This window comes from Vidua chalybeata, chromosome 1 (assembly GCF_026979565.1).
Source record: "Vidua chalybeata isolate OUT-0048 chromosome 1, bVidCha1 merged haplotype, whole genome shotgun sequence".
NCBI classification, from domain to species: domain Eukaryota; kingdom Metazoa; phylum Chordata; class Aves; order Passeriformes; family Viduidae; genus Vidua; species Vidua chalybeata.
In genome coordinates this window covers 88,150,610-89,304,042 of record NC_071530.1, presented here as the reverse complement: position 1 = coordinate 89,304,042, position 1,153,433 = coordinate 88,150,610, and the positions used below count along the sequence as shown (strand labels likewise).

The 1,153,433-nt window shown below is 39.0% G+C and overlaps 13 protein-coding genes across 36 annotated transcripts; 9 read left to right on the top strand and 4 right to left on the bottom strand.

Moving 5' to 3' along the window:
- Positions 1 to 50,026: 50,026 nt before the first annotated feature.
- Positions 50,027 to 108,844, top strand: LPCAT1 (lysophosphatidylcholine acyltransferase 1). Of its 2 annotated transcripts, XM_053949897.1 has the most exons (14): positions 50,027 to 50,204; positions 55,459 to 55,601; positions 57,105 to 57,319; positions 67,002 to 67,114; positions 68,493 to 68,553; positions 70,909 to 70,967; positions 75,720 to 75,754; positions 78,240 to 78,294; positions 82,092 to 82,174; positions 91,313 to 91,438; positions 96,997 to 97,150; positions 98,023 to 98,121; positions 102,046 to 102,184; positions 106,443 to 108,844. In XM_053949897.1, exons 1-14 carry the CDS (start codon positions 50,088 to 50,090, stop codon positions 106,625 to 106,627), a joined length of 1,584 nt encoding a protein of 527 aa, XP_053805872.1. In that variant the 5' UTR covers positions 50,027 to 50,087; the 3' UTR covers positions 106,628 to 108,844. The 2 variants fall into 2 exon arrangements, with proteins under 2 accessions (XP_053805872.1, XP_053805864.1); XM_053949889.1 differs by lacking the exons at positions 68,493 to 68,553; positions 70,909 to 70,967 and having other exon boundaries at positions 50,048 to 50,204.
- Positions 108,845 to 120,425: 11,581 nt separating this feature from the next.
- On the top strand, positions 120,426 to 146,708 carry CLPTM1L (CLPTM1 like). The gene is made up of 17 exons (XM_053945789.1): positions 120,426 to 120,673; positions 121,590 to 121,690; positions 123,019 to 123,208; positions 123,975 to 124,117; positions 126,022 to 126,100; positions 129,909 to 130,026; positions 131,413 to 131,507; positions 133,009 to 133,093; positions 134,430 to 134,533; positions 135,959 to 136,024; positions 137,069 to 137,119; positions 137,734 to 137,816; positions 139,625 to 139,659; positions 139,949 to 140,004; positions 140,087 to 140,131; positions 143,189 to 143,304; positions 144,494 to 146,708. The coding sequence occupies exons 1-17, from the start codon at positions 120,500 to 120,502 to the stop codon at positions 144,570 to 144,572; spliced, it is 1,620 nt and encodes a 539-aa protein (XP_053801764.1). The 5' UTR covers positions 120,426 to 120,499; the 3' UTR covers positions 144,573 to 146,708.
- A 7,511-nt stretch (positions 146,709 to 154,219) lies between these two features.
- TERT (telomerase reverse transcriptase) lies at positions 154,220 to 184,554 on the top strand. Of its 4 annotated transcripts, none has more exons than XM_053954862.1 (16): positions 154,220 to 154,637; positions 155,639 to 157,529; positions 160,490 to 160,685; positions 164,877 to 165,066; positions 166,375 to 166,557; positions 167,859 to 168,020; positions 168,416 to 168,511; positions 170,482 to 170,567; positions 172,404 to 172,517; positions 174,225 to 174,296; positions 176,087 to 176,272; positions 177,478 to 177,604; positions 177,896 to 177,957; positions 179,700 to 179,824; positions 180,178 to 180,312; positions 184,049 to 184,554. In XM_053954862.1, exons 1-16 carry the CDS (start codon positions 154,332 to 154,334, stop codon positions 184,150 to 184,152), a joined length of 4,035 nt encoding a protein of 1,344 aa, XP_053810837.1. In that variant the 5' UTR covers positions 154,220 to 154,331; the 3' UTR covers positions 184,153 to 184,554. The 4 variants fall into 4 exon arrangements, with proteins under 4 accessions (XP_053810837.1, XP_053810811.1, XP_053810815.1 ...); XM_053954836.1 differs by having other exon boundaries at positions 154,256 to 154,637; positions 179,733 to 179,824; XM_053954840.1 differs by lacking the exon at positions 168,416 to 168,511 and having other exon boundaries at positions 154,256 to 154,637.
- A 3,840-nt stretch (positions 184,555 to 188,394) lies between these two features.
- On the bottom strand, positions 188,395 to 210,383 carry LOC128789295 (sodium-dependent neutral amino acid transporter B(0)AT3-like). The gene is made up of 12 exons (XM_053945064.1): positions 210,227 to 210,383; positions 203,223 to 203,363; positions 201,491 to 201,628; positions 200,301 to 200,482; positions 199,786 to 199,896; positions 194,808 to 194,920; positions 194,358 to 194,486; positions 193,586 to 193,742; positions 192,105 to 192,309; positions 190,326 to 190,485; positions 189,691 to 189,853; positions 188,395 to 188,607 (listed from the first exon to the last, which is right to left on the bottom strand). The coding sequence occupies exons 1-12, from the start codon at positions 210,381 to 210,383 to the stop codon at positions 188,395 to 188,397; spliced, it is 1,869 nt and encodes a 622-aa protein (XP_053801039.1).
- A 2,822-nt stretch (positions 210,384 to 213,205) lies between these two features.
- Positions 213,206 to 233,710, bottom strand: SLC6A19 (solute carrier family 6 member 19). The gene is made up of 12 exons (XM_053947301.1): positions 233,509 to 233,710; positions 225,055 to 225,195; positions 223,567 to 223,704; positions 222,472 to 222,653; positions 221,601 to 221,711; positions 220,734 to 220,846; positions 218,363 to 218,491; positions 217,459 to 217,615; positions 217,117 to 217,321; positions 216,380 to 216,539; positions 213,972 to 214,134; positions 213,206 to 213,412 (listed from the first exon to the last, which is right to left on the bottom strand). The coding sequence occupies exons 1-12, from the start codon at positions 233,708 to 233,710 to the stop codon at positions 213,206 to 213,208; spliced, it is 1,908 nt and encodes a 635-aa protein (XP_053803276.1).
- Positions 233,711 to 242,455: 8,745 nt separating this feature from the next.
- Positions 242,456 to 247,561, bottom strand: CCDC127 (coiled-coil domain containing 127). Of its 2 annotated transcripts, XM_053937533.1 has the most exons (3): positions 247,084 to 247,561; positions 246,649 to 246,777; positions 242,456 to 245,998 (listed from the first exon to the last, which is right to left on the bottom strand). In XM_053937533.1, the coding sequence occupies exons 2-3, from the start codon at positions 246,767 to 246,769 to the stop codon at positions 245,325 to 245,327; spliced, it is 795 nt and encodes a 264-aa protein (XP_053793508.1). In that variant the 5' UTR covers positions 246,770 to 246,777; positions 247,084 to 247,561; the 3' UTR covers positions 242,456 to 245,324. The 2 variants fall into 2 exon arrangements, with proteins under 2 accessions (XP_053793508.1, XP_053793515.1); XM_053937540.1 differs by lacking the exons at positions 246,649 to 246,777; positions 247,084 to 247,561 and adding an exon at positions 246,407 to 246,627.
- Positions 247,562 to 247,635: 74 nt separating this feature from the next.
- On the top strand, positions 247,636 to 262,881 carry SDHA (succinate dehydrogenase complex flavoprotein subunit A). Its single transcript, XM_053937525.1, has 15 exons — positions 247,636 to 247,743; positions 250,367 to 250,453; positions 250,743 to 250,904; positions 251,681 to 251,824; positions 251,957 to 252,121; positions 253,224 to 253,372; positions 254,624 to 254,748; positions 257,049 to 257,217; positions 257,780 to 257,975; positions 258,785 to 258,956; positions 260,267 to 260,385; positions 260,754 to 260,865; positions 261,440 to 261,570; positions 262,095 to 262,208; positions 262,544 to 262,881. The coding sequence occupies exons 1-15, from the start codon at positions 247,678 to 247,680 to the stop codon at positions 262,628 to 262,630; spliced, it is 1,998 nt and encodes a 665-aa protein (XP_053793500.1). The 5' UTR covers positions 247,636 to 247,677; the 3' UTR covers positions 262,631 to 262,881.
- A 1,366-nt stretch (positions 262,882 to 264,247) lies between these two features.
- Positions 264,248 to 280,046, top strand: FH (fumarate hydratase). 2 transcript variants are annotated; one of them, XM_053950390.1, is made up of 10 exons: positions 264,248 to 264,415; positions 270,833 to 270,967; positions 271,721 to 271,831; positions 273,199 to 273,375; positions 274,173 to 274,355; positions 275,319 to 275,484; positions 277,112 to 277,315; positions 278,585 to 278,712; positions 279,153 to 279,306; positions 279,839 to 280,046. In XM_053950390.1, the coding sequence occupies exons 1-10, from the start codon at positions 264,287 to 264,289 to the stop codon at positions 279,979 to 279,981; spliced, it is 1,530 nt and encodes a 509-aa protein (XP_053806365.1). In that variant the 5' UTR covers positions 264,248 to 264,286; the 3' UTR covers positions 279,982 to 280,046. The 2 variants fall into 2 exon arrangements, with proteins under 2 accessions (XP_053806365.1, XP_053806372.1); XM_053950397.1 differs by lacking the exon at positions 264,248 to 264,415 and adding an exon at positions 264,433 to 265,196.
- A 1,216-nt stretch (positions 280,047 to 281,262) lies between these two features.
- CHMP5 (charged multivesicular body protein 5) lies at positions 281,263 to 290,697 on the top strand. Its single transcript, XM_053958106.1, has 8 exons — positions 281,263 to 281,465; positions 285,317 to 285,421; positions 286,169 to 286,215; positions 287,792 to 287,885; positions 287,969 to 288,040; positions 289,000 to 289,108; positions 289,479 to 289,591; positions 290,097 to 290,697. The coding sequence occupies exons 1-8, from the start codon at positions 281,397 to 281,399 to the stop codon at positions 290,145 to 290,147; spliced, it is 660 nt and encodes a 219-aa protein (XP_053814081.1). The 5' UTR covers positions 281,263 to 281,396; the 3' UTR covers positions 290,148 to 290,697.
- A 158-nt stretch (positions 290,698 to 290,855) lies between these two features.
- BAG1 (BAG cochaperone 1) lies at positions 290,856 to 308,485 on the top strand. 3 transcript variants are annotated; one of them, XM_053957322.1, is made up of 7 exons: positions 290,856 to 291,031; positions 294,869 to 294,997; positions 295,133 to 295,215; positions 295,925 to 296,038; positions 296,545 to 296,652; positions 302,657 to 302,719; positions 305,564 to 308,485. In XM_053957322.1, exons 1-7 carry the CDS (start codon positions 290,989 to 290,991, stop codon positions 305,630 to 305,632), a joined length of 609 nt encoding a protein of 202 aa, XP_053813297.1. In that variant the 5' UTR covers positions 290,856 to 290,988; the 3' UTR covers positions 305,633 to 308,485. The 3 variants fall into 3 exon arrangements, with proteins under 3 accessions (XP_053813297.1, XP_053813287.1, XP_053813305.1); XM_053957312.1 differs by having other exon boundaries at positions 305,140 to 308,485; XM_053957330.1 differs by lacking the exon at positions 295,925 to 296,038 and having other exon boundaries at positions 305,140 to 308,485.
- Positions 308,486 to 309,196: 711 nt separating this feature from the next.
- Positions 309,197 to 320,704, top strand: ZNF830 (zinc finger protein 830). Of its 2 annotated transcripts, XM_053934819.1 has the most exons (10): positions 309,197 to 309,336; positions 309,443 to 309,542; positions 310,550 to 310,670; positions 311,215 to 311,248; positions 312,438 to 312,649; positions 313,015 to 313,105; positions 313,772 to 313,835; positions 316,822 to 316,902; positions 318,225 to 318,301; positions 320,065 to 320,704. In XM_053934819.1, exons 1-10 carry the CDS (start codon positions 309,215 to 309,217, stop codon positions 320,246 to 320,248), a joined length of 1,086 nt encoding a protein of 361 aa, XP_053790794.1. In that variant the 5' UTR covers positions 309,197 to 309,214; the 3' UTR covers positions 320,249 to 320,704. The 2 variants fall into 2 exon arrangements, with proteins under 2 accessions (XP_053790794.1, XP_053790802.1); XM_053934827.1 differs by lacking the exons at positions 316,822 to 316,902; positions 318,225 to 318,301; positions 320,065 to 320,704 and adding an exon at positions 314,518 to 314,773.
- Positions 315,665 to 815,524, bottom strand: LOC128783698 (poly(rC)-binding protein 3-like). 15 transcript variants are annotated; one of them, XM_053934724.1, is made up of 17 exons: positions 815,098 to 815,518; positions 710,928 to 711,065; positions 616,152 to 616,208; positions 487,979 to 488,064; positions 414,238 to 414,330; positions 377,655 to 377,817; positions 364,033 to 364,056; positions 363,904 to 363,936; positions 361,036 to 361,152; positions 355,032 to 355,163; positions 352,218 to 352,346; positions 351,241 to 351,384; positions 346,379 to 346,435; positions 345,825 to 345,900; positions 343,977 to 344,029; positions 335,667 to 335,836; positions 332,920 to 334,395 (listed from the first exon to the last, which is right to left on the bottom strand). In XM_053934724.1, exons 6-17 carry the CDS (start codon positions 377,730 to 377,732, stop codon positions 334,299 to 334,301), a joined length of 1,110 nt encoding a protein of 369 aa, XP_053790699.1. In that variant the 5' UTR covers positions 377,733 to 377,817; positions 414,238 to 414,330; positions 487,979 to 488,064; positions 616,152 to 616,208; positions 710,928 to 711,065; positions 815,098 to 815,518; the 3' UTR covers positions 332,920 to 334,298. The 15 variants fall into 15 exon arrangements, with proteins under 15 accessions (XP_053790746.1, XP_053790777.1, XP_053790784.1 ...); XM_053934771.1 differs by lacking the exons at positions 332,920 to 334,395; positions 414,238 to 414,330 and adding an exon at positions 315,665 to 317,804 and having other exon boundaries at positions 815,098 to 815,514; XM_053934779.1 differs by lacking the exons at positions 332,920 to 334,395; positions 414,238 to 414,330 and adding an exon at positions 326,936 to 327,550.
- Positions 815,525 to 939,712: 124,188 nt separating this feature from the next.
- Positions 939,713 to 1,152,567, top strand: MOCOS (molybdenum cofactor sulfurase). Its single transcript, XM_053959573.1, has 15 exons — positions 939,713 to 939,895; positions 968,632 to 968,721; positions 971,305 to 971,371; positions 1,025,834 to 1,026,472; positions 1,064,736 to 1,064,812; positions 1,099,030 to 1,099,229; positions 1,114,626 to 1,114,742; positions 1,117,163 to 1,117,606; positions 1,124,491 to 1,124,653; positions 1,130,542 to 1,130,623; positions 1,134,742 to 1,134,866; positions 1,135,455 to 1,135,560; positions 1,139,273 to 1,139,399; positions 1,141,667 to 1,141,771; positions 1,148,897 to 1,152,567. Exons 1-15 carry the CDS (start codon positions 939,772 to 939,774, stop codon positions 1,149,041 to 1,149,043), a joined length of 2,613 nt encoding a protein of 870 aa, XP_053815548.1. The 5' UTR covers positions 939,713 to 939,771; the 3' UTR covers positions 1,149,044 to 1,152,567.
- The last annotated feature ends 866 nt before the right edge of the window (positions 1,152,568 to 1,153,433 follow it).

Genomic DNA, 1,153,433 nt, shown 5'->3' with positions numbered 1-1,153,433 from the left:
TATTAATATTTTTAGTTTAGTCTGCAATAATTTCTAGTTCAAAAGTGAAGAAAAGAGACTGTGACTATGTACAAACAGACAAGAATTATAATCAAAGTATGACAACATTTCTAAAATCCTGTGTGTTTTCAGAATGTTTGTAAATTCAGTGGATTTGATCCCATTTCGCAGATACTGAAGGTCATAGTGATCAGTCTTCCAGCTCATTCTGCATGAAAACAGATTTGATAGAAAGAGAAAAGGCACAGAGTATTGTGTGCCTTATAGCAAGTAACAAAGTAGTTACAGATACCACCTTTTTTTTATGCATGATATTTGACTACTGGGCCACTTTCTGGAAAACTGTGTGGTATGCCCAGAGTTGACCATTACATTAGGTGAAATATCAAAATTGCTAACACAATTTTATGCCTAATCCCTGCTGTGGGAAGTGAAATTGTGACAGATGGTTGCTGTACTCATTACCCCTTTATTCAAAATGAGTAATGATTCACCATTAAATTCCACTAAAAAGAATGTATCTATTCATGTAACAAGGTTTATTCAGTGTAAGCAAAGAATCTGGTCTTTATTTTGTCAAGAGCTTTACATTTCAAATCCATAAAGTTGAGCTAATAGTACTCATTTACCTTTGCTCCCAAAGCTGGGGACGACTTGAATACAAAACATTTTTTTCCTGTGGTAAACAGAATTGCCTGTGTTTTTAATAGAAGCTAAGTTTGGTGTTAGGCAGTGAAGATCTCTCTTCTAGGCCTGGGTCTAATGTTAATTTGTTATGAAATACGATAGAAGTTTCTAAATTTGACCTCAGTGAAAGAAAAAGGTGAACTTCTGTCTTATAGCTAAAAATGGCTGGGAAATTCTCATTCAAAAATACTCATTCAAAGACAGGAAGAATAAACATATTTCCATAAAAAATCCAGTTGATCATAGGGTTTCATGGCATGTTTGAATCAATGGATTGAAATGTTAATGAAGAAAAAAGCATTCTGTTTCTTTTTATATTGAGAAAAACCCATATTTTATAATATGTAAGGCACTTTTGGAACTTTCCAATTTTTTGTTTTGAGAATTGGCTAATAACTAATCCACATATAGCTCATGCTGTGTTGCCATAATATTTAATACTTCTATCAATTTTTTTTATCAATTGAAATATAGTGGGAAAGCAATTACTTTTGCTAGAGGGTTAAATTTTGATTTACAAGCAATAGCTACTTATAATTTTATGTCTTGCCATAAATATTTCAGTGTTTATTCTCAGTGGGTAAATATATAATCTTTTCCTAAACATACAGGCTTTGTTGCTACTTTATAAGGGCTGTTATTCATTTGGAACCGGGCTTGGTTAAATAATTGCTGTTAAAAAAGTTTGAGTCGAAAAATTTTCTTTCCAGAGACCAACTGAAAGCAGACACATCAAATCTTGAGAGGAGAGGAGAGGAGAGGAGAGGAGAGGAGAGGAGAGGAGAGGAGAGGAGAGGAGAGGAGAGGAGAGGAGAGGAGAGGAGAGGAGAGGAGAGGAGAGGAGAGGAGAGGAGAGGAGAGGAGAGGAGAGGAGAGGAGAGGAGAGGAGAGGAGAGGAGAGGAGAGGAGAGGAGAGGAGAGGAGAGGAGAGGAGAGGAGAGGAGAGGAGAGGAGAGGAGAGGAGAGGAGAGGAGAGGAGAGGAGAGGAGAGGAGAGGAGAGGAGAGGAGAGGAGAGGAGAGGAGAGGAGAGGAGAGGAGAGGAGAGGAGAGGAGAGGAGAGGAGAGGAGAGGAGAGGAGAGGAGAGGAGAGGAGAGGAGAGGAGAGGAGAGGAGAGGAGAGGAGAGGTTTTTAGGGTTAAGAGTATTAGTAAGTACCTGGTGGTTCCTTTTTTTTACTAGATATTTTCATTTGAAATTTAGTATCTACTTCGTAAACAAGTAGATCAATGAGTCACAGAAATTAAAAAAACAATCGCCTTCCTCCCACAAACTTGGTGTTGAAGAGAAGGTGTCAGTTCATTTATTCAGAAAAAGTAGTATTTCATGAGCCAAAGGAACAGATTGTGTAATTTCAATTTCAGAAATCAGATCAATATTCAATGTGTACAAAGAAGCGTATCTTCGTATTTTTCTATTCGAAAACAACACATTGTGGCTTGATTCACAAGGGCCCTTGGATGCTGAGTGCTGCAGCATTTAGCTTCCGGGCAGTTTTGCCTAGTGAAGCTCTCAGCTGTGAACTAGGCAGAAGCAGGTTCTTTGCAGAAAACAGAGGCAAACTAAAGAGTCTGGGAACGGGATTTGCAGAAACCAGCATGCCACACAAGGAGCTAGAGCTGCTGAGGGAGGCAATGCTGGTAGGAAGGCTGTAGGTTAAATCCTATTCCTCACAGAATTCTTGATGTTTATCTCCAGCTGGTGCTCGTAACCAAGACCTTTCTCCTGGAATTAGGCACTGAGGCTTTCTTCCAAGCATTGAGGGTGGTGTAGTCTTTTCTTTCCCAACAAAGAAGTGGCAGAGCTAATATTGCAGTATCTCTTTCTTCTCTGCTCCATTTCCCCTCCCTCTCCCTTGTCTATTCCAGTATACTTACAGTTAAATTATCTTCCATGACCAGTGTAAGCCAGGTTCAAGCCTCTCTTCACAGGGGTAAGTCCAAGTCCACGTTATTTCTGGTGATACAGAATCTGCTATTCTGCTAATCTGTTACCAAGCATGTAACGTGATTTTAATCCCCTACCTGTTTTTCACCATGAGCTCAGTTAACTCCAGTTTTCTTTAATCTACTTAAAGCTAAGTGCAGACAGGAATATTTATGGATATGTTTATGGATATTTGGCTAATGTGGTAATTTGGTCATGCTTTAAAGCAGTAAGTCCCAAGTCACTTGTTAATGAAAACAGTGTTTATTCTTATCTTCATGTTGTGGGTTAGAGGAGGGTGGTTGGCTTGCCACACTCAGTAGTCAAACACCATATCAATAAAATCCCAACTCTTTTACATATATATATATATATATATATATATATACCTTTTATTTTACCAAGTAATCATGTATTTGAGGTGTTTTGATTGAGAGCTCAACATTGTTAATTTTGAACGACTGGGACAACTGTATTTGCATCCTCTGGTGAGATGGACATTTCTACTTCTTAGTGTAAATAGAACACCTGCACCTTTCAACTACTTTTGAACAATTTTACACTGAAAGAAATAAATATTTATTTTCTAAAGTTTCTCCTTTTTAAGTTATACTATTTCCTTCAGGCTTGTCATGTTATGGCGGCTGTGTTGAATGATGATTTATTGATTAACACTTATGTCCAGCAACGCCTTGGGCACATGGTTACCTTGGAACACTTTTAGGAGGTCAACTGGAGTCAGCACGACTGCTTGCAGTCAGTAAAGTGACTGCAAATTTGGTGTGATTTGCAAATCTTTGTCTTCTTTCTGCTTTGGTCCTAATTTTTTCCTCCTGTAACTCCACTAATAATCCGTGTGAGAAATTGGTCTCATTTCACCAGTAATATGTAAAGCAGTCATAGAACTGGAGAACTGAAGAACTTAGCCCAACACATTTTTTTTTCATCATAGTAGCAAGTGAGCTTCTAAAAGAGTAAGTTTGAGTATCAGATTATTCAGCACATCATCTAAATCAAGATTTGGGAACAAAATATTAAGATGCTGCTTTTGAAAAAAAAATTAGATTAGTCTAACTAGCTTGGCTCATATAAACATTTTATACTATGAGGATACAGGAAAATGTGCACAAAGGCCTTACACTCCTAATACACTTAAGACTAGGATCTATCTCCTGTGATGATCAGTGAATCCTATTGCAATCTTCATTTTGTTATTTGAAATGTCTGTTGACAGATATTTCCCCCTACACAAACATCTCAGTCATGACTCAAATCTGGGAAACTCTAATATTTCCACCAATATTTAATTTTTGCATTGGATTTTTCCATGTTTTATAAGTAACCAGATTCTATATGCAGTGGGAGAGGCAATACTCTTCAAGCACATTAGGCCTCAATCCCTTTCCTGACAGTTGTTATACTGGTCCCAGTAGACAGTCTTTGAGATCCACACATTAATTTTGCTGATTTTTTTCTGATATTCTAAGGTCTATGAGAGGCAAACAGTGTAACACTGCTTAACACAGCCAAAAGTGGCAGATTCATGATACTAGTACTGAAAAGTTCAAATTAGGTGTTGAACACTTGCTACCTCTACTACCTTCCTCTTTCACTCATATATTTTTGGCAACGTCATGCTGCTTGGTATAGATCCCCCTCTTCCAACACACTCTGCAATTGTTTGGTTTTTTATCCAACAGGTGTCTAACATAAAACATATCAAAGGAAAAGCTAACAAATTCCAGGACTTCCTGCTTCCAGACAGATGTCCTAACTTACAGGGCATGAGATTCCTTCCTGCCATTCAACTTTACCTGCTGGGAGACACAACGTCCCAGCACCAAAGGGAGTGGATGACTGTGCTCTACAGACATATGGTCTGTAGAAGAAGGTCTGGGTACACTGCTGGCATGCAGAATTATAGTTAGACCAGGACATCATTTCAATCCTAGTCTGGTGCAAAAAGTAGTGATTTTTTTTCCCCCTGGGACCATGCTTGCACTTTGGTCCTTTGGTGATTCACTGTTTTTTGAATGTACTCAGATCAACATAGGACCATTACATCCAAATACCATCCAGGTGGTCAGGGATACAAGGCAGCTTCCATGTTTGCAGGACCACAGCAGGCACAATCATTCTCCTAGTCCCTGGAGCTATCTCCTCATCAAGCTTGTGCCTGCACAGCAGACCTTGGATTGCCAAAAGTGTTATCCCTGCTGGGGCCAGGTTCTGAGAATATGCCTTTCCTTCACCATGTGACTTCCCTACTTAAGACATTCAGCTGTCCCATCAAGCTCTTTGCTTAAGGCTCCCTTTCTTCTGGCTTTCTCTTGAACAACTTTCAGCAGCCAAGGTGAAGAAGCAATAAGGGTTTCTGCCAAGCCATGAAGTAGCAGCCTCTTTCTTGCAGGACAGCTCAATGACTGGTGCTGAAATAAGCTCCTTCTGCTCCCTAAAACCTTTCAGCTCCACATGACTCTGAGACAAGCACTGCACCCGCAGGTCTCTGTGCTATGTGACAGGGGGAGCACACCTGCTTGAGACAAAACAGAGAGAAGGAAAATTGAGTGATGGAGCCAGTGATGTAGCCCACTTGTTGTAGGGTCACATCTAGGGAAGAGAGAGAGAGCTTCCATTCCTTGCTCCGGAGTTTATACATGCCATTTATGAAAGGTAGATACAGATTAGACAGCTGATTCAGTGATTGTGGCCCAAATTAGAACCCAGTACTTGCTTTTATAAATGAATGTCGTATCATTCCTTTTCAGTCATATGTCTCCTGGCTCAGTTAAGTCCTGAAAAAGTCATACAATTATGGAACAGCCCTGGTTGGAAGGGACCTTCAAAGCTCATCTAGTCCAACCTTTCAGAGGAAAGGGAGCATAGAGGAGGTTTTCCTAGCACCCTGACCAACTGCATCTTGAAAACCCCCAACAATGGGGACTCAACCAAATCCCTCTGCTGAAGGCAAGTCACTTTAACAGGAACCAGTTAACAGTACAGAGCTGATAGGATGAGTGGGAGAACTAAATTCATGGAAGAGGGAGAAGGGTAAATGAGGGCTCCCCTGAGCTTCTGGATGCAAGCAGTATCTCCCCTACCAGTCATACTCCCAAAAGAAATGAGTTATCCAGCTTGAAGGACAGTGTCTGCTTTAATTTCTTGTTCTCAGTTTTTAAATTTTGTTTATTTATAAGAGCAGAGTCCCACTCACCCTCACACTAGCGCATTTTTCAGGGGGTGGAAGCTCTCATGCAGTGGGATGTGGCAGAGAGAAGAGGGGTAGGACTGATGCAGGAGCCAGCACAGCAGGGACTGAGAGGCTGGTGAAGGAAGCGGGATGCCAGCTAGGCATGTCCCAGAGGCAGCCCTTTCTAGGGTCTGGAAGGACCTGCTTGAAACTTTCTGCACTTCAGAAAGCTACCATGTTGACCAAAACAAAGACTGGAGACAGAGATTGCTGTTGCAAGGACTGGAAGTTCTTTCTCATCCTTGTATTTCTGTTCTACTTTAACAAAGGAGTAGAGAGGAGGTCCCCCTGTTGGTTGGTGTTTAAATTTAATTTCCCTCCTTGTGTAAAAAATCTATAATGCCTTGAATCATTGAAGCTTCCTAACATTTCTTGGCAATATTCTAATACTTATTAGAATTAGAGCAGAATCTATTACATAGACTTCTGTCAAGTACCTGAGTATTTAGACCTTAACAGGATTTGGGATCGTTGGACTTTGCATTGGGAAGAAACATGGAACCCATCTCCATTCATGATGATTTGAGAAGCAAGATCTTTTAATTTTATGCTGTGTTTCTTTTCCCATTTCTATGCTGATGATTTACATGATGGATTTATTAATCTAAAAATGCATTTATAAACAGCTTATATTAAAGTAAATCATACAGTATTTCTGAGATTGTGTTTCGTTTCAGATCTATGATGTTTTTATCTTCTGAAACTCATTCACATTTATTGGCCTACACTTCCAAGTCCATTTCTGACTGATGCAACTACAAATTTTCAAAAGCAGGATAACCATCAATTGATTCTGACAGTTCATTTCCTGATTCAATCCTGACTGTAATCATACTGATTTGATGCATCACTTGTTGGCAGGAACATGATTCAGTATTCAATCATAATGCAATGTTTTGATGAAAAGTTCTCCACACATATATAAAATATAATTGTAGTACAATGTATTTAACTGCCCATTGCTATTGCAAGCATATGTTGTCCTAGGATTTCTCCTAGGAACACTACCTAGACATACTGAATGATAATAACTGCCACCAAATCAGGACAGCATTAAAACATCACTGTCACTTAATGTGGATTAATTTAATGAATGCATGTAAAAAATAATTAACCAGAAGTTCAATATGTATAAAACTTATGTTTTAGCCTTTACAACAAATCAGTTAAATAAAGACAAATTCCATTGTTGTTCAATGGACCTCAGTGAAGAGTAAAAGATTTCTGAGGTTCACCTTACAAGGAGAGCCCATGCGCATCAGTCAAAAATTTTTTGTTCATCTTGGGAATGAAAACATTCTTGAGATTTTGTAACATTCTTTACTTGCATAGACAAATTCCTTGTCTTTTATTTTCCTTATCATTGAATATTTATTTGCAAGAGACCTTATGAGAAACAAGTAAAAAGCAGTGCTCTGGGATGTTGGTTACAAAGATGCAGTGTAGCTGAGAGTGTGAAAATAGGAAATATTACTTACACAGTTCTGTTTCTGAAAAATAGCCTGTACAATAACAATATCTTCAGCAATACAGTGTCAAAGTTTATACAGCCCATGCTGAACATTTTGATATTCCCTGGTTTTGAGGGTCTTAATTTACAGTAACATTTTTTCCAGCATAAAGAGCAAACACACTAGATATATGTACAAAGCTAGCTTATGTCTCCTCAGTATTGATATTGCATGTAGAAATTTTTTGCAATGTTGATACTGCATGTAGAAATCTTTTCCAACTAATCTCTTTGGCAGTGTAGGGGGCTGCATTTTCATCTGGAGCATGCTACCCACTTTGCTTCAGTGTAAGATCAAGCCCTACATATTTTATTTAGGAAAAAATTTATGAAGAGAATTATGTTAATAAATGTTGAAGAGACTAGAGGAAGATGTATCAGGGGTTGAAAAAGCAGAGCTAATGAAGTTTGACAGGTTAACTTTCGTGGAATTTGCCTAGGGTATCCCCTCAAGAAGTAGATGATTTCAAAATCAACATCCTTGAATGAGCTTTTGCATAAGCTTTACCTTTCTCCTCCTAAGTGTTACAGGGGGAAAAAAGTTAAGTGTCTGTAAAAGCAAATAAAGAGAAATTTTAAGGGAAGATAAAGAGATCCAACAGCACGATCCCAGGGGAGATGTGAAAGGAGAGCACAAATGAATCTTTCTGTAGGCAAATGGAAGAGAAATTTTGTCTGGTTTAACTAGCAGTGGGTATAGCTGGTACTCATAAGAATAGCATGGTGCCAGCTTGTCTATAGCTATCAGTACATATATACTGCAGTCAGTATGAATGTGACAGCCAGGGAATGCCCTGTGGTAGAAAGAAACCTAAGCCAGCCTCAAACTAGTTAGCTTGGTAGCAGCAGGCATCTATTGTGACAGAGCAGACATGGATGGAGTCTGCAAAACCAACATTGCAGGAAGGGAAAATTACCCTGAAATCTAAAATAACCATAGAAATTAAAGCTTAATAGAAATTTAAATGGAAATAGTGCCTGCTGTTAAGGAGAACTGAACAATTCAGGATTGCTGTTGGTCTCAAGCTTCTGTGGCCCCTAATAGCCTAGAAATGTTTTGGTGCTGGCCACCAGCTGTCAGCAGATGGATCTGGCTGAGAACTCTTACATGAGAAATACATGAAGATATTTGCAGAGATATTGGGCTGGCAAAAGTTGAACAGTTTTCAAATCTACTTGTTCTGCTTTGTAACACTGCAGTATCAGTTAACTTGCAGTAGGCAAGTTAACCAGCTGTGTCCCATCTCTCAATCATTTGCATCCATTGTAGGAAGTTAATATGCAATTGTAGGAAGTGAGTTAATATGCAGAATACTGCTAAAATAATTCATCAACCTGAAATCAAAAGCTCAACACAGTCTCAGAAATAATAAGATATACTTCAGTTTAATATAAATTCCACTTAGCTGCATTGAAAACTTCATAATCACCTAATTTAAAGCACAGCAACACAGGGGGAAAATCTTTCTAGACAGCTATTTAGACTGGTTTTCTCTGACATTAGCAGAGATGGAAACTGATGGAATGGATCTAAATGCTTCCTTCCAAGCCACTGACTCTAATGAACATCCCAAATCCACTTCCAACTAAGCACCTTCCAGTTATAATATTGAATTACATTTCAGTCATTTTTTATAAAAGATGAGAAATTTAATTGAGGCATTTATCACTACTATTGTGTAGATCATATCAATAGAAGTTATTAAAACCATAGTGCAGCCTACTCCAGTAGAAGATTTTGGAAAAATAAGAAATTTTGGAGCATCTGAAATCTGGAGGGCCCTTTGAGAGCGAGTTCTTCTCCAGCACAGTGTCTGCTGCTCCTAAGACCAGCCTGCAATTGCTACTTGGGAATTCTGCTGTAGCATTAGGTTTGCATATATAGGGGGGTTTAGCAAAAGGAAAGTATAAATTATTTCCAAACTGCTTTTGTGTATGAGACATGATTTAAAATCTTAGTCACAAATTCAGTTTAAGAGTGGCAGCATCATTCTGAATCTACCCACTTTTTTTAGAAAGGATTCAGCAGTAATTTTCATGTTGTACATTTGCCCACCCAGCTTTCTGGCAACGTCAGATCATTTTTTTTAAATCCTGTCACGACATTTATAGAATGTTTTTTCCCTCTTTGCTTCAGGAAACAGTCACAAAAGTAGCAATTAAAGTGCATTGATTGATAAAAAGTGTTTTGTGGCAAGTCAATTACAGGCCCAAACAAGTATATCTATTGCAGTCACCTTCAGAACAGCACTCAGGCTAAATCACCCAGGTAGTCACTTCCAGGGGTATACACTGTGTGCAAACTGTTATCTGACTGGCAAAGACTGCAGTGCTGTGAACCCTGAAGCCCCTTTAAAAATGAGCCCTTAAAAAATCCCCACACCTCTGTTCATGGCCTGCAGTAAGACTAAAGCACAAATTAAATGCTCCTTCAAATAGAATGGCTTTGCAGCAAGCTGTATTGGTAGATCCTTTAGGGTCTGAGAAGACACAATGCTAACACCCCTTCCATTGCTCTTGATGACAAATAATGGAGGAAGGCATTATTTGACAACAAGCAGTCACTCTGTCCTGAAGAAAAACAGAATGGCAGAGGAAGAAATGGAGGGGAAAGCTTTCCTGGCTGTCCAGCTTCAGTATAGCTGCTCCAAACTAAATTGTGCTGAAATACTTCATGCTGTTTGGCGTTTTCTTGCAAGTTGGAAGGCTGGATTTGAGGATGTGTGCAGTTTCTATTTTGTTTGGGGTTTCTGCTCTGTGGAACAATTTGCAGTCAATTTATCAAGCACATTATGCAACACAAAGGCTGGGATATTCTAGTTAATCTGCCACATAATTAGTGTCATACTAACTATTACATGGTGGTTTTCTATCCCAAGCATCACTTACAAGGATATGAAGGATATTTTGGCCCCAAATCTGTAAGACTGTTAGTAGCTGGGGTGGAACAAGCCAGTACTTGGGCTGTGACACTGCCAGTGTAACACAGGCTCGTGCTTTTACATATGTATTGCAATGACAGGGGGAAAAGGCTGATCTGGGATATTTTCCCACACCAGGAAGATGTAACTGGATATATATGTAAAGCTGAGCACACACATGTATTTCCCACAAATATATGTATTAACAACATTACGTTTAAACATAAAAAAATATCTCTAGCAGTTACATAAAAATTTATTGCCTATGTTCCAAAACATTTGTCTGTGTGGGACAAATTATTTTTTAACTTTTAGTCCAGTGATTGTGCGTCATTTGAAATGAAAAAAAAAAACAAACAAAAAACCAACATTATCTTTCTTAGAACATATATATGAGAAGTATCCAAATAAAGATTTGTACAAAAAGTAATTCTAGGAAATATATAAAATCTGGTTTGAATGATGGAAAATTCCCATTAAAGTTATTATTTATACAATTTTTTTTCTGATATAGTTTTGTAAAGTTCTAGTGAGTGATCTGAATTGTTGTGTTGAAAATATTGCAAAAAGTGCATTAGAAAATCTACAGCCATTTTTTTTACCTTCTAGGAATTCATACTAAAATATAAACCAGATATTTTTGTCTTTAAAAAATTAAAACTTTAATTGCTACACATAAACAGAATTCTTAAATAAAAAGAGTCAAATGAGCTACGTTTAACTCTTATTTTATGCTTCTTTCAGAAAATGAAGATTGTTGAATCACGAGCATCATTTAGCCACCATCTCCAAGGTAGCTGCTCTTAAAAAAAAAAAAAAAAAAATTAGTCTTTTTAGCTATAATGCATTTCTATTCTCCACTGGCATCCGTCTAACAGACAGAACTGGTCCTTCAGCAGTCCTGCAGTTTAGCACAGATAGGTGTCTTGCCAGCTCCTCTTTCTGCACCAGATTGGGAGCAGTGAAATGATCATCCCCATTTCTCAAAGCAAGAGCTCCACCATTTGTTGGCCAGCAGCAGTGCATCCTTCCACATGCTTCCAAGGGAGAGACCAGGAGAGGGAAGCCGAAGTTTGCCGAGCAGGGTGACATTTCAGAAGCAATGCACATCCTCTCTTCCCAGCGTTGCCTTTGCAATAAACAGAGAGCTGTAGAATTTCTGCTCCCAAGACGCTCTCACTGCAGGACAGTCTCATTTTTCACAGTGCTGAGGAATGGGGGTAGAAAAGCCTGAAGAAGACGAGAAGGGCACTGAGAGTTGTGCATGGCTAAGCAGCACATAGTTCAAGAAAGATTCAGCAGCGTTCTTGCCTGGCACCAAGTGGCTGGAACCGTGTTGTCAGACAGGGAGAGGCTGCTGGCACCGCCGTGCCTGAGGTACCATGGGACATGCATATACCAGTTACAATGGGAATTTCCCACTTTTATGGCATTTTGAAGTTTCCTGTTTTCAGCTAGGGTAGATTTAATTTCTTCTCAGTAGCTGTTACAGTGCTATTTAGGGTATTTGGAATGAGAATGGTGTTGATAGCACACTGATGTTTTGGTTTTTTGCTAAGTCATGTTTGTCCTAAGTCAAGGACTTTTTTCCTTGTCTCCTTGCCAGTAAGGAGATAAATAAAAATTAAAAAAAGAAAAAAAAACAAACACCCCCCCCAAAAAACAAAACAAAACAAAACAAAACAAAAAAAATAAAACAAAAACAAAGCAAAAAAAATCCCACAACCCTAACTGTGAGGGAGCATAGCTGGGACAGATGACCTGAAGTGACCCAATTTACTTTATTTTCAATCATTAAACTGTTCTTATCTCAACATACAAGTTTTGCTTCAATTTTCCTCCCCATGCCACCAGGGTTGGGGGGGAAGAAAGGGTGGGTTAAGCCAGTGGCTGTATGGTGTTTTGTCTCCTGTTGGGTTTGAAACCATGACAGTTCTTTTTGGCATCCAGTGTGGGGCCTGAAGGGTTGAGATAAGGACAGATCCAACAGGAGTGTGTTAAAAGAAAATTGTTATAAACATTCAGTCTATTGGTGTAACAGCTGCTACTTACAATTTGGACTTATTTGCTCTCATACTCACAGCATTTTGTCTGTATTATACCAGTTATATTCTATTTGCATTAAGTGTTGTCTGTGATGTATTTTGTAGGATGGGCTTATGATAGGACAGTGTCACTGATTGGGACACCAGTCTGGGGTATGTATTCAGTCTTGCAGGCGCCTTTGTGCTTTGGGAGTCATCTACTCAAAACAATTAATAATCACACCTTTGGTTTTTTCTCCTCAGAGGAACAACCTATGGGGGAGACAACTTCCTATTTTTTTCTCTTCTTCTTTTTTACTTCTTTGTCCTCCAGGCTGACTTCTGTAGTCAAGAAGTTTAAAGATTTCTAATATCTTTTGGCTACACTTGAAACCATACACGTTGTCCTTGAAACCAGAACAAGTGTCTACACAGAACAAAAATTAAAGGTCAGCAGATGTTTCTAATTTTTTTTCTTTACAAATTCCTTCGGACTTTAATAAAATGTCCAGATTGCAGAAACTGAAATCTATGAGGTTTTAAATAGAAATTAGTGCAAATATGGCATTGCACTGTTTCCAAGGAAGAGTGAACTCAGGATAGGATCATAAAATGGCTTGAGTTGGAAGGAACCTCAAAGATTATCTAGTTCCAGCCCTCCTGCATGAGCTTGGACACGTTTCACTAGACCAGTTTGCTCCAAGTCCCACACACCCTGGCCTTGAATGTTTTCAGGGTTGGGGCATCCACAGGTCCTCTGGACAACCTGCTGAGGCTTACCACCTCACAGTAAACAGAATCATATAATGCAAAATGTGTCTCCCTGGGGTAGTAAATCTGACTGAAAAATAACATGCAAATGCCAGGTTAGGCTTTGAGCAGTTTTCCAAAGCCCTGACAATTATTAAAATTACCGAACTACAGATTTTGTAAATGAAATGGTTGCTTTTGAAACATAAGGAAGAATTTCATTCCAGAATAGAGGACCCAAAGTGCACTTTCTGCCTTTCCACAATGTTTCCAGGCCTTGTGCATCTGTATTTCAGGACCCTACTTTTATGACTTCATATTTTCATCGAAGAGCAGGAGTTGCAGCTGTGATCTCCTCAGACACCTCCAGCACCAGGGAATGAAACCGTGATATTTACCAGGCCTGAGCCACACAACAGGAGTCACAGGTTTTTATTCCCTCAATAGCTTTTCCTGTTGTACACAAAACATACTCCTAACCATCTTATAAACTGTAGGTGTGCATACAGCTCTGTGCATATTACTATGTAAGGATGGATATCATAATCTATTTTTAGATCATGCCTTACCTCAGGTATTGCATGTTATATGCAACAGGGGATGTTATACAAGTCAATCTTCAAATAAAGAGCACAAGCAACTTGAGCCATGTTTGTTTATAAAGCCCTAGATGTATTTACAAGGATAAGGGGCTGCCTGAGCCCAGCAGCACTGGTGGCTGCTGCCCCCAGGCTCCAATTGCCTGTGGTGTGACTGAGATCATAGTGCCAAAGGACTACCCACTCTGGCCAGGATTGTGTCCTTTTCCAGGTGACATGAATAAATATTTAATGTATTCATTCTTCTTATGACATAATTGAAAGCATATCTGAAGCCCCATGAATCAGAGATTCAAAAAGAATATTTTCAAATTCAGAATAAAGCCCAAAAAAATGTGCTGCTTTTGGAAATCTGCTCCTCCTTCAGTGAGAAGCTGAAGAAACTCCAAATAATTGCACAAGCTTTTCAAAGAAAACTAATGACGAAACTCCTACTGAACTATCTGCTCCATAATTTAAAAAATTAGAAATGCTTTCTTTGGGCATTGAGTTATGAAACAAAATTAAAATATCCATATAATCACAAAAGATTGTAATACATTACTAATTCAGAAACTTTAATAATACTCTACAAAGGAGACAAGTGTGATTATCTTAAGAGTGCTTACAGATTTCTAAATTTTTAAAATAATAGTAATTCCTGTGATAAGAATGGAAAAAATCTCTTCATATTTTAAAGGCCTTGCCAAGACTTCCTGGAATCCTGGAAAGGCTTCTAGATGTCAACAACTTTTGAATATCTGTGTGGACACCTAAATTGTGTTACCATTCTGGTGCAGGAAATATATAGCAGTATCATCTCAGACTTCTCATTTGGACCTTCAAGCATAGCATTCTGCATTTTTTATACACGGTGAGGATTCAGAATTGTTCTCACAAGACTGGCAGGTCACTTAAACTTGCATAATATAATAACAGAACAATGCATTTATTACCATAACTTACTAATAAATAAATCAGAATATTTCTGGAGTCAAATTTTGTTATGCTTTTTTTTTTTCCTCTTGGGAGAAGGAGAAGGGTGGAATGTCACACTGTGTGACAAATGAAAATGACCTGAGCCCTTGTGCTTTTATGATCTGTCAATATCTTTCTGGTAATAAGATGCCCATAACTGAACACAGCATTGCAAGAGCATGTTTTGCATCCTAAAACCACATAAAGAAAGATTATTAGCTTCCTGCTCCAATACAGGATGATAGGGTGCCTGGTGGATGCAACCCAAAACCACACTGACCTTTCTTTCACAGGCACAACATATTGGAAGCTCATGTCTAATTTGTTACTTAATATCCCTTGGGATTTTTAAAATTGGACTGGAAAAGGTACAAGGAAAACTATGAGTCTCACTTCAGCAAATGGATGGAATTTTTATTTCAGAAAATAGTTTCCTTTCTGGTTTCTCTTATCTTTTATTCCTGTTTCAAAGCAACAATTTTACAAATACAAACCCACACTGAATAACTAATTATTCTATTTCCAGTGGATTACTTTATATGACCCAAATCCTGATTGCTTTGGTAATACAAGGTGAGCCTTAGAATCACTTACAAGTCCAGTGCATTGAGCATCCAGGAGCTGGCTGAAGACTGGCAATAAATACAGAGGTAAGATGTAATCAGTGAGTAAATAATATTTCAGTAATCACAATTTCTATTAAGTATGGAGGGTTTTTTTAATCAAAAATTAATTAAGGAGACAAGTAAGATAATTAAAGAGACTGTATTTTTTATACATTTAACCAGCTGAAAGCTTTTATTTAAATGAGTGTTCATCTCTATTAACTCCTCTTGCTGAACCCTGAGCATTCAAGGACACAAGACGGTCCCCTTGTTTAATGTTAGGGGAGCCTGGTGCCCTAACTTTGTATCCCTAAAGGCAGTGTGTAATGCAGCTGGAATGCTAATGGGTGACAAGTTGCAGGAAAAAGGAAGCAGGTTATCATATTCGAGACATTGACAACTCAAAGTGTTGGGTGATATTAAACAACAATAGTCACTTGACTAACATGATAGTATTAGAAAAGCCAAGTCCTGACCTGTAACTAAGATATGTCATGCTCAAAAAGTGGATTAAGTTCAAAATGAAATGTCCTGAATACAAAAGAAAACCTCCCAAACAACAAGATTCAGGGTAGGTATTATAAATATGGAATGAAGAACCAATCTTATCCCTGCGGTTACAAACACAGCTCTGCAATGGTCAGTCCATCTCCCTTCTTACTGGTGTTGTTGTCCATACCTTCCTCTCAGGAAACAAAATAAAAGACACAGTTCTACGAAGTACATAGAACTGTGAGGTGTTGGTTTTAAGCATTTGTGTATAGACAAAGTAGGAGAGCAGAAGCAGGGTAAGCCCCTGTGAGCAGCACCCAGCGTGGCAGGAGCGCGCTGGGACACAGACAGAGCAGCACAGAGCAGCTGGGAGAGCTCAGTGCCTGTGATCTCAGAGCTGCCACCTTCCCCGGGAGAGCAATTCCCCACTGAAGGGACTAAAGAAAGCTTCCTGCCTGTGGGAAGAAAATAGCTGCAGTGACCCATCTGCACTTCGTTGGATTTGGGGCTCTACCTTAGAGCTCTATGACCATCTTCTGAAGATATCACCAATGTACAAGAGTCTCCTAGACACACCTTAGATTTCAATTGGCTTTTTAATACTGATCATCCACAAAGAAACTGCACAAGCATTAGAACATAAAAGAATATTTACTTTAACAGAACAAAATTCCAGTTTGGGGGTTTGTGAGATTTTTGTCTCTCAGAGTCAGACTAGTGTCACTCAGTACATAATTGCTATAAGGAAAGGAGCAGGACACAGATAATATGACCAAAGCTCTATAAGGAACCTGTGATTTTGAGGTCTCTGCTAGTCTCATATTGCCTTAAGCTTTCATGTTTGAAAAGCTAGAACATGAGTATTTGATCATGCATTTCAGAAGAGCATTTTGAGGCTTAATCCATTGCATTCCCTAATATTTTGAGAAATATAAAATATACATATAGAAGCAATAATGCTCTAGGCTAATGTACTTTATATGTATAATATGGATACAGCAGTTCCTTTTTCATGAGACAGCAGTCCAGATTTTTAGTTGTTCTACAACAAAAGGTTTTACTTCATCATGGAACATGCACACTCCTTTTATGCTACCTATGCTAGCATCGATCCAGACTTCAACCACACTAGCACCTTCTTCACATGTCTGTCTCACAGAGCTGAAATGCACAGCTGCAGTGACTACTTTGTATAATGACTAATTATCATTAGACCTCAGCAGTCATTAATAGGAAAATAGTAAAACATATAATGTTTTCCCAGTAAAGTGAAAGAAGAATCACTGATTAGTGAATCACTATTAGTCTGATACTAATTAACATAGTCATATGCTTAAAAAAGAAAATCAACAATGACAAAACTTTGGTGACAGCTTGGCAGCATGATAGGTGATACTGAGGACCAGCCAGTTGCACAGTAATCCAGATTGCTTGGCAAGATTATAAAGCTCAGCACTGGCAAGATTTTCAAATTGCCTTCTAGCAGGTTCCCCATTCCTGAACCAAAATTAGGGATGCCTGTGTCACCTTCATAGAAGCTTGCATAGCCTAAATTTAAATACCTCCCAAGAGGGAGATTTACTGGCACACTAGGAGAATCTCTTCCCCAGTTTCACCATCCTTAGAGCACAGAAGCTTCTTCTGGTGTCTCAGCTGAGTCTACTGATGGACCATTGGAATGCTGATTCTTCTGCAGATGCTGATGCATCTGCTATCTTCCCTGTAGCCACCTTTATCTTATTTAAAAGCTGCTGGTCATTTTTATTGCAACATTCTCTACTTCAGGCTAGCCCTCTTTGTTCAAATTTCCTTCATTGAGGACTTTTTCCAGACCTATGATCATTTCCAGTTTCTTTCTTTAGTTTTTCATTGCCCTTATGATTTCAAACTGTGCCTGCCTTCATAGTCGTCTCCTCCTCATGCCTTCTTCCATGCCCACAGACATATTCTTTATCCCATACTCTAGGTCACTTGTAAAAATACTGAGCAGCTGTAGACACAAAGTGGACCCTGTCTGTTTTGGCAGCGCTATCAGTTGTAAAAAATCTTTGAGCATACTTTTCCAAAGAATTTCCAAACTGCAGTTTGTCCAGAATGCGCTTCCCTATCTCAGCTGTCAGTGTATGACATGAGGCAGCAACCAACGCCACCAACTGCTGCTCATCTGTGCAAGAGATTTGTCATCTTGCTGAAGAAATTTAGTAAATTGCCACAAATTCTTTCTGACAAATCTACACTGTTTGTAACTCATTTTATTGCTTTAATAGGGGAGTTCATAGGTATTGGTACCAATGCTTTTTTTTTTTTTCTGTAATTCATTGCCCTGGGCCAGGGCAGGGCTGTGGGGAGCTGGAGTCTGGCCTGGGCCCTGAACAGGCTGGGAGAGCTGCAGGGGGCTGAGCAGGGGCTGTCAGGGCTGGCTGTGCCCTCATGTCACTGACAGTTTCCTTACTTTGTTTGAGATCAGGGAAAGTCATAATTTGGCCACATCAGTCTTTTCTCCAAGGAAAGCAACAGGACAAGACAAAATGAACTCCAATTACATCAGAGGAGATTTACACTGTATATTAGGAAAATTTCTTCACTGAAAGATTTTCAAGAACTGAAGCAGGCTGCCCAGGGTTAAATCACCATGACTGGAAGTGCTCAAAAAGCATTTGGATGAGGCACATTTTAAGTGAATTCATAATGCAGCAAGTCACTCCAGAGCAGCTAAGTATGGGTAGTGAATAATTGTTTCTTTGGTGACTGCGGTAAACAGCCTTATGCCTAATAAATCTAAGATAACAGAAAAAGTCACAGTGCTCAGTTACAGTAAGAGATTAGCCCTGCACTCCAGAGGCACCACATCCTGCCCAGTCGCCCAGATCCAGCCCTGCTTCCAGCTCAGTCGTGCTGGACTCTGTCATTTGGTCATGATTTATTTACCCAGAGTGTTAAGTTGTCCTGGCATTTCCACAAGAACTTGTAATGGATATGTAGCTGGCAGAAGGCATGTGTACACAGCACAGAGCATTGTCAGAGATACCCATCTGGCTGGGAGGGAGCCAGAACACCTATGTGGAACAGCAGAACTCTCTGCAAAAATACAAACCTGAAATCCCTGGCCACATTCAAGCACAGAAGCGAATTAGCTCAGCTCAGCACTGCACATGCACAGCTTACATCTCCCAGCCAGGCAAGATCAGGGCCAGCAAAGAGATCTGTGTGTTGATCTCTGCCGTGCAAGGCTGGCATTGCCCACAGAGGTGGCTGTCCTGCCTTCTCCTCCTGGTGGCAAAACCAGCTCTTCCCTCAGCCTCTTCTCTACAGCAAATGCAGGAACACCATCTGCTCTTTCCTCCCCTTGTTCTTACTGAGCACTGGCTACAACCAAGATGACCTTTGTCAGCAAATACTTATCATACTATTTATGTCTTGAATTGTTGACATACCTTGTCAAACAATGGATTTACGTCCTGCCTAGCTGATGTATGAAGTCCAAACCTGATTTATAAGTCATGCCTCTTTGCAACTGCACTCATTTAAGGGTCACTGAGCTGATTTATGGCTTGAGATTTTGAATGATAAATCACAACTGCATTCTCATTTCCTGTAACTGATTTTTAATCCAGCACTTTTCACTTCCATTATAATCTTTGCTCTGCTAACTTGCCTGTACAAATAGCAAAAAGATGCCCTGTTTAACAAGCTGGAGCTCTAGGGAATACTTCACAATGCTCAGGCACCTTTAGCACCACCAGGCTCATCAGGCCAGGGAAAACTATTCTAGTCCCTGTATAACCACACCACACACAAACCCATGAACCATTCTACAGCCTAACTCAAACCAATACCTTTGAGGCTGGTGTGGTCCGAACCACAGTTTCCCTAGGTCTCTGCTTGTGTCTGACAATGCAAACAACCAGCATCCATTCATAACAGCTCAATACACCTACTTTCAGATTTGGGATTATACAACAAAAAGGCTGTGAAACCTCTCCTCCCCAGGAGAGCATGGGCTGGCAGGGCAGATTGGGCTGAGTGCTGAGAGAGAGTCCAGCAAAGGAGGTCTCACAGGGGAAGGCTACCAAGCCCAGCTGGGCGCAGGGAAAGAGTATTAACAGAATCCCAAAAAGATGGCAAGGTGCTAAATGCAGGAGTTTTCCACAAGAAGGGGGTCAGACAACTAATACTGCCTATACAGCACACTTCAAACATTAAAAGTGTGAATTAACATCTGCATATTTTGGCTGGTCCTTCTGTTATGAGTATCCCATGCTCTTAACAGAGATGGAATAGGTACTAAAGAGAAAATAGAAAAAGTAGTACTTGCAGCCAACTCAGGTGCAGTTATCTGCCCTAAATTTTCTATTTAAAACAGATGTAGAGTTCAGCATGTTACTGGAGGTGACAACCTTCCTTCATTTTTGATAGTAAAGTATCTCTTGGTAATGAGGATAGAAAACCCAGACATGTATTTGTATATGATTATTTGTATATTATTGCTATGTATATTAACAGAGATTTCTTCTGTTGTTGTACCATGAGTGTCTGTACTGGTCAGGTATGTTCTTTCAGGAAAAATAGCTTGTGTCATTAATTTGTGGCTTTGCCAACTATAATTCAGAAAAATACGGTAGATTTTAACACCTGCAGATTACAAAGTCCGGTTCAGCAACAACAACTCGTGTTCACAAAAAAGGAAACCTCTCTCACTGGTTCCAGTAACAACTGGGTGTTTCTTCATACAAAGCAACAAAAATGTAAACACAGATGAGAACTGCCAAAGTCCTACAGGTAGGTGCCTACGCCCTGTTCCCTTTGCTCCCTCTGTACCTGGGACATCACATGGCCCTCAGCTATCCTCTTACAGCAAGTGTTGTGACCCAACCCTGGGGATTGATCCAGCACAGTAAGCCAAGTCACAAAAAAGTCTTTAAAGAAGAATGTATATTCATCTCTTTCCTTGGATCCTGCGACTAAACCAGATGTAGGGGTACCAACCAAAAAATAAGAAGGGTCAAAGACTTCTGTTCCAAAAAGCAAAATGATTGCTGAAAAAACATTATTGTCACCACTTATGTTGTGACTGACATTTCCATTCCTGCTGGGCATTTCTGTGAATGTTTAATTCATGTGTTGAGTGTCGCAAGTTCGGAAATAAGACAAGTCGCGCGTGACACACAATAGCATTCTATATGTCTCTGTGATGCACATAAAAAATAAGAAAGTTGTTTTAAGAGCACTGCAGGACCAAAGGAAAAGCTGCAGAAGTTACTCGGGGCCATACTGAAGCTTTTCAGCAGAAACCAACCAATGCATTCGAAGGTGGACAGAGGATGCAAGGGACTTCAATACATAAAACCTATGTGTATGGCATGTTTGCATGAGGGAGTCTTCACCCAAGGCAAATATCTGTTTAACTTCTTTATGGATTATTTGGGCAGGGCAATTGAGTAAGTTCACAGGTCTGCTTGAAGGTAGAAGGTCTCCACAGATAGATCTTAACAAACTATGGATGGGCATGAAGGTCAATAAGGCAAAATGCCAGGCCCTGCACTTTGGTCACAACAACCCCTTGCAGTGCTACAGGCTGCAGGAAGAGTGGCTTGAGAACTGCTCAGCAGAAGGGGACTTGGGGGTGCTGGTTAACAGCCAGCTGGATACGTGCCAGATGGGCAGCCAAGAAGGCCAGTGGCATCCTGGCCTGTATCAAGAACAGTGTGGCCAGCAAGACTGAGGGGAGAGATTTTGCCCCTGTACGTGGCACTGATGAGGCCACACCTTGAGTACAGTGTCCACTTTTGGCCCCTCACGTCAGAAAGGACTGTGAGGTGCTGAATTGTGTTCACAGAAGGGCAATTGAGAGAGTGAAGGGTCTGGAAAACATGTCTTATGAGGGAACTGAGCTGAGGGAGCCAGGATTGTTTCGTCTGGAGAAAAGGAGGGTCACGGGAGACCTCACTGCCCTCTCGAACTACCTGAAAGGAGGCTGTAGTGAGGTGGGGGCCAGGTTCTTCTGGCATGTCTCAAAAGGAAGGATGAGAGAAAATGGCATTAAGTTCCACCAGCGGTGGTTCAGATTAGATATTAAAAAAAAACAACATTTCATGGACAGAGTGGTTAGGCATTGGAGTAGGTTGCCCAGGAAAGTGGTAGAATCACTGTCTTGGGAAGTATCCAAAAGGCATCTGGATGTGGCATTTGGGGATACAATTTATGGTGCTGCTATGCTGGGAGCTGGACGAGATGGTCTTGAAGATGTCTTCCAACCCTGATGATTCTGTGTTTCTGTAATTGCCAAGGAGGGGATTTCCAGACTCGAGGAAGAAGATATAAAGCAGAAGCACCACAGACTTGGGCAATTCCCTTGATTGCAGCAAACACAATATTTTATAGTTCTGTTTCTGCAACAGTGTTTGGGGATGGGTCTTGCTTTGGGAATGGGTCTTGCTGTGGGGACTTTTCTGGTAGGTATTGACAAAAGGCTGTGTGGTTTGAATGAGAAAAGGATTTTAAAGAAATGTTCCTCTCATTCATTTCTCAGCTACCATTTCAGATTTTTTTTTATTTAGGTGCAGATGGCAGTACTTGTAGGTGAGGAATGGTATTGACATCAGAGTAAGGGTTGTGAGAGGCTTGTAACTTACTGAAGCAGATGTTTATAGTCTTTTACGAGTAATTATTCTGTCAGAATAAATGTATTCTTTAATAATCACATTAATAAATGTTATTATCTACTCTCCATTCATACAAACACAGTTTGAGAAGTTCCAACTAGAACTTAAGGAGCCTGGGGACAATACATTTGCATGGATCTAAGATTTTTTAAAGAAACCACTATCCAACATGCTGTTTAGTTACCAATAGTGCTGAGAAGGTGCTTGTGGTTGAATAAATCCAGCTGCAAACAGGTTGCAAAACAACCTTTTTCTTCTTTGGGCAGCTACCTGCAAGGACTTTTTTTGGGTGTCACCCTGACACAGAGGGAAAAAAATAGAGTTTTAAGATAATTTCCTCTATCTCTAAAAATTCATCAGAGGAAAAGTAGGAAACAGATGTCTAAAACCCAATCAATTGCCGCCATTAATATTTTCAAAACCAAAACTCTTTGCATCTTCATGCAAAAACATGCATTTTCAAAACCAAAACTCTTTGCATCTATTCAGGGTTACTTGCAGTTGCTATGACCTACAGGCTGGTTAGCTCTTCTCTCAGATTTGCAACAACCAGCAGAGAGAAAATGGATCATCTCTATGCTCTGGCACAATTTTTTTCTGCTATATAGACATGCCTCAGAAATGAAACTGCTCGAGGTGTTCTGCTGAAGGTATTTCACTTTCAGTATCCAGAGACAATGACTGCTTGCATTACTGAATGTCACTGCATGGAATTGTAGGTGTTGGTTGCTAGAGCACAGAAATGGACACACATTCTGTAACAGTTCATTTCCTTGGCAAACCAAGGTTAGTGTCTTCATTTGGACATCCTTCATCCTCTTGTGTGAATCCAGAAGGATGCAAACTGTTGGCAGTTATATTCACACCAATCTCCAGGCTTGCTTTTGAGTTTTCTTGCCTGCCAAAGCTGGAACGTCTCAGTTAAAATATTTTTCTTCAGTGCTGGCTGACAAAATCACAGCAGCTTTTCTCTGCAGGTCCTGAGCTGTTTTCATTCACCTGTCCTACCCAGATGGGCAGTGTTGCTTTGCAGTTTCACCCAGTGCAGTCTGAGGTTGTTTGCCATGCTCAATACTGATGGTGGGACTGAATCAACCAAAGCCTTGAGGTAGAACTGCTCCACATAACTCTGAAGTGAGCAAACCAGAAGATACCATCTGCCTGCAGCATTTAAAGTGGTGTTTGTTAGAATTCAGCATATTAGTGCAGAGTAACTTGCCAGGTAGAGAAATCTTATTAAGTGAATGACGTAAATTCACAAATATTTAAACAGGTGTCTTGTTCCCTGAAGCATTGTAGGGAAGATCCCTCTCTCCACCCTGCTTCCTGCCTCACCCTGCCCCTCTGTCCACCTGCTCTGGCTCTCTGCCCTCAGGGCAGAAGCCATCTCCCCTCCTTGTTTAACAGAACCACCATGGGAAGCACAGGCTGCCCCAAACTGCCCCATACAGCAGCCGCACAAGCCAAACAAATGCTCTGAGAAGCAACATGGTCCTCATCTCTCAGTGACACCTTACTGTTAGCTGACATTTTTATAAATAAGACTTCTTCTGTCTTCTCTGGAACATAAATATTCCCAAGGCTGGATTCAAGGAGGACTGAAAACAACATTTCCAGCCTTGAACCTCTTCCTCCAGCAGTCCTATGAGTTCACCAGGGTCTTGCTTCAGCAAAATTAATCTGCCTCAGTGAAAGTCCAAGGTGCCAGCAGCAGGACAAGAAACCTCGAGGGCAGACCTGGCCAGCCTGCACAAACTCCTGAAGAAGCACATCTCCATGGGACTGCTCAGTGCCATACACATTTTTTTCCAATTAGATCAAAACGTTGCTTGGTTTTGCACCAAGCACAGCATCAGGCTGCTTTTCTAACTTCTCAGTAGACCACTAAAGGACATGTTCAGCACACTAAATTCTTTCATATATCAGATAGCTTATCTGCAGGTATCTCCTGTTCAGCTTCCAATTTCTTGCTCAGTGCCAGACTTAGATAAGCCTTTCCACTCATCATTATTGCTGTTAAAAGGTTAAGTCTTTAGCTCATATCAGTCTGCTGACTGCTTGCCATCTGACTTAACATGGCCACTGACACGGGGGCTTTAAATCCACAATGTGCCTGTAAACCAGTGGTTAAGCTGACATATTAGTCTTCCAACAACCAAGAATTCATTGGGAGGAAATTCCACTGTTATTTAGTATGTGTGCATAGCTGTAATGACAAGTTCTGCTTTAACAAGTAACAAATAACCCAATTTTTTTAAATGTACAAATCAGAAGGGTTGTGACAGCAACTCTGTACCAAAGAATAAGGCAATAGAGATGAGTCCTCCCAGAGACAAATAAACCAGATTTGCTATATGTGAGCATGTGCAACTTCTCCTGAATGACTTCCATGTCATGTACTTTACAGGTCAGAAGTGCAAGAGAGCTGAAAAGAAAACTAAACAGTAACTGTAAATTGGGCATTTTCCAACCTGTGCACAGAAAGCCAGAACTATACTTCTAATCATTTTGGCATGTGAATTTACTGATTTACCCTGACAACTTGCATTTCCCTGGGGAATGCAAGCTAGGAAAAATTGGTTTTGTACCACTTCATATCTCTGCCAAGTCTGAGTTCAATTTGGTAAGACAAAAAGAAAGCACCAAAGCTCATCAGCAGTGTAGAAGTTCTCAGCATGCATCTGTGCTCTGTCTGCATGAGTTTGTGGTCTCACAACTGCAAGGATTTAGACAGTGCTTGGGCATTTGTTCTGTGCTGGGAGTCTGAATGAGTAGGTGTGTGTGTGTTTATGTGTAGTGGCCATGTGGATGACCATTTAGGTCTGTCTGGGAAGGGAGGGACTTTTTAATAAGCTTTCTGATTAGCAAAAACCTGAGGGATGAGGTAGCTGTGTGCAAGTATCCTTGCAATGATTCAGGGTTTTCTGGGTACAGGAAGCTACATCAAAGCCTTGTTCATCCTGTGTGGGCATAACTGGGGATGAATGGGGAGAATTGGTCTTCTGTAAGAGTGGACAAAGTGTTGACAAAGAGGCATTGCCTCACTCCATGTTTGGCAGCAGATGGGCCTACATGGCTGGGTAGAGATGGGGCTGCTCCTACTCTAGCATGTATAATTTGCATTAGCCACCAAAGAACCAGTGCCCTGGAGCAAACCAAGTAGCAAACCATGCCAGTATAAGGAGCATTTGGTTGCTTGAGGAGCAACACACAGTTAGCAGGAATACAGCTTCACTGAGCTGTGGGTCAGGACCATGAAAACAACTCTAATGATTAAAAGAAGTGACACAGATAAAACCACCACAGTCTAGATGAAGAGATTTGGTTCTATCGCCCAGCCACAAGGCTGCAGAGTCTGTTTCATAAGAAAATATAAGACACCTCAGGCAGTAAGACTCTACCTGAAACACCTTGTTTTCTCTTTCAGGGTATGAAAGATCACATGTATATTTATGGATATGAAAGATCAGGTGTATCTTTCAAATATAAGTCCTTTCTGGGGTAGGGAAGCGTAGATTACAGATCACTCTTGAACTGTTTTTGGGTTTGGAAAAATAACCTTACCCAAGCAAAACAGGTCTCACAAGACAGCAAGTAAAGAAGGGGAGAAAAACGTAACGTCAAAAGGTGGTGTATGTGGTGTTGTAAAAGAAGAGGGGGAATGTGTGGATGTGAAGGGGTCTTAGAGAGTGACTCAAAAAAAATTCGTTTTCCTAGGAAAAGTAGGCACCATACAGAATTTATCTAGGAAAAGGATGTGTTTCTATCACTGCACTGGATAAACATCTGTCTTTGTTTATTACTGTTAAGTAGGGGAGAATGAACTGGCAACTAATAATGTATTCAGTGCCTGAAACTCGATCAAGCAACAGAGTTAATCCCAAATTAAAATTTAATAATAACTTTTTCCCCGAAAATCTGAACGAAAGTGCCTGATCAGACTCTGAGTATATGTAAGAGTGTATTTTCAAACAATTATTTGGAGATCTGGGAAGCTTGGTTGCCATGCTCTTAATGCAGAGAATATAGCAGATTCATAAGGAAACCCTGGAGCAAAACAGTTAATAATGTCGTGTAAACATTTTCCATGCAGAGGTCACATATAACTGACACACAGCACTGCCGATTTGATAAAACACTTTTGTAGACTAAAACAACACAAGCCAGCCTGTCATTCATTTGAGCCTTAGCCTCAAGGCTTATTTAAGATATAGAAATGAAAACGAAGTGTGCTTTTCTGATACTCTCTCCTGTTTCTCTTCCACTGGTGCTGGAAGGACCAGTAGGAGTTCAGTACATGTTGGAGGAAATTGTGGTACCTATTGGTGAATGACACTGCTATTTGTACTCTATGCCCTACATGACCCAATCAATTCTTTGTTGCAATAAACACCACTGCCTGGCTAAAAAAACTTAACCTCAGAAATACTGAACCCAAAACAAATGTCATTTGAACTAAATTGGCTTTTTTTGTTTGTTTGTTCATTTAAATTGTTCATAAGATTCCATTTCCTGAGGCAAACAAAGGGCAATAGAAGCAGAGATACTGCTAAACATAATACTTGATGATTTTATATTGAAACATCAGTGCTTGGCTACACCCATACATCTTAATTGTGCTGCTATACTCAAACATTCAAATTAACAATTACAACCAGGAATTCATAAATATCAAACTTTGCTAAAAAAGCCTACCTTCTATGTTTATCTTTATTGTATTGCTACCTTCAGGCAGTCAACACCAGCTCAGGATTTAGAAATCAAGAGTTTGCATCTGAACTTAAAATGTTGATTGATTTGAGAGCAGACTACTCCTGTCTCCTCATGTCTCTTGTAAAAAAGACCCGTTCCCAGAGGGAAATATTATGTTATCGAAGCTAGATATCTGACTAAAGAGTTTCTTTGCTGTGACTGTAACAATCAGCTTCTCAGGATACTTTTTCTGACTCAACATTATGACAGAGATAATAATAAAATATTACTAAACTTGAATGTGGCTGAAACTTAAACAAGAGTATTTTTCTTACTTTTTGATGTCATAGGAATCTAAAAAGGTTGAGAACTCTCCCCTTGATATCATCTTGCAGACTAACTGTCTAACCTACATCAGTGAAGAAAGCCACAGAGATGGCTGATTTATGAGCAAAATAAATATTTTGTCATCCTCCTCCAGCTGTCTGAGGGACTATGAGCCCAAAAGACAATGTCAGGTGTCAGTTCTAGAAGGCTAAAACAGTGCCAAAACCTTCCCTGGGAGAATAAAGCATATAATAAAAACTGTTAGAAAAATATAGCTGTATCTGGGTAATGCACAGAATCCATAATTCTGTGGGACTCATTCTGGAATAGCAGCAGTATTCCCAGGCACACAAGAGGGATGTGCAAGGGCTGTCTACACTAACACCACGAAGAGGAGAGCAATGCTTACACCAGATAAAGACTCGTATAATGTGCTATAAGTTGAGTCAACTCCCTCTCCAGATGACCACTCAGCAATATTTGTGTCAGTGAAGGAAATCCCATCATTGGACTGAAAGAAATACCCTGAACATTTGACAGCTAGTGAAAATATTAGATTACATTGATGCAGATGAAATAATCTCTGCACAGAGAGATGCCAAATGGCATGCACAAAGATTTTGGTTCTTTGGTGAAACCTTCTAGAGAAAGTGTCTTTATATTCTATATCAGGAGTCTATAAAATACAGTATTTTATAATTAGTTATTAAATCTGTGCTAATTACATCGTCATCTGTTGCATTACATCCTGAGGACTTTCATAATTTATTTAATGAAAATTAAGAGCAATGAGCAAGCGGGCTCCATTGTGGGACTCGGTGATTCTCAGAAAAAAACATCATTAAAAATTCTTGTAAAATGAGAAAATTGGTGCTAATGTATTTTGAAAAAGAGTACATTTGTCAATGAGGCCAGTTACTGAAAGACAAAGGCTAGATAAACAGCTTTTCTTTATAGACATAATATTTTATCTCAACACAGACATTATATTGCTGTTATGGTCAAAGGACATTAGAATGGCAAGATATGGTAATCATAATTCTTTACTAGACCAACTCATATTTGAAAAAAGTTCGGGTTTTGGGCACAGAGGCTATTGTGTACATAAAACCTTGTCTTTATTTCTTTATTTTCCATCGCTTGATATGACGAGGATATACACATTTTGAAAAACACAACAATGCAGTCTCTTCAACTTTAGGCTCTTTGAAATCTGAATATCAAAAGTCTCAGGCAAAAAAAAAAAAAAAAAAAAAAAAAAAAAGAGGAGGCTGCCGCTGTGCCCACCTGAAGCCCCCTGGCTTCACCCGCCCAGCAAAGGTACAGCTGACTGCGGGGGACACTGCCCTGTGTCTCAGGGAGATGCGGGGAGCGGCTAAGGCTGAGCGCTGCGCTGTCTGCCTTGTATGGAGGAGAGGCGGCATCCGAGGAGGTAAAGAAGGGGCTGACTCAAGGCTGGGAAAACAGTCTGAGGTTTAATCCAGGGCTCCCAGGAGCTCTGCACTCCAGGGAATCCAGCAGCCGAGAGCAAGCTCTGGACTCTCGCAACAGCTTAAATACAGAGGTGGTAACAGGGGGAAAGGATCACCCACTAACCAATGGGGGGATTTGGGGGAGTGAAAGGTGGAAGGACAGACAGATACATGAACCAACGGGGGAAGTTTAAGGGAGGGACTCCTGGCCCTCACCCAATCACTCAACACCCACGGTAGAAGATTCTGGAAGAGTGGGACGGGGAGCTGAGTGATGGACAAGGCACCAGGGAGGGGACAGGGGGATGACTAGGCACTTTTGGGGTGATCGACATTGAGGGAAGAAGTGGGAAAACTTGGGGTAAGCCATTGTGGGCAAGTGGGGAGTAAAGGGGCAAACTATTACAGAATATGTACAGAAAATGTAAAACGTAAAAACACAATACAACAGGAGGCCTTTTTTTTGCCATCCTTAACACTGTTACAAACATTGTGACTGACTCCAAGTTGTCAGTTCATTTTGATCTTGGGGGTAAATCCAAGTGAGTGGCCTGAATCCACTTTAGAAGAGGATTTGACATCATGTAAAAATTTGTCATGACTACGGATTAGTCTTCACTTTGACATGCGTGATGAAATCATATTTGTGTTGTGCATAGAGCAGTATGATTTTGAGTGGGGACTTCCTTACAAAAAGATAGAATCCCACACTCACAAATTTTATTTCTTGGTGACTCCCTCCAGAGTGAACAAATCCAATTTCCAGGACTGATGACTTTTTATGACAAAAAGGACAGAGAAATCAGCCTTAGACTGCTATTCAACTCATTGATCTTGTTCAATTTCAATCTGAATTGAATTTCATTATATTTTTATTAGTACTAGCATTAAGTATAGCTATAAAAACAAGCTTTGTCCCAGAAGATTTCTGTTTAGTAATGCTCATAATTTTAAGTAAAAAATCACTACAGAAATCATTATTCACATTAGACTGGTTTTAAAGTCATTAAATGATGGTTGTCCAAACATAATTCCTAATGAGGACTTGTTGATAATACGCGTTTTCCTAATAAACGCTCTCGGGGATCAGCTGTCAGGATAATGTTCCTCAATACTCCTATATCAGTTCTGAAGGAAAATACAGGCAGATTATAACTGGGCAGGGAGCTCAAAGATCAGTCAGCAGTGAAAAGGAGCAGTCATTTACACAGTGGGGACGATTGCTGGGTCAGAGGGTGGGACAAGGAGAGAAGGGCTATGTTTGAACAGGCAAGGTGTTTTCCAGCTCTGGATTTGTGTGTATCTTCTAGCCCTGATCACATACGTGGCTACTTGGAGCTCTCCCAAGCAGAAGGCCAGGAGAGACTTCTTGGCTTCCTCCTTCAGCTGGCACCATCATGGTGAGCCTGGAGGAATGGTGCAGGCAACAAGGGGAGGGGTGGTGGCTTTGAGAGTGGCCCTGGGTATGCACCAAAGGGATGGGCTGAAGGAAAAAAGCTGCTGCTGAGGATGTGAAACACTGATGCCTTTTTCCTTCTTTAGTGTCACTCCCATCTCAACCTCAAGGCCCCATATTTCTAAGAGGTCTAAAATTAGCAACACTTTTCCTTGCTGGTAGACTCAAATCTCAAAGGAGGATGTATAAAGAGGACAGAGACTGTTCCAGCACCCTCACAAGGGGAAGTGGAGGGGCAGGTGCTGATCTGTTCACTCTTGTGACCAGTGACAGGACTCAAAGGAACAGCATGAAATTGAGTCAGGGGAAGTGTAGTTTGGTTATCAGGAAAGGTTCTTCACCCAGAGGGTGTTTGGGCACTGGAACAGGCTCCCCAGGGGAGTAGTCACAGCACCAACCTGACAGAGTTCAAGAAGTGTTTGGACACTGCTCTCAGGCACATGGTGTGACTCTTGGGGTGTCCTGCACAGGGCCAGGAGTTGGACTCGATGAACCTGATGGGTCCCTTCCAACTCAGCATATTCTGTGATTTTAGTAAGATTTTAGGGCAGAGGAATCAGTAATGAAATTATGTCAACAGCAACACTCAAATGCACCTTGAAAGAATAATGAGCCTTTTAAATCCTTAGCTGGCAATATTATAGCATATTGTGGCTATATCACAGTGATTTAAAACATTGGAAATATATGTAATTATGCTATACAAGGTCAACTATATGTTCCTTAAAGTTAAAAAAAAACCAAACAAAACAAACAAGCAAAACCCACAAAAAGATTGCAATATTTTAAATAGGGGGTGTTTTAATGTAATTTTGTATGGTGTTTTGGGAAAAAATTAAAATTATTTTTACTCATATAAATAATGAAATTCTACAATGGTTTTCCAGAAAAAGAAACCTATAAACAAATAAAAGTTCAAAGGTAAAAGAAACAACAAATATTTTAAGGCAACAATTAAATTAGACACAGTATAATTTTTTTGTTAGTTGTTGATAATCATCAAAGATCTCCACTTTGCACAAAACCATTTGGTATCAGCGAATAGGGCTCTGAGGAGCAATTGAAATCAAGTATGCCTCACTAACAGCAATTAACAGCATGCAAGCTATAGTAGCTGCTGCAGTGAAACAGGGTTAAGCAAGATGAAGGAATGCACTGCATTACTTTGAGAAAATTCAACTTTCTCTCAAGGCTGATGTAAATTTGCAATCACTTCTGTCATTTTTGTAAAGTCACCATGGCCACTAAAGGCCAACATCTTTTATCAGAATTCACATCTCATGTATATTAACCTAATGCTCATTTTCAGAAATACTAATATCAAAATAAGCAGTAACTGACTGCATACAAGAAGGTTTTGTGCAGGTGACTGTTCCATGCATTGTTTTTCCCATGTATAAATGAAACCTAAAATCTACAGAAAGGGGGTCTTTTGCAGCTACTTATTTACATTTGTTAATAAATGTCTCCCAGTGCTAAAAAACTCTTTATATATGAGAAAACACAAGGTCGAATATCCAAAGGAAATATGTTTGCTAACAGACCACATGGAAGAGGCTAAACATTTAATTATGTAATTTTGAACCTCCAAGAGAATCAGCAAAGCTATAATTTGTCACGTTATTCTGGTTTTGTATACTTCACTCTAAACTGTCTGATTATATAAATGCATGTTGACTCTCATGTTAAAGGCATTTTTTCTTTTGAGCAAAAAAAGGACATATTTTCTCTCTAAACATTGGAGGGTGGAAATTTTTCTGTGGAACAAATATTGCTTTAGCAAAACCCAGCACTTTACAAAACACTGCAGGAGAGTCTACTGTGAACTAGTTTTGTTTGTCAAAAAGACTAAAATATTTCCATGTGCCTTCAGCCAGTGAGAATTTATCTTAGGAATTATTTTATAGGAGACTGAATTGGAAATGATAGAACTGTTTGCTAAGGAACATATAACCTATAATTGATTTTACACCCCTCAGTTTGAATAATACTTTCCTTTATCTAAAATGCATGAGCACATTTACATCTGTGGCTCATTTTGGCACAAAACTACATTAAATCTTCTCTTTGAAAATGAGCTGGAGTCTGCCCACATTGTTTACTGTCTTATCCTCCTTCTTCAAATATTAAATCAGTACCACAATCAATTTCACACTATTAAGTTATAGACTTTGGTATTCTTGATGGATTGTTAGGTCATCCTGCTCAAAAGTGACACACAAAACCAAAAAATACATAGACATGATAAGTAAATATGTCACAATATATTTATGCAAATATGCTGGTGGGAGATGTGCTCAGTTATCCATTTTCCATCGGCTTTTTCAAATTTGTAATCATGGCTGACATATACAAGTCATGTAAAACTCTAATGAAGACTATAATCCAAATTATATGTACTAATTGCTGGAATTTTTTTTAGCATTTTGGAATAATTACTGATCCAACATGTTTTTGAAGGTTCATATTTGACACATGAAAGACCTGACCTCACTATAATGAAGAAATTGTTTTTTTTTTTTTTAAAGGGAAATGTCCTAGTAAATGTCCTGTGTGCAATCCCCTTGAGTTCCCAGCCTTATCCAAAAAAGAAGATGCATGAAGTTCATTTGTGGAGAGAAGAATGATGTTACTGTGTCCTGTACTGCTTGTAGATTCTGTTCCTTACGTACTGTGCTCCTATATGCAGAAGATGATTTGGGCTACTCCAACAAAGAAATGAGGAATTACTACAAGTAAATAGAATGAGGGGAGTGGGGGAGAAGAAAAAACCAAATAAACCCACAAAAATAAACCCACCAAACCCCAAACACATGAGTTCAGTACTAAGGTTCTCAATTAAACATTACCTGTCTAGACTGAATGGTCCTGCTCAGAACTCTGAATGCACAAACACCATCACAGAGCAGTGGGTCCAATACAGCCATGAGATGCATCTGCAGCATGCATGGAAGTACTGGAGCTTGCAGAAAAGGTGACTTGTTTGTGCTGGTGCTGACAAAGATCAGGGAGATCTGTTACCTGTGAGCAAGAGACCACAAACCGAATTGAGAGCAGAAAACATTTTATAAGGTATTCTTAAAATGGATAGTAAAGAATCACAAGGACCATACTTCCTTCTAAACAAAGAAATGCAGTGAAAGTATGGCACTGTCATTTGTAGGGCATGTGCAGATGCTTCAAAAAGGTTCAAAAAATATTCACAAACTGCAAAAAAATGCCTCTAAGACTAGGAAGACTTTAAGACCTCAATCACCTTAACATAAAAAACCAGAAGACTGAGAGCCGATTACACAGTATAATCATCTCTATGAGGCTCAAGTACTAATACAAGAATTAAGAAGTTTTTGAAACCAGCAGTGTAAAATGCACCTTTCAACAACAAGATTGAAAGCTAAAAAATGTCATCCCCATTATTAAACAGGCAGAATATTTTAAAGTGGAGGGTAGTTTACCTCTGAAAAATGGTAATAGAGGAAGTAGCTGATTATCCATCTCTCATGGTCTTCAAATTAACTATTCAAATTAACCATATCTTGGGCTGCGTCAAAAGTTGCATGGCCAGCAGGTGAAGGGAGGTGATTTCCCCACTGTTCCCACCCCACAGGGATCCCACCTGAAGTACTGAGTCCAGCTCTGGGGAGCAAAGACATGCTCTGCTTAGCAGAGCAAAGACATGGACCTCTTGGAGTGAGTCCAGAGGAGGGTCATGAAGATGACCAGAGGGCTGGAAAACCACTGTTATGGAGTCAGGCTGAGAGTTGGGGCTATTCAGCCTGGAGAAGGGAAGGCTTTGGGGAGACCTTAGAGAATCTTTCAGTACCTAAAGGTGGCCTGCAAGAAAGCTGGAGACAGGGTTTTTACAAGGGCATGGACTGATAGAAGAAGGGATAGACTGAGGAACGGCTTTATACTGAAAAGTTAAAGATTAGATATTAGGAAAAAATTCTTTACTCTGAGGGTTGTGAGGCACTGGCACAGGTTGCCCAGAGAAGCTGTGGATGCCCCATCCCTGGAAGTGTCTGGTGTCAGGCTGGATGGATCTTTGAGCAATCTGTTGTCCCTGCCCAAGGCAGGGAGGTTGGAACTGAAAGACCTTTAAAGTCCCTTCTAATCCAAACCCTTCTACAGTTCTATCCTGCACTGAATCACAAAGGAAGTGCAGCTTCCTAATGAAGTAATTATAAGGAAAATGTTAACAGGTACAAAACAGGCTTCTTCTTGTAATATCACTCTGGGAAATGACCAGACTATTTCAGGTGAAAATCAAACATGCACAAACACAGAATCAGCTTGAAGCAGGCTCCTTAAAGGGAAAGTTTTGCAAGGCTGTAGACAAATTAAATTAAGCCTTAATTATAAGCAGTGGTAACATCTCATTCTTTTCAAACAACCTTTGGGTCTGCCTGGTCTTGTATGGAAGATTAGGCAAAAACAACCTTCATATCTCAGTACTAAGCAAAATTATTAAAAGTATCTAATCATTGCTAAAGTGATTGCTTTCAAATATACACAGAATTAGTATAGCTTCATAGTCATATTCAAACATATTTCTAATAGCCTTGATTAAATAAAAAAAAAAATTCAGATTAAAAAACCCCATTTTGTTCTTCATGAGGACACTAACCTTTTAAAAATGCCACATAGCATTAAGAAAACTATCTGCTATATTTCTTAGGCCAAAAGCAATCTGAAAGATAGTGTAATTACAGAGATTGAGAAGATATTTTTAAATAGTAAAAATACACTTGGTTTTGAGAGCTTGCAAGTTTTTGAAAACTTTTTTTTCAAAATTTTTTGATCAGTTTAGTATAGAGGTAAAGTGCACGGTAGCCTTTACCTATAAAATACAGAAATAGCTCTTAACCATGCCAAACATACCCACATGCAGTTAGAAATGTGCACTCATACACATGGATAACATGCAAGTAACAGAGTTTGGCTTCATGCTTGCAATTTGCATTTTTTTCTTCCCTTCCCTCCCCCAAAATTCAACTGTTGTAATGAAAACCTTATTAGATTTTCTACTTATTATTAACCTGGAGACCCTCCAGCCTCCTCCCTACTCTCTTTCTTATTCGTTTTTAAACTTCTGACCCGATGCAATCTGCCTGCAGGGGCAAATACAGTTATCTCCTTCTAAATTAAAATTGTAACTCATTTGGTACAGTTTACACAAGGCCTCAGCTTTGACACATGCAATTACTATGAACATAGGAGGAACATGATTGCTGAGAGCCACCAGAAATAGAGTTTAATCAGAAAACATGGAGTTGTTCCAACAGATTTGTAATTTCACCACTTGCTATTCTTTTATGTTCCTGAGTGTTCAGATAATTAGATACACTATTTTTTTGCTTCCCAAGAGGCCAGCGAAAGCAAAATTCCTTCTTTTACATTAACAAGATGAAATTATAATACACAAAATCTATAACTTTTCTGTTGAAATGACAAATTTATACAACATTAATTTTACTACTTACAAAATGTTACAAATTATTTGTTCTGTAGTATCAGTGTGTATCACAAAATGTAGACTTAGGTGAATTAATCACCCATTCAGATGGATTGCCCAGTCTATCAGCTTTTATTCACATAAGAGCCCCTAGGTTGCTCCCTTTGCCTATTTTAAAATGCAGAGTTTTTTAAAAGCTCTTTAAAATATAAGGTTCATATTTTGTTTCACTGTTAGGGAATAACCCTCTGGTATAGTGGATCAGACTGCAGATCCATTAAAAAAAAATTGAGATGTTAGCAAGCAGATTCATAGCTCCCCCTGAGCTCTGTGCCCCTAACTCCTCTCTGAAAAAGGGATTTTTAGTGTATTTGATCAAGTTTAGTGAAACATAGAGATGAATTAACAAAGAGACATCACTCACTGTAATTAGAAAGGAAGATTTGAACTATATGTTGCCCTGCATGATGGAACCATGTTCTTTCAAGAATAGGGCTGTTCATGACTCAATTGCTTTTACAAATAAAAGCATCTAAGCAGTAAATATAAATGAATAGACAAGTGCAACATTGCGGGGTTTTGCAGTCCTTTTACTGGGGTCTGAACACATTCATCTTAATTATACTTTAATATCAAGTTCCCCAGGCTGATGGATGGGCCTCTGGGAGAACTGTAGGTCAAGTAGGGAGTAAGGTTACAGAAAAGGACTACAAAAAATACTTCAGGTAAAGAAAATGCATGGCTGATGGTGTGCTCTGTAGTACAAATGTGGTCCTGCAGCTCTGGCTGTTTTTTCAAGAGGCCACCTGCTTTCTATTTCTCCTTTTATGTTAGCCATTAATTTTGCTGCCACAGGCACAATTCATACTTACAAGGTTGGAGGCTCAGACAAAAAAGCAGCTGCTGTTTCAAATAGCACTACTCCATTCCCAAGACAGCCAACTCAGCTGTAACAACATCAATGACGTGGATACACCAAATTCACCAAAAGATAGACTTTCCCATCTTTAACACACTCTTTTATGCTGCATACATAACAGCAAAGCAAACCCATAAGGCTGGAAGGAAACAAATTGCAGATAAGGCAAGTTTATGGAAAAAAAATAGTCTGGAAGAGCAACAGAGAAGCAAAGCAAAAGAAAAAAAAAAGAAAAAGAAAAAGAAGAAGAAGAAGAAGAAGAAAAGGATTTTACAAATATTTGTGATGAGGTTTCCAGCCTATCTCAAGCAAACTTCTTGGTCTAGAAGCTTTTCTTGGTTAGTGAAAACCTAACTTATTTGATAGTAGCAGTAGCAGATAGTAGCAATTTATAAAGAGATGGCAAAATAGAAAAATGTTGTATCATCCTTCTTGTTTAAGTGTGGGATGTCTGAGTCCACTGCAAAGGCAGATTTATTTTACTTGGCCCCAGGAACATGCTCTGAGCCATTGGGACACACTTTTTGCCTTTCTGCCATTCTGGCAGCCTGTGCACCCCCAGCCCTCTCCCCAGGACCCCACACTCAGCAGGCTCTGTGGGAGAAGGCAAAGCACCTGCAGAGTTCTCTCAGGTCTTAAAGAGTTTCTGGCCTGAGACACGGCCCTGAGCAACCTCTGCTTTTTTGTTTAAAGCCCATTTGGTTTCGTCTCAGCCCATTCTGAGAAAATCCAGCCCAGGGATCCCTGCACCACACTTCCAAAGCTGAAAATGTAAGTAATACAACTCAAAGCATCCCAATACCATCACAAGCACAGCTCTTGAATTGCATTGATGTTGATACAAGGAGGCAGGAACCTGTAGCCAGAAGCAGGATCAGGGAAGAAGAAGATGAGAGAAAAGGACCACAGTAGCCCAAGTAGTCTGCCTTATGTTACAGATAAGAAAACACCCCCTGAATCAGCAGGAATTGAATCATGCCCTTGTACACCAAGGAGAGTTAGAGTTTGGGAGCAGTTCTCCACTAACATGTGGGGATAACAAGGGCTCACAGTGAGTGGTTTTGCAATATCCTGAATGGAAAAGAGACTGATTGTTCCCTGTCTTGTCCAGTAGTGAAGCAAAAGCCAAAAAATTCATTTAGTAGCAGCCACGCTCAAAACAAACAAAAGGAAGTGGCTCACCACACAGCAGACAGAGAAACAAGAAACTCCTCAACTCAGAGGCTGAAGCTTCAAGAAGTGTGATGGGCCTCTAAGAGAGTCTGCAGGAGCACTTAAAAGGTCCTAAGTGTTGCAAAAGAGACCACAGCAGATTCAAGAAATACCCTCAGCTGGGAAAGTTTTAAAAGGGAAGTATTTTATAGATTTGTTTTTACTGTTCCCAAGCCATAGGCTTTTGGACACTATTGGAGACAGGATAATGGATTAGTTAGCCCGTGATCTGTACCAGTCCAGCCACTCCTCTGCTCTTAAGGCTTATATGTCCTACCAGCTTCCAGTTAGCAGCAGCTGGGATATTTCCAGGGCTGCAGCTAAACTGCTGAGTTTGACAGCCACATCAGGCTTATCCTCCAAAAGTATGCATAATCCCATTTTTTTAACCTGTTTCTGATCTCCATATTATCTTGCAACAATAATTCTAAACTGTGTTTAGAAACTGTGTATAAAGGCACTTCATCTTTGTTACTTTTAATAGGTCACTTGGCACCTTCATTGAAAGTGCTTTACTCACCACATTATGAGCAAACAGTGAAAAATCGGGGGATCTTTATCATATTCTTTACCATACATTCATGCAGCTCTTTTCTAGCCTGAAGCAGTTCATCTACTTATTTATATTTTATCCCTCAGTGCAAAATTATTCTTATAAAGTGTTAGTACATATTGTAGGAGGTAGCTTTGAGAGTTTAGTGTCAAAATTTACTACAGATAAAGCATAGGAATTTAAAGGACAACTGTTTATTTCTATAGATATTTTTCAATTCTTATTATGGTCTTCTATTGTGCTGATTTTTCATGGAATACACACTCTACTCTTGTACCAGCCTCTTCTGCACCCTTCTGTCACAGTTCAGATAGTTACAGGCACATAAGCTGACTCTGATGGAACTGTGAGGACACTGAGTACTGTAATATGAACATGAAAACACCAAATACTAAGTATAGCAATGGCAAATGCACAGCACTTAAAAAGAAAGGACTGTCTAAAGTGATACTATATTTTTATGATGGCCACTAAAATTGGTAGTAACAGTGGCTCAACAGGAATAAGGATAGAATAGAAACACTTTTGTAATTCATTTGATTTGTGATGTTAGACTTAAACTTCTCTCTTGTGCTTGTATATGGAGACAAAAGCAAGTGTATATACTTCAAATGTAAAGACAAATCTGTTGTCCTGTAAGAACAGGTTTATTTGCTGGACCAGCATAGCTTTCCGCTAGATGGTGCTCCTAGCCTTGGGAAAGCCATAAAGAGGTTAATACCTGCTGCATTGCGAGGGGAGGAACAACTTGTTTAATGAGCTGGTGAGCCAACAAATGCAAAGTGGCATCTTGCAGATCTCAATCCACATTTCTAGATCCCTAGGCTGCAGTAATTTTGTCATTTCCTCATACCTGCTAAGTACTCACAAGCATATTTTCCATTTCATTCTCATGTTCTAGTCTTCTCATCACAGAGACTGCCCCAGTCTTCACCCACAAAATTTCACAAAGCCTGTAAAGATGACTCTAAAACATTTTCTGCAAAGCAGCTTTGTGCAGAAACCACATTCTCAGAAAACTGATTTAGGAAAAAATATCTATATGCATATATTATGCAAGTTCTTTATCTTCATTCTTACTGCTATTCTTTTTATCTCCTCTACTATTTCCATAAGGGTTACCATCGTCTTCATTTTTGACAGGCAAAAGAAGAAAATAAAATCCTAAATACTGCTCTTGACAGACACTCACTTTTGCTATTCCATTGGCAGATATCACAGTATAGATCCACATCACCTCACCTCGCCCACTAAGAGGCATTAATTCTTTTGACTTGGGCAACACTTACTGATACCTTCTCCTGTATGCTCTTCCATCTGGTAGCAGAGCAGCTTTTTCATCAGCCCCCTCAGAATAGCAACATATGTAGAAGGATGTTGAAATACTGGAGACATTTCAGAGATGAGTTGCAGAAACGATCACAGAGAGGAAAAAAGTATCTCCCAGTGAGAGATTCAAAAAGCTCAAATCTTAAACACTTTAAAAGTGTTTAAGTACACTCATTTCCTAAGATAGGAAAGTTAAGAATTAGTAGAGAACCAAAAATACAGACCTAGTCCAGTCCAAGTTAGCACTGGTGTGCAGCAGAGTTGGATTCATATGAGTTATAAGATGGAAGAAGCTAAAACTGAGCAGACTATGAAGTCTTCCCAAAGAGACTTGTGGGTTGTTGTTGTTTTTGCTTTTTATTTGTTTGCTTTGGTTTTTTTCTCCTTGCAAGAACTGCCGATCTTTGGCTCAAAACAGCTTTCTCTGATGGGTGGAACAGCCCAGCAGCTGGCAGCACCTTCACAATTTTTGTGTCAGAAATGTACTGCCACAGTACATTAAAGTGAGATTTCTCTTCAGGATGTAAGATTTTTCTGTGACATCTAGAATATCACCATTTACAATTGCTGTCACTGGAACACTGCTGATAAACCAGTTGTTGTGGCAACAGTCCACACTGCCATCATGAAGGAGCAGTCCACAGTGCTGCAATGCATTTGGAAAGACCACATAGTCATGTGGGCTGCTGGTGAGATTCATGTATCCAATGTACTGAGTACACTCATGGAAATATGTCTCTGTTTTTTGATAGAGTTACAGACAAAGTCTAGTTACAGTAAGGCTGGTTTATCGCTCTTAATAGAGAAAGACAGATTGTTTTCCTCTCTAGGCTTTAAACCCCTTTAATAATTACTTTGCTAGAAGAGAGGAATGGCTGACCATGGCCCTAGGCTGATCAACAGGGAAATCTGTACTGACAGGCAAATGAGAAATATGAGGCTGAGTCTGACAGATCCTTTTAACCTACCCTGGGTGAGAAAGACATGGAGAAGAAAGAAAGAGACAGAGCTGCTGGAAGTTTGAACTGCAGATGTCCCTTTTATGAAACTCTGTGACTGATGGGGGAAGCCCACTTTGCCTTACCATTTAGAGCCTTGACTCCATGCTACAGACTGCACCTCTGCACCTGGTAATGATTCCTTAAAGGGAATCATCATTGACATTGAGTGCTCAGAACATTACCCAAAATAAAAATAGCTACACGTCCTCTCCCAGACTTATGGCCCTCACTACTAACTCCTCCTTTGCCTGTCTTTTCCCCTGCCCCATGCCCCAGTGCTACCTTGTAGAGCACCTGGTAGAGCAAGGAGAAGTGATAGCAGTGGTCAGAGTGCTCCTGATGTCCTTTCCAGCACGTGTTCCTCACAGAAACAGTTAGGCTGCATTCTCCTGTCCAACAGAACAGAAGAGGTATTGAAACCACTGCTACAGTGGCCTATTTCTGGTTGCAGAGATGGCAATAAAACACCTTTCATTGTGGCAAACAGGGGTGTCTTATGTTCACCTCTTTTCAAAGGGGTTTTGATACAACTTTGGTCTCTATTCCAGAGCAGAACTCCTTGGACTCATTCCATTACTTACAAAGGCATCAGGCTCTCTGATGTGTCCTCTTCCACCAGACATACATTTGTTGGATTGATTGACCCTGGTTTGAAAAGCTGTGACGAATATACGATGTAGGCCTACCATGCTTTCCTGAAGTTGAAAGTGCTCTCAAGGGCCTCTCAAGGCAGCCTCCCCCCATGACTACCAGATCAATGTAGATGGGTTTGCAGCCTCTTTGATGACTGCTGCCAGCTAACTGGAATTTGCAGTTACTTGAAACCCATCAAAGAAGGACAGACATGCACTGTGCTACCCTTTCTGTAATCTCCTCCTTTCAGGAGTTTCCACTTGCAGATGTAGAATTCAGCTCCTTCACTCATTGCTACAGAATAACACTGCCCCAACTTAAATGGTAAAAGATGAAAAAGAGTTTAGTTATCAAAAGATATCAACAGATTTAGTTATCAAAAGCTGCACACTCTATGACTTAAGATTAAACATGGCCTAATAGAAAGACTGGCTAAAAAAATTACCAATAAAATAAATGTACAATTTGTCAATGCATCTTTACTGCAAAATACGGCGAAGTTTACCCTCTTTGGATTCTTTTCTATGAGGAAAGAGCCTTAAGCAGCAGTCTTGAGTGAAGAAGAGTAACATGCCAGTGTAACAGAGGTTTGGGGGTTTCACAGAAGAATACAAGACATTGTGGGTTAATTGACCTGTATCTTTTGAAAGGAGAGATGAAACTATAGTTTTTGTATGTGGTCTGTAGCAACAAATTACCGGCATGCAACCAGTTCCTATATGGTAAATCATGTGAGACCAAGAACTGAAAGTATGGTGTATGCATCTGTGGGCATGAATATATATAAATGATTATTATCATTATTACTATTACTATTTAGTGTCTTTTTATAAATATGATGCAGTTACAAAGCTTCAAGCTTCTGCTGAACTGAGCAAGAGGATACTGAGCTATATTTCTTGCAAGTCATAGAATAAGCCAATAACTAAAAATTTGACATTGATCACAAGGGAGAGAGCCAAGTTAAGAGGATACTCATGGACTGTGGACTCTGGCATGGCTCAGTTTTGAAAAGCAGTATAAAAGATTCTCTTCATCATGTCAGACATCAGAAGGCAGTGAGTTTATGGTTCAAAGAGACACAAGCAGGCGCATAAACTTTACTCAAGCTTTCTGAAAAATCCCAAAGAGTAGTCAAAAAGGAGGAGAAAAAATGCTTTACACTATAGCAGCAGTGTATCTGAAGAGAAAGATGTTCTCTGAGAAACCTCCTTTTAAGTCATTGCCATTCCCTGATTTTCACAAACAGTTCATGTGACAAAAACAGTCCCACACATGCCACAGAGAGTGAACTTGATATTTTTAGGGCAGGTGGGCCTTGAAATATATTTCAGCTTGGCTACCTATCACACTTTGCTTTTTGTCTCTGATGCTGACTGCAACCATTGCCCAAGTCCCTGGCTGCTGGCAGATTTTCTGTGCAGGTCATTACTTTAACTCACAAGTCGAAGAGATTAAGTCCACCACTTCTGGAGCAATGGCGATTGCAATTTTGGCAATGGCCAAAAGCAGAATACCACATGACCACCTAAAGTGATCTCTGTAACTTCTGCCCACAAATCCCAGACAGCAACTTTTGCATGAATTTCTAATTCCATTAAGAAAGACTGAAAATATTTACTACAACAGCTAATGTGAAAAATGTAAGCATCTGAAAGGAAACCTTTGAATGTTTATTTTTTTCACTAGCCTTTTCCCAAATCTGCTCTGGAAAAACGATCTGATCCAGCCAGCAATAGCACAGTATGAATGAATCAAAAGTCACTAGCAGGGAGCTCCTGGAAACTGAAAACTGGGTACTTAGTGCCATCTTTTTCCACTTTACAAAACAGACATAAAAAATCAATTACCTTTTGGCAAAAGCCAATGAAAAGTGTTAAAACATAATCTATACAAGATTAGTATAGAACAGGACTATGCAATTTACAACTGAATCATTTCAAGTGACTATTACTACTTGACAGGGTTCAAAACTTTCACATCAAATTAATGCAGTCTGTATAGCCAACCTTACTGTTTGTCATCATGGCTCACTGTTGTAAAGTATTTCTTTTGAAATGTTACTAACACAAAATGTTCTATTCAGATAATCATCTTTTTATTGGCAAGATATTCTTGAATTTAAGAAAAGCTGTAGAAAAGTTAGGTAAAATCAGTCATATTAACTAACCACTCTGTTCTCCACACCAAGAAATAGTTCGTATCATGAAGAACAACTAAGTAATTCTGAGCTCACAAAAGAGCCTATCTAAATTTAACTGCTGTATCATGTTAATGAGAGATAAAATGCCCTGCATCCACAAACAGATGGTGCTAGCCCACATTAATAAACTCACTGGAGAACTTAATATGCTTAGATTTAGATAGGTTATTCCACTGGATGACGCAGTCCATGACGCATCCTGAGGCAATGTACCTGTATTTGGCAGTTCTTCATCATCTTACTTGGTTCTCCTGGCTACACCGTCTGCTGTCCCTGTGTCCTGTCTTGCCTCTGGACTATCCTGACTTGCATACAGGTGCAGCCCTTTGTGGTTCTCACTTGTGGAATCCAAAACCACTCACGTTGGCACAGTCATATTTTGTATTTTCACACAATCCCTGGATTTTACTGACCCCATGGAAGATTTGTGCATCCATCGGCATTTGGAGAGCAGTTAGTGTAGCCCTGCTCTCCCCAGCAACATCCACACACACACACTCCTTTCCTCAGCAGAGCGAAGGGAGTATACCAGTATGAAAGATATGGATGCCCATTTCTGCCTTGCCCTGCTCCATCTGAGGGCTGCAGCTGCCAGGGAGCTGGCAGGGGCAGGGGCATGAGCTGGGCATAAGGCTGCTGGCACCACTGTGACTCCCATATGGGCTTCTTCTGGCTTCAGGCTGTGATTTTGCCTCCCTAAAATCCAAGGCAACAGATTGAATCTGGACATTTTTGCCCAGGGATCTTTTGGCAGCTCATCCTATCTGCATTTCTAAAAGCATAAAATGTTTGTATATTATGCTTTGCATATTTAGCCAGTGTTATTAGCTTATAGTAAATAAATATTTCAAACATATTAAGTATCATACTATTTCAGAAAAATTAAATTAAGAATTCATGTGATTTGAAAACAGCATTGGATGCAATTGGATTGTGGTATTAATTTCATGAAGGCTGCTTCTGGTGATATAATTTATATGAATTTGATTCATTTTAACAGCAATCTCTATTACTATTTCTTATGTGAATAATGAACAAAGCTTCTGAAAATAAATCTTTGGATACCATTTTCCTCCTCTTCCTCATTATTCTTCTGAATAATGTTAAAGTAGCACTCCTTAAATAAAAGTTGCCTAACACAAAACCTCTGTAAATAAATACAATAACTTAGAAATGAGAAATCATAAGAAGTGGGTGGAAGAGAACAAGTGCAAACTATAGTTCAAATGTGCTAGAATTCAAAAGGTATTTTCGTAAGATATTGCAATATTTGCACAAAGACACAAGTGGAGTATTCAAAATCTTTAGATGTTCTTATCTACTTTATATAATGTGATCTGGAAGACGGGAAGTATTTACTCTGTGTCCTAACTTGCAGAAATTATCATGACAGTCATGGAGCTTTAGCTGCTATATACCTGTGCATAGGATTTACATGAGGGCAGAGAAATACTCCTTATTTTGGGCATAAGTGCATCTGTAGAATTTGGTGAGCATGTATAGTCTACTTGCAAATGACAGATGTACCTGAAAAGGCACAGGTAAGTCAAGGATTTCATTCCCTACCTTCCAAAATTATCTTGTGTCAGGGGCATACTGTTTCATTTCCTGAGTATTGCACTTTCCTGACAGAACTAGAAACATAAAATATTTTTAGCCAAGATGTTCAGAGAGAGAAGAGGGAGAAGGTATATGAACATGAGAAAGAAATGAACATATATATATAGAGGGCTACAATCATAGTGAAGCACTGAAAATATTTGCTACTTTATTTTGTACCTAGTTCCCATTATCTGGGCTCTGTTTTCAACTTCCTACACCTTGTGTGTGTAGCTATTTACAAGGATGTGGTTTTCCAAGTAGGAACTGAGAGAAGTTCAGTCTAGAGCTAAACCATTCCTAAGAACCAAATATTTCTAAATGTCTCTGAGATATTATCAGAACTAGTATAGACTCTTTTTATGTGTTTCAGTTTAAGAAAAACAAGAGATGAATCAAATACATGGGACAAACTGGGATACTATGGATCAATTGGTCAAGTATGAGGCAGATCTCAAATTGCACAGCAATTTGTTCCACTGTCTTAAATCAGCCTTTGAATGAGGTCAGCAAGGCTCCTGCTGACCAAGATTTCCTTAATGGGGAAAGGATGGAATCAGCACACACTGCACCTTAAATTCACTCACTCTCATAAGGCTGGGTATTTCCAGTAGTGTGCAGGGGCAGGGTTTGTGCACCAGGTGTGGAGAACCAGCACCTGGCAAAGTCTGTGACACCTAAAACATCAGCCTGCTCCTGCCCCACTACTGAGAGGCCATCATCGGGGGCATCTAAAGAGTTTCTTTGCAATGCTGAAGCCAAGGTCACATGTGAACTATAAGACTGTGAATCCTGAGGTAAAACATAGGTGTTAAGAGAACAATTATGTCTTGAAAATTCTGAATTATGTTATGCTATGTTTCCTAATAATTTCTGAATGAGGGTGGTCTCTTTCTCTTTTTTAACTATCAAAGCAAGAAACTGCTCTTCTTCCCATAGACCTGCCACTAACTCCAGCCATTCCTTTTCTGATTCAAAAAAGTCAGATGGATTCTGTGTTTCTTCACAAGTCAGAAGAAAAATGTTCATGCATTTTCATTGGAAAAATTTATACTACTACTAGTAATTCAACATGAATTTTTCCCTTCACAAAATACTTTTTTATCAAATATTTTTAAAACCTTTCCTAGTTTAAACATAAAATAGATTTACAATGAAAGCCATAAGGGAAAAAATAAAAAAAGAAAAGAAAAACACCCCTACAGAACATGTGAAATCAACTGTAGAAAAATTGTTTTAAGGGTAGAAGTGTACCAGAATCATGCTTGAATAGGTATCAGCTGATTCTACCAAATGGCCATCAAGGTCAAGGACCATCATAAAAATCAAAGCAAGGGCTTTTCCTAGGCAATAATTTTTTTTAAATTTTGAAATAAAGTTCAGGGCTGTGGTCAGTATATTTGCTTTTTATGAACACTTCTTTGATTTATTTTTGAGAAAACCACTCCAGTTTAGCTGTTAAATATTGAATACTCCTTTTCCTACTTTAAGGTTCACAGAAGCAGATTTCATAATATTTGTATGCTTTTTATGCATGAGTCCTCTTATTCATACAGCTCCTTATAAATCATATAAATGAATGACAGAAAGGACCAATTAGAGCTTTTTCAGGGTAGAATGGCTCTTAGATGGTTGTGCAGTCTCATTTTAATGGTTTCAGGTTCCACAGTTTCCCTGAGGAGATTATTTGAGAGCTTACTGCAATTTGTTCTCACGATAGTCAGCTTCAACATTTCCTTTTCCAATTGCATCACAATACACTTACATCCAACATAATGTATCACACCTCTTGTGCTGCAAGGTAGATTCCATAAATCCTGCCATAAATTCATCACCTCTCCTTATGTTCTTATAAGTCTGTATTAGCTGAGTTATGTAGCACATGCCAGCCTTGAAAGCAACATCACAGTTATGCCTCTAGTGATTTGCACAAAAAAGCAGCAATCAAACCCCAATACTACAGAAATACTCTATTCAAGTACCAAATTAATTCACAAAAATGATCCATGTCTTTTTAAATTCTATGGTTCTGTGTATTACAAGTATAAAATACTGCCCCTTCTTTGTGCATGCTGGCAGAGCCTTAACCCCATCTTCCTAGGGCTATATAATAAAATTCCAGGAGCAAGTTTTTATCATGTGTCTCTGGAAGGATTCAAATAAATTTTCCAGTTCACTACAAAAGAAGCAGTACTGCCGTGTGTGGCTGACTCTGCCCTGCCACGTAGGCTGGTCCCTTCACCCCTCTCTTTATCACATGCCAAACTGGTTTGCTTCCAGATTCCTAACCTGCCTTTCCCATTCAAGTCCTGCCATGGGATTGCCCCTGTTCCAGGGCTCATGCTCAGTTCCTTCACTGCGCAAATTTTATTACACAAGAAACAGTGCTTACATTCATCTTTTTACAATTTCAGATTAAAGGGACTACAGAGATAGGGAAACACATTCCTGCAAGTTTAAGACTGCTAGGTTGTACATTTTTAAAGTTATCTGTCTTCAGTTATACTGATCACAGCAGAATTTTGAAGAAAACAAATGAGAACCAGAAACTAGGAAAGCATCCCTTAACATCCTAGTAGTTCATGTATGTACATATTCCATGAATTGCAATTTAATACCCATCTCCTAGCTTGCTTTAGAGGCTATATTATCCCTACTGAACAAATGAGTTCTATAAAACTACAAAGTCTCCTGGAAACTGTCGGGTGCTAATGTGCTAATTAGAAAATAATTGACTAAACCCATGAAAGCAGTAATAAAAAGTTAGAATACTGCTTATTCACTCAGCAATACAGAACAAGTACTCTATTAGCAAAGGTTTAAGAGCCAAAGGACCGGGCAGGTGCCTAGTACTTCATTAGGTTTTATAACTGAGGAGGACATTACAAATACCAAAAGCTCTGGTGTGAATAATAAATTATTTTTGGAAGCTGGCTTTAGAAAACAAATAAAACACAACCAGCAGAAATAAAGAAGCCTCATTACATCTCACAGTTGAACCCATTCCAATACCCTCACTGTACCTTGTGTCCTACACCTACCAGATGGGGAAGGAGGGCGTGCGCTGGAGCACTCTGATGGGCCATGTGCTGGGTAGCCAGCGGCCACCTCGTCCTCCTTGCTGACCTGCAGGACAGCTTTTACTGGCTGAAGAGGCTGAAAGAACCCTGAGGGAAGCTGCAATGAACTCCCTGGCTACGTGGCATGTGGGCCCTGTTAGAGAGAGTCTCTCCTTCATTCTGCAAAAATCTGTCGTTCATTACTGAAATCAGCCCCGTATGGCTGAGCCAGCAACTGGCTTGAAGTCACTGGAGAGGGAAACAAGATGAGGGCAGCCAAATTGTTTGGAATGCAGCTAAAATACTTCGGAGAGTTTAAGGTTAAAAGGGATCATTAGATCACATACCCTGACCACAGGCCAGTAAGTCTTACTACCAGTCCCAAACTGAGCTAAAGGAGCTTGGTTTTGATTAAAACCACTACATTTGCATTACATTGTCTCAGCTCCTGACCACTGTTTTTGTTTTGTTTGGTTTGGGTTTTTTTGTGGTTTTTTTGGTTGTTCTCTTCTATCATTTTAAAAAGCTTTAGCACAGAAAATCTTGCAGATCTTTTTGACAAATTGATAATGGGTTCAGAACCTATCATTATAAGAGACTTTCTCCAGTACTACAATGTTCTGGCAGGTCTTTCTTGCACCACTTGATCTTTAATGTCAAGAGCCACACACCATTAGAAGTACATATGGTATTAACCAAAGGACTCAGAGACCATTTTGCAGTTCTAAGCCTACTAGATTACAAACAGAGCCAACGATGTTTCTACAGTTACTTGTATCAATTTACCTGTGTTACTGAATGAGGCTATCAAAATTGTTTTTTAAGTTGAGGTGATTAAGGATGTCTTACTTATTTCTTTATCAAACCTCTTTTATTTCTTTTTTTACTGTTTTGCCTGTGGTTTATGTTAAAACAGTAAAGAAGAGTACAGGACATCCAGCTTGGCCTTTTGAAAATGGACAGAACACGAATGATTTTCTTTATTTCTTAATAACATACTTTTCATTTAAAGATTCGTTAACCCCAAACTTAGCTACTTCCTCAGCCGACTCTGTCAAGATCCCACGGTGCAAATGAGCCAGACTTCATTAAAAACTGTCTCGGTTTGCTTGGAACAGAGCTTTCCCGATGGACCTCACCAATTCCAGCCACGTGGTACCAGCTCAACACCTGGCTTCTCCCAGGTACGGCGGCGATGCTCATCCAGCACCGCCTCGTTCCCCTTTTTCTCTAAATTCCCCTCCGCCGCCCTACGCCCAGCGGAATCCCCGTTCGGGGGTTAGACCGGGGTGCCGGCACCTGCGCGGCGGTGGCGGCAGGTCCCCGCGGCCACCCCCGCCACATTCCCCCTCCTGCCGCGGGGGACGCGGCGCCGGCGCGGCCCCCCAGAAGCGGCCGGGCGGCGCCCCTCATGCAGCCGGGCGGGGCCGCGCTCCCGGCATGCCCGAGGGGGACGCTCCGAGGGTGGGTAGGTGGGCGGAGGGAAGAAGGGCGGGAGGGTGCGCGCCCACCCCGCCGCCGCCGCCGCCGCCGCTGCCACTTCCCATTCCCAGGCGTTTCCCATTCCCACCCGACGCGGAAACCGGCGCGCAGCCGAGCCGCTGTAGCCGGCGCGCAGGGCGCATGCGCGGGCGGCCGGGAGGGCGGGGGCCGGCGTTCAGCGGGGAGCGCTCCGGCCGCCGGTGCCGCCCGCACTCCGCGCTCCCGCCCGGCGCCGCCGCTACCCGGGGCCGGCGGCCGCCGCGCAGAGCCCGCGCCCTCTCCCGCGCCGCGTCCTCCCGTTGTCTTGCCCCGCCATGAAGTTGAGCGGCCGCGGCCGGGGATGCTGCGCGGGCGGTAGCCGGGAGCGCGGGCCGCCGCCGCGGAGCCCCTTCGTGCACCAGCTGCGCTTCAGCCCCCTGGAGAAAGCCAAGGTAGGGGCGTGCGGCCGCCGGGCCGCCCTTCCTCGCCGCCGCCGCCTCCTTCCGCGCGTCCCCCGCGGCGCACCGGCTGCCGGGCCGCGTCCTGCGGCGGGCGGGGGCTCCGCGCCGCCGGTGCTTTGTGAGCCGGCGGAGCCGGGCAGCGGTGCTGGGCGTGTGCGAGGCGGCTGCCGGGGGCGGCCGTGCCCGGGCCGGGCGGGCGGGAGTCTGGGGGCGGCCGTGATGCTGTAGTGCAGGGAGTGCACCTCAACTTGTGCTCCGATGCCTTCTTCAAAGGAAAAAAAAAAAAAAAGAAACTGTTTTTTTTTTATTTTTTGCTTGTTTGTTTTGGGGTTTCCTTTATGGGTTTTCTCGGCACTTTGAGGTTTGGGAGTTTTTTCGGATTTTCTGGGTTTCGGGTTTTTTTTTTTTTGTGTTGTGGGTTTTTTTTTTAAATGGGGGACGGGGGAGCAGCCCTGCGGAGCCGCTCTTTTCCAGCGTCAAGTTAAGGTAGGTATTACCCTGGGCCGAGGCATCCCGGTGCGGCTGAAGTTTTGCCCCTGGGTAAATAGTCCCTGCGGCGTAATTTAGGTATGGTATTGTGCAGGTAGCGGTGAGACTACGAGAGGCGGTATTAAAATGCAGATTTGCAGTTGCTTGGCTTTTTATTTCATTGTTTGGTTTTAGGGGATTTTTTTCCCCCCCTCCTTGCCTCTGCCTTGCCTCGCACGGTGAGAAGTGGGTGAGTATTCAGAGGGCATGGCCTTTGTCTTAGGCTTTCGGTAAGATCTGGGTCACTAGCTGGAGGAAGAAATAGCATCAGAGGCTCACCTAGTGAAGGGCTGGCCATTTATGCTCCTTCCATCACTGTAATACTTCATAAAGCTGTTGTTTTGGGTGCCTGATAGCCTTCAGTGCCTGTTAACATTGGGAATTATGATTCACTAATATTAAACCTCTTGGATCAAGGCGCTTTAGATCCAGCTTTGATTTGCATTTGAATGAAGTTCGTTGTTGCGCTGCCCTGTTGCTGCTCAGATGCTTAACGCAAGATATGTATGGCCTGACTTGAAAAAAACATCGGAATGTGGCTCGTGTTATGTATCGGACAGCCCAGGAATTTATAGTACGCTCCGTTGAAAAGGTTTTCACTTTTTATTAAGTTGCTGAGTATGTATTTAGTGGTTGCTCATAAATTGTTGCTTGAGCTGGAAAAGGGAGAAAAGGTTTGTGTCATCTACTTAATTTAGTTTCTATCTAGAGCTTCCTCAATAAATTGCATTGTTGTAAAGATTTTTTTTCCATGTACCATACTTTGTTTCTGAAGTCGTGGTTAATGCAATTAATGAGGTAGAAGTCTTTCAGGGAGCAGAGAGAAGCAAAGATAGCACATGTTCATAGGGACTAGGATTGTCTCCAGTTATAACAACTAATGTTGCCTTCTGCTTGGTTATTTATAAAAAAAATTTTTAAATGCTGTTGGGAGAGGAGAGCAGACTCTGTTTTGCAGTTTTTGCAGTGTTGAGTCTCATAGGAGCTACTAGCATTGCTGATCTGATGTTAGTCCTGACAGATCTTGAGGTGCTTTGTCAGGGAGGTGACTGGTTGTAGAACACACCTGCTTTCTGCGTGGGCTGCCCTGTTCGTAGGTATGAGATGTGAGCTTTGCCAGTGGATTTCAAGGATTTGAAATCCTCAGTGGAGATGAGGAGATGTGTTTAAACCGCTGTAGTTTGTCACACTGCACAGGCCAAAGCAGCAGCCTCCTCACCAGAACGTGTCTCAGACTTGCTTTTTAAGCGAGCAGTCTTTCACTGATATACAGCAGCACAGAGTTCTTTAACCCAACCTCCCTTCAGTCTTACTGTTGCAGTTTTATGCAGGAAAAAGCCCATAAGCTGGCATACAGAACTGTGGTAGATTTTTTTTCTTTGCCTTAGTCATGCTTTTCCAGCCTCTTCACTGATTAAAAGTTGTGCTTGAGACAGAAGCTGTTAAAGCAGAGCTGTGGAACTGCTCCACTTGAGAAGAAATGCTCCCCAGGTGAATTACAGAAGTGTGCATTCTCCTCCAAACAGCCTCGGAGAGCTGCGGAGCGCTCGGTGTGAGCTATTGCAGCTGAACTCACTTCCTGTTCAGCTGTAGGCATGTATTGTGTCACAGGCTTTTCTGTCTGTCCTGTGAATCTAATGGGGGTTTCTGGCATTGCACAGGCTATCGAGGAAGGTTAGGAATGTAGCTACAAGAAGTAGGGAGCCCAGGGGACTGGGAGACAAGACTGCTTTGTCCGATGGTCTGGTGTCTGTTGCTGATGGTCTGCCAGATAGCCCCATTATCTTCGCTACAACCTGGTCCTGCAGTCTGCAAGAGGTTAGATTAGCTTTTGTATTCATTAATGCAGCTCAGAAGTAGACACTTTTTAGCATGTTCCAGACCGAGACAGTGGAAGTGAAAGAAAGGTAGAAAGTGAAAGGGTAAAACAACCACAAGGAGAAAGAACAACATTACGAAGAAATATTTTTGACTGTCAAGGGACTGTTCAAGTCATCTTTCATTGACTTTATAAAAACTGGGAGATTACAAGAGTGTAAAAGCAGTAAGACTGTTTCAGAACGGAGTCTCATCAGTAGAAATTATGGCTATTTTACTCTGATCTGAGGGTGACAGTAGGGGTCATTCTTGAAGCTACCTGTTTTATTTCAGTACTATCATAAAAAAATTCTTTCCGTGAGAAAGACATACATGATTTTATTAACGATGGATTTTGTTCATGCTAACATCTTCTGGGCACCTGTCATGTAAGTCCAAGCTCTTGATTCTTGTTACCACTGCAGAGCAGGCAGAAGCATTACTGGAGCTGTCAGCATCTGTAGCTTTTTTCCCTGCTGCTTCAAAACACAATACAATGCCATTTTCCTTTCTTCCAAGGTTTCTGGCCCTTTTATTTCACCAGTGCTGGTGTTCATTTGGTGCCTTGGTGAGCTCATTTGGCTCATTAAACGAGCATATCATTGTGTTTTTGTGTTCTGATTATTTTCTTTTGCTGGGATGGCTGTGTTTTTTCTCACTAATGAGCTATATTGGCTCATTGGTAGCTCACATAAGTGCTAGAGCTGACTCAGGGGGAGGATTGAGGAGAGAGTGAACAGGACCACTCTTTCACAGCAGTGATCTGTTAGATTGGCTTAGCTGCACAGGAAAATTTATCCTGCTGTATTTATCTCCATGAATGTGTCTGCTGGGGAACTTGCAGAGTGGGGAAGTGGGTAGTGAGAGAATTGTTGAGGGATTAATTCCTAGCTCCTGCACTGCCATCTTTGGTGAGTTGAGCTATAGGGGTGATAATAGTGAGGAAGTATAAGTGTGGGGTAAGATGTAATTTCTATCTGATATGTGTAAAAGAAAAATCAAAACCTCTACCATGTCAAATAGAATTCTCTTTCTCAGTATCATGACTGCTACTTTGTAACAAGTCATGGAAATTTTGTTGGGAATAAATTGTTTTTAGTGATGTTTTTTATGGTATTGATAATTTCCAAGTTGCATTTTTTTAGCTTCCACATGCATGAGAACTATGATACTGGTTTTCAAGATAGAAAAGAGACCTAAAGAAGTAGAAACAAGGGTACTCTGTGATTCTCTTGCTCAGCACTTAGATATGTAGGACCAGATATTTTGGAGAACTTGAAACTTGAGTTCATATTTTATACCTTCATTGTGAGGTCATACTTAAATCTGAATGCAATCTCTCTAAACAAGGGGAACATATGATACCTATTTAGTTTATGTGACTTGCCTTACATCAGATTTAAGCCCTTCTGATGGAAGACTGGAGATCAGTGTCCCAGGGCAGCCGTCCATTCCAAGCTGTCCATAGGTCTTTCACAGTAGACACTGCAGCTTCTGAAAAACTAAGTTGGATACTGTAGACCAGCAAATGGTAAATAAGCTGTAGTCAACCCCCTCTTGAGATTTCTTTGGTCGTGAGCTGAGCCCCTGAAAGTACAAGTCTGGATGGACCTTTAGAGGTTTTTACATGTATCTCAGAACACAGGTGTTTACATATCACTTATTGCTAAACAGAATTCAGAACAGGTGCTGAACTACTGCCTGCTAAAAAGTGGCTGGTGTCACAGCCAGCCCCTGTACATTTGATGCGTTTGCTTCTTGCTGGCCATTACTATCCTCACTGTCTCTGGAAGGCCAAGAGGCCTTTTCTGCACATTTATGCCATCTTTTACGGCATTATGAATGCAACATCTGTTTCCATTCTTTGACGTGGCACTAAAATGGTCTTTGGAACAGAGAGTCAAGGGATGGAATACCTCCCTACCAGTCACCCACCATTCAGCTTTGCCCTTAAGTAGGAGAAGACTTGGAGGAGTGGGAGGGAGGGAGGAGGTGTGAATCCTAAAGGTCTGTGTCCTTACCTGCACTTGTTTCACTCATTTCTTAGTGGCTGGTCCTTCTCATTTTAGAAACTTAGAAGGCAGGTGTTCTCATCTCCAGAATGCTCCTCTATTTACTGCCAGATGTGGTGGTCTTGTCTGTGGATGCAGAGTTGTCTGAATTGGTGTAACTTTGGTGCTCATCTGACCATTGTAGTGTGTGAAGTTTTACTGGTTCATCTGGGAAAGCAACCTGTCTAAGAAAAAAAAAAAAATCCTTTTTCTGTCAATTCTGCAACCTAAAGTAGAGTCTCCATAGGGACTGGAACCTGTTCTGGAGAGTGAGATTGTGGTTGTTACAAGATGATGGTGTCAGTCTGAACCAGCACTGTGAAATCCAGCTGCAGTGGGCTGGTAGCTTAGGGCTTGAATGTGGTATGTTGGGCTTTTTTCCTGCTGTGTGTTCCCTGCACCTACCCTAGATTTACAGATTTGTGCACCTACAGAGTGAGTTGGTTGTTGAGCTATTTTGAGAAGTGAGAGGAAGTGGTAAGTGAGCTCCATGATGACTAGATCTGCATTGGGGAAGAGAAGAATATGAATTAATTTTTCCACAGCAGCCTGGAGATGCATCAGATTAGGCACAACATGAGACAGCACCTTATGCGTTGTTACTCATCCTTGCCCAGCTATTGTGATATTGAAAAGTGTGCTTTTTTCTTAACTTTATCTGGCATATCAGGAATTGAACAGTATTCTGCTGTTTCTACCATTAGATATTTTTAAGTTAAGAAATGGTATCAGTTTCTAGCAATCACTGACATTTTCAGTCTGAAATGGTGTTGGAATAATGGTTTTTTATTATTATTTTTATTTTGCAGATTGCCTTCATGACCTTGACTCTGTTTCCTATCCGACTCTTTTTTGCTGCTTTTATGATGTTGCTGGCCTGGCCTTTTGCGTTCATTGCTTCAATGGGATCTGATGAGCAAGAGCTTGAAAAGCCCCTCTCCTGGTGGCGAAAGTGAGTCACTGATGTGGTGAAATACTGAGATAATCATTATAAAGTTCAGCAGTTTGAAATAGAGGAAATGGGAAATACCTTTTACCTGTCTCAGAGATCTACTTTTCTCTTCAGAAGAAAAATATAAAAATTATTAAACACTTTCCTCCGGTGGGAAACTAGAAACGCCTCAACTCTTTGATTTGCCAGGTGATCCAAAAATTACACTGGTAATCTCTGGCTTCTTATCTTTATTGAGGAGGTAGTGCAAAGCTTTGATGTGGCATCTTCCATTGCATTTATTCCTATAATGTCAACTTCTGGTTATGAAGATTGACTCTATGGAATGTGCCCAGATTTCATATTCTAAATTGTTTTAAACTGCTTCACCCCATTGTCTTCTGCCCTGTGATGAACTGACAAAACTTGTGTTGATTCCCCGAGGGCTTGCCCCATACTTTGGTGTTTATTGAAAGTCTGTGATTGCTTTGATATTACAATGCTAATTAAGGTAGAATTAAGGTAGACAGTGTCCTCCCATCCATGAAAACTGCCATTTGAGGAGCAGGAAAGGAGGGGTGTGTCATCTCTTCTATAGACAACTTAAAATTAGGAGCTGGCACTAGCATGAAGGAACGTGGTTGTGTTTTGCATCACAGGAGGGAAGGAGGTTGAGAACCCTAGAGGCATGTCACTTTATATTTCATTTGGAGTGATATCAATACAATAACTAATGGAATAATTGGCTACCTTCAGTCTTGCATACAGTTATTTTGAATCTTTTTTGATTCTCCCTCATTTATTCCAATTTTCAGGCTGCTCTCCAGCCTCCAATCTCTGTGTTACAATTTGTGGTGTTCGATTTTTTGTACTCTGTTGATTCAAAGTTTCTCTTTTCATGACTGTCAGACAGTTTAAAACGACAAACAAAACTCCTCAAAAAAAAACCTTCTCCACCCCACCAAAAAAAAACCATCCACAAGAAACAAAAATCCAAATCACTTTAGGAGAAGATGGGGAAAGGGAAGAAAGTAAAATATTTCCAGAGCTCTCATATGTATCATGTAGGCCTCCCTGTGTTTGAGAATTTCTGCCCTACATTTATCCCATTTTGTTTGGGTAAACTTGAAATCAAGAATCAGGGTAAGTGCATTCTGGCAATATCCTAATAGAATATTTCAGGGCTAAATTTATTAAAGCTTTTAGATGTTACTAGAAAACCTTATTAGGCATTGTGTAGAAGAAACTTAACAGTCATAGTCTGAATTAAAATTAATGTTAACTAAAGGACGGTCTTGGAGACTGGAATGAATTAGTGTTCAGGTATAAAATGAAGTTGAAGAGCATCTTACCTAAAAAGTGGTTTTAAATCAGCTGAGAAAGTGAAGAACAAAGTGTGTGCAGTGTTCCAGCTCTGTTTTAAGCATCATATCCTATCTGAACTTTTGTCATGCATGTAATTTTTCATTTTATTATTTTAAGGTGTTCCTGTGGCAACATAACTGTTTTCCCAACTCTTTACAGGATAGTGGATATTTTGCTGAAAGCAATAATGAGAATGATGTGGCTTGCTGGTGGATTCCACTGGATAAATGTAAAAGGCAGACGGGCATTGCCAGCAGAAGCAGCAATATTAACGGTGGCTCCCCATTCTTCCTACTTTGATGCCATTCCAGTAACTATGACCTTCGCCTCCATTGTGATGAAGGCAGAAAGCAAAGATATTCCTGTTTGGGGAAGTAAGTTGGTAGATACTTCATTTTTCAAGAACAATTTTAAAGAGATTGCTTAGGAAGTTCACTGGGTGTGTATGAGAAGGACTGAAACAGAAAGGAAATTTTGCTATAATATATGGTGAGAATTTTTTTTTCTGAATGTCAATAGAAAAAAATGGGGCAGGAAGGGGACAGGAATATCCTTTTTCCACTTTCTACGAAGTCGAATCCCTGTGTGAAGTCAAAGCAATCCTACAGAAGTCATGGTTCAATTTGCAGTGAACTTGTAACATTTTAAGACCTGCCAGATGGAAAAGAAGTTAGGATGGGGCTATAGAAGCAGACTGATGCTAGAGAGAAAGTCTACAAAGACTTGGTGCGAGTTGGGGTGCCCTCCCAGAAATGTGTTTTAGGAATGTGGTCTGTGCTGAACACTACCCTGCCTTGAGGGAGTGCTGCTAATCCTTCACACATCAATAACTTTGTTTCAGGCAGAATGTGAGAGATGAGCACAAGAGCAGGTTGATGTGCACTTGGGTTTAGTCATGAGAAAAGCTGATGAGCCTGAGACAGTAGTGCTTGAATACTGTCTTTGGAATTATTCATGTAAGTTCTCACAAATATTTGAGGGACACCTGTGATTTTTGGTGCAGTTGTGACAGGCAAAAAATTGTGTAAGCTTTTGGGCTTGTAGACTTCTAACCAAAGTCTGTGGGAAGCATTTTGGAGAAACCCACCATCTTGTGTCTAGCGACCAGCAAAGTTCAAAGAATATCCCTGTGTCTCATTGTGTAGATTTTTATGGGTAATATAATTAGTGACAAAAGATTTTACTTAGGCCGTGGGCAGGACTCTTAAATGTAAAAGTCTAAGCAAAAGCTTTGAGTTCCTTTGCAACTAAGTAGAATTAGGCTGTTGGTGCTCACATCCTTCTAAAATTTAATTAGACAATATGTTTTTAAGGTCACGTTCAAAATTGGAAGCTGAGACATGGCCACAAAGGGTGTGTGGTTAGCTATGGAAGTTTCATTTAAGGAGTCTTGTCATATAAGGGTCTGCCTGTATGAGGTAAAATTCAGGCCAGATCTGTAGTTGCATCTTAATTTCGTTGAATATCTTACTAATGGTGTTTAGAAATTTGTGGCAATGAGAAATCTATGTAAAAATGAATAGATGCTTTGAACCAAAAGAAAAAGGGCACAGGCAGGCATGTGTTTTTGAAAACAAGTGCATAACAAGCATAGTGTGAAAACAAAAAGAAATTGAACTCCCTTGTTCAGTACTGAAAGAAGATACTGTTGACAGTATGTTGGCAGTCCTGTACAGCACAGGTGTATCCAGGCCAACTTGGGCTTTAGGAGCAGTCCAGACATAGAAGCAGAGGCTGATTTATCTTCTCAGGTGACTCAGTTGACTGTTTAATAATTGCTGGCTCAGCAAAATAAAAGTAGTCTGTGTGGAACTCCCTTTGATTTGAAGGTGGTCTGTCTGGAGGACCCAAAATAAATGAGTTAACTCCAGTCTCTGTTGTGCTACTGCAATGTGATGAAATGGCAGAATGGCATTTGACAGTGCTATAATGGCTACTTAAGTATCCCACGTAGTAGATTCAGTGGGAACCAGGAGAATCTGTAGCGATAGGGAGATTGTAGTTCCCCTGAATGTAACACAAATAATGTGTATCAAGAAGATCAAATTATTTTCTAAATATCTAATCTAATTTTGAGGTGACTTTTTCAGGATTCTGTTGAAAGTCTGGACTTCCTACAGTACATTTTAAAAATTATTCACTTAATTTAGTTCATATATGAGTAAAACCAGTTACAGAAAAAGAGAACGTGTAGTGATTTGATGGAATATTACTGGAATGTATAGTGCAGTCAAATAAATGAATGTTTTGTCTTGCATAAAGCTGCATTTGCTTTATGCAAAAGTTATGTAGTCACTTGTGAAACGTTCACAAAAGTGCCACAGAAGTGAGGCATACCAAAGATTGCAAGTGGGATTGAGAGTTCAAAAACCATTTTTGTTTTTAGGGATGGACTTTTATATGAGCAACATTAATTATAGCAGTTTGTGTTCTTTGAGTAAAAGGACCTTAACAGAGAGGTAGTAATCACTGTATTGATTAGTTTGGCTTAAAAATTAGAGAGAACTTTCCAGTAAAACTAATTTTTTTATCTCTTTTACTGCTTTGAGAGAAGTTTTCTGTGAAGCAGATAGTGCTGACTATCCTCTCCTTTGTTGTAGTATTTTAATCCCAATGTTATTTACACCTCTCTACATGCACATACATAAAAAAATATGTTTCATGTTATTGGACCACTGATATTTCTCTTGTGCTTATGTGATAATGTGCTTATGTTTTTGTTGGATTGCCTGGTGAATTGTCAACACTCTAGATATTCGTCCAGAATTTATCCCAGAGAGGTCAGAATCACGTTGTGTGTTCTTCAGTTTTGTAAGTCCTGCAAGCTTGGTATACCATCTTCAGTCAGTGGAGCCAATCACTGATATTCTTAAACTTATTATCTCTTGAGTCTTGTGAATGGTTATTCTGAATCTTCTGGGAAGCTTTGAATAAAGTACATTCATTTAACTATCTGAGCAGACTTAAATATGTAAAAAATGAAGTGGAAGAGGAAATTCGAAGAAAATTTCCCAGGATGAGGACTTTGGGTGAAGAGTACATCCTCATCCTGTATATTCAAGTATGATATAAATAAATTGGCTTTTTGATGTAATGACAGTGTTTATTAAGACATTGTACATTGTATACCAGAGAGATCAGGTGCTCTAGCAGGCACAAAATGTTCTGATTGCTAAATGGTTACTAAGATTGGTTCTGCAAGCATTTTAATAGGTTTCTGGAACAGCTGCCTATATTATTGTACCCTTAGTTAGTCAGTCATGGAATATTAAGCTTCTGATCCACTTGAAAGTCCAGATAATTAAAAGCCTGTTCTTTATGGGATTGGAAGTACTCCACAACTGTATTTGTGTATGAGGGTTTTTATTGCTGTGTAACTTGAAGGCAGCTCTCCTGGTTTGCAAAGCCCAATTTCAGAAGCAGACTTAATGTCTCATGACTCTTACAGATATCTTCATCCTTTTTAGGAAAACAAAGAAAACCAGATTTAAAAATGCTCTTTGGTTTTGGGAGAAGAGTTATGAACTCTTCAGTCAGTGGTCAGTAGTGAAGAAAATTATCCATTTGGCACACACACAAGGTTAACAAACTCTGGGGAGGAACTGCTTGCCCAAATATAAACAGTATTTTTCAATGATCATTAAAAAAAATCAGTAGAGAATGCCAAACAGATGGAATATGTCATGATGCTGAAGGAAGATGTGTGTTTTTATACAATGACTTTCCAGAGTTTGGTAGATTGGAGATGTGAACTTTGCTGGACCACTTCCGTCTTACAATGGGAAAATGGCAATGTTGGATTCTGTTACACCTTACATGGTCCAAAGAAGTCAGATCAATTTGTCAGTACTTGTTTTGTCTACTGAATCCCACTTCAAGTTAGGAAAAGGCTTGTGTATAAATTCTGGATAGTTACACAGTCTTATTTTTGGCTGTTGGAGCAACCTGGATAAAAGTAGTTTTCATTGCTGCAATGATTGGTCCTGCTGCAGAAATGCTTCAGTAGGAAGAACAAGGAATTTATCAGTAAAATGAATTGAGGGGACTTTGGACCACTTTTATGATTTGAACATTTTCAGTGGTCTGAACTTTTAGAAACTAAATATAAGTGAAAAGTTAATTTAAACTTTAGGTAACTTCTCAATATCTCTAACACCACTCTCTGAAAAGGAGAGGGAGTTGCTACCTGTGAAATGTATGGAATGGTATGTTACCTTAAGTTTATAAAGGGGAAGGAGGTAATTTGTGTTTGGCAGAACACAGCAGACCTGCAGAGAAATGGAGAATCATACAGTGCTATAAAGCTATCAGTTCTGTTGTAGATGTTTTTTTCCACATCTAGTAAACTCGTGAATTTTTGTTCATTTCTTGAAAGTGCATTATAAGCTTTTCTCAAGCATCATGACTAAAATATGAGAATAAAAGTAATTCAGGTGAAAGTATTTATGCTTGGGTAGCTGGGTATGTTTTCATCTCAAAACTTAAAAGGTGCCAAATTACCCACCAGTCTGTTGTGCAACCTAATCCTTTCGTCCTTCATCCCAAGTGCCCCTCTGACACCTTCCAAACACAAGGAAGACAACTGTGGTAAGCCCATAGCTCTTCTGTGAGAATCTCACATTTAAACACTTACGAGATTGGCTAAAACAGTCCTTAAACTCCTTGTGGAAGAATCTGTTCTAAGGTATTAGAGATTTCTTCTAAGAAACAGATCTTCTAAGATCTGTTTTAAGGCATTACAGATTTCTTCTCTTTTATACACTGTAAATCAGGGGCTTGAACTCTGAGGTTACCAGGATGAATGCCAACCTCCTATGCTATGTTGTCATTGTAGCCTGCCTTGAGTACACACTTGAGCTCCCCATTTCTTCTGAGCAGCATCTTGAATTTGTTGCCAAGCTTATCCATTTCATCTTCTCCTTTAAAACCCTCTGTTTCAAAATTCAATGTTTCCTTCAGACTGTGGGCACCCAGATGGTCCTGCAAGATTTCAGTTTCACAGAAGCTCTCTCAGAAAGATTTAAAATACTTGCATTGTCACCTGTGTTATAGGTATGTGTTTATCACTTGGCTTGGAGTCCTGGAAAATTCTATAAAAATTACTTCTCATTTAAACTGCTACTGGAATGCTTTTAAGCCACCATCACTAGTTAATATCATTTATTGAAGTTACAAACTGCAGTATATAGGAAACCTTCAAACCAATGCTGCTGCCTTCCTTAAATACTTTTTAGATTGGCAGCAGAAAGCTAAAGCATAAAACCGTGTCCTCATACAGATATTGCAGGTGTCTCTGAGATAAAAAAGAAGTCTTTGTCCCTCAAGGAGTCCTTAAAGGAAATAGGTCATATTTTGAAAGACCAACCCAAATACCACAATTTGCTTCTGTTAAAGCTAAAGAGGACACTGATTATTTACTTCCCACTACTGACCTTTCCTTGTCCTGTAGGCTGCATTGTTTCCTGCCTTTCTCTTTGGAAGCAGGGAAGAGAACTTTACCAGTAATGCTGCCTCTATCCCATGAATACTTGGCATGCCTGCAGTCAGGTGATCCATCTGCTAAGCATTTAGTCAAGCTTGAAGAAGTTTTCTTGACATACCTTTATCTTCAGTAATTGATTCAGACTTGAGTCAAATAAGTATATATATTATATATGTCACATATATAAAATAAGATACTACCACAGTATATTATATAATATACTACCAAAATATAAGAGATCTACATACTCTTACAGCATATCATTGACTATAATAACACTTCTTTTGTAAGAACAATGTAATTCCAAGTGCAAAAGATCCTAATTTTGCTTGAATTGAGTTTTGTCCATTGATAAAATTTTGTGTATTTGTTGTGTGTATGTTTCTTGAGTTTTTCCATTTTTAAGGTCTCTGTGTCCATATACACAGGAAGTAATCGTATATAACTATAACTTTCAGAGTACTTTTGAGCCTCTTGTAGATTTCTTTTCTTCTTTTCTCTACAGAAAAGCGCTGTTTTCATATCAGATGTTATTTCATTAGAAAAGTTATGAGTTCAGAACTTTGTGAGCATGCACATTTGAGTAAGGCAACTCTTGAAAACTAAGCCCAAGACAGAGCTTTTCAACTTCTATCCTTCATGGGTTTTGTACCCTTCAATACAGAATGCACAACATGGTGACTGCTATTAGAAAAATAACTATTTTTTCTATACTGTGGACTAAATACTGTAAATGGATATCCCACTGCAGGCTACTTGTGCAGCTTACCTCCAATGTTAAAGGCAATCAGAGCCAGTTGTGCTACCTCTGTAGGATTCCCTTAGAGTGTCAGGGGAATGTAGTGATGGGGTTTTGTGTTGTTTGGGAGAGAGGCCAAGTGAAATCCTCAACTTCAGGATTCTCTGCTTTTGCAGCTGTCACTTTGTTGTTGATTCTACAGTGGTGAAAATGTAACTGCCTACTCAAAAATGCGTGTATGGATACATTTTAGAATTGTATGTGGTGCCCCGTGTCTGTTCCATGGCTTTTTGTGTTCTCAGGTGCCTTGTGGAACCAGCGGTGATGTTGCCAGTATAAATGGTTTGCTACAATACTTTTTGCTGTTGTGTGTTATACAGCACTTTGTGTCTTCAATTGAAACAAGGTTTCCTCACAGATACTTGCCTGCAAAGAGGGAGGGGAAATAATTTTTTCCTTGCTGTTGTCCTAAGAAGTTTAAAGACACCAGCTGTATGTGTTCAGCTGATCAGAAAAAAAAATGGGTTTTGTTTATGCATTGCACTGGTGCTGAAATTGATTGCATGGGAGTTTCGGTTCTGAAATCAGTTGGAGCTGCCACCCTACTAATAATTAAAGCAATACTTAATTTTTGCAGGCTCTCTTTAAATGGCTGTTTCAAGCAACTTTCAGTTAGTTAGAATGTCTGTGGCATTCTGGCTGCCCTGAGAGGCAGAGGTTTTAATGATTTACTGGCAGCACTATTTAAATTGCATATTAAATGCCTGCCTAAGAAGGTAGAATACAGTGTGTCAGCTGTCCTCAGGATTCCTTGTATGATCTGAAATTGGGAATGAGAGGGAGTAGATGAAATGGGACTGACACTGTTAGAGAAAAAGCTGGAATAATGACACTCACAAGATCAATTTTGTGAATTGACAGATACTCTGTCATTGCCCACTAGATTTGATAATTCAAAGATGGTTTTAATGGAGTGAGAGGAGCTAGGCAAGCACTTTTCTCAGAATCTCTGAACACTTGAGCTGTGGTCTTCACTATCTGGTTTCAGCCAGTCTTGGACAGTTAAATTGCTGAGCAGAGAAGGATATGATTATGTTCTGTTTATTGAACATGTTGCAGAGTTCTGCTTGTTTCCTTTAGTTGCTCAGTATGCCAGCTGTCTGAAGCATTTTATGCTTTCACTTCTGGCCTGACTTCACCCTAGTCCTGCCTATTCCTTGCATCACACATTACCTTAGGTACTGTCCCCCTGTGTTTCAACCTGACTTCTGACCACAGTCTCATCTTGGCTGCCTATTGGTATGGTTCTCAGCTTCTCTTTACAGAGCTTTGGCCCTGCTCCTGACTTTCTTGCTCAGATCGACTTGGTACAGCCTTTGAATTTTCAGATTTGTGTGTTTATTGAACATGAAAATATGTGGTGACAGTAAAGGTCTGTGTAGCCTTGTGCTCTGTTCTCAGAAGTGGTTAAGAAAAGTAAAATTTAGCCTTCCCCTGGTGTGGAAGCTTTTTACTGATGACTGAGAGTTTCAGGTTCACTTAGTGTTGGATCTAACCACTAAGGGCCTGGCAGCTGGCGTCTCTCAGGATCTTCACTTGCTGTTTAACATTAAAACAAGAATTCTGTCAGCTTTTTAGTCCAATGTCTAAGGAGGTAAGGCTTAACGTAACTACCCTAATAGGCTAATTCAACAGGCAGGACAAATCCATAGGAAGCTTTCAGTTTCCTCTGTCTTTCAGCATACCAGAGTAATTTTTCTTTGCACAGGGGTGTGTTGCTGTTTGTGGTGCTGGTCATTTGTAAGATAATTCACCTGGTGTTCCTCTGGAGCTTAGTAACATTACAGTAGCTTGCTTTTGGGAAGGTTGTAACAGTAAAGCTCCCAAGTTGGCACATCTTGCCTGTACAGTTCTCAGATACAGATGACATCAGTGTAGTCTGATGTTTTCTGTCACACTGCCCGAAGAAAAATCTGTCTGCTTGCTTAATTTCATGTGTGATAAATAAGACCCTGCTTGCAGCATGTCCTCAGAAAAGAGCCTGGGAGTTTTGGAATTATCTTATTCATTCCTTGGCCTGAAGTAATCCAAATCCTGTCATTTGGACCAAATGTAAAAGAAACTTCCAAGTGAAGGCTGGGAATGTTGGATCGTTTGCTTTCCTTTACTTTATAATGTTTTTGCTATGGAGTAGTAAATTGCAACAGTGGGGCAAACTCAGGAGTAGGATCACTAAGAAGAAAACAATTTGATACCAGGTATGGTTTCCCTTGTTATTTTTATTGCTTGTTCTGTGTTTGTGGTTTTTTTTTTCCCTATTCTTTGTGTTAGTCTTTTTGTGGTTTGTTTTGGGGCTTTTCTGTTTGTTTTTACCTCGCCTTGACAGTAACCCCAACTGGCCAAAGATGATCTTTGCTCCTTTGACAAGCATTGTTCTATAGATATTGTCTTAGAGCAGGCATGTAGGAAAAAGTACAAGAGTAAGGTAACTTTTCTGATACACTTATCTCCTGAGCTGTGGCAGCTTGTAGGATAAAAGTAATATTTCAGAGGCTGGCTGAATGTTTGGGAACCTGCTGTAAGGTTTGACAGATTATTTCTCAGAACCTTCATAATTGGAGAATTTTGGTGAGTTGATGGCTAAACTTCCAGTGGGATAACACCATAACCAGCAGCTTTTGCTGAGTACAGGGCTGTAATTCCTTAGACTGTTTTTTTCTTCACACTTTAAGCACTGGCTGATCCGTTAATGTAGCAAGTCTATCCTTGACAAAAGCAGATTATACAGTGCCAGTGAACTCTTCTCACAGTGGCTGGAAAAATGAAAACTGTATTTGAGACAAGTAGAATAGCTAATGTTTTAGTGACTCTTGAACCTTCAAGTAAGATTATATGACACAAAAATTATTAAAAGGTTTTGGAAGACAGTCTGCTTAAATAAAGGCATGAAGGACTATATTTGAAGGTGTGTCTCTTGTAGTGCTTTTGGACACTGCTAAAGAGCTGTATGGGCTTCTTATTATTTTGAAAGTTTTGAAAGTCTTTGGTGTCCTTGTGACAGACATGCATGGAGGAGAGTATCTTGTGGACTGATCTCTGATTTTTTGCTCATGTTCATTTTGTGTCTGGCTACATACAAGAGGTTTCCCACTGAGCCAGAACGAGGATGTCTGAGATCTAATTCATCTGGTATGAAGAACAGGCAAACAAGTGACAACTGAGAAAATGAGCATACCTTTTCTGTTGACACTGATTTTTCACAAAGAAATAACATCAGTGTATATAATATCTTTGGTGCTGCACCTTTAGGGGAGCTGAGCTGTCATAGAAGACAAAAGCTCTAAAGACAGAGACAATTTTGACTGACAGGATGTTTTTTGCAAGCACTTACATAGCAGGGAGATTCCCGCTGCTTTGCTGATTTGGGGGTGGCTATAGACTTTGTGATTTTTGTGGAAGGAGGAAATGGCCTATAGACAGCCACAGTTGCAGCTGCATTGTTGCAGAAAATTGCGTAATATGTACCATCCTGTTTTACATTATCTGTGTCATACGTATTGATCTATTAAAAACTGAAAAACTGCAAAATGCCAAAATTTTGAAAACTGTTTTCCTCACAGAAACTTATGAAAATATTTCAGTAAAGCGGCAGTAATTCAGCTGAGTATTCAATTTTGCGGTGTAATATGGTAAAGTAGTTATGTTCTTTTAACAAAAATTTTTGTCCAGAGGAGTAATTGTGGGAGGGTGGGGATGTATGGAGGGGGTAGGGGATCTTCTTCAAACAAAGCAAAAATAAAGGCTGGTCCTTGTTTTTGTTTTCCCTCCTCTTCAGCTCTGATCAAATATATCCGACCAGTATTTGTATCTCGGTCAGACCAGGATTCTCGCAGGAAAACTGTTGAAGAGATAAAGAGGCGTGCCCAGTCTGATGGTAAATGGCCACAGGTACTGTATTCTGCTACTCTGTAAGAGATGGTATTTGGCATTTCCAGGCTTTGGATATGCAGTTTGCTCTTTTCATTGTGGGTGGCTTTAGATAGTTTGGGGTTGTGTGTGTGTGAAATTTCCTCACCCCCTCTTTCTAGAAGATAAAATGTAAGATTCTCATCTGTCTCTCATTGCATTGTGTTTTGAGGAAAACTGGGTAAGTACATGGCTAGACAGCTCTTAAGTGGTACTAAATGGACAGACCACAGCAGGTGATGAAGTCCTCTGAGAAAAAAAATTAAGTGCTCAACAGAATACCTGGGAAAGTACTGTGTGTTCTCGCCCTTTGCAAGATTTTGGCATTGCCATTGTTGGAGATGTGATACTGGGCAAGGCAGCCCAAAAAATTTGCATGTTCCAATAACCAACTCTATTAAAACACGTGATGAAAACATGGATAAAACAAGTGGCTCAGGCCTTTTTTCTGCACATAAAATGTGGCTGTTTATACTGTGCCTTGAAAGAGAGCAATGGGAAGAAAAGGATGACTATAGAAGATCTCAGATTCCTAGAAGCGTGTGATTATTTTGCAAATTTGAAGCATTCCTGTGATTTTTTTGAGATTAAGGTACTGTATATTTTTTATGGGATTATTGATGCTAACAGTGGGCATACCTCTGCATACTGGACTGCAGAAATGTTATAAACAGCTATAAACAATGTGACAGGTGATATATAATGTTTGCATCATGACTTTCATCATTAGTTTTCAAAGCAAGTTAGGACAGAGCAGGCAATAAAGCTAGTAATGTTAGTTCTAGTCCATTGCTTTGTTTCCATATAATATGGATGGGGGGGTGTTTGTTTTTGTACAATCTACCCTCTTCTGCTGAATTGGTTCAACTTAAGTGGTTTTGCTCCATTTTTTAGAATTCTGTTCAGGTATTTTCAGTCTCTGTCATTTGGGCATCTGTGTACATGCCAAGTAATAGCAAGGAGAAAATTCCTGTCTTTTCTTAGCCTGTAAACAGGTATCTTGGGAACAGGAATTTTGTTCTGGTACACAACAGACTATGATACTTTTTCTAGCACCAAAATCTTCGGTGAAAATACTCATACTTAATAAGTCTTTCTGATCATTGTCAGTGTTCCAATAAATAGAATTATTATTGGAGGGCAAGAAAGAGGCAAAATCACAGATAAAGAAAAATATTTTTCCTATTAAGGTAGAACTTTACCTGACATCTTCAGCAACATTTCTTTTTACTTTAACTGAACTGTTTTTCCCTGAGAACATTTTTGCTGAAATCAATTAATAACAGCTTTGAAAAGATGTGTTTATAAATAAATTCACATTGAAATAGTTCTTAAAAGTCAACTTTTTTTTTACTTCAAGATAATGATATTCCCAGAGGGCACTTGCACAAACCGATCCTGTCTAATTACATTCAAACCTGGTAGGTATTATGCTCATTTCTCTGTTCTCTACAGAATGTCCTTGTATCTTCATTTTCTGAAATACCAGTTGCATTTTAATTTGCTTGCTGTTGCAGAAGTTGAGTTAAAAACCTTGCAATAGGGAATATAAATTTTGATGCTGCAGGAAGATTGTAATTCTACCATTGAACAAAACAGTTTCAATAATTCAGGGGTTTTTTTTGGCTTCTGAGATGCATATGAACTGGAGAGTAATGTTTCTTCTTGGGTTTTTGTTTGTGGTTGTGTCTTTCTGCTTTTTTTTTTCCTTGCCCCCTCCATTTCCTATTTTGGGTCTGTCATGCAGCATTTAGGTATTCGCTGCTACCTTAAGCTTTGTAGTGTATCTATTTCAGACTGCCCAGTGTTTGTTGCTGTGTTGTATCTGACTGATCCCTCTCTAACTCTTCTCACGAGTTGCATTCTGGTGAAGATGGCACGAAAATGTTTCCTGTGTAACGCTGTTACATAGGCTGCCATTTTTTGCCATTTTTACGTAACATACATGTTCTAAACTCTTTTCAGTAGTATCACCCTTTTTATCAGATTAGTAGAGGGTGTAATACCGAACATTGCTGCAGCTGGAAACTGCATTTCCAGTAGGGAGAAATGCCAGTAGTGCAGTAAACCACTAATCTTTAATGTAAACTTGCCTTTTTCATGTAGGTAGGGAGATGGTCAATGAAGAAACTTCAGTGAGCAAGGCAGTTCTGAATGTGTTTTTTGACTTCCTAGTTTCTAGACTTACTGTGTGTCTTGTGTTTTGTTTGGCTTGCAATTTAAATATCACTTTTAGAATATCATGCAGTGAGTCAGCACTGCGGTTCCTTGCCCTGATTCATTTGGCTGAAGGAATCTCAGGCTTTTCTCTCAGCTCTTACCTTTTTAGATGATGGAATGGTGATTAGGGAAACATCTACTTCTGTAGCTCTTTGCTCTCCTTCTCTCTCCACCTGAATACCATGCTTTGAAAGCTAGCCTGAATCCTTCATGTGAAGCCCTGATTTCCCTCCCTCTGTGCCATAGACATTCCAGGCACCATGTGTTTCATCCTTACATTCTCACTCTATCTTCCTCTGCTCTGGTCTAGTACATGCTGCTGTCTGCCTCTTGACTGTCTCACTTTTCCTACTGAAACCTGCATCTGTATCCATCCAGCCTTCCAGAAATCCTTTGCTTCAAAATTCCTCACTTATATCACATTACTTTAGGTCTGTATTCAAGTTATTTCTATCAGGATGCCTTTCCCCATTCTGCTAACATGGCCTATGCTCCTTGCTCTTTCTACACATTTTCTTGGTTTTATGTTTGTGTTTAAATGGTAGTGTTGTCATCTACTAGTCAGCTTTTGTCAGCTTCGGATTATTTCAAAAGTTGATTAGACTGTTCTTCGAGACTGAGCAGAAGGTACCACTGGCCTCCAAATCTCTTAAGGATTCTGTACAGACCACCTTCATTTAAAGATGTTTATACTCCATAAACAATTATTCCTTTTAAGTCTCGACAGTTATTTTGTAAAGCAAATGTTATGCTAGGAATACAGTGTACTTCTATTATTCAGTTCTTCATTTTAATTGGACTATTAGGGAGACCTTAGTAAATTGTCAAGAATAACATAATTTGAGTGAAACTCTTAATTTCTTCATGAGAGAAATAGGTGTTAAGAGAAGTCTTGGAACAAGATACTTATCATGCTTACCCAATCTTTGTATTAGAAACCAAGAAAATGCTTAGCAAATGACATAGAACTTGTGCTGCTTATTTATCAGAACTGTAATTTTCCCATGAAGTGAAGCAATGCTTCTGAATAATAGCTCTAGTTTAATTTGTAACTATTAGTTTTCCCATAGCTACAGGATAGAAGTGGCATTAATTCTGTTATTTCAGAGATGACAAATTGCCTATAAATTATTGTTTTTCAGATAAAAATAGAAAGCTTTTTTTATATAAGAAAGCCCAAGGTCTTTACCAAAAATATTGTTGACCACAGGGAATAAATTAATTTAAATTGTGCATGCTCATTTTTTAATACTCATTTATTGAGCTGAATTTGGTACTAAGCTTTGACTTGTAAATGACAATATGTATAAGTGGTAGAGGATAATTTAGATAATGTAAGCAAACATTTTTAATTAGCTGTCTGCTGAAAAGGAGGATATACATTGTCATTCTCCAGTGCTTGCTTTTTTGATTACTTTTGAGGCTACTTTCAGATCCTGTTTTTTCAACATCAACTACTTCCTATCAGTCTATTGTATAATTTTTTCTTGCTGCAGTAAATTTCTTCTCTACGAAAATGCACTATTAGTTAATTATGTATTGTGTGTGCCTTCTAGGAGCATTTATTCCTGGGGTTCCTGTACAGCCAGTGGTTTTACGTTATCCAAACAAACTGGTAAGTTCAGCTTGCAGTGTCCTTGGAAATTCAGGGCATTTTCCTTTAAGTGCATTGGCCCTTGTGTAACCTTTTAGGTTCAAAAATTAAAAAATCATTAGTAAGTTATTGTTAGTTAAGTATTCCTTAAGCCTCAAGCAATATAGGGAGTCTTAACCGAGACAGTTTAAATGTTTCTGCTCTGAAGTTGTTCGGGTTGTTACAAGAAGTACTCTACAAATGATGAGACAAATGGCAATTTCTGTCCAGGATCTGTGTTCTTCAGTGCTGCCTGTTCCTGCAGTGTTTGCTGGAGAGTTTTCTTTATGTCATTTATTGCTGGAAGATGTTTCTGCATCTCCTGCCTTTGGGGTGTTAGTCATGGATTACTGTGACTGGCTGAATGGTATGGGATAATGTGTTGAGGACTTCTGCACCTTTATAAAGTGTCATCTTGTCTGTTTTACATTCACCATGCCCTTGGCTAAGGAATTAGCTAATTTGGACTAGTCCTCCAATATAAATTATATTCAGGTAAAATGCAGATTATAGTGTTTATTTACAATATCTGAAGTTTCTGTCCCCTTCTGAAGTGGAAGTTACTTAGGGAGGGTGTGAAGAGTGTCAGAAATAAAATAAGGACCACGTGGTCTCTTTTACTGATGCATGTCACATCAGAAGCTCTCTCACTAGCCCATTAACAAGCCCTTGTTCTAACGAAGGATTTTGTTTCTCTTGGTACCCAAGTAGGTTACAAATACTTCCATCCACTGTTCTTTCTGTCATTTACAGGTTAATATAAAGCATATGCTTAATTTAAAAAAAGGATCCAAGCAAAGTTAAAGTTAATATACAAAAGCAAAGTTAATATACACAGACCACCATTTGCTCTTGGCTGCGTCAAGGTGTAATGGCAATCAAATAGTTTGCAGTAACAAACCCAGAAATTATCTTGGCAGATTCTGTGACAAGAATAGCAGCCCGATATGCTTACATAGTATCAAGTGCATTGTAGCTGCCCGGGACTTTTCATTACATAATAGTTACATTTTCAGGGAGAAAGATTCTTTTCTAAAAATAGCTTGAAGTTTCGATGGCACTGCCATTTAAAATGACAAACGTGCTCATGGCTTATGTCATATTAATATGCATTGTAACTTTTTGTTAATGTTAAGCCCATAACAATATAAAGCTATTACATGTTATTTTGTAAATATCTTCAAAATCCAGGTGCGTACTGAAATGTCATTATTGCTTGTAGTACATAATATGCAATGTTTGTAAACCAATAATAAATGTTCCTAACACTTTATTAACAGAAATTTGTGAGCTTCTAACATTGAAGTAAAACAATATAAATGTAAATGAAAATTTTCATAATTTTTATGTTACTGCAAAAATGTCATAAAATAAATTCTAGCTAGTTATATAAATATCCATTGTGAGCTGGCATGAGTTTGTGTATGGGACTTAACTTTTTCCTACTACTTTTACTTGCTGTAAAACACTTGGTTTTCAGTGCCTTACTGAGTCACTTAACCTCCTATGATCTAATTCCTAGAGACCTTCCAAAGGTCTAAGCATTAATGACAGAGGCGATAATTGCTATTACGGCTCTGTTTTATATTAGCTTGGGGGTTGCAGAAGAGTTGCATCAGAGTTAGAAGGAGGAGAGGCAGAAGGAATATGATGTGGTACACGAAAGTGAGGTTTCTTTTGGTTAGGATAGGGAGTTAGATTATTTTGTTTCAATTATTGAGCTATTCTTATCTCAACCTACAAGGCAAGGCTTACCTTTTCTTCCCAATTCTCCTGCCCACCCTGGGGGAGGAGGAGTGAGCAAGCAAGCAAGCAACTATGTGATGCTTAGTTGCCAGCTGGGATTAAACCACAACGCATGTAAGAACAGAGTAAGGAATGAGAATTGGTTTCCATACACTAAGATAACATTTTTAGCAAACTTTAAGTGTCTCTAGCTTTCTATTTGTTGTCTTGTTTGACTGATGCATATTATAATTTTAGGTTTAGAAAGGAACTTCTTAAGATCTTTGCTTAGCCAGTGAACTCCAAATATACATTGTGCGTAGTTACCCCACTGTGTTTTGCTTGAAGTGCCTTCTCTGATCTGTGTTAAGAGCTTTGAGTTCCACAGTATAGATTAGAATAGTCTTGGATTTGAGTGCACCTGTGGCTGTTTAGAGATGCTTTTTGAGATCAGAGCCTGGGGTGAATGTAGTAGGTGTCTTCACTCTGGCATGTTTATTTCATTGTAGTCTGTTCAAGAGCTAGGGAAAGCACTACTGTTCTGCAGTGGGCTGAAACATGGCAAAAGTGAAGAAGTAAATTCACGGGGTGTTTTTCTAGCAAATACATCTAGTTCTTATTGCTGTGAAGAGCTCTGTGTTTTATATTTTTTTTATAGTTAGGGTTGCTCCCTGAATAACAGTCATCTTGAGGCTTGTGAGTATTTGTATTATATGGCAACTCTGGTCCTGTATCAGTGCATTTTAGTAGTAATATTTTAGTATGTTTCTCTTATTGATGCATGAGCAGAAAGAAATTTTAAGGCTTAAAATGTTGTTTAGACCTGATATTCAAAATTTTGCTACTGGTTGTCTAGATTGGTAATATTTTAGGTATTGGATGCCTGAGAGCTATTACCTATATTCTAATTAGAATAAATGCTCTAATGTCTTCACCCATAGGTTCTCTACTGCAATCCTTTTTACAATTTTTTACTTATTTCCCTTGTTTCTTCATTTGAATTTTCTGTCAGAGTGCTGCTACTTAGGAAGTTATGAAAATATATAAACTACATACCTGTTTAAATATCACAGAGCTATTTAAAATGTATTCTATGTCCAAATGTCTTCCACAAGTAACTGTGCTATTTGATAAGAGTTTTGGTATATCAGGGTGAACTGAACCTGTAAAAACGCAGCTAATCCCCTGTTTGAAGGTTGCCGTATGAGTCTCAATATCTTCTTGTGTCAAATACAAACTCTGGGGAAGATGGCTCTTGTCCCTGTTTCCTCCTGTGCTGAGGGGATATAACAGAGGGGATAACATTCAAGGTCAGGTTGGATGGAGCTCTGGCCAACGGGATGTAGTTGAAGATGTCCCTGCTCATTGCAGGGGAGTTGGAATGGATAGCTTTAAAAGGTCCCTTCCAACCAAGCTATTGTATCATTTTATGTACTTCCACACAATTTAAAGTATTCATTACTTAGATACAATAGTTTCAAAGAATGCTGTCAAAGAGAATGTTGTCTGGAAGCGTAAGTAAGCTGGGAGCTGTGATAAATATAAAAGGTAACTTAGTTATGTGAGGAAAATCCTACTTCCCTTTGTGTGCTTGTTGTTTTTATCATAAAGATATTGGTCATGCTGGTAGGAGTCTCCTATAACAAAGATCTACCTCTTGCAGATCAGAATCCTGTTTTCCCCTAGATAGCATTTCTGGCCATTATCCCTCATGCATCCTGATGTTTTGATGAGAAAATGCGTGCCTGTCTACTATGGCATTCATGTTGGGAATTTCTTGAAGGATTGTTGATGGCTTACTTGAGTTTGACTTGCCAGCTAGCCAGCATGAGGCTGGATTCTGAAAATACCTGTGCTCTGTTCAATGACTCAAGACACTTTTGTGGAGGCCACATTTTTCTTTATCTCCCTCTGCATTGCAATTTAGAGAGCTGAGTTGGAGATGTGTAGTGCTTGCTGTTCTATAAGGCAGATCTAGTCTCTAGATTAGTTATCAGCTATCTACACTGGTTTCTCATGGTTTGTAATGAAAATTCCCTGTGGGAAGAAGACAAAACCCATAATCTGTTTACTTGCAGTGTTATCAGAGTCATCAAAATAGCCAGAAACTGTGTAACAGTAAAACTATCCACATTATAGTGCTAAAAGATCACTACATGGAGGTAGAGTTTTTTAATGCAGATAAATTGATTGCTACAAATAGACTCATCCTTTATCATATTTTGTTTGATTGAAAATAATTGTTAAATGTCAAGTTTTAAATTTTTAGTGGATCTTTATGACATACAGACCTTACTCTCCAAGCTGTTGTTCTATCATTAATTACATTTTCACCTTTTATGGATGGGTTTGCTTTCTTTTATTTTTGCTTTAGGTGGCCTTTTGCTCTAAATGGTAATTAAAACTTCAGTTTAACTTGTTTTTTCATGGTCATGGCACATGTGATCACGTGAAATCTCTAGAATGGATTTGGATGGTAGCATAGAACTGAACTGGAACATGTTCAGTAGGTTGAAAAAAAGTATCTTTCTGATCAGGTCTTTCAGAAAGCTGTATTTAAAGAGTCCTCTTATCTTTACACTAATGACTTGAACTCTTTCTCAGTTAGAACAGCACTAATTTCCAGGTGTTTTGATTCCTTTTTGTACACTTAAATCACACCTCCAAGTACTGCAGTTTTTTAGTATTAGTTAAAAATGCGATGATTTTTACTGTCATATTCCTACCTGTTATTTATTGCTTTACAGGTCTCTGTTCCCTTTTTGCTGTTTGCATCTTGTCCACTTCTCTTACTGCGATTTGCCCTTACTGTTTCACACAGTGTTCATTTTGGCCATATAGCTGTATAAAAGATGGGCTGATTCCTAACAGGGTTAAGAACTTCTGCAAAGAGAGCATAGAAGTTTCCATGAAAGCTTCTTAGTAATATATTGTCAGTATGTCAGTGTTTGCAATATAAAAAGGTGAATGCATAATAATTAATTGCAAATGTCACACTTCTTTCCTTAGGACACAATCACATGGACATGGCAAGGGCCAGGAGCGTAAGTGGTTAATGTTTTATTGCTTTTATAATTTCTTTCCTCAATTAGTTTTTATTTATATGACTTATATGCATATATAGTCAAACAGTTGCTGGTTATTTGATTATTTTTGGGGATTAATTTATTTTTTATCTGTTATTATCTAATTATACTAATAGCTATTAAGAGGAATCCAGGTGTAAACAATGTACTTCAGCTGCTATGATTCTGTTGGTTTGCAGAATGAATTTTAGGTTTTTGTTTCAAATTTATTTTTTTAGCCAAGTGCCTGAAGTAAAACAACTTGCTTCTGCTCTACATATTCTGTGGCCTGCAAGTTGATTTGGTATATTACTGTATAAAATCTAGGACTATTGTTTGAAATTGGTCTACTCTCACGAAAACAGTTGACCCACTCAAAGAATTTGGAGATACTGTTTCCATTATCTTTTCTGAATATAATTTCAACTTTTGTTTAAGCAAAATGTTATTCTAGAAGTTCTTCAGCAAATTCATGTAATATAAAATATTAAACAAAGCAGTTCTTGCTTGTTTAAAAAAATGTTAAGCATTATTTTCTCTTTGGGATTTGAATAGAAATTCCAAAATGTTTAGATCAAGGGGAAAACAAGAAATTTTGAACCCTATGTAAAGGAGAGCTGGCTTCTGTGGCTAATGCTTTGTATTGTTTTGAATGTCCCATGTGACATCCTATATTTCAGTAATAATGAGGAAACCATGGGGATTAGCCAAGATTCAAGTAATTTAGAATTTTGTCAATTAAGTTTTGCACTTAGGAACCAGGTCTAATTAAGGACATGATTTTGAGACTTGAGGAAATCATCAATCACTTGCAAAGGTTCAGCTTACAAATAATTGGACACTTTGGAAGCAGATGAGTCCATGGTTGTGTATAATGTAAACAGACACTGCAGCACTTGCTGCATAAAGGGATTTCTGTTCTCATGAGCTCCTACCTCTTCCCTTGCATTTGCACTGCAATTCATGTATAAAAGTAATTCAGCCACAGACAAGAAAGGTGAGCAGCTTACTTCCACCGTAGTATCCTAACTGAGGACTCAAGAACACAGAGGAAGACGGAAGAAACCTGTAGGTGTCTTGCCTCAGATCACTATAATGTCTAGAAAACCCTTATTCTGAAGTGTTGACCTCTGCTAATAAAGTTAAATTAAATTAAAGCTGGATCAGAATCTGCAGCAGTATGTGATGTTATACAAATTGACTGGGTCAGTTTAAATTACAGCTTTTCTTAATTAGGATTAATTCTCTTGGGTGACCTAAAATGTATTTGTGATGTCTCAGCAGAAAATGCTATTAAGACTGATAACAGGCCTCCTTTTCTCAGCAAACATATCTTTATGTTTTGATGAACACTAAAACAGAAATCTGGAAATGTTTCTGTATCTAGGAGTATTGCTTATTTAAAGGTGCTGTAGCCTGTCAGATGGATTGAAAACTTGTCACATGCAAACTTAAACACTCATTGAAAGTAATGTTTTTACTGCTTTGGCAGTATTCAGAGCAGATCAACTGAGTCTACCTTGAAAACAAAGAGTGACCATAGTTGAGTTAGATACAGATTCTATCAGTTTTACATTTTTATTTAAGTTCAGGGTTCAGTCTTTGAGGATTACAGAGATGGCAGAGAGAAAACTTTACTTGTAACTTATTGGGGGTTTTTAATGCTCTTGAGCAAGGACGTAGAAACCAGACTTAAGTGTTTCTGTCAGGAACATAAACTTCAAATTACAGGCTCCATTGTTGTTCCTGATTCATTTCTTTGCTTTGATGTGTTGGAAGCTCAATAACAAGGAAGAGGGGGGAAATGTTTTGCAGCCCTACATAGATGTCTAACAAAATGAGTAGAAATGAGGGACTGCATTTTATCTGTGTAAGAGGATTTTGGCCTGCCATCCCCTCACAAGTCACTACTGTAACTACCTAGATACTGTATGAAAATGTGGCTACTTGACACTGCTCCGTAATTTAGGTTTACTAAATCCTTTCCTGGATTTGAATCTTAATGCTTTCTAAGGTCAAGTTATCTTTTATCTTAGGCTATTAAAACACACATGCTGCATTTCATTAACAGACTTTGGGAGTATAATGAACTTTGATTCCAAACTGAGGTAATGATAAAATCTCAGTGGTTGCATAATGAATCTTGCCAACTCTATGCTGTATACAGCATTTTTCTGAAACAGACTTATTCTTCCTTTAGCATGTTATGTATATATTACCTTTCACTGTTTGTCTTCCTTTTTTTGACTATTTTTTAAGATGCCCATTCAGTGTAAACTACTTTTGTTCCACCTTACAGAATGGAATATGTAGAAGTACTTTCAAAGGCCTTTTCTGTTAATTTTTATCTGAATATGATTATACTACAAGTAGGATGCTATGTGAAGACTTTGGAGCATAATGTATTACAGTTTCACTACATATATTTTTTTCCTCCATCCTTCCCTATTTTTTCCCCTTTTAGGTTTGAAATTCTGTGGCTTACTTTATGTCAATTTCACAATTCTGTGGAAATCGAGGTCAGTAAAAAAAACTCCAGTGTATTCTGAGCAGTTGTTGAATACATAATATTGTACATAATTATGCAGTAAAAGTTTGTATTCATACCTTGTATGTATGCGTGTAAAAACAGGTTAAGATACCACTTTATATTTTAACAAATGGCTTCTGTATCTGAAAATACAGTCTAAAAATGGAATAGCAAAATACAGTTTTCCAGTTGGCATAAGACTTTTTTTAGTTATTTGAATTGAGTAGATAAATTTCTGGCTCACTTTAAAGAGTCTTTTGTGAACAAATTTCTTGTCTTCTAATGGCCTGACTGCTCTTTCAAGTAGTGTACCAACTTTGTATGTTAGACATTCAAGTGTGTGAATGCTGGTGTACAAGAGAAAAGCTGTAGGGGGTTTCTTATAGGCCATATAAGTTATTTAATGTCTGGCTAATTATTTTATTAGGCTGCACTGTTCAGAATGTGAAATTGGAAAACACAAAGAAAATCTATCTATATTCTTAACTTATTTTGAGGAAAATACTGTAATTTTAAGGCTGAAGACTATTGTAGTGAAAACATGGAAACAATTACAGCCTTCCCTTTCAACTTGTTGTCCTTATGCATTTTACACAAAGTAATTACATTTTTGTGGACAATTACAGTATTTGAAGTGTGTCATATAGGATATTTGACAGATGTTCTGCAATTCTTTTGCTTTTTGAATAATGAAGCAGCTATTTAGGTCTAACAGATGGAACTGATGGCAGGGTAAATCAGTAGGAAGAGCTATTGCATGTTTACATACACTGTGTTACAATAGTAACATATATTGCATGCTAATCACTGTACTTGCCATTGCTCTGTTTGCTTATTTTTGCAATCAGTTATTCTCAAAATTAATGAATGTGCACAATACCAGCCGCTCAATAGTTGTATGTGTTGTAGAAATTTGTGGTTTGTGTTATCAATTCAGTTGGATAAAAAACAAATGCGATTCCCAGAATAGTGGCCTGTGTTTTGCAGCAGGGCCAGGGAATGACTGCCTCACTCAGGGCTAAGACAAACTAGCTGGTTGGCAGGATTTCTACCCTTTCTCAGGAACATGGTTTTCCTGCCCTAGGCAAGTAAAATGGGTTCTTTCACACAGGAGTGAACACTGCTGATTTTTCTTGATTTTTGAGGCAGCAGCTGCTAGCAGATGTTGAGTTCCTGTAGCTCTTACTTAACAAGCTATGATCTTTGGTAGTTCTTGGGGGGAAAAAAAGTGAACTAACTAGTGACCTTCTGAAATACTCCATACTAAAGCAGGAGTTGGAAGATGAAAGAGGAGCAGACCTGTTTGCAAGGTTGCTCTCAAGTGTGAGGCAGAGTCATGCCTCAAGGCAAGTATGAGGCTGTGTTAATGTGAATGGGAAAACAAATGTGTTTGGATATCAAAATTTTGAAGTCAAAATGCAGATGGGAATGAAACAGAATGTTGATGCCTGGATGCCATGGATAGTACCTGGATAACTGTAGACCAATTAACAAATATAGTTAAAAATTATTTACTTCTAACCACTTCCAGATGCCAACTTCTTGTATCAGTTCTTTAGACTTTCCCAGTTTATTCATGCAGCTTTTGGTACAGGAGATTCCAGCTGAAATGCTGTCAGGGCTGTTCTGGAGCTGTAGCAGTTGAATCTGTTTTTGGAAGGAAGTGCAGCAAGGACTAGTAACATATAGGAAAAATCAGTTGGTTTGTGTTCAAATTCATATTTTTCCCCTGGTCTCTGAAGCTTGTTGGTTGATATTCCTGCTCTGTTCAATCATCACAGAGACACTGGCAAATACCTACCAGCCTGGATACCACAGTTAGTGCTGGTGATTCAATAACTCAGGAAGACATATGATTAAACAACACAACCTCAGAGTTTTTTGATTAAATGATAGTAAGATTTAACAGCCAGCAATTAGGATCCAGACTTTGCTAGTCTGGGTTTCTCTGCATATATGTCCTGGCATGTTGTGTGTGTCATCCAATGTGTGTATTGAGAAGCAAGCATATATGTAGGTTTTATAATAGGTTTCTGTAAATATTCGCCCATCCACCCATCCTGTACTTAGAACTGGCGTGCTGGCAATATTGTGAAGAAGAGAGGATGTATGATCATCTGCACATGTAGTTTGTTTTGGCTCATATATGTTTATTTAACTGACCTGTCAACTTTAATGCTTGTACATCCACAACAGTCTGCAGCAGCTGAGAGTTCTTCTCTTGGTTTTTTTAGTGATGTTGAAATGATTATGCTATTTATGTTGAGTTAGGCACAGGCATGTAGAACACCTCTGAAATCACCTCATATTCAAACTTCTCCCGTGTTTGGACAAATTACTTGATAGCCGTTTGCAACTCAAATAAATGGAATGAGGTTTGGAAGTTGAAGGAGCAGTCTTTCCAACTTTGTTAACTTCACAGTCTTTGTGGTTTTGTATATTACATGAGGCTGGTGTGCCTGCTTGTAATGTAAACCTAGAAGACAGGAGTCATGTGTTTTCAGCTGCAGTGGTGCACATAGGGAAAACTCCAGCAAAACTCAAAATAAATTCAATATTTGTCCTTTACAGGAAACAGATGAATGTCCAATGGCAGTGTTTGGGTACTGTTGATCGTACAGTTATGTACTTTTAAAAACACAGCTAGCTTCATGATTATTGAGAAGTGTTTGCTGAAATTATAAACTTTAAAATAGAGACTAACAACTTTACTCAGTTGTTAGTTTCTGTTTCAAAGACCGGTGTGAAATTTCTGGGTCATAATTCCCATTTTCACTACCCATAGGTAATTATATGTACTACAACTAAGATTCTTGCAGCTTTTTTTCTAATACAGAAGCTTTACACAGGATTGTGAAAATTTTGCTCACTTAGGGCATAAATTATCTCAGTGTGCTGCACTACTTAGACAGTTGTCTGTCTGGTACTGAGTAGGAGTGGTGATCAGAGTGATCCTCTCGTTCCTCCCATCTGAGAAGTTACTCACTTGGCAGAAGGAAATGTTTTAAAGGTTTTTATTGGTGAGACTGGCCATGATCTTGGGACTTAAATGATTTTTCAATGGGCACTTAAAAACAGCTTTAAATACTGGAAGATATTTTAATGTAGGCTGTGCTGTTCTGAAACTTTCTATTGTGGGTCTCCAGCAGTTCTGGTTTAATTTTCCACTTTCCAGCATCATCTGTTCTGTGATTCTCTGGTCATCTGCATTCATTTAGATTTTTTTCTTTCAATGGAGTGTTAATGGCTAATGTCCCATTAGAAGGAAAACAAAAATTTAAAATATCCAACAGTAGAAAATAAAAACATTTCTCGTGTGCATATTAGGCAGTCATACATGATTTCAAAATGTGCAGGGGTAACAGTAAATACCTGATGTCCTTAAAATTTGGATTCTTAATTTTTAAGTTGTAAAACAATATTCCTGCAGTATGTACTTTTTTTGGTTTTCTGAAAAGAGCTGAACAATACAGAAGGTAAGTGAGATTTATGCAAAAAAGTGCTAATACTTCTAAATTATTTTAAAATTCTGAGTCCCACTTAGGAAATGAAGATAAAACTCTGCTTGGGTTCCATGTGGTGAGAAATGAGCAGAGTCTGTGTTGCATGAATTTCTAGAAGTATGACATATACTTAAGGATTTAAGAGTTTAATTTTTAATATTTTCTGTAGTCTTAATATAATTTTTTGAGTAACAACAACCTGTATACAATTTTCACCGTAGTGCTGTAAGAGATTGTTTAAAATGTTAAATATTTTTGGTATAATTCAGTTCTCTGTATGCAGTTTCTACCCGTGTATGTTCCTTCAGAAGAAGAACGAAAAAATCCAGTGTTATATGCCAATAACGTCAGGCGTGTAATGGCAGAGTAAGTATGTTATAATTCTGCATAAAAATAGATGTGTGATTTTAAATTTAGACTGAAGAAAATATCATGAAATCAAGTCAGTGTGGTTGTCTGCCTACAAAGAACCTTGTAGTCTGCAGGAGTGTCTGCAAGACCTTTTACATAGCTGTTACTTTCCCCTCTGAGGAGGCCAGGGAGCCACAAATACAGCAAGAACTGTTGGAGTTGATGGGTTTGGAATATTTTTTTTTTTGGTTGGTTGTTTTGGGGGTTTTTAACATGCCTTCACATAACAAGCCAGTTTTGATTGCTCCAGTGGGCATTTAGTCTTTTGGGGGAAGGGTACAGTGGAATTTTAGGAAAGTTATGTAACTGAATTTTGTGCTATTGTGGTTGCATTTTAAGCTGTGACTGTTTTAATGAGGTTAAGAATAGTTTCATGTATTCATTGTTAGCCTGTAATACTTCAAACAGGAAAGCGCAGTGAAGCGTCTACTTCCATTGGAAAAGGAGGACTGATGCAGTGCAAATTAATTTAATATTAATGTGAAGACAGTTAAAACACTTGTCTATAGGGCATCATAAAGGCAACATTTAATACTTTCACTCTTTTGCTGCATTTTTGTTAATGTCTTTTTATTTCTCTTTTTGTTCTTTCACTAAATCTTCCATTAGTCAGTAGATAACTCTTTTCCATATTTACAGTGAACCCTCAGGCTTGTGATCACTAATAACTCTTGAGAGGTTTATGTATCTTCCTAATCCTGATTTTGAAAGAACTTGTGAAATCATAATTTCCTTTGTGTAACTTCTCTTCCATTTCCAATTTAAGCCAAAGGCCACTTTGTAGGTAGTAACTGAGAAGTCTTGTCAGCTTGAACCCAGGTCTGTGAGTTTCCTTAAGGATGTTGAGACAATAATATAACAATAGATCCATTGTACAAAAGGACATTCCTCACAAGAGAAAAGAACAAAAGGACCTGTTTGAATCATCCTGACTCAGAGTCAAAAATCTTTCAGGCACTGGCCTCAAAGACTTGTTGTTAATTAAAGACCATCACCTGGCAAGTGTTGTCCTCAGACTTTGTGTAGAAGGCCAGGTTACTAAATCTTCATTCTGAATTCTGCACCAATCAGATAACAGGAATTGTGTGCTATAAGGAAAACTTTTGAAAGCCAATAAAAGTTTACAACAACTGGCATGTCGCAAGCCGTCCCCTCTGAGTGTGCTTAGGAGGAAGAAGGTGATTGTTTCTTCCTCCCACCCTTGAAGAATTAAGCATTTGTGGTCACAGAAGAGGACTGGAGATCTTCGAATGCAAAACGGGAAGACTGTCACAATGAGAGATGTCAAAAGAGACTTTGGGATGAAGCAGGGGCTGTAGATGCTGTGTTAATGTGAATGGGAAAACAAATGTGTTTGGATATCAAAGTTTTGAAGTCAAAATGCAGATGGGAATGAAACAGAATGTTGATGCCTGGATACCACGGATAACTGTAGACCAATTAACATAAACATTGTTAAAAATTATTTACTTCTGACCACTTCCAGATGCCTTCTTCTTGTGTCAGTTCTCTAGACTTTACCTGTTTGTTTATGCAGCTTTTGGTACAGGAGATTCCAGCTCAAATGCTTTCAAGGCTGTTCTGGAACTGTAGGAGTTGCAGCTCAATACCTCGGGTGCTGTTTGGTGCTAGCATTGCACTCTGCGTTGCTGGATAAAGGACAATATTACTGCTTCAGCTAGATTTTCTTGAGGATTGAGTCAGTGGCAATGTAGCATCTTATTGTCAAGAGGTCCTTTTGGGATCTCTTTAGGTATCTTTGTACCCCTCCTCCCCATCATATTTCTTTGGCAGATGAGTCTAATTCTACTTGATATTTTACAGCATCAAAGGTGGCATTCCCAGGTAGTAAAGTATTTGTGAGTCTAGAACCAGTGTTGTGAAAACCTTGTGTCTTGCTCTTGACAGAGGGAGTTGATAGAAGTTGCTGAGTGCAGCAATAGATACAGTTTATGCTCTTGAAATAATTTGCCTTCAAAATATCTTGATTTTTGAACAGCTATTTAGCATTGAACAAAGAATTTGACAAGACATCTATATCTTACGCTGCTTCTGCTTGTTGACTGAAGAATTTTTGGTTTACCCATATTTGACTAGTTTTTCTATGGATGGCCACAGATGTGAGTGATGGTGGTCTCTAGATACTCAATTTATATATATATATATATATATATATATATTTAAGTGAACACGAACTATTTTGTCAAGAAGATGCTGTCATTCACAGATGTTTGTTTCTATAAGACATTAGTTTCTTGCACTTTACATGAATTTACTTGCCCAAAAAGTGAAATCCCAAGTGTGCTTGTGTTATCAGAACTGGAATTACTCATACAGGATAGCCACTGCCGCTGAACATACTTGCCATCTTTGGGTCATTTTCTTAACTTGCACAAAAAGTATGTGCAGAATAGATTAATCTGCTGTTTAAAATATGGTACCTATTTATACCTTAACAATATGCTTCACATTTGATTTTCTCATACAACCTATTTTTGAGTGAGTCTGTCTTGTTTAGTCTTTCTGGCCTTGTTCTGGCTCCTACTCAGTTCAGTCAATGCCTGTGTCACCCACCAAGTGCTATCAGGAGCTGTGTTTAGAGTCACTTCCAAATCACTTGATGGAAATCAGACACCTTTGCCCCTTTGTTTTTCAAAACTGTAAGCACCTCAGAACTGAAGTTCTTTCAGTACTCTTGATTTAAGCATTTTGTTTTCCTAGATATTTGAGTGTTAAACTCAGCACTGTAATAACATGTGTGACACCGTCTGGGAGTTCTGAAGTTTCAGTTTTGGTGAGCCCAGAAAGGCAGCCTTCCTGTAGAAATAGCAAAATATCATAGTCCAGTTTGCATTTTTCCAGTAATTTTGTTCTTCTTCCTCACAGAAACATTTAAAGACATGTTTTTGTATTTGCAGTAGATGCTGAAATTGATTAAAGTGCAGCATGTTAGACACGGAACTTGAAACATCTGCCTTGCTGATGTTTTCTGTCAAGTGTTTGCCAGGATCATCATCCCCATGTTGGAGCATGTCGTACAGTTAAAGCACTGACTTACCAGCTTGACATATGAGCATTACATTTTGCTTTTGAAAAATGAGTACTTTTATCCAGCATGCTGGTGAAGACAAAAAGCATTGCAGGTAGTCTTCTGTGTCCATTTTCCCTTTTGTCATCTTCTACACAGTCAAAATCAGGATTTGTTTTTTTTCTTGCAGGCTCTGACAGCATCAGAATGTGATCTTTGCCAATATATGAGATAGAGTAATGCTAGTTGCTGAAGAGTAGCCTTGAAGATGTGAGTTTACAGTAGCTTACTGGTCTGACTCATGGCTATTTGTTGTATTCAGTGGCCTGTTGAATCTAACTTTGGAAAAGCTGCTGTGTTCTGTGCCTGTGCTGTCTGAAATCCCTTGTGTGATTCTGCACAGGTACTGTTTGGATGCTCAGCATTCAACTTTGAAATCCAAAATGGTTTTTTGGCATTTTTATACCATCAAAGGCATAAGCATCAGTATAAGTGGAAATACTGTAGTGCTGGTGTTAACAAACATCCATTTGAACCATCAATGGTGAAGGGTCTAGAGAGTAAATCATGTGAGAAGTGGCTGAGGGAGCTGGGGCTGTTTGGCCTGGAGAGAAGAAGGCTCAGGGAGATCTTACTGCTCTCTATAACTGCCTGAAAGGAGGTTGTTCCAAGCTGTGGGTTGGCCTCTTGTCTGACACAGCCAGTTGATAGGATGAGAGGAAATGGCCTCAAGCTGCTCCAGGAAAGGTTCAGGTTGAACATCAGGAAGAATTTCTTCATGAAAGTGTTAAATATCAGATTGGGCTGCCCAGGGAGATGTTCAGGAAACAACTGGATATGAAACCATGGTTTAGTTGAAAAGACAGTGATCAGTCAAAGGTTGGATTTGACCTCATAGGTCTTACCCCACCTAAAAGATTTTGTGCATTGTTTGGGTTTCACACCATAAACAAAAATGGAGATGAGAGATACATTGTGCACTCTGTTCATTTCTGTGAATAATGTGAGTGTGGCAGGTGGAGAACATAGCCACAGAACAGGGTTAACTGTGCAGCTTCTTGCTACATTTATTTTCTCAAGGAAGAAATAATTTTTTAAAATGTTAAGTAATATTTTGCAACACTCTGGTTTGAACTGGTTTTTGAATGCTGACAACACAAGGAGAACCTTCTCTGTTTTTTACCCCTTGAAGATTTGTGATGTGCAAGTCTACAAGATCAACAATTACAGGACCCCATTTCAAGCAACACCAGGCAGAAATACAGTTGTTGGCAGCTTCTTTTTCTGTCTAAAAATTAAACCATTATGAGCTAATAGATTCCTTATGTGAACTTCAGACTCATGAGTAGACCTTCTTTTGCTTGGAGAATGTCACAAAGTAGTAGTCTGAGGAGAGAAAAGGGACTATCTACTCTGGCCTTCCAAAACAAAATAGTTGGCAGCACTTTAGCTTGGGAAAAAGAGAGTGGAGGGTTGTTTTGAAAGCCAGGAAAATCACCAGTGTTCTGAAAATGCATACTAAAGGAAGTCTTACTTTTCATAGCAGGTGAGATGGGAAGCACTCAACAGTAGATCAGCTAAGATTAAATGGAGTAAGTCTTTAAAATGTGCAAAATTGTGGCATTCATTACCAGATAGGTTAAATTACTTCGTCAGAGCTGAGATACTCTCTAAAAAACATGTGGTTAATAAGTAATTCTAAAACATAGCAGTACAAAAGGTCTCTGGTTCAGGAAGTTTGTGTACTACTGATGACTAGATTAGATGACTACTAATAATTGGAGTTATTTGTCCACTGCGTTTTGTATGTCTTTTTGCTGAACATCCAGTAATTAAGAAAAATACCAAATTAGATAGAATCCTAATGTTTTCAGCAGATACAGATTATAGTTGATTTAAAGGAGTTTTTCTGAGCAGCCTGCAGAATGTTCTCTTGATTCATTCACAGTTCTGGTTATGAAGAATGTAAAACATTTTGAGGATCTTTTTGTTGAAATGTAGATTCCAAATGTCACAATATTGCCTGTACTATTTTCTCTCACTTTACATAATATTCCAGCAGTCACATTCCATTTTATGTTTGGCATTTTGCATGCATAGTGGAATGGTATGCAGAAAATGAGGAAGTTAATAATTCATCTTATATTATGTCTCCACAAATGTTAGACATACGGAGCTGTTTGGTGTAAGACATCAGGATATAACAAGTATAACTGTTGTATTTATCAAATTGGGTTTGCAGGAAAGCTTTTGGGGCTTTATTTCATTTGAGTTTATTATTTTCAAGCAACTTGCTGACTTTGAATCTTCATGTAATGTGATGTCATGATGGGTAAACAGCCAGCATCTTGGGGAGGGCAGGGAAGGTAAAAGTCTCAAGGTATGTCAAGCGAGACATTCATGTCAGGCCATTTAAATCTGCTGGACTTTTTAAAAGGCCAGGCTCACATTAACTGAGTGTGAAAGTAAGAGGTAGTCTGAAGAAAAGAGAGGGGAAATACTTTTGAATGAAGATATGGGAAAAATTGTTTTATTTTTTAGTTTATTAAAAATATGGGATTGTACTTGTGATTTGCATCTCAAAATGAAATTATGGGGGATTTTTCCCAGTTAAAGTAGAAAAAAGATTGCCCTGGAGGATAAGGTACAGTACTCTGATAACTGGTTCTGTAGAAGATTCTGTGAGTTGCTGTCATGCCAAGGCCTTACAGTGAACTCTAATATGCCAGGCTTTATTCTAAGAAATTAAAAATTTCACAAATCGTAGCATTAATAATGAACATTATATGTTCCCCACCTTCAGTTTCTTTAACATTCTGAGCTGAAATCAAGGTTCTTTAAGCTGCTAGCTCTATACAGCTTGTGATTTGTCTTCTGAACTCAAGAGCCCCTTGAACTCTATCTGGCCTTGGCTGATTCTATGATTGAACTTTGCTTTGAGCAAAAGTGTTTCTTTCCTCCCTCACTTCTGATCTTTGTTGAAGTCTGCATGTATATCTACCCTGTTTAAGTTCATTTGTTTGGGTTTTTTTTTAAGTCCAGCAGCTTGAAAATTACAACAGGTGAACAAGATAAGCTTCTTTTGTCTTTCTGTATCCCATTTTGTGTTTGTGTTGACCTTGAACATACATGTAGGTATTAATTGTGGTGGGGATTTTTCTACACTGATAGCAGCAATATAATTCTGGCCCAACTACCACCTCTTCTAGAAGGGGAGCACAAAGCTATAAAAAGATGCAGGTTGTGTTTCCCCTTGTGGTTTGGCTGAGTCTGAAATGACCCTGGCTTTTGTTTGGAAATTATTTTCTAGCTTAAGTTTGGTTTTGATTTTTTTGTTGATTGTTTGCTTTGGGCTTTTTAAAAATTTCTCTTTGGCTAGGCTCCTTCAACATATTCGGGGACCATTGTTTAGCAGTTATTTAGATCTGGCACTGGTGCTGGGCTGGAAGTCAGTCAGGCTTCAACCCTTCCCCCAGGCTAAGTGCCCTGATCTTTCTTAGTCATCTTTCTTTTGATGTGTTGGAAAAGCATCTTGCTTTCGGTTTTAACAAGCTATTGTTTCTTGGTTTGGCTTGCCACCTTATGGTTATGTTTTAGCTTGTCCATCTTCTCTGTTTCCTTTGAGAGAATGCTTGAGTTTCTTCTGTTTCTTTAAAGTCTCTTTATTTTAATTGCCACCTTTAATCATTTTCAATGACAATAATTTTTTTTTGTCCTTTCAGAATTTAAGTGTCTTACCACTTCTCTAATTCCCTAATATGTCTAACAAAGAAACACTCTTTCAGTTTCCTAACTTATTTTTAACATGTTTCCCCTTTTGCATGTAGTTCCCCTGTGCCTCAGCTGATTGCCTGTAAGTTCCTGTATTTCTGTTACATGCTCTACCTAGCGTGGCCTGGAGAACTGATGAATTTTGGTGTAATGTGCTTGGCTGGGCTAGATCTTTGTTTCATTCTTTTATGGAACTGCTCTTGGTAGTACTGTCTGTAGCATGTTCTTGCTGGAGACAGTTGACATGGATGTCTAAGGGATGAGCGAGTGCACAGATGGTACAAAATATGAGAATAGGAAGTAATTTCAACTGTCTGGATAGACTCTGCTTCTTTCATCCACTCCTTTCTCTTCTTTTGAGGAAAATTAATTTTGTATTGTAAAATAGCAGTGATTTCATTTTGTATAATACAACACTATATGGAATACTATAAAACAGAAATCTTGACAAATTCACAATACCTGATCTCTAAGTCAGGTTGAACTTGGAAATGGATTTAAATCCTCACAGCATGAGGGAGTTCTTCATCTGTATTTTACCATAAGTCTGGGGGGGTGAGGTAAGGTACCACAAGAATCTTGTCCATTCCAGTGAGGTGGTTTACTGATTTACAAATACTGCTGGGACACTTCATAGGAGGACTGGACTGATGAAACAAGAACAGATCAAGCAGAGAAAATTTTAGAGTAACTGGATTTAATTGCTTAGATCACCATTATGAGGCAATCTAATCTTCAACACTCTGCTTGTAAGATGACTTTTCTATGTACCTAAATCATTTGGTTTAGTTGGCTTTGTCCTTTTGTTCCTTTCTCTTTGTTGCTTCTTCTTAGGAATGGGGAAGCTATTCAGCCAGGGTCACTACCTTCTAATTCCTTGTTTTGTGCATAAATAGCTTATAAATACTATCTATTTTTTTTTACCATATTTGGTACTCTGGAGCTTGAATATTTATTAGTGAGGTGTTCTTCCTAAATGTTTGACTTTCTCAGCCTTAAAGAGATGAGAGAAGCCCTGATCAGTACCTTTAAGGTTTTGTGCATGTCCTATATATATCAGAATTCCTGAAGTTTGATAATTAATCAGTGGATAGAAGAGAACTTGCTTATGTTATTTACCTTGGTATTCAATGGCCTTAGAATGAGATTCTCAGGAAGTGACTGACAGAAATAATTTGCATAAGAGGTAACTGCCATTACAGATCAAGCTACTTCTAGTAAATCATAGAATTGAATGTAGAGTTTTCATCAAAGCCAAAATTAGTGTGGCGGGCCTTAGGGTTTTACATCAATCTTGCCATTAATGTATATTAACTTCACACATGAAAAAGGTGGTTAGCAGTTAGGCAGACAAACTATAGATGAAAAGAATGAAGATAAGTAAACAAAAAAACTTGTGTGGATTTCGTCAAACTAGAAAACGCTCCATGAAGGAGATAATGCTCCTTACTACGATAAGTAAAATCAAGTATAATAAGAAATGTGGCAGATAAATAGGCAGCTAAGTGGCAGATATGGGGCTGTGTTGGGTTTCTAATTGCATCTTATGTTTGTATGCTGAATTCTTAAAGACCTCTTTCACACCACACTGTCTTTCTCTCAACTTTGCCACAGCAAATGCAGGGCAGCTACAATGTCAGGATTTCCATCGATTATTTTTTGGTGCTGCAGTTACTACAAAGCATCAAGTTAGAAGTGAAGCCCAAACCAGTACTGAATTGTTTGGTGTATAAAGGCTTGGGAGTACTTTTTTTCCTACCTTCCTTATGTCATACATTTAAAAATAACTTGTTTGCTTAGAGTTTAACTCTGCTTGTTTTTATATATTGTGTTCTAGCTGTTCTTTATAGAGAAATGTTGCCTTTTGTATAATATTAATATTAGCTGAAGGTAATAGCTGTTCTGCTCAAGTGATTGCACTAACACATTAATAAATAAATAATAAAAATACTGGTCACAGTGGTTAATAAATATATATTTGTGTTCTAGATTAAATATTTTGAAACCTTTGTTATTCACTTATGTGAAATTTATGTCTATGAAAGTCTATGCACTGCCTAATTTTTTGCTTTGTGTTCTTGCATATTTTCATGGACTCAGTGAAAGCAGATGCTCTGCAACACATCAAGTACCATATTTCTTTCTCTCTATGTAAATTTACTTTTATTGGCCCTTACTTACAGTTTTTCAGAATAGGGAGCATAATTGTTACAGGATTTCTTACTGTGAAAAAGTGCTTATTCTGCTCAGTTTTCTTAGTGTCTTGTTTACAGTGTTTCTTTGGTTTATTCAAGGGCATTGGGAGTTCCAGTGACGGACTACACATTTGAAGACTGTCAGCTGGCTTTGGCTGAGGGACAGCTTCGTCTGCCTTCAGATACGTGTCTTTTAGAATTTGCAAAGCTTGTGAGAAGCCTTGGGTGAGCATATACTATATTTATATGTAAGGCGCATCTATTATATATCTATAGTTTTCCCATCATGTAACAATATTGAATTTATGAGTATAAATGGAATGTTGTCATATAATCAGGGAAACACAGGTGTAAAATTAAAACACTGCTGTACTTCACTTGCAAGCAGCACCCCTGAATCCTAATGAGTAGGTTGTCAAATTCTTATTTTCCATCTGACAAGTGAGCAGCACGAGTCTGAAGCATTCATTCCTGAGCTAAAAGACAGTTTCTGAAGAGGATCAGGAATACCATGAGATTCCTAATACTTGATACAGTTGAGTCAATTGCCTTTTCCTGTGACATCTGCGGAGGGAAAACAAATGCTGCCAACAGCAATCTTGTGCCTGGATTAACCTTGTAATAGTAAGGACAGAGGGGTCACCGTTTCCCAAGAAGGACAAGGTGGTGGTTGATCTTTTGAGCAGGTCACTGCCAGATGGACTTTCTAATGCAGCTGTAGGTCAGTGCATGCTGTATAGGTCCTCTCTTCTTTCTTCCCATAGTGCCATTTTCTGCTGGCTTTACCTTTCAAAAAAGCCTCAGCAAACCTGAAATATTTACATAAACCAAATAGTAGAACTTCCTACTGTTTTCCAATTTTTCTTCTGCTTCTCCAGTGATCTTACTGAGCAACCATGAACTAAATGTACAACCTCATCCTATTGACTCTCAATATTCAAGCACCCTTTTTCATTTTCTTGTCTCATCACCTGAAAGTGCGTAGTTTAATGTTTCCATTGTGTATTTTATTTCCTTTCACTAATTTTTCCTTCATCTTCAGCTTGTGTACATAAATGAAAATAAAGAAGAAAAAGCTCCGTTGGAGAATAAGGAATGTAGGACAGCACACATCATGAATTTAGATGACAAGCATATATTAATCTATTGTCAGGGCTTCCATCTGAAAAACTTCCATTAGGATAGGAGAGACTTATAAGGGAAAATAAAGATTCTCACTGTGTTTAAAAGGCTCTGAATTTACAGTACTAAGGAAGAAAAACAAGTGAAACAAAACAAACCAACCACCCACGTCTCTTATTATGTAGTTGATAATCCCAGGATTCACTTTAATCCTCTTGTTAAGTTGTCTGGCTTCTGTCTGCTCAATTTGAAGCTGTTCTTTCAAATTATCCTTTTCTAGGGTTTTGTTTTGGCCTCTGAAACAGTTAGATGCATTTGTGAGTGAGATTCACTACAGCCCAGAAGTTCTCTCTCTGGTATGAGCAATTAATCCTTGGTGAAATATAATCCTCTCTGAATTTGGGCATGTGCCAATAAGAAGAATATTATGACGGTATTTTTCTGGCACAATTGGATGAAGATTGTAATATGACTTCATCTCTAATGCATGTTTGATAATAATGTAGTCATTTTGCTGTTTATTCAAAGGTTTTGAGGTCAGGCAGGCATTAAGATCATCCACTAGCATCCCTAAATAAGGAAGAGTAAATTTTATCCAATGGATTTTTCATCCAGTGTTAATACTTGTTTTTGAGCAATGACATACTTTCAAGGTAACGTCCAGTTTTAAGATCCCTATAGTAAGGCAAATTCAGAGTTCTTTTTGGTTTAGATTTTTTTGAAATCAACTTACACTTCTGTTTGCTCTACTGAAGAGTTATTTCTGTGCACATTGTGTCTACAGGATTCATTATTATTGTCTGTAAAACTTTCTTAGCCTGTTTTCAGCTGGATGGGATCCAGTCCATAATCCATGCAGGCACAGCAGTGAGTTCTAATGCTTCATCTAAGGAAGAGCTCGGGCTCTGTTAACAGACCTGTACAGCTGGCTTGTACCAAACTCTGTGATAAAATGACTGCTTTATCAATGAGATCAATTGATCTTAGACTTATCTTCTCAAATTGTGCATTCATTACTCCTCAAGGAATCGTGTGTCCCTTCAGTCTAGTAATTTATGTCTGCCAGCAAGCTAATTGCTAAACTATATCCAGTCTATAGCTTTCATTTTTTTTTCCTCATACATTGTAAATTCTCTGCTTCATTTGATGATTTATTCTGTAATTAATTGCCACAGTGTTGAAAGTGAATCTCTGTTTTTACTTGAACTGGATCTATTGCCATATTCTGGTCATTGAATCTTGTCTGGATTTTATGCCTTACTAAAGACCTCTTTAGATATCTTTTCCTTCAGGAAGTGTTAATACAGTTAATTAAGTCTAGTCTCTGTCCTTTTATGAGATACTTCTTATGAGCTGCTTTAGGGTAGTTGCCTGCTAGGAGATCCTTGAGTTCTGGTTTCAATTGATTTGCTCCTATTGTTTCAAGCTTTTCTTTGTTCTAATTCCCAATGATACCTAATCAAGTTGACCATGAGGATCCTTTTAGTCAATGCAGCTGTAAGCTACCAAGATCTGCAAGGACCTCAGGCCTGGTGCCTGTCTATTCTTGTTCAACAATCTCTGCCCTCCAGACTACGATGCAGACTTCTGCTCTCCATTTGTGTCTGAAATAGTCCAGACTGTAGGCAGAACTTTGTGTCCCCAGAGTAACAGCCCTCACAGCTAACTACCTGTGCTGTGACTTCAGAGTGATCAGAGGTCATCTATAACAAGGAAAAAAACCTCTGGAGGATGTTTACCATCTGCATTTGTGATAAAAGCAATGCTCTCTACACAGGCGGTGATCATGGATCAGACATGATAGCAGATACCAAGCATGGTAGCCCCTGCTTTTGTGGATCACGGCAGTGTATGCCAAGAGTATTCAAGAAGGTCAGTTTTGCAGTTTTTCAGTATATTTGCTCTATGATGGCAAGAAGTTGCACAGAAGTACATCAGCAGACATAAAACTGAATGTATTGTGCTTTTCTGGCTTAGGGCATGTTTCTCTGTGCTTGCAGTTTCCAGTAGCTAGCTACACGATCCAGCTGTTCTTCCAGCTTTCTGAAGGTTTCTGGCAGGTTCCCGGCATGCAAGAATAAGCTTGTTTTCAAATACTCAAATATAGCTAAAACTAGCTTACTTGCTAAAAATAGTGATAATTATACTGTAAAATATTCTACCTTCAGGGATCTGGTTTTCCTTGTGAAGTCTGCTGTGAAGAATTTAATGTTCAGAGCTGTTAATCTTGAAAAATGTCCTTTCCGTCTTCATGGACTCAGGAATACTTCTTGTTCTCTTTAGTGTGCAGTGACCTAAAAAATGAAGGAAAACACCACAACAGCAAATAATTTTATCTATCATAAAGCCTAGATCCTGCATGGAAACTATTAAGCCAACAAACATGATTTCATGAGGGAAGACATTTGCTGTGGGCTTTCTATAATTTATGGCCTCCATTGGGATAAAAGTAACAATTGTAAAGGAATTGGGACTTTCAAACCTTTTCACATTGGTTCAGAACCTATAAAGAGATTTGCACTTGGCATCTGAAGACTTCGGTTTAGCAGCTTATGGTCATCCACATATTAATGACTTCCTGGTTTTGAAGGGCTAGAGGGAAGTGAGCCCACGTTGGATTACCAGAAGTACAATGCTGTCATACTCAAGTTGAAGCAGTTTGCCCCACTGATCCACATACTGCTTTTGAGATTGCCTTACACCTCTTTCTATATTTCCAAAACATAAACCACAAGATGCCTGTAAGATTCTGGGTGAGCTGTATTACTTTCCATACAAGATTTTGCCTTCAAGCTTCTATAGATGTTCAGACTTACTTACTGGTGAAGAGGAGGTCTTACAAGTCTTGAGTGCTACTCATCAAATGAGTGCTCCCTCAGTTCTAGAAGGTGAATTTTGAGACAATTCATTGCAAACAAAATCTCTCTGATTTAGAGACAAATGTTACACTACATACCCTGCGTCAGTGGGGGCTTATCTCAAGGGAGGATTTAGAGGCCAGCTGTCCTTGTGCTACAGTTAAAATCCATTTCAGCCACTACTCTGGGATGTATTATCAGTGGACACTTCATGCATGTAATCCTGCATGTGAGAAGATGAGTTCTGTGTGCATCTCAAATCCTCTATAGATTTTTTTTTTGTTATTGTTCCTTCTGTTTTTTTACTTGATCATGGAAAATTAATGTTTGCAGAAGGGTGCCTCACTTTTTTCACTGTCTAGAACTAAATCTTAAGTTAGGTGCTTTAATGCTAGGATGGAGGATTTGTGAATGTTCTATAGGAGCCTTGGGTTTCTGGAAGAATTCTTGCATGTTCAAGTCTAATAATTCAGAAATACAGGTCTTGGCATGGTTTAGTTAGGATATATTGGTAAGTCAGTATAGGTCATGACAAAAAACATGGGAGTTGTATTTTTACTTAAAAGTTGTGATGTTTAGGAAGGGTCACTACAGCAAGCGATCGAATTCTGGAGCTGATGTATCAATCATCTTCCTAGCAGAAATGCTCTTATCTTTTTTCAGAAGCTCCTCAGAATGCTGATATTAAGCATTTTATTCATTCTTGTTACTGAGAGGAAGCTGCTGAGGAGTCCCAGCTGCAGTCTGGGAACAGTTCTGGTGTAAGCTTCTGAGTTATGTGAATAACTGCTTTTCCTTGCCTGCAGCAGCAAGCAGCAAAACAGGCAACTGCAGAAGGACATTGTAGGAGACTTTAGTAGCATCTTTTGTCTTCAGAGTGGAAAGATGCCCAAGTTACCCTAAATGAGTTCAGAGGAGACCTGATCCAGATTTGTTTGATGTTGTATTAGGGGGGAAAGCTGCTTTTCATTGCATCTTGCCAGCAGCACCGTTTATTTTATTCACAGTAAGATTATTTGGTAGGGCTTTTTTGTTGGGTTTTTTTGGGCTTGTTTTGTTGTTGGCTTTTTTGGTGGGGGGGAAAGCCAAAACAGGAATCTTGGCTTAGGCAAAAAACTAACCAACAACTACTAGTAGATATTTGTATAAGTATAAAGTTGTTCATTTATCAGTCAAAGTCTGGTTTTGCAATGGGGAAGGACTAAGGAAATTCTGTAGGTGTAAGAACTGAATTTTGTTCGGGTTACCTCATAATGGTGTCCAGCTCAAGACTGAATGCGAAAAATGAGGACTGATAAACAGGATTAACAGTATAATCACTATTACGTAATCCCTGGTTGGGTTTTTTTTTTAGGTAAGATGCATCATATCCTTCCTGTTCAGTGACATTAGTAAATTTGGAAACGTAATTGGTTTATGTTACTGTCCTACAATACAGCCATATTCAGGTGACCTAAATTCCACCTAGTTCTCCATGTTTGGGATTTATTAGCTAGTTCTAGACTGTGTTTCTTCCTGTTGAACTGCTTACACATATGGCTTGTAATCAAGGTAGACTGAAGGATATGAGTTTGTCCAGAATTCTAAAGCCCTTGCAGTAATTCCTGACACAGCTTGAGAACTAATGGGAGCTTTAAAACTACAGAAATACATTATGTGATAATAAAGTTGTGTAATAATTCTGAAACCAGACTTTGTAATGCTTTACACCATAATCATCCATTTTTTCATTTGATGTTTTGAAATACATATTATTAAAATTGGGTTGATTTTTAAAATGTGCAAAAATAATGTGCTTTATAGGCTGAAGCCGGAAACACTTGAAGATGATCTTAATAAATATGCTGCCAGTGCCATGAAAATGAAGAAAGAAAAGGTTGATCTCAAAGAATTTTCAGCCTACTTGGAATTTCCTGTTTCTCAGACATTAGAAAGTATGTTTGCACTTTTTGATGAGGTAAGAAACAACATAAAGTTTAAAAATTTTACTACTTTTGGTAAACTCCACTTTAGCCTACTTCTGTTTCAACTGAATTCACTGAGGTCTGATTTCTAAGCACTTCACCATAAAATTTGCTTACTGCACTTCTCTTTCAGCAAGGTAAGGGTACCTGTCATCAGCTAAATAAAGCATTCCTTCAGCTAGAACTTAAAAGGAATATCAGCTGGACAAAAACTTTCTCTTTTCTAGATACAAAATATGAAGGGGAAGAAAGGTAGGGTCAAGCTAGACCTCTGCTGCTGCTCATTGCAGATGAATGCAGTGTCTGTTAGCTGATATTTTGTTTACCTTGTAAATAAATGACTTGTACTTCTACGAGCCTGAAACCTGAAGGATCTTGGCAAATGAGCCAGTTTTTCATTCTTCTGGCAATCAGTCAGAACGGGGAAATGACTGTTATCTTTGTCTGGATGAGGTGCTGTCTGGACCAGGAGGTGGATATGTCCACAGTGTTCTCTCTTGGAGCAGATGTCATCTATTCAGGGCTTAAATTAGGGTGCATTGTCCTCTGGTTCTCTGGTTTTAATTTCAGCCCAGTGATTCAGATGGTTTAATGGAAAAATCTTAACTATTCGAGTAAAGGGTCACAGTAGCAGCACTGTATTCCAAGAATATTTAAACTCTGACTTTTGACTGAGACTGTGAAAAGAAACTGCAGGGCTTTCACCCAGGTTCTTGTCCTCATGTGATTTCATTTCAGTGAGACTAGTTTTTTTTGTCGTGGTGCATGTAACAATCTTTCTGAATATTCTGCATTTTTAGCAACTGTTATTTATGAAAATTCTCAGACAAATTGCACTATATTGATGGGAGGTTTTCCTTCACAGAATGAAGATGGTGTAATTGACATTCGGGAATTTGTCGTTGCTCTGTCAGTTGTCTGTAAGCCATCCAAAACTCTGGAAACAATTCAGCTGGCATTTCAGGTAAGCTGCATTTTCTTGCTGTATGTAGTTTACGTATTTTTAGAAATTACTAATACTGGCATTAGACTCAATAGAAGTTTCCACATTTCCTTTTAATACTTGATTACATTTTAAAACAATATTAATGGAAAGTTAGATTAAGGGTTCGTGTTAACAGGGAATGCATTGCAAGTGTAAGTTGTGTAGAATTATGGAAGCTTGCTGTTTGAAATTGTTCTCTGTAGAACTCTGGTAGAATCCTTTTTAGCAAATTGAGTTTCAAACCTCAAGTCCTTTGTACTGATTCCTCTAAACAAACAGTCTCTTGAGTTGTACTTATTACTCTTAGAATGTTTCAATCAAATCTAATTTTTCAAGTTAATAAAATTTTTTTTTAATTTCCTACATGTTAATAGAGATTTTGTTATCTCCTTTTATCTTCTTGTTAAAATTTTCTTCCCTCTTAATCTTACCATGTATGTGTGGTGGTCCTGCAGTCTTTGTCCAGACTTGATGCTTCCCAGAAGTGCTCCTGATCTTGCTCTAGCCTCAGTGGTTTGTTGTAGCATCACCATAGATTGTTAATGCAAGCTTTTTGGGAAAGTGACAGCAGCAATGCTTAACCAGTGGGTTTCTGACACCTTGATTTATTACTTTTCAATTAATTTCTTCCGTATTACTGTTTCAACATGTTAACTCTGTTGCATCCTGCATCATCTTTTCCCTTTGCCTTGAATTCCACATTTCCACTGAAACTGAGATGTGCTAAATCTTGATGCTGTCTTCACTAGTGAATGCATGGAGCTCAGAGCATTCAATTGCATGGTGCTACATTGCAGCCTTATTTTCTGTGTACTTGTATTCAGGTTCTTCAGCATGATGACTTTAAATACGTATTGCTGAAGAAATGAGGCTCCTGTGAATGCTTTGTGCTCACATGTATCATTCTTACCCTTCAGCCAGAATCCAATAAATTTGGCAAAGGAGGAAGGAGCAAAAATATTTATTTCCTAAAATATGTGGCAAATGTGCCATTAGTAGCTGCTGTTATTTATTGCTGCTTCTGAGGGAAAAGCAGAAAGAAAGGTCTCTGTCCTAACTCAGTCCATTTCAGCTATAAAATGGCATAGAAAAATAGGTGCTGTTTGGTCAGCTCTGTCTTCATACTGAAATGAACAAATTTGAAGTATATTTAAAGGGGACTTTGGGGAAATATGTTTTTTAATTTTAATTATTTTAATATTTTAATTTTTTAAATTTAGCTGTCATGCTTGATAATGTACAGATAATTTTATCATTTGAGAAGAAGAAAAGCTCAGATTGGATAGTTATTTTCCTTCTGGAAGCACTTGAATTTAATTAAACTGTTTCTTAGGAAAATTTCTGTTCTCCATTATCTGCTTCACTCCCCAACTTACAATACATAATTTTGAGTCACTTTGTTAACTACAAAATATAAAGTTATCTGTAAAACTGCAAAGAAGCTTTATGCGTGTATTAAGAAGGGGAAGTACTCAGCGAGGCAAAGCAGGTATGGCTCATTTTATCCTGCTAGTGATGATTAGAAGGGTTAAGAAAAGTCTCAAGCTTAGGAAATTTTACTTATTCTGGGATTAAAAAATAAGGAAAGAGAACCCTTTTTAATCCTTTCCTACCTCGTGTCCTGACTTCACCTACAATAAGATATTCACACAGCTTACCTGGAGCCATTGAAGGACCTCACTAGTTAATGAGTGTATGACTTTGAACAGGCTGTCCTCTGCCATGTGCTACTTCTTTCAGTAAAAGTACAACATTTCACATAGCTACAAGTTTTCAAAGTTAAAGTGTTTAGTGTATGACTGAAGAACTTGAAAAATAGTATCATTATATGAAGTTATTACAAAACTGGGGGGGAGTGGGAGATACATGAGAAGGCTGTGCTGCCATTCAATGAGACCTCCATAGGCTGGAGAGTTTGATGGGGAGAAACCTGATGAGGTTTAGCAAGGGCCAGTGCAGGGTCCTGCATGGGGGGAGGAAAAACCCCAGGTCCCAGCACAGGCTGGGGTGTGAGCCACTGGAGAGCAGCTCTGCAGAGAAGGACCTGGTGGATGATAAGCTGGCCATGAGCCAGCAGAGCCCTTGTGGCCAGGAGGGCCAGTGGGATCCTGGGGTGCTTTGGGAAGTGTGTGGCCAGCAGGTCAAGAGAGGTGATCCTGTCCCTCTACTTGGCATTAGTGAGGCACATCTGGAGTGCTGTGTCCAGTTCTGGGCTCCTCAGCACAAGAAAGACAAGGAGGTAGTGGAGAGGGTCCAGCAGAGGCCACAAAGATGATTTGGTGTCTGGAGCATCTCTCTTAGGAGGAGAGAATGAGGGAGCTGGGGATGTTTAGTTTGGACAAGACTGAGAGGGGATCTCATTAACACATGTACATAGCTCAGAGGTGGGTGTCAGGACAATGATGCCAAACTCTTTTCAGTGGTGCCCAATGACAGAATGAGGAGCAGTGGCCATAAACTAAATCACAAGAAGTTCCACCTGAAGATGAAGAACTGCTTTATTTTGAGAGTGGCAGAGCACTGAAACAGACTTCCCAGGGAGGTTGTGGAATCTCCCTTTCTGGGGACAGTCCAAACACACCTGGATGCACTCCAGTGCACCCTGCTCTAGGTGACCCTGCCTTGGCAGGGGGTTTGGACAAAGAGCAGCACTCTGGTGTAAGTGCTACACCTTCCCTTCCAAACTGCTAAAGAAACTAAAGGCTGTTGTAAATCTTGTCAATATTGTGTTTATATTGGCCACTCAATATTACCTGACTACTTGTTCTGTGAAAATGTAGCAGGTTTTATTAAAGAAATGTCTTGGTCTTTGCCCTAGTCCTGTGAAACAGTGTGCAGGTTAGGTGCCAGGGCTCAAAAGGCAAGATTCCTGAATTGAGTGTATGTTTTTTTCCATGGAACTTCAATATTTTTATTCCACTAAGGTGTGCTGTCTCATGGCAACTGCTTCTGCTTGTATGAAAAATACATACTTATGCCTGTTTTATTCAATCTCATCAGTTCCCACCTTCTCAATGATGTAGAGAAATTAAGAGGAAGTTTCCAAAATGACACTTTTTACATGGTTTGTTTTGTGTGTTGTCATGCTTGAAAAGGAAACAAATATTTCAAAACCCCTTTTCTCTCACTTCACATTGTAGAGGCAAATTGAGCTATTTTAAGGAAGCATAATGCAGCTGTATTTGGTACAGATGTTTTGAAGTATTCAGGTCCATTTCTCAGGGTAAAACACTACATATGTAAAAATGAGACTATGAGCAATTATTCATAGTTATCAATCTGTCAGTAGTAAAGCTAACTCTTTCTGAGGTAATTCTTTAGGATATAAGAGTATGCAATTTATTGTTTTCTAGAATAAATACTTGTAGAAAATTATATGCCCATATGTATCTGCCCCAAGTGTATGGGGTAGGATTCTCCTGATTAATATCATTTAGATACAGACATTTAATGCAAGCTTGCTTTTGGATTTTGGTCAAAGGAATCTTGAGTTTTACACCTGACTAAGTGGAAATGGTATCTGATTTAGGCTGACCTAAATATATCTCTGGATATTACAGACTGTGTTGGAGTTTAGACACCGTAGCTCAATGGACCAGATATTGTTCTCAGTTATATTTTTGCAAAACATATTTGACAGTCTTGTTGCTGAGTATCACAGTGATTCCTGTGGTTAGGACTTTTTTCTGATTATAGCAAGCTTTACTTTCTAAGTATACACAGGTGAACTGATGATGATATTTTTACCCAGACTAATCTGAAATCCTTAATATATCACATCAGTCTGAGAATGACTAGGTTTTCTAATACCAACTTTTTGTTTTGCTTTACTTCAGTGTAGTGCTGTTTATAGGAGTTGGCATTCAGCTTTGCAATGATTTATCTTGCTGTCTTGATTCATAGCTGTACCAGTCAGAAGGTGGAACTGTAACAGAAGAGGATTTAGGTCATATTCTGAAGACTGCCATGGGTGTGTCACAAATTGATGTTACACATCTTTTTAGAGCTGTAGATGAAGAGGAAAAAGGAAAGATTACATATGGTAAGTATTCTTAACTGCATCTGAACTGTCACAAAATGTCAAAGTTGCCAGCACTCATGTTGACAAATCAGTTACGTTTTTATTAAACTCTATCTTTTTTAGTTGGCTTGGTGACTTCAGTACTGATAACAGTGCTGCAGACAAAGTAAATTTACATTTAAAAAAATGAGCTTTACTTTGGTATCAAATGCCATGTTTGCATGTTTTCAGTTTTCCCTTCCTCATCAAGTGACATAATATGAGGATTAGCTCCTTCAATGTATTCTGTTCTATGACTTCCATGTATGTGAATATGTATTTTTAAAGAAACCTGCCTGAGCTCTGTCTTGTTTTGTATCTTGTGTCTGAGAGCAGAAAGTGAGGGGGTTAACCAGGCTGCCTACTCTATAGCCTGCAATGTAGGTGGAATGGGGGCGAGAAAGTTGCATTTGAAAAATTGAGACCTGGGTGAATAGATTGTGCTGGGAGTCAGAGTACTTATATGTTACTTCAGATTATTTATGTTTTATGCAGTAATGTTCTAAATTTAGTTGTATCATTTGAGTATGAACTGAGTTGTTGATAGCCAGCATTAAGTATCTCCAGTAGAGGTACTTATGACGTACCCTGTTGTAATTGTTTTCCCTCAGGATAATCAGTATGTATTTAATTGGTAAAAATCTTACAAAATAATACATTGGTGTTAGTGAATCATAGTTTCTACATTAGTAATTCCTCTGTTTCAAGCATACAATATGTATGTAAAGCTTCAAATACACAAATATTTTAGTTACTAAAATCAGTATCATTTCCACTGTCCTTTCCTTTTGCCTGACTACTGTCTTGTCAATTCCTGCTGTACTACCCCTTTCCTTTCTGTGCCTCTGTCTGTCGCATCCTCAGCATTTCCGCATCCGTCCTGCCCTTTGCCTTTTTCCTGCCTATCACTGTTGCTCCTTGCTTTCCAACTCATACTGTGCAGTGACTCAGCTCTTGCCCCACCTCCCAATCACCAGCTTCAGAAATACCAGCACAAATCTTAAGCTGGTAAGCATAACAGAATTTTAATTTTGGCACATTTCATTTTTTGAGAATAGCTAAATTTGTGGTCATGTACAAGCAAACTCAGACCAGGTCATGTGAGTTACCAAAGAATTCATATTTTAATATTCATCTGTAATTGTTGCATTTAATCTGCACTTTTTCCCTAAGTAGTCATCATATGTTCCCATCACAAGAAAATCTGGACCACCAAGCCACAGCAATGGCTACTGGTGCGATTGGCCCTCATTTTCACAATTTTATATCCTATAGTCAAGAATAGTCTTTTGTGATGGAACACAAAGTAGGTAGGAGGATGGTGTTTACATAATTTCTTTGGAACTTTCCTTAGCAGTTTTTCTGAGAGAAGTGCTCATTTTATAATAGAAACATGTCGTTTTAACATATCTGAAAGTTTAATTGTGGGAATAAATATCCAAGTTACTAGATTACAGCATTAGAAGTTGTAAATAAACTTTTGGTATTGCATTTCTGTCTTGAAAGTTCCTACCATAAATATTCATCCTCTTGCCTTTCTTGAGATTATGTGGAACTTCACACATGCTCAGTTTGTTGCACTTACTAGAAAGGAGAGGTGAAAAAACTTGCAGACCACACAGTTCAGAAGATACTGTCCAGACACATTCTGAGAAATCAAAGCATTGTATCTGGTGGAACTAATGTTACTTTGGATGCACACAGCAGAGGTCTACTGACAATCTCCTTTCTAGGGTGTTGGAATTTAAAGCAGGATTATTAAGTTGAGTCTTACTCGTGAGAACAAAAGATAAAATACCTAAAGTATCAGACCTAAATTGCTGCATGCACGGCAGAGTCCTTGAAGCCACAGATGCCATCTCAAAGGAAAAGCTTAGGTTGCAAGTAAACAGGATAATCAAGAGCAAAATCAGATTGTGAATCTGAGTCGTTGGGAATCTGAATTTTAGTTGCATGGTTGAAAGTACTCTGGTTGCCAAAGGTTTATGTATCAGTTCTCTTACACAGTGCGTAGTTGGCTTAGTTGTTCAGATGCACTTTGATTGCAAAGCTTTTCCTTTTAGTCTAATGTAGACAGAGGCAAGATTTATCAGTCTTAAGACATGATTCTGGAGAGTTTGAATAGATTCTCTAGGAGGGCATGTCAAATTCTAAGAAACTCTCCACCAGCTCTTGGTAGACAATTCAGACTGTGAAAGTGTTCTGAAGACTGCTTGGCTTGCTGTAGCCAGAAAAAAAAGGAGGAATTGGCCATATTTGGAGTATCTGTATGGATGAAGAATCAGGGAAGGAAGAATTATTTGCTTAAAATAATTATATATTAACCACAGAATTATAATATTATTTAGCTTAGTGGAAACAAAAACTAGAGAATATTAATAAACACAGAGCTTCCAGGAGAAGTATCAAGTAGTAGGAGGGTACTTCGAGGGTAGGAGAAAAACTTCTTGAAGTTCTTGTAGTACATATACATACTTAATGCAAAGATACAGACATGAATCTTAACTCCACTTCGGGTTCTTTCTTTGTCTCTTTGTTTTTAATGGAGGTGGGAAGCAAAATCACTTTTTTTCCTCAAGTTAATGACTGAGGTGATCTTTTCCTTCAGTCTGATGCTTCACAGTTGCTTTCAGTTTGAACTCCAAGATGAGGCCTGTGATTAGATACAGAAATAGTTGGTTCTTTCTACATGACCTTGTTTCACATTTCTGATAAATAAGGCAAATGGGATTCCAAGTACTTTCATTGCACTCTGCTGAGTACAACTTCAATAATTATTCCTCTAATACTTTCAGTACTTATTTCAGCAGGACCCAAAATGTCAGCTTACTGAGATCTATCCAAAATTTTACTCTGTTCAATTTGGATTTCCCTTTCCTCATGAAGACTTTATCATTTGTATGATCCATCAGCCTCTTGTACATAGAGTTTTTTTACATAGATGGTAATGTTGGTTTTCATGACCTGAACTTCATCAACTTTTGCTGAAGTTATAGGTCCAGAATGCTCTAGATCCATATAGAATGTGGATAAAGGATACCCACTTTTTTGTGAGTGGGAAGATAAAGTTATCTTCATTGCCTTCTCGTCGCCTATCCCTTTGCAACAGTTCAGAGGCAGGGTTGCCCTACAACTTCAGTGCCCCTGTGAGCCATATGGCATTCCCTTGCCCCCTTGCCCTTTGCAGTATTGAAAAATCATGTCATCTCAAAGAGTGCCAGAGAGGGAAAGAAGTGTTTCCCTTCTTCCATACCAGCCCAGCTGTAGGAGGAACTGAGCTTCAGTCCTTTGAAAGGCTTCTTCAGGTGTCATCTGCTCTGCACTCCAGGGAATTCACATCATCATCTGATCATGAGCTCTTCTGGGATAGCACAGTGAATTTGAGTGGGAGGTGTGTGATACACTGTAGGTGACTGAATTAGTGAAAACATTCACATCCAGATTTTTCTAGTGTCAGTTTACTTTATAAGAATAGCTTGTTATTGCTTGGTTCCTGTACAGTGTCTTGTGTTCAAATCATGTCTGAATAATGTCATATGGGCAAATTGAGACGAAGTTTCAGTGTCTGATTTTCAGCACAGATTTTTAAGGATGTTAAGTTCTTGAAGTTAAGGATTCCCCACTCCCCCAAGAACTAATCTGGCTTTTCTTATTACTGTGTTATTATCCAACAGTAAAATCAGGAGTTCTTTTCTGTGTTAAAATTTATCTCCTCAATATTATTCTCTTAAAATATTGGGACTTTTAAAATGCTGAAATCTTGAAAGCAGAAGGCAGCAATGACAGCTGCTGTTAGGTTGAAGCAAACTATGAGTGCAAAGCGTTAAGGGGCATGTATGCAAAAGAGATTTAAGAATTTAAGAAATGACTCCTCTTGATGTTCAGTTATCTTCAGCTGGAGGGCTTCTGTGCTTCCCCAGTGAATAGTGAGATGCTATGTCAGGGCATGTGGTGCTCATCATGCATTTCAATGCAAATCTGAGCCTGTTCACCCCTACATACAGCTAAGCTCTGGCTGGAAGTGTTTTCAGAGGGCTTAGATAACTCTTTGCAGTATCTCAGCTCTGCAGATGTGGTAAACTTAGGCTGAAAGCTAAAACAAGCACTGGGAATAGCATTATGTTAACTGCTGCTATTTTTCTCCAAAGAAATCATGTGATTATATATGTGTAAGTATTCAAATTTAGCATCCTTCTGTTTCAAAGAGCTGATTCTCTGCAACAACTATTTTTTTTTTTAGATGACTTCTACACATTTGCTGTGTTGCACCCACACTTTGCAGAAGAATATCTCTATGCTGATCAGGTGGGAGCTGATAGCGGCTTGGAGACTTCATCTCTTTCTGCTCCTAATGGTATCTGTACTGACTTCAGCCCTGACAACAGTGCAGATAGAAGGAAGCCCTTGCAGAAGAAACTGAATTAACACTACAACTGTTACCTTCCTCTCCTGGTGAGAGGGTTGTATTTTCTTGGGATTTTCATAAGTCACTCCAATTATACAGCGAATACCAGTTTTGTGTGTGAAAGTTCTACCTGAATACCATCCTTTGAATCATATGTGCTATGTTTAACAACATGTTCCAGGTTACTTTGGAAAGGTGTTTTTATTTTTTTTAAAGGTCTTTGAAAGGCAAAAATGTGAATGTGCTTCATTATTAATGTTCATATTTAAGAGGAAGCGGCACAACTTATTTATATTCCATTGGCTAGTTCCATGTACCAAGTGTCGCACAAACTGTGCATGTATAAAGAAACTGTAGCTACTATGGTGTAAAGTGCACTTTGGTGATTAGTGTTTTCCCTAGTTATGGGGATGTTTATTTGGGGCCAAACTTTGCTGTCCATATCTGAATAGTCAGTCTTGTTGATTTTTGGTGGGAATTATTCTCTTGAGCAAGGCAAGCATACTTTGGCCCTTTGTTTTGGTTTCAGTGAGCAGTTTGGAAACAGTAATACAAAAACTTGCTAAGGATTACTTCTTTTATTTTTATTGCTGAATGACAAAATTGTTTCTCTTTCCATGGTAGAATGAAAAGGAAAGGCTCCTTATCCCTCACCCCAACACTTTTCTACTGTAATCTTCCAGATGCAATTAAACATGAATTCTTTCCAAACTGGCATGCCACATACTGTTTGAAAATACATAACTGAACTGTTTGTGCTTTTCTCTCATAACCAATTCAATTTATGTCCACACAACATTTTATGGGAGATGTATAAAGAGCTATATTTGATTTAGATTTATCAGGAATCACAGGTTTCTTTTGCAGCAAGCCTGTACAGATAACATAGCATGGAATACATGATGAAAACTTTGGTGTATCAGCACAAGTTGGAAAAGGTTGCAGTCACTTCAGAGGCCAAGCCAGCAACAAGTTGCAGAACATCCTGGAAAAGTGCTAGTTAAATCTCTATAGCAACATTACATATACTTCATAGAACATATATGAAGCTTAGAATAGTTTAGAACTGTTTAAAAAACAACCATGCTTGTATTAGTAATACATGTGTTTCCTTTGGTAAAGCCTGATGCCTTAACTGCTGCTGGAGGTCTTGGAGAAAAATCTAGATTATTATAAAACTACAGATCTTCACTGATTAGGAAATGTGACAAAAGCCTCAAGGGGTAGGAGGGAGGACTCTGTCACAAAAGAACTGTGATGGCAACTCTGCTTCCAAACAAAAAAAATCTTTTAAATAATTTCTGACTGGTTTTGTAGGGTTTTGTGCATGGAAAACTATTGAGATTAGAGTTTTCCACTAAGGAATTTAAAACTAGATTTGAAAGGGAAGAATTTTAGCAAAGGATGTCTGTTTGTACCAAATGCTTTTATAACCATTTTTTAAATAGCAGGAGGTGTTTTAAAGCTCATTAGGGTATTGGAACATGTCCTTAGAAATCCCAAACTCTATGTGGCAGGTCTCCAAACTGGAACTGGCTTTAATAAAGAGGGTAGGAGGAAAAAATGTAAGAAAATATGCTTTATGGGGGTATGTGGCAGTAATCGTTTAATTTTTGATTTATCTAGGTAACAAAAGCCAAGCTCACAGGGCAGCAGCAGACTGGCTGGCAATATTTGAATTAAAACTGACCATGAAAAATAGGAGAAATTGACTGAAAAAATAAGACCTATGAGAAACTGCATTCAAGTAGGAATAGTCAGCTGCACAGAGGAGGGACTGAGTATTACTGTGCTATATCTTGAGGCAGAGATGGCACAGAATATGTCAAACTGAGCACTGTTCACTCTTTGCTGTAGAAAAGATGCTCATGATAGAGGGGTGCATCAGCATGTGGCCTGTAAGAAGCAGGGTGGTATTTCTTTGTTACCAAGGTGTGATAAGGTTTTATCTGTGGTACCTGTTCATACTGGGGCACCTGAGAGAGATGGGGTGCAACTGAATAAAGTCTGGTGGACAGAAAGTACTCAAAAAGAGATCAAAAGTATCCATTAATCCAAAGAAGAGGAGACTGAAGGAAGATGTGAACAAACTTTAAATATGGAAAAAGTTGCTATAGAGGAAATAGGAACACTCTTCTCCACGAGGATGGTAGATGCTAGCTATTAATTGAAAAGACAAGCATTAGGAAAAGTCTCTTACAATATGCCTTATTAAGCTAAGGTGAAGGGTTATTTCAGGTAGGGTGAATGGCCTGCCTTCTTTCACTGTTTTTGGAAACAGAGAGTTTTTGGAAACAGAGAAGACAGACAGCTCCAATAGAGACACTTCATTTTGCTGATCATGCCCCAGGGTTACAGGGAGATGTCCCTGAGGTCTGTTTTCTGTAATTACACAGTATGTAAGGGAAGGCAGGTGTAGTCTGGACATATAGTAGAGACATACATAGTCTCTACAAGACTATGTATGGCATGTAGCTCAAGCTGGCTTGAGCTACATGCCATATCTTTTGCTTTATATATGAGCTTGGGAATTTGAGAATTTCAGAATGCAGGGAATGAGAAAGAGTTCCCCAACACATGTCTGGAAAGAAGAAAGAGATAAACTCAGGATCCCATGGACAGCTCTGAAGTGAGAGAAGATCCAAAGAAGAGATACATTCACCATGTCTGTGAAAGAGCAAGGAAAGCTGATTGAAGTTGGCTAAATACAAGTGTATCTAATTTGCACGTATGGTGTGAGTGACTTGAGGGTCTGTTTTATGAAAGCCCATAGGTTCATTGACTTTTATGTTTTTATTTGTGAGGTGTTTTGTAATTGTGGTGAGTGTAATAGCTGTACTTGTGTGCACCTAAGCTGTACGGAGTGCATTGAAGGGCACTGCAGCCTGTAGTACATGAGCCCTTAGGCAGGCACCACATTGTGTGGGGAAGAGGCAATGAAAGTTCTGTGCACCAGTGAGCTCAGTCCAGAGCTGCTGATGGAGAAGGCTGGTGACCAACACAAGTCACAAGCAAGCACTCTTGGTAGATTAGATCATTAAAAAAAGCCATAAGACAAAACAACAGATTCTGGAAGGAAATGTGATTTTTCTCTTCTGAGAAATTACTGAATGAAATTAAGACATAATAAGAGGAATAATAGGATGAAGGATCAGCTTGCATGGAAACATTGTTAGATCACACAGCATGTCACAAAAGTTGAGATTAATTAATATAATTCCATTAATTTTAGCATTTGTAATATAGACTATTAGACTGCCTTGTAGTGAGAGAGAAGCCACATTACCACAGGGTGGTGCACTCGGGCTCTCGAGGGCAGAGGCCTGTAACACAGCACATTACTGCAGCCAACTCTCATTACAACTCATCCATCATACCCCAGCTGCAGACGTGTTTCAGTAGTTCCTGATGAGTAGCCTTTTTAGAGGCATCTGACTGTGGAGCAGCTGGATTGTTACAATCAAGTTTCAGTGACCTGATGCAAAGTCTGAGTAGAAGTGAAAACTTCCTTTTCCCATCACCAAACATTGACATGTAAATGCTTTCCATTAAAATATTACTGATTTTATAGGCAGATTGGTATCTTTTAACAGGTAGTATCAACATCCCCTAAATTTACAAGGTGGCATAAGCAGACTTAGCAACTATTTAACTTAAATAATCCTTACATAAAAAATGCAGGGATGTGAAGGCATTTGACATTTCTGATGAGCATTTTTGTACTCTTAGGTAACACTGCCATCCCTTGCCAGTAGAGGTCTTGCATCAACCTGAATTTTTACATATTGTAAAAGGTGCTGGGTATCTCTTCTCAGATGCCTGAACAAGTATTTAAAGTTACCTAGAAAACCACAAAATCCAAAATATCTGAAGTTTTGGGGAGTTTGTTTGGTTTTTTGTTGTTTAATTTATATTTTTTCAAACATAATGAAGCCCCACTAAAACCAAAAAAATGCTTGGTAAGTGCAAATCATGTTTTAAACCACTGTCTCTAGCATGGTATGGCAAGTGTTATTATTACAGATTTTTGGGGAGTCTGTTGCTGTAACAGATAAATTTAAGATGCTTCATAGGAAATGTATAAGGCTGATGGAGAAACTAGGCTGTACACTTAGTTTTATATTAATTAATTACACTATATGTTTTCAATACATTTATTGTAGCTAGAATGATCTAGGTGTGATAAATAGCAACCAGACGTGTGTGTGTTTGCTAATCCCATTTTCAAGGTATAAATCCTTAGGTCACAGGGATTGAAAAGGACACGTGTGCAGTAGGGAAGTGATGCAACCTCTTTAATGACACAGCTGCCAGAAGTAAATAGCTAAGTGTCACACAGAGCTCTTTATTAATATCTTCATGCAAGCTGAATAACTTTGTTAGCTAGTTCAGGCATTCTTAATATTTTTGTATTCACAAAATGCAGTAAACATTTTCCTGTAGAAGTCATTGTTGCACCCCAACATCTGATAAATTTATAAAGCAGGTTTTACATATTTATGAGTTCCATGATAAGTTCATCTTTGGTATTACCATTAAATTATTCTTCCTACTTTTATATTACCATGTGGTAACTATAGCTTCTGATATTAACTGTTTTAGTCACCTTCTGTGCTCTGCTCCTTCAAAAATAGCTTCCTCATTAAAGGACAAATAAAAAAGAAAAAAAAAAAACACAACCCCAAAAAAAAAAACCCACCAAAAAACCTGCCCTGTCTTAAAAAAATACTAGTTGCAGAACTCTAGTAGCACGTGCTGTAGATCCTGTGATCTCAGAAAAAAACCTGTAAGCAAAGCTTTGCATTTGTAACGGGACTAAACGAGGCTGGAGAGAAAACAAAATTCTGATTAAAAGTTCTGACCAACTAAGTTCAGTTTTTCTTTAGGTCAGAGTGTGGGTGATAAGACTTTCTGAAATGTTGCATTTTACTTAATGTGAACCCTCTGTTTTTTTCTCTAGCAGAGATTCCATGAGCGTTCTAGAAATAGGAAATGACAAATACACTGGCCAAGAGTTCTACATTAGCAAAATTCAAATTCAAAGCCATATTGAGGCAGAGAAGTTCCCCATGAACCAGGCACTTCAAATAGTTTACTACTTTTCAGGTATCTGAACTTCAGCTGATTAGGAAGACTTAAATTAATAAATTATTCTGAATAAATCACTACAAAAAAAAAAAAGGGAAGAATACAAAAAATACAAAATGAAAGTAAGAGTTGTCATCAGTGCCATTGATAATTAGTTACTAATTAATTAAATTATGAATTGATCAGTCCTGCAAAACTGCAAGATCTGTTTCACATATGAGCAGGAAGGCTAATGTGGTCATTCAGGTAATTTTGCTATCCTGACTAGGTAGGATTTAAGCCAGGTGGTCTTTACTCAGAGGATGATTTCTTGAAGGTACTGCTACATCCCAGTAATATCGTGGTCACTGGCAGTGTAGACAGTGGGATTTCACCTTTTCACCCTGCCTTTTTTTCTTTGATTTATGGCAAAATATTTAGATCCTACAGGGTTCCTGTCATGGTTTTCTTACAGGTAAAAACCCTCCAGCATCACCTCAGAGATACAAAGATGATAGTTCTTTGGAATAGTTATGGTGGTGAACTGGATATACAATGCTGGTCACCAACACCTTGTGGTCAAACCATGTATAAATGATAATACTGAGTTAAAACTACTGAGAGAACACAGCAGCAAACAGGGCATCCTTCAGATGTGTTCGGACTTGGGTCTGTGAGTATTTCCTGCATCTCATAGTGCTCAAGTTGAGACAGTTTCTTTCTCTGGGAAACATTTCAGGTTTATTTCAAGATACTAACTACTTTGACTTCTTCAAGTGGAAAAGTGATTTATTTTGTAGAAAGCAGCTTCTTTTTCCCCAGATGGTGTGATGTGCTTTATCATGTGTAATGTGATTAAACTGAAGTGGGTGATACCAAGAGAGCAGAGGATATAAGAGGCTTGTAAAATAGAGGGTTTATGTTTCTGTTAGATATACTGACACATTTCTGCACAGTAGTTGACATTACCTAGATTGTCTTGCAAGTTCATGATGCAAAATCATTTTGCTAGTTGTGTGGTGGCAGTGGCTGTTTATTCCACTTTCCTTAGCAGGGTGCCAGAGCAGAGTATTCCTATGCAGGCCAACTTTGGGGTATATATGTATTTGCAGTTTTAAAATGATCAGTGTCTGGGAACAGAAACAGTAGAATCACCTTAGCACTGATTGCACCTCAGTAAGTTATTCCTGTTATGTAACTTAGCTCTTTGGGGTATTTTTTTTATGAACACAGTTATCATGCTTTATTCTGAGCTAAGTTGAACAGAGCCATATGAAATCAGAGCTCACTTGAGATACCTTGGGGATCTCAAAAATGGTGCTGTATGATAATCTGTTGGTAGAGTGTTACATTTCAGTTTTTTTACTTTGACCAAAAATGTCAGAAGCAAGAGAAAAAAGTCATGACTTCTGTAATACTCTATTTTTATACTGTCAATGGGGTGTTATTTAAGAGTGCCAGTTCTGAGCCGAAGTCAGCTGAAGAAAAATCAGGCTGAACTTCTGATTCCGAACCAGCAAGTAGAAAATCCCATCCGTGCCCAGCATGGCAGCAGAGTCTTCACTCGGCAGCTGGCCTTTTACCACAGTAAAGAAGGATCTTTTCTGCCTCTGGGGCTGGTGAATTCAGTTAACTGTATTCCTAGTTCTTGCTTGTGCTGTCTGTTCTTTGTAGGTTTGTTGCAGCCAGAGGGAGACCCTGCTGCCTCTTAAACTGAAGTGACATTCAAGGACTTTTCTCCCTGAGCCAGAAGCAGCAGGTGAATATTTGAGTCCTGTTCTGGTAATGCTACCCAAAACTAAAAGCCTATGTAGTATTTTAGCTCGTGCCTGCCATTAGGTACAGAACTGCTTTTTCTTTTCATACACTTCAACCATTGCAGGTGTGTCCAGGTGACAGTAGGTCTGAAAGAGCTTATGAGATTGTCCTTGTTCCTGTGAGCAACAGGAAATTAAAGTTAGAAGTATTAGAAGTTTACAGTGAAACCTTAAATTGGATTGACTCCTGACATGCTATATATATATCACTTTCAGTGTGAGCCTGTTCACTTCCATGTTCCAAATGCAGGATCTATAAATGTGATTGCAAACAAGTCTCCTCATTGATACCGAAGAAATCTGATGCTCAGACACTTTTCATCCTACCATGGTACTGGAAATGAAATTCATCTGACAATAGGGTGTTTCTAAGTCTGTGAATGTATATGGGGAAAACCCAAATACATGTCTTTTATTCACTATCCAGCATGAAGACAATTTTGTATTTTAAATGCTAAAGAAATAAACTTTGAAAGATCTTTTATGGCCTAAGTATATATTTTTTTTGTCCTATGTTTTCTTTTATAATGAACTTCAAGCAAAATATTTCTTATATTTCAAAAAGGACATTTAGGTTAGCCAGTGCTGTATTTTCCAGACAACAAAAGCAGTTTTAAAGTCAACATCTAAAAATTAAATTGTATTTTTAAATATATGAATTAGAATTCCTTTAAGTTAAACATGTCTCCTTAGCAACTGTATATACTTAGACAAAAAGCAAACCCATTGCAGCTGCTTGTCTCTATAGTTGTTTGTGTTTGGCGATTTGTTTATATTTGCTTTTTCATATTGCTCTAAGGGTATTAAGAGTCCATGTAAATCAGCAATGTTAGAAATAGAAGTCAGAAGTAAATTTCTTTAAAAGTGATAGAATTTGTTTCCTGGAAGAGGACCCAGAGTAAGCATCAGCTAACCTTGTATTATGTACTATACTACTTAAATGTTGCAGCGTTGTGCTGGAAGTATTTGACATCTGTTCAATGGGACCACTTTCTAAACCTTTTTGTAATCCCCAGCATCTGTCCAGGTGTGTGAGACATTTCTAATTTGATAACAGATACCAGTTCATCTTTTTTGGAAAAATAAAACTGAGTAATTAGCAAGCTGAGAAATAACTCGGGAAAAAATAGTTTTGATCTCTGTTCTTGAACTTGCATTGAGGCTATCATTTTTATATTTTGGGGGGAAAAAAAAAATATTTCTATGGTTTTGAACACACTTGAAACTTTAAACGCAAAACTGAAAAAGTTAACACTGAAATGATCACATTTTGGAATTTTCTTGTACTTCTACTGAATCCAAGTTAGGCACTGCCATGAAAAGGATGCTTTTAGCTGGAAACCTATGTTGAGAGAGCAGTAAGCTTTTTTATAGGGACTCACTTGTGAGGTATCACATGGTTGTTCCATCAGTGGTACAACTTCTGTTGCTGACTTCAAGGTTGCTCAAACAGAGAGCTGCTGTGTTTAAAGAAAAAAGGTTTTTATTGTAAGAGCCCTTGGATGTGCAGTGTAAATCTGTAACAATATATAGTGCTACTGGATAAAAATTATCTAAATGCATATTTTCTGCTGTAAATTTCCCTCATGTGGCTCCAATGATACGTGTACATAGACTATTACCTTTGCACTGAACTGACTATATTTCATAAAATGAAGAGCAAAAACAAGTATTGTACTACAGATGACCATACCTTGTGGCTCCTATTGTGGAAATACTTTTGCAGAACAAAAGGTATAGCTTCAGTGTTATAAATTTGATTTTTATATTTTTATTAACATGCATGGAAGACTAAGGATAATATTTTTTAAAATGAACTTGGTTTTTGTACATTTTTTCAATGTTTAAAACTATATGATTTAACATTACCTCTGAATGCCAGTGATCAGTAAATTTTTAAAGGAAATACCTCAATTTGAGCATTCTTCTCTTGTTACTTGTCTGATAGGTTAAAATGGACTATAGGGTGTGATGAAGTGAGCATATGATATAGGTGCTTAAACTGTGCTATAGAAGGTGTATGATGATTTACTGAAAGGGACCTAAATGATACACTACAAGTGTTGAGTGCAGTTACACAATCATGGCTCATTCTGCCCAACTGGACATTTTCCTCATTAATGGCTTGTAAATTAAATTTTCAGCGTGAAGCCAAATTAAAAAATAAAACAAAAAATACTTGGTTTCCTCTGGATTTTTTTTCTTTTTTTTTTAACAACAGGGTTTACAGTAAGGGAAAGGACACAAACCATAATTGTGAGTAAGACTGAGTCCATATATGTTTAGGCATGCTTTGTTGATATGTGTTCTCTGTATCAGTGTGAGTAGGAAAACAGTGTTTGTTTTCCTGACAACTGGGAGGATGAAATGCAGGGGTTCAATGGGGGAGGGAGGGGTGAAAAAAAAATAGAAAAAACAATATCCCTCTGTGACAGCAATATTGTCTCCAGTTCTATTTTGTGTGCTTAAAGAAGAACATTGAAATATCAAAAAGTATTCAGAAAAGGCACTCCAGAATTCCAGGAGTAAGTCTGTCTAAATTAGACTGAATTAGCTCTGGCTACATTCAGGATGATACAAAGACTTCAAGGGAAGACTTGTTAGTGTTTCACTTGTTATTCTCATATTTCAAGTGATGGAATTGTTGTGGTTAACCTCAGCTGGCAGCTAAGTACCATGTATCTGCTTGCTCACTGTTCCCCCACCCCTAGGGAAGAGGAGGGAAGAGGAGAACTGGGGGGAAAAAAGGGGAAAAACCTGGGGATTGAGATAAGAACAGTTTAATAGTTGAAATAAAATAATAATGAAAAAGGTGACAACAAAGAGAGGGATAAAACCCAAGAGAAACAAGTTATGCACAACATAATAACTTACCACCCTCTGACCAATGCCCAGCCCCTCACTGAGCAGTGATCAGCCCCCCCAGTTTATATACTGGGCATGATGTTCTATGGTAAAGAATATCCTTCTGGACAGTTGTGGTCAGCTGCCCTGGACATGCTCCCTTCCAGCTAATTGTGCACCTCCTCAATGGCAGAGCCAATGAGGATGGAATGAGATGGAATTCATCCCACAAATAGGTTTGCCTTTGCCTGAGGCAGCAGTAACCCAGATTGCTTTCCCCAGCATATTTTTTACATGCCTTACAGGAACTTTATCACCTTCCACATGGAAGTACATAGAAGTTTTGATTGGGTAGGGCCAGCCAAATTGGCAGATCCCCTGGTCTTGATTAACCACGTGGCCTTTGCTAAATGTATATCACGATGCTGGAAGATCCCACCTTGTTCTGCCGCTTTCTCATGTTCTTGTGGTGACCTCACTTTGTTCTCCTTTACTAAACAAGGTGACTTTTGCATCCGTGTCTTCTCGTGTCTGGGGGCAGCCAATATCAGTGTGGGTTGGTTCTCAGGGCCAGGTGCAGTGCCTGTCACTGGGGTCGGAGTACCTGCAGTGCTTGTTCTCTTGTCATCAGATCCAGAGACCTTCTTCTCCCCTTGAGGGTAATGAATAAGGTTGAAGAGGACCCAGTAGGCCTGGGCCAGACCCCAGCATGTTGCAATCATCTGTGTCCCTCTGGAATAGCCAGGGCACTAGCATCCTTTTTCCAAATGTTCTACCAGTTTTTCCACCATCTGCACTTGTTGAAGGGTGAAGTTCCAATACACTGGAGGTGCCCACTGTCCTGGGCACCTGCCCATGCTGTCCCACTGTAGTGGGTTGGCCTGGATGGATTCCAGGCTCCCACCAAAGCTTTTCTCTCACTCCCCTCCACAACTGGACAGTAACAAAGGGTTCACGAATTGAGATAAGAACGGGAGAGATCACTCATGGAATACTGTCATGGACAAAACAGGCCAGAATTATAGATATTAATTAAATTTATCATTAACAAAGTCAGAGCAGTATAATAAGAGGTAAAATAAAACCTTAAAAACACCTTTCCCCCACCCCTCCCTCCCTTCCAGCTCCACCTCCTCCCCCAGTGGTGCAGGGAAACAGAATGAGCAGGATGGTCAGTTCAGCACCGATGTTTCTCCTGCTGCTCAGGGAGAGGAGCCCTTCCTTTGCTCTGCCATGGGGTCCCTCCCATGAGAGACAGTTCTCCATGAACTTCTCCAGCATGAAAAGTCCATCTCATGAGCAACAATCCTCCCAAAACTGCTGCAGCGTGGGTCACTCTTCTGCAGGGTGCAGTCCTTCCAGGACAGGCTGCTCCAGCATGGACTCCTCTCTTCATGGGCCTCCTCTCAGGCATCCATCTGCTCTGGTGTCAGACTTCTCCACGGGCTGCAGGTGGATCTCTGCCTCCCTGTGGATCTCCGTGGGCTACAGAGGCACAGCTGGCTCACCATGGTCTGCACCATGGGCTGCAGAGGAATCTCAGCTCTGGTGCTTGAAGCACCTCCTTCCCCTTCCTTCTCCACTGACCTTGGTGTCTGCAGAGTTGTTCTCACCCCACTCTTCTCTGGCTGCAATTAAAACTACCCAAAATCTCCTTTTTTTGGTTGTTTTTCTTAAATACGTTGTCATAGCGGCACTACCATTTCTACTTGGCCCTGCCTTGACCAGCAGCATGTCCAGCTTTGGGACTGCCAGGGAGTGACTCTGCTGGACATGGAGGGGCTTCTGGCAGCTTCTCACAGAAGCCACCCCTGCACCCCCCTCCTGCTACCAAAGCCTGGCCATGCAAATCCAATACATCCCCACACTCTGCCACGGAGGAAGTATCCAGTCCCAGGGCAGGACTCTGGCTAGGATTCTTAAATAGCTGTTTGACCTTAGACCAGACCTAGAATACATGCAGGAAATAACAGGAACTGGTTTGAACAAGCAATTCAAAATTTTCAAAAGGTGTCTCCGCCATGGATTGGTTCTCCAAGGAGAAAAGGTAAAAGGCATAATTATTAATAGTTGTCTGGAGATGCCTCCCAAAGTCCAGAGCTGACAGCAGTGCTGAGTACAAACACCAGGTTATTTCCATGGCCAGCCACTCCATCATATCATAAGCTGGAGTTGCAAAGTACAACAAAATTATAATCCTTGGCTCTGTCCCCATAGGTAATAAACAGCACAACAGGGATTATCTGGAATGGGAAATCCTGCAAGTAAGGTAACAAATAATGCAACTTTAAGAAAAAGCACACCAACTCTGAGAGCAAATAAATCAACATTGTGACCAGCAACTATGAAACTAATACAATGAATACTTGTATTTGTTCTAATGCAGTCTAGTCAGATTTGTCATTATTGCTGGGCCCCATATCAGATGCCAAAAAGAAGTGCTGTAAATTACCCCTAGCCAGTAACTAAGTACCATGCAGCCTTTCTTCTCCCCCAGTGGGATGGAGAGGAGAATCAGAAAAAGGGAAAACCTATGGAAATTAGCATAAGTTCTTTTATTATTATTATTGTAAAGAAAACTGATACAAGAAAAAGAGAGGAATAAAACCCAAGAAACACAGTTGATGCACGATACAGTTGCTCACCACATGCTGACTGATGCCAGACCCTGTTCCTGAGCACTGATCAGCCCCTCCCAGTAACCCCCCCAGTTTATATACTGGGCATGACATTGTGTGGTATGGAACATCCCTTTGGACAGTTTGGGTCAGCTGTCCCAGCTCTGCTACCTCCCAGCACCTCCTCACTGGCAGACCACAGGATGCTGAAAGTCCTTGCCTTGGGGTAAACATTGCTGAGCAACAACCAAATCATCAGTGTGCTACCAACATTATTCTCATGCTAAACCCAGAACACAGCTCTGTACCAGCTGCTAGCAAGAAAATTAACTCTATCCCAGCTGAAACCAGGACAGGCCTGAATGCCCTTCACCAACCCAAGTGTCTGCTTTCTCTCATCTGTGTTGCAGGGAAACTCCTGGTTGTGCCACTGTGCTGAGCTGCTGGGGCAATAAGCTCTAACTCGTGCTTCTGCCTCTTCTGCCCCTGCCTTCTGCCCAAGCCTCTCAGCTGAGGTGTACTTGAGGTACGCAACCGCATCACCACTTTCTTCTGGTTGATCCATACACAAGCAGACAAGCAAGGAGGACAAGAAATGTTCCTCTTTCAATCCAAGCACAGGGCCAGGAAGAGCCTTTCCAGCTCCCTTGACAGACAATGTTTGGTAGCTCAGGCCTACGAGAGCAGAGTGTGACTGACGTAATAATGGTGAAAATGATAACAATGATGGTTATCACAGAGTCATTCAGAATCCATTCAGTTGGAACAGGCCTCTGAGATCATCGAGTCCAACCTATGGCATCAGCTAGACCGTGGCACAAAGCACCACGTCCAGTCTTTCCTTAAACATCTCACAGGAATCCATCATCCAACTCCATCTCGCTGGGCAGCCCACTCCAACACCGAATCACCCTTTCTGTGAGGAAATTGCTCCTGAAGTACAACCCAAATTCCCACGTGCAGCTTAAGACTGTCTCCTCTCATCCTGTTACCTGGGAGAAGAGGCCGACCCCCACCTGGCTACAGCCTCCTTTCAGGGGGCTGTAGAGAGCGATAAGGTCCCCCCAAGGCCCCTTTTCTCCAGGCTGGACACCCCCAGCTCCCTCAGCTGCTCCACGTGGGACTTGTGCTCCTGACCCTTCCCGAGCTTCCCTGCCTTTCTCCGGACTGGCTCCAGCAGCGCGGTGTGCTTTGCCCGGGCCCGAGCGCGGCTCCCTCCGCTCCAAGCCCGGAGCGCTCCCGGCGGAGGGGCGCACACAGCGCCCCCTAGCGGCCGCCGCCTCTCCGCGGCGCGCGCGCCGGGGGGGCGGGGCGGGGCCGTTCCTCCGCGCGGGGCGCGCGCGGCTCCCGGCGCCGGCAGCCGGGCGGGAGAGGAGCGGGAGGAGGGGGCGGTGCCTCCCGCGGCCGCCGGAAGTGACGGACGGGCCGGTGGGGCGGGGCGGGGCGGGCGGCGCGTGGGGGATGCGCGAGCGGCGGCGGCGGATCCCGAGCGGGGCTGCGGCGGGGGGCGGAGGCGGCCGCCGCCATCGCCGTCGGCACTGTCACCATGCTGAGCCGCAGCTCCTTCACCAGCCTGGTGGTGGGCGTGTTCGCCGTGTACGTGGCGCACACCTGCTGGGTCATGTACGGCATCGTCTACACGCGGCCCTGCCCGGCGGCGGCGGACGGCGCGGCCGGGGGATGCGTCTGGCCCTACTTGGCTCGGAGGCCCAAGCTTCAGGTGAGCGGGGCGGGCACGGCCCGCGGCCCCTCGGCGCACCGCCCAAGTCTCCTCGGCACCGCCCCTGCCCCCTGACCCTGCCCGAGCCCTCGGACCCCGCTTCTGCGCCCTGTCCCTGCTCCCTCCCGGGCGAGCCGCTCCCACGCCCTCTCGGTAGAGCTGGGCCTTGTGGAGAGCTCCTTTGGCTTGGGTTTGGACTTGGGTTTGTGTTTTTTATTGATTTCCTGTCTCTGCTGTCACACACGTACTGCTTAGAGCAGCGTTGCGGAGGAAATGCTGGGCCTGTTTAGTCTCTGTTTAGACTGAGAAGTCTTCATTAATTCATATAAATATCTCAGAGGATGGGTGCCAAGGGGATGGTGCCAGACTTCTAAGTGGTGCCTGGCGACAGGATGAGGAGTAATGACCATAAACTGAAACACAAGAACTCCCACTTCAGTGTGAGGAAGAACTTCATTATGTTGAGGGTTGCAGAGCACTGGAACAGACTGTCCAGGGGGATGGTGGAGTCTCCCTGTCTGGAGACATTCCAAACCCATCTAAATGTGTTCCTGTGTTACCTACTCTAGGTCACCCTGCCGTGGCAGGGGCCTTGGACAAGGTGATCTCCAGAGGTCCTTTCCAGCCCTGACAGAGACCCTTTCCTTTACTGACAGTGTCTCTGGTTCTGTGAAATGGCTCCACTTCCTTCAGCTTCCAGAACAGGTCATCCCACTAAGATGTATTTAGTGGCTGTGTTTCTGCCCACAAAAGGAGCTGGAAGACCTTTTTTGAGTACACTATTTTCTTTCCCTGTGTATACAACCTTCCTGTAACTGGGAGAATTAGTGAAGCTGAAAGGCCTCTGCTCTAAATGTAGGGATGCATTAATTTATTTCCATACTCTTAGTTTCTGTGTGCTGTGTTTTGGTTTCAGTTAAGCGTGTACACTACCACACGGTCAAGCATTGGTGCTGAGAGTAATATAGATCTCGTTTTGAATGTGGAGGATTTTGATATTGAGTCCAAATTTGAAAGGTAAGGATCAGGACCAGTAGTATCCAAGGTATTGTTGTTCTTTGTTGAATTCTGAAGTGCACATCCTTACTAGGAGTTACATGGATGGAAGTATGCATGAAGCCAAGGTAGATTTCACTATTGGGTGGATCAGCGTGCTGTTCTCAGCCATATAGGCAAACATTTTGCAGAACTGTGCCTTGCTTATAACAGTAAAAATTACTTTCCATTGAGAAAATCTAAAGACAAATGTGCCTGAAAATGCTTGAGACTTGCCTCTAATCACATAGGTAGGACACTGGCTCCATGTTTTGTTCTTAATTGCTGTGGCTTCAGACCTGGAATAGGACTTAAATGTCAAATCATGTTCTCCTTTCGTGTGTTTTAGCAACATGCTCTTCCATAACTATTTCTCTGCTAAAAATCACATAAGAAAACCTTCTTTTCTAAGAGTCTAGGGTTTGGGGATCTTCTGAAGGGATATTGGTGCCAAGACTGTGCCCTTAGAGAAATTTTTTAGTAGAGTGCTGCACTCTGCATATGCCTCTGAACAATAAAAATGACTGGAACTACTTGTTTTGTTCTTCAGATTTGCTGTCTCACTTTTTGTTTGTTTGTTTGTTTGTTTGTTTAAAATAATTGCCCCATTCTTGACTCTCTTATCACAGTCTCCAAGGTTATTTCACTCCCTTCATTTTCTATGGCTAAAAAACTTGTTGGTTGCAGTTTAGGTCATATTGAACTTCATCTCTGACAGACCTTATAAGAATTGTTTTACTGACAGGGTCTGCTAAGCTATTGAAAGTATTCAGAGCAGAATAAGCTGAGCAAGACTACAGGAATAGAGGAGGCATTATGCAAGGGTGCAAGTAGGATGATTTCTTGGCTAGTAAAAGGGGAACGACTTCATGGTTTGGGGCTCCAGTTTAGAGTTCTGTGCTTGGCATGCCATAACTGAGAAGATATTTTATTAATGTAAAGTGCATGGCAAAACTTTGTGATTTTCTTTTTAACCTTTGTACCGCGTATATGATCTGTGATGCATCTTCAGCACATGAAGACTGGTTTTTCACAAGTGCTGTCATAATTTTGGCCCTGTGACCTATCAGTAGAGGAAAGCAACAAAAGAATTGATGATACAGTCCTAGGGCAATAAAGTAGGGAGTGGACAAGGGTTAAACTATCTTAATATAATAGTAAATCTTTGTAAATGCATATATTGTGATATGTATGAAAAATTACCCCATCCAGCCATGGAACATGTTAGCCAGAAGTAATTGTGTCTAGTAATAGCTAAATATTTCAGCATGTGCTATGCCATCTCATAATATATTTATTTTGTATTTTAGGACGGTGAATGTCTCTGTACCAAAGAAAACCCGAAATAATGGCACATTATATGCATTTGTATTTCTTCACCATGCTGGCATTTTGCCTTGGCATGATGGTAAGCAGGTGCATATAGTAAGCCCTCTGACCACGTACATGGTCCCCAAACCAGAAGAGATTAATTTGCTCACTGGTGAATCAGCCACACAGGTAGGTGTGTATTCCATCTATGGAAGAACATCTGCAAAATAAGTAATTTATTTTATAGACATTTCTGGTGTTAGTATCTGCTGTGCTTGCATCTTTAAACTAAGGATGATACAACAGAAAAAAAAAAGTCCAAATCCTCTTCTTAATTATCTCGTTAATAGCAGACCACTCAGCAGAGCAGAGGCAGAGCTCTTTAAAATGCTGGCTAGTTACTTAAGCACTTTCCTAGCTAACAGTAATTGCTTCAAGGATTCATTGCTTTTGGTAGAAATACTGTATTGCTCTGTAACGGCATGGTGCTGCTTTCTATAGTGAATTGAATTCATATGAAATAATATGCTTTGCTGTTGTAAAATAGCAGAATAAGATATGAAGACAAACAGATAATGTTTGGTTGATGATCCTTTTGACTGTTTTGAAGTAACATCTGATTACTGTATAGTCCTGATTTCAAAGTGATTTCTTCTTACTAGTATCCACAATCCTAAGGTATGAAGGTTAACTAGATGAATATTCCTTCTTGAGGAACAAGGCTGTGAATGGACACTGAAGTTTTTCAGTGTCAGATTGTGGTGGGCCTTTAAATTCCATTCTGTTGTATTTGAGCAAAATACTTGATCTGGTCAAAATTAAGGTAAATGGTTTCTTAGTGGACTTCTGGTTTATTATATAGTTAATGACTCCCTGGATTCTATGAGTTAGATTATTACCTTGTTCAAAGTTTTGTGTTGGTTAGCAGTATGTTTTTTTTTTTCTTTTTTTTAAGCAAATTGAAGCAGAAAAGCAGACCAATGCCCTGGATGAGCCCATCTCTCACTGGAGGTCAAGACTAACCTTAAATGTCATGGTGGAAGATTTTGTGTTTGATGGGTCATCTCTCCCTGCTGATGTTCACCGTTACATGAAAATGTAAGTTGATGACTTAATGTTGTCAGATATGTTATTTATAAACTTATGTCACATTTCTTCAAAAATCTTCCTTGACCTTCTTTAGTATTTTATGTTTAAATGGGCACCTAGAGACAAGAGCAGATGCTCTTAATGCTTGCATTTTGGCAGTGACAAATTGCTGCTAAGATACAGTGTACTAGAAAGCCTCATTGGAGATACCTGCTTCCTGGGCTGCTCAGAGTTTATAATGCTTTTTCTGTGTGTAGTTAACATAGTCAGGCAAAGCAGGACTACAATGACACAGGTAAAATGCTATAGCGGACCTCAAACCTATTTGTTCTCCAGTTGTCCTTCTGGCCTTCAGAGCAATTGTCATCCTTTGACCCTTTCCAGTTTTCCTTCACCTGTACAAACTGGAAGTGCTGAAGAGGTACAGCTGATCTCCTAGGATATCTTTTTTTCTCCCTTTATTATTTGCTTTATTTTAGTTTGACAGTGTGTGTTCCTATGTTATGTCATTTTCCTCAAGAAAATACTAACAAACAAGGACGGGTTTTTAGGCCTCTAGGTGCAGGCAGTAGCTTCTGCTCGCAGCTTGCTTCAATCGCTTCCAGTATCAAGCATGTAAGTAATGCTCTATAGGCTTGTGCTGCTGTGTGTTGATGCCTTTCTCTACAAGTACCCTCTTTAATCCAGAAGTAGGCGGTTAACCAGCAGACCCCAGGATTATGGGATAGATTTCCAGCCAGAATAGATAGACCCATAGCAAGAAGGGGTTGTTGGACTTGGGTTGGTGGATGAGGAAGTTTTTTCTGGTTGATTGGCATCTGGATGATTGCTGCTTTGTTATGGCATTATACAGGAGAAGAGTTTGGATATGAAATAACCTGCTGCAATTTCACTAACAATAGTTTTAGTCATAGTTATTACATAGAAATCTAAATCACTTCAGTTAAATAACCAAGCACTATTTCTGAACCTCAATTTCTGTGACCTTTTGTGTGTTACTGTTGCACATTGTGTGTTTAGTATGCAGTCTTTCTTAGCATGCAACAGGTTTCGTCAACAGCTAAAGTTCAACTTTCAGGCTTTAAAAATCTCCATGATGCTACTCCATAGTTTTTTGCCAAGAGCATCACAGTGTAGGTAACTGCCTTTCTGGTGAACACTTGAGGAATTTGTCTCTGTTAGGGTTAAATACTAGTGGGCTAAATACTTTTCCAAGGTGCTGACAAAGCAACTGCATGTAGATCATAATTTGCTAAACAACTTTACAGTAACCAATTTGATAGAGGGCTTGAAAGTTAGGAAGTTTCTATTGGATTCATGCAGGTTGGTGACGTAGTATAGCAATCCAAATGAGAGCTTCTGTAGATGGCAGAGAAGATTTCTGCTCCTTGTACAGTCCCTGTAGAAGTATCTGACCTTCTTATTTGTGCATCAGCCATCACATTCATGGTTCCATGTGGGCGAGAGCATGAGACTGATGTCCTGCCAGGCCGAGATGAGTGGAGGGGTATCATGGTCTCAGTAGGAGGGGGATATTTAAAACAAAGGATACAAATATACAGCAGTAAACTTCAGCATGTTTCTCTTCCACAGACTTTTACATTCCCCTTGGTCATGCAAAAGCTTCAGCATCATCACAACTAATTTAATTTGTTTTTTTATTTGCTTATTCTGTCTTTCTACAGAAGAATGAAAACAAACAAAATTTTTCAATACCTGTATCTTTCAATGAAAGATTGATTCTAGACTAGTGGCTAATTTCTTGCTATGTGTTAAAAGAAAATGTGCCTGAAAAGGTGGTGGGAAATTTCTACATGGGTAGATTTGAAAGTGATGAATGAGTGCTAATTTGAATAAAAGTAGTTTTCTTTTTAGATCACTACAGTTATAAAATCCATGTTTAAACATCCTAGGGTTCAGTTGGGGAAGACAGTGCATTACCTTCCAATATTATTTATTGATCAGCTAAGCAACAGAGTGAAAGATTTGATGGTGAGTAATAGAATACCTTTAATTACATTTAACGGTTTTAACAGTAATCTTAAATGATATTTTAATTAAGATTTTCTCATAGGTTGGTTGTTGTAATGAAGAAGTATAAATGCACAAAAGGACTCAATGACCATTTAACTTAATGTGACCTAATGTGGTAATTGTAGAAGCTGGATCTGGGTTTTGAGACTTCTCTCTGGCAGAAGTATCTGTCAGTCACTGTCTTCTATTCCACCGAAGATGTTTGGATTCCATTGCTTCTGCAATGGGTGGATATGGAGGACATCACTGTAGCAGCAGTAGTGGCAGGACCAGTCTCTTCAGTAGTTTGACTCCCTAATATGAAGTCGTGTTGCATCCCAGAGTAGATTCTCACACCTTCTAGGCATATTGACAATATCCACAGCTGATGGTGGAGCTACACTTGAGATAAATCAGTAGCTATTCTCTTATGTCCTCAAAATTCAAATGTGGGTAAATTTCTTGATGCTGCTGTCTGTCATGTTAGACTAACTTGAGCACCTGAAAGTTCGGTGTCACAATACATCCAATGATTTTGTGCACTCAAATAAATCAGTACTTTGAAACTTCAGTAATGGAATTACAGAAAGATGAAGTTGGATGAGATTTCTGGAGATTGCTAGTCCAATGTCTCTTCTCAGAGCAGGATCATGTGGAGTGAGTTTTTCAAGACCTTTTCCAGTTGAGATTTGGTTATATCCAAGAAAATGGAGAGCCCACAGCCTCTGTGGGCAACCTGCGTTAGTATTCAGTCACTCCAGAAATAAAAAAAAAAAAAAAAAAAAAAAAAAAAAAAAAAATTTTCTGTATTCAGTTTTTGCCCAACTCTTCTCTTATAGGAAATCATGCAGTTTTGCTACAGGTTGCACATGGTAGTCCCATGTATCTAAATCATGTTGCTCTTAGCAGCTCTTAGTTAAGCCTTGCAGTTCTTTTCAGTTGCACTGACTGGAATTTGGTAATTGGGGTTACTGAGAACAGCAGTCTTGGGGAATGTCTCAAAACTGTTAAATGAGCATGTCTGAATTATGCATTTTCTAGTTGGAAGCCTTTCTAGATGCAGACTTCCTGTAAACCTTCAAAATTGTCTCTCCAATTCATTACTTTGGCTCAGACAAAGGGTTTTGTTACTTAGTGTTCAGGAGAATCTTTACAAATTTGTGTCCCTTCCACCCTAGATTTGTACAGCAAAATAAACTCCTGAGCATTTATTACAAGTCTTGACAGCAGATTGTTTTTTCCAGTATTTTTTAAATATGTATTTGTAATGTCTGTATTAGTGGTTGTTGTCCTTTGTTTTAAATTTTATCACAGCTCATCCAGTCCAGTTCATTCATATGAACTTTTAACTGGTCAAGTCATGTAGCCTGTTTGCAAATAAATTCAGCATTCCCATGTTACTAATGACATTCCTGCAGTTGTCATGCATGCCACAGTTAATGTTGTAACTCACTGCCTTAGAAAGTCATTGAAGATGTTGGGAAATGCTGCAAAGACTATTCCACTAAAACCTGGGACCTTCCCCTTCAGCACTGGCTTATGTGATGTCTCAGTAGTGACTGGCCAAACTGCTTTCAAGCCCTGCAGAAAGAGTGGTCTTGTAGTAAACATTCTGTGAGAGACTAAGTGGTAAGAGCAGAGCAGGAAAGAATAAGGAGGGAAGGTGGTACAGATTTTGTGGAGCCAGGTTAATATTTGACTGTAAATAGGGGCACAGACAGTATCTGTTTTCTGTGCCTGACCTAAAATCATGGAGCTGAAGATGCATTTTTCCTGCTTGTGCTGGGCTGTATAGATTGTCAACTGACTCTCATTTTCATGAAGATGTAGGTCTTCTGTGGTAAGTACTGCAGTCTAGAGATGTTGTGTTCCTCATGTTCTTAAATGTGCTTAAATGCTGAGGGTTTGGGATTGCACAGAATTTAATAAAGAGATAATTTTAAAATTCATACCACTGAACTTATTTGCAGTGTTTGCACACTGTTTTGTAGTATTGATTAAGCAGAGTGCTAGAAGTAATGATGCTCTGATGCCATACTGCAAGAGTAAGTTGTATTGCAAGGATTTGGTCATTCCTAGCTTTCAAAGGCCTAGCAACCATCACACTCACATTACAATTGTGAGGCACCACTTGTGGGTTTTAAGCTTTTTGTTAAGAAAGAATTAATTCTTCTAATCTTTATTTTAGTTTGCTTTTGGTGTTGGAGAATTCCCATCTCTGTCTTCTATTGCAATCCAATTTCCTCCCTACAGTACCCCTAATTCCTCCATAGAAATTCTTTGTCTGTGGAGAGTGCATTTGCTACATGCTGCTTACCCAGGCATTTGAAACATTTTTGTTTCTTGTCCATCCTCCACAGATAAAATTTCTTTTCCCTTTCTGCGGTAAATGTTAATGCTGTCTTTGATAGACTGAGAAATTGAGGTGAGACTGATTGAATTATGGGAATCCTTTGAAAAGGAGAAGCAGTCTGGAAGATGTTTTTATAGTTTTTGGTAAACAGCTGTAGAACCTTGTCAGTGTTCTCTACAGTCAGCTGTAACCACACTTGATTTTTGTTCCATTCAGTTCAGAGATCCCTGACAATGTTCTAGTTTCTCAAGCTTTTCTCTCTTCTGTATTCATAAAACTTTCTCAGCTTCCCTTCTTCTCCCTCATGTGCCTGCATGTTCTGCCCCTGTCTGAAAAGCTTACAGAGTCTTTGGAATGTGGTGAAATTGAGATTTGTTTGTACTCACTGGAAGAAAGAGTGAATGGGAGAATGAACATAGCCCTCAGTTCACATCTGAGTGGTAGGTGGGGAGCCTAAAACCATGTTCTGTGTCACAAGAATCAGAAGAAGCCCATTCACCTCAGTTAGGTGTCAGCTAGCTAATTACTGTAGAAACAGATGCAGTGTAGAGTAGCAGGTCTGGGTTGGGAGTAATTAGGAGCCTGGAGCAGCAGATCTTGAACTCTTGCAATGAGTGCCTGCCAATCTGTTGTCCTGAGCTATCCTTGGAAATGTAAAACAGACTGCCTGAACTTGTTCTGAGGTATCTAACATTTTAGAGGACAAGGGGGTTTTTGTGGGTTTTTTTAAACCTATTTGAGAGATGGACATGGACAGCTGTCATGCAGAAGGAGTTGAGGCAATTTAAGATTTTTTTTTTTCCAACTAACATGTAGATGATACAGTAGGATTAGCAGAAATTTATTTTGTGGGGTGCAGGAAGAAAGTTTTTGTGACACTCCAGATCCCGAAGTTATCTTACTTAGCTTTAGCTGTGGTGATTTCATCAGTCTTAGCTAGTGGCATCATCTTGCTTCCCCACTCTTTCAATTTCTCTGAAAATCAGCCTCAATGAAGTAAATTTCTGACTGTGACCTTTGGGATACAATTTATTTGTTGGTTGGGTTTTTTGGGGTTTTTGTATAATATTCTAGTTTAGGTCATCTTAGCATATACATTCAGAGAAGAACTGTCAAAAGAGTTTTCTTAAGCACACGTTTCCCACTTTATGCTGCCATCTCAGAGGCATTTGTATACAGGAACAGTGAGGTTGCTGTAGTAACTTGAACAGAGCAAACTGCTAATTTAACATTTCCTGGGAAAAACACAAAGACTTCAAGCATGGTATAGAAGTCTAAGATCTTATTCCTTTTAAAAAACAAACTGAGTTCATAAAATTGTGTGATTAAATTACAGTGTGATGCGATCACTTTCTTTATTTAAAAAAAAATGTGAATGGAAGTAATTATTGCCATTTTCTGCTATTAAAAATGAAACATCTTTTTGAAATGCAGGTTATAAATCGTTCAACAACAGAGCTACCTCTTACAGTGTCGTATGACAAAATATCTCTTGGAAAACTCCGATTTTGGATTCACATGCAAGATGCTGTGTACTCCCTCCAGCAATTTGGTATGCTTACTTCTAATGACTTTAGGCCAAGAAACCACAACCAACCCCTTAATTTGTTTCTTTTATGCACATCGATGACACTTTTTTCTGGTAGCTGGTAAAGAGATGTAATGCTACAAATCTTGTGTTGATTCACCTTAAGTTAAAGATAAAAATATATGTTGACATGTGGTAGGGAACAAGAATACAGAGGTGAATTAACCATTTTTGAAATTATTTTATTTGGAGAGTACTCTGTAAAAGCATTGGAGGACATAATCAAGAAGAGCATTTTCACCATGGGTTTCCCCTATCATCCATGGAACAGAAAAGTTGGATCAGTGGTACATAGGCTTTGATATAAGGTATACACAGCTGCTCACTGTAGCCATATATCTGCCGTGAAATACAAGCAGCCATACTGAGTAAAATCCAACGGCTTCTCCTTAGCTCAGGCTAATCTATATTAAAGCTAGAAGTATGTCTGCTAAACATAACTGTCTTGAAAGAGTCAAGTAATTGCTTGCTCAGAGTTTGTGTGGGGCATTTGTCCACCATCACTTCTCCATAATTTTTTGTGAGCCTCCCCAGAATTGAAATTTTCATATTTCATGCCTTGGTTGTCGTGTGATAGACACAGATATCAAGACCCCTCATCCCGAGAGTACCTCCTCTGCCTGGTGAAAAAGCCTGTGTAAGATGCTGCTTGTTCCCTCGAAGTATGTAGATAGTGAAACATAAGGTTTGAAATTCTCCTATTGAAGTAATTCCTGGAGCAGTCAGATTAGTAGCAAAACTCCAAAATCACTTGAGAATGGCCACGTTCTTGCTGTGATTGCAAAGTAAGTTGGTGGTGAACTCAAGCACTATTGCCATAAACGCAGCATTGTGTATTTTCTGAGAACTGTGGACTTCAATCAGAGTGTTGCATCTATGGCCATGTTTCTCACTGACATTTGTTGTCCTTTACTGTGTAGTCCTTTCCTTATTTTTCAGCTTTTTATGTGAAGCTCACTCTTTCTGTGTATCAAGCTAAAGTTCAGAGGCCAGTTTGTAAAACCTTTTTTTTGACTTCCTGCCCAGGCCAAAATGATTTAATGTGTCTTCCTATTTGTCTGTCAGGTGGTCAGCTTAGGTTGTAATCACACAACATGTTAAAGGCACTTTACAAAACACATTGTAATTACATAAGTTAAAGGCTTGTAACTGATGGGTTTTGGTTTTGGGCAAGCTGAATAACTTGCCAAAATACAGGTGGATTAGGATTTTACCAGTAAAGCTTCCATCATGTTTTGGATTTATGATTCCTTAACAAAACTTGTGCAGGTGACATAAGAATCCATTCATACTGGACTTGAGCATAACTGCAATGGTACTTCTTGCACAGTGACTTGTTCTTTTTCGCAGGGTTTTCAGAAAAGGACGCAGATGAAGTAAAAGGAATTTTTGTTGATACAAACTTGTACTTTCTGGCTTTGACATTCTTTGTAGCAGCATTCCATGTAAGTGGTTTTAATTTTTAGGAAATACATAATATGAAAAAAGAAAACCTGGGGAGGTGTGTCTGACTTTCAGGTGTTTCATTTATTAAGAATTATTACTGAAAATAGTAATTTCAATAGAACAACGGAAGCATTATCTGGTACAAAAGTCAGCTATATTTCCAATACAGAGTTAATATAAAAACCTCAAATAAGGCAGAAATTTGAGAGAATGATACAGAAATTACCAGTCTTGACTGAAATATAAAACATTACCTTCATTATCACTTTTTTTACATTGTAGTTGAACCAAAGACCCTAGAATTCATATGCCTGTCAACATTGGTTTAAATTTTCTTGACTTTTCACAAGATTTATCACTGCAGTGGCATAACCTGGGCACCTGTACTGGGGTTTGAGTCTCTGACTTCTAATCCCTGGAGAAATTTAGATCAGCTGATGTAAATTTCTTCCAGAAATGTTCTGTAAAGTGTGGAGCGATCATGGTTAATTTTTTGTTGTTGTTTGTCCCTTTCTTAGCATTGGCTTAAATCTGAATCTTGATTGTAATGAACAACTTCTTCTAGACACTGGGAACATTTTTGTAATCTACAGTTATACTCAACACAGTTCTCATACTCTGGGAGAGATAAGAACTTGCCTGGGATGTTATGTTTCTTTATACTTGCACACAGTTGACTTGTTTGGAAAGCCTTAGACTTCCATGCCATATTAATTTAATTTTTCCAGTCTGTTTATCAGGTTGCAAAGTATCTGTAGACTGGGAGAAACTTTTCTGATAAATTTTTCTTTTGTCTGTCATTTTCCCAAATAATTAAAAAAAAAATCCCTCCCATAAAGAAACAAACTCCACAAAAACAACTGAAAATTTCCTCATTAAAATCCACTGACCTAAGAATTTCTGGAATCTGTGTTTTATTTTTTTTTAGACACTGAAGGCTTAAAGGAAATACCAAAACTATATTGAATGAAAATACTGAAGAAAATAAAAAAAGCTTCCTACAAGTGAATTGAATTCTAAAATGTCTTGGAAGTTTAGGTCAGCTTAGTGACAAAATACAGAGGAAACCTGGCTTTCTGTATTGTAGGATTTTTTTTTCTAAAGTTTTGATATTATCCAGATGTAAATTGACTGTCAATCCCATACAGAGCATTTTTAGTTTAATTTACTATGCTTTTCCCTGGTCTCTCGAGGTGTGTGGTTCCTCAGGGTCCTCATTCTTCACCCTCTATGATGAGTTACCCTGTATTGGGTCTCTGACTTTCTTTACAGGACACTTACTTGGTGGTGTTTGAAGTTCATCCTGTCATTTTGCACTGCTTTTAGAGCCTGGGCTTCTACAAAAACTTCTTTTTAGCTTTTATTTGTGAGTCTTAATTTTCATTTCTGAATCTTCTAAAATGGGTTTTTTTTAATACGCTGTTGAATGCATTGTTAACATTTTCAGTCTCTAATTAGTGTATGTTTCAAGCAATTGAGTATGTTTCTTCCTATTTGCAGCTTCTCTTTGATTTCCTTGCATTTAAAAATGACATCAGTTTTTGGAAGAAAAAGAGGAGCATGATTGGGATGTCTACAAAAGCAGGTATGGACTAGAATGCGAAATGTTGCCTATGTGCCATCTGTTTTATGGTGTGTGTTTTCAGTCTTGCTCTAAGTTGACGCTGTAGGTTTACAGAGATGGCAAAATGGTTTGTGTACAAAGAAGAGATGGCTAACAGTCTACACAAGATGGTTCTAACTTTGTTAGTTCTGTGCTCAGGTATCACTTGAGTTTAAGCACTTGTGTCACAACTGAGGTTTGACTGTCTTGGAATTGGGAATTAGATTGAGTCAGTTACCATGTTTTCCTTGCCGAAGGAACAGATAAGTACTCTGAGAAAAGAATGAAGACCAGAAAAACTTCTGTGGGTGGAGAGAACGTGCTTTCATGAGTAATGCTGTTCTGCAAGTCCCTTGTATTCCTTGTTAATAGCTACAGGTTCCAAAATATTTGTGGGTGGAAAGTGCTGTATTATAATGCTCTTGCTTGATTTGATGTAAACAGGAGCAATAGAGGTTCCTGGGGTGGGGGGAGGGAGAGAGCATGGGAGGATTGACTTCATTTGTGTGTAGGAAAGATGAGAGAAACATAGTGATCTGACATCCTGCCAAGCCTTCCTAGAAACAGATGAAGGTTTTTCCAATTGCTTTTTTTCCAACTTTGATTATGAAGCAAAATTGTAAACCTGGAGTCACTTGACCTCTGAGACTATCCCTAATTCTGTCCTATTTACAGATGTATTAAAACATGTAAGGAATATCAATACCACGGGGGGGGGAAGGAATTCTCATTTATGACGAACAACATATTTTTATCACGTGGAGAATCCATGTATCGTTTTTATGAGTGCATTTGTTTTTTTAAAGCAGTTGTACTGCTGTTGGCATGTGAATGCTAAAAATTTGTAAAATTTCAAATGGTCCCTGGAATTTCAGAAATAAGAGTCAATTGCCAGTTTCAAAACTCAGTAAAGTCAAATTCAAAAGACTTAACATTTACAAACAAGAAATGAGTTTCAAATACTGGCATTATATTTATTATCTCACAGCCTTTCAGCTTCCTGGAGACAAGAATCATGAATGTAGTGCCTAATTGTATTCACATATTGCTGAATTGCTTCAGTATAGAAGTCTTCATTAAATGTTCCAATTTTCTTTCATCTCCTGTGACAAGGATTGCATAAAATGTTCTTGTTCCTTATTTGCTCAGAGATCACTGGCTGTTTCTAGGACTACTAGATATATCAAGATGAACATAGAAGAAATTCATAGCTAAATTGTGTAAGACAGAATTGCACCAAATAGACCATCAGTCTTCTGTCATCTCAGCTGTTCATTTAAATATTAATCAGCCTTCCATTTTCATCTTTTCTGTCTAGTGCTTTGGCGGTGCTTTAGTACTGTGGTAATATTTCTTTTCCTTTTGGATGAACAAACAAGTTTATTGGTACTGATCCCAGCAGGCATTGGTGCAGTGATTGAGGTGAGTTCTTAAAGCTGCAGCTGCAACTAAACTTGTTTGCAACTGTCCTTAAAATAAATACTAGTATTTGCAGCAACATCCATAGTTCATAGTAGAAAAATAATGTTAAACTAGTTACTGGAAAACTACTGTAGCTTGTGTGTCCTTGGCTTTCAGTGACAGAGGAGATGGTGTCCCTCTTATCAAACTATAACTATCAACTATCAAACTATCAAACCAATAACTAAACTGGAAGTATCAGTTTTTTCTGGGATGATCCAGCTGATATTGTAGAAACCAAACACAGGGTGATGCTGAGGTTCCAGCTATCACATCACCTAATAGGCCTCACCCCTGGCCAAGCAAGTATAACCATGTCAACAAGCCTGCATGGAAGCATTGTCAAAGAGCAGGCTGTGTGCCCACAGACAGTGCCAGGACTGAGGTGACTGGGGAAGGAGGAAAAGGAGGAGACTGCTGCCTGTGTGCATGATTCCAAAAGTCTGCATCTAGTCAGTGGGTTGCAGGAAGCACAACTGTCTCAAAGTGACAGCAATCATATGGACAGTACATCTCAGAGGAATTTTTCTGCTAGGAAGAACTTTTTCACAGCTTGGATTTAACTCATGTTTCTCATGCAGTACTAATAGTGACATTGATTCTGTAAGAAATAATTTTCTCACTTGTATCAAAGATAACAGTAAGGGATCGTCTTTATGCTATTTCCCTTTTTTTGTCTGGAATATATGGTGGGTGAGAAGAGAATATTGGTGTATCTGAAGTTAAACAAATTAACCTTGTCCACAAAAAGCTTCAGGGAGTGCAGCTCTCCTGGGCAGCTGCATTGCCTAAGTTGTCAAATCTGTATAGCAGTGTGGGTACATGAGTAAATTTTCAGGTGAACTGAAACTTTGGTTTACATTAGGGTCAGACTGTTACAGCTGTACAGCAAGTAACCAAATAATTCAGCAGATTCACTGATTTTTGCTTGTAGTCCACTACTGAAATGTAATGACCATGTAAGTGCCAGCTTAATCACTGTTAGGAATTGAGGCCCCTTCATCGAAGGCACATAAAAACTTACTTGGCAGGTGACTACTGGAATTTTCTAAATGCTTGACCTGGAGTGCACGTTGGTGCTAACCCCACTTAGGCACTCCCATTCAGATATCCTGGAATGACTACATTACTTCACTTAAGTAATTCACATCATCTGATAAAGAGACTTAATAGTGCAGGCTCACAGCATTGTACTTGTTTGATGACATAGCATTTGCTTTGTGTAGACACAGGCAGCGTGTGCTGCAATCAGGCTGCTACTGCATTATGCAATGGGTGGTTAAAACAGGTATTCTGGAATCTTGATTTTAATTATCTAAATCCTTTGTAAGATGTTCCTTTGTGTAATAATGTTTTATGTGCATTTTTTGGTTTTGCTAATCACAGCTCTGGAAAGTGAAGAAGGCCTTGAAAATGACAATCAGGTGGCAAGGTTTGAAACCCAAATTTCAGGTATAGTAGACATTGCCCTGTTAATGATTGCACTCTTGAGTCATCCATCTGTTTCCAGGTTACTTGTGCATCTTGACTTCTAGTGAAATGAAGAATTTTTTTTTAATTATAAAACTTTTGTGTCTACATCTCTCTATGAATGGCTTACTCCAATAGCAGGATGAGCATTTTTAAACCTGTTTCTTTCTCTGAGTTCTTTAGAAGCAGCAGCTATTTGTATGTATTTATGGTGAAGAAACTTCAGAACTTCTCTGTCAGGCCTGCTAAATCTTTATAGGTGGGACTGTGCTACTGCCACTGTGTTGGAAAGGCACTCTTAAGTGACATCATGTTTTGAAATAAGAAACTGGCTTTTTCGTGAATCTGTAGGTGTAACTTCTCAGTTGTGGAACTAACAGAAGATGTGGCATGTTCTGGGGACAGTACACTCTTAGATGATTCTTCTGGGTGAAATGAAGTGCTGACATTGCAGAACATGCAGTGGCAAAGTGCATCTACACTGAAAGTTTATCTTGCTGGTAAAAGAAACAGTTGTCTAATATTCAGTGCTTCTTCACAAGAAGTGCTGGGGTTTTGTGCTGCTTAAAGTCTATGTGTCTAGAGTGACTGGTGGCTCTACTTGTTCCTGTGTCAAGGAACTGTGTTGAAGCAGGCAGAATTTGTGGACATGCAGAGATAATCCATAATCATGATAATCTATGACCTCTTCATGGTTATGGCTTTTCATAAATACTTCCTGTATCTGACAAATTTCTAGCTACTTGACTTGGCTTTTGCGTTGTGAATTCTGCTGTCTCAACAGCATTTCTTTAAGCAAAGAGAAGTTTGGTATAAAATACCAAACTTGGAAGTTTGGCATAAAATATGAGGTTAAAGGTTAATCTTTTTGCCTACCCTATATTTTGTAGGCTGCACAGGACAAATATATGACTCGCCTATACAGAAGCTTTTAGAAGCTTTGTTACCTGCTTAATGTAGGGAGTTGGACAGGAAATGCTTTCCCTCTCTGTTCTGATGTGATTATGGTTTTCATGTGTGTTGCAGTTTGGTGCATACAATGACTCTGAAAAGAAAACTGAGGAATATGATGCCCAGGTAAGAGGGAATCCTATGACTTCCAATCTGCATAGTCTGTATATGTCACATGTTGATGGACTTGTTTTGCTCTTTTTGTCTACAAGTGTATTTTCCACATCCTCACAGTTGTCAAGTGGATCATCATTGTGTAGATGATCAGATAGTGAAGATTCATTCTGATAATTTATGAAAGGAAACAATGAAATAGTTCTTTTGGTTGTTGAATCTGGTTGAGGCATTGCTCTGAGAAGCATTACCACTGACAAATTTGAAAGCTGATATTTGTACTTAATATTTTTACTGAAGGAAAGTTCACATGGTTCCTGATTTCTGAAAGGAGCTGAGCATAGGTGACAACATTGGTGTTAAGTAGGGAGCTACTTTTAGAGACTGATCTTTGTGCTGTCTCTTGGTGCCAATGCCCTGAGGTGATTGCTTGTCTGAACTGGACTTTGGAATTTTCACCACCACTGTTAGAAGTGGAAGCATAGTAGAAATAGCAGACATTTCGGAATAGGAAGAGATTTTCAGGAAAAAATTACATGGCTGTCTTCTTTTCATGGCTATTTAATGCCATAAAAAATATCTTCATATAGAATGTGAACTAACAAACTATTTTCCTTGTCCATTAGGCTATGAAATACTTGTCATATTTGCTCTATCCACTGTGTATTGGAGGTGCAGGTTACTCCTTGCTGAATGTCAAATACAAAAGGTACTGTAACTCTATAAATGATCTTATTTGGAATTGAAACATTCCCCATTTTTTCTTCATGGTTGTGGAAATTGGTTGTTAGCTTGATGCACAGGCCAGGAACTGGAAACTTCCTTGTCCTGTCTATCTAAAGCTGAAGAATATAGATTTTTTTTTTTAACATCCTGTAAGCAACAGGCTGTTGTATTTCACAAGTTACCTGATAATTACTTTAGCATAGAATTCAATAGCTTGCATGCTTGTCAATCAGAAGAGGAGGAAGAAAGCTGCCATTGATGTTCAGAGGGTCAGTTGGTGATAGGAGAGATGAAAGTAATTCAGTGGTTGAACTTGTCCAATAGCAAAAAGAAGCAAAAACCTTCACAAAATTATTTGGTTTGAACAACAGGCTTCTCTGTTCCTAGATATGATAGCTATGATGGCAAGCAAGCAAAAGCATTTTTTAGAAAGGGCTCTTTATTCCTTTAGAGCTGTGAACTTCCTGCAACATAGTAATACTTCAGCAAGAGCTGGACATTCAATATTTCATGAACAAATGAAACCCTTGTCACCTTTCACTCAAAATAGCTGCTTCATTTTGTGTTGGAGAGATGCAAGCAAGTGTGCAACCACGAGACTTTGTTGTAGGAAAATCTTGCAAACACAAGGATGATGTGGCCACATAGGCATTTTTAATAGTCCTTAGGCCCAGATGGGATGGGACAAAACAAGTAGTAGTTTTTCCTTATGTTATTTTAAGCTGTTGCTGCATACATGAGCTGTAACACTCATACTAGAAACTGGGGCAATTTCTGCGCTATTAGAAAAGCATTTTTTCAAAAAGTTCTTGTCTTAGTAAGCAGCTAACAAATATGCAGCATTTTAAAATTCTGCTTTTCTGACAAAATTCTTGAATTAGTTTAGTATTTCAAAATACTATATTTTAGATATTTTATGAGCTGCAGCTTAAGGAAGTGAAAGCAGTTCATATAATAGAATTCTTGCCATTGTTAAATCAGTAAGGAAATATGTCAGAACAAATAATCTTAGCAGTGGATTATCCTTTAAACTTGGAGGCATTTTCTGATTCATTCTTTATATGCTTGTGGATTACTGAAATGCTGCTACCACTGTAATGTTGCTCTTAATGTGTCAGTAACACAGCAGTGCAAGTTTTATTTTAAATGATGTAACCAGAGCATGACAGTTATTAGCTGTTCTCAAGATTGCAAGCACAAGTATGGGATTCTGTCATTGTCTGTAGCCCTACCATTATTTTGTCAGGATTGTGCTCCATTGAACATCTGGGAAAGTTACTAGATGTAAGGAGGGAAAAACCTAGATTCCTTGTATTTGCTTTTTTTTTTTTTTTTTAAGTACCTACTGTTGTGGTTTGCACTGAATGGTACTTGTTTGAAATTTGATATGTCCTTACTGTGCCATATGAAGTGACTCTTTGATATTTAGAATCCAGTGTTATCTTTGCAGGCTTTAATACAGTCAGGGTTCAGTGCACAGTATTACACGCACAGTGCACATATGTCAGTTATCTCATTATCAACACAGATGTCTTAAAATGGTCTGTAAAAGTATAAAAACAGGTGATAAACCTCTCAAAACTTCTTGTATAGACTGGTACGTATTGTTTGCTTAAGCTATCTTCTCTGGAGCCCCTCCTAATCCAAGGAAGATGTGAGGTATTTAATTCTTGCATGGAGTAATTTGTAACAGAGCTATTTCTTGGAGCAGTCATGTGGTGTACAGTGGTGTATAGGATGTGTTATAATTATGACTGAAGAGAAATATAACTGTACTCTCTTTCTTTGTAGCTGGTACTCCTGGTTGATTAACAGTTTTGTCAATGGTAAGTCCCTTCTTTTCTCTTTTCTATACATGTTTTTTCAGATGAAGGCCAGGACTCAAAAGTAGAATATTAACTACTGTCATTTGGATCAGTGTAATACAGATCAATAAGTTATTACTAAATTATCACAGTGATTGAAAAAGGGAAAAGAATCAACCCAAAGTGAGTAAAAGAATTAGATGCATCTTCACTCTTCAGAAAAAAAAATGAGTGAAAGTTACTAATTATGGAAGTACAGTTGTGTGATTAACATCTGTGCATTTGTTTGTTTTCCATATTTCATCTTCAGGAGTGTATGCTTTTGGATTCCTGTTTATGCTGCCCCAACTATTTGTAAACTACAAGGTAAGATTGAAAAGTGATGAAAGTCTACTTTTCTAGTCTCTTCTTCCAGACTTTATTACAATTTGATATTTTTTATTTCTAGATGAAATCTGTTGCACACTTACCATGGAAGGCTTTCACATACAAAGTAAGTAAAGCTCTAATTTGAAGTTAGGTGCAGTCATTTTGAAAATTATTTTCTGTAAGAAACAGCCTAATAATAAATAGCTTAAAGATGGCAATACTTTTTTTGTTTTAACAACTAAACTTGTTTGCAACTGTCCTTAAAATAAAAAACCACACTGATTTTCATTTTTCATAATGACTTCCATATGATGAGAATACTTGCATCCTAGTTTTTATGATAATACTGCTTTTTGTACTGTCAGCTGTCTTGCATGAGTGCAGATGTTGGTCTTGCAGATAAATTTATCAGTCTCAGTTAAATGTGTTATTTTAAGAAGGTGTAATGCATCACTGACAAGGGATATTTCTCAAGAAACAGTTAGGAATGCTAAAAGACCTTATTTTGGCAGGATCTAGGAGCTTCCAGAGGCTGAAGTAAGGTACACACTGTTCTGTGCCAGGGTGGTAACTGTAAGCTTCTGGGCAAATGCGAGGGAGATTGTTCCATGGGGGAAGAGGGGGCTGCACTGTGCTGTCCCCACTGCCCAGACTGCCCTGGTAAGGCAGTGCAGTGCTGCAGCCAAGCTCAATAGCAGACCTTGGAGGGGAAGGTGAGTTTATTTAAAACCAAAATCAGCTCACTAACCCTTTGATAGCTGTATATCCACAAGCACTCACTCGTGTGGCCAGGTGGTTTGTACAGTATTCAAAGACCAAGATGACAGACCAAAGTACCCCAGTCAGCTATCATATGTGCCGATATGGGTAACAAGGGACACCCGCTGTTGAGTTACCACGTCTCCTATGTTCTCCCTCAATTAGCAACTCTATACTAGTTTTGTTCTTGTACCCCTAAAGAGCTGATAGTGTTTTGACTATCATTGCCCACCAATCCTAGTCATTAGGGTTTTTGTACTGTGCTTAGTTTTCCTGATCTTTGTGTCCTGAGAAACCCTGGGTGGGTGTGCTGGGATCATCAAGGCCCTGATGCCATCACCATGTACCCTTTTTACTTGTGCTTCCACTTATAAATGCTTTCATTTTTCCTTTGTGCTGATATATTACAATTCTCCAGAACATCTGTACTTAAAAGGAACAGTGTTAAAAACTGCTCAAGAAATGGTGTCCAATTCTGAACAGAAGATATGGGACAAAAGGACTAAAACATATACATCTAAAGAGACTACAAAGGCTTTTCCATTTCTATGAGCCTATAGCAATTGTCCAACTTTCTGCTGCCTTACTGTTTTTAAGGAAACAGGGTGCATCTAGGAAAACAGATTGAAATTTAGCTGCTAGCAGAATAGCAACTAAGCAGTGTTTGATGTGGAAATTGAGACAAAAATAACAATAAACACAGTATTTCAGGCATATACTAGGCAAATCAGCATGTTTCTTAAGAGGAGGGAGCAAAATTAATGAAGCAATTTCACAATTTTACTTCACCAAAGAAAATGACTGAGCAGAATCATCAGCAGTTAAACAACAGAGGGAGGTTATTCAAGTAAATAACTTTTAAATCAGTACAACCTTGCTGAACAGCCTTTTCTTACAGAGCATCTATGGTTCCTGTTTAGATGCCATTGGCTACCCACAACAAAGGCTTGTGTGTGTGGAGAAAGAAGGCTATTTTTGTTTTCAATTATGTTTAATTTAGAGAGCTTTGGAGGGAGTATTTTACTTTTTTTAATGAGTATTTAGAGTTGCTTGCTCTCCTCTTCACTTGAAGTGGAAAGAAAAGTCTGAGGGCTCACTTGTGACCATTGTTTTAGAGAGCTTTGTTGGGTTTTTTCCTTAATTTGAACTCTGACTTTCCAGTTTCTGTGGGTTTTATGTTTTATTGTTAATAAAGACTACCTTCAAGTGCAGTAATCTCAAAAGAAAATTATCCAGTCTAAACACTATTGAATGGGCTGCCTTGGTGCATTCACTTGCAGTGTCTTATGAAGACTGCCTGTGTGCCTGAAGGATGGAGAATTTAGCTTTTTCTTCCCATTGTCATTATATGATCACTCACTTGGTTGTTGACTTGGAAAGGCTGTCTTTTCCAGCTTGCCGAGGTTTTTATGTTTGCTCCATGACAAACCTTTGCACAGGCTTGAGAAGTGCCAGCCATATTCCTCACTCACTTCAGATTGATGGGTTTGTTTTGACCTGACAGAAAGAGCTCTCCTGTTGTAACTAATCAGAACTCTCTCCTGTCCAACACCCCCATTTTCTGCTGATATTTTCTTCCATCATATAAACATTGGTTCATTGTGTAGAGTGAGTTTTGTGCTTACATCACTTGCCCTCTTCTTATGGTATGGATTAGCATACAGCTTGCTAAACTGAAAGGAGCCATGTTACTGACTCAGTGTGTTAACCTAACAATGAATATTCTTTGCTGGGTTTGTTTCCTGATTTTTTTAGTGAGTTGAAACAGTTTATTGCAACATGAGTACTAGAGCTGGTGCACTGTAGCCAAGAGCCAGATCCAGAGGAGTTGCCTTTTGGTTAAATTACTTTTCATTATTGCTGCAGAAATAGAGCCTATAGTACACCTAGTTGATTGGAAATGGTGTAGAAAATTACCCATCCCTTATTCAAGACATGGTTACTTCCAGGAAAGCACTGAAAATATTTTAAAATCTTTCCAAGGCTATTAAGTTACTCTTCTTAAAAGCAATAATTTAACAAATTTTTACGCAAATTTCTACAGAAAACGAAAGTGAAGTGACATTTTGTACAGATTGTCATTTCAGTAATGAATGAAGAAAAGTCTGGGGGTTTTTCCAGTTCCTTTTGAAGTTTTCTCTGAAATTGAGTCTGTGTTTTTCCCCTCCCATGACAATACTCTCACAGTCCTACTTCCTTTTTACTTATAACTTTTGGTCTGTAGTAGACAGTATGGTCTTCATTAAAATAAGGCATTTTAAAGTTTGCATTAATTAGTTTTGCAGCATAATCTTTAAGTGTTGTTATAAATGTGGAGGAAGTCTGTGTTCCCACAGAAAAATATAGGAAGCTTCTAACTTTGTGTGACTGATGACTTCCTTTCTTCACAGCCAACTGAAATATTCTTTTTTTTTATTTGTAGGCATTCAACACCTTTATTGATGATATATTTGCTTTTATCATCACTATGCCAACATCTCATAGGCTGGCATGCTTTAGAGATGATGTTGTGTTCTTGGTCTATCTCTACCAAAGATGGTATGACTTCCTTTAATATCATTACAGTTTTTACAATGCTATAGATCGTTGCAGTCTTGTTGCTATAAAGAGCTATAGATTGGTATAGACTTGGAGCAGAAGTTTTATACTATAATAATGTATAGTATAGTATGGTCTGGATAATGTTAGTTATGTATATGCCTAGGGAAGGGAATGGTGAGCAGGGCACCCTGTAAAGGAAATCTCAGTACAAATAAGAGGAACAAAAACATTTTCCCATAACTGACAATAATCCTGGACACGATACAGAGTAGTCAAAAAATTTCTCTTCTCACAGTACTCAGAATTTTTGTCAGTTACCCCTTTTCCCTCCCCACAACATCCTTCTTTTCAACAGATTTGGAAGTCACAAGTCCTCCTACCCCCCAAAAAAAAACAAAACAAAAGAAAAACCAAGCAAAAACTACAAAAATAAAAAACAGAAAAACAAAACAAAAAAACGCACAGATCAAATGTGAGACATAAATTCCTGAAGTTGGGGAAAGGAGAGAAATTCCTAAGCTTGTACTCACCTTAGCAGTTCTGGGCTTCTAACCCTTGCTGAGGGCCATACCTCCATATGCTCAGTGTCTGAGGCATGTTCTCCAAGGTGCTCTGCAGGGCAGTAGTGAAGGATGTTGTCTGATGGCAGACTGCTCTGCTTTGCCTTTCTTTTTATCTGGTTTGCAAAAACAAGTTATCAGGTTCTCTTTTAAGTTGAGTTTCAGATTCTTTGAGTAACTAAAATCAGATAAGGAAGAAAGCTATATGCACTACTTATAAAATGCTGTTCATAGTGATGTTACAGAAAGTGTATTTTTGTTCCCAAGAATAAACGGTTTTGTTTATTGTTATTTTTGTAGAAATTAAGTGGTCAGCAGCTTCTGATAGGGGCTGGACAATGGTTTCAAGTTTGAGAGGTGTCCTGCATTGCTTGAGAAAAGACTCCAGCCAAGCTTTAAGGAAGCTAATACATCTCTTAAGAGGTTCTAAGACCTCTGGTTGAGTCATATTGTGAAAAAGCTGATACATCTGTCCAAATCTTTAAAGATGCTGGGTTTTGCCACAAATGGGAATAGAGAATACGATGACAAATAAATTAACTTTTAAAATTAAGCATCACAGAACTACTTAATTCCTTCAGATAGGAGGCTGTAATGTAACTAAAGATTTGGTTTTTTTCTGCCAGGCTTTATCCTGTGGATAAGAGCAGAGTAAATGAGTACGGAGAATCTTATGATGAAAAGTTAAAAAAAAAAAGTTCATAGAGAATAACTAAGAACTGAAGAAGATTCTGACCCCTGGACTCTTCCTCGCTTTGTGTATTGCCTGGTCTTAAGGAAGGAAAAACTTATTTAATTAAAAGTATTTTTAAAGCTTATGACAGAACTACATAGACAATACATCTTCTATATTGCCAAAATCTAGTTTTGATACCCTCCTCTTTCAAGATCCTCTTCTGTCCTCACAAGGTCTGCAGTCTGCCAGATGACATTATATAAACTTCCTGCATTTCAGCTTCTCTTCAGTGAAAACCTAAGCATCCTGAACATTGTAATTAAGATCCAAATCTGTGTTTTTAAGACAACTCACGAACTGAAACTGTGGTACCTGTGCCACTAGGCTATGAAAACTGAAAAAACAATATACTGTGTTACAGCAGAATCAAGGATTATTGCCAAACCTGGGGCTGTCAAAAATAAAAGGTATAATATTGGATTATATTCTACTTAAAAATTCCTAGCTAAAAAAATAGATTGCTGGAAATATAGGATAAGGTACATGGCAGTGTTAAACTTCAAATTCTGCCATGTTCTTGGCCTACAATATGGCAGTGGGTTTCAGTTTTCTTAAAGTGAGTGAAGGTGTGGAAAAACTGTAACATGATTTCTTTCAATATGTATGTGAGTTTATAGAAATCCTTCTGCATTGTTGACAAACCTGATTTCTTGACATAGCAGGTATTCATGTAATGCAAATCATTGTTACATGCTGGGAAAGTCTCTTAACACTTCTTAAATTCTTCATCATTTGGTACTACAGTGACCTACTAGGCCAATTCTGTCATGTTTCAACGAGAATAATTCCTCAGTCCTTTCCCCTCTCCCTCCCTGCCCTATCCTGTTTTTTAGATGAAACACACATCATTCAAATGGAATTATTTTGCTCAAGTACAGGTTCAACAAAGTACACTAATACAGAGGAAAAAAAAACAGCCTGGCAAAGAACAATTCATACCTTTCAATTTAAAATCTGTATTCCATGGGAATTAAATTCATTAAGGGAGGTATTTTAACCTGTTTCTTTCAAATTTGTAAAAAATAATCAGGTTGAATTATTATTCCAAAATCCAAACTCCACAGCTATATCTAGAAACCACTTAAAAAAATGGTTAGAAAAATTTTAAATTTAAAATCTTCAACGATTCTTAAAAGAAAGTTTCTTAACACTAAGGGAAATACAGAGTGCATTCTGTTCAGCAGCAAATAAAATACAATTTAAAAAAATCCAAAAGACAGAATTCTAATTTTGCTTTGGCCAGTAAGTTTACAAATAAACCATAATGATTCTTAAGTTTATTAAATTGCATGCTGTTTGTGCAAGGCTGTTTAACCTCAATTTGTCAGGAATTGAAAATGTTCATCCTGTGGTCTGTTACTACTTTGTGAAGTGGATTTTATCCAGCCCTGGTACTGCAAAATCTGAACGTATAAATATTTTGGTCCTAAAAAGATAAAGAAGTTTGCCTGCCTATTGTGTTTTGCTACAGACTACAGTCTTTCCTGGACTGAAGTCCTCCTTACACACTGCTGGGAATGGAAAGGAGTCTTGAAGTGAATATTTATCTCATGTTAAAGTGTCTTTATGCTGTTAATTGTAACTACAGATTATTGACTTTAGCATTAAACACACCTAAGTAAGTCTATGCAAAAGTGGGGCTGCATTTGCTGTATCTTGTACCTGTTTTGAATTTGTTTGGAATGAGCTCTTTACTGCTAAGCAATCTAATATTTCACATTAAGTAAATTGTGTGTGGAAAGTTTTCCTGATATAAAGAATGCATATAGCACATTCCCTTTTTGTGCCATTTCAAAACAACCAAGTCATTGGTTCTTCTAGAGTAGCTTCTCAAAGTCCAGAATACCGTATTTGGGTATTTCTGATGTTTCATTGCTCATTTTTGTACAAGCTGTTGAAAAATTTCTCTTACACCTTTACTGTGAGTTTCCTAGTCTTCTGTCTTGCATTTCTTGACACTGACCTCATGATATCCTATACAATAGTCATAAAGCTTATAAAATTAGAACATTTTAAGTCTTTAAAATGAGCAAGACTTTCCTGTTCAATTCATTGTTTTATGCATTCCATTTCCAAATAAAAGACTTGGCATACAGGATAAAGAGTTACACTTTGTTACTGGAAAGGTGGTAAAAAAACTGTATGTAGTAACTTTGGAGATACTGGAATATGTTTTAACTTTCTAGTTGTGATAATGACATCAGCTAAAAATGTGGTTCTGTCTGTGAACCAGCTCATGCTGGATAATCAGTATCTTAGAATCTGTTCAAGTGTCCAAGAGTAACTTAAAAACTTCCTCACTTCTAATGGGATCTACTGTTGTAAGTAACTAGGTGATCATCTCACATTCTCATCTTCATTAGGCTTGTAAAGGCTTTGGAAATTTTAAGATTACTGTGATTTGGGGTTGGGGCTGGTTTAGAATTAATTGAGAAAAACATCCTATACTTCTGGAAGCTGCTCTTCCCCAGGATTTAGCACTGCAGTCCTGATTCTCTAAGGACATAAATGACAAATGGCAGCTGGCTGGACTCTGGCTGTAGATGGCCCTGAGTGCCTCTGAGCTGTGACAGAGACTGTGCTCCATTCCTGCACAGCTCTTCAGTTCCATACCCTGCTACTTCCTGCTCATCATTTCCTGCTGTTCTCCAGGAGGCGACCTTCCACCCTTTGGACTTTATTCCCCAGGAGCCACAGGACAAATGGATTTACAAAACAGCAACAGCACAGGCAGGCTTTTCTCACCAGCAGAGTTCAAGAAGTCTGCTCTGCTGTGCTTCTGTCCCTCTGGAGCAGGGACTATGGATGCTGCTAAGCTGCAGCCTCAGCACCAGTACATGTTCCCTTTTAACATGACACTCCAGTAACTCAGCTACAGCACCTACAGCTCAGCAACAGAAGCATTAAGACACAAAATGCTGTATTTTGTCTGCAAACACCACCACGCTTTCCAGTCTTTTTCTATCAGAAGATAAATCTCATCTTGAAGAAGAAAAATGTGTCAGTTTATTGGTAATACCCTTTACATTAGCTTTTCCTTATTGTACAATCTAAAAGAGGTGAGAAGGGACTTCAGGAGGCTGCCCACTACCAGCACAGCCTCTTACCCCTCTAAACACTAATTATGCTTTCCTGATAGTCCCATGTAAAGACCTTGAGTGAATAAATCTAACACTATGCATTGAGAAATGGAGCCAGAAAGTGCCCAGCCCTCCCAGATGCCCAATGACAGTCTCTGACTGTTCCCCATCTCCCACTAAGAGAAGTTTGGCCCTGTGTGAGGATCGATGCACTTTTCCAGTGGTTACAGAAATACAGAGAAAAGACATTAAGCTGTTAGAGAGTATCAAAGGAGAGGAACAAGGATGGTGAAAGGACTGTAGGGGACATTTTATGAGGAGCAGCTTGAGGTCACTTGGTCTGTTCAGTCTGGAGAAAAAGAGACAGGAGAGACTTTATTGCAGTCCAAAACTTCCTTTTGAAGAGGGGAAGCAAAGGGGAAGGTTCTGATCACTTCACTCTCATGACCACTGACAAGACTTGAGTAAACAGCATTAAGCTGAGTCAGGCGATTTGGATTGGTATTTTATTAGGAAAAAGTGTTTCACCCATAGCACGGCTGGGCAAGGGAACAGGCTCCCCAGGGAAATGGTCACAGCAGCAGCCTAACAGAGTTCAAGAGGTGTTTGGACAATGCCCTCAGGCACATGGTGTCAGTCTTAGGAATGGTGCTGGGTAGGGCCAGGAGTTGGATTTGATCATCCAGATGTGTCCCTTCCAACTCAACATATTCCATTTAAGAATTTTCTCTTAGTATAGAGGGAGAACTGTGATGTCTCTTTTTTTAAGGATATCTAGAGCAAATCAGTTTGCTTCAGCTATTTCTTTAAGCTATTCTATTTCTTACTGCTCCTTTTAATGGGTCTCTAAAAATCCTGGTTTGATTTGGGTTTTTTTAATTATTCTTTTTAGAACCGCCCCCTCCTTCATCAGAAGGAAGAAAATAGATTCAAAAGGCACTTTTAACACTGGGGCATTTTGGCTCATGCCTGCCTACATTTAGTTAAAAGAGTAGGATAGCTTCTCCCCTGGTGCCTCCTGCTTTCTGTTTAGTGATACTCTGTCCTTTTAGTCCTTGCCATATGGTACCCATAAAACATCTTGCAAGCTGTTTTGAGTCTGTGTATGTGTTTGGGTATAGTTGCCTCTCAGTTTCTGTCCCCTGAGGTTCTCTTTTTTCATCTCCAGCTCCACAATCTGTATTAAGAAAGAACTCTGATGGTTGCTTTTATAATGATTTGTCCTCCTCCTATTTCTTGCACACCTGCAAAGACTTGTGAACTATCTTTCTCTTATTTTGGACTTTTAAAAGTTGACTTTGAACATTTTTACCAGGCTTTATTTGCCTGTTGCAGTCTCTAGCCTGAAGTTAGTCTGTGTCAAGCAGCCTAAAGCCAGGTAGGCGTTTCATTGGTGTGGTTCATCTGTGTGCTTTGGTCCTGTTAATCACAAGCCAAATGTGATCAGGGAGCAACTGGGAATGAAAAATGCCAGTTTCCTCACTTATAAACTATTAGAGAAAAGGAGGTTAGAACTGGTTGCAGTAAATAAAATAATTTTTTTATTAAAAAAAAATTAATTTTTAAAAAAAAATTTAAATTAAAAAAAATAAAATGAGGAAAATAAAACCCAAAAAACGAAAAATTATGCAAATTTACACAATTACACCACCAACCAACTGATGCCCAGCCTCTCCCTGAGCACCTTCTCCCCCCGCCTCCCAGTCTCCCCTCAGTTTTTTATGCTGAGCATGACACCATATGGTATGGAATACCCCTTGGGTCAGTTGGGGTCTGCTTTCCCAGCTATGTCATCTCCCAGATTCCTGTGCACCTCCAGCCTCCTCACTGGTGGAGTGTTGAAGGGAGCAGAAAAGGCACTGACATGCTGTAAACATTGTTCAGCAGTAACAAAAACTTCTCTGTGTTATCAAGACTCTAGCACAAGCTCAAAACATAGCCCTGAAATAACTAGTATGAAGATATTTGACTCTACCCCAGTTAAAACTAACACATGGAAAATTAATTTCCCCTCAGACTCAATAATACTGAAAGGCAGCATGAAGCCTGAGGAAGAATATGTCTGAGGAAGAGAAAAGTGTGATGAACTTGGGTGTGGCTGGCTGCCAGCCAAGAGTCTGAGATAAGGGTCAAAGAGCTTGGGGAGGAAATACTGGGATTGATGTATGAAAAGCAGCACTGAGCATTTATTAAACAGAATAGAAAAGTTTGATAGGCACGAAGTATATCTGACGCAATTAAGACCTGACTTTGAGGAGGCAAATGTGGGAGGAAAGGAAGGGCTGAACATCTGTTTTAAGGAGTAATAGGCAAGTAGAGAGAAGCTGAATCAAACAGTAAGTCTGGGGCTAGTGTTAGAAGAGTGATGGCATTCAGGGACCATCACACAGTGTGAGACACACACAGTGGCCTGAAAAAAAGCATTTAGGAGGTGAAGGGACCACTGCAGCTCTGAGGGAAAGTTCCAGTCCAGAGGATTGCGGTGGACAGACATGGGGAGAGCCGGACCCATGTAAGTCCCGTAACTGTGATAATGGTGCTAGAAAGGGCTTGTTTCCCCACATCACATGCCCTCTGCACAGGGTGAGACAGAGAACCAAATCACATCTCCATTTATCAAGACCACTGTAAAGAAAACAAAGACTGCAGATTTAAGCCAACAGAGAAGAGAGCAAGTCGCTATCACAACAGGCTTCATTCCACAGCAGATAAAAGCCATGACACGTGATGGACACTCTAAAGAGGGATTACACTGAGCAGCTGGTTAGGCTGAAGGGATGTCCTTGATTAAAGGCACATTACTGTATGATCTGTCTCAAGCAATAGCCTCAGGTGAGACTGGCACCAAGGTCAGCCGCATTGGCTGAAGATGCCCTAGTCAGTGATGACTGATGGATGTGATGGGCCAAAAAGGGGTCTTACTCTGACAAATTGTACTGGGTCTGGCAAGGACAGAGTTACCTTTCTTCAAAGCAGTCTGTGTTCTTCTTTGGGTTTGTGACTAACAGACAGCACACCCAAGTCTTGATACTGCTAAGCAGTGCTTGGAACAGCATCAGGATTTCTTTTTTCCCACTCTGTCTCCAACATGAGCAGACTGGGGTGGGCAAGAAACTGGGAGACACAGCTGGGACAACTGACCAAAGGAATGTCCCCTTGTATCATATAATATCATCCTCAGCAAATGTAATGCTGACTCCTCCAATGTGCCATTCTCTACTACAGAGTTAGTCAACTTTCACAGCTGAGTCATCAGATTTACTTCTAGGTAGTCCCTATGATATCCTTTGGGATTCTTGATGTCAGGTTGCGTATTTCCATAGCCTGTGATACAGAAACTTTCTGTCTTGACATTGGTAATCCCTGAGTTCCTTTAAACTCACTGGTAATTACCATCTAATTTTAGAGACTCACTGGTTTTTGTATTTTTTTTTCCTCTTTCTTGAACAACATAATTCACAATACTCAACCTTGAGACTGTTCATGCTGTGTGCAAAGATTTCACACAGGACCCTCCCTCAAGTTTCTCAGTATTGCCATGATTGTCCTAAGTGTTCCTTCTCTATCTTTGCATTATAGACTTCCTGGCAAGCTGTTCCACTTCTGATGTTTCATGTTTCTTTCAACTTTGAGAAGTTATTAATCAAACTAATCTGATATTGTTTGATTTGTTTTTTCACTTTTCTATGTGAACACAGATTCAGCTTTTTGAAAGACATCTTACGTCTTCATCTTGTGACATTTCTTCTAAGAGTTTCCTTTAGCCTTCTCAAATGGAGCTTTGAAAACAGAGGCATATTTGCAGAAAGCTTGCCTCTTTAAATGGCCATTACTGAAGCTGGACCCAAACATAACATCTCATTTCCTTTCACTTTGTTGCTTGACCGTAAAAACAGCATTTAATTTTTAACATACCACTGTCATCATCCATTCCCAGGGTAACCCCCTTTCACAGAAACTGGTTGTAAAGCAGGATGTGGATAAGGTTAAGTATGCCTTGAAGCACAAATTTTGTTGAGAACTGACCCCATTATTTGTCCAGATCTGCATTCCCAGTAAAAGAGTGATATTGTAGTGAGCACAGAAAACTTTGCACCAGTGAGCACAGAAAGCATTCCACTAAGGGTCACTAAAGTGATTAGAGAGTGGGACCTATGAGGAGATGGTGAGGCAGCTGGAGGAAAGGTTCAGTGGGGATCACATCAAAGTGAATAAATACAAGATGGGTCCAAATTCTTCTCAGTGGTACCCAATATCAAGATAAGAGGCAGTGGGCACAAATTAAAATAGAAGAAATCCCATTTAAACATTACTTTTTTTTTTTTTTAAGTGTGATAAAGCACTGGAGCAGATTGTGCAGTGAGGTTGTAGAGTCTCCACCCTTGAGGGTATTAAAGCCTGATTTGACATGGCACTTGGCAGTCTGCTCTAAGTAACCCTGCTTTGAGCAGCAGAGTGGTCTAGATAACTCTACAGAGCTCTTTCAACCTCAGCTATTCTATGTCTCTGTGATTCTATTTTCCTTATTCATCCTGTCACCCCTCCAAAAAAAAAAAAAAAAACCCAAAAGCCAAAAAATCAACCTTACTCTTGTTCCATGTTACTTCATTCCCCCTCTCCCTCCTGAATTTTCTCCCCAGCCCAATGGTAGACACAGGAAAACACACAGTACCTGTGAAAAGAAAGAGGAGAGAGCCCCCCCTTAGCTCAGCTGCAGCAGCCCTCTCCCCCTCCACCACTGCTGTGGTTATTGCCACCAAGGAGGCATCAGGAAGAGGCACAGGCTGGGACCTGCCAGCAGCTGGTAGAGACTAATCCCTTTTTCTTCCTTTTCCTTTTACTTTCTTCCTGAACATGCTTGTCACAGGAAATGGTGAACCTTATGTTTGTCACAGGCAACATTCTACCCTAAGGGTGCTGTCACCTTTGAAGCAACAGAGATATGGGGGGAAATACATGTTAAATAGATCCTTCAGAGGTCAGACCAAGGGCATCAGCTTTATCACTACCCTAGGTGCAGATGCTGATGGATTCAGACTGTCTACAAATCCCCTGCCCTTCAGTATGCAGTGGTAGTGCAGTATTTCAGTTACAGCCTTGCTGAGGTGGCATGAAACCTGGTGTTATTGCTCTGCCTCCCTTGGGAATGCCAGCTGGTGCCTATCTCTGTTAAGGGCTAAAAGAGTCTGGCAAGCAGGCAGTGCTGAACTGGAAATGATGTAGGAATGCCTCAACTTGTAGGTCACAAGTTGCCAGGGAGTTGAATCCTCAGCCATGCTGATGTTAGGAGATGAGCTGCTTTGCTCCCAGGAAGAAATTAATTGTTTTAGTAGGAAAGGAGGCCAGTCCTCCATGAGCAGTGGGATGCTGACCTCACTCCCTAGTCTGTAAAGGCTTCACTTGAGGAAGGGAAGGTACACATTTCTCTGTCTCAGCAGACCCACAACTTTTACACATCTGTCCCTGCCACTGGTGAGAATTACTCACAGCATGGCACCACCACTACCAGAGACAAGACCACGGGGACACTAACATCTCCCTTCACCTAGTGACACTCCTGAAAAAATAATCTTCTCCATGATGGGATCTGTTGGATGATTCCTCTCAAAGATGAGGTACTCTCTAATCTTTGGGAAGGAGAGAAGTCTATTATATTTCTGCAGGATACTTACAGCAACCTAACTATGAAGTGTGGGTAGAAGACAGACAGTCACCTCACCCTCCATGGTAGGGTGAGGTAACTCCATCTTACCAAAACTTTTACAAAAAAGTCCTGGGTTTGTTGAATTTATGTGAAGTGTCATGCTACATTTTCTTGCAAAGGTTTTTGGAAATTCAAGTAGCATATATCAACCAGATGACCAGATAATTTTTCATGTCTTTCCAATACTTGACAGAACTCAAGGGCAGGACTCCTTATGGGAGCAATGTTGGCTGAGCAATTTGTATTTCTCCCAGCATCCCCTAATTCTGTTATTGCACAGATATTTCACATATATTGTCCTTGCCCATGGCAAGGGGGTTGGAACTAGGTGACCTTTGAAGTCCCTTCCAACCCAAACCATGCTATAATTCTAGGATTTCTACTAATCCACCTGGAACACCCATGGGGCCTAGAGACCTGCACTTCCCCAGGACTCTGCTGCAATCTCTTTCACAATCTGGCATCAAGTTTTCTGTCATGAACTCTTCAGATACCAAGGTAAATTTGGTGTAGGAGGTTATACACTACCGCAAGTGACGTGGCTTTTTCATTCATGAATTTGATGAAAAAAAAAGAAAAAAAACCAACAGGGTGAGCCACTTCGGTATTTGCAGGGTTTAGTATGTTCATCTCCACCATAATCTCTCCTACAGTTGCTCTTATTTCAGATAGATCCTCAATGGAATGCTGATCCTGAGAGAAACAAAGCGTTCCTCGAAGAGGAATCTCCCGGCTCCGTCCCCGCCGGCGGAGCTGGACAGCGGCCTCCGGCCCCGCCCCGCCCGGCCCCGCCCGCCGCCGCTCCGCGGCCACGCGGGGGGCAGCGGCGTGCGGCAGCCGCGCCGCAGCTTTAAAAGGATGCTTTGGCTGGTTTCTTTTTCTCCCGCCTCACCACTTAGTGCTTTTATTTACTCATTCATTCGTCGCTAAGCAGCTGCTCCGCGATGCCCGGCGGGCGAGCGGCGGGGTCGCAGGGGCGCCGCGGCTGCGCCAGGTGGACCCGTGCCCTCTTTGGCCGCAACATGGCGGGCAAGGAGCCCTTCACGGCCGTGCTGTCCGCCCTGCGCCGCTGCTACGCCGAGGCCGTCCCGCTGGAGACCTTTGTCCGGCGGCTGGGGGACGGCGGCGCCGGGGACGCCGAGGTGCTGCGGGCCGACGACGCCCCCGGCTACCGCAACTTCGTGGGGCAGTGCCTCGTGTGCGTCCCCCGCGGCGCCCGCGCCATCCCACGGCCCTTCACCTTCCAGCAGGTAGGAAGGGGCCCGGGAGCGAGAGCCCTGCCGGGGCTTCCCGGGGACAGCGCTTCCCGCGCTCCGTGCGTGCGCGGGGGCGGCGCGGCGGCCCTCGGCCCCTGGCGGCTGCTGCCGGGCGGGCCTGGCCGGCTCCCACAGCCGTCTTTCTCCGCTCCATCCTGGCCCCAGAGCCAGCGGGGAGCGGTGGGAATCAGCCCCTGCCTCTTCTTGGGGTGGGAGAGCAAGGCCCAGGTGCCGGCGTGGCGCGGGCGGATAGCGCTGCAGGTCTGCGTGCGTGGGGCTCCTGACTCCCTGCCTGCCCATATGGGTAGGGATGAGCAAGAGGAAAGTGGCCGGGGAGCGACGGGGGATGGAGAGTGCCCCAGTCTTGAGAGATTTAAGAAGAGGCGGGTAGAACGGGCTGCAGGTCAGTGTTTAAACAGAGGAGAAGCTTTTCAGGGAAGACCGCTTTTTTTCTAGCGCCATATGAGCAAAACTGTGCTGTGGTAGGAAGGAGATGCTGCAAACCCAGGACAACTTGTTAAATGGGTTTTGGAATTGTGTGCCGAGTCGTTTAGTTGAATTATCCTTTACATGAAAGGAAATGGAGGCCTCAAGAAAATTAGCGTTAGTTTCCTGGAGGTTGGAGCCTGCGCGAGCACGTATGCGTGCCTGCAAATGTGGATCTGCGAACACGGATTCACTGGAGGCAGTGAAGTCTGAGCTGCTTAAGGGGAATAGTGTAGGGCGTTTTCTGGGCATAAAAGCCAAGATCAAAAGGGCAGATGTTAAAAAGACTTCCTTCAAGTCGTTGGCTTATGTTGTTACATATGAACATCTTGCGTTATGCTTGGAAAATCTTAATTTTTGAGTGTGATGCTTGTGAATAATTAATACTGCTTTGAAAGCTGATGTCTAGGGCTGTGTATCTTTGCATGTGTTTTTATTTAAAGGGTATATTGTGGTTTATGGAGGAGTAAGTGAAAAAAGCTAATTATCTTTTTTCTTTGTTTCTTCAGTTATCTAGTCAGAGTGAGGTCACCGCAAGAGTCGTTCAGAGACTGTGTGAAAAAAAGAAGAAGAACGTCCTTGCATATGGATACTCCTTACCAGATGAAAACAGTTCTCAATTCCCAGTCATGCCACTTTCAAAGATACACAGCTACCTACCCAACACTGCCACAGAAACTCTTTGTATCAGCGGCTTCTGGGAGACACTGTTGAGCCGGATAGGGGATGATGTGATGATGTATTTATTGGAACACTGTGCAATCTTTATGCTGGTTCCCCCCAGTAATTGTTACCAAGTTTGTGGACAACCAGTTTATGAACTTATTTCACATAGTGTAGACTCATCCCTGGTATTTGTTAGACAAAGGTTCTCAAAGTATAAACGTACTAGCTTGCTTAAATATATGCGAAAAAGGCTTATGTTTCATAGAAATTATCTTTTAAAGTCATACAGACAAAGATATGAAGATAATATCTCCAAAATGAGAAATGAAAGAAAGAGCACGAGACAAAGCTTAGTGCCCACTGATCAGTGTTCTGCAAAAACTGTTTCTAAAGGAAGCAAACAGATCAGAATGGTTACTGAAGATCAGGAAAAACAGAGTAGCTCCAGTTCATGTGTTTCAGCCACAGCTCCATCTCTAAAAAGGAAGATTCATAGAGAACAATTTGAAATTCCAGCCAAGAGGGCAAAAATAGGGGAGAAAGAGAGAGAGGAAAAGGCTTGTAATCTTGTTCCTGATGTAAACCAAAGCAGTTCCGAGAGATCTGAAACTGGGTATGTAGCACCACGTTCTGAAAGAGTCATTAAAACCCCCTGTATTTCTGAAAGAAGTAACAGTGCTGTGTCTGGTCCTTCTTTAGTTCACACATCTTGTGGCAGGAGGAAGTTTGTGGCAGTCTCCCTTCTGCAGAGATTTCAGAGTAACGAACCTTTAGAGTCCAACACTGAAATGCAAGCAGAATCCCATAGGAAAAGAGTAGAGATTCATACATATGAATCTCATTTGGCTTCAGGACAAACCAAACCTGTGGAGGGTACTTCAAAATGCAGAGAGCAGGAAAGTCCCCAACCTCATTTATCAAAGAAGTTAACAAATAGACTCCTGAGTTCTGCAGCATACATTGAGAGAAAGTCTCTTCTGTATTCTTGCAGGAATTTCAAAGAATGTTTTCCTAAATCATTTGTATTGAATCGCTTGCAGGGCTCTCAGGCAGGTGGAAGATGGCTTGTAGAAGCTATATTCTTAAGACAGAATCAGGTGCATCAAAGGCATAACCAAAGTCTGCCAAAACACAAGCGGAGAAAGAAGACGTTGCCCAAGCGTTACCGGCAAATGAGGCATACATTTCAGAAACTGCTAAAGAACCATGGAAAATGTGCTTACTTAGCTCTCTTGAAAAAAAATTGCCCTGTTTGGATATCTGAAATCAGTATGACAAAAATCAAGCTGTCTTGTCAGGCAGCGTTGCCTGAGGAAGCAGAGGTTCAGAAGCAAGCAGAACAGTTTGGGAAAGAGCCTGCTAAGTGTGTGACAAGCAGCAGATGTGAATCTGGCCACACTGATTGTGTGCCAGACAACTTAGGTGCTTCCCTCACAGAACCTGTGCATGGGGAGTTGCCACGGAGTGAGGAGCAAAACCCACGAGAGGCATGCGATTCAGCCCTCAAGGAGCTCCTCAAGCAGCACAGCAGCCACTGGCAGGTGTACATGTTTGTGAGGGATTGCCTGGAGAAGGTCATTCCTGCTGAGCTTTGGGGTTCAAACCACAACAAGTGCCGGTTCCTAAAAAATGTCAAAGTGTTCATTTCCAGGGGGAGATTTGCTAAGGTTTCGTTGCAGGAGTTGATGTGGAGGATGAGAGTGAATGACTGCATGTGGCTTCGTCTAGGCAAAGGTACTTATATTAAAGAACTACATGGTGGGGCTGTCAGATGACTGGTGTTCATGTTTAAGGTGGGAAGGGGAGGATATTGAATCTGGACTCAGAATTGCTGAGTTCATTGGCAATAACCATAGCTGAGAGAGTAAACATAATAGTGTTTGTAACTGATGGTGGAAGGACACTTAAGCTTGTCTTCCATGCAATACTTTTTTGCATACATGCTATTTGTGTTTAATAGAATGATGTTTTCATAAACATGAATTCAGGACCTGGGCTAAATAAAACCAAAACTCTTTCCCATCCACTCCTACTATCCAAATTGTGGTAACTCTGAAAATCCATTGAAGTGTGACCTAAGCATGTAAGGAATAAACACTGTCTGCCTGTTTGTTACTGTAGGAGTTCAGAAAGAACTAAAATCAAGTCAAGACTCTCGCAGTAGCATGAGTTCCTCTGCTATGGGAGTGAAAAAAAGTTCTTTTTACTCCCTCACAGCAACCCTGTGAGAAAGATGTGAGTATGAGACCCATTCATACAGGGATTGCCTGCTGTAGAACCACAGAATGGTTTGAATTCTAAGTGACTTTAAAGATGTAGTTCTAACCTCTCTGCCATGCGCGTGAACATCTTCCGCTAGACCAGCTTGCTCAGAACCCCATTCAGCCTGTCCTTGAATCTTTCAGGGCTGGGACATGCACAACCACTCTGGGCAATTCGTTCCAGTGCCTTACCACCCTCACAGAAAAGAATTTCTTCCTAACATGTAATATTAACCTACTTTTTTTCAGTTTAAAACCTTTCCCCCTTCTCCTAATATTACATGGCTGTGTAAAAAGGGCTGTCATCATCTATCACCTTTTCTAGAGCCCTTCTCTAGGATCAAGAGAGCCTTACTGAGCCCTGCTTCAGCCTGGCTAATTGGTGGTGCAGAAGTCCCCAGGCTAAGCGGTCCTTGGCTAAAAAGCTCTCATGAGGGCAATAGCTGATTGCTCTAGATTGTGTATGAATCCATTTCTGTCCTCTTTTCAAATGATAGGTGAATCTTCCTTTTCTTGAGTTTGTTCTTCAGACTCTATCCCAGGATTTAAATGTAGACTGAAGTCATTGTTCTGGGGTTGACTGCTGTAGGATCTAGTGCATATTTTCATTTTTCTGTGCTTCTGTTCTTCATCTATAGTATATGGATTGTACTCCCTTACTGTATGCTTACAGTGTTTATTCTTACCTGGTATTGTACTTGGATCCTACAGTAATGTGAGCTGAAAATGGTGTTCTTTTGTTAAAAGTTGAAATAAGTTCTGAAACTGTTACAGGTTCTACAGGTGTAGAAGGAAAATCAAAAGTCTGATGTTTGAGAACTGATGTCAAAAGTAAGGGAGGTTACACTTTCGTAAGAAACTCTTAATTTTATGGAAGCAGTATTTATTTATTTATTCAGAAACTGTGGTTCAAAACCACACTTTCCAAAATACTGAGGAGTTAAAATATTTTAAAAGGCTTTATTGAAAAATATGTGTTTGATTCATAGTAATTTGGAACATCTGATCTTTGAAAAATGTAATGCCGTCTTCTCTGGCCATATTCCAGGCAAAGCAATATATAGGCTTATTTAAATTTTCATGGAAGTAGTCCCATGTGCTTGATGTTTAAACATGCTTTGAATTGCTTTGCTGCAATTCAAAGTGTTTCTTCCTCCAAAAGTAGTAGTGATTTCTTGACAATTTCCTGAATTGTAGTCATTGTTTACATCTGTTGTCAAGAACTTAGAATAGAAATAATCCATTTCCAGGGCAGCTACCTATCAGCATCCTGATTCAATTTGCATATTACAACTGCATATTGCAGCTCTTCAGTTAGAGATTTTTCCAGCAGTGAAATTTTTCCCTGATGTTAAATGGCTTCTGTTGAAGTAATACTGGTCTTTTTTTAAGTGTTGTAAATACATGAAAATGTCTCTGCCCTGGAGCATGCAAAAACTAAACAGAATAGAAAACTGAAAATTTATTTCCATTTTATAAATTTTACTGTCAGGTCTGTTGTATCAAAATTAAGCTTTTTTTTTTTTTTTTTTGACACATTCATGCCATAACCATGATTTGTGCTAAGTAGCTAAACTAATACATCTGTGTAGTTTCTTTAAGAATCCTCTTGCATTTGGGATAAATTCTACTCTTTAAACGTAATTAGAAAAATTATTTTGGAAGTTTGCCAAAGCATCAATAGTGTAGCCCAGGGTCTTACTCCCTGTTCATCTGTAGTTAGACATAATTACAGATCTATGTGACTTTAAATTCAATGGTAGTTAGGAATGCTCTGGGTTCATAATTGTTGTCCCATCTAAATGCTGGATGTACTGATAGACTTTGGGTGATTTGAATTTTTTCTTTGTCTTTTTTTGACTACAACAATAAGTTTTATATAGGATGTCTGAAATAAAGCCTAACCCTACAATTAACTAATCTTCATGTAATTGGGAAATCTAAATATCATTCTTATCCTCAAATCATCCCAGTTTACTTTTGTTAATTTTTACAGTATATCTATGTTATTTTCAGTCTTTTGCTTCCTTTTTTTTTTAACTTTTATATTGTAGTAGACTTGTTTCTTTTTAATTTACCTCTCCTTTCACAATAATCTTGCCTTTGCGCATTAAAGATCTTGCACAGTTGATGTTGGGGTAAGAAAGAAAGAAAGTCTTTGGGCTACTGTGGCATATATTTGTATCCTCTGTGTCAGTTTGTCACTGCAGATTAGTTCTGTGTTTATGCTTTAAGCTTGGGTCAGTTGCAGTATTTAATGCCCTGAAAATTTGGATTGTCATCTGTGTAATTGTTTGTACTTACCTTTTTTCTTTCTTATGACCTCAAGCTCGGGCAAGAATGTTATCCAAGTTTTTTGTTTGTGTGTTCTGTTTCTTTACTTGTGCTAAGAGTTGATAGTTACTATAACTACCTTTGAATTATTTATTGAAGGTGATCACTTTGTTCCTGCCGATGAACATTGTTTCCGTGAAGAACTTTTGGCCAAATTCCTATACTGGCTGATGGGTACCTATGTTGTTGAGTTGCTCAGATCATTTTTCTATATCACCGAGACCATGTTCCAGAAAAACATGCTCTTCTACTACCGAAAGTTTATTTGGGGCAAGTTACAGAACATTGGAATTAGGTAACACTAGAAAACTAATTAAACTTTAATGGATATGTAGAAATCATGTGTTTTGTAGTGTAAAGGTATATTTCTGCTTTAATTTATTGCCTATTTATCTTCATTTTATTTGCTTCATTTCCCAGAGGAAAATTCAACCTGTGATTGTAGCATGTACAGTTTGTAATTTCAGAAATATTTTATGTGAGACAACTAATTCAGATTTAGACATCTTTAATAGAAGAGAAATCTTTGCAATAATAAAAACCAGTATGAAGAGGATTTTGTTATGATATAAGTGCAGGTTTTATACCTTTTAACAATGAGTAAAGCATAGTGATAGAATCCCAAAGTAACCTTGTGAAAGTTCATTTTAAAAATACTCAATTTCCTTCAACTACTTTAATTTAGAAAAAGAAAAAACAAGGCTCTGCTGAAATGCTGATTTTTCATAAAAATCAGACAGTAGTCTAGTGGGTTTAGGTTTTTTTTTTTAAGGTTAAGGGTTTAGAAGCCACAGCTCCTTTTTTAGTATGGCTGTCATTCCATGCTGGATTTTTTGGTCTTAAAATTGCATGCATGTATTTAAGTTAGAGCATTATTTAAGATAAAATTTTAAACAATTAAGTGAGAAACTAGGAAAGGCAATTTTAATTAAGTGTTGTGCACCCACAACACTGCACCCACATCCTTAATTCACATTTTTCAGGTTTCATTATAAATTACTGGTGTCTAAGAGAGCTTTGGAACTGTGAAAAATTAGCGTAATTAATGTCTTGTGTTTTAGTGGCTATTTTGTAATGGTGAACCTTTTGCTTTTGCTCTGATCTTTTGGTCCGCAATGTTATATGTGTGATTTTTCCCCTCCTGCCCCATCACTCCCTGATTTCATCATTAATATCTCCAGTGCCACTCTTTGCATTTGTGTTTGCACTTAATGGGGTCTCAATCTTGTTTGCTGTCGTAGCACAGAAAATGCACTTTGAATAATAGTAGAATGTGATTTTTCAGTCCCACACATACATATTTGTCTTGTCTTCAAGACCAGCAGCTGTAGTGTTCCAATTAGTGTTTTATGCAGTTTCAGTTTACTTAGTCTATTTTTTGCCACAAAATATGATCGAGTACTGACTTTCACATAGTAGAGATACAATAAAAAATAATAGAAGTAGTCAATGATAGATTTTTTGTGGGGTTTGTGATTAAAAAAAATCAAATCACTTAGGACTTAGCTCTTTTGTTTGTGTTCCCAGTTTCCCAGAAAAACTCAATGTGTAAGGTGCTTTGAACTCAAAAGACTTTAATCTAGGGTCTTGTTTCTTCTGATTTCCTCCTCACATATTTCCTTACCATGCAGGAAGCCCCTTCTCACCTTTTGCTTGGAAGGTCTCTAAATTGCAGATTGTTGGAAGCTGGAGAAACATCCCAAGGAAATGCTGCTGCGTGCTTGCCCAAGGCGTGTTCTGAGAACAGGATGTTTGCTTTTAGCTGCAGGAATCATAGCTTACAAGGACTTTGAGTCTCATTCCAGCAGCTGCAGTTAAGCTTCACTGACCCAGGTTTCAGCACTGCTCTTTCAAGTGTGATTTGTTACACGAGGTCTGCCACGAGTCCAGTTTCCAGCATTCATACAGGTGGCCAGCTGCCAACTTCGCATAGGAGGAAAGACATTGGAATACAGGTCTCTAGAAATACGGGGGTACAGGTATTTAGGACAGCCTTGGCCATTCTGACGCTGTTCAAACACTGTCTGCTCTTAACCAGCCAGGCACTGCTGGTGAGGTAGTGCCAAAGGCTGTTGAGCTGCTTCCATCCTCTCTGGAGGAAGAGTGTCTGGTGACCTCAGTTGTTGCCCTAATGGATGTTCTGTAGTTGTTCTGGTTCTTCTCAGCTGGAGCTCCTCAAGGGAGTTGCCCTGAGTGGGTTTGCAGGAAGGCACTGGTAGCCACTGATACCTGTTGAGTTCTTCTGCATCCTCCTTTGGAGGAAGGAAATGGATGGAACAGGCTGGACTGAGTGGACCTGGATCTTACTTGTGAGCTTACTTTTGCATTGACTGCATTGTCATTAGGTAGTAAATCCTCATCTTGAAGGACTGTCCTTTTGAGAACATCATCCTGGGCAGAATCCCACTCAAGGATATGGAGCAGGGTTCTGAGAGGGGCCCTGGATCTGTATATTAGCCTTGCTGTACTGGTAGAGATCACTGTGCTGTCATTGTACACAGACAACTTTGTATTAATTTTTGAAGCTATATCAAACTTCAGTCCCCAAATTAACAACAGAATTTGCTAAGAAAAATTCAGTGTGTGTTAAAAATAATGAACACAGCGTTGTGGTGAGAACATCTGTTTTCCTAAAGCTCATGCTGTCCCTGCCCTTGCCACACACAGTGGCTGCTGAGGATTAAAAACACTGCAGAAATTCTGAATCTTCCCCATCAGATTGAAGTGAGATGTCAAAAGACAGCAGGACCATCTAGTCAAGTTCCTTCAAGTTTCAGTGCTTAACAGCGTTGTGAGGGCCAGTGAGAGCAGCATGCTTCAGTGGCTGCTAGATTAGTGCACATTCAAAATCGTTAGCACTGCTATAAATGCCATGAAATAAGCAGTGAATGTTGCTGCAGGCAAAATGTCATCCAGTTCTCCAGCTGGCCAGAGGGAGCAGCAAAGATCTGCCAATAACTGGCCTTTTCTTCACTTTCAAAGGAAGCCATATTTTTTAGTATAGTGATAGAGGTTCATTGGGCATTTTTTTCCTTCCCGTCTTGAATGTGAGCTGTAAAGGGATGGAAATTTGATCATTAAGTTTTTTCTGTTGAACTGGAGTTACTTGTTTTATCCTGGTTATCTATCTATTAGTATAGTAGATGTGTTCAGCAAAGAATATAATTCTATAAAGAGTAATGATCCCTCAATGTGGAAAAGCAGCCATTTCTGCTTTCCTTTGGGCAGCATCTGTACCAGGAATTTAATTTGAAAATTTGAATATTAATCCTCAAAACTCTCTTTTCAGTAGCTCAATTCACTGGCCCTGAATGCCACTGTACCTTCTAGGTGTCGTGCATTGTATCCCTCAGATGCCAAGAGTCTCAAGCAGCTGGATCATGAGCTTGTATTTGAGTTGTATAGGCATACAAAAGAAGTATTTGTGTGCCTCTCTTACCTTCATTCTTGGCTTCTCAGGTGTCTCCTAGAGCATCTTTACCAGGTTTCCACCATTCACACACTGCCTTTTGCGTGGCCTCCTTTTGCTAAACCAGCCTGTTGGATTGTGTGGGATGTAAAAAGTCTGCATGCAAATTTAGACTGATGTCCAGTCTTTTGTGAGGACTTGAATTGCCTCCCTTACTTCCCAGGGTAAGATCCTAACCATTAGTCTGTAGGGCACATTTTGTCCATCTGAACAATACAAGCAGTGCAGGAGATTTATCCATGTCTTTTATGTTACAGGTAGGGTACTTCAACTCTGCATCTTAAGTAAAAACAAGGCTTTTGCTCCACCACCATCTTCCCGATTCATTGTGTGGAAAAGTATTGATTTTGATTTTTTTCATGGAACTGTAAATTCTGAGGGGGGGGCTCTGAGAGGAAAACACATTTCCCATTAAGATGGACTTGGAAAGCCCAGAACCTGTGACTTGGGCACCTTCGGTTCTTTATTATTTTCTGCTGTTTGCTTCAACTGACACCTGCTCATCAGAGTCCTGGATACCTAAAGCCCTTATGTTGTCTGTGTATCCCAGCACCTAATAAGTGGTAGATCCCCTAACTCTTGGGGGTAGGACATCCATTACAGTTTGCATGTTATTCCCAGGAGCTCTCTTAGAGTAGTTTTCAGAAAGTTCTTTTTAACTTTGTTAATGCCTTTTAAACTTCTGAAACCATGAGCAATATCCAACTTCCTGTTTCCTACATAAAACATATTTCATAATGTTCATATGTATTCCATTAATCTGTGCTTAAATTTTAATTTGTATTAAGAGGGGTTCTTATTTGCATCAAGCAGAAATATGTTGTCTCTTATCATATTACATTGTCATTAAGATACTGTGATATTGTCCTGAAATTCAGAATTTCATGTCACTTTCTGTAGAGGTTAGTATTTGTATTATCTTAGAAAAATATTTGGCTTTAGTTATCATAAATACACTAAATGTTTTCATTTTCTCCCTTTCCTGTTGCTTACACTAAGTGTATATTTGTATTTTAGAAACCATTTTGTCAAAGTACAGCTACGGCCTCTGTCTTCAGAGGAGATTGAAACGATCCGTCAAAAAAAGTTTGTTCCTGTGGCATCAAAGCTCCGGTTTATTCCGAAACCAAATGGGTTGAGACCCATAGTAAAAGTGAGCGGTGTTGTTGAACCACAAGCACTCAGCAAGGAAAGCAGAGAAAAGAAGGTTTCTATTTACTTCATTGTTTTATGTGCATTTGATGTAGGTAACTAAAAGTGGAGTAAGGCTTTTTGTTACATAAAATTAGTTTTAACATGGTGAACTGTAACATTCTGATTAAAATGGCTGAATGGGTCTGTTGCAGCTTAGCTTCTCCCTTTCCAGTGCTTAATTACCACAAGCCTCCGGTTCCAGGATCACAAACTTCTCTTGGCAAATGTACCTTAAGCAAATGCAATGAGCCCAATAGAATAACATGGCTTGTAAAGTAATCCCGTTTTTTTTATATGGGTGAGTCTGGCCTGTTGGGGTTTGCCTGAATACTGATGGTGCATGTTGATCTGTGAAGTTGTCTGTGGAGCCAGTGAACAGTGGTGAGCTGGGTGTGTTACAGAAGAGGGTCTCAGGAAGGCAAGGAAGCTGGAGCAAGCACAGTAGAGACATAGAAAGGAAGCTGAGTAATTGCAGTGTGGGAACAGACAGAACACTCAGTGCAGGGAATAATCTATTTAACAGGGCAGTTAGCCAGAAGGAATAGTGGCAGCCTAGTTGCACTGTCTTTCAGGGCTGCATTAATGTTTTTCCTTAAGGCTGAGTCTCATTCACAAGATTGGATGTTCCCCAAATGGGTGAGGTGTCAACAGCTTCTTGGCACTAACTGTTCAGACCATGTGATCCCATACCAGGTGAAAAGAGCATCGGGCTAAAAGCTGTTCTGAGCTGTGGAGTGTTATTTCCATAATATTCCACATTATGGTGTTTACAGAGCTAATCAACCTGCATGACTTCAGTGCTGCTCTGATGTACTTGACTATCCCTACAGCTGTGTTAAGTCTTTGCTCAATTACTTGAATTAAGTACCTCAAGAGGCCCAGCTGATAGTGCAGCTGGAGTTAGCATAAAATCCCAGAGCACACCTTCTCTTTGCTGTTCTCGTTGCTGTCATGATCTCCAGCAAAAAGAATGAATGGTTATTTAAGGTTATTTTCAGATCAGTGGTGGTTTTGTTTGCTGGCATTCATCTATTTATCACTGTAACTATTACACCTTGATTTCCAAGGGTCAAGTATAGGAACAAAAACGTTTTCCATAGGATTTAACTGTACCCAAAAAAAAAAAAAACAGAGACTGTTTCGTCACTTTAAAGTAGTTACTGCAGTGATACTCAGGCTTTCTGAAACCTTCAGTTGAACAAAATAATATAGTAAATATATAATTTTAATCTCAAACTTAATTTAAATTTGTAATCTTTGTATTGCAAAGAATTTAATGTGTTTCAGCATAATTTAAGGTGATTCTCTTTGGTCTCTTTAGATGAATCATTACAACACTCAACTAAAAAATCTGTTTAGTGTGTTAAATTATGAACGGACTATAAACACCAGTTTTATAGGCTCTTCTGTGTTTGGGAAAGATGATATCTACAAGACATGGAAGCAGTTTGTTATAAAGATTCTTGAATCTGGTGGTGAAATTCCTCGTTTCTACTGTGTAAAGGTATGTATTTTTAATTACATATTCAAACCAGCTTTTCAAACCAGCTTGTGCAGATACTTTTATAGCTGTATTAGCTGTAACCTGACTGCATAATGATTTTTTTTCTAAATAAAATTTTGTGCATACCTTACAGACTCTGGTTAGTTTTTTGATGGGAGTGGTTGATTGCTTTTTGTGGATGGGTGTCCCTGCAGTAGAGCTTCCTTTACTTGGGTATTTTTCTGTCCATCTTTCTGTTGTGCAGGAGCTCCTGCTTCTACACATGCACTGAATTTTTTGCAGTTACATGTAGCTGGGTATAAAAGTGGGGGAAAGATAGAAGTTCAGATAGCCTTTTGAGCCATATGAAAACCAGAAAAAATGTTTTATGTGCATTTGAATAAATTAAGTGTCTCTTTAAAATTCTCTTCTATCTCAGTATCATTAGTTTTTGTTGAAAATGAACACATGACTTCTGGTTGGTGTCTTTCCAAGAAGTTTCTTCTCCCACTTGGAAAAAATCAGTGCTTGTTGTAGCCCATTATTTAAAAGAGTTTGTGCTTCATCTTCAGACTTTTGACAGTTCTGTCTAGCAGGCAACATTTTGTGTTTGGTTTCAATTCATAGCTTTGAATTGGGGCAATGTATACAAAAATACATAAATTACACAGATTTATGTGTATTGTAGGGGAGCTGTGTTCTCATCTCTCAAATGTTGCTTGTCATCCTGCTCTGAGATAACTTTTGTAATTTTGTCTTATGTTTCTAGCCAAAAGGTTGTGTTATTGACATAATTTCTGTTATAATCCCTAAGAATGTTGCTTCTACAGGAAGTTTTTTGTTTTTACTAGGACAAGGAAAAGCAGAGGTAGGTTTCCAAAATGGAAAGGAAGGGTAAAACATGTAGGTTTGCAGCTTTCCAAAAGTCTAAGATGTCATCTCCATGGCCATATGGTGAGGCAAGTTTCTTAAAATACTTAAATATGAAAATACCAGTTATTGACTTAAATGACTGGGGGTTTAGTGTTAGATTTAAGGTTGCATGTGGTGTAAGCTTCTGTTAATAATAAGAATTCTGTTAAAACTGACGATTTGGATATTCCTTTCTAAGGGAATACTTGGTGAGTGGGTAAAGGTCTTTCAGATAAGCAGTGAATTCTTATTTTGTCAGAAATTTGGCCTGAATGATGCAGTAATTTTACTCCCATGTGATCTATCCTTCAGCCTTGCTTACATACCTACAGCAGTACTTCTTCTATACTACCACAGTGTTTACAGCAATATTGCTGAATATGTAGTGGAAGATATTTCTTCTGTTTCAGGCTGATGTGTCCAGGGCTTATGATACCATTCCTCACAATAAACTTGTGGAAGTGATTTCGCGGGTCCTGAAGCCTGAGAAGAGAACTGTGTACTGCATACGGCGCTACGCTGTGATTATGATTACCCCAAGTGGAAGAGCCAAGAGGCTCTATAGGAGACATGTATGATTTCCTGTTTTCTTCTCTCTGCTGTTGTAAGCATATTTTGGTCCAAGGAAAGTTTTTCCTTTATAGCTTTCTTTAGCCACCATTTGAAGTGGATAAGTACTTAATAAACATTTTTTTTAAATGCTCTTAGATATTTTCCAGGGGTAGAAAAGCTTGTTTTTAGTCCATACCTTTTAAAGTTTTTACTCACTCGTAGTAGAAATAAAGATAAATGTGTTGTGGAAATAGAGATTTGTGGGTGAGACATTTTATTTTAATGGTAGAAGAGTTGTTGTATTAAAATAATGCAATAAGGCTGGTTCTTTGCCCTACACTGAACAGAAAAGTCGGTTATTGAATATTTTACTGCTTTTGTCATTTATTTCTTCACAATTTAAACAATTACACAGGTTTCTACTTTCAAGGACTTTATGCCAGACATGAAGCAGTTTGTGTCCCAGCTTCAGGAGAATGCCTCATTGCAAAATGCAATAGTAGTTGAACAGGTAAATATTGTGAGACTTCTTTTCAACTGAAAAAGAAAGCTACAGAAGAATTAGAGGAAGATGGGGATTTTTACTTGTATGTACATATTATGTGGTAACATTACTTCTCATCTAGTTAACCAGCACCTTCTTTCTTCTGGAAAGACTTTTGTCATCTCTTCTTTGATGTTTGTAACAGGCTCTGAGTGTTCAGTGGAGGAGTGTACCAGGCAAGAAATCTGACTAAAAGTCCTTCTAGACTTTTCCCAGATTTTCTCATTATTTTATCAAACTTTTGTTTTAAGCACTGTTTTCTTTTTATTTTCCTAATTTCATTGTTTCTTGCAACAGTCCTCGAGTGAAAAATTAACTATCTAGTAAAAGCAGATGACATCACTTCCTATCTCCAAAACATACAGAAATAGGGATGAGTAAAATGTATTTTAAGCCAAGTAGCTAGGGATGTGGCATCTTGACTTGCAAACTGCACAGCTTTTTTTGTTTTTTTGCTTTAAGATCTTTTTTTTTTTTTGCCTTATTAACAGTTTAAAAAGTTGATTTTAAGGATTGCCTGTCAAGTTTGATGAGAATGAATTCTTCTTTAGGGGGAGTTAAGTACAAAGCAAACAAGTTCAACTCTTTAAGTTTTTGTTTAAAGAGATTTCTTGCTTTCAGTGAATTAAAGTATGGTTAAAAATCACATGTATTTTAACTTTACTCCAACTGGTGCTTTGTTGCAAGAAGCAAGCATCCTTCTGTTTTCATTCTTGTGATACAAGTGTTTGTTCTCAAGACGTCCTTCTGTGCAAGCAGCATGACAAAGGTATAGAAGTAGGTGATAGGCTCAGACAGGTTCTTCATGCATTTCTTTGCTTGGAGTCATGGTGTTCCATAATAACAATCTACAAGATGTCCTGAGCATCCAATGAGCTGACAGGTATGTTCTTTCAGGCTAGTAATTCCTTTTCAAATTGTTCTTCTCTAAACCTGGCAGTGAAAAATGACAAGGTTGGCAAAAGGTGATTTCTAACATACAAGTGAAATGATCTTGTGTATCTGTGGACATGTGAGTAGAATATATGGTGTGGCTGGTGTACAATTCCAGGATCCTACAAACATAAGAGTCTAATGAGTACCTGGATGAAAATGGAAACTAGCTGGATCTCTGATGTCTAAGTACATTTTGTTATCTTTTTCAAACTGATTTAGAGAACTATGCTAGATATTGCATGAGCAGCAGCATTCTATTTAAAAATATTTTATGTTTGAGAACAATTGTCATTATCTTAAAAGAACAAAGTAGTTTGAGAAAAGTGGCATGTCAGGCTGGGCATCTGTACCACTGGTACATCACCTTATCTTTTCAATGCAAGTAATTGTGATCTTGCATGGCTCTGTCAAAAGCTGGGTGTGTTTGCCTGCTGTCTAATCTATGCAAGTAGGAAGTAATTTTATTTTAATTTCAATTAAGTCATTGTTAAGGGTATTTAAATTGTTGTAAATGGATTTTTTATCTTACAATTTTTAACAAAATATTTCATAAATATGGGGTGGACAGCAATGCATGGAAGTGTTTGTAATACCTGAAGAAGTGTGTGTTTTGCAGCAGAATGGGCAAGTGAATGTGTCAAGACTTTGGGAATCAGAAAGATTGGGACACACAGAAATTGTTCTACAGGATGGAAAGTGGCCAAAAGAGTAGGGTCTTATACCTTGTAATATTCCAGTATATTATGCCAGCACTTAAAGTGGGTTTAGATATTATATTTGATTTCTCCTAACACAAAAAAACCCCATCATCCAACAAAAATTAACTTGTTAGATGTGAGCAGATTTTTAGTATGTATGTTCAGATCTTGGGTGTAGGGTTTGTCTTTTCACTTACATAGGGATTTGAGCTGCTACAGTCTAGTATTTTAAAGATTTCTGTGTATCTTCAGAGTTAGTGTATTTTTAATTTCAGATCATGTTTTGTTTTGTCACATTTCTAGAGCTTAACTTTCTATGAGACAAGTTCCAGCCTGTTTAATTTTTTCCTTCAAATGATACATAACAGCATTCTGGAGATAAGAAACAGGTAAAAAAGAAATCAGTTATTCTTTTATAGTATGCTTTGTTTGTTTGTTTGTTTCCTGTTAAGAGGATACCTTTAATTGATGCTGGGGACTTTTGAAAAGCTGTCTTTTAAAGATTTTTTTAATTTCATGTTAGTGAGATATTTGTGTATCAGTTTAAGCTCCAAAAAAACATGAAGAGTTTGGAGTCAACTTTATATTGAATAAAATTTCTCTTCCCTACCTGGATGATGTTAACTATTTATAATGCATTATTCCATAGAATATGGAATAACCTTCATAATGTGTTTTATTCCATAGCATATGGAATAACCTTCATTTAAAACTGCAAGTGTAATTCAAAAGGAATATACTTTAAAATGGTGGGATCCATAGTGGTGAGTAAACACAGGAGTAACATCCAAGCAATCTTGCAAAAGCCTTGTTAGTAATTTCCCTGAAGTGCAATGGTTTTGCTCTTTGGCAAGTTGCAATAAAAATAAAAGGCAGTAGCAATATGAATTTAAATTATTGGCAACTCCAAAATTAAGAATCAGATGTTACAGAAAGTAGTAATGCAGATTTCTTCTTGTGTTGGTAGAGATACTGACTTGGTACTTATATTTTGCCTCTAGGTGGCAAATGTGTACCGTGTCTAAAAAATTAAGCACTTACATGATCATTATTTATAAATTCAGAGTGATTTATGTTAGAGTGAATAGCTTCTTGCTCTGGAAAAAATACCTTTGTTTTAGAATACTTTTTTAAGGTCTCACAGGATTGAGGGAGAGTGGGAAATGCTCTCAAGGAGTCACATAGAAGCATGTTTATATTTTTTTCTGGCATTGATGCTTCCGCTCCCTTTGGCAGGATCATAAGAATGCTCTTGTGGCATACTTTAATAATGACTAACCAATGTGAATATGTTTAATGGAATTTTAATGGCTTCAGAGAAAGCACACCCTGACAAAACCAGCTTCACACTTTCAATTTCAGTAGCAACTTGACTGAAAAAATACTGTTTGTCCTGAAATGAACTTAACCCTTTTAAGTAGCTTGTTCTTGTTTGTCCAAAAAAACCCCATATGTTTAGTAAATAAATAGACTCTCTTTCTCATAAAAAAATACAGTTAGTCAACATAAACTTGATGTTTTGAGAGAAATGCTAATCATTGACCTGGGGACCTCTAAGCAATCTTGTAATACCATTTGATACATGTAACAAGTCTGTAAGTAAATAAAATTACTGCCAGGAGTGTTTTCAGATGACTGAAAATACAGGTAGGATCAGTGCTCAAAAGTAGCACATGGTCTGAATTTATTCTCTTCAGCTTCACCAAGGCATTCATGTCATAGTGGTGAAGTGGACATTATAGTATCTCACTGCTTCAAAGAAGTGTTGTGAAAATACTTCTCTTGGGTTTTTTGAGCCATACCCATTTGGTTGATGCCAGCATAGAAAATTCTTCCAGTGCAGTGATTTTGTGTGTAAGAACACTTCTCTTGAAGCTGTCACACTAAGATGTAACAAAGAATTAAACTTCAATGAAGGATGTTTCTGCAGCAGAAGGAGGTGTTGTGGTTTGACATCAGTTATACAATTTCTTTCATTTAATGGCAGTTGTCTCCTGGAGTTTGTTAATATGAAAGGAGTATGTGTGTTAGTGGGGTTTTTTTCCACTGTTAAAGTTAAAACTTCTAGATCTCTACGTCGGTTCTTAGAAGAAGAACAAAAAAAATTAAGGCTAACTGGTAAACATATAGCATATTTCTTATGTTATACTTGGAAAAAATATTTAACAGCTATTGTGATCTTGTTACATGTTTTGATTTTTTTGTTTTCTTTTATTCTTTGACAGGTACTACTTACAGTGCTGTGGAATTCCACAGGGCTCCATTTTGTCAACCTTACTTTGCAGCTTATTCTATGGAGATATGGAAAACAAATGGCTCTCTGGAATAGAGCAGGATGGGTAGGGATGTTTTTCTCTGTGCTCTGTTACAGTAATTCATAATATGTAGTGTGTGTGTTAATCATTTTCTCTGACATTTAGTTTTGAATTTCAAGGATTTCCAACTTCATTAGGAGTGTGGTGCACACAAACATTTCTGCAGCTTCAGTGAAATTGTGGTTGTTTTTTGGGACAATTTCCTCACTGCAAGATTGAGAAGAAAATGCACAGAAGACTTTCCTGTATATTTGGTAGGAGATTTATTCTTAGAAAGGGCACCATATTTAGGGATGCTGTAAGGAGTCTTACAAGCTGCTCTTGTACTTCTGAGAAGTTTCTGCTTCACTCATTCCCACATCATCTGTGGTCTTCTCACCTCAGGCAAGATGAGATGTTTGCTACATACTTTCTGAACTGATACTCCAGGCTTCTGCCTAAGGGCTTTCCGATCTGCTGTCGGTAAATCTTAACATTTTATCAAGGTCAGAGCTGTATAGCAGATTTTTATGGGGTATGGTCGTTCTTGTTTGAAGCCCTGTGTGATTTTTGGTAAATCTTCTCAGTCTTTGTGCCCTGCATGTGCTTGCTCCTTAGGAGCTTGACAGAAAGCTAGCCTGATAAAAACTTTACCTCTTTATTAGCTGTTTACCTCCTTTTACCTTTGTATGAACAGATCCCCAACTGAATCCTGGATTAGGGTATTTAGTCATGAGCTGGACCCTGAAACTTGACATCTCCCTTCATTGCTGTGAATTCTTTCCCAGAAAAATGAAAAAAACTGTGGGAATACTCCAGATAAGTGCATCTGCCTGGTGTCTCTTCTTGGGAGGCTTGCTGGGTGTCAGAATTTTAAACATTTCCCAACAAAAGTAGTACTTACAGGCTTGAGGATGCTCTGATGTGAGTCTGAAAAGCTGTCTTGCTTTCAAAGGATATTTAGAAAATGGAAATTATGAAACTGATTCAGAAGAATGCACTCTTTAGTGTAGCAGCTGTTGTTATGTAGAAAAGATTTTAGGATGTTAAGTGTCTGTTGAACGATCTTGATAATTTAATTTGTTCTTTAAGTCAGAAGAATAAGGTGGTTATTGACTTAGCTGGGCCAAGGTGCAGCGATCTGTTCAACGTGATGGCAGTACTCTTGCTTTGAAGATGAGACTGTCCATCATTATATCCAGAGCTACTTCTCTGTGATCTGCTAGGCAGGATTTACCAGAAAAATATGGGCATGCTTGGGGTCTGAATTCTGTTAGAAAATTTCCGCCTTTGCAGTGGTAGATGGTATTCTGGTTTACATACAAGCTATAGCTTCATAAACAAGTTATTATGTGGTAAACGAAGAGAGAGTTGGAGCCCATCAAGAATCTTCTTGTGTACCTCATCTGGCGCCTCTTTCCCCTGTCCTGTCAAGAAAAATACTGCAAATTCTCCCTTGGAAAAATGTAATGCCCTACATCGAGGGAAGCCGCTGTGGAGTAGTTTGTGTGTTGTAAATTCCTTCATCTTGCCAGTCTCATTGCTTTTTTATTTTACTTAATTTTTTCATTTATGTTTAGGAAAGAAGCAAAATAGAATTTCTTCATGAGTCTCAATTTGGAGTTCATATCGGCCTCTACCATCTTGTGAATTAAAATAGGCAGGCACGTTGTTGCTCTGAAGTGAATGAAAAAGCTTTGAAATGATTATGTATTTAAAAAAAATCTAACATTGGTTTCTTCTTGATTACAGAGTCCTAATACGTCTCATTGATGATTTTTTACTGTTTACACCACATTTAATGAAGGCAAGAACTTTTCTAAGGTATGCTGTTAGAGACATAGTCCGCAAAGTAGTAAGCATTATTACCTTTTATATAATTCTTTTTCATCTTCATGCACATAGGTGTATTTATTTTATGAGTTAACACTCAAGGGCTATTTTGGAGTCCTTGGTAGGAGCCTGTGCTTGGGAAGAATCCTAAAACTGCATTCTTGATAGCCAGTTAACAATCTGTTGCGGTTCACATGGCGGGTAATTCCTGCTTAAGTTTGCATTAGGCACCTACCTACTCACCTTGGTGGAGCTTCAAGCAAAAACTAGTGCCTAACCAAAGCAGCTGACAATTATTTTTGAAAAACATTTTCCCTCAAAATTTTAAAGATGTTGTATTTACATTCTCAAAATGCTTTTAGTGGGAACTCGTGCTGCTGCATTCTGTTCCCTGAGAAAGAATGCAGCTCTGGTCTGATCCAATATTGATAAGAATTTTCTGGTCATTAACATTTCATGATGAGTATCTGAAGATACCAATAGCATGGTAGTATGCAGTTCACACTGAAGTTTTAAAACAGTAGTTCTTTACTGTGCTTCAGAACTACCTTTCCTTTAAAATTTGAATCCCAGAAGCTCCTGGTTACTGCAGATAAGAGTGTACAGTCAGTCCTAGGGGGTGTCTGCTGATGCCAAAATCAATTTAAAGGATCCAAAGGACATTGGAACTGACTACACTGCAGATGCCATTGTGCTTTTCAGTAGTCACAAAGATGCAGCTCTGTTGTGAGCTTGAAAGGTGATGGAGCAATCATTAGGTACAGTTTGAATTATAAATAGTATGAAATAGTGGTAGTGTATTTTGAAGACTTCATTTGTCCTCATTTCCTTATCAGAACAGAAGGAAATTCCTTTTTCTGTGGGATCTGTGGGTTTACAGATAAATCAAACTAACAGTGAGGGCTTCAAGCTATCTTTTCAGCACAATGTCACTTGAGTAGCAGTGCAGATATTGTCCTTCTTGCCCTTTGAAGTTGTCTGCATCTTTGTTCTATATCCACTTCTGTACCATCTGTGTTGATTTTCTGTAGAGAAGTAGCCTTTTCTGTGAGAGGTTTCCAGAACTGTTTACAGATCAGATCCTATGAGCTCTCTGCCACAAATGGAGTAGAACAAGTTTTTCCTAATGTAGCATTAGAACTGGGAGACTCAATAAATTAGTTTTGAGGAGACAGCATTAAGACTATGACTCCCCAAGTAGAAGAGCCTATGTCTTCATCTCTTCAAAAGGAGGCCTGCACATAAGCACATTGCCAAGTAAGACAAACTGCTTCTTGTCCATGACACTGCTGCTCCAGTATCTAGCAGGTAATCAGCAGGCAGTCTGGCAGAGAAAACATTCTTAGGGAAAATGTTCCCCTTCAAAACTTTTCATCAGATAAGTGAGGTTCCTGTTATGGAATGGATTCTCCTTGGTTTTGTTAACTTGCAAAAACAGTAACTTGTCATCTTTTTCCAGTGATTTTTATTTCAGAGGTTTCTGTGAGTGTGGTTCATACAGCTTGTCTCAAGTCTTGCATGGCTGATGTGCTTAATTTGCATTAATCTGTAAAATTTTTTCTCCATTATCCTCAAGTTTATTTATTTTATGTATTTATTTACCTTTAATGTCTTCTCTTTCTTTATTTCTATCTGTGTTCCTTAACATGGAGAGTTGGCTGTAGTTCCCTTCATTCTTTGATTTCTGCCCTTTTGCTCAAGATCTTCTGTCTTGCAGCATGGTGCCAGTTTTTGTCTGCTTTGCTGGGGGGGCTTAGCCTAACTGTTTATATCTGTTTTAGGACTCTAACAGCAGGTATTCCTGAGTACGGCCTTTTAATAAACCCAAATAAGACAGTGGTGAATTTTCCTGTTGATGATATCCCAGGATCTTCCAAATTTAAACAGCTGCCAGATTGTCGTTTGATCCCATGGTGTGGTTTGTTATTAGATATAAAAACACTTGAGGTTTACTGCGATTACTCCAGGTAAATAGAGTTGTGCACTCCAGTGTCAGCTTTACAATATCTTGTACATAGTGGGAGAAGCACAAGGGTGTGTTGGGAAGGGTGTAGTTGAATTAATTGCAAAATGGATGGGGATTAATTTGGTATAGACTAGAGGGACTAGCAATCCTTTCAACATCAGAGGTGTCCCCTCTGGTACAGTTAACATGGGAAAGAATGTGCGGAGAAGGGAGCTTCTCTTTAAACTAGCAACCTTGATCATTTACACAAAACAGTCTGAAGTGGCATAGAACTCCAGACAGGATAATGTATCCTACAGAAAAGTTCTGTAGACTCTGTACATGAACTTCGAGAGGTGGCATTAGATATTTGCTATAGATTGAAAATAAAGAACTGTTTAAACTCAAGGAGAATATAGCTTCATTAGCTTCATTATTGACCATTTTTAGTATAAACAGCCCTTAAGCATTTAAGTGGAAAATTAGGAGGAGGTTTTCCACCAATAGGGTAGTAAAGTTCCTCAGTAGTCTTCCTAAACAGAAAAGCTTTTTCACTTTAGGAAAGGAATTTATATGACATGGTTTCCAAACTCAACAGCACCAAACTCAACAGCCTTCTTGAAAGAAACAGTTCATGTTGAAAAGGGTTTTGATGCTACTGGTCTGGGAGACACTAGTCAGAATCATAAAATCATAGAATTGTTTATGTTGGAAAAGACCTTTAAGATCAAGTCTAACCATTAACCCAGCACTGCCAAGCCCACCACAGAGTTTGTTTCAAGGCTTTGCTTTTGATAAACTTGACTTAAGTAGCTTGATCGTCAGGGTTGTTCCAGTAGCTAGGGTGGCTTCAAGCCTAAGCTCCTGCATTGCATAGATCATATAGATAACATGATTGTCACTGGAGTAAATAATAATGTTCTGGCTAGACAATGTGTTTAACAAACATTTAGTTTGTTTTTAAGCTTATTGATTTAGCTTTTTTTAGCAGGCTGAATTTTTCAGCCCTGAGGTATTGAAGTCAGCCCTTAGCTAATACCCTTAATGCCACAGGGACTAGTCTCTTTCAACATTGAATTTAATTATGGTCATCTTTTAGCTACTGACTCATTGATTAGCAGGAAATCTCTGTAACATGGGAAGTTAAATGAGGCTTACTTTACAGAATTTAATTTAGTCTGTTAGCCCACAGAGGTTAACTGCTTTTTTTGCTTTTTTTTTTTCTAGTTACACCTGTACTTCTATCAGATCAAGTCTTTCCTTCAATTCAAGTGTAACAGCTGGGAAAAACATGAAATACAAACTGAGCGCAGTCCTCAAATTGAAATGTCATAGTTTATTTCTTGATTTACAGGTAGGAATATGAAAATGGATGTTTGCCGGTATTGTGATTAGTGATGAAGAGCATTAAAACTGCTTTGAGTTCTAACATAAAAGTTTATTTTGAGAGGAAATCCACATAATCTAGAAATGTTGACATCAAAGAAGATGTAGGGTTCCAGAAGTGATCCTTCACAACACTGTTAACTTAGCTGCATAAAAGAAGTCTTCTAAGTTTAGCATAAAATCTTTTTTGCCTAGATCTTCAAGAAGACCTATTATGACACTTAAATATTCTTATAGCTCTGTTTCTGTTCTGTTCTAGATCAACAGCCTTAGAACAGTTTTCATTAACATCTACAAGATATTTTTACTCCAGGCTTACAGGTGGGTTACTGTCTTCTGAAGTAAGTGTCAATATTTCATTACTCTTTCTTGACACATGGAGGAGCTATGAATCAGAAAAAGCGTGCCATGTAAGTGCGGGGTGTGTGCAGTAGTAAATGTCAGTAGTAGGTCAAGTTATTCTTGTTTCAACACTGTTCTGAAGTAATACTTTGGGTTTAGGATACAGAAATATATTTGATGTGTGTGTTTAAAGTGATACTTCACCAAATGGATTTTCAGTGTCTTGGTTTTGACAGCTGACCTCAAGATAACCAGTCTGTTTTGATTTGGAAATATGATAAGAAGCCTTATTAACCATTTTATATTTAGATCAGTTAAATATTAGGCAGTTTATATTTAGAACTTTGTATCTATTAAAGTCATATAGAACTTTGACCAGTATAACATTAGGTAAAGTGAGATTTCATTCTACCAGGTTAATTGTAGTTTGTTATTGCTGATAACGTTTTAGTTGCTCTTAGCTGGTAATATCTTGGCATTCGTGACTTTGTCATGACCGGTATAGGAAGTGAATGTTTTAAACAAAGATAAGGGAAAGAAATCAAAACTGATAAGCAAGTTGGAAGAAAATACTAAACTATGTACATTGAAAACTTGGAATGATTGGCATCATCAAGTAATTGGGTTTTTATTTATTGTAACACAAAAATGCGCAAGAAGTTCTTCACTGTTCACAGAAATCAGAGGTTGCTCTTTTGCTATGGTCACACTTGTTACAAAGGGACATTTTGGTTTTGTTATTAAATTCATCTTGGTCCACATTCAAGCTGTATTCTTTGTCCAAGAAGTGTAATTGGGTTTGTCTAGTACAGCACTGATGTGTCCAGCTCTTAAACTTTTGGCTTGTGGGTGATTTAAGGTTTTTCTCTGATAGATATGATCACTTCATTACTTCTGTTTGATTTTATGGTAACATTCTAACAGTGGCCTTTATATGTTATTTAAAAGACTGTCCACCATGGTAACTGTATGTCAGGTTAATTCAGCCAAAGACATGTAATGCAGCATGGTACTTAGGTCTATCCTTTATATATTGAAAATGTCACCATTTTTAAAGTGATTGTTGGGTTAATTTAATAAACAAGTATATACATTGTTGATTAATTAAAAATCAACATTGTAATTGGCTATATTTGGCATAAACAGGATTATAATGCCAGAGTCTGAAGGTAAAAAAAAGTCAGCAGTTTCAAAATATTTTCAAACAGATGTAAGGAAGCATACAATACAAATAGCATCTAAAGAGTTGGCTTCCAGATAGGCAAAGGAGTGAGTGTCCTGGTCTATGAAATAATTTGGAAGTCTGTTTTCCTGCATATCTGAACAAAATTTATTGTGGGATTTTGCTTTGTTTTTTCTTCCTCTCACACTCTTTCATGTGAGTGTTCTCTGGTGTCATAGTCTGTGATATGGAATTGGTGACAATGGGTAGTTTAGTTTTCCCTGCACATAACAGTTATGCAGTCCTCAGAGGAGAAGTCTGTTACCAAGGCAGACAGCTTCAAGATCTCCTTTCAGCATAAAATTTAGAAACAAGCATCATTTATGTCTGACATTCCAGGAATGTGTATATATGGGAGAGGTGTCATGCAGTAACAGTGTTGATACAGCTAAAGACTCTTGTGTGCATTTAAATGATGTAAAGTGCCTAAGCTATGTAGTCATAGATTCACTTGAAATTGCAAACCACTTTTTATTAAATAGGTTGTTTTTGTGAACAGGTTCCATGCCTGTGTTCTCCAATTTCCATTCAGCCAGCAAGTTAGAAAAAACCCTCATTTCTTCCTAAGGATTATCTCTCAGACTGCATCATGCTGCTATGCTATCCTGAAAACAATAAATGCAGGTATAGGATGTTAATGGCAATGGAGTAGTGGGCTTGGATTTGTTTGGGTTTTTTTAAGACAAATAGAACATCTTGAATGTGCAGTCTAATGGTGTAATTTTGGGATAAAGATCGGGAATTAATATTGTGAAGTGCATAATAAGAATCACAGTGCATTTTTCTTCTCAAACTCAGTTTTCTGAAGATTGTGTTTCAGACACTAGTTTCTTGTTTTTCTGCTGATGCATGAGACTTCACTGACTGCACAGGTTTCTAGTAAAAAATCCTGGGGTGATTTTATAGAAAGAGGAGAGACCAGATATTTCTTAATACTCATCATTTTCAGTTACATTATTTTCCTTTTCTTTCTCTAGGGATTGAAGGTAACAAAGGTTTATCTGGCATATTCCCTATTCAGGTAGCAGAATGGCTCTGCTACCATGCCTTCACTGTCAAACTGTTAAATCACAAAGCTGTTTACAAATGTCTGCTTACATCCTTAAAAGTCTGTAAGTATTCAGCTATTTTTACAGTTTTGTCTATGGTTCATTGTAATTAAACTTAGAAACTAATGGATTTTTAAAGGTTTCTAATCCTAAAATGTTGCTCTCAGATGTACATTAAAAATCTTTCTGATTTTATTCAAATTTACTAAGTAGACAGATTAAAATGTTTTCCAGCACTGCATTTTCTAGAGCCTTATTCTCACAGGACAGTTGATGCTTGGCACTCAGTAAGCTTGTACATTTCAGAAGGCTTAATAAGACTGTGTTAATCATGTAAGTATTGTCAGCAGGTTTAACTAAATGAAACACAAATGCTCAAGCTTCTATTTTAAAAAATGTAGATTAATTGGCAACTAAATAAGCTCCTCCCACAATTTAAACTTTTACCCAAAAAAGTGCCAGAGTCACTTGGAAACAGAAGCACTGGCTCCACTGCATGTATATTCCTGCAGAGTTGTGGTGTTGGCGTTTCTCTGACACTTCCATTTGGTGAAAGAAGCTGTCTGTGTCCCTGGCCCCTGGGAAGCTCTTTCCTTAAACATTTGTGCAGTCTGCCTCTAGACCAGCCCCAGAAATAATAGAATTTTCAGTTTTAAGATGCTAAAAGTGGACAACAAGAGGTTTTCCTGAAGCAGCCAGTACTGTTGATGGATTTAGCTGCGGTGATGGCCAGACTCTCGATGCTGACTCTGTAATTTGCACTCTGAATGAGTCATTGCTCGGGCAGTTTTGTTATACAAGACCTGGGTCTCATTCCAGAGTAACACCTATTTGATTTGAAATGTATCATATGCTTCTTTTGATAGCTGCACTGAGGTCCAGTGCCCCAGAAAGAAAGCAGCTCTTCTTTTGGAAGAAAACATTTCCTTCCTATTATCAAAAGCTTGCAGCAATGCCTGAGTGCACAGTCTGATTTTTGGTGGTGCAATGTGAATGTATCAAGACGACACTTATGCTTTTACAGGAAACAAACAGATGGTTGGGATTTTGCCAGCCACATTCTTGAGAGCTGTGGACTTCCTGTATGGAGCAGAGTTCTGGCAGCCTTTCCCAGAGGATCTCCTTCTCTGAGTTACTCACTGACACCAAAACCAGAGGAACCAAGTTTGCTCATTGCTGCTGAGAAACCAGGGCAGGGCTGCTTGCTTCAATTGGAGGGGACAGGGACTGTGGAACTAAGCAGACAATGCAGTAGACACAACCAATAGGACAGTGGCTTCTCTGGAAGCTGCCTCACTTCTCTAGGATCCATATAGGGCACATTTGAGTTTTCATCTCTAGTGCTGAAGGTTTTGCTCTTGGGATCTTTGACTGGGAGACCACAATCCAAGACAAAGCTCCTCTATCCTTCTCTGTGCATGCTTTGCTGTTTAATCTGGCAGTACTTCCAGGGTGGAAGCACAGCCCCAGGCAGCTTTACTGCTCAGCAAAATCTCACCTTCCATGGCTGTGTGCATCAGCCATAAAAGTGGTCTCTGCTGTCCACAAAGGCACACCACCACAGATGCCAGGGAATATTGGCTGGGAAGTAGAGGTGACGTTTTCCTAGTTTGAATAGTAATTGTCACTAGGTTCCTTCTGCTGTACCCAGAGAGCTGCCTAACTTGCCTAACTGCAATACTGACCTGAAACTTGCATGTGGTCCAGGCCTAACTGTGTGCACAGTTTCTTCCCCAGGAAGAGAAAGCTGACCACCTGTCAGTTGGCTTCTCTGGCGCTGAGAATTGCCCTTCAGAAAGGGAATAATCTTTCTTCCTAAGTTCCTGGGGAAGCCTATTAATGTTGTACTCCTGAGTATTGTGGAGGTGGAGCAGGAAAAGTCCAAAGGTCCATGGAAAATCAGTGGTGGTGTTCTCTTGAAAAGAGTGATTTTCAGCTACTCTTTCATAAATCTTACCTTCTCTGAGGCAGAATCTGTTCTTCACATCCACAGTGTTAAGACAATCCACTCTTCTTATCTACAGAGCCCAGTTTCTTTTGGAAATGTCTAAGACTTCAGGTACTCTACTGAAAGATCAAGGCTTCAGAAGTCTTCGATTAACAGCTGCCTGAACAATTAGCAGGCTGTGGCTTGTGACTTTACTATGAAACTTTTAAGATGGAAACTTTCACTGTGATTGGTTGACAAATCACTGAGGTCCAAGTAATTCAAATGCTATCTCTCTATTTGCTTATAGCCACCTGAAATCTTACCTGTACTTCCACTAGCCCTGTACCACCAGTGCAGCACAGGTTGATACAATAATTGATGGAGCTGTCCAAAGACATCTTGTGGTGACAAGTCGCATGCATACCCTTGGTGTGAACAGGCATCATTATCTCTGTATCCCCAAGGTCTCTGGTCATAGGTGAAGGCTGTTTTTCAGTCCCTGATTGTACATAGTGTTTATATTTGTATTTTCTTCTGAATTTACTACTAAGTGTCCTGATCCTTTGGGCATGCACTGAAATTCATTTACAGAGATATTGATAGTTTTCTATGCAGTTACAAGTTAGTTTCGTTTGCCCTGCACCAGACCTAGCCCTGGGCAATGTTACTGTAATCAGAACATCATCTCGTAGAGAAGATTACTCTGTTACTGAAGGTTACTGTAGAGAGCTAAGCGTTATGTAGAGATGTCAGAGCTAATTCTAAACATGGTATTTTAAGTTTTGTCTTCTAGAAATCAGGTAGCATGTGTGGATGTCAGTAGTCATGACAGGGAAGTCACTGACTTTCAGGTGGGATCCTGTGAAGTTTGCTCAGTATCTCTACATGCTGCAGTAATCTGTAGCATATAGATAAACAAGGCTGGTAAAAGCCCCTATGTTGGCTTAACAGCTGCGATTTCTGTTGTCATTTTGGAGTTTGTATTGGCTGTATAAAACCTATTACCTCTGTAAGATTATGTTATTGACAGGAATTGATATAAATGTGATTTTCTCTTGTGTCCCTGCACGTGCCTTTGTGTTACTCCCCGTGGGAATTGAAATCAAGCTCATAGGTTTTGGGAAGGAGGTTCTTCCCAGTCTTCCCAAACCTATTAAATATCAACATCAGGGGCATGTCATGAGTTGTCATCATTCTTCAGAGTTAAGTATTTAAAACACAGTTATTGTTTAACATCCCTCCTGTTATTACCAGCGGGGAAAGGAGCAAGAGTCTTTCCTTATCATGATAAGATATAAATACATCATCTGTCTCCTTTCCAGATACAGGGCAAATGTTTATTGAGTACTTCTGGCTTTCTGCATCATTTACAATTTTGCTGACTCTGTTTAGTGACAGACTTAAACTGTTGCTAGGATTTTACATGTTCTTCCTAATCTGTAAAAAGTCCTTTTTGCTGTCTGCATTTCTATCGATGGGACATTCCATCTTTCAAAGTAACTGGGGTTTAACAGAAGGCCTTATTTGGTGGGTAAAGTTGTTGAATAAATGGGCTTAGACTTTCAAAATTTAGTGAAGTTCTCAAATCCGAAAAAAAACCCACAAAAACAGAAAATCAAGGAGCAAATTTCTTCCACTTTCTTTCCACTTTCTTTGTTAATATTTTCACATACATTTTTGAACTTTATTTGTTAGCTTGATTTAACAATAGCATATTTTATTATACTTTTTTTGTCCCCATATTCCAGATGTTTCAGCTTTTTAGGTGGTTTTAGCTAGTATTGATTTCATTGCTTCATTAGCATTTTCCCTAGATCCGAATTAATAGTTACTTGCAGTTGTAATTAATTGTTTCTGATATTTTGGTAGGTAAGAGGAAGCTAATCAGGAAGATCCCAGAGGATACTGTGGCACTACTGCAGGCAGTGACAGAACCGTCTCTTTGTCAAGATTTCAAAGCTATCCTGGACTAACTGATTGAGGCTTATTTCATAATTTTCCCAGGTTTGAAAATAAATGCTATGTCTTTAGGTGACTTCTCTGTAGTTTATTTTGATAGAGTGGGCCAAAAGCAAGTTCACCCAGAAGTTTTATGTGTCTGTTTCTCAGATACTCTACAAGGACATAAAAAGAGCAGACAGTTTTGTTAATACCTTCCTGTTCAGGTTTTTGTTTGTGGGGATTTTTGTTTTGTAAATTCACAGGCTGTTTGATTATGTTCCGTGATTCTTAGCTTCTTGATGAAGGAATCATTAAACTCTGTTTTGTACAAAATTATTAACTTGTTTCAATGAGTTGTCTTGAAGAGCTGTTTTTTACTTCTCTGTGTTGCAGACTATTTTGTAATAAATTGGCTGGTTAATGGCAATAACACATATTTGTTTCCAAGGCCTTTATTTTATAGTAATCTTTAATATACTGGTTTATGACACAAAAAGCACAGGGCAAATGCATTTCATGGCAAGATGCAGAGGCTAGAAATTTTATGCTTTGCAGATCAGAAAAATATATGCCAAAATTTCACTGTCCAAGCTGATCATGTTTGGTGTATGTTTTCTTTATTTGAATACTTAGTGATATTTTTAATACAGTGTTGTACAGAATGATGCTGGTGCATCTATACAAAACAAAAGTTCTTGATTAGATATACCAAGTATATTGCTTTTCTATTTGCATATTTTTGGCTCTCCAAAACCAAATTTTTTACAAGGACATATAGTGGTAGAAAAAGGGAGAATGGCTTTAAATTGGGAGTTGGTTTATGTTCAGTATAAGGAAGAAATTCTTTACTTTGATGGTGCTGAGTTGCTGGAAGAGGTTGCCCAGAGAAGTCATGGTTGCCTCATCCCTGGCAAATCCCACCACACAGGGGCTGGTGGTTGAATTGCAGTTTTGCAGTCTGTCCATTAACATCATAGCTCAGTTCAAAATGTACAGTCAGTCATACAGGTTTGGGTTTTTTCTGTCTGCGAAGTGGCACTCTTAAAACACATTTTAAAGAAGTCACAGAGCAATTGTTCCTACTGGAGATGAAGACCAACACTCCTGCTCTCCAGCCAGCAGCTCAAACATTTAAACACCCCCATGCCCCTCAGTGGTCTGAGTGATGCTGGATGAGGGAGCACTATCAGGGACAACATTGCATAAGAGAGGCCTGGCAGTGCAGAAAGCCTTATTTTATGGGATCATGTGGCAGAAGAGACAGCAAGATGCTCCAACATGAAGAAAGGAGGGAATGTAAACTTTACCAATGGCTTGGATTAGCCCATCTTTCTCTGTGAGAATATAAACTTATGATGTGGTCTTAGCTGAAGGTGTTACTTTTTATAAAAATGATGACAGGGTAATGCTTGCAATTCTCCAAGCTGATGTTTGCCTTTCCCAACAATTACTGGCTGAGTCATCAGTTTTAAAGAGTAGCTGTTTGTAAACAGATACAAATACAGTGTAGAAATCACAAGAGAAAATTATTTCATTAAAAATATCCTTCCCCCAAAAAAGCAGGTGAAAGTAAAGTGAAACTGGTATGTGTTTTAGCAACTGGAGAATTTGGAGATTTGAAGAAGAGCTGGCAGTCTGTACTGGAAACTTGAAGTTGCTCCTGTGGCTTATGATAATTGGGAATAAAATACTATAAGTATATGTGTAAGGAATAGATTAACCATGGCAGGGACATACAATTTTTTCTCTAAAAATAGATGTTTATAATGTTGGGAAGGTAGAAATATTCCATAAAGCTATTCTGGCACAGAACTGTTCTAAAAGAAATAGTGTGATCCGTTGTGGTGGTAAAATATATTCTACTTAATTGGTAGCAAGGCAGTGTGTTAAACAGCAACTGCTGACAGAAAACATTTGGGTAGAGTGAATAACTTGAATCTAGAAATATTAAAGGAATTACCTGAGGAGTATTCTGAATCTGTAATGTGGATTTTCAACAATCATTGTACCGCTGGGAAAATTTCAAAATCTTTGAGAGCTGCGGTGAAGGTTAAGGTCTCAGTATTTAAGAGAAGGTAAGTAGAGGGATCAAGAGCTAAACCACTGAATGTAACTCCCTGCGCTGCAAGTGTTGCAAACCACTCAGGAAGTTGAGCTTGCTGGAGGGTTTAAATGAGGAAGGGGAGAAATAGGGCTTGACATTTGTTTTTAGTGTGTCTACAGAGCTGTAAGGAAGGAATTTGACAGAAGCCTCGCTACGGGAGATCACAGTATCTTGGATGCATCCATCAAACAAGTCCTTCTCTCCGCTGTTTCCTTTTGGGAAGGAAACATGGACTGGGAATCTCAGGTTGAGGTAGGTGTCAAATTTCACAATGCAGGAAACTGCCTGTGTTCCAGAAGGATTGTGCTTTTCTTTCTGCATCTGTTTTCAGTTAATTGCATTGTGTTAATTTGGATGTGTCCTTATTTATAGTGCTGTTCCACTGCTCCTTCTGAGGCTTTTTCCTTTAATAGGCAATTGATCTCCTTGTTTTAGGGCTGTGGATTCTGGTTAAGGCTGAACATCACCATGGCTGTGTTTGTGTCTTTTACTGATTTACCCCCAAAGAACCCAGGTGGTTCTTGCAGCCTGGACAATTCTAGGAAAGTCTTGTCTGTTGGAAAATTATGAGTTCACGGCAGGGTTTTAGAGCAAAGAAGATTTGATGGAATATGGAGATAAAAGATCAGGAAAAGACTGAGCAGAAAGTGTTTGCATACACGTGCTCCCTCAAGTAACACAGCTGAGCTGTTCTGGAGGAAAATGTACCTATTTTCTTATTCTTCATGAATAAGGAGAACTTTATTGGAATGAGGCTACAGTTTTGGTACAGGAATTTAGAGGTAACATTAGAAGTGGACAAGCAACAGATAAGCAGTGTTCATGAAAGGGTTGCTCAACACTTTTTTCTACGTGCCTACTTGAGCTAAATAGTAACTTCAGCTTGTGTTTCCCAGCCATCATTTGTAGTTACTGGAGCTGAAAATTGTCCTCTCCCAGAGTCCTGTCCTGGGTTGAACTGCATGTCTGGTGATCCATAAAGTCTCCCTTCTGATGAATGGAAGGGACAGCTCAAAAGTCAAGTCTGGATACCGTGACAGTAACTCAAGATGGATTCATAGATTTGAAAGTCTTTTAGATCTACTTTAATTATTTTCTCAGCTTCTCTTTCTATTAGTTGGATGTGTTTTTGTTTACCTGCTGCATATAGTTGCCTATAGGATTTTAATGAACATTTAGCTATCTGTAGTCAGAAATGTGAGTATAAAATGTATGCTTTAGTTAGTTAAAAATTCTTATTTATGTATTTACAGCTTTATAGCCTTAATCCTTTCTCTTCCTTGACTCAGTTACTCAGCCTGAAGGTGTTGTCATACTTTCCCCATATTTTTTCAGAGGCTGCTGGTTCCTCAAGTATCATGACAAGAGGAATCCTCATCTCCCAGCACTACAGAGTGGCCAGGATCTGGAGCCAAGTACAGGAAATCCTGTTTTGCAGTAAACATTAATTTCCTTGTCATGTCCTGTAAGGTTGCAGCTCACTGAAAGGCTACTATACATCTGCATTTTTGTTATGCTATTCAGCTATTGTGTTCAGTATGAGAAATAAAGGGGAAAAAATGGGGACTTTTTTTTTTCTTTTTACAGTATTTTCCACTAGAATAAATTCTGGAATCTGCTAAGATAAAATATTTGTGCAGAATTAAGTGCTCAAATTTACTTAACATTCTTTTTATCTGCTGATGCTTTATCTTTGCTCCTTGCAATGCTTGAGAATATGAAATAATCACAAAATGACTGCTGTTTAAGTGTATATAGAGATTTATAAAAATTAGAGTGTAGTGGAAAAGAGTAGTCCTTATCTTAGAGGGCTTCCGTTCTGCATCTCCTGGAGCAAGGAGACAGGGCAGTGAATGAAACTGTAGGTGCTGGTGTTCCAATTTATGTTGCTGATCCTTGGGAACTGATCAGTTTTATAAAAGTGAAGAAAGACAGAAGCAAGCAACAATACTTAATAGGCTTTCCAAGTTCAAATTCTGGCTGGAGAGGTACATGAAGCTGTAAAATTGGTTGAAGTTCAAGGAAACACAACAGCGTTGTTTACAGAGTTAGTGATTGCTGTAAACATAGGAACTGTGTATACCAGGGGGGTTGGATGATACTAAATGACAGCTAATAATGTCTAACAAAGGCTTTCTTATTTTTGCTTACAGACAAGTACAATTGATATTTATTCTTTTGGATGAGAGAAGTTGCTATTATCCCCCTGACAGGAGAAGACTTCTGGTGGTACAAAACTTGGGTTCTTGCTTCTGTGCTTTTGTTTGACCAGGTGGAAAAGCGCTACCAGAGGTACGCACACACAAGGAAGGGCAGCCAACAGCACACAAATGGCCTGTACCCAAGGTGGATAAACTTTCTCTTCTTTCATGGGAAAACCTTCCTGTGGAGATAAAGCAAGCAAAAGAAATAATTCATAGGTACACTTCGATTTTGCTATGACTTCTATTTTTGTTTTCTTTCACTGTTTTAGTAAGGATTTGTTTAAGCAAGTTCTACTCTGTCTACAGTAGCAGTCAGTGGCTGTGTCCTCTGCAAACCCTTCTTGTGGGTCTAGAGACAGCTCTAAATGCTTTACGCTTTCAAAGATGTATAGCTGGAATTGTGACACATTCCTAGGGATATGGGGATTGCCCAAAGTGTTATCAAATCTTCACCCTCTCTTGGTTCATTGTTCATTGTTGTTGTACTCAAAGCTTATCTGGTTTCAACAGTTACTGAGCATGTTCTTTGTCAGATAGGGAAGACGTATATCAGAGATTTTGAGGGAATGATGCTAAAACAATTTCTGCAAGTCTATTGCTGTGAATTTTATTTGGGGTGATAGATATTTGATGGCATTTGAGGGAGACACTGCTCCTGTGTAATCGTCATATAGTTTAAGAACAGAATTGATCTTCAAACCCCTATACAAGGGTGTATTTGAGAGGGGTCAAAGAAACTGCAATTCATGTGAGACAGTGACATTGAGATCAAATGTTCTCAGCATGGACATGTCTTTGTTGCTGAATTAACCAACACTGTACCCAGACCACTGTCTGCCTGTCTAAAGTACACGTTCATATATTCACCAGGGCCCCAGTCATATTGGCAGTTCTCACTGAGAAATGCCTTCATCCCTAACACCTGTTATGCAGCTCTAAAGCTCTGCTCAGGCATTTGTTCTACCTCTAAACTCCCTGTGGGTATGGAATGTCTGTGATGTGTTTCACTACAACACTTCTGAGCATTACACACATACATAAGAGGTATGGAGCATGGAATGAGCAGGACACCTCAAGAGGAGGCACGTTTTAGTATGTGTAACCTCTTTGCACACTGGAGCCTTCTCATTCTGAGCACTACATTGCTTCAAGCTATTTTCAATGGGTAAGCAGTAGATAATGATATTAAAGGATCTGGTAAGGGAGGAAAACAGATAATTCTTCCTTTTTATTAGAAGTTCTAAAAATATTTGAGCACATACATATTTAGGGTTCCAGGCTGTGTAGCTTGGTGGCTTCTGCATCTGAAGAGTAACAAAGGCCGTGAAGACAATTAGCAGGAGCAGAGGGCTAATAAACCTCCATGTGATCTGCCAGAAGAGACTGAGTTTTCGTCCGGTCATCCATTCCACATCTTCACTGAACCTTGTAAAAGAAGGCATGTTTATGATGATGTCAGATCTAGAGTGGTAACAGTTTCGCTTTTTTATAGCTTCCTGTGAGTTGGAAACACAGAGTACAGCACTGTAAATCTTTTCTATTCCACACCATTCTTCAATAACACACTACTTACTTGAGTAAATAATAATATCATTCAAGTAGGTCTTGATTGAGCCATACCAGAGATGAATGACCAATTTACATTGTCAGTTTAATTACCTGAGCACCTAGTGTAAGGTTTCTAAGCATAAATAAATGATGATTGTATTGCAGCAGTTCTGTAAACTATTCAGATATTTAAAATAAAAAGACAAAATTGCCAAGGGAACAAACATAGCATGCTAGGAAGATGTCTCAGTTACTAGCACCAAATCAAATCAGGTCAGGGTCAAAATTACTGCAACCTGAGCTGCATTTCTGTCTTACAAGAAATAAATTCTATCTCTTTCCAACATACCTTTTAATTTTATAGATGTACACAATTCCAATCACTTCAAAGAAAGCGATGACTAGAAGAGGTACTGAACCTGCATATCTGTCAAAAATGTCAATCCAGTAACTCCCTGAACGCAGTGTAAAACACAGAGCAATGAGGAAGCTAATTAGACATATTATACCTGAAGAAAAAAAGATACCTTTGTTACTGGAGTACTGAACTTGGTAGGTTTATTTTTGTTCTAAATTGCTTTGTTCTTATTCTAATAATCTTTATTCTCTCCATCTCTGTGGAGTTACAACAAGCTGTTTTCTCATTAGGGGAGCTAATACCACTTCCCAAACTCAATTTTCCCCTATGTGTTGGCCAAGAGCACTACTGTTGCAGGAGGAATGCATTCATGTGACTCAGAGCATCCTTCAGTTGTTCATACTTCCTTCCATCAGACAGCCTGGGCTGTGCTGTGACCCAGGGTTAATTTTTGAGTGCTGCAGTGAGTTTCAAGTCCTTCATTTCCATATAGCCATAGGCTTAAACTACAGGCAGGTAATTATACTTAGGCAGGTGTTACACTTCCACCTTGGAAGTGTAAGGACTCCCTGGATTTCTGCCTGCATTTCCTTAAAGAGCTCAGAGCTGCAAATGTGTGTGTCCCTTATGTTCCAGCATGTATCATTTGGGTTTCAGCACACTTCTGTATGGCCAGTTCCCCTTTAGCCAAGATTCAGATTTGGGGTAATTGAGAGAAAAAGTGGATGGAAAGGAGGGACTAAAGGTATTGCTGGACACAGACACAGGCTACAAATCAGTTTGTACATGTTTCTAATGTATTGCTAATTGCTTCTAACCCTGAGATTGTGGATATGAGATGGCCTTTGGTTCAATTCCTTAAACTGTTGGCTCCAGACTTTTTTAAGTTCATAATTGGCAAATCAATTTAAAAATAATATGGTTAACTCATCAAGTTGGGAATAAATTTGTTTCTACACAAAGAATTGTAAAATTAGGGATACAATTTAGATGCCAGAGGAAGACTCTACAAAAGGCATGACAGCAGTATTTCCCATAAAAATTTAAAAGGACATGTTGCAGAAATATTAATCCATTACTTGTAACTGCCATAGATTTTTCTGGACCAGTTTCATGGTAGACTCTCTCAGACTCTCATCAAGTCTGGTTCTTAAGGAGCAGTTTTTTTTCAATAACCGTGGCTGGTTGAAAAGATTCCAGTTTTGGTGCTGGAACAGGATCACACACATTCATTCCTCATTTTTCAAGTGGTAATTTTCTACTCTGACATGTTCACAGTAAATGTGAATCTGTAGCAGCATAGACCTGGGTGAAATAGGGGTGAATGTCCTCTCTTACAGTGGTAAATTCAAGTGCAGGTGGTTATGGCAGATGAGCTGATGTCACTGGGTGCCTTAAAGTGATTTGTATCAGTGCCAAAGGCTTAAGGGAAGGTAAGGCTCTTCCCGATGACTGGAACAGCTCAGAGTGGACTGGACTCCAATAATAGCAATTTAACAAGCTTTCTCAGACTGGAACAGCTGAACTTGCAAACTAAGAAAAGAACTGGCAAAGGCAATATGATGTTGTCACCTGACAGCTTCTGCCATAACTGCTACCTCATCTCTCTGCTTATCTTCTGTAAACACAATCTACTGCCCTTACTTACACTGTGACATTCAACTAAATTAATACTACTAATTATTAATTCCTCTGTGATATTAATTAAGGAGTTAGTAGTTTGTGCATCTATAAGGAAGTCACCTTCTTTGAACAAAGCAAATACCTTACCAGATAATAGCTCTTTAGGTGCTGATTTAGGTATAATTTGAAGCTCTAGAAGAGGAGTGAAGACACCCTCAATGTTTCCAAACATCGAAGAAAGGCCCAAGCTGAACAACATTATGAAAAACAGGATGGCCCAGGCTTGGGAGCCTGGCATGAGGATGATAGCTTGAGTGAAAACGATGAAAGCCAAACCAGTTCCTGAGACACTCTGCAGAATTCGCAAACAGATCAAAATACACATTACAATGTTATTTCTCATGCATAAAGTAATTATATCATAATGCTGTCCTTTTCTGTAGGCAAGGTTGCTGGTCACCCTGTGGCCTCTGTGGCAGCCAGCAGTTGACAAAATGTGCAGTGGGGAGTTTAATTTTAAGTGTTCTAGAGATGTCTAGACAATCACGGAGCATAATTTTAGCCTGCACAGAGAGATGGGTCCAGAGTAAAGCAGACTGGAGAGTTGTAATTGTAATAGAAATTGTTTTGCTAATACCATCTTAAATGTGCTTTTTAAAAATCTATGATGTAGCAGCTTCTGGAAAGAAAGAGGTGTAAATAAGGATATGATTCCTACTCTTAACACCAAGAGAATTGGTGAATCATTGGTGACAAAACCCCCTATAATGGCCAAGGCAGAAAAGACTAATAGGGAAAAAGCCAATTTCAACCAAATTTCTTTTGATTTAGTCTCCCAAGGACTAAAGGATATTGAAATCTAAGCATTGAAAAATGCTAATATTGTTATAACTTGGAAGTAAAATATTTCAAATTGTAAATGAGAAATGGATGCCATCAGAAGTGAGACAAAGGAAACTGACTTGTACTAGGGCTGGAATGTTGTCCTTGGACTTCTCCATCATGTGAGTAAAATAGCCTACTTTACCATTATTTTAGGTTAGGCTTGTCATACATTAGCACACACTGACTGTGCCAAACAGGATCCCTGGAGCAAGTGGAATGAGGTAGGACAAGAAAACAGAGAAGAAATGTCTGTGTTTAGTGGTAGGGAAAATGTTATAGGAAGGTTGGAAAATAAGGAGACACTCATGATGTACTTTGGTGGTGAACAGTGTACATTGTAATGGATTTTTTGATACTTTCCTAAATACAGATTTAGGAAATTCCCATTCGGCATCCTTTTTCTATAATCTTTCATCTAGATGTGATCCCCCATTATGTTTATTTCTGTAAACCAAACTAGGACTGAATCTAGTGTCCATGGTAGACTTCTGGTGGGAGCACCCTGGAAGATCAGTTTTGTGGTAATAACGTGTAGTTTTGTTTGCCATAACAGACAGCTATGCATTCAGACTATCCTACAGCAGTATTGTTATTCAAATGTTGAAAGATTGATTTGTTGCATGATTATGTGTAATATATCATTGCAGGTAGAACAGAGTACATGTCCTTATTAGAAAAAGGAAGATGCCAATCCTTCTACATGACTTTGTTTAAGGATTACCTGTTGAAAGCAGTTATGGTACCTGATCAAGAAATTCTTGAAGATCACAGCTTTTCAGTTTGAGTCCAGCAATTTTTTCTGGATATGATGAATTCAAAAAACGAATCCAGGATGTATAGTTCTGTCGCATGATGCTTTCTTCTGGAAGATCAAATTCATTGATGATATTGACAATGTTCCTGCCAGAGAAACCAACATGTTTAAACTTTAGTTTAAAAGTTTGCAGATGATGTGGCTGGAAATGCTGTGCTGTGTATTCAGATGATACTCCAAAGATGTGTTTACTTTCTGTGCTGCTATTTACAATAGAAAGGAAAATATTAATTGACAGCTTATATATAAAATAGTAGAAAATACTCAGACTATTTAATGTTGTCTCAGACAGAAACTCTGAGTACTTTATGCAGATTCCGTCTCTAAAACATTTTTTTATGGTCAGGTTTCCAGACCATTTCTACTACATGTGTTTAATAAGTTAGTGAAATAAATTTCTAGTGAAATAGAAAAAGGAGGGGATTTTTACTACTTCTAATGCTAGCCTGAGAGTAAGGTGCAAACCTTGATGTGCTACTTGAAATGGGTTGTTCTGTAATTTGTCTTGATTCTTACAAATTATCATCCTTGACTCAGTCCCATAGTACTTTATATTTTTACATTAAACTTCTCCATACAGATGCTTTTCCTTTCTAATGAAAATAAATTCTCTAAATACATGTCTTTCAAATAACAAATTATCACATTATCTATTTAGGCACTGAAACCACAGTATAACTTTGGGAACACAGCTTTCTCACCTGTCCAAGCAGTCCCAGTATGCTGTGGTTGCTTTAAACCCCAAAACAGAAAAGACTGGGATGGAAGCGTAGAGAGATGTCATGCTGTTCACTATTGCAACTGTCACAGCATCCTTTTCACAGTCATTTCTAGAGATAGCATTCAAACAAGTGAAGTGATTAAAAAAGGCAGGTTTTCTTACCTCTGATGCAGTTGTTTGTGCAAACTTCTTTTTTTTTAATTTCTTCCCTCCCTCCCTCCCTCCCTCCCTCCCTCCCTCCCTCCCTCCCTCCCTCCCTCCCTCCCTCCCCTTCCCCCTTCTGTTAGAAAATCTAGTGGGCGTTTTAGAAAGACAGATACTTTTCTGAAGATCCTTTAAAAAATTAAGGAAAACATTTTGAAAATTTAAAGAATTTGCACAAAACACAGCAAGAATTCTGCCAGCTAATAAAGGTTGTAGTTCTACTCACTTTGTTGGATTGTAGCTCGCGAATGCAATAAGCCCTCCAAAAGCCAAAGAGAGAGAGAAGAAAATCTGTGTAGCTGCATCAAGCCATACACGGGGATTTTTCAAAGTGTTCAGCTGAAATAATTGGAAGAAATGCATGTATTAGGCTTAAATTAAAATTTATTTTTCTCTTGCAGTTCTTGTAGCTCATCTGTTATTTCACTTCTGAAATTTTGAGCTGTTTTGCCATCTAAATACTACGAAAATGGGAATAGGTACTAAACAGGTTGGTAAAACAGGTGTTTTTAAGAGTTTCACTGAGGCTATTTAAATGTGTGCAACAATTACAGAATCATTGTACACTTCGTCTGTCTGATGATAAAAATGTGGTTCTAAGTGATAGACACTAGGAACACAATAGGAAAAATATTTTTTTCCTCAATTACTTTATTTTTTTAAAAATTCACATACTTAAACTGCAGTTAAAGAATATTGTTTTCCTAAAACTATATAAACAAATACTAAACCTTCACTGTTTTAAGACAGGAAGTGATTCTGTAGCTGTCCAAATTTGCTTAAAAAATAATTTAATAGAAGTGACTAAAATCACAAGCAGGCAAGAAGAGAACAGTTATTAAGAGCAGCATCTGCTATCTGTTCTGTGAAAACAGGAATAAAAGATAGAAGGTCAGCATAGGAAATACAAGAAAAAAGGAGAAACTGACAGTGAAATTTGAATTTTGTTGTAAGGGCAGTATGATACAGGAAGGTAAATTAAAAAGCAGTGATTGGTGAATTACAGAGAACATTGAGCAGTTTTAAATAGCTCCACTAAGGAGTCTTGACATTGAAATCTATATAAAAGGAAGAGGTAGAACATGAGTAATGTGTAAAATGTAAATATGATCAATTAATATTACTTTCCTGCAGAAACCTCAAAGCGGTATGTTATGCCCTACCATGTGAATTGCTCTCTGATCCATTTTCAAGGATGGAGAATAGAAGAATGTTTTGCTGAGATTGTTTTAAAAGCCAGATAGTTCAAAAGTAATGCTGGGACTGTAGACTATTTCACTTTGTTTTACAACAGTCTGAGTCAAATCTGCATCCCAGTCATGCAGGACGACTTGTGTCTGTGTGCCTGTGCTAGTGATCCAAGTCCATGACTGGGAACGTATGCAGGAGTGAGAGGTAAGTAAAAGACCCTTCATAGCATTTTGGGTTTCTCTGAAGCTGGCCTGAGCTTGAAGAGCAAGAACAATGGGTGCACCCCGGTGTGGATGGATTCAGGCAATGCCATTACTGCAGGTGCTCTCTCCACAGGGAGGGCAGTGCTTTAACCACAGCAGAACTGTGTCACCAACACAACATAGCAAGCAGATTCATGGAACCATTGCTGGCTGAAATGCTTCAGCAAAGGAAAACCCTTCTAGAGGTTTATTTTGAAAGATCACAGTCAAGCCCTCAAAGGCCAGAGTGCTCACTGGCAGGACCTTGTGCAGGTGCTGTTGCAGTGCAGAAACTTGGCACTCACGTGGCTCTGTGGCCTTCACACTTTGATTAAGTGCTGCCAAGTCAGTTGATGCTGACAGATGCGACTCCTAAAAGTCTGGCTTTCAGACTGGGAACTTTGGCAAATGAGTCTGGAGATAGTTGAGACTGGTACTAGGTGCAGTGCATTTATTGACTCCAAAAGATACTAATCAACCCCCAAACTTGAAAAGATAATGGGCAGGCAAGCATGCCATGGCAATGTTATTATCTGGTCTTCAGCAAATTGTTGAAAGTATTGTTTTATATTTATATGGCATACAGATTTTATAAGCATATCTTTAGAAGAAGAAATGTGCTGATGCCAGAAACATGTGGATGAAGATATACAATCAGCATTAATGAATGAACAGAGGAGTAAGGAGGAAAGGAAATTGCTCCCTCATGAGTGGTAAGATGTTTGGATTCTTGAATATGTGAAGCACAGACAGAAACAGAATTAAAAATTTCTGGGGTCCCTGTGATGTGTAATTTTGGTGTAAAAACAGCTAATGGTTTTGTGAATAGAGGATCTGGGGCCTGTGCTGCCTTTTTTTTTTTTCTTTTTTTTTTTTTTTTTTTTTTTTTTTTTTTTTTTTTTTTTTTTTCTTTTTTTTTCTTTTTTTCCCCATTCTCACTCCTTGTTAAATGGCTGCTGAGTTCTGGGCACAGGCAACAGTTGCCCAACCAAGTTCTTAGAATTGTTCATTGCCAGATGCCAGAGAACCTCCAAATATTTATAATCTCTGAAGCTCTTTCAAATGTGAAAGGGACTGGAGAAGGAGACATTTGTATTCCTTAGGTGACACAGGTATCCCCTGAAGCTGAACCATGCAGACTGTTGCTGATGCATGATGGAATCTTGTTTCTGCTGCCTCTGGTTGTTTATTTTCCAAAAACCTTTCCAAAAGTCTGTTCAAGTTCCTTGTTCCAGCCTGTTCCAGGCTTCATCGTTGTACAACTTCTGCTTTCTCCTCAGGTGTCACTTCAGGATACTTTTTTGTTTTCTTGGCACCTTTATTTTCCAAGTAACCAAGAATTTTGAGATGAGTGAATCATCAGACTTCTCTATGTCTGAAAGTCAATGAAAAGAAGTAGTCATTGTTTATTCTGAAATTTAGGGTGGAAAGTGTGTCAGATGACAAAAGCTGATTATGTATTTTTGCATGCAAATAAAAACACAACCTCACATAATTAAAATCCATATGCATGCTTTTATTATGTGTGGTATGTATTAACAAGAACTAAAATACAAACTTGGAAAGTGAATAAACTTTAAAAATTGTGGTTTAGAAAAATAAATTTAGTTAGGTGGTTATGATGTTGAAATTGGGTAAGATGGGACTTCTTGTGCTAGGTATTGCATTCACAGACTTTCACAAACAACAAGGTGTCACAGTTACGAGATAATGGATGTAGCCACTGTTACAGAGAAACTACAATTTCTGGTGCACTGCAGAGTTGGAAAGAAGTTGGAAAATACTGCCTCCAATCAGGGAAGAATATCAAGAAGGTTGATTTTATTTATTTTAAAAGCAAGCTGAAACAGACAGTAGGTGACTTAATTCTTACTTTATTTTGCTAAAACTTTTTCTGCAAAAAGACAAGAAAAGAAGACGAAAACAGCACATATGAGAAATATGCTTTACAGTTTTATAAACTGATGTGGCCTGGGTGGGCCAAGTAAATCTCTGCCTAACAGCCCTCCCATACAACTCACTTTGAGGCATTCCCTGTGGAGAAAACCCAGTGTTTGCTCACAGGGAGGGTGGGAATAGCCTAACAGCAAAGGCAATACTGGTACTGCAGTTGTGGAGTAAGGGGACAAAGAGAGAAGGGCAATGCTGAAGCTGTGTGCTTACTATGCTTTTGAAGTCCTTGAAGTGCCCATAACCCTGTGTAGCAGTTGGTAGGTTAGTTTAACAAAGCCATCTGTCTTACACTAACTTTCTGTGCAATAGCAACACCGATAGCAGGTATCACTTACCAGGCTGTTGCATCAGATTTTCCACATTTGTAGATAAGAACATCACTAGAACCATCTTCAGATGACATTTCAAAGATGTCCCCAGGATCTGCTTTCTCAAACCAGGTAACCATCAGCTGCAGGCTCACTGCAGGTGGATTTTCATTCTGACTTCTGTTGCTAGTGTACAAATCCATCCGGCTCTTTTACGATGATCTGCTCCTCCTCAGCACTGCAATACCTCCAGGCTTTATGAGTACAGCAAATCTAGTTTCTTGCATTCAGTTCAGGATCATTGCAAACTAAATTCCAAAAATGCCTGAGTTCTTCCAGAGAAACCTGACAGCCTAGCTGAGACCAACTGCTAACAGGCCAAGGCATGTTTTGTATGTGTTGTCAAAGCTGCTTTCTTCCCTAAGACACTGCACCAAGCTCTCATAGTCCTGTCTGGCCCTTCAAAAATGTAATTGAATATCCTGATCTTCTGTAAAAACCAAGCTTGCCCTTGAGCTCTGGCAGCATTTAGATGGGCGTCTGTGTCACTGGGCTTGTAGAAAGAGGGATAAAACAATGTCTTATCTGAGCTTTCTCTTGCTCTTGTCCCTTTCCAGCCTGGCATATAAAGTATCTCTGAGCTTCTTGGCTTATGTTTTCTTTAATGTCTGTGATCTTGTTGTAGGAAAGGAAAGGAAAAATCCAGCGCTTCTGTGTTTGAAGCACTGCTGGGGCTGAGGAGGCAGCGGATGCTCGAGAATGTGTCAGTGAGTGCTGCTTTTCCTCCTCTACACCCACCAATTGATGGAGCTTTTTAGCCACGAAGGCAGACTTGTGAGGAGCCTCTAGTGGATAGCAACCACTTAGTGGGACAGTTTGACTTTGCATTTGGGAATGCTGCCAAGGACAGTGTAGGAAAGGTGCTTCTGAAATGGTCAGCATGTGGAGGGATCTGGAACTACTGTCCATATGAGAAGTTCAACATATGAGAAGTTCAGAAAAATGGGAGGGGGCTGTTTTCCAGCAGTTCTGTCTTTTAGGAAGAGATATGGGGGAGGGGAGAAATGCTATGAAGAAACAGGGGCAGGAGAAAATTACGTTCAACCTCCCAAAAAAATCACTTTACAGTAAAAATCCTCAGTTCTTCTCTTTGTGAATTCTTAAAAGATTAAAGCTGTGTAAATTCTGTAGCAGTGGCAGGGAAATCCTATCCTTCTCGTGTACTTGTGAAGTACATCAGTTTCACTTACACATTAAAGACTGATGCATCCCTAACATTCTTAAACTTAATTTTCCAGTATTTTCTGATAGGCTTACTACTGAACTGTTAAGTTCTTTGCTGCTTTTTTTTTTTTTTTTTTTTTTGTGAAAATATATTAAAATAATTAAGTCCCTTCATCTCAGAAAAAGAGCTTAGCTGAGCTCTTGGATAGACATCTAAGCCAGGAGTTGTTAGAAATTGGTATGAAATCTGAGGAGGAGTAAAAGGAAAATTAATACTAATACTTACATTAGGGGTGAAGAGGTAAATCAGACCTTCAGTAGCTCCTGGTAGAGTGAGTCCTTGAATAAGGAATATAGTCAGGACCAGATATGGAAATATTGCTGTTACATAAATTGCCTAAAGTAAGGAGGTCAGAAGACAGAGAGTTACTGGTAATAAATTCAAACAATCCTATTTAAATTATTGCAATATACAACAATAATAATATTAGATCAGACAGCTACAGATGAATATGGCAGTCTTTCACATAAGCAGGGTGTACTTTTACAGAATATATTTGTAACAAAATGGCTTTTAAAACTGTGAGGGGGAAGGCTGGTAGGGCAGAAGTGTTTGCAATGGAAAAGGAGAGATGCATCATTTTAAGCCACTTGTACTGCTGTTCTTAATTTGTTGGACAAGGAGCACAATGAATGGTGCCAGTGTGGTAAGTGGGGAAGGCTTTCCTCGTGGTAAAAACCCGGTGTCTGGAGGGCAAGATTTCAAACTGCAGGACAATCACTTCTCTACCCTTTCCATACCTTCCCTGTGGTTTCAATTCCTCGGATGGTGCAGAGATAGACAATTGCCCAGCAAGCTGCTAAGCACAAAATGAGCCACCACTGGAACGTGCCACTCTCAGCAATGTCAGGTGTTATGTTCAAAGTTTTCCTGTACCAAAAATAATTTACTGCGGTACTTTCATAGCATTCTTCATTGAATCCTGAAAAAATAAAAAGTAGCAAGTGTTAGAATAAATTGTGGGCTGCAAAATCTAATACAGAGAAGGATTTTCTACACTATCTGTAATGTGCAGCAAGACAAACTCTCACAGCAGACTGAGACTATGAGACTTACGAGAGACCTTTACCAGAACATCACCAGCATTTTATACAGGGGATAACTTCCTAATTAGAAACAGTGTTGTGCTCAGTGCAAGGTAAAATCTAAACTAATCGTAGTGAAAACAATGACATTTTTAGCTGTATAGCTACAAGTTGGTGGAACCATAGCAAACTCCAGGCACCTGAGAATACATCTAAGTCCAGGCTCCCCTGGCTATTTCATGGCCCTGTGGTGGGGAAAGACCCAGGCATTTGGGTCCTTGAGTTTCCAGGACTTCTGTGAACAGGAACTTCAGGCATCTGCATGCAGGGGAGTGGGCATTCCCCAGCCAGGCTCTGTGCCTGAAGAAAAGGGAACAGGGAACGTGGTACACACCACAACCTGTGATATCTATTTGTCTTCCTACTCTAGAACAGTCCTAAGGCCTCCAAAGGAAAGTTTAATTCCACTATGTTTTGCCTTTTTCTTAGCCTTTTACTCAGGTGGTATTTCTTGCTGTGCCCTGGAATTTGTTCTCTCTCATGCTCTGAGAAAAAAAGGAAGCTGAAAAATAGTTTTAAAGACCTGAGAGCATTCTTCCTTATCCTGCTTATGTGCACTTTCTCTCTTTAGTCTTAGTAAAGGTTTTGTAATGGATAACAGAACTTGCTCTTTATTTTGTTTCCCATTTTAAAGTCAAGCAAAAGGACTCACGGACTTTCTGGCTATTGTTGTTCTGGAGAGGCTGATGAGTTTGAGTAAGCTAGCATGACTCAATGACTCTTGTACCTTTTTAACAGGAAATCAAACCAGGACTTGTGCACAATTTGGGGCCAAATAAAGTGTGGTTTCTTGATTAGCCCAGAGTCTGATGTTTTTCTAGTAGTGTTTATGGTGATGTACTTACCTGTTCTGTTTTCATTTAGAGGACAAACACTCCAAGGAAGAGGTTCTTGGAAGGAGTTTATGAAATACCACATCACCCAAGTTAAAACAGTGTTGTAGTACAAGCTCACTAGAACTGACACCATCCATGAACCAACTCCTACAGAAAGCACAAGATCTCACTTCAGAAAAGCTTTGGGAAAAGTTATCAGTCAGTCACAGCACTAGCTGTTAGAAGCTCTCGTTTCCTATTTTTTTCATATTTTCTTCTCCCTCCTCTTGACCCCCTCCTGAGATTTTCCCATGAAAGATGGGCATTTGTGTCCTCAGTAGCCAAACACTGGTGCACAATTCCCCACATCACCAGCCCTGCTCCAGGAATGCTGAGACTCTCTATTTACACAGAAGGTTAGGGTTGAAATCTTTGCTCTAGTATGTAATCCATTGTTTTCTACAATACTGGACCACTGTAATAGCAGAAAGCAAAAGAGATCAAAGTTTTATAGTGTGCTGTAGCTGCATGAGGCCACTCTTGTCCCAAATCACGCACAGGTGCCCTAAATTGGGCACTGTTTTGCTCCTGTGATGAGGAGGGAATATCAACACCACAGTTTCCTCTTGCTTGCATTTTTGCAAAGGGAGTATGAACATGCCTTGTTGTAGGAAATGGCTTTAGCTGGAAGCACCACCTGCTGCTTGGTAATTCTTTCTCATTGCCCTCTGGCCCTTAGATGACTTCTCTTACCCACCCCTTCTCCTCCCACAGAGGCCCACAGGCAGGGCCATCAGTGCCAAGCCCATTTCAGGCACCTGCTTAAAGCAGGTCATGATCCAGCAGAGCTGGCTGAAACATGCAGGAGTTTCCCCTTGCCCTGCAGGCACAAGGATGATATCTCTAATACTCAGTAGATGTCAATGCCTTAACCTCCTTAACCTCTGGTGGCTATTCTGGATCACTTTTTGCAGCCTAACAATGGCGGACTCAGGGCACCAGATGTATTTTTTCATATATTAAATAAGTAGAAAAGAGCTGGCAGTACAGGACTGCACATCAGTCTGATGCACAAAGCCATGTGGATTGTCCCTCATGCCCAGCTGTGTTGATAAAGTCCCTTCAGTAGCCCCACCCTCTTGTGGAGGGGAGCCTTCCCATGTGCTTTGGACTCATTAGGAGGTACTAGGATCCTTGATTTCCTGTCTTTCTGTCCTTCCTTAAGTCTGGATATTCATGAACATAGAAGACTGGCTCCTGGAAGGGCTGTGAGGGAAGAGCAAGAAGCACTGTGGGCAGGCAGCTCTTGTTGAGCACCAGGGTATGGTTGGTATGGGGCAGTGTTGAGTAGCAGAACCCATGTTCACTATGCTCCCCACAGCAAAGGTTATTAGGTTTGCATTTAGGCTCTTCAAATGATCCTGAAATGTGCCTGGAGTAATGCTTGCTAAGGGCAATACACAATTACAGAATCACAGAATGGTTTGGGTGGGAAGGGACATTAAAGGTCATTTAGTGCCATGCCCCTGCCAAGGACAGGGACATTTCAACTAGAGCAGGTTGCTCAGAACTCCGTCCAACATGGCCTTGAATGTTTTTAGGGAAATCACCCCTAAATATCTCACCATCCTCATTACTAAATATTTCTTTCTAACAGTCATTTCTTTTTATATCCTAAAACACATCAGGCACAGGTCTGTAGGTAGTGAGTGCTGGGTGGGAGCTGTCTGCAGTTCCTTGAGCTGGGACTGAAGAGACGTACCAACGCCTCCAAGGTAAGGAGAAATGGTGTTCCAGGCTCCAATGCTGCCTTTCCTCAGGCACTGCCCTAGGGCCAGCTCGAGGTGTAGCAGTGGGATTCCTTCAAAGAGAAGAGCGATGAAGTATGGTATCAGGAAAGCCCCTGAAAAGACATTAAGTGTGATTAAGCCACATGATTTTCTGCATCTCACTGAAATTACTGGTTTATAATCAATCTACTTTATGAACCCAACAAAGTCCTCGTAGGATGTGTTGAGAGAGGAATCATTGCTAAGGACACCTACAAGTAACATCTGTTGCTGGTAATTTTGGTAGTGAAGATGGAGGAGGAGGAACTGGGATGCTTAGTGCTGCAGGACACTTCCCTCAGGCATTGCTACAGCCATTATAAGTAGCCTCACTATTTCATCCATTTCCTTTTTAAACATCTTCTTTTGTCCTCCTTCTCATAAAGCACAAGGGTTTGCCTGTCCCCTATTCCATTGGGGGATGCATTGCCTCGTTTCATTTCTTAAGGCTCTCAGGCCTCCATCCTGCACTGGAAAAGCAGGATTATGTGCTGCATACCCCCAAGAGACCAGGTTATTTTATTGCATGAAGCTCTGCTCAGACTACAGAGCCTCTAGCTAATGAAAAACTGAAAGCAAGGCTGAAGTTGTTCTCTGAGACGTGTGAGACATGAAACTTCATCTCTTCCCAGTTCATGTCCTTTACATCTCCCTTGGGCCAGAAGCAGTCTGTCCTGTCGGTTGCCTGTAGGAAGGGACCAGTCCTACCAACAGCCTGGCTGATTCCTGCTAAGGTGTGTGCAATGCCTCTCTTCCCCCACCTTCTCTCAGAAGGGACACACTTTTGGGTGTCCCTTCTTTTGCACAAGTGCTGATTTTCATGAGACCAGAAGTTTTATCAGTATGTTTGTACCACCTGCCCAAATGTTCAATTAAATTGAAATGGTGGAATAGATTGAATTTTATTGCCATGACCAACAACCACTGTGACCACAGTGTGTCTTTTCTTCAGGGAGACAAAGACAGAAGTCCTGCCTCAGCCACCTCCTCATCCTCCTACAAATGTGAACAGATTCTGTGTTCCTCATAGCTTTGTCAATAAACCTGTGCCTTGTTTTACCATTTCTGATCTACCTCCAGACCTCATATCTGGGTCTGCTCAGCTCTGCTCTTTCAGCTCTGGAAACTTTCTTTATGCTCTGTCTTTGGCCCTGAGAGGGAGGTGGGGGAATGCACAAGGATTTCTGGTCTCCACCTGGAATGGCGTCTGGGTTCTGCAGTCACTGGCTATTTAGAAAGGCTGGGCAGATAAAATCTAATCTCTTGAGCTAGTGTTGTATTGCAATAACTTTGCTACCTCTTGTTATGTGCTGCAATAAATACATACAACACCCAGAGAAGGTGTGTTGTTGGATAGTTTAGCCTTTTATCAAATTATGCATAGAAACAAAAATCACAAAGCTCTTCTTGGCAAAGAACTGTTCATAAACTGCCAAACTTGGAAATAAATGTCTCACCTTAAGATCTCTATTCTTGAAATGTTTTTAACTGAGAAGCAGATTTGAAAAAGGAACCTCACAGTTAATTCCCAGTATGTTAAATCCTCAGTTTGAGGTCCCTCAAGAAGAACCCAGTGACCTCTTGCCATGCTCAGTCCTGTGGTCTGTTTCAAGCCTGCTGCAGTATCCCTCTCCACAGCACATCTGAGCGTGCCAGCCCAGCCCTTCTGACAGTCTGGTGCCTTGGACTGTCTCCTGAGAAGAGCAAAATATTGAGGCAAGTGACCAGAGCACTGCAGTATGGAGTACTCTACTTCTTCATCCATCTGCCTGGCCCTCCACCAGCTCTGGGCAGCAGCAGTCTCGCTGTAATCCATGCTGAGCCCTTGCTAGCAGAGCACTCCTTAAGAGACCAGCCTATCTCCCATATCATATCTCCTGGGAAATAACGGGGTAATAATTAGTGCAAACTGTTATCTCTCTCCCCTTTTCTGTTTGCTAGTTGAACCACTGGCAGCAGAGCGTGTTTAGACATTCTGCTGATAAAAGCATGTTTACTTTGTGCTGGCTTGTGTCTATCTTCAGGCATATTTACAGTATGGCAAAACATAATGTCACACTTGGAAAAAAAAATACTGGCTTTCCATGAGAATTATATAAAATAATCTGCTATCTGCAGTTATGAAAATATGGCAAAGGAATGAGTTAACAAGAAATAGTTTATGAATCTAATTTTTCTCAAACCTAATTCAAGTAAATGGCTTGTTGTGTAACATAAGTTTTTAGTTATTCATTCCTTTGCATTACAATATTTTTGGCAAAAAGAAAAGAGAAAAATAACAGTCTGCTGAAGCACTTGAAGTTTACTCTTTTCCACAATAAAGTCCTCTACCTATAGAAAAACATGAAGAAACATTAACAGTAAGCTATCAGATATGGAAGAGTGAGTAGAAACCCTCTAGCACTGTATAGTTGGGGGCTCTGATTAATAGATAGAGGAGGATGTGCCAGAAGGTAAAAAATAAATACCTCTTTTAACAAAATGCCATGAGAAATCTAACCATGGAGAAAGCAGGCAGAAAATCCAAGAAGCAGAGAACATAAGACACAGCAGGTACCACAAACCAGAGCATTCAAACACAAGCACAACAAAACCTCAGCAAAACACATATGATGTTAAGCACAGGAACAGCAGAACTCTGTAAATTTTGCTTCCAAGGGGCATGGGGGAAGGAAAATTTAGCAGAAAAAATCATAAAGCACAAGCAACAAAGTAAAAAAAAAAATAGAGTTTAGGGGTTTTTTTTCCCTCTCAAAAAGTGAAAAAGGAAAATTATTGTGGTGAAGCATTTCTAAGTACTTTAAAAGCCTGGAGAAATACCCATAAAAATAAAAAATATTGACAAAGCATGATTTAGTTGCATCCCTGGGGTGTGACCTAGGAAAATTTTAGTCTACAACATTCCTTCTGTCAGAAAGACACTGAAGATTCATAAAGCATCGATCCTGCACGCAGATACATGTCTAGGTCGAGGGAAAGAAACCCCCAAAACTCTTCAAAACTTACAAGAGTCAAAAGTTATTTTGGAAGGAATCCTGCAAAAGGATATCACAAAGCCATGGAACAATCTCCATGCATATGAAAAGACACAGAAGGCCACAAAGGCTTTTTCAAATCAGGCTATCAAAAACTGCAGCTACTGCACTACTGGTAAGTTGGTATCATTAACACAATACAATTTGTTCCTCTTCGGTTTTGTTTTCCTTTTGAGGACACAGTGAACCAGGCATTTCACAGCACATTGTAGTTCAAATTTGAGCAAAAGGTCAAGTAGGCCATGGGTTATGAAAGTCTGGAAATGGTTGTCCCAGAAGTAAACAGTTCTCCCTTTGTAGCATGACTGTAGTGTGTAGCAGTGTGGGATTTAGATGGTGGTCGCTGCTACCTATAGTAGTGTTTACGTGTATTTATTTTCCTAGAAAGAAACTGTATTTTATATTACAGATATTTTTCAGTAATTTTGTAGGCTCAGGCACATTTTGAATACCCATGGGTTAAGCAAGCATGTATCTATATGACATATATAGATATATATATACACCAGCTGTAATCCAAAGTAAACCACTGCAGTCAGTTCTGCCTAGAACTGGGATGGTTTCTTCAAGTATACTCAGATGACTCCATGTGTACACAAATAGATGTATGACTTGTTAGTGTCTCAGTTTTAAGTGACAAACTCTGTACAGGGCTATTTAGAGAATTCTTTTCAATCCCAGTTACCTGGGAACATTTGTGTTTGTCTCTACCGACTGTGGCAAACAACCTTCATACCCATTAGTCATGAAAAGTAAATAACTAACTTAACTCGGGCAATAAACCCAAATAATCAGTAACGGCAGCAGGTGATAAATGTCAGCAGAACTGATATTATATTAGATCCGAGTTACTGAATAACACTAATGTGCAATGAATCAGGGCCAGAGGTCTGATGGGAACAGCTGACACGAGACAAACGTGCAAGCGCTTGTTTTCATTTCTTGTTTTTGAAAAGATGCAGAAACAAGGAATCACCTGAACCAGCTGTAAAACTACCCCAGAAGCCATCCAGCCTTCAAGCATGTCTATGCCATATCCGTACCTGGTTTCTCCATGCTTGTGATTATGGCTGCAGGCAGAAAACCATGGTATTCTCTCAGGGCTCCCAGTTAAAAACAGTGCTGCTGGTCTCTCCCATGTGCACATCTTCACATGCACACATGCAGGATTTATGCTCCAGTACCCCTGAAAACCTATTGGGCTTTTGCACCTGAGTTGTTTGCTTTTGAAAATGCAAACCCAAACCACGTCACTGCTTTAAATTAACAGAAGAAAAATGCAGTTACAGATGTAAATGTAAGAGCTCTGTCTTCTCAGTGATCTTCATAACTCACTCAACTTTTCCAATGCCAGCTTTCTAGGATAAATTATTCACAAACCTCACAGCACTCTTGTTAGAGTCCATCCTGCTATTGAGCTCTTTAGCCCTTTGTTGAAGGGGTCAGCAATGACCAAACACTGGCTGCCCATCCATACATTGACCTTAATTCACCACTGTCTTGTGCCACTGCTGGTGATGATGCAAAGTAACTGTTTGCCATTACTGACTCTGGTGACTATTTTAAGCTGGTTTCTCACTGTCAGGGAGAAAAGGAGCAACTCAGCCCTTACCCCTGCAGCATTTTCCTGGTTTTACTCTCTTTAAACCTACTATACCCTCTGTCTTTTTTGTCCCTAGAGGTTCCCGTGTGAAATAGTGGAGTTCTGGAGCTGGATACAGAAGGAAGCAGACTTTCTGAGCACTGCTAACTCCATAAGACAGGTGACCTCCTTGCAGTCAGACTCATGCTGCTCTTGGGGCAGTGAGAATAGGGATGCAGGGGACCCCAGAGGGGAGGATGGAGGAGAGAGATCAAACCTCAGGAGCAGATGAGCATTGTTGTCTTCTAAAGTGAGGCTGGGATCTGAAGATGCTGAAATACCACTGGCCACAGCTGGCCATGGAGAACCAACAATTGTTGCTTCATAGGAGAGTGTGAGAGCCTTTTTATGGCTAGTAGAACAATATTTCATCTTAATCCTGGTTATGCACAAATTTTGTGAAGCCTCTTGTAGCTGGTGGCTCCAGAAGTTCTCTGTGCAATGAAATGTGTGTAGGATCTGCATCTTGCTATGGCCCTGCCTGGGATTTTCAAACTTTCCACTGAGCACTTTGTGTTAATCATTCATTACATTACAAAAACATCACATTATGTTTGCTTTATTATGTTATTTGTCAATCCTGAATGCTTTTCCCTTTGCTTTCCAAGATAGAAAGATAACCTGAGATGCTGTAGAAGATTTGACCTACAGCTCCTGCTCCATAAGAATATTTTCCTTGCGGTTCTCATGCCATATCTGCTATGGGGATGTCTCTCTAAAGATGTCCATCATGTCTCATTAATGCCAGTATCATTAACTGAATTGACAGGTTTTTTTCCCAGTAATTCCCATGGACAAACACAGAGAAACAGTGTGACTCCTGGCTTTCTAGCCACCCAGTGATGGTACTTTTCTGTGGGGCTTTCACTGGGTGTCACATTTTTAAAATAAATAATAGAAACCATCAAGTGTTCTGGGGGGAATCTAACCTACTGTTTCTTGTCTTTTCTTCTCTCTATTTGTGTAACTGTAACTCTCAGCTGTTGCATATTGAGCCTTAAAAAGCTCCTTGCCACCAAAATAATTTCCATTTTCTTGTTTATAGGCTCGGATAAACATACTCTTTAATTTTCAACTTCATGACCTGAATAGATTGAATTCTTAAGTTTTTATGTGTCCCAGAAGTTTTCTAACCCTTAGATAATTGCTGACACTTTTCTGCATTTTGTCTTTAAAAATCTTGTCTAATTTTTAAAGTTGACTTTAAAAAGTGGACTTTCAGAAAAAGTCAGAGACTCAGAAGTTATCTTACTATAGGCAGCAATATCTCAACCTACTTCCTAGTGTTCTGCATACATCTGCCAAGGTTCTTTCTCTTGATACAACCTGCTATAGCTCATTCATTGACCTACTTACCATAGTCCCTATCTAAGTGGCTACTTCTTTCTGAAACACCTTCCTTTGTAGGCTACATGCATCCTTGGTTCCTTGGTTGATTGAAATATATGTAGTTCATCAAGTAGCACAGACACCTCAGTAAAACACACTTGGATGTGATAATATTTTCTGTCACTTGACAGTTTCTCCAGGTGTGGATTTTCATTTTCTCCAATTAATTGAAAGATAACAAATAATACTGGGCTGAAACAATTTGCTCACTCTTCTTTTGACAGCTTACTGTGGCAGATTTGAAAAGCTTCTGTGAACGGTGAGTTACCGAGTACTCTTTTCAGATCCATTTATATTTACCAAATTGTCTGCTTCTAAAGCAATTCTTTGTGGAACTGGTGCCCAGGCACAGGCTTAGGCAGCTGTCCATGACACCTGGCAGGCTCCTGTTGCTGCTCCATCAGCTGAACATTTTAAAAAAGCACAATTTAGTTCTGTGCAGGGGCAATTTCAGATGATGAGGTAGTTTCTAAGAGCATGGGTGGGGAATAACTCACCATCCCAGAGGCAAGTTCAGTTCCCTCAGGCCTCCCCAGGGCTCTCATTTCTCCTTAAGGTAGCCAGCTGCAGGTTCAGTTTCCTGCTTCCACTGGGGCTGTAGTACCAGTATAAAAACTTCAACATAGATTTGTTCTATCATCAGTCAGGTCAGCATCAGTCTGGTCTTCCTAACCGAACGTATCATTTTATAATTAAATATATTTCTATGGAAAGAGCTAATTAACTGGTGCAAAACATTAATGACAATCAGTGTTTTTTAAAAAGGGATATAACTGATATAAATTAAGTAATTTCCATGCCCGTCAGAAGTTACTATAGTTGCATGAGAATTGCAGTTCAGTATTTTGGCAAAGTCCCGTTCCAATCTTACCGCCTCCATGTATCTGACACAAGTATGGAAATCGCCACACGTTCCCCAGGCCAACGGCAAATCCGATACAGCTTAAAATATACTGGAACTTATTGTCCCACTTGGGTCTGCCATCTTCTTTAGGGGTTTCAGGTGTTGCTGATAAATCTTGTGACATTTTAATGAAATATCCGTGGCTCCTTAGCCCCTTTCCCTAAAAATGGGAAGATGCTTCGAAACCTGTCTCTCCTACAAGTTTTATGCAGGGTGACAGAAAGATCTTGGAAGAGAGGTGGAGCTTTCTTTTTATCTGATGCAAAGAGCTGTGTCATTGCCAAGGCTGGAGTTTAAAGACAAAACCAGGAATTATTATTATATAGTGAGTGACCACTCTTGCTTCTTTTGCAGCTCCTTCTATAGTTAGACAGCTTGGGAATATGTTGTTAATGGGTAACTCAGGATCAAACAGATTTTTATTTTCTGTTCTCCTTGTGTTTTCAGACTGTCAGACAAGTGTGACACTGAATATAATTAAAAAGAAACCTTTGCAGTGGAGTAATTAAAATTGCAAAATACCTGGAAAAATCTGTGGAAAAAACATTGGCATTTATTTTCTTAGTTTATTAATAGAAGTAAACAAATGAAGGCATCTTTTCCAAATGCAAAAAGTCAATTAGAAAAAAAGCCAAGAAAAATTAGATCTTGTATGTTCAGACATAAGAATTTGGTCCATTTTCACAATAGTTGCTAGAAGTTAATCACTTTCCACCTGTCAATGAATCCCTGGTGACTATTTTTATTACTCATTACATAGTTACTGATGAATGCAAGAGCCAAATGTTTTCCTTCAATTGAAAGTATGTGAGAATATTTTTCTGTTTTCTTTCACTCATATCAGGGTTTTGCTGGTGTGCATGCCAAATCAGTTCACAGTAAACAGAGCAGCCAGTCAACTTGCTTGCCTCAGTAAATCAACAGTTTATGCCTGGATTCCCCTCTCTAAATGGGAAGAGTTTCCAAGTAAAGGTGAATTATTTTCCCCAAAATAAAAGCCCTGCTCTTCCGCTAAGCACACAAAAGTGATCAGGTTGCAGATCATCCAACCAGAAGCCAGTTTCAGATCAAGGCTACATGATTCTCCCTGGACTGTCACAACTCATCTGCTTACACCTCTGCAAATATCCAGACTCACAGATGGAGCAATTTAACTTCCCAGTGTCTTGTTGGGATTGTCTCAGAGGGCACACACGAGCTGGACACACAGGAAGGTTTGGCAGCCCTTGCACAGTGTCAGTGGTCCCAGGCACACATCACCATCATTCCATCCCCTGCTGCTCTTCTGATCAGGAAATGCCTCGGGCTGGGCTTGGGCCCTTCCAGCAACACCCTGAATTCCACACCTGGCACTGCAGCCAGCCATTTCCAACATGGTGTTATTCGTTCCTGGCTGAGCTTTTTATCAGCAGAAAAATCTGACAAAATATGTTCTTCCCATTAAAGAGTAACATCTTCAAATAGTTTAAATAGTTACTTGCATTAATGCAATTTTAAAAAATTGAAAATGGAATGTATATTAATTTAATCATTCCGATTCTCTGGAATGGGATGCCCAGAGAAGCTGTGGATGCCCCATCCCTGCAAGTCTTCAGGTCCAGGTTGGATGGAGCTTGTAGAAACCTGGCCGAGTGGAAAGTGTCTCTGCCCATGGCAGGGGGGTTGGAACTGGATGACCTTCAAGTTCTTTTCCAACCCAAACCATTGATTCTATGATTCCATGAAGTACCCATGCAATGTCTGGCGCTTTACTCTCAATTTAGAGGAGATAGACTACTCTAAAGATACATTCTGGAGTAAATATGCCCTAAGTGTACCTATTCCTTTTAAGAGCGTGTTTTAATTACAGCCAGTATGAGGATTTAAATTGGATCCATTCTTGTTTCAAAAGGTGTGTGTAGGAATTGCTGCAAGGTGATACAAGTGCATCACTGTCCATGTACACAGACAGCTGGATGAAAAGGATCACCCATCCAGAGGGGACATGGACGCTGTCTGCTCCAGGCACTCTGCCTGGGTGCTCTAACAGTGCACCTTTCCCTCTCCGGTGGCCACATGAGGAATGGGACTCCTCACTGAGCTCCACTGGGTCACATGGAAGTTAAAAAATCCAAATAGTTGTAAGGTGTGTGTGTTTGTGTGTGTGTGTGTGTGTGTGTGTGTGTGTGTGTAGATGAACCAGAGCCTCCTACCTGGATGGCAACAGAGGAGAGCAAGATTTGCACCTTGGTGTGCCTTGGATGTCCCATCAGCGCAGATCCCCCAGGCAAGCAGTGCACCCCTTGCTCATGGGTGCCACAGAAGGCAGATTTTGCTCTTTCCTGAACTGCTGCTGCCCCATTGCAAGACTTCCACTGCTGTCATCAGCAAAGGCAGCACTATCTGCTAGGATCTTGGAAGTTATAGGCAATTTATAAAATATATAGAATTCTAATTGAATCAAACTGTCATTCTCATACTTAGAAATGTTTTTATTAAATATTTCAAACTTCTCTATGAGACAAATAATATTAGTGGCTTTGTGCAACACAGTGGCATGTAAAGTAAAAACAATTTAACGTGCAAGAGAGGACAGCATTAAGTTACCCTTCACATTGGCCACCCAACCAGAATGATTACACATGTAAGAGTCACTTCATGCCCAGTGCATCCCCAAGCAGAGGGCATAGAAGCCAGTTTCAAACAAGCTGACTTCAGAACCCGAAAGAGGACACATTATTTGGCCTGGTGCCCTAATCACTTGCAAATGTCACTTTTTTGCTTCCAGAAGCCAGGCCATCAACTCTTCACAGTGCATTGCATTGTTATGCAAATGTTTACCTGGAAACAACACATGGTTATCCTTTCATGAAAATAAAATTAACTTCGGATTCTTAAAAAATATATTTTTTTTTTTACTTTCCTCACTCACAGAGCATCCTTCCACACTTGGAAAAAAAAATGGTTTTATGATGAATACTTTAAGTTTCCATTAATGGAAGTCTCAGATGTAGCGATAAGGCCAGCACGATCATTTTTTTTCTGACAATGGCTCCTGATGGCTTTGTAGATGGCAAAGGTCGGGATGGTCAAACTGGGCACTCCAGCGAGGATTACAATGATAGCATACACCCAGGGGGGATATTCAACCTTCTCTGTTTTGGGGAACTCCTCCTGAAAGAGCAAACAACCAAGTTGTAGAAAGTCACGAGGAGCAAATACCAGGCACCATGCACACATTCAGTAATTCAACAGATCAAAAATGTGATCAGAATGCTGGCCGGTCATAATGGCACAACAATTTGCCAATTCCACAGCAGATTTCAGCTCAAGGGTTTCCAACCTCAGCTGGTTTTGACTTATTTTTACTTTAAAATGATGTAAAGAAAATGGCATGAAAGCAGTAAGAGCCAGGAAGGGAGACTGGGGGACTGGAACAGTTCCTTGGCACGAAGGAATGTGGGCATGGGGGGCCTGACAGGCCACCAGGGCCTTATGGCCAACCAGCCTTTTTGTGGGAAGGCTGAAATCAAAGGGTGAGGGAGGGCTAAAACATTAAAGGGAAGTGAGGTTGCAAAAGAGGAGAAAAGAAAGCAGTCCCATTTCCATATTTTGTGGCAAGTTTGCTAGAAAATTGTTTCAGATGGAAGATGAATATAACTGACAATGACTCTTATATTAAAGAAAAATACTTATAATAATTATAAATAAATATTTTGGTTTACACACTTACATAGCTAGGGTCCCAAACACTGTAGAGCAGTTCTTGGTTGACTTTCACCACAAAATAAAAGAAAAAGATAACTAACATAATGAGAGGACTGATGAGTCTCCAGGTAACCTGCCAGAAAATGTTGGGCTTGTGTCCAGTCATGAACTCAATATCCTTGTTAAACCTAAAAACAAAACCAGGAGGTTCAGACTTAAAAGCTGGCCAGAATCAAAGAATGCCTGCTCATAAACAGGGAAGTCCAAACTACCCCTAACTGTCATTCCCAGGAATTTGCTAATGTCAGTTTGAGACAAGAATTGACAACATCAGGAGTAAGACCTCAGTAGTTCAAATTATGGCACATATCATTGCAAGTCTGGAAAATTATTTTTGGAGATATACTATCTTGAAAATGTCTGTAAGGCACATGTGAAATAGCCTCAACAGGAAAGAGACAGTGCAGATGGATTTTCCCCAGAACATATTGCAGTATTGCTTCACAATTTTTTGATAAGTATCTCAGTATTGAAAAAATTAAAGGGAATGATACAATATTGAAAAAGAACAAAAGCAAATAGAAGTAATTTTATAATTAGATTATAATATAATGTTTGCCTAATTTGGATATCTACCAATTTTCTCAGGCTGAATGATGAAACAATATTTAACTTTACCCATTATTAAAAACACCTACATTGTGTTATTTGGATTATTCATGGAACATGCAGTGGTCAGTGGGGCAAAAATATTTCCACAAGCAGAAACAATGCCTGCATTGAGAGTGGTACTGTCTGCATCAGCCTGAACCTATTTATGGCTTCTACATATAATGCAACACCTTGTGCACACACTTCTTAAAAAACAGTTTGGAAGTTTGAGGTTTCTGCTTTTGTCTTTTTGTCTGGATTTCCTGCATATACTATGGGGATAAACCTGAGGGGACTATTCAGTTGGTCCTTCAACTTGAACAACACACTGAATTCACTAGAATCTCAATTACTTAGTAAATTTATTTTATCTTTTCATCCCTAACTTCTGAGATCTTGGTGTCTTAAAAGCATATGGAGCCCCATGTCCTGACTGCAGCGCACGTTCAAGTGTAGTTCACGTGTGTCATGGATAACACACATGTTCTCCTTCAAGCAACAGAGCCATCTTTCTACCCATGACCCCTTCTCAGAGAAAGGTCACAGAAACTCATCTGGAGCAGAGAACATAACTTTTGGGCAGCCCTGAAAAGCTCTGTTCTCAAAGAGGGTTACGGTGGTGTGTACTGGCCAGGAACATTAAAGTTTGCTATGAGGCTCTTTTCTGAATCAAACACAAACACACACACCTTGCCCCCACTTTATGGACTCAACCCATGCTTGTGTCCTGGGAATTATTTTAATTAATTTTGTAAGGAGTTCTGAGATCTTAAAGGGAAGGAAAAGTGATCAACACAGCCGTTTCTGTCCTTAACAAATTAAAATAAGCCTTCTTTCTCAAGGGTATACCATCTAATTTACCTAATCTGATTCATGCTGCCTCGAGTAGCATAAAAGCATGGGAAAATGGGTCACAAGGGCATTCACCCCACTGCCAGGAGCAGCAGCTGAATCTGGCACAAGTTCAAGTAAAACTTGTGGGTGATTGAATTCCCTGTACTTTATTTCACATTTCTTCTGTTTTTATTACAAACATGAAGATGTTGAAACCTGGTTTATTACATCTGTAGAAAGTTGAGAGGATAATTACTCACTGCTACAACTGATAAAGTCCTGGATTTATCAGCTAAGAACGTATCTCAGTAGCCTGGATTTGCAAGCTGCTGTAAACTAATATCTGCAGCCTGCCTGAAGAACCCTGTGTTGGACAGCATCACATAGCACTCCCTGTAAACAATCCTGGGATATAACTCTGTGTTAAACTTTCAGCTCACTGCCAATGTGCATGTACTTTGCTTCTGCTAATTAGATGTTTAATGCAATTATCCTGAAGAAGAGTTATTATAAATGTCACCATATTTAAAAGATAAATTATCTATAGTGGCTCTTATGTAACTGTTGCAAATATCTACATTCTAATGCCTACTTTAAAAATAAATTATTTGCATTCATATTAATGCACTCCAGAGCTCTTGTTAATGCCTAATATTCTCTTGCAATATCTTAGGGATATCTTTATTTGAACTAGTTGTTGAAGAGCATTATTTATTATAATGTATTAATAAAGTGGAAAGCTTTCACATAGAAATGCTTAACATTATTTCTTTTTGCTGAGAACTCTTAAAAAAAACCTGAAACATACAAGCAACCCTAAATTATAGCTGCATAATTTCATTGATTTCTATAACAGAAATTCTGCACTCAGAGATGCAGCAAGATTGTAGCTATATAATAATCATTTTATGCATTGATATCAAGTAATGGTTAAGCTGTATTTCATACCTGTCAATTCCATAAATGTAGACGACTGAAAACATCTCACAAAATGCAATTATCAGCAGGGGAATAGAGCCAGCAAAACCATCAAATAGACTCAGCCAGTAATTACCAGAATTCAGCACAAAAATGAAAGCTATCAAATAACACACCAAACAAACAAGACCTGTGGGGAAAAAAACCCAAAACAACAGCACACTTAGGCAAAGAAAGCAAAAGCAAAATGGGAAGGAAAAGTATTTCCCCAGTAGCTATAAAGCTTAAAAAATAACTCTTGCAGCCTGAGGCCACCACCTTATTTTTTAATGGCACTCTGGGGAGGCTGGCTTCTGTTTGGGTAAAACTCTCCTAACATTACACAGGTGGCAGATGTTGCAAACAAGAAGGGAGAAAGCTGAGGAGAGAAAACAGGTCCTCTTCCTCATAGATGATGGGATAATGTTGCTCTGAGAGAAATCCTGCCTGATCTTGACTCAGATCCTCCAACTTCCCAATGGAGGAGACAGTGGTCATCATGAGCAGGCTGATGGGCAAGCCTAAGGGTTAACAGATGCCTGCAGGCTCAGAAGGAACCTCACATGAGCTGCCCCAATGGGGACCATGAGAAAATCTTCAGTAGATTATCTGGGAGTCTTAAGACCGTTCCAGATCAGAAAGTAGAAGTGGGGTGGGCTGCTTTTTCAGCGTACAAGCTGCTTTCTGGGGAGGGTGGGGAGGTCACTTTTCTCTAAAAATGCACATACCAGTAATAAGTTCCTTAGGCACTCTGGAGGGTATAATCTTGAGATCTTGTAAAGGTACAAGCACACCTTCCATATTTCCAAACATAGATGACAAACCCAAGCAGAAGAGCATGATGAAGAAGAGAATGGACCACAAAGGTGAGACAGGCATTTTGGTGATAGCTTCAGTGAAGACAATAAAGGCTAGACCAGTTCCTTCAGCTCCCTGGGGAAGATTTATGATCATTAACATCACACATCACTTAAGTTTACATTGGTAGTCACTAGACTTGGCAATTAAATAGTCGCTATGCATTCCTACCATATTTAAGGTATCAATATGTGTTAGGGTGTTAAACTTACATCATTCAGGAAAGTTTCCAGATCACAAGTTTCAAACTTGAGGCTTGCAAAAGTTGTTGGATCAGTCATGTTGCACAGCTGCTGCATTTGTTCGAAGTTATCTTGGGTTACGTTACCTTCTGGCAAATCGAAGGCATTCATCAGAGTAAGAATATTTCTGAAAAAGTGAAATGTAAGTAATTTGAAATTATTAATTTATAAGCATCATCAGGATTCGTTTACATCATCAAGCAAGTTATTAGGAGTACAATATCAAGATCGGATTTGACATTGGAAAGTCCAGCAGATGTACATTTGCAATTTTCTTTCTTCCAAGGTGAACACTGTCTTTCATTGCATAGGTGACTCTAAATGGATGGACACTCTAGGAACCCGTGCAGGATTTAGGTGCTTGTCTTAGCATTGCAGACTAAACACCAGTCCCCAGACTGGGTGGTTTATGGGAATGTCTAAGTTGTCTGCAGGTGTGAATCATGCAGTTTCACAGTTGCATGTGGAGGAACAAGACTGGAAACCACAGAGTCTGACTGCTGGGGTAAAATGAGGTACCCCTGATGAGACCTAAGCTTTTGAGCTCTCCAGGAGGAAACCTAAACACGGAGCTGACACAGGAACCAAGGAATATTACATTCATGCCGTATGTCAGCATGGAGAATAATGTAAAATATAGTTGCTTATGCAACATTTATGTAGGAAATGAGACGACTTAAACAATTATCACTGTCTGTGGGATTTGTTCCACAAGATTCCATATTTTTATAAGTAATGAGTGGTTTTGATGCCATGTGAGTCAAGAGGTGCAATTATTCAGAAATTATAAATCCATTGTCAGCAGGCTAACAGAGCTGCCTCACCCAAACAAACATCTGCATATTCTGTGGGGTTTTTTTTCCCAATAACTCACTTGTCAAAGCAGTCATCATATCTTGCTGTGGCTCTGAATCCAATGATGGAGTATATGACGGTGGCGGCGTAGATGGATGTGAAACCATTAATCACTGAAACGATCACAGCATCTTTCTCACAGTTGTTGCTGCAATTCAAAGAAAGAAACAATGGATGTCAATCACATTCCTAAAATAAATAGTAAAACTGGCTACCAAGACTAAGAAAAAAGTACTCTAGGATGCATAGGTACATCAGTGAACCCTCTAAAAGCACACAAGTAGTGCTGTTAGATTTAGTAAACTAAAACTTGGTGCCTTAAGCAATTTAATAGTATGGTTTTGGTTTCTTTTGGTGTATTTTTTTCCTTTCAAATAATCTTGTTCATAAGGAATAATTGCCTGAGTTGTTTCCCTGTTTGTTTCATGGGAAGTAAAGTATGAGGGGCAAAAGTCCCCTCCTTTTTAAGCTTGTCAGGGATGTGTGCAGAAACATGTTGCCATGGGCTGTGCCTTCACGGTGTATTGTGCCGCCAGATGAAAGATTTGAGCTTGAATTCAAATACTCAGACATGAAAAGTGAGCAAAGTTCACTTTTCGTAGCACTTAGGTATGGTGAAATTGCAGTAGCCAAGAGCACTTGGGAACAGTTTTGTTTGACTGTTGAACAGAAGATGGTTCAAAATGTTCTCAAGTTTTGGAAGAACAATGTAACATTATGCTGATAAGGTGGGACAGAAAAACTCTTTGTAGAAACACCTCTGTTGCAGGCACTTCTTGCCAGTGTGCCTGTGCTAATACAAAGAATTTGCAGAGCCAGAAACAGACTTTCATCCGAGGGACAAGATAAAATATCAATATTTAAAGTAGTTAATCATTTTAAGAGAAGGCTGTAAAACTTTAGATAACTCATTTCTCCTGGGCAAGAGAGAGGTATTGAGATTAACTTGATGTTGTCATATTTAATTTTCTGAACATGTTCAAGAGGAGAGACAAGCTTGTCCAACAAAGACCTATCACACTGTGTCCTTTCCCCATTTATAGCATTGCAAATAGGCATCTGCTGGATTTAGGGCATTGAATGGAAATTCCTTGCTGTAGTCTTGTGTCAGTTTTTGCAATGTAACATGAGATTCTCAATGACAGGCTTGAAAAATGTTTCTTCCTTTTAGAGAAAGTAAGATGTTCAAGCTCCTTCTCATTATGAATTAGTGAATCCTTGACAGCATTGAAACCTTATTGCATTTTCTGATGTTTTTGTACTCCTAAATCATCCAGGGGCAGACTCACTGATACCTGGTCCTGCTGGATTGCAGGTAGCCCAACACCACAGTGTAACACCGTGGAATTTGCATGGGGATTTTTTTACTTATATTCCTTGGGAGTTTAGTGACTTTGTTCAGTTCCCTCCTTAAGTTATGAATCATTGAGCATTAAACACACATGGCCTGAATGCAACTGCCCCATCTGTTGGAAAACCCTGAGGACACTGCTCCATTTCTTTGTGTCTTTTGGAAATGTGGATGCTCCCAGTTCTGACCCCATGGCCGTGGGACATTGACTTAGACCTTAAGCAGGGCTTGACACCTCATATTGAGACTTGCAAACACCAAAAATTCCAGGTGATCTTTTCGAAAACACATGAAATCAAGAGTGGTGGCAAGGAACTTCCTCAGTGACTGAAATACTGCTGTGGTACAATTGATCCCAAGCCAAAACTGAAACACAGATTTATGAATGCATGACCAAGCCACATATCCAAAACTTAATTCGGAGTTTATCAAAAATATTAGGTTTAGCAAATGCCACACAGTTTTCCTTTCAAGAGTTCTGAAGAGATGGCAACCACCAAGAGGCATTGGTGGTTGCTCCAATATTTTATAAGAGAATGTAGAATATAGCTCTGCATCATAATTTGCAGGCTGGGTCAGTCTCTGGGTGATGGAATTTCTCACTCCCTGGCCCCAAAGCACACATACAAAGGAATTGAATTTAAATTTCAATATTAGATATATCTCATCATTGCAAAGCTATAGTTTTAAACTGTGTTCTGTGAATTTATTTGAAATATGTGCTTTACCACCTGCTCCGAGACCAAGGGCATCACCATGCACCGAGCACTCCCACACTCCTGCTCATCAGCTGGTGCTGGGCAGCCAGTCCCCTTCTTCCTATCCTGCATCACCACATCTTTCTCTAGGAAGTCAGCCAGAGCAGGGATCTGAAATCTTGGTTTGGGAGAGCTAGGAGCAGTTAGAGGAGATGCACCTTACATGTCTGAGGGGAGGCTGTCCCAGTCCCAAGAAGCACAACAGTAGGGCAGAATAGAGATGTTTCGTTTGAAAGAATGAAATATTCATATAAAAATTTGGGCTTTAGCTGGCTACTTACTGAACAGAGTTGTAACTGGAGAATGAAATGAGGCCTCCAAAGGCCAGGGAGAAGGAGTAAAACACCTGAGCTCCTGCATCCAGCCACGTCACTGGGTTCGCCAGCTCACTAACCTGAGGCATCAGACACACAGCTTTAAGCACATCCAGCATTGCTATTTAAACTGAGTATGAGAGATTTAAAACAACAATTAAAACAAGAACATTAACCATGCAAGACTCACTGTTCTTGAAGAATTTCAACAAATAGGTCAATATTTTTGTCAAACTTACCTTTTTTATAAAAGAAAACCTATCTGAAGTTTTTATGTAAGTATTTTGAAAATTGATTTAAAAAATGGTTTGCATAGCTGACAGATGTCATGCCTAGTTTCAGAAAAGGTGTTTATTACTTAGCATTAATAATGATCATTCAGAGATCTGCTTATGGAAAATGATCCCTCTTTTAATTTTGTTTAAATACTGTTATATTATTAAACCATTATCTTAGGTTTTTTTGTTCATATGGCAATTAGGTGGCTTCTACTCCCAAATACACTATTTATGCTGTAAATTTAGGCTGGTTCTTAGGTAGAATACAAGAAAATAAATCAAGCCAAATAAATGACAACCCCACTGCTCTGTGATGATCATTCAATTCGTTAGAACAGCTTTTGATGGAGGGTGGAGACAGAGAGAAAATATTTGTCTATATGTACACTTGTTATGTCCAGTGCAGAGGACTCACCTCACAGAATCAAGATTTTTTTAAGGTGCCTGAGGGATACTTAGAAAAACACCAGTGGGGAGGACTAATTTTCAATCAGTTCTTAATTAGAGAGAGGACTACACCATGTTTCACTGAGCAATGACCCAAGCAGTGGCTTACATTAGGGGTGAAGAGATACACAATTCCATTGGTTGATCCTTTCAGAGTCAAGCCACGGATCAGGAAAATGGTAAGCACCACGTATGGGAGAGTTGATGTCACATACACAGCCTGCACCAAAAAAGAAAAAAAGTAAATAAACCACTCAAATAAAACAAAAGACATGAATAAAAAAAATTAAAAAGTGAAGAAAATAGGGAAATAATCAAGGTGTGGTGATTAACAATATTGGCAAGTTTCAAGTGAGTCACAATTAGCATACTACAGTAATAAATGTTCAATGAAATAATATTTGTGGTACATTTGGATAACAAATACTTTTTTAGCAGTAGTAGTCTATTTAAGAGAAATTGTCATTGTTGAAATTCAACTCAGATCATTCAAAAGCAGCATCAAAAATAATGTACACCCTGAGACCAAATTGATGCAAGGATGGACTCTCAGGGCTTTTCTGAGAAGAAGAAAGTTGGTCACTCTTGGTAGAGATAATATTTAAGACTTGCACAAACCCAAATAAATCTGTATAGGTATGTTTTGAAGAGAATAGCCGTAATAAAAAGACAGTCTCTTTATCTTGCATTAAAGATTAATATTAGTGTTAAAGCAATAATACCTTAAAATTTGTTACTAGGACTTGTAAGGACAAGGAAGACTCACAAAAACTTGGTCACAAAAATCTCCACATAAATCAAGTCAGATTCCATTTCATTCATCTTCATTCTTCAAAAAGCAGTCCCAGTGATGACACAAAATTTTGGACATGCTTTCACTCAAAAACCAGACAGCTTCTACAGCATTATTAATTCTGTATAAATAAGGGATCACAACGGCATAATATAATCTCATAAAAAGTTCCCCCAAGGTAGAGTACCTTTCCTGTTGTTTCAATGCCTCTGATTGTGCACACGTACAGCACAGCCCATGCACATGTTAAACACAGCAATAGCCACCACTGGATACTGCCAGAATCCTCAATGGAAGTGGAGATGTTCAGTGTTTCTCTGTACCAGAAGTAATCTACAGGAGAGCTCTTGGCACACTCTTCTACATAATCTGTAACCACAAAATAGTTGTCATTCTGTATGTCTTTTATTTATCTCGAAAAAAGCAAGAGAAATAATTAATATCAGTGTTTTAAATTGTTCCACTTAATGCCAATGGATTTATTGTTGGCAAATTTTCAGATTTTTGGAGGTTGGTTTCATGGCAAAATGAGAGATTAAATGACAGCTGTTAACAGGTATTTTAATACAGTGGCTCTTCCCCTTCCACACCTCCTTCAGCAATATTTTTACTTTTGTTCTGTGGGGCATTATTCAAGTTCTTGTCAGCTCAAGTTGAATCCCCATCTCCCAGCACTGTGCTGGCCTGTGCAATATTCTGCCCTAGCCTGCCTTTATATGAGGCTTTCCATGCTTATTCTGGGAGGAGAGGGGCAGAGCACTTTGAACAGCTGTTCACAGACCCAGCAAAAAAACCTGCTTCACACAGTGTCATGCAGGACTGACTATGGAAAACAAAGCTGCTGTCACCAAGCAGTCTCCAAGGAGCTGTAGACTTGTCATACTGAGAGGTACAGGTGCTTCAAATGGATTATGCATTTGTCTTTTCCTTTTCAATGTGCTAATGGAGGACTGTTGAAGAGATGGATGAAAGACACTGCTCAAATCTGGAAAATGTTAATGTTTATACTAGATCTGCACTTAGTGAATATTCTGTATATGAATACATCTGTCAAAATCTACCATGAGGTTTCATATAAGAAGGCGAAATTTGCCTCAAAGATAAAGTGCTGGCCACATTTTATTTAATGTGAGTTTGTACAAAACACAAGTATCAAATAGTGCAGTGTGCCTGACAGGACTGCCATGCCTTACTGCCATTTCACAGAAAGGCTCATTTAGGGTAACTGTTAGAAACAGAAATCTGTGCTGGGAAACAAAATACAATATTTTATAAAATATACCTGTTCTGTTGTCATTGAGAGGACAGTTATTCCATGGCAGGGGTTCTTGGAAGGAGTTGAAGAAATACCACATCACCCAGGCAATAATAGTATTATAATATAAGCCCACCAGGAAAGATACAAACATTGATGCTATGCCTGAAAAAAAAATCAGAACACTGTGTAAATTGCGACACTCTTGTCTTCAAGATGTATCAAAGTACATCAAACTCAACCTTTCCCTCCTCCCCTGCCACATTTTGGATGTGGGTTTATCACTGTGAATTTTTTGCCTAAAGGTTGGACAGGTGAGTTCTACATAGAATTACATCCTAAAACCTCTCTGAGACTGAAGGTGATGCCCACTAAGGAGCCAACGTTATGAGAGGACTAATTCCCTATTTACACCACACAATCCTGTTCACAGCCTTGCCAGCTGATGTCCAGGGAGTTTGGGATGCTGGACACATGTTAAGCTCAACTGACTTGGGATTTTGGTTAAATGAGACTGAAATATCTCCTTCTTCCACAATGTCCCTGCAAAGGTCAGCAGCAGAGGTGGTGTTGTACAGGATGGATGGCTGCCAGGAGGCACAGTCTGTGACCAGGTACGGAATTCACACTGGTATCTGTCCTCCTCTGCCTGTTCCCAAGTAATCAACCTCTGATGACTTCTCTGGCAGACAGCAAATGCTAATCATTACCTCCTGAGAGCTCCTATGTTCTAAAGAATCTTGAAAAATTCCAGATGCAATGAACAATTATCTTTTGTAACTGATTTACAAATGCAGTGGATGCCAAAGCAGTCCTCTTTCTTCCCTTTCAGGTGTGTGGTTGAGGTTGGAAGGGATCTCTGGAGGTCACCTGGTCCAACCCCCTGCTCAAGCCTGGCCACCCAAAGCTGGTTGCCCAGGACCATGTCCAGGTAGACTTTGGCTATCTCTGAGGCTGGAGACCCCAGAACCTGCCTGGGCAGCCCGTGCCAGCACCTGCTCACCCTCACCATGTTTCCTGGTGTTCAAAGGCACCTCCTGCGTTAGGTACAGAGGTGAAGAAGTATTTTCTGCAAAATACTGTTTCTATGGCTTTTGGAATGATAACTCTCAGATGCAAAAAAGTAAAATTATGTGGAGCTGAGATCTATCAGATAAAGATTTAACTAATATTTATCCACAGAACAGTTACAGAACATTTTTTGGTACGCCTAAAGATTCATCGTAATAGTAAAAACAGCCAGTATGGATAATACAGAAAATATCTCTGAGGCCTGAAATTGGTCTCAGACTAGGGAAAGGTTTTAATAGGACCCACAGTACTTGGGAATATGAACACAAAATTGTCATTGTGCTTTATCATGATTAGTTTGACCTATCAATGGAGAGTTAGGAAGAAGGGAAAACTAATAGATCCTGAAATTTCTCAGGGCACACCAGATTAAAACCTGGAAGATTTGTTTTTTAGATCATCAGCTCAGAGATTTGTGCTTTCTCAGGCAGCTGTTTGACTTACCAACCCCTTTCAGGGTAGGGTGGATAGAGCTCCATACGCCCACACTGCCTTTCCTCAGCCTTTGACCAATGGCAAACTCAAGATGAAGTAGGGGGATACCCTCCAGGACTAGCAAAATCAGGAAAGGGATCATGAAGGCTCCTGGAACGGATAAGAAAAATAACTATCCCAATCAGTGAAGTACTAAAATAAAATAAAAACATTAGGTTTGTGAGACATTGACATGATAAGCAACCTGTAAGCACCTTTGAGGAAACACTTCCCTGTTTTCTGAGCAATGCTTTTCCTGATTGCCCAGGCAGGGCACTCAGGAAATGTGGAGTTTCAGGTAGGAATTCTAATTCTTCCCAAGTGACACACATAAACAGAAATTATACACTCTCAAGGTTAAAATTGGAATAAAGCCACCTTTGTATTGCAAGTGGAGGAAAGGTAGCTACTGTCCTGGAATGACTTCCTTTTTTTTTTTTTTTCCTGAAAAAAATTATGGTTTTATACCTGTGACTCACATGAAGTATATGAAATAGTTGAATGAACTAAGCAAAGTAGCCCTAAATATCAGGCAGGAGCCTTGGGCTGTCTGCCTGAAATAACAATAAGTTCTTGGCATCTGTGTTCAACAATGTTCGGGGTTGATTAGAAGACATCTGACATACAGGGTTCAAACCCTGTTAATGACAATAAAGTTGGTTAGTATAGGACAAGTATTCCTAACCAATTTTTTTCTGAACAAGGTGTACCTTGGATATGGGAGGTAACACAGAACACCACACTGCACTGTAAAAGTGCAGAGTCAAATGCTTGAACATTGCTACACTTTAGAATTATGGTTATCTGTCATTACAAAATGGCTTTAACTTTCTAATCTAAATAAGAACAATTAATCTGAAAGCAATGAAAAGAATGCAGACCAGAATGATAAGGGTTCAGGTCTGAGTATTTACTGACTTTTTCCTCGTGTGTGCAATGAAAATCAGATAGCAAGTGAAAGAGGAAATCTGAAGAATGAAAACTGTTCCAGAAACTGATATTTACTTCCTGGAGATTCCAAGCTATCAAGAAAGCTGGCGAGCTGTGAGCACACAGCACACCTTTTTAGTTTTTTTGCTTTCTTCTTTTTGTGTCTGTGCAAGGATGGCCACGGGACCCCTTAATCTGACCACTCTGTCATAGATAAGTTATACTTAAAGACTTCTTCTACAGCATCTTAATAAAGGGAACTCTGTAAGTGTCTGGAGGAAATCCCCTGAGGCTGATAGAACACTCTTGCCATGTCCACCACAGAAGATGGTTCAACTCTGAGAGTCCAACAGCAAATTTTACACACTGTGCTGTCGACAGGGAGAGCTGTGGTGTTGGGACTGTGCTGCTGCTGAATCTCCCTGTCTTAGAGGGAAAGCCATCCCTGCCCAGACTACTAGAACTGTGTGAGTGGAGATGAACTGTGCACTTTAGATTAGTGAGAAAAAATGGATCCTAAATCAGAATAGCAGTCTGCCTGCTGTTTGCTGAAAGCAAAAGTTTCAGACTACCTTTGCATGCTTTCTAAAGCTGCATAGGAAACAGCTTGATCTTCCCTCCCTCTGCCAACAGAGATGATAGCTATCAAAATTATTTTTCTTTGATAGGTATGATAAGGAGCAATTGGTCATAGCTTGAAAAGACTATAAAGGTTGTACATTTCCTTCTTCACTAAGATCTTTGACCAGGGACACAATTTCTAATCAAGTCCTCAAGTGATCTTACTGTGACCTGACCAAAAAAGGTGATGTGTCTCCATTAGCAGCACCTCAGCTGAACTAACTGCCAGTCCATGCTTAAGTTTCAAGGCATGATCTAAAATCACTGCAAGCTGAGTTTCAAAGAGTGACCAGGACTTATCCTCAGTGCAAATGGGAGGTGATTGAATCAGGTACAGATCCATCTTCTGGACTTAACTGTTACCATTGCTCAAGAGGGGCTTTGCCAGAGTGAAGTGAGAGCGTGGTATAGCAGGAACCTATACAGCATCTGAAAGAGCAGGTAACAGGAAAAGATCCAGGTGAGGCATCTGTACAAACTCTGTAGGGTCAGGTTTCAGACTCTTATGAGGTGTCCTGAGCTTGAAACAGAGAAAATACTCTGGAATTTAAAACTGCTTGTATAAACACAGTGATTGTGTCCTTCTCTGATCTTACCCTCATGAGAGCTCCTGGTCAGAGTGTGACATGAGGGAAACTGTGTCTGGCTGACATGGGGTTGGAGCACAGGGCACATTTATGGCTCCTTGCACTTCCATGCACTGGTAAGTAAATCTGTCTTTGTGAAAGGCCAGAGATTCCACGTGTGGAGGTTGTCCCACTGAGCCTCCCATCAGGAGGGGGAGGATGGGTTTCCTCCCATCAGGAAAGGAAGCCATCAGGATTTAAGGGGATGGAATGCAACAGTGAGGGAGCTCTCATTGCATACACTGCAAAAATCTTGTTTACTATGAAACCAAAAGTAAAACAGTTATGAGAAGTGTTATTCACAGAAAGAGGGTGGAGAATCAGCAGAGAACAAACTATTTAAAGCCAAATTTGCATGCACTGCATGTCTAATCAGATGAACAGGGGCCCTTACGTGCTCACCACTGCATGTTCCAGCACAGCTAAGGAAGTCCATAAAGACAAAATGGGACAAGCCTTTAGAAACTGAAAGGGCAGACAGTCAGTTCTTTGCAGTGACTGAGTCTGACACAGTTTCAATGAGTCCTGAACCTCTATCAACATGGGCAAAATCTTTGCACTGTCAGCAGTGAATGCCAGGCAGAGGTGGATGAAGAGTCCATTGCCATTTCTGGCTGAGATGCCTTTCAGGTGACAGTCAACAAAGCATGGAGAGAGGGCTGCCCTGTTACATCTGACAGTAGCAGCTACTGCAGTCTGTAAATTTGTAGAAGTCCCTGGAGTGCTGGGAAACAGAGGAAAGAACCTTGTTTTGGAAGAGATCCTATGTACTCAAAAATTGGAATAAGCCCTATATGTTTCACAGGTTTGTGACATGAAAATACACAGTCAGAAACACATGAGTCAGGAATTGCCTGCTTCAGCACTGACACCATTTGTAACAATATCTCAACAATATTTCAATAAGACCACAATGCTAAATTTGAATTTGCAGCTAGGGGAGTTCACTTTCCTCAAAACTAGGGTGGATCATCATAGTTCACTCTTTTCTGGCATTACAAAATAGCCACTTTTCTCCAAAGTGAGACAGCGCCAGCCTGAAACTCCTAGGTCTGCCACAGAGCTGCTCCACACTAATGCAAGGCTGTTCTTGCAAGGACTAAATGGTCTCCTGAGAAGGGGATGTAGCTGAGATGTGAGAAGTGAGGAAGAAAAAAAATGAGATACTCTTCTTCTTGGGGATGATGTCCACATAGTCCTTTTCCTGAAGAGATAGACTGACACAGAAAAAAGAGAGGAACAGTCAGCAAAGTTGGAAGTTTAACAAACATCTCTACAAATAAATAATAATGAGTCCTTCAGTCTTTGACTAAAGAAAAGCATGTCTCAGTTTTTCTTCTGGCTTTCCTCTGAAATGTTTTCAGTTTGTCAGTCTACATTTTTACAGTAGTAACTAGGTTTTAATGCAAGCAAAATGAACAACATTGATTTTAAAAATTGGTAATTTTTTTAGTAAGAAGGTTTTTTTTTGTGTGGCTAAATGACATGCTTTATAGAAGTCTGAGAATACCATGTCTGTACAGCTACCTTTGGCAACTGGCTTCAATAAAAAATATCTATTCTGGTGCACTAATCACTTTTCAGGGATTAGTCATTCACCCTGATGTGCGGCACATGCCACAAAGGACTCAGCATTTTGAATAGCATTTTATGTATTTGAAACTACAAATATTTAGATGTAAGAATATTGTTATATTTTCAAGAGAAATAAAATTATAGCTCTCAATGATATATGCCACTTCTCTTTCTTGTGTTCTTTGGTTTCTAGGGTTCAATTCTAGCAGACAGCTCAGAAATCCATCTCTGCTGCATTTTCCCTTTCTCTCAATTTCTCCCCAACCTTTCTGAAATAAGCTATAATGGAAAAATAATCATTTGACTTGACAAAGCTGCCATATAGAATCATAGAGTCAATATGGCTGGAAAAGACCTCTAAGATCATGGAGTCCAATCACTAACCACAGTGTTCACCACTACACCCTGTCCCCAGGTGCCACACCCACACACCTTTAGAGCACTTTCAGGCTCACACAGGACACAAAAAAATAAACAAATACTTTTTAAACTGCCACAATTTTATGATCCTAACAAATGAACCAATGATCTGAAAACAGACACTTGTATATATGTACACAAACAATCATTGATATTCTAGTCTGAAAACCTTACAACTGAGATATTAGATTCTCATCCTGTTTCAATACTGTATTTCAAAACAATATTTGGTTTGAACATCTGTATAGCTGTTATTTCCTCTCCAAGAGCTTCTTATGTCAAATTTTAAAAAATCATGATTGCTTGCACATAGTTCATCACAAAGGGAAAGCAGGCAGACTTCAGATGGAGATGTTTTACTATACTAACATATTCTTAGACCTCTACTGTAGCAACATGTTATTACATCAACTGCTAAGTGAGGAATTGCTGATGTCATTACTGTCCCTTCTTTCCGTGTGGCCTGCAGAGAGATAAAAAAGTTCTCCCTCATGCAGTGGCAAGGTTTCCATATGCGAGCTGTACAGTTAGAGACTTTTTTAAAAATCAATGGTTTAAACATTAAATATGCATCCTCTTTTTTATAATGGTCATCAGGGATAAAATGAAAATGTTTAACAGTTGATTAAATGACATGTTGCTCAATAAAGATTAAACAAAAGCTATGAGCAATGTCAGAGACAGTATCAAATGAAGGGAAATTTCAATCTCATTAAGCTGGTGAAATCACTGAGACAAACACCACACCTTTTACATTGTGTGCATATTGAACTCTATTTCGCCATGGTAATGATGGATTTGACAACTTTCAATACATTAAAGGATAAAACGTGCTTTGCTCTACTAAATTTCACAGGAGTAAATATTCCATTTTAAAAAATATAAACTCATTATCTATGACAACAAAAATAAGTTATTTTTGTGTATTTGGGCATCTCAGTGTAAAAACACTATCATAGTGCTGTGCTTAGGAAGAAGCAGCTCTTAAATAATTCCAGAGATTTAAGTTCAAAGATTTAAGTTCAACATCTGAAAATAAGCATTACTTATAAACTCAGTGTTCTTAACTACCTTCACTGCAGACAATTTGCAGAGAAAAAATACACCTTTTTTGAAGTCCAAGTACCACACAGGGGTAAATTTTATGCTTTACTGTAATCCATTTATGCTTCATAAGGGATGTAACATGTACAACTGCCAGTTCAAAAAGTAGGTGGACATCCAGCCACATTCAGGAGTGTTCCTGGCTGAAATACTCTCCACACCATTTCTACCAGACCTCACCCATCCGAAATGATCCAAACATTCAACCATATAGCTCATAGTCAAAAAGAAATAAATTAAGATAGCAAAGCCAATCCTTAGAAATTAGAAACAATTTTCAGGAGACAGTCTATGTAACCTTGATTCTGCACATAGCTAATATCTGATATGTGGTCACACAGGACTTTTTCACATCTACTGCAGATATTTCCTGTACAGAATATAGCTGGTTGGTTTGTTTTGGTTTTTTTTTTTTTTTTTAATCTCTTAATTAGCAACCATAATCCACCATCATATCCAATGTGAGTTTTATGACGCTAAAATAATCACTCCAGGAACAATCCCAGGAGGAACATAATCCCTGTTTCCAGTAGGAGAGCAGGAACAGGGATTCCTGCTGCTCTGCACTCAGGATTCAGTGAAGACATATCTTGAAGACACAAAGTATGAGGACAAACACCATCCAGGGTAAAGGCACTTGAACTACTGGGGTAGAATGGAGTTTCCTCAGTGAACTTATGTTTGCTTTCTAGTGGATAATTAGAAAAAAGGTGCATAATGTTACAGTTTTACCCTACTCTGTTATAAAGGCACATCTGTGCCCTGAGTGGACCACACAAATCCAAAGATGAATGAATCATCTTGGCCACCATGCTGAGGGGCAGAGACTATGGCAAAACTTGCCCAAAATGACTAGCAAATAAATATTTCCACCTGGATGTAGGTGAAACTGGATAGAGGGAGCACAACTGAGGCTGGATGTCATACACAGGGACTACCACAAGCATTCTGTTCTGGAGTGGATTTATGGTGTCAGGGAGTTTCCTTCAGCAATCTGACAGCTGCAATCCCAGATGTTGCAGTGCTGCCTCTATTGGGTGCTTGGTATGATGTGAACACGGCTGAAAGGGAATTAGAGATGCAGGAGCTAGAAAACCTCATGAGGCAGAAATTGTCTCAACACCAAAATATCTTCAGAAATAAGAACTTTGAGATCTGTTTTTTACAATACAAATAATCACATGTTCAAATTCAAAGGTATCCATCCAAAAAGCAGGCAGTCTTTTATTTTATTTTTTTTTTCCTGATTTAAGGGAGAAGTTCGAGAACAGAAACTGTAATGAGAGGAGGACAGTAGTGGCAAGAGCTGGATTTAGACTGACCATAAGAGGTGCACTGTACAGCAAAGGAGGAGGAGGAGGAGGAGGAGGAGGAGGAGGAGGAGGAGGAGGAGGAGGAGGAGGAAGAGGAGGGATGTACAATAGCTCTCCATTCTTATGTGTGATGAAATTAGGGTACCCTTTCGAAGAAGTCACAGGAAGGCATTGCTTGTGTTTATTGATATGAGTCACAGCATTTGGTGCTGTGCAGAAGAATATTAGAGAAGGCAGCAAGTCTAGCTGGGACACATATCTGTGTATTAGCTTATAATTCCTTTGCTATGTGCTCCCTATCAAATTCTGCCTAAAATTTGAGTGAGAGAGTCCCAGGGGAAAAAGAACCCAGGGTTAACTGCTGTCAGTGCTCCTGACAGTGTTTCCTGAGAAAGAACAAGTTACAGGATGATGAGAAAGAAAAATAATTGCTGCTGGAGGACTGATGCACACACAAGCAATTCACAAATCTCCACTGACATCAGTGATAAAATCCATATCAAGTTCTTTGCATTTGTTGGGTGCTTGCTTTTCAGCTGCATTTCACATGACTAGAACACAAGAGAAAGAAAGACCAAAAAGTAAGGAAGTGCCCATAAATCTACCCTGGAAAACAGGCCATGTCCACTTTCTAAAACTAAGTTTAATAACTGGAGAAGCCAATGAGTGTCATCAGTTCTGGAGATATACATCCACTTTTTTCCAAATTAAAATTGTCAATTATAGAAATGCTTGATTGTGTGTGTGTTTTAACGTTTTTGCTACAAGAGCTGACTCTGCTGCAAATTACCTCCAGTTTGCACTGCAAACTTTAAATATCAGCCCATGTTAGAGACATCTTAATGATAAAAGCATCTCTTCTTGCAACTCTTGTTGCACCTGTTGTTGCATGTCCCTGAGTGTGTGTGAGCAACTCCCCACAGAGTGCTCAGTTGTCCCTACTCTAACAAGGAAAGCAATTTTAAAATATCTTACCATATACATGTAAAAGAATATTACTTTGAAATACTATTCCTTAAGCCAAAATTTTTCTTTCAAGACCAAATATTACAAAGTAACAAATACAGTTTATACATATCCCAGAGTGAAAAATGGACAATAACCAGATAGCAGACAAAAAAAGTCAGTAAGAAAATGAAAAATTTATGTTGTTGTATAATATTTAAGCAATGGTTCAGCTCAAAGTTATCTTTCAAAACAAACAGCAAAAGAAAACAAAATTTCTAACATGGTCATTCAGTCCTTACCTAAACCTTAAGGAGTTCCAGTAAATTATACAGTAAATAATATATGCTTGGATTTTAAAAGACTTAATAACACCAACTGCTAAACAAATATTTTTAATGCTAACTTCATTCATGCTGTTAATCCTAGCACAAATTGCACAAACACTGACTCTACAGATGATACATGGATCAGTCCAAGCCCAATGAAAATCCTATTATAAAAAGATCATTTGGTATCATGATCAGAATCATAGTCCCAAGTAGTTTATTACTATTTTAAATACACTATATATATGTATGTATGGAAAACAACACTGTTTAGATTTAGATTGAGAAACTAAACTATGTACATGACAGTGGAGGACTCACTTGTTCAATCCTGTGTCCTGAAATAAAACCAGACCCTTTCTTTTCTTCCATCAATAATGTGACTTCAGTGGGTGATCGTGACCTGTGAAATTACTTTCTCTGTTATACACTCTTCTAGAGAGATCATCACTGTTCTCACAGGACCTGAACAGTTCTAAATCTATTCCATTACTTGCTTACCAAAAGAGAGATTAAACCTGGTTTATACCCAAAGTTAGTGAAGATGTATTAAAGACATACCTCCTCCATGGCTCTGACAGAGATATGGGAACCTCCAGACATTTCCTAAGCCCACACAAAACCCTACACACGTCAGCATGTACTGTGCCTTGTTGTCCCATTTTGGTCTGGAGTCTGCCTCTTCTTTCTCAAGGACCTCAAGTTCAGCATGGGAAGGTATCCTGTCCTCCAGGCCAGGATTGGGCAACTTCAGTTTTACCATGTTTTAAATGTACTGCCTGAAAGTGCTGCCAGTGAGGAATAATGAGAAAGGCAGCTTGTCAGAACCCTGCTCAAAAAGAGAGCATCTATTTGCTGCCTTCAGCTATATATACTGAACCTTTGGCACTGGACTTGTAAGCGCAGGCTTGTGGTAAAAAGAAGCGTCAGCAAATCATTCAATTGACCAAGTCAGCTCTGACACTTATTAATGCTTTATCTGCCAAGGTTTTATGGAACAGTCTGTTCATCCAGTAGAATACATTGATTTCAGCTAATGTAATTCAGGAGATAATTTGGCTATAAACCCTAATCGCCTATAAGGCTATGTAACACCCCTTGCCACTCCCCTGTTTAAACTCACTTAAATACAAATATAGCCCTAGCAAATGAGGAATAGTAGGATTCCACTGGCCTCAGACTAAATAGGGAGATTTCATATCATTTTTTATCAGGAAGATAAACTGGTTGTGACTCACCATCACGTTCAGTTTCCAATTGTCTATGCCTACAAAATTGTATGTTTCATAATAAATGTTTCTCTGTAACAGATTGTACCCTACTAAAAATTCTGACCAAAAGGATGGAGTATGAAAGGGATTATAAAATCTGACCTTTAAAGTCATAAGCACAATCTGCTTACCCCAACACCTCTAATTAGTACAGAACAAGGTCTGAAGAACATGTCTTTTTTATAAATAGGCTTGAAATCAAAGGTCCCTTCACCTTTTCAGTGACCTTAGATATAGTGGTCAAAAAAAAAACCCAAAAAACCAAAAAAACACTGTTAACAAATATTACAGATACTACTCCTATCCTCATTATTTCAGCAAATTCATAACAACACTGTTCCCTTTGAACCTTGTTGTTTTCAAAAGGTAAGTTACTTGTCACTGAAGACTAAATATAAAATCTAACACTGTATATGTAATAAGAAATGTTGTCAGCTGCAGGCTCATTGCATGCAGTGATACAAGGTGGTCAAAGTAAAGAACTAGGAGATCTTGTAAGTCTAGCCCCCAGAAAAAGAGGTGAACATATTGTAGCATCCCTTTGCAATCTTATCATGTTTGTTCAAAGTTGATTCCAAAGGCTGTTCAATATCTTTGGATAAAAAAGTTACCAAAAAAAAAATCTTCTTCCTTCATGTGGACAACTGTATATAGCAGCCCATACAGATTTTGCCAGGGTCTTGCAATAGGTATTAATATTTCCCTAACATGACTTGAAATATGTCTCAGTCTTCCTAATGATAGCACTTGCCTTTTTCATGACCCTGTCAAGTCTGCGGATGTGGTTAATCTGCTGATTAACCATTGGAGCAGCAACTTTCTTCTCCTTTACTGATTCCAACTAAGGATTTCCTAGCTTGTGGCAGAACTTCCTTTTCTAAGTTGCTGAAAGCATATGTTCACACTTTTTCTGCTACTCCAGTGCACTGAGCTGCACAGCTCTTTCTGAATGATGCTATTGCAACATTCCCAATCCTGAGAATGTATCAGGAGCATTTAATTACCATGCTACTATTTTTTGTCCTTAGTCATTAGTAGAAGAATGACAAACATTATTCCTAAACTGATCCTTCAAGATCTGCCTTAGCAACCCCCTCTTAGACCATCATTTCTTCTTTCAAGCACAACTTACTATCATAATTAGATTTTTACCTAGTTCTTTGTTCCCAGAGTCATCATAGAATCATAGAATGCTTTGGAAGGGACCTTAAAGGTCATTTAGTTCCAACCTCTCAGCCACTGGCAGGGGGACATTCCACTAGACCAAGCTGCTCAAAGTCCTCACCCAGCTTGTGGATGGGTCATCCACAACTTCTCTGTGTAACCTGTCCCAGTGCCTCACCACTTTTGTAGTGAAGATTTTCTTCCTATTATCTAATCTAAACCTACTCTCTTCAATTTTGAAGCTATTGCCATTTGTCTTATCACTGCATGCCCTGTCAAAAGTCCCTTTCTGGCTTCTTTGTAGTCCCTTTAGATACTGGAAGGTGCTCTAAAGTCTCCCTGGAGCCTGCTCTACTCCAAGCTGAACCGCCCCAACTCTCTCAGCCTGTCTTCATAGGAGAGGTGCTCCTGCTCTCTGGTCATCTTTATGGACACCTCTGGACTTGCTCCAACAGGCCCACATCTTCCTTGAGCAGAGTGCCCCAGAGCTGGATGCAGTACTCCAGGTGGTGACTCATGAGCGCAGAGTACAGGGGAGAATCAACTCCCTTGGCCTGCTGGTCACACCTTTTTTGATGCAGAATTTGGTTGATTCATCTCCTGGGTTGTAAATGCACATTGTTGGCTCACATCCAGGTTTTATTCCATCAACTTCCCTACAGTCTTTCTCTGCAAGGGTGTTCCCCATCCATTCGTCACCCAGCCTGTATTTGTGCTTGGAATTGCCCTGATCCAGGTGCAGTACCTTTCATTTGGACTAGTTGCCCATTATGCTATCATGTGCCCATTTCTCAAGCTTGTCCAGGTCCCCATGGATGGCATTCCTTCCTTCTGTTATGTCAACTGCAACACTGTGTTCAAGTTCTATCTCCTATTTAGTTCAATTAATACATCTAGTTGTGATCATGTGGTAACTAGACCACTGAAAATTTCTTTCTGCTAAGTGTCATGAGCAAGCAGCTTCTATCAGGATCCATTACATGGAGAAAATCCTCTTTTTGAATAATTTTATCTTGCTCTGGTAATGCAAGGTGCCAGTGGTGGTTAGTTATCTATCAGTTGTTAAATATTTGCAGAAGCAAATACGCTGGTCTGGCATCTAGCTCAAATGTCTTTATCAGTGTAATAGCATGGCTAATGACCTTGGAAGACACTGTGCCTTTTTCTGAAGGACTTAACACTAGCAGTGACACCAGCTCCAGTATGATCCACAGGTGCTTGGAGGTGTTGTCTATATTGCCACCCTGTGGACTGGAACAGGCAAGATGGGGCTGCCCTTCCCTCATCACTTATTTATTCAACAGAGCCCTTTCCTGTGCTCTAAGGTAAAGTCCACCTTCAAGAGATGCTAAGCCTATGTTTGGCAGGTCCCACAGGTCTGTTAGGGCCAATAAATCTCTATGAAATTCATCCTTTCATGATATAGTCTACTAAAGAAGAAATGTGTTGCATACTGCTAATTATAAATGCAGAAGAAAACTGATCTTATATTTAGATTGGATTACTTGTCTTAAAACATTTCTGATGACACATTTGTTTTTTTTGTCTCCTACTCCCATATTAATGTACTATTGTTCAAAAGTTAAAAAGGGCTGTAAAAAACCCAAAGCCAACTTGTCTGTAAATAACACCCAATTTTGCAAAAACCCAATTAAAAGGGAAATATCCCCTTTATAAATGTCCTATATTTTGCTGGAACATACACACATAGGCATTTGTGGAAGAATGCAGGCATACTCCTTTTCTTAGATGAATATGTCTTTCATCTCGCAGGATGATGATGATGTTATGAATGAGTATGAGACAGGGTGGCAATAAAGAAAAGAAATGGTAGCAGAAAGTTATTGGGATATAAATCAGGATCACAGGGAGGATGAAGCCACTCGTTTCCTTTTGTGGGATCAGGTCTGGTCACGGTGTGGTACCACCTGGACCAAGGTACTCCTGGCTATGGGCAGCCCTCAGAATGTGGTGGCAGCCTGGCTCCATATAGATGTTCCCAGCTGGGAGACAAGCTGACCTGCCCTGCAGCTCAGGTGCAGCCTGACACACTCTACCAAATCAGCTGCCTGCCAGCTGCTCCTGCTGTGACCTCCCTAGGCCAGCACAGGCACCCCTGGGCCAGCACAGCTTATTTCCAGCCCTTCAAGAAGCTATCCCATATGGAGAAGGACTGAAAGGCAGTTGTAATGAGGTGGCAGGTGGTCTCTTCTTCCAGGTAACAAGTGACAGGTCCCAGAGGAAATGGACTCAAGCTGTGCCAGAGGAGTTTTGGATTAGATAGTAGGGAAAATTGCTTCCTGGAAAGGGTGGCCAGGCTTTGGAACAGGCTGCCCTGGGAAGTGGTGGAATCCCCAGCCTTGGAAGTGTTCAAAAGATGTATGAATGTGGCATGTGGGGACATGGTTTAGTGGTGAACCTGTTTGGGAAAATGATTGGACTCGATGATCATAGAGGTCTTTTCCATCCTCAGTGATTCTACGATTCTGTGATTCTAAGAATGGGTTCTTCTCTTCCATGAGAGAGTGGAGATGGTAGATTGAAGGACCTGGCTGAAGTGCTTGTCTGCAATGCTTGACCCTCGCCTCCTCCACCGTGGAAGGAGCCACAGCCACCTCCAGGACATGAACTGTGCCAAGGGTGCCAGGGACCCTGCAGGCGCTGGCAGAGCTGAGCCAAACCAGACTAGGGCTGGCCAGAACTATGGCAGCAGCTGGACTTAGTGTGGCAGCTGTTCTGTGTACAGTTTCCACCTTTGGAACTTGTAGTATTTCATCGTACTGTAAAGGAGGATTTGAACAGAAAACAAGTGCTCAAGCAGCTTGTCTTCTTTTAAGTGTAAGTCCATCTGCTGACAAGGACAAAATCAGAACAGCTGACAGAATTAGCAGGATTTTGAAACATCCTGATAAAGGCGGACCACCACATTTAGCAGCAAAGATAAATTAAACAAAAGACTGGAATCCAGTGCTAAAAACTGAAGTTTGAAACCTTGGGTCCTAAAAGATTCAGCAGATTCCTTGTGCAACAGCTTCCAGATCAACTTTCTCTGCACAGTTTCATAATAGTGTATTAATTGTTCCTATTTATGGTCACAATAAAACACTTGAGATAATTTAAAAACAAACTGAAATCTTTTACAACTATGTAAAGCTATGTGCAGCTATGCTCCTGTGAAGAGCAGGGAGTTGGAACTGATGATCCTTCCAGGTTCCTTCCAATTCCGGTATTCTATGCTTCTATGATTTTTCTGCCTTCCATCACAGGCTGGAGGAGACTGCCTTGGGGCAAGTTTTTTAATCTGGATCCTGTGAACAGGACAACAAATAGGAAGAAGAAGGACAGGAGTATTCTTTTGAAAAAACAATTCCTTTCATATAAAGCCATTGAGAAAAGCAGAGGCCACTGGCAAGACACATTGTTTGTAACTACGTTTCAGGTTGCAATCAATAGTTTCAGGCATGAAATGCAATATGATCCTTTCATTGTGGTTCTGTCATGCCTGGTATGACATAGGACAAATCTGTAACTCTCCAGATATTTTCATCGTTCCTTGCAATATGCCAGGCTGTTAGTATTAACTACATTATTTTCTGACCCTGTCAGTACTGCAGCAGATACTGGAGTGAAATCTTACTCTTAATTCTATAGCAATATCTTACCAGCCTTAATCCCATTTTCTTTCCAGTCAGCTTCTACTTGGTAGTCAAAGCATCACATACAGCAATACAATTACCCTTGCTTGTGTAATAAGCCTAAACCAGGAAAGGATGGAAATGTAAAGATAGAAGGAGAAGGAGAAGGAGAAGGAGAAGGAGAAGGAGAAGGAGAAGGAGAAGGAGAAGGAGAAGGAGAAGGAGAAGTTAAATGAAATAGTGTCTGTGACAGCCCATCCTTTAAAATAGGTGGAGAAAACACAAAATCCTTTTACAAGCTGCCAACGGGTAACACCCTTGACCACGTGTGCAAAAAAAGGGACCCCAGGCTCAAGAGCAGACTCAAAATCTCCAGCCTAGGGGACGATAATGACCATCTTAGAAAGGGAGATACACAGGCAAAATATTTCAGACTGCTTAGTTTTAAGGGTAATAAACAATCGCAGGTGGTCATGCAGTTTACCTTGCCAATAAATGATCTGTAGATCTTTAACTGGATCTAAGTTTTATGCTCTGTTGTTCTCAAACTCCACCTGATAAGTAACCAAAAGGCACAGCTCTCACAGCTCCTCAGCTGGCATGATTGGATTTCCTATGTGAGCGCTTGAAAGCTGCTGCCACCAGGCCACAGCAGTTCAAGCAGGGATACCTAAAGACTTTGGAGACATCCAATAAATTTTGGAGCCTAATTTTCTTCCCATGAGATTATAAACTTCTACAGATTGGAGAGAAGTTCCAACTTGTGCCAACAAGCATCACTGCAAGGGAGAAATAAGACAGCACTGAGCTATTGTTGAAACTCTGTCCCAGACTACTGGGAACATAACAGAGGTAGGATGTCATGCACAGTGACTTCCACATGCATCCCATTCTGGAGTGGTTTTATGGTCTCAAGAAGTTTTCTTCAGCAATCTGACATGCTGAGAAACTTTCAGTTTATGTTTATTGTGAAAGTAGCAGTGTCCCTAGCCACAGAAAAATTAAAGGGAAGAAGCTATGAACAGCATGTGTGATGTAGTTCATCCAGAACTGAACTGACACTGATGCCCATGTGGCCTCTTTCTCCTTTTTATCTCCCAGAAAGAGGCACAATCTCTATGTTTGTCTATAGTGGTAGTTTGCCTAATATTTACTCCAGTTTATATATAAATATTTAACTGAAGCAATATCAGCTCCAGCAGCACCATGCTTTGTTGTTTTGCTCTTCTTTTTGACATCAGGGAAATAGATGTGCTGTCTTTAATATTTCACTATATACAATCAGAAGATCACCAAAATATTGCTTCCATCTTTGGACTCATCTCACCTTTGGAATAACTTTGGGGGGAAATACAGGTAAGGACCATAGGGGTAGAAATGCTTCTGTGGACAGCACCAAATTGATCTCATGATCAGAGGGCTGGAATGCTTCTTCTGTGAAGACAGACTGAGCAAATTGGGGTTGTTCAGCCTGGAGAAGAAAAGATTTGAGGAGACCTTACTCTAGCCTTTCAGTACTTCAAGGGGGCTTATTATGAATAGGAATAAAATTTAGCACAGCCTGTTGTGATAGGACAAGGGATAATGGTTTTAAACTAAAAGAGAGTTGGTTTAGACTAGACATAAGTTAAAATTTTTTTACAAGGGTTTTGAAACACTGGCATAGGTTGCCCAGAGAGGTGGTAGGTGTTTCATCCCTGGAAACATTCAAGGTAAGGTTGGATGGGGCTCTGAGCAACCTACTCTGTTTGGAGATGTCCTTGCTCATTGCAGGTGGGTTGGACTAGATAAGTTTTAAAGGTTGCTTCCAACCCAAACCACTGGGTCAGCATCCCCCTAAATTTCTTAGTCAGTGAAGTGCTATTGCTTGGGATCTGTCTCACCACAAGTGTCTCTCCTCCAGCAGGCAGCAGAACATGTTGACAGTTGTAGATTGCTTCTTGCCATCTTCATTAAACAATGAACAGTGTTCTTTAATCGAGTGTGTCCCAGTTTTCTTTTCCAGTGCTGCAACAATGAGGTGCTAACAGGTTGCTGAACTACATCCAACCCCCTGTGCCTGCCGCCTTTGCGCAGAGGTCTGCAGCAGCACCCACCTCAGTGGAGACAAGTTCATTCTGGTTTGGTCACCGAACACCACGGTTTTGCTCACCTTTGTTGTTATTACCCCCAGAGGTATTTGGGCCGGAGAGCTCCGACGGTGCAGCATTAGGAGATGTGCTCCAGCGGAGCTCATGGGAACAGAGGATGCGGCTGCCGGCTGGAAGAGCCATCAGCCACAAGGGGGAAGCAGCATCCAGTGACACAAACACCAACCACAGCAGCTGAGCATTTTGTTCTGACTGCGATAAGTATATCAGAAATATAAACCTGTTATGAACACAAGAGTGAAGAGGCGTTTTTGCAGCAGCTGGACAGCCCGGGTGATCTCAGCACAGGGCTGTTGGGGTGCATGACTGTGAACAGCTGCTGTCACTGTTCTTACAATCGACCAGCTCTCTTCAAACTCTTCCATCCACAGACTCCTTGTTTCCAGAAGCATTTACTTCCAGTTTACTTCAGTTTACTTTCAGCTTTTGTTGCAGCAATCACTCAGCTGTTTTGCTGTGAAGTGGCCATTGCCTCACCGCTGAGCTACAATAAATTTCAGTGAGTTACTTCTTATCAGGTCCATCTGCTGTCTCAGATATGCACTGACCACTGAAAGCTCCTTGACCAGGCATTAAATAAACGACCAATAGATGTGGGCCTTGGCATGCATACCAGCAAAGCCTTCATACCCAGCTGCACCACAACTGCAACTATAACCTTGCCTTTCATTCTCTTTTCACAGCAATAACTCAAATTCCTTTGATGTCACCACAGTACCTGAACCGTTGACCACTGTTTGTGCCTTGTATCCTCCACAGAGGAACAATCAGTTTTCTCATCCTCACACAGGAGTGCTCAAAGTCATGCTTTACAGAGCCAGAGGATGGTGAAGAACTGTGTCAAATATAGATTGAGGATCATTTATTACAGGAAAAAGGATTTCCATACTGTCTGAACACTGTTCTAGAGCAGCTGGACTGCAGTTCTTCACAGAGAGCAGGAAGATGAGGGCAATGAAAAGCAGCTGACATGCAGAATGAGACATCTGAGGGATACTGAAGGAAGGTAGAGTATCCTACACAACATTCTGTCAAAGGAATGTCCCCAGTCTTTCAGAGGGATGGTCACCTTTAACCCCACATCTTCAGTTAATGCTCCGCACTTACCTGTTTAACAGTGTTCTTTTGTAAGAAAAGAACCTCATAACATATTCTTTTCTCAGCACCAAGACCAAAACTTTTTGCATGCTAATTTAAAAAAAATTACAATTTGGAAAGTCTGAATAAAGTAGCAAATTCCAGTTTCCCCACCCACCTTGCCCAAGTTACAAAACAGTGCAGAAATATGTAAAGGTTTTAATTATTATTGTTTAATAGCTGAGTGACAATTTTATAATAAATATAAGTTCATTAAATACTTTGAAAACAAATTATTCTTGCATTCTACATATGTATATGGGCAGTTCCAAACAATTAACCAATTCAGAACAAGTGCTGGGCAAGATAAAACTTACATTAGAATCTTCAGAATAACAACCTACAAAGGAGGAACATTTCTAAAATACATTGCATACCCACAAACATGAGTTTTGGAAGAAACCAACAGGACCAGTGATTCTAAATCAGTTATATATTTTTTAAAAGTCTTCTGAAATAACCCTTCTGTCTTGATACAATGATCTTCAAAGTGTCCATGAACAATAGTTGAATTAGTTGTACAAACAAATGACACTTCTAAAAAAGAGAAAGTGAATACCAAACCTTTACTACATCGCATCCAACCCTGTATATTCAAGTGTGTAAGGCTTGAATGTACATATTCATACTGAAAAAAATAGTATTTTACCCTTGATTATATTTTCTTTAAACATTTTGAGTGATATGAATAACAAACTATGAAAAAATGAAAAAGCGTAAAACCTTTGCTCTTTTGAGGCTAACTTATACAAATTCAAGGCATCAATCTCAAATACACTGGCACTGATTCGTGTCTGCTCTTAGTCAGCTGAGCAGCTTAACTGCCTGCAGGAACGTGTGAATTGTGCCACAGCTGGATGGTCACTTTCCACATCCTGAAAGAATTACACACGGGCTGTTATTCAAACTTATTTGTTCTCCTGGGCAATTAGACTGTGTGCCTACATCCAGCTTCAGCAGCTTAGCTCAGGGCGTCACACATAATTAGCAACTCAATTGTGTTGAGTTGCAAAAGCATCTCCCAACCAGAAAATGCTTGGCATCCTGACAAACTGTGGCCCTTCTGGTGTTTGTGATCTCTCTTTTTTCCTCCAAGTTTGTCTACTAAAACTTTATTTAAAAAAATCAATATGAAAAAAAGGATCAATAAGTCAACACAACAGTATAATTCGTACTACCAAGGTGAGCAAAATCTCAACTGGAAAACAGAGTCGTTGGGAAACATCTATTCTGCCTAGGAATTTTGTTTCATGTTAGATATTTCTACTTAGTAAGTGGATTAAGTTGTGCACATTGTTTCAAAAGATTTATCTGCTCTCTTCTGTGCTCAGACTAAAATGAAACCAGGAGAAAATAGTAAGAGAAAAAACCCACATCTGCAGGAAGATGGGCATTCACTTGGATTGCTTCCAAGCCATGGTTCTACATGGTTGCCTAGTGCAAACACATTTGTCAAGTCTACCTCTCAGTAAATAACAAACTGCTAATTAATGAACTGACAACCTACTAGCACAAATCAAAGTCAAGTAACAGAGAAGACTAGATGTTATAAATGCAAGGGTAAACACTGCCCCTTTGAGGTCTAAGGCTGGATTAGAAAGGGGGGAAGAAAAAAAATCTTATTATTTTAAATACATGGCACATTTGAAAAAAGGTTCCTACTGCTACAAGGCTCAAAGTTCTAAGAAATTTAAATGCACTGGGTTTTAAAGTTTTGTTTGTTGTTGGATTTTTTAAATCTGGATGTTTAATTTTTTAATTTATTATTTCACTGTACTTATTATTTTATTTTTTACCGAATCTATTTTATTTTACTAGCTAAATAAAAAAGCTCCCTTTCTTACAAGTTTGCAAAGCTTGTATATCTGTAGGCTTTCATGGTCATGTGTATGTAAAGTGGTGAACCACAAGCACAGAATTTCAGAGCTGCAGAAAAGAGTATGTACTTCAGTTCTGGGAGAAGGGAGACAGGTGGAGAGAGAGCAGTGGCTACCAGTGCAGGCTGCGTTTAGATTCCCATCTGCAAATAACAAACAGGACCTGTCCAAGGCAGAGCCAGATGCAATGGCAAGGAGGTTCCTGCAAGCAACCCAGGAGGCAGCCAGTGCCCTGAGAGGCAGAAGCAGCAGCATGGGGACATCCATAATGGTGGCACATTGTTGGGTTACAACTAAAACCCTGACTGAGAAAAAAACCAAGTATTCTTAAGGTATCTCCAATATATGAAAATATAACTTCCAGTTTATACATTCCCTAGAATTTGATAATGGGTCCCAAGTGCCAATGAGATATCAATCTGTTTCTTTATGTGTTATTTGAATTAGTAACTTCTGGATGTTTCATTCATAAAGCACAATTTGTATATTAAGCTGGATGACAATGCAAGACTGACTAATCTGAAACAGGATCAATCTATTCCACCCTCAGAATACTTTCACATACATACACATTCATGCATATATATATATATATATATATATATATATATATACTTGCACATACAGACATGTAAGACTCAGGTGTCAAGCAGCTGGCTCCAAAACCATCTCTCCCAAACATCTGTCTCAAAATCAGTCTTGCTTAAACAAATTTTTAAAAAATAATAGTAATAAAAGAAGACATTTTGAGACACCATGTAAAATGTCAGAGATAAGGAGCACAATGTGCTACCACAGCTAGGGGAGACAAATGACCATTCTCTGTTGCTGGAGTGTGACCATCAATGAGGCAAATCCCTCTAAACTGAGTTCTCTTTTGCTGCTTCTGATACCTGGGGAGCCGGCGTATCTCTATACTGCGCCACAAACCCACTCACGGAGTTCAGGAGCATGCACAGCTCACCAGAGCATCTCTTGTTAGTGAGAGGAAAGGCACCAGCACTGCACATGTCCCATGCAAACACAAGTGCAAGGAGAAGGAGAGACGGCAACACAGCAGAAGAATTTAACAGCTTCGGACTACGACTGTGATTGTCCCTACCATGCATGGTGGATCACATGGAATCCCACTGCTTCCCCTACTTAGCGTTTTCCTAACATGGCCTTTTCTACCCTCTTGAATTTCTGCAGTTCAACAGCTAGTTCCCAGTATCTCAGATACAGCCACATAAGCTTTCCATTTTGACTTCTGGTTCTGTTCAGCACATTGCCACAGTAGTTATCATGTTTGAAAATATCTTTTAAGCCACTCTCGACATGTAAAGCCATAGCAACAGGATTAGTTGCTGCTTTAACTAGCAGATTTTTCTCTATTTCTAGTCTCTGACTTCTGGGTACTAAAAGACTGCAGTAGATGTCCTGTCTTTCCTTCAGTCCCTCTTCAAATTCTTTTAGTAAAATATTGGCTCTCTGTTGCCACTCTTCTTCCTTTGCCAGGCAACTCTGGTACAAGGTACCTTCTGCTCCAGAGTGCAAAAGGACTTGCTTTTCTTGCTCCAACTTCTCCTGCTCCTGTTCTAGGAGCTTCCTCTCTTCTACTAGTTTGCGGCTCTGGGACACGAGGGCTTCACGGTAACTCAGGGTCCTGTTGCGTTCCTTTTCCAGCTCCACCTCCAGATGAGCAACAGCTCGACGATTCTCCGTGATTATATCCCGGTATTTGCCTTCCAGGTCTTTTTGTAAAGTTGACTCTTTTCTGTAGTACTCTTGTTTTTCCTTTTCTATTTCTTTCTGACATTCTCTGGTCCAGATCCAACCTATCACACATAAATGAGACTTCAGATGCAAGTATAACATGTAACAGTGAGGGGTATGATTAATTAGCCATGCCTGAAATGAAGCTACTAAGTGGTAAAAAACTTTCTTTCCTGCCCTTCACTTCTATTTACACGTCCCCACAAAATATATTTCTGTGGTCCCTATTTCACAGTGAGTCACTTTAAATGATCATGCTTTCTCTGAAATAAAATTTATTTCATTAATAAAATTTTATTTCTCTGAAATAAAATACCCCTATTCTTTTATTGTCTATACTAGCACTACTTAGATTAGAGAAGGAAAATGAAGTCACGGAGGAACAAACTGGAGGTTTCCGATGTGGATACTGCATGGAGAACTGTCTAGGCCCAGTAAATAAATACATCAGCAACATCTGCCACTGTTACCTCTGGGCTCTCCAGCACATCCTGTATCCATTTTTCTTGAGAGACCTTTGTATACCGGAGCTTATTAAATACGGATTCGTCTCCGTGTATGAAAAGCGGTCTTTGCCTTAGCGACACCAACAGCGCAGGTTGTTTACAGCACTATAAACAAGAAGGCCCGGGGAAGCCCTCAGGCGGGGCATGGCTCTGTCACCGCACTGCTCCAGGAGCCCCCCCCGGGCCGGGGGCCCGGCGCTACTCACGGAAGGCGGCCAGGCCCAGCATGGGGACCAGCAGGGCGTAATTCCACCGGCTGCCGTCATCGCCGGGATCGCGCCGATTGGGCAGGATGTTCCAGTTGGGAGGGTCATTTAAGTTATTCATGAAGGCACCTGCGATGCACAGAAGGAAGACGCGGCCTCAGCAGCGCGCACAGGGGCCGGGGCCGCTCCCGCCACCACCGTCTCCTCCCGCTGGGGGACTGGGAATTCTGCCCGAGCCCTTCGAACGGCGTCCCCGACACTTGGGAGCTTGGCCGCGCCCTGAGTGGCAGCCGCGGGGCGCGACACGGCCTGCCAGGCCCATCCCCGTTCCCGCTCCCGTTCCCGCTCCCACTCCCATTCCCGTCCCGCTCCCACCACGGCGGGACCCCCACGCACGAGCCCCGGAGCGCGCGAGCCCCCGGCGCTGCCACTCACCTGCCGGCCCCGCTCCCTTCCGGCCCGGCCCATCAGCCGGGAGAAAAAGGGGGTGGACGACAGAAGGGCTCGCCCGAGCCTGGAGCGCTGCCGGCCGTCCGTCCCCGCGCCTGGCGGGCCCTTTTTATCCCGTTAACGGCGAGGGCCGGAGGCAGCCGTGAGCGGCGTCTGGATCCCACCGTCTGGACTTGCCCAGTCTACTTTCTGTCCTAGAGAGACAGTACGGTCTTTCCTTCGCCCTTCTCAAATCTCATGTGTACGAAATGGTGTTTCTCACAACTTCAAAAAATTATTATGGCCTGTTTATGACGCAAAATTTCAGGCGCTGTCAGAGAGACAAAGAGGCAGAATCTTGCAGTATTGGAGCTCACCAGGGAAAAATAATGGCAGTAACACAATTCTAGTATTTTGGGGTTTTTTAAATGTTCTCCACGCTCAAAACAAGAGCTGTTTTAGAAATCTTCCGTCACGCAACTCTTGGGTGGGATCGCTCTGGTTGCCCTCCCTTTCGGTACTGTTGGTCTGACCCGCCGAGCCCCGCGCGTGCGCCCTGCACTCCCGCTCCCGCTCCCCCCACAAAGTCCGCGGTGCGTGATGGCGGCGGCGGCTGCGCGGGGGCTGGCGAAGCGCTGGCTGCGCCCGGCCGCGGCTTCCCGGGCGGTGAGTCCCTGTCCCTGCCCTTGCTCCTGCCCCTATCCATGTCCTTGTGCCTGTCCTTGCCCTTGTTCCTGCCCTGCTTTCCCGCCGGCGGCGGTCCGGTTCCGCTGTCTCCTCTGTGACCTTGACTCGCTCGGTGATCTTCCCAGCCCCGGCAGGTTCGGTTCCTCCGGTGCTGTTTTGGAGCGGCACACGACCTCGCAGCTCGTGTCCCGGGGGCAGGTTCCTGGGAGTAGGTGGTTGTGGGCATGGCTGGGCCGCGTCTCCCGGCTCGGGAAGCGAGCGCCGTAGCCTGAGGCCCTGAGCAGTGTTTTGAGGGAGGCAGCGGGAAAGGGATGTGCTGGGGAATGGCCCTGCAGGAGCCTGGCGGGTGCGGCCCGAACACCGGGATAGAAAGCTCGCCGCAGACTCATTCTGTATCAGCAAAAGTGCGCACAGGAAGACCAGGGAAGTGATTGTGCTCCTGTACTCGGCCCTGCTGAGGCCACACCTCGAGTGCTGTGTTCAGTTCCGGGCTTGTCACGAAGGACACTGAAGTGCTGGAGCGAGTCCGGAGAAGGCAAGGAAGCTGGTGAAGGGTCTGAGCACGAATCCTGTGAGGAGCAGTTGAGGGAGCTGGGGGTGTTAAACCTGGAAGAAGGGAGGTTTAAGAGGGAGTTTATCACTCTCTACAACTGCCTGAGGAGAGGTGACTGGAAGGGAGGAAGTGGCCTCAAGCTGCACCAAGGGGCGTTCAGATGGGACATCAGGAAGAATTTTTTCACAGCAAAGGTGACTAGACGTTGGAATAGGCTGCCCAAGAAGGTGGTGGAGTTACCATTCCTGAAAATGTTTAAGGAAAGGCTGGATGTGACACTTAGTGCCATGGTCTAGTTGACACAGTGGTGTTTGGTCATTATGGTCTCAGAGGCCTTTTCCAGCCTAATGCATTCTGTGATTCTGGATGTGTGTGGGAACCCAGTGTTTATCTGAGTTGCTTGAACCTGGCTGGTGGTTGTGTCCAGAAAGGGCTGCTGAGGAGTCTGGCAGGTTTGTGTTAGGGAGCTGTAAGTTGTGCATGAAGGCTTGTTCTTCTCCAGGGTGAGGTGGGAGTTTTCAGTTTCTTCCCACTGTTCTCATCCTGCATGCCCATAACAAGCTTGGGATTACAAAAGTGGGCTGTAGTTGTATTACAAAGCAAGTGCAGAAAAGACAACTGCAGAGAGAGGGAGAGGTTTAAAGAGTGTCTCCATATTTTAGATGACAGTGAGCTGTCCCTGATTGAACCTTTAGTTTCAAAACGGCCATGATCCTCCTGGTGGCATAAAAATTCAGGATTACTGCACTCAGTGTTTCCTTCACACTTAGTGTGACATCTTTTTCTGCTCTGTGGGCTTTTGTTCATGCTCAAAGCCTGGTAACAGCAGTGTGGAACAGGAAAAGAGTAGCTGCCTGGAGGAGAGTACTGGTGGAACTCCTTATGATTAGGTGATAGGAACTGATCTCATTCCAAGATGATTGCAGAAACCAGAGGTAGCAAGTGTAATGACACAGTATATTTGCTGTTATGCAAGAAGATAATTTGAGGAAACTGGTATGAGAAATGATAAAACTAGGTTGAGCTAAGTGTACTGGAGTTCACTTCAGGGATTTGGGAAGAAGTGGACATTTGGGGAGGGAAGAGCTGCTTGTTAGCATATTGTAGAGTGGTGGGATCATGAATGTAATAGCTGCAGATATCACTCCAGTGCATTTTAGGTTATATTTCAAATAGGGAAGTGCTGATGTCACTGGATAGGTTCCCGATGTGGCTTTGTGTTGCTTTTCTCAGCAATCATACATGCTGAGTTAGGCTTATTTTTTGAACTGTGTTAAGAAGGAATACCAGGTTCCAATACCTTGGAGAGGTGGAGACTAACATTCTGACTGTTTTAATCTTATCAAAGCAAAGACTGCATACTTAGTAGATTTGGGTGTGGTGTTTGTTGGTTTGATTTGGTTTGGTTTTGAACAAGTCAGGGGGAAGGGAGTGATACTGCATAACTTGCATCCTTGTGCAAAGTTTACGTATTAATAAATGGTTCTGAATTGGTCACTAATTTCATAAAGAATAATATAAATATCTCTGACTTTTGAAGCAATACTCAGCTGAAAGAGCATTCTCTACAACCTTTTTTAATTTTCAGTACTGTGACCACCTGAAATAATTCAAATTCTGAGAATTACTTGACAGGAGAGTAATTTTCCATTACTTCCCATAGTTCCCACAAAGCTTCATCTTTGCTTAATTATGAAAGAACTGCAAGAATACTTCAGCATTAATTACAGACATATTCTTCTGTCGGTGCAGCCTCAGACAGGCCTGAGAGGCTGGTCACTTATTGATGAAGTCAATAACGGATAGTCTGGGACACCCTGTTAACTGCAGGCTATTCTCTCATCAGTCAAACCTTTTTTGATTATATACCATGATTATAGGAAAGCCAGAAATTCAGTACGTGTAGCTCTAGAATTCATTAATACTCTTGTATATGTGCTACCAGTGGTGAGTGAAGATTTGTTATAAATGTAGGGTAGCTGAGAGTGCCGTAAGTCTATCCTGTGGAAACATTTGTTCCATAATAGTTGTCTTTGCTTCTTCCCGTAGTGGCCAGCAGCGTGCCAGGCTCCCTCACGGAACTTACACTTCACAGTCTATGGAAAGAAAAATGCCTCCACGAAGGTGTCTGACTCGGTATGTCTGTACTTTTTATATCGTGATTCAGTAATGCGCTTAAGGCTAGACAGGCATGAAACTTTCGGGCTTTTACTGGAGCGCTGTGTTCAAGTGCTTTGTGAGACTGAGTTGCTGAAGTGTGTGGCCCTTTTTAATGACAGTTTCCAAGCAAGAGGGTATAACAAATGTAGCAATTGCTGCAAAAGTCTGTTGAGAACATTATACCAATCCTGCTTGTGTTTTTATGAAGCTTTTTTGATTTATCTTGAACTATTTGTGATCATAACAAAGTGATTTATTTTTCCAGATTTCTACACAATACCCAGTAGTGGACCATGAGTTTGATGCAGTTGTTGTGGGTGCAGGAGGAGCAGGTCTGCGGGCTGCCTTTGGTTTGTCAGAAGCTGGGTTTAACACAGCCTGTGTTACCAAGCTGTTTCCTACCCGCTCTCATACTGTTGCTGCACAGGTGAGAAATGAAGCAGAGCAGCTGTTTAAAAAATGCCTGCTGTCAGAAAGCTGATTTGGATGTAGAATAATTATAAAATGGTTTGATTGGAAGGGACATTAGGGGTTACCCAGTTCCAATGGCCTTGCCATGGGCAGGGATTCCACACATTAGATTAGATTGCTCAGGACCCCATCCAACCTGGCTTTGAACACTTCTAGGAATGGGGCACTTGAACATCTTGTTTCAAAGCCGTGCTTCTTTTTATAAATATCTCATATTTATTTGAAACTTTTAGAGGGTAGGATATAATAAAATCACAGGATCATTAAGTTTGGGAAAGACCTCTAAGATAAGAGCTTAACCATGAACTTCTAACTGCCAGACTTTATATTAGGTAACAGGTACATTTCATTTTGCTTCCAAGCTAATGACGTTGCAAGACACATTTTTTTAAATGCAGTTGTTTTCTCACTTGCAGTTGTTCTTAAAACCCTTATTTCCCCTTATGTTTTTATTTCATTATACTGCCTCTTTTTTCTTCCCCGTTTCTAAACACTATCAAATGCAGTGCTGTTTCTCTGCCTGTCATGTGACTGTGATTCACTGTGTTACACAAAAAAGCAGGACAAGCCATTGTGAAACTGAGGAGTTTCACAGCCACATTAAATCTGGCTTAACTATATTTCTTGTGCACAGGTGCATATCTGGTATGTGATTTTTAATAGAAATGAGGTAAACCTACTAAAGTTGTATTTGAGTAATGTAATTCCAGGAAAATGGATTTCCGTTTTCAGGGAGGGATCAATGCTGCTCTGGGGAACATGGAGGATGATAACTGGAGGTGGCATTTCTATGACACAGTGAAAGGGTCGGACTGGCTGGGTGACCAGGATGCCATACACTACATGACTGAGCAAGCCCCAGCTGCGGTGATAGAGGTGAGACTCGTGGGATTTGATGTCAGCTGCAGTTATAAATAGCACAGGCTAGCTTCCATGGAGATCTTCTTAAAATAACTCGTCGTATTGTGATGCACAAGAGTTTCTGATGCTTGTATTTGGGTTCAACAGCTGGAAAATTATGGGATGCCGTTCAGCAGAACTGAAGAAGGAAAAATCTATCAGCGTGCATTTGGTGGACAGAGTCTTCAGTTTGGAAAAGGAGGACAGGCCCACAGATGCTGTTGTGTTGCAGACAGGACTGGACATTCACTCTTACATACTCTGTATGGCAGGGTAAGCAGTTGTGAACTTAACTTGGTTTGGGTTTTTGAGTTTGCATTTACTGATTTTTTTTCCCCCTAGAATTTGAAAAAAAAATCAAACCCAAATAGAACAAACATGTAGCTATTCATACACAAAGGAAGATTCCAGGGGAATGGCTTACAGCAGTTCTGGGTTATCTTCCTTCCTGAGGCAATGTGGAGGGATGAAGACAGTAGATGCTGATTAGTGTACACTGTCAGTTTTGTGGTCTGGACTAGTTCTGCACTGTTAGTACTTTTCTGTCTGTTAACTAGATCCAATGAGAATTTATGTCAACTTTTCCCCAAAAGCCCTTTTTTTCCAAAAATTTAACAAAGCAGCATTGGGAAACTCTGAAAAGAGGTACAAGCCAGCATTTTTTTTCACTCATGTTCAAACTGGGAGGAGGGGGAAACAAGGTGTAAATGAATTAAGGCCTACTGTGCATTCCTGAGCTTGTTCTATGGCAAGTAAGTGACTAGTGTTCCAGCATGTCTGCCTATTAATTCTACAAACCATAATTGAGGGAAGTGTTGGCTATTTGAAAATGGTAGTGAGCTACTTGAGACCAGAAATTCAAGTACCTGCTAGCTACTGTTTTTTAATTACTTGGTAGCCAGCTAATTGCTCTCCTCCAGGTTTGCAGTGTTGTATTGCTGTTTTGTATTGCTGCTGCAATACAAATGCTCCTCTGATCCCTGAGGGCATGAAAGAATGCTTGACTCAGTGCCTGCTGCTCCTGCTGGTTTATTTGGCTCCAGGAGGTGTTTCTCATTTCTCTGGGAGGGCTTAAGCACAGCGTGCTTCTACATGTATGGAGCACTGCAGCTGGCTAACGTGTTGCCAAATGTACACTGAATTGACAGGTCCTGCTGCCTAGCTCCTGACTGCTCAGAATTAAGTGCTTTTGCTGCTACTTGTATCTTTAAAAGCTAGAATGGATTAATTTGCAAGTTCTTTAATAAATAGCTATGAGGAAGCACTCTTCCCTGAGAGTTGGTGGGGATGTTTTTATTCTGATACAGCCCATGTGCATTGACAGTTTTGAAGAGAGGTTACTTCAGTAATAGTTCCTTTTGTAATTTTCCTCCAGTCTCTACGATATGATACAAGCTACTTTGTTGAATACTTTGCCTTGGACTTACTTATGGAGAATGGAGAATGCCATGGTGTTATTGCCCTCTGCATTGAAGATGGAACCATACATCGTTTTAGAGCAAAGAACACGGTCATTGCCACTGGGTAAGGTAACATTTGTGATGAAGGTCCAAAACTTGGGAGTGTTACCAGCTGGAAGTTTGTATGCTTTTATGTGTGTTTGGATCCACAGTGTGGAAAAGATACATTGACTGACAGAACATAATTTATAGGTTCATTCCCCCCGCACTAAGAGGAATATAACTGAATTCTCTCATTCCCTCTGAAAGAAGGCACATGCTAATTTTGTGACCAAGTATAAATTTGGTATGACTAACTTTGAATTCTAGAAAAATTACATAAAGTAAGAATGTGTAAGAGTAATATATATGAATCAGATGGTCTTTGATTTTTTAAAAAATGCTGTTTAAAACAGACATTGTTGTAATGCTGCCAACATGTCTGTCTGTAGAGTTCTGAACTTCCTGTAGGAAACAGCTTTTGTCAAAATTCCAGAGACTCTATTTCATTAAGATACTGCCACTGTAATTCTAACTGTTCTAGGATAAAATTATCATAATATGAGTGTTACTTTACTTGGTTGTAAAGTTTGTGTATGTTTATTAGAATGCTATTTGCGTTAGTCTTTTGCTTCTTATGGCTCTCTCCTATCTCAATATGAAAAATATTTATAAATGTATCTGTGAAAGATACACTTAAAAATAAATTTATAAAAGGTTGCCTACATAATTTGTCTTTCTCATGTGTTTTTCATGCTTGTGTACTTTGAGGTACATGGAATATGTATATTGCTATTTCTTTTGAGAGTTTGTCCTGAAATTGGGGTGATTGGCTGTTCTCAATAATATTGAAGGCTAACCTAGATGTTTGCAGCATAATAATCCATGTTTAATACACGGACACCTAAGTTTTTAAATCTAAGAATATAAAACCATGACCATATGGGCAATCGAAACCATCATTATATGGTATTTTTTATAAAACTGCTAGTGATAGTTCAAATGAAACGGAATGGTCTGAATTGAGAGAACTTTCTGAATTAACTTTTTTTTTTTTCTGAAAGAAAGGCTTCTGATATTAACCTAACAATCCTGCTTTGGAATTGGTTTTCTTTTTCTTCAACCTTCTGTTGCCAGCCATTTTTCAAGTATGGTTGAACAAAACTGGGCTAAACCAGTTTTGTTTTCTTTTGATTGAAAATAGTACAGGAGATGGTAAAACTTAAGCACTTTTCTTATAAACCCTTTCCACTGTTGTGCAAACAGCATAGAGGTATGTTGTAGTGATGTTTTACTTTTTCTTCCTATTAATTCTGTTAACTTTTGTGTTCTGCAGTGGATACGGCCGCACTTACTTCAGCTGCACATCTGCTCATACCAGTACTGGTGACGGCACTGCCATGGTCACACGAGCTGGGCTCCCTTGCCAGGACTTAGAATTTGTGCAGTTTCACCCTACAGGTACCAAATATGAAACTTACATCGTTATTTTATATATATATATATATATATAAATAACATATAAATATATAAAAAGATATATAAAATATATATATTATATATATATATGAAGCTTACAGCATTATTTTTAATGAATTTAACAGATTTTTATGTTGTTTTAAAATGTCACAGAATTACACAGTATGCTGAGTTTGAAGGGATCCATCAGGTTCTTCGAGTCCAACTCTTGGCCCTGCACAGGACACCCCAAGAGTCACACCATGTGTGACACTGCCTGAGAGCAGTGTCCAAACACTTCTTGAACTTTATCTGGCTTGGTCCTGTAACCACTCCCCTGGGGAGCCTGTTCCTGTGCTCAGCCACCCTCTGGGTGAAAAACCTTGCTCTAATATCCAACCTAAACCTCCCCTGACACAACTTGAGGCCATTTCCCTTGGGTCCTGTCACTGGTCACCACAGAGAAGAGATCAGTGTCTGCCCCTCCTCTTCCCCTCACAAGGAAGTTGCAGACTGCATTGAGATCTCCCTTCAGTCTCCTCCAGGCTGGACAGACCAAGTGACCTCAGCTGCTTCTCATTCAGCTTCCCCTCAAGACCCTTCACCATCCTTGTTGCACTCCTTTAGATGCTCTCTAATTGCTTAATGTCTTTGTTATATTGTGGCACCCAAAACTGCCCCCAGCACTCGAGGTGAGGCTGCCCCAGTGCAGAGCAGAGTGGGACAATCCTCTCCCTTGCCTGGCTGGTGATGCTGTGCCTGATGCCCTCCAGGACACACTCGGCCCTCCTGGATGCCAGGGCACTGCTGACTCATGGTCAATTTGCCATTGATCAGGAACCCCAGGTCCCTTTCCATGGCACTGCTCTCCAGCAGCTCATTCCCCAGTCTGTCAGTACATCCAGGGTTGCTCTATCCAGGGTGCAGAATCCAGCATGTTCCCTGTACTTCATACAGTTGGTGATTGCCCAGCCCTCTTAATTTGTTGGGGTCTCTCTGCAGGGCCTCCCTGCCTCTGAGGGAATCAACAGCTCCTCCCCGTTTTGCATTATCTGCAAACTTGTTCAGTAACCTTTATAATCCTGTGTCCAAGTCATTTATGAAGAGCACAGGACCTAAGACAAAGCCCTGTTGGACTCCAGTAGTGACAGGTCACTGGAATGTTGTCATCTCAAGTGTGATGACAACACTGCCCTTTTCTGTGGCATTTGAGTAGTTGTTTTTGAGTGACGTGTGTTTAAACTTGTCTGGAGCTGCTGTTGTTAAATTTGAGAATAAGACATATAATGTGAGAAAGGTCTCAGCTGTTCTAATTTAAAGAGCAGTTTAATATTTTGAGGTGCTGTCCTTACAATGCTAAGTAAGAAGTTTTATGAATTACAAGCTGAAAGTACCTCTTAAACTTATATTTCCATTGTCCTTAATATTTTAAGGGGTTTGGTATTAGATACAAGAGTAATGGGATAGGTGCAAATGTTAGGGAATTAGATACTAGCATCTTCAATGAAGTGGGGTAGTTGAAGTTAAGGTGTATAAATAGAGAACTGTGGTTTTCTAGCACGTGATCAGTATCTGAACTGTGGATAACAATGATCCCAAACTAGATTTGTAGCTAATGAAATGCTTCATTTTAACTCATGACACGATTTTTGTAAATGGTTTGCATAATTTTAGTGTTACTGCTATATCATAGAGATCCAATGTTCCTTTGACTTAAAGTTTTTCTAGTTAAAGAAGCTTCACTGCTTGTATGATAATTCTGTAGCTTTTAAGATAATTATCAAGTGCATGAGTTAGTTTGCATTTTTGTTGTCTGTGATCACCAATGCTGCAGAATAACAGACAGGCCTTCCTTCTCTAAAGGAAAAGGATACCAAGTAAGCTTTTAAATTCCACAGGATTTGAAGCCATCCTGTACTGCTTCAGCACAGAAGAGGGAACAAAAATGAGAAATGGACCTTGAAATAATTAACTTTTGGTTTATTAAACATCTTAAAATAATTGCTGAAGGTCTGCAAGGTCTTAATAAAATTCTCCTGATGTGTTGATAGGTGCAGATCACTTCCAGTTTTAATATTTGAAATACTGTGGGTGTTTCAAATCAACTTGCTTACCTTTTGGAAAGAGTGTTTAAAAGGAATAACAACACTTGAGGGGCAATTCCTTGAGGTTTGATTAGGGTGGAATAAAATCTGCACCTCTGATTATTTTCAGAAGACCTTGTTTATTATGAACACTGGTTCATCCTGACTGTGAAGCTGTGTGGTGAAATCTCCTTTGATGGCATTTTCGTTCTTGAACAGGTATCTATGGGGCTGGCTGCCTTATCACAGAAGGATGTCGTGGAGAGGGAGGTATTCTGATCAACAGTCAAGGTGAAAGATTCATGGAGAGATACGCACCTGTTGCTAAGGATCTGGCTTCCAGGGATGTAGTGTCTCGTTCTATGACCATAGAAATCCGTGAGGGAAGGTCAGTTAAATGCTCTTAACAAAGCTGCTGAATGAGCTCGTAATCATGCTAGACTGTGAAGTGCAATAGTTCCTTTGATGAGCACATGGTAATTCATGAGAGTGAGCTTTAATGACTGTTATGCTAATCTCTGTGTATAAGGCAGAAATCTTTCTTGTAAATTCCTAATGATACTGACAGGGAACAGATGATGTTCAGAGTCTCCTGTTTGAATTCAGTTGCTCAAACAAGTTTAATGTATATGCTCTTACTGCAAACAAAATAATTTGGTGCTCTGTTGTCTTGACTAATTACCACGTTTTACATATTTCTGCAGAGATGTAATAATTGAAAGTCTTAAATAATGTGAATTACTGTGAAAAGAAAGCTGGGAGTTGAAAAATGGCCTCAATTCAGCCAAGTACCACAGTCTTATTAAATATGCTAGATATTAATTTTTGTCAGATAACATTTGAAAAATAACCTTTATTTATTTTCACAAATGAAACAAACTGGATTAGAAATGATACTAGTGTTTGTTAATTGCTGTTATGTATTCCAGTGTTGATTTTATTTTTGCTAGGGGCTGTGGTCCTGAAAAAGACCACGTGTACTTGCAGTTGCACCACTTGCCACCACAGCAGCTGGCAACCCGTCTCCCAGGGATTTCCGAAACAGCCATGATATTCGCTGGAGTTGATGTCACTAAAGAGCCTATCCCTGTCCTGCCTACTGTGCATTATAATATGGGAGGTATTCCTACTAACTACAAAGGCCAGGTGAGGAATACACGTCACTTTTGGGCTGTATTTTCATCATCAAACTAAGAAATTACTTTCCAAATAGAAAAGCAGTAAGAATGTTTTTCATAAATGTAAGGATGGTTAATACTATTTTAAATAATAATAATGATGTCAGAGTACTTAAAACACACAATCTTTTAGGTTTTTTAAAATAACTTCATAACCATGTTCCAGTCCATCTTGAGATGGGAATTCCAAGAAACATCTAAAATGAAGCTACTGGCAGGTCTGACAACAATTCTGTGTTAATTAAGCTGAGGATAATATAATTGAACATAGATCAAAGTAGGGCTCTGTTGCATTCTGTAGCATGGATTAATGTGTATTATTCCTCTGTAGTTCATGTAATGTAAACACTAAAGCAGATCCTCCAACTGACACTAGTTGGAAATCTGTGATGGTGTCAACTGAATTTATCTCTTCATGTACTTGTTAAATTTCAATGTAAAATTTTGCCTTAGAAGCATGTGCAGATTAGACTTTATTCCTGTGCGTTTCTGACTTGCTGCAGAATTGTGGTGAAGCAGAACTATGCACTCATCATAAGAATATATAAGGAAATCTTGGCGTTTAGTCCTGTCTGCATTTACATACTGATGTAAATGTATGTATTTGCATTTCTACTTGCCCTTTAGAGCTAAGATAATTCTGTGTTGAGAGCTGGAAGAAACTTCAGGTTGCTGTGTTCCATCCTTACATGCACGTGGCCTTTGCAAGTAAGGAGGTTAGCACTGTTTCAGAGTGTTTTCAGTGGCTGAGTATTAATGGAGTGTGTGCCATGTCAGGTGATCACACACGTGAATGGTGAGGATAAGGTGGTGCCCGGGTTGTACGCCTGTGGGGAAGCGGCCTCTGCATCTGTCCATGGTGCAAATCGACTTGGAGCAAACTCCCTTCTGGATTTGGTGGTCTTCGGTCGTGCTTGTGCCCTCACTATTGCAAATACATGCAAGCCTGGTAAGTCTCAGTTTTCTAGACATTTGCCTTCATGATGTAATTTCTGCCCAACGACGAGTTGTTGCTACCTGATTCAAATTTAGAATGATACTCATAGGCTCTTACTTGTTTGAAAAGGAAGAAACTGGTGTTTATGCTTTTGGTAGGCGTGTTCTGTGCCAGGCAAATGTTATGATGTTACTATTTGCTTTGTAATCGATCCTTTGAAAACTAGAATTGAGCCAATGCTATTGGCAAGAGCAGTTAGGAATTTTGACAAATTAACACAGACTATTGAATGTGAAGACTGTATTTTCTACATACTGCACCATCTTCTACATCAAAATGTAATCTGTTTTACACTTGGCACTTCAGTAAAGTGGAATTTGCTGCCACCTTGCTGATACATTTGTAAGAACTGATGTGCAAGTGGTGAGAGAGAGATACTAAAAATTGCAATGTCTCATTCACTGTATTCTCACTGCTGAATCTTACGTATTTTAAAATAATCTGGTTCAGCAACAATTATTGACCTGAGAAAACAAAGAAGCAAGCCCTCCCTTCTAATCCCCAACAAAATACTGGACATGGCAGTTACATTACCAGAGCAGCTAGAGTCCATAAATAGTCATCTGTTTTCTTACTGCTTAATGTCCAAACTGCACCAACTGCTGAGACTGATGATTCCTCATGGAATCAGCCTAGATCTTGTGGTGCCTATTTGGTCCAGCTTTGTGCCAACATTTTTTTGAATCTTTCTGTGGCTCTTTAGAGTTATAAATTGTAGAAGGGGGTTTATTATTCTGAATGCAAAGCTATATGTGAGATGAACTGTGCTGGTAAGATGCTGTGTCTGCTTTGTTGCCCAGTAACATGTACCTTCCAGTATTAGAGGCAAGATGCAGAGCTCATGTCTGCCAGGCTTATTGACTGCTCCTGGTCCCTTACACATCCAAGAAAAGGTAGGAGGTTTGGGAGTGAGGAGATGAGGAAAGCAAAGCAGTAGGTGGTACGGACCACGGGCTTATTCCATAGTTTAGAAGAATTTTCATCAATTGCTGCTTCGAAGGAATGAACAGCAGAATTTTGCGAAACCTGTAAAATCTTTATTAATTGTTGTAGGAAAGAATAGGATTCATATTCCACTGATAGCTTTAAATATATGGATACAATTGGTGTGACTTCAGGAAAGTTACACTTAGTGTGCACCTCAGAGGAAGAAAACAGATTATGCTTTACTTAAATCTGATTTTTAGTAATTGATAGTCTCTGAAACTGCCAGAAACCAAACCCAAGCCTGACTACCAAACTTACTGAAATTTTCTTATTAGGAGAACCAGTTCCCCCCATTAAACCAAATGCTGGTGAAGAGTCAGTTGCTAATCTTGACAAGTTAAGGTTTGCTAATGGAAGCATAAGAACTTCAGAATTGCGACTTAACATGCAGAAGGTAAGCCTGGGGAAACTCTCAGGGATAGGGTGGGACAAGCTGCAAACAACTGGGGTTTGGTGACTTGGCAAAATGCACTTCAGGATTTGCCATGCAGAAGAAAAAGTGTGTGAGAAGATTGTGTGTGCAGCAAAGGTTATATCACTTGTTAATTCCTTCTTCCCTTCATGGTCATTCCCTTGTGTAGTTTACCTGCTGTATAACAGAGTGGGGTTTCAGTTGTTTGGGGTGAATGGAAGAATGTGGTGTTTTTCAGGCTGCAGACAAGTTTGAACTCAGAACAGCTCTGTATCAAGCTCTTCTGGAGCTAAGGAAGTTATGCTTTCATATGCAGCATATCAAACTGATTTTGTTTTACTGTGTTGCAGGCAATGCAAAACCATGCTGCTGTATTTCGTACTGGTTCTGTACTCCAAGAAGGCTGTGAGAAACTTAGCCAGATTTATGGTGATCTGGCTCATCTGAAGACTTTTGACAGAGGTAATTTGATAGTAAAGAACACACCTTGTTCAGAGTACTCCAGGAAGAGTGTTGGTGGCTTTGTTTTTCATTGTTTTTTTTGGTTTTTTTTCTGTAAACCTAACGTGTTTCTTGAATTTTTGGCTGAAGATTTTGACCATTTTGAATATTTCAAAATATTTTGTAGAGCCCTACTTACTAAACATGGAAATCAGGTAAAATACTTGACCTTTGCAGTTGTTTTCTGGTTGAAAAATCTTTCAAAGAAGCAGAGACTGAAATTGGATTTAAATGTGTAGGGTACAAACTGCCCTCAGAACATGATGTGAAGTTGTCCAAATACTAAGATGAATGATGAACTTTGTCAGAATCTTCTGAAAGGTGGGAGTTGCAGAGAGGTAGCAAGACTATTTGTAGGCTGAGCACTCGGTTTTCATTTCTCCAGCTGAGCAGATCACAATGCAGACAGATACTGCCATGTCCTGTGGTATATTTTAAGAGAACTTGGTTATTTAAGTGCAACTCACTCACCAAAGGTGCGTTCACTCACTCTTGTTTGTAGACTATCTTCCATAGTATTTTAATATTTCACCAGGCATTGTGTGGAACACTGACTTGGTGGAGACGCTCGAACTGCAGAACCTGATGCTTTGTGCTCTACAAACCATTTACGGTGCTGAGGCTCGCAAAGAGTCCCGAGGTGCCCATGCCAGAGAGGATTATAAGGTATGAATGTTTTCTGTGACCTGAATGTAGGATTGAATCTCCTTGTTATGTGTCCTCAGATGGATTATTTTAAAGTTGTAACATCTTCAAAGTACAGTCTTCAGTGTTAAGATTAGTGTAGTATTTTTTTGGGGTCCTATTTGTTATGCTCTGTCTCTTATTTGTTATTCATAAAAGGACCAATACATAGAACACTGGGAATGATCTTGAGAAGAGTTGTTCCATGTGCACATCTGAGTGCTTAGAGACCTCTAAACCAGGACTATAGTAATAATGTCACGGATGCATAAACAGGATGTAAGGATGCATAAACAGAATAATTGTCCTATGCAAGGAAAGTTACCTTAGAGCCCTTGTTAAGCCTGAGCATTTCAAACTGGACACGGGCAGTGTTAAGAGAAAGCTTGCTGTGCGTTCAGAGACATGCTGGGTTACAGGTGTAACTGAAATGCAGCTAACCTCGTGTTTGTAAAGTGGTTTGCACATACAGCTTCTGGTCTGTACTAATATAATTTTCTCCCTAGTTACGGGTGGATGAGTTTGACTACTCTAAGCCACTCCAAGGCCAACAGCGGAAGCCATTTGAGGAGCACTGGAGAAAGCACACCCTGTCATATGTGGATATCCCAACTGGGAAGGTACTTTGAGCATAGTGCTTGAGGATCTTTTTTGCTTTTAACAGCTGTTCTCATAAACAGCCTTGGAAATTGTGATAATCCTGCACTGTTGATCTTTGGGAAGTGACTTTGCTATTCGAGTTGGAATTGTGTTTCCCCTTATGTCAGGCTAACTCAAAAGCTTTTTTCTTCTAATGGTGACAAAATGTGTTGTTGGGTGTTTAGTAGAACCAGATTTATGGTATTTCAAAGATAGAACTGAATTCTGACCCTATAAAAATCTTAACTTTTGGGGTTTTTTGGATCTCATTCTCTAATCTTGTTGTCCTGAACTTCTTTGTTCCCTTTTGTTTTAGGTTACCTTGAAGTACAGACCAGTGATTGACAAGACTTTGAATGAGGAAGATTGCCAGACAGTCCCACCAGCGATCCGCTCATATTAGCAGCTTCCATCTCACTTGAAGCCCTCTCCCAGAGGGGCCAGTGTACATAAGCATAGCACAAGCAAACCAAAATTCACTTAGGAATGAATGGAAAATGCTGACAAAACCTTTCTCCAGCTTGTATCCTGCTGTGGCTTACTGTACATTTATTAAAAGTGGAATGCAGAACAGCTTATGTTCTTCCACTCATCTGTCAAAAGGGACAGCGAAAACACAAAATGTGTCTAAATAAAGTAATTACAAGTCTTGTATTTGTTTGAATATTCTGATCTGTGTATTATTGCAATGCTCTTATTGTGAATGTGTAGTTATTTCCATATTTCAAGAGCAAGAAGTGTGCTCAGTGACAGGAGAAGGGGCAAGTGGGCACAAACTGAAGCACAGGAATTTCCATCTAATTATGAAGAGGATGATCTTTACTTTGAGAGTGGTGGAGCACTGGAACAGGCTGCCCAAAACGGTTGTGGAATCTCCTCGGGAGATACTAAAAGCCTGCCCAGATGTCATCTTGTGCAGCCTGCTCCAGGTGAACCTCCTAGCACAGGGGGACCTCCAGAGATCCCTTCCAACCCCAGCTATTCCTTGCAATAGTTTTAGACAAGATGGAGATGCTGAATTTTGTGATGTGGGGACTTAAGCATCTTAGTTTCTGGCTGTAAGTAATACTTGAAGAAGATGATGTTATAGTAGCAGTTATAACTTTGTATTGTCCTACTGTTTTATTGACTGAAAAAAGAGACTTTCACTCACTTCCTCTGATACAGAATAATATAGATAGTAATATTATTAGACAGTCTTTATTGTCTCTGGAACTTCTGAAGCCATTTTAATGGCATGACCTGCGTATTTCCTAGACCGTCTCTTCTCAGAGGAGCCAAGGGGCAGAAGACTTGCCTAAATATTACAGCTTTATTAAAGCTTACAAGACTCAAATTCAGTATGTTTTTAGTGCCAGGATGTAACTTGTAAGGCATTAGTAAAGCAGTTTCTGGCAGCATTTCTGTGAATAACACAGTTCTTGTAGGACTGAAGGGTACCTATGCAGGTTGCAATGGAATGAAGCATTCTCCATGTTAGACAAAAAAATTGTTTCCGTAACAGCTGAATGTTGGCTGCTCTTGGGGAAAAAAAACCAGAATGTTGGAAAATGCACAATGCTGGAATATTGTTGCTGGTGGGTGAAAAAATGGAATATATCTTCTTTCACTCTCGAAGGATTTCTGCATTTTGCAGCAGGGAGAGATGTAGCACGTCGGAGCTCTCTGCCTTCTTGGGCAGGAAGTAAGGAGGGGGCTGCACCTCGACTTGGCTTTTTTTATAAAAGGAGCCTTGACTGCCATTAGGAAGGAGCGAATAAGGTTTCCTAAGCCTTTGAAAAGGCGACCGTAAGGCAGAACAAGCTCTTACTTTTCTCCCCGCCCTCGTGGAGAAATCGCTACTACAGCGCTTTTTCCGCTGCCCTTCGCCCGGGGCAGGCGAGTTTTCCCAGGCCGGGCAGACCCGCCCCGGGCTCGCACTCAGCGCCCGCCGCTGCTCCAGCGGCCGTCGATTGGCGCGGCGGAGCCTCCGGGGCCGGGCGCCGCCGGCACCGTGACGCTCGTCCGGGGCGGTCCCGCCGCGCCTCCCGCCCCCGCGGTGCTGCCGGCCCCCGCCACCATGCATCGCTCACTCCGCGCCTGCCGCCGCCTCGGCCGCTCTGCTCGTCTCCTCCTCTCCTGCCCGCCGCCCCCGCTGCCTCCCGCCATCCCCGGCCGCTGGATCCCGGCGCCGCCCCGCGCCGCCATGGTGAGCCCAGGGAGGGGAGCGGGGAGCCGTGACCTCTAAGTGCCACCGCCGGCCGCCGCCGCCCTCGCTCCGCCCCCGCCCCGCACGGAGCGAGGAACGGGCGGCGACAGGGGGAGCGGCGGCCGCCGGCTGCGTCGGGGCTTTAAATCCGTGTGTTGCTCCATCGGGACCGCGCCGGCACCGGGAAGACGAATCCGCCATCCTCTGCCTGACTTTTGCGGCCATTTCCCGCATCCTTCCTGCGGCCCGGCCCGGCCCGGCCGGGATGTGCAGCGCGCAGCTCTCCCGTGGCGCTGCCCCGGTGAGATCCACGCCCCGAGCACGGCCCTGAGCCGCCGCAGTGTGGCTGGGCAGGGCGGGCATCCTGCCGGCCAGAAAAGGTGTTGGTGCGGGACCCGCTTCACAGAGCCGCACTGTGCCGCAGCTGCTTCCACAGGAATTTTAGGCGCTTTCTTGGAGCTGTTGAGGGGCAAATAATAAAAAGCTGTATCCTCACAGGAATGGAAATATTCGTCACTGGAATAGCTTTGGGGCTGCCTGGAAAACTAGGGAGATTTCAGCTGAAAACTGCCCGGTACTTCCAGCAGGCATCATCAGGGGATATTAATGTATAATCAGTTGATTGTCTAGCTCAGTAGAACTTGGTTGCTGCATGCGGTTCAGCATAGAAACAGAAACGCTATTTGGATACAGAAGTTGACATCTCAGTTCTAACACGTTGGATGTTGCATGGAATCCTTAGTCTCAGGTGTATCTTTGTGAGTTCACTCCTTAAAATGAGGTAATGTAGACTGTGAGAAGAATTTCAGCAGAAGGTGGTGTGTTAAGGATTTTATTGCATTCCTTAGTTTACTAAATTAGTTAATAAATTTATCTAGAACAGCAGTTTCCAGTCTGTAATATTGATGAAGGTGTAAAAAGTAGCATTTAATAAAATAAGCTTTCCAGTGAGTGAAAAAAAACTTAATGGTGGGTGAAACAACTATATAAGAAAACTGGTGTCAGAGCAGAATATGTAACTCAAACCACTGGCCTTTTGGATGGTTCCCTTTTTCTGTTTTGCCATTTAGCATCGTCTGAGAAAAACATTATAAGTCGTGGCCTTCATTCATTTGCTGAAAGCCTGGTATTTATGAGTCTGGTCTGCAGTCTTACAAGAATGAGATGTGTTTTGCTCTTTGCAGGTCAGAAAGGTGACCGGTCCTTTGTGTGTTGTGAGTTCCTGGAGTTTAAATAACAACACTACTTAAAACATCCCTCAGTGAACTTGGAAGTCAAGCAGCTGTTGAATTCTTACAGGAGAAGTTCTCTATGTTTTTATGTAAAAGGGAAACCACCAAAAGATGTACTAACTAGTATTTAAATTAAAAAAACCAGCCACCCAACAAACCCAAGCCATCGCTTTTTTGATGTTTGTAGAGATTTTCTCAGTAGCAAGAGTTGTTTTCAAACACATTGTGTATGTAGATACAGCCAAATATTCATGTGGTCCTGGTATGTTCATTGTGTTGCCTTTACTTAGAGCTAAATTGCACAAGATGTTGTAAATGGAATTGTCATATGGTCCTTCTGTAGCTGAACATTGTAAAATATTTGGGTTTGGGTTCTAAAGCGTAAATTTCAGAATTTGTGATTCAAATTATGTTGTAAAAGAGAGACGATGCTTAAAAATGGAAACATTCTTCATCTGTTAATGGAGAGCAGTAAAACATAAATTGCACATGCTGATGGCCTCAAAAGACTGCTTTTGACATGCTAAAATTGATTTTTCTTTGAGTTGAAATACTTATACCCAAAAGTTGCACATCCATAAATGAGAATGTGATTTTCCACAGGAAGCATTATTGCAGCACTTCTGCTGTTTGAGTATCTCTGGTGTGTTATGGTGCAATCAGTTCTGATCAGTTCCCTGCAACAAGGCAAAAGTACACTTCTGTTTGCCTAACTGTAAGCTTTGGACTGTGTTCGGGTACTAGGGATTTTGGACGGCTGACCACACCTTGTCAGGCCTTCTAAGGAAATAAAAAAGTTTTGTAAATGTGATAAATAATAATTGTGAGCAGAGCCTTGCTTGTAGCTAGGTTAGAAATTAGGTGCACACAGGAGTTCGCCTAAGCTACTGGCGGAGTTTTCACGTCTCCTTTTGGCTTCTCCTGAGGCCCAGGGATGGGGGAGTAGAGGGTTGATGGAGTGTGCACTGATGCACCATTTTACAGCTGGTCCTCTGGGTCAGGGGGTGACTTCAGAAACAGCTTTACATACAGGACCTGGGATCTTCAGCTCATAAAGCTGCTCAAGAGGTTGAATTCTGGCCGAGGAGCAAGGGAATCGTGTTTGTTACAGGCACGCTCAGGCAGTGCCTGCTGCAGGCTGAGAGAAATGCTGCAGCTCAGTTCCTTCAGTCTGCATGAAGAATATCACTTTGCTTTTTTGCCTAATGGCACCCGTTATAATAGGAATCAGCAAATGACATTATTCTTAAAGCACCTTGCCCTGTTAACTTCATTGGAATTTATGAGCATGGAATTGGCTAGGAAAGTTGTTTTTTTTTTCTTTTAATAATGATTTCATTGTTGAAAGGTACTTGCTTGAGGATGTACTGATCATATTTATCTTTGTTTCACCATTGTTGACATTGGAATTATGTAACTTTGAGGAATCAGTTGTGCAACTGCTAGCTTTTTTTGTCTAAAAGGTTACAGGTAGTTTAACTTTTTATATTGTTTGAGGGTGAATACTTTCAGTTATTAAACTACTTATGATATCAAGAGTTGGGCTTGGAGCTGAATGGGTTCTGCTTATCCAGCTCTGTGAAAGCTTTGCATTGTGTGCTTTCACAAGGTGTCCAAATGTCAAAAGCAGGGATTTTGAAGACAGTGAGTCAGTGATCCCGACTGATGGAATTTTAATGTGTGCACACGTACGGTAAGACCCACAAGCATCCCAATTAAACATTTTTGGTAGTGATATACTAAAGAAGCATTTACTGTATTCTGTTTATTGTTAGCCTGTAAATGACTCAAGCAGGACAAAGAGGATTAAAGAACATAGCAATGACTTACTCTTCCACTGTAAGCTTTCTGTTCTTGAGGAGTCAGTGCCTGGGAGAGCATCAGCCAAAACCCAAGATGTGAGGGGCAGGATAGCCATGTGAGAGCTAACCCTTGTTGTGGACTGGGCTGCAGTTTCTTTCAGTTCACAGGCACCACCTCCTCTGAAGTACTCAAAGTGAGCAGGGCTGGTGTCTCTGGTATGTGACCGATGGTACCTGATGGCAGAGTGTCTCCATCTGGCTGGGAATGATGCTTAGGACCATGAAGAGGCTGGGACACTTCCCTCTTTCTGCTGCAGCTTACCATCCATGGTGATGCAAACCTGGGCAGGCAGAAGGTCAGGGCAGCTGGAGAGGATGTTCTGGCCAATACCCAGCTGTGCTTCTGTCCAAGAACACTGAGACCCACTAAAGAAGGAGCAAGTAAAATGAACAAAGAAGGGAGAGGAACAGTTCAGAAGTGGACTCCTAAGGAGGAGTAAGAACTGTGTGAACATAGATTATGCTTTCCCCATTTTCTGACCCAAACTCTTTATGTATTCAGCACTGCTGAGGCCGCATCTCGAGTCCTGTGTCCAGTTCTGGGCCTCTCAGTTCTGGAAGGACATTGAGGTGCTGGAGTGAGTCCAGAGAAGGGCAATAAAGCTGGTGAAGGGTGAGGAGCACAAGTCCTGTGAGGAGCAGCTGAGGGAGCTGGGGGTGTTTAATGTGGAGAAATGGGGTCTTGGGGGGACCTTATCACTCTCTACAAGTCTTGAAAGGAGGCTGTAGCTAGGTGGGGGCTGGCCTCATCTCCCAAGATGAGAGGAAATGGCCTCAGGCTGCACCCCCGGGAAGGTTGATGTTGGACATCAGGAAGAAGTTGTTCATTGGAAGGGTGATCAGATATTTGAACAGGCTGCCCAGGAAGTGGTGGAATCACCATCCCTGGAATTGTTTATGAAATAAGTGGATGTGGCACTTAGTGCTTTGGTTTAGTTGACATGGTGATGTTTGGTCAGAGGTTGGACTTGATGATCTTGGAGGACTTTTCCCACCTTAATGTTTCTATGATTTTCACATCAGGGAGTTTCCTGAGTTTGTGGTTTGTCTGTGTAATAACCCAGTTAAGATCTTTCTTCTGAAGAAAGATCTCATCTTTCCTGAAGTCTTGTGGGCTTCTTGCATCCTCAGCGTCAGCTGGCAAGGAGTTTTGTCAGTCTGTGACTTGTGTGAAGAGCTGCTCCCTTTTCCCTTACTTTGAACATGACTCCTACAAGCATGTTTGGGCTCCTGTGTCTTGTATTGGAAGAGACAGTGAGCAGTTCATACAGTTTACACCTCAGTTTTCCTTCAATCCCCAGGTTATATTCTTTTCTGAACAAAGAAGTCACTTGTCTTAAGAAAGGTGTTCCCTACCTTTTGTCAACTTTATTGCCTTTTAACTGTTTCCAGTAATACACATTTTGGGGATGAAAGAACCAAATCTACACAAAGACCTCAGGCTGTCAATGAATCATGGTGGCACAGCAGTGTTTCTGTTTGTATCCTCTGCTTTTCTTGTTAGTTCCTTGCATTTGATTTTCTTCTTTCACTGCGCTGCAAAACTGACTTGACTCTATTGATAAGAGATTTGTTTCCCAAGGACTCACCCTTGAGAGTTGTGGTTATGTCAGGAACCCAGCATTGTAAATATGTATTCCCTGCCTACAGGACTGAGATTGCTTTACTCTATCCATGATAAAGAAATAAAAAAGACTTCTCCCCCTTCCTGAGGACTCTGAAAGAAGATAATTTCCTCTCCTGGGAAAGGATGAATACCTTTCTCACAGAAAATTGGGACTTTGCTGACCAAGGTGTGGGAAGAGGAAGAGTAAACTGTTCTTACTTCCTCTCAATTCCATAATATTTGTAGAACTACATATGAATGTGATCACATCATCACAAATTATTGAGCTATTCTACAAAAAGTAAAGAATTACTGTTAGCTAAAATTAATTTAGCCATGCCTATGTTAGATAATAACAGATGCTAAGTGACATGACATAGAAATGTTACCATACATAAATATTACAGAAAATTCACCTAGATATAGTATATCTACTATACCTATAGGTATAGTAGATATACTATATCTATAGATATACTATACCTATAGGTATAGTAGATATGTATCAGGAGGGGTGTCAAGAATACTTGAAAGACTGTTAAAGGGAAGAGAAAGGGAGGAGAAAGAAGGAAAAAGAAAAGGGGGACACTGAGAGAGTGAGCAAAAAGGAAAAGGAGTGGTTTACTAAGAATAAGGGTATTAAGTTGAGAGCAGAGGGATGAAAGAGAAGGCTTTAATTAAGTGTTGCATTAATTGTTACATTAAACTTACTTTTACCTATACCTTCTACTTCTTACATATGTCAAAATTAATTTCTTATGTGTGTCCCTTTCAGGTTTAATCTTCCCATTGAGGTTGTTTGTTGTTACAAGTTTAGCTAAAATTATTAGTTCTATAATTGTCGTTATGTTAATTGTATTTTACTGTTCATTATTATGTCTCTGGGAGCTCCTTTATGAGTTGTCGTAATCCCTCTATAAGTTATCCCATAAGTATTAAGTAATGTAAGACTATTCTAGGGCCCTAACTTAAAGATTATTCCATGTTTCTAAAAGAAATAAAAAAGGAGGTGTTGTGGAGTGCCCCCGCCCCAGGAGGCAGTGATTCTACCCAGACAGCATCGGGCAAAGGGCATGGTTTAAAGAAGATTCCACCCCTCCACCCTGTGGGGTATGCCCCCACAAGCTTGGGAAAAGACACTCCACTCTATTTTGTCAAATGAGGAATGGCCCCAGAATGTTCTTTTCCTGTACCCTCACTGGTTTAAATTCTACTGCAATGTTCCTGCCTTAGGTTTTTGCATTGGTTGTCTTCCTTGATCCACGCCTTTGGAGACCCCCGCTCCTCTTACTCTTGGACCTCGACCCTAAACTCCACCCATATAAAACCCATGACCCTACCCCCTCATTTCTTGTCTTGGTCCCTGTCATAATAAAGGGTCCTGGATTTTGGTAAACCAAGACCTGTCCTGTTGCCCTCCTTTCCCTGTTGGTGGTCGGTGGCTGCCTGGTGTCTGAGCCTCCGGGGCCCGGGGGCGTTGTTGTGCCCCTCGCTGCGGTGGAACACAACAATGGTACATGCTTTGTAGTTGTGACTTTTGGTGAGACAGCTGCTCAAACTAGAAAAATGTCTCAGCTTTGAAGATATAATTAGAAACACATGTGACTAGCTGCATGTCTTGGCTTTGTATTTTTTTTCCACCTTCTTTTTCTTAACTACATTTTTCAGAAAGAATATACCGATTGCCAGTGTTTGATTTTTTTTCCCTTTTCTGTAGTCTTCTCAAGAGGCTTTCAGGATAGAATATGATACCTTTGGTGAACTGAAGGTCCCAAGTGACAAATACTATGGTGCCCAGACTGTAAGATCTACAATGAACTTCAAGATTGGAGGTGTTTCAGAAAGGATGCCAGTAAGCAATTAAAATCTGTATTCCCTTCTTCTCTAGAGTATGTTTTGTATGTGAAAGTGAATACCTTCTAAATACCTGCTTCTTAGGCTTTCACTGGAAGTGTGAACAACTTTGAATTTTAATTTAAGGTAGAAATTTTATGGCAATATATTATTCTGGTGGAAGTATTTCTTGTTGTGTCTAAATAAATTGAATATTGCTTTTGAATAATTTTATGGTGTTGCTTTATTTTTTAATAACCAGGATGAATAGAAATCTGTCTTTCATCTTTACAAAGATGATAAAGCAAATGGAGTAATTTGATGTAGCATTTATATAGTTTGTTATTGTAGTCTAGTATAGCACGAGTTGATATAAACTTCATTTGTCACACGTAGCTGTGCATAGGCCATTACTGTGCACGTGCTTTGTCATATACTGACTCTCCATGTACTGAAATGTGTCAGTTTTCCCTCAAAAGTCTGTTTTAGAAATGGAACCAGTTCAGTTCTAATACATGTAACTTTTGATAGACAGAGCATACCTGGCCTGGCAAAACCAGCTGTGTGCTGCCCTCTGGGCTGTTTGGGTGAATGTCACTGTTAGTGGGAGCATAGGTCAGATGATCTGATTGCTCTCTGGTTTGGCTGATGGACCTGCTGCTGGATTTAAGATCAGAAGCAGTTTGGTTTAGAACTAGACACACACTATAAATTGATGACATGTCCTTTGGGGGAAGGAAATTGTGTGTTTAAACTTACCCTTGTGTCTCAGGTTCAAGTCATAAGGGCTTTTGGCATCTTGAAGAGAGCAGCTGCTGAGGTAAATCAAGACTATGGTCTCGACCCAAAGATTGCTAAAGCCATTGTACAGGCGGCAAACGAGGTAGGAATGAGCTGTTCAAAATACTGCAACTGCCACTGTATTTTTGTTAAGCTTTTCACAGGAGGATGGGGGATTGCATTTCTCAGATTGTTAGAGGAAAGCATTTCCTGTTAGTAAATCTTGTTCTCCAGAGATCATTTACGTAATATAATATTTTACTGTTTTCTTTCTTGGCATGCAAAGAAATGATAGAATGTTCAAATGCATGTTGACGAATGCCACCCAAGTTCAGAGTTGTGAGTGACCATTATTTTAGGTGTGATAATACCAGATGTTTTGCTTTGAATAAATCAACATATATGCTTATGTAGAAGCATTTTGAACAGAGTTTTCTTGTCCTGACTAGCTTAAAAATATTCCAGTGGTGGCAGAAGCCGTATCCTCTCCTACCAGCTGTAGCACCTTAAGTCCCAAGACCCAATAGCTATGGAGAACTCCAGAATATATCCAGGCTCTTCTTCTGGTTTCTAGCATTCCCCTAGTTAAAGGTGCATTAGAAGTTTTGGTGGGTTCAGGCTCCTTAGTTTAGGTTCATAAATTCTGAAAGTTGTTTGTGGCTTTCTTTATTGTATTCTAAAAACACCCCTGCTGTGATACCCTTTCCCTCACCTCCAAAGTAATTTTCTAATACAACTGAAATAAAAGGAGGAATCAAGTTACTCTTGGAGGTGGGAACGTTGCCCTGTACAGGATGGGAAATACAGAAGATCCTTTCTTGAACGGCATGATTCCAGGAGGACTGGTGTATCCTGGTAATCTGATTGTCTAGCCTCAGAGCTGTGTCAAGAGCTCCTTTGTTTTTCTGAGGCTAATATGTGTGGGGGTGATACTTCCGAGCACATATTTTGATACTATTACAAACACATTTTTAGAAAACTTTCTGAATGTGTCTAAGATTCAACAGGCTCCAAAAAATGTTGATCAATAATGAGAATGCCTTACAGGAAGGAGGTGTTTGAGACTGGCTTCGTTGATGCCAGCAATGTAATGTCTGCAGGTGTAAAAGGTCTGGAACTTCCCTGCATGAAATTTCTTTATTGAGAGATACCAGAGTCCAGTTACACAGAGAGAAGATGTAACCTAAAATACCTTTTAAAAATATTTTCTGTCTATGTCTGTAGAACATGAAATCAGATTCTATATATCTCTGTATTTCATAATTCAGTCTTCAAAAGGCATAACAAGTTTTTTTTTTTTTTCCCTTTTAATATCTGGTATTACTTAATTATTTTAGTGTAAATTCACGAATTGCTATACGTAGATTAAAAATATAATGGAGAGCATAATTTTAATTATGGCAATAAAATGTTCAGCTTTATGTTTTTTTTTCCTAGTGGAACAATTTTTCCCTGTTTTTTCCATTATAGGTAGCTGAAGGAAAATTAAATGATCACTTCCCTTTGGTGGTGTGGCAGACTGGGTCTGGAACTCAAACCAATATGAATGTCAATGAAGTCATCAGCAACAGAGCTATTGAGATAATGGGAGGCACACTGGGAAGCAAAAAGCCAGTGCATCCGAATGATCATGTTAACAAAAGCCAGGTTGTTAGACTTGTTTTATACTGCTATTAATTTCAAAATTTTGTGTCTTTGAATTGTGAATTCTGAATTTTCCTGTATCCACTGTTTAGGTTAAAAAAAAAAAAAGTTTTGTGGACAATTTTGGCTACAATTTTCTGTTTTTTTCAGTTCAAATGAACTTTAAGATGTTTTTCAGTGACAGTATGAGCTTTTCAGATTAAAAACTTTGAATTCATTCATGATAGATAAATTCATATATAATATATTAGGCAGTGGTGGCCTTGTGACAACCACTGCTACAGTCTTAAAGATGTTAAATATAGGTCCATTTTCAAAAAGCTGGATCATGGTAAGCATTTTTATTATGCTTCTCTCTTAAACTTCCTTGACCTACCTTGAAGGAAAGATTAAGCCACTGACTTGGTTGTTTCCCGTCCTGATCCTTTGTGCTTACTCAGTATTCTGTGAACTATGGATTTAATATTATCAAAGCAACACATGTGTTCTAAAGTCACCTAAATCTCTTTTAAAACCATCTGTCCATTTGTTAGCCATCTCTCATAACTACTATAATAATTCTCTTTTTTGTCCCAAGGTTGTTATGAACAGTCTATTAAATTTAACTTTCTGAGGGTGTAGTCATAAAAAGTTGATTTATCAATAAGGAACTGACCTTGTGGAATACACCTAAGTTGCTTAATCTTAGTTTATTTTCTAATAGTTTATGAGATAAAGGGAACAAAGCCACATATGTACATCTTACAGCAGCAATGGTGAGAAAAGCTTGTAAATTAATTTCTTGATTTTTTTTTCCACAGAGTTCAAATGACACTTTCCCAACAGCAATGCATATTGCTGCTGCCCAGGAGGTTAATGAGGTCTTGTTACCTGGACTAAAGAAGCTACAGAATGCACTCGAAGGGAAATCCAAAGAGTTTTCCCAAATCATAAAAATAGGGCGCACTCATACGCAAGATGCTGTTCCACTTACACTTGGGCAGGTAAAAAAAAAATTAAAAACTATGCATTTTTTTGGAAAATTCAAACTGAAGTCAAACTTAAGGATGCCTAAATTAAATTGATAGTTTAGGATAAAATATAGGAAAATGGCTGAATCTCAGCCTAGGTATTTTCAGTCTGTACTGGAGTTTGCTGGATATGCTGTACTCTAATACATGCATCATAATTTTTATTAATTTTTTTCCATATGTATTTTATTTCTAACAGTAGCAAAATATAAATTATTTTAAAATAATGTTTCATTATCAGATAGCACAGCACAGTTTTTCTGTTACACTGACACTGCAGGGAAGAGGTAGCTGTCTGTAATCTGTAAATTTATATAAGTTATGTTTTGCCAACACACAAAACTACTAAATACTGTGATTGAAAAATTTCAATACATAATCTTGTGTGTATAAATGTGTATATATATATATAAAAAATGGCAAATGTTATCATATTGTCAGGAATGGCTTATATTACAGTAGTTTAGTAATGAATTAAACTGAATTGATAGAACAGCAGGTAGAATTTATGGACTTTTTCCAAGAATGCTCAGGTGGAGTTTTTACTAACTAAAATTTAGTGAGCAAAGCCCAAGATCCATTTCTCTATTTGTTCTTTGAGAACATTAATGTAATCTTGGAGCTGATTTATTATGGCATCAGATCCTGCTAAGTACACAACTAAGATAAATGGTGAGAGAAAGATGCATTATGTGTATGCTTTTGCATATTAAGATTGGTTTAATGTGTAATTTTTTGTAACATGGGAGAAGTCCTTTAATAGATGTATACTTTCCCTCTTAATGAAAACATGCTTAGATTTAGCATTTGGGTGAAGTTCAGTGTCTTCAGGTTTTTAAAGGAATTAGTCAAATCATGTTAAAAATCTGAATAATCTGGATGCTTAGTCTTGGTTGTTGTCTTTGTTGCTTAACTTTGTCCTTCTTTCTTTCAAAGGAATTTAGTGGCTATGTGCAACAAATTAAATATGGTGTGGCTAGGATTGAATCCACCATGCCAAGGGTGTATCAGTTGGCAGCTGGTGGGACTGCAGTTGGCACGGGATTGAACACAAGGATTGGCTTTGCTGAGAAAGTTGCTGCTAAAGTGGCTGAACTGACGGGTGAGGAATGCTATTTGGGAGTGAGTTATCAGTAAAGCAGTGTATGTGACATGCAGTCAAATTCAAACTAAATCTTTTAGTTCTCATAAGCTTAAACTGTATTTATATTTTAATGTGAAGCTTTTTGTTAATGTCATGTGTTATATGCCTTCTACTTTGGATTTTTTTGTGCAATTTATTTTTAAAAGTATACTCAGTGCATTGAAAGTGACTGAAATGATGGTGTTTATCCAAGCAAGGCTCTTTGGATATGGATACAATTTCAGACTTCTATTATTAGCCCAACTATAATGCTTCTGTCTTGATCTTTGCTCCTCTGTCTCTCTTAATTTACAGCAACTTGGCACAAAAGAAGGAAAAAAATGCTTCCGGAGCCACTCGCTTTTTTTCATATGAAAGAGTAAAAGTTAACTGGTTTTTTTTATTCTGTCTTTATAGATCTTAAAACTTAATTTACAGTGCACTTGAGTTTTTTGATCTTTAAACCAGATCTTTGTGTCACAGTATCAGTTTTCAAAATGCCCCCCAAACAAATGTGTACATCTGTCATTTACATTTGCTGTAAAATCTGAAATTGCGCAGTGACAGTATTTTTGTTTTAATGGATCTATTATTCACTGTCTTTCAGAGGGTCTTGTACCCTGAAAGAGAAGTAGCTTGCTGTAAACAACAGCTGCCAGGAGCAGTACAGGGCATGTTTTGGTGGTGTTAGGAAGCTTTCCCATGTCAGTGGATGTTTTGCATCCTGTATGGGCAAGTTGTATAAGTAGGGCAGACTCCTGAAGTTCCTTATGCTCTTATAGAGGGTGGTTATTGGCAAGAACAAAAGGACAGGTTTGGATGGACCTCTGTAACTGAGAAGGCAGCTGTGCAGTTCACAAGTCCATACAGATTGGGTGGGATTTGGTGTTTGTCAGGAAGTGCAAAACACTGGAAGTTATGGGAATATGCTGCTCTCCTTTGAACTAGTGTTGAAAGATCAGTCGTTCTGGGGGGCAGAAATCCAGCCCACAGTCAGTCCTTAGTGATGTCTTTAATTTTTTACAGTCCCATTCTGCTGGGACTGTCTTTCCAGGGCAAAGTCTTGAAGGAATGTTTTTCATCATGGAACCTAGGCTTTTATCTCAGGCATTTAATTAACATAAACAGAGCAGTTCTGCCATTGCTCCTGTGCTCTTGATGTTGGCAGGCATCCTCCTACGTCTGATCCATCTTTCCCGTGTTCTGGCTGGTTTATTGCTAACTTGATTTAAAGTGTCTAACTTGATTTAATGGAAGAAATGCTTAAGTTGGGTTAACTTTTGAAAGATTATTGACATTCACAAAACACTGGTGCAGAAGCAGTGCTTAGAATGCAACACACTATGAAGGGTTGAAATTTGTACCTTTGTTGTAGGTGGATGCTCAAATTTTATACTCTTCTATATTTTAGTGATTTTCATTATATCTTTTTGTATTTAATTTACTTTAAGAAATATGTTTGTGAAGAAAGCTTTAGAGGAAAGAGATGATCTTACAAGGTTGTTAATTTTTAATTTTTTATTAAGCTAGTTATGTGCTTGATTGTCTGGTTTATGTCTGCAAGGAAGTGCTTCACTGGTTTAATGTTTACACCCTCTCCCTGTAGGTTTGCCTTTTGTCACTGCCCCAAATAAGTTTGAAGCTCTTGCAGCTCACGATGCTTTAGTGGAGCTCAGTGGAGCCATGAACACAGTGGCGTGCAGTCTGATGAAAATAGCTAATGACATTCGCTTCCTGGGCTCTGGACCACGCTCTGGGCTGGGAGAACTCATCCTGCCTGAAAATGAACCAGGGAGCAGCATCATGCCAGGTACAAAGAAAACATGCAGAGAAAAATGACCTGGTTTTTTTTTGGTTTTTTTTTTTTTTTTCTGACCACTGTCTCTTAATAGATGTTTACCAAACACTGTCACAAATGTCAGTAAGTCTGTGATTCTCTCAGGTTTTATCTACTGCCCTATTTTACCAAAACCTATGTTCATAAAAATGCTTGCACAGGCATTGGCTAGTGTGTTGGCTAGTGTATGGGGGAGAGTAGTATCTGTAAGACTGTGGCTTTATTAACACAAGCATACTTCTCAGAGCTTTCTTTTAGAATTGCAAGATCTCTACAATTTTTAGGTGAAGGCTTTTCTGAAATAATCTTTAATCTGTGAATTGTAGCAATACTGTCGTGTAACTTGACTTTGGTCTCTACTTCCTGGCACGATTAGTGTTATGCACTCATATTTTCCCTTCTGCAATGACCTCATTGTATGGGAGGATAAGAAAGAAAAGGTATAATAGTAGTAATCATTCCTTTCCTCTCTTAAAAAAGTATGTACATAGGAATATTGTACATCTGAACCTATTCTAAGGTTGTTCCTCCTGTATCATAAACTATAAAAGAAATAGGTCATGAACATATCTGGCTCTAAAAAAGCAAACAATGAATGTTCTTACTAGGATTATGTCTAAAAATTAAATGATAAAACCATAAAACAAACTTGCTTGGAGGCCACTCTAACTTGGTGTGTTTGTTTGGTTTGGCAGGGGGTTGTTTTTTTTTGTTTTTCTGTTTTGCTTTTTTTTTTCTGACAGAGTGTACTAACTTTATCGTAAAGTAATTCTAACAGATCAGTAATACTTTCCTTGAGATGAGTAAGATTTGGTAGGCGTCTCCCAGAAATGCCAACTTGCACATGTAAAGACAGGTTATAATCTCCTGACTGTTAAGAATTGTGGTAATGAACAGCTGTTTAGCTCATGCACATGTTGAGCCGTTGAGCTCATCCTCAAGCTCTCAGAGTCTTGGGAGACTGCTGAAGCAGCCATTTGTTTTACAAATCCTCACTGAAAATACTGGAATAGTACAGTCAATTTAATATAATTTGTGGAAATAACCTTATTTTTCTGTGGTGCACAGATACCCATGAGTAAGATACCCATGAATAAAATTACCTTTTACAGAATATTTGCTATTGAATGTGATTTAGAAAAAGGTGGTTGGTTGGTTTCATTGGTTGGTTGGTTGGTTGGTTGGTTGGTTTTCCCCCTTCTTTCTCCTTTGGTAACCTTTTTCTCTCCCTTTCACAACCAGGAAAAGTGAATCCTACCCAATGTGAAGCTGTGACCATGGTGGCAGCCCAAGTTATGGGAAATCATGTTGCTGTTACTGTAGGAGGAAGCAATGGACACTTTGAACTGAATGTCTTTAAGCCCATGATGGTAAGTTCATAAAGTTTTACATTATCTAGGACCTTTTAAGAATTGTACAGTCAGATAACATACAGACAGAAAAAATCCTCAGTGAACACTTGAACACTGCTAAGGTTGGTGCATCTGCAGCATCCCTCAGATACTGTTCCAGTATCTCACCACCCTCACAGTAAAGAATTTCTTCCTGATATCGAGCCTAAATTCCCCCTCTTTCAGTCTATACCCATTGCTCCTTGTCCTATCACTACAGGTCCTGACAGAGTCCCTCTCTGCCTTCCCTGTAGGCCCCCTTCAGATACTGGAAGGAAAATAGTTAAAAAGATCGTTATTTATGCCTGTTAAAAAGATTGAAATCGCAGGGAGGGCAATTGTTATGAACAAAGGTGACAGAATGTACAACAAGTAGTATCTGAATTAAATAATTGCTATTTCTTTCTTTGTCTTGTTAGATTAAAAACGTTTTAAACTCTGCAAGACTTCTAGGAGATGTGTGTGTTTCTTTCACTGACAACTGTGTAGTTGGAATCCAAGCCAATACGGATAGGATCAACAAACTGATGAATGAATCTCTGATGTTGGTAACAGCACTGAACCCACATATAGGTAGGTTTAAGGCTCAAAAATGTCTCAGAACATACCAAAATATTTTGTGGTAACATTATTTTGTACACTTCATTTGTATTGTCACAATTCTTATAAGGCTAAGTCAGGTCAAAAGTTAATTTACTTCCAACAGCACCAGTTGCTGTTGTAAAAGCTGTGTTCTCCTTGCAGTGGCCATGCCAGGGTATTATAAAAATAACTGGTTAGAGTCAAAAGGAGATTGGGAGAATTTATGTACCTGTTTTCCTAAATTATCATTATTAGAGGTCGTGTGAAAGATTACAATATGAGTTTTTTTTTAAAGGAGAAGTTCCCATAAATCTTTGATCTAAATTAAGACCAGAATAACAAAATTTACTTTCACTTCAAATAAGGAGTAAACATTTGGTGTGCATTTCCTGCAAATTGAGTAAAGCAGTTATAGTAATACCTAGCAAATAATTTTCCAAAGACCGTGTCCCACTTTTCTCTCACCTCTGATGAATCATCTTAAATTACAAATGGATAACTTGTTGGTTTTGTTTTGTGACAGGATATGATAAAGCAGCCAAGATTGCCAAAACAGCGCACAAAGAGGGGACAACGTTAAAAGAAGCTGCTATTAAGCTGGGGTTCCTTACAGCAGACCAGTTTGATCAGTGGGTGAAGCCTAAAGACATGTTAGGTCCTCAGTAACTGATGTAAAAAAAAAGTGTTCTTAATATAAAAAAAATAAATAAAACAAATATGATATCATATAATCCATTAGTTGGAAAAGCCTCTGAGATGACTGAGCCCAACCTATGACTGAACACCAGTGTGTTGACTAGACCATGGCACTGAGTGCCACATCCCATCTTCCTGTAAACACCTCCATGGACAGTGACAGAACTGATGCCTTAAGAGGGTCACCTGGAACAAAGGCTAAACAGAGTTAAGAGGAAATAAAGTAGGTATTTATTAAAAGGCCTTCAAAGGATACACCTTGGGCTGCACAAGAGCCTGGCCGTGGCTCTGCCCAAGATGGACCCAAGATGGACACAAGAGGGATGACTAGCCACGGGTTTTCACACTTTTAGAAGATTTGGTCCATTTACATACTGGGGTCAATTGTCAGGTTGTCAATTACAGCTTCAGGTTATGAAGTCCCATCCTCCCAGATTGCTCTGCTCTATTTGCTGTTTATACTTTTTGGGCCCAAAGCTGCAACGGTGTCCTTGGTTCTCAGGCTGGAAAAGGATTGTTTTGTCTAACTAAGCTGTGAAGAGAACTTATTAATACACTTTATATGAAGTTCAGAATTAAACACTAAGACAGTACAGCATCTGGAAAATTTGAAAGCTAAAACTTACGGCATCACTACCACCTCCCTGGGTGGTCCATTCCCACGTCTAAGCACCACTTCTGTGAAGAAATCATTTTAATGTCCAGCCTAAACCTCCCCTGGTGCACCTTAAGACTGTGTCCTTTTGTCCTGTCACTTCTTACCTGGGAGAAGAGCCCAACCCCCACCTAGCTACACCCTCCTTTCAGGCGCTTGTAGAGAGTGATACAGTCTCTCCTGAGCCTCCTTTTTGCCAGCCTAAACACCCCCAGCTCCCTCAGCAGCTCATGGCACCTGTGCTCAGACCCTTCATCGGCTTTGTTGCCTTTCTGTGGGCTTGCTCCAGCACCTCCAGAACTGGACACAGCACTCGAGGTGTGGCCTCAGCCGTGCCGAGTGCAGAGGGACAATCTTGCCCTGCTGGCCCCACTATTCCCGATTCATAGCGCGGTTTTGGTACACTTTATATGTTTTCCTGGCATTTTTGACCGATCGGCTCAACTGACGATATGGGGGTGATCCTACACCGCCAGCAGGCAGTGCAGGCCCAGCGGCTAGCTACGGGGGCTGTGTTGAGGGAGAAAAGCGTGTCCGTGAGCGGGGGTGCTGGGCCGCCGTGCGCCCGAGGGCCGCTGGCCTCTCGGCGCTGCGCTGCCGGGCCGGCGCTTCCTGCTTCCCGCGGCCCCTCCTCCGCGGGGCGGGGCCGGCCCTGGGGTTCCGGGTCGGCCGGGAGCGCTGCCGCTGCCGCTGCTACCGGGGCCGGGAGTGACTCCGAGACACCGCCGCCATGAACCGCTTCTTCGGCAAGGCGAAGCCGAAGGAGCCCCCGCCCAGCCTCACCGACTGCATCGGGAAGGTGAGTGCCCGCCCCGGGGCGGCTGGGCCCGCTGAGCGCTGCGCGGCCCGGCCCGGCCGCCGCCTCGGCAGCGGCGGGAGCGCCTCAGTGGCCCTAGGGACGGCAGCGGTGCGTAGGTGTGTGTGGGGACACACTGCCGTGTGTGTGGGGACACACTGCCGTGCGTGGGCACAGCGTGTGTGTCCGTGCGTGGGTATATCACAGAACCACGGAATGGCTTGGGTTGGGGGGGGATCTTAAAGATCACCCAGCTCCACCCCCCCCTTCCACACCTTCCACTAGAGCAGGTTAGTCAGAGCCGCGCCCGGCCGGTCCCTGAGCACTGTAATGTGCGGGGATACACGGTGTGTTTTGGTGAGCGTGTTTGGGTGTCCGCACACGTACACAGGGATGTATGTATCTTTGTACGTCCGCACACCCACAGCTGCGTTTGTGTCCTGTGCCTGGGAGCACATCCCGTAAATGGGTGCGCACAGTGAGCGTGGAAGGCATGGCTCTCCTTATATCCCCATGGATGTTCTCAGCATTTCCATCTGCGGACTTCTCCGGTTGCACTAGCTAACTCCTGCCGTGGCACGTTGTAGCAAGGCAGGGGCAGGAACAAGAAGATCAGTCTCCCTGTCCAATACAGAAGAGTGTTCTGTCTCTTCGGGGCGAGTAAGGTTGCTGCAGGGTCGATGCCAAAGGTGTGTGCAGATGGACAGATAAGCAAGCTCAGACCGAGTAAGAAATGCTCCTCAGGAAGCACATGGCAAAGCACTTTACAACTGTTGTTGTGTTGGCCTGCCTATAGTGAGAGTTAAGAAAACATGTTAAGATTTACAGTAATTTCATAGTCTTTTTTTTTACTTTAAAGTTTATTAAGAAGACTGTAGCATGGTTTTGCAGCTCCTTTTGTTGTAAGCTAATTTTAAGAAACGAAGAAAGAAAATGGAGTTTCTTGAGTATTTCTGTCAGTAAACAAAGGTCAGTTGTGGTTGTGGAACAAATGTAGGTTAACTAAGCTTTGTCACTGGAACCTGACAACAGTTTCCGTGGAAAAATCACAGTTTTCCTCTCAGAAGATTTATTTTGCTGCCCAGTGGAGAGACTCTCTAAAAGAAATACCTAATATTTGTCATTGCTACCTACACATCAGTCTCTTCTGTATGTCACTGGCTGGTATGGGGAGAGAAAAGTGCTTATAATGTTTGTCCTGGTACTTTATCTTACTGACAAAAATTTGTATTGCTTTTTAGCAGTATTAAACCCAAACATAACTCTAAATATATTTTGTTAGAACAGTGAATAAAGCATCTGATTGAAAATCAGGATTAATTTTCCCATTGTTGCCAGTAAACAGCAGTAAATTTGGTGGATGACTTGAACTCCAAAATCCATCTGAGATACTAAGTGCTTAAATTTGTGCTTATATTTTGGCAATATAAGTGGAAGAGCAGGAAGCCTTGTTTCCCTCACAACAACGGACTCCTTATTAGTCTGTTAGATTTTTCATGCTGCTTTTGCCAGTTCCAAGTTAATGTTCATTTTTTAATGTTGAGGTAGATCAAAAGAAAATTTAGATAGGTGAGCAGTCTGTCTTCTGTTAAGAACTTGTTCAGTACTAGAGGAGTTTTGGGGTACATAAAAGTGTAATTTAAACAGATGTTTTGATTTGCAACACCAGGAATTTAGGAGGGTTTTTGTCCCTCAAAAAAGCCTGCTGAACGCAGTTTTGATCCTCTTCTAGTTGTTTGTAATTGCACTGTCTGAATGTTTGACTATGCAAGACAGCAGATTAATTGAAAAGAAGAATTTTGGCTTTATTTTATGCATGTGATGACTTTGGCAACCAATGATGAGTTGCAGGGTGGTTACTAGTGGTTACTAGTAAGCATGGGGAGAAACGCTTTCTTTTAGTAGTTTATGAATCAACTTTTTGTGGCAAGGTATGTGTAGTATTCTGTCTGATTTGTGAAAGACTTTTCACAATAGTGGAGTCTCTAGGATAGGTCTTGCTAAAACTACAGACATGATTAGATTGTTTATTTCAAATTACATGTGAATTATTATTGAAGAGAGTTGTGTGAGGTATTAAAAAACTTCTATTATTTCTTTACAATGTTAAATCCAACAGTTTGGAGGCTCAGCTGCTATTGCTTCTGGGGTGTTTTCTGTCTTAGACACATTTGCTTTACCTTTTGAAAGAGTCAAATTGCTTTGTAAGATCTCTTAACCATGCTAGTTCAGTGGCAATTAGCTATTAAAGGGCAGTTTGGAAGTTTATTAGGTGAGCAGTGATTAATTTAACATCTGTTAAAAACACAGACAACTCTTAGGCAGTAATCATGCCTATGTTTTGGATGTTCTTTCCTGTGTAGACAAGTTTAGTTATCTAAAATTCATTGCATTTAAAGGCAGGGGTTTTTATGCTTGCTGGCAGAGCATAGTGAGTGACTCAAAGGTGTCACAAGGCCTGTAGGAGGAAGGATGTACCAGGAAGTGAAGCATTAATAGTGTTTTTAAATTTTCTTCTTTGAAAAAAACACTCTAAATTTATGTTTTTTTTCAGAGTAGTAAATAGGAAACATAGGAACAAAAGGCTAATTGTTGTGACAACAGTGTAGAAACTCAAATTCCCTTTCTTTTGTGTAAATTGGGGCCCTTCTGTAGCAATGAAATGTTCCTCAGTGTGCCTTATTTTTGAGTAAGAGACAGAAGCTCTTCAAGTCCTAATGCACAGCCTAGTTTTTTCGATAAATTAGATCCATTCTCTCTTCTTCTATGTAGTCTCATTTATAAAAGCTGAGGTCCTGTGTCATGTGTGTGTGAAATTTTTACATAGTTAGTCAGTGTGGGAAGTTCTGTCTCTGTTTCCTTCTAATACTGCTTGAAAGAATCATATAAATAAATAAAATAATTTTTCCCCTGTGGAGGCTGATCTGAACAATGCAGTTAGCTGATAAAGATCTTGAGGAGGTGCCATGCTCTAAACATACAGGAGTCCTAAAATCACAAATTTTTCTCTTTCTTGCTATTAGTAAAATATTTGGATAATAGAAAGTTTAATACAAAATTTTCAATGCTGAAAAATTGTGCCCAGGCACTTTAATGTCTTGTATGGAGCGTTCATATCAGATGTTCCAGTCAGGATGCCTCTGGCAAATGCATTTTGCTGTCATAGAGCAGGGTTTTAAAAGAGTCACTGAAATAAAAATCCACGTAATTGTACATGCTTAGCCACACCATTAGCAAGACAAAATTGTAAATTTGCACTGATCTGTCTTATGCTATAATTGGAATGTCATTATAATCTAATCCCTAGGGAGGCTTCTTGGAATGAGAAGTTAATAAGCTTTATTTTGTTGTTTCCAGAGAAATGCTAGGGTAGTCAGTTCATTTTAAAAAGGTCTTTTATGAATTTGTGTATGCTTAGTTATGTAATTGTCACATTTAACCCTCTTATGGTGAGGGGTTAAAGTATATCCCTAATGAGAACTCTGGAATGCCAGCAGGGTACACCTAGAAGTTTTCCATTCCACTTTAGTCCCTGGCACTGTGTATTACTAAAAGTTCTGGAATGGAGAACTGCCTTGAGTGGGTTTGCAAGGGAGCATCTCAGAATGATGAGAACATGTTACAGTGGCAGAGCTTCCTGCAGCCTCACAGTGTTGTTTCTTGAGCTCCCTGTAGAAGTTACTTCACTTGATTCTGGTTCTGGATTCTCACAAAATCTAAAATGTTTATCAAACCAATGAGTGAAGAAACAATTCAGTTAGAAACACAACAGAGGCTGTTCTTTTTTTTTGTCCCATACCCGAATAAAACCTCAATGAATGTTGTTTTCTTTATTCCCCCCCTCATTATTAAAGGTGGATAGCAGAGCTGAGTCAATTGACAAGAAAATTGCTAGGCTTGATGCAGAACTAGTGAAGTATAAGGATCAAATGAAGAAAATGAGAGAGGGACCTGCAAAGGTAAGAATCTTCTGTGGAATTTGAGCATGAGTGGATGTGACTCACACTTCTTGTCATGTGATTTAGCCAGTTCATCAGGTTCTTAAAACTGCATCTTGCCCTACACATGAGAGAGAAGATCCTGCAGGATTATTTTTATTAGATGTACATCTTTGAACAGTGTTTTATTAGTTTTTATTTGTTTCAGAGTGTAATGTAATTCCTTTGTAAGAAGTAACTTATTTCCCTTTTTCCTCATTACCTGAATTAAGTCTGGCAGAGAGGCTGTTTTGTTTCTCATCCAAAATAAAAAGCTCCACCCTATGCCTAAAGAAGGAGCAGGGCAATCTGTTTTTCAAGAGGTTTTGTAAGTTTTTAAACTTACAATATGAAATGTATCTGAAAATAAATAGATATGTTATAGACAGTATTGTTCAAGTATCTGTTGCAGTATTATTTTATGCTGACCATTAAAATGTGTTAATGACAGATAGTTCTGATGGACTAAATTTGATGTTTTATTTTCCTTTCTGAAAATATATATCAGTAGCTAGAAACAGAAAGTATTTGCTATGAGAAGCTTTGTGTACTCTTCTGTTTTGTTAATCATTAGTGCAGGCCAAATGCTGAATGTAACTATTGTTAAATTCTTGGCACTAGTAACTGAGGAATCTTTTGGAAAACTTAAATCCAATGCATTAAGTTTAAACAGCATAATAAGTGTAAAGTCAGATATTTAATCTAATGTAACACTATTGTGTCTTTCAGAATACAGTAAAGCAGAAAGCATTAAGAGTGTTAAAGCAGAAGCGAATGTAAGTTGAGACCTTTCTCAGTTTGTGGTTAATAAAAGGTTGTTTTCTTTAAGGGGCGGTGGCACACTTTTGTCTTTCCAGTACTCTCCTGAGCACTCTTTAAAGCAAAATGCTGAAGAACCCTTTCAGAAGTATCGCCTTACATATTTTGCACAGCATATTTATGATTTATATGCCAGTATATAAATTTGGATTGGTACTAGATGACCTGAATCTGCTCATTATTACAAATAAGTTTGGCTCTTAAACTTTCTGAGAGATTGCCTCATTTTATATTACTAATTGATTACTGAAAATTTTGTATTTGATGACCTTGTTCTGGTTTACTGGAAATTTACCTGTTCTCTATGAACACCTTTGAGGACTTGAGTGGATGTAGTGCAGGTCATTATGTCTATGCAGAAACCCCTAAATAGACAGGATAGATGATCCTGTGGTCTGGTCTTATCTATTGTACTGTCTTGAAAGTGTCCAGCAACAGATCCAAAGGAAAGAATATCAGAACATGGCAAATGTTCAGGAATGTTTCATTGGAATATCTCATAGTCCATGAACTGCAAATCTTAGAAGCTGTCTGAGACAAAGCTCCCATCATCTTGTATTTCATGTCCCTCAGATGAATTGTACCTTTATGTACTCACTCAATTACTTGTTAAGTGTGACTTGATGCACTGTGATACATGGCAACAGTTAAGTATTGATAAACTTCTACAATCCAAAATATCTTATGGCAAGGAATGTGGTACTTAAGTTAGATGTTGTGAGGAGGACTGCTTGAGTCTGGCTTTAGAATTTTTTTTCCAGGTTTTTGACTATGCTGCCTGCTAATCTGGGCCCCTCATAATAGGCTATTGTCATATCCCTCAGTCATTTCTTTCTGAACTTGTGGAACTGAAATAGATGCACTCATTAGTTGTCCAGAAGGTTTTGCATGTGGATCTCCTTGTCTTTCAGGCCTCCTGCTTTGCATGTTAGAGGGACTCGCGGTTCATTTTTATGCTTTCATTCTTTTGCTTAACTTGATATAGTTTACATTCTTGATTTGATACAAGTTTAGCTTTGAGAAAGATGATTTCTTAATTTTTAAAGTCTCTCTTTTTTCTGTGGTTAGTTTTAAAGGTTTCCTTTTGGTACCCTATCCTTCTCCTCCTCCTCCCCCCTGCCCTGAAAAACTCCAGTGTGGAGCGAATGTGGTTTGGATAATCTGCCAATTCTTCCATTCTCTTTACAGCATTAGTGAGCATGGCATGCATGTCTGCCTTATGGTGATTAAACTTTTGCTGTATCCTCACCTACTTTGTCAGTCTAGGCAAATATAGTATTGCTGTCAGTTAAAACAAAGCTTAGTTCAGTAATAGCTTTGTTGGCTTCAAGTGCACAGATATGCATAATGGCCGGATTTTTATGAAGCTGTTTATTCTTCAGTTGTGTATAATAAGTGAAAAAAAAACCCAACAAATCTGTTCCTATCTTTAGACTACTGCTGCTGGTTGTTCAACTCTTAATAAATTAAGAATGTTTGTGGAAATAAATAGTGTAGTGTTTTAAAGCCATTATTTTCCTTCTTTTTAAACAGGTATGAACAACAGAGGGATAATCTGTCACAGCAGTCTTTTAATATGGAACAAGCTAATTACACTATTCAGGCACTGAAGGATACAAAGACAACGGTACCAGTTTGTTTATCTCACACTTGTTTAATTTGTTTAATCTTTGCTACATCAGAAACAAGCATGATGTTTCACTCTTCTAGGTGGATGCAATGAAACTGGGGGTGAAAGAAATGAAGAAAGCTTATAAGCAAGTCAAGATTGATCAAATTGAGGTGAGCTTTTATTGTTTAAATAAATAAAGAACAAAAATAATGTACTGAAATAATGGTGAAAGGACTATGAACTTCAAGGCAAGATGACTATTTTTGTTCACGTGAGTTTGTCTGCCATTTTTATGGGACCACCATCATAATTCCTTCCTGATTTTTCTAGAACTGCACAAACAGTGGTTTGCCTTATTGTAGTGATTATTGTTTCCTTGCTGAGCTAATCTTTAATCTCTCCTTTCCTTGCACTTCAGCATAAATGTTAGGGATACTTCCTGCTATGGCTTTCTTGTGCTTTTTTGTTTTCCTATACTAATAACGTGCAGATTAGTCCTTTACCCTCCCAGTTCAAGGTAGTGCCTGATGAAAAAGAACAAAACCTAAAACAAAAACACCAGAAAAACAAACACCCCCCCCCCCCCGCAGACAATAGCAATAAGCAACAACACCACAAACAAACAAAAACCCCTAACTAAAAATCAGCAAGGGCTGACCCTGACTTCAGAAAATGCATAAAAAATCTCCCATAAGATCTCTAAATATAATTTGAAGTATGCTGCAGTTAAGCTCTTACCCAATGCCAGTGTTGAATTCCCTTAAGTTCTCTTTCCTATTCTCTCTTTTATAAATGGCCTGCATTGTAAACCTTTAGGCAAGTATTGTTTCCTTACCTGTATTCAAGTACAGTGCCAGTAAATATGCTAATGTATCTCCTAAATTCTGCTGTGGCACAACTCAGGTTAGTGCTTATTTTCCAGATGGTAAATTTGTCTAAATTTCATACCTTTTCTGCTTTTCAAGTACTCCTGTCCTGAATGTGTGTGCTTTGACTTGTATGTACTGCTTCAAAAAAAAAAAATGGTTTATTGAAAAAAAAAATTAAAAGAACTGAGTGCTTTGTATGTTGGAATTACTAAACTGAGTTTGAGTAAATATGGACCAATTGAAAATTATTCTTGCTTCAGGACATACAAGATCAATTGGAAGATATGATGGAAGAAGCTAATGAAGTCCAGGAGGCGCTGAGTCGTAGCTATGGGACACCAGACATTGATGAAGATGATTTGGAAGCAGGTTAGGAAGGGGGAAGATGATTTTTTAATATGTCTGAATATAAAAATTATCATGCTGTCATACAGTGATTTTTTAATTTCCGTGGTCAAATGCTTTAAAAAGCTTTGATAGCTTTTTTTTAAACATTAAAGCTGCATTTCCTTTAAAAGAATTAACAAGAGCATAGACAAACATGAGATTCCAATGGAATGCTACAAGGCAGGGAAGAAGGTTCTCTCCAGTGTGTGTGTGTATTTCTCACTGACGACTGACATGAAGTGAGTCTGAATGTAAGCATTCAGGAAGAATCCTGAGTTTCTCTAAGAGCAGCTTTTCTCTTGCAAAAAGGAACTTCTTGCATAATGTTTCAACCAACATAATTCCATTTCAGAACTGGATGCGTTAGGTGATGAGCTTTTAGCTGATGAAGACAATTCCTACTTAGATGAAGCCGCATCCGCTCCAGCAATCCCAGAGGTCACTCCTACGGACACAAAAAACAAAGTGAGTCCTTTGCTTTTTAACAGCAAAATATATTTTTCTTGGTTTGAGTTAATCACATTTGTGTTGGTTGCTTGATATTTAGGTTCCTTAATATTTTGAACAAAAAAGTGTGCTTAATGTTATGTATGCTGTTTATGTATTATATGTATGAATGCTAAATACAGAGAATTTGAGAATACAGTGTACTGAGTGCTCTTAACTATGTTTAAAATTACTAGAATGTCGTTTTATCACTCCTGTCAAACACTGTCAGACTGCCAGTATAATTTAAGTGTACCATTACAGCTCTAGTCTTAAAACCATAAGAAAAGCTTCTGTATGTTTGCTTTTGGGGCTTTAATAGAGCTTCATAGTGAGGAAGAACTGATGCTCTTGTTTTGATTCCAGCTGTCACACAGTGGCAATTGCAGATAGAGACACTTTACAGAAGTAGTAAGGAAGCTTCTGTGAAATGTTCTGGCTGTTGGAGAATTGTTAACCCATTGCTTCTTTTTCTTTCCTACAGGATGGTGTATTGGTGGATGAATTTGGGTTGCCAAAGATCCCTGCAACATAAATGTTTCAAAAGCACAATGGATACAATGGAACTATACTTTTCAAATTGTATTAAGAATCTTTTTTTATTTTAAAATTCTGGAGAACTTGTCTTTCCAGTGTAACTTTAATATCACTACATCCTAGAATGCAATATGAGTGGCTGGTGGTGTTCTTTCTTTGGAGAAAGTTGTTTTACTACTGATTTCTGTTAGTGGAAAATTCATCCCAGTTCCTTCAGTGGAAGCAGTCAGTCTGATAGGTTTTGATTTCCGTATCTTATGGACAGAGTAAAACGTGAAGACTAGTGGTGGCTGTCGATAGCCGAGGTTTATTTTGACTTTGTATTATGTTTCTCTTTCTTGAAACTAAGACTGTACGTTGCTGCTTACTCTCTGTAAAATAGCTCCCTTATTACTATGCCTGTTTGATAAAAGAACTGAAAGCAATTTTTAAACTACTGCAGTCCTGAGACTTTTATGCGATTGTACTTGTAACCTTCTTGAAAACTGCTCGGGTTATCATTAACTTTATGTATTCCATGGACATATAAAATCACGTAGATTAGCAGATCCCTTTGTGTGGCGTTTTTGGCGATTAATTCGGTCCGAAGAACGGGGCAGCTGGCAGGTTATCAGCGTCATGTGCACACGGTTCGCCAGAGGCGGAGCCTGGTTTGGGACGGGGAAGAGCAGATCCCGTTCACGCCCCGGCCGCGTCCCTGCTGCTGCTGCCGGGAGCCGCTCGCCGGAGCGGCCCTGAGAGCAGCCCGGCAAAGCGGCATTCCCGTTTTCCAGCTGCGGAAGTGACGCGTTCCGGGCGCGCCCCGGCAGCGCCGCCGACGGTTCCTGTGGCGGGGCGAGATGGCGGCGCCCGGAGTCCCGGTGACCGTCACCATCACTTACAGTAAGCGCCCGGGGCAGGGGCGGCGGGCGGGGGGCGCTCCCGGCCCTTCCCCGCCCCTCTGCCCGCGATCCCCGCCCGGCCCGGAGCGGCACCGGGCGCCGCGGGGCGGGCGGGCCGCGGCTGCACCGGCGGTGGGGGCGAGCGCGGGCGGCCTCGGCGGGGCACGGCCCGGGGTCCATCTCGGCTGCTGCCGTGAGGCTTCGCTCCTTACTGGCCACGGCTTGCCGGTGTCTCCTCCAGCTGGATCGCAGGCGTAGATGTGCTGCAAGGGTGGTAGTGGGAGCAGGTGACACGGCGGCCTTTGCCAGGGAGCGCAGAGCAGAGGTCGTCTGGGGGCGACGAGGATCTTGGGGGGACTGGAGCATCCGTCTTAAAAGGAAGAGGTGAGGGAGCTGGGCCTGTTCAGCCTCGAGGAGAGATGACAGAGGGAACCTCATTGATGTGAATGAATATATGAAAGGGGGATGCCAAGAAGATGGAGTCAGGTTCCTCTCAGTGGTGCTCAGCAATAGCACAAGAGGCAATGCACAGGAAGTTACACCTGAATATGAGGAAGAACTTCTTTATTGTGGGAGTGACTGTGCCTTGGTACAGCTTGCACAGAGAGGTTATGTAGTCTCCCTCACTGGAGGTATTCAAGAACTGTCTGGACACCATCCTGTGCCACGTGCTCTAGGATGACCCTGCTTGGGCAGGGAAGTTGGACCAGATAGCCCACTGTGGTCCCTTCGAGCTGATTCATTCTGTGATTCCACTGTATGGGTAATCTTCATTTAGATTAAATATATTGCTGAAGTCAGCACTGCATGTTAACAGCAGGTGCTACCCAGTAGGCTTTCTTCTGGTTTGTTCAAGAGGCTTGGATGTTTGCAGCTAGTGAGCTGCAAGGCTGCAACAGAGAGTGGTTTCTTCCGTAGGACAGGTGGGTGCTGACCTGATGGAGTGGGTCACTCAAAGGCCAGCTGATTTGGGCTTTTTTCCCCCTTGAAAAGAAAAATCAGAGAAGGGAGAAGAAGGTGGAGGGGAAGATGTATCTATAAACATATATAAAACCTTACTGTAAAGGGGTGAGAATAGCTTGAACACCACAGTTCTTAAAAATAAGATTGGGAAACACCATGGTTAATTTTGGAGTGGATCTCAGTGAGACAGTAGGAATGAAGAAGATAGTAAGGTATTAAATCAGCAAGATGTTCTGCTGAGTTTTGTTAGCAAAAGTTAGTATTTTTTATTGTATTTTTTTTGTAAATATTGAATAATAAATTCTGCCTTTGGTTCTTTTGCCCTCTGTTGGTAATGTTGTTTCCATCTCTAAAGCTTGTTGTTTATTTCTGATTCTCATTTGTGTTTTCAAATTGTGTTTCAAATTGTTTTGTTAAAATGTTTCCTTTATCACCTGGTAGTTTTATTTAAGAGTCTTTGGTGAGGAATTTTGTGGAATAATTTGTTTGAATCATCATGATTCATGTGCTCCTTGGTGCCTTCAGAGAGTTCCATTTGATCTGAGGGGTTTTCATTTTGCAAAGATGTCAGCAATTTAATGATTTGACATATTTATAATTCCAATGTCTTGCTGTTTGGCAACAGCCTGCTTGTCTGAGAATGTTTCTGTCTTTCCAATTGTTTTCTTACCTGATAATGACTTTGTCATTAACAGATAGCAAATAGAAGCCTTTGTTCAGCTTGGGCTTCATCTGTGTGATTTACACCTGCAGCTGTCAGATGCAGCTTGACCACTTTGCACAGAACATCTTTAGTAAAGTTTTGCGTGCGTGAGTGTAAGTGGGGAAAGATGAAAATTAGGGCTGACAAAAGGAAGGACAGTAGACCCACAAGTGTGACTTGACAATCTGCAAGTGTGGTGGGCGGGCCCTGGCTAGACATCAGATGCCCACCAAAGCCACTCTGTCACTCCCTTCCTCGGCTGGGCAGGGGATAGAAAATACAACAAAAGCTTGTGGCTTGAGAGAAGGGCAGGGAGAGAGCACTCACCAGGTCATGGGCAAAACAGATTTAACTTGGGAACATGTAGTTTATTAACATTCAAATCAGAGTAGAACAATGAGAACTAAAAGAGAAAAAATTACTTTTCCCCTGGCTTAACTTTCCTCCTGAATTCTCTAATTCCTCTTGCCTGAGCAGTGCAAGGGAAAGGGGGCTCTGGTCAATACATCACACTTTGTCCCTGCTGCTCCTCACACTCTTCCCCTGCTCCACGTGGTTTCCTCTTATGGATTGCAGTGCTTCAGGAACAGACTGTTCCAGTGTGCATCCCCCACAGGGTGACAAGTCCTGCCAGCAAACCTGCTCCAGCATGGGCTCCTTTCTCCATGGGCCTGTAGGTCCCTGCCAGGAGCCTGCCCCAGCACAGGCTTCCCACAGGGTCACAGCATCCGCCTGCTCTGGTGTGAGATCCTCCATGGGTGGCAGGGGTACAGCTGCTTCACCGTGGTCTTCACTCTCTGCAGGGGAATCTCAGCTCTGACACCTGGAGCAACCCATGAGTTGTTTTTTATGGTGATTTCACTCTGCTGTGAATTTACAGTAAAATTTGTTGATGGTCTCTCCAAAGTGGCACTCATGATTTGTAATTAAACTGGTTCTACTGTTACACAAACTTCATCTGTTTTTTTTCCTCAGTTAGTGTTTGTTTTCCTCTCAATTGCTCATGGGCAAAGCCCTCATTCAAAGCAGTTGTATATATCAAAATAACCTTTTGAAATATGTTGAGGTTGTGTTTTGTGGTTTGTTTTTTCCCCCAAAACAAACTGATAAGAAGGGCTGTTTATGGAAAATGCTTGGGTGAGAGGGACATAATGTGATTTTAAGCTTAAAATTGTATTGGAATAGCAAATTTTGTTCAAGCTTTAAAATATTTGAGGCTATAGTGTCACTTGTCACATGACTGTGAGAGGCTGGAGCATTTTAAAAGCAATTTTTCTAGCACTCTCCATTGTAAAAGATACGTGCACTTTAAATTAGTGGCGTGAGAATAGTTTTTCTTCTGGTATGTGTTAAGTTCTCTCTTCCTGCAGAGTAAAAAATGCCTGTTTTGATTTCCCGTGCATTCAGAGGTGGTTGATTCCTGTGGGTGCTTTCAGATTGACAGACTTCATGTGTGTGGAAGCAGAGGGTTGTAGAAAAGGTCTGTTGCAAAGCAGAGATTAATAGGCATACTCCTTTTTTCCCCTAAGAACTACCTCCTGTTTGCATGCAAGTAATCTTAGGGAGTCTGAATAGGAAGTGGAAGGTGACAGATAAGCTGGGACTTCTGCAAGTGGTTATGTCTGCTTATCAGTACTATATGGGGAGAAATAGTTTTTGTACTCTGAGAATACTCTCTGGTTGTTGGTGGAGATGAAACAGGCTAGACAATGATCCCTTGTTTCTCATGTTTGAGAAGAAGGGAGCAAAGGAAGTGATAATTGTCTCAGATACCAAAGACTCATGTCATTAGAAGTTCCTACAAGTAGGAAGTGGAATACATCAGGAAGGTGTGGGCTTTCATGCTTTTAACTTGTGGGATGTCTGGACACCATCTGTACTCTTAAAAAGAGATAGGGAATAATATTTAGCAGGAGCTAAATGACGCCAGTAAAATTAACCCAGTGAAGCTGTTCTGGTTATTCCAATGTAAGCCAAAATTTTCAGCTGAGGTCAATCACTTCAAGAGGAAGGAGATGCAGTAAAATAATTTGATTGAAAATTATGATTCTACATGAGAACCTGTCATTTGAGAACTTTCTGCATTAATGGTGATAAGTATTAGAGATTAATTCTCTCTGTAATATTTTCTAAGTTATAATAGGTATTACTGCTAATCTGTTTTTCTACTAGGTAATGAAAAGCACAGTATTCAAGTTGCTTCTCAGCGAGAAGATAGTGAACCTACACTACAAGACATGGCTGTACTTATTGAGCAAGTCACTGGAGTTCCAGTTCCTTTTCAGAAACTAATATACAAAGGTAACTTATAAATCTGCCATGTTTCTTAGAGATGATGAGCTTTCATCAGGTGTCCATGTTTTCAATGTCTTCAAAAAGACATTCTTGTGCCACTAACTATACTTAAACTGTTTTCCTCTCTTGTTGTTCGTTTAGGAAAGTCTCTGAAAGAATTGGAACAACCATTATCAGCACTTGGTGTTAAAAATGGTTGCAAAGTCATGTTGATTGGGAAAAGGGTAAGCATTGCTTTTGGACCTTTCTTCCCCTTAAACTATCATCATTTCTGTCACTGAGTCAGCTGCTGAATACAGAAACAAGTTGGAGCATTAACCTAATTTTGTACACCTATCCACAAAGTTGAGTTCAGTCTCATGTTACACTGCAAATAACTGCAGTTTATACTTTTCTGAAATTACATTATTGACTGGCTTCTGCTTTACATTATTGACAGGACTCTGCCTAGTCTGTGGTCAGTGCTCATGAACTTTCTGTGCACTGATGACCTTATCTGCTCATCTTATTTTTCTGGTTTAAAAAAAACTTTCCCAACTGTAGCTACTGAGTCTTGATCAACTGGGTTATTTCTGGTGAAATGATTTGTGGCTGGCTTTGCAACTTGAGGATGAGATAATAATTTTATGATGTAAATATTGCCTATACTTTAGAAATGGTAAGTTGACAAGAAAAAAAAATGCACTTTTCCCTTTTCCTTCAAATTAATCTCATTAAATGTGTTTATATACATTACTGATTTAAGTATATTTGTAATTAAGCTTTGGAAGAAGCTTATTTGGTAGTTATTGAAATATGGGAAGAATAGCCACAGTGTAGTGTGTATTCTAAACCCTCAGAAGCCTTTATGTCTGTATCAGCACTCCTGCTTTTTAGCTGCATTGTATCTTTATTTGTTCCTTAGTTGTGAATGTTGTACTTTTGAATACACAGAATAGTCCAGAAGAAGAGGCTGAATTAAAGAAGTTAAAAGATTTGGAGAAGTCAGTGGAGCAAATAGCTAATAAGTTAGAGGAAGTTAATAAAGAGTTCACAAGTATCCAGAAGGTATGCCAGTTTTATATCACTTTATATCTTTGCAAAGCAGTTTTGTAGGTATTTCTATGTAAAAAAAAAAAACAAAACAGTTGGGAGATTTTGAGTAGTCAGTAATAGGCTGCCCCTCCTAAATATCTGAGAGTCAGCAATAATTCTTAGTGAATTCCAAATGCCATTTACAAGTGTGCAAAATAGAGACATGGCACTGTTTGGAAAAAGGTAAATATTGTTTCATATGGGATAACTTACATTCTTTATATCTGGAAAAACTTCTAGTTCTCTCAAAGTCCAAAGAAGGTCTATTACATGTTTATCATTTTAGTAAACCTAACAGATCTTACATTTACCATGTCAAGAATTGATAAAATACAGAAGAATACAGATTAAGATTTGAGTCCCTATTATGCTTGAAAATACAGAAATAGTAAAAGATGTTTTCTGCTGTTGTAGATTGACAGATTTTCTAAGGTGAGTGTTGTGTAGGGTATAGGATAATTTTGTTTTTTCTTCTTCAGGGATTTTTAGCAAAGGATCTCCAAGCAGAAGCACTAAAACAGCTGGACAAGAGGATTAAAGGAACTGCAGAGCAGTTCATGAAGACCCTTGAACAGATTGATGCCATTGTAAGTAACTAACCACAGAAGAGGGTCAAATCCCAACAGAAACTTATTTGATATTTTAATGCACTAAGAAATTTATTTTTGGCTATCCAAGTGCTTCACAGTCATTAGTGGATTATAACCTTACATTACATTTACAGACCATAATATACATCTTCCTGTATCATGTAGTAGCTGAGAGCTAGATGAGAATGAGGGTCTTGTACAGAGATAAATAGAAAATTGCCCCAGACAGGGTATTTCCTTACTCTGTTTCTCTGTCTGCTGGTCGTTCTCTGTAAGCCTCATTTATATAATTATGTTGCATATCAAGATCATAATAGCTTGCTCTGAAGGAAAAATGCTGCTTTTCTGTGGTAGTGGTGTCTTTGGGTCTCCTCCTCGGTACAGTGATCTTCTATTGGATTTTTTTTCGGAAATATGCCATGAAAATACCTATAACTGGTGAAACAAATGTAGTTTAATTTGATGGACTCTATGTAAAAGTTCAGTAGTGGACTAAATCAGAGTAATAATTTGAACTGGCCATCATCAAATGCTATGGAATATGGATGTGTTCCTGGGAATGGTGGAAGGCTTACTAACTAAATTTCCTGCTGTTGTACTATGAGCCTATGATGATAATGTAGTCTTTCCTGTTTGTTATGCTCTATACTTTTTTTTAAAGTATTGCTGTATTCTAAGTATTTTGAAGTCTTCAAATTTCTGTTTCCTTTTGTACCTCACATAAAGGAGAATATTGTGCTGACAGTTTTTGAATGCTGTTAGGCATAAAGACTTCATATAACTGATTTCCTGCTTGAGGTGGCAGATTTACTACATGTTGTCATGAAAATATCAGTAAGGTGACAACGGCTGTCTCAATTGGATGGGGTTAAAGCTTATTTCTGACCCTTTCAAATTTTGATTCCAAATCCTGTTTGGAAAAAAACTCTACTTTTATTCTGGTGTGCAGTTCTGGAACCCAGCAGGCAGCCTTGTAAAACTGTTTCACTGCTTTCTTAATAATCCAAACTTAATTTCCCAAGTTTACTTTAATTCTGTTACTTTTTGTGTGGTTTAAACAGAAAGCATGCTGTGTTGTATCTCCTTGTCCAAAATACTCTAAATAGTACTGGACAACGGATTTTATGTCTAGTACAATGTTTTAGAAGACTTATAATCAGTGACTTGGTGTTTAGATTTGGGAAGTAATGGAGTCCCTGTACTTTGTTTCTTGAGAAAGTGGAGCAGCCAGAGCTAAGACTAATTGCAATTAATTTCTTCCAAAATCTGTAGTAATTGTTTGTTACTTTATTGAATAAGAGCCTATGACATTGAAAAGTTGTTTGTTTGGTTTTTTTTTTTTTTTTTAATAAGTGAGGGTTTGGATTGTCAGTGATTGCAGTTACATTGCACATATTTGTTTCTTTTAATATACAAAGCTGGCTGTGAGATTTGTCATGAAAACTGGATTAATGTGCAATCTTGCAGATGAAATACATGTAGGTGGGTGGAATCTTTACATAAAATGTGGGAGTTCAGAGTGCTGGTATCACACCAAGTCAGATGAATGGGCCACCAGCTTACTGAGGCAGCACTCAGCTGTACTGTGGTTGTGCACTGTATGGAGGCATCAGTACAGACTGGTAGTCAGGGATGTGTATGAGCAATAAATGAGTTCCACTGGAGTAAAAAATGGCAAACAGAAACGCAAGGCAGTAAAGTATTTTGTCTTATTGTAGAATTGGTTTATACAAGTAATTAGTGTACTTTTCAGCAGCCAAGTAAAAAGCTCATTGTGACAGCTATTGGACACGCAGAGGTGCTGTTGATTGAGTCAACAGCATGTTAAAAAATTCAGAGGGGAAAAATGTGACTGACTGAGAAGAATGGATGATGCATTGTAGGAGTCAAACATACCAGCAAGCTCACACGATAAATATTAGAGCTTTTTTCTTTGGCAGAATTGTCACAACTCATTAAGGTATCTTAGCTGCTGTGTTATTTGGATCACTCAAAACTATACAGCCTGATGTGAAATGAGATTTGGTTGGTTACAGAGAGATAAGGGTGAGGAAGCCTGCATATTGTTTTCTTTCTATTTTAGGAGTATCACTCTCTTATTAGCAGCAGATGAGCTCATTAATAGGAGGAGCTTAGTTTGGAACTAAATACTTTTAATAGACACCATTCATTCAACAATTGTGAATTTAAAAGATGGGATTTGGAAGGTGGAGAAGTAAGTTTATAGTCATACAGTAGTGGGGTGTGAGAGAAAAAATACAGTGTTGTCACTGCCAGAGGTGTGAAAGGGATGCTTTTGGGTAGAGCATCTGTAACTTAAGCATTGTAACATAAATGTGTTTAAACAGTTATTGCTTTCACTGCATCTTAAAAATTTTTGATTTGTCTGACACAATCAGACATTGCCATAAGCCACAGATCTTAGAAGTTTTCTTCAGGAAGAATGCAGTTGAGTCTTGTTCAATACTTGAAGATTTGTGTCTGTGCATTCACTGATGTGCTATTTATTTAATCAGTTAAAACAGAATAGAAATCAAAAGACACTATTTATTACAAATCTCAGTGAGAAGAATACAGACAATATTTTACTTGGTCATCTGGATCAGCTTTTTAAATATCTGAAAAGCTTTTTGAAGAAAAAGCAAAGTTTTTCTGAGATCAGTAGGGAGATTTGAATCCACAGTCATGACAGTATGTACCTGTGAACCAGCTCTGATTTAATGAATGTTTTCACCAATATTGCAGTGTGAGCACTCACTTTGTGCTCAAGATGGTCTCCTATTAAATGGCAGATTTTTTAATCTAGAAAGACAACATTGCAGAGATTGTTCTAAGAATTGAAAAAAGCTTTCTCTTCTGAAATACCAGTCACTGATTTTGTTAACATAAATTCACAACAAATCTGTCAAATTGCCTCTATCAGTATTGAGGGCATTGATAGCACTACTGACTCATAGTTATGCTCTGGTGGCCCACCCTCCTTTCCTGAAGATTTTTTAAAATTATAGTTCCTCTGTAGAACTTACTTAAATTAACAAGCTGTTCTGGTGAAATTTAACTCTCTCCTTGTCTCTGCTGTACTTATCATTGGATAAATCCGTACGAAATTAACATTTCAAGGATTAAAAGAAAGAAGTATTCCGAAAAAAACCCATCACTATTCCTGTAACAAACATTTCCCAGATATCTGGGAAGTTTTTCCACTTACAATAAGATGAGATCCTATTACTAAACTTTTCGAATTTATCCGAATCAATAAAAATGTGAATAAGCATTTCTTACTGTATTTTGTTAATCTCTTAGCATGAGTTGTGAACATGAAATCAGATCTTCAGAAAAAGGTATTTCTAAAGCTCAAGTAGCATTGTCACATGAAAGAGGAGGTTTTTTTCCAGCCCTTTCTGTTTGATTTGTGTGTCAGTGCCCCAGGTCAGCTGAGACCCTTGTGCCCCACCAGTCTGTCAGTGTCCTGTTACTGTTCCCTGAGCAGCCCACTTGATGTGAGGGTGGTTCAGCTGACTTGCTTGGGGTCACATGCAAACAGAGAGGACCCTCCTGGACCTCCACACCTTTAATTGATCTGTTGGTGCCCCAGGCAAGATTCAGGGACAAATTCAGGCCACAACAGCATAAGAGGGACCCCCTCCTGGGTATCTGCAGTCAAATACATTACCTGCTGCCAGTGACTGTAAGTGCCCTTGAAGGACTCACTTTACCAGTTTATGGAATAGCCCTCCTTTATTAATACAATAGAAAACTCTGACAGGATTGCTGGTAGTAGTATCTGGCTGCAAAAATGTACTTAAAGCAATATACTAACCAGCTCTAATCTCCAATAATGGAGTCTTCCCTATTTTTATGCCATTTTTAACTTACTCTTATACTATTTTTGCATTTAGGTGGAGCTAGAGTGACTCTAGTCATGCATCATGTTCAGTGGGGGGTGGCTGTACTTTGGAGGTGGGTAATGTCAGTATTACATCTGAGGTGACCTTTGAGGCTGGAGCTATACATTAATATTGTATTCAAGGTAAACTTCGGAATGGAGATGGACATCTGTGATTTTGCCACAGTTGCTGGTTCAACAGCAGGAAATCTTTTTCCTTGCTTGGCTGACAGCTGTTACATGGCTTATCAGCTACAAGTTGCACCTTTGGTGGGACCCTCAGGGGTGTCCCCGGGAGCCCCCTAAGCTGTGAGTTGGCTGGTAGCAGCAGGCAGGCAGGGAGACTCCACACGGCTTCTGAGGGTGCTCATTAGATGAGGGTTTATTGGGGGTCCTATCCCCGGGAGCAGCATGGTTTCTGGGGGGGGGAAGGGGAGGGGGAGAGAGGGGCCGAGAGAGCACCGGCCAGGAGAGCCAGCTAAGAGAGAGAGCCTCGTTCCCCCAGCACACTTAACAGGCAGATTCAAAGTGGGCGCAGAACAAGATTGGGCCCATGGGATTACAGACACATGATACTTCAGGGGAGGATCACAGGCTTGGAATAAACCATACATTTTCGAGGGGTGAGACAGAGCATACCATTTAACTAAAATATAATACCACAATTCACCCTTTTTTTGTTAGAAAAAAGATGAAGAGAATTATGACCATTAATTTAAAATGAAGCAGTAAGGTACCACCATGTTCGTCCTCTTGCAGGATTTAGACAGACCCTGGCCATGGTGTCTCCTCTCTTTAGGCCCTCTTAGTGTTTATTTGTGGGAAGTTTATTTGTGGGCATGCTGACCACATTCCATCCAGGGAGCAGCAACCACATTTTCTCCCTATAATTTTCCATAGTGTTATATCTGGGTTGGTAACTTCCCACCATCCTCCATTTCATCCCCCCTTACTCTGTATGCTGACTACACTGTTTTGTAACTTTCCTACCAAGTATCAGTAATGGAAACTAGGTTGTAGCTTTCTACTCCAACCATCATGCTGTTAGGGCTCAAGAGGGAAACACCAGTGAAATACCTCTGAGGAGATAAGGAGTGTTCCTCTAGGGGGGTGACACAGCCCACAGCTCAGCTGAAGTGCCTCACACCAGTGCACACAGCATGGGCAACAAACAGGGAGAGTAGAATCCATTTGTCTGAACAATAAAAGGAAAAAAAACCACCTTTTTTTTTTGTTTGTATTTTGATTTTTACAAAAGTTTATGTATCTAAACCTCCCAGCTGTGCTCACATTTTGGCTGAAACAAAACAGATTAGCTTAGGTAAACTTGTGTTCTTGGTCTGAAGTTAGGGTGGAAAATAAAAGGTAAACTAGTGAGAAACTCCCCAAATTTTTATGCATTTTCACCAATGAGAACACAGTGTTGTTAAGAATGTTCACATAAACTTTATATAATGATAATCATCTGTACAGGTGTTTTACCTGTTAAGAAAAAAATCATAAACCTGAGCACCGTTCCTCAGTAACAGCCCAATTTCACATAGCTTGAAAAGGACAAAGCATGTAACACTTGCCAGTATGACCTCCATGAATGTAGGTGGTAGGAGTACAGAAAATTATGCAGTTTGAATTAAATTGAAAGCTGACATTGTGTAACACTTCGCATCTGTTGCCTTCCATTGCAGAGATGATCAGATGTACAGCTTGGACTGACAATGGCTGCATTACTAATGATACATTCCAGTGATGGCAAGTGATTGAGTGAATGTATTTGTAAGAAATTTGTTCATGTTATAATCTCTGAAAAAGCTCTGAAGAACAGTTAACACACAGGACAGCAGAAAAAGCAGTGTGTGTAGTCTGTTGCTGTATATTCCCTAAAGACACATGGTAGCTTTGCTAGCTCGGTTCTTTGCAGTCAGCCTGCTACATCCCTAGCTTTTTAATAACTTTTTCTTATATATTCTTTCCTGTGTAATCATCCTTACTGAGCAGGCATGGCATTTTCAGGATGCCTATTCAGAGGATTCTTTAATAATTCCAGTTTTTGCAGTAAGTCTAATATGTTCATTTCAGCATTAACCTGCATCAACTTGTTTGCTTATTTTACTACAGAATCTGCCAGAGAATTTCAGTGACTGCAAACTGAAAAAGAAGGGGTTAGTGAAGAGGGTCCAGGTGAGTTTTCTTGGTTTGTTTTTGGTGGGTTTTCTTCCTTTTTATTTTTTTTTTCCTTCCATAAATGCTGGGCACTTGTATACCAAGAGTTTGTGAAAATGAGCTGTTTAGATTTTTTTCACTGTTCTTACATCGGTATCTTGTATGACCTTCCTTTGAGAGGTATTTAATAGCTTTATAAAATAGCACACAAAATACAGTTTTTCATAGGTCATGCTGTTTTCAGATAATACTTGTCATTTACATTAATGGTTTGTCTTATGGCTGCCTGACTATGTGAAGTAATCCTGATAACTTGTAAAGACAACAGGATTGATCATTCCTCTTTTTTTGAATCATAACGGATGGAGTAATGACTGAGGTCTGGGCACAAGGATGCAGTTAACTCCTGCTGACCTACACCTAACCTTGCCAGAGGTGTTCTTTGGAAAATGTAGCTTATACTGCAGTGCACCAACTTTCTTTGGAGAGTAGGTCTTTAAGATCTATACAGCAGTGTAGCTATGCTGGAGATGGAGGGTTTAATTGCTTTGCTATGGTATGATGCTTGTAAATTCCTAGGCATTGTCTTCTTAGAGACCTTGAACTGAAGGTTTGTTAATAAATACTGGAATTCAGCTCCCTTCACTCAAACTTACATAAATGAACGATAATGCTATTTGTATTACTGTTTTTCTTTGTATTGTGCTAGCTTTAGTGCCAGACTGGGCTCCTAAAAATTGTTCTTGGAAGTACCTTGCATTCATATGTAGAGTTGAATGATTTTTTCTTTTACTGTAACTTTATTAAATACCTCCCATTGATGTTTCATAAGTTTTTTAGAATAGCCGTCTATTGTAGAGGAAGGCCCACCAAGAAGTGCTTCATAGGAGAAATGGTTTTAGTTACAGCTTTAGGGATAAAGCACTTTGTACTCAGTTACTGAGAGAAGTTCAGGTAATACAAATGGAAAGGAAGGTGGTCGCTGGTGTGGCTGTGTTGTGTGGAGGTTCTGAACACAGTCTTGATTCCATGTGCCTAGCCAAGGCAGCAAACTTGTACTAGAGTGGTGGCTATCAAACTTCGTGGAAGCTACTGGATCTCCACTCTTGGGTGAAATTACAACAGGAGTAGGTGGGGCTTTAACAACTGCTGTTTAAGCATAATGGATTCTGTTGAGCAGAGATTGGAATTATTTATGTGCTTTTATAGGCACAGCGTAATGCAGCTGTGGGTTATGAACCCTTTGAGGACTCCAGAAGAATTCTAAGGGGTTTCAGACCTGAGTTGTCAACAACAGTTTGTTTTTCCAGACCAAGAACAAGAAAACAGTGGCAAGTTATGCTTATTATTCTTAAGTATCCATGAAATCAAGGGGAATTCTACTGCTGGCAGTCACACATCTGCTAGGGTGAGAAGATAAATATGAAAGAGTAGCAGCCAGCAACTGCGGTTGTTACCACCTTCACTTTTTCTTTACTTAAGTAATTACAGACGTGAGTTGATGACAGCTCAAAGGATTGGTTGGAAATAGGTGATTCAAAGCAGTGTGATAGTTGAGAAACATTCACATGGGACAATAGGTTGCTGCTCTAGAAGGAAAGTGCTTTCTTAATGTCATTTTAATGTAAATAACATGAAATGTCTGGTTTGACTGTCAGAGTCTGGTGCAGACATAGCAAAAACAAAGGTGAGACATGAATAGCTAATGGCAGAATCTTTCTCGGGAAGTGCAGTGTACTTGCATACCTTGGGGTTGGCCTAAAACAGTTTATTACCTTAAAGTGCTGGTGTGTTGTGTTGTGTACAGGCCGAGCAAAGTGACCAGGGGCTGCTGGCTGCTGGCTCTCTGTGTGTTACTCTACTTGTGAGAATTTGTGGCAGGTTCTAAGAAAGCATAAGGTGCTGTGGACTGCCCTTTTTGGAATGGAGCCTTCTATCTTTTGAGGAACACCAGCTACTAATGAAGATGAAGGTTTGATTGTGCCTTGTAATCTTAAGAAGTAGAAAAGGTCTTGGTTTAAGGAAAGCTTGTTTTAAATTTGACTGAGCAGGTTTGTCCCTCCCAGCCTTGGCCTCTGAAGTATGTGTTTTAGAAAGGAGCTTAGAAGTCATGTTCCAAACTGAATGAAGCACTAACTTGTCTGAACCTTTGTGTTTCCTATTGTTGCTTATGAACTTTGGATCAACTGAAAATATGTCAGCATCAGGACTGGTGGGCAGCCATGCTATTATCCTTATTAGCCTTATCTAGTGTCATGTTTCTGTTGGATTCTAGGTAAATGCAGGTGTGCATAAGCTATTACCAAAACAACTGGAAAGTGGTTGTTGAGTTGACATCTTCAAATTCACGATAGAAACTGCACTTTCAGTTCTGCAGAAACACCTCCCGGTGCCAAACTGTGTAAATCCAGTAACATTTGTTTGTTTTTTATTCTCAGGTTTTTCTTGCCCAGTGTGATACCATTGAAGGGAACATTGGTCAAGAAATGGACAAGCTACAGTCAAAGAATTTGGCACTGGCAGAATGAGGCATTGCCTTACATAATTAGGAAACATAATTGCTCTATGAGCAAGAAGAAAAGTTTGCTCTTTGTTTTGGAGCACATACCCAGCTTCCTTTTTTTTTTTCCCTCAAAGCCCAGTCTGTTAGACTGGCAACAGTCAATCATTTCTTGCTGGTTGTCTTGTTTGCCGCTTGGTTAGAACTATTATTTTGAAAAGAAATCCTTCCTGAAGAATGGCTGAGCTAATCTTTGTGATGAATTGTGTATCTTATGGACAATAAGATAATTTAGTTAACTAAGTTATGAAGTTTTCAGTGGTGGGCAATTTTGTCTGATATATCTTTGAATTTATTTACAGCTCAAATCAAAGAAGGTCTATAATCATACAAGTGCCGAAGTTGCAGTTGTAGGACTTCAGCTAGATTGAAAAAGGCAAACTGAGACAACATCTGGGAAAGTTGAACATTCTAGTAGACAGTTCAGAGCAATAAAAAACCCCTACACATTTGTATCTACTTAATGTTTGTATGCATTTATAAATATAAGAAAGCTTGACTATAAGGGAGTCGTACCTATCTTAGCCTTAAATTGTCATAATAAATGGAATGTACTGTAACATGTATGGTACTTAATTTTGAGTGGTGCTTTAAGTTGTTACTGAGCTCCTTGATACAGACGTATGTTTTTTACACAGATTTCTGATGTACTGTGGTTTTTATAGATTATTTGTATTTTTATTTTTTGTGTTCTGTCTTATGTTGAGAAATGAAATGAGATTACTCATGCTGCTCAAATACCAAGGGTTCAGTTCAAGCAAGGTATAACTAAGGAGCGATTTTGAAAGAGTTTTTAAATACTTTTTTCTGAACTTACTGAATTCATGATGCTATATTTAATGGGAAAATGCAGTGATTATTCCAGTATGTTAAGGCAATCAGTGAATTTTTATGACATGTTGCAAAGCGACACAGGTTTATTTTAGCAATGCCATCTGTATGAGGATTATGGCTGAGCCTTGCAGTCACATATGTACCGTGCTTAACCTTCTCTGTTAGGTGAGAAGTCAGCTTTTGCAGGAGACAGAAACTTGGAGTGGGTGCAGCCAACTTTGCAGTGGTTGCTCAGAGGTCCTGAGCAGACTGTGGAGCGTGTCAGCCTGTAGGTAACATAAATGTACAGGAGCTGCTTTTTCACTGATGCTCCTCATTGGGAGGTCAGCCAGATATGCAGGGACTAATAAGGAGCCTCCTTCTCTGCAGGAAATAAACTCTTCATCCCAAATGAGTCAGACTGAGAATGTTTAGAATTGGCCCTTAGGTAGTAAGGCATTATCCATATGTTTTAAGGTTAGCTGTCCTTTCAAGATAAAAATAGGAAATGTATGTAAAAAGATCTTAACTTCTGATAAGTTATAAAGCTTAAATAGTACCTAAGTGTTATTATTAAAGTATTGTCTTTGATGTTCGTAATTGGAGGAACATTTTTTTTAGTGAAAAATGCCATTGAACAAATGAAGTGATAGCTGTGCGTCACAAAGGGTCGCTTGTATTCTAAAAATGTTGGTTGACCATACCAAGATTTTTGAGTTGCCATGTTTTTAGCTGTTAACCAGTTACTCCAAGCTTACATTTTTTCCTTAGGAAATTCTCTTATCAGCATCTGTGGAGGATTTCATAGTCTAAACTCCTAGGAACCTTGCCCATCATGTTAGGATTTGGTATGGTAGGACTGTGGAAGTTTTTTCCTAGGCTAACTAGTCTGTCATGCTGCATTTCCCCAGCACTTTAAGGTTAAGAGGAGGAAGCAATGGTTGTAGTCATTTTTGTGAAGCCCTGCCTATCCTGTGGCTGCTTCTGGACCAGATTCAGCTGACTCTTAAACCACCAGCAACACTTGCCTAATTCAGGGAATGCAAAATCAACCACTTTCCTATGATGGAAAGGATCCTCACCCTCCCAAATGTGGGTTCTCTAATGGGTTGAGCTTTCACAGGTGCACGTACAATAAGCAAGAGTCCTCCTGTGCCCATGGAGAGAAGTGAGAGCTGTGGTCATGGCTAGGACTGTGTCCATTTCTGCTGTTCCTGTGTACTTTTCTCTCTTGGGTGAGAACATTTACAGGCAGACATCGTCTTCCCAGGAGTCCTTCCCAGAAATTACTGCTTCCTTAGATATGCTTGTGTGAGTACATCCTCAGCCTGTCTCAGAGCAAGGTAGATTAACTTCAGGATGTTCCATAGCAGATCTTTTGATGGTCTGGTTCTTTGAGGCAAAGAGAGTGATGGTGAACCTCTCCCACCAGCACATCTGTATTCAACAGAGGGTGGGTGTCCTGAGCCAAATTTACCTTGCAGTGCTAAGTGGTTTGCTCTCTAGGACAAAAGTATGTGTATGAAGACCAACTTCAGCAGTATAAATTGTTTTGTCTTCCAAATATAAAAAATGAGTTGATTTGTTTTGGAAAACAGATGGTTGTATTCAGAGTTATCCAAGACATTCTAGAGTGAATTGACTTTTATATTTAGTTTTGGAGAGGGAAGTTGTAAACTTTTTTTGTCAGAATAGCCTTAAATTCAGTACAAGCCAGCATCTGTGCTTTTCAAAAGTGCAGCAGACTGCAATTGTGGGAGGATGGGGAAGGAAGATGTAATTTTAAATATTCTTCAGAGTTTGTAAATATAAATAAGCTTAAGCTATAGTTTCACTGATTCTGTAGTTCAGGTGTACTGTGATACCTGTTTTGCTACTGAATCATTTTCTCAGCCCAACAATCTGCCACGATCATGTCAAAACAGAAGTTACTCCCTTTTGCCTCAGTTGCACTTATCCCATCGTCTTCCTCCAGTTGCTGTGTTGCTCTGGCTGTGTTTACAGACCTTGGATTTGCCATCCTGGCAAAATGTACCACAGGATTTGTCTTTTATCAAAATGGAAATTGAATTGCACACGCCCTTGGCCCGTTTTCTCTCCCAGATCCCATGGGCTGGTGTGAGAAGAACCAAACGTGACTCAGGGAAATGTGGAGTCTGGAGCCATGGGATGGGTTGCTCTCTGGAAACAGCACAAAATTATAGTGGCATTCTCCATGACCAAGTCCTCTGGAAGGTAATGTCGCTGTAAGCCTGGAGCAACACTTTTTGACTTCTAATGGACACTCATGGTTTGGAGTGGAGCACTTGACACCGTGGAAGTTGGCACTAGATTTTTTTTTTTCCTTTTTTTGTTAACTCACGTTATTGTACTGTGATAAATGAAAAGATAAAAATAAAACATGGAAGGTTCTCTGCTGTCCTTGGTCATGTTGTAGTCACTAAATTCTGTATTTGTGCGGTATTTTAGCGGAGAAGGCACACACTGCTCTGGCTGGTGCTGCCGTGTGCGCTGTGCAGGGCAGCGAGCGGGGCCTCCCAGAGGGCACCGTGATTTGGGGCCTCCAGTGTTCCCAGGATTGGCAAAGACATGGAACTTTAAAAGCCGAGCTTTTTTTTTTTCAAAACAAAAGAACATAAAGTACTTTACACGGTTGTGTTGCACACCGTGCACTGGAACAGGTTGTCCAGAGAGGGTGTGGAGTCTTCCTCACTGAAGATATTAAAGAACCACCTGGACACAGTCCTGTGCCAGGCAGGTTGGACCAGATGACCCACTGTGATGCCTTCCAACCTGACCCACCCCGTGATTCTGTGTTTTCTAGATCTGGACGTATGGGATGTAATGTTTATTATTTTTTACTTATTTTGGTGGTTTGGCGTGAGGGGTGGAGTACGTTTCAGGCAGTTTATTCACAGCCGTGTCCCACAGCTGGACTGCTGTGTCTGTCGAGCTCTGTTGGTGCTCCAAAGGCTTAACTAAGGAACATCCCGAGGAAGACGACGAACAAGATGGGTCCATTATTCTTCTTCCTCCTCCTCCTCCTCCTCCTCCTCCTCCTCCTCCCGCCGCTCCCTTCCCGGCGCGCTCCCGGCAGCGTCACGGCGCGCGCCGTTGCCGCCCTTGCGCGCCGGGGGAAGATGGCGGCGGCCGGGGCGGGCGCGGGGCGGAAGCAGGTGCGGCAGGAGGAGCTGCGGCGCCTCATGAGGGAGAAGCAGCGCCAGAACGCCGGCAAGAAGCGCATCGAGTCGCCCTTCGCCAAATATCCTCAGCACCGGGCTCCCTAGAGCTCGGCAAGCAGGGTGGGAGGGATGGGTGGAGGGAGGGGGTCCGCGCCCGCACGGTGCTTCCCTTAACGCGGCCGACACGTACAACAGCCTGGGGCACCTGAGCTGCACCCTGTGCAACGCGCCCGTGAAGAGCGAGCTGCTGTGGCAGACCCACGTCCTGGGCAAGCAGCACCGGGAGGTGAGCGGCGGTGCGGAGGGTGCGGGTCTCGGCCGGGCTTTGTTGTTCGGGAGCACCGGGACAGCTCTTGGGAAGGGGAAGGGCTGGGGAGAGGCCGCACCGCCGGAACGGGGTCCTGGGGTTCGCTGCTCCTGGCTCTGTGCGGCAGTGGGAGCAGCGGAGCGCCCGCCGGGATGAGCGTGGGAACCAGCCTGGCTGTTCCGTCTGGCTTCCGTTCTCTTAAATCCCATGCGGGGATTGAAAAGCCAGCCCTTAAAAAAGGGGTCCCGTGTCTTTCAGGGGTCCGCTCCTCCGGTGAAGCGACAGTTTTTGGCTGTCACTTGTCTGCAGCTTGGACTTGGAACCTCCCCCACCTCCCCGCCTTCCCGGGCTTGCCTGGGGATCTGTGAGCTGTCAAGTGACAGCTTATGTGGGGTTACGAAAATACTTTTTTTTTTTTCCTTTGTAAATCAATAGTAAATACGAAGAATTTGTAACTTGGATGCGACCCAATTTTTTTTAAATCTTTTTAAGTTCTGCTGCTACTTCTTAGCAAAAACTGAAAGACTGTGTTTAATTTTACAAGTATTCAGGAACTGAGGGGTTCCAGTTCATTGCCTGCATTCAGACTAGATGACTGTGGCAAAGCAGGGTGATGTCTTTCATGCTGTTAAAATGCCATGTTTTAATTTTAAAACATTTAATATTCTAGGGCCTTAGAATAAATCCAACCTTCCTGTTATTTTCTGCAGTGCCTTACTGCTGTCAGTGTCACTGCTCTGTCTTTTCTTTCTTACTGCTACAGCCTCCCTTGTGTGAGTGTCAGTTCTTCTTCCTCCATGTCACATCATTCCAGAGGCTGACAGAAACACTGGTCTTTGTTTTGGTACCTGTGGTGTCTGTTTCAGTGATACTGTTCTAGAAATGTATTAGCTCACTTTGTTGAGCTGTTGTAAAAACTCTGTATTTTAAGCTGCAGTCCAGAAGTTACTGCTAGTAACGTGTCCCAAATTTTTATTTCTTTACAGAGAGTTGCAGAATTAAAAGGCACAAAGCAGACAGCCACTGGCTCAGCTGCTGGCACATCGTCTCATCCTATCAAGAGAAAAACAGTTGAGACAGAAAATACAGACCTAAAGAGAGTAAAAGGTAATGAGAGAGAAATGCTTGCCAGAATCCATCCATTTTACATCTTGGATGTTTCTGGTTTGTTTTGTTCCTGTGGAAGTGAGTATGAATACACCAGACTGTTCAGTTAATGTCAGCCCGTTGCTGCTGAAAAGGGAAAAAGTTTGACTGCCCTTTCTCATTGAGTTCTGTGTCAGGAGAGAACTGTGCTTTTGGAAGTTTACCTGGTTTTCTTCTGGGTTATTGGGTTAAATTAGGTCCTGGAACTGTGGGCTTGGCCCAAATAGATCGAGAAGCAGTGTAAATTAAGCAGTAGGAGCACTTGCCTAGAAGTGGTGTTATTCCTTTTCAGTGGAATCAAGTCACTGGTTTTCCTCAAACCATGCACCAAAGTTCTTGCCAAAGGAAAGACAGTTAATTTTTTCCCTTGGTGCTACCAGACATGTAAATCTATGAGACATGATAAATACATACGCATCTGGGGACTTGGTGCTGTCATAGAAGTCAGGGGAATGTTTCTTTTAAAAGCCTGGATTTTAAGAAGTGACTCTTGGCTGTTGTACAGGTACAGATGAAAAGCCACACACGTCTTCATCGGGGTAAGTAGATCTTGTTATGTGTGAATTTTTTCTACCTACCAGTGGCTGCATTCTTATCCAGCTCTTCCTTGTCTCTGCTTCCTGGACAGGGGCAAAGGTTCAGAGAGTCAGCAGATCCCTGCTTCTGCCTGTTCTCTAACAGAGTTGTATATTCCTGAACATGGCAGCATCTTCCTGGGTGAACATAATTGTATCAACTCTTAAGACTCTCTGAGAAAACAGGAATTCTTTCACTGTCACTGATAGACTTTAAAGGATTGACCTGTGGTGCTATTACACAGCTTGAACATAACCAGATTGTAGCATGTACTCTAATAATGCTGAGATCCTACAGAAGAGGTGGCAGTCTGAAATTAAGACAAATTTTGAATGTATAATTAAATGATATTTATTAACAAAAACTACTGACAAATGACAGGTCTTCATTAGGACGGTTTTTGTCACCTAAAATTCATGTAGGTGCATATGCTGCAGTTGAACTTGTACAAATACAGGAATGTATTTGCCTTCAAGGGGATCTTAACTGCCCCTAAAATTTCTGATGGTATTCTGACATCTTTGTAGGGTTGGCAGATGTCAGGTGACACTTGTGGGTCTCCTTTACACTTCACAGGATAAATTACTACCTTGCATAGGTACCACTTGCTGTTTCCTTGTAGGAGTTTGAATTTTTAGTGCAAAATTAACACTTGAGAGGTTTGTCCATTTTTGAACTTGTTGGTATAATCAGTTTAAAATATAATGTGGAAAAATGTTTGGCTTGCAGGCTGCAGCTATTCCAGCAAATCTATGTTTTCTCATTGCTGAGCCTGTGTGGCTGTTCTGAATTGCAGTCCTAGACAGCACTAGGTACCCAAAATAAATAGCAAATTACGTAGTAGGTGTAAAAATAATTACTTCAACCACCATTCCAATTTGTTACGGGTTATTTTTATTAATGTGAGTATGCAAATGGAAAAATGCATCTAAAATATTATTTAGAATTAACCTGGACATTTCTGGGGAACTTAAAATGAGAGCCCCGAGCGTGTGCTGCCTTCAGACAGTGGCTGTGTTGGCAGCTGTGCAGCTCAGGGCATTGCTCAGTGTCTCATGGCCTGCATTGCTCACAGAGGGACTGGGCTGCTGGTGCTGGACTGGAGTCATTGCTGTGAAGTTTCAAACAGTTGTGCTGTGGGCTCTTTACCAGGCTGCCAGCAGATTTTTTTGATGAAGCAGAGCAAGACAGTGCCAGTGTACAGCTTTCCAAGGGCCCGGGTCCCAGTTTATTGTCAGGGAATTACGATGACGACGATGATGATGAAGAGGAGGAACAAGAACAATCAAGCAAATCTTCAGTTGTGCATAAAACTGAAATTCCACCTCCAACTCAAGAAGTAATAGCTAATTCTCTGCCTGCAGGTAATGCTGACTGAAATAGTAATTAGTAACTCTTAGTAATTAATAGTGATTCTCTGTAAGGAGAAACTGTTACTTAACTGATGATGAAAGGTTTTTATTTTATTTTTTTAATTATTGCCATTAGGTGATGGTGAGGGTGTGTAATACTGGAAGTAGAGATAAACTAGCAAAGAATCTCCTTTTATTGTGTGGTGGTTGCTTATTGATTTTATGTTCTAGTTGTTTGAGGCTGCCAAGGGAAGTAACATCTGTCTGTTCTTCCCTTGATTCAGTAAGGTGCTAACTGAAATTCCTGTTCAGTAGGAATTTTAGAAAATGCCTGAACAGCTGTTCTTTTTGTCACAGACTTCTGTTCTTTCCTATAGACTTTTTTGACACCAGAACCCCAGCTGCTCCTATAGTTTCCCATTCAGGATCCATACAGAAAGCAGAGATACAAGAGAAGGTAGTTGAAAGGTAAGCAGTCAAATCAAATATTGATAGTCTTAGGAATTGTAAATAAACATTTATCTTCCAGGAAACAGAGACTGTGATCACTTAGAACTTATTGTTATGTTTCATTCAGAATAGTTTGTATATATGTGAGCCTCAGGCATTATTTCAGACAGGTATCTTGCACCCTAGGACAGAAGAAGAGATGGAGCAGTGCCATACAGAGTCTGTTTGACATCTCTTTGCAAATTTTAACACAGAGTACTGTGGGAGCTTCATGTCAACCTCGGCTTTCCACTGTTTAAAGGAAACTGCTTGTTCTATGGTAATGGTTCAGCTCACTTGAGCACTCCTTTAGACAGTGCTTTAGTCTTTCAGAAGTAGAAACTGTGTTGTTATAATGTTTGGGTGTTCAGCACGCTGGAAAGAACAGTTTAAGAAGCATAAGCTGCAGCTCTTGTTTTAACAGTGAGATTTAAACCTTTCTGTGCAGTTCCTTCAAAGCGAGGAAAGACCAAGCCGAAGGAGGAGGTTTTGATGGTTGTAGGTAAAATTAAAGGCTTAAAAATCTTGTTGTGTTTCTACATACTTACACAAAGGATCATGAATTTCGTCCTTGACTATTTTTAACTCTGCAGTAAAGCAGATTGTAAAGTGTTAACTTGGGCTAATAGTAATCAAATATTTCAGGAAAGAAAACACTGCTGAAGCTTTGCCAGAAGGTTTCTTTGATGATCCTGAAGTGGATGCAAAAGTAAGTGATCTACTTGTTTTATGCTACTGGATTTATTTCTGCCAGTTGTACTGATTTTCGAAGTAGTAAGGATGCTTTTCGAGGTAATCAGTCATACTGGAATATAGGAAAATGACTGAACTATTTCGACAAGAATAGACTATTTCAGTTGGAAGTGACCTGCAATAATAATCTAGTCCAACTGCCTGAAAACTTCAGGGCTGAACAGAAGCTAAAACTTATTATTAAGGACTCTGTCCAAATGCCTTTTAAGCACTGACAGGCTTGGGGCATTGGCCACCTCTCCAGGAAGGCTGTTCCAGTATTTGCCCATTCTCTTGGTAAAGAAATGCTTCCTACTGCTCAGTCTGAACCTCCCATGCTGCAGCTTTAAACATTCATTCTGTGTGAATTAGAAAACATGAAAAGGGATGGAGGTGGGCAGGAAGTGCTTGTTAAAGTCATCTCTTAGAAGGTATTTTTGATTATGGTTCCTCTGTGACTCTTAAAGAAATGTCATTTGTTGGCTGGAATACTGAACTGAGATTTGGACAATCTACCTTTATTTCTGTGAGTCATCCCAGGAAAAGCAGTTCACTTAATTTGTACGTTCAATTTTGCTTTGGAATTGGGAATATAACACTTCTATAATGTCCTTTGTGAGATCCTGCTGAAAAGTGTTGTGTTACTGTGTGACTGATAGGGTGCATCCTGTCGGAATGAAAACAGCTCCATTATGGCACACGCTGTCATCTGTAGTACTGGTTACACCACAGGAGTGAACTTGGTCTTCAGCCCTCTCGTCTTTTACCACTTTGGGGTTTTGTGATGCTCAGAAAAGAAAGGAAATGTGGGTATTCACCTTGTTTCTCAAAAAAAAAAAAAAAAAAAAAAGAACCCACAACTAAAAATCTTGGAATTCCAAAACATTCATACTTCAGCTTGCACGGTCCCAAATGATGACCAAAATAAACACTGGTATTTGAAATACAAACCTTTTTTTTGTTTTGTTTTGTAAAATTTGCCACAGATTTGATGGCTTTCTTGCTTGCTTTATTGAAATATAGTGCTGTAGGCCTAAGAATTTTTATTTTCTTTGAGTATATTTCCTTGTTCACACAGTGGAAGGCTGCTGGTGTATTTAAATGGCATTGTGAGGCCAAGCCATGACATCTAATTTGGAGACCTTCCAAATAATGCTTCTTCATGTTCAGTTAGTCCCACTGGCCCAGCTAACAGGCTTAGGTGTTTTATTTGCTCTGGCAAGATTCTTTTGGCACTACTCATGCACATGTGTTGCCATATGTGAATAGTTCTGAATAATGATATTCTGAATATTGAAATGTGTAGCTGAAAAAGCCATGCTTTGGCTGGTGGTTTTTTTTTTTTTTTCTTTTTTTTTTTTTTTTTTTTGTGTCTTAATTGAAGGAGTACAATTTTCAAATACTTAGTTTCATCATAAGTTGGGAATGCAGGAATGCCTAGCAGGAAAGGAGAATCTGCTTACATCTGTGAGGACACTGGTTAGTGACCTCTGTTCTGGTTATTGCCTGCACTGATAAATTTACAAATGGTTACTTGTTCCATTGAATTGCCTGCAGTGGCTCCTCCTTTTAATCAGCCCTTTCTGAGTGTAACTAATACTCAGAGGAAGGAAAATGTTTGTGACATCACTTGTATTGAGGTGGATGCAGTGGTTCTGTGTTGGAATCATACATGAAATAATTATTTGAAAAATTAACTGGGCATTTGAAAGGGAGATTGTAGGTGTGAAAAATGCTTGTTATTTTCATCAGATACTTGTAAAGCACATAAATTCTGGATTAGATAAATATTTCAAGAAAAAATAATAACTTTAGTGTTTAAATTTATTGTAAGAAATACAAATAATTATGAATTACAAAAGACAACCACAATGCATAATAACACAGTACATACACATATGATAGAAATAATAACAGAACAGAAAAATGAAATGATGACTATTACTTCCCAGTTTGAGTTTGCTTGGAAGCTTCTAATTTATTCTATAAACTTAATTCACACTACTTGATTTTGTATGGTCACTCAGGAACAAAACACACCAAACTGTTGTCTTTACTAAGGTGATGACTGACATGTCACCAAAAGAGCAGAATGAATAAAGGGAAAATAAAACTAATGCAAAAAAGATGGTGTCATGACTTACTATGTTCAAACTGCTTAGTTCTAGCTGTATAATTTCTAACCAGTCCTGAGTCAGGCATAATCTGTCCTCTAATTATATGCCACATCTTCCAGTCTTGAATTGTGGAAGTTTCAATTACACAGGTAGACTACCTTGTCTATTTATTTGCATTAAAAGCACAATCTGGCTTTGATTACCTTGGCTGTAGATCTTAAACACATTCTTACCACTACTACTTTTTCAGACTTCGTGTCTTAGTACTAAATGCCATCTACCACAGAATAAAAAGCTTTGCATGTCATTAAAATTGGTTTCTAGCTGTACAGTTTCTTCTGTTAGCCAACAAAATTAGACTAGATTTGAAATACAGTCAGGCTACCTAACACCAGCAGACTAGTGACTGAAAGGTTTGATACTTTACGTTATGCCAAAGGCAAACAATTCACTGCTTTTTGGCTTGTGGAATGGCTACTGTATGCAATTGTACAGGCAGTTTACAGAAGAATTTAATAGTTATCACCTGACACAGTGAAATGACAGACCATCAAACTCACTTTTGTTGCTGCAGACATTCCACACCGGCCACTTTTAGTCAATAATTATTCTTTAATGCTGCAATCACGGATGTTGTTTTAATCCAGAAGTAGAGTCAGATTTTAATTCCGAAACCATTGTGCAGCTGCACTCTCTCGCTCTTATCCATTACTTAAACTGAAATACATCAACCAGACTTTTCTGATAACACAGCATAATTTTTCATATTTCTCCTGGTTTTTTTTACAGTGCCCCAAAGAGTCATTAGACTTAAATTGTTAATTTATAAATTTCCATGTTCCTTAGGTGAGAAAAGTTGATGCTCCAAAGGATCAGATGGACAAAGAATGGGATGAATTTCAAAAGGCAATGCGACAGGTCAACACAGTAAGTAATGGAATCTATATTTATTGATTCTAAATACTATACACAATAAGGAAAACAACAGTTTCATGCAGCTCTGCAGAATGGCTGACATCTGCATTTGTCAGCTGTTTGTTTCAATGCAGTGTGTGGTTAAATGCACTTTATAAATGAGCAAAGGGTTCCTTGTATTTTCCACTTAAATGAAATTAAGTTGAAAACTATTAATCAAGATACAGTCATACGCATCTAGTTACATTTGTTACACTGTAGTTTATTTAAATACTATTTAGCTAGCATTTACCTCAGATCAGTGTCCTGTATCCAAACAGGACACAACTGTGGGCTCTTCTTTAGCTCTATATTCACATTTTAATTAAAAACACTACCCATTTTTCTATCTTTTTAAAAAAGTATCTATAAAGTGTAGGTAACCTGGATTTCATGTTTAATTTAAATGTACTGGAAATGAACTCCAAAATCTGGGAAGGTGACAAAAGAGTTTGAGACACGTAAATTGGCCAGTTTTTCTGTACTTCAATTTTTCACTGTTTACCATTGCATGGAAAGTCTTCCTGTAGCAGGTGTTTATCGGCCCTTGTGTAGAATTTAAAACTGTACTACAGATTACCTGGTCTTCTCAGTCTTGCCTTAGAGTATTTGCTATCCTTTTAATTATTTTAATTGTAAATAGTTACTCATATGTCAACTGCTAAGAAAAGTGGTGCAGAAAAATGTATCATTGCTCATTTTAAAGCAGTCAGCACTATAAACAGAGCGAATGTTCATACAAAAGCGGTGGTGGATACATTTTGCTAGCATAAGCCATTCAGATAATTCTTCAGCTTAGGAGGAATCTTCTCAGTTATGCGTGGACCATTGATTGCATAGCATCTCCCAGACATTCAGATTTGAGAAAGTATATGCTGAAAAAAATAACAGGTTAGAAACACTTCGGGATCTAGTGGGAATATTTAAACAGTATGTTCAATAAGTGGTGTGTATTTAAGTCCCAAGCACTGGGATAGAGCTCCCGTTTCAGCCTCAGACTGTGGGTGTGTGTTGTTTGTTTATGCTCAGTTTCAAATAGTAGTGTATTGAAAATTTCCAAAGATTAGCCCCAAAGCAGCCAAACTACTTTTGATTTTAAGAAAAAGCATTTCCATTTCAAACTAAAACAAGACAATTTTTTTTTCTGTATTTGCCCTTGTAAAGATGGGAATATACATAGAGGAGATTGACACTAACTTCAGGTAGAGGGGAACAGGGGAGGACACAGACATTGTAAAGGAGTGGAAGTGGAATTCAGGATGAAGGTGAATTTTCTCAGTGCTTTTCTGGTTTAGATTTCAGAAGCAATAGTGGCAGAAGATGATGAGGAGGGACGACTAGATCGCCAGATTGGAGAAATTGATGAGCAGATGTAAGTAGATCAATTTTTCCTCAAATTCTCTGTTCTCTAGCAGTAATGGATTGCTCTTTGTCTAGAGTGATAAAAACACTTTTAATCTGCAATACTACCTTTCATTAATCATTTGAAGGCCAGACTCCCTCAAATTGCAGAATGATACCAAATAAAGACATGAATTTTGGTACAAACTTTTGTAACTTTCTCCAAAGAGAGAATGCACTGAAATCACTGAAAGAACACAAGGCAAATTTTTGGAACAAACTGTCCCTCTTCCCCTGCCCAGTGGCTTAATGTCTTAATTTGTATTTCCCTGGGAAATCTGATGGATGTAGAATTTATGTGAACATTTTTAAGAAACATTTCCTGTACTGAAAATGTCCTGTCCTGTGGCAAACCCTCTTTAATTCTAGTAGAAGTTTACTTAAAGGTTTGTGGAGTGATGCACTTCATTACATGAAGCGGTTTGTTTGGTTTTGTTTTGCTGAAATGGTGGGTGTGGTGGTTGGATGGGCATTGGTTTAAACTCAAATAATCTGAAATACAGCTCCGTGGAGAAGTTGGTTACCATTTTCGTGTAGCTCGACACGTTGATATTAACAGTGATAATGGCAATGGTAGCGACTGAAAAGAAAGAGATGCAACAAAAAGAAGACACTGGAAATTAAAGCAACACTTAAACCATCTGGGCAGATTACATGCTGCACATAATCAGCAGTGTATGGTAACAAGAGCATTGGGTTCAAACTGAACTTTGCTGTTACAGGAATGTCTTTTAACAATGTTCATGTAATTCTGCAGAGGGCTTGAGCTAAACCTGCCTCTCTTTGAGGATTTATTTTTCTCACTAGCTAAGGCTGGTGTAAGTACATAGAACCAAATTCAGAAATTTGTAGAGTATTTCAAGTTTTAACTATAATTATTTTTCCCCAAAATAAAAGTTCCAAACATTTTTAAAGACTTTTTGTAACTTTGACTTCTGAGTGTATTCAAATGCAGGCTATTTCAAATTAAGTTGAAAATGAAATAAATGCCTTGGCTTTCAAATGTTCAGCTATGACTGCCTGTAAGAATCATAGTGGTAATATGCCAGGGGAAACAGAATCCAGATATTAACTCCTTCATGTTGACTCTTCTAAGCAAATAAGAATGAGAGAGTCAAAGGAGATTTTAAATCAGGCTGGTACTACTTGGCATTTTCAAAAAAATTTGCCATTTAAAGTGGCTAGAATGGTTATAAAACACAATTCAAGGACAGAACTTTTTGAGTGAATGGAAACCTGAAACTTTTGGATTGTGCTTACTTAAAATGTTCTGTTACAGCACAGAGGAAGCAGATAAAGAATCTGAACACTTTGTGCTGCTTTTTTTATTTTCAGAGATGCTACCACTAAGTTATCAAAATTGATAATTGATGTCACACCTTTCTCTCATGAGAACCATAAATGGGGGAAAGAATTGTGTTCCTTCTTATGTGGAAGTGGATATTGGTTCTGTGCTTTTTGAAAAATGGTTTGTGACTGTATTGCAGTTGTTAAGTATTTGGATTAGATCTCATTGCTAGAGAATTGACCAAACCTCTCCTCTCCTTGAGGAGAATTTTCACTTGCTGAACACTGAGAAGGTACACTACCATCTTGAAAGCTTATTTCTTTTTCACTGATGGGAAGCTGTAAAGCTTCTTCACCCAAAGTTGTAGAAGCAAAATCCAGCACTGGAGGTGATCAAATTAATGTGGAAAGGCCCCAAATGTTAACAGGTGTTTCACCTTCCAACAGCGAATGTTACCGCCGTGTCGAGCTTTTGCGGAACCGTCAGGACGAGATGAAGGAGAAGTTAAAGGAAGCCATGAGATTAAGAGCAGCACAAGAGAAAGAGGAGGAGGATGTTGGTAGTGAAGATGAAGAAGAACTGCAGGATTTGCTGTCTCAAGACTGGCGGGTGAAAGGGGCTTTGTTGTAGCATTTCTGCAACATAGTTGACACTCTTTTTATCTGTGGTCTTACTTCCATTGTAAGAAGGGAGATTCTTTTGTTAAATATTTATTTAAAGAGGATCGTGAGGTAAAGAGTCAAGCTTATTCAAAAATTTTTGTAGATCTACAGTGGTGTATTACTTGTTGTAAAAACTGTATATTGCAAATGTTTTACAATACTGAATGCACCTTTCCTATTAAAATGACTGGTTTCCTACCAGAAGTATTTTAGTAAATGTGTAAAGAATCTCTAGGCTTTTGGAAGCATTAGTTCAGTTTGCTAATTTTGAGAGTTGGCTTATTGTCTATAGAAGTGCATAGTCTACAGATTTTTCCCAGATTGGGGGTTTAGGGAAAATATTATGCATTTATGTTTTTTTAAAATTTATAGGTGCCCTTCTGTCCATTGCCCCAGCTCCCAATAAAATATGTACTTTTTTTTAGGGTCTGTTACAGTTTCTTTGTGTATATAAGGACTAAGCTCAGAAGTGCTGAGCCACAGCTTCTCCACAGTGCATAGCCTGTAATGTGCTATAGCACTGCTGAATATTTTTCTTTATAGTCTCCTGTTTTGCTTAGTGCAGCCATCATGTAGCATACCTCACACTTCTTGAACCAGAGGGGTGAGAACACAGTGGTTACATATCTGCATCACTTAATGAAAGGGTGACAAAATGCCTGAGAGGAAGGCACTGGAAATTGAGGAGGTAAAATAATAACTGCAGATACTGGAAATTTTCTTAAAATACTACTTAGGCACAGAAAGCATCTACAATTGATTCTGTTCTGATAAACACAGATTAGGTAAAACCAAGAACCAACAAACCTGACAAGACTGGGACATGGAAAGCAGAGCTACCTTTGGTAACTGTCTATTTTTATTTATTTATTTATTTTTTTACTCTGTAAATCTTCAAATATTCCAAATTTGCTGAGGACTTTTTAAAAATAAGAGGGATGTGTGGCTTGATTGATATCAAAAAGTAAAGTTGTTAAGAACAGGTTAACCATTTTTTTTAGTATTCTAGATTAAAAAGTGATATTTTAAAGGGAGAAAACTTCATAAAGCTTTGCTCTTATGAAGGCATTCCAGTTACTTGACTCAGAGATGGTTATCAACCAAGCAATTAAGATTAGAACTAAACTTAGGTGTTTGATTTGCCTGTTTTTGGGGAAATACTTGATATGGCAGAGGCCCTTTCCTTATAGTGAAATGCATTTTTATCACTACCAAATACCATGATCCTTGGGTTCAGCTCTTCCTATTTATAAAGCTTTCAAAATTCAGGCAATGGTCCCTAGTGGTTTATTGCTTCCACACTTTCCTGCTCACTTGTGCTGGCTTACAGCTGTTAGTAAGAGGAAGTGTAAGTAGCTGTTGCTGCTGAAATGTTTGCTGTGACACAAGAAGTCTTACATGAATTAGGACTGTCACTGAGATAGCAACATTCAAAGAGTATTGAAATACTGAATAAGTGTTCAGAGAATATTGAAATAAATAAAGAATGTTTGGACAAGTTGGAGAAAACTTAGCTGGACCAAAACTGAAATAAAATGTCTTTGTAAACCATGAAACATTCAAACATCAATATCTAAGGTGCCTGTCATGCTGCAGTGAAAGATCTCTGCATCCATTTATCCCTGTAAAGAGAACTTCCAGCTGAGAGGGTGGTGCCATATTAACAGGACAGTCTTTTTCAAAACAAACCAAAGCACAGTCCCCCAGTTCCCTCTGAGAAAAGCTAAGGTAAGTTTCTGATTGTTGTTTATCTTTGCTTTTCACTGACCCCACTCACCAAAGCATACAAGCTTGTTAACACTTAAACTTCAGAACCACTCTCTATTTGACTTAGAGAAACAGATGTAATGAATGTCAGGTTACACTGAGCATCATGGACATGTATGTTTTGGCAGTATAAAAATGCTAATCTCTGAGTCTATAAATTACACTACCTTTTTGTACATTTTTCTGTAATTTTACTTTCATCTTGCACATAAATCTGCAAATCATGGTTTCCGCTGTGGATGAGTAGGAAATTAACTGAGCATCAAAACCGTTCAGCTGTTTGAGTCCAGTTGCCTTCATCTTTAGAGGTGTCTTGTGGTAAGAAGCTAAAGGCAGTGAGTTTAGTTACAGTGCGGGGATCTTGAGCATTCAAATCCAAACCAGTGCACCCCATTGTTATTAGGAGAAGAAAGCAGGAATAAATGCCAGATCACTCATCATTCTGCTTGTTCTCCTTGCATAACTTGCTGAAAGGGTAAAGATGGACCAGCCAGGGGGTGTGTGCATTGCTGGGGAAGTGACAGCATCCATCCCTCTTGGTTGTGTCTTGTTCAGGAGTTGGTGCTCTGTTCCTTGGAGGAATCTCACAGATCTCCAAACATTGTTTTATCCAAGTGTTTTACAGCTTACTGCATACAACTGTACCTTTCTTCAGCATTTGAAACAAAGCTTTTAGAGAGCTTTGTGAAGATGATGGAAGTGTCTTCATCCTTTTTGACCACTGATGTGCATGTGCTGTTGTGTCAAGAGGGCAAGAAATCATCCTGCTTTTTAGCAGTGAAAGCATGGCTATAAGAGAGAAGTAGCCTAACCTCATTTAGTAGTCAAGCTAATTTTTAAGGGAAATAATCTCCTGTATCTTAGAAAAACATAGGGATAATTTGTAATCTTAAGTATGTCTTCAGTTTTAGAAAACAATTTTATATACTTCTGATGAGCTATTCAGATAGATTATTAACCAGAGGAAATGATTGTTTTTAAAAATATGTACTTACTTAATTCTCATTTCTTAACTTCCTTGAATTCTGTTTCTTAACAATAAAGATGAAAGTAATCCTAATAACTAGCTCTGTCAATAACCACTATTTAAAATGAAATTTTAACTGGCATTAGGAAGACTATTTTAATTCTCTGATCTGCAGGACTTGCAGAAAACTGAAATATTGGCGTTAGGTAGGAAGACATTTGTAATCTTTATTTACTCATATAATAATGGAAAGTTGTCCAAACTTAGGAACTGTGGAATTTCATGCCACCAAAAAGTAGTTAAGATTCCCCAGCTCGGTGGTTTTGGAGCTGGTAAGTGACTTCCATGTGTGTGTCTGCATGTTTGAAATGGAGTTCCAGGGAGCAGCTCACCATAGCTACAGCTGCTGGTAGTGAGCTCTCCTCTGGCAAGGCAGGCAGTCACCAGTGGTCATTGCTGTGCTAACTTCTCTCCTGCCTTGAAGAAATAAGCTGCTGCTGTCATGCCTTAGATGTGGAACAAGGTCTGTATTTGGTACAGGGGAGCCCAAAAGTGACCGTACAAAACCAACAAACCCAAATAACAGCAAACAAATGTTCTCATTTGCTAATGTGATTGTTTCTCCTCTACTACAGCATTTAATTTTAAAATTTGTTTTATATTGCAAATACTGATTGAAAAGAACATTAACATTAGCTTTGGCCGGGCCCCCTGCCAATAAATTCAATTTGAGGAGAGACAAATTTTGCTTATTACATTCCACTATAATTAGATTCTCTGCATTTTATCATCTGAAAAACACTGAGCTGGAAATGAGAAAAGCTGTATTACTAAAATATTTTCAGCACTTAAAAATACTTTTTTTCTTATAATCCATAAAGGTTGCCCTAGAAAATCAGACATTCAGCCTGCATGAGTCATGTTGTAGCTGTCATTAGAAACCACATTGTGAGTATGTAATGTTACAGAAATTCCCTTTTGTTAGGTACCATCAAATGACTTTGACTCTTTAATTTCAGTTACTGTCATAAGACACGTGCCAGTCTGTAGTGGGACAGGACACATGCACTGATGCAGAAACTGATTTAATCAACATTACTGCATTCCTTCCTGGAACCATGGAATTAAGTACATTTCAGTGCCAAGAAGGGCAGTGTGTACTTATATCCCTAGAAAGTGTTGCTCGGGCCAAGAGATGGAAATTTCAGGTGTGAAGCAGTTTTTCAGTATCTGCTTTCATTTATCTTCTGTTCATCAGTTCATTAGAATTATCCTGGCTCAACAGCTGGGAAATGAAATGCGAGCAGTTCCTTTTTGTAAACATCTAAACCAGGTCTTTCTTCCAAAAATAAAGTGGAGGCACTAATGCCTTGCACCATTGGTGGCTGCAGAAGTTACAGGGGATAGAAGAGATCTCTTCAAATCCCTCCTTTCGATGCTGTCCTTTGAACACACACTTTGTGTAACGCAGTTGAGCAGCCTGACAATGACAGTCTTCCCTGCAGAAGCTGTGCCACTGTTGAGCTGCTGGATCTGTGAGCATTGTGACTTCCAGATAATCATGACACTCACTTCAGAAGGGGAAGGTCTTGTCCCAAGAATACAAACAGGGCTGAAATACATTCAGCTGGTGTTAAGGCTGTGGTAGAAACTGGATTTTCAGACTGTCTTGTGAAACCCAACAAACAGCACCTTGCCTGTGCAGCCTTCTGAGACTGAGGCACTTCCCAGGTGCCTCTGTTCATGGCACCAGTGAGACACTGCTGCTTCCTAGGAGCTTGACTGGCCCAAATGTGAACCTTGGGGCCCACAGATGCCCTTTGGCTATGCCTGAGAACAGAAAACACTCTGTGTATTAGCAGAGGACCAACTTTGTTTGCTTATTTTCCTTCTGGTTCCAGCCAGCATTCATGCTGTCAATGTTTTTTCACTCGAGAAACACAACAGAGCTGCTTGAATTCATTTGAGATGTTTCCAGAAACCCAATTCCAATTTGATGACGCAAAAGCTGCGTAATTTGTGCTGTCTTTCATCTGGAAACTCACATTTGTGTGGGCAGTGACCTTTTCACAGCGAGTACATGCTTCCTCTTATCTACCTTTGGGCATGAGTGGTTTACTTTTCCATCTCGGTTACTATTATTTTTTACCCTTTCCCCCCCACCCCTTTTTTTCTTTACGACCTTGTCTTTTGTTTGTCTGTTTTGTATATTAAAGCTATTAGGAGCTTTTTCTCACCATTCAGAAATATTTTCCAACTAAAATAATGAAATTAAAATAAGTTTAGATGTTATCACATTTCTGCCTGTATTTTTGCAAAAACCCTCTCAGAAGACTTCCTTCTTAGTCCATGTGTCTTTATTTTACTTCTCCTCATTCTTCACACAAACGTGCCACTGCACTAGTTTGTTTAAATCTTTCAATTCTGCAAGGCACATGTGAATTATTAATGTGAAAGATACTACACACCCCAGAGCTGCTGCTGCCCTTTGCCTGGCAGCTTTACTGGGACAGCAAAGCTTTGCCCTACTTAGTGTTGAGATGCAATAATATATATATATATATATATATATATATATATATATATATATATATTTAATTTACAGTAGCCAGACTAGCCATAAAAATAGCTTTTGCTGTTGAAGAAATGAAGACTTACGGAGGTCTCTGCTGTGAAAGCAGCTTCAGCTCTTCTTTCAAAAATAAGAAGTTAAATACATTTTAAGTAATAAAAATATATTTTAAGCAATAATAACAGAGAATTTCATCACATTAGTATTACAGCCTATAGTTTTTCTAAGGGTTGGAATAGCTAATTGTCAACATTGGGTAAGGCCTCCTGGGTGCTGGGGTGCAGTGAGCTGTTCTGTGTAATGCCCCTTGGCATCCTTCATCCTCAGGGGTTGTTCTGTGGCTGCATCTGTATTGAGAAAGCTGTTGACTTCTACAGGTCTCCAAGTCTGCATGCACATCCTGGTTTGTGTCCTGGTTCCAGGCTCAGACTCGAGAGCTCTCTGTACCCTGGAGACCATGGGGAATAATCATGGTATGCACCAAAAGCTCAGCGCAGGCAGGGAGGGGAAGCAGGACCCCAAGCTCAATCCCTGAAGGCAGCTAGAGACCTTTAACAGAGTAGGGAGATGGAGATTGTACAGTCAGTCTTGTGTCATTAAGGATGCTACTCTTGCACTGCCAAAAAGCTGCTTTCTCATGAGGTCAGAGCAGTAGTGGTACTGTGACAGTACTGCCAATGCCCTAAGAGCAGAGGTGGCCAGAGCACAGCCAGGGGTGCTGTAATGCAGCAACAGCCCGGGGCCAGCCCCTTCCTTTTGCTTGTGTGTGAAGAGAGAACTCGAGGCTGAGACTGCAGTGCTTCAGCAAAGGAGGGTTCGAACAGCTGGAGCAGAGTGTCAGGGCAGGAGGAGACAGCTCCTGGGCCTGCTCAGCTCTCCATTCCCCATCCTACTGCACACTGCCGTGCTCCTCCCAGCTGCTGGGCTGGCTCCTGGCAGGGTGGAAAGTGCTGATGCCACAGGACAGTGCTGCTGGGAACGTATTACAAAGGGCCTTAGTAATACAGTACTCAGCATCCAAGTTCATTCTTTTGTTCCTGTTTTCCTTTTCCCAGTATCTGATCTATAGCTCACTCTGGGAAAAGACCAGAGATACAAATCAGTGGCTGCTTGCAACATGAAGCCAAATTTGTCTTTTCTATGCAGTGTGAGAAGTTCTCAATGAGCAACTTTGTTAAAAACCAAATCAAGTTTTGTAGAAATATTGCTTACTCTACTAATTGCACAATCTGGCTCCCTCTAGTCCTGAAGAGACTCATCATGCCTGACAATGGGCTAACATCCTTATTACGGTTGCCAGTCTTGCACAGATGTTGCACTGTTTCCCAATGAGCACTGGGACCTTAAGCGTGATGATATGAAACCTTTAATCATTAATTGAAAACAAGCAGTTTGTCTGTGATCTTAGTTTGACAATCCATAAAATAGTGCTTCTCCAATGACAAGTTAGCAACTCGGTTACAAAGAACAAAGTTTAAACAACACAACAGCTGTATGCACAAAGCTACCACGTCTTTTTTTGGTTTTTAATCAGGAAAAAAATTTATTTATAAAAACGTCTCATTTAACTTACTGTCGAGTCTCTAGCTGAATACAGTGGTTTAGAACACTAATGGCCCATGCTTTTATACAGATTAGCCAAAGCATGAACATCAATGAAAATCAACCCCCGAAAAGAACTTGTCTTTGCTTTATGTTATGAGCCACAACAGTGTTAAAACTGGAACAGTAATGAAAGCAACACAAGAGTTAGGAAGCACAGTTGCTTAAAGAGTAAAGGAAGTGTTTTCTTTTGATGTCTCAGAATAATAAGAAAGTTAGAAATGGCAGAAACTCCTCTGTAGATTAGTCCATAGAAAGCATTGTCTCATGGGGCTTTGGAAAAGTCCTGTCTGGTGGCTAATGCACTAGGGCATGATGAGATACATTACAGAGCCCCCAGGCCAGTAACTTCTGAAGACAGCCTAAAATGTAGGAACAAAAATGAGGAAAAAAAAGAAAAAAAAAAGGCAAAAAAAAAAAGGAAAAAAAATCTTCTCACTATTAAAAAAATACCACTTGAGTACAACCAGCATAGAAAAGCATTTCAGTGCAGGCATGTTTTCTCACACAGAGGTTGGTGTTTTGTTGTTTTTTTTTTCTTAAATGTCAATTATTGAAACAGTTACAATAGTCCAGAACAATTTAACAGCAGTTTTTGAGAGCTTTTAAATAGCTGTGATACCTTAACATTATTCCCAGTTTTTCCTTCATTATATGCAACCAGAAAAAAAAAAAAAAAAACAAAAAAAAAGAAGCCACAAACAAACAAAAAAAACACAAAACCAAAAAAAAAACCCCAACAAAACCAACCAAAAACCCCATTCGGATAAGTGCAAATTGTAACAATGGCAGTTCTACAAATGGTTACAGTGACAAAACTTAGTGCAAAGGTGCTAAGGTGAAGAAAAGCCCACAGAATACAGAAACGACACAAAATACTGAAAGAGTACTGAGCCCTATACAATAACACACTTTGAAATACCATGTTTTAAAAAGTATTGCATTTGCATTGTGTTTTTAGTTTATATTAAAATGCACTGAATACAGTTCAATTGTTAAAGCTTTGTGTCCAAGGAGTGCAGAGTGGATGAACATGGCGGGCTAATGGGATTCTGGATTTGGAAGTGGTGAGGAAAAGAATATTGCCTTACTGAGTTATGCAACAGAAATTAAAAAGAAGGTAGATGGACAAACATAAAATGCAGTTAAGAACTAGTTCCAACAGCTGGCAACCAGCCACTCCATTCCCCAGTTCTCTTGGCTTTGGCTGCCATTACCTGTCTCGTTTTAGTTAATCTGAACATCCTGAAGTGCTTGGTAAAGGGATGGGATCTGTCCAGGCAGCAGCCTTTGAATGAACTCTAAAATGCTACATGTTTTTCATGATTACCATACAACCTGACTGCATGATCAGTGGGGAGTTAAACAGGGATGTATTTTGTAAAGAAACCTAACAAAAAATGATCATTTTGGCTGAGTAAAACATACACGAGAGGAAATACGAGATAGTGACGGCATCTGGTTTGTACTTGCTCTGAAGTACTTACAGGAGTAAGTACTGTGTCGGTATATGTAAAACATCTGAGTGCAAAAGGAGGAGAGTTCTTAAAATTATGTTTTTCCAAAGCAGAGAAAAATGGTTGCACCCTTTGAAAGAATCTTGTGGAAGGGCACAGGCACCTGTTTTTTTTTCCTTACTGTTTTACAGTAATTTTAATTTAGCAGTTTTTCTCAGACCAGAAAGCTTCATTTGTTGTAGGCAGAAGCACCTGAAGTTGGTACCTCCTAACCGCCATCTCCTGCTCGTAGGCAGATTTTGGGATGGGGGATGGGGGTCTCCAGGCCTTTTGGGAGCAGCAGAATGACTGAGGGGGCCAGCAGCACTTCACAGGGCATTGCAGGGGCACTAGTGATCATCAGAAGTGCCAGATTTGCACGTTCTAGCAATAGAAAAAATACATCAGAGATGCCAGTTTGCCATAAGGAATTGTTCTGCAGATGGAGGGATCCCTGCAAATGGATCTAAGTGTATTTTTATGCCGGGCAGCACTGCTGGAGCAGGACCCGGCTGTCACATTTTGCCTCATTTACGTTTTTTCCCTTCTCTTCACTGTATCTTCCTTGCCGGGCTGGGGGCAGCCCTGCCTTGCTGTGGGGCTGCCGAGGGCCAGCCCTGGGCGCAGCCCCGCCGCAGGGACGGGGTGCGGGGAGAAAGAGCCCAGGCTGGCACCTGCTGGCTGTTGGAACTAGTTGGGAGGTGGTGCCTGGTGTTAGGTGTTATGGAGAGCGGAAGACGACTTGAGTCGGCAACAGTTAACACTAGCAATTGAACAGAAAAGAAAAGATGCCGTATTGTTTCCTTGATAACTAGGATCTACCACAGACTCTTGGCAGAGCTGGCAAAGCTTGCATTGTGTCTCATCCCTTCAATATGGAGCAAACTTCTGGCGGTCAGATTTCTTAACCCCGCTCGTCGAAGGAATTTTGGCAGTGTAAGCGGACAAACTCCCCGTGGCCCCCGTGGCGGCCGCGGCATTTAGTGCCAGGAGTGGGACAGTTTTCATGCCAAGCAGACTGGAGACAGGAACGGCATAGTGGGTGGTTGGCAGAGTTGGTAGGGGAGGGGGGGTACTGACGGTAGCGGCGGAGGCGGCCGCCAGCACGGCCATGGAGGTGGGGGTGGAGGTAGGGGTGGCAGACTGAGAGAGGTTCATGTTGAGGTCAACAGGGGTCGTGACGGAAGCGGTCTGGGTGCTGACTTTAGCCATCTCTAAGCTGCAAACGAAGAGAGGAAGAGGAACAAACAGGTTGGGAGGGTTCAGCCAGGGCGGTGGGGCCGGGAGAAGGAGGAGGAGAAGGAGGAGGAGGAGGAGGGAAGGAGGGAGGGAAGGACAGCAACCACGAAAGGTCAGGATCCAGGATTAGATCGGTGGACGAGGGGGACAGACGAGTGGGAGGGAGAAGGGGAGAGAGAGAAAAAAAGGGAAAATGAGGGTCAAAGGAGGAACATGTTATGTGTTAAAGAAGAGAAATAACAAAAGGGTTTTCTATGATTTGATGGGGAAAACATTACTGAGACTCCAAAGTTCTTTCAGAACAGAAAAAAAAAGAAAAAGGAAGAGGGTAAGGGGATGTTGCTAGTTCATTTTACATATGAAAAAAAGAAATCTAAGGAATGCAGGTAATGGCAAAAAGATGGAAAAAATGAAACTTAAAAGAAAACTTAAAATAACTATGATGTTTACTCCCCAGCACTGGTATGGTGAATTTTGCTTTTCAAAATTAGGGTATTTTTGAAAGGGGGACGCGGGGGGTTTTGGTAATTTTTTTCAATTTGTCGGTTTTGTGACATAAATAATACCATTAGTCATTTTGCTAGGATGAGAGGAGACTGAGCAACAATTTGCTGCTTCCATTTAAGGCGTAAAGTTTTGGTTGTTTTTGTTTTTTGTTTTTTAAGTGCATTTGATTTTCATTTCATTCACTGTGAGGTCAATGTGCATTTTTCATATAAAACAAACCAGATTAGCCAGTGTGTTCACCTCGGTTGATACTTTCCCCAGACTTTTTTTTTTTAATATCACAAGAAAAGATTTATGCAATCTAATTATAAGTAAATTAGTAAGAAGGAACACTGAAGAACACCCCGGCTTGCCCAGCAGTGGTATCCTCTCTGAGCCTGCGCCGTGGTTACAGTGAACATGACAAAGCTTTCAGCTGACACACAAGGTGCTACATGGATACAACAGACACATCCTCAGACAGATCCCACCAGCACCAGGAACTTCCAGACTGACCTGACCTCAGAGCCCAGGGCAGTGATGGGCTCTTGGGAGGCTGTAGGAATCAAACCACCTTCACTTTAATCTAACTCCACCCATCAGCAGGCAAGATGAGTTTGGCCCACATACTTCTGCTTTGCTGTACGTTTTCAGATATTAAAATACAATAATTCCAAGGACACACTGTTTTCCTTGTATGCCAAAATGTTTGCCTAAATAAATCCTCCCTTTGCCCATTTGCTTGTTGCAGCTTGTGCACTGGCTTTTGGGTTGGCAAATAACACAAATACTAATTTCAGGATGCTTTTTGCAGGTGACCAGCTGGGAGCTATGGCAGCCTAGCACAGAAATAGGACTATGGGTTAGAAAACTTGGCTAGCTACAGTTGCATGTGTGTTCTTAGTCAGTTTGGGGTTGTCTTTTTGGCAATTACTAACTTGTCAAGCTCCTGAGGTGAGCTGAGGAGCTGTAGCAGCTCCTTGCTTCCAGAGTGAAGTGCCAGCAAGCTGCTAACTGGCCATGCAGAGGACTTGCTGCTTTCTTCCCACACCCCATCAGGCTCAGGAAGGCTTCCCAGCACAGGATTTGCGCTGGTCCCTGTTGGGGACTGTGTAAGCAGGCTCGGAGATCAGCTGTAGCCAGGCTGCAGGCTGGGAAGGAAACATGGTCACCCCACTCAGGGCTTGGAAAAGGCTCTCTTTCCCTCACCTTAGACACGGTTTTGAGAGTAACAGTGCCATGGCTGTTCCTTGGCAGAGAAAGGCAATGACCAGCACACTGCCTGCCTCGTGCAAGGCTGCAAGGATCTGCCAGGATATGTAGGCACTGGAGACACTGGACTAGAGCTTCCCAAAGCACTGCTGCTCATGGTGAGTCTGAAGGACAACTGAAGTGGGTCTGAGCTGGAGAGAGGAGTGTGGAGGAGAGAGGGAAATGTTTGAGCACCGAGCTCCTCTCTTCTCCGCAAAGACAAGAGGGCTCTTGGAGCATAAACACCTCAGCAGCTTTTTCTGGGAAGCTGGAAAGAGTGCATTTTCTGTGAGGAGCTAGGAGGGAAGGAGGGTGAGTGCATGAAATTCAGACTCCTTTGAGGGAGGTGAAGTTTTGATTTTCCTACCCCAAAGTCTTTATCGGTCCCCATGGATAAGAAACTCAGCTTTTTTAAGCAGAGTGTTTTTTTCAGAGAGCTTTTCTAAGCAGTGCACCCTTGTGCTGCTCGCCATCTACTCACACAGAGGGATTTATGTCAAGATCACTGAATCAGAGACTCCACTGTACATCCTCGACTTGGGGGTGTAGGAACTACATGTGATACCATAGTATGTTTTGTAAAACTCAGTTTATCCAGTTGGATTTTTTAGTATTACTCAGTATTGTTCTGGGATGGAGGTCCATAGAAAGGTACTGCAGGACTCAAGTGTTTCAGTGACTCCAAATTTGTCTACTGTGCATTTAACAAAAACAAAAAAAATCCTTCCTGATATGGAGGGGGGGTTTGAGCTAAGATTTTTCCTGCACCAGCAGGGAGGACAGATCCCACAGGCCAAAATGCTGGTGTTGGTAGCAGCCATTCCAACTCCCTGTCGCTGGTTTACTCTCACAGGTACTACTGTAGCAGCAATTTCACCTCTTTCCCATTTATTACTGGTGGCAACACATAAGGTAGGAGTCCATCAGGTTAGCTATCAGCTGTCCTATGGCAGTGGCAGTTTCCCAAACCAACTGTGGATGCAACAATGTTGCATGTGAAAGGGGGTGAGGCAGCCTTCATACAAAATTTCACAGTGACAATTTTACACTGTCCCTATGCAGGCCTGCACCTTCTGAAAATATATACACTGAAGCCACATCCTGTATTACCTGAAACTGGTGACGAGCAGAGAGCAGGTGTGGCTTTGGCAGTCCTGTTGGGCCTGTGAATGAACCTCTCGTAAAAAAATGCCTTCAGGAAACTGCCCTTCAACAAGGACCAAGTGCTGCTGGCTAAATTCATTTATAATCCAAAGTCAGATATTACACAGAAAAACTCAACTGCAGTTCAATCTTAATAAAAGCAAAAAGATGGAATTGGGTAATGAAAATCTAGTTACTACAAGTGGAGACCAGTTAAAGAGACAGAAGGCTTTACAGGAAAAAAAGACATTTCAGCTGCAAACAAGCTAAGACACATTCTATTCATACAGAGGCCAGCGCTCGGGTAAGCAATACAGAATCACACCAATACTTTAGAAAGATTTAAATCTCTGTCTTGATACGATATCAATATATTTATATATCTATAATTTAGAATATACTATGTACATATCCAACACCAGATTGCAATAAAAGTCTTAAAGCAAGCTGATAAATTATTCTATAGATAGCAACTTTGGTTGGAGGATAGCTTAAAGATACACACAATATGTTTCAGGAATACTGTGGATAGATAATTTTTTACATCTTATGTTGCTGAAAAACATTGGTTTATGCAGAAATACTGGCCCTGGAAACCAATTCCTGTGAACAATAGATCTTGTAGGGGAGAAAATATCTACCTTATGCTGAATGCTTATATGGCTGCTATTTCTTGTAATTATTATTTTCACATACCAGACCACACTTTGGGCAGCGTAGGTGCCGTACTCGTCTCTTCCCCAAAGCTGTTTTATGCCACAGTCTTTAAAAGAGACAGCATCACCTGTAGCAGGTTTAGGAGGTGGCTCCCAGCACACAGAGGCAGCAGCAGCAGCCTGGCTCTGCACCTCTGTCCTGCCCCAGCACCTAAACCTCACTAGAGCAAGCCTCCCACCTGCCTCACAGCTTCTCAGTCCTCCCCCAGTGCAACTGAACTCACACTGCTGCTGTGGTGGCACCTGGCTGGACAGCAGTGTCTCATCTGAAAGGAGAGGTCTGGAACAGTGTCGCTTTTTAAAATGAAAAAGCCACCTCAATTGCCTATGTTACCTTACAGCTTAATTTAGTACACATTACTTTAAGAGTCTTCATTTACAAATGAAGTCACTTCATCTAGATACAGTTCCAACACATGGTACATAATAATATATGATAGTTTATTGTAGATGATGGTAACAAATGACTTCTATCTAGAAATTTAACAGGAACAAAATACTTTGTTTCTGGTTTCACAGGGTATAGATAGAGATCCATGGTATATGACTGCTGAGGAGTTTTCTTCTTTGCGAAAGTATGTTAAAAGACCTCATATAGATCCCATTCCGCCACAAGAACCATTAAACAGTAATCAACAGAAGTGTGAGAGTTCACAGGTTTTTCTAAAGTGAATCAAACAGTTTTGTTCACTAGAGTTTCTGTCTCTGGTGAGCAGCTCACTGCAACTCCATTAATAAGTGCATTATTTTATTTGTATGCTTTAGCTGTCTTCAAGATCCTAAATTGTTATCTTCCGAGATCCAGATGCATGCCATGTGGTGTTTGTGCAACTAAAAATGAAGGGGTCTAGTCTCGTCTCGATGTGTGGGGAATCCCTGAACACCAAGAGAAGAACATATCCTTAAGGGTTAAAGGAGGGAACACATTTTTATTTGATTACAGGGCTTACGGAAGTGACTTATATTTGCTACAAAGAATATAAATCAAAAGAGCTGTAGGTTGTTTTAAGATTCTGGAAATGGTTTATCTTAGTTTTCACAGTGCCACCCCTATACGTATCTTTCCCTAGGAAGCTGCTTTCAGACTAAATTATGAAAAGCAGTGTTTTTGTCTGCTATAACACAGAGCTGCACAAATATCCTGTTCCTCCACTCCAACCATTGCAGTGGTGCTCTACAAAACTGGGATGGAGAGGAGGCTGGACCACAGGAAGCCATAGACTTGCTGTGACTGCAGCTCTCACATAAATCATATACTTTGTACTACCTTAACAGCAAACATAGTTAAACACAAAGCTTGATTCATATCATAGTAATTTTGGGGGGGGAGGGGGGATGGGAAATGAAAGGAAAAAAGCGCCATAAAATACATAGCTATTCCCCTCCCCCCCCATATATTGCCTCAGTCTAGCATTTACAAGTAGATCTATGAGACAGCACTATATCCATTGCACTTTCTTCTCTGCATAATTGCAAATAAAAGTGGGATCAATTTTAATATTTTTCTAAATAATCATATAAAAACTGTATAATAATAATCATATAAAAACTAAGCCATCACCATGGCTTAGGTAAACAGCCAGTGCTTTCATTAATTCTGGGACCAGGAAGTGAAGTAGATAGTCTCACCCTGTCTCATCAGGGAATGCTTCTTACAGATTTGTGGTGCTGTCTCTGAAGAAGTAAATCCTGTGCCTCTTCAGCAACCTAATGTCAGTTTATCAACTCTGAATGGCAACTTCCACTTTGTAAATTAAATCTATTTTGCTATCTGTTTCACTATATTTGCCATTCAGGATAGTAAAATGGGTCTGTGAAAAGTGTTTTCCTCTAAACACTTTATGATTTTCATTTCATTTAATTTATCCACCGATATTTTAAGTGGATGCTAATATGAATATTCATATTTTGCAGTTTTTGTCATTCAACATGTAGCTGGAATTGCACCAGATAAAGCTCCTTTTCATATAAGCCAACAGCAAACCCAGGTTCTAATGATACAGGCTTTACAAACCATTAGGAATTGAGTAATACTATGCAAAATGGACACTGCAAAGCAACTTTCTGGATCTACCCAGGACAGACATTTGCTGGAGAGCAGACAGAGCAATCTCACAGAAGCATGATCACTTACAAAGCCAACTTACCTTGCATTAATGAGGTACTGTGCTAAGCTGATGTTTGCAGGGGATCCTGTGATTGTAACTTGTCGTTCTGCGGAGCCTTCTGTGGCATTAGCAATCTTGATCTGCGCTCCTGACATCTGCCTGATTTCATTTATCTTACTGCCTTGTCTGCCAATAATGCAGCCTATTAACTGGAGCGGGACAAAGACTGAGATTAGTGCCACAGACACAAGCAAAAACCACTTAACTGCGATCTGTAGTATTGCTAAAAAGATGGTTATGAGCAGCTCAGTAGCAAAACAAAAAGATTTTTGCTCTACTATTTGGAAGGAATCTCTAGTGCAGTCTATTGGCTCCGTGGTCATATGCCTCTAGATCCAGTTTTGCTGCTACATTGTTAAGTCAGTATCTTATCTGGTATTCAAGACTATTCCACTGTCTCCATGGCAGAAAATGATGGCGTGCTGTGATGTTGAGAAAACTAAACCACTTGCCAGTGGCAGCAGCAAGCCAAGAGCAGCAGCTGGAAGTCAGGCTGACCATCCACAGCTGCTGTGTGTGACTCTGCACCTTTCCAGAGCGCTGACAGCCCTACACCTCCCTGGGTACACGTGGTTCTTGCTTGGCCAGGTACTGTGCATTAAAGTCAGTGGGATTTACAGCTCTCTGACTGCAGACAGAAGCAGGCATAGGAAGATACTGAAATTTGTCTGCCTTCCTTTACAGAAACTTATCAAAACTCTTATTTTGTGAATAGAACTGAGCCTGAGCTCTGTGTGTTTGTGTGTGTGTGCATGTGTGTACCAGGGTGTTTCTCCTCCAGCGTGGGGAGCCCGCAGGAGCAAGTGGGCACAGAGCCAGCAGCTGAGGCTGAGATGTTTTGGTTTCTGTAAGGGTGAGGAGGGGGATTTTGTTCTGTGTTGAGGAAGGATGAGTGCTGAGAAGCTCAGCCATGACCAGAATGAGTAGAAAATTGAAATTTTGCTCTACAGGACTGTTGATGCTGGCATAATGTTGCCAGTTTTGCAGAAGGATATGCCAAGATGCAGAGACTTCTCTTCCCCTCCCACTCTTCCCGCTGCTTCAGGCCCTGACGTGTTACCCTTTGTGGTACTGTAGTACTTGGAGTAACTGGCCCGAAACAGATTCACGTTGTCCACATGTTTTATCAAAAGAAGAAAAACCTCCCAACGCAATCCTTGCTTCACACTCAGGGACAAACAGAAAGCCAAAGTGGATACCCAGGTAGCTGAAACAAAGACCAAGTTTTGACAAGCACAAGAGGAGCAACCATGAAGGGGGGGGGAAAATGGGGTGGCAGGAAATGCACACAGGATTTCCCATCCTGTTACAACAGGAGGGCCTTGCTGAGCTCCCTTGCCTTATCCCAAGGAATCTCTCTTAGTGTGTGACTACACATGCCAGTGCAGAGGACTGGTGTGTGCTTCACCAGGAAGCCTCTGGCCTGTCTGTGTGCGCACCAATGTGCCTGCACTGGCTACCTGTGGGCAGCACAGGGATCCCTAAGCCTCTGCTTCTGATGCCTCAGTCTCACTGGCCTCCATGGTCTGCAGGAAGTGAAGCTGGTGTAGGAGAGGAGAGCACCAGAGCAGGCACCTGCTGGGGTCACTCAGCAAGCTGCCACTTGTATGTGCTGGGGGTCCTCCAGTGATGGCCAGCTTGTCACCGAGGTGGGCCAGCGCAAAGAATGTGCCGTGTCCTAGCCAAATTTGAACTAGTTAGTGAGAATTCAGTCCACACTGGTCAAGGACACTGGTGATACTGGTGTCTGGAAGACAGGTTTGGTAACCTTTGGCCTGAAGCTCTCCAAAGTCACCCTTCATCGCTGCAACAACATGATGCCTGAACACCCTCTGCAAGCTGTGACACAGCCTGTGGCTCATGCAGAACACACAACTCCATCTGCCATGCAGGAAGGATAGTAGTGCTGGGGGCTTGGGCTCTCTCTGGGGTGCCTTTCTCATTACATGTTACTTAGACTGAAATTTGAGCAGTATCTGAGTATTCAAGAGCTGATGTATTCTTGAGGAAGTTCAAGGGACATTTGGTTATGGGCATTTGGTTTTACATAAAGAGACCTGCTCTGAGATGGAATCATGTCAAACTGCATCCAAACACCTCTGGCCCATTTGGGAGAGGTACCAAACCTACTATACACTGTAGTCTAAGTATCTATTAGACTTACTAATAAATATAATCACCAGTGGCACAGGGTCCAGGAGAGGCCTGTCACTAGCAGTGTCCCCCAAGGTTCAATACTGGACCCAGTATTGTTTAACTTGTTCATGAATGACTCAGATGAAGGGGCAGAGGCCTCCCCAGCAAGTTCCCTGATGACACAAAGCTGGGAGGAGTGAGCAGTATCCCAGTGCAGCCCTTCAGAGGGACCTCGACAGGGTGAAGAGATGGGCAGAGAGGAATGTCTGAAATTCAAGAAATGTGGGGGTTGACCTCTGGAAAACAGCTCTGTGGTGAAGGACCTGGGGGTCTTGCTGGACAACAAACTGTCCATGACCCAGCAGTGTACCCTTGGGGCCAAGAAGGACAATGAGATCCTGGGGAGCATTAGGAATAAATAACACTGCCCAGATCAAGTGAAGTCATCCTGCCCCTCTACTCAGCCCTGGTGAGGCCATGTCTGGAGTGCTGTGTCCAGTTCTGGGCTACTCAGGACAAGAGACACACGGAGCTCCTGGAGCAGGTCCAGTGTAGGGCCACAAAGATGAGTAAAGGAACTGGAGCATCTCTCTTATGAGGAAAGGCTGAGGGAACTTGGCCTATTCAGCCTCGAGAAGAGACAACTGAGAGGGGAGCTCATGAATGTCAGTATCTGAAGGGAGGGTGACAAGAGGGTGGATCCAGGCTTTTCTTGGCAGTGCCGAGCAATATGACAAGAGGCAATCAATGGGCAAAAACTGATGCACAGGAAGTTCCACCTGGATGTGAGGAAGAACTTTTTCACTGTATGGGTGACCAAGCACTGGGACAGGTTGTCCAGAGTGGTTGTGGAGTCTCCCTCACTGAAGATATTCATGAACTGTCTGGACACAATCCTGTGCCATGGTGCTCTAAGATGACCCTGCTGGCGCAGGGAGGTTGGACCAGATGGGCCCAGTGTGGTCCCTGCAACCTGACCCACTCTGTGATTCACCCACTCTTGTGAATACTTGTATTTTAACTATCTATAATATCTACATATGTACATACACACACACATAGTATGTACATGTATATGCAGAGATATTTTGACTCTCTCAAGACTTGGCTGGAAGAGCTCACATCAGATGTGCATCAAGCCCAGTAGACTTTCTCTGACTGTAGCAGTAGCCCCCCCTTACAAGAAAAAAAAAAAAGGTAAAACAAGAAATTGTCTGACAATTTCTTTTTGAACCTCTTTCTCCTTTTGCTTGCTCCTTGCTGTCCAAGGGCCATGGCAGTGACTTGCAGAGCTTGCTGATGTGTTAAGTATCACCATTTGTTTGTACACCTGAAAATTTCTGCTGGTATACCCTCATTCTTGATCTGTGAGCATCGGGTAAAAATAGTTCCCCTTCCACTTTCTCTACACCACCTCCGTCTGTTTTCCCCAACCTCAACATACCTCCTTGTGACAAAAAAACCACCATCTCTCCTTGTGCCAAAAAAACTCCAACCCTAAAACACACATTCTATTTTTTGCCTTTTTCTAGTTTTACTCTGTTCTTTGATAAAGTTCTGCTGGCATGAATGGAAACAGAACTGAGTCAAGAGTCTGGACTCTTAAAAAGTGGGATTCAAAGGTCTCCTGGTCTCCTATAATTCTTCCCACCTCCAAATTACTGATGCTGATAGTTTCTCCCAATATGTTATGCATCTCTGGTTCAGCTACCTCTCTTCTATTTTTTTATTTTCCCCATAATGCTAAATATAAATGCTTTACATACATACATACATATATATATATATATATATATATCTGACAGAGTCTAATAAAGGAGTTCAGTGCTGCAGAGCATTGACTGTCACAGGAAATGGCATGGAGATTTTAAACACTGGTAAAAAAGAAACAGTTTCCTTTCTTACAATGTAGTGCTTGTAAGAAGGGCCACGAATTAGCCTCTGCAACTTGGTATCTGCTGTCAGGAGCAGAGGGGTTGACCACAGGTACTCATGGTTCCCCCTGGTTCCCTGCTGCCAACACAGCAAGTCCATTTGCTTTGGCAAAGCCTCTGCATTAGCTGAGCAACCAGGTGCTCATCATGAATGAGACTCTTCAATCTCTTTTCGGAAAGATACAGGCTGAAACTCTTAGTTTCAGATTTGGGTTGGTCTGTTTTGTGTTTTTAACTAGAAGGTCTGGGGCAGAGTACCCTATAGGGGGAAATATCTCCTGAGGCAGATTATAGTTCTTTACAAATTTGCAGCAGGGCCTGGAAAAAGATGCTTAAATACACTGTATCTCTTAAGAACAAAACAATAATAATGTTAAGAAATTTCCTTGCCACAACAATGCAAAATCTGAACCATAATAATTGCACAGACTTTGCAATAAGCCATAGAGAAAACTGAAAAAACGTGGGCTGCTCCGAGAGCATTTCGCACATGTGGCTCCCACTCATTGGCAGGGACGTATCTGAAGTACCATAGGGAAATAAAGGCAATTCTTCAAGTCTGCCATATCCATCCTGGATGGATTGACTCTTCTGTTTCTATGGAGTAGTGATCAGATTTACAGCTGCATTAAAATGTTCTTGGTGCTTTCTGTAGGGTAAGTTGCTTTCCTGTTGCTTGTCCCTGACTGCCTCTCCCACATATATGCAAAATATGCCTAATTTTTATGAGATGGATTTTTAAATTATTATTGGTCTGTTCATTTATTCTCAATGGATTTTTGGGGTATTGAATTATAAAATCTTAAGACATCTGTTATCTACACCCAAGGGTGCCATCTCTTCTTTCTTTTAAGGTTCTTTTAAGGACCTGTTTATGCCACTTTATTCTGGGATTTAGGTGAAACACACTTCTATTATATAACTTGGGCAGCAGTGGAAGGACAGACAAGACCCCAGCAAGGGAAGAAAGGCAACCAAATGCCCCTGTAAGAGACTTGATGAGCAAAATGTGATACCAGATAAAGACCAAGGTGACTTCTGAGATGGACTGGGAGAAGTGTCCTCTTTGTTCTCTTTTTGGAGTTACACAGAAGTTATGAAATAACCTAGAAAGGCAAATCTTCTGAATTTATTATTTGGAGAGGAAGCCTCAGCTTTTAGCATGTGGAAAATAACTTCCTGTAAATTTCTTTTGTTCTCCAGTATCTCTTTGTTATTGAGCAACAGGTTAATTGCAATTGTCAGCATACTGTATGAAGAAAGCAGCATGTTTTTACAGAAATTATTAACAACAGAAAAATAAATTTCTATCACTGCCTAAATGCCAGAGGGAGTGAGGAAAATTTATTTTAATATCCAGCTATGCAATTTGTAAAATGCTATTAATATCTATTTGCTCTAGACTAGGCTAAACTCTCATCTCTTCATTGTCTTTATATCTGATTTTGCTCTATCATGTTCTTACTGAGGCATGCCTATCATAATCTTGGTCTTAAAAAGTATGTAAAAGTATGTAGCAAGTGTAGCTATACACTAATTTCTCTGGTAGCTGCAAAGCATGTAGGTATTTGTAGGTCTCATGGTGTTCTCGTGTGTGCTGGACTTTTACACAGATAGGCACAAATGATAAGAAAGCTGTGGAACTCGTGCAGCACAGGGGATCCCTGGAGCTGGAGCAGGTAGGGGACAAACCAAAGGCAGCTTCACGGCTCCACTGCAGCTCTGTGCCAGGGCCTGCAGCTTCCTTCACCTTCAGCCAGATAAGCAATCACTGTGCCACACTGGCAGCCTGCCCATCAGAACTGGGACTAGGAGATGCTTATTGGGAAAGCAAAGTCAAACTGCCCACACAGGCTTTGCTGCACAGCTGCTGCTGCCTCTCCCGCCCTGACCTCCCTCCACACACAACATCTGACTGATGGTGCCGGTGCCTTCCCACCCTGTGCCCTCACTGCCTCATTTCTCTCTGTCTCCCTCATATCCTCAATTCTCTTCAAATCATTAAGGTTGTAAAAGACCTCTAAGATCATGGAGCCCAATGATTAAGCCAGCACCATAATTTCACCCCTAAACCAAGTCCTTAAGTGCCACATCCACAATGTCCATTTGAACACTTCCATATGTTCCTTTTGAACACTTCCAGGGATGGTGATACCACCACTTCCCTGGGCAGCCTATTCCAATGTCTGACCACCCCTCCAGCGAAGACATTTCTCCTAATACCCAATCTAAACCTTCTCTGGTGCAATATCCTAAGACCACTTCTCTTTTCCTATCATTCACTTGGGAGAATAGAACAACCTCCACCTGCCTACATTCTCCTTTCAAGTAGTTACAGAGAACAATAAGGTCTGTCCTGAGCCTCCTCTCTTCAGGCTAAACAACCCCAGCTCCATCAGCAGCTCCTCATGGGACTTGTTCTTAGACCCTTCACCAGCTTCACTGCCCTTCTCTGGACTTGCTCCAGCACCTCAATGTCTTTCCTGAACTGTGGGGCCCAAAATTGCACACAGCATTTGAGGTGCAGCTTCACCAGAGCCAAGCACAGGGGGACATTCACTGCCCTGGTTCTACTGGTCACACCACTGCTGACAAAATTAAATATATTTTTGGCACTGGGCTGCCTGGAGAGCAGCCCTAGTGCAGCTGTGGATGGGGACATGGGACACCAGTATGCATGGTCACACTGGGAGACCCCAGGGAAGGCACTTGTGAAATTCCCAAGCAGCTCCTGCTACCCAACAGGACAAGAGCCGGTTCTTCCCTCTGCTCTGCAGCCCTGGGTATGCACACACAGACAGAAGCACAGAGCTCAGGTGGGCAGCACCGACCTTTTGGTCCTCTAATGCACACCTTGACACCATACACACAGCAGAACTCCCTCTCACCACCTGGAGAGTCCTGCAGGCTCTTCCTAAACCTAACCCCATGTTGGCCTTGGCTTTGCTCCTTTAGCAGCAACAGTAAGACACACATTGCATAGCCAGAAAAACCTTCTATGAGAATCATCGTGCAGATTTGTGTTTGCTTTTCACTGACAGTGCTAAGCTGGGGCATTTCACACCTCATGGATGAGAAACTGATGGCTTTTAAAATTTTGTATTGCACTACAGGACCTAGGGCCAACTTTCTCCCTCTCTTTCTCTGCTATGAACCCCAAAAGAAGGTAAATCAGAAGAGTGACCTTGGATTTACATCTCTGATGGCAAGAACAACATTTGCCTGAAAGTGAAATTAAGAAACTTGTGCTGTAAAGATAAAGAAGGTGCTCCTAAAAAATTCTCAATATAAATTGAATTCAGTTGCAAAGCAGGAACTGATTAATCAGCAGGGAATTTTTTTACACAACAGAAAGCTTAAGGAATCACAGCACTCACACCTCCACTTCTTCGTGATTCTTTATCTTTTTCTTACTGTAAATCATTGCCACTGAGTTTAATAGGACTTGCACAATATTGTAGTATCTCTTAAGTAATATAATTGCTATTTGTGATCCCACTTATGCTTCAAAGCTTTTTTACTGGAGGGGAAAACTTCCATTTTCCAAGTGACTCATTTGTAATGAAAACAGAAAAAAGACGCCAACCCTGTCTGCAGTGAAATAGAATTAAAGGGGAAGGCATTTTCATGTGATTCCCAGCATATCAGTTGGGCATTTTGAACTGTTTTAAGATTCAGCACCATGGTGCTCATGGACACTGGGCCTGTCGATCACAGCTGACCCAGAGCTGCTGGAGCAGGAGTGTTTCTAGCCCTTGTTTTTTAAATAAACCCTTATACTGCACCTTTACATTTCCAAAGTAGCTTTTTGGCTCAGGAAAAATGCCATGTTGGGTACGTGTGGGGTTCAGTGGAGATGGGCATGGAGGACTCCAGCCCAACACAGAGCACATGGGGCTGCACATTCTTCCACCCCCTTTGGCCCCTCTGCTGAGACCACCCGTGCCAGTGCCACCTGAGAGATGAGTTTTGGGAGCCCAGGCTTTCATGAAGCCAGTGAAGCCCCATGGCACTGTCACCAAGGGACATGAGAGGGGACAGTCACTCCTGCTGCTGCCATGCAGCATTTCACCAACCCCTCACACCCCTCCCCACAGACTGAGTGCTGCACAGTTTATTCTGGGGCTGGTGTTTACAGATCAGCCAAAGATCAGAGGTTCCCCTCTGGTGGCAGAGGAGCGAGAGAAGAGAAAGAGATACGGACTATTGGTCCACTTACATCATTGGGAATAGTAAGTTCATGGGAACTGGTTGGAGTAGTGGCATCCAGTCCTATTCAGGGGACAGAGGGAAAATGTTACGCCAGCTGTTTGCAAGAAGGGCAAGACACAACAAATGAATTTTTAAAGAAGGAAACATACAGAAAGGAGAGAAAAAAAAAGAGAAAAGAAAGGAGCAAAGAAAAACAGAGAACTGATAGTGAAACAGAAAAGAAAGCAAAGGATGCAAAACTCAGAGGGCTGGACTAATTTTAAATTAGTCTTATTTTAATTAACCTTTAACCCACCAAAGCAACAAATGTCACATGAGATTCCATAGGGTCATCATAAAAAGCTTCTAGAATATGAAGGGTTTCCTCTAAAAATAAGTCTCCGAAGCTTGTTCTAAACACATCAATTGAGAAATTAATGTATGGCTGAAATTGGACCTGTCTACTAGGAATTCTGGAATATGGAAAATTAAAGTGGATGTCAAATGAACAATTAGCTGAAGAAAATACATATTTATGAAAAATAACAAAAAAATTAAACTAAGGACAAAGAAATTAACCTAAGAAAAACTGGAAATTATATGTGGGATTAGTTGCTGAAGAAATGTTGGGAAGGGTAATTTTGGAAGGGCAATGGACAAAGTACTCAAAGCTGCATACATTTGTTCGTAAATTGGGTGGACAAAAGGAAAATGCTCAGGAAAAATGGAACTACTGTTCTAACACACAGTAACATCACAGAAATGTACAACTCACAAATATAACCAGGAAAAGATTAAGGAGCAGGATGTTAATGCCAAGAATAAGGAAAACACAAAGCTAGGAAAGGCCATTTAGTATTACTTGTAGGTATTTTATCAGATACATCACAAAGAAACAAAAGTATGTTTTGATGTCATGAATCTTCCTCTTATTTTCTCTTGTTTTGGTGCTTATTGTATTATCTGTAAAGATATACCAAAAATAGTAATTTCTAACTAGAATATACAAAAAAATAAATATTCTATTTAAAAAGCGACGAATTTTATTTGTTTATATTCAATTATGAATTGCATAAGCTTATTTCACACTGAATATCAAGAAGTCAAGTTGCTCACAGAATTTGTGATGTATGTGATAAAATGTTATTTGCCATACAAAGCATGTACCAGTACAGATGCAATTCTGTTCTCTGAAGTTTTTAGATGCCAAGCATGTATGTTGTAAAGTACAGTAAAAATGTTCATTTGCAGGCTTAAATAACTTCTCATTCTTCAATCAAGAAATCAATCTCAGCTTTATTAAGTAGGGAGCAAATTTTAAGTCCTTAACTAAATTTCCATTGCATTTTGTAGCTATATCTGAGTTATCTAGTAGGAAGAGAGGCACTTGTCCCAGCAGTGATGATTACAGATGCTCTCAAGACATTTGGCTCTACAAGAATTCAATTTTCAGCATGTCATAGTTTTTTAAATTGGTGTTTCTGTGTCATGAGCACCATCTTCCCATGTTTGCTTCTCTCTGATCCATGTCACCAAAGCATGGACAAGAAGCACTCCCAAGCACGTCCCTCAGAACCAACTGGTACATACTGTATGGTCCACAATAACACTGTGAGGACTGAACAGAAGAAACTCAGGGCTTTTAGCCAAGGGCACAAATGAAGCAGTTGTGATTAATAAAAGAAACAAACAAAGCACGTTTTAGTAATGACAAAAGGAACTGTAATAGAGGTACGGGAGGGAAGAAGAGAGATTAATGCGTAAAAACAGAAGGATTGCTGGTCATTGACCACATTTATTATTAAAATGATGTAATGACCACGGGAAACAAAGCTGTTAAGAAGAAGGACATCCCCAGGGGGTCATGGGTACGTACCAGGGAAACCAGGGGTGGTCTGCCCAAGGGGAGTAAAGGGGGGATGCTGCATAGCCAACTGGTGAAGCTTGGTCAACTGCAGGGCAGGATGGGAAATTAGAACTAACCAATCAAATGGAATTATTTCAGAGCAGAGAAACCATCTTATGTGTTCTAAAATTGGATTAATTAAAATTATATTGAAAAATAAAAGGTTTAATCATTCATTCAAATCTACCATAGAGAAAAAAAAAACCAAACTGGTTATAAATGACATCTCTACTGTTATTATATGTAATGGCTATTGTTAATATTAACTAATTACTGTAGAATTACTTATTAAAAGAACTCAAATATATCACATGCAAAAAAGACCAAGATGTCATTTGTTCCTGGGCCATTGTACTTTCTAGCAATTATTACACAAGGTAAGAGATGCAGCTGGGCTAATGCTTGGCTATAGACCGTGCTGGTCAGGAAAGGTGTCCTTAGGCCGTGTCTTTATTGCTAACTGTAGAAAGCAAATGCTGCCCAGAACAAATAAGAGGGAGAGGGACAAAAAGGGAATAATTTACATGTGCTGGACTCACGTCTGGATGAGGGATGGCATACTGCCCCTGAATCGTGAACGCCTGGGAACAACAAGCACAGTTAAGACACGGGTTAGTCAGGTGGGACAAGCAGCATTCCCGTTCTCATCAGAAAAGATTCTCATGCCCTCCCCCAGCACATGACACTTGCATTGCTTTCCACACTGAGTGAAGTTTAATTGTCTTGTGCTGCTTGATAACCCTTGGCACAGTACAGAAAGGTCTCTGTCAGGTTGCCCATGTACCCCTCGCAAGCAGAGAACACCAAGTGCCACTGCCCGAGCTCTGATGCTCTCGGCCCTCAGGAGCTCTCTTTAGTCCAGCTCTGTCTGCCAGGAGCAGAGCTGAGGACACTGAGGGGGTCAAGGAAGCACAGGGGGTGGCCAGTGACTCCAAGGCACCTAGGGAAACGCTGATGCCAGAGCAGCAAGAGGCACAGTGAGGAGGGGACAGACCCGCTCAGGGGATGGCCTGCCCTGACCTCCAGCTCCCGACTGCTACATGTGTGCAGGCCACGTGCCAGCCAGCTCTGAGCCACCTCATCTGACAGCCACAGATACCAAGTGCCAGCTGGGACACCTCATGGAGTTCATGCCCAGGCTGTCGTGCCAGTGGGTAGCTGAGACTGTGTGCTGATGGCAGCCTGTCCTGCAGTGCCTGGGCACAGAGCCAGCAGGCCAGTTTGGAGACAGGAGCATCATGGAGATCCCCAGCATAATGGATGGTCTTATCTTCCACAACAAGCCAGATATCCTCCCTCCAAATCCAGCCACTCTGCACCACAAAGAGCAGTGCAAAGGATGTAGTTTCTGGCATCATTTCTGGCAGCACTGGGGTGAGGTGTGTGGGTAAAAAAGCACATGAGTGAGGAGGGATATGGTGGCATGCCTGGCACCAGTTAGCACAGCCCTTTGTCTCTCCTGCTGATCCTTTTCAACGCTCTGCAGTGGCCTACAAAAAAATTACAGAGAGTTTATGTTTTTCTATTATGTATTAAAGGAATGGCATGTCAGAAGAAAATTAATGTGCTTGTTCTTAGACAGGCAGGAAAGCAGAAGGACAAATTATAACATAAATATTTGTAGTGGGAGAATTATAAAGAGGAACAGAGCTGATTAGCTTAGTTTGCAAAATGCTTATTTGACAAAAGGCCTCTTAGAAAGTAATGAATCCTCTGCAAATGATAAAACAATTCATTTAATGGAGTTCGGATATTAAAACCTTTAACGTCTCAACTGCATGATGCACATTTCTGCAGCAGAATTTCCCTTCTGGAGAAGAAACATTTAATTTGGTTTTTAAATTAGTTTTAAAGCCAGGCCATAATCTGGAAAACATTATGCACATGAGCAGTTTTCAGGGAGAAGTGTGTGTACAGGCTCAATGAGAGGTTCATGGGCCAACACGCATGTGCATCTGTAGGGGAAGGGCATCACTGATGGGTTATATACCACAAGAAACGGTTCCATTCCACAAAAAAAAGTGACCACTGTCATCAGTGGGTCTAAAGGAAACATGTATTCAAGCAAGTGAAACTTGTTTCACTGTTTCACTAAATGAGGACAACCTCAATGGGAAGTTGTGGGGGTGGGCCTCTATGCTCAGCCAAGCACAGCAGCAGCTTCAGGGAGGTTACAACTGGGTCTGTGAGCAAACAATGGGTTTGGAAACCATGCTTTGGTGTCTGAGCCTCTGTGCTGGATCACAAGTGTCTTTTCTGGTCTCAGCCATACTTCAAACCCAGCTGAGAGAACATCTTTTACATGGCTGTTTTCCAAGCACTGGTCTGCAAACTAGCAAGAACCCATCACAAAAACATCACAGCAAACCTAATAGCAGCCACCCCTTCCCTCATCATTCTGCTCCCCCATACTTCCATGTGTACATAGGAGGAAGCAAACAAACTGGAGAAGTAACAAAAAAAAAAAGAACATTCAGTGCTCAGACCAGGTTTACTTGGTTGCTTGGTAGTCCATGAAAACCATCAAACCTGAATGGACGACAAGATAGGCCTTGAATTTTCTTCCCCAGTAAACAAACAAACAAACAAACAAAAAACCAACCCCCACCCAAAAAAAAAACCAAAAAAAACCCAAAAAAACCCAACCCAAAAAAAAAACCCCAAAACCCAACCCAAACCCCACCCCAAGAAAAAAATTGAGAAAGAAAATTTTAATTTCTTAGTCTGCCAAAAGGTCATTAGGTCATTTGATTGATTTAGCTTGAGAAAACAGTCTCTGCTTTAGCCCTTGTCAGGAGAACTGGAAAAGTTTTTGTGTTTTTGGGGCTGAGGGTTGGGACTTGCTAAGCTCAAGCCTGATTTGAGGCTACTGAGACATCTGTCCTGTAATGTTCCACTGGGCACATGGGCTATGGATCTCCTTCCACCAAAGTCAAGGGCAACTTCCCTACTGATGTAAGTAACAGCAGGGATGACCTGGTCTGCACACCTCCCTCACTTTAGACCATCATACTGGTGAGAGACAGAAAGCAAAGCTGCACCCTCTGAGTACCCATTTAAACACCAATGTAGCACAAGGGGTAGAAATTTTCCATTTAACCATGGCACATGCTAAATAACAGTAGGGGCAGACCAGGGCAGTGTTCAGTTTCCTTTTAGTTTTGTTATGCAATGCAGTATCAAAGAAGCACAAGATAATTAAAAACAATACTTAGAATGGAAAAACCCCAACTTAAGGAAAACTAGAAATTATATTTTGCTAGTGTTACTTATTTTACTAAGTGTTAAACAAACAAAATCCTTTCAAGACAGCCACAATGTAATTTAGAATAGAAAAATAACTTCTGATAGCTTAGCTGAAAGGTTGAGTGGAACTAACAGTGCTAATAAAATTTTATTTTTGGTATTAATTTCCACTTAGGTTAAAGTTAACTTCCACTTGGTTAAAGTGGCTTTCCATACTGGTGTCCAAACACACTTTAAGCATTTTCTTAAAAATTCTGCTTAGTCAGAGCACACAGAAATTCAAAGCACACAGAAGGTGTCTGCTTCTTACACTCTTTCTCACATCAACAAGGTTGCATTAGAAAAGTGAGAATACTTTTTTAACTGATAAAACTGAAGATGACAAGAGCTATTAGACCTGAAAATAGGATACTTTAAATTATTTATACAAACTGCTCAGTACCCTCTAGCAAACAGTTTCAATGCTTTTGAGTAATCATATACAGTCTTTGAAGGCAGTGGCAATTACCACACCGGTAGAACGGGCTGCTGCATATGTATATACACACACACATATTTCTTAAAGGAAAGCACTGCAGTGTAAACTTACATATGGAGTAAATGATTCTGAACTTTCAGTCATAGACCAGTTTCTGGCACATTCTTTTACATTTCAATTCAGCTTTGGTCACTAAGGAAGCAGATTTCTTATTTTGATGACAAGAAGTAACAGAAGTAGGCTCGAACATGATGAAAGCTACTACATTCAGATTATAAAAATCTGGATATACATCAGAACAAATCATTAGAGAATAGAAAGTAAAACTCTCATGCAAAAAAATAAATCAGAGAGAGTTCATGACAAGGGCTGTCAAAAGCATTTTGGCATATGTTTGGGAGGTGTGTGCTCCTGTGCAGGAGCTTCCTTACACACCAACAGATTGTGGTGGCAGGGGTCATCACACCAACAATGCCAGCAGCACCTTGGGCACTCAGCCCCACCAGGAACTCCTTGTCCAGCTTATCATATGATCTCCAAGTTGCCCAAGCTGGGACACAGTTTGTGCCATCAGCCCCACACCCTGTGACAGGGTGATGACCTTGGATGGGCTGATGGGGTGGGAGGAGGGACCTGCCTGCAGATGTTCCACCGTGCAGTTAATTGAGTAATTGCTTAAAAAGAGACCTTGGCATCACCTTGGGGAAAGGATTTGGTTGGGTGGGGTTGCCTTACTGCCAGAGGGGCTTTACATATGTTAATCCTGAGTAGAGAGATGTCTGACTTCCTCTAGGCTGGGTTTATAGGGTCGATTTCCCCTTGAGTTAGACAGGGCTTGCAGCATCTCACTCCTCCACCACTGCTCGAAGCTTGGTGGCTACACTGGTCCCCTTGTGACCCTCCCATGTAGTTTTTAGGGTATTTATCAGCTCTGTCAATCATTGACTCTTCAGTGAAAGCCGCATTCCCCCTGTAATGGATGATGGCAGAGCATTCCTGCTATGCCTTTGTCACATGCTGCAGATCCATTTCAGACATTACTAACAGACACAGAAGAACCAACTGCATGTGAGTTTTTAAAGGTAGATGAGATACAGCTTGAATGATACAGCTTAAGGTGAATCAGGCTGGTTATCAATCAGGCTGTTCCACACCGTGGTTTGGAAGGTCTACACTTGCATGTAAGTAGTTGTAGTAGTCACCTCAGAACTCTATTGCTACTTGGTCCCGAGGGACTACAAGCAGTGGAAATTATGTGTGTGTAAATCCTTACTGCAAAATGCACTATTTGGTCCCAAAAAGTATGAAAACTATGAGAGAAAAATTATACTTTTCATTAGCAGAAATGTCCTGCTGTTTCATCACCTCTGAAAATTGACAAAACTGCATATACTGCTAGTGAAACTGCAAGTTAAGGAAAAATGCCCTCAACCACTACAATAAGCAGGGCTGCCCCACTCAATGAGCTCCTGATTTGGACTCCTCTTAATCTTTCTTAATTGCAGAAGTTAATGTTAAATCTTGGTAAAATACCATGTTGTCACAATTTTGCATAAAGTTTGCAATGCAGTGTTCTCCTGTCCTTCAAACTGTAAGCACACACAGCAGACAAAGCACATCAATACTATACCAGGAAAGAGAGAGTAAAAGTTGAAAACTAACAGGCGCTGGCTGAGGCTGGGCCAGGACGGTGTGGTTTCCAGCTGAAGCCAAAATGGTGTCTGCTCTTACCTGGCCACCTGCAAAAATGATAGGTGCAGAGGCAGGTTTGGGACGGTAGGGGATGGTGGCACCTTTGGGTGGGGACTGCAGACAAAAACACAAAGCGGTCAAAATGTGAAATGAAGCAGAGCTTGTATTAAAAAGATGTCCCTTTTTATAAATATTGGTCACCTCAGACAACACGGCATGCAGATAACCCAGCCCAGCCCACCCTGCCCTCCACCCCATCAGACCAAAAGCACGCTAGAGGCCTCCTGTCTGGGCTTGAAGGGAAGAGCTGAGGACCTGAGTGCATGGCCAAAACAGGGAATGGTGACACCTGCGGTTTCACTACTGCCACTGTCAGATGAAGCTATGAAGCTTCATTAAGCATGTTAAGGCCTTTCAGGAAACATGGGCACAATTTTGAAAATGGTCGATGGCTTGGAAATTATGGGCATTTTCAGCAAGGGTTAAAATGCCCAGATTTTTATATAAATTTATTTTGTGTATCAAATGTCAAGGCTAAAAAACTGCCATCAAGATGTAACTTACTGGTCTGATGAAATGGCCTGACCCTAAGGAAGTAAGAAGTCCTGGCTGGTCAGAATTATTTCTGAACTAAACTATTTCTAAACAAGATCAGGATGTTTTCTGTCCTATTCTACATCAGAATAAAATGTGTTTCTTTCAGAATGACTGCAGCTCTGTTCTGGACCTGATTGTTGTTCGACAACATCATGACAGCCTTTGACTGCTAAACCTTGCTGCAAGAGGCTCTCAAACACCAGGAGAAGTAGCGTTTAACAGAGCCTCTGGAAATCCCTGGCACAGGAAGGGCAGGCAGCACCCCAGGGGAACCCATGGCAATTGACAATTATTAATAATGCGTTTGAGCATCTCCTGAGTGAGAAGGGACACACAGGGTGCCCGCTTACCTCCAGCATCACCACGCAGATCTGCTTCACACACTGGATGATGGCGTCGGGAGTGCCGGATATGGTCACCGCGCGCTCTGTCGAGTTGGGCAGCATGTCCCCTGCCACCTGCACCTGGGCTCCTGTGGACTTCAGCAGAGACAGGGCAAAGACACTGTCATTACCATGCAGGCAATGGCACCTCTCCAGTCATTCACTGAGACAACACAGGGGGTGCACCCCTAAACTTTTTGTCCTTTCTTTGCTGGATGTGGTACAGCACATATGGAAACTCTTATCCTGGACATGGATTTGGCTGTTCAAGCCAGTTTGCCAACACTACCACCCCGGGGAGGTTAGTCCTCAGTAGGGAATGAAACTGAGACCTGGACTTCAGGAGAAGCATATTAACCCTCTCAAAGACAGACAGTTGCAATGCCAACTAATAAGTGAAAAGGGTGAAATGAAGTACTCTTCAATAATAGAAAAAATAATAAGAAAAAAAGCCCAGTAATTGAAGAAGCTCAGCTAATCAAATGAGTCACTCTTTAATCCACTGATAAATGGCTCTTTAATCTACTGATGGCTGACTTGTGTCTCCTGTTGAAATTCGGGGCTTCCTTATGCTAAATGGTACAGAAGCACTTCTAAATCATAATTAGTGTTGATTAAATATATGCATATTATCAACTTTTAGCTCATTAATGAACCCAAGAAAGTAATGAACCACTTCTGGGGGGTTTTTTTTGCTGTTTTTTAAATTTGAACTTGGCACTAGTGTGTCTTATTAAAAAAATAAAAATACAGGAGGCCCAAACAACCCTTGACATTATTACACAAACACAGAAGACCTTTTCAGTGAATAGAGAAAAACCCAAGACATTTGATGTTGAATAAGCTCTTTAACATATTGCACAAAAGATCTATTCCTGACTGTTATTGCAATGTAGTATTTGGGCTTTAAAATACAGGTATTTTCAGTAACCATTGACTTTGCATCAGTCAGCAAAGAGTTAATTTGTTTTCCTGCTAGTTATACACAACACGTGTTATCCTTCCTTCCAAAGACTGATTAATGTACTGATTTCATCTTCTGTTCACTAGTGCAGTTTAAGGCCAAAGTATCAATTCCATGCCCTATAACAGACTTCGGAATTTCACAGTAATTTCATAAATCCCTCATGCTTTTCCTTTTTTTTTTTCATAATCTTATCTCAAAAATAGTACTGCAACCCTACATGCTGTTCCTGAGTGCATGACTGAACACAAAAGACCCCTCCTTTTGCAGCTGTTCAGTGTGTTGTATGATGATGAAATTAGACCACATCTTGGGCTGGATGCTCCTTGATTTCCTCCCCTTTACTAGTATTTGCTTTTTAATGTACATTCCTTGGTATCTGTACATCCAGCACAAAAGACTGTCAAGTACCAGAGACATTTATGCATTTACTCCCAGTGCTTATCTTGTTTATTCTCTGACTTTGGTCATTTATCAGTAGCAAGAAACAAGTAATATTTTGTCCATTACCATTATGCTTAGGAAGATATGCAGTGTGACTTCTACATTAGCTTTGTCAAAACACCTATCTGGCCAAAAACTATCCTTTTACTTCCTTGTACCAGACTACAGGCAATTGCTGCTGAAACTCTGCTGACCAGGATAATCACTTCAGTCACTTAATTTAACCAACAGACCAATCTCACCTTTACAAACCTATGTCCTGGGCACATTCCCACAGTGCTCTGAGTGAAGTTACCAATATTTTTAATAGAAAATCCAAAGTATGGACAGGTATAAAACCTAGAGCTAAGCAATTACTAGCACACAGTTCACACTCATAACTGTTTCTATTTTAACACAACTAAGAAATCAACTTAAAAGCTCCTTAAAACCTATTGTCTTGGATCCACATTTTAGATTAACAAAAACAGAGTTTCAACTTCGTAGAGCCTGTCAAAAGCCTTTTGTTTTGACACAGGTAATTTAGAAAAATTGATCAACATGTTATCTTAGTATTCAACACTTCATCCCATGCTGGAATGAATTCAAATTTTGAAGGAATATTGTCACTTTCTCCAGAATAACAGTCCATTTTCCTGAAATGTCCTATTCAGATTTTCTCTCTATAACTGAGCATGTACCTGATTTTGTTGTATGAGTGATTACAAACATCAGATCCGTGGCTTGGCATGTGCTACATTGTTAACAGTCATGCATGGAAGAGTTAAAATAGGCATTGTATGGCACTTTTTGCATTTTTTGGTTAGACAAAAAGGTGTCTCCTAGCACACTGAATGAGTACCTCTAGCTAAAATCTGGACTAAAAATAAATTCTGTGTGTGTTTGGAATGCATCAAATCAGGTCACTTGTGGCCCAGTGACATTAAGGAGAAACAGGGAAGGAGCATGAAAATAGTTCTTCTAAATCTTCTAGAAAGTAGATCTCCTAACTGGCTAGATCTACTAGCCTGGAATCCCAGTGGTGCTTAGGCTTTTCTCTGACTGTAAGGGTGGTAAATAATTTGGAAATGGCTGCAGATCTTTGACTTGGGGTCCCCTGAGTATTGCTGGGCAGGGGTCTGTGCTGGAGAAGAGCCATTTGTCACTGCTGCTTTGCTTAATTGTGCATGAAAGACTTTATACACTGTAAAGCTGTTTCTCTGTTTCACACATGGTCTTTCGTGTCAAGAAAAGTACAAGTCCAGCTGTGCTGGGCCCCCCGTTTCTCCCAGAGCAAGACTTTTCCAGGTTTTTCAGTCAACACATGCTCATGTTGGTGTGATCAGCAAAACGATGAGCTAGCCAGTGTCCCCAGCACACATCCCAAGACTTACCTCCCTGATTTCTTTGATTTTGGAACCTCCTTTTCCTATGAGGGATCCACACTGACTTGCTGGGACGACGAGCCGCAGTGTTACAGGCGGTTTGCTTGTCACTGAGCTGTTTGTCATCGAAGCGTTGATGTCCTGTAATCACAGTGTCAGCAAGCGTTAGCAGGGGGTCTGCCACTCCTGGAGAGCACTGAAGGGCTCAGAGCAAAGGCCCCGGTGTCTGTGGAGACCTGGGCAGTGTGTAACCAGCTGTGGCAGGTTTTATGGTAAGGAAAGCCCACCTCAGCTCTGCCGGTGACACACTGTAAGTGTGAAACAGCTTGCGCCAGAGGAACCCTTCGGATGTCTGGCATTGCAAGATCTGTGCTGTGGGACTGGAGGGCAGGACTAGGAGGGGGAGGTGTCTGCCATTAGACCACCAAAACAGGTGGAAAAGGCAAAGAGGCTTTTGGATTCACAGTCTTCCAAAACCTGCTTTGGTCTGTTTTGGTCCCTTTTTCACCACCTCAGTTAGCAAATTTATACTGTGTAATACGCCTCTAGATTTCACATGTCTCTTCCCAGACTGGATTCAAAGGAAAATTGTTAAAAAAGGAATGACAAAGAACACGTGAATGATCTGAAGCAGAGAAAATTGGATGATTTTGTTAAGTCTTCTGCCGCCCTCTAGATTTAATTTCTCTTTTGTAACAGGTCCATAAATATGTGTAGCACTACACAATTTCTAAAATCTTTTCCATTGTGGTTATGTAACCAGAGTACAAAAAGCTCAGCAGAACAGTAACTGCCTGTGTCCAGGTAACAAAACATACATCCATATATCTCACTGTCCAATGAGACTACATTACACACTTCCACAAGCACTTCAACACACTACTCGTTACAAGGTTTAAATTGTTTTAAATATATTTTGTTTGTTCAAAATCTTGTAGGCAAGACAAAACAATCCCTTTAAAGACTTCATCACAGAGGAAAAGATAAAGCTTATCTTCCGACTGATCAGTGAGATGCTTTGAAGAAACTTAGGATGAAAAAATAAAAGCACTGCAGCTACTCAATAACTCATGAGAATTCTGGTAATGCTAGCTATGAGCTGAGAAGACTCATCTATGAGGTGGCATGCCACAGCTATTATACTCTCTGTAGGAATGTTACCAAAGATTAGGATAGAATGAGAAAACATGCATTTCCTATTAAGTCACTTATGATGCAACAAGAGCTCAGTCAGACAGAACTGATATGATTTCCTATGCTTATAAAGACTATCACTTTAACAAAATACAAAAAACCAAAAACAAACAAACAAAAAAAAATCAACCAAACAACCAAAAAAAAGTGCCTATATTGTGCAATCAGGACCCCAAATTATAAAAAAAACAATCAACAACAAAACTACTCAGCACTTCAAGCAACTCTGCACATCTCACTGAACCAATGTGGGAGCCCAGTGACACCAGCACTGATTCCTACAGTACCTCCCCAGTTTTGATGGCAGCATTCTTCCATCCAAGAAATGGCTTGGTATGACCTTAATTAGCTTAAAAGAGAAGAAAATAAAATCTCGAATGGAACAAGGCATTGCTGAATGTGACAAGACAGCTACCAAATCATTCCTCTGCCAGCCAGTAGTAACTTATATTCTGTTTAGTGGCTGTGTCAGTGAGAGACTGCAATCCAAAATAAAGCCAGAGGGATAACAGAATTTTGCAGTACCCATGTATCTGAGATAAAGTTATGCTGATTTTTCAGCTGGAAGATGCCATATTGCTGTATCATGTTTGTGTCAGGTGGAGGCACATATAGGTGAATAATCCTCTTCAGCCACACAGCACAAAACTTAATCATGTCTCCTACTTCTATATCATATGCAGCCTGGCCTCAAAGCCTTCACTGAAATTTCTGCCTTCAAAGGCACTTTGCAGGAACTGGAAGCCACTGTTCTCTTTCTTTTGTCCCCACTATTTAAGAAGAGCAAAATCTAAACATGAGGGTTCAGCAGCATGGAGTGCATACAGGAATTATTCCAGCTTGAAAACAAAGGAGAAATAAGCAGAAAAAAAATCCCCCTCAGAACTGCAGGCTTCCGAGTAGCAATGGCTCAAGACTTTCCCACAGAAAATTCATCTTTCAAACTAGGGAGATTCCTATTTATTTAACCTCTAACTTTTTGTAACATTGCACCCATTTCTTCAGGTCTCTGGCAGACACTACAGCTGGACCTCGCATGGCTTTCTCCCTACTTGGTGGGCTGCTCCTCAGCCAAGACAGGCTAACTTGGAGCCTGGAAGTGCTGAAGAGCCAGCAGAAGCTCTTAGCATCCCGGGGTCATAGCACATAAGGCTTTCCAAGACAAACTAACCTGGCAGCTCAGAATTCTACCAAGCCTCCAAAGAAAAAAAATATACCAAAATTATTTTCTGGTTTCAAAGGAAATGTTAAACTGTCCAATTTCCACAGCAAGGAGGATTCTGTGAGGTGGCTCCTCCCTTGGAAATGACCACCAAAGGACTGATCACAGCTGTAATGGCAAGAATTTGTTTGTCAGAAAGGTATCACCCTAACTGTTTTTGTCACCTTCCTTTTCTCTTCTTCTTCCTAGAGCCCAACAAGTGCTTCGTAGATGTTTACAGAGGAACAAGGATTCCAAAATTCCTTTTCTTATTCATCTGGAGAAGGTCTGGCTACCAAACTGTGCCTGCTGGTTATTCCAGTGCTTAAGTACCATGTGCTTTCAGAGGATTATGCAGACTTACAAGCAAAGCTAGAGCTCCCCACTCACCAGTGAGGTTACAACTGCATTTCTTGGGTCTCAACCTCCAGTCCAAAAATGACTGTGCTAAAATGTCCTCTCTTGCAATTCCAGTGGTCTGCCTGGGTTAGTGTCATTTTCTAACTCTCTCCCCTGCAGTGAACACTTTAGGTATTCATGTAAATACCTACTTAGCTTGTAAATTAATCATAAGACTGCTAGAAAAGCAACTTCCATTAGGAAGGCTGTCAAAGCAGAGTTATTATATAAGGCTACAGAATAACTACAAGACAAACCCAACCTTTCTAATTTTTCTATCTATCTGACACATTTTGAAATTTTTACTAACATTAGAAAAGCATTCCAGGACTTCCTGCTTATCTCTAGGTATACAGCTGTAGGGTGGAAATTAAGGGTCTAAGGTCTTCATGTGGGCATGCATGACAAATACCAAAACAATCCCTCAAAGCAACAGTCTCACACATGCATCTTTTTTCTTCTGTTTCAACATAGCTGCAATAACCAGAGCTGGACTGAATCTTTTAAATGGCTGAAATAAAAGCAAAAGGATATGCATGAAAAATAGCACTTGGTAGCTAGCTAATTTATAATTTTTGAAACAGAACTTTATTTTGCCTCCAGAGCATTACAGTTACCTCATTTTATTGGCAGGAAGATTTATAGGAAACCTAACTGATTATATATAGATATATCATGCATTATATATACAATATGTATTATATATACATGTTTCTTTATTGCTGTTCTTTTAAATATACCATAAACCAATTATGTTAAAACTAAATGTAGATATTTCAGAGCAGTACTTGATCTGCAGAGATTGCCAATACTCCTTTGCTAATGCTCATATGAAGAGCCCAGGCTACCCTCTAAAACCTGCAAGTGCAAGTAAATGCAAAATCCAGCCAAACGCCTGAATTTCAGCTTTCTTTGCCTATTTCTACCTACAGCACTTTCAAAGACTGCGTTGCGTTGGGTGGTGAGCTGGGGATCTAAAGCCGTGCAATGTTTGATGTTTGTATGAAAAATGCAGTATTATTTCCACTGGGTACTCATTTTGGTGGGAACTGGCAGGGATTATCTGTGCTAATGATTCTCTCAGCATTTTACAGGATGAGGAACATGTTCTTCCTGTAGAGAGCAGAGACACTGCTCTCTCCAGGATTCTCTGGACTGGAGGGTATGGCAATGTGCACCAAGCTACCTCTTAAACTAGAAGAAACAGATTGGTCCATGATGGGTAAGAGATGACAAGGAAAAAGAGATGACAATAGGAGGTTTTGAAATTGGGTTAGATAGAACTACTTGTGGTTCTGCAGGCTTAAACCTCAAAATAATTTTTTCACTAATAACTGGCAAAAAACTCCCCAAGCATTCTTATAAAATGTGTCATGCCGCAAAACAAAGACATTTTATCAACATACTGAAAGTCTGGAATATCACGCAGGAAGATCTGAAAACCCATGAAGGATTGAAGAAATATAAATGGGATTAACACCTACAGTATTAAAAAAAAGGTCATTTGTCTGGAGCCTGACAGGAATGTTTGCCATGACTGAAGAGGTGGAAACACCTCAGCAGGAGCTGGGGACACCCACCAGGCAAAGCAAGGGTGTGTGTAAAGCATTAAACTAGTAGGAGGTGAGGAATTTCCAGCAGAGGCAGGGATATGACAGTAGGACAGGGGACTGTTAATGTCATTAAATAAGCCTTTGTGGAACTTCATTTGCAACCTGTCCACAATTAACTCAGACATTTAACATAAAATGTAATCAGAAAAAGGTGGAAAGGGACTACTAGAGTCATGAGAGGGGTGGGGAATGCATCCTCTGAAAGACTGTGCTTGGATCACTCTCTCTGGCAAAAGCAAAGGTGTGTGGGGATAAAATCAGTTTCTAAATATATATCTAGAAAGGGAATCCTCAGGGATGGAAAGGCAAGAATGATCTAAACTAAGGGCCATTGCTGGCATAGAAACAAAGCTGCATGAACTGTTCATTAACAAATTCAGGTGAGGAGCAAAAGGAAGGTGTCTAATTATCAGAGACCTGAAGTTGTGGACCCAGTATCAGCAAATAGAAAAAAACCTAACTAGTTTTTGATTATGCTGTGAAGTTACAAGTTCAAGACATACAGTTGATTCTAGAAGACAACTGCATCTGGTGACTTATGAGCTCTCTTCTAGTCGTGTTGCTCTAAACTTGAACATTTGCCGTGTGTACATTAAGGCACATGTTGACAATTCTTATAAATTCCACCATCTCCCTGTGCTATGGGGAGATGTGGAGAAATAAGAACTCTTAAGAAAGGGATTAACATCCCTCTAGTTTAATCCATTCTCTGGAGAGAATGGATTAAACTAGAGGGATGTTAATCTCTGGAGAGACCCTGCCCTTTGCTTCAGTTGCAGGTGACTCAGTCTACCTGTCTGCAAGCTCCTTCACTAGGAGAAGGTGAACTGCTTCCTGCAGGGGCATCTGCCTCTCCAGAGAGGACAGGAGAGCTGCCTGGAGTAAACATATGATTTTCAAAAGTAGAGGGAGTTAAATCCTCTCCAGAGTGACCAGGGTTCATGTTCTGTACTCTGCTGCCTTTTCTGTGAGGTTCTCGATTAAAATGGTGACCGTACCTAAATGTAGCTGGTGCACAAAACTGAATGAAATCTCAGCAATTAAGATACATATCTGCACAGAACACTTAGTCTACAGTGAACTGAGCTCCTGCCTTACTTACTCTGAGTGCCTTTACTTCAATTGGTTTTAAAAGACAAGCCTTAAATGTGGTAATTGTTAATCATATAGCTTGTTTTTAAAAAAAATAAAATTTCTAATTAAATGAGTTATATATTCATTTTGACATATACAACATTTACATCAATACCAACTGGATTCATACAAAAACAGAGTTAAAAGTTAGGCAATTATTCTTTTCAAATCAAACCCACAATGGGAATAGAATTTTTCCAAGACATTTTTCCTATCATTAGCACACATTACTAGAAGCAATTGCTTTTCCCTGAAGTCTCCAAAAAGCAAAATAAATGATCAAACATCTTGTAAATTGACCCATTATTTTTCTTCAGCATTGCTGCCAAAAGCATTTATAAAAAATAACCATTTTCATTGCTATTAAACAGAACATTAAACAAATCCTATTTAACATTAAAGCAAACATGAGAAAATTCAAACTGTGTTTGTATTTCAACTTGAAGAGAGAAAAAAAAGATTATTTGCTTACCTCTTCAAATTTTAGTGCAATCATAGAAAAAGCTTTAAAAATTGCATCTGTTGGGCCTGTTATTGTCACAATTCTCTCTGGACAAGTGCCTTCTGAAATATTGATTCGAGCACCACTCTGTCAAAAGGAACAAACATTTTTCAAAGTTATACCTCCCAGGGAGCAAACTAAGTAGGATTAGGGATATAGTTTGGGAAGGAATACCTTGAGGCATCTAATTCCCTCCCCTACAACTGCAGCCCCAACATCATATAATTTCAGCATAAACTGATCACATTCCAAAAATTCATGTAACTGCGGTAAGCCGGATTCTGTCTGGGTAAATACTTCTGCAGCCTTCTTTGCAGTATGCAAATAGCACCTCTGTAACTCAAAGTTGCAAATAATTGCATAATCAAGTCTTTTTCCTTCCTTGCAGGATTAACCTTAAGTAGGACTGGAGCTGCAGAATTTAAGAGAAGGTGGTTGTCTCCAGGGAGCACCAGCATTTCCCAGGAACGACACACCTCTCTGGTTTGGAGCCCCAAAGGTGGGGTTTGGCTTCTCTGCCTCTCTACTGGGGCCTTGCTTTGCACTGTGGAGAAGGCTCCTTGTAGATGTGCCTCACATGAAGGCAGCCAGTCAATATGCACTGAGCATCCCTTTAAAGGACTAGTGGTAGGACAGGACACACCAACAGTGGTGTGTCCATAGGGCAAGGAGCCTGTTGGATAGAGTTAGAAAACCAGAAGAGAAGCCAGGCTGCTCTCAAGTATCTCCAGTGCTCTTTATGTCACTGTGGCCACGCAGAGAAAACACCTCAACCAGCAGGTTTTATATATTAAGAAATTTATGTATTTTTTAATGTATTTTTAAGAGGATGTTCAGTGTAGGTCATGATCAAATCTGCTTCAGGTAAGAGCCACCCTACGCATTTTCTGAGATTTCAGTCCTGGAAATGTGTTAATGCAGTCTAACAAGTCTCTGGAGCCTCAACTCACCCACAGGCACTGACCTTCTTGGGGATCAGGGCCTGAAGCAAATGTGAGACAAACTGGGTTAGTTTGGCCCTTTGCCTGCAGGGTCACCACACAGCTGCTGATGTGCTGTGTCCTGGTCCTTAACCACCTCATGCTGCTGCTCTACTGCAAGAGTCTGCGTTTCCCCATATGACAGCACCCCCACATAACATGGAAAAAGCCAAGACTCAACACTACTGATAGAAAAAATTTCCTGCCACAGACCTGGGCACAGAACTGAGGGTTCTGTACTTTTCTTTAGGCCTGAAGTTGTCTCTGGCATTTCCTCAATGACAGAATTGTCTCTGACATTTCCCCAAAGACAGAGTTACTTTTCACACCATAAAGATGGTGTGTACCCTGCCACATCTGGCAGGGAAGTCAAAATAAAAGTTGCATTTTGCTTTTAAAGAAGTACTGAAAAAGGTAGTCATTTAAAGAGTGACCAAGATATCATCATGTGGAGATACAGCCTCCTAGTCCTGTGCATACAATTCCATTATTAAAACAAAAAAAAAGCCAAAAAATAAAGTGTCTTCTGACCACATATACATGACAGCAGGGGTTCAGGATTGGAAGAAGAACATTTGATATTTATTTTGAAAGACAGACCAAGCATCATAGGTATTCTCTAAGGTATTTTACTCAGAAGTCAGGAGCACTCTCCAATGATGGCTTCCCTTCTGCACATACAATTTATACACAAAGATATCTGCTGATGATCATAATTAATAACTACACTAAAATGTGTTTAATTAAGTTTACCTAGTACACTGGAAAAATTTTTTCTTATCTTTTTTTTCTTTAAGTCTTAGCAAACACGTGCAAATATGGATGAAAACATGTCATCAAAAAATGGGCTCAGAACTCAGTCAGCCTGACAATGAAATCCCTATTGTGTATATTTAAAGATGGATGTCTGCAATTTTCTTTACTAAAATACTTTGACATTTCCCTGCCAGAGACCTTCTATCAGAGTAGAAAACAACGAAGCAGCTGACACAGTAATGTACTGCAGCTTTACTAGAGCCAAACTGACTTTTCTTGAGGCATTCTCTATACACTGCGCTCCTAAAGTTTAAAACAGTAGGATTTATCTTTTGACTTATACTTTTAGCAGTTGCTTCAAAGCAGAGAAATTACATGGATCTCCAGGTAGGATGTGCTGCCTTGCAGGACCAGTGTGGGTCTGTAGCCTCTACCTGAGCACATTCCTCTGAAGATAGCACAGCTTGCTCTGTGGCAGGGAAAGAAGCCTGCAGACACTGGGGAGGCTGAGATTTATGTAGTGCACTGTTTTAATCCTATTTGTCTTCAGTCTTTTCAAAGGATTGGAATGGCAGGTATGCAGGTCTAGCCTACCCACATCCTACCTACAGCTGCAAAATGAGGAAAAGCTAAGGCTTTGCCAAGACATGGCAGAGAGATGCTCTGGCTTATACATGTCTGGCTCCAGCTCTGCTGAAGCTTGTGTCTACCCTCAAACTTGACGTGTGACAGTCTAACACTTGGTTTCAGATTTTTGGAAACTCTACCAGGAGGCCAAGCCATGTGCAGGACTGATGATGGTATGCTAATGAAAGATACAGTGGATCTGATGCACAGAACCATGCTGTGAGCTGTTCCTGAGATAAGGCCGCAGCAGGCACATCGCTGGGGGAATGAAAGACTCCAGACTGCTGCAGCGATAAGGAGGTTACATTAACAACAATGTTTAATTTAGGCCAGCATATTTATACCCCACTGCTTGCAAAGAACGGGGATGTTAAACGATCGGCCCACTTGATGGCAGCATCGGTCTGCACATGCTGAACTCACTGTTCTCTGAGCTGGAAAGGAAAGCAAGTGAAGACATCAAAGCTTGTCTTACCTCCTCCCTCATCTTCTTCACTGTCTCACCTTTCTGTTAAAGAAGCATAAAAAAAGCCCCGTTAGCCTGGGCTAAGAAAAGAGAAATGATATTCAATAGTTTGACATGAATATAAAGTTATTTTCTGACCTTTCCGATAATGCTTCCAACCTCCTGAAACAGAAAAAAAAGAGACACTGTGAATGATACGATTTGTTACAGAAGAGCATTTGTGCTGTTCGTAAGCTATTTCACTACAATTTATTTCAAACCTTCAGTGTGAAGCATAGCTCCCTTCCACTGTTGCTGTATACAAATATGCCACATTAGATACAAAGGGATGGACTAAAAATGCAGCTTTGCAGCCAAGTGATCGTGTAAGAAAAACACTTTTAACAGAAACCGATCTCGTGGTTACAGATCAATCCCGCTACTATAAACACAGACAAACCCCTATCAGGGAATGAAAAGTTAAGAAATAACAGAACTGCACAATCTACTGGAGAAAATGAGGTGTAATACAAGCATCAAAATAATTGCTGGTTCCTCCAACGGAAGGTATTTACCCTCCTTACGCCTTGTAATAGTGAGAGCTGAATTTCCATGCTACAGAGTGTTATTGTGTAAACACCTGGTGGCCCGTCTTAATCTCCCTATTAAGCACTTAGAAAACAATAACTGCTAATCGCTTTTTAGGGATTTGGGAATTGCTACTGGGCTCCCACAATCTTCCACCAAAGGAAAGAAAATACCGAGAAGTGTGGCAGCAAACATATAGTGGCAGAACATATAGTGGCAGGGGAACAATGTGGCAGTTCTGGTAACTCAAAGGTTAAATCAAAAACAAAAAAAAAAAAATCAAAATCTTGGTGAATAAAACCAACAGGTAGCAAAAATGAAACTACTAACAATAAAATGAATAGTCTGGACATGTTACAAAAATCATGCAGCTGTGACATCAAACTGGAAATCATGTGATGGAGAGACCAACTAAAGGAAAATAAACTCCTCTTCTATACTAAGATTGCGAAATCTACTTCTACAGTTAAAGATTGCCTCAGATGGTTGAGCTGTCTCAGATGTATGATACACCACTTGCCCCCACCCAGTCCATACACTTCAGTGTGATCCATCCTGGAACACAGTCCAAAGTGTAGAATTTTTGAAATTTTTGTCCTCCAACACTCTATCCAGTGATAGACTCGTGATAAAGTGGTACTGACTTCACTCTGCAGGAAAGAACTACCTACAGTGACCTTGAGTTATTTTTGCCAGTTGTTTATAAGCTCATAACACAAAGCTCTTTCTGCTTGCAACTCCTCACATCCTGCTCACAAGACATGAAGACTTTTCAGTGAGACAAAGTTACCTATTTCAGTGAACTCTGGCATACCTTCCTTTATGCTCTCTGCAAGTCTGCACACAACACCTGACTGAGGGGAACAGTCAATACACTGCTGGACAGGCTGGAAAACTGGGCTGGGAGAAAGCTCACGGAGTAGAACGAAGTCAGATGAAAAGCCCCATGTCTGCGATGGAAAAAGCCCATGCAGCAGGGCAAGCTGGACAAAAACTTGCTACCTTAAAACTGACTTTGCAGAAAAAGTCCCGAGGGTCCTAACTCAGAACTTCAACATAAATAAAATAATAAATAAATAAAATAAATAAATAAACATAATAATAAATAAATAATAATAAAGAATAAATAATAAATAAACATAAATAAAATAAATAAATTAGTACATCAGCAGTGCACCCCTGATCAATCAAAGGCTGGACTGCATTAGAAGGAGTGTAGCCAGCAGGCTAGGGCAAATGGCTCTTTGTCATTCTGTTTGTGAGAGCATGCCTGGAGGGTTGTGGCCACTTTTGGCCTCCTAGTACAAGACAGACAAGGACACACTAAGGTGAATTCAGTGCAGGGCCACCAAGCTGGTCAAGGGACCAGAGCACAGGACACATGAGGAGAGGCTGAGAGAACATTTGTTCTTAAGAAGAAAAGACTTGACAGGGGAGTCTTACTGCAGTGTACAATAAGGGCAGCAAGCTACAATATCAAATTCCTACACAATGTGAGGAAAAAAATTACCATGGGGATGGCTGGACATTGAAAGAGGCACCCAGAGAATCATCATTCTTAAAAGGTGTCAGAACCCAGCCCGGGAAAGGTCCTGTGTAATCTGCTCCAATGCAATCTGCTTGATTCAGGAGGTCAGACTGGAGACCTTTGTTGGTCCTTTCCAACCCTCATTGGTCAGTGATTCTTCAGTCATAGCCTTATTCCCAGTGAAGTCAATGCCCTATTAGCCACAAAGCTCCTCAGTCCTGTGAGGCCCCTTCTCAGGTTTATTTTCAAACTGTGCTTTTCCCATTTTCGTTTTTTATTTCTCTTCCAACTGCTCTTTCAAGATGGCATTCTGCACTCTTGTACACACTGACCTGAGAACAGATATTGTCCAGACAGGAGCTGCAAATCTTCCAGTGATATCTGCTTTACAAAGCTACAGTTCTGCTGGCCTATGTAGAGTAGACCTTTACACTTCACACAGCTATGGGAGTGCTTTTGACAAAGATGCTTGTGTCCATTTGAGACTAAGAGGTATCTGCACCTCTCCACATACAATGCAGAGAAGCAGCTCTGTGAGAATGGGAATGAAAGGATTCTCTGCAGTTTTCTGTCTTATAACTAAATTATTGTAATAGTCTCTTAATATGTGAATTTAGGTCACACCTTTTCCTGTGGCTGAGGCAGCCATACCAGCATGCTGTGAAGATTCTCAAATGAGATGCAGGTTTTTTGTTAGCAGTGACACAAATCTGGGATGCCCATTCCCCCAGATTTTCAAGACCTTACTGTATTTTATATTATCATTGTAACTGCCAATCTCACAGTAATTGCTGAATGGGAAATACAGGGAGCAAGGCTTTCAGTGATGACAAGTCTTGGGAATTCCCCATGTCCATTAGTTTCTATCTGACCACTTAGCACATCTGGCAGTTTTATCTTAAAAACTTATTCCACTCTTCTCAGTTCCAGCTTTCAGAAACAATTATTTTCATAAAACAAATTCTTAGGAGGTAGAAGGACGTTTTGCTAGGGGCAAGAACATTCTGTTTCAGTTGCTATGGGCAAGCAACTATATTTCAGTCCATGGTACAACTTTGGGTTTTGTATACCTGAAGTTTCATTAGAATATGTAGGCCTAGTCATGAACCTCCAAGGCTCTGTCAGTATAAACTTAATACAAAATCTGTCCCAATCCATTTGATCATCTCGGGTCTTAATGAGAGATGCTGTTCTTTCAGAAATGAATGGATGGGTCATGGGTAATAAATGCAAAAATGTCTTCCTTGGAAATAGGAGAACATACTTTGCTTTAGGGACAGAAAAGCAATGTACTGTTTGTAGCACTGGTAAAAAAGATGGTCCATTTCCAACATGGGAACGAGGAGTATTTAAACAAGCAAAGGAGAGCACATAATAAAAAGATTCTCAAGGCTTCTTGTTTCACCGAATTCTCTGTGAGTTTTGCATTGGATTTCAGTGGGGACAGGAATTCTACATGGCCGATCATCACCTCGTTATTTATTAACTAAGAGCACAAGCTACAAAAGAAATGAGTGAAAGAACTGTGTGAATACTACTGAGTAAGACTGGTGACCAGTTCCTTGGAACGTGCTAGCAATGACATTGTAATCATATGGAGTACTTTAAATCTTCCCCTCATCACAGGGTGACTTTAGAGCTTATTCTATAAGCCAGTTTCAAAACATCCAAGCCAATGCCACCTCTCATTCTCCCCTGGGAGATGGGATTCTGCTTGGCAATGTGAGGTAAGGTCACAGGGGCAGAGAGAAGCACTAACTTTACATGAACATTTCAGAATTTTTTCAGAGTTTTGCTTTATATAAATTACTGGAAAAAAAACCAGAAATATAGAATGGTTTTAAATGGGTCACTTCAGACTTTTCTGGGCCTTAACTTTTTCTAGGAAATACCCTAGAAAGTACTAGTAACAACAGATCATGTCTTTAATTATGATGAGAAACCTATTTCAACCACAGATTAAATCAAAAGTCTCTTTTCACCTCATTCTTCAAACTACCGAAGCCACTTCACCAAACCTTTAATGTTTCTTTATACAGTCCAATATTTGTTTCATACAGTTTCTCATATCACCATGAAATAAGTTTAGTGCTAAATGAGATACCTAACAGCATTTTTATGACACTCATGTTTTAGCATTATTTCTAACCAAGGTTACTTTAATGGCTTTATCTTCTTCAGAAAATGTTTCTAGATCTGCCAGACATCAAATGTGCTGTAGTTAAGTGCATAAGATGTCTCTCACCTACATCGGTTCATTACAAGTTAGGAGTTCAGTGTAAGTCAGGCAACCAACCCTCACTGCAGTACAGGGAGAGACAGTAGAGGATATTTTGTTCCTAAAGGAGGGAAGAAGTGTAATCCCAAGGGTTTTTGCTTTTTCTCATCTGCAGAAGAAGCAGCCTAAACTGACACTAACATATGCCAAGTTTGGTAAGGAGTTCTACAGCTGATGTCAAGTTCAGCCTCAGAGCAGGTCAGACAAGTGTTTGATCCAGCTGCACTAGCAAATAATTGCCTATTACAATATACTAACAACTCCTGAATTATTTGCTGTTTTCCAATACTCGGGAATATAAGCTAGCAGTAACTATTGATCATCAATCTCAGACTGATTTATTTACTAAGCATCCACATGTAAATATAGTGGAAAAAGTTATATGATAACAATTACTGAGTTTCACATAATCACATTTCAACAGCAGATCAAAAAGAAGTGCACAAAAAGAAGTTATAAAGGGGGGAACTAAAACTCAGTGGGAAAAAGACAGGTCCAAGCCAACCCATGTGGCAGACTGATGCCAGAGCTAAAAGTACTACCTAGGCTCCTTGGCCTCAACATGTAAACACCCACTCTCCAGACACAATTGTGCTACAACACCCATGCTGGATGACTCCAAAATGCTGTGTGTGTCTGCCTACACCCACTGATCCATCCCCACACATACACAGGTATATTTGTTTATTTGTATTTAAAGTCAATATATACATGCAGACACTAAACAGATGAGTATCAACTTTCCTTCAAGGAATGACAGGAAGGAATTTGGGGTGCCTATCCTGAAATTCATCAAAGGAGCCTAGTTTCAGATGGTGTTGCATACCCAGCCCAGGTAATGCCTTCCAAAGGGCATTCCCACCTGCTGACCATATCTCAAGCATGGGAGTCTCACACCTGTGCTCAAAGAGTCGTTTTGGAAAACTCCAGGAAAATTTGAAATCTACATGCTGATTTCAGATAGCCTGAAGATAATTCTCAGGCCTGGGGGACAGAGTTGTCATTATGATTTTCTTTAGTAGGAAATTTCTAATCAAGTAGATAAAACAAGAGCTGAACCTCACCAACAAACCCTGGGGGACTGCCCAGCATCAATAAAGTATATTGCTAACCAACAAGCCAATTCACTGCAGATAACTTGAGGAAAAGCAATGGTAAAAACAGGGGATGGTTTCTTTCATGCCGAAATGTAGCATATAATACTATTTGCACACCTTATTCACAAGAATGTGATGAATTTTGCTCTTAATGAACACTTGGGAAGTGGTGGACCCATCAAAGAGCAGAAAGCTATTTCTGCAGACTGTGCATCATCTGTGGTGAAGATGAGGCAGCACCCGCAGAACAGAAGTGGGCAGCAAAAATTCCTGTTTGTGAAGGCTTTTGCAGGGCTCTTGATGGTAAGAATGACTAAACAAAGATATAAAACTGGCTATAGAAGAAACCTATTTCCTAATCAATTATCTCGTGTGTCCTTTGAATAGCAAGAGAAAGAAATCAGTCATTTTAAGAAAACAAGAGGATTAATAAATGACAACAAATCTTGGTTTAAAGATTAACCTTTGATCTGTAAACATGAAGTGTGAAATTCCATTACTTCTTCTAAGTGTGAGGTTGGTTTAATAATTACTGAGTCTTGGAAAATCAAAACAAAACCAGGTAGCTATTGTGGGACCATAGAGACACACAGGTCTTGCTCTATTATCATGCAGATTTTATTATCCGTGCTATGGGGCAAACAGAACAAAAACTTCATAGGATCCCTGAGATAAAGCCACGTCTAGAAGGAAAGCACATTTAAGAAATAATATAGGAGTATATGCTTTCACCTCAAAACATCCAATGAAGCACAGGCTCCATCCTAAAGCCTGAAATTCCTTCAGGCAATGCTCTGATCGCACATGCTAACCTGCTTTCTAAAAAGGACAAGGACAAGGTAGAACCAGTAGGGCTGGAGTCTAAAAACAAAACAGCTTTGAAAGGAAAGGAATACAGCCTTCCATGGTGGGGAAGCATCTGTCATGGGACAAGGATGGGTCCTGGCAACAGCACACAACAGCTGTGCTGATAAAGTTTTCTAGACTGAGACCAGTTGTCTTTCTCCCATCCATAAGGAGGCATCAACATCACTCAACTCTCTCTCTCCTCACCTTCACCTGAGGACACAGCTGCCAATAGTCAACTAAGCTCATGAATATGCTTGCGTGGAAGACCCCAAGAACATGCTCCACAAAGCCATTCTGAACAATGTGTTTGCATGGGAGCATGTGGGGCATCAGCATTTTTCAAAGACTGGAAGAAAAGTCAGTTTTTGGAAACATGACATAATGTGTCAGCCTCAGAGCAAAAACAGCCACCTTGAGTAAACTGAGAATCTGATTTGTGTTCTGGGATTACGTGGGATTAGCCACACTGCCACGGGAGATCTCATGTTCCTAGGTGATGCTTCAGTAGTCACTGTCTGATGCCCACAGCCCTAATTTAGAAAGGCATTGTGGTCCAAGGCCTTCCTTACTGAAGCAGATCTTTTGCTAACAAATATGGTAATGCATAAGGAAATCTAAAAATCATGTTTTTTCTAATGGAGACTTCAGTATTATGCACCTTCTGCAAGTACATTTAACATTCTTTTGGGCAGCTGTGCCAATGGGCATTTTTCCTTTGCTTTTTAATAGCAGATGGGTAGCCAGCTTACATTTAGTTTCACACCTAAGCTCCCAGACTTCCCTGCCAAAACCAACCCAAAAATCAGTTCTGTCCCTGTGCTTGTCCCTGAACCTGTGATGCTGAAGCAGCAGCACTGAGTAGTACCTTCTGCAATCTCAGTTCATTACAGTCATGCACTGATGAGGAGATTTTGTTTGGTAAAAGTGGGAACACTCAGCTATGGAGATTGTTTTTGGGAGTAGAGAGTGCCCAGAGGCTGGGGGAACTCTCTCTCTTCCTTTCTGATTTTTGAGGCTAGTGAGAGTATCTTGACTGCTCCTACAAAAACACAGAGAAGAGATCCATCTTGTGTTGTGCATCTGCGTGCACAGTTTTGTTCCATGACCAGGACTCTCAGGTATCACAGTAATGCAAGCAAACAAAACAGGAACTATAATAGCAATAGGCAGGACAGTCAATCCTCATAATACCCTGACAGTGTTTGTGGAAACTAGAAAGAACAGAACAAACATTGGCTTGATTGGCATTTTATGGCTTGGATTGTATAACTGACAAGGTGATTCTTAAAGTTACTTTGTTGCATTCTGTATTTCAGTAAGTAAAAAATAAAAAATGGAAAAGGAGAAGGTCATTACTTTTAAGATGGGGAAAATTAATTTCTGTACTTGTTTTATGGTCTTTCAGGAAGGCAATTAATCAGGCATCAAAAAAGTGGCCACTAACAGGAATCTCTGATGCTAAAATGGTATTATCTGTACTAATGAAAAATGCAATTTTTATTAATGATTTTATTCTGTATTTGAGCTGTTAAGTGTAAGCCATCACTTTATGAATCTAAATTTTCTTTCTTTTTCTTGTAAAAATTCTGTATGTAGCACCACAAAATAATCACCAACATGCCTGAAAGTCACCATTGAAGCTGGATGTAAGTCACTGTAACCAGTGCTTCCAGTGCCAAAAGTCACCCATTGATCCTGCTGAAATAATTTTGAACTCAGATACCTTGAGTTCCTCAGGGAATATAAGATTACGCTGTAAGTACTAAGGCACTCATAGGGTTTTGTCCAAACCCAAACATTTGACTGAAGATACATCTTTCTAGTTCACTGCTGCTGAATGAGAAATGCATCATTGAGCAAATGGCATCACAGAAAGAAAAGCTCCATTCAATCATCGTATCTTTCCTCCATCAATGCAGATTATACAATCTAATAGTACATGTGCTACTCTCTACTGGACATATTTAAAATTTGCATAGGAGACTTACAGAACATAACAAAAGTCTCTATACCAGGTTTTTTTTTTCTTGGGATTCCCTTATTAATTTTCAAAATAGTATTTTATATCATTATTTCCAGCCACAAGCACTTGCAGCATTCAAAATACCATGACATTCTTATTTATAATATGTATTTATGAGAATGTTTGAAGAAAGTTAGGCACAGTCTCCTCAGTCTCCTAAAACTTTTGTTATTTTTCTGTGAATTCCCCCTCTGTCAGTCTTCACCATCACTCACACACATGGCACCTGCTGCTGAGCACAGAACTGCAGGTGTGATTCTGCCAGAAGAACAGTAAAGCAATTACCTTCTCCTTGCCCCATGATGCACCAACGCCATACATCCAAAATTGCACACACTTTTGCTGAAATAGCTTTCCTCTCCAACTTAGCATATCCCAAATGTGCCACTCTCTAGACACTGACACATCTGATGCTTTTTAGCCTTTTATGCTTTCCAGATTTCCCTCTGTCACTGAACATGTATCTTCTAAATTACCTTCTCCAGTTAATTGCCTCAACTCTCCAATTTACATCTCTCAGTATTTGGCAAGAGTCCTACTTTCCTGCCAGTTTTCCCTTCACTCCTTCATCCTACCTGTAAATTATTTCTTTGTTCTTCCTAACCATCTGACTTCATTAATCCATTTTGCTGAACTCCATTATCTTTCTCTAAAAGATTCCTCAGGCTCAATACATTACTATATTCTACTTTGGTTTCTTGCAGACTCCACTGCACCCAATATGATTTCATCAATGCACATGTTCACACAGTGCCTTTGGAAACAATGTGTTATTTCTCATGCAAGTTTGTACTGGAGGGAGGAAGCAGAGATTCTTGCACCACCACTATGAGATGGAGGTGGATCTTGTAGTAGATTTGTGACCTGCTGCACTTTCTATGTTGGCCCATTTGAACATTTTCTCCTGTTACACCTCATGGACCTGGCTTTTAAATCTCCACTAAGCTGCTTTCCTGAGATTTAAGACCTTTCTACTGACACAGTCTCTTTACCGTCCACATCTAAAATTAAACTTTAATGTTGAGTCTCCAAAATCTTAATCAGCCTGTTAATACTGGCTGTGTAGAAAACCAAACTAGTCCAAAATCATGTTATCATTATGCAGTATAGTCAAAATAGGTGCTTTTTCAACAGCTATTTCTTTCTGGGCATGAACTGACCAAACCTAGTTCAAGACCACTGCAGATGTCAAGTGCTAACATATGTTGATAGATATCCAACATATGGGCAAGTCCACAATTTTCAGTCTTTCAATCTCATTACCTGAGGCAGTAAGCAAGGAAAAATCAGCCACAAGTCATGGGAATAGAAAATTCAGCAAAAGATGAGCAAGGAATGGTAAGAAGCATGGAGGTCTACACCTATATCCTATGATATGCAAATAACCAAAATAATTTTTATCTTTATAAAGATTTAGAAAGGAAGAAAAAGTAAATGTTACAGCTCTTTTGGGGCCTGAGCTCTGCCTCTCCATACAGAGGGCTCTGATAGCTGGGGTCTGTTTGCCCATGAATGCACATACACTCCATTTGCCTTTCTTACACTCCTCAAAAACAGTAATCCGATCTGGCCAAACATTGCTATTCTTGCCTTTGCTGGAAGCAGAAATCTTGCAATCCCTGCAATACTTCAATCTTGCCCAGTATACTTTTGAAGTAGACACAGATAATAAAGTACCCATATTCATTCACGTCTCTTTCCTACACAGTGATTTTACTTATTTTACTTCAAGAAACAGCAAGGATCAGATGGAAAATACAAAAGTAGGGCACTGTAAACAGCCTCAACTCATATTCTCTGTTTTTCTCTACTGAAAAGTATGAAACAGCTTTATTTCTTAATGCGTTGCACCTTCCTCATTAATAAAGGATGAAAATGCATATCTGCATTATTTAACATATTCTATATTTCTAACTGCATGTCCTTCAAAAGACTCCTCTGTTTCTGACCCCTCTGGAGAAGCATTCAGGTAACTCGGACAGAAAGGTGCTGAGCAGCAGAGGCTGCAGTGCCTGTGAAGTGCAGCTTTACATGATGAATTCAATTTTGTCTGACTTGTTCTTAGAAACCTTCAGTGATGGATGGTGCAGCATGCCCAGGCAGCCTCCTCCCCTCGCACATCCTCGTAACAAGTTTTTCCTAATCTTGCTTTTGAGATTTCCTACAAACACTGACAGTTGCTTCTCAGTGGATGCAAGGAATGCCTAAGCACTGCCCTTGCAGCATCCTCACCCACACCTGCCCTCTAATTCATCACAAGAAAATGTGACAAATGTTTTGTGTTGCTCATAATTTCTCTTCAGGGCTATAACACCATTGTAACTTTTTCACTGATGTAATATGGCACAAGATGAAAATTAGGCCTTTCATCTAACATCATCACAAAATCTCTGAAAGTCCTAGCTCAGGAGGACACCTTTCATACTAGGCCCTGGAAATACTGAGTTTACCCCGAGGTTAACCTTTCATACCTCACAGCTGTTGGCTTTTTGCAGGGCCTGCACAAATTCTTTTTCCACTATCACTGATAAAATAATTGCTGCCCTTCCTTAACACCATGTTTTCTGCCATGAGAATAACAAGGCTGTGCCTTGCCTTGTTGCCTGCTGGCTGCTCCCAGACCTTGCTATGCTGTGTGCTCCCAGGGGCTATCCCAGCCTCCTCAGCCAGAGGCTGCACAAAGCCCGGCAGGAGCTCAGCTGGCCATGCAGACACTCCTTTCCCCAAAGCAAGATAAAGCAAAGGTGCTGATCAGTGGTGTCCTACCTGCCCTGCGGAGACACTGGCCCTGGTTCTTCCAGAGCTCAGGACTTCCTATTTCTTTTCCTTTCACCACATGATAATATCTTTTGTTTTGCCACATAATTTGTTTGTTGTGGTGGTTTTTTTATTCATTACCATCTTGCAGAGGTCTGGCCACTCATACAAATCCTCATTTTTCTGCAGGTATAGAATTTACCTTAATTGCCTCATTAAGATGTCCATTCTTGACTTAAAGCCTCTATACAAATCACATGAAAAGTATATGTTGAAAATTTCCCAAGTCTGCAGGACTTACAGTCAAGATAAGCAAGCACAGTAGCACAAGTTATGGATTTCTAATTAAAATGCAAGCAAACAACACAAAGCACATAGGCCTTCCCTATGCAAAGGTACACTGGTAATAATGGTTTAGAGATAGAGAGTTAAAGTTAGTAGGGAGAGGTTCTCATTTTTCCATGCAATGCATTAATAAATAACATTTAAATTATTTTAATTTAAAAATAACTGAATTCAGTTTGTTCCTGCTATTTTAAAAACCTTTTTATTTCCCCACTTCTCTCTCAAGTTATGACCAGTTATTTACAGACCAACTTCTGCTTCTAGACAAACAGTTTTGTCTAGAAATATTAATTAGAGATCAACAATTTCCACTGATGTCATTACCACAACAAATCTCAAGGAAGTCTAGAAATGTGTTTCTTCTTTTGCAGAGGCACATACAGCTTTCAGAATGCTTTCTCACATTGAGTTCATATTGATTCAGACATCCTTCATTCCTCTGTATTATTTCTAAAACACAGAAATGACATCAAAGAAACGGAAAGCGTCTGACTTTTATCACCAAAATAAATTCTGATTCAATGTACTCTTTCCAATATTAGGCACAATAGGATACATGATTAGAGCACAGTGGAGCTAACAGAATACCCATCGTGCCTTGTTAACTGAGGATGCATGGTATAGATCCAGGTAAAATTTGAACTTTGTAGCTTTTGAGGGTTTAATTTAGACCCTTGGGGCTACATATGCATTGAAGACTGGACACATAACATCCATTATTGTTAAAAGTGGTTGCACACAAAATCAATGATGTTTAACAGAGAAAATGAACTTTATCTGATTTCATTTCTGATTTTAAAAAATCCCAATAATCCTAGCCCACAGTTTAAATAAAATGTCCTGAAAATGACAGATACTTCATTTTTACTTTAAAGGCATTGATTCTGAAACAAGCAGAGCTGTCTGACAGTGATTAAAGAAGCCCAAAACACCATCACTTAAGCACAAGGGAATGTGACTGCACCCAGTAGGGCTGCTTATACCCACTGGGATAAGTATGTGTTCATATGCTTTCATGGACTGGGACCAGAAACCAGTAGAATCAACCCTGAAGACCTAATTTTGAGCACAGACACGTGTACAGATTTTAGGTGGGTTTTGTAAGAGAGAGTGTTATTAAATTTGTTTGACAGATCCCTATTTAAGATGCAGATTTACACACCAGATGCCTGCCTGAAGCTGAATATTTCAGGGGGAAAAAAATCAAAATGGTTAGATCATTTCTGAGAAAAAACGTAATTTGATCTGACATAACCTAATTTCTGAGGGTTTTAATTTGCAAATTTAAGCTGTACCCCCTCACACTTCTCCGTAAGTAAAATACAATGGGAGATACCTTAGTGTCCTATTTGTGCTGTGAGTTTATCATATGTGTGCTCATACCATAGGTTGAAAACATCCATTATTTAAAAATATATAAGTATTTTAGTTATAAAATTAAACTCTGGGAGTAAATTTTTTTTTTAGATTTATAGATACAAATTCAATCTCTAGAATAATATGCATTATATATTCACTGTTCCCTGTTAAGGATGAGACTAAACCACCTCCTTTCTGTAACATTCATTTCATTAAGCCTAAAAATGCCTGGAGTTGCCCGATGCAAATAATACAAACAAACCTATGAAATGTGTTTTTTAATTAAAAGCCCACTTTATGATCTGTTGATGAAATAAGCAGCAACCAGACTGTTAAATCTGACAATACTGAATTGGCACTTTGTCTATGGCACAGATTTCCCACTTATCTGCATGCTTTAAGTGCTGCACTGGACAGAAAGGAAATGAGAGTCAGTCTTCCAACCCAAACCCGCAGGGACCTGGACAAACCCCCGGCATATCAGGGGGCTCACTCTGATGAGATGTTACACCAGAATAACGAAGAACTGGACCCCATTTGCATTCAATCGAAATAGACACCACATCTGTGGCAATTATTTCACATGAGTCAATGTTCTGGTATCCTAAAGAGGCCCTGCAAAACTCAGCAAATGCTGAGAAAGGCGAGCTGTATGCAGGTCAGCCTCCTGCAAGGGTCTGCCCAATTTGGCTCGCTATCAATGGAAGAACTCCATTTTTTTTGCTGCCGGATCCGCTCAAAATGGGTTTGTTACAGGCAGGGTTTGTTTCAATGAGCTTGGGCTGCAGCGTGAACTTCAGCAGGATTCCCTGAAAGGCAGGGGGTGATTTTTTGGCCGTGGCAATGGTGCTTTTGACTCAAGGTGGAGGAGGAGCAGACCCTCTGTCAATGCTAGTGCCCAGGCTCTGCTGGTAGCTGCACACACACTCAACACACAGGCAACAGGAAATGCTTCACCTTGCCATGCATGAGAAGGCGTATGGTAAGAGTGACATTGAGACCTCCTTCAGACACTTTTCCGTCCTTCGTGTTCATCCTGGACTTGTATCTTCAATACTTGAAAGTAGCTTCGTTTTTTTGGTTCTTTTTTTTTTTTCCTTCTTCTATTCACTTAATCAACCTACAGAGAGAGAGAAAGAAAAAAAACCAAAAAGTACCATTGAGTGGCTGAAGCTACTCCGAACTGAGAATATCATGTTGTACAAACCAATTAACATTCCTTCCTTTGATTTTCTGGACCACAGTTTAGTGCTGAAAAGGCTCCTTTGATTATTATCCCTCCCATCCAACTCTTTAGCCCTTCACCAATTACAAGATAAACTCCCTTTTGAAACCTTTAAAATTTTCTTAGCTTCCTGTATTTCAAAGTTGAAAGTACAGAGCAGAGCAGAGTGAAGTACGTTTTCTTCTGAAGAGCACTTTGTTAACCTCTGCAGTGTGTATATGCTACATGCATATATGTGCCTTTCACATGTGCCTGGTGCTGTTTGCATTTCTCTCCTTGTTACTGCCTCTTTCTCTTTTTGCTCTTGCAGAAGAGATATTTTTGTTTTCTCTCCAGCTAGAGAGAAATTAATTCTGAGTCTAAACACTGATCCCTGCCAGCAACAGTGGATGACACATTATCAAAGACATCTGAATAACTAAGAGCCACTTGCTGTTGTAAATCTGGGCACTGTCTGACTTTGTTTTTGTCTGTGAGGCCCAGAGGTGGCTCAGTCCCTCCAAGGCCAAAGCTGAGCTTCAGCCCTAAGTGGAAGGAGGATTTTTCTTAATTCCTCATGACAAATTGCAGATTTCCAGTCATTTACAAAACCATAAATATCCTAAAATGCTAATGAAAGCTGCAAGGGCTGTCTTTGAAGGGATAAACAAGCAGCATTATAAGTTTATTAATGCAAGGACATTTATCAGCACAAACAAAAATGTGGGCAGGAAGGAATATTACCAAGGGCAGACAAATTCTGTAGTAGAAAAGACTTAGCGACTCCTTATTTAGTTTTGTCCTTTTCAGGCTTATCTTATAGAGCATAAAACCCTTAGACATTATGCCTCTCAGTAACCATCCCTTTTTGTTACCCATCCTTTATAACAACCCTATTAGCTTTGCATCTTTGGGCTTCCCAAATATTTGCTTTGCACTATATATAAATAGGGCACTGGCTAATGAGCACTCCTAGGGACAACCATTTTGTGTTTTGGAGTGTATAAAAGTGTGTACTTTTATACACACTTTTGTTGTGTTTCAACTGTTTCACTGTTGGGACAGGCTGCTCTCTCCTCGCCAAGACTGCTCAGGCATGGGACTAAACAATTGGAAGGGCCTATGGGATCATTCTCCTAAAAACTCAGGAGGAAGTATCATGAGGTTGCTTCATCGCTTCATTAAGCTAAGAGCCACTAAGCACTTTACTAGATCAAAGTGAAGTCCACATTGGCTGAACACGTTATGTGTGAGAGACATCAACAGCAATCCTTAAAGGAAGAGCCCAAGAAATGTGTGCAGTGATTCCTGATGGACTTGCTGAGCTGCCAGCAGTGATTCATGGCACCCTGGGAGACTGCTTCCAGACCTGCATTTTCCACAGCCATTGGTGGACAGCTTCATGAATTTGTTTAGTGCCTTCTTGCAGCCATACATCTGGTCTCCAAAAGTGGTGGTCTCACATGTTTAGTATTAGGGTGGAAAAACGATCTCCACTCTATGTGGCTTAAATTTGCTCACTGAAATTTCCCCTTGTTATACATTTTGCCCTTTGTGTGTTATCTGAAGACTATCACACCAAGTCACTTCTCTGAAGCTGAAACTTCTCATTTCAGCCAGGGCCTATGAGTGACCAAGCCATTCCTGATGTTTTTGCCCCTAGGAAATACACCAGAAGAGTTTTCTCTCAAACCTCTACAGGAATACTAAGGCCACAGAGAGTTCCTGTGCCTTCAGTGACTGCAAGAATAAGTGGCAGACATGGCTAAGGAGAGATGAAAAGAAAGAGTGAGAAAGAGCAGCTTAAACTCCTCATTCCACCTTCCTGATTTCCTCTAACCCAGCATGGACTCAGGGTATTTAGTACCATGTCCTCCACCACCCAGACCACAGCGCTGATATAAATCCATTTATTTCACCTTTCTAGGCTTATCACTTACATTACATATTCCCTATCTCATTGGAGAAAGGGAGACAAGAAGCCAGGTGCCTGGGTGAGAAGGCAGAAAACAGAGGCAGCCTGGCCATGTCTCTGACGCACCATGAGTGCAAGAAGATGACAAGAAATGTTCCAAGGCAGATCTCAGGGAAAAACCTGCAACTGCATGACCATGACAGCCCCTTCTGACAAGTTCAGAGCGTGGAGCAGAGGAGATGACTGCAGTTGTTCCCAGGCTGAGAAAGGGAATGGTCTCATGCTGCTCACCTGCTCCTTGCTGAGGAATATGTCCTGGCTCTGACAGCCCAGCATTTTTTGATCTGTCAAAGATAACCCAACCAAACCCAAAGGCCAAACAGGAGCACTTTGGTACATAAACAGTAGCCTAGACCTTGTCATTCTGGACTGTACAAGAGCAACACTGGCCCTCTGAGCCCTCTAGAAACCGATGACAGCTTTAGGGCATGCTTGGAAGATTTTGAGAACAGCTGTGTTTCAAGTAGAAGCAAGGTATGTAAGACCTCTGTGGATCAAAATTCAGTGATGAAGGTACAGTTGTGTTTCTAATAGGATGTATTCCCATGTGGGAAAAATAATTCCAGACTAGAAACAGGTTTACAGTTACCATGGCCTTTTACTACTGGGATGCTACAGCATCACTTTGGAAAAAAATATGAAGGAAAATCTTTACCCCAACAACAAACCAATCTCCACCCAAGCCTGACCTATTCCAGATAAAACCTGAAAAAAATCAGTAGTAAAAGCTAACACCCAGAGATTAAAAATGAAATTCTACCACAAATATTTTTTGAAAACACACAGCTATTTGATTTTATGAAGGATTTTGTCACTGTCCCTCCTCCCAACAAGCTTAAACTCTGGCACCTGGCACTGAGAATCAGAACAGATGTCTGGGGGAGGGCTGGGAGTGTGTGTGCCTGCAAGGAGTTAGGCAGCTGTGTGAGATACAAAAGGAATTAATTAAAAAAGGCAGTCTCACATGCTAAAGAAGAATATTTAAAAGCTACACATACACCACAAAGAGAGAAGACTTTTTACTATGCCAGGTCAATCACATCTGCCTCAGCTGTCCTGAGAGTGCAAGTATTCTGGGTAAAATATTTACAGCTTTACAGAGTAAACCTACAGCACTGTTAATGACCTGGGTGTTTTGGTTTTAAAGGCAGATTAAAATAAAATGTGTTGTTGTACTTCGTTACTTTTAACTTTAAAGTTGTTTGTTTTGTTTTGTTTTGTTTTTTTTACTTTTTAATCAAATTTTTCTGCAGACAATGTTGCAAACATGCTGATCTCTGAGTGAATACAGATGTCAGATCATGGCACAAGGAAGAGAATGGTTCCCTCCACAGAGCCTCCTACCAGACAGCAAGACATCCATGTATTTATAAACCTACTGCTGTCAGATACAAGCGCATTGCGAATATTTAATTGGTAAAATAATTTCCCTCTCCTTTGCAAAGTCAGCATTATGAACAATTTGCTGTGTTCCTGCCTTGTGTGTGCCTCTCTGCGAGCAAACAGGAGGGTGAACACAGACAGCTTTCCTTTCTCAAGCTCTGTGTGGTGAGCTCCTATGGCTACTCTGGGGGCTGGGAGAGCTGAGTCTCAGACTGAAAAAAAATCACTGTTTCACACTTTTGCTGATGCCAGAGAAAAGTCAGGGGACTCCACAGGTGAGCAGAGAGTACTGTGCAGGGAGGCAGAGTCAGTGGTGCAGCTAAATATTAAGAGTGAGGGTGTTTGCATTTTAGCCTGCCTTCAGCAGAGAGCTGGCAGTGACAGGAGGACAGCTGGACAACATCCTCTTCCTGACTTTGGGACTCTGCACTAGAGTACACAAAGTCCAAGACCTGGGGCTCTGCAGCTCCAGGTAACAAGCAACAAATATCATGCCCACAGAACAAAGGAAAGTATCTCACATTAGGTAGTTCCCAGCAAACTGCAGATCTTTACTTCCTTTGGGGCTTTTCCATTGTCCTGTGGACATTTCCACTGCTGTTTATCATGCAAAAAGCAAACATTTTTCTTCAGGTAGAAAAAGACATCCAAATGCATTTTAAAAACCACAACATTTTTAAAACTTCAACAAAATGGATGTGGAGTCATATGCAAATGCCTTTTATCTGTAAGTATATGTTTCTATACATTTTTAGTATTAGCTATCTCAAGCTGGCATATACCCACAGGTCCTACATGCTCAATATTTATTAAACACAATTTTTTAACATGGCTTTTCTGTAATTGTGGGTAGATTAGGCAAATAAAACAAAAAAGCAGTTAAGCCACAGGTTTATCGGACTACTACAAAACCCCAACACAGTTCTTGGGGATTTCAGTGAATTAATAAAAGCTACAAGATGAACTACACAGCTGAAGGGCAGTGACACAACCCCCACACATGCGCACACATGGAGGTTAGGACTCCTCATGGCTGAGGGGATAGTGTGAGATGGCTGCCTGAAGCCTGAGACATGGAAAGCCAACCTCATGACCCCCTTTCTTCCTACCCCTCAAGCCTGCTATTTCCCTCCAAGAAAATAAGCAGGCCATTGCAGAGAATATGGCTGCACAGTGCTTTCTAAAAGATATGCATGTTAAGATGACCGCTTCAGGCACACAGGGTAAGAAAGCAGCAGGCAGGGATGCCAAAGATTAATAAAATCAACATAGTACCAAGGTAGACATCAGGCAATTGATCTCCGAGTTTAAAGCCCAAATAAATTATTTGACATCCGTGAATCTGCCAAGAGAGCTATTAATCTCAAAGATCCAGAGGGATGCAAGGGAGAAGCGAGAGAAAGAGAGTGTGCATAGGGTGAGGTGGGGCGGAGATGCACAGTCAAAGAGGCATGCTCTGGAAAGCAGAGATGCCAAGAGAGAGAAGGAGAAAGGCAGGGAGAAAGAGAGAAATTTAGCTTCAGAGAGCTGATACAGGGAACAGTGTGAGAAAAATCAATGTGGAAGCAAGAACCACCAGGAAATATTAAAGGAGGAAGCCTGCTCTGCTATGTGAAATCTTGATTTTACAGTTGTTAAATCTAAGCTCTTGGGAAAGAGGAAACTGGCCAGAGCACCCAGCATAGCATTCTCTGTGTTTGGGCCTCAAAACCTCTTGAACTTAATTATGATGCTTCATCACCACAAACTGAAAAATGTAATTATGAAGAAAGCAAGGAAGAATCTACTGATAAAATTGAAAAGAACAAATTCCAGCTGTTCCACTGAAAAAAAAAAAAAGATAAAAGAATGGGGAAATGATAGTGACTGACATTCAGGAGAAGCCACTTCTAATTCATGTGATGATGGTTAAACTCAGTCATATAGTTTCCATGTTATCTGTAGGTTTAGAAAAAGATAACTTCTTTTTCTTAAGGAAAACATGAGAAAATCTAGTCTCTCACAGTAAACATGTCATTTTCATAATATATGGAAATATCCCAAAGGAGGTATAACTAGGCAGATACTAAGCCATAGACATGGGAGCATGAAAAAGAAGACTAAGACATCAGCAGAGTAACGTGAAGATGAAACACGAAAGTCATGAAAAGGCTGTAGCTAAGTCCTCTTGATCAGAATACTCCAAGTGGAGGGAGACCTCCCAGGAATTGGAAGAAACACACTGCCAGGCATCACGATGAGAAGAAACAACCTGTGCTTTCAGCAGAGTACAGCTCTTTGGAGGCTGATTTATGCTACTGACATGATTTTAGTCTTTCATTTAAACTGGAGGGAATACAGGAAGGGATAAGGAACATAAGAAAATTGCCACAGGACAAGAACTGATGCCATTATCAGTAGAGTCGACATATTTGGCCATACAGTAAAGCTTAAAATTAGAAATAAGTTGTCTGCCACAGACAGGTTCGTGCTATGAAACAAGGAGATGACTACTTTGCTTACAAGCTCTTTGATAAGCTAGGCAGCCATTATCTATGGCTTTTCACTTGAAAGTAACATCTCTGGATGTCAAAGGATTAAACAGTGTAATTACCCAAAAAAAAACCACTGGCAAAAGAAAACCACCCTGTCCCTCGCCACCAGCCAAAAACCAACAACCACAACTACAGGTGAAATCCAGAGCAAAACCAGCTCAGCTGCAGTTGTGTTAATTTGTTTCAAGGAACATTTTTTTCAGAAATTATTAAAGGATATAATGATCTGATAATATTTACAGTCTCAGCTGAAGCAAAAGAAGACAACTGGATATTTGCTAAACATACGCTTCTTCACTTTCTGTGTCAACTGAAGGATAAAGACATCCACTGTTACTAAACCACATTGTTGTGAAGTTACTAAAAAAGCTCAAAGGAAGCCCACAATAACATAACAGTAATAATAACGACAATTCTTTAGAGGATTTTTTTCCCAATAATAACCACTTGCAAAAGGAAAAATAAGGCTTTGGAGCACTTCAGTTTTACATAGAAGCCTTACCAGGAGAACCTGATTAATGTACAATAGCTAAAAAAACAGGTGCAGTATCAACCTTTCTACTTTATCTCTTCCATCTCCCAAATTACTAGAGAGGAATCTACACAAAAGAATAAGATTATACATTTTTTTCACATCCTTATAATTTATATCTCCAAAATAGATTTAATGCTAATCTCTAACTCTTTCATGAAGAGAACAAGATCTGCAGATCCTGGCTCCCTTAAATGGTTGTATCATGGCCCATTTTAAGTAGGGGGGATAGTTGGTGTGAATCCAAAAATACAAAGATGAGAAAATTAATTCTTTGTGTTACCAGAACAAAGCTTGCATGTGTCAGTTGGCACAATGGGTCTTTGGTAAAAAGGTAAAATAAGATAAAACAACAGCTCAAGAATAAAATTTAAACACTAGAGAGAAGAAGGATTCAGGAAATTCATAAATTACATGCTCAAGGAGATACAAATAACACCTAATGAAAGTAAGCTGAATATGGGCTACTAAGAGAGCAGTAATTGAGTACAAAACAGATATAGAAAATACATGTTTGTGGGGGGTTTTTAAAGTGGTAAAATAGTGCCTCAAAAGTCAAAGGGGATTAAAGAGTAACACATTCTTCCACCAGCCAACAGCCACCAACAAAAAGCAGTTACACAGCTTAGCAAGCCCTGTGCTCCTTTTACTAAATATTGTAAAAATCTCTTTATCTGTCATATGCTAAGCTGTGTAGTTACTACAGATGGCTGGAAGTAGTAGTTTAGCCAAAGATGTGAAACTGATAAAAGAACAGGATGAAAAAATAACAGAACAACTATTATAGGCAATTGAAAGCATAAAAACTGGCAAGACTCCAGGAATGCTGCCTTTTGAATGAAATTTTATGAAGTATGTGAAGTGACACTCGTTTTTCCTTTGTATGTTTGATGGTGTTTTGCCTGAGGAAGAACCTATTCTATCTATAGAAGAAGCTGCCTTGTGTTCTCCCTGCAGCTGCCTTTGAGTTCTCCCTAAAACGAGAAATGCCCTCACCCTATACAACTGACATCTCATTTGCTGAAGACCACTGAATGTCAAATAATCTTTGAAGAGGACAGAAAAAGATTAGAGACTTATTTTTTCTATTCTCAATATTCTCAGCTGATGAATGTTGAGCTACTGAACTTGATGTATATGAGTCCTGCTCTTAAAATGGACCACTTTTCCTCACGTTAGTCAATTAGCATGAGCTTTAGGCAATTACACTGGTTGTTCCTTTTTTGATTTATTAAAGGAAGTAATCAGCAACATATTTATTGACTCTTCTACTAATAATGTTTTTTGTAAAGTTTTTTGAATAAACAATAAGATGTTATGAAATTTATTACAGGAGGAGAAAACACAGAAGCACAATAAAGACTATTGTCTTGTTCACAAAATTTCTACTATCAACATTTAATGACAAATTACTTATTTAACATAAATTAATGTCAAAATATTATTCTGTGTGTGAATAGACAGCTACATACTGCCAAATATCAAAAGTTATCCCAACAGAAAGCATCACATGCCAAACAGGTAATAAACGCAATCAAATGTCTGGAAATGAAGTATCAGGAAATCTAGAAAAGCTACATAATGATATTCAGCAAATGCTAAACAGATCAGGGATCTTATGGAAGTAAATAATTTCCAGGCTATAGAAAGCAGTGGTTCTTTTGCCAAAGGTATCTTCCGTCTTTCTAATTTTCCCCCGTTCTTTCTGCAATTATTCCGGAAAGAATTACCCTGGCAGAAATGCAGAGAGCATCTTTACAATTCCCCATGAACTACAAGACAAGCAGCAGAGCGAGCATGCCAGTGCTTTGTACAAACCCAGTAGCCAACTAGCGCTTCTGCATCTGTGCAAAAAGCCAGGCAGATAAAAGCTCCTGTAGATAAAAGCTGACATGCTGGACTAATGCAACATAAAGGCTTCCACAAAAAAGTTGTGGCAGCCCACTATAAATTACTCTGTACAAATATTCTCCAAAAGGATTTGAGGATGAGCAGGAGGACAGAGCAGAAGGTGCTTTCTTTCCTTTCCTAACGGCAGCAATGAAATGAACTAACTGTAAACTTCATCACGAACCTGCCAGTTTGCAACATCAGGGAAGACAATTTATGCACATGGTAGACCAGTTATTTACCAAGGACTCTAAAGCTCTAATCATAGCTTTAAGCATAAAATCAGCTTTAACTGCCACTTTATCCTGTGGCTCCAAACCCTCAAGTAAAGCACCATGTTTCTCAGACCTCTGGGATTTTTTATGTTGCCTTTTTCAAACAGAAATTTGGCCTTGACTTGCTTATGTTTGACTAAGAATCAGACACTTCAACTAACTTGGATTAATAATTCCATATGGTGTGAGATAATAAATCTAATAAAGAAATGTACATATAAGTCACAGGGAAGGTACAAGTAGCACAAGAAGCATAGTAGTCTGCCAGCACAGAGATACTTACAAGAATGGCCTACCATATAAGAAGAAATTTTTGGTCCACACCAATTCCTGGAAAAATCCTGCATTCTGATGACCTAAACATTGTGAATGTGTGGTATATTTGTTAAATAATCTCTGCCCCCTGAAGTCAAATGCATGTCTCTGACATTTCCTCAATAAATAATTTCATTCTGGAATAGTGTTTAAATTTTAAATTTACCTTAATATAATTTAAAACAAATAAAGCAACAGCTTTGCTTGTTGATTTAAAAATAAATGTACTTGCAAGAAGACAGTCAAGCCTAAGTCTCTTTCCAATTTTTTAAAATGTACAAGAGAACAGAGAAATTGTTCACACAGTCTGACTCTTTCCAATATATTTAAATGTATTTATATATTTATATATGTATATGTGCATACATAAAAAAAAAGATACATTTCAACATAGTATGCATATATGCACAGAATATGTTAAATTATGACAGGCAAGTAAGGTATAATTTTTTACATGACAGATATGGACAAATTTTAAAACGTTATGCACAACATTGCTGAGGTGTCATCTAATAAACAAATATTAAGAACATAATGATTTTTAAATGAGTTTTTTATCTTCAATAAAAACAGTCTCACAGACATAGAGATTTATAATTTTCTTTGCCAGTACATATAGGAGTAAGGACAGCTTCGTATTGATCAGAGGAAAAACTTCCCCAAACCAGAAGAACAGCCGAGGAGATACAGAAGATTCTTTAATAGGAAACATTAACTCATCAAGTGTGTTCCCACTGGGCACAGAACAAAGAGATTTTTAAATACATTCGGGGTTTTATATTTCCATTGGTGTTGAAATTATATGTGTCCTAGAATACATCTTTGTCCAACCTATTTGTAAATTAAATGCTTTCAAGACATATCTGGTTTGATAAACATGAGTCAGTTGTTTCACTCAAACCACAAATATGGTTGTTGCTCAGTGAAATGAGGCTAAAAATAATGATGATATATTTAACTTCATAAAATATAAAAATATTCCATATTGATATAATTGAACCTCTGACATAAACAAGTAAAAATATCACTTTTGTCGTCACCTTCATGATGTTATATACAAGGCTATGATTTGAAAATCCATTCAAGCTTCCCAGATGAATAAAATAAAGAAGTTTTTAAAGAAAGGGAAATTCACACAGCCTCTCAGAAAGGGAAGAGGATGAGCTCCAATCCTTGAGTCACAAGGGGATGGGTACCAGCCTCTGGAGTGTGAGTCACAGGCTCCCTCCAGGGACACCACACTTGTGCTTGCTTGAGGCAAAGAAGGAATTGTCTCAGAAACCAGTCCAACAGCAGCACAGCTGTAACAGCTGCAAATATGGCTGAGCACTGCAAAGACTTCCATCGTTCATGGGGATAAAAGGGGAAAACAAAAAGCAATGTTGCAATGTCCTGCCAGGGCATTGGAATTGTTGCCTTTAAAAGCCACAACCTGAATATTTAAGTTCTCAGCCACTGATTGTTAGTGAAAACATATAGCATTATACAGATTTCACTGTGAAATTAATGACTATGGAGTAGGTAAGAAAATCCAGTAAGTTCCAGAGCCTCATTTGAAAAAAAGATTTAAGAAAAAAAACCCCACCCAATCAAAAAAAAAAAACAAAAAAAAACCAACAAAAAACCCAAAAAAACCTCAGCCCTTAATAAATGACTCTTTTATGGCCATTCAATACTCAGAGTAAAGAGGCAAACACATCCCAAGATTTAAGCCACTTATATCAATATTTTTGTCACTGATTTAAACCAGGAGACTCTTTAAAACTCAAAAGCCAGTCTAATTAATGAAGTATTCAAAACCAAAGAAAAACATAAAATAGTTTATTAGTGACTTAAAAGTGCCAGTTGTAAAGTGAGCCACTAAATCTTGCTCTAGCACTGCATTTGGCCCTAGCCATCCATGTGTTACTTCTGTGGAACCTTTAGAAAGGAAAGAGCCTCTTTTTGAAGAAACAACTCATTTTTTTCACCAAGCTGCTCAGCTGAAACAGTGCTCCATGAAATGTCTGTCATTTTGTCTAACTTTCAGTCTCCTTCTGTACAAACACATGCATACACATGTACCTGTACATATGTCCATGAATGTATACAAGCTTCCCCAACACCTTCAACATTTTTAAGAGTTAACAGGGATGTCCAAATGTCAGGTTCACACAAGTTTCATTGAGATACAGACTAAGCAGGTGCAAGGTCATGGTTCCACTGCAGGCCACTGAGAGCTTCTTCTCCCAGTGATAACCTTGAGTGAGCAAAGTGGAAGGAGGGGACTCTGAAAGTGAACTAATACAATCACTTTAAAAGCTCCCAGATTCAGAGAAGCTCCCAACAAAAGGTGCTTTAAGCAGACACAGGACACACATTCCTTTTTTTCCCCCCACAGCTGCTCCAGTATCTTTGTTGCTCATACACAGTCCCGCTACCTTTAACAGATTTTCATGGACATAACCAGATGCATAATTTGTTGCTCTATTTTCTTTATGAAAACAAGAGAGGATCTTTGCTAATGTGAATGATTTGATGGTGCTCTTACCTTCCCACCTTTGGCCTGGGACCACAAAGTGATCCATTAGTTCATTCAAAAGAAAAAAGTAAAGGTCAACAGAAAGTAATTGCTGACTTATTGCAGAAATGCCAGAGATATACTGTGGATATACATCCAGGAATGAGTTACTAATAAATTAAAAAGGCATTACTAAAGTTTTGGTACAGTCTACATCAGTAACTAGAAGAAGGTATTATCATCACATTAATGACTGTCACTTGGATGGACTGCAGACACTAAAAAGAGAAGAGCTCAAATAGGAGCACAAAGATAATAACCCAAAAAGTAACACAGTGGAAAAGAAGTGACCATAAATCTACAATACAAACAATAATACAAATACAACAACTGAGAAACCCAGTTCTTAGAAATGAGTCACATTTGGAAGGCCCTGATGATACAAAAGACCTGGGGATGACCCAGGCTACAAATTTAAGGTTTAAAACTTGTACTTTGAAGTAGGGGAATAGGAAGCATCTATGTTCTCACAACACCTATTTTGTATTTGCACCTGGACAATCCATAACCAAAGCAACCCAAAAAACCCCAATCCAATCCAATCCAATGCAACCCAAAAACCCAAACAATCACAAACAAACAAAAGAAGAAAATGGAAAAAGAAAAAGGAGTTCATTGAGAGGAGAGAAAGAAAAAACCTACTTACTAAAACTGACAGAAAGATGGAGGTGGATCTTAGCCACTGTCCAGTCTAATGTAAAGGAAAGAGAGGCGAATGAACCCATGAAGTCTTATTAACCTCCAGTCTCCAAGAGTTTGTACATTTTCTGTTACTTTTTCATTTATATTAGAGCACTGGAATTATTTTTATTGAAGTTGGGGAGGGATATTTTAGAAATTTTTTTACTATTATTTAGTCAATAAGCAAGTTAACTTGGTAAGAGGAAAAGGAGGTCATATAGTATTCAAAGAGATACAATACTTGTTTTCTTTTTTCCCCTCCAGTGCTCTGTATTGAAATCTGAAAAGCCCGTTTCAGATTCTGCACGTTGCTATTGCACACGTAATAATAGCACACACTGGCCTTTGATACAATTCTCTTCAGGGAACAAAAGCTTCCTTTGGCACAACTACAGCCACTGCTTGTTGTAGGTTACACATGTCTTTCCAGTCAAGCATGATTAATAACTGTTAAAAAAAATGCTCATGACCCATGGCAAGTATTCTTTCAACTATAATACCAGCATTATGGGCTCTGAATCTCAGTAATTTTAAAATGTGCTTCTACAATGGAACTATAATTTAATTACTTTTTCTGCAGCCTGTTCCATTTTGTTTCATCACTTTGATTGCACCATGCACTTGGCAGCTTATGGAAGACTGCATCTGCCTCCAGGATTATTTCACTGGGCTCTTTCGACATCTGTTTCTGAAAATGACTTTATTTGCAGTGGCATAAAGAATAATCAGAGACTTGTTTAATCCAGATAAATTGGAAAAGAGAGAGACACAGAGACGGAGATGGAGACAGGGAAAGGACCAGGGAGAAAGAGAAAGCAGATCTATGCTTCATGCTGCAGAAGACATCAAAATAATCTCTCCTCTTCCTGTGCTTCTGCAAATGTTGTTATCTGACGGATGATATGATACATGAAAAGATGAGTCACTAAGTCAGTTCCTTTTAATCTTTAGGGGGAGCTCACAGATGCAATACATTCTAGCTAAAGCTTCGTGCTGTGCTTGATCAATTTAATAAAATTTTCATGAATTACATTTGCAACCTCATCCACTGAGAATCACAATGCAGTCTGAAATGATCCATAGCAGTTGACGAAAGTCCTTGTAATAAATGAGCTAAATCCAGGCTCCAGCCTGACCTGACATCCTTCCAAAGGCAGCTCCAGCCAACACCTGTTGCCCAGTGCCACTGCACAGCTATGGGCCGAGCACACAGTTCAGCATAACTTCCCAAATATCAGCACTCATGAACTGGGTCACCTGTGTATCAGATGATCAAGTTCAAGGCATCTGTAACATGCCCATGCCTGCCTGAGCTTTGATTCAACACAATGGAAACCAGCACTGTTGACTCCTGTTTACTTTTGTATTACAGATGGATTTGTTAACCCACAAACCATTTAAAGCAGTTAAAGACATGCCCTCTAAAAGATCACAGGTATTGGCCAGGTTTTATTTCATTCTTTAGTTCTCTTTGCCTGTTTTTTTGTGGAGGGTGAACATACACTTATCAAGACACATCAACTGCCTCCCTAAGAATGCTGCAGGAAGGCAGCTCTGGCAACAGAAGCAGACAGCAAGGCTTTAGGGACAAAGGCCACTAAAATTCTAAGTGCTAGACCATAAGGATAACAAGCAGAACAATTCCTAACATAGTCTTACTTTTGAGAGTTTCAAATCCTGCCTGTCTTGTGCTGCTCCTTTCTTTTTGGAGATTTTTTTCTGTTATTTGCTGGTCTTCTAGGCTATATTGCTGCCGCAAGCACATCAGAAATTAACTGGTTTGGACTCATACATTTCCTAGGAATTACTTACAGACAACTCCAAGGGAGGCCTGCAGTTTTCAGGAAAACAATGAAGAAAAATCATTGTCCCCAGAAGTAACAGGTATCATGCAAACACACAATAGCTGGACATGCTCTTAAGTGATGCCCATGCTCTTTGCTGTTGTCCCCATGAGAAGGTTACAAAAGGGAACGACAAAAAATTCCTCCTCTTCTGTATTGCACTGCATCACCTTTCCTCAGCAAAATACAGCAGGTGAGCTGAGGACATGAAAAAAATCAAAGCTTCCACGTAGTTGATCTACTTACAGGCAATACAGGAAGCAAAACTCCTCTGGCAACCACTGTGCTAGTAACTTGGCAAGCTTGACAGTCTGCATTTGGAAGCCTGGTTATTTTCATAAAAGACATAATCCCGAAAGTAAACAACTCAAACTTTTGGAAGGAAACAGACCAAACCAAAAAATCACAGTTAGCAAGAAGGAAAAGAATCGCAAGTGTATTTTGCTGATGAATTACTTGAAACCCAGTAGAACAAGGTTCTCTCCTCTCCTTCCTAACCAAGGTCCAGATACCTCTCTGGTCTGAAGATGAGGTGAAGATTTGATAGAAGATATCAGCTATTCACAGAAGGTTTGTAGTTGGCTAATCAGGTAGGAAAGCTGCCCTGAAGAGAGGTATGTTCCAGTGACAGAGCATGCTGTGAAAATCCTATTAAGAGTCTATTAACAATTACTTTGTTTCTTATTTTTTCCTTTAATTTAGACAAATTTACTTCCTCCCCTCATTTTCCATCTCACAACCTTTGGTTGTAACACAGCATCTGTACAGGCCAGTGGCCACCCAAAGAAATGACACATTGCTTTGCTAGAGCTTCAATGTAAAATGTACACAGCATGAGACACAGAGTCTGACATGGCTTTGTTGACTTGCTGGTATTACCAAAGAACAAAAGCCATCATGCTTAATTAGCAATTCTCCCTAAAGAATTTGTAAGGATGTACTGTTTAACAGCCAGGGTGAAAATTGGTTTTCCTCTGAAGCACCAGCTAGTGACCAGTGTTGGACAATGAGTAAATGCCTGTGCTGTGCTGCTGGTCAGATGTGGCTCGGCAGCAACTCTTCCATAAAAAGTGCTCTTAGGGACAAGGTAAGTGTTTGAACACACAGATGTTCACCTTAGCTTAGCCACAAGAACTGGGAATGAAGCTTTCAAACCACTGGTAGCAACTGAAGAGAGAGAAGCCAATGCACTCCCTTAAGCACTAATAATAAAAGCAGTTTATAAGGTCAGGGTCAAGTCAGGACAGGGCAGCATCGGGCAAGTGGCTCTTTACTCAGGTTACTTAAGAGAACAATAGAAGTGTCAGCTTGTTGCCTGTGGTGATGCCAGTCTGCCCTCTTAAAACCAATTTTTTAAGAGGTGAACTTCAGTTTTGAGCAAATTTGAATAACCAGCTTGGAAAGAGTGGAAATTCAGTGGAAACTGTTTTGGGTCTTGTCTCATGATCAACAGTCCTCACTGGGGAAGAGTTCTCCTCCTGTAACCACAGGTTCCTATCCAGAGCACTTGAGACCTATCTCAGGGAGCGGCAGGAAGAACAACTGGAGTTCAGTGGAAATGGAAGACATTTCCACTGAACTCCAGCAACAAGAGGAATTCAGTTTATGCAGAAGTACAGCCTACCTTTTACCCACCAATCCTGTCTTAGGCAGGGCACAGAAGCAGTTTTTTGAAGCACTATGAAGGCTACACTATAACATGGATAGCTTCTCCAAAAGTGAAATCTTTGTGCATCAGCAGAAACAGCAGAGATGCCTCCTGAGAGCCTTGATACTGGCAAGTCTTTAGCTACTTAGCTGACTGTAAAATGGAGTGATTTAGACTCCTAATTTCAAGCATATAAAGGATCCTGGTGCCTGCCCAGTGTGGACACAGACACCAAATCTTGCTGTCATGAAACAAAATGTTGTCTGCAGTCATTCTATCTGAAAGATCTTATGTATAGGACAGTTATCTCCCAGCAGCTGCCCACACTGTCCAAGGCTTTCTGGAACCAACTAGGTACGCCCAACAATGCATCAGAAGAGATATCCTGCTCCATATTATTGCTCTTAGGTCAGCACCAAAGGAGGGCCTCACTATAGCATACTAACTATTCCTCATCCCTCTCCCCTTGACATGCTCTATCAAAATTAACCATTTTTCTTGTGGCATTTAAGAAAATCTACTTAAATCTGCTTTCTGATGCAATGAATTTTCATCTACAAGGATCCTATTTATGCTTCCTTGAAGTGAAATCAACTAAAAGTGGCTGAAATGAAAATGGACCCTGTTTGTCACAGGCAGACCTAGTTTCTGTCTGTGGCTATCCTTCAGCTCAGGAGAGGAGAAGTTATAAGATAAAAAAGGAAAATTATCTGTGTGGGAGGCTTCACTTTGCTCTGCTTAATTAGCCGCTGTTCAATATGAAAAAACACAGCAGTGTGCACCTTCATGTCCACACACGTGCTTGTAGAACCAATGTGCACTAGTAACAGGGTTGATGTATCTTCCATAAATTGGAATATGACACCAAAACATTGCCAAGAGGAACTAGTCTGCATTACTTTATAAAACAAATCGTGATTTTCCCAGACTGCAACAGCCCCAAGGAGATCATCTAAGTTTTCAACTGATTCCATTAAGTGGAAGCTCTGTCTTTGCAACAGCATTCAGTCACGCTATCTAGAATCTTCCCAGACTGTACTGTAATGTAAAATCAAGATAATTGAGAGATCAGCCATGCAATACACATATACATATATATCTGTTCATTCTGACAGAGTCCTACATGCATAAAACTGCTTGTATCAGCCCCAACACTCCTCCAGTGCTCAGAGATATTATTCTGAACACATAAAATGCAGCAGCAACCACTGTTTCCTCACACAGTCATTCTATACACAAATGTCAGATTATGTATTGTTCTTGCCAATGCAAATGTCAGTTTGGATCGGCCATAGGCTACAGACATGCCCTAGATTATTCTGGGTCCCCTATGGAGCTGAGGCACAAATTCTCAGCACCTCGCAGGATGAAAAAAGCCTTTGCCACAGTGACAGGCAAGGGTACACGTGTCTTGCCTTTCTGGCATGGAAGAGGCACAAATAAAATATTAAGTCCATGCACTTTTGACCCGTAAACTGCAACACCAAACAAAAGCAGGGCAGCACTGCTGCAGAAGTACAGTTTCTGTGGATATATAAAATTAATGATCCAGCTTCCCTGATCTGTGAGCACAAGTGAGTGCAGACTGAGAGGTCACAGGGATGGCTTTTCTGGGCACAAACTGGACCTTTAAGGAGGGTATCAGGCATCTAAAAACCATGTAAAGGAGAACAACACAACACTTGGTGGGTGACTTCTACAGAGAAACACTCCTTTACAGTTTCTACAGCAACCTGTTGATTATGAAAGGCTGATGGTAGATGTCTGTGAACTAAGAGGGTGAAAACCAAGGCAATATAGAAAAGGATATATTAGACATACCTGATGTGTTAATTGTTTCCTTCTGTTTCCCTTGATTTCCCTGTGTTCTAAATAGGAAGGGTGGTGAACTAGTCTGAAGGATTTATTGGACTTTACTGATAGCCTCCAGAAGGTTCTACTCCACAATTTCTCATTGTGACAGATTTGGTTAATGGCAAAATTGAAGAAAAACTGTGTAGACAGTTTGGAGATGTTGAACTTAATCATTTTAATAATTTTGTGTGTTTCTTGGATTGATTTTTTTTTTTGGCTGAAGTCTGAGAGGTATAAATTCTGCTGAAATATTAGGACCTTGGAAAAGAATTACACAGGTAGTTTGTTATTATGGCTAGCTAAACAAAAACCCCCAAAACCTCCAAAATCACATAACTGTGCCTCCCAAAGTATTTCTTCAAAGATGTAGTTTTAAAGCCTAAAGCACCATGTCTTGTATCAGGTGGGTATGTATTAATTGAGGGATATCTGTGATGACATCCCCAAGCCCTAGGCAAACTCCTCACTCTGAGCCATGCTGCCTGCCTTCTTCCCTGCCATAGGTCTCTGCCAGCTAGTTCAAGGGACTCAAAGCCAAATTGTCCACATTTCTGCAACATGCTTTGTTAAGAATTCCTAAAGGAAAAAACTAGTCTAAAAGTCCTATTTCTGTTACCTAAAAATATGTAAAATATCAGTTGCAGCTGAAAAACAGTGGAAGCCAGTTCTCCAAGGAGTACAGACAGCCAAGATAACTGCAATACTGAAATGTTACTGTACTCTTAATAGTAATAGCAAAAATAATATCAAAACAACAGAGAAATGCAAAGCTGACTAAATACTTAAGAAGCAGTACTTTTCAGGTCATGCAAACACATAATCCAAGTCTTTTTATTCCCTGAATCACAGAAGCTGATGTAGAGGAATATTTACAGCTTCCATGCTCTCCTCCCTCCCCCACACACCCCCTCACACCACTCCCCAGTTGCTAACATCCTGGCACTTCTGAAAATTACTGTTTTGCTATCCAACTTTTGGAAGTAAATGCACTAAAAGCTGTATTCTTTCAGAAAATGAGATATATGGTTATTAATTTTGTCACCAGAGTCATCAGACCAGTTTCTCACTTGTGGCTACAAAATTCCTTTCAGATGACATTTTTCTAAAAAGCAAATTAAGAATCCATGTAGTGGAGGATAAAATGACTCACATATTCTAGGAAAATATAGGCTTGTAACTCAGACACAGTAGGTTTGACTGGAAGCAAATTTGTGCACAGCCTATTACAAAAGGATTCTTGTTGGTCTCTCCTTTAAGTAACTGAGACAGGCTGCTTGCAAGATTTTAATGAAAACAGCTCTTTCATGGAAAACAGAGTTATTCTATTGCTGTTTCCTTTATAATTTTAAACAGAGTGTCTTATTTTTTGTATGAAGGACATCCCAAATCCCACTTTCCACTTTTAATCACAAAACAGTTTTGCAGCATGTATTAGAATAACAATGGCTCTTCCCAGGGAGAGGTCTTTGCTGGATGAAGTGACAGCTAGCAAATATCATGTGGCTGGTAGAATACCAAAGCAGGAATCCATGGCCATGCTCTCTCCCTTTCCTCTTTTCAGATCTTGCCCAGAGCAGTTTCAATCTGAGATTTGAGGGAAAAGTCCCTTTCCTTGGCCTGTTCTCTCCTTGCTTGAACACAAATGCACTTCTCTGGACTGTGAGAGGAAGGAGTTGTGTCTCCATGTGGAAGAGGGACAGTGTCCCCTGTCCCTTCACCCCACAGCTAGAAATGACTAAAGACAGGCACGTAGCCCTGCACTGAGCACACACACTACAGAAAATGGCAGAGTTACACTGAAGCCCACAATCAGATGGGCAAAAGCCCATGCCCAGCATTTCCTCTGCTGGGTGCAGCCAGAATATACAGAAACCAGTCCAAGTTCTCAGGTGCAACTGAAGTCATCAACCAGCTATGCCATTTCCTACACTGCTGCTGTCCCCCAGATCCTGCAGGAATTCTGGCCAAGCCCAGGCATGCTATTTAGACCTCTCATTGCCACCTCAAGACTCAAAAACTTACAGCCCTGTGCTGCAAATTCTGCAGCCAATGAAGACAGTAACATCCCATGGACTATCTGGGGACTTACTGAGCTCAGACCAAGGGTACCAAGGCCTCCACAGCTACACAGGACCAAAGCAAATGGAAACTACAGCAAGTTCTATATGTAGGCTTAGTGGTGAGAGCATTAGTCTGCTTTCTAGCAAGGGTTAACTAGATCAATACTGCAGGTTTCTGACAGTGCTGGCTATCGAGGAACTGGAATATGCAGCTCTTGGGTGCTAAAGCTCTGCCAATGCAACCTTCCAGGCCAATATATATGGCCAGAACCACATACCAACCAGGAGCAGTTTCCTGTGCTTACTCTGTACAAGCTATAATGTGTTCACTTGATATTCAAAGCTGTAAACACAGCAGGTGCCCTTAGTTTCACTGTGACTGAAAGTATACAGAACTGGGTCTTATCCTTGTAATGTTACCTTGAACTCTGCAAGGGGAGCAGCCATTTACATCTTTAGTAGATTAAAAGTGCTGGCTTAATTTGAGTTTGTTTTTCAAATAAATTTAATTTGGAGGATTCCGTGTCCTTTTTGTTCTTGGTATGTAAAAAGCTAATCCACTTATTTTCGTACACATCCCTACTTTAAGGTGCTTGATTTTGACACAAAAGTGTCACACACTTTTTGTGACAGAGTTACAAATTATCATATACTGGCACCAAAGAAGATTAAATCCAAAATCTTGCAATTCTGGAGAAGTTAGGGGATCACTGTGAACAATGGATCTAGATCAACCACCGCTTGTCAGCAGTTTGACAAACACCCTGTTTTTATCCTGCTGGTAAATTGTCTGTGAAGAAAATAAAGTTTTTCTAAGTGTGTTTGCCATTCTCTGGCATACTGAGTTTGATTTATCTAGCTCGAGTTTTATCCTGAACTGCTCACAGTGAATGACAAACTGACTGGACAACATACAGCATCTGGCATTCAAAGATGGCTGTGCGTGCACCCAACTTAGTTTATCCCATCGTAGGGCAATCTAGCTTGAATTAACATTACAAAATAGAATTGATCAATTTAATACAACCTGGTTTATAAGTGCCTGAGGCACTGAGAGATCAAAATAAAAAGTTTCTAATTTAACAGTTTGTTTAGAAATTGCTGGTTTCAAACTATGGCTTCATGCATAATGCAATTACCCCTTCTAAACACTGATAAGTCTTTAAATGTGGCCATGAAGCTGAAATAAAATTTCCATAGCCACAGAATAAATAATAATTTTAAATTAATCAAACATTCCCCCTCTATGCATATATATATATATATATATATATATATATATATATATATATTCTCTTTATATATAAAGTATATATATTTAAAAACTTAAAGTGACCCTGAGCCACTTACAGCTCAGACTCCCAATTTCCTGGTGCCAGAGCAGGCAAGCCCACATACACGTTGTACATCCTTATCTCCCATACACATGCTATTACTTTCACATCCTCAGCAGCCCCCATCCATAACCTGACAGACAATGAGGAATATTTCATTACAAGATGCTGAAACTGCTTTGTTTCCGTATACTATTTGGGAAATGACAGATAATGGGTTTTTTTCCTGACAATTCCCCTTTCTCTTTCATTAGAAAACTCCTAAAAAGGTGCTGTCACATCAGAACAGTGTCACTGCACACCTTAACCCTGCAAAAATTAAAGCAGAGATAGAGAAACACGTCATGTCATGACAAATGCAGTTTTAAGAAGTCTTCATACTTTTTTCTTTATATTTCCTTCTTTCGTGTAGTCCTTCATTCCCTCAGACATGCTGATGCAACCATACATTGAAGAAAAATGTACTGAAGTGATTTGATTTGAAAACCAAACCAAACCAAAAAATAAACCCAAAGTCTGAGTCTGGTTTGTCGCACAACCCTACAAATAATCATCCAGCACAACATGGAAGTGGGTGTAAAACAGTGCAGGAATGGTGCCTTATTAAAATAGCTTAGCTGGCTGAGAAAACTTGTGTAATTGCACTTGTCTATACAGAATGGATGGTACTGAAGAATCAGATCCTACATTTTCCCTAGTCATTTTACCCATTTCTAGTTGGCCAGGGTTAAAATTTTCTGCTGTTTTAATGTGACCACACAACAGCTTGCCATCTGTTTGTAATTCCTTGCTGTTTCTCAATCATGCTGACCCCCTCCATGAATGGAGGAGGACATTCATGGAGCTGAATGTCTCAGCAATGTGCCATGACGTACCTTTCTGCTGGCAAAACAAGAGGACTGGTCATTTCTTACTACTGCCACTTTCATCACTCTTAGAGCTGCAGTGCTCACCATTAACCAAATTGGAAAGATCTGTCAAATAACGAGGCTAAATTAACCTGCAGATTTTCTTCAGCAATTCACACATCAAAACATAGGTGTGATCTCTTTTCTTTTGAAAAGAGCAGCATATGTTGTTTTCCAGTAAGCTGTGACAGCTAAATGTGCAATATGGGCTGAAAAGTCAAGAAAAGAAAAACATATTTACAGTGCCTTCTTATATATTAATTATAACTTTCTAAGAAAATGAAAGCTTTATTGCAAACACATTTTGATTACTGAAAATGAAAATGTTATTTCACATTTCAAAAATGTTTCAAGATCCCCAGAAAGAAGACAAAGTGTAAGCCTTATTGTTAAAATTACCACCTGCTCATCCTTAGAGAAATGGTACACAAAATGCTTATAGTAAATTTTAATGCAGTAGAAATGCCAACACTATTTCTCCAAGACAACTTTCTTCCCCTATTTTAGAAAAGCACTTGGGCCCAGATGTTACCAGGTGAAATTCAGCAGCAGATGTCATATCAAAGGCATGCCAAGCAACTTGAATTTATTTTAGTGATCTGCTGGCACTCCAGTGTAAATGGCTCAGTGTTATTAACTGAATTCTCCTGGCTCACCTGGAATGGATTTAAATCCATTTTTGTCTTGCAGGAAGAACCACACAAGGGCAATCTGATTAGTTTAGATGCTCCTGGAATGAATGAAGATGATACTTATATTGAAGTGTGTGGCAAGGAACAAGTAACAGCAGCAGGTCTCCTGTTTTTCCCAAAGACCCAAAAGCAAACTTTACCATCCTGTCTCTATGCCAGTACCCCAGCATGTCTTTGCACAACCATTTTATTCTAACAATTTTGCTAATGTGATTTTTGAAGATAGGTTGAAATCAAGACCTGAGCTGGGAATGCCAAACTCCGAAGTGTTGCTTCTTCCTAACTCTGCTGACAATTAGAAGTATTTTCACCAAAGCCCAAAAGAAGGATTTAAGCTTCAAAACAAGGCCTTAACTTTATTTCTATTTTTATTCTCCACCAAAAAATATAATTGCCTAGATTATATTTTAATAATTTGCAGTGCCTTTTCCAATGCAAATAAGGCTCTGGAAAATATCTGCAGTTCTTCACTAAGTGTCTCTAGATCAGGAGTGGAGTGTTGCTCTGACCAGTTGGAGAGTGTATGCCAGTGACCACAAAACCACAAAGATCTGAGCAGCTAAGGACTGCATGCTTCTAACATCTCCCAGTGGTCCTGCTGTCCTCAGCAGCCCTCTGATCCAACTTCATGACCCACATCCTGCCCGCTCAAACAAAACCTGCATTGACACTTGTTTCTGGCTCTTGGCTCCAAACTTTCCCATGCTGCCTTCTGCAGGCGTGGTAGCCCAGTGCCCTTCTGCCAACTGCCAACTACCTCTGGACCAATATGAATTTTTCCACATCTTCAAACCAGGACAGACACTGTCTCTCCCTGCATAACAAACCAGAGAACGATCATTATTCACCACTGGCTTGTACCTTCCAGACTTGGGACAGCAAAACATGCCTAGCTCAGCCTGTCCCACAGCCGCCCCCCAACCCTGCTTGCTGCTGTCACAGCTGTGCACACTGTGTTGGGAACCTTGGGTACCAGAGCAGTCTGGCTTGCCCATGGCCAGTAGCCAAGAGGGACAGATAAGCCTGGCTGCACTTCTCCCTTCCCACACTGCTCAGAGTCAGTTCCTAATCCCAGTGCTATCCTTCTCCCTGCCACCCTGAGGCAGAGCCAGCAGCAGTCTCCTGTTTCCAGTTCATCTGATTTACACACAAGACTGTCATTTCCTTTCCTGAAGCCATCCTTGCTCTTCATCACACCATTTTCAATTCCTAGATTAACTTCTTCAACAACATCCTCATTCATTAGACCAAACTGATTCATGTCCTGAACACTGCTCATCTCATGCTCAAAGGGAATGCTGGTCCTCTGGAAAAACGGCTGCAATGATGTAATTCAGGGCTGTAACACAATATGTATGAATAATAAGGCCAAATCGGAGGCACAGAAGAAGCCACACATCTGGCTTTTCCTAACTTCTAAGAGCTTGTTTCTGCCACTTAAAAGTTCTTTTCATGTTGGTTTTCAGTGCAATGCTACATACTCGTTGTTAAGCACTGACAGTGGGGTTAGTGCCACAGTGAAAACAGATATAAAAGGAGCCTCTGTCTTGAGAAATATCCTTTCAAGTAAAAAAAAAAGATGTATAAAGGAAAGAGACTGAGTCCCTGTGGCCTCACAGAACTTCATGATCACTTCCCACAACCAGCCAAGTAAAATCTACAGGCATCACAACTCTGAACCACTACTAGGGGACACACAAGAATTCCTATATCTGGAAATAAAGCTAAACACAACTTAAGTCTATATTGTTGCCAATCAAGTGTGGCAGCTCTTAGAGCATAGGTATTAAATCCCTAGTGTTCAACCAGCCTTCATTTGTAAACACAGTCTGGATTGGTTTGGTTTTCTTTCTGAGCAAAAACTTGCACTGTAAGCCTCCTCAGTATGGAGGCTATGCCCTAGCATTTACTTCATTTACTTCAAAGCTTCACAATTCTAATCAATAGCATATCCACTTCTGTTCTGCTTTACAATTAACATCACATAACATCACACACCAAGACTTTTTAAAATGAGAGTCAGAACTACATGCAAAAGACCAATGCCAAAAAAATCAGCATTACCTTTGGTTCTGCCCTCTTCTTCCTTGCAAGCCTTGCAACTGCTAAGCTCACTGTTTCCCTTTCTAATAATTGCAATTTAAATATGCTGAGAATTTTAGGCACTCAAAAAATTCACAGATATGTTTGAGCATCTCAATATAAAGGGCCACTCTATGCTAAATTAAAAAGGACTGAATAATCATTTATTTTGAACAAAGACTCTTTTTGTTTTCTGAAGTTGTTGCTATGCACATTCATGTGAGAATATTACTTGATCAGAGGAAACAAGAAAGCTTTGTAGTTTGCATTTTTTGGGCTTACAACCACAGTCCTGTTCAGAGTGGTCACAAAGACATCACTTGATTTTTCATCAATATTAGTAATGAAACAATCTCTTCTTCCTAATGTTTAGTGCTGCACAATTAATATACAACTGCAATACAAGTGACATGTCTTTATGGGTCTGGAAGCCTGTTTTTTGTACAGTGTTTCTTGGTGTTTCAGATGCCAAGTGGTACCAGCCATGGGCAGTGGATGATGGTTTACATGCCGTGCAGCTGTGCCCCTTCACAGCCAGTTCACACAGTGCAAGCCACATCCCAGACCCGCCCATGCTGTCCCCAGCAGCCTTTTACTTTGCATTTTGGACATAGCACAATGTCTTCCATAGCATAAGGCAAGGCTGCCTCAGAGAAGCCATGCTCTCAGGGCAGATTTGTGTAGTGAGTGATACAGCTAGAGGCAGAGAACACCTACTCAAACCCTGGAAGACATCACAGTGTGCTGCTGCCATGCTGTGCAGTTGTGAGCATGCACCAGCAGTCAAAAGAGCTCTCTGGCCTCAGACCAGACCTGGGACAACCCTGGGCATTTTAACAGCACAAGGTGTCTTCATCTGCAGTCATGTAGGATTAAGTACTCACTTACAAATAGGCCTTAAGCTAAGGAAAATTAGTTTACAAAGTGTACTTTGCTTAAGAATAAATGAAACAGAGACATGAATACATTAAGTCACTCTAGAAGCTAAGGCAAAATCTCCCATACATTTCTTGCTGCTGAGAGGGTTTTTAGTAAGACACTCAAAACCTGGGAACAGTATTACCTGTTTTTTGACCACAATGAACCACCATCTTCATTAATGCTAGAATCAAAGAAAAACAGCTATCACTGCCTTTATCCAGTTACTGCTGGGCAAACATGGGAATCTGAGGCTGGAGAGGCACGAATAATACCTCAATCCTCTTCCCAAAGAAGCTGTGCTAAGAGCCTGCTTTAAGATTCCCAGGATGTGAAGATATTGTCTTGCTCTCTACTGGAACATGAGCATATATGATGTGAAGCACCAAAGTGGCTCGGTAGCTCAGGAATAGCAAGCCATGCAAATCGTTTCATAAAGCAGCACATACCGAGAGAGTCTTTTTGCCATGGTACAGTATCAATGACTCTATGGATGGAGCACTTTTCATCTGTCACTGATCCATAATTCACTTCATTTTTGTCATCCTGCATTATCATACAGTTTAACACTGAAAGCAAACTTCATCCATCAGTTACCCTCACGTGAAAACAGGTTGTGGTAAAATTGCTTTTTAAAATATTGCTACATGTAAGAAAACAGGCTATCAATTAAAAAATTGGAATGGACTGCCTATCTGAAGGACTTTTCTGATAAAATTAGATGTGTTTTTCAGGCATTGTTAATACTAATTTTCACTGAGTGTATGTATTTAGTGATGTTGTCTATCAGGTGTCAGAATGCATCTAATTTGTTCACCGTAATTCTGTAAAACCTTGAGAACATGCAGACCACAACAACCTTCGTTGGGTCAGTGGCAAAGTAGTGTCCACTCGCTTAAACCTGAAGCACAATTCCAAGTGTGTCACAGAGATGATGTCAGGTGAGCATTCGCACATGAGTTTGCTTAGGCAGTGGGATTACTGCAGTACAAGAGAGGCCTTAACATGATGCTTTTACCCTGTGGAGACTCTCTTTCCTTCTTATTTCTTCTGCTCAGACTAAAACATGGATACAACTTCCACTACATAAAACTGCTTTGTTCACTTCCAAGCTTTGTAACAACTAGAAATAATGTCATAAAAATAGAGGTACCTATTCCATAACATTTGGAAGCTTGAATTAAAATCAGCACCAGTATTTTCTGCCCCCCAAGACCCCTGTTCCCAGGACAACAGGGAACTAGAATAATGTATAAAGTCAAATTCTCAGGATGTAAAAAACAACAACAAGGCTCTTGCTTGCCTGATTTTTTGGCTGTTCAGTTTGGTTCTGCTCTGTTAAGCCAGGATGAAATCACAGCAAACACTACACTAACTCTTCTGTTAATCAACAGCCTGCTTCGCAACTGCACTTTTCATTCCCACAAAAAGTGCTGCATTTCCACAAAGTATCACTTGTAGTAAGGCATTCAAACATGCTAATCGCAGCTTTGCCTCCCAGGGAGATATATGAGCTTACTCTGAATTAGTTAAAGGCTTCTGAGTTGATTTCCTTTTATCACTGTTATTACAACTTTGAAAAAGTAGAATTTGTTTTACTTTTGCCAACTTGCACAAATCCAGCTCAAAAACAGTGATGACACTCCGATATGCTTTACCAAGTTACACATAATCCAGTTAGGTTGACAACAGTGTCACAAAAATGCAGAGAGTAGGGGGCAGGGAGGAAAATTTCTTCAGACGTCTGTTTTTTTCCCACATTTAGGCTTGTGTGCATTGGCTATGATGGGAATGGGATAGAGAAATGACAGTGGACTGTGCAAAATAGATGTGATTGTAAATTGCAACATATGCAAATCATCCAGTATAGCTTCCTAAACCATTTTTTTTAAATGATCCTCACTTGTATTTTTATTGAGTATTTCAGGCTTTACTCCTCTGCTTCATTTTTATTCTGCTGCTGGGTAGTTATTCAAAGATTGAAAAGTTCAGTCACAAGACAACAGGATTCTGCACTTGGTTATTGCAAATTCCTGTTTACAGCAAACACTGACGTAAGTGAATAAAGAATCTGGGTCAAAAAAGCACAACAGAGGATGCTACCTGTCTTTGTACTGAATAGCAGGCAGCTGGGAAATTGGCAAGCTTTAGCATAAAACCAGTGTGAAACTGCTTCAATGAGATGATTTTTTTTTTTATAAAGACATTTTAAATGTTCAGCCAAAGTAAGGAAAGTTCTTGTTTCCTATTGAATTAAGGCTTCACTTTCCAATAGAGCTAGGCAACTGTGGCTTGTATTTTTGTATCCACACAGCAGTGAAATTCATCTTGCTAGGAACAGCAGCACTGATTGTGTTGCTAAACAAATTAGCAGGGGACTGGACCTGTAGGTCTGGGAAGAAGCACTCTTCAGAACAGTTGTCCACCACTAAATAGAGAAAAAGAAAAGATGCTGTGGAGAACACATTATCAGGATACTGCCTGGGAAGATAAGCCCTAGGGACATTGCTGCTATACTGATAACATATGATAATCTGCTTGGAAGATTCTAGGGTAATGTTATAACAAGAATAAAATTGATGATGCAATTTTTGACCATATGTAAGTGGTGGGAGATTGTACAATATTAAGAAAAAGACATAAGCCAGGCCGCTCCATGAAGAGAATCTCTGAAGTGCATGAAAAGTAAGTCAACAAGGCATGGAGAAAAGAACACAAAGGAAGAAGAGAGCCCCAAACCAATTTACAATGAGTCATAGTTCTCCAAAATAACACATCAACCTAAAAATATATCCAGTTGTCATCCCAACAATATGGCACTTACTGAACCAGATCCTGAAAAGAATAAATTGTCTCCTGAAACTGAGCGTTTGGATGAGCCTTTTTTCAATTAAATATGTGATTGATACCTTTAAAAACAATTTCAATAGATGAACACACACGATGATATGATGTTGCCTGTTGAAGGTGTTGCCCTCTTTGAAAATGTCACGCATCGAGAGTCGAGGGCTCTTCAGAAGTTCACACACACAGAGCACATTATGCATTGTTAATCTGCTAGTTGTATTGGTACACAAATTTGGTCAAACAAAGCCAGTAGAATTGTTTTTTACATTTTTTTCCTGAAAATACATATCCAAATTACAAATACAAAGTCTTTACTACCTCGATCTCACTAGATATTGTTTTCACTGGGACTAATAAAAGTCTAGAGTAAGTTAATTTATCTTATTGGTATTACTGCTTAGGGATGGGAAAGGCAGACTAGTCTCCAATTTACAGTACTAAAAATAGTCAAATACACTTGCTGTAGGCATTTTAAAAATAGAATCCTATTTTAAAAGCAAATAAATAATTTTTAAAAGTTCCTCTAAATCCACACTTTCTTGCAAAAGTTAGATTTCAAAAACATGGATTAAACCCCCAAGACTCCTCTAGTGGAAAGCACTAGGAACTCTGCCATAAGAATAAATTGTAGCCACATCAATGGTAATGGAAATTGTAGGCAAATTAATTGCCTACAAACATGCCTTTATTGTAAAAAAAGAAGTCAGGATAAGATTGATTTGTTACAATGTAGATGTTAGGTGTTACAGAGTCCATTAATGAAATAAAAAGTTAGAGTAAATCCATCACTGTCAATGAAGATGTATTAAATATAAGATTGCTTCTGGCATTCTTACACATGTAAAGACATTTACCTTTGGGCTACTGTTAGTCAGCCTCTGTGTGTGAGCATCAGCCTGCCATCACAATGCTCGAACAAGATATATATTTTAATCAGTTGTTTTCTTCATTTAAAGATGAACTGCTAAGCAAAAAGCTATGTTCCTACTGCTGCTTTAGGATATATTAAAGAACTCAGCAGCAGGACCAGGCATTTTTGCTTAAACATTGTGTGTTAATGTCTTTTGCCCTGCTTTCTTTTCCGGTCCCTTCCCTGTGAGCAACTCTGAGCAATGTATCATCTCGATTCGTAAAAGTTTTGTTTGCTCCTCTTGAGAGGTACATGCTTTTTCGTCTTGTTCTAGATTTAGGTGTTTCCACCACCTCCAAAGAAAAGGGCAATAGGTTTTGGGAACTTGCAGAAAGCCTGGATGCCTGTCAGCTCCCACTCCCACACCTCGAAGAGGGGCTGTGTCAGCCCAGGCTGCTGCACTTGAAGGAGGTGCCCTCCCTGCCAACTCGGATGGAGTGTGCTGACAGCCCAGTGTGAAGAGGGACCCCGACCTGCTGCTGGGCTTGACATACTTCTGAAATTCCCTAAAACTTCTCTGGATGACTTTGTGCTATTATTGGCCTCAAGAATCCCAGTCCTATTGCTTAACCTGCAGTGACAGACTGTTCCCACTGCATGATTACATAGATACAGGAGCAGAAAGTAAAGAACAAGAACCCACCTTTTCCTGTAGGAAACCAGGCCCATTATCAGTACCAGCCCTGCTATTAGAGGCATCAAAAAGCTTACACAGGGAAAACAACCAACATTGTGGATAAAAATATGTATTTTTCTAAATGCCACCCTGCTGTCCTCTCCCATTCCTGCCCACCAGCTTTGAAGAGGGCAAGATACAGCTCTTTGTGAATTCACCGGGCACAGTTTCAGCCATCTCAATGAATGAATGGGTTGGCAGAAACAAAAGAATTGTAACATTTTGTTCTACACACTGAACCTCAAAGGTCTTGATCTCAAAATGTCATTGGTCTGAGATGTCCAAATAAATGTGCTTCAGAAGAACTGTAACCTTTAATAAAAAGGTACAAGTACTTTCTAAGGATATAGGTCTTCAGCACTAATATAATATATATAAATAAAAACAAATCAAGCACCACAGATGGTCTTTAATGACAAAATTTACATTACAAAGCAGAATTGGATGTTTACGGACCTGGCAAAGGATTGAAAAAGACTGCTTTACCTTCAAACTGCCACTAAAAAAAGCCTCCATTTCCATAGATGTGTCCCAATGCACTACCTTTTCTGTAATGAGTGCTAGAAGATCTAATCAGAGACAGATGCCTACTGAAACACAAATCCACATCCAGTGGTTCCTTCAGACAGCAAAACTCACCTCAGTAATTTCCCTTTTTGCAGAGAGCAAGCCAACTTTAAGTCCCTCTTGAACTTTTAAACTAGAGTTTAAATGAGACTTGGGAGAGGTATAGTTGTTAATGTTGACCACCTGCCTGAATGCTTCACTTAGCTATGAAGTAGATCATACAGCACACGTGTCAACAAGCCTTGTGATCAGTGGTGTCAAAAGGCTGACAATACATCTAATAATAGCCAGCACAGGCACCTCCATATTCAGCACTCATTGCTAGGAGTCAATTATCCACCATCTATTCAAGGGCCTTTTGAAGTCCTTCTTGTGTTACTTGAAAATGAAATTACACCAGGTCAGGTCAGTTGAAATGGTTGGATTTCTTGTTGGCTGAAGTCCACATCTCCTTTTTTTTGTTTTTTTTTTTTTTGGCTGTATGTCAATGCTAGCTGCAAACTTTTAGTAAAGCTGCAGTGGGATCAGTCAGTTTTATCCAGCTTTGGCACCAGTGACTCTACGCAGAATTTCTCTAAGCTCAAGCTTTTAAGGGAAACTGCCCCTTGAGTGCCCTGTTACAGCCCCAGTTTTCAGACTGCTGAGGTCTGCCATAAACCTCAGTGAGATGGGAAGTTCAGAACCCTAACATCTGAGCTCCAGAACAGGGAGCACCGAGTGAGCGTCCTCAGAAGCGCTTTCACCCAGCTGTCATCCAGCTTTCTTCTAACCTTTTCCATTTCAGCATCCTCCTTCTGATATCAACTCCACATATCCTCTGCTTTTCTCTTACCCATTTAGATTACAAAACTGGCTTTTCCTTTCAGCTACCTATAAGCTGATCTGACATCACTGTCAGAAATTCATACTCCACATGGAAAATCATCACAATTATAAGCTTTAATATTTATTTGATGAAGAAAACAATCCTGAGAGATGAACTGCTTTGTTAGGACATGTACCTGGAAATATCTTTAAGTAATCATTCCATCAGGAGTGAAGAAGGATTTCAATTAAATAAAGAAACTATGCAGCTGAGTGGTGATATTCTATCAATGAACACAGAGGTATGTGCCCAATCCATGCATGTTGAAGAAAACAAGATGTCAGAAAAGGTTAGGATAGCCAGCTGAAGCAAATCTGGTGCAATTTTACTCTGTCACTCATCTAGGTGATCTAAGGTGACCACTGCTCAATGTCCCCTCCTGTAGGCATGGCTAACAGACCCAATGCTTTTCTGTGCAAGGGATGGAGAAATCTCTTGGGGACACATGCTAAGAGGTAAGTTAGGGTGAAGATAGAGATGTCACAATAAAGGTCCAGAAAGAGAAATGCTCAGAAACCTCAGAGCCTCTCCATGACACCAAACGATGTCTTGCTGTGCCTCATGGTCAAGGCCATTTTGCTGTGATTAGCTGAGAAGCAGTTAAATCAACACCTTGGAAATTAAGTAATAAATTTTGGGTTGATCATCTCTTTTGTGTTCCTTACAGATAGGAAGGATCAAGAATATTAGTGGTAACATTTGGAGGTATTTTATGTCCTGTTCTTTTGTCCCCTAAGAAAGTTTAAGACTGAGTCTTAGATGGGTGGATGTTGGTTCAGTTAAGAATACATTTATATTGAAAAACAAAGCACAACCTACATTTACAGTAAGAAAAGTTGCTCCACAAAGCTGTGAGAAAGTAAAACAGCAAGACCTCATTGGGGAGCTCATTTTAGAGAAAGCACAGCAGGATGTGCAGCCACAGTAAAATAATATTCAAAAAATCTGACCTAGATAACAGTATTTCTTAGTGACTAGAATTCATTAAAAACAACAGATTAAAAATGTACTGCACAGGATTCTTTGAAGCCTGAGTGTCACACTCAGATAAAATAACTGAACTTATGTAAAAATGAAAGCAACTTTTTTTTTTCCCCTTAACAGAAAAATAACAAAGAAATCTATGAGTTCTGCTATTAAGAAGAAGTTAATAATAAGTCAGAATACGAAAAAGAGCTCTGACTTTGTAAGATTTTATATAAGTGAACACTATCCTTGGCTATGAGTGAAGGCAACAAGCTCACAGACCTAAGTGCTGTGGGATACCAAATAGAAAAGCAGAACTCAGTATAAGTTTCAAAGTTTCCATACCATAAACCAAAAGCATTTCCACATCATTTTATTGAAAATATATGATTATTAAGTTATGCTGTCTCATGGTAGCAGTGTATCAGAATGTATTAGGAAACATCCTTTCCTACTTCCCTGCTTCTCCTTGAGTGCTACAGTAAAAATCCTTAGAAAAGGAATCTTGGGTGTGTCCCCTCACAGGGAATAAAGGAAAATCAAACCCTTTAGTCCTTGAGAAAGCTTCTGAGTTGTGCTGAATAAAGCCCCAGGTTACTGCTCCATTTCGGGAAGGTACTTCAATGCTTCTGGACTCAAAGTCAAGCATGTACTTAAGCACTATACTAATGCCGAAATGCCTTTCCACATCAAGCCTATATTAACCTTGCAAGTGGAGATGGTTTACTTTAAATGCTTTACTTTTGTATAAGCATGAATAAGGATGAGATTTATGGACTTACAGATTATTTTTTTCTGTAAAAATAACATGATGCATCACAAAATACTTTATAGTGTAAATTCTAAACTTTAGATGCCTGCAGAAAGTCCTCTGGAAATCTGAAAGATACTCTCCAAAACCAAGAAAAACAATAATCAAATCTCTAGTTCACAATTTGCTAAAAAAGGGGAAGAATTACAGAACCAAAACATGCCTTCATGCTTACCACATTTGACAAGTTTGACAGTTTCTTAAAAATTACTTCAGAAGCACCTTTGAATTGTACAACTCCTTTACAGCTATTCACTGCATGGTTAGTCATTTGTCATATAAGAGTATTTACTTTTGCCCTGAATCAGTTACAGGGGTGAAATGAAAATATTTTCTCTTATAAAACACTAAAACAATGTAGGTAAATGAGTGTGCTCCATATTTGTTGTTATTTATTTACGACTTGTATTTAGTATAAGCTTTCTAATTAACCATCAAGATTTTCTAAACAAACCCATTAAAGGAGCTCAATAAGAAAATGACTACAGTTACCAGCTAATAAAGGGCTCCTTCATTCCCTAAAGATAGCACAGCACTGGTCAACCATGCTGCAGGAAAGGAATGGTTCACTGCAACTTCTCCAGTCGGGACCCTAAGCCCTCTGTGAAGCAATTCCTACTGGATTTAACAGCGGTGACCGAAAAGGTTGCTGGCCCTCCCATCCTATTCCCATACCACTCCACTGCCACAGTTAAATCTAATGAGTTAGAGACTCCAAGTTCCCCGCCACCTCAGCTCACGGCTGCCTCAATACCAAATAAAACCTGAAGGTGAATCACACATCCCTCAAGCTGGGAGCTGCAGTGGCTGGAGAGCAGGCACACTACTTTTTGCTATTTTTACCTCAAGGATAAGAAATTCCAACAGAGGCAGGGCAAAGTAGATGGTAGTAACTTCTTAAGCTGCTTCAGTCTGAATCAATGGAGCTCTTCAATCACAGTCCACAGAGCAAAACCCAGCCTAGTTCCCCATCTGCTCCACAGAAGTCATCTACAATAGGATTTGCTAAAGTATAGTGGGATTTGCTTTCTTTTATTGGCCAAATCTGACAAATCTCTGGAATTAAACTTTTTATAACTCAATTTCACCAAGCAGATGAAACTTCTTGGACAGACAGTTCTGCTCAGTAAAGCAGCAACGTGGATGGCTTTGGATCTTGGGCAAATTTGCAGAACTATCAGAATGAAATCTGACTTAAAGAATTTTGTGTGAATTTTGTAACTGTACTCTTGCATTTTAGAGCTACTATTTTGAGGCCTCACAGACTGTTATCTTGCAGGGCCAGCAATCTAGAGAAAAACTTGGTATTTTGGAATGAGTGTTCTTCCACCTGGGATTTATGCAGATTGTCCCAAAAGTCCTAACACAACTGGCACCTGTTCAAATGTCTCTAGTGACAGCTACTCCCTGGCAGTCATCAGCAAAATCTCCCTAGAATTTCTGTTCTTACCATCCAGAACAACTCATTATTTCACTGTGCTCAGACTTTAAGCCTACATGTAAGGTAAAATTGCTACAAGGTCCTCCTGTTGCTTCAAAAATCTCTGTCAGCAGCCTTTTGCTGGATGCTGATTTACTGTGTTTGGTATCTGGCATTTCTGCATTGTTTCCATCATCTGGAAGTTCAAAACATGGTTAACAGGCTGGATGGCTAACACAGGCTATGCTGCTTTCCTAATGTCAGAGTGCACGCTGCCTTCATCCCTCTGCCCGAGAGTGGAAAGGTAACGTTGCTCCCAGTTTTTACCTAATTTCTTTCTACTCCAGAAGCTCTGAATAAAACCTGTTCCAAATAATTTTCCTGTTTTACTGTTCATTCAGAATCATGATGCTTTTTCCTGGATGTATTTTTCTCCCATTTCCACTGTACAGTACAGAAAAAATCATTCCTCCCTACCCGCTGTTCCAAATAATTGATTTGGGCTCTACATTAACCTTTGCAGCTAAAACTGTCTAAACTATTGAATGCTTAATAAGGAAGTTTCTTCTTTCATGCATGAATCTGAGGTTTCTGCTTTTAGACTCTTGAGCTCCAGAAAAGAGCACACACAGCTTGCTGTTTCTTTATAATTATTTATTTCATTTCACTTGAGGCACTTTTGTGAGGAACACTTCAGTATGAGTTGGGATCTTCAAAGCTAATTTACAGGTGAAACAAAAACACTAGAAGATGGACAACTGCAATATTCTATGACACTCCAAGTAAATGGAATTATATTAGGTAAGGATAGTGCCACTTCAGCTCCAGAACTGGAGCGAGCTTGTTCTTTGGGAAAGTGTATCTGATCTCTAATACACTAGGGGCAAATCAGGAGCAACGTCAGGACATTGGATGGAATGGATTTACATCAGTGACAGAGGAGAAGATGACTGGTTTTATAGAACATACTTGAAAAATTGAAGCAGCCTCTAGGTCTCCTCTCCCCAGCCCTCAGCCCACACAGACCCCCAGGATGTAATTCAGGAGGAAAATAAACAAACCAAAACTATGACTCTCACCCGCATCTTTTGTTTTTCCCAAGATTTTGTTCTGGTCCTAACACATAATTTATTTTCACACTAAGATCAGCAAACACATAGCGAAACATCATCTGCATTTCCCTGAATTCTCCTTTGTTTTTTCCATAGGAAAGTCTGTCCTTAAAAGACTGCCCAAAATCTGTACTTAGGCTGTGACTAAGTGACCAAAGTATTGCTTTGGATCATGCAACCCCAAATTCAGTAAAGCAGTTAAATTTATATTTTGGTTTTTAATGCTCAGCTAAATACTCACCTATACGTATGGATCTCACTGAAATCAGATGGATTTAAACACATACTTTTCCACAATAGAAACAGACTTAAGCATTATGTTCAACAGCTCTTTGGAGATGGGACTTAAGCAAGTCAAGGCAAATAACACATTAAATCAGTAAGTACTGCTCTCTGCTTCTGTGCTAGCACAGTAATTAAGATGTGGCTGCAGAAGTGGCAAATCATACTCTGTACCCCACAAAAAATATAAGTTAATGTAATTGAAGTACTTCAGACATATTGTTGGTTGTACCACGCTCCTGACACTGTCTTTTGGGATTATTTTGTCTGATTTACTTCACCAGGAACAGATGAGTCCCAATTTCCACATGAATAATTGCTCCCGTAATTGGGAGAGAACAGATTTTCAAGTTCAGATAAGGTAAAATTAATGTGCCAAAATGCAGGTAACTCACCTGAGGATGAGCCCCCTCAGACTACTGTCATAAATCATCATTACTTCAGTCCCTACTCCAGACACTGGAAGAGGCTGTCGTTTAAGCCATTGTCTGAAACACAATTTTGGTGACTGTAAAATCTCGTCTGATCCACAAGTATAAATTCAAATTAGCCACAGTGACTGACAGTTGTATTGCTCTCAAAATCCTTTATATTGAAAAAGTTGATGTATGTAGAATTTACCATCAGAAATAATATCTTAAATTAAAATCTCATTGCAGATGGAGACTGGTAAATGACTTTCAAATGATTTTAGAAAAGCTCTTTTGCATTTACTAAAGCAATAAGTTTTAATACCCACATCTCAGGCTTGAAAGCCCAGAAGTAGCTCTTTAGCAAGGTAGAGTAGCAAGTGGAGATCAAGTAATAGACACATTTATAACTTAATTCTGTGCTGATCATCACACGACGATCTCCACGTACATGTATGTACATACATAGATTTTTAACTTTATAGTGTGTATACTTTATGAGGACATTAAAGATACATACATTAATTATTCATAACAATATTAAAATTGAAGCAGGGTGTGCACCAAATTAATGGAGTTTCCAATTATACAAATCTTAGTTCTTCTTCCAAAAAAAGTTGCAAAAAGGACTTACCATTTCCTTTTAATCTTATGTTTTAAATTAAAAATATACTGAGAGATACCTTAATCAAAACACAAAAAAGCACCAGTTTAACTGGTAAAATATAAAATATTTTATTTTATAAAAATACTGGTCTCTGCTTTGCTTGTGGTAGTGCTCCTCAGACTTATTACTGCAATTCTCCTGCAGTTTGGTTAAATGTCAATGCTCCAATTACTTTAATAGTCAAACTGTGTGCTATTTTCACCACAGAGTCATTCAGGCTTGTCATGTTTGACAAATCCAGTAATTGAGATGAACTCTTGGAGAATACTGACATGTAACCAGTCATTTCCTACTGCAGAACATTGACCTCTGCAGCACAAATCACAGAGGATTTATTCAGCAGCTTGAAAAAACAAACAGGCTTGTTAAGTTTAAGATCATAATTTAATACATCTCCATTCATTTCCTTGTTTATTCACTTTCTGTTCCACTGGGGTGGGAATGAAAACATTAGGAGAACTTTCAATAAGCAGAAAAAAGGACTACATTAAATATTCTGAAAAACTATTGTGAATTAAAAATGGCCCAGTAGATTATTAGAGGCTGAGTGCGCTGTCAAACGGCTTCAAATCCCCCCTCAGTGCTCCCTGCCTCCAAGCAGCTGCACCCCACCCCGGCTTCAGTTCATTAACAGAAGAAAGTATTATACTAATTACATAAAGTATTTATCAACAGTGATCATTTCAGTCGTTCCAGTATATTAACCCTTGCTGGGGCCTTTTTATTTTTACTTTACCTCCCCCACGAGGTGCTGCAGCTGGTGTGTAAAAATGCACTGAAACCTCAGGACTCTCCTGATTCACCTTGGATTCACTGAACCAAGCACAAGGAGTGCAAAACCTACTAAGTGTGCACTTGCTGGGCTGGCAGGTCCTTGGGTGATGCCTCTGAGACAACCACCAGTGTTTGACAGGTCTGAACAGACACAAGCACATCACATTTGTATTGAAAAAACAAGTATTTTGCAATGACAGCTTGTTGCAAAGGTAAAATGCAACAAAGGTCTGGGATGAGGATGCAACCTAGTTCAAATGCAATTCTGAAGCTTCCCTGTGATCTACATCAACTGGGGACCTGATGCTATTTTTGTTATGAACGACACTACAGACCTTAGTACCAGAATTCAGCCTTTCTTTGGATGCAGCACTACTATTTCATATCATGAAATTAACTCCTGCTCAAAGCAATATAACCCCAAAAAGAAGGAATTGCGATCAACAGCAAATGATGGATAGAAATATAAGAAGAAATAACTGACACAGACAATACCGGCTTCTGAGAAATGACCTTTGCAGTTGACAAAATTAAACATCCATTTGAATGCTTCTGACTGCCTTCATCAGAGACAGGGGCTGGTCTAGGACATACATTAGCAAACCAGGCTTATAAGAAACCTTGCTTCATGTCCCCTCTCCCAAAGACTTTTCGCTTGCTCTTTGTCAAGTGAATTCATTTATTTATTTTACAAGCTGATAGATTGTTCTTCCCTAGAGTCTTTTAAAGAAATGTATTAAATATCACAGGTCACTTAGCTTCTGCAGGGGATAAAGACCTCTCACATACTAAAGACAGCATGCCCATATAATTTTTTTAATGCATTCTAATTCACAAGCAAGTGTATGGCAACCACCAAGATGAAAGGACATCAGAAAAGATCTGAGAAGGCAGAACTAAGAGCAAAACAAAAAATCCTTAGTAGGAAAAGAAAGCTAGAAATTACTTATGCAAAATTCTATTTTCAGGAAAAAGAAAGTGTTCAAAATCACAATAAAATGGGAAAGTGAACAACTAAGCAGTTCTACTCTGATTAGATTACTATATATTTATTTCCATACTGTTTCTTTCCAGTATAATTTTTTCCATTAGGTGTGCAGTGCCCACCTGAGAGACAGAAACCAGAAACCTACTACAAGGCTACTTGGAACATCTGGTAGTGTACAAAGCCTTGGAGCTATGGAGCAACAACAATGCTCCCCCTCAATGCTGAGGTGATGTAACCCACATCAAAGGAAGGCACTTAACTGTCCCTTCAGCTGGGCACTGCAGATTCCAGCCTTTTCCATGGGAATGCACAAGATCTTCTCAGAAGATGGTGGTTAGTTACTCACACATCATGCACTCAAACAGAAATCAGCCTGTGGTACAGGGCACAGCTGACTGAAGCAATTCAGTGCATTTGCCTTGAGGAGTCTGACTCAGAGAGCAGTGGGAGGACTGGCTCTCAGTACCAGTCCTTTCCAGTCTCACAATCCTCCCTATCTCCACTGGTCACGCACACTGTGCCCATCTTTACTCAGGAGTGCATTTGCCAATATCATGAATTAACTTTCTGTCTCTTTGTGTGACACAAATCCAGTTGAGCCTTGTAACAAGGAACAATCAGCACCAAGAAGGTCACAGGGAAGACCAGGTGCTCTCCCAAGGTCCTGCAAGCTGGATAGCAGCGTTCCCTGAAGGCACCACAGTGTCTTGCACCATCTGCATGCGACTGCAGCTGCCAAAGGGGTTCCCCTAAGCACTAAAGCACTACAGAGGCCTGATCCACAGAGCACCTGTAGGCACCACCACAGTGCAGAGAGGACAACTCCTTGAGTTAGTTACGAGCACTTATGGATAAAGTGCATTAGGAGGCAGGAGGGTTGCTACCTCTCCAAGGCTGTGCCACAAAGCCTGAAGAACAGCACATGTGCAACACAGTGGTCAGTGCCCTGCCCTCCGCTCCACCACACAAAAGCTCTCCACCCACCTTACCAACCGAGGGAAAACAGGCCATCTCCCATCTGCCAATGTGTGCTGGGCATTCATGTACTTTTAGGTTTATTTACTTCCTTCTTCCCCATCCACCTGCCAGTACATGACCATATTACATCACTACTCCAGACAACCTCATACCCCATGCTCCTGAGCTGATGAAGCTTTTCCTTCCAGATATATCAGCCTAGCTACTCACGCTCCATGGCTTCACCACCTCCAGCAACACTGGGGCTCTGGCAGATATCATTTGCCTTTCTGTCAGTGTGGAGAAAAGCAACGTGCCAACTGAGCACACCAAAAATTGGAAGCCTGCATTAGGCTGCAGGCAGAGCTTGAGATGTTGGTTATTGTATATGAAGTTATGAACACGCATCAGACAGCTGCTCAGCCCAGCTTTGGGAAATGGGGGAAAAGGTATTCTCCTGTCACAAGATGAAGTAAATCCAAGTCTCATTCCCCTTCCTTCTCCAGTAACTTCGGGCCTGGTCTGATGTATTCAGGTGACTGTCCCTCTTCCTGAACCTTTTTGCTATAGATACAGAGTAGATTCTCACTGCTGTACAAAAAAGCCAGGATCCCACGCTTTTCATGATGACAACCAACTGTAGACCACAACAGGGAGCAAATTTTTCAAACAAACTGGAACATGATGACCTTCAGGATATGATTAAGGAAAGATGATCCTTCTGACAGAGGGGCTGCACTGGATGCCCTTTTGAGGTGCCTTGTAGCACTCTTTCCTATGACACTGCTTGCAAAGGCCTATTTATTGGACAGCATTTGTGGCACAGCTTGCATTCCTAGGCATTACACTCAGTATTACTGGCCTGTTAATTTGTTATTTACATAAGGTTATCTATCTCATCTGGTCACTAACACACAATTCAGATTATTTTCCATGACTATTTAAAATTTTATTCATAGGTAAACAGGGCCAAAAAGCGACACTTATTAGCTGGTGGTTAATAAATGAGGAAGTGTCTGAGACATGCTTCCCAACATTTCACTTACGTTGCCATAAAAAGCAACCTACTGTACAGGAGATGGTTGCTAATGATTATATAAAAAACATGCTACAGAAATCTACAGACTTACATGATTTTTTTCCCTGCATAAGCATCTGCTGCTTCATGAAGTTTGTCTATTCTTTTAATAATCAGTATTTCTCAAGGAACATTTTAAGGCCTCAGAGATGGTCAAAGCCAGGTTTTGCTGACTGATTCAAAATCAGCCATATCTCTCCTGACAGTCTGAAAACAGATTATAACATCCTATTTGGGTTTTTTTGAGGCCACATCCTTCTCTGCAATCAAAGTCCCAGTGAGTCAGATGTTTGAACACCTAGTCTGAAAAAAAGACTTTGCTCTTGCAAAAAGAGGCAACAGTGAGGGTGAAAAGAAAACATTATCTAGGATTTAAAATTGGGAAGGCAGGCAACTCAGAGGAGCAAAAATGCATAGGAATGAATAAGGAGGGTTGTGGCTTTTAGATTTATTTACTTCCTTCTTCCCCATCCAAAGCTGCTACTTTGCAGGGTGGCCTGCATGACAGGTAGGTAGGTTTGCTGAATTTCAGAAGACACCAAGATGGAAGGAGAAGAAAATATTATTTGCAATATATATTTAGGGATATATTTTCAATGCTGTAACTCTTTGGGGACAAATACAAGACAGACATCTTGCTGTTTGGTGGAAGAAAAAAGACTCTATTAGGAGTTTTTGCCCAAAGCTGTAACAATTTAAGGAAGTAACAACAGCCTACATCAATAATTAGATCAACAAGGGGCAATGAAATGCAAGTTTATTTACAGACAAGAAAACAAATGCATGTTGTGTGCTATTGATCATATTCAAATGTTTAACTACACTGTATTTAAAGTGTGATTTTTTTCCCAGTTACAAAGTAACACACCTTTTCTTAAAAAAAAAAAAAAAAAAGTGGATTTTTCAGAATACTTTAGGGTAATTCATAGGGTGGGGTTTGTTGTTTTTTGTTTTTTTAATTCACAGATAGCTGACTCTATGCTGTCTTATAAAAAAAATTTTAAAATACCCTAACATATTCTAAGTGAAATGGTTACATCTATAAAGCATATAATAAATTGGTATTAATAATACCTAATAAAGGACTTGTTAACACGTCTGGAATCAAAAGCCAAAGGGCCCAATGTTCCCCGAACAATAATATATTCCATAAATCACAGTAACCATTTCAGTCTCAGAAAGAAATCATTTTGATTATGTTCTGAATACATTAGCTCACGTTAATATAAGTGATTTTACTATTCCTTTTACATTCACATTACCAACAACTGTACTAAGTTCTTTACAGAACAGCTGAAATCCTTGCCTTGGCAGGCTGGCGGTCTTCAGAGAGAAGAGTGAGAGTGGAAAGAGAGAAGGAACACTGCACACACATTACTGAGCACATCTGTGTGCAATGCTATTACAGAGTGTGTTTTCCTGAAGTGCCACTCGCAGCCTCACATGGAGGAAGGTCTGTTCACACCAGGCTGCAGCCCACAAATTACAGGTAAAAGGGAAGATCCTTTAGGAATCCTTTAGTCCTAACAGAATACAAAGGGCACCATGGGTGATTCCTCCCATGAGCATGGCAAACTGAGATGAAACACTCCCATTTACCCATAATGCTGCTCTCACAAACTTAGGGATATAGAGGATAATAAAAGAACATAAAGCAGTCAGGGCTTGGTGATACTAAATGAGATCTTTTAATCATATTTGTTTTATGTGGCTCTGGTAGCTATGACGCTTTTGGCAAAATCTTGAGTTGCTAGAGCATAATATCAAAGCCCAGACTGAGACTTTTTTTTCATTTATTCTGAGAATTTATACCATTTGGCCCATTCTAAGACAATACATCCTATGGCACTTTTTATTTTTTAGCCATAAAATTTGTGGTTATTATAAAGAATTTTTAACCTATAAACATGCATAGATAATTGTAATATGGAATCTATTTTTTTATAAGTACACTTGTATATAATTTATATAGTTTGTAATATATTTAGTGTACATTTATACAGTATGCTGTACTATGCCCTTTTTCCTTAGTACATTGCAAAACTCTTTGTACTGGCTAAACAACAAGAAACAATAGAAGATGTTACTAATTTATTATGCATCTTGGGCTTGCTATGTAACTACTTTTTCTTCCCTTTTACATCAATTTAATTAAAGTGAGAGTGCCACACAATTCTAGAAGTGGAAAACCTGAACAATGAACTGTACAAATAGATGTACTGTACCATGACAATCTAACATCTAACCTCAATATCATAAAAGCATTTTAAAGATTTGATCTGCATATTTATCTGTTCCCCTTTCAATCTGGAAAACTGGAGTGGCTGTTGAAAATATGCTGTTAATTGTTCTCAAACATCTGTTGAATAACTCTTCAGAAAATATGAAATGAAAAGGGTACCTTTAATAGACAGCTTCTTTTTTATATCTGCCTCATATACACATTCATAAGTGTATATTACATACACCAGCCCCTAAAAACTAATAGGAAACTTCAAATTACTTTGAGTAGAAACTAAATTTTATTCCTAAAGGCATGAACTTGCAAATACTGCCTACACTGAAAATGAACATAGAAGTTTCCAAATGAGAAGGAAAAAAAGAAACAATTCTTCACACAATAAAAATAAATAATAAGGTGCAAAAACATATGCACGCACACACGGACAGAGGAAGCCTGTCTATAGTAAGAAATTATTTAGACTAATGTTTCTGATTGGTTTTCATCCCACCAGAACCCTATCAACAAAATTATAACCATGTATTACAGACTGCCTACTTACTGTTAACACACACTTAGTCCTGCCAAGGCCAGTTCTACAGCAAACATTATCAGTGTGCAAACCACAAATGAACAAAATTACCATCTGCACAGTGAAGAACAGAATTGCAAACATAATTATATCTCTTACATGTAGTAAGTACACAGTTGTTTAAAATTTGGACTTACAGCCTGTTTTTCAAATAATGGCTTCAGTCTGTTTCCAAGTCACCAAGCTAATGGCTGTAATAAGTAGCTATACCTCTTAATAAGAGAATGTCACAATAAGCATAGTGCATCTATCTATCTATCTAAGCTTTTTTGGCCATGTTATTATGGTTTATGAGCAGTTTTACCACCCATATGTTATGCTGTCATGTTCTTCTAAAAGCTGGTTATTAGGATTAAATGGAGAAAGTGAAATATGAATGTCTGTATAAATTGCAGAGATGAATGCTGCTAAAAGCAAGGTGTCCTAGGTCAGAGGAAGACATGTCATACGTTGCAGGGCATGCCACTTATTTCAGCAGGAAACCCATACAATTTACTTGGACTCTGTCAGGCTTTCTGACTCATTGCCACAGTTTGGCTTCATATGGAAAACAACAGCTGATCCTCATTTGTTTCTACCCTAACATGTATCATGGCCCAAAACACTAGAATCAATCCTTCTTCTCACTAATTTTAACGCCAGATGCTGTAATGACTGAGTTATTAATCACATTAAGACCACTATACCTCATGAAAAATTATTGATATCCCTTTCTGACCTTAACAATACACCAAAATTCAGAGGACTACTTTCATTAGAACAAAAAGTTTACAATGAAATCAGACATCCTTGGGTGCAGACACCTTCATGTTTGGTATGAAATACAAGAGATGCCCAATGGGGTATAACTAGAAAACAAAAGAAAACGCCAAAAAACCCAAACCCACAAAGAACTTTGGATGTGCAACTGACAATGAATTATGACTTGCATAAGAACCAATATTTTAAGGCTTTGGGGCGATGGAGAGACAATTCTCATTCTGTGACATTTTAGCAGAAGGAAAAAGGAAGCAATTACTGTGCTCTGCTCAGCAGTGAGGAGGCCACATTTGATTTTTCGGTGCATTGCACTTGCAGGAAGTGTGGAGAAACTGGAGAGAATGTATAAGAAAGCAACATATTTAAGAGAGTTCCTGAAGGTCTGATCAGGAAGGAGAGACTGAAATGTGGGGTTTTCTTGTATAAGATGAGAGCTTTCCAAGAGAAAAAGTTTTTTATAAATGAGGACAGTGCTGGTTTTCTCTGTATCTGGACCAAAAAAAAAAAAATAATCACTGATTTAACTTGCAATTAAAGGGAAAAAAAAACAAGAAAAAGAAAAAAAAGAGAAAAAAGTAATAACGTTGTAATTATGATTAGTAAGAGAGCAGACCTTCCAACTAAAAGGATCACAAAACAGAGAAATAGACTACTGCATGCAATTCACTTCACTGCAGATTTTTAAGGAAGAAATTCTGGAAGAGATAAGGTAGCCATAAATAATTCATCTAGGTGACCTTTAGAGATCCCTTCTAGCAGAAGGAGTGTAAGAACCATGGTGGTCCTCAAGGCAGATGGGAAGAGATGAGCCCCTCTTCTCCTGTAGCATGGCTTTCCATCCCAGATGAAGAAGAAGGGCTGGAAGGGCTTGATGCTCCCATCCAAGGGCCTGGAGGAGTCGCTCTCCCAACTTTTCTACCCTCCAGTCTTGTATTTCTGAGACTGACAAGATAGGGCGGCATGACAGAGCTGAATGGCAGAATTTCCCTTTCCCTGCATGCAGCAGAGTCAAACAATGTAATTTCTTCAGCACATCATCCTCTGTCAGCACATCATCCAAAAGCCATCTGCCATTTCCTAAAGCTGCCTTCTTGTAGCACTCCTGATCCTCCCTGCAGCTTTTGCTGTGATCGTCTGCCATGGCCTCCCAAGCCTCCTCAAATCTTTGCATGGACAACAACTCCCTTTGGACTGTGGGGAGCACTCTCCAGCTCTTGTAGGAACCAGGCTACGTAGAGGAGCTAAATGACCTCTTGATGCCTGTCCTGACAGCAAGACTGAGATCCGCCCATGGTACACTATGGTGTATTTATCAGTAAAACACAAGCTAAGGCACTTCTGCGACACCTTTTGATTCATCACTAGAATGGCAATGTCATAACTGGGAGTTCAGAGTTTTCTCCAGGATGAACTCTACTCTGTTCCCAAGTTTTACTATCCTTCCTTTCAGACATACACATCTTAAAATGTCTCTTCTCCTACTATAGGAGGAAAGATTCCTTCAAAAGAACATAAAGGCTATAAATTGAGAAGAGACTTTTTTTTTGTAGCTGCCTTTCAGATTCTGGGAAAGGTCTTTGGCCAAAACTGGTCATGTCCAGTTCCAGGGAGTTTTAATTCTGCACATGATGGGCAGCCCTGTACCAGAGGCAAAGTGGCAATGTGTAGACAAGCAGCATCCCTACCAATCTTTTGGTGACCTTATGAGCAGAATGAGCCCACAGCTGGCTGCTGAAGTAAATGGGATGCCAGCTGACGATGCACAGCACCAGCGCCGTGTGCTCACAGTGCTGCACCTACTAATGAGCTAGGCTGCTGTGCTACACGGTATCTGAAGTTTCTATGGAGCTTTTATCTTCAGCTTCAGTGAGTTACAATAATCCAGCCTGGTTGTGCAGAACGTGTTCATCACTACTGCTAGATCGACGCCAAAGAAAAGGGAGCATAGTTTCTTGAACAGCCAGAAGTAGAATAATTAATTTCTGACTATTTCTGGCATCTTGGTATTGAAGTACCAGCTATGTTAGAATGCTGCACAAAACTCATAAAGCTTTGAAAAAGGAAGGTCAAGTGCTTTCCCAGCGAAAAGGGGTCATTGCCTCTTCTACTTCCACAAATCACTCACGCTAGATACATTGCTATGCTGTGGCTTGCATACACCGCAAGCCAGCCACTCTTGCTGAGTAATTTAACAGGATATTGTGATCTACACGTCAAAACCAGTAGGAAGATCAAGTATGGATGTTAATATGATTTAAAAGGTACTTTGCAGTAGCAACAGCTAGAGACACAATTAGGTCCCTGTCTCTGCTAGTCAAGGAAATATAATGGAAGATTAGTATAAGTAATTACATTACACTGGTCAAAATAAAAGAGCTAAGCACTGCATTTTCTTTCTGTCTGTACTCATTTGCCTGCTTGAAGTGGCAGTTTCTCAATGCCTTAGCTGTGATAATACACTGTGGAAGCTTTACTGCAGGTGTACCTTTACTATTTTGTTCACTTCTTATGAAACAAAACTAAATAATGGCAGCACAAAATGGTACTTTGCAACATATGCTGGAATAAACACCTCTCTGATACACAACAGCCAAACATTATGATAGAGATGTATGAGAGGATGGGTAATCTTCAGGACCCTGCTGGTAGCTAAGTACCACCTTGTAGTGATGTGACAGCATAAATGTTCTATATAAACCATTTTGGCTGTTGGGAAAAAAAAATCCCACCCCAGAAAATTAATCCTTAAAGCAGTCAAACCCCCACATTTCCCAATTTCCAGTGCTCCTCTGAAGCCTGCCTTGTTAATGTGTACTAAAGCAAATAGAGGTTTAGCATCAGCCAGAGGTATCTGATGGCTTTTCATCCCAAATGGAGGGGAGAAAGGGAGGGCGGGAAGGACTGGCTTTTCCCTATGACAGAATCTAGAATATGGGCTGTGGAGGGGCATATGCGTACCGTATTAACAACAAAACATGATTACTAGGATGTTTTCCCCTCTGATGTAAGGCAGTGAAAAAGAGTTGTACATACAGCAGGACAAACATCTGACCATCCAGGGAGACCTTAAGAACTGCAGTACTTCCTACAACAAATAATACCCTGTACTGCAACAACCTCGAGTCAGTGTATGTGACTGACGTGCACATGGTACTCATACAGCCAGATGTGGTCAGAGCATGAGAACTTTTATCCTGAGCAATGTGCCAAAGGGTACCTCTCTGCCTTATTCATTCAGGCCTTTCTGGGATAAAACTGCCTCACAATGCAATTTTGCATTCAAAGAGGATACAGGACCTTTTGATTTGTCCCCCTACTGTGGCCTCCTGCTTTCTGTTACCAGCCGCAATTGCAGTGCTAGTATGAAGCCACAAGCAGGTTGGCAGAGTAATGCCCTGCACAAGATGGCTGGACAAAGGAGAGCCAATACAACATCCATACCATTCCTATTCCAGTGAAGCAGCAACTGTGACTTGCAGCCATCTGCAGGCACAGCCATCAACACAGAAGTCCCCAAGGAGCAATTCAGATTTTAGAGATCCCAGGCATGTCAGGAGAATACACACCTTCTTCTACACCCCTTGGAGCTACAACACACAGTACTGGGATGCAAACCTGATTCCTAAGAATATCCTTCTCCCCATTAAAGCTTATAAATGAGCTCAGCATAATCCACTTCTACTGGTGATGGTCCACTGGGCATCACTTTTCTAAATACTGTCAAAGATTAAGAGTTCAGGTTGCTTCCTCAGTCCATGAATTTCATGTAGCATTACCAAGCAGAACTCAAGAAATCTTCAGCTGATGCTATAAAATGAAATAAAATGACCAATAAGCACAATTTTTAACCACATCTTACTCATTATGCAAGATATGCTTCTGTCAATCTCCGAGGGAAAAATGCCTAATTACTTACATTATATCTCACTGGAAATACAACAAATAAAACAAGAAAGGCTATTGAAGGATGAAAATAATGGCAACACGTGGTACAGAGGCTGACCTTAGGAGAGAGAGGTATTTATCCTGAAGATAGGGGGTTTTGAGAAAAGCACTGCCAATTAAGAAAACTGTCTGTCTCCCATCAAGGAATACACATTTACCTAAATAATATTTGCTTAAGCTTAACCCATACTCTTCTGTTTGTATGTGCAGGGGTGGAGAACAGTGGCATACAAGATGGATGAAATCCTGACTTCTCCCCCACAATGTGCTTTCTGCTGCTCTTTGGGACTAAAGCTCAGTGCAATTCAGAAAAGTACTTTCCTCAAAACTTTTAGTGGCTGTCACTTATGTCTGAACATAAGGTCAGTTTGACAAAATCTTTTAGCAACCTTATGGCTTAATACCTGCATATGCTGGTTTTACCTTAACAGGCAATGGTATAGACCCCGATCTTTTTTCCTTTCTGCTGATTCCCTGCCACTTGCACACATTTACACAAAGAGCTACATACTGAGGAAAAAATAATAGTATTAAGTAATGACATTACATTTCTGCAAACACAATGGACAGCCATTTCTGAGGAAATCTCTGTGTCTTCCTCCATACAAAACCTGTGAATGTCCAGAGCAGCTGCTACCTACTAGTAGTCTATAAAGCTGCACACCCATAAATGTTCTGGATGTTCTTGGTTATCTATCAGATATGCATAAAGGTAATGGTGTGGCACACATTAGAATTCATTACTGCACTTTTTGTGGTGCTGTTTCTTTTTTTCCCCCAGAGGTATATTCAGGCCAAATCAATGGCCTCCAGAAAGGGTAGATGATGCTGTGCACAGCTTGGAAATCCATTCATGAGAGAGTGACATAAAAGATGCATGAGATAGCTGTACTTTCTGGGGCCACAGTTGTCATTTTTGCGGAGAGGCACCTGTTACATGAAAATTATTTACCAGATTTGACAAAATGGGGTGTAAGTGGACATGAAGCCTTAAAAATCTATACTTAAAATTGAAAGAGCAATTGTTTAAAGGGCACCACAGACACCATTCCTACACAAGCCATACAGCACTGGGAAGAACACCGATGCACTAAGATTAGTGTGAAAGGTTCCTAGCAATGACTACCTGCTAAATACAATGTCATTAGAGAACAATTTCCTATTAATTAAATGCAAATACTTTGATATGTGACTGAGCACATTACATTACATAGTATTAGCATATTAAGTGCAAATTAACCCTGTTGTCAAGCATCTGAATTTTTACCTAAAATGGCAGTCGAGCAGAATACAGTATTTCCACACTAGGGGCAGGAAGGAGGACTAGAAAACTTGGTGAGGCGTGAAAAATTGAATTTCAGCACGGCAATGGAAAGGACATTGTTGGGCAATTACAGCGCTCCAGTGTTTGCCATCCGCAAAGGCTGCAATCATCTGCAGCGACAGCGTGGTGCACGGCTCCCCCAAGGCACGGCACTCCAGTTAAATCAATTTGTCAGGAGCGGGGCTGCTGCCTCCCTACTGCAGAGGAGGCCCACTGGCACGGGGGACAGCTGGGGCACACAGCTGTCTCTCTGCAGCAGATCAATTAGAACATCAAAATTCATCTGCTAATTAGCAAGCATGTACAGAGGGGAAAGAAACCTCCCTTAAATGAATCATTTCCATGTATTAATGAATTCAGTGACATCCCACATTCAGAACCTAGCCCAATAAGAAGAGACACAGCCACAAGAAGCACCAGCTAGCATGACGAGACAATTTCGTTATTGCAAAAGGTGATCCTACTGCTGAGGTTAAAATAAAACTCCCTACAACTAAAAATTTGCACTTCCAATATCAGTGACAGAAGACCCACATCTAGTAGAGCTACTAACGTCTGATCACATTGTAAACACTGATCACTGTAAGATTGCATTGAGAGCAAATACAAGGGGGACCAGGAAAAATACAAATCACGGTCAGCTTGACATGCTGCTTGCTTTGGAACATGCTGAAAGTCCCTTGACTTCTTTGATTGAGAACTGGGCTTCACGTCAGCAGTTTTTATCCTTGATTTTATTTATTTTTATATTCAACCTTTGTGTTGTTATTAGAACAACACTTACTGTTTATTCACATGTTGCAATGTTGCTGAGGGTGTTTTTACAAGCGAAGTTGGCCAGGGTCAGCTGCTGCTCCAATGCCATTTCAAGGCTTAGCAGGACAAGGTCACTAATTTTTTTTTTTTTTTTTCTGACAGCTTTAGCTTGTTTGGCACAGATATGAAAACACATATTTCCATCAGAGCTCAGAGCGTAGCTGTTAATTCTTGCACACAGACCTCCCAAACCTAGGAGAAGCCAGGTACATTGACTGGTAATACACAGAAAACTGATTTCTTCAGTTGGGAAGAGCGCCACTAACCTCCTTTGTTACTTCCAGTGCCTTGCCCATCACAGCCTAATTGCAATGGACTTGAGCAATTCTTCTTTGGATACAAAGCACAAACCCTTTGTTCTTGAAAGTTTGTCTGAGAATGCTTGTACAATGTGCATTATTGTTGAAAGAGCTCAAGGAAAAGATAACAACAGTGTGGAGAGGACTAAGACAAAATGACCTCCCAGAAACAGCAGCATAGTAAAAGAAACTCTAAATCTGGCATCTGCAATAACCCTACTGCTCATCTAAGCAGCTGACTCACTAAATTCAATACATTTTTCCAAGGAGTTCTTTTTTTAAGCTCTGTTTTCCTACAACTGTATGTTGTACATGTAGGAAGCCACAACAGTTGATTTGATTTTCAGGCCATTTGGCATCAGATAACCAACTGCAAATCATTATTTTGAAACAGATTGCTCTAACCCGCAGCTGGATGAAGCCACAACACAGAATTCCTACTTGGAAACTATATTCTTTAAACTGACAGGTGCTAACTGCTTACCTTCTCCTCAGATCTCTAGTTTCTTACCAAGATCCCTCCTCCCCTTTTATTCTTTTAAGGATGCTCATTAAAACCAAAACTGTGTTAGATTGCTGAAAACACAGAGCCACAGAAGAATGTCGGTATGTGAGGAGCTGAACTCTCCAAGGGAAGGCTATGAAATGTTATTGCCAGCTCTGCTGCATTAAGACAAACTGCAACAGAAAGCCACGTCCATTCTCATCTATTGAGAGAGGTCAGCTGAAAATAAGTCACAGAGGAAGTCAACCAAGATAGTAAAGTGCCCCCACTTGCCTTGCAATAATGAGGAGTGTGTATGAAAAATGTTTAATAATATGAGGAAGCTTTATTACCACCCTCACTTCTTTTCAAATCCTTCACTGGACTTCCATCTTGCACAATTTCCATTACTCCCAATGATGCTAATGTATGAGCTGGAAGAGTGTAACCCACCAAGTATTACAGCTTTAAGCTGCCATTTAGTATCAAATTTCTTTCTTAAGTGAGGATTGCTGAATAGGTGAAGCACAGAGCTATAATATATACTCCATTAAAAGCAGTCCAGAGAATGTGACATTCTTCTTATCATATTACCTCAGTTACTGACAGAATAATATAATTATGATTCACATTGGAGTGGCCTACAGAATGGATTTAATCAAATTTTAATATAAAATATGGCCACTTAGAGCATATTCCATTCAGTGGCTTGTGCAGTCAAGATGCTGGGTAGGGAGGGGAAGTGCAGTTATCATTCCCAGTAACAGGACAACAATTGCTTTTAAGTCAAATATGGCATCAGGATGTTTAAGCACACATTAGAGGATGCATTGGTGTCACTTGCTATTGTGCTGTACTCTGTATATAATTCAGCATGGATGACTGCTGTGTCACTTTCAGTCCCTTAAGCTTACAACACAAAGACCTGAAAGAAATTGGTATCTCAGTGTGTCTAGCAAGGAATAAGTAATTCATTCACTGAGAAAAACTCTTAAGCTTCCTACATTCATGCAGACCAAGTGGATTCTGGCTGGATTCTGTTCTGAAGGACACCACTGCAAATTCAGAGCAAAGTCATCAAAAGCACACCAGTTCTGACTGAGTTGGTATCTCCTGATTTGATTATAAACAGATGACTTAGAAGTTCAGTGTGTTCCATTGATTAGATCTTGAGTAACTCCAAATGCAAGGAGATAGTGTGGTAAGTATGTAAAATTCTCACCTCAGGGATAGATTTTCAGAGAATGCACTCAGGAACTCTGGTTTCCAGTGTTCACATATGAAACTAAATGCAGAAAAGACACAAAGCATACAAGAGATGAGAGGTACTAGATACAAAAGGCATTTTGCACGAGTTGAGGCTCATTCTGCACATCTTCTGCAGCACAGAAACTCAGGTTTGCTGCTCTTCAGTTTTAAGGCTCTAGCAAGGCACTCACACTCTGATAACACAAGAGCTGTGACAAGCTAAAATTTCAGTGCCAGCTACCTTTTAGTTTGCTGCATCTAAGGGTTTACCCAAGCACTTTACAACTACTCACATTTTATCCATTTGACTACAATATCCTAGTTGTTTATGAGTTTTTCTTCCTGAAGGTAGATTAAGTCCATGAATTCCTATCATTAATGGGTTTGTTGGAGTTTGGCTTTTGGGGTTTTTTGTTTGCTGCTTTTTTTGAAATCCCCAGTCCATCTGCTAGTCTCCTAGGGCTCTCACCACAGCCCTTACTGCCTCAGAGCATCTGCTTGCTTTATTCTTTCCATACAATAGATCCAATTGCTCTTTTCCCTTTGCTTTCTTCTGTTAACTTGTTGGTTTCTATCTGCTATGCCTGATCATCTTCATTCATTCATAGAATTAGCACACAGTTTGGTTGAAAGACACCTTAAAGATCAAGTAGTTTCAATCCCCCTTCTATGGGCTGGGACACCTTCCATGAACTAGAATAAAACTAGAACAGGTTTCTCAAAGCACTATCCACCCTGGTATGAGGCATCCACAACTTCTCTGGGTATCCTATTCCAGTGCATCACCACCCTCACTGTAAAGAATTTTTTCCTCACATTTAATCCAGACCTACCCTCCTTCAGTGTAGTATCACTACAGACCCTTGTGAGAAGTCCCTCTCCAGCTCACTTGTAGTCCCTTTAGGTACTGGAAGGCCTAAGTCTCACCAGAGCCTTCTCTTCCCCAGCCTTCTCCATCTTCTGATCTCAGCAAAAACAGAGCACCAACCCCTCCTCCCTGTCATTAGAAGTCTCACTGATTTTCAGGTCATGAACCCTGATGTTTTTTTGCCTATTAGAAATTTACTCTCGCATTCCTTTGCCCCTGTGCATATGGTTGAAGATCATGCCTCTTTTCCACTTTTTTCATTCTGAACTCACTTTTTCTTCTGCCTCATTACAAATTATGAGAACTGTCCGGATATCCCACTCCCCACAAATACTGTTTCAAACCCTCCATTTCCATTTTTTTAACCTCTTGCAGTCTAGCCTTTCACTGAAGGCTCTACTATCTTCGTTTTGGTGAGTTCTTTTTTGGTGCGGTATTTTTGCTAGTTTTGACAGCTCTCGGTACATTCAGGATTTCAAGTATTGTTATCTTCTTGTGGTTATGACAGACCCTTCTTCAGATCCTTCACGTTTCACTCCCTGCCCCTACCTAAGCAGTGAAAGAGGCAGGCAGGTGAACAGGAAGGGACAGATTCAGCCACATCAAGTGCATGGGACAAAAAGTTCTTTATCCTGTCTAGGGGAGGAAAAACTGGAAGGGAAAAACCAGAAAGGCAAAGATAAGAAGGATATGGAAATAAAGAAAAAGACAAAGAATCTAAAAAATTCAAGCACAGTTTGAAGACAAGAATAAAGGAATGAAAAGTGTATACAGTAAAGGCTGAAACAGAAAAAGAAAAAAAAGGAGTGGGAGAAGTATTTGAAACTTAAACGGATATTTTAAAACCCCTAAAATTAGGTAGGTAAGCTCAGTTACAATTTTAGGAAAAGAAATACAACCCCCTAATAAAATGAAATGTCAATGAAAATCACCTTGTCTTAACAGGAGGTATATAAAATTCAAAATATTTCTGAAGTTTTTACTAATCTTTATCTTATTCCTGAAGATAGGGAAGGAATGGGTTTGGTTTGATCAGCTATTCCAAGCCAGTGGTGCAGCTCTACAACCATGGCAACAAAGAGCTGACTTCCTGCTGCCAGGATCTCATATGGGAGCTGCAAAGGCAGTGCAGCACTGGGATCATGATCGGCACAAAGAGAAGCTCCGTGGTTTTAGAGCTCTGTTACAGCACAGCTACTTTTTGTGTTTGTTACGACACATGCCAGTCACAGTAGGCCTCACTTGGTTTAGGATTATTTTCCAAGGAATTTACATTTGTAACAGCTTTTTAAGTCTATCAGTATCATACATCAAAAATAATTTTTTTCTCCTCTAGACAAATAGCTAAGGAAAATCTGTTTTGTTTAAAATCATATATCTTACCTCCAAACAGAATATTTCTTTTTCCCAGGTTATTAAAAATAAACAAGAAATCCACTATATTTTAACTGAAGAGTGGCTTCAAAGACCAATTCAAAAGTACTATAGATAACTTCAAACAAAATATAACCTATTGAACTGATGTCTATATAAATTCTATTTGATTAAAATCATGCGTAATTGTTAATATGTAAACATAAATTTTATCATGAAGACAGATGTCAGTCAATATCTACTATTTATAATGAAGACGGATCATTAAATACTGTGATTATTGTCAGAAATACTTCAAGAAACAACAGAAGTGTGTTATACAAAATTAAAATATTAGATAGTCATCTTCAAAGTTAATGTAGGATATCCCAATCTCAAGATCATTCTTTTTTTAGACAGAAGAATGAGTTTTTGGTTTGCTTCCTAATTTACATGTTTTAGAATAATCTACAATATAACTATGGTACTTCCATCAGTTCCAGAAATATGCCCTTTCTGTACTACCTTTCCATTTATCAAGGCCATGATGAAAACAAAAATCAAAACTACTATAAATTATACAGTAAAGCCATTGAATATATCAGAAGTGGAGTAAAGAAAGATGCTGAAGTAATCTGTCTTGCCAAGTGGAATGACAGAAAAGGGGCAGTGCTGGGGGCAATGCTATGCATGGAAGAGAAATCAATGGAAGGGTCTCTTTTTCCCTGACTGCTTGGTATATTATCCTGCCCAGTCCTCTCTAGTAGGTTAATACTGTGCTGTCACAAGCATGATAGCCTCGATGATTGTATTGACAAGAAATCATGATCTACAGCAGATCTGCTTTTACGGAATGGCCGGATAAGCCCTTCCATTAACAATACTAATCAGATAAAGTATTCCTAATGGATGACCCTGCATCTGGTTAGACTGAACTGTTCTGTTTAGTATCTATATGCTGTGTTTTTTGTCCAAGATCAAGATGTCACTGCTAAGAATTTATACACTAGGTTTGGAAAATTGTTTATAATTTCTCTCTACATCTGCTGCAACTTTGGAAAACAGAGAGCTAGTTCTTTGTTCCTGTCATTAAATCAGATTACTCTCACGCATTGCTAAAGGTTTCCATGACCCAAAAACAAACAAGGGACCAACATGTAAAGACTCATGAGGAATTTTTTAAAATTTATGTATTCACTTTTTGCTCCTGGTGTAAAGGAGTTATCTATTAAAATGTGTCCTGATAATCACACTTCTGGGTAAAACATATTGTGAAACTAAAGGTGTAACAGCCATTTGACAGATAAGCTGCATAAAACCATAGTGCTCTGAGCCCTAATCTCTCCATGTAGCTGCAAAATATTTGAAGTACACACTGTTTACAGGTAGTTAAGAGATAGCAGTGATAAATCCCCTTCCAGAAAAAAAAACGCCTTGTTCTGTGAGATTTGTAGAAAACACCGAAATCTTAAGAGGTGCAACATCCACAATATTTACTTGCCAAGAAATTCCCCATGCTCTTCTCCATGAAAAGAATGGCATCTGTGCAAAAGTGAGGATAAAAACAGTTTTCCTTCAGTCCTGTGATGGGTTTACCACCAGCTAAAGCTTTTACAGCAGTTGTCTTCAGTCAGTGAAAATCTCCCTACTGGCAGCACAGATAACAGGACTTGGCTTGGCTTTTTTCTCTTGCAGTATAACATTGCAAAAAGAGAGCAAAACATCACCAATTTGTACCAGCACTATTTTATACCTATCTTGCAGAGTCAATCCAAAATCTGTAATAGTCTGGACATCAACAAGAAATTGGAACTGAAGTCCTATTGCTTTGATCCTTCTCACTTTAACATTTGTTTCATAGAAGTGTATCATTGTCTCTGCAGACTGGGGCTGGCTTTAAATTCAAAGCAAAATTTAGGGCTCTTTCACTGTGGCCCAGATGACAGATTTTTGATTCAATATTGCAAGGTTTACAGTAGAGACACAGGGGTGTGTCTCTCTACAGGCTAACACAGAAATTAAAGCTGCAAACTGTTCCAAGGATTTATCCCATTTCAACTTAATGGCTTCTCTCCTATAACTTCTTTATTTTTACTCTAGATCAAGCATCACTTGCTACTCTATTAGGTCGAACTAGCAAGATACTCTTAAAAAGCCAAGTTACAGAAAATCTAGCAGAATTCTTAAACCCCCATGCCTAAGTAAATCTCCAGTTAACAGCTTCTTCTCTTTAACGAAAATATTGAATATGATGGATTGTTTCTTACCAGCAAGGGCCTTGGAAAGTCAAAAGCTTCCCTTCACCCATGGATCTCTTATGTTTTAGCTGCAACTGTGATGTGTAATGCACTTATGAAAGAACACAAACCAAGCCCTAAACTTCCATTGCTTTGGTATTAAGAACTTGACCTGAATGAAGTGGGAAGAAAATGGGCTTTCAGAATATCACTGATTTTCAAACACATTTTACTTTGGCCCCTGCAAAGTTTTGGAACCTAAATGACTGAAACCCAGCAGTACGAGCAATGCTGAATATTGCAAGGCTAACTCATACAGCACACTTGTTTACTCACATACTGTACAAATAATCTAATGACATTTTCCTATCAGGTTACTAATAACTTCTCTATTAAAAAAGAACAGACAATGCAATTTCATCCCTTAAAAGTGGCTTTTGCCAACCTGCAGATCTCAATTTTACTTTCAATCAATGCAAACCTCAGTTTTTTTCAAGAGTTATCTCCCCCTCCCACCAAAACAATGCTGTGCCAAAGCTTTTATAAGGATTAGTTGATTTTTTTTTTTTTTAGGTGCAATAAGGTTTGGATGACCTTTCAGCTTTAATGCTTTGATCTAAATATTGTCATGCCCTATGTAATTTTGATGTGGTCTAGCGCCACACAGAAACAATGCCGGGGATTATTTCTGTGTATCTCTTTGCCAAATTATGCTGCCTTCCACCTGTGGTGGGAAACAGGTGCCAAGTAACTCTAAGTGAACACTCATATGTCTTCTCCATAATTCATCTATTTTTCTTTAAACTTCAACAGCTTTAGGCCTTACAGAATGCAGCTCTACAGGACCATGCCAAAAAACACAATAAAACAGATCTTAAACCAGCACAGTTCATTTGGCTCCTTTAAGGACAGAGACAGATCCATACAGTATAAATGTTTGTCCTTAACTTTCTCGGGTACTTTTCAGCCCCAAAGCACAACAGGAGGGTGGATAATTCAAGAAATAGGAGAGTTTTGGTATAAGGAGGAATTGAGCTGTCAATTTCTACAGTGTCCAAGGTTTTAAGTTGTTTTTTTTTTTTTTTCTTGCTAAAATATAAGTAACAAAGCAACAAACCTTTCACAAATAAGTCAGGCTTGTCTACCTGCCTTTACCAAGAGCATCAAAAAGCACAGACCGTAAGAAAGACAGAGGGGCAGCTGCAGCTTGGTGTCAGCACAGCCATTCATGCCTGGGTTTTTGCCTGAGCACTGAGCCTGGGAGGAGCATATGGCAGAGGACCAAGCAGTCCCAGACTTTTTACAGGGTGATGGGTGGAATCAACTCCAACACACTAACTGCTGCATGGAATCAACTCCAACACACTAACTGCTGCATGGAATCAACTCCAACACACTAACTGCTGCATGGAATCAACTCCAACACACTAACTGCTGCACACATGCTGTTCCATGAGTGTTCTTCAAAACTAAGGTCATACATACAGAAAACTATTTTTCACCTTCTGTAGGGATAGGAAAGTACACAGTTGAGGAAATACCTCTCATAATCAATAAGTATCTTCTGACCATTGCTTAAAGGCAGATGCTTTCATTAAAGAGCTGAAAGCAGCATTTGTCTCAATGAATTAATGGGAGTAAGTTGTCAGGAATCCCTCTAACTATTCTTAACAGTAATATGGCACCACAGTGTTACCTGGCTGCTGCTTCAGCTCTAATAGGTCTGTGATTTAACTGTGAGAAATTCTCAGCCTCAGCCATTCTGCTCTCCTGGCATCATAAGCATGTACCCCAGAGTTTAATTACTCAGCTAAAATGCTGCTGTCACCCTATACATATAATGTAAGAAAAAGGTGATTTCCACAAAGGAACTCATCTATTCATTTCCTTTCAGGGCCTTTCCTTTAATTTGTTGCTCAGCTGTCCTTTTATTTTTATTACTCACTTGCTGTGTTAGCAATTGCAAAATGATTTGAGGTTAGTATGGCTTCTCCCTCCCCCCCCACCCCCCAAAACAAAGATAGATTGCTGGTGGTAGTAGTGAAAGGATATTTAGGAAAAGGGGAGAGTTTTGCTTTGAGGCTGGCATTATTTAGGTTATTTAGATAATTCGGCAGCTTCAGGCAACATCTCAAAATGAAATTATGTGGTTTCAGTAAAATGAAAGGAAGAAGGTCACCAATATCACAGCAGTGCTCCAGTAAAATGCAGTACAATTAAACTCCATGAGCTGCAGCTTCCATACCTGCATTCAGAGTGGTCTGCAACATCTACAAGCCCCAGTCACATGAACTAAAATAATGTTTTCCTGCTCAAGACTGCTGCCAAAGGCTATGATCAGACATGAGCATATTCCATGAAGATGATGGTTACTTGAGATGACAGCTACTTTGAGGGAAACAAAGTCTGGGCTGATGTCCACTCCAGGCAATCCCAGTGATTTCAGTGCATAATTCAGGTAACAGCAACCTTCTACAGGCTCCATGACAAAAAAGGCAGCAGGGAATCCCAAATTTAAAAAAAAAAAAGCAAAACAAAACAAAACAAAAAACTAATGCCATGTTGTCAAAACCACTGTGTTCTGTCAGAAAAAAGCCAAATTCCACCCTGAACACTTTTTAGTGGTGACCTCTTCCTATAAACCTTCAAGCAAAAATATCACATGTATACATAAAATAAAAGACTATGGTATAAATATATATAAATGAGCTCTGACCTTCCTTCTGGCTTGTCCATATGACTAAAATAATGACATCTGCTTAAGGTCAGAGGTCTGGAATATTTGAATGCTGTGCCTGTAGCACATGTGTTCCAAAGGCAGGCTACACTGTCATGGATAATTATGACATCTAGTATAGACACATCTGTTCCATTTACAATGGTCAATTTTGGGGTTTTTTGAGCATAAATAGAAATAAACCTTGATCCCAGAACTATAAGACATCTTAATTATAATGGGAGATCTCTTTGGCAAGACTGATCATTTAAAATTAAGTGGATAACATAATGTTTTTTAAACTAATCTAACTTTTCATTTACATTTAAATTTGCAGTACATTGGATATTTGTACAAGCAGTCTAGAAAAGCTCCGTGCTGATGTTTCAACACAGAAAAATTTCATTAGAGAAGGACCATAAGAAATGAAAGGCTATATTCTAGTTACAAATCACGTGATCCATTAGTAAGACGGGGGTAGGAGGGAAAGACATCAACATCACCACAGAGAAATGTTCTGCTAACTCAGTCTTGCTGGTTTTCTGAAAACAAGGAAATATATTTTCAGGTCAGTGATTTGCAACTGTTTTCAATTCACAGATCCCTAAATATTTTTCCAGCAGATATGTAGGCCTTTGAATCGCAACATTAAGCCCACGGCAAAATACTTGCTTTTCATCTTTACCTGCCATGGGTTTCTGAGATACGGTTCACATATGGATCGGCTGAAAAACATTTTTTAAAAGACATCTTTTTATCAGAATGTAGCTGTTTTGCTTAGAATACTTCAATCATAGCCTTCTTTAAAAGGAAGGGGAAGGAAGAGACACCCTACTCATGTTCTGTAGACAAGATTTCTTTGAACTGAAATCACAGATGCTTACATTTTCAGGTCTGTTTGCCATGGATGGCTTTAGGTACAAACTTCATTGCAAACCTTCGTTGTGTAGTTTATCAGCCTTCCATTACACAGGACAGCACCAATGTCTGTCTACCCAAGACTGACCTGCAGCATATGAGATCTGCACCTGGTCTTGGTTCAGAGCCAGAATGTTTGGACCCAATTTACAGCATCAAGTGAAATGCCAATATATAATCTGGGGCCCAGGGAGGTATATATCTGCTACCCTGGAGAAGTCCTGTAGGTCAGAGTGTCCTGAGTGTCACCTCCATTTGCCCAAGAATCACCAGACATGGAACCAACCTATAGAACACTTATTTTTTATTTATTTTAGTTGCCTGCAGAATTCTTTCCTTCCCTCAGTTCCACTGGAGCCAGGGGAGGGCCTGCTGCTCTGACAGATGTATATCCTCTCCGTATTTCCTTTGGGAGAATCTCATGCACCTATTTAGCAACAGATACGACTCACATAAAGCATCCTGCCAGGATTATGTGGTCTACGAGGAGACTCTTCTACATGACAGATACCCCCTTAGGCACTTGGAAACAGAAGCATCTTCCTGTCCACTAAGCATTAAAGTTCCTGGAACATTTAGTTCAATCCATGTTTTGTACACATTTTGAAGACATGTGTCCCTACTGCTCTTTATAGAGTGTTCTTGATGGAGGCATTTAAAAGAAACAATCATTTGAACAGGGTTCTTCCTGGCTATGTTTTTCTCTTTCCTAATGCCTCTTCAAATTCTGACTAAAGGTTTGAGCTTCAGCTCCCACTCTGGTGTTTGTCATAGGCACATCATGGCTGCTGGTGATACACTGTACTACAGAGAGGAAAGGACAATACAGCCACCATGCACTGGTGAAGGCCCAACCTAGATGATTATGCAGGCTCTTTACAATAACAGAGCTCACTCCTCTCAATATTTTATACAGGAAAAAATAATTCAAAAAATACTCAGAACAATTCTTATGTAGAGATAGTGCAATTTGATAGAAAACATGAAAAAAACCTTGATAGGTTGATAGAATCACCAGAAAGAATTCTTATGTATTTATATGATGCAGGCAAGAATAATCTCAATTTTTCCATGGTGGTTTTCATGTTAGCCATTCTCCCATCTACACAGTGTTAACAGTTCTTTCCCTTGCTAACACACTGTGGAAATCCTTTTCTTGGCAAATATCATCATCAAGAGGACAATTTCCCAGAGAAATCTGGCTCACATTCAAGATTCTTTCTGAGGATCAAAAATGGATCAAAAACGGGGGGAGAGGAATTTGTGAGCACATCAACCAGAAAAGTTGTATAGATCTACTCTTGCACTTGATCAAGAAAAATAAAATTGTTTTCTTTTAGTCTCTGTCTGACTGACTAACATTGTGACTGAGTCAACACCTCTCATTTGCAACTGGGAGCAACCATGACATCAGAGACATCCAGATCAAGTACATGAAATAACACTAGAAATCTTTATTAAGAACAAAGGATGCAGAACAGAGACTTTTTTTCCCTAAATAAGTTATAATATCCTAAAACATCTAATGTTCATATTTGTATTACTATAAATCTGCAAAGAACTCAAATAAAAACTTGACTCTAGGAATCTGGTCCAGAGCAGCTTCAAAGAATAATTGACTACTTCAGAAAAAATCCATCTTATTTTTTTATGTGGCCATGAAAACTTATTGAGCATCTTTGTTACTTGGCAATTGGGCTACTTAGCTAGAGAAGATTGAAAGTCATATTAATAAAACTACTAAAAAAAAAAAAAAGAAAAAAACACATGCTGTTGAAACTTGCACTAAAATTTATAACCCTTGGTTCATAACAATGAAGTCAATTTGAAATATAAAGGCTTGTCTTTGCAAAGAATACTGCCACACATAGAGGAAAATAACTCAGATCACACCAGAAAGGGCCTCCTTACCATTGGTAACTGCCCAGCCAGTGGGTACAGAGGAGAAATGGAGAGTTAACCCTAGACACTTAGCCCTCCCAGCATTATGAACCAGTACACTTTCCACTGGTCTTAAACTGTCACTGTTCCACAGCACTTTGAAACTTAACTCTTCTGAGCTGATCACTTTTTTGATGTCTAAAGTGCACAAAATGATTGATACTCCAATTTGTGTGTTACATTTCCTTTGGCAGACAAGGAAAAAAAAAAAGGGGGGGGTGGGGGTAAAAGGTGGGGGCAGGGGAGGGGAAAGAGAGCACAAGGAAGGGATAGAACAGTTCCTGCCTCTGTAAGCATTCCCTGTGCCATTCCAATTTAAAGACAGACTTTCTGACAAGCACCCTGGTGATCATGTTCATTGGAAGCCAAAGGACGAAGCAATTAAGGTGCAAGGATTACCCAGGCACAAAAAGCAGTGATGATACAACAGCTTTAAACCCACAGTAGTGCTGTGGTATCACCTTCTGATGCCCGAACTCTTCAGAAAATCATTCCTTTCCAGCTCTGACTCTCTGTCAAAATTAATTAATGCACAGTCAGTGGGTCCCAGCTACCTTACTCCCAGCCCAGTGCCAGTAACGTTTAGGGACTCCATGTCCCAAATGCAGCTGGGTCCCAGCTCAGCCTGGGATTCATTCCTCAGCCTGTGAATGAGGAGGCATGGCCTCAGCTGAGGGAACAGAAAGGGGAGCCTTACACGCAGTGGTCACTCATGTCCTATGCCCACCTCATCTCTGGATCCCCTAATGGGTACAGACCTCCCTCCCCCTGCCCCCAAGGAAACTCTGTGACTAGGAGCCTGTTTTCCTATTTAACCTCGCAAAGGTACCTGAGCACAATGTAAGTGAACCTACTACAAATTACTGCTCAGACCTCGAAAACCTGGTTTGTTTGCAAAGTAATCCTCCACAAAAAACAACTGCTGACTCAGGAGGAGAGGTAGTCGCATTTCCAGTGCCTGTGAGGTGAAGCTGTGGAACGGCCACTTCTGCTCATCCCAGAAGGTACGGACAGAAGACAACAACCAGTCCATGCAGCACAACTGCCTGCACTCAGCAGAATAATCAAGCCAAGTGGTTTTGTTTAAAAAAAAAAAAAAAAAAAAAAAAAAAAAGAGAGAGAGAGAAAAATTAAAAAAACCCAAAATGCAGAAAAACCAAAACCTAACTAAACCGAAACCCACAAAACAAAAAGCCCCAAAATACACCCCTATTCTCTCTCTCTGGCAATTCAGCCACAAGCAGCATGGTCACATGCTCCCTGCCCATACCTTGTCTTCTAACAATGCTGTAAAAACCTATATATGCCATGGAGATGCACACTTGTGGTGTGGAGCCCACTCACACTTTCTGTTCCCTGGCCTCATCTCCAGATGCTGGACAGATCTGCAGGGCCGGAAGGGCACTCCCAGGCTTTTGCAGCTGACCACAGTAACATGGCAGCATCATTTGTTTCAGAAACCAAACAATACAGAGAGTTTCTGCTATACAAGTGAAACCAAATGGCTTCTTTTGATCTGGAGAATCTGCTGTCTCTACATGTCCGTCTTTCACCACACATTTTTCTTTCGCTATTTAAGTACTGCAGCACAAACCTCCTAGGCAGGCTATTAATCTGAAATGATGTCAAGTAAATACACTAAATAAATAACTAGCCCCTTCAATATCCAAAACTCAGGCACTCATGAATGCACTCATCCTCTGGAATGCCCCTCCCCACGCTTCTGTTAACAGCAATGTCATGGACATTCAAGAGACCTGTTCTACAGATCAGGAAAGCAAACCAGGAATAACCATGCTGAACCCCTCGGCTCCCAGCACAGTCTGGCAAGACAAACTCCACATCTAATAGCCCAAGACTGACTTTAGGAAGTTGCCACTCATTTACCAAGCAGATGGTAATCAAAGCCATGTCTCTGCAGATTCAGTGGCAATAAGGTCTAAGACTGCAGTGCTGGGGTTTGAAAATTTCCTCCAAATGGCTTAAATGTTCTCCCTAAATCCTGTTACTTTCTAATTCCAGTCCATTTTTTGCAGTACTTCCCCTTTCCTTGGGCTTCCTTTGGACTGAATTTCAACTTTTCAGTACTAACACTGCTCTCCCAGATCTCAGTGACTGCTAACTTCAAAAGGGAACACACTGGATTCATTAGACTACTTAATGACATTCATTCTGGCACTAATCTTAATGCACTTTAAGCATTTAAAACTTTTAAAATTACTATTTTAAATAACCAGTATAACCTAGCAGTCAAATGGATTTGCCAAGAGTTGGCAAGGACCTCCACCACAGCAGGAAGCAGGCACATTTTAAAGACAGCTTGCCTTACGCAACCTTCCCCTGCATTACAACAAGAGTCATCCTTGCAGCAAAATATTTCTTAAATATTACAGCAATGCTTAATTTTTTTTTCAACTGAAGATGATGAAACAAATTAACCTCTGGCACAGACTAGTATGGAAGAAAATAAGAAATGAGACCACTTAATGCTAAATCTGGATGGGAAGTATAAGAAACCAATAGCGATATAACCAGCACATAATCTTTTAAGAGTTTACACCTGAATGGGTAGATGAATTTGATAATCAAGCAACAAACTGATTTCCTACTAGTTCTGAAATTGTAGAATTCACTCAAGCAAGTATACTATATGCTAGTAGTGTGAGCTTTTCTACAGATAAGCAGCTCTGGAAGGAAGTAAAAGGTTCTAAATGTTACTCAAGGGAGGAGCAGCAGCAGTAGAGAAAGAATTAGACAAGTGGGATAAATTTAGCTGAAAAAGACTACTGAGTTGGAAAATGCACACTATGAGTAAATTACAGCAAGCTAAAATAAAAATTTCTCAATTATAAAAGTTACTTTAGATGTCATTAATAGAACCACATGACATTTCTATGTAATTTGATTTATGAATGTAATTCATTGTTGGGTCACACAAACTGAAAACATTTTGAATTCAAGATAGATAAATTAGATAGCTCAGAGGTTTGATGTACTGAGGGCATGAGTGTGGAGTGAAGAACCAAACCAACCAATCTTCTAAAAATTTAGAGGCCTCCTAAGCACAGAACCTGAAGCTGATTTTGTGGAAGTCCTGCAGCAACTGGTCTTATGTGCAGTTCATTTCTTTCTGTTTTAGAACTATTATTTTGCAGCTCTCTTGAAAAAAAAAAAAAAAAAAAAAAAAACCAAAAAAAAAAAAAAAAACCACAACAAATACACACAATAATTACCCAAAACCCAATCATATTTCCAGTAAAGATGAATTATTCATTAATTTAATTTTTTTTAAGTCCACAAGCATTAAGCTCATGTACTTTGGGGGAAATATTTTCCAACTTCCCATTTGATTTGTCTTTGTCTACAAGAGAATAGTAATCTACATTTGAAATGCGCTGATGCAGAAAACAAGTGAATGTTTACTCACAATAAGTAAAGCTATTCTTGCTTTAGGCTGGAATATAAGTGGTACCAAATGTTGTTTAGAAGCATGTGATGCCATCTGAAAAAAGGCTCAATATTTGACTGGAGATTGAAGATTATTTTGCAAATTTGATCTGTTTGCAGGAGAAGCAACTGCTGGTCTTTGATGTGCATGTATCATATAAATCCAAGGAGGTAATAATTCCAAAGTACAAAGTCATGATGTGACCACAAATGGAATATCGCATGCAGCTCTTATCTTCACGTACTGCAAAAAAAGTTATAAAGTAACTAGGCATATACAAAGAAGGCCAACTTAAATGATATTGGAATTGGAGGATAAGACACCGACTATGAAGACAGACTGAGGAAGCTAAAGTTCTATAATCCAGAAAAGAGGATTAAGCAGAATATGATCATAGTCTATAAATAACTTACAGGTAACAATATAGATGAAAGAAGAGAATTATTGAGAGTCCTGGTACAGGGTAAGATGACAAGCAACTTCCTTGAGCTACAGAAGGAAAAACTGAACAGCAGAATGTAGGCCAGACATTTGCAAAACTTAATGCCCCGCAGCAGCATGCAAAATGATTGCATTTTAACCAAGGTGGAGTCACTTCATACATGTGGCAGTTCCAAGTAAAACAGGTGAGTCTTGTGCCTCACAAGACACAACCCAATCCTGTGGTCATCTGCCAAATAGACTGGGGCTTGTTTTGGTGTCTGGGTGCCCAGTAGCAGAGATGAATTCAAAGGAGACATCGAAGTTGAGTATAAACTTAGAAAACAGGCTGTCTAAAAGAAGTAATTTTACTTCCCCCTCAACTTATGAGAGGCAGGTTGTTAAAACTGACCACAGACAGGAAAAATGGCATTAACATGGAAAATGACCCATCATAACACTTAAAGATTGGGTACATTGGGTGCTCAGGATGTGCCTCAAACAGCAAGAGAAGACTTGCTCCCAATTATTCCAAATTTTCAATTTTATGCAAATTTTCAAATAACATCAATGTAAGACATACATTCTCATATAAGTTGGAATGAGTAAGTAGAAATTTACCTCAAAACTGAAAAAAGTGAATACATGCACACGAAAGATCAGCTTCTCCTCCAAACACATCAAACTTCCAAAATAATCTTCTCTCTCCAATGTGATTTTTCTAATACATTCAACAGAGCACCAGAGATCTACAAAAGGACAAAAAGCTGGCCTTATAATAAAAATGAGATCCTGAAGGCTGCTTTGAATGGGGGGGGGGGGGGGGGGAGGATGAGGGGGAAAGTCTGCCTAGGATATGATCTTTTAGTTATTTCACTGCTGAATGTTCCAAGTGATTGAAATGAAAATACACAAGTTTTGGAAAGTTTATTCCTACTGAAGCAAAGTGGTAATGGAAACAGTAGTGTTCCTGTACTAACCACTAAAGTTTCCTATGTCAATAAAAATATTATCTCCTCCCAGGGATGTGGAAAAAAATCCACATACCAAGGTAAGCTTTTTCTGTCCACACGTACTGCAAAGATTTCAACATTCCATTTCCAATCTCATGGACATACTCACTTTCTACTGGTCTCACTGAGACACTCTATCTTTGCAAACTCAATCTTTTCTCCTTTTATTCCAACAGAAGGAGCCATCCAGGTTTAAAACTCAGAAGGTCTGAAGAGGACAGTGGAAGTTAGAAGAAATGGATGGAGAAAGAAGAGAAAGCCTATGAAAACACAATTTCCATGGACACTAGAGACACAGAATCAGTAAGGCTGGAAAAGATCCTTAAGATCATTGTGTCCAACCATTAATCCAGGACTGCCAAGACTAACACTAAGACCATGTCCCTCAGTGCCATATCTACATGTCTTTTAAATACCCCCAAGGGTGGTGACAAAACCCTTCCCTGGGCAGCATGTTCCAGTGCCAGATAACCCTTTCAGTAAGTAACTTTTTTCCTAATATCCAATCTAAACTTCTCTTGGCACAACTGAAGCTGATTCCTCTTGTCCAATCACATTTTACTTGGAGAAAAAGTTCTTATCCAGATACAAGATGGAGCAGAATTACACATCACTTTCACAATGATTTTGTAGCCAAAGTCAATAGAAGAGGCTTTTGTGTCATCACAAAAACTGAATGTAGGAGGACAGAAGATCCCAGCAGACAGTTAGATCCCACTTAGACAACAACCTGTTCTCATTCTACCGCTTCAACAGATTAATCAAGGAGAAATTATTTCAGAGATTTTGCGGACATCTCATCGTCAACATCTTCCTTGTTTTGTTACAACTGGGCAAGACAAGCTGCAGCTTGGACTTTTATCACATTTGGTCTTCTGTACACAGGTAAAAATTCAGGAAAACCTTCACAGTCTGTTCCAAAGATGTAAGGCAGCAAACTAATGGAATATATTGAAATAGCTGTTTCAATTTGCAAAAACTAACCAGGCAAACCATATTAAAATAGAACTAGTTACCCAAGGTAATTTCTGGCTAGGAATACAGATCAATGGCACTTCAGATTGACAATAAAAGGAAGATATTTATGTCTCAGATTCTCCTTTAATACCATTTTTGTCACAAAGTCACTATGCATATGTACAAACCATAGGTAGGTATGTAAATTAGGTGCCCAGTGTTTGCACAAAAGTATTGAATTTGACCAAGTATTAACTGAACAATATAAGGTTAAAATTAATATAGATGGTGTCATACCTTTTTGATTACCCATCACAAATTAAAAAAGGTATTTGAACAAACGCGTTTCTGTAAGTCCTTCTTTTGTATGAGAAATGTAGAGTGTTTACAGGCAGCAGCTATTCAGGGCTGCAGACATGAAAGCTTGCCTCAAACATGAGCTACAACCCTATTTTTGTTTATTACTATAGCCTATCCATTTGACATCTACCCTAATAAATGTTCTTAATGAAAAGCATTCAAGTATACACCCTGTTCATTGGCTTTACCCAGAGTGCTGAGGCTCATTAGGCAGATTATCAGTTTTCTGCAAGAGATGTCTGCACAGTTTTCAAATTTTGACTAATAATCTCTTGAAATAAGGTTTGCAGCAGAAGACATGCTGAGTGAAACTCATCACTAGACTGAATCTGTGCTAATGTGATTTTTAAAGAAGTCTTTGCCCTTAGCTTTAGACATATTTGCAGGGGCAAAGTGGTTTTATTCTGCGCAATTATTATTAGAAAAATAAAAGTACCAATCCAAAATAATTTAAACTGAAACATTTCTGTGGTTATTCCAAGCAACAAAGTTTCTCAAACGTTTTTTTTCAGAAAGCACTAGCAAAAGTGAAAATTAGTTTCCTTTTAAACTAGGGCAAACATAAGCCCATATCTTGCCCAATTTGCCCACATTCTAGAAACAAAAGAATGCAAAAAATTTAATGTAGTATAAACCCAAGAAAGTTGTAGTTAAAGAATCCAGTTAATTTTTTTCAATTGAGTAAGATTAATATCTTTGAAATCAACACAACCAAGAAAGGATTGTGCAAAACTCTTCATAAGATAATTCCCTGATATAATAAAATGTACGTATCTGAAAAATGTGACTTGCATTAGAAATTAAACTGCTTTAAGGTGTATCTGAAACCTTTCAAGCTTGTCCAGCATATTTTAAATATACTATTATGAAATAAAATTATTTCCCTGGCAGCTCAGCTATATTCTCATTGAGAGAATCCCATTTTGATGTATTTTTAAGTATGATCGTAGAGGCATACAAAGCTAAAATGCAGGTGACATTTTATTAGTAGCCATAGGCAACCCTAGTTATGGCTACTTACATTTTCAATATGTATGTGATCTGCTTTTTATTTTATTGACTAATAATAATAATAATAATATTCACTGGAGACTGGGTCATTCGTGTCTAGGGATGGGAAATCAGAAAGGTCACAAGGTAAAAGAAAACTCCATTTTCATAGGAACTTTAATGCATTTCTCCTAGGGGAATTCCAGTTGCTTTAGAAAGGTTTAGACATATATTGGTGGGCCCTTTACCTCTGAGCCAAGTAAAAGCCCATCCATCTTTGCAGAATAGTCTGTGTTTAATAAAAGCACAGTAAAATAGATTCCTGTACACTTTTTTTGTAAAGCCTCTCTTGCATTTTATTGCAAGCAGCCCAGTAACTCCACACACTCACTCAAAGCATGATTGGGGTTATTCCTTAGCTAGCAGTAAAACAGGCAAGGAAAGGTCATGGTGCTGGGAAATTTCTTTTCAGATGATAAACAGGATTAAAAGTGAATAGGTCCTGGTTAGCAGATCATCCTAAAAGAAAACACAAGAATGACGAGGCACAGCCCAAAGTCCAAATTGTGTGTCAGCAATGTCCTGCTAGCAAATCAAGAAGTAACTACCAACAAAACTGGATATATACATGTATATATATACATATGTATATGGAATCCACTACAAGTGGTGTTCATACAATTGCCCAGCCAAAAACCAAAGTAAACAAAGAGAGCCCTGTAGCTAAGGATACCATTGACAGAAAAAGGGTAATAACAGAAAATATGGAAATATCAAGATGGGTCACTTAAATGGTCATACTTCTGCCTTTTATCATCTTTTCATTGAAACTAGAAACCAGGAAGAGAGGAAGGATGGTTCTGAGAAATCAGAAAGTGTCATCCAAGCACAATAAAGTATGTTCACACAACTGCAAGAAGCTTTTTTTACCCACTGGCTAGGTGTGGTAAGCACTTTTTTTTTCCTCTTAGGATTTTTTATAGAGGTGTACAGAGAGAAAGAAAGAGAAAACAATTTTTATTTTTGTTCTTTGTTTTTCTTATGTGGAATGTGTTTAGAGAATTGTTTACTTAGAGTGATTGCTTGATTTGATTCTGGTGAGAATTGTTTGAACCGGATAACTAATCAAATCCACCTGTGTCTAAACTCTCTACGAGAAGGTCACAAGTTGTAAGTTAATTAGGTATGGTAGTTAGAACAAGGAAGTTTGTAGTTTTAGTATCTTCTTTTATATAGTATATTAATATAACATAGTTATAATAAACAAATCACTCACCCTTCTAAACTAGACATCATCATTTCTTCCCACTGGGTTCACCTACATTTTACAATAGCTCGGAAGGGTATCACTAAGGGGTATCACTCATCAGCTGCAACTCAGCAACTGGCCATGGATGTGATCCTACTCTGCAGTAATATGGAACAAAACAGGTGAGCTACTCTTACACTCAGTTATGACAGTCTTAATAGCTGCAGAGGGAAGCAATTTGCATTTCCAGTGTTTAAGCTGATGCATTCTGCTCCACAGCCAGGAACAGGTATCCCTGGACTTACTGTGTCACAGCTCAAGATCAGTGCCTTCAAAGACATGCTTTTCAAGACATGGGGGAAATTATTCAGAAACACAAATTAGCTACCAATAACAGGAGGAATACCGTGATGTCACATATTAAGTAATAACAGGACATGCCAACAGATTAATTGGTACTGAAGCTCCTAGAGATACACTGGCAATTAAGGTTCCTGTAAGCAAACAGAGGCCAACAGCAACACGGGTTGGAAGTGTGGGAAAGCCACACCCAGCATGTGATGGTCACCTCCAAGCAGACATCTCCAAGTGCAGCCCCATTTCTGTCAGAACTGGGGCTGCTTGGGGATCTGCTCTAGTCAATGGAAAAATAACACCTTTAGGAGGCTCCACCATCATGGCTCATATTGGAGTCTTTTGTCAGGAAAGTATCATTCCTACACAAAAAAGAGAAGCTTTCAAAATTTAAGCACTATTTTAAAACACAGGATCAGATTCCGAGAATCTTACTTATCTGACATTAGAAACACTGAAGGGACATTGGACTTTGTTACAAGCCAGTTTCAGTAGAGCTTATAATTTTTATTCAGCTTCCTCCACCCCACCCCAGTCACTGTGGGATGCTCACAGTAAATTAACAGTGACAGCCTCTTCAATACCTAGCAGGCATCTCTACTTGTGCACTGTGAATGCTTATGGGGGAAGAAGGAAGGGGGAAATAAAGTGCATCTCTCTCTTGGTGTCTGCACAGAGCCCTTGTTCTTCAGAGAAATCTAACAGTGTAACTTTTGATGTTCCCTACTAGTCAATCAAAATCCTCCTATCTAAACTTCTCTGAATGAAAAGGACCTGGGACTCCAAAGCTGATTTTCATCACTGTGAATGAACACTATAAACTTGTCTAGTGGAACAAAGGTAGAACTCTCATGTCTTCCTATCTGCAAGAGCAAAACATTTTATTTGAATTTACTCTCACAGGTATAGCATACACTTAGAAAGAAAAAAAAACATTTTTTTAAATCACTTTGATCATATGTAAGGAAAACTCTACCAGATCTGCCCAGATCAAGGAAAAGTATTTTATTTAGTACTTTATTTTAGTATTTAATCCAGTACTATATGGTAATTGTTGAGCCTATATAGTAATTATTGAGTGGATTTGCAGCATTTACAAAGGTTGCATTAACTCCAAATGTTTCACAGCCTTTTCATGTAAAATCTCTGCTGTAATTCTATACAATGTTTAATATTACAACACAGACAGCAATTTTTCTGTTTGCTCTTCTGGGTGTCTACCAGCTACTGGCATGTAGCTAGAACTATGCTAATGAGATCTTCAAGGTGTGCACACAGTTTCGTTAACTGAGTGAAATCACAGAAGAGTCATTTTATGGTCTTCAAGTCTCAGGTTCTGTCCTTCCAGTCATTTAGGCTCAAATGCTGAATAGGGGCTTTACTGCCCACCGACAAGAAAATCTATGCAAACAGGGGTAAAGGTAATAGACCATCATAAATACAGGACTAGATGGTGTGGACATTGCACCAAACACTTCATTACCATGTAGATACATGCAAAAGTATTCTTTTTTTGGGAGATGTGCCCCTCTTCATTTTTCCATCGCATGCTCTGCATGTGGGATAATATTCTTCCCTTTTTGCCACTGAGACAATGAGACTGTTCAGATTTCATTTCATAAAATCCTAAGATCAGCAATAACATCTGTATTTGTTTACCAACAAACATATACCTATTTGTGTGTAAAAGATGACAGAAGCCTTTTTCTGGACCTCCACATTCTCTGGGTGCAGCTGCCCAGACTCCCGCTGCCGTGTCTGAGACTGCTTTTCTGACACAGCCACCCCCATTTTCTGAAAGTTGGCTGAACATTCATAAAGCCCTGCTGTAAGCATCACAGTCAAGTCCTTGTGTTGATTTGTTTAATTTTAATGAAACAAAATTATTTTTTATTACAGACATGTGCCTAAACTATTCTGTACAGTGTTTTCCTAAGCATTTTCACTACTTTTTAAAAATTAATATTTGAAAATATTTCTCTTAAAATGTTTGTAAGATTAAAAAAACAAACAAAAAAAAACCCCAACAACCAAAAAGCCCACGAACAAAACAAAACAAAACCCCCACAAAAACCCACCAAAAAAAAAAAAAAACCCACCAAAAACCACACATTCAAGTTTTTCTCCAGACCATTTTGTGAAAGTTTTCAGGTGTCACTGCAATAAATCCTACTAAGAAATATTGCAGCATCCTTCTCACAGACTTGTATCAAGCTATAGGCTGTCTGAGCAACTAGGTTATGCCAAGAACAACAGGTATATTTATTAATTTTGCAAACCTGCTACCGATGCCCACATCCTCCATAGCAGGAAAGTCTGCTGAGGTCACTGGCTTAATCTCGACAGTGTTAATCGCTGCTCAATGACTCCCAGCAGTGTTGAGATACTATGGTCAAGCACAGAGCTCTGAGGAGGGGCACAGGAGAAAGAAACTTCATCCGACTCAAAATGACCATTACAGCTTTGGGGAAAACAAGGCGTGATCCAAGCGGGAGCCAGAATCAGAGAACCAGAATTAAAAAAAACCCAACAAACTAACTCCCTTGGGGGAATAGATCAATTCATGTTGGTTTGCAAATTTTTTTTTTGGACATATAGATAACAGTCCTTTATATTTTAAATAACAATTACTTTCTATGCTAATTGTTTTTTGTGTCTCTCTGCTGAGGGTTTTCAGGGCTCAGAAGGCAAGTCAAGATGCTGAACAGCATGTGTGTACACAAGATGACAGCCTCTGGCAGGGGACACAAAGGCTTCAGAATATGGGTGAGCACAGCAAAGGGCCACCCATGTGCATAGGGGATGATGAGCAGTCTGCTAGAAATCTGGCAGAGTGCTCAAAAGGGAGTTTGTTAGCCTGAACTTGACTTCTGTGCCTCACTGATGAATATTAACATACAGTTGCTCTTGCTGGATATCCCCATGGCTCTATGGCCACTTCAAGGATGCTTGCACATATTATTATCTCCCTCTTCCCTCTCACCAGTCGATGGGCACTACACTCTAGGGGCAAAACCACACACCCTTAAGACCAAGTAGATGTCTGTTTCAAAGATTTTCTGCTTGATTTTAATCAAAAAAGAGCTGGCATGGAGCTGCTGTTTTTTAATTAAAACCTCCTTTGCTGAGTTGTTTTTGTTTTGTGGAGCATCTATCAATCAGGAGGAGTCACTGTAGGATGCACTCGGTGGCAGCAGGCTATTTCATCCCTTCCCCCAAGCCCAGACACTGACTTCTTCCTCCCCTCCCCAACTTCATTAACTAAATGCACTGAATAAACCTTAACATCCCAGCTAAATCCTATTGGCCCTGGATTTGCTGCTTAATGCTAAAACCCAAGCGACCCATTTTTCTCCTGTTGATACTTCTACTGCTGATGGCAGCCAGCAGAGAAAAATACCCAGCTATAAACTATTTTCACGTAAGGAACAAAACCAGGAGCATTCAGCACTCACTCTTTCTGCTGCTGCTCACAAACTTTATGTAAGCTTTACGTGACGTGTCAAAGCGTCCCTTGCTTTTGTGCTTCACAGGCATCACAGTGAGCCTGTTGCTTAGCAAATGATTACAACAGAGTGCATCTGTTATTAAAAGTGCAACTAGGTCTCTTTTAAAGGAAAATGATCTGGCAAAGTCTATGAAAATTAATTTCTGTGCATTCTACAATCCCCAATCATGATGTTGTTATAAACATCAGAAGATGGAGATCCCACTAACTGAAAATCCTGGGGAGAGAACAACAAAGAGAGTAAAAATCTTCAGTACTACAGAATTATTTTGGTTGCTATCCTTAAGTTTTACTTTGAACTCTAAGTTTGTATTCCCAATTTCACATATGCCACAGAAAAGGCTAAAGATTATCCACTGTGCCCATCTCCTGTCTATCAGCCCTCGTGCTGCACCCCAGTTATAATTACTGCTTGTCATCTGCCCTCTGCACGATGACAAACAGGATCCTCAATGGTTCTTCCCAGCTCCTGACTCACTCTTTCCAAAGCACCCTAACTGGGTCACCCATCCAGCTGCAAAGCCTCCCTGTGGTAGCATTAAGACCTTTGGCTGCTGGTGTCATCCGCCTGCCTTTAATGCTTGCTCCACCAGACCTCTGATCTCTCTTCCACCTTAAAAACATGACCACCATGTGTTTTGCCACAACATCTGACACTCCAAAACCCTTGCCTCCCACAAATACCTCTTTTCCACTTCTGCCACACACACCTGTGGTTGCAGTCACGTCCCCTATTAGCTTTGCAAGCTGCTCCGCAACTTTCATCTGAAGTGATGCACCCTTGCCCGGCTGCAGGGTCCCTCTGGAACTGTCCCTGCCCAGCAGGTTTGGACCCAGGCTCCCAGCACTCCTAAGCACGAGGGCCACCTCACCCTCTGCTTCTCCAATTCCTGTCCTTCTGCCTGGGTACTGAGCATGAGGGGTGCGACACAGGATGTGTCCTGTGCTTTCACCAGGACAGCCTCTTGCCCAGGGATGGATCTGTGGAAAGCAGCTTCACGTGCAGAAAACTGAGTGCTTTTCCTCGTGGCTTGCAAACGTCGCTCATCGCATTTTCAGTTATCTGTCAGAGTGGCTATTCCAGCTTGCTCTTGGGTATCCAACCAACACAGCAGTCTTCGGATTTGACTTATATTTTTAATACCATATTTCACTTGACTTTATTAACAGACCTCAGTGTCCTACAATACCGAGGCTGGCTTCTGAGAAGTGCTGCATCCTGAATTGCCTACCCCATGGACACCCAGTCCTTTGACCAGCAAATTCCCACAGCATTCAGAGACTGCAAACGCTGAAAAGGAGCCTGGGCATTTGGTGAAAATGCAGCTATGCTGAATAAAAGTTGTATTTATAAAGAAGCTAAACGCAAATGCAATCTAGCATTGAAGATATGTGGCACAGGTTATGATTATTAGTACGCTGTCTGGTATGAGAAAGCTTTCAAATAAAAACACTTTCTTACTGACCGTGCACTCGCGTTAATGTGTTTCTTACCAATACCATTAATGGAGCATTCATCATGTTTCTTGCTTCTCTGAAGTAACAAGAGAAATAGATGGAACCATGTAAGAATAAAATTAAATATATCCATGGTGCTACACGTTATCATACTGCACACACTCTACAAATGTGTTTAAATAGGGTCCTTGAAGGAAGTAATGGCAACTGACTTCAATATTACAGAAATATTCAAACCAGCATAAATTGAAAGGCAGGAGAGATAAGTATTATAACCAATAAAACAAACACTTATATTCTTGAGGACTTGTTTTTTGCAGCAAGGACACAGATGAGAGAAAGACAAAAGGCAAGGTCTTCTGTAAGAAACCAGCCATTCCAGACTAAAGAAAGTAAATATATTTTTGTTCACTTGATTATAGATAAGGACGGTATGGAGCAATATCCACATGATTCATCAAGGTTTTCCCTTGCCTTGGACACAGTAAGTAGCATACTAGATAGAGGACATATTTCTTAAGAGGTTTCTGAGGAAGCAAACCTCAGCTTTTCTGTTTATTTTTATAAACTCTTGACGGATTTCAGCATGGCCAATTCCTGGACTCAGCTTTGAACCATTCTCAGGGATAGTTCATGAACTTTGCACCAGGAATCTTTTTAGGGATAAGCAATGGACAAATGGATTACCAGCGGCTCAACTCCATTTTTCACTATTGTTCTACTTCTAGAGCCATATACAAAAGAAACAAACAAGACCTACAGCTAGACTGGATGATACACACCCGTCTAACAGGTATTTATTTATTTCTTTTTAACACTTGAAAGTAGACATGCAAAGGAATTGCCAGTTATGACTGCATTTTGTTGCCTGTAATTTATGCCTGAGCTGTTAAAATATGTTTAGGTAATGTGCGTTAACTGAATGTTTATTTTTCCAGTAGCACTAGGAAGGTTATCAGAAACACAAATACAAGCTGTACACTAATATAACCATATCCGCTATCAGGACATTCTAACAGATGCATAAATTACATTAAAACATCGTTTTAGGTGCACAGGAACAATTTTTCTTTCATCTTCAAAAATAATAATATTAATAACCATAGTAATAAGGTATGAAGCCCAGACTCCTCCATTATTACTGTTAATTTAAAACTACTGTATATTTTTGAACTTTTCTTTAGGAAACACACACTTCGAAGTTCACTTTTCCCCCAGCGCACAACTCGCTGAGCGACGACCCGGTTGTTTACTCAGGCTGTTTACATAGCAACTTAAAAACAACAGCAAGAAAAGCCTCCAGAAACACTAACACATGAACGAAAGGTAATAACTTCCAACACCAATACAAATTCCAAAATATGGGACAATATTCCGAACGGGTTGCTTCTGACAGCGACGCCGGTTTACAGCACGTCAGAAACTTACTAACCTCTGCCTTCCTAATCCCTCCGCAACCCCGGTGGTCTTCCTCGGCCTCTCCCCGCTTCACGTTAAACTTGCAGGAAACCATTAACCGGGGGCACACGGACGGACACCGAGCAGGCTCCGGATGATATTATCGCCTTGGAGCGCCGGAGCTCCGGCTCAGGCGGGCTTACTCACCCGAGGGAAGCCCCCACTTCCCGACTGACAGTCCCTGACGGATCTCCCTCGGCGCGGCTCACTCGTGCGGCGGATAAACCAGCCCCATCTCCGCACGGAGCACTTCTACCGCAACTTGTTGGGTTCGGGCCGTACAGCTGGAGTTTTCCCGACTTGGCCCGGCGCCGCCCGTCCCGGGCCGGCAGCGCGGCCGCTCGCGGCCCGCCCGGCTCCCCGCGGGCCGGCCCGCTCGGCTCCCGCCGCCGCCGCACACAAAGAGCCCCGCGCCCCCCCGGCAGCGCCCAGCCCGGGCGGCGCCCCGCGCCCTCAGCGCAGCGCGGACCCCGCGGGGCCGGCACCCACCTGCGGAGCGGCTCCGCTCCCGCCTCCCCGGGCGCAGCTCCCGCCGTGCCGCCCCGCGCGGACAGATGGCCGGCAGCCCTCGCAGCCCTCCGCTCTGCCGGAGAGAGGCAAAGCCCGGATTTTTTTTTTTTTTTTTTTTTTTTTTTTTTTTCCTCTTTCCTCCCTTCTCCCCGTTTTATGCTCTCTTCCTCCCTTGGCTTAGACCCTGGCAGATCAGCACAAGTATGCTCGCAACACCCCCTCCACCAGTCACTTCAATTAGTGCCACACGAGAGGAGCTTCTGCCCAAAATCTGCTTAAGAAAGGGCCAGAGGGCAGGGCAATCGCCTTTGCTCAACAATGACCAGAAGCTGCTATAAATATCCAAACAAAAGCAGTGGCAAGGCCAGGAATGTCATATCCTAATGTGATAAAAATTGTAAATATCCGATGTATACCAGAAACACAAAGCAAGAAAATTAGGTTGTTTTCTACCAAAGAGACAAAGATTAAAAGCAGTCACCACCTCCTTACCCTCTCCCCCATATACGTGACCTTGTAGTATGTTATCAAAGTTGTGTATTTCTGGGTGCCAAGCTATTATGTTTTCGAGGTCCAGAGCAGCTCGTTCACAATCCCTTTGTGACAGCTGCTCGCTAATATTTATAGGTACCCAAGTCTGTGCACCTTATATAACCAAGTCGACTGACCAGGGCTGGGCAGAGGTAGACTCCAATCCCACAGATAATGGTGCTTCACACAAATAGTACAGGCAGTGGCTTACCTTGTTAATTAAAACCTTAACAGAAGTTCCCAATACACCAATAAGTAAAGCGATACTTTAATACTGTACAGACAGGGGTGCATTCATATAAAGACTGAAAGATTTAATGTAATTTGATTTAGACACATTTTACACTAACATTATTCCAGTGCTGTGAGTGAGGAGAAACTACAGCCTGATGTTTCTAACTATACAGTGAACTAGAGCTGAAAACTAACAAAAAACCAAAAACGAACAACAAAACTCACAAAAAGCCAACACGCCCTTGATTGAGCACAGTGTCTCTACTAGCAGTGTCTGGACCTTGGGCTTGTGCATCACGTCACAAATGCCCAGTTCACACTGTGCAAGTAGCTGGATGCCACTGGTTCTAGCATGGAGAGGGCAGAGTGGCAGAAGGGAGTGGTTTCAGTCCCACAAGACTGCTTGCAAACTCTGCAGTGCCTTCAAGATAGTAATTTCCAGTCTGTTGATGGCCAAATGACAACAGCTAGGTTCATCTGAGGAGAAGGCAATATCCACTGTCACCTAATTCCCTCCCCAGACATTCAAGAATGTAATCATTGCAAAGGGAGGGCATTCAGCTCATGTCCAAGTCTCGTGCCTCAATGTTTACGTACAAATCTGTGTAAAAGTAGTTAATCCTTTTGACCAACCGCATGCTCTTTTAGAACTGAGATAAAGGCCATCTGAAATTAACCCTGTATTTCCTCTGTTGGGTTTCCATCAACTCAAAAATCAACTTTTCTTCTACTACAAATACATGTTATTTTTTCCATTTCATTCCTATGCCCTCTTCTGATCACACTTGTTTGTCATGCTGCAGTGAACATTGCTTTCTCAAACTAGACCAATTCCCATACAGACTTATTCTCAAAGCACCTTTATCCACAAAGGATGGTCACAGAGGATTTTTGCTGCTTTATTAATTCCCTGAATTTGAGCATGTGCCCAATGCAATGAAGAGTGTACTTTTAGAAGATCACTTGATTTAAAAGAGAGAGTATTTAAGTGAAGCTCATACAAAACCCTAGTCCAAAAATCCCATATGCAGGCTTGCAAAAACAAAACTGCCCACAAGATTTCCAGACTTCCTAGATTCAGCAGAGAGAGAAATATTTTTTATTTCAACAAAGAGTTGTGAGTAACCCCGAGTGCACAGATACAACAACAACACGAACAACACAGACTCAGCATTGTTGGGCCAAAGCTGCCAGCCCATGGGCTGACAAAGCCCTCCCTGATGATGGGGGACAGGGAAGCAGAGGTCCTCACTCTGGCACAGGCATGCTGCTGGTCTGTGCAGCTCAGCACAGCAGCCAGGGTAATGGAAGTGCATCCAGCTGAATTTCCAAGGTGTTCCACGCAATATGACTAATTAACCCTGCCAGTTCCACTGGCTGGTCTTTACACAGGCTCCTGCCTTTATTTCAGTCTGGGCCAACTGAGTGAGTTGGCCACAGCAGCAGTACAAACATGTATTGCATTGCAAAAGAATGGACAGAAGTCTCACTGAAGGAATAAAAAAACCGCTACATAATCCTCAACAACAAAAAACCCCTCCAGGTAAGCAGGAAAAAGATTTTTAGAATAATAAGCTTACTTGGCAAAAACATGAGCAATGACTTAAATAACTGCGTAGTTGTGACTGAATAACAAGACAGTAAAAATAAATCACTAATGGAGTGAAATGCAAGGCTGTGTGCATAGTATAAGAATTTAGCCAGCCAGGCAGATGAACAAATTGGTGGAACTGATGCTAGAAGTGACAGAAAAATATCCTTGTCTCTGAATTCTGTGTGAGTTTTGTATCTTTAATTTTTGTATGTGTCATTCCTGAGTTCAAAGAGGAGAAATAAAAAGGGTTATAAAAATAAAAATTAAAAAAAAAAATCTCCTTTCACCAAAAGACTCTATTTGTATTGATCTGTCTTGATCTGCTCCTCTTCATTTTGCATGCTGCTTTCCTACACCAGCTTTTCCAAACTATGGATAGAAATGGTGGAGGAATCTTGCAACCTCCCTTAAGGACTGATGAAAATGTAACATAAGAAAAACTGCATGTATGGATATATGCCTCACAAAGGGATATTCAGAAGGGCTGTCTTTGCAAGTGTGAAATCATTCCAAATGCCATTTGCTTTTCAAGTCAAAATGCTCCATTTGATGATAAATCTAAGAGACAGATGACAGAAATGTCCCTGACTGAGCAATGTCCCAAAACTAAAATGTACAAAGTAAAGATACTATTTAGTTTATGAACAATTTAATGTATGCTTGCAATTTTAAACTGTCATAAAACATTCTACCAACAGAGTACTCATTTTATACAGAATTATGCATTATCTGCAAGTGCTTTAAGTTAACTCATTATGGAAATAGAAACCTGGATCAGATACATTGGGTCCTTGCATTTGACATAATTTACTGGAGAAGGAAACCTGTGTACAGAAAGCTATCCTCAAGCACTGTTTGAAGTTTTCCCTTAAATACTGTTTTATTTGATAAGTGAAAACTGACAACACCAGCAAATCATCTAGTATTAGTGTTCTTTTCTTTTACATGTCCCTGCCCACGGACAAAAAATAATAATGGGTTATGCTATTCCTTAGCCTGAATAAAATGTTGCAGTTCCGGAGATAAAGACGTATTGAGCTGAGCAATTAAATAGCTAAATAAATGAATCAGCAGAGCAGAAGTGACAGATTTAATTACTGCTTAGAGCTAGGAAGGGGAACTAATTATGGGGTTCACGAACCTCATGCCATTCTTTTCCTTAAGCATGTGCTTCTATTCTTCTGGATCAAACTCTGCAAATGAGGTAGCACCATGCACTAGATTAAAAAAAAAAAAAAAGGAGAAAGGCATAAAAAGCTATCCAAAATTTGGAAATAAAGTCTAATCTTTGAAGAAAGAATAGTCAATACTCTGTTCTAAAAGCCTATGTTCAGTTGACTCCATACTATGAGTTACAAGAGCTTGCTTTCAAATAAACACTAAAAATTTAGTTCTCCAAAAAATGAAAGCAAAGTCAAGTTCACTGGATATGAATAAACCAAATATTGCAACAGAAAGCTGTGGTAAGTGAGGCATAAAGCATATAGCTCTATTGAGTGGTTAGGAGCCCTGTTCTTCAGAAAGTATCTGTCGCTGGGAAGACTGAGAAAGCTTTTGGTCCTACTACCTCTCTCCTGATTTGGACAGCCCACCACACCAAACAAAATATCTCAGAAAGATGCTTTTATGGCCACCAACTATAAAAACACTAGTGGTGGAGAAAAACTGCTCCTCAGTTTCTGCCTTTTGTCTCATTTCTCTAGGTTGCATTTACTTTACCACTCTAATTTTATTCTTGTTTGATAAAACTGTCAATGCCAATTATTTGAGTTTCACATTAAACTCACGATCCTAGTGGTATAATCCCCTAAACATAGAATTCTTTTCCTTTTTAGTAGGAGGGAGAAAGGGGATAAAAGCCCACATATATATAGCATTTGAATCACATCATTCAATTAATTGAATAATTTTGGTTTACAGCTATCTTGTACAGATAAAGAGAGACAGGTATCATTTCAGGGGAAATAAAGTGCTGGGTTTTTAAAAATGAATGAGGGAAGAGAGGAGAAGTCTTTCATTCATAGCCAGTCGCTTTCTAAAATTGTATTCTCATTATGATGTCTGTTTTAGCACAATTTTAAAAATCTACACATTTGCCTCTTTCCTACAAGTACTACAAAGAGAAAAATATCTCTGGACAGCTGACCTCGTACACCATTCTGAAAAGAAAATCAGGCCTTTTACTCCACTGACTTCGAAAATTTTAAAAATGCAGGACATGACGCAAACAATAAAACATCTTATGGCTAGGAAAGATCTAAATCTACCTCAGCAATAATTGTGATCTCCTTCCACACCACGAGTAATTTTCTCAGAATGAAAACAATTGTGTCCAAACCCAGAGCAGTAGGCTGATCCCTTGGAAGGCTCACTGAACAATCACAAATGCCATCATCATCCAAGATTACAACATCAGCTCTGCTTCACTGAAATTCTGTCCTCTGAAGGCAGCCAAAACCAAGGTCTATTGCCTCAATAGAACTTGAACTCTATCTTCAAAATCAGTTTCTGGGTTTCTGTATCTGCAGGAATCCAGGGGCACTGTACATCCAAGATAAGATAAAACCAGGATTTTTTTTTTTTAATGGAATTATGGTATAGCTCTATACAAGTGATATTCTTTGCCTGGAATTGTTGTGCAGTTAGATCAGAAGAAAATGCATTTTGTACCTAAACATACAGCAAAGCAGAGAGGAGCTGATATTCCAAAAGAGCACCATCTGAAACACTGGGTGCAAGTTGCATTAACACTCGTACCATACGCATGTTGCAGCATCAGATATCCATGTTATTAAAGTGTGAGGTGTGTAGAGTGTCACTAAGGTACCAGTGGTCATGAACCTTGCAGAACACACACACACACACACACAACTGATATCTCATAATAGAGGTATGATGATTGTATAAATAACCTCAGTAGAGCATGATGAGAAAGGATCTCATGGGCAGGGGCAGCTTGTCAGCAGACTGCCAAAGGACAATAGGAGAATGTGTGCTTTTGGTGCACAACACTTCTAATCTCAGGAGGCAAAAGCAGCAGTATTTCCCTAACAGCTCCCTGCCAGGCTGACATGGAAAAAACCTTTTAAGTGTCTGAGGTGTCCCTCTCAAGAAAGGACATGATCAGTATTTGCCTGTGCATCCAGAAGCAGAGTCCTAAAGGAATACAGGGCATATACGAATGGAAGCCACGCAGAAGTGAGCTCACCACCTGGGAAGAAAAATTACTATGAATCCACCATCTTCTGCTCTCACTGCAGAGCAGTGCAAAAGAATTCCCTCATGGGATACTTGGAAGTGGAGTAATGGTTAAGCATACTCTGGAAGTAAATTTGTCATTGCTTTATTTATACCATTTTGCTCTCAGTCTTGCACTTGGATGTCTGCCCTTAGGTCTTGCTTAACATAATTTTGCAGTGTCTCACACCCAGCCAGCCTGGTGAAGTGGAGAAACAAGATGAAACAGAGTGAAACCAGTAAATTATCAGTAGGAAACAAAGAAGGGTGCACAGGGTGTCTTGAGACATGAATTTCTCTTCCAGCAGGGTCATAGAAGACCAGAGCTGGCAAGTTTTCCTTCCTGTTTTTAAAGGGTCACTGGCTTGGGATGACTTTACTAGCAGGGAAAGGATTATCTCTAACAGACATGAACTAATTCTTCTCCTGCATGCTGGCAAAGCTACACTCCAAAGTTCTGGGTGAGCCCTGGGTTTTCAAGCCTCTCCCTACTACAGGGAAGGTAGCAGGTCATTTTTCACACGCATGGTAGTGTGCCATTTCATCAAATCTGCTCTTGGGAAGTTTGCTTGTGCTGATTTGCAAAAAAGTGACTAAGTATACCAGCAGGAGTATGAGGAGTTGCCAGTTGTCCGGTACAAAGAAGAAATTACTGTTTTTTTGCATAAAGTCCAAATAACATTTATACAGTACTAATCTCAGACCTAAAAATTATTTAAAATCACCTACCATTTTCTTCTGTAAAATCTCAAAGAAGTACTCTTTTTTGGAGTGTCTTCCTAATAGTTCATTGGAACAGCAAGTATCCAGTCTTCACTGGGTACTAATATAAAAACCAATCAAGCTCGTTGACAGTAATGACAACTAAAATAATGGGAGCCACTGTCCAACTAAAAAGCTGAAGTAAGCCTCCAGCCACAGTGCTCAAAGGGTTTTCACAAAGAAGGGCAAGGATCTGTGCATACAAGCGTCAGAGCTTGCTTACTCTTGGAATAAGTTGCATCTTAAAAAAACAGTAAAAAAAAACCCTGCAAATAACCAGAATTATGCCAGAAATAGGAAGAACAAGGAAGTCTGTGAACTGGATAGAGTGCAGCCCTAGACTGAGCCTGAGCAAAATTCACAGAAAGTTTCTCCTCTCTCCTAGGGCAGTAGTATACCAAAGAGGAAGAAGCCATATGAAAAACGAAATAAGGAGTGAGAAAACTGATTCTCATGAGCCTCATAATACAATCCTTGACTTAATCGAGATGAAAGAAAGGGGTTTTATATGCGGTAATATGTTTGCTGTGACACTTATGAACAATTATAAAAAGTAATTAATTAATTAAATAAAAAGCTATCTTGATTAGTGAAACTAGAGAAGCAGTTACGTTCAAAAATTCTGCCACTGTGAAAAACACTGGCTGCAACATGAGGGAATAGCACAAGCCCAGAATGGACCAAGAGAACAATTCAGAAATCTAAAGGAATGGTTCACTTCCATCTCTTGAGGTCTGAGGGTCAGTTTGAAGGAACAAAGCTCCAGGGCACAAAAATCAATCAGACAGTTGTGGAAGAGACTTGGGAAGTTCCACGTATAATTTCTACTTTAGCTACCAAATTGGTAATGTCTGGTAATTCCATTGGTAGAAGGTATGGAAATTATCAAAATCTTCCAAACACAGGAAAGTTTGAAAGTCAAACCTGAACCTTTGTGATTCAAATCTCAAAAGCAAACAGTGATGGCAGACCATCCATCCATCCATCCATCCATCCATCCATCCATCCTGAATGAATGAATGAATGAATGAATGAATGAATGAATGAAAATTTGTTTTAATACTAAACTGCTGAATTCACAAAGAACTTTGGGTAGAAAAAGAAGAAACTGAGATAGTCAGAGATGGAGAATGAAATACTGATAAAGTCATCTGCATTTTGGAATGAGTAGCATGCTACACACTACATTGAGACCAAGGACGCTCCCTGAATTTCTAAATATAAGTAATGCCATGATTATTCCTCATTTAAAATATTCCTCACTATAAACATTTGACATGCCTTTTATTCTAGAGCCAACACAAGACTTTTCAACAGCTCAGACAAAACTGACAGTCAATCCTCCTAAAATAACAGATGGGACAGGGCCACCCCTGCTTGCCACAGAGAAGTGAGGAATTGCAATGGAGAGATCTAGAGGATTCGTGCTGTTAATCTGGCTGCCTCCAGGGACTGATAGCAGTCAGCTATCACAGCTGCTGGCACTGGGCATTCTACCAGTAGTTTCCACTCCTACTTTAGGGGCAGCAGTGCTTTCAGACAACCTGTTTTTCCCTGTCCTAATATGGACAAAATTAGGGTGAACAGATGTTAAGGGATGTGTGCTTTGTCTTTCCAGGAGCCTGCCACCTTAGACAATTTCTGCATTGCTTGTGCTCACAGCCAGTCCAGTTTGCTGCTGAAAGCTGAAAACTCAATGCTTCTTCTGCATTCTCAGAAGATTCAACAAAACTTATGTTCACTGGTTTCATAATGCTTCTGAGAGTCAGGGGCCTTGACCCTCATATGAAATCCACCTTGCGTCAGTCTTAATTCCATCTCCAGAGTCATCAGGATAACATTATGTTCAAAAAAGCAAATAGTTAATCTCTAATGATTAAGAATATTTTTAACATGCTGCCCATATTGTGCTCTTCAAGTTCCTTAAGAAAGTGAAATTGTGGTGAAATTCTTGATGTAAAAAGCTACTGTGAGATATTTCAATATGCTGGTGCAAAGTAAGAGTTATCAATGTGTCAGGGCAGAGCGTGACTAGTTTGATCAGGAAACTACTGTAGAGAGCTGTAGCGTAAATTATAGATGTAAAATCAGAAGCAGCTTTGAAATGTGTATTGGCAGTTGTTCCTTTTACAGGACCATTGGACCATGTGTTGCATCAATATTGGGGATAACACCCAAATTTCAGTAAATATTAGTGTTTAAAGCTGAAGTTATTAAATCCTTGTGGAGGTATATTTGCTGCAGCTTTTCTGAAAGATTATACTGCTGTTGCCCAGTAGAGTAGCAACAACAGGAAAAAAAGAACAATAATTTTGTTCAACATAAAATCATACTTTGCTACACCATAATGACTTTTTATATAAAACCCAATATTTTAATTCCATTATATTTTTTAATATATGAAACTTTTCTAAGGAAGAAATAATTCAGTGATGCCCAGCAAATTCAGACCCATTCTACACCTGTAGATTTCCACTGCGCCCTCTTGAGATTCACTTTGTTTTTCAGTGCTTAGCTCCAAGAACATAAAATAATAATCTTGTCCTACCTCACAGAGCTACTATTAGCATAACCCATTTATATTCTATAGCATTACAGCATTATGGGGGAAAAATGGTTTCTATATGTACCATTCAATGAGTACATTTTCCACTGAACTTTAAAAAAAAACCAAAAACACAAAACCTAAATTTGTCTCTTGAACATTTTTTTTCCATTTTCTTTTCTAACTTCCATCACCTTGTTTTGCTGTGTACTGTGTTATGTCTCCTGGTATAGTCTTCTTGTTTGAGTCACTTTTCTCTGTCATCTAATTGTGGTGAGATTTCTTTCAATGCTTCTGTTCTCCACTGTTGCAGTCTTCTTATTTCTCATATATTGCCAGTCTCTCTAGATTGAGAATAGGTAACTATTCTCAAACTTACTCAGGTCTTTGTATCTCTCTTCTTCTTACTCTGAGCCTTTCCTTTCCTGCCTGTGAACCACCTTGCTTTGGCTCCTGAAGGAATTGTCTCCTTTTGTAGGGGTAATGGAGAGCACTACACCCGCAAGCATTCATTGATGAGGAGACAGGGAAATCAGAAAGAGTGAATGATCAGAGAGCTTTTATTCAGGATTCATGAAGGCCTTTAGCAATGTGTAAAACACCACAGAGATAATGAGTGGTAGGGATTGTATCTGCCTGAAATAAGGGTTTCTCCAAATGTTCAGTGCAAAAAAGTTGCTAACCTTGCAGAGGCCTTCAAATTGCTGCAGCTCAAACCCCAGGAGGCTTTACAGGTTAAATTTTACATCTTGAACTCAATTGGGAAACAAACTCAAAGCTGTTGCATGCAACAAAACACATGGTTTATGGGATGATCACAGTCCAGGTGCTGATGGCACACAGCTGCTTATTCCCTTGTCCTGTGCTGTGGGTTCTCAAGAAGTGCAAGACAGAAACAACCAGTGCTGTCATTTACCTTGATTTCAATAATTTGGAGGACCTAGATCTGTCCTCAAAGATATAAATTAAAAGTCTCATTGTTAAGCCTAGTTTAAAAAAATGCTTACAACTGCAGATGCAACTTGGCCTTTCAAATAGGAATTCAGAATCCAGCAGAACTCCTAGAGTAAGAATGATATGTATTTATACATAGAATGATTCTTCGTTTTGTATTACTTCCCTTTAAGGGGTGGTAGAGGCATTTCTAAAGTTTGATAATTGCTCAGTTCCAAAAGGTAAGATATCTTCTCCCTGCAATCTAGAGAAATGCTGGAGTTGTGAATATATTGCTGGAAGGCCTTACCTTAGAGTTAAGACTCTAAACAGACCCAGCATTTTTGTGCAGAGCAGCTGCTCAGGGAGAAATCAGCAACTCTCCTGGAGTGGCTCATGAGGAAAGGCTCACAGGACTCAGTCCTACAAAGGCACTGACATAATCTGGTACCATCACTGGCTTCTTCTGCAAGTGTGCAGTGCTGGTCCGTTGACAGAATATAGCCAGGAATCACATCTGTACACACCTGTTTGCAGGAGACAGATCCCACTGTTTGGAATCTGCTGATGAAGCCTCACAGCTGCTCAAGGATGAAATTTGCCTCTAGTTTGGGGGTTCTGCTTGCTATTCAAATCCCATCAAAGTAGGATGCTGTCTCAGTCTTCCTCACTTCTGAGGCAGAACATGCACACACTCATGCATACATCCATATATACACTTCTATCTATATGTGGGTACAATTTTCAGAAAGCACAATTTCATAGTTTCAGAATATTTCTAGGACTCATCTCACTGAACTGTAGAGCAAGCTGCACTGAAATTGTTAGCATTTGAGAAGGGATTATTTTTGTATGATCACTTTTTTATTTATCTGTGTAAGTTTTCCCAACTTGTTCTTCCTTCATTCTGCTCCCTTTCCTATTCATTTTTGCAAATGTTTTCTCTTTTTCTTTTTTCCCCATGGCTTGAATTTTATGAGCATTCCCTGTATATTTTAGGGCCTTTTCTTATGAGGCACTAAAGAGAGAGAAAGCAATTCAGAAAAAGAGCAGTAAAAAAATTAATAACTTTAACTACATAAAATCATAGAATAAGTTGAAAGGGCCTTGAAGACCATCTGGTTCCAAAACTCCTGCTGTGGGTTGGGCCACCTTTCACTAAACTGGGTTGCTCAGAGCTTGATCCAACTTGTTGTTAAACACATCCATGGATGGGGCATCCACAACTTCTCTGGGCAACCTGTTCCAGTGCCTCACCACCCTGACAGTAGAGAATTTTTTCCTTATACCTGATTTAAATCTACCCTCTTTCAGTTAATGTCAGGTCATTTTGGAGGGAAAGGTAGGAAATGTGGAAAGAGAAACTCCCCAGAGTTCTCATTTTTTCTACACTGTTTCAATATACAGCACAGTAATGGTGATTATTAGAAGTTCTGAAAGTGGAAGTTTCCCAGACAGAAAAATATAAAATAATATCAGCTCTGGAAAGTTAAATTTGGTAAGTCTAACCAAAAAATTACTTTGAAGAGCAAGTTTCTAAAGGCATAAAACTAATAATGAAATATTTTTAAACACTTCCAAAACAGGAAATCTGCCAGAATGTCTGTAGGGCTGATAAATAACTTGGATATGAAAGGGGAACCCAAATAAGATCAGACTCTACTTCAGAAAAGTGAAAAGAATCCTTTATATAGGTGTAAAGAACACTATGGAATAGTTTTTGGAGATTCCCAGGCTGAAACTTTCTTTACAGGGCACAACCCCCTTCCTGGTTAGACAGTAGGAAACACAGAGCAGAAAACTAAATGGTCACTCTTCACAGTTCAGAGAGATTTCTAGTGAAGGGAAATGCACTGTTCAGCATAGCTCTCAGTGATTTGGTTAAGGCTGAATAGTGAGGTGCGGTTAAATCATACTGGATTATTTAATGTAGTAAAAGCCAAAGATGTCTGAAAAATTGCAGAATAATCTCAATTCTTTTGAGATTGATGATAAAAGTGTGGACCAAGAATAATGCTGATAAATGTTCAATCTGGAACAACAACAAAACAAAAAGTCCTAACTATACAAACTATACATACCCAGTGATGAGCTGTAAGTGAGCTGCTACAAATCTGAAATATGGCTACTGCAACTGGTGAAACCATGTACCATTCCATAAAAACACCAGCCTAATGTAAAGGGAATATTATGAATTATTAGGAAAATGAAACGGAAGAGAGATTATAAGGTCACAAAGAAAACACAACTTATCTTCTAAGCCCCAAGGGACTCACCTGAAGTAAAAACATATAAACAAGGATCTACGGATAAGTAAGATAATTAATGGTAAGGAATGGTATCTGTGTGAGGAACAATAAGTAGGTTGGGATAACTGACATTTTTTTGTTCTGTTTAATAAAAACCCACAATCTATCCTGGCATCCTGGTTTACATGATCACTCCTACAATATTTCTTAGCAGTAATGACGTACATTTCTGTAATAATAATGATCTGTATTTTCACTGTTCTTTTTCTTCAAAATACAAAGTGTCCCAGGAATATTGTTTAAATCATTAAAGCAGCCATTTAAGTAAGCAAAACCAAATTCTGTTGGAAGTAGCAGGTTGGAAGAGGTCTTTGGGTCTCATCTGGGCCTACCCAAACATGATTAGCTTTGAAGTTACATCTGAGTTCAAAGGTTGCTCAGGAGCTTGCACAGAGAGCTTCATCTGATTTCCAAGAATGGAAATACCACAGAGTCTCTTCATACCTGTGCCAGTATTTCATGTACATATACACACACACACACACACACAAAAGAAAGGAGAGATTTTTCTGATATTTAGACAAAATTTCCTATGTTGTGACTTGGGGCTGCTGCCTTTAGTCCTATTGTGTTGCACTACCTAGAAGTATTTGACTTCATCTTATCTGTACATTGCCAATAGGTAGGTGAAAACAATTAGGTTCCCCCCTTATTCTCACTTTCAGACAGAACACTTTTCCTTTCGGCTTCTCCATGTATGTCATGTGCTCTGGCCACCTGGTGCTCCAAGGGACTCATTCCACTATGTCAATGTCCATCTTGTACAGGGGAATCCAAAACAGAGCACAGTCCTCCAGGTAGTCTTACTAGTGCCAAACAGAGGGCAAAGAATCACTTTTCTCAACTTGCTGGCTACTGTCTTGCTAGTGGAGCCTAGGATGGTGTTGACCTTCCGGATGCACTGCTGACTCACTGGAGTTTTTTTGTCTACTGTGACACCCAGGACTTTTTATGCAGTGCTGCTCTGAAGCCAGTTTGTGTCCAGCCTGTCCTGCTGCATGATCAGGAATTTGAATTGGCCTGTGCTGAACTTAAAAAAGTTTCTGCCAGATTTATACTCCAGCTTGTTGACAATGCTCTGAATGATACCCCTGCACATTAATTGGCACATTAATTGCTCCCCTAATCAGGTGTCATCTGTGAACTTGCTGACAGCTTTATTTCATCCCACTGGATATATCTGCAGTGAGGGCATGAATGAATGTCCAACTAGTGTTGGTTTCTGAAAGATGTTACTAGAAATCACTCATCAGATGGACTTTTACAGCTGATCACAACTCTTGGAGCCTCATGATATGGCCAATAGTGTGTTCACCTTGTGGTCCACTGCTCAAGTCAATGCCTTACCAATTTGGCTGTAGGAATACCATGTAACAGGCCTTACAGAAGCCAAGATAAATGACCTCTTCTTTCATCCATCAAGCCAGCCATCTTCTCAGAGCAAGCACTCAGACTATTCAGCCACAATTTGTGGTTTGTGAATCCATGCTGTTCCCAATAGCCTTCTTGTCCTCCATGTGACTGCACATGGTTTTCACAAGGGTTTCCTCCAAAATCCTTGTGCAAACTGAAGGGAGCTCTATCAGCAAATAGTTCGCCAGATCTGCATCCATGCCCATGTACGTGTAACACTTGTCAGCCTTCAGGATCCTCTCCTGATTCCTAGGGACCTTTTGAAGAAGAAAGCAGTCCTTGCAATGACCTCAGCTCCTTTTCTCCACATCATTGGATACATTCTCTCTTGTCCCAATGGACTTGCGTGTGTCTAGTTTGCTCACTTGGTCACTAATGCGATATTCCCAGATTCTGCCTGGGAGGTACAGGGACAGAACTGGCCATGAAAGACCAAGGAGAAGACGCTAAGTTGCTCAGCCTTTTCTGTGTGTTTCAACTCTGCTTCCTTGCTTCATAGCCCCTCGTCTTCCTTTTGATTCTATTTCTAGAAATCCTTCTTGTTGCCATTTCCATTCCTCACCAATTTCAAATCCAGCTGAGTTCTGACTTCCCTAGTTCCCTGCCTACATGACCGACACGCTCTGCACCTGAGTAGCTCTCTTTGGCCTCCTCTGCCTTTTGCGCTGGAGAGAAGATGGAGCTCCCTGCCTGTCTGTTGTGCCTGTGCGACTGCATGGGCTGTGACTGGGCTGAGCCCAGGTCTTGGGAGGTTGTCCTCAGAGACCAGCCTTCTCTAGGGATTTCCTTCCCCTTCCCCTTCCCCTCCCCTTCCCCCTCTCCTTCTGTTTCCCTCTCCATACAATCTCCCATGGGAACCTGCTGAACAGTTCCCAGAATGAGCTGTTAAACCCTCTATTTTCATCTGCTGTTATCATTCATAAAACTTTGGGTTTTTGATCAAAGTACTTGTTCATTTCAGACAAAAGATTCTCAAAAAAAATAAAGTGCAAAAAAAATTTAAATGAAACTTTTTTCTCTATCAAAGTCAATTTAGATGCAAGTGAACTTTTACAAGGAGCCATAGTCACTTAATTGTGTTAATTCACTAAGGTGAAATGAAAAGTAATGGAGTAGAGACGCTTAACGCTTATTGACTATAAATAATTTAGATTATTTATAATTTCAAATACTAATTGGTAAATAATGATCCATGGCTAAGTCTGACAATATGGCTGGAAAATGAAATCAAGAGAGATTTCAAAGAACCCCTCCCAACTCAGCATCCCATGAATTTTGCTTGCTGCCTATCAACATCTGTTTCACTTTTCAGCAACCTTGTCTTGCCTGCTTTGCAACTCACAGCAGTGCCTAATTTAAACATTCTGTAATTATGGTTTTTAGTCCTAAATGGGGTTGTGAGATGTGCAATTACTGCTTCTTTCATTTTGTTTATAAAAGACAAGCAAGAGAGAGAATACTGGTTCTTTGCTCCCACCTGTTATGCTATGAGAAGCTAAATGAGTGTTTGACAGGTAAAAATATAAACTATGAACCCTCAGATTAAAATACTATTAGAATTAAATTCATATGTGTTTGTTAGAGTCTAGGCAAGTTCCGGGAAATGACAGCATGTTACTTTTCCTTCTACATGTATAGTGTGCTCAAAAAGCTTCTCTTAAAATGCCCTGTAATTAACCTAGGATACAGGACAGAAAACGGTGAACAGAACAACAAAGACAATTTGTCATCAGGATTTTCATTAAACCCCTCAGTATTATAGGAATTAATTTCAGTAGTGCTTTGCCCTGATTACTGCCTGTCAGATAGGATACAGGCATCCAACAGGATATTTGAATGGAGAGCTTTGCTCCCATCCTACCTCAGCATTATGAAGGTAAGTGGTTTATCTACATTGACTGTGATTCATCATCTATATTTTAATATTGAAAAAAGTGAAGGTGGCTCTAATTTTAACTTCCCCTAGCACTGCTTTTTTCCAGTAAATGTTACATTGATAATAGCTCACATTGCCATCCCCATCTTGGGCAGGGAGAATGATCAACAGACTTTCGAATCACAATAGTCATTAATTTGTTACTTCAGTTTCCCAGACATTATAGTTCACTACATAGTGTTATATCACACAGGCACACAAACCATCTCTCATTTCAGGTTCTGAATTGTGCTACATCCTGTACAGCATCTAGGCAGCGTTCTTATCTAGCCCTCACATTTTCAGTTTTTCAAAATGCTCCCCTTTTAAAGCAGACCACTTTGAAATCTGCAACACATTTTAAAGCAATGATTAAACACTAATCCACTAACATACTGAAGTGGCACTTGAGAATTTGGCAGTATCACTTTAAATAATCTCTTAGCCTACTGATGGCTCTCTCAGTATCCTGTGTTTCCACACATAGCTGATGAATAAAATTATTTGAACTAATCTGTGCCTATACTTCTCACAGTATTTCTTGCATGAAAAGCAAACAGTGCAACATGTATGCCTTAAAGTAAGGAAACCTGTAGGAAACACAGTCAAAATTTCAGTTTCTATAACATTTTCTTCTTCAAGTTATATAAAAGTATTTTTAGGAACAATCTCACCTTAAATCTGAGAGTGCCATTAAGGACTGTATTACAGAAATTACTTGGGTAATTTTAGCCAAAGCAATGCAGTTGAATATCACACATGGGTGCAGGGGAGGGTAGCAGATAGAGAAATCAAATTCACCCCTACAACATAAACAAGATATGAAACATTACTGAGGAGCAACAAGCTGCAATAGTGTACACTGTCTTATAAAGCCATGTTAAATGAACACAAGTAAATGGATGTTGCCTTAATTTTTTTTTTGCTCAGTGGCAGGAATTTATTATTTTTTTTTCTCTGCAGAAAATCTGACTGATAATATCTGTGCTGCACCTGGCTGCTTATAAGGTGAGTAGACAAAGTATCCTTTATGGCTAAAAAATTATTACAGGATCTAGATCTGCATAGCTGCTTGAGCTGAAATGTGACTGAACCCAAAGGACGAAGTTATCAATTCTCCCTCTTTGAGTGGGAAAGTGCAAGGGGCTGTGAGTGTGTGTGTGTGTATGTGTGGGTATATATGTGTGTTTGTGTGTGTGCATGCGCTAATCTTTGAGTAGTATTTCAAACAAAAAAGCAGCTTTCCCAAGCATTCTGCTTTAAAATTTGGGTACGTTCACTGGCTTTCCATCTGTTCCCAGCTTTCCTAAGAGCTGTACCTATATGCTACAGATTTTGGGTTCAAACCTGCTTTGCTTGCATCTTCTGTCATAATCACATTATGAGATGACACATACATTCACCTGGTCGTAAGGGAATGCTTAGAGAATTCAGGTTAAGAAGATGACTCAGTTGCCTTATTTAGTTCAAAAATTCTTCTGAGTACCTGGCACATTAGGCCTTACATAAAATCACAAAATGTGCCATCTCTCTTTCTTCTCTGTTCTTGTTTTCCCATTAACAGTTTTCTGGCCCTTCTATCATTGCATGTTTCCCTTGCCCCAGTCTGTTGATCTCTTTTCTCCTCTTTGCTACTCATATAGTTGCCCTCCCTCCTGTTCATCTTCTCTCTTCACATAGTCTCTGCTATGCTACTTCTACATAGCACTGCTAGTCATTCCCTGATTCTCCTTTTAATCCCATTCAGACTCCTGTTTATGCTCTTCTTTTTGATGGAGCATATACACAAGGGTGAAAACCAGCAGCTTTTATATTTTCCAGTACTTTATGAAGGGAAAATCTTTGCCATGTAAGAATCACACATGGTGGGATTTGTAGGGCCAGAAGTGGGACTTGATGATCTTGATGAGTACCATTCAACCCAGTATATTCTATTATTTTATAATTAAGTATGATCTAAATACAGTCTACAGTAATTTCTGTTCAGCAGATGCCCCAGAAGCAAAGGGCCACCATTCTTTTGATTGTCCCGTAACCTATAGAACTACTCTAGCCAAGAACACATCCTGTAAGTGACATGCACAACTGCAGCTCCATGGTAAACAGTGGGTCTTGCTCATCCCTAAAACTCTTTCAGACTGCTGGATGCATATGTGGGGTCAAACTTCATAAAAAGTGTTTTCCCCCTCCTCTGCCAGTGCTAGATTTGCTTTTAAATTATTGAAGCTACTCATCAGAACTATTTCTACTGGGCAAGGCCTGGGGCTTCAGAATACAATTATCTCACAGGCATAATAAAAGCATCCCTTTTCTGCCACAATGGAGCCATAGAGTGGAATCTGAAATAAAAAGCAGAAAATCTAGAGACAGAACATTAGATTTTTCTTTTTGATTATTCTTAGATGTAAAACCCATTAAGTAGACCAGTATGTAGGCAATCTCTAACTTAGCTAGAATTATGGCGATTGCATCCACTGCACATGGAAATGTATAAAGTACTTATGGCTAGGTATTTCAGTGGATTCTTTTTTTCAGTAAGTAATTATAACTCCCAAATATCAGTTATAACCTGTATCCTTAAAAATATCAAGAACTATTCCTATAAGACCAAGTAATTACTTAGGGTAGAAATTACACACATTACGAGAGCAGAATTATTCCAGACTATATTCCTATTCTGCAGCACAGAAAATTAATTAGCACACACAGATTAACAAGATACTTTGTGTTTTCAGTTCAGAGCACCATGACAGTCTGTGACTGGTAATCTAGAACACAAATAAAGCTGTGAATTTGCTGTGCTAAAGTGGCACCACTGATATTCCTACATTTCCCATATCTTCCATTAATAAACCAGTCCAAGAGGAAGGTAGCTGAGTGACGCTTGCTTCCACGTAGGTATTATTCTTATGTACCAGCTATCAGCCATTGTCACAGGGCCTATATAAGAACACTAGCTTCTGCATCTAATTCTTTCCTGCTAATTGACTTTACAATTTTAGGTAACATCTGACACAGGAATTTACATGGAAATTAGGCTATCTGAATATGACTTTCTTCCCCTAACTCATTCTCTCAGCCTCTCCTCAAGGCCAAGGAATGGGATAGGTTTAAGAGCAACCCAGCAGCTCTTTTTGCATCCAGTTAATCTCTCTTCACAGAGAGGGTGATTAAAGATTGGAATGTACTGCCCAGGGAGGTGGTGGAGTCAGTGTCCCTGAAAGTGTTTAAGGAAAGACTGGATGCAGAACTCAGTGCCTTGGCCTAGTTGACATGGTGGTGTTCAGCCAGAGATTGAACTCAATGATCTCAGAGGTCTTTTCCAACCTAATTGATTCTGTGATTCTGTGGATGCAGACAACAGCTGAGGGATATCTAATAACCTGGGTGCAGAAGACAGTTAATGATGATCATAAAATAAAATACTGAAATGACTATTTTATTCCTATTCTCTGGCAGAAATTATTATATTGGTTATTGCCAGCCTTTGTACTTCAATAAAAGTCTTTAAAATACCATGTCTGACTTGACGGATGTGCTTTTGAAGTAGTTTCTTGAATCAGAATACCTCCACTGCCAGTGTAATAGAGAGTTCCCTTCAGACTTCCTGGATTTTTTAATAACAAAGTTTCTTTCTGTGATGTTTTCTTCTCTCCTGTGGACAGGGTTTTTGAAATGTTACAATGCAAGGGAACAATGTTCCTCTCAATGATTTTATTTAACCTCTTTTATTTAAGATCAAAACCCAGTGGGTTTAATTAATTCTCATATGTGACTTCCAAGCTGAGAAACTACATTTCTTCTCCTGTTTCTCCTGTTAATTCTACTCATAAATGTTGTTGTCATCTACTGGTAGAGAATTTAAACAGCGGTTTTGTTGATGATACACCTTGCAGCAGAGAATGGATCTTCTTGTTGTGACACTGGTGCTGCCATCCTTTCATGGTAATACACAATAAGGCAGATAATCCACTTATATATTGCAACAACAGGCTTCTGACTGAGGTCAAAGAAACTAATCAATCCTGTTCAGCATCTGGGTTCCTCCTGAGGTGTCCAGGCCATGTTATCTTCTCCATATACTTAATTTTTCTTCTGGAGGAATGATCAGGGATTTAGTAGTAAATTACCAAACTGAACTCTTCAAACTCCTTAGGCCTTTCCATAGCTGGGATTATGGAGCATTAGCTGTCTGCTGCCAGGTTAAGCTTCGTGAGCTGCTGAGAGTACCTCCTAATCAACTTTTATATTTCTAACTGGTTGACTTAGAGATGATGTTGTCGTCTAAATCAAATTTTGTCTCCTGTGTAGCAACGGTTCGACACATCATCATTGATCTCTACTTACTTAAATAAATGAACAGTCAATGAATGTGAAGTAAAGAAAACCAACCTCAAAATGAAAGCATAAGCCAGCTCTAGTCTTAAGAAGGGAGGAAATAGTGAATGAATGTTTAAATATCAGTGTGAACAAAAATATTTGCATATGGGTTTACTTATCACTGTATGCTCAGCATCACACCTGAATGCAAGTCTGCTGGATACAACCAAGCTGCAACCACTTCTGTCACCTGCTCTTGTGTTTAAAGTGGTACAGACTTAGGGAATAGCAAACTTATCACTGATTTGACTACATTACTTCTCCCTGTTTTTCACACCCTGCCCCACAGCTGTACCAACAGAGGGGTTTGCATGAACGCTCTCTAAAATGCTCAAGGCAAAACGAGCCAGATTGTTTTAAGCAGTGTGAACTGTGGATCTGAACTGGCTTGGCTGAGTTAGCAGGTTTCAGGCTAAGGAGCAGTCATGCAAGCCACTCCACTAGCAAAACCAGAGGGGCAGCATTGCCAGCTGCTGGGTGGCAGTGACAGAGGAAAGCAAGAACGTCTTTAGGCAGAACAGCTGGAGCATAGAAGATGCCATCTCATATGCAGCTGTAAAACGTCTGCCTCAGTGTCCCTTAGGTGTGGGAAAGACCAGCCACAGGGAAAACTTCTTTTAGTATTTGGGGGAAAAAAGTTCCAGTATGTTACTTCTATCCACTTGATACATGCTGTACATGAAAAAAGAAAAAAACCAAAAACCAAACCCAAAACCAGCTAGTAAATCAGCAAACTCTTTTAAGTATAGAAAGTATAAATTTCTTGTACGCAATTCTAAGATCAACAAATGACCCTTCTCTGTGGTATAAGTGCACTGACATAAGCTTTTACATGGTTTTTTGGCATTAAAAATCTCCAAACTCATAAAAACCTTCAAATTTCAAAAACTAAATCTAACCCTAAATGTTGTTTCTGTACTGGCAATAGTATTCAGCAAAAATTTAGTTCAAAAAAAACACCATTACTATTACTTAAGTATGCTTGTGTAGAGTTTACTGGCTAAAGCATCAAGCAAGTAGCATGTCTTAAGATCCAGTGGTGGTTTGATGGGCACTTTCTCTGGCCTGCCTGAACTGAGTCAGCTCACTTCCCCATGATGCTTGTTCAGTTGCACTGGAGCAATGATTTGGAGGCTTCACTTCAAACCAGATGCTCTGCCTTATAAAGGATTTCAGAAAAAGAAAGAAGATGGGTAACATTCCAAGGTTACTAACCCAATTCAGAGTTCAGTCCTACAAAAAACTATGCCAGCACAAAGGGAAGGAAAGGGGCAGAGATAGGTGGAAGGCTGTGGAGAGGGGTGGGAGATGCTTAAATTGAATTTTATGACCGAAAATGATACACATAGAAGTCTAAAACAGCATCCAACATGAGTTCTGTGCCCCACCCAGAACCATCAATTAGCAGATATTTATTTATATTAGTACTAATATACACATACATTAAATAATTATAAGTTAAAAATTAAACACACTAAATAAATATTAGTATATTAATACTAAATATTAGTATAAGTATTAGAAACTTAGATTTACTAGTCCTTTAAAACTGTAACTAAAATGAAGGCATTTATAATGCATTTGTATTTTAACACCTTTAAAGAACTTCACCTAAAAATATAATATGCATTCTTACACAGGAAAACAGTCACTTATGACAATCACTGTGATTTGTCTGTTGCACTTGGAAGGAACTGTAGGGTGACATCATGGAAATATGTTTTCTTATTCTGTTAGATACACAATAAGGCTTTCAGAATGTTTTTAATTTCAGACACAATCATTAGCATAGAAACTATAGTTTTCTGCAAAAAATATGGAATATGGACTTTGAGCAATGGCTGCCAAAGCACACGTTTAAAGAAAGTAAAGTAATAGAGCATTGAAGAATATCAGCTAGTAAGTTGCTCAGGGTTACTCATGCAAGACATCATCATTTCCTGCAAACACACAAACACACGGTGCCAGTCAAAAGCCACGTTGATCTAACATTGAAGTAAATGCAGTTTAACCTTCTGGACTTCACATTATGGGCCAGAGCTCAGAGGAGAGGGACAGATTCTGAGTGCCTGGAGTTTCACTAAGCTGCACCACAGCTTGGGTTTCTATATTAAAAGCACCTGGCAGCACTTCTGAGGATGTCGGTGGCATATTAGGGCATAAAGGTCAGGAGAGGAACTGAAAATTATTGCCCCAAGGGCCATCCACCCCCAAAAGTGCCTGTGTGCCATGAGAAATGACATTCTAAAGGACAGTCAATCTCATCATCAGCCTGCCATAGGGGCAAAAACCAGTGTAACTCTTTAAATGTGATTGTTAGAAAGGGCATAAGTCTGACCTAAAGAAGGATTTACATGCTTGAATCTTGCCTGTGTCTCTAAACTGCTCTGGTCCACACCAGAAAGAACAGTGCCCCTCCCCTACAACCCAGCTCTGTCATCTCACCATCATATAAAATTAAAAACAGCATTTGATGTAAAAAAAACCTGTTTCTAGTTAAAAAAATTACACAAAAACCTTTTCAAACATTGAATTGAATGAGTATGAGAAAATCATGAATTGTAATTAAAGTTCTACCTCTTATTATTTTCCGTGAAACATAAACTAGCTGAGTGGCTGTATTTAATTCTTCATGCAAAACTGTAAAACTGGGTCTTTGGGTCTCAGCCTTAATCAAGGAAAATTAAATTCTTTAAGGGTTAAAAGCTGTAGGAAGTTGCTGTTACATTGCAGAACTACGTATCTGGCTTGACTTTTAAAAGGAGTGATTGAAAGTACAGGTACAACAGACTGAGATACTATCTTTTATGATTCAGTGGACAGTGTTGAAGAACAGTGCAGAAAAGGGTGTATGTTCCAGTCAGCTGCAGAAGAGCAGTTGTACTCATTGTATACACCAATAAGACATTAGGACAAAGATTTTAACAACAGAAACAGTAATTGAAATAGTGCCAGGCATAATTGTATATGAGTATACATAGTGGAAGCCTTTGCATCTTTTGTTTTACCAAAAAACTGCTAAACAAAGAAGTTTTGCAATTTTTCTTTTTATTCCCAATGAATAAGCACAGCTCCAGAAAAATTAATGAAAAGCACAGCTCCAGAAAATATGTCTTATCCTTCTAGAGTCTGATTTCTCATGCAGAATGAGTGTATTGAGGTTTTAATATTAAATAGTTTACTCACAGCACTTTCATTCAGACTCACACGGTAGTTTTCCTCCTTCATAAAAAGGCATATTTAGATACATGGCTGAATAGCCAGTCCACGAAGTTGCCTTCCAAATGCAGCAGCTGAGCACATCACACAGTCCCAGAGTTATCCCCCTCAATGCACTCAGGGGAACGCATGGGTAACACTCGGCACCTTGTTCGGAGCATAACGGGAAATGCCAGCCTACCCAGCAAGGCTGGAAAAACCGTTTTCCTGATTGGCTGCTCATCCCAAACTGCCTGGCAGAGGTTTGAAATATGCAATGCAGGGAAGTGATATTCTGTGGCATTCATTCAATTTACCTGCACTACACTCCAAGGAGCCATGCTATTAAACAACAGCGCCAGTGTGTCAATAAAGTTAACTTAATTAAATTGCTTCCCCTCCCACTCTTCCAACTAGCAAGATTTAGGGCACAGGGACACAGTGTTGCCTGTAAATAAAAGGATGATTTAGCTAATCATTTGCAGAAGAAAGACATATTTTTGTCAATAATTCTATGCACAAAGCAGGGAGCTAGTTTAAATTAAAACAATCATGTAGGATAAGGGGAGAGATAATACCAACTATTGAAAAGCTGTGAATATTCTTCAAGCAGTGTCAATTAAATCCACTATTTAAATCTCAGTGATTGCACTCCTTGCTCCGTAAGACTGAAATAACTATTGCTTAAATGTAATGTTATAAAACATACTATCATTATTACAAGCATAGTGTATACACATTCTTAATTTGCTGGGGACTTATCTTGTCCCTTTCTGGTCATTTTGATACGTACACTCTCACTGCCATACAAGAGTCACGTTTTACAAGCCTCTAGTCTGTCCTTTTCTGTGGCAATACATGGAAAATATTACCAGTAATTAAGGATAAAAAAGACTACAGTTAAGCCAAAATTAACAGATTGTTTGCAACCTTATCATACTTTCAAATCGTCAGTATGAAACCTCTGAGGCTCCTTGTCTGTTTGAGGTTAGATGTTTTGAAAGGCTACAATTAAACTGATGTAGCTGTTTTGCAAAACAGTATTTATCTATTTTGATTCCTTTTTCCTCAGAAACTCTTCTAATTTTGACAGGAGTTCCCTGATGTTATATGTGCAATCTCTGCTCTGTCTCTTGAGTGTTTTCAGCTTTGCCCCAAATCTCCTTTTGCAGACACTGAGTAAAAGCATGCCAAGCACTAGCAGGTAGACTCTCTAAAGATTTCTTCTGTGCTGTTTATATCCTAGTCCCTCTGAGCTTTTACCTACAAGTAATAAGTCTTTCTTGTTTCTTTTCTTCAAATATGTTTACTGTTTCCTATTAATAGCAAGATCTTGGAGCTGGTCTGATTTTTTATAAGCAAGTGAAGAGAGAGAGATATGCTTGTAAAGGCACACAGGCACAGTTTAATTTAGGAAGTATGAAAATACAAGCAGAAAAAAGTCTCTTTATGCCCTCACAGCCATTTCTTGCAGTACAGGCCATCTCTTCATAAGTGTGTCTGCCAGGGGGTCTGAGACTGTGCATTCCTCCTAGAGCTCAAATCCTCCTCTAGTGTTGGGTTTGCTGCTCTTTGTTCTAGTCTGACGCAAACTGTCCAGCGCAGCCAAAGGTCTCTGATCACAAACCAATGAAATCACCAAGCAGAATCCTGTCTCCATTTCATACTGCTTAATTAGTCTCTTATTTCTTCACAGCACAAGCTGGAATGGCAACAGCCTTCCTGCATGTCCTCTTCCAATAACACAGAAAAAAGCCCAGAGCATTATTCGCATAGACTTGAGCTTCACTCAGTAAGAATTCTTACTGAATACCATAAGACAAAATAAAATGAAATGTAATTATTGTGATTCGAAATGTCAGAATTTGGTTGGAATGAGCAGCCCTTTGACTGCTTCATGTTGCAAGATGTGTTACTTCATCAATGCCTCGTCAAAGTCATTGATGGATTACACAAAGAAAAATGTGTATACAAATACAAATGTTAAATGCCTAGACTGAGAAACATAATATAAACTAAAGATTTCCTATCTAGGGAACTATTTATCAAAGAGACTGAATTACTTTAAATTAATGGTGCAGTGCAGTGGAAAGGTGATCAGGATGCTGAGTGCTGCAGGGTCAGAACCAGTAGGACTGGTGGAGTTGCCCATACCTCTCCTCCCACAATTTTTGCAGCACCCAGGGGTGGCACACTTGACCTCCAGGAGTGGAGGGCAATACTCAGCTACTCCCAGTGCACCTTCCCATTGATGGATTTCAGCCTCAGAGAAATGGAGCCCTATTCACAGCATCCAGGAGTGACAGGAAAGGGAAGGAGTCTCTCTTGTAGGACAACAGTGACCTTTCAGTTAGGATTGAATACACCGAATAAGACCCTTCTGGAAATAGGAGGATGATGTAAAGGAAGTTTCTATTATAAAACAAATAGCATTGAAGTGGAGATCTTCTCCTATTTTTTAAAACCAGTTGAACTCCATATGCCAGAATAAAATAATTCATCCTATTACAATCACATATTTTCTTTCCCCTTTTTTCCCCCTCTACTCCCCAAGCCTGATGAAGTTGATAGTCCAGAAGACAGATGCTCTGCTTTTCTATTCAATATATAAATCTCAATGAATAGTAAGAACATTAGGGAAAAAAAAAAGAGAGAGAGAAAAAAATGACAAAGACAATTTTCTTAGGATAATTATATGGCTTAGTTCCTTCCTAATGAACTGTACTTCTGGCTTTTTGCTCATTTCTACCCTGACAAGACAGGCAAATAATGTGTCTGTATCTGCCTAATAAGTGTTGTCTTTTAATTGGTTATTGCTACCACAATACAAAAATACTGTGCATGTTGAGCTACACAGGACTGCATTTAGCCAAACTGCTCTTAAGGTGGACTGAACCTGCCCTGTCCTATCAGAATGGGGGAGTCATACTTGGAAAGTGGTACTCCTGCTTAAAAAGATGCTAAACACTCCCTCTCTGCCCCAAATTCTTTGGTCTGTCAGGAACTTACAGCCCTTTCCTAGAACCTCAGGAGGAGTTGCTGTGGGCAGAGTGTTACAGACACACTTCATAGCCCCAGGGATCCCAGCTGCAGCGACATTGATTTATTCTATTTTTAATGTTGTGAGTGCTGCAGCACTGTTCTTCAGCCAAAGGGCTGGCACAGGCACACTGACCCTGCAGACCCTTTCAGCCCAGAATCCAGTGCTCACTGGAAGGGCTGCTGCTGGGGCATCCATGATTTGTGCCCATGGGAGCAAGGCTGGGAGAGCCCAAACCTGGGAGGCTCAGCTGCCTCTGCCTGCTGGAGAGCAGGAGCAGAGCAGCAGCAGCAGGAGCAGAGCAGCAGCAGCAGGAGCAGAGCAGCAGCCTCCTCCAGTGCACTGTAAGGAGCTGAGGCCACTCTTCACTTGGAGGACTGAAGTTCACAGTGATCCTGCCTATCTTTAGGCACTTATCCAAAGCTCCCAGTTCTGGAGAACAGTTGCTTTTGGCCAACAACATAAAGAAATTAGACATATTGGAAGGCTCACTCAGCCCTTGAAAGGACCAGAATCCCTCAAGGTCTTGCCCTCCTCCTCTGTGTTAGCTGGAAGAGTGTGAGATGATGGCATGACTTAGGACCATCCATCAGATGCCAGAAGTTAGACAGACCTGTGTTCAAGGGATTTTCGAGGAATGAGAATCCATGAGGATGAGAGCAGAGTCCATGGCACCCAATACCCCAGCAGGACTTGCCCACATAACTCCTCCTGTTGCCACGAGCACCCTGCAGTGTTACCTCAAAGTGGGGATTACACAAGGGTCCCCTCAAAGGGTCCCCTTGAGGGATCAGGATCAGGCCTGGGGCCGCAGACATGTTTCTAGGGAGGAAGGGAGGGCTGCAAAGAGCTTCCACTGCTGCAGGGAGTGAAGGTGCTGCCTGTGGGTTCAACATCAGGTGGCAAAAGCAGGCAATGCCTGCTCCAGAACAAAATCTTGAGGGCACAGGTAATTCCTGAATACAATATGAAATCTGAATTTTTTCTTTTTTTGCGTCTGGTGCCATTGGCATTTCTTGACTGATTAGAGGCTCCCTAAAACTGATTTCCTCGTTCAGACATCCCCTTTGCTGCCCACTCCCCTCCAACCAGGTGACTGTGACCCTTCATATTCACTCTTGCATTCAGCTGCAAAAATCTGAATTAGCAAAGACAAGTGTCACAGGTGCTCAACATCTCCCGTTGAGCCAAGATCTTTATTTGTTATAGCTGTCAGCCCAGTCAATGACTGCTCTATCTCACTGTGGGCAGGCATATTCCATCCTGCTGATGTCAAAAGCACATCTATTTATTTAGCATTGCTCTATGCTGGGCAATTGCCACACTGTGGGGAAAGATTGTGATCAGCACCATTTGTCTACATAACTGCACTTGTTTCTGGACAATTGTTGGGTCAGAGACTAATGTTTTTTATTTATAGTCTTTTTACACTCATCTGAATTTTCCTGTGCCTTTTTATGCAGCAAAGAATTTGCTACCATTTGGCTTCTACAGCAAAAATTCTGCTAGAAATCTGAGAAAAAGATATCTGAAAGTAAATCCATTCCACTCATTTGAACAGAATTTTACATTATGGAGCTGGAGTAGTGCCTAAGACTTGAGGTGCATTTCTAGGAAAAAAGAAAGATCAAATACACATTTAACTTCTTTTTTCTTCATATTGTATAACTACCAAACAGAACTCAAATATATTTGCCTGGATGCTATCTTTAAAAGCTGAAACAAAAAATATATATTCCCTTTATATCTCAATGTCCATTTCATCTGTTTCTGAAATTCCCTAAATAAGAAATAATATTGGTTTTCATTATGGCAATAATTCTGTTTATTTTCACTAAGATAATTCATTTAGTATTTTGGCTTTTTGTTATGCTTATTAAATAAACAAATCGACATATAAGTTTAACACAGTTGTTGCCTTAGGCAAGCCATTATTTCACTTCTTTAACACCTCAAGGGTTTCCAAACAGCCATGCAAAGTAGAGCTGCTTGCTTCATTTTCCATTGTCCTGCAGGCAGCCTGCATAGGAAGTCATGCATAATTTTTTAATACAAGAATAGATTTTGCTGAAACTGCTGTTAGTATTTTTAATAGGTGCATTTTTTTTCAATTTAAATATATATATTTTTTTAATTATCCTTTAATTTCGAACAAGATAATTTAAAATTAAAAATGAATTTTTAACAATGTACTGCCAAACTTCTTAAATTCAATATCTGCATTTACATTAAATAACATGCAATATTCAAGTATTAAGTGTCTGTTGGTAAATATTTGCTGATCATCAAACCACTGAGCTGGGAGAGTTTAAGAGACTGGAGAAAACAGCCTCTGACAGAAGTGTTTAGTCCAACTTAGATATTTGTAGCTTTGTCTGTATGTTCAGAGAAGGTATTTTCTTTACTTTATTCAGGTTAGCTTTATGCAATATCTAGTTCATGCAACACTATCTCTTGAGAGCTGATAAAGGCAGAAAATCTTACTTTCTACTGTAGGGAAAAGCTCCATGGCAGATACTGAAATCTGCTAATTCTAAAATCTTGCAGGGTACAGAAATAACCACACTGATCTGTTAACTCAGTACAAAGAATGGCTAATTTGACTAATAAATCACCTTAATATATGTAATAAATAAATAAGCATAAAAATGTGAAATGTCATTCATTGGTTTCTAAGAAAACAAAAAGCAAATATCAAGAATCTGAATAAATATATCAGGAACTTTTATGTACTTCTCTAAATGCAACAATACAGGTCCACTTTTACTAATATAAGTACCTAATGTAAACAAAGTAGCAGTCAAAATTATCTGTCCTATGATATTCTCACAGCAGTGGAACAGGACTGATTATAGTGATCAAAGTCTTTTCTCCCATCATTATTTTGACTACAGGAATTATGCTGCCAGTCAACAATACAGTAAGCAGGGAGAAGATGATGTAAAATGAGGTTACCCACTTTTTTTTTGGGTAATACTGTACTTCCCAGTCTAGATTATCAACTAGTGAGGTCAACCACCACATTATTTACTGCTACACTTTGGGAGAAAGCCAGAATACTTTAATAATACCAACTGAGGGGAACCATCCCTTTTCCAGAAAACTAATTACAAAGTAAATGCACAGAAGAAAGTGATAATTTCTTCTGACCCTCTATGTTTTTTACAGCACTCTTTCTTAAAGCAGAGGCACCAAAACACATCCTTCTGGTATCAGTCTCACAACCAAAACAACAACCCCTGTTCTATGTTATCAATTCTTACAGTGAAGTTGCTTATCTGCTGTGATTCCTGGTATATTTCCCTCAAAGATTAGGACCCCTTAGAACACAATTCCTCTTTCTCTCGATGAAGCTAGTACTCTTCAGCCCTAAATTCAGTATGTTGCTATACATAGATGGGCTGAGGTTACCAAGCAACTCAGGTGCTTGATAGAGCAAGTGGTCCGGACCGTTGGTATCATTTGCAAATTTCATTGACAAGGATATTCTGTTGGCTTCCAGGTTGTCTGCAAAATACTGAAAACCTCTAATTGTGAACCTTGCTGAAATCTTCAGCAAAAACTCTCCCTCAGTTACGATCCCTCTTGCCAAGTATTTTCTATGATGTTTTCATTTAGCACGTGCTCCATTGACATTGTGTAGGGATAATGTTTTATGAGAACACTGGATAGTTTGAAGTAAACCCTAATGAATACTTTGCTGGGGATACCATAGAACCAAGGAAGCTGATAGGTACTATGATCACAGATGAGGGATTTGTGTTCCCATAGAAGAGGAGATTTACCCTGTGACCATTACAATGTTGTAATACAAAATAAAAGAAGATACGACCACGACTGCTTCACTGTGGGTATATGCCTATCCTTCTCCTTTGCTTTTGTAGCATTTGCCTCAAAACACAATGTTGGTAATGAAAATAAATTAATTTGTCTAAGCAGAAATGGAACCTCTTCTTTGGAACTTGCCCCCCCTGCTTCATCTCAAAATTAAACCCTCCATTTTCTCTGTTCAGACTGACTCACAATTTATTATTTATTTCCTGGGTTGATGAACCGATAAATCAGTTTCGTGCACAGTTCTGACATGCTTAATGCCACAGAGATTCAGTAATTCAATTATTAAGCTTGGATTCATTATGCCAAACAGCCTCATTTTCCTTACGGTCTGCTTTTCATGATAAACAGGACAGAGCTTCAAAACTGCATCTCACAGACAAGTCCAAGAAGAATGGAAGCTGCTGGCTCTAGCCTGTCTGTCCTCTTAGCAAAATACAACTGAATGGTCACTTAAGTAGATATGGAAGCTTGTATTTTCATCCACATCTCTGCCGTGTTCTGGCCCAAATAGGAAAGTGAGCCACACAGAAGTGCAGACAGGTGGATCACTTAGTAACACGTGGTATATTCAGTACTTCTGCTTCCTGGGAAGAGAGAAATAGAAGCCATGATCCTGGGATCCTTTAAGACCCCAAATAACACTCAGAAGCTGGGCTGTGTGCTTACAGCTAAAATGCCTGAAAAGCAAGCAAACAAGCAATAAGAAAGAAGGAAGCTGTTTTATAAAGATAAATCCAAAGATTTTTATTCCCATGGGGCAGTTATTAAATAGTGCATATTCTTTATATGCGCTATTTATTTATAGTTTTTTCCTTTATAAGAAGTAATACATCAGAAGACTTTTGTTTTGGAGACTGCTGGTAGCTAAACATGCTTAATTATGATATACAAGGTCATGAAATATTTGATGCTGCATGAACTAAATTCAATGTATTCTCTTCTTTATCTCAGAAATATGCAGTGGCAAAAAAGAAAGAAAATCCTAAAATTTCAATACCAATCATCCATAGAGTAATAAAAACACGATTTTCAAAACTGAACCAATCTGTAACCAAGAACTGCATTTCATAAAATCTACTGGATAAGCGAAGTGAAATAAGTGAAATATATTCCAAGAAGTAGCAAATAACATAGTATTTACAGTAATTTTATGAAAATAGAAAGAAAGATGAAATTTAGTAGTGCTGTGAGAATCTCCATTGATATTTTTGGAGCAACAGTCTCTAGATATACAAGATCTCTCACTTAAGAAGTTAGGATAAATGAAATTCATTGTTTAGAATAACTTTGTGCTTTAAAATGCAGTCTCTTATGAAAGTTAAACTTTATGCACAGGAAAAGTAAAATTTTAATAAGTTCTGAAGCTCTCCCTCAACAAGAGCTGAACAGGAAGGAACTTTCTTTTCTATTCTTCTTAGTAAGGACCCTCTTCCTCCTCATTCCAATGCAAATTTTTTCTCTCTCCACTTTTCCCAATCCTTACCAGTTCTTCTAACACTCTTTCCTCTAAATGTAGAGGCTATCCTCAGACACTATTATTTCCAGCAGCTTCCTTTTCCTAAGTCCAGCAAGAACATACAAATATTTAAATGATTTCATTTTTCCACCCTAAAAATATTTTAATGGGAAAAATGTTTCCCAAAAAATCCAGAGATATGACCACAGTTCCACTAGCTCTGCAAGTGGATAAATAGGTGAGTCAGTGCTTTATCTCAGCTCTATCTGTAATACTGATAGGTTTCATTCTAGCTGGGAAATTTAAGTGCAGCTCCATACTATTCAATTTGCACCAGAAAATGAATGTGATAGTCCATATAATAAACACAAGAATAAAATACAAGTCAGGAATACCAGAGAGAAAAAAGAAATCTTGGAATGGAGAACTTACTTGTCAGAAGAGCAGTGATATTTAAAAACCTGCTGTTGGTGGTCAACTTTTGCAGTTTCAAGATATCTAGAAGTGTTGAGTATGCTCTGAAAAGGAAAAGAATCAAGGATTTAGTAATTTTGTCACCTGTCAAATACTAAACCAAAACTTGTCCAACATAGATTGCTTTCCCATTTTATGAGGTTATTAATTCATAAAATATATTTTTATTTCCCAACTGGATTTGTAGGGATTTTATGGGCTTCCAAAAGTTGAACTCCTCAGATCAACCTTCTTGGAGTGCATAGGGAATCAGAACAATGAGAAGAGCAATTATATAACTTATTATCCTGCATACCTACATTTTCAAGCTCTTACAGTTGATATAGTGAAAATGAACAGTGAAAATGAAAAAAGTCTGACTCCTTTCTTGTTTAAATAAAAAATATACTGGAGTAAATGTCTTTCCAAAACAAGCACAGAAAATCATGTCCCTAAATGTCTTTCAAACAAATGACTAGGAGTTCATTTGCTATCTTTTGGACTAGTTAATGTATTTGGCTTCCTAATTTGTGGTCTAGTAGCTGAGACTATCCCTTTGTACTTAAACATTATTCTACATTAAAGTCTAGCTTTGTAATTTCCAGTTGTCCTTAATAGACAGGGGAGTTGACTGTATCAAGAAGCCCTCTTAGCTCTCCACTGAAAGACTGGGATGAGTGCTTCCATCTATGCATGCTGTGGTGGAAGGAGTTAGGGGAGTTGGGAATTAAGGAGTGGAGTTGAGCCTACAAAAATGAAATGTTAGAGGGAAAGAGGCTTTAGTGTTGTCTTTGTTTCTTACTTTCCTATGCTATTTTTAATTGGCAAAAAATTAAATTAATTTTCCCCAAGTTGTGTCTGGGGTTTCTTTTGCCTATCATGACAATCAGTGAATTATCTTCTTGTCTTTATTCCAATTTGTAAGATTTTTCTCCTCATGTTCTGCCAAGAAGAGGAAGTGAGAGACTAGGTGGATGGGTGCCTGGCTATTGGCCAAAGTCAGCCCACCTCAGCTATGAAATAATGTTTCCACTGTCAATCTTTCCAAGATCCCCAGGATTTAGACTGGAATGGAGATGTAAAATCTATACTAATAAAACTCTGTCTATAACACATAGGAATAAACAGAATTGGTAAGGAGCAGAAATGTTGGTCAGAGAAAACTGCATTTACAGGAAAACTTTACAGATCTCTACCTTCTGTACTGTAGTGCAGTCAAAAATTTGAAAATAAAAGCTTACAGTAACAAGGACAAAGTCAAATGACTACCACTCCATGAAAGGAGACAGATGAAAACCTCATTTAGAAAAGATCTCTACTAGTAATATGATACTGAGGTGTCTTTGGCCCATTAAGGAATTTTTTACAGCAATCATTGAAATACAACTGCATTTTTTAAAGTCAGAGATGAGACTGATTGACTTGCAGCAATATATCTATTTTGTCAGCACTCTTTTAGAAACAACTATTTAAAGTTCTTTCACAGCTAGGTTTTTACAGTCCTGAAGTGATTTATTTAATTCCAGATTTCATTAAGCTCTAGAACTTCATTTTAACAATCATTATGATACTAATAGCACATTTCAGCTATGAAAAAGATTGAAGTGCTATGCATCTCTACCTGATATTGAAGGCAATGGGATAAAATCTCCATCAAGTCAGTACTGCAGAGGATTATGCATTTGTTTGGATTCCCTTGGTTTTGGTCAGGATATGCCTTACAGTGGCAAAATTAGCAAAACCCTCTCTAAAAGTCATTGAATGAACTCTTTCCTGAATGAGTTTTTTATTAGAATTAATGTTCTGTTAAAATAATCAACAACCCATTAAAACGGTGAGATCTGTGGCAAACATTCACACTGCCTCACATACATGAGAGAAACCTCTGGTATAACAAAATCTAGAAGAATAAAAGTTGCCAGTAGAACTGAGCAAGTACAAAATTCTATCAACAATCTCCCATTTACGGCCCAACTCCTTTTATAATTTAGCTGTATTTTCAAGGCTAAATGACTAAGCTGTCCTACCTGTACCCTGGGAAATCTATAAACACACAGTGAAATTAACTACTAGTTGGGAAAGAGAGCTTGGAGACAGCCTTATGAAAATGTCACCTAAATCCTCATCAACTGTCAAAAAAGAAAGCAGTATATTAGGAAATACTAGGAATAGAACAGAAAACAGAAGAAGAAGAAACACAGTAATGCTGCCAAAGAAATCCATTGCCCACCTAGCATTTTGAATATTGAATACAGTTTCAGTCATCTCATCTCAAAAATAACAGGATAGCAATAGGAGGATAAAGAAAAGGGTGACAGGATGATCAAAGGTATTTAATAGTTTCTGTATGAGGAAAGAAAAAAAAAAGGCTTTAGGATTTTCATATGGAAGAAGGATAAATGAGGAAAAAGACTGTGACAGAGCCCCAGGACAATAATGAACAGTACTGTGAAAGTGAATAAAGAATGGTTTTCACTTTATTTCATAGCGAAGTAAGCAGTCACAATAAAATGAGTAGTTAACAAGTTTAAAACATGAAATCTAAGAGAGGATGCTTTCTACAAGAATCATAATTAAAGGGTGAAACTCATTGCCACAGGATGTGGTGGGAAGCTTCAAACGTGTGGGCTTCAAAAAGCAAGCCATGGTAGTGGTAAAAGAAACATTGACCAGTACTGGCCTGTGTTTTACCCAAAGCTGCACAGTATAAACTTCAGGTTAAGAAGCTTCCTTGGTATCACCCTACAGCAACCCTTCAGGTTAAAAAGCTTAACCTGAAGGGTTGCTGTAGGGTGATGCCAAGGAAGCTTGTCCTTTGGTCTGGTTTAAATAGAGCTGTTGCAATTCTTCTCATTAATTTTGCTCTTTTTCTGAATTCTTAGTCATCTCTTGCACCATGCAGATGTTAGAGAGCATTAGTGCAATTATGTGATTTTGGATTTCTATAAACATATCTACAGAGGGGCTTATGGACCATTTTAAGTTCAAATAGTGCAGCCTACTCAGGAAGGTAGGCTTTAGGCTAGGATTTTCTGAGGATCCTAAGGTCTGGCCTCCAAGCATCCTATTGCTACTGAAGACTAAAGGGATTGGTAAACAAAACTCTCATTTTGTGGAAATAGAGGTGATACTGAATTTTCTCTCCTCAAAAAAGAAGAAAATGGTAGTGCCATTCCTGTGTAGTTAGTGGTCTTCATCTTAACTGCTTCATGTGTCTCATGATGGGAGGCATAGAGATTTTCCCAGACAAATGGATAGATATAGGATGTATGGAGTTGTCACTTCCTGTTTATTGTGGTGATAAAATATCATTATTTTAGTGACTAAGCAAGGTTGCTTGAACTCTGTGCCCATCTACTGTTCATCTGATGTAGATCTATTAAAGACTTCCCCCTGAGACTCTTGTGCTACAAGTGAAGGGCTTGTGACTTCCACCATGGGATGGCCAATGCTTCTGATCAGGTAAAAGGCCATAGTTAGGAAACGCTTCTAGAGGACTGTGATGGAAATGTTCTGATTGACTTTGGCTGACAAGATCTCTGGTTGTATAGCTGGCAACCAAGCTGTGGGGTATGTCTGGCCCCACAGCTCTTGGTTGCCCAGATCACTAACCTTGGTTGCTGTCACTAGTGCCTTCTGCTACTGACCCATGCTATTTCATTGAAAACCAGGAAGTGGGAGGAGGGATGGGGCATAGCCTGGTGTGACCCCAGTCACTGGGAAGTGAACCAGAAACCTGAGGAGGATTTTCTTCCAGTACTTTCATAGTGGTTACTCAATGTCTGTTCAGGACAGAAAATGTTTGCATGGCTTCTTAGAGTGTTAAATATACTGAAAGCTGAATAGTCATGCTAGGCTAAGCTAACTTGGTATTTTGGCTACTGTTTTAGGTGGGATACTGGCTTAGGTAGACAGACCCATCTGACCTCATGTAGACATTTTTAGTTACTCATTTATGCAAAATTCTGAAACACTTAAAGATTATCACAGGTCTATACAGAGGATTATTACAATTATCATTGTATTAATTATTTATTTCCTAAGCTATGGATGGTCTTGTAAAGAAATCTGAAAATAAAAGCCTTTGTTTATTCTAATTATCCTAGAATATGAAGTTATACAAAGGTACCAGCGAAACTCAGAATTTTCTGCCCTCAAAAATTTTCTTGCCCACTAGCTGGAACAGTTCCTAAGAGCCTTGCCCAAAGAAGGGAAACCAGACTCAAGAGATATTGCAGAAAAAGCTACTTCTAACTACCTGTATTGGGACAGTGACTGCTCTTAAAATTCATGCTCTATACAGAGAAATAGTAGCTGTTCAAAACTGATGGGAAACAAATGAGGTTTACATAGAAATCAGTGTGTCTGCATAAGTTCTTCAACATTTACCTCAATTAACATGAAATCGTTATTCTGTCCAAACAAAAAGACTTTTCTAGCAGGCATGTACTTACTCCAACACCTGTCCACTCTAAAAGGTCACAGCTCAGGTTGATTGGTATTTCAGCTAGCAGGGTTTTGTTGGTCTAGTGCAAGGTATTCAAGTCCCCAAGCTGAGTTTGTTTTCTCTGTGACAGTAATTGGTAAATGATCTAATTCATTCTGAGTCATGAGATTTTTGAGCTCCTCTTCTGAGAAGGATTGAGAGAGCAACCAGATGGGTGCCTAGCCACTAGCCAAGATCAACCCACTGAATCCTTGGCAACGTATTTATGCAACTTTGTTTTCAGTGAAAATGTCCAGATGGGGTTTGTTGCACCTCCATTATACTCACCAATTCCATACCTTCAGTTAACTTAAACTGAACTGCTCTGAGCAACCCTTATATAGACAGAGAATGATACTGTTCCCTGGGAACACGAGGATGCAACCCTACTGTCCTACTACATCCAGTGCAGATAGTCTGAAAATGCAGGATCCAGCCCTATTTTCCACTTGGAAATTGTTAATGGGCAGATTTCTGCAGACACATTTGTTAATTATGCATTGAATTGTTTAGACAAGGCCCTTTTAGCATGTGGGTGGTTTGTCAGATGTTTTCTATTGGCTACACATTGTTAACAATCGTTTCTATTCTCTCTTATGTGCCTTATGGCAGAGGAAGAATGACACTGTTCATGAATGGCCACCTCACAGTAAGCAGAATGTTTCTACTTGCTGAGCAGATGAAAACAACTTTCTGCCAGATACAGGTGAATAAAAAATAACTGAATAACGAACAAAAAAAAATTACCATGCTAGTTTGCACCTGGATTTTGTGTGCGAGTACAAAACAATCAATATTGCAAAGTACTTCCTCACACAGGTGGGTATTTCTCAAATAGCTGTTTGGATCTAACAAACATTTTTGTCAAATGTTAAAGCAGAAGTCAATCAGATTTTAAGAAAACAAGTTTATTGGGACAATCATGTAATCTGTAATGCAAAGGTTGCCATATTCCTTAAGTAGTTTTTATTAAAAGCTATGGAGCTATGCAATCAATTGAAATAATTATATTTGCTCTAAGTTTGGACAATCGTCTGGAATGATTTCATTTTCTTTAAGCTTGGTCAACCTAAGTGCATACATGACACCTGAAAAGATCACATCTGGTAGGGTCAATGCTTTTTCTTTGCCCTTCCAATACCACACACACAACATTTTTTAAGTCCCAAGGGCCTTTGACATTGTATTACAATGGATCTGCCACCTCTAATATGCTGAGCAAAATAAGGCATACTCCCCAAGAGAGGGGAAGCAGACAATCTGCCCTGAGGCTTCCCTATTGTTATTTCATTTAGAGAGACAGGCAATATCACAGTATCTATGACAAGAGTGCAAAAGATTTCAAGTCATCCCAGCTGTCTCCTCCTTAATTTGATACTGATTGTTCAGTTGGTCCCAAGTGTCCATAATGCACTGAGATTTCTTGTGGCTGATGTGCTAGAGAGATCTCCCACCTGCTTGTGATGTGCTCTTCTTCTAGAGGCAGCAGCCACCGTGCTACCTTATCCAGGAACTAGCTGTTTTTTAATTGAAGATTTCCATGGCATGTCAACAAGCAATACTTAAATGTTTAAACTTTTCTAATTGCCTCAGCTTAGTTTCATAAGGACACGTGCAACACAAAGATGTATGTGAGGAACATTCCACAGCTGAGTGAGCATTGCCTTGGGAGGGATGGACAAAAAAGAGCGTGGTGGTCAGTACGGTATCCTTGTTTTACAGGCTTGGACTGACACTTAGAGAAAACTGTGCAGATAGCAAAGAACAAGGGTTGTTTCCCTTCCACACTCCCTAGGAGATAGCCTCTTCTCTATGCAGTAGACACTGATCAGTAATGGTTAAGAACAGAGAATCTCTGAGAGACTGTCTAGTTCATGCACCATCTCAATTTGGCATGCTTATTGTGCCTTACTGCTCAGCAGGAATATTAAAGACTTCCAGAGTTATCACTCTTCTCCACAGTAGGTATCAAAATCCTTCACTATTTCAGATGCAGTATTGTGCAAGTACAAAGAGGCTGTGCCACTGCCTCAGGTCTTGCAATGAAAGGGGTAGAACTAGAAGTAAAATTTTTGTCAGCTGTCGTAGATGCTGTGAAAGCACCATCACTGCAAACTGATTTACACAGATGGCACATCTAACAGGTGAGGGCAGAGAAATGACATAACTTGCCACATGTCACATAGGTGAGGCTTACTCAACCTTCATTATCTGATAAATTGCTCTGCCTCTGGAATAAGTTAAGGCTAATGAAATGGTGATGTTATCAGAAGGCAACTGAAAATAAAAGTCTCACTGTGAATTGCTGAAAGTTACTGCTAGCATCACAAAAGTGACACTCATTAAAGTACCACTCTCCAGCAAAACAAAACAGGACAATCTTAACACAGACTTACAATTTGCACTGAGAACACTCTGTACAGGACATATAGGTATAATAGGAAGAAAAAACTGTTAACATAGTATCAATTTAATCAGCTATTTTTATTGCAGGACTAGAATAAATGAATCCCTTGTTAAAAGAATCTGTGGGCACAGTCCCATTTCATTTCTACATTAAAATGGTCTGGCTTTGGAAAAGAATCTCATTCAGTGACATCCTTGAAATAATTCACATGATTAAGATGAGGAAGATTTCACTTAATGTGGTCAGCTGACATTCCTGCTGCATACTACATATCACCAATTATATTGTTATTTTATCCTTACTCAGCCAGCACTGCAATGCTTAAAATGATATTTCATCCATTCAAGCATCAGTATCGATCTCTGGCTACATTAAATATTTCCAGTTAAACAGAGTGAAAAATCCCACCTTTTAATCTATGGTTTCAGTTAAATAACTCAGCTGAAAATAATAAGAATAATGCTTATTCAAATTCTTCATTTTGCACATCAGAATGATTGGCAGTAATCTACCTCATTCAAACAGTGATCTCCCATTGCTTTCCAACAAGATATAAATGGAAACAAATAATCTTGATCAATCTACAGCTTATACACATAATAAATAACATGTTGCAATCAGTAAGTAAATCTATAAGGGTACAGTTTATAGCAGCAGGTCATTTGCTTGTACTGCAATTCAGATTTCAGTTTTCTCATATCTGCTTTGCAATTTTTCCTGCTGTGTTTCCCAGAACACTGTGATGATCCCATTGTTTAAGGCAATTTGACCATGCAGAGGCACAGTGATGTTTCTCTAATTTAAGTTGCACACAGAAGTCCACCTTACCCTTCCTTGTGCCAAAAGGAAAGGCATGTTTTTTTTCCATTGCTTACAGATTAAGACCTTCTTATGGGGCCTCTTTGATCACTAAGTGTGACCTCCTGCAGAATATGTGATGCAGAATCCCACTGAGTTTGAAAATCCCTGACTATGAGCCTAAACTACTCCCTTCCCACCTCTATCCTGCTTTTCAACAGCAAAGCTGTTTTGTTTTAGTGTATGAAAATAGAATTCCTCTTATAAATTATGCTTTCCCTTCTTCTCTAAAGAGAAAACAGAAAAGAAGAAGAAAAGCTAATAGAGAAAAAATGGCTCTACAGACTAAAGGAAGGTTAGAGAAAGTATGCTGTGGAATTACTACTGGCTAGTTCCTCCCATCCTGCTCCAGGGTAGGTTTGTCTGTAAAATAAGGAAGCAGAATCTAGTCTATCTACAGCTACATCATTACCAAAAGCACTAAGTGGTTGGGGGAATTGAAAAGTTGCATACTGAATAGGGCTCAGTTGATGATTTCAGGTCCAGGCACCCCTGGGAAAATCTGCAAGATAAGCAGGGATTCAGCAAATTTGAGATAGTCTAAGATATCGTCTTGGGGATTGGGCCAAGTGGTTTGCAGCACAGTCAAATGGTGGGCCGAGGGTGGAAACATAACCCAGCCCTCTGTGCAGATACTGGACAGGGGCTTTCATTAAGCACAGGAGCCAGGAAATACTGTGCCTTGGTGTGGCAGAATGCCCCCTGCCACTCCCTGCTGCTGTCCTTTGGGAGAGCAGTGTGCTGCTCTGGCACGATGAATGCTGATGCAGGCAGAAGGTTAAGCAAGAGATCCAGTATTTCTTTGTTCCCTTAGCTGTGCAGTTGGCTGCACTGAAGTTAATTGGACCTTGCTTATGTCTAGCAGGCACAGTAATAGTTTACCTGCACTTCGTTCAGCTTTTCACTGAGAGAGAATGAAGCCTAAGGGAAACCTGACCCTTTCTGTACCAATCTGCCACTGTTAAACCTCACATCTTTGTGCCTACATCTGCAATAACATCACAGTCTATGGATTGAGATAGGTGCTGAATTTTTTTATGACTAGCCACTACAGTTACAGTGAAAACTCTTCAGAAAAGTAAAAGTTCTTTCAAGCACTACAGTCTTTAAAATGAAAAAAATAAGTAAGTCACTATAAATATTTAAGTGTCTTAAATAAAGATTAATTAAGGACTAAGCAGGAAGCTGCCCTTGCTTTTAAAGCAATAAATTTTTAATTGCAAAGTATGCATTAGTAACAAATTGGTGTTTAACGGTGATATAAAAAGAGAAATCTGAAGGTCAAGGATAAAGATCATGTACCTGTGTATGCATCTGCATGTAGAACATTGTACTATACTTGAGCAAATATTGCAAAAATATATTGAGTACAAATATATTAATTTGAGTAAAATGATACTTTGAAAAAAGTATTTAATATCTTTTTTACTTGTATGACTTTATGCTCACATGGAAGAGCATCCCTTAAAAGAATACAAAGTGCAAATACCTACTAAAGAGTTCCATGCGGCTGACATACCACTTAGGAGAGTAGATTAGGAAAGTACAGAACAAACAGAAAGATGCCAAATAAAAGTGGTGAAAACATCTACTTTTAACTGCATGGAAGAAGCCACATCTATGGACCATGAACATAAACAAAGAGCTTCAGTTTTTAGGTATTAAACAGCATGGTTAGCCATCTGAAAATAGATGCAGATATTCCATGTGCAATGTCATGGCTTCTTTTAAGGTATTGTCAACCTAATTGAAAATAAAGGTAATTAATTACTCTCTGGTCTTTTAAAATAAATAGAAGCCAGAAAGGCACCGTGAGTTCCATTATGCTCCAGTATTCAGAAAACCTGGAAAATCTGGCTTTGGAATGCAATGTGCAAGGCATGCTTTGGTTCTGTTTTAGTGCAGTGCCCTGATTTGTTTTGTTGACTCACACTTCCCCTGTTGAGTGAGCTTATTTTGTTTATTTGTGCAACTGCACACGTTGAGCTTTACACATAAGTGAGGATATTGCTGTCCATCCAAGTTCATATCACTCAGTTTTGAACGTTGGGTACTAAGCTGAAGAAGTAGCGCTGTATATTTACCATGCACCAAGTGAAAGTTGATTCCTGCAATAGCAGTTGCATAAAAGTAATTCTGAAATGCACTTTTATGACTGGGTGAACTGAACTGAAAAAAAAAAAAAACCAACCAAACTTCAAAAAGGACCTTACCTGAACTGAAACCAGTTCTCAATACAAGTAACATATACCAGACTGAAACCATGTAGTCTTCTACCTACATACAAATGTGACCTCCTAGCTTGCACAGAAAAAGTCTCTTTCCTATACTGTTGTTTCCCTTTGCACATTCAGAGCCACGAACATAAGAGCTATAAAAACAAAGGGCCAGAGAAAACCTCCTAGTGTTTCTCCCAACTGCTCTCCCGGTAGGATGTTCATCAGAAAGCAGGTTTCATATTTTTTTCCCAACTGTTTGAATTTCCTAGATGCAACCTTCCAAACTGAGCCCAGGCCACCTGCAGTAGGATATTGCCATGATTTTTTGGGTACTGACCAGCTGCCCCCCAATTCTTTATTCTAAGTTTACAGTGGAGCAGAGAATATGAAGGGATGCACTAAAGAGAGGGACTCAAAAGCAGAAGAAGTGGGTAGATAAATAAAAGAGATTTTGAGCTACATGGTCAAGACGTATCTGAACACACTGGGTCACATCTTCAATTGGTAGAAATAACCTTAAGACCATTAATCTCAGAGCTACACTGGTTGTCACCCTTCTAGTGATGTAGCACAAGGGAAAAAACCTCCAGCGCTGGGCTCCCACATTGCTCAGCTTTGGTGGTTTGCATATTTTATAAAGCAAATTGTGAAAACAATCATGAGGGGTTGCTAGCATTTTACAAGCTGTACTCTTAGACAACCTGAGCAACTCAGCTGGTGTGTAGCCCTGGAGCTGCTCTGCCTTTCCACAGCATGGATTATGCACACTGGTAGGACAATCTGGGACAGCTTACACAGCCTCTCCCCAGTTGTAAACACATTGGATCAAGGGATCAAGTGATGCCTTCAGCCTTCCCAGTATTTACCAGGGCAGCTTTTTGAGCACCAAGGAACATCATCCCTGAGGATAGTATAAAATCTTCTAAGCATTAAAAACAAATGGGGAAAAAAAAAGAAGAATATTTTTTAAACAATTTTAAGCACTGATTTTCCTGGGAGGTGTATTGAGGCATAGACTTAGTTCTCAAATGCTTATTCAGCTCTAATGGTCTTTCCTTTAACCCTTGTCAATTTAAATTCTGTGATAGGGCTATTTTTCATTGCCTATAAATTTAGTTATATCCAGCACAGGCCATAGTCTTGGTTGCACTAATAAGAAACAAAAGACAAGTGAATTTGACATAATCTGTAAGAACAGGCTCTATTTTAATGTAACAGGCTTCCCCCATTCACTCCAATATACTTTCTCTCTCATAACATTTCAAGAAGTCACAATGCTCCTTGCTTTCCTCAGCTGTAGGTGTAAGATTCTGACAGAGGTCACATTTTAGGGATGCTTAATATAAAGAGAAATTATTGGCACTGAAAAATGTATCAAGATATATATTGATTAAAGTAAGAGCTTAATCTGCCTAGTTTTGCTACATTCACAAGATCAAGAAAGAATGATCAGAAATGCATCTATATCAAGGAACATTTGAAAATAAACTGCTGGCAAATAAAACCACAATGCCTTTCAGTATTACTCACAAACATTGTTTTGTTGCCCAGTACAGTGGTTTGATACCAGCATTTTCTACTGAGGATTGCCTGCTGAAGCCATAACATGATGCCACACCAGCCCAGCTGAGGGCAGAATCAGAACCCACATGTGTTTTGACTACCAAAGCCATGGTCCACCCCTTGCCCACACAACTCCTAGTCACTAATATTTCCAGGGATTTCAACTACTGCTCAAATCTGGCTAACAGAAATCAAGATAGAGTCTTTTCTATAAACTTGTAATTTGTCTACAGCACAAATGAAGTGGGCACGTCCCTTATAATTGATCTCTTCCTATAATTTGTGCAATGAATGTGTTGAAACACTGCTGTAAACAAGGTAGGAAGACTAATCCTGTGCATCAGGAGTAAAACAAATAGGAAAAGACTGTAAAAAAAAAAAAAAAAGATGTTTTCTTGCTTAAACAGATCAAATCACAGCATGGAACTCTCAGAATCTGACAGCAAAGAACTAATTTGCTTCTTTGAATGATGCAAATTAAATCAATAAATCCCCAGTTATCAGAGCACATCCTTCAGGACAAACCAGAAAATCAGAATTAACTCTTCTTTCCACAGAACATTTGAAATATTTAACCTTTTTTCTTCTGTACCTTATTTCTAAGGTATTGAATCAATATCTAAGCCATGTTTTATTTTCATCATATAATCATATCAAAGTTTCCATGCTCACATTCCTTTAAAAAAAAAGAAAAGAAAAAAAAAAGCAAATAACAAATAATCAAGCTTTAGTGAACTCTTTCTGCACAGCAGAGAGTCTACCAGGTACTTCAAGGTACATGCCTTGCTCACTAAGGTCAGTTTGATGCCTGTGCCAGAGCCTGAAAAGGAATCCCACATTCTCTGTTGATTTTGCAAAATTTTAAAGTCTACCTCAGTTCCTGAAGTATCAGGACTCCAAGATAAATATAAAAAAAAATCTTTTTGTAACTAGGAACACTTCTGGATGCAAAACTTTCATTTGGTTAGAATGTTTACTAAAAGAAAGGATTCAAATTGAGGAGCACCAAGGCTTGCACCTGGATGATCCTTTTTGGTTCAGATGTTAAGAGAAGATCCACTGCACCATTAAACCTCCTACTCTCCTCTTCTGCCCAGAGAAAGAACAAGAGATTCAATGGGAAAGCAAGGGAGGGGATTATACCTTCTGCAAAGGAATGAACTCTCATCATACCTCTGTTCAAACAGAAAGAAACGAATTTATGTAGTACACCTGAAAAGTTAGAAATTAAGTAATATGGGTCATTTTAAAAAGATTTTGTTTCCAGATGGCATTACCTTAACCACAAAATAAACAAAATATTAAATATTGATATTCCAAAGAAAAATATTTTAAAGACTTCCCATTCTTTTAGTCACCAGACTTACAGGAGGCTTCCTGGTAAGAATTTACACTTCCAGAAACGATTCCCTCCTCCCAGGCCATGCTGTGCTGAGTCCAGTTTGTATAGCTGGTTGTGTTAACACCCTGTGTCCCAAATACTGCTGTTGCTGGTTGCAGAATTTTGTGTAAATAAGAAATTTTTAAGTAATCAGATTGTTCCTGTATAAATGGTCAGGCAGGACAGTATTTTATGTGCAGGTAAGATATTTAAGAGGAGTTTTTTATCTAGTTAAGATATGTAAGTAGCAATGAATTAAACAAGTGCTGGTGGAGCCTGGATTACAAGTGAGCAGAGCAGGGGTTCAAGGGCTCACCTCAAACAGCTGAAAATGCTGCTGCAAGTGCTCTTTTAACAGAGACTCCAGTAACCTCCAGACAAATACCAACTATTTTGTTGAGGAGATTTGATCCCCCTCTATGATAAGATCCTCACAATTTTTTAAAAGTTTATCCAGCACTCTCCCTGAGGATCTATGCAACAGCAGTATGGAAAACTAGTGCCTATGCAAGAAAACAATGGAAGAAGGGTATAAGACTCATAAAAGATTGCCACTGAGTTTCACTCTGCTGTAAGGCAAATTCTGTCTGGAGACACATTCTCAGACTGCAAGAGAAATGAAAGGATCCTTTTGCTTCTCTCAATACAGGAAGACTTAAATGAGGGCATAAACCAAAATTGGTTCCTTATGCCTACAACAGCCAGGGCAGGAAACAACAAACATAGGCCACCACAAGGAAGATTCAGGTTAGAAACAAGGAAAAACTTTCTTTCAAGAAAAGATCCTGGATGGGGGAGTAGTCCATCAGAAATGTTACCAAGTAATCTGCAACTAACATGGGCTTCTTGATTAAGTCTCTTTATCTTTACAGACTGTGAAAACCTCTGTTCAGTTGTATCCCAATGAATTCCATGATACACAAAAGCAAAGAGAGCATTGAAACATTTTTCTGTTACTAGTAAAGCTGATAAGACCATTAAGTTCCCTGTAACTATGTTGTTACAGAGTTTTAATACCTTGAGACACCAACTAAGTAAACGGGCATTTGTACTCCTAGACACATTAGCAGATGAATAATCAATCTCATAAATGTGTAATGAAGGAATAACTTGTCCCAGTCCCTGGAGGTAACACACAGACTTGATACCATAATTTTCTACATTAGAAGCGCCCATTTCAAGAACAAGCCTGGGAATTTCCTGTGATATGAATTGGTACCATCATGAAGTGCTTATCTTTATGTGCATCTTTTTGCAGCAGGAAGCTCCTTTTTGTTTAAATTGAGACAGCTGCCAAATGTCATGCACCTTGTGCAACACCCAAACACTTGTCAGCAGCAGTGGAGGCCCCTGCAGCCTGACTGCTCTGAGGGGGATGTAAGAAATGCCCTCCATTGAGTCTGGCATCAGGAACCTGTCAGTCCTCTTTTCCCCAGCTGAGGTGAGCAGCCAACAAGAGGAGGCACAGAGTACCATCAGAGAGCTGGGGGCAGGAGCAGGGAAAGCAAAGCTGCCGAGGGGAGAATAATTTGTCAGCAGCGATGACAGACAGGTGCACTGTTCCCTGTTCCCAGGAAGGCTACAACAAAAGTGCAGGTGAAATCATACCCTTAAACATAGCCTTTAATCAAACCAGTCTGCTTGCCCGTGACAGAGGATTTGCTGTCATTAATGAAGACAGAGTATGGGATACCCTGTGAAGGTGAAAATCCACAGAAGGTCTGTGAAGTACACACTGGTGCCTGTAGAGACATGTAGACCCATGGAAGCACTGACTGCACAACCTGAGCCTTAGAAAACATCTCACACCTCAACATCTCACTGTAAGTTCTCTGCTATGGAAAGTCAGTCCCCTCTGAGCTCTTCCTGACCCATCAGTTTACTGTAAAAAGATTCAGCACCATCTGTGGCAACACACTCCCTTCCACCTGCACCACAGATTTCACTATGTTCAGTATCTCCCTCCTTCAGACTTCTCTAGGCTCATGTGAACCCACGTGAACACCATTTAAATTCCTTCCCAGAGATAAACATCAGCCTTTCCCACACTGTTTGGAGGAATATGGCAAGCAGCTTACCTTATTAAACACAGATTCAGCTGCTGAATTCTTCTTGAATAATTATAACCAAAATTATATATTTGACTTGCAGAAAGCCATGTGAGAAAAATCAAGTGAATCTTGTGAGAGTCCAAAAATTCTGAGTGGCTCTCAAGAAGCTACTTTTATTAGCAAGTGCACATACAACCTCCCACTCATTAAAAAAAAAAATCCCTAAATAGTCATAAATTAACTGTGTATTAAGGTTCAACGCATGTAACTGTCAGGTTTAAGGAAAAATGACAGCTTGCAATACAGAAAAAGACAACTCCATCTTCAGCAACTATAATCACAAATTCATTAGCTCTGATATAACTTCAGAAACATTTTAATAGCAGCCATTCTAATTTATGAGTTAAATGCTTTTGTTGATGGGAAACATTACACCTAAGATAGCACAATATAAAATAGCACCTATCAGCTGCTGTGTCTTTTGTGGTGGTGTCCACCCACTTTACTGAGGAAAATTACCAATGAACCTCAGAGAGAGGGAAGATGTTGCATGTGTGTATTGGTGCAGAGCCTAACAGCATCAGAGCCCAGCGCTGCCATGGCACGTCAGAGACTGAACTTTCAGAAGCAGAAATTGTGTTGGGGAAGGAAGGGTTGTTTCCTTGGTTTTGTGATTTCAGGTTTTTACCTCCTGATCCTTTTGTATCTTTCTCTGAGTCAAAGAAAATAAGTTTTGTGATGCAGGATATTTGGAGGAGAAAAAGAAATCGGTGTTATTTTGTCTATTCCTTCACTGACCTGCGTCACTCACTATTCCTTGTTTTTCCAGAGCTCAGCATCAACATTAGACTCCAATTCAGCATGGCTACATTCCTATCAATCACTCTTTTCTCCTTAGGAGAAAAATACATTTCTTGAGTATAACTGCTACCTACGTTGGTTCTTCTTATTACAGGCAGATGACAAAACACAGCAGCTGAGACTGTATGGTGCAATCTGACTGACCTACATTTCACTAAGTATTAACCTCCACAGGCTTTAAACTCATTATTTCCTACTTTCAATTCATTCCCGCATTTAAACTAAAGTTTTCCAAAAGCCTCCTTAAAAATGAGGAATATCTCATTTAACAGTCTGTGCAATCAGACAGAGGCATGACTTTCTGTGTTTATTTATAAAGTATGCTGTATGTTTGACTCATATATCTCTAACAACTGCACCAACTCCCATTTTTTACTCTTACACCTCATCCTAAAAAGACTAATACAAACACGCAATTTTCTTCTGAGTGGATCATGTTGAAAGGGTTGAAGGTACTAAGGTTTAGTATTTTATAGCTCTGAGGAATTAAATGGATAATATGGAATTGAAATACATTTTTTTCCGATCAGTGTTTTAATAAAACATTATTGTACCATCTTTGAACTGGTGAAGTATATTCAGAAATATCAATGAAATCTCAACCAGAATGAAACTCCGTTCATCTCATATTACTGCATCTTCGGGCCAAAAAAATAATTATTATAGAACACTTCCTTAGTTTAGAGGATTGATAGATAAATAGATATATATGTACATGCATGCATGCATATGTGCAAAACAACATAGTAATAGCTCTAACCTATTCAAGTACAATGAATTTTATTAAGAACATGAGAGAAAGGTAACAGTGTACTAGCTAAAGGGACACTGGTCTACCAATGTTTCTATTTATTGATCTTCCTTTAAAATATTCTGCTGTTAAGATATTGTTAAAGCATGTCCTTCCTCTATGAAGATGGCAGGCAAGTGGAGGGAGACAAAACCACTTTGGAGACTGGTATTGATATTACAATAGATCTTCTGAGGAACAGAGGGTTTTAGATGTTTCCATTGTGTGTGACAGTTTCCAAGTTTCCAACATGAAAACAGTGGTAGCAGAGAGCACATGCCTGGGCTGCAAACCAAGACAAAGCTGGCTCATCTGATTTGAAGTCTAAGAGCTCTGATGTTATCTTGTAGGCAGGAGCACGGAGTAGGCTGTGGTGAAGGTGGCCCTGTAGGGCTGCTGGGTGCCCACCCTGGATTACCAGCCTGCAGCCACAACACACAGCAGAGAGGTGGTGCTTGCAATTCTCTTGCCAGGCAGAAATATACATTTGCATTTTAATTATCTCAGACCCACTGCAAATGCTACAACTTAGAGAAACCAAGGCCAATAGTGCACATCTCTTACACTCTTCTGCAGCAACTCTCATAATTGCTTCACCACTGTTCTCCACTGCTGTTCATTTTTTCTTTAAATTGCTGTACGTTTATAGCTTCTAAAGACAGATTATTTTTTTGAACTCCTCTATAGTATACATTGATCTTCTTTCTTCTGTGTGCAAGTAATAATTATGTAGCTTTCCAATAACCTTAATTAAAAAAGAAAAGCCCCAAATCATACTCCATGTTGCTGATACCTTTATTCTAACCTGTATCTGCTCTTATTTTCAGTGACATTTGCTACTGTTGTGAAGAGCTGCAGTTCTGTATGTGAAGCAACTTGATCCAAGAAATAATTCTGTATATCCCTGATAATAAATTTTAAAGTTTCTAATTTTTAAAAGTTATTTATTACTTTTCAGACTCTGAGAGGCCAAAATATTATTCCAGAGCACCTTCTGTGGGCATGTATCAAGATGAGAAAGCAAAATCAGAAGACACTACCCTGACAGTTGCATTTACCAGGCAAGGCTGCAGAGAAGTGCATTCCCTGAAGAGACAGAATTACATGCTAAAATCACTCAAAATGATCCCCTATCACTTGATCCAAATAGGTGCTGAGAACTCATTTTATCAGCATTAGCTGATTACAGCAAAAGGCTGTTGGTTAAAATGATCCTTCTGGTTACATCTCCATACACCAGAGTAAGTCAGACAGACTCCCATTTGCCCCTTAACTCACATGTTGGAAGAAAAAGCTCACCGTCTTGGTTCAACTCACTTTTCTGTCACTGCTTGTCACTGTTACGGGTATTATTTAAATACCTCTCCTTTTGAACATCCAGAATCTGACTTCCAGAATATTTTTGTTAATGAAAGCCTCAGTTCCATATGACATGTGAAAATAAATGTGCTCATGTCTCTTTATCATCTTAGAAAGAAAATAAAGTATAAAATATTAACTCTGGTCTGCTTCTGTGTGCCATTCCTGGTGTTGATTTAGCCACTGTCTTTTGAAGTATGAGGCTGACAGAGGTCCAACACACAGCAATTGTGTTTTCCTACTGTCCCCATCCAGGAGCACATCGGGTGCAGGAAGAAAGCTGCAAACAGCTTGGGGTGCCCTTAGCTCACATCCTTTTGAAGGTGCTGTGGGCCAGGATCCCTCATGCTATAGACCAAGCTCTATCATTCATCATTGTTTTTCACCCTGCCTTTGACAAGCTGCATGGCAATATTTATTTGGTCTGCCCTACCATCACAGCCTGATTTGTAACCTGACTGCTCAGCTGTCAGCTCCACTGCAGGTTGCATTTTATTTTAATAAAACTGTGGGAGTGAGACAACTTCTTTGTACAAGCATGGCAGAGGCCGGGAGCTTGCCTAACTCAGTCCATTAAGGATTCATATATTAGCTGGTCTTCAATATCTACTTAAATATGAAGTGTTAGTGATCTGACACAATGCTCGGAATAAATTTAATTGACTTTTGTTATTTTTTCCTTTTTGGGGTCAGAAGAACTGAGTGGTGCTAATGCTCTGCTACTAGAAATGCTCCTCTACCCATTAGTGAATGCATAAGAGAGTACAAACCCACCATACCAACACACAGGACTAAACCCTAGCCTGTTGAGGACATTCACACTTCATATTAAAATCTAAACATTGCAAAGTATTTAATTCGGGTGAAGTTTAATGAGGAACAAGCTAATTGATGGATTATTTTTTTATCAAATTTCCAAACAATTCATATAAAACACCCAAATCACCCAAATGCTTTAAATAGCTTCTACATCCTAAATAAATAAGGCACCTGGATTTGTCACTCCTAGAACTACACTAAACTCACACCACTTGCAGTTCTCAGAAGGAAAATGCAAGCTCGTGTTTTAAAAAAAGATAAGTCTTGCTTAAATGGGAATTGAGGAATGCAGAATCTTAGCAAAATTTAATTCATAAAGTAAAATAAAGTAAAAGAAGTATAGCTAAATATACAGGAGGCAAGTAGAATTAGATTCCCAGGGCAGCAACATTACTGGTTCTGACAAGGTGAATTTATCCAAGCTTTCCAGGGTGTCAAATTTACCTCAGAACATGCTTATATTTTTCTGTTCCATCTTTTCAATCTGATGACATTTCACAGACTGCTGTGCCATTAGCAAATAGGTTGCTACTCTTAAAAAATGGCTTTGTCAAGCTCAGAATTTAACAGAGAAATACAGTTCTAATTCTGACACCTGTGTTTCAATTCACTATCAATCATTAGGTTGATTATTGCTCAGGAGGTAAACGTAAACCAAGGTGCAAAATAACGTGGAACAACTTTTGAGCTCTTCAATGCCCTTTTTTGTCTCACTGATGTAATCAACAGAATATGAAAAAAGCTGAGGTTCTTTCCATTATAGAAAATAACTTTGTTTAAAAAAAAACCTCTTTGCAGGTCTTCTTTAACTCCATAGATGCTTTTAAATGACATTTTGGTCAGATTGTTGCTTTCTGTTGACTTGCATAAAGCTGCAAATCTTGCCTTTCTTCTGCTTGTAACAGATATATACACAGGGTATATTTAACTGGGTATTTTATGATTTTCATCTATATGGAAGAACAGCTGTTTTTTAAAAAGTAAGAAGTAAGATACAGGTTTGATTCTGCAGCCCTGACCTTGAGTTCCATTGTCTTATACTTAATATAGATAAAAATTCCAAGGAATGATATACAGTCATTAATTGACTTCAAGGAAGATATTTTGTCTTTTTAACACCATTTCAGAAATTAAATGTAGACCAATAACAAGAGTGTTTGGTCAACTTAAAATTATTTTGATTTGCTTGAACTTCTACAATAAATAAACACAAGAAAATGACTGAAATAAACATGTTTCAAACCTCAATAGGGAGGAGCTGATTTACTGTCAAGAACTGCTTTCTGTGTCCTGCAGTGCCCCTTGCTGGAGTACCTTGCAAATGTGACAGTGTTAACTCTAATAGCAATACTAATTACAATGTTTTATTAGTATCTGAACTATAAAATAATTTTAAGATACAATGACTGCACAGTTTATAACGTTGCTTAATCAACAGTTCATTGTCATACACATGGACTTCTTTTCTGTAAAACTACTGACCATTCCCACTTGCAAATACTAGTTTTGATTCATACAGAGCTGATGAACATTGATAACTTCTTGTGGTTTTTTTTTTTTCTCATAAGCAATTATTATTGAAAGAAGAAAATAGTAAAATAAATCACACAGAAATATTGCTGCTTTGCTGCTAATGAAAAGTGGTAAAGAATCCAAGTCAGGCAGATGCTTTCCTAAAAAACATAACCTGTCTAAGATGTACAGTAAATGTGAACCATATATAGAAAAGAGAATAAGGAAAAAAAAAAGGCAATATTTCTTACCTGTGACACTCCATTAGCGTTTCCTGTTATCATTCAAAAAAACATCTGAAAATCTGATGTCTGTTCCCTTTTCTGGTCATAGATGCATACATAGATACATTTACTGGTCACAGAAATACATTCATTCATTCTCACAATTCCAAGCTCGACAAAATAAATACACTGGATTAGCTGTGTCTGCAACTGCATTTTCCAGCTTTATGGTTCTGATCATTTTTTGATCTCTTTTAAATTTTCCATCATGGATAATAACCAACCTCAAAACAAGAAAATATTTTCACAAAGCTTTGAAAGGTCATTTGTACAACTGTACAAATGTATATAGAAAAACTGGATTACATGTTAGAAGCTCAGTGAGTGCTTTCCTGCGCTAAAGTAAATTAAAATAAATCCTACCACAATGCAACTTCTAACAAAATTATTTGTAATATTCCTCATCTACTCATAATTTATTCAATTGTGCTGGTATTTTTAATTGGATCCTAATTGCATATATTTGAGCTTTGAAGAAAGGCTTTTCTATGATGCTAGATTTATGTAAGCCTGATGCAAGTTACTCTATCCTTGTCTTTCAGTGGGAACAATCCTTTGTTGGTGAATGAAGCCAAGGACTGACCTTCCTTGAGCTCTCTCTGAAACTACACATTCTTATTTGTCAACAAATAGTTAAATGCTCTATTGTACATTTGATCTTTGTACTGGAATGAGTGACATCACTCCCCTGAAAGATAGTGGCAGTGTAAGGGTCAAAACTTCACTACATGAGAAATATGGTCTTCAATTTTAAAATGCACAGGAAAAAAAAAAAACAAAACAGAAAAAAACCAACCCAAACCAAACAAAAAACCCAAACAAACAAACAAAAAAAAGACCCAAAAACAAAAAACCAGAGCCAAAGGCAGTTACTTACTTAAATGACTTTAAGAACTTGCAGAGAAAGCCTGAGGGAAGAGTCTAGCCCTGGCCATATTGACAGCAAGTTCCTTCTGACTTTCTCAAAGCTTTGATTTCACCCTCAGACTTATAAAGCAACTTGGGAATTTGGCCCAAAATATAAAGGGGCCAAGTGGCAACAACAGGAATTAAAATGTACCTCCTAAATAATTCTCCATGCTCACAGATCTGTGGGTGCTAAGAATACTATGGGAAGAGAAATCACTAAAAAATGTGAGGCACTATTGGAAAAGAGCACCACCAAGCACCTGCATCTCTTTAAGAACTTAGAAAGAAAATAAAGGATAAAGTATTAACTCTGGTCTGTTTCTGTGTGCCATTCTAGGTGTTGATTTAGTCACTCCTCTCTTTTGAAGTATGAGGCTGACTGAGGTCCAACAGGCAGCAATTGTGTTTTCCTACTGTTCAATCCAGGAACATATTGGGCACAGGAACAAAGCTGCAAACAGCTTGGGGTGTTCCCTTCCCTTTTCTCACACACTTCCTGCCACTCATAGGAAGCTCAGTGTGGCTATTTAAAATGTCACCTCACTGCCACAGCTGGTTACACATCTTCTCTAGGATGGAGTGTCATCAAAGGAAAAAAAAAATCGATGTGTTTTTCAGAGTGGAGAGCCCTATGGGAAAGCTAGCTTTAAGCCTGCCAAACACACCAAGCCCCTTTCCAGGAAGCCTGCAGAAGAGCAGTACTGTGAAGAAGAACCTGGATGCTACCACAGACATAGCATGACAAAAAGGATGACAGTAAGTCTCAAGGATAAGACAGTGTCACTGTGTTTCACCTGTATAAAATGAGGCAGCCCAACTCCCAATTTACTTGTAAGGCTTGATTGAGGGGGACAGAAGGACAATATATGACTTCTGTATTTGGCACCAGTGTAACTGTGGCTGGAACTCTGTCCCTACTTCAAGCATGCAAATTTCAAGAAGGATGCTGAGAAATTGGGCAAGGTTCATAGCAGAGCCTAGGGAATGATTACAGAATTAGAAGATGTGCCTTCTAGTGAAAGACTCCAGAAGGTTAATCTACTTAGCTCGTCAAAGAGAAGGTGAAGGGTTGGGTCTTAATCATAGTCTCACATCTAATACGAGAAGCAGAAGTTTGACAGTGAAAGAGTTTATCTTCTACCTAATTTTCAGAGGTCCAGTGGTTGAAAGCTGAGTATAAATATATTCAGATTCAGAAAACACAGAGGCAGGTTTGTTTACTAGTGTATTTAAATTTAACCAGGAAATGTAGTTAACTTCTGGGGGAAAAAAAAGTGCTACATTTTGCCAGTAATGTGAAATCAAGATTGATGCTTTTCCAAAAAACTACATTGTACTTCAAGTTCAGCTATTGAATATAGATTGTGGTTTTTACTGAGTGATTTAAATAACACAGAATGAATTTACAGAAACAATGTCATCAACATATTGTACTAAAGAGAATTGCTACGATATCTGAATATAGGTCCTTTAATTCAAAACTAGTTCTGTCTAAACCTGAATTTAAAAAGATGCCTACAGAAAACTGAATTACTAAAAAGACATAACTACCAGCAGCTTATAGGTAGAATGTGAATTTAGCCAACTGCAAAAAACATACACAATATCCACTTCATTAAGGGCTATATTCTGAGAGATGTTTTGCCACAATGCTCCCCAAATAAATCCCAGTTATTGATTTGTGATGTCCAAGTGGATGAATGTGACTCTGATAAGGATGATGGTAAGAATGAATGCTTCAAAGTTGAATGATTGTCCATAGCTGTCTGACAGATAAGCTTCTGAACATGTCTGACATTACTGGGAAAATACAACATAAAAATTGAACAGCTCTTGCTCTAATCCTAAAATAAAACTCCTTCGTATATGCCTTCACCTTCACCAATTACCTGCAGGTCTAATTATTTACAACATATTAGCTAGTAAACAACATTTTGGTAGACCAAAGAAAACATTACAGTAACTTGACAGGCCTTAATATTAACCTGGAGGTATGCCAAAATCTGCCTGTTTCTTATTCAGATTGACTTTTATTATCTGCTTATCAGAACCTGAAAATATTGACTGCAGAACTGTCTATCCCTTTTGTGTGTCAAGCTTGGAAAAATGGTTGTCAGTCAGGAGTCAGATTCATACTGTTTGTTGCCTTGACATACAAAAAGTGGATTTTACTAGAGACAGACTAACACTTTCTTCATTCACTGAGTGATCTGGCTTCACACTTTGTTGCCCTGGGAAAATAATCTAAAAACACATTACAAATATATTATCTCTCATTTTAGCAGGCATATGTTGTTGAACGCTTACAGTATTTTCAGCATTCTCTTACAGTTAATGGTGAGAGGAAGATTCTTTTGTCCTGCCAGCTGGAATCACAGGATTAGTGAGCAGAAAGGTGCCATGAGTAGCAGAATAATAATATTGCAACCCAGCACTGCCTAGGGCTGCTGTTCCATTTGAGTCTCCAGATCCTTTCCAAAAGGAGAGGGAATGGACATGATGCACTAGGGCTCAGAAGAGGTTCGTGTTGCAGGTCCATGCCCCAGACGAGCTTGCAGAGATGGGCATGACTGCATGCAGTTTAAACAAACTCAGCCCATGCAATGCTTGTTGTCCAAAGCATTCAGACAGATCTCAGCCAGCTGAACACCTAAACCATGTCCATGTTCTGAAGGAGAGTCCTTTTTCTTCTTTTCAACATATTGTGTTTCTTTTTATGCTATTGCTGTCTATTGATTTTATCTTTTTAGAAAAGTTTAGTACTAAATCCCTTTGGTTTTCCACATACTAATAAAAGGATAGTCTTATCAAGAGAGATATTAAAGCAGCCAGTATTCTTTGAGCAATCTGCATCACTCCAGGTTAGAAAAAAAAAAATACACGTTACTACAGAGCTTAGGAAATGAAACATTGATCCTAGGCAGTAGCACTAAGAGCTTTACAGGTTTAATGTTTTACAGCTGTGGAGGTGTATGTTTGTATATTTCTAAACTGCTTAAATCAGTGGGATGCAATACTATAAGCCTCAAGGATCAAGCTTATTTTTGAAAGTTTGGGGGAAAATAACAAATGATGACACAGATTCTCTGTATTATTCTGAGCTATATTTTTGAAAATGTAAGGTGAATTCAGAATATTTTTACATTAGATAGACTCTTGCAGACTTTTTCCTTCAGATAGGCTTGGGAGAAATGCTTACATTTTCATGTCTTGCTGTATAGTGCTATTTTTTTCTCATCAATTATTGTGGGCACAACACAGCTCCCCAGCATGATGGCAAGATGAACAAGGCAACTTACCAAGAGTCAGGAGCCTTTTTCTGATGTTTTGTTCACAGGGGGATGCATACTGTACAAAGGGTGAAGTTGCAAGGTCTGTCTAAGCAGATTTTACCAAGTAATTTTTGTGCCATTTCAGTGATCTGAACTGATTTGCTGTAGATGGCACTCAAGTTGGCAGAAGGTGGGTGGTGTGAGCAAGACATTAGGCTTTGAGGGGCAAGAATTGAAGCTCTGCATCTGGGCACTAACAAACCAGATTAAGTCATACCCTGAGACTCAGTTTAGAGGAGTTTTTTTTTTTTTTTTTTCCTGCTGTTTAAGGGAACAGAATCATGAAGGAGTCCTCCTGAACAGTTCAAGGAACACCAGAGCCAAAGCAAGGGAATACAGCCAGCTCAGAGGTGCTGTGTGGCAGAGCCATAGCATAAAAATGTGTTCTGGCAGATAGACAGTTAAAGAGAAATAAGCATTTCATTGCAAGATTTTTTTAGAGATTTCTGTTTGGCCCTACCTAGCAATAGCAACCAGAAAGATGCTGTTAAGCCACAGCATCAGTAATGTACACAGGGACATCCTTCTGTAGAAGGAAAAATGTGAAGTCAGTATGCACTGGGGCCTAGGGATGAAAATATGTGACTGGATGACACTGCATACATTGCTACACAGCAAAGAGACATGCTCATCCAAGCTGCATGAGAAGTAACAACAACATAGGTCTTAAATTCTTTCCCCACCAAGTTACACAAATATGCAAATTTAACATCAAGTTGATGATTTTTAATCAATTGTAGTGGAGATATTACAACTACTACCCTCAAACTAATGCTTTGAAAACTATGATTACTAGATAATAGTCAACAAAAAGCCCACTTACAAATTTTTGTGCAAAGAGGGGCAAACTCAGTATGTGTATGCCAGCATGCCATATTCCTTGTTAAAGCCAAGGTCTCATGAATAGTATGCTCACAGGAAACCTCATTACAGAGAATAACCTAGCTACTACCTAGCAAAAAATGAATCTGAAAATACACTGTGAAGAAGCTGAATATTGATATACTGCATATAATTCCAATGGGGAAAACTGTCAAAGATTCCAAATTTCAGTTAATGTCTGTGTTAGCTGAGTTAATTGGAAGTCTTACCTATAACCTTTTCTGAATATTTCCTCTTCTTGTAATGATCTGTTATTTCCTTGCTTGTTAATGGAACAACAGGTAGAAATTTCCCAAGTGACAGCCTGCTCTGCAGTCTGGCTTATAAACACAGAGGAGTACATTATAGCCATCCTCTGTTAAAGCTGTTTTTCTGGGGAGACAATTTGCAATCCTCCTAACCAACTTGAAACAACCTCAAATAACCTTGTTTTGCTATTAGAAAGGTAGAAAAACAGCACATCAATTTGTTGGTAACTTTTTTTTTAATTTTTTTTTTTTTTATTTTGAAGGAATTCTTGAATACTACAAAGACCTGTTTCATTTTTTCTAAAACTTCAAAAATCTAAAAATGAAACACTTGGAGATACTGCACTGTAGAGCTGTAACTGAAATAAATATAATTATATAGTAGTAGAGGGAAAATACACTGGTAGGGAGCAAAAATTATTTCATTGGGAGATTTTCTCTGTAAGGTTTCCATTAATCCCTATGCTGGAATAAAAAGTAGAAAAGATTGTAAAGGAAGAGTATACCCTAATATATATAAAGCTAGAGACCTGCAGTCCTTTTTTTTTTTTTTTTTTGGTAATTAAACAGAGCAGAGTGTGTAAATGCACATATATTAGCTTTCAATATATTACTGTTTGTTTTCCCTACTTTTTTGGCAGAGAAGTTAATTTTAAAAATAAGAAACATGAGAGGATGTTTTTCTTTAATTTAAAAGAAGGCCTTGTCCTTCTCAGAAATCTTACTCTACTTTAACTCGCAGTAGGAGTTTTTTTTAGCTCCTCATTACACAATTCAACAGAGGTATAATGGGATCTCTGCTTCACAAGAAGAGAGGGAACACGACACAGGAACACTCTACAAGCTCAGAGCAGCATTATAATCCTAGTGGAGCAGGCAGACCAAGTTTCTTTATTGGAAGTCAGTTCTGGTCCCAATTGTTTTATGTTTAAGGTGAAACCTGTAAAACAAACTAAAACTGAAGCATTCCCATCTAAATTATAAATCCTATGATTTATCATAAGACCTAAAACTACCAATGGATACAGCTCCAATGGCTGGGAATGATGGACAACCTGCATTACCTGTCATGCATAATCATTTGCTATTTAAACTCTTCCTATGTTTCTCTTCCTAGCCCTAACCCTAATCCTTTCACTTTCTTAGCTTACAATATTAGTATTCTTTTAATGAAGATTGTCCATGTGAATTAAATTGTACTTGAGATCTGAAGGATTCAGATGCTCTATTATTTTATCCTGGTTTTTCTCTGGATTATTTTTTCCTGAGAAAAAAAGGCTTCAGCAAGAAGGTGTTGCCACTAGCTCTCAGCTGCATGAAGATGTCAGAGCAGCACTTGGAGCATCCAATTTAGGTATGGGTAAGTTCTATTTGGAAAATTGTAGAAAATTCTAGGATAAGAAGGTTATCTGCTGACCAGCTGAATGACAGTCAGGAAAATGTAAGCATCCTTCACAAAGGATGGTTGTATCCGAGAGAGTGCATTAACCAAATGAATGAGAACCTCCTATTCAGAATCATTTACAAAGTTATTGTACCAGATAAGAAACAGCTAGAGTTCAAGAGTGTATCTCTTATAAAACATGATTAGATTCTTTAATCTTAGGAGTGATGAATATTTACTCCAGAGCTCTTGAATGCATCTGAAGATTTACATACATTTATTCCAATAATTTAACACAAATTGACAAAACACTGATACAGCTTGTAAGCCTTCCCTTGTGGAGGCACAGCTGAACTGGCAAAGCAGCCTTCTACCAGTAGAGCTGACAGTCAGTACATCAAGTCACATAAAAGAAATGTGAAATCATCTCTTTTTCTGCTAAAATCACTGCTGCATGGGGAAATTATCAGAGAGGCCTCCTCCTCTGCTCCTTGTGCTCTTGCTGTGTGGCCCTGGTAAAATCTTGACATAGATACAAGGTCTGAGCACAAGAGGAAATGTCTTTAACAGCTCCATGAGCAAAGAGACCAGGACAACATGGACTCTGGACCTGAGGCACTGGACTGACTCACTAAGGAAGTATGAGTTCCCATGGAATCTTCTCCCAGGGTGCAAGCACCAGAGGGGCTGCACTCATTGAGGGGTATCTCTGCTGCTTGGTAAGTTATCAGGAATCGATCAAGTCTCCCATTTAGAAAACAAGGATAAATGAAAAAGGTAACTGTAAATGACCAAAAGGATGGAAAAGTAGCTGGCTGTGCCAAAACCAGAGAGCAAAGAAACTGAACTCGTGACACTCCCACTGCCCTCCCTAAGGAGGGATTTGTATTACTTGCAAATTCCTACTGCTAGGACAATACTTTCTTGCTTCTTTGATTATGATGATTGTTGGAATGTATGTATGTCATAAAAAACCCCAAACCCAGTATATGATATCTAACTTACAGAGAGAAGAAAGTAGAAGAAATTCCTTAACTAAAAGTTATATTCTTAGCTCTTCTTCCAAAGTGGGCCACTTTACCAGGTAACATGATTTATTCTTAGCTCTTCTTTAAGAAGGAAATATGTGTCCAACTTCTCCAAAGACAGTGCATTTCTTCTAGACCTCTATGGTGAAAAATTATCAGTAGCTCAGTAGTTTTATGCAGTAGGGTCTATGCAATGAGTAAACTGCAAGTTTGCTTTGCAAACCAGAGGCTTACTTGGAGCCTCCCTCATCTGTGTTACCACTTCTGAAGAGCTCAGTTCCCTGCAAGCAGAGGAGCTTCTCCTTTCTTCTCTAAATACCTTTTCTTCTGTATTTTATAATGTTGGGGTTTTCTTCCTCCCGATTACTGATTTTGATGTAACACTTCGCAAAGTGTGAATACACATCTGTGGGTATAAGAAATGCTAACAGTGCAGTATCTACATTTTAGCAAATGTTACTTTTAATAAGCATGCTTCATTGGGGACAGCAAGAGTGTGTTTGTGTGGAACTAATCTTCTGGAAAAAAGAAATTGAGCCATCTTTAAGATAATTTCCACCTAATATTTTAGATGTGCGATGAAGATGTCTACAGTCAAACTAATACCCTGCACTTTCTTTAGAGTCAATGAAGAGAAATAAAAATTTGGACTATATGATTTATGTGACCATTTTAAAACAAATAATTTAGAATGGACTCATCTACATATGACAAGTGCTTATTACTTTCTATGAACTAAAAAGATGCTAACTGAGAAGCTTGGCTATGTAAACATTTACACTGTAAACATTTATTTTGGCATTGCGAATCCCACCTTCTCTAAAGTAGAATAAAAAAAAAAGGGAAAAAAGAAAATAAAAAAGCAAATCTGACTGTCAGATTTCTAGAAGAGCTGGAAACTTGTTAAATTCTTTGCAGTTCTCTAACTGTGCTGTACAACTTCATAATTTGAATCTTCCTTCCGTCTACAACTAGATGCTGTTGATTTAATTTCACACAGATACTAATTCATTAACAATCAATTTAATCAACTAAGCACAATCAATGCAACTCCAACTACAAATTTGATTTGTTAATTGTACTAGTCTCTTGTAATCAGTTTTGTAAAAGAAAAAAGTTTACAGGTTAATTGATTTTTATTGTACTGGCTTGTTAAACTTCCATAAAATGCTAAAAAGAACATTGAGAGCTTCTGCCCCCCAAAAAGAAACACAACTTGTAGCTCTGCAAGAATAGATATAAAGCAACTGAGTCTTTTGCAACTCTGCCATGCTATCAACTTAAAAAATTCACCTGCAGAAGTTCAATAAGTTAAAGCACTCTGAAATTATAATGAGAATCTCCCACCAGCCACTGGGAACTGTTAGAGGACAGGTGAAATGTGATGCAGAAGTATTTGTCTCACAAAGAGAAGAAAAACACGTCTCTTAAAGACCTAGCACAGAAATCCATTTTGTGTTTCAACTGGCAAATACATTTGAAAGTTCAGAGCTTACAGCAGAGCACTGGAGCCCTTCCTTTTTCCAGACCAGAAAATGATAATGGGAAATTATTTATCCTAGAGTTTCATGCTTTCAATTTCCACTATTTGAAATTACAGGAATTTTTTTTCCTTACTAGACAACAAGGGGAACATCATCTTAAGGGGACAACAGACAACAGATTAAGGAGATCTTTTGACTATGTTTGTCAGATTAAAGTCATCTAGTTTTATGTGTCCTGAAGTGCAGAAATAAAAAAAGCCACCCAAACCACCAAACTCGATTCCTTAAAAAATGGGGAGAAATTTGAGCCTTCTGGAGGAGCAAGAACTGCTACCAAAGGATACTGAGAACAAGAGACATGAGATCTTTCTTATGTTTCCAGGAATGTTCCACCAATGTTTATGTTCCCTCAGCATCAAGATATTCAAGGTGAGAGATGTAAAAATGCACTTGTGGGCAATGGTTGTAGTACCAGTTTATTGATACACAGTGTATCCATTCTGCATGTTTTAGTGCACAATTCTCAATGATGGTTTGTCAGCTGTGCATGGAGAAAAATGTGTTGAGGTTGTCATATGTCCAAACTGGGTGTTCAGCTGCAATTTGAACAGTATTTTCTCTGTACTGGGGACGGAAATCTGTGAAATTGGTACTTTACACTGTGGGTTAACCCTGGCTGGATGCCATGCAGCCACCAAAAGCTACTCTATCACTCTGCTTTACAAGTGGACAGAGGAGAGAAAATATAACCAAGGGTTCATGAGTTTAATAGGGACAGGGAAAGATCACTCACCAAATACTGTCATGGGCAAAACAGGCTTGAATTTGGGATAGTAACTGAATTTATTATTAACAAAATCAGAGCAGGATAGCAAGAAGTAAAATCTTAAAGACACCTTCTGCCACTTCTCCCTCCTTGCTGTACCTCCTCCCCTGTCGTGGTGCAGGAGGATGGGGAATGGGGGTTATGGTCAGTTCATCACACATTATTTCTCCTGCTGCTCAGGGAGAGGAGCCCTTCTCCTGCTCTGATGTGGGGACCCTCCCAAGGGAGACTGTTCTCCATGAACTTCCCCAATCTGAGTCCATCCCACAGGCAACAGTTCACAAACTGCTCCAACATTGGTCACCTTTTCATTGCGTGCAGTTCTTTGGGTACAGTGTGCTCCAGAGTGGGAATGCCACAGGGTGACAAGTCCTACCAGGAAACCTACTCCAGTGTAGACTCCTCTCTTCATGGGTCTGCAGGTCTATGCTGGGAGCCTGCCCCAGCACGGGCCTCCCACAGGGCCACAACCTCCTCTCAAGCATCCACCTGCTCTGGTGTGGGATCCTTTACGGGCTGCAGGTGGATTCTGCATCCCAGTGGATCTCCAGGGGCTGCAGGGGCACAGCTGCCTCACCATGGTCTGCACTATGGGCTGCAGAGGAATCTCAGCTCCCGTGCCTGGAGCATCTCCTCCCTTTCCTTCTTCACTGATCTTGGTGTCTGCAGGGCTGTTCCTCCCACACATTCTCACCCTGCTATTCTCTGGCTGCAATTACTTCTGCACAGTAACTTATTTTTTCCTTCTTCTTAAATCACAGAGGCATTTCTACCATTTCTAATTGGTGCAGCCTTGACCACCAGCATGTCCATCTTTATGGCTACCAGGGATTGGTTCCACTGGATATGAGCAAGCTTCTGGCAGCTTCTCACAGAAGCCATCTCTGTAGCCCCGCCACTACCAAAACCTGGCCACACAAACCATATCACTGCCAAAAGACAGCAGAGATTTTTGTAGAACTCATCAAACCAAAATAGTTATTTTATCCTCTAAATCTAGGTTCTGATTGAACCACTCCAATACCTAACTAAGCATTAACTAGAGGAATTAAATTGCAAAATGGCCAACAATAAAGTTTTTGCCAGTGTGCTAGCTCCATAACTATAAATAGTAAGACAGAAGTGGAGGGAAATTGTAATTTTTCCATTTTCATTCTTGTGAGTTAGGACATCAAAGGTAATTCAGAGTATAAAGGTAACCTCACACACTGGAAGTGATATATAAATATGACATCACCCAATGATCCAGCAATACTTCATAGACTCAAATACTACTTCCAGCAAAGTAAGGTGCAAGGGGAAATACTTCTCTTGTGCTTACTGGTGCTACATCTGATTTGCACATGCATAGCTGACCAAGGCTCAGCTCTGAATATTTGTGATAATATATCATAATATATCATAATAATAATCAGCATAATAAAATAACATAATTGATGGTTGTACCTATTAAAGCAGTTTGATCAGTGGAGCAGAATACATCAGTATGAAATTGCTGAAATTACCAGTGCTGGGGTGAGGAACACATTGTGTTGGCTTTAGGGAGTTTTATATCAATATAATGTAAGATTTTCCTGAGTAAAAATATTTTGATCCAAAAAGAAAATAAATTCCCCGCACTGCCCCTCAAAAGTCCTTGTGCTCAACTTAAGTAGCGACAATAAGAAAAACCACCAGATCTTAGTGATTAGCTTTGCCTGTATTTTCTTTCTCCTAGATTTTCTACACTCACACAGGCCTGTCCTAGGTCTGTTAAAGGACATAAAATACAACTGTAGTTACTTAATTTCTGAAAGCAATACAAAAGAAAAGAGAGAAAAGGAAATGAAAGGCTAAGCCACTAGCTGGATTAAAGCAAGCTGTGGTCTCCATGTTGTCCCAAGCACAGTCAGAGATTGTCAGTATTTCAGAAAGAAGGAAATTACTTCTGACCTTGCACATGAGATAGTCTGGCTATCTGGTCATTACAAAAAGAAGCTTATGATCCTCTCTGATCTGATGTGGAAACTTGGCCTGCCTTGAATTAAGTTGAACATGGAAATTCAACAAGGGAGATTCCCTTCTGTCCTTTTTACAGTTTATTTTAAAGCTAATTTATAAAGCAGTGCCCTTAATCTGCTTGTAAACCTGTTTCTAACCATCAGAGTTGTGCAGCTATGAGGGAAAATGGTGCACATTTTAAACAACTGCCTAACAGCATATTTACTCTAGAGATATAGCTGCATCCAGAAAAGGTATTTCATCTTCACAGGAAAGTATTTTCAATTTTTATAATTTCATAAATGATTTTTAAACAGAATTTAAATCTACAACTACTACTCCTCAGTAGCCACTGAGAGAAAGAAATGGAAAGTAACACTCTGTCCTTCAGTGCCTCAGCAGTGCCCTTGTTTTGTCTTTTTATGGCAATAGCTAATATCTCACTTGCTGGTTCCTCCTTTGTGTCATACACCTGTCTGTCTTTTGTCATTTCTGTGACAGCCATTCTGTTACTTAAACATATCTTTCCATTGCATCTAATATAATCACAAGCTTATCTGCCAAGCAGAAGCTGTACGTTCTCACTTTTGCTTGAGCAAAACTCTTGTGAATTTCAGTGAGAAGATGGAATCTCATTTACTAAATTTCCAACTGTAGATGTCCTCAGCAAAAGGGAGATATACGCAAATTTCAGTGGGAACATCCTTACCAAAATTTGCCTTTGTCCGCAGACAGAGACAATTCCTCTCCCAGCCTGTGAAGAGAGCTGGGAGGGTGCATGGAGACATGATGTTTTTCACTGCAGAGTTAGCTTCATTTAATATTTGTGCTGTTGATAACTCAGGTCTCATTCATGAAAAAAGTATCCACTGGTATTAAAATGATAAAAAAAAATACCCACCAACAAACCAGTAACTCTCATTCAAGAATAGTTATGCTTTCAACAGGAGTCATTTTACCCAACAGTGGAAATCAGCTTAGGAAACTGATCTCCTGATCAGCTATTCTGCATTGCTATGGTGCTAATTTACGGGGTGGTTTTCCTCATTCAAGCCACATTAACATAAAAGGCATTAGCTTGGGTGTATGCAATTTAAACTAATTCTTTAATAAGAAAAAGTTCTATCAAGTAGCTTTTAGCGTAACCTTATAACCTTTCTTCCAGTAGTTCCTTATCTGGAGCGCCACACTGGGAAAAACAACCAAACATTTGCCAGGTATTTTAGCATGCTGAACTTGCTGCTGCCACCTACATCAGAATAGAGTCACAACAGCGTAATTTTTATTTCACTCGCTGTTCTATGTGCTTTGACCCCCAGGTTTTGACATTTTTACCAGTAGGACCTATTATCATGAGTGCTTCTCGCTAGCCAGTGTAAATCCTTGGCAGCCAGTCCCCTCAGCCTGACTGAAGCAATCAATCTGCCAGGAAATCACAACAGTATCATGTGCTATGAATATTTTATAGTTTACTTATTTTAATTGCCCAAGCACTAAGGTCATGCTGGTCACACCTGTTAGGATATTTTGTTCCCTATGAAAAGCAGGCTGAAAAGCAGGTCAAACCCCAGAATATTCTCATAATTTGGTTAAAGAAATATGACTAGGAGTAAGAAACAGATGAATGAGCTTCTCCAGTGCTATCAAAGCACTTTCATGACACCTAACCTCTTTTCACCCTGCCCACACATCTGTCAGGTGTTTAGTAAACTTACTCTGAGTCTGGAGCCATGCAGTGACCGTTTCATTGGTTTGTACAATGGGTTCTGTGGTACATGCTGAAGTGGAAGGCTGATAATTAATTTCTGCTTCAACGTGGGATGCTTTTAGGTCCAAAGACAAGCTCCTCTCAGGAGAAATGCTAACCATAATAAAAATTTACTTTAGCAGCTTCTTTTAGGATTTTTGCATCACGGGACCTGATTTGCATACCAGCCTCTGAAACACCAGACAACTCCAATACACTTACCAAAAATGTAAATGTTGTCCTGCACTGGATTTTCCTGCTTTCAGGTTATCTGTAGAAATACCTGCGCTTTATCACAGTTCCAGATTCAAAATGTTCTATGCAGCTGAAAACGTTATGTTCCTCTCCCTTTCTGGTGAGGTTGAGATAGATACCAAACATATATGGAGCACGGATGTATCATAAAGATTCTCAGGAAAACTTTAAAGAATTCTACTACAGTAGGGCATCCCCCAGAAGGCAAGCAGAAACAGTGTATTAGGGACACTAGGGACAAGAGCAATGCTCAAGGAAGAGACAAAAATCTGTCTTGTCTACCACAACAGGAAAATGAACTTGATTCTGGTCCTCTTTTCCTAAGACAGGCTATATAGAACTGGAGAAATGTAAGTGGCTTTGTTTCAGCACTGCATCTGGGCTTACTGTTTAAAGACAAGAACACCTTCACAGGTACACTCGAGTTATACCTTTATCTAATAGAGGTATAGATATAGATATAGATATAGATATAGATGATATAGATATTTCCAGCAAGAAGCACATGATGTCTGTAGCATGTACTGCTGTGGTAATGCAGCAGGTGCTTAGAGATTGACACAAACCCATCTTTCTGTGCAGGCCGTCCTGCTATTCCACAGGCTGTGATAAGAACTGCTGGGTGGAGGCCTGCTTTGGATGTATAGCAGTGCTCTAAGCGCTAAAAGCAGTGGGGAGTCCTGTTATGAACCTTTGGAATTTGGCATTGTGGTAAAATAAGATTATGGCCTGCAGATTCAGAACAGACATGATATTCCTGCCAGAAACAGGAAACAACGACTGTGATAGCATTCATGTTCAAGAACAGGCAGTTCTCAGCTGTCATGCATATTGAAAATTGGCAGGAATCCCTAAAACAGAACGTTTGCTAATCGTTTCTGTACAGGTCTAACCATATTTAGCACAGAAAGCAGTTTACCAGATTCATTAGCATATTACATCATACACTGTCTGTCTCTCTGCATCTCAGTTTCTGCTGGGATTCATCGCTAGAAATTAGAAAAAGCAGAATAGAATAAATAAGCCATTACAATTCAATGAATCCCATGACACTATCACTAGAGAAGTAGCCTAAAGCAGGAATGCCATGTATTAGGTTTATTACACATGGTGGTTTATGCTTTTTATAGATTTCCTGTAAAAGACTTTGACTTGGCAAATTCAGGATGAAAATAAAGCTGCATATAATGTTTTGCATTTTTTGCTGATTCTTCTGCTGGTGAATGAGTTTTGATATGCAATGCAGTAATACACCAAGGCTCTTAGATATGTTAGTTACAGTCAGCTGCTTTTCTAGAATAAAGATGTCATCAGAAAGTTCTCTACCCAATTCCCCTATGACAAGGATTCTTGTATGCACACATAAAGTGAAAATATGATCCTTTTCCTAAATAAATTCATTACCATGCTTTAGCAGCTGTTGAAATGATTTGAAAAGTTTAGTGCAAACCTGAACTGGCACTTATATATACCCAGAATGATCTGTAAAGACACTAAGGTTGTGTGTCTATAATAGGTTCCCTACTGTACTGAAATAGATTTAGGATTGTTTAAGCACATTTACCTTAAAGTGAAGTGAAAGCCATTGGCCACATCTAGAATGTAGGTCATACATTTTTTTTTCCCTAGGAAAATCTTTTATATATTCTTCTTCTCAGGAGGAAAATGCTTTTGTATTCTGGATAAAGCATTGTAAGCTTGTTTTTCCTTTCAACAACAGGAAGCCCAGTGATAGATTTGGCTCAGTGGAGGAAGCTGCAGGCTTCATAAGCCTCACATGACTGCATGCATAATACTCTGCTGAGATAAGATCAAGGAGGAACTGTTATCAGTCAAAATCTGTGAGAAAAGCTGCTACTGATAAGAATGGTTTAAATAACTTAATTTCTCTGGAACTTCCAGGTCAATCTGTTGACCTGGAAATACTGGACTTGGATGAGCTGAACCTTCTCCAGGCATACATAAGGAATGAACACCATTTCAGGGCCTTGGCTGACAAACTGGTAGGCTATCTCTGCAGAGTGACTAAGTCACACCACCCAGCACAAACCTGCATGAAGTCAGGTAAATTTTTCATTAGTAATAATGAAAAATTCATTTTTCATTTTTCATTAGTAATAATACCTGAGAAATGTCAGGCAATTGTCATTTCCAGTTAAATCTTTTCAGCAGCAGTAATATGAACATTTTATAGCACAGCATATCTTACAGTCCTGAAAAACATTTACGTCAAAACGTTCTGCTATCAGCAGATCATCACCATCAGCTGAAGAGTCACAGCAGCATCACTATCATGGACACTGCCTGTGCTCTTGTAAGTCAAGTCAGAACTTCTTCAGCTTAAGCAGCTTGCATTAGAGGTAGCAAATTAAACAGATACGTTGAAGGTGCTACTTTAGTGATAGGGTCTGCACTTACTAGAGGAGCTACAAATATGAGAGAGCCCTGGTATAAGATTTTCAGGTGTGGCCAATGGGGACATCTGCCTACAAGCAACACAAATCACACCACATTTCATTTCATTACTATACAAAGCTTCTACATTACAATACTCAGCATCTACACATGGGACATATCTGATAACAAAGATATTTTGCTTTTGAGGTGTGCTTCATGTTTACTAAAATCCTCCATCATCCTGCTGTTCTTCCATAAACAAACCCACATCTTATTGCTTCAAAACAAGTTTCTCACTTTTAAGTCAATCCTAAAGTAAGCAACCATGCTATTCTCCCTCTGATTTTGCTCTGAATGGGCAAACAAGACTTGAGTGTCAAAGAACCACTGCTGTCCTTATGGCAAATGGATAGATGTACAGACAATGCCTGAGATCTCTACTGCCTCTAATTCAACAGAGTAAATAAAGTTGATTAAGGGAGGAGCTGGCTAAAACTTTTGTATATTTGGTATACAGGACTTGATTTCTCTAAATGACAAGTGGTTTCTGACAGTACTGCACATCAAACTGAACATGACATGATCATTATCATTCAGATAAGACAGTGTCTGCTGTGGGCACTGGGCATCTGAAAGGGAACCTGAAGCAGGGAATGTGGGATATTATGCTGAGAGACATGAAGAATATGAAGGCCAAACCTGTCTTGGATTTCCAGGCTTGCTGTTTCTTCCACTGTCTCTGAACACTGGGCAGTGTTCAGTGGTATGGAAAGCAAAATGCTCAAAGACAGCTACCCTCTCACATATGATTAAAAAAACCACATAGTACTTTTTGCTTCTGATAGCTGATGTCAGACTGAAGGCTGTGTATTGTCTCCTTGATGAAGTACACCCTTGAGTACGATTTGAAACCTGATTTTGTGTTTGTGTAAGTGGAAGCAGTGGACCGCAAACACATCTGTCCTTTCCTTCAGCAAAGGAACAGCAAAACCTTCATTAATCAAATACAATAAATGTTAAACACAGACTCTATTAACTCAGAGTAAATAAACTACATGATTGCATTCAACTTGGAGGTCAAGCCCAAGGGGATTTGTTAGAGTCCACTTCATAACAGGCTACTCTTCTGCCACACCCTTTTCCCTCTCCAAATAAAGCACAGAAAGAAACAGGCATAGACCAAAGAAGAAGCAGAACACGAAGTCCATGAGTAATTAATCTTGATTTTGGTGAACTACTTTCTATCTGGAGGCTTCAGGGAGTAGAGGAATTCACCCTCATATGAATAAATAATTTATTCTGCACATGTGTAAATGCATCCCCACATTTACAGAAAAAGAAGCACAAGAACATAGTAAAAACAACTGTAAGTTTTCTAGGACATGATTACTTACAGAAATTACATTCTTACTTACAGAAATTCCTTTAATACATTTGCTAGCAAACTTGTATGAAATAATATGCATATTCACAAATGCAATGAGTACATTTCTCACATTTAATTAGCATGGCAGAATTTCTGCACCAATAATTTATCTGTGAAAATTATGTTAAAGATTTTGCAGATGATATGAAGACATTACAGTAAGAAACACCTAGCAAAAAAAATGAACTAATTACATAATGAACCTTGAAAAATCAAGTTCTCACTTGGTACGTCAGTGGTGGTATATCAGATATCTACATCAGCAGCACCCAAAAGCAGTAATCTCCTCTATAAAACATTGGTGATTATACTTAATAACTAGGTCTTAATTTTGCTGAACTGACTCTCTAGGATTAGGTGTCTTCCAACGCCTCCAGTGCTTGGAATGATTCATTTATGTCAAACCAGGACACGCAGCTCCCTACAGCACATATTTGTTTTTTAAAAGTGCACCTCAAACAATCCATACCGTAAGTCTTCCTTGCTCTTCCTTAGCCTATAGGCAGCTTTTAATGTCACTATATGCCTATATATGTCTATATGTCCCTTATCCCATCATATGTGGGAGTACATAATTTTCTAGTACTCAGTGGAAATTGGGGAAATCTCTGCCCACATAAACATGCTGCACACCTGAGATCACAAAGGCTGACCCTACCTTAACCTGTTGTGCACACCAGCAAAAGCAACTCTCTGGAGCAAAACACTTGTTACTGGAGATCCCACATCTGCAATTTTCCCAATTTGCAGCTTTTCACTTCAGAGGCTCTGATCTAATTCCACTAGCTGAATAATTGTTTTCAGCTGGAACATACTACGAACACCTCTGGAGAAAATCTTACAACTTTGTTTCCTCCCAAGAGAAAGCATCTCACATGTTCTGAGACAGCTCTGCACTCCAAACCAAAGCTCTGCATGTAGGGGTAGTTGGGAGAGTTGCATTGAAAAGTTCCCTCCTAATTTGAACTAAAAAGTTAATGTAGACATACCCCATCTCACCAAACCATGCTTGTGCTACAGGGTGAAATTCTCTTTCCTCCACCTCACCTTTCAGGAAAGCTGAGGAGTTACAGTGCCAGGGAAATTTAAATGCCATCACCAAACTTCTGCAAATGAAAATATATCACTTCAATGTGTAGCTGCCTCTCCCACAAAACCATGGTCAGAGAGTTATGGGCTTTTGCTGAGTGGCCTTCCACAGAGGCAAAACCCTATGCTAATCCAAGATGATGTGAGACAAGGTTTCTGAACATGTGCGTTCTGCAGAACTGTTTACTTGCAATATACACTCATGGTAAAGATGATTTTTTTTTTATTAGTCATGACTAGTTTGTGAGTCAAGGTCAAACAAATTCAGAACAGATCTCTGCATATGCTTTTGCCTCCTTACTCTGACTGCAAGCCAGCTTAGAAAACAGCAAAAACTGGAGGGCCTGCTGGAAGCTTCAGCAGATACTTAGGTCTGTGAAGCAGACATGTTTCACAGGTGTAGATAGCTTGCAGCCAGTGTGGAAAAAGATTCAGTGCTCTCTGATTGTTCATATTTTAATTTGATTTCGTAGTCTTTTAAATCTAGGAATTGTTTTTAAAAATATATATTCACACAACTGTTCACAAATAAAATAGTAAGACCTTCTCCATGGGAGAACAAGGAAAACTATGAAAAGAATCAACGAAAAATTTGAAGTCCTTTCAAGAAATTCAGTTTGTGACTGATTTAATGTGGCTTAAACTGAGTACAGCTTTGAAATGAGATTCTATGTGAATTTTAAGTTACATAAACTGATCATTGTAAATACTTGGTAGAATATGGAGATGGGAAGGACTTAGTGCTCTTATTCACCTTATATCAGTGTACCCCAATATAATGTACTTATTATTCACTAAGTTGCCTTCAAAGAAAACATATGTGCAAAAATAAAGTATCTCTATACATCAGAATGAATTCACAATTGATAGAGGACAGCAATATCATACCACACCATTGCCACAGAGCTCCAGTTCTGGCTTAGTTCTGATCCTCTAGGAAGATACAGGAAATAGGTCTAAGAGCAGAATAACTGGGAATGAGTGTGCCTCTATAAGAAGCATGTTTTCCTTTCAAGGGCTGTAAAAATTTCTCTCTATCCAGATCTTGTTCTGTAAGTGACAAACACTTGTCTTTCTGTCCCTTCCAGAAAGAATAATAACTGTCATATCATCATTTTTCTTCACAGGTACCAGTGATTTTTTGCCTTTTAAATTATCTTAATAAACAGTAGAATTTATTTAAATCAACATAAACTCTTTATAATTGTACTTGGTGCTGTTGTGTCTGTTTTCAGCTTAAAAAGAAGAGTTTTTCTTCAAGTTTGTTTGTATTTTGTTGATCAGATGAAAGATGTTTACTGTCCTCTGTCTCCTCTTGCCTCCCTTGTACTTGTAAAGGACATTTCCCCATCTCTGTAACAGCTCCAGCCTTCAGCTGCTTCCTCAGCATTCACATAGTTATTGATTTCTATCTATACCTGCTTGCCAGTATTATACATAAAACGTACCAATAAAAGAGAACCATACGATGCTGAACAGAAAACCTGAAGCAGAACTTAATTAGGCAAAATTCAGAGGGTGATCTAAGGAATTTCAACATACTTTATTTTTACTTCTTGCTTCTTCACTGTCTGCAATAGCCCCTTACAAAATTCTTCATTCAAACCCCAGAAAAATCCTATGCATGGTTCTCAAGGAGATTTACTAAGTTCATGCCTGATGTTTGGGAAGACAGAGTCACAACTATATGTTCCCTTTGAATGCTTTAGCTCTTCCTGATACTGATAATAAATAGATTTGCATAAAATTTGAAACTTTTAAAAAGTGCTTTTTTTTTAAAGTGTTTTCTTTCTACTTTTCCTCTTTCTACTTTCTCAGTAAAACTAGGAGCTCCTTGGAAATGCCAAACCCTCCTTTAGGCATACCTATTATGGTCTTTAAAACAGCTTTAATTCCTATTTTAGAAAAGTACAGGGAAGTAACCAAAAATGGAGTGCTGTGAGTGTAACCTCACCACTGTTCAAAGTGCTTAAGCCATCAATATGATCTGGAGTGTAGCTCATTCTTGAAACATTTATTGCCATTGCTCATTCTATTTAATAAAGCAGAGGGATATGTACAGAAGTTAATGTTATGCTGTGCACCCAACATTTGTAGAAAAATTAGAGAATCTGCCATGCCTTGATTTATTGTCCAGTGTCATGGAGTGACATAATCCAGGTCTCTAAACAGAGTCTACAGCAAGACATAAGCATCTATTTCAGAAATACAACAATAACTCCCTAAAATTTACCCTCTTCTCTCATTTAATTCCCATAAAGTCCAATAGAGAATGCCAAATAGGAAAAAGAAAAACAATATGAGAGAGTGTTACCTAGCTAGGATTCTTTATCTAAATGCAGTTTTCCCATGGACTTTCTCAGTCTTCAACCTGAGTGCTTGTGCTACTTTGAAAAATTATTATCTTTTAATGAAAAAGAGCCAAAGCAATACAGTCATGCAATGGGAAATCCCACTGTGCAGGTGTTTATAAACAAAAAGACCATTTTGGCACTGAAGGCTTAATGACTGTTGCCATTGTTCTAATTCATTGAACACTTAAACTTTATTATGCAGCTGGCTTCATAGAGCTTCTGACTCATCACTGCTCTTCTTACTTCTTGGCAACAATTTAAAGAGTAAAGTTTGACCCTTAATCACATGTGGGAAAACAAGGACCTACAGAGTCAGTGTCTGAAAAGAATGTGTTACCAGAAGTTCGGAGACACAATCCATTATGGCTCAGCACTGAGAAGCAGCAGGCACTGTTAGAGCTGCTGCTCTGATAAGATAAAGTTATAAAACAGAGATAAGCCCAGACGCACATTCTAGGGATGATAGGCAGCTGCAGGAACAGAAGACAACAGTTATGGCAAGAGAAGAAACCAAAGATGGGAAGACTAAGAAAAGAAAAGAGGTGGTTAAGAAAAGGATTGAAGACAATGCAGAGCAGAAGCAGCTGTGAAGCTGTGTGGCTGATCTGAGGAAAAGTGATGGAAAAGCAGAAGCAACATGGTTGAGGCTGAGAGGAATCAAATTCTGATGGAGGTAAGCACAGTCCCTCTCAAAGAATGCAAAGGATCTTGGTGATAACTGGACTATACTGAAAAGATGTATCAGATTTCTGAACCTAAAGTAATTCTGGAAAAGAGTAACGGAAAAAGTGCAAAAGTATCAAATGTATTCTAGCTGTAGATCTAGCAGACCTGAGAAATATTGAGAAATATTGAGAAATTGAATATTGAGAATATTGAGAAATATTGAGCTGTGCCACCACGATCTCCAAAGCAGTTATCGTTACAAGAAAGAATGGAATGGGCGTCTTTGAACTCCTCAATTTTTCAGAGAACTATCTGATCAAAAGGACCAAGAACTACGCCACTGCAGCCAAGGCAAATCTCAATCCCAAACTCAAAATGAGCCATTCTGCCCCATTGTCAGCCTCTTCTTTCCAGGGGGTAGAGTAGGATTTTAAAAGGATGAACAGTTCTGCCTCCGAGAAATTAATAAAGTAGTCTAAACTCTTTGTTTCCCGCTTATCATTTCCACTGTGGTAGTGCCTCAAAGTGTTACCTTACTGTAATAAGGATTGGAATATCATATGCTACTGATTCTTATGGGAGAGAAGAACACACCCGAAGTAAGTGTGACAAGGTCACCAAAACAGATTGTGGCAGAAACTGCAGATTTAACAGCTGTATAGTCAGAATTTTGTAAGACAGCAAAGGTCTTCATTCTCTAAGTTAGACTTAGTGTTGAATTCAAATCCATTTCGCACCTACGGTTTCAGAAACCCTAGCAAGGTTTTATCTGCTACTTATAATTTGATTTACATAGCAAACATATGCTAAAGATTACTGAAAAGGTTTCTCGCATTGATAACATTAGTGAAAATAATATCGAGGGAGCAAACCAGAATTTTACAATGCAGACTCACATGGATGATAGAATTTCTTTTAATGTACTTAACCAAAGTAAGGCTTGGCAGTACTCCCCTGCCAGAATAAAACTTTATTGCATGAAAGCTGCCCACGTAGCTGAGTAGATGGAAATCTTTCACATTGGTTAAATAATATATGCAGCTTCATGCAGAGCAATAAAGTGACTATCAGAATTTCATATTGACAATGGAGAAAAAAGGAAGTAATGGGCCTCATTTATTCCTAGTATGGTTTTATTATCTACAGTAAGGTTATAGCTTACAATATAGTTTGGAGGCTTCGGTATGTCAGCTTTAATTTGACTTCTTCTTTTCAGACTATCTGGGCTTTGATTTGATAACCCATTATAATTTCATGTACTCAAAAGGATTGCCTTACAGGTCCTGAGGTCCAAGTGGTAAAGTAACATCAGGAACTACTGAGTCAGAGGAATCTTTGTATTGGCTTCGAGTTCATGTAACAGTGTTAGCACTACGCTCTCTATTAGATCAGGCAGTTCAGCTTAAGTTTATTCACATTCAACCTTCACAAAAGTTGAGTGGGGAGACTCACAACACACAGAGGCTTTGTCTCTGAATAAAATACCCTGTGGAAAAAAATGCACCCTCCTACCTTATTAAGCTAAGTGCCATACACAGAATAACAAAACTATAATAAGATAAGCCTTACTATACCAACTGGTGGGTGCCTACAAAAATGAAACTAGATATTTCAGGTGATACCTGATAGACTACCAGACATTCATGTCTTCCCAACAAACACTAAAAGATCTCTGAAAGGAAGAATTTCCCACATGAAAAGTTTATCCTTTGAAAAGAGTACTGCTTTGGTTTGATTCTTAACTTCTTTTATTTCATTGCCACAAACCTCTCCAGCTTCACAGAGTGTCTGTTATCCTAGGCAAGAATTCAGAAAAAAGGTGTATGCCAAGATTGATATCTGAAAGGATCATGAATACTGGCAAAAGCCTCATTTCAGAATGTCTCCATTTTCATCATGAGGAAAATGGAAGATAATCTTGAATTCCTGCATGCGGTGAAGATAAAATTAGGGATCTCTGCTTCCAAGCAAGCAGTGAAGGAAAAACAATCACAACATCTTGCATGCACATGGCTGGTGTCTAGCTGGCTCTAAAAAATAAGATGTACTGCAGCCAGGATTTGCAAATACATTGGCATAAATTCCCCTTCTGATTTTTCCACAAAACAGAAACAATACAAAGTGGCATCACAAGCTCTTCTGTAGTGCCTGTTATGTTAATGCTTGAATACTCCTCAATCCTTCTCTCTAAACACTTGCCATCTGTACTAACCCCACCTCGGTGGCATATACGTGGGATACTCCAGGAGTACACAATGCTGAAATAAGGTTTCTTTGGATAACAGCTGTGCTACACACATCCCTCTCTTAGTCTGATCACAGCTGTAAATGCATTCAAGTGGAGGACGATGCCTTAGTTCAAGGTTTAGCTCCTCTGGTGTAATCTTTGGCATAGATGTCCCTGTAGTTTCATGGTTTATTTTATCTTGCATTAACATGTAAGCCAGTAGCCATAAAAAGATATATAACAATGGAACCAGTAACATAAAACTAGTTGTCATTTGGCTTCATGAAACTAAATAAAGCGTGATCAGACAGCTATGAAAGAGTCACAGCAAAGCCCGGAATCATCAACTGAAACACATCTGAATAATTTTTGGACTGCATTACATTGTAGCAGGTGAGGATCTATTACAGAGATTTATTGGTTCACATTTACCCTGATGTAACTCAGTTAAAACAAATGGTGGAACAAAAGGAATAGCTTTAATATATTATGTACTAAACTTTTTTATAGCTTTGCTGAGTGAATAAATTATTATAGATAGGTTTTGTTGTCTGCTATGGCATTTATTTTCTGCATTGTACATTTGTATTCATAGCAAACACACTGAATGTGTTTTAAAGAAAGCAATCATAGAGTTGTACACTAAGTTATATATCCAGTGTGGAAATTAAACCAAAAACAAACATATCCCAAAGGACATAACTGTTTAGTCATGATCTTATAAGCAAAAGAAACAAATTGACCAGTGTTTCTAAGCAGAGAATATGTTCTCCTGCAGTGTTCCCACAGACTTATTCTGTGGGTTTAAAGTACTGAGGTTTAAGATATTACATTCTTGGACATCCACCCTCTTAGCAATTACTGTCTTCACAGCAAGGACAGCAGAAACAGCATGCAAAAAAAGGCAATGGCTCTCTGGATACTGGAGTTCACAAGTTCAGTGAATTAGTTTAAACTATACTCAATCTTTTGGATTTAGCTGCAGCATTTAACTGGTCCTCAGCAGGATGCTGAGGAGAACAGAATTCCCTTCTGCCACTCCAGCACATACCTGCTGGTCTCTCTAGGCTCAGGCTGTGAGCACCTGAAAGCAGTAATGTCCTTACTGCTGTAGCTTAATCCAGCTTAGATCATCCCTCTGAAGCCTAAGGTCTCTGAAAACTTCCCCAGAGGAAGAATAAAGGGTTTTACAATCCATTTATATTGTTCGCTCTCATAGTACATACAGCTGAATTTTAATGGTCTCCAACACAAAAAAAGTTTAAGCATCCAAATTTAGAGGGTTCATGGATTTTAGACAAGGTGTGAGACACTCTGAAGCATCCCTTAGGCAATAACATTTTGCAAAAATTAGATAAGGAATCTTAATACTGCTGTGCTCTCCCTTACCAAGGAATAAATCCCAAGAAAGTAGTGGCAAAACTTTCTTTTACCACAGGTCACTGGGATCTTGCACCAGCCTAACACTCAACATGATAGCAGAAATTGTACATATTTTGATTTGAAGCCAAATCTTACACCCAAATAAAGTAAACTGGCTCACTGCTTTACTCCACTACAGAAAAGCCCTTGTGGCTCCACAAAGAGTGAGAGAGACAATAAGAGACTCCCTTTCACTTCTACAGGAATAAAAGTAGGGACATAGCTATGGTATGTTCACTGATGTAGTTTACCACAGGGTGTCCTATAGCATTGCACAACCACGTGACTTTTATTGCACAGGGCAGATAAATGTTAAAATATGATTTCAAAAGTATTACTAATTAAGCAGGTAATGAAAATTTGCTCAGAGCAATTCTCCTTTGCCATAGCTAAGCATTCAACCCCTCCTGCATTCAGTCCAATTGAGAGAGGGATGACAGATTTTTTTTCTTAAAGTGAATTTAATAGTTCATTGCACTAGATTAAAACTAACTCAGACAACATCATCAGTAGTACTGTATTTTCATATGTGAAGCTCTTGTGCTCAGATAATCACACACACTTCTAAAAGCACTACTCCTTAAAATACATGTTGCACCCTGGGATAACTCAAACAAAATACAAGGTAAGGAAGGTGAAGGTGGAGGAGAGGGAACAGACAATGGAGGGACTCCAAGGAAAATTTTTCTTCCTTTTCTTACTCACACACATATACAAACCACTCTGCTGCTGGATGACATTCTGCTTTTCAAGCAGATAAACCTGCAGGTTAGACACATACAAATACAGGTTATTATTGTTTGAGCTGCAGTATACTTAGGAACGGACTTGCACCCTAGTGTGTTGACTGGATTACTAACAGAATTTATTTTTTTGAAAATGTTTCTGTCCCAGTAGACCTTCACTGTCCTGTAAAATTACAGAAAGGTCAAATCTTGATGGTAAATTGAACCCAACTCTTTTCTGGTTTCAAGTCACTTAGAGTATTTTATATTATACCCTTGGGTTCTCTGTAGTTTTTTTCAGTCACAAAAGCATTTGGCAATCTCATTATAAACAGTTCAGACAAATTCAAAATGCAGGAGCATGAATTACTTTAGATACTCTCAACCTTTAGAGAGTGAAGGAAAAAAGAGGGGAGAAAGAGGTAACATGAATGGGAAATGGGGGACAAAGTAAAAGGACTAACAACATTTTACTGCCAAAATTTTTTCAGGCATGCAAGTAAGAAGGAAAGAATAAAAGAGAATTTCTCAGGAAGTTCAGCCTCTGAGAAATCAAGTGGGAGCCATGATAGCGGTGGAAATCATCTTCTTGGGCAAAATTTGCCACCTTACCTATATGTGCAAGGAATAGGTCCAAGATAGGTTGGACTGCTGCATCTAAGCCCATTTTTATCTTACTCCCGGTGAATGGTACATGCTAAACTTGTCAGCCATGTGCCCTCCATGCAATTTGTTCCTGAGAGATGCACAGGAAGGCAGAGAAAGCTCTCAAAGGTGAGACTGCAATGCAGAGGAAGAGATAATGAACAGGATTTTTTTTTTCCAGAAAACATAAAAATGTTCAAACAAAAATTCTGACACTCCCAGACACCAGGATTACATTGATATAGGGAAGTGATCGCTTCATTTTTTCAGTTATGAGCTTGAACATTTAGATTCTCTATGTTTTTGATTCAGCTGAGATCAAGTTATTGAAATTCCACCAGGCTTCACATTCACCCTCCATAAGACTGATTTTATTAATCCTATCTAGTATTTAAAAAGCAGTCTCACTAATGAGTCCTTCTTGAAGTAGGAGTCCCATTTTGGAGTAAATTGTAAAAGCAACAGATAGCTGTCACTAAAGGAAGAATTTTCAACACAAAAAGGCAGACAAATGAAGAATAATTGCTTCCACAGGCACAGAGAGATGAAGAATTGACTGCCATTGGAAAAATGTTTTGGAAAAACATGGCTCTTGGTGAGTCATGCTTTTCTCATTCCAGCTCCATAGCCAAAACAGCATGTCTTATTTTTCTTACAATCAGATAAATAAGCTCCTTTTAGCCACCCTTTCTTACACGGTAAATGCTCATCTAGAAGTTGCCATCTCATTCCATCTCCCTACATCCCACATTTGAGCAGTGGTAAGTTTGAAAAAAATCATAGAATCATAAAATTTTCTGGATTGGAAAGGATCTAATTCCAAGCCTCTTGCCTGTGGCACGTTCTCTCCTTATGTCCCTTTTTTCACTTATATCATCAAGGCACATTTCTTTGAGGAATGTCAAACAATATGTTCTGTACCTTTTGAACAACAGTAATAAAGTGACCTATCTTTACTGTAAGCTCAGAGTTACAAGTGTCATTGGCCACCAGTAATACAGAAGAAAGAAAGATGTATGAATGTTGCCCCGTCTTGGCTACTTTTGATATTTGCTTGTTGAAGATGCTACCAGAGATGCTCCAGTTCACATATGTTAGTGAAACAGAGATAGTAACAATATTTCAAAGCAAGTTCCAAACCCAGAAAAGTGAGGCAAACCAATCTGATACAATGCACTGGAGTGTCTCTCCTGTGGCTCTGGATGTCGCAGGAGCAGCAGTTCATTACCAGTACCTTTTTGCATCATAGGAGGAAAGCTTACAGAAAAGGATCACAAAGGAAGGATAAATTTTTTTACAACTGTAAACCAGAGCATAAAGACATGGCATAACAACATGTTGCTAAACCACTCAGAATGCTTGGTTTGCACACATGTAGCATATCTGAGATTAGCAGCCTCTCCCTGGATTAGTTATGGAGATCAAAGACTCGGAAGTCCAAACACAGAGCTTTGAAAAACAGGTTGATGGATGTGATGACATAGTGCTTCAAATTCAGGCCAGGAGCCTTGACCTTGGCCCACCTGATCTGCAGGTATGGATACCTTCTCTTAAACTCTGGTGATGGCATCAGGTCCTTTGTATCCAAACCACAGAGGCAGAATACACACACACACAGATGCACACACAGTGGGTGTTTGGACAATAATTTACAGGTGACTGATGAGCAGCACTCATCTAGTTAGAAAGCTATCTTGTGACTGCTACCTGCTTTAGGTGCTTCACCTGAGAGGCTGAATTAAGAGAAGTAGCAATTACTCAGCCAGCAGTGGGAAATTAGGAAGGAAAGGAAAGAGCATTGTAACTACTTTATTGAGGACACGAAGAGCTTGGGCAGGGGACTTCTGGATTACACTTATGCTGGCCTTTTCAAGGATTAGTGACAGCTCTGAGTGTCATTAGTTTTCCCAAGAGCAATAGGAAAACATCTCACCCATATTTGCACAGTTAGAAAGTAGGTTAGGCTTGGCTGTGGTCTAAGAGTCAGCACCAATGTATACAGTTGTTGTGCACTAGATTGCTTCAGCACTCAGCTGACAATTTGCCAAATGGGACCCCAGAAGTGAGGTCAGTCTGGCAACAAGGATGCTCAAATCATACTGCTGTCAAAAGTTTAAGGTTTTGCTTCCTATCATCTCTCCTCCCATGCTTTCATCTGCTATTCCACAGCCAGTCCCAAGACTCTTCTCCTTACCTTGGACTCTGCCTGTCTACCTTCCCTTTGCTGGACAAATTTCCTAACAGGTCAGGGAAACATAGGATTTCCAGGAGAGGCTGACCAGGCACTAGAGCTGGCCCAAGGTACTGAACAGAACCGTGATGTTCAGCCAGGGAAGATGATGGGAAAAGGTACAATAATATCCTTTCTCAGTGGCTGTGGGAAGTTGTTAGATCAGTTCAAGGCTTATTTCTTTTCACACCTTCAAATATGCTCCCATCACGATGTAAAGGTTTGACTTGTCTCACTGAGTTGACCCCATTTGAGGGCTCTAGAGCAGGTGATGCCTGGTTTTAAGCAGGAGGAAAAAGGTCAGAAGAGGGCTAGTAATCCCTGTGTCTGGGTATGGATTTAACATGCAGTATAAAGAAAGGTACCCTAGTCCTAGCAGGGACTAGAGATACATGCAGAGCTAATGGGAGAAATTCAGATTACAGATATACAGATCTACATCTGACTGATCAAGAAGTGCAGGAAAGAGATTGTGTAAGAATTGTGTAAGAAAGTGTAAAGGGAAATAGCAAAGAGAAAAGCATTACAACAGCATACATAAATACATACAAATCGGAAAGTAGAAAGAATGTCTGAAAACTGTTGAGTACCATGAAGCTTTTTCCACCAAAGTAAACTTTCAGATGCTAATGTCCTGCCCTCCTTCTCCCCATACCAGCATCAGCAGTGTGATGAGCCTTAACAACGACTAATCCAGCTGAAAAGTGAGGCCATCCCCTTCTTACTTTCCAGCTGGATCCCTCCCTGAATCTAACTGACCACATGGCTGTGTGTATGATCAGCAATGGTATTAGTGGCAGTGGCAGCTTGTACTGAGATGAGTTCAGAGCATCAATCACCTGCTACCAACACAACCCTGCAACACAATCACAATATCAAACTGTGCCATCCATCCTGGACTCCATAAGGCAGGTGTTTGAGTCCAGGAGAGCTGGCCAGTTATGGAGTAGTGGCTCTCTGCCTTGTTACCACTCGCCACTGCCTCGTTGAGAGACAAGGAGAAAGTTGCATTTAATTCTTTTGGTTTTCATTTTCATTCAGAACAAACAGTTCTAATTAGGAAACTGAAGCCAAAGGATGAAATGGAAAGCAGTACATAGGCACAGTGTGCTTACACAGCTGTCTACTCTAGGAAATAAGAAGAAAATGTCCTCCAGAATCTTATCATCTTCTACTTACCTACATGTCAATAACTGAATCCCTTTAAGGCCACAGAGACTTGGAATAAGCAAGGCTAGAGAAAAAAAAAAAAAAAAAAAAGTATGCAAATATAAAAGGGCTAACATTTCACTGGTTTTGTGAAACAGGTCTTAAATAAGTACCTTTTACAAGATTTACTGGAATCTTTAATGACTACAGTTAAGGGAGACACTGTTCTTGCAAGGGGTATTTTGAGAGACAGGTAGTTACAGTGTACAGGAGGTATCTGAGCCACTGGTCCAGAACCATGGACTGAAGGACACCATGTAAAACATAACTTCAGCATCTGGTTCCTGATGGCAGCTCATTTACAGAGCAGTAGCTCTGATGTCATAATTACAACATTAACAGGTAGCAAGCTGTTAAAATGTAGAATTAAAATAAATGTGGCTGATACCTAAGGATTATTTCTCAGATGAAATACAAGGGAGAAATATTCATGTTTCAGTAATTACAGTGCCATTGTATGAATAGCTTTCCTCAATTAATTACATATATTCTAAACCAAATAAAGCCTTAATGTGGCTGATGACAGCAAAGCTGAATATGGTCTTTTTTGCCTAAGGAATAATGGTTCTGTTCACATACTTGGCACTTCTGAAAGGAAGATGAATTCTGGCAAGCAGATCTGTTTTCCTTAACAGATGTTTCAAAATATGGTAATGAGGTGTGGGTTTCCTAGGCTGTCAGCTGGAATTCAGTAAGCAGGAAACAGGACAAAATGGATCTGATGCAATTAGTCTTTTCACTTTAAACCTTTAAAGACTATGTTAGATTTTATATTAATTTTACAAAACACTGCTTGCAGTGAATTATGTAATATTACATGCACCTCTGCTAATGCCATTTACTCTGAACCTTTCCTTCCCTAATTCATAACTGTGTGTGACAGACATCATGTCAATTTGAAGAGTTTCACAGTGGCTCTGGCATCCAGAATACTACCCTCAAGGAAAAAAAAAACAACCTAAAAAAATCAGAAGAATCACTTTTTCTGTGACATATTCAAACTCCAGTTTGAAAAATGCAACACATTTTTAGATGGCAAACAAAATTCATACTGAACTCTAATCTTAAGTAATTTCTTAAACACAGCTTTATCTTCATACTGATGAAAGCTGTACTAATGAAGGACCAGCTAGAATTACATGTCTAGCAGACAGATGAAAGAGAATTATTCTCTTCATTAAAAGCTGAATCACGTTTAAATTTTCCACTTGCAGTAGTTGACAAACTCTGCTTTCCTGCATTTTTCTAGAATAACTCTCATGTGCATCCCAGTACAAAGGAGCCAACTATATCATGAGAGTGGATATATTAAATGTTCAGATACCTAAAAAGTAAGCAGTTGAGAGACACATCAAAACCTTCAACTTCCAGCATTATTAATAATGTGAATGACAAATTTGTGTGCCACATGCTATATGTTGGGCATCATGAAACTACTCTTTGGTTAGGAGTTAAAATACCCTACACTGAATCCTGACAACACAGAAAGAAGAGCACTAGTCATTTTTAGCCCATGTGCCTTGTTAGAAAGCCAACAACACTGGTAGCTGTATCAATAACATTATCACTGGCACAACTCATGGCTTTGCTAGTCACTAGGGTTACATGATGATTCTTCTTACAAAGCCCTGAAGAGAAAGGAAAATAAATAACTGGGTTGTTATTTCCTGACAGTCTGGATTTCCTGTACATGATCACATCACCCACTTTCAGACACAACTGTTCAGACATTTACATGAAAGAAGTCAAAGAGCCCAATGTTCTGCAATTTCAGACAATTCAGATGATTGTTCCCTGAGAAATTGCAGCATCCCATGCACTGAAAGAGTAAGTTGCAATTTGGAAGATTGGTGAGTAAGATTTTGTGTCAGAAATATGCTCCTTATTCTTATGCAAATTGTCCCAAAGTTGGCCAAACTATAAAAATAGGAATTACTGTTACAAAAATGCTTATGCATTTACAGGAGTTTTCTCAGAGCTGGATAAAATGCCTGGAGCTCTTGCTCTTGCTAGGAAAGCTCCATTCTTTCCCTGTTCCTCTCTATGACTGAACTTACCACCAGACTATCACCTGCCCTGCAAAACTCAGACTGCTCCACCGGGGAGAGAGAGAGGGATAAACTTCCTTCATCCCCTTGGGCTGCAGCAGTGCAGGACTGTAATTGAGGACACTAACTCTACATCTTCTTCTCCACCACTCAGCACTCAGAAGCTGGTGGACTTAAATATGGGTAATGAACAAAATTTAACGTTGTGGGAGGTTTATTTGAATCTCATTATAAAACTTACTTGTGCTCTTCATAACAATCTTTCAGGCACCCTTTTTATGGTGCCTGGAGGGTATTGCAAGTAAACTACTGAACATTAGAGATTCAAAGCAGCCCTCCCCAAATGCCAGTTGTGTTGCACAGCAGAAAGTGAATTCACGTTTCTGATTTTTTCTACTTTTCTGCTAGTCTGATGAGAGACTGGGGTAGGAGGAAAACAGTGACTGAGGCTTAGAAAAAGACTAAGACTAATAACTCTGATAGCCTTTGTCTAGTTAATTCCCACTTGTAAAATGAAAATGTGTGTTCTTCATTATCTCTAGGGTCTATTGTGAAGATAAATCCACTGAAGAATTTGAAGTCACCAGATGAAAACTATATAAATAAATAAAACATGTTCTAGTAGACATGTTAGTTCTATGGTGAATATGACTTCAGTGGAGTAGCATTTATTCATATGCTAAAAAGAAATATTTTGCTTTCATTTTGCTTTTTTACTGACTCCATAAAAGCAAGTGTATGTGCACATGTATACCTAAAGACAGAGGAGAATAAAATATATCATAAATTCAATGGTAATAAAAAAAATCAAAAGTTTAATGTCAAGCTAGTAGTTTCCCTCAGTCTCCCATTAAACAATTCCTTCCACTCCCCACAGAGTTATGCTTGCCCTTATAAGAAGAATTTGAAAAACAGTAGCAAAACAGGTTTGTTTTTTCTCTCTGCTGCTTGTATAAAAACCAGCAAAATGCAGTTTCATTATCATAAGCAATACACAATAGCCATTTTCTGCTGAGGCATTTCTGTATTGACCTGGAACAAGCAGGTAACCAAGCTTATGTCTTAAGTTTGCTGTGTACAATCAATAATGGATAACTGTAAAATACACTGATATATGCCTCATAAGCAGGTCTTTATTTTCTCTGAGTGCTTTAAAAACTGTTATGTTAGTACTATTGCTAATGGCAGAGCTCATATATAGTAAGCTGTTTTTACATCAGTCTTTGCCAAATGTTCATACCTCACAGCCACTCTCTTCTTCAGACCATGTTAAATTGTTAATCCTGTCCCAGTTTTGGATAGATAATTTTCCATGCACAAGACCTTAAGCAAGCACAAGGCATTACCTACAATAACCTCAAAACAGAGCATTGGGAGGCTAAATCAGCACACATTTCAATTCTATCACATATGCAGAGGTCCTTCTCAAGCAAGAGAGTTCTTAGAAAAAGGGTCTCTCATTTCAGTGGGAATAAAAATACACTTTTTGGACCTCACAGTCCACTATCTCCTACTATCATCACTACATTTATGTTGAGCAGAACTGCAAAGCCTTTGTGAAGAAACCAGAAGAAAACTGGGGTTTTATCACCTCCTTAAGCAGTCCCTTCACTAAAAAAACTTGTTCACATTTCCCTGTTACCTAGCATTAAAAAACTCAGCAAAATAAAAGTAAAGCCCCTTGACTTGAGCAATTTCAACAGTTACCATCACAAGACAAACCACAGCAGGACTTGCTTAAGCCCTGAAATCAAGAAATGCTGAAGGCATTAATAATTTACACTGGTGTCACCTTTCGTTTGCTATCCCCATCCATATTTTACACATTCATCAACCCTGTTTTGCTTCAGTGGCAGCTGCAAGTTCATGAAAACACTGGAATGAGCTGAACCTGTGGTTCAAAGGCATTCCTTTTTACAGGTGTTTTACAGCCATTTGGGTGTTTCACTTACACTGCTGCACTCGCCTCTTCACCATCATGAGGCTTGCAAGCCCAGACATTTACTTTCACATGCACTCATCTCAAGCTTTCCAGCCACACTCTTTCCTTGACCATTTTAGCAATAATTAATTAAAAAAACTCTCAGGAGTTTCTTGCACTTGATGATCTGTGATATTTGAGAGACTACTGGCAGCTTGTTCCATGCTGCTCTAGCCATCACAGAGCAGCCTCCCAGTGCCTAGCTCAGTGCAGAGTGGGAATTAAATCCAGATTATTTAGAAGAAAGAGTTTGATTTCCATCACTAGAACCACATCACAAACAAATATCCTAAATTCAGTTTTGTTGACTAATGGACAAGGAATCATAAAAGTGTCACTACCTTGCGCCTGGTTTTAGACAAAAGATCTGTTTGCCTCTGCCTGTTCTTAGCCTTTCTGCACATCATCACTGGTCCCTGCTGTGTAAAGCAGCAGTCTTCAGTGCTCTGTATCCCAAGGGGTGTCAAAGAGATGCAGTTCTTGTCATTCTTTCTCCAGCTGAAAGTGAGATATGATCCCTGTATTAGCACACTACCCTTGCAGCCTGAACCACTAAAAGTGGTGCTCTGACAACACCTGCCAGAGGTGTTGTAATTGCAAATTTCCAGCTAACTGCCAGTGGCCATTCCAGTGCCAGAGTTTCCATGCTATCACACAAATTTGGTAACAGCCATAGTTGTCAGCATCTGGTCTGCAGGGCTGTCTACTCAGTGCCTTTATATCATAATGCAGCACTCCACTTCTATTTTCCTAGAGAAGGATGAACATCCTGACTCCATGCTCTCTTCTAAAAATTCACTCCCTTCCTCCAGGTGAATTTTGATTTTTGGCAGTTCTCAGGGACATGTCTCACACCTGTTGTCACTTCCTTTCCTTCAGTGGCAAGTATGACCTAGTATTGCTTGTCTTATATACAATGTGTGCCATGCAAGTGTACACTACCCAGACTTTAATATCACAAGGCAAACAAGTGTAATTCTCAGGATCACACAGTCATTATTTCCTATAGCAAACAGAAACCATCCCCATTCCACAGCTGAATTTGGCAAAAGATTAAACTATGGCAGCACAGTAGATACGGAGACTTCTGCCATCATTATGAAATCTAAAGTTTAAAATACAATTTAAAATTAACTATTTTGTTGTTCTCATCCACAGCTCTGTTAAAGACTTCCTTGCCTGTGACCATAAATATTAGATGGAGTTCAGTCAGATAATTAATTTCTCATTTCATCTGTGAATTGTAGCAACCAGATTTTCATACAGAAAGAATATTTTATTTAAATTGCTACTTTATTCCTGTATGCAGGACAGAAAGAGAAAATGGGAAGCTTGGTTTCCAAGCTTGGCACTACAGGCCAAGAGGGAACTCAGGTGCAAAGAAAAACGAGAGCAAACTTACAGTCTTTCTTTAAAGTTTTGATTCTTGCTGTGTACAATAAGATCTGACAGAGGTATGAGCCACTACACTACTGATTGTCAGTGATAAGCTGCTTTTTTTTTTTAATCAATTAAAGATTTAGTTTCAAGTAATTTGACTCTGAAATGAATTAAAAAACATTACAAAACATGCTGCTAACACTTTCCAACAGTGTATTAAATAACATCTGACACATGCTTTTAATTAACTTATTATCTTCCCAGCATAAAGGGGTCCCCAGTTCAGAAACAGTTTTTCTTGCTTTAGATAATAATAATATAATAGGCATAGAATTCAATATTTGTTCATTAGAAAAAGTGGTGCCAAAGACATGTGTCTGTATCTGGAGTTGACAAGACTGTGATCATTGTCATTTCTCAAGAAAAATCAGCCAAGAACTGTTTTCTTCCAAACAGTTTTCTTCCAATTCTGTTTCATTCAGTTACACTTCACCCATATTGCCAAATAATGTTACTCAACCAGTGACTAAGGAGATATTGGAAACTGATCCAATGAGTAATCAAAAAACTTTTGGTTTTAATGAAAGATTTAAAAACATGGAATGCACATTCTCATTCATTACAAGTAAAGAAATGGAAACAAAAATAATGTAAAGCAACCTAAATATTTTTGTTTGGTTTTAAATTTAAATAAATATGGCAACTAATACACTGTTAATCTGTTGTTTTCAAAAGCATTCGTGTGGCTGTTGTATTTGTTCATAATAGGGCAAGTTATCTACTTTGATTTCAAAGGAGTGAGAAATTGCATCACAAAGAAACAATATGAGAGACAGTTTGAGACAGGTTCTTGCCCTAGGATGGAGCATCCCAAATGCCTCCAGGGGATCACTGCAAGAGAAGAAGATTGTGATTTTGAATATGATTTCAAATTCTCAGCAAAACTAGTAGAAAGCACAGTTTTAATTTGCACTTGGCATAGCTTGTACCATTGAAGAATCATATTAAATGAAGTCCTATGTTCTATTTATTAATTTTCAAGTGTTCAGATTTTTATTCTAGTCTGAAATGCAATGCTGAATTAGATATTGATTTGCCACAAGCTAGTCAAAAGAGGGATCACCCAATCAGATCACTTGCTAGCTATATATGTTTAATGAAAAGAACAAGGGAAAAAACATGTTGGTTGGGTTTTGGTTTTTTGGTGATACTACACAAAAGAGAAACTAACTCCTAAAGAGAATTTTCTTGACCAGATTTATTCTGCAGGTTAATTTTTTTTCCATGAAGTGACATACAAATGAGTAGCAAAAATGAAAATTGAAATTTAAGCTTATGGTTGCCCAGCACGTATTTAAGCCCACTCAATTCACAACTTGCCTGATTCAGTATGTTCAACCTTTTATTGATTGAAAGGGCCCAGAAAACTTCTCATTGCTCAGTCATTCTTCTATGGTCCCCTACTGTGATTCTTAGTAGAGATGCCTCCCTGTACCCAGCAGAATGAAAAGTGACCACAAGAAAAGCAAATTTTAAGGAATATTGCTTCCTGTCATTAATGGTGTGAAAGGATTCTTCAGAAATTGAGAAGTTCTTATCAGGGCTTGAACAGAAAGGAAAGAAGAGGATGGGTGTGTTTGACCAGCACAGCAGAGGAGCTACAAGTCCTTCCTGTGTTCTTCTAGAGATAGAATTGCCTGCAGCTGAATGACATGTTACATGTCCATCCAGTCACGCCCAGCAGGCTGCTGGTGCTGCACTAGGAAACAGCTTTCATTGTCCTTTCCAAGCCTAGGTCCATGAACACCATGCCAATCAGAGCATATGAATTGCTGTCTTGAGTAAAACTGACCCAATTCCACAATTCTTGCTCTCTGAAGTACTCTCATTGACCCTAGCCTTTCCATCATAGACAAAAAATGAAAATAGTAAGAATTTAGCTGAGATGAAAGGGGGCAAGTCCTGTGAGATAAAGCAACTGGACTTATGATCAGCACAGAAATTTATTAATAAGCAACAAACTGAATACATGAGTTCTATGTCTTTGAAAGATACATAAACACACACATGCTGATGAAATATAAAAGCCCTACTCTGTAATCTTAATTCTGTTTTCAGCCTATAACAGCCTGTATTCCTCAATATCTTATTTTTTTAACATCTCCAAGTGTAGACTCAAATGTGAGAAAATAATGCATTTTGAATACTTACATTCAACGTGAAAGTCAGGAGTGAGAATGCTCTCAAGCAAGATGGAGTCACAGTCATGACATGGTGAATTCATCTGTCATCCTGACATCTAGCTACACTTAATTACTTATATCTTTATGGGATGGTCCAGAAATATCCCATCTCATCCAAACTACTGACATTTTCTCAGAGTGAGCCCATATTATTGCTATATGAGAAATATAACAAAATGATAGCATGAGAAGCATTGCTGTTATAGGGTGTTACTTGTGGTATGGTTTCATTATATCTCATGGTCTGTTAATTCAAGTGACTCTTCATATATTTAAAAGTAAGAAGAGACGTAATCTTAGGCTATATACAAATATTGCCAAGTATTTTGATTTGAACTAACCAATAAGCAGAATTTCTGTTCAGCAAAAACACAAGGTTTTGAGATAAAAGCCAATCCCCCACCCTTTTAATTGAAAGAAGAGCTGAAATAGCTCACTTTAGAAACATTAAGGTGTGTTGGTGTGGTTATTTTTTCTCTTTCATTCATGAAAGGGACAGGACTGCTGGGCTTGTTCCTTGAGTTTATTTGCAGCATCAGCCTCATTACATGGTTGAGACAATATAAAGATGTCAAAGCTCACGTCCTGCCAGCAGCAGCCAAAGCATTCTTTATTACAGAGGATTTTAAAAACTTTCTAGCCAATAGCATATTGCTAAATCTTACAGACAATTACTTTAGCCAATCACTAAAAGCACACGTACACCTGCTTCACACAATGCTTGCTTGTCTTCTATTAACAATACACAATACTCCATTATTAAGCTTAAAACCTTCTACTATCTTGCTAAGCACATTTTCCTGCAGACTTAAGGACTATCTTAGCCAAGCCTAAAACTCAAGCTATTGTTTCATGTCCTTGCTTGCTGTACTATTGTAACTTTTTCTAATTTCAGACTTTGCAGTTGCAGCTAGTTCTACATTTCTCTCCTTTTTCTGCATCTAAGGCCTGCTTTTCCCAGCTTTCTGGGAGTCTTTTTCCTTTACTATTTCCCACACCAAGGTATTGCCATGATATTGGAGGCAAAGGTGCAAATGGCAATGATCAAGGAAAATAACATCATGAAAATACTTCCAGGTTTCAAACTGTCTAATCTGAAATGCATATGAAGTTTCATGAATATAGGCATGATAGGGTAGTCTACAGCATTTTAGCTGATTTATGCCTAGTAGAAAACTGAGAACTGTGGATTAGTACTTTCTGAACATAAAGTTAAAATGCTCTATAAATTTAAATGGAATGTGAGTTTCAAAACTGAGTAAGAAATGTTTGACTTTATATCTTTCCCAATAATATATTTACAGGTTGTTTTATCTTTCAAACCTGAATGCATAACTTAGGAGAAGAAAAAAAAAAAACAGTTTTAGAGCAAAGGCAAATTGTTCTATGTTGGTTTCTTTTAGTTACATGAGACCAAACAAGACTTGACTCCTGGACTTTGATAGAAGTATTTACGTGGATCCTCTTACAAGCAGAATTTGATATTCCATTACTTAAAGACTATTCCTAGAAGTGATGTATGAGAATGTTCATTAAAACAGAATCCATTATACATATTTTTTTTTATGCGTAGAAGAAAAGAATGATATCTCAAGCAATAGGCACTTTAAATTATATGCATTAACATTTATTCAATTGCTTCAAAAATATAAACATCAGTAAATACTTAGGAAGTGCTGTAGCCATACAGGCCAAGCCATTTGAGCCAGGTGAGCAGTGCTGTTCCCTCAGTAATGCTGATCGGACAATTCACTGCCTTAGAATCATGATTCCCAAAGGGATTACAGTATTAATGACAAAAAAACCTCTGCAAGCAGCTATGCTTCAGTGCCTTCAGAGCTTTATGATCTTTTATAAGGATCCATGTTTGGGATTCTCACATTGCAGCTGTGCAAAGCCCCCAGGCCTTGGAGAACCAGTCCGGCTTCCAGATGAGAGCCATGGTACGACTGAGCCATTGAGCCCTGCCAAATGCTTCAGCCAGAGGGAGGCTCATCCCAGAGCTCAACCCTCAAGCTCTGCCTCCAATTAATTTCTGGCAGTGTCCCCTCCTGGGACACTGTTCTTGCATTTGTCTCATTTACCATACACTACTGGAAGTCCCCAGGGTTCTGGTTTAAACCACCTCTTTAAACATATCCTCTGTGTTTTTCTCCTTCCATTTTGCCCACTCTTCACTAGGTACAACCAGATTTTAGCCTAAATCCTTGGAGGAGAGGCTTCACCAAACCACTCATTTATACCTTCCGCTCATCTAGGAACCACAAAATGTTTGGTCCTGCATGTAAGAAAACCAGAAACTTTCAAGGTTCACACTGCACCTCACAACCTCTGTGCAATGAATCTCGAGGGGAAAGCTGGAAGCGGTTTGCAAAATCCTCAGCAGCAAAGATGCCACTGCTGGAGCTTGCCATGATCCTGATATGAGGAACCCCACAACAGTCTATAAATACCACTTCTGTGATGAGAATTTCACCACAACTGCTGCCATATACATTAGAGGAACTCCAGGAGGACACTTCAGTCAGCCCATTCCTCTGAATGGGAATAGCTTTAGTAAAAATGGGTAGGAAACCATGTTGGACTCTACAAGTATCCATCAACATTAAGCTTTGCAATGCACAGTGCATTGGAGAGAAATACTGGTGAGGAGGAAGGGAGAGAAAGCAGGAGACATTTGCTTTATGTTTTCTCTAAAAATAACCATAAACCCTAGAGCTATTAAACTCCACAGAGAGATAAATAGTTTTATGAAGTATGAGCAAGAGTTGAGTCTTTAAAGCAGGAAGGATGTTAAATGACCTCCTGGGTAATATTTCTGGCATTACTTGTGCTCATTCTAGAGGTCCAGTGAATCTCAAGAATAACTTTATAGCTCCCTGATATTCTCCCAGTCTTACTTTACAGTCTCCCTTTTACTTTCATAAAATTATCAGCTACCACTATGCAGAGCTTGAAGGAGGACTCTCAGAAGGCTGTCAACACCATCTTATAACCATCCAGAAAATCAGTTATACGGGGTGCTTCTAAAGAAACTGGAACTGGACTAGGAGTAAAGTATGCTAAAGACATTATTTTGCAATGATGGTGCAATTATTTGTCTCAAAAAATAAGACTTTGGTTAACAAAAGGTAATTACCATAGATAAAATGCACAAACAGATGTTAAATTACCTGTGATAGATACCAGGATCCTACTATTTTCTATTTAAAGCTATATTTTCCACTTGTAGGTCTGTCACAGTGGAATTTGCTCTGGCTGATTCAGCAAAAGGACTTTAGTGAAAACAGCAACAATTAATAATGAGGAACTGCCAAATGACTGGAAGCAAAGCCTGAACGCCCATGCTTGCTAACTGTTAATCTAAGTCTGCTGGAGCACACTCTGAAACTGAGCTGCCATCTGCCATGCCTAAGGACAAGAGTCAGAAAGCGGAAGCTGTATGTTTTTTTCCAAATATTTCTGACCACACAAACAGGTAGGAGAGACAAGGAAAGGAATGAAACATGATGAAGTGCTGACACAACACAGACAAAGCCCTGGCCCTGTGATGAATGCCTTCATGCCTGCAGGACAGCAGAACATGACCTTCTGGCTTTGTTTCCCATCCAGCTTTTTGAGGAAGCTACAGGGCAGAGCACTTGTGTAGAGGGAGTGCAGTGTTTGCACAGCACCTCAGAGAATTCCTGATTCCCTAGTCCATAGATCTTCAGGAGTCCAGCACTGTAATATTGATTTCTCATTGCTGTTTTAATTCTGCTACTTGTCTTCTTTCTCCTGAACTCTAAGAAATCCTAAGCATGTTTAACTGTGACTATTCCAAAGACCTTTGTGAGAGGGTGAAGGTAAATTATAAAGTCATTGAAAAGATCAGACATGAAAAATATCTTCTGCAAAACTAATTGACAGCTTGAGACAGTGAACATCATTTAAGAAAAAAAGATCCAGTATCAGATAGAGTATATTTTAAAAGTCTTTCTGTGACAACTATTCTAATATTAAAAGAATATGAAGAATAATGAAGATGATCTTGCTCAATGACACCTTTGAGAGAAAGGAATGACTAGACACATGAAGAAAATTGTTATTTCCCTTCTGAATACCTCTTCCTCTTTGCCTTGGTCTGGATCATAGATTGACTGTGACCACTGAAGAATATTAAAGCATAAAATGGCTTAACTGCCAGGGCCTTTCTCATGATGCTATGTATCCCATCTAAATCAACACGAGCTTAAGTCTGCTTTTCAACTATAGGTGTTTAAGAAAATAGTTACAGGCTTTCTTTTTTTCATTCTGTTTAAGTTTCTGATTGTGTGCATCTAAGATACAGATAAAATTATACCTTTCCTGCAAACAGGTTATAAATTGTAGGCATGTTTTCATAACTATCAGAATTGTGTAAAATTACACTGGAGTGCTGTTACATGCACAGGTAACACAGTCATATTATAGGTAAAATCATAAACATGTAGGGGCCATACATGTTGAAGAGGGATTGGAAAAAATGAAGCTATTAGAAGATAAGGTTCTGCCAGACAGAAATAGGACTGTCTTCTACCTTTGCTTAAATCTTAGCCTACTAAAATCATAAAAAAAGATAAAACTAATTATTATAAAACTCCTTATTGCATACTCATTTGTATATTTTACATAGATAAAGGACCATATTGCCAAAATCCTGGCCATTCCTCTGACTTTATTAGTGATTTAATGGAAGATACTAACCCTGCCTGGACACCTTGCATTACTCATCTGTGCCACAAGCATATTGCTTACTTGCTTGAAAAAAACACAAAATGCTTAAGACCCAATGTAGCAGCCACCACAAATTAAAATATTTAGGTATTTTGAACAGTTTCAAATATTTTGTTTCCTAGTTTCTGAGCTTACTTCAGACTTGGGGACTAAAATAATAATAAATAGAGATCATGAGCATATTCATCCACAGAGAAAGGCCACACACATCTTGTGATCAGAGCAGAAAATCTCTCTCCTGTCTTGTCACTGCCCAGGTGGCATGAGGAGAAGAGCACCTGGGCACAAGGAGTACTTTGAGCAGTTCAGAGAGATCAGAAGGATGTGTAGATAATGAAGATAACTTTTACACCTAGCACTCTGTTTTGCTATCTTGCTTTGATCTAGTTGTGCTTTGCTGCAAAAATACCTAAGACAGTGAGCCTCAGGCTGTTACCCAAATAGGAATGCACTGGAGGGACAGTCCCAGCTGATGAAGTGCTACACCACACACAGCACATGCTCCCTTTTGCCTCACAGAAATATCAGAAAGGAAATTTGCATTAATGAGGGTGGAGAAAGCATACAGAAGATATTAACAGTTAAGTGCTTGCTTAACTGCTCCAAATGGACCAGGTTCTGAGGCCCAGGGAAGTGAAGTAGGACCATGGCAGGACAGCTACTTGAATCAGCAGCCTTTCCCTCTTTCTGGGCAAGTATGGAGTCACGTGGCATCTTCCAGCTGCCACTTCTGTGCGAGCAACAAGCATCAGCATCTTTATTCTGCTTAATCTGTAAGCAGCTTTCAATCAAATGAAAAATAGCACCAATTACAGGTATTATTGTAACATTTATTTGGGAATCTCCAATGGTAGGAAGTGGTGAGGGATGAAGTAAAGTATGTGACACATCATCATTCTCACACCTTCTATGTGCTGGCATTTCAGTACCTTTAAAATTAATTTAAAATTAAAATTTATCAGTCATATCACAAGGAAGTTTCAGCCACATACTGTGTCTGGGAAACTAAAATCAATAAAGACATCAAGACCCAAGTATATGTATCTTAATACAGAAAAGATAGTTGAAGATGCTTTTATCACTTACTTGTTTTCTTATTTATGAGGCCATCTGCAGCCATTCAGTTCACCTAAGCCTGGTCACAGCTGAGAGCCCCTTTTTTTGTTGTTGTTTGTGCTGTTTCTGACATGGAGCCTGACTCTTAAAAAAAACAAGATATGAAATGCACTACTCACCCACAGCTGCACCTTCTTTATCCTTAGTAGCTGTACGATTGTTTGATGTTAATGTGATCAAGGCCTGTAGGAGATTGCTTGTTACCACCCTTATAAAAAGCAAAAAAAGCTTCTTCTGTACAGACAATTCATATTGATGGGTTGACAACAAAACTAACATACTTACACTGATTTTTTTTCAGTTGTTGCAATTTTTCTGGGCCTTTAATCATTTACATATCTTTCAACAGCAGGAAGTCCTGCTGAATAAAATACCCGAGGAATGTATTTTAGAGACATATTAAAGTATACCAGAGTACATTTTTATAAATCAAGATCTAAGTCAATCTTCTTCATTTTAGTCTCACATCTTTCACATACATGCAAGCAATCCATAGTCTCTGTGAAGTCTCTCTTTCCCCACATCTCATTAGGTCAGGCCTGAACATTCCATTTGTGGATAGAAAAGCTGCCATTCCCCAAAGGTGGAAGGATTTGTATCTTTTTCCATCTGTGAGAGGTCACTCCTTGGAAAACATGGAAAGAAGGGTAATTGCTGGACCATGATAGCCACCACAGGTAAGCCACTTCTAATGTTCCGAGGACAACACATCTCAGGATACTGTAGCTGTTATTGCTTATTTCAAAGTTGCATTTACAGCCCCCATCTTCAGCTGAGGATCTCATTTCCATCATCAGCTCCAAAGAGGACAATAATTAATAGCCAACCACAAGCTGTGTAATAATAAAATATGAAGTTTTAAATGTGACTTTGAACCTCCAAAATGCAGCAAGGCCATATTTTCCCACTTTCCCCTGTGATCATGAAGACTACTATCAAGTTTATTCTATTGGCTTCTCACAAGAACTATAGATTCAAGGAAAAACTACAACTACATGTCTTGCAGTAAACCCTCCCAGAATCAGCAGATTTAATCACTAAGAGTTTGGGTATAAGTAATGAACAAGTCATGCTGCATCACTGTGGCTATACAAATAAACAAAATCATGCAAAAACATGTTCAGTGTTCTAAATGGTGCACCAGATACACAGATATGGAGAACTGTAGAAAAACTATCACTAACCCTTCATCTCTATAAGTGCCCAGCACTTCTAAGGCTATGGCCACTTTCTGAAGAGCCACAGCATTTCCACAGCTTCTAGAGGGGATCTCATGTCTGCTGGAGGTGTTTCTCTGACTAGACACATCATTTTTTCAGGATCAATAAAGCCAAATGCTAGCTTAGGCAAGGTTTTTCATACAGAAATTCCCTTTTAGTATTGTTGGTTTTCTTTTTTTTCTGATAGGCTTTTTGAATACTCCAGCAAGTAGCACCCTGTCATCTTGCCCTAACATCTGAAAGTTGAGATTTCAGGCTGGACATGGACAAATGAACTGTGCTACTGTCTAAAACATGATTTTGTGCTAAGGAAAATTACACTGGGCAAGAGATCAGAACATATGATGACATTTATTTCCCAGAATCTTCTAGGTGCATTTATAAAATTAAAGGCTGAAAAACTAATGCAAAATGTCAGATCTAATTTAAAAGTTCAATATCTAAAAATATTATTTTTATCGTTTCTCAGATGTTCTGTAGCTCAAGTGCATTCAGAGAGAATGGTCTTTGCTAATGCTATCTCCTAACTGAAGTTACCAATGTCAATCCAAATGATCATCATTTTACATTTAAACTATTAATCACAAATAACGAAGCAGGACCTTCTGCTTGATTTACTAGATCAGCAACTTCAGACATGTCCTTGCAATAAAGCATGAGCAGAAGAAGCTTGTCCTTGCAAAGTGTATTCAGACACCTTGTTTTGTGTCAGAGTTGGTAAAATAAGAGTAAAATATTTATGCAACCTATCCTCTATTCTCTCCAGATAAAGCATACAGGTTCCTTTTCATGTCTACTACCAATTCCATGTAAAATTATTCCACAAGGTATTGCTTTTAGAAGTTCTTGAGTTTCATCCTGAGTTCCTTCTACCTACAACCCCAAACAACTATATTTTAAATCTGAAGCCATATTCTTCCAAATTTGCACCAAGAGACAACAACAGATAAAATTCATGAATGTATTCTATCTTCCTGTATTCCTTTGTTGATCTGTTTCTTACTTCAGAAATTGCCTTCAGGTGAATCAGCATCTGAAACTAAGATCTGCATCTCATAAATAAAAGAAGAATCTGGTTCAATGCCTGTATCCATGCATCTTTCCTCCTTATATAATCCAAATATTAATATAACTCATCATAGGCAGGCAATAAGCATGCGAAGGTGCTAACACACTTACATCTTTCTTGCTAAGCAAAGCCCTGTGTATTCTAGAGGAAAGGAGTTTTGGATGCTGGTGGTCAATCATCATATTCTGAGCATGACAGAAATTAAAGTTTGAGGTTAGTCAATGAATATTCCTGAATAGTACAGTCAGTGTATGTAGTTGCTCTTTATCATCCCCATATTATCTTTTTAAAACTTTATCTCATATTTTGCCCTCTGCTAGAGCAACTGGTAGTAAACAACTACCCTCCAGGAGATGAAGACTCAACATACTAAAAGGATGAACTGAGTCAGTTGTAATTTCAAGTGTTTCAGTCTGCTATATACCAAAGTATACATTTATATATGTCACTTATACTTCACCCTACATTTTTCCCCCAGTGGTCTCTCTGTCCTCTCAACAATATCTATGCTGTAGTCAAGCAGGTCACAGTACTTCCATACTGAATGAATTTCACTAGCTCTCTTCTTCAATTAGCAGCTAGTGCTTTAAAATACACTAGTGTTTTAAAAAGCATTTGGTGTTGCAGCTTTCCTTTTTAAAAACACTTCTCCTCTGCAATTTCTACCTGCACCTGCAGGTGATAACTTTTCTTCATTACCAGACAAACAAATTTAGGCATTAATCCCACAGGAAGTACCATAAAATTGGTTTCAGCCTGCCTTTAAATTTCCTTGCTATTTACCTCAGCTAAATCCATGAACCAATCTCCAGCTTTGCAGTGTTGCTTCCTCAACTCATGTATTAATGATATGTCAAAATCTAAAGCTCCCTGAAGAAAAGAGGTTGCCACGGGATACTGAGCGCTTAGGAGCAAAGTGTAGAAAGATGTATCCTGCTAAGAAAGGCTCCAAAGACCTTGCTGTGTCAGGAAGTATTGCTTTTTATCTCTTTAGATGAAACAAAATCACTGCTTTGGGAGGCACTGGGCATCTGTCAACCCTGATTGCACCATCACACTGACCATCTCAACAGGACTATAGGAATCCATTAGTTGAATGGAAAGACCTCCAGTTCCTCAAAAGCTCTCACTCTGCTGCGTGGTATTGGGGTTGCTCTCTGGAAACACAGACAAAGAATTTTTCCTCAACAGTACCTGTCTGTAATTACCCTCTTTCCTTTTAGCTTTTTAAACAACTCCAAACCCTTATGCAAAGAATTTATGTACTACAGATTAGTGATGCTTATGAGGGAGAAAAGGAGAATAAAGCATGAAGGCTTTGGGTGGGGCTAGCTAGTCAGGTGAACATTATTTAATCAGAGGTAAAGATGACTTTTGAAAAAGATGAGAAAAAGAAGAGGTGAAGACTAGAATATGTGATTGCTGAAGCATAATTTCCAAAAGACAGCATAGCTGCTGTAAGAAATCTGTGCCTAGTAAGAAGAATAGAAGTCTGAGTTTTCTGAAGGGTTAATGAGAGTGAATGCATTTATGACAAGTTCTCTGTGTGCCTCAAAGACCTTTGTCACTGATGTATTTAGCACCATGGAATCAAGAATTGTTAAGGCTGGAAGAGACCTTTAAGATCAAGTCCAACTTTCACCCAGCACTATCACTGTAACCCCTAAATCACATCATCCAGTGCCAGATCCAGATGCCTCTTAAACCCTTCAGGAATGGTTACAGCACCACATCTCTGGAAAGCCCATTCCAGTGCCTGACCACCTTAATGGCGATTTTTTTTTTTAACTAATACCTAATCTGAATCTCCCCTGTCTCAGTTTAAGGTAATTTCTTCTTGTCCTCTCATTGCAGTCATGGCAGAAGAGAAAAGCCCCACCTCACTACAACCTCCTTTCAGGGAGTTTTAAAGGGTAATGAGGTCCCCCCCTGAGCCTCCTCTTCTGAGGCTGAACAAACCCAGGTCCCTCAGCTGTTTCCCATAAAACATCCTCTAGTCCCTTGATGAGCCTTGTGGCCTTTTGCTGGACATGCTCCAGTGCCTCAATGTCCTTTATAAAGTGAGGGGCCCAGAGCTGAATGCAGCACTCAACGTGCAGCCTCACCAGTGCCATGACCAGGGGGATGGACACTTCCTTGGTCCTGCTGGCCACACTGTTTTTGATACAGGCCAGGATGCTATTGGCCTTTTGGCCACCTGGCACACTGCTGGCTCATATTGAGCTGAATGTCAACCAGCATGCCTATTTCACTTTCTGCCAAACAGCTCTCAAGCCACTCTTTCCCCAGCCTGTAGAAACATTTATATATTCCCATGGCAATGTAGTCACACTAAAATGTTTAAAATTTCGCTTTTTCAGAACACAAATTGCTGCCACAGAGCTACAGTACTTACCCAGAAGGGGCTTCTGACACAATCTTTAGTAACAAACAAATTTAAAGAAATGCAGTTGTGCCTAAAAATTATTCACAATAGAGAAGAAAGGCTGAATTTAAATAAAAATTTGTGCCCTTTTCTTTTCCACCTCTGGCAACAAAGTTACTCTTTGTAAGGGTAGCTATAAATATTTGATTGCAAATGTTGTGTGCAGTGTGTTCATCGTTTCAAATCTCTACCTAAGGAGACAACGTTCAACTAGTAAAACCAATTGTGTGTTTATACGTTGCATGTTTCTAATGAATTTCTTTGAAGGAAAACTTAACAGAATTTTACCTCTGGATCATCAATGATGTTCAGCTGACATGCAGGTGATATTGGAGATTTCTGTGGACAGGTACCTAAAGATACAGAGCTGTATCTTTACAGCTATCAACACACAGCTAACATACCGGCTCAGGTCTTCTTCTGCAGGCATTTGGGCAGAGAGAAGTGAGGCAAAATGATGCTCAGGGGATAGCAAGGTGTCCAAGAACAAGTGCAGTGTGTTTGCTTCACCAGTGGCTGGTGGAGGTAAGAGAAGCTTCCCTATCACAATGGTTCACAGTTGGAGACCATGCTGGATTCTGCCAGCAGGATCTATTTTATATCGTGAGCGTCCAATGCTAACAAGAAAAGAAGTAACAAAATACTCATTTTAGCTGCATGCTACAGATAACATTTTATAGTAGGACAAGGAACATGGTATTATTTACCTCCAACACAACAAAACCCAATGAGTATATCACTGAGACAACATCTAAAATACTGTGTTCCTGTTTCTAGAAAGTCTGTATCATAAAAAATACAGGGAATTTTTAGAAAAGAGGACCATATTTTTAAAGCACAGGATGTTATGATTTATGGGTAAAGATTAAAATATTAATGCATAGTTAAATTAAAGCTATGGAGATAGGGGGTATGAAAATCAGTTTCAAGTATTGGAATGTCATGAGTAGTGAAATGGAAGAGAAAATATTTTCATTTAATGCACAAATATTAGTGATAATTGAATGATTATAACAATAAGCAAATCTGAGGTAATAATAGATAAGGAAAGATCTCTCAACAGGGCACTTGACTACACCACACTGCTCTTTTTCAGAAAATGTTGAGGCTCACACCTCTTAATAGAAATGCACATGCTAACTCATCAAGTTACCCACACAGGCAAAATAGCAATCTAGGAGAACGCTCTCTGTGTCAGCTTTCTCCTGCAAACTTCCAAGACTAAATTAAAAACTAAGAAAAAACCAAATTGTATTGACTTCAGAACAACAAATGAGGGCAGATTCTCTAAAGAGATGTGATAAAAATTACAGTTCTTGGTTTTATTTACACTTTTTCTCCTGCTGGAAAGCTCTGACTTTCTTAAAAAACCCACGACACGTTACAACAATAATACAAAAATTGTCTCTGGTGAAACATTTCTCCTCGAAAAATCTTTTTAGTTCTACATTATTTTAAGGGTAAGAAATCTCCTAAAAATTGTAGAATCTTTGAAACCAGAATTTTTTGTTTTGAAAGCAGCCATAGTGATTTTCTGTCGACTGTATTTCTTAATAAGCATGATTTTTTTCTTTTTTTCTGTATTATCATGAATCTACTGATCCATTTATTTTTAAATTTGAGAAAACAATTTAAAAAAAGCAAAAATTATAGACAAAAATTATTAAATCATTGAAGCAAGCAAAAACATTATTCCAGGTGCAACTAGTACTCAGCTCCCACTGTACAATTTTGAAAACTTCATCTTCCCTGGTGCCGACTGGAAGCCCAATGACACAGCACATTCAGGTTGGACTGGTGGTCCAGATAACCTGTGCAGTTAATTGCAGCATTGATTCCCATCCATAGACCAGGACAAAACCCACACAATTAATATTTCATTTAGGCAGAAAACAGACGTGGAGCTGTTGTTCATGAAGAATGAACTGTATCCTCATATCTTTGAATTTAACTTTGCAAGTCATCACTTTGAGGTATGTAAGCCCCAGTGGGGCTTTGAAAAGCTCCTGTTGTAAGTAGTGGCAAAACTTCCACTGACTCTTGTGAACTGCTACGAGCCTTTGTGAAAAAAAAAAAAAAAAAAAAAAAAAAAAAAAAAAAAAAAGTCAGCAGTCTGAGAGACTGAAGATTAAACTTCTGGGAGGCACAACACTGTCCTGCTTACTCAGAGAGCTAAAATGACATCTATAACTCTGCAGTTCACTTGGAAAGTAGCTCATGTTTGGGCCATGTGATGCCAGCCAACTGAAGTAGACATTTAGTTTTCCTAGACTCATTCTGTAGTCAAGTAACAATGATATATAACACTTGGCTCCAATTGCTCTCACATTTAGCAAAATTAAGATTAAAATTTAAAAATTTCAGCCACAGTCCTGGTTCTCTGCTGCTTTTGCATAACAGAGCTGCTGGGGATGGCATTTTGCTCTCCCAACAGAGCTTCAGTGTTGAAGCAAACCTCTGAAACATACTTCAGCTCTCTTGCAGAGTGTAGAGAGCAAAGAGCAATGCAGGAGAGAACTACCTAGATTACCACTTATTTACCCAAATACAGATATTTTCAACCACTTGGGCCTTTCAGTTGGACACTGGCCAATATGGTTGGACATATAAAACCCACCCTCTGAGCCTGCACCAAAAGAGACACTTATTTTAATATAATCTCTGTAAAACACAGAAAGTCAGAGCAGCTGCAGTTTTAGTTCCTGCTATAGGGTTGCTACCAGCTTGCTGGTGTACGACAAATTCACGTGGATATGGGGAACCATTTCCATTTTCCATTTAAATAAATAGCCCAGATAACCCCTAGCTTTAAACAATTACTGAGTCTCATAAAGGTTGTCTTTGTACCTCAGCTCAAGGATGACCTCAAACAGCCTATGACAAAGCTAAAACTACCTTACTCTTGCCCCCACTGTTGTAGTAAAGCAACACCTCCACCATCTAAATTTAATGCAGTATAAAGACATCCCTTTTTTCAGTGAAGACATGGCCTGAGGCTGCTGCTTCTCCCTTCTTTTTGTGTGGGAGCAAGGATGTCTTTTGAACTTCCTGAAGTCAGTAAGATCCCCAGGGTATTATCATGTTTATTTTAGAAAAGACCTATTGTTCTGGGAACTAAGACCATTTCTGATGATATTTTGAAACTGCTATTTGAAACTGTTAATTATTCTGATCTTCAATTTTAGAGACATCAGAGGAGAAGTGATTAAAGATCCATTTCCCCAAACAGAGACACTATTTTTATTCATTTCTTATGCCCTATTTGTCTGTTTATTGCCCTTATTGTTTCTTTTGCTTGTTGCTAGGGAGAAGGAGATTAAAACTCAATGTGCAGCACAGCTTATTCTAGGGTATAATTTTTCTGGTATTTAAAATAATATATGCTTGATAGTAGATATAAATTACTGTGTTGAGCTTAAAAGAGGATATTATTGTGCTATATTTAGTTTTATTTTTTCCTAGCCTTCAAAAAAATGTTTCCTGAAGGATGCACAGGAAGAAGACAGATATGATACTTGCAAACAGATTTCCTCTGTGAATGCAAGAGGAAAAACATTAGCCCCCAGACAACTGCCTGTTTTCCTCTACAGAAGAAAGAAGTTTCGAGGCACTTAAATTATATTTTTTGTTACTGAAGTATGTGCTGTCATGCATTATTCAGATCATATGACATAATTCTATGAATAAAAATAATTTCCTAATGTAGCCATATTATTGATTCACCTGTAAAACGTGGAAAAATATCCTCAACTTGGTGGTCAACTACATTGGGCAGGGCAAAACCCAGAGTCTCTCTTGGAAAAAGCAGAAAGTTAACCATCATGTTTTCCTTTCAGTTTCTAATTTTTTTTCTGGAGAGATTGGTTTCTTTCAGAAGGCTGGTTTTTCCAAACATGATCAGCAGGGAAGCAACAGATTCTGAGTAGACCACATGAGGCATCAGCTTCACTGATAAAGGTCATTTCATGAAACTGAAGCAGGTGGTTGAGGAGGAGGACTTCCATATGAGCACTGCTAAACTGAGGTCAGTGTCCAGAGAAGGAGGAGTGATTTGCCCATTTCTGGACTAGATTTGTGGAAACTCTGGAGGGAGAACTGCACAGCTGTGGAGATCTGCACAGCTAAAGCCAGGGCTGAAGGAATGTCTGTGCCACCCACAATGCACCCAATTTAAGTGAAAGAAGAGGAAACAAGTTTTATCAAGTAGGAAGAAAAAATTCTTTCAAGGTGATTGACAGATTTTTAAAGCTCCTGAAAAGTGGGAATGAGTAGAAACTTGTGAGTTTGGACAAAGCATTTACATTCTCTTAGAAACAATATCTGAAACAAGGTAGTTGATTCCTGTTGCTGACACTTGTCCAGCAGAATTCAGAGAGGAAATTCTCTCCTGTATTAAAAGAAAAACATGCCTGTGGTCACAACCTGCTCTTAACTCCTCAGGCTCACTTTCTACAGCTGACTGCCTTTGGGCACATGCCTATGTGCTGCTCACATAGTTTTAACAGTGTCCCATGAGAAGGGGAACTTGGAAAGAGCAAGGTTTCATTCCCAGCAGTACCAAAGGGTTTCTTGTGAGCCCTACAGCATCTCATTTCATCTGCACTGTTCATTCAAAAATAAATATATAGCACTTACCTGCTGCAGACTAAAAAAATAAAAAACATTAATGTACATATCACTCAAATGTTGCACTAATAAGCATCACATAGAAGCATCCCTAAATGTTCACAGTGAACAAAAGTTAGTCACATCAAAGTGTTTGGCTATCTTATATGAACTTTGGATCTCTCTCTCACAGGTATTACGGTGTGCCTCAACTGTATGACCAGAACTTGTAAAAGCTGAACATCAGTTACCAGTATCGCTGATTTAGGGGGAAAAAAAAGTTCAAAAAAAAAACCCCAAACAAACCAAACAAACCAAAACAAATCAAACTTGAGAGAGCTTTGAGAGACTCCAATTTGGACTTCATGACTTAGCCTGTGATAGTTTCATTCTATGACTGTTGCATTGGACATCTGATTATCCAGAACTCTCAAGTAATATTCAGAGTGGCAAACACTGGAAGTACCAGGAAAGCTGTTTTTATAATAGAACCTTAATTCACCAATTTCTCTCAAGATCAGTGACCTTAGGAATTATATTTTAAAAAAAATTACAAGACCCAGTGGTAATGGATGCAAGACAGAGTTACATAAAATACTAACTCAGTTGCTTTCTTCATGGATCCTTTAAAATCTGTGATCCCTGATATTAAGTATTTCTAGATATTATGAAGTGTTCAATTTACTAGTGCAGTTTGTATCCTCTGTCAAACACAAAATAAAAGATTCCCAGAATTAATAAACTTGTCAAATGCAAGACCTGGCACAGATATACGTGGGTTTCTTCTGACTATCAGGTTCTAGAGAACTTTCATTTCTGAGAATGTTTTCCCCCCTAGCTTTTTATCTCCTCTTGTATGTGCATGCTGCTCTGACTGTACTCTACTTTTGTTGATATAAAGCCTAAGATATATATAATAGAGCAACAAGAAGTTCAACCTCTGTATAACCTCTGTATAACCTCTGTATTACAGAGTGGAAGATGTTTCCTTTGAAGTAACTTCAGTTTTATATAAACATAAACATTAGGAAGCTGAAAAACATGGGGAACAAAGTGAAATAATGATCATGCAGAGGTCAAGTGATAGAAAGCTGAAAACATGACTGACTGCACAGCTTCACAAGAGAAGCAACTCAGGACACATAAAAAAAGAGGAAAATCTTCAGAGACTGTACCTACTTGAAAATCAAGATTTAAATTAAAATAAGAGCTGTTGTAGGAAGCAGGTGAACAGAGCTGACATTTTAGGGATTAAACAAAACCTTAAAAATGGAAATAGCGAATAAAAAAGTAATGCAAAAGTATGGTTTAAAACAGTTTTAAAAGAAAAAGAAGAAAGCATATAAGGTGAACTTTTAGAGGGTTTGAAGATCAGCTATCAAGAGAAAAATGAAAATATTAACAATTAAGGAGATGATGAGGGCTACAAAACATGACTCCCAAATAGTATGGACAATGTTAAAAGTTAAAAGATAAAAAGGACCTTCCTGAAGACGTCAAATGAAAATATTACTATAATACAATAGAACCTTAAATAAACAGATGGTATGGTCAAGTATAACAACTGCATCAGCTACACCATTTCAACATTGTCAGATGAACCATTTCTGTCTTCAGATAGTACCCCAAGTTGGGACAAAACCAAACTGTGCAGAACTCTGATTAGTGTACATGTGTGTTACTGCCAGTTTCCAGAAGGAAGACCTAAGGAAATATTTGCAACTAAAATCTCCCCAAATCACAGAAACAGAGAATATGCTGAACTGGAAGGGATCCACAAAGATCATCAAAGTCCAAGTCCTACCCCTGCAAGGACACCCCAAGAGTCACACCATGTGCCTGAGAGAAATGTCCAAACACTTCTTGGACTCTGTCAGCCTTGGTGCTGTAACCATTTCTTCGAGGAGCCTGTTCCTGTGCCCAGCCACCCTCTGGGTGAAAATTTTTTTTCTATTATCCAACCTAAACCTCCCCTGACACAACTTCAGGCTGTTCCCTCAGGTCCTGTCACTGGTCACCACAGAGAAGAGATCAGTGTCTGCCCCTCGTCTTCTCTTAGTGAGGAAGTTGCAGACTGCAATGAGGTCTCCTTCAGTCTCCTCCAGGCTGGACAGGCCAAGTGACCTCGGCTGCTTCTCATTCAGCTTCCCCTCAAGACCCTTCACCACCTTTGTTGCCCTCCTTTGGACACTCTCCAATAGTGTAATGTTTTTCTTATATTGTGGCACCCAAAACTGCCCCCAGCACTCGAGCTGAGGCTGCCCCAGTGCAGAGCAGAGTGGGACAATCCTCTCCCTTGCCTGGCTGGTGATGCTGTGCCTGATACCCCCAGGACAGGGCCGGCCCTCCTGGCTGCCAGGGCACTTTCCCTCAACTTTCCCTCAACCAGGACCCCCAGGTCTTTTTCCATGGCACTGTTTCCCAGCATCTCCTTCCCCAGTCTATCTCTACATCCAGGGTTACCTCACCAGCTTGCAGAACCCAGCATGTTCCTTTGTTAAACTTCATGAGGCTGGTGATTGCCCAGTCCTCTAATTTGGAAGGAATTTCCTCTAATTTGGAAGGAATTATAAATATATATATATACAGTGTACACCCCTTGGATAACCACAGTAGTTTCAGTCACAGAAGCAGCATAGGTTTATTTTTGCAGCCTAAGATATCAGATAGCATCTTTGATATCAGGTATGTTCAGTCAACACCCACAGTTTCTATGAAATGTATAAGATACCAGTGTGACATCATTATGGATGCACATTTCTGTACTGCTTTATATTTTGACAAATGTATTCCAACTTCAATTTTACTTAAGCATTCAATTTTAATTTAGAAAAAAAAGCCATATAAATAACCTTTAATAGGTTTAAGCACCAACTTCCTTTGAAGGAGAAACCAATACAGAAAACTCCTGCAGTGGATATTTACCACAATTTTTTTTCAATAGTGATTTAAAGGTTTCAATCAATATGGCTTCAGAGCATGTCCCTAGTGAGATCATCAGCTATTCAGCACTTCAAGCTCATCTACAATCCTAAACCAAATCACATGATTTGGTGGAATGGAATCTGATTTGATCCTGTTTAACTATAACCCCAGACTGTATTGAGACAATGTTTTTATTTTTTAAATTTCCCTTTGTTACAGTACATACCAAGATGAGAAAATACTCAAAATTTTTTAGGTTCATCTTAATTTTACAACCAAAACCAAGCTCGAGACTTTTCTAGAGAATCTTATTACTCTACTCAATTAATGATGTCACCAACTACAACATAGACACAGGGCCAGTACTGAAATTGCCTTAATTACTGTTTGAAGCCCCATGGAAGATGTGATAAAGCACTAACAATCCAAGATTTCCACACCCTTAAGTGATAATCTGCTAAGCTCTAAAAATTCTGTATGTAGCTACTCCAGCATAAAAGCCAGAAAGATAACACCAAGAATTTACATAGCATCATATTTGACTTAAATAAATACAAAAAAACCCTCATAAGTTTATGATTTTAGGTGCGAGTTATTTTGCTTAAATTGGTTAAAAAATCCCCCAAATATGTAAATTTAGAGAATAATAGGTGAAGAAGGCTTATAATGATCTTTAATTGAAATTTTATTTTTTCATTTTTCAATTATATTTTGCAAGAGAAAGTATTGCTGAGAATGCCAAATAAGCAAAGAAGACATTAATTAGCTAAATAAGACTACATAGCAAGATACACAAAAGGAAAATGAAATGCTTCTAAACTTAATTTAGGCAGAGGGCATAATCATTTTGAAACTTAATAAAAGGTAAACAGAGTTTTAAGAGACACTTTTCAATACAATTGACATGTAATATGCTCCATTTACATGCAAAACCTATCTTGGCTAAATAAGCTACCCACAGCTGGAAGAGTATCAATTTTCCAGTTATAGCTAATAGACTTCTTACTGTAAGTTGAGGGAAGAATCACGTGCAGTAGAACAGCTTGTGATGACCAGGTAGGTTGAGAAGGAGCAGGTCATCAATAACAAGCAAGATCTGGACTAGAAAAAGCAGCTGTTTTTTCAAATGGGGGAAAATCATTGCAGAGAGAACTTCAGGGACAGATCCTGGCAGCTGCTGGAGCACATCAGGTGTGCAGGGTGGGTATGCAAGAAAAAGGAGGAAATAAGGTGAGAATCATTTAGCACACAGCTACAGCTAGGAAGGGGATGTTTTGCTGTTGCCCTTCTCTGCTGCATTTGACTCATGTAGAGGCACTGAAGCCAGAGACACCATGTCAGGGTAAATGAATGGACACAGAATCATATTCTGATTTTTCAGATTTTAAATGCATATTCTTGGAGAAGGCAGCAGCCAGAAGCACTTAAGAAGCATAAGATTAAATTAGTCTTTCTGGAGGATTGCTTTTCAAACTGTATGAAGACAGAAAATCATGGTAATATTCAAATATATCTTTATATATGTTATACCCTTTAACCTTCACTAAAAATACAGGTGTTAATTCAGCTCTGCTACATCATTACAGGGATTCTTCAAGGAGTTTTGCTTGTCAAGGGCCCTAATTGGACAGTCAGGAGGAGTCAGGCCGCTTCATCTGGGTGGTGATGCAGAGGCATTTCAGGCTCTGGCTCCAGGCACCGGCACACACTCCAGGCCCTGGAAACCCTTCCTTGTGCTAGGCCATCCTTATCTCCCTGTCTCAAGCTGAAGCCTCAGAGATATGTTGTGCCCAGAAAATGCAGGAACAAACAGAGACACGGAGCAGTCCATAGGGCATTTCATGCTACAGTTGGCTGCTCCCAGCTGAGCAATATGCAGAGACCTCCAGAAAAACAAAAGCCTACTGCACACACATCTACAGTGTGTTTTACAGGAAGGCCAGGCAGGATTTGTACTGTTCTGTGATAGGATTTCATAAGAGGTGAGAAATGCAGATTTTCTAGAATAACCTTAATTATTAGCGGTGTTAATTGTCTTCTGCACTATGTCTCAAGGGAAACCTCTCCCAGCAATATCTTAAAAACAATTAATGGGAGAAAAGAACATTTTTTTCCCTGCTACTGTTGCAGGTGCAAGTGCAGAATCTGTGTAGAAGAGGGAAGAAGGGGAGGGAAGAATGGGGTTTGCAAACAGAATAAACTATTCACAATGGTTTATTTTGTGTAATAAGTGATTTTATATTCTTGTTGGTTTTTGTTTGGTTGCAGGTTTTTTTTTTTTTGTTTTTTTTTGGGGGGGGGGTTGAGATTTAAAGAATAAAATTGAGATGTGAAAAAATATGGTGAAAAAGTTATTTTACTAGCCTGTACAATTCATATATTCAGCCAGTGTCATGATAAAAAAATGGGAGAAGCAGCAGCAATAGAGTTAAGAAAGAACTGAAAATACATGAAGGAAAGAAAAGGGAAGTAGAAAGAAATAAGAGCTAGACAGAGCACAGTATCTTATTACAGTACTATTTTTTGATGTAAAGGTTTCCACTATCTGCTTTAACAAAAGACTGTCTTATACAGCCTAAGAAAAGGTTAAGTCAGAAGGCAAGGTCAAAAGTGGAATGTTAATACAGGTGAAATATATTCTTTTGTGAAAGGTGTGAAAAGCTTTCCTTCATTGTTTTATTCTAATTGAACTTTGTGAAAAGCACATTTTCATGTGAATTCAGGATTTCTTCTGCAGCCTGTCAAGGGTTTTTCCCAGCATTTAACATCAAAGTGAGTGTGCAGGTAGATTAGAAGGTCACCCAGCCTCAGTCCACAGGATTTATAACTGTTGGGAGCTGAAAAAAAAAATGGTCCATTGGCACAGACACTTCTAGGAACAACTTCTTCCCAGTGGCCAAAGAACAACACAATGAAAAATACAAATACTAAGAAAATTTGTATTTTCATATGCCAAAATATGCCAAAACTTGACATATTGGATTTGCAGAGTTTCTTACAATTACTGTATTTATTTAAAATATATTTATAAACACACATACAGTGAATGTATATGTGTGCATATGTATTGCACACATTACTGTATCTAATTATACCTGTTATATACATATTTATATAAAATAAAATGAAGCTTTATTATTGCTGAGCTATATTGCCAGAACTTTAGGGTGCAATTTAGAGCAGAAATGACAGGAAATCATGAGGTTACCAGCACATTTGCAGCACATAACTTGACCACTACTTGACCACTTCCAACTACTTTGCAAATAAAAAAAAATGAGACTGACAAAACACAAATCCATTACCAAGCACCTTTCAGCCCATTCTGCCTTTCATCCTGTTTTTCCATTTTACATATTTCTAGTTAAAGGCATGCTCCAGCTCATTCTGTTCCAACATGGGGTATAATTCACATGCATTGTTTATTAAAAAATTACATTAAGGGGAAGCGTCTGGAGATCTCTGGAATGCCATCCAGCTCTCACTACAGTTAATAAACACATCATAAAGTCCTGTTCAATTTTACAATTTACAATGCTCCTTCTCCAAACTGTTGATTATATACAGCATTTCAAAACTACTGCTGTGTGCTAGAGGCTGACACACAAGAACACACAGGAAAAATGAATTTGAACAGTCAGTCTTGGGCTGAGATTATAGCTAAATTTGAGCTGGTGCCATGCTTAGCTTAATTACACAAACTGAAATGAAGGCTAGGGAGAAAACCAGAAGAGCTATACCAGTGGTTGTACAACACAAAGGCAGTGCCCCTGCAGGTCAGGCAGTGGAGGAGAGGAAGTGGGCACACAGGATGTGAGGAGTACCCTGGAGACAGCCAGGGGTGGTTGAGTGATCCCGACTCCTGCTGAGACCTGGCGTGAACTGCAGCTCCGGGTTCTGGGTAATATAAATCAGTGTATTTATCTCACTTAAATTAAGCTCTATTACCTTATGCCTGTTGAAAATCCAGTCCAATATATTTTAGTTGATAGCAATGATAAGTTGAGAAATGGATTTAAAATCACTCTCGCACTTGATGAATCAGTAATAATGAAAATGCAACCAGCTGGGGAAAATATCCCTTCAAATGAGAGCTTTACAATGCTAACATTATGTTGCACATGTCATTAAAGAAATAGTCTAACAGGTTGATTAGCCCTTTCTAATGGTGCCCATCCATTATTAATAAAGCAATCATATTCTTAAGGCCTGATTCTCAATTATTTCATTAACTGAATGAAAAATTAAACAAAGATGAAGAGAGAAACATTTTCGCTTCCTTAGCAGCCCTGGAGAGAAGAAGCTTTTCTCCCACTGAGTATTTACTGAATTGTTTGACAAACCAGCCATTACCGCTAAGGATTTTGGCTGGTGAGCATATGCCAATGAATTTACTAGGTTTGTTCATTAAGTCTGATTTATGGAAAGGCTAAAAGAGTACATCATCTCGGCAGTAGGAAAACGCAAAACATTAGGTGCTTTGTTTGACCTTTGTTTGTGAATTGGCTTCATCTAGAAATGGGGATGAAAGCCGCCTGTAAAAATGCTTCATTTTCTGGAGAAGGGCAAAAAGCAGCTTTCTTCTAATACAAGCTTAGTAATACTTATGTACAAATCCATTTTTTTTTCTTATTTATATAAAACTCACAATACTTTTTTCCATACAGTACATAATTCAGAAGCAAAAGAGAGCTGTTGAGGCTAGCTGAAATGAAATTCTTAAACAAAGCAACAGAACTTCAAAGAACAAGTCAATATTTAAAACTCAAGATGCTTCCCATTCTTCTCCTCATCTTCCCTGTGCTTATACAGACTTAACACAATCAACACATTTCCATTTCCTCACAGACTGGTACCCACTATCGGTGGGAGTCGGTGCTGAGGGTAGGAGGCCTGGGATGCCTTGGGAGGATACTTTTGTTGAAGTTAGAGCGAGTAAATGTGTCGATTTCCCGAGGCTCCCTGCTCCCACATGGTAATAGCTACCTGCCAGTCACCCAGGACTCACTCCCACAGCCCAGAAAGTTCTATTCTCCCCGTTCCCCCATTGGCTCCTGTGTGACAGTCACTCCCCTCATGTTGCACCATTGGTTAAATGTATATCACCCCACCTCAACTCCTCCTTCTGCCCCTGTCCCCATTGGTTTATTGTACCCTGTCCCCTCCTACCTTCCTCTGGTTTATATACTTTGTATCGACCCGCTGCTGGAGCCTCAGCTCCAGCTTCGGCTTCTACTGTCAGCCTACACTCTGTCCCTGGATCCCTCCTCCTGTGGTTTGTCTCCCTCCTGCTTCACCTGCCTCCCTCCCAGCCTACCTTCATCCTACCCCTGTGGACCCTCTACTCAATCCTCAAACAAAACCCAGTTGGAACTCTACACGGAGTGCGCTCCTGATTTGTTCCTGGTGTGGAAGATTATTTCATCCAGGCACCGTTGACTGGTCGGCTGGGGAATCAGTTTGTGGGGCCTGGGACGGTAACATTGCTGACCCCACGGGTCACCCTACGGGACACGGTCCGGGGCAGCCTGCAACTACCCTATGTGAGAGAGAGGGATTCAGTAATGTCCTACCATATGGCAAGAGATGCTTACTGATTTTTGTAGACCAGATTAATTCAACCAATCAAATTATTTTTATGTAACATAGGCAGGAAGGGACGCCAGACTATAGGCTGATACTCAAGCCTTGGCTTAAAATTAAGGTGTGACTGAACAATAGCCAAAAGGGGATGAAACCATGTTTATCTGAACTCCTTGAATGTGTCTACTTTTTCCTTTGCTGTTTCTGAAAGGCTCTGTGTCCACTGCAGACCTCCTAATAGCTACTCTGAAACCAAAACTGCCTGCAGAACATTGCCTATCAGAGACTTCTTTCAAAAGACCTAAGAGCAGGAGTGAAGGGAAGGCAGGCAAGAGCTGAAGCAGGGAGAAGTGCATCAGAACATTTCCCCAGTGGCTCCCCAAGCTGCTCTTGCTGCATCCTTGCAGTTAATGCACTGTTTCTCTGTTTTAGAGAATGGGCTTATGGGACATTTCCTTCCAACACTCCTTGAGATGCCTCCCAGGCAAGGGACACAGGTGACCTTGGTGTCAGAAGTGAGGTCACCTTACTCACTCTCCCTGCTTAAACCACTTCACTGTCACCCAAAGGTGAACACTTGAAAAAACAGAAAATTGAATATTTTTTTCCGTATGCAGAGAAGGCAGAGCATAGCATTCAAGAAATATGGTTGAAGGAATGGTCGAATAAATACTCATTTGTCTTGGTGTTCCAAATGTCTTCTTTTTTTCTTCTTTTTCTTTCTTTGATTTAAATGCAACTCTACAGTATTAAAGTTCCTTTTATATTCAAGGCTCAGGCAAAGAGAGAATAGCTGCAAAGTGAAATGAAAGCAAAGATGTAGTGAATGGAATCTAAAAGTTTGCCCTAACAACACAAAGCAACAGAAAACAAGAGATGTTTCTGGGAAAATATGATGAAGTACATGGTGAGATTCACCTGTATGAAAAAACAGACAACAGGAATCTTGTTATTATTATTATTTTTTAAATAATAGACCATAGAATTCTTCCAAAAGAATTTTGTATCACCAGACTAAGTGTAACAATGTTTTCCTTCTGCTGTTGTCTGAGAATAGCCTATATAGAAAGAGTTTATACTATTTCTTCATACTATGGGTTTGTATTACATCCTCAAGCCTTTGCTTAGCGCAGACAATGTCTCTCCACATGTTAAGGCACAGACCCAGGGCAGAGTAGTACATCAAAACCCTTGCCTTCTTCCAGGCTCTAAGTTGCTCTCCAGTCCAACCACACTGGCAATAGGGAGTGCTGAACACCCCAAAGCTTATCCATCATTGTGGCTCTCCCTGAGAACTGTGTGGATGTTGGATCTGTGTTTCCGTACGTTGTTGAGAATGGAAATGGCATGGCTCACAGTACATTGCATACACATGTGCTCTCCTGCACCCTTGCACCAAGTGGAAGATCAGCCAGCAGCACAGCCTAAACAGCAGCCACTTGAGCAGGCAGACCAGCAAGCAGTCCTCAGGCTCGGCGAAAATGGCAGGTTTTGTCCATTCCCTTGTGTATGCTGCCTGCTTCCACGGCATCCTTTGATTACTGTTCCTGTAACTATTACTACTAAAATTTCCTGGACTGCATGAGCCATGATGGCCACATATTCCATGCAAGCTTTTTAAGCCCAAATTTTTAATATAACTTGTTTCCAGCATTGATTATGAAGCAACACTTTTTGGATCCCTAGTGTTTAACAAGGTAATGACTCAGGCTGACTAAATGACTGTGGAATGACCAAGATGTTAAAGTCATAAGAAGGGAGGAAAGGTTTGCTTCTACTTGCATTTTGTTAATGTGCTTCATATTGCTAACGCTTGAATACAATATTTTCAGATTTGGGGCACTGGGATAATTTTTAAGGTCATCCATTCTGGTGCTGGAAATTCAATTTGGGCTAACAGTAAGTGACAGAATTAAAAACTGATGAGGTGATAGTACAGCACATTATAGTATTAGAATATCTGATTTCTGATTTACTTTTTTCAATGTTGTAGAAACACATTTATGTACAGAAGTCAGAGGTCTGAAAAGACTGGAAGAAAATATACATATCCAGTAAATAAGATACTTAGTGCGACTAATACCCACTGATTACCTGTTAGCAAAAAATCTAAACTAAATTAAAAAACATTCATAGTAACACACAATGTGGCAAGAAAGGAAGTGCTGGATAACAAACATTGATAACCCTGTGAAAGTCAAAGAGATGCTGTGTATTTATGAGCCATGCCAGCAGTGATTCTTTGTAGTCATACTTTGAATTAAGTGATATATTTGTCATTTCAGTATCTCAGAAAAGGCTGTATTAACTCACTCTCTGCTATCATGAAAGAACTGTAATCATAACTTCTGCATCATTACATTATCAGAGAACTAGATTATGAATCCTAATCTTTCCACTACAGATGAGAGAAGATTTGTCATGAGATTTATGCAAAACAGAATCAGCCGGAATAGTCCAAATCAGTATTTCAGCTTGATAAAATGGTCTTTGTGGAAATGTTGACAAGCAGAAAGTGTTACTGCTCCTGCAAGTTCAAGCAAAAAGTGGATGAATAATTATTAGAGAACATATTTACTCAGGAAAATTTGAAAATTATGCAAAATTTTATTTTCTCCATTAAAATTGCTTCTGATATGTAATCAATATATTTCAGAATATCTCCTGTCTAAGCAGGAATCACTAAAAAAATAAAATTAAAATATGTGCTGATAAAAACAAAGGGGCTTACAACAAACATTTGACTTAGAGCAGCAGTCCCCATTTCAGCAAGTCTGCAGAAATTGGATGTCTTTCTTTTCTTATCTCTGTCAATACCTTGCAGGGGAGGTTAGGGAAACTACATCTTTTCCCCATCTATCCAATGGATTTCTTGGGATCTTTTATTAGCCAATGTTTCTAAGTATTTTGGGTGACATTTACAAAGAACTTTAGTACTTTACCAGTGTAAAAGAAAGAATATGAGTGGCTGTTTTTTATTTTTTTTTTGGCTGAGGTCTTTTTTCCATTCCTTTTCCTACATCTGAGAAGAAGCTTTGTGTAAAATTTCTTAATCACAGCGAGTTTTTTGGGAATCAGACAATGGCTGAAATTTTTTAAGTAGAAAACACTCTGACATGATGGAAAGAATTCTGCATCAAGTAAAACCTTTCTGAACTCCCTTGCAAAGATAAGGCTTCAAATAAATTATTCAAACTCCTTTCACTAGATCAATGTTTGCATACACAGACTTAACAGGTGAAGCAACTTTTTTCACATGGGAGGATTGTTTCATTGGTTCTTGTTTTGAGCTGCTGTTTAGTATGAGGGAGGGATTCTAGACTAGTTTCACTAGATTCCAACATTGACACCATTGGGAAGTCAATACCTGAGGCTTCCTCTAAATCGGTATTTTCAAGTCTAAAAACTAATTAAAAATTAAAGCTTCTCCTGCCTTTTAAATAATGCATTGAGAATTCTTTGTAGCTGCATCTCGGTTTTGAGTTTCTGTAATTGCTTTAAAAATTGCTTTTTGCAACCACTGGGGCTACAGACCAAGATCATGTAAGTTAGTACATGCTGATGAGAATGTGGGAAACAGAGCTGTAGGCTGGTAAAAAAAAACAAAACCAAAAAAAAAAAAACCACCAAAACAAAACAGCAAAAAAAAAAATCTTACCCAGAAGCTGATTTTTTTCTTATAAGGCACCATCTCTTCCCTGATAGAAGGATCCTGACAAAATTTTATGCTCCTTTCTTCTTCCTTCCCCCTTCTTTCTCCTTCCCTTCCTTTTTTCTTCTCTTTCCTTTTTTCTCTTTGTCTTTTTTATTTTCTCTACAGAAATTTTGGCTAAAGAATAGAAAAAGTTTATCTATGCATATGATAGTCCAAGCCTCTGTTAAGAAGCGACTGACTGTCAATGGCACAAGAAATGGTAGGGTTGTAGGCAGGCACCTTCTTTACAGCACCAGGGATACAAGGAAGCACATGAATAAAAGAATCCTTCCCCCACATTATTTTAATGACAGCAAAGAATTTTTTCTCTTTCAGAATAGAACACTGTCTTTCTCCCTCTTCCTCCCACACTGCAGTGTTCTATTCCCCTAATTTCCATTATTAAACTTTGCTTAGACACAAAAATGCCAATGAAAGAGCACAGGGCCAGATATTATAAAAAGAACTCCTTCTGGGAACTACAGACCTCCTAAGATATGAATATGAGTAAATGGAAATTTGAATCTGTGAAAAAGAAAGGACCTTGTTTAAAAGCACATTAATAACTCAGGAGAATCAAGACAAAACTTCAAGAAAACAAGCAGTGCTTTAACCCTAAGAAAAAATTTGTGTGATGAGGTAATAAAAGTTATATTATTCCTAAGTGGACTTCATTGTATGCTGCAGGTTCTGGGTGCTGTGAAGACACAGCTTTCATCTCACACACACAAAAAAAAAAAAAAAAAAAAAAATCCCCCACCTCAAATCCATGGTGATTGATAAGGGACTCATTTCTTTGTAACACAACAGTCACAGTTATTATTGTGGCTGGTTTAATGTAAGGATTTTTTCAGTAAGTTACTGGTATTAGGATTTTCTCAACCACCCATAAAAAGTGCTATAATTTCTCAACTCAGTGTCAACATGTATTTTTTTCTTAGACATCTGACAACCCCCTCACCCCCAGATCCAAATCATCATATTTTATATTGACTTTTTATATTTCTGCACAACTTTCCTCAGAAGCTGTTACTGCTTTTCCTGATTTACTCAATTTTAAATGAATCCATTTGGTCTTCCTCTTTTGGCAAGAGCAAGGTATCCTCAATCATAATAATAGCTAAAACTTACTTGAAAGATAATGAATTTGTTTTTCTAGTTGTACCGCATACAACTTTTATTCTGCTTAAAATGCCCTTTAAAACCCCAAAATATCAGTTGTTTCCCAAATCAAAAATTATATAAATACATTTCAGCACGATTATATAGAAGATGAAAATTTGAATATTAGGTTTTGATCTATTTCTACTACAATCAAATCTAGATATTTTTTTTTCAAAGAGAACTAAGAATCAGAACCGTACCTACCATATTATAAATGAAACAGCACTTTGCTTCATTATCCAGAAGTTTATTAAGAGATGTAAATTGGATAGCTTTCATTCTGTCTCCCACATGAAAACTTCTTGCTTCTAGCAGTTTCTTTTTAAATCAGTCATCAGTCTGATTGTCACTAGTTCAACATCATATTATATGGAGTTCTTCTTCCAGTTTTATAAAGTAGGAGAGAAATTTAAAAATTTGTGGTAAAGTATATAAATAATGAAAGATGTACTCTACAAAATGCTGATAATACACACTGAGACACAGCAGAGCCTGTGTAATGACCAAAATGTCAACAAGAGCAGTCTCTGACAGGTCTCTTGTCTAAGGGATTTTCCAATTTCCTGTTGAGTCTACATTTTGCATTAGTAATATCCTCCATCAAGGAGTTGTATGTTCTACCATTCTGGTCAAGAAGTCATTAATGCAGCTCAAGTAATAGATTGTTCCTGTCCACACCTGGAATTTCAGTTCACATTAATTCTAATGTTATAAATTGCAGTAGTGAATCGACTACCCTAATTTGAATCTTATCTCCTTTTACTTATATTAGTATTAGTATTAAACGTTACACAAATATTTGGCATTAGTGTCAATTTGATTGCGTTCTTTCCAGTAAGATGTGGACATTCACTATTACATGCATGTCTTCATTTAGCTATGAATTCCTGAATTCCACCTTAATTCTTAGACTGACACAAATTCTTTAGAAGTACATATACCACTGCCTGTTCCTTTATTGGCAGTCTCTTTAAAAGACACTCCACTTGTTTTTAATTTCCTATACATTTGGTAAAGTAGACAACCAAACATTCACTTAAAGATATGAATGTTTTCTATCCTGCCTTAGAAGCAGTACCCCAAACTTCTATTCTTGTACCCAGTAGAAATGTCAGCATCTCAGTTTGTGATTATCCTCTGGACATCCCAAGGACTACCTGGGGGAAGTCTCTGGCTATTTCTGTTTTACTTTGCTAAAAATTGAGCAATGTATTTCAATGAAGGCATAATTTCTTCAGCCTGGCATACTGTTTTCTACAAATGCTACAACTGGATTTATGCATTGCTGTGTACATCTGAATAGCATATACTTATGATCTGAAAAGTGTTCAGTTCTTCTATGCTTGGTATTATTAGCAATTTTGCAAATAATTTTAAAAAAGTCAAACAAAGCTTGGTACCACTGTCAGTAGTAGCTGTCTAGAATATTGTGAGTAAAGGCCAAATATACTCCCAGACTCCAGTAACTCAAGGATGTTATTTTCCATTTGGAAAACCTTGATGTTCTTCCATTGATTTCTCCAATCTGAATCCACGTAAAGAAACAACTAGCAAAACTGTAAATGCAAAAGTTTTCATCCTTGGCCTGCTCTGAGTGCTCTGTCAGATTTTTATCATGAACAGTAACCACATCTTGTGCTGGAGCATCTGTGGATCTCAGTTTTATATATAAGACAAATAGAGTTGTGTTTTATCCTTCTGAATTGACTAAATATAGAATGAGACTGAGCCGCATCCCTGTTGAAATTAAACATGGCTTTAATGTTTATGAGTACTCTATGGAGTTGAAATTTGGGAAAAGCAAAACAAAATTCTTTCTAAAATGTGATGTCACATCCTCCTCAGTAGGAAACAACTTCACAGAAGTTCAGTGGACTGACACAGTTTACAGTCTCTCTCCCTAGTTTCTGCCTCCAGCCTCAATGCACTGTCAGGTACAATATACACCTCAAAATTAAAGGCAAAACAAATTTTGTTAAGCTGAGAGGCTGCATAATGGAACTTAAGATATAAAATCCATACCTTTAGGGGACACTTAAAAAAAAAAAAAAAACAACCCACCATCTGTTTCTATATGAAAGAGAGCACCAGACTGTACATTCTACTCTTTTTCAACAAGGCTACTTCAAAACAATGTGGGATGTGAGAAATGCTCCTTGCCCAAGCACATGGTCCTTGCTTAGCTCTCCTGGTCTTTTGAAAGACTTCTGACCTAGCAAAGCTCAAAGCCTTTGAACTCTGTGTTGGGCATGCTCTGCAGCTATTTTAATAGCCAGGAGGTGTACCCTGAAATAGAAACATGGTGCATTCATGAGCAGCTGTGAAGTGCTCAGCTTTCAAAAATTGTAAGAAGCACCAGATACATTTGCCCAACTGCTTCCTCCTAATGTATAGCTTGTCATTTGCTCTAGTTCAAAGCTCTAAAACAATGCATCTGAAATTGTAGATGTTATACACATTTAAACCCAAGTTAATGCCTTAGAGTCTCATGAGAGCCTAAATTAAAGCCTAAAGCTCTTATATTAGCTGGGCTAAAGAAAGAGTAGTAGTCTTTCCTTGGAGGAAGTAGAGAGAGCAAGAGAGGGAATGGACCAGTAGCTCTATCATCCTGAGGATTTCTTCAACCACATAAACCAAATTTGTATATGGATATTCAAATAAGTATAAATAAGCAGACATGCAGATATCTATGAACAGAATCTGTTATTTATCCTGAAATTATATGAAGTAGTTTCTTTTATTGTCTGAGACAAAAGTTGCTTTCCAAATCAGCTGGCTAGCATACAATTAGCATTGTGGCAAAACAATATCTAAAGGCAGTTAATCTCCAGAACTAGGGACTTCTCTAGTTCTATAGGAAATTGAACTTCCATCAAATGAAATAATCTATGATTCTGCTGGAACAATGTCTATTGATGTGAGAAACAGAAAAATGTTCAGGGTTCAATACAACATGGAGGGAAGAAAAATAGCTTACGTACTTACCATTTTAACATACAAACTGCTTCAATAAAGCTCTGAGAAATGACACTCACTACTCACTAATCATATCATAAGAATTTATTGGATGCCTTCTACTTGATAAGCTCTTTCTTAGACTTTTCCCATTGTATTTAGGTTTCTGAAGCATTTATATTGGAGACTTAAAAAGAAAATCACACTGAGATATTTAGGTTCCTGTAGCACCAACTTCACTAACAATGTCTGCTTCTCTGTATCTGAAAGCTGACCTGACACAAGATTTGCTTTATAAATTAAGTCACTTGTTCCCCTTCATGCCTTGGAATTCCATGGAGGCATTTCAGTTCACACAAAACGAGGGAAATCTAATAGGGAAAAAAACTTCACAGGAAGTGCCCTTGAAACCAAATATCCTCAAGGGAAGAACTATCTATTCTAATTTTTCCATGATGCGGAGTCCACGCTGGTTCAACAACAGCCAGCTTGGAGACAGTAAGTATAAGTAAAAGTCTCTGACAGCAGAATGCAGAGATATTTGTGGCTGGAGAAGGGATCCAGCAATGTCAGCATCACATGCAGCTTCTCTCCCCTGAACAGCCCTTCAGTTCTGCTGCTGCCACAGAGGGGGAGGCTGAGTTGGAGAACATGTTTACTGTGTGAGAGGAAAGGTCCCACTCGGCAACTGCAGCTGACATCTTGCCCTTGACAGCATCAGGAGTAGCAAGCTCTGTCTACACTTTCACAAAGACTTGAGCTGGCTCAAAGAGAAGAGTTGATGTATTACTCACTGTTTAAAGATAATTATCTATTCTTTCCATCCCTGTACTTTGTAATCAAACTTTCAGCAGATGAAATGAAACATCATTATGATTAAAAGTGCATCTTCAAAACATCACTCCTGAGCATCATTTCCCAGTGACTAGACAAAGAAAATCTCTGATTTACCATCTGCTTTTAATTCCTTTCTGAGTGAAGATTATGAGCAACCAGGCCATCTTCCTGTCTCCTCAGTTAGTCTATGCAGGTTCCCTGAGTCTGCCCACACATGACCGAAGAGACTACACACAGAAGCCATGATATCTGAGCTTGCTGGGTGACTTCCAAGTGTACTGCAAGATACATATATTAATATCTCCAGCAAATACCTATGCAGCATGGCATTATTATATTCTGCTAGGACTTAATCATAACTGCATAAGGATTCTGAAAACTATTATTTAGTCAAAGACTATTTCCTTATATTAAGATCCATTAAAAAGGAAACACCTAAAATTGCTTCCTTTCAAAGTTTTCACATTGCTTTCTGCAAGAGCAAGGTTATTAAACAGATGCTTATTTTGACCCTTTGAAATGACCGCAATTTAGTAATGAAATTACAGTTCTTCACCTGTCACCATATACCAATTTGTCAAATGCTTTGAAATGAATTTCTGTGCAAATGAAAATGATTGTCACCATTGTACCAACCCTAAGTAATGAGTTCAGTGTTTCTTAATAGGATGCAAATTATGTGAGTTTTTTCTGATAAAATAATTCACTGCTGAAAAGTAAAGAATTTAAAAAGGTAGTATGAAGAGGCAGTCATCAAAACAGCAAATGTTAGAGAAGGACAAAGCTGCAATTGTGTAAGCATGTAAGCTGTAAGTATGCTAAGACTACTGAGAAATACCGAAAAGTGAGAGTATGGAGTCTTTTTAAACCAGTATCAAGCTTCTCTGAAACAGCCTTCCAAAGTATCATTGCATTTTCTGTCGAGGTAGGATAGGAGTCAGTTAATTGCTTTTTTGCAAAATTTTGTGTAACTCATAGTTTCACATTTTGGCTTACAACACATTAATAGCCAGCGAGAAAAGTGTGGTCCCAAAATTGACACCTGGTCTGTTTAATCACACTATTTGCATTTCAAACCTGGTCACATCTAAAAATCCTCAGTCCACTGACATCCCAGGTAACCAGATCCCTGTGAGGACTGGTGCATTACTGTGCTATTCCAATGCATCACTGATATACGTTACTGTGTTTGGTCTCTTTCTGTCTCAAAAGGACTGGACAGCAAGCAAGGAAGATGAATCTGACCCCAACTTTGTTTACTTCTGCCTAAATTACCTTTAGGAAACAGCCAGAAAATATAGGGCCTAGATTGTCCAGCACATATAGCTTTTGTTCAGGTGTACATTTTAAAGTTTATCTGTCTACATTTTTAGATTTTCTTAATTGTGTCAAGAGTAGAATATGGAAAAGGGACCCAGATTGCCACAAGATGGCTCACAGGACATTTTAAGACTGTCTGCAGAAATCTTCTATTTTACAGGCTCATAGAACCAGTCAAGTTGGGAGGGACCACAGGAGGTCTTTGGGCCAATCCCCTGCTCAGAGCAGGGTCAGCCATAAGGTCAGACTGAGTTTCTCAGGGCTTATTCTAGGCAGGCCTTGAAATCCTCCTACAATGAAGACTTCCCAGCAATGGTATTCTCATGCTTAGCTGTTTTCAAGGTGAAATAGCTTTTTGCTATATCTAGCAGTCTAAATCTTCCCTTTTTAGTTCACACTTCTTGTCCTTCATTTTCCTACCATATATCTCAGTGAAGAGCCTGGCTGTGTTTCCTTGCTAACCTCCTCAATAGGTGTTGACTGGTCAGTGTTAGCTTTCCACTCTTCCCCAGGGTGAACAAGAGCCGTACCCTCAGCCCCTCCTCACAAGGCAAATGCATCAGTTTCCAAGCCATCTTACTGATTCTTCACTGAATGTGCTCCAGTTTGTATTTTCCATTTTATTAGCAACCCAAGAAACAAAGGAATAATCTCCTCCTTTGATCTAACTGCAGTCCTGTTAATGTGTACCCACCTATTACCCGACTTCGTTGATGCCAGGGTACACTGCTGACTCACAAGAAGCTTCCTCTCCACCAAAATTTTGATCAGTCACATATTGCTTAGTCCTCCTCTATTCCTTTCAATGCTAATAGTTTCTTCCAAGAACACAGGCTGAAAGTTTGGTGCTCCTGAAAGCCGTGCCAAGAATGGCATCATGGTAGCAAACCAAGTGATTTCCTAAAGATGATCACAAATAGCTTAAATACAGTATGCTACATATCTCTGCTATAGCCATTCAAATCCTATACTTAAACAATGAAAGCATATCTCAGTTCCAGGCAGGTTAAAAAAGACATAAATGATAGATTAATTTGATCCATATTTGCAACGGAAGAGCTGTGGAAGAAGTGGAAGAAGTAAAATAATATCTACATTCAACTAGAAGTAAAATAATATCTACATTCAACTGTAAGAAAAATAAAGTACACTAACTACTGAGGAGGGAAACAAGATAAATAGTACCTTATACCTCAGGCAATTTTTAATCTTTAGTATTGATGTTCTTTTTCTACTGGCAATTACTCTTAAGACCTTATAGCAAATAATAATTGAATATTTCAACTGTTTCAATAGGACAAGGAAAAAAGAACCCTCATTCACTCAGCATGCCACAGAGTTATTATGCTGAAACTAGGATCTATTGACCTTTTTTTTCTTTTGAGAGTGCTAAATATACACAAAAGGCATTGAGAAGGGAAGGTAATAAAACTGTTTAACTTAACATCAGTGATTCAGAGGTCCAGGCATCTCAGAATCCCTGGCCCCGGTCATCTTTAACAAATGCGATTTTAAGACTCTTCAGGTTGCTCACAAGCAATGCTACGTAAGGGTTTTTTCTTTCCATAAGAAAATTTTGTTGCTTGGACAATTACTGTCTCCTAGTAGTAAAGAACACTTTGTAGGACTTGAGGGTTCAGCATTGATTTTATCATATTGTAAGGCACAGAATCTTACTTAGATCTTTTAGGACTTCTAAAACCTTGTGATCTGCACAAAGACAGTACTGAATATTCCATTTCTGCTAGGTTAAAGCTAAGCTAAACCCAAAGTGGGTTGATGGCATCAAAGTGGGCTTTCATCTGAAAGGTCCTCGTTTAAGGTCATAGCAACCAGGCAATTTCTTATGTGTTTTTTCTTACTTATACTGAACTCGAAATACCTATTTGACTGCATGCCTTTCTTCAGAGACTTCCACATTTTCCTCAGGTCTCTGCACGCTCCCTTAAAAGCATGTCCATTCATTGGTTACCTCCAGTCTCAGAATTACATTAACTTCTGCAAGAAGGTCACCATTATTCAGATCTCATCCTTTTAGTGAAGAGAAATTAATTCCAAGTATTTTCACCTTCAGTGCACATGGCATATATTAAGTGAGTGCATCTGCACCTTACTGTACTGTGTCAGACTTCTCTCACTTCAGAGATCTTCCTGAATTTTCTATTCTGTTCCTGTTTATCTTTTCATGGGCTCCTGGAGAATAAGTTGCTAATGGCTTCTGTATACAGGGACACAAATTTGTCTTTTTTCTATTTAATGTTTCTAATAAAATGCATTGTGAATCATCATCATCTCAGACCAAATTGCTCTTGAGTGAAGAAGGAAATGAACAGGGTAAACCTCCTGTCTCCTTGTGTGATTAGATGTATGCAAGCTGCAGCAGAAGGAATACGACTCGGTTATGACAAACATAATGAAGATTCTTTATTCAGGACATTGGAGACTGTCAAATCCCCTGCTTCTTCCTCAGTCTTATTAAACAAACTGTCCTCTTTGCTGTTACCATCCTAAGAACTCTTATGCCCATGCGGGTTGTGCAAAGCTCCAGAGCAGAACTTTGTCAACAGGGAGTATGGCATTTTTTTAATTGATTGCCCTGTTCCTGATAAATACCTTTAAATCTTCAGCAACAGTGAAAACTCAGTCTATCTTCATTAATAATCACTTATCCCTCAATTATGTTCAAAAGCTCACATAATAGTTCCCATTGCTTCTTTAAAAGATGCAAAGCTCTTCTGGCATTGATTTTACTGTCAATACCAGCTTTCTAAATACCTATAATTTTGAATGTCACTATTCTTTTCAAATTGTTAACATTTTAAAGCTGTCATGTTTATATGTCCTCAATTCAAAACTAATAAAAAAATTGTTTTGCTTTCATAATGTAGCTCTGCTTTGAAGATATGGATGCATCATTTATTGCTCACAGAGTTTTAGTAAAATCTATAAATAATCCCTAAAGCAAACACTACATTTAATCACTACTCTTCTTCAGATTTTGTGCCATACAGATAGGAAATTCTAGCTTGAATTGCATTATAATTATTGCTGTTTATTTGACTAAAGTGCTAGGGTTAGTGGAGTCAGATTTCAGTCATATGATATGTGGAGAGCATCTCTAAGGAAATCTAGAGTTATTCTACTCAAATATATGTCAGTGGAATCAGAGTCGGCTTGCACCACATCTGGAAATCCTGATTGTTATGGTTTGCCAAAAGTCCCAACAGTAAGATAACCAAGCTGGCTTAAACATACTGGCTGGCTGGAAACTGTACATATATAAATTAACAACATCAACTTTCCAAATGCTATCAAGAACCATTACATCATCCACAACAACATTCAATGCTGCTTGGCTAAAAATGTCATTAAATAGATTTTCTAAGTACTTCAGCCTTCAAGTAATACTAGAGGTGGACTGACATAATCATGCATTATTCATGGGCAGTCAATGGCATTGTAAAAAAATCAGATACCTTGTCTCAGAGACTGACTACTCTTTTGAGAATATCAGCTGAACAGCTACTGCATTTTAAGGCAAAAGCCTTTCAATGAACAAAAATACAGAACTCCTGTAATGATATCTGTATCTATGTAATATAAGTCTATGTCTACAGGCACAAACCATCAATTTGGTATAATGAAAAGAGTACAAAGTTCATAGTCTTGAGAAAGAAGAGAATTATATGGATGCCCTGAAGTATCAGAGTGTAATAAGTCCTAAAATTCTCACAATCAAACGCAGAGGACCCACACAACCAGAGGCATTGATATTTATATGACCAGGAAATTTAAAAAATATAAAAAAATAACCCAGGCATTTTTAGCTATTTAATTATATATCAGTATAAAAACAGGTTATTAACTACAACAAAGTGAATCTAACAGATACTTAAGGTTAAAGAGGAATAAGCACTTCAGCAGACTAGAAAAGCTTATACGCAGAAGTTAGTGCAGTCAACTAGTATATCTAAGCAACATCATTTCCACAAGATTCACACTTCATCACAGTCAAGAGTTCTAGCAATTCTGCTCTGCAGCATGACACAACAGCACTCATGGTCAAAGCAAGAAAAACAGACTATTTATTGTTCTTCCTGTTCAGGCACAACTTTAATAAATACATGCCATGGCACTTCATCGTTTAAAGAGAAAAATTAATGAAATGTTAAAGATGTATAACTATGCTGAACCCAAATCTGTCACCAGGTAATAAGGTACAACCGTAACCTTCTTCCTGTATTTACTCATACCAAGAATGGACAGCAATAGGTAATTATCTGGGGTGTTAATGCCCAGCAATGTCTGCCTGACCAAAGGCCTGACAGACTTGTTCAATATGGTAAAGTGATTCGTGAGTGACTTGGGCATCTCTGTGCCCACAGATCTAAGGCAGATGGTGGAGTAGCCTCAGCCACCCAGTTGGAATTGCAAGCATAGAATTTACTCTCCTCCATAACATGTTCTGCAGAGAGAAAAAAAATTGTATAGTAGTTCCTAGGTAGTCCACTTAGGAGAAAAAGCAATATCTGGTACTCTAAGATAAGAATCTATCTTATGTTACTTTGCTTTTATAAATTTTTACCAGTTGAAGAAAAGAAAGTTCTATTTTTCCCTATTGCTTCCTATCAAGTAATGAAAGATCTATTTTCCCTCTCACACAATTTTAGTTTTCCATGCATTGAGAAGCAGCTCCCTTTTAAAATCTTACAGATTGCTCCCAGCTTCCCCAACCTTCCAATCCGACACTGAAAACGACATTACCATTAAATCTTTCTAGGTCACACACAAATTGTAGTTTCCCATTTGACAGCTGAGAACAACTTATCCTTCACTGTTACTAGGTAAACACAATATTGCTTTTCAGAGAAAATCATAGCAGGATAGCAAGTGAAGTAGGTAGGAAAGGAAAAATATAATCTATCAAAACAGTGACAATATTTTCCAAAATAAAACTAAAATCGTCCAACGCTCCCACAGTACTCACTCATGTAATTTTTCAGAGACAGTTGCAAAGGAAACTCACTATCTTAGTGAGGATTGGTTAATTGAAATTAGGAACATACAATAATTTGGGTACGGGGCTTGTTCAGAAGCACTGCTCTGCTTTAGCAGTCTCAAAGTGAGGCCAATGTGCTACCATAAAAACCAAAGAGGGACCACGGGATCTTTAGCACTTGGTTAGCACACGTTTAATTTCTTCTTATCCTGCTGCTGAAAGTGTTTGTGTTTCTCTGGTCAAACTGGGAGATGCCTAGGACCTAGTGACAGTGATGGCACCATACTCAAAGGCACAGAAACTCATCTGCATCTCAGCGGAGTCATTCCTTGCACATTTAAGCTGTGATCACAAACAAGACGTACAATAAATCTATTGTGACCTTGGAAAGAACTCACTGCAGATATTTCAAATCTTGAATGAGAATCTCTAAAATAGCTGTAAGAATTAATTACTACTGAAATGAAAACTACCTGCCCGTAGGTAATTTTGCATATAACAGGCTAAAAACTAGAGAAAAGACAGTAACTCACCTGTTGAACAAAAGCAGTGGGGAAAATACTGCATTTGCTTTTCCTAAATAATCACCCAAACATTTAATGTATCACATGAAGTGAAATACTGGGTAAGACAGAGCAAGGCATCCAGTTCAGAACAGTGTCCCTGCTTGGTATTATATGCTTCAGTAGAAGTGTGGCGTCACATAACAGTGAGCTAAAAAAAAAAGAGAGGGCAGTCTCAGCAGAATAAAAATATTGACAACAACAGAATTTTATTCTGTTTTATTCAACAGAATAAAAATATCAATGCAATGAGAGATTTACTGGGAGAAGCCTCACAAGAGCAAAGAGAAATTATGTGCAGCTAACCCAGGAAATGGTTTTGCTAAGAAATTCTTTAGAAGTGTGAGTAACAGTAGCAACCCAGTAAAATGAGAGATCAGATTGAGGAACAGAGAGACATTTTATGACTACAGACTCATACTTCTAAATCGTATTTTGGAAATTCATCCTAAGGTAGCTTGTGGGAAAGGGAGCTCGATAGCAAAAAGCCCACTGCAGCATCCTAGTACCATAGTCATGACTCTATAAATTGAGAATACATCAGGCACAACTTGCAGTCCTGCTTCATCAGCCTTTCCCTCTCTATAGCCCAAAGACTTGACCGTGCATCCTGTTGGGTAAGCCAGGCCCATCTGTTATTTCAGATTCCCATCTCCCATCCCCAGAGTCTGTGGAATTCCTGCTTTTCAGAAATCTTTCCACATACTCAGCTCATCTGGTTGAGCATCCTCACTCACCATCAGTGCCTTTCAGAGAAAAGAGATTTCCCCAGCTGCCTTCCTATCAACCTGGCAGCTCCCTGGCTATCCTGAGGTGTGACACCTCAACTGCTCTCTACATAGGAAGATACTAGAAGTGACAGAAAATGACAACGAGGTAATGACAGAATGAGGAGAAAACCTTAGAAAATTTAAACAAAAATTTAGATTACCAAAGATTTTTGGTAAATCCTAATTTGAATCTTGAAACAAAAACCACTTTTCAGGTGACTATGTTACTACTCCATATCCCAGAAAGGAACAGTTTAAAACATCTAAGAGGTTTCAACTTATTTAAACATATACTGGTGCTATTCTTACATTAAAAAGGAATATCTCCATCCATAGCTCAAAAACTTGAGCTATAATTCCTGGTGAGCAATTATTTAAAAAACAGTCAACAGGGAGTGCCACAATTATAGAACCTATGAGGTGGCATACTTAGGAAAAGATTTACTTCCTGTAAAGAAACACCTGTAAGAAACACCTGTGCAAGCCTGATGTGTGCAGTCTGTCAGACAGCTGCCCCAAAGGCTCAGAGGCTGCACACTGCCTGACAAGATGGAAGCTCGAACTGGAGAGCAAATATCAAGCTGTTATCCTGTGCCAATGAAGGCAGCAGATGTGTGGAGAAGATAAACCCATTGCCTTCGTGTTGCTCAACATTCCCTCGATAGCCTGATTTTTCCACTGATATTTGCATCAGCTTTGCAGGGCTCTGTTCACCTGCTTTTGGAGTTCTAAGTGCAGGTGCTGAGTGTGACACTGCTTGCTCCTGCATGCAGAAAAGGAGAAAATGGTCCTGAGAGAGAGGATGAGATTGTTTCAGGCACAACAAATTGAGGAAACTGTTCTGTACATGAAAAAGGGTAGTTATTGTCTAATGTTATTTTAAAATATAAGTTTGAAATCAGTGTCACAGAGATCAAGTTACAGTTTGTGAATCTGTGTTGTGTTTGGAGATGTAGACTGTTTGCTTCACCAGACTAGGGCATGAGCTTCTTTAAAAAACACCAATCATTTTTTGCAGACCTTGAAATTTGTAGTTCTGCAAGAGGGATTCAACCAAAGTTATGTAAAATAACACCCTCCCCCTTCCACACATACTGGTTGCCCTGAGTGAGGACACAATCCCAGAAAAACAATGCCTCTAACTTAAGAGATACAACATGTACAGCCAAACCCTTTCATTTCTATCTGGAGTAGCACTAATGGAAGTCACACTCAGAAATCTTGTAAAGCAAGTCTACCACTCATTAATGCAAGAACACTGACTTCATTATTAAGTGTCATCCTGTTCAGCCAGAAACTTCAGAAACTTAAAAAAAATCTCAACATAATCTTCCATTGTTAAATAATTGCAAATAAGAGAGATACATGCTGGAACTACTTTGTTTACTGCAGCAGATGTTGCCATGCCCTTTGATATCTTTCACATATGCTTTTCAATGAAAAAAAACATGTAACATAATTCCAACTGCTCCATACTTGGACAGATATCAGACCTTCCTCAGTAAACTTGGTGCTTTTCTTCTCTCTTGTAAAATTTCACCTCACTTATAGCCTTTTCCTTTTGGATACTTTTAGATAGTGATTTATGCCCCACACAAAGCAACTGACCAATTGCTGTGATTACTTAGATGGAAGAAATATGAGGCAAAGTGGGAGAAGTAAATTCCATGTCTAAAACATATCAATTTCTGCCCAAGTTTATACCTCTCATGCAATCTTCTATATTACACTTTATCTCAGGTTGCTGGACGGTGAAAAAGTCATGAAACATTTCAGCAACACACAAATCACTGTGGTTTTACATTTGCTTGTAAAACCCAACCAATATCCATGCATGTATGAACTTGCTTGCTTTCCTTAGAAAACATCTGCCATGAATCAGTTGTAAACCAGGGATGCAACAATGCTGAAAATAGAAAGGTTTTTGAAGCCATTTTCAGTGTTACAACCTTCTATTTTTTTTTTTACAAATAAAAACATTAATATTTTGCTTTGCTTACTTTACCGTAAAAACAAAAATAAAATCTTTGTACATGCACACACAAAAAGATTTGTTAAAATTATACAAAAGTAACTCAAACTGTTCCACCCACCAATCACCCAAATAGTTTGAATGTCTGTCAAGTCTCATATTTCTTTCCACAGAAACATGAATTCCTGACTCAAAACACATCACTGATTAAAAAGTTGAAAAAAAAAAGCATATTTGAACTCTTGTCCTTCTTCCAGAACACTTTTCTTCCTATACTTGACATACTAGCCTGGCAATTCACACAAACAAGTTCTTACTCTTTTTAGAAATCTTGGTCCTGAAAATACTACTCCTGGGCTGTATCACCACTTTTAATAAACTAGTTCCAAGGTAAAGAAATTATGTCAGTTCATAATCAGCTGGAATTTAAAACCAGAGTTGTTCTTTTAGAAAAAATACAAAAACAAAACAAAACAAAACAAAACAAAAAAAACAAAACAAAACAAAACAAAAAACAAAAAAAAACCACTGGAGAACATTACCCAATATTAGCATTACTGCCACAGGACTGCTGCCAAAAAACAAGCCACTCAGGTCTGTCTCCACTCAGTGCCCTGAGCTGTGCTTGCAGACCAGACAGTCACAGTAGGTACCACACAATTGATGCATCCATCTTCAATCCGAGATCTAGAGGATGTGCATGTGATTGTTTCTGTGCATGTGATTGTGCATGTCCATTGTTTCTAAACGTATTTCTATGTGTCTGTGCATCTTGCAGAGGGTTTTCCAGTTGTCCTGACTGCCAGCCCCTGTCCCATTTCAAGCACCCCTCTTTTACACTGCAGACGCAGCCTGGCACACATTCCCTTGTCCACTCACTAGCCAGGAGTGTTAAGAGCAGAACCCAACCACATCTAATTCTTGTCATCCTGATCTACACCACAGCAGTTAACAGACAGCTGGTCATTGAACTGCTGGCACACTTCTCACCTCCTTCAGTCCACGGCTGGACATGCAGCTGCAGTTCTCAAGAGTGGTGTCAGCATGAGCAGTTTGGACATGGCAGGGAGGGCATTAACTGTGCTCAGCAATAAGCCAAGAGAAAACAGAAACAGACTGTTGGTGAGATTCAGTTCAGAGCTGGAAATCTAACAGGCAGGAATACAGCTTGGTGTGCTACCCCATGCAAACCTCCAGTTAGAGGAGGGGAGGCTCCTCCACAAAAGATCTTGGGGACATTTCTTCAGTTCCAGAGAGTCCTTTTTCGGAACAATGAGCCCAGTGCATTGCTACAAATACAAATGATAAATAGCAACAGTCTATTCCAAAGCATGTGTTGTTCCTGACAGGCTGCAACAGAGGAATTTTCAGCTGACTGTTTTAATGGAGCTCGCACATTCTTAGTGAGAGTAAATTATTAATTACCTTTCAACCTCAGCACCAACACAGTACGGAGTTAATTCTACCAGAACTGCAATATGGGTTGAGAAACAACAATTAGTTCAGCTAAAAAACCATGCAAGGCTTACAAGAGTTCTCTGCTGTTCAGTAAAGTCTTTACTGAGTGAGAATAACTTTTCAATGGTTTAAATGAAAGAAGGTGTAAGAAATACTGTCATCCATGTAACTGTTTAGGCAGTACTTTGCTTCAGAATCTGAATGAAGAGGTTAAGGCAGTCTGTCCACCAAGTTGTTGGTTTGTTTTTCTTTTTTCTTTTTGTACCACCACCAGCACATTTTCTGTAAATATTTCTATGTTATTAGCCCCATTATTTTCTTGCCAAGAACACATTAGTTCAGTCATTGTAACAACATCCATCACAGCTTAAATACGGGCGGTGAAAATAAGCATTTTCTACACAAAGCAGTTGGGCCTAGTATTGGGTTACCCAGTGAGCTCATGGAAAGCTCATTAGCTTCCTTTTGGCCTGGAAACTAGAAAATTAATTAAGAGTGTCTGAATAGGATGAGTTCTCCCGATTTGGTTAGGAGACATATATATATACATCTATGTATACATATGTAAAATACTATATATGGATAACACACACCCAAGACTGATGAAAAACTGGCAGTTTATCTGCAACAAGAAGAAAATGTCCAATGCAGCTAATAAAAAACCAAAATAATCAGAGGAATCACTACCAATAAATATGGATTTCTCAAGGTGAATATGCATTACCTAGTGTTCAATATAGATTGATCTCTTTTAGTTCTTGCTCAGTGAGGGCACAAATGTAGCCTGGCTTCCTCTTTTTGTGACAGTCACTGTTACTCAAGAGCTTTAGAAATCCACCTCTATTAAATATGCCTTAAGCTGTTTCAAAAAAGAGACAGGTCTCAGATGCATCCAGGGAATGGTCATGAGAGTCTTGTTTCCTTAGGAAATTAGGTTTAAGGAGGGGAAAAGATTATAAAAAAAGAGGAAAAAGAAAAGGGAAGGAAAAAAAAAAAGACGAGAGATACAGATAGAATGAAAAGCTACAGGGAATTTCTGATTTTCTGACTCTGAATCCTGACTGTATATTCGTAGACTGTTCAGACACTACAGGTACAAAACTGTGCACAGTGATCAGACTGTCAGAAAGTGGCTACATTTCTGTAAAGCAGAAGCAAGTGAATTACATATTCACACTACTGTGCTTCAGATGCATCAGTCTTTCATTTTGGAAGGGATTCAAATTTGCCCAAAGTTCGAGCTTTCCCTTGAACTTACTAATTCTGCATAGTGTTGCTCACAGCCTCTATTTTCAGCTGCTGTTTCACCATCTAATTGGAAGTATTACAATTGCTTCTAAGGGAATACTAGACTAAATAAGATCTATGTAACAAGGGGGGAAAAGAAAGTTATTCTTGCTTATGTTCCATTTATTTCAATGTATAATTTAAGAGAGATGAAACATATTTTAATCTCAGATTTTTTTTTTGTTTCCTGCTGCTAATGAAGTGAGAAAACAAATCCTTGAGTTTTAAGTGGTCAGTTAAAAATATATATATATTCTAGGTAAGTTTTTAAATATTCATAAAATGTTTTCAGTAGCATCATTTTTTATTACACTACATGCAACTGTGATATAGTGTAGGATTAAATGGCTTATGGAATTCTTTGAAAAAGCCTAATACCATTGCACAGGATTATTGAGGGCTCACAGGTCAATGTCCAAAGAGTCAACAGATATATGAATGTATTTTTTAAGAAGTAACTTACTGCATTGGTTTCAGGGAAGATACTTATCAAAATATCACCAGTGAAAGATGTCATTGTATTAGCTGTACCATAATTATTGTGTTATAGGAACCCTCAGAAAATACCAAACCTTTTATTTCCAACATAAATAATAGGTGATTCTAAAATATGTTTTTGTTTATCCATGCAACTAAGTAAAACCAGTAGCGTATGTGTGTGGAAAGGAAGACAATCTGTCCAAACTGATTAAAATATATACTCAATATTTTAACAGCTCAGACTAATACCATACCTTTAGAAAAAACCCAGCTCAGAAAAAGTGTATGCATTTAAATGTTAATTTTATTCACTATATAAACTATTCAACATTCAAATTGGTAATTATGTCTGCCTCCTGCTTTTTTTTTTTTTGTTTCAGAGCAGAAATCGTTTTATGCTTTGAAAGCAGAGTATTTTGCTTGCCTTTTCACACCTAAGGAAAGCAGCATATCGTCTGTTCAGGAAAAAGATGAATTTAAGAGTACAAATTACTAATACTGATAATAGTTTCCTGTCTTAGAAGTCATTAAAAAGCCATTTTGCAAATGCCACAGAAGGAAAAATTGGAAAGAAAAGCCCACCCTGGTATCATTAGAATTTACTTTAACAAACATTATTATGAGAAATTAGGACTCTACGTTTGATAAGCAGCATGAGCAAGGAATGGAAGCAGATTTATGTGAGAGTCCCACAGTCATAATGCCACAGTCCTAAGAGCTGGATCTTGTGCACTGCTGGTTTACTCAGCAGTAGGAGCATGTTCCAAATCAGGCAGCACTGAGGCTGCAGCACCGACTGCCCTGAAATTCACCAAGGCACACTGTGCACTGTAGATGTGTTTATGCTGCTGCAGAAGAACAGATTATACACAATGAGGCATGAAGCCTGCTGGAACAAAGCTCCTGTCAATGTTTTGTGAGCTGATCTGAGTTTAGAAAACACGTTATGTGGTTGCAGTGGGCTTGATCTGGCAGACGATTGAAAGAGATATTCTGTACCAGTTTTATTGAGCATTTCTGGCACAACTTTCAGTTTAATTTTAACTACTAGTTTGTCCCAATTTTTAGGAAGAATTATTTACTTTAGGAAGAATTATTTACTTTGCCACAGAAGTTCAGGTTTCCTGTAGTTCTGATTTGCCATAATAGCAAACCTAAAGGGCCTACTTCTGATGTTACTTATGCTAACAAAAATCTAGGGGATGACTCCTTCCATACATCACCTTAGTTTACTTCATGACCAATCCTAAGTACTTGACCTGACAGGTAAGTACTTAGGGACCTTTCAAGCAAATCTGTTAAATGTCTAAGATGCACCTACAATAGTGTCTTGATCTGAAACAGTAGTGCACTCCTGAAGCAAATCTTCCACTTTGTACTTGGGTTCATATCACAAAAGGACCTCAGAACTCATGAGCTTGATTCTTGGTCTTTGCATCCAAAGAAGAGCAATGAAGCTGGTGAAGGGTTGAGATAACAGAGTCCAGCCTGGAGAAATGGAGGCTGACCAGAGACCTTATGGCTCTCTACAACTACTTGAAAGGAGGGTATAGTGAGGTGGAGGTCAGTCTCTTTTCCCAAGGAAGAAGAGATAGGATGAGAGGAAATGGCCTAAGTTGCACAAGGGAAGGTTTAGATTGTATATTACAAAAGATTTCTTCACCAAAGAGATTGTCAAGCATGGGCACAGGTGGCCCAGGAAAGCGGTTGAGCCCACATACTTGGAGGTGTTTAAAGGACATGCAGATGTGGCACTTCTGGACATGGTCCATAGTGGTGGACTTGGCAGTGTTAGGTTAATGGATGAGGGTCTTTTCCAACCTAAATGATTCTATAAACCAAAATACGTGCTCCACGTATTGCATATATACATAGTGCACACATTCCAGTGCATTCCCCTGCTAAGGAAGACTCAGCCCAAGGAATGACACTGGAAGAAGACTTTAGTAAACCTACAGAGAGCTGCTGTGACTGATATTCAGTATGTTCTGATTCTCCTGACCTGTCACCCTCCTGTTGAGTCTTCAAAAATGGGAGTGCTTTATGCTTCTTCTACATCTAACAATTGAACTATTGTCTAGATAAAGCCACAATGCATTAAAGACTCTGGAAGAAGATTCAAGCTCAAATTTAGTGGAGTGGTATATTGTGAGGTAAGAAATGGATGCCAAATGCAGTAATTTTCACCAAATCTATATTTTGAGTGCATACAATACAAATTTAAATTACATAATGCAAAATGAGAAGCAAGGTCAACGAGGATAAGGAAAATTTATAATCTACAAAATTTTATGTAAGTGATAAACCTGTGTTTCCAATGCATGCACAGTAAGCTGGCATAGCCCAGAAAGTTAAAAACTATAAGAAAAAAGGGCCTAAAATAGTTCTGGAATATGTTTGGTTTGGGTTTTTTTTGCTTGCTTTGTTCATTTTCAGAGTTTTTTTTTTTGGTTTTGTTTTTTTTTTTCCCCCACATACAACTCTTTTTATGAGAGATAGAACATAAATATTATTTTTCTGAGCATTAACATTATTTCAAAATAGGATACTAAATGCTGTTTTTGATTGCATTATAGTAAAACAATATTGCAGACATTGCTATTTGGAACTCAGTCAAATGGTCTAGGCACTATTCAAGGCAAATATTTCCTTATTATTTTGTCTCTTGCCCAAAATTTACCTCCAAAACATATCGAGAAAGCTTGGTGTCCAGGAAAATCTAGACAAGATGATCAAGGACTGACTCAATTGGATTACACTATTACTGGGATTAATGGATGATGACTTGGTCATCATCCGGATGATGTTAGATAAGAAATCCACCACAATAAACTTTGAGGAAGATAGAAATAAGAGACATTTTGTAGATGGCCCGAGTAACATGATGTAAATCTGAAATTAGTTCCAATTTTGAAGTTAGCCTTGTTTAGTGCAGGTGCTGAGGGGGACAGTGGCTTGGACCAGATGGCATTTAGAGGTCCCTTCTATCTTAAATAATTCTATGACTCCATGATTTTTAATATTTGCTACCACAAATGTACAACTACTTAATAGGGAACACACAACACAGCTGTGGCCTTGTCTTGTTTCAAGGCTCAGTGTTTTCTTCAAAGAACATTTCACATACTGGAGGAAAGAATTCCTGTGGTCAAAAGATTATAGTACTTCACTGGAATGAAAACACATGAGTTTTTACACAAAAAAAGTTTATCTCAGAGCCTGAGCCTTCAATTTAAATAAGCCTACATTACAGGTGAACTGAAGTTATTTAACACTCACGGAGCCTTGCAATTACATGGAATAAATGAGGACTCTGGAAGAAACAAATTCTGTTCCTGGACACCTTCTGGACTATAGCACCTTAAGCAAACAACTTAAAAAATACAATCAAAACATCAACATTTCAATAGACATTAATTTTTTGTCACTCTAAATAAATCAGTGAGAGGTTAAGAGCAAGTGAAATTATGAATTACATGTATACCTAAGGCCTGAAGAAAAAAATTATTCTCCTTGAAGTTCTCTTTAGTTCTCCTGTTATTGATAGAAGCCATTTAAGTAGGTAATAAATAATGTTCCTTCCTATTTGATGGATTGGCAACTACAGATAGAAATAGCATAATCAGGTCTCTAGTTTCATTATTCATTATTTGGATGCACACACACACACATATATCTACACATATATAAACATTTGTTAAAACAAAATTTACATTTTTGAAGCACTAACATTTTATCTATAAACACGTGCATTAGCTAATTCTCCTCAAACTGGTAAAGTAGGGAGATGAATATTAATAGTCCTTCTTTAGCTGCAGGAAAATCAAGAGACTGTGATGAGCAGTAAGTGATTTTTTCCAAGACCATGTATCAAATTAACATAAGAACTTAGCTGCTGCTTCAGTGCTCATTTCCTCACTTCATGTTGCCTCTAAATGATTAGTTTCTTATGACTAACCTTTAATAATTCTGCATCATGCAATCATCCCTAGGTAAAAGAGAAGTTTATTCTTAATAAATGTCAGGGAATCTAAACCATTTTAGAGTACCACAAAATGTACAATAATCAGATTAATTAAAGTGGACTCTGTTTGATCATGGCTATTACCTGATATACCCAGCCAGTAAGTCTCTCATAGGCTCTAATTGCCAGACAAAATTACATTTCAAACGTATCAGGCAAAGAGAATATTTCCCTGCATTTAGAGTAATTGTTTCTCTTCTCTGTCAAAATCGCAAATAACCCTTTCTACTTCCTAGTAAGCTGAATAAATAATAACAGTAATAAAAAATTACAAAAAATCTGTGTAATAAGCAGAAGCCTTGGTAAAAAAAAGGAGTAATAATTTTCAGTGAACAACAAGAACCCCTGTAGTTTGACAGTGAAGTAGAAGGAATTCGACTTAAATACATCTGATCACCCCACACAGCTTTTAATCAATTAGTCTAATTTAGCAAAGTACATGTATGCATGCTTAGTATTAATTTGATATTACCTTCATGGCCAGCAGGTCATGAGGACCTGAGCAGCCTACTGAAGCGGGGTCTCTGGTGTTGCATCGTGGTTCAAACCAACCAGTGAAGTAAATACCACATGTGAGAAGGTACTGGGGCTGTTCCTGCCTTCCTATAAATGGGCAATTTCTAACTGCTTAACCCCACAGAGCCATACATGTAGGGAGATGAATATTAATAGAGTAATTAATAGAGTAAATGCCAGCTATAAGACTATCCACATTCTCATGGAAGATGAACATAAAGGGCATCTACAAACATAAGTTTCAAAGATGACCAAATTCCAGATTCAGTTATTTCAGGCACAGCCATCACTTCTATTTCTTTGGTGGTAAGGTAGATAAGTTTGCCTGTCCAGTATTGAGTTGCACTCATTTTGCTCTTTCAAAAGCCTTAAGGAGTCATGGAGGGGAAAGTGTGGAAACTTTGAAAAGCTAATCAATCTTTGCAAACAGCACATCATGCTGGGTACCTTAAGGGGTTTCAATCTTAAGCTTAAAGTTTTGGAAATCACACGGTCACACAATAAAACACTAGTTTCTGTGTTAGCACTGGGAACTCCACCAGCTCTTAAATCTTTCTGGCTCCATAGGCAAAGTGCCCTACCCTGGGCAATTTGTGTTTGAAAAAACCCAGCAGCAGCAACTCTACATTGCCAGGCCAAGCCCCTGCCTCTTGACCCCTCCTGATGCCACATGCTTCTTTGCCCAGCCTTCTCTGAAGTGGAAGAGAAAGCAGGAACAACCAGGTATGGATGAGATCAGATCTGAAATTCCAGGGATACTTAGAAAAACTCTATAGCTTCTGTAGGATTGTCCTGTTAGGAAAGAGAGAGGACTAGTGTCATATTTGCACTCTACCTCCTGGCCCCAGGATAAGTAATTCTCTCTACCTTGAATGATCTGGCCTGTCACTTATGCAGATGGCAACACTGATAGACTGCTAGCACTGCCTGTAAATTAATTTCCAATTAACTGTACTATCCCCTTGACAGACAGTGCTAACCCCCTCCTTTCTCACTCCTGTTCCTACTGCCTGCGCCAACAGAGACTTGAGGCACCAGCTGCAGACAGAACATCAAATTAGCCCTCCAGCCTTTTCTTAATTTGCATTCTCCTGAGCTGGGTGTCAGCCTCAGAAGCTGCTCCAGCCTCAGCACTTCACCTTTGATCAGTAGGACCAAAGCTTTAGCAATCCCTTGGAGACTCTCCACTCCATACTTGTGATATTCCACCTGGAGAATTTCCTCCAGCTCTGGGGTCCTGAACATAGGAGGGACATAGAATCACAGAATATTCTGAGTTGTAAGGGACCCGCAAGGATCACTGGTCCAGCTCTTATGTGAATGGCCCGTATGGGGATCAAGCCCATGACCTTGGTGTTGTTAGCACCATGCTCTACCCAGCTCGGCTAATCTGCAAAATCTGACATGGGCCTGTTGCTGCGAGTCCAGAGCAGGGCCACAAAGAAGGCTGAGGGGATGGAGTACCTCTTCTATGAGGAAAGGCTGGGAGTTTGTTCACCCTGGAGAAGAGCCAGCCCTGGAGAGTCCCTATAGCACCTTCTGGTACCTAATAGGAGCCTACAAGTGATGTGGGCATGGGTTTTTCAAAGGCATGAAGTGATAGGACAAGGGGGAATGATCCTGAAGGACGGTAGGTTTAGATTAGATATTATGAAGAAATTCTTTATTAGAAGTGTAGTGAGACACCAGAATAAGTCACCTAGAAAGGTCGTGGATGCCCCATCCCTGGAAATTTTCAAGGACATGTTGGATGGGACTCTGAGCAACCTGATCTAGTTAAATATGTTCATGTCCATAGCAGCAGCGTTGGACTACATGACCTTTAAAGGTCCCTTCCAACCCAAACTACAGGAATTTATGCTTGCACTGTGGATCAATAAGTTGATTTTTTCAGTCTAAAGGCACTAGCATTGTACCTCCACTGAAATCCAAGGAAAAATTTTCTTCTGAAAGCACCCAGAAGCCAGTATACACCTTTTCCATTAAGCACATTGTCCGTGGCATATATCTAGTACTTCAGCTGTACCTACAAATTCTCAAAACACTATGACACAAAATACAAAGGAAAACCACAATTCAGAAGTTTTACTAGAAGTAAAGCACTCCCTGATTCATTATGTGAATAATAAATTCACATTGGTTATTATGTGAATTATCTGTAATCCTAATATGTTGTTTACTCTTACTTCTTCTGCCACACAAATTAGTCTCTTACTCCAAAGGCTTTTGTCCAGAGTTCCTGAATAGTTGCAGCCTTCAAACAGATGCATTTTCGGATAAGCATGGAGAAAGAATTCCCATTACTTTATAGAAATCTGACTTTCCAGATAACAGCAGCAAGTCAAAATGAGCTTGAATCACAAAAGGGTAAATCATATAAGACACAAGGGTATTTGACAAGAAAAATGAAATACCTTTGTGAGAAAGGAATTTCCGTGTGTTTTCGATCAAGTCTCTGAAAACCTGAACCTTTTCACCAGAAATGTCATCCCAGTAAATCAGTATTCTTGTAGTGACAGTGACTTCAGGAGTATGAAAAGCTTTCAGCTGTTCTTCCACCCAATACATGTACCCATCTTAATCTACAAAATACAGTATAATTCTGTATTATAAATATTAGATTGGACATCCCAAAAACTTGGTATAATCTGTGAATAAATAAGAATGTTCTTCAAAGACAATTACCGTAACTGGACTGAATACATCAGACACAGTCCTCCTCCTTCCACATTTAGCTGACTCAAATGTCTAAGCACTAACAGGAATCGAAAAAGCTTTTCCTGGAAAATGTTCAGCGTAGAAAAGATAGTGTACACTGAAGGTAACACAGTCTGAGAATAATGAAATCATATTCCAGGAATAGACACAGGTTGCTCCAGGCTGAGATAATGGAAACAACTTAGGGCACCATTTAAACTAAATCTAAATTATGTCTGTGTGAGAGAGCTATACATTCAGAGAGAAAGAGAAAGGAGTAGTTACATGACTGTGGTTTTTCAATGAAGCTCTTTGGATAATTGTTGAACCTGAGTTTCTAATCTATAATTGAGGTGATTATTTAATTAGAATTTTATTAGGAACCATGCACTGTAGCAACATCCTCTTTCAGTTTACAGATATCAGCTGGGTAAGACAGGCATGAAGACCTAGAGTGAAACAATACACCTGACTGAAAATTCAGCATGTGTAATTAGTTACCTAAAGGACTGATTAATTAAGTTTGGTGGGAGTGTTGCTTCCATCATATTAAATCCTTCCTGAAAATGTACAGATATTCCAATCAGAGCAATCAGAAGGAACCCAAATTATAGAAGATTACTACTAAAATTTCGAAGCTTGCAGAAATTCTTTTCTGGATGCTACATACCACAAGTGACAAACTGGAGTTAGATCTAAAAAGCATTCCATCTCCACTTTCACATATCAGAGGATATATGTCATATGGTATATCCTTATAGATAAGACTTTAACAGAGAGAAAAAATAGTGATAGCTTTCAGAACTTGTATTTTTGCCTTCTGTTTCTAAAAAATGCCTTTGATTTTAATTGCAACTGAATATTTGCAGTAAATACAGATCACACTATCCAGTGACCGTTAAATACTTTTAATATTTTAATGGTCTCTTACAGCACTTAGGTCTCTAATGGATTATAAAATTCAGACACAAAACCTGATAGGTTGAGAACCAGTACTATGAAATAAATTAAATTTCCGTATACTTATTTATTCTTTCCTTAAAACAATAGGTGAAATCTCAAATGTAGCCTTTATTAGAATCATAAAAACTGCCTATTTTTTTTTGTTTTTGTTGCTTCTTCCCTTCTAAGTTTGGTACACTCAACAGACTCTTGAACAGCCCTGCTTTTAAAAAGTAAGACTGTCAGGTTGCATCTGTGTAATTTTCAACCTACTTTGATTTTCTGAGCTTCAGCCACAAGGTCTTCCTGTAATGGCATATTATGTTTTCTCTGTTAGTATTCTGCAGAACAGGAATAGAGTTCTGATGTTCTTCTTTCTTCCTTACTTGGGCAACACCATTCTGACTTTTCAAAGAGCTTACCTCAGCAGGGAGAGCTGACCTCATCCATATAACACAAGAAAGGGCAGAACTGGGAAAATATTAGCTGCACATTCATCTCTTGTTTAACATCAATAAAGTGCATTGTAGTATAACCTAGCAGCCAGACAGTGCTGTGCTTTCATCTCTTCATACCACACTGTTGCAGTGTGGCAGGGTGGTAGAGATGCTGCAACCTTCTTTGAGGCGTCTCCTTCAGAAGCTGCCCAGAGTAAGGCCGTGAGAACAGCTATTTCACAGACAGAAACAGGGAGTTTGTGACCTGCAAGGAGGCTTATAACCTTATAGGAGTCCTTATAAATACAACTAAGGGGACCCATCTTGGACTGAATAATATACTCAGGATCAGGTATCTGTGTTTTTCGTATGTTGCATAAATTTATAGAATGAGTGATTCACATCACCACATCAGCTGTAGCATTATCAGGCATACAAATATGACTGTACCTGAAAAATGACAGCCAAAAAAGTACATGAGCATTGGCAAAACTGCATAGGAGGCATTTGTTTCCTGTAAGAGTTACAAGTTGGTATTTTTCAAAATATTGCAAGCATTTACATTTTTGGTACTAAAGTTTTATAAAGAAAATTCTTACGGTATCCTTCAGAACTTCTGCCTTTAGCTTTCAGACTTAAATTTACCAAATTAGATCCATTTAATTAGTTATAATGAAGAAGGTTTTTACAAGGAGGGTAGTGAGACACTGGAACAGTGAGGTGGCCCAGAGAGAGATGATTTCCCTGGAAACTGTCAAGATCAGACTGGAAGGTGCTCTGAGCACCTTCTGATTTATTTGACCTTGGTCATTGCACATGGGTGGGACTAGATGACCTTTAAAGGTCCTTTTAACACAAACTAATATATGATCCAAATTGAAAGCCTCAAATGTGTGGACAGAGAGAGGCCCAATTTTGAACTACTGTCCTCACACATCAGTTACCAAACTTGTCTGGGAGTTTTTCCTTCAAAATACATATCAGCTTCCTATCATTTTTTTTTTCCAAAGGAAAGAAAAAACATTAACAAACAACCTTTCTCTCTGTCCCTTGACACCTTCCAAGGGGAAATATCCAAACATATTTTCTCAGACAAGATTTTTTTATGAAACAGTACCTTCCAGGCTGCTTTGGTTTGATCAATATTCTACTTGTTTTTCTGTCTTCCACTGCAGCTATTCCACTTGGCATAAGCCACTAAATAATCTTCCAGCCATAAGCTGAATTCTCGGAGAAGAATAATCACTACCATAAATTCTGTGTTTCTTTCCTTTTCCTCTCAAATCCAAAAAATATTTAGGGTTTTTACCAGTGCAATGGAACAAAACTGCTGGAGCCACCTCCAACATTCAACTCAAATACCATCCAACAACTTCCCAAGTAAGTAAACACCCACAGGACAGCAAGTCATATGTGGATAGTTGGAGAAAAATTTTTCCTTCTGCGGCACTATGCAGAACATAACTCCAAGTAGACCAAATCTGATTGCATGACATAAAAGATATAACCAGCCCACCATCTTGCATCTTGAAAATGATGAGTAAAAGGAACAAAGTTAACTTCTGAATAGCATATGTACCTGACAGGAATGCAAGGAACCAAAGCCCAGTCCTCAAGAGTAGGTGGGGCAGGTCTTCAGCAAATTCACTAGACATCAGCACCCACAGCAGAGCTCCACGATCTGCTGCCTCTCTGCTGCAGCATCATCTTTCACTAGGAGCTGTCAATCCACACCTACACTCTGGTGTAGGGGACCCACACCACACAAAATTTTAATGTATTTATTGCTCCCATTTCAGGTCAGGTCATGCACTGGAAACATCCCTGGTTAGTAGTGAATTATTTCAAAACAAAGAATCAGTGATGCCATATGTGATTTGCTGTCTCTGCACCCCACACAGAGAGCTCCTTTGCTACTTCTCATCTAATAGAACATTGTCGCTTACTGGCAAAAAACAGTTGAAGACAGAAGGTGCCCAAATTCAATTTTTCCAACCATTTTGAGATTAAAAACCTTTAAAAATTCCACAGCGGAAGCATTGTAAGTTCAAACTCATTGACAATAAACACACTTTTTTCATTTAGGCTTTAGTAGTAGCTAATGGATTTCCATGCAAGGTATATAATGAAACACAATCCCAGTGAATTAGAAGTACTTTTGCTTTCAAGCCCTGTCACACGCATTCTGTTTTTTATTAATACCAAGTGTACTGTAGTTATACTGCTAATGAAATTAAATATAATTATATGATACATGCAATTTCTCTATCCAAGAGCTCCCAAATCAGAATGCAACTTCAGTTACCTCACTTTAAGCTATGAAACCATAATCATGATTATTTGCTTTGTAGAACTAGAATTAAAAAAAAATCCTATTCTCTAATACTGAAAGATCTCTTTAAAACCTACTGTTTTCTTACACGGTTGTCTCAGACACAGTATTTCTTCAGTTAAAAATAAACAAGGAAGATAAGCCAGCAAGCAAGTTCCAAACATAACACTGCTTCTATCTTGAACATGATAATTTTGCACTGCTTTTTTTTTTTTTTTTCATTTTAAGGAGGGAAGAGACATCCTCCAGAGATTGTTCTGCACCCAAGTAAGGGATGCAATTAAAAACCAGTCTTGTAAAACGTTATTGTTTCTCTCAGAAAGGATAGCAATCGCAGTCTTGTGCAACCTGAATGCAAATGAGCTCCAACTGTATCCGATGCAATTTGACCCTTTTCATCAGAACTGCTGGTCCGTATGTGCTCAAAAGGTAAAACTAGGATAGTGAAGTTGATAATAAAGAAAATCAGCATCTAGACTGGCAGACTAATGACAGATATTCCCTAGCCAATAACATACAACTTCTGTCTGGACATACACTTTCAGTGTACTTCTGATTTTAATAATTTTTCATGAGACATATACAGATATTATATTTTAAACAAAACCAGTTCCCTTCATCTACTAAATCAAGCACATAAGCATTGCAAACAGCCCTTAAAATACATTTTTATTTTAAAAGACTTCTACACGCATGGGCCATGACACTGGTAGAAAAACGTCAGTCAGATGCAATGTCTATTTTTCATGACTCTGCCTCTGACTACCACTATAAGCAACTGATGCCTAAGGAAAGAGTAAATAAGCGAGGGAATGGCAGCAATATTTCCTCAACAGCCAAGGGACTTCCCAAGTCAAAGTCTGTGTCTATACCTTTGCTCTGATAGTGCTTCAGGAGGATTTTGCCAAGAATTCATTACGTGATTTCACAGGCTGCTTGTGTGAAAGAATGTCCAACAGCTTTAAAATTCTTTGAAATCTTTCAGGTTGAAAAATTGTGTTTGATACCCTGATTCCTTGCACCATAAGAAACAGAATAAACAGTCTGCATTCTTTTCCACACTGTTTAAGGTTATATAAAACTCTGGGATATTGTTCAGATGTGTTTCTTGTAATGTGAAATCTGTCAGTGAACTTCATCTCCTCATAAATAGGAGTTGTGTTGTACTCTTAATTGCTGGTCTTTTTTCCCTTTGTAATTTCCATCTTTTTCTTTTGAGAAAGAAATCCAGACCAGCATGCAAACTTCAGTATGTGAACACACCATGGATTTTGCAAGTGGATATGCAGCACCATAAGACATTTTCCGTTCATTATTCTTTCTTACTGGTGCTCAATTTTGAAGAGAAATTTTCAAGGAGCAATATACAGCAATGCTCCAAGACCTACTATCTAAATGCTAGTAACTAATTTTCAGTACCATGCAATATGTGTAGTCTAGGTTGGTTCCAAATATGAACTTTTTTATTATTTGAATCTGAAATTTCATCTGCTATTTTTCTGAAAGATCACTCTATAACATCAAGTTTTCCTAGACCTTTTTGCCACAAGAGTTAGCTCTCACTGCCCTTAATCATTTGGTCCAATCATTTAGCCAGTTCTGTGCAATCCACATTTAAAGTACTCATTTTAATACTTTAAGGAATGTAGCAAAAAAAGAATTAAGGCTTGAACTAGAGAACTAAAAAAAAAAAAAGAACTAGAGTACTAAACATTCTGATAACACATATATATGAGAATGATTTTCTTTTGCCTTTGCCAAGCCAGCACCTGATTTCTGCCACTCAAACTGTAGAGTAAGAAAACCACACATTTTTTAGGATTACAGTGCTTTTATAACTAAGAAAAACAGGAAAACCTGAGAAAAACATTTTCCAGTGATTTGCTTAAAGTCAAAGAGTACTTAATCCTCCATAAGTAGATATGCAGAAGGTAAATTAAAATAACATTTCTAATGCTCATGGAGCTATTAAATCAGCAGTGTACCTTTCTTTTACCGTAGGATCATATATACATACATATTAAATAAACCCCTGAGCATTCAATCCATGTTCTTTATGTGCTAAGAAGAATATTAAAGACTTGGGTCTATTCTGCTCACTTCCTACAAGATACTCTGAAATGTAGCATTTATCTTGTTTCTGCCAAGATGGGATTGCACACCTGAGAGAATGTGGTTGTTGATTTTAGTACTAAAGAGACATCTCCTTCTGTGCAGAAGTGCTAAATAATTGCATGTGACTATTTTGAGGAGGTGAACCAACTACGCTCAACAAAAAAAGGAGACAAAATCTAATCATAATTCAGAAATTAAATTTAGAAGCTATATCACTCTCCACACATTTTTGCAGTTTATGTTTCCAAATGAAGTCCTAGATGGCAAAAAGCAACTGAGAAGGTAAACATGCAGTCCACTTATGCATGAGTTACAACACACAGTAAAATCAGCTGTGAGCATGAGGAGACTGTGTGGTCTCAGTCTGAGTGCAGCTCTAGCATGGCTAGGCAACAGAGCAGAAAACATAATTGATGCACACAGTTAAAAACAATCAGCTTGCAGAAGGGGCCTCACTGATTTTGCCATTTGATCTTCCACAAATAATTCTAGAGAAAGATCCAAATTAACCACCAAGCAAGCACTAGGGAAGGATCAAGCTAAAACACTAGCTGGTATTCCTGGTAAATACAGGAATGGCACTGCTGCTCAGATCACAGTGTGTAATTGCACTGGGAAATATGAAAATTCTCAATAAGAATGTTTTATTACAGTTAAGTCTAAAAGCCAGAAACACATTTTGGCCAGAGAAAGATGTGGTTGCAGTCCAGATCTGCAAACAGAGCTAAGCACTTCACTGCTATTTTACTCACAACATGAGATTGGCTCATGAATGCTTTTGTTGGAAACAGTCTCAGTGCTCCCAGCTTCCAACACCTTCTGCTGGTCCACATCTCCTACACAGCTGGGAAATTTCATTCTACTTAGCAAAAAGACTACAGTTAATTAAAAGCAGTGTAGTCTTTTGGAAGGCAAAGAAAGGAGGATATTCAACCTCTCCATCACTTCAAACAAAAATGCTCACATTCAGTTCTGTTAACAATTTTGGAATATACAAAACAACACTGTGAAAGGCAGGCTTTAAAAATGTTCACATGTATTGAAATAATTGATATACTTAAATACTGCCTTTTTTTTTCTTAGAACAGCTCTACAGATATTAAAAAAAAACAAACAAAAACAAACAAACAAAAACAAACAAACAAAAAAAACCAAAAAAAAAAAAAAAAAAAACCCAACATGCCACACACTGAAGTATCTCCAGCCTTTGCAGGACCTGTAGGAGACAACTCCAGCTAAGAGAAATGCTCCTGGTAAAGACAAGCATACATTTAACTACAGTTAAGATACAATACAACCCTTCTCTTCTTCAGATAGGCAACTGTTGTTTCTCCTGCAGGGAAGTGATCCCCTGCAGGTACCCAAGTCAAAACAAAAGACATGGATATTCATACTGCGGACGGAAGGATGGAAGGAAGGACGTAAGGAAGGACGTAAGGAAGGACGTAAGGAAGGACGTAAGGAAGGACGTAAGGAAGGACGGAAGGAAGGAAGGAAGGAAGGAAGGAAGGAAGGAAGGAAGGAAGGAAGGAAGGACGTAAGGAAGGAAGGACGTAAGGAAGGACGTAAGGAAGGACGGAAGGACGGAAGGACGGAAGGACGGAAGGAAGGAAGGAAGGAAGGAAGGAAGGAAGGAAGTGCTACAGGCAATTAAGCTTGACTTATGCTTCCAGCATCATCCTCGCCCAAAGATGTCAGAGACTTAATTAGGGACATCAAATAACTGCTGTCAACCACTCAATTTTATCAAACTTTACTCCAAACTTTTTTCTCCTCCAAGTCAAATTTATCGGTGCCCTCAGCCTCCCTCAAATCCCTACACTGCTGCCTTGCCAGTCACTGAAGAAAGGTTTTTCAAGACTGCTACTGTGGTCCCACCTGAGTCAATGGGTGACACTATGGGGGAGTTAAAGGACTTAGCTCTTATTCAAATTCTCAGGCAACTGGAGAGGTATGTATGGGGAGTACAGTCATCAACATGTAGACATTTTACATGGAAAATACTGAAACTATTTTTAATTGCTGATTCACAGATTTACACTATGATATTAATGGAGAAAACTACTACATTGCAAGTTCAAGAGACTGATAAAATGTAAACCCCTGATAACAAGGAAACAGTTATACTGCTCTTGTGCTTTAAATTTTAATATATATTTTTGCAAAAGCTAATCTGAACAATAAAAAAAATATTGAGTTCTTGTTTTATAAGTAAAGGCAACATTTTCAAAAGGAAGAAGGTCATTAACATACTGATGACAAATATTTCAAGATTTAAAAGAGGCATTGGAGTAATTTAAACACCATCTTGAAATTTCCACCTCTTACTTTCATACAAAATCAAACAAAAAAAAGGCTTCTATAGTGTTTGAAACTCCACTCCTAAAATGGAGAATCCTATAACTAGATACCAAAAAAAAAAAATCTCAAAGGATATAATTCGTAAATCAAAAATGCCCTAAGGTCGTTCTTTTTTGTTGATTTTAACACATTGCATAATACTGAACAAAAATGATGTCTTCAACAATGTGAAAATTGGAAGGGGGAAAAATATCCACCTTGAATGAGGCCTGACTGTGACTTTGCATTCATGTTTATTCTCTACAGAAAGAAAGAAATGCATACTTTTTATTTTTATAAGAAAGTACATTTTTGGGAGGATGAAACATCACAGAAGAATAGCAAACAACACAGAAGAGTACCAAATGTTTAAGTGAGAAATCTCTCAAAAGCTTTTTCAATTTCACACTGCTCCAGTACCCTTTTTATCTGAACATCTTGTCTGTGCATTTTACAAATTTCCTAGCTGTTATAATGCTCCCAGACTGACAGTGCCCAGCAGAGCCAGGTAGCAGTGGGGCCTCATTGTGCCAGCCACAGTACAAAACACAATGGCTCACGTTTTATCTGGCCCAAATTGCTTCTAATCCAGCAGCTGGGACACATGGCTGACGGGTGATAGCGCAACCACAGCCGTCAGAAAGGCCCTTCTCCGGTGACGCTGTCATGATTTCACACATGTGTTTAAAGTAATATTTGTCAATCCCATGGATAAAGGTCTTATTCTGAAGACAATTAAGAATTTGAAATCTCTCCAGCCACCGACTTTTTGGGAAACCCCATGTTACCCAGGCTCCAGCCTCTTCTCTCTCCAGCACAGCACACACAGAGCCAGCAGACACAGCTATTTCATTTTGAAAAAGCAGCTGAGGCTTTTTATTCCCTATGTGGTATTTCTGCTCCCAAATTGCAAGTGATCATAATTTCATGAGAAGCAGTTTAGGAAGAGAAAAAAATAAAAACCCAAACAAAATAAAAATCCCGGTTGGCTACTTTCCCTATGTAGAAAATAATAAACTTACTACCAAAGTTGCTTGCTAAATATCTGAATTTACTGCCACACTGCCACACATAAATGTCCTAGTTTTGCCTCTATTTTCCATTTTAAAATTGGTATCATAATTTTTGCATGCTTGCTCATTTGCAAGGTTGGACTCAGATCTTCAGTTTGAATGATCTGTGAATGACAGCTTCTGATAGACCACTGCTTAACCCCAGGCTTGTGGTTAAATACCTCTTATCCTCTCGGCATAACTAAAAATGGATTTTAAGTGGCACTGATATAGAAGCAATGCTGATTTCACCTACATCTTTCACTCAAAGAAGGTTTTTACCCCTTCAAGGTTCATTCAGGGTTCATTTGGACGAATATATAAGTGGTACTGCCTAGCGAGGAAGAAGCCACTCCTAAAACTGATTTGATTAGAAGGAAACTTCTGCTCTGATGATGGTTGGTCCCTTTCAGAAGATTTTTCTCCAATTACTCAATTCTGTGCTTGGGCAGCTGGAGATGGTGATCGATCAAGTCTCTCTTTAAGCAGTAATAACTTTCTAGAAATATTTTTATCATACAAAACCCAGATATATGAATAATAGGCTGCTTCTTAGCACCTGCTTAATTATTACATTCAGGCTATATCTCTTCTACAGGCATTTTTAATTTATTTCTAAGAGGATTTATGAAATGGAGATGCTATTTAAAAAACAGATTATGAGGTCAGTGCAGCCCAAGGTATTTCATTTTGGCTTTTACAATTAACGTGCACACTGGAAGTATTGGAAAGGTCTCTGAAGAGCAGTGGATTTGTCAAGTGCTCTGGCTGTCTCCCACATGCATTTTCAGGGGAAGGTAATGGAAGACCAACAGCAAGTATCAGAAAGCCATAGACAGCTTTAGGAGAGAATGCTGAAAAGAAAAAAAAAAAAAGACATGCCACAAAAAAGCACCAGATACAGAATTTATCTATTTATTGCAGTAAGTTCCACCAGTGAAAAAGATCAGCTTTGCTAAATGGACCTTGTTGAGAATGAAGTGAGCTTCACTCTTTCTTGATAGTTACAACCGCCACACTTTGGTGGCAGAATTCACTGAACTTGTGTCTGTTTTTAAAAGAAATGTGCCTTCAAGCATTACCCTTTGACCAGTATTATTATTTCTATCTGCCTCAGGAAACACAGAAAGAGCAGTTTAGATGCTGTCTTATTAGAGATAGGGCTGTGTAGGTTGAAGAAGGAAAATACTAGGACATGCTATTAAACCTAAACTCTATGCACTGACCTGGAACCCGGGCAATGCTGTGAGAGCTGGCCCTCTCTGGAGTGGGAGTGGGAAAACCACTGCTTGTTTGAACTCAAGCTTTGAAAAGGTCTCTGAACTGAAAGGATATGGATTTGAACAGATCTAATACATATATAAGTTAAACTATATAGGATGCATTATAAAGGAAAGACGGCATTATATAACTATTGTTAAGGAAAAAGCAGCACTGAAGGGGAAAAGCAGAGAAGAAGGAGAGGAAGGAAGAAAGAAAAAGAAATCTGGAAAGTAGAGACCCAGGGGATGAATTAGTAGAGAAGAGTCAGTGGTTTCATTTTCACTTGTCTCCCCAGGCCTTGGTAATGCCTATAGCTCAGCTTACTATATTTAGAAATGGATGTCTTCCTTCCTGCAGGTTTATTCAGTGATTTGAACTGGAAAAAATTCTCTTGCTGGGGGACGAGAAAGGGAGAGGGTAAAATATCCTCTTGTGCCACAAAGACTGAAATTATATTTCAGATTCAACTAAGTCTTCAGTAGGATAAGACACCCAATTTTGATTCAGAACTTGGAGTTAAATACACTTGCATAATTTCAGCATTAGTGGTTGGATACAAAAAAGCAGTCATTTATTTCTCCATTTCTTAGCAGCTCCAGTCCCTGAAAGATACCTTAGTTTCCCAGACACAGTTGGCAGGAAAGTCAGATTTTCAGTTTATGAGATACCATTATTTTCCTTTCCACCAGCCCTGCCACATATTTACATGAGAAATAAACCAGCAACTCTTTGAAAATTACAGATAAACCAGAAACTCAAGCAAATTTTGAATTCCAGAGGAAAAAACCAATAGAGTTTCTGACATAAAATACAATTTTTTCATTATTTGGCTGGGCCATCTTTATGCCAGCTGAACACAGAAAATTTGGATCAAATTGGGAGATGCTCTCAAATTCAAAATTCTCTACCAATTCAAAGGTAACGCATGGCTGGAACAGATGACTATTAAGCCTATGGGAAGGATGATCAGGTGATTCCAACCTGTGGAAAGGATAGCTGTATTCTGAGGGGGAGAGGAAGGGTTGCTAACAGTAAATCTGAGTGGTCTGCTGAAAACTTTCACAGGGAGAGAGCTGAGCAGCAAATGCTGTCCAAAATGGATACAAATATGTTGTCAAGTCTCTGTGACAGATCCATTATGGGTGAGCATCTTAGCAAAATGAACTCGATCTCAACTGTCTCACAATATAAATGCCACAAGCTCAGAAGGACCTGAGCTTCCAGTTCCCCCATCCCTTACTCTGAGGTTTGCAAAAGTGACTTGGCATTCAAGAGAAGCAGCAGGTCAAGGAAAGCCTTATTCACAAGAACAACCACTCTGGGAAAAGACCCTCCTGTTACATGCCAAATCTGCCACACTGTGAAATTACACATTTTCAAACACATATGCTCCCACAGTTGCTCTCTTCTTCCCTAGCTACAGAAAGCAAATTTCAATGCAGTTACAGAAAGTAAGTCATATATTGTTTTGTATACTCTGATTTCTCAAATTACACCAAAATGTCATAGCACATGACATTTTTTTCCTACCATGAACTAAAGAAAGAGCAGAAGAAGGATAATGATCAAGTGGTGGTAGCAACTTGCAAAATGACATTTCCTCATGATGTATATATACATGGGACATGTATGTGTAAATGAATGCTAGAGCTTTTAAAACATACTCAATTTTCAAAACCAGAATATTTGACACAAAGTTAAATTTTATTATAACAGTTAAGGCCACATTATAGTCTTTGCTCATGCTTGTGTGATTGTTCAGCAAATATTTAAGCACATATTTCAGCACATATTTAAGTCTCACTAAGGTCTCAAGAATGAGAGCCTTCTGGTTCACTGAGCAGTGGCATGAGCAACCAGCCAAACTCAGAGGATATTCAGAATAACCACAGTAGCAAGGCAGCAGAGGGGGGACTGAGAAAAGGTGAAATACACTATCTCCACTATTCAGGAAGATTTCTCTTGCTCTGTGGTGAATTTAGTAGGAAATGAAATAATCAATTTGTAGTAAGATTTGATGGTTTTTTTTTCCCTTTAAAATTACTGCTAGAGGAGACACCAAAGTTCCATAGAAGATCTCTTGCTAATTCAGTACAGTACAAATATTGCTACATGTGTAGATCTGAGTGCAGGAGTGGAAGAGTATAACAAATGTGGAATAGTATAGCAGGGAAAAGCCACAGTCAAATATGCCTTCCTAGACAACATGATGAGAGACAAAAGTACTGTAGATGCCCTCATTGTAGAAAATACAGGCAATTCCACGTGTTTATTAAAATCTAACCCTGGCCTTGCTCCAAAATCCATGTTTAATGCCACAAAGTAGGAAGAATAGCAAGGAATCCCTCCTGGCTGACGATCATCTAGCTTAGTATGTTATTTCACAGGATGAGATACTGCTGAGAAAACGCACAAAAGTTTCATGCACAAACCCAATCATGCAAGAATCACTTTATATATTTTTCTCTTTCTTTCTGCTCTCTTTTCCAATACTACAGCACAAGAGCAATTGGTGAGGTCTTACAGTTTTTCAGTTCTGCTCAATAAATGGAGTGAGAGCTGACACTATGGCTCCTGACCTTAGCCGAGGTCTGACAGTGAGTTTCCTGCCATTGCAACTCAGCCAACACTGTGTGGCTCATTCATGGAGTAAGGATTCCTCACTTATATCCAAGAGCCAGCCAACATTTATCATATAAATCATACCCTTGCTCACAGCCACCTGAGCAATTCAGCAACCATTTCCACTTCCCATCCACCCACACATTTTTTAAAGCACGTAGTCCAGCGTTTACAACAGTACAACTTTTTAAGACCCATGTACCTCGATATTTGCAGCAGGGAGTATACTGGTGCCAATTCTAGCTCTGGAGGTTTTTTGAGATGAAGAAGTGCTTTTGTTTTTCTTTAACTGGCCAAATCCGCACTGGTCATGATTTTTTTCTTTTGTCTGCTTTTCTTTTTTTTTTTTTCTTGTCTGCTTTTCTTTTTTTTATTGTTGTTGCAAACTCTGATTAAGTAGCCAGTCTGATAGACTTTGAATTTTGCATTTTAGTGTCAAAAGACTGCCTAATATTATTAGTACAATTTGTTGAAAGTAAGCGATCTTCAGTTTTTCAGTGTGGCCATATTAAATGAAAAGAGATACTAACTTATGTAAACTTCTGCCCTAAGTTACCATTTTCAAATGATGACCTTGTGAGACTGGATAAAGAAACAGCTATTAACATAAACTGGTACACTGCCATGAAACCAAAGGAGAAAGATAATGAGCTATCAAACAGATTAGCATGAACTAAAACCGAAACAAACAACCCACATGTAAAAAAAAAAAAAGTAATAAACCACCCTCTACTCTTCAGTATTTACTGCACATATAATGTCAGGTTGTTATTTTCACTGACATCTTTCTGAGCCTCTGCATATTGCAGTACCCTCTATTAGAAACAATGCTGTCAGAACAGAAATAGCTTCATTTTCAGCTCTGTCTCTACTGAAAGTTTATTTTCAATTTTTTTCAACTCCAAATTCATCTCTAGGGGGGAACCATATCCAATGTATGACTGCTGAACCATACTTAATGGTATCACTGTACTAAATAATTATAATAATTAATTTAAAAGCAAAGCAATATGATGACTAATTTTTAAAGGTGAGTTTACTTGACTTTACACATATGTTCATGCATGTTCACAGCACAGTTTACCTCTCCTGTACTTTTTAACTACATGTGGATGGTGCTCCTTCATTTTCTCTATACACCAGTTACTGGCATTATTCCTTAACAGAGAAGCAACTTTTCCCAAATACCTTCAGCAGATTTTATTCTCTTCTGCCATGCTTAGAGGACCTGTCTGAACCTGGCCATTATGATGCCGATTTCATCTCCTTTGTTCTTTTGCTGTGTTCAAGCCATGCAACTGATAATTAAAGCAGAATGAATCAAGATGGGGAGTTGCCATCACAACAAGTAACTAAGCTTTAGCGATGAGAGAAACCCAAGGTACTGAACCACAGATAATGAAGGGTGTTTTTTAACTGTATTTGTTCTTTTTCCCATCCCTATCAGCTTCTCACTGTAGCTCCCCCAATATAACCTCTGCCACTTAACTCTCACTTTTGGGCCCTTCATTTCCCTCTCAGTTCCATATTTCCAGCTTGCTGGAATGTCATTTCCTGAAACAGCTGCCTGTGTGCCTGCCTCTCTTTTCCAGCAAAGTTTCAGCTGTTCCTCTTGCAACAATAAAAGTCTCACTATCTTTCTACCCACATAATGAGCGGTATACACATCAAATCCACTGGCTGACATCTGTTTTCCTGGTGGATTTTAGGACATTAATTATGTTACTATGAAAAGACTTTCAGTGTGTTCATGGCTGGACAACATTGTATGTGTTTTACACTCTTATTCTGTCACACTGTTTCTGGTTTAAACCTATGGTACAATCTATAATCCATTTCCTCAGGATCAGACCTTCCAGAACATTGGACACTTGCTCCTGTCACAGTGAGGGAAAAAAATTATCCTCTTAGATCTTAGATTTTTCCTCTTTTAAGGAAAGATCTTATCTATGAAATGCATTGATCTTTATGCTACATAACAGATACTCATACACATACACAAATACCAGGAAGAAAACCTCTACTGAAAAGGTGAGCTCATGCAGTTCTCTGATATGAATCCTTCCCTTTCTGCAAGGAGGGAGAGAGCCACATATTTCTGCAGCACCATTTTTCCTTTTTTTGCTTCTCACAAGCAAGAATGGATTTCTCCATTTCATGATAAAAGGCAATATAACAATGGGAAAAATATCCATTTGATCCAGTGTTCTCAACCACATTTACATACACATGTGTAACACTGATTTCTCTCAAGCACTCCTGCAGTATGAGTGCACCTCTCATTTGAGGCATTCGTGCCCAGACTACATTAAGTGCCTGCCTGTATAATAAATTGCAAGGTATTACATGCACACAAGCTGAACTTCATTTTATCTAGGAAAGGACAAATTTCTCTGCTGTAAATCACAATGTACTGACATTTTAGAAGCTGCTCCATCTATGCATGATATATAGATCTGGGTGGCACACTCTTCTGGTGCTAAAAATATTAGCATATATTTTACCTTCCCTGTCATTTAATTTACTGTCACTTCCTCATCCCAGTGTTAGTCTGGTGCTACCAGTTTGCCTTTGATGGTCTATATCAATATGAGTGAAAAATGCAAGTTAAAACCCCCAAACATATTTGATACCGTGAATGAAGTGATCAAAGTAAAATAGTCTGAAAGGAGTAAAATTCTCCCCCACACAACTTCATAAAAAGAGAACTATGAAGTATGAATATTGAAATTTCAGAAATGTATCATTATGTTCAAACTAGTAGAGAATGCGTGGACATTTTTTCCCCTACCTTCATTTTTGAATCCTAACCATAAAAAAAGTTAATGTAAACAACAACACGTACTGTAAATAGGACTCAAAATCCTACCAGGAATATATTTATATATATCTTGTCTAGATTACTTCAGGAAAAGTTACCTTGCAACTTGAAAAATGACATCATTAGGCAGTGTCCTAAACTGGTTTTCAGAGATGGCAAAGCAATTTATCATTTCCTTTTGTTCTTTTATACCTAGAAATTTTTATTGCAACTTTAAGTTGCAGTTCCAAATTTTTCAGCTCAACTCTCTACAATTAAATACACTTTTCTACAATGCATCTATTTGATTGACACAGAGTAGGACACCATTTGCCTAACTGCTTCTGATTACCAAAACCCTTCCAGGAATCGCTTCCATGGTGGATGTCCCTGTGACAAAGTGTTTCTAGAGCCTTATGCAACCTTAAATCCTTTTACATTTTCTTCACTATTTCTCTAGCACTGGAGCAGCCTCACATACTTCAGGGTAAGCAAAACTCCTGCTTGGTCCCACCACTGTTTCATAAGACCAAACAGATCTGTAGATGCATACATCAAGTATTAATTACTGTGAATAATAAAATTCAGCAAACAGTACAACATAAGATTCTACCCCTATTTTAGTCTCTAGTGACATGCCTAGAACCCTTTTTTAAACACTGAACAACAATTAAAAAGCCAAAGAGAAAACAGTGCCATTAAGTAATTTACTTCATCCAAACAATTATCTATTATGTATGAGCACATGGGTTGTACATCACACCAGATTTTCTGAACTGTCTTCTCATAAGCCGTAATATCCTTTTTCACAATAGAATATCTTAACATCTTATTTCAAGAAATAAGGTTTATTGAAGTTAGTTTTTTTTTTCCCTTAAATAGCTCCTGAGGTATATTATTTGTAAATAAAATCGTCATTTCTAATAATTTAAACCTTGTTTTTGAAGTGTCATTTGGGTGAAATGGAAAGAAAGGCAAATTTTCATTTCACTGCTACTGGTGAAAATGCAAAATAAGAAAGATAATAAATTGCACTTAAACTAGCATAATCAAGATCAATATTTGTCATGTGGTAATAATGTTATAAGATACATAAAATTCAACTTACCTATCACATCAGATGTCCATGAGCCACCGTTCCTCCTCAATCCAAAGAAAACTTGACCTGTTGAATATCAAGCAACACATTTTCAGTCATGATAAAGTCTTGCCCTCTTTAGAACAGGCTAAAAAACAGGATTTCTGTGGGGAAGGATGAAAAGCAGCTTAGCACTACAGACAACTTAGGATCCCCAAACTTTCTTTTCACTAACAATTAGAATATGAACTGATAAATCACTGACTTCCCAATCAGTGATTTATCTCATTTTGATCTTTATACAGTGCTCACTTTCTGAGATACTTCTTAGAGTCCAGCATTGGGCTCTAAGAAGTATCTCAGAAAGATGTACAAAACCTCCGAGAGATTACTGAAAAATTAGAATTGGTATGCACAATTCTAATGATGTCTAATATTCTAATTAGAATTAGAATTGGTATGCACAAATTCTTATGATGTCCTTTGAATAAATCTTCAAAGACCAGAAAACAAGACACGTTTTTCTTCCTTTACTTCCACTTTTCATTTTTGCTCCATTCTACATATTTTCTTTCTCAGAGAAAAACCAAAAGAAGGGGGTGGAAAAGGGAAATGGAAAGAGACAATAAGGACTGTCAGGGAGACGAGGGGGCTCTTTCCTGCCAAGAGTACCATTATATCCATTGCATTTTTATAAAATCAGCTTTCTAAAAATAATACCTGTCAAGTATGTAGTCCTTGTATATTTAGCCTAAGATCTTAAGCAATTTTGCTGAAATTTCTTGAGCTATTAGGCAAGACAAACAAGACTCCCTATCAGCCTGCATTCACTAGAAAGCAAGCAGAAATTAGAGGTGTCCAACACTCATAAAGGTATGCAGAATATATTTATAGTGCTAATATTCTTGAAAAGAAAACAGTTTCAACTCTCTACTAGCTTGACCGTAATATAACATGAATATAAACTTGAGATGATGCAACACACAATCTCCATCTTTTGCTGCACAGAACTGTAAGTTCTCAAGTGAAGAACGAAACGTGAATCCACCATTGCTGACTTACATTGTTTCACTGACTCCACTTAAGCAGCACAAGAAATCTTGTTTCAGAGTAGGCTATGAAAAGATAGACAAGTCAGGATAATTTAACCTATGACACCCGATACTGTTTTTTTAAGCAATATCTATCAACATTGACCTTCCTGTTTTCTGTTGGTGGTACAGATGCAGGAAACTCGACTGCATCAGAATGAGACCAGTAAGCAAAGGCTCAATCCCATTTCTACTCAATTGAGTGGCAGAACTTCCATTAACTTGATAGAGAATAATAGCAGTGCCTAAATGGCAAATGATATCCTCCAGGCCCCCTTTTCTTGCCTTGGGCTAGCATGATATCCATTAATATTTTAGGATATAAGAGGAAGGAAAAAAAATTAAAAATGTAGCTGCTTGGGAGAGTTGAGAAAGGGTGATTATTTCCATTTTTTTTTTTTTTTTTGTTTTGTGGTGACCCATGTTTCCACATAGCTAAGTGCAAACAAGAAAGTAAAATCTAACGGTGTTACATGCTGCAAGGTTCAAACGAGTAGTCTGGCTTTATAATGCATCAGGAAATTCCTCAGGAATAATTCTGTCACAGCATACTTTGCATGGTATGAAGAGGAAAGAGATGCAGACCATCAACTTTCTGCTACTGCCTGCAGGCAAATTGATTTGTCACGCACTTACACCTTCATGCGAGAGAAGCGTTACACATGCCTTTGTGCTGGTTTGCAGCACTTGTTTTCTATTAGAACAGTTTTCCTAGGGAGCATTTCAATAATTAAAAGAGACGAGCCAGTTGGACAACGCTCTGCAGTTCAGATTAAATGTATCCACTACTTTCAAACGAACAACCCAAAGCTGATTCTCCACCCCACCCCTGTGAATTATGCTTCACTTTGCTTTACATTTCCTGTGCCTTGAATATCTTTGAAGTAATATTTGCATTAGTTCCTTGGAAGCAGCCAAACCTCTGTCTTTGAAACTATTAGGAATAGGAAATGAAACCAGCTCCTTTAGTCCCTGCTGATCTCAGAAGGCTGTCTACATTTCCCTGAAGGTGCACAAGTCCTGTGGGTGGCCCAGGCATTTGAGCAGGCTCTGCCATGGGAAGAGCCATGACTGAGAAGGGCTTTCACAGCCTATTTCTATGAGGTCTGAAAACATTTTAAAGGTGAGTGGCAGGATAAACACTGGCATACCTATCTCATCTTTGTAATAAATTTGCTAAAGTCTGAAGGAATTTTTTTTAATGCTTTAAGATCCATAATTTCTTTATGTTTAAAATCTATAGTGTCTTTCTCTCTATTTGCATTGTTTAGAGGAAGAATTATGAATTAAAATTGGTGTAATGGAAATATATTAGCAACATATTCCATCATTGATACATATATTTATCTAGATTTAAAAAAATTAGCTTGAAGATTCACCAGGTTTTATACACAGCATTTTTCTTCTTTCAATTTCAAACTTATTTCCTTATATACAGAACTGAAAGCATTTCCTTTTTACATCAAGATGAAGTTCATGTCTCAATTTTCTCTTTGCTTCCTTCTTTCAAAAGACCATCACCTTTCAGTGCACAAAACACAGTTATGCAATACTAATGATGGAAAAGATCTGTGAGTGAATCCTATTATTTGTGCTCTGTGCTGTTTGTCTGCAATATGGCTGTTTACAATAGGGAATATTTTATCTTTGGACTAACCTGTCAGAGTAGGAAATGTACTACATGAAAGCTGATATAAATACAATTGGAAAAACATGCAAGTGACACAAACCAATATCCAATTTCTTAAAAGAGTTAAAGCTTCAAAAAAGTGTATTTTTCTCAGTGAGCAAACTATTTGGCATGCAGTGTAATTCTGTTTTCCTCTTAAGGTTGTTTTACACTTACCATATATATGTTATGTATTGTTTAATTCTCCCTCAAGTAACAATTTAAAGACCCTCAGGTCTAAGTTATTACTCCCTAATGTCTGAGGCAAGATATTAATTTATTGTTTCAAGTACGGGAAAGAACAATGGCTCAGGTATCACAGTGACTCTAAAGACAAAGGCTTGTTCGGCTACTATTCTTTTCCTGTGCAGAGCTTCCTAATGAGCCAGCCATGATGGGAGAAGCAGAGCAAAACTACATGTCCTGAAGAATAAGCTGCTCACCTTCATGGGAAGGACACACAGACAGCAAAATCATGCAAGACAAAGACAATGTGGGATCCCTGTGGTGGAGACTGTCGTGTCTGTGGCTCCCAAGGAGCCAGGCACCTTGGGAAGATGTTGCTCACACAAATTTTAAGAGAATCCCCATGATGCTGCTTCTCTTTTCTGCCATCCATAGGGTGATAAAACCCTGTGATACAGCAATTCCTGTTTCATAGCTGTGGTGCATCAGGAAAGAGTACCTCAAAGTCAAAACACGTGGAAAGATGAGCTCTTGATTTGGGGTCTAAATTCAATATTTTGCAAATCATAGAAGACTGCACACTATACGATAGTGATTAACCAAGATAAATTTTCACATTGCACTGTTTTCTAGCAATGAAATTCTGGAAAGCACTAGATAAGGATTGCTTCTTTCATCCAGAGCACCAGGAGACCACTGGCAATTTATCTGAGAGGACTTTAGATAGAAACAAAAAAGGCAATGTTAATTACCATAACTCAGTATTTTCTTTTAAAAAGAGTTTAATGTAACTGAGAAATTGAAAGTTTGGGGACCTGAGTTATGCACTGCTTGTGCACTCAGAAGACACAGAATTAACACGAGCAGGTCAAGCTTTTCCAAGACTGTTTCCAGCTAAGGTTCATTATCTACAGACCTCTGAAAAAACCATGGATACCAAAGCCATAACGCAACCCACAAACCAAGTCAACTACCAAGATTATCTAGTTAGATTGAGTAGATTTGCATAAAGGAGAGGGGGAAAAAGCAAAAAACCTTTCTGTTAAACCATTGCCATAATGTTGTGAGACCATTTTAAATGGAGCCAGTGAAGACTGCTCTAAGCTCCTTAAGCTCCTAAGAAAATACACTTTTTTTTTTTTTTTTTTAATGAAAAGCAAAAAAAATTAGTCTTACCAAGAAACATTGAATTTTATGGCTGGCATTTTGAAATGCTTTATCTCTTAACTTTAAAAATGATGCTACAAGAAGTTGGACCTTGGTAATTCTCTAATGTGATCCTGAGAAACACTGCAAGTTAACACATTTAGATAAATGAGCAAACAAGTCAGAAATGGGGGAGGGAAAACAGCTCTGAAGCACAGCTGTACATCACAGTTACCAAAGGCTAAGGCACTGTTGCTAAAGGTATCAACAGCACAATGCTTTACATGCATTCAAAACATCTATCTACAATAACTGATACTTGAATAATTAACATTTTCCAGTATCGTAGGTGAATTGAAGTAAAGTACAATTATTGCGAAGACACATTTCTGACCCAGCAGAGTGAAAGCCAGTGATGCAAAATGCAGTAACTTACTAAAAGGCTGACAGCCACAAGCTGCTGAGGTCAGGTACTGCATTCTGGAAACAGTGATGCAGCACCTGCATCATGGCAGAGCATTTGTGCAGTCAGAGGCATGACAAAACTCACAGGAACCTTGCATCTGTCAGGTGGATCACTGATCACTGAGAGAAGCAACGGAAATGAAACACACTGCATGTCAGCGACAGCATTAAAATGAAGCATTTAAAAACTCATGTATGAAATGATAACAAATGCAAAACTGTCTTGAGCACGTGTGGGCCAGATACTTGGTAGTGCCAAGCTGTGCTCCCACAGGGCTGTACCCAGAGAGGTGGTCTGCAGGCTCTCCTTTCAAGTACATGTCTTAGTTTATTATACAGCTCTTTAACAATTCTGTTTAAAAATCAGATAGACTTCTAGATACTTAAAAAAACAGATAAAAATATTTAAACATCTAAATTTCAGTTTATATATTTAAATACAACTTTATGTTACAAACTTCTGCCAACAATTAAAATGTTGAGTTAGACTGGATCAACATATATGTTGTAGATCTCCTCATGGTAGGATGTTCTCAATTCTGTGGTTTTTCTTCTATATTCATAAAATTCTTATACCTTTACTTTTTAAAATAAAACTTATTTTATATCTGGTAATAAAACTAAATTCCTTAGGATAGGAGCAACAAAGTTCTTTTGCATCTTAATTTTCTTCCCCATAAACTCATCATTTCAGAACTACAAAATATTAAAGGGCTAAAGTAAGACCAAAATATGGATGACTTCAAGAGATCTTTGTTACCTTTCTAAACACTTTACCATCTGTAGTGTCCCTGCTTGTCAGATTTCAGAATCTAAGATGACAGATGTATTTGTGTGTAGGCTCTTTAGCCTTCCAAACCAGACATACAAATAAACTCTCAGAAACAATGCCTCAAATAAAGGCTAAGAGCTTGGGATTGTCATATCTGCTGAAAAACCTCATTCAGAATCACTGAGTAAATCCATTATAGATGCTGACAGCTTTAGATCTATGCATTACATTTTGGGGAATAAATGCCACCACATAGTTAGCCTTTATAGAGCAAAGCTTTGGTTTTCTATATAAATCTGTGTTTAATGAGCCTTGAAAGAGATGATTGCTAAATAACAGCCTGCTGCATTCAAGCTCAACTGCCTCCAATTATATTGTTTATAATTATATAATTGTACAATATAATGTGTGTCCAACAATCCCTGAGTTTTATTACTGCACAACACTGTGACACCAGCGTAAATCACCTTTTCACTTTCACAGTCAGCCTCTTTCACTTTGCTTAGTCAGCCAACACAAATACACAGAGAACTGCACTTTTGACTGCTGAATGCATCAAACCAGCTTACCAGCCTCAGCAGAAATAAGAAAGTAATAGAAGTGGTCAGCTCACAAAGATGAAAGGGGAAAGGATGGTACTGTCTATACAAGGAAGAAACAAAGAGAAAAAAAAAATGGTTCAAAACTCTATATCCTGTTTGTGAATTTTGCTTCTTAGGGTGCTTCTTGTTGGCAGATGCTTCCAGATATTGTGCCTATCCAAAATACTCATGAGAACAAGTGCAAAGCAGTTAACATTAGCAGGTAATGTTCTTTGTATTATTCTTACTCCTATATGGATACTGCAGCATTTGCTATAATGCCACTAAAATTAGCAAAAATCTTACTAGCAAACACACCATTATGCTGTTATACACCTACACAAACCTCTCATCTCTCTCTGAATTCAAAGAACAACATTTGTGCTCTTTCTTCCATCATTTGAGAAGTAACCCAACTTCCAATCAGTAATTAATACATTAGTATTCAGCATGTAATTATAACGCCTGCCACAGAAAATTAAGCCCCAGTCATTCATAAAACTCCATTTTGACTTAATAGGAATGCCATTTCTTTGTTTTAAGAAGCTTCGTTACACATACCTTCCAAAGTAATACAATTCTTGGTTTTAAATGTAGCTCAAAGCCCTCTGTCTTCTTCCTCTCTCCAAGAACACTCTCCAGACAGGAATTTCTTCTCTTCTATTTAGTCCCTAAGTTCTTACATCCACACCACCTGGCCTTTAAATCAGAAGCTCCAAACCTGCACCCCCCTGTCAGAAGGGCTCTGATCAGCACACAACTACCTGCTACACTCACCCTCTCTTCTCTTTGCTCTTGGCTGCCTGTAAAGCACCAACTTTGAATTGGCCTGTGCTGACTTTTAAAGCTTGCAGCTTAGTTTTACTCCAAATCAATACACTGAATTTTGACAATCTGAAACTTTGATCTTTTTAACATTTGAGTCATTCTGTGGCTAGTAGTTAAGCCCTTAAAAGGGGACTTCAGGTGTAAGGCTTCACATCTTCTAAACTACTGCTGTCTGTCCTCCTCCCTCATCTTTAGATCTACTGCACTTGTAGTCACCTGTACAGCAAGATGCTTCTCCCTGTGCTTGGTGATTCAAATCACTCTCTTCTGAAATCCACTGCTATTGTTATTCTAACAACTTGGACAATTTACTAAATTGGGGGAAGCTGTTTTAAAATTAGGATTAATTTTTTTCCGCATTATCAATAAAATTACAGCAAATCCCTTTTCAGGTCCATTAACTTCAATATAGCTCATCAGCTCCTAAACAGTCCCTTAACTAGAGCCAATGACTATAGAAAAACAAGGGATCTGAACTTCTCTTCAGTTTAGATGGTGTGTGGGAACTGTAGACAATATTAAAAAGCAACATGGAATGATAATTATGTAGTTAGATTAAAATAATAACTGCATCACTTTCTTCGATCTTGAGGTAATGTTTCACCATTTTTTATGGGGTTGTTTATCAAACAATCCACTTTGATATGACATTCCTTATAAAGATTCCTCAAACTGATCTTAATACAAAGGGTTGTATTGTGTTGAATAGAAAAATATCAGGTAGTGGAAAGCATGATCACTATCTCATAGTTTTGTAAAACTGGTTGTCACAGCAAGACATCCCAATGAATGACAGACACACCAATATTAACAAGCATTTAGATTTAGCAAATAATTTCTAATAGCCAAGCAAACTTGTTAAACAGAATCCAAGCAGAAGCCAAGTAAAGGAGACATCCAAGGGCAGAAGGAAAAGGTGCAGTGAAGAGCCAGCCCATGCAGTGTCCCCCAACCACTGGTCCTCTTGGCCACTACACCACTAATGATGAGGCCACAGGGAAAAACAATGTGCTGTCAGCAGAGGACATAGCACCACTTTTGTTCCCAGCACAGAGACCTCCACGGCTGCCAGATCCCCAAAGCTACTCAAATGTATTGACTCAATTTCCAGCTGCTGTGCTGCCCTAACTAAAATAACTGGCAGTTTCTCACTGTGTGCTTCCCGGGTGCTCAGCCTCTTCCTAGGTGAGCATCTGCACCTTACCTTGAACACTGGCACTCATTACAGCAACAGGAATGATAATGCTCATAGAAGAGACACTTTCTGCTAAGACCTGAGAACATAAATACACCTTAAATTGCTAAAGCTGTTAAATAAAATAGGATATTTTTAAAATTCAGAGTACTTTCATTTGCCATCTTGTTTCCAGGTCTCTGGGATTTACTCTTCTATATTCACAAGCTTTCCTCTGCAAAAATAATATCTGCATGTTTTGGTTTCTTTGAACAAGTAGCAAGGTTTCAAGTGTTCACCTCATCCCTTTTTGATTTTGCTGCAGGGGGAAGAAGGGTGAGTCTTGTATGATCTGCAGTAAGGACAAATGACCATTCTGAGTGTGGAACCTTGAGGACATTATCTGAAGCAACTCCGTAAGACCCCACTGTTCATGACCAGTGCCTGCTGCATGAAATGATGATCCTCCCTGTGTCTCAGTATTTTCAATAGACAGGCATCTGGACTCTTTTCACCTGGCTTGTTTTCAAGCAGAAAATTAGGTCCCAGCAAAAGGGAGAGGAAGCACTTGGTAGGAGATGGAAAGGTAGGGCAGGGGCAAATTTAAAACTGCCATGGGAGGCAGGTAAAAACAGGTAAAAATTTGTTACCATCTGAGGAAAAAAAAATAGATATGAGGAAAAAAACCCCAAACTAAAGCAGGATACATCTTAAATTTTTGATTGGTTTTCTTTCACACATATAAACATTACTTTTAAAAGGCTTTTTCAGTAGATCTGCACTTCTACAAAATCAGAACTGTCATAGTGATTTGGATTTTGTCCATGTTCTTTAAAGGGTGTTTTCTTGACTGCTAGACATGGACTCCTTGGACTCCAGAAATTACTGAATTGATGTTGTTTTGCATTTTCAGAATATCCATGTAATATAGGAAATTGTCTGCTGTAGAAGAACTAGTTCAGAAGATAAATTTTCCTTTTATTTTCTTTTTTTTTTTTTTTTTTAATGTTAGTTTTTTTTTATAACCTCTCTCTGGAGAAGTGGCTTTACTGAAGTAGTCATGGCTTGAAAAGAAATAAAAAGTGTTTGTAAGCAAGAATGTTTAAATAAGAGTGTGTACTTCAAATGTAAAAAAAAAAATAGAGATGCTAAAAACAAAAGCAAACAAGTACATCAAATTTAAGAGAAAAGAATGTCTTCTTGTCCTAACCATTGATAAAGGCCATTTTCCACCACTCAGAGGTATAAATTGACAGTAGATAAGAAAGCACATGAAAAGAATATGCCTTAGATATTAAAATTTTTGCTGAGAAATAGGAATCCTGCTACTCTGTAGATGATAGACATAGCAAACACTTCAAATGGATCTCATCTTACTACACATACATTTGTGACCTGTTGCTTCCACAGGCACTGCTACCAGATACAGCAATTTTCAGGTTGGTTTTTCCAGTTACCTCAGAAAAAAAATCTTCCTTTTCAATACGCAAAAGTCCAGGAAAATGTATATTTAGCATGCCAAACTGTATGCACTTTAAGCCCTGAATTTGCAAAAGCTTAAAAGAAGCCTGAGCAATAAAAGCCTTCTATAATTCATTATTTTTCCTAGAATATGGGGGATAAAATGCACAGTTGAAAGACTTCACACAGTTATGTACCCAGCAACTTTATTGCTGACAAAGAGCTGTTGGTTACTTTGACTTCCATCTCAAACGATCTTTGAAAAAGTGTTTTCACTCAACTGTTATGAAACTTTATATACGTTAGCTTCCTGCAAAAATTTGAAGTATTACAAGAGGTTAAAATACTCTTGCTTCAACAGCTTCAGCAAAAATCTATCTCTATTTAAGAAAAAAAAATATTAGTGCATGTGAATTTAAGTTTCTTACTTCCCCTTTCCTTGAAACATCTTGTTCCAAAAATTTGCACGATAGGTTGTTTTAATTTATTAAGTTTTATAAAAAGATTTTTCAAACACGTTTTTCCATCTCTAACTTTCAGGTAACCCAGAACAACTGAAGGGAAAATGTGTTCTGTTTTCTTCCCCTATTTGTTGGATATACATTGATTGAAACAGAAGTGAAAATAGAAGTCTTTATTTATGCGTTCATCAAACATGGTATGCTTTAATCTGATTCAGAAAAGAGCCTGTAGATACTACAATGTATTTGAATGCATAATGGCATAGGCAGAAGAGGAAAAAAAAAAAAAAAAAGTAAAAATCAATGAGGTACCTTTTAACAGAGCACGCTAAAACATTTCCTAAAATAAATTGAAATGAATAAAGAAAAGTCAAATTTAGGAATTTTTCCCATCAATATTAGTTTTTCTGTACTGAGGTTCATGTCCTTGCTGACAGGTAAATAGATCACTGCAAGTAACCAATATACATCCCTCGATCAAACACTACAAGTCCACATCAGGAATTTAAATGCTCATGTCTTCTTTATAAATAACTTTTTATACCTGCTGAAAATACCCTTCGCTCCATGATTTCTCCCCACAATCCTTTCTTTCCTTGAAAAATAGTTTCATTACCCAGTGAAAATTTTATTAGCATAATTTTTAAGGGTACAGAGAATCAGGCAGTCATTCATGATATCACAGATATAATAATACAGAGTTCATCTATTGGTCACACACGTTTTGACTGTGCACGTCAGGCAAGAATAGGTTCAAATATTGTAGAACTTGAAAGTGAACATCTTTTCCATTTCATGTGTAAAATACATGGCTGATTCCAAAGCCTGAATCCTTGGGTGTTACAATGATATCAGGAAACACTTTCCACATGGGATTCATCCACAAGAAGTCTCATTGGCATTCTAGGATCTCCATTTTTCACAGTGGCATATTTTACTTCTGTTACCTAACAGAAAAGAGGGACTCTCTCCTACCTCTGAAGCACTAAGAAGGGCTGTTCTTTGGCTGTGCTTTCTGAGCCCTCTGCTTGTACCATGAGCAAGGAGGATTACTTCAAAGGGCAATGGTTGCTCTTAGGAGGTTTAAAGACTAATTTCAAGCTTCACCTATGCCTTCACATCATTTGGCAGCTATTCAAGAGTCCAAAATGCCAATGGCCATATGCCTGGATCCTGTGCTCAAAAGGATCTTCTGCTTTTTTGAGGAAGTGCTTGTTCTTGCAGGAACTGAAATCCATCACTGAATGCTCCTCCCTCCCCTCATGTTATTTATTCAACTCTAAAAGCAATTTATTGGCTCAGTGGGAGAACAGGTAACTCCCTACCTTGCAGAAAGGAGAAAGGACAACCTAGTTCCCTTCTGTGAATCCACATGGCCTCTTTGAACTCCTCACAAAGCCCCACTGGGAAGCTGCTCTGAAGCATTTTCAGGACTCTGGAGTGTTGCTCTCCTTTATGGAAATGCTGACATTATGGCTGTGTCTTCTTTCAAAGATTTTGTCACAGTTAAGACAGGCAGAGTTTCCCTTCTGGGCCTACCAGTAATTCTCTGGGCTGTCAACCAGCTCTAAAGCACAAGATAATATAAAAAAAGAGGCATTTGCCTTAACTGTCTCTTACTTTCCAGAAGTTGCTAAATTCTCGTACTTATTTTTCACCAGCCTACTAAAACCATTCATCTGATGCTTTTTCCCCTTCTTTTTCTCATTTTAATAGTACAGATTCAGTTTTTAGCTCTGCCTCCTCATACAAACATTTCCCTGCCTGAAGCTTTATGAATTCTGCTTGGACTTCTTAGCAGGTCTCCCTTGTATGAAATAGGACACTTCATTTTTTATTTTTTTACTAACTGTGCTGTATCTCCTGAGCTGACAACCAGGGGATACAGCCTGGTTTTGTATAGGAACTGAGATGTCCCGTATACCCACAGTATAACTCATTCCATGAATCAAAAAATTATCAAGGACCAGCAAGGCTAGGAAAGATGATGCCTGTGTACTGAAGTAGCTCTTTAGGAATAAGACTGGGTCCAGTCAGGTGGCTGGGATGAGCAAGGGCTGTGCAGGACCATTGCTATCTCCATAGAAAGCCACTTCAGGCTCTAGTGACTTCTGAAAGCAAGTACAGCACAGACACACCTGCCATGGATGTGCATGGAACCAGCCTGGAACCCAGGGAGATTTATGTTCCCAGACTTCAGACCCACCCTAGAATTCTTCCACCCCAGAGCTGGCCCTGGAAGCAATCTGTCCACTTCCACACATATTTGAACGTGATCTGTCCAATGGGAGCTGGCTCCCTGTTGTCTGCTATGGATAATGGTGCCAGTGGGCAGCAATGGTGCCAATTATCAGATTAGCAAGAATGGGGATGTGCACTTATTCTCAGCCTTAGTGGTGGGAGAACATCATCAAAATAATTGGAACTGAAACTGCACCCACATTGATGCTTCATTTCCAAGTCCCATATTTTCAGGAAGAAAGCAGGATGAGGGGGAGTTTGGTCTTTTGTATCTCATATTTTCTCTGTGAACATTCAGAGAAAGAAAATATGAAATGAAATGTTCTGCTGAGGCCATTGTTCCCATTAATTTATCAGAAAATAGTGCCAGATATTTTGTGTATTGAGGCAAACCACTGCATGGAAAATGATCATGCAGGATAATGTAGCACGGTTATGGTACACTTAGAAATTCTAAATACAAGTATGTTTAGGGGCTTAAGGGGATTCTGAGTCCCCTGAAAACATGCTCCTTTTCTATACTTCATGTACCAACCTAATTAACTCTATTTTGAAACACATAAATGGATCACATTTATTTTAATACACAAGTTCTAAGACAAACATGGTTTAATGTGTCTCAAATGCTTATATATCAGGATGCTTCTTGATGGAATATTTTTGCAGGTCCCACACCTCTTTCTTCAAGAAGATGATTATTAAGATAATCTTTAGGTAGACAAAATTTGGAAACAAGACCTATACAATGTCAGGAATTTCTTACTATCTTTTCCAAAAGAAAATCATTCTAGGAATGAATGATGAAGAAAATCTGGCATCATTAATGCAAAACCTTGTACCTTGGATTAAAGATGAAGGTGGTTTAACCTGTATGCTCACCTGCCACATGAATGTTATTCAAGAAGCAAGGTTGAGTCTTTAACATCAGAACAGAGTTTTTTGTTTGTTTTTTAAGCATAGGTGAGAGTGTATTATAAACAAGTTCATGAGATCAATACTGAAACTGTTAGAATAAGAGGTATCTGTTTCCCCTATCCACATAGCAATTTCGTTGCTTTACATCCCATCGTCAAAAATTATAGTTTTGATCCCTGCTTTTTACTGAGATTGGCCCAGAAGTGAACAAAAGCTGAGAAACCATGGACAGCAAAAGTAATGCAAAGATTTTAAAAAAAATATATATCTTATAGATGTGATATCCTTTTTAAGTGAAAGAGAACTTTTGATAGAATCCAAGGATGTTTCTGTTCTCAGTCTACAAAAACAAATTCTTCAAATCCACACAGCTCTTGTCCACTATTTTCCTAATCTGATTTATGAGGTGACTAGTAATGATGATTACTATTAGTATTTATGGTGTCATAAAAATATAATTAATTTTATTTAAAGTTAGTTCAGTTTCTTCCTCTGTCCTGTCTATCCTCTAGTTTACATTTGCATTGATTAGTATAGAAAAAGAAAAGAAAAATCAGGAATCTTTCCAAGACTAAGTTCTACAACTCTATAAATTCTCAGAAGAACTATATAAATGCACTAGCAAGTTATAAAGCTAATAAAGTATCTGCTGTAACAGAAACCTTCACAATAATTTTCAGGCATCATAGATGTGTTTGTGAAAATTAGGTGGATTTTGATCTTATGTATTTTGAAAATGGTAAGTGAAAATCTCAGTTATAATAGCCTTGGTGACAAAAATACCATTATTTTTGGTGCAAGTTTAGACAGCTACAAGATGGAGATTAGAAAGACTTTCCATAGTTAAAAGTGTTTGATTTTAATTAGTGTTTTCCAACCCTTTTTTTTTTTCCCCAAAACACATTTGCAAGTTTTTGCTTGTGAATAAACCCTATGGTAAGGGCATAACCAACCATTACTGCAGAGCAATGAGATCACAATGACAAAACTTGAGTTTGGAACACCAAGCCATTTCACTGCTTTCTGGCAGTATCCTTGGGGGATTCCAACATTTTGTTTAACCTCACAGTACTCTCTTGCTTTGGGATAGAATTGTAGATTTTTGTTGTCACATCATATTCCATAAACTTTAAGACAGGAGCTCTGTAAGTCCAAATATGATCTATCTACAAATTAAGCATGGAGATGGGAGAGGTTGAAAATATGCAGTTCTTTACCTTGTCACAATTTCTGGCAGGTTTCCATTAAAACTTCAAAGACATGCTTAGCTGAAGGGAAATCAAGTAACGCATGTGATGCTACTAGGAAAGGTCTGAGTTTGCCAGGATCATTCAACAAACTACAGCTTATGTTCTGTGTTGCTAAGGAGAACTCCAGAGTAATAGATTATTCATTAAACAAAAAAAAAAACCCAAAATCCCCAACAAACAAACAAAGATGTTAATTGGAACGGGAGTCATCAGAATGAACACTATGTGAACATACATAGTAAAATCTGAAACAAGTAAATCTGTTGTGGACATTCTGGTTTAGGTGTTTAAGAAGCACCACTGGGCTCTATCTAGTTCTACCTCAAGCCAATAACAATTTGCTGTCCTTTGATTATGTAGCTTTACTGTTCTTGTTGAAAAATGTTATCGTTTTTCCATGTTTTCCAGTTCATCTGAAATCTGCTCATTTTTCCCAAGTTCTTGATTTAAATATTTTGTACTTCAGAAAAAAATAAAATAGACACACAACAGCATCCCTGATCCCATACAAATTCAAATTACTATTCAGAAAAATTTAAGTTATGACTAGTTTGTCTTTTCTCGTGATTCCTATTAAATGAGAAAAAAAAATTCACCATATCTACTTAAAAAAATTCTTCAAGACATGGCAAGAAAAACACTGGATATTATTCCAAATTACTTCAGCCCCAAAGCTTTTAAACCATTTGAACACTTCAAAATGGAGTCAACTTGTCCCACTGATTATTCTACATGATGGAACTGAGACTTCAAATTAAAATACAGGCCCAAAGTGAAAATTTATGCATTCTGGTGGAAGAGCTTGCCACTGCACTGCAGTCACGGTCATCACCAACACCAGGTTTGACTAGGCAATGTTCTTTTCCCCTAGTCCAATCAAAGGAGAATATTTCCAAAGAAATCACCCTGCCACAATCCATTTTGCACTTGTACTTGTCTGTCAGCCTTGTTCTGTAGCCCCAACTACATAAAGGCAGGAAGGGAGCTATTATGGCTTAACTCCAGACAGCAACCAAGACCTTTGCAGTCACTCATTCTCTTCCCCTGGGTGGGATGTGGGAGAGAATTGGAAGAGTGACAGTGAGACAGCTGGTGGGTTGAAATAAAGGCAATCTAATAAAGAAAGCAAAACAAGGAATTCATTCACCACTTCCCATGGGAAGGCAGGTGTTCCATCCATAGGAGAGCTGGACACTATCATACCCAATGGTGACTTGGAAAGAAAAATGCTGTCACTCTGAACATCTCCTCCTTCCATATTCTCCCCCCAGCTCTATAGGCTGGAGCATGATGCCTTATGTATGGAATGTCCCTTTGGTCAGCCGGGGTCAGCTGTCTCAGCTGTGTCCCCTCCCAGCTCCTTGTGTACCCCCAACCTCTCCTCTGCTGGGGTGGGGTGAGAAGCACAAAGGGCCTTAATGCTGTAAGCACTGTGCATCAGGAACATGACTATCTCTGTATTATTCTGAGAGAAATAGAAACATTTATTTGCTTTTATACTTTGCTACTCTCATATATTTTTGCTCTTGGTGTGGAAATAAAAATACTCCAGGCAAACAAAATTAAGGACATGATTATTTTGTTGTTTCATGACTACATCTCTACTGTAGAAGCCAAAATGTTTCAAGTCTCTTTGGATGCATAAAAGGCCCTAAGCACATTTCCCATACAAGTCACACCTTTTGTCACAGGTTTTCCATTACTTAAAAAGTTTAAATGGAAATAGAAGATACATTTATAATTTACCCTAGTTCAAAAATTGCAAGTAAAAACTGGCATGTGTGAGCAAACAGAATAAAACCAATCTGAAGGATAGTGGGCTTAAATTATTCCTAAATGCCTTCTGAAACACTATTCTTTTGAGGTAAGAAAACAGGAAACAGTAACAATTAAATATTTTAGCCATGGCCTTCCTGAGTTATTGTAGTAGTAATTAATGACATGGTGTTACAGTATCATCTTGTAGTCAGCTAAGCAGCAACAACTAGAGTTGAATCATCACAGCACGAGTAATGTGCAGGAGATTAACACTTTACAAGTGGCAATATTCAGTTCAACTTAATTCTTCAGTCCTGAAAATATCATTCACTCCTGTGTGACAACACAGAATCAAAGCTCCATAAATATCTCTTACCATCCTTAATAAATTCCTGAACAGAGATGTTGAGAGTACCTCTGAGACAAATTCAGAAAAGTTTGGCTGCATCCTGAATTGCTGGCGGCCCTTATTATTAGCCCACCTGTAATTTGCTGCAGCAAACTGCTCTCACACATATGCAAAGACACAAACAAACGCATAAGTGTGGTTTGACTGTATCCCAAAAGAGCAACAACAGTCATCTGTGGACACACTTAGCCTAAGTCAGGTACCAGCAGCCAAACCAGCACTGCAGCAAAACTTAGAGTGAGCAGCAGAGCTCTGCCAGAAAACCCCAGCTACTTTACAGGGGACAACACTGCTGTCACTAGATGACAGCCCCAGCCTGCCCTATTCATTCCTCCATGGAGCTGGATTGTGCGGAGACAGCTGGAATATCTTTTCATTGACATTTTTTGCCTGCAGCTGAGCAGTAAGGCAAGTATGTGCTGAGCAGAGAAATGCCCACAGCTTGCATGTGTGGTTTCTCAGTTTTCATGCAGATCAAACATCCTATTCCTATTTCCCATCAAAACTGACTGCAAGACAATCAGGGACATGGAAGAGTTTTTTGTTCACTCTGATCCCGTTCTGAAAGTTGACCATGTGTCAGTGACAGATTTTGTTTAGAACCTTCTTAAAAAATGAAAAGGCCATTTTCTGCCTTGTGGTGGTGATGAAGCTGATAAATACAGGGGTGGGGAGAAACTTGTGTCTCTATATTTAGCAGGTAATCAGGACTAACAAGGGGGTAAAGCTCTACCATTTACAGGAGTGACCTAGTGAACCACTGCAAGGACCCCAATTCAGCATTCAGCCCCTTTAGTTACACACTCCAGCATCCTGACATACCAGCTCTAATACTGAAATAGCCCACAAACATGCAAATACCTTCCCCAAGATACCATTGTTTCTTCAGGCTTCATGGGAGTCCTTGCAGTATTTTTCACCTTCCATCTTAGGCTTTAACTCACAACAGTGCACAACTTCCTCACAGATCTGGTTCTTCTGACCTTGCCCCAGAATACATGTTTATGCTGAGGCCAGTGTGGATAACACAATGAGGCTTCAGCAGAGGAATAAGCAGGTATAGACAATGTAATGAAATGATAAATCCAATTCCTAAAATCTGGTAATTTAACTTGTAAATATAGGAGATAGGTACCACCCTTTGAATATTAAGAGTCAGCGTTAACATTGCTACACCTCAAAATGGTAGAAAGTGGGAGTACATATATTTGTATTGGAAAGAGAGATGACAAAATTAAGGGAGTGTATGTAAGTACCAAAGCCTAGATAGGACACATCACAATAGGCAATGAGGATGGTAGGAGAGTTAACTATGAAATACACAGTTGATAAAATGGCTTGTGTAGAAGCTTACCCATTTATTTGGTTTGGGCATTCCTCCAAAAACACAGAAATGTCATAAACTGATTTTAAACAGTGTAGGTATCTTCAGAGTTGTTTGGTGACTGCACACAGCAGCTGGACAAGTGATGGGAATTTATTCTCTTTCCCAAGTCTTTAAAAAAACCCTGCCTTTCATATTAACATCTCCCTGGTTGCAAATGACAGGCAGATTACCAGAAGTGAGGGTTTCAGGTTCTTGGCAAATTGCAAGGATTTATTCCTTTTATGATTCCTAGGCACACTCCAAGCTTAAAAGTAAGTAAAAGTTTCAGTGATGAAAATGACAGCATGATCCCCTCACCTCAAATGAGTAAGACAACAAAAGAAAAGATCTTCAGAAATGGGCAAGTATTTCAGTGGAAACTCATCTGACAGCTGGCCACCTGTAGCTCCAATAAATGATTGTTTGACATGCTGCTGTTGACTTTCATTAGCTAGCTATTCCCCCCAAAGACATCATGCTAATTTAAAGATTCAATCCTATTTTTTTTATTTTTACCTGATACACTTAAAAATCATCCAAAAAATACTTTAGGACTGAACATTGATGAAGAAGCCACAATTTTACATTCAAATTATGTACTTACAAACCTTCTTCATTTGGAAACGTCATAATTATAAAATAAAAGTAATTCTCCCAACTATTTATCATAAAACTCCCAACTATTTATCATAAAGCAAGAAAAATAGAGGTCTAACCAAAGTGTTTTGATGCTTTTTAATGTGTATTCTTTGCTTTTGCAGAGCGCCTTTACATGGGAATTTCTGAAAGAATTAAAAAATTGGTATTATTATATATCATGGACGAGGTACTTGGCATTATAGGAAGCTAACTATTCATCAGCTTCATAGTCCTCTAGGGTGTATCGCACACCTACATGGTACACCTGACTGCTGGGCCTGATTTTTCTTTTTTAAGCTAGCAAATGAATAAAAAAGCCCACGTAAATCCGACAACCCTCAGTTGGATACATTTCTCAGGGGTTTTTACAAAGAAAGTTTTATTCCCACTAAGAGCTGAAAGAAACACATACCTCATTAAATTTTTGCCAGATAAAGAGCCTGTCCCCTCTCCTGTCATTCAGATTTATCATAGAGACCACTGCTGAGTCAGGCAGAAAATGATATTTAAAAAAAAATTATCCAGATTCACAAGGAGGAAAAAAGAAAAGGAGTACAGAGACCTGCAGGATGTAGTAAAAAAAGTTTAGCTATGAATTTGTGTACCTTTCTCAGTAGCATTAGGGAAAGTTTCTAAATATGAAGAAATAAAACATATTATCTATACTGTCCTTCTGGGAGCATATGCATGCAGGTCTGGTCAGAAGTTGGTATTTCTACCTCCTCATTATTATGTTTGGGTATTTTTAAAGTCCTTAAGGAGGTTCTCACGTTCTCACAAAAATTCATATCACCATAAAAGGACAGAGTAACCACAAGCTCGGCAAAAACAGTCCTGCATGAAGCTGTATGAAGTCATTGTCCACTCTGACGGGCACTGGATATGACAATTTGCCTAAGGTTGTTTTAAAGAGTTGCAAAGTGCTGGCTCAGTAATCACTTCTCAGTGGTGATGTTTTAACCATCACTGTTCTTTGAAGCACCTTTTTACTAAAGGCTGTTACCATATGGAGATCACCACCTGGCTTTCATCTTGTTTCAAGACTGGAATGTTGCATAAAGACAACTGCTTTCTTTTGATTGATGATCTTCATCTGCAGAAGGGCAAATGTGAAATGAATGAACATGAATTTCAGCCTACTGGCCAATTGTCTGGGACTGTCTCTTTTGGTTGAAGTAGCCACAAACCCAGAACAAGCTCAGGAGCACAAACCTCTCCCACTGTGAGGTTGGCTTGCCATGCCCATGGGGCTTCTTTCAGGAGGGAGAACACAGCTGCCCTGACCAACTTTTTCTCAAATGGCAGAGCAGGCTGGGATTTTCCTAATGAAACTACATCCATGTCAGGAAGAACTCCCAGCTAACACCAAGCCCCAAGCCAGCAAATGCAGTGCCTGTCAGCCCCACACACCCACCCCGTTTCAGGGGCAGTGCTGCCTCCAGCTCCTCCATGAGGAGCCATTTCACCTGGCAGCCTACACTGTCCTTGCTTCTCCTTGCACCCTGAGCACCCAGGAGGTGCCAACTGGGGCCTCATGAGACCTTGTCCCTGCCATCCCCATGCCCATGCCATCCTCTGCCCCCATGACGATTGGACACTTGGGACGTGCTTTCACAGGCAGCCAGCCTTATGCCTCTCTCCCACTCCAAGCAGGCCTGGGCCTGGCACCCCAGTGTGGCTTCTGAAAAGGTTGGTCCTGGAAGGATCTTGCCAACTATTTACTTCCAAACTTTTTAAAATGAAATATTATGATCCTGATGTGGGGTGGAAGCATTTTGACACTGTGGGATGGGAAAGATGGTTTTCTGGTTCAGGTCTGTCTCACACACCCTCCCAGATTGCATGTCCCATCCCCCCTTCACTTCAGCCCTGTTTTCATTTCATAGTTAACACCATCTCTTCTGACGCCTGGACAGAATGTAAATATCAGAAGTAATTATAATACTTATTGAATTTGCAGTTAGTGCCAAGGAAATAACCTGCTGTAGTGGCATCTCTCCTACTTTAGGCAGGATATGCCAGCCATTGTTATTTAATGTCATGGAATGCGTAATGTTTCCATGTTATTTGTTTCTGTCAGTCTTATCAATTTGAGGAAAATGGAATTTATTATTTTTATACCCAAAAACTGATTTCTGCCCACTGTCCATAGGGCAACACAAGAATACATCAGAAGGTGAGGAGGACAGAGTCAATCAGTGACAAAAAAAACCCCCAAGGATATATAAATGCAACTGGATGTGAATTTTTGCACCTGTAAGCATCCTTTAGGATAAGTTAAATATGCTAGAAGGTGATTGACAATTTTCATCAGTCCTAAAGACTGAATAATTTAAATGCAGGGCTTCTTCTCATCTAATACAAAGTGCTGAGTACAGAATCCTAAACAAACAATGTTGAATTTAAATCTGGTTGGCACAAAATCTGAAATGGAGAAAACCATTTAACCCCAGGTGAGCCTGCATGCTCTGTGACAGCAGTATTAATCTGATTACTGGGAAAGTGGAAGGAAAATCTACTCTTACTGCAAGGATAGGGCATGCTAAATGCATCTGGAAAAAAAAAAGCCAAGACAATGTATCCCAAACCCTGTAACTGTGCTAGTGTTAGATGATCTCTGTTTGCCTTGTCTCTCATTACAGCTAATGTTAGTGGGAGACAAATCCAGAAGCCTGTGCATCCCAATAGTCACCATATTCCTGAAAAATTGAGTAGGAGCCTGATGAACCTTACTGTCGTTTATAGAAAGCCTCAGAAGAGCTTCAGAGCTACAGGAAAATAGCAGAGCAAATCTTTTAACTTGTGAAGGAACCTACATGCACGTGGCTACATGCAATTCAGTTATGTTCAGTAATTGGTTGGTGGCAAGGAAACCAAAGGAGATCTTCCTCCCTTGATGCAGACCATTCTAAGCCATGTGAGCTGTTATTCCACCTCTATCAGCCAGTCCTTTCCAAAAGCCCGTGCAGCAGCCAATATTTTCATCTGCATTTCCCAGTAATATTTACAAAAATGAATTTTCATAATTTTATCTGCTAATTAATCCTAGGGGTGCTTTATATAGGCAGTTTTTAACATAATCACTTTCATCAGCCAGTAATGTATTAACTCCGGTGGTGGCATGCTGTGAGAGTTGGTCATCTCATTCTGCTTTGTTTTATTATAAAACTGGGGCAAACTGCTGAGATTTCAGATTATTGTGAGCTTATATTTTTCCTTCTCCATCTTTTCTCATATCTGCAAGACTCTTGCAAAGCTGACATGCTTTTCTCAGAGTCAAAACACCTCAGCTTTCATTCTTCCAGTGCACTTAGCACAGGCAGTGATAAAACTTGATTTTATTTGCCTTGTGCTGTGTTTTAACACAAAACACAGATTGATATGTCACTTTTTTTTTTTTAATAAGAACCTTAGTACTGTAGTGAGCAACCCAACTACTTGTTATATTAGGATTACCCTTTTAGTTTTAAACTTTACGACAGCTTGCTTAAACATGACCTATATTTTTTGCAGCTTTACACAAAAATGTATCTAGTACAGGCAGCTACTACTTCTATGAATGGCAAAGGTGAGAAATATGCTGTTCTGGGCAAGCTGTCCAAATAACACTAATTGCTTTTTTGCCAGATGTCATTTTGCAGAATTAACTCTGACAGTCCTATTCCTGCCCCTTTCTTTCCTCACCTCCATCAAACTGACATTCCTTATAATCTAGCTATGATTAGCTAGAAATAGCTAATTTCCACAGCTATGCTTTTGAAAAATGTTCAGGAGAGGGTGTTGGCAATCATACAGTTTCTCCTAGGTTATCATTCAATTTGCAGTCACCAAAGTGCTCTCTATCCTTGGTGAGAAACAGGACTGCTGATCAGATTCCATTTAGGAAAGAGAATCAATTTCAGCCAACTTAACCTCCTAAATAAAGATATGAACTTTTATTTTCTGATTTTCTGCCCAGACTACTAATGTACACTTAAAGAACATTCAGGGTTTTTTCAGGGTGAGACAAAAAGCTGCTGCTCAATTAAAATCATGCTGCTCTAGGATGTTGCATCAGTGTCTTAAGACACGATCACAAACAAAACTATTTTGTGACTTCCAGACAAAATAGTCTGTTCTTCCATCCTGATTTTCATATAAACACATCAAAATGCATGAAATTCTTATGAGGATCAGAAGATTTCTAAATATGAAAAGTGACTTACATGAACATCTCTAATACTTGAAATATCTCCAGGAACATTAACGTTAAAGCACATATTTAATGAATATAATTACTGCTTAAATAACTAGTATATCCAAAGTATGAAGCATTTATCTGATTATGAGATTTCACTGAAGCCAATAAATCTTGTCTTTTTCTTTTCACGGTGTGTCACTACATTTTTCTTCAGTTTTTAATCCAGATGCAATCTGGCATGAAAAAATCTGCTGGCTTCCCAGACACAGTCTGATAAGCCAAATTCCATGCTGATTCAAACCCTGCTTCAGTGGGAGCATGTGGGTTTCAAAGGCAGCATACAACAGTTGTTACTGTTGAGAAACTTCTGAAGAGACATGAATCACCACAGTCAAAATAAAATTGAAGATATCTGGGATTTCTTTTATGGATCAAGGCTCTTGCCCATTTCCATCGTTGCATTAATCTACTGCATATGTTTTTCTGTTTGTTTTCTTTCTGATAGGACATGAATTCACAGTGATCAGTTCCTGCTGTATCCAACAATTTAATTTCCATGCATACAGCAAGTTCCACTGGTAAATAAACAAGCAGACAAACAAAAATCTCAAAAATCTCACAGACAATTTTTCTTCTGTATAATCCTAAATGGAACCAATGCTTTCTAATCTTCTTCCATTGCTATTAAGGAACTGAGTGTGTGTTTTTTGGGGGTGGGGAGTTTTGTTTTTTTTTTTAATGAAATTAACATTTCTATTTTTACAGCTATAATCTGGACTAAAGTTCTTTTCTCTATTACAAATATAACACATAAATAAAACAGATTAAGGTGCATAGCCTTTGTCTCTCTATTTCAGTTGTGAATCTGATATGCAGTACCACTGATGCAAACAGAATTACACAAATTCAGACATAGAAGAATAAAAGACAGAATAATCTAAATATAAATTTGGACCAAAAATGAGGCTTACCTTTGCATAAAACCTTCTGATAGTATTGCAATTGGCAAAGTACATCTAGCTAAATATGCATGGGTACAGATAAATATGTATATAGGCTATTCTTGTAGCTGCAAAAATGCGAATAGAAATGAAACCTATTTAACTCTGTAAGACGAGAAAGCAAGTGGGAAAATCAAATTGGAATCAGGAACACTTCCACAAAAAATATTCTTTTGCATGAAAAAACACCCTTTTATAGACAGACACTCATGTAGGCAGACTTACTGGAATCTAGATATTGCTTCTGTCAGCACCTGATTCAACAGCAACATGTGCCTGTTTATCAAGAAAGATTATTTTCCCCAGTAAGTTAATGTCCTCAATTACAGTTTATCATAAAACACTGTTGTTAATATTTACTCTGAGTAGAAGAATAGCTCTGATTATGTCTTCATCCATTTGATTTTTCTCTACACACATAGTCCACATTGGCTTACTTTGTTTGCAGCTGATTAACAGAGAACGAGTCTTGGAGATAGCAGTCTATTTTAAGCATATGTTTTAGAGCAATTAAACAAATCTAAAAAAAAAAAAAAAAAAGAAAAGAAAAAGTCAAAACTGTGGTATTTCCAGCATCTATAGCGGAAGATCCAAACAATGCATGCTGAATCTTCAGATTCTCTGTTCTGGAGTCATGTTGCTCAGTTTATCCTTAAACACCAGGGCAGGCAAAAGACAAGGGTGAGGTACAAAGCATGATATTGTGGGAGGGTGAGAGAGAAGGTGGGAAAAGAAGGTGACAATCCTCTGAAGTCTTAGAATAGTAATCCAACATCTGCTCAGATGAAGCAGATGATAGGACAGCAGCTGATGCACTAACCCCTTGAGCAAATAACCCCTTGGATAACCCCTTGTCTCCCATCCTTCCTCTATCACTTTGAGGAGCAATATCTTCTAGTGACATTGAGAAGAAGGAATCATTAATCCACCCTTTTCCCAGAGAGCTGGCGGGGGGGACCTATAGCAGGAAGATAACTCTTACTAATCTCAGTAGGGTAAGAAGTAGCAGAGGGTATAAAATATGTCCTGGGTGCCTGAGAGGAAGACGGGGCAAAAACTTAAATTTTACTTCTTTTTGGTCTTCTCTGACTATTGCTAGGTATACATGCATGTGCTGGGAATGGAGAAGAGAAAGGAAACATTCAAAAGCATGTAGAAGAAGAAAACTGACAGAAATTTGAAGCCTGACTGCATTATGAGCCTTTAAGACTATGTCTAAGAACACCATAGAGTTTAAAAAGAAAAGCGGTGCCCCTCCCAAATGATAGTTCCTCTAAATCCAGAGGCTCATCATTCTAGTTGGATACAGTTCAGTTTGACATTAGACTTCTATCTGCACCCTCCTCACTGTACAAACTATTCCATTTAAATATGCTGATACCATATTATGTAGCAGCCTTTTTGCTTAAATTTTCAAAGCAATTTCAAAAGCATTATTTTCAACTCACACACAAGAAAGGCGGGGGGGGAAAAAAAAAAAAGTGATCTGTCCAGTACAGCTTCTCAAACTGCATCTGCCCTCAGTACGAGGCAGTCAAAGCTGGGCACATCCACATGCAAGAGTCAGATGTAGACAGCCAAGGTAGACTTGAACATGCCAGCAGCAGCACTGCCAGCATTATAAAGTTACCAGCACAACACTCAAGACTGAGCTGAGAAACAGGGAATAGCAGCCCCCACTAACATAACTATGCTGGGAAAACATGCAAGCACCTTTAGCTGTGGGAATGGTGCTCGCATAAACCTACACGTGCTTAGGCACGGCATTGATTGGGCTGTAGATGGAGCTCAAGAATACCTCTCCAGTCCTGCATTTTGTGGGATGAATGCCGGCTGCACTCTCATTCCCTCTCTAGAACCTTCACTAGCCTTACATCAAAAGCTAGCACAGCAGTTTTTAAATGAAATGGCTACAGAGGGTCAAAGCCACAGAGGACTATTTTCAGAATAACACATAACTGACTGAAAAGATGGACTATTCTCACTCCAAGTTACATCAGAGTAATCATCCTGATAATCTGCTCACAGAAGCAACCCTATCTCCCAGGAACTCCTATCTTTCCTTGTCCCCACCTAGATTTAGGCTGTTTCCTACAAACCACTGTAGGAACCATCTGCTTGTAGGCTGTTCCTACAAGCAGATTACCAGGATCTCCCTCCCCCACGACCAAACAACACAGGCAGTACTAACCAAGTCTCCATTTCCATTTATCCTAACTTTACAGTGGCAATACTGGGTTCTTTAGGGGGCCATATACCATAAGCAGAACTAGATAAGCAGTCCTTGCATTTGTTCTATTCACTGATAGCAGATAGAAGTAAAGCCATTAGAAACATTAGCTTCATCAAATAATATGCTCTCTCACTGAGAAGTGAAATTTTTAGTAATCCTCTTTATTGTTAATTGCTAATATTTAACTTTTCAAAGCTGAACAGGGTTTTAAATAATTATTATTTTATTGTTTACACATGCAAAATAAAACCCATGATATGTTATGAAGCTTGCAGATAATTTGTTAAATATTTCAAATGGCATTTATTAAAATAAGCTTCTCGGTCTTGGTAATAGGACAGTACATCTCAGGTTCTGCTCCAAATTATACCCCTTGTTGTCTCTCAAGAATGGATTCAAATAATGTTACAAGTTACTCCTCTACATTGCTATCTGAGCACAGCTGGGAGCAAAATTTAGTGCATGGGCTAAAAATGCAACTTCACAAGGTACTTAAACTGGGATCATAGCTCCAAAGGCAGGATCAGCTTGCTGCAACCTAAAGGAATGTTGTACATTGTCAGTTTTGGCATTCATAACTCAAACACAGGTGGGAGCCAGAGTGCTCCCACCTGAGAAAACTGCACACTTGCGAAATTCCCATTAATCTAGTAGCACTATTTAAGATGCAAAGTCAATGTGCAACTGGCCCAGTCCTGATTCCATTTAAAAACAGGGTTAATCTATATTAAAGCCACTAATGGATATAAAGGAATTCTGGATTTACACCAACACAAATAGGACCAGGGTATGTGTCTTGGTGAGGATTTTGAAGTGCAGATGACTGCACTACATTTTTTTTTTTTTAAACTGAGTGCCTGAAATGGTTCACAAAGCTTGTATCCACTAGGGATTAGTGGACACATGCATGATCCCATTTTGATGGTGCAGATATTCAGGAGTATTATTCTAAGAAGTGCTTGGGAAAATGACGAACTACACAAAAAGCAAAAACTTGGAACTTATGTAAGTGAAATAGAAACAGTGATGGCAGGGAAATCAGAACAGCAAGTGCAACAGAAGCCAGCAGAGAACAGAATCAAGTTAATGATTTTTCATTTCTTACACATTTGAGAAAAGTTTCTAACCATTTCACAGAAGTTTCAGCATAATTTGTGACAAAAACAATGAACAAATCTCAGGGTGGCATAACCACAGAATCAGCAGTAGAAGAGAATGGATCACTAGCAATCCACTGCACATTGGCCAGTGCAAAGGGGCAAAGCCACACTGAAGGAATGCACACTGCAGGGTGTTTGCTGAGCAGACTGCTTGATTAGCTCTGTAGCAGCGAGAGGGCAAGCCAATGCCACCAAAAAGGTAAAGAAAACATGGGAAAACAATCACGTCAGCTGGGAAGTGAAAAGGTGAAAGTCCTGGAGATTCCACATAGAGTCCCAAATTTAAAACCAAAACTCTGACATTCAAAACTGGAATTACAAAACAGCCCTCAGAGAGCAGCATCTCTCAAGCTGTACTCCCACAATTTAGCATCCAGTCTTGTTGTTGCTGTTATTTTTTACAGGATTTTTCTGCATGCAGTTAAAATTTATTTAAATATTACTGGCTCAAATAAACATATACAGTGGTCTTCTAAAATATGTAAAGACCAGGTTAAAAAAGTTTCCCCTTTTGTCTACCTGTACACCATTTACAACATTGACACATTTTATGACAGAGCTCTGTTTTGCGTAGCAATTATCTGATTTTGAAACTCTCAATTTTATAGAAGTTGGCCCAATAGCTAGAAATGCAGAACAAAGTGTAGAAAAAGTCCTCAAAAGTACACCAACTCATGACATGGTTTGAGCATATTAAAGAAGATAAACCCCTCCAATTCAGCAACGGATGCAAGACTCATATATAAAAATATTAAATTTTGGGTATGCTGCAATATCACTGTTTTCCCCATTCCTTAGTGACAAGGATTCCAGTCTCCAGTAATCTTTATGAGCTAATAGAATAAGTCTATTTTCTAGTTTCTGCATGCCAGTACCAGCACAAGATAACCAAGAACAAGGAAGGCCAAGGAGTGGGCTATGGTCACTAGCAATAAAAGTCTCTGAAGCCTTCCTCATATGCCAAGAGGGGAAATGGGAGAACAAACCAAGAATAGGAGTGGGAATTGGCAGGAAATGAGCCTGGCACATTAGCTGAAATACTATCCCCTATGTAATGCTAAGTGGAGCACTTATCTGTGCAGCCCTTCAAGTCTTGCTTTTCCCACTACACAACAGTAGCAGCAGGACTTCCATTAGCACAGGACTGGATCCTTCTTAACAGCCTTCTCCAAATTGGAAACACATACTCACCATTCTGCATTTTTGTCAGGCAAGATTAAGTTTTCATGAGTCAAAATGGAGAGACTCAATTCCCAGACAAGTTGCCAGTAACAGAATTAACAAAGCATGAGTTGGCTCAAAATAAACAGCACCTCCCTCACTCTCTGCAAAAATCCCTGTTCAGCATTCACTCCATTGTAGTCTCTTTGCAATTATTTTTATGCATTTTCTCTCTCCTGCCAACTTTAGGCACTAAGATTGATCTGTACAGTATGTCAAATATGTGCTAACTCATCAAACTCAACATGTTTCATGCAAACACTTCCATTTTGAGAATGCTTTCAGTGAAATTATTTTTTAGGAACAAGAAGAGCAAACTGAGACAAATATCACAGGCTAGGAAGTGGGAAGCCCAGGTTCAAGTGCCTGAGCTCTGTCTCAGTGAGTGATACAGGATGCAAAACTATTTTGAATAGAGCAGAAAGAAAACCTGAGAGGAGGTACGCCCTATCCTACCAAACAACCCTTACCGCACAGACCAAGCTTCTTTACCCTAAACTGAGAGGTGCCTGCTTTCTGTTTGAAAAGGGAAATGCGTTGACATTCAGACAAAACTTAAAAGTGTTTAATTTTCTTTATGGTACCTGAGAGAAATGGAAATTAGAAGCCTTTGGGAATGAGGTAAAATAACAGCAGCATCCCCCAGCCAGCCAGCACCTGCCCTTGCACTGCCAGCAGTGCAGATGCAGAGACTGACTCTTTCATGCTGCTTTGCCTGTCCCATGTTATGCCAAAACACATAGATATAAGATGGAAAAAAGCAAATAAAACCAAAATTGAATAGATAAATAGTTGGATTTGGTCCTGCTGGTGAATATCCATTAGCTTTTCATCAGGCTCAAGAGAAAAGAGCATTTAAAATGAATTTTCAGAGTATTCCTCAATAACTAACTGCAATAGAGCTGGAAATTCCAGCTGAATTAATTGAAGACAATGAATACATTTTCACATTGTTTAAAAGGCTAAGGGGATCTGTAAGTGTCCCTCAAAGCATCCTGGCGATGAACCACAATAAATCAAGTTAAATATATCAAGAGAGCTGCAGTACTGGGGGGATTGTTTTAACATCTACTGTAATCATAATTTAAATGACAGGAACAACTGACTAGAAAAACAATGTGGAGTTGAATAGTCTTCAAAATAGCATTTAACTTATCAACCACTGGCACATCACAGCCATCACTTCTATTTCATCTACTATTCAACAGCAACAGGTTGGACAGACAGAGTAAAAGAAAAATAAGCAAGAGAGAATTCAAATTGTATGTGTTGGTGTTCCAAATTTTGTAGAAATCAGTTGCACTAGGCAATACATCACATTTTATTTTCTTCAGGGAGCATAGTTTTTTTTTAATCGAAATTTAATCAAACCAGTAAATTTAGTATAACTTATTAGGCATCTAGGTAAATGTCAAAATCATAATTTTTCTATTGCAAGTGTTCCATATGAAAACATGGTGCAAAAGGCCAGTTTACTAAGACTAAAAAGAGAAAGACATGATCCACAAAGGATCTACTCCTGCCCTGAGTTTTAAGAGGAAAAAGCTCAAAAATACAAAACCAATTTTGCATTTTTTAAAGATATTAAGATCTATCATTGATATCTAGGGGTAGAATTGAAGGGGTAAGGAAATGGACTGGAATTCACAGCTTGCCTTTTTTTAAGAAGGAAAAAGAGGAAAAATAAATATTTGCTAAAGATCCTGTTCTTGAAAATTCTAAAGATAAAGATCACTAGCTTTGTTAGCTTTTTCAGTTTACAACATTTATTTGATGAATACTTAGTTACTCCAACATGAATCCTTTATAGGAGCTACCTGCACCAACTGTCACTTACTTGAAATGAGGGGGGGGAAAGCATTTACTAACCACATAAAAAGACAGCATATTTAATACTTTTAAGAAATAAAGTCACAAAATAATTGGAAATAAAATATGTTTCTTACATCAGCATGCCTACTCCTGAAGGCAAAAAACATACAGGAATTAAATCTGGTACCTGGTCCACAAGGTTTGCTGCAAGACCTACTTAATGCTGTAAGCACACTCGCCAACTTCGATGGGAACTGTGGTTCTAAGCACCACTGAACATTAAGCTATTTTTAATTAGTAATAATTTATGAAAGTGCAGTTTGCAAGAGGTACTGACTTCCTCAAATAAACTCGAGCTGAATTCAAAGTGCATCAGATATGGGAGCAGCAGGTACCACTATCATGCATAATTTATCATAATGGGACTTCTCCAGCATCCAGCACTGCTCTGCAGGCTGCTCCTGCAGGCAGCTGAAAGAGCTGCTGAACAAGTGGCCTCTTAGAAGGTTTTTGGGTATCACAGTTCCCCTGAGCTAAAAGCTCACTGCGCAGCTGGTGAGGACAGCAGAGGGGCTTTTCATTCCTGTTTGATGTCATTTTGGCCTCTGAATTAAAGGCAGAATTTGTGGTGTGGGTGTCATATGAATCCCCTTTGAACTCTGAGTTGAAGTAAGAAAAGGAGTAATTTAAGTAATTCCCTGGGAATATAAGCCACTTTCTGCATGAGTTATTAAGACTTTTCAAGTCACTTGTAGAACCCAGCTGGAAGTAAAATCTGTCCTTCTGGGAGATCTTTTTATTGCTAGTGATGCTAAAAAAGACACTGAAACCTTCTGGGAAAACCAAAAGTAAAAGTCTACTGGGAAAGCCAACATAGAAGAGAAAAAAAAAAGCATCTCATGACAACACTCATTGGCAGCTACAGATAACATTTGTGAACAAAAACCACAGAACCAAATGTTGCAGCATAAAGCACAGATTCTTTTCATCTGTTTCACACCACTTTGGATACAAATTTTGTCTTGGGATAGTGTAAAAAGCATAGTAAGAAACAGAGCAAAGATTCACTAGCTTTAATTATAAAGATATTAATTAAACAAATTTTGCCTTGAGAGGGTTTCCTCCAGTACTACTTTCTCCTGAAGTAATTGCACTCTTTGAGCCAAATCAAAGTACGGGGTAATTAGTCCTGTAAACTAGAGACCTTATTCAGCAACACTTGCACACTCAAAACTCCTGCTGAAGTCCCAAGGAATTCTACATAATTAAGGTGCAAAGAGGGTGGCTCTCAAGTTGCATCTGAAGAAATCTAACTAAGATGTGCTTTCTTGAATCATGGTAGCTGGTTCAGAAATATTACCAGTGTCCATCTCAAGGACGTGTTGCAAATCAGAATGTAAGGTTTAGTAGATCAAGCTAAGAGGACAAGGAGTAGGTAAAAGAGGACTTAACAAATGTTGAAGGTCTTGGGGGAGATCAGCACTTTCCAGGTAGGACAGAATGTTCTGAGTTCAGGTCTTAGGAAATGCTGCAGTTCCAAGGGGGATCGATCAACCCACTTGGCCAGCTGTTACCCTGCATCCTCACCTTTGACATAGACATTTATCTGAGCCAGTGCCTGGACATTTTGCCTCAATAAATTGGCAAGAAACAGTTTTTGGTTTTTGAGGAAAGAATAAAAGCCATCATTGTCTGTTTTGCTGGCGAAGCATGCTGGCTGAACAGTAAGTAGCAGAGTCAAAGTGAAAGAGAAGATAAGACCAGATAGCCAGTTTGGGATAGAAGAGTAAACAGGATTACCAGCTTAGATGACAGCCAGCTGTTAGATTAGATCAGTAAGTTTTTGCAATCTGAGAAGCTACTTCAAACAGTAGGGTCTGCTTCTTGAGTGTCACTGTTGAAATGTCACCCAGAAAAGGTTAGGAAGCTGGCTTAACCTCTGCAGAACAAGCAAAGGCATGGTGAGCTCTTGACCCCTCCATGCACTTTTAAAGAACGTACCTCCTGCTGATTTTTCTTTCATTTGAAAATTGCATAGAAAAAAAATTCTTTTAAATAATATCCTTTTAATTTGAAAAAAAATTTTAAAATCTGGAGACAGAGCAAATTTGAGAAATAAAATTAATTTCAGATTAGGCACACTTCAATTCAACACATACAGAAATGAGAAAAATAATAAAGGACATATTTTGACTAGCCTGTAAAAAACAGGCTTATTCTTATATCTATAGAGTACAACTGCACATAAAAGGGAGATGTCATGCCTGCTCACTCTCACAATACGTCTAAATATATATATATATATACACATAAACCCCCCACCAAAATCCAAACATTCCTGAAGCTGAGAGCTTCTCTACCCATTGAATTTTCAAAAGTATAAAACACATAAACAATATCAGATATTTCAGTATTTTAAATCTTTAAAACAGGTGAAAGACTGCATTTAAATGGTAGGTTTAAAATTGAGATTTTTATTTGCAGGAGAAAGACCTGCAAAGTTTGGCCATATATAAGGAAAATGTACAAAGGCAATTGGAAAGTGAAGAATGGTTTAAAGTTGTCAGCACAGTCCTTCAGTTGTCTAAACACATTCTAATGGAATGCAGCCATGTCAGGGAAACTTTAGATGGGACATTTGGAAAGGTTTTTCACTGAAAGGATGGTTGATCAATGGAACAGGCTCCCCAGGAAAGTGGTCACAGCCTCAATCCTGCCAGAGTTCAAGAGATGTCTGAATGATGATCTTAGATGGTTTACTTTTAGGCAGCCCTGTGAGGTGCAGGGAGTTGGATTTTATGATCCTTACAGATGTCTTTCAACATGAGATATTTTATGACTCTAAACACATTTCAATGAAGTTCTTACATAAAATTTTCATTATTGTCTCTAATACAGATATGCTGGAAACACAGGGAAATTAATGAAGAAGTAATTTTGATATTCAAAAAGTTAAACACAAGAGTGATCTGTTAAAATTTTCATTACCAAAGACATGAAACACAGCATGAAAAAAAACCCCATCACAGTACTTCTAATGTAAAAGACACATTCAAGAGGAAATTTGTATCACAAGAAAAAGTATGAGAGAAATTCAGAAGTTTTAATTGCAACCTTCACCTAATCTCAAGTTTTTGAGTATTAAAAAAAGTTATATATAAATTTCACTAGACAGAAGAAATAACCAGACTGACTAAAGCAACAAGCAAAAAAAGTTTATTTTTCATAGATCCTTTTCAAATACAACTTGCTATATATCAAGTTAAAATCTGAATAACTATATTTTATTTTGAAACTATAACAGAATATGTACATATGTATACACACACACACTTCTGGAAAACCTGCAAGACAGTAGTGAGTACTTGAGATAGAAACATCTCAGAATGGAAGGGGGTTACTGGTAATTACCAGTTTTATCGTGCCTGATTACACTTACATAATAAATCCCAATTGACTGTGAAAGGCAAGTGGCAAAAATTCATGGTGCTGAGGCTAGAAAATACAGAGGGCAAGGGGAAAGCAAACTATATGTATCAGTTTTATGAAAGATAATACTTTCCAATATGTGCTTAATGACAGTTAAAGTAGTATCTAAAGATAAGAAAGGGTTATGGAACACAGAGAAATGGGAGGGGCTCTAACCATATTAAAAATGTGAATAGAAAGCCCTCCTCTGTGCTATTTTATTCTAAAAGGCAAAGTTCCCGTCCTGCTGCCAACAGATGCATAGAATTCATTGCCTTTGAAGTTAATTATAGTTCTGCACATTACAATAGCTAGTGTGCTGCTGATGATTCTCATATCAGTTTCCAAGAGCCATAATTTTTCTCTATTTTACTCCTTTAAAAAAGAACAAGGTTTGAAATGTTGACACAAATAGTTGACTTCTGCTGTTTGTAAATGTAACCCAGGCATTCTCCTTCATTTCCTCTTAGAGCAGACCATTCTCTCAGTCTAATGCTATCAAGTCTCCTGGTTGCCTTTCAAATAGACGAGTTTTGGTCTAGTGCCATGTTCTAGTGTGAAATATTCCTATTTAGAGTGTGTTATATATAACCTGTTGCATGTGAACTGAGCACACCCAAAAAGTATCTATCAGGAAGAGAGGCATGCTCCTAAAAGTGAAGATTGATTTATGCCTCTTCTTTTCATATTAAAATGCCATGCATCTCAAACAGGGTAGAAGCTGCATACCTAGAGTGTTTAGGGAAATGATATGTTTATTTTGCATGAGTAGATAGCAGGCATTTGCCAGGAACCCTGCATAAGCGAGTGCTTCTGCTGCTTATTTTTGGGTAAGGGAGTATATGCAGACTAACTCCACATCCAAAATTCCTACCCCACTTGACGACAAAAGGATCAACGTGACAAAGAACTGAAGCTGTACACCCAGGAACACAAATAACTATGATGAGTCGTGTTACTGGGGTATGTTATTTATTAATAAAAAAATTTTAAAATACTGGATTCCTTAATTGACATTAACCAAGCAGTTGGCCTATCCAGGATGATGGATACAATACGCTAATCAAAACCAGCTTGTCAGTGAGTGACCATTAATTAGAGACTCTTCTTTAGGAGAAAAAAATTTGAGTAAGAAACAGCAAAATAAAAGCTTTAGATAATATTCCTATTTCCATTGGGATAGGAGATACAAGTGCCAGTTGGAAATATCTGCTTTATTGAGTGAGTGGCTGTACTGCATGGAAGTAAGAAAAAAAATATCTCTCTTACCCAAAGACCTCTATATTACTATCTGAAAAATAAAAACAAATTAATTAGTGCTCCTAAAAATAAAAATGGTAATGTTACAGGACAGATATCCTCTTTGTTCAAACAGAAAACAATAGAACAAAAGTTTGGGGAATACATTGGAAGTGGCTTAAAAAAAAAAAAAAAAAAAATCAGTGCCTTAATGCTGCTGCTTCCATGGAAATAAAAAGAAGTCAAACAACTTCACTCCTCCTTATATGTCCTTGTTGTCCACTTTTTCTGATTATACCAAAGAGGGTTACCAAATTCATAATGTTAATGAATTCTCCTTAGTGTTAAAGACACCTAAAAGTTCTCTCTGGTTTTATGCATGAATTTAAGTTCCTCCTAGAACTGGTGAAGCACTGCATCCTCTCAGAACTGCTTTCTTCTCCCATTCACTGCAGGAATAGTCTGAAGTGATTTTTTTCTCTGAACCCTGCAAGAGAGAAGCACGGCCACAGCAGATCCCTAAAGTTTTACTAGAGGTTACTTTGAGCTCTTATGCAATCCCAAAACCTCCACCCTAGAGTGCAGGGAATGGAGCACAGGCAGCAATGCAGACCAGCCACGGTGGCAAAGCAGCCCTGCACGCTGCTAAATGGTGGCGACTGCTTCCCCTTAAGAGCTATAAGAACAAAATAGTTGAGTATGTTACGTGTTATTAACATATTAAGCCCTGAACAGTGCTGACCAATGTCTTGTAGCACTCCCAACCAACCTAGGAAAAGAGGTCACAAACCTGTGAGAGACTGACTTCCTCAGAGCAGAGGACAGCCACCAGCCATCACACTGTGCTCATGTGCACTGAAAGCAGCAGAAGTTTTCTCTCAACCACAGGGTGATACATTGCAGGGCCTAGGAAATGGATGTAAGGACCACTGAACTCCCTCCAACAGAAAGCTGCCATCAGACAGTCTCCAGAAAAAAGGCATTGTGAGCAGTTAAGGCTGTAACAATTACAACTCCTCCAGCTGTATCATTTGTTAAGTATGAGCCATATGTTCATCACCAGCGGAATTACCTGAGCCTCAAATACTATTCACTAGCAAAGTCTCTCCAAGAATCTCAGTTTAAGAAATGATCCCTGATGAACATTAATGTAAAAATAGCGTGGTTCCTTCTACTGCATTAAAAATGGCCATAGACACTATGCAAAAGCAGAAAAAAAAAATAGCGTACCAGCAACAGAAGAAATTGAACTAAAAAAGACTATTATGGAGGACTCCCAAATATAGTGTTTGAGAGAAGTACAGCTCTTTGGGGACCAGAAAACAAACAAACAAACAAACAAAACCCCAAAAAACCCACCCAAAAAAACCAAAACAAAACAAAAAAAACCACCACAAAAAAAAAAAAATCAATCTGTACATCATGTTTTATTGTTGTACAGCAGCTGCAATCCAATATTGAATTTATTGAAATTGTTGAGGTACAGGAAGATATAGTCAGAATCAAGGTCTAGGACTTAAATTTGGTGAAAAATCTTTTTGATGCAGTGTGATAAACTTACTTTAGAAAGCATAACAACTTGCCTGGTTTCGGTTCCTATTCCCTTAGCATCAAACTGGGTACCAAGACCATTACCAATGAAGGCATCCAGGAAAAGTTATTTTGCGTAGCTTCTGGCATAAAATAAAAGAACACTCACTGGTTTTGTAAGTCTGAGTCTTATCCTTAAGAACTTAAACAAGAGCAGGAAGATACTGTCCTCTAATCTGGTGGGGGGAAAAAAAGCAGTAAGATTACAGAAGAGGGAATGAAAATTAAGGAACCCAGGACAACACAGAACACTTATACGGAAGAGAATTATAAACTAAAGTATACCAGTTTTGGTATCTTCCCTTGATATGAACTTCTAGAAAAAAAAGATCAGTCAGACAACAAAAAAATTTAAATACTATTACTTTGAAAAGGCTGAGTCATACCCCATATTCTGCAATGCCAAACTTACATTTCCCCACATTCCAAAATACATGCTTGGAATGAAGAACTACTAGAACACTTAAAAGCCTTGAGCCTTATTTCAGCATCAAATAAGGGTTTTTTTTTTTTTTTTTTTTTTTTTTTAATAATCTGAAATTGTGGTGTCCCCTGCATTTAACTTGGGGGCTAGACATACTGAGAACCAATGTAAAAAAATCAATACTTTGTGGAAAAAATCTTTTAATACTGCTTTGTGGTTTAAAAATAAAGAAGTCACACAACAAATGACACATTCCTACAGGTCTCTCTCAGATGTTGTCGCTGAAGTCCCACGGAAAATGAAAATGGGACAGGGTTCAAACAGGCTACTATTCCTACTGTCTGCCCCAATTCCAGTGATCCCTTAATCCAGTGACTAAAAATCAAACCAGCCTTTAGATACAAGCATCTGTTGAATCTGAGGTTCCTTTGCTTCCACCATTCCTGAGGTGTTAGAGAAGGCTGCTTCCCAAATCAGCTTTCTCTAGGCACATCCTTTGGCTCATACAGAGCCTTTGAATTTCTACCTAATCCTCCCCAAGGTCTATGACAGCCAAGCATGTATCTTATGCTCAGCAATTCTTCAGTTTTAAAATTGCAAGGACTACAAAAACAAAGTTTCCTTTTGCAAATCAAAAAGTACACATTTTGTCAAAATTATCCCAGAGCCATAACACAAAACCTCAAGATCTAAACCCTCCTTGAAAGTCGCAGGAAAAATTACCAATAATTTTAAAGATAGGAGGTCTGTTTGTCAAACTTTGTCTAAATTGCAAACAATTTTCACTGATCCTTGCTCATTTGTGAGCAGAATCAATGGCTTTTCAACATTATAATCACTCATCAAGTTTGCTGATTTTGTTAAAAAATACTTCCTTAGAGGATCACAAACAAGCTTAATTACCGAGACAGTCAAAATCAACACCAGATAAAAATCTCTGTACGTTAGCTCTATGTCTCCTCTACAAGTCTTCTCAATATAAATATCAACGACTCCCATCCTAAAATAGTGCCATTGTATATATGACACACTAGTTATGATATCTCTCTCCTCTGAACAGGTAGAAATAAGGGCAAAAAGTAATCCTGCCAGGATGTTTTAATGCTCTATATACACTTTAATGTCTTCTCAGAGCTGCTGTGTGAAATACTCCAAATCTGAGAGTAGCTGCATCTGTGGGAGACTTGGGCACATCACCATGCCAGAGGAAGGAAGGCACAATGTCAGCTAAATGTGCTATGGCAAATGCTTCACTCTTTCTTGACAGGCATTACAAGAGAAAAATTCCAGGCAAGGAAGGCACTGGGCATTGGAAAGGTAGATCTTGAGCATATGTAAAAGAGAAAAACAATATAAAGGGTGTTATTTTTACAGGTGACAACTACATGATGATTTGACACCTTTTTACCCTTCATAGTTTATTACATACTTTTCTCCGTGAAATTCCTGTTACAGTTTCATCTGTGAACCAAAATGCTGCAAACAAAACATTACAGAAATAAATCAATTTATCCTAAAATCACCTCACCAAGAAAGTCTTGCTATCCACATCATATACACAAGGGAACTGAGAGCATAAGGATTAAGAATCTCAAAATAACACTGATGGCAGAAGTAAGAAATGAACCTTGACTTTAAGTCAGCCTGTTGTGTCATGATTACTGAATCATCCTATACTCCCCCAACAAATCTGAATGCTAAGAAGGGATCAGAGGACTGTTAGATATTTCTAAAATAAAGTAAATATAATCAGAAGCTCATTCTTCACTCCCTGTTCACTGTACTATAGTTTTAACTTCACATTGCACAGTTCATGTAGCAAATAAAAAACCCCAAAGCCACAAGGCAATGGAAAACAATCTGCACAATTACTGTACATTAAACCTATTCGTGAAATCACTTCCCATGAAAGCAACAGGATGACAATTTTAACCCAACTAGAAAGTTTTTGTGCAGTGGGCACAATACAAAGCTCAGATTGCAGAAGGATGATGGCATGATCTCATTTTTACTCAGAGTTACTGATGTAATGCTACAAGGTTCAGTGGAGAGCTCTTGGTTTAATACTCCCAGTCAATCAAAACAGAGTTCCAGTTGCTAATAACATCAGCTCTCAGAATTGCTTTTAAGCTGTTTATGAGCCTGCAGAGCATCAGCAAAAAGGTTTATTTTGGTTTGTAAAAATAAGCATATTTTCATGAAGGCTTATAGAATTTTAAAAACAAAATACTAAAGCAAATCTTCAGTTGGAACAAGTTGTTCATTCATTTCAGTAGAGCTGCTTCCTCATATTTACATATTTTCAATTGACCCTGTCAGAGATGTTGGCAACTATTGCTTTTAAAAGATACGCATCTCAACCTGACTACCCTTCCTAACCACTAGTCCCGCAACAACCAAAACACAAAGAAACCAAAATCCACTACACAACCCCCAAAACCCATAATATAGATAAAATATTAGTGTAAAGCAGAATAGTTAATTTTAATTGAAATATTTTGTGAATACATTTGTAGGTCAAGTGTCTTGCTAATTATCCTTCCATGACAATTGTGGGAAGAGGGGGGCAGGGAAGAGTGGCAGACAAAAATAAATTTGAATTAATCTGATGAATAAATGAGTTAAGGTAAGCTTCCTTTTTAAACCTCTCACTTTGTAAACCTCTGCAAAAATTGAGGGCATCAGAGCCTGCAGATTCTTTTTAAAGTCTGTTGTCCCATTTTTCAGTCATGCCCTTTCTCACATAAATTTCGAATTGACCAGACACAGACAAAATCCTGTTTTTCTCTATCATATCCAAAGTCCATAAGAAATGTAGAAGTCCCATTCTGGGAAGGATAAGATTCTAATTTTGCTGGCTTGGTAAAACTTCACTACACAAATGTCTTGCTGTACCACCTGAAGAGGCTTAGTCTGATCTTTTCACTGCTGTAAGTCAGTTCTTACTTAAGTTGCACAAAAGCTTAAGGGATCATGGCTCAAATACTTTAAATTGACCATAGCAGGCCACAGGTGACATTCAATATTCCTAGGAAAGCAAAAATCTTTAATGGAACTTCTGCTAAATATTATTTTATTTATTTTCCCCCTTGTGCTTCCAGATCTCTTCTGACCCCAGACTTTCATGAAGGGACACTACCCAAAAAATCCTTTGACAGTTGGGAGTCTCTAGCCCATTCCAGAATTGCATAGCCAATGAGCCTGTCTTGGTTCCGATCTGCATGTTCTCCAGAAATATTTGTTGTAGTCCAAGGATAAGGATGCTTTGGGATTGGGAGAGGAATTTAAGATACCATAGTCATTGTTTCTGCTGTTAATTCCTGGGGGAATTTACATATTTTTTAAAAGATGACAATTAAAAAAATAATATTACTATAATACATTTAAAACAAATGGATTAATAAATAATTTGTTGTGTATGGATGGTGTAAAAGCATACTTGCACTTAAAGCAGATTAAGTAGTATCTGAAATAAATTATTACAATAACAGGCAAATGAGTTTTTAACTGCAAAAATATTTTATTCACGTTGTTTGATATTTATTGCTATGTTCATAGAGCAATAAATATCTTTATAAAAAATTATTTGAGATTAATTACATGCTGCATAAGTGGACTTTAGGCTATCTTCTAGACATATATGCAATTTTTAAAAACACTTCTCTCTGAAAAAAGAAAAAGCAAACTTGACAGGTGAAGATAAATGCCTTCATTTTCAGTTTTTCACAGGAACATTGTCTTTGTGATGCCTACAGATAGCCTGCTAGATATAAAACTGAACAAGTTCCTGAAATTGGCTGTAAGGCATAAAGTTTTATAATATCGGATATATGTTATTTTAAATATATAAAAGACCTCCCAAAACCTAGATAAAACCCCCATGAACACAAAGAGGACTTCTACTCCAAAAATGACTTTCCCCCACTCCAAATTCCACTAGCTTAAATGAAAATGTGACTTTTAAAGAGGTTCACATCTTCCATAAATCATGACCCAATTACCAGGCAATAAAACCAAAATCTCCCCATTTTCTTTTAATAGATAATGAAATAAAGACACGGATTACTTTTATCGATCTCAGATATTTCAATTCACCCACAAAAACACACATCTATTTTACATTTCCTCTCTCATCTGAAACTTCAGCATCTGAAGCTTCCCCTTCTTCCCAGTTCAGAGCCAAGGAAAAGTGCCCTATCAGCTAAGTGATCTTGTGCAAGCCAATGTATGCAGTCAGGTCAGCACAGATGTTCTGTGAAAGCTCTAAGAGAAACCCCTCATCACCAGAGTGAGGATTCTTTAGCCACTGGGCTCTCTGATACTGCTGCAAACCGATCTCTGTTTATATCCCTGTTTCTCTCAGCTTCCCAATGAGCACCTGCATCTTCCTTCCCCAAAATTTAAGCCAAATTTATTGTAGCAAGCCCAGATACGAACCAGTTTGCTCTGGTACACCTAAAAACTCAAACCCTTGTCTTTCATCATTACCTACAATTCATTCTATGTGGGATGATAGCTCAAGTGTAATAAAACCCCCAAACCTGTTGAGACCATGCTATATAATGATAGTAAGGATTTTCAGTAGCATTCAAGATGCATACCTTCAGGAAATACAGACTCATTGCTTGTTTTATATATAAAATTTCTATTTATCTTTTTTTTTTTTATTTTTTTCATGGTTCCCCAGTATATTTGGCTAATTCCTGAAGAAGTAAGTTAAGCTTTGCACCTCCTATGTTTCCAGTGTTCCTTCATCATCTTTGAATAAAAACAAATTGTAAAACAAATTTCTGGACTTAGTAAATCTGAAATTAGGTTTATTTGGTGCTTTAATGGACATTTTCAGTATAAGTTTTGACATAAATTATAGCATTATTTTATGTGTATAAAAGTATGCTTTATTTTCCTTTGATGATTTATTTTATTTTTTAATATAGTCAAGTATTTGGTACTACACACAAATAGTCTGTTAGACTTCATGAGTGCCCAAAAAGCATCACAATAATTTTTGTTCCTTTCAGATTGTAGTCAAATATTTACTTTAAAAACACATACAAGACTTTAGATGCATTACAGAAATTATCTTACCCTGAACCAGTTCTTGTCATCTGAGTTCTGAAGTCGGGAGTTCACAGAAATTGAATAAGGGAAGAAAACCCATGACTCGCAGAAACAGAAGAATCTACCTTTAGCCAAGAGAGCATATTTAGCCCATCTCCTTTCCCAGACAGAAAAGTAAGAGGATATTTGTTATAATGGAGACACAAGGACTTTTATCCTTTCTGTACTGCCATCAGTTTGCGCTCTTTGCTCAAGAGCTGGACCTTGAATAAACTCCTTGAAATTAAAATATCTGCTATCACTAATTGTATTCAAAATCTATAGGAAGTTTCAATATCTGGAGGAATACTTTTGCCTTGGAAAGAATAATAAGGAAAAGCTTTTTTTTCATGAATCGTGTTCTATTTTGAGCAGTGACAGAAGTATAAAAACTCATTGATGTTTGCCTCTGTTCTCTGTTTGCCTTCTGGTGTCAGTGGCAGAAAAAATGACATCTTTAGGGCTGAGCGAAAACCTAAAATCTCTGTCAAAGCCTTTGTAAGACAGCAGTCTGGGATCCAATAGATGAAGATGTTAACAGGACCAATGGCATTGTGTAAAAAAGACATGCCTCCACCTCTGAAGCATGAAATAAGTTAATGTCCACACTACAATATAGTATGGAAAGCTACCATTAAACTGTGAAGCAAAACAAAAAGCCCCTTACAATACCTTTTGATGAAGCTAAAACTTCATTGTACCACGGAAATTATCTAGTTGCCCTTTCTTAATGTAGTATCTGAGAATGTTATTTCCTAATTCTTCTGTTCAACCTTAATACTCTTAACAAGAGTTCCTTTTGTATAAAAAGATATGATTGAACCAAAGGTATCTTCCCCAAAATCATCTGACATTGACCTAAAGTGCCAAGAATCTAGAAGTGCCAAGTTACCCGCACACTTCTGCATTCTACTTGCAGACCACCCTCACTATTGAGAAATTACGCTGCATTCCCAGTCTGAAGATTCCTCAGCTTCCAGATGCCAAACCTTGCTTTTTCATGATGATACAGCTTGAGCTTGTTCTCAAGTACCACCTCTTTGTGCAGCTACTCAGAGGTTTAACTTAAAAGCAATTTCCAAAGTGATTTGAGTATCAAAGCACCATTTCACTTCAAGTTACCTGTGCAAGATCTTTTAAGCAATGTTACCTATAAAGAACCATGACATCCCACAGGCCAGGCAAGCATCACTGCTCCAGGCATTCTCAATATTGTTTTATCTTTTCAGCTGCAAATAAGCTTGTGAAGAATAATATGGAAGGAGTTAGCGTAGGCATATTTCCCTCACTTGGCTTCAAGGACATTCCTGCACTGCAAAAATAAACATGGTGGCACTACATACATTTCCATATACTTCCCAGACAGGACTCTGCAAAACATCTTTGTCCATTAATTTGGTTTCCGCATTAACGCACAATCAAAATTATTTCAGCATTTTTTGGAAATCTGAATATCTGTTATGTATCAAGAGAGATGTCCTAAAAACCTACATAATGCCAGATTTTATTTTTCTGTTAAGCAGCAAAGCATTCTATATTTATGTGCATCAGCATCAGATCCCAGGGACTTTGCATATACATAAATTGAACAGTCATCTGTTAAATATTGACAGTAATCAAATCCCGTCCTTCCAACCCTAGCATACAAGAGCTGTGAAAATTTTCCTCTCCATCTTGGGACACCAATTTTAACACATATCAGTTGTTACTGTTCTTGGATACAGACATACAGTCTGTACTTCAAGACCACTGTTTCTCAACTAAGTCAGAGACTGGAAGATGAAAGAACTTGAAAGATCTGTCATTGAAATCTGAGAATTCTTATGACCCCCTGATTGATGTTTTCTTTTTGCCGAATATTTCTTGTCTCTTAACAGAAGTTCTATCATCTTATATATAACTTCTCTGTATAAGTAATTAGAGAGAAAATATGTATGTAAGAGAAAAGGCAAAATGTACTGTAACTGTACTGCAAAAAAAAAAAAACAAAAAAAAAAAAAAAAAACCCAAAAAACCAACCCCCCCAAAAAAACCCAAAACTTGCAAAGAAACAGGTTATACACCTGCAAAAATTAAAGATATTTGCCTTTTCTGCTCTCAAAAAACAACACACCCCTTCCCCACAAAAAATTAAAAAAAAAAAAAAAGAAAAAAGGAAAGAAAAAAGGGATTGAGGAAGAGTTTTATTGTGCAGATGTGAAGGTTGACTGTAGTGGTCACATCTGCATAAATGCTTTGGAAGTGATACCTTCTAACCTTTGATAACCTCCTTTAATTAAGTTTCCCTTGAATCCTCTAAACAAATATCACTGAATGAAGTTGTGTAAACTCCTCTGGGGATTCTATTGGGGAGCAGACATATTACAACCAAAATGTCTCATGAAGCAGAACTAAGGCTTCCTAATTTATGTATAACTTACCTTATATTTCCTGTTCATGTTATGAAAAACTTGGTTGTTGCTTTTTTTTCTTTTAAGCAAAACAAGAAAAGAAAATGATCACCTAGATATTCTTGAAACATGCATAATGAAGGGCACAGGGAAAAAAAGCTCAGTGATCAAACAATATAATACGAGCCCAGAAAAAATGTCAAAAACACATGAGCCACAAAGGTGTGACTTACAGAAGGTATTTCTCTGGCTGTAGTTGGTTGGTTTGAATGTTATTATTTCTGGCAATCTTTTCTCAAAATATTGTTCCCCTAAGTGTTATTTCTTATGCTTTTATTTTCTCCCAGAAATTTAATTAAAAAACAAGACCAAAAAAAGCAAATTTCAAATATTTTGAAATATTTTTTTCCCTCACTTCAAGGAAGTCTGAATACAGGGTTCATTTATAGTTACATGTAGTAGATATTTGTTATAGTTACCACAATTAACTTATTTTCTGCCTCTAATTTCCATAAATAGAAGGCATTATGGCTAAACAGATCTAGTTTGGATAAAAACTGAAAATTAATCTGTACAATACTTATTTTTCTCTCTCACTTGGTTTCAGTAGGCAGCTCATAGCATTTTCCGAACTTGAAGATAACTGTTCAGTAAGAGCACTACCAGCACTTTGCCTTGTTCTCACATCCCTTGGTCTGTGCAGTTAAAAATGCTCCTGATTTATGCTGCAAACTTGAGATAACATTTGCGGTAGGAATATACATTAGGGGAAGTGGAATGCAGCTGAGCCCCTTAAGTCCACTATTCAAAGTGACAGCACACCCATAACAGCAACATGGCATCACTGCCACTGGCTGAGAACGTGATAATGAAGCACTGGGTGTCCCAGTGATTTTCCCAAAAAAATCAAAATGCTTCATAGATGTGTAAAAACTCAGCTTTATAGAAAGAAGCTCTTGTAGCTCAGACTGAACAACAGCCTTGCACATGCCATGGCTGCTTGTACCAAAATCCTGCTTGCTGTAGTATTTCCAAGCAGGGAGCAGGACCTGGCTCAGAGTAAGTCTCTCTGAGCATCCCATGTTCAGGCTGCAGTTACACCACTCCCTAGAGGGCTGAAAAGCTATTCTCTGCCTGTTTCTCACCAATGCACAAATGCAGATGGAAAGATTATTATTATTAAAAAGAAAAAAAAAAAAGGTGGAAAGGAAAGTGAATGGGATTAAAGCTACACCTAAATGCTAAATGGAGAAGAGTCTGTTGCCTCTAAAAAATTAAAGCACCTGCCTCCTGTCAATCTCTTAGCAGAGCAAGAACTCTTTAAACAAACCTGATTGAGGACTTACACAGTGGAGAGGCTAACATCATATAAGCAAACAAAAAAAAACCCACCAAGAGACAAGAGAGTTCATTTTGAAAGCATGGTTACTTGGAGATGAAGACAGGTATTAAAACAAACCAACCAAATATTTTAATTTTGAAGCTTTAAAATTTTTCCTGTTAGAGGATATTTTTTTTCATCAGTGGATGTCCAGAAGGGGCTGGCAAGTGTCTACCTGTTGTGAGAGCTGCACTCAACTCTGTCTTTAGAAAAAACACTACAAAAAGAGAGAATAGGCAATTGATATAACTGCCTCTATTTGCCTGTGCTTTATCTTTTTAGAATTTCCTCCCTTCCTCTGCTTAACCTTGAAGAATCTTACAGATACAAACATCACACAGGGTATTTATATCGTCCAATTCTACACAGCATGGTATCTTCAGATACCCCAGATAAACATCTTTTAAATGGTTTAGTGTCTCATCTGGTCATTGATAACAACGTTGCAGATATTTCACCTCCATAAATATTTTGCAAACCTGTAAAGTAGTCTGAAATACGAGGAAACAAGAAATATCTCTCAGAATTTAATGCTTATTGTTGGGGATGTGTCTGTCAAAATACTGCTCTGTTTCTTTTATTTCAGCATTCTAGTGCACTGCCTAAATGTAACCTTGAATAGAAAAGTATCAGTATGATCACCAAAAGCCAAGGAATAATATCCTAAACAATACTATCCTGCCTGTAAAGAATTGCTTCCTGGGCAGTATCATCCTTGCAGAATGGTTCTCAAGCGTTCCCTCTCATTACTTTATTTTGTGACTGTTAGCAGCACACACACCAGAGCTGTCTGCCAGCAGAATCTCACAAGTGCACACACATACATCCAGATATTGCAGGTACATCTAAGAAACAAATCAACTAACAAATCCATACACAGACAAACTAAGCTTAGAGGGATTTTTTTTTTTTTTAGGATGAAGTTTGCTCTCATTTTTCTGATGTGAATTGGATCAACTTCCAATTGACTATTGCTCTGAATACAACAGGTAGAACAGAGAAGGAATTTTGCCTGATTTAGCTATGGATGCGAGATAAATAGGATTCTGCTTCTGACACTGAAAGTATTTTAAATAGTGTGAATGTGCAAACATTTCTAGTGGATTTGGGAGATCTCCCCCAGAGTTTTCACAATTAATTTTGGGACCCATACACACTGGGGACACAGCTGCAGCTGTCCAGCCCTGCCTGGCAATCCCATCCCATTACCAGACAGCGCCACTTTCAGCTCTGCCACCACATATTTTCATTCACTTTAACAGGGGGAAAGTAGATTTACCAATGGATTTTATAGCTTGATTTACAATGCTGCTCTGGGAGAAAAAGTTGAACATTTGCACAAACTGTTAGGAGAGTGTTAATTGCAATACATTACAATAAGCTTATTAAATAGAAGCCTATGATTGAAGGTGATTGCACAGCTTCTGTTGTCTAGGTAATTAACAACAGTGCATAGAGGGACCTGCTTGCAATACATTTTAAGATTTTAAATACTCACAAAGTATTCCCCTTCTTCTTACCTGCCCAGACCTAATCAGTTGTTATTGCTGTTCTTTATTACTTGTTAAGCACCTTCCCTGCGCTTGGTGCCTGCAGAATCCTTCTTAGTAGAGTGAAAACAGTATTTGAGTTTTAAGGAGTGTAAAGGGGATTCTTTATTCAGGCTGTGGGAGACAGAGACCCTCTTATCTCCCCGGTCCTTCAGCACATCTCTTTCTGCTTCATATCACCAAGCAGGGCCTCCACCATCTATGGTCTGACCCCTACACTCCTGAAAGTGGTGGAGGACCATACTGTGCTGGCTGTCCATTAGCAACAGGACATCAAACGCAGACACAAGCTCCCCTCTGGCCCAGCCAAGCCACAGCTGCAATGCCCTGTCCTTGTGAGTATGCCCTGGTGGGTGCAGCCTCACCAGGACAGATGAATTTGGAGCTTAGCAGATAGCTATCCCCAAAGTGATGTTCACATCACATGTATTACAGCCCTATCTATTCAGATATTCTCTTTTCTACTTCATTACCAACACAGATGACATAAGATTTTTAATGAGCAAACTCAGTTTTAAAAAAATCTCTTATTTCCATTCACAGATTCACCAAATCAATTAGGTTGGAAAAGATCTCTGAGATATTCAAGTCCAACCTTTGACCAAACACCACCATGTCAACTATGCCATGGCACATCCAGTCTTTCCTTAAACACCTCCAGGGATGGTGACTCCACCACTTCGCTGGGCATCCCATTCCAGAGTTTAATCACCCTTTCTGTGAACAAATTCTTCCTAACGTCCATCCTGAACCTCCTGTGGCACAGCTTGAGGCCATTCCCTCTCTTCCTGTCACTTGTTAAAGAGGAGAAGAGGCTGAGCCTGACCCCCACCTTGCTACAACCAGCTGAAAGAGAGTTTATAAGGTTCCCCCTAAGTCTTTTCTCCAGGCTAAACAATCCCAGCTCTGTCAGCTGCTTCTCTGGATGCCTCATCAGCTTTGTTGCCCTTCGCTGTACTCACTCCAACACCTCAATGTCATTCCTGAACTGAGGGGTACAAAACTGTGCCCAGGTTTTGAGGTGTGGCCTCACCAGGGCCAAGGAAGTGGGACAGTCACTTCCCTGGTCCTGCTGGCCACACTATTGCTGATACAGGCCAGGGTGCCTCTGGTCTTCTTGGCCGCCTGGGCACACAGTGGCCCCATGTTCAGCCACTGTTCAACCAGCATCCCCAAGACCTTTTCTGCTGAGCAACTTTCCACGCTCTGTCCCCAGTCTGTAGCACTGTATGGGATTGTTGCAGCCAAAGTGCAGGATCTGGATCTTGTTGAACAAGATCTGAACAAGATCTGAAGTGGATCTTGTTGAACATCATTGGTCTTGTCCCATCAATCCAACCTGTCCAGATCCTCACTGAGTCCTCCTACCTCCCAGCAGATTGACACTCGCATCCATATTGGTGTCAGCAAATTTACTGAGGCTGCACTAGATCCCCTCATCTGTATCACGAATAAAGATATTAAGCAGAACTGCATCCAATACTGATCCCTGGGGGGACACCACCAGTGACTGGCTCCAACTGGAGGCAGAATCATTCCCCACCACTGGACATCCAAGCCAGTTCCTAACCCAGCAAAGGTCCCACCTGTCCGAGCTGTGGGCTGCCAGCTTTCCCAGGAGGGTGCTGTGGGAGACAGTGTCAAAGGCTTTGCTGAAATCCAGGTAAACCCGTGCACAGCCTGTCCCTCATCCACCAAGTGGGTCATCTGGTCAAAAAGGGAGATCATAAAAGGCAGGACCTGCCTTTCCTGAACCTGTGCTGGCTGGATCTCATCCCTTGGTTGTCCTGTACATGTGATCACACCCGAGGTGATCTGTTCCATCTGGGCACCAAGGTCAGGCTGAAGGCCTGTAGCTCCCTGGATCCTCCTTCAGCCCTTCTTATGGATGGGTGTCACACTGGCAAACCTCCAGTCAGCTGGGAATCTCCAGTGAGCCAGCAAATGACAGAGAGCAGCTTGGAGAGTCCTTCCACCCACTCCCCATCACCCTGGGACAGATCCCATCTGCTCCCAGGGACTCAAGAGCATCTAAGTGGCCCAGCAGGTCACTTACTGCTCCCTCCTGGGTTACAGGGGGTCCTTTCCTCTTCCTGTCCCTGTCCACCAGCTCAGGAGGCCAGTGGTCCTGAGGATAACAGGTGTTACTGCTGAGGATTGAGGCAAAGAGGGTGTAGTACCTCAGCCTTCTCCTCACCTTTGGTGACTGTATTCCTCTGCTCCACATCCAAAAAATGGGGGGTTTTTCCTTGGCCCTCTTTTTGTTATTAATATATTTATAAACTCTTTTTTAAATTGTCTTTAATAGTTGTGGCCAGATTAAGTTCTAAGTGAGCATTCATCTTTCTACATGATCTAACGACATCTTTGTACACTTCCTGAGCTGCCTGCCCCTTTTTCCAAAGATGCCTGCCCCTTTTTCCAAACACCCTGCTTTTTTTCCTGTAATTCCTGTGAAAGATACCCACTCAGCCAGACCAGCCTTCTTCTCTACCAAATTGTCTTTCAGCACATTAAAATCTTTCTGACCTCTCAGCCATTTTTTCTGGACAGACATATTTAAACTCAAAAGTTTGTTAGCTTGAACATCTTCATTTTCCAAGATAAGAAAGGTTTATGGGCTTCCATAAATCCCAATGCTCCTGGGTCTTTGGTCCAAGACTGAAATAGATTACTTAATTTGCTCAAATAAATAACCAATCAGACATTGATAAAGATTTCAGATGTGAATATTGCACAAAAGGGCTATTTCAATTTTTTTTTAATTCTATCTTTAAATCATAGAATTTTATGGAAATATATTTGTAGAAAACACATTTGAGCAACCCTTTATTTTTAAATTTGATTAAGGAAATATCAAAGAAGCTTTAGATTTGAAGTAGGAATAGAATAATCCATCAGATAACATTGTAGGAACACGGCACCATTTTGTAGACAATGCTTTTCAGTAGAGTGGTGTCAGGGTCAGAGCCTTTGTCAAGGGAAGCAGTAGAAAAGATTCAGGCAGGCAGCAGAGGAGGGTTGCCTTAGCTTTGGAAAGAAGGGTATTTGCTTCCTTGAGTCAGAGGCAGAGGTCAGTTTCAGTGTACTGTATGCATTCCTGCATCCATGGGTGAAAACTGGGCCTAAGCTGGCTCAAATAAATAACCTGCCTAGATGAGGTTTTTCCTTGCACAGGTGTTAATTGAAAAGGGGAAAAACATCTGTCAAAAACCTAATCACTGCAAAGAGATGAATGTCACAATAAATTACCTAGTACTTAACAAAGTACTCATTCTCTGACAGTCTGTCACACACCACTTCAGGATACAGACTCGACTGCCATAGACTGAAAAATGCAAACCTGAAATTTTCCTTTGACACAAGTAATTCCCTAGGATTTTCACTTTTCCAAGTTTCTCAGTATAATGGAAGGGGAAATAACAAATCTCTATTACTTCATTAGAAGAATAAGCAATCTGCTTTGTCACAACCTGGAAACAATATATCCATGCTGTTCCTCTTTTTGTCATATGTTGATAAAGACACACAAATGTAAAACAAACAAAAAAATAGAAGTGATAGGACATAGTTTTATTTTTTCAGAACACCCATCTTCAGAACCCTTCAAAGACTCTCTTTGTCTCATCACCTTCCATTCCCTTCTAAAATGCCTGGTCCTCTTCCCTCCTGTTACATATGCCTCACCTTGGCCTCAGGAAAAGTCTTCAATAAACTGTATAATCTGTGCTCAGCTGTCAGACAGCAGAGTTTGCACCCTCTTTTCCTTCCTTAGCTCTTCTCTCCACAACCATTTCCCATGAAAAAAGCTGTTGTCAAACTGATGCTATTTATAGGGTTACCAGCTGTGGAGAGAGAGACAGCAGACAGCATTTCTGAGTAGTCTTTGGAGGAGATGCTGAGACTCTCACCTATCTCCTCTTTGCCAAATTGTATCTCTGAGACTGTTCCCAGCCCTGGGCATAAAACAAAAGACACCTTTGTCTGGAGGGACAGTAGATTAGTTATTAAAAGTATTACTCAGTACATTTACCACATGCCGTGCAAAACTAGCTGCATCGAACACCTGACATTTGTGACTGTACCCTGACATACACTTCTTGCAAATAGTTTTTCAAATAGGATTTTATCAATGCTTTATTTTCTAAAAAAAGTTTCAAGTCTCTCACAGAAGTTTCTGACAGTAGGCACTATCTACACCTAGCTATTTGTCTGTGACCTCAAGATCCCCCCAAATGCCCTTGATCAAACAATCACAGTTAAACCCCATGAAATTTTAGATTGAAATTCCAGAGAACCTACAGGGTTCTCCATGAAAGCTTCAGTATATTGGACATAGAATAAAGTTCATCTGTCTCCAACTGGAGTGTTTTCAAGTTGTGTCCCATTTCTACACATTGCATTTTTATTCTCTTTTTTCCTCCTGTAGTTTGACATACTATGCAGCTTCTTTGTCTGGAGAAGATTGATACCAACAATCAAGTACGACAACTGTCCCACTGTTCCTGCTGTCATATGCATTCTGCTATTACTGTACATACTCTACCCTTTACCACAAAACCTTTCTGAAGCTTTCATGCATCTCCCAGTGCAATTCAATAAAATTATCTCTGAACAGGGAGTGTGAAACAAGCTCTGCAATGTTCTACTTCTCTGCATTGTCACCAGTTGATCATAGGTCTCAGTTGTTACAAGTATTTCTGTCAATTCATTTGTGTCTGAAGATCAGTGCAGCCATATGGCTTCCATTACCTATATCCTCCAAAAAACGAAGCATATACACCTATACTTGCCGTGCCTCCATGTGCCCAGTCATGTCAGAGGATTTCAGCAAACCATACACTTTAACAGTCTTGGCCTCATGTATAACACAGATTCCAGCAATTCTTCCTCTCATTTTTCAGCACTGGAACAAACTGCAATGCTAGAGCTTATTTGCTTCTCTGCTTGTAAAAACAATGGTAGCAAACAACAGCCTACTTTAAAAAGTGGAGCTCTGTTTCTAGGTTGCTGTGTAAATTAGATTGTAAGCATATCCATATTTGAAGACAGTAAACAAAGAACAGAGTGACAGCAAGTGAAACAACATATCTGGCCTGAGTGCTAACCTGAATAGCATTAATGCCTGCAATACATCAGAAAACATTCAAAAGCAGTTTGCTGTTGCTCAAGTGTCACTGTTCTATTGTGGCAAGGATCAATAAGTCTCCAAATGGCTTGACAGCTGCACAGAAGAGACAAGCATGGGAGTTAGTTTCACTTGAAAGAAGACCACAGAAGATTAATTTGCACCAGGGACTCCTGTGCACCTTCACGTTTCAGAACAAGAGCCTAAACATAGAGTAGAAAGCAAAAAAATATTCCCCTTCAACAGAGAACAGGAATTTCATCAAGGTAGAAAAACTAACTTGACCTAGAGCTAATGTTACTTGTCTGAGAGGTAACAGATGCATCAATTAAACATGTCAAGGCACTATTTTAGATGGAAGCTGTGATGCCAGTACACTCACTACCTGGGTAATTTACTTAGTCCTTCATTAGGATCTCTCTCTCTGATTAGCAAAAAGCATGCATTGTGTCTAGCTGGGGTCTCAGAAGCAAAGTTACAGAGCTAGAATGCAATTAGCCAGCTTGGAAACTAGTTCCTTACATTAATGTCTTCGTATAAGGGATTTTTTAACAAAAATAAAGTATGAAAAATCTTACAAGTTTAGGGTACCTGTCCCCCAAGCAAAATCCAAAATAAACAACAAACAAACAAAAAAAATCCTACACCCCAAACTTTTGACGAACAAGTAAGAATTCAGCTTAAAGACAAAGAGCAAAAATTAAGCCATAATGCTTTATTTCACTAGGAGGAAAATTCAAAACGTTATTTCAACTTTTTATCCCTGCAGATATATCACCTTTACCAGGTGAAGAATTTAGTTAAGTAATAGTTAAATTATGGGTAGATGCATTAAAATTTGCAAAGCTGATCTGTGGTGATTTTCTTCTGCCTGTAATTGTCAGCATCTCATGGCAGAAATCATCCTTCTTTCTCTGTGTGCCACTAAACGGATGACAGCCTCAGTCACTGTGTTCTAAAAATCTGCTCTCAGTAAGAGTACCAGAACACCAGTAATTCTCACAAAGCAGAAAGTCTGTGGAGAAAGGATCCAATTCTCTGTGTTCAGCCTTCCAGTTTCCCTGATGTCTTCCACCAGATTTCTGACCCCATGACATCAGTCCTTCCAGCTACTGGACCAGTTAGAAACATTTAACAACCATCCCTACTTGACCATGAAAGGGAGTTAGAGGCTGCTTTCAAATTCCAGAGACAGAAGTCCTACTGTCCTTCCAACACAAAGTACTGGACAATAACAAAGTCCTCAAGCATCTCGCCTTCAATTTTTGCATGGCTAAACTTCCTCAGGACCCTTCCATGTTTCTTTCAGGACTAGACAGAAGCTCTAAAAAGGCTCCACATCATATGGTGTATGAACAAAAGGGTGTATGGGGTCCAAAGCAAATGGCTTTACTGCAACCAAGTCTTGTGCTATAGCACAAGGACTGAGTGTGAATAATGCACTCAATTCATCACAGCCTCTCTGAGCAATGACTCTGTTGTGTGGAGAGAAAGAGTAGAAATTGTTGGGTTTTACCTTTACTGTAGATTAAATCTGTGAAAAAATAGATGCTTTATGGCTCCTTGTGTATTGCCCACATGGAATAGATAACACAGGCTTCACAGCAGTGCAGGATCCCCTGTGATTGCAGAGGACTGGATGGGGACAGATATGAATGTAGTAATGAAGGGGACTGCCTACAACTATTGGTATAAACAAGCCAAAGAAATAAAGGAATCCATGTGTTTTACAAGTTTTAATTCGTAACGCACGAGTGGCACTAGTGTAGTTGAGAACACAGACAGCAGCTGATTTATCTGTGGAAGACTAGTGAAACCTACAGAGGAATACCATGGGTACGCTTGGTTCAAAGGAGAAAAGGTAAAGTTCTGGTGTCACTATTCACTGCACCATATTTGACACTGACAGGTGCATACCATACAGCAAGTTAAATATGGTACATTTGCATGCGCTGCTAAAATAAAAAAGAGGAAACAGTCCTTACAGACATTCCCTTTTCCACCATGGTATAAGCAGTCACCAAGGAGAGAGAACCTGAACAACCCCTCTCCCTCCCCCAAGACCAAGAGATTATTTTGAAATGGTGGGTACACTGTATTTTAGAAAATTAAGGAATATGGTTTTTCAAATTCTCTAGGTCAATTATGTACATTAGAACAGTTTGTCAAGGTTTTCTCTTCAATGGAAGGATCAACACTACCAGAAAGTCCCCCTAGAAGTGAAAAGCATCAGAAATAATTAGGCTGTATTCAGAAAATCACAGATGAAAAAGTTTAGAGAGAAATCTAATTCTCTGAGCAGGTAAATAAGACTCAGTTCCAACCCCTTTCCTAACTGTGACATTTTTCTCTCTCTGGCAGAGAGCACTACATACATCTGTTGTTAGAAGTAAAAAAATATTACCTTCCAGGGAAAGCCATGTTCCTTCATTTTAACATATGGCCATCAGACTTCAGTTTTGGGAAATGTACAGGGATACAGTATATATCGTACTGTCAGGTAGTATTTTAGTGCTGCTTTAGCACATTAAATATTTAAGTAATGCAGATATCATCATATTTTGTATATGTTTTCACAGCAGACTGTTTGTTATCAAACTCAAATTTTCCCAGAAGACAGTTGTCAAGTATAGACACAAAACAATAAGCAAAAGGAAAATTTAGCAGACTTCAGTACATACTCTGCTGGTTTTCCTCACATATGCATGTATTGCATATTACAGACCCACAGCCATGTGCATTGGTTATTTGACTCCCTGTTTTTGCATCTACCTAGCTTGTCCTCCTTGGATGCTTAAACAACAGGATATAGTGAAATTTTCAGTTGGAAGATTTTTTTTTTTTTATTTTTTTTCACATGAAGCGGTCCAAGTGGAGACTAGAAGGAGGAAGGTTTTCTCAGGGGTTGATTCTGCCATCACTGTTCAACCTCTCTGTTGGCAACATGGACAGTGGGACTGAGTGCTCCCTCAGCAAGTTTGCTTAAGACACCAAGCTGTGTGGTGAAGTTGACACACTGGAGGGAAGGGATGCCATCCAGAGGGACCTTGGGAGGTGGACCTCTGTGAATATCATCAAGTTCAGCAAGGACAAGGGTAAGGTCTCACACAGGGAGTCTGGGCAATCCCAAACACAAATACAGCCTCGGCAGAGCAGCCTTGAGGAGAAGGACTTAGGTGTTGACAAGAAGCTCAGCATGACATGGCAATGTATTCTCACAGTCCAGGAAGCCAAGTGTATCCTAGGCTGCAGCAAAAGCAGCATGGCCAGCAAGTAAAGGGAGGTGATTCTGCCTCTCTGCTCTGCTCCAGTGAGACCCACCTGGAGAGCTGCATCCAGCTCTGAGGTTCGCAACATAAGGACTTGGCCCTGTTGGAGCAAATCCAGAGGAGGACCAAGATTATCAGAGGGTTGGAGGACCTCTCCTCTCAAGCTGTGCTGAGAGAATTGGGACTGTTCAGCCTGGAAAAGAAGAAAAGGCTGCAGGAAGACCTTATAGTAGCCTTCCAGACCTAAAGTGATGGAAAGCTGGAGAGCAAACTTTGACAAGGGCATATAATGGATAAGGGATAATGGCTTCAACTTGAAAGCATGACTTTAGATTAGATATTAGGATGAAATCCTACACTGTGAGGTGATAAAGCACAGGAACAGGTTGCTCAAAAAAGCTGTGGATGTCCCATCTCTGGAAGCATTTGAGGCTAGGATAGTGGAATTCTGAGCAACTGGTTGAGCAAAAAGCATCCCTGCCCATGGCAGGAGGTTGGAGCTAGGAGATCTTTAAGGTCTCTTTTAACCTGAATAATTCTAGGGTTCTGTGAAGAATCATCATTACATTGCCAAATAATTATCGAGTCCTCTATCTGCTGCTACATCCTTCAGATACGTTCATCAGTTGACGCTCTTGCCCTGTACAGGCACAAGTGTTATCCTGCATTCTTCTGTCTCTTGAAGAACTGTCCCCAATCCAGACCTTGCAGTCATCATCACTCCAGCTCTCTGCCTGCAAGATAAAAATTTCTCTAGACTCAGCCCCAAGGTGGACAAAGATTCAAGCCCTCCCTTAAATGATATATCTATATTGTACGTATATGCTCTTATACTAGAATATTAGCTAGAGATTTGTTATAAAATTAGTAATCTCATATTCCATAACTTTCCCAAAAGAGACATGGTTCTCTATCTTCTCTTGATTTGAAAAAAAAAAAAAAATTAACATAATAATTCCATTAGAACAAAATCTCTCATTGGTGAAATATTAGTCAGTCTATGGACACCCTATCCTATGTAAAATGCAAACATCGTTACATCCTGATCCCTACAAAATGTGCCTTTTTCTCCCTCACTGGTGTACACAAAGCAGATGGAAGTTAAAAGGGGACACATTTAGATATAAAGTATATATCAGTGCCTCTTACAAAGGCTTAATGACCAATTAATATTTTATGGCTTGGGACCACTTTCCAGCATGATTCACTTTTTTAATAGCTTGTATTTGCAAACAGTACTTTAAACATTAAACTGCCTCGTGCACATATTCTATTCCTTTGCTTCTTTCTATAGACCAAATATACTCTTTATTGGCTACACACTGCAATTAAAGCCATACCTATTGCTAATTATGCAGTCGCCACAGTTCCCTAAATGAATCCTTATCTGGAAGCTACTCTTCAGTAATTTTAGCTCTGCATACAAATGAACTGATTATATTCACTTTGGCCAAACTGTGTTCTGTCTACAACAGGGTTGTGAAGCACATGCTTACACTGGGCTACGAAGTGGGACATACTGTGCTTGCTTTTCTAATCTTGACCTAAATGGGCGACATACCACAGCATACAGCAACACAATAAGTGACACGAGCTATGCGTCACAAAACTGGACCCACGATGAGTACAAGCCTACCTGAATAGGAGTAAAATGTCTGCCACTTCCATGAGGTCTGATTGGGATCAAGTCTCAAATGACTTTGGGGTTTGCAGCCCTGACCACTGTTTAATCTTTTGTAACTGCTCTCTGAAGTCAAGAAAGCAAATCCCAAGGGTATGACAACTACATATTCCCTATGCTATGGCCAAGAAATAGATCCTTTTCTAAAAGTATGTAATCTTATTATTTTCCCTCTACCAGGAGTCTTCTCTCCATGCCAGAGCCAGGTAACTCCAGGGGCTACAGCAGATGCTATCAGAGGGCAAGAAAGATACATGTCCCTTAGATGGGAAAGTCATCAGGAATCTACAAACCACTTAAAGAAAAATCAAAACCAGAGTATTTCCCGTTACACATCATTCTCCCTGGGCTACTGAAAAACTGTCACTTCTATGTATTTTCAAAAGGCACATGACTGCTGAGGTGACATGTCACAGCTGAAAAGCTTATGGTATTCCTTTCATTTCACTTTGAGGCATGCTATGCAATGCGGTAATCCCAACTGCAAAATACCATCAAAGATCCCATACATTGATCAAGCATATAGTGTTACTGGGCTACTTACAATTGCAGCAGCCATGAAAAGGCTGAGAAACAGAGGGAGGGAAGAATATCCATATGTCTGTACTTTTTAGGTCACACATATGGTGTATTAGCTGTGTTCGGCATGTGAACTTTCAGCAGAAGGCTGATTATTTCACACTTGCTGTTATGTTAAGCACACTTTTTTCTTATGCCTATTAAAGAATTGTTTAAAAATCCTCCTCCTGATTAGGCAGACAAACTGAGGCATTGGAAACCAGAGAGATTTTATAGAAATTTTGATATCAAGAGCACTCGGGTGTTGTGCACAAGCTAAGTACAAAAACAGAAAACAACGGCAAAGTCGGATCTCTGTTTAGAGCCACACAGAAAATCCTGGACTTGGCAAGTCACTGACGAAACTCCTGTTAGCATCACTGATGCTTTAGATGTGTTTGTGCAATGCCTAAGCTGATGTATCCCCAGCACTCAACAGGGAATGCCCAACTGCTATTATTAAATCCTAGCACAATTCTCCACAAAAGATAGTACTTAGCCAATGCAATGATCTGGGGTAACAGAATAAGATGCCACCAAAACCCAAAAAGCAGCCCTCCATCCACACTGACAGCACAAAACACAGCCAGTGTTAGGCATAAGATATGCTTAATACATTCCCATTTGGAATCATCCATTTCCAGCCATCTGTAAATAACAAAGGAAACATCAAGTGCAACCAGGCAAAGGAAGACTTGATGCACGCTGTGTTCCAAAATGTGAGCAACACAGCACTGCAGCTGGTGCCTCTGGGGCAAGGATTAATGAATTCCTGAGAGGTAACAGAATGCTGCCTTGTTGTGTTAGACTTTATCCCCACTGTACAGCTCTCTTAATCCACACCTTGCCTACTTTTTAGGAAGGAAGCCCCTCCTGGGTTTCTGCCAGTATCACTTCCAGTGTGGGTACCTTTTGCTGTATCCGAGTCCTCCCAGGAAAGGAGAAGGGAAGAGAAGATGGCGAGGTGAGAAGATTTGTAAGTCCTCAGCAAAGGGATTGCTGCAAGGAGTTTTGTGGGCAAGAAATCATATCCAACCCAAATTGAAACCAGGTTTTTACAGTGTGCACTATTCTGCAGCCTAACACAAAACTAGCCAAAATATTTTCATGTTCCTGACCCTGAAGGGACCACTTACAAGGCCAATACAAACAAGAACAGCTTTGCTTCTTATTCCTATGACATTTATATTAGAATGGAACACATAGCAGATTCACCTGTCTCTCATACAGATGCCCCATTCTCAAAGGGAAATAGCAGCTAGCAGGCAACCAGTGGAAGAAGTGATACGGATTAAAGAAAGGGAAAGAAATATCACAGGCAAAAAAAGCAGAAAAAGGCTAGACTAGAAAGTGAAAAAGAAAACATTAAAGAGTAGAAAAGGCAGAGGACAAAGATGGGGAAAACATCCTCTTTTTTTTTTTTTTTCCCCACAGGACTATGCAGGTGCTGCAAGCAACATGGGGATAGTTTCTACATGAAGGAAGGATTAAATCTTAAAGGCTGTCAGATATACACACTGACACAAACCCAAACTTTTTGCAAAAATCTCACTTTAATATTGAAAACCAGCTGCTGCTACTATGGTGTATGAAAGCTTTAGATGACTTGCATCTTCCCTGCACAGAATATCTTCCAATAAAACACTGATAGAACTGGAAGCAGCCCTGTGTTCTCAAACAATGCCCCCAGCCACCACATCTTACCATCAAAACCACTTCACTATCACTGAGCATGTTTGGATGAATCACAGCAAAATGAAGAATTCCTTGCTCATAGGACTTCCACACTTCGAATGAAGCAAGCCAAGTGCAAGACAGTACGATTGAATCCCAAGAACAGTATGCAAGCATAAGTCTTTGCCAAAGTGTTCAAAAGTAGGACAGGAAAGATGTTGAGACTTTTAAAGAGTTCATATTCACATACTTCAGCAGGTTCTCTATAAAAACTACTAAAAATTTCAAACTCAAACTATTAGAAACACCCCATCACTCAGCAGCCCTGAGAAGCAGCATGCACCCCCAGTGGCTAGAAAAAAAAGGCATATGGCTCCTTTAGCTACAAGAAAAAAAATACAATCCAAGTAAATATTTTTTCTTCTAAGCTCCTCCTAAAAATACTATAACAAATATATCCTTTAAATCACAACTGTTCCCAAATATTTTCAGAGAAAAAAAAAAAAAGAGATCAACAAACAACCACTGCATATTTTTACACTAATGATAATGAATAAATATACATAACTGGTTATTTTTCTGTAATGGTACAAATTATGTGTACAGGAATCTTGTGAAGTCCACACATGCTCTTTCAAGCTTAGGAAACAAGCATGAAGAAAAGGTCAAAGCACCTCATGCTTTACTTAAACTTTGCAGTCTTTCAGCTACTGTTCCTAACCAATAAAAGCAATGTTACAACTACAAAAGTTGAGAGATTATGATATTAAATTTAAGGATTCTAACCCATAGATACAATAACTTTGAAAATTAATCTAAGTAGACATAGGCCAATCCAAAAGAATCATAGGGTGCTCTTTTTATGGGATAACAAAAGGACCAATGTGCCTCCTTGCAGGAGACAGCCTGCCACCAAGGCAGACAGGGAAAGGCAAGATCCCAGGAGTCTGGTCACCCACTTTCACAAGCTGTTAAGTGCCACTCAGAAGCAGAGTGACAGACCCACAGAATTTCTTTGGTTTGGTGCACCATCCCTTATTTTTCTTTCTCTGCTGTAGCAAGGTCACAGATCCCACACACAGCACTGTGGGACCAGAGCTACCCATAATCATTTTCTATGATGCAATAGGGACATAAGCGTAAGCCCCACTGAAGGAATAGAAATGTGTGGATGCAATAATGCTTCTCAGTTTAATTTTACATCCAAGTATCACTGACTGTGACAGCAAAGAATGAGTTTTACAAGCTCTGGTATAACATATTAAAACCAGAGCCATGCTCTTCCATAAGTCTCAAGCATGAATTTAACTGCAGCATCCCAAGCCTGAATTATTCACATAAACTCTAGATCAGATTGCAAATATCCTTGAACAGAATTCTAAACATCATGAGGTATACTACTACTGCCTTTTTTTTTTGGGTCAAGGAAAATCCCCCACATTTCTTGAACCATTAAAAGTATGTAGTACAAAGCAATATGATCAAGTGAATGAAAACTTCAGCTTTTTTCTTTTATGATGTAAAAGGTATAAAAAGTGTTGCAAGTACCCCAGCTTTAAATTAACTGAAAATCATCAAGGGGTAATCATCTGAAAATATTGTTACCAGAATTAAAAAGCAACAACATAATGCAACTGTTATGTGATGTGGTTAATATAGGAGGTTGCCAGTAAAAGACAGCTAAAAAAAGACTAAGGCTGGACTTCTAGGACTGAATTGAATCATAGAATAGTCTGGGTTGGAGTGAGCCTTTGAAGGTCATGCAGTCCAACCCTTCTGCAAAGAATAGGGACATCTTTAAGTAAATCGGGTTGCTCATCCAACCTGACCTTGAACATTTTCTGGTTTGTGGCATCTACCACTTCTCTGGGTCACCTGTTGCAGTGTCTCACTACCCTCACTGTAAAAAAATTTCTTCAGTATATCTAATCTAAACCAACCTTCTTTCAGTATGAAGCCATTCTTCCTCATCCTCACACTACACACCCTTGTAAAAAATCCCCCTCCAGCTCTCTTGTAGCCCTCTTTAGGTACTGGAAGGTCTCTCTGAAGCCATCTCCTGTCCAGACTGAGCAAACCCAGATTTCTCAGCATTAAAGTATCAGGTTTTTTTGCATGTAGGTGTCTCATAGTTGGTGCTTCAATAGTTTATATATTTGTAATAGGGTTTTTTTCCCTAGTTTTTCAAGTGTATGTTTACAATAAACAGAAACAGTGTTATTTACTTATACCTTCAGCAGCATAAAACACAGCTGAAATTCATCAGCACTATATGGAGATAAAGGAGAACTGATGAGATTACTCTGATGAATTACTTTTAACTACATTATCAAAAAAATCTCAATTCTATAGATAGATTTATTAAGCCTTCCTTGGGAAAAATCTGAGCAGCTAGGAGCAGTGACATGACACTGAATGTTACAGGCCACAAAGCTGGTCTAAATGGTCACTCATAAATCCCTGTCAAAATGACTAGTTTTTGCCTAAGAGAAATCTTACCTAAATGACTGCTCAAATACACCTGATTTTAGCAGGTTACTGCAAAAAATAAATAGTTTTGGCAAAAGTATTCTCTACACTTTAGCCTTTGCTACTCACAAATCTCATGTGTCAAAGAGAAACCATGTTTAGCTTTAAATAATTAATGGAATACTCAAAATAGCACTTCATATACAACATTTAGTAGCTGCAAAGGGCAACCATAACAAGTCCTGTGCTCATTCTTACACACAACTTTGCAGACAGAAGCAAATCAAACTCCAGTGAGTTCTGCAGCTTCACAGTGATACAAAAATCAAGCCAGATTCTGACAATGCATCTGGTATAAACAATCCATTGTAAATTAGTAATAGTTATTGTTTCTACATTTACAATTCCTCCTCAAGACATATATTTCCTTCTTGGTTACACTGTACATTGATAAACCCCTGAAACTCCTATTTTGCATCTGGTAGAAGAAATATAAGAATAAGCTGTTTATTTACAGGGATTTGCATCTCTCTGGCAAGGTACAGACCCCAAGGCATTGAACTACAGCACTTGGAAGTACGCTGAGATTTCATGTTAAATTCTGCAGGACCCTAAACAATAAGTTATAGTTTCACACAACATGGAACCATTTATTTTACATTATCTATTATGTTTTCAATATGAGCCTATCAACACAAGGAATCCTTAAAACAACAGCTGGAGATTCTGGAGAAAATCCACATTATTTATTATCAATTACATTTATGGGTTGAAAAAAAGCAAAGGCAAAAGGGAGACTTTCTTCAGCCATGTTTTTTGTCTTCACTCAGCAGAAAGAGAAGCAGCCTTTATTTTGAGCAGTTTAGACCCTTTCATCTTCCTTTTGTGGCACCAGAGCTGCAGCAGCTAATAGGGCCAATTTTCCTGAAGCTCTAGGGCTGCTTTGAGGTATCCCACCATGGCAAGTACCAGAACAGTGTAGTGTCTTCCCATCTACAACATATTCTCCATGAAACCTGCCTCTCCTTGCTTATCCCAGCACCAAAGAGATACGCTGCTGTGTCTCATAGGCACTTGCTGCTGCAAAGGCCTTTCAGCGCTCTCTGAATCCTCCCTCCAGCCATCTCTAATCTGTGTGACAGAACAGTCTGGCACTAAGAAAGATGAGGAGTCACTAAGCACAAAATCACTTTGCACAAAACACCTCTTCCTAATCTGTTCTGAGCACTTGATCTAGTCCGCATCCATTTCTGCTCATCCTTTCACATTTTTTTGGTGCCCTATCAGCCTGTGGCATTTGAAGTGTATGTATGCTTCTTACATAGATGCAAAGTCTGTAATTTGATGTGCACTGCTTCTGAATAATCAATATAAATTCAGTCACCTAAGAAACATTCCTGAATATATCCTTCTAATTATACATCACACTCCTATTCCATGCTACTCTGACACAACGCTGACAGTATAATCCTCTCCATGGCAGCATATGGTATAATCACAGATCCTGAAAATATTAAGAGCAAGCAATACTTAAGCAGATGCTTAAAAGCAGACTACACATCACAAGTATGTAAGTGACCCAGAAATAAAACATAATAAATTCCACAAGTGTGGAACTGCATATTACCAAAAGATTAAATATTTCATACAACCACTCACTATAATGAGTGTCTGGAGTCATTCATCTGTCTTTCCTAACAAGGGTAAATATTTCTCCACTGTTCAGGAAAGCAGCACTGCATGAATAATTGATTTTTAAATAATTGGTATGATGTCCAAGTTCAGGTAATTAAATTTCCTTTTGTCAAGACATAACCACCAGTAAATGATTCCTAAAAGGGAATTAGAAAAGACAACAACATCAAAACTTAACCTCTTAAAATCAGTGAACTAGAATATTCTCCATCACTAGGCCAGAGAGACATATTGCTTACAAATTCCCTCTCTCCTCATCCAGCCCTGATCATAATTAGATAAGTCTGTTAGAGTTCACATAAAAACTATATGAAAAAAGGCAAACAGAAATTTTGTCATCTAAATTCTATCCCAACTGGAGTCAGTGGCAAGACTCCCATGAACTTCAAAGACAACAGGATTTGGCAAGGCTTAAGCATTACAAATGGCCTTCAAACAACAGATGGAGGTTTGCTGCTGTTCAAAGGCATGAGACATAGCTTGTGCCTTATCTATGCTAAAATCGTACCCCAGCTCATCTAACTGTGGAAAGGCCATTACTTCTACAAGTGAGGGAGAGACCACTGAGAGCATCGTGTAACCACCCATCTGCTCCAGAGCTGTGGTGAAAGTCAGCTTACTATGAGAAAAAAATAAATCAGTAAAAGGCAGCTGTAGTGGTCAGAGGATGCCTACGCTTGGCAGCAATTAAGCAGTTTGCAGCAGATGCTGGGGAGCAGGGATGCATCCCCTCCATCCCACATTTCAGTTCACTTCAGTCAGGAATCTATATAGAATGTTTAACACTACAGAAAGACATATTCATGATCACAGCCAATTCTTGCTTGGCCTTAGTTTATCATTAAAAGATTGCTTTAGTTTTGTTGAGTTTAGAAGACTTATCATATTCTACTAAAATCCTCTATGGGGCTCTACATATTATTGACAATTTGATGAACAAGTATATTCACATCCAACTAAAACAGGGAATTCAGAGATTTTTTTAAAAAGCAATCAGTTCTTATTGTTTTCATTTACTCTCCTGTTATCTCCAATTTATTTTATTTTACTAACTTTCCTACACAATCTGAAAACATTGTTCATGGGTTTGTTTCCTCAGTTTCCTCCAAACAGTTCTTATGTACAGTCATTTATTCAAAACTGAAATCTTAGGATATCACCATCATGTAGAAAGCAATGTCATGGCATTCTTTGAAAAACCACAATTTTCAATGTGAAGACTGGAAATCCTCTACCAAAGAGGAAGGGTTTCATAGGCGAAAGAGTGGGTTAAAAACACTCAGCCGAGGGCAAAAATGCAATGCAAAAGGACCTGATAACGTTTGAGAAAATACGTTTGCATCAAACTCAGCTAGCTGAGTTTACCACAAGCCACAGGCAGAGTATTCAGGTGCTGGACTACACAGGCTACAGGTACAGAAGCACCTGTGCTGGCTCCAGGCATAGCCAGCTTGGACTCGGAACCCACAGAACCAGGCTCACATGGCCACTGTCCAATTGGCTCAAGTGAGTGTTAGCTCTCTGACATCTCATCTCAGTGTAAATAAAAGTTACACTTTATAGCATCATTTTCATGTGTTTTCTATTACCTGTATTTGCTTTCCACAGCCACCTGTGTCAGTGTCCTTCCCTATCCTTCCACAACAGATAATTAGGAGACTTTTGCATCAATTGAGTGGCAAATTGCAGAACAGTGGGGATGCGGTGGAAGAAAGCTCTGGAACATCTCCATGAAACAAAAATACTTAACTGAAATTGAGAACGCCATTCAGTGAGCATAAATATGAACTTTAAGTGGTTCTTTGCTTCAATACTCACATCAGCTTTGCTGTATCCTCTTTTGTAAATCTATTTTCATACTCCCAATGCATGGAAGCCAGTTCAAAGATACTTTTGGCTTACAGGGTAGTCCAAACTGCTTCAGAGTTACCATTCAACATCTTCCCCCAAAAAAATAAAACAAAAGGGTCCTTTTGTGCTGAATGACTCTGATTGATAAATGACTTCAATTTACCCATCCCAGTATTCTCTCAGAGCATGCACAATTTGGAATCAGAATGCTCTAAAATCAGGCAGGTTATTAAAGGCTCTTTAGCAAACTGACAAATTCTATACAACAAGCCTTGACAGCAAAACATTTCACCAGCAATTTGACAGCTACACTTTGGAACTGAGGACTAAGGCAACTTCTCATTCACAAAGAGTTACTCTGGGCATTTTCCTTATAACAGTATATTCTGAAATGTAAATTGAAGATTAGTGTTTACAGTCATATATCCTGTCCTTGTAGGTAAAGTATGCCTTAGACAAGCTGTCCAATTACTTATTTTTTTAAGATGTAATAAAATTATTGTTACTGTAAAGTTGATGCCTTTGTGCTTAATGTAACATGGATCTAAGGCATCTTTCGTCCCACAAGCTATCCTGCCCTTATCTGGATCCACACAAAAAAATAAGGGATGTGTTACAGCAGCTTAGTATGCCCTGTAACTCTGGCTGGTGGTGAAAGATTGCAGTGAGAGAGCTCTCACATTTCCCCTGTATTTCATGACTGTCCCTGCAAAGAAAGTCAAATGTAAGGTTGCATAGATAACATTTCTTGGCTTGACCATTGAACAAAAGCAAGCACGAAAGCACAAACCTCACAATGTTTTTGTTTGCATTCATCTCAAATGCATGTTTCTAACAAATCTAACAAAAATTAAATATACAGGTTTAAGCACTTAGAAAAAAAAATATATATAAATGTGGATCCACATAAATACAGAAATAGAAAGCACCGAACGTTCCATTTTAACCAATATCCTATTGCATAGAGCATTTCCTTAGTCATAGGTAAGTTAAACCCATTACATCCCAGGAGAAATCTCACTGCTAGCACATCAGTTTTTCTAGAGTGGCATAAAACTTAAGACAGAATTGCTAGTTTTTCTATTATACATGCACTGGAACAGATGTGTGAATCAAAATCTTCAGTCTTTCAGACAACATAAACGCTTGCTTGATAACTATCGCAGCTTTGCATGACAGAGCTGCAGAACTGGAAAGCTATTCCATCCTTGAAGTCCGTAGACAGAAGACAGATTCAAATCTTTCAGGGGAAAATCATTATTTCAGCTAATGTCTTATGCAGCTCAGAAGAAGGGATCATTCTCATAATCCTGATATTGTTTGTGAAAACAAACAACAACAACCAAAAAACATCAAGAAACTCTCCCTCCACACTTCCAGAAATAGGAGTGCCCTGGGATTTTTCTGAGCCAAAACTGAGATACATTCAGTCTGACTTTAGAGGTAACACACAAGTCACTCAGCAAATATTCAGACTCCTGAACTGACTTTGCATCCATTAAGTCAAAGATGAGCAATATATCTTCTCTTCCCCTTTCCTCCAAGCATTGAGAAAGCAGGCAGCAGGGTATCCCACTATTATGATAATAATAGTGGTATTATAATATTATAATAGGGTATTATAATTCTTTAAATTATAATATCACAGAAAGTTAAAGCCTTGAAGTGCAGAGATGAAGATGGAAATCACAGATCTACAAAGTCCACAATGCCATAATTGCATATTTAATGTTTGTTCATAGGAACAAATGAAACCTGAAGATTTGCAAGAGCAGAAGCATTAGCAAGCAGCCATGAAAATGGATTTTCATACTGAGAACAATAAGCTTAATACTGGGGTTTCTGCAGAGGAACTTAAGAAACAACTGTCCTGGTTGCAGTCAGGACAGGGTTAATTTTTATAGTAGCCAGGAGGGAGCATGGTTAGGACAGAGGTTATTCTGTATCACCTCACATCATTGTCTGGGGCAGTAGGAAGGGAATCTCTTCCAGGGAGGTGGTTTCCTTCTGGGTAGGTGTTGTGTGGCAGAGGGAGTGGTCAGGTATTGTCTGTTGTTGGGGGGGTTCTGTGTGAATCGTTCCCATCTTTCTTGCACCCTCTGCCATTAGTATCATTGCTGCTGCAATTTATTGTTTTTTTTCCTCACTGCTGTTTCCAGTGAATTGTTCTTATCTTAACAATGGTGGTCTTAACTTTTTGTGCCTCAGTTCTCCTTTCTGTTCCTCCACAGGGGAGGGGAAGGGGAGAGAGTGGTTTGGAAAGCCAGTGGGAGAACTATATCAGGCAGTATCCCTCCTAAACCACAAGGGAAGTTAGAGGCAAAACTGAGCAAACCAATTTTCATGTCGGTGGTTAAACCAAGTTTTAAGGCTCAGAAGAGAGTAAAGGTTAATGTTGATGGCTTTATAGTGATACAGTACTTTTCCTATGTTCACTTCCTAGTCTGCCCTCAGCAAGTGACTGCTGGAGTGCTGAATCTTCTACATATCTACTTATCCTCCTTAACTTGGACAGAACCTCAGTCCCAGACCACCAGTTGCAATACAACAAAGTAAGGCATATTCTCCTATTCAATCCCTAATCTACAATTATTCAAGTATCAGATCATCATTCAAAGAGAAACAGTTTTTCATAATTAAAACTGAATCCTCTTATGCCCTTTAGTTCTCTCAAACAGCCCTGGGGAACTGAAGGATAATTAGTATGACCAATATCAAGAGGAAAGCAATCTATAAAATTCATCTTTATACAAAGGCTTTAACTCTCCTGTACCTCACAGGCACATGCAAGCTTCAAATAGCAATGACAGTACAAGGTACATAATTGTAAAAATCAGTCTACGTTAACAGGTTAGTACCATTTGGTCGTGCTAGAGCATGTATTGTGTTGTACATGGGAGAAAAATACGAAATTGTCTGCATTGAATGATTTCTCTTCTTCAGATACCAATATTTGACCTCATGCAGTCTGCTTGTTCCCTGAAGCACTCTTGTGGTTAAGTCCTCCCTCCTCAAATCCCACCCAGAGTGGGAATGAAACAGACGTGCTTTTAGCAAACTCTCTGAACAGTGAAAAGTTTATATGTGTTTGAGACGAGGCTCTATGGGCCCTAAGGACCTCCTACCCCTCACAGAATATTATGAAACTAAAAAAATAAGATTTGTACCAGTGAAGAAAACCACTCATTATACTGTTCTAGACTTTGCTTAATTTCTCCTGCTCCTTCTTATCTTACATGAGAAATGCTGGAACAGAGATTGTACTAACAAGGGCCAAAACAGATGTAGAAATAATTTAGGAAATTTGAAAAATTGAGGGTAGGGAACGAAATGAAAGATCTTAATGACCTGCAAAAGGCCTTATACTGTCAGTAGTCAGATTAAGCATGGCAGTGATCAGGGAAAATATGTTCAGCTTTCTTCTCAACAGAGGTGGAAAAGAAATGTCAGAGAAAAAGCAAAGTTAATGAAAGTTAATGATAACACTGCCTTACAGGGAAGGGCACCAATTCTACAGCAGCATTTGTCCCTTGGGACTAAACTGAACAATCTGCAGCTCTTGGCAATAATTACCTGCTTATGATGTGCTGTGTACATTCTGCTTGGGCAGGGAAAAGCCACTGAGCTGAACGGAAAAGAAAACACCAATGGAAACTTGGAAAACACCAAAAGAAAACACCAATGGAAATGTTTCTTCCATTTCAGCAGAAATTTCAAGCTGAAAACTGATTCTTTTCAAATAGAAACTATTTTTTCCTGAATTTTAGGTTAAAAATAAATACAAAAATAAATAAATCTGGCTACCACAGTTACTATGGATCTTATTTTGAAGCACCAGATTGTTTTGTTTGATGCCTGTGAACCTTCCTTCCACAAAATGAGAACTTATGGCACTAAAGAAACACACCCACCTCCCATTAAAACCACTATTTTTTAGAATCATGGAAAACCTGTAAATAAGCTCATTTTCAGATTATCTCCTGTATAATCAGTATAAAAATTAGATATTCCTTTTTCTGTACTGCTTACTTAACTTGGATCAACTTCCACTGAGTTGTTTTGCCAAAAGACATCTGCATCAGCGGAGGGTCACCCTGCCCCTGGAAATGTGACATGAAACACCATGCCTGCCACTCAGGATATGTGAAAGCCACATGGCACTTCAGGAACCCCCACAATGCTTCTGACCTTGGCCATTCCACCAAAAAGGCTCGGCATCAGATGCAGCATGAAAAGAGTTCATGCAGCTGCATAGTTGGAACAGGTTGTCACCTTATTTATCCCTGTACAGCTTCACAACAGCAAAGCACGTGCCCCTGCAGCCACAAAGACCAGCTATTGTAATTCTTTCTGTATTGAGTTTCCTTACAGGCTTTTCCTGCCACGCACAGTAGATGTGGCATGCCACCAGTGTGCTGGCCATGGGGACAGAGCTGCAGTGATCACATTACAGCCACCCAGCATGGTACTCCACACCCAGGCCAAAAAAGGCTTTTCAAAGCAAGGCATTGTACAGAATTGTTCACCAGTGGGTACAAAACTATATTTTCTTAAACCCCCCTCGTTCTTGCATTTGAATTAACGCAAAGGAACACTAAGTAGACTCTCCTCCACATAAGCAAGCACCTTCCCTGCAAGCAGCTTCATGTGCCTTGGCAGGTCAAAGCTGCCCTATCCACAACTCCTGCATGCTCAACCAGCCCTTCAGTCTATAAACACTTCTGCCTTTCAAAGGATTTAACTTCAGCCCTTAGAGCTGTACCCTTTCCCTTCAGTCTCATTGCAAAACCCTTCTTGCAATGCTTACATATCCTTTCTTCTCCTAGGCCTCCTGCCTTCAGGACTTGGTTAGAATGATTTTGTAGGTCTATTTTAACATGATGTACCCTTCCTAAATGAAGAAACAATATTTAAATAGGTGTCAGACCCATCCAAAGCATAATCACCATTAGTTCTGGATTTACTGTGATTAGCTAGTTCAAGTGAGTCCAACAGTCATGCAATTAGCATCCAAGGCACACAGCAGCAAGTGCATTATCATCACACAGAAATTAAGAATTGTCAGTGCAGCACCCTTCACTCCTTTGAGGACTCAGGTTGGAGTGCTTCACAAGGAAAAGTTGAATCCTGCTCCAAGAGCTCATCTACTTGAAATAAGCTGCTTCCACAGGCCTCAGGGAAATGCCCCAGCTTGTAGGCCATGTGAAAAGCTAAACCTCCTGGCAATCGCTGTAGTGCTCCCTAGGTCTGTTCAAAGAAAATTAATGCAAGATGAACAGATTAGTACATTGAAGCAATTGTCAAAGACACAACGTCTGTCTGCAGCTAGTGTATTTTACTTGAGACTACATTTTGCCCGGTTCCCTGGATAGGTGTTCCCAATGCAGAAGCAGTACCAAGCTGCTGAAAGAGACCACCAGTGTCTTCCATCCCCATTAGAGGCTGAACCACACTTGGAAAGAAGTGGTTTTTGTACAGCTTTCCTTCAAATAATCTTGTTCGCTTACATGAAAACGGCTTTGTAAACAATTATAAGTGAGGACAAGATGGGGATATTCAAACATCTTTTGGTGGGACCCCAGTTCCCCCTAACTTCTGCTCTGGGTTGGGAACCCCTAAGCCTTGTTAAATGACAGCTGCCTTCCTAGACCACTGCTACGCTTTTTTCCCCAAACAGATGCCTGAAAAAGGCAGTATTATATTTTGTCTCTTCAGCTTCAATGCAGAAATCATAGGTTTCAGTGCTGTTTATGTGTAAAACTTCAGGCTACTGGAGGAGAGATCCAAACAGCTACCCAAACAAAGTGCTTATATACTGTGGGAAAACAAAAATCTCATACTGCATATAAGGAAACAACTCTAAAAAGCAGCATGGGTTTCTCCTCTCCTAGGAAAACCAAGCCCATTCCTAGGATTGCCTTCTGTCAAGAACCCAGGTGCACTTGGTAGAAAACATAGAAGGAGGAAGGAATTCAGTGCGTGCCTTAAAGAACTTAGCATCAGAAGCACGTAGAAAGGAGGACAAAGAGGACACACATACATTCATAGTTGTGGTAATTTTCCTCCTGAGCAGATGCTATACATGCTGAAGCTCTGCTTCTCATGAAGTGGATGGACATGTGCCCAGCAATGGGAAGAAATGGATTAACTCTTCCTCTTGTTATGGCTGTACACACAGCTTTTACTTTCTCTATTAAACTGCCATTTTCCATATCCAGGAGTCTTTTTGCCTTCCCTTCTATTTTCTCCCCATTCTTCAGGAGTGGATAATGAGCAGGTGGCTGGGTGGCTGTTGACCCATGTCAACCCCCCACACTTGTATCATTTTGATCAAACTAGAAGCACAAAGAGTGTAAATGGTACATGTTAAGGGCCAACAAGTTCCAACACTAAAGGTATTTTGCAAAAAAACCTACTCCCATCCTGAAAAGTACATAATTTTGCTTTTTTCAATCATATAACAAAAGAGACAACAGCAGGTATGAAACTTTAAGTGTGTAGATATATACATGCACACACACATGAAATAAAGCAAAAGCACTAACTACTTTCCTGAGCAAATTGGCAGCAAAATTGTTCTCTCAAAATCTAGAGCTGAAAAAGCCAATTGAAATCAATGGCTCTGAATCTGCCCCGTATCACTGACTGATCCTTCTGCACAGTGCCCCATGGTGCTCCCAGGGGGGAGAGGATGAAGGCCTGGTGTGCTTGCAGGATATTATGAGGGCTGTGCATAGTCACTGGCTGGGTGTGCTGCTGCTGCAGTGCCTGCCCTGAGTGAGCCCCTCATCTCTTCTGTCCTGGTGCTGTCTCCATGTTCAGCCCTGCTCTAGCAGATGCTGCCCCAAATCCCTACACATGCACACCATGTGTTTGCAGGACTGTGAAACAGCAGGTAAGGGTCAGACCTTACCCTTACCTCAGAATCCTCAGAGTCAAACATAGCTGAATTTTCAGTTCCACTGGGAACAATTTCTATGGTTGTTTCCAAAACCAGTGATATTTACTTTAGTCCATGATGTTTGCTAGTCTTTCCATCCAAATTACAAAAACAAATATGGTCTATTATGCTGAAATTCAAATCTATTATTGGTATGAATTAATTTATTATAGAAAAATTATCCAACTGATTAAATTATAATCAGAATATGAAACCAATTTTTAAATTTTACTTGAATATGGTTAAAAAGCAAATAGAAATTCATCACTGCAGGCAGAGATGCAAATAGATGAATTCAGATCCATGTACTTTGTTAATCTACCATCCATCTGTTAGACAATTATAGCATTATCCAATAAAGACTTGACCATGTAGTACAGACAAACAAGACAATCGCATGTCTAATAATTAACATGCAGGAGGGTTTTTTTGCATAAAATAAGCCACATCATTTTATTAGTGGTGCTCACCTAATGAAAGCAAGTTTTATCATAGACTGGGTACTGCAAAATATTTATAGGTCAGGAAAAGAGCACAGAAATGCCTTAAAGAGAAAAATAATATTAATCAGTACCTACATTAGTTGCATGCAGATCATACATCTTCCTGATGCTAATTGTTAAAAAGTGGGGCATAACCAACTCAGTTGTAAATTCCCCAGTGCAGACACAATTTTTACATGTGTTGGAGGATACAGAACTCATTAGTGGCAATGAGTCAACAATCAATTTCAAAAAAGAAATTTGATAATGATCTGGGAAAAAAGCCTGCTATTTTAATGCAGGAGTTACTATCCTTATTAAATACAACTCTTTAGAAATGGAGCAACTGTGGTAACACAATAAACAATAGAATCCTGATTCTCCTCCTCTCCCTCCAATCATCAAATACTGAGGAGAAGCTTTTGTTTAAATTGCTTAGTTACTGCCAAGTTGTTTACTGACCTCTTAAATTTTATGTTACAGCATGCTGCTGTGGTAAAACTGTGAGCACAGATTAAATAGCTGCCTTTAAAAGCTTCTCCCCATCCCCACCTGCCCCTCATTGTATAAGAAGCACAATTCACCAGAAGACTACTAAATTCCATATTTTTAAAACAAGGAACAGCTGGAATGGGCTAGAAATGAATTGTAATGAGGCACAATGCTCCTCCTGAAGGGACGTTTCCTTCAAGTACATCAACTTACCAATTATATTTGCAGAAAACATTCAAGACTGAGATGAGAGAGCCAGAAACAAAGCGGAAAAAAAGAAGCCTCACTGACCTATTTCCATCTCTGCAGCAAAGATAACCTGCACGCTTAGAGGTAACAACACATAGGGCCAGAGTGTCAGAACAACCTGTTACTGTTTTTTTTTTTTTTTTTTCTCTTGAAAGAGGAACATATCATAATGAAGACATCAATGGCACCTTTTACCACTGATGAAATCTGCCTGCTTCTCATATATGCTGGCAAATGCTAGGAACAACCATAATTCCCCCTTTGGTGGAGTGCCTGCCTGCTGCCAAACCAGATTGGTCCATAGTGCTGTGTCTCAGAGCAGAATCATCTAGGTAGAAAAACATGAGTCCCTACACCTAAATACTTGATAGTTATTACTATCCTTATGTCAAAACTCTTGGTGTTATCTGTGCTTTGCATAGAGGAGGAAATATTTTACACACTTGGGAGCAGACTTGGGCTCAGGCTAGTCAGCTTCACCTTAGTCCCAGAGAAGGTGACAGAGGAAGCTCTTGGAAACCATTTCCAAACAGACAAAAGGCATGAAGGTAGTCAGCCTATATTTACACAGAGGAAATTATGCTGATCTTCTCATCACCTTCTGTGAGAGGACCAGTTCAGTGGATTTTGTTTGAGCAATGGATGTTGTTTACCTTGACCTTAGTAAGGCTTTTGACACAGTCTCCCATAACATCCTTATACATGTTGACAAGATGTGGGTAAGGTAAGCAGGCAGTGGGGTAGGTGGGAAAGTGGTGGAGCTGTCAGTCCCAGAGTGTTATGATGAGTGGCACAAAGTCCAGCAGCAGAAATGCCACTAACAATGTACCCCACAGGTTTACCCTGGAGCCAACAGAGTCAACACCTTCAGTGATAACCTGGCTAACAAAACTCAGTGTACTCTCAGGAAGTATGTGGACAGTACAAACCTGGGAGGAGTGTCTGATGCACCAGATGGCATTAGTCTGTGCTATTCCGCAGGAATGTGCTGCCATTCAGCAAGACCTGGACAGAGAGGAATCTAATTAACCTCAACAAGGCAGGGCATAAAGTCCTGCAGACTGCAGTCCATCTGCAGAGGCATAACCCCACCAGTACATGCTGAAGTCAAAGTGTCTGGAAAGTGGCTTTGTGGAGGACAGCCTTGGGGATGTGGTGAATGAAAAGCCAGCAGTGTACCCGTATGGCAAAAAACTCCAACAGCATCCTGTCCTGCTTTAAGGTATGAGCATGTCTGGTAACCTGCTCCTACACACTTTTCTTGAGCAGGGGGACTGGAACAAAACATCAAGAGGTTTTTTTCCAGCCTCAACTCTTCTGTGAGGCTCTATGTGAGCAGAGATCTAACTAGCATTGGCTTTAGTTTGCTGAATTACTTCAAACAATATCATGAGTCACACCTAGAGGTTTTATCCAGGTCTTAGGGGCATACTGGGCAAATAAGATGGCTAAGAACACCTTATTAGCTACATAAAAGGCATCAAAGTTAGAAGCAAGTCACAGGAGTTCTCCAATGAGTGCCACAATTCAGACCACATTGAGGCTCTTTCATTGCTCAGTTCTGCAATAAACAGAGGGAATACTCAGTGCTTAATCTGTGGACCCACAACACCATAGGAGCAAAATCAAGATTGATATATTCCATTCCAGAAATGTTTCCAAATAATTTATTTGTAACAACAGAAAAATACTTCAGCATCAGCACTATTTTGTTTCTTATAATCTAGTGTTGTTTTGTCTTCTATTCTGCAAGCACCCAAGCTACAATTTGTCAAGAAGTTTGTACTAATACATTGTTATACTCCCTGAAATGGTTCAAAATTACTTTTCTGGAAATTGCAACATCGCAGCACCAAGAAACCAATATTTTTCTCGCTGTTTGAGATGGAAACAAATACTCTGCTCATCAGTGAAACAGTTGTTGTAGGTCCGTAAAACACCTGACATCACATGCCAGTTAGAAGGGCTATAAGAAGAGCAAGATAAATAGCTATTGTGATTTATAATCCCACTGAACCCCAACCCAGGCCTTGTGCTCACAGCTGAAGGCAGAATCAGACTGTTACTCTATGGCTAAGCCCTTTAAGAAGAATGAGGAAGGAAAGTGAGTGGATAAAAGCCAGTTTTTTTCCTTGCTTTTGTGTTTGTGTGAGAAGCACACACCTGTTCTTTCACTGGACTGTTAAATATAGAGTTCACTGGAGAAGTAATTGACTGCTGTGGTTATAAAGTAGTCAAAACTCCATGCAGAAATGACAGTCTGAAACCTATTTTACCTGCAGCTTATGTCAAACACTACCTTGAAATTGTTGTTAAGACCACCTAATTATTTAAGAAATAATGGTATGTCCAACTGACACAGAGCAGATGGCTCAGATCTCTGCAGGGGCAGCAGTGCTGCACATCTGGCTAGAGCAGACACAGCTACTGCCAGGGAAAAGAGGGAAGACTGCATAGTGGCAGGACTCAATAAATTCATCCAATAAAGTAAATCAAGAATAAAATGACTTGCTTAGGGAACAACAGCGTCCCACTCCACACAAAATCTGGCCTAAAAAGGCATTAGGAAAACACAAAAGGTAGTGTGGAATTATTCAATTTACTAATGGAACACTAACTTGAGAAATTCAATTTAGGAAAATACTTTATTTGGTTTCAGTAATACTCACATTACGTCTTTACAAAACAGTAAGGGAACATAGCTTTAAAGCTTCATGAAATAGGGATTATTAGTAAAATAAAAGTTTCCCTTGGAGAAACTCAGCAAGTATCTTGTTTCTCAATTATAAAGGCAGAAGGGAACAGGAAAGCAAGAATATCTGGGAGATAAGATTGAATACAACTGTTCAGCTTGCCCTAAGGAACTAAAGCATTGTAATAAAACACCTGTGAATCTGAAGGATGAAAAAACCCCAAAATCTTTGGATTTCAAAAAATTAGCAGAGACTTTCATGTTTGCTAGAGACATATTTTTAGTGGACCATGGTTTTTAGGAAATGGGTGTGTGTTTGAAGATAAAGCAGGACTAAGTTCCTCATCTACATCCTCACTATACTGCTTTGAAAATCACATCATCTTTGTAGTGGAATTAATGGCAGGGAAAAACCTCACCAACAGAAGAGCCTCCAACTAGCATTAGATTGTTTCCTGTCTCCAAAATGTCATGATCACATGCATTGCATTATGCAGAGTAATGGGCTAGAAATAACAAGTTGCTGCATGCTTGTGGTAAAGATGTGCTGTGTGCAACTGCAAACAGATCTTACAGAGAGGATAGACTTTGAACAGTACAACGTGGAACAAAGTCTAAGCTTAAACCAAAGGCAATAATAATTTACAATACCAGGTACAAAACACCTGTGCTCTAGATCTCATCCTAGACAAGTATCAAAATTAGCATGGAACAGCACAGATTGTATCAATTGAATCCTATTCCTAAACTAAAAAAAAAAAAAATCTATTACGCTGTTAATTGTGCATATGTGAATCTAGATTTAGAGCTGACATTGATGTTATTTTGTATGTTGAGGCTTAACAGGGAGTACTATGGGAAAATAGAATGTGAGAACTCTTCTATATCTGTGATAGATTTTGTAGTTAAAACATGCTCTATTACAAGGCTGCAAATGGCCAGACAGGAAAAGCTATTTCACAGTCTTAGAGGATTTAATAGCTATGTGCTAACACTTGTTACATTTATCTCAGAAGTTGCCCAGGAAATTTATTATTATAATGCCAGAAGGGAAGTTAGAAAAAGATTACAATTGTTTTCTTGGTACTTCAAAATGGGAACAAAAATAGAAATGTGATCACTTATTGAAGCCCTGAAGTATACTGTATAGCACCTGTTAAAAAAACAAAACCAAAAATACCCATCTGTTTATTTCCAAATGCAACCTGTCCACATACTTGGTAAGAATTGCTGTCTTAACTAAGGTTGAAATAGATCTCCTTGTTTCTCCTTATGTCTTCTTTCAGGGCCTTATAGGAAAAATCTAATACCTTTTAACATTAACATCATGTCCCAAGCTGCTCATTGAAAAGGCAAAGATGTAGCAGAATGGATGGAACTTATATATATATATATAAAAAAAAAAAAAATCTTACTTTTTGAGAAAGGCCCTAGACTGCCTGTTTGGTCTAAACAAGCTGGAAGCCTGCTCTCATACCAGGTCTCTCTGGTTTGGGTCTGTTGATTGGCACTGAGCCAGTCACTCACTGTTATGACCTAAGCAGTATATGAATCACATGTTTGGACTTCAGAATCACAAGGATGAGCACTTTCAATACACCAAGCCACTAGGAATGAGGCTAAGATACAGCCAATTTAGAAATTTCCACTCATAACTATTTTTGTTTATATACCACAGCATATAGACATCCTAATCACAGGCCCAGACCCCAGAATATTTGATCCTGTGCAAACATGAAACAAAGGCATCCTTAGTAACTGGAAGAGATTTACATTTCCAGTTCCAAGAGCAAAAGGTGGTTCTAGGTTCTGCAATGAAGCAGAGGTAATAAAAGTTGTCTTTCTTCTAGAAAAGCAATGTGATTCTATTTCTGTTCAGCAGAGACTGTAATTTAAGAAGCATTTCTAAAAGTAAAGATTTGAAATTAAAAACTGGTATGGGACCAGACCACACAACATTTATGAACCAAAACTCTAAGTCTCTAGGGTTACCAAGACCTGGAACTGTTAGAAAAGTCTTCTTTTACATTAACAGTGGAATGCTGTATTTAATGTAATGAGAGCCAGGTGCTAACTTCCCACTGCCTGGTACATACATTCTCAAGACATCACCTTTTCTTGTGAACTGACAAAAAATTGAAAACTCCAGTTCTTAAGTGTTGGTCACGGGACTTGCAAAGGAACAGAAAAATATTACAGCTTTTGTTTGTGCAGGTATGGCTTTGACAGATCTAGGCAAGGACATATGCAGGCTGTGAAATTTCAGAAAGTAAAAGTATCTGTACTAAAAGCAAAAATTATACATTTTGAGGGCTTCTATGGTTCAAAAATCCACATATATATACTGTGCTGCATCAGCCTTTAGAAGTTTGAAGTGAGCTCTTCTTTTTGTCTCATAAATTCTCTCCCCCATCCCACCGAGGGCTAGTGAGTGGCTGGCTGGGGCTTAGTTGACAGCTGGGATTAGATCACAACAAGATTCTGGCAAAAATCTTGTAATTTTACTCTGATAAAAATCTGCATTTAACATTTTCAAACTTGTGATGCCTATATTATAACAATCAAGTAGCAGATATGTATTTTAGTGAGGAAGAACTATTCTTGTTTAGAAGTTTTCTTAGGTAGGTCCCATATTCCAATTCATCTTGAGGAGATTAAAACGCCCTTAACAATATATAGGAAGGAAGTGTAAAACAATAGTTATACCACAATTTAGTAAGTAGTCTCTCATGTGGTGATCCCTCAGAAACCTGAGAGTACACATGGAAGTTTCATTACAACAAATAACCCAGACCTTATCTTTTACTTTGATATTAAACTTACTTTTAGAATGTATTTTTCTTATTAATACCTAATGAACCTTTTCAGCAAGGGAGTTATACTGTTCTCAGCTGATGTACAGTTTATGAATACTAAATCTGTTTAAAAGTTAAATTACCTTTGATATCCAAGCTAACACTTCAAAGAATAAGTCTTTATATATATATTAAAAACAGGGATTAACACTTATTTACATTTATAAACCAATCAAAATACTCTGAGTAGCATGTAGTCTAATCAGCCTATACTGTTAGCAACAGTTATCTCATATTAGACAGTTCATCTTATAACCACAAGGATCTGGGTAGAAATTTTGCAATAAATATTCTGTCAAACATACTGTTTTATAAAATCTGAAATACTTCAGTAATGTTATAATACTTTGACCAACATCTTTTATATCTCATCAATGGGACTCAGGATAGAAAATAGCCCTTTTGATATGAACTAATTTTGAACTGTCCAAAGGTTGGTTTTTCTTAGAGCACAAAATGACATATTTCTAAAAAAAAGTCTAACAGTTACATAGAAGTCAACTAGAATCATCCACACTGCTCCTCTGTAAAATGTCTGGAGATCTTATTGCAAATAGGTTCTCTATTACATCTCCTTAAACTCATCACTTAAAAGCTTCAGTAGTCAAAATATTTTACACCTGAAGTAGCTATCTTAGTTCCTTGTCCTCATCTCTTTCAGTAAGAAATTATTACTTATATTTTATAAAAGAATGACTCTCTGGATTGGCTTCCTTCCTCTTTCATAGCTGCATTAGCTTTCACAGTGTTCTTGCCTGAGGAGTATCAGCACCTTTCCAGCTATTCAAAGGTAAGAAAATGAGTCCACAAGAGAGAAGCAGAACACACTGTTTGTGGGAAAGCTGCTGAAGGACCAAAGAAAGACTCTCACATGGTCAGACTTGGGATGTCTTAAGAGATCTTCAAGGTGCAGATGTATCAGTTTACACATTTAGCCTGTATTTTCACATTTGTGTATACAGACATATGATTCTGAATTTACACATACATAACCTGCAGAAAATATTTTAAATTTTTTAAATCTCAAAAGTTTGAAATGAAGCAGCGCTATAGAACCTACATAAGTACATCCTGAAGTATGCATTTCAGCCTTGATAGTATCCAATTCCCTTTTTCAGATCTCTGCTGTGTGGAATTTTTTCCCCTTCAGGTGATTTTACATGGATGAGTGGGCTTTGTGGTGATTCCAATACAGCAAGAAGCCCAAATTGTTATATTTGTCCATGGGGTGAGAAGGAAACCCCTTTTGTCATACCATAGGAGAAGGGGTATGACAAAAAAACCTGATAGGGCTTGATCTACATAAAGCAAGGAAAGTATTTCAGCTTTGCTGTTCAAGACAGCATCACACAAACCAGCAGTTATAAGTTAGACTCACAATGAGTAGGATGACTCTATCTCAGAGTCTAGAGCTAGTTTTAAAACACACCAAACAAGTTCACTAATAAACACAACTTCCCTTCATTGATTAAAATCCAGCAAAAAGCCAGTATGTTCCTAACAGCGTTCTAGGTCTGTAAAAGGGCTTCAAGGTAAAGGCTTGTCTTGTCAAAGACAGACCTCAAAGGAAGTCTTCTGAAGGGTAGATAGTGATGCTTGGACTGCAATACAAGTAACACTGGAGAAGAGATGGATAACACCAGCATTATGATCCTGGGAGACTCCAATCCTTACAACACTCGTTATTACAACAGATATTATTCCCAAGGTAAAAGATACAATAGCACTGAAATCCCAAAGATCTAAGCTATAATTGAAATGAATTAAACAGTTCTCTCTGGCAGTTGCTGAACAGTCACTCTTGATAAACCCATAAAGCTTTCGTGGAGGTACAGCCAAATAAAACAAAATGAGCTCTCATCATTTTTAGTTGGATTAAAATCTTCAAGTAAGCTGCCAATAGAATGACTATGAAAAGTATGGTATGAACTGATAGTGAAATGTGATTTGAATGATAGTGAAAAGACTCAGATGAACTTGGTACAACATCATTAGACTACAGGGGTGGTGATGGTAATTAACAAGATCCTACACAGAGTCGACAAATTGAGCAGAAGCATAGTATTATATGAACCACACTACCCTAAAAATAACTCCTCAGTTCTACAATTATGGGAACAACAAGGAAAAAGAAGTAGAGAAATTCTGCAGCGACATGAGAAAGCTCTGGCAGCTGCCTCTAAGTGGGAACACAGACTCTGGATGGCATCCATCAGCACTGACCCCACAAAGATAATTGTACAGCAAAGCCAACGTATGCCGAGTCAAACAGCAGAGTGACTTGTGAGTTAGGGCAACTCAATCATAAAATTGGTTTGCCCATTCATAAGCCATCAAGATGACGTTCAGCCATCATATCAGCAGACGTAAATTAGATGAAAGTTAACATTATTTCAGAAAGTGCAACTCTGCCTCAAAAATAAACAAATCGATATTTCAAAACCTACAATGTGGCAAGACAACACTTCATTTGTACCTTGGCAGAGAAACCTATCAGTGGGACCTCCACTTACACGGGATGGTATGAGCAAGACAAAATACCTAATCCTAAGGTCTTTCAGCTCCATCCATGGAATTTAATTCCCTTTACATTTCATTGCAATAACAGCATTTCCATACATTTTGAATGCGCCTATCACAAAACAGAATTGTCGGTCCCACCTTGGCCCATAGGCTCTGGACTGTCTCAACTGCATTTGCTCCTCTTACCCATCTCCCCTCTCTGTATCTGATCAGCTCTGAACAGACATTGTCTGCAAATGAAGGAACATGCTTTCCCTTTCCCCAACAAAGTGAAAAGTGTATCCTAGCCTGAACTGCCCTCCAGTCCTGAAGGGTTAATATTTTTTGAATTAAGGACCAATCATTCCTCTGGGTGAGAAATTCCACTTTGGGCTGGGGAAGAGTGGCAGGCTAGACAAATTTTAAAGTACAAGTATACTCATTAGATCTTATGATCTCCATTGACTACCAGGACACACGTTAGAGAAGCCACTTTTCATAGCTTTGTACTGGCTTTGAGCATCTTCCCTGATGTAGCGCTCACAAGGCTTGCAGATAGCTGTGAAGCATTTCCAAACGGGCTGTTACAAATAATTCTGAGTAACTGTCATTCAGTAAGACTTTACAGACATTGTTGCCTCCTTAGAAAAGAGATTGATGGAGAACATTAAATCGATACAAGTCCAAGCTTATCCTTGGCTTCAGTGCAAGATTGAAAACCAGGCTTCAAGCATTTTGAACACCTTTGTACTTTCTTCAAGGTTTGCAGAGCACTGACCAAGCTTGAAAATTATTGATCTGCTCTAGGTCCTCAAAAATATTACTTGAATATTATCTAGTAGGTGAGATAACAGAAAGCACCTTTCTACTAAAATCATTAAAGAGAAGGTTTTATGCTGTCTGGGGTCCTCCATCTGCCTCCCTATTCCTTGACAGCAGCCAAGTGCCACTGCCCTCTCTGACATCTAATAGATGTCATAAAAAAACCAAATTAATTTCCAAAAGACTCCTGTTTTGCCAACATTTAACTCCCACCTTCAAGTCTTAGAGGAAATTCAAAGTTCACCTTTTGCAAGATTAAGAGCAGAATGAGCCCTCCAAAGCTACTGTTTCAGAAATATATAGAAAATAAATCCGTTTAGTACAAGAAGGTCTTAGCTTTTGTCTTTGTCATACATTAAGAACTGAGACATAGTAAGATTGTAGTCTAGTGGGTTCCCATGCAGCCATAGACATCAACAGAAATTACCACTATAAACCAGGAGCTAATCTGCCGTTCAGAAGAAGTAAGATTATTCTGATAAAATACAGAAATTCTCATCAATGCAAGCCACCTTAGGCTTCAATGGTTCTGAGATTTACTGCGCAATTCCTTTTATCTGAAATTGGATGACTAAAATAGGTCTGTTTCTCTACTGGCTTCTCTCTAGTGACAATACAGACAACCCAAGGTGGCCACTTCCAACATGGACACAGGAAGAAAGACGAATCTCCCCTTACTCAAGAAGTCTACAAGCTAACAAGCTGAAGTCTACAAGTCTAATAAACTCTGTCTCCATAGGAGAACCCAAGATGTATCAATAAATGTTTTTATATTGGGAAGCATCAATTCTGTAGGAACTTTTGGAAAAGTAATTTGAAATACTGAGTTGTAATAGTTTTACACAGCCTAAAACAAGATCAATTTAACAAATGAAGAAAGTAGACAGAACACCTAATTGAAATTGCCAAGCGACAAAACCTACCTCTCCATTTCACTTACCTGAAAAGACACATTACAAAGACCTTAGTTTGTCAGCTCTCACAAAAATACAACTTAAGGAAGTTCTACATGCAACAAAGGGGCAAACCATTTAAGATAAAAGGTAACACCAGCAGTAAAATAAATATGAATAAACTATCTTTGAACTTGTCTTAGTAAAAAAATTAGAAGGTGTCCAATTTCCACAGAAACTCAACTACAGAATAGCCAGCCTCTAAAAGCGCAAAGAACCCATTTAAATTGAAGATATACTATAACAACTTTCTCAGAGATTTGTACATTACAGCAGCTGTTACTTAGGAAGTCCCTTCCAATCCTATGCTCCTAATTTGAGTTTCTACTAAAAAGCAGAGGTCAAGCTGATCAAAGAGGAAACAGTATCCAGGACTCCAACATTCAAATAATTCTTGAACAACTTCAAACCTCTCCTCTTCTTTCCCCATCTCAACTCCTTCTCACTTTACCTTATCCTAAGACACTAGTGCCTGGAAGACTAAGCAGACCTGTAATTTTCTGCAATTAAATCACCTCTGTCCTGATAGAAAAAAAAAAAATGAAAAAGACAGCTTCCAATCCCTCTTCCTTCATTTAGCACAGAAAGTATGCTATACAGCCACACAACAGAAAATAACTTAAATACATCCCAGCACTACCCTTACTAATGCATTATATGATACCTCATTTCAAAGCTTAAGGACAACACAGACAACTCTGCTAAAACACTTCTTTTAGGAAGCTAGACATTGTTATATATATTTACCATAAATAACAATCAGAGATAATCTAGGAAACACACATTACTTTCATTTGTAATGCAGGTTTACCTTACCAGAAGGGTTTGCTTGTCTCACTTAAGCAGAGCTGCACAGCATATAAACCTGTGCTGCCTGGTAGGCATCAGCTAAGAACTGGCTGTAATGAGAAGAGACATTTCACCTGAGCCATACAGGTGAAATTTGCCTCCTCTTCAGGAGGATAATCAAGTATCAGAATTAATGAGAGCAAAGCAGCAGCAGCACCTGTGAAGGTGGCGTTGACATTCAGAAAAATGGATCCCTAAGGAAATTTTCTAGGCAAGACTGTATACTATATAAGAGTATATGTTACCTAAGTAAAATATAAACCAGCTGCAATCTCTGCACTGAGGTCTGGACTACTATAAGAACAGTAATACAAAACTGTTTTAGAAAAAAAAAAAAAAAGCATGAATTTTCATACAGCAACTTTTCTTTTTTTAAAACCCTACAAACCTCAAACCTACTCCCATATCTGCAGAGCAGACAGCACCCTAACATTCCTAGCATGCCTAACATTCATATCCAATGTGGTTAACATGAGAGAGGGGTGCCATGCCACTGCCACTCCTCTTGGTACTCCCTGCACTGCTTTACACTATGTTCAGGAGGGAAGAACAGGGACTTGAAGTGCCTGTGGCTGCACGAAACCTGCACAGGGAGATGCACGTGCAAGGGTTGCTGGTAACAGGGGTAGGAGATGTTCTTCTGTATGGCAAAATGCAGAAAATAGCTCAGCTATGGTCTGGCAGGGAAGACAGGAGTGTGATGGGACCAGGGAATTGTGGGTGGCTGCTGGTGGGAATAGGAGTTCAATAGTGGTGTTAAGGTGGTGGATACCAACACCAAGGGGATGTGTTTGAGCAGTGCAGCTAAAGGTGTTTAGAATTCCCATTTAAGTTTGACTGAAGGACAGCTTTCTTCAGACAATTACTAATGGAAAAAGTCATTATTCAATGGAGTAGGAAGTGGCTCAGGACAGCAGTCATACACTTTAACTATTTTGGGTGAACCCAGATTGATTTCACTGACCAACGAAAGTCATATTACTTTTAGCTAAACTCTATGACTGAAAGCAACAATGACTCAATCTGTATTGTAGCCTGAAGCTACAGCAAGCTGAAGCCTTGAGGCAGTGAGAAGATGTTGGTGGACAGTTTGTGTGAGTTGTAATTACAGGGAGAGTGTGTTTGGATAACTAACCTCTCACCTAAGCACTAAGAGGCTCATGGGGGCAAATTACCAAAATAGAAAAGATAAATAGGAGTGGCTTTATGTGATCCACTCATAGCTTGAAACTAGTCCAGAACTCAAGGAAGACTGTACTGACATCAAGCAAAGCTCATTATGAAGAAAGAATATGATGTTATAAATAGGAAAGGATATGTAAAGTATCCCCTCCAAAATGCTGCTGAGCCTGGTGAGTAGGTATATAGTGAATACATAGGTTATTTCTGAACAAATGATTTTTCAAAAATTACACATTTAATGTTTTCTGAGATGCTAAAAAGAATCATTGCTGCTCTTAGCCAAGTTCTTCCCCCGTAATTGCAATACATCTGCTATTAGCCAATTCCCCTGGCCTCACCAGCTCTCACAGTAACCTGAACCTAGTATGTTTTTCATTTTGTTTTTTTCTGTAGACAAAATCAGGAGCATTTCCTTTCTGACAGTATGACACAGGCTACAGACAGCCTGGCGCCAAAGCTTTCTAAAGATCAATATATTTAATGCATTTAAAGTCAGTAAAATCTCCCAGGTTAGTCCTGGGTTGCTTGAGGAAAAAGAAAGCCAAAAGGCTGAGGAACACTGAAGATATAGATTTAATATTTCATTTGCTTATTTAAGGAGCTGTCCATTTTAACAGAAAACTATTTAAGTTACTTCGGGTTTCAATTTAGAGTATTTTTCTCAAAAAGTTTTGGTAAGCATGTAGAAAAATTTAATGTATTAAGTGGAGTCAGATACACTAAGACACAGGCTGGTAGAAGACTTATGTGCATAAAGACAAGAGTGAATAAATGCTAAAGATTGTGGGAACAAAAGTATTATCAGTCCCATCATACCAATTTTCTTTCTTCCCATCCCCCAAATTTATTTTTTTCACTTGAATATTGCTTCAGTTACTCTGGCCTTTCCCACTGGCTTTCCTCATTTACTTAAGTTGCTTCTCATTTTCATTAACCTCCAATCTTTATTGATCCAAATGATTATTTTTGCTTGTAGATAAGTTTTACTGCCTCTTAAATACAACAGCCAGAGCCAGTCACACAAGTAAGAAAACCAGTCATTCTCCAATGAAGTTTACCAGAACTGTTTTTCTTTCATTCAGCCTCGAAAATTCCATAGGGACTTCCATTTACCCTACCTACTTCCCACCTTCCACTCCAAAAAAGTGTCTAACAGGAAAAAAGGAATGAGCTGTACTAAAAAAGTTGCCATACTTTTGAGTCTCAGTTCACATGCATCAAAAAACATTATTATATATATTAAAACTTAAAAATATTGTAGAGAAATTGGTATCTTGCTGTCAATCTTCAAAAGATACTGAATAATGGTATTCCAAGTTTACTATATGTCTTGCAAAGCAGAAGCATTTTTGTTGCTCACAATTGGAAAAACACCTTAATAAACTTCAGTTCTATGCACAACATTGGGCTGCCAAAACCAGAGAATGAAATCACATTTTCCACCTTAACACAGTATTAACTACAAAGGTCACGCACACACTGCTTTAAATGCAAATATTAATTATTTCATGCTAATATTTTAGCAAGAGTGAGTGCAATTATTTCATCAAAGTAGATGCAGTAGGAGGTAAGCAAGAAGAAGTAGCTGTTACTGGATTGTGGGAAATAAATTTAATCTTCTCTTGTATGGATTAAAGAAAAATGTTGCCTTTCTGTTACATCAAAAGCTCTGCTACCTTTTGGTAAGTTCCAGTACACTTGGGCTTCATCCCTAAGTCCAGATTAACTCTATAATATTTATGAAGTGTTTACAATACTTTTAATAGGGTTTATACTGAAAATCTGGACATGAGATTCAAGGTACTTCACACAACTGTTAAAGTTAACATCACTTATTTTGCTCTCTGAGTGCATCCCATTCTGCTATAAGTCCTCAGCCTTGGTGTGCTATAATACTACAAAAAAGTTGGTCCTTGCTATGAATTTCAGAACTTGCTACTTTGTAACAAGTATATGCTATATATTTTTTACATATGTATAAGCATATATATTATAATAATATAATAAATATAATATAATATAATATAATATAATATAATATAATATAATATAATATAATAAATATAATATAATATAATAAATATAATATAATATAATATAATATAATATAATATAATATAATATAATATAATATATATTTTCTGGGTACAGAAGAGTAGAACAGGAGCAAACTAGAGGAACAGCTTCAAATTTTATGCATTGTTGTCTTGTGCTTGAAACGGCAGAAGCCAGCTGTGACTATTTCACCCTGGGACCAGGTCTGCCTGATGCTATGTCAGAGATGTAGGGCAGTGGCCCAGCTCCCTGCGTGTCTCTGCCTATCCAGTCAAATTTCACATGCTCTGCTTCATCCAAAAGCTTTATGTGATACCTATCAAAGTTCCTAAAGTACTCAGTGATCAAAAAAGTGATGATCCCCTCTCAGAAAAACTGTCTGCTTTGGTCCCTGAGGCTTTTGTGCCTTGAGGTTCTTGTGATGGAGAATTCCAGCCTGGAAACAAGTAAGCAATATTTTTTTTCATATTAATTCACTTCACAGTGCTAACTCTCCTCTACATAAACATCTCAGTGAATCAGCTCTTCCTAACTGCTTGCCCCCTGCTACTTAGCAACACACAACAGAATATATGCATTTTAGAAAACAAGCACCATTTCCCTTGTGGCTGTTCTTCCTTGTGACCTAGAGAAAGCAGGTTTTGCCCAAGTTTTCTGAAGGAACGTCTGTAATACAGCATAACACTTCCATGCTAAAAACCCAAAAATATATACAATGAGAATAAAAAAGGATCATTTCACCAAAACAGAACTTCAATCTGAGCTACAAACTTTGTTTTGAACTTGCATTTCCAGGGATCTCAGCTGTAATTTTTTTGCATCTACATTACAGGCCTCAAATGTCACACAGTATTTCGTAGTCAATGAAAATATCTGTTCTAGCTCTCAAGTTTAAATATGGCTTATGTAACACTGTAGCATCTAGGGAGTCCAAACAATTTGGCTATAAACTCCTAAGAAGGGATAGGCTAGGAAGGAGAGATTGTTGGGGTAGTCATGTACGACAGGAAGTGTTTTGACTGTCTAGAGCTTTATGATGGGTTGAATGTTTATGAGTGTTTAGAGGGAAGGCCAACAGGGCAGATATCCCAGTGGGATTCTGTTATGGACCATCCAAGCACTTATAGAATATAGCAGGGGAGGTTTACATTTTATACTAGGAACATTTTTTCACTGAAAAAACTGGTGTAAGTTGCCCAGGGAAATTTTTGAGTCACCATCGCTGGAGGTATTTAAAGGACACGTAGATATGGCACTGAGGGACATGGTTTAGTGGTGGACTTGGCAGTCCTGGGTTAATGGCTGGATCTAATGACCTCAAATATATTTTCCAGCATCCTGTGATTCTAATACCGAGTCAGGCAGACAGCAGAAAATAAACTCTGCCTCCAAATTTTGTACTCTTTTATATGCTAGTACTGTATGTAAAAACTCCAGTACATTCCACTGGCATAAGGACCAGAGGCCAATTTCCTTTCTACTGTGTATTGGAATGGCTCAACCAGTTGACTTCAAATAGCCCATGCTATTTCATTCCAGTAAGGAGTTTGCCCCAAGGGTCTTGCTAACACTTTTGATCATAAACACTAAAAGGGTAGTAATCCTCAAACTCAAATGAATTTACACACTAGATTTCTATGGCTCAGAAGAAGCAAAAGCTGTTCAATCTTCTGTGAAAAGCTGGAATTTGTCTAAAAAAATGAAAAAAACCAAACAAATAATGTTGTCAAAATATGCATGTATATGAGGGTTCCAAAATATAAATTATTCACTCCTAAGCACAGAGCTAAATATTATGGATGGTAGCCTAGAGCAGTGCTTTTCTAGAAGCTTTGCATAAGGAAGGCAAGTCCTGAAATTTTAAACTGTGACTCATGCAAAGCTAAAAACCCACTGAAGCCACCAGGACCATTCACCTTGCTGTGGGGTGACCTCTACCTCTGCTTCACAGTGCAGGACTAGAAATCTCAAGCATCATAAAGGGTAGCTGATACCACACTTATTTTTTTGTACCTATAAAATGAGTTATATCAAGAGACTTTAAATACCAGCAAGATGTGAATCACAGGATCACAGAATTGTTAAAGTTGGAAGGGACTTTTGGAGATCATCCTGTCCAACCCCCCCCTGCCAAGGCAGGGTCACCTGTGGAGCCTCCAATAGTCACCTAAATCAGGTTACACAGGAATGAATTCAGGTGGGTTTGGAATGTCTCCAGAGAGGGAGACTTCACAACCTACACGAGCAGCCTGTTCCCTGGGCAGAGGATGCTCTGACACCCTCAATGTAAAGTTCTTCCTCATGTTGAGGTGGATCTTGTGATTTTATTTACAGACATTGCTCCTCATCCTGTCTCTGGGAACCACTGTAAAGAGGCTGGCATCATTCTCTTCACACCCACCTTTAAGATATTTATATACACTGATGAGATCCTTTCCCAATCCTTTCTTTTCTAGATTAAACATCCCCAGCTCCCTCAGTCTCTCCTCATAAGAGAGATGCTCCAGACCCCAGATCATCTTTGTGGCCTTCACTGGACCCTCTCCATTACCTCTTTATCTTGTGCTGAGGAGCCCAGAACTGGACACAGCACTCCAGATGTGCCTCACTAGGGCCGAGTAGAGGGACAGGATCACCTCTCTTGACCTGCTGGCCACACACTTCCCAAAGCACCCCAGGATCCCACTGGCCCTCCTGGCCACAAGGGCTCTGCTGGCTCATGGCCAGCTTATCATCCACCAGGTCCTTCTCTGCAGAGCTGCTCTCCAGTGGCTCACACCCCAGCCTGTGCTGGGACTTGGGGTTTTTCCTCCCCACATGCAGGACCCTGCACTGGCCCTTGCTAAACCTCATCAGGTTTCCCTCTGCCCAACTCTTCAGCCTTTGAAGGTCCTGCTGAATGGCAGCTCAGCCCTCACGTGTATTTGCCATGCCCCCCCAGTTTTGTGTCATCGGCATAAGATGGTACAACACAGTACTTCTGTAGGCCTAGATTTATTGCGCGTATTTAATGATTATTCTGAAGATGAGATAATAACCAGTCACTAATTAAGTTAGTCAGATACGAAGAAAGCTGTTATGAAATTTTGAGTGACCTCTGTCTAATTCAAATGGGGACTGCAATAGCAGGGAAAAATGCCAGACAGCCAATTAAAGGTCTGGTGATAGAGTAGAGCAACAGAAACTTCTCATGTGGATTGTCAGATCTTAAACGACCTATTATAACTCAGGAAAAAAAAATCACAAGTTTAATGTGAATAACCCCTTTCCTAAAACAACTCCTTTCCTAAAACACATCTGCTCAAAAGACATCAATATCAGCCTCAAAAAATATTAAGAAAGGTAGTACTGGAATTATGGCTTCTTATGACTTCCGGGAACAGCATTTTCTCACTGATTACCTACCTTAAAACAAAACAAAATAAACAAACAAACAAAACCAAAATAAACCAAAAATCCAAACAAACAAACAGCAATGAAAAAGAAGCAATAATAGCTGAAAAATATTACAGCAATGAAAAATTTGCTCAAAAGACAGACATACTAAAAACAAAAGACAAAACAGAAGTGTTTACATAACCATTTCTCAAGAAAAATAATTCTTACACTTTCTATTTGGCTACAGTTTTGTAAAGATCTCTTGGAAGTTTCTATTGTAATCGTTGCACAGTGTTAAAAGAAATGGCCCCAGTGTTTTCAATGAGACAAAGAATATGAAGGAACACAATAATATTACAAAATTGGTAATGGTAAGGAGAATGTAAAATACAGTAGCTTCAACAGAGCATAATTAAACTGTGTTAAACATTGCTGTGAAGTGCATCTATAAGTCATAGCTTAAAACATTGAAGATGACAACATATTTTTTCTGCTCACATTAACAGTATTAGGTGAAGTTAACATGAATATGAACTCAAACTCCCCACCAGAAATAAAATCTAAGCTATTTCATCCTGCAATAGTCTGAAAGCAACACTTGTATGAAGTTACTGTAAGATGAGACTCTTAGTACCATATGTTGGTAAAAGAATAAATCTTATTTTTTAAGTGGGTAATTGATCAAGAGGAAGTTAGGAACACATAAAAATTTACACGTCTACACATGAAAACTGCCGCCAAAAAATTCAATTCTCACTCTATCTTTGAAGTCCCACAAACAACTCCACCTTAGCAACAAGACATTCCAAGTTCAAGAGCCCTTGTGAGCCTGAAACATCACCTAACTCCCAAAATCTCAGATCTGGCTTATTTTCTGTGGTGCAGCTGGAAGAAGCAGTATCCTGTACTACACAAGCATAACTTGGAACGCTCACTTGAGTGTGAGGAATCCCATGTCCAGGCTCTCCCCACCTTGGGGCAGTGTGGACACCACCTTTCCAGAGGAATTAAAAGCTGTTTTGGGAAACAGGATCTGGGACTGTTTCACTAGACATACTACAGCCCTGCCAGAGTGAAGTTGCAAATTTCATGCAGCTGGAGGAAAGGAGAGGATAGCACAGCCCAGCAGCTGGGCAACTTGGAAAGGGAGGGAAGAGCCATTGGTTTCACACAAGCAACAAGGTCCCACATATCTGTTGGGCAGCTGTGGTGAGCACAAATCCTGATGAGTCCTTTTAAAAAATCCTGCTATGAGGACCTACCTCTGGAGAAGGGCCCGGACTCCACAGCCTGTAGGCACTGGACTCTGGTCAGCCTTTGCTAAGGGCTATTTCAAGGCCGTTTCTGCTGCGTTTGCAGGTTTCCACCCAGTTCTGGCATGCACTACAGAGGGAGATTGTGTGTCCCAGCTCCATGTCTTTATTGAGCCTTCTGGGACTGGCTACTGAAGACACCTGTTTCAGCCCTAAATATGACAGCAGAGAAGCACAGAGGCTACATCCTGCCCTTTGTTCTCGCCACTAAAGCATTGCTGGCCCAACAATGTAAACACGTCACAATTCTCCCACCAACTGCAGTGGGAAGTGTATTGCATCTTCAATGCTTTGATTTAATTCTCCTCTGTACCTTGCAGCCGAGAAGAAAAGTATTGCCCTTTGACAAGTTTCCTTACTGCAATAATACAGACACTAACAACAACGAAGGAAAGAAAAAAACACTAGAAAAGAAAAGCATTGCTTAGACAAAATAATAAACCATAAATCACTACAGTGACAAGATTAAATGTGAAACCTCTAATTACACATTTAATCATTTGCCAACATCTTATTTTCTTGAAGTAATGTTCCTGAAGCTCCAACAAAATTTGAATTTGAGACTGATTTTATGTGTGAACTGCAAAAGCAATACAAATAGAAACGGTTTAAAGACTAAAAAAAGATGTCAACTTTAACCTTCAGCTATGCTGACATTTTACAGAACACCTTTATTGCTCTCAGTCACACCAGCCCTCATTTAGTGACATCACTGTGTCAAAACACATCAAGCCCAACTCTATTGCACAGATACTATACAAAATAAAGTAGAAAACTAAGGGGCAAATAAGTGGCGACTTAAAAAGTAAGATACTGTATTAAAACAAGAGAGCATAATAACATTGTGGAAGAAGACGCTGTTATTTGTGAAGTATGGACAAACCTGTGCCCCCAGGCTGTATCATTTGCTCCACTGCCTTTTCCACATGGAGGCAAAAAGCAGCTGCTAGAGCAGAAAAGTGTCTCATCAGCATCTGAACACCTTTTCCTATGCATTTCAGAGTCCAGAAACAGAGAGCAGGGCCAGTTGTTGCTGTTGGGTTCAGAATGGCCAAGGGAATTACCTGATTTCTGTAAAAATTCTGTGCACCAAAATCATCTTGCAGCACACTCAGAGGAGTACTTACTGAAAACAAAGTAACCCAAAGCACAACAAAAAGCAAAAATAGCAAAATTCTCCTTCTTCTAACTGGAACATAAGGCAAAGTCCAGACAACCTTTACATTTAGACAGATGCTCTCAAAGAATGTGGAGTCAGAAAGTGCAGATTTTCACCAAAGTCAGAATATTGCTTATACACTAAGAAAACCAGCCTAATATACTGAACACATCTCCTAATATGAATTGTAAAGGCACTGTTGTACTGCTAGGTTTTGCTTCTCCTATAAGAGAGCAGTTGAAGTTGGAGTTGAAGGAAAAACCCTGGAGTGCCTTTTATTTTGTTTTATCATCATGTAGGCTTTGGTAAGTTGTTTTATGTTCCTAGCCAAGGTAGATCTTCACACAGCCAGAACTGTAAATCAGCTGCTTTTTTCCTTTCTAAAAACAAAAATAGTCTGGGCCTGGGTTGCAGGGAAAATGGGTTTGCTGTACTCATGCTTTTCACCCCAGCAGAGGGGACTGAAGCCTATGGGGCCTGGCCAGTGTTTAGGCTGCAGAAATGTGCAGGACCAAATACAGTGGAGAAGCATCAGCTACTCCAATGGAGGAGGGCAATATTTTTATTATGTCTTCTGTAGAGACACAAACCACTAGACAGAGAACTCTGAGGTAATCTTCGGGTCATATTTTCTTCTGTGCTTGTCTATTTCTACTTGCATCATCCTTTTGAAAAATAAATCATCCTCTGGACATGTGGCTCTTGATTCCCTTAAATTGTTTGTTGATATTTGACAGAACCCCTGACTCACTGCTGTGAACTGGAGGAAATGCTCCAGAGCCTGCTACAGTCTCTGCTTCTACCATCTTTTGGAACAGGCAAAGCCAGAAGGAAAAGGGGATCATTTAATCAGGTTCTGACTATTACATAAAGGCTACTGCATGTCTGCTTCTCAGCTGGGTATTTTTTTTTTAATTGTGTTTTGTAAACAAGAAAAAATTGCTTATGAAAAGCAGGGAACACAGACCCACATCCATAGCAATCTAAGTACAGTCAGCACTGGGAAGATGATTATTCCTCCTTTCTTTCCTTTTTGGGATCGTTTTATGAATCATGAGGAGTTTGGACTGATTCAGTAATGGATATTTCTGTTTCACCTACTACATTTGAAAATGGCTTTAACAGCACAGCATGCATTAACCCCCTCCTCCCTATATAGAATTGCCTGCCTATTAAATCCATGTTCAGTGCTTAAACTGAAAATATAGGAGGTGTTTGGCTTAGTACTTCTGAATGCATGTGAGGCACCAGTGTCAGAGTCCTGGAAACATGACACATTTTGATCTTTTTTTTTCTCAACCATTAGTGGATAAATAATTTCTGAGGCAATGCTTAAAGCAGGCTCACTCATTGTGTGCCTGACAACACATGACTGAGATGACAGGACATTTACTCACCCTGCCAGCCAGATGATCTGTAGGCCTTTGGAGTTTTTCTCTCTTTCTCTTCTCTAGTCCACTCATGCATCAGGTTCCTTAGAGATATGGGACAGCCAAGTGAATTTACTTTTCTTGCTCTGGGTGTAAGATAGTTACCTGTGACAGAGAAGATAAAGAGACCAAATGTGCCATATGAAGGGACAGAACAATAATTTCCAATCATACCCTAATTCAGGTTATTCTTACCTCCTGCCTTCAATACTAGCCAATATTGAGGAATAAAAGCCACAAGAGTTGATTTAAAAATAAGCAGCCTGGAGGAATTGCTGTTTAATGAGGGCCAGAGTCTTTTACGCTGCCATTTGTAGAGAAATAAATGTGCAAAGAAAGTTTTCAGTGGTTTAACTAATTCTACTGGTTAACAGATCACATTTAAAATAGATACATTTAGTTTGATGCATCCACTTTTACTTTCTATCTCACTGTTCAGATACTACAATGATCTGTTCTGAAATATTAATTCAATCTCACCATTCTACACATATTCTCTTCCCTGTACCTTCTCTAAGCTATTTTTTTTTACTGTTTTTCACTCCAGAATATCCAGAGTGGAGATTATTCACTGGTTTTATGGCTTTTTTTTTTTTTTTTTGAATACCTATAGACTTTCCCTCTTCAAGGATGAACTGCTCAGACCTAAATATGTTTCAAAACTGTGACCAAGCATTTCTGTTTCCCTCTTTTCCTCCCTGTACCACCAAGTGAGCTGAGGGACACCAGTTCAAAGCCATCTATGTCACTTTCCTGCTCCATTTCCTTCAAAAATACATCTGGTAAAGAGGTGGAAGAGCAGACTTTGGAACACATGCACAGATCATATCCTCTACAACCACTGGACCACAATAGGTCCAGGAGAGAAAAGCAAACATGCAAACCCCAATCATGCTGCACTTAAGAACATTATAAAAAGCAGGAATGGGTAAATGTCTAGCTTTGTAGAGCTCCCCTGAATAATTTTTCTGTTTTGTCAACTGAATAGCCAAGATACAGAAGTAACTGAGGGAGAAAGGAACCAAGAATAGGTCATTATTTAATTGCCTCATGAAGTCTAAAATACAAAGGACTTTCACTAGGGGTTGCTTTGGAGGTAAAATTGGAAACTTCTCTTCAGAGAGTTTTCTATTAAAGGTCATGGGTATCAGAATCTATCGTCTCACTTTAGATCAGTTATAAAACTACTATAAATAATGTCTCCTGTATGGCACATTGTCATTGATTCCCACTTCAGTGTAATCAGCACTGCAGACACAGGAAACTCCTAAAATAAACAGCAGTATTCTCTACTTACTGCACTTAAAAACAAGTCAGGAGTTCTGTATTTATATTTTAAGATATTCATTACAATAATTAATTCATTGTAATTTAAGATATGCATCATGCTTGCTATAGAGCAAATTATTTTATTATTATTTCAATGAACAAATCCACTGTATCAAAATACAGTGTAGCTATGACAAGAGTAATTCATATTTACTGTCTTTACCACTAAGCAAATTAAGTAATTTTGCTGAATTGTTTCTTGATAATAAAAATGTGATAATTTGCAAGCAGTAGTGTTAGCATTTACTATTCTTAGAACTAGGCCAGTGTCTTCTTTGTATTGTATTGTAAATACACCAAAATCTCTTTCTTGGATAAAAACAGACCATACACCTGGAGAATATAGTGTCTATTCTACTGAAGCTACTAAAGAACTCATATGGTGACTGCTCCAAAGTTCTGGGCAAACAACCCCTACAAAACCAACAAGATTTTAAAAAAATCAAAATACTGTAGTAATTTTACTTACATGCAAATGAAATATCATGCTAAAAAAAAATCCCTCGTGGAAATAGATTGTTTTGGTATCTTTCACCTTACCCTATATATCTTGCTGAAAAAGATTTGGGAGTATGAAGATGGGAGTAGGAAGAATGACATGAAAAACATAAAACAAATATTTGCATCAACTTTTTTGACAGCTCCAACTGAAATGTGTCTCCTGAAACCCAAGACAGCAAAAGGAGCCCAGAAGAGGAAGCTGCTTGCTGAAAACAGCTCCCCCAGTGCACTGGGACCTCACAGGTTGCCATGTGGAAAGTCATGCAGGCGCAGCAGATGGACAGCCCAGGACGAAGAGGCTGGGAGGTCTACTTGGGAGCAATGCAGAACTTCCTTGTTCTGGACTGCTTGGATGAAAATGGGGAAGTCAGACCTCAGCTGGATTTGAAACTGGTGAGGAACAGGAGAAACAACCAGATGAGCTTGTAAGGGAACATAAGGAAGTCTGAGAAATAGGTTGTTGGGAGAGGCTGGAAAATCTCCATCCTTGTAGATACTCCAAATTCAGCAGAACAAGGCTGTGAGTGATGTTATTTAAATTTTTTTTGCTTAGACTAGGACATTGTTGATACCCTCTAGAGCCCTCCAGAAGTCTATTCTAACAAACAAATTGCTGTGATTCAATGACATAATTTAATTTGCCTACAGTTTTCTTCCCTGTGAATAAAAGAAGGGTGAACATAAGAAGAAAAGCCAGAGGGAATAAAAAGTAAAAATTTATCTCATCTTTAATAATTTTCTCAAAGAAAGAATACTGAATTTGAAGAACAAAAAAATGCAAACAAGTAAAATTATTAGACCGCTACTAATTATAGCTTTATTTTATCTTTCAGTGTCTACCACCTGTATGATTTTGTAAGCCATTCACCTTGTTCTGCTTTTTTCCTTTCACTGAAAGGAAGTTGCAATACACAGGACATGGAGATTTTGGGTCCAGCCTTCACAGTAGGACTTGTAGGGGCCCTTCATTTAATCTGCTATTTCCCTGAGCAGAAAACTTCCACTGTACCATGGGATGGCACCAGACTGTAGGCACTATAATTTTTCCAGGTGCATGGTCCATCTGTTTCTCCCTCTTTGCCTCTTCATGTTTACCCAAAAAAGCGCAAGAATTTAGCACCATACACTTTTCAAGCCCGAGTAAGCAGCTTAATTATTCAGACAAAATAGCATTGATTTGAAAGTGTCTGAACAAATGAAATACAGGCTTTCCAACCTCATTGAGAAGGACAGCCAACCTGCTCAGGGAATTTCCATTTGTGTTACTTACAGTTCTTGTTTCTTTCTTTTATTTCAGGGTCATTTTATGCAATACAGAGCAAATTCTGGCAAAGCAATCAAACAGCTGCTTTTGAAATCAGAGGAGTCTTTGCTAAAGCGGCAGACCTTCAACTTCCTCTGAATTCAAGAGCACCCAAAGACAATACATGAATCAGGGAAGTTGACAGCTGACAGTGATAAAAAATAAAATAGTAGGCTCAATTCAGCACCCACTAAAATGAATGGGACAATTACGTCTGTGAATGAGCTATCCTTAAACATGAAGTAAATATCACACTCTATTGTTGACTCCTTCTTGGACCATAAATTCAAGTCTACTTAATGTCATTTATGTCATTCCACGGGCTCATTTTTTAATAAGCCATGCCTTGTTTTCTTCAGTATTTCCAAGGGTAAGAATTTAGACAATGGGTAATCATCTTCCACAGTAATCACTTTTATCATAGCAGTCGTGCTACAAAATAGAGACTCTCTTATACTCCATTTACTAAATGTAGATAGGAATCAACTTCTTGGGCTATAAATGGACAGTATTACTCATTATGTTATTTGCTATAATAGTTGAACACCAATGAGTTGCAGATCCAACAAATATCCAAAAATGGCTATGCAAAAAGCCCTTAAATTATGTTCTTGACGGATAATAACTAATGCTGTACACCCCTACTTTTTATGTTATGAACAATATGTACACTATATTTATGCAGGAGAAACCAGTATTTAAAACTCTTACATTTATCATAAAAATAGATTTTATTACAGAAAACAGTGCCTTGCCATAAGAGATTTACAACTGATTAAAAAGGATGGCTTGTCCTAAAACACTTACATGATTGCATGCAAAGAAAACAGATGGTCTGTGTTACAGTAATTTGATTTCTTCCAGTAAACATTACTCATGATATAGAAAATGCTTATGCTGATCTACTCCAGAGTGATGTGTGCGCTTTGCCTCTCTCTTTAAATGAAGCCTGTAATTCTGTTCAAAAAAACAGCACTGCAGCTCTGGTTTTCCAACAAATCAAATAAAATCAGGTTGTCTAATGCATCATTCCTCACTTAAGAGCCTGACAACACAAAGATTAATTTTAACTTTTCACTCTCCCAAAAGTGCTTAATATAATGCCATGCTCCCTACTCATTTAGTCCTTTTTGTAACACTTCTTCAGGACAAAGAAAAGAATACTATTTCTACCTTCATCTCTGAGAATAAGCCAAAATTCAATGTTTATTCTCTTCTGCTGCATCTAACATTCTTGTCCTTTATATAACTGTAGGTATACAAGAAGGAGGGAAAAGTCTTACTGGTAAGGCTTCATCTGTCCACCTCAAATTTTGTTCTATCTTTTGGGTCACACTAAGAATGCTGTTCAGGAAATTCAGCATCCACATTTCCCCTACTCAAGCTTTCTGCTTCCCAAACACTGGTTGAAAATCTGCTTGCCTTTGTGAGGTAGACAACCCTCACAGGGTTATTTAAATCACTAAAGTTCTTGGAAACCAAACCATGGATAGGAATTCTGTCACTTTTTCGTGCAGGATAATGGTCTAGGGTGATAAAGGGTTTGTTTGTGTTGCCTTTTACAGCTCTTTTTTGCATGAGATGAATAGAGGCAGATCTTTCTCAAAGGCACAAATTTAACCCCTAAGAATGCATCCTTGTATATTTTCTTGTATTTCACAGGGACTTCACACCTGAGTATGTTTCGTCATCTGCAAGTAATAATATTCCTGCTGGAATGTAACCCTATGTGTCACTATCTTGTCTTGTTTCATTACTGTTGCTTCACCTGACTGGCCTGGATTTATCCCAGCCAAATGAAGTAAGGGCACAATCCTATTAAATGCCTGCTAGGAACACCCTAAGCTGCCGCTCTTGTCAGTGGGAATTAAGGGTTCTCAGCACATTGTAACAGGTACTCAGACCCTTGAGAAATTGGACCCTTAATTAGATATTCCCTCATGACATTGTGTGATTATTTAATGTTCTGACAAGATGCCTCAGCAATCTCACAGGCCTTGAATTAACTATCCAAGAAGAGCTCTTTGCCAACTGCAATTCTCTGAAACCTTTGTCATGCTTAGCCATGGAAGCAAATTGCATTTCATGGAGCATATGAAATGATTTACCCAATGAATTGGCTGAATTATATATATCATGAACTGCTGGCCAGGCTTGACATGTCCAGTTTTAAATAGCTGTTCTTTTTTTGTCCCTTTCCTCTTCCCTTGTGTGTGCCCTCCCCTCCACTCTTCCATGCACACTTTTTATTGTCCCACTTGCTGGCAGAGCTCAGCAGCAGCAGCAGAAGCAGCAGCAGTCCTTGTGGCGACATGGGATGATTCATCACACAATCTACATGAGGCAGATTAATACTGCCAGAGCAGTCCCTTATTATGAATTTCCTTTTCTCTGTCTGGCTCATCTGCACTATAATATTTGTTACTCACACGTAAAATTTCAGCTTAAGCCTATCCATTCAGGGGCTGCTGAAGTTTTTTAATCTACGTTGAAAAGTTTTAAAAAAAAACCCAACAGAATAAACATTTCTGCCTTGCAGCTGATGCCATGTTATCAAACACATCAATAAAAGCTATAGTAAGCATGAAAAACAAAGCATAAACAGACAGAGGAAGTACTAAATGATACAGTAAAGCACATACAAATGCACAAAGCAATGGTCATCTTTTCACCATTCCCTATGAATATCAGCTTTAGGCACAATCACCTTGGGGAAAGGACATAGCTCTAAATGCTTTCCATAGGATTTTAGCATTCTAATTACTAAAGCCTGGCTCAAGTGTGCAAGATTATGGTGATTAGCAATCAATACTCATGTCCCATCCACTTTGTAGAAAAGGAATATAGAGAAGTATTTGGACCCTAAATCCTGTAACACCCAAATACCCACCTCAGGCCCAAGGACTGTAGTCAGGGCATATCAGATACCAAAATCAAAACATGTGTTGCAGGTTAAAAATAATAGAAACAATGACTGTCAAGAGAGGCATTATATTACACTCCAAAAGTTGTGTTTTTAGGAAAAGCTTTATTACACTTTGAACTTCTCTACCCCTGCTGACTTGCAACATACTTTATGGGACCTCTAGGAAGATATAGCAGCACTTGCATGCTCTCTGCTGTGGCTTGTAGTTTCTTTGCTTGCAACTGCTATTTAAGAGGTGTATTCAAATTCACTTTTTGTGGTCACAATTTCTATTAAGTTTAAATCAAACAATTTGCAGACATGCAGTCTCTCCCAGCCCTCTGCCCAACCCAGACATGGTTCTTGCTTTACCTGCTTACATTTAAGAAGCTTTTTCATCCTCACATTTCTAATATTTCCATCAACAACACTTTTTCTTTTTTATGAAGCTTCAACACAACATTAAATTGTGTCTCACAAGGACCATCACATCCACTTCCACAATGAGGAATCAAACTTTAGATAAATCATTCTACAAATCAGTTTCAATGATAACAAAACCAGGTCCTTGAGTGCTTTATGCATTCTGGCAAGCATCTGCTTTGCCAGGAGTGGATTAAATAACACTACCTCTATTATTCTAATAGTGTGTGAGATCATATAAAATATTTATATCATGATCTGCAGGCAAAATGCCTACTCTAAATTATGCTCCACAAGCTCAGCAAGATATTATATTGATAGAAAAATACCTCAGTTTAAATAATTGGGCAATTTTAGTTATTCCTTATTCTATGAATCTCATGTAATTTTGCTGTTTCCCCCTTGGGAATGCTATCTATTTTAGTAAGTACTATTTTCCGTGTTCAAGGGTTTCCTGTGTACTAGTACAAATACCTCACTGAATAATACTGAATCACAGGGCCAGGAGAGGTAACTAGAAAAAAACACAAATGCTGTCAGTGCAGGTCAGTGTTCTGCCTGAGCTTCTTTATCGCACATCTATAGGCTACCAGACATTTTTTACTACACAGCTATGAAGAAATTTGCTTAAGGCTGAATTTTCATCTGACTTCCAAATTTGCAAACAAAGAAGGATTTTATAGTTATTTGCAAAAACTGTATTTACAAAGCTCCTTCTTTGTGGAACCATACTACATTGCAGGAATAATGGTTGTAAATACCAAATATCATCTCTCTTCAGAGTTGTATTTTTTGCTTTACTTGGGTTACTCCAATTCTCTATGTGGTTATGTAAGACTGCTTTAGGATCACAAGCTCATTCTCAAAGAAGTCACTTCAGCTAGCTGAAGTTCTAACTTGAATTTTGAACACAAGAAGCACTATGTTTCCCCACATTTCATGATTATACGGTGCAGGACCGTTAGCATTAGATTCTGCATTGAGCTAAAAGCAGTGTATGTGTGCTTGTGATGTTCTGTACAGCCCCAGGATAATATGGTGTAAGAAAGAAGGGCATGAGCCATTCCTATACAGAGTATTCCCCGGGCGGGTGCATTTTCATTCAGTCTGGAGCCAGCAATGACAGCTCACTGAATCCACACCTCTAACCCTTATGGTGCTTTGCTGAGTGTCAGCATCCTGGAGAGGAGTGCAGAGGGAAAGCAAAAGTGGCACACTAGACTGTGCTCTGTGCCTCCCCCTCCACTGGCAGAAGGCATCAAAAGCAATCCCACTGCAGGTCCATGCAGCCTTTCACATGCTATGGGCAGGTACAGTCTTCGAAGATTGGAATCTCCACTAAGAGCTCAGGTCATCTGTAAAGGAAATGTCCAAGTTAATGGCATTTTTAGTGGCCTGGGGGAATCTTCTCTACAGGCTGTCACATGTGGTCTTGTGTGCACTTAGATTCAATGACTGCTGTAGGCTGGTCTTGCCCAGCTCAATTCCCACTGTGCAATTTCTCTGACCAAACCAGCCTTCTTACAATTCTGCTGCTGATATGTAAGGTTCACCTCTTCCGGTGAATGGACATGCCTTGCCCTTCAGCTTTACTCCCATTGGTAAGGGCAGGCATGGACAAGGGCAGCAGGAGGAAGGGAAGCTGGAAGGGTTTTCCTTGGCCCTCTTCATCTTGTCAATTCTGCCTCAGGTCCAGCCACACCACTCGGCAAGGACAAAGACATGGCTGCAAAGCCCACCTTTACCAATGAGAAACAAGGAATAAAGAATTGCTCCTTTATTTTGTAGGCACCTCTTACTGCAGTGTCCTCCAGCACTTGCTCTCCTGCCTGTACTAACATATTTGTAAGTAAATATTTGCACTTCCCCTCACTGGTCTAATTTCTTCCCACTTTCTCAAGCTGCTACTCATACTGACCCTCATGTTCCTACACTGACACTAGTCCTTTTCTCCTTTTACTGTCTCCAGTAGAGTAAAGAAATACAGCTAAAAGAGATCAATGAACATCCATAACCTGGTAAGAACTCATTCTGTATATTAGATTTTCAAATGATATTTCAATATAAATTTATCACCTCCCTCACCAGTGGCTAGTAAAGCACTCAGGCAAACAGCACCCTCTCTAGCCTACTGCTTTAATGAAACTTACAATTCTTAAATAGAACTGAATCAGTTCTCAATCATTCCAAGTATAGAAAGCAGTTTTGTGCTACTTTTTTTTCCCAGCTACCATCAGCTATAAATACACAGAAATTATCAAATTAATTTTGCTTATGACTCAGTAATTACATGCAATAATACACTTATCTGTAAATAGTTGTTATTTAAAAGAGCATAATGACAATAGAATTATCCAAGTACTTAAAATAATTCATTTTAGACTCATTACAAAACTGGGATGCTAAAAGCACCTCCTTCACTATCTTGGACACATAACAAGGAACACAAAAAACCCCTCCTGCCTGCTTAAGCAAGCACTTGCCCTACAGCAAAATGAGAAGAACTTCTCACATTAATGAGAGAACGCTTCCCAGTAATCCTGCAGAAGTAGCAAGGTGTTTGATTTTCACTTCCATTTTACTCTAGATATGACTTCCCTCACTTGTATAGACATAACTTTAGCATCAGTCACACTGTTGACTATTTCATGCTGTTTACCCCAGGCAATAAGAAACTCAGGGTGTGGCTGGACTGCCCATAAGCCTGAAGCCTATGTAAGAACTGCATTTAGAATAAAATTTCAGGTAGACTCCAGTAGTCTGATATTGTGTGAGTGAAAAAACAGCTGGCCTGAGAATGTGCAGTCCCCATCAGGATTGCACTCAAATGTGAAGCTGAGTTGTACATTTTACATTCAAACGGGTTTTTTGACATTTGGATGCTTTGCAGACCAAGGGGGCAGATACGAATTCAAGTCAAGCTGGCACTTGGCTACTTTAGAGCATGTCCCAAGACAGCAAGGATGGTTGAAATATTGCATCTGCTCTTTTGAAGAGCTGGTCAACAAATACAAAGGAGCAAATACAGACCAAGTATTTGAGTAAGGACAGGTGTGTCAGACACAAAGAGGAAAGGTATTGTGCTTTGAATGTCTTTGCTCTATGACTTTTGGTGACAAAATGGTGCCAGTAAATGGGATTCTATTGATGCAGTCCTCCACCCCTGGCAAAATAAAAACAAGGTTCCCCAATAATGAGTTTAATATTAAAATTTGTTCAGAGAGTTTTTTTCAGGTTCTCACTGAATATCGTGCTTGGCTTTATGGCTTGTCACAGCTGACATGATTCTTAATCAGAGCTCCTTTAAAAACACAGTGAATAGATAATAATATCTGGAAAACTAGGACATTAAAACTTTGATTCACATTGCACATCTCTCTAGTCTTATCATGCATTATGCATAGCTGTACTATATTTTGAAGGAAACTGCTGTGACGTGTTTTCAGTGTGAGATATATACATGACTACAGTCCACAGCATATCAAAAAAAACCAGGATTCTGATCTGTGGAAGATGTTCACATAATTAGGCAAAACTGCAATACAGGAACATTTTGCCCCAAACCAGAAATATTTTGGGTCGATAATGAAACAGTTGGATTCCATATTAACACTAGTATATTTTGTGGAAGTGATAGTTTAGGTGCCTCAGCAGCCCAGTGTCAAGGAAAATTAGTTTCCCAAAAACCAGTTTGCCATGTGAAGTCTGTAATTGGAATTAATCAAACTCCAGTTAGTATGCAATAAAGATCCACAGCTGCCTCCTTTTATCATGTTAGTTTTGCTTTTTAAAGCAATGGCAATTATTGACAAATTGGTATTGACTCTGATCTCTTTAGCTGTTATGTAGATAAATTTTCATCCTTTTAATTTACTTGGCAGTGCTAATATCATATCCCCACTTTAATGATGTGACTGAATTTAAAGATTCATAAATTCATTACTACAGTACATATCAAGGTTAAAAGAGGGAGAATTCCCTTATCAGTATGAAGGACCTGTACAGTTTACAGCAATACTAGATGAAATTACCCTTTTGTCTTTCAATAAGCAGAAATCTCCTGCAGTGGCAAATGTTCATAATGGACTGTTTAATCTTGACAATCATCTGAAAAGCATCTAATTCAATTAAAGCTCTAGGCCAAAGTGATCTGTCTTTTAACAATTAAATATTTATGTTAACACACATATCACTTAATTGACATAACATATCAAAGGATATTAAATGCTTCTACAGTGTGCAAGGACTAAAAAAAAGGCTCTAGCACAGGTTTAAAAGCCATTTCTCTATTAAACACTAAATAAAAAAATTGCAAGGGTGAGAAAGGGCATCAAAGATGCAATAATAAGCAAGAATTAAGAAAACTGAGAATTTAATGATCATTAGCTCTATGCTACCACTATGCTAACTGCTGACAGTAAAGGTTGTATGACAAGTCACCAGAACCACTGTGCTCACAGAAGCCACATTAGCTAATGCTGGAATTGAGAGAAGAAACAGGAGCAGAGATTAGAGAGCTCTTAGACTCAGCAGTAGGTCTGTGTATTCTTGGTCATTAATCACTGCTGAACACTTGATTCCAGAGCTGTGCCAAAGAAGCTATAAGTGGTACAATACAATCTATGTCAACATGAACGGTATAACGAAACAATATTTAACAGCCTACATCATCTCAACAAAGATCAAAAGAATGTATCACATTTTTTTCAATTATCTGGCAGAGCCACACAGAATTTTAATATGAGAAAGCCACACTAATTGGAAACATAATTTTCAGGCTTTTTTATGCCTTCTTCCTAGGGAATTAGAACATATCTGTGAAGGGGAGGAGGTGAGAATTTGTCTGAATAGTTGCTAAAATTAACTTAAACGTGCAGTTACAGGCCATCTCTTCAGTTAACAAGGACTTACTGATACCATTTTATTTAATGAGAAGTTGACTTCTACACTACCAAGTAGTTCGATGGGGAAAAATAATAAATTAACCTATTACATACTACTTTTTGAGGTCTACTGTTAAAATCTGTCTTTTTTTTTAATTTCTCTATCAAAGGCAAAAGAAAATAAAATTAACTGGTGTAGTCAGTCAGTACCACTTCAAGGGATTAGCTGTGATGTAGATACGTGTGATTACCCATTTATATAGCCATTTGGAAGTGTAAAAGCTGTTCATTGATGTCGCAAATATTAGCAAATAAAGCCTGTTGAAGCTAAAGTGTCAACACTTTAAGCTGGCATGAACAGATGCTGCTACCAAATGTAGCCCTGGATCTCTCAGCTAACATTGCTGCCTTTGTGGGTGTAACCCACGCTGGCTCCTTCCAGAAACACTTGTGGTAACATCAGAGAAAACACAGGCTAAGAAATAAAGCAGTTGGGTGGAAGGGAGGGCAGGATCTCTTCCTCCAGTGGCAGTAGAAGTTTAAGGTTCTTGGTCTCATGTCCACCCTCTCTCCTAGAAGCAGAAAAGCAAGCAAACCCAAAACGAGGGGAACTCTTCATTCTACATTCCAGAATTATTTGCCACGCCCACCAAGAGTGTACTTCCAATTATTTGCTAGTGAAAGAAGAAAATATGAAACCTTGTCAGAAATAACAGCAACAAACACTTTAGAATTGAAGCCCTTCTTAGAGGAAAGCATACCAAAGGATGAGTAACAAATATCTAGCAAATAAGGAGAATTATATCTGTGAGAAGACAAGGGAATTTAAAAAATGGAGTAGTGCTGTGCAGAAACAAAAAATGGAGACACAAGGTGCAAATCTCCTAGGTGTAACATCCTAGAAATGAAACATATCGTCATGTAAGCATTACTAGTTATTTTAGCCACATACTTCTCAGAAATACAGTCTGTGTACTCTACCAAGGGTTTATTTTTTAAATTATGTCAATATCTAGTATTCATCTCAAACTTCAGTGAGTTTGGAAAAACTTGCTCTTTATACACAGACTGATCAGATTGATCACTGCTACACTTACAAGCACTTCTACAGGAGCAGCTGTTTATGGATCTTTCCACATTTCCAATTTCTTTGCACATTCCTTTGGCTATTTGCAATGAACTTTCTCGCAATGTATTCCTCTAAACCAGATTATATGCTATTCATCAGGGTTCTAGGGCTATGTTTTACAGCTAAAAAACCCATTTTTTCCCCCGGACACTTTTAGAAACAGAAGGAAGAATACACAAAAGATTTATTCAGGAAACTTCAATCTAAGATGGACTGAGCAGCTGATGAATGTTTTCTTCAGAAGTATAATGTGAAATGGCTGTACTTGATCACAACGTATAGCTCAGCTCTCAGTTTTTAACAATAGTGAACAACAGATATTCGTGGTGATAAAACAATTAAGAATCAGTCAAATAAAAAAAATTTGTAACCATTGTGTTTTGGACTTTCTGAGCCTGGAATGTTTTATCCTTATTCAGTCTTGAGACATCACTGTAAAAACATATTTTTAAAATAAGCATTGAAACCATATATACTTCCAGCAGCTAAACTAGTGTAGAAATAAGAATATTCCTGTGTGTTCTAAAAATTCTGCAACTTCTTTTGATGACTTCTGTTTCTTGTGTTATCAGAAACACTGAACACTTGTTTTTCTTTAACATATATTCAACCATATAATATCTCACTTTTCTTTTTTCAAAGGTGAAAAACTAGGCAATAAAATAATAGATGATATTCAGTGTTGATAAATTCAAATTAATACGTACAGAGAAGAAAATCCCCTTTTTACTCTCCAAATACCCTGCTAGGTTTAACTAGCTATCACTGTTGATGAAAGAGATCTCAAAATCAGCATGGACATTTTAGTGAAAACATCTAGTCAGTTTCAGTGTTGGTCAAAAAGCAAATATATAAGTTTTAATAACCTGTAAAGGAACAGAAAACAAAACAAAAAACAGATTTTATCAACTAATAATGAAGAAATAATAAATTAATAATAAACAAATAATAACATTAATAATATAAAATAACATCAACATAATTTTGTAATATTATTAATATTGATATTAATATTACTGTTGTTATTATTTGTTGTTGTTACTATGCTAATGTAAGCAAATAGCATGGCTCCATACCTCCACTGATTCACAGAACTCTGTTCCACACTCTGTGAAAAAAAATAGAGCAACACACAGCAAGGTATATATTATACACTACAGCAAACAGGGATCTCACCAGGTCGGAAGACTGGGCCAAGAGGAATTGCATAATATTTAACAAAGATATTTACAGGATCCTGCATCTCTGATGGAATAATCCCGAGTAGCAGTCCAAGGACTGACTGGCTGAGCTGTGCATCCTTGTAGCAATGAAACCAACCTGGGGCCTTGACTGCAGCAGCCAAAGTAAACCCAGCAGATGAAAATTTGTCACTGCTTTGTTTGATATTTGTTAGGTCACACCTGGAATATTGTGTCCAGTTCTGGACTCCCACTTCTAAAGAGACATTGAAGAACTGGAGATGGTTCAGCGAAGGGCCACCAAGCTGATGCCCATTGAAAGGTGAAAGGAATTCAGCTTACTCAATTGGAAGGGAGGGGGGAGTCGAATCACATTCTCTCAGTATCTAGAGAGGGGTTATAGAGAAGATGGAGATACTCTTTTCACAAGGACACAGCAAGAGGAAAAGAAGCAATGAGCATCAATTGCTTCAAAAGGCAATTTCATCAGAATACATGAAAAAGTTCTTCACTGTGAGAACAACCATACATTGGAATTGGTTTTCTAGAGAAGTTGTGGAATCTCCCTTATTGGAAGTAATTAAAGACTTGTCTTGTTGGGCCAATGAATAACTTAATCCAAACCCCTGCTGTCAGGTGTAAGTGGGCTCAGATGACCTGCAGAGGTTCTTTCCAATTCAGAATTTTCCCTGCTTCTAGATGGGAGGGCAGCAGGCACAAAGAAATTTCCGAAGCAGCTTCCACAGCGGGCAAGAAGCAGCAGACAAGCATGTTTTTACAATAATAAGACAGAGGACAGAAAGAGGGGAACCTGAGGTTTACAGGATCATGAAAGACCCCAAGAAGATAGGTAGGGAACAGATACTCAGCTTTTTTCACAGGACAGGAAGGAGGGGATAAAAAATGAAATTTTCAAAGGGAAGGCTTGAAAAACACCAAAGTACTTTTACCCACAAAACATAACTGACCTGTGAAACACACTGATTTATATTTTCTGAGTATCAAAAGAATAAAGGGAATCAAAAAGACATGCTAAAACTAGTCCATCATGGGCTGTTAATAGGAAAGCTGAAGAATCAAACACTGGACAGGATGTCACCAAGTGCAGAAGTACAGAACACAGATTATATGACAACCAGGCTCATGGGATGGACTCAGGCCTTTTCTGAAAGGATTTTACATATTTGGAAAACAGAAGTAAATGGGAAAAATGAGAATATTTTACATTAAAAAAAAATTCTGATGTCTTCCCTACCATTTCTGAATCAGGACATGTTTTGGTGTTGTTGTTTTTCTTGTTGTTTGGTTTTCTCCTCTGTGTTTTCTTTTTCTTTATTTCTTTTCTTTTAGTTATATTTTTTAAGATTTCCACTAAAAAGCTTAATTCTTTTCCTGAGGGCAAAATTAAATCCCGCAAAATATATGAAGTTTCTAAGTTCTTGGATAGCTGACTACATGTCAACCACTATTTGCCCTATTTTTCTTTTTTTTAACTGATGCTTGAAGCACTGAGATGGAAGAAGGATCACGCATATGATTACAGCAACAGTGGGAATTCTCCTGGCTTTACAAATGAGAACCATGGCTTACCACAGGGAAGCCACAGAATGCCTTAAGGCCCTCACTGTAACAGCCTGTCTAAACCTGCTGTGCAGCAGGATTTGTTTCTTAAAATCCACAATTTACATCTTTTTGCTAGAAGGGAGGTTGCACATTTTTTCTATTAAAAATAATAATAAATTTTAAAAGTAGTAAAAGTGCAGATTTTATCAGTTGCCTTTGCTAATTGTTTCTTCCTTCTAATGGAAAGGCTCCAAGGGAAACCTGACTTGTTTAAAAGTGAAAGATGAGCTCGCATGCATTTTGTTAGTAGCAAACAAATCAGAACATGATGCTGCAATGCTGCCCCATCACAGCAGAGCTCTGGTTGGTTCATTTTCCCTGTCACACAAATTCACAGGTAGCTAAGGGTAGTTAAGTTGCTCAGCCACAGCAAGAAGGGTGCAGGACAGGACAGCCATAACACATATCTCCATTGAGATCAATGTAGGAATGTCAACTGGTTTAATTTCAGCCATAGTTTCCTATTCTAAGTGTTTCTATGAACTAATGCAGGGCAGAAGTACTGATATCAAAATTTCCTTAGGTTTTTACATATTGCTAATATTAAAGATTGGCCACTAAAATTGTTATTTAGAATAAAATATGTTTCTGAGAGGTTCAGATTTTTTTTTTTTCTGCAGTGAAGTATCAAAATCAAATGGCAGTATTTTAGGATGATACACGACTTTCTATGTTTGCAGGCATCCTGGCCCAACATTTTAACTGGTTTTAAGGCTGTGCATTAAAATCATTCTGTCAAAATATTGATAAGAAATTCAGACATCCAGATTTGAGTCACTTACAGCACATGGCTCAACGGCTTGCTTCCCAAAATAAATAGCAGAGAATTAAAACTTCTTTCTACTTTGCTTTTTGAAAGTTCTTAAAAAATCAGAGGTCAATCAATGTGCCTGTTCATATATAAATATCTCATTTATCAGATCCATTGTGAAGTATCATTTCATTCTCGAGATCAAATGCTGAGTCTTGAAAGGATTCAATTCTGTTAATATAAAAATCTCTGTGCATTCAATGAAAACGAAACAGAATTTTCTTTTGCAGATGGTCATAAGCAATTGTCTAAAAGTCCTGAAATTTGCTTTATTTCAAACCACTAAATTAATTTCCTATTGTAGGCATTTGCAGATTGTAATTTATCAATTTGTTTTAATTTGTGACAGTCAGTTGTGAACTTCAGCAGAGATATTCTTTGGATTGCCTTGGTTTCATCATAGAAGGGATATGGTTCTGTTTTCTGTTATGTTTGAATAGGACAAGGAACTGGAGCAAGACTATCCAGTAGATTATCTGGATTTTAAATACAAAGGAAAAAAAAAAAGAAAGTCATCCAACTCCACACAGTTGAATAACAATGTTAATCTGGTGAGATTTAATGTAGAAGAAGCAAATGTCAAGTTATGTGGATGACCATGAAAGATTGGGGTGTGGGACAATGGATTTTACAAGATTTTTTTAAATCTAGGACAGAAAACCTTAGAATCAATAGATTAAATAATGTTAACTGAATGCATGCACTGCTTTAAGATATTCTTCTCACTTATTAAAAAAATGAGTCAGTGAAAGAATAAATAAATATACTATATTCCATATTCTAAATAAATATAGAGTAGATAAATATACTCTTTAGACAAATGAAGAGAAAAATTCATTTGATCTGAAATTAGGATCCATTTAAATTGATCACAAATTATTCTTTAAATAATGTTTTTTTTCAGAATAAATAAACCAGATTAGCATTGTTCTAATTCAGTTTCAAATATCTTTGCCCCCATTTTGTTGTTATTTGGAATACATTTGACAAAGTGGAAAAGGTTTGTTGATCTATTTCATTGAGATGATGAGCTGTTATAAGCAGATAATCAATGAGTTTCAGATATGGTTTTCAGCTTCTTAAACACAAACAGAAAATCAAACTTTGGAGAAGAACAGAATTGATGTTATTAATCTGTGATCCTAACTCAAGTCGCTTTTTCAGACACTATGAATATAAAAACCACAACATAAAATTACTGAGTGCTCTACAGCTGCTGCATTTAAAACACTCCAAGGTGTATTTTTTTTTTTTTTATGGCTTTTAAAATCCATCTATGTTGCAGTAATGGAAGCATGGAGCAATTAATCACAAGCTAATTTTTTTTAATGGAAGGCCTAGAGGATAAAATACTGACTTTTTCACTAACATCAACCCATGTACATATTAGCAACTGGCATCCACAAAATTTAAAAACTAAAAATGTTACAATCTCTCATCATTTTCTCTCAAGCTGGCAATCTGTGCCTAACACAAGGACTTATGAGTCAGCAGTTCATTTGCATGTTGCCCCAGAAGACAAAAAAATTGTTATTTTTGTTTGGGTTTAGGGTTGTTTTTTAAGGAGACTATAAAGGGAAAATTATAATCAGACTTGATTACTCTAAAACAACGTGTGCATTCAGATCATACACAATCAGTTTATCAGACCTGAAATGCTAGGTTATGAAAATGTATGCATGGTTAATGTGCAGTATTTCTAGCTATTTTACTTTCATATTTCAACTAGGACACTATATTGTGAATGTTGAAAGATTTCTATATTCAAAATTGCATTATCAAAGTGATAAAATTCTGATCAGTGTAAGTTAAATGCCTTAGAGCATAGATTAGTTTGGTTCCTTTGTCCAGTGTAACTGCAGGAGCTAATCTCTTTTCAGGACAGATCCTACCTGCATGCATACAGAAATCTACAGCATTTAAAATTCTACTTCATCCCGGCCTGTTTGCAACTCAATATCCTGACATTTCTTATGGGATTTTGTGTTTTCAAACATGATAAGGTCAATCCCCTCACTACATCCATAAAACAGAGGAACATATGAAGTAAAGAGTCTGAGTGGGAGCATTCTTACTTCCCTGGCTCCTGAACTGGTTCTTTGCAGTTTCTAGCACAATTTAATCCAGTCTTGCTGCACAGCTAGAAATGAACATATGAAATAATGTGGTGGTACACTGGCTGGGACTGCAACATTTGTTGAGACTTGGAAGAGAAGATAGTGCAGTTCCCCAGATGTCCCAGCTATTTGTTGTTTGGCTGTGCTTTTTCTTCAGCACTTCCCTTCTCTGGCAACCTGAGGCTGGAGCAAGACAACAGGCTAACTTGGCCCTGGCTATCAGAAATCATGCCTGGACTCAGACCACTGTCTGAGATATAAGTAAATTGTTCTGGCCAGATTTTCCTGCCTGGTCTTTATTTTCAGACCACAAAGTTTTGCTATATTCCAGTTACAAATACCTTTTTGGCTACCAATACTTACAGCAGATCACTCAATGCCCTGGAGTGTAAACCCTTGCTTTTTCTCACCTCAAATCACATCATGCCATGCTCTCTTAGCCAACAATTTTGCTTCAAAATCAGTTCTATCCTTCTTCCATGGGCTGAGCTTACTTCCTCTTCCTACAACAGGGGTAAACACCAGGCAATTGTTCGTTTCCTTCATTTTTGTATTAAGGGACAGAAAGAAGAGCAGGATACGGGCTAGCCTTTGGCCCCAGGATGTGGGATATCACAGCAGGGAAGTGTTAGGTTAAATGCAGCTTCTCTTTCATTCTCTCTAAATATATTTTGCTGCACAAGGGAAGAAGAATACCTATAATGTGATTTAGATAGATTTTTCTAAATACTGCACTGTAACTCAATTTTGAAGTCATTCTGAGTGCTTCTTCCCAAACAAGAGGTGATCCTCAGCAGTGTTTGTGATTTACATGCCAAAGTCAGTGAACTCCTTCTTGTCAGAAAAGAGACCGCCAGGTCCCATTTTTTCACTTTTGGATTCTTTTTACAAACTGGCAAACAAACTCTCTTCTATGTCTATTGATAATATGCCAGCAATATCTAAAATTATTTTCATTCTAGATTAGGGAGTCACTGCACATGCGTTTTAGGAAAAAAAATATATTTTAATGCAACCCAACCTATAAAAAATCGTTTGCTTGGTTAATTTTAATAAAAACATAATTTATTTTGTCCCAAGCACCTTGCACTCTACTAACAGATTTTCTTCTATATTAATGAGGAAGAGGAAAATAGGATTTTTTTTTCCTTTGAAGGTGCATGTAAGTAGATTTACTTTTCCATAGAGAAACAAGCAACATATCAAACAAACAGACCTGCTTCTAAAAAGGTTACTGTCTGCATCACCTTCCTTTATCATAAAATTAGTTAAAGCAAGAGCAAGTGTGAGCCCTGAGAGATAAATTTGTCTTTAAAAGAAACCAAAAAAAGGACTATATGAAGCTACAATCAATGGTGAACTATGAAAGTTGAGTGGAAACAACTGACTGCCTAGCACACATGGAAGCAAAAATGTGAACTATGATAATAGTGGAATTGTCCACTTTTCAACATGATGTGGCCAATGGTTAAACCCTTTCTGTTGCTTCCCATTAAAGTTGATGATATGGATCAAATAAGAGGGAGAAGTTGAGTTAGGTCACAAATATTCCATTCCCAAACAGAAAAAAGCAACAACATTTATTACCTCTATTTCAAAGTCAATAACCATAATTTGACCTATGAGAATGTTCAGAATTATGCTTCTAAGATTTGATATAAATGTCCTGCAACTGACTCAAATTCAAGTGAATCGTTACAGAGATAAATCCTCACTAAGATTTCAAGATGGAAGTATGACAAGAAAAGGTGTCAGAATTGAACCCCTCATGGTCATATTTAATAGGATATGGTGAAGTCAGTGTTTCTATCAATAACTGCAACCAACTTATAACAAAGACAATATAGAGAATAATACTTATTCATTTTCGAGTGGCAGTAACACAGAAAAAAGTTTTGCTTGAGTAAATAATATCCCTGATTTTGCCTTCAATACACTACTGCAGCTTTAAGGCTTCCTATTTAACAGGATGTGTGGGTTTTTAAATGGTGACATAAAAAGCATTGGAATTTTGTGCCATTTAAAAATCTAATTTCAATTTGGATTTTATTTCCTGCTAGTAAATCCAGAATAACACTTTTATGTTGTTTGACAAAACTGTAAAACTGCCCACATATATATCAACTGCTCCTCATTAAGAGGTGCTCTCACATCAGCATTCCTTTCCCCCCACAGAACAGACATCATGTCATTTTACAATATCTAATTCTAAGTTAGCATCACCAGTAAGGCTGAATTACAAAAACCAAGCAGCTCTTGGCAGACAATATAAACAATTTGTCTAAACTGTTTTCCCACTGATACACTTCTATTTCCTGTCTCTCACACTTAATATGTGATTTATTCTCCTGACTATGGCTTCAAAATCAATGTATTACTCCATTCTGGGAACAGGAGGAGGTGAAGCATTGTTTTTGGAATTTCACTTAAATTTAACATTTTAGGGAATTTAAGTCTCAGTACTGCTTCCACTGAAGTAATTGGGAGTTTCAATACAGATACTAGTAGGACAAAAAAACTAAACAGGATTGAGAACTAAACTGACAGGTTTAGATTTCCAGAATTATATCCTTTACTCCTGATGAATACAGGTAGAAAGTGGTCATCTCATCAGAGCACTTCCATTGCACAGCAACATACAGGGATATGTACATATTTAAGCCAGAGATGGTCACAAACAGAAAAAGATTACTTATTTATAGAAATATTACTGTGCACTCTTTCTTCCACCAGATTTGTTTCAGACACAGAATGACAAAGTGTTGCTTGGTGTTGTACTCTGTTTTGGAAATTGATATATTTGAATATATTGGAATTGATTGTGGAATGGAAATTACAATTTCCAGAGCATTCTGGAGAGCAGTAAGTGCCATGAAGGCTTTGCCTTGGACTGTTACTGCCAGTCAGTTATGTTGGAGAAAGAAGCTCTAATCTTTATTAGAGTTTCATATAGTAACTCTACCAAGACCTTCATCTGAGAACAAACTGACATTTTAACCCAAAATAGTTGCCCATTCAACATCAGGTTTAAAATAAAGATTCCTCTTTTGGCTTTTCCAAGCTTTAGACAACTTTCATATTCTGACTTTCATATTCAGTACAAAAACAGTCAAAAGTCACTGCACAATCTAATAGTGTTTGGTATCTGTCTCCCCAGGCCCTTTTCTGAAATTAATTCTCATCTGTATATGCATTAAAAGGGATTTTTTTTATATTGTCTCCAGATTCGTGATAACTATGCAAATACGCAACATTATTGCAGTGTTTTTGTTTTGGCTTCTGATTGCAATCAATTGTTTATCCTTTTCATTGCCTGTTGAAGCAGCACCTACTACACCTAACAAATGTTTCTATCCAGTAACAGGCAACATCCACTACAGGCAAATTTAATTTTGGCTGTCAGAAGCAATACTGCACCATATGAAAGTACTCCATGCCATTTTTAAAAACAAGAGCAAAACACAACTGGTCTTTTTCCTCAATAAAAGAGAAAGATTCTTTCAGTATTTCCAGAAAGGAACAGTGACTGGCACCATAATAGGTGCCATCTAGGTAACACACACACACATTCCTTCTAGGTAACACACAGACAGGTTTTCATATCCTTGTGCCAGGCTTCTTCTTTGGCCCGTGAGTCAAATTTGATCCATGGGAAAAGGCCACTGATTAAGATCACTGCTTATACAAAGATGAACTTGGAAGAACCTATGGAGATACTCATCACAGAATCACAGAATAGTTTGGGTTGGAAGGAACCTTAAAGATCATCTTGTTCCAACCCCACTGTCATGGGAAGGGACACCTTCCACTAGAGCAGGTTCCATCTGACCTGGCCTTGAACACACAAACATTTCAAGGATGAGTCTCTGGCCTACATAGAGCATATGTTCTTTCCCATCTGCCTGTCCTCCAGAAACAGTCCTGCACTCTGTATTTCTCTTCTCACAAGTCAGCCTGCCTGTTTCAGTTCTGTTCTCCAATCACTTTGCTACTCAAGTGATGCCACTGTAAACTCTAGCACAAACACCAGGAGTGTTGCTTTCACCCTCTGTCTGCTCCTATTTATGTCACCTCTGAATTGGACCAGTTGTATCTGTTAAGCTCGAAATGCTATTTTGGGAACATCTCCTACTTTGCTGAGTTCAAGAAGCCAACTGTAAAGTATCCACTGTAGAAAATGCTTAATTCACCTTTCAAGCAGACTTTTCCCACCACCCCTTCCTTAACACATTTTGCAGTTCCCTACAATACATGATTTCTGACAGAATCAGTTCTTACCTTTAAAGGTAACTAAGTGAAGAAAGGTCTAAGAGGCACAGAAAAAGAGCACAGAAAAAAGACATTTTACTATGTCATCCATGAGGATTACAGTGTGTAATAAAATGCTGAGGATTACTGCAGGTGTCTGACCTACCACCATGGGAAAGGTATGGAGAAATCCAGCTAATCTAGTCCTTCACACGGCTCTCTTGTGTATGACTCTGAGTCTATAGTTTTACAGTACTACAGGTGTAATTAATGAAACATCTACTGTAAGACTTAGTGCACCATTCCTTTGTCCTCTGCTGTTACTACCTCCTATGCTGAGAAGCACAGGAAATATTTTCTTTCTGAAGCATTATTTTTAATGACTATCGTGTGTGTGGCTTAACAGCATGTTTTGGCTAGTTGATTCAAGAGGAAAAGAAAATAATTTTATTGTGTTTCATCACTCTTCAACCATGGCACACCACATCTGTGATTTTTTTCTCCTAACTCCCAAGGTCTACTCCTCAACTGATAATTGATTATCATGATTATAATTGATTACTCAATTTTGTTTTCATTTAGACAGCTATTGTGTCTATACAAGTATGTGTTTGTTTGTCTGTATGTGTGTGTGCATATGTGTATGCATTTATATATAAAAATAAATATTGTTCTTAACACTTATGTTGTTAGCCTAGATTATCAACATGGTTTTTTAATAAGGCAATATTTCATAAGTTTAAAATAATGAAAATTCTTAAAATAGAAGTCACAATGAAGGCATTTTTCTAGCTCTGTCAGTCTTGCCACTTGTGTAAAGGAGCAGTATCATGTTTAGTATGTCACTTAGAGGAGGGAGTTACTATTCATTAGTAGGTATTTGATAAAAAAGGTCAGAATTTTTCTTAAATCATAATTTTACATATTTTAAGTCTCCTGAAGCCAAATATATGCCCATTAGAACAACCTTCGTTTTCTACGTGAACAATTACATGTAGTGAGCATTTCATATGGACAAACCCAAGGAGAAGTGGTTGATGCTGCTGTCAACAAAGGTTTTTGGGGCTACTGTTTATCCCATAGAGGAACTTTCTTTCACCAGAAATCCCTGATAATTTTTACTAATTTATGATTACCAAAACCATAGCAATTATGGGACCTAGTCACTGGCTTTATTTCTCCTGAAAGGACAGAATGACAAATGGGCTCATTGCACATGGGTTTGAGCGTTTGATGTGCAGAGGTAAAGCTTATGTTCTTGTTAACCAATTCTTGGAAAAAATGGCATCAGCATTTAATGGTCAGAACTGGTGTAAAACGCAGATATTTCTTTCACAAAACGGCGAGATAGCACATATCAGGTTCTTTGATCCTGTGGCTCCCTGAGGTCACCTACCCAATCATTAAAAACCTTTTATAGATACCTTAGATTCCCCTTGAAGATCTCTTGTGTAAGCTGTAGTGAAATCTGATCTTGTCTAGTTAGTAGATAGATCACAGCCCAAGGTCACGCATAATGTTTGAAGGCCAAGATACAGATGGATAATAAGACATAACATTTAATGAGATGGACCCAGTAGGGCAATTAGGAGTTGACTGCAGAGCACATATCTCCTCCAGGTTCCTATGAGTGTTTCTATAGAAGCTTGAAAAGCACCAGACACAGGGAAATGGATGTACAAAAAATTGAAAAGAATAACGTGGAAGGTTTTCAAAGACCTAGAGGAAACTCAGGAGCCTATTCATGGATACATCATCTCAGTGAAAATCACAGAGAACTAATTCATCCTCCTGTCTTTGAAAACCTCCCATGGTAAGGCAAAACCCCCCAACCTAAAAGTCCATAAGACATATGACTTACTTGAATGAAAAAAATTCTCCTTGGGAGAAAGAAAATAATTTTCTGGACTTTATCATTACATAATTTTCTATGGGAAATATCTTGGATTCACAATAATAAAAATAATGTCTAGCCTTCTGGTCTTGTGGAAAATAAAGTTGCCTATGACTAAGATGTGAAAACTGTGAGGATAAATGCCTGTAGTCACACTAGCTAGAGAACAGACTGGAGTTGGGCTACTTCAAAAGGCAGGTTTTAAGTGGCACCTAAAGATTTATGGAAAAGCATTATTCTGGTTTAGCAAAGAACCTGTCTATCAAAGATTTTTAGTGTTTCTCTTCTGGTGCATAACTAAACTGCTCCCTTCAAGAAGTGATATACTGACTTTAGACAGAAATACAATCTTAGAAAATAACGATTTATAAGAAATGTCATGTATCAAGCTACCATATTGACAGCATCAATAGCCGAGTCGCATAGCTAAAGAAGTCTGCTGTAGTGGATTTCAACACAGAATTGCTACTGCCACATAAATTTCTTAGTCTGATGCATCAGCTAAACCAGCAAAGACTTTGGTTTGAAAGACACCATGAAGAGCAATGATAAAATGAATGTTCTGCATGAGTAACTCTACCCTTCAAAATCCTGGGAATTGTGAAATTTCAAAGGCAGTTTTCATTATATTATCTTCCCCTTCCATCTCTAGAGAGTCATTTATTTGAGAAGCACAGTAGTATACAAGTAAGATTTTCTGAATGAAAGCATTCCATTTCAGAAAATTTGACTTTGAAAAAAGATGAACCTGATCAAGATTTTTGCTTTGGCTTTAAGTATTTGTAATTGTTAGCAGGAGATCAGCTCCAAAGTTCATTAAACCATTTTACAGAAGCCAAAGAACAAAGAAAGGAAGGAAGAAAAAAAAAAAAAAGATGGGAAAATTACACTTACGAGGTACTTCTCTGCTCTCTGGAGTTAATTTGTTAATTTTAAAATATAGATGGTGCATTAGATGCTGGAAGAATGTATAATAAGTGGAAGACATTCTGCAGATATATTTATCCACAGTATCCTTTCAGTAAAGGAAATCAAGTAAATACTAATACAAACACCATAAAAATATGTTATAGATGGAAATATATAGAGAAGCCCTTTAAGAATCTTTTTTTTTTCAGAGAGATTCAACAAGGAACTTAATGTTATCTTTTCTTTGACATGTGACAGAAATGGCCGTTTACTAAAGCAAACTGAAAATCTTGATACTCCAGAATTTGATACCTTCAAAAGATTCTCCTGAAAACTATGCTGAGGCACATGGAAAATAAGGTTGATTTGTGACAGCCTGCAAGGTTGTCTAAGGGCAAGTCTGATGAAGTTGGTGACCTTCCCTGATGGGAATAAAGTATTGCTGGATGAGGGAAGAGCTACTGACATCATCTATCTCGAACTGTGCAAAGCATATCACTATTCCACATGACATCCTCTTTCTAAACTGGAAAGACTGGGATTTGACAGAAAGGCCATTCAGTGGATAAGGAATTGGCTGTATGGTCATGCTCAAAGACTTGCTCTTAATATCTTGATGTCCAAGTGGAATCCAGTGATGAATGATATCCTCAGAGATAGGTATTGGGACCATCATTGTTCAACATCTTTTGATGATGAACAACTTGACTGTTGGCAAGAGGGAGAGCAGTATTGAGTGCATCCTCAGCAAGCAGCTGATACACTGATGGAAAGGGATGGCAGCCAGAGGGGCCTTGACAGGCTTGAGAGGCAATGCCTTGCAAATCTCATGAAGTCCAAAGAGGCCAAATGCAAAAAGTCTCATTAACACATCACATGATTCTGGGAGAAAGGGAGCGAGGTGTTTTCACTGTGTGCAATGCTTCAAAGACAATAGAAGTTCCTAGCTCTGTGTGAATTGTGAAGGAGTTTGTTGGCTGACACACAGCTTTTCCTTGCTAAACCCTGGGGGCTTTATAAAGCTTAAATTGCTCTGTACTTTTGAATGCAGCAAGTGAATCCACTTTGTGCCACTTGACACTTTGGTAGGTAGAGATAAGCTTTCACAACTCTCTGAGATTTTAAACAATTATTTAGGTGTTCTTCTTGCTTTCTACCCTAGGTGACTACAGACAGTGGTATATCATTGTTGAGGGCTAGAGACTGTCCAAGAATAGACAAGAATATAGGAGACAGATTTGGTGTACTGTACTATAAGAGAAGGGATGGTCCTTTCCCACTCGTTTGCATTCCAGAGCAAAAAATTCTATTAACTTGTTAATGGTAAATTGGCCATCTCTCCTCTGTGCAATTTGACATGGCTATTTTATAAAATGAAACTTTAGATCTCACTCTGAAGAAAAAACGTTATTTTGTTGACAGTTCCATGTGGATCAAATAAAGTGTTTTTCTAAGTAATGAACTCCTCAGCTGATAAACACTGCACAATGAAGTCTGTAGCAGATGCTATGTAACAGAACAAAGGTACAAATCACTTAGCCATACAAAGAGACAAAAAGAGGAAGTGAATACTGATCAAGCATTCCTAGAACTGCTCTTAAACAAAGCAAAATTGATTTGGCTCCCTTTTACAATGGTCTGACAGGAAAGAAGCTACAGAATTTGAGTTGTCATCTACCCCAGAGGAACACAACAGAAGTCATCCTGGCTCATAAGCACTGTTCTTGAACTATTCATTTTCTGTATTTGCTTTTCCAGGCATCATCCAGTTCTACTCAATAGAAATGAACACTGTCTTTTCAGGCTATCCTCAGCCCAGTCCCACTGGATTAGTGCATCTGTGGATGGATATTTCTCTGTTTTGGCTCCTGTTCCTGAACAAAAATTGTAATCTGCTTGTGTTTTCCCAAGTAGACCCAATGCCCAAATAGAACAGTTACCAATGATTACCCTGACAGGATTTGAGAGAGGTCTTTTGCCATCTTATCTTATCATAACATTTCACAACAAGGATGGAAAAAGCTTTCGTGACCAATCTGGAGGGCTGTGAGCTGCTAGTGAACAACCACAGAGCTCTGGATCCTCTTTTCAGATGCATTATGTTAACATCTGAGTATTCCTTTCAAAGTGGAGCACAATGCTTAGCACAAATCTATACTCTAATTATTCAGAAAGATTAAAGAATATATTTAAGGCACTTACAGTTATAAACAAATAAATATTGGGTCCTCACAGTTTCCATCTTGGCCCAAAGGCTAGCTAACTTACAATCACTGAGCAGCATCTAAAGTCAGTGACATTGTTTATAAGAGAATGTTTTTCAGCCAAAGCTTTTCAAATGCAGCCCTTGGGGTTTAGCTATTGTATAGACATTCCTCACCTCAGAGGCTTACTCCTAGCAGGAAGAATTGTTTTCATTTTCTTCAGTAAAACTCTAGTGTCATTCAATACAGGCTATTCAGATCTGACTGTAAAACAGATGTTCACAGATGTGCAGTGGACACAAAAATAGTACATTACCCAAAACTGGGGCTGTTATAATGTTTTATCTCCTAAAGTAAGCATTTTGGTGTGAGTGTAATGCTGCTTACATACACAAAAATTATAAAAAATTAAAAGATCATGAAGTTATGTTTCTGTGAATGCAGCAGAAAGACATGAAGAAAAACAAACAGTTGTCTTTTGTTTGATCAGGTTTTCTGTTAGAACAAGCTCTGTGTCCAAGAAGACTTTCCTCTTCCTGTTTCTGAGAGTCAGTGACAGATTCCCAGACCATTTTTTTCCATAAGCTGCAACTGTCATTTCTGCTACCAAGCATGGGCCACAGTCCAGGTAGTTTCTCTCTAATATTCATTCTGCCCAAAATGTCAGATCAAGCCTTCCACTAGCATTGTTTAGCTGCATGCAGGGTCTGTTTATTCTTGCTTCCACTGAGAAATATGGCTTTGTACACCCACAGACTAGTGCATAGGTGCACTATTGCACTGGAATCCCAGAATGCCTGCCTAATGGCTGGCAATGAATTCCCTCTGAGTTTAATTCTATCTGTCTACATCTTCTTGGATCACCTAAAAGCTCGATTTTTCATGTCGCACACAAGACACATGATACCCTGCAACATTCTATGCATATTTTTGTTACCAATTTCCACACTGACATGTTCATATATGGACACAAAGAACACAAAATTATTGAATAAACTATTTTAAATTAAATTAAATTTTCTTATTGGCTGCTAGAATAATATAGTCTACATATCTATCTTAGAAAAATATATGTGGATACTGTTAATGAACTTACAAACTCCAGAAAATGTTACAAACCCATGTAAAATTCTCAAACATCCAAATGTCTATAGGAATTGTAGGATATGGAAAACTTCTTGCCATCAAAGAACTCCTTATAGTGCACGTATCATGTGAATTGTTTATTCACATAGTGAAAGAAATATGATATGTGAAAACCCAACGTAAATACTAGGGGAAAAAAAAAAACAAACCACACAGATAAAAATCCCCTCTCTTATTCTAAATCTCATATTTTATTTTCAAAGAAATATTTAGAGCTATTATGTGTACCAGCCAGGAGCAAAACCCCAGATTCAAAACAAGAGGAAATGTAGAAAATGTGAAATAAAACAATGATGTATACTTCTATTAGACTTTATAATATGTTTTTTGAGATCAAGGTGATGTTCAGATCTGCAGGTTTTTATGTCTCATTTCTATCAAGTGATTTTGTATGCATTTGAACACATTATTTCTTAAGTTTGAAAAAAAGCCCTTAAAACTTATCTTCACTCTTGCCATAAATTGTACTACATTATTTAACAATTCCTAGCAATGGAATCACTGGAATTTGTTGTCTAGAGAGGTTGCAGGGTTTCATTCTACATAGATAATCAAAACCCACCTAGACAGGGTCCTTGTCAGCTTGCTCTAGTTGACCCTGCTTGAGCAGGAGGGGTGTACAGTATGATCCCAAGATGCTCCCTTCAACCTCAATTCAATGATGCCGTGATTCTGGGAAATAAAATTCTGTATATGTACTGCCATAAGCAAGGTTAGTCCTTCAGTATTCCTTCTTTTTTAAACATTTTTTAATTCCATAACCAAAACACAAGACGGCTTTTTGCATTTGAGACAAGTGATTAAATAATTTGATATATCCACTTATTTCAGTGGGGTGATTGAATCTCCTTCACTCTGCTGATGCATGGAAAAATCCCAAGATATAATATCCCACTCAAAACCAAACCTCATTAGCTGCCATTAAACATGACCAATAATTAAATACAGAAAAATTTATTTTTAAATTTACCAATAATCTCTGAATGACTGCACATAGATATAGGCTTGGATAAATACCTACTTGTAAAAAAACATACATATATTTTGTCATAATGCAATGTGTGGCTGCAACCACTAGAAAGCAAAAAATAGTCAGTTGGTGAGAACTTAAGCAGCTTTGATTGAACACTGTGAAATACAACAAAATTAACACACTGATGCCAAGTAGTCCTTCTAAATATTTACAGAACAGGCTGTATTCTGTAACTCATATAATTGAGCTGTTGTTGTGCAACAAGACAGTTACACGCAAGAAGCTGCCTGTATAAATTGGGCTGCTTTATTTGGACCCCAGCACCCTGCCTCCTTCACAGAGGTTTCCAAAGGTGAAAAAATGTGCACTGTAGAGCTCAATGGAAAATGCCTTCTGACTCATGTGGATTAGCACAGGAATCAACTAATTTGCCCATCTAGCAGCACAGAAGTGGAGGGACACAGTAATATAAATTATCTTTGGATTATTGTTTGTGCTTGGATTATTGTTTTTACTGTAATTACTACGGCTCTTGTCTGCTTATTTTATTAGCAGAAAACAAGATTGTTTTTAGAATGTTTAAAAAAGAGTCTTCCCTAAATGGAAAAGCTTTCAAGCAGTAAGCCCAGTATCTTCATCAGTACCAGTGGTATGAATACCAGAAAGAGTGACAGCTAGTCCACATGCACACAGAAACAAAAATGAAAAGGCCAGTTACATTCACTTGTCAGCACTAGTCTCATCCACACCTACTAACTTGCAAGACCTTCAGATAATCAGTCAGTAATAAAATGAATATGAGGGGGAGAAGAAGAGAGGAATAGGACAGCTAAGAGATGGAACATTAGCCAAACATCATTCCCCATTAACATAAATGGGAACAGGACATTTTAAATTGAGTTTTACAAGGTGGCTTAAATAATTTCAGGACTAAATATATTTTTCTACTATATAAACATCTCAGAATTACTGTTTGTTGAGATTTTTTTGCAATATTTTATCTACTTTTCCACCTACCTTTTCCTACTCCCCCATAATTGTCATCATTTCTGTCTTGGCAACATCAGAGCAAACAGAGAGGGGACTGAAACAAGAGAATCACATAGAAGAGATTGTTTTGTCAGGGCTAACCCTAATCCAGCGCACACAAGGTATTAGTGATTGTATTCTATTAAAAAAATATTAGCAGAGTGAAAAGCATCCAATGCCAAATCCAAGGGCTGCTGAACTCCAAGTAAAGTTCTCTCTTATATCCTTCACCTTTCACACTCACCCTGCAAATGCAATAAAAAAGGAGAGGCCATAGTTCTTGTTCTCTTAATAGTAAGTTTTAAAAGCTAAAATGCATGCAGAATCAATGTGCTCAGTAATTTGATCAGCCATGCCTGCCTGACATATGTGTTCCAGCAAACTGTGATTTAAGTTACAGGGCATTTATACATTAAAGAGGAGCTTTGCTCCCTTCTCTAACAGCTGTGGGGATGAAAATACTGATTGACAATATAATTTTATACAGATAAATCAACAAGGCACTTCATTCCTTTGGATTCCTTGAAAAATCACATGTGAACATATTCTTTAGAGGAACGTTTCCATAATTACATGTGAGGGATCTACTAATTTTTCCATTGAAGATTCTGAGTTTACTCAGAATCCATAGGGACACTATATGGCCCATAAGATTTTTGGTCACAAAGCTTGGCAGCAGCATTTTAGAACCAACTTTTTCACAAATCTTATCATGATGTCAATATCCAGGAACAAATACCAGCATGCTGGTATTCACAAAATGAAAAAAAAAAAAAAAAAAAAATCCTGTCCTTGGTGAATTTGACAGAGAAAACATCATTGCATTATCATTTTACTCAAGCAGGCTAATTCAGTGAATCTGAAGGCTAATATAAGACTTCCAGAATGGATCTTCAAATCCTCATACATTTATTGAGTAATACCATACAGGTAAGATAAATATTTAAGGAAATATTTAAGCTATATTGTATCATTAACATCTGAGGTTTTGTAAAAAAACTGTTTATTAGTACTATATATGTGCTGGGTACAACACTTGGACTGGCAGAAAGGGGGAGAAAATAAATTTTCATTGTCACTGTATTCAGCATTATCATATAAATTCTCCTCTCTTAAAGCATGATGGACACACATTTTCTATTGTAAAAGATCTGTTGCTTTATTATGCACTTTTCAAGCTTGTGAGAATTATTGCTCTGGATAGATATTACAACTTAGTTATCCCTGATAAGTGCATTTTGCAGCCTTAAAGAAGATGGTTCTCCTCTAGCTATTTATGAAGAAAACACAAAAGATTCTTGTGGCATTGAATTTTCTTTCTAAACAAGCAGAAGCCACGATAACCCAAAACCTGTTAGTCAGCCTTTCCTGTGCAGAAGCAAAAAAACTACAAATAGGGAAGGAAAAAAAAAAGGAAAGAGAACATCAATCATACAACTCAATTTCAGCACCATGCTTATTATAGTCTTTGGTCTTCTACCAAAGTCTCAAGAAGAGAGGAACAACAGAGATTTAAGATGCAACCATCAACTGGTTGAACCCTCTCTCTTTTCCCACTTTCCCTGGACATTAATCTTCCTGTAGCAAGCTGGCTGTTCCTTAGAGGCTCCAGCTGACAGCCTGGAACATGAATGCAGAGGCAGTTGAAGTAGGTGTGCTGGGCTGTGATTTGCAGTCAAGAAGCTGATACATGCTCTCTTTTGTTATTTCTGCTCCGGGGCCCTGCTCTGCTGGAGGATGGATGGCACAGCCCACAGAATGCTATAACCTTTTACACTGAGGGAGCAAGAACCAGAGGAGCTTGATCCACTTGTGACCTTATTTGATTTGTTATTTTAAGCACTAAAACATACAGCTGGACAAACTGTATCTTACAGTTTGTGATGGTACCCTCTAAAAAGATGAAAAGTCCCTGACTTGAGGAAGACATGACCTGTTGACAAGGACATGAGTAAGTATTGACAAATGGGTTCCACTTTGCTTTCTGCTAACTTTTTGAGGGAATGTATTTGCTTGAACATAGCATAGTTTGCCACTGGCACAGATCACCATGAAATTATGACTCCTCAGAAAGCAAAAAAAGAATTACGAGATGAGCTAACCAAGCTGACAGGACATATCAAATTCATAATGACTGAAATTTCTCCCAAACTCTGCCAGACATACTCAGCCACTGACAACAATTAGTCTTAAGCTCTTATCATCTCCTTTTCTTCAGTCATCCAACCTTTTCCTTAATTTTTAACAGGGTATGTGGACCTATTATTTTTCATATATATGTGACACTAAATACTATTTACTCATATTCAGTGAAGAAAGAAATCAATAGAAAATACTATAAACACAAGCCAGACTGTGTGCATATACATGTGCTTTTTTTTTTGTTAGATAGAGAGATAAGTTTCCTGAGGAAAATAAAGATATTCCTATGAAACAACACAGTGATTTCTCCAAGATAAAATTTTCAATGCAATGTATGAGCATCATAGATAGCCAACTGCTGAACAGAGAAATGCAAATCAGAAAAAATGTGGTTTTATAATCATGATTTGATTAGTCTTAATGGCCCATGTGACAAGATCACATTAGAAAAGATATTTGCCTTTTTTTTCTTGCAACATGAAACAAATACTGTATTGCAAAATTAGTCAGCATCTTTAAGCCACATTGCAGAGAAACCTATAGTAGTATAACCATCTGTTTTAACAGAAAGGTACTGCTGGATATTGCACTACTGAGAATTACTAGAACAACTGAGATTATTGAAAAGAAAAAAATTAGTCAAAGGATAATAACAAAAAGCTTTTCTGTTTTGTTAAAATATTTACCCTCTTTGGGATACTACATCCTATTGGTTAGATAGCACTACAAGATTTCTACATTACAACATAAGAACTATTTTCTTTTTGGCTCATTTCAGCAGGAATAAAGACATTTTTCATTCAGTATTTTTTTTTCTGTCAATTTCCAAAGTGGTTCAATGCCCATGTAATTAATGCCACTATAAAACACAAGAAACAAAACATAAATCTGCTTTTTTAATTTAGTGGCTCGGAGAATATTTTGATTTTTGATTCAAGAAAGAAAATAAAAGTACCATTGTTTATCTTCTACTTTCTTTGAAATAATTCAATGCTTAAAGTATTATATTCCACTCACTTGCTCTAATCCGTTAATTTACTTTCCTTATTTTTATTGCTTGTCTGTGTGATGATTGAGAACTAAGCCAGTATGAAAATCCCAGTGAAGAAAACTTGACTTTCAATTTGTATCAGTGTTTGGTGCAATGTCCCCTTTTTACCCATACTGGACACATCAAGAGTAATGACAGCAACAGATTGCTTCATCTCTGTGACCAGTCCAAATCCAGCAAGAACTGGATCTGTTTCAGCCTTTTGCTGTCAGTTAACAAAAAATGCGCTATTTATCTATGCAAAATAATTGTAAATTCTTTCTAATTTTACCATTTGCTAGCACAGATGTTTGGGCCAGATACCAGAGGATCAGATAACACCAAAACGTGGGAATCCAGCTCCCACGTCCCAGCACAACGGAGAATTCAGACCCTGTAGAACACCGGATGCTCACAGGTCCTAGCAAGAAGGCTAACAAGGGAACCAGCTAGAGATAGTCATAATCCCCTTTTTGTGTATCTCTGTGCTAGAGACAGAAAGAACTGTGTCAGATCTCACAGGTCCACTTTATGAACAGAAGAGTTCATTCAGATCCTTGCATTTCATGCTCCTGGTGTCCAAAGCAAATTCATTCTTCTGACGGTGTGTCGGTGTGAAGGACGCTTTCATTCAAGTTGTCAAACAAAGGGCTTCACTTTGCTTTCATTACAGCCACTGCACACCCACTGAAACCTACTTCCCTATTCTGAGAGGAGAAAAGTGCTTGCTTGTTCATATTTCATCTCAGAAGTATTATTTTTCTTAGTTACAGAATGTGTTTTCAAAGGCTGAAGGCAGCTATGACATGATCAGAGGCTATACTGAGGAAATGAAAATGTAATGCTCTTCTAGTGATGAGGAGGTGTGTACCAGAGCTGTCAATGCCAACAGAAAGCATGGATGGTGCACATTCAGCCCAGAAACAGCAGTGCAAAGGTCAACATTTTCAGTTATCAAACCATTAACCTTCACTACAACATTTTTACAAGCCTGTAATCTAGGTTCAATAAGACAAGCATGCTCTCTCCAGCATTTTGCCAACACAACCAAAAGTTTGATGTCTGGGAGACTACCTACAACTGGTTAAGTTTCACATTTTTTAGAGAAAAAATATGGCTCCCTCTTCTAATTTGATTTTAAATCACAGATTTTGTGCAGCATTACTTTACTCAAATGATGTCTTAAGTGCAAATCTTTTAATGCAGTATAGTCTTTCAGAAAGAGAGTACTTTAAATTGTAAATGATGAAAAATCTCTATCTGGTGTAGGTTTTCTATCAACACTTAATAGATAAATGAATTTTCAAAGTCTTCATTATTCTGATCAGATGACGCATCATATTTACATTCAGATAATCCTGAATGGAAAGCTTTCTTGCATAGAAAAACAATCTGGCTCATCACAGTTTGCTGTATGCTTGCAATTTATATCCCACAGTGAACATACATAATACCCACAATATGTTTCAGGAGAGGAACCTTAGAAAGTAACACAATGGAGGATGGAAAAAAAAGCAGTCCGGTTGTTAAAGATGTGTAGCAGTTGTATCCTCATCTGGGTGGCAACACTTAATCTCTTTCCCTCCATTTAAGCCTGAGAATGAAAAAGGATCTGGTTTTCAGACAGTATTTTTGCCCAGAATTTGCATCTCACATTATTTTCTAATAATGTAAGGCAAATTCATCTTGGTAAATGGCTGGACATATCTTGTAAAATGAAACCCTAACTGACCAAGACACTGGAGCTGGAAAGGTCACCACACTTTCTCATGGAGCTGGAGTCAATAAATATCCATGCAGGAATACACATTGTGGGGAAGCAGGAAAATCCTGTCTTGGTGGTCTTACACAGAGCATGAAAGAATTAAATTAGCAGTGAGAAATGGCTGGCAGGAAAATCACCCATACAGTCTAGGAACACACCAAGGTAGTTTTGGAAGTCCTTGCACAGGGGACAAATGAAACTAGTAGCAAACTAATGCAAACTGTTACATCTTCTGCAGTTGACATTAGATGTCCTGTCTGAAAAGAAACAGCTTTTATGGATTTGCAGTCCAGGACCTTACTGAAATGAGTACTCCATGGGAGACCTATATCTCAGCAATGATGTTGAGTTCTACAATCCAACAAAAGAGTTGGATTCCAAAGGTGACTTAGGACCCTGAAGAGGTACACAGATGCATGCACAGATTTCTGCCACTCAAATCTGCCAACTTTTTCTTCCCTGTGCATGCAGCATGAAACCTAATTTCAAACAAATTTGCATTAATGGCAGTTCTTTAATTAACTCAGGATGGGGAAGCTTTTACATCTCAACTGAACAAGACACAAGAGTGAAGTGCAAATCCAGAGATCTCATTTCAAGCTCAGTGACTCAGTGAGTTGTAACACAATGAGAATAAAGATTTACTTCCTCTTGCTTTTTTTTATCAATGGGGTTCTTTTGTTCTCATCCCTGTTTTTCTTTTTGTTCCCATTGTTACTGCCACTACCTTTAGCAGCATGTTGAAAACTCTGGCAAATGAAATGATAGACAGCAGGATACTTGGTGCACCCTAATGAAAAAAACGACTGTTATTATCCAGACATGAAAAGCTCTTCTTTCCAAGGAAAGAATTTGAATCCTTATGTCCTTCAATACTGTTTAGCAAATAAATGGCACCCTAAAAGCAAGTGCCTGTAGGAAATAATATCCTATATGAGGTGTATTCTATATAAGGTCTATTATCTCTCTAAACTTTCAAGATGTTGTGTGCTCGGGTATCTTGGGAAACCTTGTAAAACCCACTCCCACCCTTCTTATAGGTCTGGCAATACAGCATGTCCCAAATATTTAAGTCTTTTTTGTTTGTTCATGATGAAGCAATGGTCTAAATCTTTAATACTTCACTTCTTTTCTAAGCTCTTCTTCCTGAGAATTCATTTAGAATGAAGAGGTGTCTCAACAAACATGGAATCACAGAATGGGTAAGGTGGGAAGGGTCCACAGTGGGTCATCAACCTCTTTGATCAAGCAGGGTAATCCTAGAGCACATGGCACTGGATTTTGTCCAGATGGTTCTTGAATATCTCTGGTGAGGGAGACCCCACAGCCTCTCTGGGCACCCTGTTCCAGTGCTCGATCACCTGCACAGTAAAGAAGTTCCTCCTCATGTTCAGGTGGAATTTCCTGTGCATCAGTTTCTCACTGTTACCTCTCGTCCTATTGCTCAGCACTACTGAGCAGAGCCTGGATCCATCTTCTTGACACCCATCATCTCAGTTGTCTAAGGAATGAATATTTACAAGTAGAGGAGAGCTCAAAATGTTAGAAACCTGTTATATTAAGCATCTAAAATTATCAGTAGTGTGTAAGTAAATAGCATGCACTGCTCTTTGTATTTGACAATCTGGCAACACCTCTCTTGTGTCTGCAAAACTTTCACATACTGGTATGAGAGGACCTCTGTGTCGGTCTCCATCCCCAGTCATTGGGAAGTCATGGGAAGAAGTCACTATACTTCAGTTACAGTCTGAATTTATATCTCAGAAGTAGCAAGGAGGTCAGTAGTTGTTTGAAGTCCACCCAACAGCCAGACTGTAGCATAATGAAAGAAAATGTTGTAGATGTTGTACTCGTCAAGTCCGTGCATATTCTGGATCCCACCCTCTCTGGAGGGAAATATTCCTCAGGAAATATCTAGGACCTTGCCTGGAGCAACAAATAATTTGGCAATACTGTATGCTGACTCAGGACAACTTTCAAAAGATAGCACAGACTTACATATTCTTCTTTACAATGCATGAGAAACATCCATAGTAATTTAGTGGCAAGTACAGTTCCAACACTTCTCACATAGAAGCAACTTTAGCTGCAGGCTAAGATATAAAGTACCTATTAACAGCTGAATGCAATTTTAGACTCCAGCTTTTCTGTTCCTTCTACCTACTGCAAGATGAGACACAATGCAGAAAACAGATTAATGCCAAATGTAACCATGTCCTAATGAAAGAACAGGACAAAAAACAGATATTTTTTTCATTTTTACTCTCAATTTTATGTGGGTTAAGGTTGCCAATGCAAACAAGAGCTAATGAAATTCAACATTTAACATTTAATTAATCGTAGCCATGTGGTATTTCTGTTAATGAAATGGTGAGCTCAAGGTTAGTAGGGGAGAAAAAAATCAAAGTAATCTATCTTCTTATCAATATATAGAAACTGAATGCTAACTCTATGAGTGCAATGCCATGATTTCAATATCATGATACCCTTGTGAATTTGTCTCCACAGAGGAGTCACACACATCTTTATAGAGCAGCCCCAGGCTCCAGCTCTGTCTTGACAGTACAGTTGTTGAAACACCATGAGAGAGTTGACCCCATAGGCAGGGCAGCTGTCACAGAAGATAAGCTGCAGAGAGTTACTGTGCAAAGCAGTGTATGTCTAGAAGGAATACATAAAGGACAAACTTCAGATTTTTATTGCTGAGAAAGAAGTCCAATATTCATTAGCAATAGGTGTAGGAAAAAAACCTAGATAAAGAAAAAAAAACCCAAACAAGGACATTGTTGGCCTGAAAATGAAACTAGGGAGAAAACTAGACCAAAGTCCCAGGCACTGTTTTGAAGCCTGATGTAAAATACATTATTTTTCAATGATCCAGGATCAATTTGAACATTCTTTTGTAGATATTGTGCTAATAAATATTTTGATTGATCTTTTAAATGCAAACATTGGGCTAATAGTGAAAGCAAATGTTGTTGCTTCAAGTCTGGAGCACTTTCCATTAGCTATCTGATCATCGATGGGGGATTTATTGAGTAATAAATTGCCTACTGGCAATAGGCTTGCAAAAGCTCAATACATCCTTATTAAAGTGTCAAAATTCAGCAATACAATAATTAGACTTTGAGTGAAACAGAGACATTTTTCTGCATTCTGCAAATGTTGAATAATGATTTTGTGAAGTTCTGGTTGCAGTATATTATTTGTTAAGATCCATGGGACTCACACTTGCAACTCTTGATGAGTCTGAAAGGTCCATCATGGGACATAAAATAAACATAATATTAAAAAAACCCAAGAACCTTTTTCACAAAAATGTAGGCTATCACATACACTCTCTTAAAATTATAGTATTTCTCTTTGTCTGTCTGCCATGCAATAAAATGGCATATTACATGAATCCTGAACAGCTCTGAAAAAATGTATTTCCCAACAGAGTGAATGGGGACCATAAATCCCATCTCTAGATACCTCATAATTTTTAGTGAGCGGTTATCTCAAAATACCCAAATGGGCAATGCTGTGCTTGAGATTCAAGTTGTAAATAAATTTAGCACAGAAAAGGAATCATTCCAGTATTACAAGCATGAAAACATAAAATCCAATGTAGTTCCAAAATTCTTCTACAGAGTCCAGCCATAGATTAGTTCTTCTTCTACAAGGACTTATTTTGGAGTTGTTGGTAGATGCTGAACTAAAGTAAAATGACAAGACATAGCTTATTTAGCGAAGGACAAATTTCCTTGAAAGACATAAAGAGCATCCATAAGCATATGGACACACACAGTCTTTTTTTCTGCTACAACACAAACCTAAATAATTAAGGCTATTTGGACTCAGACAGCAATTGATTGCTTTTTACGTGGAAAAATGATTCCGGTTCCAGTAGCAGCCAAATGAGGATAGCAACAGGTGATCTGATGGCATTTCCTGCAGGACTCTTGCTTGTACCTTAAATCACCACACACTATGATATCAAGTAGGTTGTGGTCACTTATACCTGACGTGTTTTACCACTCTGTTGTGAGAAAAAAGCCACTACACACTGGCTCTGCTACAACTAGCCACAACAAATGTCATCAGTTCATAATGTTAAATAAAAAATTCCATGCATGCTGACACCGTCCCAAACTGTTCTGACCCCATCCTGCCACCCTGATTCTGTATCTCCACTGAATCTTTTGCAAACTATTAAAGGTTAAGGTAGGGTGTACCTCTTCTTAATTACTTCATAACATACCATTTTATCACACACAAAGGCATGCAGTTCGGGGTTAGAGGATTTTACTTCCTGAATCTTCCTCTCACCCCTAGATTTTCACTGTCATTGTAAGGTTACCATATAGCACTTAAGTAGAAAGAGTGGGCAGGCAATGTGTGCAAATTAAGACCTGAAATCTCTTGTTGCTTTTGACCTCTGCATCACGCAACTTCTCTAAGCCTCATTTTCTCTAAATATAAAATGTCATTCTCAGTAAACTGGTGTGACAAGTACAGATGAGTCACAATATTTAAAAAGCAAAACATAAAGAAGGAGCCATTGAAAGATGAACAACACAGGAAAATGATGAGCAAAGGACACAAAATCTGAATAAACTGCTGCAAGATCAAAGTATGTGAGAAAAACAGGTTGGTATCCAACTTAAGCTACAGGATAAGGGAAAAGGTAGAAGAACATGTTGTAGAGCTAGTTTTATTTACAGTGATGAAACTGTAACTGTGGCTAGGTAAAAAGCTAATTCTGATACTAAGAAAAAAAAGTTAATCTTCTGAAATGCATGCCATGTTGCATAAATCTAAATCAATCCTCAGGCAATGAACACTTTGAAGTTATTCTTTTCAGCTTTATGTTTTCCTCATTTTAGGAAAAACAGGTCAAATAGGCACTACCTATCTCATATCTGTAAGTAAAAGACCCAAATTATCATTTATTAGAAATACTCTGTCTTGCTTTTAACACAAAATTGTTTACTAACTGTTCCCTTATCAACCTTAAAGCCTTAAAATAGTTAGGGTAATAGTAGTCTGTGTTAATATCTAAAGCATTAGCATCTACTCATTTATCCAGTATAAATTTCATCCCATATGAATTATTAATAGTGGTAAATAATTTTGAACAAATCATGACTTTTTCTTGTGTTCTATTTGATAGCAGTGCAGTAAAGAACAGTTCATAACCAATAAACAGTGTCCACTACCTGGGAGGCAAAAAGCAAGTGATAAAACCAAATCCATCACATTTTCAGATACTAAATGATGGCAATGATGGATGTGCAAGGAGGGCAGGGAAGCTTTCTGCAAAACCTTTAAAATGGGATTCAAAGCCATTCTGGATGACTGTAAAGGAAGTGAGCAAAGAACATGCAACCAGAACTGGCATTTTTTCCTGTTTCTTTGCCTTGTGCAACAAATAAAAGGTGAAAATATTTTGAGTTTTTTGGGTTGGTTTGTTTGTTTGTTTTTTGGTTTTTTCCTTTTTTGAGGAAGAAGGAGCTATACTTTCCTACTTTTTTACACTTAAAATTCAAATTGCTTACCTCAGTAAACTACAATGACAAGGTAACTCATCAAAAAAGGACAGTATGGAAAACAGGAAAGAAAATCTGAGTAAATAAAAGAATTTGTTGTTCCTGTTAGACACACACACACAAAAAAAATCTTTGTTTCTTTAAAATCTTCTGCAACTACAGTGACTGACAGTTCACAGGACAAGAGATTTTTTGGTAAAACTTTTGTCTCAGCTTAAATGTGAGAACTCATGAAATACATCTTTAATATTTCCAGGGAGTAGTCTAAAAATATGAATCAGAACAGGTGTTTCCAACATTTCTTATTTTTAAATAGTGCGAAAAAATACAACATTTTGAAGAAGTTTTCCAATCAGGATAACAAAGACAGGGAAAAGTTCAAATGTTTAAAAATCACCCGATGGTCACCTTGTAATGCATGAACATTTACAGAAAGAGATAATGCATTTTTTATCTTAACCTAGAAATGAATTTCCAGCAAAATGTACAGAATATCTTGAATTTCATCTGACTTCTGATCCTTAGAGTAACACAGCTATAGCAGAATTAGACTCTTAAATTGTCATTGTCAATATCTGAATACTTTGTGAAATATAATTATTACAGCAGACTCCTTTAAAACAGGCAATATGTAAAGTGGAAATATAACTAAATGACCCAATTTATCCTGTTCATAACTCATCTCTAATGATACATGAATGAACACTTGAAAACAGGGGAAAATATGAAGTGATTAAGCTGAACATCTGTAAGTAATAAGAAGTATTTCCTTGACACCTCCAAAAAGTACAGATGTTCTTCCCAAAGAAGAGTGGTGACCAAAGAATGGTGACCCAATTAAGATCTTGCACCCACCACCCTCAAATATGAATGCAATACTTCACTTGTGAGGCTTTTAGTCAGGCTGAAGAAAACAAGTGCCTATGGGTTTATTTGTCCTGATAATGTAGGAAAATTGTCATTTTTCACACACATTATGTTTTCCAGTGAAGTCTTTAAAATATCTATATCACATTTAAAGGGGCAAATGATGATCTTTTAAATGATCTTTTAAATTATCTTAAAAAATACCTTCTGGGATTGCCTACTTAGCGGCAATTCTTTAAAACCACTGTAATTTACAACACAATGACAGTTCTCAAGGTGAAGGGTTTTGCATGGACCTGAAGGTCAGGACTATATAAAATCTCAGTTTTGTGGAGATCCACATGAAATGTGATTATTCAACTCCAAATACAGATTCATATGGCAAAGTGCACACTGAAGTAACTTCCAACAATCACTGTTATGCTGAACCTACTGAGTCATTGTTGATTCAACCGAGATTAAAGTAAACTAGACAAAATTAATTTGATATTCTGCCTCTGATTGCTCAAAATGATACCAACACACACTGCCACCGCCACAAGCCAATACAAATATTTAGCAAATTTGGTCTATGGCCATTCCCATGGCAAAATGTCAATCTATGTATTAAGGCAGCCTGCTATTTCTATAATGCACGTACTGTCATCACACCCAATTCAGGTGGAGGAAAAACACAGCAATTCTCAACTCAGTATTCCAATCTTTAATGATCTACTATAAGAAAGGAATGAAGGCATTTCGGGAGTTTTTTGTGGCACTAAGGCCAACCTCACAGTGAACCATGGAAGAACAATGGCCAGGACTTGAGAAAAAATAATTTTAAATTCCTTATTCAATTAATGGAACTTGTTTTGAAGGGGGTAAACAATATTCTTAGAGTCTTAGATTTCAGTTGAATCTCTATAAACATGAAATGTCAGTGGATGCTTCTTCATTTATGCTTTCTTTTATTGCCTTGCTCTTCTCTGATAAAAGACACAGTAAAAGTGAAAAAGAAGTGAACAAAAGTCATTATCATTTTCAATTGAAAAAGTGAAGAAATTTAGGGATCTGCAAGTTTAAAACAAATACATGAGAACGCACTGCAAATCCATCTTACCAGTTTATTAACTGCTCAAGACCTTGGGTGAAAAATTCATCATCTACTTCCATACTGATAATCTATTGTGACTGCAGTTAAACTTGACACTTGGCTGTAGCCCCACATTTTGAAAAAATGACAAACATTGTGGTACGTTTGCAATGCCAGGCTGTGAACACTGTTTTTGTCTGCAGGTTATTCTTCCATATCCAGATATAACAGTTTCATCTATAAATTTAAGCCTTCCAGGTTACATATTCCCAACCTTTAAAAATCTCTTTGCCCTAAAAGTAGTTTTCACTAAAGCTTCTGCTTCACCAGAAGGAAGATGTAAGAGTTGTATGTGTCAGGACTGAGATGCCTAGAATCAGTAAAATCATAGCTTTTCATCCTACCAGCTTACTACAGAAGAAATAGATTACACAGAGCCTGCCCATGTGTGAATGCATCCATATGTATTAAAAACTGCATTCCTTGCTTGCTCTGCATCATTTTTCTTGAGAGTTTTATGTCAATATCTTTGGCAAAATTCCTCCTCCTTCACCCTGTTTTGCAGAATGCTATGAAACTGTTGCCTACTGCCTGTCTGTAATGCGGCTGAATTTGAGCAAACTTGTAAGCACAGACTGAGCAATGTAAAGCAATGAGTGTGATAGAAATTTGAAAAATGGCATATAAAGTAATGGCATTATTGTGCATTTTCATTTAGTAAGCCACACGATCATATTTCAGCCAGAAGAGCTTAAACCTTGCTTTATGACAGCTATGTTTAATTTGCTGTTCATTACTTCTTTATACTACTGATCCTCTGCATTTACTTTGCTCTTCAGATCTGATTGAGAACATCTCCAAGTCAAATCTTCTTTTGCCTTCTGGTATATATAAAATTATAATATTTTTTCCTATATCCTGTCATCTATCTTCAGTTTCACAATGTTGGAGCTCTGCTATGCATCTGAAAGGACTTAAAGGCAAAAAATAAAAACAAGAACTGTAATTCATGAGCTGAGTGAATCAAATGTAAATATTTCAAACAGAGGTTCCCATGCCATGCTTAAACTTCAACTCAAAAGGCTTTTTTTTTTTCTTTAGGTGCAACAGGCAGAGAAAGACCTTTCCTTTTCCTGACTACAAGGAATGCTGAATATATTGCAGATGGCACTGCAAGGGACCTGACCTTGTGACAGCAGGAGTCATTTTTCATAAAAGAGAATAAAAAACCAGCTTAGTGTAACCTTAACAAACAGTCTGTTCCATGAGGCTTTGACTGGTGGAGAAAATTCTTCCACAGCCTCCCACAAGTATGACCCATATTCTATCTGATCAATAGCTGTCTGAAAATATCAGCCTTCTATCATCCACGCAAAAATGCTCAAAGCCACATTCCTGCTTACTAAGTACATATAGTGCTGTTTGAAACCTTTCATAGCATTACCATAGGTTTTCATAGTATTATCTAGACATTATAAGTAATAATTTGATCCAGATACCATATCAGAGAAGAAAGTGGTGCTAGAGATCAAACTACTCCCTGGGAATAATTTTGCCCTATTCAAAGCATTTAATGATTGACTTCAGTGTCTGGGATTTCATCTGTAAGAGTGTAATGATTGCAGTGGTTAGAACACAATGGAATTTTATTTTAATAATTATTACTATTAGTCTCCAGTTATTCACTCTGCATATTTAAAAAGAGAAAATGTTCCTACCTCTGCATTATGAGATCATGGCTTCAGACTAAAAGTAATTTATTTTACTTTTATCTCTTCAATGTCACAGTCTTTTCCCTGTCTTTTGTTTGCAATGAGAACAGATTACAGTTAGATGTAACCAAGCCCCCTTCTTCCTTCTTCTCCTCTCCCACCCCTCCACTCCACAACCACCCCCCACCTTTGGTACTAAAATTCCTAGTAGAACCCTCTGGCCCTTGGTAAGATTTTGTTTCCATGGAAGAATATGAGTTGGCGGTTTTACAAGATTAAATGATCATTTCTCTTGCATGAATTGAATGGAATTTACCCGTCTCATTCCTTGTGACAATATGTCAACATTTATTTTAGGACAATGAACAACAGAGAACCATGTCCCTGATGCAGTAACAGATGCACTACACACAACTTAGGGAAGGCTAAACATATGTAAATATGAATAACCTGTATTGTCTCCTACATGTAGGTACGTGATGAATTTTACAATATGGAAATGTAAGAGGTTACCAATTCCACTAAATATTTTGGTAACAGAAGAATCCCGTCCAGTAATAACATAAACCAGAATGTGGTTCATAGATTAAGCAACTTTAATACAGTAGCTGCTAAAATGCATGTTAGATTTGATTAGTTTAGTAGTAAAGACCCTTATAAAAAACACCTGCTAGAATTGCTTTCATTTTAGCTTTCCCCTGGGTTCCTCTATAAGGAAAACTCTACTAGAAGCATAAACTGTACAAAATACAGTTTTCTCATTCAGGACCACAACATGTCCTGAATTAAAGCTTCCTGTTAAGTGCAACGTGCAGAATTGCCTGTTTGTTTCCTTGATGGATAACACTATTGTTGCAGATGTTGGCGAACCCAATGGGAAGAATGATGATGCCTAACTCCATTTCAGAAGGCTGAATGATTTCTTTATTATAATTTATTATAATACATTAATATACTATATAAAAGAGGATACTAAAAACTACATGCTACTTTCTCTAACTATCATATTTAACCAACCACAACTTGTGACCCTGTTCTCCAGAGCCCAGACACAGGTGGATCCGATTGGCTGTCAGGCTCAAACAATCCACCATGATCCAACCAAGCGCTCACTCTGGGTAAACAATTCTCCAAACACATTCCACAAGAGAAAAACAAGGAGCAGAAATAGAAATTGTTTTCTCTTTCATTTCTCTCTGTGCACCTCAATAAAACATCCTGAGAGAGAGAGGAATGTGCTTGCCACACCCTATAGATGCATGTGAAACTTATCCATGTGAATTAAGTCCTGTTAAACTCCACAGTTAGAGACCTGCTGGAGGATGAGACCAGCTGTTTTTTTTTTTTTTTTTCTCAGGGTCTCCAGGGTACCTTTTGCTGAGAGCCTTACAGTGCTCTCCAGCAGGATCCTGTTGTGGTAGTCAGCCCTGGGCAGCAATGCCCACCCACCAGGCAGCTACAAGGCTGAGACCCTGCAAAGGACCAGCCAGAAACAGGTCACATTCAGTGTCTGTCCCCCATGGTCTCTCCCTAACCTTGTCATCTTCGGCAGAGGGACCTGGTACAGTCTCCCCTATAGAGAACAAGCAAGCTGGCTACACACATCCACGCCAGGCTATGGTGATCCTGAGATAAGTGTGCATATTTACATACACAATGCCTTCTCAAATATTTTTGCTTCCCTAAAACTATAAAAGTTTTGAATGGAATAACTCTTTCCTGAGTGTAACCCATTTTCTCTGTATTTTACACATTGATGAATATGCAATAGCTAAAATACACAAGCTCATTTTGACAATGGCATGGAACAGGAGGAAAAACAGGCATGTTTGAAAATTATTTCACATGTTTCCTTGGCTATCTATCATGCCATTACATTTATTCTCTACAGAGTCATCCTTTTTTGTCATTCTAGGCTGCTCACAGATGTCACTATTTATTTAACATTTTACAATGACTTTGACAGTGCATATGCACATCTGACAATTTCAATATGAATACTGAGGAAATGTTATATTGCATTCTGTAGACCAATATAAAAGTAAAAACAAATACTTTGTTTTCATAACATTTAAAAAAAGTATTCAAGCTGAAGTATTACTGTTAGATTCACAAAATAGGACTGTCAAATAAAATGTGGGTTGCAAAGTTACCAAAACAATTTGTAGTATGAATGAATTACTTGAGGGAGGAAAAAAGGATTCTGAAGATCATTTAAATACACAGTTATTAGTACCATTTTTCTTTTTGATATTCAGAGAATTTGAAGTTATTAAATAGTGCTGCATTACAGCTCTTAAGAAGAGCACACCACTCTCAGCAAGGTTTTTCCATTGGTTTCCAGCTTCTGATCTTTTCAGGGTCAATTTTCAATACTTCATATCTCCAAATCCAGGCACTATTCAGGGATAGTATTAATATAACCAGTGATAAAATTCATTCAATAAAGTAGGCAGGGTGGGTAAATACATTAGGAGTGAAGGAGAGAAGCCATGGGAAACCAAGTTGCTTCAGTTATACACGCCATGGAAGCTAGGACCATATTCCAGGGAGTATCTTATGTGGCCAATCCACATTAATGCAGCACTAGTGGCTAATGGACGTGGAACAGGATTAAATCCATATGGAAATGGCACTGAAAAGGTAAAAGAAGGAGTAATAAGAAAAGAAAAATAATAAAAAGGAATAGTAATCTCCTCTTAAACAATTTTATGCCTCAGTCCATCTTCTGCGGAAGCAGGCCAATTTGCCATTGTGCATAGAATATGTTGCAAAACTGTGAATAATGCACTCCCAGGAGAAGTGAGTACCCCAAAAATCTGCTAAAATCATCCACTAAGTCTCTAAGAATGGCCTCTATTAATGCTTAGCATACTAAATCCAGCTCAGTTCTAATGGCAATGCTCAGGGGCCCTGGTCCAACAGCTGATCTCTCCTTTCCATTCCTCCTCTCAATCAAAAATGCTTGGGATACCCTCACATCTAGAGAGGTTGCTGCCAAGTGAAAACAATTAATAGAACCCTCCTCATGGCAATTCCATGGTCTCTTAAACACTTGTTCAGGCTTGATGCTCCAAAACTTTCCAATATATCTAAGTCTGAATATCCTAATATATCTAAATCCATCTATTCCTAAGCTTACAATTTTAGTAAATGTGTAATTATTGGTAGGACTGAGACAGTTTGGGCTCCTCTTCTCCTCCTTGGTCAGGAAATTATTTTTTCCATGTCCTCACAAATTCTGACCTGCCAGAATGGAGTTGCAGTGCATGGAATTTGCAGAATAATTTTTAAAGTGATTTCAAAATGTAAGGAAGGAGAAGTGCACTTGCAGTGTATTGCCAGTGAGCACAAGAGCTACTGTTTACAACAGCACTCAAGACTGGAAGTGTCTGATATTTCACCTCCACATCCCAGTAAAATATGTGAGTGTCACCCACAAACAACTGGAACCTTGAATCAACTGGGATCCTACTGTCTTACCACAGGAAATCTGGAGGCGCAGCATATATGAGTTTAACATCACCCTGAAATCTCACAGATAATCTATTAATATTTCTAAAGGTATTGAGTTAATAAAAGGAACAAGCACTTTCCCTGTAGCACTACATTAAATGTTATACTGAAACATTGGGGAAGAAACAGGAGACGCTGGGGTGAAGAGGAACACTGCTGACTCAAGTTATGAAAAGCTCTCTCTTTTTATCCAAGGAGCTGGCTGAGCTCTCTATTGCTCCCATTTAACTAATCCCTTCACCTAACATATAGACAGTAAGGTCTTATTTTAATGCAGCTGTCAAAGATGTGATAGTGCATTTCACTTAAGGGCTTGAGATGAGAATGTACAAAGAGGAATCTTAGTCCTGGTCAAGGGAGCAGCTTAGGAAACAAAAATACTGGCATATAGCCTTATGGTTCTTCTGTTCCCTGAGGACTAGGATCCAGCTTGTACCACTAAGCCTCACAGATGCCTGAAAAAAAATCAATCCCTCGTTGCTCATGCAAAGAACTACAAAGTGAAAGTGGAAAAACACGCCCCAGATGAAATTCCTGGGTATTTGATATTTTGGAATTTATAAATTTGAAGCCAGGACTTCAAGTCACATCTGCTCATACTGAAGGAGAAATGTGAAAATTTTGTATCTGGGGATGTCAAGTTGGCTGGACTGAAATTTTTCTTCAGCTTAGAGGTTGGCAATGACTGACATATTAAAATGTAAACATTATTTATAGAGTAAACATAAAGAATCCAAAACTTGAAGCAAAGACTGGAGAAGATCACAGAATAAGTGTGATAGGACACCTAAATGTCAGAAACATCAGGGACTTGTCACCCCATTGAATATTGGTATTGACTGATGGCTTACAGATACAAAGCTGCTATCTCCAAATACCTTGGCAATTTGGGGAAGCAATTATTTTAGGAAGGTTTGTGCAGAAAGAGCAGCAGGTTAAGCAAGTGTTGTCTTTCTGACTTGAAGCTGTACTGTCAGCCTGGGTTCAGAAGTACATGGCTACCTCCACGGACACGGCTAGACTCTGAGATGAACCAGGGATGATAATCTATGGCTTCTATAAATACTCTCGCCTCTCTGTACTCCTTTCCAGTATATTTTACTGCTGAATCTTTTCCTTTTTGCCCTCTAATGAGGGCCTAGTTTGGCACACTCTGTGTGTGCCACATATCTGGGATATGTGTCCTTGCATTGCTTTTGTGATAAAAAGGTAAGTGAAAACCAACACTTCCATCTGATTCTCAGCCACCAACCCAATGTTAAATTTTCCTCAGCTGAAAGTCACACTTAGTATACTGCAATCATACCCACCATACTCTGAGACCTCCTGCCAAAATCCAACTCTGACTCACAAGACCAGAACATAAATATTTCTGTTCCTTGATTTTCATAACACACTCTAAGATGCCTTTTTTTTTTCTAGATACAGTTCCATGTCCTATTGAAGAAGCAAAATCTTGATTTATAACACTAAAAACATCAGCACTAGGACTAGATTTATGAGTAGACCACTCCCCTATTCTATGGACACAGAGAGCTGCAGGAAAGGACTCTCTCATCTCTAATCACATTTGAGGGAGCATTTGAGAGAGAGGTTCCTTGCATGGCAGTCAGCTGGCTCTCCCTTTGGGGAATGGTGTCAGCAGTTGTGACACTGACTTCTACAACAAGATCTGGTGCAGCAACGTTTTTGCTTTAAATGTGCTTTTTGGGCATCAGAAGATCTTGTAGTAAGCAGCAGAAACTCCACATATTCTGAAAATGGAGTTATGACCCTGAGCTCTGTGCTTTTGTGACAAGACTGCATTTATTAATCAAGCTAGATATTTAAATATTTCACTTTAGTATCTCTGCATATCACTAAAGTCTAAAGTACAGATATACTCAGGTCTTCACACCAATCAAGCTCTGCTTACAGGCAAAGCTGCTCAACATAAACTAACTTCTTCCACCTGTAAGTAACTAGTTAAAAACTCTAAAAAAACACCCAAGATTATAGGCATAATCTGGTTGCTTTATACAAAAGAAACTCCCAAATGAGATAAAAAAAGGACACCAGTCTTCCTCACTTTGAAGGCAGCCCATAAAATCTGAAAAAAAACACCCATGGTGGGGACTTGAATGATTTATTGAATAATCAGCAGATTTTTTTTTTAATTATGACACAAAAAAGTATGTACAGCAGGCAAGATATTATATCACCCTTCAGCTTACAGGCTACTGCAATTCTAGAAATTAGTCTGTTACTCCTGATCTATGCTGGTGTGATTGACATCAGCATCAGATATTTAGGAAGTGAAGCCATCTATGTTCTCTACTTAAAAAAGATAATGCAGTAGTTTTAATATTTAAGAAACTCCAATCAAACCATCCTTATATTTCAACAGTATGCAATAAATACTTTGGCAGGTCAGAGCATTTTCGATGTAAAGTGGTGACACGCTTAGCAATGAATAAAGGGCATTATATTAGAGTATTGCAGAATCACAGACTCCCAGAATGGCTGAGGTGGGAAGGGACCCCTAGAGGTCACCTCGTCTAACTCCCTGCTCAAGCAAGGCCACCTAGAGCGGGTTGACCAGGACTAATTTAAATGCTTTTTGAAGATCTTCATTAAAGGCTTAATAGATGTCACACTGGTTTATTAGGTAATACATAAATAGCATTTTGCTAACTGACAAAAACAAGAAAAATTATCTCTGAAACTCCTATGGAAGTAGTTGCTTATTATCATTTTCACTTGGGTGTTTGGGTGCTTATCTAAAATTATACCTGTGAGTAAATATTACAATCTGAAAAACTGTGTAAAACAGAATGACAGAGTTTATCTGACAATTTAGATACAGCTTATTTTTAAACCACATCTCAACTAAGCAAATTTGATTTAAAGTTTTTACTATCCCAGTCAAAGCCACTGCAAAGGGAAGACAAACAAAAACAACAAAATAAAATAAAAATAAAAAAGCAAAAAAAAAAAAAACAGAGTCAAACATAGGTGAAACAGGACTTCCCAGTAAAATTACAAATCCAAACCATGTTTAGTCAGTTTTGACCCTTTCTGTCTTGTCTAATAGTTACCTTAGTATGTACTGCTCCATACATGCAATGATATGTTTCAGAACATTACCGATTTTTCCATAGTCTAAACATAAAATCAAAGCCTGCCCATGGAAAAGGATGCCTCTGGTTGTCACCATTCTTCTTCAGATGCAGCTCTGATATTTATATTTGCTATACAGTATTTCTTTAAATGGTCCACTCCAGCACAGGAAGCAATTACAGCTACTAATGATGCCTTTCTCTGCAGGATTGGCATGTCTATAAAAGGTTGCCTGATAAGGAGCTGAAGCTGAGATAAGGCTGCAAACAGATTGCTTGCCTCTCCATCACTATGCTGCCGTATGTTGTACCCTTCACTCAAGAACTGCACTGGATCTTATACATCCTGCTGGAAGCACTTCATGCCATCATCTATATAAAACCACATGATCCCTTTATGATTATTGCTTTTGAAAGCATGTGTCTTTAGTAAAGGATGAAATTCCTCTTGTTTGGCTAGGGAACAAATGTCCATAGCAAATTTTTGTTTTCTGTGTCTCCAGGGTACCTGTTGTATGTGCAGAGGGCCAGGGTAGTGAAAGAGAGCAATTAATACCATCTCCTGAAAACACTATTTTGTTCACGTGTGTATTTATAGTGGGCTATAAAGACTCAGCTAAGCCACAAATTATCTGATGCTTGCAGGACTTCATGACACAGAGCTGCAGTACTATCTCCTGAGATTAAGGGTGGGGCACAGAGCTATTTCTCAGCACAAACACTGCAGTTGCTCTGAGAAAGAAAATACCATCTCCTTTTCCCAGGCTTTTGCATTTCAACGCTATCTTGTCCCAGTTACACTTGAATGTGTTAGGCAATAAGAAATATGGAGTTGTTGAAACTTTTATTTCAAGATGGGCAAGATGGCAATTCAAAGTCAAGCTCAAAACAGAAGGCATGTTTATTCCTTCATGTGGAAGCATTCGTGACTGCAGCAGAGATTGCTCTTACTTGAACAAACCTTATTGCTGAAGAGCCAGACATGCCCTTGGTTTACAGCAGACCCTGTGGTGAGATCAATGGACAAGGCTGCTTAAAAACCAGTAATACGACATGGCGAAGATATTTATTACAATGGGTTTCCCATCTAGGTGTAGGAAATCCCCTAGTGGGGTGTTTCTGGAAAGATACTGACGGTTTGAAATCAATGAGGTGGAGCGCTGAAGGAGAACGGGAAGATGCTGACTGGCTCAGGGAGTGATTTGTTTGTGAGCAGCTGTGCTGTGGCCTTCCAGCTGTGCAGGGTGTGCTGCTAGCCCAACCTGCCTCATTTCCAGACAGAAGATCATTTGCAAATGGTGCTTTCTGGTAGCTGTTGAATACAGACACAGCGGCTGTGGGTTAAACAGAGAGAAACAACAACGTGCTAGACTGCTTGCTATTTTGAAAAACAAAATCAGTCATCTGAAGCAATTCCAAAGTCCTGAACATTCAAATTAGTGCTGGGGAGGATAAACTGGTAATATATGAAGAGATGAGGCAATTTGGTAAAAAAATAGAATCACTTACACAGGTCTGTAATTCATCATCTAGATGAGCACAAACTTCTAAGGCAAGAAGGAAGGAAGGAAGGAAGGAAGGAAGGAAGGAAGGAAGGAAGGAAGGAAGGAAGGAAGGAAGGAAGGAAGGAAGGAAGGAAGGAAGGAAGGAAGGAAGGAAGGAAGGAAGGAAGGAAGGAAGGAAGGAAGGAAGGAAGGAAGGAAGGAAGGAAGGAAGGAAGGAAGGAAGGAAGGAAGGAAGGAAGGAAGGAAGGAAGGAAGGAAGGAAGGAAGGAAGGAAGGAAGGAAGGAAGGAAGGAAGGAAGGAAGGAAGGAAGGAAGGAAGGAAGGAAGGAAGGAAGGAAGGAAGGAAGGAAGGAAGGAAGGAAGGAAGGAAGGAAGGAAGGAAGGAAGGAAGGAAGGAAGGAAGGAAGGAAGGAAGGAAGGAAGGAAGGAAGGAAGGAAGGAAGGAAGGAAGGAAGGAAGGAAGGAAGGAAGGAAGGAAGGAAGGAAGGAAGGAAGGAAGGAAGGAAGGAAGGAAGGAAGGAAGGAAGGAAGGAAGGAAGGAAGGAAGGATGGATCATGATATACAACACACTCAAGCTTCAGGTGGCTATTCTCTCTCAGCTGTCCACAGTCATCCACAGTTAATGGAGATGGACACTCTTCTTTGAAGGACTGTGCTGGCCACCTGGTTAGATTTCCGCTCTACATGATAATCCAGAAGCACAGAGCTGTGTAATATAAGCAGTGTAAAATACCCTGTCCTAATTTTCTCTAGCTGCTGGAGAGGGGAAGGGAATGAGGCACAGCTTTCCACACTTTCATCAGAAGCTCTGTTCTATTTCAACAGAGTTGCTATGGAAAACAGTAACTAAAAAAAGGGCATTTACTACTATGAATCCTCTACTTCTGATAAGACCTCTGGTTATTTTCCTGGACTATATGTCACCCCAGACTACTGCTATAACTACATACCCAAGTAAACCAAAAAAATAGGACAGGAATGCTATGGACCTTCATCTCTCTAGATACAGAGATGTTATTACTGTGATTCACACATTATTCACCTTGACACTCCATAATGCTTCCAAAGTAGCAAAAAGCCAAAGAAAATAATATAACATTTTGAGCTGTAAAGACATTTTTACTTGCTAAAACTATTAAAAATATCCAATAGATATCTAATATAATATCATAGATACATAGGTACTTAGTGGTAATTTAAAAATATATACGTGGAATCAGCTTGGCAAAACTTTTTTCTGTAACAGAGATGGCTAAAAATGTGGTTCTTTTTATGAAGAAACCTCAAGTTAAAATGGGTGTCAAAGGAAAAAGAATGAAACACGGCAATACTATGTCAGTTTAGAGTACTTAAACACCACTGTTGTCAACAGGAAGGTGGGAGAACAAACAGAATTCAGTGCCTTTAGACAAGCTGCAGACAGGAAAATGGTAACACAGTGAGAATGAGGAAGAAAAAAAATCAGAACATAACAGGCAAAATTAGCTGTTTGGCATGAACCAAAAGTATTTAAAAATACAATTAGATCTGTTAAAATTAGAATGAAAATATTTTTTCTTCACATTATGCCAATGGTGGGTTGAAAAAACAGTGAGAAACAAAGCAATCTCTGGCTGGGCTGATGTGATGTTTTGCCTTTGAAATTTTCCATTGGAAACAGAACTCAAAAGAAAACCTTCTTTATCATGGCTTTCTAGCTGATGGCCATGGATGAGACCTACAAAAGTAGCTTCTCTTGACCCTGTTGTATTTTTTCACTTCTTATCTTACACTCTTCATTGCATACAACAAAGGCAGTGTTTAGTATTCAGCCCTTATCCTGTTATAAAAATGTTTTTTTACTTCAGCATACAGAATTTATGCCATCTTTCTCAGTGGGTTTTTTTTACAAGATAGTCTAATGATTCAGCAAGTGAAAGAATCTGTCCCACTATATACCACAAAGAGTAATTTTAACTATTATTGTTTATGATACGCTAGGACATGATCTTGCTGGCTGTACCTAATTCAATGACAGGCTGCTGCCCTCAGGAATTCTGCAGATCTCTTCTAAACATAACAAAGTAAGTAAGCATGTTTCCTAAATCTGCATCAATCAAGGGTTAAGATTATTCCATAAAGCAAATATTCTCCAGACTATTATGGATGCACGTGAGTGGAGGGCTAGCTGGAGTGTGGATATGTAGATCTCTTTACTGTATGGTTTTGAGAAAAAACCCCAAAACCCCCAAAGAACTCCCTTCCCCCCATAACAGTAATGAAAATTTTAATCATATTCCCCGAGGTTACTGTAATGATGACTTCTCAAATTTTCAGAAATTTTAGAACAATTGCTTTGAAGTCTGAATGTCCAAAATTCTCTTCATAGATACCAACTCTGATGCAAAGTAACCCCACTCCTTTTTTTCATTCAGGACTTGTACAATGAGGGATGAAGAAAAATAACTATAGCAAGTACTCATACGCATACATAGAACATTGACTTGTGCTTTCTTTGTGTGCATCTTTTTACAAACTAGCAATATTGTGATTTTTAGTACTGCAAAATATTATAATTTCTTCATATTTTCCTTGTTATTAATGTAGATGATTTTGGATTGTGGCTTTACCTTTATGACAGCATTTCTCACTAGGTATCCAATTTGTGAATTCCATTTTGTATTAACATATTTTCTTTTCCTGTTTAATAAAATAATTATCTTCTCTCTGTCACAATTTGTTCACACCTGCAGGGGTTGGAACTACCAAAAGAAGTAGGTTTTTAATATAAATCACTTCAGATTTCCAGTCCTCTTTCTGAAAACTTCATTTTACTGAGGATCAGTAAAACAACTAAAAGATATTTCACTCCCCTTCTGAATTATAGATTTAAGTGAAATCGCAGTAATCTTCTTGGACTATATAAGGAATTTTTTTTATCTACCAACAATACTTGAAAGCTGGCTTATATCAACAAACTCTTTTTACTTTTGAGAAAGCAGTCAAAAACTGGGTATACAACATGGAATGCCATTGTGTTAAGGTAGTTCCTAAGCAAGTGTTTGTTTATTTCCAATATATGAATAAAAGAGAATAAATAGCAGTGCATCCAGGAAGATGGAGGAAAAGAGAAAAAACATGGGTAAAAACTCAGAAAACCCCACAACATTTTACTGGGGGAAGGAATCATTTAGAAACTTGTTGATTTTTGATGTTGAAACTTGTTGTTTGTTGATTTGTTGCAATCAACAAACAACTACAAGGCAAACACTCAGGCATATCCAAACCATTTCAGAGCAATAACCAGATAAAATAATCTGCTGGATCTCATAGCATCTTTTAGCTGATAAATAGACCAACTTTGTTGTATTGCACCTAACACTGGTACATTGAGCATGCCCAACACAAAATTGCTTATTCAGTAGAGACAACAAGCAATGACTGGATATATCAGTGACTAAAATACTCACAGGCCACAGATGCAACACACCAGAAGAACACACTATGGAGGCCTGAATTACATTCATCATTTTCCTGGTAACATGGTAGATAATCATCATGCAACAGGCAAGGATAAACCTGGAGGTCAGTAGTCTTAGATCAGTTCTATCCATCTGTAGAGATTCTAGTGATGAGTACATATGCAGACATTAATCAAATTCAGAAGTACTCACTCCTCTTTAATAACTGCAAATGTGATAAAACTAACATATGAAAAATTAGTTTTAGCCCCTTGGAATTTTTCTTAAAAAAATACACTGGCTTAAATTTTTCACACATTTTGATTATCCATGTTGCCTTCAAGATAATGGTGATGCTGATAATGGTAATAATAATAATAATTATAGCAAAAACAACAACAATCCCCACTAGGAGCAGGAAAAAAAATCTTTCAATTAAGATGGGTAGTGTTTAAGAAGAATTTTGCTAAAATCTGGCATTAGTAACACACTTTAAAGCCTATAGTATAGCATGTAAAGTATTAAAAAATCCTCAAGTATTACAGACTCTAAAGACCTTTTACTTCTCCCTTACTAGGACATCAGTTCTGCCCAGTAACACCAGATCAAGCCTTTTACAAACGCCGTAATCTTCATGTTAGAACTTGCTGGGTTTTTTTCTGCAAAGATTGAAAAGCTTTTGCAGAAACCCATTCCTCTAATAGCTAAAAACCTTTTCATTTGTTTCGTGTTTGTGCCCACTTTTTCTTTGTGCCAGTGCAGTCCCTTACTTCATTCATCTCAAATGTTTACCTACTTAGTGTTATAACAGAGAATAATACTCTGTTAAAATAAAGATGCTCTTAGCGTTTGTTTTGCTAGAAAAGAAGCCACGATCTTTAAGTTGCTCCATAGAAAATAGCTCTTTCCTGCCACTTAGCTGAATATCTCTTTAGGAAAAAATCAGAGCTTTTTATGAAGCCCTAAATGCATAACCCTCCAATTCTCACTGTAAAATTCCATGTTACTGATATTACTTCAGCCCTTAAGGTGATCCCATTTTCCTCCTGTATTGCGATCTTTTCCTTTCTTAATCTCTGCAAATTTAAAGTATCAAGCCTCTCTCTCTCTCATAGATGTTTAGGACATTTCTTTGTAGTTTCTGGAATTATTTTAAGAGACATTTATTCCTGCTAAAAGAAGCACGTAGGTACTTTCTAGAATTTTTAGCAGTACTTAGATACCTAACTTGGACTAAATTCTATGACTGTTGTACTTTTGGATTCTCATTACAGGTATTCCAGCTTCTCTAGATACTTAACACATCCTTACAGTCTGACTGGTTGCAACTTGAAATTTCTCTACAAACAAATTCTTAGATGTTGACCTTCCACAGACCTAGGCTGTGAAAGCTCAGTGATACCCACCTATCTGAAAAGTTGATCCTGAACATCTAGAAAATCTTCTTTGAAGACTTTCTAAAACAGCTTCTTTTTTTCCTTTTTTTTTTTTTTTTTAATTATACATTCAAGAACAATATAGCAATTTTCCCTGTCTACTTAGTGACCAAGTTATGAAACACACTAGTTATGAAACTAGTGTGTTTCATAACTTGGTCATCCAAGATTCAACATGCACTGTTTCCAAGTGATTAGTCTGTCGCATGCAGCTTCCAAAAATACAGAAATTACTTCTCTCTCCAACAATGTATGTGTTCTGAAGGAAAGCCTTTCCCTGAAGATTGCAGCATGCAAAAGAGAGACAGAAGCAAGACCACAGACCTCCTGCTCAGAAGCAAGAGGAGCTCTGATACCAGAGAGAAAGAACAGTAAAGACAGCAGCTTTTCCACAACTTAATGAAAGACCCTCTTCTCCCCTCCCCATTCACAGGATTTTTCTGTGAGACTAGAAATTGAGTCCCCTTGCTTTTAGGCATCAGAGTGGTACATCAATCTTAGTCTTGCTAAATAGATTGTAGATTTAATATGAAATATGACTAATACATTTTTATCCAGCAAACAGGTACTTCTGTTTTCTTAAGAAAGAAGTTTCCTTAATGGCCTCTAAATAGAAATATACTTAGCTAGCCTGTCCAAAACCCAGAGGGAAAACAGTCAAAGACTGCAACAGGAGAACTTGCATTAATATCACTACTTTTCTTGTTAGTACTATTCTTACTCTGATTGTCATGTTTCCATAAGTGCTCAATTCTTCTTGAAGATTGATCAAATCTAAACTGCCACCAAAAATGCAACTGTAATAAAATATTGGCTTTTCACCTACTTTGAATCTGCCACATGAAAAATGATTCATATATTTTTGTTCATCATCTGTTCTTCACTTAAAGCCAAAGTGCCCTATCAGCAATGCTGACAAATTGCAGTTTTGAAATTATGCCAAATTTGAGTTTACCAGAGAGATTTCTTTAAAGGCTCACTAACAGGTAGGTACACTTGAGGAGGTCAGACTGACACTCTTCCTTTTGGAAAAGTGAATTTCTTTGGCTTTTCGTCTGGCTGATAAACCAAAACGGTTTCAACATGGTTAACTCTTGGCTGGGAAGAGATGATACTACCATAGTGCTTGTGCCTGTGTCAGAGTCATGGCATTTGTCTTTCATAACAAGCTTTCAGCACCCTTCAAAGTGGGAATGGACAACGTTTCTTCTATTTAATCCTATATCTGAGTAATTTGTTGGCTGTGGTTTTGACTGATAGGACTTTGAGAGGATGAGAGTGGTGGAGAGTGAGAAACATAAGCAGGAAAGGCCTATTTCTTGTCTGTATTAATTATATTTGGTCTGCCACCTCATTTTCACATTTGTAATTCTTCTCTGTGAAAGACAGATAAAGCCACAAAATGTTTTGGATACAAAACAATAAAAGAAGGATAGGTTTGTTGCAAAAATTCTCCCTTTTTTTGTGCAATTTCCATGGAAATTTTACTCAAACACCATGTTTATATTTGGGAGTTTTTTGTTTGTCTGTTTTTGGGGTTGTTTGTTTTGGGGGGTTTGTTTATTTGAGGGGTGGGGTTTTTGTTTGTTTTTTTCTTTGTTTGTTTTGGTTTTTTTGGCTTTTTTTTTCTGGTAATCCACTGCCAGTGTTCTGGATTATCAGAAGTGCTATATACTTGACCTGAATTTTACTCCTCTTACTACTGTGTCAGGCCCTGGGGCTTCAAGTAATAGAGTTTAAAAAAACAAACCAAAAAAACCCCAAGCACACAAAACCAATCTAGGCTTTAATCTTTTCAGCTCACAAAGCAAGGGACAGTTGTGTCTGACCAGTGCCTAAAGAGAGGCCTTCAAAGGAAGAAAAGTTAAAGGAGATGCATGTAGCATCATTATACATCCCAAAGGAAATGTTCTTTGCTCTGAAATTCTTCACGCAGTTTTGGCAAAACTGCTTTTTCTCTGCCTCTCTGTATCCTCATTAAAAGAAAAACTTGGTTTGCAACTGCCTCCTTCAATTTTAGTGAAAAATGAATAGATCACATTCTGCAGTACAGAAAACAGTAAGAGAACAGTATCTACAGTAACTCTGACTCTGCCAAACTAAAGAATTGCTGCATGAATTTCAGATATCTAGCTAAGATTGACAAATGAGGTTCCCTCTGGGGCCAGTGGAAATACACAAGCTCCTCCAAACGATTCTGAACATTTTGCGTGGAGCTTCTCTCCCTCTTTTTTTCCAAAGAGATAACCTAAATGTCAACAGTAGCAATGCTCTCTGTTTGTGTATGTATCACACAGCCCTTTCCTTATCAAGCAGTTCCCACTGATCATCACCTGTCTCCTGGCGTAGCTTTCATAAAGGACATCGTGCCCTGGTGATCAAGGAGCCTTCCTCCAGTAGGTCAGTGAGGTAAGTCTGGAAAGGCAACTGGTCTTTGATATCACTGAAAGGAAAAGGATACAGACGTGCCACTAGCCTGCCCCTACTATGTGATTTAAAACAGAAGCAAACTAAAAACCCCTGGGCTCAATCAATCTGTTTACTCCTCTAGCTGAAAGGAGCCTGCAGCTCTGGGGAAGCTGGAAAGTTAAGACAAAGTCTGATTACAGCTGCAGATATCATGAGCTGGGGCCTAATTTTAAGATCAGTATATCTCAAGCAAATAAAGGGACTCCTGAGAGCCCAGCACTTTTTAAAATAGAGCTATTAATTTAGATGCTTAATTATGAATTTGTAATCTACCATGGGCACATGTTTCCAAATCTGCCGGACTACAAACTGCTTCAGCATCTCTAATTCCTTTTTTAGGGCTCCAAAAGTGTATGCAAAAGTGGATAACATAACAATTCTGTTATTCAAACAAAATACTGCAGACATGTAAACTAGTTATGCCAAGACAGTAGGCAGATATTTGGAAAGACAGAGCTTAAAATGCAACAGCACGACTCTGTCATTTATAAAAGGAATTTTCATTTGCTATCATTATCCATGGTTACTTGCCAACAGTCACTTGATAAAAATCTGAGGTACTAATGTATACATAGCGTGATTTAGAAAATTCAGCAAGTCATTAACCCTAAGCCATATATGCTTATCTTTGTGGGTGATGCTGTCAATGTTTAATTTCCTGTAGATCATAAATTCAATAGGGAGTTGACAGTGCTGCTTGAAGTAAGAAGGGGAAAATTTCCCTTTTAATATCTCATCCTATTGATTATTTTCTTTCCTAGTGAAGTTCTCTTTAAGCCATTTGGACACTAAGATCATTCCCGCAAGTCGCAAGAGACATATGATTCATTGTGGCCCTCTGAACAAAATAAATGGGGGAAAGAAGGAAAGAGGACTTTCTGTCCTTTTATTCCCCTTTCTTAGATTCCTTGAGCTTTCCAACACTTTTTTCTTATAAGTCCTACATTCTTCTGAAGAATTTATCTGTTTAGTAAACGCTTTTCTTTGAGAAATCAGTTTACTCCTTCATGATTAATTATTAATGTTGCATTATTAATGCAACATGTTGCATTCTTTGTTTTATTTAGACTATTATCCAAACAATCACTTCTACTCTGCCCATTTCAATGGCCCCTTAAATACACAATAATATTATGTAAGACATGATTGTATTTTCAAATAATCAGATATCTACTACCAACATGGGGAAAAACCCAACAGATGGTGCCTGAGCAAAAATCTATGGTGGTAAACAGAAGTCACTCCATTGACTCAACCCCCAGGAGGCAAGAGCTGCAGTCTCCTATCAACCATGTGCTCCACCAAAATATTAGGGAGTGGTGCATATGTCTGATGCTCCTCTGCTGGATATCTTGAAATTGGCATATGGCTTAACTTTAAGAGTGGATTCAAGTTTCACACAAAGATATTTATGGATATCCTGTAAAGTCTGGCAACATGAGCAAATAGCTTTAGAGTAAGTTATTTTAGACTTTTAGACTAAGCAATGTGCCTCAGCCCTCTCAAATTCATATTCAACTGGGAACCGTATGGCTACTTTTAAGTTGATATATCTGTCAACAGAAGAGAAACATCAAATAAAAAATGCTGTGTTCAGAGAAGTATTGTCACATTCCTACAGAGCCATGTTTATAAACCTATGAGTAGTTTTTATTTAGCAACATATTTAACATTTATATAAAACAGCACTACTACTGCTGCAGTCTGCTTCTGTATTCAGTACACAAAAGATCTCACAGGTTTTGGAGAGGCTCTGCTTTGCTACAGCTCAGCATCTCTGATGTTCAAAGGCTTGCTGTTAAAGTAAAACTTCCTGGACAGCAGCAGTCAGCTGCTCTCCATGAGCAAGGTCATACCATGTAGCCTTATTAGTTGATGTTCTATATTCTTTTTGTTGTTTGAAATGAAAATCTTAGTAGAAATTCATTGAGAGGAAATTTGGACCACTTTGTAGTTTGTTACAAAAGCCTACAATCCAATCATACTCCTAGGGAGAAAAACGTGTAATGTCAGCTTCAGTGGCAGGACAACAGTGTTTAACCAAGAGCAGCTCTTACTGCCTCATCCCTGTCTGATTAGCAGTTCCAAAACTTTTAGACAAGATCAGGATTTTCACTGCAGGAACTGAACTGCCATAATGATCCAGCCTGAAGATGAAATCTCTCAGGGAACCCCAGATCTGCAGATTTACCTCTGGAGGTACATTCACCGTGTACTCTGCTTCTGACTAGAACCAGAGCCATCAAAAATATTTTATTCAGGTGAATAAGCACCACATCATGGCTATGTTTAGAATAAGTGGTTCTTACAACATCAGAGCAATCACAGGAGGCCTCTTGCAAATGAGCGTGATCCTGGGTAGCTTTGCATGGATCTTGCAGGGGTCTAGCCACTCCAGTTCTAAAACTGGTATACACTAACCATAGTGATTAGAAAATGTTGACAAATGACATCCAAACAGACAGCTAAAAAGAAAGAAAATCTTCTAAAATATTACATCATTTTGTTGGGTTTTTTTCCCATCAGAACTTATTAAAAAAAATGTGCAACTGATCCACAGGAACCTAAAGACCAGACAATCTGGAAGAAAAAATGTTCATTGACAGGAGAACATACTGAGAGGTTTTGTCCCTCAAAAAATTCAAAAATATTTGCACCTATTTTAAAAAAGGGTAGGATTCTAGAGTCAGTCTAAAAAGGAAGAGCAAAATTTCAGATTTCCAAAAAGCTCTTGAAGTAAAAAAAGGCAAATGTTATTTTTGTTACCTAGCTGTTGGAGTCAGGAAACAAACAGCATAAATACTATTGTTGTAATAGCCAGCAGTGGAGGAACTGTCTCACTTAGAAATGTTTATTGTAATCAAGCATATGCATGTTTGGGCACTGCAGATCTAGGGTCACTGTTTTCAAAGAAACAACTGAGCAAAGGGACTGCACTCTATGGGAACTCTCCAGCTTGGAAACGGCTGTGAGGCTGCCTGGAAATGAAGGACAGACTATGTCAGCCAAAGAAATGCCTTTCTCTGAGGATTCTTCAGGAACAACAACAACAACAACAACAACAACAACAAGAAAACATCCATACAGAACTGGAAAAAAAAAAAATTGATTGTTTAATCCTTATTCACCATTACTGCTGTTCACCTGCCCATGAGGATGGTGGATTGTGTGCACTGCCCTCCTCAGTGACTCACCACAGCTGGTGATAGTTGTGAAAGGGCTCTGTTCACTGCACAGGCCCCACTGCCCTCTGATTCATGGGTGAAGACAACAATAAGTTTCAAAATCCCAGAAGCTATGAAGATAACCCGCAGCGTGACAGATCACATGGGCAAAGAGTTACTGCCACAACAATAGAAACATGTGCAGAAAGAGTGATAAAAAATTAATGTAGGAGTGGTGCTGCCTCTTGGTTTGTAAGAAAAGCCATATGCTTTGTTTTTTTAGAATATATCTTGCTGCAGGACAATTTGTTTTGCTTGAGAGTGATTTTTTTTCCTCCTGCTGTTTTTTTAGACAGTAAAGTATGAAAAATGGAAGTTACGTCAGGAAAAACATCTTATCATGGCTCCTACAGCACTTCTGACAAGGGGATTTCAAAGCCTAAAACAGTTCTGCGAATCTAGAAGGGATGATCTACATTAATACAGAACAACCAAGTAGTTCTTGTCAAAACTCACACAAATTCTACAGGATCTGTAACAGAAGAGTGTAGGACAAAAAAACCCTAGCTGACCCTAACTAAAAATAACACCACTTGGCCACACCCACATAAAAGGGTATAACAGAATTATTGTGTCCTCATATTATCATGTCATTTCGTATTTCTCTTCTTCAAGTCTATGCAAAAAATCTCCTTGGACAGCTGTTTTGTAGATTGTGTGAATGATGCAAGCTGAAATAGGCAAACTCATAAACTAATAGGTAAAATAATAAAATGAGGAATAGCTGTAGTCAAGTGGAAACCATTGCATTTTAACAGAATCTCTGTGCAATGCAGTATGTTATGTGCTTGGTGACCCACTCATCCACTTCGTTTTCTTTTGTATGGCTTCCAAAACTGACACTTTATGTAAAAAGACAAGAATTCTCCTCATCCTGTGAAGAAGAATTGCCTCTTCATAAAACTAAAGCAAAATTATGGCTCTTGCATATTTTTTGTTAATTTTTGCAAGTGGTTTTGTTACATCAAAAAAAAAAAGATTTTTTTTGCTAAAAGCAATTGTTTGAACTCCTTACTTATTTCATGTGTCCACTTATTTTAGTCTCAATAAGTTATATTAGTAACATGCTAATTTACAAAAGAATTAATCATCTAAGTAGAAAATTGTTCTGAACTAGTAGCTTAATAGCTAAAGAGTCTGTAAATTACAACACATTTGGGTCTTGTCAGCAAACTTGATCTGACCCACTACTGCTTTAAGCACTTCTGAAAAACCTGGAACTCAACATGTCTAGGTTATTCTTTGCTCTATAATCACCAAGAAGCAAGAAAATAAGAATTGAACGCCATCATATCCAGGGGATGGTAAGTTCCTCCTGCAATTAAATTAGTATTATCATTATTAATTGAATTTGAAAAAAAAAAAAAACTGGTTACTGTTTCCATAATGAATGCTGACTCTTCAGCCTACTAAAAAGCTATTTTTTTAAGATTGAAAACTCTAGCCCTTTCAACCCATTAACAAATTAGCATTGATTCATGGACACCACTGAACATAAGCAAAAATTACTATATTTTGAACATATTAAAAATCAGCAAGCTGTATTACTATTATTGTGATGTTCAAATTTTTAAAAGTAGCAGAAGCTACTTAAACCCTTTCCCCATACCCCTGCCATGGCTGTGTCTTCACAATGTATGAGGCCTGAAGTATGTCTGATGCTCACAAAATGCAATAAAGATGACATTATGAGATATATTCCCTGGGAGTAGATACTTGTGTCACTCACACAGATTCCTGTAAATCTATTTTTATACTTTCCTACTCTCAAAGATGGACCACTGAGCTGGAAATGTCCCTGACAGAAATTTGGGTTTCTATCTGTATGATTAACTAAATAAGCATATTGAAATGTAGTAAAATGTCTCCACATGTTTTGCAGGAAAAAATAGAATCAATAAATTCTGAGCACTCCTTTTAGGACTTCTCTAGCACAAAAATAGCAGTGGAAGTCTATCAAGGCATTGAAAAGGAATTCTGCTTACTCAGTGCAATTGCTCTGGCTTGCCTAGGGGTACTGAAAAGAGGCAAGATACTGCAGAAATCTTTGACTCAGGGGCAAGCCAAGGTTTTTAGCAGAGCAGTTGGTATCTCTATTATTATAACCACTCAGCATGCTCCCTCTGATTATCCATGGACTTCAGGATTGCTGCACAGCTTTGACTCACTCCACAAAAGTTCCTGTGAAGCAGCAATTAAGTGACTCATGGAAAAGATCAGCACAAGATACAGAAGATGCAGGTTTAAAAAGGACAATTCTCAATCACTGAGAGAACACAGGGGTTTTTTGTGTCACCTAGAAGGTCAAAATGGCATAACTAATTGCTTTTTAAATTTTTGAGAATATATAAATTAAGTATTTACCTTTATCTTCACATTGTATTTTGAGATGTAGGGGTGTTTGTGACTGTTGTTGTTTACAAGACTACACCTGAACAAGCATAGCACTGAAGACCAGCCGTCGTGAGCAGTCAGGAGTGACACATCTGCAGAACATTTGCAAAAAACCCTGACCTCTGTCTACCTGAGGCTCATGTTTGATGGAGTTACCAAAGTGCATTTTGGAAAAAGGCTAGGATCATTCAAGCACCATGTTCCTCTGAGTCACCACAGTCTGCTCTGTGATGGGATTTTAGATCAGAACCAAGTAGTACTGGAAGACCAAGGACGAGGACTTTTGTGTGTAACCCAGCAGCCCTGAGACTTGCCACCCTGAGAGATCAGCACAGCCAGCTCCCAGGTCTGCAGTCAGATAGCAGTGGGCCTCCCCAGCATTGACAAGAAACAGTCCTTCCCACCTCAGCTGACCACCTCAGGACAGCTAAGTTCCTACTGGTCAGAAGGAAGCTGAGCCATGTGTCTCCATCACTTTGAAGAGCCTCCTCTATGACTATGTTTGAATGAACCACAATTGTTCTGCTTTTCTGTTTCCAAAGGGCTCATGTGCATGTCCTTTAGATATTTCTACAAGCTAAGCATTGAACTGGAGCTCCTGCAATCTTAAAGCTTTCCCACATATATTTTACAAATTCAGTATTTACATACTAAAAGAACCCATTTTCTCTCATGAATGGAAAAGCATCTCAACAGGAACACACATTGCTTCCTGCTGCTGTATGAAATATATCCTTAAGCATTTTAGTAATACATTTGGTCTAGCCATTTAATGGCTTTATGAAATCATCATAAAGGACTAATTTTCACAGGAGCCTCTGAAAGCAAACTAGCCCCAGATTTTACATCTTTCATAAATAATATGTGTACTTTTAAAACTACGTATGGATGATAATGTTAGATAAATTTAATAAACCTTCATGGCCCTTCACTCGGTATTACACTGATCTCAATCCTAAATGAAGCGATTTCATAACCTGCTTTGTCATTTGATTGGCATAGATTCCTGGCTACTTCTTTGTATCTGCTATTAGAAAATCTCTTTGTCATGCACAAAGAGATGAAGTTTGACACCAAAGTACATCTAAGCCATTCACTCAAGAGATATTATGTAAAGCTATTAGATGCTTTTTATGCATAATGCTTTTTATTTCATATCCTGCTTGGTCTTTTCCATTTACAAACCAAACCAAATCAAAAGAACAAACCCAAAAATCTGAACTTCTTCATGTCTTATTTTGAAAAAGCTCCAGTTTTTGTGCTATTTACAGTGGTAGCTTTAATTGTGACTCTGCAATGCGGCCTGTAACGTCTGCAAATTTCCATGTTATTTATGCTAATTATCTGTTAAAGACACAATAGCCCTTAAGTACCTTCTCTGAATAGATAGAGAAATGATAAATCTTTCTTTTCCTTTTCCACCCTGAAGTAATTTATTCAAATTTTAAAAGCACTTTATAATTCCAGAATATTTAACCCTACTAATACCATAGAATAGTCTCTTTATCGTTTATGACAAAAATCTTTTAACAGTAAATGCCAGTTAAAGTGGTACAAAGCACAAACATGCAAGTTTTTTCTATCATAAAAAGGTGTTTCTGTTGAAAAACTTGTCAGTCTCCATTTCATAGATGGGATCCACAGACTTTCTGACTATCCTCCCCCACCTGTGATGCAGATGGGAATGGCGTTGCCTATCGAGGAGAACCAAGTTGGTTCCACAGAGAATGAAACACAAGAACCAAAGTTTTAACAAGGACAAATTGACTTTCCTTTCTAATAAGGAATCTGCTGAAAAAATAGCTGGGTGGAACACCTAGGTCCTCCATTCCCCAAAGCAAATTTGCCACTGATCTTGAATGCACACAGACCTCTTTGAGTAGCAGCTGAAAATGCCAGATGATGTCTTTAAACCATAAAGCAATTTGTATCTGCTAGTATAAATGTTGGCATGTCTAAAAAGGACAAACTAATAAATTAGTTTTTAAAACCAATGCTAAAGTAGCTATTTACTGCAGTTTTGCAGAGCAGTGTCTTTGTAAGCACTTTTGAAAAGTCTTCTTCCCATGCTACCATACATAACCAATTATCCACAGCAGGAGCGATGTGCATGCCTGAAAGGAAAAAAGCCCCTGAACATGGATTTCACAGTAATGACAGCACTGCATCAAAGTGGGCAGAAAAGTGCTGAATGGATTGTGGCAAATTTCTCACACCAGATGAATCCAAAGGTTGCTTTGCAGGATGAAAATTACAGGTCTTGTTTTTTCCTGTTTTCATGCTCCATTGAGAAGCTCATTCAATTGTTTGACTTCTAAATGAGGTCCTACCTATATGTTTCTTTAAATATCCTACCTACACGACATAAGGAAAGACAAGGAAATTTGTCTCCCAAAAAGAAAAAAAAACAACCAAACCAGCTTACTGTAATGCAATAGATTTATATAGACTGTTAAGTAGGCAGTGATAGCAAACACTATTCCAAGACACTTTTTCTGTGAATTCCCACAAGAACAATAACTTCTTCAGCACTAAACGACACCTTAAACACTCAAACACCAGATTGTATTGCAGAACCTTCCACGCACAAATACAAGAAGAATCTTTCAATGGCCCTTAAGAATTAGTTAATAGCCAACAGTGGAACTGAGCTGTTTCTTGTGTTTCTTGCAAGACATACCAGTCAGCATTTATCCCAGTCACCTCGTACTAGATTTAATGGAAAAAGGAAGGCAGAGAAAGGAAAGTCCCCAGAAAGTGTTAATAGGAAAATCTTCCCTTACAAAATTGTTTTGATCCTGGAAGAGATTCGGTGTAGCACGTGGGGAAAAAAGCAAGGCTTCCACTTTTGAGAGCCGCGGGACGGAAGAAGTGGCACCACTACAGCTGGACATCAGGCGTAGCGGGGTGTTGCAACCTCTCGCACATTCAATCCCTTGCACTGCAGAGTGCAAAGCAAACGATCTCTAGTACAGCTACTGGCAATTACTGGTGCTTCTGCATCTCAAGAGATACCAGCTGAAGTGCGATAAAGAACAGAGTCCTTCTCAGGCCCCCTGGGAACTGAATGGATGACAGCAATTTCCAAGGATTTTATACTCTGGCTTTGCTCCAAATTACATCAAAACTGGCACACTTCAAATAATCTTGGAAAGAAAATTCCATGTCTCCTTTGATTATTTGTTTATTGTTAGCACTTATTTCTAAATAAATCTAAATAGATAAAAAAAATAATCCAAAGGATCACTTCAAAACTAAGAATTCAAAAATATGTATTTGGAAATATTAAAATGTGTTCTGTCTGACAGTCTATTTTTATTTTTTGAAGCAAAAGTCTACTGCCGTTGACCTGCTTTGTAAAGTATTTTGATTTCAACAGAGCTGCATTTTCCAGGAGAGCTTTCACACCCCCAAAATTTGTAGATTTCCTCCATCTGTCTCTCACTTAGCCAAGATATGCATTTAAATTTTATTCATTTTTTATCCTCACCTCATTATACAACCTCTGTCATTCCTCAACTGATTCTTACTTTTCCATTCCTCACCACCAATCTATTTATTTCTTGCTGTGTGAAAGTGCATGGGTACAGGGTCTGCTGGAGTTTTCCGTGAGATACCACACCTTGGCCTAACAAACACAGCAACACATGTAGCACATTTACAGTTCTGCACATGTCTTTTCAAGCAAATATCAAGGGTCTAGGTCAAATAACTACACTGCTTTGTCAACACTGCAGCTGGCACAGTACAGGAGAAACCTCAGTGTGTGCTGTCTACTGCTACAGCCCGCTCTCCAGCTAGATCAAATCAATCTGATCAAACTCCACCCTCACAGATCTGGGCACAAAATGTGAAGCTTTTTAGACAGCTACTGAAATAAATCTAAACACAGTTTCTGAGGTCTCCCCCATCACTGCAAGTGTGCAATGACTCTTCCACGAAGGAAAGATCAGAGCACCAGCTACAGAAGAACTCCTAATAGCACCAATAACACATGCCATCTGAATGTGGCATTGCCTGCCACTCACAGGAGTTTGTGTCTCTCTTGTAATCTCAGTCTGCTGTGGAACTGCAGGAAATGGCTTCGGGCTCCATCTCAAACTCGTTAAGAAGTCACAGGAAGCACATAAAGTTAAGGATACCTGTGATACACAGTAAAAAGAATGACTAATGCATGATGAACCATAGAAATAATGGTTGGAAAAAAACCCTGGAGGTCATCTAGTTTAACCTCCCACTCGTAACAAGGACTATCACTAACACAAGATAATGTCAACCGTGACTTTGCTTGCCCAGAAAAATTCCAGGGACTGGCTGAAAACACATTTAAAAAAAAGAGTTGCCAGAAGACAAAACCATCAGAAAATTCAAAGTTTAAAAAAGGACAAAATATAGAGCATAAGATACATTCATGACAAATATACAATCACATTTGAAATAACACTGCCAACATTTAAAATTAGGCTACTTGATCATCAGCACACCTGAAACCCAGCTGTCAAAAAACAACACGCTTCTAAAATGTTTAAACCTAGGAAATGTCATGGAGGAAGGTGGAATGTGTCCAAGAAAATAACAAAAGCTATGAAAAGTAGACTGAGTGGCTTAGGTATGGTAAGATGACACATACCTCTTTTTATCTGGGTCACAGTTTAAAGCTATATGAGTATAAACACATTACTCACTGTGGAATAAAGATGTGATAAAACAATCCTGAAATAGGATGAAGAGACCTTCCTTTCTCTTTGCCTACCTTCAGAAATAATCCACCTCATGGAATTCGCTCCGGTATAGCTACACGCTACACCAGTGCTTTGTGCATTCAGCCAAGGATATCAAAAAAGTTCAGTCTGGAGTTACGTCTTTCTTAAATCTGCCTGGAAAACACTTCTGGAAATAAAAGGAACTCTCTACCTCTGTATCTCAGTCCACAGAAAGTGATCCAGATGGGAGAAGGAAAGGCACCAAGAGCAGGATTTATAGCTTGCCATGTGTCTTCTCTTTGCTGTGAGATCCTGAATATGCGATTGTTTTTATGCACAATTCTGCCTTCTGATGCTCATCACATTTCAAGGATGTTTTATTTGTCCACAGGTTTATCTGTAGGAGGGTAGTAAGTGAACAAAACCCAGTGGCTACTCTTAGAAAATTTCTATAGGTAGTTGTTGTACGTACATTTGGCAATGAATTGTAGATCCAGTGTTGCGAAACCTTTCCTGAAAAACTGCAGGTACATTTAGAAGTTTGGAAGATAGAAAAAAAAAAAGAAATTATCTTTTTTAAAAAATTAAAACCTACTGGATTTTTTTTTAATTTAGAGATGGATCTAAGTATTGCATCTTGCAAAAGATGTGAACTAGAGGTCTATGCTGTAGACTGAAGGTTCTTCAATAAATATTGCAATAGGCACTGTAGTTTGTGGGATCTGCTCTGTTCCAAAGCCTTCAAAATTCCTTTTATTTAGTTTTGTTCCTCCTGTTTGGTTCATGCTCCTGATGAGAAATACTGAAACCTTCACGTCAACCTTTGTCCCAGAGTCCCAGATCTTCAGCCATATTAAAAAGAATTGGTGCCCACCCCATTTCTCAGCAGGCAGCAGCATCTTGTCCTGGTTTGGCGCTGCATGAACTTCAGGCTTACAGCTTATTTAGAGGACCAGCCTTGTAAGCACATGGTGACACGTGCCTGCGGACGGGGCTGCAAGGACAATTTCTTTCACTTGGGGCCACGAGGCACCAGCAACACATGCCTGCAGGAAAGCTTGTAAAGCAGCTGGTGATCCTCCCCTACCAACAGATCAAAGATCACTGCTTTCATGGCAAAAAATCCCCAACAAACCTGGAAAGTTTTTAATAAAAATCAAGTCTTTTTAAGAGAGTAAATAGAACTAACTTCCAAATAACAAAACAGAATCTAATAATATCACGAGCAATTGTTTTGAATGTGTTAGCACATAGGGTGTTCTGTTATTTTTCACAGCATTTTTAAATGTATTCCATTTTCTTCTGGTTAGAATAGAAAGCTAAACCGCAGGACTGGGAAGTGTGGATTGTATTACATCTGCAAGAATGCAGCCATGCTCTTCTGAATCATCTCCCAGTTTAAAAAAAAAGCTTTCGAATATATGTATTAAATCATCCTTAAGAAATGCTACCAATAACCAACGTAAATGAAGAACTCTCCTGAAGACACTGAATTGTAATGATATTTCATTTACATCCACAAATGAAATGCTTTTCTCCTCTCTAGACTTAAGTGCTATTATGCCTGGTAACATTTTCAGATTTGTCCCTTTCTTTTGTTGCCCTATTTGACTGTCTGTTTTACAAACAGGTTTAAGCAAAAACAGTTAACATTTACATCACGTGGACACTCATCTCATTTAATTGTGTCAGGATCATACACTTCTGGGAAGACTAAAATGTAATGGCTTTGCTTAGCAATGCAAACTTGATCTGCTTGAGCACAGCACAAGACACAATAGTGCTTTTGTTCTGTACTTTTAAGGAAGACAAAAAATTAGACGGATTTAGGTCAAAGAAAAAAGGGCGTGCTAAAATGCTGTAGAGTTAAAATTCAGCTGCAAGAGTAACAACACATTTTAATTAGTTACGAACTTCATGAACACTGATTCAAAGATAATGCCAGTTGCCACAGCATTTGCAGTGTTTTTCTTCAAAATAGTACCTCACTATTATTGGTGCCTAATACTGCAGTGAAATTTCCTGTTTATCTTTCCTCCTGACATTTTTTCATTTTCTCTTTGTCAGAGCGAGAAGGGAAATTTTCATAGTGGAGCTGTGAATATGACCCATTTTCTGCTAGTCACAATGAAGTTGAATTCAAACATCAGGGGCTATAAATTGAAATTATGTATCCACTTCCTGTTCCATTACTACTACTGCTAAATTCCAAAGTATTTTAACAAGAGTCACTGCACAGGCCAACTTTTATACCAGGTCTTCCACAGAACATTCTCCTGTTCAAAATTAGTTAACCAATGACAAGTCTCACATTCCATAGTATAAATTTCTGTTACAGATAACCACAGAAATGATGGTGACAAAAAGTAAACTGAAAATATTTTGCCTGACTTTTGGACCTGGGATTTGTTTGTGGGAGAAGGGAGTTATACCATACATATAAGAAAAACAGGTGGAAAACAAAAGAAGAGCAAAAGAACATTGATCGAGGAAAAGTGTTTATTCAGAAGTTTTTGACGGAAAATACCAGCAGCATTGTTTCCAAAAAGAAAAGCAAAAAGCCATTAGGGAAATGGAAAAGATCTTGTTGCTCTGTGTGACACCTGTGAATCATCCATCCTCCAGACACGTGTCTGGGCAGCCGGGTTGCCAGCAAGTGACACGTGGACCAGAACAGGAGGTTGTAAGCTGAATGGCTGTTCATCTTAGAAGCTAGCATGGAATTAGTGCCCTGCTGTGGCCACAGGCACAGAGCAGGAGAGGCAGGAGGGAAAGCACACCAAAACAAGAGGAGACAAGGGTATGGTTTCAGCTCTGGGGAAAACCAAGGAAAAAAGGAGCTGTTGGTGAAACGTGCTGGGATGTGCTGCCTTCACCAAGGCAAGGATGTTTGTGCTACAGAGGAGGAACTTTCTCTCTGCTCCTTGGGAAATGGTGCGTGCTGCAAAATCAAAGCTCGCTTCTTGCCCTCACTACTCAAATGCACTGATTGATGGGCCAGACTTAGTCCAACGAGACAGAGAAAACATGTCTCCTGCAATGTTCCAGACATAGATTGTATCCAACTGATAATTCCCTGTTTTACAAATGGGAAATGCATAGAAAATTGAAAAATACTTTATTCAAATACATTGAAAAATTAGAGAAAAAAAAAAAAAGAGAGAGAATTCAATGTTGTTCTCCTCTTTCTCCCAAGGTACTCTTCAGATCTCCACAGACACTCTCTCATGTGTGACATCAAGGACTGCTGCATGCTCCTAATCAATCCAGCTGACAATGCTAATTTCTGAACAAACCAAAAGAGAGATAGATTTTGTGTTATGCTGTACATCTAGCAAAACTAAGTTGCTAGTGGTTACAGTAAAAGTACTAAATGCATGAGATGGAAAGGTGTTGTTATTAACTGTACTACACTGTGATGGTCCTGAGTTTCAAAAGCAACACTGATGAGTTAAGAGTTTCTCAGAATCGCAGAAGTGCTCCAAATTAGTGTTAAAAAACCATCATCAAACAAAGAGATAGGAGATGAAGGATTAAAGTGGGGCTATAGTTCACATTCAGTCATTCATTTCAGCATAATGTTAAGGTTTCAGAAAAAGGTATTGAAACTCCTAGATCAGTCAACAACTCTAACCAGTAATAAATCTCACAGAGGCTTCCTTCAAGAAAATACCATGCTTTCCATATCATTTAAAGCAGAGGACATCTGTAATAACTTGAGCACAGCAGGCAGGAAAAAAAGAGTTTGATAAAATTTGTGTCAGAACTTCAAACATCTGTTTAATAGTTAACTTTTGTACTCTTGACAAACTTATATGAGGATACCAACTTCCTCATACAAGTCTTAGCTCCTGTATAAAATTCTCAGTATTTCTCACAAGAAGGTGAAAAAAAAAGAAAGAAGAAAATCAAAGCAAAAGCACATGAAAACAGTAACCCTACCTGACTGCATTTGTTAGGGGAGCCAATGCGAACCAACACGGGGGTATTATCAGCTAGCCACATGAAAAAGGTTAGTGCATCAGCTCATTCATCATCACGCTGTTCTGGTTCATCTAGATGAACTCTGGTTCATCTAAAATACTGTTTCCAGGATTAATCATTCAACCTAAAGTATTGCTTCATAGTACTTGGATCATAATTAGCAAAAGCTGATTCTTAACCTACAAACTCACCTTGGGTAACTGATACTGTCAATAATCCAGTAAAACAATAAAAGCATAATTACACACAAAAATAATTAATACAAAATCTTTAAGTTGAAGACACTCTAGCTCTATACACTTCATCTCAAATATCACACTTAGCAGGACCTGATGTCCTATTATATTAACCTGCTGTATGGTGCAAAATTTCTTTGGAGTCACTGAAATGGTATTTGGCAGCACAAAACTAATGCAGTAGGGAGAGAGGTTGTGAAAACTCAGGTGTGGTACCTGACCAGAAGTTAAATAAAACTAAATGTTCTTCAGTACCCTAAAATCCATATCCAATAGCTCTTCTTGAAATGTCAGTAAAATCTAGCCTTAGCATCCCTATTACTGAGTTGTTCTACTGAGTCCAATGTAAACCAAAAGGAAACATGCTGGCATGAATTATTCATGGTCAAAGTGGTGTACTAATATACTCTATAAGTAAAAATTTGGGAAATGTAGTTATGAAGAACAGCTACTTCTCCTTTGAACAGAGAATGGACATAAGTTTAGGACAGAATAATACCTAGCTGAACTATAATGAGAAAGCCACTATTTTTAAGAAATAGTAGTACAGGAGATGGAGGAGAAAGCTCTTGATGCAGAATTGCAGAAGGGTTACTTTGGGAAGTGAAAATCCAACTTATATTTACATTCAATCAAATTAGACTCTTCCTAGATGCTAAAAATTAGAAGTTTATGAGCAGGAAAAATGTTATTCAAGCCAATAAAATATTTTTAATATTACTTAATGAAAAAAATGTAATGATTTCCATCATCACCTTTTGACAGAAGCACTCAACAGGACACATAATAATCAACTTAACTGACAGTTCAGGATTGGACATGCAGCTTTGGTGCCCCACAAACCTGTGCTATCTCAATTGTACAGGATTGAACATGTGAAAGTATAATGTTCTGATGTAAATAAAAAAAAAACCAAAAACAACCCAAAAACAACCCAAAAAACCCTATCCAAACAAAAAAAAAGCATCAAAACCCATATATATCTGTTACAGGTCACTTCAAAATATATTTAACCAGATGTCTTCTCAGCTGTGTTCTCCTTTATGATCCATATTACTCTTCAAAGACTTCAAGACAAAAACTTTAACCCTACTCTTGAAAAAAGTTTAAAATCTTCTAACTTTATGTATGTACACTATCTCAAGGTGCAAAAGTATTCATCAGCCTTGAATTTATGATAAATTTTCTTTTTACAAAATACTATGAAAGGACAAACAGAAGCCTTTATAGGCAATGTGAAGTATATGATATAGGTGTTATTTTCTTCTTACATGTTTTGTTTTATGAGGTGGAATAAATTCATGGTTCTTATGACCTAAAATGAAAATAAAGTGTGAAAGCCCCAAATGAGAACCAACATGAATTTATTTGAATAATGTTGAGCAATAATGATTGAACAATAATTTTCCGAATCCAATTTACTATTTTAAAAGATTGTGCTGAATGTGTTGGAAGATAAACTCTACCATGTTAATATAGAACTAAGGACAGAAATACTGCCTTTCTTCATTAATTTCCCCAATCAGTTTCTTAAACTTACTATAAATTACATAGATTTTGATAACTACTTTCGATTACATAATTTAAGCCACTCCCCCTAAAATACATCATAGAATCACAGAAATATTTAGATTGGAAAAGTCCCTTAAGGTGATAGAATCTAACCATTAACCTAATACTGCCAAGTCTACCCTGAAGCAATGTCCCTCAGTGTCACACGAATGTGACTTAAAATACCTCAAGGGATGGTGACTCAAGACCTTCCCTGGGCAGCCTGTTCTCAAATGCTTGATAACCCTTTCAGTCAAGAAAATGCCAATTACTGTTTTATTGCTAGAAAACTAAGATATGATGCTCATACAAAAAACAACCCGTGACAAGGGTAGAGCTCAGACCAGTAATCACATGTGCCAGATTTCATGGTCTGAGCCATGAAACCATCTCTGGTTATTTATGACATATCCCTGATGTACCTTCCCTCTACTAAAGAAGAAGAAGCACTGCCACTATCATAATTCACTTCCAAAGATTTCTAATGCTGAAACATAATTCATGAAGAACTTCTCTACAGGTGGAAAGATTTAATGCTCTAATGGTCAATGTTAATTAGCACTGTCAATGACCTTAATTCAGTGAATCTTGGAACTGCTGACTGAAGTGCCTCACTTGATTGAAATACTCGTATCAGTTGTTTGGTCTATAGTGAGCCTTCCCTTTGAGTGAAACCAATTCCAAAAAGGGAAATAAAATCTCATCCTTTAAGATGCTCATTGACTTTGTTCATAATTACATACAAAACACACATAGGCTTCAGAGGAGACTCTAGATCCCAAACTAGAGTAGGATTTGCTCAAGAACAGGGATTTTTGAATGATGGATGAACAGGTGGGTTCATTATTCAAAATGTTAGCATACTCCTGATGTCACCAAAAGCCTTGCAATTGCTGCCATAAATGCTGAAGACCAGCAGCCCAGTTTCAGTCTTGAACCTGAATGTGGAACTCCTTGCATATGTAAAGATCAACATGTGGCAGAGATCACTATTTTTTTTTTACCTGTCAGCACGTCAGTGTAGCAGCACAGCCATCCAAACATTTTTGTAGGCTAGAGACCTACAGAATCATCTCACAAGTATGGAGATTTCAGAAAATTTCAGGGGAAATAACAAATTACTTCAAAGAGATCCCATTTTATAATCTGTAAACATAGGGATAGAGAAGTGAGCCACATGAACTCTGATTTTGCTGTTCCCTTTTTATTCTAGCATTATATATTGATGGTCCAGAGAAGCTTCTGAGAACTGAGAAGGGATATTGGCCAAGAAGAGTCCATGGATTTAACAGCTAACAGAAATCACATTCATGAAAATCTAATGGGTTGTTAAAGGGCTACCCTAGAGGGAAGTATCTGCCTCCTGAAGGTTTTCCCGCATCTGGTTCTGCAGAGTCAATCTACAGAACATGATTTCATACCATGTGAGGCCTGAGTTTGACTCCTTACTTTTATGTGGAGCTTTTTATAAAAGCTCACCAGAGTGAGCCCTGATCTTAGCCTGTGACACATGAAGGGGTTTTAGGTCTTAAGCTCCTTTTAAAAACTGACCACATGCACTTAAAATCTCTGAGACACACACACATATGCATACATCACTTGACTGATTAACAACTTGCTCAAAATTTAGGCCTACCTGATGGCAAAATTTGCGTAGCAAAAGAAGGGATGAAGAAAGTCACCACCAAAATGACAAATCTCTCTGTCACTCTCTATGTTAAGAAAATTCAAAGATTTGCATCATTCTCCTTACCTCCATCAAATCACACTGCTCCCAGATAATGCAGGTTTACTCCCAGAAGTGATTTCACTAAGGAACTCAGTGAGCTGATCAACATTTAAGGGAAGAGATTAATAACCAGAACAGGAGCTGTTCCAAATGAGCAATCTCATCTTTAATCTTTTTCCACATACTTTTATTCACATAACTAATTAGATTTTATAAAAAATAACAAGACTACTCCATGGTGTTTGGTTATTATCAGATTATCATGCCCTAAGAGCATTTTATGGACAAGGCAGTATGGTCTTTTTGCATAATTTGAATGGAATTTTCATGTGCTAATAAGACAAGATACTAATTTGAAGTCTCTATTTATTTCTGTACAACTAAACAGCCATTCACACAGCCTGACTCAAAGCCTGACTCAAACTACCATATCTAACATTTCCTATTTTCCAGTTACTAGGCATTTGACCTAAGACAATGACAATCAGATCACAAATGTTTTCATGTTTCTGAAGAAAAAAAGAGGAAAAGAAAAATCACAGACCTTTTCAAAATTAGCATTTACCATACTCAGACACTACAGATATTAGGTCTGGGCATGCCACCCTCCAGAGCACCTAGAAAAAGAGCCTGTGGGCCTACCCTGGCAAAATTCACCACAAATTAATAAATTCAGTTAAAAGACTTGGGGTCTTTTGGCCTGCATTTGGAAAACAAAAACAAAAACAAAAACAAAAACAAAAACAAACAAACAAACAAAAAAAAACAACAAAAAACACGAGAGTAGGAAGCTGTAAAAGGAAGATGTAAATTGAGCATTAGAATGTTTGCTTCTGAGTAAAACTAGCTGTGCTTCTAAAGAAATGTTTAAACACCCAAATGTTGCACAATCACAATTTTCATTTCAGGTTAAACTACTTTTTGGGGTGGTCATTTATTTTCCTTCGTAGATTTTCATTTTCTGAACAAAATCCTTTTGTGTGATCTCTTCTTATTCAACTGCCTGCATCACTCTACCTACACAGTTCTCTATAACTTAAATTGCCCCTCTTGGTCAGTCATGACAACCTTAGGCAGGGTGATTTGCACAGATCTGAATGAATATGAGTAGGAGAAAGGGAAATACTCTCCAAATGCTGCTGGGCAGTAAATAAGGGTGAATCAGTGATCCCCTCTCCAATAGTATGCCTTCAACACAAAACCTCCTCCAACATCTGTGTAGATGTTCCTGTTGCTTTCACTGGCTGTGGTCTTCGGAGGTGAACTGCCTCCGTCTTTTTACAAGGCTTTCTACTTGTGTTCTTTGCCATCAGTGTGAACAGAAAGAGCTCAAAGAATTGGTCTCTTGCAAGGTGTCACTCTTTACCTAACTGGGCAAGCAGACGTTACAGACAGGCACGTGGACAACTGAAGCACCGCACTTCAAACATCCCCTTTGTCACTCATAAATATAACACTAGAAGAACTGACTCAGAAACACAGACCTGTTTCAGGATGATTGGTTTGAGGAGAAATGAAGCTTCAGTGAGTCCTGTGAAAATACAGTGACATGGAAAATGTAGTTCCTCCCAGGAGGAAGCGGTGTAAGATAAGTATTGTCTCTAGATGTATCAACAAAAACCCTTATGATTTTGGGATATTTAAGGAGTAACTTTGATTGTATCATAATCTGGCATGCTAAAATCACTTGGCTGTGACAAAGCAGCTCTCTGTGTTTTACAGGTTTTTTTTTCCGTTTATATTCCCCAATAGTTTTATGAAGAATGCATGGGATGCCTAGATAACAAAATTAAAAATTTTAACAGTGAGATGTTATTGTTAATTACCTTTCCCTGATCCCTAAGGAGGGATGCCTGGGGGTCTGTAAAACCATAGCTGAAAACCATTATGATGCTTGCAAAAATTATTATTTATGTTCCTACAGAAATATTTCTTCAGTCTTTTCAGGACAATTAAAACATTTCATTCACCAGGGGGTGATTGTCCCCTTAAAACTGAGGGTACCTTGTTCCATCTAGTAACTGAATGGCCCTCTGGAAATTCCCAGTTCTTTACATTGACTAAGAGCTGTGCTCAAGGGAGCTGTTCAAGAGCTTAAAGAGAAATGCATGGTATTTATAGTCAATGGTTCTCTGAAGAGGCTTCTCATCCTAAGATGCATATCTGATTGAGACTAAAAGAAGACTTATTGTGATAGATGTTGATTCACAATATTTCAGTGCAGTTGTTGCTTCAAGGCTTAGATACATCAGGTTGGATTATCAAAAGGGAAAGACGAAAATCCTCAAAGGTACTCATGTGAAGATTCACAGAAAACACTGTGGAAGTTTGGTGCCTTTGAGAGACTGGATCCTGTGCATATCTTTCTTACGTCATTTGAAAGGGGCAAATATAAGAATTTCTCACACGGGTTATGTTTAACACAGATTCACACAGATTCCTGTAGACATTAGGTTAATCAAAAAGCAAGAGGTGTATTTTGTATCAGAAGATTCAAAACTAGTCAAGAATATTGCTGCTTGGACACCAGTTTCAGAATGGCAGCTTGACTGCTCATAGCACATCCTTTGTGAAAACGCTGCTAGGAACTCTGCCTTACCTGGGAGGAGCACAGGGCAAGAGCAAGGCTATGGAAGGCTATAGCATTTGTCAGTGCCCCACATCCCAAACTACTCAGTTTTAAGCCTTAAGTTTGGGTTGAGTTTTTTAACATTTGATACTTTTTTTAAAAGGAGAAAAGTGTTCTCTTTCTCAAAGTTTTTCCCCCCCAAATTCCCTGAGATGCCGAGCACCAATACATAGCAGGAAACAGATGCTGAGCAGTATGAAGCAAAGACTCTGGAAAGAAGGAGATTGGGGTGCACCCATGCTAAAGCAAATAGTTATCAGCAAATCTGCTTTATGTATATATATTTATTGATTAGACTTCTAATTGCAAATATTGTTTTAAAATGGGAATGAGAAGCAGCACTCTATCTGAAGCAATGAAAACCTTCCCCAGTGTTTGTCCACTCAGTAAGTATTTTCTTGTGGAACTAACAGTATATACTTTGGATTGCTAATGAGCTCTCTCAATTGTTTTTCTTCCTCCTGGTTCTATTGACAGTTCTATTGACAAGATTTGTGTAATACTGCCATACCCCAACAGTCATTATACAAATAATTTTTTCACAGTCCCTACTTTAAAAATAGAAAGTTATCTCAAATAATATATGCAGATGCAGCTTCTTTGCTAGCTATTGTGCCACCTATAAAAGGCAATTAAAATTTTTTAAAAATTGATATGTAGTGAACGGAATTTTAGCTGCAATTTTTTTCTGTATACATCAAGGCAAGGATTCACAATGAAAACAAGCATCAAAACAAGGTTATGTAAGCTATCAGCAGTTCTCACTTATGAACCCTCTGGCTTCTTGACGGATTAGTTGCAAGAAATAATGCAAAAAGAAATACAGAGTCCTAACTTCAATATTCATACAACTATTGCATTATTCAAACAGAGACTGATCTTGGTAATTGTTTTAAGTTGTTGTCCTAGATTTCTTGCATTCCTATGAATTTGACAAGAATTTGGGCTGGGAAAGGCTTAAAGGATTAGGAAGACAGTTATGAAGAGGCAATATCTTCATTGAGACAGCTTACAAGGTTTTTTTTCCTTATAGTAAAGTTGACACTTTCAGCGACCAAAAAGACTGCAGTACATTAAACTGTGAAAGAGCTGTGAAAAGTTGTGCCTTCTTTATGTTCAAGTACAATTCAAAGGGAAAGATGTAATACTCAGATTCTAACTAAATAAATAGCAGAGCAAGAACATTTGCTCCTACCTATGCACTAAGAGGCAGATAAAATTGCCACCACTGCCACCACCTGTGAAGACAGGCTTGCACAACTAGAGTCAGATTGCTGCCCCAAACAAAACCTGCAGTTGTGCCACTCAGGCACTGCAGCTAAGTGTGAAATACCTCCTTCATGCTGCTGATGAAACAGGAAGGAATGAAAGCCTGGCAGTGGAAGGAGAGAGCTGTGAGTGGCTGCCCTGCTGAATAGCTTCAGAATTAAATATGAAAGGAACAGCATTTAGAAAGTAGTGATTCTGAGCAGGGAGTGCCTTCTTGCAAAACTGAAATTCTGATTCACTAATGCACAAAAAGCCTTGTGACAAAAAACCTTGAGCTGTCATTCTCCATGTAGGCAAGACTGGGAGCTATTGGGAAACCCTAAGGGTGAGCTGCCAGGGCCCAGAGGGTGAAAAACCTCTCTTGGTGTGCAGCATTTTGTGAGGCTGTCTGGAAGACTGCAGGATGAGGACAAGTGCAAACACAAGAGTACTTGTTACCCTTTCATGTCCCATTCCCTCCTTGCTCTTGTTTGTGTTAGTCAAACTTGTGGAATTTTTTACAAAAGCAGGTGTTACTGAGTTATGAGAATTGCTGTGCTCACTCTTCCTCATTTTTTTCCACAATCTCCTCAATGCCATGAAGATCTGTTTCTTGTATTTGCTGGGAAACACCATCAAGTCTTCAGTTCATCAAGTCTGAGGCAGAGACTATCTGCAGAAAGTAACTGAAATGTTGCCACTTGTTTATATTGCACAACTGGTGCTACTCATCAAATGTCATCTGAAGGTATTTGAAAGAAGAATTGCTGGTAAGTCAGAGATGGCTTTTCACATCTTACTAATCAGTGGAGGAGGAATGAGACATACAATGCTTATGGGGAAAAAGAAAAAAAAAACCTACTCTCTGAAAAGAAAAAATAAAGGAACTTCCTAATCTATGCATCAAACCCCCCAAAATCTATTTGATCAGAAGGTTTTCCTACTATCAAAAAGCATTGGGTAGAACTGAAGACTTAAAATATACAGATCTGAAAATTCAGACCATCTTCAGGCTTGCTGTGACTTTTTTGTGTAGTAATCAAGCATATCCTTGGGACAGCAGCAGTTTCCCTGATTTATGAAGCTGAGGGTTTGGTCCACTGGTTTCAGAAGAAATTGATGGTGGCTGAGCAATGCACAACAACCTGCAAAAGTGAGCTTTCAGAGAAGTGTTGAAATATACACCAGTGAGGATGATTTTTCACATTGCCAAGTATCCTCTATCCGTAGTCTTTGCAAGCCTGAGGCTGTTCTCATTCTGGTTACAGAAGTGCTTTCCAACTGGCTGGAGTTCTGAAGTCACATTCACAGGAGAGGGAGCAAAGGTTGGTCACGGAGCCACAAATACGACTTCTAGGAATCAAATCCCACAGCATGAATCTGAGGTTCAAAGTGCATTTTTCCAATGGTTAACCAGCTATAAAGGCTTTTTATGAAGAGCACTTTCACTGGATCAAAGTATGGGACCATTCCCAGTTCTAACTTATCCTCTGTTCGTAACCTCTTGAAGTACTGAAAACAGAAATGTGAAATCAAGAGGGTCCTGCAAAATCAAGAGCTTTCTAATGAAGAATAACACTTATGTTTAATCTAAAGAGATATTGGAAGAATTAAACAAACTGCTATTGGAAATGCATCAAGAATAGCTATATACATCTAACAAGAATCAAGAGCTTTGATGACTTTAACTTGATTCTATATGAAAATTTTGCATAGCTTGCACATAAACAGCCATCTGTGGTCATTTTTGACAAGGGCTTTGTTAAGCAACAAAACCCATCAGATCCAAGACAGAACACCCCAAACAGACCATAGTTAGCTGCTGGGATTAAATGGTCACTTTCTGAAACAAATACTTAGTCTTCAGGAAGGTGTCATATTTTACTTACTTGAAGACATTCATTAAAAAAAAATGCTATAACCTCTGAGTTAACTAACAAAACCAGTGAGGTACAAAAATCAATATTTATACACTGAAACTGAAAACTCAAGGGTTTCTACTGTGCTGAACAGCAGAATATAGGTGCTTATAAACAATCCCTACTGATAAAATGACAGCTCTGGCACAACTCACAGTAGGAAGGGGAAGAGGTAAGACAAATTTTTTTTTGTTGCAGAGAAATGTAGTCTTGCTTTGAAGAATGCATGTCAGATGGATCATCCTTTGAACTTTCTCTAACAGAGCTATTTAAAATATTTCTGTGTAGCGAGAGACCTTGTGGTGGAATATGTTAGTGTTCAATATGATGAAATAAATAAGAGGGATTTCAACACTGAGCTTACCCACAGAGTCAGAAACCTTAGTGCTTCTGAATGTTAGCTATTGGGGTGGATTTAGAAGGAAATAAAACTGCTAGACTGAATCACTTTGAATGGCAATATCTTAGTAATGTTTTATATTTTATCCCTCAGGTTAAACTTTCAGTAAAAAAGAAACTCAGCATTACTTTATAATTTTCAGATGAGATTAGGCAGAAACACATGAGACTAGCAGACTACCATGACTCATAATAAAACACTAGTAAAGCTGTCTGTGAGAAGTTCAACTGTGAAAATCAAGACCACAGAACACTTATAATGTAACTACACTGGGCCTTGAATAAGGAAATTCAAACCTGATTCTCTACATAGAATGCACTAGTGTATTCCATGCAATATCATTGCAGAGAGATAAAGCACACAGTAACTACACACATACATGCATATTTTGGGGCTGAGTTTTGTGAAAACTGCGAATATCTAGGCAGATAGCAGATTGAAAAAATCTCAGCTGAAACTAAGCACTTAGCAAATACTGGCCTGCAACAGTCTTTAGTCTTCCTCATAATAAATCTCACAAGAGCAAGCTCAGGAGGAAAAATTATTTTAAGCATCTGTATAAGGCACTCTTATTCATTAAGTCCCCAATTCATGTGAATGTGACTACCCAACTTACTCTCCAACCAACAGAAAATATGCTTCAAGTATTGGAGGGACTCTGTAGGAGCCCAGGGAGGATAGCTTCTCTCCTTGAAAGAAATGATAATGAAAATATATTAAAATGTCTCCTATACTCTTCCATACACAACTGTAGTCTTATACCAAAGAAAAGGAGGTACATTGCAGATAATGATGTTTATTACACACCAAATAGTTGAGACCAGGGCATGTCTCAAATTACACCAAATCAGTCTGGGTATAATTTGCAGCAGCATGTGTAAATAACAATAATAATGAACTAGAATAAGGCAACTAGGTTTTTTGAGTGATCCCCTGCATCTCCTTCTACTATTTCTGTTTGAGAGCCACTTTACTGAGATCTTAGCCTTTTTCTTAGAGGTTATTCCACTCTGTAGTCCAGCTCTGTAGCCTGCAATAAGTTGCATTTCAAAAAAGTGACAGAGCTTTAACAAAGGACTGTTCATTGGGCACTTTCAAAGGATTATCAAAAATCAGTAACTTCAAAATTGGTACTGGTTAAGACAGTGTGCCTAAAAATAAGTATTGTAGGATCCCTTCAGAGTCACCTGACTGTACTTTTATTTTTCGTCATCTAACCTTTAGGTCATCTGGCATAAAAAATAATTAACTTAATTTTTTAACAAGCACTGACTTCTTTTCTGTTTAGAACACCACATAAAATCTAAGTTCTTGTATTTTTTTCCATATATCTCTCTGTATGAATACATATATAACAACTTAATGAGACTCTCATTCTGTGAGTCCCTGCTGCCTGCTGGCATATAGTTCTATTACACTCAAAATATTTAGTGCTTTTTTTCACTTATTGTTTGCAAGTCTTGTATTTCATTCAGCTCTCTGTCACAGCTACAGATAAGATCCAAGGAACTTTTGGTGCCTACTAACAGGTGCCTAAAATATGTGTAGTTGGGGTTTTTGGCTGCTCATCCTTCTTATACTGATCATGCCGTGCTATGACAATATTCTGCCACATCCTGCTCATGTGGTGCTGTGGCACAAGATTGAATATTTGTTTCAGAAACTCATTTCAACAGAAAAATACCTCAGAGATCAACACTCCATGCCCACCTCCAACTGCTTTTTTAATGCTGGCAGAAAAGCTTGCTTCCCATGAAAATATCTGACCAAAAAGCTTTTCCAGTGTTAATCAAAGCTTGCAAACTTGCACTTGGAAATGAAAGTTTTTCCCACATGTGATTTGAAATGTATTTGCTCCCATTAATTTCTTTGGCTTGATTAGATCTTCCATGATGCTGTTTGCCATCAGGTTCCCATGATCCCCTAGATAAGGAAAAAGGCCTCTCCTTATACCAGGTTGGTCAGGACTACTTGGTCAGGAAGTGAAGTTCATAGAAAGATGTAAGCCCCCTGAGCTTCCAGCCATGGAAACGAGATGCCATGGAAATATCTCTAAGCTGTCACATTTTAGGTTTTAGCCACCTTTGCACTTTTTGACCATCAGCTTCTGATTCTAATTTTTTTTTTTTTAGTTTTTTAAAAATTTTATTTTTGAAGAGTGATTATTTCTGAAATAAGGAAGTGATTTGAGCATAAAACTGCCTCCTGTTATGCTTTTGGTTTTGTACCATTGCCTAGAGACTTGAGAAGGGCAGAAAAGAAATTGCCTGTATATACGTGTTTTGGACTGATGAGGCAAGCAGGACAAATGAGAATGGGATGCATCTTTGCTGCTGAAATACCATTCTGTACTTAATTCAATTTTGCTTGTGTATCAAGAGTGATTGAGAAAGGATATGCAAGAAGTTATGGTGTATGCCCAACATGAACAAGTCTGTAGAGTACCAGTGCATTCAAATTGTTCCTCATTCTTCCTAATGTTCCTTTGGACACTGCGATCAATGATAAAACTTGTACCAGTCCCAACATGAATAATACATATGTCAAAATTTAGTCCACAAATGAACACAGCACACTGCATAAAAGCCAACGACCCACTGAAAAGGAAAAATCACCAATCAGATAAGAAAGCAATTTTATATAGTTCTCCCTTATGAGATCCTCCCTAGAACCATATATTTCAGTTCGGCAGAAATTAAACTTTAAAAAAACCCTCAAATACCCATAAATAGAACACTATAAGCATACCTGCTAGGGAAAATAAACCTAACTTCAGCTCCAGGTGATCTAAAGTCTCTCATCATTCCAATCAGATTTCTCTGATTTTTAGGTGTTTGCTGCTGGGGGAATAAATAAATGACAACAACTTGTAGCTTCCTCTCCTTCTTTCCTTTCTAATTCCTCCCTACATCCTGGTGCAAAACCACTTTCTTTTGATTATTTAGAAAATTCCTAATATTTTCTGGAAATAATATAAAGACTTTATGCTTTTTATCCACAAGTTTGTGGATACGTATCAATATTCTATATACCATTCTACCATCATCTTTTGTGGTCTTGAAAACAAGAAAAATACTTTTGTAGTTACACTGATCACTGAGTTAACAACCTACATAAATACTTGGATTAGGTAGAGCATAACATTGTAGAAAAAATAAATTCAAATCCAGCTGTATGTCAGGCTGTGTGTCTATAAATATATGTCAGCACCATACTGCTTCATCATTTCTTTGTAAAGATTTGGATAAGGAAAATTCAAAATAACAACAGATATTCAAAGTACACCTTCATCTCAGGTTGCTACATTTCTCCAATTTTTGATATTGGATTTTGCTTTCATAAACATTTCATTAGCATACCTGAAGAGCTGCTCTGCCTCTTTGCTGCTCAACAATAGCATAGTATGAACAGATAATTTGGCACATAAAATAGAGTTTCATCTCCCACAACACTTTTTCCTGGCTTTAAGACATTTATCTGTCCTCTAAAACATTCTGATTGGTTGATAACAGGAAATTTCATGTGCCTGACTACATTTCACTTCCTTCAAAGCATAAATATTTTTGGCATGATTTCTTTTCTTTTCTCTCTTTTCTTTTCTTTTCTTTTCTTTTCTTTTCTTTTCTTTTCTTTTCTTTTCTTTTCTTTTCTTTCTTTTCTTTTCTTTTCTTTTCTTTTCTTTTCTTTTCTTTTCTTTTCTTTTCTTTTCTTTTCTTTTCTTTCTTTTCTTTTCTTTTCTTATTAAATTCCACTTTGCTTTATTTTCAGTGCCCTTAAAGTTCCTTGTACTGGAATTATTTATTAACTTAAATGAGGTCTAAGGAGAACAGGATCTCAGTCTTTACACTCTCTACCAAGCCTACTAACTTTCTTCAGAAAGCAGCAATAAATTATTGTTCTATGACACCAGACTCCTGCTGTGTGTTGTCATGGAACACGCATGATATTTGTTGAAATGAATCATTTTCCAGGAAATATCCAGTGAATAGATAAATTAAAATCAGCAAAAAGAAATGCCAATCTTTCTCGTACACTTCCAATTAATTCTTCCCATAACAACAGCTATTATTTTGGAGCAGATTGCTGTTCAACTGGATGAATTCCAGCCACTCCAGTAAGAAGGGGCTTGGTTTCCAGTGCTGTATGTTCCCTGGTTAAACAAGATGCACTTGATCATTGTCTCACAGCAACTGCTTTTTGTCCCAGCTTAACAAGTTTCCCTCCAAAAATATATGGCAATCACTGGGCCACTAAAACTAGTTTTAAGCCATTACTCCTGATTTTCACTTCTCTGTTAAAAACTCATAAATTGAGAGCCTATCTGAAATAAAGGGACTTAGCACTAGGGCTGCTGGCTATTCTCTGTGGTTGGAGCAACTGAAGGCCTCTTAGCAGACTCCTGTAGGAGACAGTAGCAATGGTCTCACTGGTCTGTTCTACAGAAGACAACAAAATGGTCTTTTGCACCGTGGAACAATGCACTTGCAGGCCCTAAATCTGGCATACAAAAGTGCATTTGCAAGCAGGCAGCCCATACAGGTAAGGCCAGTACTTTCCTGCCTGTATAAAATTTGCTAAAATGGTATCAGTGTTCCAGCAGAAGTGAAAGAGTTAAACAGAAATCTTGTATAAATCAAATTTTGCAGGAATCACTCTGTTACAACAGATTGTGGAGCACTATTTTTTCCCCACTCTTTCTGATACAAGCACCCTAGGCAAACTTTCTAATTAGAGCAGCAGATGTATGCAGTGCTATGTCTCTGTGAAGTTATTATACCCAAACCAAATTTTGTCACCAGCAGCCAATAATTCGTTTGTCTAGTAAGGGCTTGAAGTGGCCGTATCAATTATTTAAAAACATACTAAGAAGAGGAATCCATTTAAAATCTTCTGGGAAGCCCAGTTATAAAACAGTGCATGCTCAAGTTTCATACACAATATAGTCTTTTTAAAAATACAATATTACTAATTAAGGCTTAGTGCATTAGGCCATTAGTACTTGAGTGATTCATGACAGCATAATGATCTTGCTTATAATTTGTGCCTTAATTTATGGGATACTAAGAAAAAACAAAGGAAAAAAACCTAAGCAATTTGCAAAACTGCTTGCAGTAATTTCTCCTGAAAAGTGACTTTACTGTGTGTAAGTGCTATGCTGGTAAGAAAATGCTTCCTATCAATAATTAAAGGATAATGAAAGTTTCATGTGTCAGAAGACATCCTCAAAACAGGACCAGAAAGAAGAACATTCCTTCTTGTTCAGACCGTCCACATTTTAAACCTCAAAATAACACCCTTCTCCAAGAAGCATTTTAGAAAAAAATATTTACTGAAATATATGACTATTCAAAACTCACCAGAAGCTGTAATAACAATGCAAATTAGCACAATTCTAAGAAGAGTTGCAGCAGAAAACAAAGGTCTGCACAGTGCCAAGCATCCCTGAATGCCATGGTTAGCCGTGAAGGATGTGGGTGGTTATCAGGGTTATGAACAAAAGCATTATAGAGAGGGTCTACAAACTTCTGTTGATTTCAAGTCTCTTAGCTGTCTAAGAAGGTCCAGCCCTTGTCTGACCCCTCTAGTTGGAGTATGCTGAGATCTGGAGCTGTCAAGGCTTGGAGCCCATCACAGACAGTCTGCATCTCCTCATCTGTACAGGCACACATCTGAAAGAATTTCTAGGAAGTGGACTGAATTTTGAGCGTCACATTCTCCTGGCAGATGTGGCTGATATCAGCGAATGTACATGAGAGTTACAGGAGATGAGAGGAGGAAGGCAAGAAGCACATTGCCAACAGTGTTTCAGAAAAACTGTCTAAAAATAATAGTAATTCTGCTCTCTGATTTGAAATATCCACATCTAAGACTGACAAAGACAGAAGCTTAGCAGGATTTTCAGAGAGGTCTTTGGTGTAAAATCCTCTTTAATACTGATGGAAGTCAGTGAGTGATGCTAGAATGGGATTTTCCAAGAAGTCTATGTTTTTGGACAGCTTATCCTCCTGCTTCCTCAATTTTAGCTGTTATTGCACTCCACTGTCATCACACTATGTGAGAGCACTTATGCTTACTGGCAACAGGACCAAACAAGCAGCAGCATCCCTTGGGAGAAAAGCAGTTCCTCTGCTGCTAAGAAGGCACCTTCACCACAGCTTTGCTGCTCTGCAAGTTTGCAAACCATCCTGCAAGTGATATGGTATGTTGGATCAAAACATCAGCTAAACAGCAGAAAGCTAGCTCTTGAAGCGCACGGGTGGGTCTGAATGAAGTTACTGTGAGCAAATTGCAGCCAGGACATTTGAAGGCAAGCCTGTCACATTGCTAAAACACTACTGAAGTGCAAACTCTGAATGATTCCGAATGGATGTTGGGCTTGGCATGAGGCCACTGACTGCAATTGAGGAGGTATCTGCTTAAAAAATAACTGAAGTCATTGTACTCTGAAGAATTAACTAAACCTCTAACTAAACATATTTTTTATACTTTCAGTTTTAAATGGTTTAATATTACAGAGCAACTCTTCTACATAGCATTTAGGTGGCAGTTTAGAGCAACATCTGGATTGATGGAACCATTTATATAAAAAAAAACCCTCCGTTTTGTGGCGACAAACATTTAATTTGGATTAAACTCTCTTGGTCCGTCTCCCTATTTCTGGCTATCAAATGGGCAAGTTAGGTTGGAGCCTCCTATATCCAAAGGCCATAAGTCTGGAGAGAACCAGAAGCCCTCTCATTCTCCAGTGTCTTGTTACAGGAATCGAAGTTAGAATTGTTGTGTGATAAACTCACTCTCTTCTAACACTGAATATAAGGATTCCCTTTGAGCTCCTGACCTTCCAATAGAATCTCTGCCTGTCATCCCATGTCTTCAGCTACTCAGAGAACTTGGAGTCTCCAATCCCCTCTCCACATTTTCTCATGCATATAATTAATTTGTAACTACAGTTGCTGTTTTAAAAGTACAGCCTCATCTCGTGATAAGCTTATTTCACCACATTTTAAAACACAGGTAACTTTTGTTCAGTAAATTCAAAACTGTCTTCAACAGGCTCTCTGTTTAGCAGGCTGTGGTACACAAGTATTCTTGGTAATGGAGTTGCAGCAATTAGGTCTGGAACCATCTGAAAATGCCACCTGTTTTTCAATACTCAACTACTTTGATCAATCTTTACTACGAAGGAACTTGGCATGCCGTTACAGGCCACAGCTGGTATTTCCACGTTCTTGTACTCATCCAATTTTATCATGATTTGATTACTAAAAGTCAAGTTGAGAAAACCTTGGTTTATATCATCCCTCTCTGCTCCTCCTCCTCCCTATACTGCCCAGAAAAGCTGAAAATCTCTGATTTTGCTTTGCTTAAAATCACCTCTATTGCCCTATCATATTTCCTTTTGTTTTTATCTTTTTTTTTTAATTTTATTTTCCCCTCTTGATTTATGGAAGACCTAATATTTTCTAAAGAAAGTAAGAATTAATTTGTAGTTAATGTAATTTTATTGATAAAAAGGTTGAATTTCTTGATTTACTTTGGTCATGTTAAAAACAATCCCAGAATAATGAGATGCCACCCACAGTCTGAAAACTCTTTTGACAAGGCTTCAGTAATAACTACAAACTATGGGCCCTATGCTGCGCCATGAAATACAAAGCTCTTATAGGTTATTTTTTATTACATTATTTGCTATGACACCTCTCCCTGATGTGCTGATTCTTACCATAGCAACAGAAAGTGGAAAAAGAAATTTGAAATCAAAAAGCATCTGAAGCATCTCAGGAAAAAAGATCAGACACTGCCATGACATATAATTATTATATTTTTTTCAGATCTAGAATTCATTTTTAATTAAAAAGTCATGTGGGCTTTTTTTCCTGTTTTTTTCTTTAATAACAGCAATGTAAGCAACACTTCTGTGTGCATTGCTGCATTCTTTTAAGCCAGCATAAACATCCTGGATTGATGAACAGAGTTAGTGCTAAGGCCTCTAGACTCCTTCCCAGCCCCAACCTTTGTGCATGCACACACTGGAAATCTGTTCCCCTACAAGGATTTTGAATGCCTTCCATGCCCAGGTCTGCAGGACAAATATGACTCAGAGCTGACTCCTACAAACACTCAAATGAGAAACCACAGTCCTGCTCGGTTAAATGGGACAAATCCAATGAGGGAAGTTATTTGCCCACATAGGTATACAGAAATCTTTATGCTGTGACACACACTCTTTTCCAGGAAGAGGACGTCTACACCAGGATTAAAGGTGGCTCATTACTAATGGATAAATGCCTTGCAGATAACATGCATAGTCATTCTGCAGGCAAGGCAAATGTCAATGGCCCCAGGAGAAAGCTCAAAGGAGTTTTTGGCGTTGGGCAGCTGATGAGAGTTACAGTTCCAGCTGCTTCATTCACTGCGGAATTTTACTGTTTCAGATACTGCTTCTTGTAGTAGTATTACAGCATTGACATAGTAGATACTACTCATAGTGGTATTTAAAAACTACCTGATGAATAGAACTGTATCTTATCCATTCATGTTAAATTTCCAACAGAAAACTGATGACAAATAATATGCAAAGAAGTAGTTTCATATAAATGAAAAATGCAATAATTCCATTTTAGATAAATACTAACTACCTGTATAGCATAGAATGTATAAAATTGCTTAAAACATTTCACACATAGGGGACTATGACTTTAAAGTTGCAAATGATGTAAAGCTTCAATGTCAAAAACTCCTTGGTTTTTGAAAAAGAACTGAAATAGAAAACTGAAAATATTGAGTATGTATATTGTGAAATATTGTATATCTCACTTGGAAAGAACCTAAAATGATCATCTAGTCCAAGTGCCTGACCAATTCAGGGCTGACCAAAAGTTCAAGCACATCATTGTCAAAATACCTCTTAAACACTGACAGGCTTGGGGCATCGATCACCTCTACAAGGAGCCTGTTCTAATGTTTGACCATCCTCTCAGTAAAGAAATGTTTTTTCATATCTAGTCTGAACCTTTGCTGGTCCAGTTTTAAACCATCCCCATGGGTCTTGTCACTGGGTACCCAGAAGAAGAGCTGAGCACCTCTCTCCTCATGTTCTCTCCTTAGGAACCTGTAGAAAGGTCATCCTTCAACCTCCTCTTCTCCAAGGCCAAAGTCCTCAGCTGCTCCTCACAGGACACATGTTCCAGCTTTGTTGCCCTCATCTGGACACATTCAAGAACCTTCACATTTTTCTTAAACTGCAGGGCCCACAACAGCACACAGTGCTGAGGGTGAGGGTATGCCAACAGTGGTACCTGCAGCTTTTTGAAAGCTATTAGAAATAAATTCTTGAAACATAAAAATGCCAGACACTTGAATTTCCTGTCCTCTATTTACATTATACTTCAAGGATCACAAATAAAAAATTACATCTTCCCTTTACCAGTAATTTTGAAACCAGAAGGTGTGCTCTGAATCAAAAGTTAGTAATTTCTGGCTTCCCAAATGAAGTACTTATCAGTAACAGAGTGCCAAAGCTACATGAAATCCAATGCATTCTTGATTAATAGTATTAGATAGTCCAATATTAAAATAACTTTGCTTAGAGCATAATGGCTATCACCTATTTGAAAGACTAATGCTTAGAATAATGCATCTGTGTAAATGTTAAGAACTCAACTCTCACCAACTGAAATTTAATCCAAAGGGGAAACAGGACGTTTTTTCAAACTATAAACAAAGATTCTTTCTGTTTTACTTGAACTATTTATAGTGAGAAACCAGAACCAAGCCAAATGAAAATGAGTCTGCAAAAAACCCCGTGGAGCGCTGCGCACTGGAAGATCAAACCTCCCAAAAGAGAAAGGTGGGTAAGGATCTTGACATATCATTTACACTCTGAAGGTCAATAGTAACATCTGGTTTAAGGTTAGTCATCCATAAATGGGGAGCATGACCAGAATCCTACTGTGCCTAACTCTACACCATCATCTATCCTCCACAAGAACTTAGGAGTCATCACTATAGCTGGCCTCTGTCCTGCAAGAACTTTGCTTTTTAAGTCTAGCAGTGAGCAGGATTGCTCCACACTCTGAGTCAGTAAACATCTTACATTGAAGCTCAAGTACAACAGCTCAAGTAGTCCAAAAACAAAATAATAAAAGCAGGCCATGAACATATTTAAGGGGAAAAGAAACTAGAAAACTGGAACAGCCTCCAAATGGAGTATGGGAAGTAAAAATCTCCCTAAATAGTTGTAAGAAGGAGTTTGATCAGTACATGAAAGGAATCATATGACATCTTGGCTGCAAAAGCAAGGGACTGAACTGCATAACCCAGAAGAATCAGTCATATCTTCTTATAAGCGTGCAATTCTATATAGGTATGTTTAAAGGGAGAAAATAGAGTTTTAAAAAAATGTTATGAAAAGGCACCAGAACCCATAGAACACGATCAAAGCAAAATCTAAGATAATCACCTAGTGCTTATGATTTCTTAGACTTTCAAAATATTTTATTTAAGTAAGTTAGCTAAAATTTTTAAAAACACATCTTTTATTCCAGTCTAGACAGCATGACATCATCTGCCTGCATCTTATTTCTCACAGGGCTGGGTAAACTGCTTTTCTCCAACCCTCTCTTCTAAAGAATGGAATCCATAATGTGGTTTAGCATGTGTCTGTGTATTTCTGCATAATCTAATGTCCCCATTTAATATTTTAAAACAAATCATTAAAAAGATAACCAGTAAGACCTAGAAGCTTTATATTTCATTCATTACAAAACATATTCTAATCTTTTCCTCCTTTTCTCTGAAGGCATTTGATTCTGAATTTACTTTTATCCTTCTGTATAGTTTCTTCTTATTGCAAGAAAAACTTGAATCATGCATTACCATTTAAAAGTAAGCATAACACATTCTGTACATGTATGGCACATTGCAGGTGCAGCTCTGAGATAAACAGGGCAGAAAAATGTTTTGTTTGGGAGCTGTAAACACTGGGTTAATAAAAAGTCAGTATGGAATATGCTGGTGGCCTCTGATGGGGATGCACATTAAGGATGTGAGATGGAAGCCTGAAGCTTTCAGCAGGACTACTGAGCACTGGACTCTGTCATTCATGACACAAGGAGTTGAAATAAGCCCCAGGTCACAGGCTCAGCCAGGGTCATGAGGGACAGGGTAGCTGCTTGTGAGGAGCAGGAAAAATGTCCTGCTTGATCATGTAATTAAAGACTGCATCAGCAGGTGTGCCCATGAATTAAATACAAAGACAACATAAATATTCTCTCTTTGTGACTTGTAAATGCTTTATTTTGCCTCTTAGATGTTTTTAACATCTTTTTTCCTCTGCATGCAGCCATTTTAACTGCTCAATCTAAGTACTGTCCCAGGTGGCTTCTCCCTTCCATTGTGTTAGCACTCCATGTCTTCCTAGCCAGACTCTCTTCTAAATAATTTATAACTCACAATCTCACCAGGACTCTCAGACCAAGAGCACAGATCCATCGTCAGCCTAAGTCAATTTTATGCTGCCTTTTCCTATGCCTCCCCTCCACTGTGCCTTGAGGCAGCTGCAGTGTTAATATGAGCAGTTAGTCAGATGGATCAAGGACCTGACTGGGCTAAATTTTTATTCTTTTATATTACCAGTTGCAGCACACTATTCAGAGGAAAGAAGGAGGATTGTTCAGAACTCCCTCTACAGAAACAGTTGGAATTTAGACCAACTTAAGCTGATTTTGAAACAATACTTTAAACTGACAGTGTACAGCTCCCTTTCAGCCTGCAATTTCACCTTCTAACATTAGTTGTGCTTTCTTCCAATCCAGCCTCAAATCTCTGATATTTGTTATGTGCCTTTTATCTCACATTCTGTTAAATCTTATTAATCCCATCCCAGAGCAATGCTTTTCCCTCTTCCAGCCTCTCTTAAAGACTCCCTCACACTTACTTTTTTTAAAATTTTTGCTTCTGCAGGTACTTTGTTACCCTTTTGTTGAATCATTTCTTTGGTTCCATATATTCTACTATCCCTGTTTCTGCCTCACATTGCTTATACCTCTAGGCTGCACTTGTATGTGTCACACACAAGCAAAATCTGCATGAGAGTGCAAATTTAGAAGTTGTTTTTAAGATTTCAGCCTTGAAGATCAAGCGTGAGTTTGCCTTTGCAATACGTACTGGAAAGATCTCACAGGAGTGAAGGATCTGATATTATCCATATGGCACTGCAGATTTCACCTTCAAACTTGAAAGAATCAAAATCCTCCTCTTCCCAGATTCTTCCATATTGCCAGGCAGGAGAATTCTGCCAATCCCAAATGCTAACACAGGCACCTATCCCCACTCAAAACGCAGTTTTAAAACTAAGCTGGTGGCTAGGAACAGTCACATTTACAATTCTTTTCTGGTCTCTACCCCACATTACCACTGAAAACTAACTGTAAAAAAGAGAAGGAAAATAAATTACCTTCACCTGGTATTTTACTTTACTATTACTGCTGCTTAATATTTTGTCTGTGCACTACAAAACCCAAGGATGGGTTTGCTGAGATGACTAAGTAGTTGATGTCTGTGACACAGAAACATAGAATGGTTTGGGTCAGAAGGGACCTTTAAGATCATCTAGTTCTAATCCCTGTGCCATGGGCAGGGACACCTTTTAGTAGATGAGGTTGCTCAAAGACCCATCCAACCTGGCTTCAAACACTTCCAAGGGTGGGGCATCCACAACTTCTATGTATAACTCATTCCAGTGCCTCACCAGTGTCTCATCTCTGACATGTAAAGAGTAACCAGTGAAGTATCCACCTGCTTCTAGAATTCATAAAATATTTTTATATTAGGTGAAAATCCAAATACAGACAAAATAATTTCTTGCACATAGATGGACAACCAGAAATATACAGCTAAAAGATTATATTTTTTATCATATAGAATTAAAATATTTAAAATATTCCTATACTTAACATATGCTTTATTTAGACCTCAGATTTTAGAAAGAACTCTCAATTTATTTCATTCTGTGATGGAATCAAGCAGTGTTGTGTTGCAAAAATCAAATGAAAGTGCCAAGGATTTTTGGTTTAGTTATGCAGACTGCCTGAAACACGAGCCATCTCATATAAGATTCTCTGAAGTAATAATAATAGATACTTCACACCTTCCCTGTTGTCAGTGTTCTACCAGCCTGTTTGGAGTCTCTCGCTTAGGCAAGAAATCCTACTGAAGTCAAGAAATTATTTAACACGAATAGGAATTGCTGAATTTAGCCATAGCTCTGCTATCCCAGGTAGGAACAGCATCGCACAAACCCCACATTCAGTGCCACATTTGGAGCTGTTTTTAAGACCTGGAATGAGAACTCCTGAGACACTGACCATGCCTCTATAATGGTTAAGTGAAAGCTAAGACTTAACTTTGAACTTCCATACTTTTATAGCCTAAGTTGTTCCCCATTCAATACTATAAGGCAAAATGTACAAATGTTTTCAAAAGGCACACAAATGCAACAGAACACACTCCTCCATTGATACCACAACAGGAGAAGGAACCATTCATATCCTTATTTAAACACAAGTATTTACATTTGCTAAGTTCTACCCTTCTGTTCCTGTTACAGCCTCAGCTGGGTTATACAAATTTGAAACCTGATCTGCTCTGAGGTGTGTCTGGAAGATGGCCATCACAGGGTTTGGAACCAGATGATCTTTAACATCCTTTTCAATCCCAAGTCATTCTATGGTTCTATGATTCTACAAAATTTCATTAATTTCTGCACTGCTGATAAACACTCAGATTTTGTCTGGCAAGGAAGTCCAAAGAAGCTTGGAAGTACATCAAGTACATCATGGCCAGGTACTTGTCTTCTCCTTCAGAAAGACAGGCTTTTTTGTTTATCCTGAAGGGTTTTAAGCCCACCTCAGGATCCTATTTCCTTCCCAGTTCATGTTCCCTGCCTTTCACCACATTGTCTTTGAATATTGGTGTATTCAAGGTTACTGAGGCAGCCATCATGACCTAAAGATATTGCCTGAAACTGCTAAGGCTGGCTTGTAGATGTTTAATGAATTCACCAGGTGAAAGAATGGCAATGGTATGACTGGTAAGAGAACCATACAGTCATGGTGCTTTATTCTACTAAAGCTCAAAGAACTCTACCACCTTGATTTGCATAACATTTTCAAATTTTGATTGCAGATTAAACAATACTTATGGGAGCTCCAGAAGCCTCATGATAAAATATACTGTTGTACATAACGTGCCAATAGGTTTGAAACAGACTATGCCACTATATACATGTGCTGGTTTTAACTGGGGTAGAACTAATTTTCTTCACAGGAGCCAGTATGGGGTTGGGGTTTGGATTTTTCCTGGAAACAGTGTTGATAACACAGGAATATTTTCATTACTGCTGATCAGTGCTTGCACAGTGTCAGGGCCTTTCCTGCTTCTCACCCCACCTCATCAGTGAGGAGGCTGGGGGTTCACAAGAAGCTGGGAGGGGACACAGCAGGGACAGCTGACCTGGAGTGATCCAAGAGATATTCCTTAGCATATGGCATCATGTGCAGCATATAGAGCTGGGGGGGAAAAGGAAGGGGAGGGATGTTCAGAATGATGGTGTTTGTCTTCCCAAGTCACAGTTAGAGCAGACAGAGCCAGGCTTTCCTGGGGTGACTGAACACCTACTTGCCCAGAGGAAGTGATGAAAGAATTCCTCATTTTGTTTTTCTTGTGTGCATGGCTTTTACTTTACCTGTTAAACTGTCTTTGGCTCAACCCATGAGTTTTTCCTTTTACTCTTTGGGTTCTCTGTCCCATCCTGCTGGTGGGGCAGTGAGCAAGTGGCTGTATGGGGCTTAGTTGCCATCTAGGTTTAAACCACAACAACATGTCACTTACATTAATGAAATTTTATATTAACTACTATTAAATAAGAGGACTAAGTTATCATCAGACTTCTGGGGTTGGCCCTAAAACCTTTCTATAAAACTAACTACTTTTTAAAATGCACACAAAAGAGCTTGTCAAAATTATTAATATTAAATCCTTCTGCAACTATTTTTCAGTAAACCAAGAGCCAAACTGTAATCAAGAAATGTATAGTCCGAGCCATTCACACCTCAAAAGGCCAAATGAATGAACTAATTATGCATTTTTTCTGTCATTTACAGAAGACAAGCATTGTGCTTCCTTGGATTAAGTGTTCACAGCATCTAAATATATCTAATGCATAGATGACAAAGTCAGATGTTGCAAGATCCATAATCAAAATTACTGGATTCATACTCCTTGTTAAAACCCTTGCTGGCTAGCAGGAATCAATAGTGCATTATGTATATTGCCCTATAAACAAAATTTAAGTTTTGTCACTGATACAGTGGCAGTGCTGGAACAGGTAACCATCTACCAGCATGGAGTTGCAGCAGTGGATTGAGTAGGAGGAACTGCCTCACCTCACTTTAACCTGTAATTACTTGGGCTGCTCCCAGCAGATTCTTTGGGACATGAGTGATCACTGGGACTTACAGTAAAACTCATTCTGAAAAACCCATTCCCTTTGATTTACGTTTAAAAATGTGTCTCTTCTCATGAGACCTGAAATATCATATTTATATCATGTCTCTCCTCATGAGACATGAAATATCATGTTTATATCAAGCAAATTCTGAATATTTTAGCTCTGATGCCACAGCTCTTCTTGCATTTGATTGGAACTGATGGAGCTGTTACACTGTGTTGTCCAAAGTTAACAATTTTCCCTTTCCTACAAACACTTTCTGCACACAAAACAACCTCCAGCCTATGCTGGCAAGTAGAGCATAATAGCTGGATGCAAATCCAGGGAAAACTGGAGTAAGTAAAAACATACCGCAAAGAAACACTGTAGCTGGAGACCCCTCTCCAGAATTACTTTTCACTTGACCTCCTACAAACAGTTGTCATCAGAGAGCTGTGTTAGCACTCGGACCGTATTTAAGTCTTCCCTATCTAATAAAGGGAAAACCAAGCAGACTGATGAAGGCAAACCATAAGACAGAGGAGTTTATACTGTTAAGGGTGAGGCAGTACTTTGTTCTCTTAGCCCTGAACAACTCAGACACTGCAGCACCAGATCATTAGATTCCCTGCTTTCCAGAGAGCCACCCTCTTCCTTTCCCTGCCATGCCTGAGCACTTGTTACCTCTGACACTCATCCACATGCACCAAGACTGGGAAGGGAACTGCTAGTAGATCTGTTCAGCATCTGGCTCTTCAGAGTAACCATTTCCCAGGAGGAAAATACTAATTTTCTTCTATGCATAAGAAAGTACAACAGAAGAAAAATACCTATTTTATTATAAAGACTGTATGCCAGCAGACAAAATGCAAATAAATAGTCATCTTTGCTTAAGATATCATTCAGCAAAACACCTTAAAATTACAAATATACACTTGGATGGAAACACATACACGTATAGCACCATTTTAAACTAGTAAAGAAAGAGGCATCTACTGAGAAAAATGGATGAATATTTTCAGATCCTACTGATTTTTAATGCATATCGTAGTTGCATTCCGCGTGGATACAGACAAAACCACTGCACCCCAGCCCCAAAATTACAAGGCAGCCCTGTGATAGTTCTCATTTACTTTGTTAAACATCTAAGAAGATCCATCATCAATACAGTTTCCTAGATAAGTATACCCAAATGAAACAGCAACTTTGCCCTGCAACAAAATGTCACTGAACCTGATGGGTAGTTGTAATTTAGGACAAGACAAAATACACATGTTCTTCTTTTGTGGAACCACCACATCCACGGAATAAAAACTCCTTTGACTAAGCATCTTAGACTGACATTGCAGAATAACTAGGTGCAATAATACAAGAAAACAATTTCAGTTGGTTAGCAGTAGAGAGAAATCCCACCTTACTTTCATAGCAATAAGGTCCACAAAGTAGGAGTGACTTCTGAAGTCACAGCTTTAAAAGACTCGTTTCAAAAACAAAACAAACAAACAAAATAGGCTTTAGAAGTGAATAAATCCAAAGTTTGATGCCATATCCAAGTCTCAAAATATAAGTTAAAGAGATGTTTAATCTAGGTTAATACATTACAGAATAAGCTAAGTGTTGGTGCGCTGTCACTCATGCCAGTGGGAACAACCCCCAGATCAAACTCAGCATTAACCTCACTTCAACACTGTCATACCCAGCTGAAAGCACTCCTGTCTTTCAGTTGTCATAAAAAAACCCCAAACACATGACTTGCTCTTTTTGTGTGCAAACATTCCATTTTTTTTTTTTTTTACCAACAGCTAAGCAACCAACTAAAGGTTCCTAGTGTGTAGATTTTGAAGTGAGTACTGCTTTTCCAGAAACAGCTAAAGGACACTGGGAGAATTCTCTCTAAAAGCACATGAGAAAAACAATGTTAAGAGTTTTCCATTTCCTGATATATTTTTAGTGTCACTGTGGTAAAAGACAATAACTACCTGTAAACATACAATATGCACCCAAAATAAAATCTAAACAAAATGAGATCTGCTGTCAATAGCATCCTTTGGAAATATCCTAAATCCTGCCATGGTGAGATAAAAAATCATGAAGAGTGCTGATCACAGGTAACTCCTGGTGACTTCAGTAGGAGTAGTGGATATTTCAGCCTTCTGTGGATTAAAACGAGGTGGCACGATTTTTATCTACAGAACAAGAACTGTTCTGTGCTACATGTGATTTTAACAGCAAACTCTATCAGATCAGAAAAATTGTATCACACTGCAGTGCTTACCAAGAAAATATGTTTAGCCAGCAGTCAGGGTTCAGCAGAACCGCAGATGACAAGCTAACATACATCATCCATATTTATTTATCTAAACTGCCAGTGCACTGTGCTCGTTTTCCATCCCTTTTTCTTACCCTGCATCCCTTCAAGAATGATGTACACAGCACATCAGGTGTCTCTCCCCTTGCAGCTATCAAGCATTAGGAATGTCACATCTCACTCAAAGCACACTTCCCACTTTCACAATCAGCCAGCCACAGCAGAAAAAAAAATCCAAGGCAAACTTGTGTAAAATATTTTAATTTAGGCTAACAAGAAATGATGAAATGTCTCTTGATAGCACAAGACTACTTCCATGACTACTCATTTTTACTGAGTGTTATCTATGCAGCATGTGGAAAGACAGGATATTTTGGAATTGCATTAACTAGACAGGAAACATTAATGTTCCTGTATCCATGAAGGCCTCCAAACTCTGATTACAACAACCATTTTAGCTAATTTGTAAACTTTTAGATACAAAAATGTTTCAACCTGTTAGAAAACCAAGTATACCAAGTGCTCTTTCATGTACTTTGTATTAACTAGATTTTATAAGTAAATTCAAGTCTTACAGCCAGACAAGTGTTAATACTTTTGAGCTAATATCTGAAACTGTGTACCATTGTGAAGCCAGTTTTCCTTACAAGTTCTTAAGCAAAATCACCGCTTGTTTTGAAACAAACAAGAGAGATGTGGAAAATCCATGAAAAAGAGCTAGAGGCTGTTATTTTGCTTCATATTAAGTGACACTTTGCAAATGGCACCCTGCAAGTTATGCCTTAACACCTTGTTAAAATGCAACTAAAATCTATATTACTCCGCTTCACACACATAGGTAAAATACATAATTGAAGGCACACTAAAAGACTTGGGGGAAATCCATGAAACATATAAATTACTTGATTGCCCCTGAATAATAAATTGTTCCCCAGCAGATTTATAAAAGACTCTTTTACTGTAAAAACACATTTCTGCCATCAATAGGCACAGTCTTCTGAAGAATGAAAAACAATCTAAAACAACTTTGGAATTGGGACATAAGCCGGACTCCAGCTGGCTGACCAAACTGATAATGTTTCATATCTCTTTTTCTCACTGAACACTAATATGTGACAGCAAATGATCCATTTACTCTGGATCACAACTGTATTCTCCCCACTCATCTCTGGAATAACACTGTCTAGGGCTGCTGGAGGAACAGAAATGCTACCCTTTCACATTAGCTGTAAAGTTTCCCTTTTCTGCACTCCTCTACTGAGAAGCCAGGCGAGGAATGGGAGCCATCACCTTGAAGGTGCAGTAATGATCTATGCAAAGATGTTCTGGAGCACAAGGGACTGAACTCTGTGGAGAGCTCTGTAGCTTTCCTGCATCCCTGACCAGTTTCTCTCTCAGCAGCCTCTGCTGTGCTCCTTGCTCTATGCACAGGGACTGTTTGGTAGCTTTAACACTCATCATCCCAGGAACACGAAATACAAATGCACTTTGCACACGCACCCACACACTCGCTCACTCTCAAGACACACGTGCACACACAGAGCTCCCTTGGCACTACATGCAATTCATTCCAAGTCCCCTGTGTATTGCTTCAAAACAGAAACCAAGCATACACACAGAAAAGAAAAAAAAACCAACCAACCAAACAAAAAAAAGAACACCCACCACCAAATCCCAACCAAACATCCCACCAAAATATTAAAAAAAACAAAACAAATAAACGACACAGCAAGGAGGAGGGAATGAGGAAGGGAGTGGGGGGTAGGACGAAGGAAAAAGGAGAAGCTTGGGGTTTTTTCCTGCTGTTGCTGAGGCTCCCAAGCATGCAGCACTAAGGAAGAGTAGTTCCCCACTTTCATCAGCTAGCTACATCCTTGGGATAAAAGGGAGCAGTCCGGAATGATGCTGAAGCTGCAGAAGGCAAAATAAGGCTTTGCCTGACTCCCCATGAAATTCTCTCCTCCACATCCCCTCCTCCCTAAAACCTTCACTAAATGGGGAAAAAAAAACCAAACAAACAAACAAAAAAAAGAAACCGAAATACCAAAAAAATCAACCAAAAAAAAACCAAAACAAAACAAAACAAAAAACAACACACAAGGAAAAAAGTGATGAAAAGACACAACTCACCTTAACAAGGGGTGTTGGATGGGGTCAGAGAGGAGGAAGGGTATAAAAAGATCTATTTTTAGCAGAGGTTGTGATAGTATTGAAACACACAGACACAGGGTTTGGAAGCAGGGAGAAGAGTATAAAAAAATGAGGGGAAGAGAAATTATCAAGAACGTGTAAGTCAGTCTGGCAGGAAAGAGGAGAACCCCCAAGAAAAAAAAAAAAAAAAAAGGGAAAAATAAATTAAAAAAAAACCCAAAAAACAACCACCAAATGCCGAGAGGATAAGGAGGGAGAGCGTGGCGGTGCCGGGGTTGTGTTTTGTTTCTCTTCGCTGGGGGCGGGCGGAGGCGGCGGGGCGGGGGTGTGGGGGGTGTTTCGGCGAGGGGCCCCTCGCTGCCTCCCCGCGGGGCTGCCGCGGCCCGAGCCTGCTCCCGGCGGCTCCCGGCGGCTCCGGGCGGTCGCTCCTCGCCCGGCTCCGGCGGCTGCGGCGGGCGCGGCGCTCCCGCGGCTCGCTGGGGCTCTGCAGCCGCGTTCACGCCGCCGCCGCCGCTCCTCGGCCACCCCCGCGCCCGCGCTCCCGCCGCCGCCGCCCGCGGGCGCCCCCCGCCGCCAGCGCTGCGGGCCGGGGCGCGGGCGGGCTCCGCGCCGGCCGGGACGGCGGCGGGGCGGGGGCTCTCCGCGGCCGTGCGCGCAGCCAGCCGCGCCGGCGCTGCCGCGGCCGCGGAGCCGAGCGGCTGCGTGGGGGGAAGTGCCCGTGCGGGGCCGGGGGAACCGCGGTGCCTGTGCGGCACCCGGGCTCGCCCTCCGGGCTGCGGTGCCCCGCTCCTGCGGCCCCGCGTCCCACGGCAGCCGGCGGGGAAAGGGAGCTCAGGGCTGGGAAGCGAAAGTTGGGCGTGCTGAAAGGCGGCCGGCGTTTTGGCAGCTGAACGCTGCTTATCAGCGGCACATCAACGTCGCTCGGTGTCGGTGGGGAGAGCATCAGTAACAAGCCGGGAGGCTGGGAACTGCACTTATTCGAATCAAAAGTAGTAAAACCGCGTTCAGCCGTGCCTTTAACACAGAAGCGTGGCTCACAGAGAGCGGCGCCAGCAGGTGATTTTCCTTGCTGGTCCAAATGGAAGCCACTCGCAGCGTTCTGCTGATGAGGACCATCGGCGGGTCACATTTATCTCAAACAGCTGACGAAATCCAGAAAACATTTACGTGTTACTGAAGGAAGATTTTTACCCGACTTGGCGCCCTCAGGAGTACTTGGTGACTAAAAATAAATCCTGTTAAGGTTGCTTTTAAGCAGATAAATATAAAAAACTTTGGACACGTTTTTACATTTTCATTGCTTAGACCAAAAGAAGTAAAAAAGAACAAAAAAAAAAAAAAAAAAATGGAGAATTTAAGTGCAGAGAAATGAACGAGCTTTTAAAAGTACTTTATTTCTATCTACAGCGCTATTAGGAACTGCAAGTAAATATGTCTGTTTATGACTTGTGATTTTGAATTGGCATTGTCCCATAAATGATGAGAGCAAATGCAGACCAAGCTGTTGGATCCATAACCTGCAAGTGATGTACAAGCTGTGCTGAAGCGCCACTGTTGCACTGAGATAAGCATATGTAGTAAATAGTAGAAGGATATGCTCCAGTATGCAAACTCTGTAAGTGTACATACTTACTCCATAAGTACATATAGTAAATAGATGTAGTAAATAGTAAAAGGGTGTGTTCCAGGATGTAAACTGATGCTGAGAAAGATGCTTACTCACACTAGTGTTGGCTATTGGTAGCTGGCAGTAGATAAAGGTATCTGGAATGAGTGTTATGGAGGTACCGGGGTATGAAATGGTTGCTCCTAAGCACTGTCCTCGGTAGCCACGGAGAGGATGTGATGTGAACCAGCTGCCAGTGGGGGGTCTGCAGGCAGCCTTGATGAGCAGGTCATGGTGGCCAAATGGTCGGGAACCAAACCATCAGCAAGGGATGTGGAGGGCCTTATTTTATTTGTCGTTCAGCGTGGCTCTGGCCTCACAGGTGTCTTTGGAGCACTCCCACAGGGTCTCTCATGGATACAGTAGTTACCTCTGTGCTCTGGCTTATCACTCACTATCAGCTGAAGTAGAGGAGGAGGTAAAATATTTTGAACCCAAGCCTTGGTTAGAACCAGAACATCCTTGCTAAATTAAATAGAAAAAATACATCCTCGCAATGAAACAAAAAATTAATTATTCTTTATTTTAATTCTTTTTTCCCTCCAGATAAAAGGTGCTTGCTCTGTGTTTACAGGAAGGAGGAACTGGAAGAATAAGGAACTTTCCAAATCTCTCATATGAAGTAGAAATAAAGTAAGAGCCAGTAGTTCCTTAAGTGAGCTTCTCACAGGAATCAGAGAAAGAAGATATTCTTATGTCTTGTTGAAGGCTCAATTTCTTCCCATTTCTTCTCCAGTTTCTTCTTGAACCAAATTGTTCAGCAGTATAAAGGATGAACCCAAGAGTTTACAGGGTTTGGATCATGTCTCCCTTTTTTAAAAAACCAAATATATACAGAATTATTCCTAGCCGCACTAAGGGGAGTAAAGACATTGGAAATAAACTTTGTGCTACTTTGGGTCTTGATTTCTGCAATAACTAAGTTGGGAAAACATTTTATATGTTAAAGTGAGGATAATGTTTTATACATTATGCTAGTAAATATTTTCTTTAATTTCAGTTCATTTTCAAGAAACTATCTCAGTTAGCATGTATTTACATGAACTCTCACTGGTTTTTAATATTCATGAATCATCTTGCACTGTTACAAAAGCATTAGTTTACTGTAAACCACAGGTATATTCAGTATGCAGTGCGAGGCTCTGACCATTACCAGTTCCCTTAGCTGCTCTATGCCCAGCAATATCAGGGTAATACTTACTGTCAATTATAGCTCCGTGTCCCTATTGACTTTCCCAAATTGGTACAGAGCTATTATTTTTTATTCCAATTAAAAACAAAACCAAAACCAAAACCCCCTTTTGATGAATGGCTTTATAGCTGAATGATGAAAAGCACACACACTGGTGGTGTTCAAGAGCACCCAAATATAAAATGTTCAAATGCCAGCATATCTTTGTAAAATGTACGTTTCAGTTTCCATGTCAGAGGATCTGCATATTTAATGTCTGATTTGCAAGCATACCTTGGCACTCAAGTCTTTTGCATGCTGGGAAACAGTTTTACAGATTAAACATACTTTTAAGTGGATGGAAATGATGACAAAGGTTAAAATCAGGGATTTTTTTATTATCTATAGAGCTCCTGTAGAAATTCTTTTTTCAGAAGATAGTATATCTGCATCGGAGATAATTGTCTAAATTGCTCAAATAACCCAAAGGTAGTCAGAAAGGTTATTGAGAGAACAAGATAGAACATCTAAACTGACACAAACAAAATCCTTCTTCACAGGTCATTATATTGCTTCAGGGTGTCACTGTTGCTGCAAACAGTTACTGCCAGGGAGCTTTCCTCTGGTTTTCGTTCATGCTGTCCAGAGGAAGACAGACTTTCTGTTTTGTTCATTATGAAACACACAAATCTTGTATGTGGACAGAGCAAAGCAGAGAGATAAAAACTTCAGTTTGGGTACTGGTTTTGATGTCCTTATACTGCTGAGAGGTATGAACCAGGCCACCATGACCCCTTGTCAGTCGGTAGTACCCATTAGTAGAAATTTGATCTTCTGCAGGGTAGACCCAGCCATAAAGCACCTTGCCTCCATTCAACCTGTTGTAGATATCTGCAAATCTCCACTGCTGTCAGTACTGTTCCCACAAAGCCATGCTGTAGCCCACATTAGGTGAACCTCTGGTGCAGTCTTACCTTGACTGCTGCGTGTGATTCTGGGCTCCACCTTTTAAGAAGGATGCAAAGGTCCTGGAATGCATTCGGAGGAGGGCAATAGAGCTGGTGAAGGAGCTGGAACACATGTCCTGTGAGGAGCAGCTGAGGATTTCAGGTTTGTTTCGTTTGGAGAAAAGAAGGCTGAGGGGAAACCTTGTTGGTCTCTACAGCTTCCTCGAGAAGGGGCATAGGGAGGGAGGTGCTCAGCTCTTCTCCTGGGTACCCAGTGACAGGAGACATGGGAATGGTTCAAAACTGCGTCAGAGGAGGTTTAGACTGGAAAATAGGAATGATTTCTTTACTGAGACTCTTTACTGAGAGGTCAAACACTGGAACAAGGTTCCAGTAGGGGTGGGCAATGCTCCAAGCCTGTCAGTGTTTAAGAGGTATTTTGACAATGTCCTTAATAACATGATTTAACTTTTGGTCATCCCTCAACTGTTCAGGCAGTTGGACTACATGGTCATTGTAGGTCCCTTCAAAATGAAATCCTCTCTCCTCTCCTCTCCTCTCCTCTCCTCTCCTCTCCTCTCCTCTCCTCTCCTCTCCTCTCCTCTCCTCTCCTCTCCTCTCCTCTCCTCTCCTCTCCTCTCCTCTCCTCTCCTCTCCTCTCCTCTCCTCTCCTCTCCTCTCCTCTCCTCTCCTCTCCTCTCCTCTCCTCTCCTCTCCTCTCCTCTCCTCTCCTCTCCTCTCCTCTCCTCTCCTCTCCTCTCCTCTCCTCTCCTCTCCTCTCCTCTCCTCTCCTCTCCTCTCCTCTCCTCTCCTCTCCTCTCCTCTCCTCTCCTCAAAAAATTCTTTCTAAATCACCAAGGATCAATTGAATGGTGCATGGTAACAGGTGCATGATGCCAGTCGTTCTGTCCTTGCTGTTGGTATGTGCAGATGCTTGTTTTATCAGTGTAAGTTAGAAAGTGAATTTCAGGCCAATAAGTAGATTTTTAAAATAATCTTATTGCACATAAATTGAAATATATATATTTATTGTTTCTGTCAGTTTGGGATTCTCTGACTGTCCCTGATGTCTAGACTTTTGTCTGCTTCACCTCAACATGGTAAGGTCTGTCATTTCTGCCCAGGTGTGATAACCACTCCACAGATTATGGACATTCTTGGGAACTTTCCACAGAGTATGTCAAAACCTTCATTTAATGTACACTCTCAAATTTAGTGTGGATGTGCAAGCAGTAGTACTTGAAATGATTGGGAAGTCCCCAGAGATCACTGATATGCCAGTTTAGACAATGCCCTTTAAGAAATCACCTCCCTTTTACCTGTTAGCGTTATGTGTGAGGGGTGTAGCTTTGTGACTTTATTTTCTCTTGTACAACACGATAGAAGCTTGAGTTCCTTGGGGTTTACAGGTAAGATTTACTGCATTTGTGAAAGAAGGTATTTCACAAGCAAGCGATGTTAGAATTCTGAAAATGAGACCAGGAAAAGATAAAACAGGCTTTTGAATTTAAAAAATAAAATAGGAAACAACACTGAAATGAAACTAGTCCAGTCTAGTCTTCAGACTAGATCACCAACCTGAATAGTCTTACAATTTTATAGTTTATTGATTGTTTTGCTAAAAATTTATGCACTTTGCCAGTTATCATCAAAGGCTTCTTTTAAAATGCTATTATTCTAGCCTACATGTATTAAAATGATAAACATTTCTAATATTGTGTAGTGTTGAGTGAGTTGCTATTTGATTGCAGTTTGACTCAAGCGACAGCAATTTAAAATATCTAACTACATGTTAATAGAAATATGACATGCATTGTCATATCTTTCCTCTAAAATTATTAGCATTATGATAGATCTGGATACAATTTTACATAATTTGAATTAACATAAACCAGGGTAATAATGAGCACTTGGGAGCAAATATTTTGTTCCAGACTGTGGCAGAGCAGTTGAGCAGGAACTTGAGCAGACAAATGATGGAGTTATGGAGGGAAATCCCTTCTCCTTCAGCAGAGAAGGAGCTGTTATCTTAAGTTCTGTGTTAATATGAAAGCTTCTACCCTCTATCAGAGAAAATGCCTATTGTGATCACTAGTCCAGAGTCAGGGCTGTATTTGAGTGTCTGCTTCCTGTCAAAACTGCTTAAGCTATTATGGATTACTTGTGATACTTTGGCTTGTACGGGGTTTTGTGGAGGGCTGTCATACCTAAACTTTCAATATTCATTTATACTGCTGTCCCATGAGTCCTTTCTAGGACAAATTGGTAAATATGTGTCTATAGATGATGGTGATGAGCACTTCCAGCCCCTATACTCCCACCAATTAATTGCTTTTTGTTATTGAGTAATAGTCTATTTCCTGCATCCTTCCAAGGATGTCACACAGACCAGGCCCATTGGACTTCTGTAAAAGTTGTATTACTCCTGTTCACTTTTTATGTTTCAACAGGTATGTCGCAAAGGGATTTGTCTCCCACCACTGAATGTACTTCTTCCAGAAAACAATCAACAAGTTCTCAAAATTACATTCCATTTCAATGTTTTATTAAATGACAATTGCTTTTTAGAAAGTGAGTAATAGAATCAAGAATGGCTTGGTTTGGGAGGGACCTTAAAGGTCATCCATTTCCAGCCCTCCTGCCATGAGCAGGGACAACTTTCACTAGATCAGGTAGCTCAAAGCCTCATCCAACCTAGTCTTGCTAGCACCCTGTCCTTCTAACATTTGCATGCCATCCCAGAGCTTGCCAGGGACAAGCCTGGTACAGTTTCCCTCTCCCATCACATCTAGTTTAAAGCTCTGCCACTGAGCCCCACTAGTTGTGGAGCAAAGACTCTGCTCCCTCACTGAGAAGGGTGAGTTCCGTCTGATGCCAGCATGTCCAGTGCTGAGTAAGCCATCCCATTGTCAAAACCCACAGCATTTTGGTGGGGACAACAGCTATGGAGCCATGTATTAATAGACTTGGTCCATCCATTGCTTCCAATGTCTTTGCCTTCAACTGGAAGTATAGAGGAAAAAATACCTTGTGTCCTAGATTCCCTTAGCAACAGTCCCAAGGCCCTGAAGTCCTTTTTGATCATTCTTGGACTATGTGTTGCTACTTCATCATCCTCTATGTGGCAGAGCAGTAATGGGTAGTAGTCTGAGGACTGCATCGGGCTAGGAAGCTTCCTGGTGATGTCCTTAACCCCAGTCTGAGGGAGGCAGCAGAGCTTCCTGTGGGTTTGACCTGGTCAGCATATTCCCTCCATTCCCCTTAGGATGGAATCACCTAAAACTATTTCAACCCACCTTTTCATACTCTTGGAAGTGGTTGTAATGAGGTGGGTTAACCTTTCTGATTGTAGTGACACCTCTGGTGTAACTGGATCTTCATCCTTTTCCTTCTTTGGTTGGCCTTCCATGCACAAAGCCTCATGCATTTTGTGCCAAGGCACCTAGGGAGTGAGGTGGGCAAAGAAGGACTTCACTTGCCGCCCAGAGTGAACATGGACTACCCTCCATGAACTCCTTTCTTTACAACTTCTACTTTCTCCTTGCAGGGGATGAAGAAAGGGTTTTCATGATCTTGAATTATTTCTCATGTCTGCTTCTGTCTCAGGGAGGCCAGAGCTTGATTACAACAGTCTATCTTTTTGATTCTCTAATATTCCTTAACATTTCTACCTCATACTGTAACTGGTACCAGGCTGAGCAAGTCGTCCACCTGGTCACATTTGACACAACAGTTAGTCCAGTGAAAGGCTCAGGTACTCCCTACAGCCTGAAACCTGAATGGTTCCATGTTTTTCTGGGAGCTGTGCCTGGGTCGCTACATACATCCTTTTTGGTGAGTGTATATGTCTTGTCTCCCTTTCAAGTGGACACCATACCTGAGCTCTCTTGCCAAGGGCAATGGCCACTACCTAAACTGGCTGCTTGAGCTGCATTGTCCCAGTGCCCCTCCTGCTTGCCCTGCCAGCACAAAGTGCTGCACCATGCCCTGGATAATGCACCACACCCTGTTTACCCACAAGCATGAGAACATGCTGCTTGTTTTGGCACCTGGCACCATACACACAAGGCTGACCTCTACAGAGGATCAGAATGACACTAGCTCTTCCCCCATACTATTAGCTTATTTATTAAACTTTTGTAGGGTATCTGTTCAGACTTATCGGTAATTCTTATCTGACCAAGAAGATTACTGACAGGTTCATTCATTTTAAAAGGGGACTAGAATGGATTTCTCATTTGGCTGTCAGTCCATGTTCTTTATTTGTCAGAAAAAAAATCAAAGCTTTCTCTTCATTTGTCAAATCTGTCTTTCCCATCATATACAGTGAGTTAGAGATTACAACTCATCTCAAATACTTATAGCAAATACATTGTGAACAGTAAGAATGAGATTGCTTGACTTTACAGTGCATGTACATAGCTCATAGCATGTAGCCATGCTACAGGACACCATTGACAAGATCAAGCCAGTAAAATAGAACAGCAACATATAGACGAGTCTGTTGCATCCTGGGATTGAGTTTAGATTAGGGGTTCTTATTTGTGTTAGCTAGCCGAGTCCTGTGTACCCTCATGCTTCCCCTGTGTCTTCCCCCCTCCGCCCCCGCCGTGTCTAACCCCAGGCTGCCTGCCGTTGGGTTTTCCCCCCTGCCACTCCTGTGACCTCTCCCCCGTCCGGCCCCGGGAATTCCGTGTCTGTCACCCCATCCCCACAATCCCACTCAGCCCAAGACTCGGTGTCCACCCCTGTGGTGTTCTGGTTGGTCGCTGTCTCACGTCATCACTACGGCACCTGCACCGATTGGGCAGGGGGGTGTCTGCCCTCCCTATCACATCCCCTATATCATCCCACTCCCTCTCGGGTCCTGGTGCCATTTCCCCCACGTGGAGTGGGAAGCGCGGGTTGCTACTCCCGCACAGCAGCTCTCCGCCTTCCCGCCTTCCTCATGGGTGATCTGGACAATTCCTTCCCTCTTTGCCTCGGACCGTCGCGTGGGTGACAGCACCCGGCAGACCCCAACCGGCGTACCAGCAGCAGCGGCACGCGGGAGAGAAGCGGCGGACCCAAGTGTCCGGGGGGAGGCGGCACCGAAAGGTGCCGGAGCTGCCCGGAGCCAGGAGAAAGAGCGTGACGCCGCACGAGTCTTGCTCCATTCACAGCTATGCAAGCTTTGTCTGTTTGGTGTTGTTTGTCTCTGATGCTTGTGACAAAAAGATATGAAATCTCCCTCTTCTGCCATTGTGCATGTAAAAGCAGGATTCTGTTAAGGAAGCAGCTGAATCCTTTTAAATTCCAGTGAGCTTCTCAAATTTTTTACATCCCAAGGATATTAATCACTCAGCATCACAGAAACAATCACAGCATGGTTGGTGTTCGAAGAGGCCTCTGGAAATCATCTAGTCCAACCCCTGCAGGTTCACCTAGAACTGGTTACACAGGATCGCATCCAGGTTTTGAGTATCTCCAGAAAATGAGACTTCACAACTTCTCTGGGCACCCTGTTCTAGTGCTCTGTCACCATCACAGTAGTTTTTCTCCATACTCAGATGGAACTTCCTGTATTTAAGTTTGTGGCCATTGCCCCATGTGCCCATTGTCCTGTCACTGGGCATCACTGAAAGGAAGTCTGGCCCCATTCTCTTGACACCTGTCCTTAAGATATTTGTGTGTATTGAAAAGATCGCTTCTCAGTCATCTCTTTTCCAGATTAAACAGGCCTAGTTCTTCAGCCTTTCCTCCTAATCAAAGAGATTCTCCAGTCCTGTAATCTTCTCCAGATCCCTACTCTGGATCTCATCTCACAACATCCAAGTAAGTGGAACAAAGCAAGACTAGAATTCATTGTCAGGTTCAAACGAAAATCCAGATCATCAGTGTGAAATCAATCCACAAGTCAGGGACAAGATCAAGTCCAGTGATTTCTGGGCACATCCATTGTGACAGAGGAGATCTGAGATTAAGCTGGAAATTCAGACTGCAAATCTCCCGAAGCATAGCCAAGAAAGAGATTAAGAGCTTAAAAAAGCCTATGTGTCCATAGAGAGTGGTGTGAGTCAAAGCCGCTGATAAGGCTGGTTAGTGCCAGTAAGGCTTATTAATGCATTCAGAGGCAAGAGATGTTGGTGAAGTGATGGTGAAATAAACAAGGGAATTATCTCTGCTCCCTTCTTTGTGTGTTTTTATGCTGACAGGAGGGGCCACAGAAAAAGAGAGGAGATGCAAACTAGGTGTGTAGCAATAAGCCAGTTTAGAAATAATAAAAAGAGGAGGATGGAGGGGATGAGTGATTACAAACTCGAGAAAAAGGAAACAAAACCAACCTGTGTGAGAATGGGAAAGAGAAAAGAAAGGATGGAACAAAAGAGTAAGGAGGAAAATTGTGGTTCCCATAAGCATAATGCAGTTACAGAATAATAACACTTCTATGGAAGTAAGATGAAAAGCTTGAGTATATGTGTTTATTCTACCTATTTTGGTGGCAGCTGGAGCTTTGCCCTTATGACTGTGCCAAAACGGGAAAACATCTTACTAAATCATTATATTTCATCTCTTTGTTCTCTCCTTCAAGTTGCTGTCGTTTTTACTGTTCCATCTTATTCTGCTCTGATGAAAGTATCTCTACTTACCATGGGTGTCATAGGATTTCCTATGAAGATGTCTGTTTTTCCCTTTGTTTCTACTTTCTGTTTTCCAGATTCTGTCTGTGCCCTGACCTGTGCCATGAATTTCCTGTTACCAAAGTAGCATTGGGTCCATAGCTGACCATGTTTTGCTCTCTTTCCTTAGGTATGTATTTAGTTCACTGTTTATTAGGAAGGGCCTACTGACTTTCAGCAAATCAGAATTTGAATTTGCAGCAATGTGAGTGTAGATCTACACCAAGAGAGCTTAGATCAGATCATCATTAGTTGTGTCTAGCATTTTTTTCAACCATGTCAAAAATGCTTCTTTTACCTTAATGATACCACTTCCAATTTCATGTATCTTCAGCCTTTTCATTATCAGTTCTTCTGATATTTCTCTGACAACTCAGATTTTCTTGCTGTCATTTTCGTCTTGCTTCCTAATCACAGATTTAGGCACAGTTCTCATTGTCCTTGTCAACCTTGGACTGATGAGCAATTTCACAAAATGAGAATCAAATGCAAAATCATTTTATACTTTCACATTCAGAAGTATATTTTAAGATAAATGTAAATTCCTATTACTTTGTTGTGTTAAAATGTTCCACAGCCCTTTAATATTTCACAGTTTTACCTTTTTCATGTTTCATGGTCTAAATTCAATTAATGAACAGAATATAGGGGAAAAATTAGAAAACTTATCAAGTCTTTTACAACAGTTGTAGCTCTGATTCTTTTTGCACTCAATTTCACATCCTGCTTTCAAAATAAAACCACAGCATGAATGAAAATGTTACTTACCAGGACAAGTGAAGTGAAAATAAAAAAGAGAATAAGAAATATTTCAATGGAACATAAAAATTACTCAATTGTTGTATAGTTATATTGTGGACAGTAACTTCTGACTTATTTGGAAAGAGATAGCTATCTGTGAATTAATCAGAGTCAATTCAACTGTATTAAGTGTAGTTTACCCGTATCCTTACAAATCTGGCCCATAATCCAATTTACTCTCACTTTTATATATACATTAATGCATGATCTGACAGATTTGATAATCTCAGTTACCACAATTAATTTCTCCTTTCAGAAAATGTATGAAGCATCAGATTTATTGAACTGACCTAAATATTTTAAATCAAATCTATTGTAAAGTTGTCGGAAAAAAAACACGCCTTTTTATTTTTTAAGCTGGCATGTAGAAGGTGTGTTACTATTTCTGGTATGTGATAACAGGATCAGATAAGATGTAGTCCTTTAGTATGGAAACGGGAGGCCCATACTCAAGTTACTTTAATTTTAATAAGAGGAAATTATATTTATTATTTGAAATTGTTAAATATTGAGTGTTGAACAGGGAATTTGCCAAATTAATTGAATTAATGCATGTATTCATTTGTATTATATGATTAAGTCAACTAGGAAGAAGCAGACTCCTTCTGTGAATAATTTGATTCTTCTGTATTTTTGCTTCAACCAACAACTGAAATAGTTTGTTTCCCATTTGACATCAAATCCCATCAATATTTCAAGAATGTTTTCATCCTGAGCCCCATTTTACAAGAACCTTTATTCATCAATCTGACCTCCTTGAGGAAGTTTTTTACTGGCACTCAGTACCAACTCTTTCGTGATTCCTGAGCACAAACATGCCTCAGGCAGATGAATCAAAAGTCCAGTGTCCCTTGAGAAAAGGATTGTCCTGGATCGTTTAGGAGTTCTTCCAAATCTGTCCCAGACTTATTTCACCCTGGCCCTGAGCCTGAGGCATCTCCAGTTCAGGGTGACAGGGGATGGGCTAGGAGCTGCAGCCACCAGCAGCAGTGGTGAATGCTCCCATTTTGCTTCAGGCAAGTTCAGCTGGGTTAGTGTAAACAGTTTAAATACATTTTCTCTTCTGTGAGGTATACCCTGTGAACTTCTCCTCCTCCAGATTACTGCCTACAGCAACCTCTGAGAGAGAGGCATTGCCTCACAGTGAGGGTTAGTGAGGGGCAGATCCCTCCTTCTATGCCAAAGAGGGATCTAAAATTTAAGTTTGGTAGTGAGCAAGTGAATTCAGATTGGTGCAGGGCAGTTGTGCAAACTTCTGGATAGCATGGAATGGCTCCTACTCCCCTTACCTTAAATTGTACTAGGGTTGCTGAATCTGCCCTGGGGGATTTTGACCAGATTCAGAGATGATAAGAAGCAGGAAGATCAAGAGAGCCTCAAAATTACTGCAGATGAAGATAATCCATAATCAGCATTTAATCTACCAAATTTAGTAAAACTTTGAAAATGGAATTGCCATTCTAGCTTGCCTTTAGTCCTTTCTCAGCAAGTATAGGGGTATTCTTTGCCCTTGCTCTGTGTGGGGTAATAAAAAAGAGATGTTACCTATCTCCTTTCTTTGGGAAAATCAGTGGTGGCAAAACATCAAAAGCTTCTGAGAACATACAACACCTCAGACTTGAAATGCAGTGTGACAATTTCTTATGTGGAATAACCCTTTTTGAATTTTCTGAATATATACATGAAAGCTATTACAGGAAGTGGGGGGAGGGAAGCCATGAGGAAGCAATAGAGACAAACTGTTTTGAAGGTTTTCTCAAGACACATTTTTCTGTGAGGTTTCCATGCCTTTCCTTTCCCATGGGAAATGGATTAGTGGTGTCAATGGAGAGAGTAGTATTTGAGGTGAAGCTGTTTTACTACTTTAAACAGCACCACCAAACAGCACAGAGATCAATTCAGAATAGTTTCAGGGAAAAAAAAAGGGAATAAAAATGCAGGAGCTCTACTACTACAGAGCTTGTAGGGACCCTTAGAAGTTTCTGGTGTTAATTGGTCAAATTATTGTTGTTTTATATCAAAACCCATAATATAATGTGCTGATGTGTTGGAATTTGGATGTGGTAGGAAAAACTCCTTTGTTGGAATCCTTGGCTCAGGATGGACAGCATGTGGTGTCAGAGATAAAAGAGGGTTTTAAAAAGTGCCCACCAGCAGTAGAAGGCAGGTAGACAAGTGGAGATACTCCATTTCTCATTATAGCAGATTCTGAAGCAGCAGATGTTTTTCAGTTTTTAGTTATCCCAGAAAGAGGAGGCTGACTATGAAACTATATTAGAGAAATCTGAGGAATATTGTCTTCCATCTGAAAATATATGAATATATACAGAAAAATATGCATTTTGGAAGAGATTGTGTGAATGGAGCTTCTGACTGATACAAGACTGTAGAGCTAGGCTTACAATTTTTGGTATCTGTATCTGGAATAAGAGTACAGATCTTGAAAAGAGGAGACACAGAATTAAGCTATGATTAAAGCAAATAGAATTTACCAATCAAAACAAGCAATGTAATACAAGCCTTTAATTTGTGGATGGTTTGCAATCTGGACATGACAGAAAATTCAAAACATTAAAGGAAGAGAGGGTTTACCTAGAAAGGCATGAAAACCTCAAAGAGAGACTTCACAAATAAATACCACAAGAGCAGCACGAGCTGAAAGTAAATGGGACACTTCTTATTCCTAACTGCAATACAGGAGACCAATTAATGAGCTGTCAGAAACAGTTACTTCCCAACTGAAGGAAAAGCCATAGGTAGCAGAAGGTAAGGAAGTGAAATTAAAGACTTAGGGAATGAGGATTGTGCCACTAAGTGATTTTTTTTCCTGGATGTATGGGTAAGGAATTCTCAAAGATACAGATTTTAATATTACAAGGAAAACTTAATATACCTTCCTGTAATAAAAATAGATGATCCCTTAGCTTATGCCTGAGTATGTTATGAGCAAGATATCTCACAAGAACTCTAATGTTTTTGTACAGCAGCATTTTTTCTTCTTTTGTTTGTTTGGTTGTTTGGGTTTTTGGTGGTATTTTTGCTTTGTTTTTGGTTTGGGTTGGTTTTGATTTGTTTTGTTTAGGTTTTTTTTGGCAATAAAGCATCTCAAGACCTTTGACCCTAAGTTGGTTTGATACTTTGCCACAGGCTTGGGAGTCACTGGGTAATTGCTGAAATTGGGATAGGTGTGTTCCTGCTTTGACAAGTACAAAGCCCAAGGAGGTGGCAGGGGCTGGACAATAGGAAATAAAAATCAAGGACAGTACATGAGCAAAGTCATTACAAGGGAAACTCACAGCTTCTGTCACCTTTAGTTCAGTAGCTTTATCTGGATGCCTTTCTTGGGTCCATGGACACAATCAGGGCTGCTTCTCCCCTCCTGCACATCATGTCATATTTCTTTCTAAGGATGGGGAATCTAGAAAAAGGGAGCACTTCTAGCTACTTCAGTGTGTAGCAAATGACATAAGGCCTTTGTCAAGACAGGCCTTTCTAGTCAGCGTCATTTTCTTTTGCAAAATTAGTGGTAGATGCCTTTAATGCTGCTTTCCAGGTGTTTTGCAAACACACGTTTTAATCAGGAATAGGGTTTTATAAACCCTTTATAGTGTGACAGTAAAATCTATGAATAAATTCAAAACAGGACAAAGTATTTCTTCATGTAATCTGAAATCAAGCTTCAAACCTATGGCCACCACAGAAGAAGTCAATGCCAGGACAATCCCAAGATGGGAGCGAAGGTGCATGTGGATATCAGTTACCTGGTGCTAGTCTAAATCTTCCATCCTCCTTTGCTGCTACAGGATGGAGTTTATACCTTAGCAAATATGAGAGTACCGCATTGGTTTGGAGAACTTGCAGAAGTCTCAGGTCAGGAGAGAGCAGACATTCCTCAGGCCTGTACGCAGGAGGGATACAGGCCACATGGCTTCCAGTTACAAATGAGTTGGTGAAAACTCAGCAGGCTTCTACTGCAACTTGTCTGTGTTCAGATGTGAGCCAGTCCTGTGGTCAATCTTTTAGCAAGTCAGTGGAAGACATAGTCATGGAGGTAAGGAGCCCAGAGGTGGCACATCTGGGGCAGATCACTTTGGAGCAGTTATTGGTAGCAAACAGAAAGAATCAGACACAATGTTATGGGGAGCACAGCTTGCAAGGCTAGGGCCATATATCAGGTCATTAACATCAAGAATGGCTTTAGTTAATAATTCAGTGCTGATTTAATTTAGAAAATGCCAGAAGCACCCAGCAAACTTGAAAAAAAAAGCCTGAAACCTTGTTAGGTTGCTGGAGGAGGATGGACAGATCTAGGTAGGAAGCAGGTCTCCCATTGCACAGAGCAGTACATAACTATGATTTTGACCTAAAATAACAAACTGAATACCTTCATCACAAAAGTAATCCAAACTTCAGTTCTGACTCATTGATCTTACTTCACATTTAGCATAATTGCTAAATATGCATAATGTAAAGCATTTTCAAGGTCTTTTTTTTCTCACTGGGTCTTTCACTTTTGAGTGGAAGGTGAGGTCCCACTGTCCTCAAGGTCTCCTTGCCTTGAGGATGTGAGGAAAAGGGGTGCAAACTGAAACACATGAAAATCCTCCTGGATATCAGAAAATATTTTTTTTTATTTTGGTGAAGGTGGCTCTACATTGGGTCAGTGTTCAGCAGAGAAGCTGTAGAGTCTCCATGCTTTGAGATGTTGCAAAGCCATCTGGACACAGTCCTGGACAACCAGCTCTGGATGGCCTTGCTTGAGTCATGAATCAGAAATCTTGAGGTTAAGTTAGAAATGAAGCACCTATCTCTAGTCCATCACTTGATCTAAGCTGGGAGTAGTATTTCTTACACCACTGCTGTGCCACTGCTATGGATCATGGGTTTTTTAAAGTAAATTCCATTCAGAATCCAGATAACTATGTTATTGCTGCGATTAGTTTTGGAGTTTTTTTGTCAAAATGATGATTCAAATATTTTTTAATCCACATATGTATTTTCCTGAAATTACCTCAGCTCCTTCAGTTTGTACACCTCAGTCAAATGTAAAATTAAACAAAACCAGTGAGAAAATTATGCTCAAAGAAAGAAAAACACATCTGGAAAAATAAGTCACTGTCTTTTCTTAATGCATTGTAGTCAAAGGCTGAGAAGTGGAAAATGGAAATCCCATTCCATTTTGTGAAAGCTCTTCTTCTGGCAGAGGTGAAACTAATAAGGCTGGAAAATCTTTATGATAAATATTTAATAAAACTTCCTAGGTGTATGATTTACTGCATTGTCATTCCTCAAAGAAAGGAAATAAGACCCTATACTTGAAAAGACTATGTGTTTCCTTTAATAATGGCAAACCACAAACCTCCCCACTGGTCACAATTGTGTCAGTTTTACTCTGTTTTTCAGTTGTTTGTAACCCATACCTGGCCAGTACTCCCTAACCTAAAATGCTGAAAAATGATGAAAATTTCTCCAAATTGGGAATTTTCCCCAAAGGCAATGAGAAGCAGTTTCTTGGTGGAGAGGACAGCTCACTTGTAAGTCATAAATCATACTGTTCCTCACAAAGCAGTTCATGCACTCAGCATAGGTCCTCATTCTCATTTTAATAGATATTTTCCATGCATGAGAACATCATTTGTCTAGATAACATAATTTTATTCATTCGATGTGTATATAAACCTGTGCACTTTATTGCATGTAATTAAAGAAATCAGTGAGTGTATTTATTAGAAAAAACCTACAAGGTTCTATATCTCTAAGTAAAGATGTTAGAAGTTGCTGTTTTAAGCTTCATTAAGATTTTTATGAAACAGAAAAGTGCTTCTGGCATTGTATGGTTCTGCAGAAAATCTTTGATATGCATATTAGCATCAATTTATGCATAAGTTTAGGTGCCTGTTTAATTAAAGGGATATTTCATATGCTCTTTTTGGGGGGGAGAGTCTGTTTAAAAGACTAACAGGGAATTTTGAATGGAGTGAAAGATCATTTGGTACTTTTGCAAGACAGTGTACCTAAAAGAGACAGCTCTCCATAGTGATTAAACAGATGAAATTGCCAAAAGTGCAGTGATTCATGGAAATAGCTTGTATTACTTTTGTACCCTACCATGAATTTCCATGGATTGATTTACTGATGGTTTAAAGCCCGATAATTAAGATGTTTGAAAATTGATGCCTTCTGTGTATTCACATAGTATGTCTTAAGTAGGACTAAATTCCCACCAAAAAATCATCTTCTAGTTACTTCCCAGCAAGACAAGATTTATCACATTCTTAAACAGTCAGAATGTCGTGGGGAAGTAGAGAAAGAAAAAAAAAAACAATTACAAAAAAACCCAATTAACCAACCAACCATCCAAAAACCCCTCAAAAACAACAACAACAACAACAAAAAACCCAAACCAACTAAACCAAACTAACAGCCATTTATTGCTTTTTTAGTGTCACAGTGTTGGTGAGGAATGAGATTCTATTCTGCTGCAACCTCAAGAGAGTGAGAGAAAAATATGAGAACTATAAAAATAATCACAAGTGACATTTTCTCCCAAATTCCACAATAAATATACTAGTTGTGCAGTAAATACACTCTTGTGGAATAGCTGGGTAGGGCAAGGATATGTACTGTAGTCATCTGCTGTTAAAGAAAAGTCTATTTTTGTTCTATAGAATGGAGAAACTCTTCAAGAATAGTTCATCTATGTGAAAATATGATACAGGAAGGCCTAAAAAGCAAGGTCTATACATGTTAAAATGATTCATTTAAAAAAATTGAGTCCTAGGGAGGTTAGAGGACAGAATGGCACAGGGCATGAGTAAGCAGCAAGTAATTTCTCTGTGTTTAACTGGCAGTGACACCACCCCTATCTTGTTCCAGACAGTTTTGCACATCATATTGGCACAAAGAAGGAAACAGAAAAGGTGTGAAAGAAATCTTCCAAAAACTTTTCCTGGTTTAAGATGTTGAAGGCCCAGGCCTAGGTTTTTATGAGAATACCAGATTAATTGGACTCACAACCCACAACATTTTCCTCTTTTCATGAAGTTTGTTAAAAAAAATGTGTTCCCTTTGCTAATGCATAGATTTTGTTTCAGCTGTTAAAACTCACATTCTAATCTTTAAATATCAGTCTATGCTGGCATTTGCGACAAGGCAGTGGTTTTGGAACAATCATACACAGAGTTTCTTTTAGCATTGAAGCAAACCTTCCTCAAGAATTATGATGAAGTGGAGGGCTGCACTCAGCAGCAGGGAGTCACTAATGACCATTTCTGTCCTCACCAGTAAATAGCACAGCAGTTAATGGAAATTACTTTTGAGTATTTCTCAAGACAGTTGAATGAAGAAACCAGCCAAAGACACCTTTAAATCTCCTCTTGCTTAATTAACATGCATCTGGCAAACACATAATATTGTAAATACCATATTATCTCAGATACTGTAAAAGAAGAACAGTGAGTGGATTGATACTGATACAGATAGGGAGATAAATTAGCTTGATAGCTCGTCTCCTGGTATTTGTCACTCCCAAACACTGTAATTACAGCCACATTTAAATACTTGGCAGTATGCAAATCACAATTTAAAGTAAATAGTTAAAATACACGTGTCTGAAGAATTGGTTCAAACCATATTTCAAGAGAGAGATAGAAAGGAAAAGGGAGATTTGATGCATTCTCCAAAAGTCAATTTGTTTTAAAAATGGGGGAAAATGTTACTGTAGGGAAAACAAGCCGATATTGCCTCTTTTTTCTTTTTTTTTAGAGTTTCTTCTTTTTGTAAGAGTTGATTTTTAAGGCAAATCCTCAGTAGTTTCAGAGAAAATTAATTCTTTACAGCTTTTTTGATTAAGCACCTGTAAAACTGAAATTTCCAAAATAACATTCCTTTTGGAAGCACTGGTCTATGATTGCTTAACATAAAAACCTTCAGATGTGACCTTCAATGCAATGTAGAACTGCACTGATTTTCCACTCCAGCATTGCTGAAATGCCTTGGGCTTTAAGAGAATTAAGTATGCCACAGCAAAACAGGGATGGTGCCTTTTTTGGAAGACTGTACTGTGAGTTTTAGTCAGGCATGTTGTGAGGAACTGTACTGAAAACTTACCTCTGGCCTGGGGCTCACAGTGGTGTGACAATTAGCTTTGTGTGGTTGGAAGAAGTCCTGAGAAAAGCAAGGACTTAACTTGAAGAGGTGCTGAGCATTCCCAAGTCACCAGAAGCATTGCCTACAGATGGGTGTAGGTGCACTGACTGAGGGACTAAAACTTTGAGATGGGACTAAGCAAAACCATAGGAACAACATTGTTCAGCAGGAACAGACAGTTTCCATAAAAATAAATTTAAAAAGCTGTGGACCAGAAAGAACATAAAAAATAGCTGGCTTCTATTTGGTGATATTTTTTTTTTTTGTGTGTGTGTCTACCAAACTGCTTTGGATGGAGAAATCCTCCTGCCATTTATTTGTGTGTAGCATTCATCAAAAGGGAAAGATCTCAAGACCTTTTTATTGTGGGATACAGGATATGTCTGAAGAGCATGTTGGTATGTACAGTGTGATGACTGTGATGGCTTTTGAGACCTGGTCCCAAGTCCCTGTCCAGAATTTCCAGGCAGTACCTTCCTCTGGCTACAGATCCTGCAGAAGCCCCTCTGACTCTCCCTTTCTCCTGTTATTCTGTAAGCACCTTGCTAATCCCACACAAACAATGCTGCCATACTGATTGATGATCCAGTGGGTGACCCCAGACCTCCAGCCTGACTAAAAAATTGTCCAGGGCATAGTGACATTGGATGAATGCATTAACATCAATAGGTGCTCCTGTCTGTGGGACTAGGAATACCACTCCCACTGTATTTTCCCATTTGCAATAACACATTTTTGATATGCTGTTTTCTTCCACCTCACACTACCTAAAACTCCTTTTTTTCCTGTGCTAGGATGTTTTTCCCCCTCCTCTTCTGCAATAGAGAAGCTAGAACTTAAGTTGTCTCCATTAATATAAAGTCTCCAAGGCTTCCTCTTCCCATAGCTGATATCAGGACCTGTGATATCAGCTGATGATTTGCAATATATTCACTTTTAGAGTATACAGTCAAAGCCCTGACAGATGAAGAAGTCCTTTTGGAAAAGGAAAGGCCAAGAATCATGACTCTGAGGCAGTTCATGTAACTTACTGACACTTAACTGAAGACCCTGTGGCCCTTGCTTCTCCAAGCTCATTAGTAGACTTCCAGATTCCCATGAGAGCTTGCATTGTAAAAGAGCCAGGTGCTGAGAGGTTTACAGGCCAGTGATCTTTGAGCTTCCAGGATTCTGGCCCTCCATCATTTTGTTGAAAGGTGATCAAGGCTCTTTGACAGCTGCCTGACCAGCATGCTATAGGTGAAGTGGGAATGCAAGATCTTACAGAGGTCCTCTTTGCACAGCCTTCCAGGGAGTCTTCAGAGCTAACAAACAAATTTACAAAAGGTAAATACTTAGCTCCCAATAGGACGATCTAGACAATTGTACAGGATTGACCCTAGCAGGATTCCAGGCACCAAAGACTCTCTCTCACTCCCCTCCACAGCTGAACAGGGGAGAGAAAATATAATAAAGGTTTCATGAGTTAAGGAGTGTGAGAAAGCACTCACCAAATACTGTCATCACAGGCAAAGCAGGCTCAAATGAGAGATATTAATTGAATTTATTACTAACAGAATCAGAGCAGGATAATGAGAAGTAAAATAAAACCTTAAAAACAGCTTCTCCCCACCCCTCTCTCCCTCCTTCCCAGCTATGCCTCCTCCCCCAGGGATGCAGGGGAACAGGGGGTGGGGATTATGGTCAGCCCATTGCACATTGTTTCTCCCTCTGCTCCAACATGGGGTTCTTCCTACGGGAGACAGCTCACCATGAACTTCTCTAGCATAAATCCATTCCACAGGCAACAGCTCTCTGTGAACTGCGGCAACCTGGATCACTCTTTCATAGACTGTGGGTGGTTCTCTGCACCCCTGTGGATCTCCAGGGGCTGCAGGGGCACAGTTTCACCTTGGTCTTCACCATGGGCTGCAGAGGAATCCCAGCTTGGGTGCCTGGAGCACCTCCTCCTCCTACTTCTCCACTGACTTTGGTGTCTGCAGGGTTTTTCTCACATGTTCTCACCCCACTGCTCTCTTGCCAAAATTACAATTGTGCAATATCTTTCTTTTTCCTTCTTCTTAAATATGTTATCATAGAGGAATTACCACCAGTTTTGATTGGCCCAGCCTTGACAGCAGCATGTCCAGCTTTGGGACTGCCAGGGAGTGACTCTGCTGGACATGGAGGAGCTTCTGGCGGCTTCTCACAGAAGCCACCCCTGCAGACCTATAGGCTACCCCAGACCAAGTCCTGCAGGGTGACCCTCAGTTGGCTGGTCAACAGGTGCCTGGATAGCGTAATTAAAATCCCCACCAGGAAGACAGAAGGACTCTTGAGCTGCTGGAATCCAAGTGGGTTTATTGAGGATTGATCAATGGAGTAAGGAGGCAGAAATAGGAGCAGGGAGACAATCACACTCAGGGAAGCAGACTCCAAAAAGCCCCGGGGAAGGAGGGGCCAGAGTATATAACTGGGGAGGGAAGGAGTAACTAGGGTACAAATGATCCAATGGGAAGAGGGTGTAAGGGAGGAGCAGGGATGGGGTAACATAAACTGGGCCATTGAGGGAAAAGGGAAGGAGTGGTTTACAGAGGGAACCATTAGAAACAACGAGAACGGGGAACTTTCCAGAACTTGGGGAGATGACAACCACAAACTGACAGGTGATGGGCATGTGCTCATTTGCATTGGGGGGTAGAGGACTCTGGGGAAATGCCTTATGCTAAAGGACTGTAGTTTCCCATGGCATTCCCACACTGTCCTCCCCATGGGCACATTCCACACAGACCCCTCCTGCTACCAAAGCTTGGCTATGCAAACCCAATTCAACAACAAAAATCAGCTCCTCTCTAAAATACAGTTACATGGATGTGCTCCTTTAGAACCCCTCACTGAAGGAAGCAGTGAAGCAGAAGTGACCAGAGTGTTGGTAGCATGGGAACTATCCCAGAGCCCTCATCACCACTGGGCTTAGCTGCATCATCCCACTGCTGGAAAAGCACATTTCTCACAGACCACTTTGCCTTTCCTCAATTAAGTGGAATAAGTCTACCACCTCCTCCTGCACTGAGACTGCATCATTGTTGCAGTGGAATTCTGAGTTGAGCCAAGACAGAGACCAGAACTTCTATCTATAAACAATGGACTGACACCGTTTTCAGGGTTTCTTTTTTTTCTAGTTTACTTTAAAGTCTAATTTGCATTGTTTTTAACTCTGCTGACTAGAGGTTTTTCATCATGTTTCTGTTTCTTCCTTCTATATATTTCCTATAACTCTTACTTTCTAACTTATTTATATTCATTTCATTCTGGTCACAGAGAAATGTGCCTCACTTAAAGGCTTACTTTCACTAAGTAAATGCTTATTTCATAAATATTAAACAAGGAATGAAAAGTATTCTCATCAAAAGCTTATTATGAGCACTATGTTGAGAGTTTACCCCATGTTTATACACATTTTAAAATAATGATACACAGTCCGAACACTTTGAACATTTATGGATAAGCTCCCCATTTCATTTTTAAAATACATATACATACATATATAAATTAAATATAATTTTGCTCCTACTTTTTTTCCCTTATTAAGTTGCTTTTTAAGCGGTGTGGATATTTTTCCACTTTTTTAGACTGTGGATTTTGAATATAATGTGAAATAGTTCCAGTCATCTCTCAGATGCTTCCATTTTTTTTTTTTTGCAACTGATTTGACTCATAGTTATTTTCAGCATTTCTAAGTTGGCCCTATTAAAGCACCAAGTCTAGAACACACTAGTTACACAGTTATATATTCTGTTTCCACATAAGAAATTTAAATCAGACTGCATCACTCCCACTGAATTAGGCATCACTAGCCTGATAATCAAGGAATTTCTGTAGTATACAATATTCCCAGGGTTAAACACAGTTATAGGTCAGAAAATATTCACCTATAGTTTCACAGGTTCCAGAGGCAGAAGTGTAGTTTTTGCTGAAACATCTGTCAGATGGAGAGAAGGAACCCAGAGTAATTAACTTTCCTCCCTGCATCTTATTAAAGAATAGTTTTGGAGCTCACTCTGTGCTCAGATTTGATGGAAGAACATAAACACTTTATCCATATTGTGATTTTTCTGTTGGAATGGTGGTACATAACGATTAAAAAACTTTTGGTTTCAGGCATTGAATAACTTGGGAGTGCTGGATGAGCAAGAACACCCTTCCTCTCTTGCTTTTGCTGTTTCATTCCTTAGAAGGAATATATTAGAACATATCAAGTTTTTTAAAATTTGATTAATATGCTCCCTTCCTACTTCAATAAATAAATGAAATATGTGCTCATAAGGAATAAGTTTGAATATCTCTCACCTGTTGCCCATACATCAGCATGTAAAGAGTATTCATGTCTTCTGGACTTTTGGTTTTTTCCTCAGCATTTAGATTTTGAACAAAATAGGAGCTGTTTTTATTTCTGTCTCCTTTTGCTGCCCACATACTATCAGTGGCTGTAGCTAGACTATTCTCTTGAAGATAGTTTCCTGTGCCAAGTAGACCATCCTGACTGCTTGGTTGCCTGTGCACATAGAAGGGAAAACAATGTTCCACAAACCCCAAACCTTCTTCTTTCCCATATATTAAAATATGTTAAAGTATTTAGAGCTGGTTTGCCCAAAAGTAATAAATATAAAGAATACTGGCATATAAGTATGTTATTTTTACTCATCTTCATAAATGTGTGACTTTATATATCTGTACTTCTTGTGCTTCCGAAATATGTATTATAGAATCATAGAGTTGTAGAATGAGTTACAGAGTTATAGAATCGTCTGGGTTGGAAAGAACATTAAAGGTCACCCAGTACCAACCCTCTGCCATGGGCAGGGACACTTTTCCCTAGACCAGGTTGCTCCAAGCCCCATCCAACCTGGCCTTGAACACCTCCAGGGATGAGACATCCACAGCTTCTCTAGGCAACTTGTACCAGTGCCTCAGAACTTTCACAGTAAAGAATTTTTTCATAATATTTAATCTAAAGCTACTCTCTTTCAGTTTGAAGCCATTCCCCCATGTGCTGTTACTAAGTACCCTTGTAAAAAGTCCCTCTCCATCTTTCTTGTAGGCTCCCTTCAGGTAGCAGAGTCTCTCCTTACAATTCATGTATCCAAGAAACAGGGGGATACTTGTATGCAAAAAGTGCAAATTGAGCTTCTGGAACTCAGTGGACTGAGCAAAAGGGGCACACATTTAAGGCATTTATGGAGAGCATGGAGAGATGGAGAGCACATTCAAGATACTAAACTCATGTATTTCTTAGAAACCAGAATGTTTTATACTTAGGATTTTTTAATTAAAATATCCTTCAAATGGTACAGAAGATGTCTTCCTAAAAGCAATGAAGTCAGTGAGAATGGATAATGAAGATCAGAGGCACACACAGTGTTCCTCTATGTTGACAAAATGTTAAGCTAAAACTAATTTAATTCACAATAGCATACTGTCTCTGCTCATGAAAACACCTTAATCATTTGGCATTTTTGTATCTCTTCATACAGTAAAGATCCTTGCAAAATTCCAATTACTTACGCTTGAAAGATTTTCATAGCTCAGCTAAGATAGATTAGCATTGTTGATTTATAAAATATTAAGCATTTGTAGTGAATTATGTAACATCTTGCAGTCTGGGGGCTATCTTGTGGGGAGTTATTTAAAAATGTGTGTAAGCACAGTAATCTCTTAACAGTACCCAAAATGAGGGTTTGGTGACAATTTTACAATATATATCAATCTTAATATTTATGAAACATGCATTTACTCCATAAAAATAAGTCTCTAGGAAAAGCAGTGTTGTGCAGTGGCCAGGATGCAGACCTATGAGTCAGAAGTTTGCATTCTATTTCTGGACGTGCCAGAAGGCTTTTCCTATAATTATCAGCATCTATATTTGTCTCTTTTTTTCTCGCTCTCTTTTGTCATATATTTGGAAACTCACACGAAAGACAAGAAATTATTTTAGAGAGGGTGTCACCATGCATTTTGGGTTCTATGCTGACATGGAGAAAGTTGCACAAGTTGCTATAGTGCTTTCAAATATTGAAATATTATTCATTTTTGAATCCTGTACATTCAACTATATCCATACAGAATAATAGTATCAGTGAAGACACCCAACACACTGGCTAGAGATAAATATTTATGCAGATATTTAGCCAAAATATAGAGAATTCCCAATTTTACTGCAGTTCTACTGCATCACCATTTTGGACAAAATCAGTCAATTAACAAAGCAACCAGATTTCAGATGAAATTTTTCTTAAACCAGAGAGACCATAAAAATTTTTATGCCAGAAGGATTCTGGGAACCAATGGTACAATATTTCAAGTTGGAATCTAAGAAAATACTCTGTCACGTTATAAAATAATGTTTTCACCACTAGTTTAGAGAGGGAGAAATTTGTGTCTATTCTTATTCAGGACAGAATGAACTGCTGAAAACTACAACAAATTCAATTAAATTCTACTAGGGATTTTTACAAGGTAGAATTCATTCACCATAAAGGAAGTAATATGATTATGATTTTTAAATGGAAGTGGCACGGGAATAAAAATCAAAAGATCAGCTAAAAGCAATAAACTGCATGGTGCTAAACTGAATGAAAAATAAAAATCTCTATGACATTACAACAATGAAATATCTTTCCAATGATGCCAATACAACAAGAACAACATCATAGCTACTGTTGCACCAAATAACACAATTTATTGAGGCAATTTATCTTTAATCTATGTGGTATGAATAATATATCCATACAAAGATGGGCATAGGCAGCATAGCTTTAGCTATATTTTGGAAATTTGTAACATCTATATTAGGACAGAAGAACCAGAAAAGATTAATTTACTGTGAAGCATTTGAATAGCCTGGCTTACCTTTGGTACCCTAACCATCATAAGCAGCACAATTTTGAAGATATTAGTACTAAAATCAAATTTAGTTACATAGGTTAGGGCATGGAAAGGAAGACCAGGGCCAATTTACATAATCTGTCAGGATTTTATTTCACTTAATTACCAGGTCTCAAGTGTTCCCACTAGAAGTAGGCTTTCCAATGTAAAATGTTAGATTTACCACCTGTGTTCCACGCGACTATGTTTTCTTTTCAGTTTATAGTCGTAATTTTGATGTGCAACTGGACTTGCAACTGGATGTGTCTGCCATCCAATTTGAAATTGACACATGCTCCATTTATGTTTGAGGTGCTATTCAAATTATTGGACCTAATTCTTCCACTGGAAATCCTTAGTGATGCTATTATAATGATCTTGATTGTTCCTGAATAATTTTCTTTCTTGAAAATACATACACAGTTGTTCTTATCAGCCCGTTTTATTCTAGTTTAATCTCTTTTGGAAAAATGATTTTATTTCTCACTAAGATAGCAACTGTTTGAAAGCAGATTTCTATTTTGGTCTGGGTTTTCTTCCACACTCTGAATCTACTCTGTTTTCATTTTGCATATTAAAACAAATTGTCATTCTTTTCTGTGGCTCTACCCACCTCCACAAAGATCCTAAATTCTTGTTTGGACCCTTCCCTTTTTTCTTCTGCAGTTGTAAGTGCTCTAAACACACTGTATTCCTTAGCTGCTCCACTGTTTTACTATTTTTGCTTCTGTTTTTCTGTATCAAGTCTAGTTCTCCAGTGGTTGATACTGAAGATTTTCTTTGGAAGCACATGGAAAGAGGAAGAGTTAGACTTCCAGTAGGATTGTGCACAGATGCCAAGCCTCAGCTCAAAATGGGGCTTTGTCAAGTATGTCCATCTTCCTGACTGAAGATACACAAAGAATCCTATTACAACACAAGGGTCGGAGTCAGTCTTGTATTCCTTCACAGTAGGTCCCAGGTTTTAATTTCTGGACATATTTACACAGTTCACACCATTATGGCATCTGATCCACTGTGTCCTTTTTGGCCCATTCTGACTTACTATTTGTAGACTTGGAGTGCAGCTTCTGTTTTTCCTTCCTTTGGAGATGTCTGAGAAGGTCTCCTATTTCTCCTGCTGATCTACCTCTACTTTGCAATTCCTGCAGTGAACAGGTAACATCTTCCAGAGAGACACTTGCCTTCTGCACCCACGTTTTGTTGTTGGTTTTATATTTAGTGTTTTATGGATGAAAGAGCTTAAACTTCTTTTACCTTTCATAACATAATCTGCTTCATTTTCTCATAGCTAGTAAGAAGTATCTATACTCTCATTAGCAGTAGTGACAACCTAAGAGATGTGTGAACTGTGTGAAAACATTTCTATGCAATTATTACAACCATTCCCTGAAACTCTGGGTCACCAAGCAGGGATCTGAATTTCTTTCTAAGGCTTTTGAAGTTCTGTTTTTAAAAATATTCAGCAGGGCTTTTATAAGGTCAATTCACTGTGGGTACACTAGACACTAGAGTGTTTAAAACCATATTCTTTAGCAGAACATCAGAAGAACTCCTAACAAATCATATTGTGGTCCATTATTTGTCACTACCTCACTTGGTATGGCATATTTAGCATATATTGATTTTACATGCGAGAAGCTATTGCAACAGCACAGCAGTAGCACTCAGAGTGCTATTTCTGGATAAAAAGAATTAATTTCAAAACAAAGTGTAATATTTTCCAGTGTAAGCAAATAAATTAATGCCAGCCCTTTACACAGATCAGGTTTCCTTTGATATGCATGAATTACAAGCAGAATTTCCATCTTCAATGTTCTCCTCTCTTGAGGAGGACATTACATTCTGTCAAGTTTTTTAACTATACCACAGCAAGCACTTCAACTTGTTTACTTTATGGCATTTTTGTTGTTTTCTGGGGAATTTAGTTTTTCCTGTGAATGTCTCATATTTCTTCCCTTCTCTCTTTTTATTCTCTTTAACTTTTGGACACCTTAACTTTTTCCAGCCTCTTACAGTGTAAATTCTTTCAGAAGCACATAGTATATGTGAATGCAAATTGTTATCATACAGTGGGTTCCAGTATAGACATGCTCAATCTCTGAAAATAACCTATGCTTGGAGTGCAAGAGTTAAGTCCATTTCTCTGTTTACAGCAGCATTTGAAAGTTGTATTTAAAAGAAAAAATATTTGCAGCAAGGAATAAATTAACATTTAAAGGTAATTACTTAGTTGTATTTTAGAGTAACCTTGATAATTAATAGATGTCGCAATAAATTACATTTATTTTTAAAAAGAGTCAAACTACTCTTCATAGGGTGATAATGGATGCCTTTAATGACAAGTCATATAACATGTGCATTCACAAATGAATATTCATGGTGCAAGTGTTCACAGATACTGCTAATATTTCACTTATTCTATGAGGTAGCAAAGTAATAATGTACCACATCTACTGAATAATCAAAAAGCAAGTAGATCAGAGACAACTCAGGGGATGAAACTTTTTCAGATAAATCATTTGTTAAACAATTACGGCTAATGAGCATATTCATAAAAATCAGTCTATTCATTGATAATGTATCAAGTGACTAAAAGTCTCTGTTTGATGGCTACATTATTTGCTATGAATAGTTCATCCATTTTCAACTGTAAAGCTTTAATTTTTCTTTTAAAGCATGAAAAAATATGGCTGAAATTATCTCTGAAATTTGGAAAAACTGAGCTTTTTTCCTTTTTTGTGCCAACAGGTTTCCTACTTGACTTTGAACGAAATATTTATAGTCAGAGCCTGCTGTACTGCTTCACAATGACCAAGATATCAGCACTATTTTGACGCCATTGTGGTTTTAAAGGAGTCCAGAGGTGTGAGATGTTCCTCTGCTGGCTGTACAGGAAGGTAAACTTGACCTTCTTTCAGAAGAAATCTCTTTTTGAGTGTGGCCAATGCCAACTGCTTGCCAGTTTAGCTGACAGACTTGCAGCATATCCCAGCCCTGCACCCTTCTTGGAGAGCCAGCTGACATGGGCTAGATTACAAATCAGTTAGTGTGGGTGCTCAGCAGGTGGTGGCTCCAGTGTGTGTCCTGGCCCCAAATTAAGTCAGTAGCATTGGTGTGTCTTTATATCCCAGCATCACGTAGAAGACGCATCCTGCTGCCCTGAACTCAATTTTCAAAATCATCTTCTTGTCCTCAGCTTCATCTGGTTTTTCTTAAGTGCCAGATGGAGAAGCCACCCTAAAGGGCCAGAGCTGAGAGCCACATCCTTCCCAGCTGCAGTGCTGCTAGCCTGTCTGCCAATTGCATTGAAACATCCCTGCAAACCATTCCTTTGCACAGCAAATTAGTGGTGGACTAGGCGTACCTAACGTGTCTGGAGCCCAGGAGCCAGTGTGCATGAGAGAACAACAACAGGCAAGTCTAGCAAGAGAGCTGGGCCATCTGGGGACACCCAGAACTTTGGACTGAGAATCTTGGGTTGAGGAGAAATTAAATAATTAAATTATCTGCTCATGGGAGCAGGATTCTGTTTCCTCCTGTGTGGAAATGATTGCCAGCTGAGGGTCTTCATATCCTTCCCTCCCTTCCCTCCCTTCAGATCCACTCCCTTCTTCAGATCCTATTGTAACCTTTTTTGCAGATGTGCTGAATATTTTGTACAGCAGGTGAATTGTTGGCTATTGATTTTAAACGTCTGCAGAGCTAGCTAATAGCTATCAGCCTCTGTAGGAAGGATGGGATGTTTAGTACAGTGTTGAAGTCAGGAAGTGTGAAAGAGGTGAGAGTTTAGAACTCCAAATAAACTCATTTGACCTGGAAACATCATACCAAGAACACAGGGTGCTTGAGCCACAGTGGTTGGATACACCATGGGTTGCAGAATACAGAAAAACCTGGCACATGTTTGAAAGGTTCATAGCAAGGAGTTTGAACAGAATTATTGTGGGTTTGGACCATATGACAAAATGGCAACAAGCACAATAAAAACATTTGAGAGGTGTGGTGGGGCAATGGGCATATAACAGGGTCCATGTATTTGGCCTCCTGGGCATGGTATGACTTCGCAGAAATGTTTGTGGGGAAAACAACTAAAAGCATAAAGTAAGTGAAAATGTGATAAAATATGACTTGATTCTGCTGAAAATGTCTCACACTATACTGGCTTCACACCCTTCTTTGTTAGAGAATTGATTTTAGAGATAAGAGATGCTGCATTTTCTTCACTCTGATGTCATGTAGGCAGTTTTAGTTTAACTGTAGAAGATGCAATTTTTATAGAATGATAAGGTTAGTAAGGAAAAAAATAGGGAGCTCTAGAATGTACTGAAAGAGCATCTATCTGGCTATAGAGTGATTACTCCTCAAAGATCAGTCTTGAGACAGAACTCATTAAATATTTTTATTAATAACCTTAACACCAAAAATGACACTGTGCTAAATGTGATAACCAGCAGTTGTAAGGCACTGACAATATTCAAGAAGAGTTAGAATATAATTCAGGGTACACTTCAGAATATCGCTGACAACTGGAATGGCACAAGTAGAGTTCAGTACTGTGGCTGGAAGTGGGTTTAGCAATGAATAACACAAATTTCATTGATGAATTTGGAACTTGTCAACTCTTAAAAATTGATGAGGCTAAAGCAACAGGAAGTCTAAGTCTATTATTGGAATATATGAGACATCAGTCTGACATGCATAGCCTTAAAAATGTATGTGAAAACTTAAGATGTAGTATCTCTGGTACAGAAAAGAAATTGTTAGTGCTAATGTCTAAGGCCACATCTGCAATATTTTGCTCTGTTCTGGGTGATTCTGTTTAATGAAGATGAATCCAGACACAAACAGATGCAGAGCAGGAGAATTAAAATTAGTGGGTAATGGAAAACTTTACCTGGAGGAAGGGGATTAGAAGAACAGAATTTATTTAGTTTAGAGCATATCTTATTTAGTGTAGTAGAAATAGAAAAGAGGACATTCTTGAAATTTGTAGGTAAATCAGCTAACATGGGATATGGAATACTGGCACAAAAGAAAAGGGTATAAACTTATAAATTGTATCTGCTTAAATTTGGTCTGGGAGTTAAAGGAGATCTAGAGGAAACGATATTTGATTTTTTTTTTGTCTCAGAAAGCAAGGACTTCTCACAAGGCTTCAGGAGGGATATTTCTGTGAGGTGCTGGAAAAGCTAAATAATGAAATACAGCACTTGTATAGATGTAACAACACATGGAAGGTCAGATCAGGGAAGTATGGAGAAAAATTGAGACGAGGTTGAGGAACCTGGTTGTGTGGAATGAGGATGTCAATGAACAACCTGAAGAAAGAAAAGAAACAAAGAACAAGACGGGGGAAAGAAACGGGGACCAAGAGAGAATAGACTGTGGCTAATGTAGATCAGCTCTCCTCAGAGCCCAGAAAAGAGCCAGTGATTCCTGAATCCTCTCATTCTACTGTTGACGTAAAATATCCATGAAACCTCATGTTGCTTTATGCTGGACTGTAGGTCTGTATCTAATACTCCCTTAAACCCAGAGATCTGGCCAGCAATCCTCATTATCCTGTCTCAAGTGGTGACCACAGCTGTTAACTACAATGCTTATGTTTAAAAAGATTTATCTGGCTGATACAAAATCCCAACAAAAGCTAGCAGGAGACTCACATTAGAAAGTGACACTAGAAGACCTGTAGTGACCCAGTGAATAATTATTTCAGCTGCTCTAAATTCAGGAACCTCTGAAAAAATCCTGGAGGTTGGGGAAAATCAAATATAAGAAAAATAACTCTCAGTTAATTTTGGTTTAAATAATGAACTGTGGAAAATATCACTTTATTCTTAGCTTAATAGGATATTTCTTACAAGACAAAGAGAGCTGGACATCCTGTTCCTATTTTGTTTTCAAGGAAAAAACTCCACTAAAATTATCTAGGTTTTAGTTGCACTATTTAATGTTTAGATTTCTTGAGCCCTACATTGTGTCCTTAGATTGGGGCTCCAAAACTAATTTCAATTAAAATTCGCCCAATTTTCATGGGGCTGTTAAGTTCTATAGATGACCCAAAATGAATGAAGTCTGGCAAAGAATAAGGTCACCTTCAACTTAGTTCAGGATTGTGTACAAACCAGCTGCAACCCAAAATGTCCAAGATTAAATATAAAAAAACAGATAATTGGTGAGACAAAAAATATGCTGTAAAAATTCTGAACATTCAGTTTTTAATGCATTTTTATTCATTTCTTTAGAAAAATTTTGAGATGCGCAAGGAAGTTGGGTTTTGTCACCACAGGGAAGGCAAGATCAGTAGGTTGGTAATTCTTCCTACATTTCAGCATGACTATAAATAGCCACAGGAGAATTACTGAATATCTCCAGTAAAATGATGACAGTTTATCATATGTCATCATCTACCTTCCTTATATTTTCTGTCTTATAAAGAAACACAGAGGTTTTAGCCAGGTAAAACTGACAAATTACTTGATGGCCCTTTGTCCATGGGCACTTCACCCGGCAAGGCAATTTGTGCTGTTAGAAGGCAGAAAGAAATTACGATTTTTGAGATCTAAAGGAATTCTAGCATTTGTGCTCAGGCAGACCAGGTTCTGATATTAAGAATCAACTTTATGTATTAATTTTTCCTTTGAAGTTATTTAATCCCTTTTATAATCTGACTAGGACTTGACATCTTGCATAGAGGGTGAATTTTAAAATAATTTTATTTTACTTCTATCTTTGCACTGTTCCCTTCCATTTTAGTAATCTTCACATACTTATGTGAGACGGTTTTAATTTTTCTAAATGGTTACCTGGAGCAGAATGATAATATCTAGTTGCCATAGGTATTCACATTACCTTTCTGTGATTAGAGAAACATTATGGGTTTCCCTGTTTTACATAAAAAAGGGCCTATCTGTTATCCTTTTTTTCTTCAAACTTATCTTTATAGACAGACACTATTTTGATACTGCTGAACACAGAGACCACACCATACACTTGTGTTTCTCCTGGACACCTACTCTCATGCAGTCTTGCTAGAATGTTTTTTTCAGCCTTTGATTAAAGCAAAGGTTTTAATCAAAGGTCATGAGATTCATGGATTCAAAAGATCAAAGGGTGGATCAAAACCATTGCTGCTTCTTATGCACGCTAAACAAAGAGACAACAAACATCTGACATCAGGGTTAGCACAGAAAGGAATAAAGTGTGCTTGTAAGTGTGGTACTAAAGGGTGACAAAACACCATAGGGTGCCCAAGGTAGTGTTATTCCTGAAGATTTTTACCAAAGGTGGGATATCTGTGGTATCCTGTGAGTGGCACAAACATAACTTGAGGCAAAATCCTGCAGATATATCAATGAATTTATTACATAAGGTCTTAGAGAGGAGGGAAGAGACAGGGTTAGGAAACCAAATAGATATCTGATCTGTTTTTCTTTTGGAATTATATTTTCATGCTTCATGTTGAAAATAAGTGTAGGAAATAGAGGTATAATGGCACAGCAAGTAGACATGCACGTGTGAGCTCTGGCTGGGGATGCAGGTAATAGTAACAATGTACTGTAAGGGGTTGCTCTGTGGCTTGGCAAGCGAAATATAAACTTCTTGCAAAACTTAGACTTACACTTTGCTTGCTAGCCTGTATCTTCTTTAGTTGGCCTGTGCCAAACAGATAGGATCTGTTTAGTTGCCTTCAACCTGAAAGCTGAATGAGAAATTGAAGAAGCTTTTTTTGAAGTAGCTTTCCCTCTTCTGCACTGTCTTGCTCTGAGTATTTATGCTTCTTTACTAAATCCATATAGCTTGGAAACACTGTATAATACAGAGTTGTTCAGGTTCCTCTCTCTATTTTGTTCCCTTATGGCTACAATATTCAGTGGTTTAAGATTAGCACATTAATTGTGTCATTGACATCACCAAGAGGCAAGATCAGTTCCTAAAATCTCTCATTCCTGGCACTGGATTGTGCTGTTTTAAACCACATCTTCCTTCTACAGTTAGATGATCAAAAAGAAAAGATACTCCTTCTGTATTTAGGTCATGAGATTCAGCATAAGTATTTACAGACAGTGCCAAAGGCACAGAAAATTGGATGGGAAGGGCATCTGGGGAATTGTCTTCTGCTCAATGTCTGTGGCTTTGGTGCTTAGTCATTTGCTACAGCCACAATTCCTATTTTCCCTGTTTCTAGCTGTGCATTATAATTCAGGGAAAAAAACTACCATGCCAGTATTGTTCCCAAGGAAGGCCTAGAACATCTGATCACCTCTGAAAGAGGTGGTGCGCCCTTTTCCATGGTGCATTGCATTGCTTGTTGCACAAAATTCTACTTATGCAATGTTACAAAAACAATAACAGAAAAAGCATATAAAAATTTCTGTGTATTTGATGACTGATCAGAAGAAAAATGAATATCCTAACAAGGTATTTATTGGCAAAAACTTCAATTCTATCAATATCTATTCCTCAGTTTAAAAAAATCTGATGTTCAGCTCAACAGCTGCCAATTTCCATGTAGTATTTAGAAACATCAATTGGTGAAATCCAGTACTTCAGATGAGAAAGCATTATAGAGACAACAGCAACAATAATGTTTTGTGTTATCATTCCTGCTGCCTAATTTTTCAACAGTGAAGGCTTTAACAAAACCTTTCAAAAAATTAATCACTACTTCTATTCTGCACATAGATCGGATGAGTTTGGGAAAATTAAACCCTGTGAGTGTCCAACTGTTCAAAGAATAATTATTGAAAAGAATGGGATGGAATAGGTAGTCATGTCAAGGGAATACCCTTATCACTACCATTCTCTTTGTAATCACATGTGGTAGGGAAATGCAATTAGCCATTATGAAGTTCTGCTACTTTTTTTGGTCAAAATTATTCTTGTTTTCCAAGAAAATAGTATGCATTAATCCCATTCTTGGATTCAAAATATATATTTCAGTGCAACAGAGGACGCTTGAGGGTAGCGGTATTGAATGAGTATTTTTACTTCCATTTCTTTTTAATGGTCTCATTTTCTTGCTTTTAATATTGATCTACATTTTTATGTTATTTAAATTCAACCTAATTTCCTAATATTATATCAGAAAAAAAATTTAACTAATAACATTAGAAATGTTGGGGCCTGTATTATGTTGGAGATTAGACTACGAGTTTAGAAGAGATGACTTGGCTTTTTTATAGGAATAAACAGGCGATGTGTTAAACAAACAGAGCATCACATGCATCTGGCTGTTTAGCACAGTGATATTGTAAAAAGTCAAAAACCTTCAATAACTCAGCTGCTTTCAATGCTTCTTATTCATATGAGCAAACTCTTTAGTGCATGCCATGAACCATAAAAACCTGGAGACAGTAAGATTAATATACCTAGGGAAAGTAAGCGTTAACAAAATGTTTTATATATAAATTGCAGATTCACATGCATTCATTCTGCAATACACATCGCCAGACACCCACTGGAGTAGGACAGACTCTCAGTATGGCTATCAGTAAAATGCCATCAGGGGCTGTATTTTTGCAGTCTGGGATCTGTTTCACTGGTCATCCAACACACATGGCCAGGTCTGACTGGAAGAAGCAGTAGTAATTCAGGAAGTTAGTGACAGAGATGGAAGGACTCTCTCCATCCTCCTTCAGTATTTAGAGAATCTCCTCTTGAAAAGTCCTGAACAGAAACAGAGCAAGGAGTGACAGGCGTGCTCACAGACACATATGTTATAGAATCCTACTTCATCTCCAAGGGCTGAATCCTAAGCATCTGCCTCAAGACATGCCTCAAGAATTTGAAAGCCTTAACAGCATTTAGCTTGACCCTTGGCTGGCTAAAAGACATACTTGAGAAAAAAAAACTTAATTACATTTCCATCTATGCCCTCTAAGAAAGGAATTCACAAAATTAATTTCTGCTGTTTCAGACTTGAAAATAGCTTTTCAGTCCTGAAACAGTCCACAAAACAGACAGTAAATATTTTAAAACATGAGGCTCCCTACAAGATTGCACTTTTTTTTCAGTGTAGCTGCTAAACTTCGTTGGATGCTATGTTTAAAAAATAAATTACTGAGATTCATGCTAGTAACTTAATAACTTAAAGAGCTGATTGAATGCATGTATGAATGAATGAATATAAATGCAGTGGTAGCATGCGGCGTTTATCCGCTACGGCCTCAAGCAGCTGGGATGCCCGGCTAGGCGCCACTTTTGCAAGACCGCAGCTGCCGCATGCACGGGCACTCCAGGGCTATGGCGTTTGCCTCCCTGCTAGTGCTGAGCGCTCCAGCGTGGGTAACGCAGCTTTGGTAGCTTCACAGTGAGAGGAAGCGAAGGGACGAGAGAGGCACACTTTGCTTGTGGGCCTGAGAGCTTTTATTTCCTGTGTGGTCACAGTGATGGTTGGAGCGACCGCTCCCGGCACGGCGCAGGGCAAAATGGCGCCGGGACAAAGAAAGCATTAGGTTAAATAGGGGGTGGGCAGACAGGGGTGGAAATTCCCCTCGCCCAATAGGGACAGACAACAGGGGAGTGACATGGAACATAACAACCTATGGGAACATAACAGAGGCGGGTACAGTGTTCTGGGACAAATTGCATTGCAAGGGTGGGGTGATTGACGCAGAACTTTCAAGAAGAATCAGGGAGTAGCTACAAGATTGACATGTAAGAGCTCCTGTGGTAAACAACTTGCAGTGAACCATTGTGAGGGGAAAATAGGGGTACAGAGAACCAACCTAACTAACATTTATTAAAATCCCTAACGGAGCCAACCCAACACACAACAGTAGCATAGCTTGGTAAATTCACCCCAACACTTCAACTCTATTTCTTGTTAGGCTAAATGCTATTGAGAAAACTACATGACAAGCCAGTGTTGGATTAGTCATCTTCAGCTGAAGAACCCAGCACTTTGGGAAGACCACGGTTGTCTAAGGTAAAAGGAGAAAGAAAATAATTTTCTGTAAGGAAAAAGAAATGTTGATCCGGAGTGAGTCAGATACTACCAGTGTAGTTGCAGCACCATGAAGTACTTCCCAGTTTCAGCTGTCCACACTAAATAGCAGTGTCCAATGTTCATACAGTACAGTTGCCCCATTCAACTCATTCTCTGATAAACTGTATTGTCACATCTCTGGAAAGCCATAGGGAGCATGTTATGGTCTGAGCAGAATCTGAAGACTTTCTTCCAGCCGTCACTTTCAAGAAAGTAATGATTCATACCAAATTCATTCAAAAGGAGTGACCGCTCATTTATATTTTTAATCATAAATTCTGCCACAATTTTAATTTAAGTTGTGCTCCAGGCCAACAAAGTTCTGTCTTAGTTTGATGGGAGTTTAGCAAAGAGCTTTTTAAGACATCTGGAGCATTGCTTGGTTTTGGATCAGAGTCTAATTTGTTACTGAGTCACAGGTGACTAAGGATGTCCAATTCTGTCTCGCATATTTAGATTTTACCCACTTGCTTTAATTTTTGCAAAAATTGAAAAAAGTAGCAGACAGACAGCCCGGACATGCTGGCGTACTTGGGTTGTGTCTCACCACAAAATCTGGAATGATGCTTTTAACCACATGAAGCTATTTTTCTGGCTATCTATCTTTCTACAAAAGGACATAGCACACAGTTCAGGAGGACAATGTGCTGCAGCTTATTGCTGAAGTGGAAATAACACTGGAAGTTCAACAGCTAATTGAGCTTGGTACTAGTTAGGAGTAATATAAAGTTCTTGACCCCATTTTTTAGTAATTGATGTAGCATCAACAAGGTGTTTGGGCAAAATGATGGCCATCCCTACTGGAGAAAACACATAAATGACAGATGTTACATAGATACATCATCTTTTATCTGGACTAGATGAGCTGTTAGATGAAAGACGTGCCATGCTGAAGCTTTGCACTGTGCTGGGCATGAGGGGCAGCTCTGAGCTCCACATAGCAATGCAATATGAACAGCAGCAGTAATACAATTCCTTTTGGCATTATAATTTCAGGTCTAGAATGTGAAAAAGTCCAGTTATTTTCCAAGTCTGATCCTAAAGCAGAGCATCAAGCAAGGCTTTCAAAAGTTCCAGTAAACTTAAGCCAATAGGGAGCATAGCTAAAAAAAATCTCATTCCTTATTTATATATTTATAGCTTCTTATGTCTTATGTATAAAGTAAGTCACTTTAAGTATAAGCAATCACATTCAGTATTAGTGAAATACAGAATCAACACACTGGTAACATACCTTCAAAGTAAACTTTAATAAGTATAGAAATTTCAAGATAAACATCAGAGCAGGGCTGAGCTTTGCTTCACTCTGAAAAGTCATCCCTCTAATGGCTGTGTCTCTGAATCAGATATTTTAATCCTCTTAGAAGACTTAAAATGATCCACTCAGAGAGTTACTTTGCCATTTCTATATTTAACTAATAGCAAAACTTTGACAGGAAATTAATTTTGTTCACAAAATTCTGATAATGAAATATCTTAATGAGAGAAATATGTCCATTTTATTGGCAACCAAGGAAAGAAGACTTCTAAAGTTTTGGTTAAGAGTTTGTAGATGGGTGATAGATTTCCCTTCCTTTGAAAAATCCAAGTGATTTGATATGTATGTAGGACAACAGAACATAAACCTGCATGGACTGCTCATTCAGATATGCTTGGCAGAGCAGGCTCCTACTTTTATAAGCTTTTTAATTTCACTGGTGTTAACATGGAAGTCACAAATACAGTAATAAATATAGAATAATTGATCATCTCACTTTGATCATCTCACTTTGGCCCCAGAGTCAAGTGATAATTACTAGACATAAGTAGTGCTATCTTGCTCCAACTCACCTGGATCTTCCTCAAGTACATGTGCACCTCTTGCCATGTCCACCTTGCTTGTGAACGTGTACATGGGCATTTTTTTTGCCAGAACAAATACGTGGCAAGTAGGACAGATTCAACCTGCAATGCACAGGCAGCCTTGCAACTGAAATTTTTCTTCAGTCACTGGTGTAATACACTAACATTCTTTAGAAACATTTTCCTGATTATACTGTCACCATGCAGACTTTACTACCACTTAAAATAGCAGAGAATGCCAGACTTCTGACCTACAAACCAGGACAGCAGTCCTTTGATTTTCCACCATTGATACAGTAATGTCATACTGTTATTTTTAAACACTTGGAATGTACCATGCCACCCAATCTGGCATTAGCAAATCTTGCCTAGGAGATTTCTTCTGCTGCTCCAGTGGAGCAGTTCATGCTGCTTTCCCCTGTCTTTAGGTCAGCAATAACATTTGAGATACAATCAGGAAAAATGGGGTTTTATTTAAAAATGTGCTGGGTTTCTAAATATTTTTCAAAAGTGATCATGAATTATTAGAAATAGCAGGTATCTTTACATATATGAAAGAAATATTGTCAACTAAGCTGAAGTTAAACCAATTTTCCACTATTTAAGATAGTACCATGTTATCAATGGAAACAGTATAAGAAAAAGCTGTAGCTTTTTTATGTCCCTCACTGAAGCCTGAAGGTGCTGCAGAGGTATTACATATCAGTCTTTGAAAACACAGTGCATGATCATTCAAATACAGTCCCATGATGCATTCACATAATTTGACTTAAATACTTACACAGTTTCTGACCACTGATTCACAACCAGATCTGGTTAAGCTAATTTCTAGTGACTTTACTCACAGAACTATAATGCACAGCCCCACTTACCCTTCAATTAAAGAAGTCAAATGACCCCAACACCTAAAACTAATGTATGACTGCTAGGGCTAATGCTACACCTGTTTAGTAAGCCTGACATCAGCCGTGTCTCTGGCACGAGCAGCATATTCAGCTTGGTTTCCTAAAGTGATTTCTAAGTGGTTTCCTCAGACACACTGAGTCGTCTCTGAACCTGTGGGTGAAGATGATAGTGATGACAGTGCTCCTGGAAACATTTCTAGCTTCCTACTCAATGAACAAAGCTCCCTGTTTTGTTTGGCATGCACTGAGTAAGGTTACACTGAACCTCAGGGGAAGAAGGCTCTGAAAGACTGAAGCAAAGTTGTGAGTTTTTCTTGCCATCTCAGAGGGGTTTCAAAGCAACTCTGCCTTCTGGCCTTAAGTGACAGAATGACTCTCTTACTTGCTCAGTGAGAAATTAGTGCTACTGCTGAAAGAAATGCTGCTGTTTGCACTAATTTATGCTCCTGTTGGTGAGTATAGCAAGTCCTGTGCAGTGGCTTTTTCTACAGCAGCAGTAGTTCCTGTCCTCCTGTCTTGAATTTCTGGTGATGTTTCTGCCTGCAGGGATCGAGGATGGCTCTCTAATGCAGTGGTCCCAGCAGCAGCAGTTCCAGTTCTATGCTTCAAGGCATTCTTGCCAGCAATAGCTATTGGCTACTCCCTGTAGCCAAAAAATACTACAGTTTGAAAATCACCATTGTAGGTTTTAATACTGAACTCATGCCACTTGCAAACATAAACCAGTAAAACCTCCAGAGACTGGAGAAATCTAGGCAAGAACTGCAGGAATAAAAATTAAAAAAAAAAAATCCCATACTCTGTCATTTTACAGTCTGTACAGATTTTGTGATATGGCATAATACTTTAAAAATGTTTCCCTATTTTTGTAAAGATAGACCAGCCACAGCTCTCGCAGGTTTTTCTTGTAACAGAGCTCCCCAATGAGAATTTTGGAATACGAATCGCTCACATCAGCTTCACCACAACTATGTGTGACTCAGTTGTGAATCTGAAAGGATCAAATCTCTTTTTAAACATCTTTCTAATCAAGCAATTGAAGTGTATGAAAAAATGCTGCAGAATTGAGGTTTAGGTCATGCATGGCTCTACTATGTCAGTAGCTTCAGTACCCATCAGTGGTTATCCAAATAAATTGATATAGAGATGTGCTCTGCTTGCTGAGACAATGAACAAAGTATTTGAGCCTATGCCTTCTCTCTCTAAAGCAGGGAGCTTCTCACACTTGATCCTATATTTAGTGCAGATGGAGGATTTACATGGAACACTTAGAGTAAACAGACTTACATGGCAGCAATAATTAGGGTTCCCAAAGTAAGTGTTAGTGCTTAATGTTCCATGTGAACTGCAGAAATTTAGGTTACTCCAGACAGAGTACTCTCTGATGGTATCCACTATTTGCAGAAAACCAATGGATGGCAGAATTACCACTTCGAAGCAAAAGGGGTGGAGGACATTGTATTTAGGCTCCCTTGAGAAAATATGACATGGGTATAAAATCTCTAGCTGCTTGTGCTTTACCCACAGGGCTTAATTAGGTGTGATGAAGGTTAATAACTATGAATAGGTAAATCTCAAAGTTTTCAACATCTAGATTTTATCTGAATGAGCACCTTTTACTTCAGAGGCCAATTACTCTGTTCTCTCCGATAGAGATTAATTAGGTGACCTGCTCCCAGAGCAAAAAAACAGCCTAGTGGCCCCTCTGCTTAGCTTTGAAAGGACTGTCTTCTAGGAGGTATCAGGAAATCCCTAACTGCAATCTGCTGCTTTTTAGTTCTCAGGAGAAGGATTTCGCTGCATTGCTGTGTCTGGTGAGTGAGTTCTCTCACACACCTAGAAGATTTTAAGCATGTTATTTAGATGGCAAGGGCTACTGTGTCTGCACCAGAATGATGAAATGAACTGTCCTTTTTTTTCTTTGTGCAACAAGCTTTGCCTGTGAGCATTTTCAGGAGTGTTTTTGTTTTTTTTTTTCCAATCAAATGGCTTCTATAAACCTGTTTAAAGTAATTGCTTTCCCTTGCATATATACTGCAGAATGACAGAAAGCAACTGGTGGGAGTAGCCTCCATTCTGGACATTTATACACATAACAGCTATTCCTCAAAATGTTCTTGTAGGTAAAGCATTAGAGCTAGGTAAAAAAACTCACTACCAACAGTTAAAAAATTAGACCCTATTTTGCCTATAAACTATTGCCAAGTCACTTTGATGTTTGTTTTTTTTCCTTCCAGTCCCCATCTCTCCACTGCACTGTTTGCATGACATGTGGAAGTGGGATTTCTGGTGCTCTTCCTTAGGACATGTGGCACTATATGTTCCCTTGACCACATATGGAAATTTCATACATCAAAAATGGATACTGCCAGTGGTTCTTGTTCAAGTTCTTTGGGGAAACTACGTCATCTTAAGTATACAGCTTTGTGGATGAGTTCACAAATTGCATGATGTTCAGTGAAGGACTTCCAACTTTCTCCTCCCAGAAACCACCTGCTCATGGCCACACATTCCCACCTCTTCTTTTGGGCTGCCTCTGGTGATTGCCAGGCCTGTCTGTGAGCTGCCGTGGACCTCTCTGAGAGCAGAAAGCAAAAGCAGTGAACAACTCTGGCTAGCTAACTGCTGGGTTAGCAGCTTAAACTGACTTGTGGAAAAGAGTGGAAAGTGCCAGAGCTGGCACAAGGGGGAATGGTTGATCTGGGCAGTCAGGAGAGAGGCCAGGGAGTGAGGAAAGCCAGGCCAGTAGTGGACAAGAAGACAATACCACTTCTGAATGTGTCTCCCATTCAGTTTTTCTTTATGGTGATAGGAAAAAATAACACTTTTCTGTTGCTTCCTTTTCACTGATGAGGTGAGCGGTCATAGTGTTGAAAACAATCATGGATAAATAGGGAAATATAGTATGAATATATAAAAGTATTTTTATAATATTTGACCAAAAAATTTCTTACCTCCTTTATTAGAAGCAGGAAACTCTGTATTGTACTTTTTCATTTTTTTTTTAAGGAATCTTTGTCATCTGCTATTTTCCATGGCCAATCAATGCCCTCAAGGCTTTGCATTGCATCAATGCTGGTAGTCCTGAGACAGAAAATTCATGAATGCAAGACAGATGGGACAGTCCAGAGCTGAAGAAAGAAGCTGAAGAAGAAAGTAGTGAAGTGGATAATTTCCCAACAACTCCTTATCATGTTGTGGATATAATTGAAAATCCAAAATGTGGTTTTGCATAATGTGAGGCCACATAGCTATCATCTATTGCTCTCTTTAGGGTTTTGCATGAAATTTTATTTACTTTTCTAGCTTATCAGCATAAATGCATGCAGAAAATAATTTTGTAAATCCTAGAGCAATTGCATGACAGAAGAAGCACTCAGATAATGATATATTACTGGAAATATGTTGCTCTGGATTGATTGCCTTGTTTTGGAAAGCACTTGTACATGAAATATTTGATGAAGAATAACAATAGGAAACAGGAAATCCAAAACCCAAGAGAAGAAATAAATCTGAAGGAAATAGAGTGAGGCAAATAAAGCACAGAATAAATAAAAGAGCTTTTGTCTCCAGGAAAAAGTGGTGAATATTGTTAGTCAGTTGACTCATAGATCAGGTTGTTGATGGTTTTGATTCAGAAGGTTGCTTAAACATGTCCCTGTGCATCTGAATAATTCCACTGGAACTACTTACTTATTAAATTTAAACATGTATTTTAAATGCTTGCCTTCTGAAAGATATGGTACATAAAGACTGAGTAACACTTCTTGGTGTGATGCTAAAACAGCCACATGTTCTGTGCCAGATGCAATTCTTAGAATTGCAGCATCTGGTCACATGTATATGTTCTGTTTTTTGTCTGCATTAGCAACATCTGCAAGTTTTGCTCCTTTTAGCTGGGAGTGAATCCAGTGCTCTATTTTGGGAATTGCTCTGCTGCCAGAACATCCCTAGCAAACTACCTCCATTCATAACAGGAGAGTTCATAATCTGTTCTTCTAAACTTTTTCTTAATTATAAAGAGCTTAAAACTGTGAATGGTACTATTAAGTCATTGAATCTCACTATTTTTTAGCTAATTACTAACATTATTTCTATTTTGGGGGGGTATATTTTCATCTTTGGAATTCAATCAGATTTTCTCCTATAAAGCCAAGTTTCATCATTATTCTGTGCTAAAGGCTGAATTTCAAAGCATGCCAATACAGCTGGCATGACATTGGCCTTGCTAATTCAAGGACACAAAGGATTACCCTAAATGATAAGCAGAAAAAATCACATTTGTTCTATTAATCAAGGTTTTGGTAGGTTTTTTTGTGAAATATGATTCATACTTGCCTCACAGCAAGGTCTCTGAGCAACTTGGTGTTTCCTGGAAGCCCTTTGGTTTGTAAGAGCTGAGCACTGAACCATGCAGTTTGTCACCTGCCACACTATTTACAGAGCCAATGGATGAGAACACAATAGTGTAGAGCAGAAACTGTCAATAATTCACACTTAGTGACTGCTGACATATAAGGTATCGGCAGGAAAACTTCAGCAAGTCCCAGCATTTCAGTTCATAAGCAGTAACTGATTCTCTTTCTTTCAGCTCTTGATTCCTCCACAGATTTTTCTCCAACTATACATTAAAAAAAATTAAAAGAAATAAAAATAAATAAGAAGGAATTTTTGGAAACCAGGAAGTACTGTGTTCCCTATAAACCTTGGAATTGTAATTGTTGGTGTGGCAAGAATGATGGAGCTCCTGCCTTCAAGAATAGAAGGAAACAATGGAACAAGCTGTTCCTTGGGCAGAGGAAACAAAAAGCCTGGATTTCAACATGTCTTTCTTCCACTCTTTCACTCTCTTAACTCTTTGAGTCTCTGATTGCCCAAGAAAAATAAGATTGTAATTTTATTTGTCTTCTTTCCCAGTGGGAACTAACAGCCCTTTATCTTCTCACTTTGTTTTCACCTAACTCAGAGAGTCTTTATCAAATCTGATTGAAATTCAGCGATGGATTAGAAATCAGAAGACCAGTTTGTACCTACATGTGCAGAATGAGTGATGAAACCAGCTTCATTTCAGTGGGAGATCAAGCTAACATCCTCCCACTCAGTGAGATATTTCTGAAATTTTACTCTAGAAACCAAGGCAGTTCTGTCTGCCGCAGAGAAAATGTCCACAATCAAAAGCAAACAGAAAACATCAACTAAGGCAACTCTTTATTTCATTAACTCAGTATAACGGGTATGAAAATTAGGGGTGCTAGGGCACATTGCCACCTCACAGTACACAGAGTTTGTGCCGTGAGTGAGTAAGCACAACTGAGCACGGCTGAGGGCAGCAGGCTCCATCCTCTAGGGTTGCCTCCAGGGGATGTCTGAGTGGAGTACGAGTGCTGGGATTGTTTGAGGCTCTGTGAAAGAGCACAGCCTCATATATTCATACAAGTCTTGCCCAATGTCATCCTCATTTTCTGACAGTCTTAGTTTAATAATGAATTTTAGGCAGGGCTTGAATGAAAGATGCTTTATAATATCCTGCAAAGTCCTGAGTGACTCCACTGAAGGTTTCCTCATGTCTTTGATGAAAGATCCCTGGCTATGTAAAAATCTTTCTTGATTAGTAAAGTCAGCTGCTGTTGGGATGATTTGGGTGGATTTATTTCCTCTTTTAAATTCAAATTACCTCCAAATAAGTTTTCAAGGCACTGCCTATAGATTAAAGGATAGGAGGAATGTGACACAGAATATTTCAGTAGAAGATTTTCCTCAGAAAACTAATCACTTGGGATTCTAATTCTGTTAAATGAGTTATCCTAACAGGCTCAGAAGTTTTAGCTGCAGTGTATCTCTGACCCAAAAAAGTTACTGAACACAGTCAACATTCCATAGAGGGTAGCTCAATAAGGGCACCCTCATAAGGAGCATTTTGGATGTTGGAAATCACATCTTTTGTGCTCTCATGCCTTACCCATGGTTCAGTTTTCCTTCTGCCCCATCCAGGAAGCCTCTTCTCATTAAGACTTGGGAACAGGATAGGTTCAGCAGGACTTGGGAGGTCCTAGCAGAATAGTGTGGCTGTCTGCCCATCAGCAGCCCTGAGTCCCTTACTCCCAGGCAGCTGCTGGGTGGGAAACTAAGTAGCAGGAGGGCTGAGGGGATGGCTGAAACCAAGAAAGATCCATGGCAGATGTAAGAAAGGTGTGATGGCAGAGGAGTGAGGGAGATACACATGTGCCACAGTGGCAAAGAAATTAAAGGAGAGAGGTTGGCAGCTGGAGATCTGAGAGTAAGATCAGGCAGAGGAACAGCAGAGAATCTCTGCAAGCACCTGAAAAGGAGAAAGCAGATTTAGAGATTCGCTTTTTCAAGGATCTGTATATGAAGTCACAGGCTCATTTTGATTTTATGTCTTTTGGAAATTCAGAGCTGTGAATGAGTTTTATATGACACTCTTCTAGCCTCTTGATTTATTTTGTTTAAAGGACAGGTTTTGAAAGAGGCATCTCTTTGGCAGTTTGAGAATAAAGAAGGGCTGCATTTAAAATATATATTTTAACAGGAAGGAGGCAGTAAATAACAAACATATCCACAGGTTTGTGCTCCCTTACATAATAGAAATATTGAGTACTTTTTTGTATAGGTTAAGAAACAGTGAAATTTCTTCTATCATAAAATTCTCTCACGCCACTTTGAACACGTTTTATGAACTAACTTTAGGGCTCTATGTAAATCTGCTTAGTATTCTGAGAAAGGAGAGGTTTATTAATCTGGAGAAAGTGTCTTTGCTTAGAGCTAACTTTAGAATCTGTTTAAAATAGGAATTTTTAACAAGTGAATAGCATTCCCTCAGTTGCCCTTAGATTAGCTTTCTTTCACAGGTACTGGACAGAGCCAGTACAATTTCACTCCTTGAAAAAAGTTTTTACATCCCCAAACAGATATTAAACATGATCAGCATAACATCAGTGAATCTGACAAGATTCATCCCACACAGTTTGTTCCTCCGGAGCTGACAAAGCCCTTGCTAGCCCTTATATCCCAAACTAATCAAAAAGAAAAACTGAATGAGCTCCCACGACTGAATCAAATGAAGCCAAATGCTAGATAATTTTAACAAAAAATCATAAGATTTCAGTCATCAGTGAACCTACCAATTCTGCTGAAATGAAATTTCTCAGTGAGCCAAGTGCAAGGCATGTTTAATGCAATATTATTGCCAAATCTTGACTGGTTGTGGAGAGCCCTATCTTCAGATCTTAAAATCTAGCCTACTCCAGCCTCATGTAGGGATTCTGTCACTTGCATAATCTTGCAAACATACCTACTTTTAAAGGGTGCTGCCATTGTCAGGTTTCAATGGAGGAGTTTCGTGAATCTGAATACATGTTATACTGATTTAGTGATTTGAAATTCGAGCCTATGGATATGCCTATTTCTTTTACACTGTGGCATGATTTAAAATGTTTGATTTTTTAATTTTCTTAGTGATATTGAAGTAAATTAGCTTGATACTATTTTAGTTGGAACAAATTTTAATTGTGTAATTCATAGAAGACTGGCAAATTAATGGCCTTTAGCTGTTCCTTTGGATCTTTGCCATTTAAGCCCACTGGTTTCCCAGTCTTGACAGTCATGCTGGTAGGTTATACAGTGTTGGCTGTTGTGTAATGTTGCATTTTCCTTTTAGTCTTCTCCAAGCTAAAGTTAAAGGATATGCAAGAGGCAGAATCTTACCAAGTCATAGCTCATCTCCCTGCTTTTGTCATGCCAGAGCCACCCTGATCACAAAAGTCATCATGTAGTGGGAAGGCACACAGCTTTCCTATTAGCATCATATCTGTAAAATCCTGTGCAGAATCTGACCTAATGGTTTGCTCTATGGACTCTCAGCACTGGCCTTAAATTTAAGCCAAATAACTCCTTTGCATAAGGCATGTGCAAGATGCTTGGGGCTGATTCCATATGAGACCCAGGTCCTATTGTTCTTCTTTATCTCTCATGGCCATGTGTGCTGGTTTTGGCTGGGGTTTTGGTTAATTTTCTTCACAGTGGATGGTATAGATGGCTATGTTTTGGATTTGTGCTGGACACAGGATTGATAAAGTAGAGATGTTTTTGTTATTGCTAAACAGGACTTACACAGAACCGAGGCCTTTTTGGGTTTTGTACTGCTGATGAGGAAGTTGTGGCTGAATGGGATGTTGCGAGGAGACACATCCAGGACAGGTGACTCAAACTGACCAAAGGGTTATTCCAGACCATATGACATCATGTCTAGCATATAAACATGGGAGGAAGAAAGAGGAAGCATAGGGATTTGTTTGGAGTGATGATGTTTGTCTTCCCAAGGAGCTGTACCATTTAATGGAGCCCTGCTTTCCTGGGGATGGCTGGACACCTGCCTGCCCATGGCAAGCAGTGAATTCCTTGTTTTGCTTTGTTTGTATGCGTGGCTTTGGCTTTCTGTATTAAACTTTATCTTAACCCACAAGTTCTTCAGCTTTTACCCTTCCTGTTATCTCCCCAGTCCTGCTGGTGGGGGAGTGAACGAACAGCTGCTCAGTGCTTGGTGGCAGGTTGGGGTTAAACTATGACACCATGATTTTCCATGCCTTTGTAGAGCTCTCATCCTTCATACATCATGCTGAACCAGAAAAACCACCATGGTTAGCCTGTGTACAGTCATCAACCTCACTTTCACATAACCATCTTATACCCATATTCAAAACTTTGCAATGCTTTCTTCTCCCAGTGTTTTGGTGTCTTCTGCTATTCTAAGATATTTCATTCAGGTATCCCTTTCTGTTCCAGTATGACAGTGGTGACATCTGAGAAATTTATGTATTTACTGTTTTAGCATTTAAAGAACAGATCTTATTTTGTGTTGTGTGAACTTCAGAAAATGTAAAATCTAATTGCTTCTGCTCTATGGCCCCTCTTCCTTTTTCAGATCTTTAAAAAGGCTATGACTAACATATTCCTCCTTGCTGTCAAATATATCTGAATATGGTTAGTAACAGTGTTGTTTTGTCTGTGTTATACTTCAGAAAAACTAATTTTAGACTGGTGCTGCATCTATTAGTGTTAGCACTTCCCTTTCTACTAAAAATCATGAGCAGGTTATCATCAGATCCTTAAGGATTTGCATACTGGACTTTAATTTCTTTTTTTTTTTTTTTCTCCTTCATTCACAGTTTTATTATGTCCCTTTATGAAGACTAGGTCAGGTGCAGCCCCTTGGAGGGTAAAGCAGATGGTTCCTGTCTATCCAGCAGCTGGCCATACGTGGGTGGAAAAACTTTGCAAGACAGCTGAGTGTAGAAGGGTTACAGCAGAGAACTAGGATCCTGCAGCTCAGGAGGAGCAGACAGACAGACTTCAGAGGCTGGTGAAAAAGACTACATAGGATGAGAGGGGATCAGTCAAGTTTGCAACAAACTAAGAAAGTCACTGAGTTGACCAAAAGCAAACCTGTAACCAGGGAAGACATGTTTAGGAAACCTTCTTTATTTTTAATCTGCTTGAATTGGTAATTTTGTGCTTTTTTATTGTTAATCTTTTGGTTTTGGTTCAAGGTTTAATAAAAAATTGCTTTCTGAGTTTCAAAGTCTTTCAATCTTCTTTGGGGATCTCATTATAAAGAAAAGGTCTACGCAGTTCCCTCACAAAACCTTGGCTGACTCTGGTTTCTGTCACAATTAGGTAGTTAAGAGACACTAAATATCTCCCTCGCTCATAAGCTTCAAACTGCTGATCATAATGAGTAAATTCAGTGCAACAAAAGACAGATTTCCATGAAATTCAGTATTTCTACCATTTGCACAACTTAATGACACCATAGGCCCTTGTGAACTGAGCTGTATCCTAAAACCTGTGAGTACTGTGCTCTAGGGGGCCCTGCTTGAGCAGGGAGGTTGGACTAGATGACCTCCAGTTATCCTTTCCAATTCTACCTGTTCTGCGATTCTGTGAACAAGCAGTAAGTACAGCAGTACTAATTTTGGACTATTTGGTCTGTTTGGGATTTGGAAGTTTCTTTAGTTGGTATCTCAAGAGGAATCTTAGTCAATATATATTCCTATCCAGACCACTGGCTCTCTGAGGCTGGTGGTAGCAAGCCTTGGCTGTCTTCTCCCTAATAACTAAGTGTAGGTAAACCTGATCCAGGTAGGCATTGACTAGATGTTGCTTGTTGTGCCTTCAGACTGAAAATTTATGCCTGACTTGGTGTTTGCTTGCCCTGAATCCTGCAATGTTGTTTTAATCTCCTGGCATTTGAGTGTTGGCCACTCCTTTGCCTTTTTTTTTTTTTTTGTTTCATGTAGCTCCTAATATTAATACTCCACACTGACAGTCCAGCCATCCTTCTTATTGTCATAGAGACCGGTGTCTCTGCAAGGGTGTCAGGATCTTGGCATGCAGCTCTGAGGTTTACTCTTTCCAGAGGTAGTGGGTGATTTAAATAAAAGAAATAAATAATAAAAATAAATATCACATAGTAGAAGTCTATGCTTTGTTGCATATGATTGTGAAACTTCCTCATCTGGTCCATCATGATATTTATGAAACATATAAGGAATATTTTCAAAAATAACACTCATTTCATTATGTACAAGGTTTTCTCCACTCTTTGGGGTACAAACCTAATGTGGAGTTGCTGATTCACTGGGAGAAAGAGCACGTATTGAGAAATTTTCAAACTGACAAGCCATTCCTTATGGGTTTACTATTGTCTAAAGTGCTAGAGAAAAAAAGAAGTGACCAGCCCTGAAATAATTAAATAAGTTTGGTGCTCAATATGTCAGCAAATGATAAGAAAGGTGATCCACAGAGACTTTGTAAACATTTTGTAAAGAAAGAAATGCAGTGACACAAAAATGGGAAATTATAACAGCAATGAAAATATCCAGGTGGCTCATCTAAAAATGATATGTTTGCAGTCTGCTTTTATGTGAAGCAAGCCTTAACTGAAGGAAAAATAATCCAAGCTAGGTATTCTGAGGAATAAAAGGAGCAAATGGGCCATGACTGGAAAGAAAACAAAACTAAACCAGTAAGCTCACCTGCAGAATAAAGAGTAATTGGTGTTTAATGCATTCTACACTCTGAGATTGATGCTGGTTGCAATAAACAGAGGAAGGAATACATATTTCAGAAAACAAAAGGATGGGCTAAAAATAAGTAGATAGAGAGAGGGAGAGATAGGCACAAAATGCATGCATAGATATTTACTTATATGCAGATATACATGCATACATAAATACACGCAGACACGTGTGTACAGGCAGATACATCTAGCTAGATTTCTTCATGAGACTCTGCTGCAGTGATGTGTCAGTGATCTGTACTGTGTCAATAAGGTCATTCTGAGACATATATGTGTGCTGAGAAGCACAAGACTTCCCATGTGCTTAGCTTGTAAGCATCCATATATTTGGTTTAGAAAAACAATGCTTTGTAGGCTTTTCTTCATTACTCAAAAGTTTATGAAGAAGAGCTGTGCTGATTCAGACCAGAGTGCTGGCCCAGTATTCTGTTCCAGCAGTGGACACAGGGCAAAGAACAGGGCAAGCACATGATATTTAGCCTCATACATTCCCAGCAGTCAACTACTTGCAGCTCTGAAGATTTCATAAGCTTAGTAGCCTTCAGTGGAGTTTTATTCCAAATTCTCATTTAGCTTCTGCTTGTATCCATGTAAATTTTTGGCATCCAAAATGGATTGGTCTTTTAGAAAGAGTTTGAGTGCTCTGATGCATTTTGTGGGAAGAGCTATCTCCTTTGGTTTGTTTACATCAAACTTGTATCAGCCTATTTCATGACATCAGATACACCAGTTATACACGATAATATTATTAATTTGTCTGTATATATACACACGTACATTACATAGATGTATAAATATATATATATAAAATTTATTTGCAATAGTTTTATGTTTCCATTAAAAGCCTGAAGTGAGTGAAATTCCCAGGAGGAAGAGGAGTTTGATACAGTGTTGTAGAGAACTGAACCTGTCTCTGGGGCTGAAATATGTGGGTCCACTGTGTGTGACAGAAAAGAGGATGCAAGTACAGAGCTGGGAACCAAGCCTGAAAAATATCCCAGAGACCAGGAGTTGCTAGGTGGATTTTGCTGCAATTCAGAGAGTCTCTGAGTTGTCATTGAAAGCAGGTTTGAGGAAATGACTCACCTGCAAGGACACAGTAGGAAGGAGAAGTTATTTATGAACCTTTTAGTTTAATTGTTGATATTTAGACTCCATCTGGCATAGTCAATTCAGATTTTTCTCTCTTCAGACAAGTTAGGGATCTTAGTTAATATTACAGTAAAACCTGACTTGTCTGACTTTAAAGGCTTTTGTCTTGGAGGAAGAGTTCATTGGAGATGAAAGCCTGGACAGATCAACTTCAAAGCTGTGGTCAATATTTATTTTCTCAATTATTCTTATTAGTTGTATCTTGCTTTATCAGAAATTGCCGTGTTCCCTACAAAGAGCTCCCTAACAGCTTAAAAGCTTATAGCTTTTTCTTATGCTGTCTCTGTAAAAATCTCCTCATAATTAACAGATTGTAAACATTTATAAAGGACCAGCGATTCTTTCTCTGTGACTACTAGGATTTTTCAAAGGTTTTTTTTTTGTGCAGAGTAGTCTCCCTCTTGATACTGAGCATAAATTCCCTGCACTTGCATTTCTCCATCAGTGAATCTGAGTATCTGGTTAAAAATTTAGAAGTGTTGGTTTTTTATGGCTTTTTTTGTCTTCCCCTTTCATAAAATAATGCAACATTTTCATGATTTGTAGGGACTAGCAGGCCTTTTGTGTCTAGCAGCAAAATGATCTTTCTCATCTGTGACCTACCAATTATTATAAATGTCACTGTTGAGAGTTTAAGGTGGCACAAATATTTTAAGTGAAAAGTAACAATTAAGTGGTGCCAGCCCAACAGAAATTTTTATTGTTCAGTACGAGGCTGTTTCCAGAATTGTTGCTTGTCTCACAAATGCAGTTCCTACATTTAATCTAGACAAAACATATGAGAATTTAAAAGTGAAACTTCACAAAAGATGAAAAGTTCAATAAAAATTCCTAAAAACGTCTGCAACAAATGATGCTTGGTTGTATACATGGGGAAATATAAGGGGTCTTCTGTGTATGAATTAACAAGTGGCCCACAAATGATCCAGCACTAAGAGATTCAAACCAATCTGATGCCAACCAATATTTTTTTGTTTTATTTAGATGAGTTGTATCAAAGTGATACTGTTTTGCATATTTTTTTTCATATATTTCCGTAATATTTTCTTTGCTACCAAGCTTTCTGAAAATTGAGGAAGCTTTTTTCCTTTATAAAGCTAGTTGCTGAAATCATGGCTATTTTTTCCTTTTTTTTTAATTTGAATATCCACGTTTGCCACCTTATTGGCTGCCTTCTCTTCTATGAAATAAAGTGAAATTGGTAGTCAGGGTAGTATATGTGTTCAGCCGGACAATTTTTGAAACAATTCCAACCATTTTGTTTTGAAGAATATGTCTTTCTTATATGTCCCATCCACATCCACCCACTCTCAGAATAATTTCTGCAATGCATCATTGTTATATCTTTCCTTATGCCTACATTTTCTCTCTAAATCTTTCACTGACTTCAGATACCACACTCATTTGTGAGGTTTCTGGAGTGTCAAAACATCTAGACAGTATTCCAGACAATGCATGTGACTCTGTTTTGAGCAAGTTCTATGACTAACTAATGTATTTCCTTAGACATGTGCCTTTTTCCCCCTTTGGTGCTGTCAGTGAGGCTGTATGGTAATGGCTTTATTTCTTTATAGAGAGAGAAACTCTGCCAAATGCTTGTGAGTGCTCAGTTCTCTGGTTATCACTGTTCTCTTGACATTCTTTCTTCCAACCTCTTGCAGGTTCACTTTTATTTTCCTTCTGAATATTCCTGGGTTTTGTTTTATTTTGCTTTTAAATCTAGTCTGATATGGCACCGAGGAGCCAAAAAAAGAGAAATCAAAACTTGTAATCTGATCTGAGTACATTCTGCAGGCTGGCAAATTTAAATTTCTTATTCTGTTATGGTTAAGCCTATTTTCAGACGTACTTTTTATCTCTGTTCCATGTCTCTGAGGCCCACTACAATCTGATCTTACATTAGACATTAGAGATTGTACAAATCCAAAAAACAGCATGTGAGACTTGCCAAACTGAAGTCTGCTATAAATGCTTAATTTCTTATTTTTATTTTTTTTTTATTTCACATATGAAGCAAATTATCTTGCAAACAAGTTGTTCTTTCTGGGAATGGAGTATTTTCTATATCTGTATCATGGTTTGTCCTTTCACTAACTTTTAGGCTGGCAGTTGAAACTCACGTCCTGGATCCTGCAAATAGAATTTGTCTGACCCCCAAATATTAGAATAGATATAGACCTTTATCCCCCTATGCCTTTCCATAGTGTCATCTCTTTATAGAAGAAAACAAATTCTTGCCTAAATGAGTCTTGCCTTCCAAGAGTCGGTTGTACCTGCAGAAAATTCTATATGCATTAGTACAATAATTGGCTGTTGCATTTTGTCATTTGACAGCTTTTGTCTTGTTTCATGATGCTTTTCCTCCTTCATTGAGCATACTAGCTGATAAATATTGGTGACAATTTATAAACAGCCAATATCAGACTATACAACTAACCTTAACTGGAACTTGGGCTGGAGGCTGGACTGCAGCTGCTTTGTGCATGGATTTGTGTGGAGCTCGCAAATCAGAGAGGATGGACCACTTTGTCAAAATGTACTGACATCCCAAAACACACCACAAAGATCTCAAGGGCACAGGCACTGATGACTGCATTAGTCCATAGTCAAATAGTGCATTAAGAGTTATCCTAGATCTGTAATTAGCTCAGTGTGAAGAGTGGACATAGAGAACCTCATCTTATGCAAGAAACCCCAGTGTATCCCTGTTTCAGCCAAATTTGAAAAAGAACTTCTTTTATTCTTTCTTCTTTAAGAATAAAAAGACCAGAAAGGAATAAAAATGTTTTGGTTTTTGGTTGTTTTTTTTTTTTTTTTTTTTCTGAACAGCTGTTAACCATTGTCTGCATAACCATGATCAGCACAATGGCTTTGATGAGACTAAGCCCACACAGTTTGTTCCTCCAGAGTACACCAAGTTTCCTGCCAGCCGTTTTGTATTCGCTACAGCCCAGTCTAATAAAATAGACTGAATGAGCTCTCATGATAGATGCAAATAAAGCCAAATGTTGCCACAAAAGAAATAAGATTTTTGTCATTATCAGTCACTTTTATTATGCTGAAAGGGAATATTCTCAGCTAGCTTCATGCAAACTGTACCTAAGCCACAACCTTTCTCTCTTCTTATTTATTTTTTTTTAATAATTGCAGAGGAGATATACAGTGTTGGAACCTTATAAAGCATCTTTCATGAACTCTGTCCAGATACCATGTGACACAAACTATTTTATAGTTCTGCTCACTGGCAGTGTCAGTATAGCCAGTTTCTTCATCTCCATGGGTGATGTTTTATCTGGATTTTCTTTATAAATTGTAACATCAATACCTAGGCATTTTAGCTGGCTCTGTACAGGTCAGCTCAGGTTCAAACAGGGCTCACATTACCACTGGAAACTTGATCATACACTTGTGTGATTTGAGTGGAAAAAGGGCAAGGTAACTTTAGAAACTAGAATCCTCTAATTCAATCCTAAAGCATGTTGTCAACTTTTTTTCTACTACCTTGTAGGTTTAATATTGCACCAGAAGGATTTGACTAGAGGGAGACTAATATCTGCAAACACTGTTGCTAACATACTGTTTTACTCGAGGGTTATTTCACTTTGTATTTTATTAGCAGTGGAACAGATAGCACTGCCTGCTATTAAAACGGGTGAATGGTGCCCTTGAAACTCCACTTAGTTTCTTATAACTTTGTCTAGGTTTTAAACTACTGATATTTCAAATTTCATGCTGATAAGGTATCTGCCTCTGTCTGCTTTTTGTTGGGTTTATTTAGTTATATATTTTCAATACATTCCAGCTATTATAAAGAATAATGCCTGAGAAGCTTTGATTGTTTCACACATGGTGAAAAACAAATAGTACCTGACAGTCTTTTTCTTTAAGCACCAGGAATTACCTGTAAGCACCTCATTACCTGAAGTAAGGTCAAGAAGTTTGGTGAGGAGAGACTGTTAGGACAAGGAGGTAAAGCTTGTATTTGTACAAGGATTAAGCTGTTTAAAAAAGACTCTTAAAATATTGTCATTGCTCACGGATAAAATTCCCCAAACTTCCTATCTCAGTTGAGCAGAATCCAGTGTGATGCCGTACAACAGCTGGCAAATGCAGCTGTAAGCAGCAGCATTCTCATCTTCATTTGGCCAACTGGACTATGAGCAACAAGGTTGTTTCAGAGGTCTCAATGCTGTTATGATGGAGCTCAGGAAAAAAAAAATCTGCTTCCTCTGATAGGAAGAGAAGAAGAAAACAAGCCTGTAGAAAAAGGAGAGTTTGTCAAAGAGCTCCTTAGGAAAGACAAATAGGAGTGGAGGTCAGTAAGCAACAGGAGAAAAAGATGCAAATAGTGGGAAGGCAAAAAAAATCTGGGAATAAGGACCAACAGAGGTGGATAAAGAAGGTGAAGGGGGCTGGAAAATAAATACAGTGAGGAAAATGGAAATTTATGAGCAAAGAAGCAGGAAAAGCCCACACTGCCCAACTTGAAAAACAGATCATATATGTGTCTTAAAGTGCCTCGTGACATTTGCAAGATCTAGTTTTTTCAAGTTGTATTGCAGAATTTCATGATTGGGACTGGAGGGTATGTTCTGCAAGGGCAAAGGAAACCAAAGATTTAAAAAAAACAGCCAAACCCAAACATTTTTCAGACTAAATTGTGTAAAAAGAAAAAAAGTCAGGTGACATATTTCTTATTCATAGTGTTCAAAAAGTTGAATATAAGTTTTGACATTTATCCCTTTAAGCCTTTTTACCTCATAAGCTTAAAAAAGTGGTTTTGAATTACAGGTATAACTGTATTATTCTGAAGCTATAATAAGCTAACATTTTGTAGTTAAGAAAACATAAATTCAAAGCATTCATGCTAGCACATTCCTTAAAATTATTTTCTTTTATTACATCACTGATTTACAAGAAAAAAACAGTCATATAGGAAAGCATCAAACTAATTTTATATTCAATTTTCAATTTGCTGGTGGTGTGCAATTTTGTGGGAATGAAGCTTCCTTTTCTGTGGGATAGCACTCAGAATTTGGGAGACATGCAGGATTTGGAAGAGGTGCGTGATGAAAAAAGGCATCACAGAAGGAAAATGCAGAAAAAGGCACTGAAATAATATAAAGCAGGTATTTCACTTGTAGTCTTTTTTACTGTGTTTTCTTCATTTTCTGGATATCTGGTTTGATACCTCAGGGTCTCATTTGCAGGAAGAGTGATATATTTGAAATGCTGCTGAAATCCATGGAAACTGTCTTTTGATACAGTTGCTGTATACAGTAAATCCTTTGAAAAACTAGGTTCAAGGTATTTCAAACAGAGCAACCAGAATTAGTGGGTATTTTTTACCTTAATCTCTCTGTGTTAGGATTTCCCATCTGTAAATGGTGATACTGATACAGTGATGCTCACGTGTGGCAAATGTGGTGTCTACCTCTTATTGCTGGAGTGCTGAACTGTATATCTTCAGCAGTTTTCTTTCAATGCAAGTTTTCTTTTCTGGACTGAGTATGAAAGAGTAATTGCTTTCTTTCTATGATCATAATTCAGCAGGAGAAAGTCATGCGAACAATCTCGAACCTCTCAGAGAGGAGAATTGGGAAATATTTTTAAACTACTGAACTCAAGTAATTTAATCTTTCCTGCTTACTGCAGCGTATTGAATTTTTGAGATCAAACAGTGTAGACTTCAGCTGGCTTTATAGCCTTGGCTGTTTATAGAGCATTTATATTAAAAAAAGAAAAAGGCAACACAATGTAGGTGATTCTTAAATTTACCATAAAATGAATAAATTTACAGGAAGATTAAGAATGGATATGTGAATCTATTGCATAATGGTTAATCATTCTCCATGAGTGACTAACACTTATGATCTTTATTCTCCAATTAGGTTTATAGATGCAGAAAGACAAAATTGCAAGATACGTTGCAAATTAAATATTTGACTTAAATATAAAATAAAAACCTTCCAGATGCCTAACAATAGAAAGTTAGAATCTACTCTTTGAGAAAATGTAAACCTGAAACATGAAAAAAAACATTTCAGCATTGTATTTCCAGCTAAATAAAAGCTTCTGTGTGTTGATAAAAATAAATTATGCCAAATTATTATCCATTGCCATAATTTTTCTTCTTATTCCACCTGTGTAATGCATTAAAACTATCAGTTTTGACTCTAAAATTGTAAGAAGCGAGGCTAATTTGTGTTTATCAAGCTTCTCAGTTGCACAAATTGCTGAGATACTGCTTTAAGCTTTTCCAATGACAGTCCATATTTTCTACAGGAAGCAATGAAGCTGGAGGCCTGATTGCTTCTGACTTAGCTCCCAGCCTGTATCTTTTTCATCTGCTGTATCTTTCTGGCTGCCTTTTAAAAATCCCTTTTGGATTTGTGTCAGCACTCCTGGTACCGTGTAGAATTTAGTAACAACTCAGAGCAGCTGCGTTACTGGAGCAACAGTAAGGGCCAGCTCTTCAGCTCCCATCAGCCAGGAGGGAGCCATGTGGTGGCTGAACTCCACCTCAGAAGTGTCCACCTCTCCTGGGAAATTGATGCTCAATAATTATTATCAAATAATCTCCCCATCATCTCCAGGGCTGATTAATGTTGCAGTGCAGTTGCAGAGTTGCAGAGGTTGCTCATCCTTTCTCAGATGATGGAGCCATCCTGATTCACTGATGAGAAGGTCAAGATCTGTCGTACTTGGTATGTACTGTTCCCCTAGAAAAAGTGCACAGGAGAGCCTGGATTTATCCAATCCACTCCTGAGTTGCTAAGATACTTTCCAAGATACACAATTTATTACTGTTTGTTTATTCATCATGTAGTTTTAGCAAGAACCCAGAGATGCAGACTCATTTGGGAAGAAGAACATCCAAAGAACATCAAGGAAAAGGCAGTGTTTGGAGGCAGAAAATGCACAAAGTAATAAAATTACTTGTGTACAATCCCAAAATAAGTCAAGGTCAGGGACAGAATCAAGGCTGTACAAGAGCCACCAGTTTTATTTATCCTCACACCACTCTACCACTGGCTAGTTTCAGAAGATTTGAACATCTCAGTGTTTTCTTATGAAAAATGATGGCAGAGCAAAACAAAGCTGAATAAGTGTATCTGGGCACAGAATGCTGGGGCTGGCTGCTACATTGGTACAATACCTACTGCAATTGCTGCCTGGGGAGAGTGTGTTTGCAGAGTGTGGCAGCAACAGCTTCTGCAAGACAAAGTACTGCACATTTGACCAATATGGTTGGCAGTTTTTCTGTCAAATAAGCACTGGCAGAGGATACAGGGTGCACCTCTGAGACCCAGACTTAACACATTTTGTTCCAGTTTCAGCAAGGGTCTGTGATCCTCCATAAGCTGCTCAGCGCAGTTGTATTGAAATTTTCTTCCATTAGGCCACCACCTGTGCCCAGTAAAAGCAAAACACAGTGCAAGTACCAGCTGAGAGGCAGATGGGCTGTTTCAATTCACACAAGGACCCAGTGTAGCACCCCAGCAGTGCTAGGGAGGTATGGACACATATTTTTTTTCACTCTGATGTCCATCACACATGAAACAGAAAATAAATCAACCTCAGGGCAAATAAGAATGAGGGCCATTCTCCCTGTCTCTGACAGTCCCTTTGTGAATCTCACTTATTTGTGGGAAGTCTTTATGTACCTCAGTGATTCTGGGAAAAAAGGGTGGATGCCCTGCCAAGAAGAGAAGACTCTGTAGTCATCTCACTTTGAACAAGGAGAACTGGTTAAGATCAAGTGATTTTTTTTCTCCACATACTTTGGTATTGCTTAAGTAATTTTTTTTTTTTTCAAAGGTGACTGACAACTGAAGGGTTCTCTGTTACTGGAGCTGGGCTGGAGTGATCACTAAGGTGGATCTTTATTACAGTTATAGGGAAAACTAACAAGTAAGTGAAATAGAGATAGGTGAGGGAGAAACAGAGGATCCAAAACTTGTCCTCTCCTTTGGCAATTTCCACCAACTGGCACAAACAGTAGCTGCTTCAGACCCCAGTGCTTTGTCTCTCACATGGGAGCTGCAGAGGCAGAGAGCAGAAAAAGGAGGGTACCCCACAAAAGCACTGAAATCAAGGTCATTCTCTTCTAAGCAGGGGGCAAGTACTGTTCTGTGAGCTGAGCTTGCCCTGGCTCAGATATGGGCTCCCAGCACACCAGGCTCTCATTTACCCACCCAGGCACCCATTCTTGCTGTTACTGGGCTGGGATTGGGATTCCTTTCTGAAGAGCTGCTTGCTTACAATTCCTGATGGAGCTTACTACTTATAAGATGAAAAGTATTACTCATTTTTGAGCAACCTCCCATTGTAGTTTAGATTCTTGGGTCTGTGGAACATGAGCTAAAATTTCAGTCTCTGTAAGGACTAAAAAAAAAATGAGCTTATCTCCTTTCTTACAACATAGCTGTTGTTCTGGGCTGTTCTTAACAGAATTTCAGTTGCTGATTAGGTTTCAATGGATATATTACAATTAGGTCAGATTTTCTAAATTGCCTATATGTATGCAAAGATCACTGAAGGTTTTTTAGCCTCTTCCAATTTTTCTGTTCTGTTACTTTAGCCCATCAAACTTCTATTTCTGCCACTGTTCTTCTGCCTCTTTCCATCATTTTGACATGTCTTGCTAGAGAAAGGAATTGAGTAGGATGCTTATCTCTGAACTAACAGCATTGCAGAGCTCTTCTAGTCAATTCTACTCGTTTACAAATGTACTTTATGGAAAACAATACAGGAAAAATAAATATGTAGGTGTATGTTTTCTGCTTCCATATGAGAAAAAAAATGACATTTGCATGGTATATGATTGCTGATGAATCCTTTCAGAGGAGAATACACCTGAACACAAATATTAATGATGGAGGAAAGCATCGGTATAATTCCTTTCAGATTCTTATGGACCTCCCCCCTTTAGGTCACGCCATCTTTCTCTGTGCGCTTCTCTACATTAATACAGTTAATAATCCTGATCGCTCATTTATCTTTTGTAGAAGGGAGATCTCAAGGCCAAGCCTGCACAGAGGCATAGCTGATTCATTAGCAGGGTTTAGCCAAAGTACTCCCCCCAAAAAAGTTTCCTGCAGTGGTACAAAAGGAATGGCTCTGTCACCTGACAGTAGTTGATTTCCTCAGAATTTTTCTCATTTGAGCTTCTACGCCTGGCACAGAAAAATTAAATATTCAGCTTACTAAGGGGTTCAAACCTGGTCTTGTTTTTTTAGAAATGTAAGCCATGGAAACCTGAGTGTCATTACCCACCCCAGTAAAGGCTTTATTTAGTTTAATACTGAGTGAAACAGTGTAGCTTTTAGAATTTAGAATTAAAACAGCATTCATTGCAGCCTAGATATTTTCATGTAACATGCCAAGGAGCAGTCCTGACAGGGAAGATGACTAATGTCTCCGTGGTTGTCTACTTTATGCTATCATGGCTCGCAGGTTCCTAGAGGTGGACTCAGATCCCTTCAGAAAGAGGATTGAATTTAACTGAGGTCTCCCACGTTCAAATTTTTTAGCTGTAGAGCTGTTTTCCACAAACGTAGAGCTGCCTCACATCCCCTCTCATTCTGTACGGAGCCCAGCCGATGAGGCAGCATCAGCAGGGCAGCTCCAGGTCTGCAGACTAGAGCTGCTCAGGTCATGGCTTGGGGTTTGTGGGACCTTAGCCAATAAGAAGCTGAGCACCTCTGGGCTTCAGGTGTCTTCAGGGTGAATTGTCAACTTAAGCACCTAGACCCTGAAGGACTTGCCCATTGGTGACACCAGTGGGATTCAGGACATGTTCTCACATTCAGGCTGTACCCTGGGGTGGGCTGTGTCCTGCTGAGGTTGTGGGCTGTCATCACATCAGGGCAGTTTACCCCTGGGTGAGTTGCAGCTCATACCCTCTGCCCAGCTGCCCTTAGGGCTGCAACATGGTGCCTCTCCGTCCAGGCAGGCTTGAAACAAGGAAGCAAATTCTGAAACCATGCGGTGCTGTCACTTAAGTTTCAGCCCTTCAAAGATGTGGTCACTGTGGTTCAGTATATTTGAGTACCTGTATCCATGCTGCCATGTATAAACCAGCCAACATCAGCCAACATGGTCGATGCTGCTAGTGGATAGCATAACTCCAGACACAGTGGGAATTTTAATCTCCTATTGATCCTGCAGATCAAGGCCTCCAGCTTGGCTGTACCATGACTAACATGGAACAACAACAATGGCTTTCCTCTTCAGGTAATGAATGTGCATCACTTTGAACTATTTAAATCAATAATTATATTTTCAGCTTTGTCAGATGCATCCTATCCTTCAAAGACAAATCCTCACATTTTATATTTTCCAGGAAAGTTGCTCATCAGGTAAGCTGGGCCCAGCACAGGCAACCTGTGATAGGGAGACACCCATTGAGCTAACCAGAACTGCAAAAAAGAAATTGAAGACAAATCCCTGACCCAAAAGGCTCATTATGGGTTGTACGAGAGAGCAGTTAGGCAGGAACCCCCTTTTCTCACATCCTAATGCTGTAGGTGCTCTGTGGCAAGCAGGGAGGAACAGCTGAGCTGGGCAGCCCAACTCTATCTGACTACGTCCAAATAGATTTCAAACAAATCCCCCACTTGTAAAAGTTGGCTCAACTTTCACTGGTCTTAATAACAGCTACACAAGAATATCAAAAGAGCAGAATTTGGCCCCATGAAAAGTAAGAAAGAACCCATTTATGGGTCTTATTGTAAGGTATTAGCAGTTTAAAATTACAGTCATTGTGTGGCACAAAGAACATTCTGAACAATTCATTCCCTTATGGATGTGATTTAAAATGAATCCATTCTTCCACCTCACTCCATTATTGCCAGCAAACCAGTGATGTGGAATTACTTACTTCTAAGCCATATGGTCTTCAGAGGACAGATTCCTCCTTAGCCTACTCTAATTAAAACATTTCATATATAAGAAGTTCACTCTGATTCTTAATTTTTCCTTAAATAACTGAACAATAGGAAAAGTGAATTTTGCAATTAGAGGTTAGGGATGCTTTCTGTTTTTCTCATTACCCCTTTATTTTAAAATCAAAGGGGATGGCATCCCGGCATGTCAGGGCTCTCTAGCAAAGTATTAGAGTATTTTGGAGGAGAGATCAAATGGCTTTAAAACCCTACATTTGATTTTCACACTTCTACCTAAAAATGTAATTCTTTAACAGGATTTCTTGTCACAGAATAATTTCTGTACATGATTGTGCAAAGAGCAAGTATCTAGACCTTGCTGACTCATCTAGCAAATATTTCTTGATTTTCTTAACAGTTCATGTTTTAGTCTTGTTTTTTGTTTGCTTTTTTCGTCTCTGCTGTTTTGTTTCCTGCTGTAAAGAATGGAAAAAATCCAGTCAACTATGCTTTATCTTGACTATAGCTCGATGAAGAATATAGAGAAAGGAGTAGTAAGAAGACCAAAATATTACATTAGCAAGTTCATTTGTAACATTTTCAATGAACAAATTCAATGTCGTGAATTTAGGAACATTTTAAAACTATTTTCTGCAATGTATTTTATTGTGAAAAAAATAATAAATCTACATGGTGCTCGGGTGGAATTTTGTATTACAGTAATCAATCAGAAGCACATCCTGTTAAATATCAGTGGATATGTAAACTACATCAAATAGTCCCCACAAGAATTCACATATTCCCTTCCAAGTGTATTTTGCTGCTTTTCCACTATTTTATATGTTATTGATTGAATATTGTTTCCATCTCCCTTTTTCTGTGTAATTTCCCTCTATAGCAGTATATTGTTTCACAGAACACCTTTCCCTGCCACTGGGTAGAGATCCCATTTTGCAGGTTATGCCTACAGTTAGAGGGGAAAATGAGAGGTCCTATTGGAACTGCACATGGACTGCAGTCAGGATTCCCTCCATTCTTTTCTTGCCTTTAAAACAAAATTGGTTAGATGTTTGTGTGTATTAATAACAAAATAGAAACTGGGAAAAAACCCTTCCATGCAATATCTGTTGACCTTCCTTACCAGTGAAAAATACAAGTCCCCACAGGGCACAAGAAATAAGCAGTGGCTTGAATGTGCAGACAGACATCTTGGACCTCTCCACAGTCTTGTAGCAATATTTATTTTTTTACTTACTTACTTATTTACTTATTTTAAGGCAATCACTAATTCTGCACACACAGAGAAAACCTTGAATTTGTGACCCACATGAAGGCAGGAGATGTTGCTTACTGGTCACTTCCCCTAGCCTTGGCAATGGCACTGAAGAGATAAGAGCATCCACTCAGTCTGTTAGTGCAAGCCCTCCTTGCAGCTCACAGCATCCTTCTCAGGAGCAGTGGCTGCTGATATCGCTCCTCCTCAACCCCCAGCAGCTCTTCTGGTTAATCCCAAGCCAAAAAATTCTCTCTTACTTCTCAATATGAATGCCTGCAGAGAGAGTTAAAAGAACAGAAATAATGCAAGTCAAATTTCCATTGTACCTGATAAATGCATGACCTCCTGACATAGACATTGCCCTGTAACACATCCTTCTCTTTTCCTGCCAGCCCTGTGCAAAGATTTTACACCTGTGCCTTTTGGCTATCATGCCTGCCTCTAATAATTCATTCTCCCACGAGGTCTAAGAGAATATGGATGAACTCAGTACTAAGGAAAAAACCTGTGAAAAAAAGCAGGGAAAGAAATAATACAGTTTAATGTGTGTTTGGATGCCCCGAATGATTGTAACTTGGTCACTCTGTTATGCTGCACAGTTCATGTTTATGTTTGTTAACATAACTCCTTTAGCTGTTTAAAGGTTATAGTTAGTGTTTCATGTTTCTTTACAAAATTATTTATTTCTAGCCACAAGGCAGGTTCAAGAAATAGCTGACAGCTTTCTGTATATCTGCAGCACACTTAGATTATAATCCCAATTTTAGGAAGCATTTTAATCAATCTCAGTATGTTCATTATGATGAAATAATTTTGTCAGTATTAAAATTCATCCTTTGCCAGTAACAAGCTGCAGAACTCTTGAATGCTCCCTAGGCTAAGGTTCACAATCTGTTTAAATTGGCCTTTCATTGCACAAGTAAACAGCTTTAATTATCTGGGCAAATAATCAAAGTATTCTTAGATCTGAGGCTGAGGTTATATTAATCATATCCTACCTCTAGAGAAAGTCCAATCCTATCGAGCACTTCATGAAAAGACAGAAGTGCTTACTTCATAATAACACTTATTAGCCTTCATAGTTTATGAAAATATTATGTGTGTCATAATGTCAGTTCTGTGAAGCTGGAGCTTCTTAATAACTACTTATGGAGGGTCAGTTTATACCATCCAGCAAAAAGAACTGAATATATATGTGTATCACTTGCATTTTTCACAAATAAGAGCTGCTACTGAACAAGGTGCCTACAATATATATGTCTATATGCACATCACATGCCAAAGGAAGGTAGAGCCTCAGTATAACTGGTTAAGTACCTTTGGACTTACCCTGAGTCATCTGGAAAAGAGAGAGAGCATTGCAGCACTGAGATTAATGGCTGGGACTAAAACCCCTTCCTCAATTCTCCCCCTTTGCCAGTAAATCTGCCCCAGAACTCATTTGCACAATACTTAAGCTGAGGAAATGACATCAGTCAACAGGTGCTACACCAGACCTGAGATTTATTGAGGACTACATTTATGGATTTGCCTTGTCAAAGGCTTCCAAATACCTTATGCAGTGGCGTGTTTATTACATTACAAGTCTGATATAGCTTTCCAGTTACTTCTATTATGTGAATTCAGAGGAGAAATAAGGTAGAAGTAAATATACTGTCACTTTTCCAGATGAATTGTTCAAAATGCTAAACTTGCCACCTGAAATTTATGTCACTGGGAACTAAATTGCATGATGATATAAATTTGGCAACATGGGGTTTTTAACTTTGTGTATTGTGATACACTGCCTTGACAACATCCCTGTGGAGTTAAAACAATGACCATGTTGTTATATTACTTGTAACAACTTTGAAAGGAAATTAAGTGAAATGTAAATTCAGTGTGTTTGAATTAACTTGATTTATTAGGAGATGCCTTTGTGATTGATAAAAAATGGCTGGTTGAAACCTCTGTTCCCCATCGTAGTTTTTCTTGACTTTTCTCATGGAGACATTGTGGGACAGTGATCCTTATTTCCTTTGCATTATATTTTTCAAAGGACTTGCACTTTTTGTTAGAGGCAGATTTTCAATGTATTTCAGAACACCTAAGAGAGAATAGCTCTTTCACAGGTGTTTTGATCTCATTGCTTTCAATTGTGATGACAGACAACATGTGGAGATGGGAACAAGCATGGAGTTAAGAGGGTGTTGCCCAGTCCCAAGGATGCACATCTTTGCTGTGCTGAGCTCTGTAGTCCGCTGCTTTTTCCCAGATTTTCAAATAATCTGTCCCCTTGTGTGTAATAGGGGCATGCACAGCCTGTATTTTGAGTCAGACCAAACGGGTCAGGTGTGTTTCTGGTCCATGTGGCTGTTCATGAGCTACTTTCAGTTTGATGGACAGTCAAATCTAACAAAGAGCACCCAGACACCTTTGGGCATCTGCTTTAGCCACAGGACAGAGAAGTGGGAAGCAAAAAGACCCAAAATGGGTCAGGGAGATTCATTCCCTCCCAGTGTGACCATCATGTGCCAGGAACCTGGTGGGATAACAGCTACTTTTGGGAAGGCTGGGCTGCCTAAGTAGAAAGAACTGTGTGTAATCAGTCCCACTGCTTCTGTTTCCTTGTCCACCCCAGCCTAGGGTCCACAGCAACTTATTGACACAGAATACTATCAGTCCCTTTTCATACCACTGGGGCACTGGTTGGGAATGACCTGACTTGGGTTGTCAGGGATGCCTTGTTCCCTCCTCCACTTCTATTGGCTATGTCCCCGTGGCAGTGCCACAGTGGTAATGGTTTCAGTCCAGAAATAAAAGTGAAGTTCTGAAATGTCAAATGTCTCTCCTGCCTTCTTGAGGTTATCTCTCATTTTTTTTCCTGGTAAATACGTTTTATTTAAACAAACATGTGAAAGTATCTTAAATATGAACCAGAGACCTATTAGTTTTGGACAGAAAAATCTTAAGCTCTAGCTCAAAGCCTCCAAACAAGCAGAGTATGTTTATTTAGATAGGGATTCTCTTACAGCAAGCCTTGTCTTACTAATTTAAGGTGTGTTATGTGCTTTGTGATGCTGTCTGGGTTCATGATATTGCTGGTGTTTCATAAAGCACCAGTAGTCACACAAGTGCATACAAATGCCCACTTAAATGTATTTTAACCTCCCCAGTCTTAGTTGATTTACATTCTTGTGATTTCAAAAACCATCTCATGACTAATTTGAATCCCTTGGCATTTGAATATACAGGGTTGGAATTTACTTGGGTCCTAAGCAAGGTGTCACACAAATCAAGAGAAGATACCTGGGAGTTAGAAATAATTCTATTTCAGAATGATGAGAACATAGCTATTAAATTAGTACAAAGTGACGCCTGTGTCAGACCTGGAAAACAACGACATAAAATAGACTGTTTATTATTCATCTTCTGTCTTGTTCTAATGACTTTGCCCACTAACAATCCAACATGAACCATGCTGTTACTTCTTAGTCTTAAACAGTAAACTGTCCTGAAGTGGAGGGAATAAAGAAATGGAGGCCATCTATATAACACATTTCAATAAAGCATGAAGGTGGGATTGGTTCTGTCACCTGCTGATTAAAGAAGCTGGTTTCATTACAATTTGATAGAATTTTGTTCTTTTTCTATTATTTCACTGTATTTTATTTAAAAGAGAATGAATTGAAGATATTTAAAAATACATTGCCATTGTAGAAAAATGCAATTACATTAGCCTTCTGCTGATGTACTTCTGTATCAATGACAGACTTTGTCAGTTTTAAAGTAGGTATTACTCTCCACTTAAGAAGAGTGGGTACAGACTTTCCTTAAATGACCTGTGGATCCTCTTCCTCTCAGTCCTGTGTTTGTATGTCACCACCATAGGAAATTAGTCTCGGAACCAATGATGAAATGCCCATTTATTTCAGTGGAATAAGTATGTTTTGTCTGGGTTTAATGTTTGCTGCCTGACATACCACAGGTGTCTGAGTTTTGTGACAGGACAAAGTGGAGACTAAGCTGATGATTTGGTTTGGGTACTTTAAACCTCTTGAGAAATGTCACAAAGGGCTTCGTTGAAAAGCCTGTTGAAATAAATGGCAAGACTCTACCTCTCATCAACAGATTTGAGCTCACCCCTCGTCTCTTAGTAGCTTCAGAAAGAGTCCTAGACCCAAATTTACAAAATCTGGCATTTCAGAACCACTGCAGTGTATCTCCAGTTACCTGTGTTGATTTGTTTCCTGTGGGGCATATGAGAAGTTGAATCAAGCCATTGTCATTATCTATTCCTGTAAATTATTGATATCTGAAATGCTGGTGCTTCAGGCTGTGGTTACAGTAAGCATTAAAGCTTCCTGGAGTATTATTTTTCTTATTGGCTCTTGTCCCATATTCTGGCCTTGTTGACTTCCAGAAAAAGTACTGATGAGCAGTGATTGACAGATCATTCTTGCTTGTGTATATATGATTATTTGCATTCATTTTTGGAATGTCAGAGAAAATGCAATGCTAAATATTGTTTTCAAGCAGGAAAAGACAATGCTTGCTTTTAAACACAAACATCTCTTTAGCTACAGCTAAATTTTAAAGTAAAATTTGAAAGCGTGTGTGATTACCTACTGCACAAAGCCAGAAATGCTTTTCCTAGGGTTCAGCAGCAGCCTTCCCACTCTTTGCTTTTCTGTTGGCCATAGAAAAGCAGCTGCTATGCCATTCAGAGAGCAGTAGGTCTGAGCTGGCTGACCATGCCTGAAAGGAAGGAGCTGGATTTTGTTTTGCTAGGAAGAGAATGGGTGCTGCAGACCAGGGAGGATGCACTCTTTCACCAAAAAGCAAACAAAGCAGAACAATGATTTCAGAGCCTTTCTAAGATGTGTTGTTAACCTCATATGCCAACACCAGAGCTCTGATAGAGTGCATCAGTACTCTTCCATGGTGTGTAATACTTCGTGTGCCAGAAAACCATGGAAGCACAGTAGTAAATTATGTGTAAAGCTTCTGGGACAGATTACTCAACCTATTTTCCCAAGGAATTTTATTATCTCCTGTGAAGGAAAACATATTATAAAAATCAAGGGTTCTGTGTGTCTTTAAACCTCTTCCATAATGTAAATACTGAAACGTCGGGGATGGTGTAGGATACTAAGCAACCCATTTCACTGTTCACATCAACAGTAATTAAGAGTGCTTGGATCTCAAAAGCTTTAGTTGATTTGAGGTCATACTGAAGCCTGTAAGTGAGTTGATTGATCTATGACGTTTTTATGGGGCTAAAGCTGGTGTTAGGTTAGGCTGTGCTTTTCCTGGTAACCCATGCTCAGATGGCAGGGAGCACTGGCCCCCTCCCAGTAAAGCATTTAAACACAGTGTGGAATATGAGCATAAAATCCATAAAGACAGTGCTTGACTTAATAATTCCACAGGGATTCGGGTTACATGTGAGCTTTGCTGGAATGGGCATGTGATGGGATCTCTCTGCTTCCTGGTAACAAATGCAAGGAGAGCTATTTGCCCTCCTAGGAGAAGGCATGAAATTGCCCTCCAGAGTGCTGTTAATCTTCCTGGAGGTTTTGAATTTTTTGGGGGTAGCACATTGCCCATGTACACTCCTGAAGCACGAGCAATGTCCTTGCAAATAGTGTTACTGTCTGAAGCTCTCCATATTTTCCTTGTTTGAAGAACACTGCTGCCAGGACACTTTGGATCCTTCCCTTGGCATCACCCTGCCTCCTGCTCTCCTGTATCTCTGTGCCATCTATCCTGATCCAGAAACCCAGTGAGCTCTATCTGTGGGCTGCCGGGGAAGGGGAACATTGCTGTGGAAGTAACAACTCTTGACATTCAACCCAAGGAGTGGGAAATCTGTCACCACACCTTCTGCTAACACAGAGAGAGCTCTGAGGCTTGAATTACACCCTCCGTCCTGAAAGCCAGGCTTAAGCGTCCCGCAGGAAGCTGACCTGGACTGCCCCATGGGCACTGTACAGGAGGATGTCTCACAAGGCAACCATATGCTGAAGCTGATGCAGTGGCTTGGGAGACAGGCTTCTCACCAAGGAGAGTGGCAGATATCTTGACTGATGTCTAACAGTAGGCAGATTTTAACTTCTTAAACTTGCAGAACACTCATGAAATCTTGTTTTGCTTTATTTGATGTGGTGGAGTTAGCTTTTAACTAACACTGATGACGCCAACTGACTGTACATGCCAGTCGACTTTTTGACCACTATTTAAAATATTCCACACTGTTCTTTTCCTATCCTAACTCGCTCATCCTTGCTCCTGTATACGATTATAAAAAGAATTTCCTTCATCTTCTATTCATCTTTTAACTTACAAGAGCCAAATATACTTACAAGGATCTGGGTCTTTCAGCACTGAAAAGGGGGGAAAAAGTGATTATTATTTACTGCTCTTCTGATATCAGAATTAAACTGTGCCTTGCCAGGCTTGCTTAGCTGGCACTAGGAAGATTAATACACCCACATTTGGCTTACTCAAGTTACAGACTGTTTACGCTAACAATTTGGAGAAAATGACACCAGTGGTCTCCAAGAAGTGAAGTGCCAACACAACAGATTTTAAAGTCTGCAAGAAATAAAAATATGAGCCTCAGTAAGAAATGAAAGCCTTGCATGCTGGATTAATAAAGAGGAAACTGTTCATGGTAAATAAAATACAATGTGTGTCCACGACCTGCTTCCTAATCCAAAGCTATACCACAGCTAAAAAGTTTGGCTTTTTCCATTGCTAAATATCTGGGAAAGCCAGGCATAGCAGTGTATTAAAATGTTCCTTAAAAATGGCATTTCCTTGCATATATAAAGGTGTTTTTCCAATCAAATCTGCATTTAAATCCACATACTACAAATGCTTCTGCACATATTTAATTCACCTTGTAAGAAGAAATTCGTGCAAGATGATGGCCCGAAAGTGTTTTTTTACCCTTTTAGTCCTGACCTTGCATGAGGGAAGAATGGGATTTTCGAGTGTGCTTAAGAAAGTGAGGTACGCAGTTCTCTTTGTTTCTCAAACTGGGAGCCCAGTCCTTAAAGACATCTTAAAAATGCTGACCAGAATATTTTAAGGAGGAAAAGAGTGTCTACTGCAAGCCTGACAACACACACAGTTTTTAGAGAAAGGTAAATGTACTGAATGAACCATCAAGAGAAAAATAGTTTAACACTTGGCAACTGCAAGACAGAGTGTACTTGAGCAAACAGTACATGCCAAGTACTCCAGTGTAGAACATTTATTTCTATATCCATGTGGGGAGAGGAATGTGTAATAAATGACTCACCCTCACTACCTTACAGTCCTCAAACCATGTTTTCTTCTAAATTACAGTGGTTGTCTATATTATTTATACATGAGAATGTAGGAGAATGTAAAGGACAATTATAGAATTAAAGACCTGCAGTAAGTTTTCATCAGAGCTCCAATGACTCCTTTATCAATAGTACCCATATCACCCATGTTTCAACACATTTTTTTTATTTCTGGCACAATCCTTAGCCCACTGGAGTAGTGAAAATATTTTCACTGAGAACAGCATAGGCATGTTTAATTCCTAACCTTCCAAATTAGAGGCTGAGCTGTTTCCTAAAAGAATTTCTAGATGGGGTTCTTGGAATAACTTTATGCTTTTGTAACTCCTCAATTCTCTCCTCAAGACCATGAAAACCATAGAAACATGCAATAACATGCTGTAACCCTGTTTCCCAAATTTCCAAAAAAGTAATGAAAATCCATGTCTCTTCCAAAAAACCACTGAAAATGTTTCAAGTTATCCAACCTGCACTGTCAGCAATTACAACTTAAATGTTCTCAGGTGGAAACTTTCTCACAAAACCCTGTAACTTCCAGCTCTATCGTGTTCTTAGGCATTTCTGAAAGCTGCCTTCAGTGCCGCACCACTGTGCTGACCTCAGAGCAACAGTGCAGTCCAAACTGGGCATTAGCTGCCCTGGCAAAGTACTGCTCAGACAGAGCTACCCGGGGAAAGGGAGTCCTTAAAAAGGGAAAATAAAAGCAACAAAACCAATTGTCTCAATTATAATGGCACAAGCTGTGATGTTTGATGATTACTGATAAGGTGGCAAGGGATGCTAAGTATGGCCCTAAAAATCTGTCTCTAATCTGAGCATGTCTAATAAATATCAGTAAAACATTGGCATTATATACAAAAGCTGTCAGAGAAGCTCAGCAGGGATATACTGTTTGGAGTGAAGTCCTTAGCCACAGTAAAGCACCATAGGAGACAATATTTCCCTGTAGTGCATTATCTATGACATGGTAATAGGTCATGACAAATGATCCTTAACAAGAAGCATTTATAAAAGCATAGGTGTCAATCTCTCCCTCATGTGTATAGGCTTTCGGGAATTTTATGGAAAGATTATTTCCAATAAAGTTTAATTTGAATTTTAAAAAGAGCTGCTCTTACTAATCCTCTTCTTGCTGACCCAGATAACTCACGTTGTACGAGCGGGTGGATCTTCAGGCACTGACCGTCTGTTACTGTGACTTTACCTGCAGGAAACACTAGCAGGAAACTCTATTATCTAAACATACGTGGTGGATAGCCCAAAGATCTGAGGTGTGACTCTTCAGTTGAAATATCTGAGCAGCGAGCAGAGTGCCCAGATGCTCTGACATCCACTGTGCAGCATACAGAGAGTAAAGATGACAGAAAATGAACTCTGTTTTTGTTTAGCATCATCAAAAAGGATGTCTTGACCAGCAGTAGGCATACATACCTCTCTGTTTAAACAACACCAAAGTTGAAGAGAAAACACTGAGAGAAAAACACACAGCCCCTCAATTTCAGCAGCGTCTTACTGAAACACCAAGTTGGAGAACAGAATGAGGGCTGAATACAGAAAGAATACACATCAAGATGGAGTGTAACATGTTTTGGGAATGACTTAAATACAACCTGTAAGATAAAGTAAAATGAAAGTGAAATAAAATCTTTAAGTGTATTTGTATTTGGAAAAACAGGAGCCTAAAGTACTCTCTCTTCCCTTGATCTGAATGCAGATCTTTGCATTGCAGTCTCTATCAGTTACCTTCACTAGCAAAAATAAAAATTGCTTCATTCCCATAATAGTCTGCTTGGGCTGGGCTACACTGCATGTCAACAAGACTCATTGACTTAGCTGCAGCTATAAATTTTGCTCAGTGTCACTGAGAACATAAATTGAAGATAATGGAAACTCTGTGGATATAACAAACATCCCAATTTATTTCACACAAGTTTAATTTCCTTGGTTGGAAACCACAGAAGCTGAATGAGTTTACAGGAGTGGGATTTAATACCGATAATATGAGAGCCCAAAATATAGAAATTGAGAGAAAATAAACACAGATGTCTCCTATGCAATGTTGGGGTTTATTTTACAAGTACATGAACTCTGAACTCCAGAGGAACAATCTTATTTATCTATGTAAATACATGAGTGAGAAGGGATATTGGCATATTTGGATGGAAGTTCTGGGGAAGAGCCTGTATAATTCGTATCCTATGTCCCGAATTAAATTTGCATTTTGACCTGTCTTAGATTTATTTAAACTTTATTCTTTCCATTGGGTTCTTCCATTGGGACTTCCTTCTTCAGCTGTCTTCCCTACTTCCTCCCTAAGCAATCTCACAGCTAGCAGGCCTCTCACACCTTCATGGTTCTTGAAGAACAGCCTTAGTTTTTCTACCACCCTTTCAGTTCACTTATAAGACAGAGACTGTGTGCTCTCTCTAGAATCAAGTCCTGACTACCAGTTGCTCTGACAGCTCTACCTGCAGCACACATTTGATACCTTTTGACTTTCAATCAGCCATAAGATATAGTGACAAGATATAGACACTGCTTGAGCAGTGAGGACGATAATGGATCAAAACAACACATGAATTCTTTGTCAGCGTAATATGAAAGCAAGAGTGATATTACCCTACACTGTCACTTTTATGAGTTCTTACTCATTGCTCCTACAGACTTCCTTGCTTGATTATGGGTGCCACATTTTTTGAAAGACAGACAAATTGAAAACAATTTAGAGATAGCAAAGTATCAATAAAGAGTAAAATAAGATTATACAAGGAAAAAATCAGAGTTGGGCATGTCTGGCCAGGAAATTAGTTGATCAAAATATAATTTCTACATTAAGCATGTTATAGTCATGGTTGATTAATTTAGAGAGGAAGATAAGAAACCAAAGCTTCAAGCAGAGAGGGAAAATGTAACTTTGTTATTAGGGAAAACTTCCCAATACAAAGCAAAACTGAAAAAGAACAAACTTTCAGGAAAGACTGCATAATAGCTACTGTTGCAGAAGCTCAAACTCAGGTGAGAGACCCTCATCTATGCAATATTAGTTAAGGAGAACTGAATCATACCTGCACTTTAGGAGGATGACCCAAACGCCAGTCTTCTACCAAAAGGTTCTCATCAATAATCCTCAAAAGTAATCCATCTTAAGCTTTTGTCTTAATATAAGCCACAAGCTCTGTTTAGCATAGGATTAAGTATTAGGATCTGTAAGGCTTAAGAAATTAAAATATTCTCTCTCTAGGTGTGCAAGAACCTGTGACATCCCAATAAATAGAAAATTCCTAAACACTTAAAAAAGAACATGCAGCAGTTAATGGACAGGACCAATGGCAATTTCTGAAGTTGCTTAATGGGGTTTAACTACAGACTGCCTTGTTGGTAGATCACACCTGACCATCCTCTGAGCTTTTATAAGATGCAGATGCCTGAAAGAGCATTATACATGCTGGTGGTGTTCTCCTTTACCTTTCTAGCTCTGTGCATCTGGCATTATGGTTAGTGTTATTTGGATGAAATTGCTGCTCTGTCTTTCCTTAGCACACCAACTGCCTACTTGGATAATATTTGGTTTACTGCTGGGATTCTCCTTCAGAAGGTAATAATTCTCCTCCCAAGTATTTTTTCTTTGTTAATTATTGCCTGATTTCAGTGGGCTTACAGGAAAAGGATACTAGTGTCTTTATCCATGACTTCAAGTTTTCTGATTCGGCTTGAACTATGTGATCTATGGTGTATGCTGCTGTCACACTTCTGAGTTTCAGATAAACTTTCTAAAAGACACACAGAGAGAAATGTGCTCTCATTGAAGTAAAATACATAGATAAAAATGTGATGCTATCATTTAAATGTGGTAACGACTTAGAAGCACACCACAGAGGAATTGTTTAATAGCTTTTGCATAAATTATCCACAGGATTTCAGATATCTTTTATAATGTTACCTCTCTGCATTGAAAGCTTGCTTACCAAAACCAAAAAACTAATGTAAACCAGCTGGGCTATGCTTTCATGTAAACTGATGTGAACTTTTAGCTCATTAGCACAAAGTTTTCCCAGCCCTGAGGTTTATCTCTATCTGTCTTTCTGAAAAAGCAGAAGTCTGGCCTGTGTTGAGTTAAAGCAAAAGGCCATCTGTATCCTGAATGCAGTATAATGCTGTCCTAGTGTCCTTTCTTGCCATTATGGAAAACAAGTTTCTGTCTAGCTTTTTGCTTTTTATAGGCTTCAAACCCTGAGTCATACAACAAATGGTGCTTCAGGTCTGTGTAGTAACAGCCAGCTACAGCAGAGTGGAAAATAAATCCTGTAAAGACAGTAGAGAATCACAAAATGTGAAGGCCCCAAAAATGTATAGGCCCCCTTCCACTGAATCCTCTTAACCTTTTGAATGAAGATAGGAAGAGCAGGAGCAAGGCAGGTGATGCTGAGATTTGTGGTGAAGAGGAATGAATGTGGATTTTCCTAATCAGGTGGCTGTGTATTTCAGCTGCAGAGATTGTTAAGAACAAGCTGTTAAAGGTTACGCAAAAACTTAACCATTTTGCAAGTTTAACTAAGGGTAAATATTTTGTGCTGAAGGAAGCATTTTTAGATTGCAAATGAATGGTTTGAATCTTAGTTGTGGTGTTGTACATCATGTGCTCAGCCTTGTTGCTCCACCAGCACTCTTCCTTCCCTTTTGGCGTTCAACCATCTTGTACATAATGCTGTGTCAGAGTTCAGTGCTGTAGTACAGGACATCTAGTATTTTGCTGGTAAAACATGCTGCACCCCTGTAGATGTACATCTATAAGTAAAGTAAAAACTCAGCGTGGCAGAATTGTATGCAAACATGAGACTCAGACCAACTATTCTATTTCCTCTCCAGAGGGAAAAAGGCATTTTCTCTTCAAATCTCTCAGAAATTTTCTGTTAGGTTTATAGGCTGAGATTTTTTCTTTTCCAATGCACTTTTATGAACTCCAAGGTCAAATCATGCAGGCTGAATTAGATAAGTGTCTAGAGAGAGGATGACTCAGTTTATTTGGGTGGCACAACATGAGCTACTCACAGTCCCAAGAGTTTCTCTCAGCATGTCAGGGATTTGTAGGTGATATTTCTGCTGTCTGTTTCCTCTTGTAGATTTTCATACTGAAAAAAAAAAAAATCTAAATAATATTCACCTGGTTTATTAGGGAATAATTTGTGAGATTTAAGGAGTTGCTTATAGTGTAGGGGAGAGGTTTCTGTGTTCTGGAGATTTAGGATTTCTTTTACTTATTGTTGAATATTTTATGTACATATTTGACACACAACTCAATATTTCAGCAGTCTCATGGCGTCTTTTGAGTAGTGGGAATGTGTGATGGGGACCTTGGAATGGTATCAGAGGTGGTGCCAGGTTGCAGGGGTGGATTGTACCTTGTAGCGGGGCTCCCTTGGGCTCAGCTGGGGATGCAGCCTCGGTGTGTGCACAGCCACAGAGCGCCTGTCCCACACTTCCAGCTCGTGCTCCAGACTTGCCAGGCTGGTGGGACCTGCTGTGGTGGTGGAGGCTGTCTCGCTGCCAGAGAGCTTGAAAGGGTTAGTGCACAAGAGGGCTGGCATGCCTTCTTTGGGAGAGGCAGCACTGCCCTTCCGAAGGGACTCAGCAGGAGCCACCTTCGATAATAAGTGTTGGCGCACAGTTTGTGGTAATTGGGAGAGGGGCTGCGGCCAAGCCACATCCCCAGTGGGCTACAGCTGTGCAGGACAGGTAACCAGCATTGAAGGTGATGGGACATGGAGTGCTGAGGTGCACTGACCAATTACAAAAGGGAACAGAGGGCACACGGCTGTAAGGCATGTAAGATGAAGGGTGTAAAAGGTTGGACTGAAGAACCATAAAGAGCAGATGCTTGAAGCTTTCTGAAATTGTACGCTGATACTCTGTATGCTGGCCATCTCTACTGCAACGTATGCTGTGGCATATGCTGTGAAAAATAAGCATATCAACTACATTTGCTGTAAGTAATGTCTCTTTAAAAACGTTTGTAATCTTCAATAAGTGTGGGTAAAGCATTTTATTCCCATTTGGGAGAAGATGTGAAGTTTTCTTGTTTAGTTGTTTTTTGTGGTTTTTTATTTTGGTTTTTTTTTGGGGTTTTTTTGTGGCTCGTTGCTAAATGTAGAGCAGAATTTAGCTGCCTTCGCACTCAGGACAACCTACAACTTCTTTTCTGCTGAACCTAATGCAATTGTAGAAGCTTGCTGATGTTTTTGTTAGGATACAAGCATCCCAATAAATAATCTGAAGAGTTGCTCTATGATAGACTGAGTCACTGTTTTCTGAAATAAGTCAAAGATCTTCTAATTTATATGCCTGATCTTCCATCTGGATGTCTCTAAAACCCTTTAAAACTTAAACTGTAAGAGAAAATATGCCTGATCTTGTCTCAGTTCTGACCAAAGAGTTTTGATTCCTGGAACTGGTTGTGCCATTAAAAAGAGCATGTGATGTTTTTTTATGATGGGATCAGAAGTGAAATGGGGTGGAAAATAGGGCATAAGCTTATTGTCACCTTTTTTTTTTTTTAATCAAGAAATGTTCTTCTGTTGATTTGTATTCACAAGTTATCTAGCTATGAAAAGAGAAAGCCTGGTAATTGAATAGTTTATTTTCAACAGCTTATCAATGAGTCTTCAAATCCCCTTTTCTGCTGTTGACAGTATTTTTTCTTGTGCCTGCAGTATGGTTTCCCTTGTGAGTTAGAGTCTCAGCCTGGCTTAAAATTTTTCTGAGTCATGAGTTACACATCCTCTATCTCAAATGTTTATTGTTGCCCTATGACTACCTTTGTCTAAAAAGGTTTTAGAACTAGATTTTTGTCAAAGGAATCACTCATTAAAATTTTTCTGGACCCTTTCCTCAGAAACCTCTTCAGCATGTCCTGTATTTCCTGCAGAAACTTCTAGGATCTTGACAGGTTTATCATGAGGGGCTACTGGTTTGGTTGGTTTTCTTTAAAAAACCACAATGACCCACAAGTTTCACGAGCTTTGGAAGTTTTGTGTTTGAAAACGACATACGTAGTCTGCCATGGTTGTAATATTCAAGGCTCTTTCCACAACAGCCAGTTCACATCCTTCATATCTAGCTCACATAGGGGTTTTCTAAATTTAGATATATTTTTCTTCTTTTGGAGTTGAAATCTACAAAATAAAGAAGAGTGTCCTTTTTCCCATATTAGTCAACTCTATTGTTCTTTCTATTCCTCTTTAAGAATTTACTTGCCCCTTTTATTTCCTTGCTGCTTGTTTTTATATTTAGGAATGCTAATTTGAGACTTCTTTTCATGCACTTTGAAAAAAAAAAGGCGTTTTAATTATAAAATCGTGAAAATCAAACTGAAAGAACCACTACCACGAAATCAGCAGGTTGTGCAGCACTAATAATAAGTGTTCTACATTAACAGGAATTTATGCACTGATATTTTATTGCTTCCTAGATCTTCCATGGAACTTTTCAGGCAAGCAATTTTCACCATTTTAGGTAATTTTGAGGGTGGTGTCCAAGTTACAGAAAAACATGCACTTTTCTGAACTCTTTAGAAGGTAATAAGAGAACTGAGCTTTCACTTCCAGAAGAAAGTCAAAAAACCTGATAGACAAGAGCTTTGAATGATGATGGCTGACCTATCAGTTTGACTTTATAGCTTTCTGATCTCTGCAGTATGGCTAACTTCTCTCTTCAGGAAACATGGAGGGATGACACTTCTATAATTTTGTTTGCTTTAACTCCCAATTAAATGCACATAAAAATATCACACAACACCAGAGAAAGCCAGGTGAGGAACAGATATTATGAAACGTGCACAAAATACAGTAAAACCCAGGAATTTAATGCCTAATAGAAATAGGAAGACCTCTAGCTCTTGTTTTGTCCATTTTATTACTACAGAAATTAAACAAAATGGATTTACTGGAACATGTCTGATGTATTTGCAATCAAAACCTAGGAACTCATCTCTTTAAGAAAAAAAAAAAAAAGGGAAGGGGGAGGTGGGGAGAAATCTGTGCTAAACCACTGTTTTAGTGGGTTACCTGCCAGCCCTGTGGCTCTTCTGTGCTTCTTTCTTTCCTTGACATCCTGAAGAAATGGATGCTCCATGATTGCTCATTCCTTGTGCTGGCAACACAAACTTTATCATGTAACTTAAACAAGTACTCTTTCTGTGTTTTAACAGGGGGTTTGCCTCAAGGCTTATGAAAAAATTGACATCTCTCTCCCTTGCAAAATGAGTTGTAGTTTTAAAATTGGGTTTGTTTTACTCATGTAGTTAAAAATGCCATTATCAAAACTTGAACAGATAAACTGTGTTTTAAATAAATTGCACATACAGAAAACATAAACTAAATTAAATGTACTGCCCACTTTACCTGTGAATACAACAATATTCTGGAAACTAGCTATTTTAAAATCTAGGATTATGTTAGATTTTATTCACTACAATTGTCCAAGTAATGCTTCTGAATAGAAATGGTATCCAATTATGAAGCCGCCTATGGCAATTTGCATCATGGAACTCAAAACATTTATGAGAAAAATATCAGGAGTTTCTTCTTAAATACTGAATTTTGAAGTATGTACCATTAGAACTTTCCAAAACTGCAAAGTAGAATAAAAACAGGTTTTAAACAAACTGATTTATTATGCCAACAATACATCTGACCTAGTTTTAGAACTTTTCCTTTTTTTTTTTTTAAGTAGTTTTGCACTGTCAGAACACCAGCACAAGCCAGTAAAATGATTAAAGCATTCTCACTAAATTTCAGAGGATGACAGAAGTATGCCACAGCTGTGATGGACAGGAATGATTTGTACCAGCTGTGATAAGCTTGATTTGAAACTGGCAGGCCACACTTTCACTGGTTGAAATAAACTGCAAAAAAAAATCTTTGACAATACTGGTGTGGTCCTGAATGAGAGAAAAGGATGTTTTTACACATTTTTGTAAAAAAAAAGGAGAATGTTTTCTATGAAAACTAGCAAAGATATGTGGTATCTTAAAAAAAATACTTTGGCATGGAGTCTTTAAAAATTAAGATTCCTTTCCCTCATGTCATGCAGACATTTTATACACTGAGAAAATCTTCTCTTTCCTGCTTGTGGCAGAGCTGCTGCACTGTGCAACACCATCTTTAAATTCCTTTTGGTCCTCTTGGTAAGCTTAGAGCTCTTTTTATGAAGGGTCCAGAATGCAGTGCAAACAAAAGTGTGCACCATAATCCAATGAGAAAATGAAACTGAGAATGAACTAAAACGGATTATTGGTGTTTGTATTGCTTTGTATGGTTAGTGCAACCTTAAGCAGTTAATACTAAAATACTTGTCCTGAATTTTAGTGATAGTTTGCATCTGTGTTACATTGTTTTAAAAATTGATTTGGTCAGTTGCATAAGCAGTCAAGACATGGACTAGCAAAATAAATAACTAGGGATATGTTCCATAGACTTTTTTTTCCCCCTGAAGTGAGTTAATTGAAAACAGTATATAGGTATTGACTGGGACACCTGGCAACTATATGTTTTAAAAGAACCCATAAAACCAATCATGATTAAGTTGAACAGATCAATATGAAATTTACTAAAGCTCTGTTAAAATTTAAGCAGTTAAAATCAATAGATAACCTACAGCAAACAGATACAGAGTGGCCCTTGATTGCCAACAGAGTTAAACATCTCCTTGTAAAGAGGTGGGGGGTGGTGGTGGAATAGAAAGCTCTTGAATGTCAGCAGAATTATCAGTGTCTTTGCTGTTCTGGGAGCTTCTCTTAGGAAGAAATCCTTTTTGGAACTACTATGATGACCTGGTTTTATAACGAAACCATATTCAGAGCTGTGGGCATCATCTCCATTTTTGGGTTCAACCCCAAATGTTTCATCCTGCCTGCTGCTTGGTGTTCACAGGTGTACAGGTCCTCTCGCACTGTGGATGCAGGTCTCTGCTCAGCTCCACCAGGCCTCGCTTCTGGGTCTTTAAGCTGAACCATATCCCAAAGTGAAACACCACCAGAGCTTGAGAAGGTTTGAACTTGGATTTGAACATACTAACTAAAGCACATATCTGTGATTGGTGCTGTTTGGTTTTTTGTTGCTGTTATTTTTTGTTGGTTTGGTGGTTTTTGTTTGTTTCTAAAAAATTATTTCCAGACTTTTTGTTAATGCTAAAAGCCCTAAACACTTGGAAATGCTCATAGAATAAATAAAGAACTGTTAGGGTTGCACTGTTTTGTATATTGCTAGCTGCTGTACCTGGGCAGCTGTGAAAGGTGCTGTGTGCCCATACCTGGTTTTAGACTAGGGTGGATGCCTGTAACACTGCATGGCTCATCCCAGGATTCACTGGGATCTGCAAAGAACATTCTGAACTCTATGCTGCCATTATTACACCAGTGTTGGTGCCTGACCTCCTTAGTTTTTGGTTGGGTTGGTATAAAAGGCTTGCAGGAGTTTCTTCCATAGGTTGCAAACTGAATGTGTCCGTACTAGCAATTTCAGTTTACTATGATTATACCCAGAAACCATAACTTGTGATTATTATTATTATTATGATAATCACAAATGCTGTCTTGGTTGCCTTTTTTTTTTTTCAGCAGAAAGAAGACTGGGAAAGCAAGAGTTGTAGTGCCTGAAATAGGTACAGTGATGATTCTGTTAATCACTGAGGAACATCTAATTCCAGTTGGATGAAATAATGCATTCAGAGAATTAGCCACTTAAAGCTAGAAGGGCAATTCAGATTGGCACAGCCAAACCAAGGGTGCAGTGCTCCTGCTTGGTGTAATCTGCCACGCTGAATAGCTTTATAATTTAAGGAAAGACTACGTGTAAGAATAAAGGTAATTTCACTTGGGGTTTCACTTGGGGCCAGCAACATTTTCTGGGTTATTTTTCCTTTTCATTTTAGTTGGGTGGAGTTAAGGATATGTCTTGTCTTATACCCTGATGGAAAAGATGGGTTTGCATAGTTTGTTAGTCATCTTTCCAGAGCTTCTTTCCCAGCGTGTCCCTAGAGATGTACACATTGGTAACACAAATACTGTTCTTTTATGTTGTCTTGCTGAATGCCAGCACTAACTTTTCAACAATGAAGAAAACATGGGTTGTAACAAAGCAATAGAACCATCCTTTCTCCCTCAGTGTTGGGTGTCTTACAGTAACTGAGAGAGAAATTTTTATTCCCAGATGTGTATTAAATCTTTATTATAAAAACATTTTTTTCTGGTTAGTTACAATTTAGCTCTAAAACAAAGCCCTGACGCTAATCACTTTAACAAATTCTTTTTCTAGGGCTTGAGTCAACTCCCTTTGAAGTCAGTGGAAGTCTTTGAATTTACTGAGACTTAGTAGAGGCCCCTACATTATAAGAAGCACTTGGTTGATTGGATTTTAAAAAAGTCCACTTATAGTAACTGCACTTATGCACAGCACTAAAACTTTCAAATAACAGCCTTCTAATAAAATCTTAATTTCTAAAACATGTGAGCCTAATTATTATTCATCTGTGCTTGCATGCTCTGCTACCTCTTGCAAAGCTTTCTGCCTCATATATCATGTTGTAATTAGTAAAGTGGGAAAACACATTCATCTCTTCTTCAAAGAAAAAAAATCACACTTTAATCTTAAGTACATCATAATTGGCAAGAGAAAAAGAGTGGGGGAGGTATCTGATCAAGGATTTTGCATTGCCTATCTTTTTATTGGGGAATCATTGCTGTGTAGCTTTTATTTCTTTATTATTACTGGCTAGAAAAAATAAGGGAGAGAGGCACAAAGAAAGAAGCACAAGGACCATTATGAGGAAACATCAAACCAAGAAGAAACACCCTGTGTTGCGAAAACCTTCTCTCATTCTCTTTCTGGAACCAATCTCTGAAAGTTGTTTAAAAATAGTAATGCTACTTATCTTACTCATAGGACTGTCTCCTTAACAGAGCCAGCAGGCTGAGGTAGCAGCTTATGGCTTATGGAACCCTGCAGAACAGAAAAAAATATTTTTCTAAATTATGATTCAGATGGTGAGGCTGCATAGTGGTCCATGGGCTATTCTGAGAGTATGCAGAAGTCCAGTGGTCTAATATTTGGGAATTCCTGGTTAAAATTCCTTCCTTCTTTGTGAAAACAGCCAGTAAGACAAAAATGAAATGCATTTTTTTACAGCAATGAAACAGGGGGGTGAACAAATTTACCTCTGTAATAAGCTTGAATATAGTCAGTTATTCAAATAGATAAATCATTTGGGGCTACAATGTGATGTTGTTAATTTCTTTTTCAGTACTGTAAAATGATCTAAGAAATATTCAGTTGGGCTAAATATTTAACCAAAGAAGAGCACGGGGGGTATATATTTTTAATAGTGTGAAATGAATGAAAGGTTAAAAATTACCAAAATTGGAGTAAAGAATGATAGGATATGCTTCCCTGGAGTCAGTTTACTGAGGATCCCAGAATACTTAAAGCAAACTTTGTCTGAAGCTCACAAACTTTTTAAACATTATAATGTGCTATTTAGAAAAAATAGGCCTGGGAGCCTAGCTTAGGACCAATGTTTTGTTTCAAGTATCTTGCCCAAACTTAAACATAAAGTAGTCTCACATGAAAGCAAGATTTCAGAATTTTTTTTATCTTCCCCTTCCATCATATCAAATCCTGGAACCTAAAGGTTATGGGGTAATGCAAAATAGGACCTGTCTGTGGTTACTGAGGTTTATTCTGGCCTTTTGCAAAGCTCAAACTGCAACAGAGACAGCTGAATGTATCTTTAGCACAGTAAATGAACTGCCTTTTTTGCATCACAGTGAATTGAAAAAAAAACCCAATTTAGACTTCAATTTCTCTATATTTTAGCTCTCCAAGTCAGCAAACTTCCATTCCTTATGGGTCTGGCAGAGTTTTCTCCAACTTTTAATCTTCCATTATCTTTAAATAAAAAAATAAAATAAAATTTACATTTGTAGTCAGGTTCTGGAAATAAGCCCGTTTCCACTTAAATAGTCTATGGAGCAGAAAGAATTGGGCAGAAACTTACCCCAGAGGAAAGGCTTCAGCAGATGAGTCCCAAGGAACTGGCTTGCTCATCCTCTCTGGATGTTTAGTGTTTCTGTATCATAATCACGACATTGCACTTTTAGGGTTGACTTCTCCGCACTGGGATTAGAATATGTTTTTGTAAATACTTTGTTTAGGCATCATGACTTTGGGTAAGCTACTCGAGTGTTTTGCAGCCTGTGTGGAAGTGGTGGGTGACGTATTTGTCTGTACCAGAGAGCACAGTGCTCTGAAGGAGCTAGGACATGGCAGCTATTGGCTGTGCACTGAGGCTGACAGGAAACCCACCTCCCTGACCTCGGAATATCAGTGGTCTCTTTTGGCTGGTTTCCTTTAGCTGCACTGAGCTGAGTAACTCGTGTTTGATGAAAGATACGTGCATGTTTTGTTGAGCAGCAGGCTGGAGCTTGTTCTCCCCATGCTTTGAAATTGTTGTAGTTGAGCCTGCCTCACAGGAGCGGGGAGCTGAGGTGTGCTTTAGGGCAGCAGCAGATAGTGTGGGGGTGACATTTGTGCTCTCCAGAGGGTGGTGGGCACTGCAGTATCTCCAGGCATTCCCCCTGAGCAGCCATCTTCTGCCTGACAGTGATGAAAAGAGAGGGGGGAAGTCACATCTCCTTGAAACTTGTTCCAATAGTTGACCAATTTTCAAACATCTTGGTTCAAATGCAAATTTGTTGAGTATCACCTTTCAGGTATTAGCAGAACCACCACCTAAACCTTTGGTTTTTTTCCCTGCAAAGGAGATAAGATTTTTATGAAGCCATGTCTTGTGCTACTTTCTGACAGTATGAACTGGTAGAAATCATTCACTGAATTATGTTTTCTGTTCTTTCAGTATTTTTTTTCCTTCTTTGTCCTTCTACATTTTTCATTATGCTTTTTTAGAACTTAAGAGAGAATTTTAGATCAGGAAATTGAAGTTTTCTGGTTATAATTCAATATACAGTATGTGCTACAATCAGGAATGTAGCTGCCAGAAAGGAAGGTACACATTAAAATATGGAACACTCTTTTCCTGCCTTATCACTCTTTGCTATCTTCACAATAGGCAACTTGCTTTGATCATCTATCCATTGTCCAAATGCTAAATTACACTGCTGCACGCACAGCCTTTACTTCTTGGCTCAGTGAATCTTGGTTACCAGGCTTACTCTTTTAACCAAATGAGTCTTGTTGCATATGAATATCTTATTTCAATAAAATAAAATGAGTCAGTAAGTTTTAGCTCATTAGGCAAAATGTTGCATAAATGAATAGAAATACCCCTATTTGCTGCTATAAATATGTTATGGAGAGTAAATGTAAAATTGGATCTAACATTTAATAACAGTAGCTTTTTTTTTTAAACCTTACAGTATAAACATATTGATAGACAAAATGAGCAACTTGGATTTTAGTCCATTGTGGGGTGTAGAAATGCAAAGCAATGTCAACAATGTACAAAGGCTAGAAATACGCAGATGATATACCTCTGCTTCAAAAACACAAGGTACTTTCCAGCAGTTTACAGGACATAACTTTTCCTAGATAATTAAAATATTTTGAAATATTTAGCAGATAGTAAAATGCTAAATGAACCCCAAGCAGAATTCTTCACTGGCTTGAATCTATCTTTTCAGAGTGTTTAGTGGGTTTACAACCACTGTAAATCTACCAATATTGTTTAGGCTAAAATTGTAGTGGTTCCAGCTTCTTGGGGCTTCTCAAAGTGGGTTTCAAACAGTGTCAGAATTCAACAGTCTTGGCATGCAAGCCTGGAAATGGCATTTAAGATCAGATGGGGCAGTGGGTGTGGATAACCTTGACCTGACCATAGTTGCAGAGGAAAAACAAATTCTTGATAACTTTTTTATTGGAGTACAGGCTAACTGAATGGAGTCTTTTCCTAGCAGTGAGTATGGATGTTGTTTTTGTATGAGGGAAACGTTCAAGTTTCACCAGATATTGATTCCCTACCCAGTGCTGTGAGCCCGAGGAGTACAGAAACTGGAGCTGTTACGAGTGCAGCCCTTCAGCTCCACAACTCTGTTAGTGGTATTTCAGACAATTTCTAGATTACAGGAGTTATCATGAAAGTGATCTGAAAGCTACGAAATAATTTAGCACCCATGCTATTGATTTGATTAGAGTTGATTTATCCCAGGTTTTCAAAAAATAAAAACCCAGCAAATATTTGGGAATTAAAACATATATTTACACAAATTGTAATGGCATGCTAATTTCCTCCAGAGGACATATAGATCTGTCATAGTGCAAGTCCTTTCCTAGAGTTGATAAGAAATGACAAAAATGCTATCATTGTGGGAAAGTAGCATATATATTGTTTAATGATTCTATTTTTTTAGAGATGGAGTACTTTTTTGTAAGGTGATAACACAGAAATGTAACTGAACTCATAATAAAGCTCAGTGATCTTCACGTAAATCTTGACTGAGCTGTCCCATCCTCTCTCCTTGTACCTCTACCAATTAATTTACCTTCTAAAGCATAAAATTATTTTCTCTATCCTACTTGTGTCTGAACAAGGCTTTAAAGTCAGATAGACTGGTAGTTACAACTAGTTAGAGTTCCAAGGCCTGGAATCAACCTAATTCCTGAAGCATCCATATTTGCTACTGGACATAAGCACCAAACATCTCAGCAGTTAAATTCACAAGAAGATCCCCAAACCAGACTGCTAAGCACCTGTGAGGTGTGAGTGGGAGCCCAGCTGCTGACATGAGCCTTGCTCAAAGCCCAGCAAGGGCTTCCACATGAAGTGCTCATCCACAAGACAGAAGAGCAATTTCCTGTGCTGCCCTGCTTTTTAACCTCTCTTGGTTAACCAGTTGCTCTCTCTTGGATGTGAATCCAAGACAAATGTCAGTTTGCACCCCAATCATCTGGCTGCAGTGCTCCAACAAGACCCTGGTGACTTGGTCTCTCCTACTGACTTGGTCACTCTCATTTTGAGCAAAGCTCAAATTTACTGGTCAGATGCCAGGAGACTGTATCTACCCCACCACCCAAAACAGAATTAGTTTCCTTTTTTCTACTCAAGCTCATCAACACGGTGTATGGATATGGAAGACTTCTACACTGGGGATTGAGAGTGCAAACTCTGTGCTCTCCCTGTTTCTTCATGGTTAAAGAACTCCTCTCTGAACTTCAGTGCTTAGGGTGAAAACTGCTCCAAATGAAGTCTCCCACAGGCCAGCCATAAACACAGGCCAGGTGTTTAAGAATAGGTTGGGGTCAGCTGTGCCCCAAAAGTGTGCAGAGAAAGCCCAGAAAAGATTATTCAGGGTCCAATCTTATGTCTTTTACTGTGGAAATCCTAAGGATATAGGATTGACTATATAGTAGAAGAGATGGCTTGGACCAGAAACACTGAAGTTAAATTGTAACTTTAGATCATTCCCATAGATCTGTCTAACATAATGGTCCCAAAGGAAGTAGTATCTAGTAAATCTGTCTCTTTCAATCCAAAAAGTCACACATAGAGAGTAAGATGAGATGCTACTTTTCAGATGACTGGCAGATCATTACAGTTTTTGAAACCTAGAGTTTTAGTAACCTACCCTTTCTTAGTCAATAACAGTGATGCCCTCCACTCCCAAGCTACTTTCCTAGAGTTCAGATTTGTTCTAGAGAGACATAAATCAGTTGTAACATTTTTTGACTCTTAGTGAATTGCTATCACTGAAAAGGATGATAAATTATTATTTCTGTTGACAATAGAAAATAACTAAAGTTCTAATCAGATCCCACATTCTGGGATCAATACTAAATTTCTTACTAGACTCTTTTACACCCCTGTGCATAGTCAGCTCCCTTTTATCCCAGACATCACTTGAATGTTCAACAACCAGTATCCCAGTAAATTAATGAAATATGGTTTCTGGCATGTTGCTACCTTGCTCAGTGAGTCCTGAAATGCCTCTTCTCCCTAATACAAACCTTTATGGAATGGGGCATCACACTTTTGCAGGCTTAATGTCACTAGAAAGGTAGGATCTTCTTATGACTTTGGCATAACTAGGAGAGAAATACTCTTACTGCATGTGAAGGACTGCCAGCAGGTGAGTTTTCACTCAGGGTCCTTGCTAGTGTCCTGTTCCCCATGCTTCTGTCTACTTTAGTTTGTCCAACCTTTTTTGTTCATCTCTCTTGTTTATTCTTTTCTCAATGTATTCCCCAAGTCATTAAAGACCCCCAGATCTTTCAGTAAAAGGGTTCTCCCATCCCTCCCTTCATACCTTCTGGATTCTCTCTGCCCACAGTGATACTGTGGCCCTCAGCCAACTCTGCCCTTCCCTGCTGCTCTTTCTCCTGATTGTAGCAACGTAGAAAACTGTGGGTGTGCATCCATGAAAGTGCCTCCTAGTGCCCATGTTTAGGGAGGCAATATGCAAGTTCCCTGTCCATGGAACTTGGCACACTGATATGCCAGCTCTGGTGGACCTCTCCTTTCTGGCTCTATGCACCTTGCAATGTTTTTGCACTTGACCATTCATTTGCTTATAGATGGTTAAATTCCCAAGCATACCAAAATGACACTGAGTAAACCAAAATTAGAAGTTGGTGAAAAGTAATAAGAATATTAGCCTGAAACCATGCTGAACACAAGAAATGGTGGAAGTTTTTCTGGTGAGAAATAATGAGTTCATATATTTTTATTTGATGTATTATTGTTTATTAGTGGCTGTTTTATTAGATTTCTGCTAAAAGCAGGTGGCTGCTTTGTCTCCTATTGGAGCTGTCTGCTTTAAACTTTTTCAAGTTGCCCACTGGTTGAAGCTTTCAAGAGTCAAAGTGACTGGCTGAGGGAGTCCCTCTGTGTGCAGGAGTCTGGAATGCAAATCCAAGTGGTACATGCTGGAGGGAAGCTGACTGCAGAATGAACAGGAAGATGCCAAGTAGCTTATTTTACATATAGGTGCTTTTATTCTAGCAAAATTTCTTTGGTGCAGAGGAAATATACCTAATCTGTGATAATACAGTCCTGCCACATGACAGACTGCTGCTCATCAGACTGAGACATGCTTATTTTCCTTTCTTTTTAAAAGAAAAAAAAAAGATCTAACTTGCCAGTTGAATGTTTTTTGAATTATTATGTTTTCTGTATGTAAAGCAGTAACACAGCTGCCAGGCAATAAGATAACATGTTCAGTGTGCCATAATCAGATGGGACCAAATGTATCCTTGGTACAACTCTATTAACTTTGATGGGATTACAGGAGAGAAAAGTACAGCCCATTGACATTAAGGGGGAAATTTTTCCTGGATAGAGAGCTGCAATATCTCTGTAGGTAATACTGATGTGATTGTTCCGTGTCTTGGAGGCACAGTCATTACAATTAATGGAGTGAGTCTACATGATATACAGCATTTTGTTGTATGTCTTTTTTTTTTTCATTTAGTAGGCTTATACTACATTTTTATGTGTACTATTTCTGTTCAAGAGTAATAGCTGTGATTTCATGCTCCCACTGCTCAGTGTGCAGTCTCTGGACTGAATAGTAGAAGTGTTTCTAAGGAAATAACATGACTAGGGACAGTAACTGCTAAGCAAATGGTACAGGTGGATGTGATTTACTGCTGACCAAGTCTCATTTGAACTGTTTGGCACACCTCTAAATTAACTGAACAGATGGTTTTTTAATTAGTTCTGTCATTTCATTTTCTGCATTCTTAATACATGCCAGGCTGTATGTCAGGGAGCATTAGCATCAATTTCAAGTGATACAAAAACATTAGTAGCAAGAATAAGCTGATAATAACAATAACAAAACATAATTAGAGTACAAATTGGGAGGTCTGCAGCTTTATAAACATGGTAAACTTAGATTTATGAGACTTCAGAGATTTGTTCAAAATGAGAAATGCCTGAAACTTGCTGCAAACCATTAGTTCTGTGCAGACCTAGAGCAGGGTTTTCTGGCTTCCTGTAGTGGGATAGACCTTGCTAATATGATTTGCCTGAGAAGAGCTCCTGAATTTATAAATTTGATTTACCTGATTCCACCTTCCCCAAAGGACAGAATCATATGCCTAGGCACTAAAGTGCCTTTCAGCTTCAGAGATGGCAGTAAAAGATTTAGTTACTCTTTCCTTCTGACCAAAGTGGTATTTGTCTAAGTGCAAAATCCTTTCTTTGCCAATTCCAGCCAGGTTAGTGGAACTGTTTCCAAGTACAAGGTAGCAGCAGAATTTGTTTCAAGCACGGCAGCAACTGTTGCACTCCCATATGAAATTAAATTATAGTGTTTTCTCATGAAAAAAGCAACAGAATATGATATAGTTTTATAAGAAAAATATTTCAGAATACTAATGATGTTGTTTACATGATGGTAGTTAACAAGATAAAGTGTAATCTACATAAAAACAAATTCTACATGACTGTATAGAATTAGAATGCCACACTGTTCATATAGTTTAAGTTGCAAAGATTGCTTTTTATGCATTTATAACTCTCCATGGCAAACTGGATAAAATACTCATTTCCTCCAAATTTATCTCTGCAGGAAGTACCTTAGAAGGATGGCAGGCCATATATCACAAGTAGAATCAACATCTAAGTTAAAGCAAATAGCTTTAATCATAGACTTTCAAAATGTATTCCTCTTTTCATCTGCAGAAAACGGGTAACATGTAAACAGGCCTAATCAGAGCAGTATTTCCAGCAGCAGAACCCCAGGGGAATTAAATAGGAGAGTCCTCATCACAGGGACATAATGGTGCTTGGTAGGGTCTCCATCCCTTTAATGCTTTTTCCGCAATATTACACAATGTAGTAAAGCAGTGGAAACTGCTTTATTTAATATATAACATAAAAGTCTGGCATGTGTTTATTTTGATGTCTCACTAGTTAAAACACACACAGAAAAGTGGTCAGGTTTTTTTTCCCCCAAGAATAAGAAAAATATTTAAGCCTGAGTGACTTTATGCAAGTGCAAGTTATTACCTTGTTTTCTTATTCAGTCTTAGCCCACTTGCAAAGTCTTTTGAGCAAAATCTTCTCAGCACCTCATGAAAAGCAATTGTCAGCAACAGAGCTTCTGTTCACAGAGCAGGCAATATGCTAGGTAAAGTCTCCTCCCCAGTTCAGAACTGAGGCAAATGCTACAGCCTTTGCTAGAGCCTAATCGTATGGTTACTGGCTCTCCTGTGGTAGAGTATTTGGCTTTGGCCATTGACAGTATCCTGAATGTGCTGCAGCCAGCTCTAGGTTTTTTTGTGAGATTTTTAATTTCAAAAATGTTACTTTGCAGATTTTGAAAAACTTAGCCTTTGATATTTTCAATTTCAGATTTGAAGTTGAATAACCTTAATTGATACTTTATATTGTCAGAGGATGTGTCTGGGAGTCTTCAAACATGGGAGGGGTATGCTGACTCAGACCTGAATATATTCTGCATATATTCAGGCTCTGAGAGATGAGAGCCCTGTGCATAGCTTTCACTTCCTCACTTGCACAGTCCTAGAAAAGTCTTTTCAGTATCTGGACTACATCACAGCTGATGCTTTAACTTGTAAGGGTAGTGCAGGATCTGATCTTCAGATTTGCTGCCCAGAGGGTTTGACAGATGGATCTGTGCCCGCATGTAAGTGGGCTTGGGTGGCTCTGCCCTGCCTCCTCTGCAAGGAGCTCACTGTGCTTCTGCAGAGCTTTTCAGTCTGCCAGGCATCCAGAGTCACCCTGAAAGGACCTGAGATAGCCTAGCCCTCTTCTGAGCAGATAAATGAATGAGTTTTTAAACAAAGTTTGGAATTCTGTAGCTTTGAGGGGACAGGCAATGTTATGGAGACTGTCTTTGGCCATAGGCATGAGTGATGCTAGAAACTGATGATTACAGTCCTCATGTTAGAGCAGGAGGCAGGATCTCTGTCAGAGCCCTGCTATCATCCCTGCCCAGCCTATTTGGCTTTGGATACAGAGATGACAATGATCTCATTGACAAAGTAAATTTTGATCTGATATGAGGTTTTATTTGGTTGTTGTTGTTTATGTACATATATATATATATTTAAATAAATATATATATTTACAGGAAAAAAAGTTTTGTGTACACAAGGACTACAGGGCATCAAAGAAAATCAGCATAGACCAGATTAATACCAAAGATTTGCCCCATTGCAAAGCCTGTGGCTGTGCTTGCCACAGAGTGCAATGGACAGTAAAATCCTCAAAGTTTGAAAAGGAATTGGGCATGTTGCTGGATGAAACACTAATTAAGGTTATTAAATATTTAAGGCACCATCTCTGCTTCAGGAAGCCCTTAAAGCAGTTAGCACCTGAGGTTAAGGGAGGATGCTGGGTAATTGTTGTTATGTGCCTCCCTCAATTCTTCCTTGGGCATGAGTTATTAGCATATGACTGGAGGCTGGTGCTAGGCTCCCTGGAACTTTTATCTAACTCAGTATCGGGTTTTTTTAGGGTTTTTTGTATTCTTATAACTACTGATTTCCAAAGCAAAATTTCAGGGCAGAAAAATCTATGTCATCAAAAGAAGGGAGATTTTGGGGAAACCAAAAAAAGTCTACATAAGAACTTTTTCTCTTCTCAAAATCTATGAACTGTGACAGCAAAAGAACAACCAGATAAAGTGAAATGGAAGGTAAAGGTGAAGTAGGGAGGAGACAACATGTGCTGAAGTTGCATGCCTGTGCTTTTAAGTTCCCAACATAATCAAAAATGTTTTCATCAGCCTGCAAACCATGGCCCTTGGTGTAAACAGCACATGACTTAAATCCTAACTAGCAGCTTGCTGAGGTAGCTGCTGAACAGACTCAACACCTCAATAAAGATAATGCATGTTTCTGGGGAGCCCTGTAACAGATTATTCATGTCTAAAAGCAAATCCTGAATAATTATGTTGTGCTAGGCATAACATCATGTTTGTTTGTAATTATCTGGGGCCTGAGTAAGAATAAAGAAGATACTCCAAAATGTTTTGTAGCAGTGGGGAGGAAGATCATTATGGGACAATAAATAGTGGATTAATGTAGGTTCATCAAGACAATCTTGAATAAACAGCCTTCCTTCATTCTGCAGCTGGTTTTAGTTGTCTTATTAGTTGTTTATAAGAATTGCCAGAGTTCACAAGTTCTGGATGATTCATGATCCCTTAATATAGGTGATTTTTCATCAAACAGTTCTTACCAGAAATGTGGTGTTCATTATTCATTAATTCAGTATTTGCTATTTATTTTGTCATCTTTTGTTTAAATATATTTAAAATATAAATATATAAATATATTTAATCAGGAAGTACAAATACTGTCTGGTAACTTAGGACTAGTTGTGAACCATGAACAGCAAACAGACAAAATGGAACAGTTTGATATCAGAAATGGTATGTTCAAACTAGTTGGCAAGTGCTTTCCATTAAGGAATTTGCTAATATAAATGATTACTTGTTCATGGTCAGTTTGAAGCAAAAAATAAATCATTTTCTGGTCAACATACACTCAGTTTTAATTAAATACTTGTACGGAATGAGTCTCTTGTTAGCTGCTCTGGAAGCTAGAGTTCATAAAAGCAAACACACCCAGCATGGGAAATAAAGAAGAGTTCTTAGAGACACGCACATGCCTGCAGGGCTATGATGTTACTGGCATCACAGAGATGTGGTGGGATGGCCCTTAGGACTGGAGTGTTGGAATGGATGGATGTAGGCTCTTTAGGAAGGACAGTCAAGGGAGATGAGGAAAGGGTTTCATTCTCAATGTCGATGACCAGTTGGAGTGTATGGAGCTCCAGCTGGGGAAGGATGAGGAGCTGACTGAGAGCTTATGGGTCAGGACTGATGGAAGGGCAGGGACAGGAGACATAGTGGGGTCTGCTACTGGCCACCTGGCCAGGAAAACAGAGCAGGTGAATCCTTTCATAGACAAGTAGGAGCAACTTCCTATTCACAAGCCCAGGTCCTTATGGGGGACTTCAGACATCCTGATACGAGTTGGAGAGGCAATACAGAAGGGCATAAGCAATACAGTATGCTGGATTATATATGCAGTATATTTTACTGATTTATGATTTTTCCCTCCCTTCTCTCCTGGTCACCCAAGTCAGCATGTAGCAAGATCTTGTCACTTTCTTAAAATAGTCCAGTGGGAAGCATCATAACAGGATACTTCTGAGGCTATCCCTAGACACACACACAAGTGAAGTCACAGACAGAAAGTAATGCACTAGTAGACTTTGAACAAATTACCAAATGACTTACAAGAAGAAAAGCAATCAAAGCCTCTGGCAATAAGAAGCAAGTGACCTCAGGGTTTGTTTTCTGATGCCAAATTGCCTCTCTGCTGAACCATACCACACTGATGATGAAGTACCAAGGATATCTAAAACAGCTTATGATAACCTGATTTGTAAGCCCTGGAGTCTCAGGCATACACAGGTAGCAGCACTGTAGGAGGTGTTGGTAATGTATTTTGTCTTTTTTTTTTTTTTTTCCCTTTGGTGATGAATGCTGCAAAATTCTTTGAGTGTATTTCTGCCATGTAAGAAAAATGCTAATGAGAAGTTAAATCTTTCTTCCAGTGAAGAATCAGTCTTTCTGGGCATACTTTGAAAATCTACTCTATTACATCTCTGATTTAGAAGCTATCTTCATGTCCTAGTAGAAATCAGGGCTGCATGCCACCTTGGGAATGTGCTCTTTAGAATGGAAATGATCTTTCAGACATGTGCTTTAGCTTAGGTTTGCTGTGATGAAGTGGTGAAGAACCCCAGGCGCTGGTCAACAGGCACTGAGACCACAAATTTAGCTGCAACACATTTGTTTGCAAATTTAGAGATTTGTGGGTAGTAAAGATGAAGCAACTATCACTGCCTCTTAACTTATGCTGATAATCCTCTTATCTGATGGTAACCCAGCAGTGGTGAAAATGCAACTGCTGTCAGAAACCAGAGTTCTGTGGGAAGAGACATAGATAAGTGTAGCTTTTAGCAGTGTGTTAAGATAGCAAAGTAAGATAATACTTCTGGCAAGTTACCTATTCAAGTGGGATCTCCTAGGGTTCCACAGTCTGACTCAGCAAGGATGCAGGATGAAAAGAGATGTGAAGATGTCACATTTCCCCATGACGTGACAGACCCAAGCAATAAATATTCAACTGGGTTTTATTAATGACTGCACTTGCTGCTTCTGCAAGCTCCTTCTCTCCTCTAGTAACAGAAATATGGCAGCAGTGGCCAAAATGGAAAACGTGGATCTGACATTGACCAGTCACTAGAATATCTGCTGTTCTCTTTGTGTAGGGAATGTGAACATTCTTGGAGATTAGAGTAGGAGGAATGGTCTTCAGTATGCACTGTAGAATAACATTTCAGAGGGTTCAGTTTGAAGCATTATGCAGAAAAATACAACTTGAAAAATACTGCACTATCCACCCATGAAAATTTGCACAATAATTTTAATATTACCTCTGTTTCTTACAGCTCTTGGAGCTGAGGTCAGTAACTGTATTAAGGAAAAAAAGAGACATGATTCTGCCATACTATCTGGGGAGATCAGATATCATATGTATGGTGTACAAAGCCACATTCAGGATTAATTTAAATGGTGTACAGGAAACGAAAAAGCACGTTCATCTTGTATATTTTAGTCATTTTTTTACTGGTTCACACGGGCAATAATGTCTTAATTCAATAAGTCTCAATTCAGTAGTTCAGTCTTAAATCTTGGACAGCTGGTAGAAATTTTAATAGAATTCAGCAATTTAGTCGATATATGAGAACTGAGATAAGCAAATTAAGATCTACCAGAGATCAGATATAAAATTAGAGACAGTATAATTTTTGATGGGCCATGACCTCAGCAGCAAGGAATTGTCATTTCTCTGTGAAATTAGATAAAGGGATAATGAAGCCATTACCTTTGAAATGATAAATAAATAGTAATGCTGTAGGACAGGCAAAGTAAGTTATTTCCAGCATCTGGAGTACCTGATGCAATTTATCTTCAAATTCCACATAAACTCTTTAAATCTGCATATATTAGTATAAATAAGAGTAACTAAACTCAAGAATTATTTCTCTCCCAAAGGCATGCACATTTCCTAGTGATACAAATATGTATAAATAAGTATAATACTTTGCTAACCACAAGTCAACCAAGCTATCTTATGATTCATGTCTTAAATTCTGGTGGCCAGGTAAATAATTTGATCATGTTTATCCTAGTGATATCTCAAGACAAAATACACCTGGTGTTTTCCTTAGGTTTCAATGAAATGACTGTTTTCTTCAGCAGGAAATTAAGAGCAACAGAAAGATCTGAACACCTTTGAACGGTGACTTTGTGAATATGAATTCTGTCTGTTTTTCTTTACCTTGGGCATAAATGTTTGGTCAGCAGGTTCATTCTGAGCTTGTCTTGCTGAAATGTAAGGTGCAAGCATGATGCTTTTGTAAAGCTCTGACTGACAGGACAAGGGCAAGTTCTAGCCTGAAGGGTGATAGAAACATGTTTAGCAAAGGACAGAATAGGCAATTAACTGCATTTTATCCTGTGATGATTTGGGTAATACAGACTTTGTGCGATTTTTTGCTCTGTGCAGCAGGTGATTTTTGATTTAACATATTGCTACCACGTATAGGCACAATTTTATTGGTATGAAGATGATGATTTTGGATGCCTGCCTCTGTAGGCATTTCATCTGATGATTTTTAAGTCCCTCACTAAAAGTGCATGCTTATATGATCTTCTTCAGTGCATTATACATGTACTTAATGAAGTGTGATTTTTCAGTGGGTGCTTATGGTAACTATTTTTCCAAACAGGCAGTAATGTATTTGGGTGATCATAATTTGCTGCATGGTTCACTCAACTCTGGAGTTACTGAGAAGGTAGAAAGACTTGCATTACCAAAGATGTAAAAAGTAGTGTTATATAAAACCAGACAATAAACCCAATTTTAAAATACAAGCAGATCAGTGATAGCAGATTATTTCTTTGACTGGGAAGATTAATAGAGTAGAAGGGATATGGACAACATTGGAAATAGTGGAAAAAAAAAATCTGTATTTGCCTGTTCAGAAACTTATTTTCACATATTATGAGCAAAATAAAACTGAAACTCAGAATATAGGCAGACCAAACCAGGATCTTCTCTTCTAAACCCTTTCAGACTTTAAAGAGCTGGATGATCTTCAGCTTCACCAGTCTTTTTTTTCTCTAAGAAAACCACAAATGAGGGGGGAAAGCCAAGACAGCATCCTAGAGCTTAATTAGTGTATTTGCTCATAGTTCTCACCTTAGTCTCTTCGTGTAGGTAGATACAGATGTCAAAATAGAGTAATACAGTGGTGAAGTGGGTCCACAATTTGTATACCTGGTTTGGAATGTGCTTTAAGACTAGTCACAGGTGTAAACTGGGAGTAATTCCTCACAAACACAACTGTATGAATATATGGATTCTAGTATTAGAGATCAAAATCACTGTCTCCTGTGTACTTTGACTTCATCAGAGAAGCCCTTGCACTGCCATGCTGCTTCTATTTGCCTTCTCCAGACAGGAAAGCATTTAAGGCCAAATTTACCTTTAGGTATGTCTCTGCATTTGGATTTGACTTTGACAGAAGCTCTGTTCACTGGAAGCATATTAGGAAAAGACAAAGACCTGTGGAATTCCTGAGCAGAATCCAAAACCTCTGGTTTGAGTAAGGCCATATTGGGAATGTCAGGGATGTCAGTTGTCAGGGTTCACCAAATACTTTTTACACTGCTTGTGTTAAAGGAATAAATCCTTTTCCTATTTGCCCTTAAAGATTCTGGAAAAGAAGGAAAACATGCTCACACAGATTACAGACAAATGATGCTCAGAAGGGCATGCCACAGGCTCTGCCTGCATTAGTTCCCAGCAGGGCCAGAGAACTTGCTAAAAGCTTCAATGGAAAAACACCAAATGGGATGGGGTGGGGCAAGAATTTGGTGTCTCTGAGGAATAAGGACTAGACTTTAGTCAATAGTTACCTTTTAGGCACTTCTCTCATCACCTCCCAAACAGTTAGGAACCTTACTCTCTCTTTTTGAAAGCCTTTTACATTCTTACAGACAATGCCTAGAGTAGGTGAATATAAAATGGAGAACTTCTTAACAGCATTACTAAAACTTTCTCAAAATAACAATATCAACGAATTTTAATAATGCCTTGTACCATTGCTATTGATTACCTTTCTTACTTGCTAATTATTTTTAATGGTTAGATGCCTCACACAGTGAAGAGAATAGAAAAAAAAAATCCATTTACTTTTCTTTTGCTTAGCTCTTTAGTTATTTTACCTATCATTATTATTCTGTCATAGTGCTGTCCTTCCTCGATTGCAAACACTGCAAGGAATCATTTTGACACAAATGAAGAAGTCCCTATTCATTTTCTGAGATAGAACATGCTTTTGGTAACGCTGTATCTTGAAATCTCTTTAAAAAGAACTTTTTAAGTCAACCAACAGCACCACATTACTGGAAGCCATATGATGCATATACTGCAAAGGTGCTAAAAATATAGAGTAGTTTAGAATATTTATTTTAACATCTTTTTAACATCATTTAATCTTTCCCTAGAGAGATTTTCAGTCACTTCCATCTGCCCATATCCATTTTTATACTTACCCCTGTTTCTAAAATAAATCTGACTCTCTTATTTCGGTTTCTTTTTATTCCAACCCCTAAATATTTTATCCATTCTGTTGCCTATGCAGAAATCCCATTTATGTGAGGAGTCCTGTATTACCCTTTATTTAGGGGCAGTGTTACAGGTTTTCCTCATTATTTCAAAACTCCAAGCTACAGTAGAGTGTGCCTAGTTATTTCAGGTTTTCAAAAGTAGCTGCCTTCTATTCAATGAGAAAGTGTAATCCATCTGTGTGGGAACTTTGCTTCATGATGTTCACATCCAATTGTGTTTGCATCACTATTAAAATCTTCATTTTATGGCACCATTCTGGATTTATGAGCACACAGATGATTGAGGATAAGTAAGTACCATCCTAGTAACGTTTACCCAACAAATATCTGTAGGACAGAGGAGTATTTATATAATTGATGACAAAAAGTTTCTTCAACACTTTTCATAGAGCTGTATTTCACTTGGTCTTTAGTCAGACTGGACTAAACTCTTGGCTGAATCCAGTCTTTGGTGCACAACTTCTGATCTTTGTCCTGTGCTGCTTCCTTCTTGAATTATCTCCCTTTCTTGATTTTCCTAACTATGATGTGCTACCTATGAATCAATAACAGAATAATAGGTATTATACTCAAATCTCAAGTACCATTTTACAATGGATAGTTTAAGGTGTGGATTTACTGTGGAATAAAAGGAATCTGTCACCTAGCTGGGCAGAAGGGAGAGCGGCTTGGTCCATTGCCCATTGAATTACTTCTTTCCTACTCTAGTGAAAATGGAAACTTTTGCCTTCCCTTCCTGGTTGCAGTGGTGGCCCTTCTGATTAGGCAGAGCCTGCTCTGATGTTCAGCTGGATATATGCAGCAAGTACAACTTCTAGTTAAAGAAACTGGGGAAAGCAATCTCTGGACAACACCTTCACCAGTATAAGACAACAGCAGCAGGGTGAGCTGAGGGGACCTGTGGGTGATAGGAAAGCAGGAGCATGGCGTTCTGAGATGTCATGGGACTGTGTTTTGCCCATGGGGAGATACAAATCTGCTCTGGACCAAGATACATGTTCTCAGAGTAATGAGAGGAATAAAGCAAAGAGCAGGTATATATTTTACCCCTTGCTCCCAAAGTCTGTACTCCTCAAGACATCTGGCCCCACAGTACATGGGGGGCTAAAAGCTATTTTGTGCTGTTCCCAGCTCAGCTTTGATATATACTGCTTTTTCTGTTGACTCAGTTCATGGGTGCTTGCTTTGTTTGTTTAGGGTTTCTTTTTTTTTTTTTTGGTGGTGGTGTTGGGTGGTTTTTTTTTTGGTTGAGATTTTTTTTCCTTATGAGGTCAGCATTTTTGCACCTTGAATGAAAATGGAATGATCTTTTGACAATCTGGCATGTGGTACTGAAAGGAAGAAGAAAAGCCTCTCAAATGCTATATGTACAAATTGAATCTTACTCTGATTACAAGATAAGGAACAGAAGAAAAGCTACTTCTTTTTTTAAATCCATAATATTGATTGAACATCATAATTATGGAGTGGTGCTTCAGCAACTGAAACTCCACAAAGTATTGTGATCACAGATGAAGGAATACAACAGGCATTTGAAATACTGGCCTAACAAGCACGTAATACTAATAGCAGCTGGCCTTTACTACAAATAGTTTTAGCTTAAATAGCTTAAAATAAAGCAAGAAACAAAGGAATTAGAAACAGATTAAAATACCTTTATCATCCACACACCAAATTAGCAGAAGGTAGTTGTAGAACTGAAATAATGCTGGATCAAATGCTCCTTCCTGCTTCTGCATGGTAACAGCATAAGCTCCCTGCCACACTCTGAAGTCCTCTGCCTAGAATAGACACTGAACATCAGACACTGTGGATCCATTTGATACTTGCTGTAGTGGACTGAGAGATGTCACAGAGGGCAAAGGAATGCTTTGTGGCTTTAATTCTTTGACTTTGTAATATCTTTTGAAAACAGGGCAAGTAATTATTTAGACTTTTTTAATAGGAAGGTGTGATTCCAATTTCATGGAAGCAAGTGGAACTTAAAAAGGGGGCAAATTACTCTATCGGCACAATTCAAGGTCCTGCTTTCCCTTTTCAGGATATATTTAATGTAAAAGCATAGCATTTTCCAATCATGTAATTCTTTCAAGAAGAATAGGAAAAGAATAGAACACAGTCATGGTTCAAATTCATAATAATTGAGGAACTATACCAGCTGATCTAGTTCATTAAAGTTAACTTTATTTTTTTGTAGAAAAATCACCAAAATCTCTCATGAAACTAAGGTTAAGTGATTTTAAATGTGAATTTAAGTTATATCATGTTTTGGATTTGTGCTGGACACAGAGCTAATAATATGGAGATGTTTTTGTTACTGCTAAACAGGACTTACACAGAGCCAAGGCCTTTGCTGCTTTCCATGCTGCCACACTGGTGAGGAAGTTGGGGTGAATGGGAAACTGGGAGGAGACACAGCTGGACAGGTGACCCAAACTGACCAAAGGGATAATCCAGGGTATATGACATTATGCTTAGTATGTAAAGCTGGGGGGATGAAGGAGGAAAGTGGGAACATTTGGAGTGATGGAGTTTGTCTTCCCAAATTACTGTTATACGTGATGGGGCCCTGCTCTCCTTGAGATGGCTGAAACAATTTCCTGCCCATGGAAAGCAGTGAATTTATTCCTTGTTTTGCTTTGCTTGTGTACACACCTTTTGCTTTCCCTTTTAAACTGCCTTTATCTCAATCCATATGTTTTCTACTTTTTCCTATTCTCTCCTTGAACCTGCTGGTAGAAGAATGAGCAAGCGACTGTGCAGAGTATGGTGCCTGGCTGGGGTTAAACCACAGCAGAGATGTGTTGCTAAGCTTAAGCACAGTGACTAATTGGACTTCCCCCCCACCTTCCTCCCCCATTTTGGTTTGGAGCACTGCATGGTAAAATCTTGAAGACACATGGCTGATAGGATATAAGGCTGTCAGTTTCTCAAATCTCAAAGGATGAAGGTCAGTTCTGAAAACAGGAAGAAAAGGAGTATTGGTATTGCTTACATTGTATATTTCCATATCTGGTCAGATGCACATGAAAAGAACCCATGTAATGAAAAATAGAAGGTAATACAGGAAGAAAAAGTTATGGTAAATCCCTTCTATTTTCTAAAAATTAGCAATTATATATTGCTCTGCATAAATGTTGCCTTTGTCATGATTTCAAGCATGAGCTCGAAATTTTAAAGTGGAATGAAGTAGGATTATCTTGTGTGAGGATAACTTTTCGATTAATAACAGTAATGACAAGATTGAATGAGATCCTTGTCTCATGTCGGTAACAAGAGACACTGCATAAAATTATCCACATAGAATATTTCAGAATGTATCAACTGAAACATCTGTGTTAAGTTCAATCCTGTATTTTTATGTCAACCCTAAGAGAAAGAAATGAAAACTTCAAAACCAGAAATTATTTTATATTTTTAAGATAGAATTTCTCTTTAGTGTATATTAATCCCCCTTTGCTTTCCTGTTAAGGAAACTTGTTCCATAGAAAAGTGTCCAAAAAGCAGAGTCAAGAAGTCTGAAACTTTAAAAGAAACAATTTTTCTTGAACATTTTTATGACCATTAAGAATCCCCCAGGGAAATGGGAAAATTAAAGCAGAACTAAAGATGCTTTCAAATTTTATTCTAAAAAAAGTGTTTCTGGAGCAGTCGTTACTATGACATTTAAATGCTATATATGTGAAAACCTCCATTCACTCTTGCTGGAGGTGGAAATAGAGGCCATCTATATTAAGGCCTTCTTACTACCCTAGATCTACGATGAACAATCCTGTTAAAATCAGCAAGAATTCACTAAATCTAGAGCATATTAATGAAGGTGGCAGGAATAGATGCGCAGTTGTTTTGCTGACTGGGAGCTTTTCAAGGATTGCTTTGAGGCACTCCATAAGTGTTGCCTCACATGCTCCCAAAGTAGGTTGGTCTTAGTGTTGGAAAAATTAGATCAGACTTGAGAGATGAAAGAAGAGTTGTCTGTTATGACAGTTCTTTCAGCTGGAAAAGAGGGAGGAGAACTGGGTTAAGGCAGCCCTGTGTCCTTGACAAGAGCTGCAGACAGACCACCAGCAACTGATGGTGCAGCCAGGGAAGTGTTGGCTGTTGTGGGCCTCTGCAGGCTGTCTACTTCAACTGCTGCCCAAAGCATCACCTACTTCAACCACTTCAGAGCATATGTTCTCCACATATTTTAGCAGTGGTTTTCTCTAGCCAAGGAAGAAAATCCTTCAAAAGTTGTCATCATCTCCAAAATTAACTCATTCCTATGCTGTGCTATTCCCCTCACGAAGAAATTTTTCCTGTTGTGCCATTTGAACTCCTCAAGCTGAAGGTCTTGGCCATTTCCCCTTATTTTACACATTTCTGCCATTGCTGGGAAGAGGTTGGTTCCATTGTCTTTTAACTCTTTCATGCAGGCTATTAGCAAATTAGTCATCTCTTCATCAGGCTAAGCTGCGTGTTTACGCACACAGTTTCTGAGGAGCAGCTCTAGTCCCTAGACATCCTGACACCAACCTATTGTACCCTCTTTTAGTTCCTCAGCATCATTTTTCACAGGGAGGCTGAAACCAGGACACAAAATTCCAACTGCAGTCTCCATGGCAAAGAGGAAAGCTCCACCTGATGCAGTCCAGTTTCCTGCATTGATAGGGACAGCACAGAGATGGCTCATGTTTTACCTAGTGGCAACTGAAATACCCCAGTCCATTTTAGGTCTGTTCCTGATCCAGCTCTCGTCCAGCTGTGCTGACAGAAGGGATCCCCTGATCCCCAGTGCAATTCTCTGGGCTTTTTGCTGAGCTTCTTGAGGCATATGTTGGCTCACGTTATACCTTGATATGCTCGGTGGGTTTAGGGTAAGGTTGTTTGATTCACCCTGGGTGGTGCACAGGAGAAAATCAAAAATTCTCAGGATCTTCAATAACAAACTTTTACTTGAAAACTCTAGAAAATTAAGATAGAATAAGGTACTTGGCAAGTTTTAAAACAACACCCAAAGTAAGGTACTTCATAAGCTTTAACTTAGTGAACTTCAATTTATCCAGACAATTTAAGGCACTTATTAAGGCAATGACTTAATAACCTAGTTGGGCTTAGGTTATATTTCAAGAATAATCTAGGAGATAAAAGAGAAAGAAAAGATAGGAGAAGTTCAATGTGTTAATATATACTCAGGCTTTGTGGAAACACCCAGGTATCTCCCCTAGGGGTGAGTTTAACATTGTCTGATACAGCACCGTGGATCATGCACAGTCCTCTGGTGAAAAGCCCTGGAAATTAATCTGGGGGAACTTTGGGGATCTTTGATGGTTTATGACACCCTCCAAGACATGACAGCTGCCTCTCATGTCACTGTAGTTAAGCCAATTATGCTCCATCAGCAGGGATGAACACTCTCAGGCTTGTGTGTAAACAGGAGGGGGAGTTTTAACATCTGAGCCAGTTGTGTAGGGGAGGACATTGGCAAGACAAAAAGCACTATCCCACCTCATAGAAGCTTATTGGCCTTTATATCAAATAGCCCCTCACTGGCTCATCTGTCTCAAAACCAGCTTGTTGCTAAACAAAGGTTTATTTGTCATCCTCTGCTGCCCCTGCCCTCTGCACCTGGGCTGTTTCCTTGCACATCATTAGCAAAGCACCTACTGTTTTTGCAAATGGCTGATGGCTTGAGCCATTAACCTTTAACATTTTGGTCTCTCACAGCTCAGTCCCCAAATTTATCAGGTCTTTCTAGACTGAACTTCCTTAGAGATCTGCTGAGGTGTGCCCTTGCTACCCAATCTGCTGATGAAGATACTGAACAAAACAGGCCTTACTGTGTACCTGTGGTATACTCTGCTTCTTAAGCATTACCTCAGCATCAAACTAGTGACTTTTTTTTTTCTCTGTGGAACTTGTGGTGCAGCCAATTTACAACCTATGCTTGATATCAGTCAGTTAAAATACTGCCTGTGTATTGTCTTTTTCTGTAGTGCAACAGTGATGTGTTGATGGCATCAGATGTGTTAAGTCACACAGTATTAAAACCTGAAAACTAACCAGAGTGTGGTTCAGTGCTTGGGTGAATATAATTTAGTTTTCCTAGTTTAATGCTATATAAGGATAGATTACATCTGAAATAATATTGGCTAGAATTACTCTACTATATTAGTTAGAATTATCTCTAGAATTACTCTTTACAGCCTGCTTGTTACCAGACACCTGTCCAGATGTCCCAGGACTTAGGTGGTGAGGCTGGTAATGAAGTGAAGCATGCCTTACTGATTTTAAACAACATAAAGAGGTGATTTGCTTGGTAAAAAAACTCAGATTATCCTTCTAGGATGATCAACTGGACTGTTTCTTCCTCTTTAATCTATTGTTTTTAGGACAGAATTCCCATTTTTATACCAAATAAGATATTGGTGCCATATTCAGTATAGTTTTTTGCCAGTAACATTCAGAGATCTCAAAGATAATGGCCCTAAATTTTTCCTCATATTGATTAAGCTTTTCAAAAAGGTAGCTATTAACTCCAGAAATACTTGGCTTTTCAGTATTTAGTATCAATGCAAATTCTATTCAGAGAAATTGTTTATCCATATTTCCACTTTTTTTTTTCTGTACTTCTACCTGTTCTTAAAAATTGCAAGCTATTAATATAAAAGTAACTTTCACAAGCCAGCAGATAGTCATTTCGATCTCAAACCTGCTTCTAGTGGGATAGTTATTTCTCCTGGAATATAGTGCTTTCCTGAAATGAACCTATGTTAAACTGGTGGCTTTTCTCACAATATCTTGTACAGAGCACTTTCAGATTCCCATCTTCTAATTTGAGTGACATGAATACATTTTCATTGTGCTTTATTCCTATTTGCCCTGCAGAGGTACCACTGCTGAGAAATGCTTTGATTTCTTTTTCTTGTACTTTATCAAGAGAATTGTTTGTTAAGAACCATTCACAGAACATTTCAAAGGCAAAGGAGAGGATAACTGTCACATAAAGCACAATCAGAAACCTTTAGGCTATGCAGGATAACTCACGATGAAATTTAGTAAAAAACATTTGACTAATGAGTATTTTTGAAAAAGAACCTATTGGGATTATGAAGAATTGGATAAGGAAAGGCACAAGGAAAGATTATTTGCAAACCAGACGAATCTGTGATGTATTTATGGAGATACACTAAATTGAGTTACTCAAAGAAAAGAATGGCCTTTGTTTTTTGGTTTTGTTTTTGTGGTTTTGTTTTTTTTTTTTTTGAAAATGGCAGGATTTATCAAAATTTATTTTTTTCCTAGATTAGGATGAGAAATTTCAATAATACAAATCACAGTGAAGATCTCATCTTGTAAATGCACTTTTGACTTTTGTGTGTTTAAAAACAAACTGTTGCAACTGTATCAAGATGCTGTGATAATTTTTTGTCAGCATTTTATAATAATACTAAAAGACACATTTAAATTTCATTGACTTGGCATCTTTCAGTAGAAAACTACTTCCCTGGAAATTGTTTAATCAACTTGCAGATGAAATAGTGCACAATAAATGTTTTCAGTTTCTTAATATCCTTCTATGCATAGTGAGTGCTCATCTTATCAAAATCAGGGAACTTGAACCTATCTCTTTGCCTTTTCCCACCCAGCCCACCTTAGTAGCCTGTCTTACCCTCAGAGTCAAAGGAGATGAAGAAATACTAGGCTTAGTAAAAATGCATCAAGAATTCCTTTTAAGGACACCTACAGATGTGAACCATTCCCAGAGGAAGTTAGTGTCTTCAACTTAGTTTTTAAGTGGCACTCTATTTTAACATTAAAGCTGGCCCTCAAAAGTGAAGATACAAAGAACAATTTGGGTGCTCCAGGTTTTCCTGATGGAGAGCTCGTCACTGCAGATGCATCCTCCCAGGCACTGTTTGGAGCTGGTGATAAAAATTAATTCCTCCAGCCTCTTGAAGGCGCAGAAAAACACTGAAATCAGAGGCTGCAGGGATGTTATTCCCTGATTGAAAACCAGAAATAAATACCAAAAGGAAAGACTTTATTCATATAGCAAGGAGAAAGGGCTTTTGGCTTTAAACTTGCCACAACACTCTTTGTTTCTAAATATATTAAAAGGGCTCATTCTTTTCAATCTAAGCCTGGAGATTCATGACTGTGCCACTGGCAAGGGTTCATATTAGCATTTCTGCTGATGTTCTTGATGCCTGGTTCAAGGAGACATTTGGCTTAATTTGGAAACCTCTTCTGCCACAAGTTTCCTGGAACCATAAATATTAATAATGTCACTATTGTATATTATCTTCTATCCACAAAATTTCTGGAAAATATTTCATACAATGTAGCCTCTAAAGTGAGTTGAAAAATGAATGCTGTGCTAGATGGAATGTTAAGAGGCAGCATCAAGATGACATTTGCTAAGGATTCTGATTGCTCATGTCTGTTTTTTCACAAGCAATAATGCTAAAGGTCTTGCCTACAGCATAAATGACACTAAACTACATAGAGAATTTACCTGAATATCATCTCACAGTTTTTAATGGAACTGTGTATTTATGATGTTTTCATTGGAAAATGATATTATAGAAATAGATACCTATAGAAATTATATCAATTATATTAGGATATTAACATACCTGTGTGTATTTTGGAAAACAATGATAATACTTGATGATAATCGATTATGATAAAGCTGATATGTTCTTTAATTTTTAGCCGTGAGGTCATTGGAAATTGGAGCAGCTTGCCTGAGATTTTTTTAGATTGCACATAACTGGAAATTGGCACATCAAGATTGTGGGGCCTTTTATTCCACCAAAACCTTATTTAGACATAAATTAATTCAGGAGATTCCTCTAATATGCAATGCACAGTGTAGATTTATGATTATAGGCAGTTACTTTTGGTCTTAGGGCCTATTGATTTACAGTATATTACATGAACCTATACAATTGACAGTATACCCATGCCTCCCAAAAAGTTCCCTGGTGACTTTGAAATGTGTGGTATGGTAGCGATGTCCGATTCCTTTTACAGGGCAACTGTGATGTTCATAATGCCAGCATTCCCAAAACAATTAAAAATCCTTGGATTTAATTCAGTGTTCCTGTAAGTAGGGCAGGGGTATAAGATAGCTGCATAACAATTCAACTTAGTTTTGTGCAGTTATCAGTAGATTGAAAGCTGTTTGGGGAAAATGGGTGAGAGATAGGGCATCTTGCTAACAGTCACCCCATTTCTCAGTCTCAAGGCTAAACTGGACTAACAATCATCTTTCACTCATGTTGCCTCTGTAACTATGTGAAGTGGCTATCCAGCTTTCATGCTCCAGGCTCAAGTAGGTGACACTGAAGTTGTAAAATTATGTCTCTGGTTTGTTTTCCTGTTGGTGTTTGAAATACAGATTATTCCCATGAAAACAGAAATGAAGGAGGCCTATTCCTTTAAAAGGATATATAATAGCATTTCAGAGGAAGACAGTGGAAAAATTAAACCCTGTGTTTGCTTGTCTAAAACAAGATACAGAAATGTGTCTGTACATGCACATAGACAAGTAAATAAATAGCTTAGTGTTCAAAACTGCTGAGCACATTCAAAAGTAATTGAGCTCAGTGGGATTACAAGTGCTTGCTGCCTGCATTATTATTTTAATATCTGTTTTAAAGACTTTAGGAAAATTTAAGATCAGGCTTTTATGCCACCGAACTGTAAACTTTCCTTGTCACACTGTGATTACACCCCCAGTCACCTTCCATCAGCCTAGCCAAGAATCTCAAAAGTTACTGCTATGCTGTAGTCCTAGGAACAGTCATCTTCCCTTCAACCTTAGAACAAAATCCTGTTTCTTCTCAAATATTTGTGTCTCAATCTCAAATATTTATCAGGCTTTCTAGAACAAGTTGATTTTAAAAATGTGGATTTCATTAACCTTAGTATGAAATGATTGCTCTGTGCTGACTCTACAATTAAAGCTGCTCTTAAGGTCCAAACAGGATATGTGATTTCCCCTACAGCCTGATGAATTTCACAGACTAATCGTTTCACCCATTTCTATGTGTTACTGTACTTGCATTAAAAACTGGACTAATACTGATTTTTGGTGATTCCACTTCCTCCCCCACCCACCCGAATATTGAAATAAAATAGTACTTTTAATAATGTGTGGAAACAGGTCCCAGCACACCACATGTAGGCCAATCTCAGCTGATTAACAGGAACATGGGTGGTTGCTGGTGGGTACAGCTGTCATGGGTCAACTGAATTTGCTGTTAGGGAGGCAAACCCTAAAAAGACTGATGCCAGCCCAAGAGGCACCAGGCTTACAATGAGGAAACCTTTGATGGGGGAGGCAATCACAGGGCTATGTGGAAAGACCAAATGACACAATATTTTAATTTTTGCAAGATTTCAAGCTACTGTACTAGTCTGAAGAATGGTAACTTCTGCTTTTGACTTTGCTTTCTCTTCTCAGATGGGATGCTTCATAAAACTTGGAGGGGGCAGGGGGAACCTACAAAAAAGTAAAATATTTAACTTGGCACTGACCCCTTCATCTAGTTTTAAAGTTCAAGAAGTTCTTTCTTCTTGGACAAAATGGTCCAGCTTCCCAACCTGATGCTGGAGTGTTTGTTGGCAAATCCTAGATTGCTGTATTTTGAGCAATGTCAATAACAAAAATGTAATAACTGCACAATGCACAAGATTTCACCTTATTTAAAGTAGTTTGCATGCAATCATATGGAAGTGCACACAAATGCTTATGTAATCTCCACCCCCCGACATTTGCAGATGACTGGATGATGCCATGTTATTTCTCATGCCACATTTTGACTGCTGTTCTATTTCTGTCATAAGAGGCTTGGGTTATGGGCCTTAGTGCCTGTTAAAACTAATTACCCTTACCATTATCATCAATTAACCCCAATTATCGTCAAGCAGAAATGTAAAAATATTGAGCCATTTTTTACAATTCAGTACAGATGAGTTCAGAGGAACTGCTAATGACATCTTCAAGCTGTGCATGAAGAAGTCAGGCTACCAAAAAAAAAAAAAAAGGCTTTCTTCTAGGTTATATATGCAAGTCACTTGAGGAGGCCAAGCAATTGCTGCTTTCTGCCACCAGGTCACCCAGCTCTTCCACTGGGAAGAGATGTGGGTTACAGCATGCAGTAGGACATTCTCCAGCACGGCAGCATTGGCAGCTATGCCAGCAGCTTCACATGGAGGATGTACTGCATGTATGCCCTTTGTCCCTTGGTTGATTTCTCTCTGTCCTGCAGCATTATTAACTGATTTTCCCAGTACATGGCAGCATAGAATGCTACATGGCTGTAGAATGCTGATTTTGTCAATCTTATAAATAATTTGTCTGTAAAGAAACATATTATTGAGGCTTTTCAGATTTGGATTTTGCACTTCCAGGCCTGAGTTTTGCTTTCTGCTTCAGGGCCTTGCTGAGTAACAACTAGGCCTTCTGCTTCACACTATATCTCATTGGAAGTGGTAGTGTCCTTGCCCCTAGTCTGTTCTTCATCTCTTTAAAGGAAAGGAACTTCAAATTAGTTGCAAGATTCTGTGTGTGCAGTGAGCACATGCAGAAGGAAGGGCAATGGCTTGCAGGTAAGGGGAGCTGTGTGTCAGGCATGTGAACACTTAAGAGTGGTAGGACTTGTGCTTTAAAGTAAAAATGAAGGAATAACATTAAAAATAGAAGAACAGATTATACCAGAGTTGTTCCCTCAAAAACCTAAATTAAGCACCTTGCTCAGCAATAGGTATTATAATGTTAGTGTGTATAGTTTTGCCACATATGCTTTTCAGACATGGCTTTGCTGTTAAACGAAGAATGAGGAATGGAGTCACTTTACTGTAATAAATATAATTTTAATTTAGTAAGTCATATATGAGAGCACAAAAATATTAATGTTGCTGGTTCATGAATGTCAAGACTCACACAAGATTTGAAGTCCTGGCTGTGGTTCTAGTGCCAGTGGATTTATGAAAGGAGCTTTTTCACAATGTTCAAATTTTCTGCAACGTTTCCTAAATGAGTAGCTTTATCCTGGCTGCAGTATGGAGCTTAGAAACTTAGAAGATAGCTGTACATTATGGGGATAAAGCTCTGTTCAGCATTCTCTGACTGTGTCTGCCAATATAACTCCTCTGCATCCTCTCGCATCACTCGTCACTTTCTGATCCTTTCTACTGGCACCACGTACACTGGGATTTGGAAAGCTTTCAGGGATGACCACTGCATGTGTGCAAGCTGAAGATGATTGTTTCTCATTATTCTGTTAGGATGTGGCGTGATAGCTATGACAAATACTGTGACAACCAAGTCTCTTGTTATTTGAAGAGATTTAATTCTCAATAGAAGTTGACAAATGTCCTTAATCGTTCACTTTCTTGCAATGAACACCAGTAATTTAAAAAATGAATGTTTTTCTGATTTCAGAAATTTTTGTATGAAATATACTCCAAGTTTTTTGTTTGATCAGTTTTCTACTTTAAAAATGTAATCTCTCTCAATGCACAATACAAAGAAACACCACTAGCTATGTTGTGAAAGATTATCATAAAAGAGAATAATATACACATCTTTGAGGTATACATGTAGCAATACTTCATTTCTTTTTGTGCTACAAGTGGTCCTGGTTACCATATTTTACACAACAGCTGTGAAAATGCTGAAGGTATTAGGCTTCAGGGAGCACAAGTGTGATCTACTGGTCAAAGTATAGGACTGAGAAGGGAAAATTTATACTTCAGGTCTGTGTTTGTGGTGGTGCCTAAATCATTCTATCTGACCAACTCAAAGGCAGCTTGGTAATATACAATGGTATCTCAGCCATACCTCATGGCTTTTCTGTCTGAAAAACAGACTAAGAACAAAAATCATTATCTTATTGACCACAACACTGTTTGGCCCTTGAGAAAGACAAGTAATATATATATGCTCCACAGAAAGGCAAAAGGAAACTAAATTAACTAAATATTTTGAAATAATTTAGAATTTTACCCCTGCTAGTTTTTTTGCTTCATAGTAGGGCTGGTTTATACTGTGAAGTACTGAGGCTTTAAATCCCTTGTGAATGTTAAGCTTTGTGGACTGTTTTCATTATAAACTTCAGTTGAGAAGCACTATGTAAGCCAAAGTACAATTATTATTATTTGCTTTATTATACAGTGCTCTTACATGTCAAGAAATATAAATATTGCAGGTGTAATATTTGTCAGCCATAGGCCTTGAAGGGTTTATGCAACCTGGAATGACAGGTTTGGAGGTTTTAATAATTTTTTCAAAGTGTTATTTGAAGAAGTGTAAATTCCAAGAATTTCACTCTTAGAATTCTAATAACAAGAAAGAGATTTTCTTCTCTATCCCTGAGACAAGAGCAACTATCTCCCTCTCCTGAGTAGAAAGGGAGAAAGTATGTGAAGTGAAGAAAGGGGCTGGCTTCATCTATAACTACCATGAAGATTTCTCTAACTCTTGAAACATATTAAAGTTTTCTTGCTGTAAGGATCCCAAGCTTGTATTTTGTTATTACCAAAAAATAAACTGATCTGAGAATTTCAAAATCTGACAGGTCTTGGTTTCTATTTAATAGAGTTTTACTTGTCTCCTTGTGCAATATTTTAAAGTGCTCATAACAAAAATGTGACACTCTGCACATGATTTTCTTCAATTTTTGGATATGTATCCTGAGACAAAAATATTGAGCATTATGGCAAATCAATGATTTACTTTGCCAATAACAGTTTTACAAATATTGACATGGTGCTGTCTCTTTTGGTGCAAGCTAGTATTTCTTTTTATTAGCCACACTAAAACTGGGATGGGGACAAGTGATATTTTCTTTATTTACATGGAATTTTAATGAACAAAAATGTAACTTGTTATAATTTATAGATTTGCATGGTGTTAGTTCTGAGTAGGTGCAGGCAGTTACATATCAATGCTTTTGTTAATATTAACTACTGTGCAGTTGCTGCTATCAAGAAATTCTTAGAGTACAAATTAGCCCAAAATGCCTTGGTTGCATTTCATTGAGCAAAGTAGATTAGCTTTCCAGTGACTACCTGGCCACAGACTTCTGACTGAAGAATTCACATGATGTACAACAGGGTTGCTTGACTGCTGAAAAATTTGAAGCTGTATGGTAACATTTTTTCCAAAGTGAAAATAACATCTCATTATAAATTCAAGAATCTTTGACTCTTAGAAATGGTGAACTTTAGATGTCAGCACAAGGCTGCCAGAGCACTGCTGCCAGACACATGCAGCAAATCTACCAAGATTGCCAGCACACAGAGATTCACCTAACCACAGTTTTGACTAGATATGGAAAAGCTGAGATAGTCTCAGCCATTCAAACAGAAATCCCAGAAGTAACTTCTTGTTGCTGTGGGTGATAGATTTACATTTATATTCATTATATCCATGCCATAACATTTATTAGATTGATTTTCCCTTTTTGTCTTATTTATAGAGCTTCCCTTTCCTTCTATTTCTTCAAGTGCTACTGCCGAAGAGGCTTTGTAAAGACCAAAAAATACCAGCCCCAAATCTGAGCACTTTCAGCATAACAAGTTTCTCAGACCTGCCTGTCAAGGTCTGACATTAACTCCTTTTCATTATATGACAGTTGGCAGGTAGGTGTCACTTGGTTGTATGAAAAGGTGCTTGTTTTGTACTTCATCTACCCTTTTGCTTTTATGCAAAATTCTCCTATTTCCTTACGATGTTAATGTTTTCTATGAATTTGACAAAAGCCAGAAATCATTCATTTTTCACTTCCTTTTCACAAATCCCCTGATTCTTTTTTGTGCACTATAAATTCTGACAATTTCTGCTCCTCTACCCAGCTATTTCAGCAAGTTGGAGAGCTGACAGGGCTGCTGCCTGCCAGTCAGATGTTGCAGAAGGATGTCTCCACGTGCAAGATGAGGGACACTCTGGCAGGATCAAGTGTGCATGTTCACTTTGCCAAGTGTCAACTCCAATTACAGAATGCTAGCTCCCAGCTTTTTGAAACATGCAGTCCCTCCTAAAAGTTCATGGAGTATTTCTTAATTGCAGAAAAACTCCCTCTCTTTTAATTTTTTATAAAGCTAAGCATAAAAAATTTAAGTGAAAACTTTTAAAGGGTATAGCTTGAAATTTAAGATTTGGAGTGTTGCTGTAGCACAACTGACTCCAAACTCTAACCTGTAAATTGGCACAAGTTTCATTGTGCAGTAATTTAATTTCAATTCCATTATCAGCTTCTTAGACTCAATGTGATTATTCCTTTCTTTGGCTAGGCAATGTAGTTCTTGAATATTACAAACCACAGACTTGAATTGAACTCTGAAGTCTTTAGAGTCCAAGAAAGTACTTCTAGTGCCTGTCACTGATACCAGTGCTGTTGGGAGGCAGCACTTTTGTTATTTATAAATGAGAGTGGTAGAACACTGGAACAGGTTCCTCAGAGAGGTGGTAGATGCCCCATCCCTGGAACCATTCAAGGATAGGTTGGATGGAACTCTGAGCAGTCTGATCTAGCTGACACATGACTGGTTCAAGATGAGCTTTAAAGGTCCCTTCCAACCCAAACAATTCTGTGATTTAGTGAAATGGTACAGTCCTTTTTTTTTTTTCCAGAACTAGACAATAGGATAAGTTAAAATGTGTTTCATAGCGAATACAGAGTGGGAAGAAGGTTCAAGATGCACAATACTCTGGAGTCAGATTGACCAGGTTGGACAGTCCACTGAGACTAAACGCTTTTCTGTTGCATGTTACATTCAGGCAACAGAATGTAAGCACTAAGAGAACCTATACTGCAGAAGACCCTGTGAACTGAGTGTTAATAGCATCCTTGTGCAGTAGGATTTCAAGTTCCTCTTTTGAATTAGGGCTTTGGACACAGTTATGCAACCCTATAAGCACCAGCTTTCAGGATTTATCACTTGTCAGTGCACTTGTTCATAATACCAGCTGCAGGAAGAAGCAGTTTATTTTCAGCCAGACATGAGACAAACAGATTATCTGAAGAGAATGTACTTCCATATAAGCTTATTTGCCTGTGGTTTGTTTCTATTAGTTTATATTGCTTCTTGATGAGCTGATTTCTGTGGCTCATTCCTTAATCTGCTCACAGGTTAGAGGAAAGGGCCTGTGGAGATATTTGGAGATGACTGCTTCTAAGTGGCAGAAGCCTGAGATGCTGCACTGCTTTGTGTTAAAATGCCCCTGGGACTCAAACTTTTGTGCCAGCAGTAAATGAGTTGTTCTTCCATTCCATACAGTGTCATGGTCAGCAATAAAACTGGGGGAGGATTGGCCTGGGGGTGGCAACCCCCTGCTCAGGGACTGGCTGTGCATTGGTCAGGGAGTGGTAAGCAACTGGATTCTGCGTTACTTGTTCTGTATATTCTTTTATACTAAGTATTATTTTCCTTTTCTATCCCATGAAAATGTCTGTATCTCAACCAACCAACTTTAATTTTTCTCCTGATTCTCTCCCCTATCCCACACGGTGGGGACTGAGCAAACATCTGCAAGGTGCTCAGCTGCCTATTGGCTTAAGCCACAACAGCAACATACGACCTTCCTTTTTCTGGTCTTATAATTACTTTCTCAAGCCCAGGGGCCTCTCCCTTCCATAATGGGATTTATTTCACCCTGCTGCAGAATCACAGATGCATACTAATATGATGGTTTCCTTCTCCCAGTTCAGTTTTAGCTAACAGATTGCTTATAGGTGTGTGAAAACCTGGCTACCGGTCATTGTATCACATCTAACTTCCTGATCACTGCTGATGGCATACATTACTCTCTCACATAAAATAAGACTCTTAAGCAATATTTCTAAAGCTGTGAATGATGTCTGCAGTGCTTCTCAGAATTTAGTATAGAAGAATTTTAGGTAGTGAGATTGATTTTTTTTTATTATTATTTTTATTTTTTAATGTTGACCAGTAAAAATCACTTTGGAAAAGGCCCAAATGATGAAAGATCAACACTAATTACTTAATTAAAGCTCCTAGTCCCAAACTAGAGGCAATATCTTCTTACAATGTGTTTCCAACATTTTCAAGAAAAAAAACCCAACCACTAGAACTAATGTCAGATTCTATGTGTACAAAGGGTATTTTTACTTAGTGAACTGTCTGCTATAGCTTGAAAACCATCTGCAAGCACAAAAAAGCAGTCAAAATTCATTAAGAATAGGATTATTTTAAAATACCAAAAATAATCTTCATTTTTCCCACCACCCATTTGCACTTCAGCAAGGAAGAGCAAAGGTGTCTTTCAAATGAAAGTTCTTCTGTTTGAAAATGAGTATTTTTATGAGGAATATTCTGTATAGCAAAAATTTGTCATAAAAACCACTATTAACCATGCCTCAGTGTGCTGCCAGAAGTGTCAAAATTGTTTTTGGCTGGGATTAAAATAATTTTCTTCATAGTAGCTAGTATAGGAGTTATAGTTTGGGTTTGTCCTGGAAACAGTGTTGGTAATGGAGATGTTTTTATTACTGCTGAGCATTGCTTATGCCTTATTATAATATTATTTAGTTTGGAAAAGACCTTCAAGACCATTAACCAAACTGTAAACCCAGCACTGCCAAATCTACCACTGACCCATGTCCCTCAGTTCCAGATCTACACTTTGTCTTTGTAATACCTTCAGAGATAGTGATTCAATCACTTCCCTGGGCAGCCTGTTCCAGTATTGGATAACCTTTTATTGAAGAAATTTTTCTTAATATCCAGTCTAAACTTTCTCTGGTGCAACTTGAGGCCATTTCCTCTTGTCCTGTAACTTGTTACCTGGGACAAGAGACTAACCCCTACCTGCCCACACCCTCCTTTAAAGGCAGTTGTGTAGAGCAATAACATCTTTCTTGAGCCTCCTTTTTTCCAGGCTAAACAACCCCAGGCCCCTCAGCTGCTTGTGCTTCAGCCCCTTAACCAGCTTCATTACCCTTCCATGGACATGCTCCAGCACCTCAATGTCATTCTTGTAGGGAGGGCCCAAAACTGAACACAGGATTTGAGATGTGGGTTCACCAGGGCCGAGTACAACAGGATGGTCACTTACGTGTCCTGCTGGCCACACTATTTCTGATACAGGCCAGGATGCCCTTGGTGTTCTTGGCCACCTGGGCACACTGTTGGATCGTGTTTAGTTGCTATCAACCAGCACCACCAGGTGCTTCTCCACTGGGCTGCTTTCCAGCCACTCTGTCCCCAGCCTGTAGCCCTGCATGGGGTTATTGTGACCCAAGTGCAGGACCTGGCACTTCATCTTGTTGAACCTCATATTGTTGACCTTGGCCCGTTATCCAGCACATCCAGATTCCTCTGTAAAGCCTTTCCACCCTCCAGCAGATCAATACTCCTTCCCAGCCTGGTGTCATCTGCAAACTGATGATACTCTCACACAGATCATAGATAAAGATGTAAAGAGAACTGGCCCAAGCACTGGGGAGTACCACTGGTGACCAGCACCTCCAGTCACTACCCCCCTCTAGACCCAGCCATCCAGACAGTTTTTTTTTTACCAAGCAAGGAGTGCACATGTCTAAGCCACAAGTAGCCAGTTTCTCCATGATAATGCTGTCAGAAATTATGGCACAGTCTTCAGTAAAATCTAGGTAGAAAACATCCACAGCCTCTCCCTCATCTCCTTGTCAGGTCACCTTGTTATAGATGAAGATAGAGTTTGTCAAGTCAACCTGTCTCTTACAAACCCACACTGGCTGGGCCTGATCCCCTGATTGTCCTGTGTGTGCCATGTGATGGCATTCAGGAAGATCTGCTCCAGGGCCTTCCTGGCATTGAGGTCAGGCTGACAGGCCTTAATTCCTCCTTCCAACCCTTCTTGTAGATGAGTGTTGCATTTGCTAACCTCATGTCACCTGGGACCTTCCTGGTTAGCCAAAGCTGCTAGTAAATAATGCCAGGGTTCATGGGTTCAATCCCCATATGGGCCATTCACTTAAAGAATTGATGATCCTTCTGCATGCCTTGGATGGAAAGTAGCTTGGTGATCTCTCCTGTGATCCCTTGGGTGCAACCCATCTGGCCCCATAGACTTGTGCTGATGTCACGTTCAGCAGATAAGGCAGGGGGAAGACAGAAAAGTGGGGGATGTTCAGAGTGATGGAGTTTGTTTTCCTAAGTTATCATAAAACATGATGGAGCCCTGCTTTCCTGGAGATGGCTGAACACTTGCCTGCTCATGGGAAGTAGTGAATGCACTCCCTGTTTTGGTGAACTTGTGTGCATGGCTTTTGCTTTACCTGTTAAACTGACTTTATCTCAACCCACAAGTTTTCTTGATGTTCCTCTTCTGAGTCTCTTCCCCATCCCACTGCAGGGGAGGGAACAGTGGCTGTTTGAAGTTTAGTTTCTGGCCTGGGGTAAACTCTGATAGTTGGTCAACAGCATCAAATATACTTTAATTTGTATTTGAAGAGAGATGTAAAATATATTATCTAACAGACACAGAGAATACCCCAAAAATAAAGCAATATACTGAAAGTAATGAAGCTTAACTGGTAACAGTAGCTTATCGTATATTTGTTTCATATTGGTTTTTAGGCTGCACAAAAAATTCTGAGTCTTTAAAGCTGAACAATCAAATGATAATGGAAAGTTTAAAAATGGGATGTTGCATGAGAAACATTATTGCATATTTAGGTACATTTTTAAGTCTCTAATGTTATTTCAAAGAGAGAGAGAATTAAAATTTTACAAAGTTGCCAGTGTGTTAAAGCTAACCTGCTGGGAATGACTTTTGGTAGCTTGTGATAACAGGTATAAATTATAAGCTTCATGGTTATAAACAACCTGTATGTGGATGTGTTGCATCTACTATGCAGTAGAGAAATCTTCTTTGCACTTCTGCATGTGAATTTATGAAATGTTTTGGATTTTCTAACTGTAAAAACCCATCTTGCCATTTACAGTCAGTATCACTAAGCCTCAACCAGCAAGATTATGACTCTCCAATCCACATTAATAATTCAGTGTAAAATATCTTCATGAAGCTTGTAGCCCTGTAAGAGAGAGAAAGCGTTTATATTTTCTGGAGACATTACATTAAAAGCAAAACATATTTGTATGCTGCAAGCATTTGCAAATCTAGTCATGGTGGATGCGTTATGAAACGAAGACTGTAATTTTGAACCCAACCCAGCATTATCACTCATGTTGATTTCTGTGGACAGTACTGTAAAAGGAAATGCATGATAAAGCTGCTCTGTCTGGACAGGTGTTATGGGTGAGAACAAGTGGTAAAACCTGAATCCCAAACCATATTCACTTCTGACCTCCACATGGAGTATGTTTGCCAAAAGCATCAGGTTTGGTCTCTCTTGTCAAAACATGTTTTGAGTTAGTGTTTCATTCAGTCCGTTTTTCTCACATCTCTATCTAGTGTGCCCTGCCTGACTCTTAGGACAACAAGGGTGACACATGCAGATGTGTTTCTACTGAAGTCTGCTTTAGTCAGAATGACTAATTGACTAATGAAAGATGGCCTAGCTACTGTTTGTCAAACTCATGCAGTCATATTTGCAACACAATCAGCCTTTTAAAAGCAGAGGCTTATGTCATCAAGTCTTCCTTTGAACTTTTGGATTCTCATTAGAAGCACAAAGCTTTGTCATGCTGTTGCAAAAAATCATATTTTAATAACTGTTTAAACCTTTGAACATAAAGTTTAATAATAATACTTGCAGGAATCAAATACTTCCATTGAGCATCGGTGCTTACGGCCATTAGGTGTTCACCACCTGCTATCTAAGCTGGGACTGGGGTTTGCCTCAGAACAGGGTCTGATTGCAACAAACACTGAACAGACGTAGTCAGTAGCAGTAGAAAAAAAAAAAAAAAAGATTCTGTTCCAGAGCTTAAAGTTTCAAAACACAGGCCTGAAGAGGAGTGGGGAAATGGGGCAGAATGAGCCACCTGTGCTATCAAGGGTTTATTTCCCATCTCTTAATACTTGTCAATTTTTTCAGGAATGGGGATCTGTCTCAGGATTCACCACTGGTACGCAAGGATTAGTAAATTTTAAAGACAGCTAAAAAAGAAGGTGTGCTGCAAATAGATTGGAGGAAGAAGTGGGAAACACATGTAGGCTGAAGCTACGAGGAAGTGGTGAACCTTAGTGGAATGGGAGGGAACTGAGAGGCAACCCATCCTACCTGCCCCACCAAATCATTGTGGCACCTGTGTTTCTGCTCAAGCTGCTTGCATGACCTGTCCTGCTGACTCAGGAGTCTTCTCAATTTGCTGATCTGGATTTGTTGAGAAATGCTGGCCCTCACAGGGGAATGATTAAGGCATGTGGTTGTACAGTCCTGGAAGTGGTTGACCACAATGGACTGGAGGATGCAGAGGCTTATAGGGTTATTATGAATCTGCCAGTGCTGTGTCCTTCCCATTGCACCCTGCAGGGGTGTGAGGGGTTGCTTCCCTGTCTGTTCTCACATTCCCTTCCTGCAGTGCTTCTGAGGTGCTATTGAGGTGGCACTAAGCACCTATGGTTGCTCTTAGTAGTAATGTTGGGGGACATGCAGCAAGCCATCAAGCAGGGACAGCTTTCTTAGTGATTCTTCTGCTAATAAGTTATTTAGGAATAAACCCCAAGTCTCATGGCAATGTCTTTATGAGCTGACTTAGAGCTGGAGTTAGTCTTTTGAATGATAAAGCATATTCTGTTCTTCAAATCAACAGATTCCTTCAACTTTAAGCTACGAAAACTGTATTTTTATGCTTGCTTTTGCTACAACTGGAGCACAATTGCTGGGGGGGTTGTGTATGTAAGGATTTTCACTTCTTTTTTCCCTGAGTGAAAGATTGCCACAGACCAAATGTCTAAACAATTCACAATGACACCTCTAATCCCAATGAGAAATTTGGCTATTTTCATTACTGAAGACAACCATCTATGTGCAAAACAGAATACCCGGTGTCAGTGAAAAAGTCTTGTATTTTTCTTGAGCATAGTTTGGTTTTTGTGGGATTTTTTTGGTTTGTTTGTTTGTTTTTGGTTTTTTTGGTTTTTTTTTTGTTGTTTGTTTTTTGTGGGTTTTTTTGGTGGTTTTTTTTGGTTCCCCCCCCCCCCAGGAATAAACTAACAGTTATAATCTCAACTTTCACTCTGTGCGCCATAGTAGCTTTTTTATAACTGGTGGTCTCAAAGAGCTATAAAACAAGTGGAATTTCTGTAACTAATTGTAAGCATAGTCTGATTTAGATAAAATTTTACTTATAGTCAACAAAGCCAAAAATCAATCTGTTTACAGTTAGTAAGCAACAGCATCAGAGTTCTGATCCTGCACATTTTTTCAGATCAGCCAGTTAATTAGAGACTGGAGCACTGTGTGCATACATTTTGCTCATTGTGTTTACAATGAGCAAAACGGTGTTTTTTTGTTCCATGATGCAACATGCAAAAGAATATAGCAGGGTGAACTAAATTTTGCATATAATGAATAAACGAGAAGGGTTATATCAGTCCTAAACATGTAACAAGTGTAATCTGGGCTGCAATGAGTTAATAATGCCTTTCCTAACATACAAGAACAAAGGTGAGGCTGTGCCTGTGCTGACCTCAGTGCAATCATTTAATGGCTGTTGAATTCATTTCCACTAGTGCTTTCAGTGTCAGTAGAGGATCAAAGAGAATCCAGCTTTCTGCTGGCAAAAGTTCTGCCTGAGAGCAATATCCCTCCCTTCCAAGACCTATTTTGCAGTTTTCATATATACTGCATTGTGTTGGTTTTTACTATTCTGCATGCTTCCTGTTACATGATTCCAAACTGCTCAACCCTTTAATACAATATCTAATCATGCCCATAAGCTCTGGCTCACAGTTTTCAAGAATTAATATCTAAGGCTACTACAAGGAAGGGATACCCTCTCCTGCTCATACAGTAGACCAAGGCAGAAACAAAGCCCTAGCTCTTGGCCTTCTGCAGCATTAGTCTGTGTATTTTATATCAGCCTTGTCAGTAAAGCTTTGTCAAAGCAAAATACTCTAAGATGTGCCTAGGGATAGTCCTGTTGTGGTTAGGCAAGCTGGGTGTGACCAAGTTCAGAGCTGAAAGTTGTGGCTTCATGTCGAAATTCTATGAAATCTCCAGCTTTTACCTCAGAAACAGAGTTAACAGTAAAGCCTAGTTAGTTTTTTAGATGCTATACTAATCATCAAACACAAAAACTTCTATACTGACACTGAGTGATCTGAATGCCTCTTATTATTTAAAGACTCTGGTCAGCCTTTATGATGGATTGACTAAGCACTTTATTGGATACCCAATTAGTACTGTCTCCATGTATGTGTTACTTCCAAAGGGCTAATCTTCAAAAATCAGAACAAAGAAAAGAGACACAAATCAATTGTGAGGGACCATATTTTACATAAAATTGTGAATGGAAGTTAGGTCTTCAAGACGTGTTTATTGTAAGATCAGAAAGCTGCGTTGTCATCTGTTTTGATGGGGAAAACTTGTTTCAATAAGGGATTGAAAACAACTACTTGATGTAAACAATATATGCAAACGGTGAGGGAATTATGCATAGCAATCAATGTAAATAAATTGCTCGGTAAATTGATAAGAGGAAGCCTAGAAATATTACAGAAAATCCATAGCAGATATTTTCTACATACACTTGCAATAAAAAAATAAATCATAGTGATGGCATAGGTTCTCCTAAATTGCAATGCATAAACTGTTAAATAATTTTTAAAGAGTTATTTGGTGCAAGGTTTTTGTTTGCTTGTTGTTTTGGTTTTTTTTTTAAGTGACTTCAAGAGATCAGCCAAGAACATTGCTCCACTTGATAGCAACTGTTCTTTTTTTCTCAGTGGTGCTTTGTTCATCCTGAAGGAAATGTTTAAGGTGTAACTTAGTTGGCAATTAGTTTTGGTAAAATCATTGGCTGGCTGAAAGGTGTACAATGTCACCTGAGGATGTTAGACACTATATACCTACCCCATTCATGGAGTCAGGGTCAAACACATGTTTATAGTGTTATAGAAATATATGCCCTGAAGCTAGTGCTATGTGTTAAAATTAGACAAAAATTTTTAATATATAAAGCAGGGAGCACATTAGCATGCTATATTTCATGTCAGGCTTATTTTATAATTTTCTACATGGTTTTATTTCAGTACTACTTTGTAAGTGAAAATCTTTACAGTTCAGTTTGGGCGGAAGTTTGTTCTGTGTAGTTTCCCATTTCACTGACATTCCACTAGAAGCATTTCAAACAATCTAATGAGAGTCTCCCTTACCAGCTTTCAGATGTAGGTCCATCCTAATGTACAGTTTTATTTTGGTATTGAACTAACATTGGAGGTCATTTAATGCTCTGCAGATTGCAGAGCTGTAAGTAGAAAAAAATCTTGTGAGTAGTATGTCAGAAAAAAATTAATATCAAAACACCCCAACCAAAACCCAACAATGAAGCAACAAAGCAAACAAACAAAAACCCCTCAACAAACACATTCGTTTGGCTATGATTTTTTTGGATTATCTATATGGTTATAGTTTATCTGACAAAAAAGAGGATTTTTCAGGAATGGTTTTTACACGGGACAATAGGCCTGTTCTCTCTACCCCTGGCGACCAGCCCATTCCACACCTTTGGCTTTGGGCCGTGGTACTTTGCACAGCTCCTATGGCCAAGAGAGCCAGCTCGACATGATGCAGGAGTATTGTACACCAAGTGCAAGGTATGAGAAAGTCCCCTCTGCTATTAGCAGCAATGGAAGAGGCATCGAGGGAAATCTGAGCTTGAACTGGACAATTTTAGGGGAGAGAGATTTCCATAAAGTATTTTCAACAGCATGCCTCAACAGGAGGGTACACTTATTGCTACCACCCCCAAACCGATCTCCCAGCTCTTCGGGAAACTTCTTCCTTACGGGAAACTCCTCCCTGTGCCAGCCCCAGCGCCCGGCTCAGCCGCGGCCGGACCGGCCCCGGCGCATGTGGGGCAGGCGGGGCGGGAGGCGGGCGGAGCAGATCGGCCGGGCCGGGCCGTGCCGAGCCGAGCGGGCCCGGAGCGCAGCGGCCGGGGAGGCTCCGCTGCCGCGGGAGCCGCGCTGCTCTCCGCGCCGGGCCCTGCATGGCCGGGGAGCCATGGCCGGGGAGCCGCTCTCCTTCCGCGCCTTCTGCGCCGCCCGCCCCGCCGGCTGTGAATACGGCTACGGGCACGGGGATGGGCTCAGCGCGCTGCGGGACCGCGAGTTCCCCCGGCTCCGAGGTACCGCGGGCAGCCCGGGGGCGGGCCGGGGGCGGGGGAGGCCCGGGCCATTCCCGGCTCGAATCGGCCCCGGCGGGAGGGCTCTGGTACGAGGAAGCGGCGGCAGGGGCGGGCACGCTAGCAGAAAACGCTGGGCTCAGCTCGCAGCGGTGATCTCTGCGGCGCGGTCGGGAGACAAGAGGCCGCTCTCCCTCTCCTCCTTCTCCTCCCTGTCGTCCCTGTCCTCCTCCCTCCGGCACAAATGCCTCAAAGGTGCCGTGGATTCAGTAACAGGATTTTGATATGGATATGAAGAGGGGGGATGGGAGGGGAAGGAGAGACATTATAATAGTAAATCAGCCCATTAAGTGAAAGCTTATAGTTAGACAGGTATTTGTGAACTGCATTTATTTTTATAGGTTTTAGCATCCCCCAGCATTAAACATCCTTGTGCATACTACTTCAAGTATAATCGTGATGGTTATATGATTATATGACGGTAATTTGTCCTGTTTAAAGAAGTATCAATGCTTATGATACTGGCACTTCAAAAATGTTACAACAAAAAGCTCCATGTAGAGAGTGGAGTAACTAGCATCAGTTTGGATGCCCTACAACTGTTATTTAGGCCACTGTTTCTCTTGAGAGGTTTATGTTGCTGCTCGTTTTATTTTTGTAATTTCATGAAATTCTGTGATTTAGTACATGAGTGGGCTTTCTCACCCACAGGTGTTTAGATTGAATGGAGGTATACTTGGCCTCTAGAGGAACATGAGAAAAGCTTAAGCAGCACTTTGAAGAACTTGAAGATTTAGTAAGTCAGTGTCACAGTCTGTTATTAGACGCAGTAGTTGCACCAGTGAAAATTTGAACAAAAGAAGTTGCTTGTCCAAAATTTAGGCTTAAATTCTAAAAAGTGGCCATTTTGTAACTGAGACATTGTTTAGGCTTTTAAGCAGATGAGTTTTTAAAACTCTTAAGAATTAGACTTATTTCTCAAAGGCTCCCCAGTTTTAAAATAAAGTGTAGTGTATCTGTCAATGAATGATATTTGGTGGATTAGTCCGGTTCCCAAAGGGAGGTTACTGCAAAATCAGAGCATTAGGAGTTTTCCTCCATATGAAAATGTTTTTTCTAATGTAGTCTTCTGAGTTGCTCAGCCTGCTGAAATAAGATGTAGAGAGCTTAGACTATTTCTAGAAAGAGATGAACAAATACAGGGTATAAAATAGGATCTTCAGTAATGTTAGTTAATTGAAATCACATAATCATCTATGGTAAGGTGACCTAGGTTGCAAAATCCTTCTGTCTTTTGATTTTCCACTTGGAATTTTAACATGTTATCCAGTTAATGAATCCATTCATCTTGCAAGCTTTTCAATTCTATGAGGAAACTCAGTGTCTGTGAGGAAATGTAACTGATTGCTGTGCATGCACGTGGTGTCCTGTCTGGGACTTCTTGTCTGAAAAACGGCGACATGTTTCTGGTCAGGAACTGGTGCCTTCAAGTGATACCATCAATGCCAAATGAAAGGTGGCCAGGGACAGGTTCCTAGGCCTAGTGTCCCCTGTCTAACACATCTCTTGGTGTCAAAGGTGACTAATTGGACTAGTCCAGGACAGACTCCAGGAACTGGCTGACAGCAGAGCAGTGTGGATGAGAAGCACTCTGCTTTTATCTATTTATTGGCCTCCTTTTATTTAGTTGTGTATCCCCACCTGCCAAAGGTCTCAACACCTGACGTTGATGTAATGAGAAGTCTTTTAAAGCTCTCAGTTTTGTTGTCTTGTGGAAACAAGGCAAAGAAAGAGTGGTTAATGTACAGGTTGGTGGCAGCAATAGTAAATAAAGGAACCTTCTCCAAGTGACTTACAAAAATTAGCATTTAGCTGCTCAAGCATTTTCAGTGGCCTGCCAGAAAATGTAGGTTGCAGGATGAGGTAGAAGTTTTACATCTCTGGTGGCCTTGGATCAACTCTCTCTGGTTAAGTCCTAATTGTACAAACAGTGATTCGCTACAGGAACTTCTACCTGTTCATGGTGTTGATCTCTGCTCTGTGTTTCCCTACTGCACAAAGCTGCTGCAGTTTTGTCCCTTCTAGTAAAGAGCAGTCTTAACTAGTTCCACTGGGCAAAAGAGAACATGTGGTATTTTAGGGAATTAACAGGAATCATAGAGTGGTTTGGGTTGGTAGGGACCTTAACAATCATCTGGTTCCACCCCCCCCTGGCATGGACAGGGATACCTTCCACTAGACCAGGTCACTCAAAGCCCCACCCAGGCTGGCCCTGAACACCTCCAGGGTTGGGGTGTCCACAACATCTCCAGGCGACCTGTTTCAGTCCCTCTCTCCCCTTATAGTAAAGAATTTCTTCCAAACAGCTAATCTAAACCTACTCTCTTCTAGTTTGAATCCATTCCCTCTTATTCTGTGAGTACATGTCCTTTCCACCTCTCCTTTAAGGCTCCTTTAGGTACTGGAAGGGGCTACAAGGTCTCCCTGGAGCCTTCTCTTCTCCAGGCTGAACAGCCTCACTCTCTCAGCCTGTGCCCTGTTTATTTGGGTCATGCCTTGAAGATCTTTCGGTCATTAAAGCTGGTTAAAAATCCAGATTTTGCTGCTCACTTTTTGTGTGAACAGAATTTTTGGAGTCCCCTTCTAGATACCCATGAATTAAGCCTAATGTTTGATTTAGGAAGTGTCATTTTTTTAATGAGCATCATGTGGTAGTAATTATTGCGTATCAATGTATTCACCTTTTCCTTATTACTAATATTTTGTGGCATCCACTAAGGACATACTGTGCAAATGGTATTCCTGGGAAAGGCAGAAATCTTTTCTGTGTTACAGACCACTGCTTGCATGGTGCTGGTACTTCTCTTGTAGCTTTAGTATGAATAGTTGCAGAGGTGCCTGTTAAGCAGAAGGTGCAACAGATGTCTGGAGGGAGCACCAGTTTAGCTACCAGGCATACTGTGAAGCCAGGATTTCTCAAAGGTGGTCCACCTGTGGTTGTATTAAGTCTTGGGGAGTTTCACTCTTAGGTCCATCAGAAGAAAAGTAGGGTTCATACTCAGTGTGTTGGGGATTTCCCCTTCAGGTTTTGTGAAGAGATAAAAAGAACTACTTTACTTCCTTAAATCAGCAGGGGTCTGTCTGTTTTGGCACAGAAGCCTTAAATTTTCCCTTTTAAGCCAAAGTTTATCTTCGCTTCTGTAATTCAAAGGCTGTTAGCTGATGACTAGAGCAGCCCTTTCTAAAAATATATGTGGAGTCTGTGAAACAGATCGCTGTTTCACAGGCAGCAGCGTATGTGCAATATGTGACCTTGACTTTAATCTTGTGAGCAGTGTACCCTTATCTGCAGTGTAGGATTTTAAATCGTGCTTTAGAAACGGATAAAGAAATCAGCAGGAGTTTATAGGTTCTATTGTTTAGTAATGGGGATGAATATGCTTCTGTGATGTGTGTCATAGCAAGGAAAATACCAGGTTCAGTTTGTATCATGGTTTTAAAAAAGAAAAAGCTGACATGTGATTTGGATGCAGCATTTAATCACAAGATACCTTTCCATTTTAAGTTGTGTGCCAGTATTCTTGTCTAATATAGCTGTAGTAGTTCAGTGGGAGTGTTCAAGAGCAGTAAGGAGTGGATATCCATTCTCCAGATAAAAACCAGCGTGTAATAAGAATCAGGTATTCTTTAAGGGCTACTGACTATTTGAAGAGAGTCTTTAGGTGAGCTTGAGATGGACTGTCCCATTTAATGTCAAATTGGTCACTGTCCTGTACTTCAACATGATGCCTTACCTTAGTAGTTTGAACATTTGTGATATGTGTGATTACATACAACTAACAATAATAATGAAATTTTTTTGTTAAACAAAGAGGAAAGGCAGACTGAGCTTTGAGTAACAGAATTGGCCTTTGTTTCTTTGGGACTCAAATGATGTCCCATGAACTGGTCACCTGTACAAGGGCTTATTGTACTGTTCAGTTAAGGAATAGCTGGGTTTTGGATCTGACCTTACGCAAAAAATAAGTCTATTTTTACTCATATTGCTGGTAATTATTTGTGTGGTGACTTTTCTTGTGAGTAGGAGAATGTGAAAAGCAAATCTCCTCTGTGTGCTGCAGTTAAGTCCTCAGCAGCTCGGTTAGCAAAGTTCATCTCTGTCCACTGAGAACAGAAAGGTCTGTCTGTTTTGTCACCTTTAGGGTAATCTAGTTTTCTTTTGGGTGAACTTCAGAAGTAAGAAATCCATTGTGGTGTGTCAACTCAGAGTGATTTTGTTGATATGTAGCTGATGCTCACACTTTATGAAACTTGTGAAGATGAGTGGACTGTGAGCCTCGAGTCGTGCTCACCTCTTTATTACAAATGTAGGCTTGCCTTGTCAACCAGAAATTCTACCAGTCTTGTGCCTGAGGCTTTTTCTTTATTTTGGAAAAAAAAAAAGGGGAAAAAAATTTTTTTTGCATCCTAAAATGACTGCTTTTGGGGGGGTTGGTTTGCTTGTTTGTTTTGTTTTGCTTTTTATAAGACCATTCTGTTCAATCTGGTAGCTATCTTCCATATGTGTATGGGTTACTCTGCTGATTTCTTAACTATTACTAGTTTTTATCTGTGGATGAATCTTTTCCTTTTAATCTCACTTTTTTTCTTATTCTTGAAGATTAAGTGACTGAGTTTTCAGCAAACCTTTAATTTCTTTGAGCAGTATTGGTCTCTGACCAAGTAGGCAAATTTGATCTTATTTTTTTTAAAAACCAGTTTGATAGTGAGGGATAAGTTTATTTTAATTAATTTTTGTCTGAAGACTATCATAAACCAGAAAGAAGACGTGCCATTTTATGGTCAGGTGCAGTGCTACTGTGAATTTCCTGAAGCACACCCACCCATTGCTGACCAGAGTTGATACAGCATTTCCCAGAAAGGACAAAGTATTTCTCCCACATGCAGATACTGGCATATGTTAATATAAATCCAGAGCTTGCCTCTCCCACACAAAGGCAGCAAAAGCAATGTGTAGGGGAAGGATGAGGCTGCTTTTTGTTGTCTCATTGGAAGATCATGTGTAGCCTAGAAGAGATGCCAATTGTGCTGGAGAATGTCTGAGTTTCCTTATCTCTAGCTCATCCTGAACAGAGGAAAAATCTTCTAAACCTTTCCATTTGATGTTTAAAGCTGAGAGCTCCACTTTCTACCACTGTCCAGGCCTTTTCACTCTCCTCAGTGGCTGTGAGATCTCTGGTAACCTGCCCGTGTCCTCTGCAGCCTCTCCACCAGAATGTGATTTGATTTTGTGAAACACCTATTTATTTTTATTTGGAGGGGAAAAGAAAGAAAAAGATGTTATCTTTATCAAAGGAAGCTGCTGTTGGACAGTCTGAAATGCTAGAAGGCATCTGGGAAGATGAATTTAGTGGGTGGAGAAGGTACTGTAAAAAGAAGCTGTAGTATGGGAAGTGTAACTGCACAGCTAATGACAATTGTTTTGTAAAAATAAAACATACATATGCTCATGTAAAGCCTTAACACACTTCCTGGTGATTTCAAGTCAGCAGCAGTTATCTACATAAGCTCTTACCTAAAGAATTGATATCAAAGAGGAAGCATGTGTTGAACATAAAGTAAGTTTAGTCCCAAATACAATAAAAATAGCTGTGTGTTAGTTTCAGATGTTTTCCTCTCCCTACACAGAAGTAACAAGTAGTGTTAAGGAATTCCTTACATTGCATTTCAGGGTTCATAAGATGGTCTACTCTGTGCAGAACTGATCTTTCTGTTGCTTTTAATGATGGACATAGCTCTAAATGAAGGGTAGTCAATGATATTGTCATTGTAGTATTTCAGCACAGAAAACAGTTTTAGTTACTTTGAAGTTTAGTCAGTGGAAAAAAAAGAAATGTGGAGTAGGAAAGCTGTCCAAAACCCTATAAATTTGATACAGCTGACATGATCTGCAAATATTCAGTGGTATTTTAGACATAAATAGTTAATCAGTTGGGACTAGCTTCTTTACAAGAAGAAATAATCATATATAGACATTGGATTTTTTAAGTCAATATGTAGATGTGAAAAAATATTAGATTTGGGAAGATAATTTATGGAACTCTACAGATGCTGCAGGGTATCAGCCACCCATTTTCTAAAAAGTTGCACTTTTAATTAAAAGATACATTATCTCCTAAATTAATGCCTGTACAAGATGTATATTAGTATTTGAAAGTATTGAAACAGGCAGATGTTCTACTTAGAAGAGCACAAGATGCTTTTTATCTCTTACTGAAAAATTGGAAAAGCACCACTGTCTTTTTCCTACAAATTACCACATCAGTGATGTTTTCTTTTGTAGGCACGCAGTTTGTGGTAATTGGGAGTGGGGCTGTGGCCGAGCCTCATCCCCAGTGGGCTACAGCTGTGCAGGACAGGTAACCAGCATTGAAGGTGATGGGACATGGAGTGCTGAGGTGCACTGACCAATTACAAAAGGGAACAGAGGGCACACGGCTGTAAGGCATGTAAGATGAAGAGTAAAAAAGGTTGGACTGTAGAGCAGTAAAGGGCTGCAGATGCTTGAAGTCTTCTTTGGTGTTGGTTGTGCCTCTACTGTAGTCCCAACAGCTTTCTTTCTTCTGTTTTTTGTGTCCTCTTAGAGTCTTCTGTTTGTCCTCTTGGGTTGTTGTGATGTTGCTTTATGTGAGATGTGTATTGATTTCTTCCCAGCCATTTCTATATGTTTCTGTGTGATCATTGACTTTTTTTTAGTGTTAAATATAAGATTGTTAATTAACGAGTGTGTGTATGTATGTTTCCAGTAGAAGCAATATGATTCTGGTGTTCCTGCACTTATACTGGAATTTCTTCTGACAAATCAGAACCTGGAATCTGATGCCCTTGAAATTTCCATTAAGTGTTAGGATAGGAATTCCCATTTCTGCACTACTTGTTAGAATTCAGGGGTGCTCCATGTGTAAGGACAAATAGAGAAGTGAGAGGTCAGTTTTTGTTGATCTGCTTGATTCATTGCATGCCTGGTATCAGAGAGATGCTGCAGAGGCATTGCTTGGGTGTGAAGAGACTGTCATTGAATTCAGGAAGGCTATACTGCAGAACACTGCATAGTAAAAAGTACCAGTATGAGACTGATTAATGTGTGGACAGCACAATATGCTTGGAGAACAGGAAGCCAGTAGGATGCTTAACTCGGAGAGAATATTTAGGAAGTAGGATGAGTGTCCAAATGCCTCAGGCTTTCTATAACTCGTTGTTCTTGGCCCAAGCTATCAATGCAGATGTTTTCCTTTGTGTGACACTAAAGTACTTGTAAGTACTTTTTTTTTTTTGCTTCCCTGAACTTGAAAAGGGGACTAAAACAAAATAAGATTCTTTTAAGCTTGGGGTTGGTATAATTATTTTCTCTTCCTAAGTTAATCATGCTGTTAGTGTTACCATGTCTGCATATTTAGAACCACTGACTGGTTTCTGTCATATTTGGTAGAAAGGAATGTGTTTTGAGAAGGCAGTTAGGAAAAGGGTGGTGTCAAGATTGAAGGTGTGGGACAGGGATGTCAGAGTTACAGAGAAACAGGTATAGTAGGGCAGAGAGGTGTAAAGACGGGCTACAAAGCATTCAAAAGTCAGACTTAATTAGTTTAATTGCTAGTGAGTCAAGTTGTTAGGATCCTGGCCATATTTGTATCAGCCCAGATAGATCCTTTGTGCTCTTTGACCCTTCACCTTCTGCTGTGCTGTAGAGAAGCGATGGTCTGAGATGTCTGCAGTGGGGATGTGACCCCAGCTAGGCAGCTATTGTGAGAGTGGCATGCAGGAAAGTGCGAAGTTGCTCCTTTTTTTTCCCCCAGTATGTGGAATACATACATTAAATTGGAAGGCAAGGCTTACTCCTCCAAAGTCTTCTATTTCTCCTTCTTGCTTTCAGCATTGTCCTAACTCACTCATGGTTCCTTGTAGCAGCCATGGGAATATGGCTTTCACATGAGAAGTAAGAAACAGATGTTTCTGTGCTCATTCAGATTAGTCCCTGGAGCACCAGGATCTAAAATGCTTTTAGAAGAAAGCTAAGAACACGACTGGACAGGGGTTTTGTCATGGTCTTCCTAAAAGAGAGAGATGTGATCACAAGGATGTGATATTTTGGTGACATCGTTAGCTGTGAGGGATGATTATACAACTAAACTTGTTTCTTCTGCCAGTGTGCAAAATAATGTTCCAAATTAAAATTTGGAAAGATGACAGGAAGCTTATTTGAAGAAATATTCATTAATTAAATTAATGGTGTATGAATTAATTTCATTACTGCACAATTAAGCACCAAATATCACTGTGTGTACCCCTTTGCAAACTTATGAACAGGTCAGGTGAAGCTGCAGTCATCAGAAGGTTTCTCCAGTAATTTCTTCCAGAGGAAGAAATTGAAGCCCAGGATTTTTCACATGTTTATGTTCATGCCACACCGCACATTAAACATGTCATAATTCAGTAATTTGGAACTGATGATATCAGTAATGTGTTCCAGCATATATTGCCTTTCTTTAGAAAAAAGGAAGAAAAAACTTTGTACTGCTGTTGAGTAAAATACCTTGTTCATCTGCTGTGCTATTCATTTCCCAATTTATTGAAGAGTGTAGCTTATTAAATGTGTCTCAGAGTTGCATTTTTATTACTTGTATGCCTGCCTATAGTTTCTTTTAATGTTAAACAGTTAGAAATGTCCAAAACCAAAATGTTACTTGGCTGCTCTGGCAGAACACAACTTTCTTTAAATCTCTCATTGTCTTTGATTCATCACACACTAGGAAAATATTTCTTACATATTTAATCAATTTAGGTGTGTGTAAGCCCAGTGAGTAGAGTGACATTTCTTTCTGTAATACCTTGTCCAATCTCAGCTGTGATGGACAATTTGCTTTGATAATGCACCTTGCCTTCTCATGAGACTGGATAAAAAAAGATAAATGAAAGTGGATACCTAGCAAGAATTCCGTGTCTAGCAGACTGAATGGCCCAAAATTAAAGACTGCATGAAAAAGAAGCCTTTACCATCCACAGACATGCTGTTTTTAACTCCGCACACACAAACTCGCTGGTATTGCTTAGCTGGGAAGCTGACCAAACTAATGTTCAGACAAAACTGTATGCAGGTAATTGCACTCTGTTTTTGGTCACAGAGTTTGTGTTCACAACAAATGAAGCATTTGATTAATAAGTAAGTTCCCAAAGAATGCAAATTCCTCAGAAGTAACGTATGTTTGGCAAGCATTGGAACTGGCTGCTCAGGGAGGTGGCGGAGTCACCATCCCTGGAGGTGTTCAAGAAATGACTGGATTGTGGTACTGTGCTGTGCTTTAGTTGACAAAGTGGGGATTGGTCACAGTTTGGAGTCGATGACCTTGGAGGTCTTTTCCAACCTTAAAAATTCTATGGTTCTTTGATATCATGGAAGGTTGTCATGAAGTATAGCAATATGATAATGTTCCTCTTCTTACTACCTTAGCATGGATGCTTAGTGACAGGTACAATGCTGCCAAGACAGCCTGATATCACAAATGTGGGAGGACTCTTTGCCCTTCTAAAAAGGAGATAATTTAATACCACAATAAGTGCATGAAAATACGTGCCATTTAAATTCATCAGAAGTGACTTGGAAGACTTGGACTACATAAGAAATAAACTAAAAACCATGTAAGCTGTGATTTGGGTAGCATGAAATTACATGGAAGAGACATTAAAATGCAAAAATAACCTTTAAGGGATGACTCAAAAGGTGTACTTTTAAGATAGACTACAGAAATAAGTGTGTGACATCTCTGAACTGCACTGCAGCTCACTTTTTCTGGGGATAGAGCAGCCCATTTGACTGGGACCCGCAAACTCCTTTCCATTTATTTTTTTCTATTTCTGGTGTTACTGAGGTGCCTGTCCCTGACAGATTTTTTTTGGTAATGAAATGAAGCCCTCTTTGTACAAATCATTAGCTTTTTAGTTAACATTTGGTCTGTGAATTGTCTTAGTAGCGCTCCAAACTCACCAAGAGCAGAAATACAGAAGGGAGAAAACTGTGACAATTGTAAAAGGAAAATCACATCCTGTGTATATTACATACTCACAAAAGCAATCTTAAATTGCAAAGCTGGGGTCTTAGTGGGAATCAGTCCTTTCCTTTCCTCTCCTTCCTCCTTTCTCCTTCTCTTTCCTTTTTCCTTTCCTACAGTTACAAATCTGAGGTTTCTTTGATAAATGAGTTGTGGATTTCAGTAAAACTATTCAAAATTCATGCTCAGGTGAAACTCTCAAAGCTGGATTTTAATTAAAAGTCATGGCACCAGCCGCTTTATCTGTTCTTTGTCCTTCAGGGTCACTTTCAGAGTAATAGGTTAACTTATCTAATGATCAAGACAAGTTAATTTTTGTAATTAACAAAATATTAATGATTTGTTTTTCTTCTGCAGAAAGAGTAAAGTTTCTGATTTTGGGTTACATGGAAATTTAGCTTGTCAGCAATTAGAATAGCAGTTATTGGTGTACTTGAACATAGCTAATGGCTGTACAGCATGGTTCTCCTATACTGCAGCTGTAACTCCAACATAAAGGAATTCTGTTCCTTGAGAGGGGTTGATCAAGAGTTCCAGTCACTTCAGTTACATTCCTCAAAGCCTCTGTAAAAACACTTGAGATTGAGAAAGAGGTAGAGCATGAGGAAGGGGGAATGGGACAGATGCCTGGGTCAAAAAATAAGCTTTTAATATTCATTATTCCTGTAGCAAAGAGCTGTTTCAATAGTAACTTCAACAGCTTATTATAAAGTTGCGCTTTAAACTTTCCATTCTCTATTTCTGTAGAGGCCTAAGTATATTTGTTTGGAAAATAGAATTTAAACTGATCTTTAGTCATGAAATACGGCTTGGAAAGAAACCAAACTTCTGTGAATGAGTGAGAAAGTCATGATAGGATTGTTAGGAGCTGCCTCATGTTCAGGTTTGGTGAAGCTCATCTGCAGAGCACAGGAAGCATCACTGCACCTGGCTCTCGGCGGCCACAGAATGGAGGAGGTTGGCCAGCTCGCTGTCCCGCTTGTGGCCGCAGGGCAGATACACGAGTGGCCACTCCCGAGTCTCTGCCGAGACTGTCGCGGGTGGCGGTGATTGCTGCGGCGTGGGTAGCGCAGCAGAGGCACAGGGCACGAGGAAACCGAGGCAGAGGAATAAGGGAAGGACACTTGTCTGAGTCTCCAAAGATTTAATCTCGAAGTGGGGGCAGAGCAAGTGACAAATCTGAACCTGAAGGGGCTACTTTTATAGGGATGGGGGGAGCACGGGGAGGACACGACCTTTGACCAATAGGAGGGCATTAGGGGAGGGGTGCACGGCTCCCCAATAGAAGCCAACACGGGGAGGGAGCAAGCTCCACAACCCAATTCTGCCCTGAGGAAGGGATGAAAGACAGACAACACTCTAGAACCAAAGGAGTGTGCTATCTTTGACAGACAGGGGTAAGACAAGGGAACAAGGGAGGTATACAGGTGGATTGACATGTGGATTGACATGTGGATTTTGATGGGGAAAACTGTGGTAAACAACTCAGGACTGAACCATTAGGGAAGCCAAATGGGGTACAGAGACTGAACCATTACAAAATTATAACAAGGACTATTAAAACATACTACAGAAGAACAAACTGTAAAATAACAGACTACCACACATCACTGCTCCACAGGGCTGTGGAACCAGGGCTGCCTTCTAGTGAGCACTGACACGGCCCCAGCTTCTTCTGATCCACTGGGAGAGACTGGAGAACGGGAGACAAACCCTTCACATGGCAGTGTGGGCAGCCTCCTTGAGATGTAGGCTGTGTAAAAACAAATCCTCCCTCCATCCCTTGTTTTTCAATATCATCTTGCCCAGAGAATGAGGCAACTCCAGTAAAATGCTCTCTAGGGATTGAAGACATCTACTTCTCTCTCTTATAACTCATCCTCTTGGTTGTCCTTAGAAGCCTGTAATGATGTTGAGTACTTTGTGAATGATGAAAAAATATAAATCCTAGTGAGCTAGTTCAATACTTTACTTTTGTCACTTTCCTTTCCATCTGGTGTTTTTCAAGGGCTGGAGGAGTCTTCCCCTCTCAACCACCCCAGTGTCAAATTTAAAAATACCGGCTTTTGTTGGAATATTTATATCCTGATTAACAATAATGAAAGGCAAATCAGGCTTTTTCGATAATGGGCGCTAAAGTAACCCATTAAAAAAAAATAAAAATGAAAACGTCTTTTCCTTTGGATGTTGACCTCACAGTGTGTAATGCTTGTTTGAAGGCACTCAGTCGATTATCCAGGCTTTGCATCACTGAGTGTGACAGCTCCTGTGAGATTAAAGAGCTGTTACCATCAGAACTCTATTCAGTTTTTCTTTCATTTCTGCAAGTACAGAGAAGGCTAGGTGTACTTGTAAAGTGTCACAAGGATTGCACTGCAATGCTTTCTGGATAAACTTCAGTGCCACTGAAGTGGGGGAAACAGTACCAAATAATCTCATGACAGCTGTCATGTCTCCAGAAGTGTCCGATCAGATCTTCAAATCCTGAATGCTTGATACCTTGTGAATACATTCAGCCTCTAGTATCCATCACTTCTGTTTTCATCCATTCTAGTCATAGGAATGTAATTAGGCACTAAACTAATCAAATAGCTGTTAATTTAAAATGATCTCTCCTAAATCTTTCAGGTGAAATGATTTGCAAAGAATGGGATATTCAGAAATTTTAGGGAAAACCTGTTTTTTCCTAGTTCCCACTTCTTCAAATGCTTCCTAAATTTTATGTTTAAAGACTGTATTGTGTATTTAAAAATTACTTGGATTGTTACATGTATTCACAGAAATCACAGAATAACTAGATTGGAAGAGTCCAACCCATGCCTTAACACCTCAGTTAAACCATGACACTGAGTGCCACATCCAGTCTTTTTTTAAACACATCCAGGGATGGTGACTCCACCACCTCCCCAGGCAGACTATTACAGTACTTTATCACCCTTTCTGTAAAAAACTTCTTCCTAATATTCAACCTATATTTCCCTTGATGCAGCTTGAGACTGTGCCTTCTGGTCAGTTGCTGCCTGGTGAAAGAGACCATGCTATTGAAATAGCATGAGAATTTCTCAAATGACTAAAACTTTTAAACTATAATTATAAAAATCTTCTAGATATGAGGGTTGAAGCATGGAAGGGAATCTCTTGGGTCTTTTACTTTAGTATAATAGATTACGTGTTTATGTGGTGTTTGCTTGATTAGTAGGTTTGTTTTATACTCGAGCTACTTGACTTGGGGTCATTCTAGTCACTACATATATCCTTTTTTTTTTTTTGTTTGGTTGGTTTGTTTGGGCATTCTGTTGTTGTTTCGGAGATTTTTGGTAAGTTGGTTGGTTTGGTTTTTTTGTTTTGTTTTTTACTGTAGATTGAATTTCCCCTTAGTTGTAGAACAGAAATAGCTGACTAGAGAGGAGAAACTTTACTGTTTAGGTTCTTATTTAAGTGAGATATAGCCAGTATTGCATATGTTGAGTCTGCTTCACTGCACTGTGTATTCCATGTGGAATGATTCAGAAGAAAACACGAGTCTAGTCTAACATATATAGTCTCTGGATGTATGTTGGCTGGGGTTCCTGGCTTGTAGACAGTAGTATATTAGAAAAAAAGAAACACTAGAGAAAAACAGTTATATAGGGAAGAATCTATTCCTGTCAAAACTGATTGTTTCTTATTGTCTTTCCACTGAGCAGTCATTACAATGGGTATATATACAAATAAAGACAAAAAATATAAATAAATGGGTGTCTCTCTCTAAATATTTTACTCTCACTGTGGTGAGAACACAAAGCATCATCTTTCATAGCAGAAGGAAGAAAACTGTTTCAAATTAGAAGGGGAGTAGGGGAAAAAGAGCATGGAGTAGGCATGGGAAAAAATTTGCCCTTAATACCTTTCTTCATGTTTCTCAGAAGAAAAGGGAAAAGAGAAGCCCGTAGTTTGCTTTATAGTAAAAAAAAAAAAAAAAAAAAAATACTCTGTGTACAATGATTGATCTCACAAGGTTCACTTTATCCTAATTTTCTGTGGAGGCAAAGTACCAGATATCTAGTGTCTGTACAAAATATTGAGGAATACTTGCTTTCCATGTGGAAACAAACCTCAATGCAGTTATCTCATATGAAACCAGCATTCTGTGTAGCTGATTGCCTGGGCTCATTCTCGGTTTACTATTGGGGAGCCATTCATTTTGTTATGGTGGTGATTATATGACATAATAGGGTTCATTTGCATTACAGTATTTATGGCACAAGTTTGGAGAGGAGTTTTTGGAAGTAGATCTGGAATGAAACATGTAGAACCAATTGCTGTATGCACTGAGTTACAGGCATTCTTTGAGTTACCACTCTTTCAGGGTATCGTGACCCATATTTTATTTCCCATTAGTTGTTTGAATTTTTAATAGTCTAATTTGAAATGTGGTGGGCAGATTGAAATATTTTACTGAACCAGATTTACAATAGTTGTGATGTTACAGTTCCTTAGAAATCAGATCCTTCTTGAGGTAGCTGTAACTAAAAACACAAGTGAGGGCACGCTAACATACTAATTTTAAAATTAAAATTTTTATTTAACCAGTTTGATTTTGTTGTTCCTTTGCTTAGAGGTATGCTCCTTTCCCTTACAGTTTCCAAAGCCCTGAGCCCTACCTTGGCCTTTCTGTGCTCCACTAGGAACCTTTACTCACTATTTTAGAAAGTGGTGTTGATGTATTTAGGTTTTTCCTGGTGAAAAATGTTCATGCAGTTTTGCTAAAAAGAAACAGAATTACAAGTTTATTTCACCTTAATAAGTAGCTTTAGAATGCAAGTTATGGGAACCAAATGTGCTATTGTTGCCTTAAACATACTTGCTTTGGGGAAATATGGTAATAAAATGTCTGAGCACAAATTCAACAAAAAGTAGAAATTTTGATGATATAAAAAGAACTTATTACAGAAACTCAGTACTATGCTGAGATGTTACCTCTAATTACAGCAACTCTATATACCTCTAGTCTAGTCTGAGGATGTATTTGAAAATTAACGGTGCATAAGTTAGCTTTGAAATAATAACAAATTATTTTTACTTTTCCAATTATGGTAATACTGTTCATTATTAATTTGATAATTCATTGTCAAAAATAATGCTCACTTCACTTAAAATTCCTCTCCATCCTCACTTCATATTATGGAATCAGTTCCTGATTTTCTTCACTTGTGTAACTCTTCGTGTGTCACCAGACATCCTCTGCCCGTGTAACTATGAGGGTGTTTAACCATCTGGTTTGTACAGTATCTGTAGAAATAGTCTGTAAAGAAAGAGCAGCCTTTGACCTGCCTAAGGAATTCCAGCAGCTCTAGCACTTCTGTGTGGCTGTGCTACTTATGGAGGAGGCTCCACATTGCTACCCATACTTGGAATCCAGTCCTATAGTCACTTCTGGAACAAGTATATGCCATGTGTAGTTTTGTCCAAGGAGCATTTTCAAGTGTCTTGTGTCAGAAACTGAGTAAGATATGTTGTATGAACATTGTGTCTGGTCTTGTCATTTATTCAAGTATTATACAAGTATTAAATATATATTGTGGGGGAAGACCTTGTTTTTAAATACATCATGTTTTCTTAGATGCTTTGAGGCAAAATGCAATAGCTGGTGTTGGGGCAGAATTGTGTATTTAAGCTCAGACTTCACAGATTAGGGAAACTGGAATATTTGTTTTTCCTTGCATAATATTTTACTCATTTTCAAAGTGAGTCTAGTGTAAATGAGGCCATTTTTATTTAGTACTTTGAATAATTTATGATCAAATTATAATTCTCTTTTATTTTGAAAGCCATTAGTATTGAAAGAAGCCCTGTGATTGAGAGAAATTATGTTATGACCTAGTGAAGCTTATAAAATTAGGATGACGTAGTAATTCCTTTATTGCTGGGTCCATTAAAAAAAACCAAAAAACAAAGAATGGCGAAACTCATTTTTGTAGCCAAAGGTATCCAATGTAAGGTTGCTACCAAAAATGAAATTCTGTATATTTATATCAGTAGTTTCAGACTGTCATTGGGTTTTTATGATGCTCAGATATTTATATCTCTTGGTACTAACTTAAATTGGACTAACTTCACTGGTGCCCCAAATACTACTTTCATTTAAACATAGAGCATTCTGATAAATAAAGATGCAAAGGAGTAGTTGATTGAGTAGACTTGCATTGAGCTGAGCAGGATTTGAATACTCAGTCCCCAGTATTGGAATTCTATAGTGGATGCAAATTTATTCAAATTAGAAATGTGCCTGAGTCTCTGCAAAGATATTCACTGGTAACTGTGGTTAGTGTATTGTTACTGAAAGTTGGTTTTGTTTTTGTTGAGTGTTGATGACGTTCTCTAGATGTTGATTTTAATTGAAAGCAGATGTGGCTTCTGGGTTATGACTTTGCCAAAAATATTGAAATGTACAATTGGAGAAGTGCTAGAGAAAGTGGAAAAGAGCTATAAGGGAAGAGAGTCTTCAGGCTCACATCTGCTTTTCCTTATGTTCTGCTATGAGAACCAACAGGAAAACACTAATTATCCTCTAAAGGGGATACTTATTTACATATATTCATATACCCATCTCAGCACTGTATACACAGGCACATTTGTGCATATTTACAAATAAAGGTGTACAATATGTGCTAGTAGGAAATAAAGAATCACCTGGATGCCTTAAACACAACTCTGGAGGAGTTCTTAATTTGATGTAACTGACTAGTAAATTGATTTTTGTGACTTTGAAATTCTGTTACTTTTGCCTGTTATTACAGCACTCCTCTTGTCTAAGGGTTATTACAAATGTTGCACTTTTAAAATTGATACCTGGACTTTTAGAGAGTGCATGCATACCCTAGAGGCTGAAAATGTTCTGTAGCTGCCAGATGAAGATACAGCTGTATAAGCAGTCCAATACTTTTGATTAAAGAAAAGAAAATTTCACTTGTTTCAAAGGTCATTTGGGCTTCTGTGAAGTGTAACCCAACTCTTTAACTTGTTCTGGAACCAGAAAGGTGATCAGTGCAGTATGTTTAGGAAGTGTATTTGTTAATGGTTTAACTCATAATTACTTCAAAGGCTCTGGAAACCTTGAAATGAGTCCTCATGTTTGAGTGGAGTTTGTTTCTCTTTGCAGAGTTGAGGTCTCCGTGACCTGAAGGCAAAATTCTGCTTTGGTTATTCACTGTAGTACAGCAGAAATGCAATCAGACTCTGCATGGGTTCCTTTCCAGTCACTGGACTGGAAAAGACTTCTTTTGTTGGGTTGCAGCCCTTTGAGTTCAGAGAGCCTGTCCTCTGAAGGTACAGTATCTGTACCCCATGCAAGGTAATGTCTCTTGAAGGGCCACAAACTGCTCCTTCTAAACAGCTTTATGGCAGTGTCCAACAGTGGATTGTAGCTGCCAAAGTCAGATTCAGAGTAATCACCAAACTTCCAAAAGTTGTGTCACATGCTAGCTATTCTTTAAGGAAGATGGTTGTAAATTACATGTTTGTGCCAATAGCTCAAGAGATTTTTAGTTTTCTTTTAGAAACCTTTAATATGGACATCAGGGAACTTTAAAAAAAATTGAGTATCTGGAAGCTGCATGCTGTTATTTGTATTTAAAGCAGGTCTGTTAAGTAGGATTTCTCTCATATACTGCTGTTTTCAGACCAACTCATTAGCAAGCTGGTATTTTTGTCAGAACTAGTTAACAAATCTCTACAGTTGTCAAACTGTTTCAGAATTAAAACTTTTGGTTTCCTATACCAGTATTTTTTGATAAATTTATTTTTTTGTTCCTAGAACATTTCTGAAAATGGTTGTTGGGTATTTGAATTTGTGCTTGGGAATACTCCTAAGAAATGGAAGATAACCTGTGGAAACTAATTTAGGTCAAGTAAAAGAAGGTAGTAACAGAACATTTATGTCAATGTTTAATTGCATACCTGTTAAATTTTATTTACAGAAACTTGTGTCTGTTAGATTTTTTTTTGACTGGAAACATTTTTTTTTCCAATTAGGAGATGCTTTTTATACTGAAGTATTACAATTCTGTTGCAGTATCAGGAAATTACAGTCAGTACTTAGAAAATTTACAAAATAATTCTTATTTTTAAAAATCCCAAAATAAGTAATAAGGTTATTTAATTAGTTCTGTTATTGATATCTGCGTACCTAATGTGGTCAAAGAACTTCAGTAGGGGTAAAGCAATTGAGTATAATCTTACCTTTTAGGTTGGTCTGTTTATAGTTGAATAGTTTCACCTGAGAGAGCAGTTTGGATCAAATTACTATAAAGTATAAGTTCATCTGTGGGAACTTGGAGCCAAAAGGTTTTATAATGGAAAAATACCTAGATTAACTGATACATATGCAGAAGAAAAGCTTATACATAGTTTTTTTGTGCATACTTACTATCTCCCTAATGAAATTTCAGTATTTTCTCTGCCTCATTAAAAGTAAATTGTTTGTATTAAGTCTTAAGTATTTACTCAGTAGTGATACTGAAACTCCTTCGCATAACATTTTTACACACCATTCTTGCAGTCTCATGTTTGTGGTTTCACTTTTTGTTGATGGCTGCTCACTGGTGAAAAGAAGATACAGGAGAGGTTGGTCAAGCATTATATGGGCATTTCAAGCATTTAAACCTCTCCCCGGTTTAATAATGCTGGGTTCTTTTCTGAATACACTACAATCATTTAGGAGTGTAAATCAGGTGAAGAATAACAATTAGGAGTGCAATCCAAGAAATCTGGATGTGTTGGTCTAATGAGGTATTTTTCCAGTAAAGTTAGGGACACTTACTCTAGGTTTCCAAAATTCTGAGATCATCTTCTGGAATGCCTGTTCTACTCCCCCACTCCTGCTCTCCAATCCCCTGTTGCTCTCAGAGAAACGGCCTCCAGCTGGGAGAGGTATGGCTGGGATTGAAATGAGTTTTTGGAATTACCATTTATTAGGAATAAAGGAACATGGCAGTTTTAGCCAGAACAAGTGTAGAGATGATGTTGGGTTGTCAAGGCAGAAATACCTGTTAAAGCTGAGTGGTTTAAGATAGATATTAAAGCACAACAATGCTGACATGGGAGATATGAGAATACACTGATCATAGAAAAACAGTCTAGAGGTTGAGATATAGTTTATTACTAGGAAGACACATTTTGAAGCACTGTTGTGCTTTGAGCAAATAGACTAACAACCTGTTTGTTTTTAATATGGAGGTAGCTTAGCTGATGACTGTTGTAGCAAAGGACTGCCCACTGTGGGCCAGGAGAAACTTTTTAGACCTCTCATCTTATGAGTGTGGTTCTTGCTGAAGTCCTCACTCACACTCTTCCTCCACAGTCTATGAATTTATGCACAATTTGTCTTGGTAATGTGGTTCATTTGGTTTTGCATATTTTTCCCTGAAAGATCAAATTTATGCTGAACAGAAATTTATGCTTCACTTATTCTTACATCCCTGAAATTGATCTTCACTATTTGTTCCTGGACTTTTTGCTGGACATTCGAAGGAAATAATGGGCTCTAAATGTCTATGGGGAGCTTTGTATGAAGAACTTCCATTGGAGTTTACCACTATACCACTGGTTTGCAGTAGCAGCCTTGATTCTTTGCCAGAAAAAGCAGCAGAGAGAAATACTGGTGCATTCGCCAAACAAGGCGTTAACATGTTTTGTCATTGGGAAGGAATGATGGCCAGGAAGTACTTCTGCAGGGCCTCAACAGTGGGGATAATTGATTTTTGCTCTCTGTCATTGAGTGTTCATTGTGTGTACCAGTTCTCCTGTGGGGTTTTAATTATTGCTGTGGTTGGAAGTTCAACCCGAGGCTCCAGCTGCCAGAAGCTCATAAAGAATTATTTCTGTGTAATGAATTGAGTTTTAAGGGAAAAGGTTACTCGTTGATTTTTATTTTGAACTTAGTTTATCTTCTACTGCTTTTGGAAACACATAAAATAATTTAAAAGGTTTTCTATATATCTCTGCACAATTAATTTGATATATTTTGGAGAGAATATTGTCCTAGATTTCATATGAAGCCCATTATTTCAGGTCACAGAGCAAGAAGTAGAACTGACTAGAAAAGTCAGTTTTAAATATTTTTGAAAGTCTGTGGCTGTTTTATGGGAAGAAAAAGAAGTAAAAAAGAGCAGGAGTATGCTGCTAGAACGTTTAGGTAATGACCACTATTATAAATAATTATTTTGATTCCTTAAACATTGTTTTTTACCATCGTGTCTTCATCTCAAGAGGGAATTCTCTTTCCTATACAAAACTGCCTCTTTCCTACACAAACATGAATGTTTCTGTGAAATTTTCTGGAAAACTAATAAAAGCATTTTCCGGTAATAGAAGAATGGGGAATGTGCTCTCTTTCAACTCTTCTTTCATGTGATCACTTTCATCAGAGGGAAAGGGAAAAAAGAAAGAGACTGAAAGATGATCATATCTTTGCTAGGGAGGTGTGAATGCTGTTTTTTGTCTGAGCAAGTTGTAGTTGTTTGAAGAAATGCATGAATATGAATCACTTGTGATGTATATTTCATCCAAAGACAGAGAGACAGGCTGCAGTAGGTTATTTGTATGAAACTGGGATACTTCTGGTTCATGCCCACAAATAAGACTTCAACTGGTCTCACACAACCCATTAAAGCTGTCCATGGAAATAACATCACTGAGTGTAGTCGATATTTAATCCTGCCCCAGTGATGCACTGAGTAAAGCTATGCCTTACAGGTAGGCCTGTAAGGATGAAGGGGAGTGCTGATTGATCCCTTTCCTGCAGTCTCATTTAACACAGGAGTTGGCAAATGATGAAATTTGATGGCTTGCAGTTTTTATTTATATTTTTTTTCTGTAGTTGTGAAGAATACATAGGCTTAGATGTGATTTCTTAGTAAATGTGAAATTATTGCTTTCCTTTGCGCTCCCCTCTTCCTCAGTACCAGTAAGCTGTAAACTGAAACCTGCAAGTAAGGACTCATGTACGTAGAACAGTGTCAGTGCATAATGGCACTGAATAACGTCATCCACCTAAAGAGCTTTTGTGGAGTTTGTATAGCCCCTGCTGGGGAGTACAGCAGGCAAAGAAAGTGTGGTATTCTCTGTAAAGGGTTTTGATGTTCTGCCTACTTTGCTGTAGGTAATAATGCAGTGAGAGCAAATAATGCAAGCCAATAGCACATGGAAAAAATAACGGGAACTTATTATGGATAAATGTAATTACACATTTCATGCTTTGCTTTCTGTAATGAATCCATCAAGTCAAACACTCAAATGCATTAATTAAACACCATTTTCCCATGGAACTCAATAACTGGATAGCAGCCCTTAGAATATTGGTACCATTATCCAGGTTGGTCGGAGCCTAGTGTGGAGCAGCATTTGGTGGTCGGGTCAAGCTGTGATTACTTGAATTGATGAATTTGGTGGACTGGCAGAATGTGCCCCATGGCTGTGGGCTGACTGCTGTGTTACTTTACCAGGCCTGCAGCAATTTAATCAAGTCATGCTGAGGAACTCCTTTAACTGCATACTAACTATTCAGGCTTTGAGTATTCTATGGCCTTGTCCATCAAACACTATGCTTTTGTGGTCTTTTGAAGAGCTCCTTGGCCCTAAGCAAGGGAAATAAAATATTACTTTGTCTAGCAGAACAGGAGTGTGTAGATGAGAGGCATGTTTTTATTGAGAAAACATACTCTGAAGCGATAGTTTTTGTCTAAATCCATGCCAAAAAGGAACTGAACGTTCAGGTAAAAATATTCATTAAATGTTTAATCCAGAAAATATCCAGCAAAGGCAAATCTCTCTCCATATTAGTAGGATTTTGTTTTCTTTTAATGCACTTAATTAATGGTTTTGCGTAATGAGGATATTTATCTGTCTGTCCATACAGTGTGTAGGCATATCATGCCCTGTGTCAGGAACTCCAGGCACTTTTAGAAAGGCTATATGTACTACATTACATAGTTAAAGCTACTTTTGCTTTTTAATTTGGGAGCATCCCTTGGGGGAGCTAAGTCTTACACAATGACTGGAAAGAAGGAGCTGACTCTAAAGGGTATCTGAGTTAGATTACTAAAATAACCTGGCGTCTGGACGTGACCCAGACATGTGTACTGACAGCCCGGAAGGCCAGCTGTATCCCAGGCTGCATCCAAAGCAGTCTGGCCAGCAGGGTGAGATTCTGTCCCTCTTCTCTGCTCTGGTGAGAACCCCACACCCTGCAGTGCTGCATCCAGCACAGGAAGGACACTGACCTGTTGGAACAACCTAGAGGAGGCCCCCAAGATGATTAGAGGACTGGAGCACCTCTCCCATAAAGAAAGGCTGAGAGAACTGGGATTGTTCAGCCTGCAGAAGAGAAGGCTTTGGCGTGATGTAATTGCAGCCTTCCGGTACTTGAAGCCTACAAGAAAGATGAAGAGGGACTTCTTACAAGAGCATGTTGTGAGTGACAATGTGTTGGTTTGAAAAGACAGGTTATCTGCTAAGGAAGGCAGGAGCCTCTCCTGAAATGGAAAATGTAAACTCCCTCCCTCTGAATTGTTATAATTTTGAAATTAAGGGGCTCTCAGGCAAAGATATGGGAGCAGGAATAACAGTTTTTTATTAGGGAAGAAAATAAAAAGTAAAATAAACAATGCAGTAATACAAAACAACACTGACAGAGTCAGAATACGACCTGACACCCTATTGGTCAGGGTGTTGGTAGCAGTCAGATTGAATGGTGGCTGCAGTTCTCCTGGATTGACATGTGTGGTTCTTTTGAAGCAGTGATCCTGTAGAAGGGTGTAGTCTTCCTCTGAAGATCCAGTGGTGGTCTAGATGGGCCTGGAATCCTCTGGGAATCCAGTGGAAAATGTTGCCTCTGGTCTTCCAAATCTCAGATTATATCCAGGTAGGAATGCTTGGCTCCTCCCTATGGGTGGAGCATCTCCCAGTGGGATGATGTAATTTTATCTGTCATGTGGTGAGACTCAATGGCCCATTAACAGACAATATCTCCCTGGAGGGAGGATTGGTTGTGCAAGAGAAAAGAAAACTGCCCAATTAACAGAAGATAACTGCCCCACCTCTAACAGATAGGAATAGAATACACACCCCCATTTCCAACCTGAGACAGGACAAGGGGGAATGGCTTCAAACTGGAAGAGAGAAGGTTTCCCTGTTCATGACATGGTGGTTGGAATAAGATGATCTTTAAGGTCCCTTCCAACCCAAGCCGTTCTATGATTCTAGGAATCTGAGGTCCTAATGTGCTCCTACCTGTTAAAACCTATGTGTGTTTAAACGATATCATACTTGTCTACAGCCTCTGTAGAGCCCACTTCTCCCTATTTTGTCACTTGTTTTTTCTCCTGTTTATGGTTTGGTATATGGAAATGTGATATTTATCTTTTGACAGATAATGTTTAATTTTGCCTTTAGCTTGTTTTTTATTTCATACTGGTTTTGTTAATATTGCCATATTTAAGATATATATTCTCTCCCCAGGGCATTTTCTGTATCTGTTTTCCAAGTAATATTGTGTATATAATCTTACTGAATTGCAAATGTATCAACCAGTCAAAATTTATGACTCTGTAGAGTTGCTGCCTTGTAACTACACATTTCATTCTTTATTATGAGACTTTTGGCAATATAACTGGCAGCCTATAATCAGCTGGAGTGCAGGAATTTTGAAGTGTCAGAACTGTGAGAAATAACCTGTGAAGCTCAGGTTGGCTTGTTTTGGTGACTGTAGTAGAATCACAGAATAACAAAAGGTTAAGGAGGTGAACACAGAGTGTCCAGACGGTGCGTAGGTAAATTAGTTATCTTTGGAAGTGATACTTAGACAAAGTTCAGAAATGTGTAGCACCAAGAATAAATTCAAGGATTGCAAGAACATATTTCATAATACCAAAGTAGTAATCATTTAGCTGGAGAGGAGCTGGATGAGGAGACGTGGGTTTATAGGTGGGCTGCGAAGTAGGAGACAACTTAGTCACTTAGTGCTATGTGGCACCAGGCCACTGTAGGAAGTGCTTCCAGGATGGCTCTCTGTGCTTCCCCTCTATACTATCCTCTTGGTGGTAGATATTGACACAGCTTAGCAATTACTAAAAGATTTAGTAAAGATGCAACTGCCTTGCTCAGCTTTCAGTTCATCAAATGATGTCTTTCAATTTCTTCTAAGTCAGGTGAAGTCACATTTTAGGCAAGTGTGCTTTTGTCAGAAGCAGATATCTGGCTTACAAAGATTAATCTAGTAGTTTCTCTTTGCTTTGTATGTTTTCAGGTTCTCAGACTTTTGTGCAGTTGAGTGTTCTCACTTGGCCTTAAACTCTAATATTGAAATGCTGCAAATTAAAGTATCTTTTTTCTTTTAAGAGATAGAAACGTTCAGTTATACTGGCTTTTATGAGGCTGTATGTAGGTGTGCACTCATGAAGTTTTTTTACAAGGGGCCAAGAGCGCACAGCGATGGTAAATGCTTTGTTAAGAGGTGAATTGTAGCATGTAAGGAGATCAGAGAGCTGGGCTTGGACTTTTTCAGCAGGACAGACTGGCCTGTATTGGTTCCCAAAGACTTCCCATGTGAAATTAATCTGCAAGGATATTAGCATATGAATATTGCAGCTTATGAACCGATACTCTGGCTGAATAACTCTCCATAACTAATGCCAACACATTGCATGGTTTTTGATACTTGTATTAAAAAATCCTACTTTTGAAATATGATTTTATCAAATAGTTGGTATATTATTAGACTGGTGAAGTCAGTTACACACTCCAAACATAATAGTATGTAAATTAAACTAAAAGTTAATTTTACATTTTCCCTGAGCAATGAAATGACATCCTGATGGATATTGCATTTTAATGTTCTTCTGGTTGATCATATTGTATTTTCTTTCTCCTGTTATTTCCCATAAACAGTATAGTTTTATAGTGCTGGCAACCTATATACTAAATACCACAGTGAAACAATGGGAACTGTATTGTTCTCTATATACTGACAAATCTATTTGCTTAACGTGCATTCAATAAAGATAAAATAGCAAATGTTATTAAACCAGGGGAAAAGCACAATGAAAGTTATTAATATGTTTTTTTCTGTTGTGTTATGCATGTTTCGCTTTTTTTTTTCTTTTCTTTAAAAATACAATCTGGTTGAAATAAAACAGCAAGGAAAAACTACATCATAAAAGTGCAATAGCAATGAAGGTATTTGTTTCAGTGCAGCCTCAAAAGACAAGAGAGCCCATTTCTTTTTTTGGGCAGTGGGAGAGAGTATTAAATGCTGTTCTCTGTTTTCAATTAAACAGCAGCATTAAATATGAAATAAAAGTTTAAGAATTAATAATTTTTCCTTCCTCAGCAAAATTTCCTCACAGATTTTAAAAGTATTGTACCCAGAGGAGGAATTTAAAAAATGACTAGCTGTTTTTTATACTTCCATTTCACAAAACTGCAATATTGTCATTCATCATGAGCTACATATGGAATCAAATTTAAAAAAAACACTTAAAGGGCCTTTACCTAGAGGTCTTTTAGTCCACATTGCTTCACAGGAGTGTTGGTCAGGATGGGAAAGTGCCTGTCACTTGTCAGTGGTTGGTTTGTGTTTGAGAAGCCTCAGCTGGTTGCCTGTTTTTTGCTCATGCTGTCGGGCTATGTAATGAGTTCAGTGCTGTCTCCATCCTTGGGGATGGATGGAAAGGTCCAAACACAGAAGCTGCTCATACAGGAGCATCACCTGGCTGTGCTCCTGGTGCCCATGAGAGCCAAATGGCACCTCTCTGGAGGCTTTGTTGGAAGAGTGTTGGCCAAAGTAGTTCCCCCCAGGACAGCATTAAGTCAAAGGGTTGAGCTAGGAATGCAACTAAGAAGGTGAAAACTATATATATTAAGGAGTTAAGTTAGAAATGTAGTTAGCAAAGATAATATTCTGTGATTAGAGCTTAACAAGGAAACTAATTTGTACCATGTGGGGATAACTGAAACAAGGTTGGGAGTGACAGGTGATACATGAAGTATTGTAAGAGTGCAGGAAACATAAATACCACTGGCTTCTAAGAGGTTTGGACTGTGACCAGCCAGCCAAAGAGCCCTGCCAACTCGATACGGGTAAAGAGTTTGCCATGAGGAAGGTGTCTTACTGTTGGAACCCTGGGTGCTGAGAATTTTAAACTTTCTGTGATGAAAGGCACAGACCCACAAGAGAACACTGTATTTGACCTGAGGCTGTGGAGAAGGCTTCTAAAATTGATTAATAGCACTGATTACGGGTGTGTAGTTGGTTAGAAGTGTGTGTAACATCACAGGGTGGAAAACTTAGAGTTTGGGGTTTTAGAATATGGCAATAAATATGAAGCAAAATGGAGGTTTTAGGGCAGAGACAGGTTGTTCTTCTTTACGGGTTTGGGTGGTATTTTGTAATTGGACAGAAAAGTCCACATTGTGGGTTTTGAGTGATCAATTATTGGGTTAAAAGGGAAAATAATTTAGGTGTCATTTCTTAATTGGATAGTTTAGCCTTAAACAACCTTGTAACAGAGATAGTTAGCCATTTTGTGCCTTGCTAATGAAAGACTGCAGAACTCAGGGCTGTGAGACTGTAACATGGATAAGAAACAATAAACACCTGAGTCTGAACACAAACTGTTGTCTCAAGTGCCTTCAATCCCAATCCTGATCCCGACAGAGGTAGAAAAAGCAAGCAGAGAACCCATATCTTACTTCCCCTTCAGAAGCCTACTTACCCACAATTAAAGAGGACAGTTGCACAGCTGTAATGGCTATTCAGCTAATTATAATATGAGGTGAGAGCTAATGTTTATGTAATAGGCATTGTAGAAACTGTCCTGGAAACCATCTGAATATGTAAAACCTTTTTGGATAAATAGAGAGCAGGAATTTGTGACTTTTTTGCACATCTTTGGGAGGTTACTCCCCATATGTCCAGTACTGTAATAAATATATGCTCTTTTCAACTTCAGTTAGTTGAAGAGTCATTTGTCCATGCTTCAGCAGTTCTTCCACAGGGCTGTTTCTTCCCATTCTCAGCTCCAGTCTTGCCTTTACCACCTCTCCCAGCTGTAGCCAGTGACTGTGGGCTGCTTATTACCCTGACTGCTGCTGTTGGAGCTGGTGGAGGTCATGGCTGTTGCTCCATGCTTTAACTCCATCTCAGGGCCTGCCTGAGCTTTTGGTGCCAAGCTGAAGGTCCGGGGGTGGCCATGGCGAGCATCATGTCCTGCTGGAGGGAAAGCTGCTGTCCCCTTGCTGGCAGAAGCTGTACCACAGCGCTGGGCAGGGCCTGCCTGTGAGCTGCTGTGGGCAGTGTGCCTATTTCCCTCCAAAGTCCTGCATTCCTGTGGAGAGCTGAGCAGCTATTGGGAACTGAGCAGGACAGACCTCCATATGCATTTGGACCCCTGAGTGCTTCTCTGTGCTGCTTCACACTGCTTGAGAGAAACTTCATAGGATTCTTTTTTAAAAACCTAAAAAAACCTAGTAAAAAACCTAGTAAAAACCTAAAAAGCCTTTACAGCTACAGGTTGTCTCTGGTTTTGTCCATGCTCCACCTCTTGAAGCACCTTATAACACTTGACTGACTTCAAGACATCATTAAGAATTCTACTTTTGCTACGCACTGTAAGTGAGGAAATCTTAAGGCAGGAGAGGAATTTTCTCTTTTGAAAATAAGGCGTGGGTGTCTGGGTTGGTTTTATTATTAGCACTGCCTCACAGCTTTACCCACTGGATCACTACTACAGTAACATAATATATAATAAGATATATTTCCAAGTGTCAAGATGTCTCATTTAAAGCTTTACTCAATTTTAAATCCATGTGGAAATGGAAGACCTTTAAAATACTTAATAAATTCTAATCTTAATCATATTCATCATTATTAAAATTTGAAGTAGGTTGAAATACTTAAGGTAAGTGAAATGAGAAAACTAATAAAGAGCATGAAACACACTGGAGAAATGGAAGAATAATTACTAAACATTAAGAAATCTAAAATGGCCAAGCATGAAAAAGCCTTCATTTCCAATAAGCATTTATTTAAAAGTTTTGCAATAGCTTAATACTATAAAAGGAGATTTAAAAAATTAATTGAATGTTATGTGCAGCAGAGTGGAGAGATGTAATTAAATACATTAAAACTTCTACTAGTCCTGTCTCTGGTCTTCAGAAACAGTTTTGGTCTTGTCAGTTCTTGAGAGAGTTGTGTCGCCTATCAGCAAGGAGGCATCACTATCGATGTTGCTGTTAATAATAATTATTAGCATTGTGGTAATAGTTTGTAGTTTTCATAATAAGTAGTGCCTAGAATTAGCAAGGTACTATGGCTGAAGACACCAGCTTGCTCAGTTTTGTACAGGCCAAACAAAAGATTTTTCTCTTCCAAGGATTGTGTAATCTAAGCATGAAAGGAAGGACCTCTTTGGTTTTAATTAAAAATTATACACAGGTAATCAAAAATGTTTGCCTTGTATTGTTTCATCCTTTTTTTTTTTTTTTTTGCTAGTGAATGAAAAGAGGTATTTGAATGGTGCACTTCACAATGTAATCTGTGTGAGAAAATGGCATTGAATCTTTTAAAAATTGAAACTAGTAATTGTATTTGTATTTTAGGGATTACTTACCTTGACCATGCTGGTTCAGCACTTTTCCCAGAGAGTCTACTTAAAGCTTTTACTGATGACCTCAGAAACAACATTTATGGTAAGTGAAAAGCAACATTCCCATGAGTCTTCTCAAGTTTCTATCTAAATCATTCAAAACTGAGTTTCTTGGAAGAGACCTTCTGCAGGCTTTTTCATGCTGCTGTAGAGTAGTTGGAAGACCAGTGCTTTTACAAAGGAGGCATAGGCCTTTGTGTCACCCCTAGCTTCATTCTTCAGTGGCCAAGGACCTGTCTATGTTGGTAAAGAAGAAAGATCAAAGCAAACATGGCTCTATTGCATGACTCTTTTAGGGCACCAGGCTTGGGATAAAGAAATACATTTTAGCTATAAGCACTGTTCATTCTTTGTGGTTTTTTTCTACACAAAAATGCAAACCTAGTTTCTTATGCAAGGACCAGAATCCAGAAACACCCTCCTCAGACAGCTTATACTGTGACTCAGTATGAGAATTTTCCTCAGAAGAAAGCATAGCTCAAAGATCCCAAGTGAATTTAGGCACAGAATAGGTGCTATTAGACTTTGCTCTGCTCTGATTATTAGACTTTGCTCTGCTCTGATTATTGGACTTTGGTGCCTACTCAGAAAAAGGATAGGTGTTGCCAAAGCAATCCTGTGCAGATGAATGTGAGTAAAAATATCTACAAAATTGCATAATATCTGGGTGGAGATTTAACTATTACAGCACCACCTGTAAGTACTTAATCCCCAGATCCTCTACCTAAACCTTTCATTTCTTTCTGATGGTGTTATCTAGCCAAGAATCACACACTGATTGTGATTTTATACAAAGTCAGCAGCATCCGTGGTATAAGAAATATCGATACTGTGTGAGACAATTTACGTTAGAGCGAGTCACGCTCAACCAGAAAAAAATAAACTGCACAGTATTAGCTGTGAGAAGTCCTACTGAAGTAATCAAATTTCCTATGGTGTGTTACTATCTGTGGATCATGTGTCCTTTTTTCTAGTTTTGTGTCTTTCTTGTGCTCCCTGATACATGGAACAAAGGGATTCCTCACTTGGGAATTAGGTACCACTGCTTTACAAGAAAATGCTTGTTCACTCCACACATGTGCTTATCACCTGAGCAAGCCACTTGAGAGTTTTGTGTAGCTTTCATTTTCCATGTGCCATTATGTGATTTCCCCCTATTCTTTTTCCTGAATGCTGGCAAGGCTGGGATCCAGAGCATAAATTTGAGTTCCACTACAAAATAAGTGCTATTCTTCATAGAGATAGGGGCTTTTTTTCTGTTATAACAAAATACATTGATTTGAACATTCAAGATCTCCTATTCAAGTGCATGCCAGTGATACAAAAATTAATGTTCTGTCACTACAGACACTGTAAAGTGAAATGTTTGCGCTCTAATCTTAGTTATTTCAAACAACATTGGGCTCAACCCTTTTAATAAGTACCATCTGTGGCAGAAAAAAAAATAATTTGTGAATCAGTTGAGTGCTTGTGAATAGAAATAGTAGTACTGCCAGTTTGGGGCAGATTTGCATACTACCTATAATGCTATAGGAAAACAAATTGTATATTTTTATTGGTATTTTCATCTAAAATGATAACGAGCTCCAGCTTGGTCAATATTTTTTTTCCAGTTACATCTCATACTCTAAGGACAGTAAATGCTGTCTAAGGACGAGGAAGAGTTAATTTAACAAACACATATGTGAATGGAGGGGGGAATTTGACTTGCAGCTTTTTTATTTTCTTGGTGATAATCCTCAGGCCCAAAGAACTGGAGTTTCGCTGCTGCATGTGTAAATGAGGGAAAGTAATATAAGTAAGAGAGAGTCTCACTTCTTATTTGAAAATATTTGAATTGGAAATTACAGAAATGCAACATCAGACGTGAAAAGTCTAAGTTTTGGGTTTGAGCTCTAAAGTTGTTATTTTCAACACCTTCACTCAACAACTTTTAGCAGTGTAACTTTTAAATTTTGAAAAGAGTAGTTAATATTGGAGCCTAGTGCAAAAACTGTGTTAGTATAGCAATTTTTTCCTTATTCCCTTTCCAGACTGCTTTTGCATGTTCTCTTAAGTATTTGCTAATAGGAAAGTGTGCTGTGTCTGAATGAATATTGCTGGAATCTTTTTTGCTCAAGGAGATAAAATCATGCTGTCTTAATTGTTATATATGCTTATTCTGAGCTGGGCTAAGGTGGCTACTAATTTTGCAGTAAAATTTATATTTCAATGAATTATTTGAATTTCAGACACTAAAAAACCAAGGATTAATTCTTCTATCCAATCATGATTGTCTCTTATCTCCAGATCCTGCCTTTTGCTTCTTAGCTACTGCACAAATACGTTTATGAATGTGCATTCTGTCTGTAGTTCTTCTAGTTTGTGCATATGCAGTTTCATTTCTTTTTAGGGAACTGCCTAAATATTAGTAAGAGATCCAGCCGAAGTTTCTAGGTCTGTCATAATTGCTTTATCCTGTTGTATGTCTGTTCTCTTGACTAAGGGGCTTCAGGGAATTGCTGTGAAGTACACATTGAATCTTTATCATCTTTTAGGCCCTCTTGGTGTAATAGTTTGATAAAAGAGACATTTAATAGCAAAAATGTGATTAATGATTAATTTCTGTATCTCTATTGTCTCCTAGGCAACCCTCATAGTCAGAATATCAGCAGCAAGCTGACATATGACACAATTGAGCACGTTCGATACAGGTAGAATAATCTTTATTTCAGATGTTGTGTGATACACTTGATAGTTTTCATTTTGGTTAGGCCTGCACTCTTTTGATGACTTTGATGTGATACCATTTTCTAAGGGTCATCTGTAATGCCTAAAGAAAACACCTCACTTTTGAAACACAAGGTATTTGGACAATCAAGTCTTGAATCATATAAATTCTTTTTCTCCCAGATGCTCAAATCCTCAAAGTCCTGTAGTTAATTTAGTGCTGTATTACAAGTCCAACGTTTTAATTAAGATGTAGGACTTGGAATTTCAGAAGGGATTAGTAGTAAGATGGTATGGTAAGATAGTAAGGTGACACGAGGTGCAAAAACATAGTTAAAATTCAGATAAAATTAAATGGGGTGTAATGGCTTGTCAGAACTTAGAAAAAGCTTATGGGAATGTGTACATTGTTTTACAGTAGGTACTTTCACTGGAGCAATAAAATACCTTTTAAAGCAGTTTTTGTGTAACTTTTAAGAGTAGAAAGAAAAAAGGTAAAATTGAATGTTGGGGCTTCTGGGGCTTTCTGCAAGAAAATGAACTGATTAAATAAAGTATTCCTTTGGAAGTTCTGGATGGAGTGTGCTGAAGGTACACATCTTGCAACTGATTTGTCATGATTTACATCATGATGAAATATACCACTTAGGCACTTTGTTATTGGTTTTAAGGATTTGTTTCAGAAAACTCTTGATATTCTATAAAATGCATTTTTATCATAGAATATGGATGCTTTGAGTTTATTTGCCTGCTTTTAATGACACTCTTAAGGCAAGTAAAGAATGTAATGGATTCCTATTTTATTTTCTTCCTTGAAAGTAAATATTTCTCCAAAACACATCACAGAATTCAGATCAATAGCATTGTAGTGTTCATAGTTGTAATGAGGAAAATCTCTTTTATACCTTTCTGCTGCATTTTCTTTGACTGTTTTTATGGGAGTGTAAAAAACCCAAGATTTCTAGTCGGATGCTGCTGCTGGCTACAATCTGTTTCCACCTTCCCATCTCCAGCTTTTCTGGAGAAAGCATTTCTTTTTGCTTCTGCCACAACCCTATCTTAATGCTGTGCAGGATGACAACCTATTAATGTATGGCCAAATGAAATGAAAGTGACTACCCATGAGGAACAGCTGTCTTCAGAAGTAGACACTTACAGCCAGTTATAGCAATACCCACAGTCTGCAGTCTTTTGATCAGACCTGTGTGCTTGCATGCAGAGTTAGCATTCTGATTTCCATTTACTGAGTGCTGTTGCAATGTTGCTGTTTCACAGTTCTGCTTAAGAAGGCACAGTAGGAAGTGTAACTGCTTTTAGAATACTTACTACTGTACTGTGTGTTCTTCATTGTTAGGGAGTAAGGAAATAGGCTTTCACTGACTAAAAACCTAGATCACTTGAAAAGAATTTACATCTTCAGCATGTTTTATTTTGGATGCTGCTTTTAAAGAGCTTGAGACTTTTTTAAGGGTAGAATGGGAGATGACAATGTTAGTATTGAGGGGGTTTTTGTGTGTTTTGTTTTTTAAAAAATGCCATCTGAATGAACATTTTTTGTTATTACACCTGATAGAATTTTTCATCTGTCCCTAAAGAAATGCGGCCATTTTTAAACTCCCAATAAAAATTTAAAAAGCATAGTCATCAAAAAAGCATAGTCATAAAAATTCAGGAAGAAAATGCCCCAAACCTACAGTCAATAAGTCAGCTATCCAAAATGCAATAAAAGTATATTAAAAATCTATACTTCTATGCCACTGTAGCTAATCAAAATAAGCAGTATGACAAGACAGGGAGACAGGCAGCTCTGTCCTGCATCACAGTGCATGGATTGGATTTTCTTAGTGAAATTCAGCAGGTAGTTTTAGAAATCTTAAAATTAGTTGCCAGCTTTTAATTTGGCTTTTGCCACATGGCTGCGGTCAGAAAAAAAACTTTTTTTCAGTGTTTTACTCCAAGACAATGCTATTTTATTTTTTTTAATTATTTTCTAATTTTGATTTTCTGATGTGATGGTACAATCAACTAATTAAAAATTTACACCAGACTTAGTTTCAGATTTATTTTTGCTGATATGGGTGACAGCAGCATCAGAATAGACTTTGCTAATCTGTCAGTGTACACTGTTTAATGTTACAAAGCTGAGGGATTTGGTTTTACCTTCATATCTGCTTGACAGAGAGAAACCATTCTTAGAATATGGCTTTGCAAGAGAATAACATAAATAATTAAATAATTGAGTCAGTGGATGTTTTCTCAGATTTTATTATAATAAATGCTTACAAAATAAGCATTTATTATAATAAAATGCTTTACCTCTTGACCAACTCAAGTGCAATCAGATTAGAAAAAAATATTTTATTCTTAAAAACATGCTTCTCTTTCCTTAATGTGGACTGCTGAGTGGTTTTAAGTATTGTGCATACCTCAACATTAACCATGAATGATGCTGAAAAGAGGAAGCAAGAAATATAATAAACCTTACTGAAATGTATTAAATGTATGTGTCAAAAGATTATAGATCCTTTTTTTATTACTTTGCTTATGGATGTATGGCACTGCCATTGCTCCATTTCCACCCAGCTAGAGAGCAGGAGTACAGTATCTCCTTATGTTGCTGCAGTTAATGTAACTCAGAAATTCATTACACTGAGTATTAAATAACCCTTTTCCCATATGCAAGCATTTTAAAATACTAGATTTCTGAATATTTTAACACACTGTCCTCATGGATCTTGCACTTGCAATATGAAATAGTGCAGCAGTGTCTTCTAACCAGAATCAGACTGAAGTTGTTTGAAATCTGTGGTATGTTTAAGATATACAACAGGATACAGGATACTTTTTCATGTACACAGTGCTGTAATAGAGTTTTGATGTTCATCCTTGAACTTTCGGGTCCTGTGAAGTGTTAAGCTGAATCATAATTTGGGAATTCAAATATATATTTTTTAAAAAGGCCAGAAATTTCAGTTATGACTTTGGTACCAAGCATCTCCTAGACTGTGGCAATATATATATTACAGAATTGTCTCGCTGAAGCAAAAATGATTGAGCATTGAGCTAAATGGGATCAAGTTAAAATATAGAACCACAACATGTATTTCCATAAGGGCTTCTCTCAAAACATGCTGTCTAAGTGAACTGTAAGAGGAGATTAATCAGTACATACAATCAAAAACAGGTACAGTGGGCATGCACAATATGACTGTAAATGGCTCAGTGTTTTAAAAATATATTTGTTTCTGTGGTAAAACACACAGGTGGTACCAGATTATGCTAAGCAAGCAGTCTCATAAGTACTGTTTATAATTTCATTTGCATTATAGTTTTAGAGAACATTTCATGATAGCAAGGTAGAACTTTACATTCCTTCTGCAGGAGTCATACCTTGCTTATGAAATAAGTTTCCATTACAAGTCTTTTCTTTAAGTTAACACATTTTGAAATGGTCTGTTGTTCAAGATAGGGATTTTGTTTGATTCCCAGGTTTAAGAAGTTCCATGTCTGGACCTGATACATACATGAAAATGGCTTGACCTTTTCTGCACAGTAAGAAGTAGTAGATACAGTGTCTTCTTATTATTGATTTGTTCTTTGCAAAGGTCATTGACAGGAGTCCGTATGGATGAATGACATCTGAGCACTGCATCCTGTCTTCCTTAATGGCACCCATCAAAACCTTGAAAACCTTGTTTCCAGTCTAGGGTGGTTCAGCCCTTTTGCATGCTTGTTTTAGAATGCCGCATGCAATCACTGCTTTTCCTGATCCCACTGCTCAGTGGGACAACTCGGAAGTACCACAGTCAGGGAAGTCCAGCAAAAGGTCACCGTGCTCAGAGCAGTGACTGTACATGTAAATGAGAGAGGCATTAGAAGATAATTAGGAATAATGGATAGGTTTTTTGGAAGAGCATAGGCAAGAGGGCTGATCTTTTCCTTGTGGTTCATGAAATTATTTAGGCGTGCAGTTAAACAATACCAATGTGCCCCCAGTGCATGGCTGAGCCCACTGTGGGCTCTGTCATGTGCTGAGTGACAGCGCAGCAGGAGCTTTGGTGCAGATGCTTCTTGTTTTTCCCTCAGCCACACCTAGCCTTTTGTTCAAAGGACTCAATTTTATAAACAGTTGTTTCTATGAGCCAATCCATTACTTTTGGAGGGTTTACTCTTTGCAATCCTATGCAAGGTCATAAAATGCTTCTGGTCAGGGTACCAGAGTTAAGAGACTGTTTTAAGAACAAGTAAAATCACTTTGTTTTACTTTGGAACTTTACTCCTGGACTTTCAGCTCTTTTTTAATAAATTCATTAATCATTAACTTGATGAGCTGAAGCTTTAGAAAAGAATTTGCTAATACTTTCTGTTACTCTTCTGGTAGTCAGCTTTATACCTTCATATATATGGAGAGTAGCCAATAAAATTGGTACATGCACGGTCATGCTCTCTTACTAAACTTTGTTGCATAGAGAGTCAAATCTGGAATGCTTCATTTATTGAAAAAAATAAATACTTCAATAAAATAAATTAAAAGCTGGAGGTCAAGATTGCTAGTTTATGAACAAAAAGGATGAAATGCTTCTGGGAAATTCTGAGTTTTATTAGTATGGGTGGCTAGAATGTTTTGCATAGAGGTCTGAAAAAGACTGGATACAACCTTTTTTTTTTTTTCTTTCTGATTCAGAAAAGATCCTCTCAGGACTCTGCTTTTATAATATGTTTGTGACAAAGAAGCTATGGAGACTAAGTTTAAATGTGATCTTTCTGTGCCATTGCTCTCTAGATAACATTCAGAGTAGGAAGAGTGGTACAGGCTTACTTGGATTCAGGTTTAGTTCAGATTTTTTTTAAATGGCACGCAGCCTTGATGCGTCCTCAGCTGCGTTTTTGGCCGGGACCCAATGGCCTCTGTGCCCATGAGGAGGTCTTTGAAAGGGCACATGAGCTGATGAGTTAGATAGTCCAACTGGAACAAAACACTGATAAAAATAGTGAAATTTCTCCAGTGCAAATTCCTTTTTTCCATTTTCTCAGTCTCTTTGTCTTTTTCAGGATTCATATGGAAGCTTTTTTCCCCTCCCAAGGCTATACAATACTTATAGAAGAAATGTAGTGTTCCTCCCTCTTCTGGGTTTGCAGCTTGTACAGTGCAGCTGCTGTTCCTAAGCAGCATTGTGAGACACCAGTGGGTGACATTTGTGGTGATGTTTGTGTTGCCTTGGATGTTCAAGGAGCAGTAACATTGTCCTGCCTGGCTGCTGGGAACACTAGCAGTTCCTTTGCCAACTCCAGGGGAGCCTGACAACTTCATTAGTGGCTTACATGATTATTTGTATTTCAAGTAAGGTTTTTGGAAGACCAGATATTTAGCACAAATATAATTTCTGCCATCCCCCCTGTGCACCTGTTGTGCTTGACAACTTTGTTTTGGCTTCAGTGCACTGCTGTTTCTCAGCACAAGTTATGTAGCATTGGAGAGGTGCTCCATCTGACTGATTTTGAGAAATTTTGAAAGCAGTCTTCAGTTATATATGTTGTTCAAAATTCAGCTGATTTTTTTTCACATCTCATTTTTTTGATGTCTATGGATACTTTCTGTTTTGCTCCACCTGAAACTGGCTCAATGATCCTGCAGCAAGAAGTGCATGACTGACAAATTTTACTTGTGCTGTTCATACCTTATGTCATATTTAAAATCATAACTTTGGGAAATACTAATTCATCTACTTTTTTAGAAACACAGAGATAATTTATTTCTAGCCCTTTTAAAATAGTCTCTAATAATCTTTCTGTGAAGTTAGCAAATCCAGTATTGAGCTCTATTTTGACTCTTACTCATTTCACTTGCAAAGCAGTATTTCATTTATTGTTATAATTAAGCTGTTGAGGACACACTGAAGCATTTCCAGGGCCTTCCATGGTGCCTGCCATCTGTGTCTCAATGAATCTGAAATTCTGGTATCATTGCTCCTGCAAGACAGAGCGTTTTGCATTCATCCTTTATTTTCTATCTGAGCCCCACCTTGTTGCACTTTTAACTAGCAGATTTGAGTCCTTAAAAAGTCATCATTTGCACTATGAGTCTTTTTGCTCCCGTTCAAAATTCTGACTGCCAGTTCTGACTCTACTTATTGTTCTGTTCCCTTGGCACTTGGGTATTGTTTTTGTTGCCTCCACTGCATGATCCTTAGTGATCAGGATTTTTAATACTTTAAACACTGGTATCCACTGGAGTAGTTTTATTATAAAGTCCACCTAAGTGAATAGCTATTAGTGTTGCCTGTGTTTTTATTATTATGAATGGGGGCTAACTAATTCATGACTTACTATTTAAATTTTGAATATATATATTTTAACTATTGGTGAACTTCTCATCTCCTGAATATAGCAATGTATTCAGGATCTTCTGCTTTTTTTTCTTCAGAAGCAGATATGATATGCAAGTAGTAGTAACTTTGGGGTAGGTGCCTCTGCAATGTTTGAATGATTTTATCACATTTCTTTTTACTCTTAGAATTATCTTCTGCCCCTGTTACATCAAGCGTAACTGTGGCTGCCTTCTCGTCTGTGATATTCTCTGTTTATTCTCTGCATTGTTGCAGGTTATCTGTAGCTCATCTGGTCTTCTTATAGACAGACCAAACACATTTACTTTGTCAAATGATGGCACAAGCCTTCAGCTCCCTTTCTCTAATGAGCAGGTTGTTTACAGCAGTCATGCTAGATGCCGTAGTCCCAACACTGTTGTTTTTTTTTGTTTTGTTTTGTTTTGTTTTGTTGGTTTTTTTTTTTGTTTTTTTTTTTTGTTTGTTTTGTTTTTGTTTTTGTTTTTGTTTTTTTGTTTGTTTTTTTTTTGTTGTTGTTGTTTGGGGGTTTTTTTGTTTGTTTGTTTTGGTTTTTTTATTTTGCTGCCCTCTCCAACCTGCTGTCTTGCTGAAATTCTCAGTTAATATCCCATGTCTCTTAGCAGTTTTTGTCCACCCCCCAGCACTGAGACTGCACCTGGCCACAGGCAGGTGCCAGCTAGCTGTGTTCATTAAATGTAGAACAGCCTCTTGCTAAGGTCGTGGCTGCCCTGATGAAAACTTTTCTGTGGCAAAAGGCAGGCAGCTGCATGACTTCCAGGCTGCCCAGGGGATGTGTTAAACAACACAGGGAGCAGAGCCAGCAGAGCATTGCAGCAGCAGAAAAACCGGAGGAGGAAGAGTGCAGAAAGATGGGCAGTGACTGCCAAGGGGTGAGGGTGTGGTATAGCCCAGCCACCTTAATCTGGACAGGGATGAAATGAGTATGTCTGTGCCCAGTAGGGGTTTTAGGGTGCCAGGTTTCAGGACAGCCAGGTCAGAAACATATCCCAGCTGATATGGTTCAAGAGTATGGGAATGTACATAACCTTCAGGGTTTTTGTGTTTTATCTTCAGCTATTATAGAGTACTTTTCATATACTGTTAATGATCTTTCCCCATTGTAAGGAATAGAATACTCCCTCTTACACTGGGTCTTGAGAAACCAGTGTCCTTTTGTTCCTACACCAAAATTTTGTGTTGCTTATGGGTATTTCTGGTCTGTTCTACTGATGTATTTAAGTAAAGGAGACCTGTTTTCATAGGCTGAACAAGATATACTCCTCTAGATACTACTTCCAGAATGCATCCTTCATCCCCCATGCCAATCTCCATGACTCTGCCTCTGGGCTTGTTCCAAATTACCTTAATCTTTCTGAAGTGACCAAAATAGAATGGGATTGTTGAAGTAAATCCTGCAGCTTGGCAATTGAGGGTTTGGTAATTGTGAGAGATTAAAAGATTCTTGAGATGGTGGTGTGACCTCATCAAGTGTTCTGGGTGCTATGAGAAGACCAAAAGTATTGTAAAGCTAAGGAAATGGCACGAGCATTTCAAACGAATAAAGGAAATATGGTGGCACAACAGATTTCTAGAGAGAAAGAAAGCACATCTTTCTGGGAATTCTTCTAGAGTGTAATAAATTTGTTGGAACATGAACTTTCTTGTTTGTTGTTGTTATGAAACTTCATGCTAGGCTGGAAGTGATAATGTGGTCCACAAACTGGTTAATACTTACAAGAATGGAGCAAAAATCAAAGAAGATTGTGAGATTTTGTACAGAGTGTTTTTGTTTACAAATACCACAATGACTTAAGGAAGAGAAAATAATTTGATTAAACTTGATCACTTTAAGCATTTAGTTCTTTGAAGCTAAATGCACTAACTTTAATTGGTAATTTGAAATAATAGCAGATAAGTACCTAGAAGTCAGATAGAACTTTGTAGTGTATGCTGGCAGCATTAGTCAGTTCCTTTTAGCTTTCATTATTCTTTCTGTTGTTTCTCTGCTGATTCCATTGATTCAAGTTTCTTACCTGTTTTAAACTTTATTTCTAGTTTGGAGGTAGTAAGAGAAGATGGTGTCCTTGAAATTAAAGGCTGCCTTTAAGAAGAAGCATGAGTCATGGTAAAATACAGGAATATGAAAGATAAACAAAGCAAGACTTAACAGAATGGTCTCCTTTATATTAAGGTTAATAACACTTAGTGAATCCAGGCTTAATTTTCTCAATTTTATTAGTGTATTTGGTATGTGTCAAGGCAGAAGAAAATTGCATCATTGATATTATTGAATGCCAGCTCAATAACATGTTGTGAATAATTTAGAATTTATTTCAAGCTTTTGGATGGTGGGACTGTTTAGAGGAATATGATGTCTATACTTTGGATTTTATGGAGACTCCCTAGCTTGTAATGAATCCAGTGATCACAGGCAATGGTTCTCAAATGAGCTTTTCAACACTCAGGTTTTCTTAGCCATCCACTCACCACTTCTTTTATTTTGTCTGTTTTTAACCATTCAAAAGGGTTTAAAATTTCAATACTTTATTTTGCAAATACCTGTCATGTGATAAAAAGGAGATTTTAGACACATGAAACACTTTTTTGCAAAATCTGTCAGTGGTCACAGACCAGATATTTCTGACTTGTGAGTAAACTATGTATGAAAACAGTATTGCTTTACAGGAAGGGGAAAAAAAATGAACACAAAACTACAAAAAGATACGAACAACATTAAAACTGACCTCTAGAATATAAGGCTGAGGCTTCTGTGCTAACAAGGGAAGCACTCTGCAGCAGAGATATGAGGCACAATCCTAGTTACTTTTCCCCTGCTAAAAAAAAAAAAATTCACTTGTTGGTGCCAAAATCTTGTATGTTGTTGAATTCCGTCTTCTTCTAAGAGCCTGGCTCTCTGGTAAGCTGGGTGTGAAACTTCCAGTTCAATGACTCTCCAGCTAACTTGCAACAGGAGAAAGAGATCTGCCTGCCAGTAAGAGCTTGTCCCAAGAGGCGTACAATCTTGCTGTAAATTCATAAAAGCCGAAAGTTATTTTATTTCACACAGATTTGTCTTCTTATGAAAGGTGAAAACAAGAATTGAAAACGTTCTGTTAGACAATAGCTGCCTTGCTCATCTTGCAGGGCTCTAAAGCCTTTGGTCCTACTCCAATACCCTGCAAACCCTAAAGTCCCCATGTACAAGCTTTCTGGGAAGTGCCTGTCTGGCCTTCCAAGGACCGAACATACGTAAAACTTTATGCCAAAATACTTAATGTGAATTCCATCAATATCCTATACATTGTATAATGTTTCAATAACATACTTGAGGAATGGTTCCTTCCCTGCAAAAGGTATTTATGGACAGTTTTGATAATTTGATTTTTTTCTGCAATCATGTAACAAGACATTTACAATAAGTGTTATTACAGTCTGCCTTATTAACAATTTTGGTGCTGCCATGTTTTGAAATTGGAATGAGACCAGCTGATGGACCTCTGAAGCGTTGTGGCTGAGACAGTGTATGAAGGCAGTGACTGAGCCTAGATTAAAACAGACCTTTTAACTCTTCTTGGTCATGTTCCTGCTGTGTAAAGAGTGTGCTAGAAGCAGGTAATTTCTGCATTATTGTCCATGACTCTGGCACAAACTGCCTGTGTTTGTGATGAGCTCATTGTGTTGCCGAAGTCGGCTGAAACGAGTTTGTACATCTGTCAGCAACAAGTTACCTCAGCCAAGGAAGAAACCTAAACAACCATGGTATAATTCAGCTAACCAGACATGCCTGAACCAAAATAGGTAGGGGCACTGCCTCTCCTCCCTCCTACTTGGCTGACAAAGTTGCTTAGATGAAGGAGGGAAGCCTCCAGCATTCCAGGAATGCTTGTCAGCTGTCTTGAGTGGCTGCCATAATAAATGGTATGCTCTTGCTTGTTTTAAGTCTCTTTCTTTCTCCTTTGGGTGGGGGAAAGTTTTGTGCTAACCTTACATATGCATTGTCTGAAGGCAGTGCATAAAGGTAACTTTCTGTCCTTGGTGTGTGGGACATAGCCCAGTGATGAGTATAATATGCTGCTTCCTTTCTGAAAGGAAAATAAAATAACCTGGTTTACTTTATAGGCACACACACGAGCAAGATATTTTTTCACTGCATTGAGCCATATGTGTGAAAATTTAAAATCAAGGATACATCATGTAGCTCACACAGAAGTTCAGATAGAGAAGACTTAATCTGAAAAACCATAGAAAATTCACAATCCACTGTGAAGTTTATCTGACCATGTTTGCCTATTTAAACATTTAAGTAGGATGGGATGGCCACAGCAAATAGTACAGGCATTTAGCTTTTCTAATGAACTTCAGAATGAGTTTGATGAAGTATGCTTTTAGTATAAATTTGAGTTAAGCTGCATTGTTAAAATGTGATATTATAGGTGGCATTCTTAACAATGAAGTGCAAATGAAATTCTATCTGCTTTTAATTAAATAAGCACACACTCCACTGAATTTTGGAAATTTAATTCTCTTAATCTGAAGTCTCAGGCCCTGAACAACTATTGTAATTTGAAAGATAGTGCTGATATATTTCAAAGCTGTTTGTGTTTAACAAAATACTCATGTTGTTTTCTTTGGTAAATTTGGGGCCCTTTGGATTTCCTCAGGTATCTCTTTTTCAATTGTGTTAAAAAGAGCTGAGGTAACTTTCCCCCAGTTGCCCATGAAAATCAGAGCTGTAAGCACTTGAGTATCAACAACAGGGCTAAAGCACCTGGAATCTAGTGCTGGAATTCTGGAATACTGAGGAGGTGTCGGTTGTGGCTGCACCCTGTGAACAATGCAATGGAGTGTGTTGCTGTACGTGAGGAATTCATGCCTGGCAATTCAGAGCTGTCACAGACCTTGCCAAGTGGAAAGGGGTTGATCACAAATTCTTGCTGGGTGCCCTGCCATTTTTAAACTGTATGGCCGTGATAAGATGCTGGAAAGCCATTTGGCTGAAGATGTTCCTATAGAAGGGTCATAAGGCTTGGAGGAGAGAGAGTCCCCTGACAAAGTCTTCTACAAGATGTAATAAATTCACACTTAGCAGTGCTAATTACTTCATGTTCAGTGTTGTGAGAAGGTGTGTACACCAAATTGAATAGGAAGGGGAAAAGAGGAAAAATAACAGTCAACATTCATGTAATACTGTGCTTTGAGTTGCAAGTCTTTTAGAGAAATTAGTATGTGCTTCACCCTTTTCCTCTTTCTTGACTTTCAGTATCATATGATTCACATTGCTACAAACTAAAACCAAAGATGGATATAGAGTCCTTTAAGGATAAGAAATACAATTTTATTTGGCAAGAGTACATGATAGGAAGTAAGGTCTAATTAATTAACTAGTATGTTGTCCCAGCTCCTGCCTTCCTTAGCAGACACCTGTCTTTCCAAATCAAGACATATGTAAAAAAGAGTTGCTGTTTCTTGAGTTTGGAATAGTCAAATTTAAATGTTTCACTGGAGGGTTTTTTTTGCATACAAAGACCTGCATTCAAACTGTTTCAGAACCATGTATAAGAGGTAGCAATCGTTTTGAATATGTTTATATGTGGTTTATGTGTTTTGGAGTCATCTCAGTTTTATTTTCACAGCTTAAAGTATTTTTCACCTCCATTATAAGTATTTTAAAACCAGTGGCATATGTATCTTTTCTATGTCATTTGCTTGACTTTCATTTTCAAGTCTAATTGACGTTTACTTGCAATGAATTTGAGCTATCAAATCACTAAAACCATTACTGTAGCAGAATCACTCTACCTTTAGGGTGTACTTATATTTCTACATTAGCAGATTTGTGTTTTGTACCTATATAGTGAAATTCCCTGTATAAAACTCAAACAAGAGAAATGGAAATTAAACACTATCTTTTTGTTCCCTCTTTCTAGATGCAAGATTTTTGCTCATGTGGCTATATGACTTCTTATCATATACCTGACCGATATAGTAACTATGGCAGTAGAACTAGCTAAATATGGAATTAAGCATTTGGGAAAACAATATTCAATGTAACTTTTCAAGAAATCAGAGTTGTAGTGCACAATTAACAGCTTAATGGACCTTTACATTTTCTGAGATGTTCATTTTAAATGAGACAGATTGGTTGGCAATGTTTAATAAAAAGTTTGATTACATACAATGTAAAAAGTGAAGACTTTGAAATTAGGCATGTTCAGAAGCAATTTCTCTCAAGCACATGTGGGCTGCTACAGAAGGAGAGCATGTGTGAACGAGCATGTGTGAACTTGATGGCTTAGAATATAATTACTGAGGTTCACAGCATATTGTAAGTAATTTAAAATTTGTGAATGGCAACTCTCTGTGAAGGTTTAATCACAGCAAAATGTAAGTGTTGTTAAACTTGTTTTTACAACTACAGTGAAAGAATTACCCTCATGATTTATTCTGTGTAGCATACAGATCAGTGTCAGTTTTTAGAAGGAAAGGAAAAAAAAACAGCAAAGCATTATTTGGTGAACAGAGGTCAGCAGACTTACCTGATGGGGCATTCTGTGTTTGAAGACAGCTTTTAAGGGAGCTGTGGGATAAGTTGTCACATAAATAATGCTCTACCAGCTTTGGTCATGTGCTATCTCCCATGGGCTCCTTCCATGCCTTTTCCAGAGGTACACCTCTTGTACCTGCAGACTGGAGCTGCTGACAGTCACATGAAGTCCAGATGCCAAATGTGGGGCTGGAGCAGTGGGGACACACACATGTGCACAGTACCAGCTGTGGTGAAGAGAAGTCATTTTGGGCAGGCAGCAAGGCAGGCGAATGGACGTGGTCAAAACCAGACTTGCAGCAGCTCACGATAATGCCTATGGCACATGGCATGTCTCGGGTCCCAGCTAGCCTGGGCTCCTGTCTCTGAGAGTGGAGCTGTAAGATGGTAAGTACTGCCCTGGAACGTGGCCTTCTGTCAGTGCTGAGTGGACATTCAAATTGCTTGAGACTTGCACTGACTCGAGGATCTGGGGCTGGAAAATCCGGGATTCTGAGTATTGCTTGGTAGAGATCAGCTTTCTGAAGGCTTTGCATAAGGAAATTTTGTTCTCAACCTGTCCCATACATTAGTCCCACTGTTAATGGTGTCAGAGAAGTTGTGGTAGATGGATTTTGGCTATTTGTAACTTCAAAGCTTTTGGGTCTAGCACAAGCAAGTGTGTTGCTGAGGAAAAGCTACTGATACAATGTAAAGAAGAAAATGAAAATCCTAAATTCTTCCTAGAAAATCATGAGAAGATTATTATTGAGTTATGCAACAACTTAAGGTCTGTTAGACCTATTAGAAAATGAATACATTTTCCTCCATGCATTGGTAGTCCCACTGCCACTAAACTTTTTGAACTTACAGTGTTTATAGTTTGTTGAGTACAATCTGTTATGGTAATGGTGTTATATTTGCTTATTTATGTAGGTAATTTTAAATGGAACCTCTCACCATTGTACTAGGTGCTTTGCAGAAAAAAATTAAAAACATAAATCACATAAGCTACCTGCAGTGGATACAATAAGTAAGGGCTGCTGATAAAAATGACCACAAAAGCATATAGCTGAATTCTCTAAAACAAAACTAAAGACAGAGAAATTGATGCAAGTCAGGAGAGAAGAACTGCTAGTCAGATGCAAAAATTAAACAGTGACTCTCTGTACTTTCTCTGGATCCCAGCAGCAGTTTGTACTGGGCCAAATTGACTAATGGACTAGAAGTAGGGTTCTGACAAATTTAATCATATATTTTCTACATTTCTTGAATAAATATTTCCTCCCTTTTCCTCAGGCTCTCTGCTCTAGATATGTTCTTACGGGTTTGTCTGCTGATTTCATAACAATGCAAAGGGATTATTATGTTTTCTTTCTGCTACTGTGGGCAGGTGATTTGTCTACAGAAAACAGCATTTTAAGGCAGAGCAGCATTATATGCAGAACCCCAGTTTTGTGCTCTTTAATACCTGTGTAATGTGTGTGTGATGTGCCTAGAAGGCTGGTAATGTGAAGGGGGAAAGAAACCCAGCAAATTCAAGTCTGTGGGTGGTAGGCTACTGAGAAAGAAAACTCTTTGGTCTTTACCTATGCAATTCTATTTCTGAGAGCAGAAATAGGAGCAGACTGAGATGAGAAGCCCTAAAATAATTTTGAAAACCCAGAGGGCTTTTGTAGTGCTATGTGGCTGCCATGATTTTATTTTTATTGGTTATATTTTTCTCCATTTTGCTAGCACACCTTTTCAACCCAAGTTTTATAAGAAATTCTCTTTGAGAAGTTTTTCAGCCATTTTCACATCCTCTTAATGCTGAGCTCCACATTTTAGGACTTTGGACGTTCTTTTCTGTCCTCTTACTTCATGACATGGGATAAGACTGATCGCATACTATTATTGCCCAGAGAAGAGTTACACTTTAAGGAGAAAAGATGTACTGCCATTCATCACTGTTTTCTATGATCTTCAATCTTTTTCCTGCTTGTTTGGTATCCAAAGTATTATTTTCTGATTTCATAGACTACATTGGTTTTACCTGACTGTTTTAACTCCTTGTTTTAACCCTCTTCACTGATATCGCTGTGAGGCACTTCACTATGTATTTTCCAGTTTAAAAAAAACTATGAGCTCATTTATATCCTGATATTGTCTATGTAAAATAGATTGTCAAATCAGCCTTGCTGCTTCTGAAGAGCTGCTAGAAAAGCAGCAGCCTTCAGGTTCTTGCCTGGTGCCTTCCTTGAAAAAATTTGGAAAGGATGCTTTGGACATGATAATTGTGTCATGGCAGCAAACATTAAGAAAATACTCTGCATTTAATAAACTGCTAACCAAGTAATAACAAGACAAACTTAAATGCCAGAACAGAGTTTATGATTCCAGCTTCTTTTTGCCTCCATGGGACTCGGGAGTCTTGCACCTGGCCCTGTGTCTTATGTCTGAAAAAAAATTTGTGTCTCTTGTGTACAAGAGGAATGGTGCTTGTATTGACTGTGAAATTGTGAGATTGTGGGTGTTAAAGCCCACAGCTGTGACTTCTGCTCCCAAGAGAAAACCTGACATGGTCTCTGTAAATATTAGGAGACTTATGGTATCTCTCTTTTAGCTTTTGAATGCTTCTGGATTGACAGTACTAGTAAAGAGCACTGTAGATTGTTATTGGGCTCAAATGAGCATTTTGCTTGACTGCCTGGCTTGGCTTCTGAGAGGTAGCATATAGCAACATCCTGCTCACTTTTTTCTCACTGGGTGTAGTTATGTGAGTCTATCTCAACTGCAGCTGAGAAACTCAGAATTTTTTTCTTTTTTTTTTTTTGTGTTCCAGAAGTCTCTGAGTCCTTCTCCCCTTAGTTGTACTGATCTGAAATTTGACAGCATCCTCAGGAAGAGCTTGAGGTAGAGATCCTACCAGAGATTGTGACATGACATAAATTTCTCCCTATCCCCCCAAAAAGGCTGCATTTTTACCACTGGGGTTTGTCTTTATGATCCTCTGTGAGTTTTTATTGTGCTGATTAGCTTTTGACAACAAGACAGAGAAGTTACACCAACAACAGAGAATTAAGGTTGGATAATCAGACACAAGGGAGTGTATGAAGTAGAAAAATATGAAGTACATCCTATTCATGCATGTCTAGCATGTAGTCCCCAAGATATTTTCTTAAGCAGTCTTTTCTACCTGATTTGGCCCATGGGTTTGAAACTTCACATTTTTTTCCCCGAGGATGCCACTAGCCATTGGTCAAGAGACTTCGTCCCTAAACACCTCTTTTATCCAATTATTATTAGTTATATGGAAAAGAAGTACTAAGTGGAGAAAGAAGAGGCACATTGTCTCTTTCAGATAGTTTATGTGATACTGGAATTTGTGTGAGCTTCCTGGTCTCAGTCTTGCATAATAAACAACTGTGGTTCATTTTTTAATGGGGTTTTAGCTATTCTGGGGATTCCTTTTGTCTCTCCTAAGGTGTTTGGTCTTATCCTTTATGAAACATGGAAAACAAAGCCACAAACACTTGTGTGTTCAAGAAAACCCATTCTCCCCAAACCTTTCCTGTTCAGCATTTGGAACAGTTACCTGCAAAGTTTTCTTACTGTAGTAATTGCACAGACTCATAATGCTATGAGGGAGTTGTACCCATTTGCAGCAATTGCAATATCAGTTTCAATTTTCTTCTGCCTAAGTCACTGGAATTGGTTTGTTGCCAAGCACAGTGCACTGTTCTGGTAGAATATTTTGTCCCACAAATGTCTGTAATATCTAAAGCTGTTTTTCATAGTGGATAAATAAATTGATGTGGTGTCTGAGTTTTTATCTAGTGAGAATTGATCCAGACTTTTCTTCCTTTTATCACTGATTTTGAATTTAATTACCTACATGTAAGCATCTCAGATTGAGCACACAAAATAAATGCCATGCAGCTTTGAGCATAAAGGATTGGATGGTAGCAATTGCACTTGTTTACATTATTTGATAATTGCCATAAGTCTGTGTGTATAAATTATGAGGGATCCATATCCTTCATGAGAAATATTCACTTTAATTTTATAGTCTATTCCACATGCACAAAGCCAGAGAGTCTGTGCTGCTGTAAGTGGACTCTGATTTCTTTTGATAACTTCAAGTTGTCAGAAAGTATTTCTACAAAGCATGTAGTTTGGACGTGCTGTAAGAGGTGGACTGTGACATTCACATTCTCTGGACAGAGAGATGTAATTCTGTCTCTCAGGAGAAGCACAGAAAGAAGAAAACAATCTTTATCTCTGCTCATTTGTTTTCCCCATGTGGAATGTGGTATGGAGATTGTTTACCTGAAGTGATTGCTCGGTTGGATTCTGGTGAAGGTTGTTTGGGTTCAATGACCAATCAGATCCAGCTGTGTCTCGGACTCTCAGCAGAGAGTCACGGGTTTGTAGTTAGATAGGTAAGTGAGTATGTACGTAGAATAGTATAGTATCTCTTTAAATAATATATTAATGTAATATAGTATAGTTTTACTGAAGCAGATCCTTCAGCCTTCTGATCTGGAGCCAAACATCATCATTTCTTCCTTGCATCTGTGGGTCGCCTGATTTCTGATAGTGGACTATTCAATTTGACTTTTGCACTGAAATATGTGCAGGTGTTACGCATTTTGGGGTGCATAAGGGTATGTTGCCAGTACCAAATGTATACTAATATCATTTTCCTCTGCTCTCCTTATCTTTCATAAGCTCCTCATAGGACTTACTTCCTGGACCCCTTACTACCCTTCTCTGGACTTACTCCAGCACCTCAGTGTCAGTCCTGACCTGAGTTTTGGTACTGTACAAGTTAGTCAGTTTAGTTACCTTATTTTAACTATCTCAGGTTGAGATTGGTATCTAAGGTAGGTAGTGTAAATCTGCTTTTTTAGGGATGACTAATTTATGTTCTGATGTTAAACTTAGGTGAAGTGACTCCAGTCTCAGAATCCAAAAAGCATTATTTACTGTATGCATTTCTGATGCTATAATTCTACTTATAGAAGAAAACAGACATTTTATTAAACGCCTGGTCTAGAATGTGGTAACTTTTAAATTATGTAGAACTTTAGAGCAAAAGAAGAGAAAGAAGATAAGCTTTTTTTTTTCAATGACAGATAGAAATGATTGAACCAAGATTGATATTGACAGCTATTATTACTGTTGTACTTCTAAAAGTGGCTAAGATAGTCACTGTACTATATTGCAGTAACCTGAGGGAGCAGTGACTTTTGTAAAACAGTCCACTCTGAGAGAAACAAGAAAATGTAGAATATTCAATGCAAAGCTTGTTTGTCTGTGTTTGTGAGACACAGCCATCTCAAGCACTATAACTGCTAGTTAAGGATCAAAGACAATTCATTGCAGTCAATGCAAACTGTAAGAAGTTGGTAGATTTAGGACTACTCATGTCCCCTGTGATTCATGGGGAGGAGAGGGGAAAAACAGGGTTGTTCTTTGTCACTGTATTTCTTTCCCTTCCAACTCTGGGGCAGTAAGTTTCCTATAAGTACAAACAACTATGTTATGGTTAATCTTAATAACTGTAGTACATGTGACTGGACACAAAATGTAGCGCACTCTCTGTCCTTCAAATGTTACACAATTGCCACATTATTCAATTTGGAGTCCAACCTTAAAAATCCTTTTATTCAGAAAATTAGGAGTCCAGCCTTTTGCTCACAAAAAAAACCAGGTGTAACAAGGAAGGTGTAAAACTGGAGTTTGGTTCCTCTTCACACAGCTACTTAGAGCTTTCTTTTACAGAGGCTGTGAAATAGCAGTTTAGTAAGAGACAATATAATTCTCAGTGCAGAGCTGATGGTTTAAGTAGTGAGGTGGGAATATATGGCAGTACCATGCATGCCTCTGCTGAATAAGTGAAAATGAGAAGAGCTCTTACTTGCAGAAGCCTGTTCATTGGTGTTTTTCTGTGCTGTAGCCACTTTAGGTGAGAACAAGTGGTGATAGCAGCATATCTATGTGTTAAAAGGCCTGTTCCTTAGCTTCTTTTAAATTTACAGATTTTTGGAACAATTAAAAACAGTGGAGAAATAAAACTATTTATTGAATGCATGTTATAAAACTAAACTTGTTAGGCAATCAGATACTGTTATTTTCATATGCAGTACCATAGAGCTGTAAAGCTTTCCCATATATTAGAGTTGTGGCAAGAGTTTAGGATATTTTAAAATGTTCTTCCCTTAAGAGAATGTGCTAGGCAGCTTTTTTAGGGGTGGTGTAAGATGAGGCAAAGGGCTATTATTTTGCAGTTACCATTCGATGTACAAGCCATGAAAAGGTAAAATTTTGCCTCAGCTCTCAACAGTGCAAGATGGACTTCGGTGTTAAAAATTAAACCAAGAAGTCTATCTGCTCACTTCTTATTTTCACAGACACCTTTTTCACTACAAATGAAGCCAGTGGGTATGGGAAAGAGGAAAGATAACCTCACCTCTGCTGGGGCTCCTAGCATTGTTCTTAGGGCTACACCTCAGCCAGTGCTAATAAAATAGGGAAAGCTTCAGCCGAATCATTCATTTGTACAGGATGGTTCTCTTATCAGAAGCAAAGAAATTTATATATATAATGAATATTTTTTTCTACCAGTGTTAAGTTCTGTTTAAAAAGATTGTATTTTTTGAGAACTCTTGGAAGGAAATTTAAAGAGGGAGTATATTTCTTGCCTAAAACCCCTCACTTATTAAAGGAAAGTATTTAGACAAGTGAGTGTGAAGGAACCCCAGCTACAGTGGCAAAATGTACAATAGAAAATGTTGCAAGGAATTACAGTCTCTCCAGTATTCTGCCTAATTAGCATTAGGTGTGTTTGTGCATGTAAATACAATCTTCCCTTGTGTATATTTTGCAGTTCACACTCAGAGTTAAATTCATCCATGGGACAGCTACTAATGTGCCAGCTGCATTGTTAGTACATTTAATATACTTAAAAACATTGTAAAGCAGGAATGCACTTCAGTAAATAATAAGTACTGGAGAGGAAGGGGAATATGTTGGTTGTAGTCTCATTAATATACATCTGCATGAGGTGTTCTAGTGGTAAAATGTGGTAGTGGTGGAGTGTTGCCCAGCTGCACTGGTGATGATCCACCAGCCAGAGTATTCAAAATGCAGGATTAGGGTGTGTGTGAAGTTAAGACACAAACCCGAAATGTGATACTATAGGTAATACATTCAACACAGCAATGCAAAAGAAACTCAATATAGAGTCATAGAATCTTAGAATCATTTGGGTTGGAAGGGTATTTAAAAGTCACCCAGATCCAACCCCCCTGCCATGGGAAGGGACACCTTCTAGTAGAACAGGTGATTCAAGCCCCATCCAGCTTGGCTTTGAACACTTCCAGGGCTCTGGGGTGTCCACAGCTTCTCTGGATAACCTATTTTAATTCAGCAAGTGTACACTTCAATGAGTTACTGAAATCTAAGTCTGTTACATTAAATCCTCCAAACCTGAATAGCCATTGTGCTACATAATTAAAACTATCTTGTAGTCTTAAGTGAGGTTTCTATACTGAGCTGCTTTGCAGTCTATAGCTTGCTAGCTCATACTTTGAAGTAATGTGTTCAGACCTTTTTCAGATTTTTATGTTATATTGTCCCTTGAATGTAGCATAAGATACTCCATTGATTGTTATTGATAATATATCTTAAAAGTTTGCAGTTTCTAGATTTTGTTATATTCCAGGTATTACAAATCTTCTGTGAGACTGTTGATTAGCAACATTAAAAAATCACTCACATTAGAAGTTAGAGAGCTAATCATAGATTTGGAGTATGCAGGAATCAGAATTATTCTTGACAGACCAAATTATGTGGTGCTAGAGCTCTGTTTCATCTTGTTGGAACCTTTTTCTCTATGTGTAAAATGTGAAGATAATATCTCACTGAGTTTAAGAAGTATTTTGAAGCTTAATAAGGGGATACTTCTTATCATTGTAAGATACTTGAGTGGAAAATAATATATTAGATTTAATTTTAGAAATATGTACAGCCAAACTTTATCACTATCAGTGTTATAAAAGTAGTGTCTCTTTCATCTTAGAGCAGTTCAAGACCAAGGTTACAGATTGATGTTTTCTTATAATAAATATATTATGCTTATACAAGTAGCCCATACTGCTTTTGATGATTTGCTGTGAAATAAATGCTCCTAAAATTCTGTAAAGTCTATACACAAGTGCAGTTAACAAGACCTAGGGCCTTGTCAGTACTCAGAATTGCTCTCTAAGTCATATGAGAATGTGCTATGTCCTTGCAAAGCATGACACATACAGTTGATGTTTAAGCTCAGTTTGTATTGATGTTTCTATTGTTTGTTCTTGTGAAATCTGTGGGGAAGGAGGGTTCACAAGCAGTAATGCTTTTGCCATCATAATAGCCCTTCTGAAATAATTGCCTGAAGTGACTAAGACTGTGATACATGAGGTTTATGGAAATGAACTGGTATTTTCTGAGTTCCTAACCGGTGGTTTAACTCTCAGACTTTATTCCCCTCATTTTGTCCTTTAAGCTAGTAAAGTGTATACAGGTTTTACTTAATTTTAATTAAATCTTTAAAATAACTATATTTAAACCTGTATACTTTTGAGTAGGACAAGATATGCAAGATACGGTTTTTCTTTTTTCCTAACTGTGAAATATGTGCCTACTGTTCTGTATATGTATAAATTATTTGGCTTTATGGAGTTTGCTAGTTTACAATGATGCTGACTGGGGGGATCATTCTTATTACTGGTGGTGCTGCTGAAATGCATTACATCTTTTTTTGTGATTGTTAAGAAGGTAAAAAACTCCAGTCTGCAATAGACTTTCTTTTTAACTTTTTGTTCTCTTTTCCCCTCTTACATGGTGGGGGGAAGAGCACACAGTTAGTTAGCTATGGAAACTTAGGATTATGAAGAGTGATACAAGTTAATGATTGACAACCACATTGCAAGTAACAATGGCTTTTTTGTGAGCTAATTTGGACTGTCTCTGTGACCTGGGCATCTTGGTCTTAGCAATGAGATGAAGTCAGCATTTTATCACCATGGCCTCATGTACCTTGATTTCACTTACTTAGTCCGCTGATTGGATATGCTTTCTTCTCCTTTTGTGTTCTTAGCCATCAAAGCATTGAGGCAGCTTGCATTGATAATTTCTAAATAATTCAAGTCTGATTGCCCACATTGTGAAAAATGATGGATTTCAAATTACACACATTAGGAACTAAGTTCTTCAACTCACAGATGGCTTGGATAGATAAAAAGTGAACGTAATAACTAAGTTATTAAAGAGGAAAATATGTACAGTACCATTCTATCATTTCTGTAGCTTGTTGGGGGACTCCAGATGTGTCATTTGCAATGCCCAGTCTTTGTTCAAAAGTATTCTTCTGTGAAGCTTAAGCAACTTTATACCCATGAGCTTGACATCCCTTCTGATCTCTATCTGAAAGATTCAATCAGGACAGTATTAAAGGATAGCAACTTTCTTAATGCAAATCTATGTGCAAATCAAACTCTTGGAAAAGAAATCTTGTTTCCTTGAGACCATTTTATGAGTTTAATTGGGAGAAAGAGTCCTTGACATATGAGATTTTTGATAGGCATTTGACATAGCACTGCACAGATTTTCTTATTTTTATTTATGTTTTAAAGGTTCTGTACCCAGACATGAAAGGCAGATTTTCTTTCTACAGAGTAAAGGCCTGTAATTTGGAATGAGTGACTCAAAAAGGCTTGAGATGCATGGATACAACTGACATATGCTGCACTTCTGCTGCTAGCATAAATAAACAGGGGATTTTAGTCAAAAGAGATTGTTCAGCCAGTTGAGGAAAACTGACATGTACATGCACTAGAAAGAAAAGATGCAGGTAAAAAAATTATAGTCTATATTTTTGTTTGTTTTCAATGTAGACAGTTAAATAACAAGAAAGAAGTTGAGTTTACAGGCTGAGACAGTATCTGAGAGGCAAAGGAACTATGGACTAAAGTATATTAAAACATTTACAATAAGTAGTGAAGATACTCCCATAGAACACACATCTATGAAAGCATGTTTTCTGAGATGGGGAGGCAGCTTAGAGACCCTGACACCTGTTTTTTACTGTTTTCTTACACTAATAGTGGAATTCAGTGGATTTTGGTTCCCACAGAAATCAAGGAAAATGCATATGAAGATAGATAATGTTCAGCTGAAGCTTTATCCACATTGTATAAAAATGTGTCACATCAAACAGTGAAATGTGCAAAGCTTGTTTGTAAGTTTACTGAAAAAGTCAAAATCTCAAATCACCTACTTAAGCCTCTTATCAAAAGAAGCTTTATAATAATTAATTTTTTCTAATATTTTTGTTTGAATTACAATAAGTAGTGTATATAGAAATATACCACAGTGATGAAAATCAGTCCTGTGAAATTAATTGCAGAATTACAGAATCACCACATATTCTGAGTCACTAGGGACCTACAAGAATCATCAGGTCCAACTCAGCCCTGTGCAAGACCATCCCCAAGAATCACACCATGTGCCTGAAAGTGTTGACCAAATGCTTCTTGAGCTCTCTCAGGCTTGGTGCTGTGACCACTCCCCTGGGAAGCCTGTTCCACTGCCCAGCCACCCTCTGGGTGAAAAACCTTATCCAACCTAAACCTCCCAAGACACAACTTCAGGCCATTTCCCTTGGGTCCTGTCACTGGTCACCCCAGAGAAGAGATCAGTGTCTGCGCCTCCTTTTCCCCTCATGAGGAAGTTGCAATCATGGTGAAGTATCCCCTCAGTCTCCTCCAGGCTGGACAGACCAAATGACCTCAGCTGCTTCTCATTCGGCTCCCCCTCAAGACCCTTCACCATCCTTGTGGCTCTGCTTTGCATGCTCTCCAATAGTTTAATGTCTTATATTGTGGCATCCAAAACTGCCCCCAGCACTCGAGGTGAGGCTGCCCCAGTGCAGAGCAGAGTGGGACAATCCTCTCCCTTGCCTGGCTGGTGATGCTGTGCCTGATGCCCTCCAGGACACGCTTGGCCCTCCTGGCTGCCAGGGCACTGCTGACTCATGGTCAATTTGCCATTGATCAGGACCCCCAGGTCCCTTTCCATGGCACTGCTCTCCAGCAGCTCATTCCCCAGTCTGTCAGTACATCCAGGGTTGCTCTATCCAGGGTGCAGAATCCAGCATGTTCCCTGTACTTCATACAGTTGGTGATTGCCCAGCCCTCTTAATTTGTTGGGGTCTCTCTGCAGGGCTTCTCTGCCTCCGAGGGAATCAACAGCTCCTCCCAGTTTTGCATTATCTGCAAACTTGTTCAGTAACCTTTATAATCCTGTGTCCAAGTCATTTATGAAGATGTTGAAGAGCACAGGACCTAAGTGGGTGCTCTGTGGAACCCCACTAATGACAGGTCTCCAGTCTGATGTCTACGTGTTCACCATGACTCTTTGAGCCCAACCCGTGAACCACTTACTCATCCATTGCAGGATGTGTTTATCCAGATGTGTGCTATGCATTTTGTCCTGGAGAATATAATGAGAGATGATATCAAAAGCTTTGTAGAAATCCAGAATATTTACATCAGCTGGCTTCCCTTCATCAGCTAGGTGGGATATCCTGTCATAAAAGGAAATCAGGTTTGATAAGCAGAACTTTCTTTCATGAGCCCATGCTGGCTGTGACCAATGACTGGTGTTTTTCAATATGTTCCAGAATAATCTCCTCTGTAACTTTACCAAGTACTGAAGTGCAAACTACAGGCCTGTAGTTTCCAGGGTCCTCCTTTTTGCCCTTCTTGAAAATTGGGACAACATTTACCAGCTTTTCAGTAAGCTGGGACCACTATGGATTCCCAAGACCATTCAAAAATCGTTGAGAAAGGCTTTGTGGTTCCTTGAGGATTCTGAGAAGAATCCGATCAGGTCCTATAGATTTGTAGGGATTCAGCTGGAAATTAATAGTGTTTTCATATGGACATCAACAAAAAATCTTTTTCACCAGGAAAGATACTCTCTATCTGTTGTGGTATGATTGATATATTCTGAAAGTTAAGGAAAGCTTCTGGATTTAGTAAGACCATCTGCAGATGGCTGTTGACAGAAGAAAATAAATTAATTGCTGACCACTGAAATCCCTGTAGCATTCTGTGGCAACTGACAAGTTGTTTTTCTTAATGCTTGGAGGTTGTGGCCACTTTTCTACTCTAAAACAATGTACCTCTGTGAGACTTCAGGCTTGACCTGACATGCCTTTTACATAGAAAAGTAAATAAGTGGGAAAATATCAGCTTCAAATGACACCCTGAAACCATTGTTTAAGATCCTGAGAATACCATAGTTCTCTCTCTGCATGGAAGCTGACAGGTCACAGTGCATTCTTAGGAAATATTTTCCCTCTTAACCAGCTATGATAAGTAAGATTTTCTCTTGTTTTTAGCAAACTGCTGGAACTGCCTCTTTGGGTAGCATAATGGAATCATTCAGGACAGAAGGAAGACGTAGGTTGGGAAAGGGGAATTGTTTGAATTTCAGTACAATTTGACTTTTAGTGGCTTTAAACAAAAAGGTAAGAATTTGTCATCTTTGCAAATGAAGGTGTCCCATATCCATTAAAATGTTTCTGTTTTCTAATAAGGTCTCTTTACATGAGATGGGTTTTATAATTTACATCTTATGTCATGTCCAAATTACATGTCATGAAAATCATTCTTTTTCCTATTGCATCAGGAGATGTAAGTAGTCAGTGTCTTTTGGTACGTGAGAAGGATTCCTGTTAGCTCAACTGTAATTAAAAAAACATTCAATCACTATGTGGACATGTCCACTCAGAATGACACAGGACTTCCATTTCCTTGAAAGAATTTTTAGTTCTGCTGTATTTAGGAATAGTGATTTTGAAGTCCGTGTTCAGTCATAACCAATATACATGTGATTCATTGTCTAAGAAACAAAGAAAAGATAAAATATGTTTGAAATTTGAAGAGCTAACTTTAAGACTTGCCCATGTAATGAGATTACATTTTATGTGTATCAACAGTTTTTTATTTATTTGCAGCAATGCAGTGATCGCTTTCTGCAAGGAGCAGATACATCTCCATGGAACACTGAAGTCTAGTTGCTGGTGATAGAAGTACTGGGTGTTGAAAAGTTTTGTATATTTTTATTGAACTGTCAATAAGAGCTCAGAGTTGCAGGTGGCATTTCCAGTGACTTAGTTTTGCCACATAGACTGTCAATGACTATCAAGACACTTTGCTCACTTTTCACAATAATCCAAATAGGAATTGAGATATTTTATTAATTTGGAGGTTTAAAAAACCTGCCTTTTGCTAGTGCCATGAACTTTAGTGATTTTTGGATCTGGTACTTTGGCTGAAGTCCATGCCATCATCCTTACCCATTCAGCAGTTACTGTTGTCCTTGGAACTATTTATAGGACTACAGTCTTTTTCTGAAGAGAGAAGGATTGATGTATATATCATCCTTGACCTTATTGTAACATTTACCATAATTTTCAAGCTGCAAGACGATGGTGGTCTTGTGGCAGGTTTTTGTATATGGAACAATGACAGAGAACATGGTTGAGTTTTTATCCTATTGAAATCAATGCATCTTGTCTAGTTTATGTCACTTGCTACTATTTAATTATCTACAAGCAAGTCAAATTGATTACACAATATAAGAACCTTAACAGCTTTGAAGCAAAATCACTGAGCCTTTAGATTTGGCTGGGATAGCTATCAATGCTGGTGGCAAAATATAATTAATAAACTAATACTTTTGATTGAGAAGAACAACTTTAATAACTTTGAAGGGCTTGATACAACTGTAGCTTGGAACTAAAATTCATCATAAGAGTCAAAATCATTGGCTTTTTCTGTCTTCTGTCCCAAGTTCTTGGTTATCAGAGGCCCTGGTTCACATATATATCTTCCCTCTATTTTGGATATAAAAAACAGTCTTAAAGTTTTGTCCTTTATTTCAACTTTTCTGGTCATTGGTGGAGGAAATTTTAAGCTTGGAATAAAAACAGAGCAATGTATGTGTGAATATATGCCCAGGTAAAAGGCTGAGTGAGCTCTTTAGCAACAAGAAATGTACAACTTGCATGCAGTGTATGTACATGCATACCTTGCATGAAATCTCTCTCGATGCTGATATAAATCCTTCAGCTGACTAGGAAAAAAATTTACCTCTTGCCCCTAAGAAGTCATTTCACAGCTCTGTGTTTAGTAGTTTTTTAGAATGAAGGCGAAACATAAAGTGTGCAGGTTAAAACCTAAGCATATTGAAAGGAGAGAAAGAATAAAGGACATCTAAAATGCCAGTGCAGCAAAATTAAGGATATTTCAGAGGGAAACAGATCTAAGAAGGAAGGCAAATTCTTGGTTAGGTAACAGATGTTTTCCCTCAAGTATAGTGATGGAACAGAAGCACCACAGGGGACAAAAAAAAAAATTCTAACGAACAGCAAAATCTCTCATTTCTTCTTTTCCCTTCTACTCCCAATGTCAGAACAATGTCTAAAGAAATGTGACAAGATCTGTCGCCTTCTTTGATATTGCAACAGCACCCAAGAAAACAGATAGCTAATTTTTAAATTTCCATGTAGGATGAGAGGAAATGCTCCCAATAATTAGATGACTAGCTCTATCAAGGGAAGCTCAGCACAGCTGAGTACTGTGTGTGTAGTTGAGCTGCCTTCAAGGGGAGAGCTGTGTGCCAACATTTATTGTTTTCTCCTTTCCATTGCTGCATACAAGAAAGCAGCAGGAAAGTGCTTTACTCCCTAGAATTCTCACTAAAGTTGAATATTAGTAGAATATTCATTAGAGATGTATCAACATGTTTGTTGATAAATGGTGCTGAAGGTTAGTTATGAACTTACTGTACCCTTGGTACTAGACTAGCTATGTAATGCATACATAGCTTCCTTGTACAGGCTTCCTTATTGCAGTTGCTACCTAAGGTCAGGCTGTGCACTGACTTGCAAGTGAATTGAATAAATCCATTTAACATGAAATAACAGATTTTGACATTTGGCTGGGAGAGAGGTTTTTTAAAAAGATGTTGCCAACACATCAGTTTCCATGTGATAAATACATTGTTTCCAATATTTGACAGCCCAGAAATATATCAGAATAAAAGGTCATCTCCAAGTCAGAAATGGAAATGTATCCATGATTGTATATGACTTTTTTCCTTTTTTCCTTTTTTCCTTTGTTTCCCCATTTTTATAAGAACAACTAGTAAGCTGGGAGCCAAATTTGCCATTTGACACAGATTTCCTGTTGGTTATAAACAAGTGGGAGCCATGTGCTTGTGAAGTTAAAGAATGTTTTTTTATGTTTATGCTGTTTTAATGTAGGCTATGGTCCTAAAGTAATTTTTGCTTTAAAAATTCCCATCAAATTGAACAGCAGCATGAGGATCAACAGTGACAATTTTCTCTTAGTAGGGTTTCCAGCAAGAGGCTGCCTGCTGCTCCCAGCTGTGGCAGAGTGCAGCCTCATGCTGCTCACGGGACTGAGTGGCTGTGATCACATTACATCCACCCAGCGGTTTTTTCACTTGCTGCCTATAAAGTGACAATGGATCAATTTTAAACTGACCCCACTGACTTTTAAAGCCTTTACCATAGAAGGAGTTGATTTTCTGTAAGCCTCCCCAATTCCTTTGGCTCTTGAGTCTTCTCAGTTTTTTTTTCCTAGTCAGAGGTTGTTTGTTGGCAGGAATTCTGTTGTTGTGGCCACAGTGGTTTTGTAACTTGTTTAATCTCAAACATCTCTGCATTTTTTATCCTGCCATTTTTTAAACAATGTTGTACAAATCCAGATTTTTGACACACCTTTCTTTCCTTTTCCCCAGCATCAGTTCAATTTTTGTTGTTCTAGAAAGGAGCAGCAATGTCCCACCTTACGGCATTTCATAAAGATTTTGCATAGTTGCCCTTATGAAATGCGGATTCATACAATAATTCAGGTTAGAAGGGATCTCTGGAGTGGCTTGTGTCACCAAACAGGGCTACCTTCCAGGCTAGGTTAGGTTGTTCGGGACTGTGTCCAGTCTACTTTTTAGTTATTCCCAGGGATGGAGATGACACAGCCTCTCAGAGAAACATGTTTTAGTGATTGGCTGCCTTCATGGAGAAGACTTTCTTTTTGTTTTATCAGAATTTTCCTTGCTGCATCTGTGATTGTTGCCTCTTATCCTGTACTGTGTGTGTCTGACAATAGCCTGGCTTTGTTTTGTCTGTAACTCCTCTCTCTTTAATTAATGAAGGCGATAATGAGATTTCCTGAAGCTTCCCTCCTCTTCTCTGGGCTGAGAGAGCACCATATTTGAGTCTTTCTCTATAGGACAAGTGTTTAAACTTCCTGGCCATTTTAGTGGGCCACTGTTGAACTCAATGCAGTTTATGAATACTGAAGACACAAAATTGAACATAGAAATCCAAACATCCTTTGAGTGCTGGGCAATAGGAATAACCACTGGACCTGCTATCCCTGCTGTTAATAGTACTGTGCAGTATATGGCTGGAATTCCACACAAGGGCACCGGTTGCACACACTCAGCTGGAGATTAATGTCTTGCTTTCTATGCAAATTAGCTATCATTCACTGTCCATTCCTCTAGACCTTTCTGAAAATGGGTTGGAGAGCCTCAGAGGTCTTCAGTGATCTTGATTCTCCCCTACTGGGTCAGCTTTTGGTCAACAGTCCGTGCCTGCTTCTCTTGTACTGTACTGTGCTGTGCTTGTCTTCAGGAGCCAGAACAAGGCTGTTTGTACCAGAGAAGTGCAGCCCTACCTCCATATGGTCCCCCTCTCCAGTCACATCTTGTTCTTTCTCACACTGTTATTACCAATTGTGCTTGGTTGGCTCCACAAGTCTCTGGCCATTGGTGTTTGAGACATAAGCATTAGCCCTCTTATCTTCTAGGCTTCTGCATATGGGCAGACTGAAATTGTGATTTGCATTTTCTTTCTTTCTTGGGAGTTCATTGTGCATAATACCACTGTGAGCAGTGGGAGGATGGTATATCCCTCTGGATGTGGACAGGATAATGGATAGATGCCTACAGTTATGAGCACCTCGGAGATACAGCGATATTTTGACATGAAATTTTTAGATATTCCCAATGTTCTGGACAAATAAAAGAGGTTTACCAAAGAGTACAGTGGGTCTCAGTGCTGGTCAGTACCATAGGGAGACAGGTCCATAGCTTGTTCTTTTGGAGAAGATGGTCTGTACGTGATAAGGTATTTAGCTCTGGGACTCTTAATTTTTTTGCCTGTTTGGTTGATCTGGAGGTTTTCCATGCCTCTTGGCTACATATATATGTGCTAAAATTGGCTCTACAGGCACAATAGCGAAGCTTAGCATCTTTATGAACCTTTTTATTATTACTTGAGGGTAATAAATGGCTGTTTACATTATGCATGAGCATGCTGTGGCACTGCATTACTGTGTCTTCCACTAATATGTCTTGTTCTCTTTCTTTATCAGCTAATGCTCATGATAATTTCAGGGGTGCATCTTAACGCTCAAATAATATCATAACCCAAACAGGTGGAAGAACATGATATTAGGCTTTTGCATATTCTAATACATGAAACAGCCTGCCAAATAGTTATGTTTTAACAACATTATCAAAACAGAGATATATCTGTGTAATAAAATTTACTGTTGCTGTAACTATTACACTTAGAATGACTATAATAAAAATGCAGTGGATATTTGCTACATTAATTAGCTGTTGATTTAATGTTATACAAATGTGATTCCTTTCAAGTAATCATATTTCTTGCTGTCATTTCTGAATAGGACTACCAATTGGTTAAACATGGGTAAATAGCAGTGCTGATTATAGGTAAGCCACAGAAGAAAACAGTGGAATAATTTTAAATTTTTTAGCATGTTGCTTTCCAAGCCATGTTATTGTTAATAAAAACTTCTGATGCATCAACAACACCCACCTTTTTAAATTAACGCAGATCTTTGATATTCACTATACAGCTAAAGCTGCCAAAGAAAGAAATGTTGTCTCTCTATGCTGAACTTTTTTTGTGAGATCCTGTATTTCTGTATCTCCCAGCAAGTCCAGCAGCCAAAACCCTTCGTGAAATACTTAGTGGTTTACCCTCACTCCATCTCAAGGTGAAATCAAGGGAGACTTTTAGTGGTTTGGAATTTATTGCAATGTCAAGTTGTCTCTGTACGTGTTGAAAAACTTCTTACCTAATGAAAAGCAAATAATATGATCCAAATGTGAAAATGCGTACAGCTAAACTGTCTTCTTCCTTGACTTCCTAGCTGTCAAACCTCCTTGAAACTCAGAAGCCACAGCTTATCCTGTGCTAATGGGGCTGTTTCATACATCTTCCTCATAATGAGAATGCTTGCAGAATCCCTCTGCCTCTCACTCACCTGTGCAAACCAAAGCCACATCCTCAAATGTTGTCAGTGTCTGTTTTTGGTGGTGTTTATTTCCAACAACTTGTGCTTAACTTGCTGGGTCTGAGGAATGGACCTGCATGATTTCCATCAAGAGTGGTCGTGACCTTGGGTAAAATTCATGAGTCTGAAAAATGACATGTTTAATCACATGTAAATACTTAATTGGTTGAATCCCTAAAAACAAAAAGTAGATTTCTTAATCAAAATGCTTTTTTTTTCTAGTGATTCTATAACAATCTGTAAACTGGAGGTGGCTTGGGGATTAATAATATGTGGTATTTGCTCTAGGCATTTAAGAAAAAAATCTTTCTTTGCGCTTTCTCTTGTCTGGTTTTTCTTTATATGCCTTGCTATTTTCTTGGCTTCTTCTCTCCTATTAATATTAAAAGAACATGCAGTATTTCTTGTAGGAATCTATCATACATACAGATATATTTTTGTGCAAGACATTTGCCTAATCAATAAACCATCAGTACCATAAGATTTCAACTTAATGTCTTTAGAAATCTGCATGAGGGTTTGCAAAACTATAATTAGGCAGGACTTTTTTGAGTGGTATTAGGAGTTAAAATCAGCCAAGTTCATTCTCAGTTTGTTTAAGCAGCAACAAGCTAATTCAGTCAATCATGCCTACTGGTAAGCTGTGCAAAGTGTAGTAAAAACATCCATTTTTTTCCTTGAAAAAACCGTTAAAACTGTAAAAATTGTATTTCAGAGACTGATTAGGATGTGAAATTTTAATCGTCCTGCAAACTACACAAATCTGCAATGGTCTGTTGCGGCGTGGGTTTTTGCTCTCCCCGGCTGCAGCGTAGCTTCCACGTGCTGCCGGGGTTTGCTGCCGCGGGTTCCCGGACACGGCTCCGTGTCTTGGGTGCGTGGGCTGGCCAGCCTCTGTTACCGTGCGCTAGGGACCCGGCAAAGAGGAAGGAATTTGTCCATTTACTCCGTGCTTAGCAGGAACGGTTTATTGGTCACGCGGCGCGGTTCGATGGAAAGACGCGACCGCTCCCGGCACTCGCATGGGAGAAAATGGCGTCTGGGTGCCGGCGGGAAAGGGTTTTATGGAGGGGCGGGGCGAGAGGATCCACGGCCTGCCGCCCAATAGGGGCGGCTGCCGTGGCGGTGACGCCAGCAACAGCGACCAACCAGAGAACCCCGCAGGGGCAGGCACCGAGCCGCGGGCTGAGCGGGATCGTGTGGCTCGGGGTGGCCAGCACGGGGTTTCCCGGGGCCGGATGGCAGGGTGGTTACAGGAGCGGCAGAGGGGTAAGAGCCGGCAGCAGGCAGCGTGCGGCCAGAAACCGCGGGGGGGAACAACACGGGGGAAACGCGGGATTACAGAACTTATTTTAACATAAATTAAAAACCCTAATCTAAACCCAAACTCCGGGATGCAACAGTCTGTATTTTAAAATTAATTTGCTCTCATAACTCCTCATATTGCACATTTAAAAACTACCACGCATTTTGTATCTGGATTCAAATTTTTACAATACTCATGCATCAAGGTGATACAAAGAAACCTGGGAAACTAAGAAAAAATACACTATAGAGCTATTGTACAAAATATGGATTGGTAGCATATTTTCTTTATTGTTTTATTTGTTCAAAACAATATTTCCTCTGAAGGACTGACTGAGGAAGAATATATATACTCACACATGAACCTCAGGCTGTAGAAAACCCTTTACCTTGGATTTTGTGTTTGGCAGACAGAGCTGAAGCAATCAGAAGGGAAAGAGGTGAACAAAAAAATTATGATTTTAAATGCTTTGGTTTGGAAAGCTAGAGCCACTGGCCTTTTTGCTGCCTTGTCTTTTCTTATGTAGGACTTGCAGATATCTCTGGTGGTAGATGCCAGATAGACCTGTGCAGACATGGACAGATTTTAATAACCTTCTCTTAGCCAACTTAAACTTCTCTTCTGGTGAACAATGTCAGGCCTCCACTCCAGAAGATAATTCCATTTATCTCTTACTGTCTGGACTAACACATAAGCATGCATTAAAATCTTAAGTCTCTAGTGGGACACAAGCCCACATTTAAAACTAGGTATGTGTTTAACTGCTGTTCAGAACAAGGTTTTTTTTTTTTTAGCAGGCTTTATTTTTAATTACAGGAGCACAAATAACACCATGAGGGTGTTTGGTTTTTGGTGTTGTTTTTAATTTTTGGCTCATTTTATGTTCTTGTAAACTAAATATTTTTAGACAAGTGGTTTGCACTGTCAGCTTTGAAAAAAAAAAAACAGTAGCATATCCAGTTAGAGTTAGCAGCCAGCCTTCAAGTTCTTAATTTTAAGACTTAACTATTTTTATTTTTCTTGTTGTGTGACATATATCAAACCCATTTTCACACTTGCGAAGATGAACGTATCTACTTTGGGAGGCGTTTTTTCTCTACTTCTGGCTTTCTTATTTCTTTAAAGCGCAAAAGAAAACAGCCAAAGATATCAGTCTTCCCTAGTGCTTTAAATGTAGAGGATCTTAGGAATGGAAGGAGAAGGTGTTTGGTACATGGTGAAAGCCATACAGTTCTTGAAAGCCACATCCATTTGTAAACCTCCAAGAACTCCAGTCTGTATAATACTTCTTGGCAAAATTTCATTGCTTTGCTGTCCCCATAGGGCAAAAGCTTTTTCTTCAATCCAATTTTATCCTCTCTCATTTCATTTAATATCTTTTGCCCCACATCCTCAAGCTGCACCACTGTGAAGAGCTCATCTTCTTAATGACCTCCTCTCAAGTAAGGGAAGGCTGCTATTAGATCCCCTCTTCACTTTCAGAGGCTAAAACACCTGCAGGTCATGTGCTCAGCCTTGATGTTCCTCCACTGAATTAGCTGCACTTGATTATTGTATTTGCAGTGCTGGAGGCCTGAAACTTCAGTGCTCCTGATGATTGCTTCATAGAAGGGGATGGTGGGCTGTGCTTTGAATAATCCAGCCCAGGATGCTGCTTGCTTTTATTCAGGCCCATATTCCCTTTTGTGTATGTATATCTTTCTTTATCTAAAAGGGAATATTACTCAATTACTAAAACGTTATAGAGCTAACCAAGCTCCCCTGACAGGAGCTGGTTTACTACTCACACTTGGCAGAATTGCTTGGCCTCACTCAAAGTGCTCTGTTATTCTCCTACTATATGTAGCTGATCCTGGGATCTGTGAAGGCTGTGTACTTTGGTCTATCATAAGTTTAGTGAATTGTAAATGTTCTGTGTGCACATTTTCCCAGATGTGATGCCTGCTAATCCCCGGTGACAGTGACCTGCTATTTGGAGTATGGAGTTGATGCATTATTGATTAATCCAGATTAGACTGCACTTAAAGTGGTTGTACTCTCACCAGATGTAATTACATCTGGTGTCTAGAAATAATAGTTTAGCATTTCAGAGGCTTCTTGGAAGAGATGGGGTTTTCTGTACTGAAGAATGTTTAGTCTGATGGTATTTTTGTCTTAGCAGGAGAAATAAAGTGTATCTTTTAACAGATTATTCTTTTAATCTGGTTGCTTTTATATAACAATAATTTCTCATTAGTAAGCTTCATTCTCCTTGTGGATGTTTCATTTCAGCAATACAATATGTTGCTTCCAAAGAGAATAGTACATAATTTGAAACCACTATACCATAATCTCAAAAAGAAGCTTCTTTAGTGAACCTTTTCCTTTCTGTGTGTGATTTTTTGGTCAGTTACTCATGTTGTATTAATGCTGAATTCTTTTAAAAAATATTTTTTTCTTCATAGTTTCTGGCTGTGCCCATTTGTATACTCTCTTGCTCTCTGACATTGATTGCAGAGATGTTGCTAAGTTTCATGGTTTAAAAAATAGGTCTCCAGATAACTTTCACATAAAAATGTTTTATTTTCTTTATGGGTACTAAGTACCCCTTTAGCATCTTGTTGACTGCAAAACATTTCAGATTGTACTGCAGATGGAAGTCAGCTTTATGTAGTTATTTGAAAAGAGGAGATTTTTACACATCCTCTGTGTGATTTCTTGGGTGAATAATTTCAATAAAATTATCAGCTAAAGTACAATCAGTATTAAATATAGTCAGTTATTAATTGAAAGACAGTTGAATGTGACAAACTGTTACCAACATTAGTAGGTGCTATAGGCATGTTACTTAAGCCTAAATTTCAGACGTGCTACCAAATCAAGCATCCAAAAATCTTAATGTTTTATATGAATTTTGGATTGCATTCACACATTTAGGATACAAATGTTTACCATGCAACTCCCTTTCTTTGTGCTCTGATAGTGCATAAAGTACCTGATGCATACTGTGGTACTTGATGTGTTAGGTAGTGTCTGAGGAAGGTAGTCTCTTTCCTGAAAAATTTGTTATCTAGGTTTAAGAGCAGAAACTGCAGGTGGGTGCAGATGTTTAAGGGAGCATAGTAGACCCAGCAGACAGGAAAGATCAACATAAGAAGTAAGAGTGGTAACGCCCCACTTGTTGAAAGAAAATTTATCCTGGAGGGTAGTGGGGGTAGAAGGCAACAAGGGAGAATTGTAATTGAATATCCATAAATGGATATTCTGCTAGTGGATTCTTCCTACAAGCTTTTGCTAGAGCAGGAATGGGGCTGTTTGAAAATGCAAAAGTGGTGAGGTTTGTGGCACAGAGTGAAGAATCAAAACCTTGGCAGTGGAGAAAAAATTCCCTTTTTGTTTCAGTTGAGATGGGGAGAGATACTTGGGGACAGTGAGTTGGTCAAAGTGTCAAAAAGAGAAAGTGTTTCTTGCAGTAGAATTTGAACTAGCAAGGAATGGGAGAAGGGAATGATGTCAAGGGCAGAGAAGAGCATGTTAAAGGAAATTAATTGCATTAGATATTTTGTCCTCATGGACACATGGAAACAGGCATGCATTGGGACATTATAGCAGGTCGTGTAAGTGTAGTTTAGCTAAAGCTCTAAAGAATTCAAAGTGGTTAATTATTTATTAATTTCTCTTTGAAACACTTTATTGAAATTAATGTTAGAAATTAAATAATACTAATAATGTTTTTGGAACACATTACCTTAGAGAAAGGTATGAGAAGCCTTAGAGAAATAAATGTTTACACTTGTCAACATTTTCTTATCTAAGCAGTCTTTATTTGGCAAAAATTTCATGGAATTGCTAGCAAGAATGTCAGTTTGTAACATTTGCGATACCTCATTTAATTACGTAAATGTCTAAATGTTACCAACCGTACAGAGAAATGGCAAAGAGTTTAGCTTGTGTCAGGGCTTCTGCCTGTAGCTTTCCAAAAATAGCAAAGGATCAAAGTGCAGTGCACCTTGACTGCTGCACAAAACAGTGGTTGCAAAAGAGCAACAGGATATGCACAAGAACATTGCAGTGCTTGTCCTTTTCTAACCTGGGTTTCTGAGCATCAGATACCAAGTATTCTGCAAAAGCACAAAGGGAAAAGAGAGATCAAGGGGAGGAAAAAAAATCTTGTTACTCAGTATAATGGATAAAAATTCTTCTTGAGTTATTGTACAAAATATAAACCTTTTTAGCACCTATGTATCATGACTTAAAAGCTAATTTCTCTTTGGTTTCTCGTTCAGAGTAAAATAACAGTACCTCTGTTGATCGTAAAGGAATGCAACCTTGGGGCAGATGTATATTTTTTTCTTCCTTTGCAATATGGCTGAGCAATATCGGAGAATCACAAAAAGCTTAAGCCTCATGAGAACAATAAGGACAATAAAGTCACAAATGGTTTCCATATGTCCATATGAAGTCTTATGCACTGAATAAAGTAGATATCACAAGAATGTTAGACTTCTTCTTTCTCTTAAATCGACAGTCAATTAGCTTTGTCTGGGGAGCACGTAGCTCTGTTTCTTTGCATAGCTTTTAAGATCTTGTAAAATAGTTGTAAAGCTTTATAACTATTCTAAAGTAATTTTCTTTTTATTTACATGTTTTTTTTTTCCCTTGCTTAAAGGGGTATTTTTTGGTCTGTGCATATACACAGATGTGTATCTAAGCAAAACAAAATTTGTGTTTGATTTTGCTTTGTGCAGTCTGCCTGGTTGTGAAGTGTTTTTCAAAGCTGTGCTGTAAAGCTTGCCAATTCTGCAGCACACACAAGCTTTCAGAAGGCAATCAGAGCCATCCTGAAGCTCCTTGGGGAATTTAGCTTGTTCTGTCTGAATACAGCATCTCTCACAGTGGCATCCTGTGGGTGAGCAGAGCTTCTTGTGTAGTAACAGAATGCAAATAATTAAACAACAATGACTGTGTGTGTGTGTGTACTCCAAGTTCATGGTAAGAGGAAGTGAAATTCTGGGAGATGGTGTTGGGGATCTTTTTTTTTGAGCTCAGTCATCTTTTAATCTCACCATCACATGTTAGGTGAAGCATGAAGCCAATGGAAACAGTAACAGATTTGCTAATATTTGCACTGAAAGTGCAATAATATGAAAAATATCAATTGCAATATTTTGCTACTTATAAAATAATAATAACTATTATTATAATTATCTTATTACTTAGTATGTGCAGTTATTTTGATAAAAATTAACCCTGGCATTTACATATAAAGAAATGTATACGCACAGAGATCTTTGAGGACATCTGCACTGCAGTTTGATGGGATATTATAAACAAAACAGCATTCTTTATCTAGAATCTGTTTCTTGGAGAACTCCAGAAGACAACATTCATGTGAAAAAAGGATCAAAAAAGGCTATGCTAAAATCTATGATGAGTCTGCTCAACATCTCCTCTTCTGCCAGCCTACAAGCAGTAAGAGGGTAGAGTACTTTCATTTTGCTGCTTGACCCTGTGGTTAAACAAAAATAGTCAGTGTGGCTCAACATTGAGTAAAGAACTGTTGAATAGCCTATAAAATTGTTATGACATTTATGACTTTTGAATAATTTGTGGGGGTTGAAGAAGAAGGATGAATGTGAAAAATTTACTGTGTAATGTCTCCCTTCAAGAAGGTTCTTAGGTATGTGTGTAATTGCAGACAAATCGAAAACAATGGGTAAACACTGAGAGTTAAAGACATGCTTAAATACTCTCCTTACCGAGGCTTAAGCACCCAATAAACCTGCAGTGCACTTGTAGTACAGGTATGTCATGTCAACCCTCCCTTTCTAACTTTAGTGAAGTGTTATGGGTACATCTGCTGCTTCCAGTGAAAAATGGACAGGATTTGAAGTGATAGCTGTTGCTGCAGGAGTTTTCTGTAATAGCTGCCAAATGAGAGGGAGGAGGGGAAGACAGCAGCAGAGGAAGCAGTAACCTTCCTGGTTCAAGAAAAGAAACAAATCAATCAGTAGCTCTATGTAGGGAGTTGGAGAACCTGCCCAACATTTGTCAGGCAAAAACTGACATGCTGCAGCAGAATCTGCTTTATTGCCAACGATTGTGGCTGTTTTGCCTTCAGAAGTGTATTCCAAGAGCTTTTTGAAGTTCTTTATATGGTGCAAATGTGGTATATCAGTGGCACTGCACCCCTACATGTATGAAGCAGTAACTCAAGAGTCAATAAATATCAACAGAGCTTTATATCTTCCATATTCTTTTGTAATGATCTTGTTGCTGGATTACTACAAGCAATGTGACGTTGATACAAGCAGACCTCTAGCCAAAATGTGCAGTGAATACACTAGAGTACACTAGTAGTGGTTGTTTAGCAGGACTAAATGGCTGAGAGGGAGGTCTCAGAGTACAGAAATTGCCCAGTTCATGATAGTGTGCAGAAACACCTTTTTAACCTCAGAAGCTCCCTGGGAAGTTCAATACCCTGGAACAGGACTGTCCACCAAGTGTATCCCACTTTTCTGGTTTCTGCTGTTTTGTTGTAAAGGTAACTATTCATTTTGTCTAGTGGGAAAGACAAGGTGAACAAAAATACACCTGGGATCTTTTAGAATAGGGAATTTTGGGGGCACAGAGCAAGGGCTCTTAGCTTCCTGCCTCTAACTGTAGGAACCCAGCCAGAATGTATATTTCTATAGGGACAGTGGTATAAACAAAATGGTAAGACAGGTGAATGAATCACTGAGTGCTGATGCCCAGCTCTAACATTTTGCTGGTGAGCTTGATAGCAGATCTCTAATGAGCAGCAAAAGTTGAGCACCAGAAGTAAAGTGGCCAAATCTACTCTGAGCCATACAGACTTATAGAATCACAAAAGCAGTAAGGGTGGAAGAGACCTCCAAAATCATCAAGTCCAACCTTTGACTGAAAACCACCTTGTCAACTAAACCATAGCACTAAGTTGCATGTCCAGTCATTTCTTGAAAACTTCCAGGGACGGTGACTCCACCACTTCCCTGGGCAGCCTGTTCCAATGCTTAAGCATCTTTCAGTGAAGAAATTCTTCCTGATGTCCAGTTAGAACCTCCCCTGGCACAGCCTGAGGCCATTGCCTTTTTTCCTGTCACTGGTTGCCTGGGAGAAGAGACTGACCTGGCTACAACCTCCTTTCTGGTGGTTGTAGAGAACTGTAAGGTCACCCCTGAGCTTCCTTCACTCTAGCCTAAACAACCCCAACTCCCTCTGCCACTCTTCATGTGACTTACTCTCTAGACCCTTCATCAGCTCCCATGCCCTTTTCTAGATGTGTTCCAGCACCTCAGTGTCTTTGGCCCAGAACTGGACACAGGACTTGAGGTGTGGCCTCAGCAGTGCTGGGTACAGGGGGACGATCACTGCCCTTGTCTTGCTGGCCACACTGATTTTGATACAGGCCACATGCTATTTGCCTTCTTGGCCAACTGGGCACATGCTGACTCGTGTTCAGCCACTGTCGACCAGCACCCCGAAGTTCTTTTCAACTGGGCAGTTTTCCAGCCACTCTGTCCCCAGCCCATAGCACTGAACAGGGCTTTTGTGACTGAAGTGCAGGACCTGGCACTTCACTTTGCTGAACCTCATACCATTGTCCCCAGCCCATTGACCCAACCTGTCCAAATATGGGCAATGCCAAACGTACCATAAGGATCACTGGCTTAGCAAACATCTGCATGTCTTGAATAAAAGCCTGACTGATAGCTGCCCAATCTCAACAGAGCAAGGTTTTGCATAATAATTTGATCAAATTTGCTTTCTTGAAGTTTTTGTGCAACAGGCTGTAACTATACCTTTATTTTTATATAACTCTGAAAATATTGGTACATAGAGGAATGTCAGAGTTTCAAAACAATCAAACTGTAAGTTTGAAAATATCGATGCAAGTCTTACCCTTTTCTTTGTTGAAAAAATTATGCATAATGAAAAAGAGTGCAATAGAACTATAATGTGAATAAGCAGCAACACATGAAGTATCTTGTACCCTTCACATTTAATTGTCCTCGAATCACAAGCAAAGTACATTTGGAATGAGCCCTTCTGCTTTTTATAGCAGACAACTTACTGTTTCTGACTTCTTCTGCTAATACTCATAGGTAACTTACTTTGATGGCATCTCTTGACAATTCATGCATCTACCTTTGTTTTAGGGACATGCAGTTTTGAGTTGCAGCCAGATGGTCTAGACAGATGATTAAAAAGTGTGAAATGATACACCAGAGCACTTACCTCCTGGTGCTCTGTCATATTGAACAAACGCTTAATGAAATCTGAAGTGTAATAGCTAAAAATATATACTGCAGTACAATGGACTTTCACATATCCTTCTGGGATTTAATTGTCTTTAAGTATGGCTTCTGATAAAAGGTTGCCTTTTGATACTATTTCTGAGCAAATTCCTAGTGAGCTGATGACCATGAGCTGGACAAAGAACATAATTATTTATTCTGTATTGGGAATTTCATATCACTTATTCTGGAAATTGTCCATAAAAATAAGACTGTTCTTCAGCATGGTTTATTATTCACCACATAATTTGCTGACAACCTTGTTGAAGGCAGTGTTTGCCAGAAATTAATTTTGAGGTCTTTTAATTCAAAATTTGAACCTTTTAATGAGATACAGCCTGTGTGTTAAGCTTCTGCCTTTGGCCTTTAGAACATAGCTCTTAGAATCAGATTTCTAGTGTACAATTACAAGTTCATTATTTACCTTCCTAGAACATTCTGTAATCGTTTACGCTTGTTGTGCATTTGCTGGAATGTTTGCAGAAAGCAATGTACAAAGGGCACAGACATGCACACCATGAATGTCCTTAGAACTTTAAATAAATATTCATCAAATACATTCACTTTTCATTCTGTTCCTCATGATATTAGATGTTGCCAAAGCTACTATCAAAGCATCAAAGGTGTGATAAATCTTCCAAAATGGTATTGAAATTATGATAGGTAGAGTTTAAAAGTGCAGACCAGAAAGAGAGAAGATTTTAACAGAAAAACTCAGTAAACAACTTGGAATTTTGTTATCCTGCTTCATGCATATGAAGTGTTACTTGATCCTGTTGGAATTTGAGCTGAGGGTTCTGAAGAACAGCTTTAGGAGATCTCTAAAACTCTGATCAGGTCTTACTGCTCACATCCCCTCTGGTTTGTATTTGAGAAGAGATCACTTTCACAAAAACTAACTTACTGTAATGTGGTGGTGCAGGGTAACACAGAGGCTGTTGCAATTTCTAGTTGTTGTGGATTGTATTTTTTCCAGCCATTAATAAAGCTTTCCAACTTCGGTGAATTTATAGGATGCCTATACTCCCTAACACAAGAGGGTTATAGGTTAAATCTATGTCTAGCGAAAGATTTATTCACTTAATTACATTTTTCCCAAAAGAGTTCCATCACTATATGAGATAATACATGAATGTACCCAGGCTTTTGTTTTAGCTTTGGATCCCAGCAGCAATAATTCTAAACCATACTTTACCTTGAAATGTTATCAAGGGTAGAGGGGTTCCTTTTATGCAGCTGTGAGCATGTAACACCACATGTGGCCCTACACATGCATACATTGACAGGAATTGCATCAGTGTTGTCACAACCATTAGTTCTGCTAAAATGACCACACATTTAGCATGAAAATGAGACTAATTAACCCCTTCCCTGAACAACAACAAAACTAGGAAATCATGTAGTGAGGAACAAATCTTTTGTCAGTGCATGAACATGGACAGTACTGTGAAAATTATCCAAGTTTGAATGAAGCAATTTCAGTGTATCTGCATGTATTCAAGAAGAATGGGTATACCTGCTTTTCTAGCTCAACACATGGTGTCAACACAAGTGGTGAGAGTGCAGATTTCAGTTGTCAGCTGCAACATGTTACTTTACTTTGGGGTTTTTTTTAAGGTCATCGATACCTGGAATAGGAAAGATAAATTTTTTCAAATGTTCTGAACTGTTAATCATCCCATTTAAAATAGCATTTAAAAGAAATCAAACAACCTGAGTTGCTGGGTTCTTTCTGCTTTTGTTCTGTAAAGACACTTGAGCTTAAAAAGTCAACTTAATCACTATTTTGAAGGTGTGATCCTCTTGTGGCTCTTTTCCCGCAAGATGCTGAGTATTTTGTTTCAGCTCAGCATGGTGTGTTGTCTTGTACATGGCAATATCCTATGCACATGAGTAGTCTTCTACTCATTTTGAGAATCTTTCCCTGGCCTGTTTGGTTTGTTTGTTTGTTTTTGCTTGTTTGGTTCGGTTTTATTTGGTTTTTGGTTTTTTTGTGGGTTTTTTGTTTGGTTTTTTTTTGTTTGTTTGGTTGGTTGGTTGGTTTTGTTGTTGTTGTTGGGTTTGTTTTTTTTTTTTTTTTTTTGTGGCTTTGCTATGCAAGGTGGCACATTTGGAATGCCATAAATAGGTTCCTAAGTATTACTCCTTCTTGTAATTTACTCTGCTGAGGTTCAGTGATGAATTTGCTTTCAGAATGTTTCCCAGAATATAGTCAACATAGATGTGTATTTCCATATATGAATCAACCATCTCATATCTGGATTTCCTGGCCTCCTGAGTCAGGTTTCTACTTCCTAGAGGCTAGATAGTGACAAAAAGAGAAATTCAGGGCAGCCACTACATTTTCTGACTCGGATTTTCTGCTTAGAAGCTCTACAATATGAGATTGAAATGTAGAAGGATTATATGAAATTGTGGCTGTTTGTACATGTTTTTAGTCACTTCTTATTTCTTGAGGTTTTGAAAAATTAAGGGTTATGTAATATACATCTTCTGGCGTGAATTTTCCAATCAGTAGTGTCTTAAATTTATATCAGGATTAGCTAATGGGCCATTTGAAACAACATTAGTTTCAGTTTATAATTGTCATGCCCATTTTGGTTTGAACAGAATGATCCTCAGAAAAGATGGCAAGGATTACAGCAAGTCACAAAATACTTCTCTTAGCTCTCTCTCACATATACAGCATCTGGTTCCTGAGTTTTATTCATATTTTGTCTTCAATTATAAAGCAGTGGCTTTTATATGGATGTTTTATGATCCTATAGGTTTTAGGTTTCCTGTTAGCTGCTTTTATTTTATGATTCTAAAAATGTCGCTTGTGAGCTCCTTAAAATGCTTTTATTGTTCCTTTTTCCCTAATGTTGTAGATTGCCACCAGCTTTGTTGTAAGGCTATCCCTCAACAGCCATTTATGCCTTGTTGCATCCATCATGTGTCAAACAGTTTCTCTGTCAACTGTCAGGAGCACTGGAAGCTCAATTGTCAGGATTTAAAGTGAATGAAGAGAGCCTTGACAGGCAGAAATGATGTTTCCCATATGAAAAAACATCCATTCATAGTTTTGGGAATTCTTGGGTCTGTCTGAGCCAACACAAGGATGTGGGAACAGCATGCAGCAAACAAGTAGAAAAATCTTTCACTCTTGAGTATTTCTGTAATTATGATCACCAAGATGGTTTCACTAAGAATTTGTGATACTGTGTTATTTCTAACTCACTTTCTAACCCTTGATGAAATAAGGCCTGTATATTTGTGAGCATTTACCATAGTCCCTGTCACCATAGTAACTGAGACCCAGATTCACAAAATCATGTAATTCCCTCTTAAGCACCTGAGTACCTCCAAAGTTCTGGGCCACATTTTTCAAGTAAATGTGAACTCACTGTACAGGCCCTTTATGAATTGCAAAAAATTATCCTTTTTTCATAATTCTTTTTTTCTTTTGAGCAAGAAAGCTCTGGCAGGGGGTCTGATGATTTTTTGTAGTCAGTCCATCAATCATACTGTGACAATACATTGTAGAGGTGGTTCCAAGACTTCATACTGGAAACAATCAGTTTCTGAGCTTCTAGATATTTGGAATCAGAGTACTTCATCACCACTATGGGTACATTTTATGTAGTTGACTCATTTTGACATGAAAGCATTTTGGTTTTGTTTCCTTTCACCTTGTGTTTTGCAATTACTCCAGAGAAACATATTAATATTAAAGAATTTGCAATGCATGTGTGATCACTGATCTGATCATACTTTATTTGTAGTTGATATGTTTCAAGATTAGGATCAAGGCCTTGTTTCAGAGCAGGAATTGGAGTAGAAACCATCAGATGGACCTCAGCATTGGGAAGATGTCTTCCAAGTGGCTCATTCTACCGGGGAGGTAGGCAGCTATATTCTTTGCAGGCTCAAGCGTATCCATTTTCTGATAACCACAGGTCAGAGTGATTGACTCCTCAACCTTCTGAAGGAAGATGGTAGAAGAAGATTGTTAGCCATGTGGAAGTGTTTGGGACCTGCACACCTTGTCAGAAGTGTTGTGCTTAGATCCCTGGCACTCAGGATGGCTGAGGGATGGACTTGCTTGAAACAGGTGTAGAGAAACTATGGTACCTGGGCTTGTCTACACACCTGCTCTCCTCCTGCTTTCAAACCTACCTTAGTCCCAGGCAATACCAGCCCAAAAAGACTAAATAAGTAATGGCAGACTCAGTGAGCATATGCCTGTGCTTGACTCAGACACCACAGAATAAGCCTAACTGTTGCTGGAAAGTGTGAGAGCTGCTGGGTTATGCTTTTTCAGCTATGCTTTGTTACTCATGCCTTACAGTTTAAAGTATCAGGCAACGTGCAAGTAAGTCAAGCTTACTTGATAGCAAATCCACTTTGTAAACAAGTTATGGACTCGTCACATGTCCATTCTCTGGCACCTACAGGGAAAAGAGATTTGCCAGTGTCAGAGTATCTGGGGTATGTGACACACTTTCAGGAAAAAAAATTGCTGTAGTTTTTTAAATGGCTACAGAACTACTACAAAGGAAAAAAACAAACCACCATGGCTGAAGAGATCACAGAAGTACACAGTTTAAAGGCCAAATCTGATCTGGAAACAAATTCCACTAAATGAAAGTTAAACAAATAATAATGTTTAAAAAAGACTGGAAATAATGTTATGTTATTTAAGGGGAAAAAAAGGCTAGCTTGTAAAGGCTAGTTTTTTTAGCACCATAAAGAATAATTTCTTATCTGATGTTACTTAAAAGGTTAGCCTCTGTAAAAATTTGAGAGTGTGGAACCATCAGAACACCTAAGTGAGATTTTTTTTTTTTTCTGAAACAACCTTTACAAATTTATATTTGTTATGCTGCTGAAAATAGCAAAGTATTATGCTCCAGTTTCCAAGAATCAGAAAAGAAAATGTGCAGTAACTTCTGACCAGTTACCAGCAAATATCTCTGTGGCAAGTAGGCAGGCCTCATGGCAGTGATGCTTGCTGGCATTAGCAGCATTAATTCGACACTGCAACACTGAGTCTCCCAGCAGGAGCTCAGAACACGTGGAAAGGTCAGAGATCAGAACTTACTAAGTAAGATTGGGAAGAGGGATGCTTGCACTCCAAAGATGCTGAGGTTAAGCTGGGTGAGCATAGCTGTGTATGGTGCACAAGGCATTTGGGTGCCTTTGGCAGGCAGTGGAAGGATTTGGAAATGTCCAGGGTGAGACATAGTAGCCTAAATCAGACCTCTGTCTTAGGTCAGATGAGCTTCTTGTTGCAGAGCCTGTGGTCTTTCGGTGGCTCTAAAGAGGGATTTGCTCTGGTGTCCCCAGTGTAGATGTCTTACAGTGATACAAATTTCCATATGCACACCCTTTAATTTGTTCCTGTAGCCTGTGAATAGGATATTGCACATATTCATGGTAGAAATGCACTTCTGGCTGGTATTGTGCTGTCTTGAATGTTCAACATTGAAGCAAATCTTGTTGTGTTCGTGTCTGTTCAGGGGATGCCTAAATATAAAACTAATGGTCTGTGCTAGGTAAGAGGAAAATACAGTGACTTTAGGTGTTTGGTGTAACTTATGAGGAAAATACTGTATTGAAAACATCTCGTGGTGGAGTTGCCTAGACACCAGCTGAGGTGATATGCTAGTCCATGCACAAAACCTTCCTGTGTTTAACTTTGCTTCTTCCTAGTGACTCCTAAGATTTGCTGCAGAAATAGCTTGAATTCTAAGACATGAATGATTTAAAAATTGATTCATTTTAATTTGTATTTTTTCAGTTGGTCAATTAGTTTGTGCAAATACAGTTTGAAATGTTTTTTCATGACCTGTTTGATATTTGTGGCTAGTCCTCCTTAAATGATTGCCTAAATTATGGGTTATTTTTTGCATTTCTTTCTTGGTTACTTGAATACCAGGTGGTGCATTTTCCTTTAAAGAACCTATGGTTAAATTTTCAGAGTAATTTGTGTTGTAATTAATGAAAAAACTAGTTTTTCATGGGTGTTTTTACAATTTTTTGGCACTTGTTCAAGTACTAAAATAAACAGATCTGGCTGGTCTTACTCAGAAAAAATATCCACAAAGTGGTTTTAAAATCATGTAGCTATTGATCTTCCCTCTCTACACAGAAAAATAACAGTTAATTTCAAAGAAAGCAGTTACCCAAGGATTTCTGCCACATTTAGAAAGTTACAGGCATTAGAGATTTCTGTCAGTGAGAGAAGATACAGTTGTGTGTTAGAACAAACTGTACCAATAGGGCACTTGCAGCACAGGATTTTGTGGATTTTATGAGTCATTCTGACTGTTTTGCTCTTTTGATTACATGCAGAGCCATAATACCACCCTTATTTGTAGTTTGCTCTGCCAGGATGCCAGGTGTGACACTGAACACTTTGTGGATGTGCACTTTGAAATGAGTAATGAGGGTCAACACCTCTCAGTCAGGGTGTGTGCTTCTCATAGGCTTTGTTCATCAAAGCATCTTTTCCTGCAGGAAGATGTTTTGTGGCCACTAAAGAGCCCCTGTTATTCTAAAACTGTTATGTGAGGGGAGCGCCACGCATTCTGCTGAGCTGCCAGCTTGGCGCAGCTGGAGAGGGGATTTGTTGGGTGAGGACTGACTATGACCCTTTGTAAGCAAACGGGTATTTCCACAGTGTGTCTCCAGTGAACTGGACAGGGGAATAAGTGTAAGGGATTATAATGCTTCAGTTCAGATGGCTGAGTGTGAATGCCTGTTGCATCCTGGGCTGCATTCAGATTAAGGGTTTTATAATGTTAGTTAGCCAGATCTGTGTATCCCCATATTCCCCCCGCGATGGTTGGCTCCAGGTCACTCACCATTGGAGCTTCCCCACATCAGTCTTGTAACCACCCCCTGTTCATTCCTGAAACTTCCGTGTCAGTTACCCCATCCCTGTATCCCTGTTTGCCCCAGAACCCTGTACACACCCTGTCGTGTTCCCATTGGTTGCCATAGTCCACGTCACCCGCACATTGCCTGTCCCCATTGGGCAGGACGGCTTCCACCCGAGTCTGCCCAGCCCTATAAAACCCCATGTGCCCCCGGTCCCGTCGCCATTCTGTCCATGCGGCGCTAGGGAGCGGTCACTGCTCTCCATCGCAGCACCATGCGACAATAAACCTTCTCCAGCCAACCTCAAGGACAAGGTGTGCCTCCTTCACCTCTTTACCTCATCCCAGTGCCGGTTACAGAGCACGGCCAGCCAGAGCGCCCGGACCACGCGGCACCCCGGTCCGGCTGAGAAGCAGCGCTTTTAGCCGGGCTCCCCAGAGCTGCCCGGGACTGGGGGAAAGAACGCAAAGCCACAAATGCCTACAGAAAGAAATGCTTTCCAATAGAAGGGGGGGATTTTTCCATCAGCTGTCCAAGTGGAACTTATGAGGTGCATTCCATTTTTTTTGTCTCCAGAGAGCAAATAAACAACAGTCATGTTAATGCGTAAGATTGTAATCACTCTTCTGCAAGCAGTAATGAGAAGAAACTTGGTTCAGAATGAGTGCCTTTCAAGTAAAATGGTCAGAAAAGAAGTTTATGTGTATGTAACTACTGAGGATAAACAAGGCAGCTAGCAGTTAGCATGTGCCCTGAAAAATTTAAATTGATGCACTGTCAGTATGAGAAAGGAAACTGAAACAGAAAAGGGGACTGACTGAGGAAACTTTGAGAGAGAACTGTAAAAGATTGCTTATCCCACTGCTCTTTCTCATGCTGGTATTAATCCATGGGCAAACCCTTCAATTTGGTGGATTTCCACTGGATTAGCTGCCCAGGTTGCAGATGATATGGTGTAGATTTCTGATGAAAACATTGCTGTAAGAAAAAATAAACAAACAAACCAAACAAAAGTCCCTAAACCTAAACCTTTACAGGGCTTTTTTCCATTAAGTTGTGTTTTGCTGAAGGGAGACAGGTTAGTTAATTTTTTTCTTTCCTGAATAAATTTGATTCTTTAAAGCATTTATAGGTGTTAGTTTGCTTTTATTTGTATTTGGAATTGACAATAAGAATATAACTCGGTGCTGTGACATACTGAATTTAGATCTTGTCTGTATGAAATAAGATATAAAATATTTCCTACCCGGAAAGCCTATCTTTTTAATTTGTAAACTGGAACATTCCCTTCATGGATGTAGATGTAAGCTGTCACTTCTGTGATCAACAGAAATTACAGAAAATTTGGGCTGTATGTTAAGAAGTATATCCTTTTCTGTTGTATCCTTCTGTGCTGGCCTGAATGAGGACAGCCACATCTTTTTTTTTTTTTTTCCTCTGTATATGTAGAGAGAAAAACATCTACAGAACTGCTGCTGCACATGAAGTTAAGCCTGAGAGAAGGGGTGAGCCCTGCCCTGTAACAGGCACAGCAGTTTACAAGGCCTTAGGAACTCTCACTAAAGCTGGTGGGAGTTTTTCCATTGACTACTTTGCTAGCTGCATCTGACTCTTGATTAATAAATGGGGAATGTAGCATGACTCTGAAAAAATGCTAAAGTAAACAAAATTTTAGATGTAAATGTGCAGCTGAAAAGTTTCCTTTATGAAGTGCTACCTAAACTTGATTAGGAAACTATGCTTCTGTCTTTCAGTCTAAATCTCCTTTAAAATGGCCATATGTAAATTTTTATAAGGGTTTTTTTAATATAGATCAGCTACTGACTAGAGAATCATTGTACTCATATTTATGAAAACCCATACAATCTAAATAAAATTGTGAATACAAATACAAAGCATATAAACCACAAACTCCCTGACCATATTTTGATATTGCCAACTAGAGATAGAAATGTTTTCATCAATTGGAATTAAAATATGGAGGGAAGAAAATCTAACAATATAAGTTGCTTTTCAGCTTTTTGCAGCTATTTTCAAAAGGTAGATTTGAATAGAAAGAAATTGATGTAAAACATATTTTAGAATTATTTTAAGCCTAGCAGCATGGAAGAAAAGCCATGTCAATCAGCTGAATTTTGGGAGGGGGTAATGGAAATGATGTAGCATGGGAATAAGTTTCTTTGCTACTGACCTGCTGGGAGCTACAAAGAGCTGATGGCAAGGAGGAACTTGGGGCTTCTTGCATGAGGGAAGGGCAGCCAGGCAGCAGCTTTGGAGAACATCTCTCTTGTCTAACTTTGGGTCTCACTGTGTCCATAAAGTAGCTGAAAAAAACAGTATCGTTTACCTTCTGCAGAGCTGCCAGTGGCACTATGGAATGATAATTCTAATTAAACTATTAGTTTGGGCTTTTGGGATAGATAAATAAGATAATACCAATATGCCATCTAAATATATGACTTGATTATAAAGTTTCGTGGCAATTTTTAAAAATGATTAAACACCAGCCAACAGAGAGGTCTCAGAATACAAACACACACAGGGAAGTGTGGTCAAGTTGAGGGCATTTGCAGTGCCTTGTCTCTGAACGGGTGTCATGATCTGCACTCCTGGTGACGTTGACAGGACAAGGAGAAGAGGTGGCTGCTCGTGGTGGGCTTTCATTATCCTGCAAAGATGGAGCTTGCAGCCTCCTCCCTCATCTTGCCAGCCTGGCAGTGAGGGACTGGTTCCTTAGCCTTTTGCCATCTTGCAACTGATGGCACAGTGGTATCCATAGGTTTCATGACACAATTACACTCTTAGTCGTTTCCTCCAAAGAGTCCTTTGAAAAATGGGAATATGTAATACTATAAAATGCTACTGCTCTTTGCAGCTGTCAGCTGTAGTAGATCAAGTTATCAGTTTTCTACTACAAGTCTTTAGTCCTGCTGCCAACGGCGACCTTATATATGGCTATAAATCTTTCTGGAGTGTAATAAAGGTGTACTGTGTTTCACTGTAATGGGGAACGTCTTGCACAAAGACAGGCAGCATTAAGAATTTTCTGTGTAATAGCCAGTGCTCCCCAATATCCATGTCAAAATAGAGGATGGAGGGCTGTGGGCTGCAGAAGTCATTGAGACGTATTGCAGTTTTCTATCCCTGAGTACTTGGGTTTTATCATGGCAGTGCTTCTCTAGTTCAAGAGTTTGTGATATTCATTATATAAACCTTATTCTGAGGTTCTTGCAGCTTTTCTGGTCTGCATGTCAGAAGTCATTCTGGGGAAGAAAATTCCCTGAACTCGTTGCTATTGCTTTATTTATTTATTTTTCTTTTCAAGGTTAGAAATAGTTAAATCAAAATGTAAGTCTGACCTGAAAAATTCCACCTCTTTTGCAAGTACTGGTGTCATAGCAATTTTATAAGGCATTTGGAGACTCAAAATTCAATAGGTAGCTAATTTGACTCACAAAAGAATCTATTTCCTATCTAAGTAAATTAGAAATATAAGTTGATGGTTTCTCTAGCTCTAGGAACTGAAATAGCTTTAAAAAAAGGCCTTTAATTTATTTGGAGACTTCTGAAAATTAACCTTAAATCTTGACTTTTTTCATGTGAAAGTCAATTTTTGGTACTGAACTGAATGGATAATACATCAGTGTTGTGTCAGAGATTTTATTTCAGAACTGTTCTGCTATTTCTGAATTTGAATGAATTAAAACTAAATATAGTTAAAATACCAATGAGCTTTGTCTCACTCATTTATAAATTAAACATAGAGCTGTCACTATTTGTGAGCCTAAACAATCCAAAATAGTATTTATTGTTTTGTAGAATTCTGAAAACGTTTAATAAAAGTACTCACTGGCTCTGATATTCCTGGTTGGATGACAGCATCCTGTTATTAAATCCCATTCCACCATTTTTGCATTCCAGCTATAGTCATTTATAGTCTTTTGGTCAGATTAAGTACTGTGCTAAGCAAGTACCATTCCAATTGAGAGCTCCAGGTGCTATTCTTATGCAAAATTTCGCTTTTTACCCAGTGTGTCTCACCTTGCATTGAGCCTGTGTGGCACAAAGAGGTTAAGTGGAGAGGAGAACAGAGAAATTATTGAGAGTAAAAGAGGAGCAGACTTGATAATAGCCTTCAGCTTGCTTTTTGTTGTTGCCCTTGTCAGCTGACTCTTATGCAAAGATGTTACATATTAAGAATTTGCTCCTATCACCAAGTTTTTTAGCTCAAAATGTATTCTGTGTGTACACATACATGTGAATACATAACTTGTCCTACAGCTCACAGAGGTAAAAATGGACCAAGTTGGATACTTTGTTGTTGTTGATTTTCTTGGAATTGCACAACCTTTTTGCAATTTTGTTTATATCAGTGTGATGATTCCAAAATCTATCCTATATGACTGTAGAGCGTACAAAAATAAGCCACATCAGATAATACATAAAAAATTATGCCCATAACCACAAAGACCCAACCTCCTTTCTAATCCACTTTCCACCATTCCTTTCCCCTAGAAACAGAGGTGTAATGCTTTCCTTCTATGTCCCTGAAGATGAAATTGGGACTCTTGCTTTTTCTGCTTTCCGCCTTTTCTGTATCTAGGTAAATGCAAGGAAAGAAGAATAAAGGCAGAATGATATCAGGACTGAAATTCTGAGCATGGTTCTGAGTGTTAGCCCTGGAGCTAGCTGGGTTAAGGGTTTCAGTTCCTTCACTCAGGTGTCCTATATGACATACATGTGCTCCAGGCTGCAAAGCAGGTGGTGGAGGGAAAGGCTGCACGGCTCTGTGCAGGGGGAAAGGGGGAGTGATTCAGTGACCAGAGAGAGCAGGTCACAGCCATGAATGAGGCAGGCTGGCAGCTCAATACCCAATACAAAAACATCTGTGATTGTTCCTGTCTTCAGCCCTAACAGGGTTTCTAAACTCTAATGGAAAATTTCGTTTCTATGAAGACAGTCTTCAAAAATTATGTCCAGGGCTGTGAATGCTTGCAGCAACTATCCCCTGGCAAGTCTGTTTCAGAAAGATTCTTACTAATTTTCTCGAATAGTTTCTTGGAATTTTTAAAGCCTAACTCCAAGACCTGCTTTTTCATAAGGGTTGCAGTTTTTTCTTCCTTTCCAGAAGACAAAAAAATACCTACCATTTGCATCAGTTTTCAAAAATTTAAGTTCTGAAGAAAGTCAAGTCTCATTTGGGCCTATGAATCCATGTGTTGGATCCTGTACTTCCCAGTACCATAAGAGTTTTCATCAACTGAGAAAAGTATTCATAATATCATTTCAGTGGGCCTTTTTAGGGTAGTTTTTTAGTGCAAATCATCAAGGCTATTGCCATTGTTTCTTTTCCAGTGTTTAATATTTGACTGCTGCACCCACTACCCAGCTCTAAAATCCTTTGCCTGTAGCATTTGTGTTCCAAACTGGATGAATTAAATTTTAAGGAATTTCACCATTATCTTATGTTTCAGGATTTTTAACTTGAATTTGTCACATAATCTTTTGTGCCTCAATCTTAATTTTCTGCCTCTTCTAGCAAGGGAATATCCTCTTGTATAAAACAGCAAACTTTTAATGACGCACATTGGAAACCAGAGTTCATAGACTTTAAATGCTGATATTTATCTTGGAATTCCACAGATCAGAAAGCCAACTGCTTGGAGAGCATTTCTGAGCAGTAACATGTATGCTCTGGTTCAATTTTCTTTGCTCTGCTTTAATCACTGAAGCTGATGTCTCTCAGATGTTTGTTCCATTTTCTGTTTATATTAGTTTTATAAAGTTAATTCAGAGGAAGTCCCTCAGGTGAAAAAGGTAAGAAAGGTGACTGAATTGAAGCTGTTCCTCAACCTCTGAAAGGACTCATCTTGCACACTGCAAAACTGTAGTAGATGCACAACCTAGCATGGGTACCACAAGCTGTGTTAGATGGTGTTCACAAAAGGTACTTTAGAGCCAACAAGGTGCTGTCAAGACATCAAAGAATTTGTAGCACAGACATGCCTCCAGAGACCAGTTTACTTTTCATAGTCTGGCTCATTGGAAAACATCAGATTTCTTCTGGTTTGGGCTACCTTTGTGGAGTACAGAGATTACAGCCTTATGTGCATAAGGCCCATGGAAATATGTGGTTGCTTCTTGCTGCCTTCTGTTTCTATTGTTAATAACTTAAGCAAGGAGCAAAGCTGTTTCCCTGTTGAATACTGTGACCCTTAATTTGGATGCCCACTATTTAAGTAGATTATCTTAACTGAAACATATTCTGTTTGCTCTAAATATTTTGTAGACTGAAAACCCTCATATTCTGCAAATAAAACTGGTCTCTCTGAAGGACAGTGTGATTTTAATTATATGCAGGCTTGATTCTGATGCCACTGAGGGACCAGACTGGCCATTCTATTTGGAGCCAGGCAAATTAGCTTCTTAAGAGCACAGCCACGTTCACTTCAACACTGAAAAGAGTCTCTTGTGGGCAGAATGATTCAGGTACCCTTGTTGAAGTTTACTGTACTGTTTGGCAAAACTTGTCTACTTCTATATATATCTGATGTCAGAGTAGAACTTATGGCGAGGAAAACCAAAATATATCACACAGCAATAAAGGAGAAAAATCAGAAAATAAATGAATTTTTTTTTTTCATTTTTCAGAATATTGCAACACTTTCACACTACTGCTGAGGATTACACCATCATTTTCACATCTGGATGCACAGCTGCACTTAAACTGATAGCAGAATCATTCCCTTGGATACCTGAAGGCACAAAGCAACCCAGCAGTCGATTTTGTTACCTAACTGACAGCCACACATCTGTGGTTGGTATGAGGGGCATAACTGCTTCAATGAATGTCTTGTCTGTTCCGATAAAACCAAAAGAAATTTTGTTAGCAAAAAGCAGGTTGCCAGCTGAAGAGCAAAACTGCACAACACCTCATCTATTCTCTTACCCAGCTCAGAGCAATTTTTCTGGTACCAAATATCCCCTTTCTTGGATACGGGACATAAAATCTGGAAGACTCTGCCCCATCAAACTACCAGGGAAGTGGTTTGTTCTACTAGATGCAGCCTCGTACGTGAGCAGTTCTCCATTAGACCTGGGAGTTCACCAAGCTGACTTTATCCCCATCTCATTCTATAAAATCTTTGGATTCCCAACTGGTTTAGGAGCATTATTGGTAAACAACAGGATTGCTCCCCTCTTGAGGAAAACCTATTTTGGAGGTGGAACTGCAGCTGCCTACCTCGCAGGAGAGGAATTTTATTTCCCCAGGAAATCCATAGCAGAAAGGTAAGGCTTTGTTTAACAAAACAGGATTTTTTGCTGATACTGTTTGCATCAGACAAATGTCTCAGGCTTGGCATATGCACTGGGCTGTGGTGCCTGTTCTTTTTATGCAGTTGGATAGGTATCTCAGATCTGACTCAGCTTGTATTACTATTCCTTTTTCCTATCTAAAAAAACATAATCTGAAATATCTACCTTCCTCTTCTGATCTAGTTTGCCAAAACTGCTAAAAATATAAGGCTTCATTTAGTGACATAGAGGTCAGTCCATGCATTTTTTAATTTGTATTTAAGGTACCTCAGTGGAAACTTGATTTGTTTTTGAAACTCTGCACCCAAAGCAGCCAGAGCAAGGTTGACCACACAGTGTAACTACCCTCAGTGAAATTGCCAAGTTAGTTCTATGTATTTCACTGGAAATGTGCAATGCTTTACCCTCAAGACAAACTTTATCAGAATTACAAGATCAGTAAAATACATTACCTACAATAAGTGCTTGTGGTGCTCTTACTTCTTGGCTGAGGTTCTGAAGTAGCTCTGAAGCTCTCCTCCAGAAAATAGTGGACACCTAAAGGAGGTTAAACATCCACACATAAGAAAATGCAGGGCAATAAGGTAAGCTTCACCAGTTCCTGAACACACTGAGGTGCCACTCTTAGTGATGCTTGGTCTCTCTGCTCCTCTCCTTCATGTCAGCAACTTACATAAATGCAGTTGAAGTCTGCTGATGTGAGAATTTCAGTCTCACATCTGCACAAAGGAAATGCTAGAGATCAGCGTTTCATTACAGGATCATAGAACAGTTTGTGTTGGAAGGGATCATCTAGTTCCAAGAAAGGTCATCTAGTTCCAAGCCCCCTGCTGTGGGCCCAGACACATTCCTCTAGACTAGATTACTCAGAGGCCCATCCAGCCTGGCCTTGAACACTTGCAGGGATGAGACATCGAGAAATTTCTCTGAGCAACCTGTTCCAGTGCTTCGCTACTCTCACAGTAAAAAAATTCTTCCTCATATCTAATCTAAACCTTACCCCTTTCTGTTTGAATTTCACTTTTTCCTGTCCTTTATACACCCTTGTAAAAAGTCTCTCCAGTTCTCTTTTAGGCCTCCTTCAGGTACAGGGAGACTGCTGTAAGATCTTCCCTGAACCTTCTCTTTTCCATGCTGAACAACCCCAATTCTCTCAGACTGTCTTTGTAAGAAAGGTACTCCAGTCCTCTGAGCATTTTCATGACCCTCTTCTGGACTCACTCAAACAGATGTATTTCCTTCCTATGTTGAGTGCCTCAGAGCTGGGTGCAGCACTCCAGGTAGGGTCTCATGAGAGCAGAGCAGAGGAGCAGAATCCCCTCCTCAACCTGCTGGCCACGCTGCTTTGGATGAATCCCAGGACATGGTTGGGTTTCTGGGCTGCACCACACTCTTTGCTGTGTCATGTTGAGCTTCTTATCAATCAACACATCCAAGTCCTTCTCCTGAGGGCTGATGTCAGTTCATTCTCCACCCAGCCTATATTTGTGTTTGGGATTGGCCTGACCCCTGTGCAGGGCATTATTTTACATGGCATTGTTGAGATTTATGATACTCACACAGGTCTACCTCTCAAGCCTGCCAAGGGCCCTCTGGCATCCCTTCCCTCCAGTGTATCAACTGCACCACACTGCTTGGTGACATTGGCAAACTTGCTGAGGCTGCACTCAATTCCACTGCCTTCGTCGCTGACAAAGACTGAGCAGCACCAGTCCCAGTGTCAGCTCCTGAGGAACGCCTCCTGTCGTTGGTCTCCACTTGGACATCAAGTCATTGGTGGCAGTTCTTTGCATGTCAGCATCCAGCCAATCCATCCACTCATCCACTGAGTGGCTCATCTGTGAAACCCATGCCTGTTCAGTTTAGGAGCAAGGCTGTCATGCAAGACAGTGTCAAGTGCTTTCCACAAGTCCAGGTAGATGATATCACTTGCTTGTCCCTTATTCACCAATGCTGTAGCGCCATCGTAATAGGCCACCAAATATGTCAGACATGGTTTGCCCTTGCTGAAACCATGTTGGCTGGCAGAAATCACCTTCTTATTTAACATGGGCCTTAGCATAATTTCCAGGATGATTGCTCCGTGTTCTGGCTGGACACCAAGGTGAGACTAACCAACATATAGCTCCCCAGGTCTTCCTTTCCTCCCTTTTTAAAAGTGGGGGTTCCAGTCAGTGGGAACTTCACGTGACCGCCATGACTTCTCAAATACAATGGAAAGTGGCTTAGCTATTTCATCCACCTTCAGGACCCACAGATGCATCTCATCAGATGGCATGGACTTGGTCACCTTCTGGTTCCTTGGATGGTCTCAAATCTGTTCTTTTCCTACAGTTTGCCTCATTCCTCCAGTTCTTGCCTTTTCATTCTGACTTGGGCAGTGTTGCTGGAGCACTTGTCGGTCAAGACAGAGGCAAAAAGTAAACGTTCTCCATATCCTGGGTAACCAGGTGTCCTGATCCCTTCTGGAAAGAGCCCACATTTTCCCTAGTCTTCCTTTTACTACCAATGTACAATCTTTCTTGTTTCCTTTGATGTTCCTGTCCAAATTTAATTCTCTCAGGGTTCTACCTTTCCTAGCCTGATGCCTAGCAGCTCAGACAACCCCTCTGTATACCTCCCAAGTTATCTGGTTTTGCTTCCACCTCCTGCAAGCTTCCTTTCTGTGTTTTGGTTTGTTCAGAGGCTCCTTGTTATCCATGCAGGCCTCCTGGCATTTTTGCCTGACTTTCTCTTTATTAAGATGCATCATTCCTAAGCTTGCAATAGATGACCCTGGAGTCTTAACCAGCTCTCTTGCCTCACTCTTTCTTCCAGGGCTTTATCCCACAGTATTCTAACACATTTGAAATACATATTGATAAATAGATATATATAAAATTATAGCCCTTAGGAGAGGCTAGAGGTAAAAAGGGGAAATGGTAGAAAAAGCCCTTCATTCCTTTCAATTGTTTATGGATGTGTATTCAGAAGCATGATGCCCTGAATCTCCCATTATGTGAATATCTGACCTTTCACTGTGTGCAAAATGATGCTTCAGGTGTTTGCACCTCTTCTGGGTGTGTGCTCTGAATGCTGCTTAGGGATTCTGGTTCTGGACTGGTAAATGCAGAGCCTGGCTGCATTCACCTGGCTCTTGCCAGACGAGACCATTATTTCTGAATTGGATGTTGGTACAGCGAATGTCCACTTAATCTTTTAATATAGAAATAAAAAGAACAGGGAAACATTGTCATTTGGACCTCTGTTTCTGATTTTTCAAACCAAAAAGGCTTTGAAGTGCAAGTCTCACTGAAATTCAGGATAACAGGGCATAGAAATCATGGGATCCCAGGGTGCTCCTGCATCATCTGAAAGCCAAGGATAAAACTCCCTTTAATTTCACCTGGGCAGGCTCTAGTTTCCAAGCAGCTTTTCTAGAGGTAATTGATACATGACTCCTGAGATTGAATAGCAGATGAAAATGCCTGAAATTTGTTTTAGATCTCGGTTCTGCTTTCTTTAATTAGGAAGGGAAAGGCATGTGGGAACCTGGAGGGGTGCTCTATTTCTGATATCTTTTTCAAGAGTTTTCAGAAGTTGACTAATTATAAACCTTTCATGTATCTGAGGCTCCCACTGTTTCAAGGGCTTTTTTACTGAGTTCAGAAGAAGGGCCTGCTTTAACCGTCTTCTACTACAGAGTTAGAAACAAAGGAAATTGACTTCGAAGGCTAGGTACACAATGTGTAATCTTGGTATGAGGGATTAAAACTAAAATAATCAAAACTGACAGCTGGATACTAGTTCCCATTAAATACCAAAGTGTCATGCAGACAATCTAAGTCATTGTTCATAAGTCAATATTTATACTTGGCATCATCTGATCCTTTGGTTGTTATTTGAAAAGCCAATATTTAAAAGTTCATGTTTAGGGCATTACTGATGGGGTCCATAATTTCTCATGAACTGTGGAGACTTAAAGTTCTACCTGGAGACACTTGACGTTTTCAAACGTAGGTCAGGAATGAGGAGGACTTTCTTGAAGAGTAAAAACAACATGTTGCATTGACATTCTCAATCAATGTGATTCAAACTATATCAGCTTTTTGGTTTTTTTTTTTTTTTTTTCCTCAGCTGCTATGGGTTTTGCTTTGATATGTTTTAAAGTTTTTAAAGTGTTCTCCCGATAATAAAATACAGACAAAGCAGTTAGGAACAGAACTACTACACTTCAAATGAAATGCCAGGTCACCATGGCTAGAGTGAATAGGATTAACTTATCTGTGGGCCACGTTTCCATGTCTTTGCTAGTGCTGAAACACCTGGGTCATTATTTGTCACATGAACAGCAGATCTAGTCAGGTTTTATCCCTGCTATATTGCAGTAAGGAACCTCTGTCCTTGCAGGCATCCAAACCCAACTGGTGAAAGCCCTGAGCAATCTGCTCCAGCTGGACATGCTTTGTGCTGGAGGTTGGATTTGAGATTCCCAGGGGTCCTTTCCAGCCTCCATGCTTCTGTGATTGATTTTGTTTACCTCTCCCAAGCTGCATCTGTATTGTCTCTTCAGATGTGTCTTTGTAATTCCAAAAGGTTTTATTTTTAATTTTGTTCTTTTTTTAAAATGCTTCTTTACAGTGTGTGATTAGTATTTGGCTTGAATGCACTGAAACATGTCATTTCATGTGGTGATTCAGAAGGAAACTTGAACTCTAGAAAATGTCATTGGAAAAGGGGATTTGAATATATGTGTCTGAGTGCCACTAGCAGAAGGTATTCCCCATTCACACATAATCCAAGAGTGGTGTACTAAGAAAATAGCTTGTTCGAAGTCAAGGTGAAACTTAAGTGGAAACATGTAACGGGATACAGCTTATCCATCTTTGCTTCCCAAGACTGTCAAAATGGTTGCCATTTTTCTTAATAGATACAGCTTTTACTAGTGTTCCTTGTACCTTATTTTGTTGTTCCTGCTATATAAATTAATGTACCGCAGTCTCTTTTACATTTCTTTAATACCCTTAAATCACTTCCATGTTTTCCCATTTTGTGTCAGTAGCCAATCTTCCCATCTCAACTTCTAAAATCATGTTTATTGTATTTTCATCCTTGTATCAAACAGCTTGACAAATTACTATTATCATTCACAAATCTAGCCTCATTTCCCTTTTTTTTTTTTTTTTTTTTTGCACAGCATGAGATAATAAAATAATATGATTATGGATAGCAAGAATTCAGCGATAAAATATTCATCATCTGCCCTATTTTTTTTTTTTTTTTGTATCTGGGAATGCTATTCAGAATCTGATCGTCCTGGAATTTATGACTAAGGGAAAAGGAGCATTGTGTTATCTGTAAATTGGGTATCTGCATCTTAGTCTAGCAGTGTGAAATATCTAGTGCATTAGGTGTTGTATGTTGTTCATTTCCAAATGCGTTTTCAAAAGCTTTGGAAATCAGATGACATGACTTTGTCCCTGATGAGTTTTAGTGACTCTTGTCTCTTGCTTGAATAATTTGAAAATCCCAAAGCAGCACCCACACTTTTGTAGTCTGTTATGCATTGTACTTAGCCACAGCAGGTTTCTTTATTCTTGGTGCTGTGGCTAGAGATCTCTGGGATAATTCTGTGCATGCTTATGCAGTGTATACTGACATGGTTTTGGTCCTCTATTGCATTCTGGGTTTGTGTGTGCTGAGGGGAAGGGAAGGAAGCAAGAAGGCAAGCAAGAAGGAAAATAGAGGCAGAAAGCTAGGGATGAAAACTAGAGTCTCAAGAGCTGGAGGCTGGAGTTAAGACAAAATCCTGAGCCTGGGTGATGAGTGTGCAGCAGCTTGACAATCCTTTGGCAAATAAAGCTGATCTGCTTGAAGCAATCTCTTTAGCGTGATTGTTTCTGTCAGCCTAGAAAGAAAGAATATTCTGACAGGTGCTGGCTTATTCCATCAAAGCTCTTCACAGTGCTGAGAAATCACCTAGGGCCTGCTTGTTCTTATTTCTATTAGCTCACACCTTTCTCCTGCCCACATTATCTCATGTTTTAAAAAGTTGCAAAATAGAAAACATAAATACCTTGTCATAGTCATTTCCTGCCCTGATGACCTTCCTCCTTAGGAAGGAATAGAGAAACATACGCACATGTATAGAAACATGTGCTGTGAAGAGCACAGTCTTTATGTGCGGGCCTGGACTGAGCTGAGAAGAGCACAGGCAAGTGCAAGCTCACCTTGGAGTCTGGCACATGCTTGTTGGCTCCACACATGAGGACTCTGGCCATCTGCCCATGATTACTTTAATGTGGTAAGTGGACTGAAGTATCACCCTGTCAAAAACACATTTTGTTTAAGCATTTTGCTATGCTACTTCTGCATTTTTGTGATGTTTAGAGATCTCCAACCAGGGCCACTTATGGGAGAATTTCCTAAACAAGCTCCCTTTCAAATAGCAGTGATAGATTTCAGATTAGGTACTTCGGAAGTGACGGGATCTTCATCTAATTTCTAATGGGTGTTTGCACCATGAGAATGGCTTCTGCACCTGGCATACCTGTTGCAGCTCCTGGCAGGGACTTGTAAGCCTGAACATGGATCAAGACAGTGAATAAGTCTCTTCCTTCTCTCAGCTCCCACTGCCACCCTGTCCTGCAGAGATGAGAGGTCAGAGGTCATTGAGAAGAACTGCATAGGACTCTCACTCAGCTGTTCCGTGTGTCTGAAAGGCAAAGTTGTTTCATTTAACTGATAGAATTTAATTCTGACAACTTTTATAACTTGGACTTTTATAACTATAGTTTTTCAAATCAAGAGCTGTGGAAAAATAAAAGGGTAACTGTAAGGATGTTCAAGTAACCACTTACTCTTTCCCTTCTCTGCTGAAGTGTAAGTATCTGCTGGCAAGCTTCATGCAGTCTGTTTTGTTACCTCTCAGGACATTCCAGGTGGCAGTTGACATTTGCTGTGTTTTTCTGCCAGCCATCACTGCAGCCAGCCAAATTCTTCAGTATTTGATGCAATGGAAAGTTTTGCTCATTTTTTTGACACCATTAAGAAGGCATTTGTGTGTCATTTTGCAGTCTAATCCTCCAGGTGATATTTTTTGTTCAATACTGAAGTTGTTTCATTCCCCGGCGTAGTCAGAATAAACTGAAAATTGTACATCAGTGACCCAAATGCTATCCTGAGGGGATCACTTTTGATCTTGATTGACCATGGGATTCACCTTAAATTGTTGAATCTGAGATAAACTGGAAGCAGTGCACCTGATAAATGCTTGTAGAGCACAACCAGACAACCAGAAAGATGTTTGTTGACTTGGATTAGTCGGTAGTCACCCAAACAGAAGCAATAATATAGGTAAAACTTTGAAGAGGCAATACACTTGGCAGAGGTGGCTTCTGTTAGTCAGCCAGCCCCACCTCTATTTATTTGCACACTCCTGGAGTGTCCAAGTACCAGGGTGCAATCTACAGTATGGAAACAAATACAGAAGGAGGTGTTTTCCTCAGGCAGGGAAGGTAGAGGATCTTGCATGCTTTTTAGAAATGTTTAGCATAATGAAATCAATAAAACCTGGAAATACATAGAATTTTTTAACTGTACCATAGATTCTCTTACTTGGAAGTAGGCTGATCCAACTAACCACATTTCATCTTTTGTTTTGCAAGTGCCATAGGAAGCCTGAAGAAATTGTGAGCCCAGTGTAGCCACATGCCTACCACAGAGGCACATGTAAATCACAGCAAGCACCAATCTGTATTGTTGGGAAACTCCATCCCACTGTATGAATGAAAGCAAATTACTGATTTATGAAATAAACCTTATAAACTGCTAGAGAGCTACAGCACATTCATTTTTTAAAAAGAAAAATGTGGAGCTCATTGTGAATTGCATTTTTGTTAAAATATAAAGTGTTTAGAGGTGATAGAAAGGAAAAAAGGAATTGTGGTTTATATCAGAATTTGATTTTGCCTTTGATCAAATACAGTAAAATTTTTGCTTGAATCAGGATGTATCTTTGAACAAGGTGGCATAACATAGTTTTACCCTATGGAGTTCTTGTGCTCAAATTTAGAATCAAATCTTTTCTCTAATACTTCTCTAAAATGCTTTGTGAATTTCTAGCACCAGCTATTATGACTTTATAGAATTGTTTTTCTCCTGATAAATTTATTGCACATTTTTAGTTATGCTTTGTAGATTTTACATTTGTGATTGATCAGCCTGTTTGATATATGAGTATATATAATGATAACTTGTTTGGCATAAAAAACCACATTTTTTTCTTTGCCATTTGTACTGTACTTAAAATGTCATGATATTGGATGTAAAAGGTGAAATTGGCTTTTTGACCCAGACAGAATTTACAATATACAAGTTGTATTTAATTAATGGTAAGGGATTGATTTACTTCAAAGTGCAGGAATTAAAGCTTTTTCTCTCTCTTTTTACCTCAGGCAGTTCTTAATAACAGGAATTGCTGTAAATACTCCCCAGTATAGTATATAATTAGTATAATGCTCTTTATTTGACTCCTGAAGTCTCAGAGACAAAAGCATGAGCTAAGGCAGACATATGGAAGAGCTGTAACTGCTATCAGGGGGTCAATTTAGATATTTAACATTATTTTAACCTAGTTTTTATGTGCTCTGAATCCTCTGGCATGTGTGTGTGCACTTAAATACTTTCCAAAGCGACACTGAAGTTGTTCTGAGTTGGCTGCTGAAACTTTATTGGCTTCTTTGGAGTGAGTTCAGTCTCATTTGACCGTGGTGCAGCCTGAGTTGTGCAGAAAGCACCGAGTCAGGGCAGAAGCTTGTACTGTCCACAGGTCTGGTCCTGCAAAGAGCATGTCCCTGTACCTCTTCAGAACCTCTCAAACAGGAAGGAATCCTTCTCACATCTTCCTTCCTACCCCATGAAAGTCATTACTGCTTTCTCTAACCTTTTGAGGAGAACAGGGAAGGAAGAGTGGTTTTCACGTGTGTGTGTGTGCGTGTGTTTCTATTTTCCGTCCTAAGGAGGAAGGTCATCAGGGCAGGAAATGACTATGACAAGGTATTTATATTTTCTATTTTGCAACTTTTTAAAACATGAGATAATGTGGGCAGGAGAAAGGTGTGAGCTAATAGAAATAAGAACAAGCAGAATAAGGATGGCAAAAATGGAGGAAAAGTTGAAGCAATGTGTCTGTAAGGGTGTCAGCCCCAAGCCCCAGATATGGTGATGTGAGGTTGCTGCTGCGAGGGTGGCAGCTCTGCATGTGGGGAGGCAAATCTGCTCTGGGAGCTGACCCATCCACATGAGGGGGCTCCTTCAGGCAGGATGGGGAGGGCTTGGGATGTTAGGAGCAGATGGGGAAATCCAAGAAATGTGGCTCAATGTCTCTGTCTCCTCATGTGTCTCTGACCCACAAATGAGTGGTGTTGGCCTGTTGGAAGCTGTCATGAGCTTTGGATGAGGGCCTTTCCCTTCAGCATGTGCCAAAGCTCCTGGCATGTCTACTGCATGGATGCTGCCATCATGGGCTTCCAAGCAGCAATTGTAATCTGTGATTTCCACAGATTTTCTGTTTTGGTGAGTAAATGGCTCCAAACTGCAGGATCCTGCTGTGCATGGCTGCCATGCCACCCAGTCCTTCTGCCAGCTGGGTGGGCTTTGCATTGCAGAATAGGACACCCAGGTGGATTCAAGACTCATACACATGCATGCTCACAGCTGTGAAGATGTAGTTTAATTTCCCATGTGTGGATGAGAGCTGAATGCCACATGGCCTTCTCAGTGTCCAGGTAGAGCAAAGTAACTAAGACTGTGAGCCCCACACCAATCCATTTGCTAGGGCTGATGGTGAGCTGTTGCCTTTTCAAGTGCAGCTCCATGACAGACCAGGGGTGCCTCTTCAGAGACACACACCCTGGGAGTAAGGTTGTCTGGCTGCACAAACCCTGCATTTTGAACCGTCTTGGTTTCAACAGATGTGTCATTTTTCTTTTGAAACAACTCTTAGACATAGGAGATAGTACTGTGTTGGGTTTTAAAAAGAGTAATGCACAGCAGTGAAAATTGTGGGGAGGGGAGCCTGTTCTCCAATTCAAAAAAGGACTGAAGCATGTTTATTTCAGTCAGTCTCTGGTTCAAAAACTTCTTGAGCTTTAGCTGAGGCATCAGCTTATACTTTAAGTCAGCATTGGTGTATTTCTGTATGGATCCTTTTGGAAGTAAAACTTTTAAGAAATACTTATATTCTCCCTTCTCACAGCAGTTTCTAGCGGCAGTACGTTACTTTTCTCGGCCCCGGTCGGCTCCCGAGCGCCCGGCTTGGGCGCTTCGGCTCCTCGTCGGGGCCGGTGCTTGCCGCTACTTCCGGCGCTTTTGCTGCGCGTCCCAGGGTGGCCTGGCCGCGCGTTGCCGTCAGTGCGAGGGAAGAAATGAAAAGGCAGGAAATTCGTCCAAATCAGTGCATGTGGTGGCTGGATGCTTTATTGGCCACTGGATGCTTTATGGAGAAGCTGCAGCCCACTCCCAACCTCGCGTGGACGAATCCGGCAGTGAGGCTGTGGAGCAGTGGAAGGACATAGGGGTGGGACAGGGGAGGATGGGAGCCCTCTGTCCAATGAACACAGACGCCGTGGCAGTGACGTGCGCCACAGCAACCAAGAGGAACATGGCAGGAGTAGACACGGGGCTTCGGGCGAGTGGGACCGTGGGAATGGGGTGACGAGCACGGAATCCTCAGGAGTTGGCAGGGAGTGGTTACAAGAGTGACAGGGGAAACTCCAATGGCAGGCAGCCTGGGGCTGACCACCATGGGGGGGGGGGAAACCCAAGGGATGCACAAGGGTACACAGAATGGGCAGATTAACAAAGATCAGAACCCCTAATCTGAGCCCAAACCCAGGATGCAACAGTTCCTGTCCTCATACTAGTCGTATGGATTTAGTTTATTCTTTTTTTGTGGACAGTGGGCAGAGGAAGGCATGGCAATTAAAATCACTGACTGAATGCCATCCAAATTTAGTTTTTCCAAAATGGGATGGGACAAGGTAGTTTCCTTTAACATTCTGTTCTTAATGGAAATAATCATTATACAATGAAGAAGTATACTCTAATAGAAACTGCTGCTAAGGTTAAGTCAGGAAATGCCTGACCATGAATGATGAAACATGTCCTCTACTATAAAGTACTAGTACATGTAATGTCATGAATTGATATTAATCATTCTTGCTTATTTTATTTGCCCATTTCTTGCTTGCCCAGCAAGAAGGGACTAAAAATCAGTGGGTTTCAGCATGATGTGAATGGATCCTTTTTGATCTATGAACTCACTGTAAAGGCTCCCACAAAGGAGACTGAGACACCTCCATGTGGCATATCATGTAGCAATTGCAGATTTGATCTTTTGAAAAAGATCTTCACCTTCACTGATTTTTTTTTTTCTGGTTTGGTGAATTCCTTCCACTCAGAATCATGCTTCTAAAATATTTTTGGAATGGTATTCTTATTCAGACTTATTCTTGTCAGTACCATCAGAGATGTTTTATCATTTAAGAAAATAATGTTTTTTCTAGTCTAAATGACATCAGAATGCAAGAGAGCAAGCTGAAATGCCATAAAGGTTTGTCTGTTTATAGCAGAAAACCTACAGAACTATCTTAAATTTAGTGACTGAGAGTATGTGGCTTCTTATTTGATACCCATATTACTTTATATTTTATTTATAGCTAAACTACAGGGAGCTACTTTTTAAGAAAGCTTAGTGTTCACTACCTTCCTAGTGGTAAAAAAGAGATATGTAAAAACAGAGTAGTTTACTTGTTTAGATGACACCACTCAACCTAGTATTTGAAGATTACAAGTACAAGCACGGGTTTGGTCTAGGCTCTTTTTTTTCATCTTCTTACTAGTCAAATATATGCAAGAGTGCATCTGGCAGTTGTACTCTTGGGAACCCGTGAAAGACACATCTACAGGCTTCTCAAACAGATTTAATTTAGAAGAAAAAGGAAAATATTGATGCTCTTGAGAAAAAGAGGTTTTACAGTCTTTCTTAACTTTCACATATAAGCAACATTTTCCAAAAATGGAAATACACAGATTAAACACTTGGCTGTCACATTTGTGTCTGTTCATGTTCAATTAAAAAAATTCAGAGGGATTCTCTAGCATTATAATAATCTACTTTTTTAATATCTATGCATTTATATTATCAAGTAACATCTGCTGTGGCTTAATAACTGAGTCAAATTATTGTAACAGCTTTATTTTTAGTGAATCTAATGATAAAAAGTTTTAGATTACAGCAGGGAAAATATTTATTCTAAAAGAATTGTATCTCCTATTTCATACTTTATGGCAGACATTTTACCATTATGTTTTCAGTTGTACTCTGAAATGGCCCTTTCTTTTTTTCTTAATTGTTGCTGATGCCAACAGTCTTAAGCTCAACAATATAGATTGCAAGGATTTTCTCCATAACATTCACTTCTAAAAAGTGGTTACTATGAATATAACTCTTCTTATCACTCATTTTGGCTTTATATTAGAAGTGTCTTGATTGATCTTAAGTTAGTTACACTAATATATGACCAGTTTTAAGTGGGGAAAATGGTGTGATGATTTTGTCAATGACAGATCTAGCAAAGTCTGTCCTCTTAAACAATTAAATAAATTGATGCCAAGTAACAGGAACCCAGTTAACCCTTCTCAGAAAATAAAGTATATTTTTTTGAGTTTTTTGCTGTCAGTATACGAATGAAGGCAACTGCTTTGAAGTTTTCATCAGAATTAAAAAAGGTTGTTGTTCATGTCATACCATATTTAGGTCTAGGTCTTGGGTTTTCTATATATACATTTTTTTGTGTTTTATCATGATGGGTTAGTTTAGAAGGACAGTTTCAAAATAAATAGCCAGAGTTATTGTTAGCCCCAGATTTTTTGACTTTGTCTTAAGAAAGATAAATGCTAAACCTTGCATGAGCTTTTATCCAATTAAGTAAAGCATGTGTATACATATAAGAAATCACAGAATCACAATATGCTGAGTTGGAAGTGACCCACAAGAATCATCAAGTCCATCTCCTGGCCTTGTCACACGTGTGCTTGAGAACATTGTCCAAATGCTTCTTGAACTCAGGCAGGCTTGGTTCTGTGACCACTCCCCCGGGGAGCCTGTACCAGTGCCCAGCCACCCTCTGGGTGAAGAACCTTTTCCTCATACCCAACCTAAACCTCCCCTGACACAACTTCAGGCCATTCCCTTGGATCCTGTCACTGGTCACCACAGAGAAGAGATCAGTGTCTGCCCCTCCTCTTCCTCTCACAAGGAAGTTGTAACTGCATTGAGGTCTCACCTCAGTCTCCTCCAGGCTGGACAGACCAAGTGACCACAGCTGCTTCTCATTCGGCTTCCCCTCCAAGCCCTTCACCATCTTCGTTGCCATCATTTGGATGGTCTCAAAAAGCTTGATGTCTTTTTTAATATTTTTTGCCCAAAAGTGCACACAGAATTCAGTGTGAGGCTGCCCCAGTGCAGAGCAGAGCAGGGCAGGACAATTGCCTCCCTTGCCTGGCTGGTGATGCTGTGCCTGATGCCCTCAGGACACGCTTGGCCCTCCTGGCTGCCAGAGCACTGCTGACTCATGGTCAATTTGCCATTGATCAGGACCCCCAGGTGCTTTTCCATGGCACTGCTCTCCAGCAGCTCATTCCCCAGTCTGTCAGTACATCCAGGGTTGTCCCATGTCCAGTGTCGAATCTAGCACTTTCCTGGATTTTTGAACTTCATACAGTTGGTGATTGCCCAGTCCTCTAATTTGCTGAGATTTCTCTGCAGGGCCTCCCTGCCTTCATGGGAGTCAACATTTCCTTCTGATTTTTTGTCACCTATCAGCTTGCTTAGTATCCCTTCCAGTCCTTCATCCTATTAATTTATAAAGATATGGAAAAGCAGAGGGCTCTACTGAAGAGCAGATGCCCTGCACAGCCCATCCTTCACTGCGAAATACCAATATGTAGACACAAGTTATCGCTAATAATTTCAACTATAAACATTTTTCTAGTATAGTTCAAATCACAGCTCTGTGTGGCAGAAATCTTTCCAAATAAGGTTTTATACATCAGATACTTTATGGCTCTTTGCTAGGACAGTGCATGTCACCCCAGAAAGGTTATGCTCTGTTGTGATAAAAGCCTAGGAAGAGCCTTTGCATGCATTCAAAGACATGGCACAGTAAATGTGAATAGCATAAGTTGTCTGGGAGGAGAGTGACAGAACTGCTGTGTGGAGGGCTGTTGGCCCAATTCAACAGGAGACCTTTGGTTACATTCCTTATGCCAAATTTAGTCAATTTTAATCAAGTGAATAGATTTTTAGAAAGTGCATGGATCTCACTGATTCTCTATCTAGACATTTCTAGGTGATTTTCCTAGGCAGATTGCTGCACAATTGGTGATGAACAGAAAGATCCCATCTCTAACTGTTCATAAGAATTACTCCTGGCATTTAATGTGATGTTTAAATTAAAACAAAAATAAGCAGGACTGTGCACCTGATTTTTCTAAAGAATTTACCATTTTATGTATGTGAGTATATATATATAAGGGCCTACATAACCCAAAACCATAGAAGACTCACCAGTAGACAAATAAACATGGAAGAATTCCTCCCTCCAAACTTTGCATGTAAGTGTATATTCTGCATGTGACAAATTCATGCAACTGTAACTCTTCCTGTTCTCTGATACCAACTGGGGGGATTTACAAGGAGTTTTATACACAGAAGTGCAAGGTGCAATTTTAAATTTTAATGGGGACTAGATGCTGTGGTGTTGCTAAGCAAAACTTGGTAAGGGACATGGCATGCATAATATTTTAAACAGTAAGATATAATGAATCATATTATTTAGCTTAATAACATGATTTCATTTTCAAGAAGGTTGAGTTCTTTTGTCATTTTCTAGTTTGTATTCTTTATCTTGTGCTGCTTATGTAAGTCCACAGCAGAGCACAGTAAACATTATGAATGAAACTGCTGTAAAATTTTACCTCCAGCCAAAATTTTACCTTCAGTTATGTGAAGACATATTAATGTGTTCAGCTTCTATAAAAAATGTTAATCAAATTTTACTATTCTTCTCTTGGTAAAGGAGAATAGTCTTCGAAATGGTTAGTGTGCCAGTTTGTAACAGACGTCCTAAATATTTTCTGTAAATCCTTCTATTATGGAATAAAGTGTATGAAGATTAATGTCCACAGCATAAACCCACCTCCAGGCTTCATTCATTTGAACTATGCATAGGACTGTAGATATATTAATTTTGTGTTCCCTAAAAATTTCTCTAATGCCTTCCCACTATTAACATTGTCACCAAATCCTAAAAGTGATACTATGCACACCTTAGTGGATGTGCACCTTTTAAGATAAACTATATGAAATTTTCAGAAATTCAGATTATTTGACAAATCAAACTTGGAGTATAACTAAGGTTGAAGTATAGCAAATATAGGGTCTATTTCAGTTTTCCCTGTGCAAGAAAATGTAAATTTACACATACTTCTTTCATGCAGGATGGATGGAATAAGTTCTAATTTAATCTCCCTTCTAGTCTGATGAACACAAATGCTTGGCAATCAGAACTGTGAGTCAAAGATAAAGATTTCTTATCCTAGCCTGGTTTATTTAAATTGTGGTCTAAAGGTGGGAATGTGAATCTTGAAGCCATTTTGTAGTTAATCAAGTAGTAATAACAACCAAGGAGATCTACCTTCAGCTGTTTAAGTAGCTTCAGGAATGTTAGAAATTTATATGATCATAAGTATTCTCAGCAGAACATCTTAAGTAAACTTTTCTTATCTCTGCTGCTTTCCCAAGCTAACAATTAATAATCCATTAATTTAACATTTCTGAATTATTTTTTCCTCAGGTACACAAAGAATTTATCAAGGAAGGCCCAGTAATCATTAAATATCATATGAGGTTCATTCACAGACGTTATTTAATCTATAGTGGCCAAACAAAAGATGTAAAAATACTTGACAAGCCTGTGAACCTTGCTTTTGTGTGGATGTCCTGAAGGGAGTGGAGGAATAATATTCATCACATTTATGTCTGCAAATTGCACTAACAACTCATTTTCCAGGTGCAAATGACATGTATGGAAAGGAAAACTATATACACACAAACAAGGAGAGCAGGCCACTAGCTTTTTCATGGAACTACTTGCCAAAGACAGTCTAAGCCATAGGGATGGATACAGCATATTGCACAACAAGTATTTCTTCCTCCATCTTACATTCAGAACTCCTTCTTTCCAAGACTACCAGAAAGCCAAAACTGTAGCTAATACTTAGAGTAACAGAGAAGTGGGACCCTCTGTCTCGTGACAGGTTAATTTCTCAATTCCACATGGTTTTCTGTGCATAAGCCTTGTCTTACATCCTTTGCTTTTGAATTCTGTCTGGCCAAACTGTGTCTGAGGCAGTGACCTGGCAAACAAGACTGATCAGTGTGCACCATCAGAGGATGAGCAATAGCTACAATAGCCTCTTCCTAACTATTTTTAATCTTGCTGGATGATTTGCCCTGCCATGTCTGTAGGCTTAACTGTACAGAAGGTAAAAACAGAAGCCAAGTCTCCTCACGTTTTCTCTGGGCTGTGCTGAGGTGCTTGTTGATTATAGCTATAGAAAAAAGGTTTGAAAACATCAGAAGAACTTGATGTTAAAGAAAATATCAGTGTATCAACTCTGTGAACTGGTAGTGGCTTGATGCTTTTAGGACTCTTTGTGATCCAGAAAGTCTGGGTGATGCTGCCCTGAGAATAAAATATGTGAATCTTAACAATGTCTCAAATAATAGCTGATTAATCACTTCATTTCAAACTACTAACTTTCCAGGCATACACTGCTATTTTTTTAAGCATTAATACAAGATTATTTAAACATTATTCCAGGATCGTTCTTGTGTCTGTTCAATTTCTATTCTAAAGCTAAATACATGAAAAATCCTCTAATACAAAGTTTTCATTTAGGGAAGAGAGAAAACCCCAAAACTGAACACATCTCTTTCCTTTTCACAAGTGGAGGAGCAAGTTTTAATCCTGCTTCTGTGGTCCAGGTAGTGCATAGTGCTGTAATTAGAAGTGTTCAGCCAAATTCTTGCCCCTGACACTCCAAGGACATGGGAGGAGTTCTAGTCACAGTGTCTAAAATGCATGTGAGGCAAGACTTGTGAGTTGAAATAACCTTATTTATGGGACCAGCCACTACAGCTGGGAAATCTGTTTACCTCTTTTTAGAAAACTTACATGACAAGCTTTAGACAGATTAAATCAGACAGTGTTTGCTGGTCCTCCACTGAAAATACAGACATCCAGACACTTATCCTCTGCTCCTTGTCCACTTCTCTCTAAGTCAAAACCAGAATTCTAACAATGTTTAATTTCTAGAGAACAACCCTATTGGAGGGGATAAAATCTGGTTCTTAAATTTGAAAGAAATAACAGTATAACTTCATTTTTACTGAAACATATAGTTATCAATTGCAACAGAGACTTTATGGCTTTATATACCACAGTGATTTGACAACCCATGGTGATATAATCACTATATGCATTACTGATCTGCAGGAAAACGTAAAGCAATGGCAGTACAATTTTTCAGATTTCCATAGGAGAAAATATATTTGGCATCTGTTTCAGTTTGCAGAAAAAAATAAAAGGGAAAAAATAATTTTAAACACTCTTTGCATGACTTAAGCTAAATTGCACAGTAAAAGAAAGATAATCTCCTTTATAAGATACTGCTGAACAAACCCTAATCCTAAAAGGAAGAAAAAAAAAATAGTGAGCAGTAGTATTTAGATCTATGATTTTTATTTTTTTAATTTCCATGTACTTAGATTTTTAGACACCATCTTACATTCAAAGATGAACTTGGTTCTGCAACCTCGGGCAACTAAAAATCAGTGAGGCATGGTGTCTGTTGTGTTTTCTTTATTTGTTTAATGATGTATATATCTACAGCCCCAATTAGATTTGGAAGCTGAGGTCCCTCCTGGGTCTTCTTGCAGTCTCTCTGCAGATCCGAGAAGACAGTGTTACCTTGTACTATTTCCAACTTTATGTCTTAATATTTTTATTTCAATTACTTCCCTGATTGCAGGAAAAATATAGTCAATGGAGCGATAAAACCCTGAATCCTTTTGATCCTGCAATTTGATTACCATTTAAAATGAGGATTTCTTTATGACTGAAAAGTTCAAAGTTTGTCTTCTCCCTTTTAGCATTGCCTTATAGCAGCATCCTAAGAGAATAAGACCTCCTTGGCATATATGAGATGCATCAGTAATAATCCTGTTTGCAGAAACCCTGCATGGGTAGAAAATGTCAACATTCAGACTAAGTGTGACTGTTTTGCAGGGTTTTTTATAAATTACATTTTTATGATCTTCCTTGTAAGATTATTCTAAGGAACTGTTGGCTCATTATTCTGTTTTCACTCCATTGTTTTTTCTGGTTTTGTTTTGCAATCCCCTGATTATACTTCACTCTTAAGAAAAGCTTCAGAGAACGCTCTGTATTTACAGTGTGAATTATGATTCTTCCAGTGTGCATAACAATTACATTATAAATATTTCCTCAGCCACATTTGATAAAGACGCAAATTAAGAAAAATAATTACCATTACAATTACAATTATATATAATTACACTGTATTCAATTTAGTTTATCTCTAACCTACTCCTGCCATAATACGTTCATTGTTGAAGAATGAAATTTTAGCTGACTGTGTTGGAAGTAAACATGGATTTTTCTGTCATTTACAATGTATGTTCTTTGAAAACAGAGTTTTAGCACCAGAAAATAATACAGTTTAGGTGGCTCAACTTCAAAGCAGCCTTCTAGATGAAAATTTTGTGTGTGTATGGAGTTTATCCTTCATTGAGTTAGAAAGACTATTCGCTCCTAAAAATGCTACTTCTTTAAATATAAATTATTTTTACCTGGGCAAGCATAGTTAATTTGTACTTGTGCAGTAAAAGAGATTTATGGCTGCTGGATTGACTAAACACAGCAGGTGCTTTTCCAGAAAAGCACAGTCTTCCAGAACATTGAGTGAGGACCTATTGTCTCTGAGAGGGAACAGTGCAGAGACTTACTTAGGATTATGCCCTTATTTAGCATAAATATTAGCCTTAGGCTAATCAGTATGTACCAAGACACCTGAGGAGGTGGAACAGCTAAGATGTGCCAGCTTGCTTTGTTTGCTAAGAGCAAGTATGTACATACCTGCTGTTCACAAGAACTGCACCTACACTGTCTTGCTTTGGAAGGATTCATTTCTGAAAAGAAAAAGAGAAGAAGCAACTAGAAAAAAGAGGATTACTTATTTCTTCATTTTACGTCAAGAAATGCTCTGTGGTCCTCCGCTGCTGCTGCTTCTGACTCAAAGTACTCAAATTATATTAGCAAGACCATGTTACCTGGTCACATGCCTCTCAAATGGTACAGTTTTGCTGACAAAAGAGACTACATACAGCAGAGTCTGTATGGTGCTATTGTTGTTTATAATGCATTTATTTAGTATCTTCTTCATGTTGCCTTCAAACAGTCCCTCGATACTTTAAACATTCCATGCGTATGTTAAGCAGTCCTGTTAATTTGTGCTTTTCAGAGGCTCTGAGACTAAATATTTTCATTTACTCACTTTAGGGAATTTTTGTCCTTTTCCAGATGACATTCTGTTTTTAGACAGTCGCTCTGTGCAGCTTTGTGTCTTAGATGTACACAATACTGATTGCGTGCTCTTCATTATTCAGTCTGCAATCTGCTAGTGTACTGTGACTCCTTAAAGGAGTAATAGCCTATGATTCAGTCTCTTTCTCCCAGGTAACAAGTAACAGGATGAGAGGAAATGGCCTCAAGTTGCTCCAGGGGAGGTTTAGATTAATAATTGGGAAAAATTTCTTCACTGAAATGTTGGCCAGGCATTGAGATGGGCTGTCCAGGGGAAGTGGTGGATCACCAACCCTGCTAGTGTTCAAAAGGCATGTGGATGTGACACTTGGAGGCATGTGGATGTGGTGAACATGGCAGTGCTGGGTTAGCAGTTGGACATGATGATCTTAGAGGTTTTTTCCAACCTTTATGGTTTTATCATTTTGTGACTAAAGGAAATTGTTAGAATTGATTTATGTATATGCTCATCTCTATTTTTCAATTTCCATAAATTTTTTGTTGTAATTTAGGATATGTATACTTGCTGGTTAACATAGATTTTGAAAGTGGACACAGATTTTATTTTCCCCAAGCTGTTATGTGTTTAATGTGTTTAACACTAATGCCTTTGTTAAACTCTGAAATCCAGCATTGATCAGTTGGCAGAACAGTAGCTACTCCCAGCATTTGAAAACAGAACCCAAATGCAGTTCCCATTTTAGTATCTCAAATTTGAAACTGCAGCTCTTGTCTGCTGCTAATGCTCCAGTTCACTTTTGTAAAGCAGGAGAGCAGTATTTATTTTTGGCATGTGTATGCAAAAAGGTCAGTCAAAGCTTCAGTAAGATTTGGTTTTAAATTGTGGCTGAGGAAAATGAAAATGAAGATAAACTTACAGTAGCATTTAGGTTAATGTACATTGCTTGTATTTCATTAGCATCTGTTTATGGGAGAGATGTCTGTGCAAGGACACAAAGTATTAATTTATAACCTGCTCACAGTGGTTAGCACAGAGCTGACCCAGCGTGCAGAGTGGTGTGAGGTAGGTGGAGGAACTGAATGGTTGAATGTGTTCCTGAGCAGGTGAGCAATTGTTTGGAAAGTATCTAATTTATTGTAATTAGGATAAACATTGATGACTTACATCTCACAGGTGTATAGGAAAGAAATCTGAAATTACTCAACTCACAATTTCTTCACATCAATGGATGACTTGGTTGGAAACTGAACTAAGTGCCATGTATCTGCCCAAAGCAGGGACATCAAGATGACTCCCATAACTTTAATGAAAACCTTAATTTTTAATGTTACTTTTTAAAATTAAAATATAGCTTCAATCATTTGGAGGAAAAAGTGCAAGTAAAGGCAGCACAGCAGATGGCACCTGTTCAACCAAGGGGTGGTGCAAGTTCTGAAGGACAGTGAACTTAGATATAGGCACCAGTATTCCATGAGAACATCTCCTCGTGGCAGCCAGCAATATGTGTCTCTGCCAGTCTCTCCAGAAAATTCCCCAGGCACCTTCTATCTCTGTGGACATGGGTGTTTAAAGCAGAAAAAGGCAGCATGGTGCTCTTTCTCAATCTATGTGCACACTCTTCTTGGTGACATCTACCCGCGTGGAGAGGGAGGAAGTAAGGGGAAAAGGAGTCACAAATTCTGATTACAGTCCATGATAAATTTGTCCATAGAACTTGCTGCTTCTAGCAGGAGTGTCATTAGAACAATTCAAAAGCTCTGAGGTTCAACGTAAAATTAGTTGCCAGACTCTCCAGGCCTGTGGCCAAGTGCTTCTTGAGAGTGGAATTTTACCAGGATCTCTCTTGCTAATCAATACCCATCTCTATGGGTAGTCAGTGTTATCTTCAGTTCCATCATTGGTATTTGTTATCATGGTAGCAGAAGGTGGTAAAAAATGCTGATTCTTTTTGCATAGCTTAAAATTTCCCAAGTTTTGTTTTGATGATGAATGTGACTATATCAAACGTTGTACCTCTCAAAAATCTTCCACTTATCTCTCTAATTTATTCTGGTTTTCTCAAAGGAGTCTTTGAACTGGCTCTGGAGAGTTTGAACACCAGAATTTTAATAGATGCTATGTTGGTTAATTGAACAAATACATTAGTCAAGTTGTATTAAACTTCATGTCTGCAGAGCTGAATTCCAATAACAAACATAGCTTTAAAAACATTAGCAAATGAAAAATTGCATTAGGTATAACGTTCTTAATAGTGTATTATCAGATATATCTCTTCCCCCCAAAATATAAAGTATTAGGCAGAAAATAGCCTAAAGAGCACTAGTTTGCTAGATACCATAAAAACTAGAGAATATGATTGCTATGAAAACACAGTTATTTTTATAGGCTACAAGTGAAAAGAAATTTTAGACTTTTTGCAGTTCACATATGTCAGCAAGATATTAGTAATATTTACGCTAAAGCAATGACAGTTTAGATTTCTTTCTACAAGAATGGTAGCACGTTTAGCATTAGGTTTGTTTTCACAAGAATTTGTGGACAACTGTGCTTTTTAATCAGAGCCTATAATTGTGTCCCTTAAGTGTGTTTGGGTTTAGGAGGATGAGATTAGAACACATTAGTAAATTTTATATGCATTGTCATATGTGCACAGAATACTGTATGGCACAGTGAGAAACGACAACAAAATAAATAAATCCTGTTGAAAAGTTTGAACTTTATATATGTTTTCAGCATGCTGCAACTTGAAAGCAATATCTCCAAGTGAACTGATTTTCTATGTACGTGTACAGGTTTACTTAAACTAGACCTTGCATCTAGATTTTGACTGAATGTTGAAACTTTTTTATTTTAGCTATGCTAACTACAAAAATAATTAACATATTCTTGTTTCCTACCATGCCTGATATTTTCCTGGTAAAAACATGTAGCAGTTAATTACCTTTGTCTAAGGTCATCACAGTCAATACGTGTAAAACTACTGCTTTCCTTTTCAATCTGAGGTCATGTACAGCAGCTGGGACACAGCTTCTCAAAGCAAATGTGCACATTCATTGCAGAAAAAGGCCCCAGGCCAGTGGCAGGATTCACTTGCAGAAAAAGGCCCCAGGCCAGTGGCAGGATTCACAAGTGTTCAAGTAAATACACAATGGAGACCCCCTGACAGTAGAAAATTCTTAGGACCATGTCTGAGGTGAAAAGAAAATTAATTTAGTGGGTATAAAGAGGAAAAAAAAAACCAACAACAAAAACAAGCCAACAAAAAAAAAACCAACACAACCACCTAGGACAACTAAGACTTACCTTAAAATACCCTGAGCTGTCCGTCTATGGCATCCAAAGTTATTATTTTTTTTTCCCTCCCAGGATCTGAGGTTTCAATCTTTTGTGTGTATGTACACATTGAAAAGAAAGATATTTCTTCAGAAATTGTACCAGAAAGAACAAAGACTGTTTATTCCCTCATATGGTTAAGCTGCCCTATTAATGTCAATTTTTAATTTTATCCTTTGGATTTCTCATTAGCTTTACAACATGTCTAGATTATTTAATTATTATGTTTCAGCTCGTAGATGACATAAGATTTAAGAGCTTTTGCTGGGCTTTAGCTAGTTGTCGCTACATTTTGCCTGAAGCTGCTTTTGTATAAAATAATCTTTCCATAGTTAACATTCAGGGTACTCTGCAGAGCATCTTAAGAAGACTTAAATGCTAAATAACTGTCACATAGCAAGCCTTAGTATTATTGCACTAAATTACATTGCAAGTAGTGTGATAAACAACATCATAATACTTTGACACATTCATCATTAATTATAACTGAAATCTAATCTCAACTGGATTTTTTTCAGTAATTATAACCAGTAAAGCAAACATTAACATACACGGGGAAGGGAGGGTGAAGACGAGAAGTCTTCTGAAGGCATAGCTGATATATCAAAATACTGAATGGGCTGACAGTCTTATTAGGTTTTCTACATATATTAAGAGATTAAAAATCTGAAATACATTTGGAATTCATTATGTGAATAATCATTTTGAAGGCAAAACTTTTCGGAGACCTACTGGTTATGTCATTTTAAGGTGACATATGACATTCCAGATTTCTGCTGTCTTACATAGAAGACTAGTGTTGAACTAAATTTTAAATCAGGGATCCCTCTGATCACCGAACATACTGTCTGGGTGGTATTTCAGCCTTCATACTATTAATTTTCCTGTATTTTCCTAAAAAATGTATATTGTATTTTTGAATGGCATCTCTATGTACCTTTTCTCTCCAAATTCACATTTATTTTCCACTGCAGAACTTTCTGCCTTTGGGGAGCTCCCATTCTGCTGAAAACTCTTTTCCTATCTGTGAAAACTCTTTTCCTTTGTACTGGGCAATCTGGGAGTCTGAAAGCCAAGCTGAGGGCAGCAATGTTTTGTGCTGCTTCCCATTGTGCTGTGGTGCACCACCACAGCACCCTATTGGCCCAGTCAGAGCTCATGGCAGCTCAATAATGAATTTTTGCTCTCTTTGCTATCTTCTTAAGACTCTGTTTTAGGAAAGTACTTTATTACTTGTGTAGTACTAAGCCTACTTTGAAGTGTGATTATACCTTCCTCTCTATATTATGAATTCCCTGCATACAAAACTTCCTGCTTTCTACCATTTCCAGTGGTTAGCAAATCTGAAGAGATGTACATTTTGTCAACTATACATACTCTATTTGGAGCAATGTCCCCTGGTTCTCCTATTGCATATTTCTACTCACACCAAATATCTTCACTGCCTATTATTTTACAAGCATCACTTACCTGGCTGCATGTCCCTGAAATATATATATGTTCTGCCTGAAAAATCAAACTAGTGGAAGAGGAAGTAGGTTCATTTCAGCCCTACTTAGTCTTTGGTTGTAAACGAACTATGAGAGGATTTTTTTTTCCATTGGTATTGTTACAGAAAACATACCTATTTTTCTCTGGTGGTAAGTGCAATTTGGTGAAACTTGCATGCAAAAATTTTCTCTTATACTTACCACAACACTGTCTATAGCATTTACAAAAACTTAATATATTTTTGTCCAGAAGAATTATAGACCAATGAGAGCTCAATTTTGAAAGTGCTTCTATTCATAAGAGGGAATCTATGACTTGCTGTATTGGTGCATGCTGAGTTTTTGAAATTAGTGATTTGTATTACAATGTCACTGTACAATTTTTCTTTCTTGATGATTCTTTTGTGTCTAGTATGATTGAAGCAGAGAAATTTCCTGTACTCTTAAGTGAAAAAGAAACATTAATGGAGGTGGGTATTCCCATGTTTACTGTGTTAACGTCATCTTATAAAATCATACAGCTATCAAGATCACCTTTTACTTCTGTGATGATCAATCTAAATAAAATGATCTATTTATTCCTCACCACCATCACCAGAGACCCTCTTTATGGTAGCATAGGGAACTAGTCAATACACCATGCTGGTAGAATCTGCACACAAATTTATAAGAAAAGAGGCCCTGTCAGTACGTGCATTTCTTTTGCTCTTGTCTCAGTAGTCTCTTACACAACTGATGTTGAGCAAGATGGTGTCACCCTAATTTCATTTCAAATGGAACTGACTTGGTCACAGGAAAATCATCAAGAGGGATGACTCCAGGATTTTCAGGGGTTCCCAAAGTAACAAACTTGTGCATTTGTGTTATTTTCGTATTCAGTTTCAGAAAGTGAGTTGCTATTTTGACATTTGCTTTTTTTTGATTCTTGGAGGGGGGCAAAAAACCTTGTGGGTCATGTAATCAACCTATTTGTGGTCAAAGACACCCACACTATATAATCCCCTCTTTATACTGAGCTTGTGTGCAGAATGAGAAGGATACCTTTTGGACAGGGAAAGGAGGATATGTTGGTTTTGGTTTGTTCCTGCCTCTTATGTTGGGATGTTGGGAAATGGTTCTGTAATCTCATGTCTTGGATGTTTCAATTTGCAGTCTATACTACTTTGTGGTCAGTTTGGTCATTTATCTGCATTTTGTCCTGTAGCTGTTTTTCCTTCCTGGTTATTACCCACCTTTTCCATCTTTAGATCTACCAAGCAGTTGTACATAGATTTGGATTTCCTTACTAAATGAACCAAACACTTTCTAAGATGCGCTTTCCTTTTCTCTGTTCATCATATACAGCCTGCACAAAAAATCTTATCAAACCTTCATTAATGGTGTTCTTATTTTTCTATCTGTAAGTCCTAGCATGTTTTCCTGTTTGTCATCCTGATGGCTAATAGCTGATCTGATAGACTGGTAAATCTAATATTTTGGATGGCAGTCCTCCAGTTCATGGCAGAAGTTAATGTCAGTAATCCCTAAGTGCATAATAGGGCTTATGCATGATGATGTACTTATCATACATTATAGCATAATATACATTTAATCTCATTTCTGTTTGTAGGGTTTTCAACATTATCTGTTTCCTACTGCACACTTTATACAGCCCCATCTCCAGCACTGAGTCTGGAGACTGTCACTTCAGCGGCCCATTTTATCTTCACATTCCTACCTTATATGCCAGGATCATGACTGAGACTACTAAAAGAGAATCTTGTCCCAAAGCCAGTGCTCAAGGAATTAAATGGAAAACCTTTTCCAAGCATAATAGTACTCCTTTCAGCACAACTGTTACACTCTTCTAACATTCTTTGTTCTATAGTTTGTCATATGACACTAGAGGTAATATTTTACTGAAATCCAGATAAATTAGTTCTTCATTTTCTTTGCCTAAAAAAATAATGTGCTTTTTAAATGGCAGCCTCTCTGGGATTGATTTTCCATTGGCACAATCCATGATACATTTGAGCATGCTTTTATTTACTCATTCAATTGTGCTTTCATTCAGAACTTGTTTTCAGAATGTACATAACACTGAGTTGAAGCTAACAGATGTGTTCTTCCCTGGATAGCTCTTGTTTCCCTTTCTTCAGGAGAAATACTGTGTTTTCTGGTTTCCATTCTTGGTTTGAAAAATTTGCTTACTGGCCTGTGTTATTTATCTTACAATTTCTTACAATTCTGGGACATAGTTCGTCTGTCTGCCTGTGTTCAACTACATTAAAACCTTTGAAATGAGTTTCCACACCAGTTGCAATAACTTCAGTTTTGATACTTTCCACACACTTTCAGCCATGAGTCACCCTCTCCAGACCTGTTTTTCATCAGTTAAAATTGGAGTCAAGTACTCAGGTAGTTTTCAGACTTTTCCACCAGCTCTTTGCTTCTTGAATAACAATCATAATACTTTTTATTTATATTCTTTTTTTTTTGATATTGATATGTGATTATATATCCTTAATATTTTCCATTGTTTGTATATAAAGAATAGTTCCCTGTATAGTTAGATTTGTTTTGTCAGGACTTGGCTCCCGGGAATTCTCACTTTATCCCTGTTCTTTCTGTTTTTCCAGCAGTAGCTTCCTTCCCTGAGCAGCACTTCTTCTGATTTCATGTAATCATTAATAAGAAGTACTAACATTTCTCATAGGAGGTTTTTTTTTTTTTTTAAGTGCAGGTTATTACTGGAGGCTTTCTCTAAAAGTTCATTTTCTTTATTTCTTTCATACTTTTGGGATCCATATATTTTTTTAACCTCACCTTCAAGTAATTTTAAGTCTCCTCTTTATCTAAGTATCTGATGATTTCAGTTCAGTTTTCCTGGACAAGTAGCTTCATTAATGTCTCATTTTATCCCAGTCACATTCAAAATCTCATTTGAGGTTATTTATCCATCTGTGACATGTAAACTTGTAATTCCTCTGACCAGGGTTTCAATCAGTTGCCTATTCTGTATTGTATAACTGTTTGTAAAAGCCATAATTATTTTATTTGTAAAAGGTTTTGTTTGGGTTTGTTATCTTGGTTTTGCTTGAAGAAAAAACAAAGTTATTTTATTTCTGTGAGAGTGATAGAAAAGTATGTGCTGGACCCAAAAACTTTTTCTTTCATACATAGCTAGATAGCCTATAGCAAAATCTTAGCAACTAGTTCTTCTTATTTTGAACATCTCACCAAAGGCATTTCAATTCAAAACATTTCAGTTTTCTTCATCACTGTCTCTCCTATATTTATCTGTGTTTTCTTTAGCATGATTTCTGTTTGTGATTGTTTTTCTACCACATACTAGTAAAGTAGTGTCCTAGAGTGGCTCTAATTCCTCCATTTTGTTGCCCATGTACTTTGTCTTAGCATATAAACATCTCTGGTTTTTTTACCCACTCATAATCCTGTTTTCTATTTGGGTGATAGCTGGGATTATATTGCTTACATAACAAATGCTTCTATGAATATTAAGGTTTTTATTTCTCTGTTGATGCACACACTCCTAACCCTCTGCTGTTCCCTTACCCTGTTGTTTCCTCAGCTGCATGACTCATGCTTTTTTCTGTCAAAGTCAGGGAGAGGAGTCATCTCCCTGGGCTCCCTGCTTCAAGCATCAGCAATGCCTGGTAGCATGCCAGAATTTTCTTGACTTCTTGAAGGAATTGTTAGTTCAGATGATCCTTTCTTCTGATTAGGATTTCCAGAACTCCCTGCAGTTGCTGACCTTATCAATCTAGGTCCAGGACAGCTTTGATTATATGAGGACATGAAATTCCTGGGGTCTCCATCACTGCACTCCTGTTGAAGTGGAGAGGCAGTTGCATGGAAAGGGTTCTTGGCTTTCTGCAGTATAAGCTGCAAACTACTTCAAAGTGAGAAATTAGGACTACTTGCTAATTCAGTATTGCTGCTGTGAATTCAATTTTCTGGAAATTGGTAGCTCCCAATACCCAGTCCATGCTTGGAAAATCAGTTAGAGTTGGTCCTTGGAAAGCAAAGTTGCTTACTTTTTCAACTTCCCAGTCTTCATCACTGTGGTACTACCTGTTGACCTCACAAGGTAGCATGAGGTATTAGCAAGCCTCACAACAACGCTGAAAAATAAAAAAGCATTGGAAGAAATCTGCATATTATAGTCCCAAGGTGGAAAAAATAGCTTTACAATTTAAATAAAATTTTAAATTTTTTTTCAAGCATAAAACAGGTGCAGAAGCCGTAAGGGTATTTCCTTGTGAAAGTCTTAGTTGATTGTATCCCCTAGGCATAAAAAGGCTACTCATATACCTTAGAATGTTTTATTAGCTAAAGTGTTCCTTGTATTTGTCTTGTCCCATTCTTCTTTGATGATTTTACTGTTACCACAAAGGTCTCAAAATGCAAACTAGCTAATAAGACCTTATTCTGAACCTAAGCTGTTTCATAGCAGTAATTTAATAATGCCAGTTCTGTCAAGCTGCCAGCCTTTCTGGATACAGTGTTGTTTTTACATATATCATACATTAAACTGAATTTAGCTGATTAGTGCTCACTTGTTAGTACTTGTAGCTGGTGTATGCCACCAACTACAATAATTTCACATACATGCATGTTCACATCAGAAGTAAAAGACAAAAACACTGATAACATTATATTTTTGCTGACACCTATGAAATATTCAGCACATTCATCAAAGCTTCTGAAATCCACTTAACACTCATTCCAGTTTATAAAAATGAAAATTATTTCCTGCTCATATCTGAGTTAGTCCAGCACCTCCAAGTCCACCACTGAACCATGTCACTCCATGCCACATCTTGACAGTTTTTAAATACCAGGGATGGTGACTCCGCTGCTTCCCTGAGCAGCCTGTGCCAAAGCTTGACAACCCATTCAGTGAAGAGATTTTTCCTAATATCCAATCAAAACCTCCCATTGTGCAAACTAGAGGCTGTTTCCTCTTGTCCTATTGTTTGTTACTTGGGAGAAGAGACTGACCTCTACCTGGCCACACCCTCCTTTCAAATAAGCTGTAAAGAGCAGTAAGGTTCCCCAAAACCTCCTTTTCTCCAGGCTAAACAATCCCTGCTCCCACCCTGTTCCAGCTACTTTCCAGCCACTCTGCCCTCAGCCTGTAGCACTGCCTGGATTTGTTGTGACCCAAGCACAGGACTCAGTTCTTCACTCTGTTAAATCTTGTACAATTGGCCTGTCCAGATCCCTCACATTCATGAGCATACATTGGGCCTCTGTCTTACAGACAGTAGCAGCATTTGAAGTTCTTTAAGTTAGTTTTTGGGTTGCCATGCAAGAAGAGCACATCTTTCCCAAATGGTGGCTCAACACAGAGTGCTTTAACGTGATGGTCCTAATTCACAGCTCCGAATGCATTCTGCTCATCTTGAGTATACATATGTCTGTGAAAATTACCTCTGGAAAGAATTTTTTTGCTAAAGAAAGAAGCTTTTTGGATGACATCAGAGAAGTCTTTTCACATACCCACTCATACCTATTACTGATAAGTAATTAGTAACACACCCCCCCAACTGAGGGAATAAAATGCTCTGAAGTCTTGCGGAACTCACTTTTATCTGTAGTGGAAATAAAGTTCATGCATTGCAACAACCCCTTCTTCAAGGCACAGACCTTTGTGTAGAATGGAGACCACCCACTGGAAAGCACTCATAGGGATTTTTCTCCATTATCTGAGGATAAGTTACTGCTAACCTTTTCCGAGGTCATTGCTCTGGGCCTGCCTCACTGGCACGCTCGATTAGACAGTGATATTTTTAGGTGTAGGTGTTTAAGGCTGAATTAATGTTCAAGTAGATCCCTTTTTGTCTCCAATTTTTAACTGGTACTTCAATTTAAATCTTTAGCAGTTAATTACAAAGTTATTCTTTATCCCAAATGTACCTGTTTAAGGACGGAAGATTACATCTCAGTCTTCAGGAAATAAACAAATCTGTTTATACTGAAAAATTATTACAGCTGGTCAGATTATTGCCTATGAAAAATTTACTTCCAGAATGTATTTCATCCTTTCCTTCCTCTTAAGGAGATAATCAGAGAAAGAGCTTTGAATTTTTATTAATGATTCATTACTCATAGCTGATCAGTGAACAGTTTATGCAAATACACTTTACAAATTGCTCACTTTAACTATTACTTGGGGTTATATGTGGATATTACTTTCCCATGGGAAGCAGAGGTGTGAACATTTGGATTATTGATATATAATTATGGGAGTATAATGCATATCAAATGTTAAATACTCAGACAGATACAGAAATCATTTGCAATACGCCTGCTCACACTGAATTGCACCTTAATGGGGTTCTTGTTGACATTAATAAGTTACAAGTCAAGATGAATGAGTATAAATTGCTAGCTAACAAGCTGATAGTTGAACATATTATTCTTTGAGGGTAGTTAACTAGCAGGCCTCATGTTCCTAAAGACTTAAATTTAATATACCTCAAGGAAATATCTCTTTGTATCCAATTTAAAAGAGAAAGATTATTTTTGTTTCTCCCTCTCTGCCAAAGTAATGCAATGAAAATATATTGGGCTATTTTGTGAATTTGGAAGGGAACTTTTGGCTTGTGATGTGCAGTGCGTTGGTTGTTTTGTGACCAATGACTTCTAGTAGGGGAAAAAGAAAGTAGTTTTGTCATTACTTTACTTTGGAGGGTCCTTGTAGGGGTTGGCGGGGGGGAGTATGTTATCCCTGAGATATAATTTATCCATTGTTTCAGAGCTCTGAGGAGCTGATAATCTACAAAATCACAGTGTGTTGCTCAGGCCAATTTGATTAACAGGCTTAAGGATTGCTAATCTTTTCAGTGCAAATGGGGAAGATTTTTCTACATATATATAGTGAGCAAAGTTATCAGCTAGGAGTTTATCAAATTGTGCATAAGGGAGAGATGCACAGAGACATTTGAAAAATAAAAATGGATTGATTTATTAATTCAATTTTCTCCTCCACAATTGGCTGGTTTTAAGGTACTGGATCTCCTTTCATTGTATGAGAAAAAAAATCACTGTTCATGATTGTGTAATGTGCCATGAACAGAGGTAAAAAGGAGATGCTGAACTGGTGAGATAGGTGTATTATTCAGAGGTCTAACATTTATTACTGCCCTCCTACCATTTAAATTCTTGGCTTTCTGTAGTATGCTCCTGTGCAGACAATTACACAAATGTTAGATAATTATGAAAGAATGGTTTAGTGGTAGCATATGTGTCGGTAACAACAGGCTACCTCCTAATTTTATTTACTTGCTTCAATGGCATTCACTGTGTGAAACAAAGATATTTAGTCAAAATGGAGTGTGTACCTGAGGTTAGTTGTCTGTGGAGAATATCACGTTCCAAAGATTTTACTGGTAGAGGATCAAAAAGCCCACAGACAAGTGCTTGGTCTTGGGAGATGCTGCCTTAAAGTTCAGCTCTTGGTGTTAATGTGACCAGGATTTCCCCTAGTTAAGAAAGTGACTAATACGGTCATCCACCAAATTGCTAAAAATTAAGAGTATTACCTGTGGGAGACAAAACCAGGCAAAGCGAATCCTGTCCTCTGGAGACACACAGATACCCTGGAAAAGTACCTGAGAGCTTTGTCTCGGGAGGAGTTGATAAAAGTTCTATAGAGCAGAGCAGGGCTCTAAAGGTTTTGTAGCCTAGTAATGATGTATTTTGAATCAAAGAAAAGCAAAACAAATATCGGTCCTTCTGCAAATGTTGGGTTTTGATGTTGGAAAGCAGTGAGACCAATTAAAATCTGTTCCCCTGCTAATATCAGAGATGGCAATTACTAACCTAAGCACATGAATATAACTGAAAACAGTCTGTTCCTACAGCCATGAGCTTCATGCTGTATACCCTTGGTGCTGTTGTAATTCCAGTAAATGTCACTTTAGAATGAAAATTAAAATATATAAATTGTAAAAATTGAATTTGCCAGGACAGATGTTTCATGTGGTGGTGATATGGATTATCTCTAGGAGCTGAAAAATAGTGTCTGAATGAACTACTTTTAAATGCATACCAAGAATCTCTCTGTATTGTTGTATTTTTTAATTAGGTGAAAATAAATGAATTGAAAAGATGAAAGGAACTCATGTAACATCTCACTTCAAAGGGTAGCTCCACTCTTGAGGAGTGTTTAAAAAAAAAGAAAAATAAAAATTAAAAAAAAAAAAAAGCAGCTTATTCAAGAAATATGCATTCTCTGTTGTTTGTTTTCTCTTTTACCTGCTTTAGAAATTCGGCAATGACTTCTGTTCATTTGACCTAAATGAAGTCATTACCCCTGTGTAAGGGAGAGTGGCAGCTGGCTGACAGTGATGTTCCCCCTGTGCTCCTTCGTTGCACTTTGCATTGACTCAGCAATGCTCTCAAATGAGCAGGATTCTTTTTGACCTTGTGATGGGATTTTTATCAAAGTTTCAGTGCTCTGGCCTGTGCTCTGGATAGGAACTGCACATATGGAAATGTTCCTTAGCTGCCTCCCAAGGTGAGAACTAGAACACCAACTACCAAGTGTATACATATCAGTGCATGCAGCCTGGGAAACAGACAGGAGGAGCTGGAACTCCGTGCCCAGTCAGAAAGTTATGATATTGTAGGAATAACTTAAACACGGTGGGACATCTGGCATGAGCAGAGGGTTGTAATAGGTAGTTAAAGACTCTTTCATAAAGACAGGCAGGGAAGAAGAGGAGGAGGAGTCTCACTCTAAGTTAAAGAGAGCCTTGAATGGACAGAAGTCAAGTACAGTGATTATAGAAGCCTTATCTAATGCCTCTGAGATCACAGGGGTAATCTCCAAGAGGATCTTACAGGAGGCATCTGCTATTGACCTCCAAACCAAGGCAGTAAGGCCAACAAAGCAATATTTGGGTCACCTAAGCAAGCTTCAAATCACCAAGAACCCTGTTCTTATGGGTGACTTTAACACCCTAAACATTTATTGAAGTACAAACAATAGCTAACATATCATTTCTCAAGTTTTGGAAATGTGTGGAGAGCCACTTCCTTATACATGTGTTAGCTGTGCCTGCCAGGAAAGAGGCGCTGCTTGATTTGCTGCACGCAAACCAAGAAAAACAGCTTTCATTTATATCTTGGTTAGCAATTGTTTTGTGATCACAATATTGTGGAGTTTGGGATCTTGCTGAGCATGCTGAAAGTGACTAGTAAGAGAAGTGGTTTAGATTTTAGAAGGGAAACCTTATCACCATATTCCAGTATTTAAAGTGTGGCTACAAAGAAGATGGAAACTCCTTTTTGTCCAAGGAGTCACATGGGAAATATGGGGGTTAATGAGTTACTCCTGAGGAGATTCTGACTGGACATTCCCAATGAAAACAATCAGCCATTGGAATAATCTGCTCAGGGAAGTGGTGGATTCCCCAGCACTGCACACTTTTAAGATTTAGCTGCACAAGATGTGCCATCTTGTCTAGATCATGTTTTTGCAAAGAAAGATTGCACCAGATGATTCTTGAGGTTCCCTCTAACACGGGATTCCCTGTAACTATTCATAGAATGCTATGAATCTGTGATTCTGTGCACAGATAGAATTTCTGTGCATCTGAATTTGCTTTATCTGCACAAATGAATTGAACAAAAAACCCAAAACCAAAAAAAACCCATCAAACAACTCAATCCCTCATCTGCCTGCTAAACAAGTTAGCATTCCCAATCTAGCAGCAGATGCCTCCACCCAAAACTCCTGAAAGGCATCCCTTGTATACTTTTTCTATGCAGAATAGCTTATGTTATGAAAGGTATTTCACCCCCTCAGCATTGGTTGATTGGTCTTGAGGAAATTTCTGAAGTTTTGACTTAAGTCAGTGCTGTCCAATTCCAGGGTAATATTTTTACTTTCCACCAAATTTCCTCTAACTCCTATTTTCAAACACAAAGGGGTTTTTTTAGCCCTTCAGCACTTTATTTCAAATCACATCTGTCCAGGCCAGTATTCTTGTCATCATATTTCTGTGTAAAGGTGACGTGTCTAAGGGCAGGATGAATTGCAGCTGCCCAAGATGTCACAGTTTCCTTCTATGTTTCAGTTGTCCTGAAGTGTGTGATGGTGACTTTAGAAAATATCATTTATATGCAGAAGTGTAACAGAGAAGTGTCATAAGAACCAGTTGAATAAAGATTCAAAGACTAGCCCATCTCCATCCCTAGGAAGATCCTAAAGGCAGGACTGCTCACTGTAAAGCAATACTTTTCTCTTGTGACTCAAAAGTTTTGCTTCTAAAAGCAGAGTTTTTGTGTGACTTAGAAAGGGAGAGCAGCTCATCAGCTTCATAACTCCTGGACAGATGTTAGGCATGCTTCTGTGTTCTTTGTTATGCCATGAGTTGCTTAGTCAGTTTGTCAGATAGCAATTGGATGTGAAATGCTATTAGTGCTTCACAAACACAATCAGCTAAGCAACTGAGCTCATCCCAGACATGATTAAGTGAGATCAATTATAATAAGAACTAGATAAGAGAGGTAAGCTTCTTGTTCCTTGGGTTGGTATTCCTCAGTATTAGCCTTTGTAAGTATCCTTTATACATCATCAGCTGCAAAATCTTGATTACTTCAGGAAGTGGCTTCTAGACCAGCATTCAAATTAACTTCATCCTGAACTGATTATTCCAATACTGCAACTGCCACTGAGTGGGGAAACACTCATTGCATCAATTGCACCAAACAGAAAAATAGCCATTGAAGCCAATGTTTTGCAATTCAAGGAGCATGTTTCCTCTCAATCTTAAATATGGTTAAATATTCTGAGGGAGGGCTCTTTGTGTCCCAAGAAGGAAATAGCTGCCCTTCATAGCATCATGTTTTGCTGTGGTACTATTGCTATAGCACTTAAGGCTTAATGCGCTAAATATCAGAATTGATGCATTATTCCTGAAAATTTTAACATGAAATTGAACACCAGGTATTCACTAAATCTGAAGGATATATGAGAGTCAAGTGCACTGGAAGTAGTGTAAATATATATATTACAGGAATAACAACATATTTGTGCTTTGTTAATCAGAACAGGAAAGCTGGTAATGTAGGAATAGAGGGGGCCATATGAACAAACAAAATAGAAGAGAGGAATGTTGCAAAATAGCCCATGTCTAAATTGTAGAGGGAGAGACTTGTCCATATCTTTGAGTAGATATTTTTAGCATTATTTTCATTTCTTTTGTGGCTTCTGGTTCTTGCTATGGAGCTCCCAGGAGGTAAATTTTTTTTTTGTAATACAGAAAGACTAAATGCAGGATGCATATCATGCCACAATTGGCCTGTTCTGGAGCATAAGGTTTGACCAAAAACCCACAACTCTGTTTACTTGCATTTTTTTTTTAATTTGAGTGAAGATTCATAAGCTCTGAACTATTTTCATAAAAATATTTACAATCTTAGAAGAGTGACATGGTCCATGCATATCTCCTATTGTGTTGCATTGCTGTTGTCTGCTTAGTTAGTAATCAAATCTGATAAACAGAAATATAATGGCCTCCCCTTTTGCTATGGGTAGGATTCAGATGTCTTTGACAATCTAGGCTGGCACCTTTCTTGCCCTTTCAAGTGCTTTTATCATTATCATAGTGATAAAATTGTTTGGGATTGTGCAGTCTCCTTGATGGGCTCAGTGCCAGTGTCTCTGCTCTGGTCCAGTTCCCAGTGTTTGCTTTGCTGGCCACTGTGAGTAACTGAGCAGAGCAGGTCAGTTCATCCTCACGGATCCTCTCTGTAATCTCTCCTTGGCAGACATGTGGGACCCCTGTGACCTTTTCTGCAACCAGTGCAAAAGGTTTCTGTACTCAATTCTGAAACAACTGTTAGCCTCTGCCTTATCTTTTCTTCCTCATCCTCCCACATTTTTTATGGCTTTTTTGATAGAGTAATGCTTCCCTCAGATACTGGTCCACAGGTCTGTGAAAATATTCCTGGTCTTAAGTCTCTTTCAAATCACAAATGGCCATTTTGCATTTCATCACTGACAACCAGCAAGATTTTTCCTCTAAAATTCAAGATCAATTATTAATAATTAGTAGGGAAGATTCAGGAATTTTTGGGATGGATTCTTTGGCCTATGCTATGTTAAAATATGTGAACATAAGTGGTCTCTTTTGGACCATTCATCCTTGTTGCAGTGCACCACTTTTCTCTTATCATGTGGTTTGGTTTATAATTATTTTCTGCCTCTATCTTCTTTCATTGCAGCTTAACATATTATCATATATACACAATACTCTTGCATTTTTCTTTTGTGTGGACCTTTACCAAAGATTTTTGGAAGGTTAGTATGTTCTTCAGCTGGTGATGCCACCTGCAGTGTGAAAGTATTTTATAACTATCAAAAAATAAAATAGAAAGTAGGAAAAGTTATTATAGAAATGAGAGTTATTATATTATTCTATTGATGTTTATTTTATTAAAGAAAAAGCATTTGATATATGTCATTTTTAAACTTTGAGCCTTTTCACAAGACATACCTAATTGTGACACCAAAAGCTTTTAACATGCATTAGTAAAAATTATGCATCCAGGAGAAAAAAATGTAATTCCCTATTTTCTGGTCTAAAATGTGTATTCAAAGTATTTTTTGCCCAAGAGTGTGTGTCTTATGTTCCACCTTGTCCACTAATTCTTCAATGTAGATATCATCTGATCTTTCTGAGAAAGATCCAAGGAACACCAGGTCCCTCTGGAGGTCTCATCCTCACGGTTGAAGTTTAATTTTAAACTTGAACCATGAGATTTGGGGTGGGTTCATTTCCAGCATTAACTGTTACAGTTTTGGGCATAGCTCCTTCCTGAGAGACGCGTTGTGACCCCGGGTTCGGCTTTGCAAAGTGTTGAATTCTGTACAGTTCTGACTTCATCAGTTGCATTATTCTCCATTCTTCTTTGTGGTGAAGCAAAATGAATGATTTCTCCGTAGAATTTCTTGTGGACTGTGGTGCACACAAAGCCTAAATGAAACATTTTGATGCTTCCCTGATGTCCCTTCTGGTCCCTTGAATACTTTTGTGCATCAATTCCTGAGTACATTCTCACCTTGGAGTTTCACTTTCTCCTCTTGGACTGTGAGAATGGCTGCAGTAGTTCATAAAATCCAGTGGTTTTGCTTCTCTTTGGTGTTTCTTTTAAAAGATTATGGTAGGGGATGCACCCCTCCCCCCATCCTTGTATAATGCTCTTGTTGCAGGTCAGTTAAAAATTAATTTCTAGGAGAAACACACAGAGGGAGATTTTTTTAATGATCTCTTTGTCTGATTCCTCTTTGCACCAGATTACTGGAGCCTTCTAACTCAACTATGTAATTACATTGGGGGGTAGGGGGATGGACACAAGTCTCCACCTGTCTTCTCACCTATTCCCTAAATTCTCAGAAGGTAACTTAGGACTTTGTGACATTAGCTCATGACACATAACTGTTAACCATTTCTTCAATGTAGGTTAGGACACAGTTACTCTGTGTAGGGGAAAATGATACCTTTCTATGTGCAACTGTTTATGTGAACCTCTATTGCTTTGAAGAACATATTTTTCTGTCACAGGATGCTAGAGGACTGGGAGATGAATCACTAAGGGAAGAGTTCCCACTCCACAAGTTAGGTTCACTGAATATAAAAATAGTAACTGTTAAAATAGATTTAAAATTGGTACCATAGCTGCATGTTTTATTTACTGCGCTCATTTATTCCATTCTTTAGGTTTGAAGATGGTACAGTCTCTTTTCTTGATATCATTGCTCTGAAGCATGGATTTGATGTTCTGGAAAAGCTCACAGGTCAGTTAATATAACTCTAATACTGAAGACTGCAGTTCCAAATCTGATCATATTTCTTATGGCTCTAGCTTAATTTTCTTTTCTGGTTTTACTATCTATGTTCATCATTGTGAAGATGAGACTTACCAGTGTAACTGGCTTATTCACATGCTCCCTAGTGGATTATTCCGGCCTGGTTTGAAAGAAAAAAAATGGTCCAGACTGGTTCTGGATGTGCCAGACTTGAGTACATGGAGCACTTCTCATCTGCCTCACACTCACAAAGATGCAATGGGAAAGTAATGCTAGAAAGTAGCTGAGTGACTCACACTGTTTGAGTCAACCTTTGAAGTCCTTGACGTGGAGCTAATGCTGAAGTCCCAAAAAAAACTTCCAACTGATCTTCCAGCCAGAACCTGTATGTGAAGGGTGATACTCATGTGCCGTGAGAAGGCACAATCCCTCCAGGACAGACTGCTGCTTGTCTGGCTCAGCACCCCAAAAGCACAGCCTCACTGTGTTTGCTGCCATGGGTCAGGGACTCTCCTGAAAAGGGAAGATGACACCAGGGAAGCTTGCACCACAGGGCTGTGCAGATGTACCATGGCGTGTTTCCACATGTGGAATATGCCAGGTTAACAAAGGATGTTCCTGCAATGGGTTTCTTGATCAGGTATGTGTATTACTTAATGCGTAATGTCTGAACCTTCCTTCTCCAGTGCACTCTTCGATTTCCTATATAAAGTCGTAAAGTGCATCATGATGTAAAAGATGCCTGAGTCCAGAGAGACATTGGCTATGAACTTTTCAGCTTAGTGTAATTTCAGCTAGTGTCTGTGGAGGTTTATTGTCATGGTTTGTCTGAAGGATTCTGGTTTCTTCTTCCTCCCAGTGCAAGGCTTCTGTGAGGAGTATTCTGTTAGATGCTTCCGGTCCTGTTCATGTGGAAATCAATAACAGTTTTCATCCACATCAATAATCTGACTAAGCCCAGCAAGTAAGGATGTTTTATTTTATGTTGCTTTACATGGAGACCAGGGATCAGTAACCAAGCTTTAGTATATGTTCTTGTAGTACAGAATACTTCTCAAAAATGTGCAACTTAAAAAAACACGTTCACTTGTAAAGAGGGCTTTGGTTTAATGTGTAGGAGCATTGCCTGCCATGAAAGTGAGATTTTATGATAGCACTTCCTCTATTGCATTTCTCATCCATCTTAACCTGTTATTGGTACCTATTTTAGCTAAACAATTGAAAAATCTCTTAATACTGGACTGAGGGGAACACTCAGCCCTGAATCTGAATAAAGTGGGTATCATTTAGATAGATAGTATCTATCTAACATGGTAGAAGAGAGGTATGAAAAAATAGTGTGTTGAGATCTTTCAGTTGTCAAAAATATGAACTGGCTCAAATTTCCATACTTAGAGTTCTTTCACAAAGAATGAAAACCAAAAATTTAGGAATATTTATATTTTAAAAATTTTAAAACTTTTTTCCCACAGTGCTAAAATGTAGAAAGATGGGAAAACATAGACTGAAAGAGCAAACAAGAAGAAACCTATATGGAGGAGAAAATTGAAAAATTAAATAAAAACTAAAATAAATAATAAAATCAAATAATTAAATTTAAAAATAAAATAAAAATAAAATAAAAATTAAAAAATAAATAAAAATGGTTTTGACAAATTTTAAATTGTAATTTTAATTGTAATTTTAAGACTTGAGCACTGCTGGTGTAGTCTAGGTACTTTAGTAGTCTCTAGTCAAACTCTGGAGTGCCACATAGAAAAGCGGAAGCACCAGCACTACCTCTTTACAGATATAAGAGACTGGAGAAATCCATAGTGGAAGAAAAAATTGAATTCTGTAAAGGATTTTAATCACCACATGATCCAAGAATTTTCTGCAAAGTTGGGCTGGTCCTAGACCATTATCCTTGAACAAAGATGAATTAAGCTTTTGTTCCAGATCAGAAGGATCTTTCAACATGTTCATGCTAAAACTTTTGTAATTATGCTTACATGTATGTGCATAAGTAGAAAAATTTCCATGTGATGTGTTTTTTTTAATTAGAATTTAATCATACAGAAGGGAAATTTAAAAAGCCATTCAAAGGCGATAGTAGAACATAGCCCAGCTATGGTCATGTTTGGGTTTTTTCCATCATAAAATGCATTTTTATGTGTCAACTTTTCAAAGCTGATGTGAAGAGTGGCTCAGCCCTATTAGGTCTCTTGGCTCTTCTGTGCTGGCTGTGAGACAAAGGTTTCGGGGGCCCTGCTCTTCAATTTGTATAGGCATTGAATGTTCCTGGCACAACTGATGCAACAAGAGATTCAGGGATTTGCAGCTGCCATTTCCTCTGACCATCCTTTTCTCCCCAGAATATCATCAACAAGGAGTTTTGCAGGTTATTTAATATCTGTCAAAGGCACAGTGTTCCTTTTGAACAGAGTTTATTAGCACTTCAGTGTATACAACAAATCTGTTGCATGCTGTAGAAGCACTTCGTAATCCAGAGCAACTGCAGATTTGTTTTAAGCCTCTTTATGCATATTTCTTCCACTTCAACTGTCAGAGTTTTCAGTGGCAAAATGGACTGTCAAATGTGAATCACTTTCGAATCTCACTTTGCTGCAGCTACTGGAGCACTTGCTTTGCACTCCCCAAACACAAACAGTGATTCTCATTCTGGGTTGGAAGTAGCCTAGAGTAGAAACAAGCAAAATAAACAAAGTGTTGTTGTTATTAATCGTGTCCTAATGTGTAATAAAAGCACTGCTGAAGTTCTTTGGGGATGTGCTGTAGCTGGATTATTCTGGTGTAATTATTGAAGATAGGGAAGAAAATTACTAATGGAAAGTAACTCAGAGTTTTGGTGTTAGTGTTGTGAAACTACATCCTTGATCTGTCTCAACTTCTATTTAGAACAAGGCGTATTTCCTGCCAGAATTGCATAGTGATGTGCATATGTATTTAAACCATTCCCAGAGGTCTTACATCTATATGATTTTTAAACTTATGGTTTATGGTATGTGTTTTTATTAGTAAATTTTCATCTGCTTTAAAAATGAAACCAAGGCACATAATTTGTGCCTTATTGTTATAAGGTTTACTTTCATTATAATGTCTATTCAGGAAACATTCATTCACTTCAGAAGAAAATATAATGTGTATGGGAAGAAATTTTAAAATGCAGACTAAGTCTCCTAAGAATGATGAATTGAAAGTTGTTTCTAATTCACTAGATGCTCGATTGGTTGTTACAGAGTAAAGGTTATTTTGGCTTTCATAAAAGCCAAAGTACCACAAAATAGCCAAAGCAAAATGTAGTGCAGGATGTTAAATGGTGATGGTAACTTAGTTTTTTAACTTGGTCTTTGGAACTTTTGTTTTGTTTTGCTCTTCTCCATCAAGGACTGGTTGCAGTTAGTGATGGGATGTTTGGCAGCCTGTATTTAATGGTACTGCACAGGTTCTCAAGTGTGTTGTGTTAAAACACTTAAGGTTTTATAAGACATCCAGTTTAGGGGCCAGAAAAAAACAATGTTCTCCTAAGATTATCAGGGCTTACTGGGATTTTTTTTTTTTTGTGTAGGGTTTGTGGCTTCATCCTACTCTTGTCTGGTCACATCTAAAAGTTAGACCACTTTGCTTGTGTATTTTACTGCTTTTATCCTTAGTGCTGCTTTCATTCATAGTTTTAATGGATTTGGGGGTTCACTAATGTGAATACCAACTGTACAGTCTAAATATTTTGCAAGTGTGTGTATCTTTCTTTCTACATGAGGGACTGTATAAGAAAGGTGGTTTTCCTGCCTTACATCAGATGGTTGCTGTAAAACTAAGCCATGGCCTACTGATGAGTCAGAACCTCTATAGAGGAATTATCTGCACTTGTTCCCTTTTAGATTTGCAACATGAGATTGTGTTTCACTCTGAGGACTTTCACTTGTGTTTCATCTGTGTGGACACTGCTGAATGTTTCCATTTAAGTCAATGGGCTCATGAAAAGTCTAATATAATGGCTTGGGAGATAGGTGAGGAATTGGGATATTTGAGTTCCTTTCCTTGGTCACAAAATTTACTTGACATTTATTAAATCTTAAGGGGAGCAGGGAGTTAGGTAACCAGTTATGTTTTCAGATCTGCATTTAACTTCTGGATGGCATTTACCTTATCTTGCTGAAAACACTGATGCCTGAGCTACCATTTTGATTCCCACTGAAATCCGTGGAACAGACAGTGACTTCAACAGCTCGATTCCTCTGATTTTTTTAAAATTTAGAATGAGAGGAGTTAAAGCCAGCAATATCAGCTCTTTTCTTTGTCTAATAAAGGTGCTTAGATGATTAGCTTTAATGTGGTATAGGGCATTTCTTTAATTTTATATAACTTTCCTGCTAATGATCCCTTTGGGACTAGAAAGCTGAACTACCAGATTAGTTAAGGTGGAGATAGTGTTTTGGGATTTTTTTTTTGCTTCCCTTAGATCTGCAGCTTATTTTGAGCAGGGCAGGTTCTACATTTCCTGTGGCTGAAATAAACCAGTAAATCATAACAGGAAATGTTCTGGAAGAACCCTGAGGAGCGTGAAGGGAGGTTTTCTATTTGTGAAACCTTTATCTGTCCATTACTCTAGGAGTAATTTCTGTTTTCCAACATATATTTCATGCTTCACATCCAGGTTTATTCAGGTAGATGTTGCTTTCTCTGAGGGGGAAAGGCTTACAGTCTGACAGCAAACTATCCTGCAAAGGCAAAAAAAAAATTCTGTCTCCGGGGTGCAAATGTGCCTGTTATGGTAAAAAGAGATGTCTTATATAAAGAATGTATACGTACAGCTCATTTCAGAAGTCTGTGGTGGTTTTCATTTTCAAATGACTGGTTATAGCAGATTAGGAGGAAAGAAAGCCCTTGTTGAGATTGTGGTTAATTTATTAGGAAGAACAGGCTTAAGTGAGCGCACATTTACTAATGGCTATGGATGAAATTAAAACAATTACAGAGGTGGTATTACAAAATGAGCAAGGAGGTGAGGCAGTTTTGTGCAACTGCCTGGAAGTACAGCCAAGCACATACAATGTGTTTGGAAGGCAAGTTTGGATTAATAGATGGGGGCTACTTTTTATACCCTAGATACAAAATCTGTTCCCAGTTCTGCCTAAGGTAGCATGGTGAAATCCATCACTTCCAGGAAATAAAGCAGGAGAAATTGCTGTACCCCCCATTGAGAGACAATAAGACCAAGTCTTCAATAAAAGCCATAGGAATATTAGCAGCAGTCAAGTGTAATGAAACAGATCTACTCATTGCAGTGCAATGATGCAGCATTGCCTACATATGGCCAAGGGATATCTTGGATAAGAAGCACTTTCTGTCTGTAATAACTTTTTCCCAATATAATTTTCTGCGTCAGATACAGTTAGGACCTGAAGGACTTGTCATTTTCATTACAAAGTTGTCATTATCACTGCTAAGAGATAAAGTCCTATGAAACCATCTTTTTCAAAGGAGAACAGAAGTGACAGCTTTTAGACTTGGGTGCAGAACTTCCAAAGACTTTTTGATGCCTCAAGTGATAGATTAGGTGAGGGACCTTGTTATTCTTAGAATACCCTTTTGAAATGCAGAAAAAAAAAAGCCTTGTTCAGCTGTGTTCTTAAAACATACATATGAAATATTCAAGAATTGTCTCTGTATATTTCCAACTAAAATCTGGAAGGGAAATGGCAAATAAAATTACAAATAAATTAATTCCATTTCATTTTAAACAGGGTGATGTATTACTAATTATTTTTTCCTACATCTTGATATACTAACAAGGAAATAAAATGTTACCTAGTGGATACTAATTTCCTTTACTGATAAGGTGAACTATTTTCTCACTAGCACACACCTGAAAAATGAACCTTGACATGGTGGTGAAATAATTCAGTTTTATGAAAAACTAGAACACACTGGGACTAGAGAAGGATCAGTGTTTTGGTGTTTGTGGAAACGGTACAGGTGCTCTCTTCAGCCATCACTCAGAGATCTCAGGGTCCCACTCTAGTGTGTGCTGGCTACCATGGCAAGGATTACCTTATTTCATTTAGTACATTTTTAATTTCCCAGCTAACTGGATCCAGCTGTTTCAGCTCTTCATGCACCACAGAGATTTTATGCTAAATCTAAAGGGGCTAAATTAAAGCGAAATGAAATTTGCATATCATGTAAAACTCCACTTGTTCAGCAGATCCAGATTATATGGTGCTAATCACAAACAGTAGACAGAGTAAATCCTCTTGAAGTCACCCTGGGGTTAAGTCAAATGCTTTACACTCTTTGACACATACCCATGAAATATGTAATCAAGTCTGTTTGACGTCCTCTCCTAATTATGTGTGTGTATTTTAAGCAGATGCTTTTCCAGCTGATCTGTGCCTTTTGAGATCTTTTTTTTTTTTCATTATTAATCAGAAAATCATGCTGTATGTTAGCAGCAAGTGCCAATTATGAGAAACTAATCTTAGTTTCTTTGCTTCTTTGCTTAGAAACTCTGCTTTTGCAAATAAGACCATTGCCAAATAACATATAGATGTAAAGAAAGTATGAGAACCTCTGAATGTTTTCCATCAGGGACATAATTATTCTACCATGCATTGCACTATTTCAGCCTAAACCTAAAATTTATTTTTCCATATAATGGTTTGTTTAGATTGAGGCAAAAATATTTAATAAAGAAGTTCTCTGTTGGAAGTAGGAAGGACTGCTTGTTTTCACAAAGTTAAGATTTAAATGATAAAAATATTTTTCCAGAAGACTCTACACTCATCATTTCTGTCAAGAATGTTAACATATGAGCTTAGCGTTTCTTGAGTCTCCTTACTCAGCAAGAAAATATCAGGAGAGAAATTCAATATTTAACTAAGTTGGGAGTCACTGAGTTTTAAGTAAATGCCTTTTTTATTGTGACTATGTAAAAGTAGTCTTCAGAAAGAACTAGTGACCTAGTTGGTTCTACCCTGCTCTTCAGCTGAAGTATGCAAAATTCCACTTGCATTTCACTGAAGTTTCAAACTGAGTGTTTTCCCTTCAGTGTGTTTAGCAGAGACATCTACTGGCAAATTGTTAACTGGCATTCTCCTCCTCAGATCCTACAATGCCATTTCTTACATCTCTGAAGGAGAGACCTGCTAATATGGAAATTACTACTTTGAAGCTTTTAGATGTGCTGCAGCATTAAATTTATTATTTGAGAAGAAGCATTAAGTAGTGTATCAACAGATACAAAATCAATAAAGGCAAAATAAAATTTTCCTATTTTCTCACTGATGTTACTTCCTGTTGAACAGGCAAGCTACTTTTAGCAGAAATGTGCATATCAGAGAAAAGGAGTTTACGATCCATTATAGATGAACAGGACTAATTGCAAATCACGTAATAATTGTCATCAGTCTCCATTGATTTCGATTCAGTCAATATAAAATGCAAAAAAGGAAACCACAGGGTACAATTAGGAGAGCTGTTTTGCCTACAGGGACTGGTCTCATGTCTAATGCTTGCTCCACACTCACAGTTTGTTTTTTCAATAAAGATCTTCCTCAGCTGTCCCCTTTGCTCAGTTGTCAATGGCTCTCAATAGAGCCATTCTAGATAAGGGTTCAGCTCTTGTGCGCTACCTGTTCTACTTGTGGTTTAAACACTTAGAGGCTGTCAGGGTGGAACAAGACTCACACAAACAGAGCTACCAGCAAGTCCCCCTTGGGCTTAGGCCCTTAAGGAACCCCTGGGAATGCACCTGGCAGCTTCTGCAGTCCAGCCTTGCTACCCACCCAGGAGACACTCACGTACCTTAGGGCAAGTGTAGCCTTGCAGAGGTGCAAAAGCAGAACTGAAATGACACAGATGATTGATTACATGGCCCCAACAAAAGGTCTTTAATATTTCAAAATTAGCCTTTGCCTTTTTGGGTAACCTGTGGATTGAAGAAACTAAGTAGCATCTCATCCATCCAGTTGGAGTGGGTAGATTTTCTCACAATAATTACTGGTAAAATATACTTAAAGGTCTTATCTGAGGTGCTCAGACAAGTGAATTTTTTCAGATTGGCTTCATTCAAGTAAAATGTCCCTATTCTGTGAAACTACTAATTCTACTGAACCTACTTCAGGTACTTGTGTGCTACATTCCTACAAATATTCATTTTATATTACTCTACGTTTATATGCATTTGTAATGCCATTTCAGCTCTGTTATGCTTTCAGGACTCTGTGTGTACCTTGCCTAATTCCAGATTTGCGATCCACACATTTGCTCATCCATATCACACTTCCTATTCCCCCATTTTCATCCACATCCTAATTTCCATGAAAGGAAGACTTTACTGGGCAAAGAATCTCATTTGTAAGGTGCTTTAATTGCAATTGTTGCAATTCTGTAATAGCTGGGAAAATATTTTTGGATGTTTTCCCTCCTTTTTCCTTTCCTTAGTTGTTTCCCCGAGCAAATTAGGTTGAGTATTGTCACAGGAGCTGGTATGAACCATCTTTATGTTAGGAGGACTTTGCTACCATAACTACACTGGCAAAATCTTTAAGGAAAAAAAAAGCTATTTGCTTCTGAGTGCCCAGCAGCACAACTCAGTATTTCAGTCATGATGTTCAAGCATTTAAGCAGGCTGCTTAGGGAAGTTTTGGGAAGTTTTAGGAAATCACTGTCCCTGGAAGTATTCAAAAAAGGCTTAGGTATGGTGTTTAGGAACATGGTTTGGTGGTGGATTTGGCAGTAATGTGTTGATGGTTGGACTCAATCTTGAAGACCTTTTCCAGCCTTAATGGTTCTATGATTCTATGACATAAACTGCCATAGTTTATTGGTATTAGTGGAAACATGGTAGTTGATGCCAGCTACCCCTAAATCTTTGGAGATGTTGCTTGAAAAGCTGTCATTTTCAGGTGGATTTGACAAATATCTTCAGAGTACAGACCATTAACAATTGAAGTAGTTTCACTCCTTAGACATGGCTAGTTTACACCTTAAAAGAACTTCATCCCAGAAATTACAGAGCGAGGCTGGGGATCAGAATTATTGAGCTGGTTTTATTTATAAAAATAAATTTTCATAAATTTTGACAACACTCTACAGTGGTATTATCTTCCTCTATACTGTATAAAGAAAAATTTGAGAAAATTGATTCTAGGTGAATGAGTAGACAACAGGGTAGGTTGGGTGCTCACAAATTTGTGTTGAGCCTGTTTTGGGAGGGAGGTGGAAGTCTGCCTTGAAAGGGATTTTTTTCATATAGTTCAGTTCACATAATCACAAAAATTATTTATTTTCCTTCTTATGACTTTATGTTAAGCTGTGAAACTCAGCTTCTAATTAGTAGAGAGCCAGGGCCCAAGGGTGAGTAATTTACTTTCTAAAATTTATCAAAAATAGTTATGTGGGCAACTGAAAGCAACAGGCCAGTGCCTTTTCAGGGTGCTTCCAGGCACTTGTTTTTAATTTTTTACATTTATTTTTCCTTTTTTCCCTCTTGACATTAGTGGAAGTTTTGTTGTCATTTTTGTACGGTTTTGAAAATGGTATCATGTCTGTTAATGGAGATGTCTTCAACTATTTTTTCAACCCAGTTTCAATTGGAACAAGTATCATTAGGGGTTTTTTTTTGGTTGTAATTTCTTCTTCTCCATTGTTTGTCTGGTGTGAGAATATCTACTTTTAATTTTTATTTTCAGATAAATAAGGTATTCTAGAGAGACATGAAACTCAGGTTTTACTTAGGCTCTAGTTTGCACAATCTGCTAATTCAACATCATCACTGCTGATTAAGTAATTAAGAGATTTCTTTTTCCAGACACAACCCCTTCTCTCCCCCACTCCCCCAAATCCTGGCTAGAGTTGATGTCTAGAGGCTGAATGGTCAGTGTACCTACTCTGAGCTCAGGTGGGTGGCAGCCCAACCTACTAACTGAAGTTTCATCCACCTCTGTCTCCACAAATAAAAATCACTAAACCCTCCAGCTGAATGTTTGAATTCACAGTCATTGTTAGGGCTGTGGGTGCCAGAGTTTGCACCCACAGAGTTTGCAGAGTTTGTCTTCTTTTCTGTAACCAGAGTGCTGTGTAGGCTGGAAGAGGCTGCTAAGCAGACACTTGAATTATATGTCAATAGAAGCTGAAAAACATGAGTAAGGTCCAAAGGCAGCAGAGACATAAAGCCTCTGGTAATTTATATTAACATTGTATGGGTGGAGAACAGAAGCTCCATGGACTATCCAGGAGAATAATCTGGAAGATACTTAAGTGCCACACTATAAATCAGATGTTTCTTATAATCTAAAATGTGTAATGCAGTCCTGATTGCCTCACCACACAAGTACATCCACAGAATTGGAGGGTGCTCAGCAGTGAGCAGCAGCACAAACAAGTGCTCAATGAACAGACAATAAAATAATCAATGGCATCCTTCTTTAGGGACGTGTCTCTGCTTATCAAAAAAAAAAAAAAAAAGGAAGCCTGTATGGACTTAAAACCCTATTTAGCAGAACACAAATCTCTGTGTTTTCCCACATATCTTTGGTTTCGCAGTGTTTGCCGTGTTTGCAGCATTCCCATAATGCCTTCTGTTCTTGCTGTTCTACAGGGCATTTGCTATTCTTAGAAGAAAGTCACCAGCAGAATTAGACCAGTGTTCAAGAAGCAGGGGGTAGAAACAAGAAAAGAAACTATGAGGACAATCCAATTGTTCCAATGCCACTTGATTCAATAAGAACAATAACATTAAAAGGATTTAGGGTCTGCAAGCTGCTGTTGTCTGAATAATTTTTCATGTGTGCGAAAGATCGATGAGAGGGCCTTGAGCTAGCCAAAAGGCACTGATGATCTGGGCAGTCAAACTGCTGGGTACATCCAATTATTAAGGAAAACAATGAAGTTCAAACTCCAGAATATCTTTTTCTTGATGTGGGTAATGCATATGGGTGTTTGGATTGTGCAAGTTTAATTGTGAGAAACATAATGCGAAGATAATGATTATTCAGTTAAATGGGTTGATAGGTTTCTATTAATCACTTTCATTAAATTACTAAGCCACTTATCTGTTTTTGGCACTGTTTTACACACTACATGACTAGTGGACATTACATTGGTAGCAAATCTGGAAGGAATTCTTACCCTTTTCAAGAGGTATCAGCTAAGCAAACTAGATAGCTCTGTACATCCATCACATACTGACAATGCAAAAGGTTGAATCAGCCTCACTGTAACTTGAGCAACCCCATTAAGGGGTGCATAATTTGACCCAACATCATGAGATTTTGAGAAGAAACCATACCTTTTTCATTATATTCTGAGATTTTTGCTCCTATAAAATAGCAGTTCTATATAGGTAATTTTGTGTGTCTATATTGTGTGTGATTTGGAACTGTGTTTTATCTTTTTACATTGCAACAAGCTAAAATATAACTGGCGATTTTCAAAGCACTGGCTTTGACTGGCCTCCAAATTATTTCACTGTCCAACATGAAAGATTTCAAGTCATGCTGTGTAAGCATAAGGTATTGTTAGAAGGGCATGTGGCTGGCTTCCTGATTTGTGGTTGGAGAGAGCTGGGGAGGAGCATCTCTTGTCAGCTAATCAGGGGATAAAAGCATCAGGCCAATGGCTGCATCCAGCACAGAAAGTTATCAAACTGAAAAAAGGATATCATTATTGTCTTATGTTTCTCCCTCACTATTTTATGTGTATAAATAAAATAAAACCCTAAGTCTCCTCCCTTATTTCTGTATGACTATGTGAGACACTACTGCGAGGTGGTGTCTTACAAGCACCTACGTCTGCCACATGCTGTCCTATGGTAGGGCTGAGCCTGAGGTGCTTGAAAAGGTGCCCATGGTGTTGTGCAGTTCCTTCCTCTTCAACCTGAGCACAGGCACAACTGATTCAGCAGAGCACCTGTGCTTGGAGTGAGAGGCTGTGTGTTCTCCTGGGTCTCCATTCCACCACAACTTGTCTTCCTGTTTTTCCCAAGTACAGAAGATGAGATTTCCTGCTAGTTAGTTGGTGGAAGCACAGGCAGTAGGAGTTTCAGAGCAGTATAATAGGACAAAGGAGGATAAGGGGCAAGAAGTACATAATATATTCCAATTAGAAAATTGATGTTAAAAAGGCTAAGAGTAGAAGCAGCATTTTTGTTTAGTTTTGTTTGTTCTATTTTTTGTTGGGTTTTTTCATCAAATCCCAGAGAAAAAAACTTGCTGTGATTTGATGCTCATAAAATCTAAAAGCAGCGGGGGACACAATTAACAGATTGCTGCAATTTGTGAGGTGAAACAAGAAATAAACTTGGCTTATGGGTTTTAGTAGCCCAAAGATGTTTTTTTTTGTCATCCTTTCTTGTGCTTGTGATGTTTGATAATGACTAGACAGAATGAGATTAAGTGTGGTACATTTTTTACCAGTGTGGGTGCTGCTAGAAGTTTCTGGGAGAGAAAAGCATATGTAATACCACAGTAACAAAAGGCAAACAACATCAAGGGCAAAAAGCTCCATTAGACAAAACATGCGGTCTTTAGTATAAAGCATTGTAGGTAGAGCAGCTGCTGGAGAGAATGAGAAATACTAGGATGGATCTGAGTAATGCCCAGAAATGAAATCTATTACTATTTCGCTGAAGTCTTATTTACAACATAAAGTCAGATCGCCAACTGATGTAAGGTGATTTATGGCCTAAAAATATTAATGGAATTAGTACAGGTGAGCACCATTAGGAGTCTGTCCATTAAAGTCTCCACCCATGCTGTAAAAACAAGACCGAATTCCCATTGTTGCATTAAGCTTGCCTAAGCACCCTGCATCATCCAAATGGCTAGCAGTGACTAAGCAATGTCGTATTTTAATGAATATTCAAACATAGATACATTATTTTATTTCTGTTGGCTTTTTAATTCTCTAATGCCTTTTCAAGGTCTGTGCATCTGGAAGGGGGAGGGAGACGTTTGCTCTTAGAGGGAAAAAAAAAAGGCACATTGCCATTTCATTTCTTTGTAGCGGTTCGTAATGCGATTACCAAAATGTGAATAACAATTAAATAATGCAGAGGCTTATTCCCTATGGATAGCAAAAATAAATTTCAGTCAAACTTTTCCAGCAGAAATCTCAAATTTGTCATGCAAAGTACTTCTCTGCATTCAAACATAATGTATTTATGTGACTCAGAAACATCAAACATTAGGATAAATAGCCAGATTATAAGTACAGTCTGCTTATGAAATGATTGGAATAGAAGTGCAATTAATGAAACTGGCAGAATGGCTATGAAGCAGTGTTAATGCCTTGAGATTTAAAGAAAGCATCCAGATCTGCTTTACAGCACGGCGTAGAAGAGACACTTAGAGATTGCTTGCCATTCTCCCTGCTAACAATCTTTGACTACCTTTTGTGTTTGTGACTTATAATCACATCAGAAAGAAGTTAGAAGCAATTTTTGCAAGATCCTCCTGGGCTCAAATTTTGAAGGGAATTGAGACCTGAGGGGACAAGGGGAAGAAAATTAAAAGATTGGCAGCATCATCAATGCCTTCCTTCTTCCTAAAAGCCTACATACTTAAAAAAAAAAAACAAAAACAAAAACAAAAAAAACCAAAACAAACAAAAAAAATCCCAAACAAAACAAAACCAATACAAAATCCCCCCCCCCCAAAAAAAAAAACCAAAACAAAACAAAACAAAAAAACAGTAAACAAGCCAGGAGTAGGGAAGAATGGTGAGTTCATATATCTGACAAAAGGGCTGCTTTGAACTCCTAATCCAAACTTTCCCAAAACCACTTACCTGGCTGAAGTGTTCTCTTAAGTTGCTGCAGGATTTCTTTCACCCAGATGAGCTGTTGAGTTTCTGTCTCTTCATTTGTCTTGTCTGCACCCTTGAAAAGGAATGGATATAGTCTGAGATATCTGGATTAGATCTACTGATGTTTGTGAGAGGTTAGGTAGGAGTGGCATAAAGCATGTAAAATGGCAGGGGTTAATAATTGTGTGGGTCCTCTGTTTCTGGGGCTGGAGGGTGCATATTTGGGAAAAACAACAGGAAAAAACATTGCCTGCTCTGTATTAGTTTGTGTGGATGTGTTTTTTTCTGGGCAGACATTTTGGAGATGTGCATCAACAGTCTGTGATCAGTGGATTGACTTTTCAGCAGATTTTGTTAGTTTTCTGTGTCTAGAAGCTAGTGGTGATGGAATAAGCATTTAAATTTTGTAAGGACCTTGGAGAGAATGTTCAAGCAGATGTTGCTGAAGGCAGCACTAGGCTCTGTTACCACTGTCTGATGGCAGAGGGGCTGACCTTACTTTAAAGCAGTGAGAAGTGCTGAGATTCATCTTCCTATTGCTGGAACCTCTGACACTACCTTTATGGAGAATTTGTTGGGGCTGTTCTTACTATTGGGGTTTTTTTCCTCTGGTCTTATTATTAGTGTATCAATGTAATGTGATTAGCAGTAGCAGAAATTTTTTAATTTACCATACTATACTATTGCAGGTAAATTATAAAAGCCTCCTTCAAATAATGTTAAATTAATTGGGTATTCAAATCTTAGTTAAGCCTGCTCAACACCAAGGTTTCATACTTTGAATATGTTACTACTTATTTGAGGAAATGAATGTATAAATAACAAACCAAATAACAAACCTCAGGCTGGGTTTCATGAGCTGATGAGCTGATGCAGGTGGAATTCATGTCTGGGTGACCTGTGCTTAGTGCTGAATTTAAAGCATATGGAAGTGAAAAAAAAAACCAAACAAACAAACAAAACACCCCAAAAAAACCCAAATGGGATTAGGACACCTTTATTTTGAGGCTGTACATGATTTATTACAATTTACATAGCCTTGGAGCTAACATAGTTTATATCCATTTATCTATAGCCTACAGATCTTTATGAGAAGGTTTTACCAGAAAATAGACATTACTCTATAGTTCATCATAGGGGAGGGCTTCTCTGAAAAGGAAGAAGTTTTATTAGTCTCAGATTTTTCTTTTCCTGGCTTTAACGGGACCTACAAATGTACAAATGTTTTCCTCCAGTAATCCCTTTATAAACCTTCCCCTTTAAGTCAGCAATAATGAATTCAGGTGTCCAAGCAACCTCTGTGCACTGAAGCTATATTTCCATAAATGTGGAAAATTCACAGGGGCCACATGAATTGTTATAAACTGGTATCTTAAATCAGTAATTCCTTTCTCTCCCAGGAAGCTCATATGAAGTCCTTATGTACTCACATATGGGCTTTGTTTCTATTTGATGAGCCTCATAGAGTACAGCTAGAAGGAAAAATTGGCAGTAATTTCCTTGTCCCTCAAGCAGTGCACATGATGGTTTGTGATAAGGTACATTCCCGAGGAATTGTAGACCATCACTTCAAATGTTAAATCCTGAAATTGATTTTCCTTCTGTTTGTGTGTTGAGGCCAACTAAGAGTACCAAATCTCAGAAAGGTAACTCTAGAAAGAGCTGAGTCTTCTGCAAAGCTCCTTGATGATATTGATATAGCCTTTTCTTGCAGATGTATTGGACAAGCGGTGTATTCAGTAACTAAATTATTCTCTGACATTTAATTTTTATGAAATATAAACCCTTTTTGAAAATACACCGGTTTTGGGTTTGTTTTTCTTTTCAAAGAAATGTCATTGATCTTGTACCTAGAAAATGTGGAAATATTTTGTTATAGGTTTTCTTATATTTTTAAAGATACTAGTTTTTATACATCTTGTTAAATGCTGTCAAATAATAATGAGATGTGGAGTTTTTTAGCTTAAGAAGTTTTCAGAAGTCAGAACTAATCAACATGGTGAGTTTTTCAGTTACATCACTCAGAAGGTACTTGGTGGAAAGACACTTCTCTAGGACAGTGAGTTCTACATCTTCAGGAACTACAACAACTACTTCCTTAAAACCTGTTTATAAAATACTGAAGATGTTTGTTCATGGGCATTAACTTTGTGGTGATTTTTGAAAATTTTCACTTTACAGGAATTTCATAACTTTATATTTGCAATTCAAATCAAAATTACTTTTTAATATGATAGAATATCTTATATAACATGAATTTAATTTCTTGAGCAGTTGTGTAGAAACCCTGCTTTCCCTTCAAAGAGACTGAATTTTATAATACAATGAAGAGAGTCATAATCAAGTCTGGCTGCTCACAGGTTATTAAAACTGTTAGTCACTGTGTCTATATAAGAGAAGAATGAATATATCATTGAAAAACTCAACTAGCAGCATAAATAGGCAGGCTTTTTTGCTTGAATGAGTCCATATGTCTCTACTAGGCCCACAGAGGGACTAAATGTTTTACACAATGGAATGAAGAAAAAGAGCTCTCCCTGTTCAAGCCTGAAGGCTTTCTGGAAAGTTTTTTATGATGTTTATGTGGAATTTCCTCTTTTTCAGTTTGTGTCCATTGTCCTGTTACTGGGTACCACTGAGAAGAGTCTGGCTTCATCTTCTTTATAACCTTCCCTTTGGGTATTTATGCACATCAAGAAGATCCTCACCTGAAATATCTGTTCTCCAGACTGAACAGTTCCATCTCTCTCAGCTTCTTCTCATATTAGAGATGGTCTCGTCCCTTATTCATATTTGTAATCCTTCACTAGACTGACTCCACTATGTCTTGGACTGTGGAACTCAGGACTAGAAACAGCACTTCAGAAGTGACCTCACCAGCACTGAATAGAGGGGATGGAAAACCTCAATTAATGCAGCCCAGGATAACCTCCTTTGCCATGAGGTGATCAGCTTGTTGTCCACTAGGACACCCAGACCCTTTTCTAACAAAGCTGCTTTCCAGCCAGTCAGGCCCTGACCAGTGCTGGTGCCTGGATTTGTTCCTACCCAAATGCAGGACTTTACATTTGTCTTTGTTGAACTTCATTAATTTCTCTTCATAATTCTCCAGCTTGTCAAGATCCCTCTGATTGGCAGCACAATCATTAGTTGTATCATTTGGAAGTTTGTTGAGTGTGCATGCTGCCCCATTGTCCAAGTCATTAATAAAATTTTTCGATGGCAAAGGACTCAGTATCAACACCTGGGGTGGACTTTGTGCCATTGATCACTACTCTCTAAGACTGGAATTTAAGCCATTTTTCAGTTCCACTTCATTGTCAACTTATCTAACCTATACTTCATCAGATTGTCTGTGATGATTTTATGGGAGAGAGTATCAAAAATTAATAAAGGCAAGATAAGCGGCATCCGCTGTTCTTCCCTCATTTGCCAAACTAGTAATCTCATTAAAGAAGGCTATGAGGTTGGTTAAGCATGTTTTACTCTTTGTAAATCCTTGATGACTATTCATGATCACTTTCTTGTCCTTCATGTATGAAGACGGTTTCTGGACTCATTTGCTTTATCACCTTCCCTGGGACTTAGTGACACTGACTGCCTGTAATTCCCTGAATCTTCTTTCTTGCCCTTCTTGAGAATAGGAATGGCATTTGCTTTCTTCCAGAGACAGTCTTGGGGAAATTCTCTCAATCACCATGATCTTTCAGAGATTATCAGAACTGGCCCTGCAAGCAACAGCAACCAGCTCTGTTGGCACTTGTGGGAGCATCCCATCAGGACCCATGAAGTTGTTTATGCCCAGTTTATTTTATGGGTTCCATAACATGATCTTGTTCCACTGATGGTAAGTTGTCCTTGAACTAGGCTTTTCCTCTGAGCTGAGGGCCTGGGATTCCCAAAGGCAAGGCTCACCGGTAAAAAATGAGTCACAGAAGATGTTGAGACTTTTACCCTTTTCTGTGTCCTTTCTCAACAGGGCTTCTGCTTGTAGAAATCCTTCTTGTTACCAGTTACATTCCTTACCAAATTCCTAATTGCATCCATGCATGTTGGGACCATGGTTCTGTGTTCCTTCTGGGTCACCTGGTCCTGTTTTCACCTTTCTACTTCTTGTGCTTTAGTTTAGTGGGGTGTTCCTTGTTCATCAACAAAAGTCTGCTGCCTTAACTATGTTTCCTGCTTGCTGGGAATGGACCACTCCTGAGCTTAAAGAAGGTGATCCTTGAAACCTGCTTTTTGTACCTGAAATTGAATTATTCTTGTCAGGTTGAAACCAGATTTTTGCAGTCACTAATCCAAACTGTGCTGGGGAGCATTTCTGAAAAGCTGGACAAGGGCATCAGCAGCTGGGTAATAACGGGCATTTGGGTATGTAGTCTATGTATCTGCTTCAGGAATAATTTAAATCATTACCAAAATTTCTCATTTACTTCCATGAGCACAGAATCAGGAAGTGGATTATTCTTGTGGTTCATGAGAACCACAGAGAAGAATCAACCTATGCTATACCTATGGCAATGGTAGCAAGGGAAGAAGATGGAGCCTTTATGGGAGTAGTAAAAAATGATTATTGAAACTAATCTTAAATATTTAGGGTTTAGCTGTTCCTGAAAAAACTATCATGGATTTAATAGAAAATAAAAGCTTTTCTAGTACATTTGTAACAGTACACTAGCAATTAGAAGAGAAATATGAACTGGATATAGAATCCCGTATGAAAGCATGAAATGCCTACAACCTCTAAAAAGGAAAAATTCTCTGGATTTTACAGCAACTACAAGGTAGCCAAATAGATTTGACTTTACTAGGTTTTTCTGTAAGTAGTCTCTTACAGGCATATAGCTATTAATTGTGTTTAATTAATTGCTGCCAGGATTGAGGTCTTAATGAAGTTTTTATTTTCAAGCAATTTAAGAGGCTAGTGCTGATGAAGTAATTTCTTTAAGCGGAATATCTTTATTTTAGAGCAAACTTACTGAAACTTTATCTGCAATACACACCTGTTTTTCCATCAAACTTAAAATTTCTTATGTACATCTACATAAATATGCTTATGTCCCTTTCCCATATTCTTCTTTTAAAAAAGAGTCTTGCTAATAGAAGTCCAGCAGATCTTCACAAAACAAGTGTTTTCATCGCTGTTATTGCATTTTAGCAAAAAAATACTTACAAAGATATGTTTTATGTATTGGTTCTTAGCAAGAAGTGGTTTAGATCAATGCTAATTTTGAATTGTCAAGGTACCGAAAAAAAGCATAGCTATAACATTTTAGTAGTCGATGGCTTTTCTGTGTTCTACTAACATTAGGAAGTGGACTTCGTGGATTTTTTTTTTTTTTTGATGAAACAGCAGTTCCTAGCAAACAAACAATAGTTCAGCAAGATATATATTTTGTTCTCTCTCTGTATCATCTGTGTGGCATTCCAGACGTGCTTGCCACTTTGGCATATTTAGTGAGCTAAATAACACATAAACTAAACACATAAACTAAAAGAACATTCAGTAATTTAAAAAAGTATTATTAAATCATTTAAACAGAATTCTTTGTCAACTCCAAAAAGATCAGGCTTTAAAGTTAGTTAAAGTTTTGGGCTGAAAACTCAAATACCTGGTTTCATGTTAATAAATAGAATTGTCATTTACATAGTGTCAAATTTCAGCATTTGCAGTTACAAATTTTGAAAAGGATTAATAAAATGAGGGAAAAGGTGAAGTTTACAGAACAGAGGGAATTTTCTGCAAGGCTCTAGAGTCAGGAGTTCCTATGGCTTGTATGTTTCTGCGTCACAGTAGCAGTGGGAGCTGAGTAATGGAGTCACTCACGCAAAGCTGGAAGATGGGATCAATGCCATCCAAGGGAGAGCCCCCTCTGGGGGCTACAATGGCATTGAGAAGGCAGCTCTTGAACCATTTCACTTGGGAGGAGGTGAGGTACTTTCCCTCAGAGATGCCCACCACATGACATGGCATTCATGTTGAGCAGCAGATGGGAGGAGTTGAGCCTAATTAAACAGTAGCTGTTGACCTGGCATGTTCTGTAAATAGGCATGACAGCATTTGGTACTTAATTGTGGTCTAGCATCAAACAGCTCCCTTGAACTGCAGATCTGAGGCACAGCTCAAAGAATAATTCCATTTGCCTGCGACAAGCCAGGGACTGGCTGACAGAACAAGTAGTATTAGCAAGGGTGGAGACTGCCAGCATCAATAATGATTGTATGTGCTGTTTCTGCCTGTGATGAGCTGCCAGCTTGTAAATGCTGAACAATTGAGTGACCTTGGACAAACTGGTCCCAATAATGATACAGCGTTTGTTTTAATATGAAAGTGACAAGAAGGAAAAGATCACAGTGTGTCTCTCTTTCATGCAATCCCTCATCTCCAAAATGGATGCCTCTCATGTGAGTTTAATAATTCATTTCACATGCAAAGCCTCTTTCTCTGGTATTAAGAAGATCTTAATTTCAAAGCTTAGGAAATTTAAAGACGGAAGGCTGGAGTCAAGAAAGGAAGATAGTTCTTATACCTGCAGTGGCTGTCACCTGCTTAGAGATAATAAAAATACTTTCTGAAATTTAAAACTGTGCTTTGTCTCAGCTTAGGTACCTGCAAGTTTTTTGTATTTGGGAGCAGTGGCAGCCTGTCTCCTTGCGGGGACGAGGCCTGGCCATGGTTGTCCTGAGCAACTGCATGTTGCTGCCTATGGCCCATGTGCAGGAAGAGGAGGAGGAGGAGGAAGAGGTGTGGGATGAAAGTGGCCGCTTTGGCACAGTGTGTCTCCCAGTGCTGGCATGCCTGGCCTGAGCATCCAGGGAACTCAGTGTGGCCCCATCCCACCACCAGGCTCTCCCTCCTGCCCCATCCTTCTCCTGGTTCCTCCTCTGAAGGCTTGGCAGCCCCTCAGCAGACTGGGAGTTGGTGTTCTCCAAAAGAATCTCCATGGCTGTCTTTGGCATCCTCTGCCAAACGCTGCCTCCTGAGAGAGGAAGTTGCTCTCCTGGGAGCTGGGCACCCCAGGGCTCTGTGCTCCTTCAATCCCCCCAGAATCAGGGTGACTGTCCTGAAGTGTCACAGTGGCTTCTGGGCATCTCCAAGCCCTGGCAGCAGATCCCAGGCCCTGCTCCTAGCACAGGTGTCCTGTGGCAACAGGTTCTGGTGAAATCCTTGATTTTCTTAAATAATTTAGAAGAGCCAGAGGTGAGTAAAAGGAGGAGCATGGGACTAAGAAGGGTGTAAAATAGAATCTGAGAATCTTATAAATTGGAATTTTTAAATTGAGGGTAATGATACCAATTCATTAATTGAATAACATCATAGGCATTTAAAAGCAATATATTTTTATGGCTGTGTTAAGTGGTTTTAAAGATATATTTTGCTCTCCTTTTCATAAATTAGTCTTAATAATATCTTCCTGTTCATGGAAGCAGAAATTCTCAAAATCTGTCTCTTGGCATTTTGCCATTTTGTGGCAGTAAGAGATCACTCTCTTCTGATGGGAAGAGTTTTGAATAAATGTCATCTCGACAAGCAGCTGTGTGAAACAGGCTGATCCAGCCTCTGTCTTTGGGTCAAATACTCACTGTCTCTGCTGCAAACGAAACACAAAAACTAAAGAGATGAAGTTCAATGGGGTGCATTCAGTTAGCATGGAAGAATTTCAAAACACTTTGAAGGATGGATCTGCATCCCAGCATCACAGAGGATATGGAAAAATGTTCTTGCTGGTTACTGCAGGAGAGCTTTACAGCTGTGGAGGATCCTGTCAGCTTTAATAGGCTCTGAATACATTACTGACTAACCTGGCTTACAAGCAGCTGACATTAAAGTGCCTGATGCCCCTGACACACTCCTTCATCTCTTCCCTGCCTATAGATGAAGAGACAAAATCTGCAGAAAAGTAATACAGCATAGCCAAAAAGTCAAAATAGCTGAGCAGTATAGTGATGTGTTTAAATTCTGTCTTGCAGAATATTTTCAGATAAAATTACAAACAAATCACACATACCCAAGTTCACTGAATATTATCCATAAAGAGCTGTGGAAATGAGGAAAAAAAAGAACTGTATGAGATGTGGGAAACAAATTAATCCTTTGTAATAGAGCTCATCATATGTTACAAGAAAGTGTGGTATGACTTAAGTCAAAGCTTAGGAGTTGCAGAAGAAAATAAAGACTACAGTTGCTGTCTCCGGCTGTTGAACAAAGTGAGCCTTCAAGGTTCAGCTTTTAGACAGAAATAATCAACATGCTGTCTTGTTGCCAACACTTCTTGTTATCTGCTCTGATAAAGAAGGATCTAAGCTTTTATATTAGATTGCATACTGAACTTGACAGCATCACTCCGATAAAGGAAGAAAAAAGGGAAGAGTGTAATGATGTGTTTGGCAGGACTCACGTTGTCAAGGCCTCAAAAAGAAAGGTTTTTATTATTTTGATTGATTGATTGATTGGTCTGACCTTACAGGTGAGTCAAGTCTCTGCAGGACCATAAAACTAATTTTTCTGACCCTTCAATTTATAGTACTTTCCTTTTTCCTTTTCTGTTCTAAGATAGGTGAAATGTTTCAACACAGCTTCTACTGATCCTAAAAATTCCATGATTCATCATAACTTCAGGATGTTAATCAATTTATTTCTTGCATGTTCAGAGATACAGAAGGAAAGAAGTGCTTGAGCTAGCATTTCTTTACTTAACAATTTATTTCGTTGTTCTCCAGCTCTGCGAGGGGTGTTTTAATCCTGTGAAACTTCTATCTTCAGATGGCATGTAAGAGAGTAGAACTCTCTGGGAAATTAGAGAGTCTCTCTTTAGATCAAAATGTAGGCTTTTCTATCACTTCTCAACACTATGTGCAATTTTTGATATCAGCATAACTAGGAAGAAATTAAGAAAAACGGATAGAACACAATATTATTACAAAGACTTGAGAGCAAGAGCTATGTCACATAAGCTTCCTCATACTCTGGAGAGCATGGTTGTCAAAGTATGTGAGAAGACAAGAAAAAGGAAAATTGCTAACCGGTGTAAAAAAACCTCCCAGACCAGTTCCAAACTGCTGAAGTTTCAGCAGCTTGCTGAAGAGGGACTTGCTGTGTAGCTGTCACTACTGCTTTGTCTCTCCTGGGGAGTTCAAGTTCACTGCCTGCCATTGCCATGAAAGGCCAGCTCATCCTGCATCTTCTGACCTCCCTTCATAGTTTGTATTGATGTCTTCTCCTTTGAGAAGGCTCTCTGGTGAGAGTTACAACAAGTATTAAAATGAAAGGGAAAAGGGTTGAGAAGCCATATCACAGTCCAAGCTAATATCATCTGATAATATCATCTGTCACTTTTGGTCACCCTAGAATAGAACAACACACTAAGGTTGATGTCCTTGCAGTTGCCTTTTGGTCTCACCAATTTAGTAGAATTTTGCTGTTGAAAACTGCTCAGTAAATTCAAATCATTTATAATAAACATTGAAGATGTTCTTGAACTCTTAAAAATTATTGAGGAGTTTCATGGAAAAATGCTACTGAGTACTAGTAAAAGATTTTGCAGATGGGAACCTGCAAAATTGTGGGACTGTTACTGCTCTTGTGAAAGGAAACAGGGCTGATTGTTTGCATATTGTTTTCCCTTTATCCTACCACATCCAAGAAGGCAGAAGGGTTTCAGAGAGGTAAATTAATATACCACTTCTGCATGAAATGCCAGCCACACTAATGTTTGATATATACAGCCTTTAAATGCATTGCCATGCATTTAAATTCACACCTCTTAGTTCTACAAGTTTTCCTGTTGGGTTTGCAGTCAAATGTTTGAACAGTTTGATTAATCTCCTAATTGGTCTGAAGTTTGCTGCAGCTTTGAATTAAGTGTCTTCTCTCTCCTGCAAAGTACCTTAGCAAGATGATGTCATTCCTGTAGAACTGTCACCTAGGTATGTCAGACCACCAGAGGTGTGATGAGGCCAGAGAGGTTGAGTCAATAAAATATTAGAGAGGTTGAGTCAAGAGAAGTATTAGAAGCTTGGGTAGCCTGAGACAGCCATTCTGGTTAGTTTAATTCAGATAAGAATATCTGTTGCACTTGATAAATGAAATAGACTAAATAATCTTTAATAGGTGTAAGTCATTTCAACTGCAAGCCAGAGGTCCTGGGTGGTCAGCTGGAGACTGCAAACCAAGACAGCATTATCTACAAGGATGTCTTGTGTGCCATTGCAGCCATTCAACTTATCTCATGTATTGAGTTAAGCATCTTTCAAGAAGGAAAAAAAAAAAAGAAAGAGATTAACATATTTAATCAACAAGTTTTGTAATTCAAGGCTACGTTATGAAAAGAGAATCTTTGCTGTGGGTATGGCATTCGCATATCTCATGTTGTGCAGCACCTCTGTGTAGCCAAAGGTCATGGAGCTAAGGGTGTGCCAGCTTTCTTTGCCAACAGTAGTAGCACTCAGTGCCTGTCAGGCATAATGGCCATAATACAATGTGAGTCATTTCTGAGGGCTTTCTTTTCATGATGCTTTAAATAAGAAGTTCTTTTCGTGGTCATACTTTTCATTTACAATAGCAAGACTGCACTTTGTGGGGCAAGAATGAAAAGGAAAGTAATAAGGATTATCTGTGTCTTAAATTCATTCTCTCTTGAATATTTCCATTTGCAAATAAACGCATTGTAGATATCTTTGTAAAATATACTGTATAAAACAAAGAAAGAAATGCATGGTAGGTAATACTAAGTAACAAAAAAAAAAGCACAAGAAGAACTGTTGTTTCTGTTGTTTTCCTTCATTCACCCTGATAGTCTTCTTTAACATCTTAACATATGAATCTCATAGAACAATCTGAAGAGCAGTAGCTACTGTTACCATTTTGGCGGATCTAAGAAAAAGCATTCCAAAAAGTGAGAGCTCCAAAGAAACCAGGGAAGTAAAAGATACTGTTTTATTGTTATGTGTGGTGACAAACTAGAGTGTGAAGCCCCTCAAGGGAAGACAGGTGAATCTGGGCCCCTCCACATAGGAAGGGAACCTTTGCTGTTTTGCCTTTTCCTTGTTACCTAAAAATGGAATTTTGTGAACAGTGCCTTGAGCTGGACCTTCATTTCTAAAGCCTTGCTGTTGTAAAAAATACCTGAAACTGAAATGATGAGGAAAATGGTTTTTTTTCAAGCTACTTGTTTACACCTTAACTGCAAAGCCCCTCATCTGACAGAGCTGCAGCAGCCCCTACTCCTTTTTCCTTCCTTCTGTAGAGCTCATGATGTAATGGGTTGCCATGGGAAAAGGCCAGGGCTTCCTCAGTGCATGCTGCCTTGCTTCTTTTCCCTGTCAGTGGCTCTCTCTGTGTTGGCAGCACTCATCCTTCACTGGTGCCTTGCTCACATCAGTGTTTTCTTTTAACCTTGTCCAAGTCTGTCTTCAGAGGCAGCTCCCGAGGTCACATGGAGCTTGATTTACAGCATGAGACAGCATGTGGTGCGCGTAAGAATTGCTCGTGTCTTCAATACTTCAATTCTTCTAAACTGAATCTGAAGTATGGGTTTTGACTGATTTATAGCATTACAGCTTATTGAAGCTGATATAAGGCCAAGAGTGCTGATTTTTTTCAGAAGCACACTACCTACAGTCTTTGTAAGGAAGGAAAACCTGCAATAATTAACTTTATATCAACATTTTCTACCTTAGATTTCTCTTCTAGTCTTCTGTTTAGTAGATCTGTTCATTACAGTTGAGTAAAATACCTATTCCATGCTTACAAAATTACAAATGTTCAGTCTTAATCCAGCACACTTTCTTATTGCTCATCAGCCCCTTGACAGAGACCACACAGTCTTTTAGATGCAGTGGGTTTCAGAAGCTCAGAGGAATAAGCAGTGTAATAAAAACCTCCCAACAGTTAATTTATGCCAGCCAACACTGCAGGACACTCTGCTTATAAAAAAACCTGGTGTTCTTTTACAGGACTGATTGCTGAGCATCCCCCAGCAATGGCTATACTTTAAGAAGTACTGGCATCTCACTTTTATTGCATGAACTCTTGAGAAGTGAGGCTGGAACTATAACATCATTGCTGAACCTGTGTGTTGAGAGCATGTAGCACTGTGCCAAAGTAGCCATTTTTTGCTCTCAGTTTTTCCTTTCACTATCTGTGGAATGTTTTGCGTGTTCACATGTCTCACAAACTCAGCAATGAACTCCAAGCGGTCTGTGCCTGCTATGTCCAGTCAGAAAAGACAGCCACAGGAGGGAAGGTGTGTCGGTGCGTCACGTTTTGGTCCTCCGAAGAACAGTGACTGATGTAAAGCAGACTTCATGCTGTGACTTCAGGGCAGATTATATGTTAGCTATAGGTCTCTCGTGTGGTGTTAGTGTAGATAATTGTTAAAACAACATTAGCCTGCTTAAAAAGCCTGGGAGAAGCCTTGGCATGATTCAGTTTAGCATGACATTCCAGAATTCAGAGCACTTCTTTATATTGACTACATGCTTCCTGATGATTAAGACATCAAATCAGAGAAATTTAAAGGCAGTTTTTATAATTCATTGTGTTTGCTTTATTACCACTGTTTCATTAATGACACTCTTCCTTCCACGGTAGCTACTACTACTATTATTATTATTATTGCTATTATTGTTATTATTATTATTATTATTATTATTATTACTACAGTACCAGCAGAGACCTAGTCTGAGAATGCAAAACAAATGGCAAAGCATCCTTTAAGGCTATTAAAACATTATTAATATTAATAAATCCAAAATTTCACTAAGAAAAATGTTGTTCTTTTCATAAAAAATGATAGAAATTATTTTACTAACTTCCTGTATTCCTGAATGTTACAAATAGGGAATGGGGAAATTCAGTGATTTTTTTTTTTTTTCTTGTTCCATCACTATTCGGCATCATGCTTTAAGATTTGTTCTCTGGAAACTTTTCTTTCAGTGTATTGTGATTCTTGGTTTAATTAAGTGAACTTGTGGTATGTACTGTATTGCTGTGATGGGAAAGTTCTGTGGAGCCTTAAAAAGAGCAGGATGCAAAGGCTGCACAGGAGCAGAGATGGAGCATCCCACTACTTCATACACTGGCAGGAAAAGCCTTGGTTCAGAGATGGTCAGAGAAAAAGAGGAAAGGTGTCCAACCAAAATTATGAGTAAGGAAAAAGCTGTACTGCAAATCAATATGCTGCAGTGGACACCAAAGTATTTCACTAACATAGAGATTCCAAAAATGTTATGCTAAATTTTTTGCTAATACAAAACCTATAGGAAGGTAGAGTCAAAGCAAGGGGTACTGAGGAGTGAGTTCTGGGCACAACATTAGCCATTCTTCTTCACCTAATGCAGGCAGGGTGAGCTTTGAAGCAGAACTGATTTATATCCTAGCAAGGCTTTAGATTGGGATCTGTCATCTTAGGAAGGAAAAGAAGGAAGCCGTCAGGGTTTTCAGAATATTTTAAAGGGTTCTCTTGATGCTGAGGGAAAAAATTCCTCCCACAACCCCGCCCCCCACCCCCCCCCCCATTCCCCCCCAACATCTGGATTTCTTTTTATATTCAGTCTATTTTTGGTGCAAGTTGTTGGTATCCATTGGTCCGCACCTCCCCTCGGGGGAAAATGAAACAAACAACCCATAAAACTGTGGAGATGTTAGAAAATCATAATACTGTCAAGTAGCACTGGTGGCTGGGTCTTATAGAAAAGTTATTTTTTTAAAGAATTCAACTTAACTGCAGATCTGATAATAGTATCAGTTTAGCTGAGCAGACGACAAAGATTCTCCTCCAGCTATGTTACTGTTATTAGAAAGTTGCTCCTGACTTGAATAAGTAAGTTAAAAATAAATAAATAAGTGTTCATGCAAAATCAAGTTCCAATTAGTTTTACTGACTTGAAAATGTAAGACTTAATGCCTCATCTTACATTTTCTAAATTCCCAAGATACAGCTGTGAGATAAAGAAAGAGCTTTATGTTCTGCCTTATATTAGCAGACTTATTGTGGAGAGTTAAAAATTCCAGGGAACAAGCAGTAGTTAAGCTTCCACATGCTGACTTCAAGGAACTGTGTACAGCAGGCTCCATTAAACAAAGGACAGAGACATTTCATAATAAAGCAGAAAAAAGGACTGGATGTAACACTCAGGTTTCTAACAGCTGCCAGGAGAATTCATGTGCTTTTATAGTACAAGCTTCTCTTGCATTTCGTCCTTAAGATGACAGAAATCATAAGCAGAAGTTGTTCTGCTGGACTGAGAAAAACCTTGGGAGATAAAGCCTTTAGAGGTAATATGTGAATATCACATAAATACATACTTTAGGTATGATTCTGCTGTTCTCACAGAAATCTCTGTGGGCTCATGTCAGCCAGCACTCTGGAGGTACAGTTTGAATGCTGCTTCCATGAGGTGTGCAAGGCACTCTGCCTTTTTGAGAAAGAATCCCCAGTCATCTTTTATGTTGCTGGTTTTATGGTTTGAAAAGTCGTCTTGAAATTATTACCTCTGCTGAGAGTATGGCATGGGCACATGGAAGAAAAGAATGGATGGACAGAAATACCTTCCCCTGGCTCAAAAAAGAAATCTCTTAATAGCAAACAGTAAATTAAATGTATCTTACCTGGAGCTTACTTGAATTCTTAGATAGCTATTAGTTTAAGAAGCAGTTAACTGAAGTTGAATTGTAATTAAAATATTTATACTAAAAGTGAGTCAGACAGCTGGCATGTACAACTTCCCTGCTTTCATGCAACTCCCAAATTTTTTTTAAAAAGGCAAAGTATTCTTCATTGTAATGTTTGAAAATTAGGAGCTGCTTCTTTCACAATGCACTGCTCATTTTATTTAGATCAGAGACTTCAAACTCCCCTCACTGTGTGAAAACAGAGCTTGAATTAGCTGCTCTAAAGAAGTGGGAGATGGGGCATCAAAGAGCCTTCTGTTCATTAAGATAAACACCGAATATGTGTTTCATGTTTGGTTTCAGTATAACATTCTGAATAGAGGATTAAGCAGTTGCTTCCCACAGTCTTAAACTATTGAGATGGTGTGGGAGAAGGAGGAGAATAAAAGGATTTAAGCTATTATGCAAAGAATTAGTGTTGAGAGAGTAAAAGGGCCCCCTATTACCCATTGAATTCTGAGTGGATTTAATTGTGTTGAGAGTGTAACATGTCTCTCGTGTTGGATACACAGAAAGTACATCATTAGATTGCAGGAGTCCATCTGAAGTTTCAGTCTGGATGCTGATCTTGTGATATGGATTCTTGCCAGTTCATTATATACTTTCAAACCATATTATGTACATTATGTACTTTTCAGGAAAAAAAGCCCCCATAGTTTCATAACTGAAATTTTATGTAATTCTTTTTGTTACATCTTAACTTTAGAAAAAAGCCCGCATTATTTTTTTAGAAGTACCAATGATCTCTGGGGACACAGATTTTACTCTTCTTGCCCTCAATTGCAGTCACTTTAGCTGCAGAAACAGAAACTTTATGTTCCCCAAACCAATTTTTATTACACATGTTTTATAGATCAAGCTGATAGAACTGATCATGTGAGTCAGAGTGAAAGAGGGGTTTGCAATCTGTCCATGCTTTATGCCTTTTATGTGGGTGTGGATGATAGATATTTTTATGAATTGGCTGGTAAGCCATTTACAGTGGTTTATTTTAAATTAAATGAATGAAATTTTGGTAACAGTTATGAGCAATATTGCAGTTCTCTTACATCAGAGGAGTTCTTTTCTGTTGACACCAAGGGAATGTTAATGTAATGTTCAAATTCCCTGAGTGGCTTTTCTACCCTTAGTTCTGTTTTAAAAATTGGTTAGATTTTTAGTTCTGTTTGGTTGCTGATAGCCAACACATAAGGACATTTTCATATCTTGGGATTTTTTTAATATATATCTTTTGTTTACTTCATTGTAGCTGATGAGAAATTACGTACCTTTTTCATATTTTTTCCCTCTAGGCATCTGTTACTTCTCACTCTGGGAAACAGGCAGTAGCTAGATTTGGTATTAAGGCAACTGTTCTCATGATTTAGGGGAAAAACTCACCAGGAGTGGGTATATTTAATATTTTTTTGATAAATGTAGAAGCTCTACCAGGCTGATTGATTATATTTTCTTCTCTTCATTTTCTTTTCTTGTATTCTATTTCTAACATTTCAGGGTTGTACTTTAGGGGCAGGGAGTTGGATCATCTTAAGAATATTTCATTTTTATGTTTGTAGTATTTTGTTTAAAACAGGAGTGCTAAAGAATAGCAGTGGTTAGAATACATTGTTTAATGTGGTTTAAAGCTGAAACACTCAAATTCGCCAAAAATTACCATCACCAACTTCATCCTTAAGAGGTTTTTTAATGGGAAGAATAACAATAAATAGGTGACAGACCTCAGTCAAAGATATCCAGTTATATGCAAAAAAAGAAAAAAAAAAAGCTCAGAAATTAATCTTAATATATGCTTCTTGGAGGAAGTAAAGTAAGGACTCCAAATGTTTGACACGATTTCCAGGTTCCATGGCTTCATTAGCACATTGACTCACTGGTCCTGCATGGTGATCTGTCTCATTTGGGATTCAGTAGATGGCTACATCATGGTCTCACTCCCTGCTGATTGGTTTGCTGAGATTTCAGCTCATTATTTCTCTGCCTCGTTGCTATCTATTATGTGGTGCTGATGAATAGTGAATCACATTGATCTTTTTCTTATCCAAACATATATGTGAGTTTGGATTTACTGAAGTAATGGAGAATTTGTTGCCCTTAAGCTTCAATTTCTGTAGCTTTTTCACACTGAGTTAGAACAATAACTGTATATTTGTTTTATATTTCTTTTCTTCCTTATCTCCAGTATTTAGCTTCTCATAATAAGGGAGACGAAAAATATATTTGAATGCAGATCACAGGGGTTTCTGAGTAAAGCCTGAAAACCTTAAGCCTTAGATCTTTCATTCTAGAGGTTCCTTTCCAGTCTCTGCTTTATGTTAATCTCTTTATTCAAAATCTTTTATAGGTGTTGACATATGCCTATTTGTCTACAGCTCTTTCATGAAGAACTAACATTTGAACATTTTTGGCTGCTGAAATCCTGGTTCTTTCCGAGAGGACACAATATGCCATTACATGTGTACCATTATGCAATGCAAAACCAGGTCCATGCTAACTCAGAATCATTCTTTATTGAATATTTATTGGACATCTGTATATATCAGACATATCTGATAAAATTCCACTGGAAAAAGAAATCTTACTCTATTTTGCACAGAACAAGCAGCTAACAAGACAGAGGTAATGCAAATACAAGATGTTATCAGCAGGCAAGACAAGCAGTGGATTTCCTACACCATGATGACAATTGTGAATAGTTTGAATGCACACAGTTTGTACCCTCTTGTAAATGTGGCATAACTTCTCCTTCTCTTCCATATAACTTAACTGTCCCACAGTCTCTGTGGTGAGGGATATGCATACATGCAATTCCTACAGAAGACCTGACATTATAAATTTATCGGTGGCTTATCCAGTGCAGTGGCACTCTGAATTTTCCATACTTGAACAGTATTAGTTTTCATAACAATACCCAGAGGTATAAGTTGAGATGGCAGGTCTGAGATGGTGCTGACCTATCAGAATGCTGTTGTGCGCAAACATATATCAGCAATATGAGGTGTAACAACATCTCCACAGGTTTGCTAGAATACTTTGGCAAGGAGGTTTGTACACAAAAGTAGAAGCTTGCTTTGTCAATCTCTTCTGCTCAAAAATTTACCACGAAGTTACTAATGTGTGCAGGTTGTGGACTGTGAGCATTCTCTGTTCTGAATGTGGTTCCTACACACATTACACACATAAATACTGTGGATGATATTAGATAGACTTCATCTGATGTATTTTAGATATAGGATTAATTCTGATCCAAATTACAGAATGCATAAATTGTTCCTAATTTTAAAATAATTTTTAGGAGCAACTAGATGCAATTCACCTTAATGAGATAATGCAGCTGTAGGGAATAAAAACCCTAAACTGAGAAGAAGTGAGGGCTCTTGAGTCCTTCCTAGCACCTTCTTGAGGTGAAGTATCAATGACTTCTCTGAATTGTAAGTCTTAAAAAAAGCTTATGATGTGTTATTACTTTTATTCTCAAACAGAGATTTGTTCTGGCTTTTATTTTCTCTTCCTTCCATTCTTACTCCTAGGAGGGAGATGAAGTAAGCACTGGATTTATATAATACACAGTACAGATAATTTTGTTGAACAAAATAAAAATAAATCACAGCTATTTTCCCCTTTTTCTGTCAGAATAAATATATCCCTTTTTCTATCAGAATAAATTTCAGATTATTGGCAATTTTTCCACAAGGTTTTCTGTGACATCAGATCTAATTACCACCTATTCTGCTACTTAAAAATATGGGACCCTGGCAACACAGCTTCCTTTCTCCAATCACGGGGCAGGAAAGCAACTGCAGGCTATTGCATTTGGATTTGTCAGAATAAATAAAAGACTCATCAGCTTTTCGCTAATGAACAAGGAAATGTGATTAAGAAACTTTAAAGGAAAATAGCTGAAAACAATATAGAAATGATAGCAGGGATGATTGCTGTGAATGAATGACTGAAATTTCTGAATAAGTGATTTTTTCAACCAGGCACAAGGACAGTAGTTTAATCTTCTATTAAAAGATTCCTGTCAGTTTGGAAAAGCTCTGAATCAGGAGATTAGGCACATCTCAGAAGCTGACAAGGCAGTCACTTCTCTTAAGACAGCTACTTTCTGGCAAGTGCTCAGAAATAACTTTTTGTGTGTGTGTGTGGTTTTGGTTTTCTTTTTTGCTATTTCAAGATTCTTAACTTCTACCCAACGATGACTAGGACATTTCTGACTAGTCAATCTTTTATTCTCAGAGATTCTGAAAATACAAATCATCTTTCAGACCAAAGTGTTCTAGAGATGCTTACTAAGTTTACTGCAGCTAACATCTAGAAATTGCACTGATTAGCTTGTGGCATGCTTCCTTGCAAGTGCTTTTCATGTTAGTATCTCATTAAATATCTTATTCCTCTTTATTATTCTTCAGCATCAAAAAATGTACTTCCACCTTATATCTAATCTGTTACTATGCTTTTAACATATGCTCTCCCAGTTTATCTAAAGGAAATAGTACATAATAGAGAAACTCTAAAAAATAGTGAAATAACAGATGCTGCTGCAGTTTTTCTGCATGTCAGGAGAATTATATCTTATTTTTTCCTTTATATACATTCATAAATGATGCAGTTTTTTTATGAATAAAGGCACAAAAGTCAACAAATTTTCAAGTGTGGAACTTTCCAGATACTCAAGTATAGAAGTAATATGTGCAGAATAAGTGTGAGATTCATAGTTACAAATATTAATAAAAAAAAGGTAAAATAAAATGTGAAACATGCTCATGAGCCTCAAATAGGATACTCAACATTACAGAAAATACTCTGGGTCTAAAACCCAATAAGAAAAATGCTCTTCTACTTCAAGAGGTCTTTGTTGATTCTTCACCTGTTTTTGTTCTTTCCACATGGTTTAGACCCACTGTGGTGCAGTGCACAGTCTGCATAATAGAAGGCCCTTCAGTAGGGACATCTAGCAAAGACACAACTTCTCCTCAAAGATCTGACATTATGAAGAGATCTTCATCTGTCAGGAATTCTCTGCAGTTCTCTCTTCCAAACCACAGTGAAGCAAAAACAAACAAACAAACAAAACAAACAAAAAACAAACATCAAACAAAAAAACCCACTCAAAAAAAAAAAAAAAAAAAAACACAACAAAAAACATGTATTTCCTCTTTATGCCTTTTCCAGGCCAGGTTCTGAGAAGACTTGTCTGTAAAGTTTCTCTTGATCCCCCAAAGTGCATGTGTGTAGTCAATGAAGAATTCGCAATGCCCTTTTTCCAAGTAAATTCCTTGTAAAATGACGTTTAAATTTTGTCATTACATTTAGAATTTTATTATTTTTATTTTATCTCAGACATAACAGTTTGCTTTCTGTGTTCCCATGATCTCCGGAGTTAGATCTGGAGAAAAACTCGTTTTTCAGTTTATTTGTACCAGAACATCTTAGTTTTATGTATAGACTGGAAGTATAAATCTTGTAATTCCTGCAAACCATTTCAATGAAACTTCAGCTTTCTACAGTAGATTAACTATAGATAAATCCTTGGTGCAACACTACTTCTGAAACTTCTACATGAGGAAAGAAACACTTGAAAATTGTATATGCATTTAAAGAAACACAAAACTATCAATTTTGTGCTAATTGCCTCACACTACGACATTCTGAATAATCATCCTTTTTTTACATTGCCATAAAAATAATACACCTGACATGTATGTGCACTTTTCTTTTGTAGGTGGAATGGAGAAAATAAAACAGCATACCTTTGCATTAGCTCACTACACCTACAATGTGCTGTCTAACTTAAAATATGCCAATGGGGCTCCTGTAGTACGTATTTACAGTGATACAGATTTCAGCAATCCTGATGTCCAAGGTCCAATCATTAATTTTAATGTGCTGGATGAAAATGGACAAGTGCTCGGCTTTTCACAGGTATGTTTTTCTCTTGTCTTAACTTGAGTTTACAGTTGTACTTTAATTTAAGTGTGTTCACAATGAATTCTTCATCCTAAAATAAATCTTTTATTTACAGTAGTATTTTCTGAGGTTTTGGGTTTGTTTCTTCATAGCTCTGCACTGCATATACACACCATTTTTAGAGCAATAGAAAAAGAATCCAATAAATAGTGCTAGCATAACACAAAATATGTAATAGCCAGAGGCAATATCTTACAGATGTATTACTCCACAAATAGGAAGTTTGGAAGTGGGCTGTTTTAATAGGATACATTGACTAGGCAGTTTGATTTTTTTGCTGGCTTCCTTCTCTAGAGTACTCAAAATTGGGAATTGAAGAGCAAGCCTGGAAAAGCTGATAAAGAGACTGCCTTGGAGCTTTGACATACGAGTGAAATTAGATCTCAGAGTATTGCAGTCACCAATGAAAGAGTTCTCTTTTCCTTCAGTTGTAACAATTACATTCTTGTAATATTCCTGAGCAACCATGGAATAAAGTTGAATGATCAGTGTAAAGAGTGAGATTCAAGCTCAAGAAATTCTTAAATGCTGTCTTTCTCAGCAGCTTTTTGTAGCCTTTATCCATCAGGATACCAAATATCTTTAAGATGAAGCTTCATTAGGCTTTTCTCCCTTCAGCAGAGAGTGACCATAATTGTGTGTATGGGTGTGCACTGTGTAGGCAGTGGGTCACAGAGGGGACAGTTGCTCACTTGCTTATCAGCAGAAGGCAAAAAACCCACAGTGCTCTTGTTTTGTTTGCTTCTTGTTTTTTTCCTTGGCTTCCTGAGAGAATAGAATAATGAGGGGAACATGGAGATACTTCTACAAGAATACAAGAAGAAATCCGTTTCTCACTAGGGAGAGCAGAAGTGAAGCACTTGTTTTGTAGCTGAAAGTGTGGAGTTTTACATTTTTTTAATGAACATGGGATGGCCAAACATTGAGTACTCAATAAGCTCTTCTTCACATATATCTTTTTTAGCCAATGCTATCAAATAGCAGCAAATGTTCACCACATTCCATTTCAAAGCAGTCCACATTTTAGGAATTAATTAATCATTTATGTAGCCTTCAATATGTGTGACAATGTTCAGAAAAGATTTGAGATATTACCACAACTGAGTTTGTAAAACTCCCCAAACACTTCAATGTTGCCTCTGTTCTTTGATTAAAATCAAAACCTTTATTCTGATTTCTGATTTTCACAACTTTTTAGTAAAATTGGCTGATCCGTGTTTCACTTCTTAAAACTCAACCGTATCCTCAAATTAAAAATTCTTTCATAGTCTTATGAATTCATTGTGCCTGTTTGCTACAGTGGCTGCTCATAAAAAGCTTCTTTATTGATCTGGATTGTGCTGTTCACCAGATTCTGAGGATTTCTAGTGTATATGGAATGAAGAGCTATAGAATTTTCAAACGCATCCCAGTCTCATCTGCAGTGCCTGTTAGACTACTTTGTTTAATTAAAATAATGTGCAATTTAATGACTTAGAAATTAACAAGCACTATTCTTTCCAAAGCTACAATATGTGTAATATATATATATAATTGACTTCTTTATGGAATGAAATTCTTTCATAGACACCTTATAGAAGTTATGGGGGAGAAAAACCTTTGCTGCTTCTTGTTTATGATTACAAAGAAAATACATACAACAGAAAGTAAGCTTCATCAAACTGACTATGTAATCTCTTCATACCTGTATGCATGTCCAAATTTATATAGGTTTATTTGAATCATAGTTAAATCCAATACTTTTGTTAATTGTTTGGAAGTGAAATAGTGACCACTGCTTTGGTGGTGTCTATGGTCTGCACATTCATGCGGATTCACAGGACAGTGTCCACATGCAATCCAGTGGAGTCAGCAGAACACAGGTTCAGAAGGAGAACACATTTTAGGGAATTTTTTATGAAGGGAAAATTGGATGGCATTTACCTACTACGAGTGGACACCAGTTAATGACTCAGGTTATCTTTGCATATTAAAAGAGAAATGACCTAATGTCCTATTCCTTTATGAATGATATCCCACCTATAATTAATTACTTATAACCAGGCACAAACCAATTCTATTTGCCTCTCTGACAGGCAATTGTTATGTGCCCATTGCCTGTTGTAGGGCACAGTGTGACTGGATATTAACATTTGGTAGCTTGAAAAGGACAATATGACCAACTGATTCCAGAGAAAATATTATGAGGAGCGTTGGAGCAGTTTATTTGGAACACTTGAGATTGGCAAGAAAGACTTCATAAGTAGACACTGTCTTCAGAGGATACCAAGCTTACATTTAAGCCTCAAGATTTGCATAATTGGCGTGATATTCAAAACTCTGAACTAAGCCCAAGATATTTAGGATGTGAAAGGCGTGTAGTGAAATACATGACGTGTAATACCACTGCTGAAAAATGAAAACAGAGAAAAAATTATGTCTTTCGTCTGTGTAGCAATGGGGAAGAAAGTTATTCTTACCTGCTCAGATGGTTGAAATCCATTTGTCAGTATTATCAGCTTAATTACCACAGCTAACAAGATTGTGCCAGTAAACACAAACACTCTTGAATTACATATATAGGGTCAATTGCAGGAAATAGCCACAATCTCAGGTTCATCTTTGACTAAAACCTTCATTACAGCTCTGAAGAGCAAATGAAGGCATTTCATTGAAGTGAGAAACAAATAACCACACCGTGATTGCACTCAGAGATGGCAGCAATTTTTACAGCCTCCTGTCCCAATAAAGATGATATAGAATATTTGGATGTTAAGAACTGACAGGGTGAGAGTGAAATAATTATAGAAGTTAGCTGAATTCCTATTGCTTTTTTGCTTGAATGTTTCTTTGTGACTGTTGAAGGGTAATACTGTCATAGAATATTATACTTGGAATAAACTTGTATTGTATACTATATATATCATTGGTTTAATTGACAGTTTAATTACTAGTTTAGAGTTTTTTGCTCTAAATGGTAATTAAAACAATTAAATAAGAGGGGCTTGTGGACTCCAAACAACAATAGTCACTCAAAAGCTTTGGTTTTAATTTAGATTTTTCATGAAACATTTCTTTATCTAAAAACTAGTACCACTTTGAAATTTCCATAAACCTCTCATCTTTGAGCACTAAAACTGCATTAAGTTTCCTCCTTAGAGCTGCGCCAAATACTTTCCATGAAAATTATTTCCTTCAGTAAAGCTGTCTCATAGACCACTATTGGTAGTAATTTGTTCTTTAAATCACTTGGGAGGACACCTGTATTCTTTTCACACAAGATGCCTGTCCTCTGCAGTAGCACCTCTGTCATTTTGTTGAGTGTCTATTTGCACTGCAGCATCAAAAAGCCCCTGTTATGAACAGGGGTTGAATTATGACGTGTACTTGACAGGTCCAGGACATAAAGATAGCCTTTTTGCCAAAAGGCTTCTTCGTATATACTTGTCTAGTCAAGAATGGATAATTCCCCAGCCTTATAATTTTTGCTGCTAATGAAGTGTGGACAGATGACAGACTGGTAATTTGGAAAGGTGCGAAAGTGCAGGGGTAGAGATGAGGGACCTCTGCAGGAGAGAAGCAGAAGAGTTGACATTAAAGCAGCAAACCGTCAATCTTCTGCCTCCTTGTGAGGCTACCAGAAAAAGAAAAGCAATCAGCCCTAGACTTTAAAGAGGTCTTGTGATTTAACAAAAGTGGTGTTACAGATATATATCAGGTGCTGAGGTAATGCAGCAAACTCTTCACACAGAGAATCATCAGCTCATTCATTAACAATGAATATCTGCAGCTTTCAGCATATATGAATGTGGCAGGCACATTCTTCTCTCTAAGGATTTTTTCACAGAGGAGCACAGAGAGAAGAAAGAGAAAACAATTTCTATTTCTGCTCCTTGTTTTTCCCATGTGGAATGTGTTTGGGGAATTGTTTACCTGGGGTGATTGCTTGATTGGAGTCTGGTGAGGATTGTTTGAGCCTGATGGCCAATCAAATCCACCTGTGTCTGGACTCTTGCGAGAGGGTCATGAGTTGTAGGGAGTTAGATATGGTAGTCAGAAAAGTAGGTTTGTAGTTTTAGTATCTCCTTTAAATAATATATTAACGTATTATAGTATAGTTATAATAAAGAAATCATTCAGCCTTCTGAACTGGAGTCAGACATCATCATTTCTTCCCACCGGCTTCGCCTGCATTTACAATATATGAATGTCATGTGTTCTGTCATCCCCATGTCTTTTCCAGCCTCTCAAACACTGACAGCAATGACTCAGCCTCAGTGTGCATCCTTGCTATCTTTTTTTTTTTCAGCAAAAATTTGCATAGAACTCTATGAAGTCCAACCTGATTTAAATGTCAAAGAAATTGAACAGTCGTAAGAGAACAACATAGATTTGAAACAACCATCATACACACAAAAAAGTGGATTTCTTATAAACTGGGTCAAAGTGCAAATGTTGTATGTTCTCTTCACACTTCACATGGTGATGAAAAAACATCACCATCTCTGCTCTGGGAGATCTTCTATGCTAATATAATTTATAAAATCTTCTCTTTGTTTTGATAGAGAGACGAGACCTGCGAAATTCTCTTTGCATGTTCAGTAGATAATTTCAGAGTGATTTTATAATCCCGTCATATTTTATTCCATAAAATCAGTTAGGAAGCCAGAAGAAGGGAAAGAGGTAGAAGACACACATGGCCAGATGGAATTTTACCTGAAACATTTGTAGAATTGTATGCACTGGAGAGCTCTTACCCAGCCACAACTTTTAGTTCAGTGTTATTCCAGTAGTGAAAAATAGCTCTTCCCTTACCAAACTTTTTCTTTTTCCACTCCGATCTTCTGAGACAATATTTTTTTCTCTTCCTGTGTGTAATGGAGCCAGTAATGGGCTTTAAAAAACAAGCAAACTATCATGGCTGTTTTTTGAAAAATGACCATCATTTCACATTTCAGCTGTGGATTACCAGCATCCATCCCTACTCTGCTTTTTCACACTGCCTCCTTAGCTTGGAGCCTGAACCTAAAGCACAAGTAACTTGCTGTGATAGGCTCACCTACAAAAGTGTATATGTTCCCTTAGTGGGAACATATATGCTTGTCATGTCCCCTAAAGAGCCTGTCAGGAAGGGAATGAGCAGTCCATTAGCAGTCTCAGCCTTCTTGCCTACCACTTCACACTTGCGTGTGATAGACAAACTGCTATAACAGGAATAGCTGCCAAAGACAGAGAATGTAAACATTTTGGTTTGCCTAAGGAAGGCTCTTTTGCAGTGTTGCATATGAATGAGTTTTGCCTCTCAAGACTGAGAACCCTGCTCACATAGATTATAATCAGTTTTGCCTGGAAGCCTACCTTACCATGTTCTGGCTCACCCTCATCAATCCAGATAGAGTGAAGGGCAGTCTAGACTTTGAGTTGACTTTCTTCACCCACTTCTCAATTAAAAGGAAGAAAACCAACATTTCTCAAGAGATAACTTCTAGTGTGCATCCCTTCAGTCTAAATCTATAAAAAGGTTTGATGACTGCTCTTATTATGGTATGTGCCCCCTGTCTCGCTCACTTTCCTCCATCTCAGCCACCCTTAAATTAATATAAAGTAAGGGTTGACTTGATGACCCACTGGGTTTTTCCTTTTCTCCCTTGCTTTCTATCATTCTGAAGTGAAGACCAGGGTTTTCCATCGGAATGTATGGCCTCAAATCACTTACATCCAACCACTCACTGTGACACCTTCTGTACTCCAGTAGCCTCTTTCTGCTAGCAGTACATGTTAGGAGTATAATCTTCAGTTCCAGATCACAGAATATTCTGAGTTGGAAGGGACCTGCAAGGATCATCAAGTCCAACCCTAAGTAAATGGCCCATACAGGGATAAACCCCACAACCTTGGTGTTATTAGCACCTTGCTTGAAGAAGGCAAAATCAGAATGAGACTCCCCAGAAACCAAAATTTCATTTTCCCTTTAATGCTGTTTATCCTTCTCTATCCAAAGCTTCTATGTTGGTGAATTTTCATGTAAGCAGCTTAGCAGCCGAGCTAAATTCAACCCTGCGGTTTGAGGTGTAGAGGGAGAAAAATGTATCTTAGAATTGCATGGTCATCATTACTTAAACCTTTCTTATCAGAGCCAATTTGTTCTGGAACTTCATTAACGTGAGAAACAAATAACCACACCATGATTACACTCTCAGAGATGGCAGCAATTTTTATATTTTACATGCAGTACTGTATTCAGTACTGCAAAATATTCCCTAGTATTTAAACTAAATTTCTCACACTGCAGCATGACTCCATTATTACATGTATTGAGCAAATAAAGAGACAACAATTTGTGCAGAAAAGCAGAAATAAAGAGGATTTTAGACATCCAAGACAGGGGGAAAATTGGACAAGAAGCATGAAGCAGTGTTGTATTGGTGAGGTGTGACAAGGGAGGAGACAGAGCAGTGTATGCAGGTAGAACTGATTCCATCTGCTTGTATTTGGACAGGTCTGCAAACAAAAGTAACACAGGACAAAGTGGTGTGAGGCGGGATGGGAAATGCACAAAAAAGTAGCTGCTCTAGGTAAATATCATGGTGATAGCCAGTTCTAAAGTGCTTTCATACTGTAAGTACACTGCTTTTGTTTCACAATATTCTCTTTTAAAAGCTTCCTTTTCCTTTAGTAATATCTTAAGGAATTGTTCAGCTGGACTTAGATTAGTAACCAGGACCTGGCAACAGCCAGGTGAAATGCCATCCTTCTGCTGTAGGCTTTCAGTGTCACCTTGAGGGATTAAATACCTTATTTTCCCAATTTACTCTCACCTCACAGGAATGGAGAGAAAATATGTTAAATACTGTCAAATCTTCAGATATCAAGTGGCGGATACATTTGTATATACACACAGCTGGTTCAATACATATTCATATCACTGCTTACCTGATAAAAGGGACCAGGCAATGCCTGAAGTGGGTAGATTTCTCAAAGTAATTGCTATTTGTGTCTTAGACAATATTTTTAGTTTCACTAGCAGATCATCTCCAGCCCACTGTACACATGGTGTACAGAATTAGAGCAATGGCAACATGTGAATTACAGGAGTGAAGAAAAGGAACGAGCTACAGCATTTCCAATGCACAGGGAATTGATACCAAGTCAATTGGATCAGACTGACCAGAGCCTAGTACTACTTGTCAGTACTTGTCTGGAAATTCAGACCACATTCCTGCAGGAGAAAGTGGGCAATGAGGGGGGAAACCTCCTACTACATTTAACCTATTTGAAACAAATATTCATAGAAAGTTATTAAGCAAGACATTTTTGTTGCTCTTCATATTTAGACTTTTTAGGGTTTTTTCCCCATCTGTTTCTTTTTACTTCCATGTAAAACAATCATTCCGTTTTGTAAATGCAGCATTTTTTCATCTGGGCCACAGAAAATGGAAATCCAGCATTTTTTAATTCCAGCTAAGAATGGCTTTGCAGCAATGGTCATATGACTCTGAGCTAGTTACACTAATGCTTTTAGAAGCATAACCACTCATTATATTAATTTTGATGACTCAGGGAAAGAAAAATGTTCTCTAACTTGCTTAATGGGATTTTTGGCCATCTTCCCAATAGCTACCTAAAAATTGCTGAGTTGATTACTCACTATTGATTTTAGCTGTGGATTTAGCCATTGATTTCAGGAAGCCAGGAATGGCAAATGGACCAGCGCAATAGAATGCAAACAAGATTATAAGGACAAAAAGATTGTTGTGAAGATTCCTGTTGAACATATACTGATTTCCTTGGTTCCAATTAGTTTCCAATTGTGCTGTGGATGTCTTGAACCAGGGAGATAGCAGCAATGCAGTAAACTACACTGGTGTGTCAATAAATGGCACCTTGTTTCTTCAAACTAGCAAGAAATCATTACAATCTGGATCCTTGCTATTTTGACATGGCACTAGGTGGTCAAAGACAGCCCTTGCAAAAAGGAGCTCACAATATAGGAGGCAGCTTCATTGATCTAGGTCTGAACATAATCATAATGGTTGATCACTGACTGAACATAAGGAGGTGCTGTACTTCAAAGGCTTAATGTGAGAAATGCAGACCTGATTAGTAGGTAATGAAGCTATCTTCTTGCTGAGGTAGTAGTGACAGAGTACAGGCTGAGTTCTTTCTGTTTTATCTCGTTGCAGGGGGACAAAGACACATGTGAGTTAGTGTGCCTGAAATTGCCTACTATTAAACTGCACATCAGAGCTGATCAAGGTTAGAAAGCCTCATGAAATACTAGACTGAAGGTGTTGTCTGACACTGTTTCTCTGGAGTGTCCTTGCACGTTGCTAAGGAAACGAAAAGAGATAAAAGAAAGATGCTCACAGTTGTTCAGATGAAAGAATCCAAGATGAATGAGGGAGGCTAAATATTTTCTGTTTGGTAACAGGGCCAAACTGTGGCTCTAAACTACAGACCTTGTCACATGGGAGAAATGTGGGAAAAAAACACATAGTACCAGGAAAAGAACTGCTGTTTTGAGAGCTTCCACTGGATTCCCTTGTCCTTGATCTTGGTAAAAGCAGATCAGCTGCCTTTGAATGTATGCAGTGTCTAGTTTCAGTCCACCATCTGAATCCTTTCAAGACAAAAAGAAACTGGCCCCACTTTCTCTATTACTCTGCTTCCTTTTTCATCTTCCTGCCCCCACACCCCTCTACCCCACCACACCACTGTATAGGATCCTGTGACTGTAATTAAGGTAATATGGGAATTTGACCCTGCAACCTCCCTGTGTTCTATTATCCCTGTTTTGAGGGGTTAGATACAGACAGAAGAGGATTTAAGTGCCTTAAAAAAAAGAGGACAAGGTGGAGAAGATTTTGACTGTGACATGAATTAAACCTATGGCACTGGAATTTCAGTAGCATGCACTGCACATTTTTATTCCTAGGCATTGTTTCCACTTGTATTAGTCTGCTACATTCCCCTTTATCCCTCTTGATATGAGTTATAGCTTAGTCTTCTGTGTGGTTTTTCTCTGGTGTCCCAGATTGAAAGGCAAGATGTATTCGATTTGCCATCTGTATGGCAGTCGTCTTCTGTTAAATAGGCAGTTTTCCTTATCTCTTCCACAACCAATCTTCTCTCAGGGGAGACATCTGCTGATAACGGGCTATTGAATGTCACTGCATGACTGATAAGAGCTATAACATCCCGTTGTGAGATGCTCCGCCTAGAGGGAGGAGCCAAGCATTCCTACTTGGATATAATCTTGAGTTTCTGGAACACCAGCATAGCTTTTCCTGCACTGGATTTCCCAGAGGAACAGCTGCCTCCTCTGCTGCAGGAAGACTACACCCTTTTCTACAGGATCACTGCTCCAAGAGAACCACACTCCAGGGGAACTGCAGCCATAATTCCCAATTGGACTGCTGCCAACACCCTGACTTAACAGGGTGCCAGGTTGTATTCTGACTCTGTCAGTGTTGGTTTGGGTTGTTCTGGTTCACTGCATTGTTTATTTTATCTTTTTATTTGATTCCCTAATAAAGAACTGTTATTCCTGCTCACATATTTTTGCCTGAGAACCCCCCTTAATTTCAAATTTATAACAATTCAGAGAGAGGAGGTCTACATTTTTTCCATTTCAGGTGAGGCTCCTGCCTTCCTTAACAGACACCTGTTTTTCCAAACCAAGACATCTGACTTCAACATTTCTGACTAGCAGCAATATGACCGAAAGCCTTTAGTCTACAAAATAGTTGGGGATGCTCAATGGGATGGAGAGATACAAATGTTTTTCTATGACTCACAAGAGGATGCTTTGTTGAAGTCAGTTAGGAAACCACTGAGGTCTTGAGTTCCTTTGCTTTGCTTTTCTTTCTTCCTGAAATCCATCCTTTCCATGATATCATTTTAGTGAACCAGATTTTCATTGTCAATGAATGCAGTTTGAACTGAAGGGAAAATAAACCAAAAGAAACAGAAAAGAAGGTGTCACTGGTTGGAGAGACCTATGGTCATTAAGGCACCCAATCAAAGAAAGAAAACCAAAGTATTTAGCTTACTCATCAGTCTGTTCCCTTTCAAATAGTTGGATTCAAATTCACTTGTATATTCAGCAGGAAAGAAAAAAACAGTTGAAAAAATGTTAGGTCATCCATTAACAAAGACTGTTTCATAGTTTCATTTCATTTTTATAGCCACCCTATCCCCAAGAAATCTTCTAGCTTCTGGTTGTCAGAAATGTAAAATTATTGTTACTCCTTTATGCATGAAGAACCTGCAGTTCAGTTATGTATATAGCATCTCCTAAATGAGAATTCCTGCAGAGTGGCAACCCACATATTTTGAATTTTGCTAATATTTCCAGCTTGCTTATCTCCCATGCAATCTTACCTGCTATTTGACTGTCTTTGAAACTAGCAGAGAAAATTATCACATTGACTGTAACGTTCCTGATAAGATAGCATTTATACTGAACAAGTATATTCAGGACACTGAACTTGACAATATTAGTACATTTCAATATCTCTGTTTTATACTTCACTGCCTTCTACCAAAGGGATTTTGGTCAGAGTAAGTGATGAATGGATGAAGACTAAAAAAGAAAGATACATCCTCTCTTTGGTTAATTTAAAACATTGTCAACAACTAGAGAGGCAAAAAGGAGAGGATCAGATTACTCAATACTGAGAGAATCTGCCCACATAGAAATTATTTCTCTGAGATGGGAAAAAAAGCCTTTATTGCAGAAAACTATGCAGTTAAAACAGTTAATGAAACTGTAACTCAACTAAAATTCCTCCTTTTCCCCCCTCCCCCCACCATTAAATGGTTTGGAAACAAGTGCTGATTTTTTTTTTCCTTCTGACCTACTTCTTATTAAATTGTATTTAACAAGATTAAGTATGCATTTGCATCAGCAACAGCGTTTCACAGTCAAATGCTGGATGACAGAAAGAGCTAGCTCACTTTCTCTCCAATTCCATGCCATGAATCAGTGAATTAATTTATCAGTGGATGTGGAGAACAGCATCTTGAAGCCTGTTTTATAACCAGCCATCAGTGGTGTGCAATGAAATTCTTGTAATGAGCAAATCCATCAGACAGACAAACTGCTCTGATACTTGGGCATTGGCATTGTAGAAAGCAGAATGAGAAGTCCTAATCCCAATTCCTGAAGGACAGTACTTGCCAGTATTGAATTATATGATTTTATTTTCAGAACACTTCATGATGTATTATAAAAAGTTTCTTTATTAATGTGAATAATTCTTGTGATAACTTACACAAATAAGTACTTGCTTGAATAAGAGCTACAGAATTGCATCCTATGGGAATGACTTCAGCAGGGGTTCTAAAGCATTCATCATTCTTTGTGAAAGTCTTAGACTTAGTTGATTAGGAATAATGCAAAATTATGTGCTATTTGTAAATCTTTAGTCTCATTTAGCATATATGTACCTACAGCAAGTATCATTCTCAGACTTATTTCAATGGAACCTGAAGCCAGAGATAAACTTACAGCTTTCACTGAGTGCCTCGGAAGCCCTGAAGTGAATTGTTAGCAGAAGTCAGTCATTTAGCAAACACAGAGAAGTCACCAGTGCATTGTGTGACAGGGAATGGGAAAGCAAAACAGACCAGAATCTCAGTTCTTCTCAGAGCTTTCCAGCTGATGAGTATCAGCTGAAATACCAGATTTCCCAGAGGGTACTACTGTAGGGTAATGCATTAAAGTGAAAGCTCTCCACTTCAATATCTTTTATATTAAAAAAAAAAAAAAAGTATTTATCAGATAGAGCACTATGAAAAAAAAAAAAAAAAAAAACAAATGTGAGCATTTGATCAATCTGGCAACACTGAAGAAGAGCTCATTGATGGAAAAAAATTAACTGTTTTAAAAAATTGGTTTAGGCAAATGTCTTTTACATATCTTTATTAAATTTGAAGACCATGACTTGGAAGTGTGAAAATCACATTTTGCTTGTCAAAAATCAAGACAATGTGACATCAGAAGTGTTGGGGTGTGAAGCAGTCTACAGGCCCACAGTAAAGAGCTTCAGAAAAAGTAATGAATGCCAAGGGGCTCTGAGAGACAGAAGGGACTCTAAGATAGCATGATGTCTTGATTACCATGTCCTCACTGAGTGAAATCAGTAAAATGCTGCAAGATTTCTGCATTTGTTTTGCAGTTTAATTGTAGTCTTTAATCTCTTAAAGACCAAGGCACAATCTTTCCAAGTATCAGATCCAGGGAATCACCAAAACTGACAATCCAAGTGCCTTAAGCTGTGTACTTACTATTAGTACCATTCATGCTTCTGTGCCTTCATTGATGAACTCATTCCTGGCTCCCAAAAGTCACCCTCTGCTGTTACAGACAGAGCTGCAAGTGACTTTCTGTGTTTCATAACCCTGAGCTCAATATCCATTATTGCTCCTTATGGCAATTTTAAAGATGTGTTTTATTTAAGGAAGCTTTTCTTCATCGAAATAACTGTAACAGATGTTTTATGTTGTATTTGTTTTGCTATGTGATAGCACTGCAGAGAGAGATTAAATTACCTCCCCAAGTAGTTAGGGTGAAACTAAATGAGAAGAAATCAAAACATATGTCCAAGGGAAAACCAAGCATCTATTCAAGGGACAGATATTTTTGCAGTACCGCCTTTTCTGGTTCTTTACATGGTGTCATTGTTTCCAGTGAAAAGTGTGCATCACATTCCCAAGATCTGTGCACATTGTCACACCACTGATAATGAACTTCAGTTAATACTAAAGCTATTCATAACTTATCTTTTTTCTCCTGAATCATAAGTCCTGCATTCCTCTAATGATCATGTTTTTATGTCTCAGTAGTCCTGGTCTAATGTACAGATTGATATATATTACAATTAAAGTATTATTATAGGTGAGGATTGAATTGCATGGCTAGAGTGAAATTATATTTGACAACATTTTAAAAAAATTTAAAATCCTGTTTGCAATTCCTTGAAGATGTGTCATGGAAACTATATTACACTACATACATTTTGATAGACAAGGCTGCCCCAGGAACGTTCCTTTTAAAAAGTATTAATAGTAAAAAGATTCTGTATTTTAAAGGTTTTTGAATACTGACTAAATAAGCCCAAACACTGTACTGTTTCAGCAGTGAAGTATGTCATGATTTTTGCCTTGCTTGTCATAATTAACAGAATGACAGATCCGCCCACAAGTCACTAGCACCATGACAAACCATGCTATGGCAGAATGACAACTTTTCTCATCTAAATTAAAAAAGACATCAAGAAAATGTCACTGTTCCCATATTGAAGTCTTCTGACAAAACAAAGCTAGCAACACCACAACAGTCTCTCTCAACAGATGCCTTTGACTAAAACTTCAATTTGAGAAACATGCTTTAAACATAAGATATTCTCCAAGGCATTAATCATCAATAGGGATCTTGGGGCTGATTGTATTCTCTGCTTTCCAAGTCTGTATATATGGAGTTATTTTGATTATGTCTGTGTTGGAGAATCAAACAATTTTGAACTGAACCAGTGGCACAGAACACATTTAAATGTGAACTTGAGAATTTGTGTGCTACAGCAATGTAGATTTTTTTTTTTTTGTATACAGCACATTTTTGTACAGAGACCCTTATGCCCCACACATGAAAAAAAAGCAATAACTCTGTTTGAGCTGCTTTTAGCAGAGCTCAATATTATTTAGTTTGAATTATTTCAGCATGGAGTAAGTTCTAACAGAAGGCTTGGGTTTTCTAACCACTGAGACAGTGACTTTAAAGGTGCTTGGTGCAGAGTTAAACTCAGAGATATCAGAAGATGGAAGATTGACATCAAGACAGAAGATATAGTGAATTATACCAGAGAGTGTTTGGTATATGTACTGGGCTATTGTTCTGTACAGAGGGAATTTATGTTAAAAATAATAAAAGCCAGTAGAGATTTAGCCAGCTACAAAAGCTAGGTTGAACATTTATACTGATACCTCAGGTGAAGCATGGGCTCACAGTTAAGGAAGTGGTTGGTTGGTTAGTATGAGTTGGTTGACACTCCCTTTCCATCCTCTTTAGGCTGGGCTGTTGCTGTGCATCCAGCTGAGCCTGAGCTTCCTGAATGGGGGATTCTGTCCCTGGTACAGCGGAGTCCCCCGAGTCTGCAGCATGGTCATTCACAGGGCTCCCTGCTCTCCTTTTGTAGACAAGGAGCAAAAGCACAGAGGTGTTAATGCAAGTTGTGCAAGGTTGTTTTGGGAGTCTGTGGTAGAGATGGGGGTCAGATTTCATGCATTTATTTGTCTGTCCTTTCTTGCAGTCCTGACCGAAGTGCTCATCCTTTTTCATCAAAGAAATAGCTGGTGGTAGCTCAGCTAATCTTATCAGCTGCTGCTGTTGCTTTTCAAGATCAATATAAAGCATTGCCAGGTACCTGCATTGAGGTTCCATGGTTTCTTAGCTGTGATGAGGATCCCTGTAGTGTTTCTTAGGTGTGCTATGAAACCCTAACAATCCATATCGCTTGCAGTGCTCTCCTCCCAGTGCATACATATATATGTCTCCTACTGAGGCACGTTCTTGGGCACGTTCTTCTGTTCTCTTTGCACATCATTTTCATTCCTTACCATAATTTATTCATGCCAGTTTGTCATCAAGTATTGTATTTCTGCCCATTCAGTATTCAGTGGATGATAAAGAAATTGTGTACTACCAAACAGCACGAGGAAGAAATGCACCAGGGACTTGGTAGATTAAGGAGGTATATGGGCAAGACTCAAGGAGATATTCCAGTCCATTGCCTGTCCTGGCAAATGTTACTGCTTACTGAGATGCTGATCCTTCCAGCACTTGTGTGTCAAAATCTCATAGATGCCATCAGTTTCTGTGATGAGGACCTGCAGTTTCAGATCCTTGGAGCACAAGGTTTTCTTTAGCTACCTGAAAAGGTGCCCCAGACTTCTCTTCAGTCTCTTCAGAGGCAGTTGCAGGTGGTGGCTCTGTTAAGACACCGAATAACACCTGGCTGCAGGTCTGTAATTAGCAGCACTGATGTAAATAAACCTGTTCACAGCTTTAAAATTCAGCAGATGTACTGGTATTCACAGGCTCAGGACTTGGTTGTGTGTGTTTTGGGTGGAGTAATTGCTCAATTGTAAGGCAAACCTCTCTGCTCCTACCACTGCTTTCTTCTGGCTGAAGTAACAAAGTTGAAAAATACTAAATCTGTATGGGAATGGTAAAAGCTGCAGTAAGTTGTTAATTGTTTAGAGACATAGTTTGCCTCCATTGATGTCTACCTTTAGAACACTGTATCTTGTTGACCACTTTAAAATGCCTATTTTTCATTCTTCTCCTGTATCTTCTGCTGGATTGGGAAGGTGGACAGCATGGCGAGTCTGCACAACATACACGTTCGCACAGGCTGCTTCTGTAACACGGGAGCCTGCCAGATGCATCTGGGCATAAGCAACGAGGACGTCCAAAAGAACCTGCAGGTTAGTTTCTGAACACGGTTAGAAGTTAAAAGCTAAAGTGAAACACATCCCATGGTTTTGACTCTCTGTGACTTTATGAATGAAGTTAAATTTTATTTGTTTTCTTTAAGCTTTCAACTCCTTTGGTTCTTTGTTAAAGAACTAAATTGATTGAAATGAGGTATTGAAACAAAATCCTTTGATGGATGCAGAGAAGTATGTGTTGCTTGTTATTATTTCATTGGAGAATAGGAAATTGGACCTTTTTGTTCGGTTTTGGAATTGCATGATATCAAGACTTCTAGCAGAACAGAATTTCCTGGACAATTCCTCTCATATTTTTCTTTAAGTATCCTAATTCATTATTGTACATACTAATGCTCAAGTCTTGTAGACCTGTTGCTGTTGGGTGTTACAATTTAAAATACATATGCAAACTGGACAGGAAACAATAAAGGCAAATACACAGTGAATCTCAGAGAATGAAGCAAATTTAGATGAAATCTACTTATATTGCTGATGTGTTAGATTTTAGAATATGAGTGTAAAGACTGTTTTCAAGATTACTAATGTTTTCCATAAGCTGTCATTAAAAGATGTATAGCAGGATGTATTATGGTGAAGTGGAGGAGTCTTCCTGTCTGCATATTTGTCAGAGTTTGAAATTAGAGTAAATTAATTTGGAACAATCAAAAACTTTATTAACGGTGTTCTTCCAAAGGTAAAAAAAATCTAATGGCTCTAATGATATTATAGCTCCCTTATAATTTCACAGAGATGTATAGGTAATTTTACAAACATATTTACATGCAGGGCTGATAGCATATAGTTCTTAAAGGCTGCTGCAGTTCTTTAATACCTTCCTTGGCAAAATGGTACTTTGACTTGCCATGGAAGCTCTCTCTCTGAGAAAATGAAAAATGGCCTATCATTTGCTGAAGTGAAAAATGCCAAATAACCAGCTGCAATGCTCCTGGATCTCCTTATACAAGGAGGATTTTGCTAAGGAGTGAGTGACTTCTTTTAGGTCTGTGTCATTTAAATGGGGATAGGCTAAAGTTAAATTTATGGAGAGAAGCTTAATCTCCAAAGGTTGTATAATGAGGTGGTACAGTTACCCTGTCATTATCTGGGGACATTCCATTCCCATCAGTGCTTTGAGAAGGATCAGGATGGGTTCTTGACAACATTACTGTGTAGAGGAAAGCATCCTTTATCAAGTTATTTGCACATATACTTCAGTTTCATCTTTTCCCAGGGTGCTGGCTGTATTCTTCCTTCCCTGATGAAGTTGTACATGATAAAATGCCTGTGAGGGAGGATTTTCTGTCTTCAAGTGTCCCTGGAGAAGTGTGGTTAGTTTTCTTAAAATGTTATGTAGGAACTCGTTTGCTTATTTGCACGGTAGGAACCTCTCTCCTCAGTCAATCAAGCAATACTTGGCAGAAGGGTTACAAAAGGGTATATTAACAGATGCAACCTAATTTTGCAAATGTTGCTTCTGCTCTGTTGTCAAGGATAAAAACTACTTCACACTGCATTAAAATATTTACTACTGTGTTGCATGCTTTGACATAGATGTAGGGTTTTCATTTCTCTTTGCATAAATGGCATCTGTGTTCACTGTCCTGTGACATTTCTTGCTTAAAAAAAAAAAAGCCCTCATGTAAATAAACTGTTCACATGTTCATTTTTAATGTGACAGAAATGTGTAAATAAATTAAATTCTGAGGAAAAAAAAGCCCAACAGCTGCTGCAGTTAGGGAATGCTGAGTTAGGACTAAATCTTAAGTCTATTGGTGAGCTAATATTAAGTGGATGAACAAAGGGGACTGTAGCTTGCTTCACTGGTGGTGAGTGGCAGCACTCACTGACTCACTTAAAGAATGAGAAACTTTTGCTCTTCAAGTCTCTGCTGCTATCCCAAATGAGTTAGTTCTCTGCTGTTTGGACTATTAAACACAAGCCATGATAAAGCCACTGATGGTATAAAAATGGCATTCTTCTGACAGTGAGTATTAAGAAAACCGGCACAAAAAAAATCAACTGTCTTAAGGTTTGTTCACTTATCTGAACGTAACACCACAGTTTGCATCCCAGTGAATTATGCAGGCGAGACTGGAATATCCCTGGAGATTGTCTGAGCTGACCATCATGGGACATACAACCTTTTTGTGATTCTTGATATGTTTTTGAGAAGTATCTCTTCCCCTAGAGTAGAATAAAACAAGCAGCTCAAAATTATCTTCATAGTCTAAGTAAATCATAAGATGATTGAGGGTTTTTTTCTTCATTTTCTCTTTGTATTGATGAGTTAACCTATTTTTTCCAACAGCTTTTCAGGTTAGAATTAAGAGACTCATTAATAACTAGGTAAAATTAGAGAGAAATAAAGCAAAATATCATGACAGCTCTCTGGTTTTCTTCCTATTTCAAACTAGGCTGGCCATGTCTGTGGAGATAACATAGACCTAGTTGATGGACGTCCCACTGGTTCTGTGAGAATATCCTTCGGCTACATGTCTTCTTTTGAAGATGCACAGACTTTTTTGAATTTCATCATAGCCACCAGACTCTCCAACTCGGATGCTGAGATTCCTTTCCAGTCTGTTACAAAGCTGACAACAGAGTCTGTTCCAGATGACCACCTTTCTTTTAACAAGGAGGATAAATTATCTCCAATACTGCAAATATCTGACAGAGAACTCAGGAATTTTCAATATGAGGCAGAGACAACTGGCAGCTGGCAGCCACCAGAGCCTGAGTCAGAAAGTATGAGGGCGACTGTTTCTGAGACTGCAGTGCCAATGTATAGAAAAGGTGGCAAGCCCATCACTGTTGCCAAAATTTACCTCTACCCAATCAAATCCTGCTCTGCATTTGAGGTATGTGCTTTGAACCATTCAGAAGTATTTGTGCAGCTCAGCCTTGTGTTTTTCATCAGACATGTGTGTATGAAAGGAAGGAAGCAGTGTGTGGGTACCCATGCTTCCTTTTTTCCAGTTTCTGGGATCAAGTCCCACATGTTAGGCTACCTTGAAAGATTTTGAATTAGGCTGAAGTTACAGAGGAGGGATAAATATGTCTTCTGTTCTCCCCTCCCCCACAACAGGCAAATCTGCACATAATATGCTGTCTTGAAGAAAATAGTTGGGTATTCAAAACTTGACTAAAATATAATCAAGTAATTAGTATGCTTTTACAGAATGACATGTGATGGATTTGTAGGCATTGACGGGTGGGCAGCAATTGAGAAATAACTTGATTAACATGTTATAATTGAGAGGCGGCTGATTTACATTACAAAGAAATGTTATCATTAAAAATACATTTGCAACAGAAATATGACATTTAAGTGTTGCTGTGCTATTTGAAAGTTCACTCTTTGAAGATTTTAATTGCTTTTTTACCAAGTTAATAACATCATCACCTTAGCTGTGACTTTTTTTTTTAAATAATGCATGATGAAATAGGTGTATGGCCCACACATAACCTAGAGTGTCACTCTGCTTAGTACCATATTGGGAAGTGATTTAATGAATGTCAATAATGGTATAACTTTCCCTATGAAAACTTACTGGTGTAGGTCAGTGTCTCACATCTGAGAGAAAATTGGGGTCAAATCCAGTGATGAATCCTCTGCATTTCAAATAGGGCTTCTCAGCTGATTTGATCATGTTGTGGTTTTTTTCTTTCTCAGTGCAGAGAGGTTGGGTAATTAAACCCTATTAAGTGATCAACTAAACATCTGTATTTTTAAATTTGAGCTGGCTTATGATGTCTTTAATTCAGAGGCACAATCCTGAGCATTAAATGAGACCTGAACAAACAATTTCCACCCCTTATTAACCTCCCACTAAATCAAACTGTTTAGAAAATCAAATTAATTGCCCATTTCATGTGAAAATTTTTAACCTTTGTTGAAGTGTTGCAGTTTTCATAGCTGTATTACAGAAACCCAGTATGGAAGATGCTGAAATATGTTGGCAGCATTCATGCACCTTTGGGGTTAAGTTCTATTTTTGATATGCAGGCTGGTGTTGTGAGATACATGCCACAACATTCAGCACTAGGAAGACTTTGAATTGATTGTGCCCAGGAGCAGGTAAGACATACCTCAGCATGAAAGAAAGCTTATGTTTCCCCACAAGCTGAGCTGGGTTTCTTCTCTTCAAGCTCTGTGAGGGGAAACAGCTTTAGGTGATAAATTGGCATAAACCTGGTACTCTCTGGCAAACAGGACTGCAATTCTGTATGGAGGGGGGAAGTCCCCATGCCTCATGCGCAGTGCTTGTGCCAGGCATGTGTTAATGGGCCCAGAGTGAAAACAGGGCTCATCTTACCTCAGCTTCCACCTCTACAGCTCAACACTGTTCTGTAAGCTGTGAGAGATGGATACCTGCTTATTCATTTTAGCATAAAATAGGCATCTGCAGTAGGAGAAATAAATTTTCCTGGATATTTCTGTTTCTTTTCATTGACTGCAAGAGGAATCTCAGGCATCTTAGATTTTGCAGCTAACACTAGCTGCTCTGAATAATTTAAAAACAGACATAAAAACTGCAACTACATTATGAGGTTTAATTTTGCATGTCTGGAGTAATTTTTGTAGTCAGTTTTGATTTTTTTATGACAAAGCCTCAGCCACATTAAATCCCTGTAATCTAAGCACTGTCAGAGCCTGTATTGCCAAAGAGTAACAGAAAATTAAATAAATACTGGGATTTAGTGTATAGTATTGGAAGGAACTGGAATTTCACTAAAATAAAACATTTAGTTCTTCTCCTCCTCTACTTAAAAAGTAATTTTTTTGCATTTCCATGTGGTTTATAGAAGATACATGAGTACATAAAAAAGAACAGTAGAAGTTGACCTAGGAACTGGGAAATTGTTGTTATCCACTGGGAAAGGGCTTTCACTGCCGAGGGAGGGCAGGCCAGGAGTTGATGTCAAAAGAGTATTTTGATTTTGATGGGGTTTTTATATTGAAGTAAATCCCTGCAAAAATATGTTTGCTTTTGTGGCCTTCTTCCTGTCCACCAGATGTTCTTTGTTTTTTTTCTTCCTAAAAGTCTGGCTGGCATTTCTAGACCTGTCATACATTTATAACCAGCCTGTGAAAGATCTGCCAATCTCACTGTCTGCCTATAGAAGAGATAAAAATGCTATCTTACAGACCACAATTTGTAAAATGAACTTTAAAACTCAATGAATCCCATTCTAAGTCACCAAGTGGCTTAGTCTCTTCCCATCGAGTAAGAGTAGAATAGAAAGCCATGGCTGCCAGGACCCAGACCCTGCAGAGTGCACTAACCTCCAATATATATGTTTTTATATGTCATTACTGCAGCTTCAGACTGTATCACCTTGAAACAGGAAAACAATGTATGTCACATGCACTGGAGTTTGAAGCAAGACGTGCTAGAGAAGAAACCTTGGCACAATTAAATGGAATCAAATCCTGAAAACCATTTTGCCTTCTAAAATATTGATTATACCAGAATCTCTAGGCTTTATCATGAAAAGACTGAATCATATGCAAAACTATTCTTCTGCCATTTGTTTAGTGTTTTTTCATAGACTTCACGCTTAACATTGTATTATCTCCTTACTTCAGGAAATGCATAAACTTCTGAAGCAGTAATCATGTAGCATTAGGCTTTGATTGGAATCCAAGAATTGAAAATCAGTGTCTTGTTTTTAATCTAAAAAAGTTTTAGATGCTTTGTAGTTGCTGGAAATTAGTATTTTCCCAATTAAAATTGATCTCCATGTTTATCAGTTATAGGGTAACTCAGCTAGCTGATGTGAAAAGGTAGAAGTGGTTCAAATACTGAGCTGTAGTAAATTCATTCACCTTCTAATACTTTGATACTTGAGATCAGAAGCTCATAGATTTCTAAGTTCAAGTGGAGGCCTCCTGCTGGTATGGGAGGTGAGACCTTTAGCATGTATTGTAACTAGGGTTTATTGTAACTACATGACCACTTGAGTTTTCCTAAAATAATGCGTACAGTGGAAAATTCCAGAGCAGGACTCAGCCCATCTGCCAATGAAATCTGCCCACGGAGTTGCTGGTTGCAGGATAGATGATTAGTGGCAGGAGGACAAATTTGAGGAGGATGTGAGTGCAAACTCACAGCTGTTTGATCTCCTCTTTAGAGTCACATAATCTCTTCCTCTCCTAAACTCTGATTTCTCTGTTCTATTCTAAGTGGTTTAGTATGAGAGGTTCTTGACCTCCAAGAAAATGAGAGTGCAGAGTGCTTTGGCAGCTGGGAGGATGAAACTTGGTATGAAGATTGTCAGCTTGCTGCAGGTCGGGTGGTTTCTTCAGAATTGTATGGAGTGTTCCTGGCCACTGTTGTCCTATGGATTTTGTACACATGGTGCAGGAAGCAGAGGGCAGAATTTTCTAACTCAACTTCTCTAATGTGGCTATTTTTCCCTACAATTATTTTATTAAATGGAGAAAAGGAGAGGAGTAACCTCTATGCCAGGCCACTTTATTTTTTCCAACATAAAAATGTTTTAAACATGCATTTTTAAACAGGAACATCTCTCATGTTGATGAGTTTTGCATAATTATATAATGCAATGTGCCCAGTGAAAGCAGTTAGGAATTTAAACTAATAACTAATTAATAACTTTATTATTCTTGCAGTAGATTTCAGAGTATAAAAAATTGCATCTCAACAGAGAAGACAAACTAGCTTTTAATTTAAAATACAATGCAAATTCCTAGTGATCAGTGGATAAATTATATGTGAAACCACTAATATTTTTAAACTTAGATAATTTAAAGCCTTTTCAGTGATTCCTTTTATGTGTTCAAAAACTGTTAGCCCTCATGATGACATTACTGTGAACCATGGGAGAAATGCAGCCCAAAATATTTTACAGAAAATTCTGAAATAAAGAAAAAACCAAACAACCCCACGTTTTTGCAGTAGATATTTTCATTTTGTGATCAGAAAAGATGGACTAAAGCAGATGGGACAATACCAAGTACTGGCTGTATTATGAAATGATCCTCAGAACAGGTAGAGAAGACCATACATTGAATGATCCTGGGATGCATCATCACCTGCCATGCTTAGAATGAAGTTTTATGCTGGTATCTATCAGTAAAACCATGCGCTCCCTGCTTTCCTTCTGTCCTCCCACTTTTAATTTTTCCCAGTAGCCTGAGATGGCCAGGCAACTTCAGAAAAGCACATTACAGGCTATATAATGCACTACTGTTCACTGCCACATATGCTAACCTGCTCTGTTTTACTTTATTTAACAATCCCTTCAGCCCCTTTGAAATAAGGGCAGGATATGCTCTGCACAGGGCTAACTGCTGAGAGAAGAAATGAATGTGCTCTTCCTTGCTCGTCTCCAGCGTCAGTATTGGCAGCCAACCAGCTCTGGCTGTTCAGAGCCATCTGTGACTCTCCAGCCAAGGCAGGGCACAGTTATTTTGCTGTTGCAACTTCCTTTACCAGGGTTCTAGCAAGATGTATAATACAGTGAGCTGAAAAGTGGAGAGGGAGTTGGGCACTTGACAGTGCACAGAAGACATCCATGACAGGACAGGGACTCACTGCAGAGCACACATGTGTGACTCTTACTGCAATGGCAAATACCCAGAGGAAGCGGGGGGGAAATGGCTTGAGGACCTGTAGTCGTGGGCTACATTAAATTTGTGGTGTGAGTGAAGCATGGAGTTAGTTGCCATTATTTTGGACATGTCAGAGGTATCTTGAGTGGAAGGTGTTGATTATTTCCAAATATCTGCTAGCTAGTTAGCTAGTTAGCTGGGCTTACCCTTTAATGCCTGTCAGCATGCAAGAGCTACCTGAAGCTCTGATTAAAGAGAAGTTTTATTTGCTCATAAAGCCTCTTGCCTTCAGTGAAGGGTAAGCAAATACTTAAGCTATTTCCTGAATAAGATTGCTGTCCTGAAGTGGAACCAAAACAACTGAATGTTGCAATAGGGAACTGAGAAACTTTGTGGTCTACTATTTTTCTGCTTTTTTAGTTTACTCTGCTCCCTATATCAAATCCTGTAGAGATCTGTTGGATTCATGGGAGGCTGTATTACCAATTAATAATCTTATTTTTTGGAAGGGAGATTTGTTAGCAGGAAATTCTTGCAGCTCTCAGATGATCACCAACTGTTCAAATGCATTTTGTAGTCTAATTATACAGGATAACCAAAAATTCAGGTCTCTCCAAAGAATAATTTCCACTAAGAACAAAAGAGTGTTCTTCAGCTGATATTGCAGTCTTTGGGCTACGTTTCCTCTCCTAAAAAAGACAGGGCAAAGGTTCACATAGCTGAGGTGCTGACAGTTTGAGGTACTTGGATAATGTGATTTCACATGACACTGTCAGACCTAAAATTTCTATTTATCACTGAATTTTCATCCACAGTTGCATTAAAAAATTGTCAAATGATATTATAAATCAAGTGGGTTGATAGAACATGTTTCTTCTCCTAATTTTTATTTTTCTGTTTTCTGTATTCCGTAGAGTTGGTAGCACTGCAGTAAAATTATTTTTATTTCAGCTTTGATGCTTTAAATTTTCAGTTCTAGCATGCCTGCCCTTAGCTTTCTATAGTCAGGCAGTCAGTGTCAAACTGCTGCTGCAGGCTTTTATAAAAACAGGAAAAGTTTATAAGAATGAGATATTTTACGTTCTGTCAAGTTTTGGGTTGATCAAATGATAAACAAAAATGTGATTTTTAATTAATCTAGCCAGTGCTTCCAGACATGCTATTCTTCATAGCATCAGGCTGTGCTTGATATATCTTTTACTCAATAGTTTTTTTCTGAAGTCTTTTGTTGGCTAGTTCACGTGAGATATACTCAGCTTTTCTATAAGAATTCAATGAAGTTCAGCTGTAAACTTTTCTCCATATTCAACTGTGACTAGAAAGCATACGTGAGCTGAAGAATATGTTAGTGGCCAGCTTTATATCACAAGAATGGTATTAATATTTTAATATTCTGGAGAAGAAAGCAGATATTAATGTCACCCAAAGGCACTACTAAAATTGCTCTCTTTTTGGATTTCAAGATTACCATCTGTGTAGCATCAGAAACAGATGTTCTTTTCACCAGAAAAATGTATGTGAAAGCAAGGACAATATTCTTGTATGGGCTATTGAATGTAAAGACTCTTATACAAGTAACAGAAGAACAGATAGCAAAGAAGACAATGTATTTTGTTGTAAGGGAATTTTAAAGAAGCTATTATTCTCCCAGCAAAACCAGAAGCTTCGGTGGCAGAGATTTTCTTAAATGGATTAATTGACAAAGTGGTCCCATTTTATGAAAAACAAGTTTTTTCAGAATTTTGAATTTCACAGTTTTCCTGTTTGTTTGGTTTTGCCTTAATTCATAAAATTTCCATAAAATTTCTGTGCTTTGTAAGTTAAATGAGAATTTCTGGAAGAAATGGATGTGTATAAAACTGAAGACAGTTTTCAGAGTTTTTTGGAGATTGTTTATTCTTATAGCTCTGTTAAACTGTATGATAATATGTAACAACTTAGAGTAATTTGATTTTTTTTGGCAACTTTGTGCAGTGATATCTTTATCTTTGATTTGCAATTAAGGTTTCTCTTACAAAAAGCTGACATCGGCTCACATAAGTTTTCCTGATTTAAACGAGTTTCATTAAGGGATTCTTTTCCCTCTCTTTGCTCTTCAGCATGAATCTATTAATGCAGCTAACATTTTTTAAACCCTTGTACCCCCTCCTAATGCTTTCCCAGGTTACAGAATGGCCAGTAGGAAACCAGGGTTTGCTGTATGACCGAAACTGGATGGTTGTAAACCAGAATGGAGTCTGCATGACTCAGAAGCAGGAGCCAAGGTTGTGTCTTGTGAATCCCTCAATTGATCTGAAGCAAAAAATTATGGTCATTCAGGCAGAAGGTTAGTAAACTATATCCTTTCCTTCCCTTCTTTATTGGTGTCAGATTTCTAGGTAGGGACACCTGCATGCTCCCACCAAACTACTGAATGCTGTGCATGCTTTCTTGTGACTTTAGGGACAAGTTCTGTGCCAGCTGTGGGCAATGAAGCCCTACCTGTTATATGCAGCCCTGGGGGGCTTCCTAACTTCCCAACTACCTCTGTTGGGTAGGCAGAGAGTAGACAGTGACTCCCTATGTGCAACCATAAAGTGAATGTTCCAGGACGGAGAAAGGAACAGACAAATGTGGAAATTCACTGACTGGTGTGTCTCCGTAGCATGAAGTCCCATAGCCTGAAGGGATTGTTAATGCTGCAAAGGTAAAGGAATAGAAGTCTTAGCATTAAACACCCTGGCCAAAAGCCTTCCCATTTTGTATCTCTCTTCCTCCTTCCATCTGTGTAATTAGAGGGATAAAGTCTTCAGTAGCAATTAGTATGAATTAAAATAAGGACCAGACATTATTTAACTCACTTAAATACTTGCACTAGCAGGCAAATATTTCGTGATGTTTGAGCTTCCTGGGAATTATCAGAATCCTTTTTATTCACTGTTGAGGGGAAAGAAAAAGAAAAAAAAAAAAAAAAGTGTTACAGAAAGCCCTTTACTACTCAGGGGTGAAAATTATTTATTTTCATAACAGTGCCATTAACACTGAACACTGGAACGAGTTTGAATTCCACAGAAGTCATTACTAATGCTGAGTTTGCATGTCTGAATGTTGGTCATCATTTCCCTGGGGTCCAACATTTACTCAGCCCGTATGTCTTAACCACTAATCATATACGTGCCCAATTTTCAGCAGCTAGAGCAAAACAAGGGAACCTATCTTCAGATTTTTCACCCTTTATTAGAAATCCATGAGAGTGGATCTGTAACCACAGTCTCCTTTCTGTGTGTGTACATTAGGGTTGCTGTCATCTCCAGCTGTCTGAGCACTCACCATAGAATTAAATCTGACTCGTTGATTCTTTTTGTCTGAAATAGGTTTCTCAAATGTACACTTTGATACTTCCACTAATCATGTGCTATTTTCTGTGTTTCCAATCCCAAACACAATCTACTCTCTTCTTAGGAATTCCAGGCTTGCTCACTGGCATGTACACTGCTGCTTTCCCCTCTTTCTTCCATACTATTTCCTTGAAAATATATCCTTAATTCATTTCAATTCTACGTGGAGGACCTTGCACCTCAAATTTTTGTAGTACAGTTGCACAGACAGCCTTCTCCCACAACTTCTAAATTATCAAGTGCTTCAGAACTAATTATTTCTAGAGATTTCTTTACCGTCTCTCTTCCTTTCTGACCATTCTGAGTCTGTTCTTATTTTTTTTTTTCCTTTCTAGCACTCGTTCAGACAAGTGCATACCCATTAGTATGTTCACCTGTCAATAACACCTGTCAGTAACAAGTGTCATACTTCAGGGAGGCAGGAGGAAGTTTTCTCACACAAAAATGACAGTCAAGGCATCCAATTCACACTGAGATTTACAACCTCTTGCCACAGTTAGTGCCAGGGTGAAATTTGCCTTGAAATTCTACATTTTACTGTGTGTCTTTTTTGGAGTTTTCACTGTCATTTGCCTTCCTTCCAATGAAAGTGAGAACTATTTCCACACAAAAGGGATTGTCCAAGACCATTGATCATTTTTCTACCCAAAAGTAATTGATCAATGTGCTCTAACAGGAATGTCATTACCATTTATTTACAAGCCTGCTTTGGTACAGCCAGTGTGTAAGAATGGAGTAATTTTATTCTTTGTATAATGACTCTAGCTACCAAAATCCTAGCCCATGAGGTGATCTGGGGCCTCTTTTCTAGTAGTCCTGCTGTTTTTTAGTCTCATGATGTTCTTGCAACCTGTGGCATTTTTTAAAATTCTTGACAGCGTGATAATGGGAGTCTATTCCAGAGCTTACTGCTCCTAAAATGGCACAATGATGGGAGCACATGCAAACCAGCAGGGTATGGCTGAACAGATAAATCTGTACGGAGTTGTTCCAATATTTATTATGTTTTCTTTCTTCTTACCTGCAGACTAAATCCATTATTTGTTTGTCAGTGTTAAATTTTTAATCTTTTTCTTTTATCCCTTCACAAACATGGGTCAGTGTTATATCTTCCACTTAAATCATTTTATGGCAGACAAATTTAATTTAATAAATTGACTCTTTCCTTGCAAATCCCACATTAATCCTTGCTGCTTTTGTCATCACACCTCCAGCTTGTCTGTAGCTGGTTGCAAATGTAGGACCTGAAGCTGAATGCTGCATGTAGGCATGCAGCATCCATGTGGTAGGGAGCAGTGGAACTCACTTGAGCCAGGCTGGTTGTTCTGAAGCTCAGAACCTTCAATGCCTGTGTTGGTGGCTGATGTCATTTCAGATCTGTAGCTCTTGGCTTGGCCTGGTGACTGACAGCCACCTCCAGGTCTCTTCCTGCTCTGCTCCTTCATCCACATGCAAGGCCACCCACCCAAACCGCTCTTCCTCAGCCACAGCAGTGCACATCTGTCCAAGCTGAGCTTTGCTCCCTCCATCTCTCCTCCCCCTGACCTCCCAGTCCCTGTGCTGAGTTTCTCTGTTCTTTCCATTTCTGCCATGCCCTTGCTTCGGTGACTGTGCAAGCCCAGCGGCTCCAGCTGACCGGTGAGAAGCGCAGTCCGGGCAGCTGCCTCGCCTCTGCAAGGAGCAGTAACCGCAGTGTTTTCCCGGCAGTTCCGCTGCTATCCGCGCTTTTCTCACTGTGACAGCAGCCTGTGGCGCACATCTCCGCCCAGGGCGCGCTTTGCTGGCTGGAGGCGCCTCTCTCCAAAAGAGAGAGCCTAAGGCAACCGTGCTGCTGGAATCGGTGCCTCTGGTAAGTGCCTGAAGCCAAGTGAGCCAAATCCCACGCAGCTGGAGTACACAGCGTTTTTTAAGAGCGTTTTGCTGTTACACTATTAGATTATGGTGAAGACTTTTTGTGCCACTTTTAAAACATAATGAGTCTGTTCTCTCTTCCCCTCCAGGCACATGCTTTCCTCTCCCTCTAGAACTTTTGGTTAGCAAAAAATTTGTTTGTGGCTATTTTATTTCAATGTGGCTTAATATTCTTTGTCTTCTCTGTCCAAGAAAAAAATGTCAGCATGATTTAGTGTGACTGTAACTACTTTAACACCTTTTGTTGAATTCTCTATGTGCTGAGCCACCCTTTCAGGGATGTTCTTTAACCCCTGCATGTTGTGTGTCTCTGTAGCCCCAGCTGTGGATGGGCAGAATTCGCTGTCAGACCGACCCAGCTGTGCAATTCTGCCACCCATCCACTGTGGGTAGCAAGGATGGCAGAGAGGGGCTCTACACAAGCCCAAAGCTGCCTGAAGGCTTAGGATCTTTGCCTGGCATGCCTGCAAAATTAGTTGGCTTGCATGGCAGCTGGGGAGCTCCAGGTATTTCCTGGATCTCTGACGAAGGGGTTAAGTGAGAGCAGAGGGAGAGGAAGGGCTTGTGTATATTCTCTCACTGGCTGTACTTTTCTTCAGCAGAGGGAGTGAGATTTTAATTTTGAGAAACTGCATTTATGAATTTTGTCGGAATTATTTTCTTAGGCTATGCGGTTGTTAACAGGCATTCCCTATTTTGTTTACTGTTGAGAGTGTGACAAAGCCTTGCTATCACAGAACCCACTTAGAGAAAATCAGTGTACCTAACTCTAAATCAGCCCTCATGGAGAGAAAGAATTTCATGTGTCTTGAATGAAGTTATTAGAGGTTTGGCTCCCAGTAACTGAAAGGTGGGCAGGAGCAAGTGCCTTCATTTCCAGAAATCCTATTACTGGAGTGAGAATCAAGGGAAATCTCCTTGTCCTCCTCCATCAAATACGTGGGAGCACAGATTACATTGTACTTGTTCCTGACCTACACAAATGTGTAGCCAAACAGAATTCAGCTGAGAATACATTTCTGGAAAATACTAATTTCTCTCTTTCCATTTTAGCTAACAATCAGCATTACTCTGGCAAGTTGGGCGTTAGTTTGTCACTGCACAGTGGGAGAAATTCTGAGCGTTGAGGAGGCACCTTAAAATATTGGAGTAGAAAGATGCTAGCAGAACTGAGCAGCTAATTGCATTTTATGGAGTTTATTGTGCCTTCAAATAGTCATGTGTTACTGCCAATAAAAATAATGGGAATTAAGTGCATACACTGATGGAAGAATATACATGAATGGCTTATATTTCAGTCTATTGAAATAACAGAACTCTAATTTTCCTCATTGTTTTAAAATAGGAGCTATAAGAATTTTTTTATATTAATACTGTGAGCACATCTGTGAATTTTATTATCAAGCAAATTACCATGGAGAATGACAGCTTTTGCACTTTAGTAACTGGCAATATTCTCCTTTTTTTTTTTTTTTTTTTGCTTTAAAGATAGAATAACATTGTAATTAACAATGTTTAACAGACCTAAACATCACTGTAAAATGTGTACTGTTCAATAAAAAATTTGGTATACTTGCTGGTGTATAACAGCCTTTTTAAAGCCCTGAAATTCTATTTTAAGAAATTTTGTGAGTGCCTTTCTTAGAAAGTATTTGAAAGATATAACAGTTAAGAGTGCATGCCGGATGAAATATTTCAAACTCATATTTTCCAGAAGGAATGATGCTAATGTTTGATTTTTTCTAATTCCAAGAGTTCTAGTTGGTAAGATGATAACATTGCCTTTTTATCAGGTTGTTACAGGGTAGTTCAAAGCATTTTTTACATGCATTATTTTTCTAAGTGAACCCAAGTTTTCCCCTCTGTCTTCACTTTTGACATATACTAACATAATTAACCAAAGAAGAAGTAGACCACTTTCTATGTTGTAAAACATGCACGAAACAGAGTTGATAGTGGTGTTACAATGAACCTGAGCTACATTTCATTACTCTTCAGAAGAAAATAAGCCAACTTGATTTCACTGTATCAAAGAGTTGGTAGAGCATGATTCTTATTTGTTTTACAATATTGTATAATATCAAAATATATAGTTATAATTCTGGGAAATGGGGGGGTTTGTCAAAATCTTGGTTAATATATGTTGCAGTGTAATGGAAAAGCTGGATTCATTGCAGCCACACAGTACAACACTTTGTTCTTCATTTAAGATTATTGTTTTCAATAAGCAGCAAGAAAAGCAGTACAGCTTTTCTTTTTAGTTCAAGTAAACTACAGCACTCTTTCCATCTCTTTGGCTCATTCTATTCAAGATGAGAAAAATGTGGGAGAAGTTAAGATAGATCATTACCAGGGAATCCTCAGTTGGTTTAAATATGAAGATTAATAGATGGGAACAATTGTCTCATTTGCAATTTTCCATACATTTTGTCTTGTCTTTAAATTATTGTAGTTTTGTCTCACAGCTTATTTCTTTTTTTGAACAGACTGTGCCTCTTTTTTTCTTCCCTCCTCCTTCATCTTTCAGATCACTCAATCCCTTTACTGCAACGTGACAGTGTTTAACATCATCTCCTGACTTGTCAGAGGAACTATCCTTTCAACAGAAACCGTGACTGAGGCCATAATTCTGTGCCAGTTTTGTTGCCTGAGATAAACAGAGAAGGAAATTACTCAAAGTTGAAATTGTGTATTTTTTAAAAACGCTTTGATTACCAAGGTCATCTGCAGCCTTTGCGCTTTGTTTTATCATTTGGAGCCACCTGCCGGCAGAAAATGTAATTCTAGCAAAAAGAAAAAAAAAATTATTTGCTGCTTGTGAGGCTGCTGTGACTGTGAAAATGAGCAAAAATTAGAACTTTTTTCATGACTCTATCATTCTTCATATTTTTTTTATTTAAATATGACTTGCTGTCTTCCCACCTAGGCATGGACCCAATATCTGTGCCACTAGAAGACAATACTGGAAAAGAGGCTGTGATCTGTGAGAGTAAAGTCTGTTCACACAGGTAAGTGACAGCAGAGAGGTACTGAAGCTGAAAATCACCGTAGTGACACTCAGGATGTGAAGAGATGTGCACACAGACAGAAGTCCTTGAAAAAAATGGTGGAAAGCAATGAATGATTAGTGGACCAGGATAGTGGTCCTATTTAAATAAGTAAGTTGGCATACTCAGCAGGTCTGAGAGAAAACAGTAAAAAATTGTAAAACATGAAAAAGGTGAAGAAGGACAATAGAGTAAACTGACTTTGCCCTCACTTGAATGAGATCTCTTTTTTTACTTGCTCCAAGCATGAGAAAAAGAGCAGGTGTCCCCATGTCAGCTGGGGGTCTCAGCAGGACTTGAATTCAGTTCCCACATTTAATAGTGATGATGCTGGTAGCTTTGCCCATTTCATACTGCATGGATTTAAAATTGCTGGAACCTTAGAAGGTATAAACAACTTTCCATATTTACAACCATTTTAATTTTGTTTTGACTACCCATGTTCAGTGTCCCCTTAACAATTTTGACTGCAGGTATGTAAGTTAAATAACATTAATTCTAATCAAGAGACATACCACTTCAGTGAATATAACATTAGGAATAAAATTATTTCCTATTCATAAACTTAAGTGTTTATTCATCATATTTTCTACGAACTTCCCTCAGTCTCATTAAGTTTGCTGAGTGGCAGTGTATCAAGTGCCTTCCTAAAGTACATTTGCATTATCTACTATATTTCTTTTCAATGAATCTCTTGGTAAGTCCAACTAAAAGAGCCACTTAGAGATTTATGTCTTCCTATCACTAAGGCATACTAATTCTTTGTAACCCTCTACATTTGTTTCTCTGAGTAACACATAAACAAACCAGTAGAAGACCTGGCAATTTCCCCATGGAGCCATGCAGAAAATTATCTTCTCCTTCTTTTCTACTAGCTATTCAGATGATAAAGAGGATCTTTTCCTCAGAAGTGTATTTTCCTCAGGTAGTGGAATCCACCCAAGAGTCATTTGTTTTAACCATCTGTCCCACTTCCCTTAGTGTTGACTCATCCCTAGCCTCCCCATGGTAAGCCCATCTATTACAGGCTATAAAACAGCCTGAGTTATCTTTCTCTCTGTGTGCATAAAATTTGTTGCCATACTGTTTATTGTAGCTTCTCTTTCATGTAACTGACTGTGTCATTTTTATTGTATCAAATCGGAAGTTTTCATGGGAAACTTCTTAGAGTTCTGTGACGGAAGGAAAGAACAGAATGAACAAGAAATGGGTTGTGAAAGCAAATTGCAAGGAGTGGACTGTGACTAGGAAATAAACAAAACAGGAAGTAAGGCAGGATGTGTGAACAACATTGATGAGGCTCTGAAGCTGCTCAGAGACCCAATAGCCATTGATACCAGTTTCCAGTGTTTCAGCAGAGGAGCCTTCAGGGCTGAAAATAATGAGAAAAACAGTGTTTTGCAAGAGGACAGGAGGTGATTTGTGGTCAGGGGTCTTTTATGCAGCATGCCTAAGGTGAGCAGTGGGACCAAAAGTCTTTGTTTAAAAGGCTTTTATTCAAAAGAAATGCCTAGTGAATGTATTTTCTATTTGTTAGATCTGTGCTCTGATGCTGTTATTTCATCCAGTTCTGTTGGCTTACTCTGAATTTAGACTGAGATAACTGAGAAAAGTACATGATGTGGAATCTGTAAGCAGTCATGTGAGGAAGTTTAATTTCGCAGCAGCCGCGGAAGTTTAATGAGCCCAAATTTCCCTTCTGAAGCAATTCATCAGCGTTAGCCTTCATCCCAGCAGGGGCTGTTCATCAGCATGTGCTGCCCACATCAGAGGGACATGGCTTTCTGGTACAATGTCTACCAGTGACATAAATGTTGAAAGTAGAAGCTAATGTTGATAGGATTGATATTCTAGAAGACCCTAAATGCTCAAGGTTGCTGCTCTACTGAAATAAGCAGGGACACAACCTCCTCTTTGGTAGGCTGCAATATCAAAGAGATCAAGGGAAGTGTAGCAGTGGTAGAAGACAAAGGTGTAGTTAAGAACAAGGTGAACTGAGCCTGTTGTATTATATCCCATGGGATCAATATTCAGACTTCATCTGTCCTTGATTCTTGTTCTGTAAATTGCCCTGCTAGAGGAACCAGTTGTAACGCACTGAAGCTAAATGACATAATAGAAAGATGAGTGGGAAACTCAAGGCAAACAGCAAGTGAAATCAGAGGGAAATAGGCTCTCCTTTATAAATTGCCTGACATGTGCCAAATGAAATGTAATGCTGACAGGTGTAAAGTTATACTCCACAAAAATAAGCACAAGCAGAAAACAAGTAGAATTGAGCTACAACAGAATGACTTTGACTGAGACCTTGAAGAGATGATGGTACTTGCTCAGAAAATGGTCTGACAATAAGGGAAAGCAATTTGAAAGCATGTGTTTTGGAATACAAAAACTACACTGTGGCATTTGATGAAATACCAAGTATGGTATGAGTCTCTAACTCAGCCACTGTGACTCAAAACAATAAGTGTATAAAAAGAGGGCAAAACTTTCTTCCCGATTTATACTGTATTAATTTCCTACAGGCTGCCTGAGGCAATTGGCTCAGGAGAGATTTTAAACACCCCTAGAACCTCTATGAAGGTGGAAAAAATATTAGAGAAATTTGTTTCACCTGCACTGTTGTCATGGAAGATTCATGTGTTCTCGTTAACAGCCTTTTCCCTAACTCAGTTCAGACTGTGAAATCTCATGTGGACACTCACCTTTTGGCCTCTTTCTTGACACGGTGCCTGCATCTCATACTCATACCAGAACACCATTCCAGTTCTAGGACATCACTGGCTAGATGCAGCTGTGGTTGACACCTGTCCACTCTGAGTGGGAGAGGGATGCACAGCTGCACCATAGTTCAAAATTCAGAACAAGCACTGAAGATATACCAGATCCATGCAGGATTATAAAATCTCCTTGATTTCAATTCTGCTGGCTTTGTACCTGTGAAATTCAGTGGAACCTGACAGAGCAGTTTGTAAAGCCAAGCCAATTTCTTCTCAATACTGAGGCTTAGCACCTTTTGCTGTGAGTAGCTGTTTTCTTGTTTCACAAAGTAGACAGTTTCCATGCAGATCAACTTCTTTGGCTGGGTAGGACATCAAGGTGAGCGTAGGAACACAACTACTTTACTTTTCTTGCTACAGGAATCCTTCCTAGATCATCATAAGAAGACACATTTCTCCTGCATTTCAAGTTAGGTATCAGTCAGATCTCTTTATGTGGTCAGTAGAGAGTTGAACTTTCCCACAGTGAGAGTCATCCCATCCTGAGGTCTAATATAGATGGGAACTACTTACTTCTTTCCTTTATCTGTGAGTGAAACCCAGACAACTGATTTAAACTAGATGTCTGGATTTTGGAAGATTGACATTAGGTTTACTCAGGGCTGAGGAATCTAATGTCAAACAGCATCAATTTTCAGTGGCCTTCTTGGATTGAGAGATGATTTCAAAGTCCCTCTAGGAAAGATTATATCCAGGTAAAGAAGGCCATTCTATTGCCAGCTTGCATAACTCATTAGACATTTTACAAGTAATGCAAATCATCTTGAGAGAGATACTTGGCCTCTGTTAGTGGAGCCATGTTTTAATGTGAAATGTCTGTAATAACATGAATTAAATTGGAGAAGTAACATCACTGTACTTGATGAAATCATTAAAAATTACACACAGCAGAGCAATCTTAAATTGAACTCAGATCATTCCCCTCTGTTTTTAGCAAAAAGTACAGACCAGAGTGTGACTATTTCATAATACTGTACTGTAATATTGTTATATGACTGACCACTTATTGTACTTCAGAGTCAGTGTCTTCAGTGTTATGATTAATCCTTTATTCCACAGTAATTTTCCATACTAAACTAAATTAAATCTTGTGAAAGTCAACTTCAAGAGGAAAGGAGTAAACTTGAAGAAGAGGGGGAGTTAGAGTCATGGAGAGCTTCACATCAGACATTCATCAGACAATATGGATTCTGTACTTTGTATTGAAGGAAGCAGGAGAAACATCTTCACAATTTGACTTCTGTTTTGCAAATTAATGTTTGGGCAATCAAATTTAAACTTCCTCTTTTCTTGTAATAGGGTAAAAACGTATGACTGTGGAGAAAGAATTGCTGGCTGGCTCTCTACGTTTCTTGGTCGTTCGTGTCGCTTGATAAGACAAAGTTCAGATGTGAAAAGCCAGTCACATCAGAAAAATACAAAAGGTATGTTGTCATTCTTAAAAATATTTGTGATTCCCCATGCACAAATCAGGCTCATGGACTTCACACTGAGTATATATAGGCACCCCAATAAAGGCTGAAAGAGTTATCCAGTATAGATCTAGTCATTATGTTTATACAGAAACTGACTTTTTGCCGCCCTTCTGCTTGTTAAATTTGGTGAAAATGTACAGATGCACCAGTATGGGGGGGAAGTTATCATCATGGCCATGATTTTGTCTGGAAACTCAAAGAGACCATTTAGAAAAATGATCGTGAAGAATCAAAGAATTTACTCAGAGACTAAATTTCATTACAAAAATAATTGAAAGAATATTGAAAATGCATAGATATTGCTCTTGTAAACTATTTTAGAAATTTGGTAAAATCTCACCTCTCAGTTTCTAACTGCATTGCATCATAACTACTTGCAGGTTTGAGGGCATCTTTGGAATATTTCCTTAGTGCCTGAAACCAAATGATTAAACTAGCAATGAGAATGAGTAAGAGGTCAAAGGAATGATAAGGTGAAATTACTAATTTTTATGATCATTTTAGAATGTTGGATTCATTTTCTTTTTTTTTTTTTAGGTCTATCATCTGCTACAAACATCTCACTCTCTCTTGTGAATGAAGCACAATACCTCCTGATAAATGTAGCAAGCATTCTGCAGCTGAAAGAACACATTTCTGCAAGGTAAGATGCTTCTGTCTCCAAATGTCTCTCAATGATCTTGGATTCCAGAATCTTGCCATAAGATGCCAATATAGGTGTTTTATGTGGAAATTTAGAGATAGTTACTTTTCAATATTCAAAAAATATATAGCTACTAAACTGCTATAATTACTAATTATTTTATTATTTCTGAAAATTTGGATTAAACACCTAAGCATCGTCTGTCTACTAGTCATTTTTAGGAAAATTTAAATGAAATTTTTGTCAAATGATTTGGTGGAAAGATATTGAGAACTAGCCAACTTCCATTTGTCAGAAGATCAAGGATAAAGAGGTTTTCTCAACATAAATTGTCTGGCAGGTAAAAATATAAAATCTGGCTCTGAACTATTTCTCTCCCATGGGAATTATTAAGATTTAGAGTAAATATGCACAACAGAAATACTTTGAAAGCATTTTCAGGACTGGAATAATTTTATTTCTTTTAATTTGGCTTTGCTTAAACAAAAGTGGGAGTTGAAGCAGCAAATAAAAGACTGAGTCAGTTCATAGTTCAAAGATAACAAATCCATTACCAAACAAATTTTCATATATTGACTACAGGAAATTTTTGTTTCTTGAACATAACTAGGAAAGGTTCAAATTCCACAAAAAAAATCTTCCTTCAAGTCCTCCATTATATCTGTGCATTCCACACCCTCAGCATTTGTATCTGAGCTCTCTTTTCCTGTCTCTTAAAACTTCTCTCTTGCTTCTTCCTGGAGTGATCTTCTCTTCTCTTAGTCACCCACCAAATACATCCCCTGTATTGAAAATTCCTGCTTTGAGAAGAGGATATATGTATCTATATATCTGCAGGAGGATATGTATATCGCTTCAAGATTTAAAACCACTGACTCAATGAAGCATCACCAAGACCACTGGAGCTTGCATTGTCTGAAGATTCTCCTTCTTCAGGAGAAGACAGTTGGGCAATTTTAGAATATCATGGGAAATATGTATAGAAAAGGTTTGAAGCAGTCCATCTCTCAGTATTGTGATTACCCTTTCTCAGTGACAATTAATGTCTTCTTGTGAGGCTTGACTGGCTGGGTTACGTCTCCTTGGGAGGGCACATCCCTTACTCAGGATGGACTTTTTCCATGATAAGACTCAGTGTGAAACTTTCCAGACATGGGGTTTGAGTGCAAAGGTGAAGAGTAAGAAGCAGCAAGTGAGGACAAAGGAGAACAATGAACTTCAGCAAAACATTCAACTCCATATGATAGACTAATTTTACGCCTAATATCTTCCAGTACAACTAGGCTTGTAATCTCCTTTTCCTCAAAGGAAACTCCAGATGTGACCAGAACTGTAATGGTGACTGAGAAGGATCTGGCCTCCTACTCTGCAGTGTGAGTTGGAAGTGTCCTCCCTCCCATGCATTTTGTCATGCAGTGCCTTCTCTGGGTGCTGGAGAAATAAATTCAGATATACAGCATCCTCATTCTGCACTGTTACTAAATCATGATATATGAACTTTCCAAATATTGAACTATCCAATATACTTTTAAGAACTGCCCTTATGGGTCTTTATTAAATATTGGAGGGTTTTTAGAAAGTATTATTTAGCTTATTGGCATTTGGTTTGGTTTTGCTTAAATGAAACCTGCTAAATTTTACAAAACAATTTCAATTTTCCATTAAGTTTTTATAATTTCACTTAGTATCTTCCATAAGTAAAAACTAGTCTTCCAGTTTGCACTTGGCTCTTGAGAGGTGATCTAAAACAGAAACAGCAATTTGATTAAAAATTAGAATCCAGCATACTGTTGGAGGGATACATGTACCTGCAGACATTTGTCTACCTGGTGTTTCCATTACAGGTCACCTCCATGTAAATGCCTATGGCCTGACCTAATGCTCAAATGTTCTTGTTAGAACTATAACCCTGAGGATATAAATGTTAATTTTCAAGTTTGCCTATTAAATATAGGTAATGCATTCTTCATTGCAGCGCTCACTGCTGTGAAAATCCAAAGCTCCTAGGCTGACTTTGGCACATTATACAGATTTTCAAAACAGGTCCACGTTGGGATTTTCAGGATGAAGATACCTGCCACTCCATCCAACCAAGGTATTTTGTAGGAGGAGAAATAATGGAAATTTACTCAGATACATGTTGCCAAGTAATTAAGCATTTCTGAGGGCTGGGGGAGGTACAAGAGAGGTGAGGTATTCTGGATGTGAGCCCAAGCAGGTTGAAGACAGAGAGATCAGGGGTAGGGGCATTGCAGTCTTTGAGTTCAGCAGCAAGAATCAGTAGAATCTTGAAGATTTTTTCAGCAGCTGTTTCAGGACACTGCAGGCCCAGCTCTGAGGTTACTGGGCTTTTGATGCTCCCAGTGCAGGCTGGGGTGGCAGGCACATAGATTTTGCAAAACACAGTCAAAACTAGAGGCTCCACAGCAACCAAACTCCAAGAGTGCACAGCAAAGCTGGGAAGCACAGCAGCATAATTGAATGTGTTCACAAGTAACTGCTATTTTCCTTCTTGTTTGTATGAGCACTGGCATAATCTATGCTTCCTGTTGGCTCCTACCTCCTGCATTCATTACAAATTGTGTCTCAGCCGTGGGATTACCTGTGGGATCTTGAGGGAAAACCTGCAGCCTTGCAGCTTCCCATCCCACCTTCTACCCCCAGGCTTCTGGAGCCCTTGTGAACACTGGGGCTTGTTGGAGCTGGGCTTCTGTGGTCTGACTGAAAGTCTGCACGGGCAGTTTATCCTCATGCAGTTTTGTCTGCTAAAGAAGATCATCCAGACTGTTTAAAATAAAACCAAACTCTTTTTTTTCACCTAGCAGGCCACCTCTGCCAAGACTGCTTGATGTGAATTTTTCCCTGTACTTTGATTTTGCATGTTTTTTCTCTAACTAAAATACATTTTAAACTGTATGTCCATACTTTCTTCTTATTTTTTTTTCTTTTGGGACAGAAATGCCTCTCTTCACTGCTTACCCACGTTTCTGCCTCTGCTGTAGGATGTTATATCCCTAACTTGTCAGAGTACAGTTTATGGAGTATCAAAAATGGTTCATGTCCTTAACAGCTAATGCAAAAAGAAGTGTTCTTCTCCACTAGCTGTGGCACTGATAGAACTCTCTGGCAAATTTTACAGTGTCTGTTTTTTTCTTTTTTCTGGTACTGTTCAAGTTCCTCTTTAGAAGAAGAGTGAAGAATGGCAATTCGAAGATGCAGCAAGATTTCTGATATTTGTATGCAGTCTGATGCTCTTTCTGTCTCATATACATTCTCCACAGACATAAATCTACACTCTGGCAGCTCAAATGCTTGTAAAGAGGGGGAGATATCACTACACAGAGATTAATTTTTTTTAGAACACCTATCGTTTGGTGCAATCTGCTGCCTCCCAAAGGCAAATAATAATAATATGAGGGATATATTCTCTCATAAAATTATTTTACTGGCCTTTTTCACCTTCAGCAACTGCTGGTTTTGTCCCTTCTGACATTGCAGCATGTGCAGAATAAAATTTTATTTGCCTTTGGTTCTAGAAGCTTCTATTTTTACAATATTTAACAAGTCAAATGATTACTAACTGAAAAGATCCTTTACTTGTTACTTTTTACTTGTTTACATCTAGCCTTACATATGATAACAAATTGGGAATTTTCTAATATGCATGGATCACAATTATTTTTTCTTTTGCTTTGTCAACTCTGTGAGACAGATTGAAGGAGCCATTGGAAATAGAGGAATTGATCCAGCGTTTCCGTGCCAACATTGTCATCAGTGCACCAGAGTCCTTTGAAGAGGAAGAGTGGGCTGAGATTTCAATAGGTGCTCTGCAATTCCAGGTGTGACCTTTTCTCTCTTGTCCACGCCCCAGTGTATCACAAAGCATTTTGATTCCTGGAGATAAACCAGTTTTTACAAGGCTTTGACTAGAATATGGGCAGCAAACTTTGTGTAGATGAAACTTACGAAGTATATATAAAAAAAAAAAAAGTGATGTGTCCCATGACAAACATACATCAATATATTTAAGAGGCTTTGCCATGTTTTTCCACACTTCTATTGAATTTCACTATTCATAGCATTTCTTATCTTTATCTGTATATCTTATCTGTACCGAATGATAATCAGATTTTTTGAGGCAGAGTTTACAGCACATATTTAGCCAGCACATCAGCAGAGAATACTTGTTGCTGTTAAACACAGTAGTCCAAATGTAACTTCATGTTACTGGAAATCAAGCAACTAATGGCCAAAAGACTGGACATGAATTCTCATGGTCTATTCTTCTCTGTTGTATACATCTTATCCTAGTCTTCATTCAAGGAATGTTTCTAACTCTAACCTGGTAGGGTTTTTTGGTATGTTCATAGCTAACAACATGCTGTAAGGAAAATGCTGAAGAGTCAGACCTTGTTTGTAAATACATTCTTTCAAGAAAAACTCTTAACAAAGAATCTGTAAAAGCTACATGACACCTAAGGGAATGATGCACACATGTATTAAATGTTCTGCTGAATTTGTCTGGCCAAGAGATATGAAATATGTATTTGAAGTTGCTTTGCCTAGGATGTGAAAGTGGCTTATTCATTGTTTTCTTAGAGATTATAATTTAAGTGTGAATGACAGGAGTACCGAGGTCAAATCTAGGAAGATGTGATAGGCATCACTTTTTTTTTTTTCTGGTCAATATGCTGTAAGAAACTTTTTCAGTAAGGGTGGAAAATATTGCTTATCTACTCTCTTCTTATGTGTACTTTGATCAGTATGCTGCAATATGAGTTATAGAAAATTGCTGAAAAATTCCTATAAGTAAGGAATGAGGAAACCGAAGGACAAAATCCGTGGTGAATAGCTTGTTGGAGGCTGGAGTTACACTGGGGAGTTCAGCTGAGAATCCTGTTGATAAGTTACTGTAAAACTACAAAATAAAAGGCATTCCTATTTCTGGCATTGGTATACTTTAGGAATACAAGGCAAAAATAGAAAGGCTTATGTAACTTGCATTGTCTTTTCCCATCTCTGCTAGGTCCTTTTTCAGGTACTGATGTAGTAACAGTAGAAATTATGTTAATGCTTCCTTTTGCCACAAAAATGGTAGAAGCTGTTGAACAAAGTATAGTGGGGAAAAAATATTTCCTTCTCTGTCTTGTTGTTCTTTTAATTAAAAAAATAGAGCTGTGGAGAATAATTTTCTAAAAGAGCTGATGTTTGGTGTTGATGATTATGCTGAAGAGTTATACAAGCAGTCTAGATGCATCTCAAAAACCTGAAATATCACTTCAGATCAGCACATAAAATGTTTGAAGTGTAGAGTTTAATTATTTGCCCTATTTGAAATTTATGGCACATTTTACAAAAGTAGAATGTGTATACTGGGATACTGTAAGATGTAATTTCTGTAGTGTACAGCTTTTGCTAAAGTTAGGGATGCAGTGTTAAGTGAAAGTGCAATATGTCATCCTTCTCCATTTTAAAGCTCTAAGAAGAAATTTGTTGCAGGCTTAGTTTGGTTTTTTTTTTTCCCTAAAAACATACTTTAGTTCAACAATTAGCTTTAAGAACAACTACATATGATGTTAGCATCACGTGTAATAGATGATAGAGGATGAATTATTTCTTCTGATTTGGTAAACTTGTATATTTAAATATTTTACATTCTGAGTATCCAAAAGTACCATGCATATAAGAAATATATTGTGCATTTCAGCTGCACTAAAACGGTCCCAAGAAAAACCTCCTTGGGTTGAATCCTGAGGCAATGGCTTAATTTTGTATTGAGTTCTTTGGGCAAGCAGCCTTGCTAACCCACAGAAGAAGTGAAGCCATCAGGAAATACAAATATGTAAATGTCTAGTATTTCTCAGATTCTGTCTCTGGGAAAGTTTTCCTTAAAAAAATTAAAAAGTGAATTAAAAATTCAGTGAGATTTTTGCAAGTAGACCTACTACATTAGGTAAACAGACTTGACCTTTTACATAATGAAAAACCACAGAAAAGGTATGCAAAAGGTATGTGTTTAATATATTATGATGATCAGAAGCTTGTACTGTTCAATGCTGTACTGCTTTGATAAACAGCTATGAACTTTCTTTAACTAAAATTTCAGGTTGTGGGTCCATGTAGCAGATGTCAAATAATCTGCATTGATCAACAGTCTGGGGAACGGAACAAAGAAATTCTGCAGTCCCTGTCTGCTGCCAGAGGTAGAAAGGTCAGTACAGTACTTCAAAATAGCTGTAATGAAAGATGTAGTGACTTTATTGCATGGGTAGTGAAATATCTGCTGAGCGAATATTCACAGTTAAGTTGTTACCATTTGGATTTTTTCTGCAGAAAGAGGATGCACTTACAACCTAGATATGGCATGGTGTATTTCTATAAAATGCTCAATACATTTTTTATTCAGAAATGGACTATTACTGTGCATTATTTTTAACTGTGCTTGCTTTTATTCTGTATGTACTTATTTACAGTGTGTTTATTTTATTCTTAAAAACACAAGCTGATGCACTGATGTCTTTTAAGAAAAGAAATACGCTGGAAAATCAGAAAGTGTTTGAAATTATACAGTTGGAGTGTAAGACTAAACTTTATTCTTACCCTGAGAAATTAGATAGCAGGAAAAACAGAGCAGATGTGAATATAGTCAAAGTGGAGAGTAATTGCTTAGGAAAGTGACCAGAAAGTAAGTGTGAAATGCAGGTGTTTATTTGAGGTCCTGCTTCCTAAGGTTGCCTTGCTTCTTGGAATTGAGAGCACTCAGATGATGGCTAGACAGTTTTGGCATCCCCAAAGCCCCACAGATCTCCTCATATTTATTTATTTAGCTGAAAATCCTTATTCAAAATTCATTGCTTCCTGTTGGTTAAGCTCCTGTTGTTAAAGTGTCTCAGGCAGTCGGGGCTCGGGAGTTTTGGCAGTACCTGCCAAACAGCAGAGACGGGGCACAACATCGGCACAGAGCAACAACAAATAGGCTGAAAATCATTCAACCAGACAGTGCACAAACAAGTTTACAATACTGCATTCAGTGTTTGGACAGAAAAAAAAAAAATAATAAATTGATTCGTCTCAGTGATTCATTAAGCAAACAAAGGGCTTTCCTTTCATTGGCTGTTGTCCTTGGTGAATGGCTCCTCTGGCTCCGTGTCGGAGGCAGCCCGGTGCAGTGAGCTGGGGAGAGGCGCAGGCAGGGCCGGCTGTCGAGGCACAGCTTCCCGCTGACCTGAGGTGACTTAGGCTTGCACAGCAGGCTCTGCTCCAGGTCACCGCAGTACGTGAGCCTTCGTGAGATGAGCTCCCGGCCACGGTGCGTGCCGGAGGACAGGGGCCCTTTCCGAGTAGTGTGAACAGCAGCTGCAGCATCTGGGACCCTTCAGAGCACATTTGGACACTCGGGACAGGGATACTCCCTGCTGCCACATGAGGCAGAGGGCTTTTTCTGTCCATATGGGTTTTACTGGATTATGACTTGAAACCTCTGTGGAGAGAAAGCGCTCTGTACTCAGCGAGAAAATGGCAACAAAACCTTACTCAGGATACAGATTCTCAGGAGAGGCAATGCATCTTCTGCATGTTTCCCACAGCAATGAGCTCCTCTCTCATTCTGATTAACTCAACAATGAAGAGATTTTCTTGATGCACTGCTAGAACCAAGTGGCTCATTCAAACAGGACTAAGGCAAAGAGAGCAATCCAGCCTCAGGAGAAGCAGCTGGCGCCTGATAAAAGCCCCGCTGCGAGACGAGGCAAGCTCTGCTGATCACCGCGGGGGAGTGCTCTCCCTGCCTCAGCTGCGCCGATATTCACGCTGCAAAGACACGGGCATTCAGCCTTTTTTATTTTTTTCCAGCCTTCAGCGCTGCTGGCAGAGGTGGTCTTGTGAGCATGCTCTGCTCTGCCTGAGGGTGAGTCCCCTGGCTTAGCTGACAATTGAAAGGGAGAGTTTGAACTGGTAGCTTTGCCTGGTCTGAGAAGACCTCCGAGCCCATTCCTCCTGCAGGTAGCCTCTGTGGTGATGGGCACCAGCTGATTATCAGTGAGCGGCACCCAGGAAGGACTATGGCATTTTAGTGTGCTCAGCAGACCTAACAGAGGACATGGATCCAAACCTTTCACAGCACACAGTGGGGAGAGAGAAAGAACATGGAGTTCATGTGACTGTGTTAAATCGCAGAGCTAATCCTTTGGTGACTCATATCTCTACCATGTGTTTTTCTGCTAAGGAGTCATCTAATAGACTTAATTTTCTTTTTTCTTTATCAGATGCAGATTCAGTGAAGGAATTCAGCAGTGTTTGCTCCCATCTGTCAGTAATCTGATTCAAACTACAAAAAAAAAAAAAAAAAAAAAAAAAAAAAAAAAAAAAAAAAAACTGTTGCAGAAAAATAAGATTTAAGATAGTTTCTCAGGTTTTTGGAAAGCTGCTGTAACAACTTGATTGCCAAAACAGTAAAGATATTGCAGATAGAAAAAAGACCCAGATGTCAATATTTACCATTTTATTTTGGTTTTTCCAAGAACACCAACCTGAAAAATTTACATTGAAATTTATCAAACAAGTAGCCCAAATAGCAGCACTGCCAATGAACTTCAATAATGAGCTAAATAATGTAGGGCTTGTAGGAGGTAGTTCAATATTTATTTCTAAAATCCTGTTTTTCTCCATTCCTCTGAGAACTGGTGCTTCAAAATGAAAGATGGAGCCTTGGCATAGATGGATTGCAGCTGAAAGTCAGAACCAGCTACTGTAACTAGCCACCCAAGCAATTTACATCTTTCCAGATAAATGCAAAGCATGTTGCTGAAGCCTTGCCAGCTACTTTTTATGAAACCTTTTATGTCATTCTTTGACACAAAATGTAAACACCTCTATAAAGTGAAATTAAGCTCTGCTTCCTGAAGAAACACTCATAAAGGATTCCTTTTGTAATTTTTTGACTGGAAAGATGAGCTCTCCTCGTGTGACAGAGTGCTCTCTGTTACTGCAGGAGATTAGGAAAGACTACATAACTCCATTAAGCAAATGGCCACATGCTGTTTCACATGCCTCACCACCTGACACAAACCACACATGGATGGAAGAGGGAGAACACAGCATTCCTGCCTCTTTGGTGTTTTGCAGATGCCGTTTAGTGCTAATGATAGCGGAAGCCCTGTGCATAGATTTGCAGCAGTGCTATAGCTGGGACTTGCTGGCAAGGTAGCAAAGGGAATTATTGCATTAGCAGTCTGCCCTGGTCTAAATGTATGGATAGCAATACATCAAGGGAAATCCATTATGTTTGCACATGCCTTCATACGCTAAAATGCTTGTGTTTTTTTTCTGGGGCCTGTTGATCCTCCTTTATGTATCTCATTGTGCCTTGGGAGAGCTTCTTTTCCTGCAGAATTAGATGCCATGCCTTTGGATTGCTTACTGAAACATTAGCAAGGATAGCAAATGACCTCTTGTATCTGATGCATCATTATCATTATTTTCATAGTAACGCAGGGCTTTATACCATGCAATGCTTTTTATTCAAATATCTGGAACATTTGAGAACACTGATTGTTGTAATAGGCCTCTGAAATAATATAGTGATTTTTCTCATTGGTGACTGAACTGGAAAATGTATTTAGTTAAGGTAGAGCAAAGGAAAATCAGTTCTTTAGGAAACATTCTACAGTCCAGATATTTTCAACAGAACAATATGGGGTTTTATTTACACCAGCTTAAAATTTTCCCTTTTTCCAATATAAAAAATCAGCATGTCAGAAGTGAGTACTTCCTCTCTCCTATTTTGTAAGGCTTTACATTCTAGTAAATCTAAAGCTAAAAAAACATTATTGCATTAAAATCTTTGGGTGAGAGGGAGGCTATGTTATTGTATGAACAAATGATCCAACCTGGACAGGTAAATTTATCTGCTGGGATATGGCCACTGAGAGGCAAAATCCAGAACTCATCCATCCGAAACTAAGTATTAGCATGCAGTATGATTTATGTGCTTGATACATATTCTAGCAAGGTATTTCCCTACCAGGTTCTAGTCTGTGTTAACTGATTCTTTTGGAGTCATAGCTTGAAGGCATCTCACCTCAGGCCTTTGTCAGATGTAGCCCCTCAGGTTTCTGTTTTGCCAAAGGGGATAGTACACACAGGGTATTTCTCTGTCAGTGAATTTCTGAGCAGAGCATATTACTGTTGATTCAGTAAATGAACTTGAAACAACATGCAAAAATGACAGCATTTCATAGCTCCTCCTTTAAGTGAGTGTGATGACTGTCATATGATTCACTGTTGGCAAGAATATGTATGTTTTGTCTATTTCTCCCAGCAGTGAAGTGGTCTGCTTTTTCCTAATCAAGAAGCTTTAATTTTTTGTTCCTCTAACATTTTACAGTGATGGGAAGAGTCTTGACTGCCAGATAAAGCCATGGTGCTCACTCCTGCACTCCCTGCCCAGTTCTTGGTGTGTTCTGGGAAGATTATATGCAGAATAAAATGCCCTTGAAGTCAGGAAAAGGTAGCAGGCAGAGATTATGTGGTTCACTGTAATAACTGCGAGCTGTAATCTCTGCATCTGAAAGCCTCATTTTTCGTCAGAAATGGGAGGATTTCTACATTTTATCTTTCTCTTGAAACAGAGTTGAAGTGGCAGATGCAGCTTTTATAGTTGCTTGGCAGGGGTGTGTGTATGATTGCTATTATCAGTACTTGCTGAGTCATTATTTGTAATTACTGAAAAAAACAGGTAAATTTACTTAAAAGATGTTAAATCCACTTCTGGCAATTACAGGCTAAATTTTGGGTTTAAGAACACTCACCAAAAAAAAAAAAAAGAGGTTGGCGATTCTGAATGGGCATTAGTACTAAAATATGTATACCATCAGTGTATCATCACCTTGGAAACTCCTTAGGCATTACTCACTGAAAAAAACACTGAGACTTTAGATGCCAAATCAGAGAAGGAAAATACTAAGGACCAGTATTAAAACAGTATTTGAGAACTCCTGAAAAAAAGATGCATTCAGACATGCATTTTCTTAAATAATTCTGAATGTTTTAAGTGCATTAAAAAAAATTCCTGTTAAATTATTTTCAATAACAAAAATTGCTAAATTAAGTTCTTCACCGTGAACAATCTGCCCAGATTTATTTTAGTCTCATTTTAAGATACATTAAAATGACAATACAGTAAATATAAATAAAAACTTCTCATTCATCAAATAAGCTCATTTACATGGATGAGATAAAAAATTCCTTCCTGTGTGCAATATGGTGTAGCATGAACTAGTATTAATTTTACAATACTTGTTTTATAATAGCTTGATTAAAAAAAAAAAAAAATCATGGCAACTGTCATTTTTGCACTAGGGTATAGGAGGTGAATCCAGCTTATTAACCTCAAGGCTGAAAAATACATCATTTATGCCAATAGAGAAACTTGTCAATGAATGAGAGAAAAGCAAAAATGGAAAAACAAGACTATGTACTTTAATATTTTAAATGAAACAGTTACTGACACCATTACAGCATCATGGTTGGTCCAACAGAGTCACTGTGCTAGAGGGCTGGGATCTTACAGTAGTGCAGTCATTCCTCAGCATTAACCTTACAACACTGACCACAAGGATGTGCCCTGTGTCCACCAAGCATTGACACCAATACAGCCACTGGTACCCAAAAAGTGCCAGCAGTAGGATAGGCCTGAGAGGTCCAGCTCATGCCCTCTACATGTCACATGCCAGTGAGATGAAGGAATAGCAGAGGTAGCCAAAAATACCTAAGCTTAGGGCCCATTTTTTCTCATTGATGCTTAGGATTACAAATGAAGCAGAAAGACCCAAATCCAAGGTCTGAGGCCATGTTTGGATAGATGTCTGCTTTACAGCATCTCTCTTACTTGGGAGTAGGTCTCAAACTTACTTCTCATGAATTCTAAGACTAAGAGCTGTCCTCTGTTACATCATTGCTTCATCTTTATTTAATTACACAGTGAAAGAATAGGAGACAACATACTGCCTTCATATTTAGTCTGTGAAATATGCCCCCTTAAATTCATCTATTCTTGTTTTCTTTATTGCAATCCCTTTTACCTACTATTTTTTTAACCTACTCTAAATGCAATTCACTCAATTTCAGGATCATTGATCTGAACAATGACATTAAATGTAATCACGAATTAGAAAGGATAATAGAATTTTGTATTTGGTTTGCTTATTTTTTTACTTTATAATGACTTGCACATTTTGACTGTAGTCTACCAAATCAAAATACTTTTTTTAAAAATCTGCAAGAAGAGACAAGAAAATTAATTTGGGTTTCCAAGGTCCTCAGTTTAAAGAGCAAAGACTTTCTGAAGTCTAAAAATCTAGTCTAAAAGATTTTCTGAAGTCTAAAAACATAGTATTCAGAGTTACTTTTTTTTCCTACTTTACATGTTTTTTGATTAACTATTATCTAACTCTTTGGAAAATATTGTCATGAGATGACAAATCTTTTTCTTGCATGTTTCTAAATTCTCCACTGCTGGAAAAGAAAACCACAGAACCACACCATTTTCTTCCTGTGACATGTCCAGATCACACCCACAACTGTAACACTCTACTGCTTGAGATCAAGACCTCACATAAGAATGCAGATACACAGATCAGGTCTTTGGTGCCTGTGAAGGTTGCATGGTCAGTGGGCAAAGTGGTTATTCCATTTTTCTTTTCTATATTACTCAGTATCCCAAAGAGATATTCTAAGTTTTTCTAATATTTATGCAGGATGGATTCACAGGTAATGACTCTTAACAAGTGGGAACAACAATAAAACAAACTTTCTGAATATTTTCTGAAAAACATACTAGAATATTCATAAAAAACAAATGAAGGGAAACTCACAGAGGCCAGGCAGGTTAAAGTTCTGTTAACAAAGCAAATAATTCATGGTAGAAGATGCAAGACTTCTTTACTGTTGGAACATACCAGTGTTCCCATGCTGCAGAGCCTTTGTTTATGACAATACATTAACTGTATTTGTCAAGGAGCCAGAGCAGACATTAAATAACAAGATTGTGAGGGAGTGTGAATTAGATATACAATACTATGGAGCTCATGATGAAATACTGTGTTATTTATCCACTTACTTAAGTTATTCTTCTTGAATAGCATGGCATTAGCTTCTGTTTACCAGTCTATTATAATTAATGAGTTAAGAATGTTCTTAATTACATGGACATAGTACATACCTCCTTATTCTTAAAGCAATGTATTTCTTCTGAACATATCTGGATTGTGAGATTCTCTATAGATTTGATTTCTATAATATGCCTTGCATCTTAATAAATATTTTGCTTTTTTTTCAGACAAACTTTGGCATATACCTGATGAACCAGCCCTTGTGCTCACCCTTTTCAGATACTTTATCAATTGGGTCTCAAGTACTTCCAGTGCTGAAGGAGAATACAGAAATTCAGCCTCCAACATCCAGTGAAGAAAAATGTTCAGGATAGATTCTCTGGTGGAGATTAAATTTTTGTGCAACTACAGGGAAAAGTCAGTAGTCAGTTACTCAGAAAAAAAGAAAAAGCTTCCACTCATTTGCTTCTGGTAATTTTCTGTTTGCTGTAAATGTTATCAGATGGCAAAACTGTTGATAATTACAGCTCACCTACATGTTTTTGCTTGTGATTAGGTTGCAGCAGACATAACTCTATTTGCACAATTGCTTCAGGATGCAACAGGTTTGATCAAGTCTTACTGGTGGATGACTCCCAAAACAAACTGAACTTTGTTGTCAGAAAGCCGCATCTCAATGAAGGAAAGTAAACACAACAATAAACTACTTCCTTCTACTGCTTTGTCAAAACCCCGATTAGGAGAGAGGATGCAAGGCATATTTTAGAAACAATGTGAGTGGGAAAAGGACAGTGGAAGAGTGGCATGAGAGTAGCAGTGCATTCAGCTTTTCCAAAAGGAAACTCAAGGTGATATGTAGACAGTGTGAAAGCAATGGAAAAGGGGGAATTATTGGGAAATCTGTGTCTCCTCCTTTGGAAGTAGTGTGTGAGGATGCCAGTAAGGCATAAAGATAATGAGGATTCAGGATGCCATTTGCAAAACACATTCCCTGTGAAGGAATTCAATCAATTTGTTCTCAACTTCTTTCTCTTCCATTGTTACTTTTCCATCTGATTTATTTGATGTGGTGTCTTCTCTCGGAATTGTTATGTAATGGTGTCCCTGCCTATGGAAGGGGAGTTGGAGCTAAATGATCTTTAAGGTCCCTTCCAACCCAAGCCATTCTATGATTCTGTGAGTTCCACACTCTTGTTTCCTTACATATTTGTGGATGCTGACATATTATTTCTAATTAGAGATTTTTCAAGTAATACAGTCATTTTCTATACAAACTTAGTTTATCCTCAGCAATCTCTAATGGCCACTTAAGGGAACTCTCGAGAGTTTGAATGTTTCTCCATCGCAAACAGGTCAAAGTATTCTTTTTTCTTACCCTTTGTTCATGTCATAATGCTTTTCTTAAACAGCTGTTGGAAGCTCCTAAACAAGACTCATGCTTTCTGATTCATGAGAGCAAAAGTCTGAAACCTTAGTCTGAAGTATCAATTATTGTGAAAATTACAAAAAATAAATAAAAGAAGGCATGGAGCGAAAAAGAAAACCCACATGGAAAGTCGATGTAAATCAAGACTGAATACCTCGAGGCCAGGTGTTTTATGACCCTCAACATGTGTCCAGCTAGCTATGGGATGATTTCATGCTTCCAGGAAGTCCTTCTGGAAAATTAAATTCTCCTAGACTGGCTGCTCTATTGCAATCTGGGAAGTGAAATTTTGACCCTGCTGAAAGCACCATCAAAACCCTCATCCAGTATGATTTAAGGGCAATTTTGGCTCCAGCTTTGTGAAAGTGCTTTTGGCTGAAGCAATCCTTGAGTTGTTTGAGCTTATCCCCAGAGGGAGGCAGGCAGCTTTGTGAAAGAGTTGGTCAAACAGTCATTCTGAAAGGAGAGCGACTACCACAGAGCAGCAGAGAATGGGAAAAAGGAAGCTCATCACCCAGTGCACAAATCAGAATTCAAAAATGTTCTTCTTTCTCTCTTTCCTTTTTTTTTTTTAAATATATGGGTTTTCTTTTCCTTTTGTTCTTTTGAAGAACTGGTTTTACTCACTTCAGCTGGAACAGTCTCTCAGCAGAGCTTTGTAATGGAAATGAGAAGAAACGTTATCTGTTTCTTACAATCTGCCATAAAATACATGGGAAGAGAGGTTTTTTATATGTATGTAAACTGAGAATCAGTTTTGAGAGTTGTACCTTCCACTTCAGAGCCCAAGGTCTACTCCTTGATGCCTGCTTTTAAAAGCAGGGAGTTTATCTCTCTAGTAGTCAATTATCTGAGGTTGTAATGAGCAGGCTTTTTTGGAACCTTGAAAAGCAGTTTCCTGGTATCTAAATCTCTTAACTGCTGCATTCTTTGCCTTTCTGTTATGCAGAGCATTGCTTTGTGGGGTAGAAAGCCAGCATAGCTCTGGATTGCTCATAGACTTAACATGAAGAGACCTGTTGTATGCTGACCTTCAGTGATCTCTGGTGCTCTGCTCTGTCCTCTTCACCTCACCACTGTATCATTTGTTTAAAATGGCACAGAAGTTAGAAAAGGAAATTGAAAGCAATCTCAAAAAGCTCTGTTTCACTCATTATTGCATTTAGTACAAAATAAGTCACTTTGGTGCACAGTGGCTTGACAAATACTGTTTGTGAATATCCATAATGCAACATATGATAACTGTGGATGAGAGGATTTGAACTTTAAAAATGTCATGCTTGGTCATTTTGACCTATTATTTACAGTCAATTGCACATTCTCTCTGCTGTGGCTTGGTAATATTAGATCAAGAATAATTTTGCCATTTTATAGGGGGAAAAGAAAGATTTTCTCTGATGTATGAGCATAGTCATTAGTATAGTCTGTACATTTCCCAGAAGGAACATCCTTGTGGTACAGTGGTAGGAAATGTCACAACACTTCAGATTGATGGAAGATACATAAGGAATCTTTCAGCTAAATAAAAGATAATATTTCCCTTCTAGTAAGTGGAATATTCCTGCCAGTACTGATATGTCTTTCCATCGATGAAGACAAATTCTTCTCAGTGACAAAACTCTGGAAAATCTTGAAGTACAAAACGTCACTTTTAAATGGCATTCACTGTAAGTTTGCAGAAAGAATAACCCTCCCATAATGTGAAAAAATAATTCAGAGGAAGAAGAAATTTAGCATACTGCAGCCCCAAAGACTGCAGATACAAAAGGGGCATAAACACTTTGAAATGCTATATTAAAAAGTTATGTGTTCTGTAAGGGTTTATTTCTTAACTTTCCAAGTATATAGAAAATAAGACCACTTCATATGAATGTAGGCTCTTTGATCTAAATACTCCAATTAATGCCAAATTATATCTTTTAATAATTAAATAATAATTGCAGATATATATTTGCCTTATATGGATAATAAATGTACTTAATACAGTATTTCCAGAGTGCTATATGTAGAAAGTCCTCTATATGTTTGAAAACTAAATGCTTACTTACTTGCAATGAATTATCATTCATTGCAAGTAAATAAGACACATTCCATTCTCTGTGAGACTTAGCCCCTTCTCAAATCTCAAGCTAAAAATGGTGATTGTTATAAGCTCTAATAATAGCCAGGAGGCTGAAATCACAAAACAGAAATAAGCATTTTTAAGAGAAGTTTCTGAGTTCTGTGTTTTTTGATATGACTAAGATATTTCAGATTAGTTCATGATTTATATACTTTGAATGGTGTCCTTCAAAGTATACTAAAAATTTTAGGGCATCTTTCTGTCAAAATTACATCCAAATCAAAATAAAGGACTGCATAAAAAATGTGATTATTCTTCATAAATTGTGGAGATTATGCTATGCAAGTCTTCTTTCATCTGGTTTTTAACTTCCTTGGAAATTAAACCAATAAAATATGTATTGTGTTTGATGTGTCTGCTGGTGGTGGTTGCATTCCTGACCTTCAAGCTCATGAGGTGCTCAGTTCTGCTTGGAGGCGTGGCTGGGCACATGGATGATGTGGCTCAGGACTGAAGAGATGTCTCATCGCTGCTGGGATTCAGAGGTGAGGTGTTCCCTCCATCTGTGTAGCCACATGCCAGTCAGCTGCACAAAATGAACTCATAATCACTGGTTGCCTTTAAAATATGTACAGTCAGTCCTGTTGAATCCTTCTCTATGTTATCCAGTGGTTGGAGCTTTCACCAAGAGTGAGATTGTGTGAGAAGAGATGGTTTATTTCCCTCTCCTTTGCCTGGAGGGATCCAACACTGTTTTTCATCACTGTCTAACCTGTCAGTCAATAAGGAAGACTAAACAGGAATTGGTGTGTGTAGGAATCTCAGGGCAAGCTTGTCCCTCCCTTCTCATGGGGTTTACATGGAAATGATCTGTGACTCACAGGGTCAGCAAGAGACACATGAGCACAGTGAGGCAGCATCCACACGTGACTTTGAGCTACTTGTTCATGCATTTTTTGATTCACTGAGTGTGGGAGGGGAAGAAGAGCAGAACTCTGCAACACAACAAGTAGGTCACCCCTGTGGAGGTGAAATGTGGGTTCATCCCTGTATCTCCATTATACAACTGTCATGAGGCAACTGCTGGGGGAAAACATAGGCATAGCCCCAGAGAGGGGAGGAGAAGGCAGTGTTCCTTTCCACTGAGCATTTTGAGACTATGTGTTTGCAGAGGAAGCCTTGTTTCCTTCCTCTGGCCACCAGTGTGTAAGTAAAAGGTGGAACTTCATCAATTCTAGAGAAGAACCTTCCAAGTGTGTTTTGAAATACGCCAGTA

Bases quoted from the DNA above. Each gene is read 5' to 3' on its own strand.
- TERT (XM_053954862.1), top strand. From the start codon at position 154,332: ATGCCCGGCGGGCGAGCGGCGGGGTCGCAGGGGCGCCGCGGCTGCGCC. The intron at 168,021-168,415 runs GTATGATTTCCT...ACAATTACACAG, and splicing joins AGAGGCTCTATAGGAGACAT to GTTTCTACTTTCAAGGACTT. The intron at 170,568-172,403 runs GTAAAAAAGAAA...ATTCTTTGACAG, and splicing joins ATTCTGGAGATAAGAAACAG to GTACTACTTACAGTGCTGTG.
- SLC6A19 (XM_053947301.1), bottom strand. From the start codon at position 233,710: ATGGTAAAACTGAAGTTGCCCAATCCTGGCCTGGAGGACAGGATACCT. The intron at 225,196-233,508 runs GTATGTCTTTAA...TATCCGTTCCAG, and splicing joins CTGTCAGAGCCATGGAGGAG to GAGCCTTCATGATCCCTTTC. The intron at 222,654-223,566 runs GTATATTTTATA...TTGTGGTTACAG, and splicing joins TCTCAATGACAACAGAACAG to ATTATGTAGAAGAGTGTGCC.
- LOC128789295 (XM_053945064.1), bottom strand. From the start codon at position 210,383: ATGTCACAAGATTTATCAGCAACACCTGAAACCCCTAAAGAAGATGGC. The intron at 203,364-210,226 runs GTAAGATTGGAA...ATGTCTTTTCAG, and splicing joins GTGTCAGATACATGGAGGCG to GGGCTTTCCTGATACCATAC. The intron at 194,921-199,785 runs GTAAGTATTAGT...CAATTATTTCAG, and splicing joins TTTACCTCTTCACCCCTAAT to CTGAACACTTTGAAAAATCC.
- CHMP5 (XM_053958106.1), top strand. From the start codon at position 281,397: ATGAACCGCTTCTTCGGCAAGGCGAAGCCGAAGGAGCCCCCGCCCAGC. The intron at 281,466-285,316 runs GTGAGTGCCCGC...TCATTATTAAAG, and splicing joins TCACCGACTGCATCGGGAAG to GTGGATAGCAGAGCTGAGTC. The intron at 286,216-287,791 runs GTAAGTTGAGAC...CTTTTTAAACAG, and splicing joins GTGTTAAAGCAGAAGCGAAT to GTATGAACAACAGAGGGATA.
- MOCOS (XM_053959573.1), top strand. From the start codon at position 939,772: ATGGCCGGGGAGCCGCTCTCCTTCCGCGCCTTCTGCGCCGCCCGCCCC. The intron at 1,026,473-1,064,735 runs GTAAGGCTTTGT...TCCATTCTTTAG, and splicing joins AGGAAATCCATAGCAGAAAG to GTTTGAAGATGGTACAGTCT. The intron at 1,139,400-1,141,666 runs GTGTGACCTTTT...CTAAAATTTCAG, and splicing joins TAGGTGCTCTGCAATTCCAG to GTTGTGGGTCCATGTAGCAG.
- ZNF830 (XM_053934819.1), top strand. From the start codon at position 309,215: ATGGCGGCGGCCGGGGCGGGCGCGGGGCGGAAGCAGGTGCGGCAGGAG. The intron at 309,543-310,549 runs GTGAGCGGCGGT...ATTTCTTTACAG, and splicing joins TGGGCAAGCAGCACCGGGAG to AGAGTTGCAGAATTAAAAGG. The intron at 318,302-320,064 runs GTAAGTAGATCA...ACCTTCCAACAG, and splicing joins GGAGAAATTGATGAGCAGAT to CGAATGTTACCGCCGTGTCG.
- FH (XM_053950390.1), top strand. From the start codon at position 264,287: ATGCATCGCTCACTCCGCGCCTGCCGCCGCCTCGGCCGCTCTGCTCGT. The intron at 264,416-270,832 runs GTGAGCCCAGGG...CCTTTTCTGTAG, and splicing joins CGCCGCCCCGCGCCGCCATG to TCTTCTCAAGAGGCTTTCAG. The intron at 271,832-273,198 runs GTAGGAATGAGC...TTTCCATTATAG, and splicing joins TTGTACAGGCGGCAAACGAG to GTAGCTGAAGGAAAATTAAA.
- CLPTM1L (XM_053945789.1), top strand. From the start codon at position 120,500: ATGCTGAGCCGCAGCTCCTTCACCAGCCTGGTGGTGGGCGTGTTCGCC. The intron at 123,209-123,974 runs GTAGGTGTGTAT...CTTTTTTTTAAG, and splicing joins CTGGTGAATCAGCCACACAG to CAAATTGAAGCAGAAAAGCA. The intron at 140,005-140,086 runs GTAAGATTGAAA...TTTTATTTCTAG, and splicing joins AACTATTTGTAAACTACAAG to ATGAAATCTGTTGCACACTT.
- LOC128783698 (XM_053934724.1), bottom strand. From the start codon at position 377,732: ATGAACACGAAGGACGGAAAAGTGTCTGAAGGAGGTCTCAATGTCACT. The intron at 355,164-361,035 runs GTAAGCAAATAA...CTGTGATTACAG, and splicing joins TTGCACTAAAATTTGAAGAG to GACATCAACGCTTCGATGAC. The intron at 346,436-351,240 runs GTTAGTTTTCAA...TGTTGTTCCCAG, and splicing joins CCCAGCCTCAGCCAGCGCCT to GCGTTCACGATTCAGGGGCA.
- CCDC127 (XM_053937533.1), bottom strand. From the start codon at position 246,769: ATGAATAACTTAAATGACCCTCCCAACTGGAACATCCTGCCCAATCGG. The intron at 245,999-246,648 runs GTGAGTAGCGCC...TATGTGTGATAG, and splicing joins GCTGGGCCTGGCCGCCTTCC to GTTGGATCTGGACCAGAGAA.
- BAG1 (XM_053957312.1), top strand. From the start codon at position 290,989: ATGGCGGCGCCCGGAGTCCCGGTGACCGTCACCATCACTTACA. The intron at 294,998-295,132 runs GTAACTTATAAA...TTGTTCGTTTAG, and splicing joins TCAGAAACTAATATACAAAG to GAAAGTCTCTGAAAGAATTG. The intron at 295,216-295,924 runs GTAAGCATTGCT...TTGAATACACAG, and splicing joins TCATGTTGATTGGGAAAAGG to AATAGTCCAGAAGAAGAGGC.
- LPCAT1 (XM_053949897.1), top strand. From the start codon at position 50,088: ATGAAGTTGAGCGGCCGCGGCCGGGGATGCTGCGCGGGCGGTAGCCGG. The intron at 70,968-75,719 runs GTAAGTTCAGCT...TTCTTTCCTTAG, and splicing joins TACGTTATCCAAACAAACTG to GACACAATCACATGGACATG. The intron at 91,439-96,996 runs GTGAGCATATAC...TGTGCTTTATAG, and splicing joins AAGCTTGTGAGAAGCCTTGG to GCTGAAGCCGGAAACACTTG.
- SDHA (XM_053937525.1), top strand. From the start codon at position 247,678: ATGGCGGCGGCGGCTGCGCGGGGGCTGGCGAAGCGCTGGCTGCGCCCG. The intron at 247,744-250,366 runs GTGAGTCCCTGT...TTCTTCCCGTAG, and splicing joins CGGCCGCGGCTTCCCGGGCG to TGGCCAGCAGCGTGCCAGGC. The intron at 257,976-258,784 runs GTGAGGAATACA...GTGCCATGTCAG, and splicing joins CTACTAACTACAAAGGCCAG to GTGATCACACACGTGAATGG.